The sequence below is a fragment of the Felis catus genome, chromosome A2 (assembly GCF_018350175.1).
Source record: "Felis catus isolate Fca126 chromosome A2, F.catus_Fca126_mat1.0, whole genome shotgun sequence".
Lineage (NCBI taxonomy): Eukaryota > Metazoa > Chordata > Mammalia > Carnivora > Felidae > Felis > Felis catus.
This window is the reverse complement of record NC_058369.1, coordinates 127101814-128222680: the sequence shown is the minus strand read 5'-3', so window position 1 is coordinate 128222680 and position 1120867 is coordinate 127101814. Positions and strand designations below refer to the sequence as shown.

The 1120867-nt window shown below is 39.6% G+C and overlaps 5 protein-coding genes and 2 long non-coding RNA genes across 28 annotated transcripts; 4 read left to right on the top strand and 3 right to left on the bottom strand.

Moving 5' to 3' along the window:
- Nucleotides 1-152632: 152632 nt before the first annotated feature.
- On the bottom strand, nucleotides 152633-325781 carry LOC109497547. Of its 3 annotated transcripts, XR_002737254.2 has the most exons (6): nucleotides 325613-325781; nucleotides 325309-325518; nucleotides 322104-322236; nucleotides 321252-321444; nucleotides 157968-158100; nucleotides 152633-154108 (listed from the first exon to the last, which is right to left on the bottom strand). It is a non-coding gene; the product is annotated as an uncharacterized LOC109497547 (long non-coding RNA). The 3 variants fall into 3 exon arrangements; XR_006594867.1 differs by lacking the exons at nucleotides 321252-321444; nucleotides 322104-322236; nucleotides 325309-325518; nucleotides 325613-325781 and adding an exon at nucleotides 174994-183519 and having other exon boundaries at nucleotides 152635-154108; nucleotides 157908-158100; XR_006594866.1 differs by lacking the exons at nucleotides 321252-321444; nucleotides 322104-322236; nucleotides 325309-325518; nucleotides 325613-325781 and adding an exon at nucleotides 174994-183507 and having other exon boundaries at nucleotides 152637-154108.
- Nucleotides 325782-353595: 27814 nt separating this feature from the next.
- Nucleotides 353596-358316, bottom strand: DNAJB9 (DnaJ heat shock protein family (Hsp40) member B9). Its single transcript, XM_003982962.6, has 3 exons — nucleotides 358159-358316; nucleotides 356076-356302; nucleotides 353596-355097 (listed from the first exon to the last, which is right to left on the bottom strand). Exons 2-3 carry the CDS (start codon nucleotides 356290-356292, stop codon nucleotides 354646-354648), a joined length of 669 nt encoding a protein of 222 aa, XP_003983011.2. The 5' UTR covers nucleotides 356293-356302; nucleotides 358159-358316; the 3' UTR covers nucleotides 353596-354645.
- Nucleotides 358317-358633: 317 nt separating this feature from the next.
- On the top strand, nucleotides 358634-1090747 carry ELMO1 (engulfment and cell motility 1). Of its 19 annotated transcripts, none has more exons than XM_045053256.1 (39): nucleotides 358634-358771; nucleotides 371168-371277; nucleotides 433656-433835; nucleotides 473422-473627; nucleotides 474366-474577; nucleotides 486987-487049; nucleotides 491521-491652; nucleotides 500965-501078; nucleotides 501668-501819; nucleotides 510528-510643; nucleotides 514094-514242; nucleotides 516592-516680; nucleotides 529923-529970; nucleotides 530622-530740; nucleotides 539923-539991; nucleotides 552975-553041; nucleotides 559036-559171; nucleotides 659012-659159; nucleotides 682623-682663; nucleotides 683697-683769; nucleotides 718908-718958; nucleotides 723124-723293; nucleotides 734778-734813; nucleotides 746467-746566; nucleotides 753721-753872; nucleotides 756016-756094; nucleotides 760643-760687; nucleotides 761695-761745; nucleotides 764293-764415; nucleotides 765843-765974; nucleotides 815196-815300; nucleotides 849020-849128; nucleotides 926558-926694; nucleotides 1045320-1045483; nucleotides 1056155-1056267; nucleotides 1065405-1065512; nucleotides 1073237-1073319; nucleotides 1083691-1083768; nucleotides 1089355-1090747. In XM_045053256.1, exons 18-39 carry the CDS (start codon nucleotides 659082-659084, stop codon nucleotides 1089553-1089555), a joined length of 2229 nt encoding a protein of 742 aa, XP_044909191.1. In that variant the 5' UTR covers nucleotides 358634-358771; nucleotides 371168-371277; nucleotides 433656-433835; nucleotides 473422-473627; nucleotides 474366-474577; nucleotides 486987-487049; nucleotides 491521-491652; nucleotides 500965-501078; nucleotides 501668-501819; nucleotides 510528-510643; nucleotides 514094-514242; nucleotides 516592-516680; nucleotides 529923-529970; nucleotides 530622-530740; nucleotides 539923-539991; nucleotides 552975-553041; nucleotides 559036-559171; nucleotides 659012-659081; the 3' UTR covers nucleotides 1089556-1090747. The 19 variants fall into 19 exon arrangements, with proteins under 19 accessions (XP_044909191.1, XP_044909197.1, XP_044909198.1 ...); XM_045053259.1 differs by lacking the exon at nucleotides 358634-358771 and adding an exon at nucleotides 362568-362703; XM_045053262.1 differs by lacking the exon at nucleotides 491521-491652.
- On the top strand, nucleotides 358636-366512 carry THAP5 (THAP domain containing 5). Of its 2 annotated transcripts, XM_003982960.6 has the most exons (3): nucleotides 358640-358771; nucleotides 362511-362703; nucleotides 363189-366512. In XM_003982960.6, the coding sequence occupies exons 1-3, from the start codon at nucleotides 358692-358694 to the stop codon at nucleotides 364095-364097; spliced, it is 1182 nt and encodes a 393-aa protein (XP_003983009.2). In that variant the 5' UTR covers nucleotides 358640-358691; the 3' UTR covers nucleotides 364098-366512. The 2 variants fall into 2 exon arrangements, with proteins under 2 accessions (XP_044909204.1, XP_003983009.2); XM_045053269.1 differs by lacking the exon at nucleotides 362511-362703 and having other exon boundaries at nucleotides 358636-358771.
- Nucleotides 387788-434014, bottom strand: GPR141 (G protein-coupled receptor 141). Its single transcript, XM_003982959.5, has 2 exons — nucleotides 433908-434014; nucleotides 387788-391054 (listed from the first exon to the last, which is right to left on the bottom strand). Exon 2 carries the CDS (start codon nucleotides 391038-391040, stop codon nucleotides 390135-390137), a length of 906 nt encoding a protein of 301 aa, XP_003983008.1. The 5' UTR covers nucleotides 391041-391054; nucleotides 433908-434014; the 3' UTR covers nucleotides 387788-390134.
- Nucleotides 436264-438637, top strand: LOC101081129 (60S ribosomal protein L10-like). The gene has a single exon (XM_019825712.3). It carries the CDS (start codon nucleotides 437754-437756, stop codon nucleotides 438318-438320), a length of 567 nt encoding a protein of 188 aa, XP_019681271.2. The 5' UTR covers nucleotides 436264-437753; the 3' UTR covers nucleotides 438321-438637.
- Nucleotides 944765-948721, top strand: LOC123384156. The gene is made up of 2 exons (XR_006594868.1): nucleotides 944765-948347; nucleotides 948575-948721. It is a non-coding gene; the product is annotated as an uncharacterized LOC123384156 (long non-coding RNA).
- Nucleotides 1090748-1120867: the final 30120 nt, after the last annotated feature.

The following is a 1120867-nucleotide window of genomic DNA, read 5'->3' as shown; positions in this document are numbered from 1 at the left end:
AAAATTAAAAGGAATTCCTGGCATTTTTCTATTTCCTCAGTATAGGAAATCATAACTGATCCTTATGTTTTGCCCATAGTTATAACCAATTTAACTAAAAAGGAACAATTTCTTGAATTTTCCTGTTACCTAATGGTATTCTTGCAAGTTTTTAGATCAAAATTCAAGCTTTCTTCTATTTCAGCTAGGACCCTAGTGAAGATGTGTGTGGGTGAGGGTTAAGTGGAGGTTGGGGGAAGAAATGGGGTGCTAAGAGTTAAATCTCCAAATAGCCTTCCAGTGCCAGTTAAGGTTTTCTTTGAGTGATATGCACAAAGTTGGGTTTGTTCTGTATTGTTTTGTTCTATAGTGTATAAATAAAAAAGAAGATAGAATGGAACCTTACAGAATAACCAGGGAATACTAAAGTCCTGAACTAAGGTAGAAATGGAGTAAGTACAGAGAACAATCTCATTGGAAAGACATAACACAGGAATGGCCAACTAAACTTGGTTACTAAATGTGTGGGCTGAGGATGAAGGAAGAACAAAGATAATCTGGAATTTCAACCCTGGGAGCGAAGAGGGTAAAAATATCATTGACAGAGGGGTACCTTGCTGGCTCAGTGGGTTGAGCATCCAACTTTGGCTCAGGTCATTATCTCACCATCTGTGCGTTTGAGCCCAACATCAGGCTCTGTGCTGACAGCTCAGAGCCTGGAGCCTGCGTCAGATTCTGTGTCTCCCTCTCGTTCTGCCCCTCGTCTGCTCATGCTCTGTCTCTCTCTGGCTCTCAAAAATAAATAAATACTTTTAAAAAATTAAAAAAAACATTGATAGAGAAAGGAAACTTGAGGGAAAACTTGACTGGGGTACTGAGGAGAAATTTACAACTAATTATGCTGGATTTCAACAACTATTAAAAGTGGAACTTACATTCAGGAGGTGATTACATCAGAGAGTGAAGGATGCTCACCAAATCCTGCAGTTGAAAACTCTGACCTGAACATGGTGAGTGAGAATCAGAAGACTGAGAGATGAGTGATGGGGTTGGAGAAGGAACTAGAACAACTGGAGAACTTTATGAAAAAGGATAGCCAATGAATAGAAGTAGCAGTGAGGCACAGCCTTATGAAAGTTTGAAGTGGGGAGAATTTTAAAATGGAATACATCATGTAAGGAATTGAATATTGCAGAAGTTTTAAAAATGTCTTCTAGGAGATTGTCTTTGAATTTAAAATTCAAAGATTTGATGGGGCGACTGGGTGGCTCAGTCGGTTAAGCATCTGACTTCAGCTCAGGTCATGATCTCCACAGTTCATGAGTTCAAACCCCACGTTGGGCTCTGTGCTGACAGCTCAGAGCCTGGAGCCTGCTTCGGATTCTGTGTCTCCCTCTCTCTTTGTCCCTTCCCCACTCTCTCTCAGTCAGCTCATGCTAGGTCTCACAAACATAAAAAATTAAAAAATTAAAAACATTAAAATTCAGATTTGTTCAGAGTTACAAGTTCCAGGATTCCAAATAATCATACAAATAAGTAGATAGTAGAAAGGTTTCTCCAAACCCACTAATTCAACATTTTTTAAAATGGGAGAGTGGATAGAACATACATTTTATTAAGATAGCCTTGGAGAAACATGAAAACTTTAGCTAATGAAAAATATGCAAATTCGCCTCATTACATTTTAGTGTTAGGTGAATACACTGAGTAATGCTGCATAAATGTACTCTGCAAATTTGGAAAAGGTTTACAATTTGTTCCTAATGATAATATGGAAAAATTAATTCTTAATTGTAATACCTAAGTCTCTAAGGACAAGGATTGGCTGCCCCATACAGTTTATATTGAGGCATAAATAATCTTAATTTTGTGCACTTCTCACTTTGTGAAATGAAATTCATTTATGTAAATAATCTCTGTAATTTTTAAAGATCTTTCCCAGTAATATGGGCAGAATACATGGGTATTACTTTAGTTAGAATGATCTGTTATGTTATCCTATCTCAACCCATTGTTAAACATACAATATAATCAAAATTACCAATAACATCCAACTGAAGACAAGGCTCAGGGACTCCTATCACAGAAAATCTTCCCTAAGCCCCAAGTTCACTCACACAAATTGCTTTGCTACTCTTCTTTCTTTCTTTCCCTCTTTCCCTTAGCCTTCACCCCAAAGAATGAGAAGCATTTTGCCCACACAGCAGCAGAAACTGTGATTTTATATTACTATGAAAATTATACAGCATTGAGCTTGTGATCACAGGAGACCATTCACATTTAAAAACTGAATACAGTTGAGATGTTAAATAAAGTCTCTAATAAAATACAAGCAAACTAAAAGGACTAAGAGATTCAGGCAGCTTGATTCATCACAAATGGATCACCTAGACTAGGAGTGATGGGAATACCTGCCCACAATATTTATAAGATAATTTTAATGAAGTATAATCAACGTGACACAAAACTCATGTTTACATCATTTTTGGTCATTATTGCATCAAGCATGATTTCCATCAAAATATTTAAGACAGTAGAGCTATTCTCATATTTGAAAAAAAATGTCTGTCTAGTAAAATCTATTTTATTTTTTATTTTTATTTATTTATTTTAACTTACATCCAAGTTAGTTAGCATATAGAACAATAATGATTTCAGGAGTAGTTTCCAGTGATTCACCTCCTATGTATAACACCCACTGCTCATCACAGCAAGTGTTTTCCTTAATGCCCCGTGCCCATTTAGCCCACCTCCTCCCACAACCCCTCCAGCAACTCTCACTTTGTTCTCTGAGTTTAAAGGTCTCTTATGTTTTGTCCCCCTCCTTGTTTTTATATTATTTTGCTTCCCCTCCCTTATGTTCATCTGTTTTGTATCTTAAATTCCACTTATAAGTGAAGTCATATGATACTTGTCTTTCTCTGATTGACTAATTTCACTTAGCATAATACCCTCTAGTTCCATCCACATAGTTGCAAATGGTAGTAAAATCTATTTTAGCAAGACTTATAAGAACCACAAACTGAGTTGCTAACATCCCACTGTAAATGAGTACTTGATATATATTTTCCTTTGATTGGATGCACTTAAAGCTTCTTTGCTGAATTTTATACTTCAACCAGGATTTTTAAGTTTCCATTTATATGCTACATACAAAAGGTAGTTGTAAGGTCTGATTTGTCATAAAGAGCAGAGCTAAACTTTTTTTAAAGTGAAAAATCAAGATGTCCCCAAAAGGCAACTAGAAATAATAAATGCAGTTTCTGAAACATGATTCTATTTTATTTCATTCACATCAAATCTGTGGAAGGGGATATTTAAGGGAAAAAATTTGTCATTTAAATTTTTTTCTTCAAATCTATGAGGTACACCTTGAATTTACTCTAAAATTTTTAGGAAGTTGGGGTCAGTAACATAAAGATTATGTATTATTTAATTATACAAAAAAACACAATTCATAAAATATTCTGCCTCTTAGAAAATACTCCAGGTATTTTACAAGGAACAATATAGTTAGAGTACAAAAAATATACACAACTACACAAGCAATTAAAATCAGTAATAAAAATCAAACATAAAATCAGTGTACCATGCCAAAGGCCTTTTGAAATAAAAGAGCTTTAAACCTACAGAACATAAAAGGAGGCTAATTCAGTGGTTGTCCTCGATTGAAAAGAGAGGACGTTCCATAGCCCTCGGCTAGAAGACAGAAGTTCTTGTGTCTGTGCCTGTAAGTTTCAGAATGAAAATTATCTTGCCCTGAAAGTTCACAAGTTCTTTAATATTTCTTTTCTTTTCAAGATAGTCTGCTTCAAGAATCATGTCACCAAAGGTATCTTAACTATGAGTATGAGGTTCAATTATAAACATATAAAGATATCCTTTTTCTATCACCCTGTTAGCCTTTTAAATTTATGGAAAATAAAATAAAAAAATAAATCAGTTCACTTTTAACACCAATCAAGTTCCTTGAGAATGTAAAAATCTGGACACTTGTGGATGAAATGGAAAATAGAAGATAGTTTCGAGCAAACCGAAACTACCTCTTTCTAGGAATACAAAAGCAAATGAAAAAATGTTTCAATATGTGTGACTTTCTGACAGGGTGGGAAATGCATTCATCAAGAATGAACTAAAAGAAGTTCCAAATAAATTTGTTGCCAAAATTTTTAAATGCCGCTTTAAAACGGTAGACAGAGCTCCTACTTCTTAAACTTTATAAAAACCAAACTGCCAACTTCTTTATATGAACGGCCAAATGTTACTCTAGGACTCTGATCTTAGCATGAATTCACTGGATGAAGTATAAAATTCTTATTCCTCTACAATAATGAACCCCAAGCTATCATAATTTAATACGGCCTGGCATATGGTTGGGATATGAAAAATGGAAGAGAGATACTTTTGTCACCAAGAGCATACATTCATGTGAATTTCAAACACATATATCTTGCTGAGTATATTTTTAGTTTTCTAGCATCAATGTGTTTGAAGAAAAAACTTCACACTTCTTTTCCACCTAATCAGAGGAGGCTTTGTGAAATTTACAAGGATGGGAGAGAGAAAAGAACATTCACGGATATGAAAAAAAGTTTTGCTTTTCTTTTCCTTTTGCATTAGGAAAGAAGTTGAAAAAGACAAAAAGTGAGACGCTAGAAAGGATAGAGGAGTAGGGGTGCCTAGGTGGTTCAGTTGGTTGAGCGTCGGACTTTGGCTCAGGTCATGATCTCACGGTTAGTGAGTTCAAGTCCCACATCAGGCTCTCTGCTGACAGCTCAGAGCCTGGAACTGTCTCAGATTCTGTGTCTTCCTCTCTCTCTGCCCTCCCCCTCTCATTCTCTCTCTCTCTCTCTCTCTCTCTCTCTCTCTCTCTCTCTCTCTCAAAAATAAACTCTAAAAAAATAACAATTAAAAAAAAAGGGTCAAACCAGTTTACCTGAAAAAGCAACTTAAGGTCAGAAAACAATTCTTGGCAGCTAACTTCTCCTGATCTAGCTCTAAGTGTACACGAGGCTTTTTGACAATAACCTAAAACTGACAGTTTCTGTCCACCATGTCAGAATCATATACTAGGCCTGAACAAAGAACAGAGCATATTCTGTGCCAGCAACATAGGGTATATATCAGCAAACGAAAGCATTATTCAACATATGTCTTCTTGGAAAATAATTATATATAGAATATTTGTTTTATCTGAACCACTTTCTATCTTTGTCTTGATCCTAGAGGTAGAATAAATATTCAATATCATCTTTAAAATCCAATATCGTCAACTTGGCAAGTACCAGGTGATAATCATTTTGATCTAACAGATTTTCCCCACATCTTAGTTGCTTTCATATTTTAATGAGGAAAAAGAAAATACAACAAAATGATTACATAATTTTTTTTGTCATCTTAACATTAACTTTAACATGCTCAAATTTTATACCACAAATTTTAAGTTGGTTTTATATTCCAAAAACAGCTTCGGTTCATTCTGGAATCTTTTGGTACATTAATATTTTAAGAGAGTTAACTCATATTCTTTAACTCTTTAAAATGTCACAGAGTCTGTATAATTTTTTTAAATTAGGCTTTGAAAGCCTAAAAGTTCATAAACTCACATTCAAGTATGTGCACATGTATTTCATTGTATACCAGTGTCATGATGAAACAGGAGTATTGGGCTAAGGGTGGTGACACCTAGCTTCTGCCATTAACTCTTGACTGCTGAGAAAATCAATATGGTGCTGAACCAGGCCATGGGTACTGTTTTGGTAGCCTACAGATAAGAGAAACACCTCCTAGAATTTTCTATGCATACCTCCAAAACTACATTCAGTAGTTCTGCCTAATTAGTGCTTTAATTAATGCTCAGACATTTCACACTTCTCTGATTCAATTTCTTCAGTAAAGGAGCTAGAGAATCCCAAATCCTATGTTTTTCATGCTAGTAAATAGTCTCCTCTAGAGGTTTAGAAGCCATTAAAGATGCTTCATGTTCCCTTCCAATGCTATGATGTTGGGAATAATCAGTGCTAGGCTTAGATATAGCTCCAGCAATAGAATTTTTATGGTAGGATTTGGACAACTAGAAAGCCAAAGCTGGGAAAGAGTAAGCATCAAGAAATAGTCTAGCAACAGACTCCTAGCCATAGAGAACAAACCAATGGTTACCAGACAGGAGATTACCAGTAGGGGTGGGTGAAATAGGTGATGGGGATTAAGTAGTGCATGTGTCCTAATGAGCACCAAGTGTTGTATGGAAGTGTTGAATCACTATATTGTACACCTGAAACGAATATGATACTGTATGTCAACTAACTGGAATTCAAATAAAAATTAAAAAAAAAAACATCTTAGCTAGGGAAATTCGCAGTGAAACAACATCGCCACAAAAACATTATTGTAAAAACAAACAAAGAAACAGATAATAGACAATTTTAAAGGCAAAATAAGACATTAATTGACTTTTTGGTGCTTGCTTACTACTTCAGGCTTATATACTTTGTGATGAGGGTAATTTTATTCTTATGGAGTGTTTCTCAACCCTGAAGAGAGTTCATTATCAAAATCAGCTTCAGAATTAGCTAACATTAGCAAACTCAAAGTGATTCCACAGAAAACATCTTGTGATAAAGTATCATGTTAAAAGTAAGGAAATGTTTTGATGGGGCGCCTGAGTGGCTCAGTCAGTTAAGCATCTGACACTTGATTTCAGCTCAGGGCATGATCTCAGTTTGTGAGTTCGAGGACTGCATCAGGCTCTGTATCGAGCACAGAGCCTGCTTGGGATTCTCTCTCTCTCCTCTATCTCTGTCCCTCCTCCCTCCCCTATTCACACTCTATCTCTTTCTCAAAATAAATGAAATAAACATTTAAAGAAATAAAATAAGGAAATGCTTTGAGTTATTTGGCAGCTTTGGGTGTATAACTGTACTTCTTAAACACATTGGTAATTTTCCATATTATGTGACACAAAACTATGAGATCTCAAGACAGTCTTTTGGCAATTGCTTGATTATAACTTAAGCTCTTTTCTGGAAAAAAAAAAAGAAAAGGTTAATTATTGATTGACCTTCCCTTTAAAAGAGAATACAAATCTGATTCTTAAAATTCTAAAGATGTATGTGTTCCCTCTCATCAGTTTCTGAAATATATGGTATAATTTAAGGAACATCTAAAGCAAAAGTTAGCATTAGAGAATTCAGTCTTACTTGGCAGAGCTCACTGAACACTAGATGACAACTGAAGCAATTAACTAATGCTTTCAACATTTCAAGCCAAAATTATTTAAAACCTAGATTTTCATACATAGTTCAAACAAGCAAATTTAGAGTTTGTAGATAAGCAAGAGAAAAACGTTGTTGCCCAGGCACATTTCCAAAAGAGAAGGGGAAGAAGAATGCCGACAATTCATAGAGAGTACCATGAAAGGGGGAACCAAGAAAAAGGAACTATTGGGAATCAAATTAACTACCCAGAATACATGAAAAGAAATCCTAGTGTGACAATGGACAAAGTATTCTAAAAAGCAGTTTTCTTTGTTAGAACAGGAAGTCAGAGGGATCACAGCAGATGGTCTTCAAGAAAAAAGTGGCTATGATTGGGATCACTTAGACTGTACAGTTACCAAAGTAAAGGACCACCCCCCCAACCTCACTCCCCCCCCCCACTCTTAAAATAGATAAATACACTTAAAAAATTAGGAGCACCTGGGTGGCTCAGTCGGGTAAGAGTCTTGACTCTTGGTTTCAGCTCAGGTCATAATCTCATGGTTTTGTGAGATTGAGCCCTGTGTCAGGCTCCGTGGCTCATTGCTGATGTGAAGCTTGCTTGGGATTCTCTCTCTCCTTGTCTCTAAGCCCCTCCCCTGCTCTCTCTCTCTCCCCCCCCTTCTCTCTCTCTCAAATAAGTGAACTTTAAAATAAAGTAAGAGATCTTAATGGTAACAGGAAGTTATGTACTATCTTTGACAAAGCGAAAAATTCAAAGGAAAACAAATTATACATTAAATTCATAGTTTGACTAGGAACCAAAGTAAAACACGGAATAATTTTGGCAATTGGTAGAATGTGAGGAAAGAGAATGAATTTTATCATGACATTTTAAATAATCTCTTCCAGCAACACTGAGTTAGTGGCATAGGAAAATATTTTGTTGGCAATGTATAAGTAATGTCGTATCAGTAGAAACAGGGTTTAGGGCAGAGTTGGACCCAAAAGTAGAAATTCCAAATTTCTCATTTCATAATGCTGAAGTTCAAGAGACAATCCAACATCTATTGACTTTAAAAAATCAAGAGCTAATTATTCTAGTTATGGAACAGAAATAAAAATTAGTAATTAGGAAACAGGGGGAGAGAGGGCCTACCTGGCTCAGTTGGGAAGAGCATGTGACTCTTAATCTCAGAGTCCTGAGTTCAAGCCTCACCCTGGGTATACAGATTACTTAAATAAATAAATAAACTTTAAAAAAATACTTGGAGAAGAGGAAAGGAATAGAGGGGGTATTATATCATCTCCATGATAGTGTGAAGATACTAGATTTTATCCAAATTATTGAGTGAAGAAACAGCTGTGTGAAATTAGTATGTAGTGTTTTCAGAGTAACTGCCTGAAATATGAACAGAAAAGGGTAAAAGAAATTACTTCTGTGGTGAACAAGTGGGAATTGGAAAGGGATGAGAGAATTTCACTTTAATTTCATGTTATGTGTTGTCTAAATTATTTCAAATACATGTAACATTTTATAAGGTATTTTATATGTAAATACAAAATACATGTAATATTTTCTAAGGTAAAATTTAAAAATTTAAATTAAAAAATATGTCTCTGTATAAGATTATCTCAGTCCTCATAGAAACCTTTCCTTTAGCTCAAGCAATGCCCTTGGTCATACAGATGGCCATAACCTAGAATCATTTTTGTGGACTCACAGTTCCTGTTTGTAAAACTGTAGTTGATTTTATTAGCCCATATGATAGTCACTGTACTGAGACCTTTGAGATATATTCCTGCTTGAGTGCAGTGTCACAAAAATGTATTTGTGTCTGCAGATACATTGTGTTTTTTCTTTTGTCAGAAAATAAAAATTGTGAGTCTTTTAGCTGTCAGGAAACTTAAAATCAAGGCATTGCTCGTCAATTCACCTAGTTAAATTAGGTAGTTATCAGTTCACCTAGGTGTCTAAACTTTTAAATCATCTTTATTCTGCTCTTTAGGGATTTTGAAAGCTCCCTCAAATACCTGAATTAGTAAAAATGTTACTGATGCTAAATATATGAAAAGATATTAGCTCTATTACTCTAGCTGAGCTTTGCTCCAATCAGAGTTGTGCCCACATTTTTCCCTAAAATGTTTTAAATGACCTGGTCATACCAATTATATATCATGTATTTATATCCCCAACTCTAGTGAGTGCCATGTATGTAGCAGGTGCCCATGAAATGTTTCCAGGTTGGACTAACTTAATCATGGTACCACAGTTTTTCAATTTATGAGCAGCAGTAAAAATATTTCCCAAGTTATATACAAACAAAAAGAAAGTGTTTTACCTCTTAGTTACTTTTATATGTGCTAATAAAACTCTCCTAAAAGAAACAAAGCAAGTATAAAAGACTAACTTGTGATTCATAAACACAGTAATATTGTAGTTACCTCTCACTGAATCACTCTAAATGCAATTTTACCTCCAGAAGTGAATATTTAATATGAGAAACAACAATGAAAAATGCTTCTGAGATAATCCATCATGAATGATATATAGTAGTGAGATGTCTTTTTCTCTACAAACTCCTGCCTTTAACGAATATCTGAACCTAAATAGGGATGGGATGGAAAAAACCCCAAAGCTCTGATATTCTTTTGAGAAAGATCACATCCTACACCTTTAATTTAGAGCCCAATCTGTTAAAACACACAGTGGCCTCACACACAGAAGTTTGCACGCAAGGGTCATTGAGCAGTGATGTTTTTCTGCTGCACCACAGTCCTGGAAAGTACTTTGAAAAATAACGTTGTGCCATTAATTCACAGTGAAGTATCAGCGTTTCATCACTCAGATGCTTCCTTTTTCTCAGAGGTTGGCAAACCAATACCACTTAACAAGGTGAAAAGGTGATGCTACCAAAAGAGCTGTTCCTTTGCAGAAGTACAAGGGAACACCAGTCCATGGTGTGACATGGAGGCCATAGACTGGCTTATCTGTCCTCGAACTTTACTCCCACCAGCTTGAAATGAAACATAAATTTCCCATTTTAGTTAGTCCTTCCGGTCATGGCATCATCAGCAAAAGACTAAAGTTAACATGATAGTAGCTTACCCAAGATACTACATTCAAATATTGGCAGCATTGACATAAATACTTGTATTACAAAATATATACAAACTAGTAGACATTAAAAATAAGAAAGAGGATAGGGGTATTTCCCTGGAGTGTAAGACTCAGGATAAGCCAAGAGTAGAGGGAAGACCCAGGGATGATGCAGAATGGAGAACCCATGAGCCACTTAGAGAAGCAGGAGATACTGGAAAGAAAGAGTAGGGCCAAAAAGGAATGGGAAAGTAGCTCACTAGGTAATACCATAGATTTTTCTGTGGCCTCTCATGCATACTGAAATTTTAAAAAAATGGTAAATTAAAGCTAAAACCAATCACAAAACAGATTTTGATTATGTCCATTATTGTAAGACAGGAAGATAAATCAAAATCATTTGTAAGCAATAACCATTTACTTGTCCTTGAAGAAGTACTTGTTGACCAGAACAGGGCAACCTCTTGAGAAAAGAAGAGTAATACAGAATGACCAGTTCTGGGTGAAATCCTTAGGAAAATTAAATCCAAAAGTGGTTCGACAAAAGAACACTTAATTACGAGTAGGATATCAGTAATGATTCTCAATGTTCACTTCATGCTAGCATCACCTGGAAAGTTTTAAATAATAATGAATCCTCAGACTCAGCACTTACCAGAGATTCTAATTTAACTAATCTGAAATGGGTCCCAGACATCAACATTTTTAAAGGTCCCTCTGTGCAACGAGAGTAGCAAATAACGGTTGAAACCAGAATGTAAGCTTGAGGGTTTTAGAAGGTTTAGAAGCTATTGCTTCAGGTCTCTGCTTGTGTATAGTACTTGTTTCTTCTAATTTCTGTTCACCATTGAACTGTCGAAGTCATCACTATAATACAGATCTGTGTATTAACAGTGGTGCTCTAGAATAGCCTTCCTGTTGTGTGGTAGACCCAGATTTACCGAATTTGTCGAAGGACAAGTAATTGAACTCTAAATGCTACACTTGTGGTTGGGATTCTCATGAGTTTATTAAGTGTGTTGACCACAAAAACAGTCTGGTGTTAAGAAGTCTTAGCTTTTCTGGGGCCCCTGGGTCACCCAGTTGGCTAAGCATCTGACTTGGCTCAGGTCATGATCTTGTGGTTTGTGAAATTGAGCCCCACATCAGGCTCTGTGCTGACAGCTCAAAGCCTTGAGACTGCTTCATATTCTATGTCTCCCTCTCTCTCTGCCCCTCCCCTGCTCACTATCTCTCTCTCTCTCAAAAATAAATATTAAAAAAAAAAGAAATCTTACCTTTTCAAATTGTTGACTGTTGGGGAAGCATGAGAGTTTACTTACAAAGGGGAATGAGAAAATGTTTGAGGGTGGTGGATATGTTCACTATCTTGATGGTGGTGATGGTTTCACAGGTGTGTATAGACATGACAGAACCTACCAAATTGTATACTTTAAATGCCTGCCCTTTATTGAATGTCAATTACAACTTAATAAAGTTAAAAATATACAAACTCTTGGCTTTTTATATCTTTCAAGTCTGTTATTTTTATATAAAAATTCTAAAAAAAACATTAATTTTGTCTCTTCAAATCAGTTATTCTAAGTGCCTTTAAATATATAGAAACTTGAAATAAAAAATGATATGAACTATCCCAACCCAACAGCATCCTTCCTACTAACCTATAATGGTCCCTGAAATCCCTTTCAGTAGTTGAAGCTAAAACCATAAATGGTAGATGGGAATTGTGATGTCCTCATATCAGTCGCCACGTAAGCACCACAGATTCAAACCCATCTCCCAAAGACAGAAGGACTCATACACAAAACCAGTGAATATAAGACTGAAGGAGAGAAAATGAGGAGCAAGGAAGCCACCCAGTTTGTACCCAGAAAGTCTGGACACCTGAAGAGCAGTCAGGGTGAAGGTGCTATGAGGGCAAGGGTCTCCAAATGAAACTTGTCGTCATCAGAGAGCGATATGTGCCATAAAGAGCATCATATGCAAGCTAATCTTTATTGGTTTTGCTGGCATTGCTAAAACATCTATTCTTTAAGAGAACTTATAAAAACAGTCCTTAAATAATCAATGTCCTTGTGATTGTTCAAGAAGACTCTTTACTTATTGATGTTCACCAAATTCATTATTCTCATTAAATATAGAAAGCGGAAGATAAGATCGTTGTCACTTTGATAAAGATCGACTAAGTCCTACTAAATTTTATATGTACATAGTTAAGGAGGCAGATACTAGGATGTGTGGTCTCAAAATTCCCACATTAACATCAGAGTAAGAACCTCACATAACAAAGAATTTCTAACTTAGTAAAACCCCACAGGTGAATCCATGGTAAAAACAGTAAAAAACAGACACTGAGTTTAAAATGAAGAAAACCTATGAAACTTGTAGCTTCCAATTAATACCCTAAAACACAGAGTTTCTGCTACTATTGCCTTTTAATCTTTTTAAGATTCATAAACTAAAAAAAATATGTCTTCCAAAATCATGAAATTCTAGGCCATATTGTGAAAATAGTAATAGTTTAGTAGAAATACCACAAGGCTGAAGTTATATCATTTTTCATTAATAAGCCAAAATCAGCTCCTGTGTTAGTCTAATGAGTTGTCTACCATTACAAAGTAGTTTATGGTCCATTCCAGAAACATTCTGCAGGACTATCTGGTATAAAGAATATCCATTTATAATCATTGCACTAGAGTAAAAGGAAACACTTAATCTTGGAAGAAAAACTGCTGTCACTCTCGTAGTTTCCTAGTGGCTTTCCCAGAGTAAAGGCTGTAATGGAGATTTTTATTATTGTTCTTAATTAGACTAAGCACCTCTAGGGATATGATCTCTTGCGATTCAGATTAATTTATTGAGAATCATGACAGTATTCTAAAAACAAAGAAAAACAACAACAACAACAACAACAACTACACAACAACCCAGCAGAGGGAATACATGCACTGAAAAGAACACTCGTTTTTAAAATGCTGAGCTTATTCAGTTATGGGAATTTATTTACAACATTTACTTTGTGTCTTTTTTAAAAATTTAGACATTTCCAAGGCCAGGTTTTTGGCAACATTTTGCTTAGGGAACCCACAGGGACAAATCATTTTTTTTTGCCCTTTCCAGAGAGTGCCTACTATTACTCAATATTCTCTCACCCCTCTCCCTTACCTCATTAAAATGTATCTCTTCTATATTTCACACCTCTGGATCTGTGTGGGATAATTTGACTATTTTTTTTTCTGGTTTGACTTAAGGTATAGCTGACAATGTATGAAGCCTACCGGAAAACATTTTTTGCATTTCAACAGGGATCATAAATTCCTCTGCCGAAAGTAGTAAAGAATGACGGAAATTTTACACATAATGAAAGGTTCTAGAGGTCTCTAAAGATCTCTTTGAACAAAATGGCTTTTTCCATTGTTCTCCAACAGGACCTCAGAGGCACTCTGAGGCAGACTTACTGCAATTCAGATGAGTTACAGGTAATAAGTGCTCCATGAGCATCCATTTAATGAAATGAAGCATTGTTGGACTAAATGAAAGAAAGAGAAGAAAAGAGCTCAAGACCTCATCCCATTGAAAATATATATGAGGCTGGAGGACAAAGTGTGAGTTAGGATCAGAGAAGTAGGAAGAGAGCCGAGGTACAATAAATTGCAGAATCGAGTGGGGAGAGAATTTCAGAGAGAATTGGGATTATCGATAAGGTAAAATCGTACAGCTCTATAAAGCAAGGAAATGAGGAGTAAAAAGTGATATTGACTGGTTTTTAGGAGCTCATTTTAATCTCCAAGAGAGAATATTTTCTTTTGGTAATGTGATGGGAGCACATAAAAGATTGTAAACAATTGAAGAATTAGAGAAAAGTAGGAAAATGGCAATAATAGAGACAAACTACTCTTACGAGGGGTTTGGCTTAAAAGAATGAGAAAGAGAAATGAATAAACATGTCAAGTGTTGACAGGATCAAGAGAAAGAGTATTTCTGCAGACGGAAGAGAAACAGAGAATGTTTACACTCCAGAATAAAGAAGCAAGTTGAGTGGGAGAGACAGTAACTGTGAAAATAAGGAAATCAAAGCAGATCTAAAGAAGGTTAGAAATAGAGGGTTAGGTTTAGAAATCAGAGAGTGAACTACATAATTTAAAGAAATAAATGTGGAAAAAATCATGCATTGAAACTTAAATGTGAGAGAAGGAAGAAGTGAATGTCTAATCCATAAAGCCAAAGTTGAGATCATTCTCATGGTTTGGAATGGAGCTGGAAGACTGAGCAGAAATTAAAATTGTTGGGAAGAGATATCAATATACACAAAGAAAACATAGTTCCTTTGAAGAAGAGCTATAAAGTATAATGAAATGCAAACACAAATTTTAAGACTTGAAAAAAAGAAATGTGAGAGTAAAGAAATGAAGTGTGAAGGTAAGTAAAGTAATGAATCTACATGCGAGGTTTTTTCATATTGAAATTTTATGTATTCTAATCACTAAATTTAGTGGCCTGAGGCTGTGTTTCACAGATAAAATCAATAGAGGTAATGTGTTCTAAGCCCATCTGTAAATGAGTGGACAAGGGGCAAGGAACCATTACCCTTCTTTGTGCATGGTTTCTATACAGTAACACTTGTAAGTCTAGCTGGAACTTGGGTGTGTGCATGTAGCAGGCATGCATGTGAGTGTGTGTGTGTGTGTGTGTGTGTGTGTGTGTGTGTGTGTGTGTGTGTTATACCAGCAAAAGACTGAAAGGGAAATGTACATTTTCAGTTAAGCACACTAATCCAACATTGGGAAGTTTGGTTGGTTGGAAGCAAAGGTGAAGGAAGAATTCCAATAGGGTTTTGGATTGAAGCATTTAGGAAGAGCTCTGTACTGACTTCTAATTGCTCAAAAGGGGAGAGGAAAAGAAGAAAGATTTAATTTCTTGGCTCTGAGATCTACTCAGGACAAGGTCAAAGAAAAAAAATTGCTAAGGGACTCTCTTAAAGGAATAAGGGAATTAAATCACCCCTGCTGCTCGAAAACAACAGAAGCCACTTGCCACTGAAACATCAGTGAAAATACAATGCTTTGTGAAGTCTTCAGACAGTAGCAAGTTAAGACAGATGCATTCCATCACAGTACATGGACTATTCAGTATAGGCTTGGCATGCTTACTGCCCAACACTGCTTACCAAGAATACTGGTAAGTCAGGAGGAATTCGGAAGCCCGGGGAGATATGTAAACTAGGAATCAAATGAGAATGGCACAGAAATAATTGTTTCTAAAGCATATACTGGGAAAATGAATTTATTATACACATTCAGGATGATGGACTGGTAAAATATACTGTCTTCACTTAGAATGCTGTGACTATGGATATTCTTGAAAGCTTCATCAGAAGCAATTTGATATCTTTCATTCATACTGCCTGACTTGGATCTCAACCAAGAAGTATCATCTACTGGTTGATGACTCCCATTTCCCCTCTATTTCTGGTGTTTTCACCTTTGCAGCCTTTTATTTCCAGCTGCACTACAGGACGTATTTTCTTGGTTACCATCTCACACATCATATCATTGGCTTTATTCTCACTTCCCATCCTAAATTTCCCACTTTATTTTTTCTGGTTCAAATTTCCCAGGCTTCAGAAGACTTTCAGAACAAATTTAAATGATTATTAACATTCAAATTTCACTTTACACCTACAAAAATAGAATTTCATGTCAGTTGAGAGTTTCTCCAATTCCTCTAAACATTTCTAGGAATCTCCAGAAGCGTCTCATGTCTCTGAACCTCTCACAGTGCCAGAGTGGCATGCATAGATAGAATGGACGCTTTTTCCCTGCTCTATTCCATACCAAGAAAAATAAACATGCTTCATGGGTGTCTTAAATGACAAGACATCCTCCCAAATCAGTCCCTAGACTCTCTATTTTAATGGCTCAGACTTAATCCTTGAGCTGGTCCAAGGATCCCGTGCCACACCACCCTATCGTTGCCTCGGTATCATGCACCTCCCCGCAATTTCCCAGGCAGAAACTTTTCTCCTCCCAACAGGTAAAACTGGGCAAAAACTTGCCTGAAAAAGTGACTAGAGCCAAGCCGCCATGTGACTGATGTTCAATTTACGCACGGCTGGATTTACACAGCTCTATGTCATTGACACTCAGGCTCTCATTCTCCCAAGCTATAAAACTGGATGACCCGTTCGAGATAGTTTCTTCTTCTATTCCACATACTGAACCCATCAAAATCTCATTAATTCTTCATTTTCTTTATGTCTGAGGTTAACTGGTTGTTGTGCAGGAGCTAGCTCATACTGGCTTGCCAGAGCCAATTGTTTTCGGGAATTTGGTGAATCAGCTGATCTTACATTACTAGCTTGAATTTACACCACAGAAAGTGTCAGCTTACCAAATTAGGGCATTTTCCCCTAGAGTCAACTGTTAAATATTTACCAGCACACCACTAGATAAATCCACTATTTTCATACAGAATGGTACAATTTATTAACACCCAGATTTCCAGAGTAATCTCTCAGCCGTTTTCCTTGCCTGCTTTCCATTTCACATTAGCTCATTCAAATCACATCACTGAATATTTAAAGGTTTACATTAGTTCGACTGCTAAGGGATCAAATGAAATGTGAAGTCTCCCAATATATTGCTGCCAATTGTCGAAAATGGGTTGCATGAAATAATCAATAAAATGCACTTAGCACAATACTTTGGGCCATACAAACCATTCAGTAAATATTGGTTGTCAGTATTATTTTTATTGGCACTAATCTGATATGCAATATGTTTATCTCCACTAGCATTAAGAAAACCTCCCTATTATTCTTCAATACACCAAAGTTGTTCTTATCTCTAAAAGCTTATTCCTTACCTGACATGTTCTCCCATTCTCCTTTCCCTTAACAAACATTTTCAGATGCAGAACAAACTATCTTTCTCAAGAGCATATTCTGAATAACCCCAGACTACAACTATCCCTTCTAAATTCCTTTAGGACTTTATTCTTACCAATATTTAGCACTTAGGAATACAATGCCACTAACATTGCTCTGGGTTCTTATTCTTGAAATGTATATTTGTGTTCCACGATAAAGTATGAGTTCTTCAAGAGCAAGAAGCATAATTTCAACTTTTGAGGACAAATTCACATAAATATTTTGATACCAGTGGTCGTCATCTGTTCTCAGCCACTCTCAACTTAATATTGTTAGTGAGTGTAGATGTGTACAGGAAGCCCTCTCAGTGAAGACAAAATTAATCAAACAATTCCATGACTGTTGAGCTTCCAATGATCCACTCTAGTTTTCACATGGGAGAAAATAGCATTCTAAGGCAGAAAATTTACCTCCTTCCAAGCTGTGACCCCTGTGGTACATCCTTATTTGCCTTCAACTCTAAGAACAAATTAAAAACAATTAAAATATGAAGCCATTTTCATTTATTTTTATTACTTCATAATTCCAGCCATTTATAACTCATTTAAGCTTTGCCCATAAATTTCAAAATTATGTGGCAATAAAAGTAATTAAAAAACAGAAGTTAAAACAATGCCAATGGCAAATCCTTTCCAAACTTAATATGAACACTGTCAGCAGAGAGGATGTCCAAACTCAAAAGGGGTGAGATGCATATTACATTGAGATTTCAATGTCATGAATATTCAGTCAGAGTCTATCCCCAGTAAGACAGTAAGGGAATTTGCTTTCCAAGGCTAAAAACCTCACGTGACCAAAAAGGCCTTGATCCATCACAGTAGGAAAGCTAAGCACACTGATCAGCTACATGTCTATTCTGAGTACATTCATTCCCCTGGGGTCTTTTCAGGATTAAATACTGAATCCATCAATATGTCCTCTATGCAAACCCAGATGAGAAGAGGTTTATGGAAATTGTAAGGTCCAAGATGGAGGTGATGGTGCAACTCACCAACCCTCCTAAAAATAAAAGATACAATTTGGACCTTTGTTAGCTTAGAGGAGGGAGGGAAAAAATTCTTCTCCAAAGGTACATCATTTCCACTGCGTTTATATGTAAGGGTGATCAGGGAGCGGAGTGTGTGTGCATATGTGTGCAAGCGTTTATTTCATTAATGGACTAGCTGATGTGCCATTCATGCATTCTTTCAGTTGCAAGTAACCAGACATAAAGATCAGCACTGTTTGAAAAATACAATGACTTCATCGCTTCAAATCATTCTCCTTGGATCAGAATTATTCTTTGGTGTTAAAGTACTACTTACAAAAATCATCTACTAAAATTCATATCTAAGCCAAGATGAGGCGGGTATTGGGAAAGACACCCTTCCCCCCATGTATTAATAACAAACAATAACTGCAACAAAGGTTTTTTATCACACCAGGGAAATCAGAATGTATTTATGCAGAATCTTGATGTTCTTGTGATTTCATCAATGCCTACAATCTTAGCTAATAGCAATAGATGTGTTTTTGGAAATAACATTTTCTTAGATTATTTTCCATAATCATTATTAATGGAGAGAATGCTTTTTTAATAACAAAGTAGTTATTAATCACAAGCACCTCACTGGTTTCAATGACATTGATACTACTAATACCATCCCATGGTAAGATGAAATCAGCAGTTAAGTGTAGCACCTTAAATGTAACAAAAATGGCTGATTTTAAAAATTCTAGTGGAAAGTGAAAAACATCATTTGACTTGCATTTATGTCTGGTGATGTAGCAGGAGAACATCAATAAACACAATTCTTTAGTTAATTAAATTGAATTCTCTTGTCCGAATTCCTAGAACAAAGGTTCTTCTAAGTAAGAAGTCAAAAGTGTTCTTTCAGGCAATCTCCATTGCGTAGTTTGCAGTTGCGTGCTTTCAGCCACAAAATTTGCAGACTAAGAGTGACAGGGCAATTGAATTTTCATGGATTGGATTAGTGCTGATTCCAAAGAAGGGACAGTTTACTCCCAATGTTGCAATCTATGATAATGAAATGAAATATTTAAATTAAATCTCAGGTTGAGTACAGCTTCCCTGCAAGATGGCCCTGGCAGCTGTCTCCGAATTTCTCAATACAGTACATCACCCTCTACATAAATTGCACGTTTATGCAAATGAAGCAGCAAAAAAAGCAAGAAGACTGAGTACAAATTACTTCTTTTCCAATCTGAAGCATTGATTCAAGCCACCATAAGAAGAAAAGTACTATGCGGTATTTACTTCAAGGCATCAACTTTTAGAAAAGAATGCCTATATTATTTTTTCAAGAAGGAACTAATGAAGAAGAAGAAAATGGAAGAAAGAAAGAAACAATCGCAATGAAGACTTTTCTTAAAAGTAGCTCAGTCTTCCGTGTACCTCATTCAAATGTAGCAAGAAACTGAAGGCAGAAGCCTGTTATCAGAGAAAAAGCTAAAATTGCATTTTAACATCCTTAGATTCAATCTATATCTTTTCTTCTTTCCTGCTCTTTTTATTCATGGACTCTTTACAACTTCACTCAAAATATGTTACCCAATCACCAACTCCACAAACAGAACTTTTCAAAGCCTTACAACTGCACTGAGGAAGTAATTCTAAAAATTCAATACAGTGATGAGGAGATACATCCTTTGCGTAAAACTCTATTAGCTAGTGATGGTGCTGGAGGGTGAGGCAGAATTAGGGTTTTACTTCTACTGATAGCTAGAGTTTTCAGGGAAAAAACTTTTACTGCCAAAAAGAATAAAAGGCAAAACAATTTAAATTTGTGTATGGATAAAAGTTATACATGTACAAGAGCAAATTTTCAAAAGCTAGAAAAAGGTGAGGAACTTTGTCAGTTTATACACATCACCATGCAACGTTTCAGTCCATATTTTGCTACTATCACTGCAGTTGCCATTATTTTTGAGTATCTGTACCAATTTCTCACTTAACCCAGACAATCAAGAGTTCATTCAATGAGCATTTATTAAGTGCCCACCCTATGCTGCCATCATGGTCCATGATCTAGAGAGGAGATAGCCTTTAACACCGACATATATAAACCCAAATGGTATGCAATATTTGTTTCATGCACAGGGCACCTTGGACAAAGAGTAGAGAACAAATAAATGAATTTATACATTTGTGTTACAGCTGATTTCAGAGTAGCTAATTTTTACAACAACTCCATATTCTCAACACTAAATAAAATTATAGTTAAAAATGTTTAAACAGAAGGTACTGTTTTGACAAAGGAACAATGTCAAAATTCCCCCACTGTATCCATCTAAGGCATTAGGCATGCAGTGTGACTGATGCTAACACTGCTCATAAAACAATGTTATACCTATATCAAACAGGCAGTAATCTCTTGGTTTTGGGGAAAAAATCCAACAATATATGCCATTTGTATATTTTTTAAAACTCTTACAAATATAGAAGTGAGACTGTTTGCTTTTCTTTATGCCATAATTGCCAATAACTTCTACCACTGGTGTGGCTCAATTTTAATACTCAATGAAAATTATACACACATATAGCTTATGTACATATATGTAATTATATCAGGTTTATAAACAATGTCTTCTTAAATTTAAGGTAGGAACATAGAATATATGCAAGTGTTTCCATGCAGAATTTGGCACACTATCCTGAAATGTATTTTGTTACTTAAAGGAATAAAATGGTCAGTCAGATTTATGCCACACAATTAACAGAATTTCTTTCCAATTCAAGCTTCAGAGGCCATGGAGAAATTATACTAATTTCATTTCTTGCAAAAATTCTTCTAAATTGTAAATCCAAATGCCACTTATAAGGAAGTTTTATTCTAGATTTAAACTGCTCAAGACAAGCCATTACAAAAGTAATAGCCAATGTGCAGAAAAAAAAATTTTCTCCTAAAATCATTAGAAACTATTTACAACTAGATTTTAATTCACAATTTTAAATATATACATTCAAACTTAGCAAAGAATACACTAATAGTTTGAAATATTTCTAAGAAAATATATAATTTTCCTCCTACAACTTTATTTTGTTTAATGTTTATTGAGTTTTGAGAGAGAGAGATAGAGCACAAGCTGGGGAGGGGCAGAGACAGAATCTGAAGCAGGTCTCGGGCTCTGAGCTGTCAGTACAGAGCCCGACACGGGGCTTGAACTCACTGACTATGAGATCATGACCTGAGCCGAATTCAGATACTTAACCAACCGAGTCACCCAGGCATCCCTACAATATTCTTCTTAAAGTTTCCAAATGTCAGGGATATGTTTGTTCTTTCATTATTAATTAAGTCAAAGGAATACATCCTGTTTAAGATATGGCCCTGATCATGGAGGACAAGGAAAGACTGAGGAATTTTCACACAGTGGAAGAAATGAAATAGATTTGAAGTGAACGCAATGTGGGATGCTTGATTGGGTTCTACAACAGAAAAAAAAAAAAGAGATTAATGGAAAATTGTTGGGATTCAAATATCACTTGTAGTTTAGTTAAAGCATTATGCCAATATTAATTTCCTATTTTTTAAGTGCATTTATTTATTTTGAGAGAGAGGGAGAGAGAATCCAAAGCAGGTTCCGTGCTGTCAGCACAGAGCCCGATGAGGTGCTTGATCCCATCAATTGTGAGATCCTGACCTGAGCCAAAACCAAGAGTGGGTGGCTTAACCAAATGAGCCACCTAGTTGCCCCTAATTTCCTGGTTTTGGAAAATTACTGTACTATGTCTATGTAACATGATAACATTAGGGGAAGCTATGTGAAGGCACACAGGAATCCTTCATCCTATTTTTGCAAATTTTCTGTAAGTCTAAAATTATTTCAAATTATTCAAATTATTCAAAATTATTTCAAATTATTTCAAATTAAAAGTGTAAAACAAATCCTGAGTAGAAATGTTCTTTGTTTTCTTATGCTATTGGGTAGTTTGTAGCTATAAATTATATACATATAAATATATATATATACACACACACATATATAATAATAAATATATATGTACATATATACACACACATAATTATGGGAATATATATATATGGGAATATATATATGTATTGTGTATATATATATATATATATATATATATATATATACACACAATATGGGAAGATCTTGTGATAATAAGAAAAATAATTCCTCACCACCTTCAGAACGCTTATTTGATGGCATCATTTGCATGAGTAAAAATACAGTTTTTATCTTCTTAAGGGAAATGCTTAAAAATTCAGTAATTAATGACTTCCAAAAACTGTAATAATAATGACAATGATTGAAACTACCTCATTGCAAGCTGCATCCTCTGCCTTATTATGGTAAGCTATAATTATCATGTTTTTTCTCCAGAGTCATTTTTGATTCTAACATTCTTTGTAAAAACTGCTTTTACAGATTGCATCCCACAGTGTTCTTTGGGACCTTGTCATAACACCATAAACTATAGCAGAAATCAGGAAATGTGGTCTAAAGGGGTCTCACCCAAGAGTGTTTGCTAAAGAAATGACTAATGGATTTCAGCATGAAGCAGTTTCATCTATGTTTATCCCAAGAGCATTAGCCCTGAGGGCTGTGTTATTGGGAAGTTCAAGTTTCATCCACTTTCATCATGAAAAGATTGCAAAGGCCATAATTATGGCCTATCTTCAGATCCCTAAATTTTAACTTCTCCAAATTATCCTTGGTCAGGCAACATGCTTATCCTCAAAGGAATGAGACCTAATTCCAAGAAACAGGATTACCCTTACTTTAGAAAGTAAGCAACTTTGTTATTTTGAGGTCACCATGTATATCACTTCTTCCCGAAGTCAAGTCTCTTTCTGGCCTTTCCGTGACATAAATTCTACCTTTTTGGACACTCATTGGGTTTAAATTTTCTGATAGCAGCAGGCTCAAAGGAAAGGCAAACATATTTACAAGGGCACCCATATGTACAATCATCCCCTCTTAGACAAACTAAAAACAGACAAATTGGCTAGTTTTTAACTCAAGAGAGAAAGAGAACTAGTGTAGGATAGAGAGAACTTGAGAATTCAAAAATATAAGCTACTGTCTGGAGAGGAGGGTAAGGAGTAGGAGACTCAGGACCTGGGGTAGAGGGAAAAGTGGCTGAGGCACTAACACAAATTTTACCTGTTCATAATTGGCTGGAGGAGTGCCTTGTAAGACACCATCTCAAAGGTGATGATGGTGCCCCTCTGAAGGCAGTCAGGATGCCAGCACACTGTGCTGTGCAGAGAGGAGAAAACACACTCACAGCTGTGAAGCTGTATTGTTACAGAGCTCAATCAATGCAAATCACAAGACGCTACTTAAAATATTTACTTGGAGGTCTGAGCTCAAACAAAATGAATGCCAAGGAACACTGTCATAAAGTCAATCACTGCAGAATAATAGCTATTGTTGAAGGGAAAAAATAGTTTTCAAGTTGTTTTGAAACCACAAAATATTATATTGAAGTTTACAATACAGCGTGTTTATTGCCAAGGTAATCCCCCCCACCCCCTCTGGAATAATAGGATTGGGCCAAAATACAATGTTAGAAGAAGAAAAAAAAAAAGCAAAGAAATTATACAGTTGAACTACTGCATACTTTATTCCAATCCTTTTAAGGCTGTGGGTCTTACAGGTAAACTAAATACCTCCAGCCTCTTGAAAGCATCTCTCCCCTACACTTTGGCAGCCCCTCCAAGAGAATTCTTATCAGTCTTGGTGCCACTGAATGTATCTCCAGCTGGCTTTCCAATTTCTTGAAACTATTTGGAAGAAACCATTACATCTTCTGAGATTGAAATTTTTAATTGGCATAAACAAAATTATCATATGATTTCAACACTTCCTCTTTCCACGGTGTTTCTTCCAAAACTATTTAACTAATTATCCTTTTAAGGATTTGGCCCAAACACAATCACAGTTTCTTTGTTGAAACAATTTCTCACCTTTAAAAAAATACACTGGCAGGAGCTGCTTGGTTTTATTTTATTATATTTTATTTGTATTGGCTTTTTTTTTCCCTGTGGGTAAACCACGAAACTCCTGTAGAGTCAAACCCAGTCCTATGTATCAGATTGAATCCAGGGTCCCCATCACTGTGGGCAGGACTGGCTTCGTGGGATATGTGACCTGTGCATCACACATGGCTTTATTCTCAGAAGTGCCCTATGTTTGATTTAAGGCTCTGCTGTCACCATCCGAAAATTCCTAAATTTTGAGCAGGGGCCCTGCCTTTTTCTTTCTGCATCAGGTCCTGCAAATTATATACCTGGCTTCAGGTAACACCTTAACAAATCCTAGCCAGAAGACCGTGCTTCGTGGCCCATCTAAGTAGCCAGAATTCCTACCAGGTTTGGCCAGATCCTGAGGACATTCAACCTCCTAGAGAGTGATTCTTCAGAAAGTTACTACAGATTTGCTTCTTAGCTGGAGCCAACTTTCAAAGGACGAGGTAAGTGATGGGAGGAGGATGAAGAAGCGTGTATAGGGAGGAATCTTAGAAAATGTTTTGTGAGTTTTTTTTTAAGTAGGACACAGCATTCTGGGGGGTCTCTAAGTAGCAGGCCTGCATTAAGCTAGAACTGTTAGTGTCAGATATCTCAAAGGCAACATGGCCCTCCTGTACCTGAGCACATGGTAGTTGGCCAGCTATGGTAAGCCTGGTGAAGAATAGCTAGCTTGCTTCCCTCCCCTTACTGATGGTGAGGCCTCCATTCAGAAGAGTAGATGGTCGGCGCATGTACAATATGGTCCAGGACCTGCTCCAGGCAGAAAGAAGGAGCCCTTTCAAAGTATACTGCATGCAGCTGGGTTCCAAACACTTGAGCATCAGCCAGGATCACCAACCTGGTACCCAGTAATCACTGCTGCCTGCATCCACTGATGACAATGGCAGGACAGAGAGGAGGTTTCCTTCTCTTTCTGAAGGAAGAATGCATACCTCTTGCTGATAGGGTTCTCAGGTTTAACCAATGGAGGCTTCCCTTAGCCTGAGCCCCCAGGTGTTTCCTTTTTTTTTATCTTTTTTTTAATGTTTATTCATTTTTGAGAGAGAGAAAGAAAGCATGAGTGGGGGAGGGGCAGAGAGAGAGGGAGATAGAGGATCTGAAGCAGGCTGTGCACTGACAGCAGAGAGCCCAATGTGGGGCTCAAACCCTCAAACCTCGAGATCATGACCTAAGCCAAGATTGGATACTTAACTGACTGAGCCAGCCAGGGGCCTGCCCCCAGGTGTTTCTTATTCCTGAGAAAGCCATTTTTCGAGGAGATTGTGCTAGTCACTTCATTCACAACATTATCATATTCTCATCTCCAATGAAGAACTTTGGCCCTCTGTGTGTATGCAGGTGCTCAGGGAATGGAGGACCTTATTTCCTTTGGGATATCCAACACTGATAGTTCTAGTTTAGTACAGAACCATATGTGGAAGCACCACCAATTTCTGGGAGTGGGCTCTATGAGTGACAGCACCACTTCCCCTGAATGTGAACCATGTTATATTTAGAAATAGAGCAAGGGGATAGGCCTGGCTACAAGAAAAGCTAACTTCCACACTTTAAAAGGGAATGGGATGAATCTGGGAAGAACATGTCTTACTTTGTTTCCCCTTGTCCCAGAAAGGAGACCAGCTCCCTCCCAAACTCCTGATCAAGTCTACATACATTCTCCCCTTCAAGTGCCCTAGGCGTCCTGATGTCCACATAGTTCTGAAACCAAATTACTAGGACCCCTGTGGCAAAAACTATCCTACAGTCCCAAGGACTCAGCCAAAGCCAGACTCCCCAGTGACAACAGAGGATATTGCTCTGAGACACTGGATCTTACTGGCCCCCGGGGAGGACCTAGATTGAAAAAAGAGCAAAGGGATGGGTATGGTCACACAGAGGGCCAGAGTTCTTGATTGGAGATGAGAATAAGATGTGAGAATAAAGCGACCAGCCCGATCTCCTAGCAAGCTGGCTTTCTCAGGAATAAGAACGCCCTGGAAGCTTGGGCAAAGGGAAGCCTCCACTGGTTACACACACACACATGCACAAATTAAAAAGGTTAAATAAATTGCAGGCCTGAACTCTAAATATCATTCTGTATGAATATAAACCATAGTCAGTACTGAAAAAGCAAAAAAACAATTTTAACTTGATAATCATAGCTTAAAAATTAGAAGGGATTTTAGATATCATGTAGACCAACCTTTTCATATTTCTATATCACCAGCAACATAAAAATGAAAAAGCCCAAAGGCTCACATATAGTTAGGAGTTCAGCCATGAAGGCAGTCTATATATTTTGGCCCCTAGTGTAGGGTGCTATCAAGCACACCACTCAACCTCTAAAAAACGAAATGCCCTGCACATATTTGGTGCAGGCACAGCTGTGAGGTTGCCAAGGATGGGCCCAGGACATCATCCATCTAAAGTCTTCCCCCATATAGAACACCCAAGAGCTTGTCGTAGTCATTATGTGAACACCAATGCCAGATTCTGCCTGGCTGGCTTTGAGAATGGTGTTCACTGCGGGTGGGTCTACATTGTTAGAAGGGGGAGCAGGAGTTGACAGTTACAAAGCATATTTTTAAAGTATTTTTCATAGAAAATGTATATTATGGCTCTCACTGTGTACATAATCCTATATTTTTGACTTGCTTAAATATTGCTGGTTCTGAATAATGGTCCTGTCTCTATTTGTAAGTAAAAGTGGCATATGATGCCCCCCTAAACACATTTTTCTTTTCCAGACACTTTTCATATTTGTTATTGATTTGTAAGGAGGGGGGTGTCCTTTGGCTACAGGTGAAATTGGAGAATGAAGAAAAATTTCAGTTCTGGATTTGCTGTGAAGTTAGAGCTCCCTCCAGTGCTCTACCTGGCTGACTGAACTTAAAAACACACTTCCTTTCCAACTGTTATTCGATGCATACAAATAAATCTATCTTTAGCCTTTTCAATGCAGATTTCCTCCCTTCTAAAAATTAAACTCAGCCAGTAAATATATGCATATTGATTTCTCCTAAAATCTTGTTAAATATCCATATTCATTTATCCTCCAATAGAATATTCAGAGGGTAGAATCAATAAAATAAGACATGGTCGAGGCATTTTCATTTTGGCAGAGACAGTGTCCATGTATTGTCATTACATATAAACTTTTATGACTCTGCAGGTGAGAGTTAACTTTCACAGTTATTAGCAAACAAAGAAACTGGATAGGGTAAGTGCCTACCATTCACACTGGAATTGTTATTTATATTTCAGAGGCTTTTTAAATGAACCGAAATAACTTTTTAGATTTATCACAGCCACCTCTAGTATTCCTCCTATAAACCACCTTCAATTTACTGGCTTCTACAAGCCAAGCATGACACTGCCTATATCAGTGATGCCATATAACTGGATCAACCACAGGTAGTACCCAAAGGGATACATGAATAATTCATGAAACTAACCAAAGGGCCAAGTAGATATTAAATCACTTTTGACTATGAGAAAACTAGTTATTACTTTTGTGATTTATTTGGTTACTTATTTATTTAATTCCTCTGAACACCACATAAGGTACTCTTTTGTTCAGTATCACGGAATCACAGCCAAGGTAATTGGTGAGATGCTCTCTCAACCACATGTTTGCTTACTTCCTCTCCTCCTCCCTCCCTCCTTTCATTCCTTCCTCCTCTTATCTCTCCTATTTCATATTTCTCTTCCTTTCCTTTCTCCCTCCCTAAAAGTTTCACTAAGGCTCATAGCTTTAAAACTGGTAACTACATTAAAGATAATCTAACACAATCCTCTCCGATTTTTCAGAAGAAAAATTGAAGATTGAGAATCTTGGCCCTTCACACCAGTTTCCTCTTCCTCTTTTCTTTGCAGCAAGGTCTTAAACTCCCATTAAGATCAGTAAAAACCCCGGGCATTTCTGATACAGCTGACTCCTGGTTCACCCCAGTCCACTATGTAAGGTTTGGATTAACAATGCTCAACGATATGCACGCAATAATGTAAACAGAGATGGTAGAAATAGTTTTCTGTATAAAGAAATTTCAGAAAAATTAAGAATCTGGGGGAAATTACACAAGCACACAATATTTCAAAACTACGAAATCTGGTATTTTAGGTTTTCTTCTCTTCAACAATGTCTTCTTGCCCCTTTAACCAAACCTAAACAGGAAAACTTAATTTGATATCGTTTTTCTTGACAATGATGTTAATAACGTTACATTTTATTTCTCTAGCACGTTATAGCTTACAAATTTTGTTTTGTTTTGTTTTGCTTTGCTTTGTTTTTACCTAGTGTTCTACTCCAAGTAACCAGAACATGATCTCTTTGAATCTCACAGACTAGCACTGCATATAGCAAAATGTAAGGTAGCAATAGAGATCTCAGGGTGACCCTTTATATTTCACGCTACCATTAGCTCAGGGTTATTGCATGGCTGAGCTCTATATTCACTAAAATGTTTATGCAGTGTAGAGGAGCTATCAAATTTAGCCCTTGAAAAAAAGGTTATCAAGGTGTAGTCAGTTAAAGCAAATTGTCTAGCCAAGAAAAATTGCTGCAGCCTCTCCAACAAGCACAGGTGTTATGTCACCATTGCCCATTGCCTAAGAGTCCAGTAGGAGGAATAAATCTAAGGATAGTTTCCGGGTGTATAACATGAGCTGCAGAGTTCCCGTTAAAGGAGTCCACCTATGTGGGTCAAGATGTAAGGTGAGGTTTCAGGAACATCCAGGCATCTTGCTAACCTGGATAGTTTGGCCAGATGTAAGCTATTTTAGTAAGAAAGTAATTGAAACAGCGAGAAGAAAGTTCGCTCTGTAGAGAAACAAAGCAATCCCAGTTACCCATACATTTCAAAGAGTTTCCCTAAGCAATAGAATTGCTTCTAAGACATAGGCAAATCAAGCCTCTTACCCAGATGCAGTGGATCTCAGATTTCAGTAAGCATGCAAATCACTTGAAAAGCTTATTAAAGTGCAGATTCCAGGACTGCCTCCTGCAATCCTCTTTCAGTAAGATTTCTGCTAAGTACACTGAAGTTACCTTCCTTTTAATCAGGAATTTGAGGTGATTCTGATGGGTACTAAGATTTGAGAAACAATATGCAAACAAGGTCAGTAAAATATGTATACAATCCAGGAAGAGAGTTGATGACCACTGTTACTTTTAATTACTTCCTTTGCTATAGGAAGAGAATTGAAGCACTCCATTCCTGCCTCTGCACAAGAGAATCTCCTTAGCTTTCTGAGCCAGCATCACTGGTCTCATCTTTTAAGATTTGCTTTGCAGAAAACACAAGGTTACAGGAAAGATTTTTAAAATAACTGTATGTAAAAAAAAAAATGTCTCAAAGAACAAAAACCGAAGTGTTTATTTTACTAAAGAACAAAATGTTAAGGAAAATTTCTGGCACACTTACAATGTACAGATACATACTTCAATCAGAACTACAATGTCTTCTCTCCTCTACTTGATTACTGAAAATGACTTAAGTAAATTCCTCTAAAGGAGTAACCCTATTGTGGGGGTGGGGGGACCTGGGTAGCTCAGTTGGTTAAGGGACCAACTCTTGGTCTCAGCTCAGGTCATGATCTCATGGTTCATGAGATCAAGCTCCAAGTGGGGTTCTGCTTGGGATTCTTTTGCCCTCTCTGCTTTTCCCCCTCTTGCACTCTCTTTCTCTCTTTCTCTCTCAAAATAAATAAATAAACTTCAAAAAAGAAAAAAAAGAGTAGTCCTATGGTATAAATTCTTTGAAGATGTATAAAAGTTAAAAATAACATCAATTAAAAAATAATTTTTAGATTTTAGATTTAGCCCTGCAAAACTGAACTTAGTCCATCAGTGTGAGAAAGTAATACTGCTAAATTTACATCAATTTTTCTAAGTGATTTCAGTTAACTTGAAAATTGAGGGAGGGAGCCAATCCATAAGAGACTCTTAAAAAACAGAATAATGAGGGTTGATGGGGAGTGGGAAGGAGGGGAAAGTGGGTGATGGGCATTGAGGAGGGCACCTGTTGGGATGAGCACTGGGTGTTGTATGGAAACTAATTTGACAGTAAATTTCATATTTAAAAAAGACGAAAAAGAAAATTGAGTCCATGTTGTTCATCAAGATAAGCCAAAATAAGAGCAGAAACATGGCATAAGTAAAGATGAGAGCTTTGGACTGGGACTAAAAAATGCAAATATGGACTAAATCAAAGTTTTGAGTTATCTTAATACCTCAATCCCCTCATCCATAAAATGGGGATTAATAATGTTTTCCTCCCCTCGAGGGTTGTTTAAAAGGGATAACTAACAAAGTAAATGGCTGTAAATTATTTTGTAGGCCTGCTGTGTTGCTGCCAAATAGGAAAATTTCGATTTAGAAGCTGGAATCTTTAGTCGCTCCAAAATATTACAAAGCAAGTCACATTTCATGGCTAATTTAAAACATCAGGGGTTCACACAAGTTGCTTATAATGATATTTTCCAATTCCCATGTTATTTGATGATTTATACAGCTCCAACTTCTACGGTTGAATCCAGCCATTCCTATCTGGCTATGATTCTCTTTTATCAATACTACCAGCTCACATAACTGTCTATATCTTCGGGGGATTAAGCACTATTTTTTATCTGGACCTGGAAAGAGTAAACTCAGAGGTGATAAGAAATTTCTGGTTGCAAGTCCAATGTGCCAATGTGTTACTTCTTTAGATCAGAAAAAAAGAGCTGTTATATACAGGTTTAGGAAGACTTTTTAAAGCACTGATAAAATCTTTGTGTGTCAAATGGAATGCACTGAAATTATTTTAATACCTTAAAGCTCTTATGAGTTGAACTAAACTTTCAGTAAAATAATCTGAATTTCCTTCTGGATTTTTCACCTTCAAAAGACAAAAACCAACCCAAGCAAAATAAAATGACAAAAAAACCGGATTGCATCAAATCTTCAAATCACAATATTAAGGTTAAACAATATTTGTACATTTAAAAGGAACCAGAAGAATCAGAAACTGCATGGAGGTGGTATAAAAGATATCCAGTGTTTGCCAAAAGTAATTTACAGTAAGAATTGGCTAGGGTTTTAGATAAAAATACAAATTCCCAGACTCGACTGTAGTCGTTTTGAATGAGAATCTTGAGAAGAAAGCCCTGGAAATCTGAATTTTTAGCAAGTATCTAAAAATCTTGCTACATAAGTTATTGTTGGTTGCACCAACAGCATCAGCATCACCTAGAAACTTGTTAGAAATGCAGAATATCAGCCTCCACTCCAGACCTACTAAATCAAGGTCTGTAATTTAACAAGATCCCCAAGGTATTTGCATCTACATATATGTGTGAGAAGCACTGCCCCAGATGATTCTTATATTCTTTTTTTTTTTTTAATTTTCTTTCAACGTTTTTATTTATTTTTGGGACAGAGAGAGACAGAGCATGAACGGGGGAGGGGCAGAGAGAGAGGGAGACACAGAATCGGAAACAGGCTCCAGGCTCCGAGCCATCCGCCCAGAGCCTGACGCGGGGCTCGAACTCACGGACCGCGAGATCGTGACCTGGCTGAAGTCGGACGCTTAACCGACTGCGCCCCCCAGGCGCCCCTGATGATTCTTATATTCTAACAAGTTTGGGAAACAAGTTTAATGGAGTGGGTGGATGATTTAGGTTTGGGTCAAGCCCTGGGTCTGCCACTAAACAACTCTGAGCTTCCCCCTATGGATGCTTGGGAGTAAAAAAAGAGGTTTGAGTGTGAGTCTGGCATCATTGAACATATGATCTTTTTAACTACGATGAGCCATCCAAGGCCAGGAGTTCCCAGAAATTCTTCTTTTGAGAAAAGAGAGAGGAAAGACTAACTAGACAAGAATTGTTACCAAACAGTTGTTGAGGACATACTATGTGGTAGGCGGGTGCCAGGCAATTAGAAAACTGCTAGCCTGCATAGAACAAAGTGTACACAGGCATGCGTGTAAACCTGATGAAATCTGAATGAGGTCAGTGGACTGAACCAATATCAATTTCCTGGTTGTGATATTGTGCTAGTGATGCAAGTTGTTACCATCTGGGAGAAACTGAGTAAAAGGTCTATAGGGTCACTCTGCATTATTTCCCATAACTGCATATGAACCTACAGTTATTTTCAAAAGTTAGGGGAAAACAAAACAAAATTCCAAGCCCAGCAAGGACCCTCATTTTGCGTTTGAGATATCTAAGGCTCGGAAAGTATTAGTAACTTTCCCAAATGTCCTTACTAATAAAATAGAGATTTTTGAATGATTTTTATGGTGGATGGTGTAGCAAAGAAGAAATTCACAGGCTGGACTGCTTCTCTGTGTCTTATATATTATACTGTGAAGTTAAAATGTCATTGCTTGTATCCTATTCATTAATTCAGGTACTATTGAATCTAGGTACCATTTGATTCAGCATAAATTGAAGCAGGCAGAAAAGAAAGGGAAAAATAAATGTCTCTATTATAAACACTATTAGATCTACTATCAGGGAACAGGAAACCAAATGTTTTAAAAGAAAAAAAATTTAACTGATTGTTAAATGTTGACCTCTTTCTTTCTTTTACGTCTTAAAGTAGAAATATTTTGTTTCTTAAGAGGAGCAAGCACTATATACTTACACCAAACTGTAAATCAAAGTCAACAGAAAACCGTTTCATCTTGGACGCACTATTGGTTTAATGTTATTTTTAAAAGTATTTCCAATGAAAATTGTTTACTTTAGAGAAAAGAGAGAGAAAGGCAGGAAGGAAAGAAGGAAGGAGGGACAAAAGGAAAGGAGGACAAGAGGAAAGAAAGAAGGGAAAAAAAGCTAATAACAGAAATGAATCATATAACGGCTAAATAATAAACTGGACCCTCCCCCCTTTTTTAATGAGCACACAACAAAATTAATAAACTCATAAAGTAAACAGAGTTTTGCTTTAAATGCTCCCCCTCAACATGAGGATACACATTCTTTACCTATTGAATTGGAAAATATATAGTTAAAAATTGTAAATTCTGCTAAAGATGTGGCAGGATAAACCTATCTCATACTTACTAGTAGAAACGGAATTGGCATAGCCTTTCTGGAATACATCAGGTGGTATGCCTCCAAAAGTCCAAAGACTTCTATGCCAGGACATTCATCATGTCATCCAATAGCCCAAAATTAGAAATAATATTAATGTCCACAATTATACATTAAATTGTAAAACATCATAATAGAATGAAAAGCCATTTACATAATATATTTGAGTAATATTTATTGTCCTGGAAAGTGATCATTATGTCACAAAGAAATATTTTAAAATACTAAGAATGGGCTATTTCTGGAAGGTGAGTTGTTATTTTCTTTAACAATTGATTTTCTAGATTTCTTTCAATAAACACATTTTAATTTAAAAATGCAGAATGGGTGGTTCTAAGGTTTTTACTGGAAGAGAAAGGGAATCTTTCTAGAAAGCTGCCTGTCTCTGAGATTTCCATTTTCCCCACTAAGTTAGGTAATTATGGGCAGACAAGGAAAATAAAGAAGGTAAAGAAAAGTTTAAAGATTGGAAAAAGGGCTGGAGGTGTGTCCCCAGCCAGGATTTCTCAAAGGTGATGATGTAAGGGCAGTACAGAAACCAGGACTGTCAGCCATGTGGTTCTGCCTGCCCAGCCCCTTTGTGATCACCTTTGGTTAAGAGTAGAAAGATGAGGTATTTCCCATTCATCATTGGATTCATCCGTTTCCATGTTTTCTGTGTTTTCTCTTCCCTAAGTTTCCTATTAGAAGTTTGTATGTAAAAGGTCTACCTTGTTTGGCCTTGGTTCCACATCTTGGTCAGGCTAGATGAAGAGCAGAATTATACCTGTGGGAGGCCAATGAGATAATGACAGTTGACATCCTGCTTGGAACCAGGAAAGGGCACTTAATGAGAGGGGACGCAGAAGAGTCTGGCTAGCTGCAACTGCAGATACAACTCCCTTCTCCTTTTGGACTTGGTTTCTATTTTACACACAAAATAAGCTAGACTCCGGCAGTAATTTATAATGTCATACTAGTACTGAAATAAGTGTGTCTTTAAATATGAAATCAAAGGAGTTCTTGAACAGAAATGGATATTTAAGCACTGAAATTCTATTCACTTATTACATTTTTATAAGGCAAGTATTTGGAGTCTGTGTATGTGTGTGAATATATGTGTGGGGGGTATCTGTGTGTGCTCAACGGTGAGATTTCTTCCCTCCAAGTAAGCATAAAACAGAGAGGGCTCTAAGTCTAACAAAAATGTGAACCTCTCCTTGAACATAAAAATCCTTTGTTAGCAAATAGACCAGTCAGCTCAGAGAGAAGAAAAGGACCAATATAGGGAGTAGCTTAAAATTTAGCCAAACCAGGGATAACAATCAGGGCTCCTGCCTTCCTCCACCGTGTCAAAAGGCAATGTCGGACACTGTTCTTGCTCTGAGTCCTGCAGGGAATTTCCACATACTATATGTGAACACAGGAAAGAATTAACAGCTGCTGAATAAAACCCAAAAGCAGAATTCTACTTTAGGGTAGTGAAGAATTTGGTAGGGGAGAGGTTAAAAGCTAGGAAAGGGAGACATCTCATAGTCCTAATTGCTATTATTTCTGTACAAATAGTTTACAGAAGGTGTTCTATTTTTATTTCTGATGAAAAAAAAAATCAAGATGAAAATAAAGCCAAGTCATGTAACAGTAGTCAAATTTTATCTCAAAGCATTCAATATTTTTGAAAAAATCAGCCCATAGAGGTGAAACAAATTATTTACTGGATCAAACAAGATACTAGATACGTAATAAATGGAATTTTGCAAATTAACAAAAGTCTGAAAGTCTCTCCTTCTAGCTGCCACATAGATTTTCTATCTTTATACTTTAAAATATACATCATCATATGAAGCTTACATAGATTTGATATACAAGTGGCCTCCCTTTGTTATGCATGCCAACGGCTGCATATTTCTATACTTACATAGTCTTAAAGTTTATGTGGAAGAACACGCTTAGTTGCAGCTATTACTTTGGTAAAAAGCCTCTACATTTTACTGTTAAGACAAGCTGGCTGTTGCTTCTTAGGAAAGGATTTCTTCAGCATGAAAATATAGCTTATTTCCTCCTTGATTTAGCAGCACAATCACCCATCGAGTCCTTAAGTCCACATTCAAAATCAATAATGCTGATCTTGGGTGACCATATAATGTATTGGACAAACTGGAACACTTTTGAGAGTAAATGGAACCACTAAATAGACAGGCCAACCTGGAGGCCGGGGTCACCCTAGTCATGTCCCAAACTGAATAGCTGCTTTTTGGTGCATTTGTCATATCGCAATCACTTCTAGAACAGAATAAGATACAATTTATTTTTCCAACAATGTAAAAAAAAAAAAAGAAAGAAAGCCCAAAAATACAGAAAGGCAGAACGACAGTAATATAAATGATTGTAAGGTGATGGCAGGAAAATTATAAATTCCTACCCACTCTCTCTGGGTTTGCTCCTTTCTGGCCTAGAGACCCTTTCTGCCTGTACTTTCTGCCCCTGTCATGCTCCTGCCAGGCTGCAGGTTGCACACAATAGAGCATTAAGCAAGTTACAATACCAGCAAAGACCTTACTAGGTGATTATTTCAAGGAAAAACTGGATGCAAAATCTGTCACAGAGCCACTGTGGAGAACATGATTCACCGAGAAAAAAATGAAAATTTGTCTTTACATCTGTTTGCAGTTTCAGTGCTGGAGAAACCAAATCTCAGAATATTTTATCGTTCTTCCCTTCTTTCCCCTTGATATCTACTATACCTCTATCTATACACACTCTTGAATGTCTTGAAGCAGGGAAATTCCTGCACTTATTCTTCCCCTTTGCCACTCTTAGAAGATTCAACCTCTAAAACTTGCTGATTCATATTTACATTCTTAAAAGGTACAAAGTAAAAAGAAACAAGTTCATTCTGTGCCCCTTTTCCATTTTGATATCTGATTTTTTCATGGGCATTCTCTATATATATCCAGAGACATCAATCTGGGTGATTTGCAGAAAGATAAATTAATCCGGAGAAAAGAAGCTACCGTTTAGTCTAAACTTGCCACATTTCTGGTAAGGGGCGGGGGGGATAAATATGTTTCTATTTCAAAAGCAAAATAAAGGAGTAAGATGAGAAAGGGAATTAAAATCACATTCTGTATATGGCCCTCCATTTGTCACCAAGTAGCTCTTAAAAACATGTTGCTCTAACCTAAAACATTACTTTTTTTTAAGTGTAAAATTTCATCTAAGTATGGCATACACAAATATACTGCTCAATGAATTTTCACATATGAACACACCTGTGTAACCAATTCATAGATCAAGAAATGGGACAATACTAAGCTATCTCCATGACCCCGCCTAATCAGTACACTTGTTACCCAAAGGTAACAATTACTCTAACTTCATCACCATTGATTAGTATTTCCTGCTTCAGGACTTCACTATGTGATATGAACTCTTTTTTGTATCTGGATCCTTTTTAGTTAATATAAGGTTTTTGAAAGTTATCCATGTTGTTTCATTAAGCAATAATCATTCATTCTCACTGATGATTGGTTTTTCCTTATATGATTATATCACAATTTATCCATTCTACTGGTGATAGACATTTAGGTTGTTTTCAGTTGGGGGCTATGGAAAATAATCCTGCTACAAATCTTCTTGAATAAGTCGTTTGGTGTCTATAAACACACATTTCTGTTGGGTATAACAATGGAATTGTTGGCCAAATGGCATTTAGATTCTCCCAAGCAATTTTTCAAATAAGTTTTATTATTTTAGTGCATAAGAGTTCCCCTTGCTCTAAATTGTCATCAAAATTAGTACTGTCCAGCTTTTAAATTTCAACCATTATGGTGGGTGTGTAGTACTATCTTATTTTGGTTTTACTTTGAGTTCTCTTGATTACTAATGAGACTGAAGTATCTTTCCATATGTTTATGACAGTTTGAATATTCTCTTTGTGAAATGTTGTTCAGCTTTTTGTCCAGTTTTCTACTTGGTTGTCTTTCATTTTCTTATTGATCTGTAAGAATTCTTTGCATATTCTAAATCACATACATATATGATTAGTGCTTTGTGCTTTTGAAATACTATCGTTAGGGGTGCCTGGGTGGCTCAGTCAGTTGAGCATCTGACTTCAGCTCAGGTCATGATCTTGCGGTTCATGAGTTCGAGCCCTGCGTTGGGTTCTGTGCTGACAGCTCAGAGCCTGGAGCCTGCTTCGGATTCTGTGTCTCCCTCTCTCTCTATCCCTTGCCTGCTCACACTCTGTCTCTCTGTCAAAAATAAACGATAAAAAAAAATTTTAATAAAAAAAAGAAATGCTATTGTTATAAAATATTCTTTAAAAACTTTTAGAAGTCTTATTGTTTTTACTTTATATTTTACTAGAATTTGTATCTGTTATGTGAGGTAAAGAGTAAATATCCATTTATTTCATATAGATATCCAACTTATTGAATTTATCAATTTCTAGAAAAACTCATACTTTTATCCCTACATTCAGTGTCACTTTGTCATGAAACAAATTACTATATGGGCACCTGGGTGGCTCAGTCAGTTAGGTGTCCGACTCTTTTTTTTTTTAATTTTTTTTTCAACGTTTTTATTTTTATTTTTGGGACAGAGAGAGACAGAGCATGAACGGGGGAGGGGCAGAGAGAGAGGGAGACACAGAATCGGAAACAGGCTCCAGGCTCCGAGCCATCAGCCCAGAGCCTGATGCAGGGCTCGAACTCCCGGACCGTGAGATCATGACCTGGCTGAAGTCGGACGCTTAACCGACTGTGCCACCCAGGCGCCCCAGGTGTCCGACTCTTGATTTCAGCTTGGGTCATGATCTCATGGTTTGTGAGTACAAATCCTGCATCAGGCTCGGCACCGACAGTGCAGAGCCTGCTTGGGATTCTCTCTCTGACAATCCTACACTCTCCCACATGCTCTCTTTCTCTCTCAAAATAAATAAATAAACTTTAAAATAAAATAACATAACTACATGTATGTAGCTCAATCTTGAATCTATGAATATAAGACTTTTTTCTTGTTTTGATATTTATGCATCACAAAGTTTGTATACGTCTTATGTTTTTATAAGTCAATGCAAAATATTTTCTCATTCTCTTGTGGCTTTTTACTCATAGTTTTATTCTTCTTAAAATAAAAGTGTGCTGCTTGCTCCCCAAAATTTAGAAACATTTGTAGTTATTTTGTAATTGATTCTCAGCTTTAATTCTAATAAGATCAAAAGAAATACTCTCTGATTTTTTTAGCTTAAAATGTATTGAAACTTTCTTAATAGCCCAGCATTAATCTGATACTAATTTAGTTATAACTTTTTGTTGGTGTCTACGTGCTATCATTTTTCCTAACACTTGATTTTCAACATCTTTCAATATTTCCTTTTATTTAAGGTATATTTCTGTCAAATAGCTTATAGATATGTTTTGTTTTTCATCCAATCTAACAACAACTTTTCTTTTAAAGGGAAAATTTATATTGTTTACATTTAATGCAGGAACTTCTATACTTAGATTTAAATATATCATCTTACTCTTTATTTCTAGTTTTCTCACATATTCTTTTCTATTAACACCTTCCTTTCTTTCTTGCAACAATGCATAACAGCCCGTACATTCTTTCACTTATAAGGATAACATTAGAGATCCTCAATTTATTAGAATTGAACATAAGTTAGAACTTTATCACTTTCCAGATAATGGTATGTCCTTAAAACACTTTATTTTCCTATCTCCTACCTTTTGTGTTATTATTGTACAAACTTTAATTCTACATATGATTAAATACCTTGAGACATTATTTGTATCATTGTTTTCACTTAGGTTTACTCACATATCCACCTCTTCCATTTTTCTTTCATTTTCCCCTATTTTTTGTCTTCTGTTGTTTTTCTTCTGCCTAATGGGATTTATTTCAATTCAGGTCTGCCGGCAATAAATTCTCTAGTTTTTGCTTGAATAAAAATAACTTTATCATTTAAAGGATATTTTTACTTAGTTCATAAATCTAAATTGGCAGATAATTTTCTTCTCCACATGTTATACATGTCATTTCATTTTCTTTTTACTTCTATTGTTTCTATTAAAAATTCAGTTCTGCTTAGCTTTTTAGCACTTATCTTCTTGGCTTCTTTGCAGTTTTAGGACTCAGCAAATACCCCAAAGGAAAAATTGCTGTAGACTGTGGACTTTCTTCTTTGCACCTCTCTTCTGTCTATAACCTTGGGTTCTCAAATCTAAGGTGTTTTGGCACTCTCAAGCTCCAATTTTTGTCTACTTAGTCTCATAAGATTGTTTTAAACTCTAATGGCTTCTCAGTTTCCTCAGCTGACCTGTCCTTGGCTTCTGAGTCTCTCACTGTGTGCTTCTTAACAGTCAGTAAATACACACACACACACACACACACACACACACACACACACACACACGTTTCTGTTCTCACCAGAAGCGCTGGTCTTTTGCAAGTCATTCCATAGATCTGGAAGCAAAAGTCAAAATGTTGTTTCTTAAAATTTCGTCAAAGCCACCTTCCTATTTCATAATGGCCTTTTCAAGTAGGTTATGGTAGATTTTAGTATTAACAATCATTAGCTTTCCCTTCTAGCGGCAGCAAAATATATCCCTGTATTCATTGGCATGAGCCTGGCCATGTAATTTCTTTTCAATTAGAACTCTGAAGGGGCAGTTTGTGGATTACCAAGCCTGTTTTCCCTCTACTTGAGACCAACAGTGATCTAGATAGAGGCTGTCCTTTTAGCATGGATGGCCACAGCTCACTGGACATTGACACAGAGAATTTATTATTATTAGGGCCTAAAATTGGGGGTTGCTTTTACTGCCGTGTAACCTAGCCTACCCTGACGGATACACAGGTACACAAAGGAAATTGGTGCATATAATTAACATGTCTCCCTCAGGATGCATCACTATAGTAAGAAGAGTTCCCCTTTGGTTCAAAGATTGCCTTAAAAGAAGAAAGTTGATCACTAAGAGCCAACTTCTCATTTCTATACCCAGAAGAGTCTTTTCTTCAGATTTTCAAAGGCAAAGAAGACGGAATAGATCCCAATGTGTTTTTTACTTTGACCTTTCCCTAAAATATTCCATTATTAGAATTCAAGCTATTATGTAAATTCAATCATTGAAGAATTAGGTTCTTTTATCAGAAAAAGTCATTCAAAAGATTTCTAAGCTTTATGTCATGTCCAATGGTAATAAAAACCTTTTCCCTGACCTATTTATTTCATATAGTTTCTAAAAGGCTTAAATGAGGAAAATACTTAGAAGTAGATGAACGCTTCATACAAATACAAGGTAGTAAATATATAGATAGATAGATACTGTATATATATATGTTTTATTTGTTATATATACTATAAATATGCTGTACATAGCTTAATTCTGTGTGTGTGTGTGTGTGTGTATATATATATATATATATATGTGTGTGTGTGTGTGTGTGTGTGTGTGTGTATATGTCTTTTTATTCACGATGAGATTAACCCCAATAGAATATTTCATTTTCTAAAATGTATTGATTCAAGTAATATTTGAGCATTTAACAAAATGAATTCAAACTATTAGAATTCAAACTTGTTAACCAAACAGCTTTATCCTGTGTTACCCCAAAAGAGCAGTATTCTCTCCTTGGCAATTGATGGGAGTCGCAAAGTTGAAAATTTAAAAACCTATTTGATCACATAGCTGGCAGTATCTTAGTTGTAGTCCTGCTGTCTCATATGGAACCCAGATTTTGCCCCAAAATGAAGTTCTGATATGGTGGGTAGATTTTATAACCCTGAGAAAGTGTCTTCTCATTACAATAAAACTGCAACAGAACTCATATCACAGAAAGTAGGAAGGAAGCAAATTCTACCATGTGTGATGTGGTATAATGTGAATGAGACTGCAGTTTAAATTAAAAGTACTTTACCTAGTGGCTTTGAAAATACTTGTTTGTTTTTTAACTTTGAAATGACCTGTTAAATCGATCTGTGAAGGTCATGGATGCCCTTGGAAAGTGGTGCTTAAATTATTTTCAGTAGCAGAAAGTCCTGGTTGAATTAGTACAGACCCCATGGAGACTTCTGAAGCTGTTGATAAATCATGTTTAAGAGCTTTTCAGCCCAAAGCTCAGCTGTAAACTCAGGCAAAGCCATGAACAAATTTGCAGGTGGCAATGCCCCATAACTATTCCCTTCTAATCCAAAGTGATCCCTTCTGAGCCACTTCAGCATCAGGCACCCAATTCATCAAATTAGAATGAATCATGCATATCTTTACTCATATTCAGATCAGATCCAGACCAGGTAAAGAGCAGGTAGAGTACACAACTGATTCACAAGTTAAAAAGAGAAGGGTAACTGTGGATCGAAAATGAACATGCAGGGCTTCAATGTGAGCCCAATCTTACAAATGTTCAACAAGGGCACAATGACAGTTTCTCCTTTTATATGGATACGCTGCTACTAAAATATATATGGAATTCTCATCAGTTTCACTAAGCTCTAATACAAAAAAAAATATTACTTTATCTTTAACCTATTTCTTATATCAAACTCTTTAACTTTCCTCAATATATTTTTTCTCCAAATGTTGGAAAAAAGGGTAAAGAAGAAGCTTGTGTCAATAAACAAATATAACTTTAATACATTCTGTGTTATCCAATCATATTTTGGGACTATTTCTAATTTAGGAGAATAGTAGGGCACAAGGCAATAAGGTACATGGAGGTTGATTTCTTGAAGCAAACTTCATTGAGTTAGTTTTTGAGTTCTATAGATGAATAATGTAGATTGTAAGCTTATGGAAAACATTGATCATATCTTTGTATTTTCGGGCTTCTTACAGGGTCTCCAAACTGAATTCAATCCCATAAGCTTCTTCTTTTGCATTACATATTACAATATTACAAAACTGTATACATCTGATAATGGAATATTAAGGAAAAGTAATAATGGCTTTAAATAAATTTTACTTGTATGGGAAAATGTTATGATAGTTAAGTGAAAAGCAGGATATCAAACTGCACTTAAATCATGAACAAAAATGTAAAATATGAACATACATATGTGCATGAAAAAATACTAGACAGAAATAACCAAAATATTAACTAAAATATTAACAAATGTTCACTACAAGGGTGGAACATGAATACCCAAATTTTCCCATTACATTTTATGCTAATTTTCATAGTTTTGACAATGAATATGTTTTTATTTATAATAGGGAAAATTAACAAACATTAAAAGTAAAAATGACACAAAGTTAAGTCCTCTGGTGACTTTAACTAGGTTTAGGAAAATATTAGATATCTTCTTTACAGTTTCATGGAAACTTCCTCCCATTTTGTCCACTATGCTCTAGTCTAATATTCTCCCTTCACAACAGTTTGTCAAGGGAGAATGATGAGAATTGTGCCCTCTAGGTGCACGAAATAAGTGGTACTTTTTCTGTAGAAAAAAGTAAATGCATAGTATGACCTATTAAAAGTCAACCTGCTTGGGGTGCTTGGCTGGCTCAGTCAGAGCATACAACTCATGATCTTGGAGTCATGAGTTCAAGCCCCACATTTGGCATAAAGCTGACTTTAAAAAATAATAAAATGAAAATTACTTTATTTAAAAAAAAGTCAGTCTGCTTAATATTATCACCATTATTATTAAAAAGTTAGTGGTCAAATACTCTTCTCTACAAACCAACAACAACTGCCTATGCCCAGGACAAAACACTCAACAACAGTATAGCCATGGGTGTATCACCAATGCTCTCTAGGTCCAATTCCATTAATTCCATTAATGCTCTCTAGATCTGCGTTTATAATATTTAATACACATTAATTCATCAGAAATTCTCTTCTCCCACTTCCTCCACTGGAGAAATTTGTCACAACCTTTAGACTCACTAGGTCTTCTATGAAAGCATTGCCAAAAATCCTGGCAAAGGTCTTCAGTTGTTTTTATGTATTACTTTTCCTCTTTCTACATACTTCTATTAAAGCTGTAAATACATCATGTTGTATTTACTGACCATATCTCATTTTCTTTTACCATGCCCTCTCTCCATTTTCACCCTCTTCATTGCCACCGTGCATTCTTCTCAAGTTGAAGCACCGGTATGGGATAAGGTCAACATCGGCACTAACAGTGAGGCTGATGTGATGGGGTGTAGAACTCTTTAAGATTTATCAATGAAACAGAATGTAAAAGACCCAGAAAAGGGCACATCTTATTTTACAAGAGTGGATGAACACCTTGTTAGGAAGCAATTTTTGAGGTTTTGACCTCAAAAGTAAATCACAAAAGTTGAACCTAAAGGGAATCATTTTTTTTTAATTAAAAAAAAATTTTAACGTTTATTCATTTTTGAGAGACAGAGACAGGGCATGAGTGGGGAAGGGGCAGAGAGAGGGAGACACAGAATCTGAAACAGGCTCCAGGCTCTGAGCTCTCAGCACAGAGCCTGATGCGGGGCTCGAACTCGCTATGAGCTCTCAGCACAGAGCCTGATGCGGGGCTCGAACTCACGAACCGTGAAATCACGACCTGAGCTGATGTCGGATACTTAACCAACTGAGCCACCCAGACGCCCCTAAATTTTTTAACACTTATTTATTATTGAGAGACAGAGAGACAGAGAGCATGAGCAAGGGAGGGGTAGAGAGAGGGGGAGACACAGAAGCTGAAGTAGGCTCCAGGCTCTGAGCTGTCAGCACAGAGCCCGACATGGGGCTTGAACTCATGAACTGTGAGATCATGACCTGAGCCAAAGTCAGTTGCTTAACCAAATGAGCCACCCAGGCACCCTGTAAAGGGAATCGTTTTGAGAAGAACTGCCTTCCCTAAGCTCTGCCAACTAGTTGCACATCCCTATGCCTTTAAAGAATATGAAGGAGGCAGCTAGATAGCACTAAACCATTTTGAACACCTAGGAAATTGATCTGAGGATTAACACAACAATCTACATAACTTGAGCCACAGAACTCGGCAGGCACATTATGGGAGAGGTGAACTGGGGGAGAGAAAAGAGATGGAGGGTAGGGTGCTTTTTCGAGAAGAGAGGAGAGAGAAAGAAAAAAAAAAGGGAGAGTATGGTGCATTGAGATCATGCAAGAAAAGCACTCCCCCAAAAGTAGCTGGAGAGAAAGAGTGAAAACACTAGCAGGGAAATGAATAAGAAATATGTTCCCCAAAACTATTGATGGGAAGAAAGGAGAGGGTTTCAATACCACCAGGATTCTATAAACAGTGGAGCACAGAGTCTGAAGTTTCAGGGATCAGTGCCTGGCGGTGCTCTGGTGAGGAAGCAGGGTGAATTCCAGGGAGCAAGCAGCAGGGCCTGAGGGGTCCATGTGCCACATGGGGAGAAGCAGTTCCCTTGCTTGGAGTGCATTTGGTAGAGGCCATACAGCCTCCCCACAGGCAAAGGTCCCAGCAGACCCTGGAGAGCAGCCACATTTGTTGGTATTGGGGCAAAGTCGCCAGAGTGTGATGAAATCTGGCACTGGCTATGTTGTGGTTTGCCATAATCTCTGAACCTCTGCTGCTGTGCCATCACACAAACATTTTCTGGGGCAAGCTGGCACCTGGCCATTGCTCAGTGAGACCCTCCCCCAGGGTGTGGGTGTGAGTCCAAACTGCAGGTGTCTCTGAAGCATGGGGTTTTGAAACACAAGTTATCTGACATGAAACTCTAGAGGAAGGTGCCACCTGGCAGGTGGAGAGCTTGGACATGGACAAGGTAAAGGCAGGGAGTGGACAGAGGCCTGAGACAAAGGAGGGGTGCTTCATCACAAGGCAGTGAGAGTGCAAAATTCCTGTGCCAGAGACTAGGGAGCTGAGTGAAACCATTTCCATCTCTCCCTGCACACACACATGACTGCCACACTGATCCACCCCAGTAAAATAAGCAGCGCCACCTAGTGGAGAATGTAGCCATTAGACCAAGCCGCGCCCAACTGCACCCTCCAAGCATATTCCCAAGAAGTCCAGCACAGGTCACTCCACCTCCTTGGTGTATGGATTACAAAAGGCTTCATAGTTTCAGTTCTAGGGCAAACTGGATGTAACTTTATTAAGGTTTCACTCTGTTTGAGAGTTCATTTATTTGTTCATTGTATGCTTCTGTTTTTGCTTAAATTGTTTCCTTTTTTTTCTTTCTTGCTTTTTCCCCTCATTCTTGCATACAAAAAGAGAAAATTTTGTTTTTAAATTTTTTACTTTATTTTTTATTTTTTTATTCTATTTCATTTTCTTTATTTCATTTTATTCAATTTTATTATATACTTTTTTTTTAGTTTTTAAATTTTTTATTACCTTTTTTCTTTTGTTTCCCTTTTTTCTCTATTCTATCAAGCTTCTTTCAAGAAGCAGACCAAAACACACCTAGGATCTAGCTTCCTTTATTTGACTTTTTGTTTTGTTTTTAATTTTTAATATTTCATTTTATTAACTTTTTTCTTCCTCCAAAATGACAAAATGTAGTAATTCCCCTCAAAAGAAAGAACAGGAAGAAATGACAGCAAGGGGTTTAATCAACACATATATAAGCAAGATGTCTGAACTAGAATTTAGAACCACAAATATAAGAATACTAGTTGGGGTTGAAAAAAAGCATAGAATCCATTTCTGCAGAGATAAAAAATAAAATCTAGTCAGGATGAAGTCAAAAATGCTATAACTGAGATGCAAACTCAAATAGATGCCATAATGGCAAGGATGGATGAAGGAGAGCAGTGAATCAGCAATTTAGAAGATAGAATTATAGAGAATACTGATGCAGGAAAAAAAAGAGAAATAAAGACAAAAGATCATCATAGAAGAATTAGAGAACTCAGTCACTCATTAAAAAGGAATAACATCCAAATCAAAGGATTCCTAGAAGATGAAGAGAGAGAAAAGGGGTCAGAAGGTTTATGTGAACAAATTATGGTTAGAAAATGTTATTAATCCAGGGAAGCACCCAGACATTAAAATCCAAAACCCACAGAGAACTCGCATTAGATTCAACAAAAAACAAGGCATATCACAGTCAAAATCACAAAATACACACAAAAGGAAAGAATTATGAAAGCAGCAAGGCCAAAAAGTCCTTAACCTATAAGGAAAGACAGATCTGGTTCACAGAAGACCTATCCCCAGAAACGTGGCGGGCCAGAAAGGAGTGGCAGGCTATATTCAATGTGCTGAAACAGAAAAATATGCAGCTGAGAATTCCTTATCCAGCAAGGCTGTCATTCAAAATAGAAGGAGAGATAAAAAGTTTCCCAAACAAAAATTAAAGGAGTTTGTGACCACTAAACCAGCCCTGCAAGAAATTTTAAGGGGGACTCTCTGAGGGGAGAAAAGATGAAACAAAACCCAAAATACCAAAAGCAACAAAGACTAGAAAAGACCAGAGAATACCACCAGAAACTCCAATTCTACAAGCAACACAATGGCAATAAATTAGTATCTTTCAATGCTCACTCTAAATGTCAATGGCTAAATGCTCCAATTAAAAGATATAGAATAACAGAAGGGATAAGAAAACAAGATCCATCCATCTATATGCTGTTTACAAGAGACCCATTTCAGACCTAAAGACACCTAAAGACACTTGCAGATTGAAAGTAAGGGGATGGAGAATGATCTATCATGCTAATGGTCATCAAAAAAAAAAAAAAAAGCTGGAGTAGCCATACTTATATCAGACAATCTAGATTTTAAAATAGAGACTATTACAAGAGATGAAGAAAAAGGACATTATAGTGTAATTAACTGGTTTGTCCACAAAGATCTAACACCTCTAAATATTTATGCCCCCAGTGTGGTGGTAACCAAATATATAAATCAACTAATCACAAACATAAAGAAACTCATTGAAAATAATACCATAATAGTATGGGACTTCCACATCCCACTGACAACAATGGGCAGATAATCGAAGCAGAAAATCAATAAGGACATAATGGCTTTGATGGATTTAACAGATATATTCAGATCATTTCATCCTAAAGCAGCTGAATACACATTCTTCTCAAGTGCACATGGAGTATTGTCCAGAATAGATCATAACTGGGTCACAAATCACCTTTCAACAAGTACAAAAAATCGAGATTATACCTTGCATATTTTCAGACCACAATGCTACGAAACTCAAAATCAACTGCAAGAAAAAATTTGGAAAGACCATGAATACTTGATTAAAGAACATCCTACTAAAGGATGAATAGGTTAACCAAGAAATTAAAAAGGAAATTAAAAAGTACATGGAAACCAGAGAAAATGAAAACAAGACAGCCCAAATCCCCTGGGATGCAGCAAACGAAGTCATAAGAGGGAAGGATATAGCAATCCAGTATATAGCAATCTCTCTATACTATACAGAGAGAAGGAAGAAACGTCTCAAATACACAGCCTAAACTTATACCTAAAAGAGCTGGAAAAAGAACAGAAAATAAAGCCCAAAATCAGAAGAAGGGAAATAATAAAGATTGGAGCAGAAAACAATAATATCAAAATTAAAAAAAAAAAAAACAGTAGAACAGATCAATGAAATCAGGAGCTGGTTCTTTGAAAGAATTAACAAAATTGATAAACCCTTAGCCAGAGCGATCAAAAAAAAAAAAAAAAGGAAAGGATCCAAATCAATAAAATCATGAATGAAAGAGGAGAGATTACAACCAACACCACAGAAATACAAACAATAATAAGACAATATTATGAGCAATTATATGCCAACAAATTGGACAATCTGGAAGAAATGGACAAATTCCTAGAAACATATAAACTGCCAAAACTGAAACAGAAAGAAATACAAAATTTGAACTGACCCATAGCCAGTAAAGAAATTGAATCAGTAATCAAAAATCTCCCAACAAACAAGAGTCCAGAACCAGATGGCTTACCAGGGGAATTCTACCAAACATTTAAAGAGTTAATACTTATTATTTTGAAGCTGTTCCAAAAAACAGAAATGGAAGGAAAACTTCCACACTGATTCTGTGAGGCCAGCATTATCTTGATTCCAAAACCAGGTAAAGACCTCACCAAAAATGAGAACTATAGGGGCGCCTGGGTGGCGCCAATGGTTAAGCGTCTGACTTTGGCTCAGGTCATGATCTCATGCTTTGTGAGATCCTGGAGCCTCCTTCTGATTCTGTGTCTCCTCTCTCTCTGCTCTCTCTTTCTCTCTCTCAAAAATAAATAAACATTAAAACACTTAAAAATAAATAAATAAAAAGAACTATAGACCAATTTCCCAGATGAACATGGATGCAAAAATTCTCAATAAGATACCAGCAAACCGGATCCAACAATACATTAAAAGAATTATTCACCATGATCAAGTGGGATTTATTCCTGTGATGCAGGGCTGGTTCAATATCCTCAAATCAATCAATGTGATACATCACATTAATAAAAGAAAAGATAAGAACCACATGATCCTGTCAACAGATGCTGTAAAAGCATTTGACAAAATACAGCATCCTTTCTTGATAAATATCCTCAAGAAAGTAGAGAGAGAAGGATCATACCTCAAGATCATGAAGGCCTTATACAAAATCCTCTAATCACTAATACCATCCTCAGTGGGGAAAAGCTGAGGGATTTCCCCCTAAGGTCAGGAACACCACAAAGATGTCCACTCTCAACATTGTTATTCAACATAGTATTGTAAGTCCTAACCTCAGAAATCAGACAACACAAAGAAATAAAAGGCATCCAAATCAGCAAGGAGGAAGTCAGACTTTCACTCTTCGAAGACAACATGATACTCTATGAGGAAAACCCAAGAGATTCAACCAAAATTCTGCTAAAACTGATCCATGAATTCAGCAAAGTTGCAGGACATAAAATCAATACACAGAAATCAGTTACATTTCTATACAGCAATAATGAACCAGCAGAGAGAGAAATCAAGGAATCGAACCCATTGAAAATTGCACCAAGACCATAAAATACCTAGGAATAAACCTAGCCAAAAAGGTGAAAAATCCATATAGTGAAAACTATAGAAAGCTTATGAAAGAAATTGAAGAAGACGCAAAAAAATGGAAAAACAGTGCATGCTCACGGATTGAAAGAACAAATATTGTTAAAATGCCAATACTACCCAAAAGCAATCTGCATATTCAATGCAATCCCTTTCAAAATAAGGCCAGCATTCTTCACAAAGCTAGAACAAATAATCCTAAAATTTGTACGGAATGAGAAAACACCCTGAATAGACAAAGCAAGCCTGAAAAAGAAAACCGAAACTGGAGGCATCACAATTCCAGACTTCAGGCTGTATTACAAAGCTGTAATCATCAAGACAGTATGGTACTGGCACAAGAACAGACACATAGATCAATGGACAGAATACAGAACCCAAAATGGACCCACAAACGTATGGCCAACTAATTTTTGACAAAGCAGCAAAGAATATCCAGTGGAAAAAAGTCTCTTCAGCATATGGTGTTGGGAAAAGTGGATACCAACATGCAGAAAAATGCACTTTCTTAAACCATACACAAAAAATAAACTCAAAATGGATGAAAGACCTAAACATAACACAGGAAACCATCAAAACCCTAGAGGAGAAAACAGGCAGCAACCTCTTTGACCTCAGCCACTTCAACGTCTTACTTGACATGTCTCCAGAGGCAAGGGAAGCAAAAGCAAAAATAAACTATTGGGAACTCATCAAGACAAAAAGCTTCTTCTGCACAGCAAAGGAAACAATCAGCAAAACCAAAAGGCAAACTATGGAATGGGAGAAGATATTTGCAAATGACATATCAGATAAAGGGTTAGTATCCGAAATCTATAAACAACTTACCAAATTCAACACCCAAAAAACAAATAATCCAGTGAAGAAATGACCAAAAGACATGAATAGACACTTCTCCAAAGAAGACATCCAGATGACCAACAGACACATGAAAAAATGCTCAACATCACTCATCATCAGGGAAATACAAATCAAAACCACAATGAGATATCACCGCACACTAGATAGAATGTCTAAAATTAACAACTCAGGCAACAACACATGTTGGCAAGGATGCAGAGAAAGGGGAACCCTTTTGCACTGCTGGTGGGAATGCAAACTGATGTGGCCACTCTGGAAAACAGTATGGAGGTTCTTCAGAAATTAAAAATAGAACTACCTTATAATCCAGCAACTGCACTATTTATCCAAAGTATACACGAGTGCTGATCCAAAGGGGCACATGCACCCCAATGTTTATAGCAGCACTATTGACAATAGCCAAAGTAGGGAAAGAGCCCAAATGTCCATCAAATGATAAATGGATAAAGAAAATGTGGCATATATGCAAACGGAATATTACTCAGCGATCCAAAAGAATGAAATCTTGCTATTTGCAACAACATGGATGGAACTAGAGTGTATTATGCCAAGCAAAATAAGTCAGTTAGAGAAAGACAAATATATGATTTCACTCATATGTGGAATTTAAGATACAAAACAGATGAACATAAGGGAAGGGATGCAAAAATAATATAAAAACAGAGAGGGAGACAAACCATAAAAGACTTTTTTTTTAATTTTTTTTAATGTTTATTTATTTTTGACAGAGAGAGAGGCAGAGGATGAACAGGGGAGGGTCAGAGAGAGAGGGAGACACAGAATCTGAAGCAGGCTCCAGGCTCTGAGCTGTCAGCACAGAGCCTGACGCGGGGCTTGAACTCACAGACCACGAGATCATGACCTGAGCCGAAGTCAGATGCTTAACCGACTAAGCCACCCAGGCGCCCCAATAAGAGACTCTTAAATACAGAGAAAAAACTGAGGGCTGACAGTGGGTGCTGAGTGGGAGGAAGGGCTAAAGGGGTAAGGAGTATTAAGGAGGGCACTTGTTGGGATGAGCCCTGGGGGTTATATGTAAGTGATGAATCACTAAGTTCTATTCCTGAAATTAGTATTACACTATATGTTAACTAAAAAATAAAAAATAAAAAAATAAAGAATAGGAAGGAATACAGCCTATGAGGAATGAAAAGAGCTCCATGTTTGTTACAGAATCCCTCACCAAGAATAAAAAGTATCTATTTCAAAAGATTGTTCCCTATCTTTGGGGATTAAGCCCAGTTATAAGCAACTGTGGTAAGGAAGATAAAAGATTCATTCTGGGTGATGGACCACTAAAGTATGATATATTCAGCAAACTAGAAAAAATGAGATCAATGTCATATTCCTGCTGGTGTCCCCTGCTCCCGGCATGGGACCTCCTGACTTTCACTAATGTTCAATGTATGATTACTGAATTGAAAACTGCTCATCATCTTGCTTACAGAGCTTTTGACTCTGCCCTGCTCTGTCTGCGTGGAGAAGCCAGGAGACTTCGATCCTGCTGTGAGGCTATAGTACACTAGCTCTGAAATTGACCTTAGCACTGTAACCTTAGACAGGTTTTTCAATTTCTCACTCTCTTATTTATATGAAAAGGGTAATAGTAATATCCGCCAGATAGTGCTCACTGTGAGGGCTATACTGTACTATACTGTAATGCATTAAGAGCTCACTATAGCCCTCAGCACATAGTAAGAGCTCATCAAAAATTAATTATTACAATTATTACTGGAACTATTAGGTTCCTAGGGCTGCAGTAACAAAGTAACACAAACTAGATGGCTTAAAATGATAGAAATGTATGGTCTCACTATTCTGGAGTCTAGAAGTCTGAAATTAAGGTGTTGACAGGGCCATGCTCCCTCTGAATCCTGTGAGAGAGAATCCTTCTTGCCTCTTCTAACTTGCAGTGTTTGCTAGCAATCCTTGGTATTCCTTGGCTTATAGATGCTCACTCCAATCTCTGCTTCTCTTGTTATATATCTATTTTCTCTCTGTGTGTTTCTATCTCTGTGTCTCTTCTCTTTTATAAGGATACCAGCCATACTTAGATTAGGGTGCACAGTAATGACTCCTCTTCACATGAGTACATCTGCAAAGAGGCTGTTTCCCAATAAGGCCACATTTCTAGATACCAGGAGTTAGGATTTAAACATCTCTTTTGGGGAGGACACAATTCAGCCCTTAACAATGGAACTAGGTCTAAGAGTTGTCATTTATCTAAATGTATACTATGTGATTCAAGGGACCATCCCTCTGCAGGAATTTTCTGAAGAAAGCTAATTAAGTGCATTCACAGTACCCCCAAGGTTAGGTAAGAACTATGAGTACAAATGCAAGGATAATTTGTTGAGGGTTTCTGCTGACTACAAATGGGACAGTAATGAAGGCCTGTGGTATCTGGATTATTGAAGACCTTCCTAATTTATCTTTTGCTCTCCAAGTCTCCCTCATCCAATATAATCTTCTTATTGCAGATAGACCTCCAAACAAGCTGTTCTCCTTCTCCAAAAGACCTGTGGCTCATTGACCCCTGTCTTGCCTGGCACTCAAGTCCTGCTAACTGGTCAGCACTGGGGCTCACTCTCTGGATCCTTCTTGAGTCTTGTCAGTTTGGCCCCAGCTTTTTCAAGTGGACTGAACTTTTGTTCACTTTTAGGCCTTTGTGTTTTCACAATAGGAAATGTATTCATAGGGTTTCTCTGTGTCAAACAACTATTCATCAACCTAAATTCTTCTAGCCTTTAAGGAAATAGAAATATCCATTTTGACTTCGTTGCAGAAGAAATCACTACAAATGCAAATTATTTATCCTTCCTCTGTATTTCTGTAGTTCTCACATCTATTCCACTGATTCAGTACCTGTGTATTTGTTGTGCAGTAATGGCAAATACTTTTGAGGTGCATGCTTTATTTCCAAAATTATAAAATGAAGTTTGCCAAGAGAGTTAAAATGTCTTATGTTTTTACCTAGTATGATTTATGCATGTAAGATGCTTACTAACTCCTGTTTTGGTAGGCAGAATATGTACTCTCAGAACCAGGGTCTTCGAGAAGGAACACCACAACTGGAATCACCTGGAAGGAATGTTTACTGGCCCAACTTCCACTGGGCCAACCAAGCTAACTCTGAACTTGGGGTTAAGACTCAAAACACATAATGTGCACTACAAACTCCTTCAAATCTCAGTAAAATTTAGTTGCTGAGTTCCACTGGGAATCTCTAGAGAAAATTAATTTACTATAGAAAAAGAGAAAAGTTTGTCCTAATTCCTCCCAATGCCTCATTTTTGGGTTCTGGCCACGACGTCGATGTAAGGAGTGAGGTAAAAGAAGAGGGGTCTGGCTGAAGAATCTCTCAGTTGCTCCCAGGAGTGGGCCACAGATCTGATTACTCTCTGCTCAGTAGCTGAGGTTTTCCTCCAGTAAAAATGCACCTGGAATGATTTGACTAATTTAGTGAGTTTTTCCAGAGCTCTCTATGTGGCGTATTTTAATCAGCAGTACAATTTAGCAGCTGCATTAATTAATTAGCACATTAATCAGGAGAGCATTTTAGCAGCTAATCTCCAGCAAACTAGCAGTTTGTGATAAAATTTAAGCAGCAGGAGACCAAGCAGGGTACCAAGTTATTTCTCAATGTTATCATCACTGTGGGCCTAGCAAGGGCTGAAATTAGGCAACCAAATTGAAACCTTTCCTAAAATACACCTATGCAGGGTACATCTGAGAAACTGTATGCTTCATGCGGAAAGGTTTAACAATTACTACTTTTCTCTACAAAGCAGCAGTTCCAAAGAAAACTGTCAGGCGCTCCAGGAAACAAATTCTCAAAGCGTTCTTAAAATAATCCTGTGTAACTTCTGAAGAATTCAAGGTTCCTCTTCTAGTAGCAAGATTATTTATGCAATAATGAGAACTTTCAAGGTATTATTTTATAGTCACATATGTTAGAGCGATTAGAAAGAAGGAAATACTTGCCTTAGCAATGAAACTGTTGCAAGTCTAATTTTTAGCTCTTTATAACCTTCACAGAGAACCTTATACTTGAGAAGGGAACAGAAAACATATTTCTTCCAATACAATGTTTAGAGATAGATGCATGTAGCAACACAGCCAAATGTAATATACTTTTGATGAAATATAAATTGGAAGATTTCACATGGAAACATCACTCCTCTTTTGCTTCATTATATCCAAAATGCAGTGACATGTGCTTTTATTGAATCCATGCATATTGAATTCCACACTTTCCAAAATTTAAAATTTGGAAAGTCCCACAGGCTGATAGGAAGACTTCCCTTCATTTACGAAGCCTGGGGATATTGAATTCTTATGTACTGCAATCTATTAGTCTGAACTGTTAGGCAGTTTTTTTATCTTCACAGCATTTCCTGGGAGAAACCAGTTTTCTTTCATGACTCCCCATCACTTTCTCAACCTCAGAATGAAGAGGGTCAGGGTAAGTGAGGGAGCATGTGCTGGCTAAGCATTTCCTTACATTCCAAACTCTTGTTCTATTGATTTTTCCCTCTGGTTCATGGAAATTGCACTCTATTTAAATCATATAATACAACTTGGAAGAATTTTAATTTCCACTCTGCCTCTTGTCTCCCTTTATAAATCGCATTTATCTCTCTCAATCGTACAGTATACCCGCTCTTTTTAAGATTTTCAACTCCTTACAACAGACTTTATCAGCAGCTCCACTCCAAGCCCAAAGAAATCCCAAAATCTTCTGGGGAAAGACAAACGAAAATGAGGTATTTCTCTACAAAATATTTATAAATTACAGCATTTAGTAAAGATGTGAATGAGGTATTTTCTTCTAAATGCCTTCTAAACAAAAGGCCTCCTGGTGTAAGGGCTACCCATGCAACTCCATCTACAGTTCTCTGGAGACAATGTCATGTCTTCTAGATTCTTATATGCATAGGTTGAAATTTATGCATACCTTTTGTCACAGATAAAATCATTGTAATTATTTTGTTACTGCATTACTTGGCTTCGTTTATGAGCACGGTATTTGTTACCAATAAATGCCTTCTGGATGAAAACCTCATTTAACTATGAGTCACCCTCTATTGATGTAATCCTTCTTCCTTTACGAACTTTTATAATTAACATAAAGTTTGTCTGGGCTCACATTCTGTCTCTGAATGAATTTCTTCTTCCTTTCTGCATTCCCAGTTAGCTTGAATGTGTGTACACACACACATATACTGATGCAAATATGCACACAAGCACACACATACACACAAATACCAACCCTCCTCTATACTGTCCATTCAAGGGGACCCCAGTTGAGAATTGATTAGTGTTGCTGTTTATGAAAGCGTTGAGTGTTGCAATACTCACTTGCTTTCTCCCTCATGGCATATTTTTATATTAAAAACTGGATTAAGCCTAAACTAGGCATCCTCCACTGACTGGATCAGGGCACCTGTAAAAGAGGTAATTAATTTATTTGACAAAAATTTTTTGAAAACTAATTATAGACATGGCTTTTGCTCTTTAGTTCCTCATAATTTGTTATCAGGTCTAATATAATACATCTAACCTGTCTTGCTCACTTTGGTAACTCCACCAGTGAACTCCACACTGTTGCTAGGAGTCATCTTATAAAACGAATCTGGTTGTATTACTCTCCTACATAAAATCATTAAATATTTTTAATCACATTTAGGGTAAAAGTTAAACCCTGTAGTATGGCAGACCATGTCCTCTAGATCTTGTCCTGGTTCACCTGTATCATACCATCTTGTTGTGATGGTTAATTTTTTGTCAACCTAACTGGTCTTAGGGATGCCTAGACAGCCGATAAAACATTATTTCTGAGTGTGTTTGTGAGGGTGTCTCTAGAGGAGATTAGCCTTTAAATCAGTACACTGTAAGGACAGCCCTCACTGCTGTAGGTGGGCATCACATAAACTGTTGAGGACCTGAAGAGAACAAAAAGGTGGTGGAAAGGTGAATTTGCTCTCTTTGCTTAAGCTGAGACACCCATCTTCCCTACCCGTGGACGTGGCATTTCTGGTTCTCATTCTCAGGCTGAATTACACCACTGACTTTCCTCATTTTCCAACTTGCAGACAGTAAATTATGGGGCTTTTAGATCTCTGTAACACGAGCCAATGCCCAGAACAAACCTCCTCTTATATCTATCTATTTATGCATCCATGCATCCATCGTATTGTTTCTGTTTCTCTGGAGAACCTTGACTAATGGACACCTCTAGTCACCTGTCTGCACAAATCCCCCATTCTAGCTTATGTTGCTTCCCAACAGACTATGCTCTCTTACTTCTATGACTTTGTGGATGCTTTTCCCTAAATATGGGGTGCTTCTTCTCTCCTTGTCCTGCATAACACATGTTCATTTTATACAGTGATTCAACAGTTGCATATATTATTTAGTACTCATCAAGTGTACTCTTAATCCCTTTCACCTATTTCACCCATAGAGTTAAGAGTCCGTTTTTTAGTCTGTCTCTATTTTTTTCTCTTTGTTCATTTTTTTTGTTTCTTAAATTCCACTTATCAGTAAAATCATATGGTATTTGTCTTTCTCCAATCAGCTTACTTCACTTAGCATTATACCCTCTAGCTCCATCCATATTGTTGCAAAAGACAAGATTTTGTTCTTTCTTATGGTTGAATAATCTCATATTTATTTTTTAAGATTCACATCTGATATCAGCTCCCCCCTCCATATTCTGTCCTGAAATATACCTATGTTAGTTGCAATCTATGTGACAAGACTTATTATTTGCTTCCTTGCACTAATAGAATTCTATCTCTCTTGTTAAAAGTTACTACATTTAATTTTAATGATTTTTCTTTCAGTTTTACCAACTATACTGTGAACCCCTTCATGTCAAGGACTGTCTTTCTTTATTTTTTTTAATGTTTATTCACTTTTAAGAGATAGAGAGAGGCAGAGTGTGAGTTGGGGAGGGCAGAAAGAGGGAGACACAGAATCCAAAGCAGGCCCCAGGCTCCGAGCTGTCAGCACAGAGCCCAAAGTGGGGCCCAAACTCATGAACTGCAAGATCATTAACCAAACAGAAGTTGGACGCCCAAACAATCAAGCCACTCAGGCACCCCATCAGGGACTGTCTTTCATTTATTTTTCCCCCAGTGCTTTGCAAAAAGCCATGTATATGAATTGCTAATAATGTTGGCTGAATGAGTTATTTGTGATGAGAAGTAAAGCATGGTATCAACCTGGAGCACAGGCTGTTAGAAAAGGTTTGGGGACCCGGGATGAAAGAAATGATGCTAGAAAGGAGAGGTACTTTAAAAATGTGACTTGCAAACTTCAAAGTGATACTGGGGGCTTTATAAAACTTGGACTTTTGAAAATCTCATGAACTCCATGACTAGAATTAATAATAGAGTAAAACCCTCAGGCTGTAGCTTCAAGACAAACCAACCTACTTTCGAACTCATTAAGGGATAGTATGCCTTCACTGCGTCTAAGCAATGGCAATTTGGGAGCTCTGAAATTTGCATCACCTTAGTGGTGAAATCTTTCAGAATAAGTCATGTAACTCATGAGATTCTGGCAAGAAAAGTCTCATCTAGAGAAGGGCAGTCCTACACCACATATAAAATACCCATGACCCCTATTTTAGATGAGGAAATTGAAGCTCAGAATCATTTAATGACTTGCCCAAAGTTGCACTGCTAATAAGTAGTAGATGTAGCTGTCCTACTTAATTTATGAAACTAAATCCATTGTACTCTTTATGGTACAAACCATGTACCAACATCTTAAAAGTCACAAAAGTAACCAGGCATTTGGACTAACAGAAGTCATAACTACTGCTGGACATGTATGTGTGTTCTGTCTAGGAGAGTGAGAGGTAGTGTGAAGGTGAAGAACAATTAATGAATACAATCCTGACATAGAGATATTATTATTATTTTTATATATCAAGTAAACTTTTTGGGAACTAATTTTCAATTATTGCATTATTAGTAATAACTATATCTTTTAAGCTAGGAGTAAACTGTCAACAAATAGGAGTCTGCTGCTCTTATGTCTTCTGAAATTAATCTTTTCTGAAAATGGAAGGCTACTGGTTGGGCCAAAAATAGAAATGATGGAGACTTTATAGTGGGTAAGTACATTGATTAGCTAATAAAATAGTTACACCCAGCAATAAATGTTGGTTTTATAGCTCCCCACTATATCTATCACCAAATGCTTTATAGAGAAAATCTCTCATAAGATAAGTGCAACAAGAAAACATGCAGAGGTCCAGTAACTCAGGAGGAAAGAGAGGGAACTATAAGAGGTACCAGAAAGTGACAAAAGGCCACAAACAAACTAAATGCTGTCAACACATAAGGAAAGGGGGATCCAATTATTTAAAATAGAACCCATGTTGGACATTAGGTAGAAATGGTGGGAAAGAGGAAACCACCTTGAACAATTATATTTACCAGGGCCTTTGAAGAAATAGATGGTCTCCCAACAAAGGAGAAATGTGCACGTAGATTTTTTTGCCTTTATGCCAGTGCTGAAAGAGCCCTGAGAAGCCAATGTAGTTCAAATATTCTCGGGTGGACCTGAAATTATTTGCAAACTTAGTCAGTTGACTTACTAGGAGAAGTTTCTTTTGAGATACAGGTATTGCTAGAGTTAGAGATTTATAAATTGGAGCAGGTGTTTGGGGCAACAACATGAGAGTAAAAAATCACTCTTCAACATCTAGTCCACATACATAATAGCCTGGTGTACACAGAATGCTAATGTAGGAATGGTGAGAATAACCCTCATCAGCACAACTCACCTTTAGTTGAATTTCCAAACCATGGGCTGAAATAGTGATCTGTGGTTTTTGGAGTGACAAGGAGAATGACAGTCTGTCAGTTGTCACTGACACAGGTGGTGGACTCACTACCAGGTCTGATCTTCATGACCAGCCATTGTGCCTCAGAGATGGAACTGAGAATGTCCCCAAGTCTCACTGTAGAGGGAGAACTCCCACAACCAACAGCATCTCTGTTCTGCTAGAAGACAGAGCAGTAACATGCAACTCTGAGTTGTCATGGAATCAGCAAACTTTTCCTGTGCTTTCCTCTTATTATTATCCTAATGAACCTGAATGTGATAGTGACAGCATTCTAAAGGGTGATGATACTCTCTTATAGACATAAGCTTGTATAAATTCTGATCAACCATCTGTCACTAAAAAGATTAGCATGAAATCTTCAGCAAGAATTGTATAGGCAAATCACAGTGAAATAATTGAGCAGTTAATCTACTTAGAACACTTTCCTACCAAGCAAATTTTATAAGTCAATCAACTTTATTAAATTGAGGATAAACAGCAAATAAGAGGGCATTGAATTCAACAGGCTCACTCGGTTGTAGAGTACACTTATTATCATCAACTATTACTCCTTAATAATTGGAGGCAGGGCAAGCATCACTATAAATTAGCTTCAAAGTCCTTAGGAGATTTCAGTGGGACAGGGGAAGGAGACTGTAATTTAAAGAAATCAAAAGGATGAAGCACAAAGACAAGCCTTGCCAGCAATTCTACTAAGACAAAAGTACAAAGAACCTTGAAGGGGAAACACAAGAGTCGATTGCTAAAGTCACAGGAGAACACTCTACTAAAGCAAATCATTGGCAGGTAAAGAAAAGATGAGTTGAAGATGTGTGATTAGTACCAATCATGAGTTTCAATTAATAACATAGCACTCAACCTCAAAATCATGTCATTTTATTGCTTGCAACAATAAATTCTCTTCTATACAAATGGGTTCAAAATTATTAATAATATCTTTTTCTTTTATGTTTTTTTTTTGTTCTTTTGTAGGTACTATCCCATTATTCCAACTACCAGTTGCATTTGCCATTCCATTTTCTTGACCCACATTAAAATTAGGCAAGTATGAAATTAAAACTCCAAACATTTTCAAAGCTATTTCAAATTCAGAGATTTATATCCCTTGCAAAATGGGATTTTGACTTTGACGCAGGTCTGGGACACAGTAGATCCCTAAGCACATTTCAATGCAGATATGGAATAGTTAGGGTAGTGTGAGGGGTGAGTAATTTTTTTAACTATCTGAAAGTCCTTTGTGACTAACTTTTCCAGGTTATTTATGTATGGAGTATTTGACAAATTCTAAATCGGTTCTTTCCAAGTAAAGCAAAATGGACTCTATTTTCTTGGTAGCATTTAAATTTTATGACATACACGTGCTGGAAAAAAGATACCTCTGTGATTCTGTCCATACTCCGAATCTAATATAAGAAATGCCACTGAAGGTCATAAAATGCCCTCTAAACCCAATGACAACATGAAAGGCATAGAAAGAGACAGTCAATACACAGGTGCAGGCTATCTCCAGCTTGCTCTGAAATCCATGATGGAGGGAGTGTTTCATTATTACTTAGAATATAAAATGCCACCTTGATTAATATTTAGTGAAAATAAATGCCTACAAAGACCTTTCGTAAAGAGCAAAAATTTAGAAGGAGCTTGCAGTTTAGCAATAAAAATGTTCCACTTAATACAAATGAGGGCAGGATCCCTATATATATACAAGGAGCTTTTAATTAAGCTGAGAAGAAAACTCACACATGATAAATCAGAGAACCCCTTTTCATACACACACACACACACACACACACACACACACACACACACATGAATACACACAAATCGAACTAAGTCAGAAAAAGTATTTGCTTAAATCCTGCAGAGTACATTTAAAAGTGGGAATTTGTAGGCAGGGATACCCGGACTGGATCCCAGCTGACACTCACTGGCAGCATAACTGCCATCAACTTACTTAACCTTCCTGAGCCTTGGTTTACTCAACAGAAATATGGGAGAATATTACTACCTCCTGTAAAGGATTGCTGTGAAATTTAAGTGGGAAAATGCAGAGTGCCTGGTCTACAGAAAAGAGTCAATAAATATTGGTAAGGAGAGGAGTCTGCATATACTGCAATAAACATAGGATTAAATTCTGGAGCTCCAGTAACTTTCAGTTCTTACTCTAATTCCTTTAAGATTTCAATCTATAAGCAAAACTGTGTGTTCAAATTCATCTTCTCTACTGATATTCCTCATCAGCATGGTCACCATCTCATGTATTCCCTTCTCCTTTTCAAATAGATGGTGGCCTATAATTTATCAAAATATTCTCAGGAAAGGATTGCATTCCACACTTTCTCCAAAATTTTCCCATCTGGTTTGTCTTCTTAACACTCATTCTCTCCACTAGATCCTCCCTCTCAACCCACCATCATTTCCATTAACTCTCCATCGATAAACAAACCAAAATTGTTGCCTCCATTCTGCAACCCACTAGATGTTACTACCTCTTCCTTTCCCCCACTCCTACCAATCTCCAGTGGGATTTGTCTAACATCAGTCCTCTTCCTTTATAATGAATTCCAGTCCCCAAAATCCAAACCATATCCTATAGGCTCATGATTAGCTTCTCTGTACCAGGTCCTGCTAGAAGGATTTTCACCTTCATATTGTTCTTTTCCTTCATACCACCACATGAGTGACTGCATCATCATCAACCATCACTCTTCCTCATGCCTGTGGGTATACCACCTAAACAGACTATAGGATAGAGGCTTTTGTTTATATTCAGCCTGTCTTGCTTGTTCTTACAGCAAAGTTTTCCAGCCCCTGGTGCACTCTCTTCTTGATCTCTCTGATTCCCTTTGCTTCAGTTTTTGTTTTCTCCTTGGCACCTTGGACACATTTCCATCACTGTCAGCTGGGGCTTCCCTGGGTGGTGTTTCTGCTCCATTTACTCAGTGAGGAAAGGACCTCTGACCTATTTGTCATCACCAGTAGACTTCCTTCAGGCTACATGACTAACTGCCCGATTTGATATCCTTTATATTTTCAAATGAACTACAACCCTGTCTGGATTTTCTTGTCAGTTTTAGCAAGTTTCAATGATATCATGAGAGTTATCAAAAAATCTGTGCATATAATCCAACTCTATGAATTTTCAAAATTATTTTAAAATGTTGATCAGATGTGGTATTATCTGCAACTGAGTATGAATTAACTGTGCCTTGGATTTACAATATTTCCAAATCTGTAACATCACAGAATATTTCATGCAAAAAGAGAGAAAGAGAGAGAGAGAGAGAGATACAGATCTACTAGTAAGTAATGAAATTTTCAATTCTTCAATTCTGTTAGTAAAAACAGTCTGTATTCTTCTCTGCACAGAAATAGCTGGGCAATCTATTAATTGATCCCCTTTAATTTAAAGTATCCTTATTTTAAAAAAAACAACAACAACAGCATCTGACTATTGATTTCAGCTCAGGTCATGATCTCCTGAGAGCAAGCCTCTAGCTTGGGCTCTGTGCTGACAGCATGGAGCCTGCTTGAGATTCTCTCTCTTTTTATCTTTCTCAAAATAAATAAAGAAACATTAAAAAAATATTAAAAAATAAATTTAGAAAATACAATTGAAGTCCAACTAGAGATATGGTGCTTTGGTCTACACCACAAATTATAAACATCCCTGGACCTGTTGGAAATTCACTAAATGATGTCTTCTTAAATGTCTATCTAGATGATATTACCCACAAATGATTTTACTGAGTTTACTTTATAACTAGAAAGTTGCAATTTTTTTGGCTTTGGTTTGTTTGGGGTTTTAGTAAAGGTTTTATTTGCAGAGCACATCCTTGCACTCTTAGTTACATGTGACAGAGAAATTACAGCTTTATTTTATTATTATGAAGAGATACTTTTTATATTAAAAGAAAAATTCTAGGGCATCTGGGTGGCTTAGCTGGTTGAGTAACCAACCATTGATTTCAGCTCAGGTCATGACCTCAGGGTCGTGGGATTGAGTCCTGCAAGAGACTCCATGCTGAGCACGGAGCTTTCTTGGGATTCCCTCTCTGTCTTCCTCTGCCCCTCTATGCCACTTGTGCTCTCTCTCTTTTTCTAAAACAAAACAGAAAATAAATAAATAAATAAATAAATAAATAAATAAATAAATATTTAAAAATGAAAGGAAATTCCTATTTTATGAGTATCAATAAAGTTCAGTGTAGAGGCATTTTTAGTGGAACAAATTATGTAAAAATAATTTTTGATAGATAAGCACTTTATATATCGAATGACTTATTTACACAAAACTTTATTATTACCACCTTATACTTTCTTAGCATGATATATTAAGAAGCTAGAAATATAGTTTAACATGAACTTATTCATTTTTTTTTTAAAGTTTCTTCAGGGAGGGAGCCAAGATGGCGGAACAGCATGGACATTTTTTATGTGTCTCGCATCCATGACATACAGCCAGACCAACACTAAACCATCCTACACACCCAGAAAACTGATTGGAGGATTAACACAATAATCTGCACAACCTGAGCCACAGAATTCAGCAGGTACCCAATGTGTAGAAGTGAACTGGGGGAGAGAGAATCTGTGGCAGGCAGGCAGCTGCTTGAAAAAGCAGAGAGAGGATGGAGACAGAGTGGGGGGGGGAGGAATACAGGAAAAGCACCCCTCCCCAAAAGCAGCTGGAGAGAAAGTGGGAAATTGTAAACAGCCACAGGGACTAAAACAAAAAGGGAAAAAGGAGAGAGGAGAGGGCTTAAATTCCATCAAGACTGTAAACAAGGGGTGTTCAGAGTCTGCAACACCGCAGCTCAATACCTAGTGGTGCTCTGGTGGGAAGGGCGAACCCCCAGGAGAAGAGTGAGGTCCTGGAGGTTCTTGGGCCACACAGGGAAAAGCGGTTCCACTGCTGGAAGGACATTTGGTAGAGACTGTTGAGGCCATCTGGTCCCAGCAGACCCCAGAGAACGGCCACATTCGCTGGTGCTGAACAAGGTTGTTAAGGGTGAAGCCTGGTGCCAGATGTGTGTTATGATTTTCCATAATTCCTGAAATGCTGCTGCTACACTATCTTGCGAACTTTTTCTGGGGCAGGCTGGCACCTGGCCGCAGTCTCAGGGCACCGGCAGCAGCAGGGTCCAGCAAGCGTTCCTGGGTGCAGCCGACATTTGGCCATTGCTTGGTGAGACCCACCACAGAGGGGCAGAACGGGTCAAAGCCGCAATCCTTTAGAAGTAAGGGGCCAGGGAAAACAGCTGCATCTGAAACAAAACTCAGGAGAGAGGTATTGCCTGGGACCTGGTCACGGACAGAGAAAAAGCGGAAGTGAACAAAAGCTGGACAGAGGATGGGTGTGCAATTGCTGATTGGGGAGAACAGAGTTCCTATACTAGAGACTGGGTAGCTGGGTGACACCATTTTCACCGCTCCCATGCATGCCCATATGCATCTACGAGCACCACAACACTCTACCCCAGTAGGCTAGCAGCGTCATCTATGGAGAACAGAGACATTACACTAAGCCCCACCCAACTGGGCCAATGTCACTCTTCAAGAACACAACTCTCACTGCCTGCTTACTTTATGGATTATAAAGTGCTTCATAGTCTGACTTCTAGGGGAAAATGAAGAAATTTCAGTTGTATTTCAATCTGTTAGCAGGTCCATCTATTCAATTTTCTATTTTTTTTTCTCTTTTATACTTCTTTTCTTTTTCTTGAATACAGAAAGAGAAAAAATTCATTTTTATCTTCAATTTTTATTAAAAATATTTTTCTTTATTTTTTCCTACTATATTTTTTACTTTTGTATAAATTTTTTCAAATTCTATTTTACTTCTATCATTTCATTTTAGACTACTTCAGTGTATTCATTTTTTAAAATTCTCAACCAAGTTCCTTTTTCCCCCTTTTTTTTTTCATCAAACCACTTTCAACACCCAGACCAAAACACACCTAGGATCTAGCACCATTTATTCATTTGTGTGTGTGTGTGTAATTTTTTAATTTTAATATTTTAAAAATGTTTTTAATTTTAATTTTTCTACCTCATTAATTCCTTTTCTCCCTTCAAAATTATGAAACAAAGGAATTACCCCAAAAGAAAGAGAATGAATGAAAAACAGCCAGGGATTTACCAACACAGATACAAGCAAGATGTCTGAACCAGAATTTAGAATCACAATATTAAGAATACTAGCTGAAGTTGAAAATAGACTAGAATCCCTTTCTGCTGAGATAAAAGGGGTAAAAACTAGTCAGGATAAAATTTAAAAATGCTATAACTGAACTGCAATCACGGATGGATGCCGTGGCGGCAAGGATGGGTGAGGTAGAAAAGAGAATCAGTGATATAGAAGACAAACTTGTGGAGAATAATGAAGCAGAAAAAAAGAGGGAGATTAAGGCAATAGAGCATGATTTAAGAATTAGAGAAATCAGTGACTCAATAAAAGGAACAACATCAGAATCACAGGAGTCCCAGAAGAGGAAGAGAGAGAAATAGGGGTGGGAGGGTTATGTAAGCAAATCATAGAGGAAAACTTTCCTAACCTGGGGAAAGACATAGGCTTCAAAATCCAGGAAGCACAGAGGACCCCCATTAGATTCAACAAAAACTGACCGTTAACAAGGCATATCACAGTCAAAGTCACAAAATATTCAGGCAAGGAGACAATCATAAAATCAGCAAAGGGAAAAAATGTCCCTAACAAGACAGATCAGGTTTGTAGCAGACCTATCCACAGAAACTTGGCAGGCCAGAAAGGAGTGGCAGGCTATATTCAATGTGCTGAATCAGAAAAATATGCAGCTGAGAATTCCTTATCCAGCAAAGCTGTCATTCAAAATAGGAGAGATAAAAAGTTTCCCAGACAAACAAAAATTAAAGGAGTTTGTGCCCACTAAACCAGCCCTGCAAGAAATTTTGAGGGGGACTCTCTGAGGGGAGAAAAGATGAAAATATAAATACATACATACATACATACATACATACATACATACCAAAAGCAACAAAAATTAGAAAGGATTAGAGAACACCACCAGAAACTCCAACTGTGCAAGCAACATAATGGCAATAAATTCTTCTCTTTCAGTACTCACTCTAAATGTCAACAGACTCAATGCTCCAATCAAAAGATATAGGGTAACAGAATGGATTAGAAAACAAGGTCCACCTATATGCTGTTTACAAGAGACCCAATTTAGACCTAAAGACACCTTCAGATTGAAAGTAAGGGGATGGAGAACCATCTATCATGCTAATGGTCAACCATAGAAAGCTGGAGTAGCCATACTTATATCAGACAATCTAGACTTTAAAGACTGTATCAAGAGATGCAGAAGGGAATTATATCATAATCAAGGAGTCTATCCACCAAGAAGACCTAACAATTGTAAACATTTATGCACCAAATGTGCAGCACCCAAATATATAAATCAATCACAAACATAAAGAAACTCATCAACAGTAATTCCATAATAGTACCACTCACAGAAATGGACAGATCATCTAATCAAAAAATCAACAAGGAAACAATTACTTTGACTGACACACTGGACCAAATGGACTTAACAGATATATTCAGAATATTTCATCCTAAAGCAGAATATACATTCTTCTCCAGTGCACACGGAATGTTCTCCAGAATAGACGCCATACTGAGATATAAATCAGCCCTCAGCAAGTACAAAAAGATTGAGATCATACCGTGCATATTTTCAGACCACAACACTATGAAACTTGAAATCAACCACAAGAAAAAATTTGGAAAGGTTACATATACTTGGAGACTGAAGAACATCCTACTAAAGAATGAATGGGCTAATGAAGAAGTTAAAGAGGAAATTTAAAAGTATAGGGAAGCCAATGAAAATGATAACACCACAATCCAAAACCTCTGGGACTCAGCAAAGGTGGTCATAAGAGGAAAGTATATAGCAATCTAGGCCTTCCTAAAGAAGGAAGAAAGATCGCAGATACACAACCTAATCTTATGCCTTAAAGAGCTGGAAAAAGAAAAGCAAATAAAACTCAAAAATAGCAGAAGACAGGAAATAATAAATTTTAGAGCAAAAATTAATGCTATTGAAACCAAAAAAACAATAGAACAAATCAATGAAACCAGAAGCTGGTTCTTTGAAAGAATTAACAAAATTGATAAACCTCTAGCCAGTCTGATCAAAAATAAAAAGGAAAAGACCCAAATAAATAAAATCAAGAATGAAAGAGGAGAGATCACAACCAACACAGGAGAAATAAAAACAATAATAATATTATGAGCGATTATACACCAATAAATGGGAAATTATAAGAAATGGACAAATTCCTAGAAACATATACACTACCAAAACTGAAACAGGAAGAGAAAATTTGAACAGACCCATACCCAGTCAGGAAATTGCATTAGTAATCAAAAATCTGCCAAAAAATAAGAGTCCAGGACCAGATGGGTTTCCAGGGGAATTCTACCAAACATTTAAGAAAGAGTTAACACCTATTCTCTTGAAGCTGTTCCAAAAAATAGAAATGGAAGGAAAACTTCCAAACTCCTTCTATGAGGCTAGCATCACCTTGATTCCAAAACCAGACAGAGACCCCACTAAAAAAGGAGAACCACAGACCAATTTCCCTGATGAATGTGGACGTAAAAATTCTCAAGATATTAGCCAACCAGATCCAACAATACATTAAAAAAATTATTCACCACGCCAAGTGGGATTTATACCTGGGATGTAGGGCTGGTTCAATATCTGCAAAACAATTAACGTGATTCATCACATCAATAAAAGAAAGGACAAGAACCATATGATCCTCTCAATAGAGGCAGAGAAAGCATTTGACAAAATACAGCACCTCTTCTTGATTAAAATCCTCAAGAACATAGGGATAGAAGGAACATACCTCGAGATCATAAAAGCCATATATGAATGATCCATCGCTAATATCATCCTCAATGAAGAAAGACTGAGAGCTTTCCCCCTAAAGTCAGGAACAAGACAGGGATATCCCCTCTCACCACTGTTATCCAACATAGTGTTGGAAGTCTTAGCCTCTGCAATCAGACAACACAAAGAAATAAAAGGCATCCAAAATGGCCAGGAGGAGGTCGAACTTTCACTCTTCACAGATGACATGATACTCTATATGGAAAACCCTAAAGATTCCACCAAAAAACTGCTAGAACTGATTCAAGAATTCAGCAAACTTGCAGAATATAAAATCAATGAACAGAAATAGGTTGCATTTCTATACACCAACAATGAAGCGACAGAAAGAGAAATTAAGGAACCTATCCCATTTATAATTGCACCAAAAACCATAAAATAACTAGGAATAAAACTAGCCAAAGAGGTGAAAAATATATACACTGAAAACTTTAGAAAGCTTGTGAAAGAAATTGAAGAAGACACAAAAAATGGAAAAAGATTCCATGCTCCTGGATAGGAAGAACAAATATTGTTAAAATGTTGATACTACCCAAAGCAATCTACATATTCAATGAAATCCCTATCAAAGTAACATCAGCATTCTTCACAGAGCTAGAACAAATAATCCTAAAATTTGTACAGAACCACAAAAGACCCTGAATAGTCAAAGCAATCTTGAAATAGAAAACCAAAGCAGGAGGCATCATAATCCCAGACTTCAAGCTATACTACAAAGCTGTAATCATCAAGACAGTGTGGTACTGGCACAAGAACAGACACTCAGATCAATGGAACAGAATAGAGAACCAAGAAATGGACCCACAAATGTATGGCCAACTCATCTTTGACAAAGCAGGAAAGAATATCCAATGGAATAAAGACAGTCTCTTCAGCAAGGGGTGCTGGGAAAACTGGACAGCAACATGCAGAAGAATGAACCTGGACCACTTTCTTACACCATACACAAAAAAGAACTCAAAATGGATGAAAGACCTCAATGTAAGACAGTAAGCCATCAAAATCCTCGAGGAGAAAGCAGGCAAAAACCTCTTTGATCTTGGCCGCAGCAACTTCTTACTCAACACGTCTCCAGAGGCAAGCGAAACAAAAGAAAAAAATGAACTACTGGGACCTCATCAAAATAAAATCTTCTGCACAGCAAAGGAAACAATCAGCAAAACTGAAAGGCAACAGAATGGGAGAAGATATTTGCAAATGACATATCAGATAAAGGGTTCGTATCCAAAATCTATAAAGAACTTATCAAACTCAGCATCCAAAAAACAAAGAATCCAGTGAAGAAATGGCCAAAAGACATGAATAGACACTTCTCCAAAGAAGACATCCAGATGGCCAACCGACACATGGAAAAATGCTCAACATCATTCATCATCCGGGAAATACAAATCAAAACCACAACGAGATACCACCTTACACCTGTCATAATGGCTAACATGAACAACTCAGGCAACAACAGATGTTGGCAAGGATGCAGAGAAAGGGGATCTCTTTTGCCTTGTTGGTGGGAATGCAAGCTGGTGCAGCCACGCTGGAAAACAGTATAGAGTTTCCTCAAAAAACTAAGAATAGAACTACCCTACGACCAAGCATTTGCACTACAAGGTATTTATCCAAGGGATACCAGTGTGCTGTTTCGAAGGGACACATGCACCCCAATGTTTATAGCAGCACTACCAACAATAGCCAAAGTATGGAAAGAGCCCAAATGTCCATCGATAGATGAATGGATAAAGAAGATGTGGTATGTGTGCATACACACACGCGCGCGCGCGCGCGCGCGCGCGCGCGCACACACACACACACACACACACACACACACACACACAATGGAGTATTACTCGGCAAACAAGAAGAATGAAATCTTTCCGTTTGCAACTACGTGGATGGAACTGGAGGGTATTATGCTAAGTGAAATTAGTCAGAGAAAGACAAATATCATATGACTTCCTTCATATGAGGAGTTTCAGAGACAAAACAGATGAACATAAGGGAAGGGAAGCAAAAATAATTCAAAACAGGGAGGGGGACAAAACATAAAAGACATAAATATGGAGAACAAACTGAGGATTACTGGAGGGGTTGTGGGAGGGGGGATGGGCTAAATGGGTAAGGGGCACTAAGGAATCTACTCCTGAAATCATTGTTGCACTATAAGCTAATTTGGATATAAATTTTTTAAAAAATTAAAGTAAAATAAAAAAAAATTTCTTCAAATTGGGATGAAAATAGCCATCTGCCCAGTACTATACTGGACATAGCCATCAAACTGCATTATATGTGATTTTATAGACAAAGTATTTTGAAGTTTTTCTTTCAACTCTAAATATTTGAGCATACCAATCTAAACTACTATATGATTCCACTTATACAAGGTATCTTAGGTAGTCAAATTCACAGAAACATAAAACGGAATGGTAGTCAGCAGGGTCTGTGGGAAGAGGAAATGGGAAGCTGTTGTTTAACAGATTCAGAGTTTCAGTGTTGTGATAGGGTGGAAAGCTGCTGAAAACTTTGTGAGTACACTTAACACTACTGAATTGTACACCTGAAAATGGTTAAGATGATAAATTTACAGTTGTGGGGTTTTTACTTTGTTTTTTAAGTTTTTATGTTAATTCCAGTTAGTTAACATACAGTGTTATATTAGTTTCAGGTGTGATTCAACACTTCCATACATCACCCCGTGCTCATCACAAGTGCTCTCCTGAATCCCCATCACCTATTTCACCCATCCCCACCCACCTCCCCTCTGGTTATATGGGATGTATTTTTTACCACAGTTACACTTTTAAAAGATAAGAGGAAAACAGCACAAACTAATAGCATCTCACAACCAAAAGTACATATATTGGGGCTTAAAAACCTTTAATTCCACACCACAATTGTATTTAATTTCCACCTGTAATTATATTTGAAGTCATGTTATTTAAGATAGTTAAGCTAGAGTGTGCTAAAATAAACTATGGAATAAGGTTAAGTTCTGGTCAATTTGAAGAGGGAAATTTTGTTTTTTATTAATTTTAAAGTAGATCTCTAGTTATACTGAAATGAGAGGTCACTTTATTTGACTCTCTCTACAATAGGAAAGAAATGAGATGTCTTCAACAAGATAGAAAATTTAGCTTTAATAATAAGAAGTCTGAACCTAGTAAACAGTAAAAGCATTTAGCCCTTGGTGTAATAGGCAGAAAGATCGTCCAAACAAACATATTAGCCTTATAGACATCATCCAAGTCATCAAAAGCACTGTTAAACTATCTCTCTCTTTTACCTAGAATTAAAATATAGTTAAAATAATAATACAAAGTGAGTAAAAAAATAATTTTCAAAATTAAAGCAATGTTTTATAATGATTTTAAAGACAGCCTATATCTACCAATTCTATTTCTGTATTTTCATAAAAATGACTTTGGATGACATAGATTTCTGCACTGGGGGAAAATTACGCTGCAATCAACTTCATCCGCACCACTCTGCCACTGGATCCTTTCATCTGGCATTTTCCAATGTTTCAGAAAAATTATATGACCCAGCTAAACCATGGAGCCATAAAATCCACTTAGGAGAAGCAAGTCATTCCACACTTATGAAGGCAATATAGGTAGATCTGCCTTTCATTGCACATTTTTATGTCCTTCAAGATAGATACATTATTATATGTTATTCAATATTAAAAATTCCATGAACTAAGTAATAGCGTTCATTTTATAAGAGTAAACCAAGGTTCAGTGAGGGGAATTGACAACTAGTAAACAGTGGAGCATGAACTCAAAGACACACTCCTGAATAATCGATGCACTAGCCATATCACTCAATATGCTCAGGCTTTTCTTTCTACTTCCCCCTTCAACTTCTTTTTCTCCCAATCCTATTCTTTCATTTGCTTGATCTCTCCCCAAAATATACCCTCATGGACTCATATACTATCCATATACAGGCTTTTTAGTTCTTTAATTAAAAATATATAATTTATAAAAAATACTATAAAATATAATTCACAAAATAAATTATAATTACATACACAATTATTAAAAATAAGAGATAATTTATTTTAAAAACACTTAAAATATCTAGATTTAATAAATCCACAAAATGACTTTTTTTCCCCTTCTGGAGTATAGCTATTGGTCAACATTAATCACGAGACAATGCTCTGAATGAATCCATTCACAAAAATGAAACAGAAATCCTCTCACTACCATCATGTCCCCCACCTTGATAGCCCACTGTGTTCCTTTATACTATAGCAGTTTTCATAGTGACCGTACATGTTCATAGTTCTTATCCTTTATAACCAGAGGCAAGGCAATTCCATTCTATTAGCCAAAATTTTAGGGAAATTATACTTAAGTGCTCAAAAACTTTTGAATAAGCATTAAGTCTATGTCTACAATTAAGAGTGACAAATCTGATTTCTAATGATAAGCAGCAGTGGATGTGTCTGCCATTTTTGAAAACTCCTGCACAGCAATTTCACCCAATTGTCTATTACTGTTAGCTTCTAGGTTGCTACTTCTTTTTATTTAATATCCCCAAGACTTGATTTGACTTTTATCCATTATCTTATATTAAATGCTCGTAATTCAAACACATTTTCTCTCTGACTGCCAAACTAATTTTCATGGTCCCCCATTGTTAAATGGTTCTTATTAGTGACATGAGACACATAATTACATAAAAACATCTAGCTACTTCTTGCGATAGCAGGGATCTCAAGAGAGTTTCCAAAGGAGAATGGGCATTATTTTTGTTCTGTTTTTTGTTTATAGGCTCATAAGGCTAATGACATAAAAGTTTAGACTAGTTCTTACATAAAAAGATGAACAGCAATCCTCAAAGAAGCAACAGCCCGGCCTCTAGACTGGATTTGCAGAACAGTCTGATTTGTTTCTGCTCATAATGGGATATATTGTTACACAAACATGTCTAATATACACATATTATCTCTGTATTCATCTGTATGTCTACACATAATTTAAACCCTTTCCACTTGGAAGAAACCACCCTCTTCAATATAATAAACAAAAATCCCTAAATTGCTATGTATTTTCTGTTTTTTCATTATTGTTTCTCTCTCCAATATTTTTCATATTCATAGTAATCTTCAAGCTCCATAACTTCACACTGCCATACTAATTGTTACACATGCAGAATGGTAGGGTCACCCCAGATCTTATAGACTGTATTTTGCAGGCAAGAAAGTAGGCCACACGTTGTTGAAACAGACTTTGCCAAGAAAACTAAATAAATTTTTCTCTCAGACTCCACTTTTCCACAATCTATTACCTTTAGTCTAGCCTGTGCATCAGCAAGGCCACTTAAAACATCAAGGAAACAAAGTTTGCAAGTGCCCTTTCTAAACTGACCCATAATTTCCTGGAAATCTGAAATACTAAAATAATGGCATAATTATGAGTGTGGGATGTGAAGTATATCTTATAAGGTTAGCACATCTTTTTTCTTATTTTTAGCAGACTTCATCCCATATTTTCAGGCAACTCTCAATTGACTTCTGATTGTTGCTCTATTTGGGAAAATGATTTCTTCCCACATTCATGGTTAGCTCAAATCTTCCACATTTGAAGAAAACTAAAACCAGCTGTGTTAAAAACACAACCTAAATTTTCTTACTGACACAATTTCTCCCAGACCAATATTTTGGGGAATCCATAATACAATCATCTAGACACTATCTTGGGGAGTTGACCAGTGTGGTAGAAAATATAGAACTATACTTTCCAAGTCTTTTAAATAACAGGGCACCACAATCTAAAACAGTGTGGACAGAATGACTTTCCAACTTCCACATATGTACTCCACAAGCTGTCAAAGATGGCATTTCTCCTTTTCAAGATGCCTTTCATTTTCATTTTAAATTGATTCACCTGTTGAATAATGTTGGAGTGGAGAAGAGAGGATAAATAAGAGAGCTCTGGGCAGTGAATCTAAATATTTCTGCCTACCATCTGCAGTGACCCTTAATATTAATTTATCTTCTCTGCCTCCCACTTAGAAACAGGTTAAACGACTAGTGAATCTAGCCAGAGAACCAAGGCTGATTTCAGGAAGGATTGAAACATAAAACAATTAGTCAAACCAAAAAATGCAATTAGTTATTCAGTTTTTCAATCAGTCAGCCTGTTACCAAATTCAAACAAGCATGGTTTGACTATCTACAAAGAGGCATTGACCAAAATGACAGAAACACACATAGAAATATTAGAGGATAATTTGATAAATATTAGAGGCAAATACGGGTGGTTAGAAATGAGTTCATATTTATTGAACACCTCATTCAATCCTTAAAGTTTTGTTATTATAGATTAAATATGCTTAATTGTCTTATTTATAATTATATAATTGATTCTTGAAATAATGGATAACACTGGAAATAAAATGGGGAAATATACCTCTCTATTGTCAAATTAACATATTTCTCCTTTGCAGTAATTTATTTAAAATTTTTCATAAAAATGATGACTGTAAAACCATAGTTGGTTCTTAACATTTTTTACATAGATTACTTTGAGAACCTGAATGAGAAAATGAGTCTTCTTTCCCAGAAAAAAGTGTCTATAAAATGTGTATATATACCCAAAATTATTGACACATTGCAGGGGACACAACTGACATAATTTCACAATTTCATGGGCCCTTCAGCATTCTGATACTTACTTCAATATCCAGTACGCACACCCCACCCACACACACACCAAATTCCCAAAGACTGTAGCCCCTTTCCTTCTCTGCATCCCTCCACCATAACCTAATACTTGATATCTAATTTTTAGTTTTTTCCCATTAATTTATTAAACAAAATCCTTTTCAAAAACAAAATAATCTCTTCAGAGAAATGTGCCTTTTATACTCCAGCTGGCACACAGAAGATGCTTGAGAATCACGTTGGGATTGATAGAAAGGAAAATGCAAGTAAATGAAAGCCATAATTACATGAGACCCTACGTGTTGTCCTTGGAATGTGAACGTTTCCACTTGCAAAATGCTTAGACTGTCTCTATCCATTGGTCCTTCTGCATCTTTTCTCCACTAAATCAAGGACCACTGGATGACCCTGTGATGTTTTACACAATCAATGTAAAGCTCTGTCCTATAGCTAACTGAATTTCAGCTTCAGTGAGCCAAATCCACCCACTTACAGGACACAAAGTTTGAGCCCAAGTTTTGGAGCTTTAGAGGAAAGACATCCTTACTTCTTTCTCTATCTCCGTTCAGCATGGTACTCCCTCACTTGATATCTTCACACTGCCAGGTCAAATCTCTTTGCCTTTTTGTCTGACCTAAGGCCATTTAAAACTACCAGGCAAGGACTAGGACTGCCATGGGGCTTCCTTTCATGTAGCAATGTAACAGAGCAAATATGCTCATCCTGGATAGAAGTTGTGTCACGCTTTGGTTGTAGCTAGGTAGGTCAGTTATGCTCAGTTGGCCACCTTCTGAAGTCCTCTGAAAACAGAGTAAAATTGGTATCTGATGCTGAGAATCACAGAAATCTCAGAAATTTTTTTCATTTTTTATCAGAGCTTTATACCTAACTCTCCTTTACTAAAAAGACAAAAACAAAACCAGAAAAAGTACAACACACATGCTAATGTGATTATAGGTGTCACATGCAATGTTGTGTTATTTCAGCTTCCTTGAACCAAGTTAATATCCTGAAGAAAAATTTTGTCCTAGGAAGTGGACTTAAGACAGAGAACTTGTGATGCGCATATCTAGGTTTTTGCTTCCTTTCCCTGGTTTTACTGCAGTTACACTACATGAAAATTAGAGAAAGATGGGGCGCCTGGGTGGCCCACTCAGTTAAGTCTATCCGACTTTGGCTCCAGGTCATGATCTCGCATTTCACAATTTCGAGCCCCGCGTCAGGCTCTGTGCTGACAGCTCAGAGTCTAAAGCCTGCTTCAGATTCTGTGTCTCCCTCCCTTTCTCTCTCTCTCTCTCTCTCTGCCCCTTCCCCACTTGCACTCTGTCTCTCTCTCAAAAATAAATAAGCATTAAAAAAAAAGAAAAATTAGAGAAACAGAAAACAAGTGTTTCTCCAATTATTATTAGCCATTTGCTCATTTTTATAGACTCTACTCCTCCCCATATTATCTTCCCAATAAGATTATCAGTTTTTCATTTAGGTGGTGCTCAGTCTACAATTAAGAAGTTAATTACAGAATTTGCCATTAAGGAAATGTAGGATAGTGGAGTGTGAGAGATTTGTTAATCTCAGAAATAGCAAAGTAGGCTTGAGTTGTGACTTAACAAAGGCCAGCCAGGAAATAATGGCTGGGAAGAAGGGGTAGTTCCAGGGATATAAATTGTCTAAACAAAGCCTCCGGGCTGAAATATTGTTGAGTAGCTGTCATCTAATGAATGACTTGTTGAATTTTGAAGTTGTCACCTTTGGGAAGAACTCACAATTCTAGATTTAGAAACGATTTCTTCTCTTTTTTTAAGAAAAAAATTTTTCTAATTTTTAAGTAACCTCTACACCCAGTGGGGGCTCAAACTCACAACCTGAGATCAAGAGTTGCATGCATAACAAGATGAGCCAGGCAGGCGCCCTAGATTTAGAAGCAATTTCTTTTTTTTTTAAGATTATTTTTATGTTTAAGTAACCTCTACACCCAGTGTGGGGCTCAAACTCACATCCCTAAGATCAAGAGTTGCATGCTCTACAAGATGAGCCAGGCAAGCACCCTAGATTTAGAAGCAACTTCTGTGTAAACCTGGGGCAAATGCTCTAGTTGCTGACCCACCACAGGCCACAGAAAACCCATAAAGTGGAAAGCAAAAGAAAAGAGCAAAAAGGGTGGTGGTGGGTAGAGATGAGAAGGGGTTTGTGAGTCCGAACTGTCTCACCATGTAAGGGGCAGGCAGAAACCAGGAAAAATAAGGACAGAAGACTATTTAATTAATATGATCTGAGAGTCACTTCAAGGAGTTCTCAGAGAACAAATGTCACCTCTGAGGCTTGCTAAGGCCCCCTGATTTATAATCAGGGGAAATTTTGCCTTTTCCCAAACCTTGGTGATGATCTAAAGTGTCCTTTCATTTACCCAGTGTGAAGCAGCCAGAAGTTTGAGCAGAGGATTAGACATTACTAAGTAATCTATTATTATTTAATTTCTTTGTTGTCCATATATCTGAGTGTAATCCTACACTCAGATGGGGAAAAAATGAGGGAGAAAAATCTAAAAAGGACATTTCTCACTAGGGGAAAAATGACACAAAATGTTCTTTCCACTTTGTATCATCCCTTTGTAGATGGGAATGTAACTCTCTATCATGTAAAATCTGTTTCCTGAGTTTTGACTAAGGAGTTTAGGGTTGCATCTGGTGTAAATCCATTTCACCAGTTTTTTATGTGATGTCTCTTATGAATATATGAAGCAATTAAGTGAAAAAAAAATAGTTCTGACCTAAGTCTAAATATAGCTTTGCTAAATTGAACCATTTATTTAAGAGGAAAACTGACTTTAAGAACCATACTACATTTTAATTCAGCCTCCAAAATCTATTTTCTACATTAGACACTATTAGTCCCCTGCAAAACATGTCCAACAGTTATTCTGAAACTATTGTTTTCTTTTCGCCTTGTATTCTGAGATTTCTTCAGAGTAAAAAATGAGCAATGATGAATTATGACAAAATTACTTTTTCCTTCCAAAATATTCACATCTGGACTTTGTTTAAATCACTCTACCTGTCATTTTTGCCTGCAGAAATCAACAACAAACAGTGAAAAGAGACATCAAGTTTGGTATCATTTTAGTTCCTAAAGCCTTTCCATTTTTCATATTGGTTTCCTCAAAAGGCAAAACCACCCAAATATCACAGGAATCACTATCAGCCTATATTCCTTCCTGAAGTGATCATTCAGTGAAATAATAAATGTTTCATTCCTGCAGCTCCTGTTTCTTGCTGTCTTCCTTTCATTTGCTTTCAGCCTGAGTGAGAAATTTATTTTTGACACTGTTATTACATGAGGAACTAGTCATGTTGGAGTGTAAAATACTGAAATCTTTTTCAGTATAGTTACTGAGCGCTTCCTCTTCCATTAAGATATAGGCTAAATCTACAGAATTCCTATTAAATATCTTTTTAGTGTGATGCCATCATTGAACGATTTTGAAATGTGATAAAAGCAGGTGATCCAAAGTATTTGGATGTCAAGTATTTGGCAGCTTCAGATCCAAAGGAATGAGGATTTAGACCCCTGTTTTTGTTGAGAAGAAAACAAATGGTGTCAGCATTTCTGTGACTGTTCCCAATCTTACTCAGGAGGCCCTTAGCGTTTCCCCCAGCAGGACTGAACTTCGGACATTCTTTTTCCACACTATAGGCTCTGGCCTCCCTTTATTTACAGCATTTACTTTATACAACTTTTAATTCTTTCTTTGCCCCTTTAAGATGCAAAATTTTTAAAAAGCTTTTTGCCAGTCTTAGAATTCAGGAATGTCTTTCTCAAGGACATGAGGCCATCTCTTTGAAATGTAAACACTCAGGAAGACAGTGCCCCTACCTCCCTGTATCTTTGAGAAAGGAGGAGGCTCACTTTGGTGGGCACCTTGTAAAATTACTTTGGTCATGAAGATTACTTTTCCATTGGGGGAAAACTGATTAACACAGATGGCCTAGGGCCCCATCTCCAAATCTTAAAAAGATTTCCCCACTTCTTTGTTCCAGTGAAGGTGAACTCACACTCAGTTCTTATGTCTCCTATGATGTTGGACCTTGAAGAAAGTCTTCCCTGCCAGTTAACTCTGTCCAGTGCAATTTTTGCTTTGACAAGTGTTTAAAATATGCTACTCTACAGTATCAGTATAATCAAGGTTTTGCCACACCAGTCTCCTGACATATTTTTAAGTATAAAAAAGAAGACATCAAAAACAGACTTAAGGCTATTATGAGATATCAGAACTGATATAAAATCAAACCAGCTGCTAATAGTTATTAAAATATTCATGAGGGTGCCTGGGTGGCTCAGCTGGTTGACTAACTCTTGATTTTGGCTCAAGTCATGATTCCAGGGTCATGGGATTGAACCCCACATTGGGCTGTGTGCTAATCATGGAGCCTCCTTGAGATTCTCTCTCTCTCTCTCTCTCTCTCTCTCTCTCTCTCTCTCTCTCTCTCAATCTCTCAATCTCTCTCTCTCCCTTGCTCCCTCCTCTGCCCCTCTCCCCTACTTATGTGCACTCTCTGTCTAAAATTAAATAAATAAATGAATAAATAAGTAAAGAAATAAATAAAATGTTCATGAAAAAGACTAGAATGGAAAAAAAAAGGTGATTTATTCACTTCCTATATTTTTCTACAAAAGACTCAAGCCAGTTTGGAATCAATACAATAATAAACACAAGTAAAAACTAAAAAGAAGAATACAAACAGTCTTTCCAGAAGCGATAACATAGGTGTTATGATCAAGCCTCGTATTTGATTCTGAAGTTCTTGACAGCCAGGGAAAGAAGGAAAAAGAGTCAATTCCTCAAGGCAACTTTTCTTAAGTAACTTCTAAAAAATGTCTTCACTTAGAATTTCATGTAGAGGACACTAAGAAATGTAATAGAGAATGTTTTCATGTTAAATGTGAACATACTTCTGTGTTTACAACAAACGTTGTAACATATTTGCTATGGTTATTTCTCTTTTTTTTTGTATCAATTTGTCTCCTTTTTTATTAAGAAACTTTATTGTTTAGAATAGCTTTAGATTTATAGAAAATTTGGGAAGATAACACAGAGTGCTCCCTGTAACCCAAACTTAGTTTCTCCTATTATTAACCTCCTATATTTGTAAGGTACATTTGTTACAATTAATGAACAAATACTAATACATTACATAACTATTATCATAATTAAATTATACACTTTATACAGATGTCCTTACTTTTTAACCCAATGTCCTTTTTCTCTTTGGATCCCATCCAAGATAAATTTTACATTTATTTTTTTTAGTTTATTTTTTTTAATGTTTATTCACTTTTTGAGAAAGAGAGAGAAAGAGAGAGAGAGACAGTGCACATGAGTGAGGGAGGGGAAGAAAGAGGGAGATACAGAATTTGAAGCAGGCTCCAGACTCTGAGCTGTCAGCAGAGAGCCCGACAGGGGGCTCAAACTCATGAACCAGGAGATCATGACCTGCACCGAAGTCAGGCACTCCTCAACAGACTGAGCCATCCAGGTGCCCCTAAGAAAACTTTGTTACATTTAGTCATCCTGTTTCCTTAAACTCTTCTTGGTGTGACAATGTCTTAGGCATTTCTTTTTTTTTTTTAGTCTAGTATAGTTAACATATGTTATATTAGTTTCAGATGTACAATTTAATGATTATAATGATTAAACAGTTCCATATATTACTCAGTGCTCATCAGGACAAGAGTATTCTTAATCCCTTCTGGTCATTTCTTATAGTGACCACTGATGGAAGCCTAGGGCTTAACCCAGAAATATGGGAAGGTGTAGGAAAGGTGATCCTAGAAGGAGAATAATGGGGTCTGAATATGTTATTCTTTGCTTGTGAGACTGGAGTTGAGAATTAAGTTTAAAGTGCCTGGGGTGCCTGGCTGGCTTAGTCGCTTAAGTGTCTATAGTGACTATAAGTGTCTAAGTGACTAAATGTCTAAGTGACTATAGCTCAGATCGTGATCTCATGGTCCCACAGTGTGGAGCCTGCTTGGGATTCTCTCTCCTTCCCTCTCTCTCTCTGCGTCTACCCCATTCACTCTTTCTCTCTTTCAAAAATAAATAAACTTTAAATAAAAAGAAAAATTAAAGTGCCTTAATTGATGTTATATTCTCTTTTTATCATTTATGCTTTGGAAACAAGGAACCCAGGGGCAGATTTGGTTTTCTATTGTGAATTTAAGAAAGCTAAGAAAATGTTCAGAACTGGATGGAGGTCCATCCACCTTTGTCCGGAAATAGACGCTAGAGGCATCACTGGTGTTTTTGCACAACTCCAGGAGATACATTTACATAAAAGACAATGTAATTTGAATTTTCTGGCACTGCGTGACTTATGGCAGTGCCAGAATACGGGGAACCAAAGTTAGGATTTTGATGCTGCTTTACACAACTTCTAATTCTGAGGCCACAAGAACACGTGGAATAAATATGCTTTAGCAAGTAAATTTTTGTGGCTGGTGGTGGTAGTCACCTGTTACCATCTAGAAAGAGTTTAATAATTCCAAAAGTGATCTGACTCTGGGAAACTTGACATACGGTGGTAAAGAAAAAAGAATCTGTAGAATTTTCTGTTGACAGTGATTTTTTTCTCTCTCTGCTATCATCTGAATTGTGAGCATTCTCCTGACAGTTTATTTCTCTGCTCACTATAACAACAACAACAACAACAACAACAACAGCATATTGGAATGGCTATATGCCACACACTGTTCTGACAAACTTAGATATATTTATTCATTTAGATATATCTACTCATTTAAATTTCATAAAACTTCAAAAACAAAAGTACTATTGTTTCCCCCCCATTTCACAGAGAAACAGAAACCCAGTCGGGTTAAGTAGCAAGTCTAAGGTTATGCAGTAAATGCATAATGGAAGCAGGATTTAGACTCTGACATTATGACTCCAGAGCTCATTCTTTGGATAGAGACAAGAGTGCCCTTCAATTATTAGGAGTGGTCTCTTGTAATCTTCAGACTATTTTGCTGGAAAAATGAGAATGGGCTCATGTGGCTTCCTTACCAATTAACTATTGGTATAAAGAACATGGGTCATTTCCAGGATGAGACAGTCAGGACCTAATGTATCTCCTTCATTCTTATCTTTCTCTATTATAATGAGTTGGAAGCTACCTGTGAGATGTCAGTGTCACAAGATGGAGAAGGGCCAGATAACAGAGTCAACAGATGGAGGAAAGCAGCCATCAACCTACAAAAGACTTTGTGTTATGTGAGAACTAAACTTGAGATTTCAATTGGGAAAGTCATTTATTATCTCACATAGTCTTTTCTACTTTTACTAATACAGAGCTCTTAAACACTACCCTATGGTTCTGATTCACAGCTCTATATCCATTCCCTAGCTGACTACATCCACAAACTTGATTCTAAATGTTATCTATTTGCTAACGATTTTCAAGAGTAAATCCAGATTTGATATTCTCATGTCTAAATACCATTTGGAGGATGTACATTCAATATCTTGAAAACATATTTCCATAATAAAAAACTCTCAGTAAACCAGGGATCAACGTGATAAAGAATATCTTTAAAAATCTATGGCTAACCTCATACTTAATGGTAAGAAACTAGAAGCTTTCTCACTAAGATCAAGAATAAGGCAAGGATGTTCCATCTCACCACTACTTTTCAACATCTTACTGGAAGTCCTACTTAATGAAAAAGATAAGAAAAAAATAAATGCTACATATATTGCAAAGGAAAAAAATAAAACTTTGTTCACAGATGACATGATCACCTATGCAGAAAATCTGAAAGAAATGACAAAAATTTCCTAGAACTCCTCTAAGTGTTTGTGACAAGGTTGCAGAATACAAAGCTAATATACAAAAAGTCAATCACTTGTAAAAGATCTGTATGCTGAAAACTATAGAAAGCTTATGAAGGAAATTGAAGAAGATACAAAGAAATGGAAAAATATTCCATGCTCATGGATTGGAAGAATAAATATTGTCAAAATGTCAATACTACCCAAAGCTATCTACACATTCAATGCAATCCCAATCAAAATTGCACCAGCATTCTTCTCGAAACTAGAACAAGCAATCCTAAAATTCATATGGAACCACAAAAGGCCCCGAATAGCCAAAGGAATTTTGAAGAAGAAGACCAAAGCAGGAGGCATCACAATCCCAGACTTTAGCCTCTACTACAAAGCTGTCATCATCAAGACAGCATGGTATTGGCACAAAAACAGACACATAGACCAATGGAATAGAATAGAAACCCCAGAACTAGACCCACAAACGTATGGCCAACTCATCTTTGACAAAGCAGGAAAGAACATCCAATGGAAAAAAGACAGCCTCTTTAACAAAGGGTGCTGGGAGAACTGGACAGCAACATGCAGAAGGTTGAAACTAGACCACTTTCTCACACCATTCACAAAAATAAACTCAAAATGGATAAAGGACCTGAATGTGTGACAGGAAACCATCAAAACCCTAGAGGAGAAAGCAGGAAAAGACCTCTCTGACCTCTGCCGCAGCAATCTCTTACTCGACACATCCCCAAAGGCAAGGGAATTAAAAGCAAAAATGAACTACTGGGACCTTATGAAGATAAAAAGCTTCTGCACAGCAAAGGAAACAACCAACAAAACTAAAAGGCAACCAACGGAATGGGAAAAGATATTTGCAAATGACCTATCGGACAAAAGGCTAGTATCCAAAATCTATAAAGAGCTCACCAAACTCCACACCCAAAAAACAAATAACCCAGTGAAGAAATGGGCAGAAAACATGAATAGACACTTCTCTAAAGAAGACATCTGGATGGCCAACAGGCACATGAAAAGATGCTCAACGTCGCTCCTCATCAGGGAAATACAAATCAAAACCACACTCAGATATCACCTCACGCCAGTCAGAGTGGCCAAAATGAACAAATCAGGAGACTATAGATGCTGGAGAGGATGTGGAGAAACGGGAACCCTCTTGCACTATTGGTAGGAATGCAAATTGGTGCAGCCGCTCTGGAAAACAGTGTGGAGGTTCCTCAAAAAGTTAAAAATAGACCTACCCTATGACCCAGCAATAGCACTGCTAGGAATTTCCCCAAGGGATACAGGAGTACTGATGCATAGGGCCACTTGTACCCCAATGTTCATAGCAGCATTCTCAACAATAGCCAAATTATGGAAAGAGCCTAAATGTCCATCAACTGATGAATGGATAAAAAAAAAATTGTGGTTTATATACACAATGGAGTACTATGTGGCAATGAGAAAGAATGAAATATGGCCCTTTGTAGCAACGTGGATGGAACTGGAGAGTGTGATGCTAAGTGAAATAAGCCATACAGAGAAAGACAGATACCATATGGTTTCACTCTTATGTGGATCCTGAGAAACTTAACGGGAACCCATGGGGGAGGGGAAGGAAAAAAAAAAAGAGGTTAGAGTGGGAGAGAGCCAAAGCGTAAGAGACTGTTAAAAACTGAGAACAAACTGAGGGTTGATGGGGGGTGGGAGGGAGAGGAGGGTGGGTGATGGGTATTGAGGAGGGCACCTTTTGGGATGAGCACTGGGTGTTGTATGGAAACCAATTTGACAATAAACTTCATATATTGAAAAATAAAAAAAAAATAAAGCAGAGAAAAAAATAAAATAAATAAATAAATAAATAAATAAATAAATAAATAAATAAGTCAATCACTATCCTACACATCAGCAATGAACAAGTGGAATCTGAAATTAAACCCCAATACCATTTATGCTAACACACTAAAAATGGAAAGCTTAGATATAAATCTAACAAAACATGTACAAGATCTATACGAAAAAAATTGCAAAATTCTGATGAATAAAATTTTTAAAAGAACTAAATAAATGGAGAGACATTCCGTGTTCATGGATAGGAAGACTTAATATTGTCATGAGGCCAGTTCTTTCCCCCTTGATCTATATATTCAATGCAATCCTAATCAAAATCCCAAAAAGTTATTTTTGTGATACTGAAAAACCAATTCCAAAGATTATATAGAGGGTCAAAAAACCCAGAATATGCAACACAATATTGGAAAAGAACAAAGTTAGACCTCAAGATATAATACAAAGCTATATATGACACACATACACATATATGTATACATATAGTATATATAAGATATATACATATTTTAGTATATACTACATACATAGTAATCAAAACAGTGTGGAACTGGTGAAAGAAGAAACAAACAGATCACCAGAACAAAATAAAGAGCCCAGAAATAGACCCCCATAAATATGGACAATGGAGAGTCTGAAAGAAAAATAACTGTTGGCATAGAATTCCACACCCAGGAGAACACTATTTTAAGAATAAGGCTGAATAAAGATATTTTCAGACAAACAAAAACTACCCTCACTAAAAGGAGTTCTAAAGCCTTTATCTAAGATTAAAGAATATCTCTGCTAAAAGTTGAAGATGCAAGAGGAACAAGTAATGAATAAAAATAATGGTAACTATGTTGATAAACAGTAAGCAAACACTGAGAGGTACTCCTCAATATTTAGAAATATGTCTACAGGGGATGGTGGGGTGGGGCAAGGGTAGATTGTAGGTCATCTATGTTTGTTAATTGGCTTTACCCAAAGGAACAGTAAACTTTCTCATGTCTTTGTGATGAGGTAATTTTACAACTTGGAGCAAGATACCCACTGAAGTTAGGTTCCTACTTTCCCATAGAAACTGGGAGATAAAGATACTGTCTTGCTTGATTATTACATTTCAAAGGGATGGCTATCCAGTCCTTGAGAAAGACATTCCTGGGTCCATAAAACTGGCAAGAGGCTTTTAAAAAGATGTATATCACAAAGACCTAGAGAAAGATTTACAAAATTGTAAGTTTCTAAAGTAAATGCTCTAAGAGGGAGGTCAGGCCTGAAGACAAGAAGTCTGTCTTAAGTCAAACAGAAACACATTAAGGCTTTCTTGGTTAACAAGTATTATGGACTGAATTGCCCCCCACCCCAATTCATATGTTGAATCCATAACTCTCGGTATGCGTGAATTTGAAGACAGAGCCTTTAGGGAAGTAATTAAGGTTAAATGAGGCCCTAAGAGTAAAGGTCTAATCCAATAGGGCTGTTATCTTTATGAGATGAGGAAGAAATACAAGAGCTCAAGCATACAGAAAAGGCCATGTGAGGGCTCAGTGGGAAGGCAGCCAGGAAGAAAGGACCCACCAGACACCAAGCTTACTAACGTCTGAATCTTGCACTTTTGGCCTCCAGAGTCATGAGATTAAAAAAAGAAAAAAAATTTCTGTTGTTTAAGCCACCCAATCCATGGCATTCTATTGTGGTAACCCAGGAAGACTACTACAGAGGTATGAATAAATGACAGAATGAATAAATATTGCCTCCCATTATTAGGAATCCATTTTAAGGCAAGTCTAGTAAGGTTTAATTAAAAGATCAGAATTAGGTTGGCAAATTCGGCATCTTTCTGGCACACTGATATAATTTTTGGTGATTCCATTAGTATAATTTAGAGCAATGAATTCATTAAGAAATGGTGCTAGTTTCTTATAATTTAATGCTACAAATTAACTATGACAGATCTGGGGAGCTGGTTGGTAAAAACCCAAAGATTATAAATCAGAACACTCAGAAGTTCATCATTAAGCTCAATAATTGGAGAAATGTATTAGGAACCATGACTACCACAACAATAAGATTTACTGTCTAATTTCTAAAAGAGAACTATGAAGGAAGCAGTAGTCTATAGATAGGCACTTTAAAAAAATTTTTTTTTAATGTTTATTTTTGAGCTCAAGAGAGGGTGTGAGAGGGAAGGGGACAGAGTGAGGGAGACACAGAATCTGAAGGAGGCTCCAGGCTCTGTCTGAGCTGTCAGCACAGAGCCCAATACAGGGTTCAGAATCAGGAACGACTAGATCATGATGCTTAACCGACTGAGCTACTGGGAGGGTGGGGATGTGGGGGTGGGGACCATAGATAAGCACTTTTGATCTCATGGTATCTAGGTTTTAAATCCATCCTTTAGTTCTTTGCATTAAATATTAACATGCTTCACTTATGCTGCCATTTAATATACTTTAATCATAATCTTGTTTCTATGTTATTTTGTTTCCTTTAAGATTTTAATTATTAATTCATACTAGTGAACTTACAGCTTATCTACAATATTTCTGATATTCTAGAGTAAATTATTAAATAAAAGGACAGAAATTTTGTAATTGTCTTCTAATCATTTCTCATACTCTACTGATCCAGAAACAGGCTTCAAAATCCCTGTATATGAACTTAACACTGTATTTTTATTTTATTAACTCATTCAACCAATATACATTTGGCCATCTACCAGACACTAACTATTACAGTTGCTGGGGCAGGGGTGATGACTTTGATATATTCTGTGTTTTCTTTAAACTTACCATTCAGAAGGAGACTTTTATGTAAATTAAAAAGTACAAGGAGAGGAGGTGGTTAATTCAAGTTGAATGAGGATATGATATGTCTTAGATACAAGCAGGATGTAACAGCTGGACTTAACAGATGAGAAGCTGTTTTCCAGGGGCCAGATGCATAAAACTGAATCAGGGAGAACAACAGCCTGGAGGTGGGCAATATTTAAACAATTTCATAAAATATGTAACCAAATTGGAACAACTGAAATATGTAATACATTAGTTAGAATTCATAAATCAAGACATTGTACAATATATCTCAAGTCCTTATTAGAAACATTTTCCTGTCTGCCTAAATATGTCAAATAGATCCCAAAGCATCCATATGTTTTTATCCAGAATATTTGTTTTACCTTTCAATTGACTTGTGTATCAAGATCTAGAGAAACAATTTAAAATGATGTTAGAAAGGGGGCACCTGGGTGGCTCAGTTGCTTAAGCGTCAGACTTTGGCTCAGGTCATGATCTCACCATTTGTGAGTCAGAGCCCCACGTCGGGCTCATGCTGTCAGCGCAGAACCCACTTTGGACCCTTTGTCCCCCTGTCTATGTCCCTTCCCTGCTTGCACTCTGTCAAAAGTAAGTAAATATTTTAAAAAAATTAAAATTAAAATACAATGATGTCAGGAAACTAATGTATCTATAATCTGGGGATTTGACACTGAAGCTATTTATGATGCTTTAAAATACCATAAATATTATGTTTCTTTCCTCCATTATACACACAAAACATATTCATTGTAAAAGTTTTGGAAATACATAAAAATATGAATATCATCTGTTAATTCATGTTTATACTGGGTACATATAATGCACATAGCAGATACAGTTTCTATTTTCATTTAAATGATATTTTTGTTTGGTCACATTGCCCATCGGGAATATTATACCAATTTCTATTCCCACCAATAATGTATACTTGTTAAAAAAAAAAAAGCAGGTGGATGGGCTTTGCAAATTTAGTAAGAAACAATGATAGCTCATCATTTTAATTTGCATTTCTTTGACCATTAGCAAACTTGGACTTCTTTACCTAAACCTTTTCCATTTCTTCTTTTCTTCAACTATTCTTCATATTTTTTGCCATTTTTCTAATATGGGTTTCTCATTGTTCTTAATAATTTATAAGAGATGTTTACACATTCATGAAATTTAGTCTTTGTCCTACATTTATTTTGCCAATTTCTCCTTTGTTTTGCAATTTAACATCGTTTATAAAGTTTTTAGCAAAGTTTTCAAGTTTTACTTGTTCTTTTGGTGTTATGCTTGGAAGGGCCTTTCCAAATATAAATTCAGATAACATATTCAATTCCATTTCTTCCAGTTCTTTTATTGTATTTTTACATTTAAATGTTTAATTTATTGTGGTCTAGAATACCAAGGTAGAAGCACATCACTCTTTTTTTTATTTAACCAAGTAATTAATTGTTCAAATATCATTCCTGAATAGTCTTTCCTTTTCCAGAGAATTGGAGACACAATTTTTTAAGTTTATTTACTTATTTAGAGATAGAAAGAGAGAGCACATGCATGTAGGGGAAGACACAGATAGGGAGAGAGAATCTCAAGCACATTCCACACTGCCAGCACAGAGCCCAATGTGGGGCTTGATCCCAGGAACCACAAGATCATGACCTGAGCCAAAATCAAGAGCTGGACACTTAACCAACTGAACCACCCAGGTGCTCCAGAGATAACATTTTTTTTGCCTTATTGATATTAAATATGTCTCAGATTATTTTCATAGGACCTTGTATTCATCTCTGCCATTTTATATTGTTTTGAATCTCATCATTACTTCAACCATTATAATTTAATAACACATAGTCACATCTGGGGGTTCAAATGAAAACATATATTCCAGATTTGGGACTATAAATGTTTTGTAGAATGGTAACATTTACGTTACATATACATAGCACATCAATACTGACCAAATATCTATAAGACTATCATGAAGAGTGAACCAAACAAGGCAGATAACAAAAACTGCAAATAGCAAAAAATGTTTATTTAGTCACGTGAATGTTTCAAAAGCAATAACACAGAAGCCTAAATTATGTCAAATGTATTGTACTCTCATATTCTTTTGCAAGTACAGCAGCTTATACACATATACAAAATGGTGGAAGTAGTAACTAGAGCAAAATACATGTATTAAAAACATCAGAATATGAATAGCCAGCTAATTTTTGCTCACCCTGCCCAATATTCCCATTATTTAAATAGATGATAGTGCAAAAAGGAATGCAAAGAGAACGTTACTACAAATTTAAGCAAACTTAAGCAAAAAATTCCAACCGCTAGATATTTACCATCAGAGCCCTTTTTAAAGCATATGGAATGAATCTCCTTAATTATTTGGGTTTGGAGTCTATTAATACATTAGCAGCAAATAAAAACAATTAATTACTTGTTCCTATGTAATAAAATTGATTTTCAAATCAGTTAAGAAGGTTCCATTTAACTGGTGAAAATGATACTGCACATGAGACAAGTTTGCCAAGAAGTAGCTTAAGTATGTTCAATTACTCAATTTAATGATAATTCATTAATTGTAAGCAATTAGTAAATAACATACCTTGGACGCTCAAAATGGTAGCCTATCATGCTGTAGCCTCTTTAAAATGTCACTGAATTTACTAATCTTGCACTGTAAAATCATGAAAGTATTTGGATAATGAACAAATGAACTAAGTATGCAGCTCCAACTTCATCTTGGGACATTTTTTTAAAATCTCATTTATGTTGCTAAATAAATAACTTACATTTTACATATATTGGATTTTCTAAATAACTCGTAAGATATGAATTTATAACATGTCATCTCTAAAATGTAGTGATTTCTTTCCAATCTTAGTGATGTGGGGAGTAGCGAGTCTCAAAATGGTCTCTACAAGTATTTTCCAAAGAGCTTACTAGAGAATCATCTATGGATAAAATCATGTTTGGACAGAGTGTTCCATTATCTAAGGTTTCAAATCTTGTTGCCTAAAAATAACCAAAGGGCAAGATGTTCTGCTCTAAGAAAGGACTCTAATAGCAGTAGCTTCCTCTTTTCTTTTTCTTTTTTTTTATTAGTTAGTTTCAGGGATTCATCCCATTTTCAGGGAGGTAAACATCTCCTTTATTAAAGTTTTTCTAGTAGAAACCAGTAATAAAAGGAGATAATCTCTAACTCATATACCATGTCTTTCTTTGGGTAGTGTTTTTTTCATATCATTCTTTTAGCTTTATTAAAAAATATTGTCCTCATAGCAGAGCCGACTTTCAAACTTTTGATACAATATCTTTCTCCCATTTTACTTCAGAAATTGGGCTTATTTTATGAAATAGAACGCACATATATTTTAAAATAAGTAATAGTTTTAGTTTCTATCCCATGTGTTCCAATTATTTGAATTGTGTATTTAAGTAGAGAGAGCTCCCTATGAGATGTGCAGCCATTTCTGATATGGGCAAATTTGGCAGATTTTTAGATAAATTTTTAATGGGAAAAGTTAAAATCACGCGAGCGCTAGATAGTACCTATCATACTGAACAACTAAATCAACTGCTTCAAGAAAAAAAAATGATGAAAATAAATTTATTTCCTAAAACACAAAACTAAATTCTTTGTCTAGTATAATAAGGTTTTTAAAAAGTAAGCAGGTAAAAACCTAACCCAGGTTTTCAATTTTCAGAAAGCAAACAAGAATGTAGCTATCAATATACCAGGAAAGGGATCTAGGAAAGCCCTGGGGATCCAATTAGTTTAGCACCTCTATCTAAGTTTTCCCCTATTGGGAGATCCATAAAAACAACAGGTGACATGTTTCTATAAGGACAAATGTACGTGAGCATATGTGTGTGTTTATGTCAGTGCATCTAAGGCCAGACGAGGCCCTGCTCTTGTTGTTTGTGATAATTTGAAAGTTGAAACGTGCAAACCCAGATTGTCAAATTCTGTCACTTACCTTTTTATTGGCCTGTTTTACTTCAAGATGGAAAGAAAAAGAAAGCTAACTTACTGTTTTCTCTAAAAACACTATTATTGGAATGATTATAAAATAGAACAATCAAACTCAACCATTATAGTAGATCAATACACATTTTCATTGATTCTCAGTGGGGATGAAAATGTAATTTACTTAAAAATGACAAATGTTTGTAAGAATTAAAGAGAAACACAAGAGACATCATTCATAAGTGCTTTCTTGTAGCTACATGTCAAGTTTGTTGTAAATAGCTCCAAAGCAAAATTACTCCTCTCCCCAGCCTTTGACATTCTGCCTAAAAAAATCACTTTCTTTGTGTTAAAAGGTCATCTGATTTTTTATGCTCCAGAGTTCCCTCAGAAAAAAAATGATTCTTGTGAAAGATGCTATTATATTCTGTTAAGCTCATCAGTTGTAATTCTAAAAAACCAAAGTTCTATTTAAGAAGAAAATCAGGGGTATAACTTGTTGGTTGCTCAATTGTCCTTATTTCCAATACAAAGGGAACATTTTATGTGAGATTTCAATCAGGAGAAGAAAAGAGAGCCATGAGGTGACACCAGTACCTTTCTGTGGTGCTTGGAGCAGCAAGGACAGCACAAGAATGTGGCAAAATCACTCATAGAAATGAAGTATTGACACACAAATAAAGACCTTATGATATTTGCCATGTAGAGGACACATTCCCTTCCTTATGACAAATGACAATCAAGAAATTAAGTATTAAAAAAAAGAAATAAAGTATTTGAGTCAGTACGTTTCATGATTAGAAATAAATTCTAGGGGCACCTGGGTAGCTCAGTCAGTTAAACATCCAACTCTGGTTCAGGGCATGATCCCATGGTTCATGAGTTCAAGTCCTGCATAGGGCTCTGTGCTCTGTGCTCAGGGCCTGGAGCCTGCTTCAGATTCTGTGTCACATTCTCTCGCTGCCCCTCCTCTGCTTGGGCCCTCTCTCTCTCTCTCTCAAAAATAAATAAACATAAAAAAAAACTAAAAAAAAAAGAAATAATTCTAGTGTATGTGTGTGTGCACGTGCACATTACATTTAGCCGTGAGTGTGATTTTTTAATATTTACTTGTTTTTGAGAGAGAGACAAAGTGTGAGCAGGGAAGTGGATGAGAGAGAGGGAGACAGAGAATCTGAAGCAGGCTTCAGGTTCTGCTCTGTCAGCACAGAGCCTCATGCAGGGCTTGAATCCATGAACCTCAAGATCATGATCTGAGCCAATGTCTAACACTTAACCAACTGAGCCACCCAGGCACACCCCCTTTTTTATGTTTAAGTATTATTTTATTTAAAAAAATTTTTTTTTTAATTTTTTTTTCAACGTTTTTTTAAATTTATTTTTGGGACAGAGAGAGACAGAGCATGAACGGGGGAGGGGCAGAGAGAGAGGGAGACACAGAATCGGAAACAGGCTCCAGGCTCCGAGCCATCAGCCCAGAGCCCGACGCGGGGCTCGAACTCACGGACCGCGAGATCGTGACCTGGCTGAAGTCAGACGCTTAACCGACTGCGCCACCCAGGCGCCCCATAAAAAAAAAATTTTTTTAATGTTTATTTATTTTTGAGAGAGAGAGCAACAGAGTGTGAGTGGGGGTTGGAGCAGAAAGTGAGGGAGACAGAATCTGAGGCAGGCTCTAGGCTCTGAGCTGTTAGCACAGAGCCTGACATGGGGCTCGAACTCATGGACTGTGAGGTCATGATCTGAGCTGAAGTTGGACACTTACCAACTGAGCCATCCAGGTGCCCCAAGTATTTTTTTTTTTTTTAAAGACAAAGTAGACATTCAAAGGTTTGCTTTGCTTAATTGGGCTATAAATCAGAAAACACCCTAAGTGCTGTGAAAAGTATTTAATCCACTCCAAAGACCCAGGCTATTATAATTTCCAAAAAGTCGGGGTTCTCTAGAAAGTGGAGCCTAAGGCACAGATTTAAGTGTTGATGCTTTACTTGAGAGGTTCAATATAAGGCAGTGATGATTATAAAAAAGGAAAATGGGGCAAGAAAGGCTAAAAACCAATGTGAGGTGAGGCTTTACATGTTGCTATTACCCTCTACCCCCACCCCAAGTCAGAGAGAGGGCTACATGATCAACAGGTCCAGCCACTTAGGCCATGAGTCTTCTTTGCACCAGATGCGAAAAGAAACTGTGCCTTGAAGTAGTTGAAACAAGGTGGGAGGTGAAGAAATTTATTTGCCGGCTCCATCCTGATTTGCTTTTCAGTGATCACCTTTTGGGGCATTAACTCCTGTGTAGTCTGGTTATCTGGCAGCCCCTTCCGCAGTTTCACAGAATTCCAGAGCCTATCCCATAGTGTCACCAAGTCCTGGAATGATAGGAAAAGCCAGAAACTCTGGGCATGTTTCTGGTTGGCTTGGCAGGACTACTTAGTTGTGCAATATGGCCAAGTAGAAAGGCCTGGCTTTTCCAGAGTAAGTGACTGACCAACAGCCTGACCCTTCTGTCTTAGGGGACTTACCTTCTGTCCAAAGAGGAAGTGACTGAGGTGAATGAAGTAATAGGTGTAATAGGTGAAAGAAGAACAAAGTAATAGGTTAGAATAGAATACAAAAGCAGGAAGCACACAAGGGAAGATACCCAAATAAAGGAATCATTTTGTGGCACAAGGATGGGTTTCTTAGACTGACTAGATGCCAGGTTATATTAAATCATGCCAATTCTCAGCAGTTTCTGTTTGACATCATAGAGCAGAAAGTTGCCGCACAGTCCGTGGCCGATTGTCAAAGTGATGTAAAACAAGTCAAAGCTACTAGCATCTGTTTCAGAAGATCAAGACATTATGGGATTCACATACCATCGATTCCACTTTGGACTGAAGGCAAATAGGGTAATGGCTGATGTATCCAGTCTTTTTCCCCATGATACTAAGGACATCAATACAGGCTCTATGAACAAATACATCGCAAAACTTACCTGTCATGGCTAATGTTAACCAAGACAGAAACATCAGTGAGATCTGAGAGTAAAGTCAGATAAAAGATGATAACTGATTTTCTAAAACATATCTTTCCTTTCCAATTGCCCAGAGAGGATAACTTGAAGTGATGTTTTATGCAAGGGTACTTTGAGAATCATTGCCTTGGGGTTGATTTCTGCTCCATGCCTCTGATGTTGAAAAAAGGAGTGTTTTCAGTAGCAAATTACCCCCTAGATAGAGATATATTAACCAACTAGAAGATGTTTTTAGTCAACCTCATGTACTTGTGACACGGGAATGGGAAGTGGTTTGTGTAACTCGTTAGGTTGATGGACTTCCCATGAAAGAAGAATTCTAGGTCAAAGTGTATTTCTTAGATCAGCTGCAATCTTCATTTTACATGCTGCCATCTGCGGCCCATGAGAGTTCTGAATCATATTCGTGTGGGATGAAGACTAAAAATCTTCATTTTAATAAAAAACCAAGGTGATTCTGAAATATAGGTTATTAAACACTGACTTAATATCATCTTCAGGGGAAAAAAATCTACTTGGTGCCCACAAATGCTTTTGAATATTGAAAAAAAAAAGTCACCTGATACCTCAGGGTTCCTTTCTAATAGCAAAGGTGCTAAGGCTTCAAGCTGAGATTTCCATTACAGACCTAAGGAGACAAGAGTACTCCTGTGCTATTAATTAACAACCAAGACCTATGATCTCCCCACCAATGAAAGGCTCTTAAGTAGCTCTGACTTGATCTCCCAGCACTAATAACTTAATTGGAAACATAAAAGACGATGCTAATGGAACATTAGGAAAAAGTCTTATTCAAGTACTGCCCAGTAAGTAGAGTGCTAAATTCCTTGATGTTTCCTATTGTTAACTGTAGTTCTCATTCTGGATGTCCACCCAGTTTACCTGCTATTGACAGATGTTTATGGTATGGAAAGAGTCCTTTAACTCAGATCTTTACAAACGTTGTAAGAGTCTCTGATGAAGAGGAGATTTTATGCTGGGAGAACAATCACTAAATTTGTACTTTACAACATATTAAAATGAAAGTTTGGCAGAAGCAAAATTACATAATAGGTATTGCATTCCAAAGGAGGCACTAGACCATATACAGAATTCAAAAAGGAGTTTTCTGGAAACTATTCACATGTGTTTTAACCACAAGTTCACAAGAAAGATTTAAACAGATTAATAGTTACATATTTGAAGAGAATTTGGAGGGAGATTTCTCTGGGAAAGCTGTGCCCCAAATCCCATCTATCACTTGTGAGAATCTAATAAGTGGTTGTCAAAACCACTGGGAGAGCTTTATAGGTGTCACACCCAGTTTAGAGACACAGGGGCAAGGGTGTGACTTACATGTAAGAAATCTAAAGGATGAGAGAGAAGGTAGCTCGCTGTTTTGACAATGACTAAAAAAGTTGGCACTGGCTTATAAATCCAGATTCTGGGTAAAGAATGTATGGTTACTCCCCATGGGCCAGATGTGGGGACACACACAGGAGACCTAGTGCAGGGTCATCTCAGGTCCCACCTGGAATAATCACATGGTAGTTGAGAGTGACAGAGAATTTGAAGGTATCAAGACATTTTAAAGAGCTAAGAAAGCAGTGAGCAACTGTCCAAAATCAAGATGCACAGGGTAGGGTCAAAACAACTTCAGGTAAGATGTCCTGAATGAATATAATTGGGGGTAGGGGATGGTTTCTAAAGCACCCTTAAAAGGGAAAGAGCCCACTTTAATTTCCTAATAGTCCCAGAGAACATAGTACCAGCTAATAATAGTATCAGTCAGTTAAGAACTCATCCACCTTCATTCTTCTCCTCCCTTCCTATACCCTGACTACAAAGTGGTCACAAATATGGTTAGCCAGCTCAAATGAAGGAGATAGAGATGAAAAATGGAGGTGTTAAAGGGCCAACCAACCATATCTTTTCCCAATTGTAGGATTCCAACCTGCAGTTGGCTGAGGTTAGGAATAGGTAGAAATCTCACATTTAAATTTAGAATTTTCATTAGTACATGGGAATGGACATTTTAATTATCATCTAGGGACTGTGTCTGAATTTAAGGCAACCATGAGTATAAGAACTACAGACTTGGCCCCTGTTTTCAAAAGAGAAGAACTAGCCCTATAGAAGAGATTTTAAATAAACAGCAAAGGACAAAAATAAAAATGTTTTATAATTACATCTCAGGAGTCATTTTGGTTCAATGTAATGGTTCCTTTTACTCAATGCTTAATTCATTAAATCCACATATATAAAAAACAAAACTTAGAAAATATTTTTTTGGACATTTTGTTATTAACAAATTAAGGTTGATTAATTAAATTCCTTTAAACAATTTAAATGGCAATTAGCAATTTATTGTGACTGATTCCTTTGAATATTTTAAGTACCCTAAATAGTAACTAAAATATACACAAACATAATGAGTCAATGATTCCATAATTGTTCAATACATTAGAATCATACTGGTAGCAAAAGTGCTAATACCATGAATGAAACTTTGCTTTAATTCTCACTTTTATATCTTTACAGGGTTCTAATCTTTATACCTCCCTAGGCATTCTGTACCAATGTTTACAACCTTTCTGGGGAATTAAAAAAATTCCAGATCTAAATGAAAAATAGTGCCAACTTAGAATACTAGAATCCAGGCTGTTGGCTAATTCATTTATGTCTGTGGTATAGCACTCACACTTGGTAGTATGGTCCAAGTTAAAGCAAACTTAAGTCTCTGCTATAGACCAATTGCCTTCTTATATAAAAGTTTCACTCATTATATCCTGAGATTCATGTATCCCTGTCTTTAGTATACATTTTAATTTTTGAAGACTTATCTTTCCTGGAATTTTTCACAGCTGGAAGTCCTTACACCATTGCCTTGATGTTATGATACACTGACCTGGTTTGTTTCAATTATTAAAATATGTGTATTCCTTATTAGTATTTTATTAAAATTTATCGGGGTTTATTCATAATGAGTGGAGGCTTCATTTCCTAGGAGATGAGGGATTGAATTTCCACACTTCTCTCAGTTAGATCATCTATAATTTTGGAACATCCTGTTTTGTAATGGTCATTGTGTATTGCCTTTATGCCACAGTTGTAATCAACTTCAGTAACCTTGTGAGTCATTATTACATAAGCCCATTAATTCTGATAAGTCCTTTAGTATTCAGTATGTCCCCCCTTTCTGGTCATTTCTATATTAAGAAAAAGGTATACCTCATTGTGTAGAAATCCTGTGTTATATTGATTCATTCATATATTTAAGTTCCTCTTTCTAAAAAAAAATTTTTTTTTTAACGTTTATTTATTTTTGAGACAGAGAGAGACAGAGCATGAACGGGGGAGGGGCAGAGAGAGAGGGAGACACAGAATCGGAAACAGGCTCCAGGCTCTGAGCCATCAGCCCAGAGCCCGACGCGGGGCTCGAACTCACGGACTGCAAGATCGTGACCTGGCTGAAGTTGGACGCTTAACCGACTGCGCCACCCAGGCGCCCCAAGTTCCTCTTTCTTACACAAAAAAGTATATGTGCTAGACATATGGAAGCATATGGTAAACAAAGAGAATTAAATGTCATATGTCAACACCCTCCTACTTACTTAAATCAATAAACATATAAAGACCCTGTTGGAATAATTCTTTTGTTGTATGAGAAGTACTTCTTTGCATACTTTGTGTTTTCTCTTTTGAGTATTACTGTGAACGTATGGCTTTTTGCAGGCTTAACTTGTTCCAATTTAACCATTAGCATTATTACCCTTATTATTATTTGCTGGCTCTTTTGTCATTAAAGCACTACCCCTGATGTTTCAAGAGGCAGCTTTGATTTCTGGTTAACAGACTGCTTTGGATCCATCTCATTTCGTCTTTGTACTAAACTTAGAGGCAACTACCCTCCAGGGATCAGAATTTGTGTGCTAAGGGTGAACATGAGGGTTGGTAATGAATTAAAGTAGTGTCCCTGCTGTTGCACCATTTATGATAATGATAGAGCTGGAAAATAAGTCTTTTAAGGACATGAATTCACACTGATTTTCCCAACGTAACATACACTGAATCCAATTTTTCTTGTAGACTTGCTTTTATGCTTATAATAAATATATAATAAATGGAGAAAATGCATTACTTTCACACTTGGTACCAGAATTCCTCCTAAGGATTAATCACTCTCTCCTGGGAAAAATGTTTGCTTCTTTAGAGTAAAAGGTGAACGCTTCTCTCCTCCCAATTCCCACCATCCAGGCCCAAGAAAAAGCTGACACCAAAGTTTCAGTGAAGAATGTGGCTATTCAAGGGCTGCTAGGAAGAAGGAAAATTTGAGTACAGCAGATACAAGAAGAGGAGGAAAGTGAAGCTTAGTGGTGTTGCTGCCTCTCACGATGATGCACCAAATCACTACAAATCGCACACAAAACCCTAAATTCTTGGTATGCATGTGTTGCAGAGTTCAGGAGCTCTTCATGAAAACTCAAGTAAGGGCTGAATATCATGTCAGTTTGAGGAGTTGTGAGACAGATATAGTATAAAAGAGTGAAGAAACACAAAGATGGGAGAAAACTGCAAATATAATTTCCCTATAAATTTGCCAAAAATTTGGAAGACCCCTTGAGGCTTCCACAGACTATTATTGGTGAGGTTAAGTAGGAAAGTTCTCTGTCTTTAAAACAGAACACTATTTACCAGATTTAACAAATTAAAATATAGAACACCCAGTTAAATTCGAATTTCAGATAAATTTTTAAAAAATGTTCTTTAGTTTAAGCATGTCCTGGGCAATATTGGGGGCATATTTATGCTATCAGGAAATCTAACAAGAGATTGAATCCACCTGAAGTAATGGAATAAAAATTATAAACAGTTTACCAAATGTGATACATATCTCAAAAACTACACATATACTCAGTGTAATTATATCATCAGTAACCCTTATTATTATAAATATACAAACCCTTAGTTGTGCTCAATTGAAAAAGCTCTATCTCATTCATTTTTGTGTTTACTTCTGTTTGGGTCATCCTGATTTTGCTCTGTCTCTTCATGGGGCATGGGCCCCATACTAGTATGTAACCACTCATGTTTTGTTTTTTTTTAAAAAACCTACTTTCCAAAATTTTCCCACTATTTGTGTGTGATTGCTAAAGAGTCAAGTACAAGATCTATAAACTACTTTTTCAGCTCCAGTTAAGTCTTCTTCAACACACAAAACATGTCTTGATCTCAAACACTCAAAGATACCCATATAAGTTTTGTAAAATGATGGTTATGATGTCACCCAAAAAATGGTCCTTCTCATATCTCCACACCTCATCTAGCTCATCAGAGCCTTTTCAGCCTCAACTGCCTTGTAAGGCTGCTTGGAGGAAGGTGGGAAGTTTCTTTTGGTAGGAATAAAAATGGAATTTGTAGGCATAAAAAATGTGGCTTCAAGAAATGTCTGCCTCATTCTGCAGGAATCCTGTGGCACACTGGTAGATATGTTGCCTTTCCTGGATTTACTGAGCACTTTTTTCCCTCTTCCCTGATTTCACACTGGCTGTGCTCATTCTTTCTGTACTCCCCAGAGTCCTGCCTTCTGAGGCATTTTAATATCCTGGGATTTTTTGCATGCAGTGATGTGAAGGGAATTTTCAACTTACTTTTGTCATATAATGAATCAGAGACACAAAATTAAGAATCCATGAGGGATACATATTTCAAGTGAAAGATGCATATCAAAAGAACTTCAGCAAGAAATCAGTGGTTTATGCAAAATCCTTTCCAAAGGAAACATAGAAATTTTTTTAAACATTATTAAAAACTTTACAGAAGTGATTGTATGGCAGTGAGATGTATCGGGGAAAAGTTTAAAAATGGCATTCTCCATGTCCTGCGGAGAGAGAAGCTGACTGGACTCTGCCTAGCTGTGATAAAGAACCCACAATGACCGCAAGTCTTCTCAGGGATAAAATAAGAAAGGGACACAAGGTCTACTTGGCTCGCTGGGAGGTGGGAAATACTCTTCAAGCCTCTTATCTGTACAGAAGGGACTGGACTAAATCAGTGATGTGCCAGCTATGCATCAAGCCCACCTGGTGTTTCTGTGGCGACACAGGGAGGGAGGAGGTGGAGCAAAGTGTCACATTCCTAAACCACAATAGCTCTAATTTTTTTACGTATTGGAATGTGCACAAAATTTCCATTGAAATAAAGGTTTAGCATCTGTGTTTGTTTCCCAGGATTGCCATAATGAACTAACACAAACCTAATGTCTTAAAACAACAGAAAATTATTCCCTCAGTTCCAGAGGCCAGAGCCCAAAGGTTGTCTCTAGGGTTGTACTCCTTCCAACAGCTCATGGGGAGATTCTGTTACTTGCTTCTTTCAGCTTCTGGTGGCTCCTGGCATTTTTTGGCTTGGGGCTTCTCAGTCCAGTCTCTGCTCAGCCTTTGCATGACCTTCTCTTCTTCATGGATCTTCTGCCCTTGTCTTATAAAAACACTTGTCATGGATTTAGGGTCTACACTAGTCCAGGATGATCTCATCTGAAGATCTTTAAATTAATTTCATCTGCAGTGATAGTTTTTCCAAATAAAGTCACATTGACATGTTCTGAATGGACACATCTTTAGGGAGGCAGACATTCAACTTAATATTGATTCTTTTTATCCATATTTTTCAAATATGGGCTAACACATGCTTGTGACAATAAATAAAGCATACAAAGACAGAAAAAAAGCTAATTATCTGCTTCCCTCCAAAGTTATCTTTTCAACATTTCTCTCCAACTCATTCATATCTATGGCCTCTTCCCCCAATCAGTCTGGTAACCTCCGTTAACATCCCTATGTTTGTAGTTCTGTGCTTTACTTCAGTCTCAGGTAATTATACACGTAGTGACACACATATGCATATACATGTACAACTACATTGATAAGAAGTTTGGGGCTGATTGTAAAAATTGTAACATATTGCGCATACTCCTCTGTATCTTACTTTTCTCACCTAAAAATGCCTTGAGTACAACTAATTTTTAGTAATTTTAAGGGATGTATAGTATTATAATATTCTACAATATGAACAAACGTGTTCATTTAAAGCTTTCCCCTAATTATAGACATTTAGTATATTTCCAACTTTCAATAATTTTGCCTTTGAGAAATTCTGCAATACATAATTTTTGTACATACAATTTTATAAGCTGATGATTTTATTACTACAGTTAACCCTTGAGCAACACAGGTTTGAAAGGGGTCTACTCATGTGTAGATTTTTGACAGGACAATACTCTAAATGTATTTTCTCTTTTGTATGACCTTCTTAACATTTTCTCTTCTCTAGCTTACTTTAAGAATATAGTATATAACATATAACATACAAAATATATATTAATCAACTGTTATTGATAAGGCTTCCAGTCAACAGTAGGGTATTAGTAATATTATGGAGGAGTCAAAGTTACATGTGAATTTTTGACTGCACAGGGGATTGGTGCCCCTGACCCCTGTGCTGTTCAAGGACCAAATGTATATGTAAGTATATAAAAATTTACATTACTATAAATTTCCTGTAGGACTATGGATCAAGAAAGCATGTATTTTTAATTTTAACAAATGATACCAGATTGCTTTCCCAGAAGACTACAAAATTCACTTAATACCCCAAGATATAAAAGGACCCCTTTCCTCAAATAATAGCCAGCAATAATTGTTATTTTTTCCACATTTTTGCCAATATAATGGGTATAAATATCACTAATTTGTTTAATTTGCATTTCTCTATCGGAGACTTTGGGCTGCTGACACTGCTGCTGCTGCTGCTCCTTCTCCTCCTCCTCCCCCTCCCCCTCCTCCTTCTCCTTCTTCTTCTTCTCCTTCTCCTTCTTCTTTAAGTAGGTTCCTCCCCCAGCAAGGAGACCAACATGGAGCTTGAACTCACAACCCTGAGATCAAGAGTCAGATGCTTATCTAACCAAAGAGGTGAAAAATCTATACACTGAAAACTATAGAAAGCTTATGAAAGAAATTGAAGACATAAAAAAATGAAAAAATATTCCATGTTCCTGGATAGGAAGAATGAGTACTGTTAAAAATGTCGATACTACCCAAAGCAATCTACATATTCAATGCAATTCCTATCAAAACAACACCAGCATTCTTCACAGAGCTAGAACAAAAAATTCTAAAATTTGTATGGAACCAGAAATGACCCAGAATAGCCAAAGCAATCTTGAAAAAGAAAACCAAAGATGGAGGCATCACAATCGGGGACTTCAAGGTGTATTACAAAGCTATAATCATCAAGACTATGGTGCTGGCACAAAAACAGATGCTCAGATCGATAGAATAGAAAACCCAGAAATGGACCCACAAACATATGGTCAACTAATCTTTGACAAAGCAGCAAAGAATATCCAATGGAAAAAAGGCAGTCTCTTCATCAATCAAGTGGTGCTGGGAAAACTGGACAGTGACATGCAGAAGAATGAACCTGGACCACTTTCTTATATCATGCACAAAAATAAACTCAAAATGGATGAAAGACCTAAATGTAAGACAGGAAGCCATCAAAATCATAGAGGAGAAAGCACGCAAAAAACTCTCTGACCTCGGCTGCAACAACTTCTTACTCAACATGTCTCCAGAGGCAAGGGAAATAAGCAAAAATGACTTTTGGAACCTCATCAAAGTGAAAACCTTCTGCAAAGTGAAGGAAACAATCAGCAAAACTAAAAGGCAACTGACGGAATAGGAGAAGATATTTGCAAATGACATATCAGATAAAGGGTTAGTATCCAAAATCTATAAATATCAAACTCAACACCCAAAAAACAAATAATCCAGTGAAGAAATGGGTAAAAGACATGAATAGTCACTTTTGAAAGAAGACATTCAGATGGTCAACCGACACATGAAAAAATGCTCAACATCACTCATCATAAGGGAAATACAAATCAAAACCACAATCAGATACCACCTCACATCTGTCAGAATGGCTAACATTAACAACTCAATGACAGATATTGGTGAGGATGTGAAGAAAGAGGATCTCTTGCACTACTGGTGGGAATGCAAACTGGTGCAGCCAGTCTGGAAAACAGTATGGAGGTTCCTCAAAAAATTAAAAATAGAACTACCCTGTGACCCAGCAATTACACTACTAGGGATACAGATGAGCTGTTGCTACACTACTAGCGGCACATGCACCCCAATGTTTATAGCAGCACTATCAACAATAACCAAAGTAGGGAAAGAGCCCAAAAGTCCATTGATGGATGAATGTATAAAGAAGATGTGGTATAATATACAATGGAGTATTACTCAGCAATCAAAAAGAATGAAACCTTGCCATTTGCAACTATTAGATGGAACTAGAAGGTATTATGCTAAGTGAAATTAGTCAGAGAAAGACAACTATCATGTAACTTCACTCATATGATGACTTTAAGATACAAAACACATGAACTTAAGGGAAGGGAAGCAAAAATAATATAAAAACAGGGAGGGGGACAAAACATAAGAGACTCTTAAATATGGAGAAAAAACAGAGGGCTACTGGAGAGGTTGTGGGGGGGGGATGGGCTAAATGGGTAAGGGGAATTAAGGAATTAACTCCTAAAATCATTGTTGCAGTATATGCTAACTAACTTGAATGTAAATTAAAAAAAATAAAGAAATAAAAAAATAAAAATAAAAATAATAAAGGGAGACACTGAATAGTAAAAAAAAAAAAAAAAAGATTCAGATGCTTAACTGACTGAGCCACCCAGGCACCCCTTAAATGTTCTTAAATGTTCTTAAATGTTCATTGGCCATTTGGATTTTCTCTTCCATAAAATGTTTATTTTCTTTTAATGTTTATTTACTTCTGAGAGAGAGAGAGAGAGAGAGAGAGAGAGAGAGAGAGAGCAAGCAGGGTAGGAGCAGAGAGAGAGAGGGACAGAGGATTTGAAGTGGGCTCTGCCTGACAGCAGAGAGCCTACTGCAGGGCTCGAGCTTGTGAACTACAAGATCATGACCTGAGCCAGCCAAAGTCCAAAACTTAACCAACTGAGCCACCCAGATGCCTTGAAATGTTTATTTCTTTTCTTTGTTCCTTTATCTATTATAATGTTGAGTATTCATACTTTACTCACTGAATCCATCTTTTACTCACTAAATTGAAATACTGACTTTGTCTCAAATTCCCATATATGTTGGAATCATTTAACACATTTTTATTTTTTAAGCTAATTTTCTAGGTTTAAGATAATACTATTTATATTTATCACAATGACTATTGTACTTCTAACAATGGGAAGGTAGGCTATCTATCCAAGCTCTTCTTTTCTTCATATTTTTTAAGGAGGTTCTCAGACATTTGTTATTCCATATTTAATATTATTTATAAGGTCCCTCCCAAAGTAAAGCCTTTTGGAGTCCAACTAAAATTGCACTGGATTTTTATTTTAATTTTAGCAGAACTGATATTTTAATATATCTTCCCATCCAAGAATATTGCATCTTTTCCATTTTTAAAATATTATTTTGGGGCACCTTGGTGGCTCAGTCGGTGAAGCATCTGACTCTTCATTTTGGCTCAGGTCATGATCTCACAATTCGTGGGTTCAAGCCCCACATCAGGCTCTGTGCTGACAGTGTGGAGCCTGCTTGGGACTCTCTCTCTCCCTCTCTCTCTCTGCCCCTCCCCTCCACACACATGCTCACATGCATGCACTCTGTCTCTCTCTCTCAAAAACAAACATACAAATTATAAATAAAATATTTTGTATAATCCAAGACAATTTTATATTTTTCTTCATAATAATTCTATGCCATTCTTGGTAAATGTATTTGGTAAAAGTATCATATTATTTTAATGGATTTTCTTCTATTTTTATTTTTAGCTCTTCTTAACTGATTAAAAATCTATTCATTTATCATATTTTATCTTCTATTTATTTATCTACAACATTATTTTATTCATATCATTCTTGTGCCAGAATTCTTGGGATTTTTAAATATATAATCATAGCCATTAATAAAAAAGAGATGATCTCTTCTTTTCCAATATTTTACCAAAGGATTAATGTTATAGTATTTGTTATAACTTCCAAAAATGTTAAGTATTAATGGTAATAATAAGCATTTCTATCTATGGGGTGCCTGGGTGGTTCAGGCGGTTAAGCATCCAGCTCCTGATTTCAACTCAATATTACACTGTACGTTAACTAACTAGAATTTAAATAAAAATTTGGGGGAAAAAAACTCAGGCTTCAACAATGCCTTTTTTCCATGGTATCACCTTTCTTCTTTGGTCCTAAGTGTTCCATTCTAGTTCTGTACTTTGTTGTCAATTTTAGTAATGTTTTCTTTGCTGAGAAATCTTTTTATTTTATTTTATTTTTTTTTGATTTTCAAGTATGTCTCATTCTGCTTGCCTTTTACTGTACCACTTGTCAAAGGGATTTAAGACTATAAATTTTCTGACTTTTCCTATGTTTCATGGATTTGGAAATACATCCTTTTTTTTTTTAACTGCTTCCTGGATATTCTGTAATTTCAGTTTTCATGTGGTTTTGATCAATGAGCCAACTAGGAATGCATTCTTAATTTCCAAGTAGTTAGTATTTGGGCATTAAGGAGGAAAAAGAGGCTCTTCATTTCATTATTTCTACTTTTTTTAAATTTTATTTGTTTTGTTTTGTTTTGTTTTTTAATATGGTCAAAGAGAGTAGTCTATAAATATTTTGCTTTTAAAATTTTATCAAGATTTGGGGCGCCTGGGTGGCGCAGTCGGTTAAGCGTCCGACTTCAGCCAGGTCACGATCTCGCGGTCCGGGAGTTCGAGCCCCGCGTCGGGCTCTGGGCTGATGGCTCAGAGCCTGGAGCCTGTTTCCGATTCTGGGTCTCCCTCTCTCTCTGCCCCTCCCCCGTTCATGCTCTGTCTCTCTCTGTCCCCAAAATAAATAAAAACGTTGAAAAAAAATTAAAAAAAAAATTTTATCAAGATTTACTTTGTGGTCAGTTACATAATCCATTATTTTAAAGTTTCCACAGACATAGAAAAGAATTTATATTCTATATTCAAGGGATGTTTCTGCATTTTTCTTTTTGTTTTGAACTGTTTACATAAGAAAATGTGTTGACATCATTGTTCAATTCCCTATATATATTATTCTAAAAATGGGTGTTATAATTGTAGTTTTGTAATTTATGTTTGCATATCTAATAGATATCGTTTCTGTGTTTAGTTATGTGATCTTTGAGTATTTTTGTTTGGTGTTTCAGAAATCCTCATAAACTTAGTCACTTTATTATTACAAAATAACTCTCTCTATACCTAAATTAATACTTTACATACCTCTTTTCTTATTATTAATATCATTCCTGCTATTGTCATACCTGTTTTTTTTTTACTCTCTCTTTTTTCTATTTTTGCAATTTCCTAGTGTCTCTTTACACATACATTTATTATAATCCTTTCTCCAGGTCCTGGGACCTTGGTTCTCAGGTGATCCTCTCACGCAGAGGAGAAAGGTCTCCACCAGTACTGTCTATCAGAATTCAACCTTCACCTACGGCCTTATTTTCATCCCCCAGAGCAGGCACATGTCTTTCTTCCTCTTACTCTAACAGCTGATAAACTTAGACACGAAAGCAGGCCACTGAGAATTGTGCCTCCTTTAGACCATATTATTTCCAGAATCTTCTTATCCTCCATCCCTTTACTCCTTGAAAATTTTTATTGTTCCTTTCTCCTCTTAAATAACTTTGCCTTAATGGGGGGGGGGGGGGGTGTCTTTACACAGAGCTAGGAGACTTGCATTTTTAATAAAGCTCTGGAACCTGGATGGTTCAGTGGGTTTAAGCAACTGACTCTTGGTTTCGGCTAAGGTCCTGATCTCATGTTTTATGAGATCAAGCCTGGAGTTGGGCTCTAAGCTAACAGTGCAAAGCCTGCTCAAGATTCCCTCTCCCTCTCTCTGCCCTTCCCCTGTGAGACCCCACTCACGTGTGTTCTTTCTCTCTCAAAAGAAATAAACTTAAAAAAATAAATAAAAGTAAAGCTCTGCCGATAGTTGTTTGACCTTAAGCAAGTCAATTAATGTCTCTAGAATCATGTTCTCATTTATAAAATGTCCAAATTGACAAGATGACCTCTAGGGTCCTTTCTAGACCTACAATTCAGATTCTACAGTTCTAGAGAGGAAAAGTCAAGAAGAGAGGGAGAGGATGTGAAGGTAGCACAGGTGAAGTACAAAAGGTCAGTTGCAAATTTGCAGGGCTAAGGACGAAGAATCTTTTTGTCTTAATTATATAACGAAATATTATATGCAAAGCTACTACATACATGGCTAACTTTTAAAATAATGAATGTGAATTGGGCTATATGTTTTAAAGCTAATTCCATGGTTCATTTAGATATCTATTAATGTAAATTGAGTACCTTAAAATTACATATTGGTCTCCATAATTTTCTAGTTCAACCACTACATGATGAACAATCATGTATTTGAAATGCACCTGTGTCTAACAGAGGGAATTATTTTGTGTGTATTTATTTCAAGCCATGGTACACTTCTTATCAACCACTGCAGCTAAAATGAGAATCAAATTCCATAGTATAATAGTCCTCCTCTCCAAAGTTTAATGGGGAGAACAGGTTAAATTGTGAAGCATAAGTTTTCACATCCACTTACAAAAATTGCAGTATTTCTCTTATCTGAAGGAAAGAGAGTGTGGCAGAAATAATCCCATAGATTTCTGGTAAATCTTAACACTTAATTGACTGTCCCAAAGCCTCTCTACAGTCCAACAGTGAGAATTCTGGGAAACAAGTTATATTGTAATGTTTCACTCCAAGTACATTGTTTCTTACGTGGTCTGAATATTTATAGAATCAAAAGTCAAAGTTGAGATTTTGTTTTTCCTGAATGTAAGTAAACCAGATACAGGCCTCCATTCTAAAGACTGTGACTTTTAAAGTGTTTAAACTAGTAGCTTTACTGAGTGCCTATTAGAGCATTAGTTTGCTTTTAACATGTGAGATAATAAAGCAGAATAAATATAAAAACATGGAAGATTTGATATCTACTCTTAAGGAATTCATACCCTAATTCAGAAAATATTAAAAAGAATGCTGTAACATGAAACATGTCACATGTAACATGAAAAATAGCTACAAGACAAATTCAGATAATCCAAATTTCATTGTGATTGGCTGAATAATGGCTACCCAAAGACATCCATATCCTAACCCCTTAAATCTGTGAATTTGTTACCTTACACAGTAACACAGACTTTGCAGATGTGATCGAGAATCTTGAGATGGGAGATTTTCCTGGATTGTGTGAGTAGACACAGTATAATCCCAAGGGACTTTATCAGAGGGAGACAAGATGGTCAAAGTCAGCAGTAGTATATGTATGACGGAAGCAAGCAGTTGGAATGATACGCAGAAAGGACCACAAGCAGGTGGCCTCTATAAGCTAAAAGAGGTGGAGAAATAATCCCTCCCTCACAGCCTTCAGAGGGAATCAGCCTTGTCGAAACCTTGACTTTAGCCCAGCAAGACTGATTATGGACTTCTGATTTCCAGAACTGTAAGAGAATAAATTTGCATTGTTTTGGCCACTGAGTATGTGGTAATTTGTCACAGCAGCAATAGTTATGGTATGATTTGAAAAAATAAGGTAGAAGGCACTACCAAATTAAATACTGAAATAAAGTATAATAGAAATGAATTATTGATGATTATGATGACATTTTGTTAGATGGGAACATCTTCTCCTAGTCTTTATTTCTATGAGGAAGATTTTTATCAATATCTTCTCTCTCCTGACCCCTTTATTCACTCAGAGCCTGATAATATAGAATCATGTCTCTGGTTAATTTGGAAAGAATATCTGTGCATGCTCAGCCCAGTTTTACCGGGGGGGGGGGGGGGGGGGAGGAATCCCTATAGGGATGAGCATGTTCTGCTCTTCCTTTTTCCATGTGAATACTGGCCCCAGTGGTGGTGCTAAAAGAGGTAAGGGGAGTCTGCCTAATTTTAGGCATCATACACTTAATAGGCCAATTGGGCTCTCAAACTAAACTGCATTCTCCAACATTTCTCTATCATGAATAAGGAGATATTTTACCAGTGTCTTTATTTTTGCTAAAATTCTGAAATTATTCAGAACACAGGCAGAGAAGAGAAGTGCAATTTTTTAGGGAGGAGAGGTCATATTCTCGAATGCTAATATTTGTAGAGTACACACTATGCACCAGGTACTGGAGAGGGTATTTTGCATATAATATGTCATTTCATCCTCACAAGTACTAACACCTGCATCCTATAGCTAATACAACTAAAGCACAGAGGCAAGTACTAACACCTGCATCCTATAGCTAATACAACTAAAGCACAGAGAGGTTAAGCAACTTACTCAAGGTCTCACAACTTGGAAATGACAAAGTTGTGATTCAAGTCCAGGTCTTTCTCATTTCAAAGCCTGGGCTTCTGAACCCATAGCATATTGTCTTTCTTCCTGGAGGGCATGGGGTTGAAACTGAATACTAATAATAACTCCTAAAGAAAGCTCTGTCTTCTAGGCATAAATCTTGGTTTGACTTCTTTCTGAGAAAGTTGATAGATATAAAGCTCAAATCTAAAAAACAGAGCCAATAGATCACAGCAGTCTTGCTCTATACACTCATTTAAATGTTATTAATTGTCTGGGTCACTTATAACTTGAACACAGCTTAGACTTGATTACAAAAACAAAACCTCTTTGAAAAGATTTCACCATTTAAAATACAGCCATCCTGAGAGCCTCTAATCTTCCATGGCATGGAACTATCCCCACTCAGTCAGAAGATGCCTACAGGATAATCTCAAAAACCGATGCCTCTGGCTGAAAATTAAGATATCAGACTTTCATCTCATTTGACCAGTTTTATTTCACTTTTTATTCCACTTCCTTCCCCTTCTCTTATCCTGCAGGCAGTGGACCATATATTTCTTACTTCAGAGAGGATTTAATAGGTAGTCACAATTCTACAGCTGGACATCCCACAAAGTAATATGCTCCATGATAAATTTTATCCATTTTTGACCCGCAGCTTTCCTTTGAGAGCCATATCAACCATATTGATAAGACCTCATATTACCATCTCAGGAGTATAACAAGGTTAAGACGATTGCTGTCTCAGCAAGATGCTGAGCTTCTGATTCATGCTTTTATAAAAACAAGGCTGGATTACTACAATTTGTTGTTGGCATCCCTCCCAGAATGCTCAGTGCTTTGACTTGACTTTGCAGAGCATTCAGCAGCCGGGGTGTTCAACAACTAATAACACAAATGCCTCCATATCCTGTATCAGTACCACAAACATTATGCTGAAATATAGAATTGGTTTGAAAAATTGCTGGTACAAGTCCTTGCTTTTAACCCTATGAAACACAGTGAACCTTTTCCTTCCAGAAACAAGGCTTTCATAAATAACCCCAGTGGAGAAGCGACTGTGGCTCAAGAGGTCTAAGCTACTTTGTAAGAACATGACATTTCACTTGACTTACAGCTCTGATCAGAAATCCAGGGAAAATTTCTCTTTTGGAGAGCCTACATGCTTGCAGCCAATCCCTACTTGCTGGTCACTTAGATATATTTTATCAGAAAATAATACAGTAATACATATAATACAATAATATTCTTTAATCTGTATTAGCACTTTAGAGAAACTCAAAGCACACAGTGTCCCAGTGTCTAAAGTCTCACTGAGAAGTATTTATTACTGGCTCTTGTAATATCTGGATGAAAAGTCTTCTCCATCTACCAGACCAGTCCTTGTCAAAGAATGCTCCTGGAACTACCCACCTCAAGATCACCTGGAGTCTTCTTACATTAGAAACAAAGATTTCAGGGTTCTGCTCCTAGAACATAATCCCTGGGGTTATAGCCAAGAATTAGCATTTTTGAAACAAGCTTCCCAGGTGATCCTAACATAAGCTAATATTTGAGAACCTCTGTACTAGACACTGTAAGCTGTAGGAGTGAACCCTCACAAAGCCTCATTCAGAACATGGCAGGCTGACTCCGGAGGTAGCCACTGTTTCTACCAATGATGTGTGATTCAATGAACAGTTGATGAATTCATATGAGGATTCACAAAGTCCAAGGTAATGCCTTATTCTGCTTTTGTAATCTACTCAGCATTCCTGACAGAGTTAGAGAAGCCACAGGTAGAGTTGTGAGACTGAACAAAACACCCAGTTAGATTTGAATTTCAAATAAATAATTTTTAAGTATGCCCCAGAAATATCTGGCAACTCTAGCCCCAGATTACATAGTTCTACACTGACCCCATGTCTTCTCTTGGCTGGTGTCCCCTCCCAGTCTCAAAAGAAACAAAGGTCAGAGGATCATGGCAAGGAAACCAGAGAGTCTTCTTTATGCCTCCAGGAGAGCTATGAGCTTTAACTTTGAGAAGCAAGGTGAGATTTTCCTCCTAATCTCATTGCCACTGCCTGGACCTTATCCAAGGGTGGGACTCTTGTTTCTTTGATCCTCTGATATGTGTCATCTATTTTGTTGTTGTTGTTTATTCATTTATTTAGAGGGGGCGGGGAGGGGCAGAGAGAGCAAAGAGAGAGAATCCCAAGCAGGCTCCATGCTGTCAGTGCAGAGCCCAACGCAGGCTCCATCTCATGAACCTGACCTGAGCCAAAACCAAGAGCCAGATGCTTAACAAACTAAGCCACCCAGGTGCCCTTCTCATCTATTTTTAGAAAGGCAAAATATTCCCTCATAAGGACTGCTATGCTGATTAAGTGAAGTAACACACGTAAAACCTAACAATGGTATTTATTTCCTCACTTTTGCTCTCGTCAGAACTATATCACCTCACTTTCAATACCGTCCCATACGAGCACCTGGATGACTTAGTTGACTTCTTAGTTGACTCAGCTGACACCTGACTTTGGTTCAGGTCATGATCTCACAGTTGGTAGGTTCAAGCTCCACGTCAGACTCTGTGCTGACAACCCAGAGCTTGGAGCCTGCTTTGGATTCTGTATCTCCCTCTCTCTCCGCCTCTCCCTTGCCTGGGCCCTCTCTCTGTCTCAAAAATAATAAATAAATAAACATTAAAAAAAACTGTGTCATCATCACTACCAACTCACATATGCACATTCACACACTTGCACAAATAGGTGTGCATGCGCTCACCCTTGCACAGACACATACACATGTGCATGCACACACACGTTTTGGAGTTCTACTTATTCTCCAGGCAGGAAGGAGCTTGGCATGTTAGAATACAGGTGAAGAGAGGGCTCTGAAGCCAAACATTCAAATTCCATCTCTGTCATTTATGTTTTTTGTGTGACCTTGGCTATTTATTCAACCTCTTCATAACCGAGTTTCCTCATTTGTAAAATGGGAATAATAAGGCCTACTTTATAAGATTGTTGTAAAGATTAAGTATGTTCATACAAGCAGCCACTTAGAACAGTGCTTGCACATGGTGAGCTTCAATACGTATCAGCTATTAGCTGTTATTTTTATCACTATCACCATCATCATCATCTCCATCCAACCCAGGTATGTTCTTAACACTCAGGAATCTCATAGGACCAAGAATTACTTCCCCAAGTAATCCCTCTCATTTAGGACTGGAACAACCTCCAAATGCCCGTATTTCATTCTCATTAGGAACTAGGAAAATAGTGAAATTATACCTCACTAAAACAGGTATAAATTTCTGAAACATATGTTATTGAGATGTTCTTTTAACTGACCTACATAACCATGAATAGAGAAATAGCTTAGAGTTCTTGGGATTCTGTGTTTATTTTGGTAACTAGTTGTTTGGTTGAAAAAGCTTGTCCTTAGAAATTATCTAAAGGTCAAAACATGTAACGCTTTATGTTTTAAATGTTTCATAGAAACATTCAAGATCAAAATGGGTCCACACTTGGGAAAAATGTAATTCCCTTTGTCACTACTAATTTAAACTTTTGTAAAAAAACATGCCTGACTCTTCCTCATTGACCATCACTATCTCACTGAATGCCTTTTACCCAGAAGATAATTTAAAACTACATACAAAGAGTATTAACATGAAAGCTATCTATATATTGATTCATCTGTTTAATAAATATTCACTGACTGCCTCTATGTGCAAAGTGTGTAGATATAGAGGTGAACAAAACATACAAATAATCCTGCTCTTGTGGAGCCCACATTCTATGGGGAGAATGGGTACTGAAAAAAGGGAAAATATGTAGTATATAATTTGGTGATAAATTCTGTGATGCCAAATAAAGCAAGGATTTGGTTAGGGAAGTGTACTGAATACTATACTTTTGCTTAGAGTTATCTGGGCAGCCCCCGCTGATATTTGCACAGAAGCCCAAGAGAGGTGATAAAATAAGCCTTACAGATACCTAGGCAGACAAGGCACCAATGCAGACTTTGAAGACAGTGCCTGACACACCTAGTTAAGGTAAGAGACCAGTGTGGCTGGAGTGAAGAGAACAGAGGGGGTAGTAAATGGTGTCAGAGAGGAACTAGTGGAAGAAGGGCATTGTAAGCAATTTTATGGACTTTTGCATTTACCATGTGCTGAAATGAAACAACATTGGAGGGTTTTGAGCATAGAAGTAACAGGGTCTAGCTTATCTTTTAGAAGGTTCATAAGGTTGCTGTGTAGAGAATGACACTTGTGAGGATAATATGAAAAAAGGAGACCTATTCAGTGTAATTGCAATAATCCAGGTGAGGAATGATGATGGCTTGGACGAGGATGATAGAAATGAGGGGATGAAGAATGGATGGATTCTGGATATATTTTGAAGGTACAAAAGAACATAGTGTATGTCACCTAACAATCTAGGCATGCAATTTGAGTAACAACCTGAAACAAATGGAAGTGTGGTAGAACATTCCTTAAAATAATAAATTTTGAGTCAGCAATGATGTCTCAAGGTATGAAGTTGAGAAGCTACCCTGGGGGTAATATGAGGAGAGATCAGAAAGATAGAAAATAATATGGGGAAACAGAAAGCCATTGTGCATTTCTGAGGAGGTAGATGAAAGGAACAGATGAGAGAGATTGTCAAATTTGTTGTTAAATACATTACTCACTTTGACTTTTCTCAAATTAAGCCTAAACAATACCAGTATGCCTTAAAGTACCTTGTGAGAAAAAAATACTAGTTGATGCATACTATCTCAACCTATATTAACAAAAGTAAGATGGTGTTTTTTTCCCTCAGCAAAGGTTAAGTTCTTTCTAGAAGGAGGTACCCAGTTCTGGATCAATATTATAAGTCAGCAGACCAAGTATGCTTCCTGACCAACATCATCAGTGAACAACTACCATTCTGTTTCATGCTTTGTGCATTCCCTTGACTACAAGAAATCTGAATTAACTAAAAATTGAACTTTATATCCAACACTTTGATTCAAATATAATGTTTTTTCCCAAGAAACAAAGAATAACAAACATGTACAGGAAATGGATCTACAAGTGAAAGAAAGATGGGCCAGGGGCGCCTGGGTGGCGCAGTCGGTTAAGCGTCCGACTTCAGCCAGGTCACGATCTCACGGTCCCTGAGTTCGAGCCCCGTGTCGGGCTCTGGGCTGATGGCTCAGAGCCTGGAGCCTGTTTCCGATTCTGTGTCTCCCTCTCTCTCTGCCCCTCCCCTGTTCATGCTCTGTTTCTCTCTGTCCCAAAAATAAATAAACGTTGAAAAAAAAATTAAAAAGAAAGAAAGAAAGAAAGAAAGAAAGAAAGAAAGAAAGAAAGAAAGAAAGAAAGAAAGGCCACAAGAACCCAAAATAGGGGCACCTGGGTGGCTCAGTTGGTTGAACGTCTGACTTTGGCTCAGGTCACAATATCATGGTTTGTGAGCTCAAGCCCTGCTTTGGGCTCTGTGCAGACAGCTTGGAGCCTGGATCCTGCTTCAGATTCTGTGTCTCCCTCTTTCTCCATCCTCCCCCACTCATGCCCTGTCTCTCTCTCTCTCTCTCAAAAATAAACATTAAAAATATATATATTTAAAGAAGAACCCAAAACAAGCCTTGAGAAGACAGATGAGTAGACAGGAAAGGTGAGATTCAGACTTTTAAGTTTCTTCAAATGAGGCTTTCTCTGCATCAAATATCATACAAGGTTCAGAGAAAGATAAAATTACTTAAAAGCTTGGAAACTGAATTTTTAAATATTGTAGGAATAGGAGAAAATGTCACCTGAAGGAAGAAAAGAGAAAATAAACATGTGAAAATTAGCACTTACTACCACACTCGTTTGTTCCCGGAGAACCTATCAGACAAAAGTTGTGACTCAAGCAAAGTTGACATTACATTGCCTGAATTAAACTTTCTGTGACCCAGAGTCCAAAAGTCTGTGCTGGCAATATCAGTAATTGTGGACAGATTCATATAATCATTATGAATTATTATTCGTAAATAACAGAAATTTTACATGGCACCCTCATGGTGGCTATCCTATTGTTTTCTGATGCACAACTGTTGTCTAACACTAATCTCGTGTTTTTGTTCCTGTTTTTGTTTTTTTGGAAGGGAATTCACTGACAGCTAATCAAAATGCATATGACAAAATTAAATTTAAAAGTGGAAAATAGTTTTTTGGCCAAAACAGGTAATAAAAGCAATCAGTTCAAATCATTTTTAAAAATATTGATTTGTCTTAAATGTCTATTTATATTAAAATGAATATAAAGGTGTCTTAGAGGGAAGGCCACATCTGCCAGGGGATGTACCTATGGAAATAGATTGTTTCTCTATAAAAATTCACTTGTGACAAAGACTGAAATATCTCCTGAAAATGTGTGTGGCTCATCGTATTTTGCTATCTTCTTAACTTCTGCTAAGTATATTCTTATCATGGTGTTTGGAACTGAGAAATGCTATCACACAGGCTTAACTTTTAACAACTATTAGTATGTTCATATTCCCTTACAAATCTTCATTCCATTCATAGGTTTCTATTCTTTGTACCATTATAAGCATATTTATGGGCAAAGGTGTTATGAATTCACTTGACGATATATATGACAGGGTCACTTAATACAATTTCAGTTACAAGGTGAAAACTTGAAATGAGGGTATTTAAAGTCATTGTAATAATAATTACATGTATTGAGACCCTAGACATGTCATGAGTTTTACATATATTATTCTAATTTTTTTTATTTTTCTAATGTTTACTCATTTTTGAGAGACAGAGAGAGACAGAGCATGAGCCAGGGAGGGGCAGAGAGAAAGGGAGACAGAGAATATGAAGCAGGCTCCAGGCCCTAAGCTGTCAGCACAGAGCCCAACATGGGGCCTGAACCCACAAACCACGAGATCATGATCTGAGCCGAAGTCAGATGCTTAACGACTAAGTCACCAAGGCACACCTACATATATTATTCTTAACCTCACAGCAACCCTGCTGATATGCATCATTATCCAAATTTTTAATAAATAAAGTCCTATTCACATAAATTTATTTTTATTTTTACTTTATTTTTGTTTTTTGAAAGAGAGAGAGAGAGCACACACAAACAGGGGAGAGTGGCATAGGGAGAGAGAGTGAGACTCTTAAGCAGGCTCTAGGCTCAGTGCAGAGCCCAATGCGGAGCTCAATCTTAACGACCCTGGGATCATGACCTAAGCCGAAATCAAGAGTTAGACACTCAAATGACTGAGCCACCCAGATGCCCCTCTACTCAATAAATTTAATTTTTTGAAGGAAACAGAGCCAGGAATTGATAACATTGATATTAGAAACCACATAAATTTGAGTCCAAGACTGCTGGGCCTTCTATTATACCACATCATGCTGTAAGCAGCATTTATTCAGTTTACTTGTTTAAATTTGTGTTTAATTCATTCTTTTTAATTGATGGCATTTAAGAATATTGCAGACTAAAAAATTAGTTTTGTTGAAAATTCTATTTTGATTTATTCTTACAAAATCAATGTGTTTGGGTAAAATTTTAAAACACTTGCAACTTTTACTTTTTTAGCATTCTATTACACCAGATGTATAAGCTTATAAGATTTTAGTATATGGGCTCTACCAATGGTGACTTCTGTCCTACAGAATAAATGAACTCATTCTGCAGTGAGACTTGAAAAAAATGAAGATTAAGAACATCAGATTCAACTAAAAACCATAGCTTGGCAGGCTTTCAGAGAAGACTGCTCAGGTGGTCAAAGTAGGAAGATTGCTTAGGCAAGAGAGACCACTGAGGACAACAGTCACTCAAAACTCTGATCTCCTAGTGTCATGTAAGGACATGCCTAGAGTCAATGTAAGTCCATGAAAATACCAGAATTTACTTAAAATAAAAAACAAACAAACAACAACCATGCTCATTCCCTGTTTCAAAAGATAAAACAATTTTCAGACAAAATATTTCTGAGGATTAGAATTTCCCTCCCTCTGAAAGCAATTAAAACAAACAGAATAAAATTCAAAGAGGCTAGATTGGGGCACCTAGATGGCTCAGTCAATTAAACTTCTGACTTTGGCTCAGGTCATGATGTCTGTGCTGACAGCTCAGGGACCGGAGCCTGCTTAGGATGCTGTGTCTCCCTCTTTCTCTGCCCCTCGCTTGCTCATGCTCTATCTCTCTCTCTCTCTCTCAAAAAAAATAAACATTAAAAAGAGGCTAGAGTACTTCTAAATTACTTATATTAAAGCAAGCCATATAGACTATAGGCTGAGGACAAATTGGGGCCAAAACCCAAGGGTTATCTACCAGGCTGCCATTGTGTTGATCTAGCATTTTTTTCTGTAATGAATGGAGTAAGTAATTCAGTGAGTGAGCTAAACTGTTTAGGAATCAAAAGGCGCTCCTTCCACATCTTACTGCCATTTTGCGGAGGCATTCACCCATAGCCTCCCCAACAGTTCAGGGACACATAACTGGGCCACTAGGAACAGTATCAGTCATTCTGAGAAAGAAAAAGGCAGGGTCTGTCTTGGTTTGGTTGTTCCTGGAAACTCTAATTTCAGTGGTGATCAGGATGTGCTTAAAAAAATGAGTATTTTTTATCATTTTCTGAGCCGTTATATTTATATTCGACATCTCAAGTTGATTTTAAACAAACAAAAAAAAACAGCACTGAAGAAAAATATGAATGCAGAGACACTTCTATTGAAAAAGAACACTTTCATTTCATGGTTGATTTTTTTTTGCCACAGAGTACACAATGAAATGCATGACAATGCTTCTGTATTTTCCTCTCCTGCAACAAGCACAGAGACATATATGTTTAGATGCTTTATTAATCATACTTGTGAATATTCATCAACCACAAAACCAAAACCTATAAAGGCTATGTCTGATCAGAATATTTTGGTTGCAATGATCTCTTGTATAGATAGAAAACTTGACCTTCTACCAGCTTCTGAAAAAAATATTGGTTCTTATAACTGAGGCATTCCTATGTAATTTTAGTATAGATTCTACTTTTCCATGCCTCGGGACCTGGTTTCTGAGTTTCAGAGAAGTACACAGGATTTTAAATCAAACCAGGGACTCTAGGCCCAGCTCGACCACATTTTATCTAGGGAATATTATGGAAAGCTGTGAGTAAGTTCTGTGAATTTCAGTTTGCTTATTTGAAAGCTGGGGATAATAATTGCCCTCTGAAATAGAAACAAATGAGAATGTAGAGAAAAGTGTTGTTAAAACTCTAAGGTATTATACAAACATTAGAGATGAAAGTGAATGACTTTCCTATGAATAGAGTACATTAAGGTAATTCCAGCTTTGAGAATAAGGGAGCTGGCATAGAAGATGAAAGTAGGGAAGTCAGAAGAAATGTGTAGAGAAGTAGGTAAGGAGCATGACAGCACTGGATGGCTGACTGGAAAAGGAAAGAGAACACCAGGACTGTGGTCGCATGGCAAGGAAAGTGGAGGCCTTAATATATGCCTGTCCCCATTTGTACAGCTGCATGTCAAGAACTAAACTATTCAGTGATGGTATCGTTAACATAAACATCTCAATGAGTAACTGCCAAAGGCCCTTTTCTATAGTCTAAGCCTTGGACCATAGCTTTCTCCTCTGTAAAAAAAAGGAAATCAACTGAAGTTAAGATAATGTAGATAATACATTTTTGTATGAAATAGAAAATATCCAAATAAAATATCTTGACAGTATCATCGAGCTGGCAAGCAAAGACATTAAGATGCTTGCAAGTTTGTATTCCTTTATTCTTTGAGCAAATGTGCACTGAAAACCAGCTACTGTGTGCTTGGCAACGTGAGTATACAAAGATATATAAAACATTTTATTTTCTTGGAACTCAGTCTGGTCAAGGAAATTTACATAAATACACAATGAAAATATAATTTAATAATAGAGATTTATAAGCTAAGGAGGCATAAAGAAGTAACTACCTCTGCAGAGTTTAGGGAAAGAGTCAGAGAAGAGAAAATATTTGAGGTCACAAACAAAGAGTGTATGGAAAATGAGGGGATAATCATCCAGGAACAGGGAAGGTCATGAACCTGAAAGCTGAGTGGCATCTTGCTCAATGAGACTAAACCATGGGAATGTTGAACAAGGTAGTTGACAAGATAAAGACCAGATCTTACAGGTTATTGTCTGTTTGGGCCCTATACTGGGGACAATACATTCTCAGAATTCTTTAAATAAGAAGGGAAGATGATCTGACTTGTGTTTTAGCATGTCAACTTTGGAAGAACTGTAGAATGTAGATTGGAGGTTCATGGAGATATGATGTACAGAAGCAGAGATGCTGAAAACAAAGGGTAGTTAATTATTTGAGAGATCTTTAGGATCTAAGTTCTACAGGCTTGGTGTCTAATTGGATTTAGAAGATAGTAGGGAGTTTCTCGGAATGAATCCCAGGTTTCTACCTTTGGCAACAGTAATGATACCATTAATAATGTTTGAACTTGAAGGAAGAAGAAAATATTTGGGTGTCATCTGTCTCTGGACTCTTGCATGTGGCAACAGAATAAACAAGTCTGGATCTCAGAAGAGAGTCCTTACCTGTAGAGAAAGATACTTAAGGAATATTAGCATAGAGTAGCAGTCAAAACTATGCAAATAATGTAATCTCCCAGGCAAGACAGAATGCAGTGCAAGAAAATCTTTAAATCAATGAAATGGGCTGGGGAGTAAATGCAGGTAAGAAACTGGAAAGAGTAAGAAACTGTCAAGAAGTCTACTAGTGTCTTTCTCTGGTTGCTGCCAAAATACCCTTCTATCCTCAGGACACAGCAAGATAAATGGCGCATAGCAGAACTTTCCAGTCAGTGAACTTCTGGAAAAAATGAACTATAAATTATTTATCATAGTATCCTTAAAATACAGATAGTGTCTGTTTTTTAATTAATGTTGAATAAATGAAAGGAGATATGGTGTTGGGGATGCTATTGCCAGAAGGGAAAAAGAGAGCAGAGACAGAAGAAATTTTATTTGGAGTGGGAAATGGAACATGAAAAGCTACAAATTCACTGAGCGTGAACCTGCACTGATAGGAATAAATGATTGAATACACAAATAAATGAGGGAGAAGAGACAAATCCTCCTTCTAGAAATATTCCAAATAATACACGTACACAGTCCTTTTCACTTGAGTGTAAGCTGGAATTAATTACTCATGTCCAAATAATAGAAGATGGAAAGGGAAAAATAATAACTTCATAACAAAGAAATCTGGCAAGCATGACCTCATCCAAGCGGTCAATGTTAACATCACTGTTGATGATGCATTGATCTTCTGTATCTCTTAATATGATTTGATGAGAAAGGCACTTCATCTCTGTGGTATTCTTCCCCCAAATCCATGACTCTGGCTTAACCATGAGAAAAACATCAGCTAAACCCAAAGAGAGGGACATCCTAGAAAATCATTAACTGGTATTTCTCAGAACTGTCAAGGCCAGAAAGAAAGAAAGAAAGAAAGAAAGAAAGAAAGAAAGAAAGAGAAAAGAGAAAACAAGCAAAGGAAGAGAAACTACCCCAGGTGAGGGATAACTAAGGAGACATGAAAACTAAATACAATGTGGTTTGCTAGATTGGATCCTGGAATAGAAATAGAATGTTAGTGTAAAAACTAGGGAAGTCTAAACAGTAGACTAGAGCTTAGTCAATAGTATTATATCAGCATCAGTCTCTTAGTTTTGACAATGTAAGATGGGAAAGGAAGATGGAACATTGGAGGAAACCACGTGGAGAGTGGTGTTGGCTTCCTGTGGCTGCCAGGACAAATGAGTGCAAACTTAAAGCAACTCACATTTATTCTCTCACATTTCTCAGAGCCAGCAGTCTGCCATCAAAGTGTCAATAGGATTGGTTCCTTTTGGAGGTTCTGAGGCAGAATCCATTGTGTGCCTCTGTTCTACTTTCTGGTGGCTTCTGGCAGTCTTTGCTGTTTCTTGGTTTATAACTGTCCCCCAATCTTACATGGCCTCCTCCCTCTCTCTCTTCTCTTTGTCTGTCTCTTGTAAGGATACTTGTAATTGGATATAGGGCCAACCCTACATCCACAAGGATATCCTCTCATGAGAATTATATCTGCAAAGAGCCCATTTCCAAATAAGGTCCCATTCACAAGTACTGAGGCTATGATTTGGCCATACTGTTCGGGTTATTATCCAACCCACTACAGGGGTATATGAGAAATCTCAGCACAATCTTTCTAACTGTTCTGTAAATGTAAAATTATTCCAGAATAAAAAGTTTGTTCACAAAGGGGCGGGGGTAGTGGGTAAGTGGAATTAGTATGATGGTGGTGAAACCTTAGACATTAAAAAAGAAAAATAACAGTCCTCAGGAGTGAATACAGATGTCTGTAGGCATGTAGGTAAGATGTTAAGATTGTTCATGGCATAAGAATCCAGTTCACTCTAAATATGAAGAGTTTTACAAGCAGTAAAGGGGTGGGAGAGGGAGGGGGAGCAAGGGAATGAGAGAGGAGTTTAGAGAGGAGAGCTATGCACTTTCAGAGAGTGGAAGAAGGATGATCAGAAACAGAACACTAAGCAGTCCTGGGATCTGTCTGAGGTCACAAATCATGACTAAGCATTGACCCCAGTCCATTTAAGTCATTTCCGCTGGCAGCGCTCAGTACAGCTTAGGCATAGTGGAAAAAAAGAGGCTGGTTTGATTGACCCAAGGGGGAGACTAGTCAATGGGTACAAAGACAGATAAGCATGCTGGTGAGGAACAAACTGAAATATGTGACCTAGACATGCAGGCTTAAGTAGTAAAGCAGATGAACAAAAACAGGAAAATTTGAAAATATTAACACAGTCCTTTGCAAATTTGTATGTGCATATAAAACCCCTGAGGATCTTGTTAAATTGCAGATTAGGTTTAGGGAGGGGCCAGGACACTCCCAACCAGCTCCTAAGTGAGGCTAATGCCACCACTGCTGGTCCATTTTGAGCAGCAAATAGTAGTAGATTTTGAGAATCTCAAGGTCTCAAAGATGTCAAAATGCCAATTAGGAAGGGCACAGAAACTGTAGAAAGAAATGAACTTGTCGGGATTCAAGGATTCTGTTTCCTGAAATGGATTCAGGCTGGAGGATGACAGGGGTCAAGGGAGTAGCTCTGAGCATGAGTGGCTGAATCAAGTGGCAATGAGCATTGCTTGAAAAGTGGTTGGAGTATTTGATGGGTCCTCCCTGTACACATCCAAGCCAAATAGGAAGAGGAGAGTTTAACTCCAGAGGAAAACTGTCAGCCAAGTATTCAATTATTTAATGCATTTGAAGAAGAAGATAGACCCAGTGGTTACTGAAGGGTGTTATAGAGAGAATGTCTGAAAGGCAGGTAGATTTCTGTCCATATTTTGGAATAAAAACTGTCTAGAAAATACTGACCCCAGTTCCTGAGACATAGGGAGCTGGGAGAATGTGCAATCCCCAGTCAAAGCTTTTCAAATGAGCTTCACTGAGAACCTTAATTTACTAATAAATTCCAATTAAATAAGAAAGTAGGAAACAAAAATCAATGGAAAGGATCAAAGTGTGAGGAAAACTGAGAATACAGGGCAAAAAGTTTGGAGGGAAGTCCACAGAAGAAGGCTGGAGAAAGATGGTACAATCCAAAGAAAGAGAAACCCCATCTGGGGCATATGCCCTCCTCACAAGGATTGAGAAAGCCAGGACCAGAGAGGTGGAGAACTGGCTGACAAAGAGAGAAGCCCCCCCAAAAGTCAATATATTCCCAGAACTCAGAAGAAATCACACCAAAAAATGACTTCTCTTCAAAAAGCCACATTTCCTAGTTCCATACATGTATGTAAACAAGAAGCAGCAAGAGTGCTTCTTTGACAAACTTTTAATTCTAAGAAAGATGTATCTGTTCAGTGGCAGTGGGTTAAGGACTTTACAGTGGTATGATTATCAAGTTTATTTTAAATTCTAATATACAAAGAGATAACTTTTTTTTTTTTACCTCCTACTGTTGATTCTCATGGAAACTATGCTTATCATAGGTTTTGGGAAATGTAGCTCCAGGCCCTGCAGTGATCGACAGGAGTGCTAACAGTGGATGTAATCCAGAATGGCGAATTAGAGATGTGAACTTTAAAGCTGTCCTGCATTCTAATTAGCCGACAGTCATGAAAGATGTAAGCTTCAGACATTGACATTGTCACTTCAGGCAAGGACAAAAGTCATCTAATTTATATTAATATGAGTAAGTTTAAATCTGCCCATTAAATATGGGAGAGTTTAGGCAAACTTTCATTAGTTTCTTTGGCTGATAAGTGCTGCAAAACTGTAAAAGCCACATCATTTATTGTATAAGTTAATAGAGATGGAAAATCATCTCATAGTAACACCCTTTTATCAGCAAAAATATCTCTGAACTGGAGCAAACATGAGTGTATTTTATTATCATCTTAAAAATCTTACTCTTATTTTTACACTTGATCTTAGCCAAAAGGCTGAGAAGCGATTACTCTTATTTTTAAGGCCATTTACGTTATTGTCTATCCTATGAATTAACATTAGGAGAAAATACTTTGGTGAGGAGTTGTGAAATCTGGTGATAATACAGAAAATACTTGTATCCTTAAAAATACACATTTGTTTTTAGTGTTTCATTCCTCCCAATTCTTCAGGGAAATGTGGTATGTTTACAGTTTTAAAAGCTTCAATCTAATCCCCTTTGCCTTTATTATACTATTGCCTACAGTGATTTATTAAAGACATAAAATCAAGACTCAGATTTAATTAGCAAGGTAACACTTAAAGTCTTTTTTTCTTTTTAAACTGCAGTGCTGTGGTCCTCATCCTCAGTTACAATACATGGCTACAAACCTTCTAGAGAATCAAAGATACGTTTACATTCCCTAGAATTCCACTGAGGGATCAGAATAAAAGGCAAATCAACAATTGCTATACTTCTAAAAAAGACAAAGTCACAACTTGTTTCCTAACCAACAGTGCGTCCTGAACTTGGACTTGTTCATTTCACAAACAATTGTTGACCTTTAGTATGTCCCAGAAAGAATGCTAAGTATTTGACTTACAAAGAGGTTTAAAATATGATTCCTATTCTGGGGCAGCTGAGTGGCTCAGTCGGTTAAGTGCCTGACTTTGGCTCAGGTCATGATCTCATGGTTCGTGAGTTTGAGCCCTGTGTCAGCCTCTGTGCCTGACAGCTCAGAGCCTGGAACCTGCTTCAGATTCTGTGTCTCCCTCTGTCTGCCCCTCCCCCGATGCACTCTGTCTCTCGCTCTGTCTCAAAAATAAATAAACATTAAAAAATTTTTAAAAATATGTAATTCCTATTCTTAAGGAGTCTAAAGCTTAATTGAAGAACAGAACATATAAAGTTATAAAGATAATTAGCCATCAAGGCAGCATATGATAAAACGAAGGACACTGATCATATTTCCTTCATTTAACAGAGTAGGTTTTCTCAAAACAGCTTATCTGTAGAATCATTAACCCATACTTGGCCTTTAGAAAATCCCAGTTCATTCCAGAATATATTCTTTTTTTTTTTTTACATTTATTTATTTTTGATAGAGAGACACAGAGCATAAGTGGGGAGGGGCAGAGACAGGAGACACAGAATCCGAAGCAGGCTCCAGGCTCTGAGCTGTCAGCACAGAGCCCGACGCGGGGCACAAACCCACAAACCTCAAGATCATGACCTGTGCCGAAGTTGGACACTTAACCAACTGAGCCACCCAGGCACCCCCAGAATACATTCTTGAAGCTTACTGTTGTTTTGTCAAAGTCTTAATCTTGAGCCATTACTTTTAATAATCTGGCACATACAAGAAACTGAACAGAAGATTGAATGAATGGATAAGTGAGTGAATCAAGGAATGTTGAGAAAAAATGCAAAATATACAGTATTCCTCAGATATTTCTTCTTCATCTGAAAACATGAGCCAATTTACTTTAAGTGCAGATAAAACTGAACCAAGTTTTCACTACTGTTTCTTTTTTTTTAATGTTTTATTTATTTTTGAGAGAGAAAAAGAGAGCACAAGTGGGGGGAGAGGCAGAGAGAGGAGGACAGAGGATCAAAAGCATGTTCCTTGCTGGCAGTAGAGAGCCAGATGCAGGGCTCAAACTCACAAACCGTGACATCACGACGTGAGCTGAAGTCAGATGCTTAACTGACTGAGCCACCCAGGTGCCCCTTCATCACCGTTCTGAAAACAGAGCTAGACTTTAAGTCCAACTAGCATAGCTTAGTAAACAGTAACATTCTCTCCATTACTTGTTTCACCCATACAGATATCTCTACAGTGATGTTATAAAGATTTTCTCAGTAATGCTGTCTTGGATGTATGCCTTCCTCACACTTTTCATTTATTATACAATTTTTTACAGTAAATGTTTTCAAGAAATATGAAGCACACTTGTAGTGTCCTATATCAACTGATGAGTCATATTAACCCTCAGTATTTCCCTCCTCTAGGCCAAGTGTGCCCTTCAATCTCTTCCTGTTCTCAGAAGATGCTGCTCTCTTCCTTGACAATCTCCTTCTAATAATAATTCCATGTTCTAAGTCAATCCTCACTCTAAAGATCCATTTCTTTTAATGTTATTTCTCATAATTTAGGATGATTATCTTTAAATCGTTTTTCCATTTTAACTTGTCTGCTAATCATCTTGATACTCTAGAGTAATAGGAATAAATTGTGAAAAAATATTAATGGTCCAATTTAGTAATATTTTTATTGCTGTTTTCCTCCCATCTACTTGTTCTCATTTTAAAGCCTGGGTAACTATGTTGTCTCTTTCTATGCCTGCCAGAAGGCAGCTACAAAAATAAATTTCAAGGAACAACTGAAAAAAGAAAGGTAACAAAAGGCATAATACATATTAATAAACCTGAAAAATATTCAACCAACAGCCTATTATTATTCTTTACATCAAAAGAAAACACAGGAACTGAGCCTCAGAAGTGAAAATGAAGGGGGAAAAATGATAACAACAGAACTTGGAAATTAGATGAAACATCAGAAGGCTGAAGGGGGGTTCAAGGAGATACATCAAAATATCCAGAAGGAAGTAGAAGAAATGAGTGTGTCAAGAGTAATAAATATGCTACAGTATGAAGCAATTGGTAACTATACTCACTCAGAATTAACATTATATTATAATATGCTCTTTTTGCTTTAGAAAAGTAATGCCTTCAGGTTTCACCTCTTCAATTAAATGCATGAGGTACTTCTAATGTGAATTAACTTAATAACTAGTTGTTCATGCAGTCACTTATCAAAAATAAAACATCCTTAGTGGTCTAAGAACACACCCAACTTCTAGAAAATTACATTCCTTGATGATCCCAGTGGATGATGTGCTCTATGAGGACTTTAAGAGTTCAAGTTTCTTTCCCATTGTAAGTTCCAACCATTTCATATTTTTTATTACTTCAGATCTCTGACAAGATTTAAAAAATGAGTCACCCACAAAATGTTACCAGAAAGAATGAGCAAGATACTACACAACTTGTTACCAGTCTGTTATCTACTCCACTGCAAAAGATGCATAAAGAGTACACTCCACAAGACTGTTGCCTGGATTCATTTACATTTTCCTGTTACCAATTACTAAAATCAGTGTCTGGTGCAATGCCTTCACAACGCCATTCATAAGATTAGTTCAACAATTAGGTGTGTCTTCAGCTACATCTTCCATATTTTCTACTGTTCATTATTCAGTATTTAAAGAATAGTGTGTAGTCACAAAATGAATAGTAAATTCATACAAGATATACATACACAGTATATTCATATAACAAATTAACATTGAGTAAATAATTTCTCTGAAGATTATTAGTGACAAAAATTAATTTAATATTTGAGGTTAGAGCTTCAAAAAGCATGTAAAGGGGCAAGTGGGTGGTCTGTTGGTTAAGCATCTGACTTTGGCTCAGGTCATGATCTCACGGTTTGTGAGTTTGAGCCCCACATTGGGCTCTGTGCTGACAGCTCGGAGCCTGGAGTCTGCTTCAGATTCTGTGTCTCCCTTGCTCTCTGCCCCTCCCCCACCCCTCACACTCTCTCTCTCTCTCTCTCTCTCTCTCTCTCTCTCTCTCTCTCTCTCAAAAATAAATATTCAAAAAATAAATAATTTTTTTTCTTGAAGCATTTAAAAATGTGTTGTTTGCCAATTCATTCATAGCTCATATTACAGAGTTCAAAACTTGAAAGCATGGGGGAAATGTAAGGAGTTTTTTACTTAATAACAATGGAGAAATTTTACAGAATTGGACAAAAATAAATAAGTGAACTGATACTCTACAAAATACAAATTAAAAGGACAACTTCAACAGACAAGGTAAATGTAGTGCACGGGATTTAATTGGGCATAATTTGAAAGCATTCTCAGCTCTTGGGAACCTGATTACAAATGAAAGGGCTGCTGGAAAATGAAGTACCAGATCCACAAGCGTTCTTTGATTCCAAAACCAAAGACCCCACTAAAAAAGAGAACTACAGACCAATTTCCTGATGAACATGGATACAAAAATTCTCAACAAGGTATTAGCAAACCAGATCCAAAATTCATTAAAATAATTATTCACCACCATCAAGTGAGATTTATTCCTGGGATGTAGGGTTGGTTCAATATCCACTAAACAATCAATGTGATTCATCACATCAATAAAATAAAGGATAAGAACCATATGATCTTCTCAACAGATGCTTAAAAAGCATTTGACAAAATAAAGCATCCTTTGTTGATAAAAATCCTCAAGAAACTAGAGATAGAAGAATCATACCTCAAGATCATCAAGGCCATATACAAAAGACCCACGGCTAATATCATCTCCTTGGGGAAAAACTGAGAGCTTTTCCCGTAAGGTCAGGAAGAGGAAAAGGATATCCACTCTCACTACTGTTACCCAACATAGTGTTGGAAGTCCCTGCCACAGCAGACAACACAAAGAAATAAAAGGCATCCAAATTGGCAAGGAGGAAGTCAAACTTCTACTCTTCACAGATGACATGATACTCTATGTGGAAAACCCAAAAGAATCTACCAAAACCTGCTGGAACTGATCCATGAATTCAGCAAAGTCACAGGATGTAAAATCAATGCACAGAAATCAGTTGCATTTCTATACACCAATAAAGAAGCAGCAGAAAGAGAAATCAAGGAATCGATCCCATTTACAATTGTATAAAAAACCATAAAATACCTAGGAATAAACCTAATCATAGTGGCGAAAAATCTGTACACTGAACACTATAGAAAACTTGGGAAGGAAATCGAAGAAGACACAAAAAATGGAAAAATATTCCATGCTCCTGGATAGGAAGAACAAACATTGTTAAAATGCCGATACTACCCAAAGCAATCTACATATTCAATGCAATCTCTATCAAAATAACACCAGCATTCTTCACAGAGCTAGAACAAACAATCCTAAAATTTGTATGGAACCAGAAAAGACCCCAAATAGCCAAGCAATCTTAAAAAAGAACACCAAAGCTGGAGGCATCACAATCCCAGACTTCAAGCTATACTACAAAGCTGTAATCATCAAGACAGTATGGTATTGGCACAAGAACAAATGCTCAGATCAATGGAACAGAATATAGAACCCAGAAACTGACACACAAACATATGGCCAACTAATCTTTGACAAAGCAGCAAAGAATGTCCAGTGGAAAAATGACAGTCTCTTCAGCAAATGGTGTTGGGTAAATGGGACAGTGACATGCAGAAGAATGAACCTGGACCACTTTCCTATACCACACATAAAAATAAACTCAAAATGAAAGACTTAACATAAATCAGGAAGCCATCAAACTCCTAGAGGAGAAAACAGGCAACAACCTCTTTGACCTTGGCCACAGCAAGGGAAGGGAGGCAAGGGAAACAAAAGCAAAAATGAACTTTTGGGACCTCTTCAAGATAAAAACCTTCTGCACAGCAAAGGCAACAATCAACAAAACTAAAAGGCAACTGACAGACTGGGAGAAGATATTTGCAAGTGACATATCAGATAAAGGGTTAGCATCCAAAATCTATAAAGAACTTATCAAACTCAACACCCAAAAAACAAATAATGCAGTGAAGAAATGGGCAAAAGACATGAATAGACACTTTTCCAAAGAAGACATCCAGATGGCTAACAGACACATGAAAAAAAAATGCTCAACATCACTCATCACCAGAGAAATACAAATCAAATCTACAATAAGATACCACCTCACATCAGTCAGAATGGCTAATTAATTCAGGCAATAACAGATGTTGGCAAGGATGTGGAGAAATAGGAACCCTTTTGCACTGCTGGTGGGAATGCAAACTGGTGCAGCCACTCTGGAAAACAGTATGGCGATTTCTCAAAAAATTAAAAATAGAACTACCCTACGACCCAGCATTTGCACATGCATCCCAATGTTTACAGCAGCACTATCTACAATAGCCAAAGTAAGGAAAGAGCCCAAATGTCCATCGGCTGATGAATGGGTAAAGAAGAGTGGGTGTGTGTGTGTGTGTGTGTGTGTGTGTGTGTGTGTGTGTGTGTGTATGACTCAGCAATCAAAAAGAATGAAATCTTGCCATTTGCAACAATGTGGATAAAGCCAGAGTGTATTATGCTAAGCAAAATAAGTCAGGCAGAGAACAACAAATATCATATGACTTCACTTATATGTGGAATTTACAGTACAAAACAGATGAACATAAGGGAAGGGAAGGAAAAATAAGATAAAAACAGAGAGGGAGACAAACCATAAGAGACTCTTAAATACAGAGAACAAACTGAGGGTGGTGGCAGGTGTTGGGTAGGGGAAGGGCTAAAGGGGTGACGGGCATTAAGGAGGGCACTTGTTGGGATGAGCACCAGGGGTTATATGTAAGTGATGACTACTAAATTCTATTCCTGAAATTATTTTTACACTATGTTAACTAACTTGGATTTAAATTTTAAAAATATATGTACTACCTGTTTACTAAAAAAAAAAAAAAAAAAGCTGTCTGCACAGAACCCGATGCAGGGCTTGAACTCATGGACCACAAGATCATGACCTGAGCTGAAGTCAGATGCTTAACCAACTGAGCCACCCAGGTACCCTTTTTTGTACTGTTAAGTAGTCTACAAACAACTTGGAAAAATCACAAGATGATGATAGGAGAAAGTTGAAAAAAAAAACCTGGTATGTTAAATAAAAACCTTGGGATAAAAGGGAGGTAATAGTCAAGGACTAAGAACAGAAAAGGAAAAAAAGAAGTAGGATAGAAAAGAGGGAATGGAAGTGGAGGGGAAGAGTAGGGAGGAGGGGGAGCCACCAAGACTGACTTAGCTTTAGACAAGTTTCTTCCTGGCTTCCCTTTTCTTAGGACATTTACTCTAGAAAACTTTTCATTGTAAATTCTTCCCTGCCCCTTTCAGAGGTATGTAAATGTTTTCAAAAGTCTCTTGATGGTTTTAAACCCAGGAAAGAACCATCTCTGTACAATGTAAGCATTAGGGGAGATAGCATCCCTATCTACCTGTTTCTGGGGAAGGGGAAGAGACTTCCTACAGTGGGCCTTTTTTTGCTCCAGGTTTTTAAACTACTTCCAAAGGCACAAGATACAAGAAGATACAAGATCACAAAAGATCAAAGAGCATGTGCATCACAAAGATACAAGAATATTTACTTTTCCTTTGGGTAAAACCAACTAACAAACACAGATGGTCTGTGTTCTCCCTTACCTCAGTGTTTAAAAATCCTTATATTTTGTTTCTGTGGAGCTGAGTTCTGACTGAGTTCTGGTCTCTCTTCCCTATTGCAATAGCCTTGAACAAAGTCTTACTTATCTGTTTAACTTTGTCTGGTGCAACTTTTGCTTTGATAAAGCAAAAATGTTTTCACAAAAGAGAAGAGACATGAATAATTATTAGTTTAAAATATGATAAATGAGAGCTCTTTTTCAATCACTGATTTTAACGGTGCATTCAGTAGATCTTGAAACTACTAGTCCATCAAGCATGCTAAAGCACCACAAAATGGATGCATCACCCACACATGAATCATTCATCAAGAATTCACTGAGCCTGTCATAGAGCAGGCTCAACTAAGAGGCATTTGGGAACCAAAAGAATTCAGGCTGGTTGTGAGAAGGAAGAAACTAGGGAAGGAAAATATAGGTATTGGAGCCAGGAGCTGCTGACTCAGGCATAGGGCTGGCTTCTGAAGATGTTTCTGGATCTGATGTTCACCATCTTAGTGCTGGGCAGATGCACACTGGGTTCAGGCAGGCACCACAGACAAGGCTAACAAATGGACTATCACAGCAGAAAAGTACAGCACATGTTGATTGAAGTTGAGCAGATTTCCAGAGCAGATTTCCAGAGCAGATTTCAGTAGCCAGGGGTTGGAGAGCCCAGCAGATTCTTCACATGGGAAGCACTTGGCAAGGACTCAGGGAAGGACTAGCCAGAGAGACATAAGTCAAAGACCAACCAGTTGGCCTGAATACAACATAATGCCATGTGGGGAGAAACTGCAACTCAGTGGACACACATATGCTCATGAATTGTCGTAGATATCCTTGGTATTTTGATTCTGTCAGCAAGACAAATTCCTGATTCCAAAGGCAAGTGGGCAGAGACTGTAAATACATGTCCAGTAAATATGATGATCGTCTTAGATGCTCAGAGGCAGGAATGGGAAATGATGACAGGTCGATGAAATGGTCTGAGCCTCCAGGTAGAGAGAGTGGGGGTTCAAATCTGAAAGGGCTGGTCAAGACTGGGCAGCTAAACCACCTTAATTCTTGTTCCAAGGTGCTGGATATTGTTCTTTAAAGCTTTTTAAGAACTTTTGAGAACTTGCTACTTTTCTCCTTAGAGGCAAGCATAGATATTTATTTAAGGGTGTGATACACTAAACTTTTTCATCAACTCACAAAATGTGAGCCCTTCCCAGAGAGCAAAACAGCACACTCCTATTGTCTTTCATTTCCAACTGCCAGAGGGGAATAGCTTTTAATAAATACTTTTACACTGCACTTCAGTCGAATTGCTATCGTGCGAAAACAGGCCTGAGGAGAATAACACATTGCCAAATTCCCTCCAGCGAGTGCAAAATAATACTGTAGGTTCTGGCAGAGAAATAAAATGGAAATCTGATTACTTTGTTTTATTCTATGTGGAGATAATGTGTGAGCACATTTAAATACATAATTCAATGTATTTCAGCTATGGCCTTAGATGATGATTTAATGTCAGACTTACACTAACCTTGTAACATGAGAGTTGCATTTAGAGCTGACAACTAAAAAGAAAGTTGATGAAATTACACTTTATTTTATTTTCTGCAGAGCTAAGCAGACCTGTTTATTCCATTCCTAATGCCAGCTACCGCCATAAATTTGAAGAAACTAAACCTATCCAGAGAAGGCCATACATATTAATAAAGCTGAAAGAATATGTCTACTTACCATATATGAATAGATTCCACCAAGAAATAAAAAATAAATAAAATGTGGAGATTGTTTCCATGGGTCAAATTATAGTAAGGCATTTAAAGCCTTAATAGATATATGATAACGTAACTTATAATTATATAAAATCCACCACTGAATTAGAGATGAGTAAACAACTACTTTTGAAGAAATACAGAATGGTTTCAGGAAAATGTAGTATAGAAGATAATTTACATAAAGAGTTAAGAGATTAGGAGGCCACTACTGAGATATTAGGTGGAGAATATTAATATTCTTCAGCAGTACTGTAGAAGAGTTAAAACATCTCACATTTGGAAACAGTTTTAATGGTAATAATTATAGGATTTTAAATATTTTACTTACTTCTTTGGCAACAAGCACAGGATAGCCCAGATAACGGAAACTTTGAATAGTTTTGTTGTTTTGTTTTGTTTCGTTTTGTTTTGTTTTAGATAAAAAGAGCATGAGCCAGGGAGAGGGGCAGAGAGGGAGAAAGAATCTCAAGCAGGCTCCACACTCAGTGCAAAGCCCGACCCAGGGCTCAATTCCATGACCCTGGGATCATGGCGTGAGCCGAAATACAGTCAAAGGCTCAGTATTAAATAAGATTATCTTTGGTATCGACTTTTGAGAGCCACCTAGGAGCCCCAAAACTTTTAATATTTTTAATCCTAATATTAATTTTCAGGCCACAGAGGTAGTGGATGATGCAGTATTAGAAGATTTCCAGAATCCTATGAACTTGTTAGGATGAAATCTTTCATAACGTCCATGTCAGATTTAGGTTACAGGGCATTATTCACATCTGAAAAGCAGTCTCTTTTCAAAGGTCAGTTTTACAACTGCTACATTTGTGATAATTATCTACTGTAGAAGATAATTGTTTCTCTTCCCACAACACAAGGAAATAAAAAATTGAAATTTTAGGGGGTCCACATAATCTGTTTTTACTTCTTTACCTGTATGATTTTTCACATGGAAATTTTTGTAAACAAATAAAGGAATTATTAACTAATATAGTAATATAGGAGAGTCAACCCAAATTTTTTTTTAATTTTTTTTAATGTTTGTTTATTTTTGAGACAGAGAGAGACAGAGCATGAATGGGGGAGGGGCAGAGAGAGAGGCAGACACAGAATCGGAAGCAGGCTCCAGGCTCTGAGCCATCAGCCCAGAGCCTGACACGAGGCTCGAACTCACGAACCGTGAGATCGGAGTCAACCCAAATTTTATGAGATGCTCACTGGATTATAAATGACAAGGGTATATTCTCATTTAATGCCAAATTTCTGCTATCTTCTAACCACAAATAAAACAGGGGCTCAGTATTAAATAAAGTTATCTTTGGTATCAACTTCTGAGTGCAAAACACTTCTCTCTGCTGACAATACAGACTTTGGCATTATCTGTTTATTTATGTTTTAATTAATAAATTATAGCCTATCTTGCTAAAAAAAAAAATGAGGGGGTAGATTTGTAGCAACTGTCTCTGTCCTGGCTGTAAGTTTCTATCTGAATTCACTTAATTCCAATTAAGAATATATAACACTGTCTGCTTTAATTGCTACTGCTGCTACCTCTGTTTCTACTATTCTGTTACCACTACTTTTGATGTTACTTCTACCTCTGTCTTTTTATAACTACACAAAATGCACTGAATTGCACATGAGGCTTGGAAATGCCTCTGTTTGCTTGGGAAATTCTATGACTATTTAATCTGCTGCATTTGGCACAGGGTGATTTGGCCCTTGACTGAGAGCAGAGGACTGTGCAGCACCCACCTGGTTAGGTTACACTTCTTACCCTACTGTGGGTTCTCTCTTTACAACCAAGGCTTCTTCTCAGTTCCCTCAGACTGATGGATGTACTTCTAAGGGTCCTTACCAATGATCTCTTATAAATGCAATTGTTTTCACTAGTCACTTCTGCCCTTCTCCAAAGGACTCTGGATTTCCTATTAGCAATTTCAACTGTCACATTTTCTAATGACCACTTTGGCTACATGGAGATTTCCCACATTAAACACTCTAGACTCACCCTGTGGACTCTTCTGATCCTCAGGTCTCCTTAGGCTCTCTTTAATTTGTCATGTCTCACAATGAACAAGGCATTTGGGAATCTGAACCTTAGAAATGCCTAATAGACAAAAACTGCTATTCACTTTCAAGCAGCTGCCATATTGTTCCCCAGCTCTTGGTGTTTTCAACCTGTTCTTCTTTTATAAGGATTATGCTTTCGGAATGAGTCTACATGATACCAAACAAAATGCCCGACCCAGTGGTTTCATTTGCCACAACTCTTGAAGATTGCCATTATATTTTTACAAAGCCATCTATCCACTGCCAGCCATTCCCGAAAATCTATGCATCAGCCATGGTAGAGTTGACCCAATGGTCTGTTTAACACTGCTGGAGTCTATCTGGACTTACAGGTACCCAACATCTCTAAGCATCTAGGATTGTGAGTACAAAAGAGAGCTAAAAATCAGACCAGTTACAATTTACAGAAAAAGAAGCACAGCTAGCTGATATACATAGACTTGATGCCTTTCACAACAAGAAATGTAAATTAAAATGCATTAACTATCATATTTATTTAAAAATTAAAGTATTCAATTATATGCATTCCTTTCATTTAAACTTGACAGAAGAATTGGTGAAACCTTCAAGGGGGCAATGTGGAAACACGAGTCTTCACAAATTGTGAAAATGCTGTGTCTCAGTTTCTTCAACTGAAAATGGAAATAATAGTAATACTTATTTATAGTACATGGTAAGAAATAAACTAATTAGTATGTACAAAGTAATTGGAATTGTGTCTGATACACACATAAAAAAAAACTCTGCATGTCAGTCATTATTATTATTATCAACATTTAAAGGAAGTCAACCTTTGACTTAGCAACTTCACTTACAGGAATTTATCCCAGAAACAGAGGCAGAGCTAGACTTTCTGAGGCCAGAAGCTTATCCAATCTGGGAGGCCTTCTTTAAGAAAACGAATACAGGAGTGTGAATTCAAAATTAGTTACAAAAGTGAATATTTATAATGAGAAAAGAAATTAAAACAAATTATAGGCTTCTTGAGACACCAGAGCTTTTTTTATAAGTTGTCTTTAGGGTAATTACCAGAAATGCTCATTTAGAAATGCTTTCTGTTTGCATCCTGATCTCCCCTGCCACCAAAAATACTCCACAACTCTTGGCATTTAAAGAGCCAGGCATGTGAGGGGTCCTGAAGCTTCAGCTTCATTAAATTCACAAGAAATCCACCTTTGCCAAGAAAAATGCTCACATGTGTGAATATGGATGTCACTAAAGATTATCCTTTTAAAACCTATGTATATTTACATATGCATTAAATTTCTAGAAGTATAAAAAACATTTTTGACCAATGCAACATGGCTTATACTAGCTAACATGGGGGAAAAAATCAGTATCTAACAATAGGCAGCAAAGCATGATGATTAAAAGAGTAAATGCTGAAGTCAGATGGACTCAGGTTAAGTCAAGGCCCCACTACTCATTGCTGTTTGGCTTTAGGCAAGTTACTTTAACCTCTGTGTTTGAATGTTTCATTATCTGTAAAATAGAGATAATAATAGTCTCTATGTCGTCAGGTTATTATAAAAAGTCAATGAGTTGCTATTTATAAAGTGCTTAGAACAGTGTTTAGTCTATGGTAAGTGCTATTTAAATATGAAATAAATACAAATCTACTTGGAGATTAAGTAAGTTCATATATCCATTCAATAGAATGCTATATAGGCAATAGAAAAGGAAAGATACATTTATATTAAAATTGAATATTGATATTGAAATCTGTGATGTAAAACAAGGAAATTGCAGAACAGCAAAATTCAATATGAAACCAGGTATAGGGGAGAGAGGAAGAGAAACTTGCTTTTTTACTACTTATAGGCAGGGTGGTTAGATATAATACTATTTAGAGATATTATCTGTGTCTAATGGAGAAGAAAATATGTAAACAACTCATTATAGTACACTGTTCACACTTATGGAATTTTAAAAACAAAGAGTCCCATAATTTTTTTTACCTTTTTGCCATTAAGAAATGAGGTCTATTTCCCCATCTTAGAATCTGGGCTGTGTCTCTATTTCACCAATAGGAAGGACGAAAAGGACACTGCCCAGTCTACAGGCTCAAGCCATGAGAAACTGGCCATTTCCACTTACCTGTTCTTGGAATACTCATTCTTGCTTGAACCCAGCTTCTGCTCTGAGGAAGCCCAGGCCACATGCCATCATTCAGTCTAGACCATCTATAGATGTTCTGGCTGACAGCCCACTCAACAACCAGCTGAGGCTCAGTCAACAACCAGCATCAACTACCACACGGGTAAGTTAATATGCCTCTTGCTGTATCAGCCTCAGCCTTCCAGTCTTTCCAGCTAAGATCCTAGACCACAAGGAGCAGAGACAAGCCATTGACACTTTGTCCAATTCCTGACCCCAGAGGTTTTAAGTATTAGAAATTGGTTCTTCGATACCACTATGATTTATCCTGGTTGTTACAATAGATCGGTAACAGGCAATAGATATTTTGTCCCATGATCTAAGTATTTTCTATGCTCTCAGCCAATGATGGTATCTTTTTAGCAGACTATGCTATATACCTCCAACCAATGAGTTACCCATAGTGCATACAGAATCAATAAGGTCTATAGCTATAAACGGAGTGAGGTCTATAGCTTTCATTATTTGCTATATGATGATCTATCTTTCTGCCATTTATCTATGTACTAGCAAGCAAATTAAATCCATAAAGGTTACTAAAGGTTTTTTAGTGACAGTGCTAGACCTACCACAAAGGGAAAAGTTCACATTGCTGCTTAAAATGCAAGGTTTGGGATGCACAAAGTGCTTTTCAGAGAATAGTAAAAGAAATAAGGAAAGCTTCACCCAGTAACTGATAACTAACAGAAGTGCTTTGACATCATGAAGGACATGTTAAAACATCAGCGTAATCTGAAAGGATTGGGCAAAAGTTGCATGAATTCACTGGAAAACTGAGAAGAAATCATGGCCAGAGGCATGACTTGACTCTGGGAGCTTAAATGAACATGGGCAAGTAAATGCTTCTGCATGGTGCATGAAATGTACCTCCATGTGGATGATGACCTACATTGGGTTTGTGTCGATTCACTGAGAGTTCCTCAGGAACACTACCTAGTTCACTATCAAACGATGTATATGGTTCTAAGAGCACTGGCCCGTGTGTGTGTGTGTGTGTGTGTGTGTGTGTGTGTGTGTGTGTGTGTGTTCTCACATGTACTTTTGTATGAATCAAAAATGCCTGAAAGCATGTGTTAGAAATTCATAATAATAGTTAATAATGGATCCTTTGGGAGAGTCTGGGGACAGGATTGGGGAAGCAGATGGTCTGTGGGAAGGGTGGGGAAACTTTACTTTTTAATTTCATTTTTTATAAGAAGAATACGTTCCTTATATAATTTAAATGAAAAATCAATTTTAAATAAATGAGTCCAATTAGGAGCATGGGGTGTATAACTTCACTTCTTGGCTCTCTTGCAGATAACATGGCAGAGCGTTTTTGTCCTGGCAGGTTTCCCTCTACTCCCTTTCTGAAAATGACAGTACTGGATAGTGGGTTGTAAGTACTCATTTTTAGCATGGAACGGTTATAAAATGTCAAACCCTTACACTTTTCCTTTATATTATTTAGCTCCAAAGATTTCCAGGTTCTAAAAATAAGATAAATTCTCCTGAGTTTATGTACCTTGGGCATGTTTTAAGTATACAGTAGTCATTTATGAAGTGTGTGTCTAAAGGTGGACATCAAACTGTGTTCGCAATAATCATTTTTCTTTTCAAGCTATTTCAGAGCCATCCCAGGAAATGTTCTTTCATGATCAAAGCAAATCATCTCCTGGAAAAAATGCACTATTTTCAGTTAACTCTGCTACTAGCAAGTGCCAAATGCATTTGAAGACAGAATGTTTCACACTAGAGAAAGTTAAGTACAGCACTAAAAAGCAGCCATGAGATCACCAAGAGAATCTACACAAAAAAACATGTGGGCAGACTGTACATGTTTATTCAGGGCAAAACCACCATCAGTGTGCAAAATTTAGTTTTCTAGATCTCACAACATGCCCCAGAGAATAACTGAGACTTGAAAAAGACAGAAGGAAAATATTCGTGGCTCTCAACTGTCAAAACAGGCAGTTGGGCAACTATATTAATCGTGATTTAAAAGCCTTATAACATATTCTATTTCCATGGTATTCCATTTTCCCCCTCGTGGAAAGGAATACAGTCCCTATAAGAAAAGGGGCAATTTGCAGGTGAACTAACTTTAAAGCCCTTGCTAAGGACAGATATCATAGAACTTTTGTCTCAGTGGATAATATTTCCTGATTAAGAACTCCATAAACCCTATAGGAAGGGAAAGCCACAAATGCAAATTCATGGAGCAGCTTGTGATTAGGGAAAACTGGTCACAACAGACGCATTCTTCTTTCTGCTCTTCCCACCTAAGTTAATATCAACTTCATCAATACAAAGAAGATGCACCCGATTATTGGGAGCATGACAGAGGAAAGGGGAAGTCTACTTTATCTACTTTACAGTAGTTACAGCCTGGCTACTAACAGTAACTCAAAAAGTCACCTCTCATTCGCTACACAGCTTGTCCCTGCTACTACGCTGCAAGAGCAATAATTTTTGAAGTGGGATGTGGGAAGAAAATAGTGAACTTCCATTTATTCTATTCTAGAAATAAAAAAGGAAATTAAGCTTCACTAATGTTTACTGGTGAATGAACCTGGGTTTCCACTCAGTCCATTTATCAGAGTCACATGTCACACAGGCTCTGCAAAGGACTGAGGGAAGGATAAGACTTCCCCAACTCACCATTTTCACTGGTTCCTTAGTTTTCAGCATATTGCAATGAATTACAGATTGTGCATGCCTAATAAGATAGATGTAAAGACTTTATTTATTAAGTTTTCAACTAAACTAAATCTCAAGGCAGTTAAAGAGCTTTCAAAAAAATCTCTGTAAAGAAATGCGGATTAAAGGTAAACTAATGAGGTGAGTTCAAGCAGATATAAAAAAAATAAAATGGCAGAGTTAAACGTCAATGTTTTAAATATATAATATAAATATAAATATATATAAACATATATATTAGTGTTCATTTATTTATTTTGAGAGAGAACACGTGTGCACATGTGGGGAGGGGAGAGAGAGAGAGAATCCCAAGCAGGCTCAGCACAGAGCCTGACACCGGGCTCGATCCCAAAAACTATGAGATCATGACCTGAGCCAGCATCAAGAGTTGGCCACTTAACCAACTGAGCCACCCAGGCACCCCTTAAATGTCTGTTCTTAATATGAGTTCTTTGCCTGCTGTAAATAAAAATTGCAGTAATCTAATCATACAAAGCTTTTTGTCAGCCCCTAAATTTAAAATTATCAAAAGGTTTCCATCTACTTTTTCTAATGATGAACTTCTTTTTAACTGCATATTATTCCTTGAGGTACTAACTAGAGGCGGTATACACAAGATATAAATACATTTGGGGGAGTGCATGCTCATTTTCTTTCAACGATAGGTGCGCATATTCAGGAATATGGAGGCCACTCTTCTAGAACAGAACAGGGGGTAAGAAGAGATCACTAGAGAATAAAAAGCACGCCAATTCTTAATTTCTAGTTGATTTGATCCAAAATGCTGACTAAGCCCATTTTGTAAGGACACACTAATTCAAGCACAGACACATTAAAGGGATTGTTGTCTTTTAAAAACACCTTGTTTTGCTCATGTTGGCTCACCCACCTGTGGAGACATTTTCCTGAAGTGATTAACTTAAGAAATGTATGACGACATACTAGATTCCACATGGAAATGCTGACTCACTTAAATAAGTGAGTAATTTCTATCTTACTTAAGTAGTTTAAATGCAAATGATCCATTTTATGTTTTGTTTCTATGTCTTCTCTTAGGAGAAATATGCATATTATTTCACAGTGAAAGTAGAAAAGCTTCCTTAGAATATTAACATCTCCTAAAAGGGAAAACACCTCAAAGACGGCCTCTGCTTCTCTCCCAACTGTACAGCTGGACAGGACATCAGAAATCAGCCCTTGCACCCTCCTCATTTTATAGATGGCAAACTTGGGGCATGACAAGATGAAGCTACCTTAGCAAGACTGCACAGTTCACAAAGCCACAAATCCAGGACCAAACTCTTACTGACTCATGCACCAATCATTCTCCAACATAAGGAGACCCAAGCAGAAACATCATGGTATCCTTAGCAGGGTGTCCTTACTCAAAAAATTAATTCGGATATGATTGCTTTTCCTAAAAGGACTACCTCCATGGCAATAAAAACTAGGAAAGGAGATAAAGAGCATTAAAAGAGGGAAAAGAAAAAAAAAAACAACGTTAGGATATAATACAACTTTAAACAGGATTTTAAAGTGATGGCACAGCTGAATGCTTTGACAGTTGAGAGCAGCACATAGTTTCATTCTTTGTACAGAATTTCAGCTATTCTTGGGAAAATGTTAGAAGATAAGGAAACAACTTTATGACACTTTTGACACTTATGACACTAGCATGAAGAGTCTCCACTTGTGGGGCACCTGAGTGGCTCAGTTGGTTGAACATCCCACTTCAGCTCAGGTCGTGATCTCACAGACATTGAACCTGAGCTCTACACAGGGCTCACTGTTGTCAGTGCACAGAACCCACTTCAGATCCTCTGTCCCCCTCTCACTCTGCCCTTCCCCTGCTTACACTCTCTGAAAAATAAACATTTTTTTAAATTAAAAAAAAATCTCCATTTGTATTTAATATACCCCAGAAAACTGTGTAGATTCTCTTTAATATTGGCAATCCAGTGACCCGGTAACTTTTTTTGGTACTGTATCTCTCTAATGTGAAATAATTTTGTCTTCAAATACATTTGGCACTTGTGAGCAGCAGAAATTAACTAAAAACAATGCATTTTTCCAGGAAGTGATTTGCTTTGATTACAAAAGATTTCCCATGAGCTCCTTACCAATCTAAGGTAATGTTTTTTTAAAAAATACAGAATCTCAGAGATTCTGATTCACTGGGTCTAGAAACTAACACTTTTAACAAGCACCTCTGTGATTCTGCTGTAGGAGCGCACTTTAAAAAATACTGCTTTGTAAGAACTTTTCCATACATTTATTTTACAGACAATTCCCTTAGAAGGCAGCAAGTCGAATACCCCTACATGTGCTCAGTGCTGTACCTGCTGGATACTAAGTAGGCACATAATCTGCTCATATAAATGAATTTCTCAGTTGGACAATGTGGAATCACATACTACCTCACAAAGAAGAATGTTAACAGAGGTCACCCAAGAAGTTATAATACATAGTTGATGAAATAGACTTCTTCGGGGCTTTCCTAACCAAAATCTAAATTTTGAGGGCCTTTTTCTATTCTTTCAAATAGTTCTCACCTGGTAAGAATAAATAACAAATGAGTATCTAATAAAGAAAGTCTTTATTTTACTCTTTAGATAAGTCTATCCCAGAACTTGTCTTGAGATGGAAATGACAAATTCCTAATTGAGAACCTTCCCCTTTCTGTCTCCTGCCACATCAACATTCCTAACAATACCCATAGTCTTCTCAATGTTATCTAGAAGAATGACATTAACCCATCAATGGCCACTAATGTGTATATGGAAACTGACTTACCAGAAAATGGGAGAAGGAACTAATGCCTTAATAAGAATGCAAGGAAGTAAAGACCTAGATTCCATTCTAGGTTTGGTGCTCTGGCCTGGGAAAGACTGTCTCCGAAGCCGTGGTGTGGATTTCAGATAGCCAAGAGAAGCATGAGGGGACTGAGGCCAAGGAAGAAAAATGAAGAGAAGAGAGGAAGGAGCTGCTCAGGATAAACTAAAGCTACTTCACAATCTTAATTACAAAAGATTTCCCAAGTCGGAGAGCGCATTCATCTTGAACATTTATAACAACCTGCCTTCCTGGAGTAGGCAAGGTAGAAGCTGCTTGGCTAAGAGAAAGAACCAGTTTTGCTTATCAAATAAATCAGAATTAGCATCCAAGCTCCAACAGTAACTGTGTGACTTTCTGTGTTACCTCTGTTCCTCATAGTCCCCCATCTGTAAAATGGGGATAATAATTGCCACCTATGGAACTGTGAGAATTAAGGCAATGGGTACATAAAGCTCCAAACATAGTGCGTTATCTCTTCATCTGGTCTTATCTTAAGCTGCTCACCCTTCAGTGCAGGAAAGAAGAAAATTGGAGGTGTTTCTCCCTAGTAGCATATCTGAGGCACTTGTTTGGTTGGTTTCTGAGTTTCTTTACAAGTATTTGTGTCTTTTTACAAATTCTGCAGCATTTCCAGGGAGAAATAAACATCATTCCATGAATATGAACTGATTATATCTGATTGTCTGTCATTTCAGTACTCTTGTAGAAAAGGTGAACATAGACTTGGAATACTTTGTATCTTATGAAACAAAACAAAACCAAAATTAATTCACTGAGGCTTTAGTGTGTTTGGCACTAGAGGAAATGCAGAGAAATAGAAGACACAGTTTCTGCACTAAAGAAGTTAACGATTGATTAGAGGCTCAAGGCAAGTGAGAAGTTTCAGAGCCATAAAAAATTAAACAATAGCTTAAGACATAACAGGAAAGATGTCATGAGGAAGTCCATGATTAATTTCAAAATGAATAGCACAGACAATAATCGTTATATGAATTTAGAAGAGAAAGAAATCACTTTCATTTAAGTATTAAGGAAAAATCTGAAGCAGAAATTGGTGGAAATTGGTGGCCTATAGGCTGAAATCAGCCATCAGGCCTATTTAATTTGAAATGCTTCCTGTTTGTTCTTGTTTTTGTGTCATTTTTTTAATAAGTGGCCAACATCAAAAATGAAGAAAATAATGCCTGTAGTCCAGGGAAGGCCTCTCCAGAATAAATTGGTTATTGTGGGAATTTAAAGGAGGAGGAACAAGAGAACATCCAATTACAGTCTTCCCCTCCATTAGTCCATTCACTTATGAATAGCCTCTCTTTTCTATCTGGGCATTTCTAGGCATTGAAATATATTCCCTGTCTTTCCTAGTGTCAAAAATTCTTGTTAACAACTACCTTAAAGAGACCTTACTATTTTTTGAGCTACCAAAGATAATTAAAATCATCAGGGTAAAACCCAGCGGTTCTTCCTCCCCGGTGATCATCAGCTCAGAGCTGGCTTCACAGGCTGGCTGACCACTTCATAAAGTGAACAGTAGGTAATTAAATCGTCAAATCTGTTGGAATCCACAGGGGCTAAATGGCAACAAGCAATTTTCCATTTAAGACATTTTGGAAATCAGGCCAATGAATAAACAGATATCTTAGATTTGATTCCAGCATATACCCTAGCTGCAAAGCAGCTCACTGCTTTTGTTCTCACTGTATTTCAATTTAATACCAATATATTAGAACACTGGAATGTTCTCATTTAAATATTCAGAAGCCCAGGATGGTTTGTTCTCCAAAAACTTTTATCATATAAACATATGTCTATCCTTGTGGGAGTTAATTGATATGTACTGCTTCAAGTTGCTTTCAGAACCTATTTTATTCATTGAAAACACCATTCTGTGAACCAACATACATATATCCAAAAGATTTCTTTCATACAATATCTCAAAGATGATCCTACTCATACTCTAATTTCTACTGAGTATTGCAGCATATTTTAATAGCTTAATAACACTTTGGTTGCTGAATTTACCTTCTGAATTTTAACTGATAATCAGAGAATCATTCATAGCCATATGCAGTGTTAATGAGCAATGCTTTGGAATAGGAGGAGGAAAGATAAATATTTTCTAACAGAGTAGAGCCACTTAACCATACATATTCTTATACACACCTAAAACAACTCAGCATATATAAAAAAAATTGGCTTTCCAAAAATAAGAGATATTTTTAACTTGTTAAATATTTTAAGTTTGTTACCTAGTACCCATGGATATTGCCTCAGTGTCTTGCACATAGTAGATACTTGACTAATTCACTGAATACAAATTAAATGATAAAATGAGATGTTCATCAACATCCACATTTTATTTTCAACATTTTCCTAGAAATATGTATATGTATATTTTTATTATTTATTATTCTGTGATGTTTAGGATCATTTTTACCCACCAATCTCTTTCAGAAAAGATAAAAACAATTCATTTTGGTCAAGCCTGGGGAATCTACAACCTAGTCACGTTTGAAGTTAGCCCTAGAGATATCCAGGAATCTGCTATAAATTCTTACAATTTATAGAGTTTCAGAGGATGAATGGCATTAGCCAACTAACCTGGCAGCTGAGTCGCTTGGGGTTATAATTAAACAGATTGCAACCTTTCATTAAAATGTTCATTTTTGTAGACACAGAGAAAAAATTATGGAGGTTAGAGTGACCTTTGTTACTGCACAATACTAATATATTTTCCACTGATACAGGGAAATGGGTAAATAATAATCATGAAGCGGCTTTAAATTTAAAGCAGACGAGCCTGTGCCAGAAGCACTGGTAGAGAGAGGACCAAATATGTCTCCTAAGGTGTGTACAGTCCTGAAACTGGGACAGGGTTTAAATTAGATCCCTACACTGGACAAATCTGACCCTTTCAAAAAGACAGTACGTCTTCCCAGACCCTCATGCAAGTATAAAACAATATATACCCACAGGGCTCGTGAAGCTGGCAAACAAAGTTGCTCTGGAGGATATGTGCTCATTTAGGCAGCAGGAGGATAAATGGGACCTCGAAAGCTCCAGCTTCTGCTTTGTTCTAGTCTCTGTGGCAACGCTCTCTACACCACAGAGCTGAAAATAGGGCAAATATTAGCTGGGTGTTCAAGGGGTGAGTTTAGAAAAGCGGGAATTTCATTGTGTGGCTTTCTCTCTTGCTGTGAAACCTCCTAGTCCATTACTATTCATTCTTCAGCTCCGGCTTCTAACCTCACTCCACTGAAACTGGCCTTCCTGACATCACCCATGCCTTCCCAACTACAAAATAAATGTTGACATTTTCAGGCCTTACTTGAGTACACCTTTCTGCAGCACCGGACATGGTAACTAATCCATCCCTCAAAGCCCCTTCCTCATGGGCCTCATAAACTTGCATGCTACCAGTTCTTTCTACCTCTTTTGGATCTTTCTCCACCTCTTTTGTAGACCTCTTCCTCTACCTCCTCCTAACATATTAATCTTTCCAGTGTTATGTTCTCTTTGGACAGGGTGCTGTTCTCTCTCGTAGCTTTAGTTACAGCTTATTCATTCACAAAATCCACAGTGGTTGCCAGGGACTGAGGGGGATGAAGTGAGGGAGGGTTGTTGTTTAATGAGCATAAAGTTTCATATTTGCAAGATAAAAAGTTCTGGAGATCTGTTTCACAACACTGTAGATATATTTAACACTGCTGAACTGAATGGTTAAGATGGCAAATTTTATGTTGTATGATTTTTCTGTGACAGAAGATAAGATAGATAGATACATACATACATATATAGATACATAGATAGATACGTAGATACACAGATAGATCCCAAATCCCAAATTTAGGATAATATTGGTTACAAATAGCAGAAAGGTCATCCTCAGCATGATGGCTAGCTTACTCCATGGATTCAAAATGGTTGCATCTGCTCCAAGCTGCACATTCTCACACATCAATGGCCTTATAAGCATTAAGGAACTCTCCCAGCAGGTCCCAGAAGACATCTCTTTATTTCTCATTGACCAGAATTGAATCACCAGCCACTTCCTAAGAAAATTACTGGCAAGGAGAATGGTATTGCTATGATCAGAACAGACTATTCAAGCTGAGAGGCAATTCTTGCTGAGAATGAGGTTAGTCTCACCTTCCCAAGCTACACAGAGGAGAGTGAAGACACAAAGCCAGAGCTCAACCAGCAAGAAAGAGATGACATATTACAGATGTAGTTGGACAACAACTGTATGTATCTGCCACACTGATCTCTCCTCTGAGCAAGAGACTCATGGATACAACTATTTCTGAAACATCAGCTCTCATATCAAACTTAACATATGTAGAACCAAACTCATTACCTGCACTCCTTTTCCATGAGAACTCTTCTCATATTTCCTATTGCATTGGATAACACTTCCATATAATCAGAAGCTTAGTCAGAAACCTGGGAGAAATCCTCAGCTTCTTTTCTCTTTAGAAACAATCCTCAAATCTGGCATTTTTGATTTTCCATTTCATTTCTATTGCCACTAGCTTCTAACTCATCTCCCTGCCAGTAGTCTGGCCTTCTCTCACCTAGTCCACTGCTGAACCGATACTAACCAGGTCAAGTAATCTAAACCACAAATCTGACAATGTGACTCTCTTTAATCATTGTGTACAACAGGGGTTCTTATGACTATGACACTCCTGAAATTAGTTGCAAAAATTTTTGAGTGTGTAAATATGTGAAACTTCCTGGTAGATTATCCCAGAGGAATCCATGACCCACTAAAGCAGAAAAATACTTTTGGTATAATGGATAAAAACACTAAAATATTTTTAAAAATTAAAATATTTAGCATGGAATATAAGACCTTTTATCATCTGTTTCCTACCTATCTCTGCAGACTCACCTTTTACATCTTTCCTTTATATCTTATGTTCCACTTAAACTACTTTTAGATACTCAACTACACCTCTGTGCCTATGTATAAACCAACATTCTTTCTAAATTTTTTTCTGCCCTAACCCATTTTGCACCAACACATCCTTCAAAATCCAGTTTGTATATCAGTTCCTCTGTAAAACCCTTATGATAGCCCCCAAATATATCAGTTCCCTCCATGCATTTTTATCCTGTAGACATTTTTTTCAAATTTATGATACGTTTGACATGTAACATACTTTTACCTATTTCTTCCATCAAATTTTGAGTTGCCCAAAGAAAAAATGGTGTCTCATTCTTTTTTGTAACCTTGTGTCCTAGAATAAATCCCAATACAACATAAGCGTGCATGAAGTATTTCTTGAAAGGAACAACTTGAAAATGCATATTCCAATAATTAAGTGTGGGATTATAAGTAAAACCTGATATTGAGCATTATCTTTATTACTGATTCCTTTCTTTTACTTAGGTCTGATAGCAACAGTCCTCAAATTTTAGGGTTCACCAGACTTACCAGTGAGGCTTAGTAATACAGGAAGAAGCTTTGAACCTAATCCCAGACTTACTACAGACAGAAACCCTGGAGCTGGAGTCCTGACACCTGCTTTTTAAATAAGAAAACCTGGGTGGCTCAATCAGTTAAACATCTGACGCTGGAAGTCAGGTCATGATCTTGAGGTTGCTGAGATCGAGCCCCACATTGAGCTCTGTGCTGTCAGTGCAGAGCCTGCTTGGAATTTTCTCTCTCCCTGTCTCTCTCTCCCTTCCCCACAAGAAAGAAAGAAAAGAAAGAAAAGAAAGAAAAGAAAGAAAAGAAAGAAAAGAAAGAAAGGAAGGAAGGAAGGAAGGAAGGAAGGAAGAGAGAGAGAGAGAGAGAGAGAGAGAGAGAGAGAGAGAGAGAAAGAAAGAAAGAAAGAAAGAAAGAAAGAAAGAAAGAAAGAAAGAAAGAAAGAAAGAAAGAAAGAAAGAAAGAAAGAAAGAAAGAAAGAAGCAAACAAACAAAGAACATTGAATAATGCTGGGCACCTGTGTGGCTCAGAGCATCTGACTCTTGATTTCAGCTCAGATCATGGGCTTGAGCCTCAAGTCAGGCTATGCACTAACACCCTTGAGAGCCTGCTTGCGATTCTCTGTTTCCCTCTCTCTCTGCCCTTCCCCTGCATGCTCTCTCTGTCTCTCAAAAATAAATAAATAGGGGCACCTGGGTGGTTCAGTCAGTTGGGTGTCTGACTTCAGCTCAGGTGGTCATCTCACAGTTCATGAGTTTGAGCCCTGCATGGGACTCCGTGCTGACAGCTCAGAGCCTGGGGCCTGCTTCAGATTCTGTCTCTCTCTCTCAAAAAAAAATAAGCATTAAAAAATTAAAAATAAATAAACATTAAAAAATGAACATTGAGTCGATTCACTGTGTTGTACACCTGAAACTAATGTAACATTGTATGTCAACTATACTTTAATCAATAAATCAATCAACAAGTTGCCTAGATGAACATCATGCACACCATGACTCCTAATGACTCCATCAAAGCCTAATATTCTCAAGAATTGACAGAAATCACTTTCCATTCCAGGACAAGGATCAAAAAAATATTCTTATTGTTTTCCCATTATGACCTTAGGTAGAAGGTTCTGTCCCTACTTACTCATCAGAGGACAGTCAATCTTAGTCACTTCTGACTTGCTTCTCTTGAAGTTTCAGAAGAAATATAAAAGGAATTTCACTTCTGGAAGTCATCTGGACAGTTCCAGTTGAAGAGCCAAACCAGCAAATTAACATTCCGGCTCCCAGAAACTTTGTTTCTGCATTTCTTCTGGGCATAAATAATTTGTAAATCAAGTAGAATTGTTCTGGTTCTAGTGATTTCGCATAATGACTCAAAGCATGGCTCACAGTCAGTATTTTTTTTCCTTACATTTCCACAGCAGACTGACCACACTATTCCCCAGGCATCCCAAGAGATCCTCCAACCCACACTTAACTCCTGCCCAGGCCAATCAGCTATTGAAAGACAAAAAGATAAGACTGTTAAATAATAAATCAGAAATGGCACAGAAGATAAACCTGGCCAAAGACTTGAGTGCCTGCAGCCAGTTTATAGCTGTTTTCTTTTTGGTTGAGAGAGCAAGCACAACTCCTCAGACTCCCTCAAAGCCTTCTGATCAAGACAGTGCTTCTTCTCTGATCATTCACTCTTCATGAAATGGGTTGGACACTGGTGTTTACTTATTCATATTAGCCTAATTACTTTTTACCCTATTTCACCTTCCCAGTTTTATTTATGCAATGCTTATCTGGGTAAATAAGGCAGCTATGGAGGTGTCTTACATTGCCATTCAACAGAACCTACGGAGGACAGCAGAGCTGATGGATAACTCTAGCTGTTGTCCCTTTGGATCCACTGGGCAATATTTTTCTCAGGATGCTTCCAGCCAATCACTTAGCACAATGCAGTATTAGATCAAGCTCATTTTTGCCTCCCATGGGACTCCTCTAATGGGCAACTTTTGCTCAGGACTGAGACTTGGCCAGGACTCCAATGAAGTTTGAGTATTTTACTACCCAATTCTCCTTTCCCTCTTTCCTTTCATAGATGTCATACCTTCATTGTGGTATGAAGGCTCTCTCTGACTATTTGGCTTCCTCCCTCTTTACCATTAGCAGATGTTTACTCTCCATAAATCGCCTCCATATCTAATCCCATCTTGGCTTCACAAAAGACTCAAACTGAAACAGTGCACTGTCAAAGACTTGCAAATTTTTTGTAACTACTTCCATTAAAAGGTGGAGACTCAGGGAGCCCAGTCTTCCAACCATCCACACCAATATGGCAAGTGAAAACACCAGGGAAACTGCAGACCAGGTCACCTGCCTGCTGAGTACCACCAAGTTATCTCCATCAAGATGATGAGGAAAAGAAAAATCACCCAGCCAAGCTCTACCTGTATTCTAGACCCATAATTTTGAGATGAAATAAAATAGTTGTTGTTTTAGACATTAAGTTTGGGGGTAGTTCTCAGCAATAGATTTTTCTCTCTTGTTTACTTGAGTTAAAAATCAATACCCTACGTACATAACTCCTCACAAAAGAAAAAGTTTTATTTTAAGTCTTTATATGAGAGAGTATTTTCCATAGTCTCTCAGGCTATAATTTTTAATGTAAGATTAGGTTTTATTCAAATCTAACCTGTTGGGTTCAACAGAAACTTCTTGTGATTTCAGGGGCTAGAAAGCACCTTTCAAAAGCTCCCCTACCAATGGGTTTTTAATTATTGGCTTCCTTCCACCTTAACTTTATAGAAAACAACTTATTAATCTTCCAGCTAGTACGCAATTCTGCAAGACTTTTTTATGCTAAAAAGAGGTAGGTGTGGGGTGGAGAGTTCAGTGGGAAGCTTTTCAAAAAAAAAAAAGTGGCTGTTGAAAAGAGCATGCTGCTGCAGGCAGATTTGAAATGGAAGACTGATTTTATTTTGATCAATAAATCCAGATAACACAAGGCATTACCATTCTCAAACACTGCAGATTTTGCTTCATTTTAACTGAATGTGTCTTGTGGAGTCTTGTTTTATTCTATAAAACAGAATGACATTTTTTTCCCCCCAGCCAGACAAGCTAGACCTATCTGAAATCAATCTTTCAGCCTGGCAAATACATTGTAAATTATAAGGCAATGTGTATACTAAAGCAAGTGTCGTAGTTAATTTTAACAATTTTTTAAAAGCATGTCAGGATTTTGATAATACCAGGGAGATGAAAATTTCTTACACAGCATGCCAGATCAGCACAGTTTTCAACTTGAGATTATAGGTCATTGACTAACATGTCATCAGGCTCACATAGTATTTATGGTCAATATGCTCGAGAAATTAAAAGCATTCAATCTTGGGCAAGCTATACATGTGAATGACTAAAACAGAAGACCTCAAAATATTATGGTTGTGAAAAATATATACCTTTAATAGATGTTTTGATTTATCTTCCAAGGAACCCAACACTTGCTTTAAAATCACAAGTCCATGGAGATTTTCTAATACCTATTGTCACCATGTCCCTCAGAATCACCTACAATTCAGGCCATTTCAATACACTGTCCATAAATTAATTGATTCCCAGAGAATAGGACTGCATAATCTTGGCTTTTCACTTCATCTTTAAATGCCATTTTTTTCTGTAACACTGCTCAAACATCCTACTTTTTTGAAGCATAAGTCATTTATTCATACATACATATATCCACATATACCTTCTATTGGAAAAGGTTAAAAAAAAGAAGAAAAAGAAGAAAATTGTTTAGCAAAATGTAAATTGTTTTATTATTCAGAGGAAGGGTGTTTGTTTGTTATGCCTTGTCAGTAGTTTGGCTGGTGATCAAGCTCTGGGATTGATAAAGACAGCTAGTAGGAAATGCACAGATGTCTAGATCTGAATTTCTGTCCTTTTCATGCTTCCTCTTCTGTCTTTTCACTTACTGTCTTGGTGATCCCCGGCACTCTTTTAGCTACAACTGCCACCTCTTGGCAGATGAGTCAACATCTAGCCTACAATTCTAACCCAGAGTTCTCTCCTGAACTCAGTTCTGAATGCCTTCCTTGCCTTTGGCACACCTCCATATTCTTGCTGTCTTTACAACTCAAAAATCAACATCTTGCTAAAGTTCAGTAAATACTCCTTTAATCTAAAGCCTGCATTTTCCGGATGTGAAAACTGAATCCTAGCATGGTTTGCTAGGTTAATCTATAGCTACCTATTACAAACAAACCCATTTCTCTAGAAAGAAAAAATAAAACCTTAAGTTTGTTCTTTGAGATGACTAATAAAATTCAAAAGCCTCTGATTTATCAAAAAAGAAAGAAAGAAAACAAGAAAGAAGGCATTTAAAAATTATCACCATCATGGGGCACCTGGGTGGCTCAGTCGGTTAAGCGTCCGACTTCAGCTCAGGTCATGATCTCACGGTCCGTGAGTTCGAGCCCTGCGTTGGGCTCTGTGCTGACCACTCAGAGCCTGGAGCCTGTTTTGGATTCTGTGTCTCCCTCTCTCTCTGACCCTCCCCCATTCATGCTCTGTCTCTCTCTGTCTCAAAAATAAATAAATGTTAAAAAAATTTTTTTTCAATTATCACCATCAGAATATAATTTTCAGTTCATGAATTTCCACTTATGCTTTATGACAGATTTCAGTTTTCCAGCAAAGTTTTCCATTTTGTCATTAATTTTTCTTGAACACAATTTTTAACTTATTTTAAATTCCAATATCTGAATCACCTGTAGGTAATTTTTATTGGCATTATATATATATATAGTAACTATATACATATATATATACACACACATATACATAACTATATATATCTATATCTATATATCTATATATATATATATATATATATATAAATAATCAGGACAGTTTATAGAAAAACCAAAAGGGTGATGTTTCCTTTCTCAAAAGGGCTTTTCTTAAGCTTCTAGAGGGTAGTTCTGAGTAGGACCATTAACCCACTCAGGGCTTAAGCTTTATCAGGCCTGATCTGTTTGTTTTGTCCTTATTCCTTGTATGTTGTCATTTAGGGCTTTCAACTGAGAATCTGGGACTATCCACTGACAGATCCTGTAGTCCAGTTTTTATCTCCCCAGTACCACCAGACTTCTCATAACTGCTTTCTGCTCAGCTTTTCTGACTGCTGGCCTACAGTGCCTCAAGGGCAAAAGTGGCTTAGAAGGTAAATCTCACTTCTCTGCAATTCTCTTTAATCTGGCATCATGACTTTTCAAATCCTGGCTGCCTTGGAAACCATACAATGCCTTCAAGCAGATGTTTTTCTATATTTTATCCAGATTTTCTAGTTGCTCTCAGCGGGAGGATTAGTTAGCTCCAAGCCAGCCCATCAGTGCTGGAAGTCAGGATATATTTTGAAGATACCATAAATGGGATTTGCTGACAAATTAGATGTGAGAGGTGAGTGAACGAAACTAGTCAATAATGACTCCAAGGATTTTTGTTTGTTTTTGTTTTTATCCCAAGAAACCATAAGAGTGGAATTGCAAGTAACTAAGATGAGGAAGGCTGGGTGGGGGAGACAGGACTTTGGGGGAAAATTGATAAACTCAATTATGAATATTTTAAAAGTGAGATACTTGTCACATCTATAAGTGGCAATGTCGAGCAGGCATTTGGATACGCAAATCTGGAATTCAGAGATGGGAAACGTGAGTTTGTCTCTTCAGCCGGTACTTTTGGAGTTTATAAGGCAGACGCTGAGATGCACATACTGTGGGCATGCAAAACAGTGAGTGGCAATCTTTAAAAGATCAAAGAGCCCCTCTATGAATCTTCCACATTTTATGGCAGGACTTTCAGATCAGGGTGTCTGAAGTGGAACAGGACAATGAGAAAGGTAAGAGGCAGAGTCGGTGCTTACAAACAAACCCCACCACGTCCCAGTTTCTCTAAAGGCACACAATCATGACCATTTGTCTTCTCACTCAGGTAGGAGGACTGGATTCATTACTGTCCCTTTCCACTCTTCCTCCCAGAGGACTCCATCTGGAGAGAGGAGCCTGAGTACAGAGACAGAGGTGGGTATTAAAAGGGAAATGAGGGGCACTTGGGTAGTTCAGTCAGTTAGGCGGCTGACTTCAGGTCATGATCTTAAGGCTCATGAGTTCGAGCCCCATGTCAGGCTCTGTGTTGTCAGCTCAGAGCCTGGAGACTGCTAAGGGTTCTGTGTCTCCCTGTCTCTCTGCCCTTCCCCACCAGTGTGCACTCGCGCACGCGCGCGCGCTCTCTCTCTCTCTCTCAAAAATAAATAAACGTTAAGATTTTTTTTTTAATTTAGAAAAGATAAATAAAAGGGAAATGAGACAGTACTGAAGGACTTGGGAAAGAGAATGAAAAATGAGAAGGAAAAAAGGTGAAATAAAAATACAAGCACACTTGAAAGCAAATAAGCTTTGTGTTTTTAATGTGTTTATTTCTATCTGCTTATATTGGGAAGTCTAGGGTTGTGTTTGAATCTAACCTCAGTTATCACTAAGGAATACACAGCTTCATCATTAACTAGCAGCAGTATACTTATTTAACTTATTGAACAACTTTTCAAGGAAGAAGAATAACATGCTTTTGTAAACAGGAGTTCCTACATCTTCTTTTTGAAAAGTCATTTTTTCCTATTGGCTCTCAAAAAACTCTTTTTTTTATTTAAAAAAAATTTTTTATGTTTATTCATTTTTGAAAGGCAGAGACAGAGCACAAACAGGGGTGGGGCAGAGAGAGGGGGGGACACAGAAATCTGAAGCAGGCTCCAGGCTCTGAGCTGTCAGCACAGAGCCTGACGCAGGGCTCGAACTCACTAACTGCAACCTGAGCCTAAGTCAGACGCTGAACCGACTGAGCCACCTAAGAGCCCCTCAAAAAACTATTATTTATCATTTCATATACACTATCACCTTTTGAATAAGAATCCACTTGGGACAAAATCAAAATCCCAAAGGTTGAGGTGAGGGTAGCTGAGTTTTTTAATTTCCATAGATTTCAAAGCCTTGGTTAGGAACCATGACAAATAATTTTTCACCTTTCCCCATTATTAATGTTATCCAGTCATTAATTGCTATAGACTGAATGTCTGTGTCAAAATTCATATGCTGAAACCTAATCTTGAAGGTGATGGTATTTGGAGGTGGAGCATTTGGGAGGTGATTAGGTCATAAGAGCATGACCTCATGAATGGGATTAGTGTCCTTAGAAATGAGAACCCAGATGGCTCCCTTGCTCCTTCTACCACGTGAGGATACACCAAGAAGATGGCTGTGAACCAGGTGGCTGGCTCTCAAGACACAGAATCTGTTGATACCTTGTATCTTGGAGTTCCCAGCCTCCAGAACTGCGAAAAATACTTTTTTGTTGTTTAAGCCACATAGTCTATGGTATTTTGTTATAGCATCCTGAACAGACTCAGACACTAAGTGACGAGTGGTCCACTGGTGCCACCATCACTGAAAGGTACACTATATCATATCAATTCTGGATCACCTCAGAAGCCTCCAGTATCATTTTCCTTCTCTTGGTTTCTACTTGACGTTTTGCCAATACCCATATAACTGATGAAAAAAATCTTCCTAGAACATAATAAAATCACATCACTTCCTGATAAAGAATCTACCTTGGTTTACTGCTATATCAAGTTCCTTTTTTTTTTAATTCAAGTCTCCCTAAAATAGCCCCATAATTCTTGATCCTTGCCTCTAATGTCAATCTCTCTAATGTGTCATATAACAAAAATTCAATCCTGTTTATATTTTAGTTTCATAAAGTCTTCTAATGATTTATAACATACCACACTATTTATGTATAATGTAAGATGCAATTAGTACCAGACTAAGGGGTTGCCTTTTCAAGTGTTGCCATAAGGCCACCTCAGAGAGTATTAGGAAAACAAGCATTTCATGACCTAAGTGTCAGAAGATCAGAATTTTAGCTTCAGCTCTGGTGCTAACCAGTTATGTGACCTTAGGAAGATCATTTTATCTCTTTCAGCCTCTGCTTTGTCATTTGCAAAATGCAAGGCTTATATTCAATTATCTCTTAGGTTCTTATAACTCTAATGCTTTATGAGGCTCTTACCTCTCATAGACAAGGGTTATTTAATGACCAAAAATAAATAGCACTAGCTTATAAGTTAGTGATTTTATAGGAAATATGCATTTGAAGCAACTTAATAAACTTTATGATACCATATTTACTAGATACATAAATTAGCAATTTATTCTTATATGGATTTTTATTTGTTTCTTGTTTCTGTCATTTGTGCAAAGTGTTTTGGCTTTTGTTTATAATCTAAAGCAGTCTACCTCTGACTGATGTGTCTGCTTTACACAAACTCCAACATTTCCAGACAATCCCAATTGCTTTGAATCTGCTCGCATCTGGTCACAATAAAGATAAAGCTGTGATAACGTTTCTAAAAATAAGTTAAAATTATCTGAGTAGGCAAAAAACAATAACCATAATAATAGAGATTGCTACATCTGGTGAAAAATGAAGGGAACTGCTGCAGATTTCCTGCATCTTGGTCATTTTACCTCCAAATTTTGCTCAGACTCATCCACACAGATTACCCTCTATGGTGCTAACAGTACAAATCCACTATTTCTTTCAAAGTCAGACTCAAAACCCACTTCACCAGCCCTTTCTTCCTCATGAGATAGCAGTCAGGCTTAGCTCCACTTCAGTCCCTTCCCAGCTATGAACCCTCCCTCCTTAACCATCTACATCAAGGCACCATCATCATCACTCTCCTCACTGCTCAGGAAGCACATCCTGATGTGCACACTCCCAACTTCTCATCCTCCATACCAATATCCTACACCAAATTTTGGCTATATCCTGGCCTGTTCTTCTAGATTGCAGATATATTAAAGCAAAATATATTGATGGCCAAATACTGACACATAGGTTAAGATGAAAATATATTTATTAAATTCCAAAGTTAGTGCAGGCTAGGAGACATTTGATAGTGTGAAAAAAGGAAGAGAATACAAGTCTTCATAGCCGAATTAGCTTTGTCATGCATGAGTCTGATAGGAAGTCAAAGCTTCCATCAAAATGGAAGATGACCTGTGTAATTCTTCTGCTTGGTATATACAAGACATTAACCATTCCAGGTAATGCTAATAGCCAAGTTACATAGAAGGAAGAATGAAGATTTGAAAGATAGTAAACGGCAGTGGTGAAGGCCACTGGCTATGGAATCAAGCTGTCCAGGCTCAAGCCCCTTTGCCAATTACCAGCACAGAGATCCTGAGCAAGTTACTCTACATCTCTGTGCCTAAATGTCCCAATAATAGGCTGGGGATGGCACTACCTCCTACCTCAGGGAGATTTTGTGACAATTAAGTTGTTCGCACATATGTAAGCGTGTAGAATAAATAAGCGTTTCCAATTATTGTTGCTGTTGTCAAAAGGACCCTCAATTAAACACATAAAGCAGCAAATTAAGAACAGATAGAGGGCTGCTAACAAAACCTGTGAGTTTTACCAATTGCACATGAAACAATTGGGAATTTTCAGCAATTAGTCAATCAATCCTGATTCAAGGAAGGAAAACACATTATAAAAAACCTGGTGGAACACAGAAGAGGATCATCACACACACAAAGATTTCAAAGAAAAAAGACCCAGAATAGATCCAGCAGAGGACATTCCCTTAGCATCTAATTCCTTAGTTGCTATCAATAATAGAATAATAGTGGGAGTCATAGTGGAGTTTTCCATGCATATATGTAAAGAATAATGTTTATGTTTATTTAGTGGTATTATAGTAATTAAATACAACTCATATATCTGGGCTCAGCTCCTCACCTTATCATATTTAATGTTGTTTTTGTAAAACCCAGGCTCCTAAGAAGTGGATATTTGTACCTTGTGATTCACGTGTCTGGAGTGGCTATGATGCTGGACCTAGGATGGACATGCCAGGCAAGAAGCTCTTTCAGAATGGTGCCTCGTTCCTTGTTGTGCCACCAATTCAATTACACGATTCCTCTGAAGTGTCCTGTGAATTATTACAAAGGCACTTAAAGTCTCAACTTAAAGGAATGGGTCCACTTCTTCCTTTCCTGACTCCTATCTTTGTACATCTCCAGTATATACAGCCAGCCAGTCTCTTCTTGACTCTTCCTCCCGTTCTTCCCCAAGCCTCCTCCATTTACATGTCTCCACTAGTGAACTACTACCATGCCTTCTTCCCAAGACTGCTTTTCTTTCATCTAGCCAATATGCTGTGTGACCCCTCACTTTTTGCTTTTCCTACTCCAAGCTCAGTATTTCTACATGATTTTCACTCTCTAATCTTTTTGCACACAATTTTCCTCTTTCTGTATCTCTCACTTAGCAAATGATATGCCAGACCGCTGGTGTCAGTCATTAACCTCAGGAAAATGTGTTCCCTCTCTTCATTCTGTTTGTTGGTTGAAGAGATAGCCTAATCTTGATGATTTGATATTAATGCTAACAACATATGGTGTTAATTAAAAGATTTCATTTTTATCAGATAAGGGGTATCATATTCTTATCTCAATTTCTTTACAGCAAGAATTCTGAACTCTGATGCTAGAAGGCCCCATCCTCACCATATCTGACCCCTCCATCTTACTCAGAAAAGTATGTTGGTGATGTAGCTTGGCAACAATATCCTTAGAAATTTGACTATTCTTATCAAATGACAATGAAAATGATAAGATATTAGTCCCTGGCAAAGAGATTTTTCCTTGACTATGGCTGGTCTGGGCTGTCAACTGCTCTATTTGAACATAGTATGGCCCCAAGAAAAATTTAATCCTCAAAGAAGACAGTAAGTGCTACTTCATGAAAAGTAAGAGAGGCACAACTCTGGGTGAGTATCTGGGAAAGCAGACATGTTTATCCTGTAAACAGAAGATACAATTCAAGAGGAAAGCTCGGTACTTTAGTATAAGAGCTATGCACATATTAAAAAATTATTGGCAAAGTTATATTTGGAGAGCTCTCAGGCTCTCCATAACCCTACCTGCCTCAAGAGCCAGGAAAGAGGAAAAGCTGTGATTGCCCTTGGTGAAGATATTTCTCTGACTAGGAAGGGCAGCACAACCAAAGCCATGCCAGAGGTGGGCAGCAAGCCCAACAAACCACAAGGCCCACATCAGTAAAAAGCAATGATCTAATTAGGTCAGCAGGCAGAGCACAGGGGCTGATATGTATGGAGAAGCGCCTATGTTCAAGTCCTAAACTAGAAGCTGTTCACTATGTCTGCATTTCTTCCTGGTAACACCAAGAGTTGGACCATATGATTATCATCTCAGATAAGAGAAAATAGATTCAGAGAAATTGACTCAATTTCCCAAAGTTATAGAAGTCATGGGGAAAGCCAGTCTCCTGAAAGTCTTTGTGACTCTTTATCTATCCACTGTACTACCAAGTATCCAGAGAAGAAGGGCAGCGTGGGGAGGAAGAAGTATAGAGAAAGAATCCAAGGAGGGAATTCACACCTGAATGAGAGGATAGTGAAGCAAATTCCTAAGAAAAGAACTTATTGAAAATGGCTGAAACCACAACTGAAAAGCATTTACAGAGACCTTACTATATAGTTAATTTGAGGATAATCATTCAACAACTATGGATCATATATTTTGGGAGCATGGATAAAAATGTTCAAGGAGCACCTGGGTGGTTCAGTTGGTTAAGAGTCTGAGTTTGGCTCAGGTCACGATCTTGTACTAAGTGGGTTTGAGCCCTGCATTGGGCTCTATGCTGACAGCTCCAGAGCCTGCTTTGGATTCTGTGTCTCCCTCTCTCTCTGCCCTCCCCCACTCATGTTCTGTCTCTCTCTCAAAAATAAATAAACATTAAAAAATATTTTTATTTTTTAATAAAATGTTAAATATTAAATACCAATACCTTTTAGTTAAGGAACTTTTAAAAAAAATGTTTATTTATTTTTGAGAGAGAGACAGAGACAGACAGAGCATGAGCAGGGGAGAGGCAGAGACAGTGGGAGACACAGATTCCAAAGCAGGCTCCAGGCTCTGAGCTGTCAGCGCAGAGCCTGACGTGAAGCTCAAATTCACGAACCATGAGATCATGACCTGAGCTGAAGTTGGATGCTTAACCGACTAAGCCACCCAGGCGCCCCTAGTTAAGGAACTTTTGAAGAAAGCATCAAGACAGAGTTACTTTGCCACATCAGTGCTAGAAAATCATGTCAGGAAAGGCTTCACAGATGGGTGACTCTATGTGAGTTTCATAAACTAGCAGGCATCTACCAAGCAGAGGTGTTAGAGAGAAAGTAGAATATAGGGATTCCCAGCAGAGGACATGAGCAAAGGCACTGAGACTTGAAGTAGCATAGTGATCTATAAAAAGCAAACTGCAGAAGTCTACAGTAAAATTTACATGCATGAAATGTACTTCAATGAATTTTGACAAACATATTCAACTGTGTAACTCACACCTCAATCAAGATATCATCACCCCCTGAAAACCCTCTTGTGACCCTTTAATTCAATTGCTACCAACCATGGTCAATATCTGTTCTAAATTTTATCACTATGGATTGGTTTTTCCTGTTCTTGAATTTCTTATTAATGAAATTATTGGTATGTTTTCTTGCATATAGCTATCAACATAAAGTTTTTGAGCTGTGTGCACAAGTAATACATTGCTTTTTGTTGCTGAGTAGCATTCCAATGTATGGATATACTACAATTTGTTTTCCTATTCAAGGAGTAGGTTGGTGATGGCTAATGCACAGAATTTGTACAACGATGGGTTGAGGAATGGGAAATGTATCTTAAGATAAACCTGAAAAAAAAAAAAAAGGACAAACATCATAGCAAATAGCTTACTGAGGTATTTGGATTTTATCCTAAGGGCAACAGGTAGCCAGCCATTACAGGAGTTCTAAGGAGTTTTAAAGGGGGTGGGATGTATATATAATCAGACACTAATACCCAGCTTATCACTAAGGGGAAATCTAAATCTCTAATCAGTAATTACTTACATTTCACCTCAAGGTCTGAGTCTTTATAATTGCCATCCAGAGTGGATGCACTCCTTCTAATATCCCTCATTTTCATGTTCAGCTAACCTATTTTGAGCACCTATTATGTGTCGGGCAGACTATTAGTAAATGCCACATACATAATGGTTCTTAATGTTCCTAACATCTTCATTGCTCATGAGGATATTCTCACATCTGCAAGATTTGCCTCTACAATACAGCCTGGCCACTTGATTTTGTTCTGCATTCTCCAGCTGCCTTGTCATAATGGGAGGATTTGATTCTGCTCATTCTTTTTGGAAGAAAACATAACTGTGTGATTGGAATTACAGCTGAAAGCAGGTCTCCCCACAGCACAGACACACTGTTTGAGTGGCTCAGAGGTATTAGTGTTTAAACATTTCATGTTCAGTCGCATATAAGCTACCAGTGCCCATTGGACAACCAGTTGGCAATTGCCAGTTGGATTGGCAGTTATGGCAGTTTTCTAGGTTATCCAATGGAATGATTTTTCTGACCCTTTTGATGGGACTAGAGCCAAAAATGCATTCTCACAAAATACCCTAGACTCCATTTGTCAGAGGTAGCTCCAACGTAGGAAGTGTAAAAAGAAAAAGGGCCATCAATTTCTATGTCCTTTGAATAGACTCAAAATCATTTGCTTGTTTTATCCTCATCCATTTAAAACTGCTTTTCTTTTATTGAGTACAACTACTTAAGAAAAATCAAATTTTATCAGGTATAATTGTTTTAATACAGAAAAATACTGCTCAGTTATAGAGAACTACACGCTTCATAAAATGCTTTGTGAGTTGAGTTTTATGTCAGGGAATTTTGGAAGGCAGGTTGGCAGGTAACGCCAGCATTGTGGAAAGAAAATAAAGAGAAATAGTAATTCTGGAGGAAAACACTGAAAAGACATCACTGTCCCCTGGTCCAACATGAAAAGTGAGTTATTTGCCAGCAGTGGGCTTCCTAGAATTCAGGGAACAAAGACTAAAACAAAGATGGGCTAAGCTCAGGGACCCCAGAGGAAACTGAATGCAGGCTTCCTGGCAAGCAGGAGAAGCTTGGGCCATGAATGCCTACAAACTGGAAATGATCCACATGGCAAAGGTCTCTGATGGGCAACTGAGGGCAGAAAGACTCACTAGCCAAGCCCTCAATGATCATGAGGCAGATGGACATTAAGAAGATGGATTGTTTTGCTCGATTTTCATTTGCCCATTCTCAGTCTATGGGTAAACTATGTGTATGTGTGATATGTGTGGAACGGGATAATTTCAGGATACAACGTACTGTGTGTAGTCTCTTTCCCTTCCTTTGCTTTGAAGCAGAGAGTAGGCTCTATGTTTGTTTGTTTCAGGAGAAGTTCATGGCAGAACAACCTGGTCTTTCTTTTCACAAGCTTAGCACTTTGGGAAGAATGAGGTTTGAAAGAAAAAGATGTCCCCAGGCTGAATTATGAGCCTTTGGACTGGGAATGGTACTATAATCTGTGGTGACACAAAACTTCAAGGAAACTGAATCCTACATGGGTCTTCTGAATTGACCAGAACCCCGTATTTCAAGAATGGCATGGGAGAGCAGAGCCATCTCATTGAAAGTGGAAGGCAGGTTGGGAGGATAGGTATTTCAGTGGTTCTAATTCTTTATGATCTCCAAGCAATCCCAAACTTTCAGGCCAATAGTAAGGGACAGAAAGAACATCCACATGACAGACCACACCAGTCTCTAGCCAAGCTGATGGGTGAAGAAGTACAACTGATTTTTGTACAACTGATGTTTTAGTACAAAGTCCCTTTCAGACCACAGGGTAGATGAGAAATTCAGGCAAGACAGTGTGGATTTGCAATTGCTTGGTTGACTGTCACTGAACACCACTCATGCTCATTGCCCAGCAGCTTTTAAATCTCCAGGATAAATTTGGTCCCTTTATAGTTAAAAAGTTACTTCCCGCATCATTTTATCTTTTATCTGCAGTATGAACCATCAAAGACTTTTCCCTGAACTTCCCCCACCAATGAAATTGTAAAATTATATAAACTTCTAGTTTTGTTCCCTGATCTACAATCTGCTCTCTGTACCTCATTCAGTCTTGAATAGTCTCCTTTAATTTGGAAGAAATCCCTCTTGCCTTAATCCCACTGGACATTAGTTTTGAAAACAAAGCCCATGAAGCTCTCCCACAAATTTTTCTAAAGAAATGAGCAGTTGACCTCACTATTTCCTTGAATGGAGAAGAAAGTAAGTTTTTATTATTATAAAATCATTATAAGATTAAGATTCATTGGGCAACTGGGAGCAGGAAAGTAGAGTTTCATTGCTTCTAAAGTGTTCATTCCACTTGTGTCAAACATCTGTATTCTAAGATTCTCTCCTTCCTTGGGCTAAAAATATGAAGCACTTTGTATGCTCTAGTCAACATTTTTCTAAATTTACCTTCGTCACAATGGGCATTTCAGTCATACCTATGATAGAAAGGTGACCGGTGGACCACGAAGACCTATCTGAAAACTTGGTAATGTATGTGAAACCTTGGTAAAGAATATGAAAAGGGAGGCACAGGGATGACTGTAGTCATCCCTCCAGGCACAGCAGGGAAAGAGTCAGAACAAAAATTCCATTGCTGTCCTAGGAAAAGCAGTAATTACATGCACAGTCCCATCAGACAGACTTCCTAAGTGGAAATCCTGGCTCCACCAGGATTATGTACCTTTGATAAGGTACCTGGCCCCTCTGTGCCTCAAATCCCTCACCAGCAGAGCGAGAATATTAATAGTAAATGTTTCAAGTGTTGTTGGGAATGATTGACTCAAAATTTACAGATATCCATATTACAGATAGCAAGAAGAGCAAGCTGAGAGAAGAAGACAGCCCTCCCCTGAAGATTCACACACTGCTTGTGCTTATGTCCCACTGGCCAGAATGAAGTCAGAAGGATACATCCTGTAGTCAAGGGAATATGATCTTTATCCTGAGAAGCCATGATCTAAGATTTGGAGGGTTCTTTTTCTGAGAGAAATGGGGAATAAGTATGAGAGAACAATTACACCTTGTACCAGAAGTATCTCTTAAAAGACTGAGTTTGTGGATGGAGATTCATTCCCACTACATAAGCTTATTTTTCTCCAAAATGATAAGTATTTCCACAAGATTGGGAGAAGATATGTTAAGGAAGGAAGCATTCCTAAATTTAAAACTCTTACCTACAAAATTTGTATGGAACCACAGAAGACCCCAAATAGCCAAAGTTATGTTGAAAAAGAAAACCAAAGCGGGGACATCACAATCCCGGACTTTAGGCTCTACTACAAAGCTGTAATCATCAAGACAGTATGGTATTGGCACAAGAACAGACACATAGACCAATAAAATAGAATACAGAACCCAGAATTAGACCCACAAATGTATGGCCAACTAATATTTGACAAAGCAGGAATGAGTATCCAGTGGAATAAAGACAGTCTCTTTAGCAAATGGTGCTGGGAGAACTGGACAGCAACATGCAGAATGAAACTGGACCACTTTCTTACACCATACACAAAAATAAACTCAACATGGACAAAAGACCTAAATGTGAGACAGGAACCTAGAGGAGAAAATAGGCAACAATCTCTGACCTCAGTCGTAGCAATTTCTCACTTGACCCATCTCCAAAGGCAAGTGAAATAAAAGCAAAAAATGAACTTTTGAGACCTCATCAAGATAAAAAGCTCCTGCACCGCAAGGAAACAATCAACAAAACTAAAATTCAACTGATGGAATGGGAGAAGATATTTGCAAATGGCATATCAGATAAAGGGTTAGTATACAAAATCTATAAAGAACTTACCAAAATCAACACTCAAAAACCAAATAATCCAATGAAGAAATGGGCAGAAGACATGAATAGCCACTTTTCCAAAGAAGACATCCAGATGGCCAAAAGACACATGAAGAGATGCTCAGCGTCACTCATCATTAGGGAAATACAAATCAAAACCATGATGAGCTACTACCTCACACCTCTAAGAATGGTTAAAATCAACAAGACAGGAAACAACAGATACTGGCAAGGATGCATAGAAAGGGGAATCCTTTTACACTGTTGGTGGGAATGCAAACTGGTGCAGCCACTGTGAAAAACAACATGGGGGATTCTTCAAAAAATTAAAAATAGAACTACCCTATGACCCAGAAATAGCACTACTAGGAATTTATCCAAAGGATACAAGGAGGGCTGATTTACAGGGGCACATGCACCCCAGTGTTTACAGCAGCAATTTCAACAATAGCCAAATTATGGAAAGAGCCCAAATGTCTATCAACTGATAACTGGATAAAGAAGATGTGGTTTATATATACAATGGAATACTAATTGGCAATGAGAAAGAATGAAATCCTGCCATTTGCAATATGATGGAACGGGAGGCTATTATGCTAAGTGAAATAAGTCGGTCAAAGGAAGATATATATCATATGTTTCAGTCATGTGGAACTTAAGAAACTTAACAGAAGACCACGGGGCAAGGGAAGGGGAGAAAATACTTTCAAAGAGAGAGACAAGCCATAAGAGACTGTTAAATACAGAGAACAAACTGAGAGATGATGGGGGCGGGGAATGGGTGATGGTCATTGAGGAAGGCACTTGTTGGGATGAGCACTGGGTGTTGTATGTAAGTGAAGAATCACAGGAATCTACCCCCAAAATCAAGGGCACACTGTATTTAGCTAACTTGAAAATAAACTATAAATTAATTAATTAAATAAAATAAAACATTCTTATTTGTAAATAAATTAAGAAAAAAAAACCTCTTATCTCCTACAAAAGAGTATGAGCAAAGCAAGAGTTACTCAAGAATAACTTCATTTGGTGCCAAACCTATCTTATATGGTGGACAGGACAAGCACTATAATCCTGAATTTATAGACTAAGAAAATTGAGGTTTCTTATTCATACAAAACCTAGTGTCTTATCCATGACTTCTGACCAAAAAACAAGTATTCTTTTCATTAAACTAAATTTACTTTGTAGCCCATCTAAATAGCTAATCACTATTTACAGCACATTTTATAAGAAGCAATAGCACTGAGCAAAGTAGTATTATAACATTGCATTTTAGAAGCAGGGCATCTGAATTCTGTTCTCAACTCTCCTACTCCTTAGTTTGTATCTTGAACAAGTAAGTAATATTTGTGTACTTGACTTACCAGGTTGAAATGTGAAAGCTTTGTAACTTTACTCTTCATTCTATGTAATGTGTCACCAACCACAGTATGAGCTGTTCCCAGGCAAGAATCTAGCCCTCATATAACAGAACCACTTGTTACTGAGCATACAAAAAATAACTCTATAATATGTGATCTCTTAGACTAGATGACCTCTAAGGTTATATGGAAAAATGTTTGGATACCCACAAAGCATCAAGAAGCACTGAGTAAAGGCCTGGTGAATAAGTAAAAGCACCTCTGATTTATACTGTTTGGTGAATAAATCATTTGATAATTGTGGCAAGTGAACCAAAAGGAAATTGAGATATTCTAGGAAGCAAGGTGAATCAGACAAGAGTCTGGAAAAAAATTATTTTTTAATGAATTTAACCACTGGTAATTAGGATTGGCAGTAGAAATTAGCATAAACACACCATCCAAATGATAATGCAACTAGAACATTGTTATAAATTCTTAATGCCTCTTTTAAGAATAGAAAATGACAACTCATCAAAGAACAATTCATCAGGGTTCACCCAGCACTGACCCGGGCGCTTCGTTGCTCTGAACTGTGGAATCTGTTCCAATTTACCAGGCAAAATGCTTAGAGTGGAGAAAAGAGAATTTTCATACATTAATAGTCTAGATTGGTAGGTTTCAAAATTTCTTGGCTGAAGCAAATTGTTCCATTTTTCAAATAAATTAGCAGGCAGAAATCCAAAGTAATAACAATAATAACAATAACTAGTATTTATAACTATGTGCCAGGTACTATTCTAAATATATATATTAATATATTTAAACCTCATGGCATTACCCAGAAGTTGGTAATATTATTACCCCCAGTTTTTTTTTTAATTTTTTTAATGTTTACTTATTTTTTAGAGAGAGAGAGAGAAAGAGAGAGAGAGAGAGAGAAATGGAACCCCAAGCAGGCTCCAGGCTCTGAGCTGTCAGCACAGAGCCCAATCTGGGGCTTGACCTCAGGAACCGTGACATCCTGACCTGAACCAAAGTCAGATGCTTAACTGACTGAGCCACCCAGGTGCCCCAAGACACAATTTTTTGAAGTCTCCTTTCTGGAACAGAAGTGCAGAAGTAAACAGCAGATTCCCCCTAATGAAAATAAGTGTTCAGAGCAATGTAACTGCATGCTCAGTACATGTAACTACAACAGATATCAGCTGACTATGGGAGAATAAGGACCACATGGAACTCTGCCCTTTACATACTCAAGAGTTGACCAACAATGTATAAAGAGGGAAATGTATGGTTTTCATTTCCATGTGGTAGGTACCTTCGCTGCAGTTTGTTTCTCAGCCAGGACTTGCATCGTTAATCATAGTGTACCCACCGTAGTGGCCTTGCAAGTGCAAGGCCCTTCTCTCATTCTGGAGCCCTTTCTTTTTCTTTCTCTGTGGAATGAAGTAGAATGTGATCCCCAAATCACAGACCCCTGGTCTGTGATAAATGTTAGTGACCAAGAGAGACTCAGGCAAGAGAGTATGACCGGCAAACTACTATCAGAATTCAACTACCCTGGGAGATACTCAATCATATCTACCCTGACTATACTGCATTATGGTATTTTCTTGTTCAAAAGACAGCATAATTTTGTTTTTAATATTTTTTTAATGTTTACTTATTTTAGAGACAGAGTGTGAATGGGGGAGGGGCAGAGAGAGAGAGAGAGACGCAGAAGCCGAAGCAGGCTCCAGGCTCCAAGCTGTCAGCAGAGCCCCACGTGGGGCTCAAACTCACAGATCGGAATGCAAGATCACGACCTGAGCCAAAGTTGGACGCTTAACCAAATGAGCCACCCAGGTGCCCCTTTAATTTTTTTAATGTTTATTTTAGAGAGAGACAGAGAGACAGAGAAGACAGCATAATTTTGTATTCACAGGAACATAGACCTCAGATGGTAGCAAAAAAGTTTCACATGGTTTAGAAATCCTTCTTATGGGGCGCCTGGATGGCTCAGTTGGTTAAACGTTTGATTCTTGACTTCATCTCAGGTCATGATCTCACAGTTCGTGAGTTTGAGCCCCGTGTCAGGCTCTGCATTGGCCATGCATGTGGAGCCCGGTTGGGATTATCTCTCTCTCCCTCTCTCTCTGCCCCTCCCCTGCTGTCCCTAAGTAAACAAACTTTTAAAAATATCCTTCTTATAACTTAATTCAGTAAATGTTTATCCAGCCCCCAATCTGTTCATGGCACGAGTCACTTCAAGATGACAGTGACACAGTATCATCCATCAGTGTACTATGGTAATCGTGATCATCTTTGCTCATTGAAAACCTTTATCTGTCAACCATTCCTCTCTTATCATGGATGAAAGTTTTCATCTTTAAACACTTTTCCCTCAATAGCAAAAGACTCCAGTGCCTCTCCTAACCTGGCCACAGTAGGAAGGAAGTACTGGTTTTGGCATCACAGAAACAGCCTCCAAGGACAAGGAGTTCCCAGGATCGGCCTAGGCTGGGGTTCACTCAGTGGAAATTCAGTCAGGTTTGTTAGCGGGTGTGAAGAATTCTAGGGCACTAACCACACATAACAATCGTCGTCTTGCTTTGGCACATGTATTATGGAGGTTTTACCAGCCGGATGAATTGGCTGTTCCAGAAGAAAAATCCTCTATGCGAGGGAACTGTGTGTAAGTGGAAAAGATCTGGCAGGTGGTGGTCCCGAAGGAAGATCTTTTTCATGTTCAAACCTGAACATTTCTAGCTTATACCAGAGAAATGGACAGAAAGATGGAATATGTATGCACTGGCTAGAAAATGAGATCTCCAGCTCTAGGCATCGGCTCTTTACAAGAAGTTTTAATATTTAAAAATCTTTTCAAAAAATGCAAACACAGAACATACGTCGTTTAAAATAAGACTAAATTTAGCTTGGAATTTTGAAAGCCTATTATTTAGATATGCAACGAGATAACTACTATCCCTGCTGTGATCATGGATTATAAAATATGCAAGTGTGAGATTGCTATGCTTCACTGATTCCCTTCTCTCACATTTATTTTTATTTTATTTTATTTCTTGGAGGAAAAACAGATGTGTGTACAGCCCTTTGGTGAAGTATGAAGAGCACCACATCAGGAGTTCATACTGGAAAGTTTATAATTGATCACGATAATTTAGTAGTACTTTTTTAAAAATTTGATAAAATTGCTGCACAACTCTAGATTGCACAGAAGTTGTGCAAGTTAGTAGTCATTTACAGAGGAATATAAAAAATAAAGTATCCATGTTTCCCCAAGAGAAATGGAAACACAATTTCCTAAGCAAAATCTATTCGTGTTGGAATTTTTATTAGCTTTCTGTAATGGAAAGGCTATTAAATATATATTGTTTTGTGCTTCTGAATAGTTTTCACATCTCCTTAAGTGAAGACAAGATCAGTATTGCATCACGAAAAGTACCGTTCACGCATTGTAAGCGCCAGTTCACAATGCAATGGGCTGGATAAGGCAACATAAATTCCAAAATCTAAATAGGGCAAATGTGTTAAGATGAAGGATAGCTTTATTACTCACTCCATAGATACCATGAAAAGGAACACAGAAACCTGAGGTTTGAAGCGAGCTTTTACTGAAATGTTCTTTAAAGCCATTTATTTGAAAAGGTAATGACATCTAGTGGCAGATTCAGCTCATCACTACTGTGTTCTCACAGAGAGATCTTTGGCAGGCCACCTTTCTAAGACATTCCAAAAATAAGAAAATAAATCTGGCATTTTGGGTCAACATGAAAGATTGAAAGACAGTTTACTGCAACTAAAAGCACGTTTTCATTTAATAGTCAGAGCCGACAAAATGAGACTAAGCTAGCAATTTGAGAGAGTGAGGGTACTGTTCTCTCTTAGTATTCCTGTGTGTTGGTGCTCCAAATTTTCTAGAGTCAATTCCATCATTTCAATGAGGACAATTAAATTAATGAAAAACACTGTTATTGTCTATTCTGATAACATATAATAATGTCCACTGGTACAAAATAATGGGTAGAAGGATGGTCTTGATCCAGTCCCACTTCAAGTGTGAACCACGGAGTTTCAGCCACAGTATTCTACAAACTTTCCCTCTCTTCACTAAGGAACTAAACCCAGTTAGACTCTCTGAAAATATTTACTGAGAACTTACAGGCAGGCTATGGATCCTTTCTGCATAAGTGTCTGCTTAGACACCATGGGCTTACATGGACAATTTCTCTCTTCAGAAGTATATTCTAGATTACATGGAATATTTAGGCCAACTTTAACCCCCAAAGAATCCTCCACTGGGTGTGATATAAACTAGAAACTATTAGGTTATCTGTGGAAATGGTTTAAGAAAGCTTGAGATCTCATTAAAAGCTCCATTCCCATGAAGTTATACTTGGTTCTTAATTTTAATCAAAGACATTTTCAACACCTGCTAAGCCCCAGTCACTGCATTAGACCTAAGGGAGTAAAGTCAAATAAGTCAGAACTCTTGACCTTGGAACTTCTCAGTCTGGTGGACTATGGAATCAGGAAGCACAAAAATGCTAAAGCAAAGGTAAGCCCTAGGTTCTTTTATGAGAATAGAGAAGTTACTTACCCAATTTTGTGCAGGAAGAAGGAGGAAGTGATGACAATGAGAAAAGCCTTCCCTGACCAGATGGCATTGGTGCTGACTTTTAATTGAAGAAGGCAGAGATAGATGAAGAAATGCATGGTGGTGGGAGAAGGTAGAGCTTAGGTAGAAGGAATGGAGATCATAGGACTTACATGAAAAACAAATCATTCAACATTCATTTTACACTAAAGAATATCAGTTACCTTTGAAGGATTTTAAGAAGAAACATGATAGTATAGGGGCACCTGGGTGGCTCAGGTAGTTAAACATCCAACTTCAGCTCAGGTCATATTTCATGGTTGGTGGATTCAAGCCCCACAACAGGCTCTGTGCTGACAGTGCATAGCCTGCTTAGGATCCTCTCTCTGTCCCTCCCCCACTCATGCATACATGCTCTCTCTCAGCAAGAAGGAAAGGGAAGGAAAGACAGAAGGAAGGACAGAAGGAAGGAAGGAAGGAAAGTAACAGTATGGAATTGGAATTCTAGAATGATACTCCTCATGGAGAATGAATCCTGGGCTCTAAAGGACCCATTAAAGTCACAGAAGACTATGTGGGAGACTATTTGCTGGATTCTCTGAGAAAAGAAATCAAGCCCACCTAGTTTAATTCCAAGTTGGCTAGTTAGACTCAGGATGAGTGCAGCTTGGACAGCAAATCTCACAAATTGGCAAATTAGTCATTTTTGGCACTCAAGCAACTTTCAGTCATTTTGCTCATCTAGAAAACTTTCTATCTTCCTCCTACTTAACAACAAGAGTTTAAGAAAGAAAAGGAGAAGATGATAAAACTGACAGTGGCAAGAGTCCTTGTGAGAGTTTTCCTGATGCTTCAACTGCTGCCAGTCAGGTTGACCATCAGTCAATACTAGAAGTAATTTGGGGCGCCTGGGTGGCTCAGTCGGTTAAGCAGCTGACTTTGGCTCAGGTCATCATCTTGCGGTCTGTGAGATCGAGCCCTGCGTCGGGCTCTGGGCTGACAGCTCAGAGCCTGGAGCCTGTTTCGGATTCTGTGTCTCCCTCTCTCTGACCCTCCCCCGCTCATGCTCTGTCTCTCTCTGTCTCAAAAATAAATAAACATTAAAAATTTTTTAAAAAAATACTAGAAGTAATTTTTCTGAGAAGTACAAGCAGAGAAGTACAAAATGCAGACCAAGAGAGGAAGTACACAGCTTGGGGAGAATTGTCAACTCTAATCCCTCTTTGGGTGGACTGGTTGTTTTTACTGGTCTAGGAAAATGGCAGAACAACCTCTTGGACTCTTACTCTTCCAGATATCATTCAGAGCCAGGCTGTCCTCACCTTCCCTTGAAGCACAGTCTGATGATATGACTATTTCTCCAGCAAACCTCATAGCATAAAATCAAACCAATGAGCCGAGAGCTGAAACAACTATTCAAAGCATTTCAGAAGGAGAGCTTTGCATTTGTTCCTTACATGTTTTGCATGCATAGGAGGAAAGGAAGAGGGGTCCACTACGGCATACGCAGGCAAAAAAAACAAAAACAAAAACAAAAAAACGGATACCATGATGACAGATGAGCAAAGCTGCTATAGCTTTCAAGACAAGAAACAATGTTGGCCTAAACAAAGGCAGTGAGAATAGGTGGGGGTGGGTGTCGGGGGAATGTGACCTGTTTTGGAAATACTAAGGAAATTGACTTAAGAAAACTTGCTGACCAGTTCGTTGGATATGGAATACAGAGGAATGGAAAAATCTGAGATAATGCCCAAATTTCTGGCTTACAAGACTAAGCAGTGATGCCATTCACCAAGCTTAAAAATGTAGGAGGAGTTAAGATTGGGAAGGAAGGAAAAAAAAGGAAAGGAATTAAGTTTTGTTCAAGTAAGGCTGGATTTTCTGTGGAACATCAGTGAGCTGTCTTCCAGGGTTGCTGTTGTTGCTGTCCTTTTCTTTTGGGCTGTGTGGGACTTTATATATATTAACCACTTATCACATATATAATTCTTAAATACTTTCTCCCATTTTATAGGTTGCCTTTTAATATTGTTGATGGTTTCCTTTGCCTGCAGAAGCTTTTCAGTTTGATGTGGTCCCATTTGTTTATTTTTGCTCTTTTTTGCCTTTGCTTTTGTCACAAAAATATTTTTTTAAGTAATAAACTATTCAAGCTACACCCTTACTTTATTCCCTCTTCCCAAATTTCTTTCCTTCACTGCATGCTTACCTCTTAATGAGGACTTGACTTTTCAGGATGTTTCCTTAGCACCCTGCTATATACATCCACTCAAACATGTACCCAACTCCTCTTGGGAATGTCCCATAAAGAAGCTGTTTTGTTTTGTTCTACTCTGGGTTGTGGTAGGTACAAAGCAATCTCTAAGAAGCAGAATCAGGGACAATGAGGTATATGCATCTACTCCAACATCTCTTCCCTTTTTGGACAAAAGAGAGCATCTATCTAAACCCTTCTTAGCACATTTGGGTCACAATGAAACAGACTTGGAGGAGAGAACCATCTCTCTAAGGGGACCCTCAAGGTTCTCAATTCTGACCATGTCTTGCATCTTCTGAGTTAACCAAAAACCCCAGGAACCAGATCTAGTGGGCCATTCTGAGTTCTTATTAGGTATTTGAATATCTAATTTGAATATCACATTCAAATTATGATAGAAATGTCAATATTGGTCATGTGGCCCCCTGAAATCACAAAACCAAAATTAAACTGTAAAAAAAAATCTCACCTGACCTCAAATAATTTTGTTTATCTTAACTTCTTTTTTATCAGAAACTTATCCAGTCCTAATCTTGTTCACTCTATCACCCAGAAAAATAGGCTTATTTAAAAAAGGAGCACATGTCAACAAGAAGATAAAAGTAGCACCTATTTTAAATTAAACAACCTTATTACATGGGACTTACTCTATTTTAACACAAAAGGTAGCATTTTAAAATACTGATGCCTTTATATGTAATCTTGGCTAGAATATTCCCATATTTGATCATGGAAATCCATTTACCAAATTAACAAACTGCATGTAATCCAGTATCAGTTCAATGATCAACTCTGCTTTGCTGTAATTTCAAAAAATTCCACAATTATTTACCACTTGTTATATGCTAATGCTGTACCAGATAAAGAAGGTGATGGATGAAGGACTTAGTTCCTACCTTCAGAAAGCACATGGTCTAGCAGTATAAGAGAGCTTCATAAACCAGGAGTGATGATACAGCATGGTAAGTGTTTGCTGCTGGCACATAGTTATGATGTGACAGGCTCTTTAAATCTACTCCTTAATTAGATGAGTTAATTCATGTCAAAAGCTTAAAAGAGTGACTGGCACACTACAAACTCTCAATAAATATTAGCATCTTTGGGAGGAACATATCAGTGATCCATTTTAGAAATGATTGAAACAACATACTAAGAGAGATTAAATAACTTAGCAAATTAGCTAGAATGTGGAGAAGCTGTGATTGGCACTGATGTTGGAATGACATCAAAACTCACAACTGCCCCACCCTGCTCCACTACTTCTCAAAGTATGCAGATGAGAAGAGAAGTGACTAGGGCTTCATTCTGCCCCTGGAGGGGGAGTTAAAGTCTTCTGAGGCAGCAGCACAAGAACTGGGACTTGAAGAAAATATTCATTAGGAGGCAAAGAGCAGCAGCAGGAAATTCCAAACAAGGAAAGCATCTGAAGAATAATCAAGGCTCAGACAGGCATGACGTATCTGGGGTGGCAACAAGTAGTCCAGAGGGACTGCAGAGTTAGAAGTTCAGGAGGAGATTCAAGAGGAGACATCGTGGAAAAGACACGGAAAAGACAACGCTGAAAAGGTCGCCTGGGAACAGATGAGGAAAAGCCACAAAGACTGTGCTAATTAACATAACACTCTTGGTACTGAGGAATTATTTGTCGTTTTAAGGAGGAAACAGACATGAAAAGGGAAAGGTATCAGAAACAGGTAATTTGGGAGAAGTGAGGAGAGGCACTGAGCTGCCTGAAGACGAAACCATTATTAGGAGACTCTCTGATGATAGACTGTCTAAACTCACTGAGAAACGAGGAGAGCCAGAGAGGGGAAAGGCAGAAAAAAATAAAGGAAGGGAAAAGGAATCCCAAAGGTAGTTTGGACATGCCATCAGCAAGACTTACTGACTGGTTCCTGGGGATGTGAAAAAGAGGAGTCACAGATGCCAAAGTTTCCAGCGGGAGACGCCTGGGAAGTAACTCCATGAAGAGAGCGGAAGTGCAGAGGAGGAGAAAGCTTACCATGGAACAGCTCTGTGATCTTTAAGAGGCCTTAAGTCCTGCCAGGTGAAGCTGGTAACTAGCATCTCCCACACGAGGTCTGAACTGGAGACAGAGGTTTGTGGAAATCAAGCACAGTTGTGATGGAAATCGATAAGAGAATTAGAACATCAAAGAACCAAGAATTCATCCTTTGGTAATACCAATATTCCCAAGCTCCCAGAAGGAAAAGAAACTTGGAAGGACACCTGTAAATAGCAGTCAAAAAATTAAGAGGAAAATTGCAGGAAAGTAGTGATTTGGAAGACAAAGGATGCTTTATTATGGTAAATGCCACAGAGGTCAAGGAGGATAACAGCTGAAAAGAAGAAGCCATTAGATTCAGCAGACAGGCAGGTCAGAGGCTGTGGGTAACCTCCAGAAGCCGGCTTCTGTGGAGTGATGGGTGTGACAATCCGGAGGAAAGAGGCAAGCAGTGGGTAGAGACTTTTCTTTCAAATTCGGCTACAAAGAAGTGAAGCTATTGAGCGATAGGGGACTCAAGATCAAGGGAAGTGGTGATAATTCTATGTGGACATTTTTATATATTGACAAACTGATAAGATAAAGGGCCAGTGAAGACAACTGTGAAGATATGAGAGAGCTGGGAAATGAGACTAACTCCTAAGAAAAGTCAGTGTGGAATCTCTAAGGATTAACAAGCTTTCATTCTACGTATCGGTTTTCCTTTAGTCCCTTGCCAGTCTCCTGGTGTTTTTAGAAGAACAAACTTCAGCTCACCAGTGCTAGAAGCCCAGAATAAATACTTTTAGAAAACAATAATTGGCCTTTTTTCAGGCAGTCATTTTTTATAATCTCTTCAGATACACAACCCATTATTTTTGTGGCTTCAGCAACGTGGGTCCTCAAATCAAGGTGTTTAGTGGCAGATACCTGCAGTTTCAGAGCGTGACACCTTGTCAGTGCCTTCCTACTATTCTTGCCAGGCCTTTTATTTACAGCTAGCTCACCCACATGTTCTCTCTCTCTTATATCTATCTTCTATATCTGTCATATATGCATATCTTAAATATATCTTGTAAAATGCTTTAGGTATAGAGCACTCTCTCATTAATTCTCCACTTACTTCAGGATTTATCCCACCTGCTGCTAATAAACTGGTATGATTTATAACATACAGTTAACTTTCACCCATTACAGCCTAACTCTGAAAGCTTTCCAAACACTATTCTAAACCTTACTGAAGCTGAGCCCCTACCTATTCCCAGATATTTCAAAGAATACCTTAGAAATAAGTTTTGAAAGCCCAAGTCCCGCGGGCTTCCCTCTAAGAGACACACTACCCCACACTTGGAATAGGTTTCAACTACTTAGTCTTTTTTCTTAAATACATAATTCGAATTCATACTCAACCTATGCATCTTTTCACAAACAAGTCATGATACCTATTTCAGAATATGTTTTCTAAATGCCTTAAGGGAATTAGTTCTCACATCAGTGAGAGTTTAGGTATAGCCACAACCTTAAGGCAAGTGGATGGACAGGTTTGTAAATGCTTTTCCTATGTGGCATAATTAACCATATTCTTGAGAGACCACAGGATGATCTTCGAGGTATTTAGCTCAGGTCTCTGTATTTCTTCTTCAGTCACCCAAATTGGGGCCATATTCACAATGTTACTGAAGTAGGGGAGACTGGTGGAACAGCAATTCTGGGGAGGAAGAGAAGTGAAGATTGAGAAGTTTTTGAGGAAAATCCAGATGAAGACAGATGTCTTACACTGCCACTTATGGTAAAGTTCATGGCTAGAGATAGCACTTCCTACGCTGAACGTGAACACCTTTCTTATTTCTGGAAAGGTCCCTGGTATTTGCTGGGTGGGGCAAATGGCTCAGGTAACTTTATATTTTATTTTTTCCAAATTGGCACTCAGCAGTCCCAAAGTCAGGAACTGTCATAAATGACAAAGATTAGTACTAGTTTTCCAAGGAGAAACATCAAAAAATAGCACCAAGCCTTAAAGATTTTCATTCAGCAACCAGAACATAGAGTAGGTGGAAATAAATGGTGATGAGATTTCAGATGATTAGTTTTCATCCATGATACAAGAATAAATGGGTTCCATTTAATCAATGAATAGTTTTTCTTAGCTCATTTTTCCCTTTATCCAGCTCTCAAATGACTATACAAATGACTATAAAGAGGGCTGGGAATGGGGGAGGGGGGCGGGGAAGGGTAGTAAACTGAGCTACAGAATCATAAAGGAGGTAAGATTGGGTAGGCATCAGTGAAAGATAGGATGTGGAATTCCCGTAAGAAGTTACCATTATAAAAAAATACTTTAGAAAAAAATCTTCTCCTTGCCTATGAAAATAGAGAGAACATAAGCAAAACTGTTTCCCTAAAAACAACACAGGCACCATTTCTGCTTTCCTTTGATAAGCCATTATGAAGGGAAATAATTAACCATGGCATCTTCTAACCATTCATCCACAAAACTTCCTTAGCAGAGACATTTTCTATTCTACAGTTTATAAATGGATCTAGGCTTCCATATTCTGTATGAAAGCACTTATTAAATGAATCACTGTATTCTTTAACAAGGTCCTTGGCTCTCTCCAGAAATCACAGGCCCACATCAAATCTCATGGGGATTGGCTGTCTAAATTTACATGATGTCTTATTCCCTTAGTGCTGGGTAGCATTAGGGAGATAGCAGGATGCAGTATAAGGAACTTAGGCTTAGGAATCCATAAATGGTTTCTATCCTGGCAATCAACTGAAAAGTGATTTGCATGAGTTATAATCTCTTTGAAGATCAGTTTCCTCATCTGTTAAAAAGTAAAGGTATGTCTTCTTCAAACTCTTAAAAAGTTGATTTTCTTGTTATAAAAGAATTTGAGGTGATCATCATTTTGCAAGAAGCTAACATCACTTTTTTAAAATGAGAATGCTTCATTAAAAAAACCCAGAGGCAGAATTACATGATTAACTCTTTATATTCTTTTCTGAGTTATCTTTAGTTGTAATCATAGTCATACACAATCATACTGATTAATATAAAGAGTAGATCACATAATTTATATTTTATATTTAGACCAGTTAATGTGTTCAAAAGGACTTTGTTCTTTCTGAAGTCCTAGTTTCCATATGAATTATAAACATCTTTGTTAGCAGCTGTTTTACTATAATGTCTTTCTTGGAGCATGTAGGTGTGGTAAGACCTGCAAAATGCACAGAGAGATAAATATCCTCTTAGCTTATTCCAGTCATACAGTATTTCTTCCTGTGGTGAACATTTTCTGAAGAGTCATTAAAACACTATTTTCCCTGCATAACTAATAGCAGCATGGGGTTAAGTCAAGTGAATAAATGACTAAATGGAGATCATTTTCTTAGAGAAATTGTTTTCTCCTATGTCTAAAGCTTGTGAATTGTCTGGTATTTGTCTGACTCATCATCATTTTTAAACATTATGAAGTAAACAACACATGTGCATACTTGCACTCATTTACATATCACACAAAAGAGAAATAGACATCATGTCCTAACATCAAAGCCTGAACTGCAGCACACATCTAGAGTTCTGGAAGGTAATTTAGATAATTAGCTTCAAACATTACTGATTCCTGAATTTTATAGGGCACAGACCTAACCCTCACATGCCATTCATTCATTTATTTGTCTGTTCATTCATTAAACACATGGTAATGTAATGGGTCCTAGCTAAATGGTGAGAAAATATAAAGACAGTCCCTATAAACACTTCTCAACTGATGACAAAAGTGGACATGTATTCAATACTATATGTGTGTGTGTGTGTGTGTGTGTGTGTGTCTTATACCTTATCATTATACCAATATACCTTAGAGTAAAGGTATGTTCTGGGAACTAGGTACTGCAGAAATGTTTTTCAATTATCCTTCCAGATTTCCTTTCTGCCCCTCTCTGTGGTGCTCTCAGGAGGCAGTCTTTATGGCTGTTTCGGCAGCCTTACCTTCCGGCTTCACAATGAGTTCAGACAATGGAAGACATTGAAAACAGGACAGAAGGTGCAAGAATTCTGAAGACAGGGTGCTTATTCCCCATTTCCTCCTTGAGAGATAGCTACAGATTGTACAATACACCAAACCTCTTGTCAGGTGGTCCTCTCCAGGATAAACCACAAGGCACGACCTCCTCTTGCCCCATCAGGCACAAGGGTGGTAATAACTGCCAGCTTTTGCTAGTTCTAAGCTCCTGCACTATCCTTCATAGGTCTTCCTTAATCATATCTACACATTTGTAAATAATCCCTATGTTAAACCCTCCTCAAGTTACTTCTTTTAAGTATGAGGTCTATTTCCCACTGTTTTCTTGATACATCATTCAAACCAAAATGGGCTGGGAGGGAACACACTTAGGAAGACAAAGTATACCACCTGGTCATAAAGAAGTAAAAGTTGGAAAGGAGAAGAAAGGGATTGGGGAAGGGACTATGAAAGTGGAAGGAAATGCATTGACAAAAATGGAGAGGAAAAGTAATATTTGATACCTCTAAAGCATCTGGAGTCTCTGGGAAAGCAGTGTAACAGACAAAGAGGCAGACAGGAGCCAGATCATATAGGGCCTGGTGTGCTATTGAAGGGAATTTGAGTCTCATTATGAATGCAACTCATTTTCCTTGAAATATTTCGTTCAGTGCAGTTTCAAAAGGTCACAATGGTGGCATTTTTTAAATTAGAGGGGAGAGAATGAAATTGGAAATAGGGAGAGCATTTATCAATTTATTACAATTATCAAAACAATGCAGTTGAGAAATAATGCACAGCTGGACTAAGGTCATGCCAGCAGGGACTGAGAGAAGGAAATGGAGGAGCATATATTTGATAGCATTTGGTGACCAATTAAACATTGACAGAAAGGTAATGAAACATACTGGCTTAAATGGCTTAAAAATGATATTTTTTGAGGGAGAGGATTTATTATGGGGTTAGCACAGTTCTTCTAGTTTTGCATATTTTGACTTGTTTTTGTCCTCCCAGAAACTCCTAAAAATAACAATTTTATCCCTATTTTTTTCAAAGATATCGAGGTATACAGAGCTTAAGCAACTTGCCCAACATCATACAAGTTCAAAAGACAAGAGTGCAGGAAAAGGAGGAGTTTGGAGAGGGGGTTGAGCTAGATTATGGTAACAGGTTGGAGTACCATTAGTTTCTCTAATAGTCGGAGACTATTCAAGTCGGGAGACATTCAAGTAGAGCAAGCTGATGAACAACTGGGTATACTAGCTCGAGGTACAGCAAAAGAGAAATATTAATAGCTAGAGACACAAGCGTGAACATTTTCAACACATACTCTTAGTACCTGGAGTTTTGGGAGAGGATGTGAGGTCCCAAGGGAGATTATGCAAAGTGATAATGGGTTTGAGGATGGAGACCAAGGCAACATTACATTTAAGGAAAGAGTAAGAGGGGCTTGAGCAGTAGACTCCACAATTGAATCCTGTCCTAAAACTCCTCACTAATCTTCCACCTTTCCCCACTGAGAATCACTCCAGCCAAATTTGTCTCCTGCTCTTGTATTTTGCTTCTTCTGATTAACTCCCTTTGGAAGATGCCACTTCTGTATTCCACTCATCCAAACTTTTCTCAGTCACAGGGTCCATTTCAAATCCTACCTCCTCATTGGAATTTGGTCCCAATTATCTCATTCTAGGAACTGTAAATACACTTTGCTGTAAAACTCAATGAGCATTGTCAGTTCCTTTTGCAGATATTTATCTTTGCTGTTGCTTATCTTTGCTTTTTTCTGTAACGATATATCCCCAAATAGATCATAGAGTCCCTGAAGGAACAAAGATTCTTATTTTTGTGTCCTGTCACTCCCAAAATAATGCCTCATACATGGTGGATATTTGGTAAATAGTGTACACTCTTTGATTTGGATTTAACAAGAACTAGATAGTATCCATGTTAGCAAGTATGTTCTTTACTAAGTGTCTGGGAAAAACGATCAGAGAATTGAAATATTTTACTCCACTACCATTCTCCTCTTTCATATGCCCGATGTATTCATGTTTATTAAGGTCTCTTACTCTGAGGAAATGTCATAAGTTCTACACCCTTTCCGATCTATCTCCGATACAAACTCATCTGACCATAATTCCATTCTCTCAGTGCCATCCTTTTTGCAAATGAAAACTGGTTAACCTGGTCTTTTTTTCACCTCCTCTAGAAAAAAAGGTGAAATTGCCAGGGTCCATTAGAAGAAATGCACTAAACCTACAAACATAATTTAATGACAGTAATCTAGGCACTATAGAATATATTTTGAGACACTAGGGTTTGTCATGTTCTTTAAATCTTACTACACACTTCACATTCCTAATTATTTCTAGGATCTTGACCTGAAACCTATTACAATATAAAGATATTTGAGATATAGAAGGTTTCCATTCTATAAACTCAAAACTTTACCATTTCATTTCATGTGGCTTAGGAACAACTTTTAGGAATAGAATGCATTTCACTTAAAACCTATACTAGGAAGAACATCCTATTCACATTTATGTTATCTCATACATTTGGCATAAGCGGACTATCCACTTGCTTCAATTTAACATTGTATAAATCTCAATGTCTAAAATATCTGTAAGTTTACAAATAATGTTTGCTTTGCCTTTAGATGAATTGTGCATGTCTCTTTAATTTTTCAGTATAATTGTGCATGGATTATTAAAAATGGCATGTGTAAGTGATAATATTAATAAAATACTAATTTGTGCTCTAATGATGGTCTCCCACTGATAGAAAAATGCTAGGAAAGAAATGTTGACATTATTTCTGAAGCAGTTTAGCTCATTACAACAACAGCAAAATCTATCTTTTTTTTTTTTTTCCTAAAACAACAGCACAGTTTCAAAGAGCATCATCCATTGGCTTTTATCTATAGAAAGGAATGATATTGATGGCTAAAAGTAGCTCTAGAATTAGTAAACTGGATTAAGTACAATTTCTCATTAATGAGTTGTCCTTTTTAAGAACTAAACTTCTCACTAATATTTTTATCTTTTAGGAAATAAACTCAACATTTAAATAATCCACATGGATATATCTATTTTAAATATCCACATCAACATGGAATTGGGGAAGCTCTGTGTGCTTGGAAGCAGGTTTTAGTTTTACCTTTATTATTTAGCAGCTCAAGTTATTAAATAGTGATTTTTTTTCACCTATAAGGACATTAATAATGGGCAAATCACAAGACTACGAAGATTCAATTAGCTACAAACTGCCAAAACTTCAGTGTTCTTAACTGGAAAAACCCTATATAAGTATAACAACATTACCTCAGGTCTTTAAAGAGTTTATAATTCAATGTGATATCATGGAGGGAAAGTGAGTTTTGGAGTTCGACACCACTTCCTAGTTATGGAAGCTTGGATCATTTACTTAATATCGAAATACCAAAAACCCCTGACATTGAAGTTCCACTTTCACTAAAGATGCAGAAAGCTACAAGAAAATATCACTTGAGCCATTGTTCCTAAAAACAGCAAAGAAGCTGGAAAACTTATACAATCATAATATTTGGTGACCCTGTCAGAGAACTGAGGCTACCAGGCATCCAAATTCCAAAGAATGATACACATCTTGGCACAGAAATAGGACACACAAATGTTTTCACCTCAGCAGAGCATGGAGGAGGAAGTGACTTCAGTAGAGGCAGATAAGAAGAGATCTGGCAAACGGATACAAAGTTAAAGGCTAGCATGACAGTTTATAATAACTAGGATAAATTAACAGTTTATAGAGCAACACAACAATGATTGAAGAAGAGTGGGAAACTAGGTGAGCCTCCCTTGGTGGCATACACGTGCATGTGGTGATCAGCGGCCCTGTAAACAGGATGAAATTCTGACTTCCCCATACCCTTCTCTCATATCAACAGCATTAAGCTTTGAACTTACTGAAACCAAAAATCAGTAACAGAAGCTATCTGGAAAACCACTGAAGATTTAGAAATTAACCACCACAATTTTAAGTGCATCTATGGATCAAAGAAAAATATCACAAAGGAAATTAGAAAACACTTAATGACTGGAAATGAAAACACACCACATCAAAACTTGTGGCACATAGCTAATGCAGTGATTACAGGGAAATTTATACCATCAATTGCTTTAATTAGAAAAAAGAAAAGTAGAATTTTTTTTTACAGAAAAATAAGAGCAAATTAAAACCAAAGCTGACAGAGCTAGAAAATAATAAAGACGGGTAAACAATGAAATTAAAAAAGAAAAACAATAGATAAAATCAACAAACACAAAAACTAGTTATTTTAAAAGAGTAACAATACTGACAAACTTCTAGATAGTTTGGTCAAAAAAGAGGAAACAAACAGGGGCACCTGGGTGGCTCAGTTGGTTAAGCATCTGACTTTGGCTCAGGTCATCTCATGGTTCATGAGTTCAAGCCCTGTGTTGGGTTCTCTGCTGTCAGCACAGACCCTGCTTCAGATCTTCTGTCCCTGCCTCTCTCTGCCCCTCCCCTGCATGCATTCTCTCTTTCTCAAAAATAAATAAATAATTTTAAAAAGAAGAAATAGAAAACAAAACCATCAATACTTTGATAAGAAAAGGGGGCATCACTGCCTATCACATAGTTAAAGGGAGAATAAGAGGATATTGTAAACAGCATAATACCAGTAATTTTGATAACTTAAATGAAATTTAAAAATATCATGCAAGACACTATCAAAATTCACTCAAGATGGAAAAGCCCAATGTCTATGCAATAAAGCAGGGGAGGGGGAGAAAGAAAAGGAGAGAGAGAGAGAGAGAGAGAGAGAGAGAATTCCAAGCAGGTTCTGCACTGTCAGCTCAGAGCCCGATGTGGGGCTCAAACCCATGAACTCCGAGATCATGACCTCAGCCAAAGTTGGGGCTCAAACTCTTGAATGACCTGAGCTGAAATCAAGGGTCAGATTCTCAACTGACTGAGCCACCCAGGCACCACTAGACAAGGGTTTTAGAAGAAGAAAAAATAAAAACTACTCTTAAACATAGATATTAAAATTCTTACCAAAACATATTGACAAATAAAATCCTATGAAATAGAACTAAGTGGGCCTGATCCTAGGAATGCAAATTCAACATACCAAAATCAGTCAATTTAATGTCAAAAGACTGAAATGATATGATGATCTCAATAGATGCCTCCTAAAAAGGCATTAGACATAATTTAGTATCCATTCATGAATTTCAGAAAAACTGCAAGTAAGAAGGTACTTCTTTAGGAATAAGTATAATAAAATATAGGTACAAAATATATGCTGCAAGCTAGAAAATACTGATGAGAAAAATAAAAGAAAACCCAAACTAAATCCTGTTCATGCACTGGAAGACTCATTATTGTTAAGATGTTAGATCTGTCAAACTGCTGTCTAGATTCAATCCAAACAACATCCTAGCAGCATCTTTGTTTTTGTTTTTTAGGGTTTGGTTTTTTTTTTGGTAGAAATTAACAAGCATAATTATAAATTTTATATGGAAATGTAAAGGACTTAGAATAACCAAAATAATATTTAAAAGAACAATACTGGAGGACTCACAGTCACTGATTTCAAGAATAGTATAAAGCTAATCAACTATTTAGCAGCCTAAGGACAAATGTTGTAGATCAATGGAACATAATGAAGAATTTGGAAATAGGTCTACATGTCTACAGTCAATTGACTTTTGACAAAGTTGTTAAAAACATAGATAAATGAAGACAAGATAGCTTTTAAGAAATTGAGCTGGGATATCCACATGCAATTAAAGAGAAAGAGACAGAGAAAGAAACAAAGAGAAAAGGAAAAAAAAAGATCCTTGACTCTTACCTTGTACCACATGTAAAAATTAATTCAAAATTGGTAAACATCTTTGTGATTTGGGGCTAGGTGAAGATTTCTTGGGTATAATACCAAAAGCACAATCCATATAAAAAAAAATTGGGACAAGCAAAATTTGAAAACTTGTTATTTGAAAGATATAGTGATATTAAAGTGCAAGCCACAGACTGAAAGAAACTATTTATAAAATTCATAGCTGATGAAGAACTGTTATCTAGAATATATAAAGAATTCTCACAGCTCATTAATAGAAAACAACCCAATAAAAAATGGGCAAAATATTTTAACAAACCTTATCAAAGGAAAAATACTGATGAAAAATAAGCACATGTATTTAAATGAATGAATAAATGAAGTGGCCCATAAATATGGATGGCCATTCCTTCACTCTGGTCTATTCTTTTTTTTTTTTTTTTTTTAATGTTTTATCTTTCCATGCCATAGCACAGTAAACCCTTAAGCTTGGACTAAGTGGCAAGGAAAAGGTCAGGCTATAAGAACTCTCTGTTGGAATTTCAGGCACAAGTCCAGTCAGTAATAAAGGGTTTCTTTGCTTCCATGGTTATATTCCTTGTGTATGTATCTTTCTTAGGACCACAGGGGAGGTCCATCTGTAATATGGGGCAGGATTTAATTATCCTTGAATTTCTTTAGCTTAATAATGCCATACACCCACTATCAAAACCTCACTAAGATTTCCAATATATATCATAATAAAAATTGAGAGAATGGTTTTATTACTGCTGATATGGCATATTTGTTACCAGAACTAGGCACATAACTAGTAAAGAATGATTAAAAGCTTTAGAAGAACTAACATTTATTGGAAACCTACCAAGTGCCATGAGATGTCTACCAACTGCAACAATTTATTGAGGTCCCAACTGTGCCAGAGACTACAGTAGGTGCTTAATGTGCTCTATTGACTTTAAATCTCACAATAGCTCTATAAAGTAAAGTTTATTACTCCCATTTTACAAAATGAACTGAAGGTTAAGGAAAGCAAGGTTAAAGTTACTCTAACAGTAAGTTGCATCTACAACTAGAGGTCTAATTTTCCTGTGATATCACATTGCTTGGTTAAGCCATTTGAAGTTCTTATATTAGCAACTTAATAACTTATAATTGTATAATGCTTTATACCTTAAAAATGTCATAATTTCCAAGAATACTAGCCCTTAACCTTGCACCACCTGCAAAGTGTAGCTTCTTATTCTTCCCCATCTAGCTCCACATAGCTCTTTATTTACATGTTGAGGTCCCCATCTTCAGTGCATCTCCCATTTCTGGATGTAGAAACTCTTCCTTTGCTATGAAGCTCATTGTTTCCAAATATAAGTCTCCATTCTGATATCCCCACTCAGCCAAAGAAAACCACACCAGGTACTAGAAAAGATGCAATGTCTGTTTCCCCATCACTCCTAGACCCAAGTATAGGATCTTATTATTGCAGTATGCTGAAAGCCATATTCGACACACATTCCAACACGCTGGAGTAGATGGAACAAGAGGAATTTACTCCAAAGGCTAATGCCAAGTTCACCTAGAAAAAAAAAAACACCGTCAAAGCTTTAAGCCCACACCTGGCTGGAAAATCAGAGTGGAGAAGAGATGGCTATACAGAGCTTCTCCTACAGAGCTGCACAAAGCTCTTTGGGAGAATATGATAAAACATAGTCAGGATTTTTCTGACAGTACAGCCTGAATCAGTTTGTTGCTTCAACTACACTGGACAAGAAGGAGAAAATGCATGACAGGTCTTTGTACTTGATATATCAATGTGCTGTGTTCTTGCCTACTAGCAAGTATTATCCAATCAATGCTCTGAAATTTAATCAATTCAATTAGCATCCTTTCAGCCTGGGGAGGATTGAAGAGGGAAGGTAGATGCAGGGAGCCTACAGAGTTTCCACATCAAGTCACCAACATTATATATTTAGTAAATAATACATAAGGAGTAATAATCACCAAACCTTTAGAAAGGGGTATATTTTCTTCCATGCCCTTCTTTCCATCACTGTAATGACCTTCATGTCTCCAGTCTTATTCTCAAAGATTTATCATATTCCATTTTATTAATAGTCATTTCTATTTAGGTTCTATCTCTCCCCCAATATGTTAAATTATCTAATAAAAGTACTAAGCCTTATTCCTCTTTGTGTTCCCTATTGTGCCTTCTATACATTATTAGTTCTATCAATGTTACTTAATGGGATTAATCTCCCTACTGCTCTTTTCAAACTTAAGTAGCCAAGCCAAAAGGAGAGAACTCAGAAGTTTTATTTTGCTTCACACACTCTGACTCAGCTAACATATTATTGACTCTGAGTTGGAAGGTAAATTTTATCCAAGATTTTATTACTTCTTAGCAAGGTACTTCATTATGACTTTATTTGTACTTTCAAAGTTTTCACTGGAGAATAATGGTCAGTCTCAGATCTACTGGACTGGATGACAGAAATTCCATTTGGCATCATTTATTATATCCAAACATTATTATACACTGTCATTAATTTTGTCATTTCAGCCGTGAGAGACCTAATCTTACAAAATGACTAAGAGGAAAAAGCTGAAATATAATTGGCAGGCCTTGTGGTTTCCCCGTAGAAAGACCCATCAGCTGAAAATCTAGAGTAAGTCATCATCACCAGTCAGATCACTCATCATATCAGAAAATATCAAAGAACTAGTACTCTCCTTTCCCTATTGTGTACTTGGAGTGCAGGAACATCAGTTTTATAGCTGATTTTAAGGCCTAGCCATTCTACATATTGTATAATGTAAAATCAATTTTTTTTAAGGTTGAACAATTAATGTTTGCGGTGTTCTATGATATTAAAGGAGTTTGGACCAAACTGATTTTCAGGAAAAAAAGCAGGGAACCGAGCCAGATGACAGTTCAAACTTTTGTTAGTGTCCTGTTCTATGAAGCAATGTTACTTAATGTTTCTTTTGTAGCTGCTCCCTTGTCTTTCCTTCCAAGAGAGAATAATGTGGTTTTGACACCCACTTAAAATGAACTCTACTGCTCTGGGATATTGAGGCTTGTCTGCATGTTTGTTGGGAAAACACCTGCTAAGTGCAGCAACACTTTGACATTGAGTTGGAGATCCCAATCATTTACTCTGAGATGTCCAACACCACGAAATGCTTCTGAATTAAGGCACTCTCTGACCCGCTCACCCAGGACCTCTTGTGTCCCTAACCACAGGTTCTCTACCAGTTTTGACTAGTACTTCCCCTTGGCTCAGCCACTGTTGGCAGCAGCTAATCTAGAATCTCTATCAATTTTATAGATGTCTCCTTAGAAAGACCTTGTTAGCTCTGCTCCAGTCAAGTTTCAGCTATAACCCATATATGCTACTAGAACAAACTTAGCTGCCATGAAGCCCAAATCCTGGCATAACTCAGGCTTGGTCTAAAAACTGACCTGGTCCCCGAGTGTATCTCAGATTAACCAAACACCCCCAAATCTAGGTTTCCAGTTCTCTGTAGAGTAAGCCAGTGTTGATCAAAATAAGAGACTCAGATCAGCACATAAACTATTAAAAGAGGAGGAAAATGCAGGCAAAGAATAAAATCATATTTAAAGGAACTCCTTTCTCCCTATGAAAATTATATACACATTATATTTTCATCCTTTTAATTCAAATTAATAACTGGAACTCTTTGGCAGTCTTCATTCCCTGAGGTACCCCATAGCCCATCCCATCGTTCACATATTCTTTGCTAAAGATGCTTTCTTTTGCATCTATTCTAAAGGTGAACTTACTTCCCTTATTTAATTTTATTTTATAAAATTGGATTATATTTCTCATGGAAATACATAATTAAATCTGCTGCCTGAGAGGTTGTTTTAAATAATAATTGTTATTAGATTTTGCTATGACAACATAAAAACAAAATTTCCTTTGACACACAACGTTTCATAGAGATTATGGAGACATCAATCAATAGAAAAAGGACTGTGATCTGAGTCTTCTTGTGTTTAAGAAATTATTCTTTGTTTCTGCAAGAATTGATTAATTTTAGCAAAGAGTACTAAGAACTCATTTACCAAGCTAAACTTGTGAGCTTCTGTAGAAATATAATTTGAATTCTCTAGTAAACTTACTTGTATGATCCATAATTCATATTTTCTGCCAAAAGATATGACCTTTCATTTAATGAGCATTATTGACAAATAACCTAATTAGTTTTTAAATAAAAAATATTGTATTAGGATCAAAAGGTCTAATGTCTCTGAAGGGATCATAAAAACTTGAAACTAGATGCCTGAAAAGCAGTAAACACCTCCGGAGTTTCAAGTATCACTGCCATACCAGCCACTTCATCTTAAATGTCAGGTTCACGTGGGTTAAATGTTAGAAGTCCATAAAGTTGTAAGATAAAGGTCTTGGATGCATAAATATATTAAGAAACTATTAAGGAAAAATCTTCACATTTTTAATAACTTAGGACAAAAGAGGATCATTTCAAAAGAAAAACATACCCAGTTTCTCTTTTATTGCCATGGAAATAATAATTACTTAGTAAACCTTTTTTTTTATTATTATTCAGTGACTGACTACATCAGGTATGGAAGAAAAAAAATGGTACCAAAAAAACTGGTATTATCCTTATTAAGTATCTCTTATATGGAAAAGAGAATCTTTAAATTTGAAGATGAAAATATGGTATCACTGCTTATGGAATGTTCACCCTGTACTAAGCACAATGCCAGGGAAGGCAGAGGTATGGCTTCTGCCCAAAGGAGTTACCATTTAAGAAATACAGACAAAGCGATTTGCATATAAGAAGAAAGTCAATACTTGAGTTAAATGTCAGAGTTACAGAAGTACAGGTTCTCAAGCAATTCTTAAATTTTTTGCCCTTTCTTCCTCCTGTGTCTTCATTTTTTTTTCTTCTTTCCATTTCTTCGCACAAGGGATTTTTACAGAAAGGGTAAATAAAAGAACTTTTATTTTGAGGACAAAAGAGTAAAGAAATGGACAGTTCCAAGCACAAAGGGCTGCTGAGAAGACAACAGAGAATACAACAGAGAATAGGGAAAAATCTAACCAGGACACAGGAGACCAAGAAAGGAATAAGGCTGAGAGAACCAATTTCTACAACTGTTCTTGTGTTCTTTGTTAGCAGAGGATGAAGTAAATATTCATTGTTATCTGGTTTTCTTTGTAGGCATTGGGATTGCAGAGGAAGAGGCAGTGGTTGAAGACTGGCTTCACACCCTTCCGCCTCTGTTCCACTTGGAATTATGTTAACTAATCTTGCAGATGTTGACTGAAACAGGTAGGAAAACCATCCTAAAGGTCAACCTGACATCCCATTTGGCTTTTAAATACTATTATTTTTAGGGACTCAGAAAAGTTAAGTTTGAATGACTATAATTGCTTGCCTTATATTAGAATAATCATGAAAACATGTCCTGAATTGCTTCCACTTTACTTTTGTTAAACTTTGAATGAATTTATAAAGCAAATGTTGACCATCTTTTAATGATATGGGGAGAAAAGGAGAGATATAACTGTTAGATAATATGGAATTCTGTAAGCATTACCCTAATAACCCCTCACAAGTCTCCACACAAAAGCTATCATCATCCCCTCTTTACAAAAGTGGAAACTGGAGCTCACAGAGGTTAAATAGCATGTCCAAGTCCAAACAATTTGTAAGCAATAGGTCAGGATTGGACCCACTCTTCTAACTCCAGAGACAACACTGTGATTCACTACACTACTTTCCTAAGGAGGAGGTAAAGCTGATCAGATAGACTGGGGAAGATAGGTTCACACAGTTTTTCACAAAATGTAGTACATACAGCACTGGTGGTGCTCAAAATGAATTTCTGTGCTCTTTGGACAGATTTTTCAAAATGTTAATACTAATGTATTTATTAAGAAGTATGAAGAATGAACATGACCAGCTTATTAAACCCATTATTTCATGAATATTTTTGTTTGTAATAAGACTAATTTTTTAAAATATTTATTTATTTTTCAGAGAAAGAGACAATGCAAGCAGGGGAGGGGCAGAGAGAAAGGGAGACACTGAATTGGAAGGAGGCTCCAGGCTCTGAGCTATTAGCACAGAGCCTGATGCAGGGCTTGAACCCACGAGTGGTGAGAGCCAGACCTGAGCTGAAGTCGGACTCTTAACCAACTGAGCCACCCAGGAACCCCTGAATGAGACTAAATTTTTAAAAGTGAACTGTTTAACATGTATGCAAAAAAAAAAATCTTGGAAAAGTAATAGTACAGATGGGGAGTTAATGGGGAAAAGGTACAAAAATAAGAAATGAAATTTAGGAAACAGAATTAAAGCACTCCAACCTGAAGAAATCACTACTACAAAGTTATAAGGATATGAAAATAAACAGTAAGTATAAAGAAGAGCAAATAAGTCATTATAGCTAGAGTATAGAGTGGACAGAAATGAGACCTGAGAGTTTAGCATGTTAAGAAGCTTAGAATTTAAAACAATAGAAATCAGGAGTCATTAATAGCTTTGACATGATCAGATTTACAGGTAATAAAAAATGCTCTAGCTATAGTGAAGAAGATGGATCAGAAGAGAGAGATCCTGGTGTCCCTGGGTGGCTCAGTCAGTTGAGTGTCTGACTTTGGCTCAGGTCATGATCTCGTGGTTCATGAACTGGAGCCCTGCATCAGGCTCTGTGCTGTCAGCTCAGAGCCTGGAGCCTGTTTCAGATTCTGTGTCTCCCTCTCTCTCTCTCTAAAAAATAAATTAAAAAGTTAAAAATAAAAATAATAAGAAGAGGGATATCCTGGCAAAAAAGAAGCCAGGTAAGACATCATTACACCATGCTCATTATGATGGCTACTACTAAAAAAGCAGAAAATGGCAATTATTGGTGAGCATGTGGAGAAATCGGAACACTTATGCACTATTGGTAGGAATGTAAAATTATGCAGCTGCTATGGAAAACACCATGGTGATCCCTCAAAATATTAAAAATAAAATTACCATATAATCCAGAAATTCCACTTTGGGGTATATACCCAATGTATATACATATATTATTCAGCCTTAAAAAAGAAGAAAGTTCTGAAACATGCTGCATCATGGATGAACCTTTAGGATGTTATGCTAAGTGAAATACATCAGCCACAAAGGATAAATGTTATATGATCCACTTATATGAAGTAACTAGAATAGCCAAATTCACAAAGACAGAAAGTAGAATGATGGCTGCCAGTGCTGGAGGAAGAGGGAATAAGAAGCAATTATTTAATGGGTATACAATTTTCATTTTGCAAGCTGAAAAGAGTTCTGTGGGTAAATGGTGGTGATGGTAGCACAACACTGTGAATGCACTGGATGCCCTTGAACTATGCCATTAAAAACAGTTAAGGTGGTGGGGTACGCAGGTGGCTCAGTCAGTTGAGCGTCCCACTTCAGCTCAGGTCATGATCTCGTGATTCGTGGGTTTGAATCCCACATCGAGCTCTGTGCTGACAGCTCAGAGCCTGGAGCCTGTTTCAGATTCTTTGTCTCCCTCTCTCTCTGCCCCTCCCCCGCTCATGCTCTGTCTCTGTCTCTCTCTCTCTCTCTCTGTCAAAAATAAATAAACCTAAAAACAGTTGATGTGGTGAATCTTATGTGTATTTTGCCACAATATTTAAAAATATTTGAAAAAATAGAGAGAGAGAGAGAGAGAGAGAGAGAGAGAGAGAGAGACCATTAAAGTAATCCACTCAATAAACATGGAACCCTTAGCTAAAACTTTCATTGGGTGAAGGGCAAGAAGCAATAACTGATGGAGTCACTGAGCCCTCCTCATAGTGAGGGCTACATACCCAACATGTTGGCCAGGTTGGCCAACTAACTCAACTGTTGGCCAGGTTGGATCACTTCTGATGTTTTTAGTAATTTATTCATGGATCCCATGAATTTATTTATATATAATAAATAATTATTGAATACTTACTCTGTGCTAGGCAGTATAAGACCCAAGGATAAAGCAGTGAACAAAATATATAACTATCCCTCTGATTTTCTAGAAGTGGACAGGAAAGATAATGGGTCTTTCTTCATTCATAGGTTTGTGCCCTTCAATTATTCTTTCCTTGTGTGTCCAGATAGCACTTTCCATTCCCAGCCTGTTTTCTTAGCCAATGTTTGGACTTGGGCATTGCCAACTTTTTATTTGATAAAGAAAGATAAAGATCTTATCAATTACCATGAATTCAGAAAAGGAAGAAAACCCTAACATACAAACAATAGTCTAACACTAGACATAATTTTAAAATAAAGAACAACGTGGGTGCCTGGGTGGCTCAGTCGGTTAAAGCGTCTGATTCTTGGTTCTGGCTCAAGCAAGATCTCATGGTTTACAACATCGAGCCTCAAGCTGGGCTTTGCGCTGACAGCATGGAGCCTGCTTGGGATTCTCTCTCATTCTCTCTCTCTCTCTCTCTCTGTTGCTCCTTCTCTCTCTCAAAATAAATAAACATTTTAAACATAAAATAAAATAAAGGACAATCTAATAAATATATTTAATTTTAACTCACGACCTGCTCATTATTTTTTTATTTTTTTGCCATGAAACAAAATTATCTTCAAGGGCATTCCCTCTCCTTTGGACACTCCTCTGGATTAGCAGTAAGATACCACTGGACTTAGGTGCAGCCAGTTCCTCAAAAGTCCGGGCTAGGTTATCTCTACCTTCTTTGGAGTAACAAATGGCTTCATGGGTTCCCACTTTGGCTGTCTTTGAACATTAACACCTATAAATAATAAATATAAATAATAATACCTATAAAATACCCAGAGGATTCTGCCAGACCTCTAATAATCCTTATAGCGATTAAATGATAAACTCAATTCAGACCCAGATAACAGGCTAAGTACTAGAAATAAAAAGCCCTTTCACTAAAGGATGGAGATATTATCTATTACCCAAACTGAGACACTTCTAATGAAAGAGGCTTCTATTAATACTTATGCCAGAAAAGCTGACCCATGCAAATTAAGACATATGGTCACTCTACTTAAAGGAGCTCACAAGTTGGTAAGTATCATGACCAAATTGTGAAAAGTCACAGGAAAAGGCAATTCATCTGGGGGAACAGGGAGTCTGAGGGTGGTGATCGGGGGACACTTTCCAGAGAAAGTAAGGTTTTAATTAAACTTCAAAGAACTGGTAGTGTCTCACCTCTAGGAAGAAAATGAGAAGTACACTTCAAGCAAACAAAACAGAGAAGAGCTCATTAAAATACTGGTTGCAGAGGCACCTAGGTGGCTCAGTCGGTTAAGCATCCAACTTCAGCTCAGGTCATGATCTTGCAATTTGTGGGTTCAAGTCCCATGTTGGGCTCTGTGTTGACAGCTCAGAGCCTGGAGCCTGGTTCAAATTCTTTGTCTCCCTCTCTGTCTCTTTCTCTGCCCCTTTCCTGTTCACGCTCTCACTCTCCCTCTCTTAAAAATAAGTAAACATTAAAAAATAAATGCAATAAAATATTGGTTGCAATTCTAATGTTGCCAATTATAGTGGAAAATACTAAGGGTTTATAAAACAAATATTTGTCATAATTCTTTAACTTTTTGGAGTTTGCCATTTAAAAAAAATGTAAGCACAATTTTTTAAAGGCAAAATAATGGATGAGGCTTCTCCCTTGACTGTAGAACACATACAGGAGGCCCAGATATGAAAAAACTACCAGATAAATAGGAGATCAGGGGAGGAAGAATGAAAGACAATTTACCAATATAATTCAGAAGGGTTCTTAACCTCCAAAAACTTTCATCATGATAGCTTTCTGGATTCAAGAGAGATTCCAAGGATGGGTGTATGGCTGATTATGTGACAGATTCAAGAACCATGTTTTTAGGGGCTGTTGCTTTGTAGTTCTGGACTCACCAACAGAAGACAAAGCTGGTCTGGTTTATAAAATATCTGAGGTTTTTGTTTTTGTTGTTGTTGTTTTAACATCTTGATATGTTACTTCTGTAACTCAATGTGTGAGTGTCTCCAAACCCACTCCAAGGGTTGCATATTTGAATGAAATTTATGCAAGACACCTCCCGTTACAATGTATTATAAGCTTTTCCCAGGTTCAGCTTCTCCCCACCATCATGACAACTCCGAAAATAATTAGTAAGAGTCAGCCTGCCATGAAGCCCTTTAGTTTCTATTCCTTTTGCTAATTTTCATTATCTTTTAATTTTTAGCTAAGCGTCATGGCAGCTGGTCCTGATATCCAGTATCACTAAATCACGCAAATGCAAAACTACATAAATTCTACATGTTAACTAGGGCTGTGTTCCAACGTATGTTTCATCGGCTACCCATCTTAGAACTACTTGAGTAGTACTTACTAAAATACAGATTTCTAAGCCTAGTTTCAAACCATTATTTCAGAAGCTCAAAAGATGGGTCCTGGAAATTTGCATTTTTAACAAGTTCTATGGAAATTCTGCCTCCACACTCCTGCCATTAAGATATGAGGTTTGAAATAACTCCCATTTCTATTTGTGCTACTTTAACAACTTGAAGTAAGAAGGCAAAATCATCTCAAAAGGAACTAAGGAAATGCTATCTTAGAGGCAACAACCAGAGATATGTGGGGAAACTAGTAAATGGCATCATCCAGGTTAATAACTTACTCAGCTGCAAAAGGCTCACCCACTAAAACTATTTTGAGAGATCATAACATTTTGTAATTGAAGGGTGTACAGGAGTCATTTAGTGAAACCTTAACTCAACTTCCATATTAAAGCCGAGGAAATCAAGGATTGCGGAATTCAGTTGTTATCTATTATGTTATTTATTTTGAAATAGACGATTTTTGCTTGCTTTTTCAAGAATCACACATAATAATGACATATATAAAATAAATGCATTTTTCCAAAATAGCCAGTCTACCCATCCACTGAGGGAGGATAATCATAGCAGTCCTAATTTATTTTGCTATAATTTAATCCAATTATCTAAACTCCAAATGTGGGGGGAAGAAAGAATTTATGTGAATAAATGGTTCAGTCTCACAGTTATAAATAGGTTAGGATGTGTCAATCATTCCATGCCCTCAGAAGGCAATGAAGACACAATCTGAAATGTCATGCTTTTTCCTGCTGTGAGCCACATGAAGGTTACTGAATTTTAAACATATTTGTACGCTTAATAAATACAGATTCTTCTACACACATGCCACATAAGCACAAGTACATTTTGCTTATTTCTGTGTTATGTTTATAGAATCATCTAACAAGGCTCAAATCACAAATCACCATAAAAATGAGATCTTTTTCACATGGAACATGCCCCATAGAAATAAACATATGACCAAAAGCTAAACAGATTTAACCAAGACTGTCCACCAGAAAGCCACAAAATTCAATCCTTAGCAAGAGAGGGAAAATAGTTTCTTGTTTCAGGGCATGTAACTAATAAAATGTGTTTTCATTGGGAAAATAAAGCTGTTAATCACACATTGTTATAATCACTCCAACACCTGCTTCTCTTTCCTTGCTCTCAATGCAAGTTTCCATTTCACTAAGAAATTAGATGCAATCCTAAAAGAATGTCCGTCCACAGTTCTGACCACAGCAAAAACACAACTGTGCTTATAAATCCTGCCTTCTCCCCTTTAACAGGAATGAGCTATCCATTCTCCTCAAAAAGTTCAAGCTCTCCACCCACACTAAATCTTAATCCTCTTATCTTCTCAACAGAAACCACTCCTATGACTATTTCTCCCACATTCTCAATGGTTTTTCCTCTTTACTAGAATATTCCTGTGGGCATATAAAAATCTGCAATGTTGCACATCAAAGAAAAGGAAGGAAAGGAGAGAAGGAGGGGAGAAGAGAGGAGAGGAAAGCAGTTAAGAAAAAAACCTCCCGTATCCCTCTATTGCTTCTCTGGTTACCTAAGAGATAAGGCTTACCTTGTCAAGACTAACCTTCTCTCGTCACATCAAAGAAAAGGAAGGAAAGGAGAGAAGGAGGGGAGAAGAGAGGAGAGGAAAGCAGTTAAGAAAAAAACCTCCCGTATCCCTCTATTGCTTCTCTGGTTACCTAAGAGATAAGGCTTACCTTGTCAAGACTAACCTTCTCTCGTCTGGGCTCCCAGAAAAGAATTTGTTGTCCTACGGAACTCCCCATGGAAACTGTGGAGCTAGTACTTTTTATAATCAATCCTGGTCAATGAGAAACTTGAACCCCAGCCCTCTGAGCTGTTAAGGTAGGGACTGAAGGAATCAGGCTGGAATCAAAGTATCACTGTAGTCCCAGATAACATCAGGAGAGGAGCTGGTGTAACTAACTTTAAAGCCCCACAGCCTCATGTCAAAGTACCTCTTCTGGAATAGAACACTTAGCCTTGCTAGATCTCTATGTATTGCCCTAAATGCATCAGGCAGTGGGGGGCTCAAGCTTCTGATACTGGCCCTGCCCCTATGAGTTGTCCCCAAACAAACACTGCTCCAACAGGCCTGGTGTGTATGCTGTCTGCCCATTCACCCAACATGGTTGAAACGAAAATTTCATTCTGTTTGTAGGAAAACTCCTCAATAATTATTTATACTGCTACCTTTTCTTTAAAATTTTATTATCTTTTAAACCCATTCCAGAAAGAACCTGTCTCTATCATTTCTCTGAACAACTCACAAGATCTGAACCCACCCACTCCCTTGCTGATGTCTGCTATCCTCCCAGCCACATAGGCTGCCTTCAGTCTCTTGAAAACACCCCGACCTCAGGACACTTGCCCTTCCTATTTCTTCTGCCTGGAGCACTCTTTCAACAAATACCTACATGGCTGATTTGCAGCTTCTTTAGGTCTCCAGAGTGACTTTCCGTAACTACAAAATGTAAAATTCACTGGTATCTTCTATTACCTCTATCACCTTATATCACCTTTCTACCCTGCTCTGTTTTTCTTCCTATTGTATTTATTGCCAGTTGACTTATTTATTTATTTATTTATTTATTTATTTATTTATTTATTTATTTATTTTTAATTTAGAGAGAAAAAGAGCACAAGCAGGGGGAGAGGAGCAGAGGGGGAGAGAGAGAGAGAGAGAGAGAGAGAGAGCAAGAGAGAGAAAGAGAAAGAATCTTAAGCAGGCTCCATGCTCTGCACAGAGCCCAGTTCAGGACTCAATCCCACAACCCTGGGATGACAACCTGAGCCAATCAAGAGTCAGATTCTCAACCAACTGAGCCATCCAGGTGCCCCTATATTAACATTTTTAAATTGTGATTATTTCTCCTCCAGAATGGAAACTCCATTAAGACAAGGTTCTTGTTTTCTTTGCTCTCTAGTGTACCCCCAGAGCTTAGGACAACACCAGCCTTATTGTAGATGACTATTGTGTTTGTTGAATGAATACATAAATATATAAATATTAAAATGATGAACAAATTAAACTATGTCAATCACAGTTTTACTCAAATTCTAATTATTTCATATTCCAATGAAAGGCTTTTAATAGTCATGTAAGAGATTACTTTGAGAAGGCTGATTAAACATTTCATTTCCCAAACTAAATTTCTACCCTTGGGTCGCTATTTTCAAACAACCTTTCAGCCCTTTTGAAAGAACCCCACATAGATTATTATTTACTCTTTTTATTTTTTCATAACATTCTCAAAGATCAAGTAAAAAACACATGTCAAAACAATTTCTCCCTGTTTCTTCTGATTAAAATCAATATTCTCCCTGCTCTTAACAGCAGTAAAAATCAACACAACAGTTTCTGTTAACTCAATAGAATGTCAAGCGATATCTGAGCGTATTGTTACCAGCAGGGATATCAACAGAGGACTACCAACAGCCTATAATCATTGCTGTTTTTATTATCTACAAAATGTCATGTGTGCATATGGCATTTCACAAAACAACACACTGAAAACAAGGCTCCTATCTCAAGCTGCTTAGAGCTTATTTAGGCAGAAAACTAAAGAATGGGGAGCCAAAACTTAAAAGAAGGGCCTGTTGTTGTGAGAAAAGAATATGATTGATCCAAGTGTTTAGGGCAGGGTGGTAAGTCTCATTCCTTACGTGACTGTATTGCTAGATTCCGCTCTTTGGATCACAAACAACAGCCATAACCCTAATTGCCTTTCTCCAAACACTGAGCCTGTTAGTCATAAAGAAGAGAGCTCAGAATATATCCATCAGCAAATACACTGTTAGAAATGTCCACCAGTAATACAAAGCCACATCCCACCTACAGTTGCTAGCAACATCTTGTAATATTTTACTATTTAAAGAAAACCGATCTTTCCCAAGAAGTCCCATAAAAACTACCTTGAGCTTAGTTTGATAGTGAATTTCTAAGTTTATATAATTTAAAGCATTTGATTAAAGATATTTACAATAGGGGTTATTTGTAATAGTTAATAGTAACTTATTTCAATTACTAGGAAATGATTGTGCAGATACATTAAAATGTGCAATAAAAGGACTAAATACAGTAACCAAAAAAATGGAAGCAACCTAAATGTCCAAAAAATTGTTTAAAAGGACTGGATAAGTAAATTAAATCTATAACACACTATACTAAAGAATACCACTCGGTCATCAAATATGGAGCTTTGGGTCTTTATTGATTGTTATAAAAAGGTGTTTTGTTTTTCTTTTTAATTACAAAGCAGCATGTGGTCCAATGGTCCTACTTTGACATAAATATATGTATACACACACACACATACACACACACACACACTTACACACATATATATACTCACATCCTCCATATATATGAATGTGAATACAGAGAAGGTGAAAAACAGCAAGAATGTGACAGAAAGAAGGTGAAGGACAGAGAAGCCAAAATAAATGACACAGAAGCCCTTACAGAAAAGAGTGGAGAAAAGCATGTTAAAAGAAAGAAAGCTCAATGAAGAGAGAAACAGGACAACCCAAATAGGGCCACCAAAGACACCCACAGAACGAGGTGCACAGATTGAGTCACACCCACACAGATTCATACAGACAGGAAAAAGTATGAAAGGACATATACTAAAAGGTTAATAGTGATTAAGTCTGAGTGGAGAACTTATAAGTTTCACTATACCCTTCTACATCACTTGATTTTGTACCATGAAATCGTATAGCTTTAATAATCAAAAACAGTAAAATAAAAACTATTTACAAAAGAAACTGGAACTCAAGAATGAAATGGACACACTTCAAACACAGAAATAAACAAATAAAATCCTCAAATTCTTAAGTGCTAAAACTTAATGAAAATTTGAATTATTCTTTAAAATCATGGAAGATTTGGTCTTTATTTACTCAATAATGTATACCAGTATCATTGTAAGAAAAAGCACAGAGCCTATCTTCCAACTGCTTCTTAATTTATTCTATAAGACCCAGTGTATGCCAACAAAAAAGTTATTTCTCATTCAGAATATCATTTCCATATGAAAACAGCACATACATATTTGTATTTCATCTTTTCTTTAAACCTCAGAACTTCAAAGCCTTCAGGCAATCGCAACATATCTAAGTAGGAACAAAGGTAATCACCATCATGTCATCCAAAATCAGATACAGAAGGAAGTTTTTCAGAGAGAAACAGAATTCTTGATCAGAATTATATAGTTCTTAAAAGTCACTTCAGAGACAGATCCAAATGTAAGGAAAAGTTTGAGCAAAGGTGGCACACAATTTTTGCTTTAGAAAAGATCAGAAAAGATACACAGCTTCAGCAAATCATAAAATAAGTCACTCTGTATGCCCAAGAGTAATGAAAAATCAACTGTTTTTAATTCTTTCAGCAAAGAATTCATTGGTCTGAAAAACTAAGCTAAAGATGATCATTTTTTAGCATAAAAAGCACTGGTATATAAGTTTTATTTCTGAGTTTAAAAACCAGTAACTTTTAATTCACGAGAGAAGCTGAAAATCAATAGTACAGTAAAAGCTAATGGTTTTCCACTTAAATTGCTTATCATATAAATATAGCTATGTGCATTAAAATAATAATAACAACGTATGTCAGATTTTCAACATGAGACAAACATAATGCTTAGAGGATTACAGACTAGAGTTTTCATTACTACCAAAATTTTTAATAAACTTCATTTAAAATCATGTTATTCTAAATAGATTAATTCCAAATACATGAGTAAAATAACTCTGAGTCACTGGATTTTATTGGTAAATACTATTTACAAAAACTATAATAATTCCTTTAAAATACATCATTCACAGAATCAGTACTTGCCTAAAATATTTCAGTGGTATTTCGCTACCTCCAAAATAAAATTCTGGAATCACTTTCTATGATTTTCCAACCATCTACTATTTCTTAACTTTAATGATGAGATTTATTCATTGTAATTTTTTTTTGCCATTCACATACGTGTTTATTGCCATCTAAGTTGAACTATAATATCAACAATCAAGTAGATATATATATAATGTATTACATGTATAAAATATATATTATGTATTTTATATAAACATGATATATACATTATATATTATAGAAAGGAAGCTATAAAAAAATCAGAGGTCCCAGGGCTTACTATCAGGGAGACTGATTTAGTAAATTGAGGGTAGGGGTTCAGACATCCAAAATTAAAAAAAAAAAATGCTGATGTACCAAGTTTGTTAAAGGACTTTGGAAACTTCTAGATCACAGGCCAGCTACAACCTCATAGTGTTACATTGCACTTTGCACTTTTCAGGGCTTCATATAAATTAACCTAATCAATATATGCCCCATTCCATCCCAAGATCTTTCCACTGCCACTTCTCAGGATATTCTATGTCTTTGTTGTTTTTTTTAATGTTTCCTTATTTATTTTGATGGCAGGGGAGGAGCAGAAAGAGAGGGAGAGGGAATGCCAAGTAGGCTCCATGCTGTCAGAACAGAGCCTGATGCGGGGCTCAATCCCAGGATCCTTGAGATCATGACCCGAGCTGAAACCAAGAGTTGGATGTTTAACCAATTGAGCCACCCAGGCACTCCTCTAAGTCTCCTTTGAACTCTACTTATTTTATATACAAAATACATTGGCACAATTCTATACAGGGTCTTGAAGGACATTGTGAATGTCTTTATGTACATGTGCATACTCTCCTTAACTAATGAAGTGGAGATATTATTTTATACCTCACTAGTCATCTTTCCTCTCCTGTAGTTCCTGCACCTTCTTCCACATCCCAGACCATCCCTTCCTCTCTCTCTCTCTCTCTCTCTCTCTCTCTCTCTCTCTCTCTCTCTCATTATCTCATAGCTGACCTCCCTCTTAATTTTTTTCCCCAATTCTGGAGCCCCCAATGACAAACACCCCTCACCTTCTTGGTTGCTTTACAGGGTGTTCTCATCCCTGTGCTTACATAAAAACAGAAGTCTTCTCTTTGGATAGGGCTTTTCTTACAACTCCTTTGAATGGAAGCTGCCCTTGTTCTCATGCCACACATACACCAAGGAAAGGAGCTGGCATTTGTATTTTCTTGGCTTCCCATGGGCACTTCCAAATCAATTAATTCATTCCACCCAAGTGTGAAAAGAAAACATTTCTCCTTTGATTCCCAAATCATCAGATACTCTAACTTCTCCCTTTTCCAATGACGCTGCTTCAAAATTACTGCACATTTAGTGCAGATGTTAGCATCTGGGGCACTTGGGTTACTTCCAGTTTTTATCCAGAGGGACACTAATAAAACCAATGGAGAGCCTCATAATCTCTTGACCTACTCAACTGCTATTACCTTCACTCTTCTTCAATATTTCTCTTCTAAGACTATATAATGAACTTTATCATCTAGTCAGAAGTCTTCTATCTCTGAAAAAAAGGAGCTCAACAGCCAACTTTCTGGTCACATTATCTTAAATAGCAGTGGTCCCCAGGTATTGGGTCCACCACAGACTTTCTCTCTGATTTATTTTCTCTTTGGGAAATCTCAGTCCCGCCGATAGATTCAACTTCTCCCTTATTTCCTGATAACCACTAAATCTATCTAATTCAGATTGCTCCCCTAAACTACAAGTCTATATGGTTAGTTCTGCTGTAAATTTCTGTTATGTTACTTTATGAACACCTTAAACTAATAATCAAAGCCCCAATATCCTCATCGGTCCTCTTGTACATATTCCTTTCTTCTAGGTTCCAGTTTATCAGAATAACAATGCAATCATCTAGCAGGTAACCAAATACCTGAGAGAATCATCCTAGATGTACCTCTCACTCAGCCACACAACTATCAAGTTCTGTGCATTTTACCAACCAAATCTCTCTCTTTTTTATCTCCACTACCTCTCTGCTGAATCTAGGACCTCAGCTTTCACCTTCTCAATTACAATAACTTCCAAACTCAATGATTCTAAAACTTTTTTTATAAAAGAATCACTTGTTTGCATGTTTAAAATGCAGATTTTTGTGTCCCTTGCTCAGAAATACTGTTCAGTTGCCTGGAATCTTCATTATTAACAAATTACTTTATCCTTTGCAGGTGATTCCAATCCTGGTGACCCATTCAATCAGACTTTGGGAAGCACTGAACTATCTGCCTCTTGTATTTCTCTTTCATTCCATTCTGCCATTGGTGACAAAACGACCTCTTGTTATATTCAGAGATCATATCTCTGATTCTTCCAGGTATGTGTGTTAGTCAAGAGTCTTCAGGTACAAATGGCAAAAACCCAATTCAAATTAGCTTAAATTTAAAAACACACACATGCGGGGCGCCTGGGTGGCTCAGTAGGTTGAGTGGCCGACTTCGGCTCAGGTCATGATCTCACGGTCAGTGAGTTCGAGCCCCGCGTCGGGCTCTGTGCTGACAGCTCGGAGCCTGGAGCCTGTCTCAGATTCTGTGTCTCCCTCTCTCTGACCCTCTCTTGTTCATGCTCTGTCTCTCTCTGTCTCAAAAATAAATAAACGTTAAAAAAATTTAAAAAAAAAATAAAAAAACACACACACACATGCAAATTGGCTTGTGTAAAAAAACAAAACAAAACAAAAAAAAAGCAAGGAAAGGAGGATACAGTTTGTAGACACCAAAAAGAAAGCTCTCAAGCACTGTAAAGAAATTATTTTTGGTGCGCCTGGGTGGCGCAGTCGGTTAAGCATCCGACTTCAGCCAGGTCACGATCTCGCGGTCCGTGAGTTCCAGCCCCGCGTCAGGCTCTGGGCTGATGGCTCAGAGCCTGGAGCCTGTTTCCGATTCTGTGTCTCCCTCTCTCTCTGCCCCTCCCCCGTTCATGCTCTGTCTCTCTCTGTCCCAAAAATAAATAAAAAACGTTGAAAAAAAAAATTTAAAAAATAAATAAATAAATAAATAAAAAAAGGAAATTATTTTTCTCTCTTATTTCCCCTTCTCTCTGTAGGTCACTTCACTCTCCCAGACTAGCTTCTCTAGAAAGCAATCAGTTAGTGGCTAAGAATCCTAACTTATACCTTAATGATCTTTGACTTAGAAATGAAACACACATCCTCAGACCATAATTAGAATAATCCACAGAAGTATTCTGACCAACTCAGTGTGGATCACGAGCCCATCCTTGGAAAAGTTATTCTAATGGAGTAGCTGGGACAATGATTTCTGCAGCTGTAACAGAGGTCCACCCTTCTACTATCCAAAGCCCATGGCTAAATCTGGAAAAGGAGTAATTCCCCCAAAGAAAGTGAGTATTGCTCTCTGAAGAAGAAAGAGTATTGAACAAGCAAAACATTGGTTCCTTATTAGGTTAAGATCTTAACTCCTCTATGGGGCATGAAGATTCTTCATAATCTGGTCCCTACATTTGTCCTTAGGGCAAATCTATGCTCCGGTCAGGCTGTCTTAAGAGCTCCTGCCCCCCATAACTCCACTGTGTCCTACCTGTATCTCCTCTGTGGTACTTAACCACACTGAATCCTATTTCTTTAAGTGACAGGGTGGGGGTTATGTCTGAATCCCTGGAAAATCACAAGATACCTTCACTTTTATAAGTTTGGTGCCTTGAAAAGTGCTTGGCATAAAATATGTGCTCTGTAATTAATCAATATTTGTGTACTGATTATGTAAATAAATTCTAAATATAGAAGCAAAATGCTGGGATCTCTGACCCAGACTCCAACATTGGTGATTTGGGTTGGGAAAATTCTTTCTTTGCCTGCCAGGTCAGTGAAGACATTAATTCCCAGATCCTGCTAACCAAAGCTGCAGTTAGAAAAGATATGTTCCTGGCATTCCAAAGTAGAACACTGAGTTTTCCCATTATAAATATAATTACATAGAAAGCTTAATTTCTAAAACAGCATTCACACAGTAATATTTTGGGCATGTTATATAATAAATTTTCATGTTTGTGCCCAGAAGCCAACATTACTTCTATGATGGTAAAAGAGTATGCTTTAAGTCACAACTGAACATCAAATCTCTGAACATAATATTCCACAAACTGAGAATTTTCTTCTGGATGTATTTTATTTGGCTATACTTGTGAATTCTCTTAGCATATCAAAATTGTATTTATAACACATATTACTCCTAAGAGGAATATTTTCCACTCTAAAACAGCTCCTCTTTAATTGAATTTATAAACTATCCTGGGCATGCTAACAGGTAACTGCTATGGTCGTCACCATCTATTTGAACAACACAGGCACTGTCTACTTTCCTTCTAGTCACTTATAGACAGAGCCAATTGATGCCTATTGAATACCAAATAAAGCATCATTAAAGTGACTTGTTTATGGAGATTCTAAGAATCATTTTTCTTATCATGTATTCCTATAATAAGTGCTTCTATTGGTATGTCAGCAAAACCAAACAGAATATATATGAAAAGAGATTTATTTTAAGGACCTGGCTCATGCAATTATAGGACCTGACAAGTCCAAAATTCATAGGGCAGGACAGTAAGCTGGAAACTCAGACAGGAGTTGATGCTGTGGTCTTGATGTGGAATTTCTTCCTCTTTTGGGAAACTCTAGTTTTTGCTCTTAAGGCCTTCAATTGATTGAATGAAGACCACACACATTATTGAGGGTAATCTTTACCAAAAGTTTGTAGATGTTAACCACAACTATAAAACCCCTCCACAGAAACGCCTACATAAATGTTTGATTAAATAACTGGATACTAAAGCCTCAACACATGGATATAAAAATAACCATCACAAGGATGCCTGGGTGGCTCAGTTGGTTATGCATCACCCAACTCTTGATCTTGGCTCAGGTTCAGGTCGTGATCTCACAGTTTTTGAGTTTGAGCCCTGCACTGGGCTCTGCACTGATGGTGTAGAGCCTGCTTGGGATTCTGTCTTTTTTTTTCTCTCTGACCCTCCCAAGCTTGTGCACTGGCTCTGTCTGTCTTTCAAAATAAAAAAATAAACTTAAAAAAAAAAGCACACTATCGATAGGACATACATCTGTCAACATTTCAGTGTTAGCATTTGGTCCTCAGGGTTACTAATTTTGAAGTACTGAGACACCAAGATAGATTTCTTCTGTCTTAATTCTCTTTAGGTTAACCTGCTTTTTCCCCTAATGAACTTCAGGTTTTAGTTGCTAGAGACCTTGAAACTTCAATGAAAAGAACAAAAGAGCTTACACCAAGTTGTCAGATTGCTAAATACCGAGGAGGAGGAAGAGAAGGAAGAGACAAAGATGAAGACGAATTTTAGGAAGATGATAAAAACAATGGCAGTGCTGAAGAAGAACAAGGAAGAAAGAAGAACAAGCAGGGTTCTGAGAACAGGAGGGGGGAGGAGGAGAGACTAGGTCCTTTAGGAAAGAACAAAGGATTTCAAAATGTGTGATTATGGATACTCTCTTCCTGATAAATATACATACGAATTTTAAAAGTCTAACACAGTGCTACAAAGAGCACAGGAGCTATTAAATTTGGACTCTGATCCAGATACCTCAGTCAATCATAGTCTAAAACCATAAATCAGAAACTGTCTTCATTCTATGCGCCATATTTATTTGATGGTGGTGATGGAAGTTTGTGCCTGTGTTTGTGTTTGAGTGGGGAGGCTCCCTAAATCACAAAGGTAAACAAACTGGGAGGGGGCTTTTTTCTTTAAAATCCCCTCACATCTGTTGGGATGGTTACTATCAAAATAATAATAATAATTAATAATAATAAAGGGTTGGTGAGCAAGTGGAGAAATTAGAATCCTTGTGCATTGTTGGTGGGAATGTAAAGTGGTGCAGCAGCCACAGAACAGCATTGAGGTTCCTTAAAACATTAAAAATTTCATATGATCCAGCAATCCCACCCCTGAGTATACAGAACTGAAATCAAGGTCTCGAGAAGAGATATCTGCATTCCCATGTCCATTGCAGTATTTTTCACAATAGCCAAGATATGGAAACAACCTAAATGTTCATTGACGGGTGTGTAGAAAAAGAAAATGTACATATGAGAAAATATTATTCAGCCTCAAAAAGGAAAGAAACCCTGCCTGCCATATGCCACAATATGAGCCAAACTGTCTGTATGCTAAGTAAAATAAGCCAATCATAAAAGAACAAATACTGCATGATCCCATATACATTAGGTACCTAAAATTGTCAAATTCATAAAAACAGAGAGTAGAAGGTGGTTACCAGGGATGAAGGGAGAGTTAAATGGAGAATTGTTCTCTAGTGGGTGTAAAGTTTCAGTTATACAAGTTAAATAAGTTCTAGAGATCTACTATACAACATTAGTGCCTATAGTTAACAATACCACATGATACAGTTTTGTTAAGGGGGTAGACCTCAGGTTAAGTGGTCTTAACACACACACACACACACACACACACACACACACACACACACACAAATCCACAAAGAAACAAAGCCAAGCCATGTATTTTAAAATGGGCTAGGGGCACCTGGGTGGCTCAGTCAGTTAAGAATCTGACTCTTAGTTTCAGCTCAGGTCATGATCTCACGGTGTATGAGTTCGAGCCCTGCACTGGGCTCTGTGCTGACAGCACAGAGCCTACTTGGGATTCTCTCTCTCTCCCTCTCTCTCTGCCCCTCCCCCACTCACTCTCTCTGTCTCTCTCTCTCAAAAATAAAACTTAAAAAAAACTTTTTAAATAAAATGTGCTAAAGCAGAAATGACACATGCACTGAAAATATCAAAATATTATTTGAATCAAAATAAGGCTAGTTAAAAAAAAAAAAAAAACAGTTTCATCTGGTTCCCATCTTTCATTCTAGAGATATAAACTTGGACAAGATACAGCCTCTGCGCTTCATTCAGGGCTCTCCAGTGATAAATCCGAAGGAAAAACTGATCCATTACATTCATTCATTCAGCAAACATGTATTGAGTGGTCTAGTACAAGTAGTTGCTGTATTAGGTGTCACGCAGTAAAGAAATATAATGCACCTGTAATCAAGAAGGCTATAATCTAGTGGTGCAGACATGCATGTAAACAGCTCAACATTTCACAAGGGAAAATGGAATAAGCACTGCAAGTAGAGGTAAAAGCAAATTGCCGCCAGAGTACAAAGGAAATAGCACTTAAAATGGAAAAGGGCAGACTTCAAAAAAGAGTTTTCACAGAGCCCTTAAGGAAAATCCTTGTCAACTGCTAGAGACTGTGGAGTAGTGGATGGGTTTAGCGGGACCCGAGTGTGCATATGCAGAGGGTGAAACTGCACAGCACGTTCTGGGAACAGTAAATATTCCAATATGATAAGGATATCCAGTCAGTAGTCACCCCGATGCACCTCATCTCTCCAACGTCGTTAGATGTTCATTGTCCAGAGTTACCTATTCATGTACCTGCACTTTTGAGTCCGATCATCCTGGGTGGCAGATAATTTTATTTTCTTCTAAAATGTTCTCCCACATACACAGTATAGTGATACACCATCTTCTAGGCAATGTTCCCCATAAAAACATGTTCACATGGAAACACACAAAACAACCCACAAGGTACAAGGACAAACAGTGGAAACTGTCTCAGACTTCCCCTTCTCTCTCTAAGTCTCTCTCTTCACCTAGAAGTAAAACAAGTCTGCACAAAGTCTGTAGGTCCTTGTGAAGCACACAACAGGATAAGGACAGCAGCAGGTGGAAATGTGGAAGGGTGTATTCTAGAAAAATATTTAAAATGACCAAGAAATATGGATCTTAATAAACAAACAAAAAAAAAACAAACAGGAATTGAGGTCCCAGAAACCAAAAAGACTGCTGTCCCTCTCCACCTCTCTTGCTATATCCTGGTTTGGAAAGTAAGCCTGGTCTGTAGATCAGCTTTGGTTCAGTCTTAAAGGAGTCCTCAGAGAATCTCTTTGCCCTCCCCATTCCCTATTGTAGGAATATCTGTTGTTTTCCCTCTCACAGTCAATTTTCACCTGGTTCTAGGGACAGCACCCAGATTTCCTTTTAGGTGCTACCTTTCACAGCTTGGAAATATCTGAGAAAATGAAATTGGTGCTTGACTAGTGACCAAAAAGAAGGCATGTATGAACTGCTCTAAGGCATGATGTGAGTTTAAGGGTCAGTATCCCGAAGGAGGAACACATTGTTACACACTATTCTCCCCCTTGTACTAACTGATTACTAATCTTGCCTTTTATCCCCCAGAGTTTTATTGACTATTCTTAATAGGACAGTCTTTAAAAAACAATTCTAAGTACCTAAAAGAAGGATTTGCTGTCCAAGAAGAAACAAAAACACTGCTTTCTCCTCTCTTCCATATGCCTGTTCTTCCGATTATGATGGAGCTACATCCACCTGCAAGAGACACCTCACAGCCACCCTCATGTTGTTGCTCCAAAGATAATTTCATAAGCCACATTTTTAACATTATGGCTTTGACCACAGAGTGACTGCTATTTTTGACAAGACTTCTTGTTAAAGTATTCACTATTCAACCACAGATAGTGGCTTTGTTAATGTATACCTTCTTGTCTCTAACAATGGTTAAGAAAGAAAGAAAGAAAGAAATCAAGAAATGAAGGAAGGGAGGGAGGGAGGGAGGGAAGGAGGCAGGGAGGGAGGGAGGGAGGAAGGAACGAACGAAAGAAGGGAGGGAGGGAGGGAAGGAGGGAGGAAGGAAAGAAAAGAAAAAGCTTTCTGCTTAAGTATTCTAGTCTCATTTTCCATATCTGTAAAATGAGAGAACAGACAAGGTGATTTATAAAGTTCCTTTGGCTCCAATAACCCATGATTTGAAAACACACTAAGCATTTCAGTTGGCAGCACTCTCAGGTAGAATGACCCTCACCGTGTGTTACCATTCAGAGATAGCAAAAGCTATGGTTCAATACGTAGATGAACTGGCTCAAGACAAGTTGACATTGTTACACCAGGACTTGCAGATACAAAACTGAAGTCCGACACCACACTGCATTATAGGAATGAGTTTCTGTGAAGCGAAAGCACCAGGATTCGTAGGCATGGAGCTTAGAGGTAAGTTTTGGCTGGGAGGGGGCTGTTGTCTCCTCTATAAATGTTAAGCAGTTCTTATAAATACCATTTAACAAAAATACATAATCATAATGACATTTCCTAGGAATCCTATAAAAGACACAAAGCACAACCAGCCCTTTGTCAATGTCTTCTATTATAATGTGAATGATTTAATGAAATTTGAAGTTGACAGTAATGGTCTCATAAAAGGATGTACTTTAGCTCAATAAAACAAAGGTGAAACAAAATAAAATCTAGAGCATATGCCTGGTATTTTAAAGATACATACTTGCAACCTATCATAGGAGTCAATTATTCTGACACATTGTATTCATGTATATTAGTGCATGTAAAATATGCACTAAATTAAAGGTTTCAACTTGAGTCATGCAGTAGGCACTAATATGGGCCAGTGACCTGAGATAATACAGCCAAGATGGACTCTTCATGCCATCACTTACTTATATTTTCCAGGGTATATAAAATGTGGAGTGGGTTTTCCTTCAAATTCTAGAATTCAACTACTTTTTCTCCATTTCTGCAACAGATTGCTACCACTCTGCACAGAGCTATCATCTTCTCTTATATAATCATTGCAATAGCCTCCTTTTTGGATGCCCTGCTTTCACCCTGGTCCCCTATATCTATCTGTCCTAAAGAGCAGACTCATGCTTTTAAAATGTCATTCCTCTACTTTCTCTCATCCACTGGTTCTCATATCATTCAGTAAAAGCCCAAGTGTTTACTATGACCTACAATGCCCTACAACATAGCAACAACATCATCTGAAAGTTTGTTCAAAATGCAAATTCTCACGTCCTACTCCAGAAGTACCAAATTATAAAAACTCTGGGAGTGGGGGCCAGAAATACGTTCTAACAAGCTCTTCAGATGATGGGAATGAAGGCTAACGTTTGAGAACCACAAACTCATAGGACCACACATCCCACCCCTTCTCACTACCTCTTTGACCTGTCTCCTATTCTTCCCTTTGCATATTTTGCTTAGCTCCAGTTATAATAGCCTTGAACTTGCCAAGCATGTCCCAATCTCAGGTGCTTTGCACATTTTGCTACTTCTACACATGAAACTCTTTCCATAATATCTGTGAAGGGTGTTCTTCCACATCCGTTAGGTCTCTGTACAAATGCCATCTAATATAACAGCCTTCCCTGACTATCCTATATAAAATAGTAAACCTTGGCTCCAAAATTCTCTTTCCTCCTTACTTTGCTTTGTTTTTCTCCATTGCATGTATTATCCCCTGACTTAGAACATTTCTCTGTTAATAGCCTGTCTCATCCACCAGAGTGTAAGATCCATGAGGATGGGATCTTTGGTATTTACAAATAACCAGTGTCAAGAACATTTCCTAATATGGAGCAGACACTCATATATTTATCAAACATATAAATTCAGCTCCTAACCCTGAGAAAGACATAAAGGCCCAGGACCAAACCATTGTGTGGCTGTAACTGAAATATCTTAAATATCTCTCCTTTTTTAAAAGTCAGCTTTCCTGAATCATAGATTCTTAGAGCATTAACAATTAAGTCTCCTTAAACTTACTTAAGGGAAAATACATTTTAACTAGCTGCAACTATACCAGAGATATGTTTATCTAATTAAATGATTGCCATATATACATATAGAACATAGACTATGTAGCACATAGCACACAGGCTTCTTTTTTTTTTTTTTTTTTTTTTTGAGGGGGGTACAGGAAGCTGATGGAAGAGTTGTAGGAAAAGTTGAAAGCTTACTGAATAGATTCTTCATTGGCAGCCTTAGTCAAGCAAAAGGTCCATTAAAACAAAGTAGTAAGCTACCGAATAGCTGCAAAAAACAAATCTGTCACTGACATTACTGTAGATATCAGGAACCTGGGAGCAAGAGAGTTAATAGGGTGGGTGCCAAAATCAGAATCATAAATGGGTGGAACAATGGACCAAACATAATAGTTTGACATTAAGAAATCACAGGTGCAAAAAAGAAGGGAATGTGGTTTAATGGTATCATAACTGAAAAGTACAGTTGTGTTGTACAAGTACTAGAAAAGTTCTTGGTAACATCGGTCATTATTTGTAAAATATAATATTAGGAAGAGGGAAGAAATAATCACACACACACCCCTTTACTATGCAGGTAAAAGAGTACATGCTTTGAAAGGTCACAGATCAAAGAGAATTGGTCAAGATAAAAATAAACAGAATATTGAGAGGGAACAAAGCTGTCATGTGGGAACACTCAACTCACATGAGTTAAAAGAAATCTGGGACATTTACCCACAAAAATAGACTCCATGTGATAGAAAGAAATATGAGAAAAGGAGACATTAATGGTTGCCTTTAACTATATAAAGAATTGCCATACAGGAACAGAATTTAGTTTGTTCTGTATGACAAGAGGAGAAACTAAGAAAAATTGGTGGGAGTTCCAAGATGGTGGATTGACTCTGTAGAAGAAAGACCTAATCAATAATCACAGCTGTCCCAGATTAGTAGAGGATGGCTCCAAGAGGCGTTCAGACAAATTCCAACCATAATCCAAGTCACCATTCCTCTGCCTGTGTTACTACCATGCCCTCCTTGGTCTCTCGCTTCCAGCAGCCCCTTCTCCAACAGCCTGAGAAAACATCAGCCCCTTCTCCAACAGCCTGAGCAAAATACAGAACTGCTCTGATTCCCTCACTTAAAATCCTTCCAAACACCCATTGTGTTCAGGATAAAATCCAAACCCCTCCTTTGCCACTCTACGTGTTCAGCCTTCTTGTTCACAGTCCTAACCTTGTGCCCTGGGCTGCAGCTCAAACAAGTGTTTTCTAGATCTTTGAACAGGACGTGCTTCTCTCAACCCCAGACTTCACTTCTCACTTAGGCCTCCACATACAATACAATGGCTTCTCAGTGCCTATGCAAGTTCCTTTGGTCCACAGATTGAAACTTCAGTACCCAGTTCAGATCCCTTCTCTGTCCAACCAAGCTAAAACCAGCCCCAAGCTCCCATAAAGAAACACAAAAACAAAATTGCAGTGATCATTTTAAGACATAAACCAGACCACCTCATTCCCATGCTCAAATCCTCAATGGCTTCTGATCACATTTAAACCAAAATCCTCCTCGGGGTGCCTGGGTGGCTCAGTCGGTTGAGCGTCCGACTTCGGCTCAGGTCACGATCTCATGGTTTGTGAGTTTGAGCCCCGCATCGGGCTCTGTGCTGACAGTTCAGAGCCTGGAGCCTGCTTCTGCTTCTGTGTCTCCCTCTCTCTCTGCCCCTAACCCACTCACATTCTGTCTCTGTCTCTGTCAAAAATAAATAAACATTAGAAAAATTTTTTTAAACAAAATCCTCCTCACCATAATCTGCAAACCTTCTTGATCTGACATCTGTCCATCTCTATCCTCACTTGCTACCTGTCAGCCCTTCTCTCTGCTCTAGTCATGCTGGTCTCCTTGCTGTTCTTCGAACACCTGATGCATCTTTCTGACCTCACATCTTTTCACCTGCAGGCTCCTGTACCAGGAACAAAAATTTCCCAGATATTTGCATGAGTTGGTCTCTCACTTCATTCAGAATTCTTCTCAATTGCCTTGGGATGTTTTCCTCACCATCACTCTATCAAAAATAGACCTCCCTGCTCTTCCCCTTTCTCTTCCATTACTTCATTTCATAACCTTTATCACGATGTGACTTCCTACTACGCATTTTTTTGTGTCTTGTTTCTCTTCCTTAATAGAAATAAATGACAGCTCCAAGAAAAAGGGAGTTTGTCTTACTCTCTGTATGCCCAGCTCTTACACCAGTGCCAAGAAAATACTGGGCACTCATTAAACTTTAGTGTAACAAATAAGTAACTCCTCTTGTTTTTCTACACAGCATTCATCACTACCTGAAACACACTATTCATTTCCTCAGTTGCCTATTCACTCACTGTATCTCTACCTCCTAGATAGAATATAAGCCCTATGAGTTTATCTGTCTTGATCCTTGCTGGAATAATGCCTGGCAAGAAAGAACAAAATGAAAAATTAATGAGTAAATTTAGATGACACATTTTTAGAAACATTCACTGACAACATTCATCCTTAGTTTACCCAGCTAAGGTACATGTTTCTTATACATTCTCAACATAACATCCTATGCTTCCTTTGTCATGGCCCTTGTACTTCACAATAATGCTTATATCCCTGGTTGTATTTCCTGCTAAGCTGTCGGTGCAGAGAAGTCTGGAATGTGGTCATTTTCTTCGCCAGTTATATCCTCTTATCACTAGTCCTTAGTATAAGTATATTCATGTTTGTGCAAAGCAGGGAGAAGGGTGGAGGGAAGGACAGATGAAGAGATAGAAGGAAGAATGAACTACCTTTTCTGGGAGTTTAAAAGATTATTCAATTTCTAATACTGGTAAAACAAGATGACCATTGAGGTCCCTGGGTTTTTCCCAAGGTAACATCCAAAGAAGCCATAATGGGATAAATTTCTAACTTGGGGCTTGAACATAGATTCTAAGAAGCCAGCTGGAGTCTCCGGGGGCACTGCTCACATTAATGTCAAAGACACACCAATCACTTGCATAAATAATGTTCAAATGGTTCAAATATTTTTGCTTGAGGGATCTGAGGAAAATTCTGTTCTCCTTGAATCTGCATTTTTCTTCCTTGTTTCCACATCTTCCTTGTTTCCATATATATATGTACATATACTTGAGAATCATTCATTACCACCTTATGATTCTCTTCCACAAAATGTAGAAATTTATTTTTAATTTCTTTTAAACACAAGGCTACATATTTTCTGTGAATTAAGAATTCATTAAAATTATTATTGGTATAAAACTGATAAAATAATCTACATATATTGGCATATATAAACCAAAAAGATAAACACAAACATAAAAGTGTTCATATATGAGGTAAAAATTATGAATACAAAAAGCAAAACTTTATTGAGGCTATCTCTTCATGAGAAGGGGAAGTTTATAATGCCTTAATTAGAAGAATTATTGAACTGTGCCTCTGCTGCTATCCTGTAGGCTTTGAAGTCCCCAGGTCATGCCCGAGACTGAGACTCACAATTGGAAAAGGTAGGCTTTTCTTTTGTAATCCAGGTAAAGAGGTCTTGTGGACGGAGAGCTAACAAAGAGAATGTCGTCTACCTCAGATAACTGCTCAAGTAAATCCATTTTAGAAAACAGCATAAATGAAGACAATTATCTGGAAAATGGTTTTCCTTAAAATGACCCCTGAGCACCACACTTGGAAAGTCCTTTGTACCTGGTCTGATCACCGCCCTGTCCTATGACGCTCTCCTCTTATAAGCATGTCTCCAACATTCTCCTCATGACAATTCAGAGCCACGCTTCTGAGTTCCAGGCAGGCATTTCCAGCTCCTTGTGTGGCAGTCCCACAGGCACACCTATTTGATAACTCATACTCCATATGTGCCACAACAGAGCTAACCCTGTCCCACTCCCACGCAAACTACCATCACTTACATTTTTGATTTCACATAATGGTGCCCACCAGAAACTTGTGAAAATTATGAGAAATACTGTTGCAGAGTCTGGAGATATGAAGAGATTTAAGTGCTCTGAATTAAAATTTTGCCACCCTCTATAAAGACTAACCCAAGGGAAGTGTACTGGACAAGAATTATTAATATGTGAATATTCCCACAAACGCCACTAAAAATGTACATTGTACAAGACCCCCTTCTATTGCAAAAGGCAGAAAATCAACTTAAATCAGCTGAAGGGGGAAAAAAGATGGGATTTCTTAGCTCACGGAGCTGAAAAACTCAAGGGTGCATCAGCCTCAAACACAGCTAGACCAAGAGGTTTATCCTGTTGCTTTTTCTCCCCATTCTCCAGTTCTGCCTTCCTCTTGAGTCAAATTCATTGCATCCAATCAGGGAGATGGAGGGGAATAGATGCTGACAATTCCACACTGTGATCCTCATAGCTTGTGATACACAAAGGAAGAAAGAACCTGTATACTCAGTCTCCTGGGGACGGTTGTGGGGGGAGGGGGTGGCTGACAGATGCAGCTTTGGCCACGTGCATGTCCTTGAACCAATCATTTTGGCCAGTAGAATGAGTGAGTCCTGGAGGGGAGGGGCTGAGGTGGGACAACTTCATTGTTGTGATTTGGGGCAACTTTGAAAAGAGAAAGGAAGTGTTGGGTTTGTGTGAAGAAAATAAATGAGAGATAAAGGAAGCATTTAAAGTATCACTTTAGAGTATGTCATGCCTTTCATGTGGTTAGAGCAAACAGGTATAGAGAGAACTATTCAGAATTACTGTTGGGTTTCTAAATTATTCCTTTGACTATTTCAATAGGACTAGATCCGTTATTATACAAATACTATATTCTATTTGTATTTGTACATCTATCTCCCCTACTAGATCAAAGTCTCCATGAAAGTAGTAGTTATATTTTCTACATTTCCATAGTGCTTTGCACACAGAAAGGACTCGGAAGTGTATTGGTAGAATGAATGACGAGTTCATGATACATGATTTTTCTACTCTCAAGGCACTCCAATTAAGTGTGTCCTTCAAATTTTAAAAAATACTTAAGAAAGTGTTTCCATGGTCTCCGATTATAACTCCGACTTTAAGTAAACAAGAATTTCTTTGTACCATTCATAAATTCCTTCTAAATCATTTTCTCTCTTCATGTGAATCAAGATAGTTAAGGCAGTTATAATCTTTCAAAATTACAGAATCAAAGGAATTCAGGCATAGAAGAGAATTTGAAATACTTGAACCAACTTCTTGTTTTATGGAGATGGAAATAAGATCTCTTTTTAGTTAAAATTAGTTATTCACTCCAATAGTTATTTAGTGCCTAAACCAGGACTTGAGTTCTTAAACTTCAGTTTTAGGACTATGTCCATATATCATCTTACCTCCTAAACATTATACCTTTCTAAAGACACATTCAAACTTCCTCTCTTCTCTGCGTACTAAATAAACATAATCATCCACGTCTTTCCCATAGTTTCTTGTATACAAAATGTGTGCAAATAGGGCGCCTGGGTGGCTCAGTCGGTTAAGCATCCAACTTTGGCTCAGGTCATGATCTCGTGGTTTGTGAGTTTGAGCCCCCGTCAGGCTCTGTGCTGACAGCTCAGAGCCTGGAGCCTGCTTCAGATTCTGTATCTCCCTCTCTCTCTGCCCCTCCCCTGCTCACACTCTGTCTCTCTCTGTCTCTCAATAATAAATAAACATTAAAAAAAATTTTTTTTAATATGTGCAAATAATATGGGGTAGTATAAAAACACAGCTTTAGTGTCTGATAAGTCTTAAGTCTGCTTCTTTAAAACTGTATGATCTGATGAAAGTTTGTTTAAAACGGGTGTAATAACACCTATAGTTACTGGATGTCTATAAGGTACTGAACTGTGAGCACATAACAAAACAAAACATCTAATACATCATAGACCCTGAACAAGTATTAGGTTCCCTGGCTCAAACCGAAATCTCCATCCATAGCCAAATAACATTTATGAAAAACACTGAAACATACGGATTTCTATGCTAAAAGTCTATTTTAAATTAATGAAGAAAGTTTGGTTAGAGGTTGGAATAACAAGAGGTTTAGGTACTCTATGTTAAATTAACCATTCTCCAAGTTAATAATACTTCTTGTTCAACTCATAGTCCCATAATACTCATGAAATGAAATATTCCATTAAGTTTATTTTTATAATGAGGAAGTGTAGCACCAAACAAGTGCAGTAGCTCAGACCACAAAGTACTCAATGGGGTCTTATGGGATTTACTTAAAAGACAAAATTACTTTGTCAGTGATAGGAGCAGAGATTAGAAACTAAGTAACAACCCCCTTTTTCAAACATTACCACCTAATCTACAATACCATGGCAGCAAAGAGAGCAGTCGTGTAGATAAAAAGTAATTTGATAAAATAATGGCTGCCATTTTTCTACTGCAATTGCTCTGTGACATAATTTATAGGGACCATACTTCTCCTCTTCTTGATGACAGGTAATAGGAAAAGTTCAGCAGCAAACCTTGATATCAGGCTAAGACCATTTGGATCAGTACAACTAAGTCATTTTTAACTGTTTCCTCAATTATTTTTTTTCAACTTTTACTCCATTTCATCAAAAAGAAGGATAAAAGTTGATGATTAAAAAAAAATCTCTGTTCAAAACTGAGATTTGTAGATTAAAAAATAGCTCTAAAATGATTTTTATTCTATTCTAAGAATAATGGTTCATTTTCTGCATTCAGATGATTATGAATTGGTCTATAATTTATCACCATGAATATTAAAATCTGCAATAAAGAGTTACATATACAACTCTTATGAAAATGAAGCTCACAGTTTTTTGTTTAATTGACTCTGCGCCCTATGTATTTCAAATAAATCCTGAAGTAATTCAAAGTATCACAGATTATAAAATGTGGTATTTAAGAATAAAAGGAAACAGATCACCTGAAGGATGTAAGTGGAATACTCCTTTTAAGCACCTGAGTTGAGTTGATTAAATTCCTTGAATACTAAATTTAGCTGTTGAGTTTCCAGAATCAAAGAATATAAAAAATGGGCAATTGCAGTAACTTTCATTTTTAGCCACTCACATCATACTTTTCATTATATTTTGTATGGATTCTAATTTCTCCTTTACTATTTCAATTACTCTTTGTATGGATCTTATCTTGATATTAAAATTATCTGGAATAAGATAATAAATGGATAATTTAGATCTTTGATCTTTAATATCACGTATTAGGGATAGCTCAGGATGCCACATTTCTATGCAAGAGAAAAAATATGATTTAAATACTGAAACTTTAAGCAAGTAAGTTAAGAAATGACCAATTGTATTTTATAAATTTGTGGTAAATATGATAACTCAGATTATGCTATTGATGTATAGCTATTCCCTCTGGTAACTGCTAAGCATGAAGTCTAATTTTTTAGAAATTACTAGAATAAGAAAATATATTCTATTCAACATAGTCAAAGAAGCTGTCATCGGTTTTTATATAGGACAACTATGCAATCCATATACAGAAACCATTCCAAAATATTCACATAAATATCTGTATATTCATTTTTTAAATAAATATTCAATGGGAAGCTTCAGTGTTCTGGACACCATTCTAGAAGCAAGAGATTCAATAATGAAGCTGCCTGCCTTCATAGTTTCCTTCCATTCTAAAGAAGAATATAAACAAAAATAGTAGATATGGAATATAAGGGGTAAATGCCCTGAAGAAAAATAAAGGAGCATGAAGAAGACAGAAGTGTAAATAATATTTTACATATTATTAAATTTTAGATGATTTAGATTGATACTTTCCAAGGTGACCAGAGAAAGCAGGAAGAGGAAGACTTTGGAGCAGCAACATAAATGTAAATATCTTGGGAATGTAAATATCTTGGGAATGTATTCCAGGAAGACAGAATAGCATATTCCAAGGTTTGGAGGCAGGATGTTAGAAAGGAATCCTAAGGTATAAACCAGACTAATGCTAATTAAAGATACAATTCCATATAGTTTTAAATCCTTCCTCTCTTTAACTCAGTTTTGACAATGTTTTGAAAGACTAGAGAAATAATGATAGTCCAGGATCAACTTCCTGTGCCAATATATGGTTCCTGAATATTGAGGAAAGGATTCTGATAGGTCAATTAATCATTAAATAGTCCTTAATCATCCTTGGCAATTTTCCTAATAATATAAAATTGCTTTGTGTAGTAACCAATAATAGAATACATGTCTTGAATTATGCTTTTTTTTTTTTTTACAAAATACAGCTTGAGGAGGGCGCCTGAGTGTCTCAGTCGGTTAAGTGTCAGACTTTAGCTCAGATCATGATCTAACAGTTCATGAGTTCAAGCCCCATATTGGGCTCTGTGCAGACAGCTCAGAGCCTAGAGTCTGCTTCAGATTCTGTGTCTCCCTCCTCTTTGCCCCTCTGCCACTCAAACTCTGTCTCTCTCTCTCTCAAAAATAAATAAATCATTTTTTTAATTTATAAAATACAGCTTGAGGAAATGATAATTCAATTGTTTCCAGGCTAAAAAAACCTTATCCATAATTTTGAAGTAATAAAGTTATCCCCATCCTGAGATAAGAAAAATTAGTACTAATTATTTAATAGTTTGGCAAAGTTCAAGGCTCATCACTGAGGAAGGATTTTGTATAGTTGTTCAACTTGACCTGTGAGAAATTCTGAAGGGAATGAGACAGAACTAGCCTAATTGTGGTGAAGGTGCTGACGGATGCTATATGAAGAGAGAAAGTCTGTCATGTGTATACCACAGCAGAACTCTCAAGGTTTTATGAAGAATTCAGCAACAACTAAAACTGCTTTCTTTGATACCCTATTTGGCCAGATCAAATACAAAATCTCCAGCCTGGCCTCTCTGCTCATCGACAAATAATTAGTTTATCCCTAAAAAAGTACAAACAAGATTTTTTTGTTCTCAGGTTAACTATTTTGTTTTTAATTACCCTTACCTCTCTCTCTTTTAGTCCTGTTTTTTTTTTCTTTGTCCCTTGACTCAGTCTTCCAACTCTCTGTAACATTTGAATGTATTAATTTTCATTCAAAATAATTTTGAAAGTATACAGCAACAGCTAAATGTCTCTGAGTTACACCTTGGTTAATCTGGGCTTTGAAACAATGTTCTTAAAGAACCTGATGAAAGTTACTGAATCTCTTCCTCCCAAAATGCAGTGCATCCATTCACATCAAATTTTACACAGATTCACAGGCTTCCTGAAGCATCCCTTTGTGTCTATATACACTAAGGGAAGAGCCCCTGGCTGATACAGATTTAAAGACTTCTCCCATGCCATCCACCAAAAGCTTTAGATCCATTTACAGTTCAGATAGATACAAACTGAATCTTGAAGCCATTTACAAATCGTAGCGCTTTCCAGTTCTGCTCTAACATAGAGCTGTACAAAGGGCACAATGTCTCTATCTGTCATGAGCTGGTCTTAAATACCTGATAAAACCTGCTTCCTTAGAGAATTGTGATATGTTTAAATTGTTATGCAAACCAACTAAATGGCTTTTGTGACAATGACTTGCTTACGATATTGTCAAGATAGTTTTACCTAATAGTTCTGGCTTCCTATTGGATTTTGTCAAATAATAAAGTCAACATTATTAGCCGTTTCTTTAATCAGGTCTAATTGTGCTATATCTACTCCCTGTGTCACATAATTGAAGTTGCTTCTTTCAGACGTCATATGTGAAGTATTATTATCAAAGCCCAAGAAATTCCCCCAAAGAAAAGACATGATCCTCACTGCACCTTAGCAGTCTTATCTTTCACTGTTTTAGCTTTCCAGTTTAACAAATAATCAGCTTGATGGTGAGATGTTTACACAAAATTTACATTGGAAATTATCATTTCCCATGGTCAACAATATCATCATACCTTATTGAAGAAGTTCAACAAGTTGGCATTGAATCTACATTGTGAATACATGCCCATGTTAAAGTTGAGATTATATATCAACTCTAAAGATGGAAAAACCTATCTTGCATGGTAAAGAGAGTAGCCTGAGTGCTTTCTCATGCTGGTAAAGAATCCTGTTTGTTGAAATTAGGTTAATGCTAAATAATCAATGTGTATGTGTTCTAAGTGCTATTCATTGTCAGAGACTGGACCTTATCTAACTCATCCTACATAAATATTCTACATCTCTCAATACCTGATTAAAAATAGTTGAGATAACCACAATACCAAAAGCCCACAGCTAGATCAATTAGCAAAGCTCAACATTGAGGAGTTTCAACCTGTATTGTGACAGCTTTTGTCTGTGCTACCTTTCTGAGAATAACTGTAAGGCAAGAAGTCTTGGAAGATAAAGATAGGGTCTTCCCTCCAGGGAAGACAGCAGATGTTTTCAGTGGCAAGATTTAAAAAAAAAATCTCCCTCTGGAACAAATTTAGGCAAACTGGCTAGCGTCTTCTTTATAAGAATGGGGCTCAGGATTGGTACTCAGCTGTGACACAGACCCACTATGTGCACACCATTTAACTAGGCCAGGTTACATCACTCTACAGGACTTGGGGGAAGAGGGGAACCATTGAGAATGTGGAGCTCAAGCTTCTTACTGTGCCATGAGTAATAAATCCTTTGTCTCTGATACCAGAGTCTCATGTCTTTTGCCAGCATTCTAAAACTGTGGCAAAGTAACTGGTTAGTTTGCAAGCAGAGTAAAATTTCAGGCCCTTCACAGTTGTTGACACTAAGCTAAATAAGCAAAAAATAACTGGGATAGGAAATAATATCCAGATTTCTGCATCTGGCCAAGATAGAGTAATGAGTCAAATTTATCCTCATGCCTAAAACAAATATAACACTGAAAATAATAAATGAAAACAATGCTTCGAAGACATTCGGACATCAGGCAGTGTAGCACAGAGCAAGGGATAGTTTGAGCTCACAACAGCCAAAGTGTACAACTTGTAATTGATAGAGTAGAAAGAGTATTGCCTCAGTAGTATGGTAAAATTATCCCTAAATTGAAGTTTATTCTGGACCCAGCAGGACCCAAAAGAATCAAATTGTTTCCATGTTAACTTAGCTGCATCCTAGAACAAAGTTCAAGAATATTTACAAGGATACAAAAATATCCAGCATCCAACAAGGTAATATTCATCATGTCTGGCATCCTATCAAAAGTCACCATACCTGGGAGGTTGGCCACGAGGGGAAAAAGTCACCATGCATGCAAAGAAGCAGCAAAATGAAGATATCCAGGGATATTCTTTCTGTTCAAAATGTGGCTCCCAGACCAGCAGCATCAGTGTCACCTGGGATCTTGTTAGAAATGCAGAAAAGCTGAGGCCCCACCTCAGCTCTACTGAATCAGAATCTGCATTTTAATAAGATCCCCTAGGAGTTTAAGTGCACATTAAAATTTGAGACACAGAACTAAAACTTTTAGTCAAGGGAGTCTCTCGAAGGAGTAACTTAGAAGTACTTGCTCAGAGACTTCTACATAAAATATGTGGAAAAGGAATATTTATTCCAGATTTCAGATTTTTTCTTTCCTAAAAACACAATACGGTAATACATGCACTTTTTAAAAAAATTATATTCAATAATAAGTGTTTTAATAGAAACGTGATAGTCCACAAGACACTTTTCCTATCTGAAGTCTGGATTTCAAAAGGTGACAACTTTTAACTTTTTTGTTTTAGCTCTTTTAGTAGTTAGTTCTTTAATGCTTAAAAATATACTTAACACTATAATCTCTTATCTGTCAAATCTGACTCTGGTATGAACTATGAAAATTTAGCATAACACTATTTCTACTTTTTCCCTCTAACCTCCCCTAACGTTTGATGGCCGTTATAAATTTTTACCATAAAGTGACCATTCATTTCTACTGGAGATCTATGTAATTTTAAATAATAAATATATAGATATAATATTATTTTCCCACCAATTTGCGACAATATTTCTGTACCATCCACTCTACAAAACGAAGATAGTGGCACTTTGTCTTATCTGTCAGCTATATCTTTACCTTCACACTGTTAAGGTCGATCACATTTACATCTATTCTGTTTATTAAAGTTTACGATGCTTGGTCTATAAGTTGATTATTGAAATTGGAAACCCACAAATAGCACTTATATTATTATAGCTATATACCTATCATTCACTGAAAGCAAAGAAATGTACTAGGATTCTGTATTTTATCCTAGTGTCCAGGTCATACAGTTTCTTTTACACCCTACTAATTTCCCAAAACCTGCCAATTTGTTAATTGCTTCATATTTGGATTATGGCTTTCTTACGGAGGATTCTGTGTGCATGCTGGTGATTGCTCTTGCCTTTCCTTGAATACACATTTTCCTTATTTTCTCATGTTGAGAAAAGTAACTTGTCTACTATATCAATGACATCTTGCATTCACTTATTTTACTCTCGATATTCTTATCTACTGCTTTGACTCTTCTCCATTCTTCTTCAGCAGATTCCTCAGGATACTTGATTCTGGCCCTGCTGTATAGTTAATATCCTGAATTTGTTTCCAATGGACGTTAGAGTTACTTCTACATTTTTTGAGTGTCTCATCTTCCCTTTTATTGTTTTTCAAATTTGTAGTACTTGAAAAGATCCTCAAGTAACTTCCTTCAAAATATATAAGGGAGGTCAATTTTCTGCATTTTTGCATGTCAAAAGGATAATTACCATCATATCTCAGTGGGTATGGAAGTCTAGATTCAAAATAATTTCCATCAGAGGTATTGATTTTTTTATGTTTATTTTTGAGAGAGAGACAGAGAGAGACAGAGGCAGAGACAGTGACAGAGTGCAAGCAGGGGAGGGGCAGAGAGAGAGGGAGACACAGAATCTGAAGCAGGCTCCCGGCTCTGAGCTGTCAGCACAGAGCCCAATTCAAGGCTTGAACTCATGAACCGAGAAATCATGAACTGACCCAAAGTCTACTCAACCGACTGAGCCACCCAGGCGCCCCTCCAGCAGAGGTTTAAAGATATTGCCCCATGGTTTTCTAGTATTGAGGACTGTCCACGAAGAGTTTGATGCCAACCTGATTCTCATTCCTTTTGGAGTGGTTTTTGTTTTGTTTTGTTTCTTTCTTTTTCTGACTGGAGGATGTGTATTTTTATCTTTGGTGTTCTAAAATAAAATAATAAAATAATGACTGGAGGAGTGTGTATGTATGGGCATATGTGCATATGTGTGTATTTTTGTTCATTATACTTTATACTCTTTTCAGTCTAAAGACATTTATTTTTCCTATTACTGGTTTCATAATTTCCTCATTTTATCTTCGTTTCTCTGAAATTCTTACCAGATGGATGTTATACTGACCTTCTTACAGTTATTTCTCTCTCTCTCTCTCTCTCTCTCTCTCTCTCTCTCTCTCTCTCTCCCTCATGCACTCTATATCTACTCTGGGAGATTTTCTACTTTACTCCCTGACTCTAATTTCTGAGTAATTTACCCTGTTCTTATTCATTTTGCATGAATATTTCTAATTTTTAAGAGTTCCTTCTTGTTCTTGGTTTTGTTTTCATGAGATGTTGACTTGGTTTTATCAGAGTCCTTATATCTTATTCCTTTCTGAATATGCAAATTAGAAGTTTGGAATTTATTGTTTGTATTTGTTTTCAGCTATACTTCGTCCTCCGAATCAGCTATTTTTCCTTTGAGATGTTTTTCTACTGTTATATACATTTGTCTTTTTTTTCTACTAGGTCTCTTCTTAATAGGAAATCTGTGTATGTGGACAGGACTAATTACCTGACACACTTCACTTTAAAGTAAAGGGGTAAAGATCCAACTTGTAGCTACGAAGAGAACCCCAAATGTCAGAATAGCAACCCTAACGCTTCCCAGGCAGTTTATTTAATTTCTGTGTAGAAGAATTTTCTGGATTTTCTTGTCAAAGTTTAAATATTGAGTTGTCCACATTCTGCCTGCCAAAGAACAGGAAAAGGCAAAAGGAAGGGAGGTGTGGAAACCAAAGTATTTTTGTTCCAGCAGGCACACTTTTAATTCCCTCCTGCCTGTTAACACACTTTCCCATTCTCACCCTCCTATACTGGCCCACGACAAGTCTGGTGCCTTTTGAGGGGTTCTGCCAGACTTATTCTGGCCTCTGGTCCCAACCTTGCAGGATGTACCAGCCTGCTCCTGTCTGCTCCATCTTCCAGATAAGGACTGAAATACCCTGTCAGCTGTTGCTCCACTGTCTTCACCACTAAGTAGATTCCATTTCTTAGTCTTTAACATTTCATTTGGGTCTTGAGAGGGAAAGGAGGTTATACGTGTGCTCAATTATCCATCTTGAATTAGAAGCCAAAAGAGGCCTATTACATACATTATGTCATTTAGTTCCAATGTAGCCTCTGGCCACAAAATAAAGTCTCTTTTCATCAGCTTCTGAGCACAAAACAAGGTCATATTTCCTCTCTGTGCACAAAGTATGATGGCATGATTTCTACCCCACACAATGGTTTGATTACTCTGCTCTTTTGGGGGGACCCAAAGGGGAGGTCTTAGCTGCTTTCAACAGCAGTCTGCCTCCACAGCCATCTTCCTGCACCCGGATCGTCTTCCTGACCCAGGCTACCCAACATGGTCACATGTGCAGCCAGAAGTTACTCTGAGAAGCTCCAGCAGCAGCAGCAGAAGCAGAAGCAGCACATATATGCCAATGCCCAACCCAGGTGTCACCCACAAATGTTCCCAGAGGCTGAGGGTGCTGTCTGCAGACTTCCCAGAGCTTTAGCTCCTCAAGGTATCAGAATATTGAACATCTGCTTGACTCAGTAATGTGCTGCTCTTTAATATCTGTCCCCAAAGCAATTCTGTCTGTACCCAGAACCTCATAAAATCTCTTTAAACTGTTCTTTCAGCTTCTTCAACCATTCTCTGGGAGCTTAAAATTTTAGTCCCTGGAGCTAGGTGAGAAACTGATAACAATCTATCCTCTTTATTATCATTCTCACTCCTTCCTGCCCTGCTCCAAATCTCCCCTCATCTCTCTCTGACACGTATGCAAGAGCCCTCATAGTTATCAGCAGTAGATACTGCTAGTTCCGGCAGGGGAGCACCTATGTGGCTTAGTCGGCTGAGCGTCCAACTCTTGGTTTCAGCTCAGGTCATGATCTCATGGTTTGTGGGATCAAGCCCCTCATTGGGCTCTGCACTGATAGTGCCTGCCTGGGATTCTCTTTCTCCCCCCTCTCTGCACCTCCCCTACTCTCTGCCCCTGCCCCACTCATGCCTACTCTCTGTCTCTCTCAAAATAAATAAATAAACTTAAAAAAAAAAAGATACTGCTACTTCCTAAGTAGCAGTAAATGGGAATCCTATGAGAGTTAACTCAACTCTTATGGGAATTAAATGCTACTATTGCCACATTTATATAGAGATTGTTTAAGATACAGAAATAACATATAAAGTTTTTCAGATTATTTTTAGGTTAACCTGAAAATCAGAATTCATTATGTTCTAACCATTTTCCCTGTAATGGTAACTCAATGTTGATTTGGTATTTGTTTCAAATTGCTGATAAACACTTACTTTATGTTTACATTTAAAGAGAACTTTGGTAAGGTGGATTTCTTAAAGTTTCTTAGTTCATGATTTAAATTTCCATCCTGAGACCCAACTTAAACTGCTCAGCAGAACCCTGAGAAGCATGTCAAGTTCACTACTGAAAAGAGTATAATAGGGGAAGCATGTCATGCCAAGACAGTCCAACAAGGTCTTTTAAAATCTGTCACAATTCTAAAAGGGAGAATAATACATCATATGACAAAATGGAAATGTTACCTGACTCCTTTTTAAGTTTGGATAGGCTCAGGCTTTAAATAGACTTCAAAAACCATCCATTCTTTTTCTAGAGTGAAAGAGCAGACCATCTTGTTGATAGTATATAATATTACTATACACAGAGAGAAATGTATAGTGATGGATCACCCTGAATTTGGCAGATAAGAAAATGGTAGCTCCCCTTTCTCCAGAAAATAACCCAACTTCTTTTTATGTTAGAAGAAAATGTCATGGATCTTTTCATGTTTAGTCAGATTTCTATATTCGCTTCACTTGCAAGAGTGAACTAGTTTCATTGCTTGAACTAGTTCTCATTCCCAGCATTAAATCTCTGCTTATAAAAGTACTTTTCTGTGTTGTTAGGCTATAATTGTAACCATCTCTGTGCTACCGGATTATCAGCATTAACATGACATTTGTGTTGGATAGAGATAATGCTCTTCATTTTTGCCACTTGGGCAGTTCACTTCCCTAAACAGAAAAATAATTAAAGGAAGGTAAACATAAAAAAAACACATCCAGGACAAGCACCTACTCACTAAAGAGATTAGACCATATTAAAAACACATCAGCTAACTGAGTAATTTAGAATGATGTTCTAAGGAGACACAGTTCACCAATGCAAACCCTAAACCTCTTTTCCAATGGCTACAGACACCCCGTAGACTTTGCCCAATTTAAAAATGCAAATAATCTTTGTAAAATAAGAGTTAGCTAATAAGATTTAGTTAGTAAGTCTTAGCAAAATCCAGCACTACACCTGGAAAATGTATTTAAGGTTTGTGCCCATCATTTGTGCAAAATAATAATAATAATAATAATAATAATAATAAAGTAATACACTTGAGGGCATTCTTTTCTCATATGCAGATTCAGACCACAGATGTCTACACACCCAGAACACTACCCAAAGAATACATATTAACCAGACCCAGATGAAAGTGTTGTTTATGGTAGTCAAATGACTAACTCACTCACTCTCCATCCACATTTGCAGACCCAAGAAGAATGCTCATTTTCCTTATCATTTGAATAAAAAAGCAAATTCCTAGTTTGGGAGCCAAAACACTGGTCCCCTTTGGGTCTCAAAAGCCATCATTAAAACTGACACTAATTGGTACTGTTGATGACAGCACAGAGTGACAGGGTAGGCTCTCCAGAAACACCATTCATCCTTCTGAGTAGGAGCCAGCTTATTCACGGATGGGGAAATTCAGGTGACCCCACGCTGAGCCTGTGATTGTCATTTATGCTCTGTGAAGACAAAGGATGACGGGACTTTTGATCCACCACTTCCTCCAAACACTGTTTACTGTCTTTGCCTCAGCACATCACCTCCCTTCCCAAGCTGAACTGACGAGTAGGAATTCAAAGGCAATGAAATCTTGCTTCTGATCAGTGATCCACGCATGGCAGGTGCTGAGAGGCCCACGGCAGTACTCACAGCGCATTTGGGTGTTATGACAGGAGCTCAAGACTGTGATGCTAATGAAGCTCATACAGCAGAATGCATTTTCCGGCCCAAAGAAGCACTACACCTCTGAGTGATAGGAATCTTCTTGGGTTCCATTGCGGTTCACTACTGGTGTGCATGGCAAAACTCATGCCATTGCTAATTCTGTTTTATTTATATCCTTCCTATCTGTTCTTAAATGCATTTGGCTTCTTCCTACCATATTCCCCATATTCCAAACCTACATAGCTGCTGTCGAACTATAATAGTGTATCAGAAAGTTTGCTTTATAAATCCAAAAGAACATAGACTCTATCGTACCTACTCACAAGAAGAGAAGAGTTTGTTCCTGTTAGGGTGTGATCCAGAATGTTCATCTTGAGACAACTTATATCCAGATATAATCATTAAGTTAAACAAAGACAGAACAAAAGCAGCCTCAAGAAAAAAAAGTTTCCATGCACAAAACGGAAATTTTTCAAGTAGGGAAAGGAAAGGAGAATGATTTCAAAATCAAATATTGAGCAGCCACTGAAAAAATAGAGATGCATGAAGAGATTCATAAGAAATGCATAAATACAGTGTCATATCTTGAAGAGACAAATGCTAATAAATCTGTATACATTTTTTTTGCCTTATCTTGAGCTCATAGAATAGCATAGGTTTCACAGGTCATTTGAAAAGTCATTCTATTTTCCCAGTGCCTCCATGAGGGGAATGAAATGTCGTCAATAATTTACCAGATGTTTCCAGTCTCCTGCACAATCTTTGGAAGGGTTTTGTCCTTATTACCAAAATCATCTCACTAATTGGGAGGTGTGAGATATAAAAAGAACAAGTTCTATTTATCTAAAAATAACAACCACTAATGAAATTTGGAAGAAGACTGCACTTCTCGATTAATTGTTGGGTATAAGATCGTGCTAAATCCAGAGATGGAGAGAAGGTCATATCTAATCTGTGTGTCTTCGACTCACCCACTCAAAGCCCATTCAGAGGAATAAGTTATACCAACACATAAGACCACCAAGCAAATAATATAAAGTAACTACAATAGTTAGGACTGCCTTAGAGCACCAAACTCAAAAAGACATACCATGGAACTTTATATTAAAGATAAATATCCATCAAAAAAAAAATCTGTTGAAGAGAACTATATCTGACACTGTGAAGAACAAAAGTGATTTTTTCAAATATGGCTATATCATAGATATCAGAAATTTCACATTATTCAGTGATAGATGAAATTAATAGTATTATATTACATTAGCATAGCAGCACCCAAAACAAAGAGAGCCACCATTCGCTATGAACCCCTTAGGCAAAAATGAGGAAGATGCAGGAAGTGAGATGTTAAATGTCTTTTTCTAAATTCTTTGGTATCCCACACAGCACCTTGCACATCATTTAGTAGATCCTTGTTGATTAATGATAAAGTCCTTAGAAGGGCATAAAGAGCTCTACTAAGCTAGCTAAAATGATTTCCCTCAGGCAAGGAAAATTATACATTACAAGGTTCAGATCAAATTTTAGAGATCAGAATTCAACCTTTCATTTTTCTGAAGGGAAAATTTAGGACTAAAGTGGTAAAGGATGTTCCCCAAGGTTATTCCGTTAGTTTGCTAGAAATGTCCAGTCCCTTCAGGAATTCAAGGTTTTCTTTGCTCTTACTGTATGCCAGGACTCTGCATGATACAGTCAATGGCAATATCCTTCCCTTTGTGAAATGACAAATTTTACAGAAGGTAGACATTTAAAATACCTGATATGGGGACTGAATTGTGTTCCCTGACTTTCATATGTTGAAGCCCTAATTCCCAATATTACTTTATCTGCAGATAGGGTCTTCAAATAGCAAAGAAGGTTAAATGAAGCGATGATGGTGGGACTGTGGCTTTATTTAAAAAAAAAAAAAAAGACCTCTTTGTGTGTGTGTGTGTGTGTGTGTGTGTGTGTGTGTGTGTGTGATGTGAGAATACAGCAAGAAGGCAGCTGTCTACAAGCCAGGAAGAGTGCAGCTGTCTACAAGCCAGGAAGAGTGCACTGGCTAGAAACTGAACCCTGCTAGAAACTTGATGTTGGACTTACCAGCCTCCAGAACTGTAAGGAGGCAAATTTCTGTTGTTGAAGTCATTCAATCTATGGTATTTTATGGCAGCCTGAGCTAAGTCAATAGCTACAACAATTTGTAGGGAAAGAGGATGGACAGCACTCCTCATAGATTTCAGTCCAGACTTCTAAGAAAGTGGGCACCATAGCCACTGTGATCCAAACTGAGAACCTGTCCCTGGTGAATGCACAGAACTGACTAGAAAGGGCAGAACCTCATGAGACTAAGAAGGAGAAGCAGCTGAGACAAACCTCCCAATTGTAAAAGTAAGCCCAAGTTAAACATGAATGAAGATGCATCCTATTGAAATCTATAGGTCAGACATCTATTGTTGGCAGCATGAATATTTACTGTCGTCTTTAGGCAGACACCCTAAAGTCTGCAGATAAGTAACAAGAATACAGCAGTGACACCTTAGACATTGTCCTTGCCCACAGGATCTCACTTCCACAAGGGAAGACAACCTAAATGGGGGTTGCCATTAATCCTAGTGTTCCTTGAGAACCCAATGAATTCTACAGATTGGCCATAAAATCTGTCTCTGCCCATCTTATTCTGTGCTTTAGCTTCTAATGACAAGAACTTCTGATAGTTTTACAAACTTTTGCCACAAGCTTCCTGATGTTACTTATGTTTGAAGAAAAAGCACTAATTGGGCCGTAGTCTATAAGGATTTATCCCTGTGGATGAGACCTAGGGTCATGAACAAAGTCTTTGTGTCTGGATATCAGGCTGGTCACGTTGCTTGTTGATCAGGCAATCAATGTGTGTAACTCAAGAGTTGGTGATTAATCTGTCTACCCCTCAGTCAAAGAAGTCTAAGATAATATTGTCCTCCAGATCTCCAAAGCAGAGCTCTCACAAAATCGCCTATAAAGTGGATTACATGCTAGATACAAACATAAATCACCATTAAATGTATGTAGCAAAGGCTGCTATTGTTGACTGGCATCTACAAAGTCCACTCTTACTGGACCCTGGTATTTAGAAGATAGGGTCTAGATATGATCTCTGACAACTGTGGCTAGTGAATACTGCCACCCAGGAAGTAAGCATCAAAGGCATGTTTTAATAGTGCAATAGGCAGCCATGGCATTTTCAATGCTTGAAGTCAAGACTGAATGCTATGCCCTTAGTCACCTATAAGTTTCCTTTAGAGAGGGCCCTGGAGATCTTTAAGAAATTCATAAAGGATTTCAGATTGAAATCCATGCTCAAGTGCCAACCCTAATAGCCAGAAATGCCTGATGCTCTGCCCTCATCCAACATTCTCAGCATTTCAGAGCTTAAACATCTGAACAGGATAGCTTCTGATGAAGAAATTTCTAATCAGTGGTAAAAGAAAATACATTGATATCATGCATTATAACAAGAGATCCTTACACAGAATAGGTGTATTTTTTAACTGCATTACAAAATTCAGTTAGGGGAGTGCCTGGGGTGCTCAGTCAGTTCAGCATCTGTCTCTTGATTTCAGCTCAGGTCATGATCTCATTGTTTGTGTGACTGAGCTGCCCACATCAGGCTCTGTGCTGACAGTGCAGAACCTGCTTGGGATTCTGTCTCTCCCTCTCTCTCCGCCCCTCCCCTGCTCTCACTCTCTTTGTCTTTCAAAATAAATATATAGGTATTGTCTTAAATGCAATTAGGGAAGGGGAGAAAAATAGTTACAAACAGAGAGGGAGGGAGGCAAACCATACGAGACTCTTAAATACAGAGAACAAACTGCGGGTTGATGGGGGGTAGGGGAGAGGGGAAATTGGGTGATGGGCATTGAGGAGGGTACTTGTTGGGATGAGCACTGGGTGTTGTATGTCAGCCAATTTGACAATAAATTATAGAGCACTGGGTGTTGTATGTCAGCCAATTTGACAATAAATTATATTAAAAAATAAATACATGCAATTATGGACAGCTTTGGGAAACTTGTAGTCAGAATGTTTTCATGCACAGGCAAGTTCAGCAAAGGAAAGCAAAGCAGGCAGGTCCTGGAAACTCCCCTTTTTCTAGGATGCCTTAGTTGGGCAAGAAGAAAAGTCTGCTATTAAGGTTCCCGGCTCTACCATGTCTATGGCCAGGAGAGGATACTGGAGGAGTTGGTGAATTGTAAAGAGACAAGTTCATTAAGTTTTATCTGATGTAGAAAACCAATTTTAATGGAAACCTATACCCCAAAGTTTCAGATAAGGGGTTGTCAGTAGTTTTAAGTGCTTTTTGATTTGATGATAAAAGGAGATGAAGAGAAGGGCTGGGGCTCTATAGAATAATCAAACAGAATTTTATTTCAGTTTAAACCAGACTTTTCTTTCCCTTAATGTAGTAATAAGTTGCCAGAGACCTGTCAAAACAAACATTGAATGAGGACCATGATAAGCAAAGTACAATGATCTCTGAAAATATGCCACAGGGGTCTTCCAGGACAGAGTCCTTTCTGAAGAGCTAACATTTAAACTTGGTCCTGAAATATTATTAGAAGTGAACCCTTTGAAAACAGAGTGGGAGGTGGTAAGAATGTCTTAGAGAAACACCACGAACAAAACTATAAGATAATACAAAACAAGTTGCATTCAAGGCATGAAAAAGTTCAGAGTGATACTTATAAAAGAGGGGAGGGAAAGGAGATGAGGCCAACAATCTAGAAATGGTCCAGGTGGCAGATTTTATAAGCTGGATTAAAGGATCTTAAGTGCATCCTCAGGACAATCAGGAAATCATTTGTGTATGAAACTTAAATTATGAAGTTTCATAATATTGCTCTAACAGAATAATATAAAAAGAATTTAAGAGAAACATGACTATAACCAGGAAGATAAGTCAAGAGCTGTTAGAGAATGCCAGGTGAGTGAGAGAAGATGGTCAAGATAAGGGAGATGGCAGTGGAGATCTGGAGAAAGGTACATTCTACACACTTGATATTTCCTGCTTAAGCAGGCAGATGTTGGAGTCTTCTGAAGCAAAACATATTCAAAACCCTACTAAAGATCTTCAGTTTTTCCAAGTCCAGTAAAAGGCACAATCATTCCCCTAGAACTGGAAGTTGGGAACCTTGGAGACATAATAGATTCTTCTATTTTCCTTATTTGCCCCCCATATTCCCCCATATCACTCTACTTTGTTCACAAATCTCATTAATTCTACCTTCAAAATTAAAGCCTTTGATTGTCTTGGTTCACGTTGGAATCAGACTCAAAAAGATTTATATACAAGAAGTCTAGTGGGGATGACACAGGACAATATTTCCAGGGGAACAGGGAAGCAGGATGAACAGAGGCAGTGGTTGAACTGCCATGTAGATGCAACAGAGATGTCAGCTGATCCTACAGGGACCTCTGTAGCTAGAATGGTCTTTCTGAGTTATCCTGACTTAAGGCAAGGACCTTATTATTCTTTCTCATTGACTGGTCACTGGCTGTGAGCCAACCTGAAGGCATGATCTTGAAGGAGGCACTTCTGTTGGGCAAAGGACAAGTCCTGGGGATAGACTAAGCTCTATGTTGTTAGCAGTTAACACCCCTAGTAACTGGGAGAAAGTATCTCAGTACTAAAAGGAGCCTTTGGGTGACATATCACAGACTCCTCCATGTCAATATTTGTTCAGTTCCTTCTTTACTGCTGCCAACATTATTAAAAACCATTATAATCTCTCACCTTGACAATGTGTTAGCTCTGCCCCCATTCTTGATACTGTCCAATCCATTCTCAACCAAACAATCAGAGGTATCTTCTTGAAATGTGAGGCTGACCATGTTATTACTCTCCAATTCTCAACTGGAGACTTGACCCTGCAACTTAAATAAAATACAAATTCCTAACCCTGACTATGTCGACTACTTCCTAACCCTTCTTGTCTTAGTTCATTCACCCTGGTATAACAGAATACCATAGATTCAGGGGTTTATAAACAACATAAATTTACTTCTCACAGCTCTAGAGAATGGAAAGTTTAAGGTGAAGGTGCTAGCAGATTCAGTGTTTGGTGAAAACCTACTTCCTGGTTTGTAGACAGCCATCTTTTTGCTGTGTCTTCATATGACAAAAGTGGCAAAGAAGCTCTCCAGAGCCCCTTTTGTAATATAGTCTTACTACATTATCAGCACTGTGAGGTTAAGACCATGAAGATTTTTTTCACCTCTGAATCTCCAGAATCTAGCACAGTACCTGACACTTGTTGAATGAATGAACAAGCCAGTGAATGGAGAATACATCAGGAGATATTTAGGAAATGCAATCAACAGAATTCTGTCAAATGCAGTGGGTGACTGGGTGTGACAGTTTAGGGAAAGTGACTCCTATGACCGTACATTGGGCATTTTGATGCTGTCTACTGAATGTTACAGAAGTGGTTTGTGGGGAGTGGAAGGAAGGTCATCTAACCCTGACTCATTATACCATGTGATTAACATATACTTTATTCCCTATAACTGTGGAAACAAGGACATTTACCAGACATGCCTTTTTACCTTAAAGCCAATTTCTCTCTTAATAGGCAACTCCTATAACTTTGAGCTTTCTTGATCAGCAAACACTTTGATCCATTTTGCTTTCTTTCACTGTAATCTGGCAGCTCTTAAAGACCCCTCAGCCTCTACTACATGCCAAATTATGCCTGCTTTTAGGACAAAAGCATGAGAATTAGGCAAAAATACAGAATTTGAAAGAAGAAGGAAGTTGAATATGGAAAGGAACATACAGAGGGGGAAAAACAGCCAGAAGGAAAATAAGTCTTAGCCCCATGAAGAGCAAGAGACAAAGACTCAACTCTGGCTGTGTTGAGTTTAAGAGAACAGACCTCATGGAAAGCAGTTAATGGCTTCACTATTGCTATCTTTGACCTTCTACAGATGTTTATTCACAAGTATATGTTGTAAGTGAAGCATAAATACAGCCATCTCTGCAGTATCCGAATTCCAACAATCTCCCATGCTTCATCTTTTCGTTAGTAATAAATATTTGCATTTAATTTCACATCACAAAGTTATATCAGACTGTCCAAAAGACATCTGTGTCTATGTCAACTTTCAACTAATCTTGCTGTTTTAAGCCTGATATTATGGATAATCTCAAATAGCATTAAAACTAAAATCACATATACATGGCTTTCATTATTACATAAATTTTTGGCTATGGATTTGCCTTTCCTAAATACATACTCCAGAAGTTATCTGTGACTCACCAGTGGTTACAATGATCCTCACAAGTTAAGAAATAAAGAATCTTCCTCATATTACAGATGAGAAAACAGAAATCCACAGAGTCACTGTGACTTAACTCAGTCACATGCTTATTTTGTGGTGGAACCAGAGCTCAAAATTCCCAACCTCCTGTTTAGCATAGTCAGTGGTAGAACCAAAATGGCATGCCTGGACTATTTCTCATGACCCAGTAATTTCCAAACTTGGAGAGTTGCAATACTATTGTTGATCTCTTGGACATTAGCCCACAAGATGGCAAATCATTGTTTAGAAAAATATTAAAACCTTTCAGATAATTGGGAGCATATTCCAGAGTACAATAGTGCAGCTAAGAATTATAAACTGAATATGGGGCGCCTGGGTGGTGCAGTCGGTTAAGCGTCCGACTTCAGCCAGGTCACGATCTCGCAGTCCGTGAGTTCGAGCCCCGCGTCGGGCTCTGGGCTGATGGCTCAGAGCCTGGAGCCTGTTTCCGATTCTGTGTCTCCCTCTCTCTCTGTCTCTCCCCCGTTCATGCTCTGTCTCTCTCTGTCCCAAAAATAAATAAATGTTGAAAAAAAAATTTTTTTAATTAAAAAAAAGAATTATAAACTGAATAAATTCTTCATTTAGTCCCTTAAATTCATTCTTAGCTCTTCTCCTCCCTGATCTGTCACTGTAAGCCTGCCCCAATGACCCACATCATCTTACCTCCTTTGTGGCCTGACTTAAATAGGGCTTGGCCCATGGGCATCACCAGAAGGAAACCAGAGGCTGGGAGGAGAGAGAAATAAGTATATTTCTTCCTTTTACACTCTAGGCTTTGAACCACATTTCTACCAATTACTTTCTTCCAGGACTACAATTAATATTAGGTGACCCCCTCTCTGAAGCTCCTACTGTCTCTAGGCTCAAGTAATACTATCTCCCTTCAAGCCCAGGGGCTAGACTGGCTTCCTTTGTTGCTAGTCTCTAGGTGCCTTGACATCCCTATTCATTTCCTTAATGCTGTTCACCCTTCATGGGGGTGGAGGGCTTGAGCCAAGTGATTTATTTATTTTTCTTCTGGAACTTGAATGGCACATGCATATAGAAACAATATTTACATTAAGGTTACTCAATCAAATATACACCCTCTGAGCTGCAGTGCTGTATACATAACTGCAATTAGCTGAATCTTTATGGAAACAGCAAGTAGAAATAGTTTTAAGTTTGCTTTGGATCTTGAGTGTGCTTTTTATCATAAATAGCAGTCATAGGTCTACAGAGACCAGCTCAAATAGGGGAGAGAATCAGAGAAGAACAGATTCGGATACTTGGGAAAGTGTCGCCCCTCTCCCCAACCCTGGACTTATGAGGTAGTTGAAGTTCATGTCTCAAAAACACCAGTCAAATAGAAGTAGTATTAATTACATATAAAACAGTGATGTTATCAGAAAATGCCAGAACCCTGTCTGAAAAATTGCTACATTACCTGCAAATCCCTGACAGCTCAATTTGATGTTAAGGTGTTTTCACCAAAACAATGGCTTAATCACTCCATTACAGGCAAAACTGCTATATTAACTGATAAGGCTTATGGTGTACTATCCCTTATCCCTGGCAGCAACATATAGGTCAGCCCATGAGAGGGTGACTTACAAGAACATATATCATAGATCCATGCTTAGAAAAACTTCAAGCTTCAGCAGTTCCTGCATTTCCCAGTGACTGCACTCACTTGGAGATTGAGAGAAACAACACTGATATTTTATGTAAGAGTTTAGGTAAATTTATAAGCCAGTACTGCCACCGCTGTATCATCTTCCAGAAAGCACAACTTAAGAAACTGCCTATATCTAGAACATTTTTTTGAATGCCAACAAATCATCATATTAAGGCAAAGAAATATAAGCCTTATCCATGTGGACTATTTGTATTTTATATTAATTTCTATTTAATATTAAATTAAATATTTAATCCTCTGAAAATTACATTACTTTGGTCATTCCCCTATCCATTTATTTACTCAATTTGTTTGCTTGTTTTTTGGAATTCTGGGCACTAAGTTTCAGAATAGTTAAGCTGCCCTGGGTCGACATGTTCTAAGAAGCACAGCCTAAATAATGAAAAATCTTCCGACTCCAAGTCCCATGCTCTTCCCCTCCACCACATTGTGCGGTTGTTCATACTATTCAAAAGCATACTATCTCTTCTAAGAGAAAAGTTAATAAATCCTACTTTAATAATAAATATACTTCCAAATATATCTCATATTAGATTTCTCCCCTTTTCCTTCCCATTACCCGATTGCCAGCTGCCATCATCTCTCCTCTGGACTTCTCCAATAGTCATCTCCCTGCTTCTACCCTTGCCTGCTCTCATTCCCACAGTCCTTAATCCACAGAACAATAAGAGAAATTGTTTTCAATATAGATAATATTATGTCACTACTTTGCCTTGAAAATCTAATGCTTTCCCATTGCACCAAGAATGAAACCCAAATTCCTTACCTGGCCTACAAGCTCCTATATGATCTGGCTCCTGTCTGCCATGCTGAGCTCCTCTCCAAACCACCAGTATTTACCATGCCTGAGCTATCTTGCCATCTTCCTACCCTCTGAGCAAGCCAGGCTAATTTCTACCATATAGGGCCTTTGCACTATTGTTACCTATGTCGGGATTGCCTTTTCTCCAACTCTACCCATGACTTTCTCAGCTTGTCATTCAACTTTCATTGAAAGTCACCTCTTGTCTGGCCACATTATCTAAAGGAGCTTCTTACTCTATCTCCAGATAAAAATCCTATTACCAGATTTTATTTTTCTTTATGATAAACATTACTCTCAAAAAGTTTTACTCATTTACTGTATTTTTTGAGGCAGTTTGGACTATTTTCAGCAAATAGTCCCTCTTTCCCACAATATTCCCTATAAGAGATATGTACTTCCCCAGTCCATTGATCTAATATTTGGCCACATGACTTCCTTTCGCCACTGATATGTAGTTGGAAGTGACAATGAGCTTTAGGGAGCATAAGTCTCATCGGCCCTCTTGTGTTCCTAATTCCCACTCCCCCCAAGCCCCCAAGAGAAGAGCTTGTCTGAGGCAACCACTGCCCTTCAACTTGGGTCCTGGAATGACAGATACATGGAACAAACCAGAACCCACTCATACCGTAGAACAAAGTCAAGTAATCCCAGATCTAAGAGCACGAAATAGACGTTCTTTATTTAAGGCATTGTGTATTTACTATTCTTTGTTGCCATAGCAAAAACTCAGAGCATTTATCACTCCATGAGTTATTTGTTTATTGTCTATCTCCCTGGCTGAAAGGCAAGCTCCATGAGAGCAAAGACTTCATCTCATTCACAGCTCCAAAGATGGCATCTGGTTTGTAGTTGGTACTCAATAATTACTTGTTAAAACTCATTAGCAGAGTTTGTTACAATCTACCACTGTAGAAAATTTAAAACTCATTGGACAATCTGAAGCTTTAAGATGTAATATTTAAACAATTCCTAAAATTCCTAAATTTCTCTATTTGTTGACAACAAAGGACTTTTTGTTATTCCCTAAAATCAAACCAACTGAAAATGAAAACAATTGAACTATAAATATGTTAAGTAGCAAAAAGGAGCAAGCCTGAGTTGTTTCCTCCGAGAGTAACAAAGAGGTTGCTGTGTGCTGAGAGTGTTTTTCCGTCAAAACCTGAAGTAGTTGACTAGGCCACTAACCTCTCTTCCACTCAGATGCTTCCACACTAGGCCGCCTCTCCCCTCCCGCCTTTGTATTTTGCCTACTACTCCTCCCTTTTTCTGGAACACCCTATTAAAAATCTCTGCATTTTAAGATTATAGCTATTCTTCAGATTCCATCCATTGGCAAAATCTTTTCAGTCTTTGCCATACAGAATTAATCTTCTCCTGGGAACTTAGGGAGGCTATTTGTACTATGTAACATTCATTACATCTTGCCTTCTATCTGGTCATGAGGACCTCTAATAAGCTATGCGAGTACAGGAATCATGTCTTATTCACTGCACACTGCCCTGACAATCGTGTAATTCCGACAAATATTTGTCACTTTGAAAATACTGAAGTTTCAAACATTCCTTACCACCCTGGTATGTGATAGGACTGGAGAAAAGAGAAGAGACTACATTACTAACCAAGCTTTCTCACAGTATGGGATTTCTGTGGAAGTAGAAAGAGAAGTCAAAAACTAAACCTGCTTCTTGTAAGTGCAAAGATGCATAAAGAGGCTGAGGTTTTTCTCTTATTGCTGACATCCACAGATAATAATTACCCAAGTTGATTCTGAAATGCTTTGTACATATGTTTGACTCTGCCACTGAATAATACTTACAAAGCTTATCACTTCTTTCAGGAAAGGATCAATTTGAATGTTTTCACATCCAAGCAAGGCCAATTTGTGGGAAAAAGAATAGGCACGTTCATTATTTGGTATAATTAGAAAAATATCAAGTTATACCACCCACTAAATACAATGCATCATTCAAGCTTCATTTCTTTGGGACAAGAGATATCCTCTTTTAAAATCTACACCTGAGAGAGTCCACAGATTAAGCTAAATAACAGTTATTCATATCCTAAATGAATCAACTTAATAAGCTTGCGTCCCTCCTGACGTCCAGTAAAAATTGTTAGCCCTGGGAAAAGAGAGTTTAAAAATCAGCGAGTGTGGAGAGGAAATCCTAACACATGATGCTGCTCTGGGAACACATTGTTGATGGGAGCCCCAGCTGACCCTGAACAACAACGATTGGGATATTATGACCTAGGGAGGGAGGAGACGCCAGAGATGAAAGAGAGGAGCAAAAGAGAAGATACATGTATGCTAATGAAACTTCTAAAACCTCACCCAACAGTGCCCTGGGACAATGTTCACATAAGATAAGTTTATGTGGTGCCAGGTTAAGTCCTTTGGGTTCAGTCACTTAGCTATATTGGAGTGGGGAAAAAATCATCACTATTATCTGACTGCTTTAACTGTCAAATTCCCTGATTCACATTAACAAGTTTCCCTAAGGTAACTCAGAGGCTATGTATAAATGATGGATATATATATATAATATATATTTAATATATTTTTATTAAATATATATTTATATTTTATTAAATATATATTTACTATATTTTATTTAATATATTTTACTTAATTTTAATGTATTTTTATTAAATATATATTAATATGTTTTATTTAATATATATTTAATATACATATTTAATGTGTGTGTATATATATACATATATATATATAAAATGTACATTGAAAGGCATCCAGAACAAATGTCCACATGACCAGCTGATCTCAAACAAGAATTTAGTATGAAGATTTGATCACCCACAAAGAGATTAAGATAAAGTACTTTCTTCACCATTTTGATTCAGACACTTGAAAGCCTGCTATGATCCAGAAATTGGATTAGAAACAAAAACAAATAAGATAGATTTGCTGTCTTCAAAGAGCTAGTAGTCTAATAAGGGAGACTGACATAAAGAGGTAATTTCAATACAATGCGAAAGGATTGACTGAGCAAGGCAGAAGGTAGCAGTGGCAGAGCAAACAGTGGAGTGAGCTGCTGTCTGAAGAACTGCCTTTAGTTCTGCCTAAACTGTGAAGTGACAAGAGATAGAGCTTTTGCCTCATGGGAGACAGAACTCGGACAGCCTTTTCTGCCATGCTGAGCAACTTAGAGGCTCTTCTCTAAGGAATGGAAATCTATAGAAGAGTTTCGAGCCTGAAGTAAAAAGATTAAATGTGTGGTGATGTGGTTTATGGATTGATGTGTGCAACAGTTTAAGTGATATATACTGGGAACATGAATAGGGTAGAGACAGTAAGAATCAAAAGGGACAGGGCGAAAAAACAATAATGTTCTGGCTTCTTGGGAAGGTGTTGGGTTCACTGATGTTCTCTACATTATTAGAGTAAGCACACATACAATAACATACATACTTTTTTCGGTATTAAATATTTGATCTAAAAGAATTAAGCAAAGAAAAAAAGAGTTGCAGATTACAGAATATTTGAAGGTTCAAAACAGATCAGATATGTGGGCAGGAAAGTGGAAGAATCTAGAATGAGGACTGTCCCATACAGTTATGCATGTCATGCCCTGAACTGAGGGGGAAAGAGGGGACTGACCTCCAACCTGATCTTTGCTTATCACGTAAGGTTTGCATGTGCATGGAGAAAAGTCACCTTTTTCCAGTTTTCATGAATGTACTACATTGGCAAGTGGCAGCCCTGTCTAGGGTAACTTCCAGTTTTCCGTCTTGAGCAACTGAACGCTGGTGATAGTACCAGTGGCTGAACTACTAGAAGAGAAGCTACTCTTGGGTCACACTGAGGGGAAATGAAGAAGATCATAATATTAATTTCAGGCCATGTATGATGCCCAAGAGAAGATATCCACCAGAAATGTGTACCTATGATTCTCAAGGTCGAGGGAAATGTCAAAGGTAGATACAGAGAGCTCAGTGACACATAAGAGGAGCTAATGCATAGAAGTAGGAGACAGTAGTAAGTGCAAAACAGTATCACTTAATCTGGAGGGGCAGACAAAGATGAGCTCAAGAAAGTGATCACTGAGCCTATTGCTCTAACCAGAGATTTAACATTCTCTAATACGTTGTTTCAATGACATCTTATTGCACTTATAATTTTCCTGAAAACTTAAAGCTTGTTTGCTACAAACCATGCAGTCAGTTCCCTAAAGTACCAGCAAGCCCATTTCTCATCAACATTAAGGCTTTTAACTACGTCCTTATCTCTTCTTGAAAAACAACTGATTGCCTGTCGTTGGCTTATACTTTTCAAGATGGATTCTATAAAAGGTATTTCATCTTACACGTTGCCTTAGTCAACCAAGGATATATTGCCTCATGTTTCAAGACACATTCAATTCAAAACTGAAATTTAAGCCTCTGTCTTTAGCACTTTGTCCTTTTACCCCTGTGGAAAATGGAATTTTTATATAATATTTTTGGTGACATTCTTGCCATTCAAATGGCCCAAACATTTTTTAAAGCAACATTGCACTGCAACATCTTATTAGTAAAAAGGAAGAAGTCTGAGATGGATTTCTGAAACAGAAGTCTAAAATACTTTCATCTGCAAACTATTCACAAAGGTCTTAGTGAGTAGGTTCTCAGCCAAATGCAGTGGGATTAGTTAATTAACAGAGAATTCACTATTATTAGTTACATTTCCCTTTTCAGGGAGGGGCCAGACTTTAGGTTAGACCTAGGGAATTCAAAGAATAGGATATGATCCCCACATTTTAGAGATTCAACCTGGCAGATTATCAAGAGTAAAATATCATAAATTGTCAGCTGACATTTTCTTCAGCTCTAATTACATGAGAAAATACGGAGAGGCCTCCATCTTTAATAAAATTTTATTTTAATTTTACTAAAAAGTGTTACTTCATAGCCCAATTCATTCCATTATTGCATCCTTTCTCGTCTTTTAATTTTAAAACTTCAAAATAAAGCAGGCTTACATGACTTATTATTTATGACATTTTTAATATACTCATCACTATTCAAGGTAAATGTCATAGAAAAAGAGATAAATTATGTGTCCAGGAAGGCTGCAGTTCATAATTCTTGCTCTCTTTAATGTCAGTGAGCCCTGGACAAGTTTTCAGGGACAAACTAGCAGTTAATGTAGATTATGTAGATTCAACCTTAACCATCATTTTATGAACCAGAAACTCCTAGATTTCCAAGCCTGAATTACAAATCAATTTGATATCACATTTATTTTTATTTTATTCACCTGCTTATACCCTGCAAAATAAAATGAAAAGCCCAAAACAGTATATCGTGTCATTTATTCTCTTTGGAACCAATAGAAATGCACCTTGTCTACTCATCCAACAAATAATAACTGAGCATATACACTGTAACAGACTGCATTAGTTAAAAATGGTGTCTGTGCTGAGAACTTCCTAGAAACTTAGTACATATCTTTTTTTTTAAATTTTATTTATTTTGAGAGAGACAGAGAGAGAGAGAGAGAGAGAGAGAGAGAGAGAGAGAGAGAGAGAATATCCCAAGCAGACTCTGTGCTGTCAGCATGAAACCTAACATGGGATGGGGCTCAATCACAGGAACCATGAGATCATGACCTGAGCCAAAATCAATAGTCGGGTGCTTAACCCCGTGATCCACCCAGGCACCCCTAAACTTAGTACATTTCTATCACATTTCTTTTTTTAAGTTTTTAATTTAATTCTAATTAGTTAACATACAGTGTCACATTAATTTTAGGTGTACAATGTAGTGATTCAACAATTCCATGTATCACCTGATGCTCATCATGATATCTATCCCATTTCTTTATAAAGTTTGTAAATTCTCAGAAAGACACACATTAATTATCTCCTAAAATTATATTTGGGGGGAAAAGATGAAAGAGCTATTTCTCAGGATGTAAATTATCTTGTTTATTTTAGTGGAGTCATATTACATAATACCACAAACACACACACACACACACACACACACACACACGAAGAAAGGTATATGGAAGAACCTCATCTGTAGCACGATTCAAATGAGTTTATTGTATGTTTTGATAGTTATCACAATGTGGTTCAAGGGCCAGAGAATCCACAGGTAATTTCTTTTGCAAATACAAAATTGTAAGTAGTGGGAGCTTGGGCATTATTAAAAGGGTAGACAGAACATCTTCTCAACAAAAACTGCAACATATTTAAATTGTTCCATTTATTTCTTTTCCAATCCCCTACACTGCTCTTGTCATTCTCTTTGAAGCTATAAGGAGAATGATCCACCCTAATTTTTCTTTTCCCTTCTCAAACCATGTTTAGATTTATTATTGCCCTTAGATTTTCAATCACTCCCATAGCGCTTCTCTAGGAATTATTCTGGATCCCTAAAGAGCTTCCAAATATATAATTATTTTTGTGCTCTTTTACAAAAAAATCAATGTTCAAAAATGTAAAAAAGTATTCTCAAATGATCTCCTGAAAATTTAGTTTTCTAATCCTTAGAAGATATTTCCCTTAATTGTTCAAAATAACTACCCCACGCGCACATGCACACGCACACTTGTATTTACCTTCTTTTCCTCTACCCAGTATTCAAAAGGACCTGAATTTCTGATATGATGACTGCAAGAAATAAAATAAACCAAGGAAACAACTGATCTATAGACTCTTACTGAATAAAACATCTGAAATAAGCTTACAGTCAGTAGCAATTTCAAGTATGTTTTATCCTATTCATGATAGGTTGTCCAATTCATTAAATCTATCTCTAAGGTGGCTTCTTTTTGGCAACTACCTTCTACAATGAGTCAGGTTCAAAAAGGTCATTTTTTTGCAACTTATATTTGGCATTTACTGGTTGGAACAAAGCATTAAACTACATTTAATAACTCATAATGACCTTGAAAAGGAAATAAATGTCACCCTTCTAAGCATATTAGATAAGCAAAAGGTTAATATGAAGACAAATATTTTTTTTATAAATCTTATTTTTGTTTAACAAAAGATAAAAAAAGCCATTGCATTATTTTAAGTATCCAAGTTACTGGTGTTCCCCAATGTTCCCCAATAGTAATTCATGGCCCAGTGAAGATAAATATAGATAGATAGATAGATAGATAGATAGATAGATAGATAGAGATATAAAGATATGTATTTTTTTCCTAGTGATACTAGAAATGGGTATTTATTCTTTTAATCATTTCCTCCCTCTTCTCTCTTTTTAAATAATATGTCCATACTGCATTTTCATAAAGTCCACTGTCATTTCCCAAGGTGCCACTCTGGCCAAAGCTGATTGGAAGAAAAAGCCTAAGAGGAGCCAATTATATTTTCTCACATCCATCATTTTACTGGAGTTTAAACTAAGAGAGCCCAGTCAGTGAATATTTTAGCTAGGAGATTATTTTCTAAATACTAGAATGGTCATTTTTTCACCTAATGCAAAATGATGTGAAGAGAGTCAGTTAACAAAAAAAGTGGGAGAATGAAGCAGACACAAGAGAACTGGAGAGATACAGACCCTGAGGACAGGAGAGACAGAGAGAGTGACACATCCAATGCCAACCCTTCCTGATATCAGACTGCACATCCTACCTTTGAGTTCTGTAAGATCTACCAAATCTTCCTTCTGTCTTGGCATATTTTTAATAGGTTCTACTTCATATAGTCAAATCACATTTGATTCAAACATTGATCTCTGTTCAGTATACAGGTAAAAGCAAGGTGCCAGGCATTGTCAGAAAAGCTGACTTTGGCCTTGTCTTACAATTAGTATCCAACACAGGATATGTGGTTGCCAAAAGGAGCTCTGCGATCTTAGTTAAGTCATGGTAACTTTGAGTCTATGTTTCTTTGCCTTTGAAATAAAGGTATAAGGACTTCTCACTCTAAGGATTTGACAGTATGGCAGATTTGATACCCCAAACAAACTTTCGAATAAAATAAAATATCAGATAAAATTTTTAAAGTATTTTTTAAATGCATCACTGAGCTAACACAAAAATAATAAGGGTGTCAAGCCTCAAACATAAAATAACCCGGAAGCTCTAGGAGATAAAAGAATGCCAAGATCTAGTTTTGACCTGAAGATTTTTACTGAAGTTGGGAGACCCTAAGCTTCCACTTAGACCTGCCTAGGAGGTAGGGGATGTGAGATAACGCCCAGGGCTCCTCAAGGCTGACTAATCTAATAAGTGGTCCCTGCCACCCTCACTGTGGAAGGGTAAATGAGACATAACCCCACTGCACAGAACAGAACAGAAAAGAAACTCATCTATGCCAACTAAGCTCTCTTAAAGGGAAAAAACATATATTTACCCCAGTAATTCATAACCATGAGCCATCCTAAACCGCATTTGCAATCTGTATTCACAATATCTATGTGATCTGAAAAAAATCCTCAAGAGGAAATTTTAATTTATGGTGGTTCAGGTTGGCAGCAGCCCCAGGGAACTGGCAAAATAACTGCAAATCTTATTTTGAGGTGTATTGATCATCAACTAATTAAAGAATAATTCAGACAGTAAATTAAATGCAGCCTTACTTTCTAAATACAAAGCTGATCATATCAGTTCTGCGCTTTAAAAAAATTGTCATTGCCTTTTAAAAGTCAAACTTTGTTCAGTTTCCTCCCAGTCACACACATGTAATGATCCACTCACAAAGCGTTTTGTCTCCTAGCCCCAAACATCAGAGTTGTTTAGAGGTTTTTAGTACACAAGGGAGCAGATTCCTATACAAGGAAGGAATTTCTACAATGGAGCACCAATAACAATGCACTGAAATGGAACTTCAGACTGCTAGACCATGCTGGGATCCTCTGCCATTGGGAAAATAGATAAAAGATCTTGTTGACCAAGATCTCAAAGTGGTTATTACTATTAAATGGGTTCATGGAGAATGGCTGGAACCCAGGTAATTCCCTGGAACACGTTCTTTTACCATCATGCTTAGTGATAAAAATTAGTAACTTGACTTTTTAAATAAATGAGCAATGGACTTGAATAAAAATTTCTCCAAAGAAGGCATATAAGGGCACCTGGGTGGCTCAGTCGGTTGAGCATCCAATTCTTGATTTTTGGCTCTGGGCGTGATCTCGTGTTTTATGCATGAGATTGGGTCCCACATCAGGCTCCATGTTGACAGCACAGAGCCTGCTTGGGATTCTCTTTCTCTCTCCCTCTCTCCCTCTCCCTCTCTCTCTCTCTCCCTCTCCCTCTCTAACAAATAAATAAAAATAATGAAGGGGCACCTGGGTAGTTCATTCGGTTGAGCATCTGACTTGCTTTCATCTCAGGTCATGATCTCATGATTTGTGAGATTGAGCCCCATGTCGGGCTCCATTCACTCAGTACGGAGCCTGCTTGGGACTCTCACTCTCACTCTCTTTCTCTCTCTCTCTCTCTCTCTCTCTCTCTCTCTCTCTCTCTCCCCCTCTCTCTCTGCCCCGCCCCTGCTTACACACACTCTCTTTCTCAAAATAAATAAGTAAACTTTATTAAAAAAAAAAAAAAAAAGAAGAAGACACATAAATGGCTTCCAGGTATAGAAAAGATGTTCAACATGGCTAATGATTGGAGAAATGCAGGTAAAAACCACAACATCCCCTCACATTGTTAGGATGGCTATTATCAATAACAACAACAAAAAGAAAAGTATTGTCAAGGATGTGGAGAAATTGGAACTCTTGTACGCTATTGGTGGGAATGCAATGTGGTATAGCTGCTACAGAAACGAGTATGTATGTTTCTCAAAAAATTAAAAATAGAATTACTATATGATCCAGCAATCCCACTGCTGGGTAAAATGAAAGCAGGATCTTGAAGCGATATCTTCACCACCATGTTCAGTGGAGCATTATGCACAATAACCAGGATATGGAAACAAATCAAATGTCCATTGACAGATGAATGAATTAAAAAAATGTGGCATAGGTTTCCCTTCTTATAAATAGAACATTTCTATGAAACCTTTCATAAATCAAAGAAATAATTACCATTAATTCATACAGAAAAAAATTGGGGGCATTCCCAGACCCCCAAATAATCTGTCTTAGGTTTTCTGATATCTTAGGTCATATTTTGCTAATGGATATACAAAATAAATCGAGATAAAACACAGATGCTCACAGACACAGTTCAGAGCTATGGCAGCTTGATGCTGAGATGCCAAGGGTAGTTCCTAGAGAAGGAACGTGGCGGGGTGTGCGCTGCCTTATAATGGTTCACTGCCAAACAAACACTGAACACTATTTTCATCTTTTTTCCTAAAAGTGCAAATCCTTTTCAGATTCCTTTCCATTGATCAAAACAGGTATTAATGTGAGGCTTTCATAAAAGCGAAGTGTTGTAAAGCAAACTTTCAAAAAGTGGGGGATACCTGTATATGCCTACAATGGAATATCATTCAACCTTTGAAAAGAAGGAAATCCTATCATTTGCAACAATATAGATTAACTTGGAGGACATTATATTGCATGAAATAAGCCAGTTTCAGAAGGACAAATACTGTATGATTCCACTTCTAACAGGTTATTTAAAGGTCAAATTCATGAAAGCAGAGAACAGAATGGTGGTTGCCAGAAGATGAGGAAGGGGAAAATGGGATGTTATTGTTCAACAGGCACAGAGTTTCAGTTATGTAAGACGAATACGTTCTAGAGATCTACTGTACAACATAGCACCTATAGTTAACAACAGGGTATTGTGCACTTAAAAAATTTATTAAGAGGATAAACCTTACACTAAGGCTTCCTACCTACCACACAAAAGAAAAGGCACGGGTGGGGCGTACAAGGTAACTTTTGAAGTCATGATGGATGTTTGCTGCCTTGATCGTGATGATGGTTTCAAGGGTGTGTGCATGTTTCTGAACTCACATACATTAAGCATGCACAGTTTTTTTTTTGTTCTTCTTGTTTTTGTTTATGCCTTGATAAAGGTGGTAACAGAAATTATATGAAGAATCAATGCCCAGGGTTTCAGACATTTAAAGAAGCAGTGTTTGGAAACTATAACCAGGCAAACAACGCCTACCACATACAAACAGAATTGTAATGGGTGGTGCAGAAGAAATCATAAGTACAAAAACTAAAAATTCTAACCCTCACTCACATTCCCTTTATTGCTGGGTCATTTTTCTTTTAGTAATTGCCCTTGTCTTTGCTGGTGCCCTCCACCAATACTGTAAATGGTGTTTAGTGATAGTGACTAATTTGTCATTCAGTAAGTAATGTGGGTAATATCAGGATGGATGGATCACAAGGAGACCACAAGGAACAAAACGCCACCCAGATATTTCACACATGGATTGAAATGCAGGAATTGGCCACAACTTCAGCCTGTTTCCCTCTGAGAAACGAGTGAATATAGTTTAGGTTGTAAATAATATAAGAGGTAGGAGCATTTTTGAATGTCTATTATTAGTGTTTCTCAACCTTTTATTAGTATCTCCCTTTATTAGTATTTAAATTTCAGGGGTGCCTGGGTGGCTCAGTCAGTTAAGCGTCCGACTTCGGCTCAGGTCATGATCTCTCGGTTCATGGGTTCGAGCCCTGCATAGGGCTCTGTGCTGACAGCTCAGAGCCTGGAGCCTGCTTCAGATTCTGTGTCTCCCTCTCTCTCTGCCCTTAACCCACTCGCATTCTGTGTCTGTCTCTCTCAAAAATAAACATTATAAATAAATAAATAAATAAATAAATAAATAAATTTAATTTAAATTCTCCCTAATGAGAGAAATTAAATAGTAAGGAAGAAGATTTTGTCATGTAGGGTTGAGGTTTAGAGAACCACAAACCATTGGGATACTGTATTTGGTTCCTACTCCTGCACAAACTACCACAATTCAGCAGCTTACAAAGGATACTTTTTTTCTCTTATAGTCCTGGAGCTCAAAAGTCCAAAATCAGTTCTACTGGGCGACAAGCAAGGTGTTGGCAGGCCTCAGATCCTTCTGGAAGCTCTGGGGAAGAATCCATTTCCTTGCCTTTTCCAGATTCTAGAGGCTGCCTATATTCCTTGGCTCCTGGCTCCTTTCTCCATCTTCAAAGCCAACAGGGTAACTCCCTCAGATCTTGTGCTTGTGTCATCACGTCTCCTTTTACCAACTCTGAGCCTTCTGCCTCCCTCTTAGAAGGACCCTGTAATTACACTGAGCCCACTCACTTAATGTAAGATAATCTCCTCCTTTCAAAGTCACATCTGCAAAGTCCCTTTGTACCAAGTAAGTTAACATAGTCACTCACATAAGCTGAGGATCAGAACATGCACCTCGCTGGGGGAGTCAAAAGCCTACCACAAATATTCAGCCTACCACAAATATCTAATATTCCTTCCCCTCCCCCAGAACCAATTTTGCCTCTTTGAGGGTAATATCACTACCATTTAGAATGCATGCCATATATATATATATATATATATATATATATATATATAGGAAGGAATATGTGCATGCTAAGTAGCCAAAGGATGGACTTTACTGAACAGCTTCAAGGGTTGGGAGCACTTCCATCCATTCTCCCCTTTTCTTGGTACTAGCAAACCAGATTTCCTCCAGAGAATGGCCCTTTCTTCATTACATTCAGCCTTAATGAACCCATATATCAAGGGGCCTGCTTTCTCCCAGTCAGGGTGCAGGAATCTGGTGGTCAACTAGCTCCTCTCTGTGAGCAATAAAAAAAGAAGGGATTGGGGTTTCATTCAGCATGCAAGGAGACTGTCTTAGAGCCCACACTTCCTTAAGTGGAAGGATCCACCAGATCCTTCCAATATATTCCATCTTTGATTGAGTTGGCCAGAGCTGATTTTTTCTTTCAGCATGCACACAAATAACTTCAATTCAATCACAATAAGATACTTTAATTTCTTTTTTCTTGTGTTTATTTCTTTTTTTTGAGAGACAGGGGTAGAAAATGAGCAGGGGAGGGTCAGAGAGAGAGAGAGGGAGACGGAAAATCCCAAGCAGGCTCCATGCTGTCAGTGCAGAGCCCAATGCAGGGCTCAAACTCACGAACCGTGAGATCATGACCAGAGCTGAAACCAAGAGTTGGAGGCTTACCTGACAGAGCCACCCATGCACCCCAAGATACATTAATTTCTGATACCACTATTATACTTTGGGGTCCAGGATTTCAGGAAAAATGAATAATCCCCAAAGTCCTTTTACTTCCATTTTGAATCAAAATGAAATTGAGCAATTTAACAATGAAATAAGTAGAGGACCACTAGTCCACAAAACTTTCTGTGATGGTGGAAAAGTCTTGCATCTGTGGTGTCCAATTCAACAGTCTCTAGCTACATAAAGCTAACCAGCACTTGAAATGGGGCTAGTATAACTGAGAAACTAAGTTTACAATTTTATTTAATTTCAACTAGGTTTAATTTAAGTAGTCACATGTAACTGTTTGCTATCATACTGGACAGAGGAGAATTGGAGCTATTGTATTTTTATAATTAAGAATGGCATCACACATGATACAGCATCTCTAAAATAAATGACAAGAGCCTTAATCATGGGAGCTAATTACTCTTATTTTTACAAATTCTCTGAAATTTCATAACAAAGACCCATGGTCACTGGCTGGATATTTCTTTTGCCCTTCCCAATCAAGCCTCTATTGTTTTCTTTAACACTCTTGGCGCCTTAGGCTGACACGTAGGGATTATATAAATGGACTCCATTGCCCTCTGGCTTCCATTGGAGGTTGATTACTGGGAATTCCCAGCGGATGGAAGGCAAGGAGCAGAGCAAAGTTGGTTTGCTCATCTCCCTGTTCCCTTCCTGCAAGGTAGCTATGGGCTAGCAATATCCCCCAACCACAACTACCAGCTCTTTTCAGGCTGGCATCTCCAAATGCCTTTCTGTCTGCAGGTTCTCATAACAACCCCCTGTTTTCTGTCTTCTGGCCCTGAGATAGTGATGGTACCCCACTGTTACCAGCTCTCAGGTATTTAAACTGTGTTCTACCTTGCTCCACAAACTCCACCCTTATTTATTACTCTGTTTAAGTATCCCAACCATCTCCAGCTGGGACACTGATAAAATCAGTTAACATTCTCATTTCATACTTTAGAATAAGGTTTAAAACTATAAGCTAACAAATGGATATATCTCGCCATAGAAGTAAAGAGGACCCTAATCAAATGTGTCATTGCTATAAATATTTGTCATTTAACACGTACACATATACACACAGCATAAATGCACATACTCAGAGTTAGAAATAAAGTCAATTCAAAGCTCTAAGGGACAGTAACAATATTTCTATCATTAATAGCAGATATCAAAGATTCTTCTACAAAAGCAATTACAAACGTGTTGACACAGATCCTAAACTGCAATTTGGTCAGACTCCTGGGAACTTGTTTTCAAACGCAGGTCCCTTGGAAAAGAAGATAAAATATCAGTGGATTCCCATCAGTTCAGCCTAGTTAGGTTACCATTAATCAAAAAGGAAAGTGGAAGCAGAACTTAGTGTTATTTGTCAACTAAACACAGTTGGAAACAAAAAACGAAAAAACTTGTGTTTTGCCAGGAGGATGAAAATATGTGATATCCAAAAGAAACTTCAGCAACTGAAGAGCTCATGCAACTGAAGATATTTCCAGACTATGCTGTGAGTGGTCCTCTAGAAAACTTCTACAATCTTCCTTAATCTAATCTGATGGGAGTCAGCCCCTCACCCTTCTTTCAAAAGAAGCCATTCTGAAGTTAATCACCCCCAAATTTTAATATTTTTTTTGTGAAATTTTAATTTGAACAAGTCCCTGCTAAAAACAGAAAAAAAGAAAAATATGAAAGCCACTTCTGCCTCAAAAGCTATCTCTTTACTTGTCGTTAACAAATGGGGTCCTATCTAAGATAAGTAAGGACTTCCCCAATGTCAAACATCTTGGCCCTCAAATCGGGTATCTACTGATTGTTCTTAGTATTATATTCCAGTTATTCTAATTAAAATATCATCAATGTTTTCCTTTTACACATGTGCGTATGTAATTATGTATATATTGTATCTGTGTAAATATCTTATATACAAAATATATGTCAATTACATATATACACATATACGTATATTTATATTTATTTACTTATAAACTTTTTAAGGATCTTTAGGAGGAGTGTTTGGGCCAAAGTTTAGTTACTGGCTACACTGATTAGAGTAATACTAGCTGCCACAATGTGTATTGCATCAAACTCAATAGGACTTTATTTCTTGCTGGACAGGTGATCAGATCAGTGGGGTTCAGATCCTCACAGTCATTCAGGGACCTAACGTGACAGATGCTTTGCCATCTTCAATATGTAGCTCCCAAGGCTCTCATGGCCATCTCCCTCCTAGACAGCCAAACAGGAAAAAACAGCATGGAAGATCACAATTGGAAGATTTTTCAAGGCCAGAAAAATATGGCATATATCACTTCTACCTACATTCTATGAGCTAAAGAACCAAGTCACGTAACTATACTGAACTGCAGCATAGGCTGGGAAATGAGCCTAGCTGTTTGTTCATGAAGGGAAAAAAACCTGGGAATTTGAGGAACATCTAGAAGTCTCTGCCATGATAGCATTAAACCTTTCTTGCAGGGGTGCTTGGGTGCCTCAGTCAGTTAGGTGTCCAACTCTTGATTTCGGCACAGGTCATGATCTCACAGCTTCATGGGTTCGAGCCCCATGTGGGGCTCTGTGCACTGACCACGCAGAGACTTCGTGGGACTTTCCCTCTCTCCATCTCTGCCCCTTCCCCACTCGCTCATGCACACTCTCGCTCTCTCTCTCCCTCTCTCAAAATAAATAAACTTAAAAAAAAAAGCACGTTTTCTTTCAGCCCCTGAAACATATACCTAGGAAACAGGAAGAAAGAGAACCGCCCTGTTTTCTAGATGGGAAAGCTACAGCATACAGTGTGCTGACAACAGAAGCAAAACGGGATCTCCCACTTCCAAGCTATTAGGCCTGAGACTGGTATTACCATCCTGCCAGAATGAAACCAGTGAGCTGAAAACATGGCTTACGCTAGGGGAGAGGAGACAGAGGAATAAATAACTGACCCAGCTCCACCATTCACTTCATTCATTGCTTACTTCACAGTATCCCATCTATGAAACTCACTGCCCACAAGAGGGGAAATTGAACCTGCTGAACAGCCAGAAGACTCTACACTTGCTACTTATTTCTCAAGTTGTGGTGTAGGGCTAAACCCTCTATAGCAGTTCCAAAACCTTACAGTGGTTAGTTAAGAGAACACCGGCGGCTCTACAAGCAGAAACCCTGAAATCTCAGCAGCTTAACGCATACATTTATTTCGCCTGCGCATAAAAACGAAATGGGTATTCCTGATAAGCTGCCAGGATTCCTGTGAGCCATGTTTGAAGACCCGACCTCCATCCAATTTGCTGCTCTTCTATTTTCAACATGTGGTTTCCAAGGTTACCCCAGGGGTGTTCATCCCGTCAGCAGCTGAGAAAAAGACAGGATGGAGAAGGCGGGTCTCACTCTTGACCCTCTCTTCCTGCCAGTGACACACAGCAGCCCTGCTCATGTTTCATTGGCAAGGCCATTGGCACGGCCACACCTAGGCGTAAGGGAGGCCGGGACAAATGCTGTTGTTTCCCAGCAATGGTTTTATGCTGTAATAGGAAGGACGCACATTTGTGATGAAGAGCTAGCTCTCGCTGTCACAACCCACTAGGAACCAGTGGAAAGAATCCTTTTATTTCACTAGTTGCTATCTGTGCCACAAAGAGTTCTGTTTCCATAAATAATTACTTACAGTGGGCTTTCTTTAGCCTGGTGTGGCTGAGCTTCAGAGGTAAGTGAATACTTTGAAATGTATTCAAATTTTCACAAGCACAGACTACATTTTTAAAAAGGGTCCATAACCTTTATTTCAGATTTTTCAGAGAACTTCAAGAGACCCCCACCCAGATATTTTTACATCATCTCCACATAGAGATTTTTCTAAACTAGCTTTGTCCTTCTACACCTCGTTCCCTAACCCAGTGGTTTGTGAACTCAGGAATCACACCCACAGAGGATCACTCTGAACGTACAGATTTCAAGACGCTACCCCAGCCTTAATTCAGTGATATTTAAATTGGGGTGAAAGGGATGTTAGGTAATCTGGGAATATGTGTAATTTTTTAAACTTTCCACGTAGCCATTGTTCTTACTCCCGAGCTAACCTGAACGGGTGTATCTCTTGCTAAAGAGAGAGCTTGCTCCTCATTAGTGTTGCTAGTGGTTAGCTCCCCCCACTCAGAGCACACATTCCGTTCAGTCCAGCCACAGTTCAGCTTGTTTCTAACACACACAATCTTGGAATATTCATCAGATCCACTTTCGTTTTCATATATCCCGGAAGGACCCCTTTTTACTTATGATGACTTATATGACACTTATTAAGCATCTCCTACATGCCAAACATCATGCTTATCACTTCACATTTCATTTAAAAGTCACAGCAACCCATTTGCAGATGGGTAGACTGAGGTTCTACACCTGTATCATTCGTCCACTGTCACAGGGCTAATAAGTGCCTGACCCTAGAGTCACAACTCACTGCCTGATTCCATTCTATTTGTCTGATACGAGAACCTAGTTAACCTATTTTTTTTTATAAGAACCTATTTTTAATCCCTCCTTCTCTTCACAACACTGCAGAATATTTTCAAGGCTTTATTATTGGCCTCTCCTACTCTCAGCAGTTTTGCTCTACTCAAATACTACTTGAGGCTTTTATCTTCCCCCATTTTAAAATTTTAATTATGAGGAGTCCATGTATTAAAAAGAGGAACTCTGTAACTATTTCCCAGTGGTAACAATGCATGTATTATTTGTCATCAATTTTTTCCATTCAGAAGCACCAAATGAAGTAGATGTGAAACATTCAGGATGTCAGGCTGAGCTACAGAGTTCTTTTTCTCTGCTCAAACAGAAAAAGAGATACGTTGGTTGCTACAAGTCTACAGATATCCTTAGAGCTTTGATCACAACATGCATAGCTGAGTGAGGCTGTTAATGACAAACACTTCAAAAAATAATTAACTGTTATATGTAACTTCACGTCTCAAGGAATCCAAGGTGCAATATCAGGAATTTGTGTTGAGACTGCAAATTATTTTGTGGCCAGATGGCACATGGTTACATTTCCTTAACTCATTCTGTTAACATCCCATGCTGTGTCTCTTTCTGAGTCCCGTCTCTGCTCTCACATCCTGCTGACACGCTGTGACTGAGCTCTACTAGGAAAGACCTGGAACCTCCAAAACCACTTCTTAAGTGGCAGAAAGCTCCTGATCATAAAAACTTTAATTTTTCTACTGAATAGGCCACTTTAACCACTTGGTTGGAGTTGGAGAAGGTGGAGAGTGTTTTGTTCAATTTTTTTTTTGCTTGGAGGAAAAGTTAGGAATTTTTTTCTCCTTAGTATTTTTTCCTGGGAGTAAGTTGGAAAGGGAACAGAGACAAAACATAAGTTAGTCAATGACACTATTTTGAATTTCACTAAAATATTAAGCAGATACAAATGGTTAAAAGTAGTTTAAAAATAGTTTATAATGAACTATTTGTGGATTTTAATTGTTCTTGCCATCATTATATCAACCACATTGTTTTCTGAAAAATACTACAGGTAAGAAAAAAGGTAAAGGGGAGGAAGTGCCATCACAATATAGGAGATCAGAGACATTGACTTGGGGCAGATATCAGTGACTTAATAAATGAATTTAGAAGTTAATTAGACAATACACCATACATAGATACACTTCATAGTTACTTACTGGTATCCAACTCACAGCCCCCTAACATCCATCCCCTCACTCTAAGCTGTCAAGGTATGTGCTGGGCAGGAACCAAGTAGCTCCGGGATGGAGCAGAGCCCATGCCCCTTGTGGGTTGCTCCTCCCTTCCCCCCATGTTGTCAGGACCCCTCTTGATTGGGGCTCAAAGTGGCTGCAGTCAAGTGTTCCCACTCCACTGGCCTGGTTGCAGGGTCCTCGCCTGGGGGAGGGAGCCATGCCCCAGCTCCTTTCTCATGTCTCTGGATGTGTTTCTATTTTGCACTCTTAACATCTGCCAAAACTATCTACATTGAAAAAAAAAATCTTGCTCCACACTATTTTCCCCTTAGCTTAATTAGAAACATAATTTTTTTTCAACCCTTCAGTCGTCTCGCATCTCCAGTCTCCTTGTATCTCCAGTCTCCTTCTCCTGGCTAATAAACATATCCAGATTTCTTCTATCCTGAAAATGTTTCCTTGCTTGGTCCCTACCTCTAAGTCTGTGCTTGCTTTCTGTTCAGCTGTTTCTGAAAAATATGCTATTCTAGCTATCTCCTCATCCTTGCATCCCATTCCCATTTTCTCCCAACCACGAAAAGCTGATTTTCACCTCCTACCCATCCCACACTTGCCTCCACTCTGCAAAAACTGCTCTGGAAATGGCAACCAACAATCTCCATAGTGTCAAAACTGTCAATTGTCTATTCTTATTCTACTGGTTCCTTCTGTCCCATTTGAGAATGATAGAGACCCAATCCTTTCTAAAACTGTAAACCCTTGGTTTCCATGGTATTATTCTCTCCTAGGTTTACCCCCTTCTGACTATTCTATTACTATCTCCTACAAGTGTATTTTTGCTTCTCCTCTGCCTGTTCCTTAAAAGTTGGTGTCCCACAGGGTTTTATTCTCTTCTCACTTTTTCAGCACACTGCCTTTCTCACCATATGCTCCTTTCAGGTAGCTTCATTGGAGCTAACGATTTGAACTCTTATGTGCTAAGGACAACAAAAGCTAGTTCTATAGCACTGCCTTCTGCCCTGAGCTGCAGACTCGACCAACGAAATACTCTCTTACATATACTCCCCTGGATATCTACAGTCACCTCCTATTCAATACAGACAAACCTGAAGGTGACCTCTTCTCCCCCACAATACTTCTTCTCCCTTTGTTACCAGTCATTCCCATGTGAGTCATTCCCCCTTTGTTACCAGTAACATTTTTGGTAATAACGTATTTTGGGATAATGCCTCAGCCATATAATCATGGAATCATTTCCTACTCATTGCCCCTGCTGAATGGACAGTAGACCATTGATTCTCCTGACTCACAGTTGGTTGGACCAGGAGACAGAAAGATGCAGACATGTGGAGTGAAGATGAATCCCAGAAATGGTTAAGCACAAAGGAAAAATGCATGAGCTCCTATCACTAGGATTCATGGGCAGCCTTGAATCTAAACCCACCCCACCAGTGAAGCCCAGACCTCTTCTGTTCTTAGGAGTCCACTTGTGTTCTGTACACTTCAGAAGGGTCTCTGCTTCTTGCTACCAATATAATACTGACCAATAATAACAACTTGTATCCTTAAATCAAACTGACCTCAACTTTTCAACAGGATTACAATGCAATTCCTATTAGCATCAAGTGTCTCTACTGCTCAGAGTTCCTCATTGCCATGAACCCCCCAGAACTTACTCTAATTATAACATGGCTTTCTAGATGCAACTAGCTAAGTCGGATCTTGGGCAACATACTGTCTCTGTTCTAATTTTCTTCTCACTCAGGAACTGCTCAGAATCCAAAATGTCAAATATAAATTATTAAGAATATATTCAAGAAGTCATTTCTGTCAGTTTCCAGAATTCCTGGTGCTGCATTTTTTTTGCTAGCTGTTTTAATAATCCTCTTTTAAATTCCATTTGTCAGATTACCTTTAATCAACAAGAGTGCTGTTGCATGAGGTATACAAATGGGAAAGAACAAAATGTTCCTCGAGGTGCCTCCTCTTGGAATGAGCCTGGAAAGTGACACCTGGGTGGAATTGATTTTAAGAAAATGTACACTCTGAGCTCTAGCATGAAATGTCACACTAGATCCTAAAGGAAATCCCGATATACTAAGCACTGCCTGACATGTGAGGCTAATACTCATAACTGTTAAGTTTAAAAGCATTTCACTTATAGTTGCTTCTTTCAGGAATAAAATGAAGTCCTTTCTTCAGCTTTGGCTTAGCTACTCTTTAAGTGACTCAGAAGTAAGGCAGAGTAGTTAAAGGTTAAAGCAATTTGTCACAGCCACACGTGAGCAATTCAAAGTTCTTTAACCCCTTCATTCTGTGAGGACATTTTCCTTAAAAACAGACTCTGACATTATTTTATAGCCACTAAGTAGCTCAGAATACATAGGAGAACAAGAATCAGTAACCAGCTTCCCTGACAAAACTTTACATGGGAAAAACCATATAATCTTCCAGTCTAATTAATTTCAGAAGGTCCTAATTGGGTATTTTGTTAGGGTTCCTATCTCAGAAAAATGATAAGCACCTCCAGCCTATAACATGCTAATCATAAATAGTTAATCCTGTAGTTTTTCAAGCAACTATGATTCACCATGAATCATGGTGAAGAGGGGAAAAAAGAAAAAAGAAAACAAAAGAAAAAAAAAAAAAAACACAAGCCTCCCAGGGTGAGCTGCATTTACTCACTCAACACCTTTGTAATTTGTTAAGCTTTTTTAAGTCACCCTTTAGTCATACCCCTAAAATCTGGATGTTGTATCCAAAGCAAAAAATGAAAGTGGGAAATAGTTCCAAAAGAGTTTGTTAAACTTTTCCTTTTACACTAACCAAGAAACATGTGAGCCAAGTCACCATTTCAATTCATTTGAGCTCAGATGAAATCTGGAGATAGATATTTTTATTAAAAGGCTACAGTCTTATTTGGTCTACTCATGAACTAAGAATGTCATAATCCTGGTTCTCATATGTGGGATATAAGAGCATATTATCATATAGTTAAATCACCAGCCTTGCTCATCTAGGATATCATTCTAGGACTTAAATGATATACTGATGAAGATTCATTTTAATAAAAACATAAGTTTCTGATTGTACTGAGTGGGAAAAAAAAATAGGATCATGAAAGATGGGTATCAGTAATACAAGATAATAAAATTAAAATTTTCTCTATACTATTTAATATGGTGCATTGGAATTTCGACAGAATTCAATTTATATGTGCACACATACGCACACATTCTCCCATACACCTCATGCCAAAAGTGACAGATTGGGATTACTAATTTAGAAGGAATGTGGATTGTGTCCTACCAACTTTGAAATATGTTTTAGCAACCTAGGAGAAGAATGGCTTATTATAAATAAGATAGACTACAAGTCCAGTATTTATCCAAAGTATTTATGTATATCGGAAGTAATTTAAGAAATTATACATAAAATTCACTTAACACACAGTTCAATGGATGTAAGGAATATATTTTCAAATTAGAAGGACAAAAAAATACAAAGACATATGAAAATAGGTTGAGTGCAAAAGGAATTGGGAGAAAGGGGAATTCAGGTGGGCTTTATAAATTAACAGAGTCTCTAAAGCAGTGGTTCTGAACCTTGAATGCAGATTACAATTACTTTGATTTCCTTCTATTTAGGTTCTGATTTAATTGGTCTGAAGTGTGGGCTTGGCATTAAATTTTTTCTAACTCCCCAGGTAATTCTAGTGAGCAACCACAGTTGAGAACCACTGCTCTAATAGGTGTAAATCTTGAACTGCCTCTACGGTCACATTGGGATGGGTAGAAGAAAGCGCATCAGGAAGGGAGAGTGGGAGGCATAAAGTTAGGCACTATAATTTGAAAGGAGAGGTGAGCTGAGCAAAAAGTACTACTGGCAAAAACCCCAGCCACCTGGCACCCCAGTCAGAGCTCCCCGTGATGGCATTTACTTTGTGAGAGCCCCACAGCTCAGAGCGTGACCTTCAATTTTACACATTAGACAATAGCAATTATCAGCTGCTCAATCTCTCAGAAACCTGTCTCAATGACTGGACTCATAAAATAGTGAAGTATGAGCCAGAATGCCAAAGAATGCTTTTTCAAAAGGAGACGTATCAGCCTAGTGGGTCACATATCATGCTGACATTAGGGCAAAGCTATATAGGAAGCCAGATTATAGTCAAACATTAGTGTAAAAAATCAAAACAAGGATAACTAATTGCACAATTTCCATGGCTAATACAGCAAGTATGGAGAGCTGGATGATTCCATCTCCTTCATATATGCAAACTTAATTCATGGACCAGATACCCAGGCAATTTCAAAGCAATTTTTCTCCAAGATGATGCTCTTACTCCTCATTTTTCTTTGGTTTCATGCTCTTGCCTGCCTCTGTTGGTAAATTCTTCCTGTAGCGATGTTAATACTATTGATTATATTACATTTAAGCTTGGTTTATTCTTTTAGATTTGAATCTAGGAAGCATATTATCTCTTATAATTACATATTGATTGTAGTTTTTTTTTAATTCTCAGAGATCTAGAGAAACCTTAATTTTGTTACCTACAGAAGAGAATTGGGAATAAAAGTCAGAGAACTGAAGCAAAAGAGACAGTTTCAGAGGTAATAAGAAATCAGTTTGTACAGCTCTGATGAGGACAAGAATCCTGAAATATGGTGTATTTATTTATTTATACCTCCCTTCTATCAAAATTCTGAACATAAAATGGGCTACTTATTTTAATGTTATATATTAATATGTTGACACAATGTATTTACATATACATATAATACATATATTTATAATTTTATTGTGTATTACATAATTGAGTTCATTGAGAGTTTATTTATTTGTATTTGCTTATTCTTAGAGAGTAAGTTAGCCAGTAGTTGGCTAACTCTTCCTTCTTTCCTTCTTGCAACTGTTATTTATAAAGGAGCTCTTCTCACTATAGTGCTATTGCAAAACTCTACATCAGATTGGCTTCGGAATCACAGTACTTAAGCTATTTCATGAGATTAATCCCTTTTTCATTGCAACAAGATATTAGTGTTACAAGATGAAATCAATACCTTGATTTTGAAAAATTCGAATAAGAAGAAAACATCATGATAACCTGCCCGGATAGCATCTATGAGTGTTGCTGCTGAATTATAAAAAGAAAGGAAATGTCACTTCCAATCATTGGATTTAAAAGTAAGTTAGTCATTTTAGCCCCTCTTCTGAGGGGAATTGAAGTCTTGGCTTATCAGAAAAAAAAAAAAGAAAGAAAGAAAACAGAGATGAAGACACAAAATACGCTTATATTTTATTAGGATTGGCTAGCTTTTAAGCGATACTTGACTTATTGTCATTTCATATTTAAGCATAGATACATCTCAAAGCATTTCTGGAGGGTCGGTGTGTTTCCCCCAAACCTCAGCTACCAAGAAATTGATTCAGGGGAGCTAGGCTTGTGAATTCATGTTCTGGATACCAAGCCCTCTACACTGGCTGGATTAAAATCATGGTTAGAGGCTGAAATCACCTTTATATCATGATCCAACTAATCAACTCTCTTACTTGGCACTCTTTTTCCCAGTTATCTCTAACATTCACCCAAGAGTTTCTGTGGCCCCTGATCATCTATCTTACTTCATATTTTTTCCATTAAGAAACTCACTTTAACAGACTCACACCCATACACCTGAAGTTCTTCTTATTTTCTTCCCATGCTCCAAAACTTCAGTTTACCAAACATTCCATAAATTAATAATAGCACCCTTCCCACATTTTCTCTAACTGGTACTCAAATCAAAGACACATAATCTTAAAACTTTACCCCCTCTTTTTCCAAAAGCTGCTATTTCTCTCTCCTCAGATAGGGATTCATTGCTCTTAAATAGTTGTGGCAGGTGGATTCCAAGGAGGAGATCAATATCTATTTTTTCTCAAAATTTGTAACTATAATAAATGCTAATGGTTCCAGAAATTTTCCAGAATTGTTCAACAATTTTAAAAGAATTCAATTCTGTAAGATATGATTAGATGTAACTATTGAGACACTTTCTCAAGCTGTCACTTCAGGAAAATTAGATGGTTAACTTTCTATCAAATATTTTAGAAAGTTTGGGAGGTTTTGGATATCTTCTGTGTTATGGAAACAATCTTTTTTTTTCCTCAATGGTCATTTTCAAATCCTGTAAGAATATTCATCTGAATAAATACAAATCACTATTGAAACGTTAACAGTAACTGATGATATTCTCTTTCAGTCTTTTTTTCTGAATGCTGCTGTCATTGCTTTTACTAATCCCATTCTTTTAATATAGTCATGCCTGGAGAATGACAGCCCAACAGCTCATAGTCAGGAAATAAGTCATCAGAAAATAGGAGCGAGCAAGTGAGGGTCAAAATGAGGTATAAACATGTTTCTGAAGCCAGAAAAACACAGTAAATTAACACTTCTCAGTCAACTTCTTTCACACCCAAAACTGTCCATAGACTTTCCCAACACATCAAGAACAACAAAAGTCAGTGTTTTTGCAACTTTCTGTTTCTACAAAACTCTAAGGTAACAGTTCTTGTTCATACTTCTACAGATACATCATTGATTTAGCTCCCTTCTCACTGGGAAAATTGGTGAAGTAGAAAAACAGCTGGGCTTTTGATTTGAAAGAAGAGGTACAACCATTATCCAAAAAGCAAGACTTACTTTATGAAGTTTTAGCCACACTTGTAAAAGGTCAGTTGTTCTGTCCAGTTCCCCATTTGTAAAATGGGCATAATAGCACCTACTCTGGTCATTGTAAGCACAAATGAGAAAACCTGGTGTGGAGAAGGAAGCTCTGGGTGATACTTCTCTATGCAAGAATTGAGGGAACCTTATCTCTCTACTGCTGTCTAAGTAAACAATAGCTTTGCCAGCTACTGAATCCAACCAAAATTCATACTGTCTCTAGGAGAGTTGACAAAAGCCCATAAATATTCTACTTTAGGAGAGGTGATGGCTCTTTGTATACCTTTTCTTTATTTCAGGGCATAAATGTGTATGGTGATCTTATTCTTTTAAGCTAATAATTTTGAATCAATAGTAGTATCCACTATTTATTGTTTTGTAACATAATCACCTCTAATACATGTGTTAGGGTTCAGTGAGCTCAGATTTACGTGGACTAGATTTTCTTAAGGGAAATTTCTGCGTATTGCCTCAAACAAATATGTCCTATAGATGGCAGGCCAAGATCTCTCACAGGCAAACAATGTTTGGTCAGGAAGATTAAGTGTACCTGGAAACAGCATCCGAGGCTCACTTTTGAAAATCTGATTATGAAACAGCACATTTCTCTGTTGTTCCAAGAACAGAAAATTTGGAGCATACTTTAGAGAAAATATATAGGTATTACTGTGGAAAGCTGAACAGTCTTTCTCAGTGACGAAGATGCAAAGGGAGCATGAAAAACCTGGTTGAGGCAGGTCCCAAAAGGAGGCTGAAACCCCACATAAAGCTTTTTGCATTACAATTCCTTAAACAAACCTAAATCAGCAATATTAAATAGATGCTCTGCTTCCATAAGGAATTGCCACAGGAATCCATACTCCAACTCTGGAATTCATCCAGGCCACTCTCACTGGGCTGCCTCACAACACTGGTTTCTTCAGCACAGATGGTCCACCAGCCGAAGTCCCAATGCCCAATTTTGCTTCATGCTTCAGCTATGTTTTCCTGATTAACCCAATTGTTTCTCACAGCGCAACATTCTGTCTTTGACACCAACACTCTTCAACAACTAGACTGTCACTATTTACAAGAACTCAGACTATGGACAGAATGGAATCCTACCTCAGATCTTGAAGGGGTAAGAGGCCAGACCTATTCCTCACCAGCAGCTCCTCCCCAGAGGAGGGTGATGGGATATTTCTCAGAGGCAAGAGAGATAAATCATTGAGCAAATCATCTAAGTAACTGGAAGCGGTCTGAAGGGGGAGAAGTAGCCTCTGGATGTATATCTGTTCATTCATTTAATGAACAAATATTACTGAGTCATGTGCTAGGCAGAGTTCTATAAGCTGAGGATAAAGGGAAGAGCAAGACAATGTCTCTATTCTCCTGGAGCTAAAGTACTAGCTGGGAGAGACAGACGTCAAACAAATGAAAAATAAAAACATACATAGATGCATAACTAAAACACTGATGGTGCAATAAACAAAAGCTAAGGGACTGGAGGCACCTCTTTAGATTGGGCCATCAGAAAAGGCTTCTCTTACAACATGATACTTGAGCTTAATCTAAATGAAGAAAAAAGGAGTCATGAGAGGAAATAGGGTAAGAGGATTCTAGGCAAAGGAAATGGCATGTGTAAAAATCCTGAGCTGTACATAAACTGGGTTAGGTTAAAGAACAGGAAGGTGTTCAGTGCGCCTACAAAACAGCAAATGAAAGTAGTAGATGATGGCAGAGATTAGTGGGACCAGAATGTATAGAACTGTGTAAAAGCATGATAAAGTGTTTGTATTTTATGCTAACAGCAATGGAAAGCAATTAGAGGGTTTTATGTAGGATAATGCCTGGTGTGATTAATGTTTTAAGATCTCGCTGGCTATGAAATGCAGTATATATTACAGGGTTCAAAAGTGGTAGCAGAAATAGCAGTAATGAGACTCATGTCTAGAAGAGACACAATATTGGCTTGAATTAGGGTTTGCAGTGGTAGCAAAGGGGCTACATAAAGTGAGTTACAGTGTATTTTGAAGGCAGCACTGAGACACTGGCTGATGCACTGGATGTCATTTACAGACTGAAGTGGCATTTACTGACATGAGAGGCAGAAGAAGAACTAGTCTGAGGGAGGAAATCCAGGATTCTTATTGGGATATGCTAGTTTGAGATGCCTCTAGATACAGAAGGAGAGGCATCCTTAGTCCAGACTGCTGTAATAAAGTACCACAGATGAGCTGGCTTACAAGCAACAGATACTTATTTCTCACAGTTATGAAGATGAGAAGTCCAAAATCAGGGTGCTAGCATGGTTGGGTTCTGGTAAGAACTCTTTTCTGGGCTGCAGACTGACAATTTCTTGGATCCTCAAAAGTGAGAAAGCAGTTGAGAGAACTCTCTGAGGTCCCTTTCATAAGGAAGAACATTAATTCCATTTATGAGGACTCCACCCTCATGAGCTAGGCATCTCCCAAAGGCCTCACTTACCATCACACTGCAGGTTAGAATTTCAACATTTGAATTTGAGGGAGATGCAAACATTTAGTCCATTGCAGGAGCGGACAAAGAAAAGCTAGATTTATGACCATTGAGCTTGGTTGGTTGGAATTATGGATAATATCTTGGAGTCACCAGCATCTGAAGACGTGACACTAGATGACAAGAATGAGGTGGAAGGTCATCTAGGACTGGGCCCTGGGGCACACCACCATGTGTAGATGGGAGAGCAAAGGAGGAGCCAGCAAAGGAGCCTGAGACGAAAACTCATGGAAGCCAAGAGAAGAAAATGTTTAAGGAAGGAGAGTTCAACTCTACCAACTGCTGCCAAGATGTGTGAGGTGAAGACAGAGAAGTGACCAGGGTCAGACTGGGATGGGGCAAATGTGGTGCCCACCTGGCACTGGCAGACCTTGACAACAGGTGCCTCCTTAAAGTTTGCACCTTAGATGCCACAACTGCCTCACCCTGGTTCCAGCTCTGTCTGGAATTGACCGTTGAATTTGGCAACAGGGACGTTATTAATGAGCTCGATGAAAAACGTATCAGTGGAGGGGAAGGGACAGAGCCTGAGCAGTCAGTGATGGAAAGGCCAGCAATGAGGAAGACAAAACAGTGAGGGTTGATAATGACACTGGCACTGAGCTGTTTCTGGGAAGAGAACAGAGAAATGGAGCACAAGCTGGAGGAAGATGTTAGGTGAGGGCAGTGGCTTAATGATAGTAAACCTGGAGCATTTTCTTATGCTGATGGGGATGATCCATGGGTGATAAAATTAATGGAAAATAGGACATTGCAATCCCAGAGCATGGAGAAAAAAAATGTCTCTACTCCAGAGAGAAAAGAGGGAGAGGAGAGAATTACAGCCAGAGGACCACATTGGAAAGAAGCCTGGGTTTCCCCAGATAAGCAGCCACTCAAAACTCCATGTTGCAGATGCGTAACTCAGGCTGCAGAAGAGATATTCTGCTCCCAGACTGTGCTCTAAAAGCCTTATCCCTTACAACACTAGCAACATCTCAGCCTGTGCTACATTGAAATGAAAAGCATTGCTCATTCTGGTGGGTACAGCCCCATCTATAGGGGCACAGGGCAATGGTAGAGAGGGTGGCTATTATCGCTAGCTGGAGAGGAGAACACATTTACGGCAATGACAGTGGCTCACCTTCAGAGCACAGAGGTGCTCATCAAAACATCTGCGGCATTGATGTCATCTGCCCATGGTAAGGGAGAGAAGGAAGAAGAAGAGGAGAGGGAAGAGAGCAAGAAAGAGAAGACTCAGCCCTCCTGTTGCCACAACTACCTGTTTTGTTATTGTTCTGTTTTGTTTTGTTTCGGCTGCAATTTATAGTATGTGCTCAGCACGTTATTTTCTATGCTGAGAAGTGTTATGACCATCAAGGCACTGGGCTAGGTGCTTTATATCATCTCTAATCCACATAGCAGTCCTGAAAGTTGTGTGTTATTTTCCCATGTTTATAGGTCAGGAAAGTGAGGCTCAAAGAGGACAAATGATTGCCCATGGTCACTGTTTGGGTCCAAGGCCTGTGGGTGCTGCGGACAGAGAACCAAGGGGCTGGAACACGGCACTTGGTGATGATCTCTGTCAGCCCTGGATGAGCCCAGGATGGAGAATGGGAACAGCACCCAGGACTCTGTCCAGACGGAGAGAAACATGGGGACAGCAGGAGGTGGGGCATTTTCCTGGTGAGCAGAGATCATGAGGAATCCTTTTTCATGTCCCTACAGTTACTTTGACCGTGATGCCTGCCCCTTTAGGTTGGTGGGGAGGGAAGTACTGCTCCATAACTGCATAATTCTGCAGCTAACTACACACGGTGTAATTTCCCACTCTACTCTCAAGTTGCGGCAGCTAGAAAGAAAAAAGAAAACAGGCTTATCTCCACGTGTACAATTAAATCTCTATAGAGAGCAGTGTTAGTCCTACTCAAAGACATCGGTGTTCCCCTCGTTGTATGAAAGAATTATGAAACCGTGCCTTACTGAGTTATGTCCTGAAATCTTTGAAGGAAACTTAAGTCTCGCTGGACTTGCCTAACTCTCTTGAAGTCTGTGAAACCGGAAGGGAAGATAAGGTTGCATAAGCTTCAATTAAAGTTTCCTTTCAAATATCCACAACTTTACACACATAAAGAGTAAGCTCTCGTTAATACTTGCTGGCACATAAACACTGATTATGTTTTAAAATGTATATTCCACAGAAGAAACACATTTTCATACTTAAAAGGGTTTATATTTTCATATTTGGAAAGTTGGAAGATGGGTTCTCTGGCTTCTGACTGATTCCTTTCTTTATCAAACTCTGTGAGGCATCAGTTTTTCACCACTGATGTCCCTTCCCCTCCACCAGGTACTCAAAACAGTATTGACTCAAAATGGATCACAGGCCTAAATGTAAAAGCTAAAACTACACATTTTCTAGAAGAAAACCTAGAAGAAATGTGCCATGACTGTGGGTTGAGCAAGAGTTCTTAGAAACAAGAGCAAAAACATGATAAAAGAGAAAACTTTTAACAGGACTTAATCAAAAGTAAAGTCTTTTGCCTTTTAAAAGACGTCATTAAGAAAATGAAAGGACAAGCCACAGACTAGGAGAAAGGATGTGCAAATCATATATTGTAGAAAGGACTTATACACAGAATATACATAAAGAATTATTTCAACTAAATAATATGAATACACAACCCAATTTTAAAATGGGCAGAGGGGCACCTAGGAGGCTCAGTCAGTTGAGCATCCAACTTCGACTCAGGTCATGATTTTGCAGTTTGAGTTTGAGCCCCACATCGGGCTCGCTGCTGTCAGCCTGTCAGCACAGAGACCACTTTGGATCCTCTGTCCTCCTCTCTCTGTCCCTCCCTGGCTTTCACTCTCCCAGAAATAAATACATATTTTCAAAAAAAAATTTTAAATAAATAAAAATAAAATAGGCAGAATATTTGAATATATATTTCATCAATAAGACATGTGAGTGGTTAATAATTATAAGAAAACTTGCCCAACATCATTACTGATGAGTGACATGAAAATGAAATTAAAAGGAGACACCAGTGCGCACCCACCTGAATGGCTATAATCAAAACAACAGACAGCACTAAGTGTTGGGGAGGATGTAGAGAAACTGGAGTTCTCATACATTGCTGGCAGGAATGTAAAATGGCACAGTTACTTTGGAAAACAGTTGGGCAGTTCCTTTAAAAAGTGAAACAGGGGCACCTGAGTGGCTCAGTTGGTTGAGTCCAACTTTGTCTCAGATCGTGACCTCATGGTTTGTGAGTTGAAGCCCCACATTGGGCTCTGTGCTAACAGCTCAGAGCCTGAAGCCTGCTTGAGATTCTGTGTGTGTCTCTCTCTGCCCCTCCCACACTCACATTCTCTCTCTCTCTCTCTCTCTCTCTCTCTCTCTCTCCCAAAAATGAATAAACATTAAAAAAAAAAAAGAAATTTACCCAAGGGATATGATGGCATATGTCTATGTAAAGGCATGTACCCAAATGTTTATAGCCACATTATTCAGATAAACAAGTCAAATTTCCATCAGCTTGTGAATGTATAAATAAAATGTGTTATCTCCATATAATACTACTCAGCAATAAAAAGGACCAAACTACTATGGATGCTAAAACATGGGTGAATCTCAAAAACATGCTAAGTGAAAAAAGAAAAATGCAAAAAAATGCATGATTCAATTCAGATTTATATTCTTCAAAAAGTATGATTCCATTTAAAGGAAATGTCCAGAAATGGAACATGTATATAGGTGGAAAGCAGCTTGTTGGTTGTCTGGGACGGGGTGGGAGTAGGGATTAACTGAAAATGGGCACAAGGGAACTTTGGCAGATGACGAAATTGCTCTAAAACTGAAAAGTAATGATTGCAACAACTTTATAAATTTACTACAAGTTATGACACTTTAGGGGTGAATTTTATCGTACATAGTTATACCTTACTAAAGTTGTTTGAAAAAATGAAAAAATTTAAAAAGAAAGAGCCAGGGGCACCTGGGTGGCTCAGTCGGTTAAGCATCCAACTTCAGCTAGCTCATGATCTTGCAGTCTATGAGTTCGAGCCCCATGTCAGGCTCTGTGTTGACAGTTCAGAGCCTGGAACCTGCTTCGGATTCTGTGTCTCCCTCTCTCTCCGTCCCTACCCTGCTCATGCTCACTCACTCTCTCTCTATCTCAAAAATGTATACTAAAAAAAATAAATAAATAATAAAAGAAAAGAGCTATTAGGTACTTGACGGTCAGCGAAATAGATCTATGACTTTCACAAAAAGAATTATTTAATTCCCCCATGAGAAATATTTTGAGACACTTGTTAAATTGGGCAAAAAGCTTACAGTCATTTAATACCACGTAGTGGCGGATATATCAGGCAGGATGTGCTGTTATACAACAGTATCTAACATACTTAGAATAATGTTATTCTAAGTAACCTCTTAGAATCTGTGGTTGAAAACAGAGGTTAGCAAACTTTTTCTGCAAAGGGCCAAATAGTAAATATTTTCAACTTTGTTGGCCACATAGTTTCCGTCTCACCTACTCAATTCTGCCTAGACAATATATAACAAATGGACATGGCTATGTTCTGATAAAACTTTACAGAAACAGGCAGTGGGCCAGGTGTGGCCAGTAGGACATGGTTTTCCAACTTCCGACGTAATTACCACTGATTTACTTATAACTCATACTTTATTGCGAGTCAACCTGGAGGCTTTGCTCCATGTCATCTTCACTGAGACCCAACGTGATAAAGAAGTGACCACGCGGATCATTAAAATTTACCGAGGCAGAGTCCAGAGAATGTGACAAATTTCTCACTGGCCCTTAAGGTTCCACTCACATTTTATTGCCCAAAACAAATCTCATGACTATGCCTAATTTCAAAGGGGGTGGGCAGTGCAAGCCACCACATGCCTAGAAGACACCACATGAGCTAGAAGTCACAAATGAACAATACTTAATTACTACAACAGAGAGAATGGAGGAAAATGTGAACTCTTATCCACTGCTGAGAAAGTAAGTCAGAAAACCACTTGGAATAATTTAGCATATTTAGCAAAGTTAAATATGCTCTACAAACCAAAATTTCTACTCTTAGGTGGGTGCCCCACAGAATCTCCCACAAAAGTCCACTAAAAATATACATACAAAGATGTCCACTACAACATGGTTTATAATGGAAAAAACTGAATGTACCTTCAATGTCTATTAATAGCAGAATAGATAAAATCATGGTGTTTTTTAATAAAATGATATCATACATAGCAGTCCAAGTGAATAATATATGGATCAATGAAAACAAATTACTTTGTTAGGATGCATATATCTAAAGAAAGTAATTTTGAGTCAAAAGGGAAAGTTGCAAAAGAGTCCATACACAATGATTCTGTTTATTTTAATTACTAAAAATACATTGCTTGTGGAGACGTAATATAAAGAAATGGGTACACATTAACTTTAAGACAATGCTTATCCCTGAGGACATGTGGAGGTTAAGGGACTTTCTATCTACAATGTAGTATTTCATGAAAAGTATCTGAAGTTATGTCAAAATATTAATACGTATTAAATCTGGATAGTGAAAAATGTGGGTTTCTGTTATATTTTTTATCCTTATTTAGATGCTTCAAATACCTTTTAAATTACAAAAAAAAATAATTGCTGCAGCTAGTGTATGATTGTCAGCAGAGAGAAGTGTCACGGTGATATTAAATGACACAAAAGAGCTGGCTGAGCTAAGAGCAAGACAATGAGTTGCCCTCACAAGCTACAAAAAAAATGAGCCATGAAAGAGAACAAACGAACCTCACTGGCTGAGCAGGCTGAAAGCAAAAAATGTCGGGACTCAACTGTCTGAGTTAGGGAAAGTTAATAGTGAATAAAACCCTCAAAATATAAAGTCCATCTCTTCATGACTTTGAATAATACTTTGTGGTCATTTAAGAGATTCTTGTTAGGACTTTTACAATATAACAATTATTGTGTCTTCCACATTGTGCAAGTGTTCTATGATAACGGAAATCAAACGGAAGGGACAGAGGAAGGAAGAAATAAAGAGAGAGAATGAGAGAAACATGGAATGGAGGGGGGTTGTGTGTGCTGGAAGTTGGGTAACTGAGCTCCCGTCCTTTAGCTCTGTCACTACATTGGTCTTGAGCAAGTAACTTCAGCTCTGTGAGTCTCAGTTTCTTCCTCCTTAATAAGAGGACAATGACCTAGATTCCAACTTTATATTCTATGATCCTTGAAATATCCATTCAGGTTCACATTTGGAAAAAAGGTATTCCCTGAGATAAAAAACCCGCATCCTCTGTCTGATCCAGTGAACAAAGTGCTAGAATAAAAAGTTAGGGTCACAATTCAGCACGAAGGTCAAAGCCACACATCATTCATCAAGGCAGTTGCTATGCAAGCGTAGGTGGGGTAGGAAGTGAGCTAAAGTAGCCTAGGGAAACTGCTGGGTTTCAGACTTCCATTTATGATGAGCAGGATCCAACAGCCACACCCTCAGTTAGGAAAGCCTAAAGACAACAGTAAGGAGAAGTAAAGGTTTATGCCCACCTCCAATTTTTCAGGATCTCAGAGCAACATAAGAAACCTGAGGAAACTTTGGTGCATTCAAATCTTCAAAACTTGCCCCAAAGTTGGTGTGAAAGGTTTAGATTATATGATGTAGAACAAAGTCTGATGAGAGTGGTTTCTACCACTACACTAATACCAAGAAAGAAATACAGACAGATGAGAAGGAAGGAAGGAAGGAAGGAAGGAAAGAAAGAAAGGGAGGAAGAAGAAGGAGGAAGGAAGGAAGGGGAAGAAGGAATAAGGAAAGAGAAAGAAAGAAAGAAAAAAAGAAAGAAAGGGAGGAAGAAGAAGGAGGAAGGAAGGAAGGAAGGGGAAGAAGGAATAAGGAAATAGAAAGAAAGAAAGAAAGAAAGAAAGAAAGAAAGAAAGAAAGAAAGAAAGAAAGAAAGAAAGAAAGAAAGAAAGAAAGAAAGAAAGAAAGAGGGGGGAGGGAGAGAGAGAGAGAAAAGAAAAGAGAGCCACAGTTGTTCTCTTCCCATGACCCATTCTTCTCATCACCCACCCCTGCAGCATGTCAGCCCTTCCCCATAGAAGCCATAACAATGTCTAACATTTCTGTCTAGACTGAGTTCTTTGCTTTTCAAGTGGGATTGGACCACATCAAGCCATTTTTCCCTACAGTGATTGACAAGAAATCATCAAGGAAATATAATTTGGAGGGCTGAAGGTAGCACATGGAACTTGTGATCTGGAGAAGCTCCCTTGAGAAGTAGAATTCAGGATTATAAATAGACACTTTCAGGTGAAAGTTTTCCAAACAATCCAACCATTTCTACATTTGATATGATGTCATTACAAACCAAGATCTTTCCATTAAAGTGTCAAGACTCAGATTTATACAACAGACGTAAAAATAAAAGCTAAACACTGAGACAAAGAATGTTAATGGAAGTTATATACATACATTAAGGGGAAAATGCACCTCTGAATGTTGTTTATGTAGAAGGCTATTTGTAAGTTTCAGCTTGCATTTCCTCAGATGTTATTTCAAAGTGTTTCAATTACTGATGTGCTAGAAACATTTCTCACATTTTAATTATGCTGTGGAACACACTGATTCCAATCAACACATTGAGGACAGTTTTAAAGTCCACAAACAATAAATAATTCTCATTCATACAGAGTCCAGGCTTTATTCGTATAGATATTAACATGCATTTAGTACCTACTATGTGCTTTACTAAACACAGGTATTTATGAAACACAAGTATTTAGATACTACTCCCTCTCTGCTGCATGGATAATGAGGTTTCCCCTTTGTGTCCCCAAGCTGACATGAGAATGACATTTTCTATGTGGCAGAGAGAAGCAATAGGTCAGCACAGCGAGGCAAGCAGAGGCCAGATCACAAAGGATCTTGTGTGTCAGATCATACATAATCTTGAAAGCTATAAAAACTGGAAATTTTTCATTTCAGGAGGTACAGGAACAGATTTTCATTTGTAAAAGATCACTCTGGCCAAGGTGGAAAGAACAAGGTAAAAGTAGGGGCAACACGATGGGTTCAGGGTCCATATAGTAATAAGGAGCTTGAGTGCAGGTACAGTTTGAATAGGTGCATTGACATAGTTTGGTAACCAAGTGAGTTAGAGGTAAAAGACTGAAGGCAAAGATAACTCATTGTTCCCTGGCTTTGGCCACCAGACAAGAAAGAGTACCACTGGCTGAAAGAGAGAAGAACCAGGTTTGCAAGGAGAGGAGAGTGACAGACAGTTCATTTTGAACATGTTGAATCTGAGGTACCTGTGGTCAGTCACTGTGGAAATGTGTAGAGAACCCTAAGAAATCTGCCTAAAGCTCAGAAAAGATACATAGGGAATATTTGAGACCCCGGATGTAGATGAGCCCTTGCAAGGAGAGTCTCTCATGGAGGAGATTGATACTAATAATACCCAACACTTTACATGTATTAACTGATGCTTTCACAGAAACCCAATGAGGTAGGCATTATCATTATCCCCCTTTTGTGGCTTGTGAGACTATGGCACAGATAATATAAGCAACTTGCCTGAGGTCACACATAGCTAATCAGTACCAGCTGGGATATGAACCCAGACAGATTGTCTCCAGCCTGGGCTCTCAATCTCTAAGTGATGCAGTCTTCCTAAGACAGCACGGGCACGGATGGGCACAGAGGCACCCTGGACAGCAATGATGTGAGAGAAAGGAAAGGATCATTTGAAGAATATTGAGAATGCGAAGCTAAAAAAAAGGGATTGGGAAGGCCAAGGAAGAAATAGTTTTAAGAATTTGGAAGAGGTCAGGAATGTCAAACACTGAAAATATCATTATCCTATCATTTGTAAACACACAGGAGAAGAAAAGAAAATTCTCCATTAAAAAAATAAATAAATAAAATTTGGAAGCAATCTAATAACAGCATTCAAACATTTATATTGAAATTATTTAATATTTCTGTCCCTTTATAATTTCTGTCCCCAGTGACCACATAAACATGAGGCAGTTAGGCAATGGGTATGAATTTCAAAGTACAAATATATGCTGTTTACAACAAAGTTTCCTCTGTTCCTCTCCTGGAGTTCAGTCTTGCCTATTGCTAGGTAAGGGCCACTGAAAACCAAAATGATTCATCCTGCTGCGACATCATGCCCAAAGGAGACAGGGAGATTAGTGAGGGCACTTCCCAGCAAGGGTATTAAACCCAATTTGTCCAGCACTAACTCCCTACTGCCACTGCCAAAGAAATGAAAAGAGGAAGCAGAGAAAAGGCAGCTTTGCAATCCATCCTTGAAAGAGCCACAATCAGATCAAAAACAAAAATCCTTAAGCCTGTAGATATGCTCATTAAAGCTGTTGATGTGTCAACAAACCTTGACATATCATGCATATTCCAAGAGTCTGAAAATAACTCCGCATCCTGAAATCTAATCTCTCATCCCCAAAGAAAACAGTAAAGCCAAACTTTAGAAAGCCTAGCCTTTTCTCATTTTCAATTGGGGAAATACACTAAAATATATGGCTCTAAAAAGTTAGAAGTTTGGTATCTCATTAGCTCCATTCTCTCCTTCAGTGGCAATATATCTCCCTCTTGTGGATTTCTGGGATATTTCCACCCAGGAGAGTCCCTTCCAACTTACACCTCTGACTTAATCACTAGGTTGTATTGCATAACTATAATCATAAATAAAAAATGAGGTATCTATTGTACCCTCCTCCTAACTTGAAATACTAGATGGAATACACACCCTAGCAACTCACATTCATTCCTCTTCTGGAAATGAAGTAGCTGTTAAGAAAACTGTGATAATGTATCAAATATTTATTGAGCTATTATGAAAAGCATGGACACAGGGCACTTGAAAATGCAGAGCTTGCTTCAGCAAAAATTTACAACCTAAAACAGAAGACTGAACATCCTGCTGAAAACTATGTGTCAGTTGCTTTGATGGTAAAAATAGGCTTGGACTAAGACAGCTGCCCAGGTGGAAACCCCCACCTGTGCCAAGCAATGCCAAACACTTAGATTCTAAAAGGCAGGAGTCCAGGGTGAAGTATGGTGGAGTCCTGTGACTATGAAACGGATATTTTCCCTTATATATATAAAAAGTAAGTCAATATAGGAATTAAATTTCATCATTCTGTACAGAGATAATGCTACCAGACAGAAATACTATTGAATTCTTGTACTGCTACCTTAATTTTTTTCAATATCTAGACCTCCTTCTTCTTTATTTTCTCCCTTTTCAGAAAGTATCATTCCCTTCCAAGAGTAACCCTTTTACAATTTTCTTAGCTTCACTCTCCTTTGCTATGTTTCCTCTGCCTACAATTTTGCTCAGGTCTCTTGCATCCCCTCCACTGATACTTCTTTGAACTACAAAGTCCACTAGAATTATTCCCATTCAAATTAGGCTCTACTTTGTTTCATTCATTCACTAAGGAATCCCCGGCAACAAAAACAGTGCCCAGTCCAGAGCAGTTATCAATAAATTTTTTCCTTATTAGTTATTGTCTATGAATGTCTTCATTGAAATATAACCATACCATAAAACTCACCCTTTTAAAGGGTACAGTGGGTTGTTAATATAGTGGGTTGTTAATATATCCACAAAGTTGAATGATAGTGGTACAGTCATTGATGAGGGACCATAAGGCAAGCTGATAGCCAAGCACAAACTAGTGTGTGCGCGCACACACACACACACACGCACGCTCAATTGGGATATGTGTGCCATTCCTCAGGCACTCCTGTATGCCCAAGAACAAAGGAAAGAAAAGAAAATAAATGGCTAATTGACAGAGATCACAGTCATGGAGGACATGAGTCTCCATCAGTTTACAAATATCTGAGTAAATTACAAGAAAAAGACAATCTTATCAAAAACCTTATCTCCAGAAACCTATAGACTCAGTTTCCTAGAGCCCCTAGTATACCCTCCCCTCCATAGTGATGTGGGGAACAAAAGCAAGAAGGAAATGGCAGGTAAAATTAAATGTCCTTATAACCTGCAGCCCATAGACAAATACTTGAGGAAAATACACAGTGTAATGTTTGTCCAGGAACCCCCTACCATTCTAATGTTAATGACTTACTAGAGAAAAACAAACTTAGCTCAACAATAGCCAAGGACTCAGGTATCTTAGGAGTCCTCTTTAGCATACTTAAGTCCTTCTAGAGGCCTCCCTGTTGACTCTACCCCCCCCCCCAACTCCATAGTATAAGACCAGTCATTCTTCACAACTGCAGCACAGCAATTTCTGCCCTCAAATTCCCCATCAAGAGTTCTCTTTTCTTCACATCCTCACCAGAACTTTTTAACTATTTTTTTAATAATATATCTTCTAAAACATATGAGGTGATACCTTATGGCTTTGATTTGCATTCTTTGATGACTAGAGATGTTAAGCATCTTTTCATGTGTCTCTTGGCCATTTGAATGGTCATGTGTCTTCTTTGGAAAAATGCCTATTCAGGTCCTTTGTCTATTTTTTAATTGGGTCGTTTTTGTTTGGTTGGTTGACTTTTGCTATTAAGTTCTATGAGTTCCTTGTACATTTTGCATTTTAACTTCTTTCTGTATATGTAATTTGCAAATATTTTTCTTCCATTCTATAGGTTGCTTTTCATTCTGTTGATGGTTGCCTTTGCTATGAAGAAGCTTTTTAGTTTGATGTAGTCCCACTTGTTTATTTTTGCTTTTGTTCCTTTGCTTTTGATGTCAAATCCAAAAACTCATTGCCAAGACTGATGTCAAGGACCTTATGCTTTCTTCTAGGGGTTTCACAGTTTTAAGTCTTACATTCAAGTCTTTAATCCATTTTGAGTTTATTTTTGTGTATGGTATAAAACAGGGATTCAGTTTCATTCTTTTGCAGGTGAATATCCAATTTTACCAATACCATTGTGTGAATAGAATATTCTTCCCCCATTTTATATTTTTGGCTTTGTTGTCAAAATTAATTGACCATATATATGTGGGGTTTATTTCTGGGCTCTCTATTCTATTCCATTGATTTATGTGTCTGTTTTTAATGCCAGTACCATACTGTTTTGATTACTATAGCTTTGTAATCTAGTTTGAAAAGAGGAAGTGTGATGCCCCTACTTTTATTCTTCTTTCTCAAGATTGCTTTAACTATTCAGGCTTTTCTGTACTTCTGTACAAATTTTAGGATTGTTTTTCTCCATGAAAAATGTCACTGGAATTTTGATAGAGATTGCATTGAATCTGTAGATTGCTTTGGGTAGAGTGGACATTTCAACAATATTAATTCTAAATCAAAATTAGACCTTGTATAAAAAAAGGAAAAGTGGAGTCAAGGGTGAACTATAAGGTAATAAGTTTGTGTTATTCTAAGCCACTAAATTTGTGGTAATTTGTTACAGAGGCAATAGGAAACTAATATAATCACCTTTCATTATTTAACAGGACTTCTAATGTGGATGGTCTTCCTGGCAATAATGTAGTGCTCAATTTCCAGTGATGGATGAGAAGCAGTTTAGAATTTGAAAACAAATAACAAATAAAGTAATAAAGAATGTTGATATTATTTTATTTTAAACTGTACTCTAAGTATTTACATAATATGATGGTTAATTTTATGTGTCAACTCGACCTGGCCACAGGATGCCTAGATTAAATATTATTCTTGGGTGTAACTGGGAGGATGTTTCCAGATGAGATTACCATTTGTGTCAGTGGTGGACCCAGTAGATTGCCCTTCTCAATACGGGTGGGCATTATCCAATGTGTTGAGGGCCTGAATAGAGCAAAAAGCAGCAGACTGGAATTACACTACTGGCTTTCCTGCATGTCCAGTTACAGAGGGGAGACTCTGTAGTGGGCTTCTCAGCTTGTATAAGTGCATGCACCAATTTCTCATAGCAAATAAATTAACACACACACACACACACACACACACACACACACACACACACACACAGGTTCTGTTGCCCTGAAGAACCCGAATACACGTAGCTTTAGGAAAAACTAGATAACCTCAATGATAACCTTCCCATCATTCCTATGATAACTCTTCTATCTCATTCAACTAAGTACCTTTTGGCTGAACCCACAATATACTCTACTTCATTAGTAAATCCTACAGATTTTGTGATGTTAAACTTCATTCATTTAAGCAAATAAGAAAAACTATGTGAATTACCACAAAAGGCACATTTTAATTTGCTACAAAAGTCTAAAAACATGTGTGAGCTCAGTGATAATTTGAAAACAATTGAGATGCATGAACCTGATTTCTATCAAATAAAACCATGACATAAATTTACTATCTAATAGAAACTATGTTATGCACTAAAATCCACTAACATTTTCATCTGAGAAATAAAATTCCACAAAACAACACATACCCTATTGCTATGGTCAGAATGTTTGTGTTCCCCCCAAAATTCATGTATTGAATCCTAATGCCCAAGATGATATTAGGAAGTAGGGTTTTGAGCAGTTAGTAGGTCATGAGGGTGGAGCCCTCATGAATGAAATCAATGCTCTCTTTAAAAAGATCCCAGAGAACTCCCTTGCTGCTTCCACCATGTGAGGGGATGTCTAGAAAAAATAAAACTCTGATCTGGCTCTCCTCAGGAAAGACAAAGGAAGAAATGAGGTATTTCTAACCTCTACCTCACGACTCCAAAATAAAGGATTCTCTTAATGAACTGAAATGTAGTTCATTTTTAAATACAATAGAGTGGTGCTTCTCAAGCTATGAAGGTGTAACTATTCAAGAATCTCATCCTGGAGGAGGGATGTACAAAAAAAGCACACAGTTTATTATCTTTCCGTGCATTAGCTTCTCTAGAATATGGGATTCCCAAAGGAATTTATACTATTTCCTGACAACCCCTAAGCATAAAATTAATAAAGAAGGTAAAAGAAAATTTGCTCTAGAGATTCAGAGCTGATTAACTTAAGCCATGCCCGTCCGTCACTCTCTGGAAGCCAATTAAGTAAAGTACTCAAATGCAACACGTTAACACCATAAATTAAAGTTGGCAAAAAGTTTAAATCCTATCATAAAATTAACCATTGTAAGTAAAGTAGTTGTGAAAATGTACCTTTAAAAATAAAGTATATTTATGTCCCAATTGCTAAGCAAAACAAAGGAAATTTTTATTGTGAAACAGCCAAAATGACCCCATCAATCTTTCCTAGCTTTCCATTGGGGAAAGAGGTTCTTTGCAGTATGAGGTATGTGAAATTAATCTTCTTCAAGGGTATTATTCTGCAGGATCCTCTGAAAAAACTCATGTACAGTACAACTTTTAAAGTTAACTCAGGGCTACAATATGGCCAGAAACAGAAGGAAGGGGATTCATGGCCCTGATTTATTCTTTTCTCTCTGTAATTTATTTGTAGACAGTATCACCCCCAATCATATCTCCACACAATAAATAAAGAAATGGACAGACCGATAGATTAGATAAACTAGCCCTGTAACTCTGTCTTGTATGCATGCTGTCAATAGATATTGTGTTTTTGAACTCAATTGTCAAACACCTGGCTACTGAACCATGGCTTTTATGACATAATCAAGAGAAAAGTCATTATGATGAGCAAGAAGAGTCCCATATGCTAAACCTAAAAGGCCTTGAAAATTAGGAGCCCAGGTTAATTGATTATACTAGATGATTCTAATATTACATATTTCCTCAAACACTCACAAAACCCCACCCTTATTCCATGCTCTGGAACTATACAAGCACCAGATAAAACCATTCTTCCCCTATTTCCACATTATCCTTGACATGAAGAGGAAGGTTTCCAAACTTTACATGCTACAGATGAAACCAACCTTCATCCTTCACTACATTAACTCTCACCACCTATCTGCCTTGAGTCTGAGATAGACTTATCCCTTTATTCTTGATTCATTGATCACCTCAACAAGCCCAGACTCACCTCCTCTACATATGCCTTCATCCCTGGGCTCTTCTTACCAGATGGCTGTGTCTTTACCCTTTTATGAATTCATCTCCCACCTGTCCTCAAGTCCTGAAACACTTCCAATATGTCCTCTGAAATCCACCATTAAGTGTCAGCAGAATCTAGGCACCTGGGTGGCTCAGTCAGTTGAGCACCCAACTTTGGCTCAGGTCATGATCTTGCAGTTCACAAGTTCAAGCCCCGTGTCAGGCTCTGTGCTGACAGGTCAGAGCCTGGAGCCTGCTTCAAATTCTATGTCTCCCTCTCTCTCTGTCCCCCGCCCCTGCTCGTGCTGTCTGTCTCTCTCTCAAAAATAAACATTTAAAAAAAAAGTGTCAGCAAAATCCCTTGTATTAATATGTCATCAGTTTGACTTGGTTTTCTCCCCAGGGTATGGCATGGCTTCATCTCATCAGACTATGTACCCGTTACCCCTCCTTGTTACAATTATCTACAGACCTGGGTCCTTCTCTACTCCTTGAAGAATTAATCTCTTAAGTCACTGTTCACTTCCAACACCCTGCTTGTCATTATTCTGGGTAATTTCAATATCCACCTGATGATCCTTCCAATACATTTGAACTTACCTCCTCTAATAATCTTGTCTTCCTCCTAACCCAGCCACCTTCTCATTACCAAAAGAGCAACTCCCCCATAAGCTCAATATCAAGGATCCCACTCTCCCACCACCACCTCTTGTTCTCTAATATCCCAGTCCCAACCGGGGCCTATCACTTTTTCCCACATTCTATTCATATATTTAATATCCTCTTTATGTAGTTTAAAATCCACAGACCATCATCTCTCTTTTGCATAGAACAGAACCTCAGCTCTTTTTTCCTCCTCTTGCCCCATGGTTCTAACTTGGCAAAACTCTAATCGCAGTTAAATCTGACACTCTACCTGCTCTGTCCTAACATCTATTAATCTAAATATAATGGAAGAAAAACATCTCGCTGGATCTTTAAATCATGATCACTAATCTCAGATATTTTGAGGGCTGCCTGGTGAATAAACCGTATTTCTCTACTCTGCTCAATTTTCTCATTCTCCTGAAGGACTTTTTCAAGCCTATTCCTTCACCTGAAAACTCCAGCACCTCTTCATCTTCACTCTCAGTTTTGCTTCCTGTATCTCTAAGGAAAGAAGAGTTCCAGAAACTACTGCTACCACCTCTACCTACCCCAGCTTCATGTATTCCACCTTACTTTTCCATTACCAGAGGTGAATTTTCCATGCTTTCATCTAGTCAACTCCTCTACTTGAGCACAGGAGAACATAATCTCTCAAGTAAATGCTTTTGCTCCAGAAATTCTCCCCTCTCTTTCCTGATTTTTTCATCTCTACTAGCTCATTCTGTTAGGTATAAAATTACCAATTCACAAATACTTCTATTGTCAACTTCATCTCCATTTTGCTAAATCAAATCTCAATCTTCAAACTAAACGATATGTCTGCAATATCTGACTTAGTCAATTACTTAGTCAATATCTGACTGAGTCAATCCTCCGCCTTGAAAGACTTTATTCACTTGGTTTCCAGGACACTCTGGTTTCTCCCCTACCAATGGGATGCTCTTCAGTTTCCTTTGCTGGCTCCTCCTCCTCTTTATGACAACAACACTGGAGGGGACCTAGAGCTCCACCTCTGGATCTCTCCTCTATCTATATTTATTTTCTTAATGATCTATCAATCTATAAGCTGATAACTCCCAGATTTATATTTTCAGCCTGACCTCTCCCATAAACTCTAGTTTCAATATCTAACTACATTAGGCATACTCTGCTTTAATAATGCTATGTAACATACCTCATGTATATCAGGTCACTGAAGTGACTTATGATGATGCATTTCTTCCCGATTTATCTTCTGGAGTGCCAAGGCATCTCTGCTTCATCCTACAGAATCAGTTCTGGTCTATTCCACATATATTTTATTCCACGAATAGCAGTTCCTCAAGGGTTATGTATGCTCTTTGTATGGCAGAGAGAGACATCTTCAAAGGAATTGCCACATTTTTATCATATCACCAATCACCTCAGCTCAATTGGCACACTGTTATTTCTACCAACAATTAACTGGAGAAAGAAAGTCACATGGCCAAGCCCAGCCTCAATGAGTCAGAGAAGTATACTCTACCCCAGGGAAGCCATTTAATGTAATCTACTGCACCAACTCCCTATACAGCATCTTCCAAAAAACATCTCAAACAAAAATCTCAAAACTTGTGATGGACAAAATTGATTTTATCCCCTAAACCTGCTTCTCTCAACGATTTTTCTTTCACATACAACATCCAACCCTATTACCTTTACCTTTAAATATGTCCAGAATCTGACCTCATCTACTCTATTGTAACCAACTTTGTCCAAGTCACCATCATCTCTTAAAAGGAGGATAATAATAACCCCCTAACTAGTCTCCAAATTTCTACCCTCATCCTCCTATAGTGTATTCTCAATGTGACAACTAGTATGAGTCTTTAAAAGTAAGTTACATTGGGGTGCCTGGGTGGGTCAGTCAGTTAAGCATCCAACTTTGACTCAGGTCATGATCTCACAGTTCATGGGTTCAAGCCCCGCATTAAGCCCTGTGCTGACAGCTCAGAGCCTGGAGCCTGCTTTGGATTCTGTGTCTCCCTCTCTCTCTCTCTGCCCCTCCCCTGCTCATGCTCTCTTTCTTTCTCTCAAAAATAAACATGAAAATAAATAAATAAATAAGTTATATTGTGTCACTCCTCTACTTAACCCACCAATCATCTCCTTTACCACTCTGATATCATCTCCTATTATTCTCCCCCTCATTCCATTCCACTCAAACTTAACTGCTGATCAGTGCACACAACAGATACATTCTTGCCCACTGACCTTGTACTTGCCCTTATCTCTGCCTATATGTCTCTCTCTGCTTTTCTTAGGACTTTATTCAAATGCCACCATCTCAGAAAAGCCTCCTTGAAAACTCCAATTTCATAGTACACTCCAACTGCATAGTGCAAGGAAGTACTATGATGAACATAGCTGTGGGAACCCAGAAGCTCACCAATCCAAACTATGAGTCAATGTATAAAGTACCTTTATAGTAAGAACATGCCAATGAAGAGCAGTGGAACACTATACTTTGTCACATATAACCCTGAAATTCATTACCAAGAGGTAAGTGGTCTCTCCCTCAACCTGTGAGAGATGAGTACTTCCCTGATTCACTGATGGTGGCTAGGCCATGTGACTTCCTTTGGCCAGTGGGTTGTGTAAAGAGGCATTATGCAAGCAGAAGCTTTAAACCGGCTGTAGTGATTTGGCATGACCACTCATGCTTTTAGCATTTACCTTGAAAAGAATATGCCTGGAGTTGCTTCTGGCCCCAAATAAGAGTCATGTGGATCAAACCTAAACCATTCCATGGATAGCACCCAAGCCCAAGAAGCCCAGCAGAGCCCAGCAAGTCACATCCAACCTGCAAGCCCATAAGAAAGGAAGCCACTTATTGTTACAAGCCACTGGATTTTGGGAGTTGTTATGCAGCATTACTACAACAAAAACCTGAAAGTATTTTCATACACAACATCAGTACCATCTAGAAAAGTTTCTACAATCTTTCTCCATTAATTTTTTTCCACTACATCTCACAGAGTTTTACCCTTTCTCTAGTACCCAGCTACCACTATCACTCTTCTTCAGTGATAACTTCTTGAAGCAATAGTCTACATGTTATTTGTCTTCTTTTACTCATTTCCCAACATGGTTTAACCCCCCTCCAATCAAGTTTACATCTTGATATCATAGAGACCATTTTCTCAAATGTCACTCATTCCTTTACCAAAGGGGCAGATACAACACAGGGCTGTGGCAGTAGGAATCATGACAACTAAGTCCATCCATAAGTGACAAGTAAAGGGTTGGGATGAATTGGGGAAGAAAATGTAAAGCAATTTGAGAAGCACTAAATTTTCAATCTATTGAATATTTAATCTAACTCTCTCCCTTTCAATTTTTACATTAAAAATTAAAATAGTTTATCTGTTAGATGAGAAATCAATCTCAACTTTCTCAACCACTAATTTGGTAATTTTATGTAATGCCACTTCAGTTCTCTGAATCCTGATATTTGCATTCATAAATTTAGAAAGCTAAACTTCATGGGTTTTGAGCAGAAACTTCTGGGAATTTTTCAGAATTCAGAAGCAAAAGACTTCCTATTCCTCCATCTAACTCTGATATGATGCCTTAGGGTAGAGAGGGATTTGGGCAATCTGAAATGCTCAGCAATTGATTTCTTACCTTCTCAAGCCTTGTTGCACATCCCTGACACACATTCACACTGGTCATTTAGGAACACTAAGGCAGATATTCTCCAACATTCCTTTAAACACTTAGTAGGTATGTTTACCTTCTATAGATTGTGATCCGAAAATATTAACTGAAATGTTTGTATCTCTAATGCAATCTATCTATGCTATCTACTGAATATAAGCTTTCTTTTTTCCTGTTATAATATCTATCAAAGCACTAGATATTAACACTCTTCATATTAATTTACCCTCCCAGGCCCTCAAAATACCGTATATGCAAGTGCTCTTATATCAAGCCAGCAACTTTGCAATGACATATATTATTTTCTTCATATAACCAATAGTATGGAGGGAAAGAAGAATTTAAAAATTAGTGTGAGCTTGGGAGTTGTGTATTTTAGATATAAATTTTCCCCATGACATAAACATTTGAAAGCATTATAATAATTGAATGTTTTCTTCTTTTATTATCTCTCTATTCAGAAAAATAATGATTGTATCATTTTAATTTGAGATTTTAGTATATGAAAGCATTGTTTTTCATACTTTTATTCAATTATTTCAATATAAATTCACATATATATACATGCACCAGCCTTCTAAAAGTCTAATACCCCTGCTGCTCAGACAGACATCAAGCAGTTTCCAAGGGAACATTGCTTCAAGCCAGTGATCCTATTAAAAAGATCCCTCTGAGAACAAATATCTCTTCCCTTCAATATCATTCAGAAGCATTAAATTAGAGCCACTCCTCTTGAAATGAAGAGAACAATCCTGCACTTAACCATCACAGGGTAACAGAGAATGTTCCCCTTAAAAGCATAATTATTCTACAGGGTGGCAGCACTGGTATGGACCATTAGCTCTGACAGTGAAAAGCTTCTAATTCCTCTACAATTGAAAAGTTGCTCTAGATGACAAGAGATCCACAAATCATGATTATCTTAAAATCAGAGAATTAAGCCCTGTAGCTGAAAAGACTCTCCAGAGATCTGATGCCCAAGTCCTCTGGCTGGGGCAAGGAGCAAAGCCAGAAACTAGCCCTGCTGAGAAGTCCATAAGTGATGCTGCTTGCCTGGTGTCAGCCATCAGAGCAACAGATAACTCTTTAAAAGTTTTTTGGTTTTGGTTTTGGTTTTTGTTTTGGTATTTTTTTTTCTCATTACAAAATAATAAAAGTTAGAACACATAAGAAAGGACAGGGAAGAGGGACACCTGGGTGGCTCAGTTATTTAAGCATCCTACTTTGGCTTAGGTCATGATCTCACGGTTCGTGAGTTCAAGTTCTGTGTCAGGCTCTTGTGCTGACAGTTCAGAGCCTGGAGCCTGTTTCAGATTCTGTGTCTCCCTCTTCCTGCCCCTCCCCCGTTCATGCTTGCTCTCTCTCCTTCTCTCTCTCTCTCTCCCTCTCTTAAAAATATATAAACATTAAAAAAAAAGAAAGAAGGAAAGAAAGAAAGAAAGAAAGAAAGAAAGAAAGAAAGAAAGAAAGAAAGAAGGAATAAGAAAGAAAGAAAGAAAGAAAGAAAGAAAGAAAGAAAGAAAGAAAGAAAGAAAGAAAGGCACAATGAAGAAATAAAAATCAACCATACTCCTCACACCTAGAGAGCCACTGTTAACGTTTTGGGATGTAGTTCTAAACTTACTCTGTGACTCTAAACCGACTTTTTAAAGACTCAAGTGAGTTCATTAGCATACACATAATGTACTTTTATCAAAGAATACTTTATTGTAAATATTCGCTCCATCTTACTAAATATACTAATCAAGATTTTAAATTTCTGTAGTAAATTCTAATTTACTGTACTGGAATTTATTTAATAAAGACCAATTTTGACACACTTAGGTTGTGATTTTTCACTCTTACAACTAATAGGGAAGTAGACATCCTTAAAAATATACCCTTATGTACAATATACATCGTCGCCACAGAACAAATTCCTAGAAGGAGAATTGCTGGATCACAGATATAAGTATGTTAAGGTTTAATATACTTTATCAAAGTACTCCTCAGGTAGTAACAATTGAAAGTCCACCATCAGTATATGGGAATGAATACCAGAAATGGCACTGGAATCCTTGGACGGGGTCCACCCAGGACAGTTCTATCTGTACACAGCAATAGCCAGGGGAATTCTGCCATCTCTTAAAGGCCAAAAGTTGGATCACTGAGAAATATTAGATTTATATTAAAAAATAAGACCTAATAAGAACATTACTAATAATGTTAATTTATAAATACTTCTAAGCATCTATAGATACTCCACAGAAAAGTTATAGCAGTAAGTTCCAGCTCCTACTCAAAATGAGCCAGAGCTAAAGGAGTTTTCTCTTTTTGTTCTAGAAACTTCTTACTGTTTTAAAAGGGCCTCCTATTGGGGTGCCTGGCTAACTCAGTCAGTGAAGCATGTGACTCTTGACCTTGGGGTTGTGAGTTTGAGCTCATGTTCGCCATAGAGATTACTTAAAAATAAAAAAATCTTGGGGCGCCTGGGTGGCGGAGTCGGTTAAGCGTCCGACTTCAGCCAGGTCACGATCTCGCGGTCCGTGGGTTCGAGCCCCGCGTCAGGCTCTGGGCTGATGGCTCAGAGCCTGGAGCCTGTTTCCGATTCTGTGTCTCCCTCTCTCTCTGCCCCTCCCCCGTTCATGCTCTGTCTCTCCCTGTCCCAAAAATAAATAAACGTTGAAAAAAAAAAATTAAAAAAAAAAATAATAAATAAATAAATAAATCTTTAAAAAAATAAAATAAACATCTTTGTGATAGGATAAAAGGACCCTTACTACACGATTATAAGAGAACATAAACTCAACCAGCTATAAAACCCAGACAGGTATATAAAGATATAAACTTGGCCAATTTCAAAACATTGGACATTGAGGAGTCTGTAGCAAACTGAAGTAATTTAAATTCAAATTTAAATGTTTTTTTTTTTTAATCATGAAAGACAAATTAAATTATGGAGGCACTTTACTTTTTTACACTATACTTTATACTTTTTTACACTATTTTTTAGAGTAGTTTTAGGTTTACAACAAAATTGGAGGTAAGGTACAGACATTTCCCATATATCCCTGTCCAAACACATGTATGGCCTCTCTCATTACTAACATCACTTACCAGAATAGTATTTTTTTTTTTTTACCAAGGATGAACCTACATTGACACATTATAATCTCCAAAGTTGATAGTTTACCTTAGAATTAATTCTTGGTGAGGAACAGTCTATGGGTTTGGACAAATGTATAATGACATATATCCATCATTATAATATTATATAGAGTATTTTCACTGCCCTAAAAAAAATCCTCTGTCCTCTATCTATTCATTCCCCACCCCCCAATTACTGATTGTTTTATTGTGTCCATAGTTTTGCCTTTTCCAGTAGGTCATATAGTTGGAATAAGCCCAGTGTATAGCATTTTCAGATTGACTTCTTTCACTTAGTAGGACATCTTGGCTGCTTCCAACTTTTGGCCATTATGAATAAAGCTCCTATAAATATCCCTGTGCCAATATTTGTGTAGACATAAGTTTTCAACTCCTTTGGGTAAATACTAGGAGTACAATTGCTGAATTATATGGCAAGAGTATGTTTGGGTTTGTAAGAAACCACCAAACATGAATGGGTTTTGTCAAATGCTTTTTTTTGCCTCTATTGATATGATCACATGATGTTTCATTTCTAGTCTGGTGAGGTAATGGATTATATTAGTTGATTTTTGATGTTGAACCAACCTTGCATAAATGGGATAAATCCTACTTGGTCATCATGTATAAAACTTTTTATAAATTGTTGGATTCAATTTACTAATATTGTGTTGAGGATTTCTGCATCTATATTCATGAGAGATATTGCTTTGTAGCTTTCTTTTTTTATAATTTTTTTTTATCTAGTTGGTGTTAGTGTAATACTCACCTCATAGAATAAATTAGGAAGTAGTCTCTCTGTTCTGTCTTCTGAAAGAGACTGTAGAGAACTGGCATAATTTCTTCCTTAAATGTTTGGTAATTCACTATGGAATCCATCTGAGCCTGGCGCTTTCTGTTTTGGAAGGTTATTAACTATTGATGCAATTTCTTTAATAGATATGGGCCTATTCAGATCATCTAACTCTTCTTGTGAGTTTAGCAGATAGTGTCTTCCAAAGAAATAACCCATTCCCTCTAGATTATCAAATTTGTAGACATAGAGATGTTCAAAGTATTCCTTTATTATCCTTCTAACAACCCTGGGATCTATAGTGATGTCCCCTCTTTCATTTCTGATATTAGTAATTTGTGTCCTCTTCTTTTCATAGTTAGACTGGCTAGAGGTTTATTGATTTTACTGATCTTTCCTAAGAACCAGCTTTTGGTTTTGTTGATTTTCTCTATTGATTTCCTGTTTTGGGTTTCATTGATTTCTGCTATAATTCTTACTATTTATTTTCTTCTGCTTACATTGGATTTAATTTGCCCTTCTTTTTCTAATTTCCCAAGGTGGAAACTTAAATTCTTTTTTAATGTTTATTTATTTTTGAGAGAGAGAAGGAGAAAGAGACAGAATACAAGTGGGGTAGGGGAAGAGAGAGATGAAGTCACAGAATCCGAAGCAGGCTCCAGGCTCTGAGTTATCAGCACAGAGCCCAACCCAGGGCTCAAACTTACAAGCTGTGAGATCATGACCTGAGCCAAAGTCAGCCACTTAACTGACTGAGCCATCCAGGCACCCCCCAAGGTGGAAACTTAGATTATTAATTTTAGATCTGTTTTTCTTTTTTAATATATGCATTTCATGCTATAAATTTCCCTCTACACACTGCCTTGCAGCAGCATACAGATCTGGATAAGTTGTTTTCACTTTAATTTCAAATTCATTTATTAAGTCATTCTGACAGTCAAGCAAAACATATTAAGGGAAAATTTTCACTCATGGACCCCCAGATTACAACTGTTTTGTTGTTTTGTTTTGTTTTGTTTTTTGTTTGTTACTATTGCAGATTATTCTCAGTCTCTAATGATTATTCAAAGTATGCTTTGAGCAACAAAAATTTATTGAAAGATTTTTATGGATGCTTGCTTCAATGTACTCTTTAAAAAGAAGACCCAACCTGTGACATTTTATTTACTAATACTAAAATGGGGTTTCTTTCTATGAGCCTATATCCTGTCTTGTCTGTGCTCTGACTTGCTGCAGCAATTTGTGGTGTCCATATCCAGTCAGTGTAGTGGAAAGTTGTTGCAAACTTATTATTGTTAGCAATAATAAAAAATACTAACATTAGCTAATATCTACTGGATTCAGTTCAACAGACTACCTTAACTAAAAAGGCATTTCCCCATTATCCACCTCCCCATGGAAGCTCTGGAGATGTTCCTTTTAACCATTTCTCCCACAAAAACATATACAACCTTCCCTTATGGTAAACACAATAAGGTGGTTCAGGTTCCAAAAGACTGAGGTGCCCAAAGTTAAATGGTGCTTTTGCCTTTGGGATACAGCAACATACTCTAATTACTAATTATATAAATTAAAATTGTTACAGATTTGAAGAGTATACAACAGAGTCTCCTTTGTTACAAGGTCTCTGGAAACAAGTGAGAACACAAGGAAGGAAAGGAAACATGGGCTAGGAAATGCAATGGGTGGCCCTTATAAAGCTTGATTTTCAGTTGTGAGGCTGATATCCCAAGGGAGTAGAACTCTATTTAAGCCTAATGCTTTGGGAGGATGGTAAAGTTCTTGAACTCACAAGCTGAAACATTCTCAAGAGGGCTGTTTATTCAGAAGAGACATATTAATCCATTAAGCTAATGCTTTAACATAAAAGGCTAGACTTACTACATTAGCTTCAGTGACCCAAGTGATTTTACCCATTTGAATAAATAACCTTTGGTGTGAACAATATAAAAAAAAAATAATAATAAGCATCAAATTCCACTGTGTGTGTATGTGTGTGTGTGTGTGTGTGTGCATGTGTGTGTGCATTCCAACTGTTGGGTTAAATTCCTAGCCTAGGTCTTTGTATTACTCTAACAATCTCCCATACTCTGAAACATACATCTGATCTAAAAAAGAAATTGCAACCAAAGGCCTGTACTTGTCTGGATAAAATGAAAGTTTTCTGAATGTGTGTAAGGGGAAAATTCTGCATAAAAGGAAAGATAAGTTGTGACAACTTGGGACTCCAAAGTAATAATGATATAAAATTATATCTTAATTGTAATTAATAAGGTTTGGAGGTACTGAAATGTGAGTTAACCATCTATGTTTAGACTGAAGTTTACTCCTGAAATATGTTGAAATATAATTTTCACTAAATCTTAATAAATCATTTATAGCAGATGTTAAGTGTATCAGCATAACAGGATCATGCAAAGAAGTTAGTAAATTCCAACCTAGTAATAGCATCAGGCAAAACAAATATGCATGATTAACAGTGACAGTTTGAAAGAACAGCTCTAAGCAATTTAAAGACCCAGGGACCAAAAGGATCAAAAGAAACAAGTTACTTTCATTGGCTGAATAGAAGTAACTTTAAAATTGGGATTGTTGTAAGATGCTACTTAAAATGAGCTACAGGAAAGCAATGAAAGAGGACCTATTTTATTCTTGAAAAGCCTGTTCTGTCAAGGTTTTTGGAGAACCAATTATTCTTAGGAGTTCGTCAAATAAATGTCTCTGAGCCTGTCTCAAGCTAAAAAATTACATACAAGCATTTAGCATGTATTAGTTTGACCCTGTGAGCTGACCTCATTCATGAGATTTCAACAGAGTTGTAGAAAAATGCTTCAACATGCTAGCACACCTTAATCGAACATGACATGTTTTATAGCAAAGAGTATAATGTGGGAAATTGCATGAAAACGAGAGTAAAAAAAGAAATTAATTTAATGCCAATCTGTATCTCAATACCACTCAGAATTTAACAAGAAACACAAACTACATAACCACTAAATTCTGGTTTCATTGATCCAAATCCCCTCTAACTTTTCAAACCAACCCACTCACTTGTCTTGTTTTAAATATTTATGAACTCAGCTTTTATCTGGAACAATTATCAATTGCTAATTGTTATATTAATAATAGAAAATTACATTCAACACTGAAACAGATGGTCTCCTTTCACTCCACTCCACACTCTTCGTCTTATTGAAAACTCTCCTAAAAGCCAAAAACTATCAATCAGTTGAATGGGTTTTACAATATGTTTATTACTCAAGATGGGGTGTCAATGAAAGCTTTTCTTAGTGAGAGGCAATTATTTTGATCTGGAAAAAGTTCACAATATGTTTGATAACCAACATTTGCCTAAACATAAATATTTTCTCTCTTTTCCCATTAAAAAAATGTAATCTTATACCTCCTAATCTCTCACTCTTTGACATTTTATTAACCATTAATCTGGTGAATATTTATTTGACACTCAGTGAAACTATAGATCATATATTTACATATGTTTGAGAGCATCTCTTTAATGTGGCCTCTCTGGGACTTGGATCTTCATGAATATTGCCTTCTCTTCCATTCTATGATCTCCTTCTGTGGTCTGCCATGCATCCCCAACAAAATAAACCCTCTGATTTATTTGGAACTAATTAAGTCATCCTCATTCATTTATACCTTTAAAAACATTCATTCATACCAATAAGATCTTCCTAGACTAAAAGGATTGTACATATGATAATTCGAAAAACTATAACAAAGATATAAATACAAGCTTGATTTTTGCAGGCCTATTTGCACATTTTGTGGCACCGCTTTATTTAAATATTTATATTCATTTTCTATGAACATAAGAAAATTTAATGGTCAGAATTTTCATGGAAAAGCTAATCAAAAATAAATTCTTGTAAAGTAATTGGCAGCAAAACACTTCAGTCTCACCAGGTAAATTATAAATATTTTAGTCATATTATTAAGGTAAACTACACTAATGTCAATTCTTTACTGGCTTAAAATGCATTTATTCTAAGTATTTTTCTTTAACCATAATGATGAAAAAGTATTTCAATAGATAAATATGTTTCTATGTTTTTTATCATAAGCAATGTTCTTGTTTCCTTTCATTAACCAATTGTATTTCAGCATGAAAAACATTAAAATTAGGATAGCCAGTTTACTTCAGCTGTTGCCTTATTAGTTATCACTGGACTGAGAGATCAGTCAGGAAATTGTGCTTTCCTCCTTTTTCAAATCCTAAACTATTTCTCATTTGCAAATAATTTAGCTAATAGAAACCATTCTTTAGAAACCTGTGGAAGAAATTCTGTTCCTAAAAGCTTAATTGTCCTACAGAACTCCTATGATACGTATCTTGGGAAAAAAAATACAAATAAGACAAAGCTGTAAGATGAAACTTTGCCCCCAAGAATCATGGTTGGCCTTGGTTCTGGTACAAGAGATCCTCAATCCTGATGCTCAGACAACTGAATCCCTGAACCTCTTCTGGAAAGCTTTGTCCCTCCCCAGGCTGGGGGCCAAGTCGGAACAGAGTTTCACTCAAAACTGAGGCATTGATTCTAGTAGAACTCTTGATATCTTTTGCCACAGAAGCTTTCAGCAACAAGGTCGGAGATTCTCAATAATAGGCAGAACAGTGTATAAGAAGTGAAAGCTAGAGACACAATGCTGAGCATCAGGTGGGAAGGTGAAAGAGAGGCTGTGCCTAGGAAGATAAATCATACATTAAAAGTATGAGGGATAGGCCTACGTCAGGATATGGTACCTCAAAAGGGGACAGGCAAGCAGTTCAGGATGAAAACTATGACCAGTGCACAGGTAATACCAATGATGTGACATGGCAAAGGGCTTTATGATTAATATAGGACCATGCAAGTGTTCTTTTCTATTCAGAATCCTGAGTAGAAACATGGCACAACCTGGTGTTCCTTTCAGAGATTTCACTCTAGTGTCAATGGAATAGATTGGAGAAACAAGAAATGGCAAAGGTGTAAATGAGGGCACTAGAACTGGGGAATATTCAGGGAATAGAATTGATAGGAATTGGTAAAAATTGGCTGCTGGGTCTGTGTGCAGACTTAAAGTAATATTTTTGTATAATTCCCAGGTATGAGTTGGCCAAATGTGAGGAGAGTAGTTCTACTCACACAGCTGGGAAAACAGAAAGAAGAGCAGACTTTTGAGTAAAATAATGAGGTCAGTTTTGACACTTCTATTAAGCAAGATAGAAGTATCCCAACCCAACCAAAGAGAGACCACTCCTTCAGCCACTCTGGCTTGGTATTCCCATCCTTTGGGAGGAACTACAACCTGTAGCCAGAATCTCACTGTATTCACAGATGCTCAGAAGTATCTATAAATTATTATTAAACCTTACTTACTGTTTGTTTTTTTAGTGTAAATCTAGTATTTCTCAGTGAATTAATTTCTGACCTTTTAAGGGGTGGCAGGATCCCTTTTATCATTGCTATGTACAGATATAACTGTCTTGGGTGGCCCCGCCCAAAGACACCAGGATTTATACACTAATGGTGGACTTTGAATGGTTATCACCTTTCTAAGGAAAATTTTGACAAAGTGTATCAAAAGTCTTAGCACACTTATATTCTATGATCTAGCAATTCTCCATCTAGAAATTTGTCCTCAGGAAATTCCCAGAGAGGTACACAAAGATTTATATATGAGGATGTCTAGCACACTATTAGTTATTAGTGTAGAATTTAAAGACTACTCAATGGGATTGTTTAGTAAGCAACTGGAAGTAGCTGATCCCTAGAAGTCCATCTCCCCCATTCAAAATGGGCATATTTCATCTACAGATCCCAGTCCTTCTTTATCTCTTCGATCTTCCCCTGATCTTACTCTTGCCTTTAAGTTGCTTCATGCCTATTTCATGTTTGATCCAATCCTGCCTTCTCCAAGACTAGTCTGCACTCTGAATTTTACTTATCTGTTCTTCATCCAATCCTCATAACTCTAGTCTTCTCTACGTAGTAGACAGGGAATCTGATATTCAAGCATGTGAAACACACCAGGCAGAAGGCCAGATCCATTGTAGTCTCCAAGATAAGATGGTTACGTTAGCACTAATCTCCTGAGCCCCATGCACTCTGTTTCTTGTATTCACAAAGGTGTAATTCCAAGCACAAGAATTCCAAACAAAGCATAAAACAGGAGTGCCATGGCAGTGAGTCAGGTAATACTTTAGGAAATGGGGCTTTCAGGTATCACTCCTTCATCTGGCCATTTATTCCATTCTAAAACTGGGTCCATCCTGGTCTCTGATTCATTTGAGGGCTGCTTATATGCTGCTCTTCTGGAAAGTTAAAGTAAGTCAATCTTTCTGAAAATATTTAAATTGCAAAACATTGCCATTATTCCTGAAATAGATTGATGTAATTATGACAGAAAGACGATAATTGAGTATATGAATATAGCCAATACGTTCTTTAGCAGTCAATGACTAACATCAGTGCCAGAACTGAGAACACTGCTAGAAATTTACCTTTGGATAGTTAAGCCATTTTAAGATGTATTTAAAAAGTTTCTAAAATACCTTGTCCTAAACACTGCCCTTCTCAAACTACAGAGCCACCCAGGGGAGACAAAGCAAATTCCTAAGGGTGACAACAGCATATTTTAATTGTCAGAGGAAACACAGGGGCAACGGTCAGATTCCATACAAACTGCAGCTCCAAAACAATCCAGTTTCAACCTTATATCTACTCACACTCCTTTTGATGATGTTAATGTCTTTTTTTCCCAGTTTTATTAAAGATATAATTGACATATAAAACTGTATTAGCTTTAGGATCTCCTATATGGATTTACCGTGATGGTATCATATCTTTGTGAAACATTTTCAGATGTTTCTGTGATGAAAAGCAAATTGAAACAAAAATTAATATGAAATAAGAAATGAGAGTGGTATGGGGCGCCTGGTTGGCTCAGTCAGTTGAGCGTCCAACTTCAGCTCAGGTCATGATCTCACGGTACGTGGGTTCAAGCCCTGCATCGGGCTCTGTGCTGTCAGTTCAGAGCCTGGAGCCTGCTTCAGATTCTGTGTCTCCCTCTCTCTCTGCCCTTCCCCCACTCACGCTCTGTCTCCATCAAAAAATGAATAAACATTAAAAAAAAAAAAGAAGAAGAAATGAGAGTGGTAGTTCTATCTGAATTTACAGTTTCAGAATGCATGCAAGGCCCAACAGTCATACAATACTATGAGTAAAAAATTGTTGGTATTTAAGAATAAAATATTATTTTTCTTTTTACTCTAAGTGTATTATTTTTCCAAATGGCTTCTTTGATGTTAGGGCATAAACACCCATTAAGTTACTTGGGCCTAAATACTTACTAAATAGGTATATTAGTTATTTTTTTGGCCTAGGGACACAGTGAAAAAATTACGAGACGCTAAGGGTACTTGCTATTTACAGAGAGAGTTCGAGAACCTCTGCCTAAACGCTATGAAACTCTAGACATAACTACACATTATTATTACATCTTGGCTCTTTCACAAAATTGAACAAAACGGTTTTCACAAAATTTTGTTTGAATATCACAAAAAGCATTTAACTTCCAAATATACAGAAATTCTTAATATTAATCCATTTTTTATGAAACTAAATACTGTTAGACATCGTATAGGATTTTATAAAGATAAACATTAAATCTTTATTTTCAAAAGAATTAGTTTTTCCTCCTATCTTTGGTTTCACATTTCTGTAATTTAAGAAAGTACAGACTTTTAGGCAAAGTCCCACATAACTAGTTGCCAAAGAATTTATTTGTATGGAAATTTCTCTTCAGCCCTCTCTACTGATACATAAATATAGTACGTAAAGTTTAACCTCATTCACAGAGGAAGAAACACCTGAGGCATGCCAATCAAGCCAAAATCTTTTATCAAATTGCAGGTGTGTGTTGTTTTCAATATCCAAACTAGCACCAATCATTCAAATCAGCTTACTTTATGTAAATTAGTCTCTTCAAAAAACTTCCTTAATCCAGGCCGTTATTAAGTAAAATGGGATTTACCTCAACTAATGTCTGCACAGAGGGAAAAACACACAAGGGAAACCTTATTATAGCTTGAAGAACTGGGCTCTCCTTTGTTTACTTACAATCCCTCCTCTGGCAAGAACAATGAGCAGGCTGTAATTATTTTCTTGACTGTCATTTTTACAGTTTTAATTTGATGCTGCATCTTAAGGAAAAGAGAAGAGGCATACAATGATGAGACCTTTTTTTCTATACCAGTCTGGCTTAGTGATTAAGAAAGGGGGACATCAATTTTGCCACTAATTTCAAAAGGGACAAATCTAAGGAAACCTATACTCTTGTGCTTGCAAAGTAGAAGAGACCAATTTTCTAACTGGTATGACTGTGTTCCACTAGAAAATAGACACCCACCTTGGAATTTTTTTCTCCATTAAATAGCAATGTATTTTTTAAAAGGAAGGGCCGTCAAGAAGATTCACAATCTTGGGACATCAGTCCAGCACAGGTTTTACAGTATTAAATGGACGTTTAACCAGGAGGTAAAGGTGACTTTTGATGTGTGTTTTTAAAAAGTCTTGATTGCTAAGGCGCCTGGGTGGTTCAGTCAGTTGAGCATCTGACTTCAACTCAAGGCATGATCTCACGGTTCTGTTCCTAAGTTCAGGCGCTGCATTGTGCTTGCTGCTGCCAGCTCAGAGCCTGCTTCAGATCCTCTGTCCCTATCTCTCTCTCTCTCTCTCTCTCTCTCTCTCTCTCTCTCTCTCTGCCCCCACCCGTTCTCTCTCTCTCTCTCTCTCTCTCTCTCTCTCTCTCTCTCTCTCTCAAAAATAAACAAACATTAAAATAGAAGTTTCAATTGCTTTGTATCATAATTAAAGAATAGCCTGAGAGAAAACCACTAATTTTTGGAACCAAATCCAGTCATTGGTGACAGACTTAACATTCTTTTATATGTTCAGACCTTGTGTGTGCTAATTTAAAACTGACAAAAAGCCTTATCACCTGGAAGCCTGGGAAAATGAGTTCTCACCATGTCCCTTTGAAGGTAGTCACATCCCATACTCAATGGAAAGTGACACTTAATTTGGCAGATCTTGGTTTTAGGAACCCAAGAGAATAAATCTGTCCTAGTAACCTAAAGTACACAAAAGAGGTTGATACAGGGTGGAATTTACTTTGTCAAAATGTCACAAGCAGCCTAAGGTGGGAGCCAGTGTGAAACTGGTGCAAGGCAGATTTTGAGGAAAATTATGGGATTGATGTTTTTATTTTTATTTTTTGCTATTTTAATTATTCTAAGATTTGCACTTTGCCAAGTGATTTTTTTGGTATTACTTTAATATATCGGAGACATTCATTCCAGACTCTAAATAAACATAAATAAACCTTAAACACATACTAGCTGTCACACATATATGCCATGTTATCACCATCTTCCCAGGCTCAGATGAACCCTGCTATAGGAAAGACAAGATGAGATTTTTGGTCCCCCTGACTTTTTTTGAATAATCAATGCATAACAAACTCCAAGGCGTAAGTAAAAGTCAGCCATAAAAAATGGGAACAAAATTGGAAAAGCCATCCTCTGCAACTGAAATTTATATTAATTCATGTGGAATGAATGTGATTAGGCTTCTGCAGGAATGACCATTGAGAGACATTTGGAAAAAGTTCAGGGTGTCCCTAAATCTCCTTAGGTCTCAAGTCCAAATATAAGTCACTATAGCCTGGGCTTTGACTTTGGATAACCTGGATGACCACATGCTCACAATACATGCAAACATGATGTAGCATTCGGCATGAAGTTTAGAAAATGTAGAGTTGAAGATGAATAATTTTTTGAGGTTTATTCAGAGAGATGTGGAAGACAAGTCATTAGAAATACACATCCAGTGGTTAATAGAGCAGGAGTAATTCTCTAGTGTCTTCCACAATCCCCAAGAAATAGCCTTCAGAACTACTCCATTCATTTTACCATCATCTCATATGTTCATGTTTGTCTCTTTGTCAGCAACTTGGATCCCTGGAAAGTCTGGTAACAGGAAGGGCTGCCTTAGATAAGGGTTTTCTAGTGACAAGAAAGGAAAATCCCCACTGAACATTAAGTTAGCACTTGTTTAGAAATAAATCCATGAGACTTGTTCACCTAAGGTCAATCTCCAGAAGCTCATCATTCCTAAGTAAACTGAGAGCATCAAGTTTCTTGAAACTGGATTCTGGACCTGCAGGAATTTCATCAGTCCTCAAAAGAACCGTGCTTGCAGAAATGTGTGAAATGGTGCAAAAGTAACACACGTAGCATATCATTATACATTTGTCAAAACCCATAGAATGTACACAAGCAAGAGTGAACCCTAATGTAAACTATGGACTTTGTGTGATAATGATGTTCCAATGTAGGAAGTTTCACTGATGGCAACAAGCGTACCCCTCTAGTGTGGAATGTTAACGGTAGGGGATGATGTGCTTGTGGAGGGCAGAGGATATATGCTACTTTCTATTCAATTTTGCTGTGAACCTAAAACTACTCTAAAAAGTAAAGTCTACTTTAAAAAAGAAAAATTAATGCATCCAACCAGAAGGAGTTAAGATATACACTTTGGAGGCAAAGAGACCTGGTTTAAAATCCTGATACTTGGGGAGCCTGGGTGGCTCAGTCGGTTGAATATTCGACTCTTGATTTTGGCTCAGGTCATGATCTCACAGTTCATGGGTTCAAGCCCCATGTCGGGTTCTGTACTGATGGCATGGAACCTGCTTGGGATTCTCTCTCTCTCCCCATCTCTCTGCCCCTTCCCCGCTCGCTCTCTCTCTCTCTCTCTCTCTCTGTCTCAAAATAAATAAATAAGCAAACATTAAAAAAAAAATCCTGACACTTGCTGTGGCTGGGTGACATTTATCCTCTCTGAGCCTCAGTTTTTTATCTGTAAAATGGAGAACCTAAATATATACCTTCGGTGTTATGACAGTTAGATGAAATAATATATGTAAAGCATGTAGAATAGTGCCAGGCAGATACTAAGATTTCATAATTTCCATACTCTTCCCAGAATAAATCCTATAAGGTTGGGCCTAAATTAGAAGCTATCCTTCATGCCAAAAAGTATAGAGCTCACTGTGACTACTCTGAGAGCCTAAGGCACATAGGGAAAAAAAAAAAAGCAAGAAATGGCAGGCTACAAGACCAGGCCTCAGAAAAAGAAAGCATCTCCAGGAAATAAGTTGTTAGGGTTAAAAATTTCACAAAGCATATTGGTTGTATCAAGCTTTCTTATTAAAACACTTGACATAGGGGCATCTGGCTGGCTCGGTCAGTAGAGCATGTGACTCCTGATCTCAGGGTTGTGGGATTGAGGCCATGTTGGGTGTAGAGATTACTTAAAAATAAAATCTTAAAAAGAAAACACACATTTGATGTAAACTTTATTACACTGAATACAAACTATGTGTCAGACACTGTCTTAAATGATGGAAATATAGAAATTAACAAGGTATGTATTCTTCCCTCAAGGGACCCAAAGAACAGTGGAGAAAACCAATAATCATAGAAAATATACCATAAAATGTACAGTGGAGACCCCTCCCCCCCCCAAAGAAAAAAAACAATTCTTCTTTGGTCAGCAAACAAAAAAGTTTCTAAAGAAGAAGCAACAGGTGAGTCTTGAGAAATACTGCAGCTTAGAAAATACTTAAGGAAGGGGTGCCTAGGTGGCTCAGTCGGTTAAGTATCGGACTCTTGATTTCAGCTTAGGTCATGATCTCATGGTTGATGAGATCGAGCCCCCCCCCCCCCTCCAGCTCCATGCTGATAGCATGGAGCCTGCTTGGGATTCTCTCCCTCTTTCTCTGCCCCTCCCCCTCTCACACTCGCACGCATGAGCGCGCACGCTCTCTCTCTCTCTCTCTCTCAAAATAAATGCATAAACATTTTTTTAAAAAAAGAAAGAAAATACTCAAAGAAAAGAAGTTCATTGAACAGAGACCGGATCATAAAGAACTCACAATTTTCATGGGAGGAACTGGAGCAATGTAAGTCAAAGAGGCAAAGCACTCCTTTTAAGGGATGTTAATAAGAATTAGTGTTAAAAAACAAAACAAACAAAAAAAAACAAGTATGCCATAATCTAATGGATCCAGAACATGCTGAGTCTAAAAACGTAAACAGTGACAAACAGATCTCTTTACCATAGGATTTCTTAGCACTTTTAACATGCAAATGTGTATTATAAATCTCCAAAAGGAGAATCTGATGTAGGACATTTTCCAAACTTACCTGACTCAGAACCTCTTTTATTCCATGCTCCTCACAAGACATGTCATTCAACCCATTCTAGGATATGAGGTTGTTGTCTAAGAGGAGTGAATAAGGAGCTTCAGCCAGAGAGTGAGGTGAGCTAAATCCTCTTGCAGATCCCAAAGTCCTATAGAATAAAGTGCAAACTCCTCATCCCACCCTCCCAGCTTGACCCCGCACCACCTCTTCTAGCTACACATTTCCACTCCCTCCCTCCATGTTCTCTACACTTCGGACAAACTAGACATTTCATTTATTCCCAAGAATGTTTTTAAATTCCCTGGCTTCTGAGCTCTTGAATAGTCTCCTTTTGAAATTCTACTTTATCTTTTGGGATACGTCTCAAAGACTACTTCTTCAATAAAGTCTTTCATGATTCCCCAAATCATGTTAATAACACTCCCTGTGTGTCTTGCTTTTATTTCTAGTTGCCCTTCTTTCATTCTATTCTAACAGATGGCAGTGCTCATGTGCAATGGGAGAAAGTTGGTGGGGAGCGCTGGTGACTGCTTGCCAGAACTATCCAAACACCAATTGCAAATTTTTCCTTCTATAGCACTATTTCCTCTTCCTTTGCCCAGTGACTGCCCTACCTCTCTCTGTCTCTCTCTCTCTCTCACACACACATACACACACACACACACACACACACACACAGAAAAGGGTACCGAAATATCACTCACTTCACACAAATGTGCAGAGAAAATTCAGCTTCTTTATTTTGTCTGTAACCGATCTAATCTTTCTCATTAGCACCCACTTGGTGAGTAGTGATAAAAGCTGAGTTTATTCCTATCTTGTAAATTAATCTACTTTTTTCTGGAGAACCCAGTCTTTTCTGGATAAATGCCCAGTCTTTCAGAGGTCCTGATTCTTCCTTCTATTCTGCAAGAGGGCATCTGGGCATATGAGGTGTGTTTCCTGTGTCCTTCTGATGGTAGGAGGTCATCTGGGATTTACATTCTCCATCCTTAGGCCTTTCTCTGGACTGGCAATCATAAACTGAGACTGTCCCTCAGTGTTCTGTTGTTAAATTTGGCAGTTGTTAAATTTGGCAGTTGACAGGATTCATGATCTGACCTCTCTCTGTTTCCTTAAGCCCTCATGATCTGATTTAAACCCATCTTCTATCACTAAAGCAGGTGGTCCTGGCCCAGGTGGTTTATCCATGGCTCTCAGCTACAAGGTCACCTCCACTCTGCCACAGAAACTCTTGGCATGCTAGAATCTCACCTCATTTACTCTTCCCTCCTCCCCTCTAGGGCCTGCAAGACAATCTGGGACCCCATCCAAGTAGGACTGGAACAAAAAGACAGCCCAGGAGAGCTAAAGTCAGTAGGTGCTCAATAAAAATGTGAATTCTAAGAGTTAGATTTTTATACATTTTAATGTTACCAGTGCCTATGGTATTATTTTCAAGAAGCTCTGATAAATTAAATTATAAATTTTATCCAAAGATTCAATGTTTTATATAATCATTTTAACATACACAAATTTGGTTACTTATTTTAGCTTATCATCATCACCCTCCATTTTACAGGATCATCATTTTATAGTAATAAGACCCCTACCCTCAGATACTTTAAGCTTTAAGAAAAATAATCATGATATGGATATATGAATGAAGAATAAGCAAGAGCACCATGTTAGCAGGAGCAAGGCCCCTATCCACAGTTATTTTAAATTTTAAGAAAAATAATCATGGTATAGATACACAAATGAGGAACAAGCAGACAAGAATACTTGAACAAAATATAACCTTTAGATCAGTGAGAAGGTCAAGACACAGAAAGAGTCTAACAGTGAGACAAGGGAAACAAGGGCTTGAGACAAGTGGACTTTGGAATGCAGGCAAAGTAGGATCAGGGAATTTCTCTCGGTAGTCATTCTCCATAAAGGTAACAGCACAGTGTTATTCAAAGGACATTAAAGCATCTCTAAGAGTGACCCTAAACTCTTCTACAAATATGAAACTATGTAAATGGATTCCAAACTGATAGAATCTTTCAAATATTTCTCTAAAACACAGGTTCTGAATAAAGAAAATTAAAAAGAAAAGAAAATTAAACCCTTTCTAATACGCTAATCACATCTGTTCTTACTCCTCTGTATTAGTTCACCAGTCAGAGACTGGCTTCCAGCTTCCTGATAATTGTGACATTAGCAGAATGTAACGCTTGCTTTGGAAGAGAAGAGAGAAATCCAGACAGCTTTTAGCATTTGAGTAATTAATCATTTAGTAGGTAGTACTGGATGTTGGGTCAGGGGAGGAGGATTAGAAATCATTTTAATAGTGGATGAAAGGAAGGCAGGAGTTTTAGATACCATTTTCCTTCCCGGGAATATCCCAGAAGTTGTCATTAAAAAAAAAAAAATTTATATCTGATACAGAGTTAGGAGTTCATTGGTTTATTTCTTTTTATTTTTCATTTTAAGTAAAGTCTTCCCTGAAGATTGCTGCACCATGTAAGTATGAAGCCAAGCATTGACTATTTCATCACACCAAATACCATCTCTTTTCCTCTGAAAGGTGTTGAAAGGTTCATTTAATCCAATGACTCAATTGGAAACTTTAACAATGCATTTTATATGACACACAATTTATCTAGGTTTTAAAAAATACATTGGAAGAATACCTTTGTACATTTCAATGACCCTGAGAGAACCTCAGTTACTTTAGATTATATGGATATTGTGCTACAACCTGCCTGCTTAACTGTAAACTTTTATCTCCAATTAACTTCTGCCTATGATCTATTTAAACCCTCAGAGAAGGTGGGAGAGGTAGGAAGTCAGGCATAATGGTTCTTCCTGGAATAAGGCAGCTCTCAATCAGCTTACAGGTATCAAAGGGCAAGGAGGCCAACAAAAGCTACAGAAAACAGGGGATCTTACCTTCATTCAGCCTACACTGAGCCTGGTGGGCATGATCTGGTGGGTTGAGCTGAAACACAGAAACATTCCAAGTGGGCAAAGCAACAAAGAGAAGAGCCTGTCCAGACCTTCCCAGGCTCAGCAAGCACTGGCTCCATGTAGCCACCGGGATTCAGGATCAGAAGGTCCAAACATTAGAGGGCATTCATTAGCACAATGAGGGCAGAAGCAGAAATAAAATTCTACAGCCTGGACAAGTGTATGCATGTCAGTTGGATGAAGGTGGTATATAACAGATAACCACAATGGATCCAATAGAAAGAGAGTTGAGGTCCATTACAAGTGAAGCCAAAGGAAAGATGTGAGAGATAAGACATCACCTTGCAAAGTGAGCTGTGTCCACAGTGCTTGTAGATCAGTACTACCCTTTTGGGAGGTGGAGAACTTCCTTTAATATGTCTACCAAGATATGATCCCTTCCTTTCTGAAGGAGACTATATCCTCTTGATGATGTGCACATTTGTAACATGCTAAATTCTACCCGCATTTAATTAGCACATAAAGCACTGAGTGACTCTCCCAGGAAGACGGTATCAGACCTCACTGAATATTTGTTCTGGGTTAGGTAATACCACTAACACGTGTGGTACAATGATCTGCTGCTTTCCATTAAGTCACATCAACTGTTCCTCATCATAACGCCCCATAATGCCCTCTGTGTCCTGGGCTCCTGCTTACAACAGACGGAAAAGAGGACAATCCAGCAATTTCAGGTCATAGTCCCTCATTAAGTTAATGATCTGGTTGGGGTCAAACCCTGGGCTTCACATTTGAATCACCTGGGGAATGTCTGAAAAACAACGAAGGTCTGGATAAGGCCTGGATGTGGTTATTTCTTAGAGCTTCCCGGAAGAATGTAATGTGCCCCAGGGCTGTGCATGATTGTCCAACTGAAGGCATTACACACAAACAGCAGCAGATTACGATGCTGACGGTTTTTCAGATCAGGGAAAACTCTGAAACTGGCTAATCCCTATGCAACGGAGCACAGCACAGGACAGTTCCTGCCCTCCAGAAAAAAACGATTTCAAATTGGTTTGTCTCTTGTTTTGTAGGGTTGTTGTTGTTAACATATTGGCAGCCCATCACGGTTATGTCTAAGGATCTCCTTGCCAAGAAATCCCCAGTAATCACTGAACCCCAGCTATGTATTCATTTAACCCAGGTTTCTATGGGCCACACAGACCTGCAGAGAAACACTACCATGGTCTTGGGGACCATCACAGTGTAACTGATTCTACCCCAAAACTCCCCATGCTGTCCTCTGCTGCCCTGGAAGTCCTGCGTGGTTCATATTCCTCCCTTGCAACAGTTTCCACTTTTCTGCAGCCACTGTCACTGGTGTCCATTCTCCTACAGCTGCCATTATTAAAGGCTTATTGAGCAACCACAATGTCAAGCAGGAGACTGGGTTCCTATATAGTATTTCATGCCTTCCCTGACCACACAGGTCGGGTTAATTAACCTTCCAACATGCTGAAAGAGCTCCCTCTACTTACTTTCTGACAGGAACTTCTCTTATTTCACAGACCCAGTGCTTGCCTGTTTTCTTGCCTATATACCCAACATATGCACCACGAGAACAGTACTAGGTTTTTAGCCATTATTTGATCCCCAACAATTTCTCTTCCTCTGTTACAAAGCAGGACACTCTTAGAGGCAGTCCACTTGGAGGCAGCCTGACACTGAACCGTACTGCCCGATTTCAAATCCTGCCTGTCACTTACTACTGGTCGTAGGACCCCAGGCAGGTTTCTTAGCCTCTCTATGCAAGCATTTCCTCCTCTGTAAAATAAGGATCCTAAATAATAAATGACAATAGTACATATAAAACTATTACTAAATATGAAGTGTTTAAAAGAGAACCTGATATCGATGACCAATTGTCCTAGTTTGCCCAGGACTGAGAGGGCTCTCAGGGTGCAGAACTTTCAGTTTGAAACCTGAGAAAGTTTCAAGCAAACCAGGATGAGTTGGGTCACCTCACTTGGCACACAGTAAGCAGTATATACACGTTAGCCTTTTTGGCTTGATGTAGTTGGTGAAACATGGAAAGATGGTTCTTTTGGACCATAAATAGATGGTTAAATATCTGTAATTTCTGTTACTTTCCCAAAAGTCAAGTCATTTGAGCAAGATGCATCCCCCACTACATTGCTCATCCTGAGACCAGGACTCAATGTGCTTATGGATTCTTTTGTCTTCAAACTTATCCAAAGTAGAGACCTGAATCACCTCTGTTCCATCTCCCCAAGGTGCCTATATTAAAATCACAAACTCACTTCTCATTGGTTTATTTACTCTTCAGTCCTGCTGGTTAGAAATAGGCTTACTTCACATTGGCTCATTTGTTTGATCTTGTTTAATGAAGCAAATGTTTGCAACACTAGGAAGTAAAATATTATTACTGTCGACGGTGCCCAATGTTATTTGGCTTTCCATCATAGTGCTTGCTATGCATAAACAAATGGCATTTCTTCACCTTCCTCATCTCTACAAGCTGCAAATCACAAACAATATTAAAAATATCTCTTATGCACTGGTCCAAGCTCACATAGAGATGTATGCATGTAACATAATTAAAAAGTAATGTGAATTTTCACAAACACAACAGAGCTAAGCATTGCAAAATGATGTTGTCACTCTGGAAGGAAACAACAGGGAGTATGAGAAGGAGCAGAACTTTCATGCCAGATACATCCCAATTCTCTCCTAGTTCCAAGGGGTCTTAAATCACCTAAACATTTTTTTTTTAATGTTTTACTGTTTATTTTTGAAAGAGAGACAGAGTGTGAGGAAGGGAAGGGCAGAAAGAGGGAGACACCAAATCTGAAACAGGCTCCAGGCTCCGAGGTGTCAGCATAGAGCCCAACGTGGGGCTCAAACGCACCAACCACGAGATCATGACCTGAGCTGAAGCCAGATGCTTAACCAACTAAGCCACCCAGGCGCCCCTAAAATCACCTAAACATTTTGATTCTATTTCTTTATCTGGCTGACAGGGATAATACTTACTTCATAGGACTTCTGTGAATATTAAATGAGAGCAATGTATACTAATCACGGAGCTTCCTTCTCACTTTTAAATCTAAGTCACCCTGGGGTGAAAGCCGAGGCACAAAGTCATTCCAGACAGGATGCTGCTACAAAAAATATTTTTGAAATTGCTTATACCACAGCCTTGTAAATTTCTAAACAAACAAAAATTCATTCTGACTCAAATTTGGGGAATAAAGTGGGTGACCTGAGCAGAGCAACACTCTCTGTAGTAAAAACAGAATTCCAAAACACTTCCAATTTGGCATTGCCCAAATAGAATCAATTTGTGTGCAAATTAATTCTTAAAATGTTTACTATTCCTCAGTTTATCTTTTAACAGTTCTGGTGTCAGGAAAGGGAACCGAAGAAGACCCCCAACAGCCCCCAGGAGCAACAGGCAACGAGATATAAGTACCTTGAACTCTGCTGCTTTCTTGCTGCCTCTGGAAGTGGTGGATAAGCCGTTCCCGGATTTTGGACCCTAGTTCCAAATCTTTGGCGTTATTCGTTTTCAGACTTTCTATTAGCTTCTCCCTACCTGCCCCCACCTCTGGCCTCCTCCCCCAACTGGTTCCAGAAACTAGCCGGAGTTGGAAAGGGTCTGACTTAGAAAACAGTACTGAGGGGCGCCTGGGTGGCGCAGTCGATTAAGCGTCCGACTTCAGCCAGGACACGATCTCGCGGTCGTGAGTTCGAGCCCCACGTCAGGCTCCGGGCTGATGGCTCGGAGCCTGGAGCCTGTTTCCGATTCTGCGTCTCCCTCTCTCTCTCTGCCCCTCCCCCGTTCATGCTCTGTCTCTCTCTGTCCCAAAAATAAATAAAAACGTTGAAAAAAAAATTAAAAAAAAAAAAAGGGGCACCTGGGTGGCTCAGTCGGTTAAGTGTCCGACTTCAGCTCAGGTCACGATCTCGCGGTCCGTGAGTTCGAGTCCCACGTCGGGCTCTGGGCTGACGGCCCGGAGCCTGGAGGCTGCTTCCGATTCTGTGTCTCCCTCTCTCTCTGCCCCTCCCCCATTCATGCTTTGTCTCTCTCTGTCTCAAAAATAAATAAATGTTTAAAAAAAAAATTGAAAAAAAGAAAACAGTACTGAATCCAAAATAAGGCTGGGCACGCCTTCAAAACCAGACTGGGTCCAGGGTCAGACTGGGTCCATCTTAGAAACACGATTGGGACCAGGAGGAAATAGGTCCAGAATGGACAGGGTCTGACTTAAAAACTGGGCTGGATCTCAAGTCAGACTGGGTCCAATTAAGAACCCGGATTGGGTCCAGGAAGGACTAAGTCTGGGAATAGACAAGGTCTGACTTAAAAACTGGACTGGATCCGAGGTCAGACTGGGTCCAACCTGGAAGCCTCATGGGGTCCAGGAAAGACTGGGTCCATGGACTGACTGGGTCTGTCTTAGAAACTGCGCTGGATCCAACTTAGAAACCGGACTGGGTCTAGGACAAACTAGGTGTTACTTAAAAACCGGACTGGGTCTGAGGACAGACTAGGTCTGATTTAAACTGGACTCAGTCAAGTATGAGGCCTCAGGTGAATAAAATTTGTTTTAATGCTGAACAAGTAGGGTAAGCTAAACTATTGTTTAATGCTGAATTAGAGTGTTCACAGTGGAGAACTTTTAACCATCTTGGGTAAACTTATCCATTTAGGAGGCACCCTAGACAAAAAGGGGTCTCGGCCAAGTGCTCACTCTAAAAGGGAAGAGGGAAAATTATTTTTCTTCTCTATACTTTCAGATGACCAGGATGAGACACACTGAGACACCCCACTCACTCTAGAACCTATAGACTACATCCTGGAAAACTGGCAATAAACAGGAAAAGGTAAGAAATTTTACTGGGCTCCTGGGTGGCTCAGTCGGTTGAGCATCCTACTCTTGATTTGGCTCAGGTTGTGAACCTAGTTTTGTGGAATCAAGTCCTGAATTGGGCTGAGTGCTTACTGGGGAGCCTGCTTAAGATTCTCTCTCCCTCTGCCCCTCTCCCCCACTTGTACAGTCTTTCTCTCTCTAAAAGAGGAAAACAGGAAGGAAGGAAGGAAGGAAGGAAGGAAGGAAGGAAGGAAGGAAGGAAGGAAGGAAGGAAAAGAAAGAAAGAAAGAAAGAAAGAAAGAAAGAAAGAAAGAAAGAAAGAAAGAAAGAAAGAAAGAAAGAAAGAAAGAAAGAAAGAAAGAAAGAGAAAGAAAGAAGTGTTGGGGAGGATGTGGAGAAAAAGAAACTTTTGTGCCTGGTTGGTGGGAATATGCAAATTGGCTCAGCCACTATAGAAAGTAGTATGAAGGTTCCTCAAAAATTAAAACTAGAAATGTCATGCAATCTAATAATTCCACTACTAGGTATTTACTCCCCCCCCCCCAAATGAAAACACCAATCCAGAAAGATATATGCACCTTTATGTTTATTGCAGCATTATTTTCAGTTGCCAAGATATGAAGTAACCCAGATGCCTATAGACAGATGAATGAATGAATAAAGAAGATGGGTGTATATTTATATTTATATTTATATATTTATATGTATACATATATTTATACATATATATGTATAGTAATATTGGAACAGTACTAAGCCATGAAAAGCAAGAGTTCTTGCCATTCATGACATGAATGGACTTAGAGAATATTATGCTAAATGAAATAAGTCAAAGAAAGATAAATACCATATGATTTCACTTATATGTGGAATCTAAAAAACAAAACAAACATCAGAAACAAGCCCATAAATATGGAAAACAAACTGCTGGTTGCCAGAGAGGAAGGAGTAGGGAGATGGGCAAAATTGGTGGATAGATGTAAGAAGTATAGTCTTCCAGTTATGGAACAAATAAGCCACAGGGATGAAAGGTACAGCACAGAGAATATAGTCAACAGTATTACAATAATGTCTTATGGTGATAGATCATAGCTACATTTGTGGTGAGCATAGCATAATGCATAGACTTGTTGAATCACTATGATATACACCTGAAACTGATGTAACATTGTATATCAAATATATTTCAATAAAAAAAAAATTCGTGGAGCGGCGCCTGGGTGGCGCAGTCGGTTGAGCGTCCGACTTCAGCCAGGTCACGATCTCACGGTCCGTGAGTTCGAGCCCCGCGTCGGGCTCTGGGCTGATGGCTCAGAGCCTGGAGCCTGCTTCCGATTCTGTGTTTCCCTCTCTCTCTGCCCCTCCCCTGTTCATGCTCTGTCTCTCTCTGTCCGAAAAATAAATAAACGTTGAAAAAAAAAATTAAAAAAAAAAAAAATTCGTGGATTCGAGCCTTGTGTCTGGCTCTGTGTTGACAGCATGAGCTTGCTTGGAATTCTGTCCCTCTCTCTCGGCCCCTACCCCACTCATTCGCATTCTCTCTCTATCTCAAAATCAATAAACTTTTAAAAAATTAAAAAAAAAAAAGATGAGTAACACTAAAACATTTTTTCAACCATCTGAACAGGTGACTTTAACTTATTCTATCTGCCATAAATACAATTCTAATCCAACCATTCTTTTATAAACTAGGGAATTTTGTATTACCTTTCAACCTGTCTCATGGCTAAAATTTTTACATGAAAGCTGTAAGACCTCTATGTATGTATGTTACAGATGTGTGATATTTTTGTACCTCAGAATGGTATTGTCAAAGTTAATTTATAAAGAACTCTATTTAATTGACTCAAAGACAAACAAGCATTTAAATAAATCAAGTATACTCTCAGAAATATAGTATCTAACCCTAAAGAATTTTAAGTTTACATGATCTAGGATAATCTTTGGTAAATAAAAGATAGTTTAAGTTTGTTGATTTAATCAAAACAGGCATGTCATTAGTTACCAGCACCAAATATAATACTTTTATTCTACTTAGGTTTCCTAATAGTCAAATAAACTCATGCTATCTCTGTTACAGAATTTGTTTTAGCAAGAAAGATAACGTAAGATGGTAGTTAGCTGTTTAATACCTCATGAAATTTTCATGAGTTCTCTAAACATAATTGTTAAGAACAAATAAACTAAATAGGTGTAAGTAAAATAAAAGTTTATAAATAAAACTTCAGTAATAATTATGCTTTATGGTATGTCTACTTAACAATAATTTCCAAAATCTTTTGGTAACTTGAAACCTTTAAGTTATACTGAGATAAGGTGAATGATGGATATTCACTGAATATCCAGACCATTTCCAAATAAGATAACAACTTATAAAATGTTACTGAAACATTAATTACTGAACAGAGGTTTATCTACTGTTGACTTCCTTTCTTACAAAGGAACTAGAAATATTTGGATCTATTAGTAAACATGTCTTGTGCCACACTGAAAAATTTATTACAAGGAAGAATGTACTTCTAGAAATTGTGACATGTATTTATTTACAAAGTTGCCAATCCACAGAATGCTACTGTAACAGTCCTTTCTTCTTAGTTTTTAGTAGGAATAAAGGATTCTAAGAGTTAAGAATTCTAATCAATACATGGAATTAAAATTACTTAAAAATAATAAGGGTGAAAGGAAACCACTTTGTATGAAAGTTAGTAAGGAAAGTAGAATGAACAACTGGTTGTTCCAGAAAGAGAAAGACAAAAAACATAAGACAAAACATGACTGGAGATATATATATATCTTACTATATATATATATATATATATATATATATATATATATATATAGTAAGTTTGTTGCATAGACTTGTTGCATAGATTTTGTTGCATAACTTGTTGCATAGACTCAACAAGTATGCATTATGCTATATATGTATATAGAAGGGACATGGACAAGGAATCTTTGAGAAGAAATTTTATGCATCAATGTAACAAAATTGGAATGGATTTAAGTTTTTAAAGTATGAGGTTTTTTTTAATTAATTAATTTACTTTGAAAGAGAGAGACAGAGAGGAGGGGAGGGACAGAGAGAGAGAGAGACAGAGAAACAATCCCAAGCAGGCTCCACAATGTCAGCACAGAGCCCAATGTGGGGCTTCAACTCATGAACCCTGAGATCATGACCTGAGCCAAAACGAAGACCCAGATGCTTAACTGATACCCCAAAGTATGAGTTTTAATATCAAAAGTACATTGGCACAAAATTAGACTTTTGTTTTCTCTCTGTTAAAAGGACAATGGTTTCTTGGTCTGCTCTTGGTAAGAGAATGTGAGAGGTGTTTTTCTACCTTTTGGGTAATCTACCTGGAAAGGAAGATTTGTGGTCTTACCAAAATAATTTGCTGTGTTTCATGCTGTCTTTATCAGGTCTTTGATTCCTTAAGAAAAGCCAGTTTTCTCAATATTGAAAGAGCTCAGTATTATTCATAACGAGCTAAGTACTATTTCATAATGAGCTGAGAGTCTATGTAGTCAAATGCTCAAACTTTTGACAAATTCTCAAAATAAAGCTCTAAATGGAGTCTTTTTTACCTTAAAGTTACTTTGACATTTCCCAGAGGGTCTCTGAAAAGTCTCAAAGGATTTGCCTCACCTTGTAAATGAGGGATGTTAAACTGTTAGGTTTATTTGGTGGTTTATTTGGCGTGGTAAATTATGTGGGAAGCATTGTCAAATGAAAAGAGATGCTAGATCTTAGGTTATCTGTGTCTGGATATGTTACTAACATGTGTATCCCAGAAATTGTCTAAAGTTTCTGGAAACTTGTCAATACTCTCATTGTCCAACTATTATCCTAAATTATTGTCTGCCACAGAAATAACTACATTTCCTTGTCAAATGAATTCTCATCAGGTCATTCATTAACCATGAACATTTTTAAAGTCTTTTTTGTCATTTAGTTATTGTCTTACTCTTTTGCAAGGGTGCTTCATCTTCAGAGAAATTCATGGAAAGGACTCTGACAAGTACTCTGGATATAGGTTTCTGTTAACTTTAAGATCACAAAACTGAACTAGATAAGAATTTTTAGAACTAATAAAAAACTGGACTCAAGCAGAACCAGAATCAACAATATGATGTTGAATGAACTGATGAAGATGATTATATTTTGTATAAATTTTCTTTGAAATATTACTGGTTCCTTAATGTTATATTTTTGCAGATTTAAGGAAACCTTTTTCACTTTTCTCATAAGCTATCTATGACCTACAGTAAAGTATGTCTATGTAAACAAAATTGTAACATTTCCTTTTTGTCCCTGATTTATCTAGAATTCAGAAACCTATTGAGGATTCTTATTTTCATGACAATACAGTTATTTGCATAAGTTCAGTGAGAATCTGCTCTCCTTGTAACACGATATAATTGGGAACATTGGTTTTTACTAAGGCACTAAGGCTTTGACTAGAAAGTCATATTTGAGAATATGCATAAAATCAGATATAATCAGAACAGTTTTAAGGAACTAAGGTGGACACTATGGAGCCAATAAAAGCCCCTTGGAAAACCTGGCCTTGTACCTTGGCTTACAAAGTTCCCAACAGTCTTACCAGGTGACTATGAAAAGTCAAGTCCTGGCAGGCCCAGGAACCTCAAGTTATCTAGGCAACCTCCAGAAGAGAAGAATTCACCCAAATCTATAGAAATTCCAGGCAGAGTCTGATGGTGTATTCTTGGCTTGGCTTCTAACCCTAGAAAGGCTTTTAATTTTTTTTTTCAACGTTTATTTATTTTTGGGACAGAGAGAGACAGAGCATGAACGGGGGAGGGGCAGAGAGAGAGGGAGACACAGAATCGGAAACAGGCTCCAGGCTCTGAGCCATCAGCCCAGAGCCCGACGCGGGGCTGGAACTCACGGACCGCGAGATCGTGACCTGGCTGAAGTCGGACGCTTAACCGACTGCGCCACCCAGGCGCCCCAAGAAAGGCTTTTAAAAGTCTAGTTTAAGATTCTTTATGAAAAGTTCCAGCAAAGCAGATTTAAAAAAGAGCCTATCTGCATGATCACTGTTCTTGCTGTACTTCTGTAAATAATCAGGCCAACAGACTTATTTTATAAACAAATCAGCCTTCCTGTCACTACCTTTGATACAGATGATGGTGATTGTAGAGGGAAAAATTATGTTTCTGTAAAAAAATATAACACAACTTTATGGATACCGGATTCTAGTGCCATTCATTGTCTTTGATTTTTATTAAGTATCTATAAACCAAACTGGATCAGTAATTCCTCTACTTTCTCTTAATATCCTATAACTCTCCAGGCCAACACTTTCAATTTTCTCCCACCCCTCTGATTTGGAATCAGTAAGAAAAAAGACTGCCCTTGAACACTTTGGAAGGGACCATACCAGGTCCTCCTCACCACCCAAACAGCAGCCAAACTTCACATACTTGAACCTTGGATCCACATCCCCCAATCAAAAAGGGCTCCTCCAGCTACACACTAGCTGGAGATCTAAATTTTAAATTGATTGGGGAGGTTTCTCCCCAGAAGCAGAGAGCATCTTCAAGTAGACAGCTCTCCCAAGATCACTGATCAAGATCTTTACCTCCAACATAGAATCTTTATTGCTGCTGACTTTTTGCTACTTGCTTTTCCTCTCTCTCTGTTCACACATGGGAAGACAGTGCTCCTTAAGTTTAGCAACTATCACTGAATAGTTAAGGCTGTAGCTGCACAAGTCCCTAGATTTTCTTCCTAAGGTGGGTTTAGAGAACAGAGTTGCTTTAGATTACCTATTGGCTGAACAAGAAGTCAGTACTGTGGCAAATATCTTCTGCTGTAGCTCGATCAACACCTATGCTATTGTGGTAAATACAGGAAATTAACAAACAAGCCACTTGGCTAAAACAGGTTGATCCTACTTCAGGTACATACATTGATTTATTTGATATCGACTGATTTGGTTGTTAGGGGCCCTGGCTAAGGAGCACACATCAGTCTTTTGGTATTATCCTCCTAATAGTTATCATTGTAGTTTCCCTGATACACAATGTTCTCCTATGCGTCTAAAATGCATGTGCATAAGCATCAGCAGTACATTGGATGATCTCAGTATACTTGGAGAAACAGAAACAAGAAAACAAAGAGACAAACTGCAAAAACAATTCTTCCCCAGATCTGACATCTCGACCTGTGAGTTTCACAATGAGAAAAGATCAACTTAACTCTAATGGTGACTGAGAGTGGTATTAATACCAAATTTTTGGTCAATCTCTCATGTATGAGAAGATGACCAAAAGGTGGGCATTATCAAATTAATTCAATAAGGAGGCCATTAGACTGATGTGACTCTAATGCCATGGCAGCCTATGTAAGCAAACCAAAACCCAATCCCGTCAGTACCTCAACATTGCAAAATCAAAGCTCAAGAACAAGTAATTACAAACAGCCAACTAGACTCCACACCATAGCCAATCAATAATTTCCCTACTTAAGGCTTTTCCCTATAAAAGTCTCTCCCAGAGCTCCTGACACTGGAGCCCTCCTAATCACTTTGGGTTTGGTGCTGCTGGTTCCAATTGATTTTTGTTCAAGTAAAACCTTATTCCTTTTTGCAAATAAACTCTTAAAACCAACCAACAAATAAATAAATAAAGTAATAAGGAGAAGTAGGTCATAAACTAACTCTGAGGCAATTCTGAGAGAGGAGTTTCAAAAACATTCTGCAAACTGATAGAATCTTCCAAATTCATTCATAGATTTCCAAGGTAATTCCTTGAAACAGCAACCCTAACCTGAATGATTGCTTCTAGGATCATTTATTTTAATCACATTTATTCTCATCCCTTTTATGTAATTAAAAACAATTCTGATTTCAGGCACTGATTAAGATACTCTCATCACCACTGATGCTTGATCTGTCATAAACCAAAGCTGAAAATTATTTCTTGTTATGTACATTCTTCAGAGTTTACATAACAACAAATAGGTTGTATCTGTTACACACGTTACTCTTGCTGATGGCGACATGTAGGGCAGATTTCCACAGCCAGAATGACGAATAGATTTGTGTTTCCCGTCTTGACATTTAGGATAAAATACCACAAAAAATGGTTAAAAATCTTTTGGTTTCAGTGTGATTAAATAATATGCTTGCATTAATATCTGTTCGCTTTGCTGCGAACTCTTGCCCTCAATATGTATTATCAGAAACAGTGCTTTTCTGCTAGGACGAGCTGCCATAACTATCTCAAAGAAAAAATATGCTCTTGGCCACAAAGATAAATTATAGAAGAATTTTTTAAAAAGTTAGGTTTACTGATTTAAGAGTCACGTGGTGAGCTTTCAGACCTCAATTAAGGTTGCGATTTCAGAAAAAGAAAATGAATTTTCCAAGCAATTAGGTGGTAATAGATCTAATAGCTTTGGGGGGAAATAAATGGGTATTTTTAACTTTGACAACTGGCTGCCATGCATTTGTTGTATAACCTCTTTTGATAAGTATTTTTGTTCCAAATACCTTTTTTAATTATCTGAAAATGCCTTTTGCAGGGAATTATAAAGAGTAACAACCACAAAGGAGACAGGCATTCTGCCCTACAGAGTCAATAGCATTCACTTTTCTAAAAACATCTCACGTTAATTTCATAATACTCATTTTAAAAGGTCCAAAAATATGTGCTTACCGATAAACCGTATGGTCTCAGAAGGATATTTTACAAGAAAATGTGTCAGCTTTCATAAACTTCCACAGGGGACCCTTTTCCTTTTGAAAGAAAAAAACCTGACTTTGAAAACACACTGGAATTTGAACATGAAAAGATCTTTTAGCAGTATGAGAATGTAATAGAATCCAACAAAATCAGTGTATTTCATATTAAAGTAAGGCCCTGTGTTCAGCTCATCCATGGGACAAAAGAACAAATCATTGCTTACAGTGATGTAGCATAGGTATTCAAAGTTAATGGAGATTTAGATTCCTCATTTACTTATAGTTAAAAGAAATGCTAAGGAAAGGCTAAGATTGATTCATCTGGAAATAGAGCCATTTTTCTATACCTTATGCTATAGGCAAAAATCTTTTTTAAGCTTTTTTGTTCGCAGTGTGCAATTTTCTTCGTTATTTAACCCCACTTTTCACCAGCCAATTCTATGGAGTGTTGAAATGCATTCTGCAACGTCTCACAAAGACAGAAATCTTCTATCCACCAGTTTTGTATGAGCAGGAAAGAAATTATTTGAGTTTTGTTGTGGTTCTCCTGGAGGCCCCAGAAGCCTGGCCTCTCTAACCTACAGAACAGCACAAATACTTGGCTTTGGGGCAGAGGAAAATATTTCAACCTAATAACTGAATGAGATTTCTCTACAAGAGGACATAAAAAATTAAAACACATAATGGTTGAACCTAAAACTTGGCCGGAGACAAAGGAAGTTTCATGTCCACTTTGCTGGAGTTGAAATAATTGTTCATGAAATGGGGATTCTGAGATCATACCATCAATCAGTTAATGAGTAATGAGTGGAACAATAGCCAACTGATTCAGTCACTTTAGCCACACCGATAATGAATATTGATTTCTAAATCCAAATCATTCAGGAGGTGATCTATAGTGTTTACTCAGTTGCTCTGTTCACCTGGCCCCTTAGTAATGGATCTGTAGAGTGCTTGCTCTCCTCTGAGATCAAAGCATAATGTATTGGTGCTAATAGAAAAATAGCAGCTCTCCTAAGCTCAGGATCCCTGTCTCCATGGGAGGAAGCAAGGGGAGCGGAGTGTCCTCAGCTCAAGAAAAGCTGGGACAGGACCTCAGTGCCACAGAATTAAGCAGGAAAAGCAGCACAGGTCATGGAGCCACAGTGACATAGGGTCAAGCTTAAAAGCATAAACACATAATAATGATAACAACAGGTGGCATATACTGAGCATAAATATTTGTCAGGAATTGTACGTATCTCAGCAACCCTTGACAACCTTTGAGATACATTCTATCCCTGTCTCAGGGCAAAACTGAAATTCAGGAAGCCAGTGGTGGAATCAAAGTTAAATCCAGGCATCTGACATCTGAGTCCTTGCTTTTGCCAGAACCTCTTGGTAGCACTGGCCAGAAGTGAGTAAATAGTCAAAATGAACATAAAACTGAATTAATTGGCTAGACATCAAGAGAGGGGCAAAAGGAGACGGTGGGCAAAGGTTCAAGGGGCTGAGCCCTATAGCCAGGACCAGCAGGTAGGTATGTGATGCTGCTTTAGAAGCCTGTTCTCAGCCACATCCAGCAACTATGGCCTGTCTCTCTTTAATCACCTGCAATTATGAGCCACCATCAGGCAGGGATAACTAGAAATAGTCATATTGGCAAATATGGGTAATTCAAGAGCAAATTCCCCAGGTCAGAATTCCTTCAGGTATCCTCACATTTCAGAACAACTATTATTTTAAAATCTACTTGTAAACCCTTGAGAAGAGGGTAGTAACATGTGGCTAGCATGTCTTCATCTGAGAAGCTCAAACCATTTCACAGTGGCCCTGGGAAAAGAATCATTATTCAGTGCCCTGAAGCTAGGGTTGGAGTATTAGAGAAGAACCCAGTGTCTTCCCATGGCCCTGTGGGGTATTGTGCACTTTGACCTAGGGCAGAGAGAAAACAATGGTAATTTAGAAATTGGAATCTCACAGCTTTTTTTTTTGGCAGAAATTACATGTTTCCAGAATCTCTGAAGGATGAATGTATTGCTTATTGTGAATCAGGGAATCAGTGGCAGAGTCTATGGGCCCTACCAGATTAACTGTTTTGCCAGTGTTGATTTGTTAAGCAATTAGAACATGTGCCAAATAAAGTCTTACACCCATTATGCCACACTGGTAAATAGCCAGCTTTAATCTTCAGTACCTTTAAATGGTTGCCATTATATTATATTGTCCTCAGTGGATCATGCATCTGTTTATAATCCTTCTCTTTCTAGAATTGTGGTTTGTAAAGAAATAGATCTGACCAGTGAAACCCATAGTATGGAATTATCTTTACTACATAAATTTATAGTGCTTTATGTTTACAAAAGATTTTGTTGTTGCTGCTGCTAGTTGTTCTTTTCAATGGATCTGTTTAGGTAAGTATGGCTATTTTCATTTCACTCCTGAAGGCTGACAGAGATCACATTGCTACAATTTACCCACTAAACTCATGACCCAAACAGAAGTCATATGCTGACACCCAGCCTAGTGTTTGGCCCATTTTTTCTTTCACTTAGGCAAAAGGTAAAAAAAAATATGGACAATTAACCAATTTCCACTTAACTAATGATTATAGATATATAGGTTAAATGATTCAGACCAAATCCTTTCCCAATCCTCATTCACATAAGTACTAGTATTTCTGGCAAGAATTACTTACTAAAGTAATTGTACTTTAGTAGCATGTGTACTGGTTTTTTATTTTCTTAATTTTTTTTTATTTTTAAGATTTTAATTTTTAAATAATCTCTACACCCAGTGTAGGGCCCTAACTCACAACCCGAGATCAAGAGTTGCATGCTCCACCGAATGAGCCAGCCAGATGCCCCTGTACTGGTCTTTTGGTTTTGCATATTAAGATTTGAGTGCAAACATGCTTTAGACCAGGACTGCACTGGTTCTGTAGGGCCATAAGGGCAAGCACAGGGACTAAAGGCCCAGACCCACTTCAAGTGACAGTGTGCTCAAAAAACCACAACATACACACCTAAAATGTCCTGAAAAACCAATGTACCCAAAAGCGTGTGATAACATTCAGGTCAAATCCTAACGAATAAAATCCAACTGTAGAACTGCTAAGAGAAAACTTTCTGAGCCACCGTCAACAGCCACCTGGTTGCAAACAATATTTAGCAAACCAAATTCCAGCATACCAAACAAAGAAGGAACATTCTCTAGACTCTGGTGTGATGATATTTGATAGCATAAACTAAGGGAATACACACTAAAACAGTGGTTCTCAAAGTGTGGTCCCAAACCCCAAACATCAGCATCACCTGGAATTTGTTAGACGTACATATTCCCAGAACCCTCCCCAGACTCACCAAATCAGAAACTTGGGCAGGAGCCTAGCAATCCGGTTTCACAACTTTTCCAAGGGTTTCTGATGCACACTAAAGAAGAGGCATCTGCTTCAAGTAGAATGAGATCAGGAAAATTTCTTGAAGGAAGATAATCTTGAGTCAGACTTCACAAGAAACAGAAGGCTTGCCCAGTTTTCTCTCTTGATAGAAGGCTCTACAAGCAAGGCCACAAAAACCCAGATTAAATATTTACCCTTTCAGATAAGTTTAGGCTCTGTTTAATGCTAAACTGTATCATGCAACTACTTTGGCTGATCCATTTTCTACTGACGTTTCAGCCTAAAATATATACTCCCCAGGAAGCCAGTGAGCTATCTTAAGAAAACTAATAATCACTCTCAAATAGTTGAGATTTCACATGTTATCCTTCAAGATGAAATGTGAATTACTTCCCTTACTGGCAATTGTTACTTCTTTTCTTTGTCCATTTTGCAAACCATATGTTTAGTTCAAAGGTGAAATGTGTAGGAAATTTACAAAGAGGTTAAAATTAATGTGAACATGATACTACAAAGATTGCTGAATTCTAGTCAACATTTTTTAAAGTTCTTATTTCTTGCCACAGAGTACAGTTTTTCTTAACACAAATATACTACTCCCTTTCATTAGGCTCCATTTGATAACAATTTTAGTGTTCTACTTCCCCCTTGTGGTGAAAATTAGCATTTTTACTATTTCTGAAATCTAAAGGTTGACAGAGAACAGCAAAGGCTTATTTATACTCAGCATCAAGTTTAAATGGAAATTGACAAATTCAGCCAATTATTTCATTGATTTCTCTATAACATTCAAATTCAGATCTTTTTTAAATACCTGATGGTTGGTAGAATTTGTTCCTTTTCATCCAGATATATGAAATTCTCTAGATGCAGACAAAAACAAATGATGGGAGTAGCCAGTCAATTTTTTTTCAAACAGCATTAAATTGTTGACTTTTTTAGTGTTCCTGAAAATAGAAATTCAATGCATCAGAATAATGCAATCATTACTGTCAAATATAAAGTCGCTAATGACTCTACAGAGAATTTGTGGTAGGCTTCTCAACATTTATTTTGTAAATACTGCACTAGTTAATGGATAGCTCACTAGAAAAAAAAAGGCCCAGTTTAGTCAAAATTTCACTATAAAATCTGAAATTTACAGCTGTAGAGTTGACTTCTCAATGGTGCAGGATTAAGTGCCATCACAGCAACAAATTTCAGTCATTTATCAGAATGTATTTTGAGTTGAATTACTGGGGTTATGAGTGTGGTGTCAAGACTGACAATTTAAAAATATAAAACCCTCAGAAGTCAAAGAAAATAAGGGAAGAAACGACAATTTCAACAGCTATGTTTGCATTCATGTTGCATTCAAGTTGTCAACTCCTATACAGTGTCTGTGTGATAATCTCAAAAGCATTGATTATGTGGGGCAAATGATGAACCATATAGGGGTCTGATTAATGAGGGTGAACTGGTTAGGATAACCAACCTCAATCCAAGAAAAAACTGGGATAAATAACCGTGGACTCAACCTTCAAATAATTCTAGTTTCCTTCATCTCTAATATTGTTAAGCAGTGACGTTTTTTTAAACACTTGCTATATTCAGGATGCTGAGCTAATGAACCATCTTGTCCTTCAAGGACTAGCTCAAATGCCAGATCTCTAAAGCCAGACAGAATGAATTCTTCCTCTTCAATGGTAAGATAGTGCTTATTCCTACAACTAGGAATATGCTTCACACATGATTGTATAACTATTTTGTGCCCAGCTGTCTTCCTCACTAGGCTCTGAGCTCTTTGAGGAGAGGAACCACATCTTAATCATGTAGAATTACTAAAATCTAGCATAGTGCCTGCATATAGTAAGTGCTCAATATTTTTTTTCTAAATGAATTGAATAAATGAGGGTGAAGGGTGTGATACAAAGGAGTTGAAAGTATAATACTGGCCTTCAATTAGTTTATGGTTTATCTGCATAGGTTCTCTAAGTGTATATTGACTGGTTTGGTCTTTGTATGATTGTAAGAAGTATAATAAAATGTATGTCATCTCTTCAGGGGTTAAGGAGAACTAAGAGAGGGTGTTTATTTGTTAAATGCCCCTTAAATCAGCTTTTCCACTAGCTCTTCCTTAAAGGCACAGAACTTGCTGTGTAGTCAGATGAAACTGGGCACCTTTATTTTTTTTTTAATTTAATTTATTTATTTATTATTTTGAGAGAGAGAATGAGCAAATGCAGGAGGAACAGAGAGAGAGGGAGAGAGAGAATCCCAAGCAGGCTCTTCACTGTCAGTGTGGAGCAGATGCAGGGCTCGAACTCATGAACTGCAAGAACATGATCTAAGCCAAAGTCAGATGCTTAATCAATTGAGCCACCCAGGTGCCCTGGGGCCTCTTTTCTTGATCAATGTTATTTTATTTTCTCCACAATAGCTGTATGACCTGCAGCTAAGTTTGCACATGGGCAGAATTGGAAAGTGATCAATAACGTGTTTTTTAAGGATATGAAGAAGACCCCAATTATCCACTATTTTCCCCACAACTATGTTAACTAAAAATCCACCAAAATAAAATTGATTCCATTGTGCCATAAGTTTCCCCAACCATTTAAAAATGAAATATCTATCCCCTTGGAGGGGCAACCAACACAGTTCTTGACACCTTGGTGAGTACTGATGTTTATTAGACTACCTCCCATCTGTTCTAACTAGAACTGAGAAAGAACATGAAGATTCTGGGTACTTAATAAAAGAAGGCAAGTGTCGAGGGGTGAGAATGAACATAAATTCTCTGACAGTGAATCACGGAAGCCCTACCATTCTAGACTTCTGCATTCTTGGACTGAGAGGGGACCCATTCAGTTGGCCTTCCTCTACATTTTCTGCTATCACCTATCCACCCACAGTTTATTACTATGATCCCTCCCCTTCAAAGTGACAGCTAATTAGAGAGAAATCATTCCTTATACTATCAACCCTCAGAATGTTCTTCTTCCTTCCCAAGTAACATATGCTAGCTTATGTGATGTGGCAGGCTGTAATTAAACCAAACCCAGCCTCAGCTTAACTTCCAAGCAGTAAATGCCATTCCCACCAAGAAGGTTTGAAAGCTTTTATCACATAGCCGTAGGGCAGAGTAGCCTGGTTATCCAGCTAGAAAACAGTCAGCTAAGAGCACACAGACCCAGGGCAAGATGTAGTGGGCAGCTTCACACAGTCCTGCTTCCTCCATAAACTAGCAAAGCCAGCATCTAGCATTTTCCACAGGACACTGAAAAGACACTATGCCCTGAAAATCAGCAGATGGTAAGATAGTTCTGCAAAACCATACTCTGGGCCAGAGCTTAACTGAAGGCTGACAACTCTCTATGATCAGGAATACAAATCCTAAAGCAAGAGGGAGACCTGCTCTTGCAGACAGGGCTCTGAGAGTAGCCTGAAACACACCAGAGAGGAGTCACCTTGGACGGATCACTAGATCTGAAGCAAGGAATTAGAGTCAAGTGGACAGCTGTCATTGTCATTGTCGTCGTTATTTTTACTGCTGGGCCAAACAAGATTTCTTCTTTCCTTCTAATGTTACCCTAAGTCCCTTCAGGGTAATTGCCTCTCCACCTCTCTATTAAGTCTGAGTGGAGCTGTACCTTTAACCAGAGATTGGGCACCAAGTCGTGGAATGGGTGGACTGTGTCCACTCCCTATATTCTTTCTATATTCTGTTTTTAAATTTTTATTTAAAAAACAAAGTTTGGGGCACATTCATTCCAGGGCAGAACCTGTAAAAGATGGTCAGATACTTTCTATCGCCAAGACTGGCAAGACTGCCCTGGATTTTGTTCTTATTCTATTATTGTGTGGAAGTCATCGCATTTCTAAGCCTATGTATTCTATGATGAATCCCTCCAATAAATTTGCTTTCTCTAGAGTTAGCAATAACCAGTTCAGGTTACTTATAACTAAGGAGGCCTGACTAATACGCATTGTAACACATACACATGTACATATATAACTATATAATAAATCTGGTTACTCACCGATACCAGGTACCTTAGACTGATTGAAGATGCCCATAGTAAGCAAAATCAGGTAAGCAGACATGCAATTCATTTTTCTGTGGGTATGTCATGTGCTATGTTTTATCAACGTATTTCCAGCCTCTTATTCTGGATGATCTCTGAGTGAGCCAGAAAAACAGAAGCATAATAGAATGTTGAGCATAATCCTCTTGACCTCATTGCATGGACCTATTGAATGGAGAACTCAATCTCAGTCTCTTGAAAGGGAGAGAGGTTATTTCTTAGATGAAGTAAAGGAATCAATACCTTTAGGGCATTTTACCTCAGAGTAGATGTGGCAGGCAGCAGATTCACATTAAAATGAATCCTTTTAGGGGCGCCTGGGTGGCTCAGTCGGTTAAGCAGCCGACTTCAGCTCAGGTCATGATCTCGTGGTCCATGAGTTCAAGCCCTGCGTCAGGCTCTGTGCTGACCACTCAGAGCCTGGAGCCTGTTTCAGAATCTGTGTCTCTCTCTCTCTCTGACGCTCCCCCGTTCATGCTCTCTCTCTGTCTCAAAAATAAACAAACGTTAAAAAATAAATAAAAATAAAATGAATCCTTTTGGACTGTCACTGGACTGGATCGCCACTAAGGCTCCCATGCAAGAGCTGAAAAGACCAAGTCTTGTCATTTCCAGTGTGTCTTAGTTCCTGGGTGCTATAACAAAATACACTGAGTGGCTTATAAACAACAGAAATTTACTTCTCACAGTTCTGGAAGTTGAAAGACCTAGATCAGTGTGCCAGCACGACTGGGTTCTGGTGAGAACCCTCTTCCAGGAGGCACACTGCCAACTTCTCATTGTATTTTCACACGGCAGAAAAAGAGCAAGAGAGCTCTTTGACATCTATTTAATAAGGACACTAATCCCATTTATGAGGGCTTATGACCTAATTACCTCCCAAAGGCTCTACCTCCTAGTACCACCACATTGAGGGTTGGATTTCAACACATGAATTTGGGGGGACACAAACATTCAGTCTATTGCACTGTGAATGGCAAAAATGTCCCTATGACATAGTAGTGTTGGGTTGGACCTCAGACCATTTTCTGCTCCATCCACTCCAGGTTAACCCACTCCTCCTCAAAATCAGAGTTCCATTTTCATTGACTTGCTTACCCCTAAGCACCACTCAGAGAAATAGGGGTCTAATAATTACAGGAAGAAAATTATTTTCTCATGGTTCTTGAGGGTAGAAGTCCAACATCAAGGTGCTATCAGGGTCAGTTTCTGGTAAGATGTATCTTCCTGGCTTTGGGAGCTGGGGGTAGACATACAAGGCAGCCCATAACAAAGGCCCACAGATTGGGAGGCTTAAACAAAAGGAATTTATTTTCTCACAGTTTAGATTGGTTTCTTCTGAGGCCTCTAATTGGCTTGCAAATGGCCATCTTTTGTGACTTCACATGGTCATCCTTCTGTACAGGTTTGTGCCAAAATTTCCTCTTCTTATAAGGACACCAATCATATTGGATGAGGGCTTATCCTAGTGACCTCATTTTACTTAATTACTTCTTTAAAGACCCAGTCGCCAAATACAGTTACATTCTGAGGTAACAGGAGCTAGTTCTTCAACATATGAATTTTAGGGGGGACAAAATTCAGCCCATAACAGTAAAATAATAAGTCAAGAAACTGAAAAAATGATGAGAATAAAGAATGAGACATTTATCAAGGTTGGGCCCCAACTCTGCCTCTGAGGCTCATAGTTGCTAGCACAGAGAGAGAAGCTTGATCGGTTACAAGACATTCATCATGCTTTGTGCATGGATTTAAATGATGTTCTTCCACAGGCAGTGTGGTGTTGTTGTCTAATTAAAAAGTCATGACTCTAGGGGTGCCTGGGTGGCTTGGTCGGTTGAGCATCTACCTCTTGACCTCAGCCCAGGGTCATGGATTTGAGCTCCATGTTGGACTCTGCACTGGGTATGGAGCCTACTTAGAAATAAGTCATGACTCTACTGGTAAGAGACTCAAACCAGGGAAAAAAAGAATAGTACCATGACAGCCCAGTAGGAAATGCATTCTTCAGCAGTGACAATCTTAGAGATTCCTTCAAAATACACAGTCACAAAATACACAATTCCTTCAAAGTCACAGGGCAACTATCTGCATTTCAAGATTCTGGGGACAGAAATAGTTCCCCCAAAGAAACCAATACTTCATAAATAATATACATTTATATGTGTTTGCATGGCATAATTTTCAAAAATTACCTACTGCAGTTATTTTAAACAACTTCCTAATATTAACCACAGTTCTAATTTCTCAACTAAGTAACAAAATTCATGAGGGATCATAGATCTAAATAGGCTCTTCATAGTCTCCAGCATAAAGACCATCATAGCTCAATGGGTCCGATATGAGGAATGTCCAGGGACTGGAATCACAAAATTTAACCTTTGATTCTGTGTCCTACAAACCACTTAAATCCTCTTTGGAAGAGAATTAAATATTTCGGAGTGAGGAGACAAGAAGGCATACATCAGGATGAATGGTATAGCCTAGAGATATGTCAGACCTTCCAGTCACATTCAGAGATAAAGTGTATCTACAAAGTGAAGGGAATTATCAAGTAAGCCTCCTTTTCTGCCACAGATAGGAAATCTTATTTAGTGCTAAAGGATCATGAACTTGGGAGATTGTCTGGGTTTGAATTCCAGAATGATCACTTATTTATTTTTTATTACATTTTATTTGAGGAGAGTTGACACACAATGTTACATAAGTTTCAGGTGTACAATGTAGTGATTCAACATCGGTCTGTTATGTTGCACTCACCATAAGTGTAGCTACCATCTGTCATCACACACTGCTATTACAACACCATTGACTATATTCCCTATGCTGTCCCTTTTATTCTTGTGACTTCGGCATTCCATAACTGGAAGCTTCTATCTTCCACTTCCCTTCATCCATTTTATCCAACCCTCCCACGCCCCCTTTCCTCTGGCAACGATCAGTTTCTTCTCTGTATTTATGGGTCTGATTCTGTTTTTCGTTTGTTTATTCATTTGTGGGGTTTGTTGTTGTTTTTTAGATTCCACATGTGAGTGAAATCATACGGCATTTATCTTTTCTCAGTCTGACTTACTTCACCTAGCACAGTACCTCTAGGTCTATCCATGTGGTTGCAAATGGCATGATGTCACCCTTTATAATGTGTAATACTCCATATGTATATCTTGGCTATTGTAAAGAAGGCTGCTGCAAACATAGGATGCATATAACTTTTCAAATTAGTGTTTTTGTTTTCTTTTGATAAATAAATACCTAGTAGTGGAATTATTGGATCATGTGGCATTTTAATTTTAGTATTTTGAGGAACTTCCCACATCTTCCACGGTAGCGGCACCAATTTGCATTCCCATCAACAGTGCATGAGGGTTTCTTTTTCTCCACGTCCTTACCAACACTTGTAATTTCTTGTCTTTTTTATTATAGCCATTTTGGCAAGTTTAAGGTAATACCTGTGGTTCTGATTTGCATGTCCCCGATGATTAGTGATGTTGAACATCTTTTCATTTGTCTGTTAGCCATCTGTACATCTTTGGAAAAATTTCTACTCAGGTTCTCTGTCTTTTTAGTGGGATGGTTTTTGGTGTTAAGTTGTCCAAATCACCATTTATTAAATGTATGCCTTTGGGAAGTTTCATTAAGCTCTCTACACCCTAGCTCCTCATTTGTTGAGGAAGAGAAACAACTGCATCTATTTGAGGATTTGTTAAGAGGATTTAGTTAATATGTAAAGTGCTTACAACAGTGCCTGGCACGTAGTAAGTGCTATTATTATTAAATAGTTCCTTAAGCTCTGAAAATTATGGGTTGGTATAATCAAATTTCTATTGTCTGAGTAGAAGTGATAGAACAGTTTCAGCCATATGTACATATTTACATGTCCCAGAATGTATTTTGTATTCTGAACAAGGTTCATGTATCCAGAAGAGGACCTCATTCTGTTAGCATAAGAGGGACATGAGTTCCTTTGTCAATGCCTCATAATGAGACACCTCTGCATTTAAAACCCCAAAGGGAATTCTCCCCTTATGGAGCTGTTGTAATACCTTGCAATTCAGATAGAATTACCTATCTACTTTCACTCCAGGTCCAGACTTTACACATTTCTTCTCCAACTGGGCATCTTTATTTAAGATTATTTTCCCCAGGTGTATTTGTGCTCACTTTTCTGAGTTGAATCTTGTTATGCTTTTGTTCAAATCTCTGAGCTCCCTTCAGTCTTTGTAAATGATCTCGGTCTGTGGTGTTAGCGCCGTCATTTGGTGCTATATTGTAAGCTTCATTGCATGTATTCTCTCTGCTAGATCATTAATGATGCTTTTAAAATTTACATCCAAGACTTTTTTCAGTCTTTTTCTTACATCCACATGCTTTTCTCTAGAAAATGACACCGCCTGGCTAGTTCTCTCCCTTTGTTCTCTGTCATTCATTCTCTCTTTGTCCTTTTAAGAATGAAGGGAAACTGTTACCCAAGTAAGCTCTGTTATTCCAAGATGGCTTTTCTCCCTTCATGTACTTAGTGCAGATACATAATTAGTGTAGGACATATTTGAATGGGATAATTTGTTTTATAAATTACAGCCACAGGCTCATCTGTTTTTGTATACTTTCTCTTCGTTCCCCTCATATCTAAAGTAATCGGAATTACGCTGCTGCTTATGTTGACTCCCTGTGGTTCTTGCGATATGTGACATCTGTTATTTTACAGTACTTAACTCACGTGCACTGGCAGCCAGGCACCTATTAGAAATAACAATTAAGGGCATAAATAACACACATCTGCATGAGTTCTGGCGCTCACTCAGGTATTAACTCTGCTTACCATCTTCCAGATTTATTCTCTTCTGCATTGTAAGAATCATTTGATTTTGGAGAGTTTAGCTTTCCTTCCTGTGGAGACTTCAGCATATATTTATATAATTGTTTTTGTAAGTTGGGACAAGTGTGTGGTTGCGTTTGTGTTGTGTGCTCTTTGATAATTGCACATTCAGGAGAGAGAGACACTCCCCATTGTATTCTCTTACTGCAGCACTTGGCTTCCCACCTGAATAGTTTTTACAACAGCATCAAGCATGACTCATTGGTAATCCCTGCTGATATAAAATTCATATGCCTGTGTGCTTCCTTCTGAAGGCAGTGATTTGCATTTCTGTAGAGGTTTGAAAGAATAGGAGAGGGTTATTATCTGTTATTATTTGCTGACCACCCACAGCACTCACAATGGAGTACAAGAGACAGAAAGGAAAAAGGTCAGCTCTTTAAAATGTACATGTAACTAGCTCAGAGCCAATGGAAGCATCTTGGTGGCACTTTAATTAGCAGCTTCCAGGGTCAGAGGACTCTAAAAAGCTTCCTAACATCTACTTGGAGCCCATGGAAACTGTCACTTCACAGACTCACGAGATGAGAGGGCTGGCAGAGAACAGCTGTGAATTCTCTCTGCTTCACTGTGAAACAAGATGGTTAGTGCCACCTCACTCCTGCTTTTCAGAGCTTGGGGCTGGGATGCTCCATGGGCATCACTGGCATCTGCTAGGTGCAACAAAAGCTTTAAGTGTTTATCCCCCTCAAGAAAAACAGGAATGAAAAAGGAAGGAACCATCTGAATTCAGTGACTGAAGGAATGGTGCTTCAGTGGATGGCATTGTAATGGCAGGACAGGCCAGATCCATTGGGAGAGAACGGAGCTGGAACAGAACCTGAATAAGGAGGATTCTGATGGTTAAGTCAGACTGGAATCCTAAACCCATGCTTCCCAGAATTAGCCATCAGAAAGAGAATGAGGAGGCTTTTTTCTTTTTCTTCAAAACAAAAGCATAACTTATAACACTAACAATACTCTTACAGCAATCTAATTTTTTTCTAAAAACCTTTCAAATATTTTTAAATGACAGAGCATGAGGTCAGAGAGTTTTCTGTTTGTTTAGTTTTGGAAGATGACAGATGAATGAGAAGGTTGAAATAGATCATGTATAAACTATGCTTTCCAAACAATATGCAGGATTCCAGCATCAGAAAGGAGAACAAAGCTTTAAGTACTAAAATATGTCAAAATATGATAATACTAAAGCAAAAAATCCAGATATGTAAATGTCCAATGACAGGGAAATGGTTTAATTATGTTATATCTATGTGGTGGAATTATTAGATAACCATCTTCCTAGATGGTTATCTTCCTAGAATTAGGCTTTTAAGTAATTTTGATGATCAGGGAAATGCTCACTATATAATGAAGTGAAAGCATAATACAAAACTACCCCTGCAGTATGATTTTATTTATAAGAGTGTATGTACAGATGTCTACACACACACACACACACACACACACACACACACACACACACAAACACACACGAACACTGGAAGGAAACAATCCCAAGTGTTGATAACATTGTTATATCCAGATGGGAGGAGCATTGGGGATGATTTAATTTTCTTCTTGACTTTTTTCAATCTTTCTATGATTAATGTATCTTACTATGAAAATCAAAAATAAATGTTTGTAAATGCCTAGCCTACTCTGAAGAGATAACTCATCTCACAGGACATTCACTCATGTGATTCCTATAATTAGAAATTGATTTCACAACATATTTTGAGCAAACAATACATATATTGTATAATCCTATTTCTTCTTGTCTTTTAAGTAAGTATATATCCTAATACTTATTTATCTTTACTTATTTATATTATTATACATGTGTTGGGAACTGACCCAACCCAGTTGGTTCACAAACGTTAGCTTCTTTTTGATAAACAGCTGTGGGCTCTAAAGGTTGGAAGTAGGTGATAGCCAGGGTCTCTTTTCCCACAGCTGCCTTGTCAGGAGGTGTCTGGTACAGTGAACCCAGATCTCAGATGGACTTTTGTACAGGAGACAAAAATTTATTAGCATGCAGGTACAAACACAGGCATGCTCACTTCTCTCTGCTCAGAGTGCACACAGAACAGAATGGAATCCTCAACCTCATATACCAGGCAAAGAGCATAGGATTGGATTTAATAAATTCTTGCTCCCTATTCATCAAGTGCAGGTATGCCTGCATAACATTTCTAGCCAATTCACACATCTGGAATACTAATAATTTTACAAAGAAAAAATTATTTCTAATATCCATTATACGCTAAAAAATAAATGACTGGAGATCTTATAGTGGTTCTTCTAGTGTGTGGCCTTTCAATGGTAACTGATTGATTAGTATATGTCAAAGATTAACTAATCAGCTCTACGGTATTGATTAAAGCCAACACATACACTTAAGTAATTTATAATAAGTTATAGAGCATATAATCTTATGCCTTTACCTAAATAATCTGAAGAATAACTGGTAAATTACTATTAGTGGTATTCTCCAAAAAGAATGGAATTAGGAAGAAGGGACTTTTTTTTTCACATTCTCCTGTATTATTTGTTTACAAAAGCAAACACTATTTTTGTAATATATATTTATACTAATGAAATTTTTTAAAGGATGGGATACATGATAATGGAGATTTATTCAGAAATAGCGATTGATCTCTGCATGCCTTCAGAAGTATACAGCAGTGTGCTGGGGATTTGGAAAAGCACAGAATGAACAAGCCACTTTAAGAGTGAATTTTGCTGAGAATTTCAGATGGGTTACAGCACTGAGCAACCTAAATGGTAAGCAATTTAAAATAGATGTTAAAGCAGTTCCCCCCCCCCCCCGCCGTCTTCCTTTCCCAACCCTTATGGCGCTGCCTCCTGCCCTACCTCCCCCTCAGCCCCTTGATTTTAGTGGGAACATATGAGAAGTTATGCCTGCTGCATTACTGTGCATTAATTCTTGTTGTGAATTAGCTCATCAGATTATCAGCAATCATGATGCGACAATTACCTACAAGGGCCAAGGAGTGAGAAGAGGATGTAACTGGTGGCAGCTAGTGGTTGGGAGCTTTGGGTAGGAAATGCAAGGAGAGAAAGAATGGTCTGGAACTAAAAGGCAAACTGAGAAGGAATACCCTGAACCCTGGGGGCAGCCAACCCATGGGCTCTCAGGTTAGGGGACTAGAGCTCTGAAGTGGTATGCCTTGGGGGCTGAATAGGAAGAGTGGAGCAGAGAGGTCAGGGAGCATTAACACCAAATGGTTTTATTACACAATTTTATCCCTTCCCAGAAAAAATACAGATGTAAATTCAGCAGCAGACAGCGCTATGTCAGTCATCAGATTTGCTGCTGCTGAAATACATCTGTCAGCTTGTTTGCATCAAGCAGAAGAGCTGAGACTACAATCCGTGTTCATGATAGATGGAGATTTGGAAGACATTTGCTTTATCCGGCCTTTTGCTTACTTAGGCATCATGCAGATACAAAAGACACCGCCAGAATTTGCTTAGACAACACTGAACATGGGATAAGAGTGAGAAGGAAGGGAGAAAATCACTATGAAATATTGCCACTTCCACCGCAATTCTGGAACCATCATTCTAAATTGTGAAATGCTTGCTGCTGCGTATAAGGAGCAGGAGCCTTTCCTGATTCAAAGGCATTGGCAGAAGGCTTCATTTGTCAGGGAAGGAAAATGCCTAATTCAAAATGAAAGTCACCTGGCCCTGATAACTTGAAACAAATGAAGCAAAACTTCATTCTTTGGTTCAGTGCCAGGGAACCACTCCTGTCCCTCTAGAGAGGGTGAGTTTCCACCCCTCACCATTTCTCACTTGCTTTTAGACCCTTATAAGCGTAGTGATGGAAGAGAGAGGACAATGGGATCATCAAGCTAATGAAAATTAACTACTTTTTGTGTATTTCACTTCAGTTGCCTTAGGAAAGTAGCACAAATCTCTCACTCTTGCTCTGTCTGCCTCTGTCACTGCAGGACAGCTTTGATTCTGCCTTCCTGTGTCTGAGTGAGCACAGACCACTCCAGAATGTCGGCTTGCTTCCTTCCCCTGACATTCCTCCTTTTCCCCTTCCCTTTCTTCCCAACCTTCCTTCCCATAAACCTAAAGTCTAATTCAGACAGCTGGTGCATGATAACAAGTCCTCTATTCATCCATCCCCCATCTTTTTAACAAATATTTATTTACAGCCTGTTATGGATGAGATGTTTGAGAAGGGAGAAAAAGCACTCCCCCAGACCCCCTTCCGCAGCTTATATGCCTGAGAGATTCTGAAAACTCAGCCCCTAAAGTGACTGTAAACAGTTTGCTACTGTTTTCTGTATAGATCTATAAAGAGAAAGTATTACATAAAAATTACATATCTATTCTAACAATGCTCAGTGATTCCTAGCTGAATGCTACCCTCCTCCTTCAGCAGCTAAGTAAAATGAACCAGCAGAGCAAATAGAATCTGGTGCCCATGGCAACATACATTCCTGCTTTGAACTTGTCAATCCACCACAAGGAAATCACATTAATGGGATGTTTTTCCGCTACAAATAGCTTTTGTCTTCACATTTTAATTACGGGAATAGATTTTTCTTAATTTCTAAATTCTTCAAAGACCTGGGCAAAAAGGAGAAAAAGTAAAATAAAAGTAGTGTTGTTTCAAAACGTCCTTGAAATTCCAAGCAGCCTTTTAGTTGAGGGAAAGAAGGTGGAGAGAGAAAAATGATCTATTTGTCACCATCTTTCCCCACTTACATGACCATGAAAAGTCAAAGGCTTAGGTGGATACTCTTTCAGCAATTTGTTTGTCTTTTTAAGATAGTTTCCTCATCTGTAAAAACAGAGATAACACAATCTGCCTCATAAGAGTGTCATGAGGTTTAATTAATGTTTACGAAGTGCTAAGGATAACTGTTGAGGATTATCAATTAATGCTGCTGGCTAATCCTGGGTGGGAGAGCCTCGGTTTCACCTTAGGCCCTTAGCTATTTCATTCAGTCATTATCAGCCAGAAAATGATCATTTTGTCTATCTTTAATTGCTTAACCGTGGACCATGACTGTAGGAGTTTATGAACACATTTTATGAACAGATTAGTAAGTTCATGAAAAGGATGAAATTAGAACTAATTTCCACCACTGAGAAAGCTGGGGAAATTGGATATGGCACCTAGATACCACCATGAATTCTACAGGAAACTCCAAGGAGGACAAATTTGGACAACAAGAAGGAAAGAAACAATGAATATTTAAGTTGCAGATTTTAGTAGTCTTCATTCTGACCTCAAAACCAGCTATATGATAAATAAAGGCTCTAATTGAAAAAGAGGGTTGATAATTTCTGATTTGCGAGAGTCTATCTCTCTAACTCTTTCTAAATCTTTTAATCTTGATTTTTGAGAAGAATTGAAAGGACAAAACAAACTTACTTGCAGGCCTTGGCTTTACTTTGTCGACCTATAGGCATGGAAGTAAAAAGGTAGAATATGACCCAGAGCTCTGGGCCCTCCTTGCTCTTAGTTCTTAAGAAAAAAGACTTGCTACTTTAGGACGCTATTGACTGAGGAAATTAGACCAGCCTCAGCCACTGTCTGCTGCTCAGTTTGTTGGACAAACCGAACCCCACAGAGCACAGAGTGCAAGCAGAAAAAAGCTACCTGGACTGCCCTCAACTCTTCACACTGGCTCTCACAGTTTGCTCTTCTGTGCCCTTGGAGGAAATCCTGGGCAGGTCTATAGGTATTCAGGTCTATATAAGTAACAAAAAGTCTTCCAAAGTGTTGGTGAGGATGTGGAGATAGTGGAATCCCTGTGCTTTACTGGTGGGAATGTAAAATGGTGCAGCCGCTAAGAAAAAAAAGTTTGGCAGTTACACAATAAGTTAAACAGAATCAACATAATCTAGCAATTCTACTCCTAGGTGTATACCCCACAGAATTAAAAACAGGAACTCAAATACTCGTAGGCCCATATTCACAGGCAGTGGTATGCACGACAGCCAAAAAGGTGGAAGTCATCCAAGTGTCCATCTGCAGTTAAATGGATAAACAAAATGTGGTACATGTACCTACAATGGAATACTATTCAGCCTTAAAATGGAAGAAAATTCTGACACATGCTACAACATGGATGAACCTTGAAGACATTATGCTAAGTGAAATAAGTCAGTCACCAAAGGACAAAAACTGTATGACTCTACTTATACGAAGTATACCTATAGTAGTCAAATTTGCAAAGTCAGAAAGTAGAATTGTGGGGCGTCTGGGTGGCTCAGTCGGTTGAGTGTCCGACTTCAGCTCAGGTCACGATCTCACGGTCCGTGAGTTCGAGCCCCGCGTCAGGCTCTGGGCTGATGGCCCAGAGCCTGGAGCCTGCTTCCGATTCTGTGTTTCCTTCTCTCTCTGCTCCTCCCCCGTTCATGCTCTGTCTCTCTCTGTCTCAAAAATAAATAAAACGTTAAAAAAAAATTAAAAAAAAAAAAAAAGAATTGTGTTTACAAGGGGCTGAGGGGAAAAGGAATGGGGAGTTACTGTCCAGTTGGTACAGGGTTTGAGTTTAGATGAAGAAAAAGGTCTGCAAATGGATAGTGGTGACGGTTGCATAACAATGTGAATGCACCAAATACCACTGAACTACACTTAAAATGGTTAAGATGGTAAACTTTCTATTATGTATCTTTTATCACAATAAAAACATTTAAGTCCTTTAAGCACTTTGGGCAACAGAATATCTGACCAAATTTAAGTCTAAAATTTTAGTCTGCATCCAGTTTTACTCCCCTCTCCCTTCCTCCATCAGCAGGACACACCCCTGCGGCCCAAAACATTGCAGCGGAGAAGCTCAATGCATAAAAACTGTTCAATGAACACAGTATTAGATGAACCAGATATACATATGAACCCAAATGAGGAAACAGGACACTGAAAAGGTATGTCTTGATACAGATCAGGAATGCTGTACATGTATCCTGTATGTCCAAGAGCAGGGGACAGGTGGGGGTGATGTGATGGGAAAATGGAGAAACTAAAAGAAAACCTCACCCTTCCTCACAGGGGAGCTTGTACTAGTACGAGTTCTACCCTCTGATTTCCCTGCTCTCCCCGCTTCTGACTTCATCCTCTCTTCCTTTTATGGCCTACTCCAAAGGACAAGAACATGCACAATGCACAATTGATAGTGAACAATAGAAAGAGCAATAGAACACAGAAGGAAAAGGAAAAACCCTGTAGAATGGTATTCATTTTACAGCACACCCAGGCTGCTCATAGCTTTAAAGCAAAGCAAGGCCTCCATCTAGTGGGGAAGCAGAGGTGTCCAACATTGCAAATGTTAGTTGCAAATTTATGAAACCTTCCTCCACCCTCCATATTAAATTTGGCAGCTGTTCTAAAGCTATATGCCAACTAAATCATGCTTGACAATCATATTTGTTTCTGGCTACTTAATTCATTCATTTAGTCCAGTAATAGATATTAACAACATTATATTCCCTACAGCAATGCAAACAATTACAGACATTTGTAATGTTCCAGCTTCTACTGTGTCACAGATGCTAATGCATCAGTGAAACTCAATGAAAAATATCTGTCCCTCGGGGAGTAGGCTAAACAGAATAAAGGTAATTTTTTCTTCTTTACTAGTAATAATGGAAAAAGTGAAGAATCTGATCATTTTGAAAAAAGTCTTTTCACCTTTAGGGAATATATATCTTAATCCATCTAATTAAAACAAACAATACAGTTCAAACTACAATTCAACCAATATATACCAAGTGATTTTTTAAATAAGAAATACTGGCAAGACTGCAAAGTCACTCTTTATGTGTAGTTTAATGTGGAAAATTCTTCAAGACACTGGTAAGACCTTGGTTTGAGAGCATGATTCGTTCTGGAAACATGCTTGTAATCCAAACCTTATAATCCAAGGTTTTACTGTAGTCAGTGGTCTAGCAACTGCCCAAAGTTTTTAATTAGAAGTTGACTTGAAACAGTTTATTCAGTTTCTGCTGTGTAATAAAAACACAGAAAATTACATTCAATTTCATTTCATGTGGAAACATACCACTAATTGGACTAATAAGCTCTTATATTGGTTATATTTTTGCTGGACCACTTTTTTTCCCCATCTACTCTGAGTAGTGATAGGAAGGGGTAGACTACACCCTCAGACCTTTACTTGTTGATTGTGTCTTGGGTGGACAGATGCTAATTTTCATATAGATTAAAACCTTGGATTGCAAGTAACTTGTCCTGCAAGTGTTCTGCAAGATGAGCAAACATTTCTAATAAATTTTAACTTGATAAACGAGTGAAGTCTTGCAATATGAGTAGTACATGATGCCAAATGTCACATGATCACAACTGAGCCAATTGTTCTTGAAATTTGCCTTGGATTATAAGCATGTTTCCAGAAGAAATTATGCTCACAAACCAAGGTTTTATTGTATTTTTTAAATATGTGTTTAGAATTCAGTGGAAAGTTAGAAGAAAATAAAGTTAGAGAATGGAATAAAAAGAAAGCATTCAACAAACTACAACCAATAAGGTTTAGAAAAAAAAAAACAAACAACACAACAACTCTGCCACCCTCTGAGAAATGTACAGGAATCCTGGGCTAACAAGTGACAGCAAAACAGGTCAGGCCTGGCCTTTAGTCCACATCTCTCATCATCCACCTTCTGCTGCCTGATTTTGCCATTAAGCACTGAACCTCTACTCTCTATGAGACACCGTATTATTTCCTATTGCAGCTGTAACAAACTTAGTGTAAATTTAGTGGCTTAAAAACAACACAAATTTATTATTTTATAGTTCTAAAGGTCAGAAGTCTGAAATGGATCTCATGGGTTAAAATCAAGGTTTGGTAGGTCTGTATTCTTTTCTGGAAGCTCTAGGGGAGAACCCTTTTCTTGCCCCATTCCAGCTTCTAGAAGCTGCCCTTATTCCTGTCATCTTCAAAGTCAAGCCCTTCTCAGGATATTCATTTCTCAGATCTGACTCTTCTGCTCTCTCTTTCCCATTTAGAGACTCTTGTGATTGCATTAGGTTCACGAGGAGACAGCCTAGGACAATCTCATTATGTTAAAGTCAGCTGAGTGGTGATCTTAATTCCATCTGCAAATTTGATTCCCCTTTGTTCTGTACCTGAACATATTTACAGACTCTGGGATTAATACAGACATGTTTGGAGGGCCATTACTCTACCTACTACAGACACTGTGACAGAAGCTCTGCATGGCAACCCTCTTCTAGTGCTTCCCAACCTCTTTTTACACCAGGGAACACAGGGGAAATGAATTTATTTTATGAAAATATGAAAATGAAAATACTTTATGGAATATTGAGGCTATTTTTTAACAACTGGATAACCTAGTCATGCCCCAGCACAATTTTTTGGGAACCCCTGCAGTCTACACTGACCACTGGATTGATCATAGCGGCTCACACTACTACTCCTGTTAAGGCTGAGGCACTCATAGACCAGCATGTACTGTCTCCATGGAGTCTTCCAAGGCAGATAAGTGGGAAGGGAAGCTCTGCCATTTGATTTGCCATCCTACTTCCTCCCATTCTCAGGGGATCACTCTCTCCACCAGGCCAGCACGTATTCATCTTCCTACCTAAGCATTACCTTCCCTTGTGTTCCCTTGTGTCCCCTTCTTCCTATGGGGGCAACTTAATGTGATTCCTTGCTGCTCCTGACACTTCATGAAGGGTTTGAGTGACAAGTGCTAGAATTCAACTCAGACTATCTTAAGCAAAAAGAGGACATCTTTGGTCTTCCATAACTGAAGAGTCCAAGGGGAGTTCTGGCTTCAGGCATAGCTAGATCCAGAGCTAAATGGCCCTGAAATTCTCTGTGGACACTTTTTTTTAAGTTCTCTTGAAGTAGCTCTTGACAGAATCAGGTTGACGTCAGTCTTTCTGTTAGCAGTCCCAGGAGAAAAGATATTTTATAATCTAAACATGAATTGAGATTTCCTTTGACCTACTTTATGATCCATTTGAAAATACTCTAGAAGTATTGGAAAAGACAAAAAGTTCTTTTGTTTATAAATACCAAATAGGGGAAATTATCAGTACACCATTTATTATGGCTTTAAAATGAAATTTAAATCACATGTTTAGGTGTCTGTGCCAATGCATATAGCTCAAAGGGGTTGGGAGAAGTAGGATTCTCTTAAAGGTTTTTAAAAGATAAGCTCACCCAACCCTATTCAGGGAAGAATGTCTATTTAAAAAGAGTTAACACTCAACTTTAATTTCTTAACTCAATAAAAGTTTTTCTAAAGTTCCCCTTTGATCCTCTTATACCTGAGGGGCAGTGTCTTAGTTTTCTGACTATCCAAAGATCCACCAGTATCCATGTATAAACTGATTTATCTCCTTTTAAGAATGATCTCTTGAGATAGTATCTCTGACAGTTTGGAGACGGTATATGAAAATTATTTTCTAACACTAAGATGTCTGGCAAAAAAATAATAAAAAATTAATAGTAAAAGAGATGTTACTTGGGATTTTAAAAAATGCTGGATGACTATGTCAAATTATCAGTGTCTTTATGTACAGATGTCCCTTATTTAGTATAATCGAAATAGCTCTATTCAGATTAATCTTTCATGAGTTGAAGGATTCTGTAATGTTTCAGAAAATCAAATTGCTGACATAATGTGCATTGTGTAAATTATCTAATTCATTCGTTAAGTATTTATTGAGTATTCACTCTATAGCAGTCATAGATCTAAGCACTTAAGACACATCAGTGAACAAAACAGAGATTCCTATCCTCATGGAATTTACAGTCTATCAAGAGGAAACAGATAACATAAGTAAGCAAGTGAGTACTGTGAAAAAATGGAGATGAAAAGAGATAAGGACTGTGGAGGTGGACAGACACTATGGTATTAAATAGGATGGCCCAGGAAGTCCACTGAAAAAATAACATTTGAGCTAAGACTGAAAGAAGGTAAAAGGATTGGCCATATGGTAGAAAAATGACCCAAAAAGAGGAAACACTAGTGCAAAAGCCCTAAAGAGGAAGCATGCCTGGCACGTTCCTAGAGGGGTAAAGAGTTCAATCTGGCAGGAACACAGTGAACAAGGGGATAAAATTAGTGAGTTAAAGGGAAGGGGTGGGATGATTATAAAGGATTAGTAGACCATTATAAAGGATTTAGCTTTTATTGTGAGAAGGGAGTAAATGAAAAGTTTTAGGTAAAGAAATAATAATCTCTGATTTACCTTACAAGAATAATCCTAGTTGCTGGTTTGATAACAGACTATAAGGGGTAAAGGATGGAAATTTACCTTTACTCAATAATCCATATGAGATGATAATGATATTTGCATTGGAGGTGATATAAAGTTGTAAGATTGTGGATATATTTTGAAGGTATAGCCATTAGGACTGGCTATGGAGTGCGAGTGCAAGAGCACAAAAAGAATCAAGAATCACTCCAAGGTTTCAACCTAAGCAACTGGAAAGGTGGATTTGCAATCATCTGAGATGAAACAGATTTCAATCAGAATATCACAAATTGTATTTTGGACATGTTGAGTAGAGTTGTACTTTATATAGTTGGATATATGAATATGGAGTTTAGGAGAGACCTGACTTGGAGATAGAAATTTGGAAATGCAGGTAAATTGACAGTTTTTGAACTATGAAAAGAGGACACATAAGGAATGAGCATAATCAGAAGAGAATAGAAGAAAGGAAAGGGGAAGGAAAAGGAAGAAGAGGAAAGGGAGGAGAAGAAGAAAGAAGTGGAAGGGAGGGAAGGACTAGGACTAAGAAGATGCAAAGGACAAGGGGAATAGAACAAGAGACTGCCAATGAACAACTACTGAGGGACACGAAAGACCAAGAGTTTGTGTTCTGACAGCTAAGTGAGGAAAGAAGATTAAGGAGAGTATTGAATTGTATAAGATGAGGACTGAGAAATGATCAACTTATTTATTATTTGACACTGATTTTGTACAGTAGAGCTCATCAACAAGAGAACCCTAACAAGAAAGTGTTGGTGGAGTGGTGTAGCTAAACTTCTCCAAAGAAGTATACATGAGACAGCAACTAGTTGGAAAAATAAAGAGAATTTGTTTTTAATGCAGAAGAAACAGCAATAGGTTTGTTGGTGGGAATTATTGAATGGAAAGCAAAGTCTTGATAAAAGGGAAGAACTTCTGGAGCAATGTATTGAATGCTCTGAATGACATGACCCAGTGCAGTGGAGGGCTTGGCTTTAAGTGGGAACATGAAGAGTTTGTCGATGGTAACGGGTTCATGCAAAGGCAGACAGAGTAGAGCTTGTGCTACCAAATGATGGTGGGAAACTTGGGAAGTTCTTTTCAGATTGCTTCAGTTTTTTTCAGTGAAGATAGATTTCCAGCAATGAATGAATATGGATGCATTTACCTTTGCATGTTTTTCCTGTACAGGTGAAGTTTCTAATTTCCCCAGCACTGGCTTTCTACATTCATAATTTTTATGTCATTTTCCAAGTGGCAGAGACATCAAAGAGCACTCTGGGAATAAGGAGGACTTTTGGGCTTCTACTTTTGAGATTATGACATTGCCATAATCACAGGCAGTCTATCTTTATAACCAACATCCAAGTTTAATCTGGAACTTCCTAATATTCATAACAAAGAAAAATGAGGTAATATATGTGTACTTTGCACTTTTAACATCATAACCCTCCTCAAATCACTCTTCTAATAAATCTCTCTCTACTAACTACAGTAGCTCTGTGGATACATTAGTCCTAATACTTGTGCATGGAAAGCTTCTAGAGTAAAGTTTTTAGAAGTTTGCCTTTTCTACAAATGTTTGTTCTTTAATGAAAGATGTGTCTAGTCCACGGTTTCCAAAGAGTATCACACAGTATCACACTGGTCCAGCAAGCTGCTCCTGCAAAAGGGTTTGTTGATGACAGATTTTAGAAATGCCTCAAACTGTATCTGCTTCATGGAGATATCTAACATAAATTAGCATATTAATGACTTCGAGAAGTCCTAAGACTTTCATAATCCAGTGTTTCCTGTATTTGACTATGGAGTTCTTATTTTCATTAAACACACATATTACACACTTTACAAAAAGCTAGTTTAGTGCTGTTCCTTTTGTGAAAATATAGTATTCCTAATAAAATCATAAGACATGTTATTTTGGTAATATTTAAGAAAATGGATGTGACTAATACATTATTGCAGCATGTCTAGTCTATGCCAACTAACATACACCTCTACCTACACAGGGAAAAAAACAGAGAGGAATTGATCATAGCTTTCCCTGAAAAGCAAAGAAAAATGTTTTTCTCCATATCTTATATCCCAGATCTATGTAGGTCTATACAGTGCTCCTGGTCTATGTGTCAAAGAAGGAGATTCAGTATTATCTAAATGACAAGAATGAACACAAATAATCAAATAATATGCATTAGCAAACTCTGGTTCATTCCATTTCTAATTATGAAATATATAACATAGAAAATGCTAAGGTAAAACTCATTTAAAACAAGAAAATGTTGTAGCACTTTTAATTATCTACATATTAATACATTTAGTTGTAACTAAAAGTCAATTGTAAAATATTGGCAGAAAATTTTATTTTAATGACTTTTCCCTAATATAGGCAATGAATCATGTAATGCTTCAAGTGACTATTGCTATGCAAAATTATATTTAAATAACAGGAAATTAAGTTTAAAATATTGAATAGTTGAAAATGTTTTACAATACTGATTTAAACTGCTAATTTATTAAGTGATAATTACATAATGTGTCACATCCCAAAAAAGATTCTATCATGAGGTATCCATGGGGCCTCAGCAGCATAGGTTGCTGGGGGAAAAGATGAAAACAATGAGTTGGCAGCATCAAGATTAAGGGAAATAATCCAGATGTAGATTTGACTCCCTATAGGCCAGTAGATAAAAATTCAAAGCCAATATTCAAATAAATGAGGAAAATTGAGGTTTGACTGAGGTAGGATGGGGCGGAACAGAGAGGAGTGGGTGGTGAAAGATATGATCAGGTTAATGGGCCATGGTAGCAACCATCTTCACTCTCACACACACACACACACACACACACACACACACACACACAAGGAAGAAAGAAAAAAAAGAAAAAAATAGAAGAGACTTGACTTTGATGAAAGGGACTTGAACCTCTAATTTAGTGTACACCATTTAGCAAATAACTTCCCTCTTAAAATGCCTACATCATGACAAATACAAATTATCAGAAGATCTTTTGATGTTGAATAGGTGGCTAGGCCTGCTTTCTACCTAAATGACTGTATCATGAATAGTAGTAGACTAGTAAGGCAGAGAATTCAATTTTGTACTTCAGAAAAATCACAAATTACTATATTATGGAACTTTGAGGTCTGTTCCAAATAGTTGAAAGCATAAATGTTAAACCTACCAATGCCAAGATTCTACAGTATTTAAAGTGAGGTTGGTTCCTGACTCACACAAAAACTCAGCCACCACTTGGGGATACAACGAGAAGAGCCCAATCCTCTGTTAAAACACCTATCTCATAGTGAAGAATAAATCATAAAGCAAAACGGTTCAAGGCTACTGAAGTCTTTGTTTTTTGGTATTCAACTATTCATAGTATACACATTCTTCCAATTCCTCCCCTCTATTCTTCCAATTCCTAATAGAGTACCTTTTTTCTCCAGGTGTCAGTATTTTTGCAGGACACCATGAGTTTTAGGGGGAGAATAGCCCCAGCCCCAGCAGGTGGTCATGATTGGCCCAAACCAATCATGGTGGTCATATTTCCCTTGTTAGTGACTAGTCTAGCTGTAGACATGTAACAACATAGAACATTTCTGGCCACTAAGATGGGAGGGAAAGTTTTTTTGAAGGTCTTCCAGAGAAGGTTTTATTGCTCATAATGAAGCCAACACTTCCTCTGATCAGAGGAAGACAACTACAAAGAAGCAAAGCCAGATTCCTGGCAAACTCCTAAAGCTGCCTGACTGACCTCTGGACTCTTTGCTAGAAAAGAGAATAAGCATTTTATTGCTTTGTAAATTTAATTTTAGGGGTTTTCTATTAGCTGCAGGCATCCTAAGTAATAGACCAAGTTTTTTTTTCTCTAAATACATGCTAATGTAGAAAAAAATCTTTTCACAAACAGAAATTCAAACATCACAGGTTCAGGGCACCTGGGTGGTTCAGATGGTTAAGCGTCTGTCTTCAGCTCAGGTCATGATCTCATGGTTTGTGGGGTCAAGCCCTGCATCAGGCTTTATGCTGACAGCTCAGAGCCTGGAGCCTGCTTCAGATTCTGTATCTCCCTCTCTCTGCCCCTCCCCTGCTCGTGCTCTCTCTCTCTCTCTCTCAAAAATAAAAAAAGACAAACATCACAGGTTCCTGTAAAATGCAAACAAGTCTTCCCTGCCTTCTCAGTGCCACATCTCAGAAATTACCAGGTTAGCAGGTGCTCTGGTGTTTATCATTAAAATTCCAAGTGATATATGCTTAAATCACTGGTCTTTGATTCATTACCTTTCAACAGAATCAATTGATTACCTACCATGAAAGATGATATAATACACTAACCTTTTCTTCCACCTTGCCTTGTCTTCTTTCTCTTTCTATTCCCTAATGTGAGGTACATTTTAGATAATTCCTATAAAAATAAATCTTGTGTACAATTGTAAATTACAACTTAATTGTAAGTTGAGTAATAGATCCATGAAGGAAACAAAAGTTTTGTTTTCTGAATGAGAAATTCCCATGTCAAATTCTAATCTATGCTCTTGCTTTCTAACTTTCCTTATTTCTTCATGAAGATATATACGCACCTGCCACTGTCTCATTTCCCATGCTGTACCCTATTACATTGTAATTTAAAGTAAAAATCAGCATATAGCATATGTGGGTAATAATCTTTGAGTTCTTGGATTTCTTTAAAAGTTTGTCTGTTTATTTTGAAAGAGAGCAAGCATGACTGTGTGTGAGCAGGGTTGGGGCAGAGAGAGGGAGAGAGAATCCCAAGCAGTCTCCACACTGTCAGCTCAGAGCCGACATGGGGCTTGACCCAACAAACTGTGAGGTGAGATCATGACCTGAGCCGAAATCAAGAGTCAGATGCCCAACCAACTACGCCACCCAGGCATCCTGAGTTCTTGCATTTTTGAAATGCCTTCATTTTTGTCTCCCCTTCTGTTAATAATTTATCTGGTTACAAAGTTTTAAGTTCAAAAGCATTTTTCCCTAAGCTCTTTGAAGACATTGCTCCATTCCACTCCAGTACCTGGTATTTTTTTTCAGATATCTATTAAATTAATTCTTGCTATTCTGTAGGGAAACTTCTTTTAACCCCACTTCCCCCACCAAATACTTTTCATTTCTCTGTAGCTCTTCCCAAGAAAACTATACATCGCTTTTCTAGACTTGGTGTCTTCTATCCTCTTTCTCCTTCTCACTATTTTGCAATTTTTTTTTGGTTTGGTTGGGGTTGGGAGAGAAACTAATCCTTATATTCTCCTATAAGATGAGACCATCTTGCCCGCACATGCTAGAAGCTTTATTATGGAATTCTCAAATTGTATTGCAATTCCAAATTGTAAGGAATTCTCAAGAGACTGTGATAAATTATTCACTTATATTAGTATTTTGATCTGTTTCCAGTTACCCCATTATTTTACAGACCCAAAGGATATTTCACCAAGAAAATATATGTATATGTATAGAAGTGGTGTGATTATTCTATTCCTCACTGACTAGATATAACCTGAATTCACTACTCAACTGTCAGAACCTGTTTGATACCACTAACTGCTAATACTGGTCCAGTTAGTAAAGGATGAGACTAGATTAAAACAATCATTTGCTCTTTATCCTAATAATCTCATTTTGATTCTTCTGTTTGCCAATACTATCTTATTTTAAAAATACAATTTAGTAAAAATGACTAGTTTTTATTTTCTTGGGACAATATGAAAGGAATTTTTTAAATTAAATTATACTGTCATATTTGCTTGATGATGGCTTTTATAGGGTATATAGTCCTGAAAAAACAATGCTATTTAAATAGCTATAGCAGTGATCAAAAGAAAAGCATGGTGATGAAATGTAAGCTAGAATAAATAAAATTATAAAGGGTCTGATGGGATCTTTTTCAGGTCGTAGTTAATTCAAATAGAGAGAGAATGGGAACACAAGCATACGATTTTTGCTCTACTTTAAGAACACATACTATTTAATATGTGTTCACAAATGATTCGTTATGATTTTTTACTCAATTTAGGTTGGTATTTACCAAACTTTGTTGGTGGCACACTTGGATATAGTTAAAGGTACTAGGTAAAAATAGTTCCATGGTCCAATAAGTTTGGCAAACAATACTTGGTATATTGACTAGAGATTAATGATATAGACTAGCATATTGAAAGCTCTGAGAAGCCACTAAGACGGTGTATCCTGGGACCCAAACTTCAAAAGCGTGGGAGCGTGTTTTCTCTCCACACCACAAGGCAATGCTCTGGACACTAGCTGGGTGTCCTACAATTCAGCTCAATTCTGACACTATCTACCCATAGACAGCATGAGATCCCATAGGTTAAGGGCTCAGTCCTATAAGACTGGCCCTCCCTTCAGATGCCAAATGCAAGCCCAGCACATTACTTGTGTTTCTGACCAACTAGCTACATGATTGGAGTTTCCCACCTCTCCCTTCTCAGGTTTGATTAATTTGTTGAGCAGCTCACAGAACTCAGAAAAACATTTTATTTCCTAGATTACAAGTTATTGTAAAGGATATAACCCAGAAACACCCAGATGGAAGAGATATAGGGCAAAATATGGGGACAGGGCAGGGACATTCCATGTCCTCTCTAGACACACCACTCTCCCCAAATCTCTATGTGTTCCCCAACTGGGAAGGAAGGTCTCTGAACCTTCTCTTTTTGGGCTTTTATGGAGACTTCATCACTAAGGCATAATAGATTCAATCATTGCCATTAGCTATGGATTCAACCTCCTGTCCTTGTGCCCTATCTGGAGGACTGGGGATGGGTCTGAAAATTCCAACCCTTTAAACACAGGGTTGGCCCTCCTGGCAACCAGCCCCCTTCTTGGATATAGTCCCAAAATCACTTCATTAATAAAACAAGAGACAGAGTTATCACTCTCATTACTGGAAATTCCAAGGGGTTTGCAAGCTGTGAGCTAAGAACTGGGGACAAAAACCAAGGATATATGAGAAACATATTATGATCATTTAAATGACCAAATACATATTTCTTATAATTCACAAAATAGTGCCTACCTATAAACATATTTAACAAGGTTTGAATCTTAACCTGGATTTCACAAAATTATTTAAACATCATTTTTTTTGCAGCATACTTATTAACATCCTATATAACACTATTCTGAACAAGCTATTTGCTACACAGATGGAGTCATAACTGAAACTCAATTAAAATATCCATGTTAAGAATTCTGTCCAGAAATATATTCACTATAAATTACTTTCCAAATAATTTCTTTGAAAGCACTTAGTTTGGCTGCCATTGTCTCTTCAACCTGCTCCGAACAAGTGGGGCATCCCCACCACCTGACAGGAACTGGTCTTGTCAAAGTCATTTCTGACCTCCATATGCTAAAAAACAAACAAACAAACAAACAAACAACCCACAATGGTCAGTTCTCAGGGATTATCTTATTGTACCTGGTGGCAGCATTTTACAAAGTTGATCAGTTTCTACTTTTTGACAGATTTTAGTTTTTGTTTTTCCACTTTCTCCCAGGACACAAAACTCTTAATGCACTGGCTGTTTCTTCTCATGTACCTTTGTAGGTTCCTCATTTTCTCCTTGCACTTTTAGAGTGCTCTGAGGGTTCGGTTCTTAGATTGCTTCTTTTTATATCTAAAAATATTCCCTTGGTGATTTCATTTAGTCTCAAGGTTTAAAATATTTTAAATTATATTTTGACAATTAAATTATATTCTGACAATTCCAAAGTATACATTTCAAGTTCAACTCTCTTTTCAAATTCCAGGCATATCTCCACCCTCTAGATATTTTCTCAAAGTTGATATGTCCAAATTGAACTTCTGATCTTCCCTCTCAAATGTCTTTCTCCTTTAGCCCTCCCCCTCTTGTTAATAGCAACTATCTTTCTAGTTCTCTATAAACACAAAGCTTGGAATCATCTTTTCTCTTTCATGTCTATATCCAAACCATAGGCAAATCTTGCTGGCTCTACCTGCAGATTGCATGTGGAATCCAACCACTTTCCACCATCTCTACTGCTATCATCCTGGAACACTGCATGAGCTACACCAATTTTTCATTCTGGAATACTAAAATAATTTAACTCACGTCTCTATTCCACTGTTGCCCCTCCACAGCCCATTATCAACACAGTGCTAAAATGATCTAACATGTATGGAAGATAAAGTCATTTATTTGTTCATAACTCAGTTATCACATCACATTGCAAGGCCAACTTCTTTATAAAAGGCAAAAGCCCTATGTGATATGCTCCTAATCCTCACCACATTTATAAACTCATGTCTAGCTACTCTCCTTGTTCACTGACCTCTAGCCACACTGGCTTCTTTGCTGTTCCTAGAACTTGTCACACATGCTTCCATCTTCCATGCAAATAACTCAAACCTGCGCAGATTCACCTTCTTAGTGAGGCCTGTACTGGCCATCCTGTTGAAAATTGCTTGATCTGCCTGCCCTCTCAATATCCCATATCCCTCCTCCGTGCTACATTTTTTCTGTAGAGTTTATCAACTAACATAGTAATTTACTTATTTGTTGTGGTTATTGCAGGTCTCCTTCCACTAGAATGTAAGCACTGGCACCCTATTATTATAATGAATAACAATAAATAGGACTGCACAACAAATTATCTAGCATGGAGGAGTAAAAATAATTTTCCCTCTTCCTCTCTAGGTTCTTGACTGAGACTCCTCTTTCCCCATCCCTCACCCTGTAATAAAAAAAATAAAAATAAATAAAAATAAAAAAATCAGATTAACAGGAAAAAAAAACCAAAGATATTTAATAACATGTATATCTCCAGTATACTCAGGAAAACTGAGTAACTTTCCAAAATGGCCCAACCATCTCCAGAGAAAGACAAAAGATGTTACGGTTGGGGGAGCCAGTTATGGAAGATTTTCAGGTAAAGCCCAGTAAAGAAGAGTAAGGTTATTACACAGGTTTAAGTCCACGTCTTCTCCATTCATCAGAGTTTCTAGTGATTTAGTTATCTTCCTCTTCCTAGTACAAGGGGAGACACCCTTACAAATTGAGATATTCCTTTCAAATATAAATATCTTTTACAAAAACAACATCCTCTTGTTTTTCAGAGCATCTCCCATGTCTATAGTTTTTGTTTTTTTTTTTCTTTAAGAAAAGTAATCAGCCTAAAATACTTTTTAGACCTAAAAGGCATATTTAGAGGTGGCAAATTCTGCTCTTCACTAGGTAGTTCCCCATACAGCAAGGTCTGGAGAAAAGCAGGGGAGGAGTTTGAGTAGCAAAGTTGAGAGGAGAAAGAATCTGAATTTTGTAGAAGGGTCCAAGTAAGTCCTGCATGATAGGGAACATATATACCACACATCTACAGTTATCTTCCAGTGACTTTGGTTGTAGTTGATGTTCATGTAAATTCATACCGCTTCATCTATCCTGTCTGACACCATCATCACATGGAAAGAAATCTTGGGAGAAGCAGGTTAAGTAAGACAAGGACCTCTGCCTGATTCACTGATGAAATATTTTATCATAAGTCTAGTACTACTAAATTTTTAAATTTAAGTTATCTCCTATTATCACAATTATTTCCTGAATTATAGTTCTTTGTCAGGGCTGGATGTTGGGTTTTCCTTAAATGTCTGATATTCCTTGGACATCTGTGTTTATGAAGGAGTACATCAAATTCCAGATTGCTGTGAAAAGCAAGTTTCCTCAGCAATTAGATAGCCATTGAACAGAAGCTATGGTTCTGTGTAAGTTGTCAGGGCTTCTCAACCAGCAGGCACATGCAGGTATGTGGATGGCTTACAGAAGCTATTGTTTCCTACACATGCCCAAGTAAGGAGGCTTTACCCTGGGAGGGGAATGGTGTCATTACTCATCCTTCCCTTCCCCAAGCGAAAATTTACTTCACCTCTACTCTACTTTCTATAGCACCCCAATACCCTCCCTGAGGAGCCTCCCTGGGAATAGGATAATCTGTTTCCTTGAAAATTTATTGTTTTAGGTTTTACCCTAAAGAAAAAGCTCTCAGTTAATAGCAGTTTAGCTGGAGGAAAGAAGGGCAGGGGTTCCCAATGCAGTTCTTCAATTAATCAGCATGACTGAACACTGGCCCATTCCTTTGGTCTCCCCCCACCCCCACCACCCAAATCTGAGCCTTAAAATTTCTCTAGGATACCTGGCCATGGTTCTCTTTTCTCTCAATCCAATCCCTTCTGCTTTATTCCCTCCTGGAATGTCTCAAAAATCCTCCTCTTCTCCAGAACTTTTAGGACTTCATTCTTATATTTTCTGTTATTGGGACCAAGAAAGAGGGAAAACAATCATGGTTGATTATACTCAATCTGTCATCTGGAACTGAAGGTACCAGCATTAACATAAATATAAAAACTTTGGAGATCTACTGGTGGTACCAACACCTTCTTTCCTAGTGTGTTCTTTTAATTGCTAAATAAACTTTCACTTCAGAAAATTAAAATAACTACCCTAAGAATGTACAAATTTTTAATTGTCCTTCGGCAACCTGAATTCTCAGGGAACTAATCTCAGAATTGAAACTGAAACTCATAGCACAAACAATTGCCTAAAACCAACCGTCAGATCAGGAGTTAATTATGCCAATTCTGGAACACCAAAAAAATCTCATGCCTACTATAGGCCCTATAGTATCTAATTCAAGACATATTCAATCCAGAAAACTTGGAAGAATTACAAAAATTCATTCAAGAAAAAGACTAAAAGTCATGTTATAGATATTACTATTTTGCCCAGAAGGAAAAAAAAGACTGGTAGATTTCATGTATCGATTTGTGTAGGGAGGATAGATTAAGCTATTGTATTGATCATTTCTTAAATATAGTTTTCTATTTTTTACCATACACCTGTACAGACTAAAAAGAAGAAAATGCGTAAGTTATTGAGAAAACTTTTATGTTGATTACTGGTCTAACTTCCAGTTGCTTATATATCAAACTATACACACATAATACACATACCCCCATAGATTACCTAAGTATATTTTTGATAATTTAGTTTGTATCTAAGGTGTGCATGACTCAGGGTCCATTTTTTCCTTGCAAAAATTATACCAAAGAGTCAAAAGGGAGGTTTAAAAAAAAAAAAAAAAGGGACATTCAAATAAATGTTCAGAATGGGAAAACGGGATAATCTGGCCCAGAAGAAAAAGGGGACAGATGCTGACAATGTAAAGTTAATCCTGTTTGAGGTTTTTTGTTTTTGCTTTTTGCTGCATTTGTTCTGTTCATAGGCTACAGATAATCCTCAGACCAAAATTCAAGGTATGGCCATTTTCTTTTTTTTTTTTTTTTAATTTTTTTTCAACGTTTATTTATTTTTGGGACAGAGAGAGACAGAGCATGAACGGGGGAGGGGCAGAGAGAGGGAGACACAGAATCGGAAGCAGGCTCCAGGCTCTGAGCCGTCAGCCCAGAGCCTGACGCGGGGCTCGAACTCACGGACCGCGAGATCGTGACCTGGCTGAAGTCGGACGCTTAACCGACTACGCCACCCAGGCGCCCCAAGGTATGGCCATTTTCTTATCAAGCAAAAGAGATAGATGGGGCACTTGGGTAGCTTAGTCAGTTAAGCCACCAACTCTTGATTTCAGCTTGGGTCATGATCTCACGGTTCCTGAGGTTCATGAGATTGAGCCCAGCATGGGTCTCGGAGCTGTCAATGCTCCCGTTCTCTCTTCCTCCTTCTCTGCCCCACCCCCTGCTCTCTCTCAAAAACTAATGAACATTAAAAAAAAAAAAGTAGTAGGTATATCTTCCAGGAAATAATTAAGATTCACAAATTAATAATTTCATTTTCTTCAGTTTGAAAATTAAAGATGATTATTAACAAATATAGCTTTATGTAAAATCTCTTTTTCCCAATCAGGCCTAAAGAGGAAAGAATACTTGCTCCTAGCAAGCAAATACATCAAAATCATAATTAACAAAATCTTTAAACTACAAAAACTTGTGAGGGAAGGATGATAAGAAAGTAAGAGTTTTTCAGGGTTTCAGGTCAAAAATAACTTCTGGAATATGGTCTATGGTCAGCATAAGAAGCCCCATTGTTTATATATCCTCCATAGCTCCAGACTACAGAATAAACTTTTAACAACGACAACTGACGTCATATTGTAAATATTGTATTTCTCTCACTCACACACAAGGTTTTATGAGACATTTACTAGTTTTAATGTATCCATAGGATTAATACTCATATGGAGTAGAATGCAAAAAGTGCAGAACTAAAGAAGTCAAATGAAAACAAAAGCACACATTTCTTAGGATTTAAAAATATTGCACATAATAAGTTTGCACGGAAATTACTGGCTGTTTGTATAAACAGAATGAGGTATTAGTCAATCTCTAGATAAAGATGAGTGCAAAGAAGAGGAACCACACACAAGAGATACATAAATTCATAGAAGACCTAGAGCGCCAACGACTAAGAGAAATGTGAAAAGATGTGTAAATAAGCTATGATTTCAACACTACAAAATCATTAGCCAGGGACCAAACATGTAACAATGTCTTGGCAATATTTCAAAAGTTTTCAACTGTCTTTCAGCCTAAATGGCTATAAGCAATACAATCATTTCCCTTACTCCAATTTTACTACAGAAAGGTATGGTTCTGTGGTAAATATTAAACCGTGACTTTCTGAAACTTTCAGTGGAAAGATACTATTATCCTTTGTTGAGTGACTCAATTACAGTTTCATGTACATTTAGCAACCCAAATCAGAGATGCTGCAGAGCATGCAACTTTAAATTAGCAAAGGTTTCACTGCAAAAACCACTGAAGTTCACAAATTTAAATCTACAGTAAGTTTTAAAGTTTAACTTTTAAATATGTATCAGGTGAACTCAATCTTTTCTTGGTAATAAAACTGGCCACGCAAGTAAGCCCAAGGGCAAGTAGAGAAAAAAAGACCAGGCAGAATTATAATATCTTTTGTTTTTTTTAAAAAGAATGTTTCCTAATCAGGAAAATTAATAATTATCTATTTCTCTAACTGAATGTTGCTGAATTTTCAAAAACCATTTAAATACATTTAATATCTATATCAAGTTAAGTGAAATCATGCACTTGTCAAAATAGTTCACAGAAAACTGTTTTGCATCAAAGATATTGAAGAAGAGTCAACTAGTTGGATTTAGTGAGGACAAACAGTGAACTACTGTCCTGAACAGTCAGTGTATGTAGTAACCATATTTCCTCTTCGTTGTGTGACAGTCCTGCAGTGCTTGCTAGATCCATGGAATCTATTTTCAGTCTGTACTGTGTGCCGATTGGTGGTGTCAAAACCAGTAAAAGAAAACATTTTCTCCATATCTTCAAACATGTCATCAAACAGTCCACCTCCAAAAGAAAACTCCTGGAAATGATGTCTTTGTCTACTGGAACCATCCTGGCGTGTCTGGAAGTGATTTTCAAAATGCTTCTTGGACCGAGTGTTTTGGTTTTGACCAAAAAATCCAAAGTCTTTAAATAAGTCATCAAAATTAAAGTTAAATGATTGCTCAAAAGGGCTTCCGTTACCTCTTTGTCCTTTACCATTAGTAAAAGCACTGTGTCCAAGTGTATCATACTCTTTTCGCCTGTTAGCATCTGAGAGTGTTTCATATGCTGAAGGAAATAAAAATATTAGTAACTGAAGGTAATCAAAATTACATATAACCCAACCTCTTCAAATAAGTGAATTCAATTCTCTATTTTAGGGAAGAATATCATACCATCAATAAAACCAAAACATTATAAACGTAGGAAAAAGGTAAAATGAAAGTTACAGTAGGCAGGGCCTTTGTCTTGTTCACTGTACAGTATCGGCCGTTAGCATATGCCTGCCCCCAATAAATATCCAATAAATATTTGTTAAATGAATGCTACCATTACTTAAAGGTAAGCATATAGGTAACAACTAGTTATTTTTCATATTATTTGGGTAAAACTATTCTTGTATTAAATAACTTAATGGCTCAATATAACTTTACTTAGTTATATTTAGAAGAATTAAGATTTCTCACTTCCTTACTAGTTGCAGTCAGTGTTTAACTCCAACTCTCTATTCAATTACCCCCATCCACCATTAATTACCATATGCTCAGTGCAACTTGTTTCAGGGCTACTCTTAAGCTAAAATTTGTTTCATACTTTTTCTTTAAAGACAAATGTCGTTTTTAAACATAGATGAAGAAAAAACCCACATTTCAAAGTCTATTTAAACTTTTTATACTTAACATTTTTACATTTAATCTCCATACTTAGTAAAAACCATGTTTCATAGGTTAGCTTATAAGTTTTGGGAACCTAAAATTCCTTTTAACATGCAAACAATAAGCTACTTCATAAACAATAAAAGAAGTAATACATTATCAACATTTTAAGATCTATATGTCAATAAAAATGCATACTACCATTTATCCATCCATCCAGGAATCAAAGTATTTATCATAAGAAAATAGTCTCAAGAATCTCCCTTTATTTAAATGTAGATCCCTCTCTGCCACCCACCTCCACAGTATCTCCAGATACATACACTTCTTAGCTATCATTCTCCTTTACTAGTTAATATCTGTGAGACCTCAGAGACAGTCATTTACTTACCTTCTGCAATCTCTCTGAATTTTGCTTCAGCATCAGGGCTCTTATTTTTGTCAGGATGGTACTTCATGGCCAACTTGTGAAAAGCTTTCTTGATTTGGCGCTCTGATGCTGATTTTGGCACACCTAAGATATCATAGTAACTTTTGGAGGCCAAAATTAATTCCGTTATCATTAAAATGCAGATTGCAAAGACGAAAACTGACTGGGGAGTAGCCATTTTTAATATCCTAAAAAAGAAAAAAAAATTATCCATGGAGCTAACGTTAAGATTTTTAAAAATTTTTTTTTTAATGTTTATTTATTTTTGAGACAGAGACAGAGCATGAACGGGGGAGGTTCAGAGAGAGGGGGAGACACAGAATCCAAAGAAGGCTCTGTCAGCACAGAGCCCGACGCGGGGCTCGAACTCACGGACCGTGAGATCATGACCTGAGCCGAAGTCGGACGCCCAACCGACTGAGCCACCCAGGCGCCCCAAGATTTTTTAAAAAGAAACCCAGTGAACTTTTAGGATACAAGCTATACTTCCTGCAGTATTAAAATTGTTAAGCATATAGTATCTTGTACTTGTTTCCATGTTATTTCATTTTACAGGCTGTATTACCCCTACATTGGTTGTAATCTTCTTGAAGGCAAATATAATTCAACCAAAGTGGGAAAAAATCTTCTTTGCTTTACCTTTCCACTAATACTCTGGTCATACACAGAGTAGACACAAAAATACTCAATAACTGATTTTTGCCAGTTAATATTGAAGATTCATCATTTGCAAACATCGTAAAAAGGGTGGGAAATCCAAATAATTTTTCAAAGGATGTCAATCTCCCTTTCAAAAATTCGTATTCTAAAAGGATTAAAAACAAAAGTATTTAACTTCACAGAAAAAGTACATTACCAAGGTAAACAGCCCAGTAGGTCTGAATTGATAATCTTCCCTTCCTAAGAATATGTACCAACTTCAGCCTTCGTTTTGGCAAGGTGAGCCAAGTATTGCAAATAGAAAATCTCGTCATAATAGTATTGACAATACAGTAGAATGTAATGATTTTTTAATTGTGACATCCCAAATATTTAACAGAAAAACGGATAAATGGGTTTTGTTAAAAACTTGTAATTAACAGAATTTAACATTTCTCCTAAGGCTACCAGAAAAACGAACTGTCATAGTCGTTACTTTGGGTAAGCTAGTTATTTTCAAACTTCTCAGTAGTCATTAAAATATCTCTCTAACCTTAAAGAAGTTTTACATTAGAATTCAACGTAGAATTCTGGGTAGTATAGATTTAATGACTTGGGATTCAAAACGAATGTGATCCTGTTTTCTGAACTCTACCACAGGAGTTCTTAACAACCTATGATGACATTACAAGGCTGACGAAAGACAATACGGTTTGTGGAAACTGCCTGCCTTTCTCTCCTGTGGCATTTTCTGAGCGTAATTAGCAGATGGATTCCTCCTTTCCAGAGAGTTACTCATAGTCACGGGCACCGAGGATCAAGTACGACCGTCTAAAGAACGCAGAGGGAGTACTGCGGACGCCACAAAGACTGCAGGTACTTCCCTAGTCAAAGGGTGGGTCTGAAACTGACAGGGAGGCACATATTACTGGTTTAATGAAGGTTACTCCACAGTTTAGTATCTGACACTTTTTTAGGAGACCGACTTTTGTATTATACTGACTTCTCCTTCCCAAGAGGGACCCACCGGACAGCAGCCTGGGCCTTACTCCCCAGAGCCGGTGGCCGGTTGGGCTGCACTGTCCAGCCCTTACCCCAAGACGACCCCATACGCGTCCGGTCTGGCCAGGCACCGCCCTCGCGGCTGTCCGCGGCCCGGAGGCCAGCCCTGGGAGGAGCTGTCCGACGCCCGAAAAAGCCAGCGGCCAACCCAAAACACAAAACGCCCTATTCTGTGGTTCGGTCATCTCCTTTTTCCTCGTTCCTCAAGAACACCAGGCAGCCTGAAGCGCTTGCGACGACCGTGGCGACCACCGAGAGTTCAGTCTACAAAGACCGGCCGAAGCCCTGGGGACACTCTATACACCCCTCCCCGCGACCTCCCGGCCTCTCCCCACATCCTCACCCTTCGACTGCTGCTCAACAGAGCAGAGGCGCCGGGAGACTGACGACCGGCTCCACACAGCTGCTCGGCCCGGCCCTTCGCCCAGGTCTCCACGGCCTCCCCTAGCCGGCGGGCGCCCCACTGCCGGTTGCACACCGACCTAACGCTCCGCCTGCCGCCGCCGCCGCCGCGACCCCTCTCAGCCCGCTCCCCACTGGCCGGCGGCCGCTGCTGGCGCCGCCACCTCAGAAGACCTACACGAAACGCTTCCCTATTGGCTCCCGCTTCCCCACCTGACCCTGGCGCCCTACGCGCACGTGGAAAACTGTTGTTGCCGCTCAGCCGGTGCGTCACTTCCGGCCCCAACCTCCCGAAAGGGCCGTGCTGAAACCTGAAGAAGCGGAAGTGAGTCGACTTTTGCAGCGTCTTTCCTCTCGGCCTATTCCGGCGCAGGCGCGGTGGCCTCGGACGGCCTGGACTTGCGGCCCCACCTTGGCAAGGAGGTTCCGCCAGCGCCCCTCGTCGGCCTGGGCCTTCTGGGCCGCACCCGAGCGATGCCTCGCTATTGCGCAGCGATTTGCTGTAAGAACCGTCGGGGACGAAACAGTAAGGACCGGAAGCTGAGTTTTTATCCGTAAGTTGTCCTTCGAGCAGAAGCGTCAGAGGCCTTGTCTTTGGGCCACTGTCCTGTGGCCGTTGTAGCCACGGTTTGGGGTTATCTGGAAATTCGTCCTCGGCTCTCCGGGCGTGGCTCTTCACTGCGCGGGAGGAGGATGTTAAGGGTCGAGTTGAGTTTACCTAGAAATGCCCTGGGCTAGGACACTGGGCTGGTGGCGAGGCATATAGGGGACTTTTTGGGTGTTAAATAGCCCCCTAAAACAGTAGAGTTTGGGCGGTGCTCCGTGGATTTCCGAGCGTTTCCCCACCTCACCTGATCTCATTTTATTGTACGACGTTAACCACCACTTCAGGCACACATCAAACCCGCCAAGTGGGACGTTGCATTCACAGTTAATTTACACCTTCTCTGAGTTAGGTTGCATAGGTGTTCTTAAGTCCGTCTTCTCCCGACGAAACCAAGGCCCTTCAGAAAGTAGGTTACCTTGAAAGTTCTGTGACAAAGCCAGGATTACAACCTGTGCCCTGCTCAGGGCTCTATAGACTCTTTATTTGTACAGACAACAGGCTAAGTGTTGTTCCAAACTACTACTGCCACGAAATATTTCCGTGAACCCACAGAAGTGTTCATTTTTATTCAGAAGACGAGGGAAGCAGTAGTAACTCGGAGTCCAAGCTCCAAAGCCAGACTTAGTAGGTTCACAACCTGGCTCCACTACTCTGTAGCTGAATGACCTTCTGCAAAGTTTGAACTCTCTGTGCCTGAGATCTCTCACCCGTGGAGTTATTAATTGTACCTACTTCACACTTTGTGTGTAACTAGGTAAAGCTGCACTTGACAGTACGTGCTTAATATATGTGAGAATCAACATATTTGCAATATTCTGTTTCCTTTTTTTCTTGTTTGTAAAAATAATTCATTTAGCTCTAACCTGGTCGTCTTTTACTCTTGTAGATTTTCACCAGCTATTTTTGAAGCCTGTTTTGCTTTAAACCAGAAACTCTGTGTTCGTGGATACAGTTGCTTTCCATGATCTTAACTAATGGGGGAAAAAAAAAAACAACCTGGTAACCCAAAATAACTTACATATGGCAATATTTCCAGGATTGTCTCCCACCCATAGCCCACAAGATGCAGAGTGATTTTTGAGAGGAATTGTTAGTTATCAATAGCTGTGGCTCTGAGAAGGTTTGTAGCAAAAAATCATGTTAAACTTGATTTAGCCTCATATTTCCCAGATTTATTTGGCCTTGGATTTAGGGGAAATAATGCCAGACTCCAAATTCTTTTAAGTTAATCTTTCCATAGTTACTGTTTTTAAGGAGGGAAAAATAATAATGCCAGAGGAGGTCAATTGTAAAGATTTTTTTCCTCCAATTATGAATTTACTGAAAGTGGGTTTTTTATTTTTTTTAATTTCCATATGTAGTGTGAAAAATAAAAATTGAATTAGTTTTAGTCCCCTAATAGCACCAAACTTGAAGAATTGAATTTGTTAATGCTAACACTGTAATAAGCTCTACTGTATACTAATTTGATAATTCAGTTTACATATGTATATAATATTCAGTTTATACTGTGATTATTTTATACTTTTTGGGGGATTAATACGGCATTGAAACAAAATTACTGAGCAAATTGAACCACACTGTAAAGATACGAAGTTGTTCAGGAAACCTATTCCAGGAGATTTCTTAGAGATTTACCTGCTGAGAAAGTATTGCAGTCCAGTTACTAATGAGGATATGCACAAACTGATTTTTTTAATTATTTAGTTAGTTAGTTAGTTAGTTAGTTTGGTAACTTAGTATAGGTACAATAGAAATAATCTGCAAACAGCGTGCTTATACATAAAATGATGTTTAAAAATATTGTAAAAGGCATATTCCCTTTTTAGATGTAGCAGAAAAAGTATGAACTTATCTATGGCTAACAGAATTTAGGTCTTCTGAAAAGAAAATTATTTTTGCCTTTAAATGTCTTTTCTGGTTGGGGCGCCTGGGTGGCGCAGTCGGTTAAGCGTCCGACTTCAGCCAGGTCACGATCTCGCGGTCCGTGAGTTCGAGCCCCGCGTCGGGCTCTGGGCTGATGGCTCAGAGCCTGGAGCCTGTTTCCGATTCTGTGTCTCCCTCTCTCTCTGCCCCTCCCCCGTTCATGCTCTGTCTCTCTCTGTCCCAAAATAAATAAACGTTGAAAAAAAAATTAAAAAAAAAAAATGTCTTTTCTGGTTATGTGTGTTATACTTACAACCTAAATTACTGATACATGCAAGGTTAAAAGTTTTTCAAACCATGTATGAATATTGTATCTATGGTAAGAACTTACAAAGGTAGATCATCTGATTATTCCATATAAGGGTATCTGGGTTAAAAATTATTTCCTACAAAGTACCCAGACTCCTTTTCCTTAGCATCTTCTAAAAAATTTTTTATTTTAATGTTTATCTTTATTTTTGAGACAGAGAGAGACAGAACATGAGTGGGGGAGGGGCAGAGAGAGAGGGAGACACAGAATCCAAAGCAGGCTCCAGGTTCTGAGGTGTCAGCACAGAGCCTGACGCCAGGCTCGAACTCGTCAACTGCAAGATTGTGACCTGAGCCGAAGTCGGATGCTCAACCGACTGAGCCACCAGGCACCCCTCCTTAGCATCTTATAAAGTTATCAATATTTGCAGGGGTGCGGGGGGAGGCATGCTATTACAAAGCATAACCTAAATGGTTGGGATTGAGAGGGAATGTATAATTGCTGCTTTCTATATAAGAAACCTTATGTCGTTACTATTTTTTAAAAATAAGAATTTAGACTTCTCATAAAATCATTGAAATATGAATTACTGTTAACTCTTGTTTAATGGATTTTAACTGAAACTTATTTAGATTGGTAGGAAAAGTTTTCTCTCAGATTCTGTCATTAGCCTAATTTTGCCTATAACACACATTTCATTATGTTAACACCAACTCTAAATAGAGGTTATTTTCAGCCCAGGAACAGCACAAAAAGAACTGTCTTACTTTTCTCTGTCTTTTCTCTTTGATTTCAATTTCATGTTATAAAATATGAGTCTGTTCTTTACAACATTTTTAGTTCTTGTGTCAGTTTTCTTTCATAACTTGAATTTTAGGGTTCTCCGTTTATTGGTCATATAAGTTTAGAAATAGTAGACTAAATTATGTATGGATAGATTTGAGGCTGATTCTGGTAAAGGGCATGGAATATTAGTACTTTTATAAAATACAGTATTCATTGTCAACTAAATCACTTACTTGAACTAACTTTTAAAAATATTAATATTAATAAGGGCCTAAAGTTTAATACTTCCTTGAAATATAGAAAAGACACCATTTGACTTATTAGTATATAGTATCAGTATAGAATACATTTGAATAGGACTTTGTAGTTTATGCCAAGCTCTTTCCCAGTTCTAGGCAAAATATACAACAAAATAAAAATATAATATAATCCACAGAAAATATGAGTAGATTTTATCCTTTGTTGGAACACACATATTTTACTTGAAGAGACTCTGAGTTCTGTTTTACCAGCCAGTCTTCTCAAAAGCTTTGGCTACATGTCTTAGAGCTTACTCATCTTTCCTCGAGAGGGGATGTAGTAATTATCACAAAGATGCTCTTACATGGTAGGGACTGTTGCCTTGCTTTTTGCAGCACTCAGTGCATAGGTTACCCTATGTATGCAGTCCTGGAACTTGGCAAAATTGTAAAAATATAGCAAAGTTTTCCTTTTTTAATTTCAGGTTTCCTCTACATGACAAAGAAAGACTTGAAAAATGGTTAAAGAATATGAAACGTGATTCATGGGTTCCCAGTAAATACCAGTTCCTGTGTAGTGACCATTTTACTCCTGACTCTCTTGACATCAGATGGGGTATTCGATATTTGAAACAAACTGCAATTCCAACAATATTTTCTTTGCCTGAAGATAATCAGGTATTGGAGGCAGAGCATAGGGGAGAGGGGGATAATGCAGGGTGGTAGGTTGCAGGGTCGCAGGTAATGAGGTTAAGGGAGGGAGAGGGAAAGATAACTGCTGGGGAAACAGATGCTTGAGAAAAAGGAAGAACTAATTTATGCTTTTACTAAAAGTATGATAATTAAAAAAAATTAAACCATTGTGAAGCATACCTTAAGAACCAAAGATAACATGTGCATAAATCATTAAGTTATTGACATAAGATAGTGATCTAAGATTTTGTTACTGGTCTTTGAGTGATCTGAAATATTTCCATCATATATTGAATGTGCTTAATACTTTATAAAAAACACTTTGAAGTAATTTGAGTTGTTATATGCTTAGAACTTTTTTTAACTGCATAAATTTGCTTGGCCAATTTATAATTAAATATTCAGCACTGACTAATAAGAGAATAAGGTTAGTGAGGACATCTTTAGAATTTGAAAATATTATTTTCTAGGAAAAAGACCCTTCCAAAAAAATATCTCAGAAGAAAAAATTAGATGATGAGAAAGAAGTATGCCTAAAAGCCAAGTCACAAGAATCATTTGCATCAAATGAGCTAAAGAAAAATACAGTTAATACAGATATTCTCCCTGAACACACAGAATTACTTAATTCTTCTACCTTGATGAAGCCAGCAGCTGCAAAAACAGAAGGTATACAAAATAACATATTAACTCTTAATCTGATTAAACAAGACATTGGAAAACCAGCATCTACCTTGGAAACATCAGTTACCCAAAACATAGGAGGTTTTCACACATCTTTTGAGAATCTCAATTCTACAACTATTACTTTGACAACTTCAAATTCAGAAGATATTCAGCCATCTTTGGAAACCCAAGAAGTACTCGAAATCACTACGAATCATCTTGCTAATGCAAACTTTACAAATAATTCTGTGGAAATAAAGTCAGCACAGGAAAGTCCATTCTTATTCAGCACAATTACTCAAACAGTTGAAGAATTAAATACAAATAAAGAATCTGTTATTGCCATTTTTGTACCCACAGAAAATTCCAAACCTACGATTGATTCTTTTGTACCTGCTCAAAAAGAAACTGTGGAAATGGAAGATCTAGACGTTGAAGACTCCTTATATAAGGATGTAGACTATGAGACAGAAGTTTTACAAATTGAACATTCTTACTGCAGACAAGATATAAATAAGGAACATCTCTGGCAGAAAGTCTCTAAACTACATTCAAAAATAACTCTTCTTGAGCTACAAGAACAACAGACTCTTGGAAGATTGAAGTCTTTGGAAGCTCTTATAAGGCAGCTAAAACAAGAAAACTGGCTATCTGAAGAAAATGTCAAGATTATAGAAAACCACTTCACAACATATGAAGTTACTATGATATAGAGTGTTAAGAGGTTTTAAAGCTGTGACTTTTATATAAGCTTTTTGCAGCCAAACCAAATTATATGTAAAGTGAACTTTTTCCTGTATAAAGTTCTCATCTTAATGAAGCTAAGTGTTCTAATATTATGAACTGTAGCCTAAGTGTTCTAATATTATGAACTGTAGCCTGTTCTTATAATGTTCATTTTTGGGAAAAACTAGAGAGTTGTTGGGCTGTAGAGAAAAAGTTTCACTATTTGGTAATCTTCTAAATTAAAGTTAAAGTAGAGTGAATAAATAATATGGTAATATGATTCATAAAATGGGAGAGCATGGATATGGTGAAAGGGATCCAGAAGAGAAATAGACTCAGGTATCAGTCCTGGTTCTACCATTAGCTTATGACTTGGGCAAGTTACTATTGAATCTCAGTCTGTAATCTGTAAAATAAGGGCACTTCCTAAATCTAGTCTGTTTATAGTTCCTTTCCTTTCTATTCAGGTACTTCTAATAGAACAAATTTTCTATAAGGTAATAGATACGTAATAATAGATATTGGCTAGCATTTGATGTTATTAACTATTGGATTATCCTCAAAATTCTGTGGTGTGTGACGTTTTGACTATATAGTAATCTGTAGTAACAAAGGAAGGTACTCTTTTTATAATTTTATCCACTTGAACTAAAATAGCCATCTTTTAGCCAGTTCATAGAAGAGGTACCTTAAACTTGAAAGAACATGTATTTCAGTACCGTATATGTAGCTGACCATCATAGTACAGAGTCACTTAAACTTAACATTCTGTATTTAAGGTTATAATTTGCAAACCAAAAGTTTTAATGAGGTTAATTTTTAAAAATCTATATATTACTTTATTTTAGAAATCATACCTTTTATCTGTTTAATGTGTAACTTTTAAAAATGTGTGCTTTTGTTATTTTTAAATTCCAGAATGATAGAGTAGTACTTAATATTCTACATGCCCACTTACATATATTTTATTAAAATACATAAGAAATTATAGATATTTGGTGATGTTCTTAGGCAAGTAGGAGAGAAATGGTGATATAAATAAAAATACTGCTTATATCCATATGAATTTTTTTAAATGTGAAAGCAAAGACTTAATGGGAACAACAGAAATGTGAAAACAAAAAAGATCTTGTAAAATTGTCACTTCATATAATTAAAATATGTTACTGATGGTGGTATTGAGCAAGTTCTGATCAGTGTGATTCATATTTTTTTCATCTTATTTTTTTTTTAAGTAAAAAATACTATTATCTTCAAGAAAGATTTTGAGAATTCTTGAGGTAGCATGTTTTTGGTCCTGGAAGATAGGAGGTGCTCAATAAATATTAGTTGACTGCACAGCAAATAGTATACTAATTGTTTTGTAAATTCACGGTGATTGTTTTTGGCCACATTTTAGTTTTTTTAAGCTGATAAAGTTAATTGGTATTATATAAATATGTGTCTGCTAAATACAAAAAGTTGATTTAGACATGTCCTTATGTGATCATCGGAGAAAAAAAGAAAAAACTTTAAATTTTTTCATAAATTGTGTGCAGATAATTGGTAGAATTAATATTGTTACCTTTAAGTATTCTTATATTTCATTTTTACAGTACTTTAATAAAAATAGTATAGATGAAAATAACCTTGATAAGTCATTATGAAGTAATGTTTCAACTCTGTTTTTAACTGTGTATATTGTAGTTATTTTCCATTTGTTTGAAGTTGTAGTTTATTCAGGAATAATTTAAACTCATTGTATTTCTTTAAATTTAATAAATTATAAATATTTAAGATATTTTCTTGGCCTGCCTATATTCAATTCGGGATGTTTCCAACCTGTTAACTTCTAAATATATTTGGGGATTCTGATGAATTTTATTTCTTACTTGCATTATTATAGCAATCTCTTAGCTAATCTTGCTGTATTTTTAATCCCTTCCATATCATTGTGGATTCTGTCAGCTTTTTACTTCAACTATAGATCTAACTATAGCATCCACCCACTACTTAACTTTCTCAACTCAGAAATCTGAAATTACTCTTGAATACCTACAGAATAAAACCAAACTTGTTACTATATGTGATCCTATGTGATTGGCTTCATCATGTGTTCTAGCTGCACTACTTATTTAGCATTTTCCAAATATAGAGGTGACTTTCTTCCTGAAATTTAACCAGTCAAAATTGCAATTTGATTGAATTCCATCTCCTTTTTTCCAGTCAAAATTGTTTTGTCTCTGCTCCTACAGGGCTTCATTTTATAACACCATAACAGCGTTTGCTGTATACTTTTTTACTTCATGATATTTATGGCTGTTTTTTGACCAGATTGCAAGCTTTATAAAGCAGAATTTTCATTACTCATTTCTTTGACAATGTAATATTCACTCAATAAATGTTTGGATGAACATTTTGAATTTGCCTACTTGATTCTTGTCACTTAAAATCAAGAACCTTCTTAACAGAATGGGTCCTTGATACCTTAGAATGTTTAGGGAAAGTTATAGATCTTTACATAATCGTTGAAACATTCCATGTCTCCAGTGGACAATACAGTTTACCAATTATCTGCTATGCCATCTCTGAATTTTGTGTGTGTGTGTGTGTGTGTGTGTGTGTGTGAGTGAGTGTGTGTGTGTGGTAGACTATCTCCACTCAAATATTTTCTGTTTTCTATCCTATATAATTAAAAAGGAAGTAAGTCCAAGTATGGCTATAGAATATATCTCATTCCATATTCTTTCCTACACTGTGACCTTACCACTCTCTTATCAAGAGGTGAAATTTATTTCTCTACCTTTCTTAATCTGGTGGGCTATGTGAATGCTTTGACCAATAGAATACAGTGAAAGCGATGCAGCCAGTTCCAAACTTAGCCCTTAATTGGGTTGGCAGCTTTTACTTCTTCGGAACAGTATCTCTTTGAATGCTAGATGCCCTCTAAAATGTGTGATTACCCTGATACCATACTGGAAAAGCCAAAGCCACATGGAGAGGCTCTAGAAAATGTGAAGAAGCCAAAAAGCAACTCAGTTTGTATCACAGAGTCCTGAAAGACAGTAATTGGAGTCAACAGGTATCTCTGGAATTGGAGGAAGAGGTGTGAAGACATGTTTTTTTTAAAAGAATAGAATTGATATTAACAAGCAGTAGTCCTCACACAGCTTGGCAGGTGTCCCTTTCCTAAACTCAAAGGTTTGCAAGTTTATTCTCTGGAGAGGACAAAACAAATTCTTCAGAAAAGATCATGGGTATCCCTATACCGTACTGAAAAAGAGGTATTAAGTGAAAGTTTATAGTGAAAGTTTGTATCATTAAGTGAAAGCTGAATAGTGAGCTCCAACCTAGCCTCTGCCAATATATTCAGTTCCCAGAACTGTGGCAACCAAACTTACACCCTTTAGTTTTCTCTTGGGAATTTGACAAACTCATGATGATGAAACAAGATTTCACATTGGGAGTTCCAGCTGGGTCCAGCTAAGTCACTCTTCAGTAGTGATTCTTAACCCTTAACTGCATCAAAATCACTCGAGAGGTTTTAAAATGTTTCATTACTTAATCTGATTCAGTTAGGTATAAAACCTGAGTATCTGTGGTTTAAAATTTTTCCCAGGTGATTCTCCTATACAGCAAAAGTTGAGAATCATTGCTCTACAGTAAAGCTTATGGACATGGCTCATCCCTGAGTGAAGAGTTTCTCATCAGTGTCCTGCTGACAGTTGACAGTCAATTGTATTAGAGATAGCAACTAAAATAAGTACAAAACAGCAATTTAGAGAAAATACTGTTAAGTAGAAGAAGAGTTAGGGGAAAGAACCAAACTATACTTAATACTCTTACTAAAAAGAGATGTATATTGTATACCTGAAAACAAAAACAATACATTTTTATTTAAAAAATTTTTTAATGTTTATTTCTGAGAGAGACAGAGACAGAATGCAAGTGGGTTGGGAAAGAGAGACAGGGAGACAAATCTGAAACAGGCTCCAGGCTCTGAGCTGTCAGCACAGAGCCCGACACGGGGCTCCAACTCAGGAGCTGTGAGATCATGACCTGAGCTGAAGTCGGACACTCAACTGAGTGAGCCACCCGGGCCCCCCAACAATACATCTTTAAAAAGGAGTATTAAAAAGAACCCTAGTAATTTAAAGTGTGATATTAGGGACACACCGAGGCACATTATTTTTAAAAATCAAAACTTTAGACACAAAAAGAGGATCTTATTTCATCAAGAAAGAATCCACAAAGGGTCAAGAATAGGACAGCTTCAAACTTCTGAATAGCTACACTGGAAGCAAGACAAGAGATCAATGATTTGAAAATTATGAGAAAAAGATTTCCAAGATCAAATCCTGTATCCAAAGTCTCAAAATATAGCATCCTCTCTTTTCTAAGGCAGCTATTGGAAAATGCATCCTAGGGAAACAAGGCTGTAAAAGAAAATTAAGAGAATGGCATGTCTTATAAAATTATACCTGTGATGATATTTTATCATTCAATTGATCCCGAGATTAGAAATAGGAAAAAGGAAATTCAAACTGAGAAAGAAGCAGAGAGAATCCCAAATTGGTAGTTAAGGGAGGTCCCAATTTAAAAGCCTGACCACCAGTCCAAATTAGAGTAGTGCAGAAGGCTCAGGGAGTTCTTCAAGAAGATAAAAATTGATAGAATAACTGACTGGGGTAGAATTTAGAGTTGAATTAATAGTAAATACAGAGAAAACTATGCAAACAAATCGGAACAAGTACACAAAATATGTAGAATGGTCAAGCCGTTATTTCTTAGTACATACTAAGATACATAGTTAAAATAATGTAGTTAAAAACTGCATAGTTAAAAAATACTTAGTACATCGTTAAAATAATGTAAATACAATATAAACACTGATATATTAGGAAAATAATATGGAGCAGGGGGGGTGTGTGCCATGCGCATCCAGAGGTGCGCATATATAATTGTGCTGGGGCCAGGAGCAAGGAGTGGGATGATGTAATTGAAGCAAAATCCTCATCAACCATAGTGGGATATCAAAAGATAATGCCTAAATGCAAAAACTTTAAAAATAGCAAATTAAGCATATTATTTTGAGTTAAATAGGTAAATACATAAAGAATCCACATATGTCATTGGAAATTGTTGACTCAGGAGTAAGAAATGGAGAAGGACTGCAGTTTTTTGTTTCAAGGCTTATAGCCTTTTTAAGCACATGTTTAAGAGTAGTGGGTTTATTTCTATTCATCCTTTAGGACTGACCTATTCATTATTTTATCTACAAAGCCTTCATTTGCCTTTCCAGATGCCCTTTTTAGTCTATTAGCTACCTTTACTTTTCCCTATCATAATACCTATCTTCCAGCATCATTATTGCTTCTTTACTTGTTCTCATATCCCCGATATAAATTTTCATACCTTCAAAGTATAAGCTTTTTACATGCTTTTAATAAAAGCTTCATTGTGTAGCACAATTTGTCATACAGAGTAGGAGCTCCATAAATACTTGTCAAGTAAGTAACTTGTCACCTACTAAACCATATTTCAGGAATTATTTTGTTGGGTCTAATTCTGTCTCCACATTGAGACAGTCACTAGATAAGTTAACCAGTTTGCAGCTCCATGGTGCATTATTGCCCCATTATTCAAGCAGGCTCTGTTAAATTACTAACTTGAATTATAATGTAAATAATGCCACTTTATTTTTAATTTTTTTTTATATTTGGAGACATTATAGCATGCAGTGGCCTGCAGCTTATAATCCACACAAATGTTCTGTAAATCTCACAAAAGCTTGAGAACATAGCTTTGACATATGGAATGCTACTTTAAATCTTTCATTGGCATGCTATAAATAGTACCTAGTAAATGTGAAGTACCATTTCTTCCAGACTAGAGTTTTGTAACTTGGAAGTCTGGACTTTAGGAAGTCTCCAGGAGGGTCACTGTATCCCCTAAAATTTAATGTGACATCTTATGTATATAGACATTTTTCTGGAAAGAGAAGCCATAATAATTTCTATTATATTAGAAAAGGGATAAATGCCTCCAAAAAATTCAGACAATGCAATAATACCTTACATTCTACACTGTGCCATAGATCATAAAGCTCTTTACATACTTTATTTCCTAAGCACTCTGCAACAAAAACATAAGAAAATGTGAATTCTAGATTTGAATACACAAAACCCCCACCAATTTAGCTATGTGGAATAGAACTGGGATTAAAAGGATAATCGGCCCATATCCAAAAGTGGGCTGGGTAAATTCTACACAATTTTTAAGAGTTTCCAACCCGTGTTATTTCATATGTTTCTGAAAAATAGATTTTAATGTTCAAATTAGTACGTAGACTGTCAGAAAAACAAATTCAGAGATTATATAAGTACTGTTTTGATTTTTGGAAAATACTATTTAAGTACACTTGTTTCTTGGTTATTGAAATATAATTCAAAATGAGAAGCAATGGAACAGGAGCCAATTTCAGAGCGAGCCTAATCTTTGTTTTCCTCAGTGCATGGTTCAGGTTTTACATTAATAAAAATGCATAGTGTTTTTAATATGCACGACAGACTAGAATATCAAAAATGTGAAATGAGGTTAATTTTATTGAACTTGCCAATATGCTTAGTCTAGGGAAAATGAATTTACTGACATGAGACTAGAACATAGCTGAACCATGGATGAAAAAGAAGTCAATCAGTTCAATGATGGGGTATTAAAATATGAGGAGTTTGGGAGGAATGAGGTGGGAGAGCAAAGAGCCTCCTTCAGATTTTCCAGATAATCCTCAGACAATCATTAAATAAGAAAGCATTCATCTATTCCTCCCTGGAACACTAAGTACTATGTTAAAAGAGAGATTTGGTTTGCTGTGTTAAAATTTGGTGCTTTGGAGGTCTGAAACATCTTTTGGCATATTAACTTACAGTCCACATGCAAGTTTAGTTTTATTAACTTGGGAAATGAGAAAATATGAAGGGAAAATATGTGGTAGAATATAGGAGGGGCATAGAGCTGAGACTCAGAAGACTGAGCAATCTGTCTTGCCTCAGAATTATAATCTAATCTCCTTTGTCAGGCAGAAGCACATTACTGGGTATCATCACAGAAATGCATTCCTGAAGACAAATACTGTAAACAAAGCCTTTTACTGAGAAAGACAGCAAAGCCAGTCCAAGGCACAGTGAGGTAAGCTGCTCCTTCTTGAGCAATAGCAAAATACTGAAGATGAAGAGACACCATTACTAAGAACAGAGAGTGGAGCATTTGGTTTTAACAAGTAATGTTTGGCACAGGAGAAATTGTTTCCAAACTTAGATTAAGTATTCCCACAAATCTCCCCTTTCTGTCTTTCTTTTGTTAATCTGGGCAGAACTGAAACAAGAACTTCATGGGTGGTGGGGCCTATGTATCACTGAAGAACCAGTTGCAATGTCACCTTTTCCATGTGGACACACATACACACACACACTGCTTAGTTTTTCACTCCTCTGTCTTTACAAACTCTATATCATTATAACTAGATAATTCTTTGTTGTAATTACCACCTTACATATCAGGTCTCTCTGATTACATTGCAAGTTACTAAGAAGTGGAGATTAACACTTACTCATCTTTGGCACTATAGGGGAGGAAAAATTTTCTCTGCCTTCTTAGATTGAGTGTGTGGGCCTGTGAAACAAACTGACAAGAGAAAAACAGTTTATTAGCACATTAACACGTGCATGGCACATACATGTGGGATAACTCAGCAATGGGTAACTCAAACGGGTGGTCAGAACTTGGGGCTTATATAGCATCTTAACAAAGAGAAGTGAGGGGCACCTGGGTGGCTCAGTTGGTTGAGCGTCCGACATTTGATTTTGGCTCAGATCATGATCCCAGGGTCGTGGAATTGAGCCTTGCATTGTTGCAGAGCCTGCTTAGGATTCTCTCCCTCTACCACTCTCCCCCACTCATTCTCTCCCTCTCTCTCTCTCTGTCTCTCTCTCGGGTAAAACAAAAAAAAACAAAGAGCAGTGTAAGACAAAGGTAAAGGGGTTTAGGTCCGTAGGGATGGCAAGTTATGGCAAGGTAAATATATGGAGGAAACTTAGGGAAGATAAGGGTTGTTTTAGTAAGTTTTTTTATGTAGCTTACTCTGATGCTAGTAAGTCTAGAGTTGTCTCTAGTAATTAAGAATTATCGTGCTCTTCCTAGTATAGGAGAGAGCCAGAAGGTTTTGTGTGTGTGTGTGTGTGTGTGTGTGTGTGTGTGTGTGTGTGTGTCTGCTTCTTCTCAGTTGTCCTCAACTGAAAGCAAAGTGATATGTTTTGGGGTGACATAATCTGACCCCCTTTAGCACCTAGTAGGCCCTCAATTAGTTTTGGGAAAACACAATAATATGCTGTCTCTTGTGGCTATATTTGAATGACGGATGGTGGATAAAGTATATAGCATTATGCTTATGTCTAATTACTTTTAAATGCTATAGAACACTAACTTAATAAGAATTTTAAATTGCTCAGTTTCAAAGCCTATTCTAATTCAGTGCTGGCTCTTTTGCCCTAACGTGTATCTCAAATTTACCTGTTAACAGCAAATAGAAGTTTAAGATAGTTAAGAATAGGCAGGGGCGCCTGGGTGGCTCAGTCGGTTAAGCGTCCGACTTCAGCTCAGGTCACGATCTCACGGTCCCTGAGTTCGAGCCCCACGTCGGGCTCTGGGCTGATGGCTCAGAGCCTGGAGCCTGCTTCCGATTCTGTGTCTCCCTCTCTCTCCACCCCTCCCCCGTTCATGCTCTGTCTCTCTCTGTCTCAAAAATAAATAAAACGTTAAAAAAAATTTAATAAAAAAAAAAAAGAATAGGGATATCACTCTTTTCTATTTGAGGCCTCATCTAGAAAGTCACAAAATATTTACTCCAAGATTTCAGTTTTCAATTGCAATATGTAAAATGATTTAAAAATAAATAAGACTCAAAAATCTAAAATCTAGTAGTGCTAAAGATACCTTACTGGTGATTACTAAATCTTCCTTATGTTGGATTTACCTAAAATCTAAGTTGAAATTTTTTAAGTCAAGCCTTTAATTCTTTATTAATTATCGTCATCTTAAGTAATTTACCTCTTGATTTAGATTTTATTTTATGAAATTTAAACTTCACCTACATTTATTCTATAACTTCAAATATATATTATTTCTAGAAGTGTTTGTTTTAGTCCATCTTGATTTTCACAACTGAACTGAGAGCATATTAAGTGTACTTTGAGCTTTATAGAGAACCTGCCATTCGGTCTTGTTGCCATGGAATGTTTTCTACCGACTCTCTTAAAGTGACACATATTTACTGTTTATGATTGTTCTGGGAACTACACTTACCTATTTAGACATGAAAAATCACTTTCATTACACTATAATAGAATATGGATTTTCTGAAACCTCATTTTAACCTGAATAATACTTTGCTTCATTTGCTTATCTTAAATCTTGTATCAGTTCATTTTCTGGAGTAATTCAACTGTTTTGTCATTCTTAGAAGTGTGTCTATTTTTTTTAAATATAGCATCAAATCCCACATAAACTATGGCAAGTTACATTTCTTTGAATAAGGCAAAATGAAACCAAATGTAATTTGGAATTATCTTTCCTGAGACATGTATCTAGCAAGTTTGACTATCTCTTCCTCCTAAACTTGTTTTACTGCATTTCCTGTGTTGGTTTTATTTATTTGTTTATTTGTTTGTTTGTTTATTTTTAGAGACAGAGAGTGCAGGAGCATGCATAAGAAAGTGGGGAGAGGAGGGTGAGCAGTGGAGGTGGTAGAGGGAGAGAGAAAAACTTAAGTGGAAGAAAATCTTTACGCCCAGAAAGTTTGTTTCACACTCATTCTTACAACTCCTTTGGTTTTTTGTCTTTTGTTTTGTTTTTTTTTTTTATCTTATTTTAATGTTAATGACCTTTTTTATTTAGAAGATTGAAAGTTTTGGAGCACCTGGATGGCTCAGTCAGAGCATCCAACTCGTGGTTTCGGCTCAGGTCATATGATCTCATGTGGTTTGTGGGTTTAAGCCCTGCATCGGGCTCTGCGCTAACAGAGTGGAGTCTGCTTGGGATTCTCTCTGTCCCTCTGTCTGCCCCTACCCTGCTCTCTCTCTCTCTCTCTCTCTCTCTCTCTCTCTCTCTCTCTCTCTTTCTCTTTCTCTCGCTTTCTCTCTTTCTCTCTCTCTGTCAAAATGAATAAATAAACTTAAAAAAAAACCTGAAAGTTTCAATTATGGATTACCTTATTTTCTCCCTTTAATATTTGGTTGCAAAATTCCCTGGACCTAAAGGTTTTGTTTTGTTTCGTTTGTTTGTTTGTTTGTTTGTTTGTTTTTAAAGAGGTTTCTGAAAACAAATTCATTTTTTTTTTAATATTTTTTAATTTTTGAGAGAGAGAGAGACACAGAGCATGAGTGAGGGAGGGGCAGAGAGAGAGGGAGACACAATCCAAAGCAGGCTCCAGGCTCTGAGTTGTCAGCATAGAGTCCAATGCAGGGCTTGAATTCACGAACCGTGAGATCATGACCTGAGCCGAGGTCAGGCGCTTAACCAACTGAGCCACCCAGGCACCCCTCAATTTTTAAAATAGAAATGAGGCTATTCATATTTTCTTTTGGTCATGTGTTTGTTTTGGAAAGATCTGTTTTTCAAAGGTTTTGTCCATTTCATCTAAGTTGTCAAATGTTTTGTTCATAACACCCTTTTATTATCTTTTTGATGTCTGTAGGATTTGTAATGATATCTAACCCTTTTTTTATTCCTGTTATTGATTGACCCCTGCATTAAGTAACATCTTTAACCCCCTTTACATGTGGGAAAATGAGCCCCAGTGGTGATTTACATAACTTGCTGGCTCAAGATGGTATGATTTGTTATTAACCTCTGATTTGCAGTGCACTGTGTTTTTCTGTATATATGTTTACCTGAAATATCTCACAAAATTTTATTTGACAAGCAGTCAAAACTATAGCTGGGATGAAAAATAATATGAAGGAAAATTCATGCCATGTAAGTCTTGGATAACTGTTGGCTAGAACAATTCAGTATAGCTATCAAAAATACTTGGAAATATTTCAGACCTAGAATTGAAAAACTAAAGGTAACAGTTGCTATAAGTTGCAGAATTTTAAAGATAACTTTTCTTTTGGAAAGTAACCATTTGGTGATGGACTGCTTGGCATTGGTCTATAGTCATTATGATTCTAGTACTATCATGATGGTAGATGGCTATCATCAATTTTTTCCCTCTCCATATAAGCACGTCATAGTCCCATCAAGAAATAGCAGATAGAACCTATTCCTTACCTTCCCTTGAATCCGCGATGGCCTTAGTGACTTGCTTAATGAATAAAATGTGACAGATGCAATGTTCTGGGACTTGCACAGGTAGGGCATAAAAAGCCTTGCAGCTTCTGCTTGGGCCTCTTACAACACTTTGTCTTGGGGAAACCGGTTACAACATAGGAAGTCAGAGTATCCTGATCTCACCACATTCTAGAAGCTATATGAAGGTACTTCAGTTAATAGTCTGAGCTTAGAGTTCTGGCCATACCCACCAAGGCACCAGACATGTAAGTGAATCCACCTTGAACCCTCCAGACTGGCCCATCTGCCAGCTGAATGCCACCAAGTAACTTCAGTCAATGCCATATGGAACAGAAGAAACCAAGCTATGCCCGAATACCTGACCCATGAAATTTTGAAATGTAATAAAATGCTTATTGTTCTAAACCACTAAGGCTTAGGACTGTTACACAGAGGATAACCAGAACAATGACTATTATGTAAATGATGGAAAACATCCCTAACATTTAGCTTTATAAAGACTTATGTGAGACTCCTGATTAGTTGAAAGAGAACCTAGAAAAATACCATCAAATCTGACATGCTAAGTGGTATATCCTAGACAACTTTGTTCTCCTCCACAGAGCTAAGATGACAATACAGTTTCTAAAATTTATAACAGTTCTTGCCAACACAGTTATTTCAATTTAATATTATTGACTGTTTCTGGTCTTCAGCCAGTAAAGACTTGTTTTTAGGGGCAGCTAGGTGACTCAGCCACTTGAGTTTCAGACTCTTGATTTCGGCTCATGTCATGATCTCGAGGTTAGTGGGTTTGAGCCCGCATCAGGCTCCATGCTGACAGTGCTTGGGATTGTCTCTATCTCCTCTCTCTCTTCCTCCCCACCCCACCATGCGCTCTCTCTCTCTCTCTCTCTCTCTCTCTCTCTCCTTCTCTCTCTCTCTCTCTCTCTCTCAAAATAAATAAACTTAAAAAAGAAAAAAATAAAAAGACTTGAAGGGCACCTGGGTGGCTCAGTCGGTTAAGCATCCTTTTGATTTCGGCTCAGTTCATCATCTCCCAGTTCATGAGATCGAGCCTCACATGGGGCTCTACACTGACAGCATAGAACCTGCTTGGAATTCTCTCTGTTCCTCTCTCTCTGCCCTTCTGCATGCACATGTACACATGCTTGCTTGCTCTCTCTAAATAAATATATTTTTAAACTTGTTTTTATGTTTAAGATATTATAATGAACAAGACTTTCTGATTATTGGTTGTCATCTTGGAGAGAAAATAAAAACATCTTCATGTGTAAGGATATATTCGAGTTGTAATGTAAGGCTTGAGCTTTTAGATTTTGGCTCTAAACATACTGGACTAGCTCATATTTCATGATGCTTTGAAACAAATCTCTGTGAATGAATGGATCTGTAATAGAGGATTTGCTTTCTGAGATAATTATCTCTTCCTGGAGTGTTAAAAAGCTTTATGTTGGATATCCATGGTGTCTCATGCAACTTAAGAATAGTCTGTGCTTTGCAGCCCCTTTAGCCAATAAGATCATAAACAATATAACAAAGGTTAACATATAAAAAGCAATGACTGCTAAATTTAACCAAATATCTAGTGCTTTTTAAACAACATCCTGGATCATAAATTACTTTTAGTAAAAGCCTCATACCTAATTTGGCTTGGTGAGAATTTAATTGGAAAGTGTATATAAAGTAATTCAGTGTGTCTGTCCTGAGTTTTTAATCCTTCTTTTTATTCTTTAATGAAGAATAATTGTATAGCAACAGAAAACACAGTCAATATCTAAAGTCATTGATTCCTTCTTGGCTCAACCAGGAATCATTCTCATTAAACAAACAAAAATACATGTGGAGAAATAGTTATCATTAAAGAGTCCTTTCCTTGAGGCATATTAAAAATCATTATAAGCCTTCAATGAATGCCACGTTTCTATATAGCTCTTTTTATGCAGCTTTAAAGTGCTACTATCACAATTGTTCAGATCTGAAGAAAATAAGAGAAGGTGAACTGGCTCACATGCCCACTGAAAGGAAACAGCTGAATGACTGAAATTTCCAGCCTTGTTTTTAGCTCATTAGGCAATTGTTAAAAGTGTTTTTCCATTGCCATAACAAAAGTAATTAAATCCAGGACGGACTTTTTAAAGAAAATGGCTTGTAAACACTAAATCATATCTATCCCAAAGCCCAATGGCTTCATTAGTTCATAATAGTCACCATAGAATACATCCATTTCTCAGGATACACAAAGGCCCATATCAATAGTCAAGTGGCTTGTATTTGACAACTGTTGTTGGCAAATGAGTAGAAAAGCTATCTTATCACTTAAGGCTAGTAAAATATAGATATACTTTACTTACTGAGCAGACCAAATTGTTTCATGGCTTATGATTACATTGTAATGCAATAAAAGCCATAATAAAAGCTGTTACTTCTGGTTATTTATGTATATATAAAAAGGTACATTATGGATTATTCCTGTGCATTGTGGAAGCTATTGCTCCCTCACGCACCCTGGAGGATTCATTAATTCATTTGTTCCTTTATCAACATTTAATGAGCATGTATTGCTAAAAACTGTTCTATATTCTGAGTTTGCAACAATAAACAAACCAGAAAAAAAAATTCCTGTTATCTTGAGGCTGACATTCAATCTAAAGAGAGAAAATTAACTTAAAATTTCAAATAAATGAATTATATAATGCCAGAGAGTAAGAAATAGTGTGAAGAAAAATAAAGCAAGGTATGGAATAGAATGTAAAAGGAGTACATTTTTGATGAGATGATCAGTGAAGGTCTTTCTGGAGAGGGGACACTTTTTTTAGATATTTGTGTGTTTTGTTTTGTTTTGTTTTGTTTTGTTTTGTTTTGTTTTGTATGGAAGTAAGCTCTGTGCCCAATGTGAAGCTCAAACATACAACCCCAGAGATCAAGAGTCACATGCTCTACCGACTGAGTCAGCCAGGTGCCCTGAGGTGACACTTTAGACGAAATGTAAATGAAATAAAGGGGAAAACTCTGGGAACATCTGGGGAAAGAGTGTTTCAGGCAGGAACAGCAGGTGTAAAATCCTGAGGCTGGAACTTGATTGGTAAATTCAAGGAATAGCAAGACCTGTGAGGTTGAAGTGACCTAGGGAATGATCGCCATGATGCTGGAGAAATGCCCAGTAGCTTTGGATTTTACTGTGTGACAAGAAGCCATTAAAAAGTTTTGAGCAGAGAAATAAAAGATTTCTTTAACTGCTACATAAATGACAACATAGTGGCAAATGAGAAAACCCTGAGAGCAATCAAGAACCTGCAGGAGGCTATGGCAAAAGAAGATGGTGCCTTGGATAAAGGTGTGTTCTAGATGTTTTCTGTTTGCTTCTCCAGATTCACTTTCCATCCTGCACCATGGTGTTTTGTGCCCTAGGAGGCTGGTTTGATTCAGCCAGTGGGGGACACTGGCAGAAATTGGAGAGCAAGAAGAGAGTGAGGAGGGTTATTTATTGTCCTGATTCACTTCCTGCAGGGTCACAGGGATTGACGTGTGCCTCTACCCATAGCTCCTCCTAGGCAACCCTCTTCAAATGCCTTTGTTTTCTAGGTTCTATAACGTCTAACATTCACCCCTTTAACCTATGCTAATGAGGGCTCTGCAAGGTTGCTAACCCTGAGATTTCATCCTATCTCTTGTTGAGTTTTCTAACTCAATTTATACCTTTAAATAATGCCTTTCATACACCCTCCCCAAATTACTGTGCTTTAATGAGCGACCTGTTTCTTGCTGGGCTGTGATGGCACAGAGTGATAATGGTGATAAGAAGTACTTGGATTTGGGATATATTTTGACAGGATCTGCTTAAAGATTGGTTGTGTGCATACAACCTGAGATATGAAGAAGGGATACAACTTGCTTTTTTACCCTTAATAATATGGAGGTTTTCTTCCAAGTCAAAACATAGACTTCTGTTTTCAGTTAATTCACACAATTCCAAAACATGAATATGCCATGGCTTATTAGTTAATCACCCCACTTGAAGACATTTAGTTCCTTTCTGGCTTTTTGCTAATATAATGCTGCAGTATACTCTTGCACTATACATCCTGTATCTTTGTGCATTGTGGATTTCTTGAGGACATATTTATAGAAGTAGAATTACTATACCAAGAGATAAGTACCTTTAAAACTTCTATAAATATTTCCAAATTGCTCTCCCAAAAAGCAATATTAATATGCCCTTCCAACAACAGTGACTTTTACCCTCACAATGAAGAAATATTATTAAACTTTAAAAAATCTTCTGATAAAAATGTTACTTGCTTTTCTCTGAATGCTAGTGATATTGGGGCGCCTGGGTGGCGCAGTCAGTTAAGCGTCCGACTTTCCGACTTCAGCCAGGTCACGATCTCGCGGTCCGTGAGTTCGAGCCCCGCGTCGGGCTCTGGGCTGATGGCTCGGAGCCTGGAGCCTGTTTCTGATTCTGTGTCTCCCTCTCTCTCTGCCTCTCCCCCGTTCATGCTCTGTCTCTCTCTGTCCCAAAAATAAATAAAAACGTTGAAAAAAAATTAAAAAAAAATGAATGCTAGTGATATTGAGCATCTTTCCATGATAGTTGGCCATTGTTTGATGAGGAATATGATTACACATAGATTCAAGATAGCTCCCACAAAATCCTTAATTACAAAGAGAAAAAAAGGAACTTCACAGTGGAGAAATCTGGCAAGCACTACCTTAATTAAGTGACCAAAGTGACTGTCATCAGTAATGGTGATGTGGTTTTAAGTGTTGGGGTTCAGAGCTGACAGCCAAGAGAGAATTCTTGAGACATCTTTGTTACAAAAAGGTGATTTTATTAAAGCATGCAGACAGGACCCTTGGGCAGAAAGTGCTACACTAGGGTTGTGACGGGTGACTGATTATATACCTGATTATACAGTTGGGGGAAGTAAAGATAAGGGGAAGTTTTCAAAAGGACTTTCATATGCCAAAGACTCACAGGATCCTGAGGGTTGTGCTAAGATTGCGTTTTGTCCTTAGCAAAGTGTCAGCATCAAGGCAGCTGAGGTCCCAAAGGAAGGTTGCTCTGCCTGTTTCAAGGACTTGTCAGTGGGTTGTAGGCAGTAAGGTAATTTAATTTTTCATTTGCCTTTGTTTCCCACATCAATGGGACAAGTCAAAATTGTAGACCACCTCATGGTAATGAGATATAATAAGAAACAATGTGGTACTGTTATGCCCAGAATTCGTGATCCCCAAAGACCACCAGGGAGCCGAGTCTGATGCAAAAGCAAAGAGCCTTTATTCGAGCTAGCTCGAGTTCAATCCCCTACCTGCACCAAAGCAGCGGTGAGATGCCCGGGAGAGATAGCGAGTTTCAAAAGCACAAAGGTTTTATTGGGGTCTAGGGGCAGTTGGTGACGTAATGGCTGTGGCCGCAGCCGATTGGCTGGAGAAGGGTCATGGTCTCGGCCGATTGGCTGGGGAAGGGTCGGAGTCCTGTTACGCAGGTCGCCAGGCGTGTTTTGATCGGGAAGTTTGAACGGGTGAGCGGGAGGTTACTCAAGGGGAGGAGGTGTGGTCTGAGGTTTCTGCGATTTTCTCGGAAAGGGTGCAAGTCGGGGACGTAGTCACTCAAGGTGGAGGACACAGAACAAGATGGAGTCAGTGGCGTAGGTCCGCCCTTTCAGTACCTGGGTGAGTCAATCGGTTAAGCTAAGTGTCCAACTCTTGGTTTCAGCTCAGGTCATGATCTCACAGGTTCGGGTTTGTGAGACCAAACCTGGTGTCAGGCTCCTCACTGTCAGCTTGGGATTCTCTCTCTCTGTCTCTCTCTCCATCTCTCTCTCCGTCTCTCCGTCTCTCCCTCTCTCTCCCTCTCTCTCTGCCCCTCCCTGGTACATGCACTCTCTCTCTCAAAATAAATAAACTTTAAGAAAAAAAAAAAGAAAGAAAGCAGCAGCATTTCTGTGATATTACTACCAAAAATACATAATCTGAATCTAATCATGAGGCAAACCCAAACTAAGAGACAAACTATAAAACACGTGTTTGTATTAAGGTCGTGTAAAATAAGGAATGACCAAAGAACTATTCCAGAGTGAAGGAGACAGAAGCAGTGGGGTCTTTGGATTAGATAGTCATGAATAACTTACTGATTTTTAAGCTTGTATAATCATTTATAGGAGAAACAGACCTTGTTGATGATAAATTCTCACTAAAACATTAGGAAGTGATATGGCAACAGGTCAGTAACTTGTCCTGAAATTGTTCAGGAAAAAGAAGTTATTTATATTTTATTTGTAATTTTTCTTAAAGCTTGAGATTATTAAAACAACAACCAACTTTTTCACATCAGAAATCACAATACATATTCCTCAGGAATACTTCTCTACTTGGCATCCAACGGACACCATATATTTATTCTTGTGACAGAGAGGATAAATCTTAACTTGCTTTCTCTTCCCTGGATTGTTTTTTTTCTGATACAGGTTTCAGCAGTGATAAATCATATCATAGTGGCTAGAGAAATATCTCATCACACTATCTACAAGTTAGAAAAATAAAGGTTCTGAGAGCTATTCAAAGGCTGTGTCATTGGAGAGAAAGACTTAAGTAAGGTACTGGCTTGCTTCTCATGAACTCTAGCCTTTTCAGGATTTCAAATGTAGGGGAGTTTCCTGAAACCCTGTCTTTTTTTTTTTTAATTTTTTTTTATACTTTATTTTATTATTTTTGAGAGACACAGTGTGAGCAGGGGAGGGGCAGAGAGAGCCAGAGACACAGAATCTGAAATAGCCTCCAGGTTCTGAGCTGTCAGCTTAGATGGTTAAAAGACTGAGCTAACCAGGAGCCTGGAAACCCTGTCTTAAAAGCATTCAAATGTTTTGCTAATTGGCAAGCATTCAAAACAAAATGAAACAAAAACAGGTTACCAAAATCCCAATCCTCTACAAAAACAATGGTGTTTTGTTTGTGCTCTATACATTATTTCTAAGAATTAACTTAATTTGGTATCAAAAAATTAGTTGCAACAAACCATTATTAAAATAAAGTACTGGGGCGCCTGGGTGGCGCAGTCGTTAAGCGTCCGACTTCAGCCAGGTCACGATCTCGCGGTCGGGGAGTTTGAGCCCCGCGTTGGGCTCTGGGCTGATGGCTCAGAGCCTGGAGCCTGCTTCCGATTCTGTGTCTCCCTCTCTCTCTGCCCCTCACCCGTTCATGCTCTGTCTCTGTCCCAAAAATAAAAAATAAGAAAAAAATAAAGTACTAAAACCTCTAAATATGAACTAACTAAAAAAAAAATTTGCTTTCAGAATTATTTTTGCTCTTACAGCTAGAGATATATTTTAACAGTATCTTCTCAACCAACCTGCTACAAAAAAAACACAAAGTTTTTATGAAATAGTTTTTTTTAAGAAAAACAATCTTTTGTGTAGGGTTCTGAAAATGCTAAAAGTTTATTTTTCTTACTTAATTTTCTCTTCTCCCTAACCTTTTTTTTTTTTGATAAGTAAATTAAGCTTAAAACTCAAGTAAACAAGCTTTGAAAAGCAGATACAATTGGTTACTTTGTGCTGCCATCTAGTGTTAAAGAAAATATTTACCTTTTTTATATTGACAGTGGTTTCAATATGACAAAAGGTGAAAGCAAATACTATCATTAAAATATTAAAAATTTTTTTTAATGTTTATTTATTTTTGAGAAAGAGAGAGACAGGGTGTGAGCAGGGGAGAGGAGAGAGACCGGGAGGGAGACACAGAATTCAAAGTAGGCTCCAGGTTCTGAGCTGTCAGCACAGAGCCAGTCGCTGGGCTTGACCTCAGGAACTGCAAGATCATGGCCTGAGTCCCAAGTTGGATACTTAATTGACTGAGCCACCCAGGCAGCTCCTTTTTTTTAAAGTGTATTTATTTTTGAGGGGGGAGGGGCAGAGAGGAAGACGCTAAAAATTTTTTTTTATTTGTTTTAATGTTTATTCATTTTTGAGAGAGAGAGAGAGAGAGAGAGACAGCACAAGTGGGGGAGGGACAGAGGGAGACAGAGAGAGACAGAATCTGAAGCAGGCTCCAGGTTCCAAGCTATCAGCACAAAGCCTGACGTAGGGCTCAAACTCACAAACCATGAGATCATGATCTGAGCCAAAGTTGAACACCCAACCAATTGAGGCACCCAGGTGCTCCCAGGATAAAAGATTTTTTAAATAAAAATTAAGTATATTTGAAGTATATAACATGTTGATTTGATACACATACACATAGTGCAAGATTACTACAGTTAAGCCAGTTAACATATCTCCTCACATAGTTACCACATTTGTGAGGAGTGAACTTGAAATCTACTCTTTTAACATATTTCCAGTGTTCAAAACAAAATCAAATATAGTCATGCCTTTACATTAGATCTCTAAACTTATCCTATATAACTACAAATTTGTACCTTTTGACCCACATCTCCCCATTTCCCCACCAACCACCATTCTACTCTCTACTTCTATAACTTTTACTTTTTTTTTTTCTTTTTTTAACTTCATACACATTTGACCCTTGAACAATGCAGGGGTTGGTGCATTAACACCTTGCCTAGTCGAAAATGCATGTATAATTTTTAACTCCCCCAAAACTTAATACTTAAAGTCTGCTGTAGACTTGGAAGCTGATGAGGCCACATAAGGCAAGCTGACCCCCCACCCCCCAAATCACCTTCCCCCAGGTGGGATATGTGTGACATTCCTCAGGCACTCCTGGCTACCGAAGAACAAAGGAAAGGAGAAAACAAATGGTCAACTGATAGAGATCACAGTCATGCAAGGTATGAGTCTCCATCAGTTTACAAATGTCTTAGTAAATTACAAGAAAAAGGCAATCTTATCAATAGCCTAATCTCCAGGAACTCCCCACTGTCTTAATGATAGTGCTTTGCTAGAGGGAAAAACACCCGTAGCTTGACAATAGTAATCCAGTAATACTTGAATCTTTAGCATATGGAAATCCCATTAAGAAACTTCCTCTTGACTTTATCTCCCCCAACTCCATGTGTATAACCAGTCACTCTTCACAATCCCAGTGCCTGTCTTTCTGTCCACAGGCCCTGTCCCCTGTGCTTTAATAAAATCACCTTTTTTGCACCAAAGACATCTCAAGAATCTTTTCTTGGCCATCAACTCTGGACCCCCATTACTCTAAAATCCGATCAGAAGCCTCACCAATAAAAAAAAAGTTGATTAACACATATTTTGTATGTTACCTGTTTTATATATGTATTCCTACAAAAAGTAAGCTAGAGAAAAGAAAATGTTAAGAAAATCATAAGGAAGAGAAAATACATTTACAAAACTACTGTATTGAAAAAAATCTGTGCATGAGTGGACATACCCAGTTCAAATTCACGTTGTTCAAGGGTCAACTGTACATATCTTTTTTATCCATTAATCTGTTGATGGGCACTTGTGTTGTTTCCATATCTTGGCTATTGTGAATAATGCTGCAATGAATATGGGAGTACAGATATCTCTTTGAGATCTTGTTTTCAACTTCTTTGGATATATGCCCAGAAATTGGATTGTTGGAACGTATGATAGTTCTATTTTTAATTTTTTGAGGAACCTTTGTACTTTTTTCCATAGTGGCTCTACCAATCCACATTCCAGCAACAGTGCACATAGGTTATCTTTTCTCCACATCCTTACCAACATTTATTATCTCTTGTGTTTTTGGTGACAGCAATTCTAACAGTGCGAAGTAATATCTCATTTTGTGGTTCTGCTTTGCATTTCCCTGAAGATTAGTGACACTGAGCATCTTTTCATGTACCAGTTGGCCATTTGTAAGTCTTAATTAGAAAAACATCAATTCAGTTCCTCTGCCCATTTTTAATCAGATTTGGGGGGGGGGGGTTGCTATTGAATTATGTGTTCTTTATGTATTTCGGATTTCAATCCCTTATTGGCTATTTGATTGCCAATATTTTCTTTCATTTGACAGGTTGCTGTTTCATTTTGTTGATGGTTTCCTTCACAGTAAAGATGCCTTTTAATTTGATGTAGTCCCACTTTTTTATTTTTGCATTTGTTACCTTTACTTTTGGTTTCAAATCGAAAAAAAAAAATCATTGCCAAGACCAGTGTGAAGGAGCTTACTTCCTATGTTTTCCTCCAGGAGTTTTATGGTTTCATATCTTAAATTTAAGTCTAATCCATTTTAAGCTGATTTTTGCACCTGGCATAAGATAAGAGTCCCATTTCATTATGTTGCATGTGGTGGTCCAGTTTTCCCAACCATTTACTGGAGATTGTCTTTCCCCATTGTATATTCTTGGCTCCTTTGCCATAAAGTAATTGATTATAAATGCATTAGTTTATTTCTGGGCTCTATTCTCCATTGATCTATGGGTCTGTTTTTAAGCCAGTATTATGCTGTTTTGATTACTATAGCTTTGTAATATAGTTTGAAATCAGGAAGAGTGATGCCTCCAGCTTGGTTCTTCTTTCTCAATATTGCTTGGGCTTTTGGGGATCTCTTGTAGTTGCATACAAATTTTAGGATTGTTTTTTTCTATTTCTGTGACAAATGCCATTGGAGTTTTGATTTTGCATTGAATCAGTAGATTGCTTTTGGTGGTATGGACATTTTAATAATAATAATTCTTCCAGTCCATGAGCATGGAGTATCTTTCCGTGCATCTTCCTTAGTTTATTTTATTGATGTCTTAGAGTTTTCTTTGTACAGCTCTTTTACCTCTTGGTTAAATTTATTTCTAAGTATTTTATTCTTTTTCATGTAATTGTAAATGTGATTGTTGTCTTAATTTCTTTTTCTGATAGCTTGTTGATAGTAGATAGTAATGCAACTGATTTTTGACTATTGATTTTGTATTTTGTAACTACTGATTTCCTTTATTATAACAGTTTTTGGGGGGAGTCTTTAGGGTTTTCTTTTTTGGCATTATCCAAGCAAATCCACCATCACTGTGCCCTGTTACCATAGGGCTTTTGTTACCAACTATCTCCAAAGTGCTATAACCAGCCCCTATTACAAAGAGAATTTCCTGTTCCTGTCACCCCCAAAAGGTGTGAGACTCCTCAGTCCATGCCTCATCTTATTAGAGGTTACGTGAGCAAAATCTGCATAATCTAATAAATGGCAATTTCACAGTTTCACCTCACTGACCTTCCACTCAAGAGTTGATGACTGAGAATGTCTTGGCTCAGTGCCCTCCTTTACAACTCCTTTATTAGCTTAGGAAAGCAGTTTTACTGGCAGCCCCAATGAGGAGGATTAGAGGAGGATTTACTTATTTTCACCACTTGTTGAATCATTCCACACAAAGATTACAGGCAAAATAGTTTCTTTCTACCTAATCTATGTCAGGTTAAGGAGGAAAGGGACCCAAAGACCTTGTCAGAGGAAAAATAAGAAATGAACAAAGGCTGAGTAGAGAGCTTTTCTTGACGGATGCCAGAAACAATCTTTCTGTCGGTGCCTCAAAAATTGTGATTATCCCTGGGTTTAAAATCTGGTAGATATTGACCATGAGCCAATTTGAGAGTCGTGAGTTCCCTCAAAGGGAAGTGCCTTTGTCTTATCAAAAAAGAAAATACACATATATATTTTCTAAAAAGTTACATTTACTCTTTTAATCACTGCAGAAATGAAAGAAATAGTTTAGAATTGAATCAACCTGAGGTTTAAGTATTCCTGAAATATAAGAATATTTTTTCTGTTCATAATGTCATAATTGATAAATCCACCTTTTAAATTGACTCTGTGCTGGCTCAGTTGGTCTCAATGATTGCAGACCCCAAACCTTACTTTTTATTGCAAATATTTGGTAACACTTTTACCATTTTAAAACAAAATTCACAGATAATATAACCTTCTTACAGTGTTAAATATATAATGTTCTAACTGTAACAAATGAATAACGAAGAAGACAGTTATTTGTAATAAAGTAGTATATATATATATATTTAATATATTTCAACGTGTAAATGCTCAGACATGATCACCAAAGGAGACAAAATCAGGCAGTTTGATGTTGGCACCTATTTCTAGTATCTACCTGAACACAACAGCTACAAATATTGTTTGCAGGTTTAGTTCTGTTGTATTTTAATGCCATAGATGGTGTCACCATTGATAATGTGATTTTCCAAAGGAATGAACAACTCTTGGTAAAGTTCTGAGGAACACATAATAAAATCTTTCCTCAATATCCATGCCATGGTAGCTACATTTCTGGAAAATTCAGAAAATTAAAACTATACCTAAAAACACTCTGCGTTTATGAAAATAGAATAAAACCTGACTAACTGCCCTAATTATTATTGACATATGTTTCACTTCATAAATGTCTGGAAGAGCATTCAAATACACAGTGAGACCTGGTAATTATTTATTATGCAGACAGTTGTGTGCAAGGCAAAATGTCTCTGACCCCAGCCACAATTGCCAGTAGTATACTCTTATGATTTGGATATTCAAAAATGGCCAGAGAGGCCAGTAATGCCGCCACTCCTGCATGAGATTCATTTTCATAGTAATGAGAAACAGCAAACAGACAAATTGAAAATGTCCACTTATTTTCTAAATATTGATGATTAAGTTATTTTATGTTATGGAATATTGCATTTCTATATTTTGGGTAATATTTCATAGAGGTCCACAGAAATAGGCCCTTTATTATTATATATAATAATATAGGGAAAAGCATAATGTCTGAGCTTAACATATTAAAAACCTGGAAGAGGTTATAACACATTTATTTTACAAGCTAGCAGATATTATGATAGTAAAACATAGATATATAAGAAAAGAAATTTGATGTAATTTCTGTAAATAACTGTTTGGAAATTTTAATGTTTTACTATTTGTATTATTCTATGCTATTTATTTTTGTTATATTTTACTAATTATTTTCCTACAAATTTTATGGATGTAACAGATTTTCTTAAAACTTTTGTAGATCTTAGAAATTTCCTTACAACTTTTATGAGTCATGAGAAGGAAAAAAAAAACTAAGAAAAAATGGTAAAAGAAGGCAAATAAGAAATAAAGGAAATATAACCTTAAAAAAAAAAAAAGAACAGATAAAAGAAATTTCAAAACAGGAAAATTTTGGTAACAAGTCATCGATACAGCATGTTGCTGCTTTGTCTTCCTCAAAATTATTTTCTATGACTTAGTAATTTTAGTGATCATAGAAACTCACAGGGATATTTCTTATTCATCTGATAAATTTGTGGATCCATAGAGTATAACAAATTAAGAGAAATCTTTAAATTCTGAACATTTATTTTGCTGGGAAGAAAACCTTACCTTAATTCATTCCATTCTTTTATCCCTAGCACCAATCACTTTAGGTTTTCTGAAGCATTAAAAGTGAAACTGCGCCAGTTCCTTGGAGAGTTTCAAAATTATAAAACTTTGGGAACAATAGTAGAAATATGAGCAAGAAGGGAAAAAAACCCACAAACCTATGTATCAACTTAGCAGCCTAATCTCATAGTCTAAATTAATTTTTCCTTTTTTTTTTTTTTAAGTTTATTTATTTATTTTGAGAGAGCATGAGCTGGGGAGAGGCAGAGAGAGAGAGAGAGGATCCCAAATAAGTTCCATGCTGTGAACGTGGAGTCTGAACGTGGAGTCTGGCTTGAACTCAGGAACCATGGGATCAGGACCCGAGCCAAAGTCAAGAGTCAGACAAGGGCCAACTTAACCTTCTGAGCCACCCAGGTGCCCCTTAAATTAATTTTTATTTAGATTTCTCCAAAGGTCTTTTTTAAGAATATTGTTTTTGTTTAAAGACTTGTAACTTTAAGGGTAGAAGGGAACTCTAAAATGTATAACATTCTGTTTCCAAGGAAAATCTAAATTAACTGTGGCTCAAGACATCTAGAGTTATTTTCAAAAAGCATAAAGGGAAAAAAATTAATCATTTCCTTAGGAACTCATTTTAATGCTTACCAGCATATTGGTGAGGAATATTATTTAACTTATAGTTTCACCCTCATTTATATATGTTTAGTAAACTTTTTAATGATTTTTGGATTTATTGAGGATGTTGATCCCATGTTCTTAAACTTGACTTTTTAAAGGACAAATCTAGATAGCCTTGTTACCGCAGAAGGCTGCAAGGAGTTCTGTTTCTCTTTATTGCTAGATAAGTGACTTCCTACCAAAGTTATGATAATCTAGAAAAATGTCTTACTGCTCTCCACCCTTATCTGTTATTTGTCAGGGTGGGAATTGAATGGACATCTTATCTGGTTAACCAAGTAGAGTTTGTGCCTTTGGGGCTGATTCATTGCCAGGATTAATTTACCTAAGGTTAAGTGGAATGAAAAGAACTAGAGGGCTAAATCTGTCCAAAGCTTGAAAAAGACCATGTTTCAAACTGATGAAACCAAAATAAGCTGGTGAAACTCAGAAACCATTAAACCCATGGTACCTACATGGGCCAAGTAGACATTTTGTACTGGAAAATAATGCTGTAGTGCAGCTCCAAGAGGACTGAACATCACTAGTCTTTCTATAGACATCATTTAGAGATGGCAGGGATTAAGTAAGAACTGGAATGAATGCTCTGACATTTTATAGTCTTTTTGTTTGGCTGCATCAAGGCATGGTTTTAATCAAGTAAGGAAATAACGCTTCCTGCCTCTCTGTGCCCATTTTTACTCCCAACATAAAGGGATTCTGAATACTGTGGTTTGTGGCTAGCGGCACAAAAAGCAATTCCATAGGTCAATTATCTTTTGTCTACAATGGCTTCCCCCAAGAACAAAGAGCAGCAAATCAAAGCAGCTAATTGCTGTTACGCTCAAGAAGATTTCATTATAAAATGCAACAGTGTTGTTACAGTCACTTGACTGTGCCACCACATATAAGTAATAGATCCTAAAGAACTGGTAGGGAAGGAAGCAAACAAGGATGACTCCTATAAAAAAAAGGTTTTTCAGCTGGGCCCAGAACTCCTGGTGGGACAACAAGGAGTGGCGTAGCTTCCGCACCATTGACATAATGATGAAGATCTGGAAGACCAAGAGAATCACTGCAATGGCTATAACAATAGTGACTATCATATAGTTGATAACTTGCACATGGGCACGAGCAAGTTCTTTGTGGAATTTAAAACAGTGTTTCTCATCATACGTCTCAGAATTTCCATACTGAGAAACAACCAGGGGTACCACAATGACAATCACCAGCAGCCACATGCCAGTACTGGCCGCCACAGCATGCAGTTTTCTGTAGAATTCCACTTTGTCCTTGCGCTTGAAGAAGATGAGGTACCTGATGACCAGGATCACCACATAGAACAGGAATGTGAGGTACATGTGGATGTGTAGCATGGCGCTCACAAATTTGCAGAAGGGCAACCCAAATGTCCAGATGTGCTTGATGAGATATGTCAAGCGAAAAGGCACTGTCACCAAGAAAACACTGTGGACCACCACCAGGTTAACGACTGCTGTGGTAGTCACCGACCGCGTGTTCATTTTCACCAGCAGGAACAAAATAGAGATGATGCCCATCAGTCCTCCAATGAGCACTATGAAGTAGAGCCTGGTTAAATGGGGTGTCAATATAGGACTGCAGGAAGAACTGTTGTGGTCAGCCATATTTCAGAAGTCGCCTAGAAGAGACAAAACACCAATATAACTGACAAAGCTTCCAGAGCTTTGTTCATATCTCCTTTCTAGCATTGGCAATATGACTTTGTCACTTATCTGTGTATATGATATAAACTTTATGTACCTTAAGAATAAAGACTATGTCATATGCATATCTGTTTACTTGAGACTGAAAACATAGTTAAGTCATTGATTGTTAAGCTTTAATAGGTTAAAGACTTCATCGAGAGGCCCCCAGAGACATGTATGTATGTACATAGTCAAAACAGTTTGCATAAAACTGGATTGCAGACCATCTGAAGCTGACACATGGATACTATTACTGTAACAGCCAGTGGGGAAAAATTATAGCATGGAAGGAAAGTTGAGTAGATGCATTAAGTGTACAAAATATTTCTCTTTTAAGTATGATTCTAATTCTCTAATTCCAACTCATCAGCAAATGATGCAAGAGTATTCATAACTCATTTAGGATGCTAAATAGTTTGGCCAAGGAAAATCAACTACATCGAAGCAGCAATAAACAATAGGAGTGTATATGTGAATTTCTCACCATAGTTATGTTGTAATCTAGCAGTGAGGCCTTGGCTAAATTCTCATGGGTCCCACTGAAAACACAGCATATCTCCCAATTCTCCCATTCCCACACCTTCAAATTCGTGGAAGAACCACTATCACTTTTCCTCTGAAAAGATCCTTTCCCTAAATAGTCTTAGTCCCTTCTACACCATTATCCACGTTTTAATTTATTATTTATTAAATGAAAGAGTTAGTAATCCTTTAGTTACACTAAGTCATTTCTTTTCTTACTTAAATTCCTTCAGTGGCTTCCCATTTCTTTCAGAGTAAAAAAATCCTGGGGCTCCTGGGTGACTCAGGTCATGATCCCAGGGTAATGGGATCCAACCCTCCATCAGGCTCTGTGCTAACAGTGTAGAGCCCGCTTGGGATTCTCTCCCTCTTTCTCTGCCACCACCCCCCTCTGCTTGTGCATGCATTCTCTCTCTCTCTCTCTCTCTCTCTCTCTCTCTCTCTCTCTCTCGGAATAAGTAAACATTTTTTAAAAAATCCTTCCATGTCTGCAGTGTTCTGGGTCATGGCAAAATCTGATCCCTTGAGACCAGATTTTAAAAATGATCTAGAGGTGAAATTGACAGAATTTAATGGATTGTATATAGGGAAATGAAGGGGGGGGGGAAGTATCTCAGTCACTCCCAGATTTCTAACTTGAACAATTGTGTGATTAGAGATCTGTTTACTGACACCAGGGAGACTGAGGATCATATCTGAGGAAGAGCAGTAATTGAATTATACTCTTAGTACCTGATCTTTGTAACACATTTGCAGTTATTCTTACTCACTTCACGAATGTCTCTTCATATAATCAAAATTACCCAGCAGTTAAAATGAACCACTGATGAATTACAAAAACATTATACTGGTGTACATGTAAATCATATATTCTCAGAAGTCCATTCTTAAAGTGTGAAAAAAATCTTTCCATGTATGAAACACAAATATACATAGGTACACAAATGGACAAGAGTATATCTATGGCATGAAAACTTCATAAAGAGGGGAGAAACAATTAGGTAACAAATGGCTAAAAATGTTCTTTAAGGGGGAGATAATTTTAAAAGTTAAAGAAACACTGTACTAAATAAAAGATGGCAGCCACAAAAGACTACGTATTGTACATTTTTTCTTCTAGAAAATCAAAATTAATGAGGCAAAAGGTGAGTGTAGTCCAGGACACAGGTAACAGGGGTAGGATTGGCTTCAAAGGGGTCTGGGAGAGTTTATGCAGAGATGGAATGTTTTATATCATGTTGGTTACAATTCTAGTTATTTGTCAAAGCTGAACAAATTGCACACTTAAAGTTGGTGAATTTCCTGGCATATAACTTATACCTTAATAAAACTAATTTAAAAAATAATAATAATTGGGGCGTCTGGGTGCCGCAGTCGGTTAAGCGTCCGACTTCAGCCAGGTCACGATCTCGCGGTCCGTGAGTTCGAGCCCGGCGTCAGGCTCTGGGCTGATGGCTCAGAGCCTGGAGCCTGTTTCTGATTCTGTGTCTCCCTCTCTCTCTGCCCCTCCCCTGTTCATGCTCTGTCTCTCTCTGTCCCAAAAATAAATAAACGTTGAAAAAAAAATAAAAAAAAATAATAACCTGACCCCAGGAAACCTCTGCTTTTGTGGGCATGGAATAGAATTTCCATGTGACCCACTTAAAAGATTATTTCATGTTATATTTGTTCTATGTGCTGTGTAATCTTTGTATTGCCCTTTGAAAAGTAGTTCCTTCAAGTAAACATTTAATTATATTGTGTTTGTATCTGAATTAATGGTAAATGTGTCACTTTAAGTTCTGTCCATCATTATCTTCAGCTATTTGAACTAGAATCTGGACTGATTTCTGAGAGAAGAAAGTATAATCAGTCTTATTTGAGTCATTTGTCTCAAATACTCCTTCTTTCTTATGTATAAACTGCTATGATCTCTGTTCCCTAGTTCCCAGACATTACAAGATGCTGTGTAAAGTATTACAGAGTAGACACCCGCTTTTTTTTTTTTTTTTTTAATGTTCACTTATTTTTGAGAGAGACAGAGCACTAGCAGGGGAGGGGCAGAGAGAGAGGGAATCACAGAATCTGAAGCAGGCTCCAGGCTCTGATCTGTCAGCACAGTGCCCAATTTGGGACTACCCACAAACTGTGAGATCATGACCTGAGCTGAAGTTGGACACTTGACCAACTGAGCCACCCAAGAGCCCCTAGACACCTGCTTGCACCAGCTAAAGTGGATTTTGTTGTCTTCAGTTAACAACACTGGCAAAGCAGATCAATTCCTATTTCTCCTTTAAGAATCCGCTGAAGCAGGGGGACCCCTGGGTGGCCCATTTGGTTGAGCGGTTGAGCCTCTGACTTTGGCTTAGGTCATGATCTCGCGTTTGTGGGTTCAAGACCCACATCAGGCTCTGTGCTCAGAGCCTGGAGTCTCTTTGGATTCTGTGTCTCCCTCTCTCTCTTCCCCTCCCCTGTTCATGCTCTATCTCTCTCTGTCTCTCAAAAAATAAAATAAAACATTAAAAAAATATTTAAAAAAAAGAATCCACAGAAGCAGGGTGTCCTTCAGGAAGCCTTTGATAATCTCCATTTGCAATTCAGATAGTGTGCCATTCCTCTTTGGCCCCATGGAAAATGCACCACGCTTGCTTCTATTATGGCATTTATGACATAGACCTTAATTCTCAGTTACGCTGCCTCCAAACAAGACTAACTACAGAAGAATCATGTTTTCCTTTTATCCACAGAAACTAATGAATTTTTAAAATGAATGTAAATATCGTTATTGAAAACTAACATGCATATATAGTAGAGTGCTCAGCTGTATGTATATAGCTCAATGAATTTTAAGAGTAAACATAGCCTCACCAAAGGTAACCTCTATCTTCATAACTAACACCATAGAGTAGGTCTATCAACTTTGAATTTTATATGAGTTTAATGTCCTTTGTGTGTATCTAGCTTCATTCACTCAACATTATGCTTTGAAATTCATTCACGTGTATAGTTTTAGTTCACTCTTTTTGTGGTATATTAGATTATTGTATGAATATGTCACAGCTATATTTTTGATGGATAATAGTATTATTTCCAGTTATAAGGCTATTATAGATAATGTTACTCTGAGCATTCTTATAAATATCTTTTGTAAAAATAAGTATGTATTCTGTTGGAAATTTATCTAGGTGTGGATTTGATGGATCAGAGGGTATACCTATTTTCCTGGGGTCAAAGTCTTTACACCTGGAAATTATACAAATGTCTTTATTTACCTAGTTGATTGTCTAATATAATATGAACTGTTGTTAAAGAGTGCAGGGGGTGCCTGGCTGGCTCAGTCTGTTGGGTGTTGACTTCGGCTCAGGTCATGATCTCGTGGTTTGTGAGTTCGAGCCACGCATCGGGCTCTGTGCTGACAGCTCAGAGCCTGTAGCCTGCTTCGGATTCTGTCTCCCCTCTTTCTGCCCCTCCCATGCTCATGCTCTGTCTTTCTCTGTCTCTCAATAATAAATAAACATTAAACAAACAAACAAAAAGAGTGCAGCCGATCTCTTTAAGACCTGAAAGAAGGTGGAGCAATTGAGTGGCTCAGTCAGTTGGCCTCAAGTCATGATCTCATGATTCGTGGGTTCAAGCCCCACATCGGGCTTTTTGCAGACAGTGCAGAGCCTGCTTCAGATTCTCTATTTCCCTCTCTTTCTGCCCTACTCTGCCCATGTGCTTGTTCTCTCTCTCTCTCTCTCTCAAAAATAATTTTTCTTTTTAAAATAGGACCTGAAAGATGGTAAGGGATATAGTTGCACTTCCATGGAGATAATCCCTTACTAGTACAAGGAGTCAGGAAATTTCTTTAAACAACATCTATAACATTTATTTGCTGATGCTATTTAGATATCTCATCCACATATCTTCATCATTTTTCCTCTTCTCGAAATATTCTATCCTATTTAATCCCCTTTGTGTATCCTTGAGATCTAAACTCAGATTCCATTTCCTTCAGGACTCCTTCCTGCCCCTTAAACATTTCAGCTGCTTTCTCAAAATGCTTTACTTAGGTGCCTCATTCCTTTCTTCACTGCTTTATTAATTCCTAGTTTAATTCTTTATTTTAGTCATTTGTGTACTTGTTTTAGACACTGGATTTCTTTCAGAAGTAACATTATTTTTTTAATAGTAGGCACGAGTTGTTAACTGAATGAGTGAAATAATGGTAAAAGACTGCTTTGACTTTATTAAACATATTCTTGATAGGGCTCCATTTGGATCTAATCCAGTAACTAATGTCAAGATCCCAGAAATAAACTATAGACCCAGAGCAAACTCTCCTAAGGGAGTAAGATTGTCTCCCTGTTTCTCCATGAACCACCTTGCCTTGTCAGGGATCTCTTCTTTATCTGTGATTGAACCCTGATGCTCAGCAAGAAGCCTGGCCTCAAACCAGTCTCCCTCTGCCCTCTTTCATTCCCCTCTTTAAAATCCTTCTTCGTTCCTTTTAGTGAAAAGAATGAAGTATGACATCTACCATACCATAAAACCTTTTGCAATCTGACCCCAACTTATGTTTCAAGGTGAACCTCCTGTTATGACCTTCTCCCTACCCCTGTTTCCTCATCCTGTGCCTTGGACTTACAGACCTTCATGCCATTCTTAGAATGTTCTCTTTTAAACCTCCAGGTCATTTCTTCTCTCCACAGACCCCAAACGTACAGCTGGACACTGGACACTGAAGTCTAGGTTGTATGATAAACGGTTTTATATCTCTTATTTAAAAACTTCCCCTGGCCTCCCGTTGTCTCTTGGAGGTGTATAAACTTCTTAGCATGCCATGCTAGATCCCTGCCACTGGCCTTTTATCATTCTGTACCTAGCTTCTCTGCCACTAGAGCACCAGGATTCCCCTGCTCTGCCTGAAATATTTCTTCATTGTTCTGTTTTGACCTCAACCCACGCATAGCAGAACTCCTGGGTTTACCCTGTGGTTTGGCTGGAGGCTGTTTCCTTGTGTCTTGGCATTTCCCTTCCCACATACTTGCTTGGGCCTCATTGGTCATTGCCCAAGGCTCGAGGACTACTTTAATATCAAAAGCGAGACATGGAAGTGGCCTCTGTGGCTATTTTATAAGGAATCCATGGTAGAGCCAACATCAGAGACCAATCTCAAAGTGAGAGTCCTAAAAAATTGTTAGAGTCCTACAAAATGGCATTAATTAGTCCACATCCTCATGAGTACATAGACATCAGGTCCCAGACCCCCTTCTTTCTAAACAGAAAAGCAGCTATAATCAACTTGGGATTTTCCATTTCATTTAAGGGACTCCCTGCCACAGTCTATAGATTAAGTAATAGCATCGCATCAATGTTTCTTATGTATATATAGTACATAGTGAAGATTCTGAGGTGAATAAAACACACCTCTGCATTTAAATCTCTTTCTATCAGATAGGGGAGAAGACGTACATAAATTATTTATAACACCTACAGGTATATTTAAAAATGCATCAATAATTTAGAAAGGGGAGTGATTAACACAGTGGAGACAGAATGTAGTGGCAATAGAGTAGTTCTTGGGCACAGGTGTACAACAGATGCTGCATCCTGAAGGTTGTTTTGAAGTTCCAGAAGCAGAGAAGAGGTAGAGCACTCCAGGTGTAGACAAGAGGCTGATAAAAAGCATGGATCCATGTTCAGAGAATTACCTGTAGTTTGATGTGCCTGGAGCATTAGGCAAATAAGCAGAATACAGGCAAATGTCTGTAGATGACACTTGTCATCATGTTGCCCTCATGTTGCCACTCTGAGGATTTCCTATTTTATCCTGAAAATTATGAGAAATGTAAATTTTAAAATGTAAAATGCCATTTAATATTTCAATTCCAAAAGCTGGGTTTTGGCAACAGAATGGAGAAAAGATTGAAGTGGGGCAAGACAAAAAGTGATACCATTAGGAGGCTATTATGCTGATCAAGTTTAAATATCATAAAGATTGGTGCAAGTTGGTACCACCTAGGGGAGTTTTGGGGAATTTTTTGCACCCAGACTAAACAGAATTGAAGACTCTGGGGTTGGAGAAGACTTTGTGTGCTTCAGGTATGTCCGTTAGCAAATAGTGACATCTTCATATCAAATCAATGATAAAAGGACAGGAATAGTCACTGAATATTTTAAGAGAACAAATGCCATATTAAAAAGTCATTAAACCCCTCAGGCAAAGAACTGAGAGTCTAGTTAGTTTTCTGAAAGAGAAAAGAGGAAAAAGTAACTTTAAATGTAATTGATACTGTCAAAGAGAAGAGAATGATGTGAAATTCAATTATAGTTGTTATTGAATAAAAGATGTACTGAACCAACACAATTAGTGAGCTTGTAAGAATGTTCAGAAGGATTCCCACATCTGGAACAACAACAAAAAGCCTAAGAGATAGGAGATGTAAAAGAAATTCTAAGAGGGGTGCCTGGGTGGCTCAGTCGGTTCAGCATCCAACTCTTGATTTTGGCTGGAGTTGTGATCCCAGGGTTGTGGGATTGAGCCCCATGTTGGGCTCCGTGCTGTGTGTGGAACCTCCTTCAGCTTCTCTCTCTTTCTCTCTCTCTCTCTTTCCTGCTCCTCTCCCTGCCTCATTCTCTCTCTCTCTCTCTCTTAAAAAAAAAAAAAAAAAAGAATCTAAGAAACACCTAGGGCAAATTTAGAAGTTCCAGCATCATCTGGAAATAGCAGAATGGAATGAAACATTCAGATAAAGAGTCGAAGAACATTCCTTACACGTAAAAAAAAAGATGATATCTTTATGTTGAAGGATCTAACCAGTGCTTAGCTGAATTAATAGAAAAGACTCACATTAGGCACATCAGGATGGAATTTCAGATCGGAGAAGACAAACTCACATATCCACTTGGATGTCTAACAAACATTTCAAATTTAGTATATCTAAAGCTGAACTACTGTGCTCTTCCTCCCCATCTACCAAACACACATACACCATTCTTCCTGATACCCTCCCAGGCTCAGGTAATAGCAACTACATTCTCCAGTTGCTTGAGTAAAAAACCTGAAAGTCATCCTTGATTCTTCTTTTTCTCCCCAAATTCACCTACACTCCTTAACCAACCCTAATCCTTCCTCCTTAAAAATAATCTACTGGACCAGATGTTTTTCTATAAAGGACATTACTGAGACAATTGGCAAAACATGAACAGTCTCTAGATTAAATAATAGCATTGCATCAATGTTTTCTTCTTGACTTTGATCATTCTATGTCATTATATAAGAGTATGTCATGTTCTTAGAAAATATACACTATATATCATAAAGGCATCATGTCTTCAACTTACTCTTAAATAGATCAAAAAATCGTAATAATAAATATATATGTATCTATATATGTATATATACATACACATACATGCATGCATAGATACATATATATAAATTGAAAACCAAATGTGATAATTATTACAATTGGGGAATCTGTGTGAAGGGTATATTGGAGTCCTTTGTACCATTCTTATGCTTTTAACAGGTATAAACAAAATTATTTCTGGGGCACCTGGGTGGCTCAGTCGGTTAAGCATCCGACTTCAGCTCAGGTCATAATCTCACAGTTTGTGAGTTTGAGCCCTGCGTCAGGCTCTGTGCTGACAGCTCAGAGCCTGGAGCCTGCTTCAGATTCCGTCTCTCCCTCTCTCTCCCTGACCCTCATCCACTCATACTCTGTCTCTGTCTCTGTCTCTCTCAAGAATAAATAAACATTAAAAAAAAAATTTTTAATTATTTCTAAGTTAAGGGCACCTGGCTGGCTCAGTTGGTGGAGCATGCGACTCTTGATCTTGGAGGTTGTGAGTTCAAGCCCCATGTTGTGTGTAGAGATTACTTAAAAATAAACTCCTAAAACATTATTTCTAAGTTAAAATTATGAAAAGTAGAATCTAAAATATGTCTACTCTTCACCACTTACATTGCTATAACTGATTCAAGTTGCATCATCTTTCCCTAGGAATATTAGACAAACCCATAAATTCTCCTTTCTTTGACTCTTGCCTCCCTTGTTGTCTATTCTCAACTCAGCAACCAGCATGCTCTTTCAATGTCATTCTTCTTATCACAATTTTCTAATGGCTTCTTATTTCACTCAGACTCAAATCAAAATTTCGAAAATGGTCTATTAGACCCTACAGAATTTAACCCCACATCCCCCACATTCTCTCTTTGATCTTATCTCCTACAACTATCACTTTCATTGGTATATTCCAACTAGGCATAATAACTCCTTGCTTTTTCTCAAACTTCCCTGGAATGTTCTCACCTCAGGTCCTTTGCACATGAAGTTTCCTCCTCAGGAGTATTCTTCCCAGATATCTGCACAGCTTGATCTGTCCTTTACCCCCTTCATGTCTCTGGCCAAAGGTCATCTCAGTAATTCGCTTCCTCGCTTTCATATTTAGTATGTCAATACTCCACTTTCACACAGCACACCTCATCTCCTTTTTCTACTTTATCATTCTCCACAGCATTTATCACTGACCCACCATATGTTTTGTTTGTTTGTTTGTTTGTCTTCTTGTTGCCTCCACTAGAATCAAGTCCTTGAGGACAAAGAATTCTGTTTTTTTTCACTTTTTTACCTCTAGCATCTGTAATAGCGCTTTGTGCCTAGTAGCTTCTTAATAAATAATTATTGAATGAATGGAACCAAACATCCTAAAAGTTCCCATAGAGAAAAAAAAACACAGATAATCTGTAAAAGAATTAGAAACAAACCAGCATTAGACTTCTGACATATTAAATGCTGGGGGAAAAGAATCTGAATGGTTTTGAAAGATGATTTTGAGTTTAGAATTCTGCTTGCAACCAAACCCGCATTCAGAAGAGTAGAAAAGCATTTCCTGATACATGAACACTCAGAAAGTTTACCTCTCTCAGATCTTTCCTGAATTATTAATGTAAATTCCAGCAAAATGAGAAAGGATGTATGGGATACCAAAAATAGAATAGTGAACCAAAATATAAGTGAAACACAGCGAAATCTATAATGTTACCACACAAAACGAAAATATGGTTTCAGCGTGGTGGGGGTGGTAAAAATAAAAAGGAAAAGTTCTATGTTAAGATTTTTGTTTTATTGGGGAAGGGATTAAAGGTAGTATTTAATTGCAGAGAATCCAAAAACTATGAGTTTAAACTTTTGATGAAATTTAAGAATGGTCAACTTGGTGAATAGATGTTGGTATGCCTTACAAATTATAAGGAAAAATGAAATACAGTAAAGCCAATAAATCTAAGCAAAGGAAGGGAGGGGAAACAATAAAACAGAAAACAAACAAGAAAAAATGGTAAGTAGACAAATTTAAAAAGGAGAAAATTAGCGCAGACACATCTGAAATCACTATATTGTTCCTTCCTCTACTTACTAAAAAGAATTGTATGCATTTCTGTGAATATACTAAAACCCACTGAATTGTACACCCTTTTTTAATGTTTATTTCATTTATTTTGAGAGAGAGAGAGAGAGAGAGAGAGAGAGAGAGAGAGAGAGAGAGAGAATTCCAAGCAGGCTCTGTACCCAGCACAGAGCCTGATACGGGGCTCAATCCCATTACCGTGAGATTATGACATGAGCCCAAACCAAGAGTTAGATGCTCAATTGACTGAGGCGCCCAGGCACCCCTGAATTGTACACTTTAAAACAGTGCATTTTATGGTATACAGATAATATCTCAATAAAGCCATTATTTAGAAAGAGAGAAACTATCTGAACTGAGTAATGAGATAGGAGAGAGGAGAAGGAGAAATGGTAATGAGAAGGAGAAAGAGAATTATTACTGACAAGGTAAAGAATTAAGACAGAAACAATGGTGCTGAGCAACTTACTCCCTTCCTGTTGGGAGAAGAGAAGAGAAGTGTAACTTAAGAGTCCTGGCTAGACAGATAGCTCAGTGGCCTGGTCCCATTGACCCTATACTTCATTCCTCTTTGCTTCCCACTCCATCCCTGGATTCACTTCCTCCTACCGCTCTGCACAGATGGACCTGTGGGTGAATCCATTCAATATGAGAGAACAAAAGCACTTGTCACTGTTGTCTCACTTTTTCCTCATGTTTCACACCCATCCTTGTCCTCAGAAATGAAGGATCCACAAAAGATGAGTGATTTACCACTGTGTCACCAGGGCCAGAGGGACACCTGTACCAGGGATCAGAAGACAACATCACAAAATCTTAGAATCAGAATGAAATCTAGAGATCACCACCATTTATTTTTTTTTTTCAACATTTATTTATTTTTGGGACAGAGAGAGAGACAGAGCATGAACGGGGGAGGGGCAGAGAGAGAGAGGGAGACACAGAATCGGAAACAGGCTCCAGGCTCTGAGCCATCAGCCCAGAGCCTGACGCGGGGCTCAAACTCACGGGCCGCGAGATCGTGACCTGGCTGAAGTCGGACGCTTAACCGACTGCGCCACCCAGGCGCCCCAAGATCACCACCCTTTAAACAGAGGAAGACACTGCAGACCACACAGGGACTTTTCGTTAATCTAACAAAGCAGTCACTATCTAAACCTCAGGTCTCCTGTTCTAGTCCAGAACTGTTTTCATGACACAAGACCACTATGGAAAGAGTACAGAGGTCCAGAAACATGAAAGACAGCTTCTGAGTGGCAGAGCCATGATTGAAGCCCTCCCCCAAGGATACTTCTTCAAGGATATCAGTTAGGAGCCAGGATGAATATTCTGCCCAGGTAGAAGAGGCGGAACAATGAGAAAAGGTTGTTGATGGACAAACAGTTTCCCTGCCTGTGAGATATCCTCGGAACAAATTACATTTTGTTATTTTATTGAAAAAAAAAAATAGGAGCATTCACTGTAATCACTCTGGGAAAAATCAAGCAGCATTTTATCCAAAATATTTTGAGAAAAGACTGGAATGAGAGCTCCACATTAAGAATAACTTCAGGGTAGCTTAAAAAAAAAAAAAAATCTTTCCGAAAATACCAAAGGCAGTGTGAAAAACAACAAAACATAAATGTCAGGTCAACAGAAATCCATTTGAGAGAATTATATGCATAAGTAATATACATGAAAAAAAATCCCCCTACATTTGTGTGTGTATGTTTGCCTTCTCTCACAGTTCTCATCTTTGCTATTCTATTTCTGTTTGAAAGGAGTCTCCTGGGTGTTCAACTAAAATTATAAAAAATGCTTGCTTAGGCAGTGTCAAATAAAGTTACATCTGTAGTCTCACTAATCAAAAAAATCAATTCCAGCCAACAATAACATTCTGGGTTTGAGCTATTATCTCTCCAGTTAATTGAGTTGTTAAACATTGTTCCTGACTTCACAACTTCTGGTTACCCATAAAGGAAGTGAAAGCTGATGTCAGAACCCCATGAGGTTGAAACTCAGAGGTTTTGTACAAAGCGAGAGTTACACTGCTTAGTAAGCCATCTTGGCACACTATTTACCACCTATTTTCTCCCCAAATAAGGAGAAATCTGTGAGGTCTTTCCATTCCTGGGGAGAACTTTGCACACATCTCTAGGCCTATAGGTATTAAAATGTGCTATGAATTCTTGATCGTACACTATACTCTCAGCCCTCAACGAGCAAAGCCAACAATGAAAGAAAACTGTCAGAAGTTCTACAGGTTCTTCTGTTCAAACCATGGCTCCCCTTCATATCTAAATAGAGCTCTGGGAAATCCTTGATCTCAGCTGAATATAATCTACCAACAAGTCAAGATGCAATGGCCAACAGAACACCTAGAAGGACCAGGAATGGAAAATTACTTTAGAGAATGTTGAACCTCTTCATTAAGGGAAAGATGGCATTTCATTTGGGAATTACCAACATCTGTGGTAAGAAGGTACCATAGCTTCAAGGGTAATGGAAAATATAAGCTTACTCAGAAGAACTTTCCTCAAGTCAAAGCTGCTGAGAAATTAGCCAATTTAGTCAGAAATTAGCCAAGGCTCACTCTCCTCCCTTCTTTAGTCCCAGGTGCCTCTGAATGTATGCTTTTTTATCAACAACAGGTGTGTCTGTTCAACACAGTGTGTTGGTTATGATAGCTGCCCTGCCTCCGTTCCTGACACTGTGATGGAAATTTCACATACATTATTTATAATCCTCCTAAGAAGTCTAGGACATGGGTATTTTCTATCCCAAGTATCAGATCAGAAATTGAGACTCAAGAAGGTTAAGCAACTTTTCCCAGGTTACTCAGCTAACAAGTGGCAGCACTAGAGCCCAAATGCTGAGTGTCACTTCACTGGGTTGTAGCAGTAGAGTCCTCCTGAACAAAAAAGTGGGCATTCCATTGCTGCTGCATTGCTGCTCTCCTCTGAGTTGGGGAATCTGCTAGACAGTTGATCCTTGTTTCTCCACTGCATTTGTTTATGTCTTGTGGCCAGAGTATTTAAGGGCAATTAATTTGAATACTAGCAAGAGACTTGGAGGAGTAATTAAAATAAGTCCACTCAACATTCTCTAAAGTCAATATTTGTGAAGCAGTTCATCAGATTGCAATATAATAGAAAAAGCTGAATTAAAATTTAATTACTAAAATTTAATTTGTCCTAAAGATAGACTCCTGAAACTTTTTCTTAATTCCTTTTTACTTTTTGAACTATGTCCTTAACCACCCTGCTCTTTTTGAGATTGAAAATCGTACTGAGAGACTGTTATGGAGGGCCTTGTCAAACTGCTCAACCCCAGACAGATCTAGCCGAGGGAAGTCCATGTGTAACCATCGATGGGCACAAGGGGCTGGTATCTGCAAGTATCTGCTGCTGTGTGCCCAGGAATCCCTGGATAAACAGCTGGGACACACCCCTCCCCTGGGAGTGCCAGGCTCGAATCATGCCACATCTTTCCTCTGACTCCCTGGTTCCTAATTAACTTCACAGCCTCCCTAGATCTTGAGCCTCCCTGAACCCCATCCATTTCTCCATGTTCTGGCACTCCTTTCTTTCACTCCATTAATTCTTTTCACCCATTAATTTAGTTGTAGCTTTCAGATCAATGACCCTCCCAGGACCAGCCAACTCTTCAGAGCTTGGTTCAGCCTGACTATAAAGTTCTTTAAGCCCTACTTCCTCTATTATTCCTGCTGGCCCCTGTTTCCAAGGGCTGTTCCTGCTTCTCTTCATCCTTAACTTATTTCTAATAGAATCCCTGGAAGGATTCAATCTTTGCCTTATGTTCTTATTTCCTTACCACTTTCTTTCAAAGTTTATTCCCCACCCTATCCCACAGGGGCTGAAACAGTATCCTGCTGAAATCCCCAGAGTAAGAGATACCACTAATTTCCTCAGTTTTGTGTTTAAATCTCAGCTTCTTTGTTCCTGTTTTGCTACCCAGCTGCCCCTGAACTGCACATTCTAACCATGGCCAAGGTGAATTCTAAGATTAGACAATATTAGACCCTTCTTACAACAGTGACTCATGACTCTCAGATATGTGTGGCAAAAGGTAAATTTCAATATTTTAAAAAAATTTTTTAAAGCTTATTTAGGGAGAGAGAGAGAAAGTGTGCACATGATGGAGAAGGCCAGAGAGAGAATCCCAAGCATGTTCCACACTGCCAGTGCAGAGTCAGATGTGGGGCTCAATGGATGTCACAAACTGTGAGATCATGACCTGAACCGAGATCAAGAGTCACATGCTTAATCCACTGAGCCACTCAGGTGCCCCAAGTTTTAATATTTTTGAAGAGAGGAACTAAGTCACTAGGATCATTTTGGCCCTTTATACAGGAAAATGAAGGCCAGTTTGTCTATTAATAAACAGAGGGTAAAATACATTTTATAATAGAGGAAGCTATTATCAATGCTGGATGAAGGAAGAGCCACCAGATATCTAACTATGGATCAGAAAGCTTCTTGGCAGATTGTTGTACAGAAGACTCATCACTGCATCTGATGGTCAAATAAAATGACCAATCTTGAGATCCTGTGACTCAACAACGACCTGGCTTTTTCAGTCATGCCTTACTCCATCTCTTAGCTCATTCGGACTTCCACCTTAATCTCAAACAACAGAACTACTTTGTAGTAGTCCTGGTTACCAAGCAGCCAAAGGCATTTCTTTGGGGTTTTCTGGTTCACTCTTCATTTTCTTAAAGGTACCTGATAGCAAATCAGCAGCTTCTCTGGATTCTGGCCACAGAATTAACCTCAGTCCTAAAGGGCTTTAAAATAGAATATTCAGAAAGGACTTAGACCTTAAAGTTCCAAGACTGGCTGAGGGGGAAAGGCAGAATTCACTAGAGATCTCAAACTTGTGTCATTGACTTGGCTTAAATATTTTCCCGTGGATGATGCTTTTTCATCACAGATGACATGCTAGTATTACTGTTAATATTCTATATTCATTTGGGGTGCCTGGGTGGCGCAGTCGGTTAAGCGTCCGACTTCAGCCAGGTCACGATCTCGCGGTCCGTGAGTTCGAGCCCCGCGTCCGGCTCTGGGCTGATGGCTCAGAGCCTGGAGCCTGTTTCCGATTCTGTGTCTCCCTCTCTCTCTGCCCCTCCCCCGTTCATGCCCTGTCTCTCTCTGTCCCAAAAATAAATAAACGTTGAAAAAAAAATTCTATATTCATTTATTTATGGCTAAAACTGCCATGTACAATGAGAGTAGAAATGCCTTGTCTTTCCCATATTTTCTGAGTGAGATGGGAATTGAATGTTGGCCAGCCCCCAAAGATATATATCCAAGTCTATGAATGTGATCTTATTTAGTAAAAGGATCTTTGTAGATGTGACTGAGGATCTCAAGATGAGATTATCCTGGATTATCCATGTGGGCTCTAAATCCAATGACAGGTGTCCTTAAAAAAGACACACAGTGGAGAGACAGGAGAAGAGGAGAAGGCCATGAGAAGACAGAGGCAGAAATTGAAAATATGCAGCCATAAGCGAAGAAGTCAATAAGAAGCTGGAAGTCAATAAGAGTCAATAAGAGTCAATAAGAAGCTGGAAGAGGCAAGGAAGGATTCTTCTTTAGAGCCCTCAGAGGGAGTATGACCATACTGGCACCTTGATTTCAGATGTCTAGCTCCAAAGCTGGGAGGGGATAAACTTCTGTTGTTTTAGGCCACCAAGTTTGTGGTAATTTGTTATGACACTAATACAGGTGGCCATAATTTTAATGTTTACATTATCACAAGGGGAAGAAATCTTAATTCTGGCAGAACCTCTGGGTCTGTAATGTCAGAATCACCCAGATCTGTGGGGACATATTCAAGTACAAATTGTGCTACATACCACAGCCTTCCCAGATTACAGGAGAAAGTTAAGATCATCTGATGAAACTCCCCATTTATAAATAGTAAAGCTTACTCTTCAGGCCTCTGTAATGTCCCCCACAAAACTTACCAGGAAAACTTAAAATAGAAGAGTGTTATGGAGGTGCCTGGGTGGTTTAGTCAGTTGAGTATCCAATTCTTGATTTTGGCTCAGATCATGATCTCATGGTTGTGAGATCAAGCCCCATGACAGGGTCAGCGCTGGAGATGGATCTTGCTTGAGATTCTCTCTCTCTTTTTCTCTCTCAGTCTCTCTCTCTCTCTCTCCCCCCTTCTGTCTGACTTCTTGATCATGCAGATGCACACTCTGTCTCTCAGCAACAACAAAAGAGTATTGTGAATTTGAGCTCTGCTTGAGATACTGTATCTTCAAATTCCATGCTGTGGTAGGCATCTGAAACTTAATATCCTCAAAGTATTTTCATATACTCTCTCACCCTTGTTATCTCAGAAGAACCCACATTAGGTAGATGAGGTTCTAGCATTAGTTCATCTCTCATTCCTGCTTAGGGCAAATGTCATGTTTCCTTTGCCCATGAGAGGCTTTTTCAAGAAGTTCCATGAATGCGTATGTCATCATTCCATTTACTTCAAATCAAGGCTCACTAGCAGAAATGATTTTCTAACCCTCATTTTTTCCTAAAGCTTCTATTTCATCCTGAATCACCATTCACTTTCTATATAACGTTTAATGTAGTATCTAACTATAAAAGTGCCTGTTGTTTTGTATATTGATTGACCATTTCCCTTACTAAGCAAGAATCTCCCATAGGGCAGTGACCATAGCTATTTAGTCCATTACTAGTCTGATGCTGGATACATAGTAAACACTAAATATTTTGTTAAATATTTGTTGAATTTAAGGCTTTTTACCTCCCTTACTAGGTATAAATCTATTAATGGTGGCAACTTTCAATGTAATTAATCTATTTTATCCCAGAGAGAAGAAACAATGCATTGCAAGGCTATGAGAGCAGAAACTGATTTCCTGGTATATTACCTTTGAACAATTATATTTAAGGTGCATATATGTTCCCAAGAGATGTGTAAAGATTATATAGTAATGAATTAGGGGCACAAAGTAAAAGAAGACACAGTCCTGCCCTCAAGCAGCTTATCCTCTCCTGAAAGAGGCAGATACATGTAGTAGAAATACATGAAGGTAGAATGAGAGAGTGCCTTGCGAGCAGAGTGATGAGAGAAGCCAAACTGGGAGAAGGAGAAATCCAGGAAAGCTTCACGGAGAGGCTGCTTGTGAAATGGAATTGAAGGATGGAAAGGATTTGGTAGACAAAAAGAGAGTAGGGGACAGAAGGAGAAGACAGAAAATGTCAGGGGATGAAACAACGTGAGCCATAAAAGACAGACACCAAACTTTGAAAGGTTTGTTGATGAACAACTTGGTCTTCTTCATTAAAACCATGAACACATCAATCAGCAAATATACAACCTCTCTGTAAGCTTTGATTATTTAGTCCTTGTTGTTCAGAGATGTCCTCAATCTACTTAATTTTGGAGGGGGGAGGGAGGTGACAGTAAAAGATATATTTGTATTTCTCTTTAATTGCTTCTATTTTAGACCATATACTGTAGACTAGAGGAAAGAAGCATAATGTTTCCTTTTTGTAGATTTGAAAGCAGCTTCTCATTCTCACAAGGCCTCAATCTATATTTTCTGGCCACATTCCCTACTGAGAGGTATCATGTGTTTAAGAAATGACATAAATGTTAACCATAGTCAGACACACATAATTAGGAAGGTCCATCTGTAATCAGACACCCCCCATGGTTTAGACAGGGCCTTGTTCCCTTTTAGTCATACCCATCATGAAAAATTGAGGCTCATGACCTTGGCGACCTTCCGTATACCTTCCTAGGCACCTTCTATAGAGCTGGGCTCTAATGAATGCTCATAACACCCTTGGCCCCTTGGGAAACACTTTATCACTTTATCAATCTCCAGTCTATAAGGGAAAACTTCACTTTAATGTTTAGATACACAGCTTGAGTTGAAAATCTAGCCAAAATTTCAGCAACTTTACGTGCTCGTTTATAACACATGAGACACAAGCAAATAACTAAAATGGAAACTTCATTCTTAAATAGAAACTCTTAAGAAGGCAGGGAGCTCCTAGATGGCTCAGTTTTGTTAAGCATCTGACTCTTGATTCATAATCTCATGGTTCGTGAGATCAAGCCCTGCATCGGGTTCCACACTGATAGCGACAGTGTGGAGCCTGTTTGGGATCCTCTCTCCGTTTCTCTCTGCTTCTCCCCGACACATGCATGCACATGCGCGCTCTCTCTCCATCTCTCTCTCAAAATAAATAAATGAACATTTTAAAAAAAGAAATTCTTAAGAAAGGAACCATTTAAACAAACAAACAAACAAACAAAAAAACAAAAAAACAATTTGTACTGGCTTCCTGAGCAAAAGAACTAACTCAACTAAAGAATATAGAAGTTACCACTTTAGGCCAACAAGAAATCATACTTTCATCCACATACTTATTTTTTTGACCGTCTTTATTAAAAACACTAATCCCAAATAAAACAATGAAATAGGGTAATTTTTGTTTCTTAGGGTGCTACATTTCTACTAAAGCCCTGACTATTACTTGTTCTTCTAATTTCTCTGTCCATCCCATTCCCTAACAAAGCTGACTTTTTCCTATGTCCTGATTTCTCCCAGCAATATATCACACATGACCCCAAAAATTCCTAACTAGTCCTTTATGTTCTAAGTCATCTTTCAACTCTCTCAAGAATTTTCTGTTATTCCTCCAGAAACGTAATGATCTTTCCCCACTCTAATAGTTGTATCACTTTTGATTCACATCATTGCAAGTTTTAGTATAGCTTTTTGATTTGGCTCCTCCCTCTACATAATAAATATATAGATACCCAGAGAAGGAACTATGTTTAATTTTTTTTAGTTTTCTCCTCAGTTCTTAGCAAGACTGGTGTCTGCATGTCTCATTGAAAGAATGAATGATGTTGTGGATGGTTGTGTTTGTCTGCCTCCTCAGACATCAGTTCTGCCCTCCTCAAAATCCATCGTTTCCATTTTAAGATCTGTGTCATTCTGAAGACGTTGACTCCCTGTCTCAACTCCAAAGATGGGACTCTAGCCTTGGGCTAAGGTAAACTGAGCAGTACATTTCATCCCCCAATTCACACCTAATCATAATTATTGCTTCAAGATGGAGGAATGACCTAGGATGGTCCAGTTGGAAAGATTTCAGGACTCTTTCTGGCTATGCTGGGCAAAGGCAAATTCTCTTGTTTAGAGGTATGTATATTTGAGACTTAGAAGTGCTGTGGTCATTTTACTGGCATAACAGAAGTCAACATTACAGTAAGCTCATGTTGCTGATACGGCTTGGCAAGAAACAAGCATAGGTATCTGGTATAGGAAATATGTTCTTATATAACATATAGGAACAGGAGGAAAAGAGAACAGGAGGAAAAATCCCAAATTTTGAGCCCATCCGATAACAACAACAACAAAAAGTCAAATTAGAGTTCTCTTCAGTTTGCATTACTAAAAATGTCATTATTTCCTCATATGTAATATGGGACCAAGAATGAGATAAATTATGTAAAGCACCCAGCATGGAGCTAAACACTGAACAGCTAGCTACTCCATAAATGTCAATAATTTCCCTTTCTTTTCCTCCCCATCTAGAAGTCTTTAAAAACAAACAAACAAATAAACTCCCAAAACTGAAATATATCAATAATGAAAAATTCTTGTAATAACATGTTTTGAAGAACTCAGGATAAAACTAGATAATGCTCAGGAAAGAAACTTCATCTTCCAGCTTTTGCAAGGAGAAGACTAACCAAATCAGGACTCATATAGTTTTGTGAAACTTTGTCATTACAAATAAGGTAATAGCTTACATCCTGTTTCTACACATCAGAGTAACAAACCATGGTGCAACAATGCTTGCTACAAAAATGGCAGATGAAAACACAAAGAAAAGTAAACTCTTGATTCCTTGGGCCAGATTTTTACGTTAAAAAATGTTCATTGGAAAATGAGGATAATGGAAAGGAAGAAACTTCAATTTGATTTATTTAAGGTTATTTGGGTAAATTCAAGTTTGCTTGGCTTCTTTTAGGATTATTCTTTAACTTTAATTGTCCAAGAAGTTATGTAACCAGCAATTAGCTACCAAGAGTTCCAAGTTATTAAAAAATTCTGTTACAAATATAACACTCTAGAACCTAGTAGACTATAAAACTGCATAGTAACTGTCTTCTACCAAGATATTTGTAATTATTTTGTTACAGTGGGAGGAATTCTCACTATTATTATTCCCAAATTCTTCTAGAACCTTATAGGAAAATATAGTCCTTTGGAATCAAGTTATCTGGCTAGTTCTATTAGCAAAAATGTATACTATCATTTTTTCCAATTACCATGATTAAATGTGGTAATTTAGGTGATATAAGAGAAAAATAGCCTGAGCCTAGGTCCCAGCTCTGTGGATTATTAACTGTTTAAATCTCTTTACTTCAAAGTATTAGCCCTCTCAGCTTTATAGAGGATAATGATAATAGTACATGCCCTGCCAAACCCATGGGCTCTCAAGAGAATAAAAAGGATTCCCAACAATATTTGCCACCAAAATACCTGGCATAAAACCTAACCTTAACTGCATCTAGAACCCAGATTGGGGGTAGGTGGCAGGTGATGAGGGAGGGGGAATGAAACAAAAGTCATTCAAAAAATAATAGGAAAGGGGCGTCTGGGTGGCTCAGTCAGTTAAGCATCCAACTCTTGATTTCGGCTTAGATGATGATCTCATGGTTCATGAGTTTGAATCCTGCATCAGATTGGGCTCTGTGCTGTCAGCGTGGAGCCTGCCTGGGATTCTGTCTCCTTCTCTCTCTGCACTTCCCCTGCTAGCTCTCTATCTCTCTCTTAAAATAAATAAAAATAAACTTAAAAAAAAAAAAGAAAATAGTGTGCCTGCTTGGCTCAGTCGGTAAAGCGTCCCAACTTTTGGTTTCAACTCAGGTCATGATCTCACTGTTCATGAGTTTGAGCCCCACATCGGGCTCTGTGCTGGCAGCATGGAGCCTGCTTAGGATTCACTCTCTGTCCCTCTCACTGCTCCTCCCCTCACTCATGCTGTCTCTATCTCAAAATAAATAAGCTTAAAAAAGAAAAGAATAGGAAAATCATTAGCTTTGCAGCTGAACACAACCATATTTGAATTCTTACACTATTACTAGTTTGATCTTAAGCAATTTATTTAATCTCCCTGGGTTCACTTCCCCCATTTATATAATGGAATATTATCAATATTGCAAAAGTGTTAAATGAGACAACAAAGAGATATAAAGGGCTTACTATAGAGTCTTGCTTTAGGAATTTGTTAATAAATTGTAGCTGAAATTACACAGAATATTCAAGTAGAGAAATAAGGTTTCAGTCATGAAAATATATAACTAATGGGTACTTTGAGCCATGAATTGGAGGTTCTTTAGCAGCAAGACAGCATATACTGGAGATGGCATATACTTAAAGTGATGGATCAATTGAAGCTATGAAGTTGGGAACTTTCATTAACTCATAAGTCTCAACACAGACAAGTGTAACATTGGCACCATGTGGAATACAGGAAAAGAATTAAAACACTCTAGGCAGCAAAAGAGGAAGAGAAATCTAAACAAGAGACCTAACAGATACCCTTGGATATATTGGCTGAAGTGTTTTTTAACAATTTACCCATGAAAAAACATTATAGAGTAGCATCAGAGTCCAATGGAATTTTATCTGAATTTTTAAATATGTAATAATATTGGACTTAATTATTGATAACATGCACACACTATATTTGTGGCAGGGGCATTATTTGCCTACCTCCTCACTCTCCCACTCCATGTGCACACACTCTGACGTGTGACTTTGCAGTCCCTCCCACTATAGGACCAGCTTGTATTCCAGTCCCCATGACTTTATGTTTGGCCAGGTAACTTGCTTTGGCAAATAGGCTAAGGTAAAAGTGACAGTGTGCCAGTCTTGAGCTTAGACCTTAAGAAGCAATGTCTCTGCATATTCCCTGTGTCTCTGCCATTACCAGGAGAAGAGCATGCTGGGTTAGCCCCTGGTCCCAGGAGGAAGGTGAAAGACACATGAAGTGGAACTAAACCATCCAATAGAGCCCAGCTTTTGTCAGCAGACACCAGAAGTGGGTGCAAGCTGAAATGAGATCTGCAGAGCCACCCTGCTAAGCCTAGACCAATTGGCTGACCCTTAGCCAGTACGTAGGTCCATAAAGATAAACGATTGCTTCTTTATGCTTTTGAGTCTTGGAATGACTTATTGCAAGCATTTTGCTGGCAATAGCTAACTGACTACACTGTTCTTAAGAGGCATCTTGCTTTTTAAAGTATTGTCCCTATCTGCTTATTCATTGCCATCAGAAAGGCAACCACTGTTTGCCATCCTTCAGGTGTCAAGGTATGCTTTAAAAAAAAAAAGTCCTTTGATTCATGACTTATACATTATCTAGAGAAGAAGAGAAAGGTGATATGAAGAGTGAATGGCAGTCTAGTTTTTATGGTGCAAACAAAAGTAATATTAAGTATGGAAAGTCAATCACCATATTACCCTTTTTGTTTTTGTTTCTTCCAAACTTTTTGGTACCTCTCTTATTGACTCCCCACTGGTAAACATGTGAGTAACCTGAGTCTCTGAACCACCAATACTAACCCTTGGGTCCTTCTCCATACAACAACATATGCACCTATTTAGGCAAGCCTAGGAAATTTGGAGGTGAATAAGTGACTGTTATCAAAGGGACCACAGGCAGGAACTCAGTCACTCCTCTCTTGTGTCCCACAACCTATGGGAACTTGTAATACAAAGCCTCTAGAATCTTGAATAAGGTGGCCTTATTAAAGAATAAGGTAGTTATTCCGAGATTGCTGAGTTGTTATGAAGTAATGGTATTTATCCTGCCTTTTGGGTATCTGTCATCTATTTTTTAAAAAATGTTTATCTATTTATTTTGGGAGAGTGTGTGCACACACACATACATGCACACATACATGTGTGGTGAGCAGGGGAGGGGTAGAGAAAGAATCCTAAGCAGGCTTCGTGCTGTCAGCATAGAGACTTACTTGGGGCTCAATCTCACAAACCATGAGATAGAGACCTGAGCCAAAATCAAGAGCTGGATTCTTAACCCACTGATCCACCCTGTGAGATCATGACCTGAGATGAAATCAAGAGTCAGATGCTTAACCCACTGAGCCACCCAGGTGCCCCTCTATCATCTATTTTCATCATACACAGAGGACTGAGATTTCCAGACCTCTGACACTTCTGGCTGTATTTAATCAAACCTTGAGGCTATTATTCAGGTAAATAATTTTATCTTTATCTGGAGTTGGAAATTTGCATGTCTAAGATACCTAGTTAGCTAGATCATACCTCATTCAAGAAGATCTAAACATATCCTGCAGAAAGTATTCAGGGCCAAGAAAAGGATACAGGCAGAAGTTGTGAGATTTCAGAGAAAGATTTCCTGCAGTTAGGAGACTCATATAAAATTGCCTGGTGGTGTTTCAAATAGGCTTAAATTCAAATCAATGGCTTAAATTTGCTAGCAGAGGTAGAATTTTAAGAACCAGATTTTTAAGGAGAAATTAACCTAGAGGAATTAATTTCTGATGAAAAATTGAAGATACCCAGTAGATTTGGGGAGGTATCTAGCCAATTCATAATTCATCTGCTCCGGACCCTATGACCTGATTTTTCCAGCATGTGCTCACAGTGTTTTTCCATGTAGCTCACGGTGAGTTCATCTGTACTTTTAACAGAGCTGTAGCCAATGAAATGCTCACTTTGGTCATTTATCAGGAAGCCTCTAGATTGGTGCCACTCAAGGTTAGTCTGTGCATTGACAGCATCAACTTCACTAGGGCCCTATCCAGGCTGACTGAACAAGAATCTCTGGGCTGAGACTCAGCAATCAATTTTTAAACCAAGTTTTCCAGAGGGTTCTTGGCCATGTTCATATTTGAGGACTATTGACTTAATTCACCTTGAGCAAGTCACCCCTCTGTCCACAAAATGAAGAGGTTAACTTGGATGATGTCAGTAGAGCCTTTAGAGCTCTGTCATTCTGCTATTTCACTCCAAATAGTATCAATCTCTCCCCCTGCTTTTTTTCCCCTTTTGATTCATGACTGTTATAGAGTGTAAAGGAAGACTTTGAGAGCCAGATCTGTGGTAAGTCATCTCCACTCTCACCCTAAAGAAACTAGAACACCACTAGTTATAATAAACACATGGGATATTTGATGAAACAGGTATGGCATTCTGAAACTCAGGAGGAAAAAATTTATCCTGTTATATACATAAGTAAATAGCAACCAAAATTGTGTAAGCAAAACAAAAATACCTTCCTACTACTTCCTAGCTCAGTCCAGAAATAATGACCATCACAACAACAATAAGGATCTCTGTCACCCAGATCATGGGCTTTAAATATAATTTCCCTCTAGAAGAAGCCAGAGCTGCCTGTTGGAGAAAAGTGAGGGAGAGAAGAGAATTCTAGATTTTAAAAGATGTAATAAACAGATCAACAAGGGCAGTGTGTAGGCCTTGTTTGGAGCCCAAGTCAAGAAACCAACTGAAAAAAGTATGAGGTGATCAGGAAAATTTGAACAATAACTGGCTTTCTATAACACTAAGGGGATTATTTGGAGCAAGATAATTGTATTATAGTTATTTGTTTTTAAAGGAGTCCATGGGGCTCTTGGGTGGCTCAGTCAGTTAAGTGTCCAACTTCGGCTGAGGTCATGATCTCGCGGTTTGTGAGTTCATGCCCCGCGTCGGGCTCTGCGCTGACAGCTCGGAGCCTGGAGCCTGTTTCAGATTCTGTGTCTCCCTCTCTCTCTGACCCTCCCCTGCTCACATTCTGTCTCTCTCTGTCTCTCAATAATAAATAAACGTTAAAAAATTTTTTTTTAAATAAAGGAGTCCTTATCCTTTAGAGATACATATCAAAGTATTTATGGATAAGATATTACATCTGGGGTTTTCTTCAAATTGATAGAGTTGTAGGGGCTGGGAGAGGAAGAAATCACACCAGAGCAGCTGTGAGCCAAGTCGTAGCTGGGTAATGGGTGCATGGGGGTTCATTGCTCCCTACTGTGCTGTGTATTTCAATTTTTCTATAATCAGTAATCTAAAAAGAATGAAGCCAGAAAACATTCCCTCCTCCAAAATACAAACCATGAAAGATAGATATACTTCCATTTTCTATTATGAAGAATGAATATGGTTAAGTCCAATGCTTCCAGAGGAAGCATTGCCAGTGGGAGGGGGGGTCTCTCCAGATCCTCAAGTGCCCTCACTTTGTCTACTTGGAGCCAACCCTTGTTTTACCCCTTGCAGAGAGGGCTTTGTGAGCAGAAGACCCATGCTGTGAAACAAATGCCTAGAGAGTGTTAGTGCTAGCTTTGTGGGCACACCATAGGCACTCAACAACTGCTCGCTCAATAAGAAATACTTCCAGCAAAAGTACAAGTGGCCAGCTGACAGACACAGATGTACTTGAGTCCCTGCTGCTGTGCTCCCTGCCCTCACGTTCAATACCCAAGCTTCCCTCGCCCTTAGCCCTTAGCTACTTACCACGCCCACTGGCAGCTACTTGTGATCTGATCTTCACTTTTGGTGGGAAACATCTAGTTTAGGATTGCCCTTTACAGATACTTCTTTCATCTGTGCCTTTAATGAATTGTGTTGATGAGGTAAAGAGACCTGACATCAATGGTTTTCAAATAAGTGAAAATTAAAATGGTAAGATCTTGGGGTGTCTGGGTAGCTCAGTCAGTTAAGTGTCTGACTCTTGATTTCAGCTCAGGTCATGATTTCAGTTTTGTGAGTTCGAGACCCATATCAAGCTCTGTGCTGACAGCGTGGAGTCTGCTTGGGATTCTCTCTCTCCCTTATTCCCTGCCCCTCTCCCACTCGTTCAAGCTCGTGCGTGCTCTCCCAAAATAAATAAACTTAAAAAAATAATTATGCTACACCCACATGACCTATTAAGCCTCTGAAATTATGCTTATATTAAATAAAATAGAAGATACGTGTGATAAAGAAGACTGTTTATACACTGATCTCTGCATAATCTGAATATATATATATATATATATATATATATATATTTGTTGAAAATTACTGTATCAAATATTTAAGAGTAGTTGGTTTAGGCAGTTGTATTGTGAATGATTTTAATTTATTTCCGTACACTTTTGCAGTGTTTTTTGTAAACATTTTTTGTAATAAGAATACTATTTTCATAATCATAAATTTTTTTAAACATTAGTTCTATAAATGTCCCTATATTTCTTAATTGCCTGATGTTAATGACTTTGACGATAGAAACAAAACAACAGCCATAGATACACTCAGAATAGGTACTATCGCTTGTGCATTTAATATAGTTTTTCTTGGCTTAGTTAAAAATATAGTGTAATAAGAATTTCATCTTAAGGTCATTTGGATGATAAATGAGACACTATATAGAAAGAATCCTTGTAAGCCTTTAGGTTCAGTTTCCTTTGTATGTAAAACATTGGGAAGGCTGGGGTAAGATACTATATCTGAACATGCATTATAATCTATGAAATGTAAGAATGGTAGCCATTGTTATTACTTCTTCAAATGTACTTTAACAAAGGCATTTGGGTTTTGCCATCTTATTCCTGCTCTAACCTTGCATAATGACGCCAGTGGTTCTGCAAGGAAAGGACCCTGTTTGCATGGGTTTAGTACCCTACACTTGCCTCCTTGTTCCCCCTCACCATTTTCCTAAAGTAATCTGTCTTTTGCTGGGAGAGACACATGACCTTCCACACACACAGTGTTCCTCTCAGACATGACATTACTACTCATTTTCCCAGGTCTTATGAGGTCAGTATTAGCTTTCACTACTCCCTGCAAATGACATCTCCTTTTGTTACCACCATTAGTACTCCCATTAAACTGTGGAGGAAGAAATGTGTCTTCCTAACACAAAAATAAATTCTGGAAGAACAACAAGTCCTGCTTAATTGGAACACAGGCTGCTTTTGGCTGGCTTTTTTGCCAGGTAATCTGTCAGGGGACAGTTTGAGGAAATGCTGATAGAATCAGAGACTAGATTCAGATTCAACCATTTTTCCTCATCATGTTTAAATATGGCCACTTATAAAATTACAACCTTCTATCTGTTCTATCTGCTAGGCTGCTGTGATGGTTTAAATAAGCTGACTCTTAGATCCAAAGCATATTAGAGGTTACATATTATCTAAGAGGTAATGCACTCTCCAGTGTTCTTTTCAGTTTAGGAAATTTCTTTCACATCCCCACACTTCCACTGCCATAGAATCCATACTCTTGTTTTGTGTGGCAGTCTGTAGCATTATTGGACAAAAGTAATTGCTGGAAAGTTCTTTATTATATTGTACAGAAGTCTACCTCCCTATAACAACCCCACCATAGTTCTAGTTCTATTCTTGGGAGGTTTACAATTTAAATTTTTTTTTTCCTTTCTAAATGGTATTTCTTCATCAACCGAAATATTCCTATCTTCTTTCTTTCCTATCAACCTCTATACCCTTCTGTAGAATTACAAGCTTTGGCACTGGAGTCCTGCCTTTATCATTTACTAGCTGGGCTGTCTTGGGCAAGTTACATAATTAATATCTCTATACTTCATTTTCCTCATCTGTGAATTGGATTGTTATAATGTGGCATATTTCATAAAGTTCTTGTACTGTTTCACTTGCATGCAGATAATCTACATAAAACACACAGGAGGACTAGGTATAGAGGTGGCACTTTACCACTCTATAAATGTTCATCATTAATGAAGGTGATAAAGATGGTATGGTTTCCTTCCTCATGTGGCCAGACTATTTGGACACTCTAGTCTATCAATGTCCTTCTTAAGTTATAATGCCAGGATTGGAGGAATAATCAGGGAAACTGAGAATTAGGTGGGATGTGTACCACATGATCTGGATGTTAGCTATTTGAAACTGAGCAACTTACTTTATTTCTCTAAACTTTTATTTCCTCATCTATAAAATGAGAATTACAAGATTATATGCTTTGCAAGTGTGTTGTGAAAATTTAGGGATGATACTGCACTAAGGTACTAAATATGTGTCAATCATGGTTGTAAGCACCATATTTAAACACAGTACCATCACCTTGGCAAGCAGTAAGCATTCAATATTATTATGACAGGAGAAGGTATAGGAGTTTCAGGGTGCAGCTGTCTGCCTCCAGGGTAATATTTTTGCCCTCAACACAGAATCTGTGGTCACCCCACCCCTGAGAAACCCCACACATATCTAACCACATTTCTGCCCAGCTCTACTTGCCAGATACTTTGACAGGAAGGAGATAAAAGGAAGAAGAAGAGAAGAAGCTTGGGGAAGCATAGGAGACAAAGAGGAAGAGGGAGACTCTGTAGGAGTGAGAGAGAAGTAGGAAACACACCAGGTGGGTGGTCGCTCTCAGAAAGAGGGAACAGGAGGAGAGCCACCAACATGAGAAGGGGCCTCTCTTATTTTCCTTCATCCATGCCCAGTTTCTTTGCAAGAGTCTGTGCTCAACGATGATTCATGTGAAAAATGAAAAAAAGAACCCTACAAAATTCACACCATCACTTGCTTAGAAAAAGGCAATGGCATGAAGAACAAAGAATATGAGCTTTGGTATCAGATGCATTTTCTTTTTTTTATATAGTTGCATTTTCACGGTACCCATCATTAAGCCCTCCGTTTGAATACCAGATTCGAAGTGTTGCCTTTAATTTGTTGACTTAGATTCATTTTTTTCCCTTTATTTGTGAAATCTTTAGTCCTGCCAGAAAAGTTAAGGCACTGTAGGGGGAAAAAGATATTCCTACATCCTCTTGGTACCTACAGGGATCTGGAGGATCAAGAAAAGTTCTCTCCACTGGGAGAGTTTAACTTTGAGCCTTCTTCTTGAATCTGGAAAAAAATGCTTTTGGAGGCATTTTGATGTCCAGAGTTACTGAGAGCCCTGAGCACCTCTGTGCTCTGAGCTTTGGAAGTTTACTTATCACAGTCCAGTGATTCCCAATCTGGTGACCGATTTGCACCATTAACCCCCTGCTCTGTATCTCCTAGACTTCCTGGCCACAGTTTAGTGTTAGATGCTACTAGTAAGAAGGGGTGTCCCTGTGACAATCTGAAAGTGAAACTAAAGAGAAGCTGTCACCTTTCCTTTGGAAACAGCATGCAGGCCCAAGGGCTTCTATAGAGAGCAGATAAGCCATTCTGGAGGAGGATGTTAGTCTTCCTCCAAATTACCCTCCTTGGATCAAAAGCAGCTGTAGTTTTCAATGGCAGTTTTCTGAGATTCCTATTCCTGTGCTATATCTTCCCTGAGGTTTTCAGAAAACAAAACAAAAACCAGCAACTGCCCCTAATCTTTACTCTCCAAGCCCTCCCAATGGTGCTGTAGCATCTGATCCTCTGCACGATGTCCTTCCCTGTTTGGAACACCTGGAATGGTTTCAGGGTTTCTTTTTTCATGGTACTCTGGTTGTGCCAACTGCACAATAGACTTGCCTGGACAGTTGTGGGAAAACACTGACGCATGGCTCCCACTTCTAGAGAGGAGCTTCGGCACCCATATTTTTAAAATGCTTTCCAAATATTTCTAATGGGCATCAAAGATAAAAACCACTGTCTCAATCTCAAATTGAACACCTGACCTCAACTTCTTGTTTCTTTTTTTGTCAGACCCACATTTCTTGGTCATTTCAAATCAGCTGTATCAAGTGAGAGAACTTGCTCTATCCCTTCCCTCAATATGTTTTCCCAACACATTGAGGATAGGCCAATAGAAGCAGTTTTCAAACTGGCCTAGGGTTTCTTGGTGTCTCACAGAAGGTACCTGGGAGAAGCAAATGCCAATGCAAATATAAATGTGTAAAGACATACAAGAGTAAATTAAAAGTAAATGATTAAAAAGATTTGCCAGGCATTTTGAAAAATAACCAACATTGTACTTTTGAAAATGAAAAATATGCCAATAGAACCAGCATCCCAAAGGACATATTTGACAAAGAAAGTAAAAACTGGTGAGCTGTATAATGGATGTGAATCAATTCCTCATCGTACAGCACAGAAAGAAAAATAATAAGACAAAATGGACTGTATACCTTTTTTAGCACTTTACATATAATTTCTTTTATAATTCTCATAATAATCCCATAAAGAAATACTATTGCTTCCTTGCCTTAGAGATGAGGAAACTGAGGCATAGGGAAGCTACGTAACTTGCACAAGTTTCTATACCTAAGAAGAGATAGAGCCATTATATTTGACCTAGAGAGCCTGGCTTCAATATTGTTACTACTCAGCAACTATGTTATGTTATCATCAAGAAAATTGAAACCACAAAAAAAAGTTGATGTGGAGGCTGAATTTGTTCTAGAAGAGAAGATAGAGCAAAGTAAAGGCAGTTTTTTTTTTGAGAGATAATTACTGAGACTTTTCCAGAATTGATGAAAAATAACTATCATCAGGTTCAGTAAGTTCAAAAAAGAATGAAAAAAAAAAGAGATAAATCCATACTTAGACACAGCAAAGTGAGAATGCAGAATGCTAAAGAAAAGGAGCCACTGATGTTAAAGGCAGCCCATTAGAGAAGATAGATCACCTAAAAAGAAAATCCTTTATACAGACAAGTGGGCACTTATAAGCAGCAGTGGAGGTCAGAATACAGTAGGATAGTATCTTAAAAACAATGAGTAAAAATAATTACTGATGTACAAAGTATACCCAGCAAAATTCTTTCAAGGATGTGGATGAAAGAAAGACTTCTGTACAAATAAAAATTGACAGATTGTAACACCTAGTTCTTTACATTAGGAACATGTAGAAGATATATTTAAGGAAGAAGGAAATTTATACAAGAAGTGACAGAGGAAAAAATTTCTAATCAAAGAAACTGCAAATATATGGGTAAATCTAACCAGATTTTATATAAAACAGTAATAATAATATCTAATTTATTGGGGTAAAATATAAGACAAAACTAAAATACTGGGAAAAAATATAATTTGAGAGGAGGTTTTCTGTCAATGTGTTCTAGGATCTGTGTTTGAGAGGAAAATATGATATTGTTTAACTTAGGGCTCTGAAAATAATATGGAATTTCATATTTCTTTGAAAGCACTAAAAGAATAAAAATATAATGTGTATCTTCCAAACCAGTAAGGAGAAAAAATGAAATGAAGAAAAGGCAAGTTCAACTGGTTAAAAAGGAAAGAAAACAAGGAAGGAAGGAAGGATGGACAGAAGGAAGGAAGGAAGGAAAGAAGGAAAGAAGTGAGGAAGGAGGAAGGGAAGGAAGGAAAGGTAGAGGGAAGAAGGGAAGAATGGAACCTACAAAAAGATACACAAATAACACACTGAAGAGTAGGAATAGATGCACGTTTCAGTAATGATTTATTTCAGTGAACAAACTCTATAGTTAAAAAAGATTATCAGACTTTATGTCTAAAAATCCATTAGAATCCCATTATTTAGACACACCTTAAATAAAAGAACCTAGAAAGTTTGAAAGAAAAAGTACTAAAAAGCTACAGCAGGCAAACACTAACAAACAAACAAACAAAAAAAAGAAAGGGAGGAAGGAATTGATATGTCTGTATCATCATGATTACAAAACAGGCCTGCAGTTCTATGCAATGAATGCTGTAATAGAAATAGGTACAGTCTATTGTGAGGGAAAAGGGGGAAAAAACCTCTTGTCAGAGTTTAGGGGAAGGGTTGAAAGAATTTGAAGGAAGAAAAGGAAATAAACATTTGGCCAATGTTTGTTGAGCAGCTGCCTATTCCTGGCCCTGACCTGAGTGACTTATTTGCACTCTCTCCTTGTAATCCTTATGACAACTCTCTACAACATGAATTATTACCTTCAGGTTAAGTAGGTTGACTAGGGCTCATATGTGGCTGAACAGGACATTGAATTCAATTCTGTCAAACCAGACAACCCACCATGTGAAAACTGAGCCTTAAGTATTTATGTGTAGAATTACCAAATAAAATATAAGATAACCAGTTAGATTTGAATTCCAGATAAAGAGCAAATAATTATTTTTGTACAAGTATCCCATGCAATATTTGGGACATACTTATACTAAAAAAATTATTTATCATTTATCCAGAATTCAACTTTAACTGGGAGTCCTCTATTTTTGTTTTCTAAATCTGGCAGCTCTAGGTGAGATAAAAGGGAGGCCAGAGGTGAGCAGAGATATAACGGTGCTTAGCAAATGTCCCCCTTGTGTCCCAAAGCAAGACTCACCTCCTTTCCTCCTGTGACAACACATTTAAATAAATGAAAAAGTATTTATGGCATACCATTTTCTTAATTGTTATTTAAGGAGGGGGGGTTAAACCAAGCTTGTGGGAGAAGAAGAACATAGGCTGGACTCTTCTAAAAGAAAGAATATTATCTAGTGGGCTATATCCATAGAAATATATAGGAGCTGGGTATAAATTCATGTATAAGTTTTATGACTGTTAATTTGCATGAAAAATGTCATTGTGTGATATTCTATTTTAAACATAAAGTCATACAAATGCTGATGTGCTAGTTACCCATACACACTTGTATTTTTTTCTGCACATTTGGGGAATGGGAGATTCTAACTGAAAATTCCTTTTAACCAAGAGCAGCGGCATAGCGTGTAGTTGGAGAGGTTCAGAGGGGAAACATCTCCTGCAAGATGCCCACCCCATCTTTCTACCTACAAGTCATAGATAGAGACAACCTGATACAGTGGTGATAGGTGACTTTTGCTTTCAACTGGGACACGATGTTAAGCCTTACTAAAAGAGAAATCTATAAAAAGGGAATTGGGTGCTGAGGCTGGACATACTATGTTTTCCCAGTGCTTTGGTACTGAATTCCAGTTTCTGCATTTATTCCCAAACCCTAACTTTTCAAAAGGTCAAACTGTAACAAAATGCCTTCTGCCCTATGTTTATTCTGACCATATACTCTTTCTCTTTTTATGCCCCTAAGTCACCAATTCAATAACTTACTAAAATTGAGGCATAGGGTATAATGAAACAAATAAGGCTTAACACCAGCTCTACCAGCATCTGGATAACTGAGGACAAGTATTCAACCTCTCTGAGCTTCAGTTTAGCTACCAAGAGTTTTCCTTCAAGGAGCAAGGAAAGGAAGCACAGAATAATGGTTAGATAAGCCCTCTGGCTTCTTGAGCTCCACTTCCCACTATACAGGATCACAGAAGCAAATGATAGGAGGCACCATCCTGATTCTGTCATGCTCAGAAACTGGTAGTTTATTTCAAATGTTTTTGGCAGTTTTATTAAAATAAAACACAAATTTATATTTACACATATTTTCCTATTATACACATTTAACTATTCAAAATATAAAATACAGGGGCGCCTGGGTGGCTCAGTTGGCTAAGCGTCCGACTTCGGCTCAGGTCATGATCTCGCAGTCTGTGAGTTCAAGCCCCGCGTCGGGCTCTGGGCTGATGGCTCAGAGCCTGGAGCCTGTTTCCGATTCTGTGTCTCCCTCTCTCTCTGCCCCTCCCCCGTTCATGCTCTGTCTCTCTCTGTCCCCAAAAAAATAAATAAACGTTGAAAAAAAAATTAAAAAAAAATAAACGTTAAAAAAAACAAAATTCAAAACAAAACAAAATATAGAATACATTAAAAAAAATCCAAGTTGATTTGGGATTCTGACTGCTTATAATCTAGATAAAAGGTTTTCAAACTACAGGTTAAGAGCCAAATCCCATCTGCCAGCTGATTTTGTAAGCAAAGTTTTATTAGAACGCAGCCACACATATCTGTTCATGTATGTTCTGTGGCTGCTTTCCTGCTACAATGACAGTTGAGCGATCATGGGAGGGACTATATGACCTACAAACTCAAAAATATTTACTATGTTTTTTAACAAAAAAAAAAGTTTTTTCCAGTCTCTGATTATAAATTGAAGGACTTATTTATTTATAAAGATTTTATTTATAGGGAGAGAGCATGTGCACACGGGTGAGGACATGATGGGGGGAGTGGCAGAGAGAGAGGAGACAGAGAATCCCAAGTGGGCTCCACGCCAATAGCATGAGGCTCAAATCTGCAACCCCAAGATCAAGAGTCACACACTCCACCAACCGAGCCAGCCAGGCCCTCTGAAATCAATTTATTTAGATGGGCAGGAATTCATTCATGGGTTCCAGTGGTGCCAACAAGACAACAGCATATAAGACTGGAAGCTTTTATAATTAGAAGTCGTAGCTGATCTGGCTTCTAACCCCACCTTATATAGAATATGTACTGTGAGATAGAGAGAATTAAAGCTTGGCATGATGTCAAACACAGGCAATGTCAATAAATGTTCAGTCTCTTCATTTAAACAGGTATTAAAATGAATATCAGCTTTTCCTCTATACTCTGTTTCATTTCAGAAGTGACAAAGAGCAAAGGAGAGCAGTCAGGAGTGTCACTGATAAAACGAGACAATGAAAGGCCTCTGTATAATTTTGTTTGAACACAGACAAAAACAAGGTCGCTGGGCCACACATGAAGTAGCATACATCCCCTTCCTTAGTTAAAATTAATGACCGAAATATAAAATGGCCTTTGCTTTCTGGCAACATCCAGTATAGCGCCAACCCCTACTTCTTGAAACCCTCCCCTAAATCACTCCATCAAAGCCCAAATTCTGTGATAGATTGTTTCTAACACTATCTTATTGAGTTAGCCCGTGGTCCCCCATGGTGTGTTTTCTCCCTCCCTGCAATGAGTAATAAACCAGAGCTTTTAAACTATAGGTATCCACGTGGTCTTTGATTGAATGTCATTGACAGATGGGACAGTGAGATGAGAATAGTTTCAGGTTTATTGTAGGAACTATAAACTCTATAGTGGTTGTAGGAGGGAAGAAAGATGATAATTATTGAATAATACTGTGTCCTAGGCATTTTGCATATGTCAGTACTTTGGATCCTTACAATTCTCATTTGAGTTAGATGTGATCTCTCTTTTACGGACACAAAATCTGAGGCTTGTTGGAGTTGACCAAGGTGTGGGGCATGGCAGATGTGTTTGCCACTAAGAAGTATACAAAGGCCGAAAGACTCATGATTTTTTACAAAGAAAGCATAGCTTTTAAAAGGAATAAGGCCTATATCTCCCCCTATGATAGCCTCTCTTGTATGTATGCACAGTACTGGGTATTGGGGCCAGGATGCACAGATCGCCTCTCTGAATATTCCTTCTCTCAGGCCACTGGATCGGAGTCTATGGGGAGACTTAGAAATTGGTGCTTTTAACAAGTTGTTCAGGTGCTTCCAATACAGACACACCTGGAGAATCACTGCGTTAATGTAATGGACTTCCACATTCCTTGTCAGTCCTTCAAATTTCACACATCAAGTCTCAGTTGAGAGTCCCAACCTTCTGACCCCTCTGTCTTCACTGACCTTCCTACACATGAAATTATCCCAGCTCTTAGAGTCCACATCATGCAACTCGTGCCCGAATACAGAGGCTGCTGGAGAAAACTCAAACAAAATTCACTTCCCTGACCTGCAACAGTATCCAGGTGACCTTAATCTTTGATTTTGTCATTATCAACATAAAGTAAAAATTATCTAAACCTAACCTGGAACAGAGCTTTTCTGTGTAATCCACTTCACTATGTTCTTTTGGGAAGCAATTAGTATTCCTGATAAAATGCTTTCAATTTTTTTCTAGTAAGTCTTAATGGTATTAAGACCTGGTATAGAAAACTAGCTACTTATACAAGCTCCCTATACATCATCTGGCTAATGATTTTTACTCAACATTCTTTTTCTTTTTATGCAATCTAACAAAAATTATCTAACCACTTTTTTCTTGTTCTCTGCCAAGAGCAACATCTTAGAATTGGCCTCTTTTAGATCTTTTTTCTCTGAACAAAATTTGACATTAAACTTTCAAGTTCTTTTCATTGAATTTTTTTTCAATATATGAAATTTATTGTCAAATTGGTTTCCATACAACACCCAGTGCTCATCCCAAAAGGTGCCCTCCTCAATACCCATCACCCACCCTCCCCACCCTCCCACCCCCCATCAACCCTCAGTTTGTTCTCAGTTTTTAACAGTCTCTTATGCTTTGGCTCTCTCCCACTCTAACCTCTTTTTTTTTTTTTTTCCTTCCTCTCCCCCATGGGTTTCTGTTAAGTTTCTCAGGATCCACATAAGAGTGAAACCATATGGTATCTGTCTTTTTCTGTATGGCTTAGTTCACTTAGCATCACACTCTCCAGTTCCATCCACGTTGCTACAAAGGGCCATATTTCGTTCTTTCTCATTGCCATGTAGTACTCCATTGTGTATATAAACCACAATTTCTTTATCCATTCATCAGTTGATGGACATTTAGGCTCTTTCCATAATTTGGCTATTGTTGAGAGTGCTGCTATAAACATTGGGGTACAAGTGCCCCTATGCATCAGTACTCCTGTATCCCTTGGGTAAATTCCTAGCAGTGCTATTGCTGGGTCATAGGGTAGGTCTATTTTTAATTTTCTGAGGAACCTCCACACTGTTTTCATTAAATTTTCTTTAAAAATTTAGTAGTAAAATAAAGATTATTATACCTATCTCCTGCTTAGAAGCCATAAAAATTTTTGACAAATACAGATCCTCATGGTGACATGATCTTTGCATTTGTTTTACATGGGTAAATTGTAGCTTTCCAAATATATTATTGTCTCCTAGACAGAAGGGGTCATAAACATCTTTGAATATTTCCACATGCTTCTCTACCTATAATATTAACAAAGAACGAAGTAGATAATAATCCCTATTTTACTATTCATTTTTTTTCCTGAAAACAAGAAAAAGTTTTATTTGACATTTGCTTCATGGGAAGAGATCTGAAACAGGCCAATTTAGCAATTTTGTTCTTGGTAGAGATATTTTTAGGATATATTGTAAATAATGTGGTGTATGGAAAGAGAGACTGGGGGAGTGGATTGATGAAATTTTTTAATTTATTTCTTGCATATCATGTGCAAATCCCAAGTAAAGCTTTTCTAAGTCAGGCTCCTGCATAGAATAAAGTCTGTGCTAGATATGGTCAGTGCTCTGCAAAGAGATTACAACCTAGGGGAAAGAGAAGACTTGCATTAAAATAGTCTTAGGCACTGTGTGATAAATTACATGAGTGCCATTGTACAGGTGTGAAATAATAAGAAACACATATATTTGTCTCTGCCCCCAGTCCCTGACACAGAACTCCTAACTCCTTGTAAAATCCTAAGTGATAAGAGCACTCAGAACATGGTGACTCCGGGTGGGCTCCCAGATGGCTTCTGTATGGGGAGGTAGTCACCAGAAAGACCAAATCCCAAATTTTCAGTCCCATCCCATCCTCCAGAGAGGGGAGAGGGACTGGAAATGGAGTTCATAATTGATCAATCCCAAAAGTAGGGGCTTTGGAGAGCTTTCAGGTTGGTGAACATATCCACACTGGCAGGGCATCTCCCCTGACTCAATAGGGACAAGCTCCAGGGCTCAGGGTCCCTCCCAAGACCTTGCTTTATGTATCTCTTCATTTAGCTGTTCATTTGTAACCTTTATAATATCCTTTAATAAACTGGTATACGTCAGTTAAGTGTTTCTTGAGTTCTGTAAGATGCTTTAGCAAATTAATCAAATCTGAGAAGGGAGTAGTGGAAGACTGTGTTTTGCAGCCAAATCTGACAGAGTGATGTGCACCATGAGGACCTACTACTTGTGATTGGTATCTGAAGCAGGCTGGGAGCAGTTTTTTGGGACTTGGCCTTTAACCTGTGGGGTCTGACTCTATCTCCAGGTAGACAGTGTCAGATCGAGTTAAATTATAGGCCACAGCTGGTATTGTGTAGAAATACTTGATGTGGGAAGAGAAGGCTCTGTACGTTTGTTAACCAGAAATGTCAGAATTGAGGTATTCTGTATTAGTAATAAAGGACACACCCATAAAAGGGAAAGAGTGGGTGGTTTTTCTAATACATCAGGTGACACAGAAAGAGGAGAACATTTCCATCTGTCAATGTCAGTGAAGGCCCTAAGACGTAGTTGCTGTGCTGGTTCACACAACCAGGAGTCCCAGAGGGGAAAATGAGGCAGCGGTGGTCTAGGTATGGATCACAATTTTACAAAGAAGATAATGTGTAATATGCATTTGGGGAAAGATGAGATATTCTAATAATATCTCAGGGGGAACAGATTGGAGAATAGTGGGAGATAATTCATGTCAGGTGTTCTCAGACTAGACCCCAATATTTTCAAACCAGAGATCGCTGGGAGCCAGAATAGACAGGTGATTTATTTTTTCATGTGATTCTAACAATAGAACCAATAATTTATCTTTCCAGAAAAGAGCAGATACTATGATTCCATTTATCTGAAGGATTTAGAATAGTCAACATGAAAGAGACAGACAGTAGAATGGTGGTTACCAGGGAGTGAGTAGAGAGTAGGGATTTATTGTTTAAGGGGTACAGAGATTCAGTTTGGGATGATGAAAAAGTTTTGGAGATGGATAGTGGTGATGGTTGCATAATAATGTAGCTATATTTAATGCAACTGAACAGTACACTTAAACATGGTTAAAATGATAAATTTTGTGTATTCTTTAGCAAAATAAAAATAAGAAACAGGAAAATAATTTGTCTTTAGGACAGACACTTGCTTTAGTCAAGAAAGGATAATTTTGGTGAGCTTTCTCGTAGTACAACTAAAAGGTATTGAAGATGCTTCATATATGGATGGACTGCATTTCTGTTCAATGGGCCTTGCTCTTTAGAGATGATTATGGAACAAACTTATTTTTGATACACTCTAAACAGAGCTTCACATAGGAAGGGAGGAACCTGAATTTGTCGATGTGAAGGTAAGGAGAGAAGTGTTCTGCCCCAGAATCATGAGTAGGCCTCAGTAGCATGGCCACACCCCAGGGCTAATGAGAGGTAGCTGTTGGATACCTCCACAAAGAAGTAGTAATGCCCACATCAGGTGATCCTAACTTTAACATTTTCATTTCCTTCTACAAAATTGTAATTTTTAAGTTATCATCAAGCCTTCAATATAGTTCACAGGCCAGCAAACCACAGCCGGTGGACCAGCCACCTGTTTTTATAAGTCAAGTTTTTATCTCATCACAGATACTTGTTTATGTATTATCTGTGGCTGCTTTTGCATGACACCTACAGAGTTGAGTAGTTGTGGCAGAGATTGTATGGCCTATGAAACCTAAGATGTTTATTATCTAGTCCTTCCAAAAAAAGTTTGCAGAAAAATTTGTTACAGATTCAAGTCAGTTGTGTTTGAGAGGGAACCAGAGGTGCCTTGTTCACTTTCTAGAATGAAGCCAGCCAGAAAGGTGCAGAGCTGGGGTGCCTGGCTGGCTCCATTGGTTGAGAATCCAACTCTTGATCTCGGCTCAGATCATGATTTCATGATTCATGAGATCGAGCCTCACATCAGTCTCTGTGCTGACAGCACGGAGCCTGCTTGGGATTCTCTCTGTCTCTGTCTCTCTCTGCCCTTCCCCTGCTTGATCACTCTCAAAATAAATAAATAAATATTTTTAAAAAGAAAAGAAAAGAAAGAAAGGTGCAGCAGTGATCTGCAGATAGATCCCAGGGCAGCAGTCAGATGAGAGGCACCCGCTGCTTTGGGCTTATAGAACACTGAAGCACAGCCCAGAATATCTCAAAAATCCTTCAGGAAGGGACGGAGCTTCCTGTCATAACTTAAGCCAGACCTTGGACCTTAAATATAATTGGGTTATATATTTGAGATCCCATTTATGAAGGTTTGGAATTTTGGACTCTATGTAGGACTAATCTCAATTCCTAAGGAGATCCAGGAATATGACTTTAGCACAACCTCTAACAGTTGAACAAGTGGTGTTATTTAATGCAGCATGACACTGCACAGGCATGCTCTGTAATTACATCCCAAAGTGAATAGTTTGTTGCTATTTACCTAACAGCTTTTGCAGTGGAGGGGGAGTGAAAGCAGGGAAGGAGGTGGGATGCACTTTTTTGAATAAGGACATTTCAGGCATAACTCCAGATGTACACAGGACTGCGCAGGCTTTTCATTAACATTTCTTAAATTTTTTAAATCTTAAGATTTAAATTTCCCTAGAGTAGTGAATGAATCACTAGCCAGCTATTGTAAATTGAATTCCCCTTTCATAAAATGAAATTATTCCTAGATAGAGAAGAGAGGTACATTTCAATTGCAAGTCATTCTCTACCCTGTGTAGCTGTGGGGAATCCCAAGTGAATGGTGCTCAGATTTTGGCATCATCATTTGGCAAGGCAATGGAAATCAGGCTGAACTTCTTTATCAGAGAACAGAGTGTTACTGTAAGTACTATTAGATCTGAGTTTTGGATTGCCTGTTTATGTGTAATGCTCTAGCTGGTACAACCAACTACCTGGTCTTAGCAGGAAGGGCTCAGACGCTGAGCATGCTGCTATTCCTTAATCAAACACCACTCTCCATCACTCCCTCCCCAGACTAGGTTACTGGAACATCTGTAACATGTGAATTAAATTCAACAAACTTCACTCTTGTTAAAAAAAGATGACTTAATCCCCAGGAACTGCAATCTTTAGTTGACCAAGTATTTTGAAATCATGGTTATGTCCAAAGTTGAAAAGAGAAGCAATCTTTGTCCTTAGCAATGATTGTTTTTAGAGCATTTTGGGTGCTAGGCCTTCAATGTGTCTGTAATTATGTGCCATAATAGGATTATCTTTTCATTCATTCATTCATTCATTCATTCATTCATTCAAATATACATTCCAGAGATGTTGAGCACTTAGTATGTGACAAACATTGTTCCCAAATACAAGGATGAAAAATGCATAGTTCCTGCTCTTACAGAAGTCATATTTTTAGGAAAGAAACTCTGCTTAGGTTAAATTCGATTATGGTTATCATGACTAATACCATTGTCATCAAAAATAAGATAAGACAAGGGGTGCCTGGGTGGCTCAGTCGGTTAAGCAGCCGACTTCGGCCCAGGTCATGATCTCGTGGTCCGTGAGTTCGAGCCCCGCGTCAGGTTCTGTGCTGACAGCTCAGAGCCTGGAGCCTGTTTCAGATTCTGTGTCTCCCTCTCTCTGACCCTCCCCCGTTCATGCTTTGTCTCTCTGTCTCAAAAATAAATAAACGTTAAAAAAAATTTTTTTTTAAATAAGACCATAAGAATATTTGATTAATATTTTGACATAATTCATACCAGATTTGAAGACACTTTGCAAAGTAATATCTCAAAAAATGTCTGACTAATTGCAGAATTTTTGTCAAAGCTATTATTTGGAAGTATATTACTGATTTGTGCATATTACAATCTTCTTTAGTATATTTTTGACATGTTATTTTGGTCATAATGTGCTAATAACATCTATTGTAGTGTTAGCACAGTGGCTTAAACATAGTAGACATCCAATAAACATTTCATTGAATTTTAGATTTGGAAAACATCTTTAGGAATCATCTAGTCCTGTGGTCCTTGACCTTAAATTGGGTTTTGAACCCCTCAAAAATCTGATGAAATATGTGGGCTTTTTTTCTCATTAAAAAGTAGCATATTTACATACACTCAGACTCTTGTATACAACTTTAGGGGATTGGTGGATCACCCTATGTATCATCCACAAACTCCTACATCTTCTACTTTATAATTGTTGGAAATCATTGCCTAGAACAGGAGTTGGAAACCTATGGCCCTGAGGACAAATATAGCTCATCTCCCATTTTTGTATCACCTGTGAGCTAAAGATGGTTTTTACATTTTTGAATGGTTTCATATTATCTTCAATTTTGCCTCCTGGATGGCAAAACCTAAATTATTTACTATCTTGTCCTTTATAGAAAAAATTTGACAAGCCCTGGCCTAAAATGGTTAGAAAATATTTTCTAAATCACTCAGCCAATTACTAGAAAACAGAAGACTAGAATTCATACCACTTGATTCCTCATTTATTGTTCTTCTCATTACTCCTCTTGATCAGTTAAAATATTGACTGATTGATTGACTTAAACCCAATAAAAAAATATAACAAGGAGTTGTAAATCTGGAGTCCTTAATAAAATTTCTTAGACAAATAATTATGCAGTTGTATAGGAAGTTGAAATCCAGGAATTAAGTGACTCATCCAAAATTATATTACAAATTTGTTAAGCAAGATTAAACTCAAACTCAAGTTGTATATTACTGACTTACTTTTTTAAAGTTTACATTATATTTATTTCACATATTTGAAGTGCAATACTTCTTGCAATTCTGTGATTTTAAAGTTGTTTTCAGATTCCCTCTGTCATGTAGTACTGCAAAAATAGGATAAAAGAATCATAATAACCATTATTACACATGTTACTTTGAATATACTTCTTTTAGAAATTTCAAAGTGCCTGACTGCTGTTGATTGTTTTCTTCTATTGATTAAGGCTGCCAGAATAGTTTTAAACCATATGTGAGAATATTACCAATAATAGAGCTTCAAGATTTTCAGAGGAAAAAAACACTTAAAATATAAACATTTTAATAATATGTAAATGCAATATCAAATGCCCAAAGGCCTCTATGATGGTTTTAACAAGACTCTCTTTTTTTCTTTTTTCTTGACAGATTCCGAAACCACTTTTGTTCATTTTTGACCACATATAAAAACTGGGTGTCACCTTCAGAGCAGTGTGTACTACATGGCAAGAACTGGACAATTCCTTTTCTAAAGGAGGAATTGTGATCAAGAGGAAATAAGCTTGCTTTGTACAGCGAGACTGAAGATTCTGAATTAGAACTTCAATGGTAAGTTCAGTATGTTCTCTTCACGCAAAACCTTCATTCATGAGCGCCCCACTCCAGGTCTTCCGCACTTACCTGAAAAAGCCAGACTTCTCAGGGAGGTACTGAGATGGGCCGCCTGTCTGAATTCCAGATGGGATTCTTTTCTAGTAATAAGTCTGCTTGGGCACTTCCACGGACTGCGTGCATTCGAAAGGCCCAGCCAGTTCACTAAACCAAAAGGAAACTGGTGTGTTCGAAGTTCCGCAAGAGCGTCAACAGCAACCACAAAACCTCAAAACTATTTCAAACACACTAGCGTTGAAAAACCAGGCTCTTAAAAAGATGAACAGTAATCCAAGTTGCAAAATGACAACAAGGCCAACTGTCAAGAAATATTAAGGTTTTAGGACTACTGTAAGAATCCATTAAGGAAAAAAAAATATTATCAAAAACAAAAAGGGGAGATAAACTGTGTGTTGTGTTTGGGAGGAAAGATTGTATATGTAGTATTTCCCTTCGAAAATTGACAGAGTTGTTCTGTCACCCACTGGGGACCTAGAACTACTATTCTTATCATGTATTTTGGTGATTAGCTCTGTCATGGATATATAATATTGCCTATGATATGACACTGAACAGTTGATTTACTTTGAGAGAGAGGATGGTTCAAGCAGAGACCATTAGAATGGCAGAGTAAGGGAGTACATTTGTCCACAGCCTTGCTTTTTAGACTCTTAACATTATCTCCAAAAGAAGATAAGCACACAGTCACAGAGATAAACGGCAAGTATTTGAAAGAAAAATAAGTTCCTCAAACTGCTCTAATTTGTCTAGCTTATTATGCAGCACTATAATAGTCTAGAAATATTATAATTATTGTGTAAATTACATGATAATTTTGCATAGAAATCTGTGAGTTAAAATGCTAATTTGTTAAATATCAATATTTTAAATACACTCCAGTTTTTAGCTCTAATTTGACATTTCTGCATTTAAAAAAAGAGAAAAGCGAGCATCAAACACACCATCCCTGGGTTCTCTCTACTTTCAAGGCCCTAATTAGAATTATGATTTTGGTAATTTCTGATGATTTCCGGTTTCCTGTCAAATGCTGAAGAATATTCTAGGCAAATAGTTTGCAATCCCTGTTTCCTATTGTTCACATTTCTTGTTTTACGCCTAGTATTATTAGTGCATCTGACTATTGTTTTTTAGTTTCAAGGGAAGGCCTCTTTGTCTGGAAAGTCTTCAGCTGCAGCAGGTGTGCCCTTTTTGTGTTATAGGAGTAAAAATGTTATATGTTTCAAAATAACTCAAACTGCAGGAATTTTAATTTTTAGTAATGGTAGAGAAGACTGTTCCAGACACACCCACCTTCTAAGAACAACTAAAAAAAAAAAAAAAAAAAAAAAAAAGGATAGAATATAAAACCTATTGGTTTGAAGGCTATAGAAAGCTGGCCAGGTCATGAGAACCTGAAAAAGCAAAATCCCCAGGAAAAGAGAAGTACAAAGGGTGAACCTGATTTTTAATTCTAGTTTTCACTCAAGGTGTTTCTGATTTGTAAGTGGCCACTGAGAGGCAGAGAAATTGAGCAGAAAGGGGTAGTTAGGAAGCTCAGAAGTGAAGGACACCTGTTTAGGGGCAAAATTAGGGTCCAGGGACCACAAAGAAGGTGGCACACTTATAGTCAAGCTTTCAGGTGGGACCTTTACAGGACTTCACCTTTGGAGAAGGCATGAACTAGAAATGCTATGTCATCACAAGATTAGAGCCAAATTTCTAATCTACTAAATTAGTTAGGTAAATAGATAATCAGTGAATAGGTTAAGGGATTCATTATCATCTTAACAGCCTCCCTCTTACCATGAGCAAAAGTTATCTCTGGAGGGGCACCTGAGTGGCTCAGTCGGTTAAAACCTCCCACTCTTGATTTTGTCTCAGGTCATGATCTCACAGTTTGTGAGATCACATTCTGTACTGGCAGCATGGAGCCTGTGTGGGATTCTCTCTCTACCTCTCTCTGCCTCTCTCTGCCTCTCCCCTGCTCACACACACTCTCTCTCCCTTTATAAAGAAATAAATAAACACTTAAAAAAAGTAACTTCTGGAGCCAAAAAAAAAAAAAGTCTAGAGAATGATAACACTTTCTAAATCAGTAAATTAGCTCTGAAAATTTTTGCATGTATTGTTCAAGGTTCTGTAAAAAAAAAAAAAAAAAAAAAAAAAATATATATATATATATATATATATATATATATATATATAATTTGAAGATACAATTGGCTTTATTTTTTAAAGTTTATTTGTTTAACTTGAGCTAGAGATTGGGGGAGGGGGGCAGAGAGAAGGGAGAGAGAGAATTCTAGGCAGGCTCCACACTGTGCTGTCAGTGCAGAGCCCCATGTGGGGCTCAATCTCATACTGTGAGATCGTGACCTGAGCCAAAATCGAGATCAGATGCTTAACCCACTGAGCCATCTAGGCACCCCTATAATTGGTCTTATTAAATGACCCATGAATCAGGCAGCATCCCATCTAGCAAGTAGAGGGGAGTTCCTCAAGTTTCAATTGATATTAATAGGCATACTTATGTCAGAAGATAAGACCTAATAACCAAAATCACGAAAATAAACCTAAAATAGAAACAAATGCGTAAGGAGATACAGATTGAAGGACTTTAAAATAACTGATTAATAGTTTGAAGAAATAAGGTGAAATGCAGAGAATTTTACATTTCTTTTGGGAATCTAGCTTTTAAAATTCAAATGGAAATTCTGAAACAGAAAAATAAAATAATAAAATTAAATATTCAACTGATGGGGCTAATAGAAGATGAGACACAGAAAATGGAGCTAGAATAAATCAGAAGAAAATATCAGATTGAAGAACAGAGGAGGGAAGAAAGGATAAAAATTACACAAAATCACGCAGAAGACACAGGGGAAAGTCCTAACATGCCCAGAATTGGTGTCCTAGAAAGAGAGAAGAGAAAGAATTAGGCAGAACCAATATTTAAAGAGGTAATAAGATAAAGAATTATACAAGCCCCCTAATATAATAGTATCTAAATGAGTGAGCAATCACAAAGGTTTTAGACTACATGAAAAAAAGTACATGACACTAAATGTTGATTAAGAGACACACTTGAAATGCAACACAAAAAAAAACTAAAATAGATGAATGAAAAAAATTTTTAAGGCCAATATAACTATCTATATTTTATATATTTATCAGGTAAATTAGACTATAAGGCGAGACACTTTATTGGCAATAAACACAGGAAATTTTATTATGATAAAAGAGTTAATATTTCCAAAATATTATAGTTGTAAATTTGTTACACTTAATAATGAGTTTCAACATATGTAAAGCAAAATAATGATGCAACTAAAAGGAAAATGGACAAATCCATTATCATAGGGAGATTTTTAACAGATGTCTCTTAGTAACTGATACACCAAACAGACAAAAATTCAACATGGATACAGTAGATTTGAACAATGCAATAAATAAACTTGACCTTATTTACATACCTTATACTCAGCAAATGCAAAATTCATATCAAATGCCAAGCCAGTTAACCAAATGATGAATCTAAAAGAAACCTTAAAAAATATCAAAAAGTAAAATTATACAGAGCACATTTTCTGACAACAGTGAAGTTAGGATAGAAATCAATAATGAAACAAGATAATATTAAAAATTTTATATTTGAAAAGTACTCAATAAACTTTTAAGTAATTCAAACACTAAGAGAATGAATACAAATGAAAATTAGGAGATATTTTTCTTTGAATTATAGTGAAAGTTCAATGTATCAAAACTTTTAGAATACAGCTATAGACATACTTAAATGCTTTTACTAGGAGTAAAAAGCTGAAAATAACCTCTTTTCCTTTGGCTTGCCACTGGGCCCATGGGCCCAGTGGTATTGCCATGGGCCACCACCCATCCCCGTGTTACTGGTATTGTAAGAACAAGCAGCGTCCAAAGTCTTGTTTCTGCAGAGGTGTCCCTGATGCCAAGGTCCGCATCTTTGACCTTGGGCAGAAGAAGGCAGAAGTGGAGCAGTTCCCACTGTGTGGCCACACAGTGCCAGAGGAATACGAGCAGCTCTCCTCTGAAGCCCTGGAGGCTGTCCGTATGTGTGCTAACAAGTACATGGTGAAAAGCTGTGGCAAAGATGGTTTTTGCATCCAAATGCAGTTCCATCCTTTCCACGTCATCCTTATCAACAAGATGTTGTCCTGTGCTGGAGCTGACAGGCTCCAGACAGGTGTGTGGGGTGCCTTTGGAAAGCCCCAGGGCACAGTGGCCAGGGTCCACATTGGCCAAGTCATCATGTCCACCAGTACCAAGGTACAGAACAAGGAGCATATGATCGAGACGCTATGCAGGGCCAAGTTCAAGTTCCTTGGCTGCCAGCAGTTTCACATTTCCAAGAAGTGGGGCTTTACTAAGTTTAACATGAATGAATTTGAAGACATGATGGCTGAAAAGTAGCTTATCCCAGATGGCTATGGCTTTGGTCAAATACATCCCTAATTGCCCCTTGGACAAATGGTAGGCTCTGCACTCATGAGAACCTTGACACTGCCTGCTCCTTATTCACGCCCACAATAAATCCTGCTTCCTGTCAAAGAAAAAAAAAAAGCTGAAAATAAATCATCCAAGTATCCATTTCCACTAGTTAAAAAAATTAGGCTGAGGCAACAGGCACATGAAAAGATATTCAACGTCACACCTCATCAGGGAAATACAAATCAAAACCACACTGAGATATCACCTCACTCCAGTCAGAGTGGCTAAAATGAACCAAATAAGGAGACTATAGATGCTGGAGAGGATGTGGAGAAATGGGAAACTTCTTGCACTGTTGGTGGGAATGCAAACTGGTGCAGCCCCTCTGGAAAACAGTGTGGAGGTTCCTCAAAAAGTTAAAAATAGATCTACCCTATGACCCAGCAATAGCACTGCTAGGAATTTACCCAAGGGATACAGGAGTGCTGATGCATAGGGGCACTTGTACCCCAATGTTGATAGCAGCCCTTTCAACAATAGCCACATTATGGAAAGAGCCTAAATGTCCATCAACCGATGAGTGGATAAAGAAGTTGTGTTTTAGGGGCTCCTGGGTGGCTCAGTCGGTTAAGCAACCAACTTCAGCTCAGGTCATGATCTCGCAGTTTGTGAGTTCAAGCCCTGCATCGGGCTCTGTGCTGAGAGCTCAGAGCCTGGAGCCTGCTTCAGATTCTGTGTCTCCGCCTCTCTCTACCCCTCCCCTGCTCACGCTCTGTGTCTCTCTGTCTCTCAATAATAAATGTTAACAAATTTTTTTTTAAAGTTGTGGTTTATATATACAATGGAATACTACTTGGCAATGAGAAAGAATGAAATACAGCCTTTTGTAGCAACGTGGATGGAACTGGAGAGTGTTATGATAAGTGAAATAAGTCATACAGAGAAAGACAGATACCATATGTTTTCACTGTTATGTGGATCCTGAGAAACTTAACAGAAGACCATGGGGGAGGGGAAGGAAAAAAAGTTAGAGAGGAAGGGAGCCAAACCATAAGAAACTCTTAAAAACTGAGAATAAAATGAGGTTTGATGGGGGGTGGGAGGGAGGGGAAAGGGGGTGATGGGCATTGAGGAGAGCACCTGTTGGGATGAGCACTGGGTGTTGTATGGAAACCAATTTGACAATAGATTTCATATTAAAAAATAATAAAAAAATAAACTTATTGTGGTAAACATAAAAAAAAAAATTAGGCCAAGAAAGAGCAAAAAGAAACAAATAATAAAATTAAAAACATATATCAGTAAAACATAAAACAAATGTGCTAGAGAAAATAAATCTAATAATACATTTTAAAAGACTAATTAATTTCACAAATCCCTGGAAAGACAGATCAAGAAAAAAAGAAAGTGCACAAAATACCAGTATCAAGAATGATTTTTTTATAACAAAGGGTCTTAACTATAGATCCCATTGTTAAGGAAATAAAAACAAAAGGATATCATATCAGTTTGGGGGTAATAATTTCAATGAAATGATTTAGAAAGCCATAACTTAGGGGTGCCTGGACGGCTCAGTCAATTAAGTGTCTGACTTTGGCTCAGGTCATGATTTCATGGCTATGGGTTCAAGACCCACATTGGGCTCTGTGCTGATGGCTCTGACAGCTTGGAACCTGGAGCCTGCTTCAGATTCTGTCTCAGTCTCTCTCTGCCCCTCCCCCACTCGCACTCTGTCTCTTTCTCTCTGTCAAACATAAATAGATATTTTTTTAAAAAGCCATAATTTACCAAAACGGTTAAAGTGGCACAAGAAGAAATATAAAATACAAATAATTTAGTATCTACTAAATGAATTGAATCTGTAACTAAAACCCTATGAAAGAAATTTCCATGTCCATCAATTTTACTAATCAGTTCCTCCAAATATTTAGAAATAAACTCGACCTTACATATACTATTCCATAGCTCAGAAAAAGAGAAAAATTTTCCAAGTTATTTGTTGAGGTCATAATTTTCATAGCAAATACTGGTAAGAACATTACAATAAAGACCTAAGAGAGACTAACTTTCATTTATATAGACACAAAGCCTATACAAAATATTAGCAAAGCAAATCCAGTGATATAAAAAAAAATGATAATATATTATGGTCAGATGAGAATTATTCCAGGAAGGCAAGATAGTCTAACGTGAAAAATCAATGAATGCAATTTACCACATAAACCAAATAAAGGAGAACAGTCATATGATCATCTCAAATAGAGACCAAAACACATCTCTGAATAAAATTCAACATCCATCCATGATTTAAAAAAGAAAAATGACAAACTAAGAATAGAAGGATATTTACAAAATCCTATAGCAAATATCATGTGTCACTGAGAAACATTGAAAGCTGTCCTCTTGATATTAGATGTTCGGTTCAACATAGTATCCTCACCCAGTGTGATGAGGCAAAACAGTCAATAAAAGGTATAAATATTGGAGGGGTGCCTGGCTGGTTCAGTTTGGTATGTAGAGTGTGTGACTCTTGATCTTGGGGTTGTAAATTCAAGTCCCACATTGGGTATTGAGACTACTTTTAAAAAAATAAAATATATATATTTTTTTAATTTTTTTTTCAACGTTTTCATTTATTTTTTTGGGGGACAGAGAGAGACAGAGCATGAACGGGGGGAGGGGCAGAGAGAGAGGGAGACACAGAATCGGAAACAGGCTCCAGGCTCCGAGCCATCAGCCCAGAGCCTGACGCGGGGCTCGAACTCACGGACCACGAGATCGTGACCTGGCTGAAGTCGGACGCTTAACCGACTGCGCCACCCAGGCGCCCCGTAAAAAAATAAAATATTTTTTAAAAATGGTATAAGTATTAGAAAAAAAGAAATAAAACTGTCTTTATTTGCCAGTGGAATAATTTTATACATAAAACTTCCAAAGACTACAGACACACTAATAGAATAAATTTATTAATTTAGCAAAACAGTTACATGTTAATTTGCAAAAAATCGATCATATGTCACGATTGCAACACACAAGCAGAGAATGCAATTTTTAAAATAATACCTTTATTTATTTATTTATTTATTTATTTACTTACTTACTTATTTATTTTTAGAGAGAGTGTGTGTTCAAGCATGGGAAAGGAACAAAGAGAGAGAGAGAGAGAGAGAGAGAGAATCTTAAGCAGGCTCCATGCTCAGCACAGAGCCCAATGCAGGGCTCAATCCCATGAACCTGGGATCATGACCTGAGCTGAAATCAAGAACTAGGTACTCAACTGTCTGAGCCACTAAAGTGCCCCTAAAATAATACCATTTAAATTAGGATCAAAGAATATTAAAATAAATCTAACAGAATATCAGCAGATCTTCTATGTAGGATACTGTATAACATTGAGAGAAATTTTAAAAAGACCTCAGTGAATGGAAGACTATATATTACTTTCAGATAAAAAGATTCAGTATTGTGAGGATGTCTGTTCTCCTCTAAGCTACCTATATTCAATGGATTTCCTTTTTTGTTTTCATTTTAATTCCAGTGTAATTGATGTACATTGTCATATCAGTTTCAATTGTCCCATTTAGTGATTCAGTAGTTCCATATATTGCTCAGTGCTCATCAGAGTAAGTGCACTCTTAATCCCCTTCACCAATTTTACCCATTCCCCCACCCACCTCCCTCCTGGTAACTATCTGTTCCCTACAGTTAAGAGTATGTTTTTTGGTTTGTCTCTATTAAACTTCTAATCAAAATTTGAACAAGTGTTTTCTGTGGAAATTGACAAGATGATTTGAATGTGTATATGATAATGTAAGAGTCTAAAATGTCAAAAACAATGACAAAAAAGGGACATATTTGAAAGATTTAAAATATCAGGTATCAAGAGGGGCACTTGCATGGTTCAGTGGGTTAAACACCTGATTCTTGATTTCAGCTCAGGTCATGATCTCATGGTTCATAAGATCAAGCCCCGCATTGAGCCCTGTGTCTGAGCTCTGCCCTAACAGCCTGGAGTCTGCTTGGGATTCTCTCTCTCCCTCTTTCTGTCCCTCCCCTCATGCGTACAGGTTCTCTCTCTCAAAATAAATAAATAAGCATTAAAAAATAATATTTAAAATACTGGGTATCAAGATTTATTTTAAATCTAAAATAATTTGGACAATATAGTATTAGCAGAATAATATACAAATAGACTAATGGAAGAGTATACAGTCCACAAACTAATTCACACATGTATGGACACTTAATTACAAAAAAGGTGGTAATATAGAATAGAAGGAAATAATGATCTTTCAATAAATGGGGCTGGGTCAGCTGGACATTCAAATGAAAGAAAAAATGAATCTTAACTCCTTACCTCACACTATACATAAAAATCAGTTCCAGATAGAAAGTTGATCTAAATGTGAAAGGTAAGATAATAAGGTTTCTGAAGATAACAAAGAAAAGTATCTTTATGACCTTGGGATATAGAAAGAATTTTTTTTTCTTAGAATACAAAAATCAATAAGCACTAAAGAGATACTGATAAGCTGAACTACACTGAAATAAGATTTTTATGCACAGCAAAGACATCATCAAGACAGTAAAAGGGCAAATCATGGAGTGGGAACAGATTTTTGTAGTTCATAAACTGACAAAGGACTCACATCAACTAAGTACCAATAAGAAAAAGATAATAACATGAAGTTTACATATACAAAATATACGAATAGACAATTTGCAAAAGATTTCCCAATAAACACATATTAGTGATTTGGGACCTGCAAACAAAAACTGCAGTGGAATACCACTAACTGTACATCAGATAGCTAAAATTTAAATAGAATTTAATACCTCACAATTAAAATTAAAATTTGAATAGAGTTTAATGCCTCAGAATATCAAGTGTTGCAGAGAATATGGAGTAAATAGAATTTTCATACACTGCTAGAGGGAGTGGAAAAGTGGCACACTAAAGCTGTTTTTACAGCTGAATATCCAAATGACCATGAACCAGCAATTGCATTCCTAGATATATAACCAACAGAAAATGCATACGCATGCGTACCAAATAAAGTTACAGTTCTAACAGCAGTATGTATAACAGTCCAAATATGAAACATCCCAGAGGTCAATAAAAAAAATAAAATATACTACAAAAATGACAGTGTGGAATGTATAGAATTGCTCTTACCATGAAAATGAATGAAGTAATTCTACACGCAAAAACTTGGATGGATTTTGCAAACATTGTATTAATATAAAGAAGTCAGCTGCAAAAGAAGGCATTGAGTGATTACATTTATATAAAATTTAAATATTGGCAAAACTGATGTAGGATAAGTCACAAGTAGAAGTGATGACTGGAGGGAGGACTTCTGTGGTATCTCTTGATCTGGGCAGTAGTCAAATGTGCTTGCTTTGTGGTAATTTATCTGGTTTTACCCTTATAATTTGTGCACTTTTCTGTCTCTAGATTATGCTGAAACAATAAAATTTTATTTTTAAAAATGACCCATACTGGAAATGCAGTGCTGTAAGTTATTTGCCACTAATTATTTTCACAGTTCTTTTGTTTCCAAATAAGACTTCAGGCAATGTTCTCTTTTCTCCTTAAAGCTTCAGATGGAATGTTCTCCTTTTCGGAATCACTTGCATACTACTGCTCCTTTTCCTGGGTTTGATGCTAACACATCCTCTTCCTCATTTTGAAATAGGTTGGCCAGTGCTTCATCCCCAGTGAAATACGTGCCTGAACAATTAGCTCCAAATCCATTTTTAGAGCTCATTTGGAACAAATTTGCATATGGCATTTGTGAGCTTCCTGCTCTTACCTATTAAATCAATATGCAAAGTAAACTCTGTTTGAACTCTGCTGTAGATCTTCAAAATCATCTTAAGAACATAAAAGGAACGATTTCCAATATTGGGACCCTATATAAAAATGAGGCTGGTGATGATGGCATGTCAAATATTTAAAGAGCAGGGGAGGGATCTGTGAAGCTCAGAATCTCAGTGTTTGAAGATACACACTGTTACTGGAAACACCCTTCCAAGTAGTCATCCAGTCTCTGCCTGCTCATCTTGTGACAGTGCTGACATTTAAAGTGATTCATTGCTTACAAGCTGAAATGTCTTACCATACTATCTACCCACATCTTCAGTTCCCCACTTATAGCCACCGAGGAAAATCTTTACCCTTTTCTGCCCAATAGCTCTGCAAGTACCAGGTGACATTTGCTTTGTCCAGTGTGTGTGTGTCTTCTCCATGCCTGGGGCTGCGATCTGTTAACAGAATACTCATGTGGAATAGCTTTGAGTTCCTCCACCCTCCTGGCCTCTCTGCTTTCAATACCCTTCAGTTTATTTAACTGCTTTCTTAGGGGTTCATCCAGGACTGCACCAAACGCCTTCAGTGCGCTCAGACCTGTGAAAGGATATCTCTTTATGTGCAACTTTTTTTTTCAGAACTGCCTCCACATCTCTTACCATCCTGTGCTTTTGAAGCCAAGAGAAGACCTTTGCATTGATCTTTACTAAATTATTTTGCTCCAAGGTTTTTCAAAACTTTTTAGATCCTAAATCTCACTACTACACCTTTATTCAAGATGTCTAACAGAACAGAACTGAAGTTCAAGGTCTCTACCTATCCAAAAATTTCCATTTGAGAACCAGTCTATTCATGAGTGTCCTTCAAGAAAAGTTATTCTCCAAATCATACAGCTTGTGTTTCCAGAATGTCAATATTGCCAACAGCAACCTTGCCAAATGCCTGGATGAAAAAGCCACATACCTATGTCTAATGAATATTGTTCATCTTCATTCTGGTAACCTGTGCAAGATATCGCTGTCACAACTTAACTTTCAGTGACATGAATTAGAATGTGGACTCTGCATTCACAGTAGAATGCAAAGATTTGGAAGTTAATCTGCCTTCAAATTCCTCTCTTTTTTCTAGTAAATTAGGTATCCTTAGACCACATAGACTCACTCAGGCTTATTTTACTAATTAGGACAATGGGATAATGCCCATGCCCCTACTGCAGAATTTTTTAAATGTTGCTTGTTTTATGATTTGTGTGACCTTTGTCTAAACCAGTAAATTCTCTTCAAGAGAATTTCAAGCTGCATATATACAGTGTTCTGAAACAGAGACCATCAAACATCTTCATCAGTGCAGAGGCCCAAGGTTTTCACCATTTAATGCATCCACACACTATATTTAGTTATTAAAAAAAATTATCCCCTGTAATGAAATGTCATTACAAGGGGTGACGATGATCACAGTGATGATGACAATGACAATGATGATGATGATGATGATGATGATGATGATGATGTACTGGCATACAAATGGGGCTACACCTGGGACACCCTGAAGTCCACACCCTAATGCTTCTATTGTTAGAATAACTGATGTTACTCACTTGGCTTCCCCCAGAGCATGAGGTGTCCTATTTATATGCATGTCAGGATCTTATAAGGTATTTTAGGGTGTTGCTAGGGTTGACAAATGAATTTTATGGGCGAACATGAACGCACCACAAATCTGTACTTCCTGTCAACAAAAGACTAGATTCCAGGCCAATGTAATTCTCAGGAAACAAGTTTTACAGTACTATCTTTATTTTTTATTTTTTTGAAAGTTTATTTATTTTGAGAGACACAGAGAAAGCAAAAGTAATGGATGGGCAGAGAGAGAGGGAGAGAGTGAGTGAGAGAGAGAGAGAGAGAGGGAGAATCCCAAGCAGGTTCTGCACTGTCAGCACGGAGCCCAATGAGGGTCTGGAACTCACGAACTATGAGATCATGACCTGAGCTGAAGTCAGATGTTAACTGACTGAGCCTCAGGTGCTCCTACAGTACTATTTTTAAAGCAGAGCTTGTTTTTCTAGAAGCGGAACAGGAGCCCCTACACTTAGGGAGACTAAACTCCCATAGAGAAGAAAACCTAATGGTATTATAACTTAGGAAGTGTTACAACAGGGGGGAAGAATTCCAATTTCCAATGTATTTATTCACCAATAATTTACACACACACACACACACACACACACACACACACACACCAAATAGATCTAATAACTGAATCACCAGGCAAAAACTTTTATTCCAGGCTAAGCCAGGCCAGCACCCAATTATAAGCCTCAAACATCCCAATCCTGTTCACAGAAATAGTCTTAGACATTTTCTCTTGACCTTTACCTTAATTTCTTTGCTTAGCTTCCATTTATTTTTTAATAATTTTTTAATGTTTATTTATTTTTGAGAAAGAGACAAAGTGTGAATGGGGGAGGGGCAGAGAGAGAGGGAGACCCAGAATCTGAAGCACACTCCAGGCTCTGGGCTGTCAGCACAGAGCCCAATACAGGGCTCAAACTCACAGACCACAAGATCATGACCTGAGCCGAAGTCAGAGGCTTAACTGACAGAGCTACCCAGGTGCCCCGCATACCTTCCATTTCTACATCCATCTAGCTCTTGACTGCTGTGCTTTGGACCTTATGCTTGCTATTTGTAGTTGAGGGTGGGTTTGACTTCTTTGTTCCGGATAGCCTACCTACCTGATGGAGCTCTAGCCTGGAACTCATCATCAGTGATGGTTTCCTTGTTTACTTAACACTCCACAAGTGAGAGGTACAGAGAATTCTCCTAAGAATGGCTAGCTCTTGCCAGAGAAACTTAAGAGACAGTTATAGTGGGCCTTTACTTTAGCTGCCCCCAAATTTTTGTTGTCATTAAAAAAAAATTCATTCCATGTTTTCCTGTATTTTCAACACTTGTGTTTTAGTCCCGTATTTTTGTTACTGCATCTCCATGGTGCGTTTATTCTTGCAGGATGAATTTATTAATTTATTCAGCAATCATCTATTGTAACATTGTACTTATGTATTTAGCAGCATAGCTCCAGAAACCATTAGTTTGATTCCACCTTTGCTGGGGAACTTGTCCACTGCTTGTGCAACACTGTAGGTCTCATCACACTGGCCAGCACTCTGCTAGGTGGTACCTCTTTGTCTTTAAATTCCTTTGCCTTGGTACACAAGTCTTCCTATTCACACACTATCTCTCATTTGCTAACATTCCCAACTTGTAAATAAAAACCTTAATTTATCTACTATAATAAAGCCATATTTGAGCCAATATTTATGTTTTGTTTATAGTTCATCAGAAGATGAAATCTATGAAAGTAGGGATTATGGTTTATCTACAATGACTGACCAACACTTGGCCCAATAGCACAAAACACATTGTATATGCTCAGTAAATGTTTGCTTAGCAGGTAGATTGATGGTTGGTTGGATTGATGGATAGATGGATGGATGGATGGTTGGATGCTTAGTATGTTCCAGGCTAATGTTAAGAATTTTTCATAGGGGCTTCTGGGTGGCTCAGTCGGTTAAGCATCTGACTCATGATCTCAGCTGAGGTCATGATCTCATGGTTCGTGAGTTTGAGCCCTGCATCAGGCTCTGCACTGACAGTGAGGAGCCCGCTTGGGATTCTCTCTCCCCTCTCTCTCTGCCCCTATGCTGCTCATACTCTCTCATTCTCTCTCTCTGTTTCTCTCTCTCTTTTTCTCTTGAAATAAAAAAATAAACTTAAAAAGAATTTCATATAAAATAATTCCTGGAGATGTATTGTACAGCATAGGGAAAATAGTTAATATTGTATTGTATATTTGAAAGTTGCTAGTAGAGTAAATCTTAGAAGTTATCACAAGGAAAAAAACTCATAACTATGTGTTTGATGGATATTAACTAGAATTATTGTGGTGATAATTTCACTATATATGCAAATATTAAATCATTATATTGTAGACCTGAAACTAACATAATGGTATGTGTCAGTTGTATCTCAATTAAATAAATAAATAAGAATTTCATAATTTTTAAAATATTATCCCCTCAGCAATTTTTAGGGGTAGGAATCGTTAGTCTCATTTTATAGCTGGGAAAGAAAACTCAGAAATATTATGGTAGCTTTCCCAAGGCTATTGTTAAAAAATACTGTTATTACTTGGTATTCTGTTAGAGTTGCATTAATGATTATGATTAATAAACCTGTTAGCTAGCATCTTTTGAACACTTATGCCTTCAATAAGTATTTTCCTCACATTATGTTATATAGTCCTCAGGCAACCCTGTAAGATAGGGCCATTATTATATCTATTATATTTAGTCTTTACTGTCACACCCAAAGTGTCCTATATGTGCATGACAATTTAAATGAGAGGTGTGAGGGGTGCCTGGGTGGCTCAGTCGGGTAAGTGTCCAACTCTTGATGTCAGCTCAGCTCATGATCTCACAGTCTTGAGATGAAGCCCCGTGTCGGGCTCTGCACTGTACGTGGAGCCTGCTTAAGATTCTCTCTCTTCTCCCTCTGCCCCTCTCCTCCCCGCTTGTAAGCTCTCTCTCCCCTTCTCTTTCTTAAAAATGAAAGTAAAAAATAAAAGTAAATGAGAAGTGTGAAATACTATCTTTTCACTTATTCACACTTCTCTCTCCATGGCCAACTGAGGAAGTGGAGCCTACAAAGAACGTCTGCTTCTGCTTTCCTGAAAACAGTGTTACCCAACATAAATAAAATCATTAAGTATCTACAGTTGCTCTTCCAGTTCCTCATTACTAGAAAGACAGTGATCCAGATAGCTAAATTGTCATAACTAAATTAATCTGAATTTATCTCCCATTAATGATAGGTATTAGGATAGGACCTCAAGGTTTGGACATGCTATGATAATATTAAACATATATATTAAATATATAAATATAAGTATAAATGTAAAACTATATATTTATTTTCTCTTACATGTCACCCAGGCAATTAAATAACCAGCTAAAGGGGGTGTTTTTATCAGAGAACCCAACTATAAATTGGGTTCATCTAACATCATCATTCCTGACTTTACTTATTTTTTATTTTTAAATTTTTTATTGAGGCATAATTGACACATAACATTATATTAGTTTCAGGTGTACAGCATAATGATTTGCTATTTGTATGTATTGTGAAATGATCACCATAATAGGTCTCGTAAACATCCCTCCCCATACACAGTTACAGATTTTTTTCTTGTGAGGAGGAGTTTGAAAATTTACTCTTTTACAACTTTCAAACATGCAATACAGTATTATCAACTATAGTCACTCTTTATCCTTACATTGGCTCTCCTAATAAGTCTGATATCTCTTGTAGGGTTTCTTCACATTAAAAAAAAATCTTAGTTCTCTTTTCCTTTCCACCTGAACAATCGTGGAATCCCTATCCTTCAGGTTGTTTATTCTTCTTTTTCATCTGATCTGCGCAATTACCAAAGCTTTCTAATGCATTCTTCATCTTATTTGTTGAGTTCTTCAGTTCCAGAATTTCTGTTGTTGTTGTTTTTTTAATATAATTTCAATCTGTTTGGTAAAGTAGTCCTTCTGTTCATTAATTTTATTCCTGGGTTTATTGAATTGCCTGAGTTCTCTATAGTTCATTGAATTTCTTCATAACAGCTATTTGGAAATTTTTGGTTTTGTTTTTTGCTTTAAAATTTCATTAACTGAGCATAGTTGACATACTATGTTACATTAGTTTCAAATGCACTGCACAGTGATTCAACATCTCTGTAAATTATGCTATGCTCACAAGTGTAGCTACCATCTGGCACCATACGATGCTATTGCAAATATCATTGACTGTATTCCCTGTGCTGTGCCTATTCATTCCATAACTGGAAGCCTGTATCTTGCATTCCTCTTCACCTATTTTGCCCATCCCCACCCCCCTCTCTTCTGGCAACCATCAGTTTGTTCTCCATAACAGCTATTTTGAATTCTTTATTGGTTATATTGCAGTAGTCCGTGTCTTGAGTTGAATTCCTGGAGAATTATCATTTTCCTTTTGTGATACCATATTGCTGTGATTTGTCATAGCGTTGGATGAAATGTGCCTGTGCTGTCACATTTAAAGCAGGAAACTCCTTTCTTATTTATGGAAGGCTTCATTTTCTTGGATTCTAACAGCTTAACAAGTGGTCAATTAGAAGCCTTTCTTTTCGTTTCCAGAAGGTGGTGCTATAACACAAGTTTTTGGTTTCTCTTCTCAGGCTGACCACACCGCACACTGTGATCACTTTTCCACCTCCTCTGCCCTGCCCGGAGAGGTAGCTGCTCCCAGCTGCCACGCTGCCACCAGCACAATCCCAGGCCCTGCCAGAGTGAGCTCTTGGGAGTGGGGCTGCCTCACCCATTCCTCCCTTTTCTTTGACTGCAGAATTGTCTCTATCTAACTCCAAAGGCTTGCCAAGTTCTCTCATCAAGTGGGCTTGTCCCTCCACAAATTCCCTATTTCCCATGAGTGCCCAATTGTGTACTCTCCAGGTTACTTCCCCCCCCCCCATAGAAGCAGGAGGGGGTGGGCCACGCTCATGAGTCCCGTGGATACAGAGCATCATCTGTGTATCTCCACCCACTTTTGATGCACATGTGGGTGGATGTCCCAGGTGTCCTGGCATACTGTGCAGAGGCACTTTTGCTTGGTTCTGGATGCCCCATTACTTGTAAATCAAAGGGGAGGGAAAAAAGGAACGACTCACACTGCCACGATACAGACCTCACTCTCCTCCAGAACTTTCCTTTAAAGAGCAATAGCCCTAGGATAACTAATTTTTCTTGGTATGCCCAGAACTTTCGTAGTTTAGCATGAAAATCCCACATTCCAGAAAACTCCTCAGGACTCAGAAAGCAGGGATGTTGAGTCACTCTGCATGTCCCTTCAAAACAGGCCTCTAGGATCTGATACCAGCTCCACACAAAATGGGAGCTCCACTGAAAACCTGTCAATCCACAACTCTCCTTCGTAGATAAATCACATTTCTTTTCTGTTTATTAAATAGTCTACCTTCTTTGAAAATACAAATCTAAGTGGTATATCTTGGTCCTGCTTGGCCTCTATCCAGATGGTAATGCTGCTGAACGGGCGGCTGCTCTCCAGCTTGGGTAGGACTTATGAAAAGTGATGCCCATTACATCAGGGTTCTTCCTGTAGCCCAAGGCACACCTCCTCAGTGGCACAGACTGGTCTGCAACCAGCCAATGCTGCATCACAACTATGTAGACATACAGAGAATTAAACCTCCTATAGCTATGGTGCCAATGGACTGGGATGTCAGTGGGTACACTCCATAATGTGGCCAGTATCTTTGGTGGTCACACACTAGTGACCCCAGCAGGCATTAGGATCTTCCCTGGATGGGCTCACAACAAAGTCTACTTTAGTTTGAGTGTTGTCCACACTGATGCGCTCATTCATATTTTGTAGCACATTATTCTCCAGCACTCTTGTGCCCTCGTTTGAATGAGCACCTCAGGAAGCTTGTGTCCTGTTATGGGATGCTTTAGTTCCAGGTTAGCAAACTTTTTCTGTAAATGGACACTTAATACATATTTTAGGCTTTTTCAAGCTCTATGAGCTCTGCCACAACCAGTCAAATCAGCTGTTAGGAGTCAAAAGCAGTCATAGACAATACACAGATGGCTGTGTTCCAATAATACTTTATTTATAAAAACAGACAGCAGGCTAGATTTGGCCTGTGGGATGTAGTTTGTGAACTTATGCTGTTAACAACAACAACTGTAGTTAGCTACATAGTTCTAGAGCAAACAAGTGTTGAAGCAGTTCTGGAGAGTGTAATATATGATCCAGTTTTATACATGTTCAGACTGCTAAAGATTTCAAATCATTGGAATCTTGATCCGGTTGTTAAACTCTTTAGGCAACCTCAGACATTTCAGTAAAGCACTGACATTCTGACTTCTTGACCAGGAAGATTGTGGGAGAGTAGGTACAGATATTCTGAAATTCACCAGATTGAAAAAAATGTTTTTCCTTGCACTGTCTTTGAGTATATAAACTGGACAGAGCCTCTAATTTAAATGTTTTTTCCAGAATAAACATCTTATTTGAATGCTGGTCAGAGAGAGAGAGAATCCCAAGCAAGCTACACACCCAATGAGGGTGCGGGGGACAGAGGCAATGGGGGGCTGGATCCCAGGACCATGAGATCATGACCTGAGCCGAAACCAACAGATGCTCAACCGACTAAGCCACCCAGGCACCCCAAATTTCTCTTTTAACTCAAAGACTCTCATCTATTCAACTGGTACATAGTGGGCTTCACAATTGTTCTCTTGCCAGCCACAGTGCATAAAAATCTCCCACACTCCTCAGGAATTTGCCTGAGTAACTGCAGATTGCCTGGAAGTATGAATGCCTGTAGCCAGTTATAATCTTGAAGGGCACTTTGTTCTGAAATGAATTTTAAGCTGTATGCTCATTCATTTAAAATGTTAGGGTCTCGTTAAGCCAGTCAACAATTCCTGCCTTAACTGAATCATTACAAACAAAATGATCTCACAAAAACTTATACTTTTAGAGATTTTTGAAACCTATTGCCTGATCAATTTCTCATCTCTTTCCTCAAAATATCCCCAAATAAAGTGAGCCCTTTTTTTGGCTACTCAAAGCTCCCTGGAGTAGTAAAATCTATTTTAAAACTCTCTGTGCCATAGTCATTTTAGAAAACTTTGCCATAATAAAAAAAAAAATCACCTTTATTCACATAAGCGAAGTCTGGGGAGAAAGCACATATTTATCACATCAGAGAAAGTTCTTTCAGATAATACCTATCTTGGGGACACAGGTTCAGACAAGTCTCTAACTTGGCTGTTTTGCCAGGAAGCTCACTGGGGACACACACTCCAACTGGCTCCGCTTTAATGATCTTACATAACACTCTCATAACCTCTGTGGAGGCATCACTAGGGTATGAAATTGTGGCAAACCACTCTATGAGTTTTTCATGGTATAAACAGTCCAGAGTTGCTATCATAAAATTAGCAATTTCTCTAATAAAACACAACATTTGCAACTTATATCCACAGAGTTTCCAGCCCCGGCAGAGATGTTGCTTTTGTTTCCCCTCCTCAATAGGTACCAGGTACAGGAAGGCTATTCTGAGTTCCAGATTATATAGATTATATTTACAGTCATCCATCAGAAGATATTTAGAAATAGTTCAACTCATATCAGGAAGCCTTTCACATCCATCCCACACAGTGCCTCACTGATCTTAGAAAAGCATTTTGAGCAGTGGATGGTGGAGGTTGATGGTCCCTTCACATTGGCAGACAGATTCATACCCTCATTCTCTTAGACATGAAACCTTAACATAGAGAAGGAAACAACATGAAATAAAATGAATTGCTATGAAATACACAGCTAACCCTATTAGTACTAAAACACACCTCGACTGGGGTCTCAAACCCCTCCTGTCTCCACCCTCCCAGACACAAAGTGAACACTAGCTTTGCTGATGGTAGCAATGTCCCACATAACAATTTTTTTTGCATAAAGTCAGAGCCATCCTCTGCAAAACATGTCAGCCTACTCTTCTCTGCAATGACTTCCGGGAGACTCCTCTTTCAGTCTCTCAGACCACTAATTCATGTATCACTCATATCAACTTCACAATTTAATTCATCTACTGTTTTCTTTTTAATTTCTAGGAACTCTGTCTTGATTTATAACAGCAATGAATCTTCTTTTGTTAATGTGTTTCGTTTCCCCCCCCCCCATTAACTCTGCTTCCTTGTGTATTTCTTGTGTTTTCATATCAGTGCTTCCATTTCATGTTATTAGTTTTCTTGATATTTTTGAAGATTTGAAACTCTATGTTCCTATTTTGAGTTGAGGGTTTAGACTTAAAGCTCTGTTGATTAGGAGTCTATTTCATTCCCAAAGGAGCATTCTTGTGTCCCTGCTGTGACTCGAAGTCCTGGCTGTGGGACTAGTAGTATTTGTTTAGAGGGGTGTCTGGAGATGATGCTGGGCAGAGTGTGCAGAAGGCCAAGGGAGTAGAGTAGGGTTCCTCATTTCTCCTTCAACCACATGCTTCTCTGAGGGTCTCTGTATGAGAACTGTCTCTGCAGAAACTCATGCCTTGGCTTCTATCTATGGGAAAAGCCTGGTATCTACTACTCCTTTTTCATTTTTAATTCCTGGCTGTTACCTAAAGGTGCAGCTTTATCTCTACCTCTGCTCTGCCTCTTGGTCCAGCCCACAGTATCCGCAGGGCTCCCCCCACCCCCAGTGGGCAGTGTGAGCAGAGAAGCAGTAGGTCCCAACCAGCCCAGCTGTTTTGAAGGAAGACCTTTAATGAACTACTCTGCTGGCTGTCTTACCTGCATTTGTGGACTCTGACTTTAAAATTTCTCTTTGGAGGGGCGCCTGGGTGGCTCAGTCGGTTAAGCGTCCAACTTCAGCTCAGGTCATGATCTCACCGTCCGTGAGTTCGAGCCCCGCATCGGGCTCTGGGCTGATGGCTCAGAGCCTGGAGCCTGCTTCCGATTCTGTGTCTCCCTCTCTCTCTGCTCCTCCCCCGTTCATGCTCTGTCTCTCTCTGTGTCAAAAATAAAATAAACATTAAAAAAAATTAAAAAAAAATTATCTTTGGAGAGAAAGGGATTCCATCTGAGACATTTGTCTCTAACCTGTATTTTGGGTTATTCTTTTAGTTCTGATTTCTTTGTAATTGCAATGCCTTAAGACTTCTGCTTCACTGATAGCAGACTTTCATATTCTTCCATCACTGTTAGGAATTATTTCTTTTAAAATACATTTTTCACATCCGTCAATGGAACTTGAAACAGAAGAGGAGATAGATGCAAATGCTGCATCCTTCGACTTACAGCAGATGTTCCAAGAGGTTATTTAACTTTGTTAACAAAAGGCAAATCTTGGTAAAGATATATGGGTTTGCTTCTCTCTCTCTCTCTCTCTCTCTCTCTCTGTCTCTGTGTGTATAAGCATGCATGTGTATATACACACACATATATATACAGATATATTTTTTCCAAACCTTAAAATAATCTTTTAAAGTATTATGGTCATCAGTTTTATGGATGAAGAAATTCAGTGAAAGCTTAAGAACTTTTGATTAACTTGATCTAATTTCAAATAAGTAGGAAACTTGTACTACACTTGACCTAGTACATCCTTTTGTCTATTTTTATCTATTTTAAAGTGATTTGCCGCCACTTGCTGCTGTCAGTGGTGCCTAGTGGTAGCTGGCATATACAGTAGGCACTCAATGCATCTTTACTGAATTCAGTTGACATGAAAGAACCAGGATTCTATACCCAGTGCGTCGAATTTCAGAACTTACATTGTTTTTACCACACTCTATCATCAGAGCTAACATTGCTCTAATTCTTCAGAGTTAAGACGCTACTCTCTCCTTATGCAATGTAAGGAAACTGCGTTCTCATGCAATCCCTTCCTCTAGCCTGAGGCATTTTCCCAAGGGATCATTTGCATAGTCAGTAACAATTCCGAACAGGACACTTCAGCAGTGAGTTTTAGAAACTAGAACCCTAGAAAGGACAAGCAGCATGTGTCCATTTTGGTCTTTCTAGCTGCTTCCCTGGTGCCACAAACTTAAGATAATATACAAGTTGGAAATATTAACAAGATGTGAAAATAGAATGTAATGTCAGGAGCAGCAGCTTTGGAGATAAGAGGGGCGATCCATTTAAGCTGAGGCTGCACCAGTGTTGAAATCCAACACTGATCATGATTAGTAAACAGCGCTTAAAGAACATCTGTTCCCATAGATACACCTGTGCTAGTGCTTTTGCTTTGGTTTTAGAGGAGAAAGGAGAACTTGCATGCAGGTTTATATGAATACATAAAGGCTGAAAATGGGCCGATGGGATGCAACTTCAAGTATCTTCCCAAGATTGGGTCCATGGGCCTGGTTGTAAATCCTATGGAGGGTAAAAGATCTGTTTACAAGGAACACTCTCAGAACTGGGCATGACCAGCATTGCTTGGCTTCCCTGACTATAGATAAAATGCAACACAGAGTGAGTGCCATGAGCATGGTCTTCATTTCTGCTCCAGACCCATTAACCATTATGATTCTAGCCCTGTGAATTAGTGCATTGATGATGGAGACCACAGAGTAGCCATGGGACCCCCATGAAGACCAGGAAGTTCAGCAGGAGGTGGTGCAAGCCTGGTGAATACCTGTGCAGAAATTGGAATTATTGTGAGACAAGTGATATACCTCGGGGGGATCCCTCAGAACTTTTGTGGGGGGCTACAGAAAGTGGACTTCATGGGAGACTGAAGTCATATTCCATGAAATAATGTAATGAGCCAAAATAATTTGAGAATTAATATTAACATGACCTCACCTTTATCTGCAGCTGTTAGAGTCTCTGAAGATTCTGGTTTTATTTCCTTTACTTTCAGTCATTTTCCCCATTCCTAGTACCATGTATGTTTAGGCAGAGTAGTACAGCTTACTTAGTAAAACAGGCTCTGAAGTCTAACTGCGCAGTCTGGACACAAAATGTTGCCATTTGTTAGTTGTGCCCTGTGTTTACTCCTTAACCTTTCTGTGTTCACTATGCACATCTGCAAAATAATACCTCCCTCAAAGTGTCATTGTGAATGTGAAATGATATCAAGGACCCAAGCACAGCATAGGGCTTGGTCCACTTTAAGCATTTGTTTGTGTTAGCTGTGTTGTTATTGTAATTAGTATTATAATCATTATTATTTTTTTAGTTCATCTTCATTTGGGGCGTTAGACCTGCTTATCCCACTGTACTTTTCATTTTCTCAACACTGTTGTGTTATCATAGACTTCAAAGGTTTTCTGAATAGTCATCTGTATGCAAATACTGAACTCTGTGCATTTTCCCTTTTCCTTTTGATAGATAGTGGTATTTGTTGACATTTATTCCTTCACTATTCACTGCATCACATATTCACCCATTATGTATTATGTCTACTGTATGCTAAGGATTCTTCTAGGAACTAGGTATATGACATTAAGCTACCCTCAGGGAGCTTACATCCCAATGGTGGAGATAGACAATAAAGTAAACATATATGTAATGTAACATTGGGTCAATGTAAGGGCTAAGAAGAAAAATGAAGCAAGGCAAATGGATAGAGAGTGACAAGTGATGTCAGCTTAAATAAAGAAATCAGGAAAAGCACCCCTTTATTTGTAACAGAGTGTGGGGAAGCAGTAGAGTTCTCAAGAGGTGAACTTGATGGTGAACTGATGAAAACAGTGGAGTTCTCAAGAGGTGAGCAATTAAGAGGAGTGTCCTTGATAAAAACAAGGAAGATGGTTGAGCAGCTAGAAGTACAACAGAGGAAACCAGAGAACAGATAGCTAAGAAGAGCCCTCCTGGGGGTAATTCAAGCCTCAAAGACTACCCCTGCAAAAGACCCAGCTTTAATTGGATCAGACTGTGGAGCAATGTATGACCAAAGGTGTTGTCAAAAACAGTAGAGAAATCAGCTAGCAATTAATTTAGTGGAGGCTAACAGCTAGGTGTGGTAACCAGCTTGAAGCTTAATGGGCAGTTCAGTTAAAGAGAATTGGCTAAAACCATACTATCCCCAAGGAAGGAGACCAGAGAGGCTGTGCATATGCCTGAGATAGATCAAGAGTTTATGTAATCTGAATAATGTAGAAGGAAAAGAACTACATGACAGTGTCAATGGAGAAAAATCGTTTGACAATATTCAACACCCTTTTGTGGAAAAAAAAATTCAACGAACTAGAAATAAAAGTGAATTTCCTGTATCTCATCAAAGGTATCATCTCCCAAAGGAGAAACTCTCTGCAAATATCATAACTTAATGGTGAAATGATGAAGGCTTCACCCCTTAAAGAACAAGACAAGGGTGACCATTATTACCATCTCTGTTCAACATTGCACTGGAAGTTCTAGACAGCGTAATTAGACAAGAAAAAGAAATAAAAGACATCCAGTTTACAAAGAAAGAAATAAAACTATGTCTAGTTTCAAATGACTTTATTTTTTATATAGAAACCCTAAGGAATATATTTTCTATAGAAAATCCTAAGGAATCCACTATTAAGTGAGTTAAGTAAGGTTAAGGATGATCAATCTACAAAAACTGTATTTCTATACAGCAGCAATAAGTAATCTGAGAATGAAATTAAGAAAACAATCCCACTTACAATAGCATCAAAAAGAATAACATATCGAAGAGTAAAATCAATAGATGAACCACAAAACTTGTAGTGTTAAAACTATAAGACATGGTTGAAAGGAATTAGAAAAGACCTAAACAAATGGAAAGACATCCACATTCATGGATCAGAAACTTGATATTTTTAACATAACAATACTCCCCAAATTGATCTACTAATTCAATGGCATTTTTGTCAAAATCTCAGCTGGCTTCTATGCAGAAAAGACATCATGGGGGCTGTGGAGTAGAGGGTAGGTGGAGGAGGCAAGAGTGGAGGTGGAAAGCCCACTTTACAGGCAATTCCATTCATCTAAGTGAAAAGTGATAGGCTGGGCTATGCATATGGTGGTGGGGATGGAGAGATGTGACTAGATTCAAGACATATTTAGTGTGTAAAATCTGCAAAAATGTGAAAATAAACCTGGGGTAAATAACATGAGTCTGTAAATGAACATGATATTGGAATAATTTACTCTAATGAGCCCTTCAGAGAATCACTGCCAGATAAATCTAAATAAATAATGAGAATCTGCACATTGACTAAGATGCAAAGCTATTCTTCAGTGAGTGTTCTGCATAAAAAGCAACATCTTTCTTGATTGTTCTTGGCAACTTCTCAGAAGTTGTATAATTGTTTTATTGTGGAGCAGTAAGTCTTGCTGTATATTCTAAAACCTCCTTCCCAAAGCAAAGTCTTTAGCAGAGAATGGGGGGCTAAAACAGCACAGGTACTCAGAATTCCTAAAAAAAAAAAAAAAGTAGAAAGTCATTTATTCAGAATAGGTATTTAAAGCTATTACATTATTGACTTAAGGATTCAGTAAATGGGGGTCTCAGCTCAGTTTCTGATTTCAGTTTTATTGAGGTATAATTGACATATAAAATTGTAAACCATTTAAAGTGTGCATCATGGTGATTTGATATAGGTTTACATTGTGAAAGGATTCTCCCCTAGTTAATTAACACATCCATCACCTCACATATTTATCTTTTTGGGGTGGGCCTAAGAACATTGGACTTCTACTCTCTTAGCAAATTTCAATTATACAATACAGTGATATCAACTATCTTCTGAACTTTTAAGCAATTTTTTTCTGCCCCCCATCTTTAAGATACTACCACAGATAGCAAGAAAGACAAATAGGTTAAGTAGTGGTTTCCTTGTAAACATGAGTTCATTCTCAGGTTGCTAAATCAAAGGGATTAAACCTACTGCTGCCTATTTAATCACTGAACTAAGTAATGGTATGTTTTGCTTTTAGTTTCAGATTCTATACATCAGATTTAAACTTTAGTGCCAACAGCAAAATCCATCCTTTTAATTTATGGCTTTCATTCTAACTATTGATTCTTTATACAATTTATTTAGCCCCATTTCTGTACTTGCGATGATCTCATTTGAAGCTCATTTTATCAAATATCATTTTAACACCTGACTTTGTGTGTGCTGTCAAAATTACATAGTCTAGAGGGAAAATGCTTTGCTGAGGCAGTAATAAAAATATTAGTAAAAAATATTCTATACCACCAGATACAGTTGATATGGATTATTAGAATTATTAGCTGAGTATGTTTATTCTAGGATTTTATATTCTGAGATCAAAGCTCATGTTTTCATTTTGTTATTAGAAGGAACTGCATCGTTTTGTCTTGTATGCATAGTTCTGCCAAATAGGTGCTGAATTCAATACTGATATCAAAACTAATGTATCTTTATAATTAACCTTTCTGCTGTAACAGTATTAAATGTAAAACCATGTGACATGGTTATAGAAATTTCAGGATCTGAAAATGAGTCATCTTTCGCAACAGATAACATTTTTGTTCCAAGAGTTAATTTAATTTCATTTAATTCTCAGTAAGTAAAAATCAGGAGAAGGTTTGATTAATAAAGCTAAGGAAAGCGGGGAGTAAGTCCTTACAGGAAACCCTCTGTGGAAATGTTTTTAAGTCAAGTACATTTTATATATAGCACTATATATCCATTTACGCAGACTCCAGATATAACCAAGCAAGTGTGACAGACCATTATACTGGCTGCGATGAGACTCCACCTGTTTGGATAACCATCCTTTGGCTTAAATCATGGAACATAGCTTTCCTTGACAACCAAATTAAGTTAGAGGGGAAAGAGAACATTAGCAGTTACTATGTGCTGATCATGGGGCTTGGTCCCGGCTTCATAAATTGATTTCAGACATTTAGGACACGAAAAACTCCAACATGTTTTCTCTCAGTGATACTGTCTGTAATTAATAATAGCATCACAATTAACTCCAAAGATAACAGGCCAAATTCTCACAAATAAAAAAAAAAATAATGCATCCAGAATTATAGCAAAAACCTGAGATAGTAATGTCAAGTAGCAGCTATGATAAGTGTTAATAATTACTCACAAATATCACAAATGTTTCTCTTTGTGCACTCCATAGCACAGTGTATGCACAGAGCACTTACTTTAACAATCTGGTAGTATTTCAAGGAGGAGAGGAGGTATTTTGTTGCATGTTCTCATCTTACTATTCTCTGGAAAAGGGTTAAGCTTTGGATGCAGCCCCATGAATTCATTGGGTCAATATTTCTAATATGTTTTGGTCTCAGAGAAACAGGTGTTTCAGAATATGATAAGCTACACTGTAAGATACAGACACATGATGGGTGAGTGCATGGATGTCTAGACAGAACCTCTCCTCCTTGAGTTCTTCCCATGCATCAGACATGGTACCAAATGGTTTGCATAATTAATCCTCACAATAGAACTATTTTCCCCATGTAAAGGTGTGCAAGCAGCAAGGTTTATTATTGTATCAATGTCAAATGGAGGCAGAGTAGGAATCTAACCCAAGCTTGTCTGTTTCTCAGTCATGTGCCTTTTAAAAATCATTACATTGTGCTCTGTCTTATTATATTAACAGCTATATAGGACATGTTTACTGGGTGCCAGTGTGTTTACTCTTTGATGATATGTTGTGTTTCAAATCCATGATCTCTTCTGAGTTAGGTATTATTTTACATATGAGGCTCAGAAAGGCCAAATACTAAATAGTTTTATGACCACCAAATCCTTGGGCTCCTTTGCTGACTTTCCAAATTGAATCACTTTGGAAATAGGACATCTTTATTCCTAAGAATTTTAATAATAAATGCATAGGAAGCAAGGAGCAATATCTTTTCCCCCCTCAACTTTTAGATGAGGCAACTGAACCACAAAGGATTTAGTGACTTGCAAGTTTTCCTTAGCCAGTCAGTGGTAAAGTCAAAATTATAGCTCTTGGATCTGAATCATGCTGTTTCTCTGGAATGCTCTGCACCTGAAGAGCCTATACTCAGCCTTTGTTATTCCACTGCCCATCAAGCTTCCTGACTTTCACATTGCTCGGCTCCTCTTGGTGGTCTCCAAGGAGACCAGGAGGCTACTGCCTGTTAGAAATAGTGCCTGTCTTCTAATATACAGCAAGACCATGATGGGTCTTAGTGGTGTGGGCTTTTTTTTCTGTGTATAGTGTGTGTGTGTGTGTGTGTGTGTGTGTGTGCGTGTGTGTGTTGTTTTGTTTCTAACAAAAGATACTCTTGAGGGGATAATATTCTGGCTTAACTTCAGCTTAAAAAATCGGTTTTTCAACTTGTAATCTAAACACTCTCCAAAGATATTAAAGGACTCATAAACAGAGCCTGGCCTGCACATACATTTCCCAAGAGGAGAACCGAAATGCTTTGCAAGGCAGGATCTACAGAAAATGCAGTCTCTTCTGCACACTGGAGAAGTGTATCTACTGTGAGAACGCAAAGACCTGCTTCCCAAGTGGCCTTGGCAGAGAAGAACACTTTTTATTACCATGACACTGGGTACCGTGTGGTGTTAGCTGTTACAGGGGCAAAGCGGGGCCAGCCCCTTATACTGAGCCAAATGGCCAGTACTGATGAAATAGCTGAGGAAGCTCACACTGTCTTTGTTCCTATGAGGTTTAGTGAAAATAGCACATAGTCTATCAGATAACCTGAACAGCTACCTTTCATGGTCAGTAAAATGATCATAAAAATAATAACAACTACAATGACCACCTTACAGGAAAGGTTCTTCTAAGAAAATTCTAAAGAAACTGTGTGTGTGTATGTGTGTGTGTGTGTGCACGCGCGCATATGTGTGTGCGTGTGGTGTATGTGTATATAATGTAATATACATAGAAATATATATTATACACTATATACATAAAACATACTCTGCACAGTATTCATGCATTGATTCATTCATCCATTCAAACACACAATACGTGCTGGTTTCCTAGATTCTTTTTGTTCTGCCCCCTTTCCCTACCTCAGTCTGATTTTTGTCCAAATGCTTGGGATAGCTCTGAAATTCCTTTTTCTATTTTGATTTGAATTTAAAATTTGTTTTGGTGGTTTAAAGAAAGCATTATCTCCTCCCTTCTCCTATAAGAATTATGACTTAGATGTTTCTGTCAGCTCTCAGCAACTGGCTTCTCCTCAAGACAGTAAACATCTGAAATTGGAGGGTTTCAGAGGTTGAGTATCTTGCCTTTTGAGTCACAGACACAAAAGGGAAAAAAAAAAGGAGTGAAAAGCATTTCCTTGAATATGTGCTGGTCTCTTAAAACTCTTGTTCTGTGGCAACCTTCTCTGCTCATCAGCCCACAGCATTTCCTCATCCCTGTGGATATTTAATAGCTGAGCTGAGTTGGTTATTCTTTGTGTTAGGGGCAGAGTATATTTCCCTGTTAGTCTGTTAGCCTATTCCCTATTAGCCTGAAATAGGATCTCCAGGCCATCTCCTCCTTGTTCTCTGCCTCAATGTCTTCACGCAGACTGTCCTTTCTGTCTCAAGCTCTTCAATCCCAGTCCTGCAACACCACCAGCAACCCCCAGGGACCCCTCAGCCCCCGTACAATCCCACCTCTTAGTTAAATCTTGTGAAGCGTTCAGATTCCCAGCCAGCTGCTTAGGAAAATTGGAGTCTTTTGTTATACATTTTAAAAACAAAGCAAAACAAAACAAAACCTACATTTCAAAGCAGTTGTCACAGGTTGCGATCATACACGTGTGTGTATGTGGCTATCTGACAAACATCTGTCTTCACCACAGCACCACAAGCTATAGAACAGTGAAGATTGTGTCTGGTTTTTTCTGTTATATTGCTGTACCTAGTACAGCGCTGGGCACGTGGTAGGCACACATGCGTTTGTTGAATGAATACAGTGTTGGTAATGACCCCTTAGAAAGAATCATTCCCATGAATATTCCAAAGCCTCAGGCCCAACTACGATGATGCTGAAATGTCCCCTTAGAAGGGATATTCACTGGAACACTGAGTAGAACAGCCAGAGTCTTGGGAAAAATCAAGGATGCTTTTCAGGTACGTTATGGTTGATCCTTATTTCGCATACTATGTTTGGTGGCAGCATGTATACAACACCTAGGAGAATATGAGCTGCGCTCTCTGTCCCATGACTGTGTACCCTACCCTTCTGAACAACAGGCACACAGAAAGGGAAGGGTATCAACCTCTGTCGCTCTCCTATGATGTGCCAAGCACTTTGCCTACACCATTTCATTGAAGGGAAGGACTGTGATTCTGCTTATTCCACATTCCCTAAGGCACCTCTGTGAGTCTTGGACATGTAGCAGGCATTGTATTAAACATTTAGTAATGCTCATCAAAGAAATTGCATTGATGAAAAGAGGGGCCCTATGATACGTAGGCAACAGTAGACAAACTAAAACAATAGTGACTCACCAGGATGTGTTTTTCACTTCTGTGATTTAGAAAAGAGAACTGTAGCTGGGATAAAATTCTGAAAATTAAAAAAAAAACAAGTGTTTGCTTAGTGCTATAGGAGAAAGTGTTGACGTAAAAGGCAATTAAGAGTGTGTGTTAGAGGCACCTGGGTGACTCAGTTGGTTGAGTGTTGACTCTTGGTTTTGGCTCAGGTCGTGATCTCATGGTTCATGGGATTGAGCACCAAATTGGGCTCTGTGCTGACAGTGCAGAGCCTGTTTGGGATTCTCTCTTTCCCTCTCTCCCTCCCTCTCTCTGTCTCTCTGTCTTTCCCCCCACCCCTCCTCCACTCGCACATGCACTCTCCCTCCCTCTCTCTCAAAATAAATAAACTTCTTTTTTTAAAGAGTGTGTGTTAATCACTGAGATAAATTCTTAGGTAACTGAAAAGCTAAGATAGCCAAATTTTAATAGCTATGAATAAGGGGTTCTGGTAATGTAGCACCTACCTCCAAAAATATCCCCTAAGGTATCTGTTTGGCCTCAACATAAGCAAGCCTTCAAGATGTTTTTGGCTCAAACGTCAATCATTTTGAATGATTGAAAATCATTCACCTGGAAAATCTTTTCTCATCTGTACCTCTACCATTTCTCCCCCAAATACTAGAGTACTTTGAAACAAATCACTGGTATTATAACATTTCATCCATGAATGTGTTAATCCTAAAAGATAAGAACTCTTCCTTTTAATATAACCATAATACCATTGTTATACCTAGAAAAAAAGGATGAATAATTCCTTAGTATCTTACTTTAGTGTCTTACTCAATCAGTGCTCAGATCTCCCAATATGTCATATAAATGTTTTTATTGTTTGTTGGTTGGTTGTTTTGTGTTTTTTTTTTTTATTCTCACAGTTGGCTATTTGTGATCAAAATCCAACCAGGGTCCCCATTGTGTATTGGTTGATATATCCCTGGTGTCTCTCTTGATCAATAGTTGCCTCCTCCTTTGTATTTCTATTTGCAATTTATCTTTTGAAGAAAGTGGGTCATTTTTTCTGTAGTCTTCCACTCACTGGATCTCACTGATAGGTCAATAGGGTATTGTTTAACATGCTTTTCTGTCCCTTGTGTTTCCTGTACAGTTGTACTTAGAGGCTTGATAGGTTCAGGTTCAATGTTGGGCAAGAATATCTCATAGCTGGCATTTTGTATTTCCTTTCACATCACATCACGAGGCACATAGTATTATTGTCTCTCTTTTGTGTTACGTTAAAATTTATCAGTAGATTCAAGTGTGGTCAACTTGAGCTGTCCATTATGAAGTTTTTTGTTAGCTTTTCACCAAATGATTTTCATAGTCTTTGATACTCTTTACCTGGATCTAGTTTTTATTAGGGGTTCTGAAATGTTGATATTCCTAATTCTATCATTCCTTCTGTATTTGTCAGCTAGAATTCTCATATAAAGAACATTCTCTCATTAATGGAATATGAATATGTATGTATACATTTATATTCTTAACAGTTTGTATGCAAGTGCAGGATAAATTCTTTTTCTTTGTTTACCAGTTTTCAGATTGAAGGGGTTCAATTTCATCTTCTAATGGTGATCATAAGTTTGTTTTTCTTTTCAAAATGTCACTATAAACTCATGGATTTAAGCATGTTTGAAAGGATTCAACTCATTGCATTATTATCCTTATCAATGGTTCAATTATCCCATTTTTGAGACCAGTGGAAGCCAATTAAAGTCAGCTCTAGAGTCCTTCTGATATGACCCCAGTGATTTTCAGTAACTTCCTGACTTTCAAGACTTAGATGTCAGGGTTTATGTTGTACATTTGCTGCCACAGACCTGGAATCAGCCATTCCTGCAAAGTTTTATTGGTAGTTTTCTTCTCTATTTCTAGAAGCTTTCCATACATGAAGTGATATAAGCAGTGGTGGTTTTTTTTCCCAGTTGACATTTTGTCTTTTTTACTTTACATATGTGAAAGTTGCTTCTGGATTTGAGTCACACATAGGAATGTATTCCACACTCCTAGTCTATAGAGGAGTTTGTTCATGTTTTTTCCTAGTGTATATGTAATTTCACTTTTCAAATTTAAATTTCTAATTAATTTAGAGTCTATGCTAGTACACAGTTGAAGGATACATCAATGTTGTCCTTTTCTAAATGGCTAATTACCCCAACAGATAAATTTATTAAAAAGTACATCTTGTTCTTTTCTCTTCCTTTTTCTCCATTTCCAGAACAATTAGCTATTAAAGCCATTTAGTGGAGTGTCCCCATGTGAGAACAGTGTGGCAGGGACTGAGGCTGAGTAGGGTGAGAAGGCTTAAAGGGGAAAGGAGCTCCACAGGTTATCAGAGTCCAGGTAGGGTCTGGAGGGCGTCTTTGTGTGTGTGTGTGTGTGTGTGTGTGTGTGTGTGTGTTAGGTGATGATGACCCTATGTTAAGTATCAGAACCCAACAATGGGAGGTAGACATTTTCATGTGTGGGAATCAAGGTATGAAATGTCAGGGCCCAAGCAGAGTGAGGAAGGCACGTATATATGAGGCTGGCCAGGCGTGAGGTGTCAAAGCCCAAGCAGGGAACAGAGGATCTTTGCGCAGAGAGAAACCCAGCATCGATTGTCAGCACCCAAGTAGTATGACGAAGTCATCTCTGTAGGGGAGGAGTGTGGTAGCGGTGATGGGGGATTGATTCTATCCAGAGGAATTGATCAAGCAGGTAAAATATGTAACGGATTTTGAGAGCTTATTATCTCATTGTTGGAGAAAGGAGTTATTAAGAGAGAATGAAAGAAAGCTAAAATGCACGCCCTTCACTGAAACCTACAGAACAATGCAGAGAGAAACTGAAGAATACCTCAACAATTGCAAAAATATACAACATTAATGTATTGCAGAATTCATTATTGTTTAATCGTGAATCTTTCCCAAAGTGACTAGTAGATTCAATACCATCCCATGCGAAATTCTGGCATTTTGGTAAGAATTAACAAATTGATTTTTAATATTTATAAGAAAATATAAAGGACCTAGAATAGTCAAAACAATCTTGAAAAAGAAGACAACTGAAGAAAAAAAAGTTAGAAATCTTTAATTATATGATATTAAATCTTATTGTAAAATGGTAATAATTAATAAAGCATGCTATTGACATAGGAATAGAAATATGTCCAGGGTACAAGTCACCTTGAATTTTTCTTCGCAGTAGTTTGCTGTTTTTAGTGTAGAGGTCTCACATGTTGTTTGTAAGTATATTCAATTTTTTATTCTATTGCAAATGGTACTTTTTTTTTTAATGTTTATTTATTTTTAAGAGAGACAGACAGACAGACAGACAGACAGAGCATGAGCAGGGGAGAATCAGAGAGTAAGAGGGAGACCCAGAATGTGAGACAGGCTCCAGGCTCCAAGCTGTCAGCACAGAGCCCTACATGGGGCTCAAACCCATGAACCATGAGATCATGACCTCAGCTGAAGTCAGACACTTCACCGACTGAGCCACCCAGGCACCCCAATGGTATTGGTTTTTAAATTTTGTTTTTCAGGTGCTTGTTGCTAATACATAGAAATACAATTAATTTTGTATATTGACTTGTATCCTGTGTGCTTGCTATATTCCCTTATTTGTTCCAGCTGTTCTTACAGATTCATTTAGAGTTTCCTACATATATAACCATATCATCTATGAATAAAAATTATTTTAATTATTCCTTTTCTCTGTATGCCTTTTGTTTCATCTTTATGCCTTATTGCACTAGCTTGGACTCCCAGTACAATATTAAATAGGAGGAGTGAGAGTGGGCAACTTTGCCTTATTTCTAAACTTAGGGAGAAGGTATTCAGTCTCTTACCACTAAGTATGTTAGGTGTCAATTTTTTTTGTAGATATTCTTGATCAGTTTAAAAAGCTTTCTTCTATTTCTAATTTGCTGAGAGGTATTGTCATAAATGGATGTTTAATGCTTTTTCTGTATGTACTGAGATGATCGGATGGTTTTTCTTCTTTATTAAGATGATGAATTACATTGATTGATTTTCAAATGTTAAACAAACTTTGCATTCTTGGGATAAAGCCCAATGGTCATAATGTGTTATTCTTTTTATACATTTCTTGATTTAATTTCCTAATATTTTGTTAAGAATTTTTCCATCTGTGTACATAATAGATATTGGTCTATCATTTTCCTTTCCTTTTTTTTTTTTTTTTGCCATTTTCCCAGTTTTTCTTTACTGTTTTCCTTTCTTTTAATGCATGCTGTTTTATTATCAGGGTTTGGCCTCATAAAACAGGTTTTGATATGTTCCTTCATCCTACGTTTTCTGAAAGCACTTAGATAATATTAGTTTTATTTCTTTTTAAAATGTTTGTCACTGAAGCCATTAGGGCCTGGAGATTTCTCTGAAAAAAAGGCTTTTAATTATAGATTCAATTTCTATGTGAGAGATGGAACTATTCACCTTTTCTACTTAATATTATGCTATTTTAGATAAATCTTTTGGGTTTATTTTTCAAGGAGTTTTTCCATTTCATCTGAGTGATCAAATTTATTAGTGTAAAGTTGTTCATTATTTTGTATCATCACCTTGTCAGTAACTTTAGGTCTTGTATTGATGTTCTTTTGTCCTTCTCAATGTTAGGAATGTGCGCCTTCTTTCTTTCTTGCCTTTATTACCCTTGACAAAGGCTTGTCAATACTGGTAGTCTTTTAAAACCTAAGTTTTGGGTTTATGATATTACTTATTAATGTATGCTTTTATCTTTGTTTTGGTCATTGGGTATCTCCAAATATATCAGCCACATTTCAATACTCAAATGTGTTAGAATGACCTGTTCATGCAGAAGCTAATCACTTAGGAAATGAATTATATTTGTCAAAAGTTACTGACTGACTTTCAGTAGAAACTATTTAACTAACTACTAGACATTATTCAATTAAAGGAAAGAAGCAAAACAAACCGTTTATCAAACAAGAAGTAGAGATAGAAACTTTAACATTATTTGATATTACTTAAATTTTACTGTTAAACCTAAATGTGATACATTATTCAAATTCAAGCACTTGGATTGTAAAAACAAAAACAAAAACAAAAACAAAACCACAGTATCCTCATGGTATATTACACAATCAGTTGCTCATAGGCAAAAATTTTTCATTAGAACCTTTTTTTTTTTTCAACGTTTATTTATTTTGGGGACAGAGAGAGACAGAGCATGAACGGGGGAGGGGCAGAGAGAGAGGGAGACACAGAATCGGAAACAGGCTCCAGGCTCTGAGCCATCAGCCCAGAGCCCGACGCGGGGCTCGAACTCACCGACCGCGAGATCGTGACCTGGCTGAAGTCGGACGCTTAACCGACTGCGCCACCCAGGCGCCCCTCATTAGAACCTTTTGACTGTTAATGAGAAAAAAGAATCACATACTAAACTTTGAGACACCAAAGAAAGTACTTTGCAATTGTATATTTAAATGTATGCCATTGTAAATTAGTAAATTAGTTTTTTATCTAATTTAATAGATTTTTTTTCCCTGAGAAGCTGATATAAAGCTGGTGATACTTGTAATTGATCATATCTCTGAATTCAAGAAATAAATATTTTGCAGAGAAACTGAAATTTTCATGACTATTGATGACCTTTTAGGAAAAATAAGAAACCAAATTAAAGCAAGATGAGGAAAAAATTCTGAACTAAACAATAATCATGGAAGAAAAAGATGAAGCTGTCAAAACATAAAAGCTGCTGGCCCCAAGGGAGCTACTTCTCAGTCATGTTTGTTCAGATCTTAACGAAAAGATTATTTCTTGGCTATTTAAACCCCTTTTGATCTTATAAACAGACATAAAGCTTCCTTATTAATATTAGAAAGCTAGAATAATCCTGATACCTAACTCTAATAGAAATAACACACAAAGGGAAAAAACAAAACCCATTGCATGCTCATTTGTAAATGTTAATTCACAAATCCTAAATAAAATAGAAAATTTAGTTCAGCACTATAAATTTCAGAAATTCAATGATTAATATTGGAATTTCTAGTAATATCCTCAATTAGTTGAACATATCTCAAATGTCTGATGGAATAAGAAAAAGGGGTATAGCTGAATTAAACAAAGTCAAAGAAATTTCCAGCCCACAAGTATCCTCACAGCCTTAATTTGTTCATATACAAGGAGAAATTGTTTTCACTCTTTCCAAACTTGGTTTGGAAACATAAAACCTTTTTTCTTTCTTTCTTTCTTTTAGATTTTTATTTTGTTAAGTAATCTTTACACCCAATGGGGGCTTGAACTCACAACCCTGAGTGAGAATCGCATGCTCCACTGAATAAGCCAGCCAGCCGCCCCCATAAAACCTTTTTTAATACTAGAAATAATGTGCTTTACAACTCAGTTTGAGAGATGTTGAACAATGTCAATAGATGAAAGGGGGAAAGCCAGGTGATCATTTTGATAGATGTTAAAACAGCAAAGGACAAAAAAAGGGAAATAAGCACATTTACATATTTAAGAACGCTTGGAAATTCTAACAGGAGTACTGGTGCAAAAAAAGAAGTAACAGAAGCAAATACAAAAAGGAAAAGAATATATAGTATTAGTTTATAATGACTGGTTATCAGGAAAATAACTCAAAAAAGTCAACCAATAAATGTTATAAAATCATGAAAATGTTCAATAAGGTACTCAGCAAAGAATAAAAAGTATATTAACAAAAAATGAACTATTAGGAAATAGATGGAAAAATATCCCATATTCAATGACCACAAGATATAGGAATTAAATAGGGAAAGAGTAAAATTATCATGGACTTATTTGAACAAGTGATTCAACTCTGATGAAGGGCCTAAATGAAGACTTGGATAGCTAGAGAGGCAACATGAATCTGACAAAAAGAAAATCAAGTTATCTAAAGAAATGCAATACAAGAAAAGCGAGTAGAGTTGAGACATTTGGCTAAGTGTTTGGGGAGAAAGGAAACAATTAGAGCTCCACTTCATATATTACATAAATATAAATTCCATGTGGATAAAAAATCTGATTTCCAGCATAAATCATGTAATATTCATATAATCATGCAGTGGGGGATGCCTTTCTAAGCCTAATGCCAGAAGCAGAACCCATCGAGGGAAAGATTGATAGATTCTGTTATCAAAATGTTGGAAAAATTTTTGCTATAGCTTCTATGCAGTGAAATATCCATGAACATAATTTACCAACAACCAAAAAGTATTTTCAATATAAACTACAAAGGGTAAGTATGTTTGATATGGGATCAGATAAGGAAAGAATTAATACAATAAATGCCAAAGAGTTTTTAACATACAATTTGGAAGAAAAGAAAAAATTAATCAATTGATACATGAAAATTGCTTAACTTCGTTATTAAGCAAAGGAATACAAATTGGCAGTGAGTTACCCTGCTTTACCTATAAAACTGTCAATTGTTTAAAAATCTGAATGATCCTCAGTGGTTGAGGTGATGTAGGGCACTGACACATTACACCCACTAGGAGAAAGACTGGAACTGTTCTAAAGTGGGAAGTTTAGCAACATATATACCAACATCTTTAAATACCTTAAATGCCTCTGGGAATGTTTTATTCCATGGGAATTTTTAGAGATCTAAAATCTAAAGTTTTGGGGGTGCCTGGGTGGCTTAGTCAGTTAAGCGTTCGACTTTGACTCAGGTCATGATTTCACGGTTTTGTGGGTTTGAGGCCTGTGTCGGGCTCTGTGCTGATAGCTCAGAGCTTGGAGCCTGCTTCAGATTCTTTATCTCCCTCTCTCTCTACCGCTCCATGCTTGTGCTTTGTCTCTCTCTGTCTCTCAAAAATAAATAAATGTTTAAAAAACTGTTTTTAAATAAAATCTAAAGCTTTTAGTGAAAAGTTTAGCTATGAAAATTTTATCATGGTACTGTCATTGGAGTGAAATTTGGACAAGCATAAATGTTCACAATAGGAATTTACTTAAATAAATAAATTGTACAAAAATAATTTCTTCCATTATTATTAATTATGCTATGCATGAAATTTTTTGATATGGAAATACTCTCCTGGTGTATTAAAAGGAACATACAGATTAAGATACATTAAACAGAGATTGACAAACAGAGACCAAGAACAAGATGGAGAGACTCACAGGGACGACTCAGATGAATATACACTAAGCTGCAAAGTATAGTTATGTGAAGGGATTTGGGGTGTGTTTTATTTGTGTTTTTAATTATCTGAAAAAATTTTTTACAATAATACGCAATGTTTCTAACAACAAAAAGAAATAAAATGTACTACCTCAATTGTGAATAATATTACATCAAAATATTAACAATAGATACAACGAGAGGACTGTGGGGGCCTTTCACTTATATTTGTACTTATAAGCCTTTCTGTATTTTCCTTTAATGGACAGGTATAACTTATGCAATCTGGGGGAAAAAAACAATGCTATTTTTTTAAAAAAAAGCAACACAGAGAGATGCTCTCTGTTGCCCTCATAATACAAACCCAAAGTACATTCGAAGGTGTATAATTTTCTTCATGATTTGGCCCTTGCTTACCACAGGTCAGCTCTCTTACTATATCCTTTACTGCAGTCTATGGCTGGACAGATCGACTTTCAGTTCCCTACAAACAGCAAAGCTCATTCTTTCCTCTGGGCATTTGCTCCTGCCCACACACCCCTTCTGGCAACTTCTCAACAACCCCTTTACTGGAAAACCTCCCTCACCCATCACATGCTGCCTGGTGGGTCAGGTGCCTCGTGCACAACTACATCATTTCATGATTCCCATATCACTTTCTGTTTTCTTGTCTTTCCCCACTCACTAGGTTTTCTAAGTTCCTATGAGGAAAGCCTTAATGAGTGATCAATTATTGTTGTCAAAAGAGGTAATGAAATAAGAGAATGAATGAACCAGCCTCCATGTAGCAGATGCTGCCATGGGCATCTCATTTATTTTCTCTCATTGAATACTAACCAAGATTTCATGAGGTAGGCATTATCATGTTCCTTTTCCAGTTAAAGAGACCAAAGTCCAAAGGATTTATTGGATCGCCCTCAGCAGCCCCCAGCACATAGTAAATGCTAATAATTACAGAATAAAAGAACACGCATAGTCTAGGGTAATTTCTCTAAAGGCAAAACTCAAGGAAGAATTGAGCTTATTATCTGGATAACTAAAACAACAAGTGCTTTGTTATGAGGATGAGATTGAGAGTAGAAATGGGAATAGGTTGTTTATTTTACTTTTTCTTTTGGTCCTGAATTATTTTAGGTGGCTACATAGAGCGGCTGGATTCATCTGCATTGAAACCCCTTGAGAATTTTTATAGGTTGAACCAAAACAGAATAATGAAATGAACCCTCCTAGGCAGGAATGCAGAAGCAGACATGAAAGATGATTTCTCTGAATTATTTGGCCTTTATAGAAAGAACCATGATGAGTTTCTAGAAAATGCATTATTGATGTGATGTAATAAGGTGAGCTTTCTTTTTTTTTTCTTTTTTTGTTTCAAATAATGTCTTATTTTATATTAACCACGGTATGAAACATTGCCACTAAAGGTTGTTTTCGGCACAAGTGAATTGTATCTGATTTTATACCCTGCCTTTTCCATCTATCTTAATAGCTCTTATGTTTGTGAATGAGGTTTTATTCATGTCATTATTCGATTTCTAGTTCAGCATGGATTCAATGGATTCAAGAGATTTTTCTTTCCCAAATCATACCCTTTGTTCCCTACATCGAGTTTTCTGATTTTTGGGTGGTTCCTGGTCAGTTCATGCTTACGCCCATATTTCATTTATTTTCATTTCCTTCTACATAAAAATAACACTCTTTAATTGTGCTATAGTTGAGAAAATAGATATTTCAAAATAATTAAATATTTTGATTTTAAAAGGGCAGCTTCTACTTAGTGTCTTGAAAAATATTGAAATCCACGGCCCTGTTCTCTTATTTTATATACAAATCCCACATACATGCAAGATTGTTACAGGAGCACCAAACAAACTCAAAATCCAAATAAAGGGAGAATGGTTAACTAGGACTTGATATGAAATTTGCAAATTTAAATTATGCAAATATTAATGTTCTTTCCATTTGAGTCTTCTCGCTATCATCCAATAATGATTTATTTCTTGTCTATTTAACATTCAGTTGGTTCTAACTTTAAATGCATACTGAGCAAATGTCCATTTTCTTCCTTTCTGCAACAGAACGTCTCTTGTGTGCCAGGCATTGTGCTAGGCACAGTCTCCATTCTCTTGGAGCTTGTAGTGTAGAAGGAAGATAGATGAAGTCACACTAATGAATGTATAAGTACAAATCAAGACGAGTGCCCTAAAGAAAAAAAGTGTGGTCACAGGAACTCCTCTGTGGTGCGTGAGTCAAGTGGCACACCCGCCAGACCTTTAAACTGTGGTCTCTGGTAAGTCTGCAGCATTCCTGGGCTGCCTGTGATTACACCGAAACATTTTCCCTGCTAAACCCTTGAGATGAAAACCTTGCTAGACCTGACCTGGCCTGAATTTTAAAATTCAGTTAGAAAGTCTCCTGCTTCTACTGTTAATACTGCAACACATTACATTTTCGGGTTTGAAATGAGAAGTTTCATCTTGGAGGTGGCTGCCCACCTGCCAAGGCTCCATTTAGAATGTGTGGTTCAAAGTGTTTGAGTATCCACAGCAAAGGAGGGCATGGGACAAGCTCCAGAGAAAAAACATCGGGTGTGTGACAATGTGGCAGCATACAGGGACTTCAGCAACAACACACAATGTTCCCTGGACAACTCTGTCCTGTTTCACCATTGCTCACAAATAAATTCCCCCTTACACACACACACACACACACACACACACACACACACATACACACCTTCACATCAAATGCATACACTTAAGACACAGATCCCACATGCATGCAAGATTGTTACAGGAGCACCAGGGAAGGAACTGAATGAATAAAATGAGAAATTGGCCTTTTGGCAAATATGTGTGGTCAAGGTAGATGTTGTTCTTGGGAATTATTGATTGGGTTTAAGGTTTAGTGAATTCACATCAGGTACTCGCTGACTTCACATCGGACAAGTATCATCTTACTAAACTGCGGAAAAATGAGACTCAGAAAATTCAGGCACTTGTCCAAGGTCACTTCACTTCTAACTGGCAGATTAAATTTAAACTCGCTTGTTCAGAGTTCTCTTTCCACCATCATTTTAGGAAAAAGATGTTGAAATTGAAAACATGATGAAAAATGCAGAGTTCATCCAGCAATCTCTGGAAAGGCTCATAGAAGGGATCCTGGGTGGGGAACGCCTGGGTGGCTCAGTCGGTTGGGCGTCCGACTTCGGCTCAGGTCATGATCTCGTGGTCCGTGAGTTCGAGCCCCATGTCGGGCTCTGTGCTGACTGCTCAGAGCCTGGAGCCTGTTTCGGATTCTGTTTCTCCCTCTCTCTCTGCCCCTCCCCTGTTCATGCTCTGTCTCTCTCTGTCTCAAAAATAAATAAACGTTAAAAATTTAAAAAAAAAAAAAAAAGAAGGGATCCTGGGTGAGGAACAAGAAAGATCCTATGTCCTGGTCACCAATATAACAGGAGCCAGGAAAGCCATCCTTCTTCAGAGAGAACCAGTAATTTCTAGGGGAAAACACAAGGCCTTTACAAAACCAAAGTCGTGATCCATGAAAGAAATAATTGATAAGGTGGACTTCATTAAAATTAACTATGCTCAGTGAAAGACACTGTCAAGAAAATGAGAGAACAAGCCACAGGCTGGGAAACAATATTTTCAAAAGACTCATCTGTTAAAGGACTGCTATCCTAAGTATACACACAATTCTTAACTCAGTAATAAGGAAACAGGGGCGCCTGGGTGGCTCGGTCGGTTAAGCGTCCGACCTCGGCTCAGGTCATGATCTCGCGGTCTGTGAGTTTGAGCCCCACGTCGGGCTCTGTGCTGACAGCTCAGAGCCTGGAGCCTGTGTCAGATTCTGTGTCTCCCTCTCTCTTTTCCCCTCCCCTGTTCATGCTCTGTCTTTCTCTGTCTCAAAAATAAATAAACGTTTAAAAAAATTTTTTTAAATAAAAAAATTAAAAAAATTAAAAAAAGAAACAACTCAGTTAAAAAAAATGGGTCAAATACTTTAACAGACATCTCACCGAAGAAGATACACAGATGGGAAAATAAGTATATGGAAAGAAGTTCTACATCATGTATCATCAAGGAAATGTAAACTAAAACAACAATGAGACACTTATTATATACCAATTAGAATGGCCAAAATCCAGAACACAGCCCAGATCAAAAGCTAGTGAGGATGTGCAGCAAAACAGGGACTCTCATCCATTGCTGGTGGGAATGCAAAATGGTGGGGCCGCATTAGAAGACAGTTAGGTGGTAACTTACAAAACTCCGTCCACTCCTACCATAAAATACCAGCAATGGCACTCCTTGGTATTTACCCAAAGGAGCTGAAAAGTTAGGTCTGTACAAAAATCTGCACACAGATGTTCATAGAAGCTTTATTGATAATTGCCAAAACTTGGAAGCAACCAAGATTTACTTTGCTAGGTGAATAAATAAAAAAAAAAAACTGGTACATCCAGACAATGGAATATTATTCAGTGCTAAAAAGGAGCTATCAAGCTATGAGAAGACATGGAGGAAATTTAATGCATATTACTAAGTGAAAGAAGCCAATCTGAAGACTATATGCTGTATGACTCCAACTATGACATTCTGGAAAAGGCAAAACTATGGAGATAGTAAAAATATCAGTGTTTGCTAGGGGTTGGGGGAGGGGGAAATGACTAGGCTGGGCACAGAGGCCATATCTGAATGATACTATAATGATGGGTATATGTTGTTACACATTCGTCTAAACACACAGAATATACACCAGGTAGGAACCCTAATATAATCTATGGATTTTGGGTGATTGTGATGTATCACTGTAGGTTCATTGATTGTAACAAATGTGCCACTCTGGTGGAAGATGTTGATGGTAAGGGAAGCTGTGTATGTGTGTGGGTGGGATATCTGTGCCTTCTAAATTCTTCTGTGAACCTAAAACTGCTCAGAAAAAAACAATAAAGTCTTTTAAAAATAAAATAAAAAACCAGGCCTGTATTATATTTCACTTTATCCAGGTTTCCAGTTGATAATCTCTGATCTAGAATCCAGTTGGATGAGTGATGATTTCATTGTTTTTTTCTCAGAGATATCCTTAATGGTCTGCTCCTTTGTTCTCCCACTTCTTTTCTAGTTTTTATCCTGATTTCGATAATAATGTGAGTTACATGTTTGACAAACATTAGTTTATTATCTTGATTCTTCTGTTGCTAAATGCATATTGTGATCGATAGTATGACTTAGCATTTGTGGATAGGGAAACTTGCAGGAACTTGTAGGAAAGAAATATGTAAATACTTACTGGTTTCCAAGCAATTTACATAGTATAGAGAGCATTTAATCATTACTACAGCACCATAAGTCAATGTTATTATGACCATTTTACAAATGGATAAACAAAAACTCAAAATCAAGTTCCTATAGCTCACATACCCACGTACTATTTGGCATGCAGTAATTGCACCGTAACATCAAAATCTGCAACAATAAGGAGAGGGTGGTATAAAATGATGTTAGCAGTGCCGTGAAATAACACAATGAGGGTCTCAGTTTGGGGTTGGAAGTTAATCTTCCCGCTCTTGTTACCAGAGCATGTGGAACACTAATCCTGCAAGAGGACACAGCTGGCAGTGCCACCACACGCAGCAGAAGCAGGGGCAAGGGGCAGCAGCATTAGGCAATAGCTAAGGCCTATGGAAAGGCAAGTAGAGGATATTCCTCCATGATGAGGCACAGAAAGAAATGGATCTGATTCCCCCAGAACGAGGCCATTAGGCTTGTTGGTTAAGGGTTATTACTAGTTACACAGTAAGTGAGGTCTGGATATTTATATCAAAACCTCTTGCATATCCTTTAGAACTAATCAAATATAACCATAGTTATTACATCAACTTGTACAGGGTTCTCATCACAGAATAGGGACTAACTCTTTCTATCTTCAAATTTGAGTATCATCTTCATAAGGGTCTAAATTAAAGCATCCCATGCAGGTGTTTCGCTTGTTTGTTGTTTGTTTTTGTTTTGTTTTGTTTTACCTCTCAAGGGTGCTCAAATAGCAAAAGATGCCACTAGATGGCCACTGAGAACAGATCCTTGATTCGTTCACCATGATGATTGGGTACAAATAGCAGTTAAGAATTGGGGCAAGGTTGGGGCACCTGGGTGGCTCAGTCAGTTGAGCGTCCGACTTTGGCTCAGGTCATGATCTCACAGCTCGTGGGTTCGAGCCCCGTGTTGGGCTCTGTGCTGACAGCTCGGAGCCTGGAGCCTGCTTCGGATTCTGTGTCTCCCTCTCTCTCTGCCCCTCCCTTGCTCATGCTCTGTCTCCCTCTGTCTCTCAGTAATGAATAAACTTAAAAAAAAAATAAGAAAAAAAAGAATTGGGGCAAGGTTGAATTGCTCTGCCTAATAAGTAGGAAGTTATTGTAATGGGAAGAGAAGAGGAGGGAAGAAGAGAGGCAGTGGATGAAGGGAGAAGGGAGAAGAGAGGCTGGTGTCCAGGGACTATTTTGCCAGGAGGTAATTTTAAAGGACAGGAATGTCTAACAGGAGGTTTTAAAGTTATTTTCGGCGGAACATCTGACGTGAACACCCTCCTCTGCCCCCTAAGGACTCTCCCGTCTTCTGCATCGTTCCCCAATGCTTTTCCAGCAGTGGATTCTTAGCAGAGAATCAGCCAAGTGCTGGGCATCTGAGCGGAGCTGAGATGCTGATGTTCCATAGGAGGAAGAGGGGCAAGAAGTAGCAGAAAAACAGAGAAAAGATAGAAGGAAAGAAATGTGTGGCGGAGGGGGCAGCCCAGTCCTCAGACTTGTTTAATTTCTCCTTGAATGTGCAGAGTTTGGGATTGGGACCAAAGTCTCCCTGACCTCCAAGCCCTGCATGGTCTACTCAAATATAAGCATACAACCGAATCCCTATTTCTAAGCGTCAGCCCACCACATAAACTCAGTCCCTGCTGGTTTGCAAGAAGCAGAGGACATTTTAATGGTTCCCATGACACAGTGAAAACACCCAGAAACTGCCAGAAAGGCTTTCACAGCCTCCCACCAAACAGCTCCAGACTATTGTCTGCTCTTACTTTCCCCTTCCAGGAACAGCTGTAGTCTGCAGCAGTTCAGGCTGTCAGCGGTCTCCCTCTGGGCTTCCCTTTTGCTCCCCTTTTCCACCCACGCAAGTCCTTTGTGCTCTTCACATCCCTGCTCACATCATCCTACCCCCTTCAAGAGGGCTTCCCAATTCCCTTCCCGATTCTGCTCAGTTTTCCATAATTCTGTCCCCTGTCTCATGTCTGGGGTCAACTTTAGCCATCTGTACATCCTCCCCACCACAGACCAGCATGGTGCAGAACTATAATGGGTTCCCAATAAATAATGTTTGCATTGAACGTAAAGATGATGGGTCTGTAACGTTATTTGCAGCTAACTTTAATAACCCCTAGAGGTTTCTTCTAAATAATAGGAAAATCAGATTTTGGCGGTCTAATGCAGAATTCAAATGCAGCAAACCCAGCGTAGCTGTCTTGCAATTGGCGCCTGTTACTCCTGGTGCTTGACTTAAAAGTGGCCTGGCTAAATGATTATATGTTTACATTAGAGACAATTAGGAGGATGAAATGATGCTGGGGAGAAAAAGTGCTATTGATTTTGTTTTATGCCCCTCAGCTTATCAGCTGGGGCTACATGCCAGCCATATCCAGTGCAATAATAGCCAGAGGCTTGAGGGTTTTTGTAGTGAGCCGTGAACTTGAGTGGGCATATTACAGGGTGCCCAGTGGTTGTTCTGGGAGATGTACCTGCTTAGATGCCATTGGAATTTCCAATTTTTTGGCAAATGTCCTCACACCAGCTGGAACCACAGCTCTGGCAGATTCCAGGAGGGGCTGGTTGCACTCTGCACTGCCCTCAGGCTCATAACTAGCAGACCTGTTCTGCCGGAATATAGAAATACGGTGCCTGTCTCTTCCTTAACTCCTTAATTGGCACAGAGGAGACTTCATCCTCCCAAGAAGGCCACAGGGAGATAGACAGCAGTGTGGTAAATAAAGCATCCTGACCATTGAAATGATAACTACTTATCCCATGAGCATTTACACCCAAATGGAAGCAAACAAAATTACAAAGTGGCTTATATCCTTATTTGTTATTGCCAACATTATTCTTTACAACCACACACTGCTTTCCTTTACAAAGGCCCCACAGCACTTCTCAGATGTCTGGATACTAACATCCCTAAAAAAGAGCAGATACTGTTGAGTGGCATATCTTGTCCCTGCTTCAAAAGACTTCTTCTCTAAGTTTAGCATTGTCTGAACATGGAATAGAAAAAATGGTAAAGGACATTGTATGTTAACTAACTTGAATTTAAATAAAAAAATTTTTAAAAACTATAAAATACTTAGGAATGCATAAAATATGTGTAAGATCTCTGCATTAAAAAGTGCAAGGCAAAAGAAAAGAAAAGAAAATGAAAGAAAGAAAAAAAGAAAGAAAGAGAAAGAAAGAAAAGAAAGAAAGAAAATGGTAAAGGGAAGAGCTGGGTTACACACATAAACAGACAGGAATGAAAGTCAGAGAGAGCCAGAAAGGAAGAGAAAGAGATAGACACAAGAAGGGAAAGAAATAGTGTCAGAAGCATAAAAAGAATAGAGTGATGGATGCACAGATGGAAACACAGAACCCAGTAGAGCAGGCTGACAGACAGACAACCCACCACAGCCAGTCCAAGATCACGTTCCCCCTTAGCCAGTGTGAGGGACTAAATGGTGCCTGTGACCTTTTTTCCTCACAGGCAGTACTCCGTCTGGTCCCCTGCCACACTCACCTACTCCCCTTCCCCCAAAACACATCAGCCCTGTATGACTCCTGTGTCCCTAACTGTGACCCAACCCATGGCTGGCAATGACAAGGAGATGCTTCACGGAGTAATAGAATAAGAAGCAGAGTCAAGAAAAGAGAGCACAGGAAAACAGCCACGGGGAGGAAAAGAGGAAGGGAGGGAAGACATGATAATGCTGTGGCAAGGATGGGTATCTCTGGGAAGACATTTTCACATTACAAAGTACACCTGCTGGGAATGGCTCAGGCAAGGGGTGGCAGGCTTATCTCCTTGGTTCACCAGACTTCCTGGAAGCTGGAGTGGGGCCTTTTCCCTGCTTCTTGTTTTGTAACTCAGGTACCAGCCACCTGGTGACCTCTGAGTTCCCCTGCTCTTAGGGCTGACCCTTCCTTTTTTATTTAAGCTTGTTTATTTATTTAAAAAATGTTTAATGTTTGTTTATTTTTGAGAGAAAGAAAGAGCACAAGCTAAAGAAGGGCAGAGAGAGAGAGGGAGACATAGAATTTGAAGCAGGCTCCAGGTTCTGAGCTGTCAGCACAGAGCCTGATGTGGGGCTCAAAGTCATGAACTGTGAGATCATGACCTGAGCTGCTGACTCTTAATCAATTGAGCCACCCAGGCACCCCAAGTTTATTTATTTCTGAGAGAGAGAGTTGGAGAAAGAGAGAGGCAGAGAAAGAGGGAGAGAGAGAATCCCAAGAAGGCTCTGCACTGTCAGTGCAGAGCCCAATGTGGGGCCCTAATTCATGAACCATGAGATCATGACCTGAGCTGAAATCAAGAGTTGGACACTTAACCTACTGAGCCACTCAGGCACCCCTGACCCTTCCTTTTAATAGTTGAGTGATAATGGCTTATATTTAGGAAACACATGCTTAAGTTTTTAGAACTCAAGTGTCATGATGTCCTGCAATGTATGTGCCAATAGCTCCACAAGAAAATAATAAAAATAAATAGTAAAAATCAAAGTCATACACAGAAAAGAAGAAATAAAGCAAATATGGTCAAATGTTAATAATTATTGATTCTATGTGGTGGGCATACAGGAAGTCAGAGTGACTTTCATTCAATATGTCAAGATGTTTAAACTTTTCCTTTACGAGAGATTGGAATTAAAAAAAAAAAACTAATAAAAAGGAAGAAAAGAGTTAAGTAGAGTCCCTTGCCCAGTGGCGGGAAAATCAGCACACTCCCTACATTTCCTCAGGGCTCACTTGCTCTGATTTCCTGTGCCTGCCCCTCCATCACCTTATCTTTCTGTTTGGTGATGCCCCTTTCTCTTCACCCTGCTAGACCCAAACATGGACTACAGCCCCTTTTTCCTAATTTCCACAACCCCCCCCCCGCCCCCCATGCAAGACAGGTGTGTGCCATCACTTTGACCACAGATCCTGGGGCAGTGATCGGGGCCAGGATTCCATTGCAAAGCATCAAAGGGTATACATGAAAAATTGAATATTAAAAAAAAATAATGTTTGTTTATTTTTGAGAGAGAGACACAGACAGAGCAATAGCAGGGGAGGGGCAGAGAGAGAGAGGGAGACACAGAATCCAAAGTAGGCTTCAGGCTCTGAGTTGTCAGCACAGAGCCCGATGTGGGGCTTGAACCCATGAACCGTGAGATGATGACCTGAGCTGAAGTCGGACGCTCAACCAACTGAGCCACCCAGGTGCCCCATGAAAATTGAATATTTTTCAATCAAAACCAAAAATAATGTTTGCCTTTATGGTTTTCAAATGGGTATACACTGTAACATCTTATTCTTGTAGTAATATTTTCAATAAAGTGAGACAACTGAAGGGTGCTGTTTCTAGAAGTTCTGTAGCTAGTCCTCCCACCAAGAGAACCAGCATCAGTTTTCCTGCTGGTCATCTCTTGTCTAACCCTGCCTCCTCAAGAACCATCCTCCTCCCAGCCAGCAGATTCTCTTTCTTCTTCACTCCCTCCCTCTTTCTATCCACACAAACTCTGAATTCAACTCAATTTTCATGCAGAACCACTCACTTCTTTCTATCTTCTGTCCCCTGTTTCCAAACTCCATGTCTGTCTGTGTGGTAGGAGGTGGAGCTGCCTCTATAAAGCCACAGATCTATTAATCCATTTGGTTAAGCAAAAAATCATTTGCCCCCTGAGAGCAATTATGCTAGCAGAGGGCAAAAACATCCACACAGTGTTTATTTTAAACGGCAATTTAAAAAATTCTTGCTACCTTGAACTTTGGCTTCACCAAAGAACCCTATTTAAAATGTGGCAGACACTCAGTAGCAATTTGTATGGGAACTTTGTCTGCAAAGCCTGCTGCAGAAAGGCTACTGTCATTGGGTTTTCCTGGGTCACTAGCCTGGGAGAGGACAATTGAGACAATGGAAAGAAGTCTGCCTCCACCCCATTTTCCCAGCCTGGTGATCTGCCCCACTATCACTGGGATTTCACTCAACTGGCCCACTGACAACTATGCTAGGTCTCTTTTTCTTTGGGGCCTTACTTTGTTCTTTTTATGCCAGCATCCCAGGCCTGTCTTGGCTCTCACCTATTCCTGGAAAACCTGTTTTCTCTGCATTGTCCCCACATTTATGAGAGCAGGATTCAGTGACCTCTGTCCCTCACATCATTTTACCAGACCCAACTTTCACAGGCAACATGAAAACCTTCAGGGCCATCATCCCTGCCCTGTTATTTCTTCCTCTGCTATCCCAACTCCCACAGGATGCTTCTTTTTGAGAGAGGTTTATTTCAGTTCTCCACTTTGAGGGAAGCCAATGCACTCTGCCTTGCTTCTGGAACCTTGTACTATCAGAAAGAACTGTGGAAACATTACTGCTCTAGATTAGCCAAAGACCTCCTCGTTCTGGATGAGACCAACTTGGAGTCTTTACTTGCAATAAAGTGGAAGTTTCAGGACAATAAGAAATAGAAACTTGTTTAAAGTTCTCACTCTCCCATCCCCTATTAAATGAGATACCAAATAATATTTAAACAGCACCTGCACTCTGGATAAAGGAGGGCTTCCTCAGATGCAGACCCTTTAGGCCCCAGACCTGCAGGGAGCCCCAGTCAGTGGGTGAGAGTCCTTGCAGCAGCCAAACTCTGAGTAGCTAGCATAGACCCTTTCCAGGACAGGGGAGCTTTCTCCACCATGTTGCTATTTCATTGAGGCCAAGAGTTAAGATCATAATCATATCTTACCAGATTTGGGGCACTATGGGATAATGTTCTAATTTTAGTAGAAACACGAAAGAATGATTTCCAGAAAAATGAGCTTTCAGCCTAGGGTTTGCAAAAGTTGCATACTCTCCTTCATTGTAATTGTAGTTGCCTTGCAGAGGGACATTTAGAACTTCTTGTACTTTTGGGGCGCCTGGGTGGCGCAGTCGGTTAAGCGTCCGACTTCAGCCAGGTCACGATCTCGCGGTCCGTGAGTTCGAGCCCCGCGTCAGGCTCTGGGCTGGTGGCTCAGAGCCTGGAGCCTGTTTCCGATTCTGTGTCTCCCTCTCTCTCTGCCCCTCCCCTGTTCATGCTGTCTCTCTCTGTTCCAAAAAATAAATAAATAAATGTTGAAAAAGAAAAAAAAAAAAAAGAACTTCTTGTACTTTTCATAAAAATCTGCAATGAATAGACAGAGCCTGTTAATCTTATCTGTTTTCATAACTGGGACACATTACCTGATGGAGTAAGGAGCCCTGTAGAACCACATACCAGCAAGTGGTACTGTTCTGAGAACATCTTTCCTTGAGAAGCCTGCCCCCATCCTTTTACAGATGTGCTCCCACACTCTGCCCCAATGAGTGGGCAATGGCAACCTCTTCGTCTTAGGCAGTCAGAGTCCTTCCCACGGAATTAAGCTCAAGAGAGACAGCCTTTCCTCCCTGGAGGGAAGATTTGGAAAATGTGAGTCCAGAGCCATTGCCTGCCCCTGTGCCCATTACATGTCTTGAGCCACCCTATAGGAAGAAAGAAGGAACCCAACAACAGACAAGAAAAGCAGAGGTGAGTGATACCGAGGGGCCCCTAGTTTCCAGAGTCACAAGTCCTAAGAAGAACCCTGGGCACAGCCTTCCCAAGGTTCTTCTTCTAAGTTGTGTTTTTCTTTTCTGATGTTGGTTTTGACTTTCTTAACTACTGAAATAAATAAATAAATAAATAAATAAATAAATAAATAAATAAATAAATAAATAAATAAATAAATACTTCTATGCTTAGCTGGTTTTCTAGTGTCTGGAACCCAAAGAATCTGACCTAACAAATGGACCATAACTGATCTATCTTATCTTGAGAGTTAATATCATTACTATATGTCAGGAATTGTGTTAGGCCTTGAGCAAAGGCAGATGAGTAGGACAGCCTGCACCCTGACTGTGCTCACAACCCAGAGTGGGGGTGAGGGGGGTGGCAGGTAGCATAGCTGTATGGCACTCCTTTCTCTGAGTTCCTGGATTTATCACCTGACATGCAAAAGACCCATGCTCAGGATTCTCTAGCACACTCATCCCACAGAAGTAGCAATGGCCCTTTTTCCCTTTATATTCCTGTTGTTTAGTGCGATCATAAAGGCCTTCTATTTGTTATAGGAATAAGTGAAATTATGCGGTCATAATAACAACAATGCCTCCTTATGATTTTCAGAGCCCTTTCAGATAAATTATCTCAACTATCAAGAATATCCAGTCCATGGAATCCATATAGTACAAAGTTGAAAAAACATCCTGTAAGACCTTCAGCTTCCTTCCCTTTCCATATCTACTCTTAATTTTGCTTTCTATGTAGGCTTCCTTACTGAGAAAAAAAATGAGCTAATGGCTGGGAGCTGGAAAGGAAGGGTGATAAAAGTATCTGATTAACTTAGTTTACATTTCCTGAAAATAAGATTAATTGGTTTCTGTTGAAGATGAATCTCAGGGCCTCAGGTACCTAAGAGAATGATCCTCCAACAATGACCTGGGAATCAAAGTTCAAGGTCTGCCAAGCTGCAACCTCAACATCTCATTCACTCATTCATTCACCGAGCTCTATTGGGTGCCATTATGTACCAGGCATTATGGCGTGACTGTCTGCAGTCTCATGAGTTTACAACCCATTACAGTGGTTCTCAAGCTGACTTATACCCTGGAATCACTGGGAGAGCTTTAAAAAATACTGGTACCTAAATCCTACTCCCAGAAATTGTGATTTCATTAGTCTGGGTATGATCTGGATATTTGGAGTTTTAAAATATCCCCACATGATTCTAAATGTCCAATCAAGACTGAGAACTACTGGTCTAAGAGAGAAAGATAAATACACAGGGAATTACTAGAAAGGATTTAAGGGTTTACAATGGGACCCCATGAGGCTCTCTCCACTCAGGCTTAGAAGACCCTGAGAGCCTTCCCAGAGGAGGTAGCTGAGATGTGAGGGATCAGGAAGACTAACCAGGTGATGGTGTTTGGAAGACAGGATAAGAAGAGTATTCTGAGCAAAATGAACAGTAAATGTCATAAGAAAGTGCACTGAAGACAGGTAATGTTGGAGAGCAGAAATGACAGCAAAGGAGAGACCAGAAGTGATAAAAATTGAACTTGAAGAGGTGAGCAAAGATCAAAACACAAGAACTGAAGTTTTGAGATGTAATTCTGAAGCCAACAGGGCTCATTATGAAGTGTGCTGCGGCAAAACAAAAGGCTCAGCTGTTAGAGATCCTCCACCCCCTGCCCCCGCCCCCCACAGCCCTTCAAGCCCTCACTATTAGTATCAGAATGACGCCAATGGCCACGCCATTGGAGCAGCAAGTTTAATGTAGATTGGTGACTGTGTTCAGGATTTGTCTTTTTAAAATCTTGTCTATACCTAGTCACTGTGTTTGATACATTTATAGGCTTTCTTTTTCTCCCCAGGAGATCAAAGTCACCTCACCGTCTCATTAACCTTCACTTGGCATCCTTAAAGGAGATAACGAGGTAAGTAATATTAGGGAAAGTTTTAAACACTTAAAGATTGAAAGACTTGCCAAAAATACAATACAATAAGCTAAGAAAACACCAAGCTCTGGAGCTGCTTTTTCCCTCTGATTCCAATTTATCCACAAGATGACATTATGGAGGAGAACAGGTCAGCTTGGAGCATTGCAGAGCAGGGCAGTGCTGAGCTTCAAGTTAACCTGCACTTAGAAAAAAATCAGAGGGGAATGAAATTGCTTTTTGCTCAGGGAAGTTCTTCTAATTTCAGTTCCAGGGGAAATAGTTAATTCATGAGCCGAGCCGTGAGAGAAATGAACGCATTGGTTCCCAGAGGAAAAGGGATATGGCCAGCTCTCCAACTGCTAATACAGATTTTAGGCTATTTTACATTTGCCCTCATGGGGGAGAAACTAGATATCACTTATCTAAAACTAAAACATTTTGAATTAGATCTGACCTGGTAGATTTCCGCTAACTCAGCCACCACACGTTGAGGTTGGCCCATTTATTCGGTTTAGAATCAGTTAACTGTGTTGCAAACTGCCGGCTCCATCTGGGAGCCCTAAATCTGATTTTCAGCTGCTCTTGCCTGTATGAAGTTCCCTCTCACCTGAACATCTGGAAAAGGTGGTTTGAATTTACCTTTCAGTTCCACCCTGAGTTCAGACAAAGAAGGCAGAGTATGAGCTAGACCAGTGCTTCCCAAACTATAATGTACCCCCAAGTCACCTGGGGACTTCTGAAAGGGCAGACCCCACATTCTGCCTTTCTGCCAAGTTCCCAGGTGGTGACGCTGCTGCAGGTCCATAAACCATACAATTTCTCTACCTGTTCTGACGCTCTGAGGCAATCTCTCCTCTCAAAACCACCTTCCCTATCACCTGGATCATTAGAGGATCATCTGGGTCTCGAAGGCCTTTTGTCCTTCCAGAGTCTCCTTCTTCAAACACTTCCCCTGGAGGATTAACATTTGCTGCTCCCCCAGCTAACAGTATCAGAGATTAGGTTTCAATTGGTTGAAATCCAAACCAAAATGGAATGAGTCAGGACGGTGGATACTAAAGGAACAAAGGCAGCACGGAACAGAGAAAGGCACACATTAATGACACGATCTTCCCCAGTGAAAGGGAAACTAACAAGCGAAAGCAAAGCCACTCTTCCTGTCCTTAGAGGAGTTTCAAACCAGAGGGCATTAACTAGAACACACTGGAGAGTCACAGCCTTGAGGGAAATCCCACTATGCCCCAGGATTTGTTTTGGGGGCAAATTATGTGAATTCCTGCATTAGCTCCCTAATTTGTAGAATGGATATGACAATACCAATCATCCACCTGGTATTGTTGTGAGGGTTAAATGAGTTCTTCCATCTTAGATATTGCCAAGCATCCAGTATCATAGCTCTAACAGTCACTCAAATATAACCAAAATGCAACTAACAAGCATCGGTGAGGTTTGCAAAGTTCAGATTAGTAGAAAGACTCAAGAAGGACTTTGGGAATTCAGCGAGCTCCAGTCTAGGAGTGAAGGGAATACAGTTGATCACACAATTTGTCCTGTCAGATTTTGTATTCTATCTCAGCTCTCAGCCTTGAATGATGTCCTCTCCTCAATAACTGTCCCTGTAGAATTTACTTGCAGAGTTTTCCCCTAGAGAAATGTCATATTCGTGAAGAAAACCTGCCCCAATAATTATTATGGATCCTTCTTGATATACCTTACTTAATTAGAAGGCAACACTGGAGATCGATTCCTTCACTTGCCAGTTACTAGTTGACCTTGAGCAAATAACAAACTTTCTTACCCTTGGTTTCCTGTTCTATAAAATGGGGGCAAGAGCAGCAGTCTCAGATGGCTGTTGTGAAGCTTAACTGGAGGATTCTCTGTGGCCCTTCTGTAACTGCAGATTGTAGCTCCTTCTTCCTTAAAATCCCCCATCAAGGTTACGTCACCCCACTGTGACAAATGGAAAGTCTCTTGGGACCAAACAGACCAAGCTGAAGATTGATCCTAGCCTTATTTCTTCATTTTTTCCCCTAACCTTGAAATGTTCACTCCTGTCTTCCTAAGTCTTACCCAAACTCATGCTGTCAGTTTTCCTGCAGACTGTAGCAGACCAACGGACTATGGAAGAAGCTGAGTTGAACATGATGTCTTAGGGCCTCTCTTTCCTAACAACAGATCCAAACAGGGCAAATTCAAATGTCTGAGGAAGTAAGCATCTCAGCCGCGGGGGCTCAGGGTGGGAACTGCTCCCAGCAAATGGCAGAGTAAGGCACCCCACTGGCAGGGGCACAGTGAGGGGGTCCCCTTCTTCTCCCTAGAACTCAAATGTCCCCAAGCTAAGAATTAGAAGTAAAATTGCCAACATATGGTTTGTTTCCCAACAAATGATGTTCACTTTAGGCCGTGACGATTTTCTAAAATCCCATTTAGTATAATTTCATTTTCTATGAGCTAGCAGACGGGGTCAGAAGCTGCGGAGCAGAATGGCTGTGCCGTGTGTGCTAAGCCACGTTGGGAGGGTGACAGGCTCCATGTGTCTGTGTGAGGTACGGAACTGTTAAAACGAATAAGAAGAAAATCAGGTCAACACATAGGTATTTTGAAGGTTAAAAAAAATCCTAATTTGGGAACCTAGAAAGTTGATGATCTGATTTTTTTTTTTTAATGGGAAATGCAGTGTTGAGATATATGGGAATAGAGTACCACCTTTATCAATTCTCTCATCCTCTCTGGGCCTCAGTTTCCTCATCCAAAAAATGAGGCTTGTTTGGGGTCAGAGATCACAGAGGGATTTCACTTCCTGTGCTAAGTCTAACCCACTTCCTGTGTTAAGTCTAACCCATGGCCGTGGCTACTCTGAGGACTGGCCTGAGAAGTCTGAGGCTCTAGGTGGACTGACATTACAAGAGATACTTCATATCTGTCATGATTCTGGGGTAGCGTCGGTTATAGTTGGTGCTAAACACTTGCAACCCATGTGAATCAGATGGCATTCTTAGTAGTTGTTGGGTCTAATTTACCCACCACAGGCTGAAGGGCACAGGCAGAGGAGGACCTGTAGAAGATTAGACTGAGACGCCCAACATACAGGAGTCCCCTAGAGATCACTCAGGAGCATAGCTGTGGCTTAAAGGCATCTTGAAGTTTGACTTGCCTTGTCACTGAACACCACTCACAAATTCAAGCCTAAGCAATACTTGTGACACAGAAACCAAAAAGCATTGTGTTTAGACAACAAAGATATAGGTCCTCATAGTTCCCTGACTCTTGGCACCTATAATGGGTTGCATGGTGGTCCCCGAAAAGATTTTTCCATTTCCTAATGCCCTGAACCTGTGGATGTTACCTTATTTCAAAAAAGGGTCTTTGCAGAAGTTAAGTTAAAGATCTTGAGATGCGGTCATCCTGAATTTCTCAGGTGAATCCAAATCCAATAATAAGTGTCCTTATAAGAGACTGGAGAGAAGGCACATGAAGAGGAAGAGAGGCTGTGACCACAAAGCAGAGATTGCAGTGATACAGTCAAGGAGGCCATGAAGTGGCAACAGCCACCACCAGCTGGAAGAGGTGAGGAAGGGTTCTTCCCTGGCCTCCAGAACATGAGAGAGTAAATTTCTGTTGTAAGCCACCAAGTTTGAGGTCATTGTTACAGCAGCCACAGGAAATGAACACAGCAGCCTACAGGAGTAATGGTGGCCCTAGAATAGCTCAGGCTGGCCAGAGGAAGAGTCAGAACAGTGGCTTTGTGGAGAGGACATCGGCCCAGATCCTCATCAGTCCTTCATGCCTCCCGTGCCTCCTTTACATGGGATCACTTCTGCAGCCCCCAAGTAAGGAGGTTCTGCCTGGACTCTTCTGAGGCTTTCCATTCATCTGCACAACCTTGGCCCTCAAATGGCCTCATCCAGGCCACCCCTCATGCCAGACTTGACCTTGGCCAAGTTGTATACTCTAACTCAGCTACTAGCTTAATCATTAATCATAATTGCCTTTGTATAGAATGCTCCTGGCCATGTTGGAAAACACACTGTCAAGCTAAACTCCCTCCCCTGTATTACCCAAGTGAGAGCTTGCAACTGCATGCAAAACTACTGCCGAAACTCTGGCAGCATTTGGCATCTGAGGAATGGAGCAGAAGAGGAACTCGGAAGCAAGAGAGCTCTCTCTAACAGTGTTTGATACAGAAACTTTCCTCTCCAATTTCCAGTAAATAATGCTCAAAGGGGTCATTTCTGAAATTTCCTCTTTAGGGCCTCAGAATTGCAATCTATAGGAACAGCAGTTCACAGCAAGAACAAGTGGACCAAACCATGAATTTCTTTTGATGCTATTGCCCTTGCCCTACCTTTTTCTCATGCTGTGTGTTGCTTGAACATCCTGAGGAAATCTGGATCTCACCATACAGGAAACCCCTCCCCCAGATTGGGAACTTGACCAGTCTAACTTCCACTTCTCATTTCATTTCCAGCCCTGTGTTTGTACTGAGACTTCGCTAGGACAGATAGAGCACACTGTCCTGGGAGCCCTGCCTCCCCACCATGGTCACAACTTGCAGCAAGGAACTAATCTGGTTGACATCTCTCACTTTATGAGAGTTGTGGTAAGGATTCTATTTACTATATGTTACAATGCAATATCATACATTACTATGGTCTACTACATACCATCTGTGGGACGCAGAGCATTTATTGAAAATCTGGCAGACAGTGGCTTCTCCTCTATAGGCAAGGAGTAATGACAGCTTCCTTGCATGATTACACTGAGAATCAACATATCTGGTACAGGGGTTGGCACTTGTAAAGTCCTCAGGAAATATCAGCCACCATGACTCCCATTGTTGCTATTGTGATCATTGTTATTACTGCCCTCCCCCAAAGATACATAATCCCTTACTCTCCTCACCACCATTTCTGCCTGCTGCCTTGTGTGCTCATATAATGACTGAGCGAGGGATGAAGACAGGAGAAGAAATGTAAGCAAAAACTTGGTGCCTGCTGGATCAAAAGAGGTCTGAGCCATTCACAGACTAAGAGATGCATTTGTATCTCAACCTCTTTGATTATCTCCGTTTCATATTCTGTCCACAGAGTCCCTGTTGGACACTTCCACTTCAGAAATCACAGCAGCCCTACTGGCACTAGGCTTTGTCTCCAAAACCACCAACCTCCGTATGAAATAGACATCACCCCAAGAAACCATCTTGCTTTATGAACGATGAGACATGTGACTCCAGAATTGCCTATTGAGGAGAGCCTTGATCCCTCCCTTCTAACTGATGTCACTGCTGGAGTCCTTTGGCCAAGCACAGAGGGAAGGGCTTCTGCTTCTGTCCCCACCAGCCTGTTTGTGCACTGAAAGCCCTAGCCTCATCCTTCTTGGTGTGCTGGCTCTGTGCAGCACTTTATTATTATTATTTTTTTAATTATTTATTTATTTTGAGAAAACATGAGTGGGAGGAGGGACAGAGAGAGAAAAGAGAGAGAATCCCAAGTAGGCTGTGCATTGTCAGCACAGAGTTCAAAGCATGTGGGGCTTGATTTCACCATCCATGAGATCATGACCAGAGCCGAAATCAAGAGCTGGATGCTCAACCAACTGAGCGACACTGATGCCCTTCTGAGCAGCATTTTAAAATGTGGTAGCTCTCATTGTAACCCCTCCACTGCCTCAGCTCTAACTCCTCTTTTCAACCCATCCACCTCTGCCCTCACCTCTCCATTCAGCCATGTTCTTCTATAACTATACATACCTAGCTCTTGACAAAAATGCAGGTTATCAATATTGCCCCTGACCTTCTTAGGCAAACTTCAACCTTCCTTATCGTTCCCACCAGATTACCCCAGCTCTATTCTAAGTGGGAGCCAGACCCTAGTAAGTATGACTGTCCACCCAGGGGTTGTCCCCAATTTCTCCTGCAATCTCATCACCCCAGTCAAAACTTGACTTTCCACCATAAAGTCAACAAGTCTCTTAGAAGTGCCTCTGATGAACTGGTCACACTGCCATGTAAATGACAGATGAGAAAGCAAAGGCACTCCCCTTGGGACTGGTAACCTGACAGGGGCAGACATTTCCTCCCCAAAGAGGCATTCCTCGGGGTCCTCAGTTGGCCAAAACATTGAGAATGGGTATACCTTCTCAAAAATGAGTTATTTCTACAAAGGTCAATCAGTATATTAGTTTGCTAGGGCTGACATAACAGAGTATCACAAACTGAGTGGCTTAAACAACAGAAATGTATTGTCTCACTGTACTGGAGGCTAGAGGTCTGAGATCAAGGTGTCGGCATGCTTGCTGCTGGAATGGACAATCCATTCCATGCCTCTTCCAGCTTCTGGTGGCATCAGGCATTCCCTGGCTTGTAGATGGTCCTCTCCCTGTGTTACCACATCATCTTCCTTCTGTACATACCTGTGTGCATCTAAATTTCCCCATTTTATATAAATTCCCCATTTTATAAGGACACTAGTCATTCTGGGGTAGGGACCACCCTAATGACCTCATTTTATTTTGATCATATGCAAAGACCTTACTTCCAAATAAGATCACATTCACAGGTTCTGGGGGTTAGGACTCCAACATCTTTTGTGGGGACACAATTCAACCCATAACACTACGGTATAACATATCCTTATTTACGTCACGCATGCAGTCCTGAAGACCTCATGTACTTCAAAGTTTTCATAATTAATTTTTCTGAAGGAAAAACAATAATAGTTAAGGGCACAGGAGAGGGACTATTATCTCAAATTGTATCTATCCACAAACATGTGACATGTTTGTCCTTGAATATTTCTTTCTTCTTCTCTCAGTGTTTTTGCTAATATTTCCCTTTGAGAGTTCACTAAATTTACTGCTTGGCCTATCTCAGTGGTTGTCTGGCTTGTGTAATGGCATTTTATGTAACTTGCACTGCAAAGTCACCGATTTGCAGACCCGATTTTCAGCACTCACGCTAGCCATATGACTCAATAACATCTTGGATGATATTGTTATGTGATTCAAAAAGTTTTAAATGCTTAAGTTGCAGTGACTATTAAAATAACAGCACAAAAGTAACCAAACTCTTTTGCAGAAATTCTAGTGCATGTAAACAGGAGGGTGATCCACAGTCCACCGACAAAGGAAGCAGGGTATTTCCATCAACAGCTGACGTAACACCGTCAAATGTGAACATGGCATATAGTTCATTTGGCCCCTGCTTTGAAATTGTGTGATTTTTTTTTTTTGTAAATTTGAGGAATGTATTTTTTTTTTAGGAAACTAATTGAGACTTTGTTAATATTCTCCTATCACGCTATCTCAAATTCACATAGTTCACATTTGCATTAAGTGCCATTGGACTGTGTAATAAGCACCTTTACTTCAGTAAAAAAAGAATCACAGAGCAAAACTATGCAAAGGAAGAAAGGCAGGTGGAAGCTACATGTCTAGTTAAAGGCCAGTCTTATGTAGATTAGGAATAAATGGGTTTTAGCCATGTCTCTGGTCCATGGTCTTTAAATTATTTATTTCCTGGTCCTCTCTGCCTAGCTCTGAAGTCCTCTAACAAAAGAAATACAACCTTTATTATATGATTTTTTTTTTTGTCCTCTCCTGCCTCCAGCCACCAAAATGGGCCCGGGTATAAATGCTAAACTCTTAAAGCAGAATGACATGAAGGCATGATGAGGCAGTCAACTACTCAGCAGTACTGTGCCATGGGAGGCCACAGATCGGGAGTCCTGAGACTTGGCTTTTGGTCTTGGCTCTGCCACCAACAAGTTATACTTCCTGGAACGACTTGTTTAATTTCTCTTGGCTTTCCCTATAGTGAATGGTTTTGTACGTTTTTGTTAAAGGGATGGAAAGCCAAAGGCAATACACAAGATGCACAACTGTTTCCTTATAGAGAGAAGCATGGGTCATGTGAAGGGGATCTCACATCATGAGCCCTTGCTTCTCCCTACAAAATCCATGGTTCTCCCAAGTCCTCGGGGAGACCAGAGGTGTCCTGTGCCATGGAAAGTGCCTTGGACTGTTCTCACTGGTTTTGCCAATTGTCTCATTACGAATGGCCTCACATGCCCCACTCTACCCCTGCTTTCATCTGAACCTTCACCCAGCCCTGGTGGGGAAGAAAGGCTTTCTTCTCAGGACACTGTGCTGATCCTGACTTTGATTGCCTGGCAGGTCCTGGACAGGCCCACCCTACGGCTCCCAGATAGAAAGGCCCTAGGTAGACACAGTGTCCATATTTTCTGAACCAAAACACATGATCTGTTTCACAAGAGACTTACGAATTTTAAAAATAAAATAATCTGAAAAATATGGAAATCAAATATTTAATTTAGCCTCTAATTAATTTCCGTCATCAAAAAGGAACAAAATTACATTAGATTTATCTACCAACGAATCCCAGAATGAGTTTCCCCATTTTTGTTGAGGAACTGCAATCCTCTCCCCCCACCCAGCTGGTCTCTGTTGCTAATTCCATAGCCAAGCCTCATATCTTCTTTCCAAAATTCTTTCCTCTCTACATAAAGGAAGAAATTAATGTTCAGCCTCCTGGAAAAATAAAAGGAAGAACATATCTTTTCCCAGGTCTTAGGATCTTCAGTGTAAAAACACATTCTATTTGTAGGCTTATTCTTTTCACCCCGTCTTCAACAGTGGTGTTTCCAGAGAGATTTGGAATTGTGCTCTGGATTCATCTTCAACATCTGGATGGGCTTGTTTATGTCTGATTGTTTCTCATCTTATGGGGGTGGGAGTGGAGAGAGAAAGGCATTCAATACTCAGCTCTTGCCTGCCCCACCAGCCCTAGCAGCAACTGGTGTCAGTAAATGAAAATGACCTGGGGTTCTAACATCTGTGAACCAGGTTTCCTGTAGAGCTGATGTACAAGTTGGAGGCAGGAGGGAGGTTGAATTCAGGAAGACAGTGCCTTGCCTTTGCAAGGTGCAGTGGGGGCGAGTGACTTCTGGAGGAAATAAAAACGCCTCACAGGCATGAGTATCATTCAACTTATTTTCTTCTGGAAAGATTGTTCAGAGGCAGGCTGATGAAGAGGTCAGAATGCACAGTTATTTTAGAGCCATTCCACAATTTCTTCTGTACTCAACCAAAAGGTCATTAAAGTTGCCAACAGCTGATGTTGTATGCCAACTTACTTGCAGGAGAAACCGATTCTCACAAAGCCCTCTTGTCTCAGATCGGTTTACTGGCCTGACAGCTTTCAAAAAAGAGGAGGAAGCAGATGTTCTTCTCCCTCTGACTTCAGTGGGCTTCCCACTGACCTCTCCAGCAGCAAATACCTGATTTAAGCCCCGTGGGTACCTCTGAACCAAAGTGCTGCCTCCCCTCTGGCATCAGGTCCCCGGCCCCAAGCCTCTCTGGTCCAATCAGTGCTTTGGAGGAACAAGGTCTCTTCTAAGTTGTGTTTGTATTTTTTTAAACAAAGAAATGGTATTTTCTGGTTTTGAAAATAACAGAGAGATGCAGCACTAACTCTGAAGGTGAAAGTGGCAGGTTGAAGTGCAACTGTAGACTTTGTGACCTGCCAACTTGAGTGACAGGCTATTTACACTCATTAGGGGACTCCAAGGATTGAAGGCCTCTGTGGATTTCTTGACTTTTTCAAATACTTAAAAATAGAGTGTTTTTTAAAGGGCATCATTTAGGAATCATCCAATTATCTTATGATTTATAATCTGTATGCTTAAGCTTCTGTGGAGCTTATCAATACAGTAGAGGCATTAGTGATTAATAATTAGTAGTGAGAAACCATAAAGGTTCAGAACTTGTAGTTATTTAGAGAGGCAGCACAGCCCAGTGGTTAAGGCACAGGCTCTGAAGCCAGCCTACATTTGAACCATGGCTCCATGACCTTGGACAACTGACTTAACCTCTCTGAACCTATTTTCCCACCTATAAAAATAGTATGAAAAAAGTACTTTCACATGAGATTGTTTTAAGGACTAGATTGTTGAGTCAAGACCCAGGCACCATTATTTTTTTTTAACATCCAGATGATTCTCATGTGCAGCTAAGCTCTCCAGCCAGAGGTCCCCCTTGCCTGTGACCTTTGGCTACTTCTCAGAGGATGCCAAAGTAGAGGAGGCCCAGATTTGATGGGACACCTGGCAGGCTGAGAGGAGGGCGAAAGAAATCTCACACAAGCTTCTTTTCCACAGGCACTGTGTGCAGGAAAGGCTCCTCTCCACCCTGGATGTCTACCTCATGTGCCACATAAAAATTAAAAAACAAAAAAAAAAACAAAAAAAACAAAACCTTCCAGCAGCACCACTGGCCCAAAGCACAGCCATGACTTTCCCACACTCTAGGTGGGTAGCTCTGCTCAAAGTGTACAAACTGACGAGTGTCATTTCTGTGCTCCGGGGCTGAGGTCTAGGGGGTCTCCAAATTGGTCACTTCCTGTAGTTTGTGGCAGAATGTTCCTTCTATGACACCCATGAAGCTGAAAGGTGACTACTCTAACCATGCCTCCTCAGCAATAAGGGCTTCCTCATTCATTCATAATCATTAATCTAAGCGATTTGAACTGAATTTGAAACCCAGTTGCATTACCAAGGCATTTTCAACCTAACGTTTGTCAATGAAAGACAAGAAAGAGCTGTTTGATTCTTTAAATATCATTTTTGAATTGTTGTTACATGGTTTAAAAATTTTTATTCCCAGCCTTGAGAATAATGGTTTTTGTCAAGAATTTTAAAAGATCATCATTTAAAATCTTGCTCAGGGGTCACCTGTGTGGCTCAGTCAGTTAAGCATCTGACTTTGCCTCAGATTGTGGTCTTGTAGTTTGCTGCTGTCTATGCAGATCCCACTTCAGACCTCCTGGCTCCCTCTCTCTCTGCCTCTCCCCTGCTCATGCTCTCTCTCTCTCAAAAATAAATATTTAAAATAAATAAGTAAATAAATAATAAATAAATGAGACCTTGACCAGAAACTGCATTTAGCCATTTCATGCATAAAACCTGACTTTTTAAAGATTCTATGTGGAAGTTTTATACAAATTCATTTTCTTAACATAATTATGTAATATAAAAAATTATTTTTTCACCAATAGTCATGGAGATACCCCCTAACTCCCCTTGAGCTTCTCCCAATGTGCTGAACAAATACCATTGTTTTTTTTCTTATTTATTTTTGAGAGACAGAGAGACAGAACATGAGTGCGGGAGGGGCAGAGAGTGAGAGGGAGACACACAATCTGAAGCAGGCTCCAGGCCCTGAGCTGTCAGCACAGAGCCCGATGCAGGGCTTGAACCAATGAGCCTTGAGAACATGACCTGAGCTGAAGTCGGACGCTTAACTGATTGAACCACCCAGGTGCCCCTAAATATCGTTGTTTTCTATGTGTGCATTGATGGGTCGGGAAGCATGGCCTTAAAGAAGAACTTTTGCGTGAAACATATGCAAGAATATTTATAGTGAGCCAAACAGGAAACCACCCGAAAGTCCATCAACAATAGAATGGACAAACTATGGTGTGCTCATTCAATGGAATAGGTTGCAGCAAGGGAAATCAATGAATTTCAGCAGCATGTCAACATGAATGAATCTCAAAACCTTGAGATTAAGCAACGAAATAAAACAAGCCACAGAAGAAAACATACCAAGTTCAAAAACAGACAAAACCAAACAAAAAATCTGTGATTTTTTAAGGGAAAATAGAACCATTTATTCATTTGAGTCTGCTCAGAGCTCAGAGACTTGAAGTTTGATGGTTTTGTTCTACCTGGATCCTCTTTCCCCGGAATGATTTGGTTTGTCCTTCCCTGTAATTAGGTCTCTGTTCAAACAGCACCTTAGCTGTGTGAGGTCTTCCTAGACCAGCTGATATAAAATCCTGCCAGAGAACGTGCAACATACACACATGCAGACAAACCCACACATGCACACACCACACAACAAATACACACCAAGCGCCTGTCTCCTACCCACCTTATTTGACTTTTCTTCATAGAATTCAACATGTGGCATACAGATTTGTTTCCTTTCTGTCTCACCCCAGCCCCCCAAACGGCAGGAACTCGTTTTGTTCACTGCTGCCTCTCCAGCACCTATAACTATGGCTGGCACCTACTAGGAGTTCCGTTAAAATCTACTGGATCCAGGGGTGCCTGGGTGGCTTGGTCGGTTAAGCATCCGACTTCGGCTCAGGTCATGATCTCATGGTCTGTGAGTTCGAGCCCCGCGTGACAGCTCAGAGCCTGGAGCCTGTTTCAGATTCTGTGTCTCCCTCTCTCTCTGCCCCTCCCCTGTTCATGCTCTGTCTCTCTGTCTCAAAAATAAATAAACGTTAAAAAAAATTTAAAAAAAATCTACTGGATCCAAATGAACATGTATTTAGCACCTACTTTATCACAGCCTACCAAAATCTAGTGCAGGTATGAAATTTAGAGTCACCAACTGGCGTGTGGAAAAATGAAACCTTGTTTTGCCATAATTGCATCTTATTTTGTCTCAGAATCCAGTTTTCACTGGTTGAGAAAATCTAAAACTTTCTATTCCAAAGTAAACCTTTCCCTTCTGGATTTTCCTGCAGGCTCTCCTTTTGAGCAAACAGCTAATACAATATTTTACCCCACTCCCCACCTGGCCCTTGTTTCTCCCCCTCTCCTTGGAGGTGAGTTTGTTCCTGGGAGGTGGGGGTTTACAGTGCAGAGTGAGGGGCCCCCCACCTCCTTCATACAGGCTGTTGCATGCTGACATCTGTGACAGTCTTACTTGTCCTGCGGGACCTTTGTTCACAGACATCTGTCTCCACTGTACCCACTGATGAAATATTTGAATTCCCCCTCCGCTCTCTGCTCTCAGGAGCCACCCACATTACTGATTATTTTTGTTCTCATTGCACAGCAGTTCCGCCACCTATGAGCCCCTTTGAGGGGCGTAGGCAACTTTCAGATAACTTCCTGTACCACCCTAGAATTGCAAGAGATCAGGAAAAGGGATGCAAAGGTTTTTTCTCACATCATTTCATGTCTATTGCACCTCTCCCACGTTGATCTATGACGTTGCTGCCTCTTCAGACTTCACCCAGAAGGAAGATGCTCTGAGGTGCCCCCAAACTCACAGGGAGACTCCCTGGCATCCGCCTCGAGCATCCTTCTCTACTAGTGAATCAAGCTTGATCTCAGATCCCCCCACGCAGCAAAAACAAGCTCTTCCATCATCCTGAATCTCTCCCTATTCTCCAAAAATTCAAAGAACTTTTTCTCTCTCAAAAATCTTGGCTCTGGCTCTATTACCAGAGGTTTTCAAAGTAGTTGACTCTATTCAGAAACTTGACTGATTCTGAACCCATTGGCTCCCAGAGCAATGAATGACTCAATGGGTGGAAAGCTGGGGGCAGCAAGCAAAGTGAAGAAAAGAGGAACATCTGTTGTTTTCTTGGAGTTTTATCTCACCACAGCAGAACCCATGGCACCAAAAGAGCTTAGGAAATGGCTTTACAAGTTTAGGTAGTGCTTTATTTATCTAATCCTTTGGGAAATCTGCAAGAGTACTTTTTTTTTTTTTCTGTCTAACAGATGTTCACTACCTGCAACTCCCATTTTTCTTTGTTTTTAACAATTCTTGATGGAAATATTTGTACCACATATTTCACATCTTACAAACGCATTCAGTGTATAATCTAGAAGATATGGCCCAATTTTCAAAAGAAAGTTGTCTTATCAAGAATATCAATTATTACCTCATGCTACTTGATAGCTCTGAAAACTATCATGGGTTAGGGAAATGAGCAGGATGGCTTGACTTCTACTATATCCTGGCTCATCTGTTATTCTTTCTTCCACCTCCTTTCTTATCAGCTTTTCTCAAGGCTGCTACTATTTCTGAAGGCCAGGAGGAGTGCCTGGGCACCCTTTCTGTCTATAACAGATTGTTCTTGCTTCTCCAGGTGTGGTCCTTGGGCCATGGCATCAGCATCACCTAGGAGTCTTCAGAAATGCAGAATCTTGGACCCCTCCCTAGATCAACTGAAGTAGAGTCTACATTTTATCACGATCCCAAGGTGATTCATGGACACATTAAAGTTGAAGAAGCACCGCTCCAGATTCAGTGCTTCCCGAGCCAGACTGAGTCCTGGCCTCACTCCCAAGAAATGTCAGTTCAGTCCCAGCTCAGACCTGAGCTGCCTCCTACCTACCCACCCCATGTAATTGTGATTTAGATGACTTGTGGCCCAGTACTGGACTGATTTTCGTAGGTACAGAACAATTCCCAGTATAGGATGAGCTAGGACAATTTTCCTTCACCTAGAGTCTGGACTGACATTGGGGCAGTAAGTCAAGGAGGCAGCTAACAGGAAAAAGAATGTGGTAGAGAAAAGCATCCTCAGATACTTTTTTTGTACATAAATCCCATCAGCTTTATTGCGATGATAAATCATTGCAGTTGTGGTTACAAACATACGTATACTTTTTCCTGCATATCCCCCAGATTGTACTTCTGTGACTTATTTTTATCTACAAAACATCCCTTGGTATCTATCATGACTTGATTTCACCTGAATTGCAATTTTCCCTGGACTGGAGGGAGGAGGGGCGGATAGGGTGAGATCAGCTGGTCTCCTGACCCCTATCTGGATCTTATAACTGTAGATCAGGAGAATATGTTCTGGAGCTAGACTGTCTGGGTTCACGTCCTGACTCTACCCTTGTCACTGAATGGTGCAATGCCAGTTATTTCAACTCTCTGCCTCAGTTTCCTCACTTATAGTATGGAGAGGATCATAACTGCCCCTACCTCTCAGGTAAGTGTAAGATTTATATGAACTAATCACACGTAAAGTGCTTAGAACCATAGCTGATACATAGCAAGTGCTCAACAAATCATTGTTGTTATTATTACTATTATTATTATTCCTAAACCCAAATAGAAAGCCTTAAAGCCACTTTTATTTCCTCCTTAAGCCATTGACCTTGAAGTCAATTTATTTCTCATCTCTGGATCTCAGTTTCCTCATCAGTAAAAGAAGGTAAGAACAGTGCTTACCTCACAGTGGAGTAAGAATAAAATGAGATTTTTAGAGAAGCACCTAGTAGAATATCTGACACACATAGGCTCTGAGCAAATCTTAGCTGCTTTCTCTCCTTTGCCATGAAAACAAATAGTCAACACAACTAAGTGTTATGTTATCTTACATGCAATTCACATTCAAGAGGCTAGTCGCAAGAAACACCTATTCACCCTTCAGGACCCACCTTAAATACTGTCTTCAATGTAGCTCCCCCACACTCACACAGGCACCCCATCACTCTGCATTACCAACTGCCCCCATGGCACTTAGTCTACTGGGTTGTGACACATCTGCTTGAATGTACACCCCCCAAATTAGACTGTGCACTGGTTGGGGACAAATCTCATATTTTATTCATATCTATATCCCTAGGAGACCAGACAGGGCCTTACGCAGAGTAGGCAGTATTAGTGGCATGGGTAGGTGGATGAGTTGGTCAGTGGGTGGGAAGATGGGCAGAGATAAGGAAGCCTGGGGAAGTTCCTTAGCCCTCCTGACATCATGGAAAGATGTAGAGATGTGTTTAGCTCCTCTTGTTCACAGTTGTGTTGGAAGACTGGAGCTAAACTCTGCAGGTAGAGTGCAGTACTCTATTAAGTTATGGGTAAGGAGCTCTTTCCATCTAGGTGGAAATTCAGACAGAAAATAGAAACGAGTTCATAGCATTTAGGAGCTCTAATTCCGTAGCTGAAGAGTACTGGGGTTGTTCAGAGTTTATGCAAACCCTTTAGAATGGCGTCCTACGTCCTCTCTGATCTGGTCTCACCGTCTCCTCCCAGGCTCCATTCTTCTCTATCTCTTCTTCGCTACCTCCTGAGAACATTTTCAGTCCAAGAACATTTTCCAGGTGCCCATCTCAGCCAATTGCTGCCTCTGCACACTCTCAGAACACTACTGAATTTTATGTCTTTGCATTGTTACTTACCCATTTTACAGATAAGGAAGCTGAGGATTAGAGAGATGATGTAATTTGCCCAAGTTCACACAGGTAGTAAATAGAAGCATCAGGATTTGAATGTGGCTGTGTGGCTTTAGAGCAAATGCACTTGAACACCGTGAATAGAGCAGGGGTGTTAGCTTTTTTAGCAGGTATGTCAATAGCACTCTGAAAAAGGGGTGCTGATGAGCTGACTAGCACAAACCATTAAAAAAAAAAAAGAATGCCTAATTACCACAAATCTTAACTCTTGGTTACTCCGGTGATTAATCTCTTTATCCATATTATTCTCATGGGAGTAGGGCATATGTATATGTATATATTATATATTATGTATATATGTATATGTATATATGTGTGAATGTGTATATATATAATATGTACATATTATATATATATGTACATATTATATATATAATATGGTATCAATTTATACAACATATAAATTGTTGATTTCAAATTTATAATCTGTTTCCATGGGCCAGAGTAAAGGCTGAAGTTCAAAGTGGGGTCTAATTAACAGTAACAATTATTCTTTTATTAGTACTTTTTTCTACTTGCTATTGTAGGACTTAAAACCAATGCCAAGCCTCCCCAGATTCTGTTTATTTCAGAGAAGTCTTTTTTTTTTTTAATTTTAAGATTTTAGTTTTAAGTACTCCTTACACCTAATGTGGGTATCAAACTCACAACGCAGAGATCAAGAGTCGTATGCTCCACCGACTGAGCCAGCCAGGGAGCCCTCAGGGAGTCCTTTGAGATGTCATGGACATGAAGGCCATGCTGGCTACTAACACATGGACCTTCTCTTCACCTGTGTGCTGGACACAGGTTGAGGCTTGCTAATGCTGCTTCTGCTCTCACTAGTATGACAGCACCATATTTCCCCCAATTTACCAAAACCATATTATAATCTAGGTATATGGTAAGAGAATGCCTGTCTCCTTTATTATTTCCCTTAGGACTCTAAACTCCAAAGTGATTTTAGATTATGTTTGTGTCCCCCAAATTTTAGCAAGACCAGGTCTTTTAGTTTTGACTAGACACCCAACCACTGGGCTAGTGAAGAGTTCCTAGTATGGACCTTCTATTCCTGTTCTTTAGAGCTCTACCTTCTCCAGTACTCACTTTCCTCCCTGTGCTTCCAGACTCAGAACCAGACTCAAGGTCTGCATTTGACTTTGAAGCCTCTTTAGACTTTACTATTCCCTGTAAATTTCTGAGGGTAATAACCCCACCTTATTTTTTTGTTTTTGGTTTTTTTTTTTTTTCACAGTTCCTTTCCAAATGAACAGTACATCTTTGAACTTCTTATTAATCTTTGTCACCAACCTTGGGGATGGGCAAGGCTGGTGTTAGTCACTGCCCCAATCTGTAGGTGAGGCAATGTAGACAGGTATTAAGGAAATACAGAAAATAACATATGATCCCCAAAGAAAGGCCAGGATCTGGCCTTGTTTAGCATAGGTGGAGAAACCTGAGTCACCATGAAATCATAGTTTTCAACTTCAATGATGAAAAAGTCTCTTACCTAGTAGCTTGATGGGGACCAGATGTCCCTTTCCTAAGTTTAGGACAAAATGAAAAGAAACACTTTTCTTGCAGCTTAGAGTTGATGTGTGGAAGAAGGTTATGATGAAGACAATGCAATGGCATTAGGAAGGGAACTTGTGGACAGTAGGTAAAATGAGCATAGATTTTCATTTCTTTGGGATTGCTTAAGGAGTCTCTTAGAGGGAAATAAATTATGTAACCACAGGACCTTATCTTGTGATATGGGTTCTTTATGTCATCCCATTCCCAACATGACCAGAAGAAACCTGGAATAATATTTTCCAAAGAAGTTTCTGCTCTTGAAAGAAAAGTAGCTTATCTGGTCACTTAACTTTAGGAAATTTTGGGTTAAGAAAAAGTTAAACAGGTTGTTTTTTGTTTTTTGTTTTTGCAGTATCTTTTTTTTTTCCTTTTGGGGAATATGAATCTCTGACAATAATATAATATTCTCTATTTTCTTAAGTATTTGTCCACATAACTCATTCCTCCCAGGGTATTTTTTAGGGCCCAATTTCACAAATTGCACTTTGATCCAATGTGTAGGTATTTCTATAGACGTAGAATGTCTAAAAGAGGTTCTAAGACACACCTCTCTTCTAAACAGCCTTTCCTTCTGGCCCTGCCAAGGACCAATGGGACATCCTTTCACAGGCAAAGCCTTTTGAAGAGGTGTAGGATTTGCCCTTGGGTTCATTACAGCGGAATACCCAGGAATCCAATTAATCCTCAGGTCCAACTTCCAATTCCCTGTCCCTGGCCTTCATGGTTTCCAGGTTCTGTGTTCATTTTCCTGATTAAGCCATGTTATAGACTGAATTGTGTCCCCCCCAAATTCGTGTATTGAAGCCCCAGCCCCTACTGTGACTGTATTTGGAGATAGGGCCTTTATGAAGGTAATTGAGGTTAAATTAAGTCATAAGGCTGGGACCCTAATACAAAAGGACAGGTGTTCTTACAAAAAGAGGAGGAGACAGAGACAGAGACCAGAGAGCTCTCTGTCTCTCTGCACATGAGCAGAGGACAGGCCATGTGATGACACAGTAGCAAGGTGGCCATTTGTAAACTGGGCAGTGAGTCTTTACCACAAACCAACCCTAGCAGTCCCTTGATCTTGGACGCCTAGCCTTGAGAACTGCAAGAAAATAGATTTCTGTTGTTTAAGCCACCCAGTCTGTAGCATTTTGTTATGGCAGCCCTAGCAGCTAGTACAGGCCATTGAGATCCAAACAGGTCTCTTCCACAATTAAGAGAAATCTCAGCGCAGAAAATTTCCCCATAGCCTTCTTCAAAGAAATATATGTCTGGGATTCCTTCTGCCCCATTGATTATTCCCTAGTCACTGGCTTCTATAATCCAGAGAAATACTCTTCTGCCTTTGAGCATCCTATAGAATAAGGATCAGCAACAGGCGAGGCATCACCTAATCTCAACCATACAAAGACTCCCGCAGGACCAAGGAACACAGGCAGAGAATTTCATTCTCTCGGCATCTCTGCTCCTATGCAAACAGGATTTGCTGGAGAAATGATTCACCCCGCCTAAGAAAATTACCGTAAAGTAGTTGCTAATGACTATCCAACAACGAATGCTCGGTGCGGAGCACTGCAGCCACCTGACACAGCACAAATCCTGACATTTTGGCAGTGTTCCTTTGTCTTACATAAATCATCTCATCTTCGCAAGGAACTGGGGCTGCCAAAAGCCCCAGTGAACAAACACAGCCTGGCAGATGTCACGATGGGACCAAGAATACAGGGTCCTGGAAAGGGGACCGGCAGGCTGACACACCTCCTTAAGTCCCAGGAGGCATGGGGAGGGCAACAGACACAAGCTGACCTGCATGTTAATGTCTCCCAAGTACAGAGAATAGAACATGGGAGACAGAGGAGGAGAAGTTGGTTTGGAAGTGTTTTAAAGTGAAACCAAACACGTCTCACCACTTTAACCACTGAGGAGATTTTCAGATTATTCAAAGGCAAAGGCATCCTATAAACAAAATACAAGCACATAAAACGTGTTTTTAACTGGAAAGAGCAATCCAGGGCTATTTTAGATGCTTCATATAACAGAAATATTTATGTTTTTAAAATTTATTTATTTGTTATTTGATAGAGTGTGCAGGAGAGGGGCACAGAGAGAGGGGGAGAGAGAATCCCAAGCAGGCTCCACACTGTCAGCACATGGAGTCCGATGTGTGGCTTGATCTCATGATCATGATCTAGGCCGAAATCAAGAGTCAGACACTTAACTGTCAGAGCCACTCAGGTGCTGCCCCAGGAATATTTATGTTTAAATAGAAGGAAGAAAAATGGTTAATTGGATTCTTTTGAAAGAAAGACCATTAAAGCATATTTTTACAATAATTGGTACTGTCCTGCCCAGGGACACTTGAGTCCCCAGAAGTCCCTCAGGGAGTATGAGAAATCACCCCACCTGCAGTGACAGCCTCTTGGATACATCTTTTACACTGCCACCATGCCACCATGATGAAAACCATGTTTTCAAACTGCAGAACTTTTCACATCGCCCCCTTACTTAAAACCCAACAGTTGGTTCTTTTTGCCTTCCAAATGTAATCTAAAATCATCAGCCTGGGCCATGGGCTTCTTTATAATGGCCTTCTGCATATCCCTCTGCCATCATCTCCTGCCCTCAGACATCACCGTCCACTATTGATTGCTATCCAAACTGCTTACTCTCTTCATCTCCACAACTTTATACATACTATTTCCTCCTCTACTCTACTGAGTGAATTATAGCTCATTCTTCAAGATATGGGTCAAATTTACCCTTCTTTTCATGTCTCTAGGCAGTGTCACTATTCCCTCCCCTATACCCCCAGAATGCTCCATTCTTCCCTCTGATATAAGATTAGTATTCAGTACTGTGACTATTAGTTAGGATATATTGATAAATGTTGGGATGGTGGGCCTTTGAGGCAGGCACCTTTCTTATTCAACTTTGAATCTATTTGATACCCTCTAGGCTAAGCATATTATCTGTTGGCCCAGAAAAATCTTTTCCTATTAAAACATGTGGAAACAAACAGACAAATGAAAAACATGAGGTGATTCATAAAATATCCTGAAGCCTATGGAAAAAGTAATGTTTCCTGAAAACTTAGAAGAGTATGTATATAAACATGTCTTTCAACAACCAAGAAGGAAGGAAGGAAGGAAGGAAGGAAGGAAGGAAGGAAGGAAGGAAGGAAGGAAGGAAGGAAGGAAGGAAGGAAGGAAAGAGGGAGGGAGGGAGGAAACAGGAAAAAATCAAAAGGTATTGGCTTTGTGTCTTCAAAAAGACATGGAGGGCATAACCTCCAGAAAAGAGGATCGGAGAACTACAAGGACAGAAGAGTTGAGATGAAAGAATAGATACAGTAGGAACTTATGAAGCTGAAAGAAAAAAATACAAAAAAGCAAGGAATTACAAAATGCAAAAGCAAAACCAAGACTGAATTAGAGCCATAAACAGCGATTTCTCATAGTTCAGCTATGTTTCCCCACCTGGCACATCAGATCCTGGCTCCTTCCTCCTGCCTGATCTGTGCTACAGAAGTCCCAGCAGATCTTCTGACTTAGCCCCCTCTTGTTATGAATCTCTGCTATCTGGGGGATATCAGCTGAGAGAAGGGGTAACAAGAAGGGCATGTAATTAGCCCTCTTGGGTATGTAGGCAGCTGCATCTTGGCCACTGGATGCCAAAAAGTTAAAGAACATAGGTCATCTAAGTAACAGAAAGGATAAACAAAAATAAGAATAATAGTAAAATAAGAATAGAGATAAAGATTCATCATGTTTACGAAATTAGTATTTTGCTTTTTTAAAGATGATAAGTTAAGGATCTGACTCCAAAAGCAAAGTCAACAAAAGCAAAAAGAAACAAGTGGGGCTACATCAAACTAAAAAGCTTCTTTCTGCACAAAGGAAATCATAAAGAAAAAGAAATATCAACCTACCAAATGGCAGAAAATATTTGCAAGTCATATATTTGATATGGGGTTAATATCCAAAATATACAAAGAACTCATATAATTCAATGGCAAAAAACAAAAACAAAAACAAAAAACAGTCTGATTAAAAAATTGGCAGAGGATCTGAATAAACATTTTCCAAAGAAAACATACCAACAGATGGCCAACAGATACATGAAAAGATGTTCAACATCACTAATTGTCAGGGAAATGCAAATCAAAACCATAGTTAGGTATCACCTCATACCTTTTAGAATGGCTATTATCAAAAAGACAAGAAGTAGCAAGTATTGGTGAGGATGTGGAGAAAACAGAACCTTTGTGCACTGTTGGTGGGGATGCAAACTGGTGCAGCCACTATAGAAGAGTATGGAGGTTCCTCAAAAAATTAAAAATAGAACTACCATGTGATCCAGCAGTTCCACTTATGGGTATTTATCTGAAGAAAATAAAAACACTAACTCAAGGGCACCATGGGTAGCTCAGTAGATTGAGTGTCCAACTCTTGATTTCGGCTCAGGTGATGGTCTCAGGGTTTCTTGGGTTCAGACCCTGCATCAGGCTCTGTGCTGACAGTGCAGAGTCTGCTTGAGATTCTCCCTTTCTCTCTACCCCTCCCCCACTCGTACTCTTCTCTGTCTCTCTCAAAATAAATAAACTTAAAAAAATCCAAAAAGATATTTTCACTCTCATATTTATTGTAGAATTATTTATAACAGCCAAGACAGAGAAACAATGTAAGTGTCCATTGATGGATGCATGGATATGTGGTATGTATGTATGAATGAGTGAACGAATGTGTGGAATACTACTCAGCCATAAAAAATAATGAAATTTTGCCATTTGCAACAACATGGATGGATCTTGAAGGCACTATGCTAAGTGAAATAAGTCAGACAGAGAAAGACAAATATCATATGACCTCACACATATGTGGCATCTAAAAGCAAACAAACAAATAAAAAAAAAACAAGCTCATAGATACAGAAAACAGATTAGTCATTGCTGGAGACAGGAGGAGGCAGGTGGGTGAAATGGGTAAAGGAGGTCAAAAGGTACAAACTTCCAGTTATAAAATAATTAATGGGGATGGAATGCACAGCATGGTGATTATAGTTAATGATATTGTATTGCATGTTTGAAAGTTCCTAAGAGAATAGACCTTAATAGTCCCTATCACAAGAGAAAAAAAATACATAACTATGAATGAAGATGGATGTTAACTAGACTTATTACTGTGATCGTTTTGTAATATATACAAATATTGAATCATTATGTTGTACACCCAAAACTAATATAATGTTGTATGTCAAGCATACATCAATTAAAATTTTAACAAAGATAAGAAGTTCTATTTTTACAACACCAGGATATTCGGAAAATACCCCAAAAGTAAGTATTAAAAAGAAGTAAACACTATCCCCAAATTACCACCAACACTGTAATCTACATTTTTCCAAAAATTTTTCATGGTAATACATAAAAAATTGCATAGTTATTCTACACTCATACTCATATCCTACATAATTTCCTTAAGTCTCTGTTGAACATAACCTATTAGAGTAAATAAATTTAGCTGCTATAAGAAATAAGCCCAGGGGTGCCTGGGTGGCTCAGTTGGTTGAGTGTCCGACTTCGGCTCAGGTCATGATCTTACAGCTCATGAGTTCGAGCCCCATGTCGGGCTCTGTGCTGACAGCTCAGAGCCTGGAGCCTGCCTCGGATTCTGTGTCTCCCTCTCTCTCTGACCCTAACCCAGTCGCATTCTGTCTCTGACTCTCTCAAAAATAAATAAACATTTAAAAAAATTAAAAAAAAAGAAATAAGCCCAGAAATCTGCATCTAAAATGATAAAAGTGTATGACTTCACCAGATCGCAGACCACTGCACACAACAGCCATTCCCCTTGCCACACCAAGGATCCTTTCAGCCTGTGATGCTAGGAGCATGAGGCAACATCTTCAACATTCCTTGTAGGTCACTATGGAAAGAGAAGAAGGAATGGAAAGCAACGTGGGTTTCTGAGAGGACAGGCCTGGAAGAAGCATGCATCACTTCTGCTGACATCCGTGGACTCTATTTCAGTCACAGAGGTAAGGGTCTGACTCCAAAAACAAAGGTGACAAAAAGGAGTAAGGGTAAATATTTAGCTGCATGCCCAACACAAAAGGAGACACAGAGACTAGTGAGCATTAGCAGTCTTTGGGTTGTGTGGTGGTTTCAAAATATGTCCACCAATTACCTGATGCTCCTCCCTTCAAAAGGTAGAGCCTAATTCCCTTACCCTTGAGTGTGGAAGTTCTTGCAAAGCGATGCAATGGTGTGTGGCTTCTGAGACTAGGACGTAAGAGACATTGCAACTTCCTACTTGCTCACTCTCTCTTCTCTCTTGAATCACTTACTCTGAAGGAATGTCAGCTTCCTGTCCGGAAGACACTCAAATAGCCATGTAAAGAGGCTGAGGTGATAAGGATTTAAGACTCCTGCCAACAGCTAGCAACAACTGAGACAGACTTCCTCTTAACTGCCAGCCATCTGAAAAGGCCATCTTGGAATTCATCTTCTAGCCCCAGTCCCACCTTCAGATGATTGCAGCCCTAGCCAACATTATGACTGCCACCTCATGAGAGATCCAAACTAGAAATCTTAGATTTTGACACAAAACCTGTGTGACACAATAAATGTTTAACATTTTAAGCCACTAAGTTTTAGGATAATTTTTTATATACCAATAGATACTTAATGGAGCATAGATCAACACACACAGCATAAGCCTAGGCAAAATGTCGCCTAGTGAGACTTTGGGCCCAGACCTAAGATCAAACCCTTAATGGAGGCTCAGTGACTCTCTTACTTAAACGTGGCAGCTATGAGAGCGAGAGGCAAAGCTGACAGAGACGCTTCCTCTATGTATTTCCCTTCGGTCCAGACCGTATTCCGGCCCTCTAAGTATTACCACTCAAAGGGTCAGGTAAAGCCATTCCAAGGGAAATCATGCCAAAGAAAAACAAGGAAGAGGAAGGTGGAATCTGAATCTGAACAACATGTTCCTGGAGGTAGAAGGAGGAGGCAGCCCCTTACCCCTCTTACAGAAGTAGTGCCAGGAGAAAGGAGAGCACATTTGCAGAAAGGGAAAAGTAAAATGGAAAACTTTCCATTCTGACCTGGAATCAAAACCTCTTTCCTTGTTTCTCAAAATTCTCTACATCAAAGTGCTGGGAGTCATTACATATCCTTACACACAGATCCATTCACATTAGAATTCTTGTGACGTGGGATGGAGTGGGTTAATACAGAGGATCTTTATGCCTTCCTGGGAGACCAAATGGTGTTATTTCCTGGCCTCATTCTTCTCTGCTTTCTGATAATAAAGGCTGGAGTCTGGCTTAATTCCATGATAGAATAACAATTTCTAACAATAGCCTATCTTCTCAAGTTCATTTTCACTTAATAACATCATATTCTAATACACAGAGTTACTCAAACGAATAACCAACAAAGTCTTTCCAAATGGAGACAGAAATAAACTGCCTTTAATGGACAGAGTACTTAGTACATTAATTGTTTACATACAGCAACAAACATTGATTGCATTGGTTTGTTAATGTCTAAAGTTCTTAAATGATTTTTTTAATAAATTAAAACTGTCCCCTTTTACTGGATTATCACTAATTATTTCCATCTTGACAGCTCATTATGCTTTGGGTAAATTATGTTTTTTAATGTTTATTTATTTTTGAGAGAGAGAGAGAGAGAGAGAGAGAGAGTGGAGGAGGGGCAGGGAGCAAGGGAGACACAGTATCCAAAGCAGGCTCCAAGCTCTGAGCAGCCAGCACAGAGCCCTATGTGAGGCTCGAACCCACAGACTATGAGATCATGACCTGAACCAAAGTCAGACACCCAACCGGCTGAGCCACCCAGGCGCCCCTGCTTTGGGTAAATTATTAACAAATTCTGAATTTAGCTCAAATTAAAGAAACGTTTTACCAGCAATAGCAATATGGCTATTGTTCAGCAGTCAGTTTTATCCCTTGTTTGAAAGACTAACTTGCCTGGTAGGCCCTTTCTAAATGGATAGAGATAGGTAGGTAGATAAGTAGGTAGACAAGAGGATGGATAGAAAGAAAAAATGAGGGGTGCCTTGGTGGCTCGGTCGGTTAAGCATCTGACTTCGGCTCAGGTCACGATCTTGTGGTTTGTGAATTCGAGACCCGCGTCAGGGTCTGTGCTGACAGTTCAGAGCCTGGAGCCTGCTTTGGATTCTGTGTCTCTCTCTCTCTTCCCCTCTCTGGTTTGTGCTCTGTCTCTCTCAAAAATAAATAAACATTAAAATTTTTTAAAAAAAGAAAGAGAAAATGAGATAGGCAAAGAGAGAGAGATGGGTGTACACAAATAGAAGGCATGGCTGAAACACACAGGAGACAAAACGTCTTGATTGCTTGGCAGAAAGCGCAACACCCTGAGATCTGAGACCTGGTTCTGTGTCCTACTCTGGCACTTAGAACTTTTTCACTTAAAGCAAGTAACTGAAAGCATTCTCAAGTCCATGTCCCTGTTCCTGATAGGGAACACCACCATGCTGTCCTGCCTATGGTGTTGAAATACTTAATATAGGTGCCAGTGCTCTAAAAGAACAATCCAGAGTGCAAGAGATCATGCAGATGAAGAGAAAATGCCTCGTGTGGCCGCCATCTCCAATTCGTAACCCTCCACTTCCAAAATTGCTTTTGCTGCTCTGATGGGAGTAGAGGCAGCTTCTTGCCAGAATTCCATTGTGTTTAGTTCCCCCTCACACTTTGTTCTTGCCTACCCCAAACCTTTGCTTCCAGAATAGACCCAAGCTCCTGCTAAAATAAAATTTAACTATAAAAAGGATTTTAATATCTCTGAGCACATGACAGCCAAAACCCAAACTCTGATTAGATTCCTTGCTATGCTTGACCCTAAACTCAAAGCACCAAAAGAACAAAATTGTTCACTCTTTCTCCTCCCTCCTCACATCTAGTGTGTTGGAATGACCTTTGATGACTTTTGCCCTCCCTTCAGGTCTAAGAATCTTCACCATAGTATCCCAAGGCTTTATCCAAAGCCACCAGATTCTCATCATTTTACCAAGCCTACCTTGAGCTCCCAAGACCACCACACAGTTAAATCTACCCCTAGGACACTCCCACTCCCACCTCCCCAAACACAGGACAGTGCAGAAAGGGCAAGTTCCCTGCCTGTCTTTCCCCATCATATCCTCTGCTAACCTGTGACACAGCATTTTGGTCAAAGCAGAGTTGAATGAATCATAAATGGTGAGAGAGTTCCCACTTCGCAGTTTTCGGCATGGATGGCACCTTACCTTAGTGGATTTGTCAGTTGCTTTTTCAGGCTCAGGAATCATGCCAGCCTTAGCAGCATAGCATAGAGCTCAAGAAAAACTAGCCAAGAAACCATGAATGAGATATAAAATGGCAAATGCGCCCTAGGCTGATGGAGGAGAAGACAGATGTGTAATGTTAATCAAATGATTCACAGGTGCCTCTGGGTCTTTTCAGGATTGCCAGGACCCAGAAACACTTGCATCATCATTGCAACTGTTTGTATCAGTGAAGTAAGTTTTTCATCGGCCAACAAAATATACTCAGAGATGATCTCCAACTTCTGTTAATCCAGTTTGGATTTTAGGGGAGCCAGAGAACTCCAGGTAACTGTGAGTTTTCATCACCTCTTAAGCAACTGAATGAACATACTAGTCACTTTAAGATCCTTTTCCACAAGTCAGCAAAGCCCCTTTTCCCTAGCTTGGTGTCCTCGGTCCCACTAGGGAAATCTCCTAAGTATTCATGCCTACTTATTTACTCTAAATATTCACACCTGTGCCCCTCTTAGTGGCCACCAGAAAATATATTTATTGGAAGCCGCCTCAAAAGTAGGCAGTTTGCAATGGTTTTGAGGAGCCTGGCTTCAGCCCAGTGTTGCCATGACTTTTGTGACTTTTTATTGCCATTGCCACTACTGCTACCACAGGCAAAGGATTATGAGAAACCAGATCTATTACTATCTCAGCAAATGGTGGGACCAAATAATTCTGAGGATCTTGGAGGGGTGAGTGTGTCACATTTTATTTATTTATTTATTTATTTATTTATTTATTTATTTATTTATTTAATGTTTATTCATTTTGAGAGAGAAAAAAAAAGAGAGAAACCAGAGGAGAAGCAGAGAGAGGGAGAGAGAGAATCCCAAGCAAACTCAGTGCTGTCAATGTAGAGCCGGACATGGGGCTCGATCTCACTAACCATGAGATCATGACCTGAGCCAAAAATCAAGAGTCAGATGCTTAACCGACTAAGCCACCCAGGTGCCCTGTGTCCTATTTTAAAATCAGAATGTGAGTAGGACTTGGCCGTTTTCTTATACTAAGTAAGAGCAAGCTGTCAGCTGCTGGGCTCTGGCCCAGATTCATGGTCAAAGACCTGGGCTTTGTGGCTTTGAGCTTTCTCTACCTTGACTCCTTTCTTCCACACAGTGTGACAATCTGCCTGGGGCCTCAGCAATACAGGTTGCACATAGGTACAACCAGGGAGTGGGAAAGTTGATCCCTGGAGAGGACCCTGGGTAAATTCCCAGCCTCGCCATGCTTGGGTGGGAGTGTTCTGAGGCACGTTCCACAGTTTGTCTGAGTCCCTAGAAGAACTGGGTCCCCACTATATCCTACAGCCTCCTCATCCATGTGTCCTGTGTTGGCTTTTTCCTTCTCTGTCTCACTTCACTCCCTGCTTCTGCTTCCTGGGATCTCCTCCCAATAAGCCACCAGCACCTAAGTTCTTGCCTCAGAGTCCTGCTTCAGGATGACCTGAAAAAAATGAAGACCTTCTTATTTCTTTTCCTCTTTCTAAACTGTGCTGGAAACTCACTTTCCTGGAGGCAAAGCTGAAGGTAGTGGATCTGGGGTCTGAGTCATGGGGAGGATCAGGAGGACACCAAAGGATGCTGAGGACATGAGCTGGATAAGCCCCCTGCAGTGCCTAGCTAATGTCAATAGGTTCCGTGATGACATTTATTAAGAAAACATAGACATAAATGCCGCCCTTGCTCCATGTTCCTGTATGGGAACTCCCCAGCATGCTCCAGGGGCTGAACACCCACAGCGGCTGTGGCTTACCGAGCCCTCACCCTGTGCCTGTTCAGGGAGGAGCACTGGGTGGGATGTCACTCCATCTTGGCAGAACTATAAAACTCCCCCCAACACTGCCAGCATCAGCAATAAGGATGGTCTATTGCCTGCTGTTTTTAAACAGTTAGATTTACAAATTGAGAACATTGCTTCTCCAGCAACAGCACAGACTTGTCGAGAGCAAACAAGAACACCAACAGCCAGAGTGTTAAAAATGCAGAATAGAAGAACTCTGTGACTTTCAGTGTGACTTGAAGCCCTTGCAAGGAGGGAACCCAATACAGAGTCTAGATGCCTAGAGTCCTGTGCTGACGGCATCAGAACTGAGTCAGGTTGGGGGGGGGGGGGAATGGCAGAATCCATGAGACATTCCCACTGTTCCAACATGCTAGTGACCAGGTATGCTCTCCGTTAACCCTGGAAGTATACTAAAATTAATGTTTCTTTTTGTTGCCTGGGTTTTGGCTAGACCTGTGCTTATTAAAAAACAAATAAACAAGGAGCACCAGGGTGGCTCAGTTGGTTAAGCATCCAACTTCAGCTCAGGTCATGATCATCATGGCCTTTAGTTGCAGCCCTGCATCAGGCTCTGTGCTGACAGCTTGAGCCTGGAGACTGCTTCTGATTCTGTGTCTCCCTTTCTCTCTCTGCCCCTCCCCCACTTATGCTGTCTCTCTCTCTCTGTCTCTCTCTCTCAAAAATAAGTAAACATTAAACAATTGACATTAACTTAAAAAAACATTAAAACAAGCAAACAAAACTTGTTTGTCCCAACTAATCCTTTTGCTGATTCTACAAATCTCCAGTTTAGAAGTTTCTCCTCACTTCTCACTTCTAGTGTGGGAGTGACCTCTGATGACCTTTGCCTTCCCTCAGGCCCCTTGAAAGAATCTTACTGAAATGGGATAAACCCAAGTGACAATGGCTGTCAAGATCCTGAGACCTCGAGGGGATCCAAGCTCTAGGTAAACAGCCACTCTTAAGTTATAGTGTTTCAGACAAAGGGTAAGATAATAGAAGACACTTAGGGTTCAAGGTCTCAGAAGTCTGACGTTTTAAAATTAATTGATAGGTGACCAATGCTTGCATGAGAGAACAGTGAGAAAGGGACGTGTTCCTTATCCCTGGGGAATTTCTTAATGTTGTAAAAGATGAGTAACCACACTAGAGGAAATTGGTTCATAAAATAAAAATATCAATGCAGTGGAACTTTAGGGTCAGAAAAAGCTAGACTCAAACCAAGCTCTGCCACAGAGTAGCTGAGTTCCTTGTGCAGTCTACTTATTTGGGACTTCTTTTGAGCTAAGGAGTTGAAACACTTAGGTACTTGCCAGGCATTTCTCCCTTATCTACTTGCCACTTTATGTTAACGCCCTGCCTCGTTCCATGCTTGATAAATACTACTATATACTCTTTTAGTTTCATCTCTCCTTACTGTTACCTGGATATGCTTTTCCTATTTCATTATGAACTTTCAAAATAAGTGCCAGATCACAAAAGGGCGAATACTATATGACGTGCTTAGAGTAAGTAGTTGAATTCAGAGACAGAAAGTAAAGTGGTGGTTGCCAGGGGCTGGGGGAGGGGAGAACGGGGGAGTTAGCATTTAATGGGTATAGGATTTCAGTTTTGCAAGATGAAGAACGTTCTAGTGATGAATGGTGGTGATGGTTGCAAAGCAATATGAGTGTTCTTAAAGCCACTGAACTGCACACCTAAACAGGGTTAAAAAGGTATATTTTATGCTATATGTATTTCACCATAATTTTACGAACAGAACACCTGACTCACTCTCATGATATTTACCTGTAAGGTTCACCAGAATGGAAATATTTGTCACATCCAGATCCACCTTAACATTGTTTTCTAGGAAGAATTGAGGTAGAGAAATACATACTTTCCCCTCCTGGACAAGGAGGATATATGCAGTATGAGTTTTGCCAAGGGAAGAAGAGAGGCAAGGTGGCATTTCCCTCTGAATTTTGGTTTTATGATCATTCCTTCATCTTCTCTAATTTGCTGTCTTAATTCAACGCCATCCTTAAAAGTGGACGTCTTTCTAAAACAGCCAGGTTCGAGGACAAACCACTCTCCCACTGCGTATGTTGGTTAAATTATCACGTTGTTTAAATTATCAGGTGAAAATATTTGCTCTGCGCTGGGTTTTCTGATGGTAACAGGGTTTGAACTTGACTAGACTTTTTTGTTTTATTTTGGTTGTATATCATTTGCCCACATCATTTGGCAAATTACTGTATGAATATTTGTACTGATGTTCCCACAAAAGGGCACTAAGTACTGCACTAAATCTTAGCAGAATCCCTGTTGGAACACTCTGTGAAATTGACGGGATTTGCGTTTTTAGGTGTTTTCCTTCCACCCAGCTGAGCTGCATTCCCATAACCCAATATAAAAGTGTGGCCATTCACATTAACTTAAACTGATGAAATATCTTTTCTTTCCCTTGATTTCCTACAACATGTTTTCCAGTTATCCTTTATGCTCTACAATTACTTGGGGGAGTTTGCTTTTTGGCTTAAAAGCCTATTGCCATTTTATTATTTTAGAACACTAAGGGAATCCCTTTCAAGCAAGAGAGCAGCATTTTCTCTTCCTTCTTGAAGGAAGCCAGACCCTTCGCTGTCACATTTCAGGCTGTGGATTGTTTTCTGACCTCTGGTTTCAAGCAGCATGGATGGCATACGGACTCAGGACTAAGGTTTTGTTTAATGCCAACGAGCATCGTCTCTCCTCGCCTTCTCCCGTGGCTGCTGCTAGTTATTGTGTTAAAACAGTGGCGGCAGCATATCTGCCCAGGCAGTTCCGCTTCTTGCATTTATTCAAATAATTTGGATGCAGATTTTCTTTCTCTTTCAAGCACTGAATATGATTCAGTTCCAAATATCCGTTATTATTTCACCTGCCTTGAAACGGGAATTGCAAGCACTCTGATAAATGATGTGAAAGACTGTCTAATTTCCGTAACAACCTCTGTCAGCTGTTAACTTGCAATTTTATAACACCTAAAACATTCTGAAATTCCTCTGTGCATATCCCTGAGTGAGCTGACAGCCACGTGGCCCCTGCATCAATTCTGCCAAGAAAGAAGGAAAGAGAGAAAAGGAACTATTTTCCTCTTTCTCTGGCAGTGGAAGAACACTGCTCTCAAAGCTCAGCCTGCGTGAACAATGAGTCTTTTTCCATAGAATAGAAGACACAAGAGCCCATCACTGCATACAGTTGGGCTTAATTAATTTAATTTCTATCTTCAGAACACTCCCTTTTCCTTTCTCAGAGTCAAGGTGAGGGGAGAATGGGAGGGAACAAAGGTGGGAAGCTCAGAGATCAAAAAGAACAACTAACCCACCGAAGAGCCCAGTGTTGTTTTCAGCCGCTGAAAACCCTGAGTTGATGAATCATGTGTTGTGTGTTATGTGAATATTTGTTGCAACATAAAGATAGCGTGAGGTCATCACTAAGCTCACCCTGCTGTAGGTGGTGATCATTTGGTTTGTAATAAGCTTCAGGAAAGACAGCTTTCAAGAGGGGTCCACCACATTCAGGAGCTCTGTAACAGTTACTTTCATAACCCTAAATCCAGAGTTTCCATGAGGACACTCTAAACAAACTGTATAGACTAAATAAACATTGCTGTGGGGTAGGGAGGGCTCCAATATGGAAATCATGGTGACAATACATTGGCAGGAGTTGCATGCTGCAGTAAATTATAATGTAAACAGCTTTCCTTGATAGAAAATCCCATATGGAAAATGGAATCCAGCTGTAGACTATAGATCACATAAAACACCACATCTCTGCACTGAGTGGGAAAGCTGAAGAAGGTAGTGTAGGGACACTTGGGTTTTTTCAGTCTGCACAGCGGAGGGTGAACTTGATGTGTTGACCTTCACTACAAAAGGTGGGTGCGCAGTTCCCCAGAGGCACATTCCACTTGGGCTCAGGTTTACAAGCCAGAATTTGTTTCCTTGGGTCCCACTGTACTCTTTATCAGAGTAAAGACTCTTTATGAGAGTAAAGACGCCAGCTTCTGACAAAGGGTGTGGGAAAGCTTCTGAATCCATGAGTGTTCCCTTTGTGCCAGACACGAGAAGAGTTTAATTAAAAACTTAAATATAAAAGCAGAAAAAATGCAGCAAATAATTTAACAAGCACTGCCTCCAGATTAACAAGCGTCAATATTTCGTCCTACTTGCTCCAGATCTTTGTACCTTTGTATAAAAGATACAAAATATTCCGGTTAAAATGGAAGCTCCCTTTTTTCCTCTCCTGAGTCCCATTCTCCTCCACCACTCCCCCACCCCCTCCAGGCAGAGAAGCAGCCGTGCTGCATTTGGTATCTTTCTTATGTGGATTATGTTACTGTATTATCTCATTCCCTCCAGCAATTCTTTGAAAAGGCTATTATCCCCGTGTTATAGATGAGGAAACTGAGACCCAAGAAGATCAGTATTTGCCCATGGTCACGCAGCAAGTAGGTAAAAGAGTTGAGCCTCACAGACAGGTTGCTCGGACTCAAAACTTGTGCCCTTTTTTTACCATATCCTACATTTGGGGGAGCTGGTCTTTCTCATCTGCCCTGAAGGTGGCAGGGATTCTTTCCAACTGAATCATTTCACCTCTTCAGATCTTGATTCATGGGCTTTACTTTCTGATTCCTTGATGAAATCATTTTCAAATTTTTGCCTTTTTGGTTTATAAAGCCAAAGCATGAATCCAACCGGGGAGAGTTAAGATGGGAGAATTACATTATCTTAGCCTATGCATTTGGGCATCCTATCTGTTTTTAAATGCACCACTGGTTCATGATTACCTTCCCGAGGGCCAACGGTGTAGCCTATATTTCATTGGTCCCATGCCATTAGGGAGCTATCTGTGAAGTGGTTTTTAAAATCTCTCCCTGGATACTTGCAATTTGTTTCATAGCTGTAACACTCAAAAAGGACTTCCAGAGAAAGGTGGGACAAAAGCAAAGCATAACTTAGATTCAAGAGTGACTACAGTACAGACTCAAAAAAAATGGTTTTGCAAAGTAATTTGGTAATATGTATCATGAGCCACAAAATTATCCATAATGTTTGACTGTAAGAACTACATTCTGAGAATCTATCCTAAAGAAGCAACCAAATAGTGGGAAAAGCAACATTCAAAACACTTCCTAATTCTGTTATTTATTGAAGCCTGGAAGGGAACTAATGGTCCAACAAATGTTGTTAGATGTACTATAGAAGGACCCCTTGACTGAAACATGTATTGTCATTAAATTGATAAAAGCAAGGCACCCATCCTCACTGGTAATTAGGTGTATTAAATTTGCCAAGCTGGTTAATCATTCCGATTTTCAAATTTCTCAGTAGCAGTATACAAAATACTGACATCTACCTTAAACATACGAGAAAATTGAATGGGCTAAACATGAAATAACTTATTCCACTTATGGCACTGGATAGTACCCAATAAACTGTACCTAATAAAATGATTATCTATGAAAAAGGTATAGATTTGTTGCAATTACTACAAAATATGTCAATAAAAGAGCCTGGATTCAAATATATAAAAAGATAATCTAATTTATGTTGCATGTTTTTATTACAGTAAAAAATTAAAAATATCTGATTTGGGGTAGTGGTGTAGGAGAGGCAACATTTTTACTCTACCCTCTTAGGTTCATGTTTTAGAGGCCTGCAAATTAAATGTAAACTTATAGGTTATCAGGGGAACAACCAAAACTTACATATAAAAAAGAAGTGGCTTTCTGAAATACATATATACCTATATACATCTTATAGGTATATAAAAATGGGAGTTTATATACCTAACTTAACAGGGGGAATGAGAAGAAAAGGCTTCTATGAGAGGAACAAATGGATTTCTAGGAGAAGAAATAAGAAAGTCTGTGATAATGTTTATTCAGGTCAGACTTCATCTTAGCCTTTTTTCTTCTCAGACATAAAAATCCCCTGAAGATGGGACTCGTGGCAGCCCACTCCCAGAAGTTTCTGTAAAGGAAGGCTTTTTGCTGCACCTATTAAATCCCAAATGTCTTTGCTTTAAAATAATCTTTATATTAATTCCGCGGGGGGGGGGGGCCTAAATGGGCCTCCACATTGGCATTAAAGCACTTTTCCACCAGGGTGCCTGGGTGGCTCAGTCAGTTAAGTATCTGACTCTTGGTTTTGGCTCAGGTCATGATCTCATGGCTTGTGAGTTCCAGCCCTGCTTTGGGCTCTGTGTGGAGCCTGCTTGGTATTCTCTCTCTCTCTGTCTCTCTCTCTCTCTCTGTCTCTCTCTCTGCCTCTCCCATGTGCGCTCACTCTATCTCAAAATAAACTTAACAACAAAAAAAAACCCACTTTCCCCTCTTATATATTAAACAAACTTGCTGTAATATTGTTAGGCAGATTTTATAAACTTTTTAAATAAAGTGGTATTTTCTAGGCTGTTACTGTATAATCTATGACAGAGGAAGCTTTTCAGTTCAGAAGAGAAAAATTCTAACACAGTCTATATTCAGAGATCATTGCAATGGTAAAAAGAGCCCTGGACTATCATCCCAAGGACCTCTGGTCACATCACAGGAATAGGATTTACCTCCTGTGTTCCACCATCCAATGGACTGGGATATGCTGGTCCTCAATTTCCTCACGTATAAAGTAAGGATAATAATAATGTCTAATTTGCACATTTCTTAAAAAGAACTGGATAAGATCTATGTAGGTTGAAAGATCATTTCATTAATAAAGACTCATTTGTGTTAGATTAAAATACTTTAATATATATGATCTTATGTATGATCTTATAAATAAGGTGACATTCATGTAATGAATAAGGGAAGAGGCATGATGATTAAACCTGAAAACTTAAAATATATGTATGTATTCACCTCCCCGGAATGGCAAGCTGATATTCACCCTTAGGCACTCCAGTGGCTACAGCTTACGTCAATGCTGTCGTTTTAAAGACAAACTTGTTTTTTTTAAAACTGGAGTTAAGGAAGAGCTAGAGACCTTATGGAAATAAAACAATAGCTTAAAGATGACCCTGAACACGATGACCTTGAAAAATGAGATTGTTATTAAAGAACATTGCATTGGATACTTCATCCTGGTTATTTTTCCAGCTCAAACCAGAAATGCCACCCTCTTCATCTCCTAGAGTCTCTGACATAGTTATGGATAGAAACTGGATGACAATGGGTTCATTTTTGATCCAGCAGTGTTGATTTAGACATGGAGTTTATCTGCTAATTTAACCAATATTTCCTAATATAAACCCTCCACCCACTCACAAACTATTATAAAGAATTTTCCCAAAACTTACAGCCTTACCTGGAAAAAACAGTTGTTCAATCCATCAAATGTAGCTATTAATAGTAACTTTAAAATTGTCCTACAAGGTCCAAGTGAATATAAACATTGGAATAAAGTACTCTGTGCACTCATAATATGCTTCTAAAAATTAAGCTTTTCATGTGGAAATTATCAAATAAATAGCTGTCCTCATTTCTGTGGAGATAAATAGCTCCAAGATTTCATTATTTGTTATGAATTTTCAAAAGAATTGGTTAAAACTCATATCTGGTTAACAGCCTGACACAGCTTCTCCTATTTTCCACAAAAATACATAGAAAGCTTTTCTTTTTTAATGATAGTCATAATGCAATTTTTTAAAGGACTATTGCCAGGATCCTGGAGAAATTTCTCTAACTCCAAAGTCAAATGACAGACAAAAGCAAGTGACTAGTTGGTGCTTTACCTCTGAAAATAATGGAGGCTTTCATTCTAAAATATCGACAGATATCCTTCATCCTTTCCTAATTTCATCCTCCTGATTCAGACTCTTTGCCATGCAGCTGCTTTTCTAATGCCAAATGTCTGGGTAGAGGTTTTTAAGGCAATCAGGATACTGGCTAGCCATTCCCCAGAGGATCTCTCCTTTCTCCATGTAGTCAGAAACTGTGACCCCCAGGGCAACTAGAGCGCATTGCATTCGGGGCTTGTCCACTTACTGAAGTGCGAGAGAAACTGCAGAGGACATGGGAAACAGGACATCCTAGGGATTATAGGTTTTTAGCTTTCTTCATTTGCTCAGAGTATCAGGAAATCAGGAAACCTGTAGAAGTGCTCTAAATGGGGGCGCCTGGGTGGCGCAGTCGGTTAAGCGTCCGACTTCAGCCAGGTCACGATCTCACGGTCCGTGAGTTCGAGCCCCGCGTCAGGCTCTGGGCTGATGGCTCAGAGCCTGGAGCCTGTTTCCGATTCTGTGTCTCCCTCTCTCTCTGCTCCTCCCCCATTCATGCTCTGTCTCTCTCTGTCCCAAACATAAATAAACGTTGAAAAAAAAAAATTAAAAAGAAGTGCTCTAAATGAAAGCTCACTAAAGCCTAAAAAGTCTGCCTTAAAACTATAGGAAATGTGGGAACTATATAGATGCAGAATAGGGTCATGGGCATTCCACAGTCACTGTGTTAACAACCACCAAGTCACTATTTATTGGAGGATGAGTAAATATAAAAAGGGTGGAGGTAGCTTACAAAAAAATCAGGTAAGAGAAAGGAAGTGTCTTGAATACTCAAAGAAATCACTAATTTCTGAAATGACGTTACTGCAAGAACCAAAAAAAAAAAAAAAAGTAATTTTGAATACTCTGTCATCTCCACTAGGATACTAGAATACTTGAGTTAAAATCTTGTGTGCTGCCATCACCTTGGGCAGATTCCTTAATCATTCTGATCTTCGTTTATCTGTAAGTGAAAAAATGGAGATAAAAATATTTCCTCATATAGGGTTGTATTAAGAATTGCATAGTATTGTGTAAATGAAATGCTTCAATGCTTAGAAAATGGAAGAGTATAGCAGTGGTAGTAACAGAGTGGATGAGGTGGTGGTGGTGACAATATTTTCAGTTAATATTCTGATGTATATATGTATACTGATCGGTTGGTTCTGATGTATCAACATGTTTGAGAACCACTGTGTCCAGACTCCTTCTATGACCTGGTGCCTTCCTACCTACAGTTTCATCTTTGCCTTTCCCTTCCTCATAAAACAGAACTTCCCACGTATTGTAGGGTAAGCTCTTCTATGCCTGGAGCTATCCCTTTGCCTGGAGCACAGACCCCACCTCATTCCAGTTCTTTGAAACACTTATCCCTATTTATTCTTCAGTATTTAGCTCAAGCATTGTCTCCTCCAAGACCTATTTTCCATCAAAGGAAATATGCCCAACAAATGAGCAATTTCTATTTTTATGGTCTCCCAGAGCATTCTGTAGCAGTAACTCAAACACATCTTTGCATTATACTGAAGCTATCTCTTCCATGTCTGCTTCTGTTCCCACCAAGCTTTGTCTTAAGGACAAAGCCCATATTCTGTGTAGCAATTCCAAACTCTAGATTTCACCATGGAATGATTATTTTGGTTTTACAATGGATAGTTTACACTTTTTTAAAGTTTTTGTGATGTTTATTTTTGAGAGAGAGACAGAGCGCAAGCAGGGGAAGAGCAGAGAGAGAGGGAGACACAGTCTAAAGCAGGCTCCAGGCTCTGAGCTGTCTGCACAGCCCGATGTGGGGCTCAAACCCACGAACCGTGAGATCACGACCTGAGCCAAAGTCGGATGACTTTGACCAACTGAGCCACCCAGGTGCCCCTAAAATATTTTTTAAAGCACTATTACCAAATTAACAGTAAACTATGTGGTAAATTACAGAGCACAAAGAACAATGGCCCAATTTTTTTCTGAATTTGTGTTTAATATACATATATACAACATTTATGTGCATACTTCTGAGTTAAAATAACCTATGAAGCCAACATTTCCTAAAGCAAATTCCTAGAAATACTTGTTTCATGAGCTACTCAATGAAAAGAAAGATACGTGAAATTAGATATTCTGAAATATCCTACACTAAGAATTGAAGAATCATTGTTGAATACAATGGTTCCAAGAGTTATTTGACTATGATGCCATTTTGTTAAGTATACTTTTAAACCCTCAGAGTAAGTAGAGTTCTGTAGACACACATTTTGAAAGATGCAGAGTGACTTATTCTAACCAGTCCTTTTGCTAAGGTGGCAGACAGCACAGATGCAGATGTCATGGCATAGAGAGACAATTTTTGTTGGAGTGGGCTATGCACTGGCTATAGCACAACCAGAAGCAACAGACACATTGCAAGTACATTCTGTTGCATGGCTGTTCACCTCACCCTTTCCACTACTAAGGATTCTGCTCTGCTTTCATAGGCAGTCCTTTTAATTCAGTGAATAACGTTTTCCCCTTTTGAGGCATGTGTAAATGGATTGCTAACTATTTTGCAATGCATCCATCTGTGACCACAGTCAGGCTCTGGGCAGCAATTAATTGAGACAACCTGAGATATGATTATGCCTCACAAATAGGAAGGAAGAAAGGAGGGGGGGGGGTTCTTCTTTCTTTATAGTATCAATTTTATTTCTAATATCATGTGTATGATATATATTTGTTTATAACATCACATTTATCATATTTTTCTGTCTATTTTTTTAAATTAAGGCATAGTTTGGGGAATATGTACAAAAATGCACTTCTGATTTACAGTTTTGGGTGGAATGAGGACAGAACTTAGCTTCTCCTATTTTATTCATGAAATCTTAGTACAGGAAATGGTATACTATCCATTTATGTTAGTGGCTTCATATTCAGCACAAAATTAAGCTTTCTGCCTGGTGTCATTTGTCAAGTAAGCTTTTTAAAGCAGTAATTTTCCTTTATCCCTTTTAAAGGCAGCTTGTTCTTAAAAACCAGAGTGTGCCGCATTACCCAACAAATTGTCACCAAGGAGAAGGAACAACATGAAAGCTGGGAATTATAATGCTGACCAAGTGCAAAGCAAATAGTTTTTTTGACCACCAATCTTATCTCAAATGCAGAGACTCAAATGTCAACTTTGGTAATAATTCAGAAGGTTAACTGACACTCTGCCCTGAATCTGAAATACTCAAAATTGTACATGTGTTGAAAATGCAGACTATACAAAGGTGCCAATGTACCATAAATATACATGTATCATATACAAAATGATGGAATGCCAGTCTAAGTATTTACGAAATTTCACCCTAAACAAAATATTTGTTCCAGCAATAATGAATAATTTTAAATATTTGATTCCATATATAGCTGCTAAATGCTTAAGATTTAATGCTGCCTTAGAGAAATTATAGGGAGGCCATATCTCATTGAAATATTGGCTGGAAAATTCTGGTTGCTAAATCTCTATCTAGAGTCATACGAACAAGCATTCAAATCATTTTGGGTTTTCAAAAGAACCTGCAATTACCTCTCTTCACACTAGGTGGTGTAGTCAAGACCAACAAAGCTATCAAATGGATGAATACCTTTGGTTTATCAAGGTCAAAACTAAAGGAGAGTATCATTTTAAACTTGAAAACAGATATGTATCTTGTGTTAAAATCCCAGTGTGTTTGATAAAGAGAACAGATGAAGAACCAGTAAAAGAGGAATGGAAAGCCTGTTCAAATAGCTTTGGGGATAACAGGGCTTCTTAAAGATTAAGTCACCAACCACGAGGAGTACCAGTGAAAATCCACATTCCTAGAATCCACACCGCCACACTTTACAATTACGGCATCAGAACAGCAGAGATGAAGTAGGAGCCTGAGTCTATTCTCCTAAGATACACTCGAGTTGGTCTTTATGCAAAACTCTGAGAAATAGATTTAGATTGCTCTAAATCTGTCCAGGGGTAAGAAACCCCAGTTGACAAGTGTTTGATGTTCAGAAACTTTTTTTTCAGCTTCCTATAGCTTGTATCTTGAAGATCAAGGGTTATAGGCTTCACTATAAAATCTCCAGAGGAATTTTTCCTATGTTACCATCACTGCAAGAAAAAAATCAGAGTGGCAGATTCAGCCCTATGTGTAATAGAATATTTGGAAAGCAGTTTGAGCTTTGTAGAATGGGGAAAAGAAATGTATTTTATAGAATGCAATGAAAATGAATCTCTTCTGGGAGGAATGGGTGGTAGTTATATTAGATATTCAAAAGTCGAGCCACATTGATCTGCCTTTTGAAGTAATTACATTGATATCCGGAGTTTAAAGAAATGTATTGCTTGTTCCCTGCGGATGTTTTCAAAAATCTTTTTTTCTAAACCAAAGCAGTGTTTTGTTTTGTTTTTTTCTCTAGCTTGAATCACAAAAGAAAGCATTTTACTGAAGTGCAGCTAATTATTGTATAGGAATATATGTGTATGGGTGTTCATGTGTGTGTGAACTCCGGAAATGAGTTCTCTGTTTTTTATTTTAAGCGAGATTTTTTTGTTTGTTTGTTTTGGTTGAGTCAAAGCTTGCTCTCTTAAACTCATTTGTTTTAAGATATTTTTAAATGGACAATATACTAAGATGAATTTCCCACTAGTCTAACTTCAACTGAGTATACAGAATAAAATGTAACCATTTCTTTAAGACTGAGAACAATCCATGGGCGCCTGGCTGGCTTGGTTGGTATAGCATGCGACTCTTGATCTTGGAGTTTGATCCCCATGTTAAGCATAGAGTTTACTTTTTAAAAACTGAAAAAAGAAACATTTAGCACAATGCATGTTAAAATGTGTCCTGTACAGAACACTTAAGGAGCCATTTCTTCAGGGCTCGCTGAGGACTATTTCTCTACGGTATATGAAACCAGGCAACTTTGTTCCTTGAATCTTTGCACATACATTTTATGGTTTTCTTATTTTTTCCCCCTTACTTTTAATTGTTATTTCATGTTGCCATCAATACACCAAGGCAGTTGGGAGGACTCCTGTGTCTAATCTGCAGAGGTCTTGGAAGGCTGATAGCTAAATGTAGTTTGTCAGAAACGTGTACCAAGTGAGAAGAGTGGGGGCCCAGTGGGGGAAGGGGAGGCTGCATTAGTCAAGTGTCTACCCTGGCTATACTTTTGAATTTTCTCATTCTTGATTATTTTCCCAAAAGGTGAAGCTGCAGGTGGTTGAATGGTGGTTACCTGAACTATTATTTCGAACAAATCTTTCTAATCTGTTTTTACTTGGGATTATAATCATAACATTTGTAGAAAAGCTTTGTGGCCTCCTCAAGGTATATAAATCTTGTTTTATTTTTCATGTACTAATAGCATAGTGCATTTTCTCTCTTAACAAAAGTGTCTCTATGTGCTTCAGCCTTTTGATTTCTAAAAAGCCTGTCTGCATTGTTATTTGTGCATATATGTGTATGTGCACATGTACAAATATAAATGCAGCTATGTGAGTGTGTATTTACTATGGGGCAGAGTGAAAAAGGAGCTCATTCTTCCACACTGGGAAACAACTTCATATGAACCTGCTTTCTTCTGAGCCATTTTTATTGCTTGCTTAATTATCTTTATCAAGGTCACTAAATGGTAGAAATGCTGACAAGAAGGAATGAGGGTGCTTTACAAAGGAACAGTAAGCCAGGACTGCGATCGCTCATGTGCTCCCTTTGGGGCAGGGTGGGGGAGCTGGTGAACAAAAGCAACAGTTTCTAAGAACAAACAATGACATTCTCTGTGACCTGGAGCACAGCGAGCAACCCTGTGTCCTCACACGTCAACTCCCTCCCTGAGACCCAGGCTACCATTTCCTCCAGCCACATCTACAAGGCCAGCATCTCAGACACTTTGGACATCTTGTTTTTCTTGTTGGTTTTAGAAAACATTCCTTATAATGGTGGGGGGGCGGGGGAGGAGGGAAAGCACTTTATATTTTTTTTTAACTAAAGAACAGCTCTAACAAATTTACAAATCTCTAAATACATGAGGGCCTGAGTGTCTTTGTTGAGCCTTTGATCTGGAATTGCTATATCTTCCCCTGACCCCTCAGTGAGGGTAAAGACAGGTCTTGCTTTGCTCAACATGGTCTCCCTTGCGGGGCCCAGTGCCTGGCATAGAGAAGGCCCGAAACAAACATTGTGAATCAACTGATTGACTGTAGTTGCAAACAGAAACTCGACGGTGGGTGGAGATTAAGTTTAGCCCATATAAGCATCAGTCAAGATCAAAACATAAATGCGTTTATGTTTGTGTCTCTTACAGATTTATTTCCTCTTGTTTTTCCTCTGAGAGCTTTGAAAACATTTTAAATTTTATGAGGAACAAATGACATGTCCCACTATGCCATCTCAAATCTTCTTTTCTGAATTCAGGTTTCGTCTTAATTGCGGAAAAAGTGACACAGCTGCACTATAGAGAAAGTAAGCACAGAAAAGCATATTTTTAAAAATACCCATAATCTCACTGCCCAGAAACAACAGCCACTAAAATGTTGTTTCCTTCATAGTTTTCTGTATTTATGTCTTTAATGTATATCTATGTTCACATAATTGAGGTGTGTTGTAAATATAATTTCATATTCTGCTTCTTTTATGTTATTTCATAAGTGTATGCCAGCCATTGAAACTTCCTCAAAAAGCATAATTTTCATAGTCATGTTGTGCTCCACCATAGAATGATGCTGTGTAATCAAGTTAAATTCATTTCTCCATTATCGAACATTTAGATCATTTGGAACATTTTATCTTTATGACCATCTAAAGATAGTGTTTGTGCATATCATGTGCACATAATGTTTGTGCACAACAGATTACTTTCTTGGAATGATTTCCTAAAAATAGACTTGACTATTTTTAACGCTTTTGATTAAGTATTGCCATATTGCCTTCTGCTTTTATTGCAATTTGTAGATTAAACTTCTACCAGCAGTGAATGAGACTGTAACAGTAGCTGATAGCAGCTCCCATTTGTTTTTGATGTCTTATGTACCAGACACAGTGCGATATGTGTGTCATATCATTAACTGTAACCATACCAATATGAAGTAGGTATCCTCTCATACCTATTTACAGATGAGAGACTGACAAAGAAGCTGCATAACTTTTCCAGTGTCGTACAACTGGATTTGGGATCCAGATGATTCACCTCCAGAACCCTGGCCTTCACCATACTGAGGGAACAACATTGAAAGGTAACACTGTATACCTAGTATTTTGATTCTTTGCTAATTTCATGAAGGAAAAGACCGTATCTTGTTTTAAATTTCATTATTTTAATATTAGCAATTTTAGGTGCTGTCTTATTATAATTATTAGCCAGTTCTATTTCTTCTAGTGTAAATTGTCTCTTTCTATCATTTGCTACTTAGTGACTCTTCTCTTTTTACAATATAAACTTGTTAAATATTAAAAATATTCTGTTTTTCCTGTGCCTATTGGTGGCTAAAATTGCTCCTGTTTGGCATATAATTGTATTCGGATATTTGACCTTGTGACAGTTCATTTTTAAGCAGTCAAATATATTATTTTTCTTTGTGATTCCTTCCATTACTAATTTTATGCTCGAAAGTAGTTCCATATCCAGATATCTGATATTAACTTACATTTTCTTTAAAAACTCTATCCTTTTCTTGTGTTGATCAGCCAATCTTTCTAGGTTGTTTACCTAGAAAGTCTTGCTAATTGCCTCAGGTTTCGTCTATTTGTCTGAGACCACACTGTTAGAATCCAAGTGGAAACAGATCTTTTCTAACATTTCTGTTAGTCTGAAAACACAGTTCACAAAAATTTCAAGACAGCAACTTTGTCTGCTCTGTCTCCCCAAAAGAGGAAAACCAAGAAAGCATAGATACACATTGCTAATGATCATTTGATACAGAGGATTGAGTTTTGGTCCTGGGCATCAGTGCCCTTTTCTGGCACTGAATTCACTTGGGTTGGTTCTCAGTATAAGAAGCCAAAAGACTAGAGTTACTTATGAGGTGTCAGTTTTTGAAATATAAACCCTAAAAGGACATATTTCCAATCCAAGAGGTCTGCCTTTTGTGCTAGATCACTGTAGAGCAGTCTTTGTTTACAAAGCATCACATTATCTGGCAACAAAACCTCATAACAATCAAGGCTCCTTTCATTTTCCCAACACTGTTTGCTGATAATTCTTCAGAAAAATTTTGAGATTTTTTTTCATGCTACTAATTTATGCCAACATAAATGGGAGTCTAATATTCTGTTTAAAAAGAAGTGTAAACATATTTTGGGGATGCTTCTCCATTCACTCTAAAATCTAAAGTCTGAAATTATTTACATACAATTTTCAGTGATTTATTAACTAATTATCAACTGAGGTAGGGCTGATGTTGAAAGGGTAGATTTGCTATGGGTTCCTAAACTACTTTAACTCCCAGGAACAGAAAACCTACAATTATAAACAAGACATAGGCAACCATGGTAACAGATCTACTTTTCACAACAAATACACATTTTTTCAAAAACAATTAATGTTCCTTAATGTTTGATTGTTACAAGCACTTCCAATGATATCTGTTACCTTCTTTTTTTTTTTTTAAATATTTATTTATATTGAGAGAGAGAGACAGAGAGAGAGAGAATATGAGCAGGGGTGGGGCAGAGAGAAAGGGAGACATAGAATCTGAAGCAGGTCTCAGGCTCTGAGCTGTCAGCACAGAGCTTGATGCAGGGCTTGAACCCTGAACCACAAGTTCATGACCTGAGCCGAAGTTGGATGCTTAACCAACTGAGCCACTCAGCCAACTCGATATCTGTTACTTAGAAATAAATGTCCAGGTAAATATGGGTCTAGATGCATTAACTTTAAGTTAGTTATACAGACCTAGGTTATATTAACTTTAGACTTGAAAATCTTGTGACGATGTTTTGATCCAATTTTAGACTATGTTATTATGCCTTTTCAACAAACAGTTTTCAACAAACCTTTTCAACAGTTAATCTGGAAGTTATGTAATGATTTATAATGCATGATGGGATATTAAGCAATTACTATTTGAAAATAATAACTTCAGTGGAAATCCAAATGGTTCTCCAAATATGAGGAACAGTAAATCTCCTCTAGCTACTTTTCATACCATAAGACTGAAAGATATTTCACAAATTATCTGGACTGACTTTGAAGTAACTGAATGAAATAAAAATTATTACCCAGAATACCCTAATTAAAAGTGATTATTCATACCAGCAGCTAAATTTATTGTGCACCTACTATATGCCCGAGATTTTCCAATCAATTGGCACTGATTTCTCAGGTACTATGTCATTCTCATTTTATGCTCAAGAATACTGAGGCTTAGAGCAGCAGTCAAATAACTTGTTCAAAGTCAACTTTTATCAGAAAGTCTGTTTAAGACAGACTTAAGCCTGTCCTGTCTGAGTTCAGGAGCTGAGCTCTTACCTCCTATGTAATAAATAAATATCAACCACATTCTGCCAACCCATCCTAGGTACACGATTATTAAAAAGGCTGGCTCTTCCATTATTCCTGAACTTCATTCAGCCAGCATAGTAGTCAAGATATCTGAGGAATTGGACCCCATAAAAAGATGCCAGGAGTGACCCAATTAGCCAAGAACACCTATTTTTAAAGGTAACTAAGAGTGTTTGGAGGCCCTTATTTTTGAAAGCCTCTCTTTCTGAATAGTGTACCACTTTTTGCATAGAATCTCTTCTGTGTGAGAGTAGAGGTCAAAATAGCCTGCAATGGCTTTTAACGGGCACCTTATTTTTTGGGACACATGGAGTGTCCCCATGTGACTAATTTGTAGCCATTCTTTTTTTTTAAGATTTTTTTAAAGTGATCTCTACACTGAATATGGGGCTCAAACTCACAACCCCGAGATCAAGAGTTGCACACTCCACCAATTAAGCCATCCAGGCACGCCTTTAGCCATTCTTTAAGTAAAGAAATAAATTTGGACCAAAACTCTAAATACTAAGTGTACATTTGAGGCTTTTTGATGCTTATTCTCCTTTGCCATGAAAATATTGCCAATTTCCTAATTGTATTAGTGTATTATATTATAAAAAATGGTATCAGGGGCGCCTGGGTGGCGCAGTCGGTTAAGCGTCTGACTTCAGCCAGGTCACGATCTCACGGTCCGTGAGTTCGAGCCCCGCGTCGGGCTCTGGGCTGATGGCTCAGAGCCTGGAGCCTGTTTCCGATTCTGTGTCTCCCTCTCTCTCTGCCCCTCGCCCGTTCATGCTCTGTCTCTCTCTCTCTCTCTGTCCCAAAAATAAATAAACGTTGAAAAAAAAAATTAAAAAAAAATGGTATCATTGGGGGAGAGCTGAATAATGGTAACATCAGGCCACTCTGTATTATTTTTTTATAACTGCTCATGTGCCTATACTTCAAAAATAAAGTTTTAAACTATTGCCAAATTTCCATCTTGCCAGGGAAATGAACTTCTGGGCTTTGCAGCTGATAACTTTCATCCAGCTAAGGTCCCTCTTGGGGTATTGGCCATCACTTTGAAGAGGCACTGATGTATGAAATGGGCACAAATTGTTATCATAGAAGGACCAACAGAGCATATCCATAAACCTGCATAGAGGGTCTACCTCATGTCCTCCTCCTGGTATGTAGTCGAGGGCCAGGGTGTCTCTGAAAAGCTTCATTAGAAATGAAAGTCAACCTGTTGAGGAAGACTCCCAACTGCCTCTAGTGGCACTTATCCCCTGCAAAAAGACAAACTCACCAGGTGACAGGGTGAGCCCCAGACAGAGGTCTGCAATGAGCAGGGAGGAATCAGCCATGCTCCTTAGCTGGCTGCTGCCTTTGGATGTTTACTTATACACATCAGTGCCAGATCCGGACAAGGACAGATTACCCGAGTGCTGGCTTCTGGGAAGGGAACGTGCAGTGGAGAGACGAGCAGAGCAGCCTCGTTCGGGCAAGCAAGGCCAGTCCCAAGAGGAGCTCCAAGAGCCTACAGGGCCCCTGTCATCAGGGGGACTGCTCACATGCTCACCCAGGAAATCTACTCTTTGTGAACCGCCTTGAGCTACTAGGAACATTCCCAAAATAAGACATTGATTTGAAGGACTGACGGAGGGTGAAAGAAAAAATTGAAGATCTGTTCGGAAGGCAACTAACTGTCTGAAATGCAATCTCTGCTTTTTGTTTGTTTCTTTGCGTAGAGAGAGAGGAAGGGAAAATAGAACCCTGATAGCTTCACCTAGTTAATGAGGCTGATCCTGGAAGTTCGTGGAACCCACTTTGGCCCATCCTACCCAGAAATGCCCCAGTCGGTATTCAGAGGAACCTGTTCAAGGTGGTATTAGGAACAATGTTGCAACTTTGAAAAGATAGAGCCCTGCACACAGCATGAATTCGGAGGTGGAAGAAGATCTGCTAAGGGAATTTGGGAAGACAAATGACAGGGCAGGGAATACAAGGAATTCTCGCACGAGCCATTTCATAGACAACCCCAAAACTGCCCATCCGTCTTCTGCCGTCAGCCTACCAAAAGCCTTGTTGGCGTCTCTGAAAATAGATGGCTAAATAAGCCTAAGCTTTTTTGGTTCATAGAATTGGTGAATCAAAGGGGCAGAAGATTTATCTCATGCCTCTAAAGATCATTTATAACTTGGCTAAGTGGCCCAGGATAAAACCACAATAAAGGTGATTCATGCAGGAAATCCACTCTGTTGAGGCAGAAATGAAAATCCACATTAAATCACCGTCCATTCTGTGCACGGGAGAATTGGAGTGAGCCAAGCTCAGTGGATTCCCAGGCACACTAAAGGCTGAAAACCCATTGTTCTTGGAAAATGGGGGAAATGAGACTCCTTTAAAGTGGGAATGCAGCCTCTGGCTCTGAGAGCAGGGAGGTACTCCTGACCAGGGTGAGCTGCCCAGTGGCCCTGCCATGCGGGTGTCTGGGACTATATTCCCGGATGGCAGCCAGCCTGGGGATCTATTCAATTACTGCAAGATCCTTGCCAGGAGGCTTTTATCAGCTGCACTATTTATCAAGACAATTGGACCCAGTACAAAAACCCACCTTTGCAAATTGCCATGAAAGGGCTGTCTATGTGGCTGAATCAGGGATGTCTGCTGCCTCTTGGCTTTTGAACTCAACTGTACAGTTACTGCATTTTCTCCTGGCTGGGATCACCTGAAAATATTGTTGCCCCCTATCCTTCACCTTTCCTTTTGGTCCAGAAGTCTAACGTATTGAGGGATAATCTAAGTGCAAAAGCAAGCTCACGGAGCAATCACACATGGGCCCATTATTTTGCACATGATTTATTTTTTGCATGACATTAAAGTCTTCTCAGTCTCTTTCCCTAACCTTCAGCTAGAACCACACTTCTTCCCTTTTTCCTGCTAATGATCTATCAGATCTCACTGTTGAGCATTGGTTATGACCAAGTGAGATGATTTCCAAGCCTGCACCCTCGCTTTTCAGTGAGAAGTGGATTGATGCTTCATCGGAAGGCCTCAGTTTTATTGTAAATTAACAAAAAAAAAATGTAGAATATTTTTAGTACACTTAGTTTCGGATTTTCCTTCCCCATTGGTTCTTTATTAGCCTTTATTCATACAGTAAGGTTGTATGCAACTTAAAATACAGTTATTCAGTCATAATGAGCAATACCTAATGCAACTCGGTTGGTAGCAATGGAGTCTGAAATGGAGATAATCCACGAGTACATACACATCAGTGTGGTACTCGCCGCAAATCACTGGTGCTCCTCTGTTGTCGTGACTGAAAGCTGACAGTGGCCATTGTGACACATTCTAAAGGGTGGTCTAAGCAATTCATCCGGAGTTGTGATAAAGGTAGGAATTCCATCCATGATAGATTTAGCAAAAGCAAAACCTCATTAAAGTAAATCCCCTTCTCTGAAAATAAGTTAAATCTATTAACTGATTTATGCTCTTGTCAAAAGGGCCCATGTCCTTATAGGTGATGGTAAGCTATCTTGTCTATTGACAAACACTTGAAAACTGGATTTATATGAGAATCATTGGCTTTCTTAAAAAAAAAAATAATTCATGTCTCTTCTTATGCACTGCATAAGGGACGCACCCTGCAAACATCAGCAATAAAGAAGGCTTATTTTATGGTAAAAGCAATCTGGTAGATTGTAGGTAGAACATTACATTTGTCTGGTCATATAAATCTTACGGGCACAAACTAAAACATACTGAATGTGTCAATTAACCAGAGTTCCTATTGGATTTTTTAAAAATAAAAACTGTTTCTCATGGCACTACAGTCAGTACTTTGATTCGTTCCCCTTTCAAAGACTAAGGGAAGGGATAGGCCCCTGGTAACAGGCTGTTGCCCATCAAACTAGATGGAGACAATTAATTTAATGAAGAGTTTCTATTTAGGAAGAAGCAGTAGGAGGAAAGGGCAACGGTGGGAGCTTCCACCAGGTTGGCTGGTGTTTTACAGGCAGGAGAAGCAGCTGGAAATTTGGATGATGGTTTTGAAAGCCTGATGATAAGGAAAAGGTCACTAAAATTGAAATGGTGGGTGGGAAAGTGGAGCAGACCAGGCTAATGTGGCAAAACTGAATCATCTCGTGTGTGTTAGAGCTTTTAAGGAACTCTTTTCTTTTTGCTTCAAACAGTTTGCTCTTCTCCCTAGTGACTACTGTCCTATGAATGGCATAGATTATTTGCCTCTTTCCTTCCACCTAAATCAATTCTAAAAGCAATTTTTTAAAGTTCAGTTTATATGATAAGGAATGTTCCCATCAGACCTGAGTCATATTGCGAATGTGTGTCTTTTGCTTTAGTGTGTAGTTTTTTTAAGCCAATGTTGTTCCCACACTACCTTAGAAACAATGTGTGTATTTACAAAACTAACAAACATTGTAGCTTGGAAAATTCCTTTGGCACAGACAGGAGTGTTCAGCCACAAATGCTTCTGACTTAAAACCTGAACCAAATAAAACTTGACAGCAAGGCAAAATATTTTATAGGCAAAGTGACATTTTATAATAATGGAATAATAAATGCAGAAGGGAAAATGAACCAAAGCTGAAATATCATCTGAGATCCACTGGATACTAAAGGGAGGTGAATCTCATTTAGACTTTTCCTGTTTTTCTGAAGCACTCTTAAACTTAGAGAACTCCCATATTTCTAGTTGCATGGTCGCATATCTCCAATCGCATGTCTCTGTGAGATCTGGATGATGCAGTGGGAAGCCTTGGTCACGTGGTAAAATGGATGGATATGGAAAGAAAAGTGATGGAAAAATCACAGAACCACTTGATCAAGCACTTCACTTTGCAACCAAATCAAGCAATGTTTAAATCAACCTGATGAACATAATACAACCCAAAACCCATCTACAACTGGACATTAAATCACATTACAAATGGAATTAATAAAGACCAAGTAAGCTTACTTGCCAATCTCCCGTCTTCTACCCTACTACAAAAGTCAGCAACCACTATTGATTTGCACATTTAGGAAAATCAGCAAGGGTCTATCAACCACCTTTCTAGTCCATAGGACAATTGTAAAGAGGATACAAAATATCGATGTGTTAGTCTGGGAAAATAGAAATAGTCAAGGCTGGTTTTAACACAATTGGGTTAGACTAGGATTAAAAGAGAGCCAGGATTGCAAAGCAAGTTGGTGTGTGGATCTTCCCACAGTGCCAGGAGACATACATCTGCCTTTCTTTCCTTTTTTTAAAATTAAGTTTATTTATTTATTTTGAGAGGTGGGGCAGAGAGAGAGGGGGGAAAGCGAATCCGAAGCAGGCCCTGCACTGTCATCGCAGAGGCCAACACAGGGTTCGATCTCATGAACCATGAGATCATGACCTTAGCCAAAAGCAAGAGTCAGATGCTTAACCGACTGAGCCACCCAGGTGCCCCACATCTGCCTTTGTGTAAGCGTTGGTGAAATGCACTTTGGGTTCACTCCAAATGGATGGACCCCAGGCTGGGAAAAGCCCACAGTCCTCATGTTCATCACTCAGAAATAGATATTTCCCCAAAAGAATGACCATGGTATAATACTGAAGAAACAAAACAAGGCAAACAAGAAACTTACAGTCATCAAATCACTAGATTAAACAATGACTTTAGCTAATGTATTATTCATTTGACAGACATTTATCACTTGGCCTACTTTTCCATGGTAATATATGGAGTGCTGGAGGACAATTGGAAATGATCTAAGCATCTTATCTCTGGATGTTTGGTTTCATTAGGTCTGGAGTGGGGTCTAGAAATAGATCCTATTTGTTTGTTTGCTTGCTTGCTTGTTTTAAACTCCTGAGAAGATTCTAAGGATCCACAAGTTGGGAACCCACTGATCTGACAGAGGTTTTCAGTCTCTGTGTTGCCTGGTAAGTCAGAGAGAGCAGTAGGAAGGAACCAGAGCTGAAGCAGAGAGAATTGATCATAGCTCCAGTCTCTGAGCCTGCAGGACAGCAGCTATAAAGTGCGTTGCTGGGGAAGAAATTCAGAACTTTTTGTCCAAACATTACGTTACTATTTAGAAGCTGTGTGACCAGGACCAAGTAATTAAACTCCTTGAAGGGGTACTTATCGCACCCCCTTTCAGAGTTGTTAAACATTCTAAGTGAGATTGTAACAAGGCCTGCTCTGGTGCCTGGTCCATCATCAGGCTTAGTTTCTGTCCTTCTCCCTCACATAAGGTGTAGCCCTTCTTCCCCTCCTCCTTTAATGTTAAAAATTGTTTTCATTCTCCACAACCCAATCCCAACCTACATACTCCATGAAAGCTTTATGACACCTCCACCACTCCCACCACCAAGGCTCACTGACCTCCCTCCTCATTGTGCTTCTGTGGCCCTTATATTCAGGATCACATAATCTGATACTTAATTGTCTTCCAGTCTCTTCACGAGTATTATTTTAGTTTTCCTGGCCTGGCTCTCCTTGAGCACTCAGACAATGTTTTCTTCATAGAGGGGCAAAAGAATTCCTTGTTGGTTGATCAAAAGTACCTGTTGGGCTGCTTCCATAAGAGACATCTAATGAGGAATGGGAAACCCTCAATTTTCTGTCGACATAATGCAGTGGAGACCAGCCAACATTGCCACGGCTTCTGTAGGCATTAGTATTCTGAAATAATCATCAGAATGCCAGTCTCCTTCCACCCCCACTCACTTATTTTGTTGGAAAAATGCAAAACCTGCATTTTCCATGAACCACATCTAACTCTGCACAGAGTGAATGCAGTGTCTGTGTTTAGCATCCCAAATGTGATAATTATGCATTATACTTACTCCATGGCTAAATCTTACATTTCTATACTAAAACACAAAGGAATGACTAAATACTCTAGTGTGTTATCTTGCCCTTCCTTACCATTGTGGGTTTTCCTCTTATCATCCAGATTGGCCCCATGCTGAAATGCGCCTGTAAAAATAAATAAGAAACTTCAGATGTATACAAGACTTAAAAGGTGAGTGATGAGAAGAGGTGAATTGTAGGGACATCTGTGCCAGCAAACACATGAGCATATTGGAAAGAGGTAGCATTGTGTGTGTGTGTATGTGTGTGTGTGTGTGTGTGTGTGTGTGTATGTGTATGCCTGTGGAGAAAGCAGATTTTTTTTTAATGAGGAACAAAAGCTGGGTTATGTAAGCAGCACTGTTCAAAACAGCTTGTATAGCAAGAATGGAAACAAGGTATGAATATTCATAAGTAAAATGGAAGAAGTGTTCATTTGCAAGGAAGTGGAGATGAAATTCTGAATATTGTTTGACCACAATTTTACCCAGAAAGCTTTGGATGTGTAGATCACACAATATGTCATACAAACATAAAACCAACTAACCCCATTGCCTCAATATTCCCCTTCTTCAATACACTAATAACCAGTTTATTAATATTTCTACATGTTATTCATTCAGGTTGTCTTGATTTTGATTCTTCCACCTCTGGATACCTAAAAGTGAAAGAAGAAAGAGATAATAAAAATAATCATATACAAAAATTAACTCCAAATGAATCAAAGGCTTAAATGTAAGAGCCAAATCTATAAAATTCATACAAGAAAACATAGGGATAAATCTTGGTTACCTTGGATTGGGAAATGGATTCTTACATATGACATCAAAAACATAAACTAGATAAGGAAAAAATTGATAAGTTGGATGTTACCAAAATGAGAAACTTATGTACTTCCAAAAGATACTATCAAAAAGGTGAAAGACAACCTACAGAATGGGAGATAATATTTGAAAATCATATATCTAATAAGAGTCATGCATCTAGAGTATAGAAAGTACCCGTGGGGATTCTGTATGGCTCAGTTGGTTAAGCATCCAACTCTTCATTTCAGCTCAAGTCATGATCTCGTGGTCTTGGGATCAAGCCCTGCATCGGGCTCTGTGCTGACAGAGCCAAGTCTACTTGGGATTCTCTCTCACCCTCTCTCTCTGCCCCTCCACTACTTTCATGCTCTTTCTTTCTCTCTCTCAAAAAATAAAGTATATAAAGGACCCCTATGATGCAATAATAAAAAGTGAATAACCCAATTAAAAATGGGCAAAGTATCTGAGTAGACATTTCTCCAAAGGAGATATACAAATGGCCAATAAGGACATGAGAAGATGCTTAACATCATTGGTCGTTACGGAAATGCAGACCAAAACCATGAGGTACAACATCACACTCACTAGAATGGTAATAATAAAAAAGTCAGATAACAAGTGTTGGTGAGGAAACGGAGAAATTGCAACCCTCATACACTGCTGGTAGCAGTTCCTCAAATGGTTAAATATAGAATTAGCATTTGACTCAGCAATTTCACTCCTATGTATATACCCAAGAGAAATGAAAACATGTCTATGGAAAAACTTGTATACAATATTAATAACACCATTATCTATAATAGTCAAAAAAATGTAGAAACAATCCAAATATCCATCAGCTGATGAATAGATAACAAAATGTGGTTCTTCATACAATGGAGTATTATTCAGCCATAAGAAGGAATGAAGTACTGATTACATGCTATATCATCAATGAGCCTTGAAAACATTGTGCTGAGAAGCCAGTCACAAGACTACAAATCATGTGGTTCCATGTATATGAAATGGCCAGAATAGGCAAACCTCTAGAGATGAAGAGTAGATTAGTGGCTACTTAGGGTGGTAGAGCGCATAAAAGGGTGATAGCTGAAAAGATAATGGGGCTTCCTTTTAAATTTTTATTTATTTTTGAGAGAGAGAGAAAGAGAGAGCAGAGGAGGGAAGAGAGAGGGAGAGAGAGAGAATCCAAAGAAGGCTCTGCACTGTTAGCACAGAGCCTGATGCAGGGCTTGAACTCACAGTGAGATCATGACCTGACCTGAAACCAAGGGTTGGACACTTAACTGACTGAGCCATCCTGGCTCCCCAGGGGCTTCCTTTAAAAGTGATGTAAAATGTTCTAAAGATGACTGTCGTAATGGTTGCACAACTCTGTGACTATACTAAAAACCATTGAATTGCATACTTCAAATAGGTGAATCATATGGCATGTGAATTATTATTTCAATAAAACTGTTGCAAAAGAAAAAAAGAAATGAAGAAAGAAAGAAGAAAAAGGAAAAAAGAAGTACTCACCACGATCTTGGGCTCTGTTAGAAGACCCAAACTTTTTATCAAATGAAACTCTATCAGTGAAATTATCAATAAATTGAATGATAGGAACAACATGAAAAGAAAATGATCAAATGAAACTCATTCCAACCTCTAATGCATTCCCTAAGTCTTATGTACTGTCATGTAACATTTTAATGATGGGGTCTTAAGCAGTGATATTTTTCCCCCCTCAAGTAGAACTTTGATCCCTCATACATTTGCCTTGAAAATTGGAAGACTCAAAGCAAAGTTGATGTCAAATGGCAGACTATATTATAGCATTTGTCATAGTATTCAATCTGTGGAGCTTAAGTTTGGTAGTATTTTTCTTTTCTACATGAAGCCAAGAACAAATTGAGTAACCTTCTAGAATTTGATTAGGAAATCAGTGGATCAAAGTTTTAACTTTAGGATGAGGTACAGTAAGGGCAAAAATTAAATACACTTCAACCTGTTCATAGGATTTAGATAATCAGCCCAGAACTGATCTGTTGCCTCTGTTTTCAAACTGCATTCTATGGATCCTTCTGTGGAGGAAGGGATCCAAGGAGAGTGTGTTCCAGGTTTCTCCATCCAGAGAAGCTCCACTTCTATCTGTTCTAAATGTAGAATTTCTGCTTAACAAGATGCTATGGCTAAACAAGTGTTGAAACATGGGGATCTAGATCATTTTAATTAACAGAAGCATCCTGAACTTTCCCAGCCTCATAAAGTTTTTGTAAAAACATGAGCCCACCTTCACTCACAGAGGAAACGTCACCAGTTCACAGAAGACCTGCTTCCTGTAAAGGACTTCCCACCCTAAATATTTCTTGGAGTCTTCTGGAGGCGTTTTGTACATGTTCAAGAACAGGTCACCATTTATTCACTCAACAAGCATCAGTTCTGTGTTTGGAACAATGTAGTTATCTTCCAGCAGTCAGGTAAGGACTTTCTGCCTTACCCTTACCCTGTCCTTTGTTCTTTTGGTCAGGCAAGACTACCACTTTTAACAATCAGGGAGAGATCGTCTTTCCAGTCCTTTTTCGACCAGCTGTGATGAAGAGATGCCATAACACCTGGAGGAAATTAGGATTCTCCCTAATCCTTTCAACACAAACATGTGACAACAAGATGTTCTGGCTCTTTAAAAAAAATCTAAGGGGAACCTGGCTGGCTCAGTTGGAAGAGCATGCGACTCTCAATCTAGGGGTTGTGAGTTCAAACCCCACGTCGGACATAGAGATTACTAAAAACTAACTAAATAAATAAACTTAAAAAAAATACAGTATACAATTCAATGTGTTCTTTTTTAAAATCTATACTGCCTTGGCTCAGAGATAAAGCAAGATTTTTCATCACATAGCTTTAGACTGTGGAGTGCGAAAAATTAATGAAATTTCATTGTAGAATAAATGGGCTTTTGAAAATCTAACTCAAAATGAGCCATTGCTGGTTTCATGTGGCATCTAACTAGCCGTTTCTGATGTGGCCTTGTCTGGTTTCCCACTGAAACACCCATGGAAACTCAGAGAACAGCGAACCCTCAGACAGACAGCTCACCTATTACTAGAGTATGTATGGCACCTGCACTAACTTAATAGTGGAGTTAATATTTGAAGAGCCGAAACCTCCTTTGGGGGAGCCAGCATAATATTTTGTGATTGAAAAAGCTTCATCCCTCCCACCCTGCCTCAGAACCTGAGTCTCCCTCAGTCATCACTTGGACAAGTGTTCTGCCTTTCTCCCATCAGGGAGGCTAAAACCAACCTTTTAAACCAACCTAGTTAGAAAATACTGGGTATTTTGATTTTTATCCCTGTATTTATATTTTTGGCAATTGCTTCTATATGCTTTTGGCCAGTACTATGGTGAAATTATCTTAAGTTTAAATTATGAAAGAAGGAATTCAATTTTGTTCAGTGATGCATGTCCATTACCTAGAAGAGTGCTCTGCAAAGAGTAGACAATTAATATTCATTGTTTGCATATTCATAAGTAATTAGTTTTAAAAAGTCAATAGGACCACAATTAACTTCTAATCACACTTGTGCTTTAATTTTTGAAGAGAATTTAGGCACAGAATTCTTTAATAATGGTTAAATAGTTTCATAAAGAATTTTATTATGAAATTCACCAAGAGCTGAGAGAAATAAAAACCAGGAGTTGGTTGAAAGAAGGAATAGTCCATGTAACAGCAAGAGTACTAAAATAGCCTTTGTTTATTAGTGACCTTCAAGGAATCAGCCCTATGTCCTCTCCCCGCCTACCAAAGCAAGTGTTAACAAGCCCACTCATTTGCCAGAGCAGAGCTGGGCTCCCAGTCAATGCCGCTGACAGTGGAAGGAAGAAGAAATAATTACTTCTTAAAGCCACACATTAATTTAAGCACTTGGGAAAATTCAGTTTGTGAAAAATAAAGAATGAAATGGGAACAAAAGAAAAACCGTGTTTCATGTCAGAACGGAAAGGTTAGAGACAGAAACAGCGAACAGAATGGAGTGTGTGGAAACACAGTGAGCTGGAACCAGTGGGAAGACCAGCCTCCTGCTGCAGCATGGCTGGCATTCACCTCCCCACCTGTGAACGGGGACGTTACACTCTGCACACTGCTACCACCCGCTTTCCCTCTGTATAGACAAGGTGGGGGATGCTCACTAACCCCCTGGCAACCTACTTGTTTGAGGAAGGACGTTAAAATCATGACTACTGTTTGGGGGTTTGAGGGCACATGGAGTTAAAGGCAGCTCTAGGGCCATCTTTATCCTTCTCTTTTCAACCCTGCACCCAACTCCTGTGATTTCTATGTATAAATCACCTTCTTCCTTTACTTCCTCAGCTTTGAAAGATAAACATGAAATACTAGATTAAAATGTTTTTAATTCTGCCATTTAAAGGTGCTTTGGGGGACGCCTGGGTGGCTCAGTCGGTTAAGCGTCCCGCTCCAGCTCAGGTCATGATCTTGCGGTCGGTGAGTTCCAGCCCCGCGTCGGGCTCTGTGCTGACCGCTCAGAGCCTGCAGCCTGTTTCAGATTCTGTGTCTTCCTCTCTCTCTGACCCTCCCCCGTTCATGCTCTGTCTCTCTCTGTCTCAAAAATAAATAAAAACATTAACAAACAAAGGTGCTTTGGAATATAGGTTTTATTATTATTTAATACGGCAAGGCCACCAGATCCGAAGTCAGCTGCCACTGAAAAATAGTTACACCTATAGATCCCAAGAGGCGGGGGTGTGTCATGCAGTGGAAGGCTACGTGGGGACGTGCCAGGGTCGGTCAGGAGGCAGAGGGAGAGGGGACAGTTGTGAGCCAGAGCTTTTACTGTGATTTCTGTAGGAAGGAATGGGCCTGGCATTGTAAGCAGGCTTAGGATTGGCTAGTTTGGACAAATTCAGTGGGCTCTGGGGCACAGGGTCTGTCCCTAGTTGTCTGGTACCTCGTCCTGGAGTACTTACGGAAGAGGATAGCAGCCCAAAGTGTGAAAGCCAGAGACAGGAGGTGGTGGGGGATAAGGGCTCTGGACTGTTGGTTTGCATTTGAAAGGCATGCTCAATGTCCAGTTGTTAACTGTCTCTAGGTATTGGCTAGCCGTGGGAGGGATAGTCCCTCCAGGGTCAGCCAGGCCCCAGATGTCAAAGCATCAGAATACAGAAAATAAAAGACATGTTTCATACAAAAGGCACTTGCATAGATTCAGTTTACCAGAGTAATAAACCCAGCATTTCAGCTGGTGACTTCCATTATGATGTGGAACTCCAGTATTGAAAGGTCGGGTTACCCATACATTCAAAACCATAAAAAGGGTTTCAAGCTGGATGTGAAGAAACTACTTCTATTGCAAGGAACCATCCTCATTCTTGCCCTGGTGATTTGCTCTGAGTACTAAGAAAAATATTTCAGGAGGATGCTTTATGCTTTATTATTGACCATTAACTTGTCATACCATGAAGGAAAAGGATGGTTTAGGACTGCTGATAAGAGCAAGAAGATTTTCTCTTTATCACAAGGTGGAAATCCAACCTAGTGCATCAATAGCAGAAGATCTTATCACTCAATAGAAGTTCAGAGCCTTGCAGAAATGGACCTGCAGGAAATTACTTTCATGGAGGAGGAAAAAAAAATGACATCAGGTTATTGGTCCCAAATGGCTCATCCTAACCTCCAAAAATAAAATACAGATGAAGATGTCAGGAGGTAGGAGACATTCAACAACATTTAAACTAAGACTTTCTACCAGCCTATTATTGGAGTTTGGAAGGAATTCTCTCTAGCACAGAAGCTGATGGAATTGGATAGAAAAATACGATCAGTGACTCATTCAATGAATGCCTGTTTGCCATAAGGTAGGAAGTGCTTGCCTTCATCTTGCACAGTTTATGTTCTGGTTACTAAAACCCAAAAAGGGGATGTATAGATTTTTTCTTCCTCTGGGATGAATAGGCAAGCAAAACAAAAACAGAAACAAAATATGCCCATGGAAAAAAAGGTATTACCAAGGGATAAAGAATGCCAAACAAGATGTCAAGAACTCCAGAGGAGAAATAAGCTTCTGAAATGGCTTTATTTCAGAAACCAAAGGAAATTGTTAAAAACTGTCAACCTCAGCAGGATTAAAGGAGACATATCCTTCATGAGAGAGAAGCAGAAAAATAAAAAGAAATAGACGAGTCTGAGATGCAAAGGGAAATGAATAAGGAAGGTATTCAAGAAAACTAAAAATGTAACACCAGAACCAACACAATTACTGGGAAAGAACAAAACTGCTAATTCAGCAAATCAAATCAGTAATGGGGCAAGATTAAGAAACTCTTCCAGGAAACAGAGAAAGAGAACAAAGAAAAAATGACAAGACAGAAGATGATAATAAGTGTCTAGGACAGAAAATAGAGAGTTAACAGAATAATTATATGGTGTACCTGAAGAGAAATTAGAAGGACAGAACAAGAGCAAGAATCAGACACAAATGTATAATACTTTCATAGACCAGAAAATACGGGGGTTTATCACATTTCCATAAACTTATATACATTTTGACAAAATATTTGCTCCACAAGAACTACAGGAAAATAAAAAAATAAGCCTATAAATTGAAGAGTGGGTTATGTGCAAAAGATAAAAATCAGGTTGACCTTAGCCTTTTCCTCTGTGACACTAAATGCTGAAGACAAAGTATTGGCAGAATTTTGAGGTATAAAATTGAAATATAAGAGTTTTTTCATATGCAGGATTGTCTTCTCGCAGTGTGAGGTCAACACAAAAATATTTCCCCAGTTGTAAGGGCTCTGAAAATATATTATTAGCTCCTTACCTTTTTATTAAAAAAAAGGATATATTCCTTCTGAATGAGAGAAAAACAGGAAAAAAGAACTCAAGATCATAGATTTAAAGTCAGCCAATAATGATATGTGCCATTTAGTTTCAGTAACTATTGAAAATTTAGTTACAATAGCAAACGAAATTCTAAATTAATTTTTGACAGAGGAAGATTTATATGACAAAACAATAATTTAATTCCCAAAATCTTTATAAAAACTGTTTCAAAACCTAGGAATTAGGGTGATTATGGTGGAGAAAAAGGTTTCTAAATTCCACATTTCACTTAAAAGGACTCAGAGGAATGCTTTTCATTTTTTAGTTTGATGTAGGAAGATTATAGTTTTTTTTTTATGTTTATTTAAAGAAACCTTAAAGATGGGGTGCCTGGGTGGCACAGTCGATTGATCATCTGACTGTTTCAGCTCAGGTCATGATCTCACAGTTCATACAATCCACCCCTTCGTCAGGCTCTGTGCTGGCAGCATGGAGCCTGCTTGGGATTCTCTCTCTCTGCCCCTCCCCCACTCGTGCTGTCTCTGTCTCTCTAAAAATAAATAAACTTAAAAATCTTAAAGATAACTAACAGCAACACAAAATGACAACATATATTACCTTCAAATCAGTGAAGATAAGTGCAGACATATTATGATGTGATCCTAGTTTTAGTTTTAAAAAATGTCTAGGAAAAATTTATGTAACATGTATTTTTTTTTTCAATTTTCACTGTTTCTAAAAGGAACATATATTAATTTTAAATGTAGAAAAAATTTTATTTTCAACGTTTTTAATTTTATTTTTGGGACAGAGAGAGACAGAGCATGAACGGGGGAGGGGCAGAGATAGAGGGAGACACAGAATCGGAAACAGGCTCCAGGCTCCGAGCCATCAGCCCAGAGCCTGACGCGGGGCTCGAACTCACGGACCGCGAGATCGTGACCTGGCTGAAGTCGGACGCTTAACCGACTGCGCCACCCAGGCGCCCCTAAATGTAGAAAAAATTTTAAAAGAGATATCTCTCATATATAAATGAAAAGACTCATTGGCATTTTCTAACCAGTTTCTTTGTTTGCTCTGCACAATTCACCATCAGAACTGTCCTTATGTGCAGAATCAATTAAACATCCCATGAGAAAATGAGCTTAGTGAAAACTTCCATCTGGACTTTTGGAACAAATAACCTGCATCACTTTAAACAATGATTTGCATATCAAACATCGTTTGCACAACATTTGAACTGAGGTTACATAGAGGCATCTTCTTTTTTTTTAATCCTAGAAAAGCAACTATTCACGTACTTTGATTAGATAGTGATCTCTTTGAAGCCTGAGATTTTTTTTTTTTTATTCCCACTACCCAGCCCAGAGCCTGGTTATATGTTTGTCACATTCAAGTGAAATGAAATGACATAAATGAAAATATCCTGCCAGATGATTGTTGCTGTCACCATGTTCATTCCCATTATTGATCACAAGGCATTGATGTCACAGCCTCAAACTTCTTTAGTTGCATTTTGGGCCATTCCAAACTATTTCTCCCTCCATATTTTTGTAAAGTTTACTCACACCTGCAAAACCCAGGTGGTGTTTGTTACTATATATGCTTTTAATTACCAGTTGCTTAAATGAGCCGTAGTTGTGAAATTGCATTTTCTGCTTAAATTTAAAACTTTTTTCCATCATCTGATTTTTATTTAGGTCCTGACTTTTCTTCCCCCAGGTTCTATGGATCTGCATTAATTTTATTTTCTTTGGAAAACTTGTTGAAGCTAACAATTTAAACATGACAGGCTTTTTCAAACTCCCAGGCCTTTGTTCATGCTGTTCACTTGGCCCAAGTGTCCTTCCCACCCTCCCCCAGCACTTTTATACTCATCTGAATTCAGATATCACTTCCTTGATTAAGCTTCTCTTCCACCTATTGGTTTCCATTGCACATTGTACAGTCATTATAATGTTTATCAAGTAGTGCAGAGCCTGTATCCCCTCTGTACCAGACCCATTCTTAGAACAGTATAACATGTGCATTTGATAAACCCAGTTTATGTAGAGTTGTGTGGTAGGCCCTCTCCCAGACTCCCAGGATGTGACATTGAACAGGTAATGAACCATGACGTGGTACTATCTTCGTGGAGCTCCCGAGCTTATCTAATAAGATAATGACTAGTTTTGACTGAGCCATGACCAAAATAGATGGAATGATATACGTAGGGTGTGTGTGGGGGGGTATCTACTTAAGATAGGTAGTCAAGGCAGTCCTACTTGAGGGCAAACTAAGGCCAAGGCCTAAAGTACAAGAAGGAGCTAGACGTGTAGAAACCAGGCAACTGCCTTCTAGGCAGAGAAAAAAGCACATGCAAAGGCCCCAAAGAAGGTATAATCTTGCCCTGTTCAAGGAAAACAAACAGCTTAGTATATCTCAAGCAGAGGGTGAGAATCTCCCACAAGGGAGAAGAGTGGCATGAGCTGTCACTTAGGCAGAGGGACCCACGTAATGATGGCCCTGCAGTCAGTGGGAAATTTTGATTTAATTCCATTAGTCATGAGTTACCATTCAAGTTTAAAATAAGGAAGTGCCATTACCTCATTTCTGTTTTTAAAAGAAATGAGAATTCTTCACAGGGGAAGTAAATTGGCATGAGAAGTGTTTTGGGTGGAGAGTAGTGCCATTTACTGAAGTTAGGAAGAAGGTGGGGCAAGGGGTGTTGGAGTGATTGGGTTTTAGACACAGTATGTTTGAAAGTGGAAGAATCAAGTAGGCAGGTGGATTTATGAGTTTGCAGTTCATGAGAAATGTCTGACTCAGAGATTTAGTTTGAAAGATATTCTCATATACATGGTATTTAAGGCTATGGGATTGGAATGGATTACTTTGGAAGGAATGGAATAGGACCCAGGCCAAGTCCTGAGGCAACCGAACGTTTGGAGGTCAGATGGAAGAGGCAAAACTAGCAAAAGAGCCCAAGAAGGAGGGGTCAGTAATGTTGGGGAGTGTGATCTGAAGGAAAACAAAAGGAAAGTATTTGAGAAAGAGCAAACAGCCAAGTGCGTGGAATACTGCTAGGAGTGCAGTGAATGAGGACAGCTTTCCTTCTGAGCTGATACACCCCAGCTGGTTGGTGGCCTTGTCAAAAGCAGTGTCGACAGGGTGGCAGGAACAGAAGTCAGATTGGAATAGATTGTAAAGGAGATGGAGGTGAGGAAGGAGAGATGATAAGGGTGTAGCTTTGAGAGAAATTTTGCTGTAAAGGGGAGCAGATAAATTACTTTCTGCCTTTGTCTATAACACATACAAGACATACATTTTGAACACACTACAATACTTCTTTTTCAAGACTACTCAAAATGTAAGAAGAATCAATAGACCAAATAGGAATATTTATAATAAATGTGTGAGATGGGAGAAGTCTTCTGTTAATCACAGTACTTTTTTGTTAATTTCTGTTCTATCCTACACAGCTAAATAAATAATAGCTGACAACTTAGGAGCAACTGAAATTTGCCAAATAAAAAAGATTATTTTATTCAACACTCATAACAACCCTATGAGGAAGGTACTCTGACTATCCTGTCTTATAGACGGGGAGTTCAAGTCTTGGAGACTTAAAAGATTACATTGGACCACAGACCTAATAAGTGGTAGAGGCATGATTGGAACCCAAGTTTTGACTTCAGAGTCTGCATTCCTAAACTTAGCAAAACAAGAGTTGGAGATAAGAAAGAAGGTATTACTGACACAGGATAAAAGCTAGAATCTAAGCCATCCTCATTTACAGAGAAATGGTCTTTCACAATTCACTCATAATTTTGGTAAGAAGATGAATGTCTTTGTTAAGTAATCTTCGGAAGTAATTTAGATAATTCTGTGGGTGGCTGAGAATAAATGAACAGAAGCCTTTGATGTGATCCCTCTGCCCCCTTTTTTTTAAATGCAAGCAGGACAGAGATTTAGGAAATGCCATCAATGTGCCACTAAATCTGGAATATTTAAGACTGAATATTCTAAAGGTCTCTAAGAATATGCCCCAGACATTCATAAAGGAAGTGTCTGAGTAAGAGTAGTACATCCTTTATTTACTGGGTTTATGAAATGTGCCTATAGCAATAGCTTCTAGGTACGTTTTTTAAAAAGTAGGTTCCCCAAACATTTGACTAACCAGAACCCACATTTCATCGGTGTATAAGGCAACATCCAGGTAGAAAAGTTGAGTCTCATGCATGGCCTAAAGAGATCAGCAAATGCATAGAGGTAAAGAAAAGACAGAGGTGAAGTGTGAGCCAGAATAGGATGAATGCCCTCTGAAAACAGAATCCACCTGGCTCTCCAAACCAATGGCTGCCCTACTCATTTACAGAGCAAAGAGACACAACTCAACTCTAAGAAATGTTTAAGGCCACAGTCATTTAGTCGTCTATGCATTTAGTCATCTTGCAAATGGTTTTGAGTTTTTCAATGCACGTCACAATGCAAAGAGGCAGTTCAAGCTCTTGAGGAATTTATGATCTTCAGGAGAGATAAATTCTTTGGCTTATCTGCCAAGTGCCACAGGAGTGACAGACACCAAAACAGGGTGGTTGTGAGAATAGAAAAAAGAGTAGTGAACAGTGTCAAAGACTCTAAGGCAAAGGTGTAATACAGATTTTAAAAAAATCACAAATTTTAAAGGAAATATGTTGTCCACTATTTAAATTGCAAAGAAAAGAATTAAAACAAACATTTAATTCATTCTCGGCACTGATATTTCTGGGTATGCATTTGTACAGTTGAAATATCTAATGTACATTAAAAAGTCTTTTCTCTTTTTCATTCAGTGATATGTTGTGTTTCATACCACATTATATAATTTTCAACATCATTAAAAATTCATCTTATATACAGGCTATTTTAATGAGTATTTAATACTCCATTATGTGGTTAAACTACAACTTATTTAAGCATTGCCCTTTTTTTGACCATTTGAGTTCAATGCAACTTTTGAGATAACTTGAGATATACACTTTAGTGCCAACCATGTTTGTCTTGCTCTGATTATTTTAAGTACACATCACCAGAGTGAGTGAAACTTCTGGATCAAAGGACAGGAACATTTTTAGGGCTTTAGTTAGATGATGTTCCAGGAAGATTACAGTAATTTTTACATCTTTAAGGAAACTCTAGGTGTCTCTGTCTCATTAAACAATGGACTACCATAATCATCACTTTAATATATATATATATACACACACACACACATATATATATATATTAGTTTAATGAGTAAAACAATTACTCATAGTTATTTGAAATCTTTGAGTTCTTTGCTTAAATTCCATTAATATTCCATAAGCCACCTGCATTTTCCCTCTTATGAACAATCTGTTAATATCCCTTGCTTATTTGCTTTTTGGAGTTCTAGTGTTTTAATGATGTGTTTGAGTTCATTGTATATCAAAAATCATAACCCATTATCATATCTGTAACAAATATTTCCAAATATCTTCCTCACTAATGGTTTGCCTTTCAATTGTCTTTGCTTTATGTCAGCAGGATGGACAGAAGCAGAGGCAGAGATGCCTTAAAGCATCTGATGCCTTTGGGAGGAGGAGCTTTCAAGGTGAGTGTGGAGTTTCTGGACACATGCGTATCCCTGTCCTGGCAGATGAGTCTGAAAGTGGATGTGAAGAGCTGTGTTTGGTTCATAGTTTGGATTATCGTTAGTATACAGTGACAGACAATTGGAGGCTTAAAAGAAAAAAAGGAAGTGACGTGATCAGACCTACCTCTTAGAAACAGAGATCTAATGGTTGGAAGAAGGGTGGGTTGGAGGGGGAAAGGGTCTTACCAGTCTGTTCCTGGACTATTGAAGGAGTCTCTTTGGTGGTCTCCTTGGTTTAACTTCCATGACTTTGGGGTGCCTGGGTTGCTCAGTCAGTGAGCGTCCAACTCTTGGTTTCAGCTCAGGTCATGATCTCATGGTTTGTGGGTTTGAGTCCCATGTGGGTCTCTACACTGACAGTGGAGAGCCTAGTTGGGATTCTCTCTCTCTTCCTCTCTCTCTGCCCTTCCCCTGCTTGTGCTCTCTCTCTCAAAATAAATAAATAAACTTAGAGACTTACCTGACTTTTTCTTTATGCTTAAATTTGAATATTTAAATTTAAGTTAAAATAAGGAATGGAGTATAGGATGGACATTTCTTTCTTAGAGAAAGAAATAAAATAGATAAAGATGAGTGAAGATCCCAATAAACTGAAAGTGTTTGTGGGGCCAACATTAAAGGAATACAGGACTTTCTTTTCCAACATGTGCTTGTTTGGTGGACATATTTGATTAAATCCTAGAAATTATGTAGAAAAGTAGGAGCGATAAAATCATAAGAGATAGGCTTGCCTGAGAGCAGAAGGCATCAAGTGCTAGAGTTTAGGATTATTTGTAGGTGATGGGTAACCTTTATGTGTTAGACATGAATAAAGTAGCTTATTGGGAACATTAACTTGAGAATGTGTAATATTGATTGAAAAGAGAGAGAATAGAAGCAGGAAGATCAGTCATAAGTTTATTGCTTTGGTACAACATTTCTGGAGGGCAATTGGTGATATGTAGCAACAATATAATACATCCATCTTTTTAAAAAAATTTTTTTACATTTATTTTTGAGAGACAGAGAGAGACAGAGCGTGAGCAAGGGAGGGGCAGAGAGAGAGAGAGAGAGAGAGAGAGAGAATCAGAAACAGGCTCCAGGCTCTGAGCTGTTAGCACAGAGCCCAACATGGGGCTCGAACTCACGAACCGTGAGATCATGACTTGAGCCGAGGTTGGACACTTAATCGACTGAGCCATGCAGGTGCCCCAATACATATATCTTTTGACCCAAGAATTTAACTCTTGGGAATTTATTAAAGAAATAATAGAAAAAGTGTTTAAAGTTGTAGGTGCAAAGATGTTAACTGAACTGTCATTTATAATAGAGAAACAGTTTTAAAACTAAATATCCAACAATAATTCATAAGATGAAATACTATGTCATGACACAAATCTGTATTTACTAACCTTGAAATGGTTTCAAAATACACTTAAATGTTGGGGCGCCTGGGTGGCTCAGTCCGTTGAGGGGCCAACTTCAGCTCAGGTCATGATCTTGCGGTCCGTGAGTTCGAGCCCCGCATCGGGCTCTGTGCTGACAGCTCAGAGCCTGGAGCCTGTTTCAGATTCTGTGTCTCCCTCTCTCTGACCCTCCCCCATTCATGCTCTGTCTCTCTCTGTCTCAAAAATAAATAAACGTTAAAAAAATTAAAAAAATACACTTAAATGAAAGCAGAGAGATGAAAAACAGTATATTTAGAATGCCTCCACCTTTACTTTAATCATATATATCATCGCATCCTAGTAATCCTTGTAGAATTGTTATCTCAGTGGTGATTTCTAAAGCAAATATTGTTTAGAATAAATTTCACCAAATAAAATGTTCAAATTCCTCTCTTTCCTTCCTATCAGGAATGGAGTAAAATGGGACAGGGGCTAGGGCCTCAGTAAGTCTGTGCCTAATGTTAAATTAGTGTAAGTTCCATGTACTGTACATTTGTAATATACAGTAACATGCCACTTCTGCTTCATTTCGGTAACTGCAAAGGCACTTTTCCCCAAATACCGTTTATCATCTGATAGCCTCCAACTGAAGTCTTCAACAGTCCCCATAAGGTCAGCTATAGAAGTGTGGCATGGATCTCTGTTAAAGCAGAACGATCATGGCTCTGGATTGAGAAATCTGCTTTCAGTCCCCATCTGCCACTTTATAGTGAATTTGGCAAGTCACTTAACCTCTTTGAGTCTGTGTTTCATCCTTAAGTGGGGATAATAAAATATCTTTCCTTTAGTTTATGTGAATTGAACATAAATAAAATCCCTTCCTTGATTTAATTCTTGTCTCTTCAGACGAGGAAATTTAGACAAGGACTATAAATACTAGGGTAGCTTGTTTTATTTTTTATCTTAATTAAAAGTAACATATCCACAACTCATTGTATAAAATGCTGAAATATGTTTCCTTTATAATTAGTCTTTTTGGAATAAAACATAGATTATTTTCCCCAAATATCACAAACCTTTCCTATTTTCATAAGTGTACATGGAAATTAAAGAGGATCTCACCTTAATTATAAGTATTTAAGATAACATAATTATGTTACGTAACCTACCTCGGATTTATATTCAAGTGCATAGTGTATTTTCCAGAAAAAAAGGCCTACCATCTTTAGGTTCATCTAAAACATTTTGCTCAGGGAAACAAAATGCTATTTAAGATTTTTACTGTCAGGTAAATATATAAGGAATCCTACTTGGTTTTTACTTTCCCCATTCATAACCTAAATACTAGGCTTTTTAGGAGAACAAATGCACATGCTTGCAAGTGAGTAATTACTTTCTTGGTCATAATGCTATTGTATTAACATGAGATCTAATGTTATTCCTCCAAATTTAACCCAAATACTTATCAAAACTTTTTTTTATGCAAGTCTTAAGAGCCATATCAAGTCCAAAGCCTTAAAATTGGCAATTAACAGTAAAATTACTACCATATCTCTAAATTATCTTTTCACATTTCATCCTTCCACCCCCTTTTTTCCTTTGAAATAAAAGAAGAAATAAGGTCATGTTTGGGGGCAAACAATATAGGGTGTTGACAAAGAACTGCAAAAATTGGGACACTGTCTTAAAATAAAATTGATGTCATTGTGGATGTTTGAGAGTTGAAAGTAACCTTCAATCAATCTGGGGCCCTAAATCCAAAAAAAATCAATGTATATAAAACTACAGATGAGCTAAGTTTTTGTAGGTATATATGTCCTTGGAGAGACCAAGTTAGTAGGTCAGCTGAGGTGTGCTAACCCATGAATTGTATGTGGTGACCCAGGAGGGGAAGTGGGAAGATGCGATTATGATTCCTGGAAATAATGTAAAGAAAAATGTGGAAGAGCATAATGGTTCAGAGTGTCCATTTAATGTGTCATGTGCCTGGAAAAAGAAGACAGTGTTTTAGGAGAATTCTGAGTGGTCTCTGGAGGGTACAACTGGGTGTTCTATAGACCAAAAGGAGAGCTTTTTAAAAATCCAATAAAAAAATTTTTTTTTTAATTTTAGAGAGCACCAGCGGGGGAGAGGGGCAGAGAGAGAGAGAGAGAGAGAGAGAGAGAGAGAGAGAGAGAGAGAGAGAGAGAGAGAATCTTAAGCAGGCTCCATGCTCAGTGTGGAGCCTGGCACAGGACTCAATCCCTTGACCCTGGGATCATGAACTGAGCTGAAATCAAGAGTTGGACACTCAACCGACTGAGCCATCCAGGCACCATTAAAAATCCATTTTAATGAAGCATAATTTATATACAATAAAATTCACCTCTTTAATTTTTATTTTTTAGAGAGAGAGCGAGAGCACATATGTACATGCATATGAGCAGGGGAGGGGGTAGAGGAAGAGGGAGAGAAATAACTTCAAGCAGGCTCCATGCCCAGCACCAAGCCCAGTGCAGAGTGCAGCTCGATCCCACTACTGTGAGGTCATAACCTGAGCTGAAGCCAAGAGTCAACACTTAACTAACTGAGCCACCCAGGCGCACTTCATCTTTTTTAAAAGTAAAGATTTTTATTTTGAGATAATTGTGTATTCACACACAGTTGTGAGAAATAATACAGAAATATTCCTTGAACCATTTATCCAATTTCCTCCAATGGTGAAACTATAGTAAAATATTGTAGGGGTGCCTGGGTGGCTCAGTCGGTTAAGCGTCCAACTTCGGCTCAGGTCATGATCTCATGGTCTCTGAGTTTGAGCCCCGCGTCGGGCTCTGTGCTGACAGCTTGGAGCCTGGAGCCTGCTTCAGATTCTGTGTCTCCCTCTTTCTCTGACCCTCCCCCGTTCAGACCCCCGTTCAGTTTTGCTCTGTCTCTCTCTGTCTCAAAAATAAATAAACATTAAAAAAATTAAAAAAAATATTGTAATATGGTACTATTGTACAATTGACCTTGACTATATCAATGTCAAAATCCTGGTTGTGATACTGTATTGTAGTATTATTATAAAATATAGTATATACCGTACTGTACTATTGTATACTGTGTAAAAAAAAACAATATATTGACATTGACACAGTCAAGGTAAAGAGCAGTTCTATCACCACAAGGATCCCTCATGTAGTACTTATATAGCCATCCCCCCAGCTTCCCCCACTTTCCCACTCCACCATCTCTGACCCCTCCCAACCACTAATCTGTTCTCCAGTTCAACAGTTTTATCATTTCAGGTATGGTATTTAAGTGGAGTCAGACAGTGTGTACCCTTTTAGGATAGGATTTTTTTCACTCAGCATAATTCCCTGGTAATTCATCCAAATTGTTATGAATATCAGTAGTTCATTCCTTTTTACTGCTGAGTAGTATTCCATGATATAGAGGACCACAGTTTACTTAGCTAATCATCCACTGAAAGACAGAATGTACTAATTTTAACTTTGTGTTTTTGATGAATTTTAACAAATTGATACACCCATGGAATCATTGCCATAATCATAAATGGGACATTCATACAAAAGAAATGAAAATATATGTTCACACACACATTATGTGAATGTAGCAGTTTCATTCATACTAGCTAAAAACTGGAAGCAATCCAATGTCCAACCACAGATGAATAAATAAAAGAATAAATAATGATATAGCCATACAGTGCAATACCACTCACTCAGAAAAAAGAAATGAACTACTGGTATAAATATCATACATAATGAAAAAAGCAAGACCTAAAAGAATATATGCTCTATGATTCCAATTATGTGGATTTCTAGAAAAGATAAAGCTTTTTTAGCGTCAGAGAGCAGATCAGTGATTGCCTAGGGCTGGGAGGGAGGAGGGGAACGGTTGACTGCAAAGGGGCACGAGAAAACCTTTCTTGGTTTAAGAGAACATTTTAAACCCTAAACTGGGGAGAATCTGTTGCTCAGAATAGAAGGATGTTACTTTCACAGAAAACAAGAAAGTGCTGAGAAATAAATTTGTTTATGGAGGATGGTAAAAAGAGCAGAGTAGGGAAAATAGATGCCCAAAGGACCAAAGTATAGAAGAATAAAGAACTCCAAAGGTGAAAAGAGTGGAAACTTGAAAGAAACTTCTCAGAGCTTCAAACTACAGAAAGCTGATTGGAGCCTCATAACACCAGGGATGTGAGCCTCACCTATTTGACACTGAGTTTGTAATATGTAAATTTCCCTACTTGATTTTGTGATTTTTTTTAATTAATAATTCTACACTTGTAAAAACGAAAAAGAATTTTTATTTTTAGAGAGAGAGTGTGATTGGGGAGAGGGGAAGAGAGAGAGAGAGAGAGAGAGAGAGAGAGAGAGAGAGAGAGAGAGAGAATGAGAGTGAGAGAGAGAGAGAGAGAGAGAGAGAGAGAGAGAGAGAGAGAGAGAGAGAGAATCCCAAGCAGGCTCCATGCTCAGTGTGGAGCCTGACATGGGGCTCAATCCCATGACCCTGGTGATCATGACCTGAGCTGAAATCAAGAGTCAGACGCTCAACCAATTGAGTCATCCAGCTGCTCTGGTTTGTGATCTTTACACAGCTGTGCTCCCTGTCCTTCTTTGGGTCTGGAAGGAGAACTTAGCCCTGTATATGCAGAAGCAAAGAATGTGGAGACTGCAGGTGTGGAAATTCTGCAGGAAAATTGACAGGAAAATTCTCTCTGATTCCACTAATTGGTAAGACATGAAATTACCTCCAATAGCAGAAAGCAAACAAGGAGCATTTTCTTTGCTTTTCTTGGGGCTCTTTCATGACAAGATACACTGTGATATTTTCTACTGATGCCCTGCTGGAAGCCCTCTCTACTCCTCCCAAAAGTATGGAGTGCTGATATAGTAAATGGCATGCCCAGATGGAAATAAGCCCTTTTAGCCTAATACATATCCCCAAATCCCCTCTACCCTTGAAGGAGACAGTACTTCCCTGGTGTAGAGAGAAAGACTGGAGCAAAACAAAGACAATAGGACTGGAGGCATGAGTTCAGTCTGAAAGAGAACATAAGAACAGATGTCCAAAACCAGGTGAGAGTAGGGGTGAATACTAATGCCAGGGGGCCTGGAGGTGGGAGAGAAGTAAGATATGGTTACTGGGATTCAGAACTGGGGAAATAAACTAAAGTAAATAGGAAGCAAGAAGGAATCAAATTAAGTGGGGAGGATTGCTAGGAGATGCTAAAACCACTGGTTAAAAGATCATTCTGGAATAGGATATTTGCACAGTGTAAAGTATCCTATCACAGATTTCTTATTACTTGTAAAGGGAAAATTTACTTTTTCACTGGAGTTATTCACTTGGTGGTGACATTTCCCAGGTGGTTAAAGTTAGTACCACCAAGATTGGCATAGACTGACAATGCATATACCAGTGTAATGTAGTGTCGAGTACCCATATCGCTCATGAAATGTTCTTACCAAAAATGTTTAACCTGAAGCCCTAATCCATATAGAAAAAAGTACAAAGGATAAAGGGGTAAGTGAAATCACACCACAAGAGACAGACAAATCCAGAGTGTGAGCTATTCTCTAAGAGGGTTTGCCTGGACCCCACACCTTATTAGTAACAAGGATTAGAAATACAGGTTCTAGATAGAAGGAAGGGGATATTTTGCCTCCTAATACTGTAGGCAATAAAGTGAACGGATGAGTTAGAATCTGGATGACCAAAGAAGAAACCTCAGTTAGACCCTGAGACCCAAAGCTTAACAAGAAAAAAATTGGAGGTTAAGACCAGGGTCTCACTATATAGCATTTATAGAATAAAAGTGAGAGGAACTAGTGAATCCAAAGACTCTGATCCTTATCATGGCAGAGGAAGCCACTTAGTGGGGTGTTTTCCAGAACCCTGATCTGTTCTCACCTAATCTGTGGGTGTGGGGAGACACTGATGCCTGACTGCATCAAATTCAAAAAGACTTAGAGAAGGTGAACCAGGGTCTTTGGTCCCAGAGATCAACCACATAAACACAGACATGACCTAACAGTAACATAACAAAGAATTTTGCCTTGCTATTGGATCAGCAGTGAGATAGATGCATTTGAAAAATAATTGACAAGATTTAGCTGTATTGTTTGTAATGGTTAATTAATGAATTAATTTATATGACAACTAATTTTTTTTTAAGGATCAAGACTGGTGTCCTTCAAGGGAAAGATGGTTAAGATGAGAGAGATTTGAAACCATAGGATTTGAAACCATAGAAGTTAGAGTAATGGGGAGCATTTAATCCTCAGGAGAATGTTTAGATAGAATTCAGTGTCTGTCTTCAAAAATCTGAAAAAGGGTATCTCTTGGAGAAGGGATGTGACTTATTCCATATTAACTGCAGAGGGCAGAGCTGGGATCAAAGGGTACAAGGAGGTGGATTTTTCTAATTGCTGTGCAAGGAGAGACACAGAGTTCCCTGTTTACTCTTGGAACAATTATGACAGCTAACATTTACTGAGTGCTCATGATGTCTGCACTATAGTTGAAGTCTTTATATGTCTTAGCTAAAAAGTTGTGGATCAAATTCATAGTTACCATTACAAGTGCTCATAGCATCATTGGTAAAGGTTCCTTTTACTGGCTGCTTATTAACTTACTTCGTTTGGATACTTACCTATTTACTGTTATTATATCATTATCATTTTACAGATGAGGAAGGCTGATTACTTTTCTGGAATCATCCTACTTTAAGTTATTGGCTTATAATGATCTGGACCCAAGTCTTCCTGCTACTAATATTGCCTTCAGAGGTTATGCATATAATAAGAGGTCAGATCAGGGCTGTTCATTAGAAATATAATGTGAGCCACTAATGAGAGCCATATATGTAATCTTACTTTTTCTATTAGCCACATGAAAAATGTAAAAATAAGCTATTGAAAATATTTTAATTATTACATATATATATATTTATACTTATATTTTAACACAATACAATAACCCAACTGACTCATCACATCTTAAACTATTATCATTTGTTCAAGTGATGTAATCAACACAAAAATTATTAACAAGGTATTTAACGTTCTGTTTTTCACACTAAGTTCTGTGTCTATATTTTCGTAACATCTCAGGACTAGCCACATTTAAAGTGATAGTTGCTCGGGGCTCTTGGCTGCTAATGAGGAGCCAGCACAGGGTTAAAATTTAAATCTCTTTGCAGGGGAGAAAGTGGGATTGCAATTTAAAGAGGACCTTTACCTTCCACCTTATATTCCAACGCCTCCTTGCTCCTGATTTACCTCCTTTGCCGGTTTGAAGTAACAACTGCCTTTGTCTTTTCTGGTAGAGCCAACGTATATCCTTCTGAATTTGGAGAGAGCGGGTGTTTTTCCTGCACCCTTCCAAGGACTGTCATTTCCCTTCTGGCAGCTATACTGGGAGTTCATTTGTTTGAATTTTGCTTTGAAAGTCACAAAAGTAGGTTGCGTTAATTAAATAACGTACTCCAAATACCAAATTGGGGGTAGAACGTCTTGCTTTATGAAAAGTTATGCAAAATTAGGGAGTCCCTGGTTTAATTGATTAGAAATAAATAGTGTAAATGCCTAGGTGACTCTAAGAGGGAGTAAAGGTTTTGTTATTTTTGCTACGCTGCTCACGGGTAGACGCAGAGCGTCAGAACAAACACACCAGCCTCTTAAAGTAGCTTTAAAACAGCCCACCGAAGTTTCCCCTCGAAATTCCAAACCAGCTGCCAAAAATGAAAGCTTATAAAAAGATGCCACGCGCTCTCGGCCTCCCGGAGGTGGCGCTATGACGGTGACGGAGTTAATTAGTGCCTGCAAAGCGCCGCGTGTGAGCTCATCCGAGAAGTCATGCTCTGCACACATATTATTTATAGCCGATCTGAGGCGTGCACGGTGTTTGACATTTTTCTTCTTTTTAAGTAGGGGGACTTCAAAAAGTCGTGGACATTTCCCTCCACCCTCCACCCCGCAGGCAAAGTGCAGTAGGCAGGCTCCAGGGCGCGGGCGGGAGGTGAAAGCGCCAAGCACGCGTGCCGGCGTGCAGGTGCCGGGGGCGGCGGCGGCCACTCTGCAGCGTCCGCTCGGGAGGAGAGTTCGCGGTTGATCTCGGGATGCCTTGCAGATGCAAAATGTGTCTCTGGCCAGCAGGAGGAAGGAAGAGGAAGTGAGAGCAGCGGCAGCCGGCGGCGCAGCAGCCGGCGGATCCCCAGTGTAAGTGCGTGTGCGCGGGCGAGGATGGGCACGGGATAGAGGCAGAGCCACCCACACGGCCGCGGCCCGGAGCTGAGGGACAGAGCTTCTGGCCCCCCTTCAATGGTCACGGGTCGCCAGAGCTCTGGTCGCGCGGAACCCTCGCCGCCACCGCCGCTGTCCTGCGACCCCGGGCAGGTTCGTAAAGTTTCCTGGACTGGCGCCGCGCCCCGACTCGCCGACCTCAGTGCGGCCGGGGAGGGAGCTGAGGCTGGGGCACTGGAGGAGGCGTCCTGTTCTGGGGGACTCTGGGCGCCGCGGAGACACTTTTGTTTCCTCCCTGGGGGCTCCGCGGCTGGAGCAGGGGTAGCCGCGGCGCTCTGCGGGGCGAGGGCTGCGGGCGCTCCGGGGCGCTCAGCAGTTGGGGAAGTCTGGGCAGAGCCGGGCGGCTGGAGTGGGAGTGGGAGTGGGAGCGGAGGGAGGGGGCGCGGGAGATGGAGAGCAGGGCCCGGGGCCCGGGAACCCGCGGAGGCGATTTGGCCAGGGCCGGCTGGTGGGGGCCGCCGAAGGACTGCGCTGCTGGCTCGGGGGGGACTGGGGACAGGGGAGTGTGGGATTTGGGGGCTTGGAGATCCGAGAGGCTGCGCCTGGGAAGGTACTGGCAGCTCGGGCTCCGGCTTTTCTCTGGTACTCGCAGATGGGAGGGAATCCCTCGGCGATCGCGCTCTTGGGAGGGGACAGCGATGGGCTAGAGGGATGGAGGGCCCGAAGGGGCAGGAGGAAGCGACTGGGGCGGCTGGGACCCTCAGGGGCGACAGTTAGTAAATACTCGCCTCCTGGGAACATGCCGGGGTCTCCCGCTGGGACTCGGAACGAAGGAGGCGGGGGCAGGGGGGTTCTATGGGAGATACTGGCATGGAAGGGGGGGCACCAGGCGCGCATTCAGAGTAGGGGCCAACGGAGCTTTGGGGGTCCTGGAATCCGAGCTGAGAGGGGCGGCGGAGATCGCTAGAGTAGCTTTGAGGAAGAGGAAATATAGAAGTCTGCCAGCCCTGGGGTGCGCGCGTGTGTTTGGGGTTGGGAAGTCCGTGTTGTGTCGCGGGCGCGCGCGAGGGCGGCGAGCGTGTGAGCAAGTGAGCGTGTGTGTGTGTGTGTGTGCTGTGTGTGCTGTGCTGTGTGTGTGTGTGTGTGTGTGTGTGTGTGTGTGTGTGTGTGTGTGATCGCGAGGGGCTCCGAGCTTGGGACTTCCCGCCAAGTGACCCTCTCCCGCTTGGGGGCCGGACGTTTGAAGTTGGCAATTCCGGGCAGAGGTTGTTGGCGGTGGGACCTGCGTTGACCTAAAGCTGCAGGGCTTGGCCTCCCCCAGTGACCTGGCCCTGGGGTCCTCTGGACAGCTCTTAGGACTCACTGAGCATATTTTGTGCAGCCCTGTGCCTCGGACCATGGGCCTGCTAACACCGCTGGCCAAGAAGGATGCGGACTTAATCCGCTGTATTTAAGATTTCAGAGAAGCTTGAGACCAGGGTTTCTGCCTCCGGAGGCAGGGACTTGGAGGCTCCCAGGTTATCGCTGCTAGTGGCTTGGGGGTGGCGCGGTGAAAGAATTTCGGAGGTTTTTGTTTGTTTGTTTATAAAATAAAAGTAATTAATGATATGCATTTATGCATCAATCATTTGAGGGTAACTTTAGGAACTAGAGGGGCATAACCCCACTGGGGTTCACTTTTAGATCAAAAGGCTGGCAGTAGCTATTGTTAAGGGCCTCTTCTGGTTGTGGTTTTTCATTTTTCCCCTCCATACCCACTTCCCAAGGTTATTTCAAGGATTTTTGTTTCCCAGTTTACAGAACTGGGGACTCAGAAGCTCAGATACCCTGCCGTCAGGTGGCAGACTTTTTTTTTTTTTTTTTTACGGTTGCCCTTCTGAACTTCTGCTCTTTACTAAGGTACATTTCCTATCTCTTGAGGGCTGTTACAGGTTAAATGTTGCCTTTTTTCCTAGTACATTTATTACTCAGATTTTTTTTTTTTAATTAGATGGACTGGTTGTCTTGGGAAATTGTGAGGGAATGACTTGACCTGCAGTGTTGGAACTCTGCAGTGGGGGGTGGGGTCTGGAGGGAAGGGAACTGGGGAAAAAGTTAGTAGGTGTCTGGGAAGGGGAAGTTGTGAGGCAGTCCCAGACCTGGGTCTGGTGGAATTTAGGATCCCTTTTTGGGCTACAGGATGGGTAGTCCTGTTGGTGGCCATATCTTCACACACACACACACCCGCCGCCATCCCCTTGTCCTATTCCTACTTTTCTTAAAACTTCAGCCAATCTGATTGCCTTACATTCTTCTTTTTCACCAAGTTCTTTCCCCAGGACCTTTGCATATGTTATTCCTTTTGCACAAAGAACTTTTCCCCACATGTCCAGATGGCTCACTCCCTTGCACACTTCAGGTCTCTTCTACCCAGTTGTCAGCTTATAGGCAGCCTTTCCTGACCTCATGTAAAATAGCAACCAGCCACTCCATGGTCCTCTTAAGTAACTCAGTTCCGCACCTCACCTTCAGCATTTATTGCCCCCTGGCATTACATATTCATTTGTTTATTTGATTATGTCTGTTTTCCCATTAGAATGGAATTTCCATGAGGGTAGGGACCTTGACTTGTGTATAGGTCCAGAACCTAGACTGATGTACTGACCCAGAGATGCCTATTATGGGAAATATACCGGGCAAATATTGCAGCATCAGTAGCAAGTGAACCCAGGTAACAGGCTTTTGCTTTCTTTCTTTCCTTTGTCCTTCCTACCATGCCCAGCCATTCTTCTTGCAGACCTCTTTCTGCCCTGAGTAGACTCAGAATTTTAGCCTGAAGAAAGGAACAGAGAGGTGATTCCTTGAGAGAGTAGAAGACCAGTATAGTTTATTGATAACACGTAGCCACTTCTGATCTGGTGTTTGTTTTATCATAGTCCTTGGAGAAAGTCTTTGCAAAAGTACGTGTTGCTTTACTCAAAGAAATGCCCCCTCAGGAAGAAGGGCATTGCTGTGAGTGGGGTGAAGTCAGATATCCACTATATCTTGTTCTGCTTTCCCAGAAGATGGAGGTGAAGGCAGAGGAGGAGAGGACGTAAGGAAGAACAGAAGCGGCAAATGTCTAGGAGAAGAAAAATGAAAGGGAGAAAACAGATGAGGGGCTTCTATAGTGCTTCTAAATCATAAGCATTTATGAAATTACAGTATTGAGATAACATAATACTTAAGTGGTTTAAAGTAATTTACCCCCTTTGGGTGTTTGTTGTGAATGGGTGGGGAGAGGTGGAGGAAGAGAGTGCTTTGAAGCCCTTGCAGAGAGGATGTGGCTGGGGTGTGCCAAGGGGCTCTACTGAGTGCACACGTTGCTTACCTTACCATCTTTCTTAACACTGAAGGTTTAGAGCTAATCATTCCTATGGAGGACATTTCCTGTTCTGATCTAAGACACTGGGTACCCTTAAGGTTTGTAACAGGAAGCCTGCCACAACTTTTTAATGCCTGAAACCATCCAGGTGGGTAGTTTGGTTTTTAAGACATTCATTCTATTGAATTGGGAAAAGGTGGGGAATTACTAAACCCTGTCTACATCACAAAGCCTCAAGTGTTTGCTGCTAATTATGCAACTCCATCTCTGCTTCCTTCTTGTCAACTAGTCTAGTGTTTTTGAAGTTTGGGGTTGCAGTCCAGGAGTAGACCATAATATCAATTTATCATGTCCAAACCAGCAGTTTAAAACATGAAATAGAAGGGTACAATGGAAAATAGGGTGTTTTACAAAACAGACACTGAATCTTAATGTCAAATGCGTTGCTTAAGGTTAAAAAAAAAGTCTATTAAAAGGTCTATTTTAATAACTCTGGAGGCCCTAGGAATCTACATTTTCAACCAATTTGCCAGAGATCCTGATGAAAGTGGTTCACAAGGCCATACTTTAAGAAATATTTAGCTGCTCCCACCCCTTACCAATGCTATTGGTTTAATTTCCTGCAAGAGCTGCTATTTACAAATGTTCAATTAGATGCAGTGAAAGTGTTAGCCATTGACTTAACTTTTAAAATGCTACTGTTTATAGAATTTGATGATATGCCTGGCTGTGATTCTGCCATATTGGCAAAACTGGAAATCTGGTTGGTATGTTTGTCGCTTAGCGATATGGCGAGACAGTAGATTCATCAGAAATAACTCTTTAACCTTACTTAGAATAAAATGAATGTACTCTTTTCTGGCCAAGTTTTAGATTAGTGCTTTGGAGGTCTTTGGAAGCTTAATCAACTTTTCCTTTCATATTTTATAGCCGGTATTCCCCATATGCCTATCTTAATTATTTTTGGACATTTGCAAAGACACTAGTCATCTTTTCTTGTGGCAGCCATGCTGCTGTGATACATAATTAGATAAAACATTTTATTTTATTTATTTTTACGTAGGCTTCATGCCCAGTGCAGAACCCAACACGGGTCTTGAACTCAGGGCCTTGAGATCAAGACCTGAGTTGAGATCAAGACTCAAGATGCTTGACCAACTAAGTGTTGGTTAAGGTACCTCTAAATAAAACATTTTAGAGGACTTGGGCTTGGGCCTGACCAACCAAAGAAGAAAAAAGGGTGAGAACTTTAGCACCATCCAAAACAAAGATTTTAAAGACCAACCATCCAGGAGAGAGAGTGTGGCTCCCGTGAAAGGCATGTGGCCCCTGAAAGCCTTTGACTATGCTCAGCACAGCATTATTAGGTACAGCGAAGCCATCCCTGCATGCATAACACACAGAGGGGTTGCAGTTTTCAATCTCCTGGATAATTTAGGTTGTGGGAGTGTTATCAATTCTAACTTATTTATAATAACCAGTCCCGAGGCCCATAAAACATTGTTAGGATCCGGGGTTAGGTTAACTGTGTTTTCTAAACTTTCACAGGATAAGTGCAGGTACAGTTTGACCAGAATTTTGTCACTGGCCTAAGGAAGTGAACAGTGAAGTATCCAATAGGAATCTGTGTGGGAGAGGGAACGCTAGCACATTAAATAGAATTAACCACAGCAACAACCTGGCGTAGTGCTGAGTGGAGAGATTAGTCACATGTATAAATAGAAGGAGATGACGATTCCCAGTCAGTGTTCTAGGCCCCCACAAACACTGATTTCCAGAATCTGAGCAAGATTATTATTGGAACCTCAATTTTAGGAATTGAGGCTACAGTTTTGGCTATTTTAGTTCTAACAGTTAATTCAGGGAATAAAACTTCCCTCAGTTAGAAAACGTTTACTACTTGCTGGACTCCAGGACTGCTGTGTGTTGGGTGGGTTGTACTTGTTGGGTAAGGGACAGTGGTTGGAGGGCACCATGATTAGGTAAGCCCTGATTGAGCATTGCCTCAGTGGTCTTGGAGTCACAGGATCCATGCGATATTTTCCTCCTTGCATCAAGAGCTGACACCCTTCTTCCCAGAATGCTGCTTTGGAAATGGTGGAGAATAGACAGCAGAGTATTATCCTACTTTACAGATGTGGCTTGGAGGAATGAAATGTCACGGGGATATTTGGAGAGTAGATATGAGCTTTCCTGACTCTTCTTCCCCTGTTGGTCCTTTCCCGTGCACCATGATGCCTGTTTTGGTGATTTCCTGCTCTTGTTGGTTCTCTTGTACTAGCCTGGCCTGAGGCCAGAACCCCCATGTTGAGCTAGGCTGCAGTGCATCCAGGGAGCACTTCCCTCCTGTATGCTGGTAGAAGTGCCCTGGGTTCCAGTGGATGTGCTTTGTGTTGCCATGGCTCCCAGGGATGTGCTTTCTGCCACTGAGACCAAGTTTTGCTGAGTTGGTGCCTCTCTTTGGATATCTCATTCCGAAGCTAAACTAGTGGGGGGGACAGCATGCCCATCACCTAAGCTCATGATATTGGAGCATATAAGCCAGAATGGAATTCATTAATCAAAAATGAGAACAGTGTTTGCCAAGGAGAATAGACACATATTCTTTAGCGAACACTTTTCTTTTCTCTCTCTCTGTGGGTGAGTCATGGTGAAAGCAAAAGCATGGAACCAGTTGGTGGTGGGGAGGGACCGAACGGTGGTAGGGAATACATTTAACAGCATTTTCCATCTAGTCTTAAGTTTTGCTACTTCTGCCCCATAGATTAATACCAACTAAGGGAACCAGAGACTGGAGTCTTCAACCAGAATGGTTTTTCCCTTGGGTGATGCTGAAGCTACTGATTCTGTTCTTTTTCTCCTTGCAGGCTATTGCCCTTTTTTTTTTTTTTTAAAGTTTATTTATTTTTGAAAGAGAGAGAGAGAGACAGAGAGGGTGAGTGGGGGAGGGTCAGAGAGAGAGGGAGAGAGAGAATCCTAAACAGGCTCTGCAGTGTCAGCGCAGAGCCCGATGTGGGGCTTGAACTCATGAACTGTGAGATCATGACCTGAGCCGAAATAACCAACTTAGCCACCCAGGAACCTCTGGCTATTGCCAGTTCTATGTTGACTCTTTATTTCAGGCAGTCTCAACCTCAGCACTCTTGACATATGGGGCCGGATAATTCTTTGTTGAGGGTGCTGTCCTGTGCATTGTAAGAAATACTAGCTTTTTTTGGCCTCTACCCTCTGGATGCCAGGAGCAACACCCAGTTGTAATAACCAAAAATGCCTCCAGACATTGCCTATTGTTCTTGAGAGGGCAACCCCTCATCCCCCAATTGAGAACCATTGTTTTGTTTCCTTACGTAAATTAGACTAATTGTGTGCTGACAGGCTAGACTTTTGATAGCAGTTTGTAAGTGCCCCAGTTTTCTCGATACTGGTGAATTCTTGGACCCTGAGGTGGTGTATTCACAGATAGATGGCCTCACCCTATATGTTCTTTTATTTTCTCTAGATCTTCAAATTTCCTCTGGAGCTTCCTTCCCTCCTGTATTACAATTGTCTTCCTAACCCAGCTCCCTTTCAAGTTTGAATTTCATGTGTGTTTCTTCCTGGTCTGCTGTGGCTGAAGAAACCTAGCAGCTCATGATTTTATGTTTCAGTTTCCACAGAAGGTCTGGAATTCTGGCCACTGGTTGCTGCCTTAACCATCACCTCTACCTAATGGGAATATGATAAATGAAATGAGGAAGGTGGTTAACAAAGCTCAGTTTGGCTACATTCAGAGGCTTCTGTCACAAGATTAAGGAAGTGTCTGTGTGGGAATGAGTTAACAGGGTGAAATCCCTCCTCCTTTGCTTGTAAAATGTACCTTGGCTAGTTGGATAGTAATAGATATTGATATTCCATTAGTGTGACCAGGACATTGTACTGGTCAGGGGAAAAGCTTTAAGGTACGTTTGTATGTGAAGTCCTTTCCCCCTCTACCCATTAGATTTCTGTCCTAATCTTGCCACATTTATTTTCTTATGTAATTATCTGTCGACCTTTTATTTACCTTCACTGTTTGGCTGCAGTAATAGTGCAGAGCATCATCTAGTGGCTTAAGTAATGTAGAAATATTGCTGGCTTGTATGCTGGCTATGTCTCCCCAAGGCAGCAGCCTTCTTATAAGTCACAGCCCTATGCCAACCCTCCACCCTTCCTTCCGCCCTTTGTGCCTTTTTTTTTTTTTTAAGTTTGAAATTACGTTTAGAGAGCCAGCATTTTGTGCTATGGGGTTCTGTGGCTGAGCAGTGCTAGATGAGCTATATTTTCCAGGCTGCTACACACAATTACCCTTAATTTTGAAGCGTAATGCATTTCAAAATATTTTTTTTTTCTGTTTTCAGGCTCTTTAATCCAAATGCAGAGCCACAGCTGGCTTTGCCCGTGGCCCTGAAAAGGCATGTGGCTTGGGAGGTAGAGCTAGTGGAAGGACTTTGGTTAGATTGCGTATTTTTGGCCGAGTGAAGAGTGAATTCCAATCACACTCAGTAAGGCTGGTTTTTACTTGACTCCTGACCACCTTCGCCCCTTGCCCCGCCTCACCGTTTTTAGAGCATTTTTAGAGTAGACCCTGTGCCCCAGTTATTCCAATTGTGGGCCACTCTGTGGGAAGTGACTGAGTACTCAAAAATTTAGGTTTGGGGGAAGGGGTTGATTCTATCATACACTTAATAGTAAGCATGTGTTGTGTATGTATGTGTGAGAGAGAAAGACACACACACATACACATACATTTATGCAGCTCTCTTAATAATGAAAGGTCTTAGAAGCAAAGACACTTACTATATCAGCTGCTAAATCTTATTTTCTTCAGTGCTTGTCATATTTACAGCAAGTCAGTACAAATTTTGTTAAATCAGAACCTTTATCAAGGAATGAATGTTTCCATCATTTTTGGACTTACTCTACTGCCACGAAGTGACTTCAACTCATTAGAACTATTTTCTCAGTTACTATCCATTCTTCAGTGGAGAGTTTTGGGAAACATTTGCCTGGGTTTATATGAGAGAAGCACAATAAAGATTTATTTATTAATTGTAGTATACTTTAAAAAATAAATGTGTGGCTTACACTTAAATGCATATAAATGTTTTCACATTGAAATATTGCTACACTTATAGCACCCACCATAACACATTATTTACATTATTCGTTCATTCATTCATTCGTTTATTCAGCAACCGTTTTAATTGCATTTCATGTTCTGAGGTCAAGGCACTTCTTGGATATTGTAAGATCCACTTCATATGAGCCGTATGGGAAGAGGGGCTGTGTGGAACACAGACCCATTAGCAGATAGTCATAATGGAGTCTGATAAATGTATGTGTAGAGTGTTTGCAGATCACAGAGGAAAGAGTTCACAATAAAGTAACTTTGAGAAAGATCTGGAAAGCTGAGTATTAAAAGAAAAAAAAACACATGATATGTCCAAGGAATACATCAATCAGGGTAGTCAGGAGAAAGTCTGGAAGAGGCCTTTTGTCAACTCTTCTGGGAGCTGGGCATTTAGGTTGAATGGAAAGGAAAAACAAAGGATTTTAGGCAAGGAAAAGACACAATTGGAATTTGATGAGAAATATAACTGCTAGGGCACCCAGGGAAGGTAGATGAGAGGGGGCAGCAGGAAGGAGGTACCAAGGACAGACGGAAGCTGTAAGCTTCTTCCTTCTGCGGCTACCCAGAAAAACATGCAGTCTTAGGCAAATGAATAAATAAGTAAAGCAGCATGCTTGTGGTGTAAATGCAACCTGGAAACAGGTCTCTCTACCCTACCTTCTAGTCTGAGTAGTGGGCCATCCTCTTCCTTTAAGGAAACAATTTCCAGAGACAACCCCCCACCCCCAACCAACGGCTGGATGGAAGTTGGAGAGAAAGGATATTGACATTGATGAAAACAAAACAAAACAAAACAAAACAAAACAAAACAAAACAAAACAAAACAAAACTTAGTGACTGATTAGATTTGGAGAGAAGGGAAAAAGTAGGAGCCTTTGAGATTTAAAGCTAAATAAATAAATACTTGCTGACTGAGGATTCAGGTATCTTTTTTACTTTATCAGCTGAATGACTTGGTGTAAGTTAATTATCATTCTCAGCCTCAGTTTTCGTATCTGAAAGGGGAGGTAATCTAAGTCCCTATCTCTTGGAGCTGCTGAGGTAATTAAATGTAATGATTGTAAAGTAGGGTACCCCAGAAGCAGTGCATTGGATTTGCTGCTGTTACTGATGTTATTATTACTAATTCAAATAGTTACTATTCAGGTTTTTTATTCAAATATCTTGCTAAAATCCATTAAAGACATACATTTATTATTTCATCTTCTCTATGAGTTGTAAGTAGCCCAGGGAATTCTTGTTAAGGTCCTGGCTAGACTGTTAGTTTGATTTATGTCTCTTTTGCTCAAGAACACAGAGAGGTAAGCTGCTGAAATACAGGTCAGGGGAAATTACGATCAATTGTGAATGAAAAGAACTGACCTAATGAATCCTGTTAGCAACTTGAGGTCCTCAAGTAAAAGCTCTTGTAAATAGATCTCTTTCTCCCATTCACTTGGAACTAACGTGGGGTTTTGCTGTGTTATTTTATTATTATTTTGCTTCATGTAGAGAGAATGGAGGTTGCTAATTGGGACTCTTCCCCTTTTCTTGATTCCAGTTTTCTGGGGGGGGGGGATGTTTGCACTTGCCCAGTGTGGACAGGAGCCCAGTGAGAAACGCCCCACTTAGTGGAGTACTGGTGGAAGAGCAAACGGCAGGAATTTAATTCAGTTGAACTGGGTTTCATCGGTTGTGTTGCCTATTAAGGAAATTCAGTGGTTCCAATAACACTTTGTAAACGTCTCTTTTTGAATCATTTGGAACATTCCAGTAAGTAGGGACCTATTAATGTTCAATGGCAGGTGGGTGGTAGTAAAGTGTTAATCTTTCTTCTTTGATCTGAACCTGTCAACCTGATTAGGAAATACTCTGGGGATTAAAACAGAAAAATAAAAGTAGGATGACTACAGTCCTGAGTGTGACCCAGCATCGATCTGTTGGCCCAGAGTAATGAAGCATGCCAACTCTCCCTTTCAAAAGTGTCTCAGGTTGGACAATTCATTTTATGGCCACCTAAGTAGAAGCCACCTGTTTCCATTTCTGTTTATTTTTTCTGGCTTTTGCTAGTTGTTTGGGTGACTTTTCTGCTTTATGTGCCTCCAGGAAGGCAACAACTGGCTTACAGACGCACCAGCTCATTAAGGAGTAGCACATGTACCTGTCACTTGGTAATGGCCTTCACGAAGTGGATTGAAAAAAAAAAACAACCTCAATGCAGACGCTAAACTGCCATGACGTAGAAGTGTGCAAGAGAACTGTGCGAAATGGAAACTGCTTCTCTAAACTTGTGCTTCGAAAGAGTGTGGCTTCCCCACCTCCCGTTGCTGTAGTTGTAGAAGTCACTCATATCTCCTCTAGATGCAAATCTCGTTTGGTATGTGACAAATCGCACCCTATTCTCAGTGTAAAATAAAATTTCCAGTCCCTATCTCTTCTCCCAAGAGGGTGATAAGTATGGATGATTCAGCTGCTGGGTTGTCACCTGTGTAGCAATACCTCTACACTGTGTATTAGGATTGGTGTGTAACTTGAAGTAGGATCCAATGTTAAATAAATGTTTAAAGACCCATAAAGAGATTTATGTAGTGAAACACAGATTTATAGTAAATCACTGGAGAATTACATTCAGAGCAAACTGCGTATCAGTTTAACTATGATTCAGACACCTTGATTTGCCCTGTACCCATTTTATGGGTGATGAAGTTTGTCTGTTAGAGAGGCTGGCTGCCCAGCATCATGCAGATCCAAATTCAGCGCTCTTTTCTGCAGCACACCAAATGCTAACTTTCCTGCTGCCAAGTCTCCATCAATTTGTCAAATTCATTTTTGCCTCAGTTGAACCTGTTACGTTGGGATGTTGTGTTGAGTGGCCATGCTACTTGGTGAAGGGTGGAGAACAATTTGCCATGAGACCTAGTGCCAGAACACAGGTGGCAGACTGTTCATCACCTGACCCAAGGGCTGACTGCAAGCAAGATGGCAGAAAGAAGAGGACGGTAGTAGTGGATTCACTTATATTCCCGTGAGACATGATTCTGCTGTCATAGAAGTTGTGACTTTAAAAAAAAACTTTTTTTAATGTTTATTTGTTTTTGGAGAGACAGAGACAGAATGGGAGTGGGTTGGGGGCAGAGAGAGAGGGAGACACAGAATGCGAAGCAGGCTCCAGGCTCCGAGCTGTCAGCACAGAGCCTGATGCGGGGCTTGAACTCACGAGTTGCAAGATCATGACCTGAGCCGAAGTCGGATGCTCAACCGACTGAGCCACCCAGGCATCCCAGAGGTTGTGACTTTTGATGACTTGTTTAGAGCCATTTTAAATCTTTGAATATGCTACTAACAATTCTGGCATATGAAAGTGTCATGAAGCAGTCTGAGAATCGACTCTTGGAGCTGATCATGATAAGGCACATGAAGGGGTACAAAAATATAAGAAGTCATCATGAAAATCCCCAAGTTTGTTTTTATTTCAAAATACATATTTTAGACAGCGAACAGGCCTTAGGGTAATCGTTCATAACCAGATCAATGCAAGGCCCAGAGAAATGACATAATAGGAGTTGTAACATTGAGTTTCACTCTTCCCTCAAACTCTGGCAATTGCGTTATGTAGAGTTGGGCTCATCCATTAGTTTTTTGTTTTTTGTTTTTAATTTTTTTAATGTTTGTTTATTTTTGAGAGAGACAGACAGAGTGTGAGTGGGGGAGGAGCAGAGAGAGGGAGACACAGAAGCCAAAGCAGGCTCCAGGCTATGAGCTGTCTGCACAGATCTCGACGTGGGACTCGAACCCATGAGACGTGAGATCATGACCTGAGCCGAAGTCAGATGCTTAACTGACTGAGCCACGCAAGCACCCCGGGACTTATCTATTTGAAGTGAGAAGTGCCAAAGAAGGTATCTAGTATCATATACAGGGAAGGGACACTACCACAGGACTTTAGTCTTCAGGGTACCAGAGACATTGGAACCCCTTATTTTTAGGAGAAGGATCATAGTATATTTGATGGTTACTATGGGTCTGATTTTGCCTCCAGTGTTTTCCTTTTAAAATACTTTTTAATGCATTTGTTTACCCACAAATATTTATTGAGGACCTGCCAAGTACGATGGGGTCTACTATGTGATACATAAACAGTGGTGAGTCTTTTTCCTACAAAAAATAGCAGACCTATTGCTGCTTTTAGGCTGCCTAGACACTCAATAGCAGAAGAAAGGTGCATTGATCAAAGGATCACACAAATAAATGTGACATTTAAGGTCCTGATGCTGAAGGGCTGGGGAGGAAAGACACTGTTGCTAGAAGGGCCCCTGGCAGGGGATTAATGTTGTCAGAGAGGGCTGGGAAGAGGAGAATGGACTTTATTGGAAAAAGAGGAGTCTGTGCAGATGACTAGCATATGTGAAGAGCAGACACGGACGTTGAAGGAACAGGAGACCACAGTGCCCAGAGCAGGGAGCACTCCAGGCCTGGAGTAGACTGGGGAGGAGGGCTCCTCGGGATCAGGGGTTTGGGTCTTTATCAGAAGAGTGGTGGGAAGTCACTGGAGTGTTTTACCCAAGGGAGTGATGTGATCAGATTTATGCATTGCAAAGATCTTCCTGGTTATAGTAAGTTTTACATTATTTAAAGTTGGTCACAATGTGGATGCACTCTTACTATTTATTTATTTATTTATTTATTTATTTATTTATTTATTTATTTATTTATTATGTTTATTTATTTTTGAGAGTGAGAGAGTGGGGGAGGGACAAAGAGAGAGGGAGGCAGAATCTAAAGCAGGCTCCAGAGCCCGACTAGGGGCTTGAACCCACAAACTGTGAGATCATGACCTGAGCCGAAGTCGGATGTTTAACTGACTTGGCCACCCAGGTGCCTCACTACTTTTAGAATCTAACCATTTCTAAAAGAATCAATGTAGTCACTAGTGTCTCCTTCAAATTTTAAGCAGCAGTTTAACCAAATGATTTAACATGGATGTTGCACAGTGCCTCGTTCTGTGGTTCTCAGCCTTCAAAATGCCTAAGACTCACTGGGAACAAGAAACTGCATTTTAGCAGGTTTCTCAGTTGATTCTGATGCCGGTGGTCCCGACTCCACTTTGAGAAGCATTGTCCCCAAAAGTGCTAAGGAGTGAAAAAAGAATATAAACCTTTTGGTAAAACATTGTGAGGCTGCCAATAGAGGAGGGAGCCTCTTTACTGTCGGAGTTTTAACTTGGACCCGTTCTCCTGATACTGGAGGGATTTTCTTCTAGTGCACCTGAAATGGATTCTAAATCCTTTGAGTTTCTTCTAATTTATTTCCTAATCCTTTCATATGCAGCTGTTTTCTCAGATCTGTGGCTTATTCCCTCTGTGTCTCTGATATTTTACTTTACATTGTGTTGCCATTTAATAAGAATCTTTTTTATGTAAGTCCCAAATGAGGTTATAAGGCAGGGAGGCAGGGGGCAGTAGGGGAGGCCGGCCAGATGAAGAGGGGGCTCAGAAGCCCCTGCTTGGCTTTGCTTACTTTGCCCTCTACAGCACCAGACTGAGAGCCTTCTGCCAAGGTGAGACCAGTCTATAGTTACCATAAAAGGGGATTGTTTTCGGCTGTTCCCCAGAGAGTAGGAGAGGCCAAAATTCTGGCTCAGGTGAAATCGGGCTGAAATGAATATTAAGGACAGACTTAGAGCAGAAAAGAAGTCACAGAACACATCAGACAATTCAGCGGGTGCTCAGAGAGTAAAGTGCCCTGGACCCACATCTCCCTCTGGTCCACATGACACAACTCAGTGGTCACCACCTTGGGGAACCTTCTTGATTTCCTGGTATCCCCTCCTAGGACACGTTCGGTGCTTCTCTGTGCTGAGTAGATTGGAGGTCATGAAGGTACATATTCCCAGTGCTTAGCCCATAAGAGCCACTCTGTGGTATGTTTTCAGAGAGAAGCACAATTATGTATGCAGATGAGCACTGTGTCCTACAGTCCTTTTGGGAAGAGCCCTTTCAAATGCCTTCTTTGTCCCTGAGTATGGAGCCCAAGGACACGTGGTTCGGGGATGTAACTCTCATTGTACTCATTTTTTCTGAAGACCACTGCTGCTGGAGGTCACTGTGATTGAGGCCTGGGCCAGACCAGATGTCAGATGTGGGGAGACAAATGGCCACTGGCTTTGCAATGCCCTAATCCTGTGGTGGCCCTGGTTACTGCTTTGCTGTCATTCCACTGTGCCCAAGTGTACCTTGGATGTAATGAACTTTCCAGAGGAGGAAACCAATGTTTTGTCATTTGCGTTATTGTCTGCGGAAGTATTTATACCTCATGTAGGTATTTATAATTCTCTCCTCATCACTGAAAAGCCTGTGGGGCATAGATATTAGAGACCATAACTTGTAAGAATGTAGAAAACATTTCTTGGCTTCAACCCCGAAATTTCTATCCTCTTTGTGCCTTCATCCCCACAGTTCAGCCAATGTTGAAGCTTGAGAGTTTTTTTCTCTTTTCCTTCCTCTTTAGTGCCTGTGGACGACCAGGCATTCGTGACATACACTGGGGGTTGGGATCCCTACCACATATGTGGTTACCCACATTTCATTTAGTACATTCTGAGAGCACCGTGGCCTTGATAATTTATGTTTCTGCACTCTAATTGCACATTATTTTTCTAGCAGCTATCAAAGGTTTCAGCTAGCAATTGAAACTTGATAAGTGTCATGGCTCTTCATTGCTGGAATGATTAATCCTGATGTTCAAGACCTGAGCCAAGCCCATTTCTTTTAAGACAAATAGCACACACACAGTAAACCTCAAACTTAAGTGTTCCGAGTTCACTCTGAAAGTAGAGCACATTCAGGCCTCTGGAACCGCATTCTCAGAACTTCCACAGCCCCTTTCTCCCTTGATAAAATGAGCAAACCAGTCTTCACTCTCCCAGTGTGGGGATTCTGCCAGTTGCTGGGTCTGTGTATTTCAATTATATATTCTGGAGCTGGAGACTAACCATGGGATGGGCTCTGTGACCCACTGGATAGACTGTGAGATGGCTCTGAGCTAAGAAACTCCATTGATCACCTGAACTCCATTTAGCACCTTCTCTGATTGGTGGGCCACCAGTGACATTTTGGATCTCCTGGAATTAGTGACAATTCAGAGCTGGTGCCTGGTAGTCCCTCGAAGGTCTGATTATTTCCTTTTCCCTAATTTACATTCCCCCTAGTGAAAGGCTGTAGGTCCCTTTGGAGGAAGGCTGGGAGAAAGATTAATAGTATGAATTTTTGGCGATCTACCAAAAGGGGATCCAGTCTCGCCTTCATTTAAGGGGTTCTGGGCCTATAAATTGGTTTAAGCATGGGAATTGGTGGAGAGGCCATGACTTTTTATGATTCAGGTTAGACTTTTGTCCCCTTGACTCACATCTTCTCTGCTTCTATAGATTAAGTAAGAATTTTGTAGGCTTTCTATCTTTTTCACTTGTAGTTGACACCAGGAGTCTCTGTGAATCCAACTATTCTGATTGGTCTTTGACACTGCTGTCCATATGGTAACCACGCTGCCCTAGAAAGTACTTAGAGTCTTTGACTGGCTGAAGGGCTGACCTGCCTGCTCCTGTAGACACTTCACTGAACTGGCTTGGGGAAGCAACACAGGCAAGAGCTTCGCAGCCACAATGATCGAAGTTGAAATTACTCATCATCTCCTTGCTATGGGCAAATTCATTAAGCTCTCGTGACTCCTGTTCCCTCCTGTATAAGTGGAAATGGTGCTCATGTGTTGTCACAATAAAATGAAAAATGTCCCCAAGGAATGGAGTTCTTTGGGCTCCAGCAGGTGTGAAGTAGATGTGAATGGGTGTACACGTTTTAACCTCTTCTCCAAAATTGTGCGTTTAAGCCTGTTGGTTGGATGGAAAGGATGGAGTTAGGAGTCACAAATGGACTTACAGGATGCACTGTTTGTGGTTAGCTTCCCATACTCTTCAGGTTTGCTGAAGTCCCTCAAGTACGGGCTCGATTTTAACTGTTGTAGGAAAAAGTGCCATTTTGTTAAAAATAAGTAATGCCTACAAAAGAATTTCACATTTCCTGTCCTCTGCATTAGGACTTAAATTTCAAGTTTACTATGTTTTCAAGAACCAGTGTTTGATTCCTGGGTCTTATTTTTCTGTCTTTAGAGAAATAAAGTCTGTATGGGACAGGTGACCTTCTTAGTACTTAGCTGATGCTGTGGAAAGTCTTGTTTGTGGACCCTGTTTGTGGACTTCATTAATTGACTCATTCTTCAAACACTCAATGCCAGGGAAGTGTGATACACAGGGAGTGACTTGGCTTCCTCCAGGGGACACCCATAATACAGGGTGGCTAATACCCCCACGTAGGCACTGACCACTGTCACTGTTGGCCAAAGGCCTGCTTTATGGAAGATGTACATGGTGAGCTCCGCGGCTCTGATGGTCCAGGCATGGAATTTGGGATCAAGAGGCCATGGTCTTGGTTCCATGGCTGCTAGGACTATAATCTGTGGCCTCCCTTGGTTGCCTCAGTTTTCTTAGTTATACTGTGGAGGGAGGCTGCTAGATACGATGGATCAATCCCAAGCAAAAAACCGTGGAGCAGCTGCTTCAGAATCATCTCAGCAGTTAACAAAATTAAAATCTGGGCCCTCAACCTCAGAATTTCTGATTCTGGGCAGGTTCTGGGATTTGTATTTATACAAGGACTCCCTGCCCTGGCTGATTTTCATATGAAGCATCCTTTGGAAGGCCCTGGATGACTTCCAGCTTCCCCTTCTTCCCTATAGCTCCACTCCTCATCTTTACAACCTAACACCCTCTTAAATATCTCCTTCAGAGGGCCTTTTTGACCTCTGACTGATTGGCTCTTTATAGGGAATTAGGCCTTGCCTCCGTGGAAAAAACAAAACAAACAAAACCCAAAAAACTTTAACAAGACTCATCACTGTGTACTTGTGTATGTTTTTGTCTCCCATATTGGCTCTGGAGCTTCTGAACGTTATGATGGCACTGTGTTGGCCATTGCATCTTCTGTGTTCTGCCCACTGCTTGGCATGGAGAATATGCCTAAAGGGGGGTGTTCACAGGACAAGATGGGAGAGTGGGAAAACCGTAGAGTGGCTCCTTTCACTGCCTGTTAACACTCCTTGAAGAGGTTTCGTGGATGTTTCCAAAAAATCACTCCAGCATCTTTGGGATTACCCATTGAATTGCTTAATTTGCGTCGGCTCTGGCACCCAAATATCTGCCTGTTACAGAGGAGCCTGCATCCCTCCTTTAGCCTCAAGACCCCAGGATGGACGTGGGATTGCTGAAAGAAGCGGGGACAAGGAGACACGTTGGAAACTGACAGCTTAAACTCAGGTGTTTTGCAAACACAGGGACTTCCGAGATATTAGTTGGCATTCGCCTCTCTTTACCTCCTCCCTTCCCCAGTTGAAAAAGACAACCCACGATACGTGGGCCCCAATTCTCCTGAGGACAGAATGGAGTCACACTGAGAAAAGGGAAGTTGGTTTCCTGGTCGCCCTCCCACTCAGGAGTTCTGGGTGGCGCCATCCCACACTATTTGCATCACTGAACTATACACATTGCCAAGTCTGCATCTTAAATTTAAACATTTGGATGCTGGTAAAGAAAGCCTGAGGGAAAAGGTAACATTTCACCCTAAGCGGTGCGTAAGCACTGTACATCGTATGTTTTACTTCTGCTTTTGGATTAAGGACAGAACGTTAATTAAAAAGTAAAAAAGCTCATTTTCTGAGCAGCAATTAATTTGTGTTCGCTCTGCTTTTCATCTGTCGAGCCTTTGAATTTTTGAAAACATAAAGGCTGTAAAAGATCTCCTAGGGGTCTTTCCAATGTGCATTCCCATCTGATTGTTTTGATCTTTAGGCTACATATTGACTTGGAAAAGGAACCAGTGTTATAAGAAGAAATGTCATTGCAAGGATCTGGTTTCTGATTGTCCTTTGGATGGTGCAGAGGTGATAGGGCTCCAAGCATATGCTCTTGTTGTTTATTGGTTCTGCCCAGTCCCCGTCCAGAGTCCAGTGTTCCGTTTAGTCAAAACCACTAAGAAGCAACATAACTGGATTCATTAGCCTGAGTTCTGAACGCTCCTCTGAAGAGTTATTTTTGTATCATACAATTTTAATTTTTGGGGACAGGCTGTACCACTTTCCAGGTGCCAAAAGTGATCACTCAGATTTTTTTATTAGGTACTATTTTAGCTTCAAAAATATTTTATTTTTTATGGACTGCTTTGTGCCTTTGACCCAGTTCTCTTTTCCCTGGGATGTGTGCCCTAAGAGGATGACGTTTATGTTAACAATACCTGGAATATTAATTCCTTTCAAATGAAATCACTGTCCCCATCCTCCTTCAACACACACACACACACACACACACACACACACACACACACACAGCTTCCCAAACATGCATCCTTCATACTGGTAAAATGTGTTTAGAGTACATATGGGGAAAACTGGTTTTTCTCCCTTTTGCAGCAGGAGGAGGAATGTACAGAAGTCTTGTGAGAGGTAGCTGGAGTAATTGAGGGCCCCCAATTGGCAGACCTGGACCCTGTTGTCTGTAGTGTTCCTTGTGGAGGGATTTTCATACTCATGGTGGCCGTGCCGTGAAGGACCACAGACAGACCCTGTAGAAACAAGAGAGTGTGCCGTTTGCAGAAGTGAGCTGTCAGCAGCCATCTCCTCTAACTGTAATTTGCTACAGCCTAGAAATGAACAAGTGACAGCTATTAAAAGGGCTTTAGAATAATTGCAGGTAAGAGTGAAGATATTATAGAAAAGGCATTTTATGCCACTTATACTTGTTTTCTACTCAGGAAAGGGTTGAAAATATTTGCAGGCCATAACATGTTTACAAAACAAAATAGAATCCTTGGTCATTTTATTTATGACTAGTCTACAGTGTTCTTTATGGCTTCTTTCCTCTTTTCTTTTCTTTTTTTTTCTTCCATGTCCTAGTGGCTTTGGTTTAGCTGACATCTGAAGGAGGGCGGTATCACGTTGGAGGGAGCCGTGACACATTCTCAGCATTGGTCGCTGCCAAGGGGGTGAGGTGACTGGGGGTTATTTCATCCGAGATGTCAAAGTTCCTCACCATGTGCTTTTCCTAGGGGAAGGGGGTGGAGCAGGGGCTCTTGTTCTTGGCTGGGTGCCATCATGCTGTCATGTGCTTTTTGTGAATTTTGGTTTTAGAGTTTGAAGAAGCCTTTGCCCAAAATATACCTTAAAAACGTCTCCCCACCTCCCAGCTAATGTAGCACATCCTAGAGATGCCCCCCCCCTTTTTTTCTGTAAATTGAACTGCAGTGGTTGTTCATTTTCACAAACCATTTTGTTCCAAGTAAGTATACATTTGCTTGACAGAAAAAGAGTTGAAATATCTGAACTTAAGCGAGAATTCCAAGTGCCATTCTTGCCTTGGAAAGTCACAGAGTCAGCTCCATGCCCTTTGTCATCTGTGATTTCCAGCAGTGAAATGATTTGAATCTAGTTTCTAAAGAGGACCCCTTTGATCCTCTGAACCATGATCCTTCCTTGGGGGAATCAAGTTAGCCTTGGGAAGTTCAGTTTGTGATTTTTCAGGAGAGAAGATACAGGATATTTTACTGCAAAGACGTTGGGCATTCTAAGTTAATGTTTCCCTGCCTATGATATTGAGGAGTTAGATACTAATGCGTGCCATGCAGAGGGATTTGTGTATGGTATGTTATTTATTTCTCACAGAGTTAACCACTATTAATAATCTTATTGTATAGATAAGAAAACTCAAAGCTTAGAGAGGGCGAATCACTTGTTCAAAGTCAGAGCCAAACAGAACGATGGACTGATCTTAGGTCAATGAGAATAGTTAACATCAAAGAAGACTCTGGAGAAGAGATCCTTTTGTTAGGAGACTTAACAGGCCTGTGGAGCAAATATTTATTGAGAGCTTAAAATGTGTGCTGAACTGCTAGGCACCAGAGACCCAGAGAGCTGCCTGAAGAAGACTCTTGTGAATTTAGGGTCTGGTAGCCTCACCGCAGGAGGGAACTCCCATAGGACTTTCCTGGGGAGATTCTCCTCATGTATTAGCATGTGAAGTGCTGAACAGCCTGCAGTCAGAAACCTGTTTTCTTTGTAATATTTTTGGTTTTCGAACTCAGTTAACCATAGGTTCCCTTTTTCTCCAATAAAACATAGTACATTTTGCAGAACCAATATTCTGTGCAGCACATGTTTGGGACCTAACCTAATCCTTTTAAACTCATTTTTACACACGTGAGAAATCTGAGGTCCATGATGACTTGGCCAAGGTCAAAAGTAGTTGTTGGCAAAGTTTGTGTCAGTCACCCATTCATTCAATAAGTATGTATCCAGTGCCTCCCAGGGTGATTTGGGGTATAGCAGTGAACAAATGAACAAGACAAATATACATGAAGGCAAAGCAATAATTTTAAATAACAGTAAATCTATGAAAATTGGAAATTTTTACTTTTTCAGCATTCTTTTCAAGACAGGAAGCTTGCCTTTTTCATCTTTGTTTCCCTAGTTTCTAGCAAAGGGCAGGAATGCACTTTCAATAAATAGTTGTTGAAGAAATAAATGAGCTGTTGATGATTTGGGGCCTTTCCTATTATGTAACAAAACATTCAATTAAAAAAATAGCAATTGCTGATAGTTTTGGGGTGTTTTACTCTTTGGGAAATTAAAAATGAAATGGTCTGGGAAGTCCACAGATTGAAGTAGGTTTATTGATCACCCTGCTGAGAAGCCACAGTTCTGAACAGTACTGACTTTAGACAGTCATTAGAAGGCAGGTACCTTATGTGAGAAGTTGTGTTTCCAAATCATCTCTACAGGTTTCTCAGTGTTGGTAAATTGTTTCATTGCATAGAATTTTCAGACCACATCTGTTTCTTGATTCCTGGGCTTTTGGCCATGTTGCTAAAGTGCCAGAATTTCTAAGGCTCTACCCACATTGCTAATATCAATAGATTCTTGAGGAGTATATAGTTTGTTCAGATGCAACAGACGTGGGACAGAGAATCTTATTAGATGGCCAGTTCTTCATGGCTTGAATTAGAGGGGACCTGGGAATACTGGGCAATCTGGTGATTTTTCTGAACTGTGATCTTCTAGATCTCTGCTCACGAATATTGAAAAGGACTAACGGAAAGATGTATTATATGTGAAGCATATGAAAAATGGCTGACATCAGTACAGTACGAGGGTCTATGAGTCCATTGGCCTAGAGGTTCTGGTCAACAAAGCAAATAGCCTTTCTGCTTGCATTATCTCCTTCTCTTAAGGAATTTGTGGCTGAGGAAGACCATTCTGCTGTGGAGGAAATGATGATCTAACACTGGCATGTTCATGTCTCTTTACAGTTTGCCTTGTTGTCCCAGGAAGGGAGGGGGGAGTGCCATGATGGACCTTGTTCTGCATTCCTCAGAGTGGGAACTCCCTGCCCCCGAGAGACCTCCACCCATGAGGTTCACTCAGCAGGGCCCGCAGGACGTACGCAGCCAACACATCACCCTAAGCAGATCATTTAAGAGGGCATTTCAGAGAAGGGCATTTTAGTGGTTAGAAATGCAGCCTTTGGGAGCCTGTGTGGCTCAGTCGATTATGCGTCTGACTTTGGCCTCAAGGTTCCTGAGTTTGAGCCCTGCATCCAGCTCTCTGCTGTCCGAACAGAGCCTGCTTCGGATCCCGTATTTCCCTCTCTCTCTGCCCCTCCGCTGCTCGCAATCTCTCTCTTTCCTAAAAATAAATAAACTTAAAGAAAAAAAAAGAAATATCTTAATTTCAGAGAAGGGCATTTTAATGGTTAGAAATGCAGCCTTTCTGGTAGAGAGTACTTACAATTTAAAAGAAGAGAAAGGGAAAAATGAATCTGACACCGTCTGTCAAATTCATTTCTAGGTTTCTCATGGAAATCTAGGTTTCCCCAAGAGGGTATTTCCCTGAGAAGGAATTATTTCATTCTACGTGGCTCTGTGCATCACAGCAAAAATCAGACATCTGTTTCTGGGGAAAAGAGGCAAAGAGGAATTGGGATAGGTATTTGAGAAATAAAATAAAATGGAAAGCTGCAGGTTTTATTTAGCCTCAGAAGTGAAAGCAGAGCTTTTAGAAGTTAGGTAAAGAGATACAGGCTTGATAGTATCTGTAGGAGTTTACTGTAGGCTGTAAGAGGAATGTCTGACTCCAACGAGCAATGAAATGGTGGTAAATGGTATTGAACGGAAACGGTGGATCTTTTAACCTTCCATATTTTAAGTAAATAATCTGTAATGTAGAAGACATTGGTGCATGGCAAAGAGCATGATACCTGGGGCTGGAAAGAGCCAGGCCTGAATCCCACCTTTTCCACTTATAGATGTGAGAACTTAAGTAAGCTGTGTGGTGGTTTTGATTTAGTAATTTTCTCATCTGTAAAATGAGGATTATAATACAGAACTCCAGAAGATGCTATGTGGTGCTTAGCAGGCCTGGCATGTGAGGAGTGCCCAGTAAGTAAATGGTAGCTTTGATTATGAACTCTACATAGAAAAATACCTACCTAGTGTCCACCACACCTGGAGAGGAGCTCTGAAATGCCCTCTGGAGGTGCTTCCAAACCTTGTGACTTGATTTAGTGTGGCATCATGCTTGCCTGATTTTTTTTTATTTCCAAAGAAATCTTATATTTATTTATTACCCTGTAAAAAATAAGACTTTTTGGAATTTGCACAATCCATTAACTAATTCTAAAACCCCTTTCCTAAATAGGAAGGCAGGCGTTGCCCTGCTCCATCTGCCTGTTTGTGCACCTGTTTAAGCATTTTAAAATCCAGCAAAACATTTAAAATCATGGAAGCCAATTGCTTCATGACTAAACAAAATTCCCTAAAAGTGTTGTATATTCCTGCCAATAGCAGAATCTTCCAAAAGAAGTAGGAAAACCATCTGACCTTCTTTATTAATGCTGTTGATGTGTTGAGACTTGTACCAGGTCCCTTAGGCCAAAAGGAAGCACAGATCTGGGGGTGGGGGGGGGGGAATTGGATGAATTAAGCCAATAAAATCTGATCTCTTGGCCAGAGATATGTAAATTCTTTGTCTCAATTAACAGAAATAAGACTGTCAGTCTGGAAAAGACTTTGGTAATAATGCAAACTCATTGCCTTATTGAATTTATTTCTCTGGATGCTGTACATGTAATTGGTAATCAATAGGTATTGTTTGCTTGCCGTGTGAAATAGTTTCAAGTTGGGCTAAGGAAGAGTCTGTGGTGTTGAAATAGAGGAAAGCTAATTTTCTTATGCTGGGATTGGCTTTAATCTTATTAGCCAGATGTTCTAACCATTAAAGCTAACCAGTCAGATGAAGCCACAAAATCTCAGTTGCACAATGTAATTGGATTGTGAACTGCATTCTTTAAAGGTCATCATTTGTATGGGACAGAAGCACCTCTTGTCTGCATTTTGGGAGCACAGGTTGGCTCCCTGGTCTCATTCAGGTCAGAAACACTGCTGGCATTCACTTTGGACCTCAGCTCCTTGTGGTTAAATCACTGCATTTGTCACCTCCAAGCACAGGGGCCAATTTTGGCCAATGAAAGTGGTTAACCCTTCTGCCTGGCTCTCTCCTGCTGCTGTTTATGAGGCATGGCCCTTTCATCTGTGCCTGTTGGAAGAGCGTTCAGAAAAATCCATTGCAGCTCCCAATTTTGATAAAGCCTTTAATTTTCCATCCTTTCCCTTGGCAGCTTCATCCGTTTGCTGCAAATTCAACTCTGAAGAAGCCAGGGTTGAATTGAGGTGGCAGTTTCAGAACTGCCTGGAGTTTAGGAGGTGTGATTATATTAGAGAATCTCCAGCCTGGAGTTTGCTTGGCATTGAAATCTGAAGGCTTATACTATCCTCACAGGGAAAGATTTATGGTACCTGGGGAGAGAGGACCGTGGCCCAAATGAAGTGTGATATTTTGATAAGGTGCTTGGCAAGGTTGCTGGATATAGAGCAGAGTAGGTCTCCAATGAGTACAGGCAATCCTGAACCCTCTTGGCTGATCATTACAAAATGCGTGTCCACTAGGAGATGAGAAAATGTGTGGTGGGCAATATAGAAAGAGTACAGTTGGCTAAAATAAGCAAATAGGGAAAAGAAGCCATTTGAGAGAAAACTTGGCGCATATTTGGTATTTGTGTCTGTTTTTCTCTTGAAATGGGCTGATGTGTTGGCAAGACGTTTCTGGCTGTTGTCAGAACATCTGTGCTCCTTTGCAGAAGACTCAGGGTTCTAAAGTGTTTGGTGGAAACTATGTAACTGCCACTCTGTCTCCTCATTAAGGAGTTAAGCCTCTACTGCTCCCAGTGTGATTTTTAAAGAAAGACCTGGCACACAGCTCTGGGCTTTTACTTTTGCATACCACGTGGCAGAAGAGTTTCCAGCAATGAAATATAAGACCATCAGATTCGAGTGTGCATCCTTGAGGCCAATCAGCTTTGCTTGCCTGATTGGAAATAAGAACGAAAGATGCCAAGTCAGCAAGGTAATTGTGACTCAGGCTCGCAAGCAAGAGGTGTGGCTAATTCTTTGAAGGCTTTGCTGTTAGCCACTGTTGTTAGTGGTAAATGCTGTTACAGTGATCCTAAAATATCAGTGACAACACAATAAGAGTGTCGTGTTTGATCACCTCAAAGTCCAGTGCTGGTCAGTGGGGTCACCCGGGGCATCCACACCTAGCCAGCACACTACCCATCTTCTACCTGTCTTTCTTTCTCTAGAACTCCATCACAGTGGCCAGATGTGGAGGAGATTGGGAAATGTGGTTAGTGAGGTGCTTATGGAAATGCGGGGACTTACTGAATACATAGTATTGTCTCTACCACAGCCCTAAATGTTCTTCCCAAACAGTTGTGGATCCAGGTGTTGTGGGGCCTGACGCTTAAGCAGGTGTGAGGCTCACTTTAGAAAATGACACGAAATTAGGTATAAAAGTGAATATTCATTTATAGTGAGAGGGGAAGGGCTCAGTCAAGCAAGAGGCCATGCAGATAAAGGTTTCTTAGTGCCACCATAAATGTAGCTCTGCCCCTAGATGTCCCAATAGAAAATGGATGTTTCCCCTGCTTGAACTGTAACCAAACTGCCCTGCTCCATACAACCGCCACGGAGCACTTTTGTGCTAGAGAGGGTACGTGGAGCCAGCTACCCCACACTGCGCCCCAGTGTGAACACTGCTCCAGCTTGTCTGGGGAGCCACTTGGCTATATGCCCATGATCCTTCATGTATTTTGACTCAGCTATCTTCCCTTCTCCTCCTCGGCTTGCCTGCACAGGGCTGCGGGCACGGGTGCAGAGGCAGATCCAGAGTGACTGTAACCTAGCCACTGGGTTCCAGACCGAACATCCTCCCCTGCCCGCATTTATAAATTTGGCATATACTGAAAGTGTGTTAATATCAGGATTAGTTGGGATAATGCATCAAAGTACTTAGCGTAGTGCCTGGAACTTAGTAAGAAGTTAATACATGTGGTCTATTTTTTATTATCATTCACACTAGGCAAAGATTTATGTTTGAAGATGTTCAATCTGCAATAGTCATATGTAAGAAAATGAAAATATTCTAATTGTCCAGTGACAGGTATATGCTTGAATTATATGTTATCATATAGTGGACTGTTACAGTAATTACAAATGATGGTAAAATGCTTTATGCAAGGAAAAATGCATGTAAAATAACAGGTGAAAATAATGATAGGAAACAGTGTGGCCCAATTATGTAAATAATGAGTAAATTAAAAAACATTGAAGTTAGGAAAATGTTAGCCTTGATAATTTCTGGATGATAGACGTATGACCAAACTTTATGCTCGTCTTTATAGCTTTCTGCATGAACAAATTATGTGTAATTATTTAAATAACAATATTACTGATCTTCCCTTAAAAATAACAATATTACAACTTTATTTATTTATTTATTTTTTAACGTTTATTTATTTTTGAGACAGAGAGAGACAGAGCATGAGCGGGGGAGGGTCAGAGAGAGAGGGAGACACAGAATCCGAAACAGGCTCCAGGCTCTGAGTGGTCAGCACAGAGCCGGACGCGGGGCTTGAACTCACGGACCGTGAGATCATGACCTGAGCTGAAGTCGGACGCTTAACCGACTGAGCCACCCAGGCGCCCCACAATATTACAACTTTAAATGTGCCTGGTTATTTTACTGTTTCTGAAGTGCTGTCACTTCATATTTAATCTTCACAACAACCCTGAGAGAACAAAAAAGAAAAAACCTTGCATTTTTAATGGAAAATGGATAAAACAAAGCAAACCCATCCAGCCACTGAGAACTTTGAATTTTTTGAAACTTCCAGATAGCATAGTCACAGAAATTTCTATCTCTTTCCTTACATTCCCTAATTAATTCTGCTGTTCACCAAGCACTGTAACAAAGGTAAAAACACTGCTCTCTTCTCGATTAATATGGCCTTCTGTTTAGATCTTTCATTACAAATATTTTCAAAGTATTAGTTTGGGTTAATTTTTCATGGAGGTTCTAGACTACAGCTTGGAACCCTAGCCTTGTTCTGTCAGGAAATGCTGTCTGCATTTCAGCCAAGGAGTTTAGCAGTACACTTTGGGTCAGGGCCTGCCTGCTTCCCAAGCAGGGCTCCTGGGCTCCCTGTCCCCCACCTGCCCTGCAGGTCCAGCCCTGTGCTCTAGCACTCCAGGCCTGGGGAGTGGGGTTGCCGGAACAGCCTCTAGGACCACAGGGACCAACACCTCCTAATCAGATCATCCTGCATGCTCTTCTACCCTGACTGACTGGTGTTCTTTATCTGGCTTCTTTCTTGTTCCAAGTGCCAGAATACTCACCAGAATGACCCACTGAGAACTGGGCGCTTGGCTCCTACCAGACCCTCCTTCCTGCCTTTTTAGCCCTTTACTGCAGAAGCTGAAGTCTGCCTCCCACTCCTACCTGGTGGTTGATGTCTCCTGATAAAGGCCTGCATGGAGACTTCCCTGATTCTGACTACCAGGCCATACCTGAGAATATTGTGTTTCTAGATTTGCCCTCTCCACACCTGGCCTGGCCTGCTGCTTCCTGTTTCAAGTCTGACCCTTGGATGCTGACCTGGTTACTTGAGCAAACCCAAAGGCGTCCTTGGCGTGGACATCCAGCAGGTTCAGGATTCTGCTGGTGCAGTGCACTCCCTCCAAGCTACCAAAGCTGCCTCTCTCTTTGCTTTTGGCCTTGCTCGCCCCAGGGACCTGGGCAGATCCGATTCCAGGTTCTGGACTCTCCTGTGGGCCTTCCCTCCCTCACTGCACTTAACTGGGCCAGGTCACCAGATACTGCACTTTGAAAAGACAACCTGTTTTGATGTTGTCCACTGCTTGGAGGACTGCTGAGCTGCAGGCTGCTGGGGGTGCTGGAAGGCGGGTAAGCAAGATAGCTTGTGCTCATCTATGCTTAGGGGTAGAATCCTCTTATTTCAGCTGTGGCTAAAAGTATCATTCAAGGCGGTACAAAGTATGTTGCACTTTCTACCTGGAACAGTTTCAAGTCCCTTAAAAGTATCCTGGGATGGGAATGTTCCTGTTCCTGTGTCTTCCTTAACAGGCAGGTCAGGTTAAGTGGAAAGTGTGGGCAGGGAAAAATGTCAGGGAGAGCCTGGGTTGCTTTGTTAGATTCCTTGGGCTGCCTTAACAAATTGCAACAAACTGGATGGCTGCAAACAGAAATTTGTTCTCTCAGGGTTCTGGATGCAGAGTGCAAAATCAAGGTGTTGGTAGAGCCTTGCTCCCTGGGAAGTCTCTAGGGGAGGATCCTTCTTGGACTCTCTCAGCTTCTCTTGGTTCCAGGCATTTCTTGGTTTGTGCACAGGACTCCTATCTCTACCCCCATCATCACTTGGCTGTTTTCTTGTGTGTCTCTGTCTTTGCATGGTGTTTTCCTCTTATAAGGGCACCAGTCATATTGGATTAGAGCTCACCCCAATGATCTCATCTTAACTTGATTACATCTGCAAAAACCCTATTTCCAAGTAAGGCTACATTCATGGATACTGGGGTTAGGACTTCAGTATAACTTTTGAGAGTCACAATTCGACCCATAACAGCTGCCTTTGATCCAGTCCTGCTGAACTCACTTCCGTGGTGTGGCCACCAGCAGGACTTATTTGGGTCTTACTTTCCTTGGCTTTAAGTGGAGATAACAGTACTGCCCTCTAAAAGGGTTGTTGAGAGCATTAAATGAGGTAACGCTTGGGAGAGTATCTGGCTTATAGACAGCACTCAGTAGGGTGTTAGCTCTTATGGCCAGTCACATCCAGTCCTTTGATTTCACAAGCTGGTTCATGGAGGAATTGAGTCACACACAAAATTACAGTAAAGCAGAAGGTTAATTCTTTCCAGGCTGTGACCCACGGGATTTATCTGCACACAAATTCTGCTTACAGTGTTGTTGTCAGTACTCCTTTTGCCCAAGTATTAGCTTGGTCGACATCTTCTACACTACTCTTTAAGGTGAATGCAAAGTAATTCTCTTGGGCAAGGTCTAGAGAATCTAGGCCTTGAGCTGGGCTGAGAAAAATGGGTCTATCCTCTAGGGTCATCGTGTAAGACACGTGGCTTGTGCACCACCAAGCTCCATGGTGCCATCCATATGGCCTGTGTGAATGGCACTGCTGCAAGCATTTCAGGGAACACAGCCCTCAGATGGCTGAGGGTCCTTCCCGGGGTTGCATGAGGTTGGTTGGTGGGTACCACCAGTCATGGTGTGAAACTTGAAACGTATTCTACTGGTTTAATTAGTTGGTAGAAATGGGACTCCAGAGATTCAAAGATTCCGTATTCCGTAGCTTTGCATAATAAATATGTATATTATATTATCCATCAAGGTAGAACCTATAAGTTGTCCTCAAGTCAAACTGCTCTTGTTTTCCCCACATTGTCACTGTGAAGTTTGTGTCATCAGTTTCACAGTTGGAAGCACATCTGATGTGGAACATAGGTGCTACAAGTTGAAGGCCTAAATAAAGCTCAGCTTAAGACTGAAGTCCAGTAAAGGAGTTCTCTATCAGTTCATTCACTTATTTCTGGTATAAGTCAGTTGCAAATCTGAAAATACGGGCTTGAGTTTGAATGTTCATTTAGTGGAGCTGATCATCTGAAATGCTTGTTATTAGAAAGATTGCAGATTTCATTATGGAAGTTACTTTGAACGTAATATATGTGGGTCTATTGATGTTCTGGGAATTTTGAAGCTGTGCTATAGAATTTTGAAGATGTTCTCGTATTGAAGATGTGCTGTAGCCATTTGGTTTATGAGCTGTTGAGGTGCTGTTTATTTTTAATATACTCTGTTCTTTCTTCTTCCCAAAGCAAATAATCAAGAATTACTGTTTAACTTTAAGTGAGATTCATTTACTTTATGTTGAGAGTTCTTATTACTTTAATTTATTTTCCTTTTTCCTTGAAGCTCTCATGTCTTTTGGAAGATAAATCTTCCCATGCAGTTTTTTGTGCATTCTTTTCCTTTTCAGTATTATTACAACCACAGCAAGGCATGTTATTACACACTTACCATATGCCAGGCACTGTGCTAACTGCTCTAGATAGATTATTAGTATTATTATTTAATTTCATATCAGTACTAGATTTTTAAGTAGTGTGTGTTAGAATTCACATTTTATAACGAGCGTTTGAGGCCTGGGCAGACAGATTGGCCGATGTTTGTAAAGTGGGTGGGGCCAGAGTTTGAGCCCTGATACTCCCACTTGGGATCCTGTGCCCTCCACCCTGTACTCTTGATATTGCAGACACTGTCCATTCTTTGCATTCAGGGAACTTCAGATGCAATCTAGAATTTTTCAGCGATTCAGAAGGCCTCTGCATTTTCATGTAGTGTGAATTTTGGGCCAGTGGATGGATTCACTGTGTTTAATTTGTTTTGTTCAGGTTGACATTGTGCTAATTTGCACAGGCAGTAGCTGAAAGCAATGGGAGATATCCCAGTAAGACTCTGGGTTGCAGAGGCTCTGGTAGCATGGAATTGAGAAATTCACAGGTTTCATACCTAGATAACCTTGAGGATTGACTCAACTTGTTATTGAGTATGTATTTCTGAACATAGAACGTTACTTGCTTTTGTGTAATAAATAATACCAAATCAACTCAGATAACTGGTTTGAAAAGTTAAATAGGGTTTAAAAAAATTTTTTTTAACATTTATTCATTTTTGAGAGACAGAGAGAGACATAGTGCCAGCAGGGTAGGGGCAGAGAGAGAGAGGGAGACCCAGAATCCGAAGCAGACTCCAGGCTCTGAGCTGTCAGACAGAGCCTGATGCAGGGCTCGAACTCACCAACCGTGAGATCATGACCTGAGCCCAAGTCAGACACTTAACCAACTGAGCTGCCCTCCTCTCCCTTTTTTTTTGTACTTGTGGAATTTCTCAAGGACTCTAGTATATCCTATGTGCATTGCAATCCTCAAGAGAGAATAAAAGGAGCCTTAAGTGTTTTTGGAATGTACCTGACAATTGTTTGCTTGTTTATTTGTTCATATTTTGTTCTGACAGGTAAGATTAGTCTTAATGCATTTAGCACATGTTGTTTTAAGTTTTTACAGTGGAGCGGTTAGGATGACCTTGACTGTAAGTAACAGAAAACCCAGTGCCAAGTGGCTTAAGCAATAAAAGCTATATAAGTGCAAAGGTTAGACGTATAGTGAGCTATAGAATTAGTCTAATTCAGCCACTCCCTAGGCATTTAGGATTTGGTTTCTGTTTTTATTTCTATCCCTGACACAGTTGAACTTTGGATCTGGACATAGGACAGATTCCCCTCACAAATGAACAGGGTGGTGACCAAAGAATGCCAGAAGAAAAATCTGATAATTTTTAGGAAGAACGCACGGGCGCATGGTTGCTTGAGAGGCATCAACAAATGCCCACCGTGGCCAGTGGCGTGGCTATGCCTAATTTAGATTAATGAAGATATTAATTCCATGTTTTCTTTGCCTTGTATGTGTTGACGTTATACATGTGGTGTATAGGGATCCCCCCTGCCCCCAATATTTCTGGTGAATATTTCTGTAGTTCCCTCTAAACACAGAAAAAGTTCCCAGCAGCATGCTCAGAGGTACCATCCTGCATATTTCAGTTTCCCATGTAGCCATACCAGAGATCTGGTAAGACACCAGTGCTGGCTGCTAACATCCACAAAAGTTTTAAACTTAGTGAAAGGGTGCTAGAATGACGTTATACCCATCCATAGCCATGCGATTCATATTTACACTTAATATTATTTTGATGTGAAAGTGACCTGGTGAGTGTAAATTGACTTCTCTTAATTTACCCTTTCACTATACTGCTCGCATGTTTTTTTCTCAGTTCTCAGAGAAGTGCTGAAGGGTGTTTGGTTGACTGACAGTCTGGGAACAGTGAGAAAAAAGAGAACTAATGGCTATAAATTTGCATGTCACACGGACATCCAGTTTTTGGCCGTGGGGTTTCTTCTGAGAAGTGAGAAATGCCTTCAGATGACCTGGTTCATTTGCTGGTTGCCCTATTTATTTGCCATATTGCACCAATTGGTATTTCCTTCTATTGTTCAGTTGATCAACTGAATGCCTGCTATGTGCAAGGTATTTTGTATGGATTCTAAGTTGATTGAGACTTTCTTTAGAAACACAGCTTTCTTGGTCTTTCAGTCTGGTCAGGGAGATGACAAGGTGCACAGATAACTGACACAAAGGATCAAGTGCGGAGGGAGGCTCAAAACAAGTTCTAAGAGGCTGAGAGGAGGGAAAGATTCCTAGAGGGCTGAGGAGTACTGTGTGAGTGGGGGAAGAGAGAAGACTGGGGACTTTGGACACAGGAAGTGTTAGCAAAAGGATAAATAATCTGGTTTGGCTAGAGCCTAGATGTTGTGAGGCAGTCAAAAAAGAAAACACCAAATTAGTCGAGTCACTTCTTGTACTAGGGATTTATTGTTGTTTAACCGTTACTCCAAAACTCAGCAGCTAACCCAACAAGAAGCTCCTGTTGCCTTTCATAGTTTCCGTGGCCACGAATCCAGGAGCAGCTTGGCTGGGCAATTGTGGCTCAGGGTCTCTCCTGAGGTTGTACTCAGATGTCAGATTAGGGCTGGAAGATTTGCTCCAAGGTAACTCATTCACATGGCTGGTAAGTTGGTGCTCGTCTTCTTGACGTGATGGCTGGCCTCCCCCAGAGCAGAAGTTTGACAGAGTTGGTCAGGTGGCAGCTGTATCCTTTTAATGATCTAGCCTTGGAAATGACATAGCATCATTTCCCAAAGATTCTGTGTATTAGAAAAGCCCAGTCTAAGGGAAGGTGGAAATAGGAGTCACCTTTGAAAGGGAGGCGTGTCAATAAATAAAGGGAAGAGTTTCAAAGAATGTGCACAGATACTTAAAACTATACTGCTCCTGAATGGAAAAAAAAAAAAAATGACAGAAGCAGAAACAACAGTTGCATTGCAGTAGTTTTTTTTTCTTTAGTTTTCGTTTATGTTTTCTTTAGTGGTAGTTTCTTTAGTTGTTTCTACATAGTCTTTCCTCATATTGTTGGCATGTTAGATTATTTTTGATTGGTAAACTATGGCATAAATAATATCTTAAGTGTATTTTCATCTACTACACCAGTTATTTAAAACAAAAGTTGGTAATTTAATTCAAGAGGTTTCTTGTAGCAGAAACTTACTACAGAAGGTAGTAGATAAAGCAGAAGTGTCCCTGGGCTGGGGTGGAAGTGGAAGGGCGCAGCCTCCCCTGAGCACCCATCAGGACCCATAAACACTGGGACCCTGGAGACTAGAGCTCTGCTTGAAAGGCATGCCACAGATCCTTCCAGTTCGTTTTTTATTTTCTTTAAGAATTCAGTTTGTTCTTTTGAAGAACTCTTTCCTATTCCATGATTTCAAACTGCTTTGTAAAATGTTTTCAAATCCTGGGGTGCCTGGGTGGCTGAGTTGGTTGAGTGTCCAACTTCGGCTCAGGTCATGATCTCAGGGTTTGTGAGTTCGAGCCCTGCGTCAGGCTCTGTGCTGACAGTTCAGAGCCTGGATCCTGCTTCGGATTCTGTATCTCCCTCTCTCTCTGCTCCTCCCCCACTCATGCTTTCTCTCAAAAATAAATAAACATTAAAAAAATGTATTCTAATCCTAAGAATTATTTTTGGCATTTTAAATATGTAGTGGGTGGAGGTGGGAGGTGGTTGAGAGTGAGGAAGAGGACTTTAATTTGAACAGAACTCCCCCCTCTGTGGAGCACATATTAGTTACGTACATACCCGGGGGCTGAAGAGAAAGGGTGGTTATAGCAGTGAAAGACACGAGCCACCATTCTCTGTGATGTCAAAACTAAAAGCCGTCCGTGGTCACGGAGCCTCAGACAGTCACAGTATTACCTGCCGGGGTGGGAGGCAAAATTCTGAGAATGGAGAATATGCGTACTTTTGTGTAAGCGTTCTTGATAATTTCCAGAAGCAACAGGAAATTTTTATGAACCAGATAAAGAAAACTATACTCTTTAGTCATATGAATATTAGTTTTCTCAACATAACAATATACTACTAAGGTCCCTTTCCCTAAAAAGCCATTTCTGTAGACTGTGTTCATGAAAAGAGACCCTTTAATAGAGAAGTTGGAAAAGCAGATTACATTACCTCTCTTTAACACATTTAAAGGGCAATAGCCAGCAACATTATATTTTCTTTAAAGAAATTTGAGGATGAAAAGCATGAAGATACTAATTTTTCTCTACCATCACTTTGCACTTTTCATTGCTGCTACGCTGAACTTTACCTACTTGTTCCTGGAAAGAAAGAACATGTAGCTTGCTGCACAGATTTCTTTTTAAAATAAAGAAGTGTTGTAGTAGATGTAGAAAGCCTAGAAGAAACTAGGGGCTGGTTGTCAATTCAAGAAGGAAGATTCTGTTTGTTCCCCCCCCCCCTTTTTTTTTTTACAAAGATGTGTGTGTGGGAGGAGATTATTGCTCTTTGAATTCCTCCATTACCAATCGCTGTTAATACCTGTGGGATTTCCCATTTAGAATATTGGTAAGGTAGAATTAGTTGCTCTGTCTCCATAATTATTTCTTAAAATGGTTTTCTAAGAGCCAGTAAAATGTGCTACTTCTTGTTCTTTCTTCCTGTTGTAGCTGTTCCAGGTTTTATTATGAAAATGTATGCGTGGGAATAAAAGCCCAAGCTCTTATCTAGCAGAGTGTTTGGCATGGAATAGCATCAGTAAACATTAATTCCCTTCCACCTTTCCTTATCCTGATGTCTTCTGCACTGACCCCAGCATCTACGTAGGGAGGGTGTCAAAAAGCCCCAGAGCAGATGGCTTATGAATAACATCCTTTTCTTCATTCAGCTCAAAATCTTTTCACTTATGTCTTCTAACCTTTGTAGGTTTATCTATTTCTCCCCAACATGCGACCCACTGTTTTTTATCTCTTCACCAGCATAGAACTCAGGTTGCCTTCGTGTAGGGCTGGACCTACAGGCCCAATGATGGTATCTTATTTCTCTAACTGTACTAGTTTTATCTTGTTTGAATGAAGAAAACTATTAGAAACTTGGATTATTGATCATTCCATTTTCATTCGTGTATGTCCTATATGCCATCCATCCATCCATCCATCCATCCATTCATTTGTCCAGCATAACATTTATTGAGGGCCCACTGTGTACATGTGTTGGGGTGGGGCAAGGAGGCTACTGTGACCTAGACATCCAGCCCTTTGTCTTTGCCTTTTAGTAACTCACAGTCTGGTGGAGAGATAGACATGTAAACGAGTAAGTACATTTCAAATAAGCATTTATCCAGCTCTTGCTAGGTGCAAGGACATGAACCAAATTTCATTATTTTAAACTTGATCCTTTCTTTCAAGGAGTTTATAGTTTAGTACAGGAAAGAAAACACATATCTAATTTAGCAACAATTTAGAGAGCTTTGTATGTGTCAGTGTAGTTGGGCAGTTCAAGTTTATTTTCATGTTACTTACCTAAAATAGACCCTTAATATGCAAAGAAAGTAAATATCTTTGGAGCTGGAATAATTAGAGTGGGAACTGAAGAGAAAGTGGGAAACAGAATAGTTAAGAGTAGTCAAGTAGTTAAGGGCTCTGGACTGTGGGAGTCAAATATATCTGGATTTGGATCTTGGCTCTCTTACTTAGTAGTTTTGTGACTTTATGGGAGGGGGTGGTTAATTGCCTTTCCAAGGTTTAGTTTCTCCATCAGCAAAATGGGGATAATATTGATAATACTGTGGCAGATTGTATTTTCCAAAGATGGCCAAACTAGTATCTCTCATTTCACATGTTCTTACCCATGTCACTTTGACAGTAATTACTCACTTAGTAATGGGGTTTTGTCTCTTCTCTTTGATCTTGAGTGGAAAGTTGTGACCATCTTGACCAACAGAGTATAGCATAAATGGTGTTCTATGACTTGCAAGGCAAGATCATAAAAATGCTATGCGTTGCCATCTTGTTCTGTGGTGTTCGTTCTTGGAAGCCAGCCACCATGCTGTGAGGAAGCCCAAGCTGCTCATGGAAAGGTCCAAATGGGAGGAATTGAGGACATTGGCCCACAGGCTTGGCTAAGCTCCCAGCTGACAGCTAGCACAGCTTGCCATCTTGAAAGTGGATCCAGTAGCAAGCCCCAGGTGAATTGTCCTGGCTGACTCCACATGAAGCATAGACCAGCCATGCCTCAACCCTGCCAAATTATATTTTCATGAGCAAAATAAATGATTGTTGTTGTTTGAAGCCACAGATTATTGGGATGGTTTGTTACACAGCAATAAATAACCAGGACATCTGCCATGTAAAGTTGCTAAGTGGATTCAATGAATTGATGCTTATAAACCAGTACAAAACTAATGCTTCACAATAGTAGTTCTTTTCATTATTGTTACTAGTTGAGAAGATAATGGAAATCAGCATCAATTCAAAGCATTTAATGGAAATCAGCATTAGTTCACAGGGAGGTCACAATCTAAAGTTCCTCCTGAACTTCTGGTATGGGATAGATTTTAAGGAACTTGTTTTGTTCACTTTTTTGTCATTTGCAAAAATTCTGTTGTGTATCAGCTTCCCAGAGTTCTTTTCTCCTGGGTTTATGATACTGACTCTGCCAGATTCTGTCCTCCTTTGATCCAGAGTTTCATTCAAGCTTTCGGTGTCATGACCAGATTCATAATCAAGGTTTTAAACTTCAAGAATATTCTGCAAGGGTCATGCTCCTGATGTTATTAAATTTTTTTTTTATTAAATTGTGGTAAGAAGCATAAAATTTATCACCTTAAGCATTTTTAGGTATACATTTCAGTGGAGCTGAATATTGCTGTACAACAGATCTCTGGAACTTTTTCATCTTGCATAACTGAAACTCCATACCTATTGAACAGTAACCCCTCATTCTCCATTCTCCATGCCCCCAGTCCCTGGCAATCATCACTCCACTTTCTGTTTCTAAGAGTTTGACTACCTCATGTGAGTGGAATCATGCAGTATTTATTCTTTTGTGACTGGCATATTTCACTTAGCATCAAGTCTACAAGATTCATCCATTTCATGGCATGTTCTTTGGGCATAAAGAAATTTGGTAGAATGTGCTTCTTTTGAAGGCTGAATGATATCTATCCCACTGTATGTATGTACCACATTTTGTGTATCCCTTCATCTGCCAGTGGACATTTGGGTTGCTTTTACCTCTTGGCTATTGTGAGTAACGGTGCAGTGAACATGGAGGCACAAATACTGCTCTGCTGTTATTTTTTCCACCTTCCACCAGTACCAGAACCTCACTAAAATGTATTTGAGAGGGGGAGGGGCTTATTTGTGTTCACTGCCATTTTTCCCCCAATATATTTTAGAGAGTTGTACATCATTAGGTGGTCAAGCTGCCCAGCATATTGGGGCGTTCTTCCCAGGGGTTTCATCTCAGCATGCGTATCTGTTGTGTAACCTGAGTAATATTAGAGTTACACCTCTATTTGAAGGGCTCTTCCTTGCTTTCAAAGCATGGTTTCACATCATAAAAGCCATATATGAAAAGCCCACAGCTAATATCATCCTCAATGGGGAAAAACTGAGAGCTTTCCCTCTGAGATCAGGAACACGATAGGGATGTCCACTCTCACCACTGTTGTTTAACATAGTGTTGGAAATCCTAACATCAGCAACCAGACAACAAAATGAAATAAAAGGCATCAAAATTGGCAAAGAAGAAGTAAAACTTTGACTTTTCACAGACGACATGATAGTCTATGTGGAAAACCTGAAAGACTCCACCGAAAGACTGCTAGAACTGATACATGAATTCAGTAAAGTCGCAGGGTACAAAACCAATGTACAGAAATTGGTTGAATTTTTTAATACCAAAAATGAAGCAACAGAAAGAGAAATAAAGAAACTGTGCCCATTTACAATTGCACCAAGAATGATAAAATACCTAGGAATAAACCTACCCAAAGATGTAAAAGACCTGTATGCTAAAAACTATAGAAAGCTTATGAAGTAAATTGAAGAAGACACAAAGAAATGGAAGAACATTCTGTGCTCATGGATTGGAAGAATAAATATTGTTAAAATGTCAATACTACCCAAACCAATCTACACATTCAGTGCAATCCCAATCAAAATTGCACCGGCGTTCTTCTCAAAGCTAGAACAAACAATCCTAAAATTTGTATGGAACCACAAAAGACCCCAAATAGCCAAAGTAATATTGAAGAAGAAAACCAAAGTGGGAGGCATCACAATCCCAGACTTTAGCCTCTACTACAAAGCTGTAATCATCAAGGCAGTATGGTATTGGCATAAAAACAGACACATAAACCAATGGAATAGAATAGAGAACCCAGAGTTGGACCCACAAATGTATGGCCAACTAATCTTTGACAAAGCAGGAAAGAGCATCCAATGGAAAAAAGTCTCTTTAGCAGATGGTGCTGGGAGAACTGGACAGCAAGTTGCAGAAGAATGAAACTAGACCACTTTGTTACACCATACACAAAAATAAACTCAAAATGGTTGAAAGACTTAAATAAGAGCAGGAAGCTATCAAAACCCTAGAGGAGAAAGCAGGGGAAAACCTCTTTGACCTCAGCCGCAGCAATTTCTTACTTGACACATATCCAAAGGCAAGGGAATTAAAAGCAAAAATGAACTATTGGGACCTCATCAAGATAAAGCTTCTGCACTGCAAAGGAAACAATCAACAAAACTAAAAGGCAACCAACGGAATGGGAAAAGATATTTGCAAATGACATACTGGATAAAGGGCTAGTATCCAAAATCTATAAAGAACTTACCAAAGTCGACACCCGAAAAACAAACAATCCAGTGAAGAAATGGGCAGAAGACACGAATAGACACTTTTCCAAAGAAGACATCCAGATGGCCAACAGACACATGAAAAGATGCTCAATGTCACTCATCATCAGGGAAATATAGTCAGAATGGCTAAAATGAACAAATCAGGAAACTACAGATGCTAGAGAGGATGTGGAGAAATGGGAACCCTCTTGCATTGTTGGTGGGGATGCAAACTGGTGCTGCCACTCTGGAAAACAGTGTGGATGTTCCTCAAAAAATTAAAAATATAACTACCCTATGACTCAGTTATAGCACTACTAGGAATTTACCCAAGGGATACAGGAGTGCTGATGCATAGGGGCACATGTGCCCCAATGTTTATAGCAGCGCTTTCAACAATAGCCAAATTATAGAAAGAGCCTAAGTGTCCATCAACTGATGAATGGATAAAGAAGATGTGGTTTATAGATTCAATGGAATACTGCTTGGCAACGAGAAAGATGAAATCATGCCATTTGCAGCAATGTGGATGGAACTGGAAGGTATTATGCTGAGTGAAATAAGTCAGTTAGAGAAGGACAGATATCATATGTTTTCACTCCTATGTGGATCTTGAGAAATTTAACAAAAGACCATGGTGGAAGGGAAGGGGAAAAATAGTTACAAAGAGAGAGGGAGGGAGGCAACCCACAAGAGACTCTTAAATACAGAGAACAAACTGAGGGTTGATGGGGGGGTGGGGGAGAGGGAAAATAGGTGATGGGCATTGAGGAGGGCACTTGTTATGATGAGCACTGGGTGTTGTATGTAAGCCAATTTGACAATAAGTTATATTCATAAAAAAAGCATAGTTTCAGAAGCATTATTTTATTTAACCCTTGCTGAATGATGGCTATTTCTTTAATATGGGGAACAGAGGATACAATTATGGATGTAACCTCCATGCAGCTGTTGGCATTTAATATCGTATTCATGTTCTATACCAAAGTGAGCTTCAGTTATGAGTAGGCTTGATGTAGTTTTTTACTTTATTTTTTTAATTAATAGATGTAATTATTTTAATTTTTTTAGTGTTTATTTTTTGAGAGACAGAGTGCGAGTGGGGGAGGGGCAGCTAGTGGGAGACACAGTTCAAAGGAGGCTCCAGGCTCTGAGCTTTCAACACAGAGCCCAACACACAGCTTGAACTCATGGACCACAAGATCATGACCTGAGCTGAAGTCAGACGTCTAACTGACTGAGCCACCCAGGAGCCCCAATGGATATTATTATTTTAATAGAAGTTTTAGGTTTATGGAGAAATCAGGGACTAACCACAGAGAATTCTCATATCTCCCCTCTCCTTGCACAGTTTCAGGTGTTATTAACATCTTGTGTTAGTATGGTACATTTGTCACAGTTGAACCAATAAATGACACATTATTAGTAATTGAAGACCATAGTTTACATTAGGGTTCATTCTGTTTTGCGTTGTTCTGTACATTTTGGCAAATGTATAATGCTTGTATCCACCATTACAGTATCATACAGAATAGTTTTACTGCCCTAAAAATCTCCTGTGCTCTACCTGTTCATCCCTCACCTCTATGCCCCCTCCCGGAGCCCCTGGCAACTATTGATCTTTTTACTGTCTCTGTAGTTTTGCCTTTTCTAGGATTTCATATAATTGGAATCAAACTGTGTGTAGCCTTTTCAGACTGACTTCTTCACTTAGAAATATGCATATAAGGCTCATCCTTCTTTAAAATTTTTTTTTTAATGTTTATTTACTTTTGAGACAGAGTGAGGTGGGGAGGGGCACAGAGGGACAGAGACAGAGAATCCGAAGCAGGCACTGCGCTGTCACCGAAAAGCCCTACATGGAGCTTGAACCTACTAACCATGAAATCATGACCTGAAGCAATGTCAGATGTTCAACAGCCAGAGCCACGTGGGTGCCCCAAGACTCATTGTTCTTTTTGTGTGTGTGTAGCTTGATAGCTAATGGCTGAATACTATTCCATAGTGTGGATAGACTCCTGTTTGTTTATCTGCTTTCCTATTGAAGGATGTCTGGGTTGTTTCCGAGTTTTGGCAATTATTAATAAGATTGCTATAAGCATTTGTGTGTAGGTTTTTGTATGGATATAAGCTTTCACCAAATATCAAGGAATGTGATTGTTACATCATATGATGGGAGTTTGTATAATTTTGTAAGGAACTGCCAGATTGGCTTCCAAAATGGCTGCACCATTTTGCATTCCCAATGCAAATGAATTACAATGAATGAGACTTCCTTTTGGTCTGCATCCTCACCAGCATTTGGTGTTGTTGGCGCTTTGGATTTTAGCTATTTGAATAGATATGTAATGTAATCTCATTGTTGTTTTAACTTGTGGTTCTCCAATGACATATGATGTTGATCGTTTTTTTATATGCAGCATGTTTTTAGTCTTTATTTTTAAAAATTTTATATTGAACTCATTCGAGACTCACACACACACACACACACAAACAAAAACCCCACGTATAGAGCCATCCCTTAATCCAGCTTTTCCCAATGGTAACATCTTACTTTTATCAAAACCAGGAAATTGACATTGCACAATGCGGTGAACTAGGCTGTAGACTTTACTGGTATTTATTTCATCCGTTTTTTGTGCACGGATTCTATTTTTGTACGTGTTTATAGTTCTGTAAAGTTTATTGTCTATGTGAATTCATGTAATCACAACTACAATTAAGATATAGAATTGTTCCATCTCCACAAAGACACTCCCTAGAGCTCTGCTTTTATAGTTACATGCTCCCCACAAACCCTGCCCGGCCCTAATCTCTGGAAATCACTCTTCAGACGTATGTTTTTTAAAAAAAATATACTTGGGGTTATTGATCTAATTTTGTCTCTGGGTCAGTATAATTTGAGGGCTATTGTTCGATTGATGTTCCTTTATGGGTCCAGTCTCAGGTTAGTTAGAATGAGCATCTTCATGTACCTTTTGAAACAGGAACATTTTCTTCTTAGGAATTCAGATACAAAGAAATTTTGCCAGCCGTGTTGCAAAGTTTTAAATGGCTAACAGAAAAAGAGGCACTTTAGTGAACTTGAGTAAAATGAGAACACTTCAGGAGTTTGGGACAGGTTTGACTTCAATGTATGTGTGTCTTTGCTACAGATTGTGAAGTATAGTCATTAACCCTTAATGCAGCAGATCCGTTAGGCTGGGATTATTATATGATAAAAAAACTACACAGAAGTTTCATAATAAGTTCCTCAAAGTAAAGATGTACCTTAGTTCATTTAAAACACGACTTAAATTGGGGCATCTTAGTGGCTCAGTCAGTTAAGCAACCGGCATTTGGTTTTGGCTGAGGTCATGATCTCACAGTTAGTGAGATCTGCCCTTCTCCCCCACTCACTCACTCTCTCTCTCCTCTCTCTTTCTGTCTCTTAAAAAAAAAAAAGGCAGGCAAGCAAGAAAAATGTCTCCAGACATTGCCAAATGTCCCCAAGGAAGAAGCAAAGGAGGAGTCATCCCTATTTGAGAACCACCGATTTTATACAAATATTTTCACACATACATATACTTGAAAAATATATAGTATTATTTTCTAATTTACATAAATCACGTGGAATTTATGTTTTGTTCTGGATCTTGTTTTGTCCATTTGTTATTATGTCATTGTATTTCAGCCATGAACGTAAGTGTAGTGTATCCCTTTAAGTAATATATATTGGGTCACCTGTAGACTGTATCTGTATGACATTTTATTTATCTGTTGATGGACATGTAAGTTGTTGAAGTTGTTTTCAGTTTTGCCACAAAAAATTATTCTTCGTTGAATGTTTTTGTCCATATCACCCCTGAGCACGTATGTGGTTATCAGAGGCACTGAAGAAAAGCCCCGTTGAATGTATTCAGCTTTACTATAAATTACCAAATAGTTTTCCAGACAGGCTTTATTAACTTAAACTCCCAATCAGCAGTGTATGTCATCCTGTTTACTCCATATTCTTACTGACACTTGATATTTCGGAATTCTTTGTTCTTTGCCCTGAATATCTTCCGTGGTATCTTATTGTTCTACTAATTTACATTTTTCTGATTCCTAGTGAGTCACCAAGTTTTAACTGGACGGACCTTTGGGATCTTCTAGTCAAGTGCATTTTAAGATGAAAAAAAAAAAACAAAACAAAACCAAAGAATGTGGTTTTACTTCTTTCATGTTATTTTTATTTACCAGGAATATTTTTCTGTCTCACTGCTTTATGTTCCCCATGGTCTTGTCGTATTGAATTCTGCTTCAAATTAAGTGGAAGGCTTTCACATTTGCAGCGAAGGTGGGAAATGTATAAGTAGAGAAAAAAGAAGAATTTTGATAGTACAGATTTACCAGCCATCCCAAGAAGATGGCTGTTTACTGAACTGATTGTGTTTGGCCATAGGGCCTAGTTCAGGAAGGGCACTCAAGAGTTTGCATGAATGATGGAATGAACCCTGAGATGTAATGAGCTAAAGTCAAAGTCCTAGGAGCAGCTTTAAAATACCCTTAAAGCTGTTTTTTTCTCATCTCCTGCAGCTTGAGCTTAATTTCCTCATTCTGTCTTTACCCACAGTAGACCTAGGAATTCCTGATAAGGGAAGGAAGTGTCAACATTTTGCTTATTAATGATTGGTTTCCCAGTGAATTTTGACCCATGCTCCTCAAGGCAGTCCTCTTGAGCTACCCTCCCAGAGTCCAGTTGCTAGGACCAGCAGAGTTGACCCTCTGGGATAGAGCACAGTCCCCCAAGGACACGCAGTTTCTTCTGACGGCCTCTGGAAACTGGAAGAGGTCCAGCCAGTCTGTGCTGTAACTGCCACGACACTAGTAAGCTTATCTTCCAGACAACCTCATTCCCATTAACGAGCCCAGCATCCTGAGTCCTGGTAAGTATGCCAAAAAATGATTTCAGTGCCCCACGCACATGCAAGTTTAATTGCTCTGTGGTTGCGTAAGATGCAAAACGAAGGAATGTATTGCCTACAAGGAATGCAATTGTGATTATGTGTAATTCGTTGCATCACAGATATTTGTGTCAGTCAAAGCAGCATGGAAATGTATTTGTTTTACTTTGTGATTTGGAAGAATAACTGCAGATAATCAAGCTTTCCCTAGAGTTAAACTTTGTGGGCTTATTTTTATGCTAAATGATGCACATAAATGCATGTTAATATTTTGTCAAACTGAAAAATATTTCTTGCTGAAAGAGACTCTGGTAATAACACTTTTTAAAGCTACCACATGGAGGATGCCATAAAGTCCATTTGTGTGTTTATTTCTTCTGTGACTCTTGTTTTGAGTAGGCATCTGTTGATGACCTACTGTGGGCAGTGTGCTGTCCCAGGTCCAGGAGCTAGAAAGACAGATAAGGGGGAGGCCTTATCTTGGGAGCTTTTTGTCAAGTGGAGATAAAGATGCACAAACAGATAGTCACTGTGAAAGGTGATAGATACCATGTGATACTGGGCAGAGGGGAGGAACTTTGGGATAACCACTTTGCTAAAGTTACAAGTTTCTCTCTGTACCCTGAATAATGAATGTGAATGTGATACAGATGAGACCAGGGGTGGGGCTGAGGCTGGAGCTGAGTGTTCCAGGCAGAGGGAATAGTATGGGCAAAGGCTAGGAGTTGTGAAAAAGCCTGACCTTTTGGGGGAGAATTGTTATTTATAATTCATTCTTGTTGTTTGGTCTGAGTGTATTGAAAACACCCATGCCCTGCTCCTGGGAATACTTCATTCAGATAAAATCTTATCACCCATTATGCTACCTAACACAAGTATTTTAGTTCCCAGCTGGTGGTCCCCGTTGCCAGTACTTCATTGATCTAGCCATGGTGACTTCTCTCCAGGGAATGTTGCTCAGCAAATGCCTTCTTCCAGCCAGTTTCATAGAGTCCACACTTTTAGTGAGGACACTGATCATGTGCCCACTTGCATTTTATTCAGAAAAGGAAAAAAAAAAAAAAAGAGGGAAAGAGATTTGAGCCAAGCAATCACTGATTTTTTTTTTTTTAACTAGAGATTTTATTTTGTCATCAAGTAACAATTATCCAGCTACAACCTCAGTCTATTTAGAACTAAGATTTGAAGTCTGCCTTCCAGACCCCCAGAGCAAACCATGGAAGAAAATATCCAGGAAACATTTGGGACTGGAGTGTGAGACTCCCCACCCCACCCCCCTGCCCCATTTTTTTTTTTTATTACTGAATTCAGAAACTGCTCCATTTCCACAGAGAAGTTACATCTCAACAGTGGTTCGAGTTCTGGGCTCTGCAGCTGGGGAGCATTTGAACATTGCTTTCAACTTGGGTAAAGGAGAACCCCTGTGGAAAGGGGTTCCCTGGAGGGCCTGAGGGATTTATTATTTACTAGATTGTTACTTCCATTAATGCAGAGAAGCATTTGAAGGATGCTTTCTTTCCCCCCAGAGATGTCATTATCGCAGGTAAAAATGACATGGGAACCCTGGGGATGCCCTGGAAAATGGAGGGAGTGGCAGAGATGAGCAGAGAGCATGAGCACCACTGGAAATACTGGCATGTCGTGCTGGAAAGTACTGGGCATGTGCAGGAGCGTCCTGCAGCACGTGGAGTAATTGGAAGATGAAAGAGAGGACCCGCTTAGGGTGCAGGTCATGGGTCTCTCTTGGTAGGATTAGGGGGAGGTGGTTTGTGGAAAAGAGGACAGAAGGTGCTGGTTCAAACCTTTCCATGCCCTCTTTACATCGAGTGAGTTTCTGTACTGATTTGACAAGAAAACTTACAATATGAGGGATTTTTTTCCCTCCCATCCCCTCCTCCCTTTTTCTTTTTCTTTTTCTTTTTCTTTTCTATTAATAGACTATTTTTTTTAGGACAGTTTTAGATTTACAGAAAAGTTGAGCAGATAGGACAGAGAGTTCCAATATACATTCCCTTTTCTGTACAGTTTTTCCTGTTATCAACATGTTGTATTAGTGTGGTACACTGAAAAAAATTAATGAATCAACATTTATACATTATTATTCATTATATCTATAGTTTACATTAAGATTTAGTCTTCGTTTTGCACAGTTCCGTGGGTCTTGACAAGTGCATAATGTCATGTATCCACCATTATAGTCTCGTACAGAATCGTTTCACTGCCCCCCCCAAATCTCCTGTCTTCTCCTCTTCCTTACTGCTCCCATCCTCACTCCTGCTCCCCCCAGCCTCCAAACCTCTGGCGACCTCTGATCTGATCTTTTTTTTTTAATTTTTTATTTTATTTTTTTTTAATGTTTATTTTTGAGACAAAGAGAGACAGATCATGAATGGGGGAGGGGCAGAGAGAGAGGGGGACACAGAATCGGAAGCAGGCTCCAGGCTCTGAGCCATCAGCCCAGAGCCTGACGCGGGGCTTGAACTCACGAACCGTGAGATCGTGACCTGAGCCGAAGTCGGACGCTCAACCGACTGAGCCACCCAGGCGCCCTGATCTGATCTTTTTATTGTTCTTATAGTTTTGTCTTTTCCAGCATGTCACATAGTTGAAATCGAATAGTCTATAGCCTTTTCAGACTGGCCTCCTTCACTTAGAATTACGCCTTTAAGACTCATCCACGTCATTTCATGCCTTTATAGCTCCAGCACAATTGCTGGGTTGTATGGTAAGACTAAGTGTTTGGCTTTTTAAGAAAGCACCAAACTGTCTTCCTAGATGGCTGTACCATTCCTCCTTGCTTTTTAACTTTCCACATGACTTTAGTTTGGAAATAGAACATAGAGGTAATTTGTGGAGAAATGAAGATGCTACTTAAGGTGCAGCGCACTGATTCTGAAGTAACTGGAGAAGTGGATTGGATAGGATACAAGAGCAGAAGACTTGATGAATAATGCCTTTTACTATAAGGACATTTATTGTTTACTTAACCAAAGTCAGGAGCAAGTGGCTTCAGATTCATTAAATAGCTCAAGCTCTTTTCTCCTCTTTTGCTCATCCATACTCAGCATGTTGGCCTTTTGTCTTCTGCTTGCACTTCTAATGTGAAGATGGCTGTTGTAACACTAGGCGTCATGTCCTCACAGGCTCAACAAGAATAAGGAGGAAAAAGAAACACCAGTAGTTCTCTTCTTACTTTGTCTCTTTCATCAGAAAAGCGACTGTTAGCAGATTTCTTCTGATGCCTTACTGGCCTCAAATGGGTGATAGAGTCACTCCAGCTGCTTGGAGGCCAGGAAGTGGCTGTTTTGAGCCCCTCTAATGTTTGACCAGGCCTCCTCCATTTGCCCAATGGACTGTTGCTACTTGTCAGATTTTTTGGCCTCAGTGTCCTTCTTCTGTTGTATGAGGGTTGGGGTGTTCACTCATTTTCCAACTGTGTTTCCATGAGCCCCAAGCTTCTGGAGATGAGCTTAGGGTGCTTTCTGCTGGGAAATGGATGGGGGTAGACTGAGCTGGGTTCTGCCTTCCCACTTCTTCCTGGACAAGCCTACTTCCAGCTTCCTTACAGGTTAGGGCTCCCGGAGGGTTTCCTTTGAATAAGGCTTTTGCAGCCAAAATTCAGTGTGAAAGCATCCTGGGTTGGATGATGGTGAATGTCTCTTTCAATTCTAAGAGTCAGATTTTTGGACCAAGGTGAAACAAGGCTATTCGTTCCCTAAGTGCTTTGTAAAATCCTTAGAACTTTGTCTGAAAAGCTTTACCAAATGCACATGTTGTGCGCCGGCTGAAAGGAAACTGGTTTTGTTCTCTGTCCTGAAGGAAGAGGACTTTGCCATTTCGAAAGTGGTTTAAATCTTACTTCTTCCTTGACAAGGAGGTGGTTTGGAGGTGAAGATAAGATGGTCAGCAGTCTGAGTGTTACCTCTGAAAAGTTAAAAATTTGATCTTTCTTAGTCTTTTCAAATGTAAATATCTAATGTCCTTGAGCAAAAAACGATGATTTGTGTTCTCTTCTGTTCTTTTCTAACTCCTGTCTATATTTATGTGAAATTTGTGGCCTTTCAGATGGGCATTTTATATTTGATGTAGTTATGTTTGTTTGTGTGTGTGTGTGTGTGTGTGTGTGTGTGTGTGTGTGTGTTCTGGAAAATGTTGTGGGCCATTAAAATATATTTCAGTTAAGGTGCTTTGTAATCAGCATTTATGCCCTGAAGTGATTTTATGAAATTTTATGGAATATAAAATACAAAAAAAAACCCAAAACTAGGTGTGTGCTCCCTAAGGAGGAATGTGTCAATCTGCTGGTGAGTGAAGCTGACATATTTTTGTTTTTGTTTTTCTTTCTTTTTCCTTTTTCTTTTCTTTTTTTCTTTTTCTTTTTTTGGAAATAACTCCGGTGGCTTCACGGTCCATGCAGCACACTGTGATATATGGACAGCATGCTGGTGCTGGTACCAGCTGATACCAGCCTGGGATGCCCCCCTGATCTTGGGCAGCTTGTGTCTTTCTGGTCTTACTGGTACAGTATTTAAATAAGGAAATCCTGCTGTGTGAAAGACAAAGGGCCTCAGTTGTACCTGAACACAAGCTATCTGATGTTTCATGGTGACAAGTGTCATCTCATTTACAATGCATAACTCCCTCCAAAGTAGATGTGTTCTCTCATTTTGCAGTGGAACACCATGAAATACCAGACTTGTGCCATATTAAATAGCCAAGAAGTGGTGGCAGAACTGGAGATGAAGTCTTCCCAGAAGACTGAAGATTTGCCACTAAATCAGTGGCTCTGCCCTTCCAAAATAATTGGCATTTCTCAGACTTACTAATTTTGGGGAACACTTTTGTTTTTGGTGCCAAATAATTTGTGCATTCAAAGATGTTTCCTCCTCGTAACAGTCCTAGGGAAAAGAGAGCTTATGCTGGCATGTAGTATGGGGGTTACAGTATTATCCCCATTTTATGTCTCAGAAAACTGAGGATTGAGAATTGTAGAGGAGATATGTCCTTCCAGGACATGTGAAAATCTGCTGAAGATGTTGGACAAAGGGTACTCCTGATAACACTGCTTCCGGCTTCTGTGGATTTATAAAATTCCCCCAACGTAGTCACTCAGCTTATTCTTATGACTGATGGCACAGTCATGCGTTGTCCAAAGGTGGGGGTGGTGGTAAATGTTTGTCTACTGGAAAAAAAATGATAAAAACTTCAGCCTTTCTTCTTTTCCCATACACTTTCACAGTGGCTCATAGTCACAGTCCTTGGGATCCCCTTCTTTGCCTGCAGTGGGCTGCCACTGGGGCCAAAGTGGAGGGCATGATGTGCTGGCATGGCATAACTCTTCACAGGGCCTTCTAAGAGTGGGTTCAGGCCCTGGTGAAAAACACATTGGTGGTTCCTCCAGTGAGGACTCACTGGCTGATAATGTCTACATAAAAATTGAGATTAACATGCAAAAAAATTGCCTGACACACACCTCCCCCACCCCCCCCCCGTCAACCCCCAAGTCTTGGGGGAGAATCATTCTCCTCCCACTCTCCTTTCCCCCAAGAAGTTTGTTGAGTGAGTTGAATAAAGAGCGTGATCCCAGCCCTCATAGTCATGTTCTGGCAGAGCATGGGTGGGCTAGTGATATCCAGCAAGACAGATCAAGGAGGAACCAGAACCTGCAATGGATTGAGGTGGGTTCCAGATGGGAGAGCAGAAGCCCAGCTGGAGGCTGAAGGTCTTTGTCCAGCCAAGTGGTAGAACATGGTATCTGGACTGGAGGGCCTCAGGGGCAGATGTTAGACGGTTGCCTTGTTAGGTTGGTGAGGATACCTATGAAGGGTCTGCTCCTTGTCCCATTGAACTTTAGCATTAATGAAGCTGGCTTCCTCTAGTAATTCAGTACATCTGAAATGGAAAATCAGTTCTGGGTTGGAACATGCCAGGAAGGTGGGGAATGATCTTTTTAGGAGGTCAGAGTCTTAAACTGAGGGTGATGTTTCCCAGAGAGGTGCCAGAAACAGGAAGCTTTTCTGTGCCTGTGGGGTTGGGGGTGGGAGCCCTGGGAAGTAGTGAGGGGAGGGACTTATACTCTGGGCACAGACATGTTTAACAGGTCTATCAGGGGACTAAGTCTAGGAAGAAGTAGTATCACCGTGCCACAGTTCAGGTCATCTTTTCTTTCCATTTTCCAAGTAGGATTAATGGAAGAAGGTGAGACTGTGACAATAGCAGCTATACACAGAAGCCTGTGCTCTCTTCTGATCCCTGGCCTTTCATATGACAGGAGGTAAATAAAATACTGGAAACAAAGAAGGAAGATAAATAAAGTTGGTGAAGTCAGTCCCTTTCTGATTCCTACCTGAGTTTCCTTATCCCGTTTCTTGTATTAAGCAGTGAAAAGAGCTTTAGAAGAAAGGACTTGTGATGATTAATTAAATGCTTACATTTAAATGAATATACAATTGAGTTTTCATGTGAAAGAAACTTTAAAGTACTAGAGATAGGAAGGGAAAATAAAAATGAAAGAGATATTAACCTCCCTACTTTTCAGGGCACTTGAGAATAGAATTCAAAAACCCTTTCCTGCTTTTCATGTGTTTACACATCTTTTTAAAAAGTGACCCTGGGGGCAGGAAAAAATAGAACATATTTACTAGTATCTGTTGTGCCTCAGGGGCTGTGCTAGAGTTTGTATAAACGTGAGCTCATTTAATGCTCACTACAGTCCTGGTGAAATGTGTGTCATCGGCCACATTGATGAAAAAATTGAGGCTCAGAGAGGTTATAGGCACTGCTCAAAGGGAGATCACTGGTAAATGGACCTGAGGCATTCCAGCTGTGTCTTCATGAACATGCTGTCCATGCCCCTGTTAGTGTGTGTGTGCTACCGAATGGAGCTGTCTTACAGATGCCTCTTACAGTCATTCCTTTTACCCCTATGTGTTCCTGACATATTGATTCAAAGGTGAGCTTCAACCTTCTTTCAGTTTTCTCAGCCTTTGAAAACTGACCCTTCCTGTTTTGAGCATGAAGTATTTTAAGCATTGCTATTCAAAGGGATAGAAAAGTTAAAGAAGAAATGAGGAAAGTTTATACTGTGAGAGCCCATAAAAAAGGTGTTTTGACCTTCTATTGGGTCTTAGTTTATTTCTTGTCTTAATATATAAGTAAATTAAAATTCAATTGATTATATATTTTGCGGATATTCTACCTTATTCAGTAGAGTTTAAGACTATGCCCAATTTTATATATCCAGCCAGTTTCTTTCCAATGAAAATTCCCATCTTCAGTCTGTACTCATCTGTCTTTCTTAGGGCTTAGCTATCAGATTTAGGTTAATAATCCGCATAACATGATGCAGTCATCTTTTATTTTCCCCCTTTTCTTGTTCAGTGAAAGCAATTGATGCTATGAATTTTCCTCTTAATTACTTTTTTGCCTGAGCCCTCTAGGGTTTTGTATATAGCATTCTTAAAATAATTGGTTTCTGGCCAAGATTTGTTGAACACCTATGATATTCTAGTATAAAGGAAAAATATATATACTATACTTTAAACTTGAAAATAGGCCAGTAGGCAAAAGGATGGCTGTGTGTTCCTTCAAAATCATGCTAGCTTATTGGCCCCACCTAAGGATTATCTGATTCTCTAGGTGTATTGCCTTTCTTTGCTTTTCTTTGACTTGCTTTTTATTGTCGGTTAAGGTATTTTACAAGTCTTTGAGGGTAGATTAATACCTATAGGAAATGGTGCAATGCAAATGATTCTTGTCCACAAGAAAAGATTATCCCCCAAAATATAACTTTGCTGCCCTGCAAGGCATTATTACCTAGCTTTCTATCTACTTCAGCAATCTTATTTTGGAATGCTTCTTTCAGGGACTATATATAAATATGTCTCCTCTCCTAGAACCCTCTGAAACAACTTTTCTATCCTGTCGGTTTTCTCGTTGAATTAAATACATCTTTAATAGGTATTCATTTTGTGTTTGTATAAGGATCATATTTTTAATGTTTTGAAAATTGATTCACACTAGGAACAACATAAGAAGCTTTCACGTGTGTCAGAAAGACCCAGAGCTGGACATTAGTTAAAACAGGAAAACTGATATTACAGGAACTATTGCAATAGGGGAAAAAGAGGACTGGGCTCAATTCCGAATGCAACAAAGGAAAGTGGAGATTTATAGCCAAGGATCAGGGAGAGGGTCAGAGAGAGAAAATTACTAAGAGGAAACATCAAGAACAGGGGATTCTTGTGAAACTGACATAACAGGATTCTTGCTGAAGGCAGACCAGGGTGATCATTTATCACCTGGGGGGTAATGGTGGATGAGGAATTTGGTCAGATATTGAGGGTGGGAATTTTCTCTTAAACTGATTTTAGCAGGATTCTTGTTAAAATTGGATTCTGCAGGGTCAGAGGTGGAAGCTCATGGAGAGGCTTTATTGAGCAGGGGACTCAGAGGAGGCTGATTAAAATTTGGTCAAGGAGAGAATCCTTGTAACACGAATAATGCAACTTAATCTTCACATAAATCCTCTTAGGTGAGCTTATCATCGTCTCTAATTGTACTCAGGAAGAAATAGGCTTAAGAGTGTTCAGGTGGGTGTAATGTAGAGGCACCCGGTGAGCCCAGGTTTATATGAATCAAGGTCAGCTTCGCCATGTTACCATGAGAAGAGCAGTGACAAGTGTGACCTGGTACGGTGCATGAGAGAATATGGATAAATAAAAGGAAGAAATAGGTGAAGGAAAAAACTTTGAGACCACCTACAAAATAACTATGATACTATTGTGTTTTTTTCTCCCCATAGGGCAAAATTAAAGTGTGCAGAATATCTATGCAATGGTTGAATCAGATGGATTTGACTTGGAAAGTCCCTATCTCCTACCTCAGACCTGAATATTTACTGACTGGGTATATATAGAGAAGTGGTTTAGAAGAAGTAGCAGAGGTGCTTGCTTTTACATTAACAAAACAAAATGTTGGGAGAGGTGGGGTGCCTGGGTGGCTGAGTTTGTTAAGCATCCGACTTCGGCTCGGGTCATGATGTCACAGTTCCTGAGTTCCATCTCCCAGTTGGGCTCTGCTCTGAGAGCTCAGAGCTGGGAGCCTGCTTTGGAGTCTGTGTCTCCCTCTCTTCCTGCCCCTCTGACGCTTGTGCACGCGCACTCTCTCTCTTTCAAATAAATAAATAAAACATTAAATAAGAAACAAAAAAAGCATTGGGAGAGAAGAACTGTGACTGCTTCTAGATCTAGCCAAACACTGGGATTTCATCTTTCACTATGCAAATGTCCAGTTCCAAAGCTTAGCCTTTTAATACTGTGTGGTGTTTTAAGTTTTTCTTGCGGATCACATAAAGTTCTCAAAACAAAATTGGTTATAATTCACTTTACTTAAAAATAAACATATGAGGGGCGCCTGGGTGTCGCAGTCGGTTAAGCGTCCGACTTCAGCCAGGTCACGATCTTGCGGTCCGTGAGTTCGAGCCCCGCGTCGGGCTCTGGGCTGATGGCTCAGAGCCTGGAGCCTGTTTCCGATTCTGTGTCTCCCTCTCTCTCTGCCCCTCCCCCATTCATGCTCTGTCTCTCTCTGTCCCAAAAATAAAATAAAAAAACGTTGAAAAAAAAATTAAAAAAAAATAAACATATGAGGGATGTGCTATGAAATTAAATCAACAATATGCTGCTTCAAGCCCAGGATTACTGGAAATGATTAGGGAGACATAAGTGGTAGGTGGTAGTGAGAGAGGCAAGGGTGAGCAAGTCTTAAAACATCTCTCTCTCCTTCTCACTCTCCCTGTAAAACTACTCTCAGCTATGCCCACAGTAATCACTGCAGCAGGTAACGTTAGGAACTTAAATGTAATTAAAGTACTAGGGCTGAAACTCAGCATGCCATGGTATCCATCCGTAGCAGCAGACTCTGTCCTTGAAATACTCTACTAACAAGGTTGCGTATAACTTCAGTGGGGTTCCAGATTGGAGGTTGGGAAATTGTTTTTTTGTGTCTGGAAGTGCTGAGTCAGCAACACCTACTGTTATATTCTGCATCCTGATTACAGGCACCCCCGCTCCTATCCATTTAATCCAGAAGCCCTCTGGACACTCCCGATACTGTTCTCTCCTGCACTTTTCACACACCTGCGAAATCCCATGGATACTGCATCCTGTGTTTCTAAAGAATCTGGCTTCTGTTTCCTTCCCACTGTTGACCTAGATTAACAACTGTCTTCAGCCTCTGGTCTGAAGATGGCTGCAGTGGTCTACTAACCTACGTCCTTCCCTCTGTGCCCTGCTTCCTCCCCTCTGTAGATGGGTTCCTCTCATTGTTGCAAAAATGTCCGTAAGATCTTGCCAGTTGGCTTTGAATCCTTTAGTGGCTTCCCATGGCTTACACACCCTTGCTGAGCATCCAAGCCCTTTTTGCCTCAGCCCCGGTCCACCTTGTTTTCCAGTCCTCCCTTCTCCTGTAGTCCACCTTTGCTCACAGTCTCATCTGGAATCTGTTTACATCTGCTTTCAAGCAGAACCTGCAGACTGTGTTGAGCCAGCCATTTGTCCTGGACTGCTTCCCTCTCAACCTGGATGGGTCAAGCATCTCCTTCTCGATACTGCACTGTAGCTTTTTATTTATAACCTTTCTGTAAGAGACCATGCTGTGTTCTGGGGGCAGGGCAGTGTCCGATATACATTGGTGTCTCTGTGCTTAACAGGGAGGAGCTCTCCATAAATGTTGGTGGCTTGAATGAATGAGTGAAATGGGACCTTTCTGGCAAGAAAAAGTTAATGCAACTAACCTTTATTTAGCTCTGGAATATTTGTGTGAGAAAGACCTAAGGTGTTCACAAAAGCATATCATCTCTTCTTTCTTTTCTTCTACTTTATCCCATCTCTAGAAATGTGTCTGTATAACTCAGATGTCATTACTATCACTATTACTACAGTTCTCTCCAAGGAGGAGGCAGGAACGGTGGAGCAGAGAGGGTACAAACCAAGATATGCCCAAGCCCCCTCCCCCAGGTCGGTCTGTCTTTGAAGTAGGCAAGCCAGTCTTCATGGACATGAGGGGATTTGAGCATGGGCACGCACACACACACACACACACACACACACACACACACACAAACACACACACACACACACAAACAAGCTGGGTGTGTGTGTGTGTGTGTGTGTGTGTGTGTGTGTGTGTGTGGAAATGAACATCACCAGCAATGGGACAAATCAGAATCCTATACCACCTGGTAACGTGCAAGGAAAAGGATGCAGCTTCACTTTTCCGTGATTTTCCTGCCAAAAACTCATAATCTGACTCTATAATCACAGGAAGCATCAGACAAAGCCAATTTGATGGACTTTATACAAAATAAACAGTCTGTAATTTAAAAAAAAAGTCAAGGTCAGAAAAATCAAGGAAAGACTTAGAGGGGGGAGGTGTTTTAGGATGAAGACCAAAAAGACATTAACAATTAAAAGAACCCTGTGATTCTGAACTGGATCCTTTTGCTATAAAGTACATTATTGGGACATTTGGTGAAATTTGAATGGGGTGCAAGGAGCAAATGTAATATGTATTATATGTTAATTTCCTGATGTTAATGGTTGTGTTGTGGTTATGGAGGAGAATGTTATTGTTGTGGGAAATGCACACTCAGGTATCAGTGAGTGGTGCATCTTTGGGTTGTTAAGTTACTTTCAGGAGGTTAAGAAAGAAAGAAGGTTCTTTGTATTAAAATTGCAATTTTTTTTTGTAAACTTGATATTGCTTCAAAATAAAAATTTTAAAGCAAAAATGTTAATAAACAAACTTGGACTTGTCCCCATGGACAGGTTGTCCTTATATGATGTGATTCTTGGTGTATTTATGGTGAGGGAATTGTGCAGAGGAGGGGCTTCGTTTTCCTTGAGCTGAATTGGGAGCCAAGGGTGAAGTTGCGGGGCCTGGTGGAGAGCAAACATGGATCCTGTGTCATCCCCCCCCCCACCGCCCCCGCCACCTCTCCAGACCTCAGCAGGTCGCCTTACCTGAAAACAGGCTCAAAAGACAGACTGGCAGCTCCAGCAGAGCAGGGCTACCTCCCAGGGACAGGTGCAATTGGCAGGCTTCTAGTAAGATGCCAAGTTGATGATTTACTGTGAGACGTGTAAGTGCCAGACCACTGGCACTCTTTGACGAGCAGATTTCCTCTGTATAGCAAACTTCAAGGCAAGCTTGGTGGTAAGCAGGAGAGTGCGAGGCAAACAAGGAATCACAGTGAGGAGAGCTAGCCAGTGGAATTAGTGTCCAGAGGGGTCCTGTGAGGGGAGCCCGACTCCTCCATCCTGCATGGGAACGTCACACTTGGCAATGGCATGTGGAGGCGTGAATTGGCGGTGGGGCTTGTACTCCCTTGGGCGGAGCTGGGTGGCTTCTTAGACTCTGATTTTTGTCTGCTTCCATGGTTGGCCACCTCTCTGCCTCTGACTGATGTGTTCTTGCTTTAAATAGGGAATTAGTGTCAGGCAGGTTGTTGACTCTTGAATGTCTTTGCATGTCTCTGATTCTGTGTTGACTCCTGGGTTGAGTTTATTTGTTCACTTTCTTTGAGTTCCTTTAGAGGTCCTCGTTGGCCACTACTGGCCACGTGGGAACTTGGGGAAGAGAGAGGCTACGCTCTAGAGAAGCAACTTCCCTTTTTCTATTTATTTTTTTTTAAAGCCTGGAGCCATGTAAAAGGAAAGAAAGACTTAAAAAAAAAAAGGCTTACCTTCTTGGAATATCTTGTTATCTCTAGAGTTCTTGAACTTCCCCAGGTTTCAGAGATTTAGCCAAAATAGGTATTTCTCCCTTTTGAGAACAGTGTGCCCTCTGCTGTGAACCAAAGGCATTCAGCTTTTTGGTGCAAAGTCTATGTGGGGCTGGCTGGTGATTCTAGCTCTCTTTCCACGGCTGAGTAGCACTCTCTCAGGCGTGAGACTTCCTGGCTTCTCATCCCCTCCCTGGCCTCTTGAGGTTTTCTGTTGTTACTCACACAGGTGGTCAAGACTCTGCCAGGGCACTTCACGACCCCCAGGTACTTAGCCCTGGAACTTAAGGTTCCAAATGGCTCTGTATGTAAAAGCCATTTGTTTCCTGGGGGGTGTCACAGGAGACCCAAACCTTGAGGCTCTTGAGTGCCACAGCCTGTTTTTTGAAGAGTTGCCTAAAATCTGAAATGTAAGTCAGCCTGCAGAAAGAAGCTATGGTTCTGTCTGGCTCATCAGTTAGAGACCAGACAAAAGGGTCTGGGTCCTTCGGTGAGTGATGAAGGGCTGTGTGCTTTCAGGCACGAACTCCGTATCCTTCTTCAAAGGATAGTTAGAAGGTTGTTTTGATTTTTGCAAAGGAAGAGCATATACATATATGGACTGGCCCACACTAGTCCAACTTAAGGGTCCTCAATTTAGTGTGATTTTCACATTTTGTTTTCTCCTTTGCCCATGCAATGGTAAGGCCCTTCATACAAATGCCTTAATAAATGATAACCAGAACATGCCTGATTTGGCATCTTCCATGACATGGAAATTGAACCCCAGGTTCAGTTGGGGATGGGGAAGCAGCATCTACGTGGTCACCAGGTCAGCTGCTGAGCCCTAGCTTGACCCTCTGTGTACTCCTGAAGAGCTGTTGGGATCTGGTGAACAGACACAATAGACTGGAGGGTGGTGAGTATCTGCGAGACTCAAGGAACAGACTTGGTTTCCATTTGCAAACAAAGTAACACTGGAAGCCCCACATGAATTCTGGAATTAGTCTTTGCTATATGTGTGATTTTTTTTTCTTTTTTTCTTTCTATTTATTTATTTACTTATTTTTTACCAAGTCAGGGGCTGTGATGAGTTATCAAACTCTGCGGACCAGAGAAAGGAATAGAATCAAATCACCTGAAACATGCTATTCAGAGCAGGTAGGACTGTAGTCTGCTCAGGGACCTATAACTTTCACTTTCATTCCATCCCTGGGCCTCCTTGCATCTGGGAGTCAGAGAATAATAATAAAATAAAGGCAGGCTGTAACAAGAAATGTGATCCTTGGGGTACCCTACTAAGCTGTGCCTCTGTCACTCAGGTTTCCTATTTGATGGAAAGAGCTCTGCTCTTTCCAGCTCTGCCAGGCATTCCCCTTGGCGGTGAGGGGGCGTGGGCTTGATGTGAAACTGAGCCCTCTCCTTGCACGTGGTGAGGCTGACAGCTGTATAAGGAAACGTTCCCTGGAATGGGCTTCGGGTCCCTGCTCAGTCAAGAGGCAGACTTTTTACTCCCAGTGACAGCTGCAAGGTACCGATTTACGGTGGGGCACTAGCTCAGAATTCCAATTACCGTTTGAGTTTGCAAAGAGCCTACATTTCCGTGCCTATGGTGCATTTTTACAACTTGCCACTGTGATGGCCAATATACAGCCATCCCTTGTTACTAATATTTCTAACCAAATGATTTGCGGAATGAGAGCGCAGGTGATATATATATATATATATATATATATATATACTTAAGGCTTTTTGCTCCTTGCCGGGGGTTCGGGGTGGGGGGAAGTGCTGGGGAATCTGCTCGGAATTTCAAGAGGTTAAGAAAGGCAGGTGGAGATGGTGAAGGCTATCAGATTTTGGAAGCCGAGGAACACCTGTGAGGCTGTGGGAAACATGTATTTTCTGTTTATAGTAATTAATTTTTGTTTCCGAGAGCAGCTCTCCCTAATGAAGGTAGCATGTGCCAGAGAGTTAATAAAGGATTTGGGGGGGCACTTGCACTTCATGCTTTATGCACACCCATAGCTTGATGCGGTAGCATTCGTTTCTTCTACAACTCTTGACAGTCTATTTCCTCTGGCTGAAAGATGACTAGAGTCGCTGTTGTAAGAGCAGGTTATTGAGGATCTGGAGACTAGCACGTCCCCTGTGCCCAGGCTGTCATTTTTGCCCGTTAATGCTCTACAGGGCAGGAGGATGGAAGGTATGTCTTCCAGCTTTGACAATTCATGGATCTTCAAGGCGCTTGCATCGCTATGTTTTAGCAGTGGATCAAAGTGTATAGATTTCAAGTAACAGCTTTGTTGCTTCTGTTGGAGGAAATCCACGTGTCCACATGCACGTCAGCACAATGGAGGAAAAAAAATCTCAACATTTTAAAATAGATCTTTAAAAACATTACCAAGACTATGTAGTGCTTTAAAAAAAATCCTCCTTCTGAACTTTGAAAGTCTTTTTCTCCACACATAAAGGAAAGGTCTTATGTGGCTGTTTTGCTTAATGTGGGCTGGTTTTATTTTGGACTCTTTGAAACCCAGCGTGAAGGCTAAAATTCTATGTGGAGAAGTAAAAAATGAAAGGAATGGTGAGGTTTTGGTTGTGCTAAATTAAAGTGACAAGGTACTGATAACAGGGCATGGCTGTGCCCACAAATTAGCCCTCTCTAATTTGCTGCTGAGGAAAGGACTGCTTTGGTGTTGCATTGTAATTTCTCTCTTGAATTAAAAGTTTAGAAAGTCTAGTTTGCTCAAAAGAGAAAACCTGGAAAACGTAAGCGTTTCAGTTTTGAAATGGCCCATGGTTCCCCTATGTTCAAGGAACTGTTTGAGCTAATCTTGCTTCAGAAGTATGTAAATTACATGGTTTTATGTTTAGAAGCCACACTGTGTGTTGGATTATTTGTGTGCTACTTAAGGTAGCCTTTTCCAAAGTTTTTGTTCCAATCCAGGATGTACTTTGCGTTCCTTAGGTGGCATCTGTGTTTTGTGTGGTCTCCTCTGTATATATGAGGTGCTAGAGGGGCGCCTGGGTGGCTCAGTCGGTTGAGCATCTGACTTCAGCTCAGGTCATGATCTCATAATGAATTCATGGGTTCATGAATTCAAGGTGTCCAGCTCTGGGCTGACCGCTTAGAGCCTGGAGTCTGGAGTCAGCTGGAGCCTGATTTTGTGTCTCTGTCTCTCTCTGCCCCTCCCCCACTCAAGCATGTGTGCTCGCTCTCTCTCTCAAAAATAAACATTAAAAAAATTTAAAAATAAAAAAAAAATAAGGTGCTATATTATGTACAGAATGGATTTCTGATGGGGGAAGGAGGTAAAGAAGGCAAAAGTTACTTTCTCCAACTTCCATTTAGTTCTAGGCAGCAGCTTGATATTGATGGGGAGCTGGGATGACATTAAGTTTCTCCAGCTACAAAATGGCCTACCTCAAATTACAATATCCCTGTACCCCAAACTCAGCTTTCTAGAGGGCTGAAATATTGTCATTCTGCGAAATCAATGATCATATTACAAAAAATTGGCCTCATGGGTTGTAGAATATGACTTGGGTTTGTTTATTACAGTACTGTAAAAAATGGCAATTCATGATAATTCATCTTTTGTTTTTAGTTTCTGTTGGTGTTTTCTCAAGGAGAGACCCGCTGCTCCATATCAGATTGTCCACTCCTTGGTGTTGACACTTGTGTCCTCGTAAGAGGCTTTAATTCATCATGGCTAATCCATACTTAGATAGTTATGGTGTTTCCTAAACTGTGTTCCAAAGGTGGTTAATAGATGTGATGTGGAAAGGGTTTTATGGTCAAATTTGAGAGACACTGGGATAAACAAAGCTAACAGATTGCTTTACTGAAGGACTTTTCTGGGCCTTTAACATTTATATATATGCACATTGTAAATTGTCAGGACAGTGAGTGGAGTAGACATCTGGCACAGGTATCTGTTCCTAAGTGCATGCCTAGGGAACACTGCCTCAAACTTTGGCTCTGCCTGTCTGTTATGGGTTAAAACTGTGTCCCTCCCGGAAAAGATATCTTAGAGTCTTCCCCTTGCCCCCAGTACCTCAGAATGCGACCTTATTTGGCAATAAAGTCCTTGTAGATGTAGTTAGTTAACATGAGGTCATATGGGAGTAGGGTGAGCCCCTAATCTATTATGACCAGGGCCATTAATAAAGGGGGAATTTGGACATAGACACATACATACCGTAGGACAGTGCCATGTGAAGATGGAGTTATGTTGTCACAAGCCAAGGAACTACCAGAAGCTAGGAGAAAGGCCTGGGATAGATCTTTCCTGAGCATGTTCAGAGGGAGCATGGTTCTACCCACACTTAATCTCAGACTTCTCGCTCCAAAACTGTGAGACAACACATTTTTGTTGCTGAGCCCACTCAGTTTGTGGTACTTTGTTATGGCAGCCCTAGCAAACATTGCCATTTTAGACTTGGGCTCAGTATCTCAGGCTTGTTTTCAGGGTAGGCTAGAACCACATTCCTAGTTCTAGAAGCTTCTCAGCAAGCTCTTCTCGGATCTTTTCTGCATTGTGGGTTCATTCTTTTTTTTTTTTTTTTTAATTTTTTAAAAAATGTTTATTTATTTTTGAGAGAGACAGAGAGTGCACAGGGGAGGGGCAGAGAGAGAGGGAGACACAGAATCCGAGGCAGGCTTCAGGCTCTGAGCTGTCAGCACAGAGCCCGACCTGGGGCTCGAACTCACAAACTGTGAGATTGTGACCTGAGCTAAAGTTGGACGCTTAACTGACTGAACCACCCAGGTGTCCCGGTTCATTCTTTATATATGCTGTGTGTGGTACTTCCACTAGGGCATGCACCTTCTTCCCATTGACCTGGAACACTGGTTCCTAACTCTAGTTTTACAATGGAATTATCCAGGAAGTCAAAAAAATACTAATGGCCAGGCCCCGCCCTGGGCCAATTAATTATGGTCTCAAATATTAGACTTGAGACTATAGAGTCTGTACCATATTAGAGTATAGAGCTCAAGTATTTCCTTTAAAAGTTCTCCAGGTGATTCTAAGGTGCAAGCAGGGTTAGGAATTACTGAAGGCAGCAAGGGCTGAGTGTATGTCAGGGGGGGTTGGGGGGCTGGGTGATGAAAGCACCAACCAAAATTCAGCAGGGGATGGTGGGTCCCTTGTTGAAGCCAAAGAGCTGGGTTTGAACCCTGGATCTTCCACTTACCTACCGTGACTGTGTAAGAGTCACTTAGTGGCTCTATACCATGGCTTACTCATTTATACAGTAGGGATTATGATTATCCAGTAAGGCTGCTGTAAGGTATCTTAGTGAGGTCAGAGTTCTGTAACAGAATATGATAGACTGGGTGGGTTTTAAACAACACAAACCTATTTTTCAGAGTTTGGAGACTGGGAAGTCTAAGATCAAGGTGTCCATTTGTGTCTGATGAGAGCCCATTTCCTGGTTCATCTTCTTGCTGTATCCTCACATGGTGGAGGGGCCAAGGGAGCTCTCTAGGGTTCCTTTTATAAGGGCACTAATCCCATTCATGAGGGCTCCACTTTCATGATTTAATGACATCCCAAAGACCACCCTTATCCCCCCAAATACCATCACACTGGGGATTAGGTTTCAACATAGGGATTCTGGGGACACAGACGTTTAGTCTGTATCATGAGAGTTCAGTGAGCAGTATTGAATTCAGGGTCTGAGAGATAAGCATTGAAGACTCTTGGTTAACATGTTCAGGAGACCCTGTGATCCTGTTCTCAGTGAGTCTTCCAAGGCAAGAACAATCTGTCCCTGTAATCTTCTGTCCTTTATCCAAACCTATCCCTTCATTACTCTTCCTTATTCCTCCCTCCCTCTCCAACTGCCTGCTCATAACAATCACAACATTCAAAACAAAGGAAACCTGCATTCTTGGTATGCACACCCTTTCTTCACAAATAAAAAACATTGGTTAAGAGAGTGTGTTTATTCCTTAAGGAAGTGGGCTCTGGGCCGAGGATGAGGTCACTGTGGCCCATACCACTGTGGGCTGCAGTCACTGCTTTTATAGGTGAAGTCATTCTTAGCCAAGAGCAGGCAGCTAAAGCACAGCATCTGAAATACTACCCAGGAATCCCCAAATTGAAGACAAGCCTGATCTTAGGTTAATAGGTAGCCCACTCTCTTGTGAGAGCTTTCTGGCTCCTGGCTCTGAATCAGAATTAACCCTGGGAATGCCTGTTGAATCCAGATCTCCAGGGGTCAGAGCTGGTGTTTGGTGTTTCAAAGGTCTACAGATTACTCTAATGCAAGGACAGACTTGCCACCCTTCATAGTCTGTATGTATATGGGTGCAGGCATGCATGCATTTTGTCATGTAGAAATCCAAGTACTCATTCAGTGCTTCATTCACACATGTCAGTGTGTGCCAGGCTCTCTTCTAGATGGGATATTGGCATGAATGAAACACTCATGTTCACTTGAAGCTTCTTTTCTAGTGAAGAATCCAGAAAATAAACATGTAAACAAATACCTGACATAATGTCAGACTTTGAGGAGCACCAATAAGAAAATAATATAGGGGAGGCAGGTGGGAAGGACAGGATATTGTTTTGGTTAGGGTTTAAAGCAGGCTTCCCCAACGAGACAAAGTTGGAGCCTGAGTAAAGAGAGGGAGCAAGTCACAGAGCAATTTGGTTGGGGGGATGTTCTAGGCAGAGGAGAGCTTTGTGTTTGGTGTGCTGGAGAACAGCAGGGCCAGTGGAGTGGACTGGACAGGGACAGAAGTGCAGAGAGGAGTGGAGGCCAGGCCATAGAGGCCGACAGACTGTGCATATGGCTTTGAATGTTTTCTCAGTGTGATGGGATGCGAAGTTTTGGGCAGGGGAGTGACATGATCTGATCTGTGTATTAAATGTATCACTCTGGAGAATTTATTGACCATTGTCAGCCAAATCCCAGAGTCCCAAGGAGGCCCACTAAGAGGTATATTTTCAGGCACTGTCCAAGGAGGTTTATTCATTTGCTCCCAGAAAAGTAGTAAACCAATTCCTAGGCAGTGTTGGCTATGCTTAGAACATCAAAACAAAGTATAGAATGTAAACTTTTTACACTTTGTCAAATCTGTATATTTTAAAATATGATAGCTGCAGTGTTATTTTAACAAGACCATAAATTCAAACAAATTTGTGTTCTTTTGTATTGCTGTCTTTTCTTGTGTGCAACCCTTGTTAGTTTTATTACAGGTTACAGTAATGGAAGTAATTTGTAGGGGTCAAATTTTTGAGGCAAGTTATTGAGTAGATCTAGAATTTAGTGTTTTCCTGACAAACAAATGGAGAATTTCCAGTTTTCCTATAATCTAATTATTGTGATCCCTCTTGTTGGTAAGTATTGTATCTTTTCTAATGACTGGCACTTTTTATTTGCATGTGTATCACTTCATTCATCTCGTTTGAGTGTAAGTAATTGAATGTCTGTTGTGGACTGTTTGTGTCCATCCAAAATTCGTGTGTTGAAGTCTAATCCCCAATGTGGTGGCCTTTGGGAGGTGTTTTTACACTTTTCCTGTAACATGTTATACGATAAAAAGGGAAAGTAGTAGAAACATTGTACTTGGTAATAAAAGAGATAGGTAGAAAACAAAGATGAGCCATCAAATAAAAACTGAAAATATAACAAAAAATGTATATGTAGATTCATTTGTGAAGTGTTTCAAAATTTTTGTGTTAGATGCTATGTAACAAAGGATAAGTAAAAATTCATGAACTCACTGGACAGATACAATCTTAACCAAGTACTCAAAGGTGATACCCTCTCTCATCAATGGGATAAACCAAGTGCATGTGCCTCCTGATATGAGGTATGACACCACTCCTGTTATATTTCTGCCAAAAAATCCATATCAAGAGTCTCATTTCAAAGAAACATTAGGAAAACCCAAATAATGGGACGTTCTACAAAATAACTTTTGTAGATTTTACCTTACTTTTCAAAAATGTCAATGTCACAAAGACAAATAAAGACTGAAGAACTCTCCTAGATTGAAAGAGACCAAAGAGCTAGGTAATTCAATGCTGTAAGTCGTCCTGGATTAACTCCTAGACCAGGGAAACAAACTCTGGTCTTTTATGATAAAGGACATTATTGGGGAAATTTGTGAAAGTTGAATAAGGCTTGTAGATTATATAATAGTGTTGTATCAATTTTAACTTCCTGATTTTGTTAATTGTGCTGTGATTATGTAAGTGAATGTTCTTGATCTGTAGACATGCACATTAAAGCATTTAGGATAAAGGAGCATCACATTTGCAACTTTCTCATAGATAGTGCCAGAGGAGGAAAAGCTCTTTTTCCTCTATCCTCCTAGGTTCTCCGGCTGGGGCTCTGCACATTAGACTGACAAAAGATGAAATAATGAGAGAAAAACAAACAGAAGTTTATTGCAGCATGCATACACATAGGAGAAACTCAGTGTTCGGTAACTCAAAGGGGTGGTTAGAACTTGGGCTTTATAGCATCTTCACAAAAGAACAGTAAGTTTCAAAGAAGTGATAAAGTCAAAAGAAAAGGGTTTTAGGTTTTCAAGGGTAGCAAACTATGGGAAGATAAATATGTGGGGCAACTGGAAGGTAAAGGTTAATTTAGTAAGGCTTGTTTATGCAGTTGCATCTTGGTGCCATCTCATCTTAGGTGATAAGGTTGCCTTCATCCTGGTATGGAAAGCAGGGGACACCTTTATGGGGGATTTTGTGTTCTGTGGTCAGGCAGATTGGCAGAGGGCAGAAAGCTCATCCCGTGTATGCCCTTTTTAAAAATTGCCTTCAGCCCACAGTAATCCTGATGCTAGACCAGCACATTTTGGGGGTGGCATACTCTGAACTCCTTCACTCTTCTGAAATACTACAAGAAAAAGAGATAAAGCTACTGTGATAAGATGTTAGTATCAGAGGAATCTGGGCAAAGAGTATATTTCATATTCCTACTGGGTTTTTTTTTCTAAGTCTCCAATTAGTTCAAATTTGAACCCTAAATTGAGTTTGGGAGTGTATTTTCCTCCAAATTTCAAACACCCCATAAGCTAGCGTTTTCTTTTTTTCTTTTTTTTTAATGTTTATTTATTTATTTTTGAGAGAGCGAGAGAGAGGGAGAGGGAGAGAGAGAGAGCGCGAGCATGAGCATGATCAGACGAGGGGCAGAGAGAAAGGGAGACACAGAATCCTAATCAGGCTCCAGGCTCAGAGCTGTCAGCACAGAGCCTAATGTGGGGCTCAAACCCACAATCGCGAGATCATGACCTGAGCCAAAGCCAGACACGCAACCGACTGAACCACCCAGGTGCCCTTGGTGTTTTCTTAATGGTAGAAAGAAGGCTTCTTTTTTAAAAATATAAGGCAAGTATTTGAGATTGCCTTAAATATTTTGTCAATTAGCTAAAAACATTTCAACATTATCACCTATCAATAGAGCAGTGTGAGTCTTGACATGCCAAGAGAGCCAGTTAAAATTAAGTGGACCAGTGGGAGGTATTTTTCTTATACTTGATTCTTAAATAGCCTTAAATAGTCTTCAATTCTTGAATAGAAAACTAATGTGCAATTTAAAGTATTTACTTCATACTGCTCATAAATCTGAAGATTTGTCTCCTTTTTTTGAATGTGTTTTAAAAGAGGACATAGGGGCGCCTGGGTGGCGCAGTCGGTTAAGCGTCCGACTTCAGCCAGGTCACGATCTCGCGGTCCGGGAGTTCGAGCCCCGCGTCAGGCTCTGGGCTGATGGCTCGGAGCCTGGAGCCTGTTTCCGATTCTGTGTCTCCCTCTCTCTCTGCCCCTCCCCCGTTCATGCTCTGTTTCTCTCTGTCCCAAAAATAAATAAACGTTGAAAAAAAAATTAAAAAAAAAAAAATAAAAGAGGACATAAAAATTTACTAAGAAGTGAGACATTCACCGTAGAGGGGATTTCCTGAATAGTGACAGTGATCTGGAAACTTGTCAAAGATTCTGTCCACCCCTGTAGACTAGAGGAGGCACGAATATTTGATGTCTCATGTTCTACATATAAATTTACCTGGACATTGGTTTGTAGATGGTTCAAGCTTTGACTGTTAAAAATATGCGTAATTGCATAAACTCACATTTTTGTTAATCTTAGAGCCTACGTCACAGTGTGAAATCACCTGTTGTTATTATAAATAACTTGGGGCTCCCTTATGAATTGTCACTTAAGAAGTAGTAGCTAGTTCTTGCAGTTTTACTGTTCAGAGATGGTGTAGCTTAGCGGCTCATTTTATACAGACTTATCCACTTCATGGAGAAGAGTTTTGCCTCTTTCACCCTGCACTTTCTACTGGAACTCTGATAAACTGGCAATCCCGAGGTTTTATTCATTATGACCACTCTACCTAGAGTAATGGTACCCTGTTTTTGAAAGAGCAGTTCTTTTGTGGGTAGTACTGATCTAATGAATGGACAAAGGCTGTGAACTTGGACATTATCTGGGGTCTGTCCTCACTCTACAGCAGCTGTAGAACCTTAAATAAGCTACAATCAATACTCAGTATTTGTGGATTCTGTATTTATGAATTTGCCTACTTGTGAATGTTTATAACTCTAAATCAGTGCTTCTAGTGCTTTTACAGTCATTCACAAACATGCACTGAACAGTGAAAATTCTGAGTTGCCCAGTGAGCACATTCCCAGCTGAGGTCGAACAAAGCAACACTCTGCCTTCTTGTTTCAGCTCTCATGATGTAAACAAATGTCCTTTTCATGGTCTGTTTGGTGCCATGTTTTTCACATTTTTATGCCTTTTGTTGTGATTTCACTCTTTAAAATTAGTTCCAAGCATAATGACAGAGTGCTGTCTAGTGTTTCTAAGTGCAAAAGGTTGTGCCATGCTTAAGAGAAAAATGTCTGTGTTAGATAAGCTTGTTCAGGCAGAAGTTACAGTGTTGCTGCCATGAGTTCAATGTTAACGAATCAACAGTTCATATTAAAGAAGATATCTTTAGGCAGAAACACACATAGAACAAAATTGTGTATAGATTGGCTGACAAAAATGTGGCTGTTGGCTCACAGGAACCTAACTGTGTATTTCCCTTAGGAGCAATAGTTCAGCATTTGCCAATTCAGTGATCCCAGTGACTTTATAGAGAGTATCACTAGTGCAAATAGAGAGAAGTGACTTTATATTTGACCTCTCTGAATTTCAGCTTCCTTATAGATAGGGTGCCTATATATCTTACTCATCATACAGCCCAGAGTGAAAGTGAGAATTTATCGAACAGTATGCTGGTTCACCGAGTCTAAACAATTATTGTCGAGAAAACTGGGACATATAGTCATCCTATCATAGGTAATATGGAGCTTAAAATGCCTAATTTCAGGAGCACTCAGCAAATATTTATGGGCCATCTCCTACTTTCCAGGTACAGCATGAGGCCGGATCGAACCTGACCCTTTCTAGGAAGACCTTAGTGGCTGAAAACTAATGAATGAGGAGAGAATGATGCAAGATAACATCCTGTTAAGGATTCTAGGGGCAATGGGAATCTTTTGAGAGATTCTAAATAGGGAAGTGATAAGACATTTAAAAAATTCTCTGTAGTGAATGGAATTGGGAGTGGAGGGGGGAGTAAGTCAATGCAAGGGAAGTGTCAGGAAGCTACTGCAATAGTCCCAGCAAAAATGATGGTGAAAGTGGAGGTGAAAGAAGACTGACGTACTTAGGAGTTCAGTTCTCTTGGTCTTGACAATGAATGTGAATGTACGGAATGAGGAAAAAAGCTATCAGGAATGATCCTCAGATTGCTTGAATAGAAGTCCGTTTTCTGAAAAGAGAAATGTTGAAGGAGAACCATTATGGTGAGCAGAGTCAAGCATTTAGTAAGTTAGATATAAGTACATTTACATAGAAGACCATCTGTAAATTTTAGTTTTTTCCCCCTTTTTATTTCTGGCAATAGCAATTTTTAAAATGATGTTTGTTTTTTTCTCCCCTCTCTCTTTATCTCTGTGGGTTTGTGCATATTGGTGTCCAAATCTGGTTACTACTCTTTCATTTTCCATACCAATTTTCCGAGCATTCTTTTGCACACATTAGTTGGAAGTCGGTTAATACCCCATGTCTTCAGTTCTGCCACTGTCCACAAGTATGCGGTTTTCCTGGTCCAGGTTTCAGATCTGCTTCAGGCTGCCCAGGAGAGACAAGTATGGGCCTCATCTGGTTATCTGGTCCAGGTTCTTACACAGGCCACACAGAATGGTCTGACTCTGGCCTTCCGAGGGTGCAGCCCTTTAGTGCACACACGGGAGCTCAGCTGCTGCAGTGCTGGCTCCCCATTCCAGCATGACTGTTTTTTTGGGAGCTTTCTCCAGATCCTGTTTTTGAACTTGGGTTATACTTCTAACTCCTCTAGTCTTTGGGATCTGTTGGGAGGAAAACTTCTCTCTACCCACTTAGCTTCAAAAGGTCTGGGTCCTGCCATTTAACTGACAATAGATTAACAGGGAAAAGCAAAGATTTATTTACACGTGCATGCAAGAGTACTCAGTATTGATTAACTTGCCTAATAGTCAGAGATAAAGGTTTATATACCAACTTAATAAAAAAAGAGATGTTTAGAGCTTCAGTGGGGAAGTATGGAAAGTTCTGTTGGGCTTTTTGATGCTGATGCACAACTGAATTCATTTGTCCTGGTGCTAAGGGTTAGTCTTCTCTCTCCAGGCAGAGAGGGTGGTGGGGCGTAAGGGGCCTCGTCTGTGCTGTAGGCTGTATTTTTTGAAGCCTCTGCTGAAGTTTAGATAATTTTCTTTCTGTGGTTGCTGATTGTGCTGACGTTTTTAGTTTGCAGTAATTTTAATACCTCTTTCGTGGGCTGTTAATTAATCTCTTCAGACTCTAGGTTTCCTTTTCTGTCAGAACAATCCAAACCCATCAGTCTAATTAAATTGAATGTCCTAAGAGAGGGATTCTGGATCCCTTTTTTCCTGTGGGTAGAGGATGGCTCCTCTATCCTTATGCACATGTATCCACCTTCTCCTCCTTGATCTACTCTGCCTATCAAGGAGTACTGGAGAGGGGTAACCCTGCTCAGGTCACTGAAGGTCACTCTTCCTTCCTCTTGTCAGTGGTACTAGTTCACCCCTCATTTGCATAACTGTGTGAGGCCACCTTGTTTACTCATCACTAAACTAAGATCCGCTTGTAGTGATTTATCTTTGTCTGCTCACAGACAGACAGACACATGGTCTGGCAGTTTCCCTTTTTCAAAACTTGTAAGACCTGCCACATCCTGTGGAATCAGAGACTTTTAACCAATGGGTAAGTAAGAGACGCTGTGAATTACAGGTTCACAGATTTCTTGCAACTCTTTGATCTTGGATAAATGAAAAATGCTTAAAAAACAGTGAACATTAGGTGAGGTCAGCTTTGACAAAAGGTAAAATCCTAAACCTTTGCTAACTGGTTTGTCCCTTCCCTCTCAAGCTGCATGAATCTGTGCTTTTTGGCTAGGAAGAATTTGATCTGTTTACCATCTCATAAACCCAGGAAGGCTTCCCTTCTTTTTCACTTACCAAGTTTTTATCAGGGAGAGGAGTAACCTCTTAGGATGTGATTATGCGTGCTTTTGAGTACTGCTTTGCCTCTAAGGAGAGGAAATACTATAGGAATCAGGGACATAGGAACAAAGAACCAAAAATTACTTTGTAGAAGTTCTAAATTAAAAAAAAAAAAACGATTAACTAGTGTTCTCTTTATCTGGCGAGTGGTAAGGAAGCCTCAGATACAGTCTATTCAGCTTTTTGCAAGACTTCCAGAAATGTATTAATAAGTTCTTGGAAAACATGGAGAAAGGGGAGCTGGATGTTGATACAGTCAGACACAAATGGTGGCGTAACAATCTCATTCTCAGCCACCACCTCCTCTTTTTCCTTCCTGGGCTGCTTGGGTGTCCAAGGTTCTGGCCTTCAGCCAGGACTCACTGGTGTGCCAGTCGTGGCCAGCATCCATTACGATTGGTCATTGTGGACCCTGTGCTGGTATTAAGTATTTTACATGTGGTCTCAGGGTATAATAAACTAGAGCTCTTGGGGAAGGCTGGCCGAAGCTGGACTAGGGCCAGCTAGCTCCTTGGGAACTTTGTGCATGGTGCCCACCCCCCCACATATAATTAAAATAAAAAACAATCATAAAATAAGTGTCAGGAAATCCAACACAGTGCACATATTCTCATGATGATGACCTTAGTGTGTTTTTAGAACTATAAAGTAACAAATAATGTTTTATTTTCTCATTGACTGGATATGCCTGCTTTGTTAGTCCCTTAAACATGAGCCTTTGTTGAACTCAGAGCAGGCCTCCTACGGCAGCAGGGAAGGGAGAGAATTGGGAAATATGGATTGATTCTATTTACATTTCAAGCTTCTATCCATAGTTGTGTTGGCTTAAAGTGAGTAAAAATTGTTTGCATAGCCATTAAGCGTTTACGATAACGTGTTGCGTTGTTTAAAAGAACAGCACTGCTTAAATTAAAATAGCACCACGCACAAATAAGCCATAGACTCCTTGCAGTGGAACGATGAAGCACAATATTCAACAGAGGGATTTACCGCAAAAGTCTAAATTTATTAAACTCCCTCTTTTGCATATTGGTTTAGTTAGATTGTTTGCTTTTGGCTTTAGGGCAAGTAAGTGTGCCTTTCCCAGAACAGATGTCCCCTAGCGCTGTCTTCAGCTTTGCATCTGCTTCTCCTGTTGTAATGTGACATGCTGACTTGCAAAGCAGATGGTGTGGCGGGATTTCAGGTGAGGCTCATTCAGGTGATTCTTCCCTTAGGTGTCACAGCACACTGTGACTATTGCTCAGCACCAAGGGTGAGATCAGAAGCGTGGAGGGGGGGATGTTGCTTTTACAAGCCTCAGGACACCGGGCTGGCTGTGGCTACATTTGCCGTCATTAAGAGCCTGTCAGACTGGGGAGATGATGTCTCCTGATAATCGCTCCCTTCTGCTCAACGCCAAGTTGAAGAGAAAGATAATTGTGAGAAAAGAGCGCTGAAGAGAAGCGCCGACTGTCAGATCCCTTAAAGAGTGAGGGATTTATCTAGGAACACAGCTGAAAATACCCATTAAATATGTAAACTAGACTGAAGGGGTTGGCAGAAAGAGTGGCGTTATTTATTGAATTACTGCGTTTTTATTAGTTTGAAATATACTTACATATGTTTCAGTTAGCCCTGGGGAGGAGAGAAAAGTTTATTAGTACAACTCTAAGTTATAAAAAGTGTTATTTAGTTGCTATAATTTTAAAAATGAGATGTGTAGGATAGGGGAGGATAAAAAGAAATCTATGGAAAATCCTATTTTGGACCTACCTGGCCTTATGATTTTAGAACATTAAACACAGTGATCATGTATTATATATTTATCATGTGCCAATGTCTCATGGAAGCACTTGACTTCATATAATCATCCCAGCACACCTGTGATGTAGTGGTCCTACCCACATTTAACAGATGAGATGTTGAGGATTAAGGGATTTGCCTAGTCACTCTGGTAGTTAGTGATAGAGCCAGTTAATGATAGTGATCTCAGAGATTAAGGTTTTAACCACACGAAAATGCGTTGGTTGCCTCAGTCACTTTTCTAGTTACCTTCCCTGTTTTAAAAAAGCGGGGACAGGGGTGCCTGGGTGGCTTAGTCGGTTGAGTGTCCGATGCTTGGTTTCAGCTCAGGTCATGATCTTGTGGTCCTGGGTTGACCCCTGCATCAGGCTCCCTTGCTGGCAGTGAGGAACCTGCTTGGGATTCTCTCTCTCCCTCTCTCTGTGGCTCCCCTGCTTATGTTCTCTCTCTCTCTCTCATAACAAATAAGTAAAACTTTAAAAAATTTAAAAAAAATTAAACAGTGGGGACAGGACTAAATTATTTTTAATGAATCAGTGAGTTTTAGAACTAGAAACTCATTGCTTTTTTTTCAAAAAAACTGAGCAGACCCAATGTTTATCCTATACTTACTGCAAAAGGTCAAGACAATGACTAAGTGGTAATTACTAGCAAGTATTTGTAGCAAATTAAGTCATTTCAGGATTTTACTTTGTACAAATACAAATTGTACAAATACAATTATTTGTATTAGTTTTAGTAACAGAGACATGGAAAGAAGGTATTTCTGAGCCACATCTCAGTTGCTTTCTCATTTCTGTCTGTATGACCCTCCTCCCACCCCGTCGTACTCTGGAGTTGCTAAATAATCATATGACAAGCCATCAGCTCATCAAGGGAGTGATGAGTAAATGCAAGGGGTGCGTGAGAGGAGGGAATTTCAGGCAAGGAATAAGAGACAAGCCACTGAAGAGAACCAGGAAGAGACTGTTGATTCTGTGCTTTTCAAATGTGAAGGTTATTTAACTCTGCCTCCTTAGAAAACATGCTCCTTCCTCCTTTAGGAAAGAAAAGATCCATTCTTTAGCAGATCATAGATTCTTTTACATAGTGCAGTTTATTAAGATGTAGCTACTTTATCTTTATTAAAATTTTTAAAAAATGTTTATTTATTTTTGAGAGAGACAGAGCACAAGTGGAGGAGGAGCAGAAAGAGAGAGACAGGAAGACACAGAATCTGAAGCAGGCTTCAGGCTCTGGGCTGTCAGCATAGAGGCCAACAAGGGGCTCGAACCCATTAACCATGAGATCATGATCTGAGGCAAAGTTGGAGTCTTAATGGAGTGAGCTACCCAGGGGCCCCAAGATGTAGCTACTTTAAATATATACAAGGAAGTTTAAATGTACTTCTATTATTTATTGCTATAGGGACATCTCATCCTTTTGTTATCATGCTAAAATCTGGTATTTCACAAAAGTTAATTTTCTAGGTAAATAAATACCAAAATGTAACATTTTAATTAATTAATTATTTTTTTTGTTTTTGAGAGAGAGAGCAAGTGGGGAAGAGGGGCAGAGGGAAAGAGAGAATCTTAAGCTCCTTTAAGATTCTTTTTTAAAAATAAAAAATAAAAAAAATATTTATTTTTTGAGAGAGAGTACAAGTGGAAGAGGGGCAGAGAGAGGGAGACTCAGAATCTGAAGCAGGCTCCAGGCTCTGAGCTGTCAGCACAGAGCCCGACGTGGGGCCAGAAACTGGGAGCCAGGCCATGAGATCATGACGTGAGTCAAAGTCCGATGCTCAGTCGATCGAGCCACCGAGGTGCCCCCCAATTAAGATTCTTAAGATCGAGATGTGGGGCTCCATCTTCCCATGCTGAGATCATGACCTAAGCCAAGATCAAGAATTGGACACTTAAACTGAGTGAGCCACCCAGGCACCTCTGATTAACGTTTTCATTTTAATAAATTATGATAGAATTTTACATTTTTAAGTATACCATATAGGCAAATGAGGATATATAACATACATATTGTTTAATGAGGAATAATAAAAAATTAATACTCATTTACCCACCACCCAGCCTGAGAAATGGAACTTTACAGTACCTTTGAAGCCCTGATCCCATTCCTCTTCCTCATCTTTGTAACCTTTGTCCTGAATATTTAATTCATGATTTCTTTTTATTTTTTTATTTTATTTTATATTTTATTTAATTTATTTTATTTTATTTTATTTTATTATTTTTAGGGTTACATAAATATAGACAGTAACTTTGGAACTTTATAAAAATGGAAATATTTTGTATTAAATTCTCTGTGCCTTGTTCAACATTAACATTATGGTTCTGAGATCCACCCATGTTGATACATGTAGCTGTACTTCCTTTTCATTCTTTATAGTGTGTATTCCATTTTATGAATATGCCACCATTTATTTTTCTCAGGATAGACATTTATTTGAGTTGTTTCCAGTCTCTTGCTGTGAGGATGATGCTATGAATATTTTTGTGCATCTCTCCTAGAGCAGATGAGTAACAGTTTCTCTAGGGTGTATCCCCGGGGAGGAGAAGCTGTGTTGTAAGGGGTGTATACACCTACCACCTTACTGGGCAGTGCCATCATGATCCCAAAGTAGTTGTGCCATAAATTCTCCCAGGAGCACATGAAGTTCTTGTTGCTCCACATGCTTTCTACACTTGGTGTTGTCAGATTATATAAACTTTCTAGCCTCAAGGATGTAAAATGGTGTTGCATTGGAGTTTCTTTCCATTTTCCTAATTACTAATGAGGCTGACCATCTTTTCATAGGTTTATTGACATTCATGTTTTTTTTTTAAATAGGAAAAAATTAGAGACTATTGTTCATCAACAAAAGAAACCCAAAAGAACTTCATGTTTTCTCTTTCATGAAATGCCAAAATGTGTTTATGTTGCTTATCCTTTTTTATATTGATTCCTTGCAGCTCTTTTTATATGCTATGTAATGTCTTTATTCATTATAAATGTTACAAATATCTTTTCAATAAGTGGTATTAAAAAAAACTTGGGGCGTGTGGGTGGTTCAGTAGGTTGAGTTTCCAATGTCCAACTCTTAATTTTGGCTCAGGTCATGATGTCACAGTTCATGAAATTGATCTTGTACAGCACTGTGCATTGACAGCTGGAGCCTGCTTGGGATTCTCTTTCTCCCTCTCTCTCTCTCTGCACCTCCCTTGCTGACTCTCTGTCTTTGTCTCTTTAAAAAAAAATAAACATTTAAAAAAATATGATTTACAAATATTTTAAAAAAATTAACCAAGTAAATTAAAAAAAATTTTTTTTAAGTTTACTTGTTTATTTTGAGAGAGAGATAGAGTGAGCAATCAGGGGAGGGGCAGAGAGAGAGGTAGGGAGAGAGAGAATCCCAAGCAGGCTCTCTGTTGTCAGGACAGAACCCAACTCTGGCCTCGAACTCACAAACTGAGATCATGACCTGAGTGGAGACCAAAAGTTGGATGCTTAACCAACTGAGTCACCCAGGTGCCCCTAACCAAGTAAATTTTTAGATATAATTGGCTTTATTAAATGATTCATGAATTAGGCAGCATCCCTTCTAGCAAGTAGAGGAATACTCCAAAGAACTGTACAAAATGCAAGTTTTTTTGTTTGTTTGTTTGTTTTTTTAGGAAGGAGGGTGGGGCAAGAAAGTTACTAGCAAAAGAAAGGAAAGGATTGTTTTAGGCAAGGAGGTCTTTTCATGTACATCACCTAATCTTTCTTTGGGAGATATAGAGGGTCTGTGTGACAGATTACCTTCATTGATGCTGACCAGAAAACTCCTGAATGACCAGTTAAGATTACGTTTTTGGGGGAGGTTGAATCTGCAGTTTGGTCAGGCTATTTGTATCCTTCTTAAGAGATCCTTCTTCAGTAATGATAATTAAGATATTCTTGTGTATGTGTGTATGTGTGTATATATATATATATATATATATATACACATATATATATAAGTATATATACACATATATATATACACATATATATATATATACACATATATATACACATATATATATATATATATACACATATATATATATATATATATTCTAAGACTTACCTTTCTATTAATTTATACTTAATGTCTGGAATTGTTTCATTTAATGTAGATTGTGATGTGGGGGTTAAGTTTAATTTTCCCCACATTGTTCTGGTGCTATTTATTAAATGGTTAATTCCCCCCCTTCCCCCCCCCCCCCCCCCCCCAGTAGTCTGCAGTGTCAGCTTTAGCAGTTACTAAGCCCTCATCTGTGCTTAGGTCCTCCTGCAACCTCTATATTTGTTACATATCCTTGTTGATGTCTTTACCATATTGGTTCCTCTTAGTCATAAACTTTATATCTCTCCATCTATTTTGGGGTGTTTAAAATTTTTGCATAAATTTTATTATTTTGTACAGAAAGATCTTGTAAAATTTTGTTTGGTATATTCCTAAGTTTTTATTATTATTATTACTATTACTATTATTATTATTATTATTGTAAATTGTATATTTGAAAGATTGCTCTAATTCTTTATTGCTGGTGTATAGAATTGCAGATAACTTCTCTGCATTGATCTTATATTAATAAATCTTGACAAACTATCTTATTAATACTAATAAAGTTTCTGGTAGATAATTATATTGTCTGATTGATGGCCAACTTGCTTTCCCCCTTCAATCCTTATAATGTTTGTTTTTCTTGTCTTATTGTGTAGGCTGGGACCTCCAGTACAATATTTAATAGAGATTGTGCTGTTGGACTTCCTTGCCTTGTTTTCAATTTTAAAAGGACTGCTCAATGCTTCATAATTGAGCATGATGATTGCTAGGCTAAAAAAGCTATAGGCTTTTTAGATATATTTTACCAAGGAAGTTTCCCTCTACTCCAATATGTCTACTTTTTCTAAAAGGCTTTAAGAAATTGTGATTGACTTAGAGTGTTAGTGATTCTGATGTCCTGTTCAGCCATGGCAGGAAAGGAGTTAGATTTATTATCAGTGATTGGTAATGATGCCTGCAGTGGTGGCTAGTGGAGAAGGGATGATAGAGGGAAGTAGCATATGGTTGCTATAGTTTATTTCTGCCTGTTTATATGTTGTCAAATAATTTCATGCAAATTACCACATTTTGGCTATGACTTCTAGCTTTTTGTTTTTGTTTTTATTTAGAGGATTCTGATTCCATTACTGTGCCTGGAGCCCAGGTCTAATGCTCACCAGTTTTTTTGTATTACAGTCTGGTGACTCTTAATATGTACCCTGCTTAAGTAACCAATTCTTTCTTCTGTAGTCTTCCCCAGGCTCTCCAGGTCACACACTTACTGAGTTGAAACTGAAGCCTGCTGTTTTTCACTGTACTTCTGAGGAATTTCCTTAAAGCGTCTAAGAAATAATTGGCTTACTCCGAATCTAATCAGTTTATTTAGTTATTCAGCAGATATTTATTGAGAGCCTACTATGTGACTAGAGGTCTAATGGTGAAGAGGATAGCATTCCTGCCTCATAGTTTACACTCTAGAGTGGAATTATGACAATAAACAAATAGGTGAGTGTGCAATATAGTACAAGGTAGTGATAAGTGGTGAGTGAAGGAGAGTGAGAGAGAGAGGAAGAGGATGATTGGGAATGTATGTGTGCTGGCGTGTATACCAATTTTATTGGCGTTAGGTTATGTAGAGAAGGCTTCTCTGAGGAGATGACATTTGGGTAGTCCTGAATAAGGTGAGCAAACAAGCTATGGGAAGTTGTGGGAACAGTGGGTGGAAATCATAGTATTTTTGAGGAACTACAAGAAGTTCCACATGGCCAGAAGAGAGTGAGCTAGGAAGAATGGAGTAGGAGATGGGGACAGAGAAAGAGGAAGAGGTCAGAAAATGTTGGGCTGGTAAAAACTCATCAAAGAGATTCTGATTTCATATTCTTATTGATATAATGGAACTATGTAGGTGTAAAGTATTTTAGTAGCATCTGATATGTTTGTTCTTTTATTCTTTCAATGATTTCTTCAGTCCATTATTGGGTTGCTGAGAGTAAGAATGTAAATGCCTTGTGAGCAGCAACCAGGGTTTACTTAACTCTTGTGTAAGAATTTCCAAGCTCCATGATTGATGGAAGGAAGGCCCTTGTTAATATTTGTGAAATGAGCAGAGAATATTTTTCCCCTTGGAGGAGTTTAGGCAGTGCTGTTACTTAATTGAGGCTGGTTCTTTGGGTCAAGTTGGGAGATGTTGCTATTCTGCAGATGCTAGAGAAATGAACCTTGGATAGGGTAGGTGTTAGCCACATGTCTTTCTAGCCTTGAGCTGCTCTTCAGTTTCAGTGAGGGTGGGAAATTCTCAAACTCTGACTTCCTCTCTTCAAATAGAAACATACAACTTAGGTAACTGTAAATGATTCATATATGATCCCATAACTTTGTTTTACTTCAACTACTGTTTTGAACATTAGGTATTAGGATATTGGAATGAATCTGATTCAGAGCTAGATGTTAACATCTATGCCTTAGTCACCTATTTGTAAGGTGAGATTATGTGACAGTATTTGCTGTCCTACCTCACAGAGATTCTATGTATGATGAAATGAGATGGATGTTAGAAATTTGATTTGTCTATTTTAATGTATGGTAAATAAAGTCTGATAGGCTGTAGTTATTACCAATAATGTTGGTTTTGTTGCATGCAACATAATTTAACTTTGAAGAAAAAATACTCTTGATTTTGCATTCCTAAAGGATGTGACTATAATTTCTTCCTTTGTCTTATAGAAGAATGGCACAGATATGAAAATTGAGGGGTAAAAGTAAGGAAGCTGTTACTAAATTTTCCTTTTTATCTTTTATTCCCTTTGATTAAGATGGGATTTGCTGCTTAGAATTCAGAAACAATTTCTAGATAATTTTATTTAAAATTTTTTTTTAAATTTATTTATTTTGAGAGGGGGGGGGGGCAGAGAGAGGAGAGAGAGAATCCCAAGCAGGCTCTGCACTGTCAGCGTGGAACCTGATGTGGGGCTCAAGCTTATGAACTGTGAGCCAAAGTCAAGAGTCAGATGCTTTACGGACTGAGCCACCCAGGTGCCCCTAGATCATTTTAATAACCTTGGAAACCTCATTGGTGGACAGGCCCCTGTGAGTGGTGGCTGGAAGTGAAATCTTAGTTTGGTGATTCATTTATCAGATGTTTTCTTATCAGCATAGTGATTGTAATCTTTAGTAGGCTATACAATGATTATTAACTGTTTTACATACTTGGGAATCTTAAAGTCCATGCACATGCTTAGTAGTATGACAAGATGGGAAGGAGAACGGTGGCCATGGTGGTACTTTCTGTGTGTCTGTATGTCTAAGAAAAGATAAGTGATGAGATGGAATAATTATAAGTAATAGAGAGAAGAGTCTACTATTGGGGAAAAGAATTTTCAGACTGTCTGCATTGATTAACTAGTTGGTTAGCTCTTCAGCTCTCCACTTTACCTTGGAAGCCACATTTTCTCCTGTGTCTTCACACTGGGTTTGAACTTTTATGATCACTGAGATCAAAGTCTTGGTTGTAAGAAATTATGACTGAGATGAGTAGTTTGTATTTGAGAATTGGCACTTTGGTGGTTCTACAATAGAAGAGAGTTTTCTCTTCTGTTTCTCCTAATGAGGAGAGCTTCTTCAGGGACCAATATTGAGCAGATCTCCTACTGCCCTTTGTGTCCTGCTGCTTGTTTGGTGTTGGCCCGCACTAACTAGAGGGAGCTTGGATACCGTCTCTTTCCTGTTGAGCTCTGAATCTCTTGGCTTCACTCCTCTCGCCACACTTCAGCATGATCCCCTGCAGCAAGCTTGGGAATTGATTCACCAAAACAAATTCTTTCATTTCCAGGTGCTCATTTGAAGGACTCTTCACTCTGTGAAGTTTCACAGCCTTTGATTACCGTAAGACTTTAGGACCACATCATAGAATTTAAAACAGAAAGTGAAAATGTGGCCTGATATTAGAAGTTATTTCAGTAAAAGTGGATGTGTTTTCCAATCTATGGGAGTAGACAGACTACTATTATGTTCCCATTCCATGGAGGCTCAGATGTAAACCTGTGGGGTCAAAGAGCTTTTTATTTGATAAAAGCTAAAAACTTACCCGTATTCCTCACAAGTTATGACAGTCATTCACAACTGTCAAATATAAAAATGTTTGGATACCATCCAGGGATAATCTTTAACAAGTTCCAGTGCTAGACATATAAGAGTTTATAGAAACTTTTTGAGCTTTGCCAAGAAGATGCTTCTGACCTGTCTTCAGTAAGATTCCTTTTTGAATTATTTTTTTATCAATGGTGACAGAAAAGGGAATATCCTTAGCTGTCTTACACCTGAAAGACAGGATTTGTCCACAAAAGCACTCTACTTTCTCCTCTTTCTTAAGCAAAACTTCCCAAATCTTAAGATGGTGAAATGAGAGGAAGAGCAAATTTGGTTTGACTTGAATTTTTTCTTATCTTAATTACAAAATGTAAGAATTCTGGAAAAAAATACCATAGTAGAAATAAAGTCCAGAATTTAAAGCACTAAAGCATGCCTTATAGAACTCATGAAAGCAGTCTTGGAAAATATATAAGCGAATGTATGAATGTATGTCACTCTGTTCCAGTGAAACTTTGTTAACAAAAATAGGGAGAAGGCCAGATTTGTCCTTGTAGGCTGAAGAGAGCTGACCCTTGACTTAGGAGAATGCTTTTCAGATTCATTTTTATTACTGTGGGTAGTAAATCATTCTTTTTTATTGCTGACTGGTATTCCATTGTATTTCAAATATTCCATAATGTGTTTACCCATTCATCAATTGATGGGCATTTAAGTTGTTTCTAGTTTTGGCTTTTATGAAGAAAGTTGCTATGAACGTTCACTTGCAAGTCATTGTGTTAACATATGCCTCCATTTCTTTTAGGTATATACCTAGGAGTGGAATTTCTGGGTTATATGGAAATTGAACTGCCCCAACTGTTTCTTTAAAATAAAAAAAAACATTTTAATGTTTATTTATTTATTTTGAAGGAGAGGGGGGGGGAGAGAGAATGAGTGGGGGGAGGGACAGAGAGAGAGAGAGAGAGAGAGTATGAGCAGGGGGAGGGACAGAGAGAAAGGGAGAGAGAGAAACCCACACTGACAATACAGAGTGGGATGGGGGCTCAATCTCACTTAGGAACTGTGAGATAATGACCTGAGCTGAGACCAAGAGTTAGTTGGGTGCTTAACCCACTGAGTCACCCAGGTGTCCCTCCCCAAAGGAGACCTACTAGTTAACCACCAATGTATGAGAATTCTAGTTGTTCTGAGTTCTTACCATTGTAGTGAGTGTCTACTGGAATAAATATTTATTAATATTTAAATGTTAATGGTTATAAATAAATCAATGAAGTATAGTGGGAATATTGTCTAGTGTCATAGATTTTTTAGATATGATTTTTTAATGACTACTATTCTGTCTTATGGCCTTACCATAAATTATTAAATGGATTTCCTATTATTAAACCTTAAGACCGTTTATAAAAATTTCCTTTTGAAAACAGAGCAGTCACCGTCTGTGGAGAAGACAATAAATTCAATATTGCTCTTACTGGTAAAGGTAGAGAGTGCAATTAATTCTTACTCTTATTTGTAGTTACTTGCTAGGACATGTGCCTTTCCTACTCAGTTGATCTGGGGATTGGGTTGAAATCCTTTTGAAATTTGATGCGCCTAATTCAATCCCACTTTTGAGTGGGCAGCCACCCTGCCTCTTCATGGGTACATCAAGGAGTACCCTCAGGCACATCCTGGAATTTTCTTAAAAAGTATTTTGTGTCTCTTGGTCTCCAAGTAATTTATGCCTTAACATGTAGGTGAATTAATTTTTGTCTGGGTAATTTTTAAGTAAATGTTTTAAATGTCTACCTTAGTTGTTTTTTATTATTATTATTAATGTTTACTTATTTTTGAGAGAAAGAGAGAGAGAGAGCAGGAGAACACAAATAGGGGAGGGGCAGAGAGAGAGAGGGGGACAGATGATCCAAAGCAGGCTTTGCTGACAGCAGAGAGCCCGATGCGGGGCTTGAATTCATGAACTAAAAGATCATGACCTGAGCCGAAGTTGGACACTGTTATAACCAACTGAGCCACCCAGGTGCCCCTCTACCTCGGTTTTTAAAAAATCTCTGTCAAGTTTTGTAAACTTCTACTTTAAGCTGTGTAACTTCCCAGTGAACTGTCTTATACCTGAGTGAATTGATTTGCTATTTAGGTTTTTGCTATAATAAGCTCATTAAATGTTGGAGCCCGACACCAAAAAGTCATTATTTCAGTTTTGAGTACTTGTTCTGAGGCTATATATTCTGACAGAACTAGATGTCAATTAAGATTATTCCTTGTTAGTGGAAATAAAATTGTATTATCTGCTTATAAAAGAGTCCCTCTGGATCCTTTCTCTAGGGACGTAGGAGAGTATATTCAACTTGTGCAAAAGTTGATCCGTTCATTAAGTGGAAAGGTAAGAATATAGAGGTCGTCAAGAAATCCCAGTTTTACCTCACCGGAAGTTATGCTTGAGCCGTGGGGTGTTTTTCCTGCAGAGCTCTCAGAGGAGCTGCATCAAATTGCAGGTTCTGTCGCAGCTTCAAGAAGTCAGTCAGTGTTGAGCCTGAATGGCTCAGGCCATGTGATTCCTTCCATGGAGTCAAGGTTGGATGCAAGTTTGGTAAGTCACCATCAATGTTATGTTATACCAAGTGAGAAGGTACAATAGGGATCCATAATGAAAAAGTACTTATAGCCTCCTTCTTCCTCATGAACCATATTTGTTGTAAAATCCTGGATTTGCCGATTCATAGAGCTAATGTCGACTGGCTTTCACTGTGTGCCAGGACCTGTTCTATGCATTTTGTGTGTATTAAGATAGAATGAAATTCAGTGTAATGGCACAGAACACAAGACTTTGGAACTGGCTAGGCTGCTAACTAGCCAAGTTAGTGGCTGGTTTCCTTGGAGACTACATTTCCTCATTTTTAGAATGGGAATTACGAACAGCATCTATTTCCTAGGGCTATTGGGAGGATTCAATGAGTTAATATATCTGAAGTGTTCAGTGGGGTGCCTGGCACATAGTAAATCATATGAACACTAGCTATTACCATCATCACCTTATTACTCGCCTCAAGAAAGCTGTGAGATAGGTACTGTGGTTTTCCCCATTTTACAGTTGAGCAAACTGAGGCACAGAGAGCAATCCTCCCAAGGCCATAAGGCTAAGAGGCCATGAAACTAGGATTAGAATACATGTAGTCTGAGTCCAATCTGTGGCCGTAACTGCTGTGCTCTGCTGCCTCTCCATTTAAAAGAAAGAAACGGCTATGAATTTTAGGTGTAATCTGCAGTAAAGCACATAGGTCCATAAGGAAGAGATGAGTAAGAGGGGTGTCTCTTGTACTGGGGGCTTGGACTTTACCACTGGTTCTTCTGGATGAGTCTATACGTACATTGACATGATAGTGGTCAACGAAGTGACCGAGAGTGCATCTTCTATTTGGAGTGGTCCTAGTTCAATAAATTGGCATCACCATCTATTCTGTTAAGTCAGCCGGAATTCTGGGTCATGTTGAACTCCAGCTTTTCCCTCTTCCCTGTATGCAGTCTATCATCAATTCCTGTTGATTTTTATTTTTTAAATATCTCATAAATCTCTCACCTTCTCCATCTCCAAGGCACCACGTCAGCCGAAGCCACTGTCATCAGTCGCTTTCTTTCCAGTCTCCAGCAGTCTGTCCCTCCTTGCTCCATTCCAGTCTGTTCTACTCATAGCCTAAGGCAAAATGCAAATCTTGTAATCTTGTGCCCTGGCCTAAAACATTACCCATTTCACATCCAAATCCAGATCTGTCTGATTCTAAAACCTGCCTTCTTTCTTCTGCCACCTTGCAGAAGAGTTTGGAACAGTTAGCTTTGATTTGCAAAGATGAAAAAAGTAAGATTCTTAGGTGTCAAGTAGAATCAGGGTTTCTTTGACCTCATTCATTACATTCATGCCTCAGATAATTAGGTCCCAGAATCTGACCCCATTACCAGACCCGTCAGCAGAACTCAAGTGTTCCACAAAGATTTATAATCTCTGACCTCTTTTCTAGGCAAGGCAGAGCGTATCATAATCGGAAAATGAGAAGATGCATAGCAGCCTTTTCTAATTTTTTTTTCCCTGCAACCTCGCTCACTAATCTAGCAGGTTATTTAAAAAAGTTTTTTTGGGGGTATGTGGTTATTTTTACTATTATTGGTTGGGTTTTTGCCTGACTGAGTCTTTATCAAACCAGATATTAGCTGGTTGAGTCCCAAGTTTGCTAGAACTGAGTGCGGATAATAAGAATTTTAAATCATCAGCATCCTGTTAATTTACCAAGGTAAAATTTAAAAGGCACTCAGTTAGCAAACTGCCAGCACTGAGTTGGAAGTCCCTCTATCTGGTTTCCTCTCATCAGCTTTTAATCTCAGCCCTTCCCAGGGCATGCAGACAGAGTGTGGGGGATCTCTGCCCAAGGGAAAGCAAAGAGGAAATGAGCAGGCAACAACAAAATCTATCCAGAACGTGATCCTCGGGTTGGCAGGAAGCCAACTGGCAGCTCCGGGATGTAACCAGTAATATTGGTTTTCAGGATAGAACTGCAGGCCACCTTTTCCCCATTTTTGTACCGGTTTTTATTTTTATTTTTTATTTTTAAATGAATATGGTAAGGAATTTCTGGATTCACATATATGCCTATGGAAGAGCAATGATATTTTAAAAAATCTTTATTTGAGAGAGAGAGAGAGAGTGAGTGCTTGAGTTGGGGGGGTGGGGGAGGCGATCCACGAACAGTGAGATCATGACCTGAGCCCATATCAAGAGTAAGACACTTAACTGACTGAGTCACCCAGGAGCCCCAAAGAGCAGTCCATTTGTTCAACGGCAAACAGTGGCCCATTGGATCCACTGTTATCTTGGTGTTTGTGTGAAAAACTCTTCAAAGTGTGGCCACCTGTCTATGCTGATAGCATGTGCCCAGACAGTGTTTTATCTTAAGACAAATTGCAACAAACTTGTGAGGGAACCCAGACAAAAACCAGAAGTAGAGATCTCTATCATTCAATCCTGGGAGTCCTGGCAGAGCCTCCTCAGGTGAAGGAGGTAAGAGAGAAAAACCACGTTTTGGTTTTTGTTTGTCTTGTTGGGCCTGTGGGCTTGTGCCTAATAACCAGAGGGATAAGCTATCTAAAACCCTGAAAATGGAGGAAATTCATGTTTCCTAACGGAAACTTCCCTGAGAAACATTTCAGAGTTCTTCTGTGTCTAGCCAGGATATGATACCCCCAGTAGTAGAGCTGTGTCATCATCGGCCACTTAGTGCCCATGAAAACCCCAGCTTCTGGGGAGCAGCTGGGCCAAGGTGGGGCGGGCCATGCTCATCAGGCTCCAGGTGCCTCCCCTCTGTCAGCTTGGTGGGTGGAGCCTCAGCATTTTTGAGCTACTCATCTGGAGAGCAGGACAGCGAAATCAGTGAGTGGGGCAGCTGGATGGAGGTGTCCCTCAGACAGGTGAGAGTTGGAAGTCACTCTGGAGGGCTGGAGTGACATGTAACTGGGGAAGCTGTGCAGTAGTGGTGGGGCAGGTCCCTCTCTGTGCAGAGGGCACCCCTTTGGTCCTTCTTGAGGGACTTGTAACTGTCGCATACCTGAAGGCCACATCCACTTCTTGGAGAGAAAGGATTGAGAAGCAGTTGAGTCCCGGTCACCTCGCTATACTTACAGAACTTGGCTGTGAGACATGGGTCGGGAGAGAAATCGGGTCCGTTTTGTTCCATCAGGTTATCTGCCCAGGCATTTCTGCTTTTGAAATGCAGGAGGATTCTTCCGGAATCTTAACACTATCCTTCCTCTTCCTGTTCCTTCCAACCCAGTCACTCACCTGGAAGCTTGGTGCTCATCTTTTAAAACCCAGAAGAAAGAAAAAGTGTTCGTATCTATAAACCCTCCGTGGACCTGAAGCCAAGTTAGCATTCCTCAGAACAGTTTGTCCAGTTTGGTTGTGATGCTGAAAGGGGAAAAGAACCACCGTGCGGTGGGACTTCTGTGTGTTTCACTAGGGAGGCTACTGGCTGCTGTGTCCAGGTCCCCCATGCCTGCCAGATTCATAATCATAATACTACCCTAGCAGACCCTGTTCCAATTGTTTATATGTTCAGGGTTCACAACAGTCCTATGAGAAAGGTTCTATTGTTCTTTCAGTGTTACAGAGAGGACACTGAGGGCTAGCCATGTTATGTAACTGTCCAAAGTCACAGAGCTGTGGGTAGGTCAGGGCCCGGATTAACACCCAGGCAGACACCTGACCTTCATACTCACTCACCAGCTCCTGTCCATCTGGAGAATTAAACCTGAAGGACCCGAGGAGGGAGAAAGAGGCAGAGGCTAGTGCCATCCTGCGTGTGCGGCATTACATCATGTACGCGTTGTGCAGGATGACTAATTCTGTGCTGAGTTGTCAGGTGGCAGCCTGTGGACGCACAGCCCAGCCCTCCGCCTGCCACAGAAGGCCCTTGCTGCTCATCTGATGCAATCGAATTTCCTAGGGTGGCCTTTGCTGCTCTGCTGTTGCTGGAGAGAGAGAGAGAGGGAGAAAGAAGTTTCGCATATTGTTTTTTGATCAGCAGGTTTGGAAACTTTGAGTGTTTGGCTCACAGGATGGTGGAAACGCTCCAGCATTTCCTGTGGCCTCGAGTCTGGGTTGTGAGATAGAGAACTGGGCCTGAGCTTTGTCTCCTCCACCGGGGAATGTCAGCACACATCACGAGTGACAAGGCTTGCCTGCCGGGAGCAGGGGAGCTGGGGGGGATCTGAGGGGGGCGGACAGGAGGGGAGCAGTCACTGACGTTACAACAGCCGAAAAGGAATTTGAAAAGCAAATATCCAAAAACCAATATAAAGGAGGAAGTGTGTGCCTTAGTTTGTAAAATAATGAACTTTCCAGTTGAGATGCTGCTTCCCAAAGTGCGAGAGAAAGCTCCTAGTGAAGGGAGAAGAACCAGCAGCTCAGCTCGTGTCTCATCTTATTTTTGACAGAATTTCTCTGGGAGGAAAACAGATCTGGAGTAGGCCCTGCTCTCACCTCTGAGTGCCTCTATTTCTATTTCTGTCCAATGGGACACACGAGTAGCTGCTGCTTGAAGAAGTGCCTGAAGGTTTTCTGAGGAAGGAATTCTGGATTTTAAAAATGCATCATTGGTTTGAGTAATCCTGTGCATTTTTTTTTTAATGTCTGAATTTGCTTTTAAGGGAAGAGTGATTCATTTGTTTTATTCATTCACTTGTCTGAAAAGTATTTATTGAGCTGCTATTTGCCATGCCATCTGGTCTAGACTAGAGGTACAGAGATGGATAAGATATATGATCCCTACCCTTGGGGAACTCATAAACTAATAGCATAAGGTATGGAAAGGTGTTCTGGTAGGAGCTTCGTAAGCACCTGAGGAGATAGTTGGGGCCATTGCTTCTTAGCTGGGGAGGCTGTGGGGTCAGGGAAATCTATCAGAGGAACTGGCACATGAGATTGGCTTTGAAGTCTAGGTGGGAATTTTTGAAGCCAACCCAGGGGTGGAAGGGAAAGACATTCCAGGGAGAGGGAACATTGAGAACAAAGGCGGGAGGCAAGAGAATTTGCCATGCCCAGGAAATGGCCAGCAGTTTGATGAGGAAGGAGAGCCAATATTTGTCTTGGTGCTTTTCCTCTCCTCTCAGGACACTGTGGCACACCTCGAGAGTAATCCTCGCTTGGCCAGTCTGGGGCTTGCCTTCTTTAAGCAGTGCTACCCACAGCCACTGAAAAAGGACTGTTGATGATCTTAAAGAAGAACCTATTTGCCACGACTTAGAGCGTCCTCGCTTGTGTGTGCTTGTGGGTGGGGCTCAGGGATGCATTGGTGGGGGGAGGGTGTCTCCTGGTACTCGGAGGCAGGCGGGAACCAGGCTGTGGGAAGTTGATGTGCTATAGGTCATGAATCACCAGCCAAGGTTTTAAAGCTTGAGATTCAAGCTCTCACAAATCCAAATATTCTGTTTCTTTTGCTGTTTATCTTCTGCTAGTTTGCACAGTAGAAAGCTGTAGTTAATTGAATTTTTACTGTCCTCTGTGAATTGGAAAGAGTTACTCAAAAGAATTGGGTTGCTTTCCTGGAGATAATCCCATAGATGCAGGTGATGATAATTCAATATGGGACTAAAGGAAAGTGTTTTCTCTGCCACTTTCCACTCTGTTTCAGGCCAAGACTATTCAGCACTTCTGTTTTTCTTGAGAAGTGGAGGAGGTAAATGGTCTCAAAGCATCGTTTCCCGAACTGTGTCCCATGTGAAACTAATGCCACAAGATGCTCCATGAAAAAAAAAAAAGAATTTTCTAGAAAGATATATTTGGGAAATAGTATATACTGCATACAAAAATTTCACGGTGCATATATATTACATTAAAGGCCCAATAAGTCCTATAGTAAAGGAACCTTTTTAAAAATGTGGTATAGTGATTAAAAACATTGACTGTGGAATCAGACACATGTGGATTGAGTTCTGGCTGGGCTCCATATTTGGATATGAGACCTTGGGCAAGTTACTCAATGTCTGTGCATTTTAGTTTCCTAGTCTGTAAAATGGTTTAGTAATGGTACCTATTTCATAAGGTTGTCATGAAAAGTATATGATACATGAACTAGCTGGTTCCATAATTAGCTGTTATTTCATTTGATGTTTTACAAGAGATTTATTTTTCCCTTTTCTTTCTTTCTTTCTTTCTTTCTTTCTTTCTTTCTTTCTTTCTTTCTTTCTTTCTTTCTTTCTTTCATGTTACATTACTTAATATCTGAAGGCAGTAGTGTTGTGTGGGAAATGCCAAGCTAAGGCTAATTCCTGAAATGCCTGCATGATTCCTGGCAGCAGTCCAGGAGAGGGAAAGCAGCTTCTAGGCACTGAGGGCTCCATCAGAAATGTGGACATGCAGATATTGAGCTCTAGGACTGGGGAATAAAGTATCATTCCCATTTGGCTCCAAGGTCAGATTGTGTAACTTTAGTCTGTGTTTTGTGGTTCAGTTGTCTCTTGAGGGACTGGCAAGATTATAACTGAGGGCAGTAGACAGATATGGTAGGGTTGATGTATTAGTTAGGAGTTTTTCAATTACAAGTGATGGAAACCTACCTCAAACTCACTTACTGTACCAGGGAATTTATGGGTTCATATATCTAGGAAGAATATTAGGAGAGCTCAAAGAATGGAAGAAAAAGTGTTAGGAGCCAGAATACTCAACATAGTTAAGACTCTTGTTCTCTTTTTCCCTCTCCTGTCTCTTTTCTCTTTGTCTTTGCTTCTCCTTGCCATATTCCTTCCTATTGCAGACAGCCCATTCCCACATGGATGGAAGATGGCGGCCTAACAACCCCCCATTGAAGGGGAGAACTCTTTCCTTCCAGGCCTCATAGAGCAGTCCCCAGAAATTGATTTGCTTAGATCATGTGTCTGTCCCTTGGACCAATCAATCACTCTTGCCAGAGAAATGGGCATTGTCATTGGCCCCACACATGCCCAATCTTGGTTGTGGGACAGGACCTGCTACCTGAAGAGAAGAGGTGGAAAAGCTCACTAGACAGACAAAAACCAAAGCTACAAGAGTTCAGTAGAGCTGTATGTGAGGGACAATGTGCTAGAGTAGAAGGTTACAAAATTGTCCTCAAATGATATCAAGGTTTTCATGTTTTTATATAAATTTCCTTTCCTGTTGATTTTAGCTACTTATTTTTTTTTTTATTTCTCCAAGTGGTCCTTATTCTACATCTCATCTCTCTTTTTTTTTTTGCAGTTAAAATATTATATTTATGACTATTACTGCCCACTTTGTGAAGTTGGTCTATGTAATAAGTTTTTTTATTAAAAAGTTTTTTTTATTCTTTATTTTTTTTTTTAAATTTTTTTTTCAACGTTTTTATTTATTTTTGGGACAGAGAGAGACAGAGCATGAACGGGGGAGGGGCAGAGAGAGAGGGAGACACAGAATCGGAAACAGGCTCCAGGCTCTGAGCCATCAGCCCAGAGCCTGACGCGGGGCTTGAACTCACGGACTGCGAGATCGTGACCTGGCTGAAGTCGGACGCTTAACCGACTGTGCCACCCAGGCGCCCCAATATTCTTTATTTTTGAGAGAGACAGAGAGACAGAGAGACAGAGAGACAGAGTGCAAGTGGGAGAGGAACAGAGAGAGAGAGAGAGAGAGAGAGATAGAATTGGAAACAGGCTCCAGGCTCTAGGCTGTCAGCACAGAGTCCTATGTGGGGCTTGAACTCATAAACTGGGAGACCATGACTTGAGCCAAAGTTGGATGCTTAACTGACTGAGCCATCCAGGCACCCCAATAAGTTTGTTTAAAAGCAATATTAGAAGCAGTCACCTTAGTGCCCTGCTTTTCAACCAGAGATGATTTTGACTCCCAAGGGACATCTGGCAATGTCTGGAGACATTTTGATTGTCTCCATTTTATAAGTGAGCATCTGATTGTATAAACTGCATCTACTGGGTGGAGGCCAAGGCTGCTACTAAACTTTAGCAGAGGCCAGGATGAGCCCCACAGCAAAGAATTATCTGATCCAGAATGTTAATAATGCTGTGGTTAAGAAACCCTGCTTTAGTGGTTTCAGGAGATCAGACCTTCTCATGGCCAAGTTTATTACTCTACATTTTATGGATTAAAAATAAATTAATTTTATTTATTTCTAAAGGGCTTTTGCTTTTTTTCTTGATTGTATCAGTGTATGAGAGCGTTATTTTGCCCACATTCTCACCAATCAATGAACATTTATTTCTTACCAATATGATAGACAAAAAAGGTCTGTTTTGCTGCTTTAATTTGCATTTCTCTTATTACTGTTAAGAGTGACCTTTTGGGTATTTATTGACCACACATTTCCTCTTGTGTGGATTACTTTGTAAACTAAAAAAAAAATTTATAAGAGATCATTGTTAAGGATATTGATACTAGGTTAGGTCACAGCTGTTGCAAGTATTTTCTCGATTGCTTATTATTTGTTTTTAAATTTTTATGGTGCTTTTTGGAATGGTGAAGATTTTAAGTGTCTTTGTGTCAAATCATCAGCCTCTTCTTTATGCTTTCTGTCTTCAGTGTTACGCCTGTTTACTAGGGCTGTCATAACAAAGCACCACAGTCTGGATGGTTTAAACAACAGAAACGTATTGTCTCCTAGTTCTTGGAGCTGGAAATCTGAGATCAAGGTGTAGGCAGCTTGGCTCTTTCTGAAGCCTCTCTTCTTGGTTGTCAATGGCCGTTCTCTTACTGTTTCCTCAAATGGTTGTCCTCTGTACCTGTGTCCAGATTTCCTCTCCTTACAAGGACAACAGTCAGATAGGATTAGGGCTCGTTAAAGGCTCTGTTTCCAAATACAGCCATAGTCTTAGGTACTGGGGGTTAGGACTTGATCATATGAATTTTTGGCGAACACAGTAGCCCACAGTCATGTTTGAGGGGCCTCCAACACCTTGGGAATATGTAAATATTTGGGGGAAGTTACCAAGCTCAGTAAGGTTTAGTATCTTCATTCGTTTACTGTAAGGAGTGCCAACTATCACTAGGGGAAGGATGCAGGGTAAGGAAACAAGTGTGTGCTTCTGGCTTCCAGTCCAATGCCTGCTCTCAGCTTCTGCCCCTGCTCCTTTCTACCAGCTGTCCCATGCCCTCCATGATGACATTTCCAGTTGCTGTGAGAGCAAAGACTTTTCTCTGCACGTTTGCAACATATTGTAAAAGGTAGCTAATAGCACGTTTTGCACCTGGCAAATTGAGTTATTACTAAGATTACCTTAGGAGGCTTTTGTCAGGAGCATATACATAAGTTGGAATATTTGATTCAGTTCTCTCTCTTCCTTTCTTTCTTCTGAATGGTTATGTTTTGCACAGCGTTCCCCTGTTCCTGAAGCCATGAAACTTCCTCCTTGGCCTCTGCTGTTGTCAGAATGGATGTTAATTCCCTGATGGAGTAAGAGACTCTGAAATGGCACTCCCACCATCTATCGATCTATCCAGATCCTCCAGTGCAGGGGAGGATCCCTGCTCTCATGGTCTTCCCTGGCAGTCATTGCTCATCTATGCGACTTGGAAAGAGGAACGTCTGTCCTCTAATGCATGTTTGAGAAGGGAAACAAAGACAGAGTTCAGCAAGCGTGGATGAATCATAGCATCCTGGATAAGGTGAAGTGGGAGGCACCTGTCTCTTACTGTATTCTTGGGCCTAGACAGTAAGGCTGTTGGGATGTATCATTCTGTTTGGAATAAGAAGGATGTTGTACAAAGAAGAGGAGAAGAAGTAGGCCTTCTTGAGGCACAGTGCACCGTGCAAGACTGTGTCCTCCAAAGCACAAAGTAGAGGGCTCAGGAAAGCCTGAGTAATAGACGGAGATCAGAAGATGCCACTTTGCAGTAAGGATTGTTTTGAGCTGAAATCAATTTAGAAACAGCAGCACAGGAGGAACTCTCTGCCATTCTCATTTCTACTTAAAAGCAGGGCATAAATGTTTCTTTTGTAAAGGAAATTTAGATCTACAAAGGAAATTTCTATTTGTAAAGATATCTTCCTCTCCCAAACCTGGAAGAGAACTACTCCAGACACCACTCTTAACCACATGAAAGGATTTGAGACTGCATAACAAACCAACTGAACAACTTGTTTTTTAACCATACATTTCCAAATCACCATTCCACCCCTTGTATCCCTCAGGAGCCCAAACCCCTTTGCTTTCATCTAACCTCTTGTCCACACTTTGTCACCCTGTGTGAGATGGTATGTAAGCTCCAAGCTCTAACCACCCCTTTGAGTTACTTCTCACTGAGTTCTCCTGCATGTATGTACGTTGCATGAGTAAACTCATTTGTTCCTTTCTGTCAATCTTGCCTTTGTTAGTTTAGTTTGCACTACCCAGGCACTGAACCTAAGAGAGCTGAGGATAGGTTTTTTCCCTTCCTCTCCAGATGGACAAAGTGAATGAAAGATTACTTTCAGAAGGGTGCTACTTTCAGAGTCCCTTTCTCTCTCTCTCTTTTTTTAAATCTTTTTTTTTTAAAGTTTAATTATTTATTTTGAGAGGTGAGGAGGGGCAGTGAGAGAGGCAACCCCAGGCAGGCTCTGAAATGTCAGTGTGGTGTCCGACGTGGAGCTCGAACCGTGAGATCATGACCTAGGCTGAAATCAAGAATTGGATGTTTAACCGACTGAGCACCTCAGCACCCCTCTCTTTTTTTTTTAAATGTTTGTTTATTTTGAGAATGTGAAGTAGAGAGTGTGTATGCGCCCTTGTGCACGTGAGTGAGAGCGGGAGAGGAGCAGAGAGAGAGGGAGATAGAGAATCTCAAGAATCCCAAGAATCTGTGCTGATAGCACAGAGCCTGCTTGGGATTCTCTGTTTCCTTCTCTCACAGAGGCTGATGTGGTGCTGGATCCCTTGAACTCTGAGATCATGACCTGAGCCAAAATCAAGGGTCAGATGCTTAACTGATTGAGCCACTCAGGTGCCTCTAGGCCTTTTCCCTCTTTACCTAACCTGAATACTAAGGGAAAAGGTTGTCTATTTTTTTTTTTTTTTCTACAAGGGAGCATTGAGCATTTGAAATATGAGACTGGTGCTCCCTCTCCACTATTCCCATAATCAGTATAAACCTGTTATTTGTCACCAGTAGATAATGATAGCCAGTGGGCAGAGGGCAACTTTCCTGGGGAGGAATGAAGGGACAGAGGAGTTGAAGCAAATCATTTACCCAGCTGTTTGGTGTTTCTTTCCCATTGATCCACCTTTTGGCTTTACTGGTCCATCTGTCAGCCTCTTTCAGTGCAGTTGTGGGGGCACACAGTTCACCAGGGCAAGTGTGTTAGTTTTTCCATTACACAGCTCCTATAGGAATGTCCACATAGGCTTGATTTTTTTCCCCCTCTCTTAATAGGATTTGCTGGTGTAACAGAAAGACTAGAAATAGGATAAAAGGGTTTAAAGCCATTACAGGGACCAGAAGTTAAAACTATATGGGAAATTCGGTGGTGGTGGGGGGGGGGAAGGATCAGGTATTTGGAAATTTTATGCTCCCAAGACCTAATCAAGCTGACTGGAAAAACATGTGGTGATGTAACAGATCTTTAGGAGACTACAATGAGGTGAGCTTCAAACAGAGATATAAAGAACTTTGGACATAGACCAATGTGTAGAGACAGACAGATTTCTAGATGGGAATCAAGAGCGGTTTCTCTCTGTTGTCTTGGAAACGTGACCTAAAGCTAAGAAGGAGACCTTCAGCAGAATGATAAAGAAAATTGCAACTTGCTCAAGGGTTATGGAGTCACATGTAACTGACACGGGGACTTTAGTAACTAACTCCCAAATAAAAAGCAACTAACTCCTCTGTCTCATTAAATTCGCTCAACTATAAGCAAAGCCATTTGACATGCATATTAAGGTTGTAGAATTTTCATGTTAAAAATGGAATCAAGTAAATCAATCAGCAGGCAAGCAGGGATATTGCAGAATTCTCCACCCGTTTCCTAGTTGCCTCCAGGGATTTGAGAGTTACCTTACACGGCAGAATGGTTGGATTGTCTAGCCAGCTGCACAGACTTCCCTTTAGTGGGTCTTAAATTTTAGTTTGCATAAGAATTATTATATTAGGCTGTTTACCAAAATTTATGAACCTTATATTTATGGGGCAATTTTGACAACATTAGACTCCACTTTACTGCTGGTGGCTCTGATGAGATAAAATTAACTTCTCTCACGGAAATATAAATTCAAGAGGATAAAATGTGGACTTCTGAGGATAACAATGTGGACTGGATTATTCATTCTGAAATGGTGCACCTGACTCTTCCCTGCGGGAGCCCCGTCTGTGCTGTTTGTTAGTGTGGGTAACACTGATGAAGTCTAATCACACTTGTCAAATGAATTCCCAGGGGATTCCTTGTAGCCTTTTGGCTCTCTCAATGGCTCCTTTGTCCACTGCTGCCTTCTTATTCTCCACAGAGACTCAGGGAGAGCCACATCATTGGATTCTCACCTGTTGAACAGGTTTTGTCTCAACAGTCTTTGAGGAATAAATACCAGTGAAAGGGGAAGAAAAGCACCCTTGGCTTTTGATTCCTGGGTGGTTAGATGACCTCTTTTAGTGTAATTCTAGACTATTTTGTGTAGAGGTGGGAGGAGGGTGCTCAAAATGCATTTTAATTTTCATTATCTATTCTCTTGATCCCCAGGATCGTGTGTTCTTTGTCTTGAGTAGTGTTACCTGGTATTTACACAGTCTATTTTCACATTAGAACCTGTTTTCATGATTCTTATTCTAGGGTGTATAACTGGTTGGGATTGAAGTGATGTGGTACAGACATAATACATTGCCCATAGAATTCTCTAGTGAATAAAGGAGCATAGAGACTATGAAGAGGAATACCCCAGTACAGATTTGCTACTTCTGCTTGCATATATGAGACCCCATAATTATTTAACAAGTCCCTGTTGTAGAATATTCGTCCAGGTGGATGTGCAACTTTAAGAGGACAGAGATTCTCCACTATATTTTCACACGCGCACACACACACACACACACAGACACACACACAAATTTAAGTTTTGAGTCACATGAATGTGTTATCCGTTCAAAAATATTAAGTTAAAAAAGTCATCCTAAAGAAACAGGCCAGTAATCTAGGGGAGGCAGCAGAGGATAATCTTACTTCTTTTGTGAAAGCAACACTATTCATTCCAGTGAAAATTCAAGGTCTGTTCTGTTTGCCGCACTATCCACATCAGTCAATTTTCCTCCCTCCTGAAGGCGCAGTGTGTGAACTGGCCTTGGGGAGGGAGTGTGTGTATGCATGTGTGTGAACCTCAGGGCATTTCTTCTTCCTCATGATATCCTGGTTGCTATAGTGCGGAGCTCTATTTGTGACACACAGAAAATACTTTAAAGAAATGCTGCTTCCTGACCATGACTTCCTGGGCAATCTGTTCTTCCGGAGACTGTTGAGCGCGAGAAGTTTACATGCGTTTCTGGACAGAGTGAGCCCAGCTCATCCAGACCCTGGGCACCACTGGGAGCCAAACCCTGTGGTAAGGGACAAACTGCCCCTTGCGGGGACCACGTCTCCTGAAGGCTTCGACTCTAGGGCATTGGCTCCTTCCTGTCATCTGTCTTCTCTCCTCAGGAGCAGCCGGAGGTACAGTTGGTGCCCTGTGTGTTGTATACCCAGAGCCGTTTCTCATACCTAAACCACCAGTGAAAACAGGAAGTGATGAAGCAGAATTTGCCCTGCATCGGCACTGAGCAACTTTTCTTTCTTTTTGTCATTCCTCATTAGGTGTAGACACGTGTGGCCGTCTGCACTGTAGGATCCCGGTTCTATAAGCTTTGGACTCCCTGGGATTACCATGCCGCCCCCCGCGGACATCGTCAAGGTGGCCATAGAATGGCCGGGCGCCTACCCCAAACTCATGGAAATCGATCAGGTCAGTCATGCTGGCAGCAGTTTGGGGGTTCTCTTCAGTCTTCTTTCTGTCTTGGAATTTTCACAGACTTTGGTTAGCTCTTTTGTCCTCCTTTCTCTCTCTGGCTGTGCTGAAAAATCTGTGCAATAATAGTTGCAGTGTAGTTTGCTTTGTGTACCAGATACAGTGACGACGGATGGGGTTTTTATGCTCGTTCAACATCTACTTGGGTTGTGTGAATACACGGTTTGTGTCTGAAGCTGGGTGAGAGGCAGCAGGGCCCAGTGGCTTAGGTTCCGGGCAGTTGGCACAGTGGAGGCTATCCCGGCCCTGCCTGGCAGGCGCTCATGAGTAGGTGCAGGTTGTTTTATCCTAGGCAACATGAAACTTAATTTTTTGATACACTTTCCCCTTTGATTTTTGCAGAAGCAGCCAACAAGTACATTACAGTAACCGCTTAATAGTGAAATTAGTATAGAGGGGCTTGGGCTTGCCTCCCAGCTAATTGTAATTTTATTATTAGTGTAAAATGCACTGTCTGTCTAGTGCATTGTCTGGCATGTAATACATCCTCAATATGTATTTAATGAATGAAAAAATATTGAAAAGATTTTTTAATATGGCCCTACCTTTAAAGGCCTCCTTTAGCTTGGGTCTCAACAGTCTTACGGTGTGGCTTTGATTTGATTTGATTTGATTACAGGTTATCTCAGGAAGGTTACTAGAGCAAATAATTTAAGGAAAAAAAAAGATTGAGACTTATGTACACTTAGGGTTTCATAAAACAAATACCATAGAATTCTAGGTGGCTTTTAATATTTTCACAATTAGGCTACCATGGCAACTCCACTTTTTATATATGTTCTCAGTACTGTTCTATGATTATGATCTATAAATTTTTTTCCCCTGGTCAGATGTTATTATCTGGTTGAAGAATACTGTGAGAGTTGTATGGCATTGTGTGGATCCAAAAGACTATTGACATAAATTATAACGGTCAAATCAGAATCAGTTGAGCTTGAGTGTGAATTTGAGGAAGGGTAAAATTTTAGGATTGTTGTCAACAAAGGTGTCATCGGTCCAGCTCATCATTGTCATTTTAACTGCTCTACGAGGCAGTTTTTGTGGAGCTCTAGAAGCAACCCATGTGGGTAGAGAAGCCCATCCGGTAGTTTTATATAAATTTGTGTCAGGTAACAGATGTTTGTCCTTTTTCATGTGCTGTTCGAGAGAGGAGGTGAGTTGAATTTTAAAATATGCTTGGCACTACCTGGTGCAGACTAAATACAGTTAGGACTAGGTTTGCTACTGGCTGAGGGAACCAACGACTTCAAAGGGGAGTTGACCTGTTACATCCACATGGCAGTCCTGGGCTGGTGTGGTTGGTGCTCTGGGGACATGAACCCAGGCAGGCCTCTTCTGTCTTGTTGCTTTGCCTTTTCCATATGTGTGGCTGAGGATGGTTGGTTCGGGCTTCACCTGGGAGCTCACTGGAAATGCAAAGTCTCAGAACCTACCCCAGATCTCCTGACCTAGAATCTGCATTTTAGCTAGGTCTCCAGGAACTCCTGTGTCTAGTTAAGTTTGAGAAGTACTGAGCTGGATCCCTGGTACCCCAGGTCTGAGGTACTTGTTTAAATGTTCTTGGGGCTTCTACCTCAAGTGATTCTAAGTCAGTGGTTTAGTAAATTTTTTCCGTTTGATTCTGCCGTGGCTCCGGGAACCTCTGCTATCAGGCAATAGCTCCTGATACACATTCTTAGGGGTTTGTGGAGTCAGTGTCCTGTTCTTGCCTTTGGGGATGGCCTTTGATGTGTGTGTGTCTTAACACTTATTTTTTAGTTATCTTTTTATTTTGGAACAATTTTAGATTCATAGAAAAATCGTGAAGAGTCTATTGAGAGTTTCCATAACCCCTTCACTCAGTCTTCCCTAATGCTTAATATAACTGGTACATTTCCCAAAATGAAGGCATTAACAATGGCACATTACTGGTAACTAAACTACGAACTTTATTTGGATGTCAGCAGTGTTGCCACTGATGTCCTCTTTCTGTTCCAGGATCTAATCCAGGAATGCCAACCACATTGTAATATAGTCGTCATGGTTCCTCATTCTCCTCCAGCCTTTGACAGTTCTTCAGTCTTTCCTTGTTATTTCATGGCTTGAAGGTTTTGAGCAGTAACTTTAGTTCAATACAGTTTTTAAACAGAGAAATGGCAAGACTAGTACAAAGAACTTCTGTCTACCTTTTATCCAGATTCTTTAAGTATTAACATTTTGCTTCATATGCGGGACTGTTTTCTCCATTTTTTCTCTTTTTAATATATAGCTTTTTTCTGAACCATTTGAGAGTGACCTAGAGGCATCATCCCCTTTTACTCCTAAATACTCAGTGTAAGAGCAAAATCCTCCTTTTACATAACCATAGTCTCTTTATAAAAGCCAGGAAATTGAACAGTAGTTCAAAACTATCATCTAATTCAAAGTCCATAGACCATATTCAAGATTCATCAGTTGTCCCAATAAGATCCCTTATCCCTCCAGGCTCATGTATTACATTTATTGTCCTGTCCCGATGGTCTCCATTGACATGGAATGTTTCCTTAGTCTTTATCTTTTGTGGCCTTGACAATTTTGTAGAGTACAGGACAGCTTTGTGGAATATTCTTCAGTTTGGGTCTCTCTGATGTTTTCTTCCCAGGTTTTGCATTACCAGGTGAAATGCCAGAGAGATGATGCTGTGTCCTCTTCGGGGCATTGTATCAGGAGGCACCTGGTGTTTCCTTGTCTCGTTCTTGGTGATGATCCGGTTTTCCAAAGGCAGATATGAGGTTCACAGAAGTTAAGTGATTTGCCAATTCATGAGGCCAGGACACACACCCAGGTCTCTCTTACTCTGAAGACTGAACTTTTAAACAGTTGGCTAAATTGTGGGCCTTGTGGTATTGCCACATGGAGACTACACAAAGGATTAGAAACCTAACCCCTTATTGCCCTGCAGCGACTGAGATGGGAGTGAGAGACTCATGGCAGTGCTGGCGTCAGGTGTTGTTTCTTGATTGGGTCAGAAATTGGCCCAAGAATTGGAAATGTATTTGCACATGCAACAAAGACTTGAGCCATGATTCGTACTTGGACTTTTCTTCTGATCTTTTACCTTGCTCAGTGAGGGTCGCATAACCTGCCTCTCTCCTGTGGCAGGCTACCTTTGTTCAGAAAGCTCTTTGCTCCTTTTTACCCTGGGTAGCTACTATTTCAGTAAAAGGTTATTTCTGGGAGTTGGGGTCGGCTTTGCTGTCCCGTGTTCTCCTGAAACCTTGAGTATCCTTCCGCTTATCCCATTGTGTTGTCCCTGTCTGTCACCTTAAACCGGTGGTCCGACTCAACCTTGAGCGTGCCCAAGGATCACCCAAGGAGCTTGTGAAAAATGCACATTTCCAGCCGAGCTGCAGAGATTTTGATTCTGTCGCCAGGGGTGGGGCCCTTCCTCTGCTCTGTGAGGAACACTAAGTGAGGTTGATGCAGGGGCCCCCACACCTCCCAGTCCAAGGGCTCGTGAGAAACCGTCATGAGCCTGTAAATTGCTTCATCTTTGAGTGCAGTTTCTCTAGTGCCTGGAGAACAGTCCGTCCTTAATCAATGGATATTTAATTAACGAATAACTGGAAGAAGGAGCACATTTCTGCTCAGCTTTGCTCTATTGATGCCTGTTTGGTTCAAGGGGATGTCTGCACGGAGCCGACTGGTTTGTTTTCTCTCCAAATTGTGAAGAGACAATTCTGCCTTTCCACTCAGCAGGAAAAGCCCCTATGGGATTTTTACAAGAGGAGTTTGCCATACCATAGGAAGCCGTCAGAGGAGTTGTAAACGATCTCGTTGGCGGCTTCTGCTTTGGCCTTTATGGTCTGTTGCTGAGTTTCACCCTCAGGGGCCACTTGAGGCCACCAGTCGGTGGTTGTCTGGACACACTGAGCCTTAAAGCCTCCCATCCCCTGTCCTGGTTAACTTACTATTTTCTGAACAGCTTATTTTTCTCAATCAAGAGTATAGAACCCTCGACACTCTGACGAGAGGCGTTTGCTGAGAGTTAGTGTGGCCTAAGCAGTGCAGTACACTCTCCAGGACATTGAAACCTGGATGGGGCCCTGGAGCCCCCATATTTGTGAGAGGCTCTGTTACCCTCTTTGAGCCTCAGTATCTTCGTTTTGCAAAGCTGACATAATAATTTTGCACTTTCATGATTCTTGGGAAGATTAAAGGAAATGTGTGAAAAAGAATGTAGGACATCGCCTGGCTCAGAGTAATTACTCCATAAAGGCAGCCTTGTTTCTGCCAGTTTAAGCAAGTTCTCCTTAGATTAGGAAATGAGATGCGCTGGTTTTCTTTTTTACCTGCTCTTTGTCAAGAATGGTGCCCTGGCTTTCTCCTTCTTTCTGTGCCTAATGTTTTTATTTTTATTAAACAATTTTTTTAATGTTTATTTTTGAGAGAGAGAGTGGGGGGGCGGTGAGGGGCAGAGAGGGGGATACAGAGGACCCCATACAGGCTCCACACTGACGGCAGAGAGCCAGATGTGGGGCTCGAACTCACAAACCATGAGATCATGACCCGAGCCCAAGTCGGACGCTTAACTGCCCGAACCACCCAGGCACTCCTGCCTAATGTTTTTAATGTTTAGGAATGAGAGACAACTAAAGGGTAAGTGGGAAGCATCACCTAGTAATAAGGGAGAATGCTAACTGGACATGCAGCCAGTTGTGCTGTGGAATATTCACTGGCTCCCTAGCACTTCTCCTTGATAGTTTCTTCTGTTTCTTGGCCACGTGCCAGCATTCTGGGCAGCAGATATTCTGTTCCCACATGTGCGCCTCAGGCCTCTAGTTTCTCCTGTCTGCCCTGCCCCACATTCCTTCCTTTCCAAGGAGTGCACTGTGGCCAGAAAGCCACCACTCCTGTCTGCGCCTTACAAGTCCTCTGCTTATGGGTTTGCGTGCCTCCAGGATCTCATGATGCCCTTGTCTCCTGCCATCCTCTTCCCGCCCCACACCCGCACCCACTGCCAGCAGAGGAGGGAAGGGATGGTCCTGCCCCTGTCCCAGGCCATTCAGTCTGTCCCATCCCCCGACTCTCTGGCTGCACCTGTGTTCTAACCCGTCCTTTCCCCTTACCTGAGGCTTTGCCCCATCACTGTTGTCTTCAGTTGTTCTGTTCTTCTCTGTTTTCACCAATAAGCTCTTCTGTTCCTGCCTTGGAAGGCCCTTCTCTTGACCTAGTAACTCTCTTGCCAGCGTGTAATTTAGGTTGTGTCTTTCCATTCTAAGTTGATTTAAATGTTGTCAGTATAGACCGTCACCTGTGCTGTGTCAGTATCTACTTAATCTGAGAATGAGTAACAACTTTCCTCTCCCTGGAGCTGCTCTCTGATGGCTGCAGTGCCTTCTGCTTTGCTAAATCGAGTGGTCCTCCCTCCGCCTTGCTTGGCCTCGCTGTCTTGGTTACACTTGGCAAAGCTGCTCATTCTGATCTTCTTGAAACTCCCTGTTCTTCATTAAGCTGCAGTCCTGAGATTCTCCCTCCTTGTCTGATTAGTCTTTGTGAGTTTCCTTCATGGTTCCACGACTTTCTCCTTTCTAAATTTGCCCCAGCCTCAGTGCTTAGCCCACTGGTCTGTGTGTTTACTACTGATACTCTTTGTCTAGATTCCATGTTCTCTCTTGGCTTGAAGTATAACTTCTATCTAAGTAACACCAGCTCTGTCACCAGTGTGCCCCTGCTAGCTGGCCACCAGGTCTTCTCCATTTGATAGATACGTTATTCCTCTATATAAGCCTCCATGTGCCTGCAGAATACAAGCAAGTGATTGGTGAAACTGTGCAGATGTAAGCCTGCAGAAAGGTGGTGTGATAGGAGTTACCAACTTTTGGAAGTTATTTCAGGTAGAAGAAGGAAGGGTTAGATGTGTTGTTCACAACCCCAAGTGTACAGACTCCATCCTGTCCATACAAGGAAATAAAGCCCACTTCTACTCAGGAAAAGCTAGCCCAAGCCATCCCAGCAGGCAAGGGGTCTGGGTCATCTCTAATATCTGTGCACCGGACAAGCCCTTGGGAAGGTTGTTATGCATCATGTTCAGGCCCAGAAACAATGATGGGGAGAGATGCATATATTTTTTTAAATGTTTATTTTTGAGAGAGAGAGAGAGAGAGAGACCGAGAGACAGAGAGCACGAGCGAGCAGGTGAGAGTCAGGGAGGGGCAAAGGGAGAGGCAGACAGAGGATCTGAAGTGGGCTTGATGCTGATAACAGTGAGCCCGATGTGGGGCTTCAACTCACAAACTATGAGATTATGAACTGAGCCGAAGTTGGACATTTAACTGACTGAGCCACCCAGGTGTCCCGCATGGTTTTTTAACCTTAGTTGGATCATTCTCAAGGATCCTTCTCAAATCCTTCCCAAATGCTTCAAGGGTGAGGGGTGTATGCAGTGTGTTTGAAGGCTTTTCACACTCACTCCTGCAACAGCAGCTTATATTGGCCTTTTGATTTTTGCATGCTTTTGCAAAAGATTTTGTTTGAGGAGAGTATAACACAACTAAAAAAAAGTAAGTCATGGATGATTCTTGAGTGATCCTAAGACTTGAGTCAGATTCTTTCTTTATTTATTTTTTTCTTAAAAAAATTTTTTTAAATGTTCATTTATTTTTGAGAGAGGGAGGGACAGAGCATGAGCTGGGGAGGGGCAGAGAGTGAGGGAGACACAGAATCCGAAGCAGGCTCCAGGCTCTGAGCTGTCAGCACAGAGCCCGATGCAGGGCTCAAACTCACAAACCGTGAGATCATGACCTGAGCCAAAGTCGGATGCTTAACAACTGAGCCACCCGGGTGCCCCTTGAGTCAGATTCTTTAATTTGACTTGATGTCCCCTCCATGATTTCCCTTCATATTACCCAGGGTGCAAGGTATCTTTGTATTGACCAGGGTTCAAAGCTGCTGTGTGCAATTTTTAAGTACCATCTTGCTATATAGAAACTTCCCCTTTAGAAGTATGTCCCTGCACATGCATGTATGTGGTTCGTTTCTTGCGGTTTCTTTCTGAGAGTAAACCTGCTTGAATTCCTCCTGCTTCTGTTCAGCCCTTCATTCCTTTAAATCCTGGCTTTGCTAACACTGCCCAGAGCCTTCTTTGTATTCAAACCTTTGCTGAGTGTGTTATAATGCAGTCATTTTTCCATCCTTCTCATTTCTTATACCATTTTCTTTGCCTGTAGCTTTTATTCAGTTAATATAGTATGCACATAATGTTGCTTACATTTTTTTAGTGTACCCATGTCTTTTGAAGTAGATTATATGCTCCCGGTGATCAGTCAGCTTGTGTTTTACGTGTATTTGTACCCTGTGATCCCTTACATCGATCTCTATTTCTGTGTGTATCTACTTTAGGTTTGAACTATGAACAGTAAGGATGAGAATAAACCATTGATATTCTCCATCCATCCTCCTAGCAGAAAAATTGTAGTAGCATCCTCTGCCTATATATGGTCGGGGATATTATTTCCCTAAGAGAAACCTACATGATGTGTTTTCAGGCAAGCGTGTACAAAACGACTGCCTGCATTTTCCCCTTGGCTATCCTATTTCTGTAGATGTTTTTTTTGGTTTTTTTTTTTTTTACATTTTTTAATGTTTATTTATTTTTGAGAGAGAGAGAGAGAGAGAGAGAGAGAGAGAGAGAGAGAGAGAGAGAGGCAGGCAGAGAGAGAGGGAGACACTGAATCCGAAGCAGCCTTCAGGCTCTGAGCTGTCAGCACAGAGCCCGAGGTGGGGTTCAGAGAACCCATGAACCATGAGATCATGACCTAAGCCAAAGGCAGACATTTAACCGACTCAGTTACCTGGGGACCCCTCTGTAGATATTTAAGATATAATCTAATATGTATAACTTTGATTTACCCAAGACCTTTTTAAAGCTCATTAATTGCATAAAGCACATTTAAATTTTTGTGCTTGACATTGGAGTTTTGCTCATTCTGTACATAATAATAACAGTAGCAGTAGAAATAATAGCATGGGCCATCTGATGAGCACATACGATATGCCAGGCAGTATGTTAAATGCCTTGCAATGGAGTATTTCATCCCCCAAAAAGACTTTAGATGTCCTAGTTCATAATTGTTCACAAGTTCATTAATTTGCCTCAGATCACACGGCTGGGAAGCTACTGATTTGAATACAACACTGCATGATACTAAAACCCAGGCCATTTCTACTAAACCATAAATCTGTTTCGTAACTCTTTTTTAAAAATTTTATTTCGGCCTAATTGAGGTGTGATTGACATGCATTATGAGATATTTAGAGTGTACATCATGGTGATTTGATATACAGATATACTGTGAAAGGATTCTCCCCCATAGAGTTAATTACATACCCATCACTTCACATATTTATCTTTGTGTGTGTGTGTGAGAATGTTCAAGTTCTACTTTCTTAGCACATTTCAATTATACAATACACTGTCATCAGCTGTAGTCACCATGTTTTACATTAAGCTTTATTCATCTTATAGGTGATAGTTTGTACCCTTTCGCCAGCCTCTGCCTGTTTCTTCTACCTCCCCAGTCCCTGGCAGCCATCTTTCCATTCTGTTTCTGTAAGTTTGATTTAAAAAAAAATTCCATGTGTAAGTGATATCATGTAGTATTTGCCTTTATTTAACTTATCTTACTTGTTAAGTAGTTCTTTTTCAGATTCTCCATCTCTTATGCTCCTCCCTAATTGTTCCAACCATTAACACCAGTCTGATTTGAGGAGAGACATACACCATTGCCAAATTTGTTTGCTCCAGTCACTAATGACGTGACTTCCAGGGACACACCGTGTTATGAAAGCAAAGGTGGTATTTCTTTAAAAATGAGGGGCAGTGTGGCCACTGGCCTAGGTTACTCCTGAAGGAACCACCTGAAATGAGACATCCTGTTGAGGCTGGACACTGGTAAGGCAGTTTGACTTGGTGCTTATAGGCATGGGCAGTGGGCAGACTGATAGGGCCTGAAAGTCTGGGCTGCCACTTGAGAGCTGTGTGACTGGGGGCAAGCCTCCTGCTTTGTAAGAAAGAATTGGCAGTATTCATACATCCTTCCTGGCATTGTGGGGATTCAGTGAGATCATCATTCAACGCTCTGCTTAATAATGGTAACCGCTAGCAGTCAGTTATGAGTTTTCAGATTGGCACAAGCTTTTTGTGTTTCGGGCAAGACTGGAACCAATAATACAAACTTCTACTTAGTTGCATTAAAGTCAGTTCTGTAGCCTGAAAACCCATAATTCCTGCGACATTTAAATATTGACAGCCTGGTGAGCTAAAATGACAACTGAACCCAAAATAAGTTTTGAATTCAGAACTTTAAGATCACATAGCACATAGAATGCACAATATGAATGTACTTAATACCACTGAACCGTACATTTAAAAATGGTAAGGGCCACCTGGGTGGCTTAGTCGGTTAAGCGTCTGACTTCAGTTCAGGTCATGATCTCACATTTTGTGAGTTTAAGCCCTGAATTTTGCTCTGTGCTGACAGCTCAGAGCCTGGAGCCTGCTCTGGATTCTATGCCTCCCTTTCTCTGCCCCTCCCCTGTTCGCTCGCTCTCTCTCTCAAAAATAAATAAACATTAAAAAAACCTTTATAAAAATGGTTGCAAGTGGAAATTTTATGTTTCATATTAAGTTTATTTATTTTGAGAGAGAGAGCAAGCAAGCATGTGAGTGCAAGCCAGGAAGGGGCAGAGAGAAGGAGAGAATCCCGAGCAAAGCCTTATGTGGGGCTCGATCTCCCCAACCTATGAGATCATGACCTGAGCTAAAATCAAGAGTCAATAGCTTAACCAACTGAGCCACCCAGGCGCCCCTGGAAATTTTATGTTGTGTGTAGGTTACCATAATACACAAAGTTTTAAAATCCCGTAGAATCGAGAAAATGAGATTGGATTTCTGAAAAGCGAGGTTCCAACTTTGCATTGCAAAAATTAAAAGTCCTGTAATTTTCCTAGACTGTTCTTTCCTGACTTGTTGGATTGTATCACCATTTCTCAGCCTCAGAGCCACTGAACTTTTGGACTGGATGATTCTTTTTTTTTTTTTTTTTAATTTTTAAATGTTTATTTTTGAAAGAGAGACAAAGTGTGAGCCGGGGAGGGGCAGAGAGAGAGGGAGACACAGAATCCAAAGCAGGCTCCAGGCTCTGAGCTGTCAGCACAGACCCTGATGTGGGGCTCGAACTCATGAACCATGAGATCATGACCTGAGCTGAAGTCGGACGATTAACTTACTGAGCCACATAGGTTTGTCCCCCTGGACTGGATGATTCTTAGTTACGAGTGCTGTCCTGTGCATTATAGGATTTAAGCTGTATCCTGGCCTTTACCCACTAGGTGCCAGGAGCATCCCCTCCCCCAGTTTTGGCAACCAAAAATGTCTCTAGACATTGCCACATGTCCCCTGGGCAATTGACGAATTTCTCTCTGTTGAGAAGGGACTAAATCGGTGGTTCCCAAGCTTGGTTCTTTGCTGGAATCACTTACGAAACATATTGAACATACGGAGAGGATTATTTGTAGGTACATTCGGAGGCCCAGGGATTCCTGTTTTTATCAAGCTCCTTGGTGATGCTGATGCTCTTGGGGCCAGATTTGGAAATCACTGTTGTGAGGCCCTCTAAATTTCTGACTCTCTCTGTTGGCGACTCATCTGGTTCCCACAGTAACCTTCAGTGTGTGATTCAGTACCCGCATCAGTAAAATGGTCCTACTAATTCTTCACCTCTCCTTACTTTACACAGTGTCCAAACATAGCACCTGCAGGAGCTCCTTCTGTTCCACATGACAAAGATGTGACAAAGCCCGTGTGCGGCTGCACTATTGCTTTGTGTGATGTCATAATAAAGGTAGAATGACACTGTGACAGGAATAGTCATTCCTCATCTGATTTTGCAACTGTTGGACTTGGTATTGTAGCTGTTATTACTTAAACTTCCTTTAAAATAAAGTGACCGGGCCATTTCCTTTTCTGGTTTAGCTCCCTCTCGTTGTGTGACAGAGTCTATATAACCCCATAAAATAGCGTTTGCCATGCTTTGGAAGGGAAAGACAGCAAACCTATTTCTCCCCTCAACCATGAGCTCAGTTTAATTGAGCAAGAATGAATGCTACCATTCTGCTTTTCCTTCTGAAAATGAATTGAAGATTTTAGTTTGCTTTCTAGGTTGATTTCAGCAGAGAAATCTTTCTGCAAGGGGGTGGCCCTGGTGAGAGGAACGTGCCTTTCCTTGTTCCCACCATGCATTCTAAATATATTATTACATTTTATTAATTACCCTTGGGAAGATTTATTTTTGTCCTTCCATCAAAGCCATCCATGATCAAAAGACAACCAAATGGCTTTGAGATAAGATATATCCATTTTCAAAATGATTGTAGATGGACCATTACTCTGGGACAAGTTTGTGGTGATCTGTTTGGGTTTGTCAGCATCATCACGGTAGGATGCTGGTTATTTCTGGCTCACTTCTTTCTTGACCTCCTGACCCATATAAACAACCACGTATCAGCCTATTTGCCTTGGCCATCTCTGTCCCTTGTCCTGCAAACTCAATATATTAAAAACCGTCCTATCATTCCTATCATGCCTTCTACTCCAAGACCTGTGTTGCTTTGCTCCAGAAACTTCATGTTTTCCTTTTCCAGGTGATAGGTGAGAACATACACGTAGTTTGCTGAAGCTGAAACTGTATGTCCTCCCAGGCTCTTCCCTCTTCATTGGCTTTTCTGTCCAATCAGTTACCTCAGTAAACTTGCCTGCATCTGGTCCCTTTTTATCACATCTGATGCTGCTGCTGCTCTGGCTGGCCCTGTTTTCCCTGGGCAATGTGGAGGAACAGAGAGAGCAACAAGGCAGGACTTAAAAATAAGTGTATCAGTTATCTCCCAAAGGGAGAACTTTAAAAGCAAGAGGACGATATCTCCATGAGCAGATTATGAACACAAAGGAGGTAGATAGAAATTGAGGAGTATATGGGTATCAGAAAGAATCAATTAGAAATCTTAGAAATGGAAAATATACATATGGTAAGTGAAATATAAAAAAAGAAGGAAAACTACAAAAGATAAGTAAAAACAATAGAATGCACAGACAGAGTAACCCTAGAGTAGATTTGGCTAGAGAGAAAATTGATAACTTGGAGAATGAGAATGAGGAATTCATTCAGAACATAGCTCAAAAGATGAATGAAAAATATGATTGTGAATTTGTGTTAAAAGGATGCATTAGGAAGTTGTAACCTATGTCTAGTGGCAGTCCTACTAATAAAGAATGCAGAGCACCTGGGTGGCTCAGTCAGTTAAGCATCTGACTTTGGCTCAGGTCATGATCTCATGGTTTGTGAGTCTGAGTCCCATGTTGGGCTCTGTACTGATAGCGTGGATCCTGCTTCAGATTTTCTGTCTCTGTCTCTGTCTCTCTCTGCTCCTCTCTCTCTTTCTCTCAAAAATAAATAAATAAACATGAAAAAAGGACAAAATGAATGGTGGAGAGGCAATATTTGAGGAAATCCTAGCTAATATCTTACTTCTCTGGAACTGAAGAGAAATTCTGCAGTGGGAGAGAACAGAGGCTCTGGATTTGGCTGATTGGATCAGTAGAGGCTCTGCTATTCGGAGCTAAATGGACTTAGTACTTTATCCAAGAGCCACAAGAAAAGGAGAGGTTTATAAGCAGGGGATTGGCATGGTATGATTTGTACTTTTAGAAGATGTCCCTACTGAAAGCAGCCTAAAATCTGCAATTCATTTTCAGAAGGAAAAGCAGAATGCTAGAGGTCATTCTTGCTCAGTTAAACGGAATTCTCGGTAGAGGGGAGAAATAGGTTTGCTGTCTTTCTCTTCCAAAGCATTTGTATGTTTTGCAAGAGGTAAAATGAAATGAGAGAGATTATTTAGATAGCCCTTGCAATAGTCCAGGCAAGGAGTGATATGCCGTGGCTTAGGATAGTGATGGGAGATAGAAAGAAGTGAAGCATATGTCTCATCAAGATGTCTAGTAGGATTAAATTGACGCGAAATTGATGATTGATTATATGTAGGGGGTGTCAGGTGAAGAGGAGGGAAATGTTAAAGATGATTCCAAGATTTCTTGTGTGAATAGCAAATGGTGGTAGCAGCTATCAAGATAGTGGAGGGATATTTAGGTGGACTCACAGTCTTCATGGAAACCTTACACAAATGGGTACAGGACAATAAAGCAGGTATCTGTATGACTGTACCTCCTTTCAGATTTTCTTTGGGTTTCAATGCACTGGCCAATTTGTCCACTTAACTCGTCTCTCAACCTCCAGTGCAATCACCTGTCATTAGGAAATGCACTTGACTATGTCACTTTCCTGCTTAAAAACTCAGGATGGGTCCTAATCATCAAGAGTTGTTTATAGGACTTAGACATCTTTTGCCTCTGAGTTGCCTGTTTAACCCCTCTCTCATTCATGCGTATGACACTGTTCATATGTCACATGAGCCATGGCTTTGCATTTGCTAGACTTATAACCAAAAGTACCCTAAGCAACCCAGATATCATCTGTTTTTAATTGCTCCTCTGTACCCAGAAGCAGAATAAAGAAGAAGGTTTAGTGAGTCACCTGTGAGATTGACTTGGTGGGGCCGAAGAGCCAATAATATGAAGGGCAAGGAAGCTATAATGTTGATTCCAAGCTTATTTTCTGGCAAACTAGAAGAAGATGAGTAAAAGCTGCAAATTAGGAAAGAGTTTTGGGGTAGGTTTTGAGTCTGAGGTTATGGAAGGATACACACTCAAGTTACAATGGCCTGAAACAGAAGGGAACTACACAGAAGTGAGGGCTGGATGTTGGATTTGAGCATAAGGTGAGAAGGGGACCAGAGCACAGAGAATTCTTCCACTGGATGTCGGAAGTCTCAGTGTTCACTTAGGGTTTCGTCACAAGGCAGTGGCATCTACTATTCTCATGGAAGTGCTGAAACATCATGCATTAAATAATGTTTATCATGAACTCACTATATGCCAGGAACCAAGATGCCCAGAAGTCCAGCACCCTTCCCCTTGGGTGTTAGCTCTGGGCACTTGGTCTTGTTGTTCATGGTTGCCAGGGTTTCAGATTTGGGATGGAGTTAAAGAACGCAGATTCTGAAATGACATAGGTCCAGGTTCAAATTCTGGCTTTGTTCTAGATGTTTTAAGGCTTTGAGCAAGTTACTTAACATCTCAAGATCCTATGACAGTTTCATCATTTGTAAAATAGACTTAGTAGTATCATCTTATAGGGGATATATGATAGTCATTCAATAAATTGTAGCTATTACTATTACCATAAGTGTCAGAAAGGCTGGCCAAGTGATGGTAGATAATAAAAGTCTAGGTTGATGATGTCTCAAAGTTAAGGGAGTTTTAGAAAGTGCATGAGGTTGTGGCTATTGTTTGCATATTCCAAACCCTTCAAGAAGAGCCTGTTTTGTTATTCTTCAAGGCTATGGTTCAGCCTTAGATTACCATTGCCCCATTCATGGGACATCTATTTGAGACTTGAAAGTCCATGTCCTTCCGCTGTTGGCTGGAAGATGTCCCAGCACATCCATTACCATTCAAGAAAGAAGGATGAATTGGCATTGGTGTATCCACTCACAAACAAGTAAACCCACCACATAATGAAGAGAGTCAAGAAATAAAGGAGGAGGAGAAATTGAAAAAATAAACTCGCTTCTTAAAAACTCCCTTTGCCACCAGTTCCTCTCAGTGTGCTTTTGACTGCTGTCTTATATCGAATCTTGGTTTCTTTGCAGTTGATAAACCTTCATAATCCTGTTTTTAAATTGAACCTGAACAAAGTAAGGTTCTGGCTTTCTTGTATCAGCTCACCTACACTGATAATACCCTACTCATGTGGGTCCACAGTCATTTCTGTTTATCATACTGAGCCTGCCTGTCCTTTAAATTTTAAATCATGCACATAAATACTTATTAACCTTCCACATATGAATTTGACACAAACAAGTAGACTATTTCACAGGAGTGAGGGTAGGCCGACCTTATGACCTCAGCTGGTTTGGAGTACAAATCCCTCCTTTCCACAGAGAACACTTGGTTGCAAGCGTGTGGAGTATAGTGGTGTGCCAGCCAGTGGGGAGTCATCTGGGCATACTTCTTGGAAAGCACTGATAATTAGGGAAAGTTGAGAGGGAGATAGGAAATAAGAGATTGGTTGTTATTGCTGCCTGAGATACTGAGATTTGGGGGAAAAATATGTTTCTTATGTCCCTAGCAACATTGGTATTAGGATAATATAAAATAGGGACTAGGAAGGAGAATCAAAAAAGATAATTGGTATCAGTCGTGCTTTGTTTTTGCATTGTTCATTTTCATACTTCTGTCACTTTCTAAAATTTCAGTTTCCCTTCCAATTGAAGGGAAATACAGTTTCTACTGAGGAGGAATATCAGAATACCTCAAAGAGAAAGGGTTTTTTTCACTTGTCTGTAACCCACTAACACACAAAAGTGCTAATTATTTATGTCTTTGCTCATTTACACAGTCCAATGATTTTTTTTACACAAAGACTCTACTTTATCTTGCTAAAATGTGATATTTAATTAGTTTCATGAAGCTTGAAACAAGTCATTATAAAGAAACCATTTCTGAAACAAATCATTTGTCAAGAAAAAGGTGGCATAGCCTATCATCTTTCAGTTTTTAAAATTAATGTGATCCGCATGGTTGTACTACTTTGGAGATGTAGTTGTAAAGCCCTTTGTCACTTCCGACAATGGAATCTTGTGCCAGTGATTCACATTGGAACTGTTATCAAAATACTTGCTTTCCAAGAACCAGCTAACTTTGCCCAGGAAAATGTGGTTTTGTCATTCTCGTTCAGATTATTCAGGCTGCCCATAGGAATACAGTAGGCACACACCACCCCCCTCAGAGCGCATCACATTCCTCCATACAAAAGTATGGAGGTAAATGGCTCTGAAGCATGGAGACTCATCATAGGGCTCCTTGGGGTGGGGGTGGAAGGATAAAGCTGTTCTAAGATGACTTGTGTCATTGACACAATGTCAGGAAGCACCTCCGGGAACTAGGCGGGTTACTGTACATTAAAGTTTCTCCAAATCCTATTGTAGGCTAAGTCGTAGTTAACATGCGTATCCCTTCTCAGAGGTGTCCTGACATGTGGAAGCTGGGTTTCTTTTCTTTCTGGGCCAACATTAGTCATAACTGCTGTGCAGAATATGTTCAATGAATTTCCATCTATAAAAGCAAAGTAAAATCCCAAGTGCTGTGCTGTATCGCCTCAAAGTGTCAGAATAAAGCATCTGTCACATTCTTTTAAAGCATTGGAGAAAAGCTTTTTAACACACTGAAACCAAAAACTTTAAGTCTTTGTGGAAAATAGTTTTGCAATTAAAGGACTGTAAGACGCTGGCCGTATGGAAGGGCAGACGCATGGTGGGGATCGGAGATTGCTTCTGTTTTCCTCTTGCTATGTTCCTTCTTTAGCTTCTGCATGAGCTCTAGCGGCTGTCGGAAAGAGACCAGAAGAAAGGGAAAGAAGCTAAAAGTCTGGAAAAAGAAGACGTGGTCTTAATGAAACAATATTTGCTAATTGCCTGCCTTGCGGGGGCCCAGCAGCCACTCGCCTGGGAAGTGACAGAGGTGTCTCAGAGGCGGTCTCTGCCTCCATAGCAAGTGTAACTGAGTTGGCAGACAAAATGAAAATGAGTTGAAGAATGAAGAATAGGAAGAGATGAGAGCCAAAGGCAACAACGGGGCTGGAGTCACTCAAAGAAGAAAGAGGAATTGGATATTCATTCATGTATTTATTTCATCAACTTTTAAAAAAAAGTAGCTGTAAAGTGGCAACACAGGATACAAGAATTTTGAAAGAAGCTCTTCATAAATAACATTATGCAGTGTCTTTCTCTGTCCTGGGTGCTATCTCAAAGGTTTTACCTGTGCCATCTCAGTTCATCTTCATGATACTACAGTGTGTGAGGTACTGTGTTTATTTTCAGTAGAGAAAACGGAATCACTGAGAGAAGTCATAAACCTAAGGATTACAAAACCCGGAGTTGCAGAAGTTGGAGTTTAAGCCCAGGAGGTCATTTTCTAAAGATGAGAGCTCATAGTTGAGGGAAGATCTAGAAAGGCAGGGAGTGGATAAAAATTCAGCATTCCCAATGCTTTCCTGGTGTCTGTTAACTTAATGTCACCACATAAGCACTTTCCCCCCTGTGTCATTAAAAACATTTGAAATGAGTGAGGTTTCAGTGAAACCAGGCTCTGTTTTCTGGGCGATGTCCGTTTTGGGACAAGTGTGTGCCTGACAAGTGACTGTCGGAGGCTAGAACTCCAGCCCATAATCCGTAGGTGCTCACAGCTTGTGGTCACAACGCTGGGGGTGCTATCAGCCTCCATGGGTCAGTGTCAAGGGAGCAGTGTGTGCACGGACAGATTTAAGAGCCCTGAGGTGAGCCTTTGGGCTGGATGAGTCTTCAGGACAGATGCCTCTGCCAACGGACAGGAACAGGTGGTTAAACAGGAACTGTGCTCATAGGAGGCATGTCAGGGACAGGGACATGGATGTGGCAGAACTGTGGGGCTCTTTCCAGGGGAAGGAGCCTCAAGGCAGGCTGGACGCTGCCTGTCCCTAAACAAACAAGCAGAGATTCCCAAGGATGTTTCTTCTTGGGATTCTCTGATGCCTTAAAAGAACCATGTGGTTTGTGTGAGAGCATAGTTTTTTTTTAAGAGATAAAAGGGAGCCAAGAGGAAGATCTGGTTTAGTAAGGAAGAAGATGAAGTGTTAAGCTTTCATGAAGGGGTGGCAGGACATCCACATGGATCTGCCGGAGGGGTTATTGGTATTGCTGGACCAGACCTTAGAAGAGGGTCAGAGTGGAAGGCATGGATTCAGGAATTTATGATACTGGCATTTCATTAAAGACAAGGGAGAGATAATAAAAAGGAAAGCAAAGACCAACACCCACTTTAACGAATAGAGAGAAGAGAGTGTTGCCAGAGACACAAGATTAAAAATGAATTGCTAGAGAATTTGGCCATTCGCAAAAATGTAGCTGATCTTATGAAAAGTAGATACACAAATCTTTTTGTATAGGAAATTTGTTCTCCTGACTCGCTGTCTTTGATAAATTCCATTAGATAAGGGAATTCTTCTGGAGAATAAGAGTTAAAGTCAAAAGGGAGGAATAAATCTTAAAAAAACAAAAAAAAAAAAACAACAAAAAAAGCTACTCCTTGAATATAACTGTTGGCACATGGTACTTTGCCAATCAGATTCATATGGAAATGCATACTTTGACAAATAAAAATATTTCTGCCAGCATTAAAATTTCCCCAGAAAAATATAAAATGAAGAAATACTTTTCTATGCTGCAAGATGACCTCACTGTTGCTAAGGGGAATGAGGAAAAGAGTGTGGTGGTCTGGGGCCACCCCTAACCACCTGCAAGGTGCAATCTGGTAACCGTCTAACCCTCCTGGTTATCCTTAAAAACATTCCTGCTCTTCCCATCTCAGCTCACTGCTGAGGCCAAGAAGATAGTTTTGACCTTCAAAACAAAAAGCTTAAGGAATTTGGTTACTTTTTAAAAAACTTTAAGTAGGCTCCACAACCTGTAAGTTTGAACTCATGACGCTGAGGTTAAGACTTCCACGCTCTATTGACCGAGCCAACCAGGCGCCGCAGTTACGATTTTTTTTTTTAAGTTACGAAAACATACTTAGGTAGTTAAAATAATTTTGCCTCAATATTCTAAATCCTGATAGATTCAAATAGAGTATAGAATTTTATTTTTAGCTCCTTTAGTCTTTATGGAATCAGGAAGAAGAACCAGTTTTTGCCTTTTAGACCTTATTTTCTTTTTCTCCTGAGCCTTTTCTCTCAATGAAGTGAAAGACAAATTGTTCCTCAGGTCTACAGAAAGCAACCAAGTGTCACCATACTCCCAAGACTTAGAAGACTGGGGAGATAGGCAGAAGCATCCTATGCCGCTTGAGCAAATGTTAACCAAAACATAGGCAGAGCTGGGGCCTTTGGCTTGGAATGTAAGTGGCACAAGGAAACTCACGTCAGACTAAGGGCTTTGTATAGGAAATGAGAAAAGCGGTGGCACCAGACTAGTGTTTTCTGTCTGGGTATCTTGTTCAGTCCCAGTTTATGATAGTGCTGCTCACCTGTGTGACCTTGCTAACGGATGGTGATGGTCATTTGACGGGTATCTGTTTTATCACCTGTTGAATTACACTCGTCATCAGCTAGCTCGCTCAATGCTTTTCCAAGCCATGAATCACATAACTCCTTCGAGAGGCATCTGTGCAGGGAGTAGTGACAGCATTCACGTGTCTAACAACTTCTAGCTAACAGCTGCTTAGAGCCACCCAGTGTAGTTTACATGGTAGGAAGGGGGGGGGGTGCTAGTTAATCCAGGCTATTCTTCAAATAGTTTCCTTTATTCAGGGCTTTTTGTTTGTTTGTTTGTTTTTTGACAGAAAGTGAATGTGTGGGTTTTCCATTCAACAGAAATGCATTGAGTCTCCTTTTAGATTCTACTAGCACCTATATACTATGGTAACTAGTACTGAGGGCTGGAGAAGATTAACCCACATGAATTAAGAGGGCTTGTTCTCAAGGGACAAGAAGATAAGACAGAGATACAAAGTTTTGGGGAGTGACTTATTTAATGTGCTAAGTACAGAGAGGGAGTGACTTCTGTCTGTGTGGTTGGGGAGATCAGAGACATCTGCTTAAAGGTGGATATTCTGCTTTGAAATGGATATTACTGGTAGTAAGAGTTCATTGTTAGAACTGGAACAGAAAGGAGAGGGACATTCAACAAATGGTATAAAGTGTAAGTATGGAAGTGGGATTCTTTTCTTTTCTTTCCTTTTTTTTTTTTTTTTTTTTTTTTTTTTTTTGGTGAATCATGGACTAATCCAGAAGCATGAATAACATGTACAGCATTCGTAGAAAGTTTGACTGCATGAGCACAGATTGTGGAAGGCCTTGGATGACAAGCTAAGGGATTTATACCATATTGGTGATGGTCACTGGGGATCTACAGAGGATACTGGGGCAAAAAAGAGTGACCTGAGCAAAGTTTGTAGGGAAAGTCAGATTTTACCCAATTATGGCTAATGTAGGGATTGGAGAGAAAGAAGCTGGGGATGGGGAGACTTATTTGCAAGGATCTGGTGACAGTGTCCTGAGAGCTCTACAGAGGTAGTAGTAAGGTCTGGAACGGATAAAGGGGAGACAGTTTGTGGAGGCAACAATGATGAGACTCAGTGGAAATGCATATATCACAAAATAGAGTAAAGAAAAGGGGAAGGCAAGGATGAATTCTCTACAAATGTATGTGAAAAACTGCCCCATGTAGGCAGTGTAGGAACTAATGGCAGATAGGAATCAGTTTGATGTGCCAGTGGAGCATCTGACTAAGGATTTGTGGTGAGTCATCAGTAATGAAGGGGTTGCACTCCGGAGTGGTTGGGACTGGGGACAAAGAATGAGAGGCAATGGCATTGGGGGGAATATTTGTCTGATAGCAGGAGTTGGGATGGGGAGTGTCTGTATGTTAGGAGAGTAGTTAGGAGGTGAGAAGTCATGACGTGCCTTTAACTCCGTTGAGCTGGAGAGTGAAGAAACGAAGGCTGTAGGTGCTTCTGAGCAGAAGCGGTGCAACCAGAGGGAGCCGTCGTGGTGGGGGTGCGGGACCTTTGAGGTCCTGCTGTTGTTGGGGCAGGTTGATGGGTGAGAGTGATGGTTTTTGTTTGTGTATTTAATAAGATTCCTGAAGGAGAGTTAAATGTTGTATCTAGCAAGCTGTCAGAGATGTGCAAGAGAGTATTTGGAGCCAGAACTTTACACTCTGGGCAGTTGAAGTGAATGAGGAACTGACCGATTAAGCAAAAGCGGAAGAGACCAGAACAGAAATGTGGCGTTAGGAAGTTAGAGGCAAAAGAGAAACAATTGAAGGATCTCTTGGCTTTTACTGATGGTGTATTGGTTAACACTGTAGGAGACTGAAGGAAATACCATGAAAGCTCTGGAAAGAGGGTTTCCAAAAGAAGGCAGTAGTAATAGTGTCAAATAAGGTAGATGAATTAAGGGAGAGGAGGACTGTGAAAGTTCACTGGCACTACCTTTGGGTGGTGGGAGCTAATATTTCACTGGAACAGCAAGAAGAATAGAGGAGACAGGTGTGGGGCGTGGGCCATAGCATTTATTCTGAGGGGTTAAGGCTGCCTTATGGGTGTGTTATGTTCAGTTAACTGTGATTCCTTTTCATCAGTGGTTTAGAGCCTTTGTATAATCTTTGTTAAATCTCTAAGTTCTTCCATGGTTTTTACTCCTTTCATCTATCCAGCCTGAGAATATTCTAGATATAATAGTACCCCATAGACTTCTGTCTGTTCAAATTTGGTTCTGAATCTATGAGTCAGACCTGAAGGAAAATCTAAGAAATTCCTTTATGACACCTCAACTAGGAAATCTAATTCTGGGAGCTATTGTGTTAGATGCCTTCTCCTACCTCAGTAGCAATGCTTTCTTGGTCTGATCTGTTGTTTCAATGTAATTCAAGGCTAACATCCAGTCTTGTTATTTAGGTTTCAGTTTTGAGGGTGTAAAAAGTAAGATTAGGAGGCTAGGAGTGATAAGTCTTCATAAAATACAGATAGCCTGGAGAAGGCTCTGGCAGTTGGAAGTGCAAAATCCTCATCTAATGGGCATAGTTTTACTCCTAAAATTCCTTTGTCCTTTGGATGTGAGAACATCATTGCCCCTCCACTCAAAGCTAAAGCCATAAACAGTGGATAAGTTCTTGTGAAGCCATTGGCTTGTATAACATGTAACTTCTTTGGAGAACCCAATCTCCATTTCTCATCTTATTAGAAAGGAGACCAACTCAGGATGTCGGGATAACCCAGCAGCTTTCCACTCCTCAATGATTTCTAGGTTCCCCTTCTTCCCACTGGATTTTTAGTTTAGTCAGACATTCTTTTGAACACATGGTGGTGGACTCAGTCATAGAGACTAGATCTCTGGTGGGCAGGAGTTCATTGGAGGAACACTGTGGACTGAGCTGGAGTCAACTTTTAGCTAGGGCTGGAGGCCCTTAGAAGGGACTGTGAACAGTGGTCAGAATTCACTAATTTGTCAGAGCAGACATGGTAACATCATGTCTCAGGGCTATTCTGTGACATGAGAGAGTAATAAGCCAAAATCCTAACCCTTAACCCTTTTTTGATTTTTCTGCTCTTTGTATTAATTCTCATTTATTTCTTACAGCAGCCCTGAGGAATGGGTAGGTCCTATGCCTATTCTACAGATAAATTAGTTGAGGTTCAGCAAGTTAAGGGAATTATAGGTTATACTGCAGACCAGTTAAGGAGCTAGGATTTGAATTGGTTCTGCTTGATTCAGTATTCATTTCCCCATAACACATTGCCCTTCAGAGGGACAGAGGCAGAACATGTTTATATGTAGACAGCTTTTTATATGTTTGTATCTGAAAAATCCAAGACCATGTGTTGTATTTCTTTGATTTTTCTGCCCCCTTTATTTCTTGCCTGTGATTTATTCTTTCGGTGGACATGCTACTGCCCACCCCAGACAGAGATAGATGGGGGGTCTGTTTTCGTCCAAAGTAGAGAGGTTTCAACATCACTGGGTGAGCTGTGTGTGTCTCTCTCTTTGCTGCATTCCTTCTCTCTGGGGGCAGGCGGAGCGGAACACAGCTGTGGCTGTTAGGCCTGGAGCACAGCTGTAGTCAGCCGGCCAGTTGACACCATGGCACATGGTGTCATGGTCTCATTACTCAAGTGTGTCCAGCTCAAGCTGCTGCATGATTGGCATTTGTCAGGGCCACGGTTAGGAGAAGAATTCTATGCACTTTGTAGGAACAATTTCGCAATGCCTCCTATTCCATTTGCCACACGTTCTCATAAAAATGTCCTGAATCCAAGCTTGTTTGCGTAACACCACACTGCTGGTTGCCTGCTTCGTGTACTGATCCTGAGGAATTCTGGTTATCGTTTGACCTTGGGGCTCTCATGGCCTGTGAGGTCGTTGAACAGAGCTCTGTGTTCATCTTGATTTTAACGCAGCTACGTTAAATATGATGCATGTTTTGTTCAACTAATAATGTTAAGAATAGAAAAAGGGACCACAAGGATAGTAAATCATTAATATATCGGGCGGTGACGGCTGGTAGATTACACCTTGAGAAAAACACCAAGACTCATTGACAACAACCAAGAATAGCAAATGGAAGTTCTCCTTACTTAGGTATCTTTTTATTAGGCTCCTTTTCTTCTTCTTTTTTTAATTTAAAATGATGAAATGAAACTAACAGCATTTCCTTTTTTTTGCTATTTTGCAGAAAAAACCACTGTCTGCAATAATAAAGGAAGTCTGTGATGGGTAAGTGTTACTTAGGATACGTGTGAGTTGCTTCAGTCCACAAACTGGAATCTAATAAAATATTCCTGAGCAAGTATTATTGCTCTATTATTATTATTTTTAGTTATAACATTATTTATAAGTCACTACCTGACCTCCGCAAAGACATCAAGAATCACTCTGTACGATTTACATGCCCTCTTACACCAAAAATTTTCTGTTGTTCCTCAAAGAGCAGAAAGTGTGAAATGGCTGGTGTGTGCACATTGGGGCCGGTTTTATTTATTTTGAAAAGTTGTGGTTCATTCATCCTACTCAGCAGGGAGCAGTCTGAAGTTCCTGAGGTTAAATACACACCTCATCTGGTATAAATTGAGAGGACCATTCAGGCTCCCATAGAAGACGAAAGAATTTAGAGGACAAGTCAGTGTGTGGTTTTGCTGCCCCATGGAACTTGACAGTGTTACAGCTTTCCTACCTCTCTTTGGCTGGCCTTAACAATCCAAAGGGAAAGCATGTATAGAATTGCATGAGGTTTTTCTGCTCCAAAGCAGAATTATGAAGACAGTGTTACTTGGAGTTTATTTAAGACCTGGGATACTTGATTGGAATGTTTCCATATGCAGCAAGCATAGTGATTAGGGATTGCAGAACAGAGACCATTGGAATATAACAATTATCAAAAATTTAAATTGCATTCATTTCTTCTGTGTTCCTCTTTCTGCTCCATTCCTTCAAAATGGGGGAGGAATATAACATTGTATTTAAACACCCCTGCCTCAAAGCCATGAAAATGAAATGCTTCAAGGTGAGCCACATTCCATCCACTAGGTGTGCAATAGGACCACGATGATCCACAGAGGAAATGATTGGTCAGGGCGATGCAAGGTGGGCTAATGTCATTCCAGTGTTAGGAAGCTCACTGGGGGGTGTGTTGGGTACTGGCCAAATTCCAAGTGTAGGGTGCTTCATCCTTCTAATTCTGTCACACTGTAAAAGTGACAATGACCCAGTTTTTTTGTTTTTCTGATCAGTTTATGCTTATATTTTTAAGGTGGTCCCTTGCCAACCATGAGTACTTTGCACTGCAGCACGCCGATAGTTCCAACTTCTATATCACAGAAAAGGTAGGTCAACCACATTATTTAATCTGGGACACTTCTATTTAAAAAAATTAAAATATGACTGATATTTCCTGTGTTCAGGACTAGACTAGACCTGCTGATCTAAATTTTAAACCTCTATCATCTGTAAAAATAGAGTGTGCAGAGCAAAGACTGCTACTTTAGTATGAACAAGGCAATAGTTAGCGTCTTCAGGAGTGAAGACCAGATATGTTTCTGCATCACGTTTTAGCAACTACATTTGCCTTCTAACTGTGCATATACTAGTCATTCTTATTCCTTGGTTACAGCATTTATTTGATGTTTAATGACTCCTTTCTCAGACTGCTTTTTTTTTTTAAGAACAATCTCTTAAGTCCTGTTTAAAGTAGTGGAAACGATGATAAGAAACCTTTTCAAAGGCGGCATTGTGTAGACACTGAGTACTCTGTGGCTCAGGGAACCTTGCATTCTTCGTGGGGGATTTTTTTTTTTTTTTTTTTTTTTTTTTTACTCTTTAAGAAGCTTGGAAGAGAAGGAGGGAGTGGTGAGGACTAACGTGGTTGTGGCAGCAAGTAAAAGCAATGTCTCCGAGAGATCCCTGACAGGAGAAGGGAAAACTAATATTTATTCAACACCTACTGTGTGCCAAGGAACTGGGCTAGGCACATTTACATCCGTTTGTGCGTTTCTTCCTCAAGACTAACCTGTGTTGTAAACAGTATTGGCTTTGGTTCACAGATAAGAAACTGAACCATGAAAGTCCAATGGCTTGGCCAATATCTCATGAGTAGTAAATGATACAATCAAAAAACAAGTTTAGGTTTTTGTGCTTCAATCACTTTGCCTTTTGGGAATTTCTAGAAGAGCTTAGTGTTTAGTTATTTTAGTTTTATGAAGAATTCACTGAAATACATAGAGTCAATATTGTCCTCATGGAACTTTATATCCTTGTGGGCTTGGTGGGGAGGAAAGGCTCAAGCCCCCTGAACAGTTTTCATGACAACAAGGTAGTCAGTTCTGGGACAGAAGTGAATGCAAAGTGCTCTTAGAGGAGGGGGTTATTGGGTGACCTCAGGCTCCAGACTTTGTTCCTCCCAATCAGCAGTCCCTGGAGCGACCATCAGTTTACCTGTGAATCAAGTGGTTGTGCAAGGTGGAGGCTGTAATGAGGGTCCTGCAGTTACCGTGAGGGCTTGCTGTCCCCAGAGGAGTGTGTGTGTATGGGGGTTGGGGGCAGATGGCAATTCAGTGCAGCCCAGTAGGAGTATAGCCACAGACTTGGGAATGCTTCTCAGAAATTGCTTTGTTCTTCCCAGATGGACACTGGAATTTTCATAACTGATCATGTTTTTCTCTTCCTACTAATTGACAGAAAGCTGAGAGTCAACAAGTGGACTAGATTTCCTGGCCTGTGTTATATTTAATTTTACTTGTTCCTTTGATGTGTTCTACAAACAGTTTCCTGTCTTTATTTTCCCTTAGCTTCATTTTCGTACTATTTTTCATTGATTCTTTACTGATGTATATAATATGCATGCTCTTCTTCGTGAGGTAAAGAGGGTATAAATAAGTAAGTTAAATGTTAGCAGTTAAACATACTGCTGTGGGTATCTTTAAGCAGAATACGGTCTCATTTCAACTCGGTTCACCTTTTAAAGATAACTAAAATATTACAACTTTTAGGGTATTATCAGAAAAGATTGGATGGTTTCCTACTATTTGGAGCATAATACGAAAAAGTGTAAAAAGTACTGAGTGATATAATTATAGGGCGATAGAAGTTACAATGGATTTTTCAAATATCACCAATTAGTGGGCAGTGCTATCAGTTTTGTTGGTTGCAACAGCATAAAAAATGAGAGTAGAATAGATCACAGCACTTCACCTGTGTTGTTTGTAAATCCTTGTGTCGTACACACACATATACAAGACATGTGTATTGTGCTGGTTTTTTTTTTACCTTGGGTTGTGGTAAACCACAGCCCAAAGTCACGGAATCACAATATCCCTGCATTTGGTTAATCTGTATTGGCTTGTGTCCCCTGGTGGCTGTCCTGTAACCTGTCATCATTGGCAGGAGACCTCAGTGTACTGTAGATGACTAGGATGAGATTCTCAGACTGTAGAACATTCTCATTGCAAGGAGAACCTTTTAGAAACGGACATTTTCAGATCCCACCCCTAGAGACTCAGATTGAGCTGGCCTTGGATATGGCCTAGGATTTTGCAGTTTAAGAGCCTCCATGGAATTCTAATGGAAACCCTAGGACCACCTGGGGGGATATAGCTCTGGGGCTGTTTTTTGGTACCAGTACTGTGTGTACCACAGAAGTTATGCACTAAGTTTGACTTAGAAGTGTGTGTGCAGCCAATTCTTGGAATAATTTAAAAATTCATAAAATATTTATGCTTTTGTTCTAATGAAAATGAATGTATACACAGACAATTCAAACTACTCAGAACAGTGGGAAAATTATTAAATAAAAAAAATTAATGTTTTATTTATTTTGGAGAGAGAGAGAGAGAGAGAGAGAGAGAGAGAGAGAGAGAGAGAGAGGCAGGCAGGCAAAGTACAAGTGGGCAGGGGCCCAGAGAGAGGGAGACACAGAACCCAAGCAGGCTCCAGGCTCTGAGCTGTCAGCACAGAGCCCAACGCTGGGCTTGAACTCGTGAACCATGAGATCATGACCTGAGCTAAAGTTGGACGCTTAACCAACTGAGCCACCCAGGCACCCTGGGAAAATTGTTATTTTATCAAGCATCTTAGTTGTTTTTTAGAAAATCTTGTGTTGCCTGAGAACATTGTTAATGTTGAGTTTGAAAGGGACCGCCACCTATGTTTGTCATCCAGTCTGTCTGTCTTCAGGGGGCAGTAGCAGAGATTATTCTTTTATTAAGAGTTTAGGGAACGAGAAGACTCATCTTCCCAATCATCGCTTTGTTTGTAAATAGAATGTCATCACTCTTCCTCCTGCAGCTGTTAGTGGGCACAGCTGTGTGTGCATGTGATACAGAACTCACATGTCATGCACAGGGCAGGAGAGACCTTGGATCCTGGGTCACAGGGGCAAACCTGGGCTGCCTTCAGTCTGCTGTTAGGTTAGTGCAAATACTCCTATACATAGAGCCCATTTTCCATTTTAGCCTCATTTTGGTTACTTACAGCCCAGTGAGTTGTTAGGTAATATTTGCATTACCATGGTAACTGGTGACTAATTTTTGAAACTTGTACATGTTCTTCTTAGTTACTGATTTTCCCTTGCATATGAGGTGGTCTCCCCCCCTCTGCCAGAGATAAAATATCACCTGTAATTTGAAAGAAGAAAAATTCTCCAGGCTCGACAAGCTAATGCATTTTGTGACTGATGGACGGATGCTTGTAATTCTCTTCTAATATCCTCAGGAAGGCACCTCCCCTACTTTTCTCATGTTATCCAAGTGCATTTTTCCAAAATAGTCTCATTTGCTTATTGGGCCATTAACTTTGGTTTTTCAGTGGGAGAGAATATTATGTTGTTGAGCAGTGTTCAGCAAAAGCATAGCATAGAAATCCTTACAGAAAGTTAAGGTTTGGCTGCTCACAAGCTCAAATTCTGCCCTACAAATTTTTATATGTCAGGATGATGTCCGAATGAAAGAGAGAGAGAGAGAGAGAGAGAGAGAGAGAGAGAAAGAGAGAGACAGAGGCAGGAAAAAATAAAAAGTGAATTGTGTATCTTTTTTCAGCTTTATTGGGGTATAATTGAGAAAATTGTAAGATCTTTAAAGTACATGGTGATTTGACATATGTATACACTGTGTAAGGATTCTCCCCATGTAATTAATTAACACATCTATCACCTCATGTGCTTATTTATTTATTTGGTGGGAACATTTAAGTTCTGTTAGCAAATTCAAGTTATATAACACAGCATTATCGACTGTGGTCATCATATTTTGAATTAGATCTTTAGACCTTGTTTGTCTTATAGCTGAAAGTTTGTGTTGTTTTACCAGTCTCTCCCTATGTTCCCTGTCTCCTATCCAGCCCCGGAAACCACTTTTCCACTCTCTGTTTCTATGAGCTGGACTTAAGTGATACCATGGAGTATCAGTCTTTCTCTGCGTGATTTATCTTACTTAGCATAATGCCCTCAAGGTCCATCCATGTCCTTGCTAATGGCAAGATTTCTTCCTTTCTCATGGCTGAATAATATTCCACTGTGTATATGCCACATATTCTTTTATCCATTCATCCATCGGCAAACACTAAGGTTGTTTCTTCACCATAGCTGTTGTGAATAATGTGGCAATGAACATGGAAGTGCAGATATCCCTTTGATAGCCTATTTTCATTTCCTTTGGATAAATATTCAAATGTGGGGCTGTTAGTTAATATGATAGTTTTATTTCTGAAGAGTTGAGGAACCTCCATGCAGGTTTCCTTATTGGCTGTACCAATTTACATTCCCACCAACAGTGTATGAAGGTTCCGTTTTCTCCACATCCTGGCCAACACTTGTTTATTTATTTGATGATAGCCATTCTAACTGGTGTGAAGTGATATCTCATTGTGGTTTTGATTTGCATTTCCCTGATAATGAATGATGTTGAGTACCTTTTCATGTACTTATTGGCCATCTGTGTGTCTTTGGGAAAATGTTCATTCAGTTTCTCTGCCCATTTTTAAGTGGGATTGTTTGTTTGTTTATTTGTTTTTGTCATTGAGTTGTGTGAGTTCTTTATATATTTTGGGTATTAACCCCTTAACAGATGCAGGATTTGCAATTATTTTCTCCCTTTCCATGGGTGGCCTTTTCATTTTGTTGACAGTTTCCTTTACTATGAAGAAGATTTTTAGTTAGACATATCCTACTTGTTTATTTTTGTGAATTGTGTGTTTAAGTATTCTGGTGGAATTTGTCTTCCAAAAATTTTTTATATGGAGAGACTGCTAATAAGCATTCTAGCTCATTATCCTCATTTCAGTCTGATGATGTGTGTATTATTGTCTCCATTTTACAATGAGGAAGGTGAGACCGAGAGAGAGGTTAAACAATAGGTTGTATAGGTCATGCAGATGGGCAGTGGTTAAGCTGAGTCTTGGACCTGGGTGGGTGTTTCTTCAATGCTTTCTAGGCCATCTCCTGGAAACATTCTGTCCCCACTGCCCAGGCCTCAATATGTTTATGATTCTTTTCTGTGGACCCCAGACCACTGATCCTGATGGTAATTGCCTCACGAAAATACATACAGGAAGTTACAGCCAGCTTCTTGTGAGCATTTGTTACCAGCTTCAGTCTGTGGCTTCCTTATTCCCTAAAAGGATAACTTGGAGGAAGTTGTAACAAGTAGTGTTCCACTCCCTAGAAATTAGCAAAGTACAGCTGACCCTTGAACAACAGGGGTTTGACCTACCCTGGTTCAGTTATACATAGATTTTTTTCAATAAATATAGTACAGTACTGTAAATGTATTTTCTTTATGATTTTCTTAATACCATTTTCTTTTCCCTAGCTTACTTCCTTGTAAGAACACAGTATATAATACATATAACATACACAATATGTGTTTCTCAGCTGTTTATGTTGTTGGTAAGGCTTCCAGTCAACAGTGAGCCATTGATAGTACAGTTTTGAGGGAGTCAAAAGTTATATGTGGATTTTTGACTGAGTTGGACGTCAGTGCCTCTGACTCCTATGCTGTTCACAGGTCAACTGTACATTTTCATTTGGATTGTATGTATTACATAATTGTGCAAGGTAGTATTATTGTACTAACCGTTCTTTTTAGGAAAGTTGCTTTGTCATCCTTAAACCTAAGCATAAAGAGAGAACAGGGCATAGTGAAGGATGCCTTTGGTAGACTGTATGTTCCACTGTTAACCCCCTACTAAGACCTGTTTCAGAATGTCTGAAGTATAGTGATATACATTGGTAGGATCTTATTTAGATTAATTCTTATTTTGTAGGAAGAGAGATGGCCAAGCCTCATCTGGGCTCTCTTAGCCAAGCTGGCTGCAGCAACCTTTGGGAAGGAAATGGGGTCATTTGTGGGGCATCCCTTTTTATGCCATTCTCACTTCCCAGATGCTCTTGGTTCTCAAAGGCCTTGAGCCTCCCAGAACCTGGGTAGATAAGGATTGTGTCCCTGGGACTTGTATATTCTACCCGGTCAGGAGATCACTCAGTTAACCATGTGGAATTCACTTCAACTGTCATGCTTTGAGTACTGGGCTCCACAAAGGGCCTAGTGAGAAGAATATGTTCCATTCTCTGCATTTGTGATCTCACTGTCTAGTGGGGGGACATAGTCTTGAAATGGGCACAGGTTTTAAGGAAGGAGAGGAAAGAACCGAATAATTATAGGAGGGCGGAGGTCACCAAATGGATCTTTGAGCAGGCTAACTATGTCTGATCTGAATTTGGGAAATATATTCATTTAAAGACCACATTCTTTTTGTGAGTTTTAGCATCCTGGCAGGCCAGTTCGGGAGTGCTCTGGTGGGGGGAACAACTACCATGAACATTTATTGGATGCTTGCTCTGTGGCAAGCTGTCTGCTAAGCATTTTTCATGGACTGTTTGTCTTATTAAATCTTCATGGAAAGCCTGTGAACCGGGTTTTATTGTTACATGTTCCATTTTACAGAGGGTACCGCTGAGGGTCAGGGGTGTAAGGAAGTAGGCTGGAATTGGACCCAGGAAGTCTGACTCGAGAGCCAGTGTCCCACACTCTTGGGCTGTGCTGTGAGGCAGGCATTTCGGCACGCCTCATCATGCCATACCGGAAATGGGAGACATACCAGTTCTGGTGCTGGAGATGAAAATAGATTCTTTCATCATCTTCTTTTGCCTCCCTAGTTTCCTCTGCTGAAAGTCCTCATTCTACCAGCTCTTGACCTCCTGAAAGCCCTTGACTCGACATACATCCTTGACCCAATAACCCAATTTGATCAGCATTGTTGGGCCGAGTAGTTTGCTTTAAAACTTCTGAAGAGGTACACACATCACCAGTAGAGCCTCTTTTCCATTTGGAGCAAAGCTAGTGAGTCCAGGGGAACTGGCTTCACCTCTGTATGGGAGGGTCAGCTTTGTGCAGAGATGGTGGATGACACCTCTGACCTGGGTCGGCTAACACAGGGGTCCGTGTCTCCGTTGGTCGCTACAGAAAATGAGAGCAGGAGCGTCCTGTGGCTGGGTCAAGATCGCTGTAATCAAAACAGTTCAAATTTGTGCATATGCCTTAAGTAATTTTTATTTTAAGCGTGCCCTTTTTTGTATGGTGGATGTAGGCTGTCTAATAAAGAGAGAGCAGGGGCATTTTTGTTAATCACATCTTTCTCTGTTTTGGGTTGGTGTCCTGAAGCACAAGACATCTCACGTCAACCTGGCTCATCTTCTAAAAGTGGCTAAAATCTTGTGGGGTTGGAGGTATTTCTGAGAAAAGATTGGGGAACTTTCTTCTATTTTAGGTATAATGTGAAAGTGCAAAACTTTCTGGATGATAAGATTCTAGGACAATAGAATTAATCGTAGGGGTTTTCAAACTGTAGATCATCCCTCATTAGTGGGAGTTACATCATTCTAGTCAATTGAAAGAGCTTTAAGAATGGACTGTAATAGAGAACAAAAATAACAGTCTGTTGCATGTGTTGTTTTGCTTCTCATACATTCATAAAATACATGTGTAGTCTTAGTTTTGCCTTGGTTTGGGGGCAGAAGTGTTGGAGAGTCACTGAAGATCATTACAAGGGAGGGTTCGCTAGGGAGAATAAATACAAGGCTGTATGTGAAATAGTTTAAGGAAGCCTCGCGATTGGAGTGTGTTCTTCCCTGAAGAAAGTGTCACGCATCCACAGACCACCACCAACACTGCCACCAAACAATATACAAAGCAAACTGAGGCATGTCTTTTCCTGGGGAGCTGTCCTGCCCCTGGTTCCTGGGCAGGAACCAGACAGCAGCTCTATGGCCTGGTGCCCTGTGTCCTTTGCCTATTGTCACAGAGCCAATGGCACCACGAGCTGACACATTATCCTAGCTGGGCCCCCCATACTCTCTTCTGGGAATCTGAAATTCAGGGGTGAGTTGGGTGGTGGTGTTTGCCGGAACGGGCAGTCATATGGAGTCACATCTGATGGCAGATAAGTCATCCCACAAGCCAAATAGTTGGTAGAGCAAGCTGTAAGCACACAGAGTAAAACCAGCCTGCAGGAAGGATTGAGGTAAGTGGGAATGAAGGCCCCCCGAGGGAGTCAGCAGCGGTGGAGAGGGAGAAGCTCCCATCCTGATTTCCCTCTCTGCTCTCTGTGTCCTGTCTTTGCACCCCTGAGAGAGGACCTGCCGGGGCTTTTCAGTCCCACCCCTTTACTTAAACCACTTTATGTGGGTCTTGGTTACTCTTGATCAAAGAACTTTCACGGGCATAGGCATTTTAATTTGATCAAACCAGAGCCCAGGAATGTTGTAAATTTCCTGACCCAGCCGCATTCCCTTTTCTGCCGCCTACGGTAGAAGATTCTGGATTTGTTCAACAGAAGCCACTGTCACCACCTCTGCTAGCTGCCCTCTGCCAGGTGTGACCGGCACGGGCCCCCACCTGCAGACCTGAGCCAGTGCCCCAGGACCGGCTCTCAGCAGGCAGGGATGCAAAGAAAAATGTTCCTGCTTTTCACCTTGCCCTGACCGCTCAACTCTCCTGGGGTTCCTGACTCTAAGCATTTCTTCTGTGCTGCCCCTTTGCTCTCTCCCGTGCCTTTCTCACAACCTGCTGCCTGCTGTGGCCTTGTTAAGGACTCTACGTTCTCATGTGCCTTGCTGCTGAGTTCTCCCTTTTTTTAACTTGTGATTGAACCTGACTTTTATTATGGACGCTCCTTGCCCTGATGGCTGCTGGAATGCCTGTCACCAGCTTTTGGAAAGCACTGGACTCTCCTAGACAGGCTACTTGTACTGGATCTGCCAGCTTATAACCCAGGGCTGTCAAGCAGAAACAGCCATGCCAGGAGGAAAAAAAACAAAACAAAACTATGCATGTGTATGTTCGATAAAAGAAACTTGTATGGACTTTCCGGATGTGCCAGGCACTGTGTTGAGCCCAAGATAGTTCCAACCTTCGTGATTCTCAAAGTCCAGGAGGGAAGAAAGACAAATAAATATTTAGTCCAAATTAGCCAGTTATAATTGTTAAGTGTCACAAAGGACAAATGTAAGCATCCGGACCTAATTTAGCCTGGAGCAGGTGACATTTAAGCAGATATCTAAGACAAAGGTGCAGGGGGAGGCCCTTGAAATGGGCAAAATGTGGCTAGAGAGCTTTGCATAAGCCTCAATTCTCAAGGCCTTGTAAGGCCGTATTAAGGATGTTAAATTTTATTCTAAGGGCATTGGGGAGCCTTATGGTTCTAAGCTAAACCATAAATGACTACAGACTTCCCTGTGATTAGTCTGAATGTATCATGCTGGAAGAGTGGTCAGCCTATGCTAGAAATGATCAGAAAACCATTTACCATGGAGAGGAAGGAAATGCAAGGGTATTTTGAAATAGATCTAGAGACTGACATCAAATGCTGGGTAGCTCTCTTGATTCCAAAGAGAAAATGGGACCAGATAAAAATCTTCTTGAAATGTCTGCCTTCAAAAAGCTTGCCACGGGGGCATCTGGGTGGCTCAGTCGGTTAAGTATCTAACTCTTGATTTTGGCCCAAGTCACGATCTTATGGTTCGTGGGTTTGAGCCCTGCATCAGGCTCTGTGCTGACAGTATGGAGCCTGCTAGGGATTCTCTCCCCTCCCCTTCTGATCCCCACTTGTGCTCTCTCTATCTCTCTCAAAATAAATAATAACTAAACTAAAAAAAAAAAAGCTTGCTTTGTATTAACCTCCTTGATATCTTGGCTAAGGTTAATAATAACATATTGCAGTTAAATTGAACTGTTCTCTTTATTTATTTCCACAGTGCTGTCTTCTTGATAAATTTGTTGATTTGCACAGCCAGATAAAACGTTAATATAATTATCTGACTAACATACTCAATTTTAACATCCCTTTTGGGTACTCCTAATATAGAACATAAAACATTTTCTAACTTATATTCATAGGAAAATAAGTAGAAAAAAATCTTAATATTTCCTGTAGATTGGGGCATAGGAGTGAAAGAGGGAGAAATCTATTTGCTCAGATTTGACATTTAAGCATGTGATGGGATGAAAAAGATAAGTCCCTGATTTCATAGAGTTTTCAGTCTAGAGATAAACTAGATAGACATCAATTGATGATGGATGGGGGTCATGTTTGAAAAGATTATTGGGAATATGATTTTTGAATCAGGTTTATAATTTGATCCTCTGTGGACCTATGTGATTCAGTGCACATTTAAAAAATCTGTTAAGTAGAATCTGAACTCTTATGCTTTATTTTTTAAACATCTGACTCATACACCATAAAATCTGCCCAGTTACTATATATACTGCAATGGTTTTAGTGTATTTATAATATAATATGTAGTGTTTTACTTTTTAGATAGTAAGTCTGTGTCATGTCCACCTGGGGTACTTTCATTTTCCAAAACAGCAGCTCTCAGATTTAAATGCAGATCATGTGTCAAATCTAGAGGTTTAGATTCAGTAGATGAGGGCTGGGGTTCAAGCATTTTTAACAAGGCTGTTGGTCATGATTGCACACTACCACTAGAAGTGTGAGCAGGTTCTGGATCTTTCCCCTTATTCCTGCGTATGATGAAAATCCACATTATGAAATCTTATTGGCCTGTAGGCCTGGGTGCTCCCTGAACTGGAGGCATCATTTTACTGTTGCTGAGAGAGCATGAGGTCCAATTTCTTACTTATTTAACCTGGCCATCAAGGCGTGTCACAGTCTCGCCTCAGGCAACATTTTCAGTGTTGCTTGTCTATCTTGTTTTCTCAACTTCAGAGAAACTGCCTGAATAAACTCTAAATAAACCTTGCTTCTGGAATTCAGTCCTGTTCTTCCTCCCTCCCCTTCCTCCTATTATCGTGTTTCAGGTACAGGACTAGGTGCTTTGGATAAAGACACAAAATAACATACTCCTTGCTTCTGGGGAGATGAATCTTCGCAACAAACACACACTGGAAGCAGTCTTATTAAAATAACTGCCATTTCAGGACAGCTGGCCTCTTCTCCCTACCAATCCTAAATTGTTTGAGCTGGAAGAAACCTTGGCTATTTGCCTGAAAGAATCTTAACCCCAATTCTGGAGATTAGTTTCTTAATTCAGTCTTCTTTGTAAATTTCTTCCCATCTTTACTGCTTTCAGAATCATTGTTTCTTTAGTTATTGTCTGGTAGTTTCATTTGTAGAGAATCAGTACCTGCATCTCTTTGCTGTTGCCTTGAAATGATATTTAACTATTTGTGTGCTAATTTGTATTTTCTTCTCCATGGGATTCGAAACACCTTGCAATCAAAAACTGTGTTCCACCTCTAGACCCCTCTTACCAGTGTCTCACCTGGTTTCTTGAACAAAAAAGAAATGTTTGAGAAGTGTTTGAGGACTGTTTGTTGATTTAATGTGATGCAGTTTTCTCTGTAAGATAGAAAGTACAATTAGTCTCTTAATAAATATGTATGATGTTGGTTAATTCAATTAACAGAATAGGCACATACACTTTCAGATTATTCACCATGGAGGAATTGTAGAGTGAATAAATGAATCTTAATGCTCTTCTAAGAGTCTTAAATCAATGTTAAAAAGTTGAGGTTGGCTTTGGTCCCCCACAGCTTATTAATTATCTCTCTAAAATATGTACACTATATATATTCACACACACACACACACACACACACACACACACACACACACACCTGAATTTGATATTCACACATTGCTGAATATCAATTAAAATTTTTAAGGGTTCATGAAGTCTCATAATAATTAAATCAGTTCTATGGATTGAAGTACTCCCTATTTGGAATAAATGACCTATTCCTGAGAACATGGTCAGCTTTAGGAATTTATCTCTAGTTCACTGCAATTGCCATGGGGAGGGAAAAATAAGAGCCCCCTGTACCTTACAGTATACAAATAAATCATTATTATGCAGATAATCAGACAGTAATATAATTTTAGTCAGCATTATCATTTTTATTTTCATTATAGCAAATTACAACCTCTAAGAATCAAACTATACTTATGAAAGATAATTTACCCCAAATTATGTGATTGTTCAATTCTGAGAAAGTGTATTTTACTTTATTTCACCCTGAGGATCTATTAATATTCATGTGGCTCACCTATCATAAGTTCTTCACTTTAGTCAATTGACTCTAAGGAAGCAGTAGTCACAGGGGAGCAGAGAGAATTCTAGGCTTAACTAAATGAATGCTTCAGACTTTCCGTGAAGGAAAATATGGGGCATGGCTTAGAAACCTTGTTGGCATTCTCTACCCCACCCCTACACACTCTTTTTCATTACATGAAGGAGAAGTTTATGATAGTCACACTCCACAGTGGTGACCCATTTTCCAATAACCAGTGAACAACTGAATGCAGCTGTTTGCAGTTGGCTTTACATGTACATATGGTGAAAACATGTCACCAAGAACAGAGGTTGGAGCCAGCATTTTGACCAAAACAAAAAACGCTTTGAAATAATGTCATTTTGTGTTGGCTTGTGTCTTGGTCCTTTTAGGCTGTTATAAGAAAATACCCTAGACTGAGTGAGTGACTTATAAACCATAGAATTTTATTTCTCACAATTCTGGAAACAACAAGTCCAAGACGGAGGTGTTGGCAGATTTGGTGTCTGGAGAGGGCCTGCTTCTTGGTTCAGAGGTGGTCATCTTTTCACTGTGCACTCAACATAGCAGAAGGGAGAGAAAGCTCCAGAGGGTCTCTTTTTATAAGGACACTAATCCCATTAGTGAGGGCTTTACCCTCATGACCTAATCACCTCCTAAAGGCCTCACCTTCTAATATCATCATATTAGGCATTAGGATTTAACAAACAAATTTGGGAGACACAAGCATTCACTCTGTAGTAGTATCTTGCCACATGTGAACCAACACTTTTTTATAATTACTCCCCAGACCTTACATTTTGAATTTCTCCAAGTCAGGAACCAAAAGATTATTAATATTATTAACATTTACTTTAGGTGGCGCATGGGTGGCTCAGTCGGTTAAGCATCTAACTCTCGATCTTGGCTCAGGTCAGGGTCTCATGGTTCGTGAGTTCTGAGCCATGCATCAGGCTCTGTGCTGACAGTGCAGAGCCTGCTGGATTCTCTCTCTCTTCCTCTTTCTCTGTGCCCTTCCCCCATTCACTCTCTTTCTCTCTCTCTCTCAAATATATAGACTTAAAAAAAATTCTACTAAAGAACATACTAGATTTTTCCCAGTTCAGTAGATGAAGACAGAAGGCCGGGGTTGAGCTATGGGCAAGATGATGGCCCTATGGCACACCTGGGTGTTTGATTCCTGTGATGTTATTTAGGATGAAATGGTAGGTACTGCTTGGCTTCCCTCAGCCCTTTCTCAACCCATCAAGCTCAACTTATTAAAACTGGAATACACACACAATCACACACACCCACACATGTGTACGTACTCCTCAGACTGTCCAGACCTTCCTCACGAGCTATGCAGCCCTGGGATTGGGCTTTGGCCAGCCACTGCCTGTTCTGGGAATGTCATCTCACCTCTATCCTGGTATTTTGTTCTCAGTGACTCAAACTAAACTGGCAGTAGACTTTCTGAAGTTTTCTGTAAAAACATTTTTTTGGGTGGTTTTAGAATTTCCTAATTAGAGTTTGGGAATTGGATGGGAGCTATCATTTTAAATCATTTGGTGCTTTTCCTCTAGGGAAGACTTGGAAGAATATATACTTATTTCAGGATGAAGAAAAAAAAAAGCCAGTCTAAGTTGAGTCACATAAATGAGAGGGCGCAGGAGAGAGGAGGTACTGACTGCCATCAGAATTACTCAGATGTCAGTGGTTTTATGACATGTTATTTAATGTTTACCACTGACTGTTGGATAGAGGCTATCATGGTGATTACACAGGCAGCTAACTTTTTTTTGCTTAGGCTCCCTAGCTTGGGTTTGGTAAGATAGGACTGCTTCTAGAATTGCAAGCAAAGATAAATGCCAGAGGTCATGATAATTCCATGTTCTCTAGTTCAGTTATTAAACCAATGAATAGGTTGACTCAAGTACTCAAACATTTAACTGTGTCATGCTCAGATACAGAGTGAGTGACACACTCTGAAGGCAGGCACTTGTTTACCAAGAATGGCCCTAGAAACACTAGAATACTCCTAAACAAAACTAACAATAGTAAAAAACAAAACCAGTTATCAGTGGAGGAAAACAGTTCTGAGAAAGGCTCTGTGATTCTTACAATGTGTTCCAAAGCCAGCAACTTAACTGCAGATTTCCTAAGCACAATCTCATTCATGGTTTGTTTTTTTTTTCTTTCAGAAATGAGGTTATTTTTGTCTAGCTATTAGACTACATTTTCTCAAAGTTTTAGGCTGGAAACAATATAGACATCATGTGTTTGTGTCAAAGGATAAAAGATTCATGAAACAGGGGCGCCTGGGTGGCTCAGCTGGTTAAGTGTCTGATTCTTGATCTTTGCTCCAGTCTTGATCACACGGTCATGAATTCAAGCCCTGCATCAGGCCCTGCGCTGGGTATGAAGCCTACTTAGGATTAAAAAAAAAAAAAGGTTAATGTAACAATAGTCACTTATACTATTTGGAAAGCCTTTAAAAAAATTTATTTTTAATGTTTATTTTTGAGAGAGACACACACACTCAGAGCGTGAGTCGGGGAGGAGCAGAGAGAGGAGACACAGAATCTGAAGCAGGCTATCAGCATAGAGCCCAATGCAGGACTCGAACTCCCAAACCGTGAGATCATGACCTGAGCTGAAGTTGGATGCTTAACTGACTGAGCCACCCAGGCACTCCTGGAAAACCTTTTTTTTTTGTTGTTATTTTTAGTATGTTATTTTCTGTATTATTTTATATTTTTAAAATGTTTGGGAAGACCTATCAGGATGAATTCATGACTATTAATGGTTGTGATCCACAGTTTGAAAAACATTTTATTACAAGGTCCCAGACACAGATTTCCTCATCTTTTAATCTCAATGTCTAGAACAGTGCTCAGTAGATATTTGTTTCATGAAAAATGACTACCCACTAGAACAGTAAGTCAGTGACCCAAGGACAGACTTAAGGGGTAGGCATGAAACAAAGATCAAAAGAAAAAAGAGAAATAAAAAAAAAAGGAAGAAAGTTTGGTAGACAGACTGGAGAGAGCAAAGAGATTTTAATCTCCACCTGTTTGCAGTTGTTTTCTGGATGTGACACTGGGTGACATAAGGGTTCTAGATTGCCCACTCTTTCCACTGTGATCAGAGTTAAGTTACGGTAATAATTATTGCATGACCTTTTTTTTTTTTTATCTCCATTGTTCCAGCTGTCTATTGTTGCTTCAAAAAACACCCAAAACATAGTAACATAAAACAAAAACCCATTATCAGTGGAAATGATTAGTTATACTCATTGATAATCTGGGTCGGGGATTTGAACATGGCAAAGCAAGGTTGATGGCTTATAATTCATTGCTTGGAGTCTCATTTGGAAGGACACAAATATTTGGGAGATGGAATCATTTGGAAGCTTCTTCACTGGTCTGTTTGGCTTCTGGATTGGAATGACTCAAAGGGTGGGCACCCATCAGCTGGAACCATAAACTGAAGTGCCTACATGTGGCCTTTGCTTGTGGCTTGGGCTTCCTTGCAGCATGTAGCAGTGTCCTGAGAAGCTCCCTGCGACGGTACTTCCTAAGAGCCAGTGTTTCAAGAGAGCCAAGCAGGAGCTGCATGGCTTTTGATGACCTAGCCTTAGAAGTTCTCTGGAATCTTCTGCTATACTCTTTTGCTTGAAGCAGTCATAAGCCTGCCCACAATCAAGGGCAGAGGACAAGGGACCACCCTCTCTATAGAAGGAGTGGCAGAGAACTCTGGGGCTTTTTCATGAAACCACCGTATGCAACATCTCTTTAGCTTTCTCTTTCAGGGAAGAGCTGTGAGACAGGTTTCCTACTTTCCAGAGATTATCCAAAGATTAAAATGTGTTTTTTACTTTTGCTAGCTTTCAACTGCTTAAGCTAAGAGGAAGAAGAAAATATAAAGGAAGAAAAGTAGAAGAAAGTTTACATCATTAAAACATACAGTAGCAATGAGACAATTTCCACTTGGATAAAGGATACAAGAGGCGAAAAGATCTGTTGCTTCTCTTTTTTGAGGATGGAGGGGGGACAGTGATTGTATAAATTGAGAAAGTGTTCACAGGAAAATAGAGGGAATTTATTAGGCACTTTGATATTTACTCCTTCTTCTTCTGAGTATAATTTTGGGGGAAATTGGTTCACTTCCTTTACCACACCTAAAGTTTCAAGTCCAAAAACAAAAGTGAGCATTTTGTTACATCAACTGCACTTGTAAACCAGTAAGTAACCACTCTTCATTTTTCAAAGACGATCATGAAGTTGGTGCTGTAGCTACAGAGAAAGATCTGAAAGAGACCTGGTGGGTTAATTGCAGTGCTGTCGAATCTCTGGTACTGATAGAGGTCAAGTTAACCTTGGCTATCAAGCACACTTGTCATTTCTCACTCCTGTGTGTGTGTGTGGGGGGGGAACCCCAACCAAAACATAAGTTTAAAAATGATTCATTATGACCTTATTTAAGATTTTGCATTTCATTAAGAGATGACTAGGAAGGGATAGCTTCCTCTTACATTATGGATTTTAAAAATGTATTTCTTCCCTTTTGCCGTTCTTTCTTTGCTCCCTGACTTTTATTTTTCCCTCCTGTGATCCTGTTTCTTCCTGCTGATTTTTCCTTTCTGTCTCTCTGTGACTTCATTTTTCTTTCACTCTATCTTTCCTCACTATCATCTTTAGGTTATTAGCCATCTTTTAAAAAAATGTCTCTTCCCGGGCTCTGTTCATCTACTTTTCTTTCTTTCCCCCTGTGTTCAGATGCCTTATCTCTTGTAACTTCAGACTTGCAAGCACTGTAGGTTTAGGTTTTTAGATATAAAAAAAAAAAATGAGGTACCACTTTACTAATTTAGTGTAACTTATATAAAAGTCTTTTCTCAGTATTTGCTGCTCCTAAGCAAGCTGATATGAAGTAATCAAATTTCATTTACAAAATTTACACAAATAAGGTAAGCACATTAGAGACGTATTAAAAAAAGAAGAGTCAAAATTGTTTAAATGATCACAATCCTGTTACTTAGAGAAAACTAACATTTCAGGATACATATTTGAGTTTGGATACATATTTGTTCTTGCAAAATGAGATCATAGCATACACATTTTTTCATAACTTGCATTTTTTTTTTAATTTGAGAGGCAGACAGCGCTAGTTAGGGGAGAGGGGCAGGAGAGAGAATCTTAAGCAGGCTCCACGCACAGTGTGGAGCCTGATGCAGGGCTCGATCTCACATTGAGATAACCACCTGAGCCGAAATCAAGAATCCATCACTCAACTGACTGAGCTACCCGGGTGCCCCAGCATAATTTACATTTTAATGTAATACATACTGGACATCTTAACATGTTAGTTAATATACTCTGCCTATTTCATTGTGTACTGAAGAATAAAAGGCTTAATACTAGCAAGACAATATGTAAGTTACCTAGCTGTGGTCATCCCTCGGTGAGTCATATTTTCTATTTATTTGTCAAACTTTCTTCATGGCTGAAAGTATTCAACTCAGTTTTAAAATCAGTTCTTTTTGTTTGGACTTTTTACTTGCCTTTTTTCTCTTCTATTCTATTTTTTCTTTTGTTTTTAATGTTTTACTAATCTTAGAGAGAGACAGAGCACAAGCAGGGGAGGGGCAGAGAGAGAGAGGGAGACACAGAATCTGAAGCAGGGTCCAGGCTCTGAGCTGTCCACACAGAGCCCGACATGGGGCTTGAACTCACGAACCGTGAGATCATCACCTGAGCCAAAGTCGGATGCTTCACCGACTGAGCCACACAGATGCCCCCTCTCTTTTGGTTTTTTAAAACAATACAATAGCATCCATTCTTTAAACTGAGGCTTTTTGTGATTTTTTTCACTGTTTCCTAAGAAAATAGAAGTTTAATGATGAGTCAAAGAAACGGGGTCATCCTGACTTATACAGTCACCATTTGTTAAGGACCCCCTAGGCACCAGGCACTTTAATGGATGATTTCATTTAAGCATTTAGGGCTCACAGAAGCCTTAGGGGTTTTGGAGTTTTAGGTTGCAGAGCTTCTGGCGGTGAATTTTGGAATTGAAATGAAGATCTTCTGTATTATTATGAAGAAAGTTCCATTTCAGGGGTTTTCAGAGGCAGTTCAGGAATTGCAGGTGTATTTAGTTTATACAGCCTTTTAAAATAATATTTTGAGTTCTTTAAACATAAGTAAAAGAATCAACAGAAACTGTAATAAGAGCTTCATCATTATTAAGGTGCCAGGTTAAGTTGACTTTAAACAGACATCAATATGAAGCATTTCATTTCCTCCATCCCTGTGCATATATTTACACTGCTTATAAATGTGTCATTGACTGGGAAGATTGTACTGTTTTATTTTAAATCAGGCACGAACCCATCCATTCAAGCAAAATCATTAAGCAGGTTTACTGCTGCTGTACCTGTGTGCTGGCCCACATAGATCAGGGGTGGCCCACATAGATTGGCTTAGGAGCATGGCTGGTGTCCAGTAACAGGTGAAAATCTAATTTGATTCCTTTCTGTGAGCTTTGGATTTTTTTTTTTTTGGTCTGAATTTGAATATTTATCAGGAATGAGAGTTGAGATTAGATGTTAGTTATATAGATTGGAAAGAAAAGGTGTCCCATTGTACCTTTTCCAAGAATCCTTAGATTTCGAGTTAGGCTCTCAAAAACATTTACCACTGACAGGTACATACGTGTGTGTGTGTGTGTGTGTGTGTGTGTGTGTGTGGTTGGCAGCATCCAAGGTGGCACCCAAGATACCCACCCCCTAGTGTTGCATGCCCGGTATAATTCTCTCTCTTTGAATATGGTCTGGATCCGTGGAGATGATGGGATGTCACTTCTGTGATTATCTGATACTGTATGTTCCAAGGCATTTGCATATGCAGTTAAGGTCCTTAATCACTTGACTTTGGGTTAATCAAAAGGGCGATTATCTTTGTGGGCCTGACCTCATTAGAGGGGACCTTTAAGAGAAGCTAAAGCATTATAGAGATGCTCTCCTATTGTCCCTGAGAAGGAGAAAATTGTCATGTTATGGAAAAGGCTCCAGGATAAGGATGGGAGGAGAGCAACCCCTTGGAGTTGAGCATGGTTCCTTGTCAATAGCTAGCTTAAAAATGGAGGGAAGAGGGATCTTAGTCATACACAAGGAAACAAATTCATCAACAATTGGAATGAACTTGACAGAGGCCCCTGAATTCCAAATTAGGATTCAGCCAACCAGCATCTTGATTTCAGCCCTGAAAAACCCAAGTAAAAGACCTAGCTAAAACGTTCTAGATTCCTGACCCATAGAAACTGTGACATTACACATTGTGTTGTCTTAAGCTTGTAAGGTTGTGATAATTTGTTGTACAGCAGTAGAAAACTTGTACACAGTGGAAATGCATCCAGATTTTCTCCACAGTGAGTAAGATAATAAAACACAAAGTAAATTGAATGTGGAAGCTTGTTATATTATTGTGATTATCATCCACAATACCAGATATTGAATTTTTATGTTACTATAAAAGCTTCCTTAATTCCTACTGATGACCTTGATAAAATACACATTTACAAACTTGAGCTCATAAAACATGTTAATATTAATACACTGCCTCTTTGTCTAGTTTAGGTTCTGAGGCATCATCTGAGGGATTTTTTTTATCCCCTTTCTAGAACAAAAGCATTTCATTATTTGAAAACCACTGGCTTGACTAATAGGCACTTTTTAAAAAGACTGCATTTTGGTTGTTTTAAGAATGTAACTGTTGGCAGGGAAAAGAAGAACAAGATTGTGCAAGGCTAATTTATAGTCAGCACATTGTTTTTAAATATATGTTTATATCTTTAATTATTCCCTCATTATAGAGTAATGCATAGATGTAAGAAATCCAGCCACTGCTTTTGACTCAGACCGATGGATTTTAGACTAATGATATTATTGTCAAGCAGACATCATTTAAATAGTAATTTAAAACTTTTTAATCATGCCATATTTCAAACATATCAAAAAAGCACAGGAAATGATATAACTGACACCCATATACTTAATCATCTAGATGTTAATAGATATTAACATTTTGCCTATTGCTTCAGATTATTTAAAAAAAAAAAAAGGTAGTCTGGCTTAAGCCCTACTCTGTCATTCTTCCTGTTTCTCTTTCTATTCCTCTCTCCCCAGAGGTAAGTACTAGCCTGAAATTGATGTACATTATCCTCATGAATGTTTTATAGGTTTTCTACATATTTATGTTTTCGTGAATAATATAGAGAATTGTTTAGCATTTTAAAATTGAAGTTACTGCTATCATACTGTAGGTAATATTTTCCAATTTAAGTTTCTCATCCAAAGTTATAGTTTTGAGATGAATTATGCATAATACCCCATGGCATGAATAAAACCCAGCTGATAAGCAGTTGTTTCCCCAATTTTGGTATCACAAATAGTACTGTAATGAATATTCTTGTACATGTATTCATGTGCCCTCACTTGAAAGTTTCTCCACTACAGAATGTAGAAAGCCTTTGGGTTGCAGGGTGCGCCCCGATTCAGCCTTACCAGAAATTGCCCAACGACCTTCAGCCGGCCTAGTGCCACCATAACGTAGAGTTCGTATTCCCGCCTTCCTAACCAGCGCTTGCTGTCCCAGTCTTTTTAGCCAAGTGGATGGGGATGCTGGGCGGCTTCTTGTGGTTTTAATTACTATTTCCCTAACTGCTGAGGCTGAGCATATTTCCTATGTTTATTATCTCTTCAGATTTCCCTTTTACAAACTGCCTGTCCAGTCTTTGTCCAGCAGTGGGAGCAGAGTGTTGTACTCTCATTGACTGACAGGAGTTCTTTATCGGAAGTGGACACAAGTTCTTTTTTCTATAGCTCCGCTTAGTCCATAGCTTTTTGTTAACTTTCCCGTGGTGTCTATTGTTAAAAATCAGTTAAAAATTCATTTTAAGATGATTGAATTGATCTCCTCCCCCCCATCTTTAATATCTGGGCTTCCCATATCTTGTTTAAAAGCACTTTCTCTAGCCATATGTCATAAAGGTATTCTTTTGTGTTTTCTTTCGAAAGCTATGAAGTCTTGATTTTTATATAGGTAATTAATCAATTTTGAAAGTGTGTGTGTGTGTGTGTGTGTGTGTGTGTGTGTGTGTGTGTGTACACGCACGCACGCACATGCATTAGGCAGGGCTCTAATTTTATCTTTTTTGTCCTAGCACCATTTGTTGACTAATTCATTGCCCTTCTTCCCATCCCCATGATTCTGCTTCTGATCGTCGCTTCTGTTGTGAGTCAAGTTTTCTTGAGTATAGGTATCTTTGTGGCTTTTTTGTTCTTTACCACACACCTTCGATCACTTACAACTTGGTAACAAAACTTGATGCTAGGAGAATGAACCTGTCTTCTTTTTCTTTATCAAAATTATCCTTCCTAGTCCATACTGTGCCATTTATATGTGTTTTAGCATCAGCTTGTCAAATCCTGTTAGGATTTTAATTAGCATTGAACTAATTTATGGATTAATTTTGGGGAAAATTGCTTTCTTTATGGTATTTTTCTATTTCATCCATGAAAACGATTTATCTTCATTTATTAATTTATTAGAATGTTTGACATTTTCCAATGAAAGTCTTGTAAATTTTTTTTTCAATTAAATTTAATAGACATTTAGTGTACGTTTAGTAAAATGTATGCCTAAGACCTCATAAGTTATATCTGTGTTTATGCACTTTCATTGTTTATAGCTATTTATGTATTATATATTGGGCATTTGCTGTTTACAAGTCATTCTTTGAGTTTAATTAATTTCTACAAACATTGACATGTATTTATCAGTTAGTGTATTTCCATTTTTTTTTTAATAAACAAAATTAAGTGTCCGAGAAAGGAAGTAACTTGAATATGATTGTCTATGACTAATTGTAAGCCTGGCTTTTAACTCAGTTTTATTTATACCTTTACCTTTTGCTAAAAGCCATGTTGTAAATGGCTTTTTAAATCAGCTGCTGTTTCTATGATATATGTCATCTTATTTCACAGGATCTTTTTATAGTAAAAAACCCAAAACCTTGCTATCGAGTCTCTATGTGAAAAAGGCATTTATTTAATTCACTAAGTAGTTGTCCCTTCATACCCATTAGTTAGTTCATCTGGATTGGACATACTTACACCAGAAAATAAGTCTATAAAAGAAATGCTTTCTTTGGCAATTATCTTTGGATCAACTCTTAAGAAAAAAGCCCTATTTAACTGAGTTGGCACAGTCTTGTTATTGCTGACTATGTATGTCATGAGTGCTTTCCACGAAGGTAGAGTTAGTTCCCTTGCCTACCCTGACAAGACAGACAGCTTCTGGAGACAAGGCCTGGATGTCTGAGTGCAGTGTGGGTGCTCTAGTGAAAAAAGGCAGAGGAAAGCTCAAATGCAGATGAGTTTGTAAAACTTTAAAAGTTTTGACTGTTTACTTCCTGCCCCTTGCGTCTGTTATCCCTACTAACTCCTCTAGAAGACTCTTTAAACTCTGATTTCGTGGGGCACCTGGGTGGCTCAGTCCGGTTGGGTGACCAACTTTGGCTCAGGTCATGATCTCACGATTTGTGGGTTCAAACCCCGCATCGGGCTCTATGCTGACAGCTCAGAGCCTGGAGCCTGCTTTGGATTCTGTGTCTCTCTCTCCTCCTTGTGCTCTGTCTCTCTCTGTCTCTCAAAAATAAATAAATGTTAAAATTAAAAGAAAATAAAGAAAATAAACTCTGATTTCCCTCCTGGTGCAAGGAGGGAGGGAAGAGAGGATGGCATGAAGCAGACTCTTGTGGATGTCCACTGAAGCCCATTCTTTGTTTTGTGTGCACTGTTGGGTACTTTGTCTCCCGCACTGAATCCGCAGCCTGCCTTCCTCAGGCATCCATCCCGCCTCTTCTCTTAATGGGGCCCTTCCCCATAGGGCAGGAGCAGGTGGATTTCTGGGAGTGCTTCTGGATGGCCTCAGGAGCTGCAGAGCTTGGGTGTTGGAGAGCTTCAGGGCTGTTGTGACCTTGCTCCTGTGCCTGGGCAGCCTGGTACTGTGGCCCAGGTGACCAGTGTGGTGGAATACGGCTCATTTCCATTCAGGACACCGTTGCGGACACATGGATTGGTACTGGAACACGAGCAAATACGTGTCAATTCTCTGTTTTAAAAAAATGCTTAATGATACATGTGCCTCATAGTAGGCATGAAATAAATATCCTCTTGTGGACAAAAGGTTGTAGATAGAATAGGGAAGGAAAGGAAAGATAGTTTGAAATTTATTTGCATTGCACAAGGAAGAAAGGGACTGTATGTCTGTCTTTGAAGACATAAATGGGCAGTTAGCTTTAGTTTACAAATATATTCTGGCTCTTACTCTCAATTGTGATTAAAATATCCATTCCATTCACTTAAAAAGTATTTATTGAACACGTTTCACCTACCAGGCACTGTTTTAGGCACTGATGATGATAAAATGTGAAGATTCCCACTCTTCTCTTGCATATGTTCTTGTGTGTGTGTACACAGATGGGAAATTTTTAAAAACCAAACAAGGTATTTATTTTGAGATTGGGGTACGTGGTATGAAGGAAGTGAGTAACGTACTGTGATACACATATGGGGGCAGAGTGTGGTAGGTGTTACAGTTGAGGTTCAGCCTGCTAGGCCAGCTGTAGAATATAGGTTCCAGAACAGGTCAGAAATATGATTTGGCTTGGCTCAAGTTAGCAAATAACCAGATAAAAACGAAATACAGCTACAGCAGTGTGGATGTGGTTTCCAGAATAAGGAGCTTCAGACCTTTCTTCTTCTAACACATGAGCCCTGAGAAGAAAACTTATGCCTCCTCTCTAAGCAGTAATTCTCCTGTAAGGATTTCTGCTACCCAGGGTTACTGTCTTGGTTCTGGGTCTTCTTCATGGGGTCAAGCCAGCTCCAGGGCAATCTGGATCTCCCTGCAAGGCCCTGGATGTCCATCTGTGGGCCTTGGCCGAGATTGCCATAAGGCATCAAGAATGTCTCTCTAAAGAGGAGACATTTGAGCCAAGACTTGTGGATCATAAGGAGGCAGATCATAGCATTGCTGGAAAAGGAATAGCCAGTGTGAAGGCCCTGAAGCATGAAGGACTTGGTGTGATAGGGATAGTGAGCTAGGGGTGGGAAGTAGATCGGATGGGATTGGAAAGGTTGGCTGGGGCCACATCCAGCTGAGTCTTTTAAAGCATAGTAGGTATTTGAATTTTCTTCTAAAGTATAGTGGAAAACCACCATTTTAACCTGGAGTCCGCGAACTTATGCAGAAAGAAAGTTACAACTCTGTGAAAATATAAATTTTGCATTATTTCAGTCATGAATATAGGCAAGAAGCCACAGTAGTAAAGCAGTATCTGTGCCAATGTTACCAGTAGAAATCATAGATATTTCCATTTATCACTGTTATTACAGCTTCTTCAACATGTAATTTATGATCATTACACTTAATTAGAAATTATGGTGGTTATTAGACCTTGTAATGTATCTTGTTATTTCATGCATTAATACAGGGATCAACAAACTATAGCCTTTGGGCAGAATCCAGGCTGCCACCTGTTTTTGTAAATAAAATTTATTGGAACACAGCTGTGCCCATTTATTTATGTATCATTGTTGAAGCCCTTCTGGCCTGCAATGCTTAAAATATGTACGATCTGGCAATTCCTGGAGAAAGTTGCTGATAACTACATTGATAAAGCAGCATATATGTTACTATGATACAATTTTAAAAATATTTGCATAACTATCGGGTTTTTTTGCAAGCGTATGCATTTTATTTCTGCACTTAAAGACCTTATTCAGAGAAAAGATCCATAGGCTCCACCCGACTGCTAACACATCCGCGATCATGGGGAAAAACAGAAAAGAAAAAGAATCGCTGTACTGCGATGTCTCAAGGCAGGTGAACAAAATGGCCTTGACCTGTGTTCCCTTTGCCTCAGATCCTCTTCCGTCTTCTTTGTCAGGCAGATTTTCCATAATTTTGGTGCTCAGTAGCGAAGCTGCCCCTTCTTACGAATGATGTGTTGCATCCATTCTGTGTGCCAGACCGAGGCGTTGTTAGCACTAATTTAATCCCCACAGCAATACCATTTAGTCTAGGTATGACTGTCTTCGTGTGGCAGCGAGGGAGGTCCAGAGATGTTGTCATGTACATGTAGCTCATTTACCGAATTTCACTGAGCACAAGCTATGTGCCAGGTGCTGTGCCAAATGCCCAAGGAGACAAAGCTGTTAGTGGCGAAGCCACGCTTTGAGTCAGGCCCTTCAGATACCAGTGTGTAGGTGGGTCACACCACAGCAGCAGGTTACTTTTGGGATACCATGTGACACCGTGCTGTCTCTTTGATGGCAGCCAGCGAGCTTGTTCACTTCTCCCTCTCTGATGTTTCCATCCCACTTTGTTCCATAGCTCTCTGCTACAGAGGTGTCCGTCTTGTTCTCCCTCCATAGTCTGTTGTTTGCATTGGCTTTGGCTAGAGTCAGCTGTGGAGTTGGCATTTTCACTGCTGTAGCGGCATCCTTGGTGATCCCTGCCAGTGCCCTTGCAGTGGCCCTTTAAATGTGTATGTTTTGGGGCGCCTGGGTGGCGCAGTCGGTTAAGCGTCCGACTTCAGCCAGGTCACGATCTCGCGGTCCGGGAGTTCGAGCCCCGCGTCGGGCTCTGGGCTGATGGCTCAGAGCCTGGAGCCTGCTTCCGATTCTGTGTCTCCCTCTCTCTCTGCCCCTCCCCCGTTCATGCTCTGTCTCTCTCTGTCCCAAAAATAAATAAACGTTAAAAAAAAATAAATGTGTATGTTTTGCAAGCATGAGCTTCTTTCCTGTAAGTGCAGCTCTCCTCTCCAGCACTTTGTGGGTTTCTGAGGCCACAGGCTCTAACTTGTCAGCAACATTGTAACCTAGGTTTAAACATGTGCAATGTGACATTTGATTGGGGGCTAAGTTAAAATTGATGGCAGTGGAGAGGGGCTGGGGAATCAAGTCTCTGTCTCAAATGGATGATAAAACACGACTGCAGGGGAAGGGCTATTTCATGTGGTTCACTCCAGCTTTGCTGGTTCCTCTGTCAAAACCAGGGAGGTTGCTTTCTCCTGCAGAAACATAGACAATCTTCATTAGCTGGGTTGGGCAAATACCCACAATATCAGACATTTTTCCTGCTCTCTTTCCTTTTTTCATCTGTTGCCCACGAGGAACATTATTCCTGTAGTTATCTACACATGGGCAATGGTATTTTTTTGGTGTATACACACACATTATATTCCATCAATTTGGACATGTTATAATACTGTTTTGCAACCTATATTTTTCGCTGCACAATGCAATGTGATATGCTCTCATATTATTAAACATTTTTTTATACCAGCCCTTTAATGGCTGTGTTATGTATAATTGGCCTGCTTAACTATATTTATTTCAATTTTCCTTCATATTAGGGAACCTTTGGAAGACTTTGTGTATCAGTCAGGGTATAGAAACCATACCATTATTTGAACAGGAGCATTTTATTTTAAAAAATGGTTCCTTGTAGGAACTGGTTAACTGCGAGGAAAGGGATAAAAGAGGATGCTGAAGATGCAGTTGCAGCAAACCAGCTGTGGCCTTTAGTCTGAGGAGTGGGCAGTTTGAGAACTAAAGCCCAAGAGAGGAAACTGCCCTCCTCCCCAAGGCTCTTTGAAGAGAGCATGGCTGCCACAGGGACATCACCACCAAGGTGAAGGATACACACCTGTGTTGGACTGTAGAAAGGAGTCTGTAGTAGGCAGAGTGACTTAGAAGTGGCCTCTGTAGGCGGAGTAGGGCAGGAGGCCTGAGGACTTGCACATCAAATAATAAGAATCATGGTGGTGGATGGAAAGCCAGCAACCTTTCTCTGACCAGGCAGGATCATTCCGGTGCCCTCTACTGGTGAAGCTTCACATTCTGTCAGGTGGCAAAGGGGAATGCTTGGGTCTAGCTCTTGTATTCCAAAGTGGGGCCAAGGAAGCTGGGCTTTGATATAAGAAACAATAAATAATGCACAGGATTTGCTTTTAGTTTTTTTTCCCCCATTATGACTAATACTGCCTTAGACAGCCCTTGTAAGATGTCGGCACCTCTGATGTTTCTGTAGGACAAATTCTTAGAATTTGATTTTGAACATTTTTAAGGCTTTTGTTAAACATTACAAAATCACCCACCAAAAATTGGGCCGTATTTACTCTTCTTTAAGTTATACATGTGAGGAAAGGCATAAATTTTTATCATAGAACTTTTTACTAGCTTTTCAGATCTGGGTTCTTGTATCAGATTGTGAACTTGAAGACTGGAGATGCTCAGGGCAGGTGGGCCTGGGGCTGGAGCCTGTGGGCTGACTCAGTAAGTGCCAAGCCCTGCAGTGATGGTAGTTAGAAGTGTGTTGCTAGAATCCTTCATCACCTCAGCCAACCTCCTTAACTTACTTCCTTTCTACTCCAATTCACTGCTCCTGACAGATTCATTTCTCTGAAGCATTCCCTTCATCATAATCAGTAATTTTGCTCAGAAACCTTAAATGTTTCCTCTTTGTTGTACTGAGAATAAAAGAGAAGAGAATTGACCTTTGGTGCTGGGCCCCTTGCCTCCATTCTGTTGATGAGGAAACTGAAGCCGATCGACTTGCCCAAGGTCACATGGGAAGTTAGCTTGCTCAGGCCCAACCTGGGCTTCCTTCCTTGTGGTCTACTGCACTTTCTAGGCTCCCAGACCTCTGTTGGTCCATCATGCTCGTGACATTACTGTTCTCCCAGGGCCTGTAGTGAGAGAGAGAGATTTTCTTAATACATGTCCTCATTCCTCAGATGACCACACTATGCCATTGCTGGTGCTGATCCCGCTGTCTGGATTGCTAAAATTGTCCCCCTCAGCTTCTGTGCTCAAGGGGGCTGCCTACTCTGACTTCAAGGTTGAGTCTAAGACTCATCTCTAAATAATGACCTTCCATTATTTCTTAGCAAATTGTACTCAGTCAATTCTTATCCTAGGGTGTCAGGGAGACCTGGATATGGATTGGGTCCAACCTTGAGCTTTTGGTCTCTGGGCCTGGACACCAAGATAGGTGTGTGCTCACTCCTACCATGTGAACTTGGCTGAGGAAGCAAGCAAAAAAAGGGTGCCTGTTTTTCATCAAGAGTGAACATCTAATAGTGCTTGTTCCTTTAAGGTAAGACAGCATGTTCTTCTGCAGAAAAACATACTGTTCTTCATCTCTGTCTTCTACAAGTGGTTGATTAAAATGCTGAGGGGGACCAGCATTCTCCCCGTGTTCTTCCCCTGGGGTTCACGACATCCCGGGAGACTCTCTGGGCCCCTGCAAGCTGTCTACCTGCAGCTCTCCACTCATTTTACCCCGAGTCTCATTACATATGGAAAGAGAGCAAACCATTCCTGTGCAGCATGCCCTCGGCCTCCCTCCGTGGTCTGTGTTTACACATCACAAATAGGTAGTTAGCAGATATCTTCCTTTATACCTGCCTCGTTCCGTCTTCTCTTGATGTTGGGAATTGTGTAAAGGATGCCTGTGTTCTGTGAAAAGGAAAGTGATGGAAGAAAAACAACTGAGAATAGAATCGAGTTAGGGGCAGGAAAATAGAGTGGACAAGGAGTCAAGCCCAGATCCTTCGATTAATGGGTGAAGATGAATTGCTCAAGCTGTCTGGGGATGATGGGGACATGGTCTCTGATGGTAAACGAACCTGGGGAAGGCCACAATGGGAATTACGGGGAATGTGCATTTACCACAGTTTGCCACACATTCTCATCTTTCTACCTCACCCCCGCCTCCCAGCCTTCTTTTTTTTCCTGTTTTTGGAGGTTCAGATTTTTATTTTAGGGTATTTCTAACATCGCTCCTCAAATGTTAGACCCGTAGTCCTCTGTCTGGAGGCATTGCTGCGTAACCTAGCAACCGGCATATCATGTACTGTCCTCAGTTATTCCTTAAGCCTGAAGATTTGAAGATCACTCAAATGGACACATAAAGGACAAAAGGGGTCAGGTTTACATGCAAAATCAGTGTTTGTGATGATTGAGTAATGGGGGTGAAAAACAGCATTATTTAGTAGTAATACATCCAAAGTAAGGGCCCTGTCACATCTGGAGAGAGAGAGAGAAGCAGACAAGGAGAGAGGAGGAGAGAGGGAGCCAGAGGAAAAAAAGACCCCGGAGCTGCCTGCCCTCCAGGAGTCTGGCTTTTCGGGGTCGTAAGCACCCTCTCCCGCTCTGACCTTCTCTTTCCTTGCTTTTTGACCAGGGAATAATTCTTAATTTGTCTGGCTACATAGAAAGTTGGCATACTGAGAAAAACAAATTTCAGAGGGAAAAATAGGAGAACAGTGACATTTTTCAGCAGGATCTTATTATCCAACCCACACAGAGACCGAGTCGCTGAGCTAGTTCTGTGAAGAAACACAAAGACATCCTATCGAGACGCCTGTGAATGTCAGGGGCTAGTACAGTCAGGAACTGCTGGACATGAGTAAATATGACAGTGGGGCTTTAGCTGGCTTTCACTGGGCCACTTCTTCTCGTACACTGTGTGCAGTTGGGACATTTCACTGCACAAATGTTCTGGCTGCCTCTTTTCTCTTCATTTTTGAGGTGCTGGCATTAGTCTTGTTTGCCTCAGACTCTATTTCCTTGAAATTCACAATACTTAGTCTGAATGTGCCGGGTGTTCTTGCGGATTAGACTGGGATGATTCTAAACTATTGCGCCTCAGAGTTACTTAGGATTATAGCGAAAATGAGCATCCCTGAGAAAGTGGCTAGGGAACAGGAGCCCTAGAAACCAGTATTTTAATGTGCCCTTATGGTGACTCTAAAAGAGATGATATGACGGTCATACAAAAAAATGGAGGATTGAAGACTGATTTCTCAGAGAGGGGCAGGGGGCAGTGTCTCGGCCTGTGACTCGATGGATACATTCTTCATTTTTGCAGAATGCCCCTCTCTGTTTGGGGGCGGGGGGAGGTTGGCCCATTGTTTTCTTTTCTTCCCCACATGCTTTTATATGTCATTTAGTGGTGTTGTTCCTTGGCTAGCCTGGGAAAGTGACCCTGACCTGGTTGAATGCTGCTGGATTGGCCCCATTGGAAGCTGCTCTCCAGGAGTCACCAGTACAACCTGTTGATGAAACAAAGCTGGCCAGTATATTGCTCACTGTGGTAAAGGGAAAACACAGCCATGCAAAGCTTGGGCAATGTCTTGGCAGGTGCAGGCGTATTGGTCAGGGTTCAACAAGAGATGCAGAACCCGTGGGAGATATGTGCAGAGAGGTTTATTGCAAGCAGTTGGCTTACGTGATTGTGGGGACTGGATAGGCAAATCCAAAATGCATAGGGCATGCTTTCAGGAAGAGGAGGCTGGAACTCTGGGGTAAAAGTTGAATCTGCTGTTCCGTGGTAGAATTTAAGGCCTTTCAATTTTTGGAATCAGGCCCACCCAGATTATCTTGGATAATCTCTCCTACTTAAAGTTAACTGATTATCAACTTTAACCACACCTGCAAAATACCTTTACAGTAACACCACCTAGATGCATATTTGATTGAATAATTGGGGAGAGCAGACTAGTCAAGTTGATATATCAAAAGACTATTGTAGAAGGTAATATCAGAATTTCTTGAGAATTGGAATTTGATTTAGGCTGATCTTTCAAAGCATGTATGGATATGGTACGGCAGTCCAGGATTGGTGTTAACAGCAGAGATTTTCCAATTGAGGGATTCAAAGAATCTTTGGATGCAAACAGTTGATGTTTTCCACTGAAGTGTTTATGAGCCTTTTAGGAAATTCCTATAAGGAAATTCACTCTTTTCTAATGAAGGAAGACATACACTTTTGTTCCCAAAGCATGAGCTTTGTGATTTCTTCTTAACTTATGAACTAGAAGCATTAAGCACAAATATGGCTTCCATACTGTCAAACTGGCCACTGCAGAGACAGGACACATTCACCAACTGCAAATCAGAGCCAGAATTTCACCTCATGTATGCCTGCCCCTCCCTCTTTAAGTGGCTAAAGGCCAGTCTACCTTGTAAGTGTCATATCTTTACTCTCTTTGTGCATCCTAGACTCTTTTTTTTTTTAATGTTTATTTTTGAGAAGGGGGAGGGGCAGAGAGAGAGAGAGAGAGAGACAGAGACAGAGACAGAGACAGAATCCGAAGCAGGCTCCAGGCTCTGAACTGATAGCTGGACCTTAACGTGCCAGCTGATAGCTCAGAGCCTGATGTGGGGCTCGAACTCATGAACTGTGAGATCATGACCTGAGCCAAAGTCAGATGCTCAACCAACTGAGCCACTGGGGTGCCCCAAGGAGAACCCACTTTTTAAAAAATGTTTATTTATTTTGAGAGAGAGAGTACAAATGGGGAAGGGCAGAGGGAGAGGGAGAGAGAGAATCCCAAGTAGGGGTCACTGACAGCGCGGAGCCCAACATGGGGCTCAATCCCACAAACATGAGACCATGACCTGAGCTGAAATCAAGAGTCGGATGTTCAACCGAAATCAAGAGTTGGACACTCAACTGACTGAGCCACCCAGGCGCCCCTGGAGACCCCACTCTTAAGTGATGCTCTACATTGCCTGGATGAAATTTATAGAATCAGAGAAAGCATAAGCCTTTTCCTTTGCTGACCAACTTTACATTCTTTGGAGAGTGGAAGGTGGCATCAGCCTGTGGTCGAAGAGGTGTCATCCAGTTGATTTTCCTGATAGAACACAGCCTCTGAAGCACAGGTCTGTCTGTACTGCCTTTCTCTTTGAGTCTCATCTACCTTTCTGACAGGACCTTAACACTTAAAATAATTTTTTTTAATGTTTATTTATTTTGAGAGAGAGGGAGCAAACAGGGGAGGGGCAGAGAGAGAGAGGGAGAGTGAGAGAATCCCAAGCAAGCTCTGCGCTCAAACTCACGAACTGTGAGATCATGACCTGAGTTGAAACCAACAGTTGGGCCCTTAACCGACTGAGCCTCCCAGGTGCCTCAGGACCTTCACATTCTTAACGCAAATTTAATAGCTCTTCCCCTTATCTTCTTTTATTCCCAAATGCAAAACACTGATTAGAAACACATTTTTTTCAGAGGAAAGGAAAAGCCAGAAGGCAAATGAACTGCTAGCCGAGAAGACAGAGGCGCAGGGATGAGAGCTGCTGTCTAGTTAATGGTGGCTGTCCCTCTCATTTTTGAGCCACTTGTAGGCTGGGCTCAGCGCATTTATCACCTCTTGTTCTTACTGTTCGTCCCCCATGCAATGGCTCGCTCTCCCTACTTTAGGGAAGAGAAGACTTACATCCGTGTGGTTAAGGACCTCGCACTGAGCGCACACACCTGGTTTGAGCTGGTTGGGGAATTTGAACCCAACTCCTCCTCTCGGTGGTTTTGATGCTGCTTTTGGTTTAAACACACAGTGCTCAAGACTCTTTCCTTAAAGAACTCATACTTAGATCCCCAAAAGTCAGGAGTCAACATCGCAGGAGTCAACCTGGGGGCCAGCTGCTTACTTTTACCCCAGTCATGCCCCCACCTAGGGTCCTGTACTGTGGGCCTCACAGGGAACCCCTGAGAACCTGCAGGGCGTTTGCTGATACCATGCTTACTTCTTTGCTCTCATGTACGTTGACCAGTTGATGAGGATAATTCCCCTCTGAGGATAAATGCAAAATCTTGGTCTTTTTCCAGAGAGAAAATGGGCAGAGGGCTGACTCAGTCAGTGGAACATGCAGCTCTTGATCTTGGGTTGTGAGTTTGAGCCCCACGTTGGATATAGAGACTAGTTTTAAAAAAATCTTAAAAAAAAGTTGTTATGATGGTTAAATAAGCAGGACAGCAAACCCCCAAAATACCCCAGCTCAGTGCCTTTCAATAAATGTTTATTGCTATTATTAGGAATCCCTACCCTCACTCCAAATTTCCATGAGGAAATATTATCCTAAGTCCTCCCGGTCTCTTTGTGTTCACAGGGCCGCTTTTTCTTCTTGACTGGTTATTTGGGAAGAATAAAGTGGGCCCCTTTTTCTCTGGGAAGGAAACTGCTTTAGGTCTGACCTCAACAGGTAATCTGAGGGTCCAGTTAGCTGTCTTGTTGGTTCTTACCCTGAGCCTTGTTTTCCGTAAAAACTAGTAAAGGGGATATTTTAGGTTTTCATCTTCTGACTCTCTTATTTCTCAATTCATTTAGAACCTGAGCAAGAAAGAGGGATGCTATGTTTTCAGCTTCCTTAATGTTCTGTAATGAGAATTTGCTGTCTTTCTCTCCTTCGGCAGAGAGTCATAGAATTTTAGGGTTGAAAGATTTTTTAAATGACAGAAATTAATTTCACCTTTCCTGCCGACCAGGTGGTCATTCGGGCCTTGCCTGACACTTCCAATAATGAGAAGCTTGCTTTCTCCAGAGGCAGCCCAGGGTGTCTGCCTGCGGATGCTCTAGATTGAGCTGGAATTGACAGAGTTGGACTTTCAGGCCATCCTGCCCTTGGTATAAACGTTCGGATTAGGTTTTCTGTGGGAGACAGTGTGGGCCTGCTTTCTTTTAGGTAGTCGTTTTAGAAAATTCATTTTCCAATAAGTAGTCAGAATTGGCCGAGGGAGAGAGAGAGTGTGTTCTGTGTGCTTTTGGCATCTTATCCTGAGAAGCTTTGTACCACCTCCGTGTGCCTGCTGAACACATTCCAGATTGTGGCTCCTCTTAAGAGATGCAGGAGAATGATCCTCATGGCGCTTTATTAACTTCCTGGCCTCTGTGCTCCAGAGTGGGGCATGTGGATGTGCGACTCCCATAAGGTCTCCTCCTGAAAGCTGAGAATGGTGCGTACTCTGGTGGCAGGAAAGAAAACTGCCAAAGATTCTACGTGACAGCTTTAGGACATTCACCTCCAACATGCTTGCCAAGTGGAGAAAGACTGACTTGGGCTCTGCTTATTTATGCTGTGTTCTTCACTCTAAGGTGACACACAGTTAGAGCTGGCAAATGTTATGAAACCAAGTTCCTTAATATAACCTTAAAAAGGTAGCTTTATTTAGATGGGATTCACATTCCCTTACATCCACTATTTAAAGTGCTCAATTCAGTGATTTTTGATATATTCCTAGATTTGTGAAATCATCACCACAATCAATTTTAGAACATTTGCATCACCGGGAAAAGAAACCTTGCAACCATTAGAGTTCATCTCCCCCCTAGCCCCGCCACCTGCCAGCACCTGGAAACCACCAGTCTGCTTTCTGTCTCAGTGGATTTGCCTATTGTGGAGATTTCATATAAATGGAACCATAACAGCGGTGGCCTTTGTGTCAGGATTGTTTCACTTAGTGTAATGTTTTCAGGGTTCGTTCATGGTGTAGTATGTATCAGCATTTCTTTGTATTGCCTAATAATATTCCATTGAATGGGTATACCACATTTTGTTCACCAATTGCTGGACATTTGGGTTGTTTCCAGCTTTCGGCTATTATGAATAATGTTTCTGTGAGCATTCATGTACAAGTTTTTGTGCAGATGTGTGTTTTAATCTAGCAGAACGGGTTAGGTTGTATTTTCTAAATAACCTTTCAAAGTTGCTTTTTTTTGGTTTGCTTTTCTTGGGCCCTATATTCCTACTCTCTGGACTTATACTCACTTCTGTGCTGAATGCATCTGTGACTTGTTATAAAGTTAATACATCTGAGACCCAGTTTAAAGTTCTTTGTAGAAATAATTAAAAATTACTCAAGAATTATGAGAATAAAGTGACAAACTGAATCATAAGAATTCTTATTATATGGTATCACTACTAGATTATTTTTGCCTTTGCTCTCTCTTTACTAAGCTTCTAAAATTTGAAGACTTACAAAGATTTTATTTTTCTTTTCCAGAATCGCAATGAAATAAAAAATGGCACTATCCTTCGATTAACCACATCTCCTGTAAGTTGATTTTAGTTTATAGCTTTCTAGTAAATGCTTTGGTCTTCAGTTCTGCTATATGTGATTATGGGATATTAATTTTTATTTATTTATTAAAAATTTTTTAAATGTTTATATATTTTTGAGAGACAGAGTGTGAGTGGGAAGGGGCAGAGAGAGAGGGAGATATAGAATCTGAAGCAGGCTCCAGGCTCTGAGCTGTCAGCACAGAGCCCAATGTGGGGCTCGAACCCACGAACCATGAGATCATGACCCGAGCTGAAGTCGGACACTTAACCGACTGAGCTACCCAGGTGCCCCTGGGATATTAATTTTTGAGGGTAACTTTAGTGCAAGACAGAAGGTGTCTGGAATGTCCTCACATGCAGATCCTGGATTAGCAATAATGCCTTTCCTTGTATTTCCCATTTCAGAGGAGGAAACTTTTATTTCAGGTTCAGTGCAAGTAAATTGACTTTAAGGTTTGAGTTTGGTGGTCACTTCAACAATTCTCATATTACAGATGGGGTAACTCAGTTGTACTGATTGGTTTTACCCACCTGCCCACACATACACCTAATGCCATCTGAGCGAATTCAGTCAACGGACAAAGCAAACAAAACCAAAGACAGCCTATGATTACCTCTCTTTAAAGTCAGGGTGTGTATGTGTGTAAAAGAGAGAGTGTTTAAGCGTTTTTCTAGTTTTGGTCAGTTATTATGACAACTCATAATAATATAATTTGAGAAATATTTGCCACTAAGGTTGTTTCATTGACAGCTGATTCTAGATGAAACACTTCAAAAGCTAAACAAAGTGCTGCAGAATATTTAGACTACTGTAGCTGGCTGTGTTGCTTATCTTCATCTCTCACTTGCTTGCAGATTCTTTGGATAGTAGCATTAGCATATTTAAACTGTATTATTTCACAGTGCATTTTATTGCTTTCCTAAAAAATAACGTGCACAAAATACACCAAGTGTTACTATTTTCACTCCGCATATGTCATGAAAACTGTGTCTAACTCTTATTTTCAGTTTCCACCAAAGCCATGTGGTAGGCTAAAAATAAATTTGAAAATTGGGAAAAGCATCTGGCTAAACTTAAATTGTGGGTACTGTAACTACCACACATTCTTCTGGTTGAAAATTACATTAGAGAGGCTTAAAAACTCTTAAACATTGTACCCAACAACATCTTGAACCTAAACACCGTGATAAGCTCCACAGAGTGCATCGTGGGAGTTGACCAAACTGTCTTCTGGTGCCTTCTTTTCCACTTTCTGGAAATCATATTTCATACTCCTTTTTCAATGGCCACATGATGAGCTGAGACATTTTTGTCTGACTTAGCATTAACCTTACCTCAGTCAGCATGAATTAATGTTAATTTGACCTTTCGAGACCGTGATTTCATTTGGTTTTTGTAGTTTCTGTTTATCCTGTTACAATTACTCATTTGCTGGCTGGGCAGAAAGAGTCCACCTTGCCTTGTTAGGTCTCAGAATTAGAAAGGCTCAGTTTTCACATCTAAGCCAAAGAAGAAGTTCATTCTTTTTTATTGCCATGGGTGCATGAACAAAACTTCCACAACATAAGCTACTCCTTGAAAGAAGGTTAGGTGTTTGTCAGGGTAAAGTTTTTCAGCGTCCCGATAGCTCATGGTTTTCTGGTAGTGACCTTCACATTCCCAGCAAGGTGAATGGTGAGATGTGAAAGCCAGTGCACAAGGCGATATCATAAGATGAAGTCCACCTACAAGAGACTGGTGTCTGTATTCTAAAGACTGGTGGTTTCCAAACCCGAATCATTGGTGGAACTTTTAAAAATGCGGTTGTTTGGGCCTTTACTGAGAAGCTGAATTATGATACCGGGAAACAAGGTCCAGGAATCTATATTCATTTTAAACACGCATTTTATGATTTGGCTGTAGCCACAGGGTCTAGAACTGGGCATGACTCTAAGTGGGATATTTTGGATCTGTAAAAACTTCACTTGCTGTCAGTAGATTGTTTTTTATTATTTTGTGTTTAACTGAAAAATATGGGTCAGCATATGCTAACTTTCACTTTTCATGTACGCACAAAAAAATGTTAAAAAATATAACCGTCTCCATCAAATTTGCTAGGAAGTGTTAGTGTACCATACAGAAATCAGCAAATGGTGTCATACCATAAGAATGTTTTATTCTTTCCTCTACCTCAGCTGAACTTCTTCTGTAGCCAGACAAAATGCACACACACCAACATGTGCACACTTATGCATGCACACACATGCACACACTCTTGCTTTAGGTAATGTGCAACTGCGCTGAATTCCACCTGTGTGACCTTGGGCAAGTTACATAACTTGTCTGCACTTCAGTTTCCTGTGCACAATGAACATGATGAGGACAGCCACCTGGTAGGATTATTGTGTAGATTAAATGAATTCCTTCATGGGGGTATTTAGAATAGTGGCTCATAAAAAGCCCAGGTAACTTAGATGTTTTTATTACTGGTACTAGAAGTACCACACCCCGTTAGCATTAATACTGACAATGAAATAATTTTTGAGTACTCCTTATTATCATAATCTGTATAATAAATGCAGGCTTCCTGCTTGGAGGAAATTGTACTTTTCGAGGAATTCAAAGTGATCTGCTTGGGGTAAATATATGTCAGTGCTGTCTGTGCACTTGAAAAATTTACAAAAAAGTGTATCTTTGAATGATTTTAAAAGATAAAGTGATTCTTGCTCAGCTCTCCATTCTCCCTCTTAAAAACATGGGATTTAGGGTTCAGGTGACTTTTCAGATATCCAGGAAACTGAATGAGTAGAGAGAGTTCTGGTTCTCCTCCACCTTCCTCCTTCTCCTCCTTTTTTAAAATTTCTGATGCAAAGTGTCAGTTTTTGGTTATAACTACAATGGGAGACCACTGTGCTCCTCTGATCAAGTGATGGGGGCATGGGTTCCATTCCTGCCTCGGCATCTGAAGGGTTGGCATTGGTTTCCCTGCTGGGTCCCCTTCTCTCCTTGGGGCTACTTTCAGGTGACAGGGAAGGGGGAACTGGGCAGGGAGGAAGGGGACCTTGACCGTGGAGCCTGTTGGGGTCTCAGAACCTGTGTGGCTTCCCTTCCTTCACTCTGCAATCTTAACCCTGTTACAGTCCACACGGGGCTCCTCTGATAGTTCTAATGAGTTTCCATTCAGAAGATATGTCACTTCCGGGGACAAATACCTCCTCTTCCCCTTTCTCCGAAATATAACAAGTTTCAAAGGAGAAACAAGTGGCTGAGAAGGAGAATATGAGGATGGTACATTGCTTCACCCATTGCAGTTTTGAGTTAAATAGTAACTACCACAGATGTTGAGTTATTTCCATTAAGCAAAAATAGAGGCAGAAAAATTTAATATTTTATTTTTCTTACCGTCTGCCCCAACTGAAAAGTAGCTGTGAAAATCTTTACTGGAAGAACGAGAAATATAAACTGCAAGTTATTATCCAATATATTTCCATTCCTCCCTGTCTGGCATGTAGTAGCCAAGGGCAGAGGCCTTAAAAAATGTCTAATTTTAGACAAAGCTACTGATTTGGTTTCCTAATTATTTTGTTTTATATTTGAGCAGTAATTAGCCAATGCCTGTGAAACACATGTTGAAAAGTAAAATTTATAAGCACTGTTGTGTGTTGTGCTAGAAGATTTTCAGTAACTGGGAAAGATTATTTCTAATGAAATAATGTCTAGTGAAGCTTTTGAACACTCTGTGTAGGCAGTAACTGCTCAGAATATTGACTGAACGCATGAATGTTCTGTATAAATTTGCGTAATGGCTTAACTAAGCAAATACCTTTTTGTCATTTGTAGACAATAATTTTACTTCCAAGGTAAACATTTTCCCATTTTTCCCTCCTCACTGCCACTCCTGTTCCCTTTCAGGGGCTTTACTGTTTTTGTGCTCTTACTTTTCCAAGAGACAGAAACGTGGGCTTTGTCAAGAAGGCAACCAATTGCCATCATTAAATTAACAGACATTGCTTGAAGGTGGAGTCATGCAGGTTGGAAAACTGTCCTTGGTATATAGAATGCACATGGTCTTATGCTTCTGGGCCCTGTTGTCTTCCTTTCTCAATGAAACAGTAGTTTTTTGTCTATTGTGGTTTCCTCTGTGAACACTCTTCCATTTATTTTTGTCCTCAATGAGGCTCAAAACGCCCAGCAGCTCCATGAACGAATCCAGTCGTCAAGTATGGATGCCAAGCTGGAAGCCCTGAAGGACTTAGCCAGCCTCTCCCGGGATGTCACATTTGCCCAGGAGTTTATAAATCTGGATGGCATCTCTCTCCTTACGCAGATGGTCGAAAGCGGCACCGAGTAAGCATCTTTTATCCAGACTTCTAGTCTGTCCTATTCTTTCCTGCATTCTGGGGATTTGCTACTTTCCTTGTACTTGTAATTTCTAGTTTTAAAGACCAGAAATTGACCAAAAAACCAAAATCTATGTTTCAAAGTCTTAAACTAGGTCAAAATAGCATCCCTGAATAATCTTTTAAAACATTGTCATTTCAACAATGAAATGCTTAATTATTTAAAATTATAAATACTATAAATATTTATCAAATACTTACTGCATATAAAGAGTGGACGTTGGGAGAATTTAAAAAGTTGTGAGCCAAGCCATTAAAAAATTTATGGAGGCAGACCTCAACTGAGATATAATTCCTTGTGAGGGCTAGGACCAGTTACAGCTGACAGAGGGGGTGTCAGTGAACGAATGGGCCTTTAAGGAGTCTGAGTTCCATCATGATCAGGAAAGGGATGGACATTTCTCCTTGGGGAGCTCACCTTCTCAGGGAAGACTTTAATTCTGTGGTGTGATTGGGAGTAAGGAGCCTCCTTACCTGGGGGTAAGGAGCCGGGTGGGAGCTAGCTCTTACTTGTATGGACAGATGACTCCCCTCACCACCAAACGCCAGAGTAGGGTCCATAGGTAGCTAGCTACTCATTCCTATATGGTCAGGTGCTACTGGCATAGACTATTAGAGCATGTAAGTTACAGCCTGTGAAAATGCCAAAGCAGTTAATTACGTATGCTAAATTAATGATATGCAGAGTTAGGATAGATATTTATTAGGAAAGAATACATGTCACTGGGAATTGGGGTTTAAGCCTGGGTCATGTAGATCTCTCTTCAGTACGTGGTGATTCAAAGAATGAATGGATGACTGTGCATATTGGAGACCTATCTTGGCCCTCTCTTCCAGTCCCTTTCCCCTCCCTTTCCCTCCCTTCCTTCCTTCCTTCCTTCCTTCCTTCCTTCCTTCCTTCCTTCCTTCCTTCCTTCCTTCTTTTCTTCCATCTCCTCCTACATGTGGCATTATTTAGTCTCTGCAACTGGCACTAGTGAAAGATTCTTTTTAGATGGCAAACAGGCTTGGATGATCTGAAAAAGGGTCGATTGTAGACAGTTATTTTATTTATTTATTTATTTTATCATTTTATTTTTTTAATGAGGACTAAAGCTCTGCTCATTAAAATATGGGGGAACATCAACTTGCAGCAGGGTGGGGAAACTCAAATTCTGGGTGTTACCAGCATCCCAGCAGGCCTACTATAAATTGGAGCTGGAGTTTGAAACAGCTCAAGGGAAGTTGAATAAGTTTATGGATCCAGAAGACTTGACCAAGGAAAAGGAGAAAGGGTTTTTGTCTGTGGTGGAAGCTCCAGGCTGAGGTCTAGTGTGGAGTGTGTCAGATCCCTCATTCCTTGGGGCTAATGAGCAGCAGAGTGTGAGCTGGGATTATGAACATCTTCACTGGTGACTGTGGACGACTTTACATGGCTGCCACTCCTGCTTCATGCCCATCACTGCTTCTGGTGGGACAGTGAGCCCTGGGGGGTTGAGCCTCAGCCACATTTATGGCATGTTAAGTGAAAACGTAAAAGTGGCCCCACATTTACTACCTAAGTCCCAGACATTGATGTATCACAAGTGATGTACTGGAGCCAGTTGTAATGTAACCTGCTAATATTAGGCAGTTCTACCACAGACCTAGGTCTCTAGGGGCTTAAGCTCTCGAATATTCAGAATGCTATTGTGTTAATGCCTCCAGATTTTGCAGAATTGTGATCAGAATTACAATTACAATGTGAAATACACTGAAAGCAGGGGTCCATGTGATTTGTACCCTGAATAGAGGGTTGAGGCAGAGCTTTGAGACCCCCAAGGGCGGCAGTTATATATTTTGACAATGAGGAAAAATGCATGCTAGGAGCGCCAGTATTTTAGTTTCTCATTATATTTGTTTGCTAGTGCTTCCGTAACAAAATATCACAGACTGGGTAGCTTAAACAACAGAAATTTATTGTCTCTTAGTTACGGGGGCTGGAAGTCTGAAATCAAGGTGTTGGCAGCGTTGGTTTCCTCTGAGATCTCCTCGATTTGCAGATGGCTACCTTCCTGCTGTGCCCTCATGTGGTCTTTCGTCTGTGTGCGCTTATTTCTAGCATCTCTCTGTATGTCCAAATTTCCTTTGCTTATAAAGACACCAGTCAGATTGGATTGGGACACACCCTCATGGCCTCATTTTAACTTAATCACCTCTTTAAAGGCTTTGTCTCTAAATACTGTCCCATTCTGAGGTGCTGGGGGTCAGGGAATCAACATATGAATTCTGAGGGGACACAATTTAGCCCATAACACTCATTAAGGGGACACTGCCCTTTCTGCTTGAAAAGGAAAAGAGTAAAAACTGATGCCATGTATTTGTCTTGTCTAAATTATTACTTATTGTCTGTATCATTGCCTTACTCTGTAACCCATCTTGACCTCTAGGGGGGCCCAAAAGAACCACTAATCCTCAGAATGAGGATTGAGGATGGCACGTCTGAATTGTATCTCCATGTTGCACATGTATAACCCGAGAGAATGTTGACACTGAATGTACTTTATGTGAACTACAGTAATTGAATTCCTGCTTTAAAAAAGCGTATTAAAGTAATTAGCATTTTAATTATTTATAATCCAGAAGCCATGTTGATTTGTTCCATGCAGCCAGGTTTCAGACACACAAATGATTCAAGGCCAGATCTTGGGTGAGTTCTCATTTGCATTGATCTCTTACACTGTCCCATCACACTATGTTATGGGAAGGAATGATATCTCTCTGGATCATCTTCAGTGTCCTCCTCACCATCTTATATGAGTTCAAAGCCCTGCTACTTCGGGGGATGGAGGGAGGAGGCACCCTGCTTCCTTCTGCTGGGTCCCGCGACTCATCTTAGAGCTGCTCATTTGCTGCACAGCTATTTTTTCAGGCCTTCTGCTCAGATTAAAAACAAAAGAGAAAGACCTTTTTCTTGTAAGGAAACCTGGCTTCTCAATTAAACTTCTAGCAAGACATTCATTAATTAACAGGAAACTTTTGGAATAGAAACTGTACAAATTAAATGGATCCTGCAATTTGGAAGGCATTTGGTCATGACTTCCGGGCAGATTTCCAGCTGGGCAAGGCAGAGGTTTTGTGAAGCAGGACCTGTGGAAATTTTTAGGAAACATTGAAGAAATGCAGCTGGAATTTTTCTCTTTACTTTGAGCTATAATGAGATTCAAAGATTACTCACCTGCTTGTCGTTACTCAAGGCTGAGCTTTGAAAGGTCTCCCTCGCTGGTGCCAGGAGGGGCCATCGGGCAAAATTAGCAACAAAGGAGCAATGGAGAGTGTCACTTTGGCAGAATGCAGTGATTAATACCTGAATTGAATTTTTCCATCCTTGTGGAATTTTGAAATTCTATTCCCAGTTTAAGCCTGAGACATAGGTGTGGAAGCAAATGAAGTTGTGAGGAAACTTCTCAATGTTAGCTCAATCTGAGCAAGGAAATGGCTTCAGGGAAGGAAATTTCAGGAATGGACAGTGTTTACTAAAAAATGGGTATTAAAGATTTTTCAAGGGATTAATATCTGAAGCATATAAAGAACTCATACAACTCAATAAAACAACCCAGTTGAAAAATGGGCAGAAGATCTGAACAGACATTTTTCCAGAGTATACATACAGACGGCCAACAGGTACATAAAAGATAAGCTTAACATAACTCATCATCAGGGGAATGCAAATCAAAAACACAGTGAGATGTTAACTTACACCTGGCAGAATGTTATCAAAAAGACAAGAAATAACAAATGCTGGAGAACATGTGGAGAAAAGTGAACCCTTGTGAATGGTTGGTGGGAATGTAAATTGGTACAGCCACTCTGGAAAACAGCATGGAGGTTCCGCAAAACATTAAAAACAAAACTACCGTATGATCCAGTAATTCAACTACTAGGTATCCATCTGAAGAAAGTGAAAACATTAATTTGAAAAGATACACACATTCCTATGTTTATTGCAGCATTATTCACAATTGCCCAAATATGGAAGCAGCCTAAGTATCCACTGATCACTGATGGAAGAATGGACAAAGAAGATAGGAGATGTATGGAGTACTACTCAGCCACTTGTGACAACATGATGGGCCTAAAGGGTATTATACTAAGTGAAATAAGTCTGACAGAGAAAGACAGATACTACGTGATTTCACTTCCACGTGGAATCTAAAAAACAAAACAAAACCCAGACTTAGAGTTATAGAGAATGGATTGGTGGTTGCTAGAGAGGAGAAGGTTTGGAGGGTAGGCAAAGTGGGTGAAGGAGATCAAGTACCAACTTTCAAGTATAAAACAAATGAGTCACAATGATGTAAGGTACAGCATGGGGGAACATAGTAATATTGTATTTGCTTTGTATGGTGACAGATTGTAACTGGACTTACTGTGGTAATCATTTCACAGTGTATACAAATGTGGAATCACTATGTTGTACACCTGAAACTAACATAATATTGTATGCCAATGACGTCTCAATAAAAAAAGTTCAGATGATATATTTTATTTTATTTGAAAGAAAAAATCATACCTGCAACTCCAAATCCCATGTAGCGAATAACACTGCTTTTCTTTGGCTTTCAATAAAACACCGTGTTCTTTGTCTATGCCTCTGTGCACACAGACAGTGGGACAGTTTGTCCTGTGTCTTTCCAGTGTTAAACAGTCAGAAGAACAGGGGGAACATTTCCAAGAATGAAAGGGCAGGATTCTTATAGTTTGCTTCCCACTTGGCAATGTGACAGGAAAATTACGCTGTTGGAATATGAGTAAGCTGTAGCACCAGAAAAGTCAAGAGACTGAAAAAGTTAAATTTATGTATTTACAAAGACCTCAAGACAGTTTTTTGAATTAGCTTTCTCTCCTTAGTTAAAAAAAAAAAGTGTGTGTATGTGTGTATGTATGTGTGTATATATATATATATATATATTTAAAAAAATATATATATATATTTAAAATATATATATATTTAAAAAATATATATATATATTTAAAAAATAAATATAAGTAAGCAGAAGGAGGAAAATAAGAATCATTTGTAATCTGCCTTTCGAGAGACCTTTTTAACATTGTGGTATATACCCTTTTTGTATTTTCTTTTAGATACACACACATGCACAGGCTTTATTACAAAAGTAGAATATATAATTACTTTATTACAAAAGTAGAATAATTATAATGCTCATACCTTTGTAGCCTGCTTTTTGTACCTAACAACATTGCCATGTCATTAACATGATTTCCTTTATCATTTTTGTCATTTGTATATTGTTTCACTTAAACTTTAAGTACAGTTGATATGCAATAATTTGAAGGACGTGCACAGTGTAGTCAACCATCCCACAATTGTTGGACATTTGTATCGTTTTCAGGGTTTTTTCATGATTGTGAACATTCTCTAATCAGCTATTCTTCTAGTAAAATCTTTGTGAGTATTTAAATTACTTTGTTGGAGTACAATTCCTGATTTGGAGGATATACACATTTTAAAGCTGTTTTAAAGTGAGAACAGCCTGAAGCCCACTGAAACGTCCTCATTTATACTTTACCACTCATGTAGAAATATGTCCATTTCTAACACCCTGGCCAGAACTGGGCTGGGGTTCCCTTAGGGATTCTAGCTTTTCTAAGAAAAATAGTAGTGAGATAGCTGAGGGGTTCTCACTAATCTGGGGAATTTATAAGCGCTTTTTGTTTTTTTGGTTCAAGTCATTTCTCCAAAATTTGGCGGGATTAGGAACAGTGGAAAGAGTCCCATAGTTATTTTAGAGATATGTAAAACTCTTAGGTAATTGTTATAAAAATAAACAATGTGAACTGTATAATTATTAGTCCCCTTCCCAATCTGTCATACATATGACACAGATGTATGTATAGCTCTGTGTGTTTTCATTTATAAGAGATTTGTTGTCATCATTCATTAACAGACAGACGGTTTCATATGAAACTTTCATTAGTCAAACCATTTTCTCCTGGCCAGAGTAAGAGCTGTAGCCATTCCTTAGGAGATGTGAAAATTGATGTATGACTTGAATTAAGCACCTGAATGATGTCTTGGCTCTGATATTGCCTACCACCCACAGTTGACAATGGATTTACAGATTTTATTCATTTGGCAAAGTGTGTATTATTTGAGTGCTGAATATTTATGACACCAGGTTAGGCAAATGGGAAGAGGTGTTCTGGGGGCGAGGGGGTGGGGACTATGTGTGACCTTTTTTTGATGTTTTGTCTTCACACAAAACATGACTTTGTTTTTTGAAAGTAACTTTGTTAACCTCCATGGACATAGATTATCAGCTCTAACTTATACTCTCGTTTCTAAGAATTCAATGTCCCTTATAAACCTTGGCTGTTCTGGAAGGTCCAAGCCAGGCCAGATTGTCAGTGACTCAGTGACTGGAAGCTAAGCACAAGTCGCAGAGTGCATGCCCTGCACTTCACCTTAGACATGAGGCCCAGGGAGGAGCAAGCAGCTCCCAGGACCAAAGAGAAAATGCTCTGTGTGCTCTGTAGGCCCCAGCTGTGAAGGCTGCCCAGTCTCCCCACATCCTTCTGCCTGATTTCTTGGAGCCTGCACTCAGCAGAGCTCAGGGAGTTCCAACTGGAACAGCCCTCCTGGGGCCCCGCCAGAGATTTACATCACAATCAGAGGGGTCAATCATCTTGTGCTTTGTCAGCCATTGTGTGGCAGAAATTTCCTTAAACTGGATCTTCCCCCTTCCAACTGCTCTAAGTTTGTCTCTGGGTCTTTGTCCAATTGTGCAGTCATAGACCAGCAGATTCTAAGTCAGGGGTGGGTGATGGTCTGGTGAGGCCAAAGAAAAGATCCGGAGAGAGTGATCAAGGTGCACAGGTTTATTGGGGGAACTTACAAATAAGGAGATCAGAAGCAGTCAACTGGACAAAGAGTCTGCTGCTGGGATCTGCGTGCCTCAAGCTTTGATAGCACAGCAACGTAGCTCAACAGCTCTCTGCAACCTTTCCCTCCTTGCACAGCCAGTGTTCCAAGGGGATCAAGGCCTGCCCATCTGGACACTCTCCGTTACGAAGAAGACACTCTGGGTTGGGCACCCCCAGTAGCCCCTGACCTTAAAGGCTGAACAACACATTCTTCCACATATTCTGTTTGATGGGAATATAGAGGGAGGTGGGACTCTACATTCTCCAGAGAGTGACTAACAGGGACATTCGGGTGTACTTGCACAAACTAGCTATCCAGCATCACTCTGGAAATGGAAATGAGAAGGGGTCATGCAGCCTGTTTTAAAGAAGAGATTATCTTCTTCTAGGAAACAGAATGCCATACCTTGAGCTCAGGTGAGAGGCCTCTGGCCACTCTGAAACAGCAGCCTTTCTAGAACCATTTCTTTCTGGTCATGTTTCTTCTTTTCCTTTCCTTCCTTCCTTCCTTCCTTCCTTCCTTCCTTCCTTCCTTCCTTCCTTCCTTCCTTTCTTCCTTCCTTTATTTTTTTTAGAGTGAGAGAGTGCATGTAAGCTGGGGAGGGGCAGAGGGAGAGGGAGAGAGAATCTTAAGCAGGCTCCACACCCAGTGTGGAGCCCAACGTGGGGCTCAATGCAGGGCTCAGTCTCACAACTGAGATTATGACCAGAACCAAAATCAAGAGTCAAATGCTTAACTGTCTGAGTGACCCAGGTGCCCCTTGGGCATGTTTATTTTAAAAATGAGTATATTGAGAAAGAGAGAAAGAAAGAGAGGAGAGAACCTCAGCCAGAGACATCAACAACGAAAAGTTACCCTTCTCTTTATGCTTAATCTGAATCAAAAGTGAGGAGGCTGAGAAGAAACACTGGTCAGGGAGAACTGTCGATGGCCAGAGTCTGCTATAGCAGGGGGAACACATATAAAAACCTAGAGGTGTTCAGGCACTAGACCAGAAAGCTATCTTGAAGAGTTGTACTGGTAGGCTTATGTATTACACACACACACACACACACACACACACACACACACACACACACGTACACAGATACCCCACATACACGTTTATTTTGAACCAGTGCTGTTAAAAAATAAACTGAGGCATATGAAAATTTTTAAGAATTTATTTGACCAAAAATCAATTGGAAGCTGTCAGTGCCAAACTGGAAGTGGTTAGGTTTCTGCTGCACCTGTGGCAGGGGAAAGACTTTTAGAGAGAAGAGGTGGAAGGAAAGCACCTATTTGACTGGCTGCAGCTTAAAGCCTCATTGGGTGTTTCTGATTGGTTGTTCTTAGATACCTGTTTTTTGTTTTTATTTGTGTGTGTGTGTGTGTGTGTGTGTGTGTGTGTGTGTGTGTGACCCTGCAGCATTTACAGGCTTAGATTTTGGTGTGCTTCTAGAGGCTTCTGGCCTTATGGCCACCTCAGTTAATGGCCTCCTTGTTTAGTTAACTGAAGGGTCCCCTACTAAATAGAAGAGTTGCAAGATCAAGTTTGAACACTTGTGTCTGTTGTGTCCTTTAATACAGAGATCTAACTCCAGGTAGCGCCTTTCACCAACTTTCCTCTTGTTTCCTGATCTTTTTCCTTATGGAATTATTCCTTTTTTAAAAAGTTTTTTAAATGTTTATTTATTTTTAAATGTTTATTTATTTAAATATTTATTTTTGAGAAAATAAATGTTTATTTATTTTAAATGTTTATTTATTTTTGAGTTTTTTTAAATGTTTATTTATTTTTAAATGTTTATTTATTTTTTGAGAGAGAGAGACAGAGCATGAGTGGGGGAGGGGCAGAGAGAGCTGGGAAGACACAGAATCCGAAGCAGGCTTCAGGCTCTGAGCTGTCAGCACAGAGCCTGATGCATGGCTTGAACCCACAAACCATTAGATCATGACCTGAGCCAAATTCAGATGCTTAACCGACTGAGCTACCCAGGCGCCCACCTCCCCCACCCACCATGGAACTATTCTTCAGTGGTTCCCTTTCTCTCATGATTTTGGCACTTTTTGAGATTATATATCAGCCACTTTTAGAATATCCTTCAATTTGGGTTTGTTAAAAGGTAGTTCATTAAAGGTGCTTTTAAGAAAAAGATAAAAGCATGGCTCTCATACAGATATAAAAATGAACATATGTTAAGACATCTTACTCATGTGACGTGAGGGAATGAGGCAGATGCTCTAACAGTTTCAAAGGAAAAGTCAAAAGGGCACCGATTTATATGGAGCAAAGGGTTGGTGAAATGAATTGCAAATGGAGACAACCTGGATTTCCGCCTGCAAGGAGGAAGTCCATTAGAGCACTACATGACAGGACAAAGTATATATATTCATCAGTTACCTACAACTTAGAGACAACAGGGCTGGAATCTGCTAATTCAGAAGAGTTTGCAACAGACACTGTACAGTTTTCCATTGGAACAGAATTTTTTTTCTACATGTTTATCCTGTATTGTTTTCCTGTTGTAAACCCATATGATACGTCTTTGTCTGGTATATTAGAGATGTTTGTGTGTGGTTTTGTTTTTTTTCATTGCAACCTATTGATGGCACATGATATCTTTTTGTCTTGTTACTCGTGTTCACTTTGACTTAAGACCCTTATAATAGTGCCTTCCAGATGTCTCTACTGTAACAGTTTTTTGTTTGTTTTTTATTTTTGTTTTTGTTTTCTTTTGGGTAGTTACACCACAGAAAATAGGAAACAGTGTAAATCAGGTTGGTATGTTTCCCCCCCAGAGATTTGGTTCTACAACAATACCAGCACACCAGTCTTTCAAACAACATGGACTCATTCAGTCCTGTTTAATTCAGGAAGCTATAATCTGTCACTATTATTATTTATTTTGGTGCTTGGTTTGTCCCAGATTTGGCTGTCCTTCTGACCTGTCCTGTCCTTCCCATTATTTTTTGAGCATTCATTACTTTCTGGTGCAGTGACGTGTTCCAGGGTTATCTAGATCTTTCCTTGTCTCAGTCCCATCAGGAGTCTTTTTTTTTTTAAATTTTTTAACGTTTATTCATTTTTTTGATATAGAGAGACAGAGCGTGAGCAGGGGAGGGGCAGAGAGAGAGGAAGACGCAGAATCTGAAGCAGGCTCTAGGCTCTGAACTGACAGCATGGAGCCCAACGTGGGGCTACAACTCACGGACCGTGAGATCATGACCTGAGCTGAAGTCAGAAGCTCAACCGACTGAGCCACCCAGGCGCCCCAAGGAGTCATTTTTACAAGGAGCTCAGTTCCTTTGAGTGGACAGTAGTGTCCTAGGTCTGCCCGCCTGTGACCACCTACTACTTTCACTCTTCCCAGTGGCTTTTTGAAGGAGGAGGGTGGGAAGGAAGCTAATTTTTTTTAAAGACAGATAAAGGAAAGGGATGGGAGGAAGAAGAAGAAGATGGCTGTATACATTTTTACCCCCACCCCTGACCCCCAGTTTTACCAGAGACTAGATCTGATCTCCTTGTGGTCAGTTAGGTTTCTCAAGTGGTTACATTTTATGTGGATGAAAATGAAACTTAACTTCATCTGAAGAGCCAAATCATTCATCAACCACTTACTAAGTATCTGCTCTGCATGTGCCTGACATTATAGTAGTGAGTCACAGTGTCAAGCCCCTGCCTTCAGAAAGCTGGAAAGACAGTGAGGTGCCCTACCAAAGTCATACAGCTGGTGTTTCTCAGTGAGTGCAGATGTGAGTCCCACCTTCAGTATGGTCATGTGGGGGAAATCGGAGGTCAGGGAGGCTTCCCAGAGGAGCCGAGAATCTGGTGAATTTGGAGTGGAACTTAGCTAGTTGGACACGTTGGTTAGAGGGAAAGGGTATTCCAAACAGGGAAGAACATACCTAGAGCCACAGATATTTGGCAGACTGGAGGGATGGGAAGTGGTTTGATAGGACAAACATCACTTGTTTCCTTATCTTCTTGACCCCAGGTTTTTAAGAAGCATGATTGTCCTTTCTTGCAGACAAGATTTGTCTATTGCACACTTTTTTGCAGGCTGCCATCACAGAGTTCCATCTGTTGTCCAAAACTATTGGAGTCTATTACGATGTCTTTTTTTCAAAGAAGCAATCTTTTCTCAAGAAAAGGGAAAATAGAATTAGTGGGCATTTTCCCAAAGAAAGATAATTATTTCTTCATTGTTTGGCATATGCTTAAGAACTGGTCTAGTTTTGGGCTCTACTTTTTTTCATCAAACGTTTACCCATTTTGATCAAAATGGAATGTTCTTATTGCCTTTATTCAAGTAAATGCAGTAGGTTGGTTGCAGTAGTTTAATCTCTGCCTTTTGGTTGTTTCTTGTCATTAGAGAATACCAATTTGGTACTTTGAATAATGTTTTGAAATAAATAAAGTCTTGTACATCATGGCAGTTAAATCTTCCCTATATCTAATCCTGAGCTCTCTTCAAGATATGTTCTTTGTGTAAAAATTACTGCTTTCAAACATACTCCTCACATGGTTGTTTTCAAATTTTGCAGACGATACCAGAAATTGCAGAAGATCATGAAGCCTTGGTAAGAATTTATGATCAATTAATACAGATGATGTAACACTTCCTTCTTCTTTGCATAATTAAACCCTGTCCTCTGACTGATTGTATAACTATGCATCTAGATATTTTAAGTAAGTGATTTTTTATTCTTTGTTTCATGTTCTTATTAACAGGTTTTTCAAACATTTATTTCCCATTTTTTTGCTTTGTGGTAGAAAGGATATTTTATGTTTGTGGCCACAAAATGCTTACATCAGAATTGCTCTCCTTCTCCTAGAGCAAGGCTAGGCATAATTTTATGTACTACTTTAAACAAAAACTTCCTTTTTTGTGGCCTATGTGATGTTCAAAGTCAAAAGTCTTTGATTTTCTTCAATGACTTACTATGAAAAAGATACACATTAAAAAAACATTCAGGATTGAAGTATGGAATGAAAATTATTTACTTTGAGTCTCAGAAAGTAGTCATCTGTCAAGCGAATTGCATGTTAATTGTGTATGGAGATCTCAGAACTTCTTTCTTAGAGTTTTCCCCCCCTCACTGCCTTTCTTATCCATTAAACAGGGTGAATCCAAATGGGGCCTAGCAAACTCTCTACAGTAGGCAGAACAAATTTCCATTTCACCAAGTTGTTAAGCAGATAATTTCAATTTGAGAAGCAAGACTGAACAGTATCTGAAAATGTGCACCTTATTTTTTAACCCTCAGAGAAAATTCTGACCACTTCAGTGTTCAATACTGGTCTCAAGTCATTCATCTTCCCCTACCCTTCCCACATAGAAAAAGCGTACATTCTCTTCAGTTATTAAATTCTAATGAAGTAAAAGGTACTACTGAGATTTGAGGGTAAATTTTTTTAAACGTTATTTTGAGATATATGTTTGCGATAGTGGAAACACTTAATGGTAATGGAAGCAGAAGCCATCTTTCATGAGAGTTTGTTCTGGGCACTGTCTCAATGTTTACATTCATTACTTTTACACACTCATATCTGACACACAAGATCAGTATAATGAGAATTATTGCCTTGATGCAGAGGTTAAAATCAGGTAATGGAGCTGGGATCAAACCAAGTTTTTCTTTAACAACCTCATGCAACTTGCTAATGTAGAGGAAGTTGGGGGCTCTGAAGCCAAAATAATTTCTTAAAGTTTATTTGCTAATAGTTTTAATCACTTGGTATGTAGGGATGCTGGAAGTGGGATTACGCATTAACCATGATTTTCATTTATCAAATGTAGACAAAATCAGTGCTCAGGGCCCTCATTCTGGTAATGGTGGAATGTCTTAATTAGACTTAATACAGATAAAAATGGTTAAATCTGGACAAAGTAGTGTGAACAAAAACACCTAAACTGGATAACCCCCCAAAGTAGACAGAAAGAGGGAGGTCAGTTCTTGAAAGAACATAATGGGTCTCAGATGAGATTTGTGTGTTTGTAGCTTTTGCCTGAGGGTACCCGCTCATCCAGTTAGCACGGGGCAGCAGTCAGCCTTAGTCTTGGTAAGTTACTGAGAGGATATAGTTTGGGGGCTGGCAGAGCAGCTAGATTATTAGGGGCAATCTGTGAAAGAAGACAAGCTCAGAGGGTAGGAGACCTCATTTCTACAGGTTCATATAGATCCATCTATAAAATCTGCCCAAATCAGAAGCATGAATGTACATGTGTGAGTGTGTATGTGTGTGAGAACCCCAAAGGACCTGGTAAAAACATCTACTGGGAGTGGAGAGAATTGAGAAGAGATTTAAACTGCTGCTCTTGGCAGAATTTGGAGTTTGATTCTAGCTAGGTTAATTTCTGCTCTAACAAAACAGTCTCAGAAAAACAGAACTGGATTTTGGGACTTGACAATCTTTTATTCCCAGTGTTCAGAATATAACAAAAATTACTAGGGACGCCTGGGTGGCTCAGTTGGTTAAGCATCTGACTTTGGCTCAGGTCATGATCTTGTGGTTTGTGAGTTCGAGCTCCACGTCAGACTCTATGCTGATAGCTCGGAGCCTGAAGCCTGCTTCAGATTCTGTGTCTCCCTCTCTCTCTGCCCCTCCCCCACTTGTGCTCTGTTTCTCTCTGTCTCTCAAAAATGAATGAATGTAAAAAAAATAAAATAAAAAAATTACTAGATAAATGAAGAACAAGAAAAGATGACCTATTCTTAAGAACAAAATAAAGCAGATAGTAGAAACTGACCCTGAGGTGACCCAGGTGTTGGAATTAGCTAATGGAGACTTTTTAAAATGTTATTTATTTTTGACAGAGAGAGAGAGAGAGGAAGGGAGGGAGGGAGGGAGGGAGGGGCAAAGAGAGAGCAAGACATAGATTACAAAGCAGGCTCCAGGCTCTGAGCTGTCAGCACAGAGCCTGAAGTGAGGCTTGAACTCATGAACCGTGAGATCATGACCTGAGCCAAAGTGGGAGGTTTACCTGATTGAGCCACCCAAGTGCTCTGCTAATGGAGATTTTTACAGCAATGCTTATAAATATATTAGAAGATGAAAGTATTAGTATAATGAGTGCACAGATGAGAAGTCTTAGCAGAGAAATGGAAACCATAAAAAATAACCAATTGGAAATTATAGAACTGAAAAGTATAATACTTAAAATGAAAAATTCACTCTATGGGAGTTGAAGATGGAAGAAGAGACAATAACCTTGAAGATGAATCATTTCAAACCACCCAATCCAAAGAATAGGTAAAATAAATGGTAATTGACCTGTGAAATAGAAATAATTGGTCTAAAATACATCTAATTGTGATATCAGAAAGAGAGGAAAGAGAGAATGAGACCAGAAAAATATTTGAGGAAATAATGACAGTTTCAAAATTTGTTGAAAAATATATTTATAGAGCTAGGAAGCTCAGTGATCCTAACTGGAATAAATAGAAAACTATACCTGGAAACATCATAGTCAAACTTCTGAAGTTTAAAGATAAAAAGGATACCTTGAAGGCAGCCAGAGAAAAACAACTTACTACATTAAGAGAGTAAGAATAAGAATGAGAGCTAATTTCTCATTAGAAATAGTGGAGGCCAGAGAGCAATATTTTAGAAGTGTAAAAAAACCAAAAAACCCAAAAAACAAACAAAAAAAACCCACACAAACCAAACCAAAAACAAAGAAAACCCCACAAAAAACAAAAAAACTTGTCAAACCAGAATTCTTATCTAGTAAAACTATCTTCTGAAAATGAAAGTGAAATAGAAACACTTTTAGATAAAGGAAAACTAAGATAGTTCATCATCAGTAGGCATACACTACAGGAAATATGGAGGAAGTTCTCCAGCCTGAAGGGACATGCATTAGATAGAAATTGGGCTCTACAGGAAGGAGTGAGCAACACTGGAAATTATAGATATGTGGGTAACTAGAAAAGACAAAATACAGTTTTGTCTTTAAAATTTCTCATATTTATTTACATTTGTAAAAATATTTATTTATTTTTGAGAGAGAGAGAGAGACGCAGAGAGAAAAAGACACAGGATCTGAAGCAGGCTTCAGGCTCCGAGCTGTCAGCACAGAGCCCAACACGGGGCTGGAAGTCAGGAACTGTGAGATCGTGACCTGAGACGAAGTCTGATGCTTAACCGACTGAGCCACCCAGGTGGCCCTCATATTTCTTTAAAAGGCATATGGCCATACAAAGCTAAAAGAAGTATAACGCAAAATCCAATAGAGGAATTAAAAGGGACTATAAAAAATATTTGCAGAAAAGAAGATAAGGAAAGAGAAACAGAACAAAACACAGCTGAGACAAACAGAAAACAGATGATAAATTGATTGGCCTAAACCTAATCATATCAATGATTAAATTAAATTTAAATGGACTAATCACTGCAATTAAAATATTTCAGATCATATTTGAAAAAGCATGACCGAGCTATGTGCCATTTATAAGAAATGTATTATAAATACAAAGGTGCATGTAGTTCAAAACTTGAAAATACATACATGTAAATGTGAATAATAATAAATTTTTTTTTACATTTATTTATTTTTGAGAGACATTGGGACAGAGCGCGAGTGGGGGAGGGGCAGAGAGAGAAGGAGACACAGAATCTGAGGCAGGCTCCAGGCTCTGAGCAAGCATTCAGCACAGAGCCCGACACGGGGCTCGAACCCACAAACTGTGAGATCATGACCTGAGTCGAACGCTTAACTGATTGAGTTACCCAGGTGCCCCAAATGCGAATAATAAAACTTAGTTTTTTTATCAATAGCAGACAAAATAACAATTCAAGACAATATTTTGTCAGAGATAAAAATAATTCATAATAAAACATGGTTGCGTTATTAGGAATACATAAAAGTGTTAAATGTTTATGTACCTAATATAAGATTTCAAAATACATGAAGCAAAAAGTGACAGCTAAAGGGAAAAATAGACAAATCCGTGGGGCACCTGGGTGGTGCCCCAGCTAAGTCGGTTGAGCATCCGACTTCAGCTCAGGTCATGATCTCACAGTCCATGAGTTCGAGCCTCGTGTTGGGCTCTGTGCTGACAGCTCAGAGCCTGGGGCCTGCTTAGGATTCTGTGTGTCCCTCTCTCTCTCTGCCCCTCCCCCACTGGTGCTCTGTCTTTCTTTGTCTCTCAAAAATTAAAAAAAAAAAAAAAAAAAAAAGACAAATCCTTAACAATAGCTGGAGATTTTAACACTGTCTTCTCATTGATAGGAAAACTGGCAAAATCAGTAAGGGTAGACAAGATTCGACCAACGTTGTAAAATACCTTGGGTCACCATTTATATAGAGAGCATCACATTCAACAATAGCAGAATATATATTCTTTTCAGTGTATGTGTAATGTTCACCAAATAGACCATATACTATGCTGTAAAAAGTCTCAAGAATTTTCAAATGATTGAAATTATACAGATTACGTTCTTTGACCACAAGGAAATTGTATTTTAAATCAGGAACAATAAATTTGCAGAAAAGCCTCAGATGTTTGGAAATTAAAAGACATACTTCTTTAATACCCAGGAGTCAAGGAATGCACCCAGGTGAAATTGCAGTATATTTTTAACTGAATGATAATAAAATATAATATAGCAAAACAAAATTTGTGGATGCAGCTAAAGCAATGTGTAGAGGGGAATTATATCCTTAAGTGCTTATGTTGGAAAAGAAGAATGGTCAAGAAAAATCAGTGATCTAAGTTTCTACCTTAAAAAGGTAGAATAAATAAGTGTGAATTACATAAGTGGGAGGAGGGAATAAAAGGAGTAACTATCCGTGAAATAGAAAACACATAAATAATAGAGAAAATTAAAACTAGAACAGATTATTTGAAAATATTTAGTAGGAAAAAAGAAGAGAAAAATCCAATTGTCAATACTAGGAATAAAAGAGGGAATATCACTACAGAATACACTGAAAATTAAAGGGAAATAATGTTATGAATAACTTTATGCCAATAAATTTTAATCTTTAGATACCAAATGTGCCAGCTAATGAGACTAATGAACACTGGTGCAAAAATCCCCGGCAGCATATTAACAAATATAATCAAATGATATATAAAAAGGATAATACATTGTGGCCAGTGAAAGTTTATCCCAGAAATCACTCAATGTTTGAAAAGCAGTCACTGTGATTCAGTGTTTAGTAAAACAAAGGAGAGGGCTTAAAGAGAAAAATGATCTTAATAGATACAGAAAATAATTCATAGATACAGCAAAAGCACTTCATAAAATCCAGCATCCATTCATAAAAATTCTTAGCAATCTAGGAATAGAGAGAACTTCCTCAACCTGATAATGAGCATCTACTAAAAAACAAACAAACAAAAAAACACATCATACTTAATGTTGGCATACTGAATTCCTTCCAACTTCTGCCCTTTTAAAGATTGGGAATAAAGCAAATGTGTTTGCTTTTTGCACTTCTGTTACATTGTGTTGGAGTTTTTAGCTATAGCAATAAATCAAGAAAGAAATAAAAGACATAATAATCATAAAGGAAGAAGTAAAACCATAGAAGACATGATTATCTGTGTAGAAAATTGTAAATCTATAAAGAAAGTCTTAGATCTCATAATTGAATTTTAGCAAGGTTTCAGGATACAGCATCAGTGTATAAAAGTGATGTATAGGTATGCATTAATAGCCAAATGAAATTTTTAAAATTTCTATTTACAAAGTGGCAAAAATTATAAAATTTTTAGGAATAAATTTAACAAGAGACATGTAGCATCTCTTCACTGACAAATACATGACTGAAAGAAATTGAAGGCCTAAATAAGTAGAGAATATACTATTTCTTGGAAGACACACACATTGTTAGGATAGCAGTTCTCTCCAAATTAATCTGTAGGTTCAGTGCAATATTATTTTTTAAAAAGAAATTGCAAACCAATCTTAAAATTTAAAGGAAATGTTTAGGACCTAGAGTAGCCAAAACAGTTTTGAAAAAACAACAAAGATGAACCAAGTTGGAGGATTTCATTAACTGACTTCAAGACTCACTATAAAGTTATTAACACAGTGTGATATTGGTATAAGGGGAAAGACAGATCAAAGAAATAGAATAGATTCCAGAATTGATCCACAGTTAAATTTTTACCAAAGGAGTGAAAAGAACGTTGGCACATTCATGCTATGATCTGAAGGCCAAGGGAATGTCTACAGGGGGATTTATAACTTTATAACCTTTTATGTATATACTTTTTACCATATATGAAAAAAAAAACATTTGGAGAAATTCAAAGGGCAGGACAGAACTATATTCATTAACTTTGGGAATTAAGGATATATTGAGTATGACTTCCCAAAAACTTTAAAAGTGGCCTTTTCTTGCATCTCTTCTCCACTTCTGCCTGGCACCCAATCAAAACATTTGGAAGCACTGTTCTTTTATAAATTTAGCAGCTTAAATTGAAATGCTTCAAGATTGGCTGAATTTTGTTGGAATGAAGATGGTCTCTACTGAGTTGATGAGAAACATTTAGTTGAATCATTCCAGCACACATGGTGTGTTGGCTGTGACATAGCTCTCGACCAGCATGTAGTTTGCAGTCGGCTTAATCTGTGGCAGTCAGTACTGCAAAATCTTTAGCTTAGCACTTTATAAAAAACAAATAAACCAAACAAATAAAAGTGCTTCTGCACGTGCCATGTGCTTGCTTTATATTTGTAACCCTTTTAGCCTTGATCTTGTGCACACGGCATTGATTTCAGAGCCTTGGCTCCTGCCTTCTCTCCTTGGAGCGTAAGTCAAGTCCTCTAGGAGTGAGACTAAACATCTATGTCAGGGTTCAATAAGGGCTTTTATACCGGCATCATTTGAAATTAGGTGATTGAGTTCCTTGATTTGGAATGTAATAAAATTTTAGGATGGCCATCTTCTCCTTGCAACTGAGGGTTTGAGGTTGAATTTTAAAAAAATTCTTCAAAAAAAAATCCTCCCTCATGGAAACCTAGTATGCCATCCAGCAACCAGTCGTAATGAATTATATTTATGTTATATATGCACTATATATATGCTATATTATATTTGCATGTGTATATATATTATATATATTTTTATATTGTAATACATAACATGTATAAATATATCTAATAACATACATATGTTATATAGAATATATTAAATAGAATATATATGTTCTGTTCTATAGTATAACCGACTATATATGGTCTAAAAATATATAGACTATGTTAGATATATAGAATATATTCTATAGATATTCTATATATTTTATATCTATATAAAAATATATAAAAAGTATAGAATATCTATAGAATATATAGAATATGTTAAAATATATGATGTGTATAAATAAAATGTTATTAGATAATATTTCTACAAGATATGAATATCAATAATATAACATGTATATAAAGTGTTATTAGGTGGACCAAGGGAGCGATCCCTGCCATGGACACCTTGGTGTGTGATATGAAAGAAGCTTCTCTCACTTACCAACCGTTCACACTAATGGAAACTACAAAGCACATAAAGGCCTATCGCGGCAGAAATGGTGCTCCACCTCCTTAACAACCATGGAGATTAAAATCCTGGCCCCAAAAGCAGATTGGAGATTTGAAAACCAAATGATACACTTTCTCTCCGTCTTTTCTCTCAAGTCCTTGCAGCCTGAGAAGTCTGTGGGCAGAGTTCTAGAGCATTGGAGGAAGCAGGACAATCCTAGATATTACTCAGGCCGCTTGGATTATGGGCCCATTGAGCAGGGGACAGAGTCATTTTTCCTTCAGATAATTAGAGAGCATAAATATAATTTATTTCTTGTTTCTAAGGCAGTTAAGGAAGACTAATACTATCTCTATTCTCAGCCTCAACTAGCTCCAGGGAATATAAAGACAAGTTTGATTCCAAGAGTGTGTGCTTTCCTTTGTCACTGCCTGTCCCACTGCTCATGCTGTTAGTGACAACAGTGAGGCAGTGTTTTGCCTGTATGGAGGCCATGGGTGCTGTTCTCCAATGTCGTGTATATGGGGGACTTTGAGCGGTTGAGATCTTTTAACATGCCAGGTATAAGCAAATGGCAACTATTATATGTTTGTTTTTCGCTCTTTTAAGTAAAAAGGAAAATAAATTAGCAAATAGTGTTTACTGATAATGATATGGTAAAATAATACATTAGCTAATATTGTTTACTAATACTATACATTATTATGTAATAATGTTTTCACAGTAATACTGATACCAACATACTCTATTAATAAATCTTGCTAATTGTTTTTATACCTGGCTCTCTTATTTTCCTGATGCAATTTACTTTTTTTTTTTTTTTTTTTTAATTTCACTCAAGCTAATGTCGGGATTTTGTCATTCATTGTCTGTAGAATGAGTCATTTCTGGAATTCTTTTTAAAAATTTGACCTTTCTTTCTCCTCTTTTTAACACGTTTTTCATCCCTCTACTTTTTTTTTTTTTTCGGTTCTGTCCTTCAAGTAAGTTTGAGTTTTCTGGTTTGGGACTTATTGTGGGGGGCACGCCATGTAAGGGGCCCCTGTAAGATTAGTATTGTCAGTCTGTGAGTCAGAGAAGCCTTTGAAAAAAAGTATTTCTGGCCTGCATGGGTTGGCTTTCCTTGCGTTCCACCCCCCCTCAACCCTGGCTCCAAGGATAGAGAATATTTGAAGGCAAACATTTGAAGATCATGGGCTTTGCTTATCTTTCTAGAAGATCACTTTTGCATAATGATCATAGCTAACACTCACATGTTGCTATATATATACACCACACACTGTTCGAAGAACTTAAAAGTGTGGTAGCTTGTTCTATTTCCCCAAAAATCCTGAGTGATCACCACCACCACCACCACCACTGATTTTTAAAAAATTTTTTTTTAACGTTTATTTATTTTTGAGACAGAGAGAGACAGAGCATGAACAGGGGAGGGTCAGAGAGAGGGAGACACAGAATCTGAGACAGGCTCCAGGCTCTGAGCTGTCAGCACAGAGCCCGACGCGGGGCTTGAACTCACTGACCGTGAGATCATGACCTGAGCCGAAGTTGGCCACTTAACCTACTGAGCCACCCAGGCGCCCCTGATTTTTTTTTTTTAATAAAGAGCATGCATGAGCAGAGAGAGGGGAAGAAGGAGAAAGAGAGCGAGAGCGAGAGCGAGAGAGAGAGAGAGAGAGAGAATCTCAGTCAGGTTCCATGCTCAGTCCAGAGCCCAACATGGGGCTTGATCTTATGAACCATGAGATCATGACCTGAGCTGAAATCAAGAGTTGGATGCTTAACCGACTGAGCCACCTAGATGCCCCACCACCATCATTTTTAATAAATGAGGAAACTGAGGCACAGAATGTATCAGTAGCTTGCCCACTTAGAATTGGAGGGGAAAACTGCTATCTGACTCCTGAATCTGCACACATAATCATTTTTATCTATTTTTATCTGTTGCATCTCATCATCTCTGATCTCTGGGAACTATGGATCATGGTCTTCTGAGAGCTGTTGCCTCTTCTGTAGGTTTCTTTCTTGCATCACAGCTTGGAAAGTAATGCAGAATTCCCAAGGCCATTACTGAGGCTGGGCTGAGAGAACTGGGAAGAAGGGAAATTATGAAGCCATTTTACTTTTTTTTTTAACGTTTATTTATTTCTGAGACAGAGAGACATGAGTGGGGGAGGGGCAGAGAGAGAGGGAGACACAGAATCAGAAGCAGGCTCCAGGCTCTGAGCTGTCAGCACAGAGCCCGAAGTGGGGCTCGAAATCACAAACCGTGAGATCATGGCCTGAGCCAAAGTCGGTTGCTCAACCGACCTAGCCACCCAGGTGCCCCATATGAAGCCGTTTTAAAAGAAACATCAGCCTCAGGCACCTGGGTGACCCAGTTGGTTAGGCATCCGACTCTTGCTTGCAGCTCAGGTCATGATCTTCTAGTTTGTGGGTTTAAGGCCGGAGCTGGGCTCTGCGCTGACATTGTGGAACCTGCTTGGGATTCTCTCTCTCCCTTTCTCTCTGCCTCTCCCCTGCTTGCTCTCTCTATCAAAATAAATAAATAAATAAATAAATAAATACATACATACATACATACATACATACATACATAAACAAAAAAGAAACACGAGCCTGTTTTCTATACTATTAACTGAGAATAGATGGGAAAATTCAATCTAAACATTCTATGAGACTTTGTAGTGTAGCTATTGTATATATGAGTTTACAGATTCAAATTCTGAACTATATTTTTAAAAAATCAAGCACATGAATCTGTGAGGTTGCATAGTATGCAGAAATCCTGATGGGCATAATTCAATGTACTTGAAGACAGTAATTATCTTGAGAGTTAACGTTTATTATGATGATGATTTACAGTAGAGGTGAGTTTCTCTAAAAGATTCTGAGTGTCTGTTGAGTGTGGTTTTGAACACATTAGAAACTAGGATATTGTCTGATAAGGGTCATGGGTGGAACTGTTTGTCTCATCTCTGTTTTGATTTCTAACTCAAACATTAGACCCTTCCTATATATAGCCTTCCAAATCACAGCAAGTCAATAGCAAACAGTCATTATTTCTACAGATATTCTATAAAGACTATTAATAAAATGCTGTCCAGGGTAACAGAAATTAATATGCTTACTTACATATATATTTGTACCTATGTGTTTGTGTGTGTGTCTGCACTGACACACACACACTCACACACACACACACACACACACACAGACCACTCAAATCCTGTGCAAAGTGCTAATACTCTTATTAGAATTATTTCTAATTATTAGATACCGTGAAAAATAAAAGAAGCACATTGCCCTCTCTTGGTTACTCTAACTTTCATTTGCTGAAAAGCTTTTCTTTAAGTTATCATTTACTGAATGCTTATATACTACACATGTGATTAAGTGCTCTACAAGCAGCCCTATGATTAAATAGGTATCACTATTCAGTTTTTCAGCTAAGACAGAGGCTCAGAGAGATTTGTGAACTGCCCAGTATGACATAGTTTACCAGAGTGAGAATCTGTGAGAGCCCAGGTCTGTCCCACTGAGGCCCTGGCTTATCCCATAAAACCCACCTTCCTCCTTTCCGTTGACTCACATTTTTTAAGAAGTTTCCTGAGGCCTAGCTGTGTATCTCAATGATCTTTTATAATTCTTCTGTATCCACTTATTTAAAGCTTTCTCACTTCTGTGTCTGTTCTTCTGCTCAGCTCTCCATCTCCATTAATCTTCTTTGTGTTTTCCAGCTTTGGAGACATGCTGTCCTTCACCCTGACAGCCTTTGTTGAGCTGATGGACCATGGAATAGTATCCTGGGATACGTTTTCAGTGGCGTTTATTAAGAAGGTAATGCAGATTGTTTTTTCATGGCTTAAATTACTTTCATAGATATTTTGCTCTGCTTTGAGGATATGTTATAGTTGTTTCTTATAGTTATTGGTGTAAAAGATAGATGTGGTTGTTGAAAATATTATGCATGTGGGGGTCTGGGCACCTAACTTCTATGTGAAGATGACATTGTCTCCCCACCAGGATCATAAGGGTGTGTGTGTGAGAACCCACAGTCAAGGGAAATCAAGGAATCACGTTGTTTACACTACAGAAGCAGTCCCTTAGGAGTCCCTGGACAGGATTCAGTTATTCTCAAGACCTAAGTAGAGTTTTTTCTATCCTTTGTCAACCTTCTCTGCCCTCAATCAGGTATTCAGGGAAGGGGAAAGAGGGAAAGCATATTGATTTCCTGCATACCTGGGTTTGAAGCAGGGATATAAGAGAAGGAGGTGTGCTTGGGTCCATGCTTCTTAAGTCAAGCTCACTTGTAATCATGGTGCAGTAAATGTCTCTGGGATTGATTTCTCCTTCTTTAGGAGGAAGGTAATGAAGGGATGGGCAAGGTGGACTTGGTGTGGGAACAGAGGGCAGAAGAGCCCCTGCCGTTCCCTGAAGGGAAGGGGGGCGCCGTTCCCTTATAAATTTACTTTATAAGTATAGATTTCTGGGAAGGGTTATGTAAAATAAAGAATTTCAGAGAATCTGTGCAAAAGCTGGAAAGTCAAAGCAAAATCCAGAAGAGTCACTTGAATTTTTTAAACCTTGTTATTTTAATCCATGTTGAAATCATGGTAGACTTACAGAAAAATTGTAAAAAACAGTACAGAATGTTCCTAAATACCCTTCATGCAGCTTCCCCTAGGTTAACATTTTGCATAGTGATGGTACAGTTACCAAACTAGGAAATTAACAGTGGTACTATTACCATTATTTGATTTCACCATTTCTTCTACTAATGTCCTTTATCTGTCTAAGGGCCTGACCCAGGATCCCACATTGCACTTAGCTGTCATGTCTCCTTAGAGTCTTCTGATCGACAGTTCCTCAGTTTTTCCTGGTCTTTTATGACAGAAAGTTTTGAAGACTACTGGTCAGTTATTTTGTAGAGTGTCCCTTATTTTGGATTTGTTTGGTATTTGATGGTTAAATTAAGGCTATGCACTTTTGGCAGGAATGCCAGAGAAGTAGTGTCATACCTTTCTCACTCAGCACATTGTATCAGGGTACATGATGTCGACATGTGTTATTAATGGTGGTGTTGACCTTGGTTACATGGTTGAGGTGGTATCTGCTGGGTCCACTCACCGTGAAGCTCTTTTCCTTTTGAAGTTAATCAGTATCTTCTGGGAGATATTGCCTTGAATCAAAGGGCACAGAAAATCCCCTAGATTGTCAAAGGAGGGTGTTGGAATTGGGTGCCCCAGAGATCGAATGCTTACATGATACATATTTATTTCAGACAAGAGCTGATTGAGAACCAGGGCCTTCTCAACAGACCTCTGAATTCTCTTCCCTTATGTAAGGGCATAAAGCCAAAGGAGATGATTAATGGGAACTACTAGAAGAGGAAGCCTCAGTCAGTGGTACGAAATGCTAAAAAGAAAAGAAACGATTGTAGATGAGAAAGCCAAGGAAACGTAAGCAGTGAAAGATGAATGTGAAGAACAAATTGCTGTGTTCTGTCTTTCTAGGATAAAAGTTCTAGAGAAGTAAGTTCAAATCTGAAGATACTGGGTTTTGTGGATTTTTCATACTTAACAAAAATGTTAACTCATACTGGATTATGGCAGGCCTTTCTCTCCTACATCCAAATTGCCTTGCTTGTCTGTTGTTAGAGCCTCTTTTGCTCTAAAAATGTGCTGTTCTGAATGCAAATTCCTTGAGGTTGTATTGTGCTTTCATCCACATTATCTCTTTTGATCTCCAGAAATCCTTTCCAGAACAGAACAGACTGTCTTGCTATTACTGGTCAGGAGGGGAGGATACAATGGCTTGGGGAGGTTAAGTGATGTCATAGGGAGTGGAGTGTCACTGGTCCCATGGTTAAGGGCTTCTTCCCCTCATGCTATACACCTGTGCTTTCAAATGGTGGGAAAAATAGCTTCTGAAGATTGGTTGAACCAGTATCGCCTCTGTTCAGCCCTCCCCAACCTCACTGGTAAGAAGTTAAGTGATTTCTTCTGCTCTCCATTCTCCTTGGATCTTGTGTTTGTCCTTGTGCAAACACTTACCCCATTTTTGTGAATTCTTTGTTTTTTTTTTTTTACTGGCTCCCAGTAGACCATGAGTCGTAGGAGGCTGGAACCACAGCTTTCTGCATGACTTTATCCTCGGGGCCTGGCACAGAGGAAGACCGTAATACCTTTGTGTGAAATGAATGAATGAAACTTGCTTTGGAAGAATTTTTTTAAAACTCTAGAACTTGAAGAAAAGAAGGAGTATAGTAACACCGTATTTAACTCTATTTCAAGTAAAATTTCAGTTGTGAATGGACAGGGATTTGAAAACTTTTTCGTTAAATGACGTGAGAAGTGGTTAGAGAGAATAACAATAATTTAATATTCTAATTACGTAAGAAAATGGTTTTCATTCATTGAAATTAAATTAAAAAGTCTAAGGAAGCAAAGACTGCGGTCTTGGCAGTTTAAATAAAAAATTAAATATTTTCTCAAAAGGCAATACATTTAATGGATTTCACATTCTCATTCCTTGCCATTCTCTTTCCTTTGCATTGCTACTTAGATCTCAGTCCCTTATGAGAATCTGAAAAATGGCCATCAGAAAATGACTTTATAATTGATAGTTTTTGTAAGGTTAACTTTTTTTATTCATTAGCTGGATCAAATTCAGCACTTTCACAACCCAGGAATTGTATGCAGGCAACTGTCTTTTAAATGGAGCTTTATCTCAACAAAACTCATCTAGGAAATGCCCTGACAAAAGATGTTTATCTCTGTGGTCCAGACTTGGCTTCCTATTAATGCCAAATTCATACCACTTTGGAGAAATATTTTTTCCCTGCCAGCCCGTCTTCTTCTTTATTATCTGTTTTCTTATGTGTGGATGGAGATTCTCGTTTACAAACTTTGTCTGCAATAAATAACATCATTTCATAAACATTTTGAAAGGTAGAATCCCTTGATGACAAAATGTAATGTTGCTTTTTAAAGAGTTGGCTACTTAGGGAGAGGGTAGGAAGTTGTGGAGAAGAAAGAAAGGGAAGAAAAACAAAACAAAAACCTAGAACTTTCTATCTTACCCTTTGGTTTTCCCCTAGCCAAGTATAACATCAGTGCCTTTTCTCAGAAGGGGTGTTTCATACAAATGCTCTTACAGCCTTAGCTCTGCAGGAGGGCCTGGTTCACCCTACATAGTTTTCAGCACCTGGACAGACATCCAGCCAATTCAGTTTAGAGACTCAGTAATTTTTACCTCTTAAAAGACTAGAGAGACTCATGGGCCTGTGCCCAGATAATTTAAAATATGGCAATGGAACTGCAGGCTCTCTGTGGTTCTTTTCAGTTTTGACAGCATGGAAGAATTTTAAGATCTCGCCCTAAGTTGTTCTAAGAAGTGTTTATGTGAGGGGCGTCTGGGTGGCGCAGTCGGTTAAGCGTCCGTCTTCAGCCAGGTCACGATCTCGCGGTCCGTGAGTTCGAGCCCCGCGTCAGGCTCTGGGCTGATGGCTCGGAGCCTGGAGCCTTTTTCCGATTCTGTGTCTCCCTCTCTCTCTGCCCCTCCCCCGTTCATGCTCTGTCTCTCTCTGTCCCAAAAATAAATAAAAAAATAAATAAAATAAAATAAAAACGTTGAAAAAAAGAAGTGTTTATGTGATTTTAATAGTTTATATCTTTGATGCATGCACTGTGATGCCCCTTAGTTTTTTAGAAGCCACGCAAATGCTCCTCCGTATTATTTAGGTAACATTTAAAAATGAATGCAAGCATGTGGAGGTAGTATACATAATTATTGTTAACTCTTCTTACCTCTTCTTTCTTACAGTACAGACCTACTTTCACACAGCTGTGCTTTGGCTTAGGGCTGGCTCACCTGTGTGGGCCAAAAGTACAGTAATGGAGCCAGAAGTAATCTAAAGGCAAAGAAAGTCATTGTTTCTTTGGGGGTGGGCAAGAGAAATTAAAAATTTAACCAGAAAATCTTTACTGTTCCGTAACTATACTAAGATCTATAGTTATTTAAAATAGACATAGAGAATAACGCTTGTATTTTGACGAATTTGTACATGCCCTAATAAGGAGCCTGTCTACAGTCATTATGTTTGTTCAGTCAGCCCTGATGCCTTGGTTATTGGTACTTATTAGATGGAAAGATTGGGTCATTTAAATGTCTGGTTAGAACCACTGACAGATAAAGGCAAAAGGTGGCAGTTAGTTTAAAAAAGCCACTAATATTTTAGTACTACAAAATACTAGTACAAGTATTTTCACGTTCTCAAGCCACAGACTTGTACATAGACTTCTAACGATCTGCATGCCTGCTGTCTGCGAGGCAGAACTCAGCTAAGTGTGTTACACAGAATGCTCCTTTTGTAAGCTGCATTAGGATTGCTGAAATGATAGGTTCTATATCTCACAAAAGAGGTGAAGTATAGAAAAGATTAATTTTTAAGAATATTTTGATGAAGGTAAGGGGTTAGTTTTATGGGAGAGAAATTGATAGAAATGGCAAAGGGAAATGGAATATATATATATGGAATTCAAATATACCTGAATTAGAGCAGAGAACACAAACTCTTGTACATTTGAGCAAGCCCCCTGGGACCATGATGGCCAATAATTTGTAGGAAACTTTAAAAGAAGGTATAGTTTGTATCAGAAAATATTGAGAGTTCTGGTTGGATATTTTGAGAAAGGAAATGTCGCCAAAATGATATTTATGGAAATAGAGGATAAATGTGTATTAGAGGGGAATCTTGAACATAAAGGAAAGTGAAGATGCAGTCTTAGTAATCCAAGAATGAGTTGGCCCCTGGGCCGATGTTGTGCATGTACAACTGAATGCATATCAAAGGGGAGACATCGTAAAATGTGTTCGTAGTGATAGAAAATAGGGGACTGGAATTATAATCACTAATGATTATGGCAAACTTGGAAAAGGTGATAATTGAGAAAGGAGGATTAAGAAGACAATGAGATTGGTTTTCACACCTTTTAATTTAGGCTTTGTTGGAATATCTACTTGGAGTTATACTTTTGGATGCCAAGAATAAGCAATTAATGTACTTCATAGTAAATGCCTTTTTATTTTTCTGTCTTTGCTAGACTATAAGGTCCTCGAAATTAGAAAATCATGTGGGTTTTGCTCATTTACCTATTTCCAGATCTTAGGACAGTGTAAGCCTCTTTTATTGCACACAATCCATACTAGTACTTGAATAAGTGAGAAGAGTGTGTGGAAGCTACAAGGTAGGGGGGCAGGTATTGACAGTAGGCTCTCAGGTGGAAGCTTCTCCAGGAAGTCTTAAAGGTACATCCAAATTTACTAAATGGGGGCAAGAAAAGGAGCATGGAAGGTGGAGAGATAGTACTGAGGAAAATCAGAAGTACTGTCAACAAATTTATTTGTGAGTTCTTCATCTTTTTTTTTTTTAATTGAGTACCAGGAATTATGCTGGGATAATGGAAAATGGTTGAGGTGGTGTTGGTGAAGAAGTCAAGGAATTGACATTCTGTTTAGAGGAGGTCTAAGTGAAGTATTAAACCGTGGGCTCAGGATGAGGGTAATTGGATTTTTGTCAGAAAAAGATGGCCTTAGCTTGGTAGATTTGACAGAGTGGAGCAGACTGTGAGGATTAAGGCAAAGGCTTGCCAGGGACAGTAAACACATTGGAGAAGTTTATTAGCCATGAAAGGAGCTGAAGCAGTCTTTTGAGAATCTTAAAATTTTCATACTCTTCCTGTGCTTTATGCTATAAAATAATAGCTTTCTGGAATATAAAGCCATAATATTGCCATACTATACTTCTTCATGTCATCTATTTGCCACCCCTGAGATCCAGATGTATCTGGGGCCAGAGAGGGTATTGGCATCTGTATCCACTACCCTTACTTCCACCAGGGAGTCATTAAATAGAAACAGTGGAGACGGTAACTGTGGTTGCCATGGGCACCTTTGCATTTAATCTTGTACAAGGATGGAGAGGGGATGAGGAGAAGGGGTCAATGGGACAGCAGAAAGGAAGAAATTAGTGCCAATGGGGGGAAGCAGCAAGTGTCGATTTGTCATGGAACCAAATTATTTAGCTTTTAAGAAAGTAGTCATTATGTTGATATAATAACAGCCTTTTAGTGTGAGTTGTCAACAGACAGGAATAACTTTTAATGAGACCTCTAAAATAAAACCTTTATGGTACCCATGTGTTTGGGTTACTGTGATCCATTATTCTAACCCTTATTTCACTTCCCTCTTACATTGTGATTTATTGTGTTTGAGGCCTTAGTGATTCATTCCTTAGGGAATATATTTTAGTGCTTAAGCTATTATTTTAACTTTTAGCACTACTCATTTAAATGTTCTCCTGTTTGCTAAATTTGAGATGAAAGGAATGTATTTTAACCATAAGAAATTGGAAGAATGGGGGAAAGAGTGTTTCGTTGTTGAATAATGAGGAGCGTAGCCAGTGCCTAAGAAGTTGCCAGTTGGATTGTGTTGACAAGTGTGATTTGTGTGAATCCCTTAAGAATATAACCAGGGTCATAATATGAACATAAAAATCATGAATCGTGTGGGTGAAGGAGTAGCCTGGGAATGGAAGGAAATGGCTATTAGTATATGTTGAAATTACTGTCTCAAAGAAACACAGGAGTCCTCACAATATATGTGTTGAAATCATCTGCCTCTGAAAGCTAAAACCCAGAAGAAAAATCCCAGAAAAACCAGAAAATAATTCTTTGAAGCTGTCTCCTTTTTAAAGTTGCTTATTATTGAATTATAGAAATAAGATATAAATATTGCTTTGTAATATGTAATATGAGCAATCATTGCTGACTTGATGTGTTCCTTACTATCCTGCTATAATTCTAGATACTTTTCATCCTCTGTGTCTGGTGTTTCTTAAGTGAGCTCCTAATTTCCTTAGTTTGCTCCCTTCTGGACTTCTATGCTCTGTTTACCTCAAGTAGTCAATTGTGTCCTTCTTGGATTTTCAGATAGCAAGTTTTGTCAACAAATCGGGCATGGACATCTCAATCCTGCAACGGTCCTTGGCCATTTTGGAGTCAATGGTGCTCAATAGCCATGACCTCTACCAGAAGGTGGCTCAGGAGATCACTATTGGACAACTTATCCCACATCTTCAAGGGTAAGCATGCCACTGCCACCCCCTCCATGAGGAGGGGAAATGGTTCTGGTAGACAGCCACCATGGAGCTCTGGGAAACATTTTGGATTGGTTTGATTAAATAGGCAGAAAAGGAATCTTGATTTGACGTATAGGCACACCATGTACCAGACCCATCCCCCATCACACTGAAATGGCACAGTGACTTGCCTGTGGAGTGGAGTGGGGGCGGGGGGGGGCATGCCTGTTCCCAGTACCTGGCTCTTCATAGGCAGTCAGTTTTGATGAATGTGGTAGATACCGGTAGAATTTTACTTTTAACGAGGCCTAATAGGACAATTTGCTCTCTTGAGTTCTCAACACTATCTTTCCTTAGTCATTAAAAATAGTGTTTTCTGTGATGAGTATTTTCATTGATAATTGGGAATTTTTAAAGGTAGGCTTCTTTCTTAGGCTCAAGGTGATTACAGTGACCTTCAGTTTTGTATTTTGTAACGTATGTGTTTTATCTCTAGCGGCTTGAGCTCTGAGATGAGGCCCTGAACAGCCTGTAGGCTTTCCCTTCTCTCTACTCTTAGGTAGTTAGTAAGGTTGCCTCTGAGAAGCCCCCCTGTACAATGCTACTTTATAAATTAACCTATTTGGAGTTGCAGGTGGCAACAAACCCCCTGAGGTAGCTTACACAAGACCGGGGGTTTACTGAAAGAATACTGGTACACTTTCTAGAACCCAGGAATGACTTAAGTAGCTAAGCCTTGACAAGGATAGAAACTATGGCCTCCTCGGAGTCCTCACAACAGGTCTTTTCTCTTGTGTTTTGGTTGGCACTAAAGTGACTTGGCTCCCAGTAACTACCACCCCTGGTCTCTCAGGACACATTTGCCAGTTCTCGAGAGGAAATCTGATTGGCCTTTTGGGGTTGGGAATGCAGGCTGGAGCTGTGAGGGAATGTTCATTAGTTCTCAATATGCCAAAAATGTTACCTGTTATGTTTATAAATGTAAACTACCAAAGTGCATTAGATGTTTCTTTCATTTGGAAGGGGGGATGGTAACCAGGATGTAATAAGATTTTAAGTCGCACAAGCTATGGATTGTGGCCTCAGGGAAAATGAGCACATGATGATTGTGTGCAAAATGATGATTTTGTGCAAAACCTGTCTAGAAATAATACCAGTTTCACATTTCCCTGAATGTGAAATGCATTATTTCTATAGTCTGTGTCTTTTCTCTGAATCTCGAGGGCATACTTGAGCATTCACGGTACACTTTGCCAAAGTGGAGAGTTTCTTATTTGGCAAGTGCCATGCTGAGGATTTTATATACATGAACTAATTTTATCGTAAAAGCAATACCTTTAAGAACCTGGGTTCTCACCCAGTGTTACAGATGAGGAGACGGCGTTTTGGGGATACCCCATGAACTCTTTCAAGGCTACATGGCCAGCCTGTGGAGCACTGGGCTTTAGATTTCATCCCTCCAAGGGCCGCGTTCTCAACTTTGCTTCTCCCTAAATTATTTCTAAATGTAGCTCTCTGGCTGCTCTTTGTTTGTGCCTTGGGTCCTTCTTGTTTACTCTTTACCATGGAGCTTCCATGAGACTTTTGCTTCATTTGGAATTTGTGACTTCATTTTGGTAAAAAGAAAATCTGTAAATTAAAAAAATAAAAACCTGTTGTTTTTATTATTTAAAAAGTTTTTATTTGAAAATAGATTTTTAGAATATGTAATATCATTGCCATGGAGACAAAAGTGGTATCCTTTATAATAAGTCCAGGAGTGTAGGGACAGGCAAGTCTGGTCCCTATATACTTCATGCAGCAGACAGAAAATCACACACACACACACACACACACACACACACACACACACGGTCCCTGGGTTCATGTTTTAAGCCTAATAGAGGAGAAGGGGAGAGAGCCGGCTGACCACCTATCCCCAGGGAACAGTGTGTTGTCCAGCTAGCGATAGTAGTTGTACCCCCCACTCTCCCACTGTGTTTCCTGCCTCATGATGATGATTGAAATACATTCTCATTCAGTGACAACTGCATTTTCTAGGCCATGTCTTTCTCTCTCATCTTTTTTTGGGGAGATCACGACCCTTAAGATGGTCTGACTCAGAGGTAGCCTGTTCTGACTTTCTGTATTGTTTGTGTCTTTACAGGACAGATCAAGAAATCCAAACCTATACCATTGCAGTGATTAATGCACTTTTCCTGAAGGCTCCTGATGAGAGAAGGCAGGTAAGCTGGATTTCTTTTGTCTTAAGACTGTACCCGGGACTGGCAACTTTTGGGGCAGTGAGTGCCCTTTCCTTCCCATCCTGGGGAGTCCGTGGGCATCCCTGCTGCTCTGCAGCCCGGCTGGCCAGCCTGGGCTCGTTCACAGATCCAGTGGGCACTAGTTGGAGGTGCACAAGCCCTTGTCTGAGGAACAACACTCGGAAGGCTCTGGAGGCAGAGTCCTTTCATCAAATGAAACCCAACGTAGAAACTCAAAACATAAAGAGATGAAAGTGTTACTGCTGTGGTGGAAACAGAGGTAGAAGCCTTGAGATCTTCTGTCATGTCGTTGAATGCTTCCTAGGGCAAGGGAGGTATTTCTTCCTGCCTGCAAGCTGTTCTCCTTTGCCCATGGAGGTTTAAGATGGCAAGGACAGGAGGGAGGACACGCAGATTGCTGCTACTGGTTGAGATAACTGTTCCTATGTCTGGGGAGCTCTTTGCTCCATGACATTTCTGTTGTCCACACGTGCATGTGGCGGGGAGGACTGACTGAGCAACACATTTCCCTTCTTCTGTGCAAACAAGGGAAGGGACCCTTCGATGGACCTATGTAAAACCTGTCCTTTGATACTGTCCTTTGTCTGCAGATCTCTGGTTCTTCTGCAGTGAAGTAAAGGATCATTATAGATGGTGCTGTGGAAGAAGTAGAATTTTGCATGTCTTGGAATATAGCTTGCACCTCAAAATCCATTCCTGTTTTTTCCATCAACATAACATATATTGTGTTACCTTGGTCACAATTCACTTCATTTAAAAATGGGTTGGAAATATGAGATGTTTCCACCAATAGCAAGTATAGCGGGAGCTCTGTGACAGTTACCACTAAATTGTTTTAGCAGAACTTAGAAGCTAGCATGCTACTGGACATCATGTCAAGAATTTTAGTTTTTAATTTTATTTTTTTTCATCGCCAAGGATTTTAAACCTCAGTGACTAAATGTGAGGGTTTCTGGTTTTTCATTTAGAATCATTTGCTTATTCCTAGGGGGTTCTGTTTGCACAATGAAGGGAGTGGCTTTGTTGTTTCCTGTGTTTGGTTTGGTGCTGGAGCCGGGGGTTGCCTGCCCTCCCTAAGCCTGTGCTCCAGGCTTTTTTAAGGGGATTTTTAAGGTGGATTTTTAAGGGGAGCGTGGTCGGTGGAATCCTAGGTGGAACTGCCCTCTTAGGGTCTAAATATAAATTACTGAGCTCACGATAACCTCCAGCAGCCCAGCGAATGGCCTGACAGCTCTCACATGTGCAGTCCTGACATAGGAATTGGAAGACCTTGATCCTTCTACTGGCCAGATCAAGGACACCTGGCAAACTGGTAGCTGAGTGTGGAGTGGGGGTCAAGAAGCCTGCTGTCTGGTCTGACCTCATGGGCTTCTCCTTTTTCCTGTGGAAGAAGACGTTGGATTTGGGGAAGCAAAAACTCATGCCCACCCTAAGTGCTATGATTTCACTTGGATCCCTAGATCTAAACCTGTGTAAGATGCATACACTTTGCATCTTCCTGGTATGCCAAGGAGTACTGTTAATCTTCTCAATTTGTATCAAATGACCATGGAGAAATAGGGAATCAGTTGCCTATTGTACTGACTCCAGAGTAATGACACCAATGAAAATATAATGGAATACCAACATAATGTTAGGTTTGGATTTTGTGAATCAAATTTTATGTTTTGAAAAGTAGGCAATATGAGACTGAGATGACACGGATTGGCAATATATTGCTATAATGATAATAAATCACAAAGGATAGTCTAATAACATTACATAATTTAAGAAAACACTCCAACTAAGAAAGATAGAGTATATATAATCAAGCCAAAAATTTAGACTGTAATTTAGTCTTTGAAATAAAAACAGCGACAACATAGAAAATTAATTTTGACTTCATAAATTGTGTTGAATTTAGGATGAGTCCGTGACTATTGTTTGTCAAGAAAAGGATTATTTAGATTTTTAATTTAAAAAATGTTTTTCTCTAAAAATATAATTTCAAGTACATGACAAAAAAAGTTTGATGTTATTTCCTGAAGGTTAATGGAGCCTGTAAAGCAGAAGATCATACTAATTGGGGATATCACTTCAGTTCTATTATATATATTGTTATTGGCTTTTCTTGTGAAAAATTAAATGTTCTGTGTTTTGGGAGTAAATAGGAAAATTTACCAAAGCCTGTCATCAATGATAATATTTTGAGAATTTGCCATGTGCCAGGATCAGTGTTCAATGCTTTGTGTCTTATTTCATTGAATTCTCATGTCTTCTGAAAGCCTTATTATTGCCTCTTTACAAATGAGAGTCAGAGGGAGTAAAGAATTTGACCAATGGCTGAGGAGGTAAGAGTCACAGCTAGAATCCCAACCTTGACCTTACTCTTCTCTGCAGAGCATCCCATTGTCAGGGAGGCGTCACCCACAGAATTGTCTCCTGTTTGCCGAGAGAAGAACTCTCTGGAGCCTGAAAGACACAAGCCCATTTTCTCCCTCTAATTAGATTAAAACATAATCTAAACATTTATTTATTGGATTTATAGGAACAGCTTTGTTTGTTTGTTTTAAAGCCTTAGGACATTGGACAGATTCCACTTCAGTGAAAAAATTTTATTTATTTCAACTTCTCCTCCAGACTTTGGGCCAAACACATTGGTAGGACTCCATTAACTTGGTTTTCCTTACTTTTCAAAATGTTTAAAATGAATTCAGATGGATTTTAAACACCTCTTTTTGCTTTTACTGAGGAAAAATACCACCATGGTCAGATATTTTTACTTGTCAGGCAGACTGGAGCGATATTTTTGTTTTGTGTTCATTGAGTGGGCCTGAGAGAGTGCTGGGTTTAGAGGGGGCTGGGGCAGAACCTCCCGCTTTGCCAAGGCCCCCTGGGGGGTTTTGGGGGTGTGGGAGAAGGTGGTGGTACAGGGGAGGGGTCTCTTGCTTCCCCATGCCTTCCGGATGTGGGAGATTCTCCCTGTCTCTGCACAGGTGAAGGGAAGGGGTACTTGTGTGGGGAAGGGGGCTCTTGGGGATGGGAGCAAACGGATCCTTTTCCTTACAACTACATGCCATTATTCATGTTACCATTTTCATGGCATACATGTTGGTGAGGTCCCTTCCAGATTTCTCTATAAATATTTATGGTTTTCATAAGTACTATTTAAACAAAAACCTTTTTAAAACTTAAAAGATTTGGTGGGAAAATCAGAAAATACAGATTCAAAGGAAAAAGTTTGAATGACACCTCTAATTGCATGCCCCAAGAGAGAACTCTCGCAACCGGTCACACTTTGTGTGGCCCCTCTTCCTGCTTTCTTCTAAGCAAAGCCTCTTCTACATACATGATTTTTTTTTTCACTACATGCACTGGTTATTTTTTTAACTGCTTTTAAAAATGAAACAGGATTTTGTGAACATCTTTCCATGTTAATATACATATACCCATATTTTTTTTTATTTTTAAATTTTTTTAATGTTTATTTTTGAGAGAGAGAGATGGAGTGTGAGCAGGGGAGGGGGCAGAGAGAGAGAGAGAGAGAGGGAGTCACAGAAACTGAAGCAGGCTCCAGGCTCTGAGTGATCAGCACAGAGCCCAATGCAGGACTTGAACCCATGAGCTGCAAGATCATGACCTGAGCCAAAGTCGGATGCTTAACTGACTGAGTCACCCAGGGCCCCCCCTACATCCATATTTATATCTATCTATACTTTTATATCATCTTAACGGTATAAAATATTCTCTATGGACTCTCAAGTTTACTCAGTTTTCTTATACTGAACAACAACAACAACAACAAATCCATGTTGGAGACAAGGATTTTTTATTTTCTCCCTGACCAAGTTTCTGTTCCTTACAAGGGTAGTAGAAAACGTTCTTTCATTTCCAATCATTTATTGTCTACTTTCTGCCAGACATAGTGCTCCAGGCATGGAATACAAAGATGAAAAGGACAGTCTCGGTGCCCTTAAGGTGACCATAGGCTTACAGAAAAAGATAAATAATGTCAACAGATAATTACAACAATTGCTGTAGATACTGGAAATAAATTGTCCTTTTTAACTTATTTAAAATTTCATCAATCAATTGGCTAAAATAGAGAATTTTTTTCTTTTTTTGGGTGTGATTAGGCAGTAATTTCATTTTTATAAAAGAAAATAAATTAAAAGAACTGTAGGGTCCTTTGGGTTCTTTGTTTTTCATGTGGTCCAAGAAAAAAAAGTGGGCCTTCCTATTTGCATTAGGAAGCAAGTACTGCCTTCTGTGTGCACCATAGAAAGATAGGTTCTTTCCAGGCTGCTCTTTTACTTGTTTCTGTGTGTGTCATTGTCCTTGCTTTTTTATTCTTAAGAGATTGGAAGGTGATTTGAAACACCTCACAGTATTTATGCACTTTTCTCTGCAATGCAGTGGGTCAGCAGGGGTGTTAAACTAAAATTGTAACCTCTAACAGAGTCCTCTGAATTTCCATCCCTTCTTCTTTCCTACTTGCTTTCCTTTCTGTGGTGACGATGGCACCATTAGGTTGGTGTAGAGAGCAGTGTTGACATCCTTGATTGTCCTCTGACTGTAAGTCCCCACATTCTGTTTCTGCCCAAGCCTGCTTGCGTGTCCCCCTTGCACTTTCTCCCTGTGTTCTGGGTCCTCCTTGCTTCCTGCAAGTTTATTTTAACCTCGAATGAATTCATGGTTGTGTGTTTGAATCGTAGCTTAGTTTCTTCTCTACTCAGTTAAGAGCAGCAACCCTAAAATCCAGCCCCTCCCTGCCCAAAAAACAACACGCAGGTGTCTTCCTGAATATGAGCAGTATTTTTGTTTTTGAATGTTTGTACCATGGTTGTACCCAGCTTTATAATTTCTCCTTACTATCTGTTTCTCAATATTTAGAAAGAGTGTCCATGAATCATTTCTTTTAATAAAGTCACCTGCAATTCCTCTGTGTTAGCCAGGCAGCCCAAAGCCCAAAATACAGCTTGTAGAAATGATGCCTAGCAATGCGGAGTGTGGGCTCTAAGAGCTTCGCATTTGCTCAGATATTTGTCCTTCCCTAAAGAGCTGCTCGGTTTACTTGCATAGATTGTTTTCAAGCCCTGGGATAAGTACCACTCCCTCTTTGGTTTTGCATAGATTAAGAAGGTTTAGGTCCTTAAAATGATGGTTCTCTACTATGGGGATCTCCTTGGGGGCAGGCGTGTCTCCTAGTGAAACCTCCCTACACATGTATAGTCTAATAAAAGCTGATGAGCCTTTGGAATGGAGAGCCATTGCTCTCCTTTGGAGCATTCACTTTTAATTCAGTACTCAATTTTTCCTGGAAGGTGGAAATTCCTAAAAAAAGGAGAGGAGAAGTTTGTGGGTGCCAGATTTCCTTCCTCTGCTTTTGGACAAAGCTTTGTTATCAAAACAGAACATTCAAAAAGTCATTTGAATACCACTGCCTGTTGGTGTCTATTCCTTCATAAGAAATACTGCTGATATACAGTTAGGAAGCACACCCAGGATAAAGTCGTTTGGGGCCATGTTGAAATGGATTTTTCTAACCTAAGGTTTTATGTGGGTGTGTTTTCCTCCAACAGGAGATGGCGAATATTTTGGCTCAGAAGCAGCTTCGTTCCATCATTTTAACAGTGAGTACCTACGTGCCGTGACTTCTTTGTTGGGTGGGAATGGTTTGGTGTGTTCATATATCTCCTCTTTTGGCTTCCATTCATGGTGTGTTCTATGACTTGCTTCTGTGAGGAAGCAGTAGGAACTAGAAAGGAAGAAGTGTGGTTTTGGAACTGGAATAAACAAGGCTTTCCCACAGGAATGGCCTCCTTTGATTGTAAGGAGGAGTCTCTGGAACTGCTCTAGAAAGACATTCTGGCAGAAAGGGGTGGAAATCTCTCCCAGTGGTGCAGGTTTATTATAGTTACCATCACTCTAGCTTTACATTTAGGAAATCAGGGCTCCTTGACTTAAAAAAATCCACTTGTGTGAGCTTATACAGCTTTTAATGAGGAAGCTAGCTGGAAACCTTCTCAGACTGACAGAAGCCCTGTAATTTTGACCATCATTTTCCTGGGCCCCTTTGCAAGACACAGGCAGGAAAGACATACATGGAATCCACTTGTGAACTGCAATGCAAAAATGACCTGAAATGTCAGTGGAAAAGAAGCCCTACATGTTACGTTGTGAATGCTTCAAAATAAATCAAATAGCATGATTTCCCGAGGCCTTATCTGCTGCTTGACTTTTAACCAAAGGCTGAAAGAAACATGCATGATTGATTTCCAGCTTACGAAAGAAGCAATTTCTGTTTCTGTGATTTCAAAGAGTTCTACAAGCTCACAATTACACACACACACACACACACACACACACACACACTCCAATATAATGAGTCTTTTGAAAGTTAAAAACCTTTATGAGGGCAAACACAATAAATATTCTAGAATCCAAAGCCAATGGCAATGACTACAGTTTGTCATCAAGTTTGATTTTAAATTTCCTGGCTGACAGGATAAAAAGAAACATATGAGTATAATTTTCATTGTTTAATGAAAGAGGTACCCCAGTTCTTTGGGGATGACACACTTTTCCCCCCAGGAACTGGAATATGAAATGGGTGTTTGTTGAGTATCCTAGTAGATTCTTGGTCCAAGAATGGTCTGGTAGAGATTGCAGAGGGGGGATTCATGATATGGTTCATCTTTGTCCTGGCTCTCAGTGGAAGTGGAGGCTTCACTACCAGATGTAGTTCAGTGAAGGTGTTTGTGTGAGAGGAGGAGGGTGGAGGGACAAAGGATTGAGAAATGTTAAATTAAGGTCTTAGCCCATGGTTGTTACCTGGGTGTGGCAGTGGGGGTTAGAATGCCCAGAATTACAATGGGTGGAAGTGGCTGTGGCCTCCATGTCTGAAAGATCACTTTGCTTCAGTGGGAAATCTCCTATGAGACTTTGGTGGCTGGAAGGTCAAGGGTGGTATTCTCAGGCAAAAACTTGGAGCACAGATTCTTTTGAGTTGCTAGTAAAAAAGACGGCTATACACCTTGGATGTGAGGCACATACTATGAAGTAACATTCAGTTCTGAAAATGGAAGGGTATGGGGTCTCATTCCACCTCTCCATCTCACTGACTAGCTTCCCACCCACACAACCCCAATATTTTGGTTCAGTGACTTTTTTCTGTTCCTCATTTTTTCTCTCTGCCTCTCTTCTTTAACTGGCTATTTTGACGTGGTACTCACAGCTAGGACATGGAGTCCAATGCATGTTGGGTTTGGGGGCACCTAGAGAAAGTTCTTTCAGATGGCAAGATGTGGTTGGCTCTATCACATTCAAAACCACTGATTTGAATAGTCGTTTCACCACGATGACCGGTTGTTTGGTTGTTCGGCATTTTTAAGGCACAACCACAGTCTCTGCTGAAGAAGATACATGTTAGGCCCAAGCATTCAGTCTCCTTTCTGACCCAGCTCTGGTGGGGGCAAAGGCCTCCATATCTAGTCTCCTGCCATTCCTTTTATATTTGTTCCACTTTCACTCTCTTTCTAAGGGGAAGGGTCATTTTATTTTTCATTTAATTGTTAGTAGGCGAGTAAAGTTAAGCACATGCATTCCCTCACTGCGTTGTGGTGGTGGTGGTGGTCTCTGGATAGTTTCCACAGTGAATTAACTGCAGGCCTGACAGATACTTTGCTTTTTTGTGTTGCTTCTAAAACTTTTCCGCATTTAGAAGTGGGATGATGTGTCAGGGACCATGGTAGGGTAAAATGATGGCAAAATTGCTTACAAGATGTATGCACCATTCGCTCCTCTACTGGCCTGCAGGGGATGCGTCTGTTGCAGAAATCCAGTCTTCCTTCTCAGCTTATTTCAGTCACACCTTCTTGACTCATATTGTGGCAATGACCAGTGCATTTCTAGTGCCTTCCATTCTTCTCCCTCCCTCACACAGTAGGTCTTTTCCTGGTTTCTGGCCCAAATAGCAGGAATGTTACTGGGCTCTGGAACATAAACAAAAGCTCTGAGATCACCTCCGTGCTCCCCTTTCTTCTGAAGGGCGGTTCCACCCACCAGCCCACACTCCCTGTGCCTCCAAATGGAGAATTCTGGGGCTCTACCTGGCATAGTGATGGGGATTAATTGTTTGCTTTTTCTTTTTTAAATTTTTTTCTGAACTATCTCTACAGAATGTTATCCGAGCTCAGAGAGCCATCAACAATGAAATGGCACACCAGCTGTATGTGCTACAGGTGCTTACCTTTAACCTTCTAGAAGACAGGATGATGACCAAGATGGACCCTCAGGACCAGGTGAGTGCTCACCAGACAGCAGCAAAAGCACATAAGGGAGAGAAAGTTATTTAAAATCTTTTCTGGGGCTACTCCCAAACCAGGAATTTTTAGGTGATGATAATTCTTTTATCGTCATCTTAGAACTTGGGGGAATGCATTTAAAATTTAGGCAAATTTAGGATCAGAGAATAAAGCAAATGGATTACTTCATTATACATCGAACACACGCATATTCTTCCTTTATTGGATAAGAAAGCCTGATGTCACACAGCCACAGATCTTGGCTTTTGGTCCCAATACCTTCAATGGTAATGACTCTGGAGTCAAGTTCCCGGACAACCAGGGCCATTTGGTTGCTCTGTGTGATACTGACCCTGCAGGTTGAGGAAGTGATTTCCATTCTCCTGTCGTCATTACCGAAGGTGGGGGTCCCAGGTGACACCTGATTTCTGGGCTTGCGTTTTTGTTGGTTGGCTGCTTGTTATAATTCTCTCAAGGTCTCTGGTTGTTGTGTGTGAGAGGTTATGTCTCCATCCAGAAGGCTTTTGGGGAACTTTACTGTGTGAGGGCAGAGTGAGAGGAAACAGCTGGGAATCCTGCTGTAGCACATTTTCAACTTAAACAGCGCTGCAGCTTTGGAAAGGAAAACACTCATTATTGGCACGTGAGGGCCTGATCTATTGCAGATGTGAACTGCACATGTGAAGTGTGTAACAGCCACGGCACTTCGTTCATGGCACGAGGCCATGCGATTAAGAATGATGGAGAGGCTTTGAGAGGCTGTCCGCCATGCCCTGGACTTTTGGCAAGGCCAAGTGTAATCATCCCAGAGAGATGAGACTGTCATCTTACCACTTCTAGTGATGGAAGGCCATGCATCTTAATGTGGAACAGCCCTCCCTGTTTGGAAATGCTTCCTTTTATTTATTTAAAACATACATTTTTCTCTTATCATGGTAAAATACACATAACAAGAAAGTTAACCATTTTAGCCATTTTGAAGGGTTTGTTTCCATGAAGTCACTTCTTAGTGGAGTCTGGGACCCCTTGTCACTTGAATGCTGTTCATAAACCTCTGTGCCTCTCACTTTGTTTCAAACAGTGCGGAAGTCCCAGGTTCTTGAACTTGGCTTGTATGAACCCAAGCCTTCCATCATACTTGGGGCTCCATTTAGAACTTGACTAGGCAATTGACACCAGTATTCCAAGTGACTTGGCCATGAGGATAATCGTGGAGGGTTGCCAGGGCTGACCAGCAGGGAGAGTGGCAGGGGGGACTATGCAGAGCCCTAACTTAGAACATTGGTTGTCTTTTATCTGTTTTTCTTTTGCCTGAAAGCAGTGATTCATTTAGACCCTGGGGAAAGAGGGAGTGTATGTAATGTCACACAATGAAAGCAGCTCTTCCCTCCCCCTCCTTTTTTTTTTCTCCCTAACGCCTTCAGGCTCAGAGGGACATCATATTTGAACTTCGAAGAATTGCTTTTGATGCAGAGTCTGAACCTAATAACAGCAGTGGCAGCATGGAGAAACGCAAGTCCATGTACACACGGGATTATAAAAAACTTGGCTTCATTGTAAGTAAGCTGTCTCCAGTAAGTGCTCTCCTTCCAACATCAGGGGCCTGACCCCAGCCACACAACTGATGGCTCCTCCGAGCGTGTGGTCCTCTTGCGCCTCACAGAATAGTTTCCATATTTTCCAGATGTTTAGCTGTTTAAACAGGATCACATGAAAATCTCTTCTGGCTGCAGTGAAGCGGAATAACTTGCACAAGTGTGACTAATACTGAGTTTGTTTATTCGGTTCTGATTAAGTGTAGTTAGCCCGGGATGCATCTAGACTTCATTAAATCTACTTCACAAGATGCTTAAGGTTCTATTCGAATTAAATGGGCAATGGCAACTGTGGGATGGATTTTATTATTGGGTTAGTGATTGGATTACTTACATACATGGATTTTGTATCAAAGTCAAATTGGGAGGCTCCTGACATGTATTCACGGTCAGATTTATGTGATTTATATTTTCCTAAAAGTTTTGCCTTGCTATGGGCACTTGCTATGGGCTCCTAGATTTTCTTTTTTTCAGTTTACAGATCAGAACACAGCTTGTCTGGAATATAATCTGTTGTTTTTGTTTCAACTTGGATTCCTTTCTTGCCTTTATCATCATTGCATTTCTCCTCTGACTTTGAGCTAATTAATCTCAAATTCTCCAGCTATAAAATTAGGTCTCCATTTTAGCCTCCATTGTAAATGGCAAAAAGTGAGATTTTGGCTTCAGGGATTAGAAATCACCAGGAATTGCTTTATATTACCGGATACACTCTCCTTTAATACACACACGCGCACACACACACGCACAAATATTAATATTTATATACATCAGTATCCTGCTGTATATGGTATTTGGGAAACCTTGCCTTTCATGGGCATTGTCTTTGCAAATATTTCCACGTGAGTTTACTTGTATTGTTTTCCATTACTGAAGACTTTTTCATTGTTTGGATGGACTACACTTTATTTAATCAAACCCTTTTACTGAGCATTTCAATGTTTTGAAATTACCAATAAGTCTACAATTAACATCTTTGCCGCCCATTAGTTATTCACATCCATGATCAAGTTATTCAGATAAATTTGTGGGACTGTCATTTCTTTGGCATATATTTTTAAGGTTGTTGTTATTACCAAATGGCTTTCCTTTCCACAAACACTGAGTCATTTCCACTTTAATCCAATGGATCGGAGTGACTATTTTTTTAAACTTTTCTAATGTTTCCTAAACTAAAAAAATCTGATAAGTTATTGTTTTTATAGTGATAGTCTTAATATATGTTTTCTAATAAGTATACTTGTCAAACATATTGTTGCTTTGCAACTTACTGTACAGAGGTACTGTGACATCATTTTACCTCATCATATCTCATATTTTTTAATGTATATTTATTCATTTTGTGAGAGAGTGTGCCACTATGGAGGAGCAGAGAGAAAGGAAGAGAGAGAATCCCAAGCAGGCTCCATGCTGTCAGCACAGAGCCCGACACGGGGCTTAAACCCACAAACCGTGAGATCATGACCTGCGCCGAAATCAAGAGTCAGACGCTCAACTGACTGAGCCACCAGGCTCTCCCATATCTCATATTTTGACTGACACTACATTTGATTTTATAGTTGAATCTGTTTTTTAAAATCTTAGCAAAAAGTTTCGTGGCTGAAGGACCATGTGAGATTTCCCTGTACTTGCTGTGTATCGATGGTCAAGGCTTGTAGGTGACCCCAGCCCTGCTCTCATGCATCTGTGCATTGGCAGAGCCTATTTATCAGGGATATGGCTGAGGGAATGTGGATGGGGCTCACGTTCTCTTTCCCCACCCAGTTCTTTATAGGTTTTACTTTTGCATGTTGAACGAGGTCTATCCAAATCACCAGGGAAGCTTTGGAAAGTCACCCAATCTCCTACCCTCAAATCATATCAAAATAGCTTGGGAAGAGATCAAGGCATGTGTATTTCAAAATACCCCCAGCTGATTCTGACATCTTGTCCTGGTGGAGAGCCTGGGTGTAGGGTTTGCCTGAGTTGCTACTGTTTCGTGGTCTTCCTCCACTATTGCCTGGATTTCCAGTGCATTTGAACTATGCAGAAAATACACAACGCTAGTTGTTTCTACATGCTGCCACCCAGGACTCATTGTGTCTCCGCCCCAGGTCCTAGTGGTTTTTGTCAGGGGGAATTTGGATCCCAGAATGCACAGGGTCATTTCTTCTTCTGGTCATGTGTGTGAAGGACAGAGAAGAGAGGGAAGTCAGGGGAAGAATACTTACCAGGACTTGGGTTATTACAGGTTCTTAGGGTTATGACAGATCTCTAGGAAGGGTATATATAATGGGTGTGGGACGTATGAAACATCTCCCTTTTTATTTTCGTGTTCTGGTCCTATGTGAAATAATCAGAGTATTTCATGAGCCAAACTCTGAGTAACTTTTCTCAATGTAGCTCCATCTGTGTTAACATGATGTTAATTCCTTCCACAGTTTAGTATTAGGGTATATCTGTCTTAGTTTTCAGTGTCTGCTGAATGTTCTGCTTCAAGTACTTTGGGAAAAACAATGTGTTTTTTTCACTTAAAATTAATCTGATGTGGTTTTAAGGCTTTAGCTCTTATGTGGCCTCCTTTCAAAGGACTTGAAAAGTCATTTTAGAAAAAGCAGAGACCTGGAACATAGAATAACCAAAAGAGAGTGTTGGTTTTCTTTATTTTTCCGTGATTCTTTTTTTGGTTTTCAATTTTAGTCCTTCCCCTGAAACTTCTTCTAGGCCACTATCGTGCATAAGAGAGTTGAGAAATTGGAAAGACGAGTTAGTAATGATTTCTAATGGTGGAAATTTTCCAACAGCTTTGACAAGCAGAGATTTTCAGTTTCGAAGGCCAGTCCGCCAGAAACAGACAAGCCTCAGTAAATGGAATCATGCGCTCATTGCGCCACCTAGAGACCGTCGTGCAAAAATGCTGGCGGGACACAAGTGGCCATAAAATCTCTAGGTGCTGTAAGCTGTCTTGATGCACAATTCTCTCTGTGCTTCTGAAAGAGGAATAGTCTTGCCCATTCCCTTAGTGAACTCCTTACTGTCTCCTCCTTTAGGAGCACTTGAGATTTGGACAATCTTTTGGATCTCTTTGAGGAAGAATTTCCATTCATAAGATAAAGATTGTTGTTTCTCATTTCACATCTCCTAAGGAGGCAATGCCTAGGAAGTGTTAAATGACAAGTTTTTGGAGTTCAGTGGGCCTAGATTTTAATTCCATATTTCCTAATTACAAGCCATTGGACCAGTGGGCCCGTTATTTTCACCTCTTCGGCCATCAGTTTCCTCAACCATGCAGCTACTGTTCTATTTCAAGGTTGTTGGAAGGCCATTAAAGATCATCTGTTAGTGAGTGGCCCAGCACGTGGAACGGAGGATGTGCCCAGCAAATACCACTTCCCTTCCTTGCTTTGTGGAGAGCACATGTCATGGAAATCACAGGCAGCTTGTTCAGTTTTCCAAAGCAGGAGGGGCAGTTGCTCCCACAAGGCAAGCAGAACAGTTGTTAAAGGATAATAAAGCACAACACCTTTGAGAAGGCGGATGGCCTTACGTCTCTTCTCAGCACAGCATCCCGACAGAGCAGGTTTTTCTGATGAAATAATTCTGAAATCTCAATTTAAAGTGGCTAAATGGCGTGTATGGCTAGTCATAACACACAAAAGCATCTGCTTCTAAAACAAAGCTGCTTAATCTTCTAAGATCTCTCAGTTCATGATTCTCTAGTTTCCAAGTAGACATGCCTTTGCACGTCCCTGGGTGGGAGGAGGGTCAGGGTTACTGGAACTAAGAAGGGAAGGGCACATGTATTTCTCAAGGTGATGGAAGGCAGATTCTATTTAGAATGACTTTATCTTGAAAACTGGGGAAATGCCTGCTAACAAACTGTACCTTGTTGGTTATAATGGTCAAGAACTGTGTCAAATGGTATTCATACTCTGTGAAGAGTTGTGTTCCTGGCTAGAAACCCTTCAGATGTTGAATTGGTAGCTTCTCTGCTTAAGATTTTTACCTTTGTCCAGTTTGTGGGACAGTCATTAAAAAGGACATATTTGTAGTTCATCTTTCTTTCTTTCTCTTTTTTTCTTTCTTTCTTTTGTTCTTTCTTTCTTTCTTTCTTTTGAGACAGAGAGAGTGTGCATGTGAGTGAGGGGGGAGAGAGAGAGACAGACAGACAGAGAAGTGGGGCTCATCTGGGGCTTGTGTTTTACCTGAAGCGGGGCTTGTACTCACCCAATGTGGTACTTGAACTCACAAACTGTGAGATCATGACCTGAGCCAAGGTCAGATGCTTAGGGACTGAGCTACCCAGGCTCCCTGTAGTTCATTTTTCTGATCTCTCTTGAACTAAGGCAGGTGTTGAAGTTGGACAAGGCTGTTTTTTTTTTTCTAGATGCCCCCATTCTCCCATTCCTTTAGTTTGGAACCAAAATAAACTCATTTTTAAAAGAAACTGTTTCTGAACAATATAATGTTTTTAATATGAAAAGTTTTGATAAATATTTCCCTTTCCCTTAACATTTTCAGATTGTCTTAAGAGAAAGAAGTGACTAAGATGTAAAAGTGGAAAATGGCATTGAGAAAAATATTATTTCAGAATTAAGATTCTCTTTTATTTATTAAAAAAATGTTTAATGTTTACTTATTTTGAGAGAGAGACAAGAGCGAGCAGGGGAGGGGCAGAGAGAGAGGAAGACACAGAATCAGAAGCAGGCTCCAGGCTCTGAGCTGTCAGCACAGAGCTTGACGCAGGGTTCGAACTCACAGACCATGAGATCATGACCTGAGCCAAAGTCAGACGCTTAATGGACTGAGCCTCCCAGGTGCCCCAAGATTCTCTTTTAAAATGTAGGTTTGATCGCGTTCAGGTTTGCTGAGGCCAGCACCTCACCTAGAGATGATGGTTGTTGAAAAGATACTGTATTACTCGTTGTTATCAAGAGAGGGAACATGTCACCCCACACAGGACCATGTGGGAAAGCACTGGTGGTGGTCAGGAGGTAGAGGGAGTGAGGGGAAAACATGGACAAGAGCCTTTGTTGTGGTTTCCATGAAAAAAGTCAAGGCAAGATAAGTGTAAGCAGGTTTGAATAATCTCCTAGAGATCGCCCTTAGTTGCCTGTTACCTGGCCCTGTGATTAGGGCAGGGGCATAGTGGCCCTGAGTGCAAAACCCTAATGAAGGAGATCCCTTGGGGTTTGGGATCTGGATTGGCTAGTTTGCATATAGAGGGCATGCTTCCTGTCTGTAGGAATCAGCTAACCCTGGGAAGGGCAGTTCCTCCTCTCCTGGCAAGGATCTAAGATATCAAAGGATCAGAGAATATAAAAAAAAAAAAATTTAAATGGTTAATACAGATTCATGTTAAAAATTTTAGAGGATTTTCTACTTCCAAATGATAGAAGAAAATTATACATCGTTACACAAGTATAATCATATGCAATTGCATATGCAGGGCTTGGTGTCATTTTAATACATTTTTTCTCAAATACAGATGGCAGGGAATAAAGTGAGATGGGTCTTTATCCATGGCTTCCTCCACCTCCGTCCCTGTCCCTGTTTCCCTGTCACAAGAGGAAGCCTCCTGGTCTAAATGCTGCTAGAATTTAACCATAACTGTAGCATGACATCAGGATTAAACTTGGGTCTGAATTCAGGCTGCCCAGGGCTGATTCCTGACTCCCCTGATCACAGGCTGAGTGATGTGGGCAGATAACTTGACATTTTCATGTCTTAGTTTTCTCATCTTAAATCTGGAGTATAAGAGTTGTCTCTATCAATAGATTTGTGTGAATTAAATTAGTAGATACTTGTAAATCACACCAAATAGTGCATGGCGCTTATTAAACAGACTATGAATTTAGATGCAGTTATGCCGATGTTACAATTACTATTGGTATTATTATTGAGGATGAGGGATGGGAGAGTCATAAGTTGTCCCAGGAGGATAGTGAAAAAATGCATGGTTCAAAATAAAAGTTACTGATGGAAGAACAATGTGTGCCTGGGAAACTGCAAGCATGTGTCATGGGCTGACATTTTAGCTTGCATGCAGAGAGAAGTCAAATTGACTTTGCAAGAGAGAACAGATTATAGAGAATTTTAAATTCAAAGGGGTTTGAAATAGTCCTCATTGTTCACGGATTCCATATTTGCAACTCCAACTATTCACTAGAATTTATTTGTAACCCCCAAATCAATACTCCTGCTTTCACAGTCATTTGCAGACATGAGGTCAAACAAGGGGGGGATGCTCCACCTTCTTGTTTTGGCTACAATACTTTAAATGGGAGTCCTTTTCATAGTCTGGCCAAGGCCTCAATTTTTGAAACTTGTGTTTTATGTTGGTGATATTGCTATTTAAAGTGGTCCCCAAGCGTCGTGATGCTGGGTTTTGTAAGTGCACAGAGTTGTGCACTTCCCCCTTATGGGGGAAATGTGTGTGCTAGATAAACTCAGGTCAGGCCGATGTTCCAGTGTTGTTGCCGTGAGTTCATTGTTAATGAACCAACAATATGTATTAATTAAGTTGTCTTAAAAAATACATAAGACAAGGTTATGTATCGATTGGTTGGCAAAAATCATGTGACCAGAGACTGGAAATAGCCTAACACTGTATTTCCCCTAGGAAGCAATGGTTCAGTATTTGTTATATCCGGATTTTCCATGATGTCATAGAACATGGCTACAGGAAATAAGGAGAATCGAATGCACTACCAGTGCCTGGGGAGCTTTCAGTCAGGGGTAAGCCCTGGAGAGGAGGACCTCAGGCAGTCTCAGGCTCAGTCCCCTCCCAGCCCGTGCCTGTGCATGATAAGTGGGGAAGAGAAAGCCCACCGTCCACTAGCTGACAGGCGTGTGAGGTGTAACAATGTCTTCCCAACACTTGGTGCACTGCTCAGGAGACATGGCAGACATTGATGCATTTGTTTGGAGTCAGAAGCTTCCTAGAAACTGCTGCTGTACAAAAATACCATGTTCTTGAGATCAGGGGAATTTTCATTCCACAATCACCGTACATAGAGGAGAACCCTGCCTATGGGAGACTTGGCTTCTATTTCTGCATCATTCCTGACAGGACTTTCTCATAAGGTTTTGTCGCTGAGAATGTGATTTGGTTCCTTAGAGCACAGAGACAATAAGAATCCAGAATACATTTGTGGGAATTGCAGAATGTAAATTTTGACGTGTACCTAAGTTTGTGATTCTCCTCATCTCTCCCCCCACCTTTGCAACTCTGGTAACTACAAGGTGAAGCAGCTTTTTGTAAAGTCACATTTTCCCGTATGAATGATTTGACAATTAGGATAGAGTTCCTAGCCGAACACTTTTCTTTCAAGTAGTTAAATATGTGACCCATAAACAATAGGTCAGAAAAGCAAAAGGGACAACTAGTATTTTTCTGAATTGTCATTTATTGAAATTCTGCAAGTTTTAGCTATTCAGAATCCGGGAGGTCCCTGTGTGGGCTGGGGTGCTCTTCCAGGAAGCTCTGGCCAATCCTTTCCAGTCCATCCAGCCCCAGACCATCCCTTCCACTTGAGAGACCCCTGGGGGATGTTAGTTGAGGGCCTACCAGTGACTGAGACACTGCCATGGTTCAGTCTTAGTGAATTTGCAGGCAGGCACTGTGTGTGCCCGTTCCTTGGAAGCAAGTCTTCTATATTCTGCCTCGTGGGCACTACGATCTGGTCCCTTCTGGTCACACACCCCTTTTCCCTATCTGAAATGCAGCAAAGCCCCAGTCCTAATCATTTGCACTTTTTAAAAAAAATTTTTTTTTAAATGTTTATTTATTTATTTTTCCAATATATGAAATTTATTGTCAAATTAGTTTCCATACAACACCCAGTGCTCATCCCAAATCATTTGCACTTTTGCTAGTGTAACCAACCGGGGAGATTCCGGTTATTATGAAGCTGGAGCAGAATCAGCCACCAGGTGGCGCAAAATCACAGCCATCGATTCCCAACCAGAATCCCCACCCTCATCCTGCTTCTAAACTTGGACAAACAGCCACTGGGACACCCAGTGACATTGCAGCTCTGCTTATCAGCCTGCAGAGGATGAAGTTGTAGGACCAAGACACGAGCCTTAGGATTTGGGGGGGGGCTCTCTTTAGCCTTCACTGGGGACTTTCGGGGGTAGGAACACCCTAAGATGCCCAGCTGGCCTCTCTATTAATTGAGATTTGTCTGTTGTTTGTGGCAGATGAGCTTTTCTCCGGTATCCACATATCCTGACTCTCATTCTCAATTATTTTTTCCTCATGCTGTCATGGGGGCCTTTTATATGAGGTATAATGGTCTGTACATCTAGTATTATCTTCTGTCTTAACATGGACATGCAGGAAAGAATGCACTGGAAATGGAAAAGCTAAATGCATATGGACTGTAGAAACAATAGTAATAATGTATTTTGAGGTTAAAAACACCCATAATCAAAACATGACAGCAGTAACATGGAAGGGGTAGGGACGATTGGTGGAGTCCCAGGGAACCAGCATTATTGGGATGGGGCGCAGAGCTGTGTAGGGAACTCTGAGCTGATTCTTAATATATATTTCTCAGGTAAATAGAATTTATAGAATCATTTTTCAACTTTTTAAGTAGCCACTTCCTGAGTTGTATGTTCAGAGATGTTGTTGAGACTTTGGCCTTGATGATAGGGACTACTTGAGCCTCTTGGACATTTTTGGAATTTATCTCTGTCTGTGCCTTCCTCACTCCCAACAAATAGCAAGGTGGGGTGGTGGGGGGGGGTGGGGTTCTGAAAGGAAAGCAGCCAAATGAGGGCATTCTATGAGGCTGCCAACAGTTGAGGCAAACGTTGCAGGCAGCTATGTTGTTCACTTTCTTGATTGGTGAGTGGGAGTCATGTCTTTCCAAGGGACTCCTTCCTTACAGATGAAGAGAAGACCACCAGTGTCTTGTCCTTACATGTCCAGGTTCTGTGGTTCTTTCATGAATGTTCCTGGTTACATGATACATAACATGGCACACACTGCCTTCACATTTGGTTTTAAGTGCAGAGACTATAGCTTTGTTGAAGTTCTAATTATACATGTAGAAGAGGGAAAGTTAGCTCTGGAAAGATCTCTGGCAGAACCCAGGGAGATCAGATATCGGGTTGTATTTGCCATCAGTGAACCCAGCAGAGCAGACCACTGGGACAGAGAGTCCTGTGAAGTAGGTTCTTCAGGTTGGTGCAGCCTCATATGGCCACCTCTATCCCAGGTTAGTGTCATCACTCTTCCTAGTGATGGAGAGAGACATCAAGAAGTTCCATGTGGAATACTTACAGATCTTTTCTTCCCTGATCTTGCTTTGCTGTCTGGCTGGATTGGGGAAGTTAAAATTGGCCCAGTGTGGCTTACAGGGGCAGCCCCAGCATGTGCTCTCACTGTGGGAGGTAGAGGGTGGGCCCCCTTTTCCTTTGCCCATCTCTTGCCTTAAGGCATATGTTGTCCCCGCCATTTCCATCAGGTCAGTGATTTATGTATGTGCCATGTTATTCCCCTTGGCCCCACCTTAGCGGGGGGCAGGAGCTTGGAGGGGCAGATAATCTCCTCTCAGAATCAGCCCCAAAACATCTGGCATTTACCTGCTATGGATGCCCCCTGGAGGTGGTGAAAAGTACATCGGTCCTTACTCCCTGACCAGGGACACATAAATAATTATACTTGTGAAATTTTTTGATATTTTTTTTAATTTTTCTTTTTAATTTTTTATCTTAAGTAGGCTCCGCACCCAACTTGGGGCTTGAGTTCGCGACCTTGAGATCAAGAGTTGCATGCTTCACTGACTGAGCCAGCCAGGCACCCCACGTTTTGATATTTTTAAAGGAAATATTTTAAAAGAGAACTTTTTCATTGTAATAACAATATTTGAGCTTCATCTTCCTCTTCTGTTTTTTACTATAATTTATTTTAACTCTACTCAAAAATTTTCAGGGATGACTACTGAAAACTGAGTGAGGAAGACAGGTTTCCGGATCCTTTCCTGTTGAGCACCCATTGTTGTACCAGAGGAGGGCCATTTAGATCTCTTGTTAGAGCTGGATCTGTTTTCTGTCACTAGGGGGCGCTCCTAACAAAGGCATGTGTATTAGTTGCTATTCAGGCTGAAGATGTCTTTACAAAGAGCCACTCAGATGTGCTTGAGAAGGCGGAGTACTTAGTGGGGTAATTTTAGGAAAGGTTCACAAGAACCCCTGCCCCAGTCAAGACCTTTCACATTCCATTTTTAGTTTAAAACCCACAAGAGCTTTGTCCTCTTTTAAACATGGCTGTGGCAGAAGGCGGCAACTTATTGAACAGTGTTAGTCATTAACCTCTTAGCATATTGTGCACACCTTCTTGGCATCCTTTCTTTATACATGGAACTTTGGAGCCAAAGGGCACCATCCAGCAGGTACAAGGATGATACTTGGGGGATGTAGGCTTAGTGACATATAAATAAGTCCATTTTATTCAAGACTAACACAGCTTTTGTGAGCACAGCCCCTGGGCCAGACTGTCTGGTTTTGCATCACAGCTCCATTGCTTATCAGCTATGTGACCTTGGACAGTCGATTTAACTTTTATATACCTCAGTATCTTCCTTAGTAAGATGAGCGTAAGTAATAGTCCCTGCCTTACCTTGCTATGGAGATTAATGAGTTGATATGGTTAAGTTCTTAGAAACCTGCCTGGCACTGAGAAAATGTTAATAAATTCTATGTAATTACTGATTTACATTTAGATCTGATGGCCATAATGAGTCCAGGGGCCACATTTTCCCCCTTGGATAACTGGGACAGTTCTCCGTTTGACCATAACCAGATGGGTTCAGAGAGTAGAAATATGTTAGCTTCAAAAGCAAAGCTAATCCTAAGGGGTGACGTGTCCCAAAGTCCGTGAATTCTAGAGAATTTTTATGAGTGCTTATCAGGGCAGGAATTTTATACCCTTCAAAGAACTTCTTTAATGAAGACGTGGTTCTTTTTCCTCTGCCTTTTTGCTACTCAGGAGCAGCTAGCACACAGGCCTACTGCTAGGTATGTCCTTATGGATCCGGTCTGTACACAGTACAGTATTCAGTACACAGTAGTTGCTTCTGTGAGAACTTTCAAAGGCAGGGAGGGCTCCAAACCACGAGATAAACCAAAGAAGTTTTGCTGTCCACAACAGGAAGCACTTTTCAGTTGGCTGACTCCATCCAAGATAACCATTGAGAGTACCTTGGACGTAGTCTGGACAGCGTGAGACCAGAGCGTTTGATCAGAGTCTAGAATAGGATGAGCAGTTATGGCATCCTGGCGTCTACGATGGGTTGTTGGAAACATCCGTCACCTCTTCCCATTATGCTTTGCTGTCGTTGCCTGGCCTAGTGATTTTGCCTGTGGTAGGATCATATCAAAGCACCCTCAAGAACAGTGCTGGCTCTCCTGGGGTGCAGGCAAGAGGGTGAAGAAACTGTCAGTTGCTGATACAGTTGCCTGCTTGCTGTTGACCTTGCTTTGGACAGCCATTGAACAGCTCCACATGGAGTTAGGGTGCCTTCTGTTTTTATTCTTTTTCCTGAGACTTTTCTTTTTCTTTTTCTTTTTTCCAAATGGACACCAGTTGTCAATATGTCTCATAGCTCTGAATTCGGTGTGATGTGACCTTGGGGAGGGGGTGTGAGCATGACATCCAGACCTGTTTCAAGTCTGGGACAAAGTAATTTATACACCGGGAACTGGCTTCATGGCGTGGGATTCTAATTCTGGGGACGGCATTTTGTATGTGTAGGAAGACTGTCAAAACCTTTCCAATGGGAAGGGACAAGAACCAATTTGAGAGGAATGTGGTTATGTAAGAACTGTCCTGGTACAAGCATCTTGGCACAGTTCTTGTACTTGTTCATTCTGAAGGGGAGAGAAAGGGAGCAGGAGGAATTCTCTGTGAATGCTGGCAAACCTCCAGTCCCTCTGCTGACAAATGATGCACCCTCTTGAGATAGTTCTGGAGATGACATAGTTAAAAGGGTGACAGGTGTTTCTTAACCCTTTCTTATTATTCTTGCCCCTCTTCTTTAAATGCTTACCAAACTGATTAGCCTGCTGGGAGCGTATGATTTTTAGGTGGCCCATTGGGGTTTCCATTGGTTTTACATCAGTAACAAAACAGCCACAGCAGCCACCCCTACCAACAGCAGCATTTTGGGGTTCTTCTTGGGGGCATGGGTCAGATGGCTCCCATGCAGTATTTTGTTTCATCTCTGCAAAGCACAAGGCACAGCTACTATTATTCCTATTTTAGAGATGCAGAAAATGAGGTTTTTTAGCTTTAGGAGGCTAAACACCTGCCAAGGGGCATGCATTGTTTTGGCAGGAAAAGGACACTTTTGCAAACTGTATATGACTCCTTGAGTTGTTTAGCCAAGGGTACAGACTGCAGTGGAAGCAAGGTGGGACAATAGATGAATGTAGTGCATCGTGCATGGCTCTTTTTCTGGCCTCTAGGAGCACTAAGTGGGTGTGCAAAGCTGAGACCTTCTCTACTCCCTTAGAGTCCTGCCAGCGTTGAGAAACCTACCAAATGCTTGTCTCACCGTGGCCTTTTTATGCTGAGAATATCACTGTGAATGAAGAATGCACACCAACTGTTTTAAGGGAATGTGGGCAGACAATTGACTTTGCTGGTTCTCAAGTCAAACCCAGCAAAAACAAGTTCACATCCTTGTCTGGGGTAGAAAGTAGAGTAGCGCTTGCTTGTTCTTGAAAACACTGTTGCTTCCAGTTTTCCAGAATCCTAGAAAATCTTCCCAAATACTCAGGGCCAGCAAGTGGCAGCAGCAGGGTCCGGGATCCTGGCCGCCTGACTGCAGTCTCCTCGTCTGCCTCTAGGCTGTGCTGTCTGTCTATTTAAGGAAACATGGAAATGCTAGATGAAAGGTCTCCCTCCCTCTAAATTCAATTCTGGTTAAACAGGGAGGCCTTGTTTCTGTTCTCTGGTTGTTTGCTTCTGCCAGCTACCTCAGTGTTTTCCAGTCATTTGAATTTTCATTGATTTTGTTTCTGAGTTTCCTTTGCCCTTCTCTTCTTCCTCCAGACTGGGAGCCTTTTCTGCTCAGAGATGCTTTCTCTTTACCACACCAATGTTCACCTTGCTGCATAATTAAAACAAAGTAATGAAGGAAAGCAAGGGCTTTGATGACTCAAGTCCTGAATGCTCTCATCTACCTGACTTTATGGAAATTCAGAAATTGGCCTTAATTTCTGCTTCCTACTGCTCATGGAACCTGATATTAACTATGTTAATTTTGCTTCTCTCAGCCATCTAACCCTTTATATATTTGTCTGAGATGTCACGTATGTTCCTTCTTAGCTCCCTGGAAGGATTCTCCCATACTCCTACTGTGGCCAGTGCTTGTCACTTGTGAGCAGTGTGGGAGAGGGGATAGGCTGGAGAATGGAGAACAGAGAGGGAGATCCTTGCAGTTCGGCTCTTGTTCTGGGGGCAGAATTCACCACAAACAGCATATTTGGGACCAAGGCTGTTAGGAGAAGAGCTACGGTAGCCCTGACAGATAGGAAAGCTGCATTAGGTGGCCCATTCCTCTCTTGCCCGGTGAAAGCGTTGCAGAGCCATGCAATTTCTGTGCACTGAAGGGAGCCCTGCCTCCAGCTGGCTGAGCTTGGCTGAACACCCACAGTAGGTATCTAAGGCATGGGAGGAGACATGGCCTGGACTTCAGCTGTCTGATCTGAGTGGGTCACTGAAAGATGGAACCCCAGTGGGCGCCTATAGAGTTCCTTGGTAATAATGGATCAGGCAATGGAATAGAGGCATATTATTAAATCTAGAGTAATAAGGGACTAATGAATTGACTCATTTTTTTCATGCAACCAATATTCAAAAGCATTTCTTATATTTAAGGCACTGTGCCAATAAACTTCTAGTCACAGAGGTGAACGAGGCAGAAGCCAAGACCTTTGTGGAACTTAGTGCTTAACGAATTCCCTGTACCTCTAGACCTCTGTGCATGCTATTCCCTCTACTCAAACTCTTTCTTACTTCTCTCCCCTGCAGTTCTCAGTCCAGTTGTGATTCTGGTGGGATGTTACATTCTTAGGCTAGAAAAGGTGAGTTTGATGGGCGGTCTGGGATCTTTTCCTGTTTCAGCACCTACTATCCTCGTTCACTAGTCTGATGTCTCCCTAGAGGGGTGTACCCTTTTCTGTTTTGCACACCATTGCATCCTTTGTACCCAGCACAGTCCCTAACACTGGCACTGGATAGGCATATGGTAAGTGTGTGTTTAATTAATTACTTAACGATTCTGTCTTTCAAAAAGGGAGATGCATTTCTGTGTGTGTGTGTGTGTGTACGCGCGCGTGCGGCTGTTGGTTTGTAATACCAGGTGGAGGTTGATGTATAATATGAGAAAAATACAGAGTAGAAAATGCCCTTGAAATTCCAAAAGGGAACAGAAAGGATTTGTTTGAGGAATCCATGAAATTGGAAGAAAGGATGGAAGAAACATTGGAAATGAGTGTTAAAGAATGGGCAGTGTTAGACATACAGGAATTAGAGGAAAAACAAAGGGACGAGCATGAGTGAGCTGGGAAAGTGGGGGGGGGCATGGGTGACAAGCAGGGAGAGGCTGAAGAGTGTTAAGACAATGCTCCTTTGATAACAGGCCATGAAAGATTGTGTGCTGGGGTGTTTAGATGATACTTGATATTTTTTTTTTTTGAGAGGGGGGGAAGGGACAGAGACAGGGAGAGAGAGAATCTCAAGCAGGCTCTGCTTGTGCTCGAATCTCAGCCCAGAGCCTGATGTGGGGCGTGATGTCACAAACCATGAGATCATGACCTGAGCCGAGACTCAACAGTCAGACGCTTAACTGACTGAGCCGCCCAGGTGCTCTAATACTTGACAATTTTTAAATTAGGAGATTGTGTGGTGAAATCTGAGGATTTCCCTTTGGTAGTATAAAGATGACCTTTCGGTACATATCCTCTTAGTCTGTTTGCTGTGCGTACCCATGGGGCTGCTATAGAACCTCTAATGGGTGTCCTGGAATAGAACTGCGTTGAGTACCCGAGGTGGATTCTTCTGAGCAGAACATAGTAGCAGACTTACATGTTTATGCATGTGCATGGATATGTGCATTATGTTTGTGCACACATGTGTCCCTGTGTGTCCCCATATACCAGCAGGAGACAAAGTGATGCCTAGAGAAAATTGGGTAGCCTGTAATGCCAGAACTCTCCCAATTTATTTGTAAGAGCTAGGAAATATAATTAATACTCTTCCATTTGCAGAGTCCTATTTTAGTGTTTCCTAGTGTTGTATCAGTGTGTGTGTGTATATACATATATACATATATATATATATATATATATATATATATATATATATATATATATGTATATATATATATATATAGTGCCACCCTATTTTTAGTGCTGGGCATGAATATATGCCATAAGATGGCTGTTTCCCAACGGTGTTGTACCTTTAAGCTCCCTGTGCTGCAGGCAGCCACCCTGAGTAGTGAGTGGCCTATGGTTCTAGGTCATCCTCTGATGTCCCTGAACCTGGCAGAGCATATCCCTACCCTGGGTGGTTGACAGCTCTGTCCTTTTTGCTCTCCACTCTGGCTTACATAACAGCTTTTAGCTTTCAGTTCAGTTTACATGTCAGAAAAAATTATGTCCATCTTATAAGAGATGTCCGTGAAGATATGAGCCTGGCAGAATGCAGGAAGCCAGGGGGCCTGGGTTGGATAAGCAGCATCTTGTGGGTTGTGCATTGTAACCTGCTGTCTGGTTCTGGGGCCTTGTGTTTGCTTAGCCTCCCGGAGCCGTACTTCCCAGGTGTGTTCTTTTCCTCCCTTGTCAAGAAACCAGGGGAAGGTGGTCAAAGCACTCATGAAGTCCTGGGCAGTATTTACATGGTAGTGCAAACGTGGAATAAACAGATATTACTTGTCAGGTTAAATTCTTCAAATCTCTCCTAAAAATCTCTTCACCAGATCTGAACACACATCTGCAATGTTTGGTTTTGCTTTTTGGTTTTGCTTTTACTGATACACTTTTTCTTTCTGCTTTTTAATAAGATTTCTTTCAGCAATTCGATTTGGTGTGGCCCTATTATGGAAACTTTAGAGAGGAGGGAAGATCAGGAAGAAGCAAACAAATACACAGGAAACCACAAGAAGGCACCCATATCCCAGCCTCCACATGCAGACACTGCTACTGTTTAGCCTGTTTCTTTGCTGCTGATTCTGTGACCTCTGTTCTTTACAAAGTTGAGATTAAACTCTGTGTTCAGTTTCCTTTCACTTCCACGTGTCATCAGTAATCCTTGATGCAAATCATGTGTAGTGGCTGGATAGCATTTCATGAAATGATTGAACCATAATTTACTTAGGCCTTCTCCTGTATTATTAAGGATTTAAAAAAATATTACAAAAAATGATTCGGTAGATATCACTGTGCATAACTATGGGTCAGTGTTGAGAATTATTTCCTTAGGAGGGATCATTAGACTCATGGACCAAAATGTAAGGACATTTTTGAAACTCTCATTTATAATTTTGTGTATTTGTACTTCCTATTTTAAAATCCTTCTCCCTGCTTTCCATGAACCAGTTTTTACTCATATTGTTTCTACTACTTTATTTGAATTTTTTTTGTTTTTTAAAAAAGCTTATTTATTTATTTTGAGAGAGAGAGAGAGAATGTGTGTGTGAGCAGGGGAGGGGCAGAGAGAGAGAGGGAGAGAGAGAATCTCAAGCAGGCTTTGCACTGCCAGCACAGAGCCCGACGTGGGGCTCAAACTCACGAGCGGTGAGATCGTGACCTGAGCTGAAATCAGGAGTCAGATTGCTCAACTGACTGGGCCACCCAGGAGCCCCAGAATTTTTGTTGTTTACTTTTTTCTTCAAACTAACCATTTTAATTCTAAAAGCAAGACTTGCTTCTTGCAGAGGATTCAGGAGTGTAGATAACCAAAATGATTTAGGTAAGAATCAGCCATATTCCTTCATATGTAAGTACTGTTACAATCTTGGTGATATTCTATATTTATATAGATAGATATGCTTCTACTAAAATTGTGATCCTACAGGTTACTTTTTAAATTTTCAAGATGAGTTTTATTTATAAGGTTTCTAGTCAAACACTAGGCTCGGAGAGTTTATTGTGCTATTTTAGTAGATGCTTCCCTTTATCTGACAGAGCATTGTGAGAAGTTTTCTTTCTTTCAGGTACACAATTTTGATAATAAAAATAATTCCTATAGAAAGCGTATTGAAACTTCTCTCCACGTTAGTCCTAGGGCTATTAAATGATAATTATTACTCTTATTTAATATCTCTCTGAGACAAATAAACTTGCTACCTGCAGAACAAATGAAAGGTATTATCCTGGAGCAAAGGAATTTTTTATGATCAACAGTCTATCATTAGCATAATGTTTATTTTATGCATTTGCAGACTTCTTATCACCTGAATTATAGTTTATAAATATTAACCTAACTATTTATGTTTGCTGCTCCTTCATTAGTATTAAAGTTTCTGATAAATATCTTTTTTTTTGTAAGTGAAGGACAAAACAATAAAGTAAATCTCTAGGTATCTGGTGATTGGACATGGCTGTAGAAAGATTTCGAATCCAAGGTAGTCTACCCACATAAATCCCTCAGATTTACATAGGGACTTGCATTCCAGCTTATCCATAAAATCCAAGCTGATAATATGTTCTCTTGTAAATAAAAATGTCGAGTGAGTACAATAACATCACATGTTTATTTTACACAGCACAGTGATTGTGCTTTGCATGTGCTTTACAAATTATGAAATACCATGCTAAAGATGGACTTTAGCACAAAAATTTAGCACAAAATTTAGCACTAAATTTAGATTTAGCACAAAAATCTACTGCTATTTATTTTCTTTTTCAAGTTTCAGCAGTAATTTGTTAAGCACTTTTCCCTGGAAAAGTATCTTTTCATTCCTTTGGGAGTTCATTAGTTAGGCTAGATACTTATCTGATTCCATTAAGGTCATGAAGATCAGCTCTTCGAATGACCCAAATAATACACCCTTTTACCTCTGAGAGGGTGGCTTCTCTCCTCACGACTCTGATCCTCAGTTCCTGTAAGGTCTAAATGTTCATTGTCTCTGTCCTTGGATTCTCATGAGATCCCACTGTCTTTCTTGAGTTATAGCAGGAGTTAGGTAGACTCACTTTTCTTGAAGGTTGAGAGTTCGGATAAATGTTTTTTTTTTTTTTTTTTTGCCTAAGTCACTGGGATCTCTTTAAGAATGACTTGTGTCCTTACTTTTTGACGTGCAAAGTGGTGACAGTGATTTTATATACTCCCCCCTTACAAAATTGTTACACATCAGAGGTGATAGTGTATGTGCATGATTTGTAACTTCTGAAGCATTGTGCAAATGATAACAACAATTGCCATTGGAAATAAGATTTTGATGATTTTATTTTTAAAAACTTTGTGAATGGGGCTTCTTGTCACAGGTGCTAGGAACCATTAAAGTGAGAAAACTACCTGGCATGCATATATATGTATTATAGATACATACATATATACATATGTACATATCTATCTCACATTTTAGTTATTATGTATCAGTTGATAGCATTTGGGGTGCCTCCCCCTTTTGGTTATTAGGAATAATGCTGCTTATGAAGGGTTGTATAAAGTCTTTGTGTGGACATGTATTTTTTTTTAACGTTTACTTATTTTTGAGAGAGAGAGAGCGCACACGTCTGAGAGCATGAGCGGAGGAGGGGTAGAGAGAGAGAGGGACAGAGAATCCCAAGCAGGCCCCACACTGTCAGCACAGAGCCTGATGTGTGGCTCAAACTCACAAACATGAGATCGTAACCTGATCCAAGAGCAAGAGTTGGACGCTTACTGACTGAGCCACCCAGGTACCCCTGTGGACATATGTTTTTATTTCTCTTGGTTATACACCTAGGAGTTGAATTATTGGACCACATGGTAACTATGTTAAACGCTTTGAGAAATTGTCAGGCTTCTTCAAAGCATTAACAGTAAGTTTTATTCTGACCAATAGTCTATGAGGTTTCTAATTTTTCTACATCCTTCTCAACACTTAATATTATTTGTCTTTCTGATTAGAGTCATTTAGGGTGTGTGAAGTGGGTATTGTGGTTTTGATTTTCACTTCCCTGGTGGCTAATGATATTGAGCATATGTATATTTTCTTTGGAGAAATATCTGTTCATATCCTTTGCCCAATTAAAAAAAATTTTAACGTTTATTAATTTTTGAGAGAGACAGAGACAGGGCGTGAGTGGGGGAGGAGCAGAGAGAGAGGGAGACACAGAATCCGAAGCAGGCTCCAGGCTCTGAGCTGTCAACACAGAGCCTGATGCAGGCCTCAAACTCACTGACTGCAAGATCATGACCTGAGGTGAAGTCAGATGCCCAACCACTGAGTCACCTAGGCGCCCCTCCTTTGCCCGATTTTAACTGGGTTGTTTCTCTTTTTGTTCTATATTCCAGATTAAATTCCATATCAGGTCTATGACTTGGACATTTTTCTCCCTTTCTGTGACTTGTCTTTTCACTTTCTTATTAGTGTCTTTTGAAGCATACAGGTTTTTAATTTTAAGGACATCTATTTTTTGCTTTTTGAGTAAATTTGGTGTCGTATGAGAAATCATCATAAAGATCTATATCTGTGTTTCTTCTTAGAGTTTTATAGTTTTAGATAGAGCATTTCAATCCATCTTTTCTTCTTCTAAGGAGTTAGCTTTGAGGAAGTAAAAGAGTTCTGGAATATAAGTAGTGAAGTGAGATCGTTAAGTGGAGAGTACATAGCATAGTCTTGGACCCCTCTCTCCTGGATGCTACTTCCATACTCTGTGCATACCTTAGCCACTCTTCACAGAGCAAATTCCAATTCATCTCCTAGTTTATCTCTTTTTGTCTGATGGGGCCTGAATAATAGGAGGTCATCTTCTAGATCTTTCTTATCTCTTTAGCTAATGGGAGTTGAATGAATGTGTACTGAATGAATGAATAAAGCTTTTGGGCCAGTCAGCTGCTATTATTGTCCCCCTGCTTTTTTCTCATACTTGTCATATCTTTATTGCAAATGCTTTAGGGTGATTTAAAAATTACATTGGTTACTGAAACAATATTATTTACAGAGTACAATGGCAGAATGTTTGCCATTTTTTTTAATAATCAGGTTTTATTTTTGTGCAATATATTTAATCACTGGGAAAGTGAAGGTGTCAGTCACTACACATAGACCTGTCCCTCCTCCTCTAACCTGCCTAGAGTCTCACAGACACTAAGCAGTGACACCAGGGTTCAGTGATAATTTTGTTTCATACCCAAGCCATTGTTTTTTTTGGCACTAAACCAGGCTGTATCTCTGTGAAATAAAAGGTTAAGAGGGGGCACCTGGGTGACTCAGTTGGTTGAGCATCTGACTCTTGATTTCAGCTCAGGTCATGACCCCAGGGTCGTGGGACCCTCCCTGTGTTGGGCTCTGCACTAACTGAGGAGCCTGCTTGAGATTTTCTCTCTCTCTCTCTCTCTCTCTCTCTCTCTCTCTCTCTCTCTCTCTCTCTCTCCCTCTCCCCCCCCTCCCCTTCTGCCCCTCTCCCCCACTCACTTGCCCTCTCTGTTTCTCTCTTAAAAAAATAGGTTAAGAGAACTCAGGAATTAAAATTAAGAAAGTGGTTATAGAACAAGAGTTGTTGATTTAGCTTCCTCTGAAATAACTTTTAACCTTTTCCCACTCTGAAAGTACATGATGGATCTCGTATATACCCCTCCTACAGTTAGAGAGCTGTTATGCTGCCTCTCTCTCACTCTCAAGGACACATCAGAGTTCAAGTGAATAGCTCCAAATTGTTATCATGAACCTGCTTATGGTATTTGCCAGTGTATAAAACACACCACTGTGTAAGATGCATGACCAGTGTTATAGAAGTCGGGAGAGGGTGAGAAACCCTGGTCTTTGCTAGGCTGCTTGCTCAGGTTGCCAGAAGGGGGCAGCATGTCCACACGGTTTCCTGCTTAGTGGGCCTGTGGGGGAGTGGGCAGTGCTGTCATCAAGCTCACCCCAAACCTGGTACCTCTTCATCTCTTATCCTCCAAGCCTGACCACCCAACTTTAATTAGGCAAGGTGAAAGAAAATGTTTTCAGTGTTGTTTTTTGAGGAAGGCAATGAAAAGAAAATAGTCCTTGTATGTGAGCAGACACACTAAAATATTTTGTACTTTAGGTGAACGGATGTGTTTTGTGTGCTTAGGGTTCCTTCCTCTGTAGGGGGTACCTATTCTCTTTGCCACAGCTGCAATGCTCAGTGTATGTCTCAACCACAAGTTAAGCCTTATTTTCCTAAAGAAGCACTGCAGTGTCAGAAGGCATTGTACATGGTTATAGCACTTTCCTTAAAGCCCACTGTCCAAAGTGCTGATTTTAGAGTCTGCTAACCTGCATTGAAACCCCAATTTAGCCACTTACTAGCTGTGTGACCGTGAGGTTATAATATATTCCTGTTTTCTTTAATTCAAAGAGGAGTTTTTTTTTTTTTTTAACAGGTAGAAGATGGTCTTTATATACACCCAGTTTGGTTTCATATAAATTGACCTCGTAATTCTGTAAATACATTTGTATTTCTGTCAAAAGCCCTGGCTGATGCAGGGAGGTTCAAAGGTAATATGATCTGGATGTATAAAATCAAGTTACTTCAGGTAGTGTCAAATTATTTAAGTTGTGGAGAGTGAAATTGGAGTAACCTACAAGGTGCTACCTTGTGGTACATTCGCTTACAAGGGTGTGAGGTGGGCATCTTTGTTCTCAGCAGCTTAGCCTGGCAGAGTAGTAGGCTCTGGAATGGAGCTCTTAGGGCAAGGAACTGAGCCTTGTTTGAGGCGGGCTGTCTGTGGCCGCTGGGCATGTCTGTAGTTTTCCAGCTAACAATTTAGGTCTGATACTTGTTTCCATTTCGAGTTTGAGCAACTGTGACTCCCGGAGACTCCCCTGGGACCCTTGTTATTATTTTTATTTTTATTGAGGTGTATTTCACATAACAAAATTAGCCACTTTAAATAATTCATTTAGTACATTTACAGAGTTGGACAGCCAGCTATCTAGTTCACCCAAATGATTATATTTTTAACCCTGTATTTTGATAGAACTTTGAATTTAGGGAAAAGTTGCAAGAATAATATGAGGAACTCCTGCATAATCTTCAGCCAGATTCAGTTATAACATTTACCTTTTTCTACATTTGCTCATTGCTGTGTGAGCTTATTCTCCCTCTCTCTCTCTCTCTCTCTCCACACACACACATACACACACACACACACACACACATACACACACACACACACATGCATATGTGTGTATGTATATACACATATAGGTAATATAGGTGTATATCGTAGGGTTAATATATAGAAACTACATATCTGTAATATGTATAGTACATAGGCATATTACATATGTATATAGTGTGTGTAATATATATATAGAGAGAGACACACACATGCACACACAGAATGTATATATGTATATATTTTTTCCCCTTGAACCATCTGAGAGCATGTTGGAGACACTGTTTCTTTATCACTAAGTACTTTAGTATCTATGTTTATATACTAATAAGGGTACATAAGATAATCACTAAAATCTGAAGATTTAACATTGATAAGTACCATTGTATAATCCACAGTCCTTACTCGAATTTCATCAAATGGCCTTCATACCTTCAATTTTTTCCAATCCAGATCCAATCCACAATCCTATGTTGCATTTGGTTGCAATCCTCTTTGCTCTCCCTTAATCTGGACCAGTTCTGCTTTTCTTTCTGTCCCTTGACCTTGATATTTTTTTTAAAAATATTTTTTAATGTTTATTTATTTTTGAGAGAGAGAGAGGTGAACAGGGGAGGGGCAGAGAGAGAGGGAGACACAGAATTGGAAGCAGGCTCCAGGCTCCAAGTCGTCAGCACAGAGCCCAATGTGGGGCCTGAACCAATGAACCTCGAGATCATGACCTGAGCCAAAGTCAGATGCCCAACCGACTGAGCCACCCAGGCGCCCCTTGACCTTGAAATTTTTTGAAGAGTACTGGCCAGTTATTTTGTACAGTGTCTCTCATTCTGAATTTGGCTAATGTTTTCCATGATTAGATTCAAGTTCTTATTATATTTTATACAATCCCCTATGGAAAAATGAGTCCTGACTTCCAAATGCTAGCATTTATGAATGCTGTTTATCATGAGACTCTTTCAAAAGCCAGCAGTTGCATGTAGTTGGCATTTTTTTTCCAGCTTTATGTTGTGAAGATGCCCTAACCCTGTGTGCTACAATGGTAGTGTTAAATTTACCTTCCCTGAGACCACTGAAAGTCAGTAGCCATGTGGATTCAGAAGTCATTACAGTGGAGGTTGATGACTTCAAGACTGGAAGGCACTGAATGAGAATCATGCTGTGCAGCCCTCTGTGTTAAAATCATTGTTCTTTGGTATCGTGGAGCCAAATGGAGTTTACTGTATGTTCATTCACTTGTCAGATGTTGAATGAGAAAATGACACTTTGCAATGTAAATTGTTAAGATAATTAAGTCAGTCTTCTAGGGCATGGTGAAGAAAGCTTGAGTCTGCCTGTTGGGCTCCTGCACCCCTATCCAGGGGGAATGGAGCAGTTCATTTCCTCAACAGTGCAGTTTCCCTCTGCCAGGCAAAAATATGTTACTACCCCAAGAATAAAAAGGAAATCAGTGATGTGAATTTTTATACATGGCTAATTTCTTACAACTTTTATTATTGTTTTTATAGCTACCATTAGAAGCAGACCCAAGGAAATCACTTGCCTTTCTACTCTTATCTTTTCCTTTTATCCACCCTCTTCCAAAATCTTTGCTTTTCCTTTTCCCATCCTGATTATTTGATAACTCAACTTTTCTCAAAAGTACTCTGGCTTTTGTTTTAAATATTAAGTGAAAAACCAAATGCAGATGAAATTTAGAGGAGGATGATGATGAGGAGGAGGAGGAGGAGGAGGAGAAGGAGGAGGATTAGAGAGAGAGCACGTGTGAGCAGGGAAGAGGGACAGAGGGAGAGAAAGAATCCCAAGCAGGCTCCACACCACACTCAGTGTGGAGCCTGGTGGGGAGCTTGATCCCACAACCCTAGGATCATGACCCAAGCTGAAATCAAGAGTTGGATGCTCAACCTACTGAACCACCCAGGAGCCCCATAAATTTGGATTATTTTTAAGTCACATGGACAAAATTTCCCTGGCTAGTCTGTTCCCAAGAAGAAAAATTCCTCTGTGTTGCCTTTAGCTTTTAAACTTTTAATTTTGGGGGCGCCTGGGTGGCGCAGCCGGTTAAGCGTCCGACTTCAGCCAGGTCACGATCTCGCGGTCTGTGAGTTCGAGCCCCGCGTCAGGCTCTGGGCTGATGGCTCAGAGCCTGGAGCCTGTTTCTGATTCTGTGTCTCCCTCTCTCTCTGACCCTCCCCCGTTCATGCTCTGTCTCTCTCTGTCCCAAAAATAAATAAACGTTGAAAAAAAAAATACTTTATAAACTTTTAATTTTGAAATAATTTTAGCTTAACAGAGTGTGGCAACTATAGTTACAGGGAGTTACTTAACCCTTCACATAGCTTCCCCTAATGTTAACATCTTACATAATCATAGCATATATCAAAACTAAAAATTAAATTTGGTATATTAAATATTAACTAAACTATAGAGTTTATTAGGATTTTACCAGATTTTCTACTAATGTCCTTTTTCCTTCCCAGGATCCCAGGATACATTTAGATATTATGTCTTCTTAGTCTCCTTGGTCTATGGTAGCTTCTCAGTTTATATATATGAAACAGGCTTTCTTGTTTATAATGGCCTTGGCACTTTTTATCAAGGTCTAGTCAGACATTTCGCATGTTTTTTTCTCAATTTGGGTTTGACTGTTTTCTCATGGGATTTTTGCCTTTTTGGAAAGAATACGACTGAGGTGAAATGCCAGTCTCATCACATCATATGGAGGGTGCATGATACCTTTGTTGACTTTTTAAATGTTCTTATTTTCTTTCTCTGTTTTGCAGTTTTAAATACGTTTTTATGGTTACTAAAAAATATTTTTAAAAATGGAATGTTGTGGATCACTTAAAGAATTGTTGATGCAAAATCCTTAGAACTCTTTAAGTTTTCTGTATAATATGGGCTGTTGACATGAAAGTATATCAAATCAGTGTCGTTTCCTCTTTCTCAAATTCTGCAGCCTTTCAAATCCACCTAAGAAGCATGGGTATGCCACTTTATAAAGTGTTTAGAAAGTCATGGACAAAAACATACCAAATCTTGAGATTTCTTTTAAGGTTATTTTTAATGAACTGGGACTGGTTCATACATTGGAATACATCGTGCATGAGAAATATAAGTGATTCAGTGAGTGAGTTCTGTGGCTCTGAACTCTCCGCTGAGGCCCAACTTTGACTCTCTGACTTTTCAGTGAGGGTGTTTCTTTGGCTCAAAGAATCTATGTGTTATTTTATTTTTTCAGAAAGTTGATTTTAATCCTAACATAAACCTCCCCTTCAAATATAATGACTAACTCAGGTGTGGATTTATCTCATTTCCCTTTACTTATGAGCTTTCTAAGTCCTAGTTTACAGTTCATGTTAAACAATAAGTCCACATGAGGAAGGGCCTGAGTTAATCCACAAAGCATAGTCAATGCGTGACTACCACTAGCTGAAATTGTCACTCTCAAGCCTTCTCTAATTAGTGGTGCACTCTAAAAATCTTTTATAGTGATGTCCTCTGGAACACAGAGTGACAGAAATAAAACAAAACCCATAACAAAAGAAAACCAATAAAATAAAATTTTAAAATAAAATTAATCTTTATTTTTTTTTTCAACGTTTTATTTATTTTTGGGACAGAGAGAGACAGAGCATGAACGGGGGAGGGGCAGAGAGAGAGGGAGACACAGAATCGGAAACAAGCTCCAGGCTCTGAGCCATCAGCCCAGAGCCCGACGCGGGGCTCGAACTCACGGACCGCGAGATCGTGACCTGGCTGAAGTCGGACGCTTAACCGACTGCGCCACCCAGGCGCCCCTAAAATTAATCTTTAGAAGGGAGATTGTCTTTGTTTACTTCCTGAGATTTAATTCTAATTATGGATCCCAGAACACATTCTGAATTATTATGGTGAAGCTTGACTATCACTAATTCCCTATGCTTCCAATTGGCTGGGGGGGGGGGGAGGGAGGAGGAAGAAAAGAAATTTAATTAGCTCTGAAGTTTGAGGATTCTCAAAACAAGCACTATTTCCATGCCACTTCCCTGCACTTTCTCTCGCAGATGATGCATGTAATTGCTAATATTTCTCGCATGATGCGTGAACGTGTTTGGCAGCCATCACCATGGAGCTGAGTTCCGTGAGCTTTCATAAGGCACATATGTTCAGAAGGTGCTCTGATGGGGCACAGGACACAGCAGCTCAGATCTGTAGCCCGTAGTCTTCCACAAGAACACGCTGTGTTCAGAGGAATGATTCTCAAAGTTTCTAATTGGAAAGGTGATCTTTTTAAATTGCTTGAAGCTCTTAATTTCAGTTCCACTGAGAACTCTCCCGTCCGCTTTCTGTCTGGGTTTTAACATGCAGTGTCTGCTTGCATGAGTGGGTCTGTTTCCCCACTGGAATATGCATCTACACTTCTTCCTTATCATTTTTTAATTGCTCTGCTACCTCCATACTTTCTCATTAAGCTGTGTATTCCACATTGGTCTATGTCAGTATTGTCTGACATAGATTGTATATTCTTCTTTTTTTAAATTTATTTTTAATTTATTTTTTTAATGTTTATTTATTTTTGAGAGAGACAGAGACAGAATGCAAGTGGGTTAGGGACAGAGAGAGAGGGAGACACAGAATCCAAAACAGGCTCTAGGCTCTGAGCTGTCAGCACAGAGCTTGACGCGGGGCTCGAACTCACAAGCCTCAAGATCATGACCTGAGCCAAAGTCGGATGCTCAACCGACTGAGCCCCAAGGTGCCCCTTAAAACTTTTTTAGTGTTTATTTATTTTGGAGGGAGAGAGAGACAGAGCCGAGCAAGGGAAGGACAGAGAGAGAGGGAGACACAGAATCCGAAGCAGGTTCCAGGCTCCAAGCTGTCAGTACAGAGCCCAAAGCGGGGCTCGAACTCACAAACTGTGAGATTGTGACCTGAGCTGAAGTCGGATGCTCAACTGAGTGAGCCACCCAGGGGCCCCAATTGTATATTCTTCTAAGAGCTATGAACTGCTTTTGCCTCTTTCCTTCCTCAATTTTTTTTCATTTTCTGTTTACGGCATGAACCATACAGTAATAAGAAAACAAAAGAAAAATAAGTTGTGTGTTCTCATTACAACAAACCAGTTATTTTTGTTCTGTTTCTTTCTAGTTTTGATCCCACATGTAGAAGTTAACTGTACTACCGAAGGACAGATTATTTTATATTCTACTTGAAGCATCATCATAAAGGTTTTCTCATGTTGTTACCTCGCCATCATCCTCATGACCATTTGTTTCATTGAGTTGACACATGGCCATATATTTAGATATTTTCAATTGCTGGACATTTAATGTTGCAGGATTTCTTTGTTCTTCTACCTTTCGCCTTTCCTTTCAAATTACTTCACTGGGACAGGTCACTAACCGAATTGCTTGAAGATTATCATGCTTTTTAGGTTCTATGCTATGTTTTGTTTGTGTTTGTTTTTAGCACAATGTCATTTATAAGAAGGCACTTTGTCAATGTCTTGGGATGAAGTGATGATAAGGAAGCCTATTTTGGAAGCAGTCTTCTTCTGTGATATTATTGCTGGGATTCCGATGATGTCTTTTAGTGAAGTAGTGAGAGTAAAGCAGCCACTGAGTCTTGGGGAGCTTGTCAAATCACTGGCTCGTAAAAGGCCGTTTTGAAACTCATTTGTCAAGCCCACTGTAATGTATACTGAAATTATTCCTAGTGACTAACGATGTATTCTTAACAGTATTCAAAAGCTATTTTAAAACCTGCTTTGGTCTCCTGTATATGATTCCAAATATCATTTGAAAGTTTTCTTTTATGTCTTGCCCAAATCTCAATCTGCTGTGGAAAATCATTTTCAAGAATTGTAGTCTTAACTTGCAATTATGTATAGCCACATTTCTTCTGCATAGAGAATAGAGGCATTGCCCATTCTGCTGTGATCCTGAGTGATCTGCTGGGGTTTGAGTTGGGCCTGGCGGAGAGTGAAAGCAACACATCTCTGTAGAGTTAAGAGATGTATTTGAAGGTGTGATCTTTGATACCACTCCAGGGTGGGTCCTCTCTCTCAACCTCTGTTTGGTTCCACTTGTCCCAAGGAGAGGACGTACTGTGTATACCACTGATGCTTTCTGTGATCGTTGACCATTGTTATCCCATTCCAATCAGACACTTCGAAAATCTGCTGAACAAATTTAAAGAGCCGTGGGTAGTTACGAATTTGTACTGGGTGAGGTGATGATAGTATATGACGCCTTGCTCTGAAGCCCATACTCAGCATTCGGAAGTGATAAACCTTTTATTAATATGCTCATTCTCAACAACTACCCAGCCTTCATTTCTTTTTTACTTTCCTCTGTGTCCTTTTCTTTTTATTTTTCTACCTCTTTGTCTCTTTTCTGATGTTTCAAATGTTGTCCCCCCCCCCGCCTCTTTTTTTTTTTTCCCATTCCATGCCTCTTCTTCTTCTTCTTCTTCTTCTAGGTCAACCCGCCCCACTGTTTCATCTTTAGAACTCCCTTCTTTCTTGGTTTCTGCCATTCTTAATTCCTTTCTTGTTCCATTGGGAAAATAGGCTTTAAATTTTGAGTGTGCTGAGGGAATGCCATTTTATAGTGAAAAACTACAGGATTCAGGGACTGCATTTGTGGCTTATGGATGAAGAGAGGCTGCAGGAGCTAGTGCTTATGGGGGTGATTTAAGGGTGATGGCTCAGTGTCTCAGGTGGACTTGATTATGTTGTGGGACAGCTGGATTTCAGCCTGATTTTGACCTCTCCTTGCCATGTAATTAACAGTGTGCCAGCCACAGATCATAAAGTAAGTGCAGTTCAATGAATAATACCACGTACTGGTGCCTAAAGTTTGTCTTACCCAGGGGACCCAGTGGGCATGGGCTATGCCTGGATGTCTAGCCAGGAGTGACATTTAAACTGAATTGCCTGATGCTGGGTGATGAGAGCTCTGACATGCATCCCCAGACAGCTGCTCAATACAGATGGCTGATGAGCTCTGAAGCTGCAGGCTGACGTGTCCAGGAGCCTAGGGGCAAGCTGACCCTTTTCTCTTTAGGCACAGCATCTGTGTTGGCTGTTTGGAAATAATCAGAAGACATTTTAACTTGTTTTCTAGCCAAAGCTTGGGGCACTCAATTTTTGGTGATTAAACTAGACTTCTAAATGGATTTCCTCTAACCCTGAACTCCTTGGACAGAGATTCATGTCATGAAGTAGGTTTGCTTCCCTTGATGAGTGTTGCAGTGAATTCAGTCCTTCTCATGGCATTGTGTTGTATATTGATTAACAGAAAATAAGCTGACTGCCAGGCACATTCATAGAAAAAAAGAAGTGGGGGGTTATTAATCATGGAATGGATAACTCATTTACTTGAGACACATAAAATAGATTGAGATATAATGGGGAGGGTACAGGGCAGAAAATTCACACACACACACCCACTCTTCCCCACCCCACACACACACACCCACTCTTCCCCACCCCCCACACATACACACGCTAATCATGGTTTCATTTACTAACTGAGGAATTTGGTAAGGTAGCTCAGACATATTCAGTGGATAAATATGTAAATAGTCTTCCAATAATCACTAAGGTATTATTCGGAACACAAGCCAGTTGACTTTAGTTTCACCAGAAGTTGGGCAGATATGGCCAAGTAGTCAATCAGTAATCATTGGAATTCCTAGAGTCTGAGGGAGCCACTGCTATTGTGACTTATCTTTGTCCAACCTCATGAAAGCCAACAGAGCCAGCGCTGTCTGTGTTGCACATTTGGGTTTGGGCTAGTGGTCCTGAGTGGGGCTCAAAGGAGAGAGGCAGGCCCTTTAAAAGGAAAACATTCGGGGCACCTGGGTGGCTCAGTCAGTTAAGTGTCCGACTTCGGCTCAGGTCATGATCTCGCGGTCCATGAGTTCAAGCCCTGCGTCGGGCTCTGTGCTGTCTGCTCAGAGCCTGGAGCCTGTTTCAGATTCTGTGTCTCCCTCTCTCTGACCCTCCCCCGTTCATGCTCTGTCTCTCTCTGTCTCAAAAATAAATAAACGTTAAAAAAAAAATAAAATAAAAGGAAAACATTCCTTTTCTCTTCCCTAATTAAGTTTTGAGTTTAACAAACTGACATAAAAGAAGACATTCACCTTGGGTTTATGCTTCATGCCCAGGAGGAGGGAGGAGAAGCCCTGATGGGAGAGGATGGGCAGCCTGGGCTGTCCTGAATTCCCTACAGATTCATTTATTTAATCATCCGCTCAGAAGCAGCAGCATGCGAGAGGAGCTATTTGAACTTTTGCAATTTAGCTTCACTAGTTACCTTTGAAAATTTTTATTTAAGTGTAATTGACATGTAATGTCCTATTAGTTTTAGCTGTACATGATAGTGATTTGATATTTCTTTAAAAATATTTTTTTAATGTTTATTTTTGAGAGAGGGAGAGAGAGAGAGAGTGAGAGAGGCAGAGAGAGGGAGACACAATCCCAAGCAGGCTCCAGGCTCTGAGCTGTCAGCATAGAGCCCACAGCAGGGCTCAAACCCATGAACCGCGAGATAATGACCTGAGCTGAAGTTGGACACAACCGACTGAGCCACCCAGGTGCCCTATGATTTATTTCTATACATTGCAAAATGGCCCCCTTGGTAAGACCACCTGTCATCATATCAAGGTACTATAATATTATTGACCATATTCCTCATGCTGTACTTTACATCCCAATGACTTACTTATTTTGTAACTGGAAATTTTTACTTCTTAGTCCTCTTATATTGCCTAACCCTTCCCCCTTGGTAACCAGCATTTTGTTTCTGTATCTGTGAGTCTGTTTGTATTTTTTTTTTTAGATTCTACATATAAGTGAAGTCATATGGCATTTGTCTTTGTCCGACTTAATTTACTCAGCATAATATCTTCTGAGTCCATCTCTATTGATGCAAATGGCAAGATCTCATTCTTTTTTATGGCTTAGTAATATTCCAGTGTGTGTACGTATAGTGTGTGTATGTGTGTGTGTGTGTATGCATGTGTATGTATATATATGTACGTGTGTATATATATGTGTATATATAGATGCATATGTATGTGTGTGTGTATACACACACACACACACACACACACACACACATATATACACATCACATCTTTTTTATTCTTCATCTGTCAGTAGACACTTAGGTTGCTTCTATGTCTTGGCTATTATAAATAATACTGCTATTTACTTTGAAATCATTCTAGAAGCAAAATTTTCTATCATTCCTTCCATTGCTTCCTTCCGTCAAAGAGGACTGTCATGAATTGGCCCCTAATTCCTCAGTGTTCTCTGTTCTTGGATTCTCCAATGATGACATGGGTTCAAAGGGGGGAGGGCACAGAAAGAGATAGATGCTTTCCCATGCACCCATACCTGCCAGGTCTGAAAATAGGGGGATATTACTGTAGTCACTAGATCTAATTTCAAAAAGTATATCTCTGGAATTAAATGAGTTTGCCTTAAATTCTGAACAGTTGCAGATGATGTAATCTTTCGAGACATTTTATTAGGAAGATTAAATTAAGATACAGGAAATGCTATTTCACATTTCATTGGAATGAAAGTCAAGTCTTGTGAAAGTTGTTTACTATAACAGAAGGTTGTTGGGCATCTGTTTCGACTCAGTTTTCTCATTGTTTCAAGATCTGTGTTCTTGCTGCCCTCTCTCTACTCCTTGCACACTAGAAAATCCAATCTGCTAGGAGCTTGCAGAGATGATTAAGGGCCCTCTGCCAGTTGTGGGAAATTTGGACTCAATGAAAGTAGTCAGTGAAAACCTCTGTTTGCTGTATCAAGCATGTGGTACTTAAATGCATGCATGGAGCCTATTTATTTAGCTCCAGCATTGTAACTAAGATGTCAGTTTTCCTTCTCGGCATAGCATATACATGTACTAATTTGATGGTAATTGAGTAGTTGACTTGAGTTCTATTTCTGGTATTGTTGGTGATGTGCCCTCCATCTGAGATGAGTTTTTTGGCTGCTGTAGACTCTAAAATTCCAATCAAGGCTGTTAGTACCTTCTGATAGCAGACTAGCTCCTCATTTTACATTAATGTCACACCAAATCTTACCTTTTCTTAACTTAGCCGATGAAGTCCATGAAAAGATAGGGAGAATGATAGACTGATTTTGGCGCGTAGTATTTTGGATAGGGCTGTGGGGAGGAAACAAAATGAGGGATGCATTGAAATGTTTTTTTGTAGCCTTTCTTATGTAAAAGGAAATGCTGAGAAAACATTTCCTAGATATTGAGAGTAAAATTCTTTTCTGAAATATCCTAAGTGGCTTTGAAGAGGATTTCAGTATGAAATGACGTCTTTTTTTTTTTTTTTAATGAAAGCACAGACAATTCTCTCTCCACCCTCAACCCTTTACAGAATTTCAAAGGAGAGGAGAAATAGAAATGAAGTTGACAAGAGAAGCCATCTAAAATTAAAACTCTCCATATGGAATTGCTTTTTCTTTTCCTGTAGATATTGTACTTACTCTAAGTCCTAGAGACTCTGTTCCATCTTTGAGAATTTTCTTACAAGTTGGTCGTCCGAGCCTCTGTTAACTCCTAGCTTCTATCATCGTGCACAATCTGTATCTTTTAAGTGGTGAAAATATGTTCTTCTAAATGACAAGTTTTTTATTTTAAGAACATCTTTTCTAACTTTACTTATGTATTGAATAGATGATAGTACAACATTCAAAAGTTACAAAAGGTAAAAAAAAAAAATTGTAAAAACTGTTCCTTTCATCCCTTTCCTCCATCCTCTGTTTTCCCTTCCCCAGAGGCAAATAAATCCTATTCCCATTTTCTTTGTTTGTTTATTTTTAGTCTTTGGTTCGGAGGCCATTGTGTCTAGGACCTAATGGGGTATAAGTAGCCCTTTATACTAGATGTGCTTTATTGGTTCCCATCAATTTAAAATGTATTAGAAGAGAGGATAAGGCCTGGTTGTAATAATAAACTAATGGATCATATTTAGCTACTCACATAAGTTTACCTAGAAATCTCATAGGTAATTCTTCTTGCTGCTGTACCTACATTTATCTGTCCATATTTCACTGTCCAAGATGCCATTGATCAGTAGACATACATTTTATGTATAACTAAAAAAGAAAAAAAAACCTAGGCAATTAACTATTACTCAGTATTCCCTATTATTTCAGAATTTAAAAAAATATTATGTTTATTGAAAGAGCCATGCTAGACTTGATGATACACAGATGCTTATCATTGAACACTCTTGTAAGCACATAAAAAGAAAATACCAGGGGGGTTCCTGGGTAGTTCAGCTGGTTAAGCTTCCAACTCTTGATATTGGCTCAGGTCATGATCTCAAAGTTGTGGGTTCAAGCCCCACGTTGGGCTCCATGCCAAGTGTGGAACCTACTTGGGATTCTCTCTCTCTCCCTCTCTCTCTCTTTCTTTCTCTCTCTCTCTCTCTCTTTCTGCCCCTCCCCATTCAAGCTCTGTCTCTGTGTCTCTCAAAATAAATAAATAAACATTAAAAAAAGAGAAAATACAGGGAAGTAAATTAAGTAAGTTTGATTCCTGAAACTTGCCCACCTTCTTTGAATCACTTTTGACTCAACTCTTCATTGTCTGTATTTTTCCACACAGTTTGTCCTATGTGCCATCAAGAGCCTTGGCAATTCAGTTTAAAAAGAATGAAAAGCTTTTGGTGCTGAGCTCTTAAGACACCCTCCTTCTATAATTCTGTAGAGTTAACACACTTTTGAGTATCACTGGGCTGGAAATGTATTGAAGTAGGCCTGGCTCTCCCCATCCCCTGTGCTCCCCACAACCATTTGGTGCTTGGGATTGAAAAGCATACTAATATTGTCTCCAGGTTTATTCTAGACCCTGATACCCATTCTGCTAGTGTGGTGCTTGCGTTTTTAGTATTCACACCATACAAAGAAAATTACTTCATAACTGCTGTCTGATCGAGAGCAATTCAAAGATGCCATTGACTGTGAAATTCTACCCAAATTTAAAACTGTTAATATGTGAAAAAAAAGTGCATCTTAGAATTAATGGAAGATGGTAATATTAATTTTAATCTTATTAATTAAAAATAAAATTTCTAGAATTTTTAATCTTTCATGTGAAAAGAATCTCTAAAATGTGGACTTTTGTAGTGCTCATAAATCAATATCCTAAGTCAGAAGTACTAAGCTTTGAGATTGTGAAATATCTGAGTTTCTTAAGTGTGAAACTCCCCTTCCTTAGTATGCTCACAAATAATGAGAATACGTTCCTTTTTCAAAACACCTGAAATGAGACAGTTTGAATATTTAAGTGGCAGTTTAAAAAATCTTTTTTTTCCCCCTAATGAGTCAACTATCTATTTTTACTCTAAGAAATCCAAAAATCAGATTTAAGGGTGATCTTCCCATTGAAAAGGGGAACAACAAAAAAATCTGTATTTGCAGCTCAACTTGTCTTAAGTCATAGCTGTTTTTTCCTTTCTTTTAAATGTGTAATATTATAGCCTACATATTACTAAGAGAAATTATTCAAAACTTGGAAATAAGGCAAAAATGTGATGTTGAAGCAGTCAAAATAGTAATAATAGCAATAATAATAATAATAATAATAATAATAATAATAATAATAGGCCTGACCAAGGACTATTTAATCTTCTAGGAGAATACCCTTGTATTTGACTTGGTTATTTACTGCTGTTAGAGCCCAGACACTGGGAAATGATACATTAATGTGTAGATTTGTAGCGGGTAGAGCTGTCCACTAGGAAAGCTAACCCCAAATGTTGAAATGCTCTATAAGACGTTAACCAGTTTTGTAGGTAACCTAGCAATCTTACACTAAAATTATTCTTGAAAATGCTGCAAACCCCTTCCCCCTCAATGCTCTTTGAAGCAGCTTTCTCACCCTGCCGCTTTCTTCATTATGGTGCTGAAGAAATCTTGACACATGGTTAGTCTATATTTTTCTAAGAGTCCTGTTTTTAATTTTCTGAAAATTTTACTTCATCAAGACTTAAATCTCCCAAATGAAACAGAAGCTATTGCCAGTTACTGTGATGTATATTTGTGGATTTACAAGTGTGCTCAGTAAGTAGTCCGTAGCCACCTGAAGGCGTGATAATGCATGTTTACCCTGTTCAAAAGTAGATTGCTGAGACCATGCATGAGTTAGCCTTTATCCAGTGGTTCCAATGTGATTAGCAAATGATTGTATTCATGTGGATGAAAAAGCTTCAGGAGCTGGAGCTGGGCTTGTGTAAGGAATTATGGGATTTCAGCCAGAGCTGGGATTATATACAGAATGGTGAGCAGCATTCCGGGAAAGCAGCCTAGGGGCACAGGAGTGCCCACAGACAGAGATGCTGGGGTTTCCTCCATTAGAACCAGGAGAGGGGTCTCCTCAGCTCTCATCCATGTGTGTAGTGATTCCCTGGAGTTATCACCTTTGTCCTTCAGGGAGTTATCAGACATTAAATTCACTTATTTTGGGTCCCCCCCCCCAGTTATTCTTTTATTATCTCTCTCCTTCCTCCCTCAGTCCCACTTTTCTCCTTTTCTCCTTTTCTTCTGTTTGCCTCCTTATCCGTTAACAAATGCTCCCTGTATTGAAATGGTGTGGAAGATGACATCATGTTTAACTGGATATATGTTCATTTGATTACTTCAGGGTTTTCTAGAATGCCCTGGTGGCAGCCTTCACAGCAGATGCCAATCAGTGAAACACACACACACATCAGTGAAGACAAAATTTCCTATGTATTTGAGTATTGCATTGATCACCTATTTGGTATCCCTAAGCCATTATGCGGCAACAGAATACTCAAAGTGCAAGGCTGCATTATCTTATATAACTTAGCACCTGGAAGTCAGGTAAAATGTTGCTGAATGTACAAATGAGTGAAAAATGAGAAAAGCTATTGACTCTTCTTTGCCAGAAGTCCTTATAAATAGAACACATTACCATCCAATAGGAGACTGAAAATTTCCATGCTTGAATGCAAGAAAATGGAGAAGGTCAAATATCCTCCAGCATCTTTTGGGGACATTTTAATTCTTTAGTTAGTTGACGTCTGATCCAGGGGCAGGGGGATGGCTTAGCAGTGTCAGTAAGATGGGCTCTTTAGCACAATGCCGGCAAGATCGAGAACTAAGTGTGGGCCGAGAGTAGTGCAGGCAATCAGAACCATGGAACCCGTGAGAAAGCCAGACTTCAATTAGTGATGGCTAACACCTAAGAACTCAAGGTCAGTCAATGTCCTCAGGGCAACCAGGCCTACAATAAAGACTAGGATTTCTGAACTTGAAGCTCTGGCAGAAGGTAGCAGAGGACACTGATGCCACTCTCAATGGAAAGTGAATAACTCCCAGGTGCCATTTCCCTGGAGCTTACCTGGTGCAAGGCTCTGTTCAAGGCGTTTTCTATATGTTATCTCATCTGAGCTTCATACCAGGCCACTGAAGGAGGCAATACCTATACCGTCACAGGTGAAGAAGTGGGTTTTAGAAAGGTGACATTTCTTTTCTTGTTTATTTTTCTTGTTTTAATTTTTTATTATTTATTTTTGAGAGAGAGAGAGAGACAGAGTACAAGCGGGGGAGGGGCATAGAGCAAGGGAGACACAGAATCCAAAGCAGGCTCCAGGCTCTGAGCTGTTAGCACAGAGACCGATGCAGGGCTGGAACCCATAAGCCCTGACCTGAGCCAAAGATCATGACCTGAGCTGAAGTTGGGTGCTTAACCGACCGAGTCACCCAGGCGCTCTGGTGACATTTCTCTTCTAAGAACATCAGCTAATGTTGAAGATTGCATTGGAATTTGGGTTAGTCTCTCCAAGTCTGAGCTGCTTATCCCCATGCTTTGCTGCCCCTATGTATGCTTGTTCAGCCCTGTGTGGTTAGTCAGGCTCTTTCCTGATAGAGTGCTACTGGGTGTGAAGGACCAGAGTCTTTCCCATCTGTGCAGAGCCAGGTCGGGGGGGAGCATCTGGAGGCCATTTATAGGCCCCATGAACATCATGGGCACAAAACCCAAGCAGTCTTTTCTCCCAGTACTGTTCTCCAGGGTGGGCGTCTCTGGGATCTTTTAGGGGAAGGGGTGGCTGTACTTCCTTTGAGCTATTCCTTCATTTTTCCCTTCCCACCCCCTACACACAGGGTCACTGAGGGAGATACTACCTCTGCCAGCTTACAGATGAAGAATGAGCGCTTTGTGAATGAGCAGACCCATTTTGCTCCCTCTGCATGGTGTCTGACATGTGAGAAGTCGGCAAAACTCCTTCATGTCGGGGTGCTGAAGAAAAAAAATGATCCTTGACTGCAAAATGGGGAATAGGAGAGCAAATCAGGCTCTTTTGGAGACAAGGGAGGATTTTATAGAAATATGTTCAGAATGGTTTTACAAAAACTACCCGTATACACACTGAGTCTGTTCAAGAAAGATTCATTTGTGCAGGATTGAAATGTTCCTATTAATATTCCTTATCTGAGCAAAACAGAGGAGTCTACTGAATTTCACGAAAAGGTAATACAAAAACTGATATCTGAGGGTCTTCTTTAATTCTGTGCTTCCTCTTTTGTTGTTGAGGATATATTTCAGTTCTCCTTCACATGCCAGCATACAGCAGGGGAAAAAGATAGCATAATCAGTATAAAAGTAATACCAGACGCAAGCACCCATTTGCATTTCTGGCAACAGCTACTTTTGATCTTACATTGTATTAGTCCATAATATTTAAGGTGCAGAGCCCTAAAGTGATTAACCTACTTTCATTTGCTGGGGTCAAATAAGATTAATAAAACACAGACTTTCTAAATTTAACTTTTAATTATGGGATATTTTGATGAGAGAAAAACAGCAAAATCTAAAAGGCATTTGTGTCCACACACACACCACTTAGATTTAACAGCTTCTAACATTTTGCTGTGGTTTCTTTGAACATCTTTATTTTGGGAGGGGGACTCTTGAGAAGACAAGAAATTACAGATTCACTTGACATCCAACCCTCTTCCCGTCTGTCCCTCTTCCATCTCTCCCTTGTCTTGTCAGGGTGCAAATGTGTATTATTTCCCTGCATATTTTTGTACTTTGAGAAAATGGTTGTGGGCATTTTGAGTGAAATTTTCTTCACAAATAGCATTTAGTGATAACAGCATCAGTTTAAAGCCATGTATCTATTTTTTAAGTTATTTTTCTGGGAGGTATTATTCCCAAAGTACCCAGTTATTAGAGGAAGTTGAAGTTCGTAAAATAACTACCAAAAAATAAGTTAGACTTTAAGGAGTTAGTTCCAGTTTCTCCTACCCTCCCCCTTGGAGAACCTTGCAGATGTATGTATGTGTGTCTATGTGTGTAGGGAGGGGCTTCCAGACAAGGTTCCTGGAGCACATTAGGCTCACAAGGACAGACAAGAGGTTTTATTTTTTTTTACTTTATTTTATTTTTTTAAGACAGTAGTTTTTAATTCTGTCTAATCTGTTTGCTAAGGTTAGGGGCAACTTGGTATTCACATGCTATTTACCTAACATTTCCAATAGTCCTCATCCTCTTACAGAGTTTATTGCCTCTCTGGTTGGTAATGGTGTCGAATTCCTATTTATCAGGTCCTTATTCTCAGGAATGAGAAAGTCACAGTCACTCCGCAGATGAGCAGGTTTATAGGGGCGAAACCAGACCAAAGGGTGGCCTGCATTTGTACTGGCTATGATGAGTGACACCCAGGAGGAGAGATAATTCCTCCCTGGTATTTGCTAATTTCATAGAAGAAGGAGGTGTGGCCCAAGATGCACGTTTATGTTTATTTAAAAATTTAATTTCAGTACTGATTTTTAAACCAAAACTGTGTAACACCTTTGATCTTTTTAACCTCAGCTCCAGCTAGTTCCTTTTGGAACTATTCTCTAAAATAAGGAGCCTCTCTTTTCAAGAATTTTCAAGATCACTGGGGGTGAATGCATCTGTTTAGGTCAATTGTTACTAGGTTGAACCATGTGCAATACCATTTTTGTAGGTCAAAAATGGTTGGATGTCAGTTTAACACAATAAGTTTGAGGAACCCTAAACATTTACAGGTCAGAGAACTTTAGAGCTGATAAATTTCATCAAGATAATATAGTTGTCCAACTGCCAATATTTGTAAGTGATCACCTGCGGCTGGCCTAGGATTGTCCAGTTGGTGGTGAAGTGACTAGTACAGTCTCCTGACAAACTGTGAGGTGTGGTATGACTGTCAGGCTCTAGCTGGTGCTGGCTTAATAGGGTCGGGGTAAATGAGGTGGGTCCTTTAAGCCCAGAGAACTATACCCTGGCAGGGCCGACATATTGAGGAAACACCCTGAAATGGCCCAAGTTCAAGAGGCCTCAGGACCTGAGATTGCCCCTGGTTTTGAGAATTTGGATCAGACAGGACCTATTCCTGGCTTCTTCCATCTGAATGAACCCCTTCTCGTCTCACAGTGTCTGAAATGCTGTTTGTGGATCTAGGCCATACACGTGCCTGCATAGGGCTTACCTGGGCAGGTGGAGCTTAGCCTTTCTGCCCAGTGCATCCCTCTGGCATACCTGGATACTGACCTACGGGGAAGGCTTCAGCAAAGAGTTTTCAGCAGGGTCCAAGGACAAGAATTCAAACTGTTTCTCATGTTCTTCTGCATAATGACCTCTGTTCCCTTTTGCTAGAGAATAGTGGGCACACCTCTAATCAAATATAAGTAAAAATCAATGCATTTTCATTAGAGAAAATAAGAAAAATATTGACAGGTAGAAAAAATATTCCATCTTCCCACTACCACAAATAATTACTATTAGTACTTAGGTAAATTTCCTTCCAGTTTTTAAAAGCATTTAAAAAAATTCCTAATTACATGCTAAGTCTATATCTTGATATTGCTAATGTATATATACTGTATGTGTATATATATAGAGAGAATACAGAGAGAGTATTCTAGATAAAATACACATTGCCAAGGAATATATACAACTGTAGAAATTATACACAGACTACAATATATATTTTATATTCTTATTTTTTACACTTACAATAACTAAGTCTCTGTGAACACAATTTTTAAGGGCTGTGTGGTATTTTATCAAGTGATTCTTTTTTTACCATTGTGTAGTTATCCATTTCTCCTTTTAGAATACTGGTTAAGAACATGAGTTCTGGAGGCACCTGGGTGGCTCGGTCGGTTGAGCCTCACACTCTTGATTTCAGCTCAGGTCATGATCCCAGGGTCATGGAATCAAGCCCCACATTGGGTTCCACACTGAGGTGGAGCCTGTTTCAGATTCTCTCTCTCTCTCTCTCTCTCTCTCTCTCTCTCTCTCTCTCTCTCTCTCTCTCTCTCCCTCCCTCCCTCTGCCCCTCTCCCCTGCTCGAGTGCTTTCTCTTTAAAAGAAAAAAAAAAACATGACTGGACTATTGGGTACAAATCCTAGCAAGATGGTTGTATGTACATGGCAAGATACTTAACATCACTATGCTTCTGTTTCTTCACTTTTAAAGTGGGCATAAGAATTCTACTTACTCTGTTGCGGAAAAGAGACCATAGTCTTACAAATTTTAAAGCCAGACTTTGCCATTTATGAGAGCTGCATCGAAGAGAGGAAGAACACGTACCAGCCACAATCCAGGTTCCTAACAGATGAAAATTTCAGGCAGGCTTCTATATCTGAGTATATCAAAGGCCCACTGCAAGGTTTGTCTGTGGTTAGGAGGGGAGAAGGGGCCCAAAGACACTAGGGTGGGGCATTGAGTCATGAGTTTAAGACTACTGAAAACATTCTTTTCAACATAATAGAATTTGTCCTTGGGAATCTTGAAAATAATTAACCATATTTATCCAGGTAAGTAAAGCATGGAACATTTACAAAGGAGCCATGGTGCTGTCTAGGGAGCAAAAACATTTACATTTATTTTTTAGTTGAGCTTTTTAACTTTTGTTAAGAAGGAGGGACTGATTTTCTTAACTCAAAGGGTTGCCTTGAGGACAAAATGCATAGAATAGGGGTAGGCTAAGTCTTTTTGTAAAAGGCCAGGTAGGAAATATTTTAGGCTTTGCAGGCCATATTCAAAAGCAGCCACAGAATATGTAAATAAATGAACATGGCTGTGTTCCAACAAAGCTTGCTTTATGTGTTGAAATTTGAATTTCATGTAATTTTCACATGTCACGATTATTATTCCTCTTTTGATTAAAAACAAGATTCAAAACTTCCTTTAAACTCACAACCGTGCAAATGTAAGTGGCGGCATGTGGAGGTTCCTCAAAAAATTGAAAATAGAACTGCCCTACGACCCAGCAATAGCACTACTGGGAATTTACCCAAGGGATATAGGAGTGCTGATGCACAGGGGCACATCTATCACAATGTTTATAGCAGTACTCTCAACAATAGCCAAATTATGGAGAGAGCCTAAATGTCCATCAACTGATGAATGGATAAAGAAGATGTGGTTTATATATATAATGGAATGCTACTTTGCAGTGAGAAAGAATGAAATCATGCCATTTTCAGCAACGCAGATAGAATTGGAAGGTATTATACTGAGTGAAATAAGTCAGAGAAGGGCAGATATCATGTTTTCACTCATATGTGGATCTTGAGAAACTAAACAGAAGACATGGGGGAATGGAGGAGGGGAAATAGTTCTAGAGAGGGAGGGAGGCAAACCACAAGAGACTCTTAAATACAGAGAACAAACTGAGGGTTGATGGGGCAGTGGGTGAGGGGAAAATGGGTGATGGGCATGGAGGGCACTTGTTGGGATGAGCACTTTGTGTTGTATGTAAGCGATGAACCATGAGAATCTACCCCCAAAACCAAGAGCACATGTACACACTGTATGCTAGCCAATTTGACAATAAATTATATTAAAAACAAACAAACAAACAAACAAACAAACAAATAAATAAATATTAAAAAAAAAAAAGTAAGGGGTGGACCCAATTTGGCCCCTGGGCTGTCATAACCTCTGGCTCCATATAGCCCTTAGCACCCACTAAGTACTGTGTGTGTTAGCTGCTGCCCCCACAATTAGAGTTGTTATCACCACCATCACCATCTCTATTCTAGGGCTGTGCAGTGCTGGCCCTGGAGGAGGCCAGGGTGGCAGCACACAGCCCTTGCCTCCCTTTGACCTCCTGGGAATCCGTCTGTAGCAGCTGTGGCTTCATCAGCACTTGGCTCCATCATGGCAAAGAGCTGCCTTCCAAAGGCTGCTTGGAGAGTTGTGCTGGAATCCAGGGAAACAGGCTTGCTGACCCATGAGCTAGGGCTGCTCTGGGGCTGTGGTAGCACACGTTCTGTGTCCTCTGGTGGACCTTTCCCCTGTGCTCTTCCTGGGTGAAGAGAGATAGAGAAACCCGCTCTACGTGGCTGGTGCTAGTTCATGCCCTGTTTTAAAGCGACAAAGGAGAAGAGAAAAGGGGGTTCTGAACAAAGTGGTAAAAAAAAAAAAACAAGCCGGAATTGGAGGGAAGAACCAGTAGGGAGTCACTAGTGTGAGCCACGGTGCTTGGATTGTTCAGAATCCTGTGTGCTCAGCTCCATAGAAAAATTGCAGATATCTTTATAAACCTTGACAGCATTACTTCATTATTCATGAAGGCTTTTTTTTTAAACCATAACCAGCTTCATTTTAAAGGAAATTTATTCTCAAGGCATTTTTAATTGAGTTTTTATGGTAATTCTTTGTGTTGACTGTTGAATCAACATTCCAAATAAACTATTCACGCTTATCCTTTTATTCAGCGAGTCTCGACTCTGCCTGTTCAAAATGATGAAGTGAGAGGAAACCCAGATTTTTCTGAATTGTACACATGGCAGTGCATGGCTTTTTCTGACCTCTTAAGAGTCATTTTTAACTAAGTAAATTTGCATTAAATCCTGAATTTTTGGTGTGATCTTCCATTGTGTGCACCTATGGGTTTATTTATGAGTGTGTATGTACATGTGTGTGTGTATGTGTGTATTTCAAAAAATGTGTATTGTAAAGACTTTGGATAACTCCTGAGATGGAAACTTTTTGAAGGCAAGTAGTATTTCATTTCATTTATTTATTATTATTATTTTTAAAAATTGTTTTATTTTAAGGGGCACCTGGGTGGCTCAGTTGGTTAAGCATTGAACTCTTGATTTTGGCTCAGGTCATGATTTCGCGGTTCACGAGTTAGAGCCCCATGTCAGGCTCTGTGCTGACATTGTGGGGTCTGCTTGGGATTCTCTCTCTCTCCCTGTCTCTGTCTGCCCCTCCCCCACGTGCACTCTCTGTCTCTCTCAAAAATGAGTAAAGAAACAAAAATTATTTTAATTCAAGTATAGTCAACAAACAGTGTTATATTAGTTTTAGGTGTACAACAGAGATATTCAAAGACCATTTCATTTTAAATCCATCTTTGGATGAAGCAGATCATGTCAGGCCCCTCGTGCCTTGCATAGTCATAGATGCCAATGTTATTTGATGAGAGGGAGAATGAAGCAGGGGCTGTGAGGCATCGGGAGGTCCTTGTCTACAATCCTCTGACCTTTGGTTGTCCCCACAGCACTCTTCCTGTACACTCAGCCCTTGTCTCAGTATTTCTAAGGACAGGAACTTCTCAGCTAATCCTGTTTTCTTTTAGCTGCACAGAATAATATTCATCCTTCAGATGCCTGCAGACAGAGGTAATAGTTCAACCCACAATGCCCATCCCACCTCCAACACCACACCACACAACCCTTTCTCTTCTCCCCGTGCTAAATATCTGAAGTCTCCCCCACCCCCCAACCTTTCTGATATGCCTTATGTTTAGACACTTTTGCTTTTCTCTGGCCACTTTTCTATGCACAGTTTCCCATGTGTCAGGAGCTGGCTCGCTGTGTGTGTGCTAGAAGTGTGTGCCTATGTGCCAGATGTGCCCTGACTTGGGCCCAGTCTGTGCAACCTCCTTTGTTTTCTTGTTGTGCTCCTTTTGTGGGTTAATGAAACCCAGTTTGTGAGATACTTCTGACTGCCATGGGAAATTGACTCTTCTTGGACTTACTGCCAACTCTAACTCCTCGTTCATGGTAATATCAATGGTCTTGAACTCTCCTAGGATTCAGAACAGTTCCCGGGAGGGGGCACGTTTAGTGGTTTCAGGTGGTCCTAGAGCTCAGTTGAATCAGGGTCCATCATCCGAATGAGGGTGGCCTTCTCAAACCAGGGGAAGTGGCCAGGTTGAAGGGCAGAAGGGCAGGAGGCAGCAGGTCAGGGAACAGAGTGACAGAGGCCAGCAGAGGTATTAGAGAGGGTAGGTAAGGAGAAGAGAATGTGCAGCTGAAAGGGAGTTACAGCGGGCAAGCGAGGTAGTTCAGGATCTGCTGTCCTGAACTCTTAGCATCTTACTGGGTGTTTCTTCCGTGTAGATCTTTTGTGTTTTACTTAAAAGAATCAAATTTTAATGATGAGGAGCTGGACTCTGATGAATTATTCATAAGCCAGATTTCCCTCATTCTGTAGATATGTGCTTGACTTAAAAAAAAGATTTTTACAGGACTTTACATTTTTGTGATTAAACTTCTTGCTAATGGGGCCTATCTTCCTATTCTCCAAAGACCTTTCGAACCTAAATAGGAAAAAAAGCTACAGAACTGAAGTGGTGACTCTGCCACTTACTAGCCATGATCTTGCATAAGTCAGGGGTTCTGACCCTCATCTGTAGGAAAAGCTGGATAACGTTGACCTCATTCATTATACTTCCCTCACTGGGTAGTCAGGAAGATTAAATGAAATCCCGCATTTGGAGTGCCTGGCGTGATGCCCACCAGTACCAGTCCCAGCTGGTCACAGTTATTTTTCTGCTCCTCAGCGTATTTGCCATCTTGCCCACTTGTAAGGCAGATTTGATAGGGCGTCTTCTCTGTATTCATCCCAACTATTGAGAATTTAATGGAGAGAGACCAGGGCCAGGATCCATAGATTTCTAGAAGCTGCTTCTAACTTTTTGGAACATTTGTTTATGTTGGGGGTCACAAAGTCAGATGCCATTGAGAGCCTCCTTAGATAAATACGTGAAGTAGCCAAGTGATAGAGCTGTGGGGCCTCCATGACACCCCCCCACCCCCACCCCCCCACCCCCCGCCCAGAGCAGGCATTTCAATAAAGTCTCTGCCTAACCAAACACTTGGTACAGGGAATCCAGGTTCTAACTCCATTGGCCGGCGGATATAAGTTCCTCAAACACTCTTGCATTGGGTTACTGTGACTTTAGAGCAGTGGTTCTCAAAATATGGCCTAGCAACCATTAGGAATGCCTGGGACCTTCTATGAATGCAAATTCTCGGGCCTCACCCCAGACGTATTGAATCAGCAACGGGGGCAAGGGATGGGCAGCAATCTGTTTGAACAGACCCTCTAGGAGATTCTGATCATTCTCAAATTTGAGACCCACTGATTTACGAACATGCTCTCAACCCTGGCTGGACATTGGAATCATCTGGGGAGCTTTAAAAATCTAGTTGCTTTGGTCCTACCCACAGAGTTTCTCATTTAACCCACTTGGGGTACAGCCTGGACGTCAGGATTTTTCATCAGGTGTGTCCAGGGTTGATAACTGCACTTTTAGGGAGCCTGTTGTGAGGCTCCTGGGTGAGAGGTGAGGAGTGGGAGGCATGTGGTTTGATAGACCTCCCAAGTAATCTGCTGTACTAGTCAGATTACTTGCAGACCATGACTTTAAACTACCAGCCACACAAAATATCCTTGAGATGGCTTTTTGTAGACTGAATATTCACTCAATGTGATTTGTCTTAAAGGTTGCTTTTAATGCTATATTTGTTCAGCAAACATAGACACTCGTATAGCACAAATATTAACTCCTAAATTCTCAAAGGCTTTCCCACGATATGCCATCTGGCAAGCTTTATTGTAATCATCTCTTTATTATCCACACTAATGAAGGACTAGCATGGCATTGGTAATTGAAAAACACACATCATTTAAAAATCATTCAGGCTGGTGCCAGCCCTGCTTCCCCAACCAGAAGCATTTGGGAGTAGAAAATATTGACTGATGACAGTTCCCTACCCCCCTGTGGAGGTACCGTTGCATTTTATTTTAGTTAGAAATTTGAGCAATAGAAGAAGCGAGAGGCTTCTAAATTATAATTACTTTTTTCTGAATAAAGGAGTCTGTTTTCTCAATGAGAAGCCAAAGCACAGAGCAGATAAGCATTGAGTATATTTAAAATGCATTGTACTTTGGAACTAGTGGGTTCAAAGTGTGCTGTAGAAGAAGTTGCATGGGATTTGAGGAATCATTGGATCTGGATTCTAGATCTTATTCTGCTTTATTGCCTGTGTTATTTGAAATGAGCCACTTCAGCCACTGGCGGGGCTCGATGTGTGGTCCCCATCCAGCAGCATCTGCATCACCTGGGAATTTGTTTGGAGATTCAGTTTCTCAGACCCACTCCAACCATTCTGAATCAGAGACTCTGGGTGAGACCTGGAATTGGTGCTTTAACAAGCCTTCCAGGAGATTTGAATGGCTGCTCAAGTTTGAGCATCGCTGCTCTCCACCAGGGCTCAGTTTTCTCATCTATAAAATAATGCTACCAGCCCAGATAATATTTGAAGTCCATTCCAGCTCTCCACTGGCCTTGGTGTATGGCCTGGAACAGGTTGGAAGATTCTCTGTCTTAGACCTTGAACCTTTCCTTGGATGTGTGAATCAATAATTCAGCCAAAAACCTGGCATGGGGGTAACAGAAGAGAACCAGATCTCTGGGAACTCTGTACCCAAACACCCCATAGAATGCTCACTATAAAGTAAACTGTGCTTTCTTCAACTGGTTGGTACCATTTTCCCAAAGTGAAAATTCCTGGTGCTTTGGAAGGGGAGGCAGACACTACTCCTTTTTCTGGGGGCCGAGAGCTGTCTGATGTGATTCACGGAGCAGCGCTTCTACAGGAACTAACAAATAGCATCTCAGAAGGATGTACAGAGGTACACAGGCTTTGCAGTAAAACAAGGGAAAATTTCAAGCTATTTATCAAAGCTCTTGCAGCTTCCATTTCAAGACAGGTGGAAAAAAATAACGTGGAACAAGAAAAGAAAATAAATCTGTATCCAGAGCACCTCATAAATAAGAAAGGAGTTAGGGGAACTGTTGGCCTTGCTAGATTCTCAGAGTATTTTTGTCACAGTTTAGAAAGCTTTCAAATGTTTTGGCAGTATAATTCTTATACTTTTTTCATTATCAACATTCATGATTGTAGAGTCATTTCATTGGCTATTAAAACCAAAAGAGAAAAAGGAAACAAGCATTTCAAGGAGAGGGAAACTGAGAAAATGATACCTGCAGATAAGAGAGAAAGAGAGAGAAAGAATGAGCGAGCACTTAGTTCACCCACAAATACAAATTTTTTTTTTCGTCTAAAATACAGTGATGCTTTATAATTTAGGGCAAGTCAGAGGAAATCAAAGGCAATTTTCTAATTGGCTTTTGTTTAGTAAGAGCCTGTTTGTGGGAGACAATAGGGCATGGTTTATTGAGCGTGAGAGACTTGGGTCTGTTATGTCTGGGAGGGATAGACAAATTATAGCTTTTATTAAAAAGGATGGATCACAGGCTGGCCCACTTTGCCTGAGCGAATAATTTGATTGAGGAGGACTGAAGTAGTTGAGGACCTGCATTGGTCATCTTTGTGAAATCCCTACTGGTGTCCAGTGGACCAATGACGTGGCACTAAAATCCTGGTTAAAAGCCTGTACTTGGAGTTCGGATTCTGGCCCAGCCACACACTGGCTCTGAAACATAGGGTAAGCCACTCAGATGCTCAGCTTGTTTCCTTGTCTTTCAAAACAAGATAATAATAGAACCTACTTTGTGGGAGTTTTGCAAGGAATCGAGTTAGCATATGCAAGGTCCTTTACATAATGCCTGATACGTAGCAGGCATTATTTTACTGGGACTGTTTGTGAAATAGCTGTATGTTTCTTTAAAAGAATCCTAAAAATAAACTCACTGTTTCTTAACTGTAAGACCTCTTGAGAGCAGCAGTGCTGTATCTGATACCCTCAGTGTGATTGATAGGAGGCTTCGAGAGGATGCTGGGATCACAATTCAAACAAGACTGATGACCCTTGAGCCGTGGGGACCTTCTGCCTGGACAGCTTCACTGACATAGCTTTGGGGGGTTGTTCGAACTGGATTCAGAGGAGCTAATTTTCGTCATTTGATTTCCTTTTCCTGTGTTTATTTTTGGAATGGACTCAGACCAATGCTAGAAATAGGTCTGAAGTAAATGTCATGTTTTCCTCTCATATTTGGCATACTCTCCTTTGTTGGCCAGACCGTGTTCATGGCAGCTAATATTGATTAGCCTACATTTTTCTCAAATAAACTTTTTTCAGGCTATGTAAAGTCTAAATGCTAGCAGTACCAAAATAAATGCATTCAACTTATAAACCAGTGGTAGAGAACAAAGTAGGAACAAAAGCATGCTGAGACATATTGTCCAAACAAGACATCGCCTGCTCTGCCAAATCAAAGCTGTGAGGCCCTGGGCAAGTGTCTCATCTCATCTGAGTGGCAGTGGCCCATCCATACAGTGGGGCTAATAATAATGCCTGTTGCCTGTTTATTAGATAATCCATGTGAAACACAAACTAGTGCTAGCCCTCAGAAATTACTTGGCCGATACCAACATTTTAAATGTTATTTCTGTCTATGAAAATCTAATGTATCAAAGTCAAAATGATAAATTTATGTAGGTTTACATGAAGATAAAAAATGTCATCCTACTTGATTATTTGGAGCTGGGCTGGTGGTACTTTGGTCTTGAGAAGAGAAACCAGACTTCTGGTGGTTGGTGAAATCTGCTGAAGAATTAACCTGATCAAACATTTTGTTTTAACCACAGAATCATGTCAACCCTGCCATGGACTTTACCCAGACCCCTCCTGGGATGTTAGCCCTGGACAATATGCTGTACTTTGCCAAGCACCACCAGGATGCCTACATCCGGGTAAGCACGTAGCACCTTTTAGTTGATGTAGGTCTCCTACTGACTTTGAATTTCAGACTTACAGATATGGAGTAGGTTACCTTTAGATGTGTGTCTCCAATCTTTTGCCTTTCATCACTCAGTAAGTATTAAAATTAAATGAAATCACTAGGGGCCCTGAAATCAGGATTTTTAACTTTTAAATGATCTCACATGATGACATCTAAAAAAAAAACACACAATAGTTACCGAAAAATGATGTCTTACATAGTTCAGCAGTGAATTATGACAAAAATTCTTAGACTTAAATAACAATAAAGAGAAATGAACCATCTATTCAAAACTTGCACAATCCCAACTTTAGCAAAGATCCCTTAGGCTTATTCTGCTTTTTGGAAAAGAGACCAAGGATTCTCTCTGGTTCTGTTTCCATTCAATCCAATGCTGGAGACACAATAAGATAAACAAAAAGAAAGAAAAGAATGGGACAGATGGGGAGGGAAAAGAAATGCCTTCTCTCCTATTTCTTAACAAACTAGTGAAACTCCAGCTACCTGGAGAAACTCCTTTGTGGGTGAGGCATAAGGAAGCTAGAAGATGCCACCTGCTGAGTGGGCAGTGCAGGTGTGGGAAGGGCTAAATGTGAAAGAACAGGAGCCTAGGGACAGTGACATAGGGCTGCTCCACTGGATGCACTGTTTGTGCTGACACCTATCTCCTGTCCTCAGGGAGAGGAGTCCAGATTCAGCGACGGGGAGGCATCCTCATCCAAGGCTGAGATGGGGGGAGATGTGAATAAATGTGACAAGAGAATTGGTGAATAGTTAAAATTATGATTAGATCTCAGCTTAGAAAATTTTTGATGAGTGAATTGCCTAATGCAGAAAGAATAAGGCTGACACTAGAATAAGATGAGTCTTTACTCTGACATTCTGTGTTGGATCCCTCTTGATGGGACTGGCTTTCGGGAGACCGGGGTTCAAGACCTGGCATTATCTAGTGATGTAAATGTGGGCAGTTCCTTTTGTCTAGGCTCAAAGTTCTTCCCCAAACAAGGGAGTGCTACTCCCCCAAGGGGCATTTGGAAATGTGTGTGTGGATTTCAATGCTAGTTACTATGTCAATGGGGTATGACTGGCCAAAACCTATAATACATGGGACAGTCCGCACAGTGAAAAATTGTTCTACCCAGTAGCAGGCCCCTTGAAAAAAGTCATGCCAGGTTCTGAGTTCCCTGTAGGCACTATATTTTAACTTTATGTGTTTTTCTATATATGCAGTTTGACAAGCTTTGATTTATACTGAAATATTCTTTATAATATGATTATGTAAAAGATGTTATGCATTCCTGTGAAAGGTTTGGGATCAGGTGCTTGGTCAGAAATGCAGTCCTTCATAGGAAAATTATTTGCTCATGGAAGTTTAATTTGGCTTATGTGTGTATATATTTATTGCACAGATTCCTTACTAGGAATATAATCTGCACTCACGGTAAATAAATGAATATTTTTGAGGTGCCATATAGTATAGCCTTGGAGAGTTGAGTGTGAAAAGGAGAAGCCAAATAGAAGTTGAATTTAGCATTAACTGATTAATGATTGTAGATGAATGTTTCTAAAGTTAGAGTGTATTGATGCTGAGTGCACAGGAAGCCTATGTCTCATGAAAAGTGATTTAATGTTTGAAGCCCATTTTCCTCAATGCAGTCTCTAAACTCTTACAAGTAAACTTAATACGTGGCAATCTGAAAGAACTTTACATCTGATAGGGACTTAAAAGAAAAACCTATTTGTAAAGAAAAATGTGGCCCTTTTTGTCCACATCCCCTTTTCTTTACTGATTAGACAATGTCTATATCTGATAATATCTATATTTATACTTCTATAACTAAGATGTCTCTTATTTTCTCAGAAGTGTCACTTTCCTGATATCATCTGACTTTGGGGCATTAAGTCCTTATTGGAAAGCTAAAGCTGTTTGCATGAATGACTGGGGCTAGGGGATCGTATAAAGTCCAAGGACTTCTGCAAGGAAGTTTTGGGGGTGACTCTGAAAAAAGTTATCATAGTGATAGTGAAATAATAGTATAGATGGTAGAAATAGTCATCCTAGACAGCTAACTAAATTTTGATCTATGAGTTGAATGGTCTCTTCTGAAATACAGAAATAGATTCTTTTTAAAAATAAGTTTATATTTTGATAAAAATTTGCTTTGTTTTTGGCCAGGTAAATCTCCTGTCTGAATACAATTATTCACTTATTATTTATATCTTTCATTCATTAAACTCTTATTCTGTACCTGAATATAGCCTCACCATTCACTTGCTAGTCTGATTTACAGTTGAGATTTTTAAAAGGAATTGTAACACGCACATACACACACACACATACAGACACATACATATGTATTTCCTCTTTGCCCTTGACACCCCCCCCTCCAGCTATCATGTTTCCTCAGACACTATGTATTTGTATTTTTATGAGTTGTCTTCTTGCTCTCTGTTCTAATCATCTGCCACTCAATTTGAATACTTTGCACCTTTTCAATGAGGCTTCCACTCATCACTTTCTAGAAACTGTTCTCCTGCCAAATGTAGAACAGCTCCCCCTTCCTCCATTTCATCTGTCCTTCTATTGACACTGGACACTGTTTACCATTGATCAGTTCTTTCTTTTTACCTGGAGCCAGTATTGTCTGTCTTGGTTCTCTCCTTGTCCATTTCTCTTAGTCTCTCTGGTAGCTTTCTCTCCCTCTGCCTGTCCATCTAATGTACATAATCCCAAGAACTCAACTGTAGACCTTTTTTCTTCTCAGTGACTCAGTCTGCACATGTTTACTGAGTAACTATCAAATGCCCAGCGAGGAGCTAGGTGATGGGGATCCTCAAGGAACATATCACTCATGAGTCTTGTCGTTGAAGAGTTTACTGTCTAGAGATGGAGAGGCGGGGTGAAGAGTTAAATACCAGGCACTTTCTGAGCTACTTAGAATGTATTTTGATTGGAAAGGGAGGGGATACAGAGGGAGTCACCAACACAGATGTGAGGGTAAAGTCTGGAAAGCTTCCTGGAGGATGTGGCTTCTGCACTAAGACCACTTGGATAATGCAGTTAATCAGATGAAGGTCAGAGGGCATGGAGAGCAAGTCTGAGTGGAGGGAAACGTGTAAACAAGCGTGTAAAGGTGTGTGCCTTTTTTAGGGAACCAAAAATAGTATAGTATGGCTAAAACAGAGTGGTTAATACGATATGGTTTGAGACACATGTGGGCTAGTTCATTAGGGACCCTAATTAAGGTGGGTATTAAGGTGTATTAAGGTGTTTATGCCGTATTAAGGTGTTTGTTTGGGCTTTAGCCTGAAGGAATTGAAGAATTTCTGAAGTGTTTTAAGTAAAGATGATGTAAGTTAATTTTAGAAAAATCATCTTCTTGCCAGAAAACAAATGTGAGAAATCAAGACTAGAGACAAAAATAAAAATTGGGAGTGATTTGAACTAAGGTAGTGACAGTGGCACTGGGGAGAAGCAGTTTGAGTGAATTATTTTGGAGCTAAAATAAACTGGACTTTCTCTGAGGAAGAGGAAGAAGAAGAGAAAGATGATTGGCATGAGTGAACGGAAGGAAGGTAGTGCCATTAATGAGACAGAGAGTGCAGATCTGTAGGGGTAGTCATTTGGAGACGCCCAGACCCTTATATGCATGTAGGACATCTGTCCAGCTGGATGTGTCTAGTAGGCAATGAGGCATGGGCAGGAGAGCTCAAACCCGTGTAGACGCCACATTCTGTATATTCTACATCCTTAAGCTTGATCATTCCCTTTAATTTGTTCATCTAGATTGTTGCCATATTATCTCAGTGGCCTTCCAGCTGAAATCTGGTATCTTTGTACCCATCTTCTATGCCAGCTTCTAGGATAATCTTTCTAAACAGAGTTCAGGACACTTTGGATACTATCCCTGCCCCACAAGCCTACCTCTTGTGGTACCAGGCACATAGTAGATTTTTAATAGTTTCTTGTTAATTGAGTAAGGAATTTCTATAGTTTTTATTTAAATGGTCTCTTGCCAAGGATTAATTCATTTTTATCACCTGAGAATCATGGGCGTTGTTCCTTTTAGCAATTACATAAAAGTATAATTTCACAACTTGGCTTTATTAATGGGCAACCTGGTTTCTTGTGTATTATTTAAATATACTTTGTAAGTGTGTACTAATGGAAGCATTGGATGTAATTGAATTACCCCACACTTGGACAGGCACAGAACACAAGGAAGAATTGCAAATCTGAGCATCCCACTATGCCTGGAGTAAAATATGGAGGCATTGAATGATTTCAGACTTCTGGGTCTTATTTTCCCTGGGCATAATTGCTTTTACTTTTTCTGGAGATGCTTCATTCCCCAGTTCTCCCCACCACAGCTCTCTCTCTCTGAGAGGTAGGGGGTAGCACTTGGCTCCCTCCTATGATCCTGCTGTCATTTTTTCACAGACAGGATAATGGTATAAAACTGAATGTGTTTGCTTTTTGTTGTTGTTTTGTTTTGCTTTTTATCCCCTCCCTGGAGTAGCAAATCTAAATACCTTGGAAGAAAGAAAATTAGTGACTCCATTGGAAATAAAACTTTTGGACTTATATATTCTTTTATTTAATTATTTATTGGGAGCTAGTGAGAAACCCCAAAATGACTTGGTTTTACATTTGGTTCAAGACTCATGCTGGCTATTGTGGGAGCCAAGACTGAGCCACAAAGCAGGAAATGATGATGAGGAAACCTCAGGCCTCCAAAACATGTAATGGCCAGGTCTGAGGAAGAAGTAGGATCATCAAAAATACTAAGACATGCTGCAACTAAAGGAAAGAGTGGTTTCAGTTCAGTCTTGCATGGTCCCATTTGTCATCCCATTTAATCCGAGTAAATGTGTACCTAAAGTGGATTGGGTAGCATATAAGACATGTTCCATAGATTGGCTCAGTTTTCAAGAAAAGCCTATGGGGTAAGCATTGTTAACCACTGTTTTATAGATTCAGGAACTGGGATCTAGAGAGGTGCAGAGTTCCATTGGTTAGGTCAAATAGCCAATATTAAGGGAAATTTAAACTTAGGTCTTTGGCCTTCAAGTTTCAGGCATTTTCCAGTCTGAAGTTTCTTGTCTCTGGGCTTGGGGTGTGGTGGACACGAGAGAGCTATTGTTGAAGTGGAGGAAAAGCGGACAGTCTAAGACAAATGATTAGAAGACACGGAAAGTTGGTGATGCCATTAAGGAAGTGTTTGTATTTACTTAGGGTCTTCCTAGATCTAGCATAATCAGAAAGTCCCCCTTAAAAGTAAGAGAGGGTACATTACTTTATGTTTAACTACAAAGTTTGTATACAGCATCACATTGTCTTTATTAAATTGTAAATCCTTTGAAAACTAAGGCTTTTTCCTATATGTTGTCATATTACTGAATATTTGACTGAGCCTCAAATGATGGTATTTAAAGGAATAAATGAGCCTGGCAAAGGTATCACTGTAGAGCTTTCCAGATTTCAGATGTGGTTGTAAGTTTCAGTCTAGTGACATGAGAAGTGACATTTAGAAGATCAGAGGAACTTCAGAACCTATTGTCAGTCATCTGTCTCCCTCTTGGCATTACAGCCAGACAGACGCGTGCTGTGCATTAATCCCAGGCCCTAAAGACGTCAGATAAGCTATTTAAATGTGCAACAATAAAAGCCAAATGCATGCAAATGAGATATTTCTGTTATTGCTTCCATTTTTTTCAGAGGAAAAAATTTCACACAAAAAAGAAAAACAGCCCATCTTCTTAGATGCTAAAAAGCATCTAACTAAAGGAAGAGAAATTTCTTTTAACGTTTACATTTATTCATTCACTGACTCATTCAGGAAATATTATCAAACACCTACCATCTGCCATCATGGTGCCATGCACGATGGATGGTGGATGTGGTGGTCAACGAAAAAGGCAAAGTCTAGTTCTTAGATATCAGAAAATAGAATAGCAAGCAAACTGAGAGTAGAGATTGTTTTATCGTGTTTTCTTATTCTTCTCCCCCTTGGGGTTTTTCTTGTTTCCTTCTGGATTTTTAGATGTGATCTATCCTGGGCCCATCTACCAAGTCCCAGAACCTTTACTTGATAGTTCTTTGCAGTTTTCCACAGTATACTGAGCAGGTAAACATTTCACCATTTTATATAAATTGTCATACTGGTTAACCACATCAGAATCACTTAGGACTTGCTTTCTTTCCCAGTGACCTACTTTTCAGCAACGGCACTACTTGTTAGAGAAATAGTCTGGTGTTGGGTCAGTGTGGACTAGAACAAACCTGACCCCTCTTGTATGTTTTCTTTAGTGTGATGTTTGTCATAAATAAAATGTTTTCTTAAGGAAGCTGTTACACAACTAACACAGAATTTATAAAATCTTGAGGCTTCTAGTCACAAAATTACGAGTGGACACTAGAAACTACTTGTTCTTTATGTACCCTACAATTCTTGCCTCAACATCCCTCATAATTTATGATGAGCATCTCATCCAATTGGAATACCTTTGCACACTGGGTGATGATGCTAGAAGATAATGGATTTCCTGAGGTAGGGGGTAGGAATAGAAATCCCTTTAAAAATAAGATTAATTACAATGGTTTCATGCGGTTTTGAGCCAGGGCATATGTATGTTTCTAATATTATACCAAATCAGAGCAGAAATATTTATATGTCAAGTAAATTTGATTATGGGAAAAGATGGATATTTGTCCTTCAGAATTATTTTCTCAAGCTTCTTTCATTACAGCCATTTTTTTTAACAGATGAAAAATGTAAAGTGTATTTACACTATTCCAAAACCTTTAAATGGATTCTTCTTCCTCATGATACATACAAAGTAAACAATACTTTGAAAAAAATGTTGGGAGAAATATTGGTTTAGACCCTACCTCACCACTGAGACGGAGGTCTGCGTGTAGAGGCAGTACTGATAAGAAAATGCTCTGAGATGACCTCGTATGAGAAAAGCTACCATTTTTGAAACCTTTACATATTTGGAGTACTTAGCATACATTATTTGTAATCTTCCCTTTAGTGCTCCCCGAATTGGGAAGATAAGGTGACCCCTGTACCCTCTTCTTCCAATATATAGTTCTCTCTGTCTGCTGAGACACAAAGCCACATTGGGGAAACTGCTTTTGACTTCTCTCTCCTGCGTCAGAGGGTGTAAAGGTACTTGGAATAGCAAACACAGAGCTTGCCATGAGCTGACAACTATGCTAGGCACATTTATTCATCCTTCACAACACCTCTGTGAGGTCAGCACTGTTGTTATTTCTATTTTACAGATGAGGAAACTGACACACAGAGAAGTTAGGTTGTTTGCCTGAGATCACCCAGCTAAGAAGATGCCAGAGCTGAATATAAAGCCAAGTAGTCTGCTTCTAGTGGCCTTTAGAGGTTTATAGATTCATATAGGGTTCACAGCTACAGTTCAGATGAGCCTGTGGATGTGTTTGCTCAACCGGCACAGTATTTTTAAAGGGAAGAGAATTTGAATTGCCTGTAGGCAGGGCATGCATTCCCTCTTCAAATAGCCATGAGCCCCAGAACTCTATTCTTTTCCGCCTGACTGCTTCGTGCATTCTAGTTATCTCCCTTGTACCTGAGGGACTTGAGTTAGTGATCACTGATACTGGTGGTCTGCAGTGACCTTTGTGAAGTTCTGAATACATTATTGGCACACAATAGGTGCTCAAACCACTTTATTTGCTTTTTCCCTTTCCCAGTCCATAAAGTTGTGTTTGATTAATGTCCCATCTCTCTCTTGCTGAGAATAAAGGACTTAAATTTCAACCTCCCAAGGGCAGGCAAAAGGAATAGGCATGTTTCTCAAATTCTCCAGTTGTAAATTTTAAGGAAAAAAAAGTCATCAGATCTTATTATAAATACACTGGACCAGTGTTCTTGGGGGCTCTAAGCATGGTCAGCCCTCCTCACTGTATGTCAGCTTCTTGGTGCCCACCAGCCAGCATTTAAAGAGAATGGGGACCGAGTATCCTACATGCACTAAGGCAGAGTGCTGATGGAGGCAATGCTGAGTCTTGAAAATAAATTAAGGAACTTTTAACATTTCAAGGGGGAAATTGGCAGTTTCCCAAGCGACATAATTACAGGACAGTGTGTAATGTGTAATTAAACTTAACTATGAAGCAAATGATTGGAATAAAGCTTGGTGGCACATCATTTTTTTTGTTCCCACAGTGCTGACAGATCCTCCCCTCCCCTTGTCCCTGAAATGGCTTTAGCAGCAATTGCTCCTAATTTTTTTTAAATGAAATTATATGTTGCCAGTTAAATACACAGTTTCATGTAAAGGAACCTTTTTTTTAATTTGAATGACGTTTTCCTTCTAGGTGATCTGGAGCACAGAATCACTTTGGAATAACAAGGACCCCAAGGCACAGCCTTGCTGGGACTTTAAAATGACTCTTTGTCTAATAATTCATTTACATACTTTATCCTTTGCTCTTATTTTTATTCTTTCTTTGACCAAGGTCCACAGCCTGGAGGCTTATTTTCATGTAGTTTTTTTCATGTTATAAAAATAGCGGCATTAATTTCATTGATTGTGAATAACCAAGCTGTTACTGCCAGTCAGGACCCCTTGAGAGAGTGAATATATGTGATTAGATTTAGTAATTGCCCTGGAAGGAAGAATTTCTGACTTCCAAAGTCAATGATTTGAACGGGATGCTTCAGGAGTTAGCATGAGATCATTGTTCAACATGGGCTTGGTTTTGTCTCAGAAGACCCATCACCTGAGGGAGGGCGGGCAAGTTCCACATATATTAACTGCTGGGTATAACAGTATATGCATTCTGTGTTCACACCACCTGAGTTCTTTTGGTACTGGATTCAGTAGGTCTAAAGCATGATAAATATCTATTTCATTCTCCTTTGCTACCAGCCCAAGCTGGGTATTAGGTTCAGAATCTTTTTATTTAACTATATTTGAAGGTTTTTCTGGTTTGTATTTACTTTTAAAAAGCGGTAGGACTTTATTTTTTTTTAATGCAGTAGGACTTTAAAACACAGTGATGGATTGCTTGAAAAAAAAACATTGAAACCAAGCTATATAATGAACTCTATGGAGTTGACACACTGCACACCTAAGCCCAGTGTGAATTACAAGATTAGAAACTAGGGACAGCCTCATGTTTACCAGTGAAGTCCTCAGCCGACAGTCATTGTTCTGATGTCTCTATCTTAGACTCAGTAATACCTTCACATTCTTTCTCCCAACTGGCTCTCCCTCAGTCCACATTATCCATTTTAATGTCTCACTATGCTAAACAAATAAATATTTATTGAGTACCTACTCTGTGACCAACTGCCTCCTTTCTGCTGTCATTAACCACACTTCCATCTTTGATGACACATTTTTCTGCCTTCACTGTGCAGAGCTCAGTAGCTGCTGTGCTGGGAGTTTGCTGTTGTTTCTTCCCTTTTTTGCACTCATTGCTGCACCATGTTGCAATGCAGAAGTTCCAGGGGTTGCAGCTCATTTATTTCTGTTTTTTTAAGAGGGAAAGTTTTCTGGGAATCCTCTTTTTTGTGTGCATAGACTTGGAAGGTGTTATAGGTCTCATTGGCTTTTTAAATAATAGACTTTATATTTTAGAGCACTTTTAAGTTTACAGAAAAATTGAGCAGAAGGTAAAGAAGTTTCCCAGGTATCCCCTGCCCCCCCCCCCCCACCCCCGTACACACAGTGCCTTTAGTTACATTTGATAAGCCAATGTCCTGCAACCTTGCTATAATTGCTTATTGGTTCCAGGACTTGTTTGTTGAGTCTTTGGAGTTTTCTATATAGATAATCATGTTATCTGTGTACAGTTTTACTTCTTCCTTCCCAGTCTGTATACTTTTTATGCCCTTTTCTTATGTTATTGCATTACCTAGGACATGTAGCCTTGATTCTGATCTTAGGGGGAAAGACTCAAGTTTTTCAGCATTAGGTATGATGTTAGCTGTAGATTTTTTATAGATGTTCTTTATTAAGTTGACGAAGTTCCCCATCAGTATTAGTTTGCTAGGGCTGCCATAACAAAGGACCATGGACTGGGTGTCTCAAACAACAGAAATCTATCCCTTGAGATTTCTGGAGGACAGAAATCTGAGATCAAGGTGTCAGCAGGACTGGTTTCTTCTAAGATCTTCTTCTTGGTTTGTAGATGTTTGTCTTCTCCCTGTATCTTCACATGGTCTTCTTTTTGTCTGTGTCTATGTCATATATAAGGACACCAGTCATATTGGATTAAGACCCATTGTAATGACCTCATTTTTGTCTTAATTACCTATTTTATTTAAATGCCCTGTCTCCAAATGTAATCACATTCTGAGGTACTAGGGTTAGGACTTCAATAAGTGAATTTGGAAGCACACAATTCAGCCCATAACACCCTCTATTCCTAGTTTGCTGAGAGTTTTTTTTTATCATGAATGGATGTTGGATTTTGTGAAATGCTTTTTCTATGTACATTAATATTATCATATGATTTTTCTTTCTTTGCTGTGATAAGTTACATTAATTCATTCTTGAACCAATCCTGCATATCTGGAATAAATCCTATTTAATTATAGAGTATAATTCTTGGGTTCTATTTGATAATATTTTGTTAAGCTTTTTATATCTGTGTTCATGAGAGGTGTTGGTGTGTAGTTTTCCTTTCTCATAATGCCTTTGGATTTGGTTTAGAGTAATGTCCTCATAGAATGGATTAGGAACTTTCCTCTTCCTCTATTTTCTGGAACAGATTATAGAGAATTGGTATTATTTCTTCTTTAAATGTTTAGTAGAATTCACCAATGAAACCATCTGGGCCTGGTGCTTTCAGTTTTAGAAGGTTACTAATTATTGATTCAAATCCTTTAATAGATATAGGCCTATTCAGATTATTTATGTCTCCTTCTGTCTTTTGAGGAATTGGGCTCTTTCATCTAAGTTATCAAATTTGTGGGCATAGGGTTGTTTATAAGATTATTATTTTTTACTGTCATTGGATCTATAATGATGACTCCTCTTTCATTTTTGATACTGATAAGTTATCTTTTCTCTTTTTTTCTTGGTTAGCCTGGCTATAGTTTTATCATTTTAATTGATCTTTTCAAAGAACCACCTTTTGGCTTCATTGATTTTTCTCTGTTGATTTGCAGTTTTCAGTTTCATTGATTTCTGCTCTAATTCTTATTACTTCTTTCTTCCACTTACATTACATTTAATTTGTTCTTTTCTAGTTTCTTAAAGTGGAAGCTTAGATTATTGATTTTACATCTTTCTTCTTTTATAATTTATGTATCGAATGCTATAATTTTCCCTCTAAGAATTGGTTTTGCTATATCCCACAAATTTCCAAAAGCTGTATTTTAATTTTCATTCAGTTTAAAATATTTTCCAAAAAAATTTAGGCTTTTCTTTAAGTCTTGTGTTATTTAGATGAGTGCTGTTTAATCTCCAAATATTCTGGGGTTTCCCAGCTATCTTTTGGTTATTGATTTCTAGTTTAATTCTATTGTGGTCTGAGAGCATACTTTGTGTAATTTCTATTCTTTTTTCTGTGAATATGTGTCTAATGGCCTGGAATATGGTCTATCTTGTGAATCTTCCATGTGAGTCTGAGAAGAATGTGTATTCTGCTGTTGTTGGATGATGTATTCTATGCATGCCAATTAGATCCAGTTGATTAATGGTACTGTTCATTTCAACTATATACTTAATGATTATCTGCCTGCTGTATCTATCAATTACCAAAATATAGATATTCAAGTCTCTGAGTATAGTAGCTGATTTGTCTATATTTTCTTGCAGTTTTATTAGTTTTTGCCCTATATAACTCAATGCTCTGTGGTTAGGAGGTGCATATATTTAAGGATTAGTATGTCTTCTTAGTTGACCTCGTTGTCATTACCTAATGTGTCTCTTTTCTCTCTGACAATTTTCCTTGCTTTGAAGTTTGCTCAGAAAGTGTAAAATTAATATAGTTAATCCATTTTTCTTTTGATTCATGTTACCATGTGTGGGGTGCTCCAGTTGAATTGGGGCTACCAAATGTGGGGTGTCCCAATTGGGTGGGAGCCAGCAGCATAGGGGGTGAAAAAATTCACCCAAGGCAGAACAAAAGAGAAGTTTATTGAATATACCCCAAGGGAGCAGTGGTAGGACAGCAAAGGAGAGACTGCTGCAACCAAGAGGTGGTGAGGGGCTACAGTTATAGGGCAGAGTGAGGAAGAATGGGAATGTATGGAGTTTTCCCTTTTGTGGTAATCTTAAGAACTGTGCCTGGTGTAATTGGTCAGTTAGGGCCTGTGGCTGTTTCAAGGTGGGTCCCTAAATGAGTCTGTTGGTATTGCCTGTTTGCATTCGGCTTGCAACCAGCGAGCTGGTTGCTGTGGGCCCTTTTACCTTACTCAGCTTTTCCTTGCTCAGGTTTGTTGACTGAAAGCAGCCTCTGTACCAAGATATGTCTTTCTCCATGTCTCTACTTTTACACTAAATGTATCTTTATATTTAGAGTGGATTTCTTAGTGGACAATGTTTAGTTGGGCCTTGATTTTTATTCACCCTGACAGTCTCTGTTTTTTAATTGGTGTGTTTGATCATTCACATTTAAAGCAATTGTTGATATAATTGGACTAATATTTACCATATTTATTTCTGTTTTCTGTTTGTTGCCTTTTCCTTCATGTGTGCATGTGTGTGTATTTTCTTTTGTCTTTCACTCTTATTTCTACCTTGTCCGGCTTTAATTGAGCATTTTATGATTCCATTTCTCTCTTCCCTTGGTATATTAATCATACTTCTTTTAAAGAATTTTAATTGCTGCCCTAGAGTTTGTAATATACATTTACAACTAATCTTAGTTCACCTGGAAATAATATAATACCACTTCACAGGTAGTGCAGGTACTTTATAAGAGAGTATTCCCAATTCTTCTCTCCTGCCCTTTACTTAACTCATTTATCTATAAACTATAATCTGTCAATACAATATTGCTATTATTATTTTGAACAAACTGTTATTGGTTAGATAAGTTAAAATTTTAAAAATATTTTATTTTACCTTCATCTATTTCTTCTCTAATGTTCTTTCTTTCCCAATAAAGATTTAAGTTTCTGAAAATTTTCTTTTAATATTTCTTGCAAGACAGGTCTACTGGTGACAAATTCTCTATGTTTTGTTTGTCTGACAAAGTCTTTATTCCTCCTATCTTTCAAGGATTATTTCTTTGGACACATAATTCTGTTCTTTTTTTTTCCCCAACACTTTAAATATTTCACTCATTCTCTTCCTGATTGCATGATTTTTGAAGAAAAGTTTGATGTGATTCTTATCCTTGTTCTCTGTTAGTAATGTGTTTTCTCCCTACCTGTAGCTTCTTTCAAGGTTTTCTTTGTCTTTGGTTTCCTGTAGTTTGAATATAATATGCCTAGGTGTAGGTTTTTTGTTTTTTGTTTTTTTTTTTGGTATCTATACTGCTTGTTGTTCTCTGAGTTTCCGGGATATGTGCTTTGGTGTCTTTCATTAATTTTGGAAAACGCTTAGCCATGTTTACGTCAGATATTTCTTCTGTTACCTTCTCTCCTCCTTCTCCTCCTGGTATTCTCATCACATGATTGTTACAACTTTTGTTGTACACAATTCTTGCATATTCTGTTCTATTTTTTAAAATTCTTTTTTCTTTTTAAATCCACCAAACCATGATAATTCTATAGAGTTAGGAGATGTTGCTGGAGACACAGGCAGGAGCAGATCATGAAAGACCTTACATGCTTTGCTAAGTAGTTTACATAATTCAACAGAACATTTCTGCATTTGTCTGCTTTACATATTGTACTTCTGTGTGAAGATATCATGTAGATACAGGGTCTACTTCTAAAACTGCTATAGACAATGGCAATGACTGAGGAACTTTGAGGCAGAGAATGATGTGGTCTGATTTGCCTTTAAGAAAGAACAGGCTGGTAGAGGCATAGAGCATGAATTGGTGGTATCTGTAACTAGAGGCAGAGTAATTGCAATGGTCCAGATGAGAGATGAAGAGGTTTGGTGTAGAGCCCTGTAGCAGGAATGGGTTTGAGATGCAGAATTCCTTTTTCTTTTCAGCTTAGGAAGTTTGTATTACCCTGTGCTTAACTCACTGGTTCTTTCCTCGTCCCTGGCGAGTAAATTAATGAGCCCATCAAAGACATTCTTTATTTCTTTTACAGTGGTTTTTATTTCCAGTATTTCCTTTTGATTATTTCTTAGTGTTTCCATATCTCTGCTTACCTTGCCCATCTGTTCTTGCCTGTTGTCCACTTTTTCTATTAAGAGACTTTAGCATGTTAATCATAGTTATTTTTAATTCCTGCTCTGAAAAGCTCCAAATCTTTACCATATCTGTGTCTGACTCAAATGTTTTATTTGTCTCTTTGGATTGCGTTTTTTTCCTTTTAGCATTTCTTGTAATTTTTTTTTGAAAGCTGGATATGATGTATTGGGCAACGTGAAATGAGGTAAATATGCCTTTGGTGTGAGATTTTGTTTATCTAGTTAGGAATAATCTGTGTTTATGTTTGCTGTAGCTGTGGTGTCAGAGGCTGAATTTCCTTTGGTGTCCTTATTTTTGTCTGTTTTGTTGTCTTTGTTTTTCCTTAGAGACTCATCCAAAAATAGGGTCTGGAGGCTTGTAGTTTTTTACCTGTGATCTTGTGCTCTTCTGCTATTATACAGAAGCCCTGTTTATATGATGGTAAAATATAGGGAGAAGGGAAGTGTCCTATAGTCCTGTGATTAGGTCTTATTTTTTTATTTTTTTAATGAGCCCATGTCCTTGTACTGTGACCTTCACATGTCCTTCTCAGTTCTCTTCTCTTTTAGATGAGACAAGAGGGCTAAACATGGCTATGATCTGGTATTTCCCTTCCTTCCCTTAGATTGGTTAGGCTCTGGTGAAATCCAGGTAGTTTAGGCTCTGGTAAAATAGTTTCCCTTGAGGGCAGGCCGCTGTTAAAGAGAATGGAATGCTCTGAGCTTAGTCCAAAATGCTTACTTTTTCCCTCCCCCTCTTTGAAGCAAGAGAGGATTTTTCTCTGATCTTCATCTTGAAAACAGGGCAGAGCTCCTAGAGGTATAACTCATGAAAGTGTGGGGACTCCCTGAAGTCTGAGCCCCCAGGAGTTTTTCCCTCTTAAGGCACCTCTAGTCTCTTGCAATGTCAGTTACCTTTTGAGTGTTCCCAGCAGGCTCCAGCATTGGCTTCTGCTCCTAGTAAGCCGTTTCTCTAGTTTTGAGGGTGACAGTTTACCCTGTGACCTCAATTCTCTGATGGAACTAAGAAGAGGTGTTGATTTCTAGTTTCTTCAGCCTTTTTTCTTGCTGTGAGTGTGGGAGTGACAACTTCCAAGCTTTTTACATGTTAGACAGGGAACCAGAAATCCCCTCCTTGGTTTTTTAGTGAGAAAAAACAAAATGAAACAAAACATCGCCCACAATTTTGTTTCATTGCTGGATATTCCTGTACTCAGTTGTTCTTTTCCTACAAATTTCCTTCTGGGATCTACTTTCTTCAGGGGTTAAGCTTGGCTAACTGTACTCAGAACATTAATGTTTAAGTGTTTCATGGCACTGAGTATGGGTCGCCACAATAGACCCTTCCAGTTACTCTCAAATCTCTGGCTCAGAGGATTGCTCTTCATTTCATTAAGACTCTGTTGCCATTAACCTCCATCAGCAAATTCTGTTGACTCTACCTACAAAATCCACAGCCCCATCTCTTTTCCTACCCCTACCTCCTTTATAATAATCCAATTCATTAAATATCTCTCTTGTAATATTGTATTAGTCTCCTGATTGGTTCTTCCTGCTTTCACCCTTGTTCCTCTTGTCTGTTCTCAACACGGTGGCCAGAATATTAGGAAACCAGAACAATCCTTTGAAACATTTTTCTCTTCATGTCACTTGTCTGCTCAAAATTTCCAATGGCTCTCATCTCAGTACAATCCAGAGTCATTGTCATGGCCCCAAAGGCTGTATGATAGTCTGCCTGTCTCTCTTTATGTCCATCTGTTCCTTGCTCACTCCAGCCTCAGAGACCTCCTTTGTATTAGTCTCCTTGAGCTGCCATAACAAAATATCACAGACTGCCTGGCTTAAACAATAGAAATTTAATTTTCTCAGAGTTCTGGAGGCTGGAAGTGTGAGATCACGATGCCAGCAGGGATGGTTTCTTCTCTGACCTCTCTCCCTGGCTTGCAGACAGCTGCCTTCTTGCTGTGTCTTCACATGGTCATCCTGCTGTACTGTACCTTACATTGCTGGTGTCTCTTCCTCTTCTTACAAGGGCACTTGTGGTATTGAATTAGAGCTGCTCCCTAATTGCCTCATTTTAACTTAGTTGCCCCTTTAGAGGCTTTTATCTCCCAATACAGTCATGCTCTAAGGTACTGAGGGCTAGAACTTCAACAAATGAATTCTGGGGGGACACAGTTCAGTCCATAGCATCCTGTTGACCTTGAACATACCAGATGTACTCCAGCCTCTGGGCATTGTACTAGCTGCTTCCTCTCCTGGGAATCTGCTCCCCAGTTAGCCCTCTAGCTTCCTTCCTCATTTCCTCTAGGCTTGGGGTAGCCTTTGCTCACCACCAAATATTAAGTAGTAATATCATCTTTTTTGCTCCCTCTCCACCCATCCCCCCTTTGTTTTTCTCTAAATGTAATTTTTGTTTATATATTCTAAATTTACCTTTGTGTTTATTTCCTGCTCCATGAGGGGAGATACTATGTGTTTGTCTCCGCTCTACCCCAGTGCCTAGAGTAGGGGCGGTCACACAGAAAGCACTCAGCACATATCTGTTAAATGAGTGCCTAAATCACTTGTGTACTGGTGTTCTGCCTTCTGGCTGGGATTGCCAGTTACTCCAAGATAGGAAGCCATGGAAATAGGTTTCCATCTGGAACATGCTATAGCCTTCCTGGTTGTAGCTATCCTCTGGACTTTGTCCATCCTGGAATGGAAACGAAATTAGCGGTTATACTGGTGTGCCTCAAAAAGCCCTTGATCCAGATATGCTGATGTTTATACTTGGGTGCATCACTGCTGACTTTTGTTTTTAAGCTGTATTCATTATGACCAGAGTCCAGCTAGTATTAGCAACTTGCCTACCAAATCAGAAGGCATTTTGTATTAGTATAATAAAATTTAGATGGTAATGTTCCCAAATGCCCCATTGTATTTGATGAAAATAAATTTTTCCCTTAGGAACCATGCAATACACCTGGTATACCCAAGAGTGTTTGACATGTCAGGTAATTTTATTTTTACATTGACCTTAATTTTATCAACTTTTCCCCTGCATTGGTAAAACCCAAGACTCCAAAATATAGTGTAAAATCATAAATAATAGACCATATTTTCTTGTATTTTATAAAGCAATTAAAACACTATAGTAATAGATATAACAGCCCTAAAACTTCTCACAGACTGGTTTAGTAAATGTTATTCTGTATAAGGGTGCCTATACTTTATACTTAGAGGCTTTTAGAATACAAGGCTCCAATGTAGATCATTCATACCTGCCTATAAATTCGCCGTTACCAAGATAAGGGAAGCTAGCTTGGCTGACTTTTTAGTTCTTGAATGGTGATGCTCCTGTACCACAGGATCTTTGTACTTGCTGTTCCCGCTGACTCAGCCCCTTTTTTCTCCACCCTTCCCCCTTAACTTCCACTTAGTCTTTAGGACTTCATCCTTAAGGCTCCTCTTTTACTGATTATTTTTCCTTGCTATTTCTTTTACAACACTTATTCAGTTTGAAATTGTATAATCATATGTTTTATTATTTGATCATTATCTTTTTTGTTCTTTGCCCTCACTCCCTAGCCTTGGACCATTTAAATTATTTGTTAAGTGAATAATGAAAGATTTGGTATGTTGAATCCCTGACCAGCGTCACAGCGTCATTCCCCTTTTTTCCCCTCAGAAGTCTTTCATGGCCAGGGCGCCTGGGAGGCTCAGTCGGTTGAGTGTCTGACTTCAGCTCAGGTCATGATCTCACAGTTCGTGGGTTCGAGCCCCTTGTCGGGCGGGCTCTGTACTGACAGCTGAGCCTCGAGCCTGCTTTGGATTCTGTCTCTCCCTCTTTCTCTGTCCCTTCCCTGCTCACGCTCAGTCTCTCTGTCTCTCTCTTTCTCAAAAATAAATAAACATTAAAAAATTAAAAAAAAAAAAGAGAAATCTTTCATGGCTATAGTGGTATGTGTCAGAGGACCAAAACTGAAAGCAGACTTGGAAGAAATCTGTCTTTCAGTGAGCTGGTGGGATCATCTAAATGGCGTAGTTTGTTAGGACTGATGAGCTGCATGGTGTTAAGCCTCACATAAAGTGTTACTTATGAAAGCCATAAGATGTGTATGCTACGTGAATAGACCGGAGTTCTGTATGAGAATATGACTGAGAACACCAAAATTTAGTTAACTGTTTTGGCCGTGGGGTCAGTTCTGCTGAAAACTTGGTAGTTTGGGGTACACTCTGTATATGGTGGGAACAAATAAAAGGTAAATATTGAGTAATGAATATGTGCCAAGGGCTGTTATGAATATTTTATATGTATTACCTCATTCAATTCTTCCAACTCTGTAGGTTGTCCCATTTTGCAGATGAGGACTCTGAGGCTCAGAGATGTGAAGTCACTTGTTCATTGTTATAAATAGTAAAATGCAGACTGGGAAGTTGGACCAGACAGTTCTGGGGTAATAACTTTTTAGTACTCTACATTTAATTCAGTAGTATGCTAGTAAATAAGCTTAAAAAGAAGACAAAACAAAACAGATTTGCCAATGTCTATGGTGTAAATATTTCCACTGTAACTGATTTCCAGCTACTGATAGTTTCTGGCTTGCAATTTTTTAAAGTTAAACAATTGCTGATTAGCTTGTTTTAGCACACCATGCATTCAATCCCTCTGATGCTTTCACCTTCACATCTATTATCTCCATTTGCTTTTCTCACAATTTGATGAACTATGTGGAGTTAGTGGGGTTAACCTAAGTGCCCTCATCTTTTCAATGGGTGGATAGCATGTCAAGTTCCCAGCGTCAATAAGTGATGGAGTTGATTGAGGGGCACTCTCTCTCTTACTGACTCACTTTTGGCTCTACACATGAACAACCTCTTCTGTTATTAGCATCATCCTTCAGAATAGGACATTTGTTACAAATCAGTGAACATGCACTGATACATCATAATTACTCAAAATCCATAGCTTACATTAAAGTTCACTCTTGGTGTTGTGCATTCTATGGGCTTGGACAAATATATAGTGACCTGTATCTACCTTTATGGTATTATATATTTTCACTGCCCTAAAAATTCCCTGTGCTCCGTCTGTTCATCCCTCACTACCATACACAACCTCTGGCAGCCACAGGGGTTTGCTTTCTCCGTAGTTTGCTGTCTTTGCTGTCTCCATAGTTTTCCTTTCCTGAAGGTCATGTAATTGGAATTGTACAGAATGTAGCCTTTTCAGATTGGCTTCTTTCACTTAGTAAAATGCATTTAAGTTTCTCCCATGTCTTTTCGTAGCTTGATAGCTCATGTCTATTTAGTGCTGAATAACATTGCATCATCTGGACTTACTGGTTTATTTACCCATTCACCTACTAAAGGACTTCTTGGCTGCTTCCAAGTTTGGGCAATTATGAATAAATCTGCAATAAACATCATAGTGCAGGTTTTTGTGTGCACGTAAGTTCTCAGCTCCTTTGGGTAAATACTAAGGAGTCCTACTGCTGGATTGTATGGTGGTAGTATGTTTCCATACTATTAAAGAGTCTTCTGAAGTGATCACACCATTTTGCATTCCCATCAGCAAAGACTGAGAGTTCCCGTTGCTCCACATCCTCACCAGCATTTGGTTGTCATTTGCGGATTTTGCTGGTGAAATGACTTTAAAAGGGAACGCTCTTCCATTTAAATGGAGTGTTAAATGACACAAGCTTCTTGGATGATGGGTTGTCAGTATATTTTAAATGGCAAAAATACTGAGATCTTTTGACTTAACACGTCCATTTCTAGAAATTTACATAAAGGAAATGATTTTGTAAATAAATATAAAAAATGCTTCACAGGGATGTTGATCATTAGGCTTGGGTAAGTGCAGAAGAGAGGATGTTGGAGTAGAGGGAGGGGTCAGGACCCAAGAATGTGAGTGAAGGGGCAGAGCTCAGCACCTGTGAAAATGGAAATACTATAGCAAGACAGCTGTTTCTCTTTGCCCTGGCAGCCTTATGTACCTTAGGATTTGTATCTTTTTTTTTTTTTAAATAAGGAAAATATTCTGAAATGAAGGAAAAAGTAAAGTCTTTTTTGGATAAAACAACTGTGAGATAATTGATCTTTCTGATATTTAAATACTTATGCTATGTATTATGTTGGCTGCTTGGGCACAAGAGTAGCCATCCTCTCTGTGGTATCCAGTGTGTGCCTTGTACGGCATAAGAGGGGCTTGGTCCCTTCCAGAGGGCAATGTTGGGCTGGTCAAGGTTTCTTCCTGGGAAAACTACAAGCATTGCTTTGGCTTGCCTTACTGTCTTCCTCTCTATATCCCTATCTTCAGAGATCTTTGTCTATTATAGAGTAATTAAGAGAAATCTCATTAAGCTCAGTATAAAGGAATATTTTTGAGTGTCTTATTTTCCATTTTTCATGTCTTACCTGAAAACACCATAAAATCAACAGAGAGGCCAGGCATCAGGTAGGGAAAATGGGGCTCATATTGAGGGCCTGTTTCCAGCTAGAACAGGGGACTTGCAATCAGAACCAGTACCCAAAATGCACAGAGGAAAAGGAGGGCCTGCCAGGGGCATCAGCACCTAGGAAACACGAATAGGTTTTGCTTTCAGTACTTCAACATGGGATGCCAGCCCAGCATGGGAGGGTTGCTCCTCCTCTGCCCCAGAGCACCCCTGCAGGATTCCCTGGTGATGGGAGAGTAAGGAGTAGAGCCAGCACACCCTTGCAGGGTATCTGCAGGGAACGTCTTTTGCTGTGGAAGCTGGCTCCCTGTCATCTCATACATTTTTTCCTGCTGGTTCTCACTCACAGTATTTACAGGAAAGCATTTATAGCAAATACTTGCCAAGTGTTTTCCATAAACACAACTAAGGACATTTTTCACACATTCCAACAGCTCTGTAAATGTTTGTTTTCACAGCGCACAACAAAGGTGAGTATAGTTTCCCTAAACAGGCCTTGGAAAATGTGAGCTTCGGCCCGGTGAGGATTTGCATCTGTGTTGGTCCTTCACTGTGGCCGCACCTCCCTGGGGACACATCAGGCACTTTCAGTAGGCTCAGAGTTTCTAAGTGAGTTGTCCTCCACCACTTGGATTCCATGTGTGGTGAAGTGCTCCAGCCGTGGAGTAGCTTCTGTGTCCTGAGCACCCTCACGAGGAAGGAAAGGGTGAGGTTAGAGGCTGCTGGGAGCATCACAGAGGTCACTGCCACTGATAAAGTCCACAGGGAAATATGGATGGAAGAGATAAGATGATTGTGTCTCAGTGAAGATGCATGTGAATGTACAGAAAAAAATGACATTTTTCGTGTTAAAACCAAGCAACCTGATGCTCGCGGGAAGGACAGAGATGCCTCCTGGACCCTTGGTGGTCATTGCCAGCCCAACTAGAGGCCAGAGCTTTATCGTGTAGTGTCCATTCACTTGCTTAGTAGCCATCTCATTAATAGGCTCCTAGTTCATGTGTGACTTTGCTACACTGTTAGGGATTCACAGGTGATTGAGATGTGGTTCTACCTGCTAGGGAAAATAAGACACATATACTTTGCCACAATTTGGGGCAAGAAAGAATTGCTGTAAGAAAGATATAGTAGATAAAGGGCTGTGGGGTTTTAGAGGAAGGAGTTGCATAAGGTTTTATGACAAAAGTGACACCGAGTTGGGTCCAAAGGAGAAGGGAAATTTAGACAAATGCTGAAGGGAAAAGGGGGGGGTAGGGTGGAATGGTATCAGGGGAAGCAATTTCTAAAGAAGGAAATCACATCTGGACCCACCTCTGCAGGAGAGCTACCCACATTTGCACCCACCTCTGAAGGACAGCTGCCCCCACAGAAGATATCTGTCTTTTAACAGAAGTAGCCAAGATTTGGGGATGCTTATATAGAATGAGATATAATGAGATGAATTCCATTTAAAAAGCTAGATATAATAAAAGAAAGATTTCTTTTTCACATGCCCTTAATTCAAGTAAAGCAACGTATGGACTAATTTCTTAATTGAGTTTCAGTAAATAATTTTCCCATTGTAGCTATTTTAACATGCGTATAATCAGAAAATCAACATTTTCTGTTTGACAATGTTTCTAAAAAGTCCGATTAATTGTCCAGAAGAAGGTGATGGGAAATAAATAGTTCTCTCTCCTCACCTTTCCATCCCTGCAAGTCCTTTCTCTCAAACCAGAGTGAATTTATAAATCTATGAGCTAAGTGAGAAAATGATGTGTGATCTGATTTACAGGGATTCATTTTATGACTAGCTCTCCTGGAATGTGTTTGTTTAGTAAAGCGAGTTATGTCCAAATATGTTTCAGACAATGTATGTGGAGCATAACTTAGCTTTAAGACTGCAATAGCTGTTAAGGCAGTAGTGACAATTCCTCAGTAAGAAATCAGGCTTGAGAAATGTCAAGCCTAATTTTTCATCCCACGGTGACTGTCAGACAATGCCAGCATCTCGGTGTCTTTGCATTCCATTGAAGGAGATGGAAGGCATTTGTATGCAGTAATGTAATGTTGAATGAGTCAAAATTCTGCCCTGTGATCTTGTGATTTATTGCTAATACTGCCCAAGATGCACAGGGGCTTCTCTGCCTTCATTCAGCATCCATTTCCCAGTTGCAATTAATCTTTATTACATTCCATACCTCCCCTCTGGTCTGGAATGTTAAAAAGATTGCTCAGGAGAGAGCCTGGAATCAGCTTCTCCTTCAAGGCTCTCCCCCTCTGTGAAGTTGACTCTGCTTGCCCATTGCATCTCATGTGCACCTTCGTTCCAGGAAGTAATACTTTCTTGTAAGAAATGCAAACAGTATAGAAGTAGATAAAAGAGGTACATAGCAAGTGAAAGCCTATCCACCCTACAAATCCCATCCCCTTGCATCTTCCAAAGAGATTGCAAGCCCTTAAAGATGGTGTTTTGTTCATATATGTATTTTTAGCATCTAACAAGTTACTTAGCAATAATAAATGCTTGAAGAAATACTTTTTGAATGAAAGAATGAGTGAATGAATGAATGAATGAATGAACGAACGAACCAAAGGGTGTGGAAGAGAGTGGAGGAGAATTTATATGTATGACAGACCTGGGAAGTATAGTACTTTGCTTTCCAAAATGTGGGCCTTGGACCGGCAGCATCAGCATCCTCTGATGAAATGCAGGATCTCAGGCTGAACTCAGTCTATTGAATCTGATTCTATATTTAAAAAAATTTTAATGTTTATTCATTTTTGAGAGACGGGGGACAGAGCACGAGCAGGGGAGGGGCAGAGAGAGAGGGAGACACAGAATCCGAAGCAGGCTCGAACCCACAAACCGAGAAACATGACCTGAGCCGAAGTTGGGTGCTTAACCGACTGAGCCACCCAGATTCTATATTTTAATAAGATCTTCAGGTGATCCACGAGTGCTTTAAAGTTTGAGAAGACCTACAGTAGTATGTGTCTGAAAATAATGATGACGAGAGCTTTCACGAATAAATGCAAGGAAGTGCATGTGATTTGCATGTAAGCAGTGTGCAGTGGATCCCCTTCCCATCAGTGGATCCTGAGGGCTTTGTATGTACTTCATGCTTTACTCCCCTCACAGATCCCATGTGGCTGTCATTGAGCGTCCTCTAGAACTATCATCCTGGGCTATTTCTGAACCTCTAGTGCCTCCATCTGGTCAGTCCTAAACCCCAGCAGGGAAATAGAAATATTTTTTTGCCACCCAAGAAACAGTTCAGACCACAGCGCAGCAGTCACGAGGCTTGCCTGAAGATGCCCGGCACGTCACATTTAACTACTACATGGCAGACACATCACTCAAGCGCCAAGGCATGGTTTCTTCATCCGTAACAAGTAGTCCTGCTTCAGTGGCTTGTGGGGACCAAATGAGGTAAACACTTGACAGTTTGCACAAGATAATCAGTCCATCTGTATTCACTTTTTTAAAAAAAATTGAGGTGAAATGTCACATAACATAAAATAAAGCATTTCAAAGTGAACTATTCAGTGACATTTAGTACATTCACATGTTGTGCAAACACTACCTCTATGTAGTTGCAAGACATTAATTATAATCATCCCAAAAGGAAACCCTGCATCGATTAAGCTATTGCTCCTCATTTCTCCTCCCCCTAGCCCCAGGCAGCTGCCAGTCTGCACCCTTTATGGATTTTAACTCATTAATGATAGTTTTCATTAGTCACAGAAAAAAATAAAATAAAATAAAATAAAATAAAATAAAATAAAATAAAATAAAATAAAAATGAAAACAATCAGATTTATTTCCTTCATCTACTCTCCTTGCTTTTCATGTCTTTAAAAACAGGAGGTTCGCTAATGATGGAAAGTGAGAATATAGACATGGCATAACTTTAAATCAGTGGTTCATAAAATGTGGTCCCAAACTGGCAGCATCCACGCTATCTGGCAAATTGTTAGAAATGTAGATTCTTGTGTCCACCCCAGGACAACTGAATCATAACTCGGAAGCTGGGGCCCAGCAATCTGTGTTTTTAATAAGCTTCCAGATGATTCTAACACAAGCTCAAGTTACAGAACCGCTGCCTTAAGTAAACAAGATGTTACCTCTTCGAGCGCGTCACGATGCCCATCCTTGGGCCCCGGAGCACATGTCCTGGTCTAAGTGAGGAGGTCTTCTAGCTCAGTTTCTGTGATGCGGGCATCAGCGGGGGAATCACTCCTGCTATCCTCTGGCCCTTGGAAGAGTCAACAGAGCTGATGTCTGGGCTTCCCTCAGTGACATCGGGGTCACCATGCAGGCATACACCCACGTCATCCCTGCTGTTACTTCGTCTTTCCGTCTTTGTGCTGCCCAACCCCACACTGGGAGGGAGGACTTTTCAGCAGATCATAGCTGTGATTGCTTGGTGTGTTTCACACATATATCAAAGTGCAGGCAGTGCTTCTTTTTGGTTGATTAATGTTCAATTCGAGGTCTATTATGAACCTCCAGGCTTTAATTACTACACCATTACCCAGTCAATTCCTTGCCATTTTATATTTATGGCTTTTATTATGCCTCTGTATGTGCAGTTGCCTAATTTTATTCTGGAAGGATTTCACCTCATTAGCTGGGTTTTATACCATTCTTCTCATTTGTCCAGATTGTTATTTATCTCGGTTCCCTGTGTGCACTTTCTACTTTTTTTGCCCACTAATCTGACCTCTTATACATTCCTTTTCTCCTTTTCCTGGGACGCATTGTTCCTTTGCCCTTGGCAACTGCTCTTTAAGTGTTTGCAAATTCTGCTATGGGTGTTCTATGCCCTGGTCACACTCTTATCTCAGTCATTCCAATGCAGCTGCGTGGTGTCATCAGTCTTGTCCAATGGCCTGGAGGTCTGCTCTTTAGCCCTGGACGTGGACGTACCACGGACAGCTTTATTATCAGATTTATTTCTTCTTCCACCTAGCTTCTATATGTGCAATTCAAAGATGTGTAGATGGAGGTTTTTTCTTTTTTTTAAGAGTATGCTGCTAAAAATAATTTTGAAATGTTCTCTGAAATGCTTTGTAACACATTCTCCGTCAATCCCTCTAGTGTCTCAGAGGAATCTAAGGTTTGGTTTACTTGCTCATGTATTTTCTTAGGTTCCACCCCAGACCTGCTAAATCAAACTCTGAGGGACTGGCCTTCTAGTCTCTATCTACCAAGCCTGTGGGGATGATTCACATGCCTCCTCAGGTTTGAGATGCTGAAAGAACCTTAGGGAACCCATCCAAGTCAAGAAATAATATTTGTTCTATCTGAGTCCTTACTTTGACAAAAAACAAAGATTAATAATCTCGGTAGCAGTTTTGTTTTGTTTTCTGGTGTGTGTGTGTGTGTGTGTGTGTGTGTGTGTGTTTCAACAGTTTTGCCCTAGAATGATAAGAATATTTCAGTGAAGCAAGGAGTAACACCCTGGAACCAGAGCTCCTGTAATTATGTATAGCAATGGTAGATCAGTTGTCTCTATCATTGAGTGTGTGGGAGTTCTCAGGCACTAAGGTATCTTTACCATCACTTTTTTCCATTAATCTTTACAACCTTTGTGGAGAGGTATTCCTCCAAGGTTAAGGAATGTGCATAAAGTCACCAGGTCTGTTAGAAGTAGATCCAGGAAAATCATTTCTGTCTGGAGTCGTAATGCTATCTGCTCATCTGTTACCATGGTAAGGACTTTCTTGATCAAAACCTTGTTACTATTTCAACCTCTCCTTTTTCAGTAGGAACAGGGGTAATGTGTTTTGAGAGGAATCAATAATTAGGAACGTGTGTTCTGGTGTCAGGCCACCTAAGTTCCTGAGCAACGTCTGTTTGTTTCTGTGCTGTGTGACCTCGGGAAAATTACACACCATCTTCTTGCTTCAGTTTCTCCATCTTTAAAGTGGGATAGTTCAGTATTTCTGTCATGTGGTAGTATATGTACCTTAAATGAGACAGTCAATGTAAGTGCTTAGAACAAGGCCTAGGAAATAAATGCTCTCGATAAATATTAGTTCCTGTTTATCTTTCTCTGTTTTCTTGTCTTGCACCTTTAAAGCTATCTCTTTAAGGTCCATTCTCTCTGTGGCCTCACTTCCCTTATCTGTAAAATGGGGGCAGTGGATCAGGTAGACGAGCAGCTGGGATTCAGAGTTGCTCAGGTTTGTTTTCCTCTTTGGCATACTTTCGGTAATGTTTCTTACTCTCTGCCCATTTGAAATCATCTTATTAGGGTTTGGCATATTTGTTGGGTTTTATGGACTTGCTCAAAATTCATGATCACAATTAAGTTCTTGGGTAGCCCCCTTGAGGCAGCTCAATGTACTTTCAAGTGCTTCTCTCTGGGTTTCTGGGACCAATCGCCATTAGCACCTGGTACCATTAGCACCAAGGGGGAACACAGGAAAAGTGTTCCCTTGTGGCCGCCAAGTCACCACAAGAGAACCTCAAACTGGGCTTACACTTTTATTTTATTTTATTTTTTTAAATTTTCAAAAAACTTTTTTTGAATGTTTATTTTTGAGAGAGATAGAGTACAAGCAGGGAAGGGGCAGAGAGAGAGAGGGAGACACAGAACTGGAAGCAGTCTCCAGGCTCAGCCATCAGCACAGAGCCTGACACGGGGCTCGAACTCATGGTCTGTGAGATCATAACCTGAGCCAAAGTTAGACGCCCAATGGACTGAGCCACCCAGGTGCCCCAAGCTGGGCTTATACTTTAACCTCAGAAGAGGTCTGGATCTTGGTGATGTGATCTAAGCACTAACTCTTCATTCATGATCCTGTTACTAATGTGAATTATTTCCGTGCTGCAGAGGGAACTTCATGGATACAAATAAGGTTTTTTGTTTTATTCATTGGTTTAATATGAGAGAAGATTGGAATTTCTTGTGGTGGGTCAGGAGATAAGTTTTAACAGAGCCTACAAGGTTGACAAGATTCTGGAGACAAGTGTCCTGTGGTGGCCGTTGACAGTTTAATATTGGGACTGCATTGCCCAAAGTGTCAGGCCATGACTTATTCTTCAGGGTCCTTGCTCATTCCTGCCCTTGTATCACCCCGTATCCCTGTGGGAGACTCCTGCTGAAATAGGAACACATGGGGCTTCCTGCCGGCATCTTGGGTGTAAGCAGGTGAGGACACTTTTTTATAAGGTTCTCGTGCTAAAAGGATGTGAGCACCTCTGGCTTACTTTCAGATGTCCCCCACAGAGCCAGCCTCACTGAAGTCATGATTTTGGTTTAGTTGCTGGTAAAGGCATTGTGTGAAAGGGGTCACACAGGAATAGGAAGAGGGGGGACAGTGAAGAGATAATAAACAACAACTGGGTCAAGTCTGTTTTAGGCACTTTGCCTTTGTCTTGTGATTTAATTTGCACAGAAGTCCTGGGAAGTGAGTTTTTTATAACTTCTGTATGTTTCAGAAAGAGGTGGAATGCCTTGTGCAAGTTAAACTAGTTTTGCCAATGCTTCCCGTAGCTTTGTGTCAGAATTGGGACAAGACAGACAATCCCTCCTCTTTGGAGAGAACACATTACAAGTTCACACCCTGTCCTTGGCGGCCTGTGAAGAGGCCACTGTGCCGTGTCTGACTCCCAGAGCCAAAGCAGCATATGAAAGAAGACTTCATAGATGAGAGGTGGTGGAAGAAGCCGTCAAAGCTCTCACTCCAGGGCTGGAGTGGGAAGACTGAATGGATTGGCCTTGCCCTAGAAGTAGAGAGCTCAGCAGAAAGTAGAGGAAAATGTGTCCAGGACAAGCAGATGAATAAGTCAGCAATGTGATTGATATCGAGGCTAAGAGGGCCAGGGTGGCCCCAGGAGCAAGAAGGAGTGGGTGTTAGAGTGTGGCTGGCCTTGTATTCAGAGCTTAAATGCCCAAGCCAAAAAGGTTCATGATCTGAACCACTGGAGAAGAAGAAATGCAGAACACTCAGAGGACTATTCAGAATTTAGGGAGGGAAAGCCTAGAGGCTATTCCATGCAGCCTCAGTCACTCACTTTGAGCAATTGTTACTGATCTTCACGGGATAAATGAGATAAGAGAGAACCTTATACTTTTGTCTAGAAGGAGCTGGGATTTATAGACCCACTTCAGTGAGATACAAGAAATTGATCAAAGTTACTTCACCACTTTAGTCATGAAATCCATTGAGGTTTATGGTAATATGTATGTGACGACCATTTTCACAGGAAGAGATTTGGAAATCGAAGACTTAAAAATGGAGTTCTATGACTGACTTGGGCTAGCTCCATGCTTTAAGCAAGCCAACTCTTCGTCTTGTTGCCAGTACTTTTTTAAGAGTCTAATTGTAATACCTGCCTTATCAGTCTTACAGACTTGTTGGGGGATCAGTTGATAGAAGTTATGTATATATACCCTGAAAACCTGAAAGTATTTAAAAAACATTTTATACTTAATATGACACAAGTATCCACTGTTTTATTTTACGAGACATGCAGACAGTTAAAACTTCTTTTGGGGTATGATGTATTCTACGATGAGTGATAATAACAGGTTTTTGTGCTCCATCTATCATGGCTTCTGTTCCAGTATGTTTGCTCTTAAAACTAGAGTGAGGAAAACATAAACATGGAAAATAGACCTTGATATTTCCAAATGGAACTTTTCAAAATGATGTGTTAGGTGAGCATGGTTAATACCAGAATGCTGAACATAGGTAGAACAGCAAGGTAAATGTTTTTATTTTAATTTATTTTATTTTTTAATTTTTTTAATGTTTATTTATTTTTGAGAGAGAGAGAGAGAGAGAGGGCACAAGCAGGGGAGGGGCAGACTGAAGCAGGCTCCAGGCTCTGAGCTGTCAACACAGAGCCCGATGCAGGGCTCAAACTCCTAAACTGCAAAATCATGACCTGAGCCAAAGTTGGATGCTTAACCAACTGAGCCACCCAGGCGCCCCAAATGTTTTTTTTTAAGTTACTGTCTAGTTTAAGAATTATCTTTCACTATAGTAATATATTATTAGTAACATTCACGATCATAGACTTCTCTGAGTATTTCCGTCGGAATATTGACCCTAAAAAGCACACAGGTAACTTTAAAAATTACTGTCTGCCTTGTCTAAAGAAACCACTCCAGAAGGAGGTTTATTTTTCTTTAGGTGGGTAAATATGATAAGATGGATGGTACATTAAAGAATAAAGAGAAGGGCTTCTCAAAGCTGATTTACATATTGATTACTTAAATTACTCCTTAATTTAGTGCCTGCTAATAAACAGTGCCTTGGAAATGTTTCCGGAACATTTATTGGCTGCAGTAATTCTATCTCCGGTGTATGCAGATCACATCCTCATTAAATATTGATGTGCTCATGAAATGTTAATAGAATGTTAATGTGAAATGCAGGGGGATCTCCTCAGTGGGAGCTGGGACTGGCTGAAAACTACCTGTCTTCTGTCTTTTCTTTATGTTCTGTCTTCTTCTTGCTCTGTTGTTTCCATTAATTCCCCCATCATCAGGAGGTTTGGATTTGCTCCTTAGTATATGTATAGCCGTCCCAGATACAACATTTTTAAAAGATAAAGATTTACTGATTGATGGGAATTTAGTTGTTCTCCCCTCCTGCTTCCCTGAATTGGAATTCCTGGTTAGAACTAGAATGAATTCCTCTAAAAGGAGAAGGGTGATTCAGGATTAAACTAATGAGTCTTTGTGCTCAGCAGATTGTGGAGAAGAGATTGTGAAGAGGGAATGAGGCTTTCAAAGACTCGAGCACCAGTCCTTCCTTGCTTGACTGCAGAAGGGATTTAGTTGGAGTTTACGTTCAGCTTTCTCAGAGAAAAAACAATCAACTCATAACATGTGTTTCCCTAAAGACACTGCAAGGAAGAATTTTTGTCATAAATCTCAAGGACAATAAAGGTTATGCTCATGATGATATTCAGTACATAATTATTTATGTGAGCATATGTTCCAAATGGTTGAAAAGCCTCAGTAAACAGTACGGTTCATCAACTTCTTGGACAATCGTGAGGGGGGTAAAGCGATAATGGCGAAGGCTGTGAGAACTGCTTGTGGCACAACAAATGCAGGAGGAGATTGAAGACACAGACTATGTTGTGACTATGGTTGGGTTTTAAGGCAGTCCTGGCAGGAATCTCCCCAAACAGTTGATTTGTTAGTGGGGTACTGTCAGTGCATATAATAAGATGCGTATATATGTGTGTTTTGGTGTCTGTGCAGAAAATAATCGGAGCACATTCTTGTTAAAATCCTACTCCTTTGGTTCTAAGCAATGCACCTGATATTGAACTCCCTCACATCACTTTGCTGTTTGGAACCCTGTCCATATCAATAAGATAGCACTTTCACTTACTTTTCTTTCTTCCCCCTTTTCTTCTCTCCTTTCTTCTTCCATCCTTTCAAATATTCTTTCTTTTATCTCACTTTCCTAAAAGCCTTCCCCTCTTTGTCCTCTTCATTCCTTGTCTGCCTCTCCTTACCTTTCTATGATCACATGCTGGGTGCCCCATGCACACTCAGTCTGAGCTGCCCTAATCTCTGCCAGGGATGCTGCCCAGGCCCCCCTTTCTTTCTTACTCCCTCTTATCCCTTCTCTGCACTCAGATCTTTTCCAAACAAATCAGGCCATGTCACTCGTCTGCCTAAACCTTGTGATTAGCATCTCAGGATGTTGGAGTGACACCCCACCCAGCCCTGGGGCAGAGGTCTTGGCTCACCTCTATGCTCCCCAGGTTTGTTTTCCCCCTTTCCAGCTCCTGGAACCCCAAATGCTTCTTTGGGCAAGCCCAGACCCCTCCACATTATAGACCAGGCAGTCTGCTGGCCTGGCCCAAACACATCCTACTCATCTACTCAGGGGCACCGTCCTTGATACCTACACCTGGGATAGTCTTCCTCCCAGACCTCGACTTGGCAAGCTCTTTCTCATCCCCAATTCCCAGCAGTCACTCAGTTATCTAAACTCTCCTCTGCAGGCCTTCCCCATTGCTCTTTAACACCTCAACCTGTTATTTTTTTTTTCCCCATAACACTTGTGATAAACTAATTACCTATTGTTTTTATCTGTCTTCCTCAATTAGAATGAATGTTCAATGAGGTCAGAGCCCTGGTCTATCTTGTTCTCTACTTTGCGGGGCTTCTTCCTAGTCGATAATTACCATTATTGATTGAATGAATAAAACACTATTTCTGCCACTGAAGATTTTGTAGCCTAAGGGGTAAAACAACATAGGTCGGTGCACAGCGTTGATGTAGACTGGGAGACACCCACCTGCTCAGGATGTCGTGTAGCTCTTGAGGAGGTACCAGGCAACTATATCTGAGATGGCTCCAGAGATGGATAAAGTGGTTATTTCTTTTGTTGACACATGAATTTGAAGTTTAGTGACTTTGAAATAGAGTTTTCTTGCTTTGTTTTTACTTTTGTCCAATCCCTGTATACACACTCCCTTAATTATGGTAGGAACATTTCAAAGTGTCTTAAGGATAGAGGAGAATTATTAGACCGACCAAAGAGTTTTCAGAGGAAGTTTTGAGGAAATAAACTGTAAGGACAGGGAATCAGCTTTTCTGCAGGAGCAAAGGTTCCCAGGGCTCTCCTAAGGCCTTTCCTCTCTGCTTTCCTTTGCATTTGTGTTTGCTTTTCATTAAAAAAAAATTTTGTAACATTTATTTATGTTTTGAGAGACAGAGTCGGGGAGGGGCAGAGAGAGAGGGAGACACAGACTCTGAAGCAGGCTCCAGGCTCTGAGCTGTCAGCACAGAGTCTGATGCAGGGCTTGAACCCACGAATTGCGAGATCATGACCTGAGCCGAAGTCGGATGCCTAACCGACTGAGCTGCCCAGGTGCCACCCCGCTGCCAAATTTTTTTTTATTACAGGTTCGCATTCAGGTAGCTCCTGTGCTCACATACCTTGTGGACTGTCAGCACAGTTGGGCCAGTTTTTTTCCCCTTTTGTATGATAAGTCTCAGGGACAAGCTCTGGTTGGTTCCTTTTGTGTCACATGTCCCTTAGGCATGCTTCAGTCAACTAATATGGGGGGTGAGAGCCTGTAAGAACATAAGAACCTCTGTGGACAGATAGGGGGAATTAAAGGGTGCCTGGGTGGCTCGGTTGGTTAAGTGTTAGACTTTGGCTCAGGTCATGACCTCCTGTCTCATGGGTTCGAGTCCTGTGTCAGGCTCTCTGCTATCAACACAGAGCCCACTTTGGATCCTTTGTTCCCCTCTCTCTTCCCCCCTCCCACTGGTTTCTCTCTCTCTCTCTCTCTCTCTCTCTCTCTCTTTCTCTCTCTCTCTCTCAAAATAAATAAATCAACTTAAAAAATTTAAAAAAAATAATAAAATGTAGGAGTTGAAGGCCCAGAAGAGCTGCTATTCACCAGGAAAGGGAAGACTGAGGGGAGAGAGCATGGTCTCATCACTTCAGTAAAAGGTCTTTCCTGTCCTGTTTTGAAAACCTCTCCATCCATAGGCACTTCTGTGTAAGTGGAAACCAGCAAGCAAAATCTGCTCTGACAGGGTGGAAAGTTTTAGGAGATTTGGAAACCATGTGAGTTTTAGGCGCTATATACTGAGTATATGCTTAGAGTACAATTGTGTTTTGTCCCCAACCCTTTGTTTGGCAATCTGGGGTGGATCTGTTTCTGTTACCACAGAGCCAACATTATTTTTCAGTTTTTTTTTTAATGTTTATTTTTTATTTTTGAGAGAGAGATAGACCAAGTGTGCAAACAGGGGAGGGGCAGAGACAGAGGGAGACACAGAATCTGAAGCAGGCTCAGGCTCTGAGCCTCAGCATAGAGCCCAAACCGGGGCTCAAACTCGCGAACCTGAACTGAAGTTGGGTGCTTACTCAATTGAGCCACCCAGGCGCCCCATCTTAGAACCAACATTTCAACATTTTCTACAGACTGGCTTCCATTACTTACCTGTTCCCTTTCCACTTGCAGATTGTGCTTGAGAACAGTAGCCGGGAGGATAAGCATGAATGTCCCTTTGGCCGCAGCAGCATAGAGCTGACCAAGATGCTGTGTGAGATCTTGAAAGTGGGCGAGCTGCGTAAGTAACACTTGTTTCCCACATGGGCATGATGCTTGGCAGGGACCCCACTTCCAGGGTTGTGCCTGGACCTACGCAAAGAATTCCCAAGGTGCTGCCAGCGGTCCATGGACATCCCTGTGGACCCAGCATTCTTTGGCTCAGGCTTCCAGTGCATGTATTTCTGCATGTCTGTCTTGGAAATACACATTATTGTTATCCACAAGTGGAAAAATTTGCAGGTATGATGGCTGAATTTCAAATGTTACTGAATGAGTATATATTAAAATAGTCCTGCATTTAGTAATCTGTTAAGGAAAAAGATCTATGGATTTCTTTTTTAAAATTCTGGTTTTTAACCTACCAGTAGATTATTTTCTTTTCTTTCTTTTGAAACAATTTTTCTCTGTAAAGAAAAATTGAACACTTTAATAAAATCCTCTTCTCCCAATATCTCACTTGTTTAGAATACTTTCTCTAAGAGAGAAGAAATATAGAAGAAAATGGGTAGCTGATCATGACAAATGTGGTCAGAGATATGCTCATTGCTTTTTTTCTTATTTATATTACAAAATTTAGGAGAGGACACCCAGAAAAAGCAGGTATGATAATTTTCCTGCCTTTTGCTCACTGGTGTAATTTAGGTTTAACCTGTTAAGATGAGTCTGATTTAACCTGGCTTGCAGTCATTGTGAACATTTAGCCTCCTTAAAGTGGCTGAGTTCCATTCCCTCCAATATCTCTAGAGCTGACACACATATAAATCTTCCCTTGTAGGCTTAATAACATAGGCGCCAGAGAAGACTGTTTATACCAGAGGAATGTTGGATGTTTGGTATTTGTTGTGAAAGCATAAATATTCAGTTACCTGCTTGAGAATTTAAAATAATGGTCTGAGATGATTAATGGAAAGGAATCCAATGATTAAATTGGAAAGGAGGTTATGCTTTATTTACATTGTAAAAACCGACTATAGGTACTATTCAGGTAAACTAGAAAATTGAGAGCTTAGGGAGGAAAAACGAGGAATTTAAGTCTGTTCGACCAAGCACAGCAAATATTATCATCCTCCAGTGTGGGTGGATGGAGGAAAGAGGCTGAAATTGACATGAAACTTCCATGAAAGTTCTTTACTTATGAGCCCAAACTAGGTCATCTGTGCGTTAGAAGAATAGTAGCCTGACCGAGAGATTTCTGTGTCACTCTGCTCAGGTTCACTGTTCACCAAGGTTAACATTTCAGTTTACCTGGATCCTTTTTTTGTTTTAAGTTTATTTATTTATTTTCAGAGGGGGGAGGGGCAGAGAGAGAGGGAGAGACAGTCCCAAGCAGGTTTGTGCTGTCAGCACAGAGCCTGATGTAGGACTAGCACTCAAGAACCGCAAGATCACGACCTGAGCCGAAACCAAGAGTCGGATGCTTAACCAACTGAGCCACCCAGGCGCCCCTATTTACCTGGATCCTTGACCCGAGTTATCCTTCCTACTCTCCATCAGACTAACTTGTTGAGATTTATGTCTGCTGCCTAGCTTACTGTTTATTCAGTTGAAGGATTAAAGTCCTGAGTCAAGCAGATCCTACTGAATTCCTCATCCTGACAGCGGTGACTGTTTCATGTTTATCTCAATTTTATGGGGGGCGCTGCAGGAAGTCACTTGCTAAGAAGCATTGCAAGACCCGCTAAGATTTTCAGAAACTGGACAACAGTCATGCTCTGTCTTGTTGGTGCTTGCTTTGTCTAGGTTATCACCCCACCTTGCCCCTTTCCCTATGGCCTGCTTTGGCCAGTTCTCACCTTCATGGCAGTAGAAAGTGTATAGAGAGTATTCTTCTGTGCTTCACTACTATATCCAGCCTCTGCTCTTCTCCTTTGACAACTGACCCATATCTGTCGTGCTAAAAGTTGACACAGAACAGAGATACAGAGGAGCAGAGGGAGGGAGGATGCTGGGAGTGAAGGGGAGCTGGGTTCTGTCTCTGCCACTTAGGATCCTCATGGCCTTGGGTAATGTCCTCACAAACTTCACCATGCTCTTACACCTCCACATTTTCCCCAGAAGTAGATTGGTAGTATTTGGGGTGATGATTTGAGTAGTTGTGTTCATTTTGGCCTGGGCACAGAGAGGTACACGGGGAATAGAGCGTATTCAGCCTAGGGAGACCAACTTGGAAAAGATGGCCAAGTTCTAGACTGTGTGTGGGCAAATATGGATCTGATTTGGACTTTCATCCATGTCAGTGTGACTCTATTTGGTGGGCAGCAGCGGGGGACCATGGTGGCAGGAGTCTGAGCAGACGGTTCTGCTCAGGTGAGTGTCAGCTCTGTGCTTTGCGGTGGGGGTGGAGCCAGGGGTAGAGACACAGACTAGGGACTGACCTCTGGCTGGTGCAGAGCAGCTCTGCAAGACTTTTGAGGACCTGACATCAAGCCAGGAACTAGGACAGAACTCCATTCCTAGGGACTGAGATAAAGAGTGGGGATGAAGGTAAATACCTTGAGGATCCCTGGGGGTGTTCCAGGTGCTGCTGTTGCACTGTACATTATTCCATATCTCACCTTCTGCTGCAGAGAAGGTTCCAGCCTTCTGCAATGACTCATTTAGTACCTGGTCTGGCCCATCTCTGCAGCGAAGTTGGACTAGGTTACCTAGGGCCTGGTATACCAATGGCAAGCTCCCTTCATCCAAGATGAGAGATGCATTTATTCATCTGTTTAATCAAAATCTATTGATTACTTACAATGTGCCAAGGACTGTGATTGAACACTGCAGATACAAAGGTGAACCACTTATGATCCCTGTCCTCCAGAAGCTTGCGCTTGAGAAATTTTTGGGACTGATATCTTCTATTCTTAGTTATAAATGATTGCATATTTATTTTAAATGCCCATTGTCTATTCTAAAGTAGAATTTTGCCAATGTTCTGATAGTTTGAGGTTTTAGGTTAGCCTATTTATTGCTTGCCCTGCAAAGGTCTTTCTGGACATTTTGCAAGGCTTATGGAGGATTCCACATTTCTGAAGTCTACATGCCCAAATGAGATGTTTTCAGCTCATAAAATATTAAAGGATTCCTACATTCTGATTGAGTGCTAGACATCAAATGATGAAACACCCTTTGGTAAGAGGAAAATTGCTTTTTAATGGATTGCCTTTTGCCCATTGCCATAGTAAATAAGTTGCTAATATGGAAAACAAATCTGAGTGCACCCTGATGTTGAGGGAAATATCTGTTTTTCTTCTGGGGAAAATTAGTTTCACATACAAATCCATCTTCCTTTGGTTTCAATGTGTCTGCTTTTCTCTAAGTTCATGGTTCTTCTCATATTTGTGTTAATAATTGATCTGGAAGATCATGGTTGTACTAAATCTATAAGCAAGTGCAGAGATCAAAGAAGTTCCACTTAAAGATCTAGCTGATTGAGAAAAAAGACATATACAAGAGTAGAAAGATTCAATTTTCTACAAACGCTTTGTTTTTTGATTTAACTTACAGTCTTTGATGAAATCCACTTCTGAAATACTGGTTATATTTTGATGTCCAAAGCAAACATACTAATATTCAATTAAATTAGTGATACCAAGTATTTATGCAGTTTTTTTAAGATTGCTTTTTAAAAAGCACTATTTTTCTGCTTCCCAATTATTAACATTGCAAGAGGTGAATGTTTAATAGTGTGGTATAAAAACCAATATCTGATCATTTATATGCTTAAAGCACTTTATCAGGGTTATTTAGTTGAAGCCCCATAACACCCCCAGTAGTTAATCAAGATCAATAGCATCTATGTTTATTAATGAAGAGAAGACATAGACTTACTGCATATTGTCTGGGGTCACTGGGCTCAAATCAGTGCTCAGGAAGCCCAAAGAATAGTACAGAAAGAAGCAGAAAAGTAGAATGGTTGCATTTTGGCATCTGGATGACCCATCTTTGAATCACAGCTCTGCTACTAATTGCACGCCTTGGGCATGTTTCTTCCTCTGTTCTGAGCTTCAGATTCCTTATCTCTAAAATAAAGCAATACCTGCTGCACACAGTTAGTTGTTGGGAGGATTAAATAAAATAATGGGCACTGCTTTAGTTGCAAGATAGATGATTTTTTTGCAAGTGATAGAATCTCAACTTTCCATAAGCAGACTGCAGGTTAAGTGACAGAAGGAGAATGCTCTGACTTAAGTAATAGCTGGAACCAGAATCTGGAGCAATGACTCTTGTTTCTTCACTCTTCACATTCTGTCTAAAATTATTCTTTGTAACCTGCTTGGTTCATGAGTCACTTTTGAGAGCAACACACTTGTTTTTTCCCTTAGTTTCAATCTTAAAAATCACAAAGAAGAATACCAATGGACCCGGAGGTGGCCACAGATCCCCATTGGGCTGGGTTGTATAATTGGCAGTTCCAGTTAGAAGAACAGGACTGGAGTAGAGTGAAGAGCAAGTCTTGAGAAGAAGAGGTGTATTTGTGTGTGTGCAGTGGGTAAGGGTGTGGGGAAGTGGGAGGTGGTGCACTAACAGAAGAAGGGAGTCATCTCACAGACAAATACAAAGATATTTGCTATAGATGTGAAGTCCTAGGCAGATACCTAGCTCTTAACTGGGGCTAAAGAATGGTAACTGTTGTGTTATTATAGCACTGTCCCCCAAAACAGTAAGTTGTTGAGAGATACAAGGAAACCTTGAGTTTTACACAATAGGTTAATTACTTATCTTTGGGATATGTAGCCCCTGATCCAGTTATATTCCAATATCAAGTAGGGCTAGGATACTTCTTTCTGTCTCTCATTCATTCATTCATTCATTCATTCATGATACACAGGGCTTCTTCTCTATACAGGATCTAATCCCTGATGACATGGACATAGAGCACACACTCCATTCTCAAGCAGCCTACATTCTGACTGGGGAGTCCTTCATATAAACAAATAATTAGAAAACACATTGTCATTTAGAACATTACATTTAAGTTACACTAATATCACTAGGAGGCAGTGGTTGGTTCTTTCTGTCCATAGGAAGCTAGACAGGCTAAGGAAGGGAGAATCTTGGGAGGTTTGACACAGAAAAGGAGATACTTGAATATGTGGAATCACAGAGATGAGAATACCCAGGTAAGCACAGGTGTGTGTATGGTGGGCAGCAGCTGTTAAAAATTCCAGGCAGTGAGATGTAGGTGAAAAGACTTGGAGGGTCGGAGAATTCTAGTTCTATGTGGCTAAGGCAGGGGGGGCTTGAGGGAGCATGCAAATGGAGGAGATGCTGACGGAAAAAGCAAGAGTTAGATCATAAAGATTTGCCATGCAGAAGAGCTTGGACTTTACCATGTAGGCAGTGAGAACCGATAGAAGGATTTTTAATCAGAAAAAAATGCCCTAGTCCTAGGCATCAGATTCTAGGATTAGATTTTGTCTTCTGGCTGTGACAAGAACTTGTGAGTACAGGGCCAGTATCAGGGACAAGGTTACTTCAGCCCAGCTAGTATAGCAGTGAGGAGGCTTTTCACTTCAAGTATTAGAAATCCCAACTCAAAATGGCCTGTGTAAGAAGAACCTGTATTGAATATCATAATTGCAGAGTTGAGTAAGTCCTAGAGATGGTTAACTGTTCAGTAATCTCATCAAGGACCCAGGTTCTTTCTACCTATTGGTTCTGTCATCCTTGATGTACAAAATTTGTCTTTAGGCAGGTAGCAAAATGGCAGCTGCCATCACATGGTCCAGGGGAAAAGAAGCTGTCTCTTCTAGTGAGTCTCTTTTAGACTTGTGGAAATGTTTCCAAAAATTCTTCAGCAAACTCTCACATCTCATCGGCTGACACTGTGGCCTGTGCCTACCCGAGTCATTGATAAGGGGAACAGGAACAATCATTAGCTGCTCCTGAGACAGGGTATGAAGCCAGCCTTCCTTGAGTATATGACCACAGGATGATAGATAGCTAAAGAAAATAGGGAAAATAGCTACTTGCAACCCTTAATTCTGTCTCTTTACTTTCAAAACTCTCCTCTGCATTTTCCTTACTGCTGCAAAAAACTATAACAAATTGAAGTCAGATTACAGCCCTCTGTCATTTTGCCTTCACTGGGAATTGGGGAATGCATTAGTATTTTTTTTTAATGTAGCAATATCAAAGGTTGTGGGAAAATGGTAATTGAGGTTTGATTATAATGTATTTCAGTTTTCATCACTAAGATGCTAGGGCTCCACTACCTTACTTTCCTTTCAGCAAATGTATATTTTTCACCTCCTCAATTATGCTTTTGTATGTGGGTTATTCTCAGGTGTATTTTGAAGGGCAGAATGGACACATACATTTGTGATTCAGGTTCTCATATTTCCCTGAAATAGTTTTCCATCTTCACCTATGTGACCATATATAATTAGATTAAAACTTAATAACTGCTTCTCTGCTTTGAAAAAACAAGAATGAAATGTACATCACATGCTATGGAAATATTCAGCATCTCCTTACTTTGTCTTTCAGTGACGATATTTATTACAACACACCAGTGGTGCTGAGTGAAGCACCTTGTATAATTCATCACCCAGACACCTCTGCTTTAGCAAGTAAAAATAACACAGATGAGCAATCTGAAGGACTCTTTGGAGTACAGCAGCAATTAGAATAGACACTTAACTCTGGGACATTGGTGTTTTCGTACTTTGAGAAGTACCATCCATCACTTTGATTCTTAGAACATTCTGGCTAAAGAAAACTCAAGAAAAGTAGTTTTTTAACAATTAAGCCTCTTAAGGGCCTTTCTTTAGCCCTCTTAATACTAGCTTATTCCTAAGCTCCCTGGAAAGTTGAAGCTTCTTAGACCTTGACTCTGTCTTGAATCTTCATTTTTCTATTTCTGCTTTCATATGATACTTCCACCTGCAGCTTAACGTAAAAACAAACAAAAATAAATACAATAAATGTTCAAGGCCTGAGCCCATTATTTAGAAAGTTTTATCTACTTTTGGCCCAAATTAAAAATGTCAAAGGAGAACGTATAAGAGCCAGTCGAGAGTAGTTGTTTACAATAATTATAGAACTGATCTCAGGATTTGTAATAGCATTATTACAAGGCAGGAGGATTTAATGTAAGATTCTTGTATTCAGAATCAGAAGCACGTGGCAATTGGTGCAGCTGATACAAGTAAGGGATTTTGTCAAGATGGTCAGCCATCTTGCTCCTTTGTCTCCCGTTTGTAACCTGGGAAAACTCTCATCATCATCATTATCATCACCACCACCACTGCCATCATCATCATTCTCATCTCAGAACTAGATGAAGAAATATAGGTTAGTGTTTTGCTAAATGTAAAGTGCCAAAAGTTTCACATTTTTTGCTAAATGTGAAATACCCTATTTGTGAAGGAGACAACAACAGAAATATGCAGATTTAGAGACACCGAGGTGTATCTCCTCCTGTAGCAAAGTCAACTCTGTGCATTTAGTGGCTGCCTTAGAACCTGAAGTTCTGTGGTTACTTGCTGGTGTTTCAGGAGGCAGTACTTGTGGGTACTTCTAAAATCTCAAGGTAATTCTTACCTCCTTCCGAAGAGATTGCTGCAAGAAATTAAACTCGGTAGTTTAAAAGACTATCTCAAGCACATCCCAATTATAAATGGATGAAAATAACTTATATTCATCATAGGCATTTTTAGGGCTTGCTCTTTTTTGGTTTATTTCTGAGAAGATATGTAGCTGGAAACAATCAGCATCCATTTCTGTTGTCTCTTAGGTTATAGATTGAGGGGTGAGCCTGGTAGGTTTGCCCAACCTCATAATGAAGAGAGACAGACACAGACGTGTTGAAAGAACACAGATGCCCACTGTCTTCCCTCCCACCTTAGAAATACTTGTCTACCAGGTTCATGTACAACATCGGGGTTGAGTGACCATTCTGATTCCTCCTGACTCTCTGCTGGGGAGGACACCACATTCTCCTGGAAACTCCCATAGCACTTTACTGGTGCCTCTCTGTTATACTTTCTTCTGTTTACTAATACTTTTTTTTCCTTTAATTCCTAAAAATTGAGGTAGTTTATAGTAAAGTATAAAGATAATTTCAAAATAAATAAGTGGTAAAAGCAAAGGCAAGTAAAAATTATAATTAAAATGGATTATGAATGTTTGCAAAGAGCATGTTATAAAGGCCTTAGTATTTACTAGTGGTAGACTTTGAATTTGGCTCAAAGATTTGTCTCAGGGAAGCAGGAGGAACTCAGTAATAGAAAACAGATGTGGGACGCCAGGGTGGCTCAGTCGGTTAAGCATCCAACTTCTGCTCAGGTCATGATCTCACAGTTTGTGAGTTCGAGCCCCATGTTGGACTCTGTGCTGACAGCTCGGAGCTCAGAGCCTACTTCCAGTTCTGTGTCTCCCCCTCTGTCTACTCCTCCCCCACTCATGCTCTCTCTGTCTCTCTCTCTCAAGAATGAATAAACATTAAAAATAATAAAGAAAACACATGAGTACACATCTCACATGAAGAAGCTCAGTGTGTAAACCCAAATGCTAATTTCAGTTAAGGCTAAAATAGTATTTGATAACATTTAATATCATTTGTTAATGGTGATGGAATAGACAACTTCTTAGCATTATTTTTTTTCTAAGCTACTGTAAAGCAGCAAGCCAACATATATTTAAAATGGTGATAACAAAACAGCTTTCCCATTAAAAACTGGAACTAAAAGTAGGGTGCTATGGAGTGCTAACATTCACCAGTAGTATCTCTCCTTGATCTGGAAGACACAAATAGAGGTATAGTTCATTGATAGAAACAAAGTATTTTAAATTATAGACAATAAAACTATCCAGAAATCCCTGAAGAAGCAAAGAACAAGCTGTTAGAATTCATGTAGCTCATGGTGGGTAGCAAAAATTGGTAGCAGTTCCATATGTCAGCAGTAATTAGTTAATCATAAAATGGATAAAAATGGTTCTTTTTAATTGTGGTAATACAAATGTAAACTACCTCAGAATAACACTAACAGAAAACATCTTGGACTTGTGTGAAGAAAACTATAAGACTTCACTAAGATATATAAGTTGTAAATTAATAAATAAGCAAAGGTTTTATCCCTGGTAGGAAAACATTAATATTGCAATAAAGATGTGAGCTCCTCCAAATCAGTGTAGGCTCACATATCCTTCCAACGTACTAACAGAAACTGGGATGAGAACTCTACAGAATGACTGTAGGGTTCATTTGGAAGAATAAGGAGGGAAATTGGTAAGGAAGGACTGATGTGGTCAACAGTAAGTGAATGGACATAAAAATACATTTCCTTTTGGGACACCTGAGTGGCTCAGTCGGTTGAACATCTAACTTCAGCTCAGGTTATGATCTCCCAACTCGTCAGTTAAAAAAAAGAAACACATTAGAGTAACAGGATCCCAATAGATGAAAGATGCCATTAGTATGAACAGCACCTTCACTCCTCATCTGTGAAATCAGTCTAGTATTAAAGTTACTAATCTCACTTCAAAAACGTAAGGTGTAACACCGTCTCTTGCTAGTTCCACACCCTGGACTTGGACCCACAGGCTCTTCTTTATCCGAAGCAATAATCTAATCAGCCTCCTCAGCACTTATCATAAGATTGAGATGTACCAGGCCATGAGCGTAAAGGTCCTAGCATGCTATAAAAGTAGAATAGTAAGTAATGAGCATGAAATGAGAAAGTGTAAGCAGAATGCAGAAAGATGCCAACAGATGGTAAAGTAGAGTAAAGTCGACCCCAAAGAGAAAGGAATTAGAATAACAGCAATCAGGATGCGGGACTGCACTGACATGATGGTGAATTTCTATTCTGTAAGGTTTTTAAGATCAAAACATACAATAGTAAATCAAACACAAATACACACAAAACCGAGAAGCAATGCTCACAGCTTTGGTCTTTAACTCACTTCCCGCAGAGGTGTTTTCCCCTGAGGGAGTCCCCAGAGGTTGAGAGAGTAGCAGAGGACAGACAGGTCGAGATGCCTTTTACAGCCTCTCATCCTTAACCTCAGGCCTTTGGATGGAGAGATTTTCCTGGCTGTTGGAATACATAACAGCGTAGATGCCAATGGAGTCTCTCAGCCCTGAGCACTTGAACTTCAGTCAATAACCACTTGCTGATTTAGGGACACCTGGGTGGCTCAGTCGGCTGAGTGTCTGACTCTTGATTTTGGCCCAGGTTGTGATCTCAGGGTCTTGGGATCTCAGGATCGTGGGGTTGAGCCCCATAGTATGGAACCTCCTTAATTAAGATTGTCTCCCTCTCACAAAACAAAACAAAACAAAACAAAACAAAACAAAACAAAACCACTTGCTGATTTAAAGATCAGTAGAAAGAATTTATTTTTTTAAAATTAAAATGACCACTGCCACTTATTTATTAGATGCTTTCTACATGGCAGGCAATATTGAAGGCAATACTCTGTCAACCCTTCCAACATCTCCATTTACAAACGAAGTGCCTGGGACTCTGGGAGAGGTTAAGTAGATTGAGGCCACACAGGCATTAGGTACAGTTCCCTTTTGTGGGATAATGTTGTTCCCTTTACTTGGAACTATTGCACAATGCTGCAAACCACTGCTCTCATGTTTTTAAAATGTCTTGTCTTCCTCACAGACTGTAAGCTCCTTGAGCACTAGACTCAGAGTGAATTCATCTCCCATCTCACCCTGTAGTCCAGGGATTTACATACAGTCTGCAGTTAATAAGTATTTATTTCATGAATGGAGTAGCTTTCTATTTGCTTGAGGGTTAGTTCCAAAAATATATTTTTCAGACATCACTAAATTTTTTATGAACTTTCTGTTTTACCCTGAAACTTCTCAAACACCATCCTTTTAAAATTTTCTAATAAAGTAAGAATGAGTTCTACAAAGGGGTGCCTCCTCATTCCTCCCCCTTCTCTTCCTCCTCAGGATAATTTAGTGAGAAGGCCTACTGAGTCCAAATTTGAATTAGAAAATATCAACACTACAGTATGTTCCCCAAAGAGGAAAAAATTTTCTATTTTCAATCTTGTGTTTCAGAACACACAGCTGTGTGACTTCCTAATTTATTGTATTCCCAACTGCCTCCAGACAGCTCTCCATTGCTGCTTCTTTCCTACCCACCCCCTGGATGTGGGAAATGGGGCAAATTTTAACCAGTCCAGAATGAGGATGCAGAGAAGCCAGTGGACTGCTCCTCCAAAGATGCCTGTTGCCCAAGCAGGTGCACCTAGCAGCTAGAACCTGAAGGGAGCCAGGTTTCCTGGGATGGCTGCTGGGGGCTAGGAAGTAAGCTGTCAGCTCCTTGGAGACTAATGCCAGCTGCCTGTGTGCTTCCCTGGAGTGTGGTCATTCCCCTGCCTCTAGGGAGCAGGACACAGCTTTGGATCCCAGCAATCAAGCCCAATGTGGCTTCCCTTAATTTGGCTTTCCAAGGGTTTGGCCACGAGAACAGATTGCAGCTGTGGCCTGAGCATCTTTAGAAGTATGAATCATTTTTTTTTTCTGAAGAAGCTATTTTGAGCTTTATAATTGCATATTTCATGTTGTTTTTTCATAGAGTAAGGAGAATGACTTGCATTTTTTTTAATAGAATTCTGCTGGTTTCTTTGCTGTTGTGTCTTGTATAATCTGGGCCAGTGATTTCTGAACTTGGCTGTGCATCGGACTCATTTGAGGGAGCTTCTGGGGAATATAATTTCCTGCCATGGAATCCAGAAATCAGTATATTTAATCAACTCTCCAGTTCATTCCTAGGCAGCTGGCTGGTCTCTCCTAAGTTTGGGGATCTCTGTTGAACTCCTTTATGGTAATTTGGATCGTGGTTAAATGGATATTTTTATGGGGTGGTAAGAGCTCTAAACTGGGCCTTAGAAGGTGCAGATTCTTTTTTTTTTTTTTTCAATATATGAAGTTTATTGTCAAATTGGTTTCCATACAATACCCAGTGCTCATCCCAAAAGGTGTCCTCCTCATTACCCATCACCCACCCTCTCCTCCCTCCCTCCCACCCCCCATCAGCCCTCAGTTTGTTCTCAGTTTTTAACAGTCTCTTATGCTTTGGCTCTCTCCCACTCTAACCTCTTTTTTTTTTTTTTTTTCTTTTTTCCTCCCCCTCCCCCATGGGTTCCTGTTAAGTTTCTCAGGATCCACATAAGAGTGAAACCATATGGTATCTGTCTTTCTCTGTATGGCTTGTTTCACTTAGCATAACACTCTCCACTTCCATCCACGTTGCTACAAAGGGCCATATTTCATTCTTTCTCATTGCCACGTAGTACTCCATTGTGTATATAAACCACAATTTCTTTATCCATTCATCAGTTGATGGACATTTAGGCTCTTTCCATAATTTGGCTATTGTTGAGAGTGCTGCTATAAACATTGGGGTACAAGTGCCCCTATGCATCAGTACTCCTGTATCCTAGAAGGTGCAGATTCTAATTCTGGCTCCCTTACTGACCAGCTCTAAGCTCTAGACAAGCCTCTTCTCCTGTGTGGTCCTTAGTTTCCTCTGGCATAAAACGGTTCTTGCCCAGGTGGCCACCAGCTCCAGAGCTGCTGTGTTAAGCAAAGACCTTTTTATGGACCCAGTATAGTGACCGTAACCACTAAATAAGTTGCCTGAAACTTTGCCATCATCAGTTCTGGAGTGACGTGGTGGTATTGGATTCTGTGCAAGAGAAATAAATGCCCAAAGACCTTGTTGTGAGGGGTTCCTAGTGACAAGGCAACCTTGCAGCATGGACAGAGGCTTTGTTGTCTGCCGTACAAATATGACTGCTCTCACTTTTTAAGTGTAAAGTTTAGTTTAATGTGCTTTTCCCACTTCGAATTCTTTCCTCCTTTGAAATATCAACTTTATTGCCAGCAAAGAGTTCTTTGAGAAGAATTAAACCTTAATTTTGCCAGAACAGATAAAGGAAATGGCAAAAAGGAAAAAAAAAAAACACCATTCCTCTGACTTCATTCTTCCCTGCCTAGCAGATTTCACACTGTCGTTTCCCACCTTGATTTTCTCAGCTGGGTTTGGTGGCTCTTGCCTCTCCATGCTGTGGTGGGGCTGTTGGCTGAAGCAGCAGCATTGTCCCATCACTTGGGAACAGGAGAGCTTAAATAATCCTGAAAGTTGGAAGAAGAACCAAGCCTAAATCCAAATGCTGCTTAACATTTCTGCAAGTCATATCTATACGCCGAGAAACACAGCCCTAATGCTTCTTTGGCTTTTATTGGCTATGTAATGATTTGAGGAATCGCTTTGTACTGGAGCCCAGAAGAATCCAACCAGAGTCCACACTTCATTTCCCATCCCAACCTGCCCAGGTCAGAACTAATCCTGCTGCTTCTCTGTGTCATTAGTGTTGTCAGAGGAAAACCTCAAATTTAAGGCCTCGTGGGTTGACTATTCTAATCATTTAAAAATGTTTGTTTTGGATTAAGAGTTTACCTTAAGGCCTATGCGTTAACAAATGTTCCTATTCGATTGTATTCTAAAAATAAGCTAATATCATCCATACCATTTTGTAACCTGATTGTTTTCACTTAATGTGCTGCAGACTTCTTTCTTTTCAGTAAGTTTATTCACTTGTAGTTTATCCAAACTTTCAGTAGTTGAATAGTATTTCATTTCATATGCATGTGGCCATATTGTGGATATGGATATAAATAGCATCCCATTTTATGAAAGTATGGGTCTCTTATTAACAGATATTTACATTGCTTACAAATTTTTGTTTCTATAAAGGGCACCTGGATGAACATTTGCTCAGTAAATACACTTAATTAACATCTTCGTACTAGGGCTGTAGCAGTGAAATAAAACAGAACACCATCTCTTTCCCTAAGTCTCATATATTTATTTTACTTGGAGAGAAACAGACAATACAGAAATAAGTATATCTCTGCTACATGGTGGAAAAATGCAATGAAGAAAAATCACAACAGGGAGGATGCATGGCATTGCCTGACTGAAAAGACTGTGTTGATCACAAACATATGAATGTAGTGAGGGACTGGGCCGAGACAGTATCTGGACAAGAGTTTTCCCAAAAGAGGGAACAGCAGTAGAAAGGTCCTGAGGCAAGAGTATCCAGCATGGGAAACGAAGAGGAAGGAGGCCAGTGTGACAAGAGCAGAGAGAACTAGGTGGGGGGTAGCAGGAGATAAAAGTAGGGGTGGAGAGTGGAAACATTCTGCCATTGTAACAAAGTTAGCTTTTACTGTTAGTGAAAAGAGACGCCATGTGATGAACTGAGCATACAGGTGACATTGTGTAACTTACAATTTGAAATAATTATTTGGATGATTTATGGACATTAGACTATAACGGAGAACAAGTTAACACACTCCGCTACAGCAAGTTGAGAGGTAATAGTGGCTGGAACCAGGGTGTTAACAGTAGACTGAAAAGTGGTTGGATTCCAGATATACTTTAAAGGTAGAGAGAGCCAACAGGATTTTCTTAACAGATTGGATGTGGGTGGGAAAGGAAAAAAAAAAAAAAGAAGGGTCAAGGATGGACAGCTAAAAGCATGGACTTGTCAGTGAGATTGATGGAGAGCATATAAGACCAATGGTTTTGTTTTGGTTATGTTTATTTTGAGATGCCTTTTAGACATCCAAGCGGAGATGTTGATTTTGTAGTTGGATATATATGTGTAGAGTTCAGGGGAGGGTTCTGAACCCAAGATTTAACATTGGACATCATCAACAGAGAGTCAATATTTACAGCTGAGATTGGAGAGCATCCACGACTCCAGGATTCAGCCCTGAAACACCCCAAAAGTTACTTGTTAGGGAGAAGAGGAATGGTAATGATGTAAGAAGAAAATCAAGAGAAATTTCAACTACAGGTAGACAGATTGACAGATGAAATGCTGCAGATTGTGGGATTGAATGAGGACTGAGGGTCGATCATTGATTTTAGCAACATGGAGGTCAGAGGCGATCTGAGCAAGAGCAGTTTCACTGGGGTGGTGGGAAAAGAGCCTGGCTAGATGGGTTAACACCAAGTGACGGTGCAGGGATTAGGGCCGTGAACACAGAGGAGTGCTACCCGGCATGGTCTGCAGTGTGCTACAAGGGAGGTAGTGCGGTCAGCTTTCCAAAACCTTTGTAGCAGTTCGACATGGCCACGGCATTTAAGCCCATGAATGTTTTTCTAGGGATTCAGTTTTATTTTATTTTTCAAGAGTGTCTGTTTCCAATCAACAGATTAGAAGTGAAAACAAACTGTTCCTTCACTTCATAGTTTGAGAGGTACTGGTGTAGATGGCTATTTAAAGGGGTTTTACTTTAGAGTGGAGTAAAAACCTAAGGTGGAAGCTACAGGGAAGTTACAGGCAAGTGAGATTTTTTTTTAAATGGTGGTAGAAGCTATAGCATGTGCTCATAGGAATGATTCAATAGAGAGGGAGAAAGTGATGATGAAGGAGACCTATATCTCTGCTACATCTTTGCCTACATCTTTAATCATAATTTCCTTAGTGAAATGCCTACCAACGGATCCTGAATCAAACAGTATATGGCTTTTGTGTTTTTGTAATCCAGTGTAATATATGTGTCTTGTTGGAATATTTTTAAGCGTGGAGAAGCAAAACTAATAATCATCCATTATCTTACCACCAAGATAGACTGGTATTTTTTCCATAAAATGAGATTAAATTATATTGTTTTTAATATTCTATTCTTTCCATTTAATATATTGGGACTATATTCCTACAACAATAAGTATATACTTATATCATTATTTAATGCCTCTTTAATATTTCATTGTATGGATCAACCATCATTATTTTGACCAGGCTCTTATTACAAGATATTTTGGGATGTTTCCATTTTTAGTGAAAATAGCACCGCGATGAACATCTTTGTAATTCCATCTGACTATTTCCTCAGCATTAATTGTTGGAAGGTAAAGTTCTGTGTCAAATGGTGTGATATTTTAAAGCTTTTTATTCCTTTACAGTTTACCTCTAGAAAGGCTGAAGCATCTACACCCCCACTGAGCAGGCATGTGGATTTAGGGACAAGGTTTAGCACAATTTTTTTGAACTACTGAAAAAATTGGGGGTTGAGGAAGAAACCTGAGATGGTGAGATTTGGGTGATGATACATAGGGAAACATTCAGACAGGTAAACACATATCTAATAGATAACAGACATGACAGAGATTGATAAAGCTAGATATGATCTGTATTTATCTATACCACAGGCACATTATGACTTTCATGAGCCCTAGGTACTTTGCTTTCATGAACTCCTTCCTCTGTAAAACTGTATAAAAATTTATATTTTTTACTACATTATTATAAAGATGAATATTATCCAGGCTGGATTCATTATTATATGTTCATTATTATCCTATTTATGTTTCTCTTCTGATTTTAAAAGTGATTAGGATGAAAACATTTTATGGGCTTCTAAAGTAATTCCATGCCCTCAGAACTATACCTGCCCTGCCCCATGGACAGGGTCAGCCCAGATTACACTGCTTTATGCTTTTAATATTTCTTTCTTTCTTTTTTATTTTTTAATGTTTATTTATTTTTGGGAGAGAGAGAGAGAGATATTGGGGGAAGGGCAGAGAGAGAGGGAGATACAGAATCTGAAGCAAGCTCCAGGCTCCAAGATGTCAGCACAGAGCCTGACGCAGGGCTTGAACCCACGAACCATGAGATCGTAACCTGAGCCGAAGTCGGACACTTAACTGACTAAGCCACTCAGGCTCCCCTATGCTTTTAATATTTCTAATAATAGATATTACTTAGGACCAAAAAATAAAAGAGAAAAGTATGAGACTAAATTTGTAAATATTCATGGTCCCTACTAGGTTTCTTTATTTTTTTTCCACAAAGGGAGGAGATCTATTCCTCTTTTCTCTTATATTCATCCCATTTCCTTCCTAGCAGTGGACTGTAATAGAAGACCTGGATCCTGCTCTTAAAAAAAAAAAAAAAAAAAAAGTAAGAGGAAAAGTAAAATATAACCAGCTTCCCTCCCAAACTTGCTTCTACTCCTGATCTCTGGTGTCACCATTCACCCAGTTGTTCACCCTGAGACTTGATATCATCCTTAGTCAGAGACTCACATCCATAGCCAGTCAGTGATGCAAGTCCTATCCAGTAAGCACGTAAAGGTGTGTGTGTGTGTGTGTGTGTGTGTGTGTGTGTGTGTGTGTGTGTTTTCTGAGATGTAATTTGACATATAACTTTGTATTAGTTCTAGGTGTGCAAATGTAATGATTTGGGAAGGGAGCTGATATATGTTCATATTGTGAAATGATTACCAGAATAAGTTTAGTTAACATCCAGCACCTCATATAGTTCTAAATTTCTACATGTTGTGATAAGAACTTGTATGACCTACTCTCTTAGCAACTTTCCAATATACAGTACAATATTGTTGATGATAGTCACCATGCTGGACACTACACCCCCCAGAAAGTTTGCACCTTTTGACCACTAAAGATTTCTTCTGTGTCCTGATTGTTCTGTTTCCACTGCCATTACCCTCCTCTACACCATCGTGGCGCTGCCTCCACACTTGCGCCTCTAATCCATCCCTGCTCCACCCTGTAACCTGGGCTTTATCTAAGGCATAAATCAGATTGGTTTAATCCTGTTCATTAAAATAAGATGGCTTTTGTAGGCCTCTGTTTTCTTTCAAAGTCCAAATTTCTTTTGACCATACTCCCGCTCCAGAAATTGCAACATGGTGTACTTTCTGTTTTCTCTTGACCTTTATACACACTGGCTCTTCATTCTAGAACACCTATCCCCCATTGCTTTGTGTCCCCACCTCAGACACACTCTTTGGCCCCCACTCCCTGAAAACACCCTTCCACTGGGCTGAGCTTGACCCCATTGAGGCACATCTCACACTAGATGGAAATTACTTGTCTGTCTTTGCACATTTTCTCCCTCCAGCTCCATCTGCTTCAAAATTAGTGTCAGTTCCATCCAGATTCTTGTGTAAGGTTTTCCGTCAATCAACATGAGTTAGAAGCTTGTAGAGGGCACATGGGTGGCAGCAAAATATAGGACTGGATGTAATTCAAGTTTTTAAATGTTTATTTATTTTGAGAGAGAAGGAGAGAGAGAGTAGGGGAGGAGCAGAGAGAGAATCCCAAGCAAGCTCTGCACTGTCAACACGATCTCTTGATCTCATGAAGCATGAGATCAGGACCTGCGCTGAAATCAGGAGTTTGATGCTCAACTAACTGAGCCACTCCAGCGCTCCAGGACAGTTTTGTTATAAAGTTGAATCCATTGTCTCTGGGGTTACAATGTGGACAGTTGTCAATAAACTGTCTCATTCGGGTCAAGCAATGCCATGTGGGATGACAGAAGGCAGTGGGACAGGTCTCAGCCACAGTGTGGGACATACAGGAAGAGCTCAGCATGTTTGTCACCATCATCCTGATGGCACTGGCATTGGGAATCCAGCCTATGAGGGTGGGCTGCCTGCTGGGTGGTGGAGCAGCCTCAGGGCCACATGTGTTACTGTCAGTCAGACAGAGGTCAGAAATCAGCAGGTGAATGAATCCTCTGGTTGCTAGACTTTCAAGCTCTTCGTCTCTTTATGTGATGGGGACCCAAGTTTCTTTGATGCTCTTGGCCTTGAGGAAAAATCAGAATCACAGCTCTTGACACTTACTGAGCTAGAGGTTTGGGTTTTCAGGAAACAAATGATGAGGAAGCAAAGAAAAACAAAAAATCAGACAAACCCAAACTACATCTAATTCTCTGTCTTTGGGCCCATTTTGCTTTTCTGTTAGAACATTGGTCATCATAGCTGGTTAGATGGTAAGAAAAGGACCCTGGGACCTTTTTTTTTCTTTTTCTGGCATCTTTTTTCTTAATGCACCAGTTCCTGTGCCAGGTGGTTGCCTACATTTATGCTTAAGAAAATAACATAATTTCTTTTGTTCTTGAATGTTCCTTGTGAGTCATGACCTTGAGTCATATGACTTCTCACTTGGAATAGTTCATGAGATGTGGTTGTAGGTATTTTATGTCAAGAAAGAAGAGAAAAATATGTATCTGGAAAGAGGCAGTCAAATGGATTACTCTCTTGAAGTAATTGCAAATAGTGACTCATCAGGGGTAATGAAGTCACTTTAGTGAATTTTGAATAGTGTTTTAAAAAATGGAAGAAAATAATGTTTAGAGTGCCTCACAAGTAGCAAAGATAAGTGCTTTGTTAGATCAGTTTTACATTCATCTGCATGTGTACTGGGATGCAATACGAAGTATGTCTCATGCTGTAGGTCACAGCTCAAAAAATTTGAAAGCCACCACCCCCTGCCTGACAATTAACTCCGAAATTCCCTACTCAATAGAGTGTTGTATGTTTTTGCATTAATGTCTACATCACACATTTTTTGATTCAAACACGTTATTCTGTCAGAGTTTATCTTAAGGGATGAGTTGCCTGCCACTCAATCATACAAGTGAGGTTGATTATCATCCATAGACATCTCCTGCATGATTCCTGCTCACATCTTTTCTCTTGGTACTGCTCCTGGCTCTTTGTGATATCCCTGAATTTTCAGGCTTATTCCTCTCAGAAGGGCTTCTTTATAGATTAGAAAATGAGAATTGTATATGTGACATCTCCTGTGTATACATAAGAGGGAGCCACAAGACATGTCTTTAAATGAAAGGACAGTGTCAGTGCTTTGTGCCAAAAATGACTGGTGCCTTAAAACAGCTTTTTTGTTTCTGATTTATTTCAGTGTTTTTCCAGTGTTGTGTCTGAAAGAGAATATATTCTGTTTCAAATAATTCCAAATGGAAAGCCATCAACCACCATTTATGTAAAAGCCCGTATCTGAAACCCAAGCAGAAATGTCTGGTTCAGTGATAAATGCCCTTCATTCCTCCTGGGCCTCCTTCACACACAGTTGAGGGAACGTGAATGAGAATAAGTGGGGCATGAGAAAGCAATTTCCAGGCCCTGACTAACAAGAAAATCACTGAATGGTCATTCTGTCCCATGCAAGCCCAGGACTGTGGAAAACCCGCTATTGGGGCCTTTAAACAATCTTGCCTCTGTCTGCTCTTTTGACCTTATGCCCCTAAACCAGCTCCCACAACCAGCTTGCATTTTGTTTAGATATAGGCCATTTGCAGCTCCCTAAACAAATCAGACTACCTCCATTGTGCCTTGGTTCCTTGGCACTTTCTCTGTCAACTGATTTTGGTCTAATACCAACCTGTCTTCTGTGGCCCAGGTGACTGCCACAAAACCTTTGGGGACCCTCTCTACTAATCTGAATTCAGTGTGCTTCTATTGATCAACTGTCATACCATACCACCTGCCACATACCAAGAACAGTACTCAAATATGATAGCAACTTACAGAATTATTAGATATCTCCTGAGCGTCTGTGATGTCCCACATCTTGTTCCAGGCACTGGGACTTTGCTGATCTGTTGAAGATAATCTCAAAGTCAGCTGTAGAATTATCTTTATGTTCCTCATTAACTTATATTTTAGCAACAAACAAAAGATGAATAAGGCTATTTTCCCTCATAGTAATCCTTTGATTTCTATCACTGTTTAGACAAGTGATATTTTATACCAAATATTTTATTTTGAAATTTACTTTATAAGTTTTAGAAAGGGTCAGCATTTTAATTTTTTTAAGTAAATGATCACATAATAATTGCCCTTGACTTTTTTCCTGCCATTCCTCTACCAAAAAAAAAAAAATCACATTGAAACCAGCATTGTATCACATATACATGTGATATGATAAATATATAAATAATTGCCCTTGATTTTTTTCTGTCATTTCTCTACTAAAAAAAAAAATCACATGAAGCCAGTGTCTTATAATTTCAGATTATAAAATTATATTTAAAATTATAGATCTTATAATTTAAGATTATAAAATCAGTACATTAAAAATAATCTTCTTTTAAAAAAGTGCACATCCGTTTTTGAAGTTTTACAAAATGGGAGAGATTTTCAGGAATAAAATTAAAGCCACTCACTATTCTGTATCCTGAGATAACAGCTATAGTCACAGTGATAGGTTTTTTTCTACCCTCTACTGTCTCTGTATTTGTATCCTCAGATTATCTCTATTATACGTATGTTTGCATTTACATGTATATAGAAAAAATGTGGATCATATTGCCTCTATAGTTCAGAGTTCTCTTTTTCTCTTCACTCAAAATGGTCATATCTATAACATCTTTATATATCTTAAATTATCTTACAATATATTCTTTGATGACTAAGTATCATTCCATTGTGTAGATCTATCATAATTTATGACATAGAAGTTTATTTTTATATGCTGAAGTTTTTCCTAACTTTTACTATTATAAACACCTCTGGGATGGATGATTATTCTTGTAGATAAATCTTTTATTCATCTTTAATCTTTTATTTAGAATAAATTGCTAGAAGTTAAATTGCTAGTCACGTCCACCCTTAAGCTCTGGATACCTATTGCCCAACTATTCTCTGAAAAGGTCATTTCAGTGTGTATGTCCCTCAACCAAATGTGAGAGAGTACCTGTTTACCATACTAAGGACTGTCATAAAAAGAACAAGACTAAGTAAGAAACCAAGAAATTCTTAATTCGAGAGTTCAAAATGTTGTCTTATTCTTGGCTGTTTTATGAGAAATTAACAGCTTTTGACATATATACTGGCCATTTACATTTTGTTTATCAGTTCTATTCTAATTACATGAGAATTGCACATTCCTTATGTGGTATGAATAGGAGAAAACTATGACACTATAGTGTGGCATGTGATTTTTATACAGGGATTTGCAGTATTGATTCTTTGGAGTAATCAGCATGGGTGATTCTAATTTGGAAAATATATAGGGTCATGATTTTATTTACATATTTCAGGCTATTTTAAAAGCATTAATATCGAGGAGCTATACACTGACTTGTATTCTGAAGTAATAGCAGATTAGGTTGTGAGGACCCAATCCCTATTTTCAGAGGGAACCCTTTGCAAAAAAGTCCCTTTTTTAGGCATTTCATCACTTTGGGGAGCACTGTTCTCTTTATTGAGTTGCCAAAAGACTATAGCATAGTTGGGGTAGTATTTAATTTTTTTAAGTGTTAGATTCTTTTTTATTTAATACTTTTATTAAAAGAGTAGCACATGGGGGCACCTGGGTGGCTCAGTCAGTTGAGCGTCTGACTCTTGATTTCGACTCAGGTGATAATCTCACAGTTTGTAGGTTCAAGCCCCATGTGGGGCTCTAAAGTGACAGTGCAGAGCCTTCTTGGGATTCTCTGTCACCCTCTGTCTCCCCCCTTTCCCTTCCCCACTTGCACTCTCTCTCAAAATAAACTAAAAAAAAAAGAGTAGCACATGATACTGTATTTTATGTAAGACATTTAAAATAAAAAGAATACTTCTCTCCATCTTCAACTTGTTTCTTTTTGAGTCCCAGCTCCTTTGATTTGATGGGCTCTCCTAGTCCTTTTTAACTGCATGTGCTAATGTGTTGTGTGTGTGTGTGTGTGTGTGTGTGTGTGTGTGTGTGTGTGTGTAATATTATAGAACTCATTATTTTTAATGGCTAGATAGCATTTTAGAGCAATGCCTGATCTAAGATAATTCTTTAAATGTGAGTGCAAACAGTGTTAGGTTTACCTACAGGGAATTGTTTATTTTAATCTATTGGAGGAAGTGAAGGGCCCAGGAGATGACCTTTTTGGCTAATGTTAGTAGAGAAGACATGGTAGAGTGAGTTTCTTTTAAGTTATGCCAAATAATGGAAGATGATGCCAAACTTAATTATCCTCTATACTTGATAAATTTATCTAACTTAAGGAGACTAATTAAATTTGGGGAGGGGAGTAATAAACTGAATGTGCACCATCAAGGAGCAAGGTCCCTTGAAAGTCTGTCTAGGAGAGTTGAATCAAAACATCCCAGATCAATTTATGTTCTTGAACAATTGTCCCACTCAAAACTCTGAAATACAATTATGAAATCCCTTGCTAGTTTCTTCTTGAGAGCGTGAGGCCAACTTTAGGAAAAGAGACATTTTTTTCCTAGGATTGGAGGCGTGGTGAGGAATAGGAGGTGTGTATGTGTGTGTGTGGATGAGAGGCATGAATGAGCTATTCTCTTCTATCTGCCATTCATGTAAATGGAATTATACAGCATGTAGCCTTTTGTGTCTGGCTTCTTTCACTCCACATAATGTTTTTGAGAGTCATCCAGGTTGTCACATACTGTTTCAGTACCAAGTAAGCTTCAGTTTATTTTCCTTTTTCCCTTCTTTATTTAAGGCAGGTTTATTGAGATATAATTATCATAGTAAAGTTCACTCTTTTTAGATATACACTTCTTTAGTTTTGAAAAACATGTGTAGTCATTTAACCACCACCACAATCAGGATATAGGCAATTTCCGTCTCTCCAAAAAGTTTCTTTGTGATAATTTGTTTTGTCTTTGATCAGTAGCTCTCAGCTAGTAGAGAATGGGGAGGACGTAGTGATGGTAAATCTAACTCTACTAACGTAAACCTCCAGTAATCTTATATATTCAACTTTTAGTCTTACACAGCTATTCCTTGATGAAAGTGTCCCTCTACCCCCTTGTGAATCATACAGAGAGGAATATCACAGTAGAGAAAATATTGCATTTGTTTTGTTTTTGTTTTTTTCCACTGGATTACCATACTTGGCTTAATCCAGGTGTGGTAGTTCCACAGGATGGGCCAGAACCCCTCCCTGACAACAAAGCAAAACTGATGTCCATCATTCTGAAATTCATCATATCATCTTTAACTAGCAGTCAATAATGGCCAAATTCCTTGTTCAAGAAAGCAAGGGATCATAAATGACAACATGAGGGTAAACCTACCTCATTTGCTAATCATTGTTCCTGATTGACAGATATTATCCAAGCTTGATACTTAAATACACATTCTGAATATTACACACACACACACACACACACACACACACACACACAGGCCCACAAGTTCACAGATGTCAGTAGAAGTTAACAAGGCATGTGGTTTTCAGTGAACTAAGCAAGTTGATAAATAAGAGGTCTTAACCCTCTGCTACAAATGAAAAAAAAAAGAAAAGATACCATCTTTAAAGAGTTTTTCTCAGCCTACCGTATCCTCTTTAAGTCTGTTTATGGCACTCCCGCAAGATATGGAAGGCTCTCGAAGCACTAAAGAACGGTGTGACTTCAGCGGCATGGCCCCTTCTGCCGTCACTGCCACAAAAGTAGGGGTAATGAGGATAGAAAATGGCACGGTTGTAGTGTCCTCTCTCTTACCTGCTTTGATTGCAATCTTCTCACCCCCTGGAGGAATAGCTTCCATGTCTAATCGGATGAGGTGAAGAAAAGAAAATTGCATTTATTTTAAGCTTAAAGTTTAGCCAGATGGGAGCCAGCTTAAGTTCCGTGTGAATGTAATTTGATTTTTCCCCATCGCACCAGCCCATGTTGAGTTGCCTCTGACAACTGATAAAATTCACATTTCCAAGCAAATCTCGGATTTAGATATAAATATGCAGAGTGAGCACACAAATTAACTCATGTTCTCAAAGTTAAAAAGGGTGAAATCGGACTAACTTCACATAAGGAAAATTTCAACTTAATGCTGGTGAAACGGAGCAAAATAGAATATAACCCATAATTAGACTACAGAATTCTTTCAATTCATAATTTTTAACAGAATGAGTAGGAACATTCTAGCAAAGTTGATTACTAAGTCTGAGACCCATTTTCTCATTAACTTTTGGTGTAACATTGGAGTGGATTCCATTTGAGATAATTTCCCAAAGATTGACCTAAAAATGCTTGTTATGAAATAAATTTGGGAAACATTATGAGATGTGAAACATTAGAGATTTTAGCACCTATTAGCAGTTCATATTTTTTTGCTGTGCTAAGGCGCAGTGTGAGCATTTCTCTTCTAAGAAATTTCTTCATTTCATACTTGCAGCTCTTAGACCTTCCGCTTTTAGTTAGCTCTCGTTCTGGATTTCTATCCTGTCTCCGAGGTGAAGGGGCTCGGAAGTGATGGAGTGCAATTTGGTTTTTCATTATCAGTCTGATTGAGATTTAACTTTCTAACGCCAATGGTTTGGATCTAGAAACATATTTTTTTTTTCTTTTAGATAGATCAGGAACAGACTTGCAAGATATGGATAAAGCAAGCTTTTATATGCTTGAGAGGGAATGAGATAGTTTCACCTCTACAGCTGGGAGCTACCTAACTACACAGCCCATCTTGTGTCCCCACAGCTTTAATTTAGGGTACACCTGGAGGATGGATGAGGCCTGTGAACTTTCATATGTGTCAGAGTGGAATAGGTGACCCACATTCAGCTTCTCTTTGGTACAATGGTATGTGCCACTGCAACCTGTGGTCTGTTATTACCTCTTGGTCCCTTCTCTTAGCCTAATATTTTGTCTTGAATATTCAAATGCAAATATTTTGGGTACCTCCGTAATGCTAAATTTGGTACTCCCATAACATCAGGAAGAGGTTGAACTATTTTATTTACGAGTGAGAATAACCTGCCTAGAGTTCATATTTCAAACTCATCCTTTTGAGATTTGTGAATGAATCCAATCCAAGGAGAGCTTTCAAGAACACATTTATCAGCCATGTAACCTTCATTTTCAGGAAACTTTTTAACCTTCACAGTGTTAGTAATGGAAGAAAATTCTGCCTTTTTCTTTTTAAATTTTAGGTGAGTTTTCAAGATGGTCTAGACTAACAGTTTCTATTTCTGGATTTTTAATTTTCTGATTCCTGAGTTAATAGAGATAACCTAGAAGCAAAGATGTTTTAATATTTTAACAATCTAAAGCCATTTCTGAAATTATCTCCTTTTTGACATTTTTTTTCTTAAACAAAAATGCCTTTTTTTTCCTGGTGGTGAAACAGGCTCCTATACATAAAAGAAAAATTAGAAAATGAAAAAAAAAAACATATCACCCAAATAGCCATTGCTAATGTACTTTGTGGTTCTCCCAGCCTTTGGTGCATGTATTTAGAAATTTTGTATCCCAGCATGCAGCAGACTTTCTTTAAGTTGTTAAGATGTCCTGCACACTTGTGTGGGCTGGATGGTCTTTTTCACATTGATTATTCATGTTTTGTTCAGTTGATGGGGCACTTTAGCAACATTTGATCGAAATATTTCCTTCTGAAGCATCATATGTGCAGGTCAGTGCCTGGGCTCTCTGTTGCCCCTCAGTAATTGGTAACATCCATATATTTAAGACTTTTATTTAAAAAATGAATGAATGGGTTTCTTCTTTTATTTATTATTTTTTTAATGTTAATTTATTTTTGAGAGAAAGAGATAGAGTGTGAGCAGGCGAGGGGCAGAGAGAGAGAGGGATATGGAATTCGAAGTGGGCTCCAAGCTCTGAGCTGTCAGCACAGAGCTCAATGCAGGGCTTGAACTCATGAACCATGAGATCATCACCTGAGCTAAAGTCAGATGCTTAACCTACTGTGCCACCCAGGTGCCCCAGTGAATGAGTGTCCATAGGATACAGGGATCCCAGTTTTTAATTGGGTCCTGTTTAAATTCTAGCAAGGTTTTCTTCATAACTACTTGTGCAAATTGTTTCTGCCCCTAAAATTGCTCAGATAAAGAATTTATTCCCAAGTCCTTTTTATTGGCATCTTTGTTCAATCAGTTGAAAATCTTACAGGTTATTGCAGCTTACTTGTTCTTCTTAACTGGGTAATGCAAATGGATTTCCAAGTAGCAAGTGATAAATATGTTGCCCTCTAGCTTGTTTTTTTTTTTTATTTTTTTTTATTTTTAAGGGTTTTTATTTATTTTTTGAGAGAGTGTGAGCAGGGAGGGGAAAGAGAGAGAAGGACAGAGGATACAAAGCGGGCTCCATGATGACAGGCTGACAGCAGCAAGCCCAATCTGGGGCTCGAACTCATGAAGTGTGAGATCACGACCTGAGCTGAAGTCAGACGCTCAACTGACAGAGCTACCCAGGCGTGCCCCCCCCTCCAGTTTATTTTTAAAATTAATTTTATTCTGCCCTAAAACTGGTATGAGCCCTTGAGTCCAGTTTTCTCTGTATCAGTGGCTCTTTGAGGCACTTAAAAGCCCACTGACTTGAAGCCACAATGCCTTCTCAGGGAATGACCCCAGAAGACCTGCGTACTGGATGCCACAGAACACCCTGGTGTTTGCAGCCAGAGAACCTGCATTTGTTCCTGGAGACCCACTTTGTGCCAAGGAAGATTCTATATTGTCTAGTTCTTGCCACTGCCCTCAAATTGCTGCATAGACTCAGAAGAGTTGGGCCCCACACCTAAGCATAAATGTTTATATTAATGGACATGCCACATCCAGTGGTAACCACAAAGCTCAGTACCCTATGGCTTTGGCTCCAACTCTTCCTTAGTGATTTACAAGATTGACTGTTCCTTCTTCCCATGTAGCCTAATGCTGTTTGAGGCAGGCAGCATTCTTATTCTTGATTTGTTCCCCCTGTCTACCAGGATTATTGTGTTTTCACTGTCAAAACAGATACATGATCAGGTCAGAGAACACAGAGGAAAAGCCTGTGCTAGAGATAATAAATTGGGAGTCATTGCCATATGAGTTGGTGTTAAAGTCACAGTACCAGTTAAGATTGTCTTGAGAGAATTTAAAGCAGGACAAGCGGGAGTCCAGACTATAACACCGTGGAAAACCTTCATTTAGGAGCCTCATAGAGGGAGCAGAGGACCATGTGATGGGGAGGCTGGAAGGGGAAGGGCAGAACCAGAAACACAGAAGCACCAGAGGATACTGCTAAGAAGTAGGTCAGAAGAGGACTAAGATGTGTGTGGGGGACATTAGAGATCTTAACCAGAGAAGCTTCCATAGAGAAACAGAGCTAGAAGGCAGAGAAAGGTGTGCATAGAGTGGAGGAGAGATTTGGACTTGGAGAAGCCCAGAGGGAAACAGCTCCTTCTAGGTGCCTAGCCAGAGGGCAATAGCAGGTGGGGGGGGGGGGGGGAGGAAGGGGAGGGTGAATCCTGGGAAGTTATTTGTTTTGTTTTTGTTTGTGATGGTCTTCGGGTTTTTGTTTGTTTAAAGATGAGAGAAATTACAGCATATGTCAATGATGTGCTGGAGCCAATTATTAAATTTTCAGCAAGTTTGGTAACTGGTTGTTAAACAATTGTGAGTTTAAAATTGGCCACAATAGGACTGCGTACATCAGAGAAACTAACAAAGACAAATAAGCCTCTCAGCACCAAGAGCTAGTGGTTAAACAGTTATCAGCATACCTCTGGAGATACCTGAATATAGATAGACAGGATCTGCTAGAGAGGAGAGAGAGGAGATGCTGATGGGGCCTGGTCTTTGAGGATGGAGAAGGAGATGGAATCCAACTCTCTATGGAGAAATTGGCTTTTAAAAGCAGAAAGGATATGACCTCCATTTTAATGGAACCCAAGAAAAGAGGACGAGAGAAGAGAAAACTGAGGCTTTAAGAACAGCAGTAATTATCAAAGCTAACATTTCCGAGTGCCTGTTGTGTGCCAGACACTTTTCCACGTGCTTTGCCTGGATTATCTCCTATAACAGCCACACGCCGAGGCAGGTATTATCGTTAGGTCTTCATAGATGAGGAGTCTGAGGCACAGAGAGGTGAAGTAGTCTGCCAGACCTAAGAGCATTTGTATCAAGGAGCCAGGATTTGAACTCAGCGGTCAGCTGCCCCAGCCCTTGTGCGTGGCCTCTGTACTCTCTAGTACCTCCCGGAGAATATGGAGATTCTGTAGCAGGAAGTTGACACAAGGTCTCTGCTGATTGCCTTTGTTTTCTCTCTGAAGAATGTGGAGACATCCATAACCCCTCAGAGTGAGGGGAGCTAATAAGAAACATTTAAGGAAAGTAGGAAATACGTAAAATGACATGGCCTGTGGACGAGCAGGCTTTCTAGAGAAGGCTGGCTGTGTAGTGAGGCAATCAGTGGGATCTTATACCTTCAGTCACCTCAGCTATTCTGGGTAGGCACAGAGAAAGTGGCCTGTAGGGCTCCTCTGCGGTTAGGCTTATGACACATGGATAGAAAAGGAGATGGGAAGGACAGAGGAGTTTAGGGACTTTGGAAGATAGAGCATGATTGTAGTAATGCACTGTGGACACAGGATGGGAGTAAGAGAATATGGAGGTGGGAGGGGGCTGCTGGACTTGAAGTTTTGAGGAGGTTGAAGAACTATAGCAGTTGAACTAATTGGGGAGGTAAGAAAGGAGGCTACGTGAGCATTGAAATTTATCGATACTGGTTGTTACAGCACACGTTCTTCCTCAGTATTTTCAGTTCAGGTATAGTTGTAGAAGGGAAACGCAAACGTGGAATGGGAGTGAGAGTTACTGAAGATGAGGCAGGCCAAAGGCCATATGTGTGGACCTTAAGTAGTCCAGGGTAAAGGCAGAAGTTGTGATGGAAAGAAGGGCTGTGATCCTGGTTCTAGAATATGTATTATTAAATAACTTGTCATTTAACATCTTTTAATGAATAACATTTGAATATTGCTGATGTTAATTGACAGTTTTGAGGGTCAGTTGCTATACTAATTTATTGTGTTTATCAGGGAAGGGTACAATCAATCAGGCTCTGTCCAGGTGTTAATACATGTTCAATACATCATCAGTTGGATTGACAATCACATGATACTTGAAACCTTAACTTTGATACAAGTGTCAGATCCCTGCCCCCTTTTCTCTCTTGAGCTTTCACTGAAACCTGAAGAGAATTGGCATTCATAAGTAATAGTAGGTTACAGTGTCCTTACTGGCTGGATGAAATAAAATCACATTCCAAGCCTTGGTGTGTGGGGGAAAAGGTGTCTGTTTATTCTCTTTGATCCTTCTGGAATTCCAGGGCTCACACCCACTATACAGTCACCTGGTGGGGTGGTGCCAGTGGAAGGAAACATTTCTCTTCCTGTAGCGAGTTACTGACATGAGTGTTGTTTGCCGTGGACCTCATCTTGAGAAAACTGTGCTGCTTTGTTAATGCAAACCTCGACCTAACTGTGAGTTCCCTTGCTTAGGGGCAGTGTTTCCTTGTGCTCCAAGTGGGACTTAATTTACAAGGTCCAGGAAGCGAGCTGCAGTTGCTATGGGAACAGTAACTGAATTTCCTTCCTTTAGTACACTTCACACATCAACAATGATGCTATAGTGGGTATAGGTACATCTTCCTTTCCCCCACTCTGAGGTCCTTTTCCTTTTTAGATGGATTATTGTTAAGCAAAGGAGAAGGAGGAGTTAATTTCACAGACCTCCCTGATTACTTACCTGATTAGTGTGTCATCATATTCACCCAGCCGGTTGTTCTCATGGTAGTCCCATGTTCAAAGGTTGTGTGTGTCTACACTCAACTTCCCACCTTCAGTTTGTGCTAGTTTTGACAGGCTTTCTAATGTCATGGAGGCCCTCACAGTGAGGGAGAGAAAAATGTTGTTTATCCTTATACCCCTGGTGCCCAGCCTATTGCCCCAAATAGAGTAATTGCTTATTGAACTTAACATGGCTTTGTGTACTATGGTAAGTTGTGTTCATTCACATTTCATCTTGACCGCCATGCATCATTTCTTCAGTAAAATTGAAAGGCCTTTTGGGTTAGATATCTCCAAGCACATCGAGTGTGATTGTCAGAGAAGTACTTGCATTGCATTTCGAGGCCACATAATCTTTAGCCCAACATTTGCATATTAATGGATAATTGTAAAACATTATGTAAATTATACATGGTGGTGAATATATTATCAAATCAAATGGCCTTTAGGGGTAATTACAGGATGTGCTGTGTCAACCAGGACGCTGCAGGTTGAATGCTGAGCACTTTCCATAGAATGAAATATAACCTGGCTAGGGTTTATTTCTGTCCAAAGTCATGGGTTGTCTTTCAGTGTGATTGTTCCTTTTGTTAGATGATGAATCTAACACTTGTGGTGATATTAGTCACAGAATATTAGGGATTAAAAGAATAAAATCCTGACTGAAATACATTAGACTGTGGAAACTTTTAAGGTTGGTAATTAATCTTCAATATTTGAGTCACAGAGAAAGTCCCATGAGTATTTATGTCTTTCATTGTACTTACTCTAACATACTTTCTTTTTTTTTATTTCTTATAAAATAATTCATGCTCATAGTAAAATGCAGCAGACAATGCAACCTCCTCAAATTAGCCCACTGCCAAACTACTCCATTCATTTATTGACTGCTTACATGTGCCCTCCTTGGAGACCACTGTCTGACTTACCACTCTGTTCTCCTTTAGTCTAACTTGGTGTCTGTTTTGTATATCCCAGTAAGAAAGTATTGTAGTAGGAGGGAAGGGAAGGGAAGGGAAGGGAAGGGAAGGGAAGGGAAGGGAAGGGAAGGGAAGGGAAGGAGGGAGGGAGGAAGGATGGAAGGAAGGAAGGAGGCAGGGAGGGACACAAAGAGGAAAGGAGAGATGGAGGAATGGGGGGTGGGGGGAGGAAGAAATTTGGGCTAATAAGTGCTACCACCATGGTACTGAATTCTGGGCAGCCCTAGTCATTTCTTCCACCATTTCATAGTAAGAATGAAACAAGGTTTCTCTCTAGAACATGCCTTTCCATAAAGGAGATCAATGAATTCTGGCTGTATCTAGTGCTTTGAAGGGAGGCTACCTGTCTATAAATCTCTCCCGTAGTAAACTGTAGGTAGCAGACCAACTGTCCTTTATCACCATTTAAGTTCTCTTTCTTTCTAATCCCTAAGACCCTATCCTACTTGATCTCCATGCAAAATGACCTTCCACCCCCATTATTCTACATATTTCAGAGTTTTCTGTTCTGTTAATCAGTGACGACTGAAGGTAAAACATTTTATCCTAAAAGAAGCCTGATATTATCGCAGGTATCTACCTTCCCAAACCAAAATACAAACAATAAACAAATTTAGAAGATCAAAACCTATTGATGACCAAAATAGTCATTCGGATGTATACTTGCAAATCTGTGTTTTTGTTGGAGGAGCCTCTGAGATCACAAACCTTCTGTGTGTGAGTGCTCCTCTCCTTTTCTGTGCTTCCTTTGGCCCCAGACCATCATCACGTTGGACTGGAATCAGGTGACTTGGGGCTTTAATCCAAAATTTTGACACATTAATTGATTTACTCAGTTTACTTTTACTTTATAAGTAAAGCCAGTGATCTAATATTACATAATAGTAAAACTCAAAAGAATTGTTGACTGAAGTTTTTATATTTTGGTCAATTGTCCTAAAATTTTGTAGGCCCATTTCTAACTAGACACAGAGAAAGGAGCTTTGCTCCATTAAGAGATACTTCGGTTGCTTTTTTAGCAGCAGAATTTGAGTTAGATGGTTAAATGCCCCCCCTTGGCTTCTTGCTGAATCTGTGACCTTGGACAAATATCTACACTAACCCTTCCATCCTGGCCTTTAGAAGCATGGGACATGATTCCCACTCATAGGACTGACGTAAAGGTCAAAGGAGATCAAAGATAAGAGCCCCTAACAGAGGGCCTAATCCATAGTAGGTGTTCAATACATGTTTTCTCTTGTGCATGTTGTCCTTGTTTCCTTCCTCTTCTTGTGATATCACAGAAACTTCCAGAAGTAATAATTGCCAAAACTAAAATGCCAACAGGCAGTGAGGTCTAAGTCTGTACCTGCCCTTGGGTAAGTCATGTATTCATCATCCATTTGCCTTTTCTCCATTTCCATCTCAGATTGGTAATTTGGAGCCATTGGGAACTAATGAGAAAATGAAAGGCATTGTTATCCTTATTGCTCTGGTGCTGTGAGGTCTCATGTGGGAAAATTTGAGAGAGGAAAAGGATAATAAAGAAAGAAAGAAAGAAAAAAGAATCCTGCTCAGTATTAAGCTGTGCTATCTAGGGCCTCCTTCATATGACTTCAAAGCCACATTTTCTTAAGTGGGTGTTAAAGGTTTAATCTCCTTGCCAGTTAGAAATAATTCCTAATGATTAACATAATAGTGAATCATTTTTTGGCTCTGTAAGATACCATTGATGGCAACACTGGAAAGCAGTGAAACACAGAAATGGCCTCTGCCTTACAATGAAAGAGGAAAATATAACAGCTAATTAACAGGCTATAGAACATTTTCTACTACTGTATACTAAAAGTTTGACACACATGCTGTTGGTTTTCAACAAGGCTAAGTTATCCAATTTTTCTGGTGTTCCATATGCAGAGAGCTGATACACTGGCCCTAAGCTCACTTTTCTGCTTTGAAATCATTTTAACCTGACACTCATGACAGATGCTGTAAAGAATGGAGGCATGCCAGGCTCCCTGATTTACAGAACATCTGTATGTAAAGGTCCCCTAACTGATGTGGTAATTGTTCTGGGCAAATCAGAATTAGCCCCCTTCAGTTCATTAAGAAAAGTCATAAATGTGAGCACAGAGGGGTGTTAATAAGGTAAAGGAGCTGTCTCAGGGTGGTTTGCTGGACACTGGAAAAGAGTCTAGCATCTAGCTCTCATCTGAGACTATAACTACAGGAAACCTCAGGAGCCTCAGGTGGCCCTGGTGGGAAATCTCAAGCCAACAGGATACCTCATGGATAGCGGTACTATGCCTGAAGGGCATTGGCCCCTCCCATGACCCCCAGAAAGAAGGATCCTACTATGGATTTCAGAAATCCTTTTTCAGTATGGGTGAACTCAGACCACCAACTCTAGACTTTCCAAAGAGTTTGCAATCTTTGAGGAATCCTTCAAGCAAGTATTTTTGGATGTGGATATTATCCATGTGGAATCTAGGGCCACTTGGTTTTCTAGAAGTATCTTCATACCGTACTCAATACCTAGAGGCTGTCCTAGTCTTGGGAAGCCACTCTAGAGGTCCCTGTACTGAGATTCTCTGAAAGATTCTCCAGTGAAAGGTGTTTAGTTCTCGTTGAACCTGTGGGAGTTGTCTATTGACCCGTGTGCAACACAGAATCACTTCCCATCACCTCCTCTGGTTAGTCTGATGAAAGCTTGGTAAGATTCCTTTTCCTCACTTTCTTCCCTGATGCAGTATGGATGCCTGGCCACCCTCGCCAGTGTGGCAGCGAAGTGTGGGGTGCAGTGTAGGAGTGCCCTTAAGGGCAAGAGAGAGAACAGTTGCTACATGGCTCCTCACCTTTCAGGTTTTTAAAGTGAATTTTAAAATGTACAATGCAACTGTGAGGAATGAGCTAAATCTTTCCCACAAGAATGGAAGATTTAAAAAAAATTATTTTTTTAATAACTCTGTTGCTTTGACTTGAGTGGTATATCCTGCAGAATTTAACGTTTGCATGAAACCAGCCCCACAGAATCAAAGGAAGTGAGAGCAAGTAGGGATCTGATCATAGCATAAAGGAGTACAAAGAACTCTGGACTGAGGACTCTGAACAGAATTTTCACTGTTCAGCAGCCAGTGATATATGCTATAATGTATGTTTGTGCATGTTAGTATAAAGTTGTCCTCTGTCTTATAGCACAGAAGGACTAATCTTTTTTCTGTATTTGTGCCCTGACAACTTCTTTAGGGTTTAAAATGTCTTGCTCTTTATTAAATGTTGGTGATAACAGTAGAGGACTTTTTCAATGGTTTTACTTGACACAATGGGAAGTTTATAACATTATGCCAGTTCCCAAATTTAAAAGAAAATGTTTGCTACTCTGTAAAGGCCCAAAATAGAGAACATTAATTAGCAGAACTGCCAGCAACCACTTCCCACCAAACTCAGCTCTTTAGATGAAGCTCAGAAATGTGAAGACATGTGCCCTTCCTTATAGATACATGTTCAGCTCTTTGAGAGAGAGAGTGTGTGTGTGTGTGTGTGTGTGTGTGTGTGTGTGCGCGCGCACATATACACTCATGTACATCAAAAGCTTAAACTAACCTCTCCTCTTCTGATAATGCTCTAAATATTCCTGGCTGAGGGGGTATTACTGAGCTGGCTAGAGCTTCTATATTTTGGAGACATTGTAAAGGAGGAATGATGAAGGCCTTGTAAGAAATAAAAGTCATGAAAGAATCTCTTCTGTAGACAATTTCATGAGCGCCTCATCGCTTTGGGAGAGCTTGACTTCTGTGTCCAAATGGTTTTACCATTTTCTGTCTAGAATAACAGATGGCAGGACATCTACTGTATGAAGAACAATCCAGGTGAAAGTCACTAAAAGAGTCAGTCTCTTTCTAACCCTTTATTTTCTTTAATCCTAAAAATGTAGACATTTGTACAAATAGTTGTTAAAATTTTTTTTCAAAAGCATGACAGATCTACCCCATGATATCATTGATTTTAACCTTAAATCAGAGCCAGGATGCAAAACCCACTGAAGAATGTATAAAAGGAATAAAGTAATGTAAAAACTGCCATTGGTGGGCACCTGGGTGGCTCAGTCAGTTAAGCATCGGACTCTTGATTTCAGCTCAGGTCACAGTCTCACAGTTCATGAGATTGAGCCCCACATTTGGCTCTGTGCTGCTTAGGATTCTCTCTCTCCTCTTCCTCCTCCTCCTCCTCTCTCTACCCCTCCCTCTCTCTCAAAATAAATAAATAAACATTTAAAAACCTGCCATTAATAATAAAATTTCCCTCAAAACTACCGTAATTCATGTCTGTCTTGTTACATGTTTGCCTAAATCCATATAGCAATCATTTATTAATCAGCCTACTTATTCTTCTCGCTGTATTTTATCTAATAAACTGAAAATGTAGTACTAACATTTTTGAGTACTTACCATGTGTTAGATATTTTCTAAGAATTTTTAAGCCTATTACCTTATTTAATACTTAGTCATCCCATGACTATCTTAATCTCATTTTAGAGATGAGAGAATTTATTCACAAGTCCAGTGACCAGCACAAGATTGCACAGCTAAAAGGGTCCAGGTAATAAATGAAACTCAGGACTCTGGCTCTAAGCTCTTGCCCTTCATACTGGATTCCATCATCTTGGCCCTGAGTGTATCATTTCATTTCCCCTCCTACCTTCCCCACCACCACAGACACACCCACACAGAGTCAAAAGAAGCTACTTTGATGGTGGGCAATTCCATCTGTTGGTCCTAGAATACCTTTCCTCTTAGTGTCTAGTGGGGTCCCACCTTTGCTGCCTTATAACCCAAGTAGGGTGGGTAATCAAATCTACTTGCTTAGAAAGAAACAGAGGCAAATGGATAATTCTTTCATTTTCCATGTCATCCCTCTCATATTTAAAACTTGCCAGATTAAATAGACCAAATTTGTGATAGGGATATCCTTTTTGTTTTCTAACAGGCACTGACATTCCATCCAGTGGACCATGGTTGGGCTTAAGCTTTTTCACGGGAACTGTGCTTGGTCTGATCAAGGTGGTTGCAGTAGGAATTCTGAAAGTGTAGCGCTGTCAGAATTAGTCATCTCATGAATGGATGCATGAAAAGCAGACCCCACCTAGTGCTTCTATCAAGAGAGTCACTTAGAAGAAACCACAACTGTTGTTGCTTTTTAATCTCTGCATATCTTTACTCTTGGGTACACTGACCTCATAAAGAACTGGCTGGGGATCTATAGTCAATAAATATAGCTTGTATTTGTAAATCATCTTTCCTCTAAAATGAAAGAATTACTCCACAAATTTTACTAAAATTAAAATACTTCCTGAAATTTTAGTGAGGGAGGCAAGACTATTGTAAATCATAAGTTCTTTTTGGGTAGGATTGTGTCTTTACATATATCTTGTACTTCTCAAAGCACCAATGTTTGTTAAATGTTTTGTGACTGTTTCCTAACTAAGAGCAATGCTAAATATTAATGAATTACATGAAATGAAACGTGAAAATCCAGCGCACCTTCTGTGATAGCCACAGTGTATTGCTGGGTACTGACCATCTGTACGTGTGCCATTCATGTGGCCAGTAGTAATTATGGTGCACCCTAGAATTGGGCACCACTCAGCCTTATACAGTAGTGTAGTTGTGGGCACAGCAGGAGCCATGACTAATAAAACTTAACATAGATGTGGTATGCAGGTGCATTCCCCAGACAGCTTCTAATTCTCAAACACTCAGGAGACAGAACCTATGAGAGATTCTACCTACTGAAGGGCTGGAGCTAACACCGGGTTGAACACTGATATATTTAAGCTGGTTGGGGAAGTTCCTGGAAGATAGTGACCATGCTTTGTTGGTTCTTGGGAGAGTATCTTGGCAGTGAGTCTGCAGGGGAAGGGTAGGTATCTTGACAGCTTGATTCTAGGCTTAAACATATAACCTGAAATTCTTAAATTTATCTAATAATGGGCCTAGGGGTCTTTGTCTGGCTCCTGCTATAGTATCAATTGCCAAAACTTGAACAAGTTGAGGTTCAGAGAGGGAACTCTGCCCCAATTTCCGTACCTAGTAAGTTATAGAAATGGAGTTCACCCAAATCTTTAAAGCCCATTTTCTTTGTAGTATGCTTTGCTGCTTCTAGTTTGAACAAGTTTTTTTTTTTTTTTCTATAGACATTTCAGCTCTTTGTTTCTTGTTATCATCTCTGTGTATTTGTCCACTGGCCACAGAAACCATTTTCTCATATTCATTTTGATGTTCAGTATTTACATTGAGGGATGAGTTGCAACTGTTTTTTGACATGGCTGACAGGGAGACACAGGTATCGTGGGGGAGCTAAATGATAAGCTTCTTAGAAATCTGTTTCCTGGGTGATGGAATATACTCAGCTCTATTGTTTGTAAGCAGTAGCATTATTGCTAGGACAAGAAATGCAATACATATGCTAATATGTGCATGAATGGTTGGAAAGATGTTTGAACCCAAGAAGCTTGTCTGTTTCACATTTACAAGCAATGGAAATTGAAAATTTTTTAGCAGGTTTTCAATGAAGATGGGAGAGGTGCCAGAAACTGGAGATTGCTACATAGTGGTGCGTTCCTATGAATTATCATAGGCATGCATACTATTTGCAAGGGCTTGGATAAAATTATTGTGAATCTTGAAATCCTATGATTGTATAAGGTATAGGTTATACAGATCCCCCAGATACATGAGCATAATCTGAGTAAACAGAAATTCTTAAATTTAATTTGAATTAAGATGATACAGGAAGCTAAAATTGTATTTCTTTTCACAGTATCTCTTAAGATTCCCTTAAAGTATATAATAAAATATCAGTACATTTTGCCTGTTATAAGTATCCCCAAGGTAAAAGTAGCCCTTTAACTTTATATATTACTTTATTATAGCACAAATCACTTTCTTTATTACAGTGAAGTTCTTGTGCCTATAACCAATTCCATATTCTTCACAGATATTTGAAAACAGAGGCCAATTCTTGTACATCTGCATGGCAGGCAGGTAATCAGTATCTGCTGAGGGACTGAGGGTGAATGGTATCATTTTCACAATCTTTAAAAGTAGATTCGGAAAACTATTATCACTGATAAAAAATTTTAAATGGATTATTCAAAAGAGTAGTGTTTGGTTTTAGAAGATAAAGTAATAAATACTTTGAGAAGTTTGGGGTTCCCTAGATTTAATTTCCACCAAAAACCACTTTCTTTTCTGTCATAAATGTTAACATGATAAATTAGAGGTGCCCTAAATATAGTGTATCTAGTTTGTAACATGAGGGCATGTTTTAAGAATTTCTTAGAATCATTTTCTTGGAGGAAACAGAGTCTATCCTTGGCTGTATCTTTTTAAGGATTTGAATCTATAATATGAATGAAGGCATGCAAATTATACTCATCAGACTTTTTAGAATACTCAAATTAAGAGAAGCATTTCATAATTAAAGATTTTTAAATGTCATAATAGGCTGAAAACTTGGGACAAATATCAAAATTAATGGAACTTTGATAAAATTCTACACTTGTGTTTAAAAAAATCAGTTGCACAAGTTTAAAACTGAGGTGACTTTGATCAATAACTCTGGGCAAAGGGCCTGAGCATTTCAGTTGATGACACTGTCAGTCTAATTCCATGGCAAATGGTTGTTAAGTAAAACCAGTGCAGTCTCAGACTACACTTACAGAAATAGAGTTTCCAGATCCAAGGAGGGAGTTAAAAGTCTCATGATAAATATACTTTCCTCAGACATGCCTGGAATACTAGGAATCATTCTAGGACACATATTTTAAGGAGGTCTTTGGCAAGCCAGGAGCATATATAGAGAAGTAAGTAACGATGTCTTTAAGCAACAATTGAAGAAATGGGGTATGATTAGCCTCAAGTCGAGAAAGCTAAGAAGAGACACATTAACTTTCTTCAAGTATTTCAAAGATTGTCAAGTGGGAAGGTATTTGATGTACTGCATACAACTCTAGAGGGTAGACTAGGACCAACATGTGTGGAAGTTTCAGGAAACTAGACAACAGGTTTTTGTTTGTTTTAAACACATGAAATTTTACAACAACGTTGTGAGGCACTGCTCCTGGCCAACCAAAGTTACATGCCAATCTTTCATGGATGTTACTAATTAAGAAATTTCTAAAAATGGATTTCCCCCATGTCTGGAAATGCAAATTCTTAGACTATTCTAACAAATGTACCTCCAAAGATAGAAAAACAAAGAGATGTATTATTTCTACCTGATACTCGCCACACTCCGAGACATCTGTTGAACTTTCCTTAAACCACATACTGGTTCCAGGCTTTCTCTGTGGAGGAGACTAGATTGCCATCCTTAGGGAATCTTGATATTCAGGGCCTGTGGTTGCCACTCTCCTTGGTGCTAAATGTAGGCTTGGGCCTTTTGGGCCTCCTCCCAGACTAAGATTTGCTGGTGTTTTGTATTGCTTTGTTTTTGTTTCGGTTTTTGTTTTACTTACCTCTACCCTGCTGCAATTCAGATCGCAACTCTTGCCTATCGATTTGCCTTCATATTATGGCTCCATACCATTTGGATTACATCCTTACATCAAGATTTTTTATCATTTTGCCTGCCTTTTTTAAATCTGGCACCCAGCCTGCCTTGACCCCAATCCACTGACCTGTCAAGAAAGATGAGTTATGGAAGAGATTTGAAATTTGAAGTTTGGAAGAGCTGCAGTAGGTGAAACATGACTTTCATATATCTCTCTTATTAAGCATTTACATTTCCAATCACTTGAAAACTCATGATATATATATATATATATATATATATATATATATATATATATATATAATGATTCTTAGACATAGACATGAAGGCAAATATTAGACAAGGTGGGTATCTGGTTGAAGAAGAGAGTCTTAAGGGTATGATGAGGCCACTGATGAACTAGACATAAAAATGGGAATTTTTAACTTACAATTTGGTTTCTCTCATACATATTAAGCACTGTTCCTGGTAGCTGCAGATATCAGTTCTTTACACTACCATGGCTTTGCATGGAAATGAAAAGCTTTTAGTAAAGGTCACGACATGATAACTAGAAGAACCACACTGACAGGACATCTTGACGATAGAAGCAGAGATCTGATAAACTTGAGCTTTACAGAACAGTCATGCTCTGCAGATGAGAGGACACTGTTGGAATAGCGTGGAAGTCTTCTATCCTTCTGTCGGGTCTCACCAGACATAGAGAACTTGATGGGAGCATTGTTCCCTGTAGACCCAGGGAGCTAAGATTGAGCTCAAATGAGAGAATCTTGGAAACTGAAACTTAAAAGAGGAAAAGGAAACACTAATGGAAAAGAAGAATATGATGCATAATGGAAGGAAAAGCCTGGAAATCTCTTATATTTAATGATAATTAACTTGTATAAAAACTTGCACAGAAGCCAAACCACTTAAGGTTCATAAATTATATAGCCAGATTTTAATGGTAAAATTCCTTGAGGAAAGGATTCATTCAAAGTTCACTATTTATAATTTATAAAATATTGCGTACTCAGTTATGCAGTTAGTAAATGCTTTCCATGATACCTGTGATTTTGGTTGAAAGAGAAGAAGATCCTCTTTAAATTAAGGGGGAAAATAGAAACATGGTTTGGGAAATACAACAAATGAAACAGTTAATCCTCAAGATTCATCCAGTGAGGTTTTGTGATTAAATAATATTTCATATAAAGAACTTTGAGGGTGAAAGAATCTACACTTTTTCATAATTTAGGCCAATCTTTTAGTAGCTGGTCAAATTCAAGGGCAAGTTTATTAGTTTTAGAAAAATTATACAAATTGGGAAGAGCCACTAAAGAGGCAGCCCATTTATTGAATAATTCTCTTTGAAAGTTTTTTTTTTCTTGAATAAAATATTCTCTAGAGCTAAGGTGTCCCAGTGTCCACTTGAAAAGCCCTTATTCTCATATATTACCCAATGTGATAAACAAATAGAAAGGCCCATTTCTCATCATCTCCTCCACCCCTTATTTTTCAACACCACAGTTGTTTCAGACATTTTGGTGCTACTTATATCCACTCAGAAAGAAAGCAGTATTTGATCCAGTGCTACGTAATAGCCAGAGGAGGAAGGAAGCTGAATATGTCCAAGAAAGAATTCCTATGGGAAATTCCACGTTGATGGCAGGGCGCCCTGCCTGAAACCCTTAGAGTAAAGTAGGCCCTCCACATGTGCTGTCTCCTGTGGTTAAATTGTCTCCCTAGCAGCAGTTAACCTCAGTTGGAGCAGGTTAAATATCAGCAACAAATGTTGGACTTTCTTCCACTGAAACACAGATGAGACTGTTATGAAAGCACTTAAAGTTAGCCTCTGAACGTGGCTTCTACATCTATCAAACAGAGGTCATATCAGCTACCTCACAGAGTTGCTCTAAGGCATTTGGGTCATTGTAGGGGCACAATAACTATTGGGGTTTTTTCCACCTTTTTCTCAAAGCTCTGTTAAGCAGTATTAAAAAAGAAAATTAACAAAGTAAGTTCTTTTTAAATGTTTGTTTGTTTGTTTGTTTGTTTGTTTAGAGAGAAAGAGAGCAAGCCAGGAAGGGATGGGGAGAGAGGGAAAGGGAATCCCAAGCAGGCTCCTCACTGTCAGCGGAGAGCCCGACAAGGGCTCGATCTCACGAACTGTGGGATCATTACCTGATTTGAAATCAAGAGTTGGACGGTTAACTGAGTGAACCACCCAGGCGCCCCCAAACTAAGTTTTTCTTTTTGCCAAACACCTAAGTATCATTTGTCCCTGAAAGTCTTACATCTTCATACTAAATAAAGTCTATGATGGATCCATATCCTCCTGAGGGGAGGCTCCACAGGGTGGCTTACTTTGAATACCATGATTGAATATGACAAATAGGGCTGCTGACAAATCTCTTGGCTTATCCAGTTGTCCTAGAGGAATAAAACACACACTCCCAGGAGAAAGCCAACTTGGAGAGGCAAGTGTTGACTGTCTGATGTAATTCTAAATTGAAAATTTACAAGGAAAACAAGATTTTTTTCAGTGGTCAAAATGATAGAAGGTGGAAAAATAAGAGGATAATGTAAAGTAACTGTAATAGGTATGAGGTTTCATTTGGTGGTGATGAAAGTGTTCTAAAATTATATAATGATGGTTGCACAACTCAATGCGCCAAAAACACATTGAATTTCACACTTAAATAGGTGAGTTTTATGTAATGTAAACTATATCTCAGTAAGCTGTTCATTTTTTTTTGAGGGGTGAAAAAGTGATATTCTCCAACAGCATAGGCACTGAGGACAAGAAGGCTTGGGTTCAGATCCCTATGACTTTATGGTAAATAGTTGGGTGGCCCTGGGTGAGTTATTTAATGAGCCTGCACCTCAGTTTCCTCATCTCTCAAGTAGGGATAAGAAGACCTCCTTCTGGAGTTGTTGTGAGGATAACTGGGATAATGTATGTAAAACGTCTTCCAGAATGCTTAACTTATTTTTTTTAATTGTTTTTTAACGTTTATTTATTTTTGAGACAGAGAGAGACAGAGCATGAACAGGGGAGGGGCAGAGAGAGAGGGAGACACAGAATCAGAAGCAGGCTCCAGGCTCTGAGCCATCAGCCCAGAGCCCGATGCGGGGCTCGAACTCATGGACCGTGAGATCGTGACCTGAGCTGAAGTCGGACGCTTAACCGACTGAGCCACCCAGGCGCCCCCAGAATGCTTAACTTAGAGAAAGTCCTCAGCAATGCCAGTCATTGGGCATGGGGGAATTTGTTGGTACTGACAGTGTGAATAGAAGTAGGTCTTCAGTGTGAAAGTTCAGAGCCTATAAGAAGTCTTTATGAGAGAAAATGTAACCATCCCATTTGAGGATATATTTCTTTCCCCAAAACTATATTAAGGAAAATTGAGTCCATTTTATTCCTTCAATAAGCCCTTCTTCATTCACCCTTTCTCTGAGCTGACCTGGAAAATCAGCTAATTCACTTATACAAGTATGTGATTAGAAATCGGACAAAATCTGTAAGCTCTTCAAGGAAAGCAGGACCTTTAACAACCCCCCCCCAACCCCCCAACCTGATTTCCTTTACAATGAGAAAGCTGAGTTGCACAAAGGAAAAGGCATCGAACAGGTCCTGTATCTTAGTTAGTATTAAAGGGCCACCAACTGAATCCTTCTGCAGCAGACTGGTCTTTTTTCATGGGAGGGTGATGCAGGCAAAAAAGAATCCTTGCTGGAAAGCTGAACCAGGGACTTTGTGGGGAGATGGCCCTGAGAGTCCCAGAGCAACACTGGCAGTTCTCAGGCTGCAGGAAACCTCCCTATCCCCCCAACTTAGATCCTGTATTTATTTCTCCAGTTCACTCAATATACACGTAATAAGTGCCAGCTTTGTCCAAAGTAGAACAGTAAGTGCTTACTGTTTATCCCTGAACAAGGCAAATGTGGTGTTCTCTGTCTTAAAAGCGGACATTCTGGTGGGAAGATCAAGAAAAAACAAGTTAAAGAGAAATTAAATAATTACAAATTGTACCAAGTTATGAATAAATCAAAGGGCTAAAAAAGAGAACAGCAAGCAAGTGCTTGCTTTCCCAGTGGGTCTGTCTGGCCACATCACATCACTAGAATAGGCCTTTCCATCCATTTCCACATCTGTGAAAGGGAAACAAAAATGCCCACATCACGAAATGTAGCCCAAGCCCATTCAGTGAATGCACAATATTCTGGGTCAATTGGTCTTTGATTTATCTTTAATTATCCAGATAGGTTACTGCTTAGGCTCTGTCTTACAGAAGACAGTGGCTACATGAGTCCAAAGAGAGACAACTCATTGAAAGTAATTTGAATATATTACAGAACTTAGATAGGAATCACTGTGATGATTAGCTCATGGAATATTTTTAAACATGGGTTCAGGCTAAGTCCTTCCACCACAACTTTCAAATGTAAGTACTTTTACTTATTTCTTTGTTTTGTGAGCTGGATGGGGAGCTGATCCCAAGACAACAGCTTCTGTTCTCTAATAAACAGAGACAAGAATCTTTTTCAGCATTTCAGATAACAGAATAGTCATAATAATTGTGCAAATAAACAGGAAAAAATGTTTTTCGTTTGCTGTCTTATAAAATAATTAAAATCAGCTTCCACAAATAGAAAGAGATTATTTTTTATAATTTAAGGAAATGTATTTTGTGAGTGTATAATGTATAATAAAGTAGGTTTTCCACTAGATGTTAATGACTAAATCAGTGGCTTCAAGTAGAGTTGGTTTTGCACCCCAGGGCATATTTGGTAATGTCAGGAAACATTTTTGTTTGTCACAACTGGTGGGGAGTGCTGCTGGCATCACAGGAATAGAGAGGCCAGGGATGCTGCTAAAAAATCCCTCAATGCAGAGGACAGCCCCTTCTCAACAAAAAATTATGTAACCCCAAAGTCAGTAGTACTGAGGTTGAGAAACCCTTGCCTTAATCAGTAAAACTTGTTATCATAAATTTTAAGATGTGAATATTTAGTTCTCCAAGGTGAAAGCCATAATTTTTGATAAAGTATAATGATTTTTCAGATAAACTGCCATAGTAAATATTTAACACGGTGAGTTCTAGTTTGATCAAAGAAAACAAGTTTCTCTTATTTTAAGATACCTTTTTTTTAAATTTTTTTTAACATTTATTTATTTTTGAGACAGAGAGAGACAGAGCATGAACGGGGGAGGGTCAGAGAGAGAGGGAGACACAGAATCCGAAACAGGCTCCAGGCTCCGAGCTGTCAGCCCAGAGCCCGATGCGGGGCTCGAACTCACGGACCTCGAGATCATGACCTGAGCCAAAGTTGGGACGCCCAACCGACTGAGCCACCCAGGCGCCCCTATGATACCTTTTTAAAAAAAATCACTATTCCTTTCCTGGGGACACTTAACCAGTAGTGTCAGCCGAATGCAGACAGTGACAAACAGATAACTTCCAATTCAAGTATTAAAGTTCGTATACTTTAACTTGGGGAAGTTCCTCAAACTCATCACAGGGTATGTTTATTTGCAAGTTAAGCAGAATTCAGATATGTTTATGGTGGCAGGTATGGTTATGCATATGGCACTTAACTAGAATAGACCCCATGACCTAGTCATGGGGGAAGAGTTTGCAGCTGTGGTGCAGCCAGAATCTTCTTATTGAGACAGATCCTTGAATGCTGATGCATTCATTGATCCCATAGGGAGCAAGTGACACTGAGGTGGCTGCATCTACTCATTGGGTATTTGTTCTCCTCCTTATCCTCTGTAATGCCTCAAGTGACCATAGGCCAAAATGGGCCCCACTTAACTGGGGCCAGGCTGGTGTTCCTGTTCATTACTGAGGCTTGGACCCGCTTTTGTGATCAGCCCCGCTCTCTTGGTGGTGTTTTAAAGCTCGTACAAGCTACCAAAAGTCGGATATGTATAGAGAAGAAATGCTGTAGCACGCAGGTACCCTGATTAATGAGCTGTTTCTGTATGTAACAAGCTATTTTGTTCAGTTAGGCTATAAAATGCAATGCCAGGTCATTTGTATTCAACATACATGTTTTGCAGACAAATTGCTAGAGGCTGGGGACAGAAGGGTGAGCCAGCCCTAGCCCTGCCCTTCTAGACATTTATTCACTTATATGACTCAAAGCTTTTTTTTTCTCCTTTGCAAGTTAAAGAAATACCAACATCAACTACTGAAGAGGAATTGTGCAGACTCTTTGTTAAGGGTTATGTTTGATTGTTCCTAAGCCATAATTTCTTTATATGGGAATCTGTGACTTATAAACACAAAAGAAGAATTTCTGTTTCATTATAAGCAAACAGTGAGCTCTCCCCAGCATTTCCCAATCTCTTCCACAAACTGAAAGGATCTTGAAAACCCCTTTGTGCCTTGTACTGGAATTGTTTAGAGAGTTCCCAGGTTCCCTTTAAAAAAATCAGAAAGCAAATTTATATCAGCTGTTATGTTGCTCCAGAAATTCCCTTGATCTCTCAAAGATCTCCCTTCTCGATCTATCAAAATCTCATGCAAGGTACATATTGTTGCTTTCACCTTGATCTCTCCATGAGTTTCAGATTGTTAGGGTTAACTTTAGCAGACATGTGCCTTGGTCTTTGATTTGTCTCATGCTTTGATTTTTTGTTTTGTCTTGTTTTCATCATTCTCATTCTCCCATTTGATTCATCAATGATTATAAACTATCAAAACATCAAACCTAAACTTCTGCTCTAATGAGAGCAGACACACTAGGGTTCTTTCCTCGGCTGATCTAAAGCCTGGAGGGCAGCCCCAAGTGGGATGCTTACAGTGCTGTCATTCTCCAACAAGAAGGTGGCTGGTCAGAGGCCTGGGACCCTTTATTCTCTCATTAGTTAGTGCTAATACTTTGGGATTCCTTGTGTGAAAAATATAAAGAAGGCTTGATGTTTCTGGTAGAATCATCTGAGATGGTTCTGACTTCTAACAAATACTACTATATATGTATAGAAAACATTTTTCTCCCTTTCAAAGGCTGACCTTGAGTTAGTCTGTTGAAATTGTGTATAATTGCTGGGCAGTTGTACATAGTCTATAATTTAAAAAGGAGACAGGTAAAATATATGTTTTAGGTGACAGTGAAAGATCAGCTGGCTCTCAGCTTACTTATGTTCAGGAAGCAGGGAAGTGGTATGTAGGCATAGGTGGACACCATGAGTATAAATTGAGGATTGATTTAGAGTTTGGCAAGATGTTTCTGCAGGCTTTATCCACAGAAGGCTGCCTCTAGTGTAACAATGTGGCTCCAGGGCCAGCAGGGTGGAGGAGAGGTCATGAGGCCTGCAGGGAGCAGACAGCTTCACGTGGGTTGGAAGGTTTTATTTCACCTCTCAAAGCCTCAGTTTTCTTCATCTCAAAATAAAGATAATTCTAAACCTCACAGTAGCTACCTAATGTGTGATAATGTGTGGGGATATCCTTTGTTAACTCTGAAGTATTGCATAAAATATACTCTTTATCATGGAAATATAGATTATTCTGTAATTTTAGACTATCTTAGGGAATCTAGGATAAGCAAGACTTATTGAACTATTTTCCATTTCTCTTAATTCCTTTGTGGAATGAGGCAATGCATAAATATATAAATAACTTCCTCCTCCCAAGTTCAAATAAGAGGTATTTTTAAGATTTAATAGAGAATAAAGGACAGGGAAATTGCTGTAGAGTAAAAGCAGTCAGTGAAGGGAAAAAAGCATTTAAAAAAAGCTTTTGAACTATTATGATTTGAAAAAAATATGTACCATCTTATCAAAATAGAGAAGTTTTTTTGTAATGATGATATGTCAGAAGTTTGGGGCAATAAGTAGAGAATGCAAAATCTTAGCTTCTTGTACCACTATTTTTTTTTTTAACAAACTGTATCTTTTAGTACAGTGTTAAATTTACAGAAAAATGAAAAGATAGTACAAGGAGTTTCCATATACTCTGCTCCCAGATTTTGCTCTTATCTTAGTATGATACATTTGTTACCATGAATAATAGTACTATTAACTAAAGTGCATACTTCCTTCATATTTCCTTGGTTTTTACTTAATATTCTTTCACGAACCTACCCCAGACACCATTTTATATTCTGTCATTGAGTTATACTCTAGTAAGTCCAGAATGTAGTCCTAGGTTCTAAGGGTCTCTTATTGATCATCCTTGTAAAGCATTCAGAGCCTCATAATGAGCGAGTAACATTACCTCCATTCCAGAGCTCAGCTGTATAACCACTTTATCTGAGCAAAACATAGGCAAAACCTATTATGGGCATTTAAAAATAGCCTGGAACAGCCTCAGTAAATTACAGAGTGTCAACCATGTTCATGAACATCACTTCTCGCATTACTTCTCTAATTCATACTTATTTATTTTTTACACACATTTCTAACACCTTTTGTACCATAGAATGTTTTGAAGCTTTCAAAATGAGTCCACTACTCATAAACAGCTGAAGGTTACTTAAAATCCTAGAATAAATCTCAGTCAGGAGACCCAGAAGATAGTGTGGATGAAAGTGTTATTCTTTTAACGATTTTAGAAGCTTTTGAATTCAGCATCATGCTGAGTAAAAGCACCTATGATCATGATAATAAGAATGTATAAGTGTTCAAGGATATGGATAGTGAAACTCAATGTCTAAATCTAGGCTCTGCTTATCTCACAGGAACTTTTCTAGAACTTTCTGTGGAGTATACAGATGAACTATAAATCATCTTTTAAAAGCTAGAAGTAATCAAACAACTCACTAATTGAGACTTACTATTTCACCTGAGAGGCGGTACCACCCCTCCCAACCCCCACCCCACTGGTTATTCCAAGCATCCTGTCCAGTCGACAGGAATGGCCATTAAAATCATTGTCCTTGTTTGTTAGTAAGCACACTCACCATCAGGCAGGTTAGAGAAAAGTTGTAAGGACACTGAGACAGAGCTCTTTCCTGTCCATGCCTCACTGAGGATTTTCACATCTGCTCCAAAATAGCTATTTGCTGTATCACAAACAAAACAAAAGCAAAACAAAATACAAGCAAATGCCTGTTTATTGTAATTATTTAAAAAATAAATGAGTTGGTTGTAGCACTTTTCCCTTATAAATGTATACAAACATCCCATGCTTCTCCCCTCTGCCCATGTCCAATGCATATAAAAAAGACTACTCATTATTTCTAGCCCCTTTTTGGGCAGTGGGGATAACATCACTGTAATAAAGTGACAGAAGAACACATCTCACAAACCTCAAAAATGAGAACCCTGTTGGGGCGCCAGGGTGGCTCAGTCGGTTACGCCTCTGACTTTGGCTTAAGTCATGATCTTACAGTTCATGAGTTCGGGCTCTGTGCTGATAGCCTGAAACCTAGAGCCTGCTTCTGATTCTGTGTCCCCTCTCTTTCTGCCCCTCCCCTGCTCACTCTGTCTCTGTCTCTGTCTGTCTTTCTGTCTCTCTCTCTCTCTCTCTCAAAAATAAATAAACATTAAAAAAAACCAAGAATGCTGAATTCTTTCTCTGGAGCTGGCAGCACATCTGGCCTTTGGCCTGGCCCCTTCCCCACTGGTTTCCTCTCCTTCGTGTGACTGTTCTATTGCCACGAGTTCTGTACACACACAGAACTCACATCAGTCCCCTGGCTGCATGTTAGAATAACTAGGGAGCTTTTAAATCATGTTCTGGCTCAGGCTCTGATTGTTTAATTTAGAGCATCTGGGGTAGACTCAGACCTCAGCAGTTTTTTTGTAAATGGGTATATTGAGATACAATTTATACAGAGTGGAGTTTACCCTTTTTGTGTGTATAGTTCTTTGAATTTTGAGACACACACACACACACACACACACACACACACACACACACACACACAGAGTCATGCAGCCAATACCACAATCAAAACATAGATTATTTGTAACACCCCCCCAAACTCCACTGTGCCCTTATAGTCAACCTCTCCCCCTACCCCATCCTGGAGACTGTTTATCTGTTTTTTGTGGCATCAGTATTTTTTAAACATAGGTGATTCTTGTCTGCAGCCAAGGTTGAGAACTGTGGTCAGTAGAGCTGCCAGGCAGCCTTTAATAAAATTCAGGGACACAGGGGAGGAAGGCTGCAGTGTCTTGTCAATTCATTCAGGAAATCCATCAGTTTATCTCATAACTAGACTTCCTTTATGACTATTAGCTGAGAGAAGACTGGTCTGTTGCTTGTGTTTGTTGTGGTTGTCTTTGTTTTAGTCGTGGTCTGAAGAGAGACAGGAATGGAGTAACTGGGGGGTTCTGAGACTTTGCCCAGGGGAGGCAGACCACCCATTCCTGCCCTGGTGCAGTTTCTGGTCACCACACACACACACACACACACACACACACACACACACTTCTTTCTAGGTATCTGCACTGTTCTCAGCACTGTGGACACAACAGTAGGCTGCATGTACAATGTCCCTGCTTGAATGAGGCTTACTGCAAGTGGGTGGAGATAGGCAATCAGCAAATAAAAACCTACACAAGGAAGAAAATGTCATGTTGTCTTACAAAATGCTGTGCACAGAACTGAATGGGGTGATCTGATAGAGGCTACTTTAGACTGGGTATGAATGTGAAGAGGTCACATTGTTAAGCCGGGACCTGAATGTCACAAGGAAAGCAGCCATGCAGAGTTAAGGAATGTTCCAGGCCAAGGAAACAGCTAGTGTAAAGACCTTATAGTTGGATATGAAATTCGTGGGTGTTGGGACAGCAGGAGGTCAAAGTGTCTAGATGTAGGGGCAAGGGAGGGGCAGTGGAGATGAGGTGGGAGAGGTGGACAGAGGGCAGAGCTCCTGGGGCTTCATAGAATGACATCTAAGTAGACTTCATTCTCTGTGCAATAGGCATGTGATTTGAAGCAGGAAATCACACGTTGTAATGCGTTTTAAAACCTCACTTTGAGTGCCATGTGGAGAATGCATTATAGCAGGTGGAGTGGGGATGAATGGAATTGAGGAAGACTAGTTAAGAGACTGGTGAGGTGAGACGACAGTGGTTTCCTTACCATGGGGACAGAGAACAGTGGCCCCACTGATGCTAGAGACGTGTGAGAAGTGACCCCTCCAGATTTACAGTGGATCAGGTGTGGAGTGCCAGGGGAAGTGCAGAAGTCTCAGATTGTGGAATTGAACTTCTGATCTCTTGTGGTAGATTTCCACTGGCCTCTCCCCATATAACCTGAATCTTTATTATAGCTTGCTGAGCCCAAAGATGTTAAGCTATAACCCAAACCTGACATCACCAATGTGGCAACTGGGTAGGTCAGCTTGAGTGACATGCTCCTGCAGATTAACCCAGGGAAGAGAGAGATCAGGCTGTGAATGAGAAAAATCAGTACCAAGAAGTAGGAATGGGGTTAACAGGGAAGCTTTTGATTAATTACTACAATACTGCCTTAAACAAACCAGGTTTTACAAAAAGATCTGGCTCTGCATATACATTTACAGTGAAATGCAGAATAAAATGTGAAAATTAAAAGCACCTGTGAACGCATAATTCTCCTGAGAAAAACAGAGCTGTTGAAACCACATGAAAGAAGGTACCTACGTGATGAAACATAAAACATGAACGTCTTTATTTTCAAAAGTGTAATTAGCCACAAGTATTTCATCAGGATAGCTAACAGAATGAAGAACACCTAGGACCACATTGGGTAACTCGAAGGACAGCAGATCAGTTCAGGATGTGCACCTGCGTGGTGGTTGCTCCGCCATATTGACCTGTGTGCTCTTGTGGGCAAGGTCATCACTGTGCATAGCTTGATACTCACATTTTTACTCCCCTTTCTTTGGCCAGTATTTCAGGAATTGTGACTTCATTCTTGTTCGCTGCATTTCTTTTAAACTTATGTCAAAAACTCATCCTTTTTGTCTCCTTGGTAGTACTTTTCAAACAGTGACTCTATCCTGCTTCAGACTCCCTCACTCTGGCTGAGAATTTCTGGGAGAAATTGGAATATATATATAACTATCTATATAGAACATTCAACCAGGAAGGTCATTGCCTACCTTGCTGATCAACTGTGAGCTCTTGAGTTATCATTGGAACAGCATTGTTTTATATATATACCTTATATATTTCAGGTGCCTATAGCCCATCCACTATAAATAAAGCTCCATGGCTATAAAATGACAAATGGCGGGGCACCTGTGTGGCTCAGTTGGTTGAGCGTCTGACGATCCCACAGTTCACAAGTTAGAGCCCTGTGTTGGGCTTTGCACTGACAGTGCCAAGCCTACTTGGGATTCTCTGTCTCCCTCCCTCTCTCTGCCCCTTCCCTGCTTGCACACGGGCTCTCTCTCTCTCTCCCTCCCCCTCTCAAAAATAAATAAATATTTAAAAAATGACAAATGGTAACAATCTTTGCATTGTCCCTTTTCCCTAAGGACATTATACAGACAGCCAAGGTGGTGCAATGATGGAACTGAGTGTTATTTTTCTTTATTCCTTTCCTATAAGGAATGTTAACATCACCTATTATATATGCTACACTTTTCTTTCATCTCCCCAGCTTCCTATCCCCAATTAACTTTCAGACTTATATAGCATTTTGATGATACACCTATAAGGGAGGCACAACACCTATTTCTCACACCCACCATATATATCTTTTTAAATGTTTATTTATTTTGGGAGAGAGCCAGTGTGAGAGGCAGAGGGACAAAGAGAGAGGGAAGAAGAATCCCAAAAAGACTGCACCATCAGCACAGAGCCTAATGTGGGGCTTGATCCCACAAACTGTGAGATTATGACCTGAGCTGAAACAAAGAGTCAGATGCTAGACCGACTGAGCCACCCAGGCACTCCTTACACCCACCATATTTTGGCTGATGGTGTGGGCTTTATAATGTCCCATCCCTCCTTCTCTGGTAGAGAAATACACTAACTGGCGGTAACATGATGTGAGAAACATTCACTACTTTAAGTTTGATACTGGCTTCTTTTGTTCTAGGGCTCACTATAAGTGGAGTCATTTCTTGGGGAGGAGGAGAGATTTGCTGCTCTTAGAGTGTTGTACATCACATTAGGCACATACTCATAACAGCCAGATGCTCTAGTGTTTATATTTCTGCTATTTTTGTGTCAGTCAAATGTTATCGTCATACTAATACTAGATCTTCCCATGGGAATTCACTTCTGTTGGTCATGGATTCGAAGACCTAACATGCAAAAACTCTGTTCAGTATCACAACTACTTTTGTCTTGAAAAAAGTCACCTCTTTAACCTGTGCCAAAGGGAGTACTCATGAGTAAAATGATCTCAAACTCTTTCTATTCAGCTTTAGTTTTACGCTCTGAGAATGGTTTTGTCTGATAGTAGATGTCTAGGCTGAACATCCATCTTTCTAATATTTCACCGTCCAATATGTTAGCTACTAGCCATGTGTAGCTATTTAAATTTGAATTAAGTAGAAATAAATAAAATTTAAAAATTCATTTCCTTAGGCATCCTAGCCACTTTCCACACACACACATGCACGCGCGCGCACGCACGTGCACACACACACACACACACACACACATTTCCATTATCACAGGAAGCTCTGCTAGACAGCGTTATAATGTAACATCTTTCCTAAGTAAAATGAAAATTTTAAGTCATTGCATTTTTAATTATCCTGGATTGGAGCCTACATTTTCTCTTAAACCATCATTATGTTGATCGTATAGAGAGAGTAGATCAAAAAAACCATTTTATCTCAGACCACGGCATGTCATGATCTTCCATCTTACGCTCTGAAAATATGTGGCGCCACCCATGTGTGAGCCTGTGTGTGCCCATGTGAGTGTTCTTACAAATGAAGTCACATCTATTTATAGCAGTAGTGATTTGTTTCTTTAAATATGACACAGAACTTTTTCTAATCCTTTGAATATGTTTTTAAAAAAAAAAGAAAATTTGAGTTTCCGAGTTTGGGAAAGTAATATTAGAAAGAAAACATGTAAGCAAGAAAAAAACTTGTCATATCTTTTCATGTCCAGCCTCCGTTGCTAAGAATTCAAGGTGTAGGTGATGCTTAGAATATTTAGAAAAAGTAACAACTTCGATGGTAAGAAATAAGATGAGACTGGGAAGTCTATCCCAAAATATTGTGAACATCCTTTGGGTTACTGTCATGGGCTTAATTCATTGGTTCCACAAGGTTTGTACTAACATAAGAGAAGTTGTCCTGTGAAACCAGGGCACACCTGGGAGGAGTTCCGGGGACATGAGTCAGCACAGGCAGGTCACAGACCTAAAGCATCCAAGGGCAGGATGAACCTGGGGCTGAGGCACATTGTGTCCCAGGAGACTAGAGCCAAGCAGGCAGGAGAAAAGGCAAGAATGTAATAAGCAAGGAAGACTTTGGAACTGATGGGAAGGGAAGTGCAAGGGTGCGTGTAAAGCTGGATGTTCCCCAGCAATTGTTGCCAAGCCTCATAGCCTCACGCTCATAGCCTCACGCTCATTTCCTTTGGCTTCCACTGAGGTGTCTGTGTGGTTCTCTGATTGAAAAGCACAGGGCCATGCAGGACAGTTAAGGGATACATCTTTTGGGGATCTGGTGGATGATGGACAGAGCAGATGGGTGCGCTCAAGCATTGTGTCTGTTAAGTCAGAGCTGTCATCTCTGAAAACTTTTGATTGCAGTCTCTAATCAGTGTCTTTCAAATAGGTTGACTTTTCCATAATTTCTACAGTTCTTTTTATTCCATATTTAACACTTAAGGGTGTCAGCTGCCCAATTAACTGTATGCTGAAGCCATAGATTAGTGTATCTGTGAACACTGTGATATCATTCAGTCAAGATGAGATGATGTCTTGAAGCAAAAACAAAAAGCCCTTTGAAAATGGCCTGTCTGGGGGCGCCTGGGTGGCTCAGTCGGTTAAGCGTCCGACTTCGGCTCAGGTCATGATCTCATGGTTCGTGAGTTCAAGCCCCGCATCAGGCTCTGTGCTGACGGCTCAGAGCCTGGAGCCTGTTTCGGATTCTGTGTCTCCCTCTCTCTCTGACCCTCCCCCATTCATGCTCTGTCTCTCTCTGTCTCAAAAATAAATAAAGGTTAAAAAAAATAAAAAAAGAAAAAAAAAGAAAAGAAAATGGCCTGTCTGGTTAATAAGGGTTTATATTCTGTAAGAAAAACGCTCAGAAGTTTGGAATATAATAGCGTTAGAGAGAGAGAAGAGAAGAGAAGAGAAGAGAAGAGAAGAGAAGAGAAGAGAAATATCTACAGATCCAGATTTTAAATGTTATCCCCACTGACATTTATTTTCATGCACTTAGAGAGCAACCCAACCTTGACTTCTGATTTCTCAAACTTGGTTTTGGGTTGGTGAGGGAGATGGGCCAGTGACCGATTTCTGTGGGTTCCGTCACAGATTGTTTTTTTGCCTCAGCTCATTTCCCCTCCTTCCTTCTCCCTCTGTCTGACTTTTTCTCCAGAACAAAGACGGCCTTGCTTGTCTTTGTCACATTCCTTTGCCAGAGGCTGCAGGCCTGCGTCCAGTCTGCTCAAGCCCTTCATGGCCCGGCTCTTGGCACTGCCTGCTGAGTCCTCCCCACGGGAGATGGTTTTGTCTTCCCAGGTAGTAGCCCAGTTATTTTCCAGTCTCCTTGGCTATAGGGGTCAGTGGACAGAATTGGCCAGAACCCAGTGAAAGAGTGGCTGATCAGGTGTTTGGCCTAATTGGAAAGGGAAAATGCAAACATAAATATCAACCAGAATAAAAACAAAAGCTTTTAAGGTTAATGAAAATAATAGTAAAACATGTGTGACTCCCCCACTTAATGCACAGGAACTGTTGGCATCAGACCTATTCCCATGAGAAACCTCTTCCTCACAGATTTTCTTTTCTTAAAACATTAAATGGCATATGCTACTCTCTTTACACACGAGAATTGCCATTTTGTTTGCTGTGAGATTGACTAGTGGATGTAGAAAATTCCAGCAATAAACTTTCAACTCCTCGTTTTATTATTTTGTTAGAAGCTTACCTTTTGTTCAGTAATAACCTCCTTGGTATTTCTCACTAGCGAAGTCCTCACTCCTCCCCATTTTACCACCTTCTTTCCTCTACCCCACCTCCCATTTACACTGGCCACTTTATTCTCCTATGATTTCTGCAAACTCAGGCTCTCAAAGTGATCCTTGTTTCTTTCATCTTCTCATCCACGTTCAATTTATCAAAAATCTGATTTGAATATTTCTCTCACAGATGTCCAAACCCTGGTTATATCACTTCCAGGTTACTGGATCCTTTCCAGAAGCTTCCCTCCAACCCCAGTCTTGCACCTATTTTGAAAAAGAGGGAAGAATTCCACAGCCAAAATGCATGGCTCTTTTTTGTGAACTTTCTTCTGATTTTTAATAATTCCTAGAACTCAGCTCAATCACCACATGTGATACCGGAACATCTTTGAAGATACTTTTTATACATTTTCTTCTTTGATTTTCTCAGCTGTGCGAGGTTGTGAGAAATTAAGTAATTCACCCAGAAAACATATGTCTGTTCCGTGTTGGAAAGTGGACCACTACTTAAGTCTGATTTCTTTCTTTTGCACAGTGCTGCAGTCTAATTCAGAGATTTACTCACTGTTTACACCCTTTCTTCATCTTCTGTTGTCTTTATTCTGCACCACTGAATGTTCTGGATCACCTAGCCCTTTGCAGCTGCCTTCGGCATTGGATAGTTTTTCTCTCAGTGTCCTCTGTGTGTCCTTTTCTTGGCTTTTGGAGAATCAATTCTGATTATCTTGGATGTGGATGTTCATACCTGATCATGGGACAAATTGCTTTGCAATTCCGTTTCATGTTCTGTATTCTGATAGAAACCCCTATCATCAAAGACACTGCATTTGCCTCGTATCCTCATAGATTCAACATACCCCTACCTTCTGGGAACGGACATCCGGGCCTTGGCTATGGCATGCTGACCTGTTTGAAAGTTATAATCTAGTGTCTGGTATTTTTCCTCCCAAACACATGTTCTAGACATTGTTTTTGCTTCATTTTCACCCAACATTCATGATAACAAAGCTGTATTTTCATAAGAGCACTTTTCTCCTAAAAAATCCTAAGTGATGTGAACATTATCCATCTTTGCAGTGTGCCTCTGAGGTAAGTGGGTGGCAGTATTTTTATCGCTTTCTATTAAAGCCGAGGCAGAATTCACTGCACCAGGATCCCCTGGAAAGCAGAGCGATCTGGACTTAGTGAGTCTCTGCTCTGTTTCATTTATTGGCCACCATAAACCTACTCCTGGTAGAACTGTGCATAGAAGCATCTTTGCAGGCAGACTTATATGCATGCATTTAAATGGCTTCCAAGAGACGTTGATTATGGAATTTGGAGTCTGAATGTAAGTGGAATTTGAAATGAGCCTGACTGGGAAATTGTTCTGAAAGAAAAACACATTCAGAACTATGAATTAGATTCTACCCATCCTAAAGTCCAATTCAAATGCCAATTTCTGTAAGAAAATAAACCCATCGTTCCCCTGGATTTTTTCATAACCCTTTGCATGTTCTCCCTTGGTGGTATTTAAGTCACTGTACTTAATTCTGCTGCTTCTCTGTGCAGAGTCTGTGCCTGATTCACCTCTGCAAACAGCCACTCAAATTTTTTTTCTGGAATGACAACAAAAGAATTAACCTCTATTGTGTATCACCATTGTGGAGCCTAAAAATTCTTCCAGCAGCAGCTCTGGAGTGCCCTAGGTGACATGAAGAAGATGGCACCCATCTGACTGTCCTCTCACTTTGCTTCATGTTCACTACTTGACCACTGATGATGCTGGAGAATGCCTCTGTCCTTGGCTGAGTATCCGAGTATCATAACCAAGGAAAGAATGTCCAGCCAGCCGTTTATCAACAGCAGCTCTGGGAGACCAGCTTCAGGAGCCAAACCTGCAGGGTGTTGTGCAGTGTCTGCACCTCCTTTGAGTGTTCCTGCTCCCCATCGATGACAGGGCAGAGCAAGGCTGGCCAGCTACTGGCCTCTCGGGAGTAGTTGGAGCTTTAGACATGCCAGGTCGTCAGAGTATCTGCTGCTCTGATGAAAGGCACTTCAAGCAGAGTCGCTTGTTAAAAATAAATAATGCCAATTCCCAAGCTGCCCCTGGCTCTCTTAGATGTTTCTAAGAGGTGCCAAGGCAGCCCACAAAACATCAGTAATGAAAAGGAAGGGAGAGCAAGTTCTTTTTGTCATAACAGTGAACTGTGAGTCATGTCTCCTAACTCATCGAGAACATACAAAGGAAGCCAATCAGTGGGGGTGCACCCTAATAGGATGTTTCTCCAGTGACTCAGGCAGGCCTGGAATGAGGAGCAGCCCGAATCAAGCCAAACAAGTATATTTTTAAATCTGGGAGGGCGCGTTTCCTGGTACAATCTGATGATGAGTCCTACACACTTACATGCTTATTTTAGCACAGCCACTGAAATGTGTGGGCACGGTCTCCACAGAGCCTGCTCCTGTGGTCATGTTTTGTTTTGTCAGTGGGGATGCATGTTTAGTGGTTAGCAGCCACTGGCAAGAATAGATTGCAGTGCAAAACTTCAGTGTAAGGAGATGAAGAATTTTTGAATGTTGTGACTTCAGCAACTTCGTGCCATCAGACAAGAACCACTTTACAATGAACCATGCATTCCACAAGCATTTTTTTGAAGACGGAAGTACTGAGGATACAAAGACAGAGAAGGCAGGGTCCTGAGTCTCCAGATTCTTAGGATTCCTATGGGGAGACACAAAAGCACACAGAATTGGGAACTTGGCAGAGGGTGAGATGGAGACCCTTAGAAGTGTCAGCCAGTAGGTAATAGTAATAAAAGCATTCCATAGAGGAGCTAACAACTGCATTGGATCTTAAAGACCTACAGGACTTACCACTAAGAAGGGGAATGAGCTGAGGAAGGGTGTTGAAGTCCTACATTAAATCATATGCTCAAGTCTGGAAGTCTTGCAAATGGTGTATTTGAGCTTTTTTGTCCTTTTATTTTGTTCTCAAAATTTTGAGATTGCTTTCTCCCTCTCCTCATAAATGCATTCTGGAAGTTTTATTTTTAAAAGCTTGCTCTGAAATTGGCTGATTCAGAGCTAGGCAGGGTCCACATTTATTAAGGATTTTGGACTTTATCTGAGAGATTTTAAGCAGAATGGCTTAATTATTTTCACTATGAAAAGCACTGATAAAACTAAACTGTTGTCGTTGCTATATCTGTGTCTTGCCGTGGCTGTAGTTAGATTTGAACAACCTCCTTATGAAGGCCAGTGAGGAAAACGGATGCATCTTGATGGTGGGAGACCATTTTGAAGCCTTTTGCCCTAACCTAGGAGAGCAGCGATGAGCACCTGAGCCAAAAGAAGTGGCAGGGAAAGGAAAGGAGGAAATATGTTTAGGATATGAAGGGGCGTGAGAGAGAAGCCAAGGCTGACCTGGATAGCCAAGTAGATTCGTACCTGAGGTGGGAAACCCAGTAAGTCTGGATAATGAGTTCAGTTTGGGTCATTTTGAGTTTGAGGTGACTAAGGGACATCCAGGTAGACCATGTCCAGCAAGGAGCTGGTTGTCCAGAGCTCTGGGGGACTACCTGAGCTTGAAATGGAGATTTGGCAGCTGTGAGCACGGAAGTTGCAAGACTAGATGAATTTTCCTAGGGCAAGAGTGAAGAGAGAGGAGAAGAGAAAGATGAGAACAGAACCTTGGGTAGAAAGGAAACCCGAAAACAAAGAACAAGACTATGAAGGAGACAAGAGAGTACAGGGAGATTGGGAAGAGCATATAAGTAGTGTTAGTGAACTGTTGTCATTCTGTTTTTCCCTCTAAAGTCTTGATGGCTGTTGGATAATTTTGAAGGCGTTCATGAGGAATCCACTTGCATGTATACACACTAGATATAATGTCTTTCTTAGTAGGAAATATGGTGTCATATTGGGTATCTTATGGTACCTTCCAGTGACCATACATAGTGTCCTGGTCATTTGTATGTGTAAGAGAATAGCCCTAATAACAGAAATGGTCTCTGTTTTTAGAGAATTGGGAAATTTTTATAAAATGGAAGTTCCTGAGTACATTTACCAGGGGAGAAGGAGAGAATGCTTTCAAACTCTGAAGAACAAAATTGAATGACCAAAAATTAAAATAAAATAGCTGTCTACAAAAAATGAGAATTAAAGCGCCTGAGAGCATTAACTGTTATATCATGTAGAAGGAAGGTCTGAGAATTTCCATCAGAATCTTCCTACTGGGGTGAAAAGCACCTTAATTTTAGTCTTATCCTTATTTGGGTTTTTCATTAAGATGTGTCCTTATCTAAAATGACCTCTTTTTGGTGAGGGTTTAAAAAGAAAGAGAGAGATTGAGAAAGATGATGGCCAAGAAGCTGGAGGCCAAAATAACTCTTACTGAATTTGGTTTAAGGCGAATTCAACTGGAGCAAAGTCTGCAATTGCATAACAATCACCCAAAAATATGCAAGGACTATATTGTATATATTGCAGGGGTTAATTATCATTTTATATCAGCAAGGCAGGGTAGGAGGAGGGGGAGTAGCAGATATTCAGTATAAGAAGAATTTAGATAATTAATGAAGGGTTAAAATGTATCATCACCCATCAGTTTAGGACTGAATTCTTCGGAAACACACATTCCTAAGGTAGAATCTATGCATGCATCCATCCCATTGGTCCAGGAACAAGAAACTAATGTTGGGACACCTGGATGGCTCAGTCGGTTAGGCGTCCGACTCTTGGTTTCAGCTCAGGTCATGATCTTGTGTTTTATGAGTTCGAGTCCCACATCGGGCTCTGCACTGACAGTGCAGAATTCTCTCCCCCTCTTTCTCTGCCCCTTCCCTACTTGTGTGCACTTTCTCTCTCAAAATAAATAAATAAACTTAAAAAAAATTAAAAAAATCAAACAATGTTCAATTCACTGGAATACCAATTAGTCCACAATGCTGTGGAGGTTGAAAAAAATAGTCTCATTAAAGCAGTAACAAGAGCTTCAACCTAATTCTATTAGTGCTTTTTAATAGTAAAATAGTTTTTATCAACTACAAAACTGGGAGCATTCTGGGAGCATTCCTAGTGAATGTGCCACATGCTACTCAAATTTATGTTTCAAGATACCACCAAGACACTGACAGCTGGTTTTTTGTTTGTTTGTTTGTTTGTTTGTTTGTTTGCTTATGAGTTTCTTTCTGTGAAATAAAGAGATGCAATCCTAACATAATCTTTTTTTGAAAAAAACCAGAGTGGGTGGGATTTTTTAAATGAGTAGATTTGATATAATTTGGCTCTTTATTGATGAGAGATTCTTTTTTTTAAATTTTTTTAATGTTTATTTATTTTTGAGACAGAGAGAGACAGAGCATGAATGGGGGAGGGTCAGAGAGAGAGAGGGAGACACAGAATCTGTAGCAGGCTCCAGGCTCCGAGCTGTCAGCACAGAGCCCGATGCGGGGCTCGAACTCATGGACCGCGAGATCATGACCTGAGCTGAAGTCAGCCGCTTAACCGACTGAGCCACCCAGGCACCCCGATTGAGAGAGATTCTAAGATCTGATATACCTGGGGTAGTCATGGATCTGTGTGTGATCCGTCAGGGTCAGAGGGGCCCAGCGGCCTTAGATTGTGAATAAGAATTTATTATGTAAATTCTTATATAACCGTGTAATGGTTAGGACCGCAGCAGCAGCAACTACGTAGGTAAAAAGCTACCGGGGCAAGGAGACCTCTGAGTGAGTACACTGGTTATGCATATATTTGGTTCAGAGCATAGCTTCTGTAGGCTGATTGCCTCCTGCAAGCACATTCTGGCTGTGTGACTCAGACAAAGTCACTTAGCCTCTCTGTGCATTGGTTTTCTCACCTGTGAAATAGAGATGAAAATTGAACCTGGCTCACACTTAATTTTCATATAATTAAATCATTTTATAATTTTAAAGCACTGAGAATGGTGGCTGGTATATATGAAGCACTATATAATTGTTTGATGACAAAAAAAGATTGGTCTGACTAGCTTTATTTCTTAATCTTTCAGGATATTAGCCTTTCATTAAAAAAGATAAATTTTGTATCTTCTTTATCAGGATAAGGATCTGTTAAGCCAATGAGCAAATCGATGCCCATGAAATTAAGAGTCTACAAATTGTTGATTTCCCCCCAGCACTAAAGAGTAACATTTCAATGGGAATACATGTCTGCTATAGATAAATTGGCAAAAGGAATACCATCTTATACCAACTGTAAGAATCACATATCCAAAAATTATCTTAGTTAGCAATAGCAAGTCTTCATTAAAATGGCGGGTCTGAGAAGAAGGAAATGGAATCAAATTTATTTTTAAATCACAGTAAAGAGGAATTCTAGGAAGTATTCACTTTCTGCTTTAAAAATCTTCCATTGGAGGGTAATTGCTGCCCAGTGAGTGACAGGACAAGGACTCTGGACCCAAACGCTTGTTAAACCCTGGCTGTACCTCCTGTAAGCTCTGTGAGCCAAGCCATGGTCACTCGTCTGGGCCTCAAGTTTTCTCATCTGTACAGTGGGGATGATAGTAGCTGCACCAACCTCATGGAATTGTTATGATAATTAAATGAGCAAATACTTGCCAGGAGCTTACAACAGCTCTTGGCACATGCTCACTGCAGTATTCTCAAGTAAGTAACACCCTGTTCTAGGCTGCTCACCTTCTGATTTGCTGAAGCAGATTCCCCAGGTGTCTTGTTATTCAGATTATGTCCTTTTCAAGTTTTCCAGCCAGCTGTTTCTGGTTTGGTATTTCATGCTTTTTCCTTTTGTTTCCTCTTTTTTGGTAAATCTCAGTCAAGTGCCTGTGTGAAGTTTGACCTTTTCCTAAATTATTAGCACAGTGCTTGAGGATGTGCTTCTTAGGGCCTGGTGTTCTGTTCATACACTGAGGGCTTCTCTGTCCCTCCACACAGGCCTGCCCACATAATCCTGGGCAAGAGAGAGATGTGCTTTTTATCATGCTTTCATTTTGAAGAGGACTGAATGGAACTATATACAGGCAAAAATATTAGGGACTTAACTCTGGTTTTGTTCACTGATATAAATCTCCATCTTCTCAGATCCCACATTGGCAAAAGCATGATTGTCAGTGGATTATTCCCTTAATATCCCCCGTATCTCCCTTAATTCCACCACCCAGTGTGAACGCATTGTTAACACTGTTATGCAATCCTTGAGGCCTTATGTTCCTTGTGACGGAGTCCCAGAAGGGCCCAAGACAAGCACTGGACCTAGTGTTCCTGGTCTGAATGGGTGTGTGATAAATGAGGCGGGATGGGAATGGCAAGGCGAAACCCCCTGCCAGGGCCTCGGTGCTGGCTGTTGATCTGCAGAGGAAGGTTACATCTCTGTAGTTTAGGAACGTCATCAGATTTGGTTTTCTTCCCTGTTGAATTTGTGTAATTAATGTGCCTTCTTTATATGGTTCCTTATTGTTCTCCTAAAAGAACACCTATGCTTGGGTTTCAGAAAATTGGGGGAGAGAAGGAGGAGGACTGGGTCCTTTTGCGGGTCTGACAGTTTTAAAGCAGAGAGGGAAGCCTGAGCGGAGCCTTCCAAGTGCCCTTATCACAGCACAAGTGCTGAGATGTGTGTTGTACAAAAGTCGGGGACATCCCTCATCCTGTTCTTTAAGCAGTGCATGAAGTGGGACATAATTGAAACCATAGGGAAGAAAAGCATGTCACTGGAGGCACAAGGAGGGGGGACATGCAGGTAGGTGTTAGTGGGAGGCTGGCCATGTGGGAATGCAGAAATTACTAGAGGTTCCTGTTTCTGCAGCAGTCAGGAGGGGGAATCCAACCAGGTGGAGGAAACTGAAGGTCTGTAGAGGCACAAGGGAAGGGGCAGACTGGCAAGGCTTGAGTGAAGTGCCCTTAGCAAAGGGATGGGCTTTGGAGAACAACTCCATGGGCTCCATGAAGAGAAAACTCCAAAATTTAACACGTAGAAATACAAGCAGGGGTGGTTAACTTGGTAGGTAAAGAGGTAGAAACTGTGCTTGATTTTAGGCTTCCTTCAGAGGCCAGAGAAAAGTTAGAGGCGGGGAAGTAGGGTCAGGCTGACAAGTGCTGAATGACTTGCTAAAGCAAGTGCATTTTATGTGAAGAGCTACAGGTGGTCTCTGAGATCTTAAGGAGAGTCATTTACTGAGCAACAGAGAGCAGAAAGAATGGTATGAGGAGCAAGCCCTGGCATGTCCCCTTCCCTTAATTTCGCATTTATTGAATTCAGGATTGCTTATTTTCGGCCCCTTTTGCCAGCTCTCTGGCTCTGGCAAAGGCTCTGAGCCTCAGGTCAAGGTATAATCCGTGGTCACGCAATGGCGTGCCCGCTTCTTGCTGGACTTTCAGTGAGGCACATCCTAGCTGCTCCTGAATCTGCCTCTATCCCAGCATAACCTTTGAGTGCCCATCTCACATGGTTGGACAGGCAATTATTTATATCCATGCTAAATTTGCTGTATGACAGTCTCTTAATGTGCCGCTTCTCAGAATAATTTTCCTTATAAAGGAAGTTTTAACAAAGGCAGGCAGAAATTTGCTTTTTGAATATGTTCTTCTTTGCCCTGCCCTGGATTATTGACCATTCAACCAGAATTTTCCTACTTCCCAACCCTCCACTGCACCCCCCCCCACACACAATGCCGCAGCCACACCATCCCCAGAAAAGTAGGTAAAATATATTTAGCAAGGTAAGTATGCTTTGCCCTTGGTTTTTGCATCGCTAACTCACACCACAAACTTGATACTCCTTCCCAGAGAATTCATTTTTTTTCTCCTCTTTTTTTTTTTCCTTTTTGGCCCAAGAAGAAAACCCTTTCTTAGACCTGTACGTGGATCCAGAAATGATTATTTTGCCAACAGATAAAGAGATAAGGTGTCAAGGACCCAGGTTCCCTTTTCCTGAATGTCTTAGTTGTTTCAGCCAGAGGACAAAGGAAATGTGCATACAGAGCATATCAGCAAGACGATTTTTTAATTATAAGCAAACTTCCAGGGGTCACTTAGCTTGCTCTTATCAGAAATCTTAATTTAATGGAATTTCTGTGCATTTTTTCTTTTTGTTAAATGTCTCTCAAGATGAGGGTGGTACTGCTGCTCTATGACTTTCCACGGGAACTGAGTACCTTCACGAAGGCAAGTTAAAATAAGATTTTAAAATAAATAAGAGGGACGCCTGGGTGGCTCAGTCAGTTGAGCGTCCGAATTCAGCTCAGGTCATGATCTCATGGTTCGTGGGTTCGGGCCCCGGGTTGGACTCTGTGCTGACAGTTTGGAGCCTGGAGCCTGCTTCAGGTTCTGTGTCTCCCTCTCTCTGCCCCTCCCTCTCCTCGCACCCCTCTCTCTCTCTGTCTCTCAAAAAAAATTTTTTTTAATTAAAAATAAATAAGATTCCACCGCAAGCTAACCCTTGTATTCAATTCAACATTTGGAGGGGAGAATTACACATCATATTTGTATTCTGCACGAGGTTTTATGATTAACATTTGTTGAGTGCTTATTATATGACAGGCACTGTGCTAAGTGTTTTATGGGAATCCTCTCACTATGTCTTCACCCAGTTCTACAAACTATGAGTTACTGTTATTGTCATCATAATAAAGGACTCAAAGACATTAAAGAGCTTGGTTGAGATACACAGTGAAGGTGCAGAGGGAGAATTCTAGCCCTAGTCCTAACTCCACAACTGACGTTCCTAGCCACTTTAGCTCTAAAGTTCTTATCTGGTTTACCACTTGTCCTTAATGCACTAAAATATCAAGTAAGTGGATTCCAGAATAACAGCAACCCACAAAGTACCTGAATTTTAATTCCATCAAAAAGAGAAAAAATAGAGTAAGAAAGGAGAAGGGAAGGCGTTACTTCATCACTCTGAGTCTCCAATGCTGAGGTCTTCAATGAGGTCTCCAAAGAATTAGATGATCTGTTTCCTGCCTGCTCCTTCAGCCTCATCTTTTATTCATCTATCCTTGCTTATGTGGTCAAGGTCACATAGATAATGAGCGGCAGAGCCAGGATCCAAGCTTAGACAGATGGGCTCTAGCACTATGTTCTTAACCACCTTGCTAGTTGAATGGATGGATAACAGGTGGACATGGACACATGGATGGACAGGAGGAAGGGAGGGAGGGAGGGAGGGAGGGAGGGAGGAAGGAAGGAAGGAGGGAGGAAGGGAGGGAAGGAAGGAAGGAAGGAAGGAAGGAAGGAAGGAAGGAAGGAAGGAAGGAAGGAAGGAAGGAAAGAGCAAGGAAGGAAGATTTGTGAATGAGTGAGTGAATGAAGGAACCAACCAAACCTGTGATAGCTTTTCGGCACCTGCAGTACTCTTCACTGAGGTCAGGATCTTCATTTGCAAAACAGCAAGCATATACTTACCTATCCAACAGGTGACATTATACTGAAGTCTGGGTGTAGAGAGATGTACCTGACCAACTTCAGAAGCTAATACCACTTTAGGTAGTTGGACTAAGATGCCTAAACAGACAGGTTATATGCTTTTTTATCCAGTTAGTCAACCTGGCTAGGTAAAGTGCCAAATCCCTGGTTCCAGAGATGGTGAGTAGGGCAAACACAGCACTACTTTTGAGAAGCCCATCTAAGTTATCTGCAGTAGTTTTATCATCTAAAATGTTATTGTCCCTTTTTGATCACCTAGAAAGCTCACATTCTATTTTTTAAAGTTAACTTTTTATGAGCGTAACTTAAATGCATAGAAGTGTTCAAATCCTAAAAGCACAACACAGCTCAATGAATTTGCCAACTACCAACTAACTAGCTAGTTAGCTAATTTCTATCTAGATCAAGATAGAGAGTATTATACAACCATCAGAGACCCTTCTGGGTTGCCCCCCCCCGATTTTTATCTGGAAAAATAACCTGTTTCCACTACCATAGGTGAATTTTGCCTGTTTTGAGCTTTAGATAAACAGGATCATATAGTATGCTCTCTTTTGTAATGTTCAACATTATATTTTCATTCATGTTATTATGGATAGTATAATTTTTAAAAAATCATTTCTTTGTGGTAAATATGCTGCTGTAGGAATAAGCGATCATTTATCTAATCTCTTGGATGGACATTTGGGTTGTTTCAAGTTTAGGGCTATAGCAAATAGTGCTGCTCTGAAATTTCATGTACATTTCTTTTGGGGCACATATGTATGCATTTCTATTGTATGCATTTCTGTTATATGTTTGGGGAGAATTGCTGTGTCATAGAGTATGAAATTTTACCTCTGCTAAATATTACTAAGCTGGTTTTTAAAGTGGTTGAGCCACTTTACGCTTGCATCAACACTCTATGAGAATTCCTCTTGTTCCACATTTGTATCCACACCTAGTATTTTCTACCTTTTCATTGTAGCCCTTCTGGTGGATGTTTGAAAGTTTATTCATTTATATTTACATTTTCCTGATGACTGAAAAAGCTGAGCACTTTTTCATATGTTCATTGGCCACTTAGATACCCTATTGCATGGAGTGCCTGTTTACATTTTGTCCATTTCTCAATGTCTGTCTTTTTCATACTGACTTACACAGGTATTTATATATCATGGATACCAGGTCTTTGTCAGATAATGTTGAAAATGTTCTCCTGTGGTTGCCATCCTACTATATCTTTTGATAAATAGAAGTCCTTGGTTTTAATATAATCCAATCAAACATTTTCATTCAGATTAGTGATTTTTTGGTCCAGTTTAAGAAAACTTTGGTCACCTCAAGGTCATGAATGTATTTTATATTATGTAGAAGATTCATTGTCTTTCCTTTCACATTCAGAACTGTAATCCACTTAGAGTTGATTGTTGTAGATAGTGTGAGGTAGGGAATCATGATTTTTTTTTTTCCAGATGCATATACAATTGGCCCAGCAAAAGCTTTTGAAAATCCACTACAGTGTCCCCTTTTTCATAAATCTAGTGTCTGTATATACAGGTCTGTATCTGAACTCACTGTTCTATTCCATTTTTCTGTTTTTCCATCCATAGACTAACATCAAGCTGTTTTAATTACTGTAGCTTTATAATGTCTTTGCATCTGAAAGTATAATTTCTCCAAATTGGTCATTTTAGCTACATACAATAATAATTATTTTGCTATTAAATCTGGTAACAACTGGCATTCATTAAGTGCTCATTTTATCCCAGTTAATATATGAATCATGTATCACTATACATTTAATTCTTGCAAAAATCTGATGAGATAGGAGGCATTGTCTTTCTTATAATGAGGAAATTGGGGTTCAGAGGTAGTAGAAGTTGATCAAGGTCATGTTACTATTAAGCAGTGACACCAAGTTTTGCACCGGCCAACCTCGCTCCAGAATTTTTGCTCTTTTATTACCACACACTGCGTTGCCTGGAAGGCCTTGGGTCCTTCTTGCTCAATTGGCCGCCTTTTGGTGCTAGAGTCTGATTTTCAGCCCTAACACTACAGTCAGTTATTTTTTTTTTCCCTCTCTCCATGTCCTTAAAAAAAGCCCATAGGGAAAATGAACAATGAAGCATTGGATTAGCTACTGCGTGTCTTTTCAGTGTGGATTTCATACTATTTTTAGGCATGATAGAGGAGAGAAAAGAATATCTAGAGTTCTGTTAAACCAGGCTTCAGGAGCTGGAAAGAGCTGAGCGGGTTTCAAGCCTCTGATCCCCTGTCCTGAAATAGGGGGGGTGTTAGCTTCTATATTGGTGGAACTCAGCAGCAGTTGGGGAACTTCAAATTCTTTGCCCTTACTCTCCTTTGTTCACTTCTCCCTCCTACAAAAGGTTCTGAACTTTCAACATCTTCCCACACAGTACCAAAGCCCCAAAACCAAGCCATTACAGAATACCAGGTCTAAAAATAGAAAACTCAAAGGCTACAAGGGTAAGAATTTCTACAAAGGTATAAAGGTAGAAGTATACATTTGCATCTGAGAATTCATAAATGTATTATCTAGACTGACCCTAGAGCCACAAATAGGTCTGATTTGAATTTTCATGCTGCAGATAGCTAGTAAGATTGTATAACTGCTCTGGCAGTTTTGAGGTATTAAACGCTTTTGTGTGTATATGATTTATCCCTTTCTTCCTGCAGCTCACAATTTTAAAACAAAATGCATTTTGTGTTAAGCCAGAGCTTATTTCTTTTTTGGTAAAAATAATCAGAATTTGCCTAGTGCTTCCCGAATCTGTGTCCCTCTAGTACCCGCAAATGGATTCACATAACAAGGGTCATAGACAGCATGGAACAGAGCTTTTTGGCATCTCAAAAATTATATTTATCTTACAAAACTCCTATGAAATAGCAGAAATTTTGTGCATTTGCCTGTGTTGTCTTGCCATTCTATCTTCAGTCAGGTAATTTTCTTATGTAATGGCCTGCATTAGGTGATATTAATAGGTCTGAAAGGGTATAAAAACATCTAACAATTTTCTTATGAAAAAAGAGTTAAGTACTAGCTCATCAAACATTTCCGAAGCCTAGCAAATGTCATTTTGATGCTTTAACACCCTAAATGAAATGTGTAGCCATCCTGTCATTCAAGGAAATAATAATTTGGGAAATAATTGTAAGTTCAGTGCAGGTGCAGTCTGCAAGGTGTATAATTGTTGTTGGGCATTAGGGAGTTGAAAATACATTATCTGGTGTGTGTGTGTGTGTGTGTGTGTGTGTGTGTGTGTGTGTGTGTGAGTGTACGTGTAGTTTTAGAATTTTAGACTTGGCAGGAATTTTACCAGCCCATTTCATTCACAGGTAAAAACTGTGGAACCCAGGGAGCTAACATGACCTTCTGGAGGTTACAAGTAGCACTAAAACCCATCCTCTGTACTCATCTTTCATTGTTTACTTCCTGTTCAGTGGTAGCCCTTGACCTCTGACACTCCAGTGACAATACGCACCTCATCTCACATTATCCAGCGGAAAATAGGAACAAATCTACTTTGAAAGGCAAAGTGTGACAAAAGTGTGTACAGCATTCTTATTTTTATTTTTAAAACTTACGTGCATGGATTATAGCTGCTGTCAAAGCTGGCCTATTTATAAGTGAATTAGATGTCAGCGAATTAATAAGAACCCATTTTACCCTCAGCCCTGAAAATACCTTAATATTCCAGATTTAAAAGACCATTAAGTTGATTCTTTTTTACAAAGTAGAATCTCATTGTGTTAAAAATAGTGTGCTTGAAAACAATTTGGTTTTTAAAAAGTCTTACTATTTTTGTCCCATTGAAAGTTTCTCTCTAAATTTCATTTATAAAAGCATTGCCTAGTAGCTAAATGTTTATTTCTTTAGTGTTTTTATTTAAAAAGAACAACAGAATAAGCCTCACCCTCTGTGTTTTGTTTGTTTGTTTGTTTAAATCTCTGAATGAAGAACTCTATTCTGGAGACTCAGGCCATCCCTATATGCTGATGCAAGCCCCCACTTCTCAGTGGGATGGCCTGGCCCAGGGTCCACGTGATATCCGATAAGCTTCATTGTTTTTTTGGTTCACCCCTGCACTGACCTTGCCTCTTGCAGTCACTGTTTCCACTGACTCCTCACAGCAAACTAATGGAGTTTATACCGTTGTTGCCCCGGTGAACAGATAAAAAGACTGAGGTATGGCCAGGTGAAATGACTTGCCCAGGTGACTCAGCAATAGTGAAGAAACCAGGATTGGAACCTGGCGGTCTGCTCCCAGCGTCTTCACCCCCTTTCTGCCTTGGTGAACTCTGGGCAACCCGATGTGCCTTTCTCACTGCTCTTAATGACAAGAAAGGAAAGCAGATCAGGCAACCTGGATGGGTTTTTCCTGCCTGATAATCCTCCTGATAGTCAATCCTGATAATTGAATATCTGCAATTTGAACATTTTAGAAGAAAAACATATGAATACTTAATGCTTTATCCTTACCTCTCATACTGGAATACCCTTAAACAAGGAGTCATGAATCCCAAAATACATCAGAATCTTTTCCTCGTTCCCTGTATGACATGTCAAGGAACAAATTGTTTTTGATTTATTCTTATTGAAGTGCAGTTGACACACACAATATTATATTAATTTCAGATGTACAACGTAGTGATTCAACATTTATACACATTGCAAAGTGATCACTGTGATAAATCTAGCTACCATCTGTCACCATACAAAGTTGTGACATACTATTAACTGTATGCCCTATGATGGACGTTGCATCCCCTAGCCTTATTTATTTTATAGTTGAGAGCTGTTTGCCCATTCCTCACTGCAAGGGATGAGTCTTTTCAAGGGGTGTAGGATGGGGGCGCCTGGGTGGCTCTGTTGGTTGAGCATCCGACTTTGGCTGAGGTCATGGTCTCAAAGTTTGTGAGTTCAAACTCCACATCAGGCTTGTTGCTGTTAGCGCAGAGCCCACTTCGGGTCCTCTGTCCCCCTCTCTATGCCGCTCCCCTGCTTGCACTGTCTCTCTTTCAAAAATAAATACACATTAAAAATTAAAAAAAAAAAAAGTATTAGATGATGACAAGCCCGTGTCTTCTTGTGGAGGATGCAAACACTGTCTCTGGTGAGAGAATGCTGGGTTTGATTCTAAGCCCTGTCACTGCAAGTTACTTAATTTCACTGCTCTCACTTTTCTCCTCTGTGAAATATGGGTGATAACAGTGACGTTGTTGTTATTGAGGAGTCAGAGTTAGGACAAGTAAAACTCTTACAACAATAGCCAGCACATAACTTTAAAAAAAAATTTTAATGTTTTTATTTATTTTTGAGAGACAGAGCATGAGTGGGGGAGGGGAAGAGAGAGAGAGAAACAGAATCAGAAGCAGGTTTCAGGCTCTGAGCTGTCAGCACAGAGCCTGACACGGGGCTTGAATTCATGGACCACGAGATCATGACCTGAGCCAAAGTCGGACACTTAACCAACTGAGCCACCCAGGCACCCCTGGCCAGCACATAACTTTAGGTAATTGCTGGCAAGTGCCCTTCTTCTATTTCTGCTCTTTGAATCCCCTTTATCCCCCCATGATATATCCATTTAAGTTGTGTTTTCCAGTGCTGCCATTCCTAACTAGGAGCACAGACATGACTGCTAGTCAGTCTGGAGAATCACTCCTGCAGGGAATGTGTTCTGATGCTAACTTGATCCTGCTGTTAGCAATGGCTGTCTTGTCTCAGTGTTCTTTAGTCACTTAGGCCTGTGGTTTCAAAACACAAAAGAATAAAATAGAGTACTTTCCCCAGGATCCTTACTGTGTGGCTTCCATTCGCCCAGCCTCCACCACTTGCCCTCTTCCTTCCTCCCTCACTGGAGTGGAGAGGGAATTGTGCCCTAATGCATTCATTGACTTCAGGGGTGTGGCCCTCTGCCTGGGGACAATCTCACTGTTTCCTGTACTTGTTTTTTTTTCTTTTTAATGTTTATTTATTTATTTTTGAGGTGGGGGGAGGAGGGTCAGAGAGAGGGAGAGAGAGACAATCCCAAGCAGGCTCAACGCTGTCAGTGCCGAGCCTCATATTGGGCTTGAACCCATGAATCACAAGATCATGACCTGAGCCTAAATCAAGAGCAGGACTTTTAACCTCTGAGCCACCCAGGCGCCCCTCCTGTACTATTTAATGAGCATTAGCAGCATTTCTTATATTACCAGCTTAAAAGAACCTATGAGACTTGCATATTATTTGGAGGTTTGAAGGAGAGGATGGAAACTTAGACTTACTGTGTGTCAAGGCCCAGCCTCTGCCAGACACTTCACCCTCTATAGCCCTAGGAGGTAACTAGTAGCATGTTTATCTTACTGATGAGGAAGCCAAGGAGAGAGATGCTTGTATCACCAACCCTAATGAGAATTCAAATCAGTGCTTACCTGATTCTGAAATTTATATTCTTTTCATAATACAACCCAGTGGGAAAGAGTCAGGTGCTATTTTTCTCTGGAGACAGTGTTGATTGGCCAGTGTTGATGGGTGCATGTACACTCAGCATGTGACATTTCAGCTTTAGGATCTGAACTTCTCACTGGATTTTGACCTAATCAACAAGAATGATTGGTTGGCCCCAACCCCTCCCTATCAATAGGATCCCAAAGACCATTCACCAGATTTTTCTTCCTCCCTTCCTTATCTCCAGAAATGTTAAAGTCTTTAAGAAGCCATATAGTGCAATGATAACGATGACAAAAATAATACTTAATAGCCATTGTTTACTGAACCTATCTATGTGCTAGGTATCTTATCACATATTTTATAAACATAATCTAATTTGATGGTTATAAATCTTATAAGGTCATATATTTTACAGATTCAGGGAGTTTCGTTGTCTGAGGCTACATAGTATGCCAGGGAGCATCAAATCTGGTCTTTGAATGTAGTTCTGTTTGACTGTAACCATTATACCATCCTGCCTCCTCATTCTTACTTTCTCCTTTCTCCCCAGCCTCTGGTAATCTTGAGCACGTGTTCTCTTATGCTAATATCCGTGTGCTTGCATGAGTTTAGGTTTCCATATCAGTAATTTCATGTGTCTAAGAGTAATAGAAAGCCTGGAAACAGTGACTTTAACAAATCATATACAAGGAATTCCTTAGGAGTTCAATTCAGGATTGATATGGTGATTCCACAGTGCCATCAGGAGCTCCTTCTACTTGTCTACTCTAAGGCATACATAGCCTTCATTTTTGTGCTGGACATGAAGTTGTGTTCTGAACCTGAAGAAGTTGAGGTGTGAAGGCAGAGGAAAAATGAACAAGCCAGTCAAGTGTCCTTCCTCTTGTAAAGGTCTTTCCTGGAAAATCTACCCAGCACTTTCCCTGTATCTATCATTGGTTGTGATTGGGACATAATGGTCACTCTTAAGAGAGACTGGAAATTGTACTTTTTTTTAGGTGGGTGCATTGTTGCAATGAACAAATTTGGGGTTTGTTAACATGGAACCCAACCTGTTAATTTCTTGAAGTAGATCTAATAAATTCATCCACTGTGACTCTTCCCCAGGGACTGACTATCTAGGGGAAACTTGGTGTGTTCCAGAGGCTGAGAATATCTTGAGAAGATGAAAGAGTTGGTTGACCAAAAGCTAGAACCAGGTAGACTATGTCGTGTATTCAAGAGAGTTGTCAGGGGGCACCTGAGTGGCTCAGTCAATTGAGCGTCTGACTTCGACTCAGGTCATGATCTCACCGTTCATGGGTTTGAGCCCCATGTCGGGCTCTGTGCTGACAGCTCAGAGCCTGGAGCCTGCTTCAGATTCTATTTCTCCCTCTCTGCCCCTCCCTGCTCATACTCTGTCTCAAAAATAAACATTAAAAAAAAAATTAAAAAAAAAAAAAGAGTTGTCAGGAGTGCAGCTTGACCTGACCCAGGGAAAAGAAAGGTAAGATCTAGAAGAGGAGTGTGACCCAGTGATTTGAATCCAACTCTACTTGGATCAGGACTAGTAGGAAAAAAGCAGAGGAATCCTAGACTCTAAATATACTCTAAGCATTAATAGTTAAGGTGATGCTACTTGTAAGATTTTACTTCATAAATATCTTCTCTGGATATAAAAGCAGTACTTTAATATTTGTATTGCTGGGGGAGGCACAATAGAGGAAGAGTTAATTGGGAAACAGAATGAGAAAATGAGAACAACAGACAATGATGGGCTTTGGAATCCCAGCTCCACCACTTGCGAGCCTTGTGACCTGTGACCTTGGACAAGTCACCTAACCTTTCTAACTCTTTATTTCTTTTTTCTCTTCCCCATCCATCTAACTCTATTTCTAATTTAAAGAAAAAAGAAATTGATAATATCTTCCTCATGTGCTTGTTGTAGCAACTAACAACAATGTAGACCTAGTGCCTGACATATGGCTGTGGCAGTGGTATGGCTGTTGTCTGGCAGTGGCTGTTGTTGGTACTGTCACATTGCTAGATGTTGTCCATCAGCAGGTGCTGGCTGTACACTTGCTGTGAGTCCCACTGGACTGGGGGGAGTCAGGATCCCGGTTTCTGTTGAAGGAGTGCAAGAAGATCTGGGAGAGTGGGTGGAGAAGTTAATTTTCAAAGCAGCAGTCATAAGGAAGTGTCCTGAGCTCTTGTCAACTAATGCAGGAAGCCTGCTGGGTCAACTAAACTGCAGGTTTCAAATGCTCATTTAGGGCCACCTAAAGAAAGCTCATGATGGAAGGTGTAATTTCTCCAAGATTTACCTTCCTTATATATAAAATGAGGATAACCATCATGCCTACCTACCAGGTTGTTGGGAGGAGAATACCAGTAGAGCTCCCGGTGCATTATATGCACCCAATAAATATTCTTTATTATTAATGACGTTCCTTCCCTCCCTCTTCACCTAAGCAAGTGCAGGGTTTGTTGGTCTCAGTTTTGTTTGGTTATCTCAGCTTCAGTAATCCCATAAAAACTTTAACTAGGGCATAAAGTACACACATAATCGCACTGGGTCCAAAAGATACTGTGATAATGTGATTAATAATGAGTACTTGGATGGCAGTAGTATTTTAGAGTGCTTCTGTGGACTTGTAAATTCCATTGGCTTCAGTGCTTGGGAAAGTGAGACTGACAGCTCATTGCCCAGGGCAACAAACACACAATCCACCTGTGTTTACATTCCAAGTTCTTTAAATAGCTTTGTGTCCCAGGTCGGAACTTCACTTTTGCCATTTTTCTGCCAGTAACATAGGCTGGGGGTTGGGGTGACATATGTTCTTGCTGCTGATTTCTCAGATGTGAACAGGCTTGACTAGGAGCTGGGGGGAAATCAAAGAACAACCCATGTTCCTGGAAATGATACGCTGGCACAACATTCTTTATCATCACCACCACCTTGCTCCATGTTGGTGACAACTTTTATCCTTTCAAAGCACTTGCCCATGAGTCATGTCATTTGATCTCTCTGAAACCGGTGGAGAAGGACAAGGAGATTTCATTTCCATTTTTTTAGTTAAGAAAATCAAGGCTCATGGGGTGCCTGGGTAGCTCAGTTGGGTAAGCCTCCGGCTCTTGATCTCAGCTCAGGTCATGACCTCACTCATGGTTGGTGAGATGGAGCCCTGAATTGGGCTCCACGCTGACGGCTCAGAAGCCTGCTTAGAATTCTCTCTTTCTCCCTCTCTCTCTGCCCCTCCCCTGCTTGCCGAGAGTTCTCTCTCTTTCTCTCTCAAAATAAATAAATAAACATTAAAAAGAAAAGAAAAGAAAAGAAAATTGAGGCTCAGGAAGTGGCTTGCTCCTGATTGGCATGGGCTGGACTTAAACCCACATCTTCTTCTGCCCTCAGACCCAAACCTTTTCTACATGACTGCAAGTTGCTGCTAGCCTGTGCCCTTACCTTGTCTGGAATAAAATAGCCTCTGTGTAGCTTTATATCTACCCTTATAGAGGTCTGGAATCCACTAAGATAGAGGAGCTTGGGACATAAGAGCTTGTGGCCTTGCCAGGGCGGAGTGTGTTTGCTTAGGTTTGATTAGGGTTCAATTGCTGGGCCTGCACCGGAGGATTCTCTCCAAGCAGAATCAACCACATGGCAGGCACAGGGCTTTCCGCAAGTACAGAAGGTCTTTGCTGTAAGCCCTGTTCATGCCCTGCAGCCACTCCTCTCCCGGGCTTCTAGGGCTTGAAATTCTACCATTTGGAACCCTGAAGACTAATTGGCATTTAAAGAGATTCTGATTAAAATAGGAACTATTTCGCTATACATAACAGCTTATATTTAAAAAAAAACTTATGGTGCTGTTTTTGGGGGGAATCACAAAATCTGGCTGTTTCTAGTGTCCTCATCCATTAGGCATGAACCATAAGAGGCATTGTAAAGATCAAATGAGATGTATGTAAAAGGACTACAAAAATGTAAGCTTGACAGTTAGCAGGGAAGAAGGGAGTGGCTGCGGTACTGTTCTGGGAAGAAGGAGAGAAATAGGCACAGCTCGAGCTCAGAGCACTGGGTCTGATGTGCAGAAACCCTGCAACGGGGAGGCAGGAAGGCAGTCTGGCTGATTTCACGGTTTGGTCCAGGACTGGACCATTCACGGCCTTCAGAGCCATTTGGGTTGCTTTGACCTCCAGCCATCTGTGTCTGGAAATGTAAAACAAATGGTTAATGGCATCAGATGGTATATGATCTCAAATGTCCCCCTGCTTACTGCCATAAGAGGGAAAAGAGCCCCCTGGAGAAATAATTGAGGATGCTCTTTTCAAAATTGCAATTAATTGTGTGCTTGGGAAAGCTCATCCTCTGCCAGTTATTCTGGTGAGAAAGGAGAAATTAAGAGTGATGGAGCTATGACTGAAGGCAGTTTGAATCATCTTTATAACGTCAAAAAGGCAGATACAGAGCCCATATTCAACACCAGGGATCCTGGAACAAAAGCTGTAAGTTCATGTCTTAGGGTGGGTTAGGAGCTGACTTCCTTCAGTCAAAATATGTCCCTTGGGATAGGTCTGACCGTCTGACCTTCAACTTCACAATTGCCCATGGACACTATCATTAGGTTTCTTTTTCAAAGTGCCTTACTTCCACCGTGGCTTGAGCCAAACGTGCCTCCCATCTTCTCTCTTTGGGAAACCCACGTGTGGCTGTGTTCTCTCATTTCACTCTGCAAACTTTCTCTTATTTCCCTTCTCTTTCTTCCAGCTAGTGAGACCTGCAACGACTTCCACCCAATGTTCTTCACCCATGACAGATCCTTTGAGGAGTTTTTCTGCATCTGTATCCAGCTCCTGAACAAGACATGGAAGGAAATGAGGGCAACTTCTGAAGACTTCAACAAGGTAAGGTGAATCTGAGGCAGAGGCAGCTTCCTTTGTCTCCCAAGGAGCCTCACCTTTGTATGGTTCCTTAACTGTGTGTGGAAGGCAGATCAGGAGAATGGGGACAACTGTGATTTTTAGGTTGCCTTGCAAATGAAAAAAGGAAGACATACCTGTATAGATGGGAAGCTTGTGTTGGTGATGTTCTCATCTCTCTAGGGATAAGCCTGGAGCAGTTTTGTTCCTTTTGACTAACTAAACTGGAGCCACCAGCAGAGACCCTTTCTTGAAAAATATTATCTAGAGTAACTTATTCTGGCATGAGTCCAGATGCCTTGTTATTGCAACACCCATTGGATGCCTCTCTCTCCCCTTGTGCGGTGGCTGTTGGAGAAAGAATGAGATCAGAAAGGCGGCTCTTTCTAGGTAACTTGGTTTCTTTGTGGATTATGGATGTGTTGAGATAATCTGCCCTTTGCTGTGTCAAAAAGAGTTTTTATTAAAATGCAAAATCTCTTTCAGGGAGTTTAGTAAATTTATATGGAACATTTTTTTAGTTTGCAGAAAGCATTTGATTCTTTGAACGGACGTCTTCTTTGGTTTTCTATAAGAGTGTAAATTTCCCATTTCTGTTTGTGAGTGAATGTTGGGTACCAAGAAGAGTGTTGACCAACTTAGAGAAGGCAGAAGTATCATGTAAACTTTTCACGATAAACAAAATCTATCCTTAGATAAAGGCCTTGTTAACAGTAATCACATCGCTAATGATAACTGATGGTTGAGACAGGTGTATTCAGGACAGGTATATTGGGAGAGGTCTTCAGTACTTTTAATTTGCTACTGTTTATGGATCTGGGTTTGCTTGGCTCCATCACCCATACCTGCTGACCTGGTACTGGGCATGTAAGTGTTGTCGCTAAGAGTCGAAGGGTCTGACCTCACCGTCATCCTATGGGGACTTCATAGCTTGTGCTTGGGGCATAATATAATGTCAGAATTCCAACTGTGCTTCATGTTCTTATTGGTCTTTACCTCCCTGTCACCTTTCCTCTGAACTTACAGCCCATCCTTCTTTACCACCATGTTTCTGGTTTGTGGCACCTGGAACTGATAGCAGTTGAAAACAAAGGAAACCATGAAGAGGAAATGATACTCTTTGCTGAGCCTCAGTTAGGTTCTAACCTGACTGTCCCCATCAGCATAATGATCTCACTTGCAGTTGTAGCAGACAAATGCCATTCTATCTTGGTCACCTTGGGCCATCTATTTAATCCATTGAAATAGGCCCCAGTGACATGGAGAGCCCTGATGCGTAAGCTACAACTGGAGCTGCCAAGGGTCTCAGCAGCGATGCACAGGCACAGGTATGATTGAAGAAGGGAGGTGAAGGAGAGAAACCCAGTAATTCTGTAGCCTCTTGAGTGTACTTCACTTGATTAGGAGGGACGTGGCAATTTAGGTACAAATCATCCTCTGGAAAGAGGAATGAAGGAGCAGGGAGACGTTCGTACAAATCAAGCCAAAAAAAAAAAAAAAAAAAGAGAGAGAGAGTTAAAAAGTCTCTGAAATGGCCAAGGCTACTCTGCCCCTGGATCAGAGCAACTCTTCATGTACTACAGTGTTTCTGAAAGCCATCTGGTCTTCAGCTTCTATGTTCATGGGCCACCTGTCCCTTCAGGAGAAGGGAATCCACTGGCTGGCCTGTGTTCTGGCATCAGGTGTCTGCTTGCTTGCTTTTTCTTTTTTTTTTAAGTTTATTTTTGAGAGAGAGACAGAGCAGGAGCAGAAGAGGAGCAAAGAGAGAGGGAGAAAGCGAATCCCAAACAGGCTCCATGCTGTCGGTGCAGAGCCCAACACAGGGCTCCATCTCAGGAACCATTAGATAATGACCTAAGCCAAAATCAAGAGTTGGACCCCGGCATCCTGTCTGTCTGCTTTCTGAGAGGATTTCATTCACTCTGCTTCTTCTGAATTACAGAAATTGGCATTTTTATCAATGATAATGATGTATGTATTATTGTTGTTGATATATGCACAGATGAGATATTTGGAAAATATTACCAAATTTCTGCAGAGGAATCACTCAAGACGGTTAGCACTTAGATGCTTAAATCCTACAGAACATGTAGTTTACAAAATGGAGCCCCAAGAATATATTGTTGGCAAAGGTGACCAGAAGCCTCTGTCTTTAGGAAGTGAGCATGGCTCTCAGGTCCCTGTGGTTCATCGTGGCCATGTGCTTGGGTCAGTGGTACTGATATCCTGCCTGTGCAGGGTGAGGTCCCTGACGTGTCAACTCTGCAACTTTTTATAGTTAACTTATATGGCTGTAAAAACTGTCTTCAGCAAGATGTCTTCAGCAGGTTTGGGGGATAGTGTTTCATCGTGGCCCTAGTGCCGTCTTTTTGCATCATCTGCCGATCGTAGATGTTCAGTGTCACATATGTGCTGCCAAGTAGTGATGGCGGTTTATGGCTGCGAGTAGGCAGCTGGAAGCCTGAGAGCCAGAGGGTCTCATCCTATGCACACATATCCATTGGTCAAGAGTGAATACCAGTGATGGAAATGACCAGGGATCTAAATTTTCCATATTAAATGTTTTTGCTATGGTTGCTTTTTTCTTTTTAGTGTTACACATGCCTTAGTTTTGTAAACAGAAGAGTGTATCAGTTAATGTACTCTTTTGTTATGTGTGTACTAGTTTTCTATGGTTGCTGCAACAAATTGCTATGGACCTCATAGTTTAAACAATACAAATGTACTATCTTATGTATAGTTCCATAGGACAGAAGCCAGAAGTGGGATTCATGGGTTAAAATTAAGGAGTCAGCAGAGCTGTGTTCCTTTTTGGCTGCTCTGGGGGTGGGGGGGAGGGGGGGATCCATCTAGTGTTTTCCATGTTCTAGAAGCCAACCTGCATTCCTTGGCTGGTTGCCCTTTTTATCTTCAAAGCCAGCCAACCACAGGTCCTGTCCTTCCCACATCACACCTCATCACTCTGATCCCTCTTTGGCTTGGATCTTTCACTCTTATGGACCCCTGTGATTACATTGTACCACCTGGGTAATCCAGGATAATCTTCCCTATTTTAAGGTCAGCTGATTAGGAACTTCAGTTCCATCTGCAACCTGAATTCCCCTTTGCCATGTAAAGTAACATGTTCACAGATTCTAGGGATTGGAACATGGACATCAGTGTGGGGCAGGGGGATATTTTTCTGCCTACCATAATATATGTTTAATTTGTAGGTATATTAAATTTGTATCCGTATTTATGCATATCAATTTAAAATATTGAAACATGGACGGACGAGCTTTTTGTTGTTGTTGTTCTATTTGCTGGTAGACCAGCATAATATCAGTCAGAGTTCTGCTAGTGGTTGCTCAAGTACAGATTTAACTATGTCCCTTTTCTTTTATGTCTCTGTTCTGCTTCTACCAGCCTTGTGAAAAAAGATGGGCTCTGTATGAGGGCCTCTAGGTCAGTGTCTTCCTGATTTTTTTCCTGCTGCTTGTCTATCAACCACTGCTCTACTTTGCCAAATAATAAGTTGGAAAAGAGAGAAGGGCTGAAATTTTAGTCAATTCACTTTTCTTCTTGCTATTAACTTTGTAGCAGAAGCTATTGAATTTAGGAACACACATGGATTTGGGGTTATTGGTAGGTTTAATGCTTTCCTTGTTTCCAAAGATTCCCCAAATGCGAATTCCGAATATCTTAAAAGAGCCCTTCATGAGACACACTTTCTTTTGAACTTTCTTGGCCACCATCTCAGACTGTTGCCACTTTGAACAGAGGCATGGACGGCGGATTTGCTTGTCGACCTGTGACCCCCAGTTCTGTAAGAAGGACTTAGCTATCTGCCTTCTTTAGCTCATTACTGGAGAAGCAGTATTCCTCAATCCAAAATTCTGATTTTACAAACAATACTGGATTCCAGCAGATGCAGGAATTTCTCCTACAACCCACCTTGCTTGGGACACTAGTTTATAGATATCTCGTGCTTAGTGGTTACTGCTTCTGCTGGAAGCAAATGTTTGGAAAAGCATCACTCTTCTTGCTGCTCCAGACTTGGGAAGCAGAAGATGGGATGTTTTTTATTTATATGAAAGAAGTAGAATTAGAGAGTGATTTAAATATTTATGGTTTGAAAAGTACTTTCTTTCAGTTTCCTAATATAGCAGTCCCCGCAGAATAATCCATTGATTCAGGCCATTGAGTTTGTATTCTGTTTTTGCCTTTTGTTACCAATATTTTAGAGCATGCATTGTTCATTTTTATGGGCATTAGAGAAGAGCTCAAAATGCAGCTGAATACCTCGGCACACAAGTGCCCCATAATCATTTCATTGAAGCCCTCATTTTTTAAGCAGAGTAGGAAAGAAGACATAAGTGATTTGGGTAGTTCAGGTCTGGGAATCTTATTTAAAGCATTTGTTGCCGACCATGCCACGTTAAAAATTCTAACAAGAGTATAATACACTTCAAAATTGATATTTATGTGTAGCAGTGTTTTTCAGCCTTGCCTGAACATTAGAATCACCTGCAGGGCTTTTGAAACTTCTGTTATCCCAGTGCCCAATTGCACAACATAACAATTAACATCTTTGGGGTGGGGCCAAAGCTCTCATGAAGATTTTTCATTAAGGTGGATTTGATCGCTAAAGGTGAATCACATCTGTGGAATGACCATTAGTGGATACATGTAACACAAATCACCAACTAGTACATATTGTATACATCGATGAAGTAGTATGCCCATTGGTTTGTAAGACCTGGTTGTGCTTCTCAGGAGCTCTATGCCTGAAAATAAAAGGGCCAGGGGGTGGGAGGAGGCAGGAATACCAGTATCCCATTGCCCTCTCTTGTGGTGCTATGATACTAAATTGAAGTATTAAATGTAAAAATGCTTCCAGGAAGTAAAATGTCATATGCAGTTGTATTCTTTTGATATGTAATAAGATAAATCCTGTCTATGAGAAATGAACAAATTGTCCTTTTCAAAAGAAAATGGTTTTTTTTGGCCATTATGTTAAACAAACAAAGAAGGAAACAATGTGAAAAGTGAAGCTGCGTATGTGCCACAGATTGAGTTCTGAACGGAATGAATGGCATGAAGTTCATTTAACTTTGGCAGAAATAGGGTTTAAACTGAAAATCTCATGGATTTGGGCAGAAACAATTTCGGGCCCTTAGTTTTCCATGTGACAGGCCGTGAGCAGCAGGCTAAAACTCAGGTTTCACAAAGATCAGGTGTTTAATAGCTGGAGAGAGTTAAGGCCTCTCTAGCCATTACCTAGCAGCCCAGACCTCTCTGGGGATGTCTGCACCTTCTAGATACCATCCAAATATTTGTTCATGGCATTGGGGTTACTTTAGATGTTATCCAAATCAGCACTAAAAATGAGATCAAATGACTTTGCCATGCTTTCAAATTGCCAAAATGGAAGAAATTAATGATTTGAAAAATGCAGTCACTCTAGAGCAAAAGCACTATTTTAAAACTTTACCCAGCAGCGTAATATGCAAAGCACATGCGATAGAGGTTAGGATCTCAGGCTTGCAGATGAGAAATCACCCCTTAAAATAGGAGAGGCTGTGCACAGAGAGAACCCAGGGCCTTCAGACAAAGCCGCAGCTGCCCCTGGCTAGGCTACGAGCTCCATCTGAGTCAGTGGGAGAAAATCTCAATTAGGAAGGATTGGAGAGCACAACAGAGGAAACATCCTGGGAAGTCCTCTGGAAGATTATCCATGGAAAATAGCCACTAACTAGTCACATCTAATGGATTACGGTGTGGTGTAGAAAAGGGATTGTTTGAAAGCTTAAAGGCAGTGATGGCATGAATAAGAAAGGGAAGTATGTTCACTCCCCGAACTGTTTCCAGTTTACTGACTTTCTGTGCATGCTTTTCAGGGGGCAATTATATATTCAGGAGTCCCCTTCCTAGGCCAGCTCAACTTCATAGTGGTGCAGACAGTGCTCTTGTTGGTTAGCTAAGCTGGCCTAGGGAATGAAAGGTGGTCTGTAACTCTCGCCATGAATAAACATGAATCTCCTCATTTGCATGAGGCAGGTGACTGTAAAATATCTTGGAGCAAGTTGTGAAAGGAGGCTTTGTGCATCCGTGCCCAGGGGAAGCTGGGGAGGACTCAGAGTTGTTTATCTTCATTAGAATTCTATCTAGGGCTGCTGTTATTGATCTGAACCAGGCCTGGGTTAGCTAATAAAGTAGGTGTATGTTTTAATTGAAACATGAATATTTAAGTAGAGGAGAATTCTTTTAAAGGGCCCTGATGTACAAGGAGGCTATCCATTTTTCAGCTGTCTAGGCCATTTACAAGTATTTATTCAAAAAGCTTCTCGTGTTTCACAAAGGTCTTTAAGGTTTGACACAAAGGAAATTGTACTTCCTGTAGAAGCAAATGCATTATATGAATAGATTTATTTTTTCCTTTGAGGCTTCCTGGTGGGTAGGTAGCAAAAGGTTTTGAGTGTGTGTGTGTGTGTGTGTGTGTGTGTGTGTGCGCTTAAATGAACGCTTTTAAGTTATTCACTTAAGGTAGTGTTACTCTTTTTTATGGAATTTGCCACTTCCCATTTGGACAGGAATCAAGATATGTCTTCTACTGTCCTCATCAATATGAACTGTGCTGTCTAGAGGCAGCAGGAAGACTGAGAAAGAGACTAAGTAAGATTTTTTTGCTCCTCCAAGAACCAAATTTCTCCCTCTGGGGGCACAATTCCCTGACCCATTGAGAATGCAAGGTTGGAGAGGAGAGAACCAAGGCTGAATGCAGCTGGAGTATCTGGTGGCAATCCTGGCCAAGTGGCTCCCCACTGGCAGTGTGTTCTTGAGAATGTCCTTTAGGCCTAGATTCCTTCTCATCTTTAAACTGGCAGTAGCAAAAATAACAATAATGACAATAGTAATAATAACAATGATATTTCCCCAAATCACAGTGAAGATGAGGCCCTTAAAGCTTGGCTTTGTAAATTGGCCCATACAAATGGGACCATGTGCTGGTCTCAACAGTCGTAACCTAAATTGACAGTCATTTGCACTTGGTTGTGTAGTATAGTTGGCCTGCTTTGATTTTCCAAGGTAGTTTGTTCAAATACCTATAAATACAGATTTTTCCATACCTCTGTGTGAAAATCCATTGAACTTTGGTTTGGCTGCAAAAGGAGATGTTGACTGCAATGAGGACAGATTCCTAAGCAAGGAGGAAGTCCTCTCTGTGTGTTTCTGGTCACAAGGGATGCCCCTCCCCAGCCTGCCCACAGATACCCTGCAAGTGACTGAGGAGCTTAGCCAAATCTCAGAGGCACAGCACACTTGTCATTCTCTCCCCAGCCAGCTGCATAGCCTTGTGCAAGGGATTCAGCCCTGTGAGCTCCAGATTGCTCATCTGTGAGATGAGAATGGGAAATCACTGCCCCTAGGCGGGCTCTGAGCTCTCTGGACCACATCGGGCAGATAAACTACTTGGCTCAGTCTTGCCTGAAGCAACCACTAGGTGACACATGTTTCTAGATGCCTCTGAGAAGGAAAAGGATAGTTATGGCAACACTAATAGCAGACATTTCCAGAAAAAAAAAAAACAAGCTTTTCCTGTGGATTTAGTGATTAAGGTAATAGAATACCCATCCCACCATATTGTCCTCGTGGTCCCAGCTGCACAGGGTCTGTATGACTTTTATGAGAAATGTGAGAGTGTTCATAAAGTGGTCTATTTCTAGGGATTGTCCCAGGTCGTGCCATTAATAGCCCAGGGTATCTCCTTCTGAAGGGGTTATATCCTGAGTCATCCAGAAAGAGTTAGATTTTGTTGACTTTGTTTATGTAATTTCCCTAAGAAATGGTTAAACTGTTTAAAATTTGTTCAAGAATCAACTGTTAGGTTTAGTTGGCTGAAACATTGCTAATGTGTTTTTCTTTCTTGATGTTCTCTTTCTTACCGTTAACTGGAGCATTTATAAAAATGATAATTACCATGATTGAGTCTGATGAGTAATTTTGGATAAGCCTGACAATAGTAAATCTACATCTTAGAGGTTCCTTTAGGTGCAAGGTCTAGCTTTGAGTTCTCCTAGTTTCCAGTCTTCCTGGAGTCAGTGTCTCTTTATAGGTATAACATGTGCTAAACTGACACTTGCTAATTAGGAGACAAAAAAATTTATAGGTTCTTCCACTGGACAGCAGTAAGATACATCAGTCCCTTGGTTCATCTGCAGATCATCTCTGAACATGAAAATAATAGTGACTCTAAGTTAACTGCTCTACGTAACTCTGCTCAACGACTTCTGAAACTTCTCTCCCTTTTGTTAACTACACTTTGGGGTGCTGAATGAATTGTTAACTGGTTCCTATGACCTGGATTCCATATTCCATTGTGGATTGTGTTAGGGATTTGATAATGGCACAGAAATCATTTTATTAGTATATGTCCAATTAAAAAGAAGTTACCTACATTTTAAGTAAGGCATAATGAGATTTAGGCATTTTAAATTAAAGGGCAGGTAGGAATCAGAGTTGGACAGCTAAGAAGAGTACCATTAGATGCAAATCTCTCATGAAATATGAGTCCTCCTTGATTTAAAAGAAAATATTTATCTTGTAATTGCAAAGAAGGTGAGTGTTTATGTGTAATATGGGAGTTGAGAACACAGTTCTACAAAGGGATGTGTTTCCTAAGGTAGAACAGAAGATCGTAAAGGTACTGTCATTTACATGCTCTTTTTGCCAACTCACGGTGCCAAAGGTTAGGAAGAGGCAAGGGATGGAAGGCAAAGAGGTGCCCTAGATAAGATGAGACAGGGAGTCAGAACAAGAGAGTGGTGTCCGAAGCCGTTTGTTAAGACTCCAGTATAAGAGCTGGGAGAAGTTGAAGATCCCAAGTGAAATTTCTAAGTATCTCCTGCAGACATACCAGATCTAAGGGGTCAGAAGTTTTAAAATAGAGTTAATTATTTAAATGTGTACAATTCGCCTGCTGATTTAAATCGCTTATATGTCTATGCAGGGTTTTCAAAACCATGCTTTTATATCTGAGCAGCAGTGAATGATGGGTCAAGCAGTCCACTTTTATTTTACCAAATAGAAACTAAAACGCTCACCTGCTGGTTCAACGCCAGATGCTAGCTGCTCTCTCCATGTCCAGCATAGAGCTAAGCCACCAGGTCAAACAGGTCAAAAGCAGGAACAAAGGGGGAGAGGAACAAACAGGTCAAAAGCAGGAACAAAGGAAGAGGGTACCAAAGCAAGACTAAATTTGTTATAGGAAGAAAAGTAAACATGAATACTTGAATCAGAGAGATGAGAACTCTAAACTGCTGGTTTCTTCTTCTCCTCTCCTTCCCTTTCCCCTTCCTTTTACTATTTCTGTGTTTTCCACACAGTTCTGTTGAAATTAAAAATAATAGTAGGTGCTCAGTGAAACTATGTGGGAAGAAGTCATTTAGATAGGTAGTTAAGTCAGATATTGTTCCCGCACTAGGTGTACATCTTCCTTGGGGAAGTTCTCAAGCCAGCCGCTGTCACTTGTGCCAACGACATACTCAGATGACCCTCAAGTGATCCCCTTGCTTTTGCCCTAATAATACCATTACCTTAGAACTTAACCACCGTGAACTGCCGTTGTCTATTTAATAGTCTTCTTGAGAGCAGTTCCTTGCTTTTTCTGTATTCTCAGGATCTACTCAGTGCCTCGGATGTAGACAGTATTCAGTGTTACTATCCCACAACCATCATACACACAGCATGGCCACATTAGTGTTCCATATCTTGGTAAATAGTGTCACTATTTCACCTACACTTCAAATGCTGTGTATTCTTTCAACAAATACTACTTTGTGTCCACAACACAGAAGGCATGGTGCTAGGCACTGGGAATACAGAGGTGAACTAGATAGGTGGTTTCTGACTTCCTGGAGCTGGCAATCTAATGAGTTTCTATTTGGAAGTTTATGGACAAGTTCCTCTTTGTGAAGCCAATTGGTGGCCAAAGCCACTACAATAACTAAGGTCCTCTGCCTTCTCATCATTGCCTTAGCTCAGATCTTCCTCTTTTCTCCAAATCTGATAGATGGGATGTCTGGTTGCAGTCCTTTACTGATCCATAGGGGTGATATATATCTATACATCCTTGCCACAGTCTGATGGGGAGTGAATCGCATTTCCCCTACCCTTTAACTTTTCACATTGGCCAGTGAAATGATCACAAATATGAAGCAAGCAGAGGCCTGAATATTGCATGTGTGGTTGGCGTGGACTCTTGCACTTCTGCCTTCATCATGATATGAAGTATACTCCCTGGGCAGCCACTCCTCCTTCAGTGTAGGTCTCAGAATGAGGCATATGAGTACAGTTTCCCCTATCATCCCATAGAATTACAGCTTAAAACTATAACCTTGGCTGATCTATAGACCTGTGAGTATGAGAAGAAATTCTTAGCTATTGGTATTATTTGTTACACAGACTGTGGCAGTAGCTGACTGAGACACCAGCTATTGCAGTAACTTATCTTCCAGCTTTGAAACCTTCCTACTTTCCAAATGTCCTCCAACATGGATCTGACTATATCATTCTTGCTTTTAATCCATCATGGCTGTCCATTACCTGCCTCATAAATTTTCATGGCCTTAGCAAGATGTTTAGATATCTCTTTAATTAACCTAATGTACTTTTCTTGCTTCGTCCTCATATCTTCACGTTGTACCTGCTCTAATCTCTGTAATATTCTGAACTGCCCACAGTTCCTTGTGTATGCCATGGTACTTTCATGTTGCAGATATGTACTCACCCTCATTCCTTCTGCCACCCTTCCCTCATCTGCTTATTGAAATTCTGTTTTAGGAATTTACACATTGCCACCTCAGGGATACCACCTTGGATGATTACCATCTCCTTTTCATTCAGAATGAAATTCTGTCACTCTGCCCCCATGACATGGAAGCGTGAACTTCTTTTGGAAAATATCTTCTAGCTATATAGTAGTAGTTATTTAGTTACAAACTTACCTTTCTAAATTAAGTCAATATAGCATTGAGAGCAAGGACTATAACTTTAAATCCTAATATTCTCCAGGTATTTTTGAAATAGTATCTGCCCAATTACTTTGGGTTGAATGTTGAATGAATAAGTGGCCAGAAATGTTTAATTCACACATTATTTAAATGAGTCCACCTAGCCAATAAGATGAATTAATTTACACTGTTTTAATATGGAATGGTCACTCTTGTTCAATTCCTGGAGATCATAGGTACTAAGTATTCTGCAGTTCTACCAAGTAAAGAATTTTCTTACCCCAAATGCCAGTAGACCTTACTGAGAAACATTTCTAGATCCTTCAGTCAGACCCTCTTCTTCAGATGCCAATACTTGGAGGGAATTATAAAATTATTTTGCCATTTCATTATTTTTTTAAATGTTTTATTTATTTATTTTTGAGCAAACAGGGGAGGGGCAGAAAGAGAGGGAGACAGGAGATAAAGAATCCCAAGCAGGCTCCGCACTGTCAGTGCAGAATCTGACACAGAGCTCGAACCCACGAACCAGGGGATCATGACCTGAGCCAAAATCAAGAGTCAGATGCTTAAGCAACTGAGCCACCCAAGCAACCTGCCATTCCTTTCTTAACAAAAGTGGTAGTAATTATTTTTCCACCTATGTAGCTTTATATAAGGTGAATGAGAGCCTCAAAGACATTGAACAGTCACAAAATAAACTGAATTTCTTTTTTCCAAGGAGAGTGGTTAGAGCCCCTAGTTAAAAAAAGAAATCCCTCTGTTTAATTTTTTTCCTTGATCTTAAACCACATACGGTGGCCATTTGGGGAGTACTCTGTTTCCCACTAGTCTTATTTCCAGGCCAGTAGGGAAAATAACGTCAATAATGGTGCTCATCCTTTCACAGGATGGCTGCTGAGAGACCTTCAGTGCAGAAGACAAACGTGCCTGCTGGCAGGTCCACCCATTTAGGTGACTGCATACCCGGCAGACATGTACCTGTGTAGCAGTCATGTTAAATAGTAAATGTGAGCTCCTCGTGTCATTCACAAAAAATTGTCTTTTGTATTTTACCTTTATCTCCCAAAGTTCTCTTAAATTAGTAAAAAAAAAAATTACATTTCCCAAGAGTGTCGTAAGAGTAGGAAGATTTGGTTCTTGCCACAGTGATTATGTGTTTTAGGTGCTGGAGGCAGTCAGCTCCCGAGAGCGTTTCTGGTCCCAATTTCCTTATTTCTCTTTCACATTTCCGTTTGCGTGGCTTGGCTGGATCTGAGGTGTGTGGCATATGGCTTTTTGCTGCTTGAGCTGCCACAGAAGTGAATGTCACTGGCATATAATGCCAGATTTCCATTTTGTGAATCACAGAGCCATGAGATTCTGTCCGAAAGCTCCCAGGCCACTAGGAGTCCTTCAAGCAGAAGCAGAAAAGGGTAAGACCCATGCCTCAGAGATACTGTTCCTATTACAATGTGTCGATCATGATAAAAAGTGCATATAAAATGGAGATGCTCTTGCTCTCAAGTGTGTTGGAAAAAGCTGCTTGGCTTGTTGACTTCTTTTATTGTGGTCAGGGGAATGGGCGATCCTGGCTTTTTGCTTCCAAGCCTTAACTAAGCACACACTGGTCAGTCAGGGATGTAGAGTTGGTTTTGAATTTTTTCAGATAGATAAGAATTCACTTGTGCACATACCAGAAAAATAAGACTGTGAGTAGAAGATATCAGTGGTTTTTGGATGCAGTTTACCAGCATTTTGTATTCATTGAATTTTCAAGTTACAAAACGCTTTAGGACAGAGTTGGATGATAATGGGGAACCGAAGCTGCCACAGACACAGACTGAGCCTCGGATCCCCACCTTCACCCCTCACTCCACATCCCTCCCTACCCCCTCCCTCCCCAACTGCCTCCTGTGCCTGAGGAATCAAGAGAAGGACTTGGAAATTCACAAAGAAGAATAAGTTCAATCAATAAGTTCAGTACATTCAGTCAATAGATTCAGTAAGTCAGGAGCATTGACCCTGGACTCAAGGACTGGGCTTCAGACCCGAGCTCCATTATTTCCTTGCTGGGTGACCTTGGGCACATTAATATCCTTACCCCCTTTTTTCAGCCTTTTCATCTGTGAAATATGGAATTTAATATATGCTGTTGTGAGGGTTAAATGAGCCAGTATTAGGATGATAATATGAAATGGACAATACTTGATCCATTTCTGAATTGGAAAATTAAATATTCTTTATGGCTCATCTTAGTATATATAAAGCACTTGGGCCATTTCCACGAAGAAAAGTACAAGAAGGATGGCATAATGCTCCAGACGAGCTGTGGGGAGGCGTGGATTCTGTTCCAGCTCTGCCTCGAGCTGACCACACAGCCCTGGGCTCTTGTCCCTCATCTGCCCTCACCACACCCCCCTTTTTTTTTTCCTGGACAAAGATGTTCCTGGAAGCCACTGAGGTGGAGGTCTTTGAATTCCTCCTTTGAATTTTCTCTCTTCTCATCTTCTCTGGGCTACTACTTGATCAATTAATACAGTCTGGTCCTTATATCATCAATCTTGTCCTCTTGATGCTGTCTTCTTACCAGCATATAAATGTACTCACATCTCCTACATTTGAAAAAACAAATAACACCTTCTTGATCTTCCATCCAGCCCTCACTCCAAGCCGTATTTCCTCACATACTTGCCTCAGTTTCCCATCTCTTGTTTTCACGTCTCAGTAATTTATTAATCCACTGCAACCTGTCTTCTGCCCTCCTAAAAATATAACTAAAGCAGAAGAAGAGCGATAAGACTCTAAAAGGCACTAATTTATACTGTCAATACTTGAAAACCTCTTTAGCCACAAAAGCCATTGGTTTTGACGAAGTCAAGAATGGCCTCTGGTGGACATTTTAAAATCTGTCTTGTTTGCCTTCTTTGCAGCCCTTGATTCTCTCCTTCTTAAACAACATCTTCCTGTGGCTTTGCAAATAAACACAACACACACACACACACACACACACACACACACACACAAAATAGATACATGATATGCTATCTATATTAAAGGAAGAAATAAGATAATAATCACAGTTCCAGTTACAGTGATATTTTTAGAAAAAAAATTAAAAGGTAACTAAAATATATAACTAAGCTCAAGAAAAGAAACCTGCCTCTAAAATGCACTAATACGTATTTTGAATATTCAAAAACCTCTTCAGCCACAAAAGACATGATTTCTAAGAGATAAGTGGAGATTGAGAGGAATTGTTGAGTTGTTCTAATTTAAGACTGGAAAGAAGTCACATTGTTATGACTCTCTGCTCTGATGAGAAAGATAGACATCAAAAAATTTGTAAAAATAAATCTTTTATCCCTTACATTTTTATGCTTATTGGCATCCTCCTTTCCTCCCCCTCAATTTTGTCTCTTCAACCTAAAAAGCTACCCAAATCTCTCCTATCCATAAAAATTTTTTTTCACCCCCGTTCCTCTTTCAAGTTCTTACCCAATCTCTTTCCTTCCCTGTACTGCCAAATTTTCCAAGAGAGAATGCCGTCTCCACTTGCCTGCCTCCTCCACTCACTGTGGTCTGATGCTCACCCACGCCCACCCACTAAAACTGCTTTATTTAGGTCAGCAGTTACCTCCCGAGTGTCAGGTCTCTTCCCAGTGCTCATCCTGCTCCGTCTCCCTAAAGCACTGTGTGCCCTGCCTGTGCTTCCTAGAATCTGGTCTATTCCCTGACTCCTGAGGCACCACTGCCACTTCTCACTGACCCTTCAATTTGCCCATTTCTCAAGCCCTTCTCATTTCTCTCCCACCTCCTCCCCTCCACCCACAGTGTCTCATCTTCAACCATCCTTCAACTCCAGGAGATGCATGGCGTCTCACCTCATCTCTTAGACGTGGAACTCTGAGTGATCCCTGGCTTCCTATCCTCTCCTGCCAGGTCCCCACATCCTGTGGATCCAACCATGTGTAAGAAGGAGCCATCTGGCTTTTACTGTTATGCCCTGTTTCCTGACACCATCATTTCTTACATGGACTCTGTCTGTCCTTTTATTGTTTTCCCTGAATCCGGACTCAGCCCATGTGTAAGTTCTCTTCCCCCTACCAGAAACACCTTTCTAGAATACAATTCTTCTCATAATGCATCCACACTCAAAAACCTTTGCCTCCCTCTTCTCAAGCATGGTAACTGAACCTTTTCATTCTATTGCAAACCACTTTTACAAACGAAATGCCTATTGAACTCTTCAACACACCCTACTAACCTCTAATTAATCATATTGATGTCTCCCTGAGCATACCTTGTACTTCCAAGTCTCTGTCCTCACCCATGTTCCCTCGCAAGGAAGACCCTTCTCCCTTTGGTTGAAATTCTGCCCATCCTTCAACGTCCAGCTCATGGGCCCTGTGGAACCCCTCCATGGAAGCAGAATTAACTGTTTCCTCTCAGGCACACTTTCTTTTTACCTCTCTTGTAGCACTTTAACGTACTCAGCCATACATTGAGTTTGAAAACTTATTTTAGCAAATTAGCCTGCTAAAATGGGTCCCTGGCCCACCTCATGGCTGTTTTGAGACAATACTGCAGAATCTTAGACAAACCCATTGAAAACCATGGTCATAGACTTAGTTATCTACACTCTATCACTCTTATTCCTCAGAACAAGGACAAATTCTTCCTCACCCCTCTACCCCAGGGTGCCTACCAAAAAAATTATATACGTGCTCAACACATGTGACCTGGATTGAATCTTTACCCAGCCATTAATGGAGAAAAGAAAGAAGATAATAATGTCTTTCTTTTTACAAAGCTGATAGTGTTTTAAAAGGAAAAATCACATTCTAGAACAAACTTTGCAAATTATACAACAAATTCAGGCCATAAGTGAAGGGCATTGTGTGGCTAAGGTATGGCAGGAGAAGTGATTCTTCAGTGTGATGATTTCTTTTAGGACCAGGAAAAAAGAATAAGGCATTTCCAGAAGACAGAGAGAAAAAAAAAAGGGAATTGGGAATTGTGTATGTGTGTGTGTGTGTGTGTGTGTGTGTGTGTGTGTGTGTGTCTTAAAAACACTTTTAGATTTTGTTGTGGTGGCATTTACTTCCTGACAAAAGCTAACTGATGTTTCATGCTGGCATGTACTCCTGCACATAAACCAGGGGCTGAGATGCTTGAAGAAACTTTCACATCTCAGACCAAGCTGTGGCTGGGCCTGGGACAACCAGCTTCTGGTTGTTTGTGAAGTTAATTACCCCTCTCTGCCCCTCCCTTGTTTATATGGGGCAGAAGATCCTGGAGCACCTTCGATAAAAAGGAACAGAAGACTTGCCATCCACAGTGACATTAAAGGGCCCCTTGCTACCACTTTGCTGGTAGAAACCTTGACATTTCAATAGAATTTTAAGAAAGCTATTAGGACAAAGTGCATTTGGGAAATTCACCAACAATTGATGACTTCATTTACAAAGTCACGCAATACAATGTGGCTGTTTAGAATCCTAGATGTTCTGGGGAGAAAAAGAAAGTTATGTATGTAGATGTTCATTTCATTATTATTTATAACAGCAAGAAAATGGAAAATAACCCACAACTCAGCAAAGAGGATATGATAAATTCATTTATGGGCACATTTATTAATATGTTAAATTTTTCAGTCATTGAAAAAGACATATGTGAGGGGCGCCTGGGTGGCGCAGTCGGTTAAGCGTCCGACTTCAGCCAGGTCACGATCTCGCGGTCTGTGAGTTCGAGCCCCGCGTCAGGCTCTGGGCTGATGGCTCAGAGCCTGGAGCCTGTTTCTGATTCTGTGTCTCCCTCTCTCTCTGCCCCTCCCCCGTTCATGCTCTGTCTCTCTCTGTCCCAAAAATAAAAAAAATAAAAAAATAAAAATTTAAAAAAAAAAGAAAAAAAAAAAAGAAAAAAAAAAGAAAAAGACATATGTGAATGATATCTAAATATAAGAAAATATTTTTTATATTATATTAAATGTGGGGGAGCAAAACATAAAATTTTATCTTACTAAATACAAATAAAAACTAATATGCTTTTTAAAAAAATATTTGTTTATTTTTATTTTAGAAAGAGAGAGAGCATGCACAAGTTGGGGAGGGGGAAGAGGGGGATAGTGAGAGAGAGAATCTTTAGCAAGCCCCATTCTCAGCACGGAGCCCAACATAGGGCTTAATCCCACGACCCTGAGATCACAACCTGAGCTGAAATCAAAAGTCCGACGCTTAACCGGCTGAGCCACCCAGGTGGTCCCAAAACTAAGAAGTTTTAGACCTTCTTTTTAACAATGGTTTCTTCTGCGTGATGTGATTAATTATAATTTTTTTCTTTTTTATTATGTGATTTTTAACTTTATTTTGAGAGAGAGAGAGAGAGCACACAAGCAGGGGAGGGATAGAGAGAGAGGGAGAGAGAATCCCAAGAAGGCTTTGCATTGTCAGCACATAGCCTGATGGGGGGCTCAAACTCACAAACCACAAGATCATGACCTGAGCCAAAGTTAAACATCAGACTCTAGACTGCTTAATTGACTAAGCCACCCAGGTGCCCCCCTCTTTTATTATGTTTTTAACATTATACATTTTCTCTACTGAGCATGCATGTTCTTACAGTCATAGTTTTAAAAAAAATTTTAAAATACTGGGATGAAGAATGGTCACCAAGTTCCAAATCTGGTATGATTAGTAGTTCTGGTCTAGAGGGAATTCTTTGATCTCAACACCCCATGTTATAAAGTCAGGCTAAATTTTGTTTATTCTTCCTTGAAATAAAGCATGGGTTTAAGCCAGCTGTACTAGCTCAGTCAGTGTCCTGTACTTTATCCTGAAGTTGATTGGTACAAAGATCAAAAGCCCTCTGAGGCTCTATTCAAGGAAGACTCATTAACTGGAAGGGAGTAGTGAACAGATGTGACATCCTTGAAAAAATGAACCAGATAACAGACAGGGCTGGGCCCTGCACCTGGACTGCCTATAAAATGGGTTGATAGGGGGTGGGGGAAAGAGGAGGGTGGGTGATGGGCATTGAGGAGGGCACCTGTTGGGATGAGCACTGAGTGTTGTATGCAAACCAATTTGACAATAAATTTCATATTTAAAAAAAATAATAAAAAGATAAAACTGTGAAAAAAAAGAATATAAATAAGTACATACATACATACATACATACATACATACATACATACATACATACATAAAATGGGTTTCCAAAAGGGAGTTTTCAGATGTGCTTCCCAGCGCATGCTTTTCCCTCTCAGGCTAGGGATTGCAGGGCTGGGAGGAGGGAGGAATGGGAGACATAAGAGATGATTCACTGAGTTGTTTTCAAAGCTATCCTTGTCTCCTAACTTTATCCATGATGTTGGGTAGAATGACCGACAAGTGCTCAGAAGGCTTTTGTAACTTCCATAAGTATAAAGGTTTGCAATAAGCTTTTGTATTTTTGGCTAAGGCATCAGAGATCCCTAGAGATAGTATTCCTGGTGTTGTGTTAATATCTGACTCTTAGGAATTTGCAGTATTGGGGATAGCTCTCCAAAGAGATAATTATGAAATAACATGACACGTGCAATAGCAAAAGTCCAATGCAACTGTATGGAAGTAATTCAGAGGAGGGAATTCCTTACTTTGGAAGACTTTAATGTATGAATAGAAACTTACCAGGTGAGCAGAACAGAGTTCACTAGGAAACAAACAAACAAAACCATGAAATTTAAGAAGTACATGAAGAGAAAACTTAGTAAGTGGTGCTTTATTACTTTCAAGATATTAAGGCTGCATTCTTGGATTCCCGAGACTTGAAAAGAACATGAGGCAACATGTGAAAAGCACATTATTGGCACTTCCTAAACATTAATTGAATGACTGGAAGCCAATTCCGTACTTCCAAACTGAACTTTTTGGGTAAAATATATTTTTTTCGGTATATGCAAAGAACCACTGCAATGTCTAACACACAATAGATCCCCCCAAATATAAGCAGCAGCATGGCATCTAACACACAATAGACCCCCCCCCCAAATATAAGCAGCAGCACTTTTTCATGGTGGAAGCTGTGTGATCATTGGAAGTATTTTGCTCCACAATTCTCATGCCTGTCACTGTGTCAAGAGAATTGTAGGCGATGCATTTCGGAAATCATGTTTCATATTTGCCTTGGGATGACTTGGAAGAGGAGCATTTTTGCATGTAAATGGATTGGTTACTGCCTTTTGGGGGCAATTTTTATTTATATTATCAAGTTAACTCCTTCCTACACTTTGCTAGCTTAAAAATACAGGCAAGCACTGAGCAATAAAATAAAATTATATTTTTGTGTGACTTTAATTGCTGCACAAATTAGGTTTCAGGGCTCATTGTTTGTGAGAGTTGGGAATAGCCTGTCAATATCATTTGTCTAGAGGTTATGGTTCACATTTCAAAGCTTCATTTAATTGGAAGTACAATAGAGAGCAGTTTGAAGTGGTCTGGCTCTTACAAGCTGAAGGATTTGAAGAAATGAGTTGAAGAACAGACCTGTCCTTGTGGTGACAATGATGGCTTGCCAGGAGCAGGCACAGTCCGAGTGGGTTTTCTTAGGGAGGTGCTGGGTTGTTGCTGATACTCATTGAAACTCTGGGCACATAGTTGTGATGTGACTGACTGGCTCTGCCAGAGTCAACTTCCTTTTTTTTAATGATTTTAATTTTTTTTTATGTTTATTTTTTAGAGAGAGAGAAACAGAGCATGAGTAGGGGAGGGGCAGAGAGAGAGAGGGAGACACAGAATCTGAAGCAGTCTCCACGCTCTGAGCTGTCAGCACAGAGCCCAAGACGGGGCTCAAACCCACGAACAGTGAGATCATGACCTGCGCTTAAGTCGGATGCTTAACCAACTGAGCCACCCAGGTGCCCCCAGAGTCAACTTCTTTACCAATGGATAATGTAAAAATAACTGGTTTAAACAGGACTTGCCATGGAATCCCATATGGTGATCGCCTCTGGTCCTGTGGGTGTCCTCACCTTGTGGCTCCTTATCTGGGCCCATTCAGACCTGTTGGGCCCCCTTTCAAGCCCTCAAACTCATTCTGCTCTGCCTCTCTCCCCTTTCATACCTCAGAGCGTGACCCTCAGGAACTGACTCCCTATATCTCTGGAACCCCCATTTCCTACATCCTTTCCTGGATGTACTGCATCTACTCATCTTGATCTTGGTTCTCTCTTGCACAGCAAACCCTCCATTCTTCCCCCTCTTCTCTGGCTTGCCCTGTTCTGTTGCAATATAATCCCTGTTGTAACAAGAGACCAGGACCACAGATTATCCGTGAATCTGTGAGCAGAAAGAGCAGAGAAAGGAACGGCATCGAATGTTAACTATTTTATAAAACATAGATTTAATCTCTACCAACTGCTGTGAAATTGGTTCTCTTATTGAGAATATCAGAAACTATTTTTTTTTTCTCGAAAGGTAGATTACTTGTGTGTGAAATTGATATGTGTTTCAGAATTGAAAGAGGTTTACTCATGCGTTAGATCTGGAAACCAAGAAGAATGTGATAACAGCCCCGAAGCTTCCCTTTTCCTGATGGTGAAGAAGCTGTTTCTCATTTTGTGTCACCTAAAGAATACCCTGCCTTTGGCTCAGTAGCTTTTTGCCACCATATTGCCAGTGGACATGCTTGGCAAAGCTGAGTTAAGGATTTTGGCATTTTCATTTTTCCTTTTGGCATGATTTTTCATCAGCCTGCATTTCTGGAATGCCTTTCCCTGGTATATTTGGAAAATTCAAGCTGGCAAGATGATAAGCTTTCAGAATTTCACCAACTATTCCTTTGAAGGCACTCCAGAATTATAAGAGATGCATGATATTGGGCCTTGTTCTTCTGGCCTCCGTGTTGTTCTCAGGTCAGCCCACCCCATTTGCCCAGCTTTAATCACACCTCAAGGACTTCCAAACTTCAACTCTCCAACCCTGTGAATGCCAGTCATGGTCACGCATCCGAGGTCAACGTCTGGAAGAGGAAAGAATAGAAGATCTATTCACAAACATGTTTGCATTTTGTAGATCTGGTTTTATCTTGGTGTTTGTAGGTCTTGTTTATATTGTAGGCATTTTGAAGGAGAATACAAAAATGGCCAAGTCCAGGGAAATAAACCTACTCCTATTAATGTCTCATGAATATGAGTTACGAAATGGAACTCTCCCTTAGGATGCTATTGGAATCATCCCAGCTGCTTCAGCAACTCGCTTGTAGGAGCTCTGAGCCTGTGGTGTAGTAAACTGCTTGTGGTACTTCACAGACACCTGACTTTGAATCCTGAGTTGCACCCTTACTGGATGGTGACTGTAGATGCACTACTTAAAAGTTGTAGGTCCCAGTTTCCCTTTTTGGAAAATGGGCATTTTTAATGGTATTGGCCCATCATAAGTACTGCATATACATTTGCTATTATTTCTCTCATCCTCCCCCAGATGTCAGCACTGTATCACTGTATCATACAATCTTTAGCATCCAGGGACCTAAAGATAGAGTGCCATTAAGCAGACTTGGTAAGTTCTGCTTATGGTCATCTCCCAATAAGGGTGAGGGAAAGAGAAGCATCTACCTTTTTGTATGAGGATTTTTCTATGGAATATTGTTATGATTATCTCCCCATGGGGATAAAAGGATACATAAAAGGTATTCTTGGGGCGCCTGGGTGGCTCAGTTGGTTAAGCGTCCGACTTCGGCTCAGGTCACGATCTCGCGGTCCGTGAGTTCGAGCCCCGCGTCGGGCTCTGTGCTGACTGCTCAGAGCCTGGAGCCTGTTTCACATTCTGTGTTCCCTCTCTCTCTGACCCTCCCCCGTTCATGCTCTGTCTCTCTCTGTCTCAAAAATAAATAAACCTTAAAAAAAAATTTTAAAGGTATTCTGGCCATGTTTAGTTGAAGTTTTGCATATGTTTTCATTTTAAAATGCATCATGTAAAAAAAAATCAGAGATAACGATCTACTAGTTAACCCAACTAACTAAAGAAATACGTCTCTTGAATAAAATAAAACAGTTGAACTGAGCTGGTAGTAATTATACTTCTGACCTATTAGGGCAGAGTCACTACTTCTGACCTCACATCCTTGGAAGATATGATCTGGATTGGTCTGCACTGGGCCTGTTTCTGTTCGGGGTGGAAGTAAAGTCAGAGTGTGTGTGTGTGTGTGTGTGTGTGTGTGTGTGTGTGTGTGTATGCTCATGTATGTGCATATTTGCATATATGGTCAGGAGAGGGGATATGCCTTAAGAAGGCTAAGAAGTAAGGGTGCCTGCGTGGCTCAGTCAGTTGAGTATCCGACTTTGGCTCGGGTCATGATCTCGTGGTTTGCGAGTTTGAGCCCCATGTCGGGCTTTGTGCTGACAGCTCAGAGCCAGGAGCCTGCTTTGGATCCCGTGTCTCCCTCTCTCTGCCCCTCTCCTGCTCACACTCTGTCTTTCTCCATCCCTCAATAAGAAATGAATGTTAAAAATTTTTTAAATAAAAAAAGGAAGGCTAAGAGGTACTTAGAGGTAAGCCTTCAACAATATACACCCTACTTCTTCAGAAGTTTTTTGAGGCTCAATGTGATCCTCATGACCTCCTTAAGAATCAGTTGACCAAAGAAAAAATGGGATTCAGTGTAGCCATGTCATGAACTAAGGAAGTCATCACCATCACATCTATTGCCAGTGATGAACATGCATCCTGATGAAATGAAGGTGCGGATTGTGGAAATAATGTTTGGGACCAGGAGTTGGAAAATGGAAGGATTTGCTATTAGCGCCACCTCCCATAGCCCAGTACATGGAATCCCTTCAGCTCCTTTTTAAATACTCCTTGTAAATGGCGTTCATTTTAGTTAAGACTGGTAGGTAAACTAAGAGAAATTTAGCCAGCTAGTTTAGAAATCATTCTACAGCAGCCACTATATTTTCTGACCCCCAAATACAAATCACCCAGCAATTCTTTTTTGATTTGTGAATTTATTTATTTTTTTTTAATTTTTTTCAACGTTTATTTATTTTTGGGACAGAGAGAGACAGAGCATGAACGGGGGAGGGGCAGAGAGAGAGGGAGACACAGAATCGGAAACAGGCTCCAAGCTCTGAGCCATCAGCCCAGAGCCTGACGCGGGGCTTGAACTCACGGACCACGAGATCGTGACCTGGCTGAAGTCGGACGCTTAACCGACTGCGCCACCCAGGCGCCCCTGTGAATTTATTTAAAAAGCACTACAAAGTATGTGAACTATACACTAAATTTGCTAATAATAATTGTAAATGGTACTAGCAAATACCTAGCAAGCACGGAACAGAGAATACAGGCTATAATGTGGGGGTTGAAATGGAGAGATTTCTTCTGATTTTTATCCAGATGCCCAGGGATGATTTCCCCCTCCCCTATTTCCCAGGTTTTGATGCTTTGATTCCCTTCTACTATCTGTGCACAGCACATGATAGATACGAAGGTGTTTAGAAGCTTGATGACATGCCACCAACAGTACATTTTGAGCCTCTGTAGTGCAGGTCCATTATACTTCGTACCAATTCTTGGGTGCTTGTTCAGGTATAAACCAATTAACTAAATGTAGGTTTCTCTTTCTTGAGGTTCATCGGCAGCTCTGAGGCTTGTGTAGACTCTTTCATTGCCCAGTCTAGAAAGGAAAGAATACACAGCAGTGGCCAAATTAACTGATAGTCTGTGATCTCAGCAACACAACTACTGGACAAGGTTCTAGGGAAAAATTCTTTGCAAGTTTCTCCAAAGACCATGTGGCTGTTTGGTATAAAGTGACCCCTTATGGAAATGTAGATGAGGCTGCTTATCTTTCAGAACTAAAACCGTGACTAGCTTGGTGAACCAGAGATCCTGCGTACTTGCTTTTGAATAGAAGAGGAGGGTTGGAACAGACTCAAAGAAATATCCTGTCCACCTTGCAGTTTGTCTTCAAAGTGAATTTTCTGGGGAAAAAAATTACCCAAAGAAAACCTACAACCTTCCTTAGTGTCCACAATACTACATGACCTACCTGTCTTGTTGCTAGCATCTCTACCTCACTGGTGAATCTGGTCTTTAAGAACTTCCATGTTCTGGGGCGTCTGAGTGGCTCTGTCAGTGAAGTGTCTGACTTTGGCTCATGAATATCATGGTTCGTGGGTTTGAGCCCCGCATCAGACTCTCTGTCAGACTCTGACAGCTCAGAGCCTGGAGCCTGCTTCAGATTCTATGTCTCCCTCTCTCTGCCCCTCCCCAGCTCATGTTCTGTTTTCTCTCAAAAATAAATAATAAAAATTTAAAAAATGATAACTCCCATGTTCTTTCTTCATATACGTACTCCTAGAAGCTATTGAGCTATGTATGCTCAGTACCCACTGTGCTATGGTACCCACACTCAACTCGAGAGTTTGCAGTCAATCAAAGGGAGGTAAACTTGGCTTAATAGAGCTGCATCCTTTGGGATGGCTTACAGTAGTGGAACACCCTGCCCCCATTCTCAAAAAATTAAAAAAAAAACTTTCTCCATTTTATACATTGAAGATTAATTAATTTCCTTTATGCAAACGTCTCTTAGGAGTGATTCTCAAGCTGTGGCGTGAATGAGAATCCCCTGGAGAACTTGGAGAAATGTTCCTAGACTCCATTCCCTGAGATTCTGGTTTAGGAGGGTTGCGGACAGATCCCAGTAATCTTTATTTTGAGGAGAATCCCAAATGGTTCTGACACAGGTAGTCCCTGTAGATCACACTACAGCTGGAGCTAGAATCCCTTGGTTCAGAATCCCAGCTCTGCCACATTTTATCTTGGTAAACTAGGTCAAGTTATTTAACCTCCTATGCCTCAGTTTCCACCTTCTGTATAATAGGGATAATAATAATACCTCACAGAGTTTTTGTGAGGATTAAATCAGTTAATTCATATAAAGTGCTTAGTATGCTATCTGGACTCTTAATTGCTCAATGAATGTCAGGTAGATCAGGCCAACAAATTATGGATGCCTTGAAATAGATTATTTTATAAATTGAGTTGTATAGGTATTTTGGGGGGCAAGGAATCATTTTAATGGAGTCGTACAATGGTTTGTCATTGCTAATAGGATAAGAAACAATCTCCTTAATGTGATTGTCTAGGACCCTACAGGTCTGGCCTTTGCTTGCCGTCCAGGCTCATCTCACTCCATCCTTTCAGTCATTCTCACTGCAGTCAGCTGCATTTGGCTTCTTTCAGGTTTTCAAAGAGGACACACTCCCTCCTAGGCAGTGTGCATCTAGACAGGCCCTTCACATGTGCCATTCCTTATGTCTGAGACACTATTCCCCTCACTTTTAATTCAACTTTTACTCTTCCTTTAGATCTTAGCTCAAGTATCTCTTCCTCTGAGATACTTTTCCTAACCTCACTAGGTTAAATCTTTTCCTTTGTGCTCTCCTTCATATCCCATATAAAAGTATACTTTCATATTTTTTTTTGCCTCCTCTAGTAAAGTTATTTTGCCATAGGGCAAAAACCATGCCAGTTAGTTTTGTCACTAGCACAGTGCTTGGCACATAAACACTCACTGTGTACGGTGGAATAATTGATTACATTTGCTTGAGGGAAGACCAGGTTGGAATGACATGTTTCTGTATTTAAAAGTGGTGATTTGAACAGTCTCAGGAGGGTGACAGTGCAAGGGGTAGGTGTCCTCATGGTAGAGGAGAGTAGGCAGAACAGGTTAGGGACGTTCCAGAAAGGTAGTCAAAAAACCCCAAGATATCCACTGCCCTGGAGGGTGGAGATCGTCTGGACAATGCTGAGAAAGATGGCCAGAGTTGGATTTGGGTGCCAGAGAGTCAGTACATGGATGAGAATTCCTTCCCAAGATCACAAGGGCAAAAAGACAAAATGGAAAACCGGGATTCGGATTCTTGAAGGATTCTCTAACTTATGCCAGAATCATAGCCTTCTTTGACACTTGACATCTTCAGTCAGTCTTTGTACAGAGTTGAAGGCTTCCACAGACACACAGATGAAATTATCACCCTCTCAGTCCCCTCTTGGGTCTGACCTGGCCATGCAGCCATTTATTGCTCAGTGGTGGCCCCTGCTGTTAATGAGAAAGATAGCACATCCAGAGTCCGACATTAACTCTGGTCATGTAACTAGCAGAATTTGGAGAAAACAGGAGAGGAGTCAGGGGGGATGTAAATGGACTGAGGAAATCCCCAAGGAGACCCCCACTGTTCAGGGTGCCTTGTGAGTTGCTAGGGCAAGAGAAGAAGCTAAGCCTTAAGATTTTGTGCTTAAAAATCTTCTATAAGCTTCTCAGGTTAATTGCTTCTGAGTTTAATTCACAGTGCCCCCTGAGAAATGCCATTGCAAACTTTTATTTGGAGCCTTTCAGGGCCATTAGATGACAAATATTTTTAAAGAGCCCCACTAACTCTTTAGGTTAACTTCTAGTAAATTTTAGTTAGGGGTGGAGACACAGTATTTATGCTCGTTTACATCCCGAATAGGAATCAGAGTATAGATCCTTCCGTAAGAATCCTGCTGGGATGCACTCCTGTGTACACACATTTCTGGGCATGTGAGCACCTCTGGCATGTGTGTGCTATGTGTACAAAGTAAGGCAGTTACATGACATTTCTGGACAAAAACTGAATGTGAAGACAAGAAGAGAGAAAGCAAACTAACAATCAAATAAAAGTAGGGAGAGGGGGAGAGATGAGATTGCAGTTGATTATGGGTCTGGCAGCAGATGTTCTACACGAATCCAACTCGCTGCAGCCAGTCTGTTTCCATGGCAACAGAATCAGTAATTATTGAGCCCAGGCGCTCCCCCCTCCTTTCTTGCAACAAGGTGGAGGCTGATGAATATGAACTATCTCTAGCCTATCACCAGCTCTTTCTTTTTCTTCTTCTTCCTCTTTTTCTTCCTTTTTTTTTAAAGTTGTTTATGGGAAAAGTGGAGGTATTGAGGAATACCGAGAAGAGGAGCTATGTAATACATATTGATGAAAGAGCATAGGGCACTAAAATTGAAATGAAGCTATTATTTTTTCTCTTGTGATACTATAAGAGAAAAGCTCTTCCTAGAAAAGCCGATGATCTCTGAAGATGCTAAATAAATGAGCAGGAGTTTCCCTGAAATGGAGGCTCCCTTTGATTGGCTGATCTTTCTGCGATTCCTGCCAATCGGAGCACCCCTGGGCTCCAGCTCCATAAACATAAGCAAAGCTACATGCTTATTCTTCTGGACTCGAAGTGTGTAGCATTCAAAGGTGTGCGGCAGGTCTCCATTCACATGGCTCAACTGGAAACCTATTTCATGAACAAGCTTACTCGGGAACCATCTGGTATTCCAGCACATTGTTCTTCTAGGGGACGACTCTAAGTCATTTGGTGGCGGCTTAGCAGCAGTATTGTAGTTGGGAAAGATGGACTTACGGGAGCTTGGTGAGTAAACCTCAGTCTTACACATCTGTCTGCTGGTATTAGCAGCCTGAGCTAAAATGCAGCTTTGTCCTATTGTCTGCCGAGAAAACTCTGAATTGGAACAAGCACATGGAAGAACAGGCGTTCTGGGGTTCCCGTGATGTGTGAGCTTCTGTATTCCAAAGCCTGCATGCATTGCTTGGGTATGATTGGATTTGTAGTTGACTGTGTATTATACTGGAACATTGGTCTGTCTAGTAAGGATAAGGATTAGTGTGAGGAGTGGAGTTTTGCTTTATCTCCCTAGGTATAGATCCAGTTCAAAAGAAGGTGTTTTTAAAACTAAATTAAGCGGAGTCAACCCTGTGCATTGCTGGGAAGAGAGAGAAAGGTGCAGGCACGGAACTGAGCGGTGAGCTGCTTGACCGTGTTACTGGTGTTTGCATTGTGAAGAGAGATGTTATTACAATGGTCTGTCAAACACTTCTTAAGACCCCCAACCACAAAAGGAAGCATCTCTTCTGCACGCACTGCTGATCTCAGCTTGGAAGTGTGCAACTGAGCTAGGTCATGCCCCTCACTTCTTTCATGAAACCAGTCTTTAAATCAGAATATGTTCTCTAGCTTTTTGAAAATTAATTTCAAAGATGAGTTGAAGTGCAGACAGAGAGATTTTAGCTGTCAAAAACCATGCTTCAAAATGACTCTGTTTTGAATCCCTTTAAACCCCCGAAAACCAGAGAGGGTTTGCAAAGTTATATTCAAGGATTGGCTCTTTGCCAGGGAAGGGATGCTCTGAGCTATTGCTTTGCTCCCTGGGGTTTAATTTTCTGACACTGGTGATGAAATTCTCGATTTCTTTGGGTAGAAGCAGGAAAAATAAGAAAGCAGTGCTGTAAACAGGCAATGGAGAGGCAGTATGGGGAGGGGGAAACTCTTTGCTTTTAGAGAGCCTTCTAGCTGCAAACTTAAAAAATATATGTAGCAAGACAGAACTCAAGCACAGTGTAGGATTCCAGAGGAACTATAATCTTTCTGAACATGGAGAGGAGAAGCATCGCTTTTGGCGTGGGTGCAGAGAGCGGGGGCTGAACTTGGGGTTTCCATCTCTGCCTGAGAACCTCTCCTCAGCGTCTCTGCTGGTTTTGAGGCTTCATCATTGTTACTTTGTTTTAAATGTAATTTCCTATCTTATGTGCCAGGAAAACAGGCATACCGCATGTCTTCTATTTACAGTTCACTTGGGTTCAAACAACAGAGAGGAAAAGAGGATAAATCATTATCATCTGGCTCAAAAATATATGCACATGAAATAGTTGAACATGGGAAATCTTATTGGCTTGTCCTTTATAACAGTGTCCTTTTGACCGAAGAGAGTGTTACAGGTCTTCATGTGGCTGTAGAATGGAATTGGCTGTGTCCTAAATGCAATCTGTGATGAGCGAGTAAAGAAACAAAAGAGCTAGGAAGGTTTTGCCTCCAGAAGACCCAAAAGCAGGGCAAGGGTAGTTGGAAGAGACTTGCTCTTGTGACCTGATACCACAGGAGGAGATGGCCAAGTTTTCTCTCTGTGAGTAACAGTCACAGCTAGGAGAAACCTGGTAACTTAATGAGGTCAAAGACCTGTTTGCTAGCTGAAGGCCCCTCTGGAATGTAGGCTGTCCTTTGATCCCAAGAGGCTCGAGATGGTGTACCAAATTGAGAATTCCACCTGATCGGAGGCAAGTGTGTGCACGTAAAGTCTCCCTATTACATGTCGTTCCTTGGCACACCTGGATGCATGTATAATTTTGAGCAAGTGTGGTTGCTAGTGGATGTGCATTAAGTGATGTCATTTCATTAGAATGGCCCTCCATCCTCTTTTGGTCTCTTTTCTCCCAAAGTAGCGTCACTTACATGAGTGAGGTACTGGCACCTGTTGGCAAGAGTGAGAGAAGAAACAGCCTTTTATGGAAGCAGTAAAAATGTTTTTTTTTTTAAACTAAGAGTAGTTATTAACCTATTTTTGGATCGTGGAAGTCCAAGAATTTGAAAGCTATGAAACTCTCCTCTTGCCCTAAGAAAATATATTAATGCATAATCCCATAATACTCTGATGACAGCCCATTTCAGGGTCATGTAGGATCTTTGTCCTGGGTGAATAGCCAAGAATTTATTATGCCCTCAAGTTTATTATCTCCTTTTTGAGAAGGGGCCACTAAATCCTGCCATAGCCCTGTGCCAATCAACTGCTGACTTAGGCAGTGGCTTCAGTAACTGGTGAGGTCCTGTGCATTCTAAGTTAGAATGGTTAAGGTTTAAATTAAGAAGTCTTGGAAATAATTCTAGATCTAGATTTTCTCACTTCTTAGCTTGCAGTGTTGGTGTAACTAGGATCACTGGGCTTGAAATGAACATGCCCTTTCAAATACCAGAATTAACTGCAGTCTTGTACCTGTTCTGTTCACTCCTGAAGAAGAAAGCTTCTCCGTACTGCCTCTTCATGGCATTTGTAAGATGTAGGACATATTATAAACATAAATGTAAGGATAAGTAAAAATGAATTCCCTCAGATTTTCAAGTGACCGTCAGACTTGCCTCATACGTCAAAGTAAACATAAACATGTTAAATCCCATCCCTGAAATCCAGCACTGAGAGTTGGAAGGGTAGAATCCTTCATTTCTCCTCTCAAGTGGAATAAAATCAATCACAGCAGGGAAAGCTAACCTGCCTTGAGCATTTACTGTGTGCCAGACACTGTTCAATACAATTTATGTAGACGTAACAACTCGCTGAATCTTTACAACCGCCCCAAAATGATGCCTTTTATACCTATTTTCTAGATGAAGAAATGGACTCTCCAAAATATTGAGGAACTTGACCATGTTTACAAAGCTAGGAACTGGCAAGGGGTTTGTGTTTTCACACATGTTGATTTACTTGTTTGCTGCATCCATGGATGGAAGGAGTGTGAATGGACAGGGGAAGGAGGTCTCCTCAGCTGTCTGTGTAGTGGAACCAGGCCACACGGAATTGAATTCAACAATCATTGTGTTAATTAAAGTCGAATTAGAAAGGCATTTTATGGTGGTTGGGTGAATTATATATAGTACCATTTAGGAAAAGATGTTTGAGTAAAACCTTGTCACCAAAATGTCCCATTTGTTTATCCCCTTGTGTTATTGTATGATGTGCTACCTTATTCTGAGGAGCGTTTATTTGACTAATGAGAACTAGGCCAGTTTCTACATGAGACCAGCTCCTCCTGGGCCATCTGCAAGAGGTGAAAGGTCATCAGTTCTATGGCTGCCCTTTGCTCACATTTGCCAGGAATGATTTGCAATTGCCATAGCAACAGTGAGGGTCATGAAGGGTCAAGAACAACAGTGCAGCTGGTTTGGGGGGTGCGTCACCCACAGTGGATGTGGGAATCACCAGGGCTACCATGTTTTCTGAAGACCTTGTGAATAGGCCAAGCTCAGAAAGAGATTTTAGGTAGGTCCAGAGGATATACATTGATGGAACAACTGGACACTTAGAAGTTTAGGCCTGAAAATCTTTGAATGTGACATAGTTTTCAAACCAAGTCGCTCAGAGTTGGGGACATTGACAGGACTGGGGCAGTGTGGAACCAGGGTGGGAGGTGAGTGAGTCCTCCACTCCCACTTCAGAGCATCTCCATTTCTATCTGTTTTTTTTTAAAATGTTTATTTTTGAGAGAGAGAGAGAGAGAGAGAGAGACAGAACGTGAGTGGGGAAGGGGTAGAGAGAAAGAGAGAGACACAGTATCCAAAGCAGGCTCCAGGCTCTCCAGCACAAAGCCCTATGTGGGGCTCAAACTCACAGACTGTGAGATCATGACCTGAGCTGAAGTCGGCTACTTAACCAACTGAGCCACCCAGGCGCCCTCCCAAATTTTTTATTATTATTATTACGTTTGTTTATTTTGAGAGAAAGAGAGAGAGAGTGGGGGAGGGACAGAGAGGGAGGGAGACACAGAATCCGAAGCAAGGCTCTAGGCTCTGAACTGTCAGCACAGAGCCCATCACAGGGCTCGAACCCATGAGTGTGAGATGATGACCTGAGTTGAAGTCAGACACTCAACCGACTGAGCCACCCAGGTGCCCCTCCATTTCTATCTGTTTTACCAACCAGCCTTTCCATGGGAGACTTACTAATGAAAATGAAGTGGAAGGAGTTAGGCCACGAGAAGGAAGAAGAAAAACTATTGATGTCCTAAAATATCCAGTTTGACCTATACAGAAATAGCAGACCAGAGCATATAAGCAAGATCACATTGCTAGATGGAAAAGGAATCTGTAGGGGTCTTAGTAGCAGGTTTTAAAAATGGATTATTTGCTATGCATGCCTGATATTATGCACTTTCTACTATTAACACTAGGTATGTGAATGTGTAAAAGACAATTTCAATAGCTATTCAAAAAAATAATGCCCTACAGGGATAATATGGCAGATTTCTTTCTAGATCAGCACTGTCTAGTGGAAATATAATGCAAGTTATGTATGTAATTTCCATTTTTTTAGTAATCACATTTAAAAAGTAAAAAAAAAAGTGGGTCTACAAATTTTAATAATATATGTATTTAACCCAGTATGCCCAAAATATTTGAACATGCAACTACAAAATTATTAACAAAATATTTATATTCAGTTTTTTTATGTTAAGTCTTTGAAATCCAACATATAATTTATACGTACAGCACAACTCAATTTGGATACTGAATTTTCACAGGAAATCTGTTTTTAGATTTCACAAAATGTATAGTTAAAAAAGTAGAGTCACATACCAAACTTGTTTAGAACATACATGAAAGTTTTTCAATAGCTGAAGCTAGCTAAAATTGAATAAACTTTGTAACTCAATTGTGCAGTCCTACTAGCCACGTATTTCAAGGTTTCTGTAGCCATGTGTGGTTAGTGATTATTCTCCTAGACAGTATAGTGCTGGATTCTCAAAGAACCCTCCTGATACAACAGGCCGGTGACTTCTCTCACTACCTCATCCTGCCATGGCACTGTCATCTCTCTTACCTCCATGAAGTACCCGCAAGCACTTGTTGCTCAGGCAACAGAGAGAGGCACAGAACATTAGCATTCCCAAACTTGTTTACTTTTGCCCTTAACCATTGTACATAGAAAACTCAACATGTAGCTAAATCTTGGTTTTTCCATTACTCTGTTAGGCAAGAGGGAATTAAAAGGTGTGCCATTTCCTATTGCGGAAAGTCAGCATCCACCTTCTGTGGCATTTTTCTGTCCCCAGATATTATGGCCTTGCCATTCACTGTACTTTGGGCCCCCACCTTCAACTCAGTATGTTCAGAAGACACGGGTTTAGTTTTAATAATAAGCTATGCAAACCTTGATTGAGAAGATAACTCTGCTGGAAACATTATTCTTTATGAAGACAAGTGTAAATTGAGGGTAAGGGATGATTTAATTGCTGTCATCTTATTCAATTCTCCAAATTTTGTTTAGTTGGAAAATATTGACTAAGTAGTTCTTACAGTTAATTTGGTCTTAAAACCCTTACCTTCAACATCATATGCTATTCTATTTATCCACTCCCCAAGGTTGTTGTTTTCTTTTCTTTTAATGTAAAACCAATTATGAGAATGTAATCAACCTTTTAAGTAAACTAGATCAAAATCATGCTGCAAAGCCTTCTTAGAGGCATCTGGTCCCAGCCTCCTAGAGATGTCCTGACATTGATAATTTCAGCCAAATCTGCAAGTAGAAGTGATAAAGCTCCCTCTAGGCTTGGTCTTCTTGTTGAGGTTTTGTTTTTTTGTTTTGTTTTGTTTTTAATGTTTATTTATGTTTGAGGGACAGAGACAGAGGACGGGCTAGGGAGGGGCAGAAAGAGGGAAACAGAGGATCCTAAGCGGGCTCTGCGCTAACAGCAGAGAGCCCGATGTGGGGCTTGAACTCACAACCTGCAAGATCATAACCTGAGCCAAAATCGGATGCTTAACCAACTGAGCCACCCAGATGCCCCTAAGCTTGGTCCTCTTAAACATTCAGTTAATAAAGAGGTCTTTTAGAAATCTCACAAAACATTGAGAAAGGTGGGGAAAATCCATGTAGTTCAATATGATCTCTAATGTCAGTGATGCCTTCTGGTCCAACTATACTTGTTTCCTGCATGTTGGACAGAATTCCCAAGGAGGATGCCTTGTGCACATATGTACTCAACAAATATGTGTTGGATTAAATTGTGTGGCCCCTTTACAACTTATTTCTCTTCATGGCAGGACTTTATCATCTTTGCTGAGGCAACACTGACAGACCAAGTAGATAAAACCACAGGCAGGGTTGAATCCAAGAGCGAGATGACTTGTTTTGTGAATCTGCTGATGTTTGGCCAAGCAAAAGACTGTCATGAGTGGAAAGAAGTGCTGTGGGATTTCAGTGAGCACAGAGACGCTGGGAAATAGCTTTATATTGCATTGGAGAAATCAGCATTACAGTAATTGTCTTTGCATTACCACAGGATTTTGAAGTCCACTAATTTGCTAGCTAATTTAAATCTATGATATTCTAGAAATTCAGGACTAGAAAAGTACTTGTATAGATGACAGAGCAGTAATCTAGAATCTAAGACCTTGAATTATTGTGTATAGTTTAGCAACTAAATTTTATAAGTAATTTAACCTTTATGCTCCACAGCACCTACACATGGGTAAAGACAAGTTTAGACCTGGTGATTTCCAAGATCAAGCTTCCAAACAATCTATTCTCTAGGGCCCATATTTCATTGATCATATCAGTCTTTCCCACTGTACCCAGATGGAGCCTCAGAATCCTTCTTAACACAGCACTAAGTCAGCCACTACCAAGCAGTCAGAATTGGCTTACAGCTGAAACTGATTTTTCATCCCTCTCCTATGTCCTTTTCTCAGCTCTGCATTGTGCAAGACTTTGAAAAGGAACATACAGGGAATTATCAGTATGCAGGGTTTCGGGGATAATGGAACGACAGTTCTTTACTCATCTTCTTGCTCAGCTGTTCCATGGAGGTGTTGCCATCTGACAAGGAGGGCTGCAGCCTGGCACTTTGGGAGCTCACTTTTCCTTTCCTTTGAGCTATAAGTGATGAGAGACCTGTCAAGGAGAGCAGTTCACTGGCATCATTCCCAGACCTGGAAGCATAATGAAATAAAGTTTCATTCTGACTTGGTTGGAATTTTTATAGCTGAACATTTGAGATAGCATCTGGGGCAGTTCTAACATCCACTTGCCTGGTTGGAATGAAGCACCCATCAGCTAATGGACTCAGGCCTTCATACTGGCAGCCCATACTGATAGACTTGCCCTTTGGGCAAATCGTTTCTAAGTAGAGCCAGCCAGGCCACAGGTCCCAGCAGCTGAGATGGAGCTCACTTAATGTCTAATGGACCAACAATGTACAATATGCATTACAGAAGCTTTATCATATACAAAGAGTGATATCAAAGCAAGAACTGGTCTGAAAGCCACCAACACTGCTACTGCACATAGATCTAGACTACTTAATGTTAAGGGTTTAATCCAAGGCTTGGGCTCTGGGGGTGTTATGTTGGTACAGTCCATTGGCACTCTTTCTAGTGCTCACACCCTTCCAGCTTTAGAGAACAGTTGGGGTCAATGGGAAAAAGTCCTCATTCTGGATTCCATAAGCCAGGCTCAAACATCTCTGCAGAGTAGACCCAAGAAGCTTTGTAAAAACCACCTTATGGGAGATCCTTCTCTCTTCCCTTAAAATTTCTTAAGGACTAGGTAGATGACTACTTAACCTCTCTGAAGCTTAGTTTCCTCATCTGTAAAAATGGAAGGGGCTTTTTTTAACAAGGCTGTGGATGAATGAAAATTAAACTATGGTGTCTGCATAAGTGATTAGTGCACCATAATGCACTATGCAAGGAGAAAATAGTATGATTATGTTCCTTGGGTAGAAGCCATTTACTTTTTGTATCTTGCAGAATGTCTAGCTCAGCTCTTTGGCTGTGGAAGAATCTCTAATTGGGCAACCAGAGTGCTAGGAGGGCACATGCTGTCTGCTCTCAGATTACTCTCCTGGATCCTCAGAGACTACCCCAGCCCTGCTGGCATTGGAGGCCACCCAGAGAGTACAGACCACTGCCCTTAGAACAAAGCCTGAGCTTAGTCACTAATAAGATTTAGATCTTGCCATATTACCTTTCCAATCTTTATAATCCTTTTTTGTCATGTACAAAATATAGATAATATCTACCCCATCATATACATAAAAATGTTTAGAGAACAAAAAAATTAACGTATCCCATATGCTCTGTGGATTGTGCATAAGGTAATACATAAGGTATTACTATTATTATTTCAAATCTAATATCTCTTAACAATTCAACCTTGTTTATAGAGGAAGAATCATTGGAAACATGTTTCTGGAGCCAGAGTCCCAGAAGCTCCAGGATAGTGATGTATGTTTTCCTGATTTTGGAAGCCAGTCAAGTTCAAACGATATTGTGCTTCTTGACAGGTCCCTTGTGGCATTCAGGAAGGCTGTGACCTGTCATAGATAAATGGTGGCTTTTACATTTGTTAAGTCAAGATGTTCTTGGTTTCTGCATATGGCCCACAAATCTTTCTGGATTTCCGGGTTTTAGCCATCCTGCCCCAACTCTTTCTTCTTCATAATAATAAAGACATAATAAAGACATAATAAAGCATTGGAAAACATGCTTGGTTTTGGTTCATCCATATGGAGGTTCCTAGCCACTTCTTGGTAGCTTTATTCTCTGCCTCCTCCCCCGTAGCCACGCACTTTACACCCTTGGATTATGTATTCTGTCAAAAAGAAGAAAGGGTGATGTCTTCCTTTGTTGCATCTGGTTATCTATTTACTATAAACCAATAACTTCCCAGATCTTAAAGAAACTGGAGTCCAGGGATGGCAAATAGGTTCCATCTGGTGACAACTTAGGTACTTGAGTGGTGGCAGCGTGGGGCCCTCATCTGGGGCCAGGGGGCCCTTGGGTGGGGAGGGAAGGGTGACAGGGTACAGTTACCTTATTACAAGTGAAGAGAGTAAGGCTTAGAGAAATTAGTCGACTTGTTAATATGTCTGTTAACAAGGGACAACATTTATATTTCCTTGCTCTCTCGATTTAGTCAACAACCACTATTTGTCCAATGCCTGTGTATCAGTTCTAGGCCTTGATATTATCTATGAACATAAATAATCTATAAACATTAATGGATTAACCTGCATGGAAGCTTATTTTTCATGCACTCATTAGCCTCAAAGTTGCCTAGAATATTGAGGCTATGATAATAAAATTCCCAACAAACTAGTTATTTATACAAGTTGACCTTTGAACAGTGCAGGTTTGAATCCACTTATAAGTGGATTTTTTTATAATACAGTACTATAAATGTATTTTCTCTTCCTTGTGATTTCCTTAATAACATTTTCTTAGCTCCAGCTTATTTATTGTAAGAATACAGAATATAACACATATAATGTATGAAATATGTGTTAATTGACTATGTTATCAGTAAGGCTATTAGTAGTTAAGTTTTGTGGGGAGTCAAAATTATATGCAGGTTTTCAACCATGTTGACGCCTCTAACCCCCACATTGTCCAAGGGTCAACTGTATTCACTCATTTGTACGTTCACTTATGCGTTCATTTTCCTGCCCATTTACGTAAAGAATAAATCCCCACTTTTCAAAACTTGGACTTTTGTAAGACTTCTTTGAAAACAACTTGAAAGTAACTGATAAAAAACAAATTGGCCAGTAACTGTCCTTGATTTTTGCCTTTGTTCCCCTTGATCTGCTACTTTATATGGCCTTGCTGGCACAGAGGTGAAAATGAACAATGAAGAAAAATTGAACCCTAAAAGCAAACTCAAGAGCCGTACACTATCCTACTTTTGCAAAGCAACCTAGAAGATGAAACGTAGGTGAACTGAAAATTTTCCATTTAACCAAAGGTTTCTGAACTGTTAGAATTGTCAAGGGAGAGAGAATTGGCAATTATGGAGAGCTGCTGTAATTTTATGTCACCTGGGGAGAGGTGGTGCTGTAAGAAGCAGTGGGTGAGAAAATGTCTTAGTCCTCTGAGCACCGTAGTAACAATAATCATAATAATGTGTGTGGCACTGTCTGTCTCTCCCATCCCTGGTGTAGTTGTATGGACTCACCCTCGGTCACCTGCTTCAAGGCCAGAGCAATGTCAGAATCACTTGTCTGATGGTTATGAGAATTGTGCCTTCTATGCACGAGGCACTTTACACATGCATAGGTTCTTTTAATGGAATTTTCCAAACCTTTTTTTTTTAATCGTTATTCTTAACGTAGATATTATTTTGAAATTACTACTTACAGCGGGCCATCAAGGTACAATTTTTTCCTGGTTTTATTACAAAATAATTGATGTACATCACCGTATAAGTTTACGGAGTACAGTATGATGGTTTGGTTTACATATATTGTGCAATGATTACCACGATAGATTTAGTTAACATCCATTATCTCATAGATACAATAAAAATAAAAGAAAAAAATTCTCGGATGAGAACACTTACGATTGACTTTCTTGACTCTCCTATACACTGCACAGCAGGTTACTTGTGTCATCATGTTGTGCATCACACACTAGTATTGATTTATCTTGTGACTAGAAGTTTGTACCTCATACCACCTTCTTCCAGTTCCCCTTCCCTCCAACCCCCACCTCTGGTAACCACTAACCCGATCTCTCTCTGTTTGGTATTTTGTTGTTGTTTGTTTGTTTAGATTCCAGATATAAGTAAGTTCATACACTATGTGTGTCTGTCTACCTTAGGTCACTTAGCATAATGGCTTAAAGGTCTCCATGTCACAAATGATAAGATTTCCTCGTTTTTTTATGGCTGAATAATATTTATTGTACATATATACCATCCCTTCTTAGGATACAAGTTTTTATCAAAGAGTGCATCCCCCAGCCTCACAGGACAGAAAGCAGGATTCAGGGAGGCTTTAATGCCGATTATCAGTCTCCGTCCTTTTTCCTAACACATTTCCTTACAGCATTCAGAGCAATTAAAAGGCATTGTATCCCCTTTTACAGATAAGGAAACAGATGTGAAGAAGTTAGCTTATTATCCTTCCAGTAAGTGGTAGAGTGGAATTCAAATCCAGGTCTGTCTGATTCACAAGCCCATGTTCCTTCTACTGACGTCTAATACTTTCATTTCAGTCATACCACCTGTATATTGATTTATAACCAATGCATTAGAAAAGTAGTCTCCATTGTGGGGTGCTCACTCCCCTAAGGGGCATGAAGATTCTTCAAGGGAAAGGCAGGTGTGACTAGTTTTAAGGTAATCCATTTCCATATTCTCAGTTTCCACATGTACCTTAAAACAGACCATCTTGAGATGGCACCTGTGACCCTCCCAGCAGGTGACTGCTCCCTCTTGATGAAAGAAAGGCCTCCTTTTGCCTCCATTAGGTCCTACAATGGTGTGTGGCCCAAAGCGTGGAAACCTTCTCTGAGAGCCAGAGACATGTGTCAGTTCCCTTAAATAAAGATCCATAAAATGGGTTCCCATCTCAATGAGAGATGGAGTCCCAATAAAATCTTTCTCTTTGGGCTTAATAATCATCAACATTTGTAATATGTTTATTCTAATTAGTTTATATTAATAATTGTACTGTTAAACTCAATGCGGAAGAATATTTTTATTATAGCCCTCTGTTCACAGAGAATATATTTTAAATTAAATTTTGGTATATATATGTTTTTCTTTCAGAGAAGTATAGTAGTATGATTAAGAGTTGAATTTTAAGCGTAACATTCTATCATGATAAAATTTTATCAGTAGAATTGAGGTAGAATGGGAAAAATGGAGGGGGAGGTGCCTGGGTGGCTCAGATGGTCGAGCTTGTGACTTCGGGTCAGGTCATGATCTCGCGATCCTGGATTCGAGCCCTGCATCAGACTCTGTGCTGACAGCTCAGAGCCTGGAATCTGCTTTGGATTCTGTGTCTCCCTCTCTCTCTGCCCCTCCCCTGTGCGCATGCTGTCTCTCAAAAAATAAAATAAAACATTAAAAAAAAAGAATGGGAAAAGTGGGAAGTGGAATGGGAATTTGAGTTCTAAGACAGAGGGTGGCAGTGACCCATGGGCCACATCCAGTCTGCTGCCCATTCTTGTATATAAAATGTACTGCAGCACAGCCATGCCTATTCATCTACGTATTGTTTAGGACTGCTTTTGTGCTCCAGTGGCATTGTTGAGTAGCTATGACAGAGACTGCTTGGAAAGCTTAAAATAGTATTTGGCCTTTTACATAGAAAGTTTGAGGACCTGTTATTAAAGGAGAAAAATGATGTAAAATCTCCAACTATTAAAGAAGAGTTTTTTCATGTATGTTTAAGTGAGTAATTATGGTATAAAGTCCCTGATGTATGTATATCCAAGGATACATTTAAAAGAGTGATGTAACAGTTTTATTTTTTTACAACAATATTTTATACACTGAAAATTATATACTTTGCAGCTATTTCAATTGTGATAAAAAAAAGTCCAGCCATCAACTTAAAAATGTGTACATAGAGGGGGGTACATAGATTTTTTTTCAAAACAGAGAATTAGGAGACCACTGCCCTTAAAGACAGGATCAAGGGTGTAACTTTCCATAATTTAAGGCTATCGTATGATGGATGGGAGCTTGTCTTTTTTTATATGGAGCAAATCGAGCCCCATGTGAATACCTCAGCCTTCACTTCAGCTGATCTTCCACAACCTTGATGGGTACCTGATGGAAATGTTGGAGTTTAACAGGATGATGTCAAAGAGCAGTCTCTTAAATGTCTGGGCTGTCTTAAAGATCAGAAAAATCCTTTGCAAGTCCCTGTATTGGCCCTTATATTGGCCAACTAGGAGGAAGAAAGAACAGCAATGCCATTCCAGGAGGTAGAGGCTGCGCTTTTTAGGATGTACCTGTAGAATCGATGAGAGCCTATGCTGTCCTCCAGCCACACTGATGGTGGATTGCACCACACAGATGGATGTTTAAACCCGCTTAGCAACCTTGATGCATGCTTTGGGTTGAATTCCGTCTTCCTCCAGAAATGAGATACTGGTCTTAATCATCAATACTTCAGGCTATGACCTTGTTTGGAGACTGGGTCTTTACAGTGATAATCAAATTAAAGTGAAGTCATTAGAATAGGCCCTAATCTGTTTGTGTCCCTATAAAAAGAAGAAATTTGGACCCACGGAAAGACATACTTTAAGAAAATGAAAAGGCACAGCGTGACTCAGTCAGTTAAGCATCCAGCTTCAATTCAGGTCACGATCTTGCGGTCTGTGGGTTCGAGCCCCGCGTCAAGTTCTGTACTGACAGCTTGGAGCCTGGAGCCTGCTTTGGATTCTGTGTGTGTCTCTCTCTCTCTGCTCCTCCCCCACTCACTCTCTGTCTCTCTCTCTCTCAAAAATAAATCAACATTAAAAATTAAAAAAATAATAAAAGACATAGGGAGAAGACGGATACCTACAGGCCAAAGCTAAAGGACTGGGACAAATCCCTCCCTCACAGCCCTCAGGAGGAGCCAACCCTGTAGACATTTTGGTTTCATACTTCTGACCTCCAACACTAGGAGGCAGTAAGTTTCTGTTGTTTAAGCTGGACCCAGGCTGTGGTACCATATACTCAAAAGCATAGCTTCTCTTAACGGACTTTCCAAAGCTCAGTGATTTTTATGTTTAGCTATGTTTTGAAATTATTACATGACATGGTCCATCAGAACACAACTACTTTTTTTTTTTCAGGATGCATCTAAAGACCGAGAACTGGAACCAGGGAGACTTTGATCCTGTCCCCTAGTCTCCTTTCTTCCCCTGAGAGCAGTTCAGCAGAGCAGTTAAGATCAAAAGCTCTGGAGCCAGAGCTCTTGGGTTTAAATTTTACTAGCTATGTGACTTTGGGGCCTGTATGGCCTCACTTGTTAAATGGAAGAATAACAGCACCTGCCTTGTAAGGTTATTGTGGGACCTACCGAGTTAATAACATATAAAACTCAGTGCTTGGTGCATAGTAATTGTTCAACAATAAAATATTCATTGTATTATTGGAGGACCAAAAAGAACAGCCTCTGCCTAAGATCTACCCAGACCCATGAATCGCCTAGCAAGTACTTCCCACATGTTCCCCTAAAATTCTTAAATCCTTGTTTGTGGAATTGCCATATAAATGTTAGAAGCGTTTTTTATTTTAATTCTCAGATTGTCTTTTCTCTTGTGTTATCCTGTCTTATTCTTACAAAGTCTCATATTTGAGAATAGCTAGCATGCTTTATTAATCCTTTAAAAAGTATCTGCTCCAGTACCAGTTGGCAGTTAGATTTCATCAGTCACTCGAGATTATGGATTAACTCACTGATCTTTTTACCCTTCGAGCTAATTAGCCTTTGGACAAATACAGCTAGTCACAGAAGCCAAACACAGCTGACCAAACACATTTCAAAGAGTAAATTTGGTGGGTAAATAATGCCAAGCTTAGATCTCTCAGTAATATTGCTTTTCTGAGTCACTGGAATCTCGATGATCTTTCCTTCTGAGCCAGAGTTGGAAGTGAGGTGTTTACAACCCTTCGAAGCAAAAGGGAAAATGTGACTAATTAAACTGGCTATCTCCTCCCTACTTAACACCCCCCCCACCACCATTTAAGATGATTCTTTCTCTGATGTTCTCTAATAACTGGCCCAGTTTGACTTTAAATGACTTAAGCATATCCTTTGGGACCCTTGTTTAATGACAAGGGAGACTTTCCTAGATCCCCAGCTGAAATGTAATTTTACTTACTTTAATTTAATTATCACTACCTGCCAAGACTTTGTCACACCTCCTTAAATCACCTTAAACAGTTCATGCCTCACCTTGGTGCTAAGGCCTGTTAAGTACTTGTAGATAATTATCATATCCTCTTAGACACTGTTTGGTGAAACTCAGTATTTTTAGACCTTTCATTCTTTGCTAAGTAAGACCTCTCCAAGTAGTCTCCTGTTAGTTGAAATTATTCTTACACTGTAATAGGCACAACCTCACCAATGAATTGTAAGGGAATTGCAGGGGGAGTCTTTCCCTGGGGCCAACCATCCCCTTGGTAAGGGCAGCTGGATTGGTGTGCCTATCCTGGTGTCCCGCTCTATTGGGCAGGCTCCTGGTCTCCTCTAATGTCTCCTTGCATGGGCAGTCTTACACTGTGCATCCATGATCTTCTGAGTGATCACTGCTTCTTCCCCATGCCACAGGGCAGATTTCTGGAGGAAAAGGGATTCCAGATTGAATGTCACTTCTGACATTGCACAACCACATACCTGCTCATTAGGGTTTCATTTTCATTCATGCATTCAAGAAAACAGAAAACAGGAAATGGTTTAGCTCTTTTTTCAGAAGAGTAGAAGTGTAGTTGTTTTGCATCGTCATCAATATCCATTGACAAAAAACATTTGTGACGTGAATACTAAATGCCTAGCACTGTGCTTTGGTAAATAGGAAGAATCCAAAGAGAATATAATCTAGACTTTGCTCTCAGGGATCTTAGAAAACAGTGAAAAGCTTATAAGACAGTAAACAATATTGAATACCATTATCTGGTTAATAACAGAATTGTAAGCTTCAAGTGAACCACTATTCCTAGGCCACTATTCTGTAACTAGTTCGTTTGAAAAAATATCCCATGGTGAAGAGCACCATATGTTACACTTGCGTGGGCTTTCCCAAACCAAGATATCGTGTCTGATACCAAGTGGCATCTGTCTAAATGAATTATGATAATACGAGTTTATTATACAGAATTAACTGTATATATGTATTTGAAAAGGAAAAATGACCAAGAAACATTTCTCAGTGAACAAAGAAGATAGTAGGATACACAGAATATGATCCATGGGGTGTGTGTGCACTTGTATGTTTTGAGTGTCTGAATAGATTTGTGTGTGTTTGCATATATGTGGGAAAATGAATAATAAATTAATACAACAATGGGTAACTCTGGAAAATGAGGCTGGGGAACCCAGAGAGGACCATTATTTTTAATATGATATTCTCCTATAACTATTTTCACTGAAAATTTTATATTCATATTTATCTATTTTTAAATAATTTTTTAAGTTTATTTTTATTTATTTTGAGAGGGAAAGATAGAGAGCAAGTGGGGGATGGTTGGAGGGAGAGGGAGGCAGAATCCCAAGCAGGCTTCTTGCTGTCAGTGCAGAACCCAACACGTGGCTCTAACTCTCGAACTGAGAGACCATGACCCGAGCCAAAATTAAGAGTTAGTCACCTAGCCAACTGAGCCACCCAGGTGCCCCTATATTTATCTATTTTTAATTTAACCATGATAATGGATTCTTAAAATATATTGATAAAATATTAATAAAAATTAAAATGCCATACAATATTATAATATAGGAAAGTGTGTATGTTCTTGACTTTAATTATTGGAGAAAAACAGTTTAGAATTTGTTTCGTAAATACTAAGAGCATTGATTCTCATCCTGTGGTGATTCTTACCTGTTGATTCTTTTAAAATTGAAACACCAGCCCCAGAACTACCCCAATTTTATAAAACAGAATTTCAAGCGAGGTTTAGTTAAGTGTACTTAAAAACAACACACACACACCTTGCCACCACCACTTCCCTAGGTGGTTCTGATGCCCCAAGTTGAAGTACAGAACTAGAGAGGAAATGAAAGATGACAAAAACTATCCATTGTGTCCATGAACATACTAGGTTACACCTGTGAAAAGATAATAATTTTAAATTGGATTGAAAAACAATATACAATCATGTTCTACTCACCAAATAACCACCCAAGTAAACGATAGAAAAAAATTTTAAATGAGAAATGTAACACACAAATGGGGGAGAAAAAGAAAATAGGAATGGCAATATAAACATCATAGAAGAAATTAAGCCAAAAAACTTTATATGGGAAGGAGAATCATTTCATAGATAAAGCATCCAAACTGAAAGACAATGAGGGCAGTCATGAATCTTTATTCACAACATATCAGTATCACCAAAATAAGAAGAAAGAACTAGAAATACAAGAAGAAATGGACAAAAATATAGCTTTGAGAAAACATCATTGCATTATTTTTCTATTTCAAATGAAACCTATAAAATGTTTTAATAATATAATTAATAAGTGTTAACCAATAGGTACATATTGAATTGGCATCTTCCGCTGAAAGTATGCCTTCTTTTCCAAGTACCCATGGAACTTTAAAATAAATGTGTCACTTACATGACCAAAAGTCCTTAATACATTCTTAAAGGAGCAGTCTTGTAAATAACTCCTGAATCAAAGAGAAAATCAAAACTACTGTTAGAGACTATTTAGAAAATGATGACCATGAAAACATGGCATGACAAAACTTACAAGATACAGGCAAAGCTGTCCTCAAATGGGAGACCCCTAAAAATCATTATTTTACAAGTCTTATTTGATAGAAGAAAAAATGAAGTAAGGATTTAAATTAAGTTAGAAAATAAAAATAAAAGAGCACCTGGATGGCCCCAGCAATTGACTCTGACTCTTGATTTTGGCTTATGTCATGATCTCACAGTTCGCAAGTTCAAGCCCTGCATCAGGCTCTGAGTTGACAATGCAGAGCCTGCTTTGGGATTATTTGTCTCCCTCTCTCTCTTCCCCTTCCCCACTTGCTCTTTCTTTCTCAAAAATAAATAAGTAAACATTAAAAAAAGAAATAAAATAAAAATCAAAGAACAAATAAGGCAAGAGGAAAGGTATAATAAAAATAATAAACTAGGAAACAGAAAAATAATGGAATCTTAAAGTGAATCCAAGAACTACTTCTATTAAATAACTAATAACCATTGTCAATTTTGTCAAAGAAAATATGGAGGAAGCATGAATTAATAAATTTATAATTGAAAATGATATTAAAATAGGCATAGAGATGACTAAAATAATATTGATGAATTTGATGGGTGGCAATATGTCAATATACTGGAAAAGCTCAGTATGTACCCACACACACAGACATGCACAAACAAAATAATTATAAGCCACTATTTATGCATATTTGGGAAATAACATACAGATTGCTAGCAAAGCAAATTCTATTACTTTGTTGGTTGAGATATATATTTGTGTGATCTTCCTGAAAATTGCAATGTGTATTAAGAACTTAAAATTTTATATGATCCTTGACCCTCTTATTCTAAATCAAGTAGTTTATCATAAGGAAATCAGAAATGTGGAAAAAATTTCTTTAATAGGAGACAGTTTAAGAAGACTAATATCATGGGAGTATGCTGATATTACTGTTTGTGTGGGAAAATGCAAATATAGAATGATTTCATCTAGAAAAAAACATGTAATTATGAACTGAAATAATTCTGGAAGACTGCACTACAATGTTAATAACACTCATCTTTTGAGTGTAGGGTTCACAGGTGATCTTTATCTTCTATGTATTTTGGGGTACTTTCATTCTTCAATGAGATTGCAATATTTTGTAATTAGACCATAAAATTACTAAATTAAAAGGAGAAAATTTAATATAAAATCATAGGAAAACATTTAATAGGAAAAGCACATACAAAAAGCATGATGTTCATAGCCTATCAAAACTGAGAATGCCACAAAACCCTCAATGTTCAGTGAGTAGTTAGTATACTTTTCCATTGCCTGGAAGAGGTTATGTATGAGAGGTGGAGGGAGAAGGTACTAGTGAGGACATGTTCTTCCAAGACCTGAGGTCTTTGGTATCACCAGTGATAGTGAGGGTGCGCTTAGCACCCTCCCTTTACCAGATACATAAAGTTTGGTCAACACTCCCCCTAGTGGCAATTTAACAAATCTCCTAAAATAACTTGCCCAAAGAGCCAGGGCTGAAAACTGATGTCAGCCTCAGTTAATTGAGGCACTTGTCAATGAAACATAATGCTGGGCTCCACCTCAAGAGTATGGCTCAGAAATATGTATTCCTTTTGTTGACAAGCAGCCTAGTTGATAAAGATATTCAAGTGTGGAATCTATTGACCTAGATCATATATTCCTGAATGTTGTAGAAAAGAGAGGCAATGTGAGAAGAAAGAAATTCTTGTAACCTAACCTAGTATTAATTTCCAAAAAAGAATAGAGGTCAGAGGTGTTTGTATTAATTTCCTACAGTGAACACTTGTGAGAACACTAGCTTCTGCTTTTATTCCTTATGCTATCTACAAATATATGGGAGTGTAAATTACAAACAAATGGGTTATACCTGGTTATTGTTGCTTTATTATTCTCCATTCGTATTTCTAGACATCTTCCACACCTTAGATTTTCTCTCCAGTTTCTAGACAGCCAGACCATTTGGAACAGCTCGCCGATTTAATCAACATGCTGCTTATCATGTTTTCCAGATGGTTAATGGGTCTCTTAAATAAAACTGGCCCTAATTCTAACTGGTGCTTCTATTCTGATCCCTTTTGTAGAATAGTTTGTTTCATGGCCAAACTTTCTTTTCGTTATTTCTCTGTGGTCTTTGGTGATCCCTTTTTACCACTTCTTTGTTCAGAACTGTCAAATGGCACATTAATTCAATCCACTAATGTTCATTGTACACACAGGGGAGAGGAGACTTGTTCATATTAATAGCAACATGCTTCCCAAATCATTTATCATTTACATATAAAGTTTTAGAGAATAGGTTTGTCATCATTATTGATTGACAGAGGAGAGAGAGAGCCTTCTTGTGGAACCACAGACTGATGGTTCCCATTGCTGTGTCTGCTTCAAGAAGGAGTGTTCTTGTCATATGAAACAGCACTATTTGGGGAGCAGTGTATATGGATCGAGTTTTCAGGAGTCTTACTTGAAAATCCTGTGGTCTTAATATTCAGTGCTATGCAAAGGATTCCAAATATAAATAACCTTTGAGCTGACCCACAGATTTAGGTCTGATTCCCATTTCACAAATGGTTTCCAAAGTATACAGTTAGGTTGTATAAAAGTGACATTAAAAGTCATGTTGGCAAAATGCCATTATGGCATGACTTCTGCAATAATGAATGTCTGAAAGTAGGCAAGATAATGTAAGATTTGAATGGGGTTGCATTCTGAAAGGAAGGCAGCCAGAGGTCCTGAGAATTAATGGAGGAGCTGCAGAAAAAAAATATGGCTCTATTACACCAAGCATTTTCTTCTTTTCCTTTCTATTGCCTGACTGAAATGATTTGGCAGAGTTTAAAAATAAAAGAGCTGTATTCATTTTTCCTTCAGAGCTTTGCTTTGAAGGCATTCTGTAAGGAAAAAAAAAAGAAAGAAAAACTAACACAGACAGTATGGGGGGGATCAAGACATGAAAATGTAAGCATTCTATCCGACAGTATCTATTTAATAGCCCAGTACTCCTTATGTGGATAGATATGCCTGCTTCCAATTAAGATCGTATCACATAGGCAAATGCGATGCTTCAAAGAGGTGCTAATGATCTACTAGGTAGTGCAGAGGAAATGTTGTTCTGAATGGGCTTCAGCATTTGAGCCTTTTCACTGTCATCTGTACATGGCACAGACAGTGACTGGGATTAGGTTTCTTACAGCAACTCGATCTCAATTTTCAGTGCTAACTAGAGGTAGGATTCTTTTGCAGGCATATCATTTGTGTTAATCATTGCTGCCCACACTTTATTTTAGCCACAGAACCCTTATTTTGAACAGAGTGGACCCTTACATGTAAACACATGAAAGTGCAACTCTATGATGGAAACCAGGTTGCACATCTCAGAGATTCCCTGCCCCACCCCTGCCCCTGAGCTTTTATTCCAGTGCCTCTCCCACTTCTCCCCATGGCAGGGCTTGAAAATAGTCTTCTGGGAGAAAAAACAAGATTTCTTCTCCACAATCTCTAGGGGTGGGGAGAAATGCTTTTAATTATTTATTCATTTTTTGATGGGACAAGTGTGTATTCAATGCCTGTGATAAGTCAGGCCCTCTTCTAGGCACCGGGGATGGAGCAGTGAATAGGAAAGATCAACAGCCTGCCCTCAGGGAGGCAGCAAGGGAGACAGTGGGGCATCCAGGACATGTCTGGTGCTATGGAGAAGATAAGGAAGGAGGGACAAGGAAAGGGGTCCTAGTGAGAGAGTCAACAGGGAGAATGGTAACGTCTGTCCAAGAAACCTGGGTGCTGAGGAAGAGTGGCCATATCCAGAGCTTGGGAGTGTTTCAGGTGGAGAAAGCCCCTGAAATCCCTAAGGCAGGGGTATTCAAGTCACATTCAGTGTCACAGAGAGGATGTGGGAGTTTTGGTGGCTGTGGGAGAGGTCAGAGGTAAGCAAACTTCTTTACAAGATGTGTAGTAAGCCATGATGGAAGTTCCATTTTTACATTTTATTTTAAATTCATTTTCAACCATGGTTTAATTATTTACTTTTAAACTACTTGTGATTAAGCTCTTTATATTTTTATTCCACCAACTTCCAAGATGGCTTTGAGTTAATTCACATACATGATGCCCTAATACTGGTCCATTCAAATAAAAGCTCAAGACCATGTAGCAGGTGAATGAAGTAATAGATAGTGGGATTGAGAATTAAAAAGGTAGTTATGTGTTCTATCAGAACGAGGGCAAAAGAAAAAAAGAAAGAAAGAAAGAATGATGGCTTATGTAATTCTGTTTAGTTAAAAGGTAAGGCTATATCTGTTCTTAAGGGAAGAAACTTCTAAAATAAAGTCTAAACATGATGTATTCCATTGGGCATATACAAGAAACATCAATAATTCCCTTTATGAATATTGAATACCTAATACATGCAAACTGTTGACACTCTAGGGAATATAAACCTTAATCAAACAAATTCTGCCTTCCAGGGGCTTGTAGTTTAATGCGGTATGTAACAAACGTACACAAGTAACTATACTACAAGGCAGGAGATATAAATCTTACTTTTTGGAGTACCTAGAAATGGGCATAACAGTTATAACATGAAAACATGACTGGAAGCATTTAAGGGTTAGAAGAAAGAGTTAAAGTAACCAGTCAGGCTTATAGCTTTTCCATAATCCAAGGATTTCCCATGCATTGCCCAGGGCAGAGTCTTCAGGCTGTCTTCCTCCGCTGTCTCCTCTCATAGTCAGGAGCTGGTCCTCATTCAGTCCAAAGGTGATTCTTTGTCAGGAGCCTGAGGCAGGTGTTCTGCCTTGCTAATTTAGAGACATCCATACTTTGGATGTCCAATGTGTATGTGACCAGTTGGCTTTGTTACGAAAATTAAGTGAAATTAGAAACTGTAGGCATCATAAAAAGAAAAAAAAAAGATGCCTATAATTCACCTGTCCAGAGGGATACTTTGTTGATATTTTCATCTATGTCCTCTCAGACACTTTTCTATGAATGTGGATAGGGAGAGAATCACACCATCCAAACCATTCTGTGGCCCCCTTTTCTAGCCTCCTTAAACTTCAAGACATGCAATTATTGATATCATTAGTAATTGCCTCATGGCACTGTGGTGTATAATTGCATCATAAATTACTTAACCACTTTTCTGGAGTTGATACTTAACTTGTCCCCAATTTTTCACCACTAGAATCAATACTGAGACGAACATTCCTTGAAATACATTTTTTCACACTTTCCAATTTTCTGTAATACTTTTCTAGAAGTGGAGACAACAGTGATTTTTGGTAACTGTCCTACTTCTAACCGAGTCACACAAATACCCAAAGCTTTTGCTTAAGACTTTTTTACTCACTGGCTCTAACAACAGACAATGCTAAGCTATCCTTTTTACAGAACTGGGTGGGGGAAGGCAGGCTTCAAAGCACCGAACATGTCCCTGAATTTTAGATTGTCATTTGTTATTCCTTTCTTCCCACTTCAACCCCACTGATTGCTTTAAATCAATAACCTAAGCCAGAGCATGGATGGCATCCAATTAGTTACCAAACTCCTTAAGTTCTGCCTCCTAAAAAGTGTCCTGAATCTGTATGCCACCATCCTCCAACTTAGGCCATGACCAATAACCCTGGATCCCTATAGAGTTTCCTACATGCTCTTATCTTACTGGGTTCAGCTCACCCTCTAATCCGTCTTTCATATTTCATTTTAATGTAAATCTGATGATGCCAGCGCTCTGCCTCGAACTTTGCAATGACTCCATATCGCTTTCTAGATTAAATTCAAACTCACGGCTTGGCATACAGGCCTTTATTTCTGGATCAAGTCACCTGGACTGAGTCCTGAGAATCTATATGTTTTAAACCTTCCCTTTGATTTCAGTGGAAGCAGCCCGGCCCTTCACAAGTCCCGAGATGGGCACTTAGGAAGTGCTGGTCTGCTTGGAACCCATTCCAGAGCAGAGGCCAGCTGCAGCTAGGAATTTCCCTCAGCCACAGCTTAAAATGACCCAGCACACTGTGATTATTTTAGGAAAAATTTCAAAAGCATTCTACCAAAGAGCAACATGTTTGCAAGTATAGATTAGAAAATCATTTCCATTTAGGAAGCCTAATTACTTAAGTGACAATTTTTAAGCTATGAAAGCTTTTCCTGCTGAGTCAGGACTTTCTACTCGAGGCTAATGCAAAGCAGGTAGTTGAAATTAAAGACTGGCCCCAGATACTACCACGTGCTTGACTGTATCAAAGTTCAGAGCATCAAGTATTGCTCTATGGGACAGAAGGGCAGGAGGAGATTTTGTTTAGATCTTATTAAAGCACTGTGTTAAACTTTGTTTTTTTCGATGAAGACATTTAAATTTTAGGTTCCTTAGAAAAATACTTAGAAGCCATTTGGTTCTTTGTATTTCTAATAGGAAAGGGTATTCATATCATCAAATTGTTAAAAAAAAGAAAACAAAAAATTTTTTGAGAAGTTCTGTGTTTCCCTGGGATTAATGGTGAAGTTTAAAAAAAAAAAAAAACTACATTTGTGAAACTGAAGACAATATTACAATAATAGTGGGCTATTTTATCTCATCTTTTGCTAATCCTTAAGGAGTTTGATGGACTAAAATCCCTAATTTTCATAGCAGGTAATGTGAATACCCATTGTTAATATGATCATTAATATCATTAATATTACTCCTGAAAGATGCAGAGTTGGGATTTAAAACAATTTTGGTTACTTTTCTTTTCGTCTCCTCCACTAAAATGTAATTTTCACAAAGCCAGAGTCTTTGTCTTGTTCACAATGTGTCTGCAGCCCTGGTTCATGGTAGGCATGGACTAAATATCTACTGAGTTATGTTTGCATGCCAAAGAATGAAGATTTTGTGTAGCATACTCCTCTGAGGAGATATGAGGAGAGACAAGTTTGATCCTCAACCTGAAGGAAGCTTATAATAGTACAGAATACCTTTTCTTCAAATCTGTCTGATTTATCAAATTATTATCATGCTGTGTACATTGCAGCTTGATTCTCAGTAGAAAGTCTATTTTGTCTTCTTCTGTATCTATTATCTATCCTATCTTATCACCCTTGTAACACATTGTCAATACATATATTCTGAAATTGTCATCAATGTGTACTTTATATGTATGTGGTAGGGGTAACATCCTCACAACACATTCCCTGATCTCCAGATAGGTCAATAGATTAAAAAATCATTTTCAAAACGATAGGCAAGAAATTGCAGGAGACACTAAGCTAGATAATCTATATCAGTGTTATTCAAAATGCTGGTCAGCGAGCTCTTTATAACTGATCTGCAACAGGAGCTTGTACTAAAATAAAATGTAAATCAATTATGTCATTGAGTACAGTTTAGTTCAGTTCATATCTTTTTCCTGATAAGACTTTCTCAATGAAGGAAACAGGGTGTTGACGTTCATTCTCATGCAAGCTCTTTATCTTGTTCTGGACAGCTCTAAAACAGTTCGTTGACTTGCACTACCACACATTGAATAGCACTGGTCTCCATCAACATCTTGCTTACTTAAAAATCTCCAAACTGCCTCTTAAAAGCATCATTTTCAGTTTGTTAAATGGTTATTTCTTTAATAAATACTTATATAATAATAATTAATAGAAATCACATAATTATTTAGATAGATAATATTATGTCAAGTAGTAGCAATGCTAAGGAAAAAAAAATTAAACAAGGTTAAGGGTTAGAGAAGGATAGGAGCTGCTTTTTTGGTCAGAGTGCTCATGGATGGTTTCTGTGAGGAGGTGACACTGAGAAGAGAAAGTTTCATAATGATAGCTGGGAAAGAGCATTCCAGGAAGAGAGAAGAGTAAACTCAAAGGGCTTGAGGTGGGAATAAGTTTGGTGTGTTTAAAAACAGCAAGGCAGGGGCACCTAGGGTGGCTCAGTCAGTTAAGCATCCTGACTTCGACTCAGGTCATGATCTCATGGTTCGTGATTTCGAGCCCCCACATCAGGCTCACTGTTGTCAGTGCAGAGCCCGCTTTGGATCCTCTATCCCCTTCACTGTCTGCCTCCCCCCTCCCTCAAATAAATAAACATTAAAAAAAAAAAAACCCAGCAGGACAGTTTGCCTGGAGGGAAAGAAGGAGAGTGGTAGGAGAATGGGTCACAAGAGCCAACCAGGTGTCAGACTTTGCAGGGCCTGGTAGGCCATGGTTAGCACCTTGGCTTTTGTTCTGAGTGAGACTGGAAACTTTTGGAGGGTTGTGAGCAAAGGAGTGACATATGACAGGTTTTAAAGGGTCACTGTGACTGCTGGGGAGTAAGGGTGAAATGAAGCAGATGAGAAGGCTGTTGCTTGCTGCAGATTAGCCAAGGGCTGACTGATGGCTTAGACAAAGGGTTGGGAAGGATTGGGGATGGGAAAGAGCAGTCATGTTCTGAATTTTTTTTCAAGGCAGAGCCAACAGTATGATTCTGGGTTTTGATGGCACCATTTACAGAGATGAGGAACACTTGGGAGGAACAGACTGAGGCAAGGGAAGAAGAAAGAGTTGAGTTTGGACCTGTTGGATGTGAGATGCCTGATAAACTTAAAAGTACAGATGTGGAGAGGCATTGCAATAGATGCATCTGAGTCCAAGGAAGAGATATAATTTGGGAGTTGTCCACACATAGACGGCACTAGATCAGATCATCTAGTGAGTGAGTAAAGACATAAAAGAGGTCCAAAGACCAAACCCATGGCACTGTAACAGCTAGAGGTAGGGAAGATGATGAAAAATTCAGTAAAGGAGATGAAGAAATAAATACTGGAGGGTAGGAAGTATACAAACAACAACAAAAAGGTGATATTATGAATACCGGGAGAAGAAAGACATTCTTAGAAAGAGGCAGTAATCATCTGTTTCAAATGCTATCGTAAAGTAAAGACTATACATTATCTATCAGATTGGGTCTAATGGAGGTCACTGCCCATGATTAGAGCAGTTTCAGCTCTAATTCGCTGCCTGATTAAAGAAGTTACCTTGTGATTGGTTTTAGTTTCTTAGTGAAATGAGAATCAAAGTTATTTGATGAAAACTGAGGAAGTAGGGGTGGGCCCCAAAGGTTTGCTGATGGAGGAGAAGCTGTGAAGAGTGAATCAACTGGGGAAATAACAGCAAGATTGCCAAACAGAACTAAGAACTCATTTGTTAGTTAAGGCCATAAGTTTAAGATGAGCACCACTGTATGCTTTTCTCCAGCCACGTTCAGGTGAGTGGAGGCAGAGAACAAGATTTAAGGGAAATCAGTGTTTTGCTAGGCAAACATAATGCAGGAAGAGGTTCTAGGGATTTGAGAGTGAATGTAAGGGAGAGTATCACTGTGAAAGGTAGTTCAGGGGAGTATAATGGTTGAGATCATTGAATTGAGGTGACCATGGAACTAGGAGACTAGAGGTTGGGTGGATATTGAAATTACTAAGAATGATAACAGAATGATGGCAAAGATAAAGAAGGTAAGAAAATCTTCAATAAATTGTGGATATGACCAGGAGGAGAGCTAATAGCATAAGGAGAGATAGCGGGTACTACAGTCTGATGGCAGGCAACTCAGGGGAACTGGGCGGGACTTAAGCAGTAGAAAAGACAGTGGTCTGGAAGCAGCAACAAAGAGCAGGAAGGACAACCTTATCCAGTCTCCAAAATCAGTGGTATCAAGTGTGGGACAAAAAACTTGACAAGACTTTAAGAGAAACTTTCAAAAGAAAGTCAGCCAAATTTCCATCAGGGCAGGAAAGAGAAACAAATGCTTGGAGAAGATACAGGAGAATTTACTGATGACAGACGATGAGTTTCAGAGGATGCACTAGAAAGATATGGAGATGGGGGCAGGGGTGGCCAGAGCTTCAAGCATTTTAAGGAGAACCTTTGGGAATGTAGATCTGTGAGAGTCTTGGTGATGGAGGATGAGCTGGAGTCCTGGGTGTGTGCTCATGACTGAGGTATACAGGCTGATTTGGTGGAGTCTTAGAGACAGTGGGATACTCAATACTAAAAGTTGTTACTTGTTGGGACTGGTCTCTTTGGTGGTTCTCATGGTGAGGTGAAAGAACTGGATCGGAGAGAATGGAAATTGCACCAGAAGGCGGGGGCATTGTTGAGGACTCCTTGGATACAAAGGAGAGTAGTCTGTCAGGGGCTGTAGAGCCCTAGGGCTTTATCCTCAATCTTGTCAAGGACAGCCTCAAAGTTCCCAAAAACCATACTCCTTCAATTGTCCATTAACTTCTCTAGATAGGAAAATTGTCATTTAGTGATTGAAGTCTTTGCCTGAATGTATTTCAGAATTACTAGGTTGGTTGAATGCTTCAACAAATATTATTTTCATGGAGAGCACTTCAAATTTACATTGGAAAAGAGCTGGTGCTATTCCTCTCCACTGAAATGAGTCTGACAGCACCTAAATAGCTTTGGCTATCTCTTGGGGAGATCACAGTTGGTGGGAAATCGACAACATTACCATGGAACATAACTTGGAAATGATATTTTTCTTTGCTCACCACTAGGCATTTTGGTCTTAGGAAATGCAGATTACCCAAGAAGTAATTAATGTGTAAGAACAATGGGCACTTACTTCAAATAATGATTTCTTGCCATCTTTTCCTGCATTATAATCAAATCTATAGACTGCTTATTATTTACCTATTATAAGTTCAGCTTTCTTGCTTTTCCTGTTTCAAAGTAGTCTTTGAAAAATTGCCCAAGTGATGATTTTTTTTGTAGGGAAAACATATTTTTGATGATAGTCTTTCCAACAACTGCTATAAAGCTTTGTCACTACAGGCTGTTGCAAGATGGCCTCACTTGGTAGTCTTAAAGTCTAATTAGTTTTCTTATACGCCTGGGTGCATTTCTGAGCTGTAAAATAAAACTCATTGGATAAAGTGACCTTTTTTCCTACATGCAGTCTACCCGATTTCAGAACTGTCCTTTACAAACCTATAATACATTGATTGATCTGATGGCATTTGGGTCTAAAATTACTTCTTAGATATAGAAGAGAACATGATCTTGTTTTGGAAGTTTCTGACTTAATTATTTTCCTTCAAAAAAAAGAAGGCAAATTCAGAATTTGAAGAGAATTATAGATTTTTTATTTAGCCTATTCCTCAATCAAAATGTTTATGGCCTTAAGGACACTCTAGACAAGAGAAACTTTTAGAAAGGAAATAGATATTGAGATAGATAAATTTGGATGAGGCACCTATTTATGTGTCAAGTACTGACTAAGAGGGAGATATAAAAATGAAAAAGGATCTCATCTCAAGTATCAAATGGTTTAGCAGTGGAGACAAACACATAAACCAATAACTGTTGAGTTCCATTAGACTTAAGTAAGGGGTGTGGGGTCCTCATAAGGGAGGAAAGATAATAGGTAGGTATTGGAGGGTGAGGAGCTGGGAACCTACCAAGAACAGAAGATATTTGAATTAGACTTTGGAAGATAATTAAGAATTTGCCAAACATTTTGGACAGGAGTGGAGTAGGGGTCATCTGAGAGGGAATTCAGAGAGGAGACAACAGCCTGAGCAAAAGATGAAGGCATGAATAGGATAGCTTTTGCGACCCTCAGGGGTCAGCAAGGGGCCTCTGACAGAGATTCCTGGCTCCCTACCTTTGACAGCTTTAGAGAAAATAAAAAGATGTATACATGTTTCTAAAACATTATGGAAAACACTCACTTTTATTTGTTACCTGGAGACTTTTAGAAGTGAAATGAAATGATATAAAATTGGATAATTTTTCTACAATGAATCTAAATAATTAATTTGGTGGGTGCTTTCATAAAGGAAGGCTTTGCACCTACTCAGTGCATTGTTCTACTTGGGAATTTGTTCTTAAGAAGGGATTCTCCATCTTTTGGTGAATGGGAACCAAGGGGCATAGTGATGAGAATTATGAGAGATGAGGTGGTGTAGAGAAAGAACAAGAGTTCAAGTAGAGGAGGAGTGTTTATTTCCTAGTGGGAACAGTTATGAGCCAGATGGCCCTAAAGTCACCTGACCTCCTGGAGTTCATGCCTTCCTCTGTAGAGGGACAACTGGTATGTTGTTCTGAGACATATTACAGCATGTATGGGGTAACAGGAAAGCCCTTTAGCACAACAGCCTTGAGAGTTGGTGGTGATACTAATCTCTCAGTTGTAAACTTGGCTTTGTTAAGGCTCTAGGGTCATAAATTATAGGATGAACCTAGAGAATGATTCTCAAACTTTGGGGATGCCCCCAAACATTTCTAACCTAGTATATTTGTAAAAACATCAAATCTTGGGAACCTCCTCCAGAATTTCCAATCCAGTAGGACTGAATAGGGACGTAGCTTAGGAATCTGCTTTTTAAACAAATAGCCCATGTGATTCCAAAGAAAGTAATCCAAGGAGACCATTTTTAGAGAAACTCTCTCAAAAAATCTTAAAAGATAGATGCATCCAGCAAAATGGGGCCAGAAAGTGCCCAGCCTATTAACAAAGCCTTGGGTCCTTACCTTCTGAGAGAAGGTAAGGTACTCTGTTGAACTTCTGCAGATCCTCTTTGACCAAGGTGTCCTAGCTTAAGTTTGCCTGGCTACCTTGAGCCAAATCAAGGAAGTGATGACCTTTTTGAAGCACAGTGATTGTGTTTGGAGTGAGGATTGAAGAGCACAGGCTGTGGCCCTCAGGCAACTGCAGCTCTTGCCCTAATCCTTCTTGGGGCTGCATTGTCCCCTGCTGAGTATCAGTCTGCCTTCTGGAGGTGCCCCTCCTTCCCCTGCCTCTCCACCAGCCCTTCCCCAAGGGCATCTGCCATCAGGAAGGTACTCTAAGCATTTGGCCTGAACCCTCATTTTGATACTCAGCAGTTCTGTGACTTCCATCAGCTCATTTACGTTCCCAGTGTCCATTTCTCAACCATAAATGAGGATGATATAACCTAGCTTGCAGCACTGCTAGCTAGGAGATGCAATGAGATGTGCTTAATGCTCCCTGTGAACCTGCTGTGTGGGCTCCGCCATCCAGACCATGATGGGCTTGTGCCTCACAGCAACTTGTGTGTTTACGCTCTTCTGAGCAACAACAATGTGACAAGGCTGCCTAGGAGTCCGAGCAAGGTTCCGAGCTTTAGGCATGGAGTCAAGAGCAGAAAACGGCTCTAAAATTTTCACCTGAAGTCTGTTGGCTTCTGAATAAAGATGATAATTTGGGGTGTTGCTATTTGAGTATAGCTGACACACAGTGTTACACTGGATTCAGGTACAGAGCATAGTGATTGGACGAATCTATATGTTTTGGTCGGCTCGCAAGTGTAGCTACTATCCGGCACCATACAACGCTATTACAGTACCATTGACTGTATTCCCTGTACTGTGCCTTTTATTCCTGTGACTATTCATTCCATAATAGCCTGTATCTCCCATTCCTCTTCACCTATCTTGCACATCCCCCACCCCCACTCCCCTCTGGCAACCATCAGTTTGTTCTCTGTATTTATAGGTCTGATTCTGCTTTTTGTTTATTCATTTGTTTTGTTTTTTAGATTCCACACGTAAGTCAAATCATATGATATTTGTCTTTCACTAACTTATTTCATTTAGCATAATACCCTCTGGGTTCATCTATGTTGTCACAAATGGCAAGATTGCATCCTTTTTTTTATGGCTGCATGATATTCCCCTGTGTGTATATGTGTGTGTGTGTGTCTGTGTATGTGTGTGCACATGCGTGCATGAACATGTATGATGTCTTTATCCATTCTTCTATCAGTGGAATCTTGGGTTGCCTCCATATCTTGGCCATTGTAAATAATGCTGTGGTAAACATAAGGGTGCATGTATCTTTTCAAATTAGTGTTTTCATTTTCTTTGGGTAAATACCTAGTAGTGGAATTATTGGATCATGTGGTAGTTCCATTTTTAATTTTAGGGAGAACCCCTAAACTATTTCTATAATGGCTGCACCAATTTGCATTCCCACTAACAGTGCATGAAGTTTCCTTTTTCTCTACATACTCACCAACACTTGTTATTTCTTGGTTTTTTAATACTACCCATACTGACTGGTGTAAGGTGTTTCTCATTGTGGTTTTAAGTTGTATTTCCCTGATGACTAGTGACACTGAGCGTCTTTTCATGTGTTTTTTGGCCATAAAGTTGGTAATTTTGGATTAAAACATTTAATTTTCAGGGCGCCTAGGTGGCTCAGTCGGTTAAGCGTCCGACTTTGGCTCAGGTCATGATCTCGTGGTCCATGAGTTTGAGCCCCATGTCGGGCTCTGTGCTGACAGCTCAGAGACTGGAAACTGCTTCGGATTCTGTGTCTCCCTCTCTCTCTGCCCCTCTTGTCGCACTGTGTCTCTCTCTCTCTCAAAACAATTTAAAAAAAAAACATTTAATTCTCCTTTTTTCCAAAATTCTCCTTGAAGTGACAAAACACGTATACACATATATGTGCGTATGTGTACGTACACACACACACACACACACACACACACACCCTACATACTATACCAGTCCTGGAGCAAGAAATAGGGCACCCCAGTCATTTGTTTAGCAACATCCAACATATACACCCATGAGGTGCCAGACTCTCAGTGGGCCCGTGTTGTATAGGCTAAAATTAGACATAATCTACATGTTCAGCAATAGGAGCAAAGTTAAATAAATAGAAAACTGTGCTTTCCTTAAAGATGGTGGTGTGTTAGCATATTTATTTATATAGAAAAGGTGTTTATTTGTTATATGTAAAAGGTTTTAATACACATTATACAATATTATCCTAAAACTATTATAAAAATTTCTAGAGAGATATGCATCAAAATTTTTAACAGTGATTTTTGGGGATAGGATTGGAGATCATTTTTTTTAAATATTGTTTATTTATTCTTTCTAACTTAATTAGATTGAATTTAATACACTAGCGTAATAAATATATCTAACCAATTGAAACAGTTGGGGCTTTCAGACATTAACTTCAGCGTTAAAAAATATTTGTGCAGCTAATTTGAGGCTTTTGTATGATGCCCATCTTTATGTCAAGAAGGCAATATCTTCTTCCATTGGACACCCTGTCCTCATTATACTGAAATGTCATGAGAGTCTTACCATCTTCCTGTGGGTCCCCTAAGCTGTACTGTGGGTGTAACAAGGAGATTTGTCTCCTCCAAGAACAGAAGGAACAGAAGCAACTTTGGTACTCCTATGCTGTCTGTATTAATTTCTTCCCCATCTATTCACACACCAGTAGAATTTCTCTTATGTAAGTGGACCTCTCTCAAGGCTCTCTGTGATAGAAAAGAATGTGTTGTCTTTTCTCTCTCTCTCTCTCTCTCTCTCTCTCTCTCTCTCTCTCTTTAAGAATACCATCACAATCCCCACTTTCCTTCTATTCATTTTCATAACTGAGTCTAGAGTGATTGCTTTCTCTTTGAACCTTGCTTGAAAGTGCCTCAGCTCCTTTACAACAGCCCCTGTAACCTAGGGACCTCGAAGGTGAGAGCGATGATATGGAGGTGCTGTATTATTAATCAAACGTTTCCTCTGTGCTGGGCATTAATCATATAAACCTGCACAGCTGGATAAGATTCATTAGTGTCATCTTTCACTGCTCTTGTCTACCCATTCTGCTCACTGTCTGCAGCATTCATTAAAATTCCACTGACACTTTGGTGGCCAGCGCCATCACTCTCTCTTACCTCCCGTGGCCAGGTGCTGTGTTTGACTCCCTGGGGACACGAAAGATCACTAAGAGGTTACCGAGCAGAACATTTAATTAAAGGCCCTCTGATGGCCTCTTTGACTGATTTCCTTTCAAATCTGCCCAGATCCTCTGGGAACTTCTTCTCAGGATCCGTGTTCTACACTGAGCCAGATGGCAGCCCCCAGGGGTAGAGACGGTCCTTGGCATGAGACTGAGCATCTGTATGTTGTGGGTTTGCCAGTAAGACACACCTGTTCACCAGTCACTACCCCTCATCTGGGGACATCCTTCTGGTGCCCAGACTCTCCTCCCTGGTTCCTAACCATTTCCTTCTTCAATCCACTTTCTAACTTCTATATATGGGTCTTTGCATTCAGACTCCCTTGCTCCGCCTTTAAATCCCCCCTTTATTTAGTTATTCTTTCAACAAATACATATTGAGCACGTTCTGTGTGCCAGACCCTGCACCAATCCCTGTGGACACAATGCTGAACCAAAGAGTGATGGTTCTCGCCCCGTGGAGTTCACATTTTAGCAGGGGAGACAAGCAAAAACAAAACAAAGGAGTAAACAAGGCAAAATGGTCTCAAGTGTAAGAAGTGCCATGAAGTAAACAAAAAAGGGGCAGAGACAGAATCGCTAGGGCTGGCAAGCCTTAGTTTGAAGAGCGTGCTTGGAGAAAGCTGTGCTTCCTAGACCAGCACCAGCAGCAGCACCTGCAAACCTATCAGAAATGCAGATTCTCAGACTGTTCCCCTTTCCCCTGAATCAGAGACTCTCGGTGGGGGGGGGGGGGGGGAAGCAGCAGTCTGTGCTTTAACAAGCCCTCCAGATGATTCTGATGCCCACTCATGTTTGAGAATGACCAATTTAGGTTGCAACTACATGATGGGAAGGAAGTAGCCATATGAAAGTGTGGAAGAGAGTAAACTGGAAGAGAGGGCAGAAGACTCAAGACAAGAAAAAGAGCTGGGCTTATTCAAGGAAGAGAAACCAAGACTGCTTTGGCCAGAGAGAAGTGAGGGGGAAAATGGCAGAAGATGATGTTAGTATCATGAGCAGGGTCAAATCATGCCAGTTCTTATATCAGGGGAAGGGGTTTGGACTTTAGCTTAGTTAAAAAGAGAAAGCACTGAAGCATTTAAAGCAATACCATGCACCGATCTGAATTACTTTTAAGATGATCTCCATTGCTGAAACCAGAGCAGGTTAGAATGGCTTCAGAGTGGGATTGGGGAGACCAGTTAGGAGGCTGATACACTGGTGCAAGCAGTAGATGATGGTGGCCTGGGCTAAGGTGGTAGCCATGGAGATAGAGGTAAGAAAGTAATTCCAAGGTATATTTCAGAGAAGTTCAAAAGGATTCGTTGATAGGGGTGCCTGGGTGGCTCAGTCAGTTGGGCCTCCAACTTTGGCTCAGGTTATGATCTCATGGTTCGTGGGTTCGAGCTCTGCATCAGGCTGGCTGCTGTCAGCACAGAGCCCACTTTGGATCTTCTGTCCCCCTCTTTCTGTCCCTCCCCTACTCATTCATATTCTTTCTTTCTTTCTTTCTTTCTTTCTTTCTTTCTTTCTTTCTTTCTTTCTTTCTTTCTTTCTTTCTCTCTCTCTCTCTCTCTCTCTCTCTCTCTCTCTCTCTCAAAAATATTAAAACATTAGGGGCACCCGGGTGGCTCAGTCAGTTAGGCATCTAACTTCAGCTCAGGTCACGATGTCACTGTTCGTGAGTTCGAGCCCCGCGTTGGGCTCTGTGCTGAGAGCTCAGAGCCTGAAGCCTGCTTTGATTCTGTGTCTCCCTCTCTCTCTACCCCTCCCCCACTAATGCTATGTCTCTATCTCTCAAAAATAAAAAATAGATACTTAAAAAAAAGACTCATTGATGGTCTGAGTATAGGTGGAGAGCAGCTATGGAGTGGGGAGGGTTCACAGCTCTTTCCTGTTTCTGTCTTAAGTATCTGGGTAGATAAAAGTGTTAATTACTGCTCTGAAGAGGCAACGGGGCAGGCATGCCTTCTTGGCCTTTATCTCAGACTCTCCGTAACGTGTTTGGCAAGCATCTTACTGTCAACTGCATCAGGAAACCTATCCTTATCTCGATTCACAGTTTACCTCCTCAGTCCAATCCAGACCCCCAAGACAGGTCCATTTTACTGATCTTCACAAGGGCTCTATCGCTTCCACACAAGGTCTTGTGTGCATGAAGGTTTCAGGAATACCTAAATGACTGTGCCTGTGTGTAAAGCAGTGTCCCTTTCAGAAAAGAATTGAGTCAGTCCCTGGCCCTGTTTAGAGGTGCATATTTGTTATCTTCACTTTAGGAAGGAGAAAAGAAGTAGAGAGAAGAGAAATAAATTGTATGGATCCACGAAGCAGAGACAGCCCTAGAATATAGTAGGCCTTGAACCAAAAGAAGCAGAAGATCAGAGTGGCCAAGGGCAAAGGTGGAAATTAGAGAAATCTGTGGCTCAGTGGTGAGTGACCCTTTGCTCAGTCACCCACCATGAAGAGGGAACTGCAGGAGGGAATAGGAAGGAAAACAGATTTTGAAATTCTTTGCATCTCCTGCAGAGAAGGTGGGCTGGTTACATAAAAAGCTGCTTGTGGGCTGCTCAATTCCCGAGTCTTGCTCATGAGGCAAAAGGAATCATTACCTCCTCTCCCATACCTGTGAACAATGAGCATGTCAGTCATTCCAACCAGTCAGGAGTCAAACCTCCAATTGTCCACGCACCTTATTGCTTGTGTACCACGAAGTGCACCTTGCCTCACATTTAACATGTGTGGAATGTGCAGGTGGCTGCATCTTCTAGATTTCAACCCTGACAAAGATGGTGAGATATAGGGCATGGGGATGAGGCAGATGTAAAGAAGGTGCAAAGGAGCACAGAGAGAATCGAGAGCTTGCTAACTCTGGCCAAAAGAGCCATGACCTAACAAGCTGGGAGGTTGATCCAGCAGAATCAGCTTACACAGGAGGTCTTTGGGAATTTGCTTAAGAAATATGTTTACATTGTCTATGCGATTGGCACTTAAGGCCCATGGTGCTCAAACTGGTGCAAGAATTTACCACAGGGGGCACTTAGCAACGTCTAGAGACAGTTTTGTCACAGTTGGGTGGGTGGGCAAGGGTACTGCCAGCAACTAGCAGGGAGAGGCAAAGGATGCTACTAAACATCCTGCAGTGCACAGGACAGCCTCCACAACATAGAATTATATGGACCAAGATGTTGGTAGTGCCGAGGTTGAGAAACCCTGGGCTAGGCCATGTGAGGAGAACAGGATAAGAAAGCATGGTCTGGTGGCTGTCACCGAAGAGGATGTGGCCATCCACACTAGGAAAGGTATGTCAGCTGGTCTGTCATTAGAGAAACAAGATGAGGAAATTCAGTGAAATCCCAACTATAATTTCAGCTCTCATCTGAGTCTCCCTGGCTATAAACAAACATTTAATGCCTTCTATCTGGGTTCAAGGTACCAGGTAAGGTGAAGTAGGAGTGTTCAGGGCTGTGGCAGGCAGAGAAGTCAGAGGTAAGAAGCCCAGCCCATTTATGGAGTCTAGTAAGCCATGTTGGAAATCCTTTATTTCTCATCTTCATGGTAGAACCTTTGTAAGGATAAAATGATAGTATATGCAAAGTGCCTTTACCAGGCTGACATGCTAACCAGATGCTAAAGCTTCTCCTTGCTCCAGAATTTAGCTGAAGGAGCCCAGTCTCTTTTGCCCACAGTTATGTGAATTTGGATCCCACATATTGCCTTAGTTTTCCTCACCTTCCCCGTCAGTGCACAGAAGCAAATCCCCCTCCCCCTTCCCTATCTCACTAATTTTAAGGACATGTTCCTTTAAAGTATTCCTAAGCTGCTCTAAGATAAGTTTTCCTGTAAAATCAAGATCCTATTCATTCTAGTTGTGCTTTTCACCACTTTTTACTACTTGTATTCAATTTGCATTAATTGAGTTTCTATTACATGCTAGGAACTGTCATAGATGCTGGGGAAATTAAGTCAAACATCACATAACCCCCTGCTTGACTGTGTTTATCACGGACAAGGGTTTGCTCATCTTCTGTCACTTGAACCCTACCTTCATGAATTGTCATATTGTGTAACTGATATACCTGGGTTACATCCTGTAGGAGGATAGTCAGCCAAAAGAATCTAGGGGGTGTGAGGGCACTTATGGGACATTCCAGGTAGAGGCGGGTGGTTTCCTCATGGCCTTCCAGGTCACTGGTCAGAATTTGAGTAGGTGAGGGGCAAGAATGCAGTTATAGAGGTGAGGCAGGTCAGCTTAGAAAGGGCCTTGTAATAACTACTGTAGAGTTTGGGCTTTGTCCCAAGGTTCCTGAAGATTACAGAAATGATTTAAGCCAAAGAGAGACATGATCAGAATTGTGCCTTTAAGAGAACTCTTGAATTGAAAAGTCCAAGAATCCTAGAGGAGAGACCAGTTTAGGAGGTGGTTGCCTAATCCAAGCAGGAGATGATAAAGGGCCTGAATCAAAGTAGTGGCCAAAATTGGGAACTGGGTCAATAGATGTTTATTGGAATCAGCAGATTTGGGTGATTCATTGGATGGAATTGAGAGTGAGTTGGAGAATGGGAAATTCAGGATGACTTCTTAGCAGATATTGGAACCTCCAACTTAGAAAATATGGGAGTAAGAGCAAATCAGGATTTGGGCGAAAGAGTTGAGTTCAGTTTCTGAGCTAGCTGTGAAGTGCTTCAGTTCCACATCCAAATGGAAACAATCTCTTACTCAAAGCTAGAGAGCCTAATGAGCAAAGGTGAGTGAGAGGGTCTGAAGATACAACATTGGTGTCTCAAGCGTGAGCTGAAATTGCAAGACATTTTATTTTGGTGATGAGATCACTACCATCTGAGGATGATTAGAGAGGTAGACGAGATGGCTGTCTTCAGTGGAAAACGGAGGACCCTAATGGTTTCAGAAGGAAGGTGTTGGCTTTTATGGAAAACCATACCACCCCCATCCCTACTATAGATCTCAGTCGTCCCTTGGAAGGCAGGGAGCAACACATACACGCACACCTTTACACATGCACACACACTCACACAGCACACACGACATAGAGCTTGTTGCAGGAAAGGTCATTCTGCTTTTGACCAAGAGTGGCTTTGAAGCTTCAACTGCAAAGAGGTGATAGAATTCCACTTTTTTGTCCTGACAACCCTTTATCTTCACAGCATAGCAGGAGGGTCCAGTGGCCACTTGGACGACAGATGCACTTTCCCTGTAACCATTAATACTGTTCATTCTCCTACCTATCGGAGGGAGTGTAACCCTCGTAGCTACCTCACACCTCTCTTCCTGGTGATGGAAATTTCCATTATTGACGGAGAAACAGCAGGCTAATAGCACAGATGAATTGTAAATTTTGACAGCCCCGACAGGTAAATATTGGCTTTGCACAAACAAGTTTCTATAAATAACCTGTCTGCTGTAGAAACTCCACAGATGGCAGCAAGGCTGCCCAAGCGTTGATTTTCCCAGGGCGCTCGGTGCAGGAAAGCACAGCTGTCAGCTTTGCTGTTCTCGGTGCGAGCTCAGGCCGCCTCTGCTGTGCCTGCAGCCTGTCCCGATCCTATCCTCCTTTGGCAGGCAGAGGCAGGGACAGACAGAGATCAGTCATGTCAGTAACCTGCCTTCAGTGCCTTTCATGCCAGCATTATAAAGGGATTCTTAAAGACATTCTTAAAAATGTCACTTCAGGTTTTGCACTCAAAAGTGGGGATTTGTCTGATATGGGGATTTGGATGGCCCCTTGTGATTAAAATTGGTCCTATTGAAAAGAAAATCAATTGAAATGAGACATGTAGCCACTCTGCACTGTGTACCATGTGGTTGCATTGCTAAAAATAGCATTGTCAAGGGCTCTGGGCAGATGTTGGGCTATTGTCTATGGGCACACCATGGACACTGACCTGAAGGGGAATTGCACAGTGGGGAGCCATTCACACCAGCAAGTGCTCTTGCTGGGGAAATTTGCCCAGTTACCATCTCACCCCATCCAGGGAGCCAACGAGAATGTAGTGAGCCACCATTGGAAAAATATGGAGCCATTCTTATTTCTCAAATGTTGAGCTAAGGGCCCATAGCTGGAATAATTCTGACTGAAGTTATGGCATTCTATACGATCATTCTAGGGATGCCCAGAAAGCTTAGTGCTAAATTAAATGCTCTGTCATTATGGCTGAATTCTAGTTTGGAGAAGGAGGGAACTCTAGTTCCCTTTCTCCCTGATGTTGATTTACTTCTGCTTCTTATTTCCTTGGGCTAATTGATTTAGTGCATTTTATTGTAAGCCCCTTTAAACTCTTCTGGATGTAGACAAGGTAAAAATCAGAGAGGGTGAATCACATGATTCTAGAAGGTGTCTAAGATAACAATAGTAATAAAAATAATAATATTTTTTTCCTCCTACAAAGGCTTGGAGAAAACAAGTGATGATAATAGACATTGTGCAATAGACAATTTGTAGATAGAAAATTAAGAGGAAAAATATGGAGAAGTGCAGTAGAAAATAACATGTGAATAATGAAGTAATGAGGTGTCATACCCAAAACAGAGTTTTCTGTAGTGTTTTTTTTTTTTTTAGCCTTATCCCAAGAGAGGAGAGCAAAGCAGACATGGGTCAGCAGTCATTAGAAAATATAGCATGTGTTTGCCGTGCTCTGTATTCACAGAGTGAATTCCAGACTTTTTATTCCTGCTCCTAAGCAACTGATCTCCTTTGCTTTTCTGGTGGGGTTACCTTCTAGTTATAAATCTATGTTCAGAAGGAGTACTCATTTTTTAGGGTTTGGAGCTTTGGATTTTTTCTCTGGTTCTGTCTCTATGCATGATGTCTATGGCTTTTTTTGTGATGTTTATTAATTTATTTTGAGAGAGAGTGAGCATGAGCGAGGGAAGCGCAGAGAGAGAGAGGGAGAGAAAGAATCCCAAGCAGCCTCTGTGCCTTCGGCCAACAAAGAGCCGAACCAGGGCTCAGTCTCACAAACCATGAGATCATGAGTCACACACTTAACCAACTGAGCCACCCAGGTGCCCATCTATGTTTTTAATAATGGCTATGAATACCATGAGTTGGGCTGTGTCCATGCCTTCTACTTCCCAAGCACTCCATAAAGTGCCTGGCATCCAGCACACAACAGATCAATGTTGGTAGAGTAGAGTAGACAACAGTGAGCTCTGGTTATTAGAGGAATCTAATTTCCATATTGGGGGAGAGACCAGAAGAATCTTTCATGGGTAAAATTACTGTTTGATATTCAGTAGTATTGTTGAGCAAGATGCTTGGCATAGAAAATAATGAGTCATCTTCCACTAAATCTGTAAGAAGGATGGAGCATATAATACAGTAGCTTTGTAATCAGGCAGACTAAATTTTGAATTATGCACTCCTTCGTGTGAACTGGTGGACTCTGGCCAAGCTATCGAGTCTCTTTGAATCTCAGCTTCTCTGTTTTTAAAAAATACAGGCTAATAATCGAATTCTCAGAATTGTGGCATCCAAGATGCAGCATAATGTTGCCGTTGCAAGCAGGGATGCTGGAACCACATTGCTAGGTCGACATTCTGGCTCTGCCATTTAGTAGCTGAGTGATCTGTAGAAAATCCCTTACCTTTTCTGTCCCTCGGTGTCTTTACTTTTAAAATGGAGAGAGTTGCTGTGAGGAATAAATAATATATGTAAAGTGCTCAGAACAGCAGGGCATGTAAGTATTCAGTGTGTGCCTATGACAGTATCAGGTGGCCCTGAGAAGGGGCGCCCTGCCTCACATGCTCTTTTCCTCCATCTCACTCGCTCACTCTCCTCCTGCTTTTCTGAACAATTTCTTGATCATTTTATTAATCGTGAAACCAGCCGCACTATTGTCATCTTCATAAAGGATTGCACAGCTATTATCTAGTACACATGGCCTCGCTAAGAGGGGAACGTGTCAGCTTCCACATAAATCCAGGAAGGAAGCCTCTGAGGCCCCGGGAGAGAGAAGGGAGGGTGTTGTTACACAGAGCTGGAGTTGGGGTTTTCTTCCTTTTTTGTTGTTATGAAAGTATGTTAACTGAAAAATAAAGTACAAAGTATTCTAAAAACCAAAGTAATGCACATTTATCCAGTAAGGGGTGAGTGAACTATTGGGAGGCATATGATACACTTCATTTATTCAAGATGTTGATAGATACTTCATTCATTTTTTTATTCAAACTGTCTTAGGTAACAATTGTACAGTGGGTCCCTATGCCAGGTGCTGGGGACAGAAATAGGAGCACAACTGTCTTTGCCCCCATCCCCCCACCAAAACTCCAATCAACTTGGCAATGTCAACTAATGAAATTTGAGAGCACAAGAAATTAGACAAGATCTGTTCATGAATGATGATCCAGAATACCAAAAGGAAGATTATAGACAAGGAGAAGGCAGTTAGCTTTAAGTTAGGACGAGTGTAGTACCTTAGCTGGAGCAGAGCATAACAGAGGATGTGGCAAAGGGAAGATTGAATTAATATAAATGCCAGTGTTACTTTGAAATTTTAAGAATTAAAGAAAAAAATAAGTGATTATGAATGGGCACATTGGGAGGACTTCATGAGTGTGTTTCATTCCCATTTGTCTATTCATTCCCCTCGAACCAGGTAGTCACTGGTGTCCCCACTATACAAATGAAGAAACTGGAACTCAGAGAGAATTAAGGGATAGCACTCATAGGGAACACCTCTAAGATGGGAATCCGGGCTCCCCAGGTGGCTGCAGTCCCTATCACAGTACACTATCCTGCTATGCCAACTTACTACAATTGTGATCTGAAGGTGGTTGGTCATGATGATTTATCAATGCAAGACAACTCTGGGATTTCTCAGTGGCATCTTATAGCAACCACTGTTTTTTCTTCTGGCTCCTAGAGCATCTTCTCCCCTCCTTCTTGGGAGCATCTTATCAGTTGTATAACAACTCTTGGGCGTCCTTTACCGTGTGTTCCTTTTCTAGCAAGTATTCATCATAGATTTTTTTTTCACAGAGGCTAAAAACTATCCTGGCTGAGGCAGTAAACCTCCTAATTAGCATGCAATGCCATGTATGCTCTCACATTATAATTCCTTCTGGCTAAAACACAGTGGACTCACCATCAAAGTAAGCACTTCCTTTAAGAGGAATAAATCATGCCGTTTTTCCAGATTTACTCCTTCATGGTGTAAATCTGTGGCTTTCCTGTAACCAAGAAAATCCATTGTCTGTGGCAAAGAAAATGCCCTCTCCGTATCTCTCCAGAAATCCTCATCACACATCCTAAGCTTTCTTAGATGGTAGTGGCACCACCCTGCCTCCTGAGACTAAGAAAGCGCCACTTTTGAGCCTTAGCACAATTTGAGGACTGTCACTTGTAATCACTTCATGTTTCTATTTCAAGGGTTGTTGACTGATGTTTTGGCAAAATCATTTTGTTTCTTCCAGATATTATAGCTGAGGGGTCTTAGAAGTAACATGCAGCTGCACTTCCTGGTAGAAGATGGGGGATTTTCTAGACGCAGTAGAGGAGGGGGCTACTTAGTGAATCAGAGTTGGGTATGGCTCAGTGACCTCTGCGATTTTAAATGACCTTAAAAATCTCTCTCTCTAAATATCTATTGATGAGATGATAAATGTATAATCCATTGGCTTTATGTAAATTGTAGATAACTGTTTATTTTAACTTGTTTAACTTGTTCACTGGAATTACCCAGTGCCAAACTAAGGTGATGCTAGCTTTCTAACACTAATGTGAATCCACGGCAACTGGTGTTGAACAGGGAGGCTTAGGAAATGAACAGGGAGGCTTAGGAAACAGAATTCAAGTCCTGCCACCTCCCAGTGGTACAATCTTAGATAGGTTGGTTAATATCACTGAGCTTCAATTTGCTCATCTGTGAAGAAGAGAGGAATAAGGCCCCACCTCACAGGGTGTTATAAAAGTAAGGTAAGGGTGTTTTGTAGAGTGAATGCAGTGCCTTCCAAATGGAGAAGATGAGTTAAATTCTTTGGAAGTTCATGTTTGATCATCTACCCGGAAGTAATCACAGGACTGGAAGCCACAGACATTTTTCCCTAGGTTTCCAGATTGCCTAAATGGGTTTGGGGTTTGGCATGATATTTTAATGACTCTTAGGACATGCCATGCCAATCCCTCAATTTCCAAGGTGAAATGGAAAATTATTAGGTATTATGCCAGAGTATAAAAAGTCTTATATGCCCATATAGGTTTATGATATCCTAGGTGTAATATGTTGGATAGATTTAACTTGTATATGCTACTATGTGTAGTGAACCTCCAAGAGGGAGATATAAGAAATGAAGTTTCTCAAAACTACATCACAGAATTCTTTCCTTCTTCTACTTCTTTTCTTTCCCTACGCAGCATGCCATGGAACTAGTGCTAGCCAGGGCATACTCTGAAAAGTGAACCAAGGAATTCTAAAGGGACTGCCCTCAGCTCTTTACACCTGTAGTAGTAGAAAGGCATGGTGTCAGAGATAATGCCAAATACCAAAGCATGTATAAAGTACAAATATGTGACTTCTGAATATACCATATAGTAAGCGAAGGTGATAGGAGCAGTAGGCTCTTTTCCCACATGGTCTCTGTTTAGCTGATATTTCAGAAATCAATTTATTTTTTCTAGAGCCAGTGTGGATAAGAGTAATGGAATATATCCCAAGAGTGTATTTATCGTATAATTGGAAACTAACTTGGAGTTTAGTTTACATTGGTTAAGGATATTTCATAAAACAGCTGAGGGCAAGTGCCACCTCCTTCATGGAGCTTCTCTCAATCCTCCAGTTAGAAGTTGCCCTTTCTTCCTCTCAACCTGTCACCAACTTTACCTGTGCCTCTCTTGTGCATTTATAATTTTCCACCTCACACTAGAGCTAATTGTGTACATGGATTATCTCCCCTGCTGATGAAGAAACTCCCCTTGTGGAGTGCTTCTTAGAGCCTCACAATGTCTAGCAAAGAGTTTGCATGTGCTAGACACTCAGATGATTGACTTGATGAGAGAGTTTCTCATATTTCCCTAAGATTATTTTAATTAGTTATTAGTTAGCTAATATTTATTGAACATCTATGTGCTAAGCACTTTGCATTTATTATTTCACTTAATATTCACAACAAAATTCTGAGGTAGATACCTTTTCCCTTCAGTATACAAATAAAAAACTGAGGCTGTAAGAAATCATAAATAACCTGTACCAGTACTCCAAACTATGGGTATTGCTTCCCAAACCTGTGCTGCAGATCATTAAGCATTGCCCTGTCTGGGGCTAAAGAATAGACAAATCCTCACAATCCAAAAGAGCAGCCTCAGAAATACCTTTGCACTTCCCCATTATCCATTAAGTTCCAGTGTAGAGATAATCACACCCAGAAATGAAAGACTTATAGGCCAACAGCCAATTGCTTTTCCCTCTACAGTTTGAGTGTGGAAGGTTCCCTTTGGCCTGTTCTGTCTGAGGTTGGCTTTCACCAGATTTGCCCTGCTGTGACTATAAGCCCTTGTTAAGTTTGGGTTAATTGCCAATTTAGGCAGTATTCTCCTTTAGAAAGTCCCTCCAGAGAGAATGGCCTCAGAACTGGGAAATGGTTGTCTATTTGCTCTCCACTTGTCCAGCTGCTAATGGGGTTAGGAGGATGCCAACAACATATGCCACTCCAGATTCTTCTCATTTAAGAAGTCTTGATGATTTCCACACCCAGTGACTTTCAGCCTATTGCCACCGATGGGGTCAGGATGTCAAACTAACCAGTATTTATTGGGCACATGACACATGTAAGATAGGATGTCACTGTGAACTCATTCCCAGTCATCTTGATTCTTCTTCCTTTTTGCTTTTGCTAGGGCCATACAGTATGGGGAATAGAATAGGGGATTTGAGTTCTCACTCCAGATCAGATGCCACCCTACACTTGCTGCAGGCAAGCCACTTGGCCCCTCTGGCCCCTAGTCTCCTCAGCTAAAAGCAGGATGGCTGTCACCCTTCCTGCTCTCTCCTTCTTAGCCTGACTTTCTCAGAATGGGAGCATCTTCCCAGGGATAGAGTTTATCTGGACTCTGAATGGGGATGGGTACCGTTTTATGCATATGGCTTTCTAGAACCATTGCAGTACGCTGATATGTTTTATTTACTACTTCATTTCTGAGAATGTTCAGAAAATGCAATTCTTTTTAAGTTAGTAGAATCAAAACCTAAATCCAAATTGGAGTGGGATTTACACTCTAAAGACTTTTACCTGCAGAAGGTGAAATGCCCAGAGATGGCAGTTACAGCCATTCTAAGCTGCTTCCCTTTCCCCACACACACCTGACTAGGTTAGATCTAGTGTTCTGTCTCTGGTAAGTGGCCGAGTCTTTGACCTAGATATGATATGGCCAGGAAGTCAACAAAGTCCTTTCTGAGACTCATGCCCAATGTATAATCATACCCACAGGAGATGATTTATAGGTCGTTTTCCATTTTTTAAGTAGCTTTAAAAATTAGACAGGTAAACACATGTTCCTTTTGTTTTATTGACAATATCTATGATGTTTTGAATCAGTAGAATTTTTTTAAAAATGGACATCACTGAACAAAGCAAACAAGTATTCCCTCCCTCATGGAGCTTACATTCTAGATAGCCATTGATGACAACTAAGACAAAAAAGCAGAATTTGCCTATCCAAAAAATATAGCATCCAAAATGAAGCAACTGCATAAAGTCTCTCTCAGTCCATGCATCTGGACCTGGCAGCTGATTAGCTAATTAAAAAAACCATGAAAATGATTATGGTTAATCATAACATGATATGTGTGTACCCTCAATGTTTTATTTTGACTTAAAGCATATAAACACATATTCACTCACCAATTTTTTCATACAAGACCAAAGCATTTCTTAGGTTTGCCAGTTGGAGTTTTTAATGACCAATAAACCATACCTAAAAGTCACCATCTGCAATTTTCAGTTCCAGTTTACTTAAAATGGAGTGAGATCTTGAAGGCACTTAGGAAGCAATCTAAGTACAGAGTCTTCCAGTCTTTGGGGTTGACCCACCCACACCTGGTTTGCCAACAGTTTTGATTTTGTTTTAGCAACTTTTTTTATCCGATGTTCCAAAGCATGCAACTTAGAGCATTTTCTTTTCACACTTACATTTCATCAGTGTATATAATCTGCAACCAAATTATGTAATTACACGAATAAGGCAACCGGCAGAAACAGGTTTGAAAACAGACTCCAAAAGCTCACATCTCAACTGGTGGAAGCAGAAGCACAGGGGCACAGCCTGCAGTCTCAGCTTGGGTGTCTGTCACCATATTTTACAGAAAGGATGGAGAACATTTCTTAAGGTGGCAAATCAGTTGTGTGGCCGTCATTCAAGAGAACTCCTAGTGTACTTCCGAATGTGGCGGTAAGCACCCATGATTTGCATTCCCTAGAACAGTGTTTCTCAGCCTAAGTGCTGTGGAACCCCAGTGGTTCTTTGGGGGTGATTAAGGATCATAAGAGAGAGTTGGCAGTAGGTCTGAAGGTCCCCAAATCCTTAAACTGTAGGCGCTACACTTTTATCTATTTTTATACATCTGTATACTTTGATTTTGATTTTGTTCTTTAAGACTTGGAGATTGGTAATACCTTTAAATAAAGGGATATTGGGATGCTTTTAGACAGAGAATGTTAAACTTTTAGCTGTCTGGAATGAGCTATCATAGGTAGAGGATATCTGACAACATTTGTAAGTCTTTTAGAAAGATAGGTGATTTAAAATGTATGGTTTCCACCTGATTTGTTAGTAATTCTGAACAGACACTGTCTTTATTTCCTGGAGCTGCCATAACAAAATACCACAAAACAGGTGACTTAAAACAGCAGAAATTTAATATCTCACAGTTCTGAAGCCTAGAAGTCCAAAATCAAAGTGTTGACAGGGCCATGCCCTTAAAACCTACTCTGAAAATCTTCTGAAACCTATAGGGAAATCCCTCCTTTCCTCTTGGTGGTTTGTTGGCAATCCTTGGTGTTCCTTTCTTGCAGGTATATTACACCAGCCTCTGCCTTTATCATCACACGACATTCTTTCTCCTTGTGTGTCTGTGCCTTCACATTGCCATCTCCTCCTAAGAAAATGAGTTATATTGAATTAGTATGACCTCATCTTAACTCATTATATTTGCAGTGATCCTATTTCCAAGTAGGGTCACATTCTGAGGTACTGGCTTTAGGACTTTAACATATTTTGGAGGGGGACACAATTCAACTCATAACAGGCATTAAGGGTCCTCTGGATATAGTTCTTTCTGCCCCCAGCACCCTCAATTTCTAGAAACGGCCAATGAGTGGAACAAAACTTCTCAACATTTATAATGCTAGAGATGTCCCTGTGTTTGAATAAAACTGAAATAGATCCTCTGGGAGAATCCCTTAATTGAGATGAGGCAGTGTACCCAGAAAAGATACCACAGTGAAAGGAGCTATCATGTCTTGAGTGCCTACTCTGTACTGAGTTCTATGCTAAGTGCAACACATCTCTTCTTTTATTTTTTATTTATCTTCCCCCAAATTATAATAGCTATCTCTATTATTTTATATACTTTAATTTGCAAGTAACAGAAAACTTAACGATTATTATCTTTAACAAGAAGAAAAATGGCTCATATAACTAGAAGGTAGAAATACTGTGGACTTCAGGGCTGGCTTAATCCAGGGGCTTCAGCTCATTTTTCTACAATTTTGGGGGCCCTACCCTCCTCTGTGTAGCAGCTTTCTTGATGTATGTTGCATACCACATCATCCCGTGAAAGAGAGAGGAGTCACTTTAGGATATGACCCCAGAAGAAGCAAGAACATTCATAGACCCAGTCTTCCCTCTGCTTATCTCCTTGGCTTGAATTTGAGCACACACCCAGTTCTGAACCATATGCTATACAAAAAAAGGGGGAGGTTATACTCAGACCAATCAGATCCACATCTGGGTTGGGGGGGTCCACATTAACTCAGGCTCAGGGACTGCCCAGAGGATAGACAGACATGTGAATAAAAGTAGGAAGAAGAGGGAAGGCAACTATTAGGTAAGCCACCAACAATTGCCCACCTCAGCAGACCCCGGGTACAGATGAAATATCTCAGATTTATGGAAGTTAATCCTTTCCAAAATCACACCGCTCGTGAGTGAGTATTAGGCTAACAGCACCAAATGTCTCTGACTGTCATTTAGCATGCTACCACCAATTCTCTTATAGGAGGGACAAAGCATTTCCTTTGCTTTTTGGAGTCACTGCCTACTCTCTGCTTCTAAGAAACTTCATTCCGCACCCTTGACCATGTACCTCCTAATAAGAGCACCAAGAGCCTCATTATGCAGAATGAGTGAAAAATGCTGCTGAGGTCTTGAGTGTCAAGAGAGAATAGGAGGGCTTGTACTGGGTGGGGTGGGGAGTGGATTCCCAACTCATAGATGGCCTCAGTAGTACCACTGAATTGTTAGCCACAATTTTCTGCTTTAATGCACTATGATCAAGATATTAGGCAGGCTGGCTCACTAAAAATATCAGAGAGAGAGAAGGCGAGTACTCCCTACAACTTTGCAGTTAGGCTAGTTGGGTACTGTTTTAGAAGAGACAAGGCGATACCTGAATAACCTCTCAGGAGAAACTTGCCATGGGGGTGTTTACTGTGATTGAACAGAACAGGAAACTCCTAGGTAGAAGGATGGAAACTTTTCTTGTATGCCCAGCATCTCACCCCAATGATGAGAAATGTGGAAAGAGTTTCTTCACACTCAGACCTTGGGGACAACCTGAATTTTTGGCTCTTGAACTACTTCTGTGAATTTTATTTAGAATTTGTCTGGCCCTGACTATTTGAAATTTTTTCTAGTGTCTCCAGGCTCCAGTGGAGGGTCGCCAAATTGAAAAGTTTTTCGAAGACATTTTCTCTTGTGAGCATCTGTATTGTCAAGGAGAAAAAAATTATTTTGCCCTTTATTAATCTTCATGCTAATTGTTTCTTTTTCATCTCCTAATCATCAAAAGCACATGTTCATTTCCATTTCAATCATTTCAATTACTTGTATCCAAAGCAGAAATAATCCCAATGTCATTAATTTTGTGTACTGCCCAAAAGCAACCAGCTCCCCGCCTTCCCTAGCCACACCCAAAAGTTCTCCTCCTCTTTGGAAGGCACTCCCTCCAGGTTGGGTTTCATATGTATGTGCAGTGAGAGGGATGTAGTGTGAATGCTGTTAAGCCGGTGCCCTTCCCCACCTGCAATTTCTAATGCAAAGACAGATATCCACTCCTCAGACCACTCTGGGAAAGTATTTTAGCAGCCTGGGTCCTACTGTGTAGGTTGGGGGAAGGGCCGAATTAAATTTGCACATAATAAACCTGATTTGCAGAATGCCAGAAATGTGACTTGCCACCTGAGTTATCCTCAGTTCTCCACATTTTTGTCCCTTGCTGTGCTGGCCCAGTCTCTGTAAGACCTTGCTCCCTACAAATTTCCTCTAAGAGTGAGGCCTGACCTCAACCCAGCTCCCTTGACTTCAGTCCCACAGGGCTCTCACCAGCCCCTTACTCAACCCAAAGCATCTTGGATCCAGCCTGGAGAGCTAGATCAACATATTTCAAACATGTCCACAGCCAAACCCTTCTTTAAAAATAAAAAGACTAGGAGGCTCAGTAAGTAATAGAGATAAAAGCAAAGCTGTTCCCACTCAAATGGGAGGGGACAACTTGAGCTCTTGGCCCTTGGTCCTTCAGGTAGAATCTCTCACCTCTTTGAACACAGTGTAGAAACCACAGACCTGAAAGCACGAGATCACTGCTTGCCTAGCCAGGGCCCTCAGGTCCCCCTGCATTCTGCTCCCCAGCTCCCTGCCCTCTCTGCCTAGCAGTTAGAGACCCCAAACCTCCCCCAAGTTAATGTGCCTGGAAGAGTTTCATGGAACTGCCCTTCTTCCCATAGAGATCTAGCCCTTGCATGCAGAAGAGCTTTGCCCCTATCCTACTGCCCTGGTTCTGGACCTCTCTCCTCCCAAAGACTTGTATTGCTCACTATAGCTCCTCCAAGCCCAGAACATTTTTCACAGAAAGCTTTTGAAAGTGTGTCTGGATAGACAAGCTTGCGTCATTGTTGCTCATATCATTGTGATTTCACCACTAAATCTCACCTTAGAGTGTTGGTGAGAACCCATGTTCCAGGAAAAGAGCCTAGAGTTAGGGTCCTCCCAGCTCTTTAACTAGAAAATGCCTGATGTTCCTAGAAAAAAAAGTGACTAGTCATTCCTGTCTGGGGTGCCGTGAACCAAATAGATTAGTGTCCATGAAAATGCTACAGTTGCACCCTGTTCCTATAAAGTTTTAGCTACACAAAATCTGTGGCACTGTGAATAGTCCCATATAAGCAAGTGTAGAGTACATTCACTCCCAGCCTGCAGCCATAAGTGGCATAAAAAGTCATTTGCAGCCACACATGCTCTGAGCTGCTTTGAGGCAGGAATTAACTGAGCCAAATGAACACCTCAGTGTGTCTCTATCAGGGTAGCCCCTCTCTGGGTAGCTGTGAAGAGCAAGACTGATTCTTCTTGTCCTTTCAAGGCCAATCCAAACAAAAATCCTGAGCCCTGGCTGGAGCACCAACTCTGGGAAGGCTTCTCTCCATCCACCATCTCTGCTGCACGCAGTAAGAACCCTGAGGCATCACACAGGCATTTCCCATTCATCTGCCAAGTCAACAAACATTTACAGAGCCTTTTCTGTGCTGGCCACCAAGCTTGATATTGGGCACTGAAAGGCAAATGCATCACAGAGGAAAGTGTTATCAAGTTACTCAGAAGGCTGAAGAGTTATGGGGAATCTTCATCTTCGAAACATCCAAGAGATTGTTGGATGTTTGAGACCTAGAGGAAAGAACACAATGAGCTCTTGTCCTTGCTCTCTAACTCTAGTCTCTTTATCTTCTCAGCCCATTTTTTCACCCCAGTCAATAAAAACATATGCCCGTAGAACTTTCCAGCTGTGTTTCACTTAGTATTTTCTGTAGCACTCTGTTCCTCCCACCACTTACCCCTACAAAAGTAATCGTAGACCACCCTCTTCTAAATTACAAAGTTTTTCAATTAACAGGGTCTGAATTAATGACATTTTTTATCCACGCATTTCAAGATTCCATTAGAAGTATATAGACTTCTCAATCCTGACACACTTTTTTCACCTTCATCCGTGAATCTGGAAGTGACAGGAGGGCATTAGGCATATTGCTGCCTTTTAGCATTTACCACCCAGTCCTTGAATTGATTTTCACTCATCTCCCAGTTAATCAGAGATCTCCTTGAGGGAGGAAAAGAAGGAAACTAATACTTCTAGTTAAAGATATGAAGCCAAGAGCTGTGTGTAAATTCTGTCTCATGCATCAACAGGGGCCATGTTTTATTAAACTGTGTCTAATAGTGCCTTTCCTGCCTCCTAACACACACACAATAAATGTTTAATGAATCAATGAATGAGATTTACCTTCTAAAGAGCAGGTCATCTTATGTCTCAGTGTGTGTTTGCCACCTGAGCCCATGCAATTTCTTATATTTAGTATCTGGTTACCTGAAACAATACCTTGTACTATACAGAGCTTTCTGATTGTCAATTTACTTGCTTAAAGAGAGACACATATACACAAAAGTCCCTGGCACATAAAATTTGCTCAATTACTATCTGATACCTACAGATCGTCATTAAAAGAATTCTATGAGTGAAGTAATGCCATTCTCCTTTTCATGGAGGTAATTCTGTGTGTGCCCAAGGTCACACAGCTCAAGTTTTCAATCTATGTTTAAGTTACACACATTAAGGACCTTACCATGTGTTGGGTGCTGTCCATGTGTTTATAATTTAATCCTACAACTCTCTAGAGTCTATATTAGTGTTGTGATTGGGGAGATTATGAAACTGAGGCCTTGAGAAGATAAATGAGTTTTATTTAAGGCCACGAGTTCATACATGACAGGCCCCTTTCCCGAGAGCACTCAGTATAACTCAAGTAGCCAGTCCCAGTCCTAGGATATTTACCCTCTTGAAAGAATCCCCCCAAAATCTGCCTTCTATGTTCTAAGGGAAGCGCTTTTATTTCCAAATGTGAACCCATCTTTCTTACTATAAGTTGATTGGTACTCAATAGTGTGATCACGGCCAAAGTTTCCATCTTATAAATTCTGCATTCTTTAAGACCCAATGTATCAACTGTAAAATTGATGCTAATGGATCAAGTGCAGTAGGAAAGCAAGAAACTCATTTCCATTCTGACTTTTTAAAAGAACTAATAACATGATAAAGATGAAGATGGAGAGAAAGAAACTAAAAGTACTCATAATCTCACCTCACAAGTAAGTCTGTGTGAAAAGTCACTGAATTTGTCTGCATGCCTTCATTGTGCAGAAGTAGAGGAGGCAAACCTTTACCACTCTAGAGAGCACACTCTGGCCTCTTTTTGTTTTATTTATTTATTTATTTATTTATTTATTTATTTATTTGCACTTGCCTGATTGGAAAACAGCTGAAATTGCAAATATGACATGGTTGGAATAATAGACCTTCTCATCAAGAGCGGAACACAGAGCCAAGTTTACTTAAAGTATGTAGCTGAGCATGCTCTGTAGAAGATGATTTTATCCTATTTTAGAGGGTATTTCAATTATGGCTTACTCTTATAAGGAGCAGTGCCTCAGAACCCAGGAGTGACTAACGGAGAACAGTGTGTGGCTGGGGAGATTTCCCACTAACTGCAACTCAGCAAATTAAAGGCATAAGTAATTTTAATGACAGCATAAGAGAAATGAACCTTCAAAGGTTAGGAAATTTTAGCTTTAACTTGGGGGAATTGCACACAGGTAGGCTTTAAATTCTTTTTATCTTAAAAAAGCACATTCTAAAATATTATAATATATGCATGTGGAATAAAATTTATTGAATCTGTAATTTGGAAGCAAAATATAGCTTTTGAATTTCCCAACATTGGCCTGCTATTTATATTATTAACAGAACTTCCTTGGGCCCCAAATAGCCCACTTAGCATTTTTAGACACATCCGGGGCCATGGCTACTCCTTGGTCAATGGCAGCTGGCCTGTGGGTTGGGACACCCTGCACAACAGGATGGACAGTTCCGTTACAATACAGAGAGAGCGCTCATGGCTCCTCACCCACTGGATGTGTTTCCCATCTCTCTTTGCATTGGGTTGACCAGTTTTCACAGCAGGGATGCTACCTAATGAGCAACATAATCCCCAGACATAATTTAGGCCCTTGTGGAGTTGCATTATTCCATTAGGCCACTTGGATCTCATGGAGGAGCAGACTATTCATTTTCTCAATTGCTCCTGAAGGGGTATGCAAAGCTGATGAACCTCCTTACTTACACTTTGGGAGTAACTCATTGACCAGGCAAGCATTGGCCCGCGTCCAGGGAACTCACTGGGAAACAGTATTTTTCAAGTTCATTTGGAGGCCAATACAATGGATTTGGCTATCATAGACTTTACTGTTTAATATTTTACTACACCCTGCCAGCTACCTTTATATTTTTCTGCTATAATGACTTTCAGACTTACCTATTTTAAATCCATCAGCTGATTGAACGATTCATTGTTCACTTATTCAACAAGTATTTACTGAGTGCCAACCATTCAGAGCTGGGCCACACTGAATATGAAGCTAGAGGACTTTGAAATTTGCCTAATAAAGGTTTGGAGGGTGATTCTGAGAGTCATAGTATGTTTGCCCATTAAGAAATAGTTATATGACAGTTTAATTCCAACCTAGAGTGAGAAAGTTTCTAACTAGTACCTTGCTGTGTAGTCCCCTTCCTTCATAAAACTAAGATGCCAGAGGCAGGAGGCCCAACAGAAGAAGAGAACCTAGGAAATTAAGAAGGTATAACAGCACCTACTCATTCACCCACACAGGAGGGCAGGCAAGGCTCAGTGGTATGGCAGTAAAGAGTATGTGCTTTGCTGTCTCCTGTGTCCTCTATTTGGTTCCCAGTCTGATACTTACTAGCTATGTGACCTTGAGTAAAGCTCTTACCATCTCTCATTTGCCCTTTCTTGGTAATGTGGCGATAACAACATCTCCACTACTAGGACAGGTACAGCACTTAGCTCAGTGGCTGGCCAGACATAACCTTCCATGAAAGTGGCTATACTGCCTTGCTCTCAGTCAGTGTGGCTCTTCTAGTCCATGGTCCATGACTGTGCATCTGCAAGTGTACATACTCACTCTGCAGCTCTGTTTGTATCAGATGTACAGAACGTATACTTTGGAATGTTCTTGCCATTATGAAAAGATGTACAGAATGTTCACTTTGGAACATTCTTGCCATTCACATTCAATCTAGTAGAAAAAGGCTCCTACTTGCTCTGCAGGCGCTGTCTCATTCCTGGAGTCTCTCCAGACAGCCCCATGGGTGGGATGACTGACTGAATCTTAGACCATAGTTAATATTTACCATGTGGACTGGGAATGGGGTTGGGAGGATGGCTGGCCAACTCTGTGGAGGCAAGTGTTATTAACTAGGCAGTGGGAACCAAGCAGGGCTGGAAATAGATTGTCGACATTATCTTTTTGTTGCAGGGTGTTGCCGCTCCTACTGCTTTTCTTGTCAGTGCTTCCTGGATTGGGGGGGGGGGGGAATGGCAAAATATACTGTTTTTATCAGAGGCTCAACTTGTCAAATATAGAATGCTGTTTGTGTGTTGCTGGTGCTGTTTTTATTGCCTTCTGCATCTGATTTGCAGATGGTTCTTTTTGACTGGTTACACTAAATGATTTGCTTAAAGTCCTATTGAATGGAAGGGGAAGGGGAAGCATTACTGTCAAAGCCCTGGAGTCCACAGGATAGGAGGTAGAAGGAGATTCAGAGGGTCTTAAAATAATCCTATTCTTGGATAGGAAGTGCAGGTGACGAAAGACAGCCAGCTTTCTGTTTTCTGGGGCAGAGGGAAGACACAGTTATGAATCCTGGAGTTAATCCTGAAGCCTCACCTGAACCAAAGGAGCTTATCTGCTTGGTTAACAAGTGGCAAAAAATGGAACTTTAAAATCTTCTTTTTCCTGATTTGCCTTTTGAGCTTTTCAGAGATTTACCAACACCCCAGAAAAGTGATGAAACAAAGAGATGAAGCTTGGGTTTTGTATTAATCAGAGGTTGATTGGCATGCCTTATTTAGGTCAAATTCAAGTCTGGCTTCCCAGAAGAGCTGAGAGACCAGTCACCTACTTCCTGCTATTTGAACCCCCAAATCTCTCTCCCTTGAGCCTATTACAATAGCTGAAATGACAGTCTTTAAAAGTAACTAATTTCTTTAAGCATTAAACAGCCCATGGGCCTCTGTCCATCACTCATACTCGACTGTCATCTAATTCTTCAGGTTTGAATTCTGGAGTTATACTAATGGTTTGGAAGGAAGGGCCATGTGTTTTGCAAAACAAAACAAAACAAAACAAACAACAAAAAAACTAAACAGCTTGGTACTGTCTCCCGAAAATAAGACTGGATGTGGTACCATAGTGGGGGGTTCTCGATTCTGGGCCACTTTATGTACCATAAGCTTTTAGCTCTGTCACTCCAGCCTCAGGCTTTGTGTAATCCTGGTCAAGAGTAAGATGTGGCAGACTGCAGATAAAGGAAAGAGGCTGATCACATTGATACACTGGAGAATGACAGGACACTCATAAATACAGATTGCTTCATTCACAGAATATTTACTGCCCTATATCTGGGGTTGCATTTGGGTGTCTTGGTGCTGGGAGCAAGAAAAGCCATCTCTGTTCTTTACTCAAGTCACACTCAAAAAGAAATGTGCAAAACGATGCCTTGATGATACATGTGAGAAAGTTTGGACTCAGCTTTCTCAAAATCGTACAACGAAAAAGGTCAGTTTAGGATTTGGATGTAGCTCTGCCTGACACCAGTTTCCATGCATGCCCTCCTGCACCACCCTGCTTCCCTCTTAGACCTCAGAAATCACTCTGAAACTCCCAAATTTCAGCTATCTATCAGGGGTTACAACTGGTGATTTTAAGTGTTTAGTAAATCTTGCTAGTTGTGGGTCTCTCTCACAGATAAAACATGGAAACTCATTTTAAAAGATAAGCAACAGCAGCACCCACCCCACCTGTGAGACTTGGAGCCTGTTCCAAGGATGCCACATCCATCCATTGGCATTACCTATAGTCCTGTGTCTCTCCCATTGACTGGACCGTGGGTTTTGGTTACCAAAAGTGCCAAGAGCCTGGACATGCTATTTGGAAGCTTCATCTAGCAGGAGTCACTCATATTCTTTATGGAGCCAAAATCCACTTCAAGTGAAATGGAACTGCAATTCCCATAGCCTTAAGGAGGGTGAACAAAGACAGGAGGAGCATAGATGCACACAATGTCTCAGTCATTCGTTTGTCATTTTCCAAGTCCTGGTCCACTCGTGTGGTTGGTTGGTTGGTTGGTTGGTTGGTTGGTTGGTTGGTTGGTTTGATGGAAAATTGAGTGTACCTTTTGCATGTTCCTAGATACTTCGACAAAAATAGTGGAGTGAATCTAGGAAAATCAGTAGATTAATAAGGATATACAGGGATTTATTTTTCTCCAGTGTGTGTGGAATTAGGACAAAGTTAACTTAAAAAGCAGGAAACACAATAAATTATGGGATTCCATTGCATTAGATATATAGAAAAGTATAAATCATAAAAGTCTATAGGAATTTGAACATAATAGTTTGGGAACTAGAAGGACAGGTCTCTGGGCTTCAGAAACTCACGTATGAGATGAAGCACCAAGAGTAGAGTAGACATATGGCTCCTGCTTGCCCCTCTGTGTATTGGGAACACACATGAATGCAACCCCCCAGGGAGTAAGCACAGGCCTTGAGTACTGTGTTTCTTCTCCATCTCCTCCTTCCTCACAGGAGGGGAGAGGCAGGAGGGGGAAAGGTTTAGTCATGTGAGGTTTAAGTGCAATCCCGACTAAAGGTCAGAGCTAAAAAAGGCAAAGACCCGAGATCCCAGCCTCAGTGTGAGTGAGTCATTTCCCCCATGGGACTCTGAGGGACCATGCAAAGGGCCTCTAAACCTACCACACATAAGACAAAAGGAAAACTTGTCCACTCAAGTTTGAAAATTCACAGCCATACACTCCAGAGAGAGGGTGTGTGACCTTGAGCAAGTCACTCCCTGCCCATACAAGGTTCTTCAGCTGAGATGAGGGGCAGGCCTGGGTCTTAGCCCTGCCCTCCTGTGAGACAGCCTGCCATTGTCCTGATGACAGTGAATTGTGCTGACACTACACAGCAGGGGAGAAATGAGGACGGAGTCTCCGTCACGAATTCAGAGTTCTTCCCTCCCTCCACCTCCTTGCCTTGGGCAGCTGGGATCTTCCTTACATAACATGGTCAGGAAAAGGAGGGCAGGAAGGTAAAAATATTACCCAGAAGTTGTGGCCAAGCCAGTACCACGCTGGGTTCCGGAGATGGAAGAAGATGAAGGGGACTCGGAGGGAAATGGGAAGGAACAGAGCACACGTAAAATCAAGATTGATTCCTCTGGCCTGGGGCATTCATCTGTATTTGGTCCTCTGTGTGACTGCTGGGTCTACCCTTGGAAAAGAGGCCGTGGGGGTGGGCTGGAGGGGGGAACACATCCATCACCATTGTTCAGAGTGTTTAATTTCCCAGAGACTGTCATTAAACAAATTTCTGCCCTAGTCTGGCAGCCTTCACAGACATTTGTTGGAAGAAAATTACGAGGATGTGATTTGTCTGAGGTAATAGCCAGGCTAGGCTCTGGATTCTTAATGGCACATAGACCTTTTGCCTTCAAAAAAAACTGCCTGTTAGGAAATTCATTTTCTGCCCTATCTTTGCAATCAGAGTCAGAGGGGTTGGGGCAAAGTGGCATAGACAACTTGCTGGGTTTTCAGGCCTGGAATTAGAGCCCAGGAACATTGCAATGAGTAGGGGGCAGTATAGGGATCAGATGCTAGGGACTGAATGATAGGGTGGAAGGGATTCTGGACATTAGGAAGGACGCCTTTCCTGGAAGTTTCCGGCTGTTACCTGCCAGGAATAGCATCCTTTCATAAATTAAGGTCTTATCATTTGCTGCAGCAGCCAGCCTAGAGAGGCCAGGCGAGGCTCGGCACAGGGATCTGAGGGGCAGGGAGCTGTGGAGAGATTGCAAGGCTGCTGTCCCCAGCCTTTGGAAATGTTCAAGCGCTGAGAGAGTCATGAAAAAATGATCGCTCTGTTTGTTCCTTGAAGTATAAAAATGGTTTTATTTTTAGACATTACGGTGTTTTTAAAAAAAAAAAAATCTACTGGCAGTTGTCTTCAGATGCAGCCGTGGAAAGTAGAATAACGCTGCCAAGGATGGGCACAGGCGAAAGCTTTGTAAGGTATCAGGGTTTTCTCAGCTTCAGCACTACTGACATTTGGGGCTGGATAATTCTTTGTTGAGGGAGCTGTCCTGTGTATCCTAAGATGTTTATTTAGCAGTGCCCTTGGATGCCAGTAGCACCCACACCTCCAGTTGGGATGACCAAACATGGCCAAATGTTTCCTTGGTGGGGGTGGGGGGTGGCAAAATTATCTGAAGTTGCCCAGAAAACAGTCTTTCCCATAGCCCTGCATTCAGTTTTTCTTCAGTGAACGGTTGATCCCCCAGACCGCTGGTCTCCCTTGTGCCCACTTTCCTTCTGGTTGTCCACCGCCATCCTCACCCCTGAGGGAGCACTCCCACCCCTTCCCGCACATTCTCTGATTGCCTCCCTAAGATAAAACACATTCCACCCTCCTCCTATCTCCCCCAATATGCAGTAAGTTTAATGCCTGCTACTTGTCATGAAACGTTTGCATTGTATTTACCAACTATATGTCCTTTAAGTAGAAGTTTGCCAAATGTGCTGCTTCTGCAGGAGAAAACACATTTCCAGTCAGTATTTCCATTTGGTTTTGTTTACGTGTGTTTTTTCAAGCAATGCCAAGAGGACGTATTCATCCTGAGATCTCTGTGGTTCTGTTCTTTGTACAGTGTTAGGTTTCTTTTATACCTCCAGTTATCTAAGGCCCCAGAATGCGAGCATGGAGACATGCTCTGCCAGAGGGAGGACCCCACTTTCAAAGCACCTACATATAAGATGGTGGTGATTTGTACTGAGTGGGCACAGCCTCCATCCCGTGCACTTGCACCCAGATTACCCAGATTCAACACACCTCCAAGGAATAAAGAAAGGCATTTGTCCTAGAAAAGATGAGCTAAACCATGAGGTCAAGGCCAGGGCTGTTGGGCAACAGTCTAAGATCGAAATGTTTTAATAAGATCCAAACTTAGGATTTGAAGTTGAGTCTGGCTGAAACAGGTAGCATTTAGAAGAGTGACAGTCCTAACACACAACTTGGTGGCCCTGTTACTCCTTGTGTAGAGCTCTTTGGTGGTTCCTGCAGGAGGACTCCAATCTCCTTGGCCTGGAACATAAGGTTTCTGTGATTTGCCCATATAAGCCTCACTGCCAGTCTCCCCTCTGACCAACTCCCTCACTCTCTGTGTTCCAGCTATACACAATTATTTCCAGTTTTCCCAATGTGCCAGGCTATTTCATACCTTTTCCTGGACTGTCTCTCTCTGCTCTCAACCTGGACAATTCCTTCTCATCATTCTTGACCTACCTCAAACATCTTATCTGTGGTGCTACATCACTGCCTAATAAACTGTGATATATTATGGTTCTTCTCATGACATATTCAAATTATATATGATTTTTTTCTAATTTCCAATCTCAGCACAAAGTAGGCACTCCCTGAATGTAAGTGAATGAATTAATGTATGATCCCAGTCCCAAAGAAGTCATTTAAGATTTGTTATTCTTGAGAGGGTTTTTTTTAAAGCATTCATTTTAGAACTTCAGTTCTAAATTCTAGCAGGTGCTTGAAAATTCCAGATTTCCCACCAAACCTCTTCCTCTTTGGAAATCCCAGCCAATTCTAAACCCATAGGCCAGGCCCTTTGCTGCTGTGTACCCAACCACCACATGGGTTTTTAATCATGGTTTACCTCTATGTGTGGTTTGGGCACTATTTTCCCTAAAATGAAATTGGGTTTCCTTTCTACCCTTTTTTTTCTTACATGAAGACATAATATTGACATACAGGGTTTTTCTGCAAGATTTGAGCTGGTTTCAGAAGGAATTTTACTTGTTAGGTTAACAAACCCATCAATACTGTAAGTTGTATTCTGTCCCATGAATTTGACTCATCTCTGTTTCTTCTCATTCATTCATTAATTGGCATCTAGTGGATGCAGAAAACAAAAAGAGTTCCACCACCAGGGAGACCACAGTCCAGTGAGATAACTATTTCATGTAATATCTCCACTGTCCAGGGAACATGCTCCCATAATCATGTGCTGGGAATAGGGAAAGCCCATTGGAGGGAGAGACAGCTTGCAGGAAGGTCCAGACAGACAGCACAGAGGAGGGACTGGGCTGGGAAAGGTGAGGTCCTTGGATGCCTGTGGCATGCCCCTCTCCATATCAGTTCTTCTCATTCATCCTCCTTGACTACTTTAATCGTGGTTATTCTTACTCATTATCACCTGTAAGGAAGGCAGCAGGTACGAGAGGCTCTGTGAGCACTTTCTATAGGAAATGTGTCATTAGGATGAAGTTTTAAGCTGACGCTTGCCATTTTTTTTAAACTATCATGAAAGATGAATGTGAAATGGAGGTACTCAGACCTTAATTCCTGCTGGCAGCCAAGTGCAGCAGCCAGAGTGGAAGCTCGTATCATTGTCTGGAATTCAGCCACCCTTTCATTTCCCCTTGATACTTCCCAACAGAAGCAAGTTAATCGTTGAGTCATATTCACTTATAAGATGGAGGTTTTCATATTTTTCTTTGTCTTCCTTGTTTCTCTTCTCTTTCCTTTCTCTGTCAAATAATGTTTGTGAAGGTTTCTTAATTTTAGAGAGAAAAGATCCCAGATATACCATGTACTTCAATTAAAAAAAAAAGATGTCATGGGGATCATTTCATGATGTATAAAAATATAGAATGACTATTATGTACACCTGAAACTAGTGGGATATTGTATGTCAATTTTGCTTCAATTTAAAAAATCCCAGAATCCAAGAATAAAACTGCGTATAATGACAAATTAACCAAAATGAGAAAAATGACAAATAATCTGTGGGCTGAAAATTTCCCAAAAGCCAGGAATAAATAAAATGTCTCTTAAAGTGCTTAGTGGAGGAGGCTGATAAAAGAATCTCAATTATCTGTTGTTTTTTCTTCAGTCTGTGATATCTGATTTTAAAAGGGAAAAAATAGTTTTAAAAAAAAACTTTAAGGATATGAAGCAAGATAATAAATAGAAGCTCATGAACTTCTGTGAATTTCCAGGTAGAAAGAAAATGTATTCGTAGTAAAACAGCCAGTGTATCTGTAGATTTTCTTTCAAGAATAGCATCACTTACCTTAGCCTCCTCTCTTTTATAAAAGTTAAATTGCTTCACTTGTACAATTGGATGCCTGGCCACGTACCTACTAGTGTTGGAACTGTTAACTGTTTTACTGTAAGTAAATATCATACTTTGTTTCCCTTAAATCTGCCTCATTCCGATAAGGGAACAGAAAAAAAATCATCAAGAAGCAAATATGTAGAATTCTAAGTGTTTTATGGAGAATGGGGAAAGTTCCCCAAGAAACAGAAGGAAATCCAATCCAGACAGTGTCAAGTAGGCCTATGTAGAGAAGTTCTCCCACCGTTTGAAATGGTCTCATCTTACCTGGGCACTTTCTAATAGCTAAAGCCCAGCAAATGCCCTAGAGATTGATATCCTTCTTCAGAGCATTTTCTCAAGAGATACAAAACGCTGAAAGATAAATGACTGCCATAAATCTGGGGGGTTTGCAATGTATCTGCTGTGGTCTGAATGCTTGTGCCCCCCTCCCCAAATAATATGTTGAAGCCTTAACCCTCATAGGTGATGGTATTAGGAGATGGGAAGTTGGGGTGCTTTGCCCTCATGGAATTAGTATTCTTATAAAAGAGAGCCTACAGAGATCTCTAACCCCTTCTGTCACCTGAGGACACAGTGAAAAAAATTCCAGCTATGAACCAGAAAGAGTGCCTTCATGCAACCATGCTAACACCCTGATGTTGGACTTTCAGCCTCCAGATTGTGAGAAATAAATTTCTGTTAGTGTTTGTATACTACCCAGTCCATGGTATTTTGTCACAACAGTTCAAACAGACTAAGATGGACTCCTATCTGGACTCTTTGTCCACTGAAGAACATTTTGGGAAATTTTCTGTATTGAAAATAAGGGGTTCTAGAGAATGCAATTAATAGTTATTGAATGGCTGCAGTATATCAACAATTGTTCTTGACTCTTGAGCCAGGTGCAAGAAAAAGATCCTCATCTAGCCATCAAGGAAGACGAGGAAGAGAGTACTAGTAGTAATAATAATACTAATAATAACAATAAATATTATTAATAATAATAATACAGGGTAGGGTAATATTATTTCCATTTTATTGTGGAAGTATTGAGGCCAAGAAAGGTTAAGTAACTTGACAAGGCCACATGGCTAGTAAGTGGCAGAGCTAAGTTCTACAGGAAGAAGGTCTGATCCAGTGGGCCAGCTCTTGACCACAAGCCACACCACTTCTCAAGGACATAGACATTGAAATAAATCATCTAAATGTGCTCATAGAGGCCTACAGAGAAAGCTTTGGATGTACACTGAATAGAGTGACTAGTCAGGGAGTCAAATGAGGTGACATTTCAAGAGAGGCAAGATGGTCAATCTAACAGCAAAAGGTAAAATGGCAGAAAACAACATGGAAAATTTTGTTCTTAAATTTCCATTTTGAAGGGTGATTTAATATTACCAGATTAAAAAAAAAAAACTTTTATGCATAAAACCACAGTAATCTAATGATATTCATTAAAAGATGTGCACATATATATGCAGGAATTTCATTATGTAGGTATGTAAATTAATGTATTGGGTGAGAGATTATGTTTTAGGATACAAACCAAGCACTAGGTTATGAATTAAATTTTAAAGAACTACATAGTTTTGGACATTGTTTTAATATCCACACATCAGCTGAGTGGGAAAACATGAACCTTCAGAGTTATATGAGGTCAGTATCTCTCTCCAGAGGCAGTGCCAGGTGACGGTTGCCTGCACTGGGCAACAGTCCAACTACCCAATCAATCTGAAACTCATTCGGAAATGAAGAGTGACACATCTTATTCACTCCATCATTTATTTTCATGGACTCACTGACTTGTAATCAACAAATATTTTTTGAGTAAGTTCAAAACCTTATATGTTGGCTCTGGAATGGCTTGGCCGAAGGTGTGGGATCTGGGTCTTCCAGGCCAGGCTAGAAGATAAAGTCTAAGGCTGGCCCTTGGGGGAGAAAGCTATTAGACATTAGTCAGGGCTTGTATGCCCAAAGGGAAGAACCAAGCATTTTGATCATATCACTGTTGATGTCACATGGGATAGGAGGATTTTGACCCCGTGGAGGGTTTCCAGTAATGACACAGTTTAGTTCTGAATGGTCCACAGAATCTACGATACCAGTTTCAGACATTGTCTGGAGATTTAGTGATGTTAGGAGCTAGGACTCCAAGGAAAGGTAGTTGCAAATGGTTAGATGGGTTGTCCCATTACAGCCAGGTTGGCAGTAGAGTGGGTTCAGGAGCGTTCATTCTCCCGAGAGCTTTGGATTGCAAAACTCTTTCGCAGAAGCTCAGCCTGTATCACAGAGTGTAGACATAAGAGCTGGAGCTCCGTGAGCACTGGAGGGCCAGAGCTTTCATCAGAAGACGAGATACTGGGTTTGTGGCAACACACGGAGCAGCAAGCAGCCTAACTTCCATATTTCCCAGGCCCACACTGTTCCATGCACTCTGCCTTCATTGTCTGATTCTCACAGCAACCCAGCAAGGTTGATGTCATTGTCCCATTTCACAGATAAAGAGGCAGAGACTCAGCCAGTAGGTGACAGAGTCAGGTTTCAAACCCTGGGTTAGCGGACTCCAAAGCCCACATTTTTCCCGTTTTACTAAATACTGCTTCTCTCAAGCCTGTCATGGCCTCACACACTGGTGAGGGAGATTGGTTCAGGGATTTATTGGTGATAGCCTTAAGGCTCCAAGGTTCCAGCCTACATCTGAGCAGCACTGGAAAAGTCAGGGACTCCATGGTGCTAAATGCCGTGGGAAATAAAATAGAAATGAATGATTGCCCTCCTCAGTACTAACCAAATGCTGACTTCCATGAAGCGCATAGTGACATCCAACAGAGAGTTAGCTGAACCATCCTCAGTACATCCTCACTACTTGATTTTAGCCCAGGTGTTGGCTGAATGACTAAATGAATGAGTGAAGGCACATTGGCTTGCTCTTATAGATTAGCTTTCTTGCTACGGATAAACCGAAGGAAAAAAATATTTTCCCATACCCCCTAAAGCGAGTCTACTTTGTTTTGTGGGAGGTAGCAATTTATAGACCTATCTACACATTATTTTCTAAAACTCAAGTATTTTGGAAGAGCAGATGGAGTACCATACTGTATACACTAGTCATATATTTTGAAATACATTTCTTTTTGAGCAATTTGGTTCTGCTTTATTTAGCAAAAGCCGTTGAAGGTTTTAAAAGCAATGATGCAAAAGACATGAGTGGCTGAGATCACAGTGGACAGACCCTCAGGCATAATGCCAATGCTTTTCAAATTCTGCTCTGCAAACCCCAGCCCTGGCCCCCATTGCCTCCCACCCTTAGAGACGCCAATCCACTTTGTCCTGGAGGAGGGAGTGGAGCCTGGTCATCTGTATTTTTAAAAAATCTTCTGGGTGATTCTGATGTGCACCCAGGTTTGAGAAACAAACCTGGTTTCTTATATCTCATTTTCTTGATACCTTTATTTCCACCTATTAAATTACTAGAGAAACAAAGGAAAGACACTTTCATTCCTTTTATATCTTCTGAGAGTCATGGCGGAAGCAAATAGGTGTTGAGCACCCCCTACTTAGCCAGGAGATTTGGTTATGAATTTCACTTAATATTTACATAACGCAACAAAATTTAAAGAATCATTTGGCCCTCTTCAGTTCATACATTGTTATTGTCATAAGTCCCTGAAAGAATTTCCCCTTATTTTCCTCTTTACCCCTGCTTCCCATACCCACTCCCCTTCCCCAAAGGAGAGCTACCTAAATATGCCAGCACTAACATGTGCAGGTGTCCTTATAAAATGTATCTTATTGTGTTTGTATGTGCATATTGGTCATTCACATAAACGATAAATATATAATATAAATAGACTATTAAAAAGTAAGAATTTTTCTTATTTTTTGCTCAACATTGTTTTCAGATATATCCCTATTGCTGTGTAGACTTCTGACATTTGCATAGTATTTCATTGTCTGCATTCACTCCATTTTATTTGTATCCTTCCCAGTTGATATACCCCCATGCTACCTCCAGATTCCCACTATCACAAAAAATTCTGCAACTAACATCCTCATTTGTGATCCTTGGGGACCTGTGTGAGAATGATTTCTGGGATGTGTGCCCAGGAGTTGGATCTCAGAGTCATATGATATACACATATTTAATTTCAGATTGTTTTCCTAAATGGAAACAGTACATGAGAGTTCTCATCTCCCTACAGCCCCACCAACATTTGGTATGAACCATCTTTTAAATTCTGGCCATTCTGATAGCTCAGAGTCATTATTGTTTTAATTTTTCTACCTTGGATTACTAGTGAGTTTGAGCATGCTTTTTACCTATATGGATTTTCCCTTCTGTGAATTGCCTTTTCATGTCCTTTATCCACTTTTCAATTTCTTATTTATATTTGAAACATTAATCCCCTGTCAGCTTGAGCTGCTGCAATACTTAACTCCCAGTTAGTTATTTGATAACTGACCAGTAATTTCTATATCTGAATAAAAATCCTTACTACCTAACATGGGCAAATCCAACAATTTTCCATCTTACAGGAAGTGATTTTAGGATCTCTTTTATGAAATACTTCCCCACTTAGAATAAGTATTATGATTTCCATTTATGTAGACAAGGAAACAGGATCCCAGTGACTTGTTGTACGTTGTCACACCATCAGTAGCATGATTGGAAACAATCATTAGCTATTAATACATTAAATCATGGTATTCATCGCAGTTTTAAAGCCATCAACTATTGTTTGCAATCGAAACAAGCAATCTTTCAAAATTTGCAACCTACAGCTTCTCTCCATCAGATTTCACAGAATTTTCCTTTCTGCCCTGAAATTCTTGCAAAGTGTCTCCAATTGCATCACAACTAGTCGTAATTACAGCTTTGGCCTTCATTAAGCTAATTACTACTTGTACTCATATTGAGCCATTTCACTCAAGTAATACCGTAAGCCAGTCCTTTCTCTGTGCTGTCTCTGCCTTTTCTAGGGAAACACAGGGCTGACATCAGAGTTCTGTCTCTCCTTAGAGCAGGGCATTTCCAGCTGTCTTTCTCCAAGGATCCCTGAGGTACAGCTCAAGTGTCTCACAGGCCACGAGAGGAATGGTTGGAGGAAGTTGGGGACTGGAAGGAGGCTGAGCACAGACTCCCCCCCACCCCTCCCCCTGCCATTTAACCCAGACAGGCTTTGCCTTTATTTGTTGTGTGTACTGGGTGATATGTTAGATCTGCTTGAAAAAGGATTCTGCTGCTAAAAGGGGCAGCGGGGGTGTGGGGGGAGAAGCAGTGCCTTGGAGAGCTGGACTACTTAATATAAACTGATACATTTTCATCTCTCGGCTTGTGTCACATTTATATAGTGCGTTACATTTTGAAAAACACTTTAACATGATCTGAAATTATAAAACCCCTTAAGGTAGGTATATTTAAACAGCTGCAGCAAAATTTTCCCACAATTGAAGCTCCGTATTGCGGTACCCGTTCATTCTAGCAGGCAGGCTGAAGGGCCATATGTCAAGAGATTATCACCAGCTTGGGTAGAAGGTAGAGCTAGATGATCTCTAATCTCTGTGTTTGTGCAGAGATGTTATATCTGGAAATGATGAGAGAAGAAAGCAACATCAGAAGAATGACCTGCGGTAAGCCTCTTGTCTGTTGGGGGAGGAACATTTATTGACCTCCTGCCACACTCTGGTCTCTGTGCTGGGTGCCTACGGCCACCCTGGGAGGGAGGTATTATTGTATCCATTTCAAAGGAGACGAAACTGAACCATGTTAGGTTAAGTTGGAAAAGCTTATAGCCCAGAGTTCTCCAGCTCCCAAATCAGGACTCTTGCCACTGCAGAAGAATGCCCCCACAGAAGCATTGCATCTTTTTTTAAAAATTAGCCTCCCCAAACTTTATGTAAGCAGTTATTATTTTTGGAAAGAAGTTCTTCATAAGTAGTTCTGCATCGCACCAGGCATCATATTCATGTCCCCATGCTCTCCCTCCTTCCCTCCCTCAGGTCCTTACCTCCTGCTTTTGGATCAAGCCGCATCATCTGTCATTTATAGCTGCATTCAGCCTCCTTACTGAGGAGGTCACTTGCCATGACTCAGCTGTTAGCATCTTTCCTGCTTTGATTTCCTGGGTTTCCAACACAAGCTCGTGCTATTTTCGGTTTTGCCTCAGATAGGAAGATTGGAAAACAGCAGTCCGGCCTTCTGGCTCTCCAAGTTGTTGATTTGATTTGGCTTTCTCTCTTCATTCATGAATTCTTTCTGTGCTGCAAGCTGAGGAGGGTTGCATGTTTGAAATATTCTTCTCTCTTCTCAGAGGGTGCACATCTGGGACACAAACGGGGGCCGAATGTGGTGTCAGCTTTGGTTAGCTTCGGTTTCGCTCTTCCAGTGAAAATCTCTCAAACCGTGAAATCGGTCTTTCCCCTCCTGTTTCCTAAAGAAAAGAATAAACATATAGAATAATATTGCTGAGTATTTTTACTTCAAATAGGCATATTTAACCTTAGCCCTTTATTATTAGGGCAAATAGTTGAAGAAACTGTGCTCTGTTAAGTTAAAGCTGTCTGATTTCACAACTTGAACTTCTGGAATCTTGTATTTTACACTAGGAGGCCATTTATACCAATGTCTCTGACCATTCTAAAACCATGGAGGATGAGAATGTACCCTTATGTGTATAGCACCTTACAGTTGATGAAGTGTTTTCATATGTGTTCTCTATTTTAACTTAATTACTCTATGGGTTAGGTTTTATCATCCCTATTTCACATAAGCAAATTCAGATGCAAAAAGCCTTGAACTTTACAATAAGGCATTTTGCTTTATTATAAAGCAAAACTGCTTTATTATTAAGGTGACTCAGCAGAGCCACCTAGACCTAGCACATGCAAGTCATTAGCTTCTGTTTCTAGAAACAATGCTGCATGGATGGAGAGATAATGTTGACTCTGGGAGAACTGATCCATAAGAAAAGTTGAGGCAATAACACTGAAATGGCACTCAGCTGGCTGACCCGTAGGTCTGAATATCAGCGGGGCACAACTCGTGGAATCAAGCAGGGTTTTCTATTCTCCAGGTAAAAAGTCAGGGCCTTTATTTGTGAACTGTTTTTCTCCCTACCCTTTCCTTTAAGGATAGCTCTCTGCCTCTAGCTGCTGTTGGACAAGCCCCCAGAACAGCCAGGATGCTTTTAGGATACCCCAACCAGAAGAAATTAATATCCTACCCATTGTCAGTAGACTAGGCAATATTTTAGGTATCGGGGAAAGCATGACTCATAGGAAGTGTCCTTGCCCAAAGAATATAACCATATGGTGGAGGGTGGAGGGGATGTTGGCTTAAATTAAGTCTTTTGATACAATAAGATCGAGCTGTGATGGGGTGACACTTGTACCTGAGTGAAGGATGAGCACTTAGCCTGTTAAAGAGGGGCAGTTCAAAAAGAGAACTCAGCATAATCGAACAAGAACATTACTAGTAACTCAGGTTTTCTAGAAGGCAGCATCCGAACTGAGAAATGGTAGGCAATGAGACCAGGAGACACAGGCAGAGGCCCAGTGATGGAGAACGTTGTTTTCATTATTGAGAAGTTTGGCTTTTGTGCTGCTGAGCACCTGAATCCACAGGGGTCACATTTGTGGTCAGCTCATCACACCGTCATCTGTGGAGAAGGGATGGCAGGGGTTGAACACGGAGGGAGGGAGATAAGCTAAGAGGCTTCTGAAGAGTCCAGATAAGGGATGTTGAGCCTCAACTAGCAGAGGAAGGAGGGGTGGAAGGAAAAAGGCAAAACACAAAAACATGGAGAAGGTAGAGTCATAACTTGACGATTAGACACAGAGTGTGAGAAAGGAAAATGTGTCCAAGATGACTTCATTATTTTTGGTCCAAAGGAGGATACTAATAAACTCTTACAGAGAATGTTTCAGGAAGGAAATTTTAAAAGGACGATAATAAGTTGAGCTTTAGAATGTTGAATGAGAAGTGCTTATGGGACACTTCTAGAAGAAAATATTCCATAGACAAAGCCATTTGTAGCTCAAGGCTAGAAATGCAGATTCTGCTCTGGTTTCCATCATTCTTTTTCTCACCCTACCTCTTTAAATCAGTGGCTCTTATGGACTTCATCATGACCAACTCTGAGAATCTGAGGAAAGCAGCAGATTCGCTGGGAGTGGGAAAACACATATGTCTCATGTCATGTTCATGAGACATGGCACACAATTTCAGGTAATTCAAAGAACTCCAAGTTAATAATCTTTGCCTTAAATAGGACCTGAAGCTTTAAAATTCCATGCAAATCTCTGAGCTCCCAAGTCATATATTAGGAGATTTTCAAGGGTCCTCTGCTGCTGTGGTGTGATTGGAGGAGTCCAGTTATGACCATGTGGTTTATTATCAACACAAGTCAATAGCAGATCAGCCAAGGACAGCAGTACCCAGAAACTGTAGCACACAGGCTCATTTTAACTTTTCCATACGCTACTTAGTATCTTTTTATTATGGCCCCATTCTTTGCCTGTGTCATAGAATCATCCCCAGATTCTCCTCCAAGGCAGAGTTGATAGAACACGTGTTCAGATTCCGTTACCATTTACTAACGTGCATGTAGTCTTTCTTGTTACAATTTGTTGTCATACAGTGGGGATCCTACTGTGAGGACAACCAAGCTCCATCTTCCACTGTATCCTCTGCTCAAGTTGGTCAGATTCTACCTGTGTCCAGAACTTAAGTCACTTTTCATCTTTACGATAAACATTGTGCAGTTTTCACCTCTATATTTTGACTGTTTTTCTACAAGCTCTGTACAAGTTCCCCTGAAATAAACTTGTTCATGCATTTTATTCTCCCAGTGAACCTTGTTGGCATTCCTTTTCTCTAATGCAACAGTCTTTCACGTTAACAGAGTCCCCCAAACAAATACAAAGGTGTAATGAAGTATCTTCTCATCTAGTATTTGTTGAGTACTTGCTATGTACTAGGTCTCCATTGAGGAATCCAGTCTAATGAATGAGGCAAATATGGATTTATAAATTACACACAGTGTGATCACTGTGTTAGTAGAGGTGTGGGACCCAGGATGTCAAATAGTGCAGGCTGTACTATCCCTTGTGTGACGCAGGTACTCAGCCCTTTTTCAGTGAGCATTTGTTGTACCCCTCCTGAGAGGCTGCAAGGCGCTGTGGAGGTAGATACTCAGACAAAAAAATCTTGAACTTGAGAAACTTTCACAGCTTAACAAAGATAGACAAAAAAAAAAAAAGCTCCAATGGAAGCTAGATGTGATACAGGCCATAAATGTAAAGTAAAGCAAAGCAAAGTGGAAACAGCGTTTCCTGAATACCTAGTATGTATCAGGAATTATTTTAGGTACTTTCATTTACATTGTCTAATTGCATATTCCAAATCATGTTTTAAAGTAAGTCTTATCCCTATTTTACATAGGAGGAAATTAAGGCTCAGAGATGATAAGCAAGTTACCATAGATCTCCTTATTTCCACTCTATATAGCTAAAGAAGCTTAGGAAATACATCAAAACAATGAAGTGAGGAAGAATATGACCTACTTTAGTTACCACCTCATGCTCCAATTTTCTCTTAACTTCATCTGTCTCTTTCCCCCTTCCCATTATGGTTAAGTATATACCCTGGGACATCCTTAGGGTTTGTCCCTTACCAGCTACAACTATTATTAATATCCTGATAGTTTTAAAAAAAATCCCTCTGGATGTGGTTCAGCAACTGTCCCCTGTCTAACTCCCATGAGTTACCCAATCCCTGGTAGCATTAATATTAGATATAATTAAGTGTGCTGCCTTTATAGGGTGATCGTCCATGGGCATGCCATCTTTTTTATAAAGCAGAAACATTTTTTAATAAGACATAGACATGGCTGGCATCTTTTCTTATAATTCAGGGCCTCTCATGTCCTTTAAAAAAAATTTTTTAATGTTTATTTTTGAGAGACAGAGCATGAGCAGGAGGGAGGGTCAGAGAGAGAGGGAGACACAGAATCTGAAGCAGGCTCCTGGCTCTGAACTGTCAGCACAGAGCCTGACACGGGGCTCAAACCCATGAACCAGAAGATCACGACCTGAGCCAAAGTCAGGCGCTTAACCAACTGAACCGCCCAGGCACCCCCTCTCTCATATCCTTTTTAACAAAACTAACAAACCCACACTTTTGGTTTCCTTTACTGGATGGGAATTATTACAGCTCAGCTACATTTATCCAGTATCATAGAAATTGCTGAATATACTCCCTAAATGACCCAAATCTTATCCCCCTTTCAATTTAACACTTTAAATAAATGCTAGCAAGCTTCAGCGCTTTGGCAAATTACTGTATGTCTGAAACAATTTGGATATCAGTATTTGTCACACAACCTTCCTAGGTGTGACATCTAAAGCAATAGCCACTTAGCTTACTTGCATTCTCTGTGTGGTATTTACCCAATAGTCATCACTCATGTGTGTTCATTAGGTCTTGGGGTGATGAGCCAAGCCACTGTATTCTCAGCTGGACCCGGAGCCTGTTTAGTTTGGCACTGATTAATGATGTGTGGGGAGTGAGCAGTTTGCAGAGACATCGTAGAAACCTAGTTACCCAAAGACAAATAGCTGGAAGTTGTCTGATGGGAGCACGAGAGGTGGGTTCTTGAGAAACGGGAGTCATTTAGAAACACCAGTGTGACTTTTGGTTACCCTAACTAGAGAAGGGACAGGTTCCATAGTAGATGATGCTTTGGGGTGTTATTTCTTGATACACACCCCAGGATAACGTGTGAGGCACGCTACTGATGTGCCTATCCAGCTACAACCTTTCTCTGTTCCTTGGTTCTCACCATTTGCAGACTGGGCTTGCAGAGCCTGACTGCTTCCCAGTCACCTTCAAACAAAATGTAGGTGTCTCAGTAAAGTATCTCGCAACATTCCTTTTGAAGATCTTATGCTAAACGAGCAAGCACTTATAGCTTTACTTTTTTTTTTTTAACCAAATCAATCTTACACTGGAAAAACAATGCTTTGAGTGTAGTAATATTAAGTGTAAGATAAATAATATTTATCTTGGCTTACGTACTTCCTATCTCTTGTTTTTCCTTCTCGTTCCATTCACCTCTTGCACCATGTGGGTTTGGCATCCATTCTTTACTCAAATTTTCTCCTTTTTGCCTCTTTCTGTTCTTTGAGTGGGGCAATGAGGAGAGACATGTTGGTATTGAAGTTATAGAGAAAATGTCTTAGCTCCAATTGGGTTGCTATCCTTCTTGTGGCATGCCAACAGCTGGCACAACACATTTTTTTGTAGTCCTTTCCAAAATAGACTCTTTCTCCCTATTACTGACAGGGAACTGATGGAAAACATATATAAAGTTCCCTTGGCAACTCCCAGCCAGAGACTTTATGAATACCTATTTCCTGAAGATAACCCATTGTTTAGAGGACTTTTTTTTTTTCACCAGCCCATCCAGAATGCTCAATTCAAAAGTTACAAGGATGCCTTTATTCATTGGGGATGTGGAGAAAAAACAGAGAAGTAGGAGGGTGTGCCCAGGGTTACACAGGAGGCAGCACAAGAAGAAAGATGCAAAGCCCAGTAAGCACCAGGTGTTCTGGCTTAATTATTAATCTTTGACTTTATCACGGAGTTCTTCTTCTCAAGATCTTAAATTTTCACCACTTCCTGCAAAATTCAGTTCAAACAAATTCTTCTTGGAGTTACAGGCCTCCATAGTCTGATCCTGACCCATCTTCCACTCTATCCTACCCCCTTCCCAAGTGAATAAGCATAAACAATAACTATCATTTATATCTGGTCCTGTAAAAGTTGCTTGATAAATATTCTTTTAATCCTTGTATCACGTTGCAAAGTCTATACTGTAATTTCCAGTTTATTGGGGGAGCTCAGGCTTAGAAAGTTTCAAAAACTTACCCCAGAACACATAGATGGTGGAAGTGAGAGCCAAGATTCAAACCCAGTTCTGCCTGACTCCAGTGCGTGCTGCTTTCCTTTGACCTTCCTTAAATTCAAAGTGATCTTGAGCAATTGCCTTCTTTTTTTGGAGAGACAGAGAGAGAGAGAGAGAGAGAGAGAGAGAGAGAGAGAGAGCATGCGTATGCACATGAGCTGAGAATGGAAGGAGGCAAGAGAGAGAGATACTCTTAACCAGGCTCCACACTTAGAATAGAGCCCATTGCAGGACTAGATCCCACAACCCTGGGATCATGACCTGAGCTGAAATCAAGAGTCAGATCCTTAACTGACAGAGCCACCCAGGCACCCCAAGCAGTTGCCTTTTTATTGATGGGGAGAGCCCTAACCCCCCTCACTCTTCTTTTCAGACCTAAATCATGCCCCCATCCTGCAGAACTCCACCCAGAACCTACTTTGTTCCTACAATGTTTTCTAATCCCCCAACTGGAAACGGTCTCCCTTCCTTTGAACCACAGAGTACGTGGGAATGATCATTTGACATCATGCCTCAGAGCAAATAACATGAAACAGGTAGAAGTCAGGAGCTTTGGGTTCAAATCCCTGCTCTGCCAGTGTCATTTTTATTAAATCACTTAATTCTCTCTTAGCATGTGCTGCAACCTGACCTCTAAAGTCCCATCCAGGCAAAAATTCTAAGATTCTGAAGTTGTATTTTATATAGAATTTCTTGTATGCTTTGAGTCCTATACTTCTTTGTATTCACTAGTCATTCGTTCGTTTATGTACTGAGCATTGATATTTCAGCCTTGATCTCGGAAGCACCATAATCTAGAGGCCTCACCTCCACTTTTGGGCTTAAGTCCCCGAGGGCAAGGACTTTGCTTTTTTTTTTTTTTTTAATACCCAAAGCAGATAAAACAGAAGGAAAAGTCTCTTTGACAAGATGAGATCCCAGAAAAAGAAGTTTGCACAAATACCAGTAAGCACCATGTAACATTTGCAGTCTCACAGTGTTTTCAGCTTCTCCTCAATCCTTGTGCACCTGTACATACAAGCCTGACGTTACCAACCTGCCCCACCCCCCAAAGAATGGTTATCAGTTAATTTAAGTCACCATATTTCAACTTTGGTTTCAAAGGACTATCATCTTCTATACCACATTTAGTGACACTTGTCCCCTTTGGCTCCTGCAGGTCCTCAGACATTTGTTTTAGCAGATGGCAGTTCTGCTTATCCCATCAGCAGACACCATTCTGGAAAGTAGATGACATCTTCCTCCCCGCAAACCCTCAGCAAATTCCTCAGACTGCATTTTTCATTTGTCAGATGTTCATGCCGATTCCCAGACGCCCTTATGACAATAATAATAAATGTAAAACTCTCACCTGGATTTTCTTTCTAAACACTTTCCTAGTGTGCTTGCTACTTGAGCACTTCCTAGGTACAAGGAGCTATGTGTTAACTTGCTACTCTTTTCCCTGACATAGTGTGGTAGCATTTGCCAACTATAGGTAAAAGTTGCAAACATCTTTTCATTCAACTCTCGTATTCTGAAATCAACTGCATCTTGGTATTTCCACTTTAATAATTTAAAGCATAGGCTTTCTAAACTCAGAACTTGGATTCAGATCTCTCCCCTGTTGGGGCACCTGGGTGGCTCGGTCGGTTGGGCGTCCGACTTCAGCTCAGGTCATGATCTCACAGTTCATGGGTTCAAGCCCTGTGTCGGGCTTTGTGCTGACAGCTCAGAGCCCGGAGCCTGCTTCGGATTCTGTGTCTCCCTCTCTGTGTCCCTCCCCTGCTCGTTCTTTGTCACTCTCTGTCTCTCAAAAATAAATAAATATTAAAAAAAAATTTTTTTAATCTCTCCCCTGTCAGTTACCAGTGTAAATTCTCTAAGCCTCAATTTTGGGAACTGAAAGAAATGGAGGGTCCCTCTTTGGCAGGATTGTTGTCAGGATACAATGAGAGGAAAGATACCAAGCTTAGAGTCCTGTACCTCCACTGAGTAAAGTGCCAGAAGGTGCTAAGGGCCGCCATTCCATCCCCTCTGATAGATAAAAGGTGCTTTGTGAGCACCCATCCCATTTGATTCTTATGACTGCGCCTAATTAGGTGAGACAGAGAGTGGATATTAAATTTGTTTTCAGTTTAGGAGTATGTTTTCTGCTTCAAGAATGGGATGCCTGGTGAGATCCAACATAACATGCGTACATTTCTTAAGTGAGAAATTGAGAACTGTCATAGGTGTAGTTTAATGTGCTTTTGTTTTTTGAAGCTTCCTTTGCTTGTACCACTTTACACGATTCATGCCTTTTTCCCTTCTTTCACACTTTCTTTTTAAAAAAGCAACAGAACAGAACATTGATTCTCCAATATACCTGAACCCTAATACATTACATTGTATTCTTTTAGACATCATTTCATTTGTTTTTATTAAATAAGGAACAAGTGGATTTATAGAAACTGATGTTACTTCTAAAAAATCCTCAGTGAATTTCACCCTAATTAAAATGCTAATTAATTTCACCATAAACATTGCCATGTTTATGGCAATTTCCATAAACATTGGTCATAGAAAATTTTTCCAGAGTTATAAAATCATGGAAATTTGAAAAGAAAGAAAAAGGTGATTGTGTTTAACATCAGGTCTATAATTAGGAGGTCTATAACTAGGAGACCCCTGTCTGCCCACTGTTTCACCATGTCAATAAATACATGTCAGCTCTGAGTGTTTGACACTGTTCTAGGACCAATGACTAGGTCCTTACTGCAGACAGTATATCATTTTCAGAGGTGTTAGTATTGGTTTCGATTGCCAAGATAGTGAGTTAGATAGAAAGTCTGTGTAGTTATTGGATTGAACAACTTTCACAGGTACATAAAATTGAACACAGGTCTAGGCCCTAAAACGCCTAGGGTTAGTCTTCAAAGAAATTGGGCATTGGGACTTTGAAGATACTCCGATCCAAGGTTACTGAACAGTTGAATATGTTAGGTAAGAGTAACGGTTGCTTATCAACATTGATTTCTTCAGAGATGGAGGGTGAGTGCCACCAAGAATGCCTAATTCAACTGGTTGTTGGTGGTTGCCTGCAGGCAGAGTCTGGGTCCAGCAGAAAATAAAGTGCCCTGATAGATTAGTGATGCCCACCACTGACCTGGGAGAGAACAATGATGGTATATATGCCGCATCATTACCTTCTACGAGGTTTTCTCCAAAGGATGCATAGGTAGGGCAAGGGACCACATTCAGGCGAAGCGTGGCAGATGCAGTGGATTGGGGAAACCACGAGAACAGCTGTGTTCATCCAGCTGTGAGAGATAATAGCAAATGGGCAAAAAGGAAGAGGAAATGAGTGGAGAAACACAGGAGCCTTTTCAGATCTTCCTTGGGCTCATTGGCTCCAAACCACCAAGTGACTGTTGGGATTTTACAGAATCAGAGCAGTGTGGGCTGTTTTAATTGTCTGAATTTTGTGCTGTGGTGGTTGACAGGTTCTCCTTTAAAGATAATAAATGGCTCACAATTACTTTAGTTTAGAAAGTGCTCCTCTGCCCTGGGACACTGTAATAACCAGCCATGGAAAAGAAAAGGCCTGGGGATTTATGAGGTGTCCCAATTTACAACCATCTGGGAAAAATACAGCAGGACGTTGGTATAGCAGTGTGTTAACCAGAGTTAATCTATCATTGCTACTGTTATAAACCCTCTCTTTCCTTCTGCTTAAAACTATCACAGGGATTCATCCCTGGCCTTCACAAAGACGCACCAGAAATCATTTTTTTAAAGCACGTAACTCAGAAATATAGTCTGGTTGACCTTCACTTTACTGGACTGAGTGGGAAATTTTCCAGGTATGCAGGATTTTAAAATCCACTAGTGATAAAAAGATAAATGAGGTATAGTCTCTTCTTTCTGAAGGCTCAAGGTGTACTACTGGGAGACCAGTAGTGAATGCATAATTTCAATACACTCTAAGAGGTGCCATTGTTGAAACAATAGGGTAAGAATAGAAACACATTTGTGTGCACAAAAACCAGTGGTATGCTTAATAATCACTTTGTTTTCCCTGCCCCCAAATTATATTGTTAGCCTATACATACAATAGAACTTATTAAAGTCCAACATTATTATTTATTTGCACACCTTCTTCCCCCTAAGAGGAAGTTTTGCAAGGTGGGCACTGGGTCTGGTTTTGTATTCCCAGCACTTCACCCCAAGTTTAGCCTGTATTAAGTGCCTAATAAATGTTAGCTGAGCAAGTATAGGATGCTTCTAAAGATTTTAATGCCAGAAATTGACAATTCATTAGGTAAAATTTAGAAAGTAAAAATATATTTACTCCTAATATATTCTGTTGATGATTCAGAACACCCCTTCCCCATATATATCACAGAGTATAGACAATGGGTGCTGCTAAATTTTAAGTTCCCACTGTGTGGCCATTTCCACTGCCCCATCTGTCTGCTGAGGAGCACCCACCAACACTTCATTTTGATGGCACTGTCCTCCCAGAGGGACTTGCTGAAGCAATAATTCTGGTTTCCCTGGGGTCCATCAGCCTTGCCTGATGGCAGAGCTGGTTTATAGGATCCAGACCTCGCTTTTCCCACTCTGTATCACTTGTGGTCTTGCCTGAGTAGTCTGCTTATGAAAAGTTTATTGAATATCCCTTCCAGAGGGGCAGGCTGTCCCATTTCATTTGTCACTATTTAACAGTTTATGCAGAACATGCTGGGAAATCTCAACGTGCAGAACTTCTGGCCTCACCTCCATGTGAGACGGTAGACGTTTCATTTCTTTCCAAATGGCAACTAATTTCAGAGTAGTCTGAGGCTAATTTATCAGTGTCCACCAATACTCCCCTTCTCCATCTTCCTTTAGCCCTATTCAGTCACTCTACACATATTTATGAAACTGATCCTGGCACACAGAGATGAACTGAGTAAAATCCCACCATCCACAGAGGTTGAGACACTCTAAGGTAGATCAAAACGTGAGCAGACGTTACCATTCACTCCTTTCCTTCACACCTTACATTACAATGAATGAGTGAAGAAGGAACAGTGAGTCCATCTCAGATTTATTGGTAAGAGCCCATAATGTTTAAAAGGCTACCTATGGATGCCATTTATCCATAAACAAGGACAGTTGAGAATTGCTCATCATTTAGCACTGTGTATTTTAGCCTCATGATTGTGTGACTTCAAAAAGGAAAATCCTTTGAGGCTCAGTTACTTTTTCAATGGAGTTCCTCCTCTGCTTTGGGGGACTTCGCCGAAGAGTCATTCCACAAGTGCTACCACCATCACTCTTAGCCATGGCTGCAGGAGTACAACACCTCAGTAGCAACTCCAGCTTGGAGACTTTCCCACTGGGAAGATCATTCTTTGTAACTTTCAGAAGATTTGCCAAAGACCTTGCTTTCAACATCTATGCTTGACAAAGTATGGCTAACTTTAGTGATTGAGCAATAGTCAACCAATAGTAGTATAAGTGTTAAAAGAAAAACTAACCATTTCCCCCAACCCTATTAGAAAAGAGTTTCTCAACTTTTGTAAGAAAACCAGCCCCATTTGTTTCTGCCTCTTTCCCCACGCATGGTCACATGTTTTGACTGACTTGTTTGACATGTTGTTTATTCAAAGCTGTAGATTAAATGTCACCCACTAATGTGATTTGCTCAGACTGCTTGCCTGAGGCTGACTCCATCAGACACTGGTGAAAATAGCTCCCTCTTGTCAACCAGGGCCTTCAATTAGCTGACCAGCAAGTCTGCCCTGATTACTATATAAATTTGGCTCCCTATTTTCAGTAGATAAAGGAAGTTTGGTCATATCGCTATTTGCCTCTCAATTGCTGTCCCTTCAAGGGCAGGCTGCAGAGAGAAGGTAGTGATCCTAAACCTCACCTTTGTTTCTCCTCTTTTGAACTGGCTTCCTGCAGATGCTGAAGAAAGTGAGAAATGTGTTGCTTCTATATTCATTGTTCTTCAACAGACCCAGCACTAATTGATTTTAAGATGAATTCCTGGTTGGAAGATTTATTTTTTTACTGGCCATAAAGATACCTTAAGCCTTAAGTAAAATGCCTTCTCATGAGGAACAGGACAGCTGTTAGTGCCTTGTGTTTTAGTCTTTGGAATGTGAAATCGCCCAGTTAGCACCTGCACGGAACCACGGAGTCAGGCATTGTATAATGAGCTATTTGGGAGACTAACACCAAGGCCCTCAGAGTTCTCAATTTGGATTATGATCAGATTCTCAGGATGCTTGAAGCTGCCTGAACATCTCTCTGTCTCCTGCCATCCAATTCCTATTTTATTAGTGGCTAAAAATCAGAGGAAGCTCACAAAGCAAGGGAACAGTGCTGGGCAGCTAGCTTCCCTTTCTAACTGCTCCAGGGCCATCTTCTTTGCTCTCAGGGCATGTTTGAAAAGTCACCTTTCATACTGTATCTAATACTAGTTGTCCCTCAGGTTCCCCAGGCCCCTGTCGACACTACCGGCTGCAGGTTGCCTACTCAGGTTGGCACACAGGCTGCTGCCCTGTGTCTGGGAACATTGATGCTAACTGCTACCCAAGGAATTGTGGGCCTATTGGGAACACAGTGGTTGCCCTTGCTAAAGGGGTCCCTCAGCAGCACTTGATCCTAGTAGGCAGATGCCCACACCACAGTGGCTCTGGCTACCTCAGTGATAAGCAGCCCAGGCACAGTGGTCTGGTTCCTGAGTAAAGGTGGCCTCTCAAAGCATGCTCAGAGCCAGCATGGTCCCCTGACCCTGTTTCTGACTGTCCTAGATGAGAACACTCATCCTGTTCACACTGTGGCTAATATCTGAAGACCAAGCATTGGGGGAACTACAGGCAGTAGCAAGCCGAGGTCTTGGTTCCTCATCTGTAAGTTGCATTGGGCATGTGAAGGAGGGAAGAGGCCTGTCCCTTTTCTCTTTCCCGTGGAAGGGAAGCAGTCATCACTCCTTCCTGTCTTCTTGTGCCTCCTCATTTAGACCAGTAGATCTCAAGCCCAGCCACACACTAGCATCCCCTGTGGCGCTTTGAAAAATATACCCAGTGTCTGGAACCTATTCCAGATCAAATGAATCAGAATCTCTGGGGGTGAGGCCAGGCAAAAGTCTGCTTTAAATTCTATTTTAGAGTTAAAGTTGGGAATTGCTGATTTTTAAAGCTATTTATTTCTTTTAATCACTTGATGGGTCCATTCGGAATAAATAGGTAGACATTTTCTCAGTTACTACTATGTGAGTGGATTGTGCAGACCCTGGATATGCATTAATTAATGAAGGACACTGTTCATGATGTTACATAGTATGATCCCATGATGGGAGAATGGGGGAACCAGCACCGACATGAGGGAAGGGCAGCAGGTCAGAGAAGGATTTTGTAGACTTGAAGAATGAGCAGGTAGTAGGAGGATTTTAGTCACAGGTGAAAGGAAGAACACAAATGAGGGCACAGGGGTGAAGTTCGAGGCACTGAAAGGATCTCAGTGTGACTAGATCATGGGGTGTGAGGGGTGAAGCCAAGGAAGAGGCATCTGCTAGAGCGGAAGTTGGAAGGCAACCACGTGTGCCCACATGGCCACACTAGAGAGGCTGGTCATCCACAAGCAGTGCTGAACCACTGTAGGTTCTAAGCAGGTAAATGATATGATCAGACTTGCATTTTGGAAACAATCTAGCCTCTGTGGGCAGGGTCTGAAGGGGACAGAGGTAAAATCAGAGGCTTTTAGGTAAATCAGGCCAGGTAATGATGGGCCAGAGGCCCAAGGAGGAGTTAGTGAAAATGACATGGAGTAGACCAAAGGAACAGGTATTCAAGAAGCAAGTCGACAGCACAACACCCTTAAAAGTGTAATCCTCAGAGCCAAATTCTCAACTTCCAAGCCCAGGTAGTTCCATTATTTTTATCATTGCTGCATAGTTTTCCATCACTCACCAAAGACATAATGCAAGTCAGAGTTGCATTTCGGTCACAAGTACAGATGGATGGCCCCCAAAGAGCAGGCCTTGGCTGTCAGGCAGTTTATACTCCAGGCTCTATCTTGAGAGGAGTCAAACCAGGGGAAGGTTTTGGTCTGCAGTGAACTGTCCTTTTTCTCAGCTCTTGGGTACATATCTTGGCCTTTGATGTAATGCACAACAAGCCTAACCTGTGTGGGGTTCAGAAATTCTATCTTAGGGAAGAAGAGTTACAGTGACCTCACTCCTCACATCACACATAGCACTGGCCTTCGGCTCTGAATGAAGTCATCATCAGCCCCTCAGACAGATATCCTAGGAGTTGAGAGCTCAGAGGACTGTTAGAGACCCACTGGAGAAACAGAGACCGCAAGGGAGAAGCTAAGCTAAATGACTTGCTGATTCTCATTATGACCGCCTGCCAAGGTTCAGCCATGTCCATTGTGAAATGCGAAGGAGCTTTTTTGCATTTATTATTGCATTTGATTCATGAATAAAATGTTTCAAATTCATCTTGCATAATTGAGGACACATGATGAAATCAAGAGGGGCTGGAGGTTGCACACCAGCTAAGCTGATCCTCTGTGATTTCAGAACAGTTTCTGGCCATTTACATTGAGCCTGACCCCACAGGGCCCTTCATTAGGGGACTGCATTGGTCAAACCTCAGCAGGACATGTGGCAGGATGGAGCAAGGACAGGAAAAAGTATCTTCGAGGCTCTGAAACCATTCAGGGGGACAATTGAGAACACTGTTTTCAAGAAAACAAAAACTTGAATATTGGAATCAGTTCTGTTCAGTGCAACTTAAATATAATCTTGAACTGCCCTCCATGCATTCTAAACACCCTGTGCCATCATGAAGGGGTCTTCATACCGCAAGGACTATTTTATTTTTTGGATGAGCTGTCTTGAGGACTAAGATTCACAGGAAACCTCCTAATGATGGGGATAGTGTTTAGGGATCAATGCTCAGCATCTCCTAATCCTGACTAAAGTTGGTCCCCTCCACTTTCTAGATAAGGAAACCGGTTCAGAGAAGCTGAGTGATTCATTCACCTAGTTCAGCATATCATGGAGCCAGACTTTGAAATGAGCATGGCCTATCTGTAAAGCCAGGTGTTTTTCCTCTATACCAGGGGTTGCCAAATTGCTGCCTACAGACCAAATCTAGCTCACCACCTGTTTTTTAAATCAGGTTTTATTGGAACAGAGCCACACTCATTTATTTACTTCTTGTCTGCAGCCAGTTTCACACTGCCAAGGCAGAGCTAAGTAGTTGCAGCAGACACAATATGGCCCTTACCAGAAATTTGCCAACCTCTGCTCTGTGCCCATACTGCCCCAGAATAAATACAGAAAACCTAAATGCTTCCCCTTGGGCCCAGAAAGCATTTTTAATTTTTCTCTCCCCTTCATTTAATACATTTGAGACCATTCAGCAAAAAGTCTCATTTGCGGGGACTAGCCTAGGCAGTCCACTCCCCAGCCGTGGCAAAACTACAAAGTAAAACCATTTTTAGTTTCCAGAAGGTGTCCTAATTTTAAAGACCTCTAGGGGCTGGAGTGGGGGGGGGGGGGGGGGGGGGGGATTGAAAGCCTGCATCTAGGTCAATATTTGTCCCTGCCTAGAATGTCATCAGTTTTTACCCTAACTTCTAGCACTTTTTCTGGGCAAGGCCTCTTCTCCCCACATCCTAAACTTGGAGATTAGCCCTTCAAAGTGATCCCTGGTCTCTGGGAAGTTATTCTGCCTGTATATGAGCAGTGAGACTCCTCTCCAGGCAGAATCCTTGCAATTTTTTGGTCCTTATGAATCTTCAGTCATTTTGTTTTGTGTAAGGAACATTCTTAGGAAGAAAAATGGTCCAGTCCTAAAGCCTGGCAATGACAGTTCTCCCACATGACTCATTTTTAAGCTGGACTGTCTTGACATCTGTCTTCTCTGAGACAGCCTTTTCTCTTCATTATGAAGATAAATCCATTTAATGGGTCACTACTGATTGGGTAGATTGTACATTTTTGTAAGTGCTGACTCCCTCCTTTAGTGATAATGCCCAACAGTGGCTTTTTTAGAAACTCTCTACTCTTCACAGACCAGCCTTTTCCAACTCAGCCTGGGAAAGGAAGCCCAAAACGATCTCTCAAACCCTAAGACAGCATTTCAAAACCATGGACTTTACTTTTTAGACTTTGTAAAAGTGCACTTTGAAAACCATGTTAACAGTCTTATAACTGTGTTAAGGATGTATTTGTTTAATTCTACAGATAAAATGTGGGAGCCTAAGAATCTTTGGCATTAAACATATCAACCATTATTACAGTCTGCAAGATACCGTGTTAAGTACTAGGGAATACAATACAAATAAGGAACAGTACCTGCCCTCTAGGGATTTACAATCTAGTTGGAGAAAGGTACACCAGTAACTGATTCATCTCGTTTAATGGGATATGGCACGAATTGCCATTGATGCCACACTGAAGGCTGAGAAGTGGGGCTAAATGTTTGCTGAGACCAAGCTTCTCACATTTAGTGAGTGCTGGAATCATTTGGAGGAGCTATTGAGAAACCCTGATTGCAGGGTGCTACTCCTTGAGTTTCTGATTCAGTAGATCTGGGGTGAGTCTGAGAAGTTGCATTTCCAGCAAGTTCCCAAATGATACAGATGTGGTCTCGGAACACTCTTTCAAGGATATTTTATCGTAGGAGAAACCTCTGATATAAGTCATTTCATTCTCAGAAGGCAAGGGAGCATGACATCATATTTGTTGTGTATCTAGTATGTTCTATTTGGTGTATTGAAATAATATCTTATTTCGATTTTACAATAACCCTATGAACTCTGAACTATTATTTCCACTTTATAGTGAGCAGACTAAGGCTTGGGAAGGGAAACTCATATATGGTCCAAGGTACCATAAATGGTATGAGGCTTTATCTAAAGAACAACACCTTGACAAATTCTAAATGATTAGTATTTATGGTTTACGAATGAGAAAACTGAGTCTGGGAGAGATAGACTGTCTTCGAAAAAGTCACAGCCTGGCTTCACAGTTGTGTATTATGAGAAGTAAGGGAGATGGTTCCTTTTCAGAAATACCAAATAAAAGCTGTGCTATATAATTAACAATAGGTTTACAATCTATTGGAAATATGTATGAACCAACCCCCCCAACAATGGAGTCTCAAATCTTTAGACACTTCACTTCCTGTTTCTTCTTCCCCTCTCCATTTCGTGGGCTTATTTTTGTGGGCTTTGCAATGAGCATGAGGGAAGGACTGAAAGTCTCTGTCCCTGAAAGTCACCTCAGGGAATATACACTTGTTTCCATCAGACTATTTTTGGTCTTACATGGGCATAGACAATATCCGGGTAAGGCTATAACCTCTAGTACTCAGCCAATGAGGAGCCAAGGGAGGGACTTGCATGCTAGGAGATAAATTGTCTGCTGTAATTGTCCTGAGTGTGCATGTCTGTCAGTCCCCCATTTTTGCAAGAATGTTGATTAAAGCCTCGCTTCACTGTGCTCTGAGTCTCCGTGTCCCTCCTTTGATTGGGTCTGTGGGCTTATTTCTAACATGTATGTTGGGCCCTAAAGGCTGAGAAGCCATCCTGCAACCAGTAGCATCCATTTGCTGAAAGCTGTAATATGGACTCCAAAAGCATATTTTGTCTAATGTCTGACCCATGCACTCCCTCCCTCCAGCCTTTGCTCTTGCTGGTACCTCTTCCTGGACTTCCTGCCCCTCTTCTTCCCTCAGTAACTCCCATCCATCCTTTAAGTCCTAGCCACAGTTATGTCTCGGCCTTGCAGACTTTCTTACTTCCTTCCTCACCCCAGTGGCAACAGGGATAATGGCTCTTTAGTAATGTTTCCCTGGACCCCTCTCCAAGCAGAATCTCTCCCAATTTTTGTATGCGTCCCAACATACTTTATAGTATTGAATTTCATCACACAGCCCCCAAATCCCCTGGTGACTTATCATTAATTATAGAAAAAATCCAAAATTTTCATCTTAACCAACAAAACCACCCACTGTCTGGCCCAGCCTGACTTTCAGGCTTACCCCACAGCCCTAAGTCACTTTTCCAACTAAATGAAGCCACCATACACTCCTCCCCACCCAGGGATGTCTTCTTCTCTCTCCAAGCGTTGGCTCATGCTGTTTCTTCCACCATTAATGGTAGCTCCTTCTCTGCTTCTCATCATGTCCACATCTGGTCTCTCCTCAAGCCCCAGCCAAAGTCCTGGTGCTGTGCTGTCAGCCCGTCAGCACTTGAGAGGGACCAAGTATTTGAGGAATGAATGTCTTGCCCTCACTTCACTGTGACATTACTTCCTCCCTTGGAGGAGGCAAGTACGTACATGTCTTATCCACTTTCCCAGAGTGGGTGCTCATTCAACACAAGTCTTCAGATGTCTCACTTACGGTGCCTTGCACATTGTTGGTGCTTGAAAAACAGTTGTTGAATGAACGGATGAATAATGCTGGATGAAGATTGTGGGTATAAAGGTGTGGTCAAATTGGTGATTAGACTAGGAGCACAGGGAGGCTCAGGAGATCTGGGAATAAAACACAGGAGCGCATTTCAATGTACAACAGGAGCACAGTTGGATTACCAGCATGTTTGATTCTAGTTAGGGTTCCCCAGCCCTTAACACCATTAACCCAACCTTCCAAGGAGCCCAAAGGTTTTCTCCATTTGAGGTACATGTGTCTTATGGAACTGCCACTGCTTTTGTAACATGTGACATTATCACAGAGAACATGTGCCGGAAAAATTCCAGAAACACACCACAGGCACAGTTTGACCTTGATGAAATAATCGGTCAATAGCAGTAAGTGAATGCAGATTCTAAAAGCATGTTTTGTTTGCTGTCTGTGGCAAAGCATATTCTGTAATTAAGAAGTTTTAAGTTCATTGATTTGCTAATGCCTCTGCTACACCATCTGTGGGTTTTCCAAACAATGATAAAAAGTTTGATATTTTCCGAAGAAGACAGAGTCAAACGTGGTGGTTGTGAATGTCTTGATTTAAATTGCACACATAGAGCATTCTGGAGACTTAACATTATTAATTGTAGCCTTTGTGGAAAGTATTTTGCAAAGGAATAGAGAAATATTTGATTTATTTAACTATTTTGTCTCTTTAAAAAAATCAATGATATTTTTCACTGGGGTCATTTTCCTTGGCACACAGAGTGACCATAGAACTTCTCAGAGCTGGTGCCAAGCAAAACTGTGAAGTAAATCAGGGAAAGCCAGTCTTTGTCTTCCCTAACCTCTGTTCTATGCTATATACATACCAACCACTTGCACCCCTTTTCCTGGAGCCAGGTGCCCCTTGGCTTATCCTTATCTTTTTTCTTATCCTATCAACCTACTCTTAGGAAATGGTATGTGTTTTCTTTTAAACTGAAGCATAAGTGATTGTTGGGAATTTAAAAGATTGTACCACTTATGGATTCTTACATCTAGCAAAAGATCAAAGTCTTAAGCTAGAGGAATTGAAACTCTTAACAGTAGATTTTAAGCATAAGATTGAAGTAGGAGCTGAAGAATTTCCCAGACCACCGTAAGGGATTATCATCATTTCCATGCAAAGGTACAACCATGTGCATATAAATGAGGATGATTTTTAAAACATATTTCTTATTAAAGCACCTTTGTTGTTTCTATCCAGCTTCCTTCTCCTACTTTCCCCCAGTCTGGGCAACCTCCAACCCATAAGCTGGTATTCCTCTTTGACTTCATTATATGTATTCATTGAGATCTTAAGTTGTAAGTGACAAGAATTCCATTCAAATGGGGAAAAAAAAGGTTCATGTAACAAAACCAGCAAATGTCAGGATTGAATTAACATTATGGTTGAATATAATTTAACCATTAGCACATTCTCTCTCTCTCTCTCTCTCTCTCACACACACACACACACACACACACACACACACACACCTTTCTTCTGTCTAATTTGAACGAAATCAGTCTTAATATCTCCCACTCTTCCTGCATGTTAAGGGACAGTGTTGCAGTTGTCAATTTTAGGAGAAAAGAGCATGCTTCAGTTCTGCTTCACATCAAGTCAGAAGTCTGGCAAGGATGCTGATTGGTCAATTGAGGTCACATGACCGCTTAGTAGCGTAATCATTGTGTCTAATCATATGTGGTCTGGTGACTGTCATCTCTGTGACAGCCTCTTAAGAAATGCAAAAAGTAGGAGAATCCCCTGGTCCTCTTTCCTTATCTATAAAATTAGGGAAGTGGAGATGTGTCTAAAACTTCCCCAGCTTTAACCTGATTCTATTTAAAAACTGCTTCTTCATTTTTGGTATTCTAATCGCTCTTAGTCTCTCTTACATGTCCTCTACCTCCCACATGAGGGTCAAATAACTTTGGGAGATGATAATTATCTCCTTGGTTTGACTCTGAGTTTCTCTAAACGGGGAAGGGGACAGACCGCTCCTGTGATGCCCCTCTCGTGAAACAGCAAACTGTTATAGTTCAACCTTGACCAAATTTAACCACCATTTATGCCACATAATATAAGATGGTCACAATTTTCAAAATTTGTCAAGCATCCCAAATTTAGCATTTTTCTTGAGTAAAAAAAGCAGCAGATCAGGTGGAAGGTCAACTGGAAATTTTCCTTTATTCCATTATGCTGAGGGCATGAAACGATGCTTATGTAACTGGCTCCAATTCAGATGCAGCCCAGGCTCAAAGGGGTTAATTAGGTGTCATGTTCAGGTTATTCATCTCTTCCCACAGCATTGAACACCCACTCTTCCTGCAAAACCCATATAATGTCTGCTCTGAAATGCCTCCCTGTCTGCCACCAGAGACCACCAGTCTGTTTTCTCTATCACATCCACACTTCTATTGTAACAATTATTGCCTGTGTCCAATGTCTAGCTCTTATTACACTGTTAGTTCACAGAAGGCAAGGGCCATACCTTATTCATCTTTGAATTCCTAGTGCCTCACCCAGTATAGACACATGATAAGTATTCAGGGATGTTTGTTGTATTGACTTTGTAAGTAATGCTTCTCGTGCAACTTTGTAATAATTGCTTCAAATCAAAATTTTCTGCTTTATGGTAAGCTGGTAACCAGTGGAGTTAGACTGCATGACCCAGCCATGGTCCTAGAAACATTCATGAATCAGAGTCCGAAAGGATGCGAATAAACTGAGGGTTGATGGGGAGTGGGAGGGAAGGGTGGGTGGGTGATGGGCATTGAGGAGGGCACCTGTTGAGATGAGCACTGGGTGTTGTATGGAAACCAATTTGACAATAAATTTCATATTAAAAAAAAAGGACAGTTGCCTTCATGTCTTTAAACCACTGCTGTCACCAGCAACCACCCCTCCCCTTCATAGGGCAGCTGTGGCACACAGGGCCTCTGTGGTGCCTACGGGATAAAGCAGATTCATGAGTACATGACAGAGATCTGTCATCCTCCAAGTTTTCTTCTGTAGTTTCCTGAAATTTCCTGCCATTTTGTGATAAGACACTACCTCCCAGAAAGTCCTCCTGAAAATGCAAATATGTTACCTAATGGAGGTTCTTCTCATTGTGAACTTGGGTTCCTAAATGTCAGAAGCATATAAGGAAAAGTGAGGGTTGATCTCACTTGAAAAATAGATAGATTTGTTTTTATTCCTGTCACCTATGACTCATCTTCTCTTCAGTTCAGCCATTTTCAATTGACTAAAGGAAAATATGCCTGACCTGGGATCCCTGGAACATGGGGGCACTGAAAGCAGTGGGTCAGCAGATGAGTAAAGAGTAAGGACACCTGGCATACCTGAGGTAGGGGACTCATGTCATTGGGGTCACCTGACTTCTACTGGGAAGCCCCCAGGTTTTCCTGAAGGCCACTTTTGTTCCACTATCAAGGAGGATATGCTACCTCCCAGTGTCCTCTAGACCCCTGCAGGTCACTGAACGGGTCCTTATGTGGACAGGACAGCTATAAGAGAGACATATATTTGGAGAAAGAAACCTGAGCAGATTGTTTAGCAACCCACACCATCAAAAAGCTCAGCAAGTACAAGGAGCTGTTAAGTGTTTAGAGGACGTTTCAGCTGCGTAGTATTTTCTAAGGCGGTGAGATTCTCCCGTCACCTAGCACTCAGGCACATTTGGAAGTTCAGGTTTGCCACAATCTTTTCCATGCTGTAAAACTGTTACCTCTATTACAATAAAACTTCATGAAAATGTCATCTTGGTGTAGGACTAGTCAGTGAGCAATTACCAAGTACCTATCATGCATCACTTATTCAACAAAGAACTGATTAGAAGCCATAAGGAATATACTGAGATCACATTCATAGTGATGAAGGCACACACATGGCACCCCAGGGCTGTTCACCATCAAGTGCCTGCTGTATGCACCATACTGGACTGCTTGGTGCCATTGAACTCAACTAGATATGTGTAGCCTTGGATAAGTCCTCCATCATTCATTCTCAGTTTCTTCATCTTTAAAGGAGTGGTAATAACACCTATTCTGCTGGATTGGAAGGAAGATTAAATGAGATGATGAATAAAAAATGTGTCTGGCACAAAATCTAGCATATAATTGAGTTGCATTTGTGATTTTTTCCGTATTTTTAAGTTACCTATTGACCCCAAGGATGGTGGTATGATTGACAGTGTAGTAGAGTGTTCACACCGTAGGGTTCAAATCCCAACTCATCCACCACCAATCAGTCAGAGGATTTTGAACTGGTTACTTAATATTTCAAAGCCTCAGTTTCTTTATATCTAAGTAGAATGATGATCACATCTAACTCATAAATTTGAGTGGATTAAGAGAGAGAACATATATAATGCACCAGCATAGTATCTGGCACATAGTAACTACCTTGTCAAGGGTAACACTTGTTTTCATTTGCAGTAGAGGATAAAAAAAGAAGCAGGGAGATTACTGCAAGTGTCTTGGATGCCTCTGTGTTCTCTAGTCTTTCCCTGCTTTATAAATTCTGATGAAGATGAATCCACATTAATGGAGGCAATGTTTAATTGCCTCCTTGTGGGCTGGATAGCACATTACCATATTCTTTTTTCTTGAGGCTTCCAGTGGGATATGTCTGTTCTATTTAATAGACTTTTTTTTTGTGTGTGCCTGGCTCAAGAAGGCACGTGTGCATTTTCAAATCCCTCATTTGTATGAACACTCAGGCCTTAACTACATGGGGAAAGCATTCTGGGAGGGGCGAGTGTGGGTATCGTTTCACATTCATTTGAACCGGTGCCAACCAAACTTCCACAGTTGATTGTGTCTCAGTGATTTTCTTCCAGAAAAAATAACGGTAATGCAGAGTTCTTGCTGCCACTTGGACTTCTTTTGCTTTTCAAGTTTGCATTGTCTGTGGTGTTGGCTTCAGCACAGACGTGTAATATATCGAGCAAATGGACCACTCCTCCCGGCCAGGCCTGTCATCCCCAACCCCAAGTTAGTCCATCCGTCTCCTTCCTTGTGGTTCTACAGGTACAAGACAAAGTTGAAGATGTACATCATGGTAGTCTACTCTTTGGAAAAGCTTAAGGTTTGGGCAGAGAGTACAAGTCAATGAGGCAGGGAGGTAGGGAGCCATTATCTCTGAAAGATTTTTTCCAATGGGCAAGGACGGCCCCTAGGAAAATTATGGTCTTCCTTTCATCTACAGGTAATGCAGGTGGTGAAGGAGCAGGTTATGAGAGCTCTCACAACCAAGCCTAGCTCCCTGGATCAGTTCAAGTGCAAACTGCAGAACCTGAGCTACACCGAGATCCTGAAAATCCGCCAGTCTGAGAGGATGAACCAGGAAGATTTCCAGTCTCGCCCGATTTTGTAAGTAACCGCTGTCCTCTGTGTCCTCGCAGGCTCTGACCCAACACTTCTGGTCTGAAGGCCTGTCATGGGCTGTGTCGTGAGATCCTTACAGAAGGCCAACAAAAGACACTCCAGGCAATGTCAGTTGGGTTCCTCAAGTCTCAGCAGCTCCCTGAGGAAGGAAGGCTAGGCAGGGCCGGCTGAGGGGAAGGCGGGCACAGTGCTGGCAGCAGGACCGAAACCAGGAAGTGGCCTGGTGACTGACGAGTCCTCTGAGAATTCATAGTCGAAAAGTGGGGGGAACCTTTCCTAACACCCGGGACAAAATTTTTTTGCCTATTCTCGGTACGTCCCTTTGATTGACAAGAGCAAGGGCCACTGATAATCCAGGCAATGTGAACACTGAAGTCCTGGGTGGAAGAGTCAGATTGAGAGGAAGAGAGAGATCCACTTCTCCCTGCCCCCTCAGCTTTGCCTCGTGGCAGAGCATCGTGCATCACTTGCTTGCCCATCAGCCTGCAGGCCTGAGTAGGAGCGGAAGCAGGCCCTCTCGTTATAGGACTTTGCAGCACCAGTTGCTGTTTCACATACCTCTATCTTGGGGATGCTCTGCACCTCCAACACAGAGACTGTTTTGTTTTGGGGATTTTTTTTTTGATTCATCTTTTCTTAGAACTGGCCTAAGAACTGGCCCTTGTCTTTTTCTAAGAGCCAGGTCAGTTTTGTTACCCTTATAATTTATACAGAAGCAAACAGGAGAAAAGGCAGGGAGTGGTAAGGAAAGTGATATTTATTCTCATTCTTCCTGCAGGAGACTGGACACAGCTTCTTCTGAACTTTTGGTGAAGCAAACCTACAGTATAGGTGTCATTATGACATTAACCCTCTCGGTCTCTGTCTCTTATCCTTTTTCTTTCTACCCCTCTTTCTGTCTTTTACTCTTAAATATTTGGCCTTTTTAATGCTTGGCAGTTTGCAAAGCAGCCCCTCCCGCTATTTCATTTCCTCACATCCATATGAAGTAGGTAGATCTTACTCCCATTCAAGGAACAGGTATAGACCAGAGAGGTGAGGAGCCAGGACTTGAACTCCAGCCCACTGATCCCTCAACCAATGCTCTGTCCACCCCATCAGAGCTCCTTTGCAAAGTGCAAGACTCAGATGAGGTTTAAGAAAGTTCACAGGTCACGGTGCCTGGGTGGCTCAGTTGGTTGAGTGTCTGACTTCAGCTCAGGTCATAATCTTGTGGTCTATGAGTTCACGCCCCCTGTGCTGACAGCTCAAAGCCTGGAACCTGCTTCAGGTTCTGTGTCCCCCTCTCTCTCTGCCCCTCCCCCACTCACACTTTGTCTCTGCCTCTCAAAAATGAATAAACATTTAAAAATTTTTGAAGAAAAAGAAAGTTCACAGGTCTGAAAAGACAATAGCCAAGCTGTCTACTATGTGTTTATTTTCAGGCCCTAAGAAGCACGCTTAGAGGCTGTGGAGCGGAACTGCAGATGTTAGTGAGGGTGACATTAGGTGCAAGGGAGAGAAGCACTTCCTGAGGGTCTTTGGCTCGCATCGTGAGACTTGAATCACACCTGCATTGAGCACCAGCCAGCTGTGCAGCAGGCATTGCCAGGGCTTTGCCACTGGTCCTCAGCCAGAGGGTCCAGCTAGTCCTACCAGAAAGAAAGCCCCTCACATAAATGATTGACCCCTCAGAGACACAGTTTCTTATTTGCAGAGGGGGACAATTCTGCCTCACCCCATCCCAGGGCCTACAGTCCTGAAATGTTGGATTTCATAAGGTTTGTTTCAGCGGATGTGTAAACACGAGGAAACTTATTTTTTGACACCAATTATTAAAGCCTAAAGGGAGACTTTAAGAGACCACTTCAGTTGAGGCCGAGGGATTCTAATTAATGTTTGACCATGACTTTATTCTAAGTAGAAATGTTAACCGCACGTGAAGTGTGAATCCCTTGCACCTGTTTTTGGCTTCATATCTTTATCTCCTGAGGCTCTGCCCGTGACATTCTGAAGTATTCTCTTGATTACAAGAAGCTCTTATCTTTACATTTATTACATAAGGGGGAGCCATACAAATATAAAGGAAATCTTGGGTATGTATGTAGCTTTGGCAGCATCATTTGGCCACAAGACTGAAAAGCACCGCAGCTCACTAGAGCTCTTGGTATAGTTGCAATAAGTCATGAAGACTTGTCAGAAACTATAGCAATTTAAGTGGGGTGGAGCCCATGAACCAGCCTGATCATTATCCTGGCCTCTGAGATGGGCAGTTGGCAGCCAGCCTCCTCCAGCTTCTCGTCCAGTGATGTTTTGTCTGTTGAGTGACCAACTAGACAAGAACTCAGTGTGAGATTGGAGGAAGCCTAAAAGCTGCCAAAATGGCTCGGAGAACAAACTCAAGTCAACAGAGAGAAAGTCAACACATGTATGATTGTTTGCATTCATTCATTAATTCACATAACAAATATGTATCAAATGACTCCTACCTTCTCAGCTCTGCCCAAGGTGATGGGGACAGGCAGAGAACCAGAGGCACTTGACCTCCCACTGTCCAAGATTGTGAAACTGGGGTTGCAGGGTTAGCACAGACTGGGCTTGGTTGGAAGAAGCACGGGTAGGGGTTGTCATGAGAACATAGAGGAGACACATCTCACCCAAGCTCAGGAATTAGGATATTAGAAATTTAGAACTGAAAAGCACCTTCAAGGTCATCCAGTTTAAGCTTTTCATTTTGAGGACTGGGACAATGACTTACCTGGGGCTTGACTGAACCCCACTGGCCACACCCTCACCAGCCTCTTGACCCCCGTAGTGCGCCCCCCCCCTCACCTGGTCACCTCTGTGACTATCGCACACAACACGGTGGCAAACCTAAGTGCCACAAAGATGCTTTGAGGCACACATCCCATTATTATAAAACGTTGATGTTTCCCGAGAAGAAAAATGCACACCCTGTATGAGCAATTATTTGGGGGGGGGAGATATTCAGTGGGGTGAAGAAGCTCTGTTCTATTTCTTAGCTCTTATTAACTCATTGTTTCATAGAGGAGATATTTGTTTTTCTCCACTTAGCATGACTTTACAGGGACAATAAGTCCATCCACACAATTAATCCAAGTTAATGGATATAAAAAGCTTGAATAGTCCAAAAATAGGTCATTTAACACTACATTGGGGAGAAGAGAGGCAAGGATAAACACCAATGAAGCATAGCAGCAAAAGGTAGCAGATCCACACCCAGGCAGCTAACAGATCTGGAATCCAACTCCAAGGCCACCACCTACCAATATGGCTCTGTAGACAAGTTACGTAACCCATCCTAAGCCTGCTGTTGTTAATGTCTAAAAAGGAAGATGATTAAAGCGTATACATTGTTGCATCGTTATGTGCATGACCTAGTTCTTTAAAAGCATTTAGCATATGCCTGGCACATAATATCCACTAAGAGAAATGTTCACTCTTACCCATTAGCTGATAACCAGAATTGAACATGTGGTCACACTGTTGAAATGTAAATGATAAAACTGACACTATGAATATCTTTGTATGTGCCTCCCCTGCCTTATCTCGGAAGGTACAGGAGAAGTATAGGTAAGAAAGAAAAAGTAAAATCAAACAGAGCCGGAAATAAGGCCAATGCCTATCCTGCATATCTGCCTCCTCACTAAAGACTGGCCACAAGCTTTGCTCAATGCTTTCTCTTAACCAGTGCCGGTAGAATGGTCTGGTCAGTTACACAATTCTCAGTGTTCAGTGCACTTGACAAATACTTATCAAATGGCTGCCACATGCTGTTCTATGTGTTGGTGATTCAGCAGTAAAGAGGACTCAATTCTCACCCTATCGTGATTGTATTGTTGTGGAGAGAAACAGACAATAAACACAGTAAATAAGATGATAGCATGTTAAAAGAGGATAAAGACCATGGGAATGGAGAGCTGGAAGTTTTAAATAATGTGGTCAGAGTAGATCCCTCTAGTTGGGATGGTAACATTTTAGTAAAGATGTTTAAGGGAGCAGGCTATGTGTGCATTTAGGAGAAGAATACAGCAGAGAGAACCAACAGTACAAAGGCCCTGAGGTAGGAGTAGGTCCGGGTGCTCAATAAAGAAGGCCAGAGTGGCTAGAAAAGAGTAAGCAAGGGGGAGAACAATAGGAAGTAAGACCAGAGAAGAGGCTGGAAGTTGATATGGAGGGCCTTGTTGGGGAGCCATTGGAGGGTTTTGAGCAGAAGATTGACATGCTCTGACGTGGGTTTCTAAATGATCCCTCTTGCTTACTATATTGGGAATGGACTCCAGGGAGGCAAGTTTGGAAACAGAGAGATCCGTAAGGAAGTTACTTAAATAATCCAAGAACAAAATGATATAGATTAGATAGATTTTGAAGATAAGAAAGGTATTTCCTGATTGATTGGATGTGGGGTGTAAGAGAAAGAGAGGTGTTGAGGATGAGCTCAGGGTTTTGTTTGGGCTGAACAACTAAAGGATAGAGAGAGTGGAAGATGTTAGCACAGGGGGTCAGGAGTTCAGCTTTGGACCTGTCAAGTTTGAGGTGTCTGTGAGACATCCAAATAGGCAGTTGGATTGATGAATCTGGAGTTGAACAGAAAGGTCCAGGTTGGAAATACAAATTTGGGAAGTTGTCAGCATAAAGTTGCTATTTAAAGTCCTGAGTCTGTAATATAAAGAGCAGAGGAAGTACAAAGACTGCATTTGGAGGCCCTCCAGTGTCAACACAGACAGATCAATTTCCACGAAACAGACACTGTCATTCAACCCACCCAGAGTCTTCACAGAGCCATGTTAGATCAGGGGTCAGCAAAGCATAGATGGCTCTTGGGCCAAATCACAGTCACTCTCTGTTTCTGTAAATGCAGTTTCACTGGAACACAGCCACGTTCGTGTGTTTACATACTGACGACTGCTTTCACTCTGCTATGGCAGAGCTGAGTAGTTGCCAGACAGTATATGGCCCATGGAGCCTGAAATATTTACTACCTGGCCTTTTACCGAAAAAGTGAGCCAACCTCTACTGCAGGTGAGTGCTGAGTAGCAGCTCAGTAGGGCAGACCACAGGTGCAGGGGGGCATCGCACCAGTCTAATGGTGCGTCTGTCTTCTGTATATGGTGCTAGCCTCACTGGACTCATACCTGGGATCCTCTTCCAGAAACATGCTGGACTTGGAATTGTCCTTCACACATTCATTTAACCTACCCCCTTTAATCATCCTTCCTGTATTTATTTACAAGGCCTTTAAATAGAATAAGAAGGATATCTATCAAAGCAAAGGCAGTGAACCCATGACCTTGGCCTCATTGACCCCAAGCTGAGAATTTCAAACCCCAAATCTAGCCCGTGGTGTTATTGCCTGGATTATTCTGGGGTCAAATCTCATCCACAGACACACCATGTAGGTTTTACCTATGTTTTCCTAATTTGAGTGAATTTTATAGCAACTGAGTCCCATTTGCACGGAAAGAAGAGGAAAATCACTTAGAAAACAGAAAAGTTGTCCCCTTTTTCTCATTGTCCAGGCATGTTTTGGAGGCCTTTGGGGTTCATAATAAGGAAAGGCTAACTCTTGCAGCAGCAGATTCACTCATTCCAGTGGTCTGTCTCCCGGGGCTGGTTCCATAATGGAATGTGTCATGATGAACACATCTGGGGCTCACACTAAGATGTCATAAATCATCAACTAAAATTACTCGGAAGTACTTTCACTTATTTCCTCCTTTTAGTCCTCTTCTCTGCATCTTTATCTCCTTTTTTTAACAATTGAGTTTTAGCCTACCGAAACTATTCTCTAAAGATACATCTTAACCTAAGAATCAAAGAAATTCCCAAACCCTCTCTCCAGTGATTTCTTCATCCCGCAGTACAGTCTTGTCCTCTCTGCCCCATCGCCCTGACTTGGAAGTCAGGAGCAGTGATTTATTGTTGTGTATGGCTGCCCTGGCAATTCCCCCACCTTCTTCTCCCATTCAGAGCAGGGTTCATCAAAGCTGCAATATACTAAGTCCATTTTACAAAAGCTGAGCATTGATAATAAATAGCTTTAGTGATCTGAAAGCCTGAGATGAGACCCTGGAGGCCTGCACAGGAACAGCTTTACAAATATACCAAGCTGTATTATTAGGGATGAATCTCCATATTATGCTTTATAAATGCTCAATTGGAACAGTATCAAATGACAAGAGATTTGAAGCCATTTGAGTTTAAAATATGTATTAGCAGAGTGTACTGGCATACCCCATTAGATAATGGCCAGATCCTTTGATGTAACTTTTTAAATTTTTTTCTAAGTTTATTTATTTATTTTGAGAGAGACAGGGACAGCATAAGTGGGGAAGGGACAGAGAGAGAAGGAAAGAGAGAGAGAATCCCAAGCAGTCTCCACCACTGCCAGTGCAGAGCCCTTTGTAGGGCTCAAACCCATGAATTGTGAGATCATGACCTGAGCCATGACCAAGAGTCAGACACTTAACTGACTGAGCCACCCAGGCACCCTGATGTAACTTGTTAATTCTCTTTTTCTCACATATAAATAGGAGCAGTTTGTATGCAGAAGATTTAAGTTTGTACCCCTATTCCACACTTAACCTCTGTGAACTGTTTCTCCACCTGTAAAATGGAAATACTGCCCATTTACTAATGACACTGATAAATATTCCCAAAACATGAGCTATTTTGAGAGAAAACAGGAAGGGGATGAGCTAAAATGGGACAGGACACTAGCTGCTCATAGCAGACACTTACCCAGAGTGAGTGCCTTCCCCACCCGTGAACCAAGCACCGTGTGGAGACAGCTGGCCTACAGTCCAGAACAGGTCCAGAGTTAAAATTGAAGCTGACAGATATGTGAGCCTTGACTACAGTGAAATATGGCCACAAGGAGAGGTGGCCTGAGGAAAGGAGAGAATATTATCACAGCAAATTCAGTAATACCTTGTGTTCCTGCCCGGTGCTTATAGAGCATTTGCACTCATACTGGGTCCCTTGTGAGCCACAGCAGTTTCCCAGAAAAGCTTCTTATCCCCATTTTACAGATGGGGAAGCTGAGACCTACATGAAAAATGAGTCATGGGCAGAGTGTAGGTTGAAACCCTAGTTTTCTGAGTTCTAGATCTATGTTCAAATCAATACTTCACCTCTACTGAGGATTCTTCCTGCCCAGCATCAGCTAGAACAGCTCTAGCTTTACCAGACTCAAACACTAGGGCGCTACATAAAATTTCACATGATAAAAAAATTATGCTCTTTAAAGAAAGATTTAGAAGCCATTGTACTCTATTCTGATCTCTTTATGGCATAGTACATCTAAAACAACTTTATATTAGCCCTACACCAGATGCACATAATCCTTAATTTATCCCATGATTATCCCAATCTCTGTAGGCTGAAGTCTGGGGCAATGTGGTTTTCCCATCTGTGAGACAGAACGGAATGCCTGTGGTTTGCCCAGGATATAGTGTCTGCTGTGGAATTAGTAATTACAGGACTGACCAGTAATGCTATTTGGTCGGATCGTAGATGTAGTCTATGAGTTTACCTGCTGTAGGGGGGAAATGTGACCAAATATTTATTGTCTTGGCAGAGTCTAGTGAGTTTCTGCATGCATTTATATCTATGACTTGTGAAACGGAAGAAATTTCTCGGGAGACTTTGGTCTAGAAAAACGTCACTGAAGCGGCTGGTGCTTTTGTGGGTATTCTGTAAATGTCAGAGAATCTATAGTGTTGTTATAACAGATAACCCCATCCACTAACTCTTAATAAATAATTCTCTAAAGCACCAACTTGGGAGGTAGTGGGATGGTCGTGGAAAGATGCAACTTGCACTTCCCTGCCCCATCTGCCCATAATGCCCTTTCTTTTTCTTTTTGTTTCTTACTTTATTTTATTTTTATCTAAATTCAAGTTAGTTAACATATAGTACGGTATTGGTTTCAGGAGTAGAATTTAGTGATTCATCTCATATATATGATACCCAGTGTTTATCCCAGCAAACACCCTCCTAAATGCCCATCACCCATTTAGCCCATCCCCCACCAACTTCCCCTCTAACGACCCTTAGTTTGTTCTCTGTATTTAAGAGTCTCTTATGGTTTGCCTCCCTCTCCGTTTTTATTTTTTTTCCTTCCTCTATGTTCATCTGTTTTGTTTCTTTAATTTCACATATGAGTTAAATCATTTGATATGTCTTTCTCTGACTGACTTATTTTGCTTAGCATAATATACTCTAGTGTCATCCACATTGTTGCAAATGGCAAGATTTCATTCTTTTTTATCGTTGAGTAGTATTCCATTTTGTGTGTGTGTGTGTGTGTGTGTGTGTGTGTGTGTGTGTGCGCACGCGCCATATCTTCTTTATCCATTCATCAGTTGATGGACATTTGGGCTCTTTCCATACTTTGACTTTTGTTGATGGCACTGCTCTAAACATTGGGGTGCATGTGCCCATTTGAATCAGTTTTTTGCATTCTTTGGATAAATACTTAGTAATGCAATTCCTGGATCATAGGGTGGTTCTATTTTTAATTTTTTGAGGAAGCTCCATACTATTTTCCAGAGTGGCTATGCCAGTTTGCATTCCCACCAAATGCAAAAGTGTTCCCCTTTCTCCACATTCTCACCAATGTATGTTGTTTCCTGAGTTGTTAATCTTAGTCATTCTGAGAGGTGTGAGGTGGTATCTCAGTTGGTTTTGATTTGTATTTCCCTGATGATGAGTGATGTCGAGCATCTTTTCATACATCTGTCAGCCATCTGGATATCTTCTTTGGAAAAGCATTTATTCATGTCTTCTGCCCATTTCTTCACTGGATTGTGTTTTGGGTGTCGAGTTTGGTAAGTTCTTTGTAGATTTTGGATACTAACCCTTTATCTGATATGTCCTTTGCAAATATCTTCTCTCTGTCAGTTTCCTTTTAGTTTTGTTGATTGTTTCCTTTGCTGTGCAGTAGCTTTTTATCTTGATGAGGTCCCAATAGTTCATTTTTGTTTTTATTTCCCTTGCCTCCAGAGACATGTCTAGTAAGAAGTTGCTGCAACCGAGGTCAAAGAGGTTGTTGCCTGTTTTCTCCGCTGGGATTTTGGTGGCTTCCTGTCTTACATTTAGGTCTTTCATCCATTTTGAGTTTATTTTTGTATATGATGTAATAAGGTGGTCCAGGTTCATTCTTCTGCAAGTCACTATCCAGTTTTCCCAGCACCATTTGCTGAAGAGACTGTCTTTTTTCCATTGGATACTCTTTCCTGTTTTGTCAAAGATTAGTGGCCATACATTTATGGGTCCATTTCTGGGTTCTCCATTCTGTTCCACTGATCTATGTGTCTGTTTTTGTGCTAGTACCATACTGTCTTGATGATTACAGCTTTGTAATACAGGTTGAAGTCTGGAATTGTAATGTCTCCAGCTTTGGTTTTCTTTTTCAACATTACTTTGGCTATCTGGGGTCTTTTGTGGTTCCATACAAATTTTAGGATTGTTTGTTCTAGCTCTGTGAAAAATTCCGGTGTTATTTTGATAGGGATTGCACTGAATGTGTGTATTGCTTTGGGTAGTATAGACGTTTTAATAACATGTGTCCTTCCAATCTGTGAGCATGAAATGTTTTTCCATTTTTTTGTGTGTGTCTTCTTCAGTTTCTTTCATAAACTTTCTATAGTTTTTAGGAGATAGATCTTTTACCTCTTTGGTTAGATTTATTCCTAGGTATCTTACAGTTTTGGTGCAATTGTAAATGAGATCAATTCCTTGATTTCTCTTTCTACTGCTTCATTATTGTTATATAGAAATGCAAAATGATTTCTGTATGTTGATTTTATATCCTGTGACTTTGCTGAATTCATGTATCAGTTCTAGCAGTTTTTTGGTCTAGTCTTTTAGTTTCCCACGTAGAATATCATGTTGTCTGCAAAGAGTGAAAGTTTGACTTATTCCTTGCCCATTTGTATGCCTTTTATTTTTTCTTGTTGTCTGATTGCTGAGGCTAGGACTTCCAATACTATGTTACACAACAGTGGTGAGAGTGGACATCCCTGTCGTGTTCCTGATCTTAAGGGGAAAACTCAGTTTTTCCCCATTGAGGATGATATTAGCTGTGGGTCTTTCATATGTGGCCTTTATGATGTTGAGATATGTTCCTTCTTTCCCTGCTTTCTTGAGGCTTTTTGTCAAGAAAGGATGCTGTATTTTGTCAAAAGCTTTTTCTGCATCTATTGAGCAGATCATGTGGTTCTTTTCCTTTCTTTTATTAATGTAGTGTATCACATTGATTGATTTGCACATATTGAACCAGCCCTGCAGCCCAGAAATAAATCCCATTTGATCATGGTGAATAATTCTTTTAATGTACTGTTGGATTCGATTTGCTAGTATCTTGTTGAGAATTTTTGCATCCATGTTCATCAGGGAAATTGGTCTGTAATTCTCCTTTTTAGTGAGGTCTTTGTCTGGTTTTGGAATCAAGCCTCATAGGATGACTTTGGAAGTTTTCCTTCCATTTCTACCTTTTGGAACAGCTTCAAAAGAATAGGTATTAACTCTTCTTTAAATGTTTGGTAAGCATTTAAAACCACGGAAAGCCCTTGGAAAGCCATGCCCATGATGTCCTTTCAACCAACCGCTGTTCTCAAGGCATGCTATGGAATATATGTTTGTCCTTCACAGGGAACTAAAGGAGAAGATTCAGCCAGAAATCTTGGAGCTGATCAAACAGCAACGCCTGAACCGCCTTGTGGAAGGGACCTGCTTTAGGAAACTCAACTGCCGACGGAGGCAAGGTACTGTGTTTGGGACCACTCCACCCTCAGCTAGGGTGAACCGTGGCCCACTCCATGGGGTATCACAGGGCACGGGTGCTAGTTTACAAGTAGGCTATGCAGCATTGTACTCAGAACAGGAATAGCAGTCCAGGTAAGATTTGACTACTCATGCATACCCAGAGAGAATCAAAGAATTACCAGAACACCCATGGAACTGTTGTTCAAGAACAACTAACGTGTACTGAGCACTTACCATGTGCCAGGCTCTTATTTTAATGCATTTCATTCTCATGGTAACCATAGGTAATCCTGTGATTATGCCTAGTTCACAGATAAGGAAACTAAGGCACTGAGGAGTAAGTAACTTACTCAAGTAAGTAACTTGCTCAAAGAGCAACTTGCAGAAGAGCAAGGATTCATACTCCAGCAACCCTATGGCCCTTACTTTTAATGACTCACTCTGCTGTCAGGAGAGCTGGCACCTAGTGATGGGTTTGATCTTGAAACTTTCAGCATGGATGGCCCTTATTCCCAAATCCCAATACTGATTCTCTTCTAGGTATAAATTACTTTATTTGGAAATGCAGGTAACAGTGAACCCAGATGGGATAGAATCAGTTTTGATAATCTTGCAAGAAGAACTTGTATTGACAATTCTTGCAAGAATTGTCTCAACGAATTTTAATCCAAAAATATCTTGTCAAAATGAGTGCCATTAGAGCAGTTCCAATAGGTGGGAAGCACTTCCAGCTGTTTTTAGGGAAGTGAAGTCCCACTATTTGCTTTCTTTTTCTTTTGACAGGCTGCTGACTGAAAAGTCAAAGTACTCCTATCATATTGTCCCACAAACAAACAGAAAGTAAAACTGGAAAATAAGATCTGGGGAGAGGTGAAGAGATTGAGGGACAGCCAGGAACAAGCATCAGAATTAACAGTTATACGAAGAACAGACACCAGTTATGACCCAGGAGAAACTCTGGCAGATATTTTTGAAACTCAGTGGATGTTCTGCTCAGACACAGAGCTCACCCACTAATGACAAACATTATTTCATGTTTTTGCTGAGCCCATCCTCCTGGCCATTTACTTAAATGGCCTTTGTGCTGAATGTTGAGTAAATTCAAACTATTTCGAATATTACCATTAAAAATCATATTAAAGAACTTCCAATGGCGGAACTTCCTTGAGGAATGAAAATTCAGGTTGTTCCCAGAGATTAAAAAGCTATGGCAGTGAGCTTCAAAGGGGGCCTCAGGGGAGAGGACAATGGGCAGAATAATAATAAGGGCTGAGATGCAGCTGGTGCTAAGAAAGGCTCACTTTGGGAGAGCAGTGGAAGAGGGCATTTCTTGCATTGACATCTTTCTCACCACATTCCTTGCATTGGACATCTTCCTATTCCAGGAAGGTAATGTGGCATGGTGGTGAGGACAGGAGACCTGGAGCCAGATGAAATGGGCACAGTCCTGCCTCTTCCCCTGACCAGCTGCATGACTGTGGGCAGTTTCTCCATCTGAAATGGAGCTAACAAGGCCTGTATCCTGAAGTTAGCGTAAGGAGGGAGGGTGATCATGAATGTAGCTCTTAAACAAAGGGTAGCTCCTACTCTTCGGGGAGATGGTGTAGGAAAAGAGCAATGAGCTGGTAGTGAGTAGACTTAATTCTAGGCTTCCCAACTCTAAGTAACCAGCTGGGTGCCTTTAGGCAGACACATGACCTCTCAGGGCTACAGTTTCTTATCTAATAAGTGAGAGAATAGGACTAGATGATCTCTTAGCCCAGTTAGCCAGAAAGTCAATTCCATGCCTGATCTCTTCATCACCTTTGAAAAACTCGATAGTGAGGACATATGCTCCCATAAGATGATTTATAAAGCTTTTATGTACTCAGCTTGGGCAAAGGACATAGAAGTGGGAGGAGGAGGGGAGAAGTGGCACATGGACACAAACCGTCCAATGCCTCCACTGATGTTCAGCTAGGATTCTCCAGAACTTAATTCAGAGAAGTCAACTTAACCTTCCAGTCTACTTTGCCATGAGTCTTCCCTTTTTAGGGTGAAATTATTCTAGTGGACTCTAGAATAATCCTGTTTCTAGATATAATAATGAAAGTTTTTTGGCTAAAGACGTGTTAGTCTGTTATCTGAAAATTTGTCCAGTTTTCTAAAAATGACTTACCTAATGAACGAAGAAATATTAGCACCTAGATTATAAATTCATTAGTTAAGCTCCCTAGGGAGCCTGCCCATCTGTGTTTAATATAAAATCATCCTTCTGGGTGCAGAAAGGAAGGCCTTTTGGTGTTTGGTAAATGGATTTAAGCACAAGATCCACATTCAGCACAAGATCCTAGTCTGATGACTAGGTCTGTGTGCTTAAAAGTAGGGATTCAAAGCAGACTGTGCCGAAATTGGTTTCCTATCATCCCATCAATACAGTCCATTTAGATTTACACAGATTAATGAGGATATGATGTAAAATCATTTTAATCCTTTGAAAGAGGTGTACTTCCACAGGAGCTCTCAGAGAGGAGCAGCCATGTGGCGTCACAGCATAAAGAGCAGACACACGGTGAAGGAATGGTGGCTGCACTCCCTTGAAACTTGTCCAACAGTGATTTGGATATAGATGAGTTGATTCAAGTATTAACTTTACAGGGGAAAATATGAAAGAGTTTTTTGTCCCACAGAACTGGAAAGTGGAGAAGCAGACACAGTCCTCTACCGCACTGTTTGACCAGAAGACCTGCGTTAATACCTACCCATAATTCTACCTGCCTCAGTTACAGCTCTGCTACTTGTTAGACTGATGTAGGTATTCACAAATCTGGGTTTCCTGGAATTCTGACCACTTTAGAACCGCAGTAAATCATGTGAAACACATCAAGCTGTATTCTTGTGCCTGCTTCCCCACTCACTACCTGGGTAGTCTTGGGAAACCCGCTAGATCGCTCTACGTTCCTATTTCCTCATCGGTCAAAGGATGATGGTTTTACATCTAACAGTTATAAGGGTTAAATAAAATCCTGCATCTGTAGCACTCGGTGTAGTGTTTTACACATTGTCAAACATTCATTAGTGATAGTTATCATTAATTTTAGCTTGTAGATCCTCAGAATATAGGTTTTTAAACACAGATGGTAGATTGGCAATGGATATCACATGCCAACCTCACTCCATTCTCTTCCTACCACAGAGTATGGAAGACTCTTGTTCAGACTGCTTCACAATGAGATAGATTGCCTTGCTTCTGCAGGAGACAGTTCAGATGAAACTCCAGAGGTTGTTTATGTTAGGGCCATTATTTGCATCATGAGAATCTGCAGGATCAGAAACTGCTCCCTATTTTCCTTCGATTTCAGAGATAGAGATTAGGGGCTTTCAGAATCACTCATGTTGCATCGTCTTGCCAAGAGCCCAGGGCTACACATTGTTGTATCATTTCAAGAAATGACGACATGAAACTTTTGCTTCTCATTGAAAACACTGTCCATTTTGTTGGCCAGCATCCCTTCTCTAAGCGCTAACATGACAAACTTAATTTGGAGCTCAGGAGTGACCAAAACATGTCCCCCCCACCCAAGGAATTGGCAGACTTCCGCACTGCTGCCAAGGGTGATATACCTTACGTTGGTCTTTTAGCTCACCCAGAAAACCTAGCGGCAAGTGGTCTATTCATGCACAGAACCCCTGTAGGAGCAGGCTATTTCTTCCACTGTCCTTGATTGAAATTTTCTTTTAAGGCTTAATTAAGCCTTATCATAACTTGTTTTTCTAACAAAAAGGGGAAAATAAAAGCATATTTTCAAAGGAAGAAAATCCAATTGATTTTCAGGGACAGAGCACATTCCTGCAGATCAGAATAACAGATAATCATTGTTCTCGAAAGGTGGAGGAACCAGTAGTAGACAGGAGGGTTACCATTAACTGGAAGAACAGGAAGATAACTAATATTTGTAAGCCAGATCTGTGAAAGGTGCATAAGTGGATATCTTATATATGTTTTACTCATATAATTATTAACATTACTTAACAAAAGAAGAACAGGGATCCCTCAGGTTCTTATAATTCGGCCAAGGCCACTTGGATGATGTGTGAGGGCCAGGTGCATAGCCCAAGTCTGTTTGATTCCAAAGTGCAGATTAGGCCAAACCATCTTTAAGAGGATTTGGGGCTCTGGAGTCATCTTCTGTTGTGAAAGGAGACAGCAGTCTCCAGGGAGGCAGAATTCTGAATCAAAACACCTGTCTCTTTCTGGAGTTTGGTGAAATGAGGAAGATTTGAAAAGCAGGATGACCTTTGTCTGTATCTATATTCATTGTCCTCCTTTACTGGACCAACAGAGGAATCTTGTATCTCATCACCATTTCCCTTTAAAAGCATTGCTGAAGTCCCTCGTGTTTTGTGACTTGGAAAGCTTCAAGCCTAGGCAGGAAGAAGACCTGAACACATTGAAGATGTTGCACATTTTAGGTTAACCTGAGAAAGCTCCAAAATCCTAAGGGAAGTGCTCTAAAAATTTATTCTAGTGAAGGCCACCTGCTTCCCAAACACAGGTCTCTCAGGATTCCCTGTGCCAGCAGTCACCGGCCAACTGGGGGCTTTGCACCCAAGGCAAAGATGTCACCCTGAGTCCATGCCAGAGCTGACCTGCGCCTCACTGAACTGCCCAGCATTTCACTTTCAACAGTGGTAGCTATTATTCAGCTTGCTCACCTCCCCTACGGTCCTACTGGCCAGCCCCAAACATGTCTCCAGCCTTGATGATGAAGATAGATGATCAGTCGTACTGTTGGATAAAGCTACCTATGGCTAACTTAATTGAAATTTAATACAATTTAATTCTTCTTTTCTTATTATTGGATAAGGATCTGTGGAGTATTTCCATCATTACAGAAAGTTCTATCAAGCAGTGCTGCAAGAATTACAGTTGTCAGTGGTTATTAGCTCTGTAATGATCTATGTGACATTGGGAATAGCTTTAATCAGCCCTGGAGACCTTCTTAGCAGGCTTGTGAGCTCTGAAACCAGCTTTCCTCTCATCCTTCACACACACACACACACACACACACACACACACACACACATGCACACACATGCATGCACGCACATGCACACATACAGAGACAGACCAAGAAAATGAAGTACAAAATTGTCTCCAAATTGTCAGATTTTGAATTTGGGGAATGAAGAAATGGCTATTAATGTGCTAATACTCATAATTGACTGGAAGACCTCTATATTAACTCCTGTTTATTCTTTAAATGCTAGTAAACAATCTTTGATAATGTTCTCACTGCCTCCTGCTAATTGCTTCTAATGACATAATCCACTCATTCATTGCCCAGAGGGATTGAGGAACTAGTAACATCATGCTGGGCTTTGAAAAGAAATACACATTTTTCTTACCATTAAAGAAACTGCAAATCAAGCTGCTGCTGCCGGCTGACACTGAAATTGTCTCACGCAATGAGCCGGTGTGTTCGCTGCTCAGAGCTGGCAGCCCTGTTATCCTTTACGACAGCTCCACCTTTGAGACTGACACACACACATTATGATGCCTTGAAACCTTCCCAGAACTAATGACCCCAGCCTTTATCCTGAGGAAGATATTGGCACAGTATCCACCCATTTGTTTATGAGTCAAAACAGCTTCCCCAAGCCAGTTCAGCCCCTCTTCCAATATTTTGTCATCCTTCCAAGATTTCCTGTTTGATGGGGAGCAACAGAGCAATCACTTAGGTCGGTGACGTACCGATCTTTTTGCTCTCTACCATTGCAGTAGGGGACTGAGAAAGAGGAACTTCTAGAGGATAGGAGGAGAGTTAGCCAGAGGAAGGAGGAAAACTAGAGGAGTGTGGTATCCTAAAAGTCAAGAGAATTTAGGCCTCCTGGAAGGAGGACATTCTGTCAGTTGTGCACCAGCTATTGTTAAGGCGGGATTCTGGGTAGCCTTTCGTGTTCCTTTTAAGCAGATGTCAACGGCAACTTTGCAAAGATGGTTGCTTGGCCTTCAGGAACCCTGACAGACAGCCACGGGTCTCTCTTCGTTTCTGAATCGAAGCGTATGTTACACAAGAGACCTTCCCTGTCCCTGTTTTTCCTTGCAGTATGGCCAGAGTCCCTGAGTCCCTGTCCCTACTTCCCAAACCTGGGAAACAAGTGTGTCCACCATGTTTCTCTTATTTGCCGCTAAGAACTAAGGGAGCCCGTTGCCCTGGAGCTTCTTGGCTTTGTCTCTCATTGTCTGCCTTTCACCCTAACAGTTTGTGTGCTGTACCTAATAGAGTGCTGCATGTTTTGTAGGCACTCTGCAAATATTCACTGGATAAGTAAACTTCCCTTGAAAGTATATGCAGCAAAAACTTTTGAAGTCTTACAAACGAACACAAGTTGTGCATTTTACTTCACAAGATATCTGGTTATACCACTTAAATTTTTTAACACTCACCAGTATATTGAGAATGAATGATCGTTGATCTTTGATTGCATCATACTGGCCCTTGGGCTTTAGGTTCCTACCATTACCCTTAGAGTTTATCCCAGCTTAAGAAGCCAGGGATCCCTGGAAAGAACCGGTTGGGACCTTATTCTAAATAAGACCTGTATATCCCAGTGCACAGCTAGCTCACTGACTCCTTGCTGGCTTTCTGTCACCCTTCAGTTGCTCACTTAGCTAAAAATCGCACCGCCAAGGTATCAGGGGAAGAAAGCTTTGTAGAAAATCTCTCCAGCTGGCTTTGGACAGTCACCGCAGGCTATGTAGGCAAGGTGAAAGTTCCCTTTGGGGAGGAGGAACCTCCACAGCCTGTCATTCAGGCCCCCACCCCCTCACTATTGCTACTCACGGCCAAAGCATGGCCTGCTCCCTTGGAATTCACAGTTCCTATTGTGAATTACAAATCCGATTCCCAAATGTGTTCTTCATGGAAAATTGATGATTACATGTTTGCCTAATTGAAATGACTGTGAATTATTCAGGGAATAACTTTATTCTCTGCCTTTGAAATACTCTCCCAGGAAAATGACCTATGTTGTATGTATGGATATAATTTTGAAAATTGAGCAACGCCAGATGTTTCCCTAGCCAGCAAATAACTTTTCCTTTCCTCCCAGATTTTTCCAGCAGAGTTCAGATTCTTTGAAAAATGTGGATTGCCATATTATGAGTACATTCAAGAGTTCTCAAACCCTATTTATAGATGAGGAAGATAGGAATCCCAAAGGTGTTTTGCTTTTGTAGATCAAGTTGGGGCATTTTCTTTGTTCATTGTGTGGCTTTTAGTTCCATTTTTAAGTCTTTCTTTTCTATTAAAAGAGTCCTAGTTAAAATATAAGCTTTGCAGTGAAGGCGATTTTAGATAGAAAAACCCTTTCTTTAAAATGTTGTGATAGCTTTCTAGTCAGAGCAGTTTCAAAGCAATACATGTTTGTAGGCACAGTAATGAGGTGACTTGACCAAGGCCACCCTGTTTGCCAACTGCATCATTGCACAAAGGGGCTTACAGGTCATAGATGCTTTCAACCTCATAGATGCTTTGTGCCTTAAGCATTTTGACCAAGTCCCCTTGGGTCCTCATTTATCAATTTAACCAACACCAACTGTGCAACCCCCATGTGCCAGGCACTGTGCCAAGGGATTGGGACAGTGCAATTATGAAGACAGTGGCTGTCATTAGAGAGCTCTGGCTTCACACTGTCCAGGCTCATGAGTATCCTGAGTCCTCTTCTTCCATCAGTCATTGTTAGCAGTACACCTGCGAGGGCAAGTTGCCTAGGGTTTGTGGTAAAGAAGGGGAAATACTAAGATGCTTAACATGGGGGCACTAATAATCAAAGAAGACACTGGGGCATCCAACAGGATGAGGAGAGTTCCTTCAGCAGTAGTAATCAGAGAGGACTTCCTGGAGGAGGAGGCATCTAAGCACACCCTTGCTTGAGAGCTTCACAAAGATTGCTGTCACAATTTAAATTTCTTACCTATAAAAAGTGTTTTTGCCTCCCCCCTACCTCTCAGGCTTATTCATTTTTATTACCTTGGAACACAGAGGAGGTTAAGTTGAGGGAGTTATTTGTAAGTATGGTCCTAAGACCCTGGTCATGTCTAGTTCTTTATTTTTGTCTTAATTTTTTTTTTTTATATTTTGAGTTTCAGGTGTACAATATAGTGATTCAGTACTTGGTATATTACAAAATGGTCACCACAGTAAGTGTAGTTACATGTGTCACCATACTCAGTTGTTACAATACTACTGATTGTTTTCCCTGTGCCATACATTACATCCCCATTCTTAATCATTTTATAAAGGGAAGACTGCACCTCTTAATCCCCTTCTAGTCATGTCTAGTCAGAGGACTGCACTCTAGGAATTAGAGAGGAGATGATTGTGAATATCCTCATTCTTTGGATAAATCCCTGAATCATTTAGGTTATTTCCTCATAAACTCCACCCCTTATGTGTATCACTGGCATCCTAACAATCCATTTGTTGATTAATTTGCACGTATTAGCCCCAGGGGTGGGGGTTCGGTATAGCAACTAAGATGTGGCACAAGTAAATTACCTCAGCAGTTTTAAAATCTCGGAGAGGAAAGTGGAAGCAGGGGAGTTCCAAGAAAGCTGCTTTTTCTACATTTCCCTCCCCACTTTTGCCAGACCTAGGAGGATAGGGAAGGATGCCCATAGTCGTTATAAATACTGATGAAATGACGCTCTGGAAGCCATCACCGCAGAACACCTGCTGCCATTATGCCTGAAGGATTTAATAACCTCCCCAGTGGTTACCCAATGTATTTTAGTCAGGACAGTGCTAACTAAATATCAAAATCAAGAGGCCTATTGCCCAGGGCTCTGGAATTCCTTCCTTCCTGAAGACTTAAAATTTAGTGTTTATTTATTTTTGAGAGAGACCGAGACAGAGACAGAGCACGAGTGGGGGATGGGCAGAGAGAGAGAAAGACACAGAATCCAAAGCAGCCTCCAGGCTCCGAGCTGTCAGCAGAGCCCGACGCAGGGCTCGAATTCACTGACCGCAAGATCGTGACCTGAGCCGAAGTCAGACACTTAACCGACTGAGCCACCCAGGCGCCCGGGATGTCGATACTTTTCGAAATCAGAATCACTTACCTTATAAATTTGTGTTTTTTTTTCCTTCAGACAAGTTTTGGTACTGTCGACTTTCACCCAACCACAAGGTTCTGCATTATGGAGACTTGGAAGAAAGTCCTCAGGGAGAAGTGCCCCACGATTCCTTGCAGGACAAATGTAAGTGGCTCTCCTGTGTAGGAGGACTGAGTTTGGGTTCTTTATTTCTCTTCCTGGTCACAAAATAGCACGCAGGAAAACTACCAGCCCAAATAAATCGACTGGACGTGTCTCATCTTGTCGTAGGTCCTGGCCTGAGCGTTCTCGTCACGCACGAGACCCCGATGGACTGGGGCTTCGGGACAGAAAAGGGGAGGGCACAGAAGGAATGCTCACATATCTTTCCTGAAAAATGTAAAGCTGGGTTTCAGATGTCCACTTTCACACTACTCCTCCAGTTGCTGTTTTAAGGAGCAAAGGCAACAGAAACCTGACTCTGTCGATTGCCTTTTTCTGATGACCCAGAATAATTTTCCATGAATCATGTACTTGATCCCTACCACATGTACTCATTATAGTTTAGTGTATCCCATGACTGTAATGCAGAGCTAATGGGAGACCCCAGGATGGCTAACCTGCTTCAGAGAAGTAACTCAGACATTTAGAACATTTATTTATATTTTTTAACGTTCATTTATTTTGAGAGAGAATGAGGGCACACGTGTGTGTGAGACAGGGAGGGGCAGAGAGAAAGAGAGGGAGAGAGAGAATCCCAGGCAGGCTCCACACTGTCAGCAGGGCTCAAACCCATGAACAATGAGATCATGACCTGAGCCAAAACCAAGAGTTGGTAGCTCAATCGACTGAGCCACCCAGGGGCCCCTGACACTTAGAACATTTATGATCAGTTACATTCTATCATCAGCTAAAATACATATCCCTGAAACACATATTATTTGTATTTATTTGCTGTTTCTGTACAATTCTATTTTAATGTGTATGTTTTTGAAGAGCCAGTAATTTGCCAGATTATTTTAGCCCAACACCAAACCAGGGTCCAGGTTCTTAAGGTATTAAGTGTGCGAATTAAACCAAGTATTATATAAACATTAAAATACATAAGGGTGATACATTCGTTTGGAAGAAAAATGAGATAAAATGAACATAACCTCAGAGGACATCCCAGTTAGAGAAATCAGAGTGGGAAAGAGTGAGAAAACAAATAAAGAACACTATTAAGTAGCCTTCAAAAGTTACACTGACCCTGCATAAGTCATCTCAGCAGGATGTCACAGACTGAATCCTTAGCCCCAAGCCCCAAGGTCTTTCCTCTCATCACCCCAGGGCCCAAGGAAGTCAGCTCTGTACTACCTTCCTTGCAGCCCATGGCCACCAAAGGCAAAAAGTAACCACAAGTGAGAAATTCCTGACACATTCAGAATCTGCGCTGACATATCAGGTGGACAACCTAGAACATTCTCTCTTCCTCCAGCTTAGAAATGGAACAGTCTAGTCTTTGTAGAGTCACTTAGCTCAGAAAGCAAGCTTGTTTGCTTTCATAGGAGCACTGCTTCTCTGGCCCACATTATTGGCCTCGCTAGTGGGAGGTGGAAGAAATCTGAAGCCCACAGCTACAGCGTCTGGGACAGTGTCTCTGCATTGGCGGCGTTCCAGGCCTCTGCCTGTAATGAGGAACCTCCCTTCAAGTCTCAGAAAGCCCTCCCCATTCCACCATGGACAAGCCAGGCCAGTGGTTCTCAGAGTATGGTCCTTGACCCGTGAGCAGCATCTCCTGAAAATTTACTAGAGATACAGATTCTCCAGCCTCTTTTCCAGTCCCACTGAACCAGAAACTCTGAGGACAGGGATTGGCAACCTCTGTCTAAAACAGACTCTCCAGGCAGGTCTGATGCACACTCAGAATGAGAACTGCTGAGCTAGTTACTGCCTGATAACCTCCGTGATGATTTCCCAAATTTGGCTTTACCAGTAAGTAAATATTGTAAAAGAACAAGAAAAAAGTGATTTGACAGTGGGTTGCCAACTTTTCATTTTGATAAAAAAAAGTCTAGTAAGAAATAAGATCTAACTAAAATTTAATATCACATTCCTTTCATTAAAAAAAGAAGGGGGAAGGGCTCTTAATCATGAAAAACAATAAGAAAGAGCTGAAAGACCTAATCTTGGAATATAGGACAGTTACTTCTGCTAAATTAAATTAGCTTGATTAAAAACTCACAGCTTGGTCTTCATTTTCCTCTCTTTGCTGTTCACTGGTGAAAACTTACTGGCAAAACTTTGCTCGCGAACTTGGAACTGTCCAGGGGCCAGCAATTTGGAATCACTGCTACAGTGGGAAAATGAAGAGTTAATGGTGACTATTGCTCAAAGCAAACAGAAGTTTTTTGGTTTTTTTTTTATGTTTATGTATTTATTTTTGAGAGGGAGAAAGAGTGAGAAAGAGAGAGAGAGAAAGCTACGGAGGGACAGAGAGAGAAAGGGAGACAGAGAATCCCAGGTAAGCTCCACACTGTCAGCACAGAGCCCAGCATGGGGCTCAAACTCACCAAACTGTGAGATTCTGACCTGAGCTGAAATCAACAGTTGGGATGCTTAACCAACTGAGCCACCCCGGCATCCTGCAACCAGTTCTATACACAGTCTGCCACAGTCTCATTCTTCACCTGACCACGAAATAGGGAAAGTGGTCTGGGGAAAACACACACACACACACACACACACACACACACACACACACACTCAAACACATTTGCACACAGCATAATTCATTTTTTTTCCCGCATGGACCAATGAATCAGCTTTCCCACTCACTGTACATATTATTTATTCCCGTAGTTATAGGGATATAATCCACTCTCAACCCACATATAGGCATTTGATTGGCATTGTTTACAGGTGTTATATACAACACCCGCATTCTAGCTGTTTCTGTTGCTTAGGAAACTGGTAGCCCAGCTCCTAGAGAAGGTCAAGGGGTGGACAGCTCCTGAACGTTGTAGGGGCAGTTCCTGGGCTTGCCCACAAGCTGATGCCCCTACCCCCAGCTCTACCAAGGCCTGCACCCCCAGGAGCCCAGGGTAAAAGTAACCGGATATAAACCAGGAATGCCAATCCCAGAGAGAACCAGCTTGCCAGGGTGTTCACAGAGGAACAAGGTTAGAGCTGCAGATCTCTAAACGGCTTTTGGTAGTGGCCGCAGAGTGATACTGGTCCTGGGAAAGGGTTACAATCGTCCGTTCTGACAATGGCTCCAAAACTCTAGTCTTACCTTACCTTACCTCTGCAGCCTTTGAAATCCAGTACTTCGGAGTTCAAAAGAGTTTCTCCATTAACAGTCTATCCATTGAAAAATAAACCAGGAATGCATACTTGTACAGGTGTATGCATGCAGGGGTGTGTGTGTGTGTGTGTGTGTGTGTGTGTGTGTGTGTGTGTTCTTAAGATTATATCTGTAGGCACATGTGAGCCAAGTAGGGGGTGTATTCACGTAAATAAGTAAAATGAACCTGGTATGTGCTCGAGATGAGAAGCCCCATCTTGGGAAACTAAAGTCTGCTGCTTCAGGCCTGGCACCTGGTTTGCCTTTAATTCCAATTCCATGGGCATTCTGCCCATCATCTTAGAGCCCTTAAAAGTCATAAACCTCATTCCACTAGAAAAATGAAATGTTCCTTTAATTAATTTCAAGTGCCTTGCTCTTGTCATGTACGATTGCCCTCTCTTGAGACCAAGGGGGAAATTGTCTTCCGCCCCTTGAGTTAATCAGTGCTGAATATTGAGATATTGATGAACCAAATAGTGTAATTGAATCTTCTTGATATAGAGAGTGGGAGTAAAGATTGAGGGCCTCTCCTTGGCTGTCTTTATCCCTGAAGGTTTAGGAAGTCTCTTCTCATATTACTTTTGTTTGGCAGGAGATATGGCCCTACATCTCTCCCGCTAAGTTTACAGGCTTGCATCACCCTCACCAGACACTAGACTCCATTGCTTTCCAGCTGTGCCCCAGGCCCCTCAGTGCCTCCCTTTGAAAGAATCTAGGCCAGAGCTTCTCACCCCCACATCCAAGGGGCCAGAAAGAAGGCTCACTCCCTTGCACAAGGCGATTAAGCCTATTACAGAGGGTGGGAGGGGCAGCTGAGACAGCAAAACAGAGTGGGCAATTTGGGTCACTGAAGCACAGTGAATACTTCAGGTCCCTTGATCTATAGAGACAATTTAACTTTGATTATTGGTAATGAGAATAATCGCGGACAACATTTATTGAGTGCTTACTATATGCCAGGCACTATGCTAAGAGCTCTACATAAATTACCCTCTCACCAACCTGGAGAGGTAGACATCATTGCCCTTGTTTTACAGTTAAGGAAACGGAGGTACAGAAAACGTGGCCGGGAAACAGAAGAGAGATCTGATTGCAGCCATCCGATTCCATGGCCCAGGCTTTTCCCCACTACCTGTGCTGCCTCGATTAGAAGCCAATAATGATCCTGGCTCCTGCAATAGGACTTCATTCTTGGAGCAACCATATGAGTAGCTGATGCCATAGTTTCCACGTTGCAGATGAGGAAGGTTAGGCTCCAAGAACTTAAGCCCAAAGTGGTACAACCAGTAGGTGGATCTGGAATTCAAAGCCAGTCTGATACCAAGGGCACAGCCCTTCCCACCACTCTGTGCTGCCAGGATAAAGATCAGATTCTTCATTGAACTGAACAGGGATGGGATCAGCCTGTCCCTCCTCTGAGCGTCACCACTCACCAGAGCGTCTATGGAGCTGTGTCTGCAGCAAGGGCTCATGGCTTACTAGCTACTTCCTGGGGTGGTTTCTGCCTCAATGTGGCTCTCAGTGGTGAAAGCTAAAACTATGTTGGTGGCCATGTGTGCCTTTTCAATTGTATTTTTGTTTTGAATCACGATTACAGATCCTTCCACAGATATCAGCAGTTAAAGAGTTTCCTAGAGAGTCTGAAGTGATAACCACATCTGGGGCTCTGTTCAGCATGATTTGAGGATTCTGACAGCTTCCAAATGTAGGGAGTAGTCATGACCAAGCAAGGGAGGGTAGTGTAGAAGAAAACACAGTCCTAACTCTGTCCTCCACTAACTATGTGACATTGTATAATTTATTTCCTCTCTTGAGGCCTCACTCTTCCCATTTGTAAAATGGTCGTATTGAATGAGATGATCTCAGTCCAGCTCAAACTGAGAAAAAAGGGCAGAAAGAATTGAGGCCATACCTCCAAAGATTTAGAGTGGACTGTTGGGTGCCAGCAGGGACCCTTTTGATTCCCATATCTCTGGGCACCCTTTCTTTATGCTGCTCCCACATAAAAATGCCTAATGGAAACACTAGCCTGACTTTGAAGTAATCAGGAGCCCGCTCCTGCCTCCTCAGAGTGTAGATTCAAGAGACGTGAGTCTGATTCTGCTTATGGGAATAGAAAGGACGGCATTCTAGCCTTCTGATGCCTAATCTTCCAAAGCATCTAGAGACAAACTATGCAAAGAGCAACCTTTAAAAGCCATGCTGTATTTTTAGAATTTTGTGTTTCCTCTTAGCCATAATCCTGTGAGTAATATAGCAGCTTGTCTCCTTGACAGGGGACAATGCATATAAAAAACAGAATATGTACTGCCACAAGCACAGTAGAAAAGTGCCTTTTCTTCCCCGAAGCCTCCTCATTAGAGATTCTGAAGACTACTCCCACTGTAGACCTTTGTGTTACTCTTGTCCCGTTCCATATGATGGCTTTTCAAAGCCAAAGGGTAACTTAGTATTTATAGATTGTAGAAACTCTTTCTAGTTCGTTGACCATGTTATATATGATACAACAAAAGACTCTCTGCACAGTAACTGTGACTCAAACTCCATCTGAAGCTTGAGAAGGCTTTTGACTTAGGATGTTAACTCTTTCACAAATTCACTTCAGTGGCGGGTTTTCAACTGAAAAGTAAACATGGAGTCGACCCAACTTCCCAGAGGGCCCAAATGTCCACTCCTGGGGTAGTGATTAGGCAACCCAATTGACCACTGAGGGGAAGAGGGCTGATCACTGGTTATAAAAAATGGATCTCAGAAGAACTGAAGTCAGTGGTTGTGGTCAAAAGTAGGTCCGGGAATTATAGAGACTGTCTTTAGGAAGATGCCAATTCAAAGGGGCCAAACAGAGACAGGAAAGACATCCCAGGTAAAGGATTCTGCCAGCGAAGATAGGCTGCATTGCTGACTTATGCTGTGGGAACAAGTGACCTTCCAGATCACAGTGGCTTATGACGCTAAGAGTATATTCTCATTCATGTTACGTGACTGACATGGGGTGTGAAAGTGCTGCCCCACATAGTCACTCAGGGACACAGGCCAGTGACTGCTCTGCCCTCCCACAGCTGTGCCATCTGAATGGAATATATGGCTTGTTCAGTTTCTGAAGAGATTCTGGTGGACAGTGACTTTTTACTGCCTCTGTCTAGAAGAGACTGGCATGCCGTTGCCTCTCACATTTCACTGGCCAGACATAATCATGTGGCCCCACCTAACTGCAAAGGTTGCTGGGAAGTGTAATCTTCCATATATATGTTCAGAAAGGGAGGAAAGCCAGATACCACTCAGCACAAGTAATTTCTGCCAAAGGGATCTAGAATTAGGACTGCGGGATGAAGGAACAGACATGGTGGGACAGATAGCAGGGAGTATATGCAGAGATTCCTGGAAGAGTTGATCAAAACCCCACTTTTCTCTGGGGCTAAAGAAAGCTCTTGGGGATATCGACAGATCTGAACAAAGTCTTAGGAATTTTAGGGTACCTGAAAAATGTTAGCTTTTTAAAAGGCCTTCCTGTTGTATCATTTTGATATTCTATATATTTCATAATTTCGTCTTCGTCTAAATCTCTCCCCCACAGCCCAATTCCCCAATAAAAGCAGGGGAATTTTAATTATGAAATCTCTCATCATCTTCTCCATTAAGGGAGTCTAAGGCATTCGTTACTTGAAGTTTCTGCAGATCCTAAGTGGGCCTCTAGATTCACAGTCCCTTGTGGGACTACAAGATTAGGGATTGGAGAGGGACAGGTGACTTCACAGTTTTTTAAGCTATGGTTCTAAACCATCCTACTGCCTTCCCTCTCTCAGGTGATCTTGACAAAAGTTTGAAATGCACAAACCCGTCTTTTATCTTCCTCCAAGTCCTGAGTAAGACATGAGATAACATCGTTTCATCTAACTGCATTATTCTCCAAGATAAATACCGGCTACCATCTCCCTATCAGAAAGGAATGTTCCCTTTATTTAATTGAGTTTACTTTCGTTGTCTGTAAAACAGAGATTACAAAAATCTGTCTCCCAGAGTTGTGAGAATTAACAAGGTGGTAGAGAGTGAGGATTTGGAGAGTGACTCTTCAGATTCAGATCAATTTTTTGTGGTAAGGTTGCTTCTCCTCATTATCCAAAACTCAGAAGCTAATAGCTTCTCAGAAGCAAAGCACTTGGCATTGTTCCTAGCAAAAGGGGTCTTGCCTAATATCAGGATTAGCACCACTGGTATTATTATCATTATTATTACTACTGATTCTAGTACCATCACTTTTGCATGACTATGATAGCTTTTCTTAGGAATTTGTTTCACAAATGGGTATTTGTTTCACAAATTCTGGTCGTGAACATAGACTTTTCTCCCCAGGGATGCTTTTTAGCAGACTATTTTCCTTTCTGTCCCTGGGACCCTGCCTGACTCCTCTTTCTCTTTCTGCCTCTTTTTTTGTTTCCTCTTTCTGCAGTAGTTTCTCAGAATGACAACTGTGCCCGCCGACTCAGTGCTCACTCCTGACTCTTTATTGACATCTCAGCTTTCACATGGTGTAGTTACTTTCATTTTCTCTTATGAATTGCAGTGCCGGTGGCAGATATCAAAGCGGTGGTGACGGGGAAGGACTGCCCTCATATGAAAGAGAAAGGTGCCCTTAAACAAAACAAGGTATGATTCCGAAATTATTGCAAATAGTTCTATGCACACCGTGCAGTCAGCAACTGTGGTGGGCCCAGCCCTGCTTTAGTAGCAATGCGTGTGTGCCTGTGTGTGCGTGTGTGTGTGCGTGTGCGTGTGCTATTGCACATCACTTATTCCGCCCTCCTTCGTCCTTTCCTAATGCTTTTACATCTCTCAGCCTTATGATTTCACTGATCACTTTCTTTTTTTCTTCATGTTCTTTTTTTTTTTTTTTATTTGAATCCAAGTTAGTTCACATATGGTGTAATAATGATTTCAGGAATAGAATTTAGTGATTCATCACTTATGTATAACACCCAGTGCTCATCCCAACAAGTACCCTCCTTATTGCCCATCACCCATTTGGTTCATCCCCCCACCCAACACCCCTCCAGCCACCCTCAGTTTGTGCTCTGTATTTAAGAGTCTTATGGTTTGCCTTCCTCTCTGTTTTTATACTATTTTTTCTGCCCTTTCCCTATGTTCATCTGTTTTGTTTCTTAAATTTCACATATTAGTAAAATCATTTGATATTTGTCTTTCTCTGACTGACTGACTTCACTTAGTATGCTACACTCTAGTTAGCATAATACACATCCATGTTGTTAACAAATGGCAAGGTTTTATTCTTTTTCATCGCCAAGTAATATTCCTGTGTGTGTGTGTGTGTGTGTGTGTGTGTGTGTGTGTGTGTACCGCATTTTCTTTATCTATTCATTAGTTGATGGACATTTGGGCTCTTTCCATAATTTGGCTATTGTTGATAGTGCTGCTATAAATGTTGGGGTGCATATGTCCCTTCGAATCAGCACTCATGTATCCTTTAAATAATTACTGACTAGGGCGCCTGGGTGGCTCAGTCAGTTGAGCATCCGACTTCAGCTCAGGTCATGATCTCACAGCTTGTGAATTTAAGCCCTGCGTCAGGCTCTATGCTGAAAGCTCAGAGCCTGCAGCCTGCTTCAGATTCTGTGCCTCCCTCTCTCTCTGCCCCAACCCACTCGCATTCTGTCTCTATCTCTCTCAAAAATAAATAAGCATCAAAAAAAATTTTTTTAATAAATAAATAAATAGTAGTGCAATTGCTGGGTTGTAGGGTAGTTCTATTTTTAATTTTTCAAAGAACCTCATCACTTCGAATCCCCACCACCTCTTCCATTTTCTCACTTCCTGTCCCCTTCCAACTGCAGGAATTGTCCCTTATTGTTGTCACCCAGCCCTCTCTCAAGCCTTCTCCACTCATCCCCATCCATTCTCAGGGCCTCTCCTAACTTCTCATTTATGTTCATGTTCTCCCTTCCCTGACTTCCTCCCCAATCTCTTTCATTTTCTTCTGCTGTCCTTACCTTCTTAGTATCTTCTCTGGAGTCTCTATGAAGCCTGGGAAAGGCAGAGACCAGATGATTCAAAATGTTTTAGAAAACTTAAGGGCCTGATAGCCTTCACCATCATGGAAAGTACTGTGAAATAACTGAAACCCATCTTAAAGGAGAAAACTTCCCCAAAGGTGAATACTGCTTAAATCTCCTTCATGTCACAATATTTTTCACCCTCCCCTCCTAGTTTACCAACCAACTGATCATCATAACAGACCATGTTCCATACTAGAGGGCGTGGGGAGGAGGCATTATCTGAAAAGGTGGAAGAATTTCCTTTGCCCTCAGTTTGGAAGTATTTGCCCTTGGAAGGGCCATCAGGGAGCCAATTATTTGTTTCTCCCTCTCAGCATCTTGTAATACATAGTACCCATCCATGAACAAAATTATTCAGATTGATCTGGGTGCTACAGCCACCTTGGCACCAAAAATACCACCCAGATCGATAGGTTTCTCCTTCATCGTCCGTGTCTGTATCTAAGAGGAATGTAAAGCTTATACACATCTCCTTCTCAATCAGGGTTAAAGTGAACAATCTCTCATTTGTAATTTCAAATGTTGTAAGACAAAGGGGAATCCACGTCTGCATAGGATGACCCTGTCTATGGTTAAAGAAAAACAAAAGTGCTGTGAAAGTACTATATAGGAAGATAAAGGGGAGCAGATACAACTAAGAAGGCCGATGGCAAGATCATTGTTTTTTAAGTTACATAAGTATCACACACCTCAATTCTATGTGAATTCCTTCTTTGTCAAGCCTGTCACAACACCATCACGCAATTCACTTGACTGACAAGCGTAATGACACGAGGGCATATGCCTAAGAGTCTGTGGGTCATCCGTTACACTGCATTTCTCTCTTCTTCATGATATGGGGAAACAGGGGTTGTACTGCTCATCAGATTTCAGAGGAGCATCCTTAACTTTACCAGCAAACTAACTATACCAGCCTTCACAGTCTGCCTCCTTTACCCACTGAGATGCAGAACACAGTCTCAGGGAGCACTGGCTCCACTCAGTCCCATGGTTATATAACACTTGCCGCTGAGCAGGAAACAATGAGGGGAAATTGATAGCAACAAGAGTTTATAACCCAGAGAAGACCAGGAGAGGTGTAGTTGCTGGCAAAACAGATTGCCAGGACTCATGGACTCTGAGTAGGGATAGAGAGAATTCTGTAAAATATGTGTGGAGAGATTGGTTTCAGCCCCTCTGGAGAGTCCGGTGTATCCAAAGAATCACAGCCAGATGTGCTCACCAGGAGCAAAATGCACCAGTGCTATAAATTGTAGGATCAGTTAAGTGACAATTCTGATTAATTGCTTTAGGCTGAGTGAGGGCTAGTGTGAGAGGGAGGAACTTGGGGTTTCAGTCTTCTGGGGGTCATACTTTCATGAGCTTTACCTCTAGGAACCCTAGAGATTCTTGCAGGGAAGAACTGAGAAGGACCACTCCTCATGTCTCTGGGGGAAAGGGAAGAGTAATCGTAAAATATGCCAGAGCCTTCTTCATAACAAAGCCCTTTTTCCTATCTAGGTGAAGACAGTTTCCCCCATTTTACCCCATTTTAGCCTTTCTGCCTCAACTGTGGAGTTGGGGGTAGGGGAGAAACAGTCAACAGCAGTCAGAGCCTCAAGGAAATTGATAGGAAACTCTGCAGCCAAGAAAAAGGGGAGGGGTATGAGGGGAAAGGGAAGGCTATGCAACTTGAGAAGGCGACAGCCACAAGATATAGAGCCCCTAAAAGATGAGGACTTAAGTGGGAAATTATAGAAAACTGTCCCTCATCCATGTCCTACCACCACACTAATAAGACTCCAAGATAATAATGTTGCATCAGGGCTGAAAGATCTTCAAGGCATAAACTCTCTCTGAGGAGGAGTACTTAGGGAACCCCAAGTCAGTAGAGGAGACAAAAACAGGGACACTACAGGAATTTGAAGCCTCTGGCACTTATAGCTATACCAAATGTTAAACATATCCCAATTCCTTGCCAGATCAACATAAATCATCACTCTAAAGGTCTTGTATCTTACTTCCTATTACCTGACAACATGTCTAGATCTCAACCAAAAAATTATAGGAATGCCACAAAAAAAAAAAAACAAAACAAAACAGCCCGAAGAAGCAAAGCAATCATCATCAGAACCAGACTCCATTATAACACAGATGCTGGAATTATCAGACAGAATTTTAAAATAACTAGGTTGGGGGAGCCTGGGTGGCTTAGTTGGTTAAGCGTCTAACTTCAGCTCAGGTCATGATCTCATGGTTCGTGAGTTTGAGCTCCCTGTCAGGCTGACAGCTCAGACCCTGGAGCCTATTTCAGAGTGTGTCTCCCTCTCTCTCTGTCTCTCTCTCTCTCTGTGTCCCTCCCCCACACATGCTCTGTGTCTCCCTCTCTCAAAATTAAATAAACATTAAAAAACATTAAAATGACTAGGTTATAAGTGTCATAGGCTCTAATGGAAAAAGTAGACAACCTGAAAAAACTGATGGGTAATTTAAGCAAAGAGATGGAAACTCTAGAAATGAATCAAAAGGAAAGACTATCAATAAAAACACTGTAACAGAAGTGAAGAATGCTTCTAATAGGTTTATCAATAGACTTGACATGACCAAGGAAACTATTAGTGGCTTAAAGATGAGTCAACAGAAACTTCTAACCTGAAACGTAAAGAGGAAAAAAATGAAAACATTAGAACCCCAAAGAACTGAGGGACAATTGCAAAAGGTATAACATATGTGTAATTAGAATACCAGAAGAAAAAGAATGGAGCAAAAGAAATATTGAAAGAATGGCTAATGGAATCCAAAATTAATGACAGACATAAAATCACAAATCCAGGAAGTTTAGAGGACACTAAGCAGGATAACTACTCAAAAACAAAAACAAAAACCACTTGGGCATGGAATATGCCAACTTCAGAAAACCCAAGACAAGGAACTGAAAGGAGAAATTCACAAATCCATGATTATATGGGTATTTCAACACCCCTCTGTCAGTAACTGATAGATGAAGCAGACAGAAAATCAGTAAAGGTATTGATGACCAGAAGAGTACCATCAGTCAACTTGATCTAATTAACATTAGTAGAAAATCCATCTGACAACAGCAGACTACACATTCTTCTCTAGCTCACAAGAGACATTTCACCAAGATAGACCAGATTCTGGGCCATAAACTATATCCTAACAAATTTAAAAGAATAACAATCATACAAAGTATGTTCTCAGACCAGAGTGGAATTAAGCTAGAAATCAGTAACAGAAAGATAGCTGGAAAATCTCCCCAAATATTTGGAAGTTTAAGAACACACTTCTAAATAACCCATAGTTCAAAGAAATCTCAAGGGAAATTACAAAATAAACTAAATAGAAATAAAATATAACTTATCAAAATGTGTGGGATGGGGCAAAAGCAGTGCTTAGAGGGAAAATTATAACATTAAATGCATATATATTAGAAAAGAAGTAAGATTTTAAATCAATAAATTTTCTACCTTAGGAAACTGGAGAAAAGCAATATAAGCCTAAAGCAAACAGAAGAAAAGAAATAATTAATATTAGAGTAGAAATCAATGAAACTGAAAACAGTAGAGAAAATCAACAAAGGCAAAACTTGGTTTTTAGAAGAGATTAATAAAATTTATAAACTTCCAGCCTGACTAACCAAGAAAAAATGAGAAAAGACACAAGTTACCAATATCAAAACAGGTATGGGGATGATGATCTCATTTGAGTGTATGATATGTGTGGGTGATGTGGCCTTCCTGTGTCAGACTCCTCTCCCCTTAGAGGAGATCAACAAAACAAACTGAGTAAATGGCGTTTTCCAATCTATTTTGGGTTTTGGTTTTTGGTTTTTTTGTAATGGAACTCATGGAAAATTGAATGGATGGATGGATGGATGGATGGATGGATGGATGGATGGATAAATGGGGCCCAGTGCTATAAACACATAGATAAATAGCCAGTAGAGGCTATTTCCTGGTATTCACTGGTCTAGATGTTCTGGTCACCACCAGCTCTTTCAGGCTACTTTGAGGGCTGAGACAGGCAGTATGTCTGCCAGCCTGGCTCTTTCATTGCATACACATGAAAATTGTTTGTCTTGCAACATCTATAGTGTTCATACACCCAGTTCATCAGGCAAAACATCAAAAGGCAAAGAGGAAGCTGTGGGTTCTGAGAATTGCCTTCCTCAATCCCACACACATCCACACTCCTTCTCCTAGTACTCCACAGGGCTGTTGCTCCCTACCTCTGGGACTTCTGGTAGAAAAGGGGAGACCTGCAGCTTAAAAGGAGACCTGACCAAAATGTGTCCACAAGAGATCTGTCAGTACATGGTAGAGGAAATAACTAAGGTGTGTTGCTGGCTCTTCAGACAGTTTTTCCAACTAGAGGGTAGGTTCTGACATTTCATGCCATGGGTCTTTTGGTTAGTTTAATCACTGAGCAAGACAAACTGAGAATTAGGGTCCATAAGGGAGACACTTCATTAATAGCAATATATTGGTAACTGACAGGACTTCTCACTCATTCAATATCTGATGTGTCAGGCACTGTCTAAGGTCCTGGGAATAGGAAAGGGAAAGGAACCAAACCTTTCCCTGAAGGCACAGGCCCTTGTTCCTAGAGTCATTCACTCAGTCAGCATTGGATGCCAGTCAAGATGAGCTCTGAGTGTAAGTAGTGAACATAGTCCCCAGAAGGAAGATCTGACCAGATATCATTGATATGGATAGGACTATCCTTGACATAGCAGAAGCTTCCCTCTCACCATGTCCTAGAATCCAGCTTTTATTTTTCCAATGTGATTCATGAACCTGAAATAAGAAGCAGATTATACTAGAAGCTAATGTTCTAGCATCAGCTTGAAAACCCTGGTATTAACCCAAAAGCCCTTTACTGAGATTTACTTTATTCATCATTCATACTCATATGACATTGAGTACCTTCCTTGTACCATGCCAGTGCCAGGAGCTAGGAATTGAAAGATAAGCACAACCTGGCCCCTGGCCTTGGGTGTCTAGTAGATATAAAATTTATGTGCCAACATGCAATTATAATCCAATATTCTCTATGCCCCAGAACCTTTAAATACAGGGAGAGTCTGGGAGACTTGAAAAAGGCTCCCGGAGGAAATGGTATCTGAGCTGAGTTTTGAAAAGGAATTGTTCAGGGGTAGAAGCAAGAGGAAGACTTTCTAGGAGGAGGAGAGAGTATGTGAAAAGGCACAGGGGCTTTCCAATATATGAAAGAATATCCTCTGATTGAGAGACATTGAATTTACAGTATAGGATTGATAGAGACAGAGAGAAGAAAATGGGTGGGAGAACTATTGGCTGATAATGCTAAGATAGATTGGGGCCAGAAAGTTACAGCTGCCTGAAGAAGGCAGTATCCTCTATTATTATGTACTACATGAATGAGTAATTTTTGCCTTCTAAAATAGAAACTCAAACTCATAGAGATATAGATGAGCAGCAGTGTGTTACAGCTATGAAATCTACTGCTATGCCTATGGCCAATTTTAGCACACACACACATGCCAAGTTATACCCTATGTCTTTAATCAAAATGCTTTGCCCTCAAGACGACCTGGATACATGGTGGAGAACCAACACAGTTCAAGTGAATGCTGGGAAAGATGGCCAAATAAGGCATGTCACCCCAAAACAATAAAAGGAATGGCAGCCAACACTGGATACTGAAAATATGTTGTATCAAACTCTACTCTTGTTTTCAGTCGGTCCATCATTTGACCCCTGGAAAATGGCAATCCTTAAAACAAGGTGCCATCCATGCCCAGAATTTCTCTGAGCTCCCCTGACCTAGCATGCCTTATCACTGGTCTTAGGGCCCAGGAGTTGAGGATGGGGTCAGAGGCCCCAGGGCATGGGTTGGGGGGGAATCTTCAGTTTCTCCTGCCTCCCATATCCCCAGAATTCTCCCATCCCAGGACTTCCTTCACATGCTGAGAGATGTGAATTAATGGAATAGAAGATGAAAATAAGGAGCTCCTGAACATTGTTTTTCACTGAATTAAATCCAGAGGGCATAAAAGACTTTAGGTTGTGAATAGCAAAGCCCCAGAGCATCAGATGTCTGAGTGCCATGGAGCGTGATGAAACCCAAGAGGGGGACGTTCCCCAGACCCATGACCACGACTCTACCATCTCCTGGCACCTCTTTCCCTCACAGACAGTTTGGACAGGTGGCAGCTTCTGGAGTGTTAGTCCGAGAGGTGGCATCGCTCCCAGCTCTGTAGCCTCTGTGCTTGAAGTGCTGAAGAGCTGACCTCCACCAACGACTCAATGACAGCAAGCCAGAGACGTCAATAAAACTCATTACAGGCGATAGCAGCCTTTAATGCAGTCATGTGGTTCAGAGAATTAATTCCTCCCACCCCTCCTAGGCAGCTTTAGTGAAATGAAAGTGGGGATTGACATCGTCACGAATTTCCCATTTCCTGCCTGTGTTTATCAGGAATCTAGGTCATGACAGCTCCGTTCATTCACTCACGTCCTCACTGGTTTATGCCTTAGGAGGGCAGAGCCTGAAGTTTGCAGGCCCCCTCCTTTCTCTTCCTTCTCTGTGCCTCTGCAGAACAGACGGTGTCACAAGGACAACCACACTGACACTCTGGCCTCAAGTGACTTTAGCACCTAGTCAAGCAGCTGCTTCTGGGCCCTGGTGGTGTTCACACTGGCTGTCATTTGCAAGGGGATGATTCACGTGACTGCCCTCAGCAGAGGACCGGTTGTCCAGCATCCGCCCAGAAATCTGTTTGTGAATTTCACCTTCTTCCAGTGACCTCTGAAGTTCACCTAGGGTGGCTGCCAGGCTGCCATATACTGACTGGTCATTCACAAGCAAAGCCTTTCTATCCAATCGCTCAAGCATGAGTCAGAGGGTTTTCCTGAATGTTACTAAAATTTGTAAAAAATCATTTATGTCAATGTTCCTAATCTAAGAACAATTTTTTCATGAATATATGAGATCAGAGCTTATATTTTATTGAAAAAAAAGTTGTAAGCTTTTCTGAAAGAAAAAATAATCCCAGCATCTTAACATGATTTTCATTTCACATAATTTGCCTCCAGTCTCTGTTCACAGGTAGACATTGTTCATTATTGTGATCAGCATGTAAATAACATTCATTTTTCTTGATTTTTGTCACATCAGATCAGTTCTTCATAATTATTATACTGAATGGCTGGCTGAATATACTTCTCTGCTCATTTGTGGTTTCTTTACTCGTTTACCCAAAGTGGGGAGGACATTTATTTGGTTCTCATATTATGCTCTTACAGGTAATAATGTATACAGTTTTTGCTTGGTTATGAGAATTTTAGGAATAATCCCAGGAATGAGATCCCCGGTTCTTGATAAGGATTGCCTAAATGGTTTTTTTAAAAAGATAACACCAATTTATGATATCACTAGTAGGACTCATGACAAACTAAAAGACCCAAGGGAGATGCCAAACTTAGTGGAAAAAATATTTTTGTTTCGTTCGGTAAGCTCTTTTTTGTTTCATTTTAATATTATTGGCCTTCACTGGGCAGACCTGAATGGGGGCCTGAGAGAGAAGAAAGGAAAATGGGGATGGGGTAGTTTTACAGAAGCTCCCATTCTTGACTTGGCATTCTTTCCTTCACTTGCTCCTACTTCAGGCAGGGAGAGGAGGCCGAAAGAGTGTAAGATACTGGTAGGTCTGGGCTCAGAACAAGAGCTGTTCCTTCTTCATGAGTCAGATACAGACAAACCTCACGAGAGCCCAAATAGCCGGATGGTTGACTTTGTCAGGAGAGGCATCCAGCTAATGCCAAGCCTTCAGAATTCACTTGGCAAGAACTCTTTAACCCATTTGAAATTCTGAAATCTGGTGGCGTTGACCTCATCTAGACAGATGAGGTCCATCTTCTTTCTGGGGCATTCTTGCTGTGCATGAGTGGCCAAAGGCGATCCTCTGATAGATGTTAGGCAGAGAGTGATGTGGAAAGATATGCCCTCCTGAGAAATTATGCAATATCTGTGTGTTATAACAATGTAGAGCACCAGTGTGGATACACTTGGCCCTTCTCCAGATTAGGAGCTGGTAGGGTGTTGAGATGTGCCATGACTGTCATCTTGCAAAGATTGTATCCTGCTGACTGCTCAAACTAGTAGAATAATCATTGTGCCCAATACTGTACAGCACATAGAATTAAATTCTTAAGACATACATACATATTAGACATGACAGTGTCTCGGCCAAGGTCATACAGCTACAATGAAATGGCAGTGGTGTTTAGTCCTTGGCCCTTTGTTCTGACTCAGCCTGCACTCAACAGGCACTCACCGATGAAGGAACCCGGGCATTCTGACACTGGGCCCTTGCTTCTCCGTTATACTCTGCAGCCTCTTTGGATAAAATTTAAGTTTTGTGTGGCCTTTGCTCTACAGTAGCTTAAGGAACAAAGGGCCTAAAGATAATGAGTTCACCCACAAGCCTCATGGGCTCCCATGTAGCTTTCATGTTTTAGGAAGCTCAGACCCACATGGACATCTGTGTATTTGGGGTAATCAACGATAGAGCAGCCCTTAATCTGCTGGTTAGGGAAGAGTTTACTATTTCTCAAGGCCTCCCTGGACCTGGAAAGGAGATGCTGAAGAAAGAAGAGTGGCGTGGCTTTGGGGCTATATGGCTTTGGACAGTCATTTAACTCCTCCAAGCCCCTGCCATAAAAGAGAAATGATCCCACTTGTGCAAGGATTATCTTGAGAGTTAAACGAGATGGTTCATGCAGACTTCCCCTGAATAGAAGGAAAGTGCTGTGAACCTTGGGAAAAAAGGATGCTCCTTCCCCCCATCAGCCTCACTGACAAGCCCCTCTTGTGTGGGCTTATTCCACGTTCAGTCCGCGACCATTTGTAACTGTGGAACGAATGTACCCATTCTTAACGTGGTACTTTCTCTCATCCCTTGCAGGAGGTGCTTGAACTTGCTTTCTCGATCTTGTATGACTCAAACTGCCAGCTGAACTTCATAGCTCCTGACAAACACGAGGTAAGGGTCTCAGTGGGGTTAATTTGTGAGAGAGTGTCACATTTTCTCTAGAAGAGCAAGCAAGAGAGAAATATTGGAAATAAATTTCATTTTTAAAAAAAGCCTGCCTAAGAAAAATCATGAACAAAGGAACATCTTGTTGATTTGGAATAGAATGGAGACTTCTTTAAAAACTGCCCATTATAACCAATTCAACCTCTTACTAGCTCGACCAGTAGTTCATGGTAAAGAAAAAGAATGTACAAATGCTTCATACTCAGCAAGGACATAATTGTCGATTTGAAGAAGAATCAGCCCTGGTCAAGCGCTGGTTTTCACTGAGTATTTAATTTTTAGTCAGGATCTTCCCAAGATAAACGTGTCTCTCTTCTTTAAAACATTTGATGAAGTAGGTTTTCTACCATGTTTCTTTAAGTTATTTTAAGAGTTTTGGGCTGTCTCTGCTGTTGGAATTTTATTTTTGAGATGATTTTATTCCTTTTTGACATCTTGTTATATGTATAATTTGTTTCTCTTCTTGAAGCACGCTGTCAGCTATATTTAAAATATTTAGCATAGATCTAGGAAAATGTATTTGTAAGGTGAAATAGCAGCTATGGTTGATTTAACTTGTTCTCTTGTAAACCAGAGCCCAATATTATGTTTGAAACTCTTATTTTTAGATGATACCATTCAAATTTTTGTTTTACATGCGGTTGCATAAACAGCTTTTAGAAAGGAAGGGAACATTTTAATGGAACCTGACTTTTGTTTCCCATCTCCCCTAGGAGACTCTGCTCATTTAGAAGTTATTCAGTATCTAGTTTTCACTGGTTTAAAGCTTTTGCATAAAATTGTACATCCCAAAGAGAGAGGAAAGATTAGATGCAAATCCTGCATTTAGAATGGTGCTTAAATGTAATTCTGTGTTACTTGACATTTCGTTTGCAAAAGGGTATGACTTTGTCTTCATCTTTCTGAAAATAGATACTGTGTCCTACCATTTCTCTTTTTAAACAAAATTGTGGTTATTCACAGGCCACCATATTTAAGACATATACAGCTTATACATAGTAGTATAGAAAACTGCTTTAAAATGTAGAAATGTGGATGTTATTTAAATCTCTGCAAGGCTGTTTTCTCCACTTTGCATTAATTCCAGATAAGGATAAATGTTCTGGGACTGCCAAATTTTATTTGTAACTGCCACATTTTATTGACATAGTGAGGAGAAAAATGCCATACACTTGTGAATACTTTTGCTGTCTTCAAATCTCTTTCATATGTATTACCTCATTTTATTTGCATCCTCGGTCAATAAAACAGAACATTCTATTACAGGTATCTTCATTTACCACATAAGGAGAGTGGTCTCCCAAAATCGAATACCTCAGCATTAGTAAAAATGATAGTACTTACAACCAGTGTGGATTGCCCTGTGCCAGGCATCCTCTGTACTTCCCCTCACTTAATCTTCACACACCTCTGAAAGAAACAAACTGTGATTATGCCCATTCGATAAAGGAGGGAAGTGAGTCACAAAGAGGTTAAGAAAGTTGTCCAGAGTCAAACAAGTAGTACATAACAGAGCTAGAATTTAAACCACAGGACCCTTGCTCCAGAAACCCCGTCTCCCTGGCCCCTGCACTGTGTAGCCAGGAAGGTGGAGAGCAGGACCTGAACTCAGCTTCCTGCCAGTGCCTGTCACCAAGTGTCAGCAGTTAATCAACTCGGGGCCAATCTGGTCTCCCCTATACCTCCACCCACACCCAATTGCCCCCTCCAGATTCCTATCAAAGTAAATCCAATTATAGTGTTTATTTGCAAATATTCCTGTGTGCATCTCTGAAAATAGCATCCATTTGGAAACCTAACTACAATACCACTATTACACCTGACTTTTTTAGACATTTTGATACTACCATCTGTAGTCGGTTTTCAGATTTCTCCACTTGCCTCGTGTATGTATGTGTGTGTGTGAGTGTGTGTGTGTGTGTGTGTTTCTTTTATACTTTGTTCCTATCAGAATCCAAATAAGGTCCATGCATAGAAATTGATTAACTTGTTTCTTCAGTTTCTTTGAATCTGTAGGTTCCTCTCTTTCTCTCTATCTCCCTGTCTTATGAGCATCTGCTTTTGCTTTTTTTTTTTTTCCTTTGTAATTTATTCATTGAAAAAAAACAAGTCAGGGGCGCCTGGGTGGCTCAGTCGGTTGAGCGCCGACTTCGGCTCAGGTCACGATCTCGCGGTCCGTGAGTTCGAGCCCCACATCGGGCCCCTGTGCTGACAGCTCAGAGCCCGGAGCCTGTTTCAGATTCTGTGTCTCCCTCTTTCTGACCCTCCCCCGTTCATGCTCTGTCTCTCTCTGTCTCAAAAATAAATAAACGTCAAAAAAAATTTAAAAGAAAAAAACAAGTCATCTGTCTGGTAACCTTGCTGAGAGTCTAGATTTTGCTTTATTATAAGTATGTGTATTAGTTTGCTGTGGTCACTGTTGCAAAAAATTACCACAAATTTAGTGGCTTAAAACAACATAAATGTATTACCTTACAATTCTGGAGGTCAGAAGATGCACGTCTTTGGGGGCTAAAATCAAAGTATTGGCAGGCCTGAATTCCTTTATGGAGGGTCTAGGGGAAAATCTGCTTCCTTGCCCTTTCCACTTTGGGAGGCCACCAGCATTCCTTAGCCACAGCCTCCATTTGTCCACGGAGGTTGAGTCTCCATAGCACTTCATTCCAACCTCCTTCTTCTCTGTAGTCAGAACTCCCTCTCTCACTCACTCCTATTCCGTTTCCCTCTTCTATGTTTTAAGGACCCTTGTGATTACATTAGGCCCACCTGGACAATCTCAGATAACCTTTCTACTTGAAGATCAGCTGATTAGCAATTTTAATCCCCTTTGCTGTGTACCCCAACATCCTCACAGGCTCCAGGGATTAGGACATGTTTGCCCTTAAAAGGAGAGTTTATTCTGCCTACTGCAACCTGCACTGTTACTTCTCATGTTTATCTGTCTCCTGTGTTTCCTGTTCAGTGAAAGAGGATTAATCTAATTCAGGCACAACTTTAAGCAACAGTGGTGTTGTATTTGGTTGTCTATCTTTCGGAGATGTTAGCAACCATTGATGATTATTGCCTAGATCCTTGGACCCATTAGACATTGGAAAAGGTTAATATCTCAATTCTATCATTCCCTTCTCATTTATTAGCGGGAAACTGGACCCATATTTGAGGTAATACAATTTACATATAATAGGCAGGATAAATACTTGATTCCCGTTATTAGTCTTCAAAATAATTCCTCATCTTCCAAATGAGAACAATGAAGTGTTTTGGCATTTGAGCATCATTATAAAGTAATGGATGTAAACATATCAGTGTTTTAATAGGTTGCAGTTATTATCATTATCAATGTCCAAATTATCCTATCTAGAGAAAGTCGGAGCACCTTCTGGTTGACTTCTGTGTCCAATTGACATGACCCCAGATGTCTTTGACAACTTTTCAGTCATTTTGCTATGACAGAATATTCCAGGCTCCTCTTGCATGTTTTCTGCTTTCTCTCTTTGGAGTCTTGGTCCCTTTTTGGTAGAAAATGGTATTTAGCAACCAGAATCTGGGCATCAGGTGTGCTTACTATTGCTTGGTTCATCATTATTTTTAGGTCTTTTTATGGGCAAAGCTAAGAGCTATGGTGTTTTTTAAAAGACAAAATACATTGTAAGTTCATCTTGATACTTCAAACTCAGATTCTGTACTACAGAGTTTTTATTTATTGGTTGATGTACTTTTTAATAAAATTTTCTGTGCCTGCTCCTTCTCAAAAGAAAGGCGCCACAGAAGTATTCCTGTGGGTTACATTAATCTGTACTAGGAAGCTAGCCAGGACTGGCATGGCTGTACAAAAAGCAGTAATCCCAGCACTTAGGGATTTACAGCGTTCGAGCTGGAAGGAGCCTTAGAGAGCATGGAGTTCAGTGGAACCAGTATCTGGAGGTAGATCAGAATTCAGTGGAAGTTTTTCTGAATAAAACTTACTTACCCAAGATATGCAAGTTCATGATCTCCAGAGTAGGACCTTAGTATCTATTTTTATCAAAGCTATTTATGTGGAAATGGATGTTTAGATGAGTTCAGAATCTATCTAAGGTATTACTGAGGACATTAATACTTCCAGAGATCTCTTAGCGCTCAACCGATATTTAGATGGGTTAAATGCTTTGGCAGAGATCACATAGCCGAGGCAGAGTTCTACAGTTCAGGGCTGCACTACTAAGACATACAACCTCATAATACAGCCATGGTGCTTCTCCTCAGCTGAGAAAGTGGTGCCATCGGTGGGCACCATGGTGAGACTTCCATATCACTGTGACTTAAGATTTGTAAAGTCCTTGCAGTCTTGTAGTACCTTTTATGTTGAGATATGTTATATTCCTCACCACAGCCCAGGTAACCACACTGCAAAGGACAAGCTAAGTAGGGTCTGGAATTGTCACTTGACTGAGTGAGGGCAGGACAAAGGGGAATCTAGAGCATGTTCTGGAAGGAAGACTAGTCTGACAGTAGGAGCAGAGCGACTGGTATCACAGAGATCCTCCGTAGGACCAGAATATCCTAAAAGGTGAGAAGAACACAGCATCCAGAACGCAGGCAGTTTTCTCAGATTCTGGCAGCAGAAGCTAGTCCTTCCACCAGGTATCATGGCTCTAATACCATGTCCCCAACTTACAGCCCCTGGGAGGGAAGCTGACAAGAACAAAGCAGGTCCTCAGGTAAACGAGGGACAGTTTCTTCCCTCAAGGAGTTCACAGTCAGCTGGAGAAACAAAGAGCATGGTTCCTTTTAATGAGAAAGGAAGAATAAAATTCTTAGTTCGGTGCTCTGGAGGGCCTTCCCAGAAAAGCCACGTCCCCAGGAACCAGGCTTCAGAGATATGGAGGAGAAGAGCTCTGGAAACTGAAGACTCAGGCAGAAGAGACAGACAGCCAACCCACCTCCCATGAAAATCACCCAATAATTTTAGCCATTTTGTCCACCAGACATTGGGCAGCGCTTTTGCTGAGAAATGCAAAGGTGGGAGTACCTTTGGCTCCAGGGCAGGTGTGGACTGTCATAGTGAGTGTTAGGAATCACGTAGGAGAGGCAGAGATTAGCCACTAGACTAGGAACCATGCTTGTAGTCAGGAAAGAAGCAAGCTCAATGTAATGCCGAGCCCAGTAGTGTTGGAATATATTGTACCAAAAGCTTAAAATCAGACTCACTGGTGGGATGTTAGAGACGTCATGTTGCAAAGTCGTGCAGATCCGAAATCCTCCTGCTATTATGTAAGAAGGCATTATTTGCATGGAAGCATGCAGACACTAGAGTCAAATTGCCTGGGTTCGAATCCCACTACCTGCTACCAACTTACTCAGCCTCTCAGGGCCTTGGTTCCCTTGACTGCAAAACAGAGATGATAACAGAAGTGTCAACTCTATGAAATGATGATCTAGGCAAAGCACCTTCTCCAGAGCCTAGCACATGTTGAATAATCAGTGTTAACCATTGTTACCACACTTGTGATTGTCATCAGTAGTTACACTTGTCGCCTCCTTTTCCACCAGTACTGTATCTGGACAGATGGGCTGAATGCGCTGCTGGGGAAAGACATGATGAGTGAGCTGACCCGGAATGACTTGGACACCCTGCTCAGCATGGAAATCAAGCTCCGCCTCCTCGACCTGGAAAACATTCAGATCCCCGACGCACCTCCACCCATCCCCAAGGAGCCCAGCAACTATGACTTCGTCTATGACTGTAACTGAAGTGGCCGGGCCCAGAAGCACCCCCTCCAAAACTGGAAAATCTAGCTAATGGGAGAGAAGAATGAAAACACACCCACGCCTTGGAACCCTCTCTCGGTCAAGAGAAGCTGTGGGTCAACACTTTCTTTGGCCTCGCCTCTAGCCCCAGCGTTCTTCTGCCCCTACCTGGCATCCTGCTCACTGCCCTGATTCTGTTTCTAGACTCCATTGCTTTAGGTCACTTCCCATGCTACAGTCTACTGGTGGGAGCAGAGCAAAACCCACCGCCAATAAGAGATCCAAAGGGCCCTTCCGTCCTATCCCCCATCAGGCACATCCTCCCTCCCCGGAATGTGCAAGCCGGCAGCTCCAGACTGCCCCCAAACCTGCCCGCCAGACGGAAGGGAGTGCCCCAGTGCTTGCGTCTGGAAGAAACAGCCTAGCTTCTCGAGAAGACCAAACACCACCTCCTCGTTCCCTTTCTCTCTAGAGTCCGCTCACACCACCAGTTCCGTGTGAATTGAAATCAGCTTCCAAATCCCTTCCCTCCTCCATCCAGGCCTTTGCCTCGTGCTGTTCCTCTCTGGTCCCAAGAGCAGCAGCAGCAGCCTCATCCTAGCTTTCGCCAGCACCGGGTCTCCCGGACACAGTCCCAGGTCCCATGCCCACTTCACATCTGCACTGTGACTGTGACCTACCTTCCTTTCTCGCCAGCTAGTCTTGGGTGTCCTCTCTCTGCCCCAGCCCACACCTGCCTTCTTCATGCCTCACACCCTTCTGGCCCCTTCGCTGAAAGCACAAATGGTGAAATCAGTTGTCGTCCCCATCTCTAATATACTAAACCTAATGCCTCTGTGGCAGGCGGCCCCTGTCTAAAGGTTTGGTGTTACCTTGTGCTGGGGGTTCTGCTGCAAACAGGCTCCACGGGATGGTCAAGCTGTCAGACATCCAAGTTTACATCACTGTAATTATTACAAGTATTGACAATTTGCAAGGGTTTGGGGTTGTTGTTGTTTTTTTTTTTTTTTTTGCTTTGTTTTTGTACAAAAGAGTCTAACATTTTTTTGCCAAACAGATATATATTTAATGAAAAGAAGAGATACATAAATGTGTGTACTTTCAAGGTTTTTTTTAATTATTATTTTAATCCTAAACATCTTCCTGAGAATAACATTCCCTTACACATGCTGTGGAATAAAATTAATTGTGATGAGTTGGGGAGCCTGTGTTTTGATTTGGTTAACTTAGGTGCTTGCTACTCGGTCATAAGCTTCACTCGTGAGCTTGTCAGAAATGTGGCATCTTTGGCCCCACCCCAGCCCTCAGAATCAGGTGATTCACGTCCCCCACTGGCTGAGGGGACTTAACCACTGCTATGTCACCGTAGACTCTGAGCATCAATAAGAATGTTATTTCTAAGAAGATCATCTCAACTGATATAGAAAATCAGACCCACTATGTGAAAATATGGCTATTTATGTTACACTGTTGCCTCCTGACCAGGACTTTTCCTCTTTTATTTTTTTCTTCCTTACCATTGTATAATGTATATAACTGGCCAAATTCAACACATCATACTTTGAGGGAGCACATTTAGCTATGAAAAAGAATACAAACCCATGGACCAGAAATAAATTAAGTCAAAACTAAATAAGCCTAACTATGAGTTAATAAGATATGGGTCAGAGCCCAGCAAAGGATTTTTCTGAGGTCAGTTTCCACTGGAGGTGTATCTGGATCATAAACTCCGAGGGCCAGAAGGGATGTCAGAAAGGTCCAAACGTGCAAATTAAGCATGGTTGCAGCACAAGTCCCTCTGGGCTTGCCGCAGAAGTGTTAGATGCCTTCAGGTCACTGCTCTTTACCATCATCAAGATGTGCAATTACAGACTGACTTGAGTCGAGATGACATGGTCCAGAGCCCTCCATAAATTGCAGGGGAAAAAAAGTCCTTTAGAATCCATAGTAATTCACAGGCGATTATGCTTCCCATCAGAACACTCACACCTGACTGTCAAGTAGATGCTTCCTTTGTCATTAAGCGTTAATGACGTTAACCCACCTGTCCTTCCTGTCAGGCACACTTATTGATCCAGCCATCATCATGATAAGATGATAAATATTAGGTAAAAGAAAGTAGACAGAGTCATACTATTTTTACTTTGAAGTTACCAGATCTGTCCTTGAAAGGGGAATTCTTTGGATCAAGGTATCTGAGGTCTTGACTCCAGGTTTAAGAGACTGATCTGTCCTAGAACCCTTGCTGGGAAGAACCAGCCCCTGTCTTTTTTGGCACTCGTCCTTTGGTACATTAAATAGAAACTAACCCTTTCTCGACTATGAAGAGAGCATTCTCCTAACTCTCCTTAGACCTCCTTCCTCTGCGGATGGATGAGATCCAGAGTATGACATCATTTTTTCATTTTGCAACAATATGAAGCAGGGTTGCTGTCAATATTTGGACAGCTCATCTTGTGTGTCTTGACTGACAACGCTTCCCACACAGCAAGCCTTCCCCTCCAGCTCAGCCCCTGCGGCCTCAGGTTTCCAAGCCTGGATGGATGAATTGGCCAAAGCCAGGGAGGGGTAAAGTAGGAAGCCCAATTTTATCATCAGGTCTACACCGCATTCCCCAGTTCAGCTTTACCTGCAATAAAACTGGTCATTGCTGATATTTTAATTCCTGTCTAATTTTTTATTTAGGACCTAAAGCAGGAAGGATAATTAATTGGCCCCCTCAGACTCAACTACTTATAAGGGTAGAAAAACCTAACAGTCATTGCAAAGGAAAAGTACCAGACTAATGTTTCTTGAGTCTATTTGCAAATCCATCCTAAGCCATCTTCCAATTCTCAAATAAAGCATGTCCTACCACCTGCTCTTACAATGAGCTCAGCAGGTATTCCAATGACATACATTCCTTTCATCCATTTTGTTATAGCCATGCGATCTTTTACAATTAATATAAACCTTTAGCTTGAAGGAAATGAAATATCCATACCCTAATAAAAGTGCTTAGAGCTAAGCACTAGGAATATAACAAGAATAAGATATGTAAATCTAGAGTTTGCAAAAATAAGAATGAAATCTGTAAGATCAGAAATGTATAATCAAGCTAGTCAAATACAAAACAAATAATTGCAGCACAGTGTGACAAATAGTACTATATAAATATGTACAAAGTAGAGAACTAGAAAGGAGCTTGTGCTCAACACTTTTGATAATGGGATTAAGTAAAGCAAGAAAAGAATAGATATTTGAGTCTGGTCTCAAAAGAGAGCAGATGTTCCCCATGCAAGAGACAAACACTCCAGGCAGAGCAAAGTGTACAGGGCATGGAAGCATGAAAACCCGTGACTGTTCACAAAGCCATAAGTCACTAGGTGTGACTGGTATGTAGGATGCATATGGGAGAGACTACTGCAGAGGAGTGAGACACAAATCATGAAAATCATGACATAGGTTGCAGGGAACTTTTACTTGAGGGCAAGAGAGCGCAGTCAGAGGAGGGATGTTGTCAGATATACCATTTGGAAATATCACAATGACAAAACACCCAAGTAGGGGAAAGACAGGAGCAGGAGAAATTGAAAGCAGAGATGTTAGCAAAAAGTGAATGGAAATAGTCTCAAGCCAGAACCACTGTGCCCAGACTCCGGTACAGGCGATGGCAGAGAGGAGAGCAAAGGTATTGAAGAGGCAGGATAGCTGTCTCTGAAGTCATGGAGAGAAAAGAATGCAAAGGACTCCTGGGCTTCTGGAATGAATAAGCAGATAACAGAGCTGTTTGGCTCTAAAATCAGGAAGAGAGGAGGAACAGGAGATTTTAGGAAATGATAAGAAGATGAGATCATAAACTGAGTTTGTTGGACTTCTCCAAACAAAGAAAGAAAATCTTGAGACAGTCATTTAACGACTGTGAGGCTGCTTACCTCATTAATAAAATGGAAATCTCATTACATGAGAATACTGTGGATGGGGTGGCTAGAACCATCAGTGCTAAAGAAGTAAGTCCCTCTCCCTCCCCAGGTATGGCCTCCCCTTCCCTCCCACCCCTTTCTTTCCTTTGGTGTGAGCAAACCATCTCTAGTATAGCTCAAACAAAATGACGTGTTTCAACCAAAAGCCTGCTTTCTGAGAAAGATAAAAGAGCGAAGGAGAGAAAGGAAGGAAAAATGGAAAATTGTAACATACTTCTTGAAATAAGGATTTCTGTAATTTGCCGTAAAACCACAATTTAAAATAAATTTGGGGGAAAGGAGGAATGGTATAATCCCATATGAAAATACAGTTCTACTCTAAATTTTTCTCTTAATGTAATTACATGTTTTCTGACATCGAAATGTAAAATGAACACTTCAAGTTAAGTAGGTTTTTTTAATTCACAAAAATAATTAGAACACAGCCAGATGAAGGAAGGAAATAATTCTACCAGAAACATCATGTAAAGACAGTTGCCAACTTGAACGCTAAATCTGAATTTCCTCCTGGAAGCTGGTGTAAATAAGGAAGCCAACTGGGATGTATAGCTCTCATGTTCTTAGTAAAAGGAAAAGTTTTATTCCATCACAAGAAAACAACCTTTCCCTGGCACCAAATTTTGGAGGAGACGTGCTATCAAAAGCACTTATCCCTTCAATAGACATCTCTTAGCAGGTGCTATTTGTCTGTCTTTCTGTTTTCCAGAAGAAACGGGTTGCCCCTACAGCCCCTTGAAAGATGGAAGCAAACAGGTGCCAGAGAAGGGACCATCTGGGTGCTGGAGGGGGTTTAGGGACAAAGTGATAGAAGAATCGGAAGAGGATCCTGGGAGTAGAGCAACTGAGGAAGGGTTGGACATAGAAAGAGGTTCAGAAAGCATGGAGTGAAGCCATGGCCACAAGAGGTGCTGGGCAGGAGGAGCAGGGTCCAGGAATCAAATTCCACAAGACTTCCTTTGGGCACTCTCTATGCACCAAGCACACTGCAAAGGGATATAAAAATAAATGAGAAGTAGACTCTGCCTTCAAAAAGCTCATAGCCTGAAACGGGAAAGAGAGGCAAATGAATACAATCCCTAGCTAAGAAGACCACAATGTACAATATACTGAGCTAGTACTTGAAACAGGAACTGACTGCCCCCGCCCACAGGAAGTGAGGTCTGGCAGACTTGGAGGGGGGACAGGAAGCCACCAGGTGATAAGGGAAAGAAGGCCAAGCTCACTCCCTACTTGTCCTTTGAACCTCACTTTGGTCATCGCTTTCCCTGGAAATTATTCCCTAGGTCCCAAAGTCAGGGCTGGGGACTCCTCTGTGCTCCCACAGACACCTCTCCTTACCCTGTCACAATTGTTTGAGGCTTTCACTGCCTTCCTCACTAGCCAGGAGTTCAGTGAAGGAGGAACCAGGCTGATTGTTCTCACCACTCTTGTCCACTACCTTAGCACAGTGCCAGGCATCTAGCTGGACTCCATCAATACTTTCTGAAATAATTGATAAAGGGCATTCCCAGAAGAGGTAAGAGTGTGAGGCCCTAGAAAGAGGAAACGTGTTATGGCTGGAACAGAGATGAGCATGGGAGAGAGAACAGTAGGAGACAAGCTTGGGAAAGAGGGTGACGGACCTTGAATGGCATGCTAAGCAGCTGCAAGTGTATTCTTTTATTTTTGTAAGTTTACTTATTTATTTAGAAAGAGGGAGAGAGACAACCAGGGGGGAGGGATAGAAGAGGATCCGATGTGGGCTCTGCACTGACAGCAGAGAGCTGGACATGGGGCTCAAACTCATGAACTGAGATCATGCACTGAGCCGAAGTTGGACACTCAACCGACTGAGCCACCCAGGGGCCCCATGTAAACGTATTCTGCATGTGAGCTGGGACCACTGACATATACACGTAGGAGAATTGGCAGGACCAGATTTGCATTTTGATATCACCACACTCATACCAACAGCAGCACAAAACACAGTTTGACGAAGTGTGGGTCTGGAGGCAGGGCAATCAGGCAGAACCTGTGTCAGAGGTGCTTCACTTTTCAGAAGGCTGACCATGCCAGTCAGTCAAATTTCTAGGATCAGACTGAGTCCCACAGAGATTATAGACATGGGCACTGTAAGAGGTGAAGTTTAACCATCATTGCAAGGACAGAAATAAAAGGCAAAAGAATACATTTTTGAAGTCTAATGTATGAATACAAAAATAGATGTAAGACCAAATCTTCCTCAGGCTACCGGAAAAAGCAAAATCTGGACAAATTGCTAGTTATAAGATACTCTGCCTTTAAAAAAAAGATAGGGAGTAATTGAAAATACAGAGATAGATAAGATATACCAGCAAATTCAGAGTCACAGTGGAGAAGAGAGTCACAGAGAGAAGATGGCAAGGAAGGAGCAAATAAATGTCAGGCAAGTAAAATAGAAGATAAAAGGCTGTGGACAATGAAAGTTATTTTGTAATTCTCTTTGACACTGGTACAATTTGCTATGTTGATGTAACTGACAAGAATGTCTAATGCCAAATAAAACTGTCCTGAAATGCACAAACCAAGACTATTATAAACACAAGAGAATTGATGAACACCATACTTTATGTAGAGACCTTAAATAATGGTATTAGGCTTTAACTAAGATGATTAACTGGATTCAGTAGATATTTCAATATATATAATCTACAATAAATGTACACTATTCAGATATCTGAGGAATACGTTCAAAATTAACTGTATAGTTGTCAGCAAAGAAAATCATTATAACGTAAGGCAGAAAGTAAGTATAAAGGATTTCCAGCTCCATGACAATATAGAACACATCCTCTCCCCAAAATTACTTTAAATGCAACAAAAAACTTGAATACAATAAAAACGAGGTTAAATGTATTTACTTTAGCTTGTATTAAAGAAAGAAATCCACAGGTGCCCACGATGAAGAGAGAACTGAAATCAGAAGCAGTGAGCTGTGGCTAAGGGTGTTGATGCCTTGACAAGGGTGTGGGCTCTCATGTCCAGGCGGGGTTGGATACCAGGGGTCATGTGCAAGCCAGATGAGTGATGGAACTGAGCTCTTCCCATAAAAGCCAGGCTCCTGAGAGGGCTCTGTTGCAGGTTAGAAGGGGAAAGAAATCTATCCATTGGTACAGGACAACATGAGATCTTGAAACCTTCAGCCTGTGACTTAGGTGATTTTAGGGTTCACGTTTGTACCGCTTCTATGTGTTCTAGAATGCCCACTTGAAAGATTAACATAAAACATGGTCCTGGGCTGGTCAGAGCTGGACTCCTGGCAGACATAAATGAAAGCTCTTCTGGGTATGACCCTCTATGAGCCAAGGGGGATTTCCATAGGAAAAGCAAATGCTATTAAAAAGTTGTGCTCAGAATCAAAGGTAAAACAACACTTGGAAGCCATCCATAGTAAGTGGAAGATTATAAACTAGAAATCGATTTCTAGTTAAAATGACAATCAAGAGTGAAAAAAAAACTAATTTTTTTTGTCACAGGCAGATGATCTCTAAGAGTGAGAAGAAAATGGAAAGTGTTGGGGGCAAATCTAACAGCAAAGGGCTGTGTAAAAGTCAATAGTAACAACTAATTCAAGGTGTATTAAAACAACATGAAATTAAAATACAGAAAAAGAATATAATATAAAATTAAAGGGCATAATGTAACTGGAAACATTTTAATCTTTTATTTTTCAGTATTTTAGGAATACTGATCATCTTTAGGCTTTAAATCAATTCTGCATATTAGAAATTGAGGATTAACTATTGAAAATATTAGAAATGAAAATGTGTGACTTCCCTATCAATAGAAGAAAAATGTAATAAAGAAAACTAAGTCAATTCAATAATAAATAACAGAAGGAGCACCCAAAAAATGAACGCTCCAATTGAAAAATGTGAAAAGGATATCAACAGGCAATTAACAAGATATAAGGTGAATGATGAGTATAGTAATGAAAAAATATTCACCGCCATACAAAGTGAAGAAATACACATTAAAATGAGATGCCTATTTGGCCTACTACATTGGCAAATGGCTATATGATTACATGGTCTTTCTCTTAATATGTAAATGAGTCAATAAGAAAAACAGAATAACCCAAAAGAAATGTGGGCTAACAATGGGAGTAAGTATACCCTTAAAGAATCATGAATAGACACTGAAAAAAGAAAAAGTTCATGGTCACAAATAATTTTAAAAGGCATATTATTAATACCTTAAGACAGAATTTTGTCAACGAAATTTTTATACATTCAACGATGACAAATGATAATAAAACAGACTTTCACAATCTTCCCGGAGAAAAAATTTGGCAAATATATCTACAAAGTTTCCAAAATATGACTGACTCTGACCTTGTAATTCTCATCAAACAGAGCTGCTCTGTTTGTTTTGCTTTATCTGTTTTACACACGAAGCTGCTGTGTATGATTTTGTTTTAAGAAGGGATTCCGGTGTTTAAAAATAAAACTTTAAAACCTCAGGATTAAATAATTTATGCGACATCCATTTCTACCATGGCACATGACTGGTTCTCAAAACTATATGAAGTGTTTCATCAAAAGGAGAGATGTCAATAACCACTCTTCGTCAGGAACATACAAATCAAAACCACAATGAGTTACCACCTCACACCAGTCAGAATGACTAAAATTAACAACTCAGGAAACAACAGCCGTTGGTGAGGATGTGGAGAAAAGGAAACCTTATTGCACTGTTGGTGGGAACGCAAACTGGTGCAGCCGCTCTGGAAAACACTGTGGAAGTTGTGCAAAAAATTAAAATAGAACTTCCCTATGACCCAGGAATTGCACTACTAGCAATTTATCCAAAGGATACAAAAATGCTGATTTGAAGGGGCACAGGCACCCCAATGTTTATAGCAGTATCAACAATAGCCAAATTATAGAAGAAGCCCAAATGCCCATTAACTGATGAATGGATAAAGAAGATGTGGTGTATATATATATATATACATACATACAAACATATATACATACATACACTACTTGGCAATGAAAAAGGATGAAATCTTGCCATTTGCAGCGTTGTGGAGGGTATTATACTAAGCGAAATAAGTCAAGCAGAGAGAGACAGGTATATAATTTCACTCATGTGGAATTTGAGAAACTTAACAGATGAACATAGGGGAAGAGAAGGAAAAATGAGATAAAAACACAGAGGGAAGCAAATCATAAGACTCTTAAATACAGAGAACAAACTGAGGGTTGCTGGAGGGGGTGGGGGAGTGGGTTAAATGGGTGATGGGCATTTAGGAGGGAACTTTTGGGGATGAACACTGGGTGTCATATGTAAGAGATGAATTGCTGGGTTCTACTCCTGAAGCCAAGACTACACTGTATGTTAAGTAACTTGAAAATAAAAAAATAGGGGCGCCTGGGTGGCGCAGTCGGTTAAGCGTCCGACTTCAGCCAGGTCACGATCTCGCGGTCCGTGAGTTCGAGCCCCGCGTCGGGCTCTGGGCTGATGGCTCAGAGCCTGGAGCCTGTTTCCGATTCTGTGTCTCCCTCTCTCTCTGCCCCTCCCCCGTTCATGCTCTGTCTCTCTCTGTCCCAAAAATAAATAAATGTTGAAAAAAAAATTTTTTTAAAGAAAATAAAAAAATAAAAAGTAAATTTAAAAAACGTTAACTAAAAAAGTAGCTTATAGAATAGTAGGAGTAGATGTATTTTATTTTTATTTTTATTTTTTTTAATTTACATCCAAATTAGTTAGCATATAGTGCAACAATGATTTCAGGAGTATATTCCTTAAGCACCCTACCCATTTAGCCCATCCTCCCTCCCACAACCCCTCCAGTAACCCTCTGTTTGTTCTCCATATTTAAGAGTCCCTTATGTTTTGTCTCCCTCCCTGTTTTTGTATTATTTTTGCTTCCCTTCCCTTATGTTCATCTGTTCTGTGTCTTAAAGTCATCATATGAGTGAAGTCATATGATATTTTTCTTTCTCTGACTGACTAGTTTCGCTTAGCATAATACCCCCTAGTTCCATCCACAGAGTTGCAAATGGCAAGATTTCATGCTTTTTGATTGCCGAGTAATACTCCATTGTGTGTGTGTGTGTGTGTGTGTGTGTGTGTGTGTGTGTACACACCACATTTTCTTTATCCATTCATTAGTTGATGGACATTTGGGCTCTTTCCATACTTTGGCTATTGTTGATAGTGCTGCTATAAACATTGGGGTGCATGTGTCCCTTTGAAACAGCATCCCTGTATCCCTTGGATAAATACCTAGTAGGGCAATTGCAGGGTTGTAGGGTAGTTCTATTTTCTAATTTTTTGAGGATCCTCCATACTGTCTTCCAGAGTGGCTATACCAGCTTGCATTCCCACCAGAAACGCAAAAGAGATCCTCTTTCTCTCCATACTCGCCAACATCTGTCATTGTCTGAGTTGTTAATGTTAGCCATTCTGACAAGTGTAAGGTGGTATCTCATTGTGGTTTTGATTTGTATTTCCCTGATGATGAGTGACGTGGAGCATTTTTTCATGTGTCTGTCCGCCATCTTGATGTCTTCTCTGGTGAAGTGTCTATTCATGTCTTTTGTCCATTTCTTCACTGGATTTTTTGCTTTTTTGGGTGTTGAGTTTGATAAGTTCTTTATCAAACATACTAACCCTTTATCTGATATGTCCTTTTCAAATATCTTCTCCCATTCTGTTGGTTGCCTTTTTGTTTTGCTGATTGTTTCCTTAGCTCTGCAGAAGCTTTTTATTTTGATGTGGTCCGAATAGTTCATTTTTGCTTTTGTTTCCCTTGCCTCCAGAGACATGTTGAGTAAGAAGTTGCTGTGGCCAAATCAAATAGGTTGTTGCCTGTTTTCTCTGATGGGATTTTGATGGCTTCCTGTCTTACATTTAGGTCTTTCATCCATTTTGAGTTTATTTTTGTGTATGGTATAAGAAAGTGGTCCAGGTTCATTCTTGTGTATGTCACTGTCCAGTTTTCCCAGCACCACTTGCTGAAGAGACTGTCTTCATTCCATTGGATATTCTTTCCTGCTTTATCAAAGATTAGTTCGCCATACATTTGTGGGTCCATTTCTGGGTTCTCTATTCTGTTCCATTGATCTGAATGTCTGTTTTTGTGCCAGTACCATGCTGTCTTGATGATTACAGCTTTGTAGTATAGCTTGAAGTCCGGGATTGTGATGTCTCCTGTTTTTGTTTTCTTTTTCATGATTGCTTTGGCTATTCGGGGTCTTTTCTGGTTCCATACAAATTTTAGGATGATTTGTTCTAGCTCTGTGAAGAATGCTGGTGTTATTTTGATAGGGATTGCATTGAATATGTAGATTGCTTTGGGTAGTATCGACATTTTAACAATATTTGTTCTTCCTATCCAGGAGCATGGAATCTTTTTCCATTTTTTTGTGTCTTCTTCAATTTCTTTCATAAGCTTTCTATAGTTTTCAGTGTATAGATTTTTCACCTCTTTGGTTAGATTTATTCCTAGGTATTTTATGGTTTTTTGTGCAATGTAAATGGGATCAATTCCTTGATTTCTCTTTCTGTTGCTTCATTATTGGTGTATAGGAATGAAACCGAGTTCTGTGCATTGATTTTATATCCTGTAACTTTGCTGAATTCATGAATCAATTCAGCAGTTTTTTGGTGGAATCTTTTGGGTTTTTCACATAGAGTATCATGTCATCTGCAAAGAGTGAAAGTCTGACCTCCTCCTGGCTGATTTGGAGGCCTTTTATTTCTTTGTGTTGTCTGATTGCAGAGGCTAAGACTTCCAATACTATGTTGAATAACAGTGGCGAGAGTGGGCATCCCTGTCTTGTTCCTGACCTTAGGAGGTAAGCTCTCATTTTTTCCCCATTGAGGATGATATTAGCATTGGGTCTTTCATATATGGCTTTTATGATCTTGAGGTATGCTCCTTCTATCCCTACTTTCTTGAGGGTTTTTATCAAGAAAGGATGCTGTATTTTGTCAAATGCCTTCTCTGCACCTATTGAGAGGATCATATGGTTCTAGTCCTTTCTTTTATTGATGTGATGAATCACATTGACTGTTTTGTGGATATTGAACCAGCCCTGCATCCCAGGTATAAATCCCACTTGGTCGTGGTGAATAATTTTTTTAATGTATTGTTGGATCCGGTTGGCTAATATGTTATTGAGGATTTTTGCATACATGTTCATCAGGGAAATTGGTCTATAGTTCTCCTTTTTAGTGGGTCCTTTGTCTGGTTTTGGAATCAAGGTAATGCTGGCCTCACAGAAAGTGTTTGGAAGTTTTCCTTCCATTTCTACTTTTTGAAACAGCTTCAAGAGAATAGGTGTTAACTCCTCCTTAAATGTTTAGTAGATAGAATTCCCCTGGAAAGCCATCTGGCCCTCGACTCTTGTTTTTTGGGAGATTTTTGATTACTAATTTGATTTCCTTACTGGTTATGGGTCTGTTCAAATTTTCTATTTCTTCCTGTTTCAGTTTTTTTAACGTTTATTTATTTTTGAGACAGAGAGAGACAGAGTGCAAGTGGGGGAGGGTCAGAGAGAGGGAGACACAGAATCTGAAACAGGCTCCAGGCTCTGAGCTGTCAGCACAGAGCCAGACGTGGGGCTCAGACTCATGGACTGCGAGATCATGACCTGAGCCGAAGTCAGCCACTTAACTGACTGAGCCACCCAGGCGCCCCTCTTCCTGTTTCAGTTTTGGTAGTGTATATGTTTCTAGGAATTTGTATATTTCTTCCAGATTGCCCATTTTACTGGCATATAATTGTTCATAATATCCTCTTATTATTGTTTTTATTTCTGCTGTGTTGGTTCTGATCTCTCCTCTTTCTTGATTTTATTTATTTGGGTACTTTCCTTTTTCTTTTTGATCAAACTGACTAGTGGTTTATTAATTTTGTTAATTATTTCAAAGAACCAGCTTCTGGTTTCATTGATCTGTTCTACTGTTTTTTGTTTTTTGTTTTTTTTTTTTTTTTTTTTGCTTTCAATAGCATTAATTTCTACTCTAATCTTTATTATTTCCTGTCTTCTGTTGCTTTTGGGTTTTATTTGCTGTTTTTTTCCATCTCTTTAAGGTGTAAGGTTAGGTTGTGTATCTGAGATCTTTCTTCCTTCTATAGGAAAGCCTGGATTCCTATATACTTTCCTCTTATGACCGCCTTTGCTGCATCCCAGAGGTTTTGGGTTGTGGTGTTATCATTTTCATTGGCTTCCAAGAACTTTTTAATTTACTCTTTAACTTCTTGGTTAGCCCATTCATTCTTTAGTAGGATGTTCTTTAGTCTCCAAATATTTGTTACCTTTCCAAATTTTTTCTTGTGGTTGATTTCAAGTTTCATAGTGTTGTGGTATGAAAATATGCATGGTATGATCTCGATCTTTTTGTACTTGTTGAGGGCTGATTTGTGTCCCAGTATATGGTCTATTCTGGAGAATGTTCCATGTGCACTGGAGAAGAATGTATATTCTGCTGCTTTAGGATGAAATGTTCTGAATATGTCTGTGAAGTCCATCTGCTCCAGTGTGTCATTCAAAGCCATTGTTTACTTGTTGATTTTTTGATTAGATGATCTGTCCATTGCTGTGAGTGGGGTGTTGAAGCCTCCTACTACTATGGTATTCTTATCAATGAGTTTCTTTATGTTTGTGATTAATTGATTTACATATTTGGGTGTTTCCACATTTGGCGATAAATGTTTACAATTGTTAGGTCTTCTTGGTAGACAGACCGCTTAATTATGATATAATTCCCTTCTTCATCTCTTGATACAGTCTTTATATTAAAGTCTAGATTGTCTGATATAAGTATGGCTACTCTGGCTTTCTTTTGTTGATCATTAGCATGATAGATGGTTCTCCATCCCCTTACTTTCAATCTGTAAGTGTCTTTAGATAAATTGGGTCTCTTGTAAACAGCATGTAGATGGATCTTGTTTTCTTATCCATTCTGTTACCCTGTGTGTTTTGATTGGGGCATTTAGTCCATTGACGTTTAGAGTGAGTACTGAAAGATATGAATTTATTGCTATTATGTTGCTTGTAGAGTTGGGAGTTTCTGGTGGTGTTCTCTGGTCCTTTCTAGTCTTTGTTGCTTTTGGTCTTTATTTATTTGTTTTGTTTTGTTTTGTTTTGTTTTGTTTTCCCTTCAGGGAGGCCCCCTCAAAATTTTTTGCAGGGCTGGTTTAGTTGTCACAAAATCCTTTAATTTTTGTTTGTCTGGGAAACTTTTTATCAATCCTTCTATTTTGAATGACAGGCTTGCTGGATAAAGAATTCTTGGCTGCATATTTTTCTGATTCAGCACATTGACTATATCCTGCCACTCCTTTTGGCCTGCCAAGTTTCTGTGGATAGGTCTACTGCAAACCTGATGTGTCTTCCCTTGTAAGTTAAAGACTTTTTTTCCCTTGTTGCTTTCATGATTCTTTCCTTGCCTGAGTATATTGTGAATTTGATTGTGATATGCCTTGTTGATGGTCTTTTTTTGTTGAATATAATGGGAGTCCTCTGTGATTCCTGAATTGTGATGGCTGTGTCTTTCCCCAGGTTAGGAAAGTTTTCCGCTATCATTTGCTCACATAACCCTTCTACCCCTATTTCTCTCTTTTCCTCTTCTGGAACCCCTATGATTCTGATGTTGTTCCTTTTTAATGAGTCACTGATTTATCTAATTCTTAAATCATGCTCTTTTGCCTTAATCTCCCTCTTTTTTTTCCTGCTTCATTACTCTCCATAAGTTTGTCCTCTATACCACTGATTCTCTGTTCTGCCTCATCCATCCTCCCACCGTGGCCTTCATTCGAGATTGCAGCTCAGTTATAGCATTTTTTTAATTTCATCCTGACTAGATTTTACCTCCTTTATCTCCACAGAAAGGGATTGTAATCTATTTTCAACTCCAGCTAGTATTCCTATTATCATGATTCTAAATTCTGGTTAAGACATCTTGCTTGTATCTGTGTTGGTTAAGTCCCTGACTGTCGTTTCTTCCTGCTCTTTCTTTTGGGGTGAATTCCTTCATTTTGTCAATTTGAATGGAGAAAAGGAACTAATGAGGTAAAGAAAAATTAAAATAAAAAAAATTAAATTTAAAAAAATATTAAAATTAAAATATTAAAAACAAACACACACAAAAAATCTAATAAATGATGCTAGATCGTAGGTTTAGTCTGAGTGTTTAAAGGGGGTTGATAGATTAGAGAAAAAAGGGGAAAGGAAAAAAAAGAAAAAGGATATCATTTGAAAATTTGAAAAAATGAATACACTGAAGTAGACTAAAATGAAATGATGGAAGTAAATTAGAATTTGGGAAAATGTACACAAAAGTAAAAAATATAGTAGAAAAAATAAAGAAAAATATTTTAATAAAAATGAATTTTTTCTTTCTGTATTTAAGAAAAAGAAAAGAAACAAAAAAGAGAAAAAAGAAAAAAAGAAAATTGAATAGATGGACCGGCGAACAGACTGAAATATGACTGAAATTACTTTGTTTTCCCCTAGTATTCAAACTATGAAGTGCTTTATAGTCCATAAACTAAGCAGGTGGAGAGATTTGTGTTTCTGAAGAGCGAGGTTGGCACAGTTGGTCGGGGCTTAGTGTAATGACTCTGTTCTCCACTATATGGCACTGCTTAGCTTACTGGGGTGGATTGTTGTGGTGCTTGTAGGTATGTGTGTGCATGCATGGGAGCAGTGAAAATGGCATCACCCAGCTACCCAGCCTTTGGTATCGGAACTCTGTTCTCCCAGATAGGCAATCACGCACCTGTCCTTTGTCTTTGGCCTCCAGCCACTCCCCGCTTTTACATAGTCTGTGACAAAGCCCCAGGCAGCACCTCCCTCCTGAGTTTTGTCTCATATGTGGCTGGTTTTCCCGAACCCTTACTTCTGAGGGACTGTGGCTTTGACCCTTTCTGCCCCTCTGCAGAGGGTCTCACTGAACAATGGTCAGGTGCCAGCCACAGCCAGGAATGCTGGCAGGACCATGCTGCTGCCAATGCCCAGAGACTGTGGCCAGGTGCCAGCCCACCCCAGAAAAAGTTCCCAATATAGTGTAGCAGCAGCACTTCCTGGATCATGGAAAATCACAACACATATCTGGCACCAGGCTTCACCCTTAATGACCTGTTCCAGCACCAGCGAATGTGGTTGTTCTCCCAGGTCCACTGGGGCCTGCCTTTGGGGGACCCACACAGCCACTACTAGGTGTCCTCCCAGCAGGGGAACCGGCTCTCTCCATGTGGCCTGAAGAACCCCAGACTCCACTCTGCTCCTGGGGATTCGCCCTTCCCACCAGAGCACCTCCAGGTATGGAGCTGCGGCATTTCAGATTCTGCGCTCCCCCTGTTTATGGTCTTAATGGAATTTATACCCTCTCCTTTCTCCTTTCTCCATTTCTCCCTTTTCAGTTCAGTCCCTGCAGCTGTTTCCACTTTTCCACTTTCTCTCCAGCTGCTTTTTAGGGGGGTGCTTTTCCCATATTCTTCCTCCCCACCCCACCCCCCTGTCTCCATCCTCTCTCTGCCCACAAAAGCAGCTCCCTGCCTCCCTGCAGCTTCTCCCTCCCCCAGTTTACCTCTCCGTGCCACGTACCTGCTGAGTTCTGTGGTTCAGGTTGTGTAGATTGTTGTGTGAATCCTCAGATCAGTTTTCTAGGTGTGCAGGATGGTTTAGTGTTGGTCTGGCTATATTTCATGGACGCGACACACACTCAAAGAAAGGTTTATTTTATTTTTAAATGTAACTGTGCATATTAAATATGCTTAGAAAAGGATTTAGAAGAATATATACCAAGGTGTTTTTAATGGTTTTCTCTATTTGGATGGAATTCTGAGGATTTATTTGCTTGTTTGATTATTGCCAGGTCTGTTTCAGATTCTTGTAATACATATGCCCTGCCTTTGAAATAAGAAAAACTTATTTTGCTTTTTTTTAATGTTTATTTATTTAGAGAGAGAGAGCAGGAGTGGGGAAGGGACAGAAAGAGAGAGGGGGAGAGAATTCCAAGCAGGCCCCTCACTATTAGTGTAGAGCTGAACTCGGGGCTCAAACTCACAAACTATTAGATCATTACCTGAGCCAAAGTCAGACGCTTAACTGACTGAGGCACCCGGGTGCCCCTTATCTGCCTATTTGGATGATGAGATTTAATGAGTCAAGTCATATCAGTAGTCATGAATCTAACCGACCATCCAAGTGTGGGAAGACCATCATCAAGCAAGCCTGTGCTGGAAAACTATAGTGCCTAGAACCCAAATGGTTACCAAAATACCCCCTACTGATGCAGAAAAATCTGAACACAGCAGTCTCCTTTATCTGAGTACATTGTAAGACCCCTAGTGGGTGCCTGAAACTGCAGATAGTACCGAAACCTATTTACATGAAGTTTTTTCCTAGGTGTACATACCTATGGTAAAGTTTAATTTATCAGTTAGGCACCGTAAGAGATTAACAGCAACAACTAATACTAAAATAGAACAATTATAACAATACACTGTAAAAGTTATGTGAATGTGGCCCTCTTTCTCTCAAGGTATCATATACCATACTCACCCTTATTTTTGTAAAATGACAAAATGCCTACATGATGAGATGAAGGGAAGTGAATGATGCAGGCAGCAGCATGAAGCTACCACTGACCTTCTGATGATATGTCAGAAAGAGGATCATCTGCTTCAGGACCACAGTTGAGCGGGGGTGCCTGAACCCCAGAAGTGAAACCATGGATAATGGGAGACTACTGTACATATAAGAATAAAAGAACATTCATTACCTTTACTACCTTTCATTTAACATCCTGTGTGCACCGCTTAAGGCCATATGCGTACATTCAATCCATCTTCTTCATGACAACTTTTAAATATTTGAAAATATCTGAAATATTCTGAATATTTGAAAACAGCTATTATAGTCCTTGTCAGTCTTCTATTTCTTTTGACCCTTCCTATGTGACATAGTGTTATAGGTTGAATGTTTGTGTCCCCTAAAATTCATATGTTAAAAACACAGTGCCCAATGAGATGGTATTAGAAGGTGGGGCTCTGGGAAGTGATTAGGTCATGAGGGTGAAACCCTCATGAATGGGATTTGTGTCCTTATAAAAGAGACCCCAGGTTGCAACTTCACCCATTTCCTCACGTGAGGATAGAGGGAGAAATCAGTGGTCTGGAACCCAGAAAAGAGCTTTCACCAGGACCTGACCATGCTGGCACCGTGACCTTGGACTTCCAATTTTCAGAACTGTCAGAAAAAAATGTCTGTTGTTATAAACCACCCAGTATGTGGCATTTTGATATAACAGCCAGAAAGGAGTAAGACACATGGATTATAGCTCACCATCAGTAAATACTCTAGTTTGATGGTGTTCCACTCGAAATATGTCACCTAAAACCAAACACATTTTGGGGCACCTGGGTGGCTCAGTCAGTTAGCTGTCCGACTTCAGCTCAGGTCATGATCTCACGGTCTGTGAGTTCAAGCCTTGCGTCGGGCTCTGTGCTGACAGCTCAGAGCCTAGAGCCTGCTTCCGATTCTGTGTCTCCCTCTCTCTCTGCCCCTCCCTTGCTCATGCTCTGTCTCTCTCTGTCTCAAAAATGAACAAAAAAAAATATTTAAAAAATCACATTTTTATAAATGTGTTTTGACAGTCCAGTAAGTGAGACCTTACTTAATTTGCAGAATATTTTTGCATGATTAAAACTTAAGGACACCAACTTCTTTTTTTGTTTTATTTTATTTTCATTTGAGTTTTTTTAGTATGAAATGTATTGTCAAATTGGTTTCCATACAACACCCAGTGCTCATCCCAGCAGGTGCCCTCCTCAATACCCATCACCCACCCTCCCCTCCCTCCCACCCCCCATCAACCCTCAGTTTATTCTGTTTTTAACAGTCTCTTATGGTTTGGCTACCTCCCTCTCTAACCTTTTTTTTTCCTTCCCCTCCCCCATGGGTTTCTGTTAAGTTTCTCAGGATCCACATAGGAGTGAAAACATATGGTATCCATCTTTCTCTGTATGACTTATTTCACTTAGCATAACACTTTCCAGTTCCATCCACATTGCTACAAAAGGCCATATTTCATTCTTTCTCATTGCCAAGTAGTATTCCATTGTGTATATAAACCACAATTTCTTTATCCATTCATCAGTTGATGGACATATAGGCTCTTTCCATAATTTGGCTATTGTTGAGAGTGCTGCTATAAACATTGGGGTACAAGTGCCCCTATGCATCAGCACTCCTGTATCCCTTGGGTAAATTCCTAGCAGTGCTATTGCGGGTCATAGGGTAGATCTATTTTTAATTTTTTGAGGAACCTCCACACTGTTTTCCAGAGTGGCTGCACCAGTTTGCATTCCCATCAACAGTGCAAGAGGCTTCCTGTTTCTCCACATCCTCGCCAGCATCTTTAGTCTCCTGATTTGTTCCTTTTAGCCACTGACTGGCATGAGGTGGTATCTCAATGTGGTTTTGATTTGTATTTCCCTGATGAGGAGTGATGTTGAGCATCTTTTCATTTCCCTGTTGGTCATCTGGATGTCTTCTTTAGAGAAGTGTCTATTCATGTTTTCTGCCCATTTCTTCACTGGATTATTTGTTTTTCAGGTGTGGAGTTTGGTGAGTTCTTTATAGATTTTGGATACTAGCCCTTTGTCCAATATGTCATTTGCAAATATCTTTTCCCATTCCATTGGTTGCCTTTTAGTTTTGTTGATTGTTTCCTTTGCAGTGCAGAATCCTTTTATCTTCATGAGATCCCAATAGTTCATTTTTGCTTTTAATTCCCTTGCCTTTGGAGATGTGTCAAGTAAGAAACTGCTGCAGCTGAGGCCAGAGAGGTTTTTTTCCTGCTTTCTCCTCTAAGGTTTTGATGGTTTCCTGTCTCACATTCAGGTCCTTTATCAATTTTGAGTTTATTTTTGTGAATATTGTAAGAGAGTGGTCTAGTTTCATTCTTCTGCATGTTGCTGTCCAGTTCTCCCAGCACCATTTGTTAGACTGTCTTTTTTCCATTGGATATTCTTTCCTGCTTTGTCAAAGATTAGTTGGCCATACGTTTGTGGGTCTAGTTCTGGGGTTTCTACTCTATTCCATTGGTCTATGTGTTCTGTTTTTGTACCAATGCCATGCTGGCTTGATGATTACAGCTTTGTAGTAGAGCCTAAAGTCTGGGATTGTGATGCTTCCCGCTTTGGTCTTCTTCTTCAAAATTTGGCTATTCGGGGTCTTTTGTGGTTCCATACAAATTTTAGGATTGCTTGTTCTAGCTTTGAGAAGAATGCTGGTGCAATTTTGATTGGGATTGCATTGAATGTATAGATAGCTTTGGGTAGTATTGACATTTTAACAATATTTATTCTTCCAATCCATGAGCATGGACTGTTTTTCCATTTCTTTATGTCTTCTTCAATTTCCTTCATAAGCTTTCTATAGTTTTCAGCATACAGATCTTTTACATCTTTGGTTAGGTTTATTCCTAGGTATTTTATGATTCTTCATGCAGTTGTGAATGGGATCAGTTTCTTTATTTGTCTTTGTGTTGCTTCATTGTTAGTGTATAAGAATGCAACTGATTTCTGTACATTGATTTTGTATCCTGCAACTTTGCTGAATTCATGTATCAGTTCTAGCAGACTTTTGGTGGAGTCTATCGGATTTTCCATGTATAATATCATGTCATCTGCAAAAAGTGAAGGCTTAACTTCATCTTTGCCAATTTTGATGCCTTTGATTTCCTTTTGTTGTCTGATTGCTGATGCTAGAACTTCCAACACTATGTTAAACAACAGTGGTGAGAGTAGACATCCCTGTCATGTTCCTGTTCTCAGGGGGAAAGCTCTCAGTTTTTTCCCCATTGAGGGTGATATTAGCTGTGGGCTTTTCATAAATGGCTTTTATGATGTTTAAGTATGTTCCTTCTATCCTGACTTTCTCGAGGGCTTTTATTAAGAAAGGATGTTGAATTTTGTCAAATGCTTTTTCTCCATCGATTGGCAAGATCATATGATTCTTTTCTTTTTTTTTCTTAATGTGATGTATCACATTGATTGATTTGCATATGTTGAACCAGTCCTGTAGCCCAGGAATGAATCCCACTTGATCATGGTGAATAATTCTTTTTATATGCTGTTGAATTCGATTTGCTAGTATCTTATTGAGAATTTTTGCCTCCATATTCATCAGGGATATTGGCCTGTAGTTCTCTTTTTTTGCTGGGTCTCTTTCTGGTTTAGGAATCAAACTAATGCTGGCTTCATAGAATGAGTCTGGAAGTTTTCCTTCCCTTTCTATTTTTTTGGAACAGCTTGAGAAGGATAGATATTATCTCTGCTTTAAATGTCTGGTAGAATTCCCCAGGGAAGCCATCTGGTCCTGGACTCTTATTTGTTGGGAGTTTTTGATAACTGATTCAATTTCTTCACTGGTTATGGGTCCGTTCAAGTTTTCTATTTCTTCCTGTTTGAGTTTTGGAAGTGGGTGCGTGCTTAGGAATTTGTCCATTTCTTCCAGGTTGTCCATTTTGTTGGCATATAATTTTTCATAGTATTCCCTGATAATTGCTTGTATTTCTGAGGGATTGGTTGTAATAATTCCATTTTCATTCATGATTTTATCTATTTGGGTCCTCTACCTTTTCTTTTTGAGAAACCTGGCTAGAGGTTTATCAATTTTGTTTATTTTTTGAAAAAACCAACTCTTGGTTTCATTGATCTGCTCTGCAGTTTTTTTTTTTAGATTCTATATTGTTTATTTCTGCTCTGATATTTATTATTTCTCTTCTTCTTCTGGGTTTTGGGGTATCTTTGCTGTTCTGCTTCTATTTCCTTTAGGTGTGCTGTTAGACTTTGTATTTGGGATTTTTCTTGTTTCTGGAGATAGGCCTGGATTGCAATGTATTTTCCTCTCAGGACTGCCTTTGCTGCATCCTAAAGCATTTGGATTGTTGTATTTTCATCTTCATTTGTTTCCATATATTTTTAAATTTCTTCTCTAATTGCCTTGTTGACCCATTTATTTTTTAGTAGGGTGTTCTTTAGCCTCCATGCTTTTGGAGGTTTTCCAGACTTTTTCCTGTGGTTGATTTCAAGTTTCGTAGCATTGTGGTCTGAAATAGTGCATGGTGTGATCTCAATTCTTGTATACTTATGAAGGGCTGTTTTGTGACCCCAGTATGTGATCTATCTTGGAGAATGTTCCATGTGCACTCGAGAAGAAAGTATATTCTGTTGCTTTGGGATGCAGAGTTCTAAATATATCTGTCAAGTCCATCTAATCCAATGTATCATTCAGGGCCCTTGTTTATTTATTGATCCTGTGTCTAGATGATCTATCCATTGTTGTAAGTGGAGTATTAAAGTCCCCTGCAATTACCACATTCTTATCAATAAGGTTGCTTATGTTTGTGAGTAATTATTTTATATTTTTGGGGGCTCTTGTATTTGGTGCATAGACATTTATAATTGCTAGCTCTTCCTGATGTAATTACCCTATAATTATTGTATAATGCCCTCTTCATCTCTTGTTACAACCTTTAATTTAAAGTCTAGTTTATCTGATATAAGTATGGCTACTCCAGCCTTCTTTTGACTTCCAGTAGCATGATAGTTCTCCATCCCCTTACTTTCAGTCTGAAGGTGTCCTCAGGTCTAAAATGAGTCTCTTGTGGACAGCAAATAGATGAGTCTTGTTTTTTTTATCTATTCTGATACCCTATGTCTTTTAGTTGGAGCATTTAGTCCATTTACATTCAGTGTTATTACAGAAAAATATGGGTTTAGAGTCATTGTGATGTCTGTAGGTTTCATGCTTGTAGTGATGTCTCTGGTACTTTGTGGTCCTTGCAACATTTCACTCACAGAATCCCCCTTAGGATCTCTTGTAGGGCTGGTTTAGTGGTGATGAGTTCCTTCAGTTTTTGTTTGTTTGGGAAGACCTTTATCTCTCCTTCTATTCTGAATGACAGACTTGCTGGATAAAGGATTCTCAGTTGCATATTTTTTCTGTTCATCACATTGAAGATTTCCTGCCATTCCTTTCTGGCCTGCCAAGTTTCAGTAGATAGGTCTGCACTAGTATTACTGGTCTCTCTTTATATGTTAGAGTGTGTTTATCCCTAGTTGCTTTCAGAATTTTCTCTTTATCCTTGTATTTTGCCAGTTTCACTATGATATATTGTGCAGAAGATCAATTCAAGTCATGTCTGAAGGGAATTCTCTGTGCCTCTTGGATTTCAATGCCTTTTTCCTTCCCCAGATCAGGGAAGTTCTCAAGTACGATTTGTTCAAGTACACCTTTAGCCCCTTTCTCTCTCTCTTCCTCTTCTGGAATTCCTATGTTATGGATATCGTTCCATTTGATTGCATTGCTTAGTTCTCTAATTCTCCCCTCATACTCCTGGATTTTTTTATCTCCCTTTTTCTCAGCTTCCTCTTTTCCCATAATTTTATCTTCTAATTCACCTATTCTCTCCTCTGCCTCTTCAATCCGAGCTATGGTCTCCTCCACTTTATTTTGCACCTCATTTATAGCATATTTTAGCTCCTCCTATTTCTTAGTCCCTTGATCTCTGTAGCAATAGATTCTTTGCTGTCCTCTATACTTTTTGAAGCCCAGTGATTAATTTTATGACTGTTATTCTAAATTCTTGTTCCTTTATATTGCTTAAATTGGTTTTGATCAATTCGTTAGCTGTCGCTACTTCCTGGAGTTTCTTTTGAGGAGAGTTCTTCCATTTCATTATTTTGAGTAGTTCCTGCTGTGGCTCCCAACTGCAGGGCACTTCCTCTGTGTCCTCCGGAGTAACTTGTGTTGGTGGGTGGGGCCGCAGTCTGACCTGATGTCTGTCCCCAGCCCACCACTGGGGCCACAGTCAGACTGGTATGTACCTTATCTTCCCCTCTCCCAGGGGTAGGACTCACTGTGGAGTGGTGTGGCCCCTGTCTGAGCTGCTTGCACACTGCCAGGCTTGTGGTGCTGCTTTGATGGGATCTGTCAGAGTGGATCCGCAAGGTGCACAGGGGCAGGAGGGGCAGGCTTAGCTAGCTTTGCCATTGGTGGTCCCCTGCAGGAGGGGCCCTGCAGCACCAGGAGGGAGGCAGACCTGTAGGAGGGATGGATCCACAGAAGCACAGTGTTGGGTGTTTGCATGGTGCAAGCAAGTTCAGTGATGGGAACTTGTTCCCTTTGGAATTTCGGCTGGGGGATGGGAGAGAGAAATGGCACTTGCCAGCACCTTTGTTCCCCTGCCGAGCTCTGTCCTTCTGTGGCTAAACAATTCTCCCTCCCAGCGTCCTCTCACCCTCCCGGCTCTCCGAGAGCAGAGCTGTTGACTTTTAACATTCCAGATGTTAAGTCCCGCTGGCTGTCAGAACTCACGGAGTCCAGCCCCTTCGCTTTTGCAAGTCAGACTCGGGGGCTCTGCCTTGCTGGGCTGGCTGCCCCTCCATTGCCCTGGCTCCCTCCTGCCAGTCCTTGTAGCATGCACTGCCTCTCCGCCCTTCTTACCCTCTTCCATGGGCCTCTTGTCTACACTTGGCTCCAGCGAGGCCATTTTCCCAGTCTTCCGGCAGTTTTCTAGGTTATTTAGGCAGATATGGGTGGAATCTAAGTGATCAGCAGGACGAGGTGAGCCCAGCGCCCTCCTATGCCACCATCTTCCCACTCATGTCCTTCATTTGAGTTTTAGAACCATGTAATACTATTGACCAAAGATTCTAAGAGATTTAGCAAGGTCTGATAATATGAAATATAATTTTTTTTAAAATGCACAAAATAGGAACCCAAAAATAATAACTCATGAGTGCTTTTCTAGCTAATTGTATGTGTGTTTTAGAGAGAGAGAGAGAGAGAAATCCCAGGTCTTGTGCAATGTCATGGTGGTAGAGTTGTTAAGAAAATATAAGCTTTGAAATCCTATGTCAAATTCCAGTTGTAATGCGTGCTGACTGTGTGACTTATGGTAAATTATTTTCTGGTTTGTAAAGCTTTCTTTATAAAATCCTTTTATAACAACTGTTGAAGGATTATATTAATTCATATTTATCAGTTTTGTAAGAAAGTATCTACAATATAGTAAATAGTCAAAATAGTAAATAATAAATACAGAAGACCTTTCAGACATCCACAGCAAACACATGTCTACACTGGGTCCCTTTGAGTTTGAGAATCAGGACACACTCCATTTTTCCTCCAAAGCTAGTTGCTGACCATACGGATCTCATAGTTAACTTTAACTTTCACACTCTTCTTCAAGAATTACTATGAAGCCTAATTTTCACTATTCAAATCTTACCCCTACCTTCCTCTGTGGTAGTGGTGGATACTGAATAAGTGGGCTAGACTCTGGATATTATCTGGAAACCCAGGATCAGTGATCCAATCTGCAGGAATAGAACTAAAAGTGGAAAATGAGTCAACATGTAGGAGTCAGGCATTGCCAGTAGACAGTGAAAGCAAGGAGCTAGGGGTTATTCCAAGAGGCACCAAGGATAATGGGGTAATCTCTGTAACTTGCCTTTATTGGACATGAGAAATGTGGTGCCTGTGTGGTCCTGGCTGCAATTTACTCACCACCCAGTGGCAGACATTGTGCAAAATGCTTTCCATGCATTCATTGTGTCCCTTCCATCTCCAAGAGGTTGGTAGTGTTACTTATTTCCCAGATAAGAAGTCCAAAGCTATGAGAACTTAGGTCACTCTCCAAGGTCACACAGTAAGGAAGGAGGTGAATCTGGGGCTGAGTGTGGTTTTCTCTGCCTCCATGGGCTCTACTAACTCAAAGGGATGGTTTTGGTGGACTTTCACACTCTGATACTCAAGCAATTTTTTTTTATCCTAGTTGAACCTTCAGTTCTCCCTTCAGTTGGGGAAAGTGGGCAATCACATTTTGCTGATGGAATCCCTTAACTCCAAAACACTAGGCTTCTCTAGAAACCCCATGAACTGTGTGCTGTACCCCAGCCTGCTTGGGTGCTGCAGTCCCTGGTCCCTTAAGCCATGCCTTACCTGTTTAGACTCACGTCTGAGCAAGTCTTCACAGCTGCCTCAGTTCTAGATCTTTCATCTGGAGTCTGTAAGGCCTTACCCTGGTAATTAGTTGTAACAGAACTTCCTTACTGTTCTCAAAATACCCCCACAAACCTTTATTTATTTATCCTGGATCCACCAACTCTTCTCTTCTTGGCCTATCTCACTCTTTTATATTTGCTCTTAGATAACTTCGTTAGCTACCTCCCCATTTTCTTTGGGGTCATAATGGTCCTTTAAAGCTGCCAGGATAGGTATTTATGAAGATTTTATTCCAAAATATGTGCCCAGAACTTGTGAGGACATGCTTCAAATGCAAAAGAAAAAAGTGAAGCTTCTGGGTGGCTCAGTTGGTTAAGCATCTAACTCTGGACTTAGGCTCAGGTCATGATTTCACAGTTCATGAGATGGAGCCCCACTATGGGCTCTGCACTGATAGCATGGAACCTGTGTGGAATTCTCTCTCTCTCCCCCTCTCTTTCTCTCTTCCCCTCCCCATGGTTGCACATGTTCATGCTCTCGCTCTAAAAATAAATGAATAAGCATTTTAAAAAATAACCCTTGCCCTATCATTAGGTGCCACTGAGTCATTCCCTCATGAAGAGGAGCATCCATGGCTTTTCCTGTAATCAGCTTTCTAGCACTTTCCCCATTTCAGACTAGTGGCTCTTTGAGAAAGAAGACCATTCCCTCTCAAGACCATATTTTTCATTTTCCTGTTTACGTTTGGAAAAGAGCAACATGCTATCACCACAGAATGCAAAGCAGAAGAGGGAGTAAGAGCCAGAATGGGAGTGGAGTTTCAGGCCTCAGCAGAGCCTGCTGTGGGGTAGTGTTTCTGTGCTGACCCATTTACCAGGTATGCACAGCCCTCCAAGAGCAAGTGCCCAGGGCTGACCCTGCCTCTGTGAAGAGAACGTCTGAGTCCCATCATTCCTTCTGCCCCATCTAGGGGCTGTCTCTTTCTAGCACCTACTATGAGCAAAGCGAGGAGCCATAAAGAGTCATATGTGCAATTTTGTTTGGCCTAAGTCATTTTAACATCTGTAAAGCAACCATGAATTCATCTATCACCAGATAAAGTCATTATTGAAGCAGCTGTTACCCAGACATGACTCCTAGCTGGGGCGGTGGGAGAGCAATTTATCTGTTAGCGGCAGCTTGCCAACATCTCACTTGCAATTTACAGAGAAGGAGAAATCCTCCGAATATAAGGTTCAGGCAGACATGTTTAAAATGGCTTTTTAAATTCTTTTTAAAAATAATATCTGTTGTTTTTCAATTTACAAAACACTTATAGAAAATTTGGAAAATTCAGAACCATGTACACAGGGGATAATGATCTAATAAAGATATTGATTATTAATATTTTAATATATTCCCCTTCAAGGCATTTCTCTGTATATTAATAGATAGATAAATAGATATAGATAGATAGATAGATAGATACTGTATTATTGAGAATATGCCATATATTTATATGTGTTTGTACCTCCAACTGAGTGGAATCAGCCAGGGAAAATGAGTCTGTTCCTATCACTCTGCCCACAGTTTAGCCAAGTTTCCTTGGGGTCCCATACAGAAACTCTATTCATCTTTTTCTAGTGTTTGGCATCTTGTTTCATGTGGCCACTCCCCACAACTTCTGGAAAAGTCCCCTGGCCAGTCTGAGCACCCTCAACTTTTTATACGAGGATATCTCTTATGTTTCTCAGTGTCTGGTACTAGCTGATGGGAAGGCTAGCAAGTCAATCCCATAAATCAAATCGGGAAAAGTCAATGGAAATTAGATGAATCAGGATATTAGAGAAATGTTAACAGAGCCCAACCTGAAGACCAAAGAGGAAAGAAATGCAGGCCAAGTCAGTCTGAATTGTGATCTCCCCCACCTTACACTCAATAATCAGAGAAATTTCATTTGAGTGTTTTTCCCAGTGCTCTTTCAAACCTTCTTCATGAGAAAGGAAGGTGTGTAAGGCACATTCCTTACCTTTGAGGAGCTCAGGGATAAGAATATATACCCTCCTCTAGGGCCAGGTTTCTCCCCCTTGGCACTAAGGACACTCAGGGTCAGGTAATGCTTTGTTGTAGGGGGCTCTCCTGTGCTTTGTAGAATGATAGCAGCCTCCCTGGACTCTACCCACTAGATTCCAATAGTACTGCCCCCCCATCACCCCCCAGCAAATTGCAACAACAAAAAAATGTCTCCAGATATTGCCAAATATCCCTTGTGGGGCAAAATTGCCCCCCATTGTGAACCACTGAGCTAGATGTAGAGTTTGGGGACAGGGAGATACCCCCACTGCCTGCTGGCATCAAACAGAATGATCCTATTTGCAAATCATGAAAAAAAATGTCAACAGCAATGTCCTTAGGGACATCAGGGCCAAAGCACCCATAACCATGTGGATCTGGCAAGGAGAAAGGAAATAAAAATGGGTTCACATACCTTATTTATTTTAAACCTCTCAACAGTCCTTCGAGGTGCACCTTATTTCCCTCATTTTGAAGGTGAGAAAACTGAGGCTGAGCGGATAAGTAACTTGCCGGGAGATCACAGAGCTGGTAAACAGAGGGCTTCCCACCCTCCCCTGCTGTATCCAGCTAAGAGGTAAGAGTTCTTAGAGTTTGCACAAAGGAAAACCTTATAAGCCTTATAAATCCTGGGGCATAAGGAGATGGGTCTGAACAGGGGTGGGCTTTAGCAACACCCAAAACTGAGTGATTCCACAGAGAAGATATTACCCCTTTGAAATCCTCTGGTTTGTTTAGAATCACTTTGTCAGCAAAACTGTCGTTGTAGTATTTCGTCTACTGATTGGGCCCTGCAATTAAGCTTCCCTTGATGAAGGCACGTTAAGGCTAATTTTAAATCTGATTACCGTCAGCACGACATCTATGTGAAGTTGTTTTTCAAACAAGTGACAGCGATTTTCCTGGGGATGCCAGTGTCAGAGGGTGTTGCCAGAAGTCTTTGCAGCTATGTCTTCCTCTCCCACCCCTGTAGCCCCCTCCAGATGCGGTGAGTTCACAGCATGTTAAACTCAAAGTGCCTCCATGCAAGGAAAGTGCCAACGCTTCTCTCCAAGGCCTTGGTGTCTCAGCGCTGGCCTGAATCAGATAGCAACGGAAGATGGAGTATCTAATCAGATTAGTGAAGGGAAAAAAAAGCTCTGGGGCTGTGTCCTGAGGTCCCTTGACTTGGATCCTCCTGTATTAATAACAGTAAGAGCCATTCCTCCATTGTGGAGGAATAAAGGCAGAGATGGATTGACCAGATTGTTAAAAAGCCTCCTGGCCCCAGAGCCTTCCGCTGTCTCTCAGATCTTCTGATTTTTCTTTGAATAAAACATATGTTAAGCAAGACAGGAGCCCTGAAGACTGTCTCTCCAGACCCCCTTCAACCAACAGAGAAGCTGACATTCTACCTCCACTGCTTAAGATGACACCACTTCCATTAAAGTGTGTCAAGTGGGACAACACCAAGCATGCCCAGGGCTGTGGAATCATTTCTGGAGTCCGCACATTGACCCGAGTCCAGTGCTAATCATTCTTTTTCTGACTCTCAATTTTCCCTTCTCCTTCATATCCTCTGCCTCTGAGACAATACGCATCTCTGTAAACTGTCTTCTCAAATTCCTGGCAAGAAAACAAGGAGCCTAAAGTCCTTCATGTCTGGACCGTTGCTTATCTCTTTGGATTGCTCTCACTTACAGTGAGGGCTGGACAAGGGCAGAGGTGATAAAGCCGGAAGAGAGGTTTGGAATGTAGAAGAGGCAGTGCCTGGTGACCCATCAGGTGTGGGAGTAGACATGAGGGAGCAGTCCAGAGGGACTCTGAGGTTACTCGCTTCATTGATTAGAACAACGGTATACATTAAACAGCAGAATGAGTTCAAGGTGGGCAGGGTGGTGTGGGAGGAACACATCTGCAGGAAGATGGGTGGTTGAATTTATGTCATGGGGGTTGGAACACTGAGGGCCACGCCAGGGGTTGTATCTGTGAGAGAAGAGCAGCTCCGTCTGCAAGAAAGGCTGATTTCCCTGTCATTCTCCCTAACCACTGGGGCAAGCCCAATGACTGCTCTGTTGTTAATGAAGATTTCTTGTAAGTAGGAAGGTGACCTTAAAGCAAAACGGTAAGTCAGGGTCTTAGTGTAAGATTTTTCATGGTGGGGGAAATGGAGGGAGAAGAAGAAGACTATTGGTTTCTTCCTTGCCTTTGCACATCAACCAAAAATGGGCATTGCCTAAGGGACTTGGTCTTCAAGCTCTGGAATAGCCACAGCTCCAGATCTCCAGGCCTGGTTATGAGAACCTCAGTCTCATCCCTAAAGGTCCAGACCTACAGCCTGGAAGAGTCAGCAGATTGCACCAGCTGCAACTTACTTGCTTGCTTATGCTTTTCATTAGTGGTATTATTATTATTATTATTACATCAGCATTAAAATACCTTTCGTTCTGTCATTTTAGTGTGTTTTCTCCTCCTTTCTAAAGTGTCTCATCTTGGGGCACCTGCGTGGCTTAGTTGGCTGAGTGTCCGACTTCGGCTCAGGTCATGGTCTCATGGTTCGTGAGTTTGAGCCCCATGTCGGGCTCTGTGCTGACAGCTCAGAGCCTGAAGCCTGCTTCAGATTCTGTGTCTCCCCCTCTCTCTGCCCCTCCCCTGCTCACTCTCTCTCTCTCTCTCTCTCTCAAAAATAAACATTAAAGGGGAGCCTGGATGGCGCAGTCGGTTAAGCGTCCGACTTCAGCCAGGTCACGATCTCGCAGTCCGTGAGTTCGAGCCCCACATCAGGCTCTGGGCTGATGGCTCGGAGCCTGGAGCCTGTTTCCGATTCTGTGTCTCCCTCTCTCTCTGCCCCTCCCCCGTTCATGCTCTGTCTCTCTCTGTCCCAAAAATAAATAAAAAACGTTGAAAAAAAATTAAAAAAAAAATAAACATTAAAAATTTTTTTAAGTAAATAAATAAAATGTCTCATCTCATTTACCTGCTTTCCTATTTAATCTTTAACCTTCTGAGTTTTAGAGACAGTTTCCTTTGTTATTCTTTTTGTATTTTCATTAACATGCTGCCTTCCATTCCATTCCATACGTTTGAATTTGTTTTTTTACTTTAGCTTTTTAGCTCTGGGTTTTTTTAATCATTTACATTTTTATCTCTAAACCTTTCCTTTGTATCCATTCACATTTTTACTTCATTTACTGATTCATGTAAAAATTCTTTTTTTTTTTTTTTAATTTTTTTTTCAACGTTTTTATTTATTTTGGGACAGAGAGAGACAGAGCATGAACGGGGGAGGGGCAGAGAGAAAGGGAGACACAGAATCGGAAA

Bases quoted from the DNA above. Each gene is read 5' to 3' on its own strand.
- ELMO1 (XM_045053264.1), top strand. From the start codon at position 659,082: ATGCCGCCCCCCGCGGACATCGTCAAGGTGGCCATAGAATGGCCGGGC. The intron at 849,129-926,557 runs GTAAGTAACACT...TCTTTCTTCCAG, and splicing joins CTTGAAAGTGGGCGAGCTGC to CTAGTGAGACCTGCAACGAC. The intron at 1,073,320-1,083,690 runs GTATGATTCCGA...CATCCCTTGCAG, and splicing joins GTGCCCTTAAACAAAACAAG to GAGGTGCTTGAACTTGCTTT.
- THAP5 (XM_003982960.6), top strand. From the start codon at position 358,692: ATGCCTCGCTATTGCGCAGCGATTTGCTGTAAGAACCGTCGGGGACGA. The intron at 358,772-362,510 runs GTAAGTTGTCCT...TTTTAATTTCAG, and splicing joins CGGAAGCTGAGTTTTTATCC to GTTTCCTCTACATGACAAAG. The intron at 362,704-363,188 runs GTATTGGAGGCA...ATTATTTTCTAG, and splicing joins CTTTGCCTGAAGATAATCAG to GAAAAAGACCCTTCCAAAAA.
- LOC101081129 (XM_019825712.3), top strand. From the start codon at position 437,754: ATGGGCCACCACCCATCCCCGTGTTACTGGTATTGTAAGAACAAGCAG.
- DNAJB9 (XM_003982962.6), bottom strand. From the start codon at position 356,292: ATGGCTACTCCCCAGTCAGTTTTCGTCTTTGCAATCTGCATTTTAATG. The intron at 355,098-356,075 runs GTAAGTAAATGA...TATTTCCTTCAG, and splicing joins ATTCAGAGAGATTGCAGAAG to CATATGAAACACTCTCAGAT.
- GPR141 (XM_003982959.5), bottom strand. From the start codon at position 391,040: ATGGCTGACCACAACAGTTCTTCCTGCAGTCCTATATTGACACCCCAT.